The sequence below is a fragment of the Schistocerca gregaria genome, chromosome 1, assembly GCF_023897955.1.
Source record: "Schistocerca gregaria isolate iqSchGreg1 chromosome 1, iqSchGreg1.2, whole genome shotgun sequence".
Taxonomy (NCBI): domain Eukaryota; kingdom Metazoa; phylum Arthropoda; class Insecta; order Orthoptera; family Acrididae; genus Schistocerca; species Schistocerca gregaria.
The window spans coordinates 944,644,923-945,798,355 of record NC_064920.1 but is presented as its reverse complement, the minus strand read 5'-3'; the positions used below and the strand labels follow the sequence as shown (position 1 = coordinate 945,798,355).

Here is a 1,153,433-nt window from a genome sequence, read left to right as displayed (position 1 = left end):
AAATGTACTAGCGTGGCTTCAAATACTTTGTTACAGGAAATGTTCAAAATGTCCTCTGTTAGCAAGGATACATGCATCCACCCTCCATCGCATGGAATCCCTGATGCGCTAATGCAGCCCTGGAGAATGGCGTATTGTATCACAGCCGTCCACAATACGAGCACGAAGAGTCTCTACATTTGGTACCGGGGTTGCGTAGACAAGAGCTTTCAAATGCCCCCATAAATGAAAGTCAGAGGGTTGAGGTCAGGAGAGCATGGAGGCCATGGAATTGGGCTGCCTCTACCAATCCATCGGTCACCGAATCTGTTGTTGAGAAGCGTACGAACACTTTGACTGAAATGTTCAGGAACTCCATCGTGCATGAACCACATGTTGTGTCGTACTTGTAAAGGCACATTTTCTAGCAGCACAGGTTGAGTATCCCGTATGAAATCATGGCGGTGAATCGAGGAAGTACAGTACATACTGACGAAACTAAAATGAGCTCTAACATGGAAATTAAGCGTTTCCGGACACAAGTCCACATAACGTTTTTTCTTTATTTGTGTGTGAGGAATGTTTCCTGAAAGTTTGGCCATACCTTTTTGTAACACCCTGTATAGTATTCAGGAAGTGAGTGTTCAATTTATTCAGCATCAAGCTCCCCCATTTGACATCATAAACTGCCAAATCAATCTTGAACAATCTTCCTCACCCTTTGGAATAAAAATGACTTGATAGCTGGCTAATAGTATGAAATTCCATCAGTTGCAAGGAGCAGTGAGAATCTTGTATGAACGTGTTGTAATACTTTCTTAAACTCTATCTCCAAAAACTCTGAAAATTCTCTCAGTGAGTGAAAATTTAATGTGGAGGAACCAAAGTCACTGTAGCTTTCAAGAAATAACTTCTCTAGATCATAATGAAATGTTTTAAGCCATTGTTTTACCATATCATTTATGAGATGACGTGCAATTCACTTTCAAAATCTAAAATGACTGCTCAGATTTCTCCTAAATTGGTTATATAGGTAAGTAACAATGGTAGGCCTACAATATTACCTTGAGCAACACCGGAAATCATTTGATGCCTTCCTGTCAGTAAGAAACTGTGACCTCTGACATGAAATCATGAATTCAGTTGCATAACTGAGACGATATTCCACAAACGTGCAGTTTGATTAAAAGTTGCTTGCAAGGTTCGGTGTTAGAATCCTTCTAGAAATACAGAATCAATTTTAAATCCTTTGTCGATAGCACTCAACACTTCATGTGAGTAAACAGTAGTTGTATATTAAAAACAAAGATTCCAAGACTTACCAAGCGGGAAAGCGCCAGCAGACAGGCACATGAACAAAAGACACAAACACACACACAGAATTACGAGCTTTCGCAACTGGCAGTTGCTTCGTCAGGAAAGAGGGAAGGAGAGGGAAAAATGAAAGGATGTTGGTTTTAAGGGAGAGGGTAAGGAGTCATCCCAAAGACTCTTTGCCTTTAAATATGTCTGCTTGTGTCTGTGTATGTGCGGATGGATATGTGTGTGTGTGCGAGTGTACACCTGTCCTTTTTTCCCCCTAAGGGAAGTCTTTCCGCTCCCGGGATTGGGATGACTCCTTACCCTCTCCCTTAAAACCCACATCCTTTCATTTTTCCCTCTCCTTCCCTCTTTCCTGACGAAGCAACTGCCAGTTGCGAAAGCTCATAATTCTGTGTGTGTCTTTGTGTGTTTTGTTCATGTGCCTGTCTGCCGGCGCTTTCCCGCTTGGTAAGTCTTGGAATCTTTGTTTTTAATATATTTTTCCCATGGGGAAGTTTCTTTCTATTTTATTTAAACAGTAGTTGTGTTTGACAAGAACAATGTTTTCTACATCTGTGTTGACTGTGTGTCAATAGACAATACTCTTTGAGGTAATTCATAATGTTTGAATACAATGTGTGTTCCACAAGCCTGCTGCATATTGGCAAAATGATATGGGCCTGTAATTTAGTGGATCACTGCTACTGCCTTTCTATATACATTAGCCACTCCTAAAAATTATCTGAATGTATATTCAAGAATTGGGTAGTTGTGTTAGCAACATGACAAGTGGCATTGTTTATTGTTAGATATTTGGTTTCATGTTCCACGGATCATTTGCACAGTAAATTGTAGTGATGTGAAATGAATCATTGTTCATTCATATCACAAATTAAGTTGTGAATATGACTACTTGCTGAAAACTTATCATTTTTTGTTTTTAAATATGCAAATATGATGTAATAATTCCTACCACCACCTTTTACACATAGAATAACAGAAATTGTTTACAATAGAGGGAGCTGTCAAGTAAGTGATAAAAAAATTTTGTTACAACATTGTGCATGTCTTTTTGTTATGAAGACAAGGTTGATGTAGAGTAATGAATATCATTTTTCCATCTGGTACTGTATGAGGCATGTTCAGAAAGTAAGTGCACTGTAAGCATACCTGGCTGTGGTTTTTTGTCTTTGGAGGGTTGACTACATTGAGCGGTGGAGGGGGATCCCCTGACCTGGGTGAGCATTGTGGGAGGACAGTAGTATGTTGTAGTGACTAGTTGCATGAAAGCCATCAGTAAGAAATCCCACAAAGTGCGAGTCATGTGTTGTGATATTCTTCCCACTCACGAAAGGAAAAATAACCACTGTAATTTTTCCACAAATCAAACTAGTTGACAGCAAAGGTGTTATAAACAGGACAAGTTTGTTTAAGTGGTGTATGAAGGTTAGTGGAGACAGACCAAATGGTCATGATGAGCAGAGGAGTGAGAGACTTTGCATTTTGACTGATAAGACATTGCAAAACATTGAATAAATTGTTCATGAAGACCCCTGATTTACAGTGGGTGAAACTTCTGCAGTGTTTCCACTACTGTCCAGAACTTCTTATATGAGACACTCGCATAAATGGTGGGATACTGGAAACTATGTACAAGACGAGTCCCAAAACAGCTGATGGAGCTGCACAAGATAAAACCACATCAACAACACCCGCAAGCTCTTCAGCGTCTTGAACTGGGAGGTGAGGATTTTCTGAGCTCTATTGTAATTGTAGATGAAATATGGGTCACTCATTATGCACCAGCGACAAAAAAAAGACAGTTGTCATGGTGGCATTATACCAATTTTCTGTCTGATAAGAAATTCAAAACCACTATTTCAGGCAAAAATGTCATCCCCTCAGTGTCGTGAGATCATTAAGACATTCTGATCGAATTTATTCCTCAGGGGGTGAGCACATCCACAACATTGTGAGATCCTAAAAAACCTCAGAAGGGGCACTCACAACAAAAAGAGGGGAATGATGACGAGAGAAGTGCTTGTTGCAAACACTCATCCTCGTGCAACCTTGGTCACCAAGGTGCTCTTGGACTCATTTGGTTCGGATGTTTTGAACCACCCTCCACATTCCCCTGACTTGGCACTTTCAGATTATCATCTTGTCACCTACCTGAAGGCATACATTAGGGGAATTAAATTTTCAGCTGATTAGCAGATGCAGAAAGAGGTTCTGAGGTACAGAAAGGATCTGACTGGAGGGTTCAAGGAGGACATAGAGAAGCTTGTACCACAGCTCATCACATGCATTGAATGGGTTGGCAATTATGTGGAAAAATAATCAACAATATCTTGTATGTTTTTTCCTTCTTTCAAATAACCTTCTCTTTAAAAAAAAACTTCACGTAAAATCTAGTATACTTAGTTAATGAACATGCGTTGTAATTATATGCATCATTATGTAAGTCTGCAGGCTTTTGTGGCCATTGTCACTGAAGTTAAAATCTTCTGGGATATTAGGCCATGTCATGTTTCTTCTAAAATGATCAACATTTCAACCCCTCTGCTGGAATCTTCCTTAGGATCTTCTGGTGTCCAGTACTGCTAGAACAGTGTTCATTGTTCCTATTGAACTGCAGTGGATTATTTACAATAAACTTATGATAGAATGAATGCACTGTGAACTCCTTAAACATACACTACAAGATGATCATGGATGAGCATCACATGTTATTGTTAGGCACTGTTTTGAGTAATGAAGGCTGTTACCCCAGAACATTATTCCATATGACATAATTAATTGAAAATATATCAACTTACTGATTTCTCTTTCCCCTAGACCTGCAATGAGCATAAGTGCAAATGTGGCGAAAGTAATTTGGTTTAGTAAGAGTTCTAAAATGTGCTTTTCCAGTTCAAATTCTCATCAATATGAAGACTTAAAAGACTTGAAGTTTCCACCCTATTTATTATTTCCTCATTGTGTGTTATGGTTATCATTGGAGTAGTAGCTCTAAATGTGTAGAACTGATTGTATTGTGCTTTTTTTAAAATTGAGTGTAAGACCATTCACAGGAAACCAGTCATTGACACTGTGAAGAACATTATTTTCATTTCTTCTGTTCTGTGTGCACATGGATTGATTACAATTCTAGTGTACAAAGGAAGTACTTCTGGTTATTATATATTAAACAAAAGATTGTTTACATACATGAAGAACAACAACTGACCTGAGACTGAGTCTTGGGGGAACTCCGTATGTGATTTCTTTGCAGTCAGAGGAATCTCCCCTGAGTACATTAGTTGAATTACTAAGTATAACTTTTTGCATTCTTTTGGTTAGATATGACATGGTTGGCTATACCATAATTTCCATAAAACCTCATATTAGCTTAGAGAATATTGTGATTAACACTGTCAAATGCCTTAGACAGGTCACAGAAAATACCAGTGGATGCTGTTTTGTTATTAATTTGGTGAGTGAATGTGTAAATGACATTCTCAGTAGAGCAAATCTATGGAGTACAAACTATGATTTACTGAGTATATTATTGTTGCTCAGGTGGAATACTATTCTAGAATATTTCATCATCTCAAAAATTATGGAAAATGATGTCATTAGTGAAACAGGTTGGTAACTATTGACATCTCTCCTAGCAGCTTTCTTACAGAGGGATTTAATAATGGTGCATTTCAGTCCCTCTGGAAATTAAAGCTGTGTTACAAACAGCAATGATTTTTGAATGGAACTCTGTATTTGTAGATGTAGGTAACCATTTTGTTTGAAAATACTTGTTTAATAACTAAATTAAGTTACCAATAAGAGATGAATACCAGCTACAATATTTTGTATAACTGAGGAAGCAATGGTCTGTTTCAAAGTAATTTTATTCAAAATTTAGCTGGCATATACATGAAATGCATTACAGTATATGCTGATAGTTTATTGTTATTGTACAAATTAGGCTCCTACTATTTGTCTGTCCTTTGTTAATATATTCCTGGACTTGCTTCACATCCCTGAAGATTTTCCTCCTTGGTGGTACCTGTGGACCATGATACATGAATGAACAACTTGTCCACTGAACTGTATCCTATATCACTCAGCTTATGAATGGAGTCAAGAAAATAATTATAGTGTTTCTAGTCATTCAAAATGCTTTTGATTCAGCACTAAATATATGACCACAAAATTAAATGTGTCCAAGTGTCATGTATAAACAGGTTAACAACTAAATGAAAACTTTTTAACATAAAGAACACAACATACTATCCAATATTGAGAGCCATTTACCTATGCAAAAGTAAAATTATATATGCCACAGGAAGCAGAAAAGGACCGTTACTGTTAATGATAATGTATTAATGACTTCCATTTAATCTGCTGCAGTCCCTTCCATTTCATCTACTTCATAATCTTCAACCCTCTTTTTGTTGATTAACTCTACTCTTAACTTTTCCAGACCATGCTTCCTTTTCCTCTTCAAATCTGAAAACTGTATCTGTAATTTCATCTGTAACTTCTGATTTCATTTCCTTATGATGCTCCCCCATTTTTATTGGTGATTTCATTCTTTGTATCAACAGATATTCATGACTATTTTATCTTCTCAGTAAACCAATATCCAGGTCTGTTTTCAGAATCTATTACTACTATACTATCATACCCAAAGTAACAATTCTGCAACTCCCATCCCTTCCTCTTCCCCATGATAGAACAGACAGTTGAAGAATTTTATGGATAGAAAAGTAAAAACACAAGAGAGTGTGCAGCAGAGCAGGAACTGGAATAAGGAAAAAGCAGTGCAGCATTATGTACCAAGTAGTTACTCAAAACAGAACTGTGAGACCCTCAGAGGTTGTCATTACTTGTACTTCAAGTCTGTTATGTTTCTCATTTCATACTTTCTTTTGTATTTTGGGAAGACTGAGCAAGATGGATTGGGATGCAGTCTGTGCGTTACTTCGAAAAATGGATTTGAGAGTCTAATAAGCTCTGTGCGTTACTTCGAAAAATGGATTTGAGAGTCTAACAAGCACAGTGTTGAGATACAGGATGGCGTGCATCCGTATCTGTGTGTGTGTGTGTGTGTGTGTGTGTGTGTGTGTGTGTGTGTGTGTGTCCTCTAGCTCGTCAATAGAAACAACTGCATAAGAATGATTATAAGTATCATTGCCTGCTCTTTGTTAAAAGAATTTCAAGCAGTCCTTTCCTGGTACAGAATTTAGAAATAAATAAAACAAAATCTGCACAAAGCAGTTATTTGAGCAACATGGTCCAGTCACATTAAAGTGACAACTGCATACTACATCAATTTGCAATAAACATCCACAGGCAGGAGGTGGCAATGCTATCAGTGGAGGGTACATAAAACATGTCAAAGGGAGAGAAATTTATCTGACATCCAAAATGGCATGACTATCGGCTTTCAATCCAAGGGTAGAAACATTTCTGAAATAACTATGTTTGTAAACTGTTTATGTGCTGCCATGGTTAAAGTATACCCTGCATGGCAAAATGGCAATATCCAAAAGTGGCGTTGAGGCAACTGTGTTGCACCATGGCCCATAAGTTACAAGGGTGAATGGCAGCTGTAGAGAAGTATATGGGTGAACAGACATGCAGCTATTGAGCAACTGACCATCCAGATGAACCAAAGGGCTACCAACAGTGTCTCCTCAATGACCGTTTGTGGACTTCACTGTGTACGGGCCTCCACATCAGGCGACAGGGTCATGCACCCATACTGACTGCTATTCATCAGTGACAAAGAGTGGAATTTGCATGTCAGTATCACAACTGGACATTATAGGAGAGATACGTGGCATTTTCCGATTAACCACATTTTGTGCTCTATCAAACAGATAGTCATTGGTGTGTACAGTACGAAATGTCTGAAAGCGAACACCCTACAACATTTGTCAAAAGTTTCCCAGCTGGAGGAGGGAGTATTTTGATGTGGGAAATGTTTTCATGGCTTTTCAAAGGTGAGCTCATAATTCTGGAAAGCACAATGGACCAACACAGGCATGCATCTATCGTTGGGGGCCACATCTACCACTACACGCAGCTTGATTTCCCTTGGAACGATGACACCTAGGAGCAGGACCATGATTTGAACAGCACCCGGATGAGTTTACCATAGTTCCCTAACAACTAAACTCTGTAGGCTTAAAACCGTCGAGAATCTGAGCGACGACATCGATCGGGCTGTTCACGCTATGGATCATCAACCAAGAAAGGTAGCTCAGCTAGCCGAAGCACTAGAGCTGTCATGGCTTCACATCTACAAACATGTAAATACTCTGCCATTATACAGTGCATGGCGGAGGATATCCTCTACCACTATTAGTCCTTTCCTTTTCTGTTCCACTCGCAAATATAGCGAGGGGAAAATGACTGTGTATGTGCCTCAAAATGGTCCCTAATTTCTCATATCTTATCTTCATGATCTTTATGTGCAGTGTACATTGGTGGCAATAGAATCATTTGGCAGTCGTCCTCAAATGCCACTTTTCTAAATTTTCTCAGTAGTGTTTTTCAAAAAGAACATCACCTTCCCTCCAGGGATTTCCAGCTGAGTTCCCAAAGCCTCTCCATAACACTTATTTGTTGTTAAAACCTACCAATCACAAACCTAGTGGCCCGCATCCGAATTGCTTCGCTGTCCTCCTCCTATCAAGCCTGGTACTGATCCCAAATACACTGGTAGTATTCAAGAATGAGTTGCACCAGTGCCCTATATATGGTTTGCTTTACAGATGAACCACACTTTCATAAAATTCTCACAATAAACTGAAGATGACAATTTGTCTTCCCTACCACACTCCTCACATGCTTGTTCCATTTAATAATGCATTGCAATGTTACACCAAGATTTTAAACAATTTGACTGTGTCAAGCAGTACACTACTAAAGCTGTATCCAAAAAGTACAGGTTGTTTTTCCTGCTCATCTGCATTAACTTACATTTTCCCACATTTAGAGCTATCTGCCAGTCATCACTAACTAGAAATTCTGTGTAATTGTATTGTATCTTCCTACAGTCATTCAACCTGTACACTTTATGAACATTTGCTGTTGAGGACAACATACTGGGTTCTATTATTTATGAAGTCTTGGAGGCACTCACATATCTATGAAGTAATTCCATATGCTCATAACTTCACTTACAGCCTGTAATAGGACACCATGTCAAATGCTTTCCAGAAATCTAGAAATATGAAATCTGCCTATTGCCCTTCATCCATAAGTTGCATTTGCTTTCTAAAACTATGCTGATTTGTGGACATAAGCTTCTCTGTCTCAAGAAATGTTATTACATTAAAACTGAGGATACGTTCAAGGATTCTGCTGCAAACTCAAGTTTGCGATATTGGTCTGTAATTTTATGGTCCTTTCCTTTACCTTTCTTATATACAGGATTCACCTGTGCTTTTTTTTCAGTTTTTTGGGACTTTATGCTGGGTGAGAGACTCGTGATAAATGAAAGCTATGTAAGGGGCAATGCCCTGAAGTACTCTTTCCATCCAGTGTGTCTGATGGTCAAACAGTGGTATGTTTGTATGATTGTCCATGTGAACGATTTCTTAAATGCAAAATTTAAAATTTTGGCTTTCATTTTTCTATCTTCAACTGCCACACCAGACTGGTCAACAAGGGACTGAATGGAATACTTAAACCCACTTCTCAGTTTTATGTAAGACTGCAACCCCTTCTGATTGCTACTGTCTCTCTTTTTGCATGTCTTGCAGCAATATGTGCTGCAAAATGTGGTTATTCACACTTTTAACAAGTGTTGACATTAATGTTGCTAGGCAGTGTAAGTTTCTTGAAGTCTCATTTGTACAACAGAACAATATTAAATAAATCAAAAAGTGGTTGTGATCTCTCACCCAAAAGTAGTGTGTAGACTCAAGGTGTATGTGCCCTGGGACATCTGGAAAAAACCTGGGATTTTTTTTATAATTCCAGGAATTTTTAATTGTTTCAGTTTTTTTTTACATTTTTGTTAATTTTGGCTGGTGATAACTGATACTCAAACAAAGAATTTTACTTTGGCCTGCTACTGCAGAATAATACTGCTGCAACAAAACATAAACAAGAGAATACACTGCAGCAATAAAACATAAACAAGAGAATACACTGCAGCAATAAAACATAAAAAGGAGAATATCCCCAAAATAAAACTTACATTGCATAGAAAGTGTGCTGTGTGCAACATGTACACAGTACACACACAAGCATCTGTCGACAGCAAATTGTGTCAAAGGGCTTAGGATGAAGACTAAGCAATACTTCATAACAAACTGCTTTTGATGAGTGAGGTGTCACAACCATTTACACTTCTAACAGTTCAGTTGAAAATATTGTGAACAGTGGCTTGAGAAGTGTTACTTTCATAGTAAATTTCCTTTTATTCAAGATGAATTATGTTACATATGAGAATAAGATGAATTCGCATGGGGCATTTGATTATCATTGAAAACTTCCACTTTGAGGACTAGTTACTTCAAAACATTTCAGGTCCAGAAGACCAGCCATTTATGCAATTATTTAAAATTTTACTGGCAATTTGTGTTTGATATATCTTAAAGGGCAACACACACTTAAAAGGAGCAAGCTTCAAGGATAGTTTATCATATTTATTTTAGTTCTTTCGTAGAATACAAATTATGCAATAGTGATGGCAGAAACTGTAAGTATTTTTTTTTTAAAGTATTAAGTATTGAGTTCTTGAGCAATTTTGCATGTAATTGGCATTTCTGTGGCAAAGCCAAAGTGTTCTGACATGCAGAGAGGTATGCTGCAATTGGAGCAATACCAGTTTGCTTCTTTAACTTGTTGTGCCAGTGAATTGTTTTGTCTTCTCCAAACTGTGCTCTGAATATCTGCTGCCATCGGCAGGTGAAATCACATGACATGAGTTATGACTGGCTCACAAAAGCGCATTGTGCATCGCAATCTCGATTTCAGTGGTTTGAAGCTACCATCCTGTATTTGCTGGAGTCCGTATTTATACTTTCTTAATATACAGCACTTGCCTATCCAAAACACATTTTCTAATGTTCCTGGAAGTTCTACAACAGTGTATAAAAATTAAATATTCAGAGGACTGGTAAGTTTTGCAGCTCTGAGGGAAAGAATATTGTCATTTAACGTGGAAAAAATGTGTTTTCATCTGGGGTGTAGTGTATTTTCACATAGGAAAAAGTGTAGTTTTAACCCTGAGACTTTTCCAGTAAGCAGCGTCGCACACCCTGGCTCCCATAGTTGAGAAATTATATGCAACTTGTAGTGCCAGTGTTATCATGGTGTTTCTAGGAATTATTTTGGTTCGTCCTGTGGACTGATTCTGATGATAAAGTGTTGCTCTACAACTATAGTCATCCATCAATATGCATATATACTATCAGCACCAGCTGTTTACAATAGGTTTTGTTAAGGAAGCACCAATTACATACATAATATTTTGCACATATTCTAGTATTAATGAATAATAAAATCATTTAAATAAAATTAATAAGAATCAGCAGAAGCAAAGACGTAAAAAACATAATTAACACAGTGGTGAAGTTAAGTTGAATACTGTATAATTTTCATTTATAGCACAAAACGAATGTCATGATCATGCATAAAATGATTAAATGTGTGGAGATTTCCACATCACGATTCAAGACTGATGATTGTGTGAATGGAAATAAAGTTAGGCAGACCCCCTCAGTTGTCCACGTGTGTTGTACAGGATCTGTCTGTATAAGTCCTGTGCATGCCTCTATGCTTAAAGTCTTACGCATCTGTCCCTATCTAGTATTGCCTTTTGAAATAATTTTCATTTGCATCTGGCATCTTGTTTGAGTCTTGTAAGTTCATTGGTCCATGACATTGGTGAGCGTTTTATGTTATTTGCCATCAGTATTGATGTTTTTTGTGCATGTTGTATTACCTGTGGCAGTTTGTGTGCTCTGTAATCAGTATCACCATTGATGTTTTGCAGATCACATTGTTGGATAATTTCCATTAATTTGTTTGGGTCTAGTTTGTGGAACAATAAGTGTGTGGTGTGTGATCTGGTAGTTGTGTTACGAGTGTGAGTTCATGCATATGGTGTGAGATTGTGGTCACTACTGGTTATATTTGTGTATGGTCCAGTTTGTAATGTACAGTGTTGTTGCATTATTTGCTAGCATACAGTCAATATTATTGGTCATACCATAAAACCCTACATATATTGGTATAGGTCTCTCTGAGTTCACTACATGTAATTGTGTTTCTCCTATTAGGTCTTTTGTCGTCTGTTCTGTCTGACTTCCAGATAGTGGATCTTGAATTAATGTCAGTTCTTATCACAAATGTTTTGCCTCTGGCATACACTGGTCTGTGTAACAATGTATTTGGTGGCTGTATTGGGTGTACATGGATGCAGTCACCCATGTAATGTTTCCATTGGTTATTTCTCTGGTAACTAAATGGTGAATGCATAACTGTTAACTTAATTATGTTATAAGTTCTATTTAAAATTACTATTACAGCATTACAGTCATTGCTGCGTGCTACTGTGGTAGTGTGTTTTGGTAGAAGTATTAGTTTGCCCATTTCTATTATAGGGTTCTCATAAACACACAATGTCCATCTGAAAGTTTTGTGCTATTTTAGGGATTTCTGTGCTAACCGTTGTACTGTTTTTTTTATGTTGTTAAGATAGTTGTATTTTGTGTTTTATATATACAAAGCATTCACTGCCTGTCTGTGAGTAATCAAAATATGTTTATCTGTGTGCTTTTACGTGATCTGTATATATTTTGTCGAAGTTGAATGATTCTGCCTTGTACAGGTGGACCTGGAGCATGAGGTCAAGCAGTGGCTTTACTGTTGTTGTTGTTGTTGTTGTTGTTGTTGTTGTTGTCTTCAGTCCTGAGACTGGTTGGATGCAGCTCTCCATGCTACTCTATCCTGTGCAAGCTGCTTCATCTCCCAGTACCTACTGCAACCTACATCCTTCTGAATCTGCTTAGTGTACTCATCTCTCGGTCTCCCTCTACGATTTTTACCCTCCACGCTGCCCTCCAATGCTAAATTTGTGATCCCTTGATGCCTCAAAACATGTCCTACCAACCGATCCCTTCTTCTAGTCAAGTTGTGCCACAAACTTCTCTTCTCCCCAATCCTATTCAATACCTCCTCATTAGTTACGTGATCTATCCACCTTATCTTCAGTATTCTTCTGTAGCACCACATTTCGAAAGCTTCTATTCTCTTCTTGTCCAAACTAGTTATCGTCCATGTTTCACTTCCATACATGGCTACACTCCAAACAAATACTTTCAGAAACGACTTCCTGATACATAAATCTATATTCGATGTTAACAAATTTCTCTTCTTCAGAAACGCTTTCCTTGCCATTGCCAGTCTACATTTTATATCCTCTCTACTTCGACCATCATCAGTTATTTTACTTCCTAAATAGCAAAACTCCTTTACTACTTTAAGTGTCTCATTTCCTAATCTAATTCCCTCAGCATCACCCGATTTAATTTGACTACATTCCATTATCCTCGTTTTGCTTTTGTTAATGTTCATCTTATATCCTCCTTTCAAGACACTGTCCATTCCGTTCAACTGCTCTTCCAAGTCCTTTGCCATCTCTGACAGAATTACAATGTCATCGGCGAACCTCAAAGTTTTTACTTCGTCTCCATGAATTTTAATACCTACTCCAAATTTTTCTTTTGTTTCCTTTACTGCTTGCTCAATATACAGATTGAATAACATCGGGGAGAGGCTACAACCCTGTCTCACTCCTTTCCCAACCACTGCTTCCCTTTCATGCCCCTCGACTCTTATTACTGCCATCTGGTTTCTGTACAAATTATAAATAGCCTTTCGCTCCCTGTATTTTACCCTTGCCACCTTTAGAATTTGAAAAAGAGTATTCCAGTCAACATTGTCAAAAGCTTTCTCTAAGTCTACAAATGCTAGAAACGTAGGTTTGCCTTTTCTTAATCTTTCTTCTAAGATAAGTCGTAAGGTCAGTATTGCCTCACGTGTTCCAACATTTCGACGGAATCCAAACTGATCTTCCCCGAGGTCTGCATCTACCAGTTTTTCCATTCGTCTGTAAAGAATTCGCGTTAGTATTTTGCAGCCGTGGCTTATTAAACTGATAGTTCGGTAATTTTCACATCTGTCAGCACCTGCTTTCTTTGGGATTGGAATTATTATATTCTTCTTGAAGTCTGAGGGTATTTCGCCTGTCTCATACATCTTGCTCACCAGCTGGTAGAGTTTTGTCATGACTGGCTCTCCCAAGGCCGTCAGTAGTTCTAATGGAATGTTGTCTACTCCGGGGGCCTTGTTTCGACTCAGGTCTTTCAGTGCTCTGTCAAACTCTTCACGCAGTATCGTATCTCCCATTTCGTCTTCATCTACATCCTCTTCTATTTCCATAATGTTGTCCTCAAGTACATCGCCCTTGTATAAACCTTCTATATACTCCTTCCACCTTTCTGCCTTCCCTTCTTTGCTTAGAACTGGGCTGCCATCTGAGCTCTTGATATTCATACACGTGGTTCTCTTCTCTCCAAAGGTCTCTTTAATTTTCCTGTAGGCAGTATCTATCTTACCCCTAGTGAGATAAGCTTCTACATCCTTACATTTGTCCTCTAGCCATCCCTGCTTAGCCATTTTGTACTTCCTGTCGATCTCATTTTTGAGACGTTTGGATTCCTTTTTGCCTGCTTCATTTACTGCATTTTTATATTTTCTTCTTTCATCAATTAAATTCAATATTTCTTCTGTTACCCAAGGATTTCTAGCAGCCCTCGTCTTTGTACCTACTTTATCCTCTGCTGCCTTCACTACTACATCCCTCAGAGCTACCCATTCTTCTTCTACTGTATTTCTTTCCCCTATTCCTGTCAATTGTCCCCTTATGCTCTCCCTGAAACTCTGTACAACCTCTGGTTCTTTCAGTTTATCCAGGTCCCATCTCCTTAAATTCCCACATTTTTGCAGTTTCTTCAGTTTTAATCTACAGGTCATAACCAATAGATTGTGGTCAGAGTCCACATCTGCCCCTGGAAATGTCTTACAATTTAAAACCTGGTTCCTAAATCTCTGTCTTACCATTATATAATCTATCTGATACCTTTTAGTATCTCCAGGGTTCTTCCACGTATACAACCTTCTTTCATGATTCTTCAACCAAGTGTTAGCTATGATTAAGTTGTGCTCTGTGCAAAATTCTACTAGGCGGCTTCCTCTTTCATTTCTTAGCCCCAATCCATATTCACCTACTATGTTTCCTTCTCTCCCTTTTCCTACACTCGAATTCCAGTCACCCATTACTATTAAATTTTCGTCTCCCTTCACTATCTGAATAATTTCTTTTATTTCATCGTACATTTCTTCAATTTCTTCATCATCTGCAGAGCTAGTTGGCATATAAACTTGTACTACTGTAGTAGGTGTGGGCTTCGTATCTATCTTGGCCACAATAATGCGTTCACTATGCTGTTTGTAGTAGCTTACCCGCATTCCTATTTTTCTATTCATTATTAAACCTACTCCTGCATTACCCCTATTTGATTTTGTGTTTATAACCCTGTAGTCACCTGACCAGAAGTCTTGTTCCTCCTGCCACCGAACTTCACTAATTCCCACTATATCTAACTTTAACCTATCCATTTCCCTTTTTAAATTTTCTAACCTACCTGCCCGATTAAGCGATCTGACACTCCACGCTCCGATCCGTAGAACGCCAGTTTTCTTTCTCCTGATAACGACATCCTCCTGAGTAGTCCCCGCCCGGAGATCCGAATGGGGGACTATTTCCCTTGCTTTCAGCCGTTCACAGTACCAGCACAGCAAGGCCATTTTGGTTAATGTTGCAAGGCCAGATCAGTCAATCATCCAGACTGTTGCCCCTGCAACTACTGAAAAGGCTGCTGCCCCTCTTCAGGAACCACACGTTTGTCTGGCCTCTCAACAGATACCCCTCCGTTGTGGTAGCACCTACGGTACGGCCATCTGTATCGCTGAGGCACGCAAGCCTCCCCACCAACGGCAAGGTCCATGGTTCATGGGGGGGGGGGGGGGGGGGGGGGGCTTTACTGATGTAGAAATATTCTCTCTCCTTAGGATGATTCTGTGTGTCTGCTCAGTTACTGGAAAACAGAGAGAATCTTCCTTTGGATAGCACAATTTAAGTAGCATCTGCTGTGCTGTCTGCAGTAATTGTCTTTTCTTTAGCCTACTTATAAGTAAGTTAAATTCTAAATAATCATATTAGGTGTAGGTGGCTTCTTGTTGGTGCTGATTTCTGTTGTGGTTCCTGTGGTGTTACTAGATGGATTGTGGTTTGGTGTGGGTCACTGACTGGGAGACATTTTAAGATCTCTTTGGGATGTCACATGGTTACATGTCATTTTGTCACATGCTTCTTCAATGTTATTTGTCCTCACACATTTTTCACTAATATTGTTGGTGCTTGCTGGTGTGGTGTCGGTGATGGCGGTGACTTGTGTTGTGCTGAACTGACTGTGTTATGGTGTCTTTGTTGATGTTTGGAATGGCAGTTGTTTCTAGATGCATGCTGACATCATTGCAAATATCACAAGTGTCTCCCTCAAATTTGTCCTCATCACATTTGTCTACTTTTGTAAGTCTGGGTTCAATAGTTCTGGGTTTTGTATTGGTTTGTGGCCTGATTGTTTCAGTGTCTATTGATTCAAGCTCTGTGTATCTGTCTATTCCTTGTATCTTTTGCCCTGGGTGGAGGGTGCCTCCGAAGACAAATTTGATTGGTTTTATGTGCTGTTCACATGTACATGCATCGTTGGGTTTTTCATGTTATGATGATTCTACATCTACACTCTACAAACTGCCATGAGGTGCACTGAGGAGGGTTTGTGTGCATCTTGTGCTTGTGTGATGTGATGTACTTTGGTTGGATGAAATTCTGAATGAGCATATGGGTTTCGTTTGTGCATTTTCTTGTGTGCAGTATATGTAAGCTCAATTTCCAATTCATCTATCCTCTGCGTTAAAGTTATTTGGAAGTTTATCCAATGTTGTGATTGTCTTTTGATTTGCTTTACCACTTTGCAGTTGATAGAGCCACCGACTGTCTTGTCATCTATATATTATATTGTATTAATATAGCTATCCTGAAATGTCATTGAGTATCTTAGGGGTTGGATGAATTCATTTTCATTATAAATCTCCAGTAGAAGACTCCTTTGTTTTCTCCAGGAAATTGCTCTTCAGTAGATTCTCTGTATTGTTGATGGTGATTTGTATTTATGTGTTGTGGTGACTGGCTTTGAATGTTCACGGGCACGTGTGTGCGTGTGAGTGTGTTAATTTTAGTCTCCATAGTCTATACTGTCCAGGAGCCAGTCATGCAGTTGTTTATAGGTTTAATAATCACCTCCTTTTGTTTTGTTGCAGGTGTGTCCTCTGTGTTTGCAGGGGATGCAAACACAAGCATTGAACATGCACTTGTGTCCTTGGTTACCACACTTGGTGCACATGTCATCGGCCTCTCTGGAGGTTTTAGTTGTATGTCAAAGGTCACAACACTTAAATACTGGTGTATACTGTCTAATCTTTCACAGACAGTGATTTGAAGTCTATGTAGACTCTGTATGTTTGAATTAGGACTCTGTACAGGTGGAGGCTGATCCCGAGTATCTGATGACTGAAACCCCTTCAATTAGGCTGTGTTTTAAACTTTCTTTTGAGTCATCTTTCGTGGTGCGCCATTTAGCACATAGATTCTACTCATAAAGGCTTTCTAGAAATTCCTCATCAGTAAGTGTATTGGGCATGTGATATACTGCCATGAGTGGCTTGCCTTTTCTGTGGCCCTTCACAAACAATGATGTGCAGGTCTTTCGTTTATCCTATTATTTTTCAACAATCCTCCTGTATTGCCATTTCTACTGTAACTGTAGTCTGGGTGGTTCTTGTTGACTTGATATGTAGATTCTCTTTCCTGGGGTTTATGTTCCTGATGGCAGTCTGTCGTACAACATTTCCCTATCGAAGGGGGACCACTTACACTGTGAGGCTGAGAGTTTCTTGGAAAAGAACCAAAGGGCTTGTGTTGAGTCACCTGTCACCTAGGTGCTGTTGTAGGACAGCTCTGATCAAAGAGACACTTGTTTCAGTGGTGACAGAAGTGTGTGGACTGGTGATGGGGTGAGTGAGACAGTGTTGGCCAGTGCAGTTTTAAGTGTGTCAAAAGCACACTGCATCTCACCGGACCATTGTACTGTGTGGGTGCTGGAAGTGTTCTTGCCTGACAAGGTATCTGTCAGAGGGGCTTTTAGCGATGCAGCCTGAGGGATGTGCAGCTGTAAAAAATTGATCATACCAAGGAAGCGACGGACGTTGCAAAATGTCTCAGGTAATGGCAAATCACAGACGAATGCGACAAGGTCAGATGTAGGGCGAATACCATTGGTGGAGATGGTATGGCCCAGGAAAGTGACACTGGTCACATGTAACTGTAATTTATCATGGTTTATCTCAACGTCGTTGTCAGTGAGTGCTTTGAGAACTTGAGATAAATGAAGCTTGTGCTCTTCAGCAGAAGGGGAGAAGATGAGAACATCATCAAGGTAAGCTTAACAGAAAGGTAATCAGACTGAATCAATAAAATGTTGCCATGAATGCACAGCATTTTGAGGCTGTAAGACACATAGAAGTATTCAAATAGGCCGAATGTCATAGTAAAGGTTGTCTTAGGTGTATCATCACAGTGCATAGGGATTTGGTGATTACCTTTTTGTCGGTTAATAACACTGCAAATCTGTGCTGGATGCAGTTGTTTCATGGAATCCTTGATTTGCAGAACTGGATAATTTTCAAGGATCATCTGAGCATTGAGTTTGCAATAGTCCCTGCACAAGCAGAGAGAACCATGTTTTTTGGGCTCAAGGTGTATAGGCAACAACCAGTTATTGTCCAAAGGATACACAATCCAAAATCTAAGAGGTCTTGTATTGTAGTGTTACCATTGTGGATTTCGATGGTGTTGAGGTGGCGAGCCTTATTCTGGATAGGGGATCTTCGGTAGTAACTAGCCATAGCAGGTGCTGCTAATAACACCATCTATAATGGAGGTGGTGGATGTGTAAAACACTGGGTGATGAAGGTGATATACATGAATCACTGTAAGCTTGTCATGATCTGTGGAGATTGCAGCAAAAGTGGAGACAGAGGTGGAGGTGGGCCAGGGGCAGGCGAAACCGCAGCGCAATCAGCTGATGAAGATTATTGTCGATGTGGAAGTCAGTGATATCTTGGCCCTGAGTCATAAACTGGACTAGCAAGTTGACACAATCCACTGTCAGACATGAGCACTCAGAGGTAGTGCAGACAAGTGTGACCTGCTGAATGGAGGTGGAAAGGGAAAAGAGGCAAAGATATCTGAAATGCGAGAGCTTAATGCACTATGAAGCAGAGTGGCCTATTGGAGGTCTGCCAAGAGGCTGAAATGTTTGAGGAAGTTTATCCTGAGGTTGGTGCAGTCGGTGTCAGCAACCTACAGGGCCCAAGTTTGGGTAAGCACGTGGTGGAGAACAAGATCGTGCAGAGCTTGGACACAGGAGAAGAATGGGAGATGCACACTGGTGGCACAGGTAGTGCTGGAAGAGCGCACATCACCTACATGATCTCTACCTGCCAGATGATGAGGCATCTGGACCAAGTCAGGAGGTGTGTAGCCAGCCTTTGAATCCATGGAGGAGCTGCAGGAGGGAAGGAGCTGGGAATGTTGGATAATACTGTAGGCTTGGTTGGTGAGGTGGAGCTTCTCTCCTTGAACAGCAGACTTGTGAGACAGGAGATGTAGCTGAAGACTGGATGGCAATTTAACCAAGCAAAGGGTTCACAGTGTGACAGCAGATATCTCTGTAGATGTGACTTGGGAGCAGAGAGGTGCTGCCACAATTGAGAAGGGTCTGACCCAGCAGCTGCTCATCACGAATCATGTAATGAATTGCTTTGCCAGGGCTGGCCGGTGTGGCCATGCGGTTCTAGGCACTTCGGTCTGGAATCGTGTGACTGCTATGGTCACAGGTTCAAATCCTGCCTCGGGCATGGATGTGTGTGATGTCCTTAGGTTAGTTAGGTTTAAGTAGTTCTAAGTTCTAGGAAACTGATGACACAGATGTTAAGTCCCATAGTGCTCAGAGCTATTTGAAACATTTTTTTGCTTTGCCAGGAGGGCATGACAGGGGTTCAGTAATGTAGGACTGAGCTGTAGCATATTTATGTTGAGATGGCAGATCTAGCAGCAAGTCACTGATGAGGTCTGCTCCATCACATAAGTGGCTAAACAGGTGCATTAAGTGTGCATTGTTGCCCAGAATTCTATGAGGAGTCCAACAAGTTATTGAGGAAGGCGAACTATGTTTAGGGATTCTACTTCTGCAGGCAAGGTAGTTTAGGAAAACATCTGACAAGTATCTGTCGTGACTCTGTAGGAAGAGATGAGTGACAGTGTTGTGACAGCGACGGTGGTGTGGACCCAGGAAGCTTGTCCGAAGTCTGCGCTGGGGGAGGGGGGTAGTTATATAATGTAATTGTCGTGGATGAACATGTGAGTGCCGTGGGTGATGCGACCATGGTTGAAAATTGACGAATTGGAATGTTGTTTGTACGAGCAATGCATGAAAGTATGTGTCCACATGTATTGGATGGAGGTAGTAGGGCCACATTATGTATGTACATCTGCTTCAGTGACAGTGTGAATGGCAAGGACACTCCTGTTTAATTTGGCATGGGATGAAATCAAGGTATTGTGGCACATTGTGGAAGTCGACATTCCTGCCAAAGTGGCTACAACTCGCAGAGATCAGAGCTTGCATTAACAGGTGGATATGAGATGGTAGGCACAGACGAGTGTGGGATCAGTATAGGCTGAATGGTAGGAATTTCTCTGTCGAAAAACACTGTCCGTGCATCCATAGCAGAGTACAACTCACAGAACTGTGTCTGGTTCATTATTGTCTAGGCTTAGGCACAAAGGCATAAATGCATCACATGAAAACACAATCAAGTGGAAGACGTCAGGGGCAGTTCCTGTTCCCACAGCAAATCATTGAGCAGAGGATATCACCAACACACAGTCAAACATAGAAATGAAGCACTTTATTACTGTTAACAAAATACACCAGAGCCACAGGGCGCACATATGGGACGTTCATACCAGATTGAGTGAAAGATCCTATAAACATGAAACAAAGTAGTTCTTCTCCAAATTGATTCACACATGTTTGATGTTGACAGTTGCCACAGACTCACTATAGTTCTGAAGTTGCTTTGCACTGGTTCACTTTCTTATGCTGTCATTTAAGCCTGATGTTAAATTCATTTAAATTTTATTTAATCTCAATATCTATTAATAATTTATTGCTGTATTAACATTTGGTCATGGCAAAATTCCATTTATGGATCCAGTGGTTGTAGCCAGTTGGTCTAGTTATTCATGTCAGATATACTGCAACACAATGATAAACCAGGGAGATTAGTGGCTTGTTTTTCCATCACATTGGTGTTGTCTTTTTCCCAGTATACACAGTTGTGGCAATTGAAGGTCCTATTGAATTTAATCATTGCCATACAGACCAAACAATGACATCAGTTAGCTGTTGATGACCACAAATCCATTCACAAAATTTGAGGCACTTATCTATATCATCATTATTCATCACGTGAAGTGATCTGGTAAAGTAGAGTGTCGACTTTGCTTGCTTTAAAATACGGTGAACACTAGGTTTGCTTATACCAGGTTCATGCACAGCTTGCTGTCTGTACTTCTCTGGAGATCTTGTGAAAGCTTGTATCTGAGAGTCCACCTCTTTTGTGTGATTTCTTCCTGCCACACTGTCCCTTCTTCAGATCAGGCACACTTCCTTCACTCTCAAATTTGTTGTGTAATTTCATTATCGTTACATGTGGTGTTGGTGAAGCACCGAACTCTGCCCACCATTGCCTCAGATTTCTTTCAAGTTTTCACATCTCCAATAACATTTTTAAATTAAGATCCAAGTTTTTGGCTGTCTTGTTATTTACATGCTGTTATCTGCAAATGAAGATAAACAACATCTACACACACTAGTCATTAGAGCACCATGTAATCACAATTGTATCAAATTATCATTACTATCTCATTGGTTTTTAAAGTTCAAACAGTGTAAGCCACTTTTTGGGACACCATACCCACTGGGAAGCCAGACTTAGTCAGTTGATGCCAATCTTAATTCTAAGGGCCCAAATGTGTATATCAAATGGTAGCAGTGCATGGTTGATTGACGGAGTTAGTGTGGATATTTATTATACAACTTCGAAATTTTTTCAGATTTATGGAATATAAAAGATCCTATTTTCCTGAGAAGAGGCAAGCTAGTTTGTGACTGCAGAGCAGTAAGGCAGAGCCTAAAGGTGTTGTGTGGGTGTTGGTTGAACAAGTACCTGAAAATACCCTATTGCTGGTTAATCAATGGATTACCAAACTCACTGCAGTTCTTGCCAGCTGTGAAGAAATGTTAGAGTTTATGATAATTGTACTCCCACCTGGGTACAGAGATTCCAGGCCCATTTTAACCTCTTTATTGATAGAATGAGTGGTCTAGATGGTGTGGACAAGAATCAGGAAAAATGCTTACCAACCTATAGTAACACTATTAATCAGTGGTTCCAGACCCATAGTAAAAAGTTAATGATTTTGATAGTGAATTTGATCAGAGAGATCATAATAGTGAGGCTGGGCAAACAATCCCTGGTATTCTGTTTGCAAAGTTCAGAATACATAACAGGATTTTTGGAATGGATCTTCTCATTTATCTTTTCATTCAGTCGACCATATACTGTATTTTAATTTTTATTTAATGGTGGAGTTTCAGAATAGAGCATGAGCCATGGAAATAAATTATTTACATGCTTTAAGAGTAATTGCTGTAAAGGGGAAGGACAATTTACATGAAGAGATATTGCAAGCTGTATTGTAAAACAACACTTGGAAACAATACTGGGCTAGAGATTGCAGAGTAATTCCTCCAAGATTTCTGCAGGAGTTAATCTAACATCAACAAGGCCATGCACAGGGCACTCACAAATCATTAATATATCATGTAGAGTGAATTAAAAGGAGTATGGTCACCTTGAGACGGATGTATACCAAAGTTTAGTTGGTAAGTTAGCTAAGCTTTGAGAATAGACATTGAGTGGAATTTTTTTCTATCTGGTCCCCAAAATTAGACAAGATAGTCCAGGAAATTCAGGCAGTGGGATTTGTGGATTCAAATAGTGGTACCTAGACTGTAAGAGGAAGAGGTTGACAGAGTAAAGGTTTAAATGGGAGACAGAAGGTCCAAGACTTTAGTAGAAAAGGGCACTAAGTAAACAATAATTGATGAAATATGTGAAGGGTCTCATCTAAAGTAATATGTTGACATGTATTGAATGTGGACATGTAAGAAGGGAGTGTATGGGGGAGAAGAGCCAATAACAAGCAGGTTATTAGTGTGAGCACTGCCAGGTAGTGAACTACCTTAAATTAAATAAAAAGATGGTATTGCATTCAGTGCCACTGCTAAGTCTGCATTTATAATTTGGATGGTTAAATCTCAATCAAGCATGTAATCGGATACCCTTAGAGGCAGTTTTAAAGCTGGTTGCAGCATTTGTAATGAACTGAAACACATTGGAGTGTAATCATGTCCCCTTTGGATTGACTACATGCCCCACTGTCCTTTCACAACAAATGGCTGATGTATTTTCTGATGTGAAATTAAGGTATTTTTATGATTATCTTGATGATTTGGTGTTGTCTAACACCTTGATTCAGGAACATATACAACATCTGTGGGAGGTTTTCAAGTGATCAAGAAAGGCTGGCCTGACTGTTAATCGACAGAAGGTTGCTTTTGCATATTCCTCTATCAGATTTCTAGGACATATAGTTTCAGGTGAAATGATTCAGACTGACAAATAGAGAGAGGAAGCCATTAATCAATTCCCAACCCAGCAGAATGTCAAACAAGTTACTAGGCTTGTGGGAATGACCAATTGTTTTATAGGAAGTTCATTAGCAGTTTCACAGAGGAGGCAGCTCCGTGTAACAGTTTACATGAAAAATTGTTTTTGGCATTGAAGCAAGAAGTTTAAGTCAATCCCAGTGTTAGCCATATCAGAATTCAATGTGGAATTCATTCTTCAGATGGATATGTGAGCTTTAGGGATGGGAGCAGTTTTCTTGCAGGAGCGAGAAGAGGGTAAGAAGGCAGTTGCCTATGTGCTGAGGGGATTACATGAACTAGATAAAGGTGCTCCACTGCGAACTGGAAGCCTTGTCATTTTTGCTTGGCATGGGGACCATTGGAAGTTCATCCTAGAGACTAACAACCAGTCACTTTGCCAGGTGTGCACAAGAATTCTAACCTTTAAATTTGAGGTACATAACATGAGGGGCTCATGAATATTGTCACATGTTGGCTGAGTCATATGTTTGACTGTACTGAGGATAACCAAGGAGTTGATCAACTTGTGAAAAATTGTGCTTCAGATCAGATGGCAACTTCATTTCAGACTTAAGATTCCTCAGTTAGTGACATTAGAGGATTCCAGATGAGGGAGAATACACTTGTGAAATCAAGGAGAGACTTCAGAAAGTTGCAACAATAATAAAGTCATTTGTTTTGAGAGAAAAAGTAGTATGTTGCAAGTCATGTAATTCCCAAGGAACTGGCTCCATTGTTGTTCTAGTATTTCCCTGAATCACTTGTAAGAATCTACAACACATTTGTGGAAATTCAGCATCATTTTATATGGCCAGGACAAGGAAATCCATAAAAGAGTATCCATTTGCAATCTGTGTGTTATCAATAATCTGGCTCAGAGTAGTAAGGTAAGATATTTGGCTCCCTAGTTAGTAGAGTGCATTTCACAGAATGAATGTAGGTTTTGTGGTCTGTTGCTTAGGTTCAAAGATAGAAAACTGGTATATTTTGGCTTGCTTCAATGCAGTCACATGTTTCATCTGTTTTCTGTCACCCAAGGTGGTGATGCTCAGGTGCTTTCCAAAATTGGCAGAGGGGGTTACTGGTAACTGTAGAACTCTGTGGTCTTTAGGAGACTTCTCGTCAGGTGAATACAGGGTTATAAATACAAAATCAAATAGGGGTAATGCAGGAGTAGGTTTAATAATGAATAAGAAAATAAGAGAGTGGGTAAGCTACTACAAACAGCATAGTGAATGCATTATTGTGGCCAAGATAGACACGAAGCCCATGCCTGCTACAGTAGTTCAAGTTTATATGACAACTAGCTCTGCAGATGACGAAGAATTGAAGAAATGTATGAGGAGATAAAAGAAATTATTCAGATAGCCAGGGGAGATGAAAATTTAATAGTCATGGGTGACTAGAATTCGGTAGTAGGAAAAGGAAGACAAGGAAACGTAGTACGTGAATATGGAATGGGTGTAAGAAATGAAAGAGGAAGCCACCTGGTAGAATTTTGCACAGAGCATAACTTAATCAAAGATAACACTTGGTTCAAGAATCATGAAAGAAGGTTGTACACATGGAAGAAGCCTGGAGATACTAGAAGGTATCAGATAGATTGTATAGTGGTAAGACAGAGATTTAGGAACCAGTATTTTAAATTGTAAGACATTTCCAGGGCCAGATGTGGACTCTGACCAAAATCTATTGGTCATGAACTGTTGATTAAAACTGAAGAAACTGCAAAAAGATGGGAATTTAAGGAGATGGGACATGGATAAACTGACATAAACCAGAGGTTCTACAGAGTTTCATGGAGAGCATAAGGGAGCAATTGACAGGAATGGGGGAAAGAAATATAGTAGAAGAAGAATGGGTAGCTTTGATAGACGAAATAATGAAGGTAGCAGAGGATCAAGTAGGTAAAAAGACAAGGGCTAGTAGAAATCCTTGGGTAACAGAAGATTGAATTTAATTGATGAAAGGAGAAAATATAAAAATGCAATAAATGAAGCAGGCAAAAAGGAATACAAACATCTCAAAAATGAGATCGACAGAAAGTGCAAAATGGCTAAGCAGGGATGGCTAGAGGACAAATGTAAGGATGTAGAGGTGCATTTCACTAGGGGTAAAAGAGATACTGCCTACAGGAAAATTAAAGAGACCTTTGGAGAAAAGAGAACCACTTGTGTGTATATCAAGAGCTCAGATGGAAACCAAGTTCTAAGCAAATAAGGGAAAGCAGGAAGGTGGAAGGAGTATATAGAGGGACTATACAAGGACAATGTACTTGAGGACAATATTATGGAAAGGGAAGAGGATGTAGATGAAGATGAAATGGGAGATATGATACTGCATGAAGAGTTTGAGAGAGCACTGAAAGACCTGAGTCGAAACAAGGCCCGGAGTAGACAACATTCCATTAGAACTACTGACAGCCTTGGGAGAGCCAGTCCTGAAAAAAACTCTACCATCTGGTGAGCAAGATGTACAAGAGAGGTTAAATACCCTCAGACTTCAAGAAGAGTATAATAATTCCAATCCCAAAGAAAGCATATGTTGGCAAATGAGAAAATTACTGAACTATCAGTTCAATAAGCCACGGCTGAAAAATACTAACACGAATTCTTTACAGACGAATGTAAATACTGGTAGAAGCTGACCTTGGGGAAGATCAGTTTCGATTCTGTAGAAATATTGGAACACGTGAGGCAATACTGACCCTACGACTTATGTTAGAAAATAGATTAAGGAAAGGCAAACCTACATTTCTAGCATTTGTATACATAGAGAAAGCTTTTGACAATGTTGACTGGAATACTCTCTTTCAAATTCTGAAGGTGGCAGGGGTAAAATACAGGGAGCGAAAGGCTGTTTACAATTTTTACAGAAACCAGATGGCAGTTATTAAAGTTGAGAGGCTTGAAAGGGAAGCAGTGGTTGGGAAGGGAGTGAGACAGGGTTGTAGCATATCCCTAATGTTATTCAATCTGTATAATTAGCAAGCAGTAAAGGAAGCAAAAGAAAAATTCAGAGTAGGAATTAAAATCCATGGAGAAGAAATAAGAACAATGAGGTTCGCTGATGACACCGTAATTCTGTCAGAGACAGCAAAGGACTTGGAAGAGCAGTTGAATTGAATGGACAGTGTCTTGAAAGGAGGATATAAGATGAACATCAACAGCAGCAAAACGAGGATAATGGAATGTAGTTCAATTAAATCGGGTGATGCTGCGGGAATTAGATTAGGAAATGAGAGGCTTAAAGTAGTAAATGAGTTTTGCTGTTTGTGGAGCAAAATAACTGATGATGGTTGAAGTAGAGAGGTTATAAAATGTAGACTGGCAGTGAGAAGGAAAGCATTTCTGAAGAAGAGAAATTAGTTAACATCGAGAATAGATTTAAGTGTCACGAAGTTGTTTCTGGAAGTATTTGAATGGAGTGTAGCCATGTATGGAAGTGAAAGGTGGGCGATAAGTTGTTAGGACAAGAAGAGAATAGAAGCTTTTGAAATGTGGTGCTACAGAAGAATGCTGAAGATTAGATGGGTTGATCACATAAGTAATGAGGAGGTATTGAATAGAATTGAGGAGAAGAGGAGTTTGTGCCACAACTTGACTTGAAGAAGGTATTGGTTGGTAGGACATGTTCTGAGGCATAAAGGGATCACCAACTTAGTATTGGAGGGCAGCGTGGAGAGTAAAACTCGCAGAGGGAGACCAAGAAATGAATACACTAAGCCGATTCAGAAGGATTTAGGTTGCATTAGGTACTGGAAGATGAAGCTTGCACAAGATAGAGTAACATGGAAAGCTGCATCAAACCAGTCTCAGGACTGAAGACCACAACAACAACAACAACCATAACTATACCATGAATACAAATCCTCAGTCTTTAGTTTTTGCTCTGTTACTCATTACACATGAATCATTAGTGGTCATCAGAGTATTTTTAATAGGACATTGGAAAAATTTAACCAGTTTTCATTAATAGTCAGATTGTAAGCTAACATTTGTATATATTGAAAAGCATTGACTTGCTGTAACATACAGCAGTATTGAACAGTTCAGATTTGTGTAGACATTGTGACAAAGAACACCCTGATCTATACTAAGGAGGATGGCAAAACAATAATTAATTATGACTACCAATGGTTTGGTCATTGAAGTGGTAGAAAATTACAGGAAAATAAAACTGTGTGAATCTTAAATCTTGGGAATCAGAACACTTCTGTCCCAATCTGCAACATAAAATTCCATTTTCTTTATGCTCCACAGACTGATTACAGAAGTAATACAAACATTATAAATTTCTTTTTGATAAATGTTCCTTTTCCAATTACACAGTAGATGTAATACATGTTAAGGACAAGATTATGACATAGAGTATTTTCATATTTGATAGTGAAACAAAGTCTGTCCAGTGACTTTCACATAATAGGTATAGTAACAAGTCAATCCAAATTTCGTTAGAATGAAACTTCTTGGCAGATTAAAACTGTATGCTGGACCGAGACTCAAACTCGGGACCTTTGCCTTTTGCGGGCAATTGCTCTACCAACTGAGCTACCCAAGCATGACTCACGCCCCATCCTCACAGTGATAATTCCACCACTGCCTTGTCTCCTACCTTCGTTAGAATGCTTTGACGTTGTCATCATTTGCAATAGCATCTGTTCTTACTGTCCTCACAATTTGTATGCTTGTCACTACATGTTTCATCAGAATTAATAGCTTTCATAGAATCACACAATATTTTTGAACATCAACTGTCAGATATTTAATATTCATACCACATAAACAGTCACATCATCTGCTTTTTCATTGAAGGTTACATTTAATAAATCCTGTTCCTTCAGATTGAATGGCCATATACTAAATTACTATGTTCACATTTTACTGGTACAGAGTAGCAAATCATGACACAGCGAATCTTAATAAGAAAAATGGATATTCATTTTTGATAATACTGGTTTCTAAAAGAAATTGAAATTGGTGTTGTTTTGTTCTTCCACACTCTTAAGTTAAGTGCCTGGTCAATATATATACTTGTGTCTTACAGATTGCACGCTGTATACTCTAGGTAGTAGAAGGATCCTAACTGCTCTTACTTACTAGATAGGATAGTAAAAAGGGAGTGATTACAGAAAATAAATATGAAGTCACTGGCTGGGGCAAGGCACCATATGCCACATGGTGTATCTATGAAAGTACCACAGATCCCCTACCTGATAAGTTTCAGCACAAAACTACTGAAAAATGTTTCTGAGAGGATGTTCACCCCCAGATTTTGCCTTGACTGTACAGTGCACGGAATGTATTCTCAACTATTTCAACTCCTCAAATCGCCATTTAATTCATAATTTATGATGGCCATTAGAATTTAAAAAAAAATGTTCAAATATTCAGTGATAACAAAAAACGAAAATAAATTTCCTCTTATTGGTTATTTCACTTTCACTGGGTTAAAGTACTCACCACAGAGCTTGCTATGGTATACAGTATGATCTTGACCGTGTAAAGTAAGATGCATACCACATAAATTTCCAATGGCATGTCAAATATCAAAGAACAAATATCATGATGCTAAATGGCTGATTAAGGTTGTCTGCACAATTGCAGCTGTGTCACATTGGTAAGTCCAAGCAACAACAAATTTAAATGGTCCTACACAAAATTCAAACAACCCCCAATCTATGCCAGGTAAAAGCACACACAAATGTTCAAATATACCCTTTTCAATCCTCACTCTATGAATAGACAAAATATAGGTAAAATATGCAAATATTCACACGTAAAAGAAATATGAATATAAACTACAAAAACTGTTTTACAGTATTAGCTTCAAATGTGTTAAGTTATCCAATTTCTCACTTGCTAATGTGTGAATTTGCAAAGAGCAGTGAACATTAATAGTACTCTAATTTTCTTTCAATTAGTATTTTCATTATTATTGGGCCAGAATATTCATAATGTGTCTTAACAAAGTGTACAGCATGGGTTTTTCTGTGTGGCATAGAGTATACATTCTTCAACACAAGTTTGCTATTTTCTGGTTGTTAATTTGGTTTTGTGGTACTTAAATTAACTAGGTAATTACTTTTGCAGAGCTCTCTCAAATCTGTCTGCAAGCTTCTGATTTCAGCACACACATTCCCTTCCTTTACTACTTGTACACATTCACTGTCAGAGACAGCAAAGGACCTGGAAGAGCAGCTGAATTGAATGGACATGGTCTTGAAAGGAGGATATAATATGAACATCAACAAAAGCAAAATGAGAATAATGGAATGTAGTTGAATTAAATTGGGTGATGCTGCGGGAATTAGATTAGGAAATGAGAGGCTTAAAGTAGTAAATGAGTATTGCTATTTGGGGAGCAAAATAACTGATGATGGTCGAAGTAGAGAGGATATAAAATGAGGACTGGCAATGAAAAGGAAAGCGTTTCTGAAGAAGAGAAATTTGTTAACATCGAGTATAGAGTTAAGTGTCAGGAAGTTGTTTCTGAAAGTATTTGTATCTAGTGTAGACATGTATGTAGGTGAAACATGGGCAATAAATAGTTTAGACAAGAAGAGAATAGAAGCTTTCAGAATGTGGTGCTACAGAAGAATGCTGAAAATTAGATGGGTAGATCACATAACTAATGAGGAGGTATTGAATAGAATTGGAGAGAAGAGAAATTTGTGGCACAACGTGACCAGAAGAAGGGATTGGTTGGTAGGGCATATTCTGAGGCATCAAGGGATCACCAATTTAGTATTGGAGGGCAGCATGAAGGGTATAAATCGCAGAGGGAGACAAAGAGATGAATACACTAAACAGATTCAGAAGGATGTAGGTTGCAGTAGGTACTGGGAGAGGAAGAAGCTTGCACAGGATAGAGTAGCATGGAGAGCTGCATCAAACCAGTCTCTGGACTGAAGACCACAACAACAACAACTACAACAACATTACTATCAGGAGACTGTCTCAAATTTTTCATAGCAATATTATCATCTAAGTACACACTTTGACAAATTTCACTTAAGACCTTACACTTTTGATCACTTTGCTGGCATTTGCTACTATAGTCATTGACTACACTTAGCACTCTATCACTAATTAGATCTTCTTTTCCATTTTCACAAACACATTGACACAACATCACTAAAGTCATCTGGTAACATTAACCTATCAGGCACTGCTCTACTGGTTTCTAACTTTAACTTCTACACATAACATCCCATCAAGTTCAGTAAGTAACATATCATCATAAACTTCATTATCATCATCATATGAAACATTCTTATTAGAAACATCACCATCACACTTAATATTATTTTCAATACCAAACTCATTTTTCTCTTCACACACTTCTTCTACCACCTCAGCACTGTGACTACTCTGTTATACCACATGCTCATTTTCCTGTCTATTATCTACTGCAATTTCATCTGCAATTACTCTGTCATTCTCATTTTCATTACCAATCACACGAACATCAGCTTCCACATATACAGCACCAGTATCAGCATTTTCACTGATTTCACAGTCACTCAACGTTCTTATTAAACCATACTCATCAGATCTGTTCTCATCACTATCAACAAATACTACTGCATTACTACTATTAAAGAAATTTGTGAAAGTGTTTTCATCTAATTCAAATTCAGATTTTCTACTTTTTTCTTCATTTTCATTTTCAGATAAAAAAAATTCTCAAATTTCCTATCAAACTTCATTCTGTTCACTTCAGGTTGTATCCTGGGTACAAAATTTTGGTATGTTCTATTTGTTCTGCCCCTTCCTCTTCTGAAATTACTGCAATGTGCCTGATTGTAATTCCCATGTCTGTTTGCCCCATTTTGCCAGGCAGGTCTTAGTTTACCAGACCATTTCTTCTATCTTCAAAATTCTTGCTATTATTTCCCTGATTTTGCCCCCACTGCATATTTCTTGGTTCTAAATTCCTACCTATCACTCCTCTCCCATTTCTTCTGTCATCATTTCTAAATCTACTTTTAAAAGGATTATTGAAAGCTCTGTTATTGTTATTCCTGCCATCATCAGGTCTGTCATTACATCTGTCATTTCTCTCCCATGCTAAATCCAGTTTATCTATATATCTAAGAAATTGCTCAATTGTATCATTGGGCCAAACACAAGACTCCACTGTACCCTTTTCGGCTATCTACATCTTAATGCTTCTGTTTGGATCATTCCATCGAGTGGTTTATCAAGGTGTACTAAAGTTCTTAAGTGTTGTTCACAAAAGGTTTTCATGCGTCCACTACCTGATTTGAAATTTACCCCATTCAAAAATTCTGATTTAATTCGTGCTTGCTTAGTTTCTGACCAGAATTTGTTCATGAAAGCTCATTCTACCTCATTTAAATGATATTTCGGGTTTGATTGATTGGTTCACCCATGACAAAGCCTCCCCATTGAAAAACTTCTTAAAAAATTCAATTTTCCAACTATCACTTATTTTATCAGTCAAGTTATCTTTTATCTTGTACATGAAATCGACTGGATGTATATTGCCTTCCCCTAAAAATGTTTTTATGTTAACATTGTTTCACAATGGACTGTAACTACAGAAAGATTTCACAACAACAGAATCTTTGATTTCTTCAAATTTAGATTTTGAAGTTCGAAATTTCACCTAAACAAGTGCCTACATCTTCTTTTAACTCTGCGAAATTCTCATTTGCAATTTCAGTGAAATTTTGTATATTTTGATTTGTTTCTGTGAATTTCTTTATGAAATCTTTGTTGAGCTTTTTTAATTGTAACACTTCAACAGTAGTAGCAACTTCTTCAAAATATTCCATGGAATCTAACCACTCTTCAAATTTTTGGTATTCCTGTTTTAAGGTAACAATTTCCCCTTCTATAGTCGACACATTTTTTGGTATTCTCGTCTACTTTTTCCCAACACCTCTCTAAATGCTCTTTTGTCTCACAAATTTGATTTCCATGTTTGCCTAATTTGTTACCAATAGAATCAAGCATTTGATAAAAAAAAAGGAGTTATGTTCATCAAATGATTTTTCAATTGTCTTTTTCTGTTCTTCCATTAACTGAACTAATCTATTCAAGGCTGATACATTACATTCAAATCCATGAAAGGGTGAACACACACTACTGTGGTCACTATCATTTCTGATTTCACTGTCCCAATTAACTACATTATTATCAGTTAAATCTATGCTGTTTTCCAAGTTTCCATTAACCTCCCAGTATCGTCAACTTCCCTATTGTTGTTAACCTCGCTATTATCCTCCATAATGACAATGCAGATGAAAAACAATTCCAAAATTGAAAATTCAAATAATTTTTTGTACTTACAATTGGTTTACCAATTGGTTTACCAATATCGTGTTTGGAAGACGCTGATATCCGGCAGAAAACCCGATTTCCACGAGATGTCAACTTTTAACATACTTACAATAATGAAATAAATCATGCACAACAAGCTACATGCTTTCTGTCCAAAATCACACAAAGTACTGACCTACACTGCCAACATGGCTGTAACTATTTATTCTTTCATAACAATCCCGAACAATCCTCGGCATTGTTTAATATGAATATTTGATTAATTAACAATGAAATTGATACAAAAAAATTGAAAATTCATATCTGATTGTATATTTACTCCATAACAGCTACTACACTACGATATTAGTACATAAAGCACTCAGTCTTCAGGCCACAAGTGGCCCATCGGGACCATCCGGCCACTGTATCATCCTCAGTTGAGGATGCGGTTAGGAGGGGCGTGTGGTCAGCACACCACTCTCCTGGTCGTTATGATGGTTTTCTTTGACTGGAGCCGCTACTGTTCGGTCGAGTAGCTCCTCAATTGGCATCACGAGGCTGAGTGCATGAAAGACATTAAACAGTTATTTTCTCAGTTATAATTTTTTCTAGACGAGTTAAATATCTTGTTTTCATGTGCAACCCTGAATTAGACTGGAAAATGTTCATTTTAAGTGAGTCTTAATGGGCTGTTATGTTTCAGTCTGATCAAGTCAAACCTGTATCCGTATGACACTATTTATTCATGTTATCAACAAATGGGATAAAGAAGTGATTATTTTGCACAAGAATGACATTATCTGAATTCCTGCAGGCTATGCATCAATAGATTATTTTCTTTGAGATAATCTGTGACCTTCAAGCAAAGCATATGTTGTAAGATCCTACTGTAGATCAACATCAGTGATATGGGTCTGTAATTCAGCAAATTACTCTTACTTCCTTCCCTGAAGATTGGTGTGACCTGTGCAACTTTCTACTCTTCAGGTACAGACAGATCTTTTGTTGAGAGAGCAGTTATATACGATTATTAAGGAGGCAGTTATAACGTCATTTTGCTCTGAAATGAACCTAATTGGTATACAATCTGGACCAGTAGATTTGCTTTTATTAAGCGATTTGAGTTGTTTTGCTACACTGTATCTGTTTCTAAATTACTCATGTTGGCAGCTGTTCTTGATTCAAATTCTACAATATTTACTTCACCTTCTTTGGTGAGCAGATTTCAGAAAAACGTATTTAGTGACTCTGCTATAGTGACACATTCATTGGTATCATTACAATTGTGCAATGAAGGTTTTTTCTTGCCGTTGTTGTACATTACGTATGACCAGAATCTCTTGGTATTGTCTGCCAGTCAGGGGCTAAGTTGGTTGTGGTGTACATCCATCTGGACCCTGACAGTGATGCTCATTAGCAATGGCCTCACGCTGCATGACTGAAGCCAGCACCACCTAGAGCTGTGAGGAGAGGGTTACTCCAACTTGGCTCACATCTGAACACAGCAATCACAGACCATATTCATACTAAAGAAGTTGGAACAATACACTAAACAGTTATTCTAATGTGAGGCAGCACCTGGTAAATAAACAAACAAGCAATAAACATAAAAATTAAACAATTAAGCACCCTGGGAATTGGAATAAGTATCTTCTAGTTATAAACTTGTAAAATAGTTCAAAAATGAGTGATGTACTCTGTAGGGACAGAAACTACTAGCTAACACGTCTTGTAACAGAAAGTTTTCCTTTAATTTTGAGATTGTATTTCTCTGGAAAGTAATTAAATTAAAGCAGTCAGTAAAGAAGATAATTCACACGTTTGAGTTTAGGGTGTATGTATTTTAATATTATTTTAATTTTGATATTATGTATGTAATATTTTAAGATGTACTGTAACACTACCACCAACCATCTAAAAATGATAATTGATACTAACATTATACCTCTGCGAGGAATGTTTGAAAAGTTGACCTTGAGATAACCTAATGGAAACGGAACACTCAAACTGGGATTCGTTTCCGAAACACTCCAGCAGAGTATAACTACCAGGAAACAGGTGGGTCAGGAACAGACTTTCTTCCAGCACAAAAGCAAGTTGTAACTTCAAATTAAAACCAGTCACCAGTCTGATTAAGCATTCTTGTGTCAAACAAAAGGATAAAGCAGAAGGCAGTGTTAAGACTAACCTAACCTTCCTTGACACACACTAAACTCTTTCCTTATATCTGTTCATACTACAAGACAGTAACCTAACTTTGCAGATAAATGTGCTGCTAACAAACAAATGGCCAATGAGATAGTAAACAGTAACATATGCCTCTCAACAATATGTACCTTAAATGAACTAGGTGTAAAATTTATAAAACTAATAACCGTACACACCTGAAACTAGTAGCAATACTGGACAGGGAAAAGCTTGAAATTATTCTGAATTTAAATCAAGAAGTCTGCTAATGACCATAATCTATAAATTAATTGCTTGGTACAGGGTCTCTATACCTGTGCATTAACCAACTTGCATTAGAATAGGTAACACAGTAAATAGTTCTTTCTTAAACTGAGTCTGAAGCAACTAATCAGAATCCAAACCTAACTACATTGGCTCTGAAGGAGCATTTACATTGCTTCATTAACTAACTAGTCTAGTACATGAGGACCCTTAAACTTCCATGGTCTGGTGAACCATGCTCAGTAACACAGCTACACTAGTATGTATGAGAAACTGTAAAAAATTCTTATCCTTAATTATTAATTAAGTAAAGCACAGCAAACTATAACTCTTTTAATGACAAATGTGCTTTCATAAGCAGTCTTTTTACCTGTTCCGAAGCATAATTGACTGTGCAAATGAGAACACAACATTTAATTCAAGTTTAACCACTTTCTAATAATAAATTAGGACACTCAGAATTTAATTCACTAGGCTAGGATTCCTGTCTGGGTTTGAGATTTGGCATAATCATGGGTGTAAGATTAGAGGATTTAGCAACCCCACAATTATTATTATAAAATCAACCAAATTTCACAAATATCTGGTCTATTTACAGAGCGCAAAAAAAAAAAAAAAAAAAAAAAAACAATTTAGTGGAAGGCTGGTGGCATTGGTGGCAGTTTGCAGTGACTATTAACCTGACTATCATGCAGTCATGGCAGTACTGTTGGCCTCGCCCTATTACTGATCTTCTTGGGGTTGAAATAATATTTTTACAGGGCCACAAACCATGCCTTGATAATGGTATCACCAAATGCAGCATCCAAGGCTCATAAATACTGCCCTTAAGCTCTTCTGGCCTCTAATCTCCAGGAAACTGAGCCACAATGATCCACTACTGCTAGCAAGGTGTTTTCACAGCACTTATCAGCCCAGACCCCTTACCCGTCACAAAGGATGAGATGTCACTTGCACGCCAACCACACCTTCTCCACTCCACCAGGTTACTTCCATAGCTGCAGGGCTTCCCCACATCTTTTACACGCAGCCTCATGCTCCCTAACTGTGGACCAAGTCATTTACAGTGCATTACATAACAATCATTCCATTAATTAATTTAATCAACAATCATAATTTAAACAACATTGTTTGAAAGTTTAATGTAACTGAAACATGTACACATAGTCAAAGAATTTCCAGAACAGATACAACATTATATATAAGCAATACTACAAATTGATATAGAAATATCAATACAGATACAAAATAGGTCAAAAATAGGTGTTACATATGCCTCATGGTTCATTGACATTTCCTGCTTGGTATACATCAATGAAACATCAATAACACCAAAATGGTGACAAGCAGTCAAAAAGAAAAGGTCAATCCAACCACAGATGCACATGAAAAAAAAAATACTCCATAAAGCACACTAAAACTGTATCTACTTTGTACACATCATTAGTAACACAAAACATAAGCATCAAAATTCAGTTCTGTACACCTATCATAATTGACTCTCATTTTGTGAAACAATAAGTTAAGTAGTAATCAAAATTTTTCTGTATTACCAAGCATATTGAGTAGCATGTTGTAAGCATTCAAAAAATGTAGGTATACATACACAAGTATACACCAAACAATAATGCAAGGAATTTTAACATTGTACATGTAATACATCCTATAGCAGAAATTTGGTATTATTACACGGGAAATATCCAATGCTGCTTCTAATAATAGCAGTCCATTTTTTGATGTTTACATAAACATATTTAAATTGAACCTAGTATTATTTTCTTACTGCCTTTATTTGAAACAGACAGTCCCTCTTTGAAAATCGTGGCGAAATGCATACAACATTAACCAAGATAATAGTCAAATAATTCTGCTGCCTGGTATAGCATCTGGCAGTCCACGTTTGCAAACATTTCAATGCTATGTATATATCACATTAATCAATTGGCCGCCAACTTTGGGTTTTGGCATTCTGTATATGTTCTTGTCCCCCTTTAGCAATTCGTTTTATGCTGCCCATTCTGTATATAAGGCAGTCCATATTTCTTTTCATTTTGGTGACATTTGTCTTCAGCCATTTCAGCACAAGGTTTCACTTATTTTACAACAGTTTTTGGAATCTAAAACTTACAAGGAAGTATCAGCATAAGATAGGTATATTTATATTACAGTATGATATACACACCTCAAAAAAGTTTTGCATCACCTCCATTTCAAGAGTTCTGGAACATGTACAGAAAATTGGAATAGTGATCAACATAAAAGCCATTTCCACCTTTTTTTTTTTGCTCATGAAAACCACACATTGCATGTTGCACCACTATACAGCGAGACCTTCAGAGGTGGTGGTCCGGATTGCTGTACACACTGGTACCTCTAATACCCAGTAGCACATCCTCTTGCATGGATGCATACTATCCTCGAGTTCATCAAGGCTCTGTTAGTCCAGATTGTCCCACCCCTCAATGATGATTCTGCATATATCCCTCAAAGTGCACGTGAGTCATGTCATCCATAAACAGACCTTTTAAAACTATCCCAGGCATGTTTGATAGGGTTTGTGTCTGGAGAACATGCTGGCCACTCATATCAAGCGAGGTCATTATCCTGAAGGAAGTCATTCACAAGATTTGCATGATGGGGGCACAAATTTTCGTCCATGAAGACGAATACTTTACCAATATGCTGCCGATATGGTTGCACTGTCAGTCAGAGGATGGCATTCATGTATCGTACAGCTGTTGTGGCAACTTCCATGACCACGAGAGGTGTACGACGGCCCCACATAATGCCACTCCAAAACATCAGGGAACCTCCACCTAGCTGCACTCGCTAGACAGTGTGTCTACTGCATACAGCTTGACCAGATTGCCTCCAAACAGGTCTCCGACAATTGTCTGGTTGAAGGAATATGGGACACTAATTGGTGAAAGTGACTTGATGCCAATCCTGAGTGGTCCATTCGGCATGTTGTTGGGCGTATCTGTACCACACTGCATGGTGTCATGGCTGCAAAGATGGACCGTGCCATGCACGTTAGAAGTGAAGTTGCGCATCATGCAGCCTATTGCACACAGTTTGAGTCATAACACAACATCTTGTGGCTACACAAAAAGCATTATTCCACATGATGGCATTGCTGTCGGGGTTCCTCTGAGCCATAATCCGTATGTAGTGGTCATCCACTGCAGTAGTAGCCCTTGGGTGGCCTGAGGGAGGCATGTCATTGACAGTTCCTGTCTCTCTGTATCTCCTCCATGTCTGAGCAACATCACTTTGGTTCACTCCAAGGCACCTGAACAGTCCCCTTGTTGAGAACCCTTCCTGGCACAAAGTAACAATGTGGACATGATTGAATTGTGGCTTTGACTGTCTAGGCATGGTTGAACTACAGACAACACAAGCTATGTACCTCCTTCCTGGTGGAATGACTAGAACTGATCAGCTGTCGGACTCCCTCCGTCTAATAGGCGCTGCTCATGCGTGGTTGTTTACATCTTTGTGCAGGTTTAGTGACATCTCTGAACAGTCAAATGGAATGTGCCTGTGAGACAACATTCACAGTCGACATCTATCTTTAGGAGTTCTGGGAACCAGAGTGATGCAAAACTTTTTTTGATGTGTGTACATTTTTATTCTGGTATCATTTCTGAATATACTTCATTTACTCATTCCTAGGGATATATGGTTTCAGATCCACTATGTTACATACACCAAGCGGCATCTCGGACTTTGGATAGATTAAGTAGTAAGCATTGTTGTGAGGTATATCTTATATTATGGATGGCCCATTATATACATACTTAAATTTCATGGTTAAGTTCACTTGATTTTTCATGAGTCTTCAGAACAACTCTAATGCTTTGGATGAATTAGTGGTGAAGTATGAGTGCAACGATATGACTTACTTGAGATGGTCAGCCAACTTTCCTTGCTGGTTAGCTTGCTGCTGCAACCTCCTTTTCTCTTCTTCTCTGAAGTATATCTTTCGCGAACAGGAATTTCTCAAGACTCTCTCTACTTATGAAAATAAGTAGACATACACAGTTTCTTTTTCTTCATTTCGTGACATATAACTGACCATCAAACTTTTACAAAACTCATTCTCCACATAAACAAACTATCTCAAGTAAGTCTCTTCCCGTATCCAAAGGTTAAAAGCAGAGTTCATTTACCCATTAGAAAAGGTTGGCTTAAAACCCAAGTCCATTCTCATTCTGAATCTGAGCACACATCTTTTCCTCTCCATGTCCAAAATGAACAATAATTAACAATATTTTAGCTGTTCTTTTTTTCACTACAATACTCGAAGTTATAAAACAGCTCAGAATACATAAACACAGCTTGTTCTTTCATTATGGCTTCCATGGCATGACCGGTAAACACTTGTCGGTGCTGTTCGACCACCATGTCTATGGTCTTGTTTTTACACACTTCAGACCTGCACACACAGACAGGCAACTCACAGTAGATAGGCTCTCTCACACATATACACTCCTGGAAATGGAAAAAAGAACACATTGACACCGGTGTGTCAGATCCACCATACTTGCTCCGGACACTGCGAGGGGGCTGTACAAGCAATGATCACACGCACGGCACAGCGGACATACCAGGAACCGCGGTGTTGGCCGTCGAATGGCGCTAGCTGCGCAGCATTTGTGCACCGCCGCCGTCAGTGTCAGCCAGTTTGCCGTGGCATACAGAGCCCCATCTCAGTCTTTAACACTGGTAGCATGCCACTACAGCGTGGACGTGAACCGTATGTGCAGTTGACGGACTTTGAGCGAGGGCGTATAGTGGGCATGCGGGAGGCTGGGTGGACGTACCGCCGAATTGCTCAAGACGTGGGACGTGAGGTCTCCACAGTACATCGATGTTGTCGCCAGTGGTCGGCGGAAGGTGCACGTGCCCGTCGACCTGGGACCGGACCGCAGCGACGCACGGATGCACGCCAAGACCGTAGGATCCTATGCAGTGCAGTAGGGGACCGCACCGCCACTTCCCAGCAAATTAGGGACACTGTTGCTCCTGGGGTATCAGCGAGGACCATTCGCAACCTTCTCCATGAAGCTGGGCTACGGTCCCGCACACCGTTAGGCCGTCTTCCGCTCGCGTCCCAACATCGTGCAGCCCGCCTCCAGTGGTGTCGCGACAGGCGTGAATGGAGGGACGAATGGAGACGTGTCGTCTTCAGCGATGAGAGTCGCTTCTGCCTTGGTGCCAATGATGGTCGTATGCGTGTTTGGCGCCGTGCAGGTGAGCGCCACAATCAGGACTGCATGCGACCGAGGCACACAGGGCCAACACCCGGCATCATGGTGTGGGGAGCGATCTCCTACACTGGTCGTACACCTCTGGTGATCATCGAGGGGACACTAAATAGTGCACAGGACTACATCCAGCATCTCTACGATCATCTCCATGGGAGAATAGCAGCCTGCATTACTGCGAAAGGTGGATATACACTGTACTAGTGCCGACATTGTGCATGCTCTGTTGCCTGTGTCAATGTGCCTGTGGTTCTGTCAGTGTGATCGTGTGATGTATCTGACCACAGGAATGTGTCAATAAAGTTTCCCCTTCCTGGGACAATGAATTCACGGTGTTCTTATTTCAATTTCCAGGAGTGTAGTTCTTTCTTAAACTCGGTCTGAAACAACTTACCAGAATACAAATCTAACTACACTGGCTCTGAAGGAGCTTTTGCATTGTCTCATTAACTAACTAGTCTAGTACACGAGGACCCTTAAACTTCCATGGTCTGGTGAACCATGCTCAATAACAAAACTACACCAGTATGTAAGAGATATTGTAAAAAATTCTTATCCTTAATTATTAATTAAGTAAAGCACAGCAAACTATAACTTTTTTAATGACAAATGTGCTTTCATAAGCAGTCTTTTGACCTGTTCAGAAGCACAATTGACTGTGCAAATGGCAACACAACATTTCATTCAAGTTTAACCATTTTCTAATAATAAATTAGGATACTCAGAATTTAATTCACTAGGGTAGGATTTTTGTCTGGGTTTGAGATTTGGGACAATCATGGGTGTAAGATATGAGGTTTTTGCAACCCCACAATTATTATTATAAAATCAACTAAATTTCACAAATACCTGGTCTGTTTACAGAGTATGAAATATAAACAACTAAGTGGAAGGCTGGTGGCACAATTTGCAGAGACTATTAACCTGGCTGCGATGCAGTCATGGCAGTACTTTTGGCCTCGCCTTATTACTGATCTTCTTGGCGTCGATATACTATTTTTATAGGGCCACAAACCATGCCTTGATAATGTATCACCAAATGCAACAACCAAGGCTCATAAATACTGCCCTTAAGCTCTTCTGCCCTGCAAACTCCAGAAATCTGAGCTACAATGATCCGCTGCTGCTAGCAAGGTGTTATTACAGCACTTATCAGTCCAGACCCCTTACCCATCACAAAGGATGACTTGTTACTTTCTGCCAACCACGTCTTTTCCACTCCACCAGGCTACTGCCATAGCGACAGGGCTTCCCCACATCTTTTACATTCAACCATGTGTTCTCTAACAATGTATCAAGTCATTTACAGTACATTACATTATAATTATTCCATATGTTATTTAAATCCCCAAGCATAATTTAAATAACATTGTTCAAAAGTTTTACATAATTGAAACATGTATACATAGTCAAAGTATTTCCGTGACAGATACAACGTTATACATAAGCAATACTACAAATTGACACAGAAATATCAATACAGATACAAAATATGTCAAAAATAGGTGTTACATATGCCTCATGGTTCATTGACATTCCTGCTAGGTATACATCAAAAACACTAAAATCGTGTCGAGCATTTCAAGCAGAATTGATTGCACATTATAGAGACCATCATCTTCATATGCAGTACATATTTGCAGGACAGAATGTGAAACTAAATTAAGGATGGTGTATTACATTGCAATGAGTAGAAGAAAAACAATATTCAATACACTTAATAAATATTTATGATTATGTTCCATATTTCATAATGCATTTAAATATAAGTTTAATTAATGTTGTTAATCAGTTAATCATCTGCTCGCACAACAAAACACTTTGTCAGGCAATTACTGTCGCAACTTTGGGGCCTCTGAGGGTGACATCACTCTGGAACAGAGAACAGTTGACTCAAAATGTTACGAATGGTGCCAACTTTTAACAGTCATACTTGGGGGCTAGCAGCCAACTTATTGCACCCTTACTACAGCTAGTCTATCAGGGCCTCATTACATACTAATTTTTGTGTAGGTTACCAATCAATAATAAGACTGGTACACATGTGGTCTGAGGCACCACTCCAGAGTGTCAGTGTTGCTCTTGAACAAAAAAGTTTGATGATCACTGCTACAAACCCTTTCATTAAGAGTTAATTTGTGCAGAAAACATTAGGAGAACATCAGGAAGAGGTAGGAGGTGCTCACGTGCTGCTGTACTGTTTAATGGCTGTCTTCAGTCCAGGATGAGAGATTTAGTCCTGAAAATGTAAAATTTGGCCTGAGTTACAGTCACTACCATTCAAGACGGTGCTCTTCAGTCTCATTGAGTGACTGATCTGTGGGGTGGTATCTTGGCTCAGCACTGTCTGTGGCTCATGACAAATCACAGGCTCACAGTAGAAGCCTTTATAGCCTGTTGCTGAGCCTAACAGGAAAATTTGAAGATATGCTACCACCTTTTTTAAAAAATTATGTCTGTTTACAACACAATTCCCTGAGTCAAGAAGAGAATCTTTTTTAATCTCCCTTCATCGTCTCAGAAATGTGTATACTTGAATAGCTATTATAATATTGCCCTCATCAGTTGTGAAGGAAAGACCTTTGATCCAGTGCACAACTTTCATTTTTTCTCTATCTTGAATCCAAACAGTTTCTGAATTCCTTTCAGTAAGAGTTCAGGACACAACACTTTACTATTAGTAACCTGACTTTGCTGGAGGCAGCTATGTTGAAATACTCTAATAGATATTTTCTTTGAGACTAAGAAGGTCTACAACACCACAGGGAGACAGAATATTCTCAGACAGCCCCAGGAATTTGAATCCAGTGGACTGTTACTATCTTATTTTGTCCTTCTCGCCCTTTCTCACATTGGAACATTCTGAACAAAAGATTGGTATCTTCAAATGGTTTGAGAAAAATAGTTTTCCATTACCTCATCCTCATATTATATTTTAAACTTACATGGTTGCCACACTTAAGGCACTTGAAAGCACAGTCCCTAAAGGCACTTGATATTTTAAAATCAATTAAGTTAGATGTTAAGTCCCATTTGAGCCATCAATTAAGTTATAGTTCATGGGAAGCAGAAGGACCCTGTTTGCTCCAGTTTTATAGAACCTTCATATCTTCATGTGATCACAGTCGTATTATATGGGTATTATGGTATGGGTCTACAAACCATCTTGTGTAAAAATATTAGACATGGTGCACCAATAGGGAATTAGACTGGCCACAGAAGCCTGTAGGGTCAGTTCTATTTCTAGCGTCTGTGCTGAGGCTGGAGAGGAGCCACTTAATATCACTTACCCCTCTTGGTGTGACAAGCCTATAAAATACTATCCACACCACAAACATCTGCATACCATACTATTACTAGTCCACTGATGGAAAGACCTTTCATTAGATATCTGTGTTTAACAAGGTCTTTAGGTTCTGTGAGAATGATACCTTTCTAGAGACAAGTGCAGTACATACAATTATTGTTCCGAGAATGGAGCAGATAAACAAGTAGCTTTCTTAACATATTCGCATCACATTTAAATGCAGCAAGGGTATGAGTTAGTTTTAAACAAAAGCACTCATCTGGCAAAAGTGAATAAACACATTTCATAAACCATTAAAAAATCAAGTATTAAGTATTTTTAATTTAAATTTTATACACATCTTTTAGAAACCGTACATTCCAAATTATATTTTGATGTGGTAGATTTAGAAACATTGTGGTACAAAGGAGGGTTACATAATTTGTTTTGTTTTGCCAACACGTTTCACATAATTCTCTTCTTCTGTAGCTCACTGCATATTGTGTCTTGGTTTCTTTTTGTTAGCAGAGCAAGGTTAGGGATTGAAAAAGATAAGTAACAGATCATTCATAATACTTATATTCTGATAGCAACACATGTAGCACACTTAAGAGAGTGAACAACAAGAGCAAAGATAGTCTACTCGTTGTACTCAATGTATATAAACAAAAGAACCAAGGAGCCAGATTACCAACATAACATTACCACTTAATCTGGCGACAGTTTCAATTTATGAACGAGATAACAAAGCACCCCCTTTGCTGCCTTCCTGTGCACTAGTAAACTTACAATTATACTGGCTTAAAACACTTTCTGTGTAAGATATGTCGAGTCTTGTGTTAGTGCTGATATACAGCAAACAACCTATAAATTCTTGGTATGGCAGTTGAACTTTATCACCCTGCATATCCCAAAGCTTTAATCCCTCTTCCATTGATATTCTAACAGGAGTACAATCAACCATATCAAATTGTTTCAGCACATCTGCAATAAAACCCTTCTGGTCAAGTTTTAAACTACCTTCCTCCCAGTTTCTGGTTATACACATACCTAGACAGGACTTTGCTTCTCCGAGGTCTTTAACTTCAAAATTCTCAGACAATCCCTCATACAACTTGTCTTTCATCAAACTGTTATTACACAAGACATAAAAACCATCTAGATACAAAGCAATAATTACAACATATTTACCTGACCATTTAATGAACACACAATCTTCATCAGCATTTGCAACATAACCAAGGTCATTCCACTGTCTGGCCAATTGTTTCAAACTGTAAATGGCCTTAGTTAGTTCATAGGCTTTACCTTCACTCCCTTTTAAAACAAAACCATCTGGTTGCTTAATGAGAAATGTTTCCTCCAAGTCCCCATACAGAAAAGCAGTCTTAATATCAGAATGATGCCTCTTAAGATCAAGATTTCCAGCTAAACTAATGAGAGCACTAAGTGTACTACATCTCACAACAAATGAAAAAGTCTCACAAAAATCAATACCAAATTTTTGTGTAAACCCTTTAGCAACACGTCTAGCATGGTGAAGTGCTGTAACATCCACATTCCTTTTCAGCTTAAATACCCACTTGTTACCCACAATGCTTTTATTAGTGTTTGGTGGATCCACAAGTTTCCAAACAACATTGTCCTGGAAACACTTAATTTCCTCTTTCATGACCTTTATCCAGTCTTCTTTGTCACCAACGGGGACAGCTGAAAATGTGTGCCCCGACCTAGACTCGAACCTGGGATCGTCTGCTTACATGGCAGACGCTCTATCCATCTGAGCCACCAAGGGCACAGAGGATAGTGCGACTGCAGGGACTATCTCGCACATGCCTCTCATGAGACCCACATTAGTCTTAGCAAAGTAACTCGATACTGTTCCAGCCCAAAAGCTAAAACTGTAACCACGAGACCTAAGAACAAAGAGAGGATAAATAGATTTAGACTTGCCCTCACTTGTATCAGTTGGGATGCCCTATTTAGTAGACTACAACATTGTTCCTCTGACATTGTTTTTACTGAGTTTTTCTCTATATTTTTAAATACATTTGAAAATAATATTCCTTTGAGAAAACGTAATTAAGAATAGTAGTTGTTTAAGAGACGGAAAAACAGAGAAAGGTATACTCCACAGTTAGGGCAAATGAAAAACACTGTTATGCTCTATTCTGGTATGTACAAGAACAGCAAATCTGAACTATATAAAGAATTATATTCCAGAGCTAAGTGTAATTATAGACAGGCTATTAATGATGCTAAGAAGCTATATAATACAGCCCTCTGAAAAGTCTAGAAATAATTAACTCTGTGGCACACACTAAAGGAAAAGATGTTATTGCCATATCCCCAGATGAATTCAATAAATTCTGCGTCCAATCTATTGAAGAAATATGCAGCTCAATAGACAAACTTCCAGAAAATGCCCTTAACTTCATCGATAACTATTTTGAAAGGCCCTGCCAGAGCATTTTCAACTTCACAGAGGTGTGTACCAATACAATTCTGAAAATAGTTACAAATTTCAAAGCATCAGATAGCGTTGATTACTATGATTTAACATGTAATTTATTGAAATATTATTGACTGCATAATTGATTTCTTAACCTACTGTGTAAATAAATGTCTAGCTGAAAAAAAGTTTCCTGATGTACTAAAAATATCTAGAGTGGTTCCAGTATATAAGAAAGGTGATAAAAACTGCGCTGCTAGTTACAGACCAATATCCTTAACTCCTGTTTTCTCAAAAATTCTTGAAACAATAATGTATAATCAAGTTAGCACGTATTTAGATAACATAAACTTAGTAAGTGACAAACAATATGGATTCATGAAAGGTAAATCCACAACAGATGCTATGGATTCTCTTGTAAAAATTTTTCTGGATGTGTTTGAGGATGGGGGATTTGCTCAGGCTACATGTTGTGATCTGAGCAGAGTGTTTGATTGTGTGGACCATGATACTTTACTGATAAGCTATCCTATCATGGTTTTGCTAATAGCAGCATAAATATGATTAAATCCTTCCTAAATATGTCTGCTTGTGTCTATATATGTGTGTGTGTGTGTGTGTGTGCGCGCGCACACAAGTATATACCTATCCATTTTTCCCCCTAAGGTAAGTCTTTCCGCTCCCAGGATTGGAATGACTCCTTACCCTATCCCTTAAAGCCTACATACTTTAGTCTTTCCCTCTCCTTCCCTCTTTCCTGAAGAAGCAACCGTTGGTTGCGAAAGCTAGAAATTTTGGGTGTGTGTGTTTGTGTGTTATTTTATTGTGCGTGTCTACCGGCGCTTTCCCTCTTGGTAAGTGTTGGAATCTTTGTTTTTAACATATTTTTCCCATGTGGAAGTTTCTTTCTATTTTATTTACATCATTAATTAGAAACTTAAAAAAGACATGTCCCTAATTGTTATATAAGATCAGCATATTTTACTTTCTTTCAAAATATCATATCATATGGAATATTATTGTGGGGTAATAGCAGTCACAGAAAGGGCATTCTACTTTTACAAAAAAAAATAGTGAGAATAATAACCAACTTAGATAAGTTAGAACCCTGTACACCCTTGTTTGTTAAATTGCAATGCCTGATGGTAATAAACTTGTACATCTATAATGTTCTATTGTATGTTAGGAACGATATTTCAAATATACCATTAAGAAGGGATGTACATCGCCATAACACCAGGAACTAATCATGTTTGGATGTACCATATCAAAGACTATCCAAGTCACAGAATTCGTATTTAGTTCTTGGACTTAGTTGTACAATAAATTACCTGTCAATATCTTCAAAACTAAGTTGTACAGAATACTAGTAAATAATCCTTTCTACACAGTAGACGAATTTTTTGAAACTGAAAATACTGTCTTTCAACACTGTATCTAGTGGATGGCCTTATGTAATCCAAACTAAATTGTATTTAGTAATTAATGTTAAAAATGTAAGTTATCTTGATGTTGTCTATTGCTTTATGAGCTGAATGACAATAAAAGTTAATTGATTGAGTGATTGACCTTGCATGTCCACACACTGCATTCGTACTGTCCCACCCCAATGCACTCATTACTCATGGAAGACATTCTTAACAAGTCTTGTAAGAGTTTGTGGAATATGTGTGCATCCACACAGAAGAAAAAGGTCATGGCTGGTATTGCCAGAACTGTATACTTATATGGACACGGTGTTTGTTCTTTTGGACATGTCCAAATGAGCAGACACCATTGATGAACTGCAGCCATCTAGAATGAAATTAGAATTATATTATTACCTTCAGCTGCTGATGGGCATTGATATATATCAACGGGGACAGGTGAAAATGTGTGCCCTGACCGGGACTCGATCCCAGGATCTCCGGCTTACATGGTTGATACACTATCCATCTGTGCCACCGAGGGCACAGTCTATAATTCCTGTGGAGTCTTACCATTAAGTGCTTTGTGTGGAACACGGTTCTTTATGTAAACAGCTGTATTGCATGCCTCTGCCCAATACTGCTTAGGGAGAGCAGATTCAAATAGCATGTGCCGTGCCATCTCACAAATTGATCTGTTGGTCCTCTACACAACCCACCCCATTCTGTTCTGGGCTATAGGGCACCCTAATCTGATGCTCTATTCCATTCTCTCTAAGCAATAAATCAAAATTTGAGTTCAAAAATCACTGCCATTGTTAGATATAATTGATTTTATTTTTGAACCAATTCTTTTTTCTACCCAAGTTTTAAACTCTCAGAAAAATTCAGATGTTTGGTCTTTACTCTTGAGAAAGTAACAGAATATCATTCTGGAGTAATCATCCACTAGTACATACATGTACGTAGCCATACCATGTGACATTTGCTCCGTGAGGCCACATAAATACATATGCACAAGGCCGAGCAACTCAGATGCACATTGCCCTCCAGTCTTAGGAAATGGGAATTTCGACATCTTACCTAGTACACATGGTTTGCACTTGTCAAGAGTTTCAGAGTCACAACACTCCAACATTATGCCACCACTCTGTAAACATAGCTTAAGTCCAGTGTCAACTCTAACATGACCAAGTCTACGGTGCTATGTTTTCCAAATTACTAAAATTTTTAACAGCTAGAGCATACTCATCTGACAACACAGGTTCGACATTTTTTAGTTTATAAATGCCATTTGACCAAATATTTCACCACTTTTGAGCATCTTATATCATCTGTATCAAAAACAACATTTATGCCTTTCTTGACTAAAGTAGTAAGTGACAACAAATTAATCCTAAGCCAGGGACAAGAATAATATTCTTTATTGAGGATATATCTGGTGAATTTGCAATAACATCACTTTCCCCTTTGCTCACTAATTCAACATTATCAGCACAGACACTGGACTCTCATTCGGGAGGACGACGGTTCAATCTTGCATCCGGTCATCCTGATTTAGGTTTTCCGTGATTTCCCTAAATCACTCCCGGCAAATGCCGGGATGGTTCCTCTGAAAGGGCACGGCCGACTTCCTTCCCTAATCCGATGAGACATGAGACCGATGACCACGCTGTCTGGTCTCCTTCCCCAAACCAACCAACCAACTTATCAGCACATTTCACAATTTTTTCTTTGCTATTTTCTGTTTCAAAATCTTTAAGCCATTCCTTTCTTGATGTCATGTGTGACGGTGCTCCGGAATCAATGATCCACTCATTCTGGTTGAAATCTGACATACCAAGTGCACAAAATGATGACTTTTCTGTTCCCTTTGATTCTTTCTTTGACGATTCTTGCTTCTGAGGACATTTGGACTTGAAGTGACCATACTTCCAGCAATTGAAACATTTAACTTTCTTCTTTTTTTGCTTGTCTTTTGAGAAACCCTGTTGTGATTTCTTATAATTCTTTGTAAATATGGCACTATCACTGCCATCTTTGCCTAACTTGAGGTATTCTTCCACACTACTATTCAGCAACTTTGCTTTGATATTTTCTGATGTGAAATTTTTGTCCGTTGTACTGGACTCTATACCCATCTGGTATGGTAAACAAACTTTTGGTAAATCTCTAAGCATAATCAGTGCCATTAGCCCATCATCAACTGGTTTGCCCATGCTCTGCAGTTTGTTGGCTACATCTAAAATGTGAGTAACGTAACTTTGAATCTTTCCTTCACATTTGGATAAGGTAGTATCCAGCAGAACATCCCAGAAATTCATCCATCTGGTTTTATTATTACTAGCATGCAGGTTTTCAAAAGTATCCCAAGCTTCCTTTGCTTTTGTTGTGTTTTCCATGTGTGCATACAGAGATTTATCCACATGCAAAAGAATAAGTGTCCATGAATCTATATCCTTCTCTGCATTTTTAGCAATACTTGCACCTATGGTATAATCCCGTAATTTCTTGCACATTAGAATGAGTTTCATTCTGAACTTCCACGTGTTATACATCCTTGTTTCTCAGTTTGTCTACTGCTGGAGTAGTGGTTTTTGTCAAACTTACATTTGAAGCCATTTTAAGATACTCAAATTCAGAGCACTAAAAATACGTGACTGATTCCTTCTGAAAAACAAGAGTTCAAATGCTGATGAAGTTGACAAAACACAAATCAAAACAAGTATCACACACAATGCGAGCACATAACCTAACACACATCTTCAGTTATTTACCTTCCTACCCACACAACATACATAGTTTCTGGGCCCATAACCTGTTAGCAGAGCAAAGTTAGGCATTGAAAAAGATAAGTAACAGATTGTTCATAATATATTTATTCTGATAACAACACATTACATGTAGCACACTTAAGAGAGCGAACATCAAGAGCAAAGATAGTCTACTCATCATACTCGACGTATACAAACAAATGAAGTGGGAGCCAGATTATCGACATAGCACACTTGCATTTCAGTTTCCAGAATATTTAGTTCAAAATAAGCCCAGTCCTTCACTTGTAAATGCAAAGGGGTAGAGGCCAATACACATTTTCCTCATGTTACATATTAAAGAAACTGCACTGTTTGCAGTAATTAGTCTTCGATGTTTACATGAAAGTGTGGTAACTTTTCTGTTTGTAACCTGTAAATTTATGGTGCACAATATGGATATTGACTATGCAAGCACCCTGAATATATAAAAAGATTTTGTTGTGATTTGCTTTTCATAAATAAAATCCTGGTCTTTCTTGTAAACTTGAGAAGAAAAATTGCTAACATCATCTGAAATATCAACAAATTCAGAACTACTGTGTAATTCATGATTTACAAAGAGATCATTGAAACTATGCGAACTGTGGTAATTAAGTATTGCTAGGGCCTGACAGAAGTATGATGAGCTAGGCTCTTGTGAGTGGATCAAGATATGTAGAACACGCTTGAATTTGACAAGTTTTAAGAAGAAATGCATCCATGATGTTACTTTTAAGTCTTTATTTTATACATCTTTAGATAAGACTCACAATTTTGATACATTAACACAGAAGGTTGAGAGGAAGGGGAAACCCTCAAGTTTTCAGTCAATTTTCATGAACCATGTCATCAAGATTAATCTTATGAGTTTGCCATACTTAGTGCAGAACTGCATGCAGTCAAAAAGGCAATACAGCAGGGGATGTGTCATTCTAGGAGGAGATTTGTCATCTTCTCTCATTTTATTATGGACTTACTAGTCAACTTCATCAGCTGTTTGACATCACCTGAAGTATAAAAGCTTCTTCTAGGTTTTCTCTTGCATTACTGTCTTATCTAGATGCGTCTGTATTGCTCCTCCATTTCTAAAATCATCTACCCACCTTCCATTAGACCTCTGTCTTTGTCTGTTATTTGTTGGAAGTCAAAAAATGCTATGACTTCTCATCACTTTTCTTTGCCACATATCTCAGATATCTTTATACACATTAACTCTTATTTGTTCTGGGATATGACTGATTTCATTATCAACTATGTTTCTGATGAATTTTTGTGAACAATACAGACCCTTAAAGGTAATGTGGAATGTTCTTATATTTATATATTTTTTTACAATACCATTTCCACAGAAATTTATGAAATGTATCCACTCATCATAAGCTTACATCTTAGGTTCTTCTGTCTACAATTATTAGTGTGGTATAATAATTTATTCTCCTGTTGTATTTTCATTGTTGTTTAAATCAACAGATCTTTTCATAGTGCTTAACACTCTCAAACATGTTCTGCAGATTGCTTCAAGATGAGAACTTTCAGGGATGTGGAACGAGTCAAGATATATGTTAAAACAAGACAAGTAAGTCATAGAAACCTAATTTGTGTCATGTATTATCAGTCAACTGTCATTAAACTGCTTAATGCTCTTCGTGCTTATTCCATCAACATTTAATCCAGTAAATTAGAAGGAAAGCTATTAATTTAAGAAAAGCCACCCCCTCCTCAATCACACTAAATAGTTGCTGTTTATCCCTGTAAATTTATACTTTAAGAGCCATAAATGTCACACTTATTAAAATATTCCAGCCTCTTAAGTCATGCTTGAATGAATTTCTTCGAGAGATCCATTGTATCACCTGATCGACATAGGGCACTAAGGAAAGGTGTCTTGTGTAATTATTAACATTTGTATAACAATTTGCTTTTTGCTACACAGATGTTAAAAAATAGAACTTTAGAAAAATTCACACTGCCGATTTCTGCAAAGCCAACAGGTTGGTAGAATGCTCACCTATTGATTAATCTTCAGTTTTCTTGGTAAAAGATAATTTTGTAGATGTGATTTTGCTTTACAAAAATTCTTCCATACCCCAGGTAAATAGTTTACAATATACAACAAGTCACAGATGCTACCTCACAGGCAGTAAAAGCTAACATTTATATCAGACATGTATAAAATTACTAAAACTGTTTATCACCTTGTTGAAGAAAAACTTCTAATACATTGTAGGAACTGGCACAATACCTCTAGGTGGCCAGACTTGGTGCATTTTAACACCTTCAAGTTGGGGATAGTAGCTTCTATTATAGCCCAATTCACATCCTGGCTCTCACTACTGACTGAAGTAAAATTTCATTTCTGCTTGCTCCCTCGCAGAGGCATTACTTCTGATGTTTTCTAAACACAAGCTTTGTTGTCTGTTATAGTACACATATTCTTTAGCCAGAATCTGAGTATAATCGAACTGAATTTAATGATCTGGCTGCAAGGTGCATTCCACAACAGGGTGATTTCATCTCAAATCATACACATCATGAGTGAATGTGTCACATCACTATTTCAAAGTTTGCTGAAAAAAGTATATGTTGAAGTTCCACATGAAACCTCTCCAAAATTACAGGCCATTCTAAATGAGAGTATTTGTGGAAATGTCATAATGAAATGGAAAAATTGAAAAAACTGTAATAATGAAACCAAATGTGTGAGAGAGAGATCTGAACTAATTTTCAATAAATACGTTGTTCCTAATACTAGAGAGACATGATTACCACATACACACTTCTCAGCTAGCTCCTCTTTTTTTTTTTTTAAGTAAACTATGAAAATTTGTAACCTTTTTCGAATATCAAAATTATGTTTTGAAAATATGCATAGTCATGGGATGTTAACTGTCTTGAGAAATGATAAAGTGGAAGGACTGCTGTCAGCTGAGACATTACTATATGAAATTCTTAAATTGTCAAGATATATGTACATAAAGACAAACGAATCTGAAATTATTTGGGTATTTAGAAATTATTTTCTCCAAAACCTCTGTCTTAAATGTCTAAAAACTTCATGGTATATTAGTTGATCATTGCACGTAGAGAATGTACAATCAGAATAGGGAATACTTGTCTGTACAAAATGTGAGAATTTTTTCAGTTAGACCTAGGTTTACTCTCAAGATCAAAAATCATAGACACTTAAATACTTAAATAGAGTATGTCCCAACCTACTGTTTTCTTATTTGAGGATAAGCACATCCAAAAAATGTAATCTACCATTCTCTGCTTCCTTTTAATATCGCATAGTCTTTACTCATTTCACAGTTTTTAGAAAATCAGTAATTAGATGATGTCCTGTCACTTTTGAAATAACTCAAATACTAATCATGAACTGTGTAAAATTCAGGCACCAGTCATCAATCTTGGGCTGGTGAAAGTATTACTCAGCCACACACTAAGTTAATTACTAATGAATGTAGTTGAGAAAAGGCCATTAATACAAATTCTTAAGAGTAGTGTGTAGCATTAACAGCATCTCTTGAGCACTCATGTTACACATAAAAGAACTCTTAACTAGGGGCCATCTCCAAATGGTACCATCAAAACAAAGTGTGTCTACAAATTCAAAACAATAATAGATATGGTAATTTTGAGTTACCCCTATAGCAATGATAAGTTGTTAAATCGATTCTAACCACGTGCAAAATAATTCAAACACACAAATATAATAGTCTTGTCAAATGCATTGTAATAAAATATTAAACAACTGTTTTGCCTGTTTCACATTTTCTGGCACTTTGACAGGCATGAACACTTTAAGGGGGACGTTTGGGTCGGTTACACCAAACAACACTCCCCTTTTGCAGTAGTTCATTTATTCATTCACCTAAACACAAGCAAGACTCACAAAGAACTGGACAGAGCGAGGTGGCGCAGTGGTTAGACACTGGACTCACATTTGGGAGGACGACGGTCCAATCCCGCGTCCGGCCATCCTGATTTAGGTTTTCCGTGATTTTCATAAATCTCTCCAGGCAAATGCCAGGATGGTTTCTTTCAAAGGGCACGGCCGACTTCCTTCCCTAATCCGATGAGACCGATGACCTCGCTGTCTGTCTCCTTCCCCAAACCAACCAACCAACCAACCAACAAAGAACTGACATGGCAGAACTGCTCAAAGATAATACTTAGCTTAGTTCAAAGACGATACTCAGATCAATACTGGTGTCTACCTCATCAGCACCACAGAGACCCCCCCCAGCCCCCCCCCCCCCCCCACAGTAAAGAGTGCTCTTGAGAGGCCAGGGGGGGGGGGGGCGGGTGACTATGGCATCGGCAGGGGTGGTCCATGGGAGCTGGACCACAGTCAGCTCGACAGCGTCCTCAGGGAGCTGTGTGGATAGGTGTCATGAAGGAAGGTTTGGCCACAGAACCTGGAAGCCATTGAAGCGAGCTGGGCGTCGTACTGGGTGTGCTGGTCGTGCGGCAACAGGTAGGCCGGTGGTTTGCGAGTGGAAAGGAGCAACGACGACAGTGTCTCTGATGGGCGTGGCGAACACACGAAGCATGTCCAGTTCGACGTCGGGTGTGAGGGGAACAACACATTTCACCAGGTGGCAGGGAATGGCGGAGGTGGTTCAAAAATGGCTCTGAGCACTATGGGACTTAACATCTGAGGTCATCAGTCCCCTGCAGAGGTAGTGTCATGAGCACTGGATGAAGGGAAACACACGATGAACAGTGTATAATCGCGTAGTATTATTGAGATGTCCTGGATTATGTCCTGGGGGACAGGCACAAACACCTCGAGCGAGGTCACGATCAAGATGGGAGGGCATGAGAAACCTCGACAGGGCAAGGCAGGCGATGGGGAGAGGTCGAAGGGGCCGGCGAAGGGCACGGCAACCAGGGCGGGATCATAGGTAAGCTCGACGTGGGGAGCATGTGGTCACTCGATGAAGTGCGCAAGACCAGAGTAAGGGACGAGGTTGGAGGAGAGCTCGACAATTGGAGCTGGAAGTCACTCGATTGAGTGTGTCAGTCCGAGGTGGAGGGTGTGGTGAGAGCGTCGTGAGCCATGACAGTGTGTAGTGTGGTCGTGGCCTGAAGGAGGGTAGAAGAAGGCTTGACATGAGCAGTCTTAAGTCTGTTGATCGAGACTGTGACAGCTGAATCTTTCATCTGGCTGTCATAGGTGTTGGCTGAGGGCTGGAGAATTCGGTACAAGCCGGTATATGCAGGCTGGAGGGGATCACGGACAATGTCATCTCGGAGCATGACGTACTCGCAATTGTCCAGAGATTTCCAGATGTGAACCTTAGGGTGGGAATGGCTGGCGGGCAGAGGGATGCCGAGGCTGATGAAGTGGCATTGTGACACGATCCACGAAGGAAGGTAAGTCAGACTGAGAGAGAGAAGCAGAAGGGCTCACGAATTTGCCAGGGAGAACAATGTTCTGGCCATATACGAACTCGGCTATTGTGCCTTTGAGGTCTTCCTTATAGATCTCACGATTACCTAGTAGCACAAGGGGAAGGGCTTCCATCCATAGAGAGTCGTGGCATCAAAGAGCCGCCCTGAAAGTGTGGTTCCAGCGCTCAACTAACTCGTTACTTTGCAGGTGATATGCTGTGGTATGGATGCGCCAGATGCCGCAAATGTTATATATCTCGTTGAACAGGGCCGACTCAAATTGTCTGCCCTGATCAGTCGTGATGATAGATGGACATCCAAAATGCGATACCCATGACTCGACAAAAGCTCGAGAAACAGTTTCTGCCGTAATATTGGGGAGGGTACAACCTCGACCCATTGAGTCGTTCGGTCAATAGATGAGAGAACGTAGCGAAAGCCGTTGGGGGGGGAGCGACAATATCAATATGAATATGCTGGAAACTCCCAGGAGGGATCGAAAAGGTGGCGAGGGGGGGGGGGGGGGGGTGAAGTGTGCTTGTGTACTTTGCAGCGTTGGCACGCGATGTAGGAGCATGCCCATTGCTGGCACTCCTTGTTGACATTTCTCCACACAGAGCACTCTGCTATGAGGCAGGTGGACACACAAACACCGGGGTGGGCGAAATTGTGCAATGCATTGAAGACAGCTCGATGGAGCATGGTTGGGATGAGGAGGCGTAACATGCCCGTACTGTCGTCGCACAAGGTCTCACCATAATGCCAGGGAAGGTGGTGCAGACAAAGTGTAGTGACGAGGTCTGAAATCAGGTTTTGTGTTTCCTCGTCAGCGGGCTGGAGATTAGGCAGTTCAGAGAGGTCTAACAGCGAGTGGACCGTGTCGACTCGTGAAAGGAAATCAGCAACTATATTGTCAGCACCCTTCATGTCTCTGACATTGGTGGTGAACTGAGATATGTAGTCCATGTACCTGAAGCGGTGACGATGCGGGTCAGCTGGTGGGTTTGTAATGACCACAGCCAGGGGTTTGTGGTCCGTTAAAACATAAAAAGGGCGTCCCTCAACATCAGTCTTAAAATGCTTGATCACTTAGTAGACCACGAGCAACTCTCTGTCAAACACAGAATATTTCCGTTGTGCATTGGTAAGCTTGCACGAGAAGAACTGCAGAGGCGAAGTTTGGCTGTTGATTGTCTGGCTAAGGACAGCGCTGATGGCAGTATAGCTCGTGTCTGTGGTGATGAAAAGCTGTGCATTGGGATGAGGATGCTCGTTGGTGCAGGCCTTGGCAAGAAGATTTTTGAGGGCAGTGAAAGAGTCAGTCATAGCAGGGGTCCAAGGAATGGGCCGAGATCAACAAGTGTCGGTGCCTGCCAAGGTGTCTGTCAGTGGAGCCTGAATGTCTGCAACCCGAGGTAGATGTCGGCGATAATAATTAACCATCCCCAGAAAGTGCTGGAGCTCTTTGAATGAGGAAGTTCTAGGTAGGTTTAGTATTGGTAGTACTTTCTCAGGGGGCGGTGAAATGCTGTTGGCAGAGACCCAAAAAACCAAAAAAAGTGACAGCGGGTTGATGTAGCTGCAATTTGTCCTGGTTTGTCTTGATGCCTGCTGCTGCGAGAGTGTTCATAACAGTTTGCACATGTCAAATGTTGTCCTCGATGAAGGAGCTGAACACAAGAATGTCATCAAGATATGCAAAGCAGAATTTTAGTTCGAATAGCACTTCGTTGATGAAGCGTTGCCAGGTCTGGATTGCATTTTTCAGACCAAAGCGCATGAATTGAAACTGAAATAACCCGATCGAAGTGGCGATTGCTGTCTTCTCGATGTCTTCAGGTGCCATGGGGATCCAGTGATAGGCTCGTTTGCAATCAATGACAGAGAATGTGGTCACACCTGGGAGGGAACTGGTAAAGTTGGCAATGTTGGTGTCCATAATTGTTCATGTGTTTAGTCGATGGTAGTCTCCGCACATGCGCCAAGACCCATCTTTCTTGGTTGTCATATGTATGGGTGTAGACCAGCTACTGGCAGAGGATTCAATGACACCGGAGCTTAGTAGTTCAGAAATCTGATTTTTAAGGTCGGAGAGGCACTCGGGACAAAGTCGACGTGGTTTACTGGAGATCGGGGGACCTGGCGTGAGGCAAAGCTTGTGGACCGGGCCATTGGCGACAATGGAAATGTTGCCGGCTTTGTGGGAGGTGGTTTGTTTACAATGTGTGGTGGGCGGGGCAGGCGAGGCGTGGTCATAGTGTTCGGAGCCACTCGCCGGATCTGACGGGAGCCGAAGCGGCAAAGTGTCCCAGGAGTCAATGCGACAAGATGGCTGCCGGCCCAAAGCAATGGCACCATGGTCGGGTGAACTCAGTAGAGTCATTGTCCTAGGGTGCGGCATGTGACAACATGGTTGCAGGCGAGACGCTTGGCGCGAGTGCACTGTTTGTGTTGTTAGTGGTGGTCGCATGTCAGCGCTCAGGAGCCAAAGTTGTATAGTTTGAGGTGCTGTCCACGAGGGGTTGGGTAGGAGCCGTCAGTTCGGGAACACGTGAAACTTGTTGCGCATGCGCACTTGTGTCCGGCCGAGTGTCAAACGCTGCCGTGTTAGGAGGGTGTGGCTCTGCGGAGCTTCAGTACATGTTATGGCAGTCTTGATAACACAGTTGCGAGGGGTAGCGGGAGGTAAACACACGGAGGCTCGATTGCTGGGACTGCAAGCAGATTTGGCACACTTACTGACCTTGCTTTGTCCTTGCTGTAGTGTCTGTAATTCCTTTGCTGCATCGAAGAGCTGCAGCTGAGTTTCTTGGAGCCGGAGCGAGAGCTCCAAGGTTTCCTTGCGTAGGCGAGTGACATTTTCAAGCTCAACAAGGCTTTTGCGTGGTTTCTTGTAACGTCATAAACAGAGACAAACATGTACAGGGAGATGAGCCCGGACCGATGTGCCACGGGGGGGGGTTTGCTCGACAGAGCACAGGGGAAGCGAGTCTTGGACGGGTGATAAAACACGGTGTTTTGCACTAGGTCTGGTGAAAGTTTGTGGTGTCGCAAGAAGTGAATGCCTAGTAAAGGTTCGTGAATTTTGCACACTAAAAAAGTCCACTCGAGTTTGCAGTTTGTGGAGAGTGCGACGGCGTGGGAAGTTGAACCCGAGCGTTGTAGTTTAGTTGAATTCGTGGCCTGCAGTGAAGTATGATGAGGGCGGATGTTGGACGATGCTATGGACATAGGGAGAAGTGAAACATCGGCGCCTGTGTCCACTAGGAAATGGTATCCCAACGAAATGTCTTTAATGTAAAGTCGTCTGCAATTATCCGGTCTTTCCCAGACAGAATGAGCACTGGGAGGGTGCCTGTCATGCTGTGTGGAGAAGGCGGCACCCGGACCTATTTGCGATTGGCGTTTGGGAAGTAGCAGGGTGGTCTGCAGCTCCGTGCAGCCTCACCAAACCATGTGTGGAAGTAACAGTATGGGTAGTGCGGTTGCATTTCCTGCGGAAAGTTTGTTGCCAATGGCAGTGGCTGAGGTTCGGTGCCCGCAGCAGGTTCGGTAGCAGGAGGTGGCATAATTGTGGGCCCCAGTTGCTTGTTTACTGCTTCCTGGAATGAACGGAACGGTCGGCACAGTACGGCCCCGGCTGCGTCCGGCCATAGGGCGATGAGCCTGAACCTGAGACTTGTCAGGTAGGCAGTGGCCGGTGAAATACAGCAGTGATGCATTGTGTAGCTTGTCAGCAATTGTCATTCTTTGCTCGACAGGTTCAGCAGACCTTTGAGCCAGAGCAAAGCGCATGTGAGGACCAGATGGCGAGGAGAGCTGTGTCAGAGGAATAGATCGGCACTGACCAGGTCACGTAGCCATCTCCAGAGCTGGGAAGGTTTGTTGTTGCCTAGTTGCTCGACGTGGAGCACTTGCCGTGTTGCTGCCTCAGTTGAGCGTGCAAGCTGTTAAGAACTGTCTCTTTGGCTAGAGTGTACCAGGTAGATGAGTCCGGGGCATTGACCAGGCCAGCAGACAAGTCCTCCTCGCCATGCAGGTGGGTGATGAGGCACAGAAACCTGGTTGACTCGTCGAGTTTGTAATGGTCGAACACTTTGTCCACAATTTTGAACCAGGTTGTTGCTCTATAGAATGTTCGGAAGGACAGGTTGAGTTGAGTTCGTCGGGGCACAGTCTGAATCGAGCTGTTGTTGCTGTAGTATTCCAGGAGAGTGTGCCTCCAGGTGATGAGGCAACAACAGCTGTCGAGTGGCAGCATGAAGGTGACATGATGTGTTTGAGTGTGACGCGGAAGGCCGACGCGGCTGAGACACCATAATGTGTCGATTGCGGCTGTGGAAGCTCAACACATTGCGGGTGTGTCCAGATTGACAAGTCGCGGAAGAACGACATGGATGAGGCACCGAGATGTGCCGAGAATGGTAGCGGAAGCTCGACTGGAGCTGGCGCGGGAGCTGGGGGGGTGGAGGGGGGGGGGGGCGACAGGTGAGAAAAAGTTAAAGTTTGAGAACGCGAGTTAGTGCGCGGAAAGCTTGATGTACGATCAGAGCCGGGGCCACCTGTGTTGCAGGGAGGCTGCAGAGGTGCATGCTGTCTGGAAGCACAGTGTGGAAAATGATGTCGAACGTGGGACGGAGTGTGTGAATGTTCACTGTTCATAGTCACTCCACTCAAAACAGTGTATGGATAAGGTGAATGTCATGACACAAAACACTGAGACATAGCAGTGGGATGGAGGTGGAGGTCAGGCACAGATAACAAGTTATTGTTCCTGTTGCATGCCGAGGTATCAAAGTAGGAAGGCACGTGCTTATGCTGAACTGGTCGGATGCTGAGGAGGTTGACCTGTGAACGAAGCAGTTCCAGTTATGTGTAAGGTATCCGCATGGTACTGCATGGACTGCGGCATGGCAAATTGTTGCTCTGGCAGTAGTAGGTTGTCCAACGAAGCATTTGCAGAAATCGGCATTGGTCCGGCACTGCAGTGATCTGTAAGAGGTAACTGCACCGTCTATGAGGGAGGGCACATGTGGTGGGAACAAAGGCATTTGATAGCCAGAGTCATGCACACTCCTAACCTCACTTATTGTTGCAGGCTCAAAAACGTCCGGCAAAATCGGCGTAATTATTGGGTGAGAGGCATCGTGTTGCAGTCCTGGCTTGTGTACATCGCCTGCAACATGATGCATGTCGATCACAAAATCCGGCATTAGATGCTGGGCCGTAGTCATTGTTCGAATGCTGTGTCAATGTAATAAACGTGAAAGTAACTGACGCGGTGGTTGCAGACACAGTAAAATGGTGAAAACAGAAGACATTACAACTCGGGGTCCCTAGTGATGGAGACGTTCAGGTCGGTTACACCAAACAACACTGCCATTTTGCAGTAGATCATTTATTCACCTAAACACAAGCAAGGCTCACAAAGAACTGACATGGCGGAACTGCTAAAAGGTAATGCTTCGCTTATTTCAAAGACAATACTCAGATTGATGCTGGTGTTGACCTCATCGGCGCCACAACTTCATACAAGTTTTTATCAGGCTATTGTCTTTTGAAATAAAAGCGGTGGACATGAAGAGGTGATCACTTCCCTACTGAATCACTCTAAGAATGTTACCTGAATTAACATTTAGTTGTTACTTCAGTGGGTTCAAACTAATTGTGGCATGTAAGTAATGGATCAAGAGCCAAAAAATGAAAATTTGAGATGTTTGTGAAAATCCCATGTAAACACCAAGGTCAGTAACATATATTATGACATAAGATCAAGAACCACAGGAAACAATGTTTACAACTGCCACAAGATGGCACTCACGTCTAACACCAACATCGATGTTCAAATAATGAGTCATGTGGCAACTCTCTTTTAGTGCCTTGGCATGCACTTATGTGAATTACTGACAGTTGTAGTAGCCATGTGGTTTGTTTGCAACACTAGGGCATTACTGAAGCAATCATCACAGATAAATAATACACAATATTGCAAAATGAAAAGGAAAAATACCCCAAAACAGAGAAAGAGAGGTCAAGGCAGTGCTCAAAGTGAAAGGAAGAAACTGTGCAGCAAAGGAAGAAAGACAATACCTGCTTTTTTGCAGTTCTCTGCCTTCCACTCAGGATTAATTGTCTTTCTATTTGGATTCTTTCAATTAATATAATTTCTGCATTAGTGTCAATGAAATGATAGTGAAATGATCATTGGTACTCGGAAAAGTTCTGCATTGGTGGCATCAAAAGAATAGAACAAAGTTTATTTTTACACAGAGAATATATATGACAAATTCTCAAAGAGGTTTTTTTGAGAGAACTGAACTTTATTGACTTCCTGAACAAAACTTTTAGTCCATATTACACAACTAGCAAGTTGCAAAATTATGACAATGTTACATGTTTACCAGATCAACATTTGCTTTCATTATTGACTTTGAAATTCGGCTCATGTAATTATAATCTTGATGCATGGTCTAAGCTGTCTTAAGTTAAGCACTTACACTTCAGCTGAAATATAATAATTCAGAGCACATGTTTATTACATAAGTTTATCACCACCACCTTACCTCACTCCATAGTGAACTGACTTTTCAGATTAATCTTATTGAGTTCAGAGTAAAAATTAGTTATCCTTTGCCACGACTCCACAACACAAACATTTTGTCCATGTAGCTGCCTGCCTCTCAGCCTTTTACTTGAAGAAATTTGGTATCTCCAGGCTCAAGGGACTTCCCATGATTACATCATGTGTCTTTCTCTAAAATTGGTTGTTTCATTTAATGTATATGGTCATGAGACAGTATTTAAACAGCTGTGCAGTATCAGTAGGAAAAGTTTAATTCATCTATGCCAAACCCTTATTAAGCATATCCATAGTAAACAGTGATATCACACTGAACCTGAATAATGTGCCATCTAATTGGACCACTATGCCGTTTACTTTGTAGGAATTTCCAAATAAATGCAGATAAAGCAGCTATACAGCTCAGCCATTTTTGCCATGGATTTTCAAATAGGTGAATAAGGCATTTTAATTTTCTTTAGAAATGATTGGGATTCCCAATTTCCTGTTTATAGCTATACAGGGACTCACTCAATACCTATCCAACAGAGTTTGTAACTCCACTGTGAACCCTAGGTGAGGAGGCAAAGTGTACAGGGAATTGTTTCTGTGTATTTTATTATCACAGTGTAGATATCAGTGTAGTTGAAACTTTTTTTAAGTAATAGGAAACATTAAAGACTGAAAATATTGGTAAATGAGTGTGAGAAATTAGTGATTCTTAATCAAACTTCTGCAAGATGTAAAGCTATCTACTTTTTAAAATATTCTGGGTGCACATTTCTACTGAATAATCTCTTAATTTACTGTACACACAATGTAACTTTGACCTTTTGCAGAATTTGCTCAGAGCATGTGCACATGATTGACTCCAAGCCTTCAGATTATTGTAGGTGGAGAAGAAGTGTTGGGCAATCAAGTCACACCTCTTTCTCACGGGGGCAGGCAGCACACTGAAGTCCACACTACATTTACAGTGCCTACTACAATGTTATGGCATGTTTGCATTGTTTAGTAGCTAAAGTTGGCAGTGGGCAAAAATATTCCATACCAGCTCTAAGTCATCACACTTCCACTGATTCCTTTACTCCCAGGAAATGCCATTATGTTGCATGTATTGTACTTTAGGTGCATTGTCATCCAACCAGACCAAAAGGGAATTTGCACAGGGCAATTCATTTACTGTATGTACATTATCTTCTAATTCTGGTGGCAACACATCAGTTTTACATATCTGAAATTGTGTAATATGAATCTTGTTGTGATTAAGGCTTAAACTATTTCATGAAGTTTCGGAAAGGCGGTTGGATGACGTTAACTTCTTGCCACAGTATTTTGGCTAACAGCCATTCACCCACCTTAAAGTAAATGTTTTGAGCTGGAGATCACAGGTTCACATCACTAATTTTATTCCAAAAATGGGTGCAGAGGTGCAAGTGCAAAGACAGCCCCTACATGAGCTACCTCTGTCAAATTTTGCCCATCTCTTCAAATATTGCTCCATCTTTAGTGCACAGGTGCCTGTGCACTTTCTGTTGGAGTGCGGGCTTGCAGAGTTAAAATGCAGATGTCAAATTAATAAAATTAACTGTCACTAGATGTTTCATAAGTCACAAAGTATTTCCTCATTGAAGATATTAAAGAAATCACTGGGTCCCACAAGTTATCCATTTGAAATCCGCCATTACGATTAATAAGATCTTCTGAACAACATATTTTCACTGATTCTTTAGTAACTTAATCTCACAAGGATATCACAAAGCCAGGACTTTGGTGACAGAATAATCCTTAGAATGTCCTGTGGAAATACAGTGTTTGGCTATGGCTAATGATGAAAGATGAGTGTGGCAATCATTGTCAATGCACATTTCATGTGTGGTGCGTGTTGTCTGATTAGTGTAAGCTTTGCCACACTGAAAGGATATTCTATAGATTCCATCCCTCTGGATCCCTGGATCATCCTTTTCCCATCTGAGCAAAGTACAAGTGTTTGTACATGGCTGAAAGATTGACATAATATTTCATTAGGATGCTGTTTAATTTCAACAAAATTTTGCTGACACATGGAGGAATGCCTTGGACTTCAACTGTTCCTTCACCTTTTGCACATGTGGGTGGTCATGTTTCTTCCTCTTCCAAACTGTGCTGATCTGATGTGTCTCCACTATTATCTTTGAACACAGATTGTAGGTGTCTCACTCCTTTGCAAGCCTCTCTCTATCAGGCGCTACATGTAACCATTACACCATTGTTCAAAGGATGCCCATTGTTTTAACATTAATAGTTGGTGGCAGCTAGAAACCTTCAGATACAGGTCTGAACATGTGGGCTAATGATACATGGAATGCCCCCAAGGATCCATCCACTTTCTTACTGAAAAAGACATCCAGAAATGGCAGACAGCTGTCATTCTCTTCCATTGTAAATTAGATATTCTCCTGGACTGAATTCAGATGCTGCAGAAAGCATGACAGTTATTCTTCACTGTAAGGCGACACTTTAATAGTAATATCTATATATTTCCAGAGGAGTTTTGACTGCAAACCACTGTGAAGCGCATGGCAGATGGTACTTCGTATTATACATGATATTAGAGCTTCTTCCTGTTTCGTTCAGATATAGAGTGCAGGAAGGATGACTGCTTAAAGGCATCTGCACACCCTGTAATTAATCTCTTCAGATACAACTGAGCTGTGTTTGCTAATTTTGGGTTTGAACCCCTCATTAACACCCTAATGTCATCAGCAAATATTACAGTTTTTGTAACAGCTTTTAATGTTATTGGAAGAACATTTATGTAAGTTTAGATTAGATTTACTTTCATTCCAATTGACCCGTAGTGAGAAGGTCCTCCAGGATGTAGAACATGTCAGAAAAACAATAAGACATGACAAATATTTAGAACTAAAACAAATAAGCAAATGTACCTTCCACAGGCCCCAAGTGGAATGATCATCACCTTTTTTTTTTATTGAACGCTATGTGAAAGGATCATTTTACAACACTCATTTACTAAGATCGCATTAATGCACTGAATTTAAAATTTAAAAAAAGTTTTTCTTATTTGTAATGTAATAAACATATAATAGAACTACTACAATATTTATTTACAGTTAACACAATACTGCCCTGAAAAAGTGCAGAAGTTTATACACTCCTGGAAATTGAAATAAGAACACCGTGAATTCATTGTCCCAGGAAGGGGAAACTTTATTGACACATTCCTGGGGTCAGATACATCACATGATCACACTGACAGAACCACAGGCACATAGACACAGGCAACAGAGCATGCACAATGTCGGCACTAGTACAGTGTATATCCACCTTTCGCAGCAATGCAGGCTGCTATTCTCCCATGGAGACGATCGTAGAGATGCTGGATGTAGTCCTGTGCACTATTCAGTGTCCCCTCGACGATCACCAGAGGTGTACGACCAGTGTAGGAGATCGCTCCCCACACCATGATGCCGGGTGTTGGCCCTGTGTGCCTCGGTCGTATGCAGTCCTGATTGTGGCGCTCACCTGCACGGCGCCAAACACGCATACGACCATCATTGGCACCAAGGCAGAAGCGACTCTCATCGCTGAAGACGACACATCTCCAGTCGTCCCACCATTCACGCCTGTCGCGACACCACTGGAGGTGGGCTGCACGATGTTGGGGCGTGAGTGGAAGACGGCCTAACGGTGTACGGGACCGTAGCCCAGCTTCATGGAGATGGTTGTGAATGGTCCTCGCCGATACCCCAGGAGCAACAGTGTCCCTAATTTGCTGGGAAGTGGCAGTGCGGTCCCCTACGGCACTGCGTAGGATCCTACGGTCTTGGCGTGCATCCGTGCATCGCTGCAGTCCGGTCCCAGGTCGACGGGCACGTGCACCTTCCGCCGACCACTGGCGACAACATCGATGTACTGTGGAGACTTCACGCCCCACGTGTTGAGCAATTCGGCAGTACGTCCACCCGGCCTCCCGCATGCCCACTATACGCCCTCGCTCAAAGTCCGTCAGATGCACATACGGTTCACGTCCACGCTGTCGCGGCATGCTACCAGTGTTAAAGACTGCGATGGAGCTCCGTATACCACGGCAAACTGGCTGACAGTGACAGCGGCAGTGCACAAATGCTGCGCAGCTAGCGCCATTCAACAACCAACACCACGGTTCCTGGTGTGTCCGCTGTGCTGTGCGTGTGATCATTGTTTGTACAGCCCTCTCGCAGTGTCCGGAGCAAGTATGGTGGGTCTGACACACCGGTGTCAATGTGTTCTTTTTTCCATTTACAGGAGTGTATACGAAGGTTAGGACTTAAATAGTGGCAACTATTTATTTACAGCTTGTACAAAATAGATACATGTTTCAAAGTTTAACTGACCTTCAAAGAAGTCACCAGCATTTTGTATGACCTGTTGCCAGTGACGTGGAAGTCTTAGTATACTCTTAGCAGTGCCAGTTGTGTTGACAGTTCGAGCGGTGCGGTCTGTTGCCAGGCAAATTCGTAGCAGTTCTGAAGCGAACGCTGTAAAGTGTTTCCTTCAGTTTAGAAATCGAGTTGAACCTACGAGGGTAGTAGATGGTATAGCACTTAGCAGCCATTTCAGTCAAACAAATAAGTAAGTCAAACAAATTAGTAACAGCTTGCACTGTATATGTTTGAGCATTGTCCTGCAAAATGATGGACAGGTCCTACAGAAAGTGTCATCACTTCTGTCTCCTGTTCAGTTTTGGAACACAACCTACAACCAGTAAGAGTGGTGCCAGTACCATTTCTTGTGTGACGCCAAATGTTATTCTGAGTTTGTGCCTGTTACCCAGTCTAGCAGTGAAGCCTTCTGATATCTGTACTGAAGATAAGACTGTCCAAATAAGATGTATGCAAATAATGTGATTCACACAAGGAAGCCTAAGGGTGAAAGCCATGTCATGAGTGGTAAAAATATCAGTTTTGCAGGTGTTGGAGCAGCACCTTTTTTAGAGTGCAGAGGATAGAAAGAAACAAGAGTTTTAAGAGAAGTTTAGGATGGAAACAGACATTCAGTTTGAGAATGGACCTGAACGGTATAATTTCAGTGTACTACATCAGTACAAACAGAAATTAGTTAAGAAATTTTGGAAAATACCAGAAATTTTATCTCCATCCCATAAGTTCTCAGTCAGTTGAATTCCAGCTATCCTTATCAACTGCATCGGAAAATTTTACAACTAAGAAATAAAATTAATCAACTACTTATTTAAATTGATGAATAAAGGAGATCAAACCCAGTTGACGTAATCTACCTCTCTGACCATTATGATGCCACTGCTACATGTATGTTATGGTTTGTAGGATTTAGGTTAGGATCTCACTTCTGTGGAGCAGGAATGGAGAAAAAAGGAGTTGCACCATCATTATAAACAGTCATAAACTTAAGAATATAGACTTTAATATTTTTTCTTTGAGCAGTGTATGGAAGGATGTGGGACAGAAGTAGAATTGCATCATAAATCCTCTATGGTAGTAAGTGTGTGCTTTGCACCTGCAGGTAATTTTAATCTGTTAGTAAATAATCCTGAAGCTCTATTTTACTATTTAAAAGTAAAAACCAGAGAACTGATGGTTGCTGGTGTTTTTAAGGTAGATTTTTTTAAGAAGAAATTATTACTGTCAGTAACATAATTTATATGAATCCCTATTGTAAACTTTTCAATTAAGACAACTGATTTTTCAAAAAACAGCCATTTATAATACACTCCTGCAAATTGAAATAAGAACACCGTGAATTCATTGTCCCAGGAAGGGGAAACTTTATTGACACATTCCTGGGGTCAGATACATCACATGATCACACTGACAGAACCACAGGCACATAGACACAGGCAACAGAGCATGCACAATGTCGGCACTAGTACAGTGTATATCCACCTTTCGCAGCAATGCAGGCTGCTATTCTCCCATGGAGACGATCGTAGAGATGCTGGATGTAATCCTGTGGAACGGCTTGCCATGCCATTTCCACCTGGCGCCTCAGTTGGAGCAGCGTTCGTGCTGGACGTGCAGACCGCGTGAGACGACGCTTCATCCAGTCCCAAACATGCTCAATGGAGGACAGATCCGGAGATCTTGCTGGCCAGGGTAGTTGACTTACACCTTCTAGAGCACGTTCGGTGGCACGGGATACATTCGGACGTGCATTGTCCTGTTGGAACAGCAAGTTCCCTTGCCGGTCTAGGAATAGTAGAACGATGGGTTCGATGACGGTTTGGATGTACCGTGCACTATTCAGTGTCCCCTCGACGATCACCAGAGGTGTACGGCCAGTGTAGGAGATCGCTCCCCACACCATGATGTCGGGTGTTGGCCCTGTGTGCCTCGGTCGTATGCGGTCCTGATTGTGGCGCTCACCTGCACGGCGCCAAACATGCATACGACCATCATTGGCACCAAGGCAGAAGCGACTCTCATCGCTGAAGACGACACGTCTCCAGTCGTCCCTCCATTCACGCCTGTCGCGACACCACTGGAGGCGGGCTGCACGATGTTGGGGCGTGAGCGGAAGACGGCCTAACGGTGTGCGGGACCGTAGCCCAGCTTCATGGAGACGGTTGCAAATGGTCCTCGCCGATACCCCAGGAGCAACAGTGTCCCTAATTTGCTGGGAAGTGGCAGTGCGGTCCCCTACGGCACTGCGTAGGATCCTACGGTCTTGGCGTGCATCCGTGTGTCGCTGCAGTCCGGTCCCAGGTCGACAGGCACGTGCACCTTCCGCCGACCACTGGCGACAACATAGATGTACTGTGGAGACTTTACGCCCCACGTGTTGAGCAATTCGGCAGTACGTCCACCCGGCCTCCCGCATGCCCACTATACGCCCTCGCTCAAAGTCCGTCAACTGCACATACGGTTCACGTCCACGCTGTCGCGGCATGCTACCAGTGTTAAAGACTACGATGGAGCTCCGTATGCCACGGCAAACTGGCTGACACTGATGGCGGCGGTGCACAAATGCTGCGCAGCTAGCGCCATTCGACGGCCAACACCGTGGTTCCTGGTGTGTCCGCTGTGCCGTGCGTGTGATCATTGCTTGTACAGCCCTCTCGCAGTGTCCGGAGCAAGTATGGTGGGTCTGACACACCGGTGTCAATGTGTTCTTTTTTCTATTTCCAGGAGTGTATCTTTGCACTGGGCCATATTGGGTGAGGCAGGGCACCGGGAGGCAAACTGAGCAGCTGTCCAGGATGGCAGGTTTTAGAGGCAATATTTGTGGAAAATTGTATAAAAACCATGGGCATTGAACATATTCCTAAAATTTAAATTTCCCCATCACAGTGGTAAATTAATTGATGTACATTAGGAGTGGTGATTAATTTCCATATCACGTGCACATTCCTTATATTTAAATATCCTGCTCCCTGGGGAATATTAGTTGACACTCACACTGAAGTGTGTTACATAATGTCATTTATTCTTGATACTGATTGAGTTTTATTTCGTCTCATTTGCTTAAATTCTGTATTAAGTGTGTACTTGCAATATAGGACAAGTCATCCTAAACCTATTTTCTTGCAATATTTTACCTATTTATTACAATTTAATACATCAAAGTGGCAATACTTATAATAATGCCACATACATTTTTCACACATTTTTTAGGTCCTGAAAATTATTTAATACTCCATTATACGAATTTTTACATTTGTCTCTCAGTATTCATGTTCTCAAGTAACTTACGTATCATAATATGTTCAATTAGTTCCAGCACCTCTATAACAGTAACAGTAATATTTTTCATTCATTGATACATATATTCTTCTACACTATGAAATTGTATCAGGCACAATAGCTGTGTGCAAGAAATATCACAGGCCAGCCATTGAGTGATTTGAATGTGTCTCTCAATGCACAAAGAGCAGTAATGTCCACTATAAAATCACTGAAATCAAAAAGTTCTATTGGTCAGGATAAAATACTAACAAAGCTAATTAGTTTTTAGTGTTGTTAGTATTTTATCACTGAAAGATTTCCTTACTGGTAGAAATATGGTAAAATTAAGCATTTTTAATGAAAGGATATAAAGAAATACCCTCAAACCTCTGAGCAGATTGACTTTTGATAGCACTGTAGACAGTTTCATAAAAGGTACTACATCATTGTGCACAGATGAAACGAAAATCTGTATCAAATTACAGACTAAAGATCACCACAGATACAAAGTACAGGTGGTTTTTTGAACCATCACACTATAAATGATAATAATATGGAAAGGATAGATTGCTGCTCTCCATATAGAGGATGCACCGAATCATAGGCAGGCATAGTCATAAAGACAACTAAAATATTAAAGTTCACAGACAAAGTCCTTCTCTTGCTATCTGCTGGCATGGGTGGAGGGGCTGAGGAGGAACCTGAGGCAGGGAGGAGGAAGGATAGCAGGGTACGCCTGGTGGAAATTGCTTGTGCTGCCTGGCAAAGGGCAGAGTGCATAGAGGTACAGAATAGTGTTGTTAGGTGTGGTGTTAGGAGGCTGTGCTATGGGAGGGGGGAGTAGTGATGGAGAAAGGGCATGTTGGTGCAGTTTTGGTGTAGAATGCATATGTAGTAATGGAGTGGGAAATGGGAACTAGAAAAAGTTTATATGCCAGGGAGAACAAAGAATGTGATAAAGAGAGAGTTCCCACATCTACAATTCAGAAGAGCAGGTGTTGGTAGGAAGAATTAGATTAGATTTACTTTCATTCCAATTGATCCATAGTGAGAAGGTCCTTCAGGATGTAGAACATGTCACAAAAAAATTATACATAACAAATATTTACAACTGAAACAAATAAGCTAATGTACCTTCCACAGGTCCCAAGTGGAATGATCATCATTTTTTTGATGAACCCTATATGAAAGAATCATTTTACAAACACTCATTTACTAAGATCACATTACTGCACTGAATTTAAAATGTAAAAAAAAAGTTCTTTTTATTTATAAGTAAAAACTGAAGTAACAGTCACTCCTTAAACCGTCAGTTTCTGTTAACCATCACTGCTGTAACAGCATAATAATAATACTGTAATAACACAATGCTCTAAGGTGCAGTGACGCGTTCACTTTGTTTATTTACTCTATTTTAGTGGGAAGTGAATGTACCCACCTGCCGTAGAATGGAACATAAAATATGACCTTCAGTTGATGTGCTAACACATTTCCCCCTTTTCTTGTCTTTGTCTCACTTGTGAGTCAACAATCACCACTGGATCGGTTTCCAGTTGTGGCGAGAAGACTGTAATTGTCACAGTGTATCTAGCGGGCTGTGCCACGTTACGTGTTTTCTACTTGAATAAGCTTTATTGACTAATATTTTACACTACCGTATTTAGTGCAGGTGTGTGTGATACAGCGACTTGATAAAATGTCTGAAAAACGTAAACGTGTTGTTTTAGGACTTAATCAAAAACTTGAAATTATAAAATGCTTAAGAAAGGGCGAAACTGCAACAAATGTAGCGCTGATTTATGGTATTGGAAGAACAACAGTTAACGATATAAAATGTGATGCTGATAAAATAGAACAACATGTGTCAACAATGCAGAGCATGGATGGAGATGTGCGAACAAGAAAGACAATGAAACTTGCAAAATATGATGAATTAGACACTGCAATGTACCGATGGTTTATACAAGCAAGAAGTCAGGGGACTCCACTTTCAGGGCCTATAATAATGGCCAAGGCTGTTGAAATGAACAACAGACTTGATGGTGACTCGTCTTTTAAAGCAAGTATCGAATGGCTCAACACGTTTAAATTTTGTCATGGCATTTGCCAACTTGATATCAATGGAGAAAACTTAGTGCAGAAAAAATGGCTGAATTGAATCTTGTTAGGGAGCAAGTTTATAATTGTGATGAAACTGGGCTTCATTGGAAGGCTTTACCACAAAAGACATTAGCATCACTCTCTGAAAAAGCTGCTCCAGGTTTCAAAGTACAAAAAGATCGCATCACTGCTATGGTTTGCACAAATGCAACCAGCAATCATAGGCTACCCCTACTTGTGATTGGGAAATCAAGAAAACCTCGTGCATTCAAGAAATTGAATTTGAATGCTTTCCCTGCACAATACTACGCACAGAAGAGTGCTTGGATGGATCAATCAATTTTTTCTGACTAGTTTCACAAACAATTTGTACCTCAAGTTAGAGCGCATTTGGCTGAAAAAAAGTTGCCACAGAAAGCGCTATTGCTATTACACAATGCCCCAATGCACCGTACTTGTGAAATGAAAAGCGATGATGTCAACATAACATGTCTCTTCCTTCCAGCAAACACAACTTCACTTCTACAGCTCATGGATCAGGGAATCATTGAAAACGTGAAACGTCGTTATAGAAACGTATTTATCGAAAGTTTGCTCTCATCTGATGAATCAACATCTGTAAAACAGTTTTGGAGGTCTTACAGTATTAAAGATGCCATTTTCAATGTTGCCAGTGCAAGGAGTGATTTGTCAGTGTCAAATCTCAAGAACGGCTGGAATAAACTTTGTCCTCAACCTAGAGGTGAAGAATCGGAGGAACTTGAGTGTGTGACAGTTGACGAGATGGTCAATTTGTGCAATAATTTACAAATCAGCACAAATTTGACTTCAGAAGAAGTATCAGAGTGGTTAGAGTGTGACAACGTGGACGAGAGTTTTCAAATTTTGAGTGATAACAAAATTGTTGCCAGCGTAAGTGCCACCAAAGAAGAAGAAGAAGAAGAAGAAGGGACTGAGGAGGACAAGTGTTCAAACCATGAAGAAAAACAAACTATTAGCCATTCAGAGGCTGAAACAATGCTGTCCAGGTGTATAGAATGGCTTGAAAGTCAAGACGAGGCTAATGCAACGCAGGCACTACTGATCCGAAAAATATGAAATATTGCCGCAGTGAAAGCTCAAACACCAAAAATGCAGAAGAAATTGACTGACTATTTCCAAGCTAGATAAACTATTTCACCTGTAAGTTTATAGTACGGTACAGTACTGTACATTATGTATTTTGCAACTTTTGTAGCTACTGTATGGATGTTTTTATCATGTAATAAATAGTTTTTTAGGCTTCTCTTAAACTGAATTGATTGTTAAGCTTTTTATGGCTGCTGGCAAGTTATTGAAAATGTGTGTTCCTGAATAAGGCACACCTTTTTGTACAATAGTAAGTGACTTTAAATCCTTGTGCAGATTATTCTTATTTCTAATATTGATTCCATGAATTGAGCTGTTGCTTTGAAAAACTGATATATTTTTAATGACATATTTCATTAAGGAATAAATATATTGGGGAGCAGTAGTTAGTATCCCTAAATGATGTTCTTGAGTTCACACCACATATAACTCTTACTGCACGTTTTTGTGCCTGGAAAACTTTAGCCTGGCTTGATGAATTACCCCAAAAAATAATCCCATATGACATTATGGAATGAAAGTAAGCAAAAGCATGCCAGCTTCTAATTTTTATACCCCCTGTGTCTGACACAAATCACATTGCAAATAGAAATTTGTTAAGATGCTTCAGCAGTTCTGTGGTGTGTTCCTCCCAGCTGAATTTACTATGTAGCTGTAATCCCAAAACTTTAACACTGTCCACTTCTATCTGCTTGTCATTGTATGTTAGGCATATACTCTTGGGACACCCCTAACAAGTTCTGAACTGCTTGTAGTGTGCTTTTCAAAGTTTAGTGACAAAAATTGGCTAGGAACCAGTGATGTATATCCACAAACATTTTATTAGCCAATATTTCTAAGAATAACCTTGATTTGCTATTTATTGCAATGTTTGTATCATCAGCAAACAAAACAGACTTGGCATCTGATAATGTTACTGATGAAAGGTCATTGATATACATGAGAAAAAGTAAGGCCGTAAGATGGAACCTTGTGGGACCCCACATGTAATTAGTTCCCAGTTGGATGATGCCTGATAGCTTAATACATGTCTCTTTCCTAATAACACCCTTTGTTTCATGCTAGAGATATAAGATTTGATCAATTTGGCAGCATTTCCTGTTACACCATAATAATCTAATTTGCTTAAAAGGATATTGTGGTTTACATAGTCAAATGCCTTTGACAGATCACAAAATATGCCAGTTGCCTGCAATTTTTTTGTCTAATGAATTAAGCACATTTTCACTGTAAGTGTAGATAGCCTTCTCAATATCAGAACCCTTTAGAAATCCAAACTGTGACTTTGACAGTATGTTATTTGAAATAAGATGGTTATAAAGCCAATTGTACATTACTTTTTCTAAAATTTTTGAGAATGCTGGCAACAGTGAAATTGGACAGAAATTTATGCTATTTCTTTATCTCACTTCTTAAACAATGGCTTAACTTCAGCATATCTTTCAAACATTCAGAAAATACTCCACTGATAAATGACTGGTTACACAGATAGTTTAATATGTTACTCAACTCAGAATCACATTCTTTTATTAACTTTGTTGATATTTCATCATACCCACTAGATGTTTTTGATTTTGAAGGTTTTATGATGGAATCAAGATGGCACGGTCTGAGAACCTTCCATTAACGTCATCACATCATGTTAAGCAGCATGTTCAGCAACTGGGTGGTCGAGCTGCCACCTGGCTGCAGTTTGGTGGTGGCCATTCATGCAGAGACACATCTTGTTAAATGACATGCCCACATAGAAATTAGCACAGTGGTTGCAGCTTCATTGGTAGATCATATAGCTGCCTTCACAGGTGACCCTGTCTTTGATGGAATAGGAACAGGTTGATTGGGAGGGTGTATGAGACACGTCTTGTATCAAGGTGTATTTCAGGGGTATGAGCCAGCTGGCAATGAGCTAGGAACAAGGGCGGAGTATGAATGGACAAGGTATTGTGTAATTTTGATCATCACTGGAGTACTACTATGGGAGGAGTGAGGAGAAGAGATGGAAGGATATTCCTTATTTCAGAGCATTATGACATAGAGTTGGAACACTGGTGGAGAATGTGATTTAGTTGCTCCAGTCCTGGGTGGTACTGACTCTTGAGAGGAGTACTCCTTTGTGGCCAGACAGTGAATCTGAGAGAGGTGGTAGGTAACTGGAGAGAGAGGGCATTTTGAGATCTCGTTTCTGGACAAAGTTGGGACGATCATTTTGGTTTGTGCAGGCCTTTGTGAGATTCTTGGCATATTTGGAGAGGGACTTCTTATCATTACTGATGAGATGAACCCTCTGCCAGGCTCTTAAATGTGATTTGCAGAGTATCCATGTAGATGTAGATGTGATGACCACGGGTGGCTAGACTGTAAGAAAGACTTCTTGGTATGAAATGGGTGGCCGCTGTTGAAGCAGATATCATAAACCTGCCCTACTAAAGCCTAAGTCCTACAGAAATGTCAGTCTTTTCCAAAGCCCTTACCTTTTTTCACTACACTCTGAAATTCAGTCATTCTGGGCTTGTCAAAGACGTTCTCTCCTCCTCAAAATCCTACAATGGAAGCACTTTTAGCCATCAACCCTAGCAATCAGACTAAATCCAAAACCAACATGAACCCTGCCTGACTCAGAGCACTCCTCCAGCCAACTGTCCCATCTCCTCTGCCGCCAAAGCACTGCATGTTAACTCTATATATTCTCCTAACATTGAACCTTGCTTCACCATTTTTCCCCACATCCCTCAATGTGGAAACCAAACTCACATCGACAGAAAGAACCTCAACTGACCATCTGAAAACTGATGCCAACCTTACAATCCAACATGCTGCAAAGGCTCCACCATTTTGATTATGGAATGCTGGGAGGACCCAGTGGAGGGACTCTGCCTTTGTCAGATAAATCCATCTACAACCATAGTTCCAGTAACTCCAATCCAGAAATCCAGCAGTATCTCCAGTTCCTCCATAAACTGTTACTTCCATCCCAGAACCTCTCCCCAGAGTACCTCTCTCTCCTCATCCCCACCACTCCCAGCACTCCTAAAGTTCATAAACCCATCCACTCAGGAAACCCTCTTATGGCTGGCTACTGTTCCCCCACTGAAAGAATATCTGCTCTTGTGGACCAATATGTTTGGCCTAATACTCATGATCTACCCTCCTACACCAGCCATTTCCTCCACTGCCTCTCCACAGTTCCTTTACCACATGGTGCCCTGCTCATCACTACTGGTGCAATATCCCTTTATACTAAATCCCCAGTGCCCATGGCCATGCCACCATTAAACAGTACCTTTCCCAATGACTGACCGACTCCAAACCAAATACCACCTTCCTGGTCACCGAGACCAACTATATCCTCAACCACAATTACTACTCATAGCTAACACTTGGTTCAAGAATCATAAAAGGAAGTTGTATACATGGAAGAAGCCTGGAGATACCGACAGGTGTCAGACAGATTATATAATGGTAAGACAGAGATTTAGGAACCAGGTTTTAAATTGTAAGACATTTCCAGGGGCAGATGTGGACTCTGACCACAATCTATTGGTTATGAACTGTAGATTAAAACTGAAGAAACTGCAAAATGGTGGGAATTTAAGGAGATGGGACCTGGATAAACTTACTAAACCAGAGGTTGTACAGAGTTTCAGGGAGAGCTTAAGGAATAATTGACAAGAATGGGGGAAAGAAATACAGTAGAAGAAGAATGAGTATCTTTGTGGGATGAAGTAGCGAAGGCAGCAGAGGATCAAGTAGGTAAAAAGACGAGGGCTAGTAGAAATCCTTGGGTGACTGAAGAAATATTGAATGTAATTGATGAAAGGAGAAAATATAAAAATGCAGTAAATGAAGCAGAAAAAAAGGAATACAAACATCTCAAAAATGAGATCAACAGGACGTGCAAAATGGCTAAGCACGCATGGCTAGAGGACAAATGTAGGGATGTAGAGGCTTATCTCACTATAGGTAAGATAGATACTGCCTACAGGAAAATTAAAGAGACCTTTGGAGAAAAGAGAACAATATGTATGAATACAAGAGCTCAGATGGAAACCCAGTTCTAAGCAAAGAAGGGAAAGCAGAAAGGTGGAAGGAGTAGATAGAGGGTCTATACAAGGGCGATATACTTGAGGACAATATTATGGAAATGAAAGAGGATGTACATGAAGATAAAATTGGAGATATGATACTGCGTGAGGAGTTTGACAGAGCACTGAAAGACCTGAGTCGAAACAAGGCCCCGGGAGTAGACAACATTCCATTAGAACTTGGGAGAGCCAGTCCTGACAAAACTCAATCATCTAGTGAGCAAAATGTATGAGACAGGCAAAATACCCTCATACTTCAAGAAGAATATAATAATTCCAATCCCAAAGAAAGCAGGCATTGAAAGAGATTAGATTAGATTAGATTAGATTAATACTTGTTCCATAGATCATGAATACGACACTTCGTAATGATGTGGAACGTATCAGGTTAATAAAAGATGTCTGTACAAGAAATTACATTACACAAAATATTGCATGACACTAATGATTAAGTTTTTTTTACTTAGTTTATATCTAAAAATTCAGCCAATGAGTAGAAGGAGTTGTCATCTAGAAATTCTTTTAATTTATTTTTAAATGTTAGTTGGCTATCTGTCAGGCTTTTGATGCTGTTTGGTAGGTGCCCAAAGACTTTTGTGGCAGCATAATTTACCCCTTTCTATGCCAAAGTCAGATTTAACCCTGCATAGTGAAGATCATCCTTTCTCCTGGTGTTATAGGTATGCACACTGCTATTACTTTTGAATTGGGTTGGATTATTATCAACAAATTTCATAAGGGAATATATATACTGTGAGGTTACTGTGAGGATCCTTAGATCCTTAAATAGATGTCTGCAGGATGACCGTGGGTGGGCTCCAGCAATTATTCTGATTACACGTTTTTGTGCAATGAATACTTTTCTACTCAACGATGAATTACCCCAGAATATGATGCCATACGAAAGCAGTGAATGAAAGTAGGCATAGTAAGCTAATTTACTGAGATTCTTATCACCAAAATTTGCAATAACCCTAATAGCATACGTAGCTGAACTCAGACGTTTCAGCAGACCATCAATGTGTTGCTTCCAGTTTAACCTCTCATCAATGGACACACCTAAAAATTTTGAAAATTCTACCTTAGCTACAGACTTCTGTTCAAATTCTATATTTATTACTGGAGTTGTGCCATTTACTGTACGGAACTGTATATACTGTGTTTTATCAAAATTTAAAGAGAGTCCGTTTGCTGAGAACCACTTAATAATTTCGTGAAAAACATCATTTACAATTACATCACTTAGTTCTTGGTTTTTGGATGTTATTACTATACATGTATCATCAGCAAAAAGAACTAACTTTGCATCTTCATCAATGTGGAATGGTAAGTCATTGATGTATATCAAGAACAGTAAAGGACCTAAGACCGAACCCTGTGGGACCCCGTGCTTGATAGCACCCCAGTTTGAGGAATCAGCTGTTGTTTTAAAACTACACGAACCACTTATTTCAACTTTATGCATTCTTCCAGTTAAGTATGAATTAAACCATTTGTGCACTGCCCCACTCAAACCATAATGATTTAGCTTATCTAAAAGAATTCCATGATTTACACAATCAAAGGACTTTGAGAGATCACAAAAAATACCAATGGGTGATGTCCGGTTATTCAGAGCATTTAATATTTGATCAGTGAAAGCATATATAGCATTTTCTGTTGAAAAGCCTTTCTGAAAACCAAACTGACATTTTGTTAGTACTTTATTTTTACAAATATGGGAGGCTACTCTTGAATACATTACTTTCTCAAAAATTTTTGATAGAGCTGTCAGAAGAGAGATTGGGCGGTAGTTGTTGACATCCGACGTATCTCCCTTTTTATGCAATGGTTTTACAATGGCATATTTCAGTCTATCAGGGAAAACACCCTGCTCCAAAGAGCTATTACATACGTGGCTGAGAATCCTACTTATCTGTGGGGAACAAGCTTTAAGTACTTTGCTGGAAATGCCATCAATTCCGTAAGAGCTTTTACTTTTCAGTGAGTTTATTATTTTACTGATTTCAGAGGGAGAGGTTGGTGGAATTACAGTTGTTTCAAACTGCGCAGGTATGGCCTCTTCTATTAATAGCCTTGCCTCTTCTAGTGAAGATCTAGATCCTATTTTCTCCACAACATTTAAAAAATAATTATTCAAAATATTTTCAATTTCTGATTGTTTGTTAGTGCACTTGTCATTCAGTTTTATTGCACTAAAGTCTTCCTGTGCTCTTGGTTGCCCTGTTTCCCTTTCAATAATATTCCAAATTGCTTTAATTTTATTATCAGAGTTACTGATCTCAGACATGATACACATGCTTCTGGACTTTTTAATAACTTTTCGTAGTACCGCACAATAGTTTTTATAATATTGAACAATTTCGGGGTCAGTACTCCCTCTTGCTGTTAGATACAGTTCTCTTTTACGGTTGCAAGATATTCTTATTCCTTTAGTTAGCCAAGGTTTTTTATATGTTTTCTTGGAATTATGTTTAACTATTTTCTTGGGGAAAACAATTTTCAAATACTCTTAAAAATGTATTGTGAAATAAGTTATATTTCAAGTTTGCATCGGGTTCCTTATACACTTCATCCCAGTCTAGCTGCTGTAGGCTTTCCCTAAAGTTTGCAATATTTATATTGTTAATTGAACGCACTGCTTTGAAAGTCTGATTTATTATACTGCATGGAGCTATGTCATGTACTGTAACAAGCTGTGCACTATGATCTGAAAGACCATTCTCAACAGGATAAGCATTTATGTCCTTAAACTTATCTTGGTCTATAAAAAAGTTGTCTATCAATTTACTGCTGTTCTTTGTTATCCGAGTAGGAAAATCAATGACGGAGCTCAAATTGAAACAACTGAGTAATACTAAAAGGTCATTCTTCCTATTACACTCTTTCAGGGAATCAACATTGAAATCCCCACAAATAATAATTTGCTTCCCCCTGTCTGACAGATAGCACAACAAAGCATCCAAGTTTTCTAGAAATAGCTGGAAATTCCCTGATGGGGACCTATACACTGTTACAATTATGAAAGTGCCATCATTTAGTTTAAGTTCAGTGGCACATGCTTCCATATGTTGCTCTACACAAAAATTTTTAGTTTCTAAATTTTTTGTACTGTGGAAGCTTTTGACATATATGGCAACTCCTCCTCTCATCATATTATCTTCACTTACATGTGCAGCTAATTTGTACCCATTGATGCTAACCTTTTGCATATCAGTGACAATGTGATGCTCAGACAGGCATAGTATATCTATTACATTCTTGGTTTCTATATCTTCTAAACAAAGCAGAAGCTCATCAGTTTTATTCTTCAATCCCCCAATATTTTGATGAAATATACTAACAGTATTTTTCACTTTACTTTTGTGAGTATCTTGAACTTTTTTAACATCTTTAGTACTTTTATTCTTCAATCCCCCAATATTTTGATGAAATATACTAACATTATTTTTCACTTTACTTTTGTGAGTATCTTGAACTTTTTTTAACATCTTTAGTACTTGCCTGGCTGAGTTTCCCACTGGACACTGATCTTACACTAAAAAAGAGTTTCCACCATGAGATGTAGTTCCTCCCCCCTTTAAATTTCCTGCTATCAGCCCAGCCAGTTTACCCTTCCCTTTCCTGTTGAGGTGTAGGCCATGTCTAGTATAGTCCCACCTACAGAGTGAATCAACAGGAACCACACCAATGTGTGACCCTGCACCAGATCCAAGTAGCCGTTCCAACCCCAAATTAACTCTCCTGACAGAAGAGGTCAAATGAGGTCGGTCGTGGTGCTCCAGAACCGACACAAACCCAACACTGGTATGATTCGATGCCGATGCAATCTTTGCCAGGTCACACTTTATGCTGTACCCCGGATCTCTGTCAATACTGTTGCCCGGCCCACCCACAATAACCACGGTGTCTTCCTTAGTAAAACCTTTACATAGTGAACCTAAATCCTCTGTAACCTGCCCAAGTTCAGCACTAGGTTTGAAAAAACTTGTGACCTGGTAATCCAACCCTAATTCATCCTGCAGAAGTTGGCCCACACCTCTAGCATGCGAACTACCTAGCAACAAGACTTTCTTTCTCTTTGCAGACTTCCCTACATTCTTAATTCTTAATCTCTACTGCATAGCCTACAGAACCACTGATGAGTCTCGCTCATTTTCCCAATTCCCACGCCACTACAGTCGCCCCAATGAAAAAAGTTACTACATCCATCACACCAGACCCCGGAGCTAACGATCCTACGGCACGTCAGGCACTTTACACTCATGGTACAAATCGATTTTAGTGACAGAAAGACAATTAAGTTACCGGAAAACAATGAAAATACGTGTACGAAAAATTAGGCCTACTCGCGACTATGTAAACAGTGGTTCAGAAGTTTTTTACTGGAAATTACTTATGAGATGATGATACTCTACAGATATAAAGGGGCAGCAAACGTATTTAGCACACTAAACTATCAGTAAATGCACTTAAGATTGCGGTATGAAGTTTAATCTGAAAACTCAAAAGTTCGGCCTGGCCGCGATATGTAAACAAAACGAACTTTACGTGATTACTGTGAAAATACGCGAGTAAGACAAAAACCTTTATTGGTATGCTTGCAGAGCACTATAATTAACGTAATAAATTAGTTTAAAGTGTTAAAAACAGTTTATTACTACTTAAATTACTTATCTTGTACAAGAGCTGTGACTCAGACGTCCGGATAGCAGGCGCAGGGCCTATCAGTTTAATAAGTCACAGCTGCAAAATACTAATGCGAATTCTTTACAGACGAATGGAAAAACTGGTAGAAGTCGACCTTGGGGAAGATCAGTTTGGATTCCGTAGAAATATGGGAACACGTGAGGCAATACTGACCCTACAGCTTATTTTAGAAGCTAGATTAAGAAAGGGCAAACTTTGTTTCTAGTATTTGTAGACTTAGAGAAAGCTTTTGACAGTGTTGACTGGAATACTCTCTTTCAAATTCTGAAGGTTGCAGGAGTAAAATACAGGAAAAGAAATGCTATTTACAATTTGTACAGAAACCAGATGGCAGTTATAAGAGTCGAGGGACACGAAAGGGAAGCAGTGGTTGGGAAGGGAGTGAGACAGGGTTGTAGCGTCTCCCTGATGTTGTTCAATCTGTATATTGAGCAAGCAGTAAAGGAAACAAAAGAAAAATTCGGAGTAGGTATTAAAATCCAGGGAGAAGAAATAAAAACTGTGAGGTTCGCTGATGACATTGTAATTCTGTCAAAGACAGCAAAGGACTTGGAAGAGCAGTTGAATGAAATGGACAGTGTCTTGAAAGGAGGATATAAGATGAACATCAACAGCAGCAAAACGAGGATAATGGAACGTAGTTCAATTAAATCGGGTGATGCTGAGGGAATTAGATTAGGAAATGAGACGCATACGGTAGTAAAGGACTTTTGCTATTTGGGGAGCAAAATAACGGATGATGGTTGAAGTAGAGAGGATATAAAATGTAGACTAGCAATGGGGAAGGAAAGCGTTTCTCAAGTAAGAGAAATTTGCTAACATCGAGTATAGATTTAAGTGTCAGGAAGTCATTTCTGAAAGTATATGTATGGAGTGTAGCCATGTATGGAAGTGAAACATGGACGATAACTAGTTTGGACAAGAAGAGAGTAGAATCTCTCGAAACGTGGTGCTACAGAAGAGTGCTGAAGATTAGACATAACTAATGAGGAGGTACTGAATAGGATTGAGGAGAACAGGAGTTTGTGGCACAACTTGACTAGAAGAAGGGATCGGTTGGTAGGACATGTTCTGAGGCATCAAGGGATCACAAATTTAGTATTGGAGGGCAGCGTGGAGGGTAAAAATTGTAGAGGGAGACCAAGAAATGAATACACTAAGCAGATTCATAAGAAGTAGGCTGCAGTACGTACTGGGAGATGAAGAACTTGCACACGATAGAGTAGCGTGGAGAGCTGCATGAAACCAGTCTCAGGACTGAAGACCACAACAACAACAACAGCAACAACAACAACAACAACAACAACAACAATTACTTCTCCTTTAAAGGCATCATCTACAAATAAATCTGTTATACAGAAATTGGCACCCACATGGCACCATACTGTGGCAGCCTATTCATGGAGCATCTAGAGGAATCCTTCCTAACCACACAGAATCCTCAAACCTTCATCTGTTTCAGTTTCACTGATGACATCTTTGTGATCTAAACTGAGGGTGAGGATGCCATTTCACATTCTTTCAGCACCTCAATACGTTCTCCCCATTCTCTTCCTGGTCCACCTCAACTTAGTAAGCTACCTTCCTCAATGTTGACCTTCACATCGAGGATGGCTACATCAATATCTCAGCCCGTATCAAATACCACCCATCAACGATACCTCCACTTCAAAAGTTGCCAGCCATTTCATACCAAGAAGACCCTTCCATACAGCCTAGCCACTCATGGTCACATCATCTGTGGTGATGAGCAGTCCCTCTCCAAAAATCACTTAGGTATTAAGGAGGCCTTCACAAACCGAAATTATGCTCCTAACTTGTCCAGAAACAAATCTCCCATGCCTTGTCTCTCCAGTGAACTACCACCTCCCACAAACCACTGTCTGGTCACAAAGGAGCACTCTTATCATGACTGTGTTCCACCTATGACTGGAGCAACTGAACTGTTTTCTCCACCAGGGTTTTGACTACCTGTCACCATGCTCTCAAATGAGGAATATCCTTCCCACTATCCTCCTCAACCCTCACACAGAGATATTCCACTGCCAACCAAACCAACAAAATATACTTGTCTGTCGCTACTCCACTCCTGCTTTCTAGTCCTTGCCTGATGTCTCTTATCCCTGCAATAGACTTTGATACAAGACCTTTACATACAACCTCCCAGGACCACTTGCTCCCACCCCATGAAAGGCAGGGCCACCTGTGGAAGCAGCCAAGTGATATACAAAACAAGTTGCAACCACTGAGACACATTATATCTGGAGGTGACAAGTAACAAGCTCGCTGCCTGCATGAATGGCTACCACCAAACTGTGGCTAGGAGACACCTGGACCAACCAGTTGCTGAACATTCTACTTATCATGAATTGCTTCACTTTAATAATTGCTTCATAGTCCATATCACCTCTTTTCTTTCCTTCTGTCATCACTAGCTATTCTGAACTGTACAGCTGAGAACTCTCCCTTCAACATACCCTTTATTCCCATAATTCCGCTGGCCTAAACTAAAACTTCATTGGTCCTTGTCTCCCACCTTCCTGTCCATCCCCTTCTCTGCTCTCCTTTTAGTACTGTGCATGTCTTATATCCCACCAATGCTCCTACAGGTCCTTTCCCCTTTCGTACTTCTCTCTCTTTCCCCCTCCACTCCCCCTTTTCAGTGTAGCCTCCTGACACTGCATCTAACAGCCATGTCCTGTCCCCACCAAGTGTCTGCACACTCATCCCTCCCCCTCCCCATCTCATGCCACCTCCTTACCCCCACCACCTACTCTTGCAAGTCACTAATTGTAGTCGCAGTTGGACTCTAGCACCCTGAAAATATGGCCGTGTGTGTGTGTGTGTGTGTGTGTGTGTGTGTGTGTGTGTGTGTGTGTGTGTGTGTTGGACTTCATTTGATAGCGTTAATATTTTAGTAGACTTTTTCATTGTTCGTGTCTGTGCCACCTCTTAGGATGAGTAGCAATGTATACTTTCCACATTTTTGTCATTCCATTCTGGACTATACAGTGTTTATTTTTTCAGTATGAATAATATATTTCTAAAATCACTGTTCAGACTTCTAAAGGGTCCAGATACTTAAAAGGTTACTGACAGATACATACAGCTAGAATGAAATTAATTTGTTACACAGTAAATTAAGGGCTACAGGTATAGTTTGTGACCCATCAAAGGCATTTGACTGTGTAAATCACAATATCCATGTAAATAAGTCAGAGTACAATATTGTTGTGTAACAGGAAATGTTACAAAATGGTTCCACCGGAGAGTTAATTGCATATGTCCCACAAGTTTCCATCTTAGAGCCATTACTTTTTCTTGCATGTAGTAATAATTTTCCACCTGTAACATTACTAGGTGCTAAGTTTGTTTTGTTTGCATATGATAAAAACATTGCAGCGAATAGCAACTCAAATATAGTATTAGAGAGATTGCTTAATGAAATTGTTATGGGTATTAATAAAACATTCGCAGCTTCTCACTGGCCTTGAAAAATAACATTTTTTCACCAGACGGTTGTATAATTTTTATTTTATTTTTCAGTTTTGGGCATTGTCCATTGTCAAGTGTGTCGTTAATAACACATGTGGCTGCATTGTTGTCATTAATTTAAAAATCTAATGCCATGCATAACTGTGCAAAGCAGTGTCATCAAATGTCCTTATCTTACAATATTTTCTATTGAAACACACTGTATGCACTCACTCAGTGAACTAATGACAATGATGTAGACACATATGTTACTAGAGATGCACTTGAGAATGAGAAGTATGCTAAACTGGCAGTGTGAAAAATAAAAAAAGCTATACACAGTCTGTTGGAGACATGTTGTTCTTGATATTTATTGAGGCTGTGAGGCCCATGCAGAAGAAAATGGTTTTCTCTAAATTTCAAAGACATTCCATACGCAGTTCAACACTGTAAGTAGTGTCCTCCCCTCATACATGTAGAATATGGTGACAAGTAGGCATTGTTAATTTCCTGGGTTACAACCTACACAGTATCCTTCTCCACTCCTATTCCAACCCTGCTCCCAACTTCTTGCCCTGTGGCTGAGATCTATGTTAACCAGGGTTTCCAAAACTGTATTCTGTGGAAGGGAATAAGTACTCCACAAAAAACTGTTAATAATATGGCATTTTAGCTTGACATTTTAACTATACTAATTATTTTTTTAAAATTTTATTATGATTTCTGTGTTATTTTTAATTTTATTAACCTTGAAAATAAACAAGGCATTCCATCAAAGTACCAGGATTCTCAGAGTATTCCAAAAGAGGAAAAGTTTGGAAATCCTTGCTGTAAAAGACCTAGATGCAAGACCCATACATCCTACACACTTAGGATAGGTATGTAGTATAGGTCCTAAAGACCTAAATATCCTTCCAACTACCAAGTACTACACTTCGGTCACATTATTTCCTGCCCCATTAAAGGCAGGGCCACTTGTCAAAGCAGCCTTGTGGTCTACCAACTTAGCTGCAATCACTGTGTGGTGTTCTATGTGGGCATGACCATTAAAAAGTTGTCTCCACATGCATGGCCACTGCCAAATTGTTGCCGAGAGACAACTGGTCTGTTCAGTTGCCAAGCACACATCCCAGTACAATGTGCTTGAATTGAATGACTGCTTCACAGCCTGTAATGTGTATATTTTTCCCACCAATACCAGCTTTTCTGAAGAACTCTCCTTGTGTTTTACCTTTTATTCTTGTAACCCCCTGGCCTCAACCTTCACTAGTCCCTTCCCCATTCCCATTCCAATCCAGCCTCACATAGGTTTTCTGTACTCCAGTACACCTGCATAATCCTTCCTCCTTCTCTGATTCCCCCCTCCCACCAATTCCGAGCCGGTCGCGGTGGTCTCGCGGTTCTAGGAACCATGCGACTGCTACGGTCGCAGGTTCGAATCCTGCCTCGGGCATGGATGTGTGTGATGTCCTTAGGTTAGTTAGGTTTAAGTAGTTCTAAGTTCTAGGGGACTGATGATCACAGCAGTTGAGTCCCATAGTGCTCAGAGCCATTTGAACCATTTTTGAACCAATTCCCAGCATGGCCTCCTGATGCTGCACCTAGCACAGCCACATACCTACACCCTCCCACAGTCAGCACTACAGCATTTTACCCCACTATTACCTAGCTAACCCTCCTCCTACTCTACCCACCACACACATGTTCTGTGCCTACAGTATTCACCTCAGATGAGACCGCTTCTCACTGCAGTCAGACCTCAGCACCTGCAGATGACAGTGGGCATATGTGAATGAGCTTTCTTGTTGTAATATCCAGCAATCTAACTTCATTGTGCCTATTTGCCATTTAACAGCTCTTCTATCTTGTAAGTAGCAATCTATGGTATTCCATATTGGATTTTACATTGTTTAAACAACTAAAAATCTAGAATAATCCATTTCATTTATTAATTTGTTGCCATGAATTATTTACAATTGTGTAGACAAATCCATTTCATTTATTGATTTACTGTTGTGCAGTATTTCTAGTGGTATGTTTAGTCTTTGTGCAGTATTAAATTGCATGCATCATGTTTTAGCTAAGTTTAGTTATAGTCCATTTGCAAAGGACCACTTAGTAAATTTCAAGAAAATAACATTTACATTTTCAAATGTCAAAAGCATATTTACTAGGTTTTATTGTAATATCTGCACTGTAATCAAAGAAAGCTATTCCTGCTCCTTGGGTATATGGTGGCATATCATATATAAATAAAGGGAACAAGAAAGGACCCAGTATCAATACCTGTCTCCCTGGGTTACCTGTCTCCCTGGGTTTGTTAATGCAACATTCGTTGTCCGGATGAGTGGATAGTATGAAAATCAGACAGTAGAAGTAGCTCTAATACTATAATTATTTAGTTTCTCTAGGTCAGTACTGTGAACTGCACAATCGGATGCTTTTGACAAGTCACAGAAAATTCAAGTTTGCTGACTGACTCCAAATCAAATATCTCCTTCCTCGTCACCATGACCAACTATATCCTCAACCACAGTTACTTCTCCTTTGAAGGCATCACCTACAAATAAATCTGTTATATAGATTCCAAACTTATTTTATTTGACTACCAGTTTCGGCAATTTACTTCGCTATATTCAGGCCCCTAACCGCCGTGTAGGAAGATTCCATCTTGTTTCTGGTCAAAGCAGGGGCCAGCAGTGGAATACTGGTACTAGTAGATTTCTGCTTGCTACAGTGATCACTTCAACCATCAATCAGTCACATGTATTGTTTAAAAGGTTCACCTTGAACCATTACTGGTTCCAGATTTATTACAAGTCCATCTTCAGATGGCTATTAGCTTACCTTTCTTTTTTGGTGGAAAGCAAGAAAATCTGTAAGAGCCATATTTTGCCATTTAAGAGATTTGACATTTTACCAGATTTGACATTTTACCAGATTCCGAATATTCATGGTGGAAAGGTTGTACGGAAAAATCCCCATTTCATCACTAGCTTGGAGATGCTGTGTGCTATCACCCATGCACCGACTATACCACCACGTTCAAACTCACTTAAATCTTCATGACCTGTCATTGCAGCAGCAGTAACCGATCTAACAACTGCACCAGATACTTGTTATCTTAGATAGGCATTGTCGACCACAGTGCCTTATTCTGTCTGTTTATGTATCTCTGTATTTGAATACACAAGCCTATTACCAGTTTCTTTGGCCCTCAGTATATTTAGTTCTAGTGTTATTAATTGATTTGTACTATTTTTGAGAAAAGGAAAATCATGAAATAGTTATCAAAATAACAAGCTCTTTAAATAGGTCTCTGTGAGATACTCGAGGATTAAACACCAGGAACAATTCTTGCAACATATTTCTTTATTCTGTGACAATATAACCTTAGGAGAAATATTGTGCCAAAAACCCATGAGAAAGCAGCAGTGTACCGATCTTGAGTGAAAGTGGCATTGTGCTCATCATTAGTGCAGGAAAGACATGAGATCTTTCTTTTATGTCATGTATTCGGTTTCTTCCTGTCTCACTCTTGGCTAGAGTGTGTTCCCTAATTATTGCTTGTATACCTCATGTGAGCTGTTATTTGCTCTATTTTATTCACATGATCCTTGTGCGATCTTTCTTTATGTTACTAAAAATACTCACAGTTTCCACACTGTCATTCAGTTCTTTTAATCTTCTAGCAGTTTTTGTGAGATATTCAGCATCTACCAGGTGCCTACCAGTTAAGCTTCATTAGACTTCTTTTCAAACTGTTTGCCAATTAAACAGGACACACTTCTAATTGTATGTGCTTTAATTCATCCCGATATGAAATACACATTTTTGGAAGATAAAGTGTTTCAGAATTTATCACATATTGAGACAAAATTTAATTTAGTAATTCCCTACATGTGAATCAAAGCCTATCATTTGCTGCATTCACAGCTGATATTATCTGCATACTCCAGCTTGTTACTCCTATGCATTCATATGATATAACTGTTTTCCTTATCATTAAAAAATGACGATCATTCCACTTGGGACCTGTGGAATGGTACATTAGCTTATTTGTTTTAGTTGTAAATATTTGTCATGAATTGTTGTTTTCTGACATGTTCTGCATCCTGGAGGACCTCCTCACTACGGATCAATTGGAATGAAAGTAAATCTAATCTAATCTAAACAATCCAGTTATGGTATTTTCATATAATTATTCTGTCTGTACCTACATTACCTGTACTGTAACACCAGTGTATAACACAAGGACATTAATAAAGCAGAATGTTTAATTTTCTGGGTATGAAACATGACATTCTTAGGTTGTTTACAGTGGAATTATGTGAGGATGAGGCTACTCTGTTTTTGTTTTTTGCATAAACTTAAGCATAGTCGTGCATCCACAAGAAATACATTGTGTGACTTCACAGCCTAAGTTTTCCCAGCTGAGTCCATGGCTAAATTACAGTTAAGAAATGAGGTCATTCAGCATAAGATATTCTAATACTTGAGCCAGGCATAAACAACCACAAAAAATTTATTAGTAGCTTCATTTCTAACTAGTACCAAAGTTGGATTTGCAGCTGTGAAATAAAAAAATACATTATTTTCCTTTCCATGTATGCTTTTTTTAAGGTGACATAACATGGACAAAAGATGTTTTTAGGAATATCAATCAAATTAAAGGAAGAACTGAAAAGTATTGGAAGTCAAAGAAGCATGTTGATAATGTAGTTTCCCTGTCACTTAAGAACCATAAGTATTAAGGGAGAAATTTTGTGAAGCTTTCAGCCAAATAACATTGTATAGAGATTAAAAAGAACTTGAAATTTGTTCACAATAGCAGACTGCATTGTATTTTGTGGAATCTTTAAAATTCCCTTATAAGGTTTGTAATATAACCATCAATCAGTCACATGATTTGTTTAAAAAGTTAACAGTATTTACCTTGAACCATTACTGGTTTCAGATTTATTTCAAGTCCATCTTCAGGTGGCTATTACAGCTTACCTTTCTTTTTTGGTGGGAAGCAAGAAAATCTGTAAGATCCATCTAAAGATGGCCTTGTAATAAATAATAAACCGGTAATGGTTTGAGTTAAACAAACTTTTTAAAACCAGACGTATGAGTGGTTGGTAATTAAATTACAAACATTACAGCTGTACTGCAACTACAATTCTCAACAAGTCAGCTGTCAACAAGATAGTGTTTGAAACTCCCTTACATGAACATGATAAAAAAGATGATTCAGTAAATCCAGGGGCTTTAGAGAATCTGCTACAAATATACAATGAGGAGATAAGGACAGAAATTAGAAAAGCTTTCTGTGTATCTCTTCTGGCTGATGACACAACAAATATTTTGGAACACACTCAAATGATCCTTGTTCCACAATATGTATTGACTGGAGAAATATTTGAGTGTTTTTGCGGATCCTTTATTCAGAAACTCAAGCTGCAGGTGACATATGCAAACATTTTTTAGAACAAATGAATATAATCCTTCAGTAAAACGGACAAAAAGTGACAGCTGGGAATTTGATAGTGAAAATGTCATGACAGACAAAAATGCAGGAGCTTAAGAAATAACAAAAGCAGATTAGAGTAATGCATGCTTCATTCACTATTATGCATGTCAACTTAATGTAGCAGATGGAAATGCACCAAGTATTACATGAAACAAAAGAATATTTTTCTCTGACATAATATTCTGACTATTCCAACAATCTTCTAAAGATCACCCCAATGTGTGTCCATTGTCAAGAAGCATTCTTCAAAAAATAGACTATAAACACAGATTATACATCATGTTGAATTAGTTTATAGTCAGATGCAGTCTTGAGAAATTAGTGTGTTTAATATACAGAATGACTCTGTGATAATGTTACAAACTATCAGACACAATGGAGAAAGGTAAATGTATCAGTTTGAGGTGCAGGACCCTGGTCCGGAAATGTTTTGGTTGAAAGTTATGAGCGAATATCTTTCCGATACCTCTGATAGTGGACTACATGTACCAGTACTGTTGTTGCTAAGAACAGAACAAGAACAAGGAAAAGATATCCAGTAAATGAGGGCTTAAAGTGCTTATTTAAGAGCTATGTGCACTTGTTCATCTTCCCAAATGTGAAACACATCACATCTCCTGAAGAAGTGCCCGTAGCTCTTTAGGTAAGAATTTTAGAGCCCATATTTAACTGATATTTTTTTCTTGTAGTGGCCTGCACTACTTTGTCCAAAAAGTATGGAAACCAAAGATCTAGCAGTAGAATAGATGTGCTTCGCAGTATTGAAGATGAACAAGTGCTCATAGCTCTTAAGGTATACATTTTAGAGTCTATATTTAATTGACATTTTTTTCTTGTTGTGGTCTATACTACTTCATCCAAAAAGTATGGAAACTGAAGCTCTAGAAGTAGATGTGTTTCACAACATTGAAGATGAACAAGTGCTCTTAGCTCTTAAGATATACATTTTAGAACCCAGTTTACTAGACATTTTTTCCTTCCCTGGTCCATATTACCACCTCTGAAAATTTCCTACCCTCAATCTTAGTAACAACAGTACTGGTACAAGTATTCTGCTGTTAGAGGTATCAGAATGATTCCCACTTTTAACTTTCAACATGGTCATTTTCGGACCAAGGTCCGTTACCTCAGTTTGATACATATACTCTTTCCCATCATCTCTGAACATTTGTAATGTCATGACAATATCATCCTGTGTATATAACAAATTCAAAACTCTAATTTTAGAAGTAAGAAGCAGATAGTGCTGCAAGAATCCTTCAAAGATACTCATGGGAGAAGTAAGGAAGTGTATGACTACATAAGTGCCGATATAATGAGCAGATATTCTTCTACTAAACACATAGTAGCAGCTAAATTGTTAACCAAGAAGTCCTTCACTGGCTTTAAGAATGAACACCCTACAGAAAAGGTAGTACTGACCACTGAAGCACATCCCATGGCTTAAGAAGAAAATCTTGAAATTGAGCTGTTGTAGTTGTAGTTTTCAGGTAGAAGACTGGTCTGATGCAGCTTTCCACACTGCTCTATCCTCTGCAAGCCTCTTCTATTCTGAGTAACTACTGCAACCCACATCCATCTGAATCTGCTTATTGTACTCATCTCTTGGTCTCCATGTGAGATTTTTAACCCTCCCCCCCCCCCCCCCCCCACACACACACACACTTCTCTCCAATACTAAATTGATGACTTGTTGATATCTCAGAATGTGGCCTACCATCTGATCCCTTCTTGTAGTCAAGTTATGCTTCAAATTTATTTTCTTTCCATTGCTCTTCAGTACCTCCTCATTAGGTGGATGAACTACCCACGTATTCTTCTGCATTCTTTTGTAGCATTACATTTCGAAAGTTTCTACACTTCTTGTTTGAACTGTTCATCATCTCTGCTTCACATCCACACAAGACCACACTCCACCTTCAGAAAAGACTTCATAACAGTTAATGCTATATTCTGTGTTAACAAGTATCTCTTTTTCAGAAACATTTTTCCTGCCATTGCCAGTCTATGTTTTATATCCTCTCTACCTTGGCCATCATCAGTTATTTTACGGGCCAAATAGCAAAACTTGTCTACTACTTTTAGTGTCTTGTTTCATAATCTAATTCCGTCAGCATTATCTGATTTAATTCAGCCACATTCCATTACCCTTGCCTTGCTGATGTTCATTTCCACCTTGTACCCTCCTTTTAAGACACTGTCCATTCCTTTCAGCTGCTCTTCCAAGCCCTTTACGGTCTCTGACAGAATTACAATGTCATCGGCAAATGTCAAAGTTTTTATTTTTTCTCACTAAACTTTAATTCCTTCTCCAAATTTTTCTTTGATTTCCCTTACTGCTTACTCAATGTACAGCCTGAGTAAAATAGGAAATAAGTTACAGCCCTGTCTAATTCCATTGTCAACCATTGCTTCCCTTTCATGCATCTTCGACTCTTTTTCAGAATTTCGAACGGTGTATTTAAGTCAACATTGTCAAAATATTTTTCTAGTTCTACAAAATCTGTAAACATAGGTTTGCTCTTCCTTAATCTGTGTTGCAAGATAGGTCATAGTCAGTATTGCCTCACGTATTCCCATTTTTTCTGGAATCCTGCGATCTACTTCTACCAGTTTTTACATTTTTCTGTAAATAATTCATGTTAGTTTTTTACAACCTACACATATTAAACTGATAGTTCAGCAATATTCACACCTGTCAGCACCTGCTTTCTTTGGACTGGGATTTATTACATTCTTCTTGAAGTATGATGGTATTTTGCCTGTCTGACGCATATTGTATGCCAGGTGTAGTAGTTTTGTCATGGCTAGCTGTACCAGGCACAGCAATAGTTCATCTGGAATGTACTCTTCTACAGCAGCCTTGTTTCAACTTAGGTATCTCAGTGCTCTGTCAAATTTTTGTTGTAGTATCACCTTCATCTACATCATCTTTCCTTTCTATAATATTACCTTCAAGTGTGTAACCCCTCTATATACTTTTTCCACCTTTCAGCTTTCTCTCCTTTGCTTAGTACTGGTTTTCCATTTGAACTCTCAACATTCATACTACTGCTTTTCTTTTCTCAACAGGCCTTGTTAATTTTCCTATAGGTAGTATCTATTTCCCCCTTTTGATAATTGTTTCTATGTCTTTACATTTGTCCTTTAGCCGTTACTGCTTAGCCATGGTGGACTTCTTGTCAATCTCACTTTTTATATGTTTGTGTTCAGTTTCTTCTGCTTCCTGCATATTTCCACTAAACCCTGTCATTTTTCATATTTGATCCTCTACTGCTTTCACTCACCACTGTTCCATCTCCCAAAGCTACCCATTCATCTTCTGCTGCATTACTTTTCTCTGTTCCAATCAATCATTGCCCAGTGCTCGCTCTGAAATTCTCAACTACCTTTGGTTGTTTCAACTCATCTATGCCCAACCTCCTTAATTTCCTACAGATTTGCAATTTCTTCGATTTTAATCCAGCCTACCTTCTGACGGGCCAGAAACACCTAATTTGTCGGGGTGCAGGCCAAGGACCTGCGTGGGATGCAATAAAGCAATATTCAGAATTGTTACATTTGCTACTGAAAATACAAGTCATTGCTACTTCTTCTGTGTCGACTGGCAAGTATGGTAGGGCCTTCAAACCTGTTCAATGCTGAGTTTAGGACAGCTTCTACCCTGGACCACATCTGTGTTGGTAGCCACTCAGATAAGCCCTCAGTGTCAACTGCTGCATTGACATCAGTATGGGATGCTGGACTCCATCAGCCATAGCTTCGGATCACTGATCATCTAGTAGGGCAGCACGTACAAGACCAACTCTAGAACAATCCATACACACGACATTACCCTACCATAATGAGACAGTCAAGTGTGAATGACATGAAAGTCATTGATACTAGTGATTAAGTGCCAAAAGCTTGTGGGTGTGGGGTACTTAAGTTGCCAAAGCAAGGCTCTGCTTTACAGTGTCATTCAAAAGGACCGAATTGACTCTGTTCTTGCTGAGTTATCAGCAGTCTGTAGTTCCACCACATTTGCTTAAATGGATCTCTTACAGTGTCTTTTCTTAGACAAACTCTTGCTACTCCTGCTAGCTGTTGTTACATTCACCCTAGTGCCTCTTATGTTATGTTACAGGTGAAATGAAGGTGGTTCAATCTGCACTGTTCTAACCATTTTCTGCTGAGTTGCTTGCAGTATCTCTTAAGAATGTCGAGTTGGCTGTCTTTGTGACCCAGTAATGGTGTTGAAATATTTATGTTTCCCAGCTAGAGGCTGGCAACACTTGTGTGTGACTGAGTAAGCCCAGCTGTTTGATCTTAAAAAACTTTTTCTCTCACATTTCCTTTCTAATTTTGTCATGTAACATTCCCCTCCTCTTTAATAAAATTTGTTCCGAATGTTATCTTTTTCTTTCTGTTTGGTTTACTGTTTACATTTACTTTGAATCTTTTGTTCTTTTGGTCACAAAAAATCTTATCCCAGCTCAACATTACTTTTCTACCTTGCTTCTTGTTATGCTGGATCTAAAGTGTTATTTAAGAAGGTTGGATCTTGCTTAGGTAACATGCTAAAATGTTTCTCTGATCAATACAATGTTGGTCAAGTTCCCATACTTATCACAGTGCCTGTAGTTGTAGCAGGGAGGTGAAAAAAAGCTCAACTAACATATACAGCCAATGTTTTTGTTGGTAACTGCAACTTTGCATTGAGCAAGGAAATCATCTCAACTGCCTGGTATGGTCCTTCAAACATCATCAAGAATTTCTTGGTTTTACCCTTTGGGATATTCAGATTTGCAAGTAGAACCTATTGACCTACTCTGTGCTAAGGTAATATACTCGTATTCTGCCCAATCCACTTTTGACAGTGCCTTTGTGTTTGCAGACTTCACTTGTTGCCATACTTCATTTAATGGTTTTTTTTTTTTTAATTTCTTCACATTTTTATGTTGTGTCCTTATCTTTGGCTGCACTAAATTAAAAGGTAACGGCACACACTATTTTGTACAGTAAGAAACATGTGCCTGTGGATTTTCTAATTGTATGCACTCACCACAAAGTCTAAATAAACTTTTCAGTCTATTGACTATTCACATACTTACTCAACATCTTCACTATGGTATGGTGGACTCGTTCTGTACCTGTGACAATTGGCTTATGGATGGAAGGGACTAGTCTGCAGTTTCTTTATTCTTATAATAGATGACATACCTGTTTTATCAGATCAGACACAGAATTAGTTCATTGATCTGTGACTATAGTTTCTGGTACATCAGATTTAAGTAACCACGTGTTAACCATGGCTTGAGCGTAGTGCTCGCATTCTGACTTGACATTGCTATCATTACAACGTACATTGAAAAAGGTCATTCATAATCAGTAAATACTTATTATCCACTAAATTCCTGTTAAATAGTCATAACATTTCAGTTCCTGTCATTTCAAAACGTTTTTCTGATTCTCGTAATCTCTGAAATTGTATTTTTTGGTGAATCAAATCTATTCATTGTGCACATGGAATGCAATTTTTTACACATTTCTCCACATCCCATGTGTTATCCACCACAATCTATGCAACGTGTCTGTCAGTAGCTCTCCTACCCCCATGTCTTTAAATCCCCCCACTGACCACAACAGTGAAATTCTTTATCAGATCTGAATATCTCCCTTTCAGGACACATTCTAGTTGCAGTATCTGCTTCTTGTGAATGTGTAGCAACTCGAAGTGCTGTGGCTAAATCCTCATAATTTTCCATTTGCACCTGTCATGAAAAATCTGGACTGATCCCTCTGAGGAGCACATCTAATGCTCTATTATCTGCTTCTTTGAGCAAGACTATCTGCATCTGGTTTATGTGAAAGCTCATAAGTCTGTTAAACAGTCATAACATTTCAGTTCCTGTCATTTCAAAACATTTTCCTGATTCTCGTAATCTCTGAAGTTGTATTTTTTGGTGAATCAAATCTATTCATTGATCCCATGGAATGCAATTTTTTACACATTTCTCCACATCAATAGAACTGGGAAGAAGAGGAGCTTGTGGCACAACTTGACTAGAAGAAGGGATCGGTTGGTAGGACATGTTCTGAGACATCGAGGGATGGAGGGCAGCGTGAAGGGTAAAAATCGTAGAAGGAGACCAAGAGATGAATACGCTAAGCACATTCAGAAGGATGTAGGCTGCAGTAGGTACTGGGAGATGAAGAAGCTTGCACAGGATAGAGTAGCATGGAGAGCTGCATCAAACCAGTCCCAGGACTGAAGACCACAACAACAACAACATAAGTCTGTGCATTAATTTTATTTTTTCTGACAGAAAATTATTCCATTGTTTCATTTGCTTTCTGTGTTAAACTATTGAGTTTATTCCTAAAAAAACCATGTACTGTTCTGTTTTTTGTGCCTCTGATGCAAACCCTCTCCTGGCTCACTGAATGTCAATACTTTATTAAGCACTTCAGGATATGGGTTATGGGTTTCTACCTTGCCTGTTATGCGTAACTTGGCCATCCTCAAGCATGTTTCATCTGACGAGCCACTTAACACGGCAACATCCTCTGTTACTTTCCCAGAGAAGAGAGTTCTTAGACTTGTGGCTGAAGCATCAGTGAATGACGAAGAAGCAGTTACTACTGTTTTAGTCTCTCAAAAAGCTGGTTCAGTCTGTTGTTCTGCCAATAAAGATTGTTCTTGTTGCATTAGCTGATCATTAAGTGTTTACTGCTGTTCATTATCCACCTACAATTTAGAAACCTGCTCTGTAAGAGTGCTTATTACCTCATTAGTACTAACTGGCCATGTTTGTGTCATGTTTATGCAGTTTATCTTCGCTCTTGAATGAATTAACTAGTATTACTTCCAATAATAACTCAATAGCATCAGTTGCAAAAATAAAACAATTAAATTTAATTTTTTACACCTAATAATTAACCAGTGACACTCGGAACAATTGTCTGTCATGTGACTGTATTTTCTGCAAGTAGTATATGTTGCTAATACAAACACATAACTATGTCCCATTAAGGTGCAGATTTTGCTGTGTCAGAAAAAGGTATTCTTGTCGACTGTTATCCTTGAACTGCAGTAAATCTGCCAGTTCTCTCAATCTACACAAGGTTGCTTCAATTTTTATTTTGAGAATAAATAACGGGGTCTTCTCTGTGACTCACACTCTATGATTGTTGCTGATATCGGTGTACAGAATAATTGGATGGCACCAAAATCGTACAGACACTGGGATGGAGCACTTCTGAATGCCATCTGCCTGGCTAGAAACCACTAATAATTCATCAATATGCAGACTGAGAATTTCTGTGGCATCGTTAGATGTAATGAAACATTATTCCAAATTACTCCATTTATCACTGAAAATACAAGTCATTGCTGCTTCTTCGGCATTGACTGGTGGGTATCCAGAGAAGAATCTGTTGAATCCAGTAGCAGATTGACGGTTGCCAAGGACACTGCATCAGTGTGGAGTGAAAGTTGATGACACCCTCATGCTGTGGTTTTGCCACCCACTGGACTGGAATCATGTTTGTAGCCCCTCAGACTACCCATCAGTGCTGACTGTTGTGCTGACATCAGTATTGAATGTTGGACTCCATCAACTGTGGCTTTGGATTGCTGATTGTCTCATATGGCAGCAAGTGCAAGACCAACACTAGAACAATTTCACACAAAAGATGTTCTGCTACTATAACTAGAAAATAAAGTGCAAATGACACAAACACCATTGATCCTACTGATCAAGAGCCTAAAGCTAGTTGGGATGGGGTATTTATATTGCTGAGGCAAGGCTCTTCTCTGTGACATCTTTCACAATGACCAAATTGATTCTCTTCTTCCCGAGCTGTCAGCAGTCCTCAGTTCCACTCCATTTGCTTAACGAATTTGTTACAGAGTCTTTACTTCTTATGTAATTTTATGGGAATAATGAAGGTTGTTCAGTCTGCACTGTTCTAACCATTTTCTCATTTTCTGCTGAGTTGCTCACAGCCTCTCTGAAAGGGAGGGAGGGGGGGGGGGGGAGGGAGAGTGTAGGATATCAAACGGGTCGACGGCCAACTTGGAGCAGGAGAGGTACCACAGGACATTTTAATTTCCACTGTCTATTCTTTTACAAATGAATTCATAAAACTTTGTCAGCATGACCGGGAAAGATTCAGGATGTGCACAAACAGCAGTGGAAGTTCAAAAACATAACAAATGCAGCCAGTGAAAGTGAAAAAAATGATGAAATTTCGCAAGTAAAAAAAAATATTTTGTTATGTTTTTGAACTTCCACTGCTATGAGTGTGAATCCTGAATCCTTCCTGGTCATGCTGACAAAGTTTTATGAATTTATTTGTAAAACTATAGACAGTATAAATTAAAAGTCCTGTGGTGCCTCTCCTGCTCCAAGTCAGTCTGTTTGATGTCCTGTCCCCCTTAAGAGTATCTTCCTGACCTAGTAAAAGTGGCTGTCCTCCTGACCTAGTAACGGTCTTTAAATGTTTACACCTGGTAGCTGGCAACACTTCAGCTTGATAGTGGCTGCCTGAACTTAAAAAAATTTACTCTCACACTTGTTTTCTAATTTTGTCATGTGGCAGTTCATAATAAATTGTTGTCAGAGTTAACATCTCCCTATAGGAATGACTTACAGCTTAAATTCTGGTTCTGAAATCTCTGTCTTACAATTATATAATCAATCTAAAGACTTCCACTATCTCCAGGACTCTTCCTGGTATGTCAGAGCTAGTGATGATTAAATAATTCTCCCTGTAGAATTCTACGAGGCAGTTTCCCTTTTCATTCCTTTCCCTCTGTTCACATTCACCTATTATTTTTCCTTATCGACCTTTTCCTCTACTGTCGGTCTGCAGTACATCTTCTGCAATCTCTCCCTTACCTGTCTGAATAATTTGTTTTATCTTATCATACATTTTTTGATGTATTTTTCATCTTCAGACCTAGTTGGCAAATAAACTTGTATTATTGTGGTGAGTGTTCACTTTGTGTCTATCTCGGCTATGACGATGTGTCCACTATGCTGTTCATAGTGTTTCTCAGACTGACTCCTAAATTGTTTATGTACATCAGAAACAGCAGAGGACCTTCAACACTTTCTTAGGGAATGCCAGATATTACTTCTGTTTAACTCAATGACTTTCCATCAGTTACTATGAACTGTGACCTCTCTGACAGGAAATCACAAACCCTCTCACACATCTTAATGGTACTCCAAAGGCACTCAATTTGATTAGAAGTTGTGTGTGAGGTATGGTGTTAAAAGTCTTCTGGAAATATAAAAATATGCAATCAATTTGACATTCCCTGTCAGTAGCACTCATTATGTCATTAGACTAAAAGCGAGTCGTGTTTCACAAGGATGACATTTTCTGAATCCATGATTACTGTTTGTCAATAATTGTTTTCTTCAAGATAACTTAATGTTTGAATACAGTATGTGTTCCAAAATCCTACCGCAAACTGACATTAGCAGTATGGGTCTGTAATTTAGAAGATTACTCCTATTTCCTTTCTTGGGTATTCATGTGACTTGTACAACTTTCCGTTCCTTAGGTATGGATTTTTCAACAAGCACTCTGTCGTCAGGCCATGCGTGGCCTACCGGACCATCTGACCGCCGAGTCGTCCTCAGTGGAGGATGCAAGCAATCGATTATATATGATTGCTAAATATGGAGCTGTTGTATCAGCATAATCTGAGAGGAACCTCTCTGATATACAATCAGGACTGGAGGCCTTGCCTTTATTAAGTGATTTAAGCTGATTTGCTACACTGAGGATGTCTGCTTCTAAGTTACTCATATTGACAGTTGTTCGTGTTTCAAATTCTGGAATGTTTATTTCATTTTCTTTGATGAAAGAATTTTGGGAAAATGTTTTTAGTAACTCTGCTTTAGTGGCACTGTTATCAGTAACATCACCATTGTTATCATGTAGGTGAAGTATTGATTGTGTCTCTCTGCCAATGTACTTTGCATGTGACCAGAATCTCTTTGGAAGTTTTGCCAGATTTCGAGACAAGAGTTTCACTGTGGAAAGCATTACAAGCATCTTGCATTAATGTCCATTCTACATTTTGAGCGTCTGTAAAACTTCACAAGGATTTTGTGTCATTTGGAGTTTTAAATTCTTCTGCAACACTGTTCTGACCTGTTTAGTGTACCATGAGGGTATCAGTACCATCTCTTATTAATTTATTTGGTTATGTCTCTCAAATAGTCATTGACACTATTTCTTTGAATTTCAACCACATTTGGTTTACACATACATATTCAGATGGGAATGAGTAAAGATGTTGTCTTAGGAAGGCATCGGGTGAAATTTTATATGCTTTTTTAAATGGATGTAATTTGCATTTATTTTGGTGGGTTTAGATGTTACGTTATTCAGGCTTGGTACAACACCCTTTGGTCACTAATCCCTGTATCTGTCTTGATGCTCCCTCCTTGCTCAGGATTATTTGTTCTAAGCAGTCAAGTATGTTTCCACAACCATTTGCACTTTGAGTGGGCTACAGAACTAATTTTTCAAAATAATTTTCTGGGAACACATTCCTTTCGGATGGTGTTTTATGCTTGCATCCAACATTTAACATGTATTTTTGCCAACATATTGAGGGTCACCACCAATTATAATGTACAAGCAAAGTATCCATTTGAAATTAGACTCAAGTTCTCTTTGAACTGTTTAGAAACTGTATCACCAGAATTGGGGGATTGGTAAAAGTAAACAATTATTAACGATTGTGAAGTATAACCTCTACCAATGCTAGTACACAGTAAAATCTACTTCAATTTCTCCACAAGGTAAAAATATATTAAAAACAATGATTTCAAGACTTACCAAGCAGGAAAGCGCCGGCAGACAGGCACAATGAACAAAACACACAAACACACACACAGAATTACTAGCTTTCGCAACCGATGGTTGCTTCTTCAGGAAGGAGAGGGAAAGACGAAAGGATGTGGGTTTTAAGGGAGAGGGTAAGGAGTCATTCCAATCCCGGGAGCGGAAAGACTTCCCTTAGAGGGAAAAAAAAGGACAGGTGTACACTCGCGCGCACACACACACACACACACACACACACACACACACACACACACACACACACACACACACATATCCATCCGCACATACACCTAACACCATTGGTGTATGTGTGGATGGATATGTGTGTGTGTGTGTGTGTGTGTGTGTGTGTGTGTGTGTGTGTGTGAGTGTACACCTGTTTGTGTGTTTTGTCTTGAGTAAGTAGGGTGTGGATTTCAGAATTCTGCTTGGTGAGCTGAGTTCTAAAAATTCATTCAACATTTGGGGTAGCCTCAAAAGGTATCAGCAACTACGCTTGTTCAGGTATCAGCAACTACGCTTGTTCACCTTGGATATACATTACCTTGAAACTGAATTCCTGCAGATAAAGACACCGTCTGGCTATTCTTCTGTGCAGCAGTTTGCACATGAAGAGAGAAGAAAGTGCTTGGTGGTAACAACATGCTTTGGTGTGTTTTCCCCTCAAATAATATTCAAATATCTTAAAAGCCCTCACTATAGAGAGACTTTTATCTCATGTTACTGCATATGATAGCTCACATTCAGTAAGAGTTTTGCTTGCAAAAGTAATTATCTTCAGTGTTTGTTGTCCATTCATCTCGGTGATTTGGAATAGGCATGCCTCCAGACCCTGCAAGGATGGATCAGTGCTGAGCTTCTTTTATGTTTTCTAAGTCAGTTACATTGATTAGTCCATATCCATGGCTTATTCTTCCTTAACAAGTTTAACAGGGCATCTCTGTTCAGCATCTGGTTAGGAATAAATGTTCTAAAGAAAGACACTAAGGTCAAATAAGCTTGGAGTTGTTTTTTGTTCTGAGTCAGGGGAAAATGTCTGATCAGATCCAATTTCCTTGATCTGGCAAAATTCCTTATGGTGAATTTCACCTTTTCCTTCCCAAATTCAGATGTCTTTAAATTTGTTGTAACATCATATTCTGAGAATCTGTGTAGGACTTGTTCCAAAGTCACAGATACTGTTCCCAGGAAGGCGTTACTATTAGCAAGTCATCCATGTAGACAGTGACATTATTAAGCAGTGCTGGAGCTAAAATTTTGTCTAATGCCAAAATGATTCCTGTAACTCCTCTTTTTGATTTTCTGACAAACAAACTCATTGACTTACCTTTGCTTGTACTAGTGCTAGATGCATCGTTCTTCCATGTAGCTGTACATCTTTTTGCGCTTCATGGAACAATACATCTGGATAAGACAATTGTACTCTAATGTCTATATTTGGCAAAGGTTTGTTTTCTATTGTATGGATTCTGATTAAGTCAACTGATAACCTTTGTTCATTACTTGTAAGGAAACATTTTTCCTGTCCTATGTCAATTTGAACCACGTACACTTGGAAGGTATCCACATCAATAGGACACTTAACTACAAGTTTTGCCACCACTAGAAAAATACATTTTAAAGAAAATATTTTCATAGCAATGGGTATTAATATTTAAAATTTCACCCATTTGGATTTGCTCATTACTGTGTCAAGATTCAACAGCTCTGCACAGGAAAGGTTTGTATGTGTGTTTGCTTTTGTAACTTGTTAAATATACCTTGTGCGATTATGTTTGTTCATGCTCCTGTATCCAGTCCAAGAAGCACATCTAAATCAGTTATACTGACATTTATTAAGGCTTGTAAAGGCTCCCTTCTGTTCTCTTCCAACTTATCCACATTTTCCTGACACAAGTCCTTCTCTTTGAACTTGACCTCCACCCAGTACATAATTGTTGTTTCACTGGTTGTGGTTACCAGGAGGAGTACTGCCTGGCCATCTACCAGCAGTTGTGGAGGGTCTGAATCAGAAGCTCAGGCGATTCTGTGACTGTGTAGGCTGCAGGTTCCTTGACTTGCGCCATCGAGTGGTGGGTTTCCGGGTTCCGCTTAATAGGTCAGGAGTCCACTACACACAGGAGACAGGTACACGGGTAGTGGGGGATGTGTGGAAGGGACTGGGCAGTTTTTGTTAGAGGGTCTCAGGGAACCACAGAAGGGATGTCCACCTAAAAGTGGGCAGGTAAAACACAGCAAGATAAGGTAATTGTAGAAACATAAATTGTCATAGCTGTGTTGGGAAAGAACCAGAGATCCAAGCCCTTACAGAAATCAGTGAAACACAAATAGCTACTGGTACAGAAAGCTAGCTAAAGTTGGAAATAAGTTCAGCTGATATTTTTTCAAATGATCTAACAGTGTTCAGTTGGTGGTGGAGCATTTATTACTGTCAGAGGTAGTTTGCCTTGTAGCGAAATTGAAGTAGGTAGTTCATGTGAAATAGTATGTGTAGAGGTTATACCTGACAATCAGACTAAACTGTTAATTCGATCATTTTACCGACCCCCTGACTTGGAAGATATAGTTGCTGAACAGTTCAAAGAAAACTTGAGTCTCATTTCAAATAAGTACCCCACTCATACAGTTATAGTTGGTGGTGACTTTAATATACCCTTGATATGCTGGAAAAATTATACTTTTAAAGCCGTCATCCAAAATTTTACTGAATGCTTTCTCAGAAAATTATTTTAAACAATTAGTTAATAAGCCCACACTAAGCATGAATGGTTGCGAAAGCGTACTTGACCTTTTATCAACAAATAATCCTGGGCAAACATTGACAGTTTTTCGTTGTGACAGTATCTTCTCATGAAATTTCAGTCACCAGTTTTCTCCTCCGATTGCAAAAACACTCTGTTGGCATTCTCCTACATAGGGAGAAATGATCAACATGATAAAATAAGAGAAATCAGGGCTTGCACAGAAAAATTTAAGTGCTTGTTTTTTCCGTATACCATTTGAGAGTGTGGTTCATTGAACCCTTTGCCAGGCACTTTATAGTGAATAACAGAGCAATCGTGTAGATGTAGATGTTGGCCCTTGCCAATTATTATACTGGTTATTACTGCCCACCTGGGATACATTTTGAATCTGTTGTCCAAAACCCCTCTGTTCAATATACACTCGTCCATTGTAATTAGGGTTGTGCTTTCATTCAAAACCTCATCTGTGTCCTTGGTTTCCACAGTTAGCATAGCTACATCGTGTAGGATTATTACAACGCAGGTGATACGGGTGCCCACCATGTTGGTTGCTTTTGCTGTTGCTACTTGCAGATCACTATTTCGTGGAGGTTCACTTTGCACATTATTGTTTTGGGGTTGCAACTGCCTCTCTTCATAAATCAGGTTAGTCAGATCCAGAATGGATGAAAAGTATTCTACATAATTCTAAGTATTGTGACTTTTTTTTTATATGTCCTGATAAGTGACTTTTGAGTATTTTTACAACATCCACATGAGAGACTACATTTGTCCAGTACCTTGTTTTGTGCAGGTCTTTTTCAAAATACTTCTGTAGTCCCCAAAGGTTACTATTTAATGTTGCTAGGGTAAATACCTCTTGCTGTAGCCTCTCTTGAACTGCTATGGGCCAGAATTTGTCCAAGAAGGTACGCTCAAACTCAGCCATCTTGGTTGCCCATAGCAAAAATATCACCTTGTGTGTCCCCACAATGAACCTGATTTTCTGTGCCTTGGTCCAGTTGCATGGTAACAAGTTACGGAAGGCTCTGATGAATACCATAGAGTTCATTCTTTTACCTCCTGTAATAAAAGTCAGAAACTGCCCATGACAGAGTAACACTTCATCAGCTAGAAGAGTAGACAGCCAGCAGGTACCAACTGCTACTGCTGCATATGGGTATACCCTATGTATGCTGGTGCAACTGATATTGATGATATTGACATATGCAGCAATTCACGCATCTAAGTCTGCACCTCCACAGTATCTTGCTACGATTACCACTATAACAGTCTAAAATGATTGATATTTTAACATAGTGATATTCATCTCTTCTTTCTTGAAGAAAAAGATACACCATCCGTCTCCATGATAATGAATACAGTATAATAGAATCATAAATAATGTTGCCATTATATCCAAAGATTGCAGGCTACGGTGTACCCAGGTATCATTTTCAGGATGAGCAATTTAGAAATGAAAGATACTGCCTCCCTTTCCAGAAGAACACACAAACAAACACACAAATTTCAAGCTTTAAGACAAAAGGATGTGTGTTTTAAGGGAGAGGGTAAGGAGTCATTCCAATCCCGGGAGCGGAAAGACTTACCTTAGGGGGAAAAAAGGACAGGTATACCCCCTAAGGTAAGTCTTTCCACTCCCGAGGTTGGAATGACACTTTACCCTCTCCCTTAAAACCCACATCCTTTCATCTTTCCCTCTCCTTCTTTCTTTATGAAGCAATCTTGGGTTGCGAAAGCTTGGAATTTGCGTGTGTGTGTTTGTGTGTCTTTTATTGTCTCTATCAACAAACCAACGCTTTCGTTTGGTAAGTTACAGCATCTCTGTATATGGATGCCTGTGTCTGTTTATGTGCGGATGGATATGTATGTGTGTGCGAGTGTATACCTGTCCTTTTCCCCCCCTAGGTTAAGTCTTTGCATTCCTGGGATTGGAATGACTCCTTACCCTCTCCCTTAAAATCCACATCCTTTTGTCTTTCTCTCTCCTTCCCTCTTTCTGATGAAGCAACCTTGGGTTGCGAAAGCTTGAATATTTGTATGTGTGTTTTTTATTGTGAGTATCAACATAGCAGCACTTTCTCATTTGGTGAATTACAGCATCTTTGTATATACAGGGTGTTACAAAAAGGTACGGCCAAACTTTCAGGAAACATACCTCACACACACAGAAAGAAAATATGTTATGTGGACATGTGCCCGGAAACGCTTACTTTCCATGTTACAGCTCATTTTATTACTTCTCTTCAAATCACATTAATCATGGAATGGAAACACACAACAACAGAACGTACCAGCGTGACTTCAAACACTTTGTTACAGGAAATGTTCAAAATGTCCTCCGTTAGCGAGGATACATTCTCATCCACCCTCCGTCGCATGGAATCCCTGATGCGCTGATGCAGCCCTGGAGAGCGCTGTCCACAATACGAGTACGAAGAGTCTCTACATTTGGTACCGGGGCTGCATAGACAAGAGCTTTCAAATGTCCCCTAAATGAAAGGCAAGAGGGTTGAGGTCAGGAGAGTATGGAGGCCATGGAATTGATCCGCCTCTACCAATCCATCGGTCACCTAATCTGTTGTTGAGAAGCGTACGAACACTTCGACTGAAATGTGCAGTAGCTCTATCGTGCATGAACCACATGTTGTGTCGTACTTGTAAAGGCACATGTTCTAGCAGCACAGGTAGAGTATCCTGTACGAAATCGTGGCGGTGAATCGAGGAAGTACAGTACATACTGACGAAGCTAAAATGAGATCTAACATGTAAATTAAATGCTTCCGGACACATGTCCACATAACATCTTTTCTGTATTTGTGTGTGAGGAATGTTTCCTGGAAGTTTGGCCATACCTTTTTGTAACACCCTGTATATATATAATAGAAAGAAACTTCCACATGGGAAAAATACATTAAAAACAAAGATTCCAAGACTTACCAAGCGGGAAAGCGCCGGTAGATAGGCACAATGAATAAAACACACAAACACACACACAGAATTTCGAGCTTTCGCAACCGGCGGCTGCTTCGTCAGGAAAGAGGGAAGGAAAAGGAAAGATGAAAGGATGTGGGTTTTAAAGTAGAGGGTAAGGAGTCATTTCAATCCCGGGAGCAGAAAGACTTACCTTAGGGGGAAAAAAGGATAGGTACATACTCGCGCGCACAGCAGAAATATGTCTGCTTGTGTCTGTGTATGTATGGATGGATATGTGTGTGTGTGTGTGTGTGTGTGTGTGTGTGTGTGTGTGTGTGTGTGTGTGTGTGTGTGTGTGTGTGTGTGTGCGCGTGCGCGAGTATGTACCTATCCTTTTTTCCCCCTAAGGTAAGTCTTTCCGCTCCCGGGATTGGAATGACTCCTTACCCTCTCCCTTAAAACCCACATCCTTTCATCTTTCCTTTTCCTTCCCTCTATCCTGACGAAGCAGCCTCCGTTTGCAAAAAATATATATATATATATATATTAAAAACAAAGATTCCAAGACTTACCAAGCGGGAAAGCGCCGGCAGACAGGCACATGAACAAAACACACAAACACACACACAGAATTACGAGCTTTCGCAACTGGCAGTTGCTTCGTCAGGAAAGAGGGAGGGAGAGGGAAAAATGAAAGGATGTGGGTTTTAAGGGAGAGGGTAAGGAGTCATTCCAATCCCGGGAGCGGAAAGACTTCCCTTAGGGGAAAAAAAGGACAGGTGTACACTCGCGCGCACACACACACACACACATATCCATCCGCACATACACAGACACAAGCAGACATAATTAAAGGCAAAAAGGAATACAAATGTTTACAAAAATGAGCTTGACAGGAAGGGCAAAATTGCCAAGCAGGAATGGGTAGAGGACAAATCTAAGAATTTAGAAGCATATTTCACTAGGGGAAAGATAGATATGGTCTACAGGAAAATTAAATGGGCCTTAGGGGAAAAGAGAAACAGCTCTAAGTATATCAAGAGCTCACTCAGGTGGTAAGCCAGTCGTAAGCAAAGGAGGGAAAGCTGAAAAGTGGAAGGATTATATAGAGTCTGTACAAGGGAGATGAACTTGAAAGAAATATTGTAGAAAGGAAAGTGTAGGTAGATGAAGATGAGATGGGAGATAAGATACTGCTCTGAAGGGTTGACCACAAAACAAGGCCCCAGGAATAGATGGTATGCCGTGGAAACTACTGATAGCCTTGGGAGAGCCAGCTGTGACAAAACTCTTCCATCTGGTGTGAAACATTTATGAGACAGGTGAAATACCCACAGACTTCTAGAATAATGTAATAATTCCAATTCCAAAGAAAGCAGTTGCTGACAGTTGGGAAAATTGCTGAAAAATCAGTTGGCTGCAAAATACTAGCACAGATTCTATACAGAAGAATGGAAAAACTGGTAGAAGCAGATCTCAGGGAAGACCACTTTGGATTCCAGAGAAATTTAGGAAAATGTGAGGTAATACTGACTCGATGACTTGTCTCAGAAGATAGATTAAGAAAAGGCAAACCCACGTTTATATCATTTGTGGCTTAGAGAAAGCTTGTGACAATGTTGACTTGAATACTCTCTTATATATTCTGAATGTAGCACTGGTAAAATACAGAGAGTGAAAGGCTATTTACAACTTGTACAGAAACCAGAGTGCAGTTGTAAGAGTGGAGGAGCATGGAAGGGAAGCAGTAGTTGAGAAGGGAGTGAGGCAGAGTTGTAGCCTATTTCCAATGTTATTCAATCTGCATATTGTAGAAGCAGTAAAGGAAACCAACGAAAAATTTGGAATAGGAATTGAAGTTCAGTGAGAAGAAATAAAAACTTTGAGTTTTGCCGATGATATTGTAATTCTGCTGAGACAGCAAAGGAGTTGGAAGCAGTGGCGGATACACAAAAAAAAAAAAAGACTAGGAGGGGGCAGTAAACATATGTTGAGCTTTTACCGTAATAAAAAATAATCAAGTCATATGCAAAGTTTAAGAAAGTTTTGTTTAAACTGATTATACACATATACAAGACAATGCCATCTTCTGATATAAAAAAGTTACAGTTGTGGTTCTCTTCCTTAAATGATGAATTCTGTGTGCCTATTCTTCCTGGCAAATTGGTTAATTACATCGTCAATAGGACAATCAGTGTCAGGTTAGTGTTCAACAGAGCTGAGCCATTAAGTCAATCATCCTTCACTGTTGACCTCAGCCATGTATTTTTACGTAAGATAGTCAGATCTAGGACAAATAGACAACGTTTGCATAACAAAATCATGATAATTAAGGGCATTTATGCTCGTTTGCTTGTATCGAAGAATCTCTCCCATTAGTCTCTTTTTAATCCCAAAGAGTGAGTCTTCTTCAAAGAATGATAGTTCAGTTAAGCACTGACTCAATTTATGTGCCAGATCATTACCATGATGATTCAGTAGTTGTGAGGGTAAAAGTATGTTGAATTTTAAATGATAAATATTTTCTTAGAAAAATGTTGTCTCATATCAGTCGTAACATGGTCGAGTGCTGGAATAAAAACAGTTCTTTATGGTCACCGTTTTCCATGTGTCTTTGACTTCCTGTAAGATGAGGAACACTTGTCTCCACGTCTAACTCCTCGCCTATTCGGCAAATAGTCCATATTTATAATGCTACATATCGAAGATTCTCTGTACAAGAAAACAGTAGAATATTCAAGGCTTTTCTCAAACAAGCGCCAGACAGAATAACGTATCGAGATCACTAGAATGGCCGCGACTTTTCTCGTAGGTATGTGTTGTCTATCTATTGGCCAGACAAACGTATAAAATATGATGATGCGGATGCATGTGCTACTTAGGAAAGTACAACTACTTGATAACTCGATTCAGTTGAATCGACTGACAAAAGAAACAAATGAATAGCTTGTGGCCTGGTTTGGAGGGTGGGGTGGGGGGAGGGGGGCAAATTAGGTGGCCCTGCAGGGGGGGGGGGGGGGGCTGGCACATGCCCCTCGTATGTACCTGCCACTGGTTGGAAGAGCAGTTGAATGAAATTGACAGTGTCTTGAAGGGAAGATATAAGATGAACATCAAATAGATCAAAACGAGGCTAATGGAATGCATTCAAATGAAGTCAGGTGATGCTAGTGGAATTAGATTAGAAAACAAGACACTTAAAGTAGTAGATGAGTTTTCCTATTTGGGCAGCACAGTAACTGGTGATGGCTGAAGTAGAGAGGATATAAAATGTAGACTGGTAATGGCAAGAAGAGCATTTCTGAAGACGAGAAATTTTTTAACATTGAACATAGGTTTGTGTGTTATGAAGTCTTTCCTGAAGGTATTTGTCTGCAGTGTAGCTATATATGGAAGTGAAATGTGGACACTGAACAGTTTAGGCAACAAGAGAACAGTAGCTTTCGAAATGTGGTGCAACAGAAGAATGCTGAAGATTAGATGGAGCAATCACATAGCTAATGAGGAGGTACTAAATAGAACTGGGGAGACAAGGAATTTGTGGCACAACCAGTCCAAAGGGAGAATTGGTTGATAGGACACTATCTAAGATATCAAGGGATCACCAATTTAGTACTGGAGGGAAGTGTAGGTGGTGAAAATCATAGAGGATGACCAAGAGATAAATACACTAAAAAGATTCAGAATGATATAGGTTGCAGCAGTTATTTGGAGATGAAGAGGCTTGCACAAGATAGAGTTGCATGGACAGTTGCATCAAACTGGTCTTCGGACTGGAGATCACAACAACAGGAAGTTAGGCAGGGTAGTAAGATATATATTTACCTTTATGTAAATTACCACCCCAAACTGTTTGCTGTTTTTCCTGCAGTAGTAGGAAGACAAAATGAATCTATTTATTTTCATATTCTGAATTAATTCTGGGTTAAACCACCGTTCGGAAATGTGTAACGCTGACATATCTTTTACTTCATCAGTTAATGGTACATTAATATCATTGAGCCTATTAGACAGGAACTCATGACTGGTTATTTGGGAGTCATATTTAAAGCATCACATACTTTAGTTTAAATTGGGATCACCAGCTTAGTAGTCTTTTCATGCTTCTTTCTGCCTCATTTTACTTTCCTCACTGTTGTTAGTAGGACATACAGGAAGCTGACAGATTGTTCTATTTCTTAAAAGTCTTCCGTTAATCATTTCACTGACTCAATCACAAAAAAACCTTTTTCCCTTCATAGTTAAAATGCATTCCATGCTTTGTGTGCAGATTTCGATGCAGCTTGTATTCAGTATGTTGTTCTTAGCGTATTGTGAACACAATTTCCTTATTTCAAAGTTTCTTTTCGGAATAGTGGTATATGCAATGCATCTCAGGTACAGGGAATTTTTACAGACAGGTTAAAATATGCAATTATTAAACCACTTCATAAGAAAGGTTCCAAGACAGATTTAAATAATTACTGTCCAATTACCTTTGTGACATCTTTCTCCAAAATATTAAAAAAATTAATGGACTCAATAGCAGTTGCACACTTAAGTGCTTAAGTGGAGCAATTTACTTGATGTACTACAGTTTGGATTCCAGAAGTGTTGCCTGACTGATAATACTACTTATACATTTATTCATCAAATAGTACAATATTTCAGTAATAGTACATCACCAGTTGTTATCTTTTATCCAAGGTATTTTACTGTATATATCATGATAATATGGCAATGGCCTTGCCGCAGTGGATTCACCGGTTCCCGTGAGATCACCGAAGTTAAGCGCTGTCGGGCGTGGTCGGCACTTGGATGGGTGACCATCCAGGCCACCATGCGCTGATGCCATTTTTTGGGGTGCACTCAGCCTCATGATACCAATTGATGAGCTACTCGAGCGAACAGTAGTGGCTTCAGTCAAGAATACCATCATAACGACCGGGAGAGCGGTGTGCTGACCCCACGCCCCTCCTATCTGCATCCTCCACTGAGGATGACATGGCGGTTGGATGGTCCCGGTAGGCCTCTCGTGGCCTAACAAGAGTGCTTTTTTATATCATGATAATCTCTTAGAAAATCTCAAGTTTAATGGAATTGATGGCTTTACACACGCCAGGTGTGACTCATACTTAACAAATGGAATGTAAAACGTTGTACTGATTAATTCAAACAATATCAGAAAAGTAGAACATTTTAATGTATGGGGGTAAAAATAATGAGGGGAATGCCACAGGGTTCAATTTTGAGTTAATTCCTGTTCCTTCTACATGCAAATGACCTTGCTTAAATTGGTACTGTTTGCAGACAATACAAGTGTTATAATGAATCCTATTAGAGAGGAAGCATCAGAAATATGGTAAATGATATTTTACAAACAATTATCAAATGATTCTCTGAAATTGGACTCTCCCAAAATTTTCAAAAAAATGCACTACATTTAGTTCTGTAGAAGTGTAGGCATATCAACAACTGTTGTAGCACATGAGCAGAAGTCAGCAAATAAGGTAGAATGCTCCAAATTTTTGGGTGTACATACTGATGAAAACTTGAACTAGAGGAAGCATATTACTGAGATTCTCAGACATTTAAGTTCATCTAGTTTTGCTCTTTATTTTTTATTATTATTTTGAGCTTTTCCTCATTACAGAGGCTTATCTCCAACATAATAATTTACTTGGAAATTACAATACAAACAATAAAGTTCTTAAAATATATTTTAAAAATATTCCTCCAGGTGTTTCGATCTTGTGTGTCCTCTTCCTCTGCGCCCATTCTCCTCATTGTGTGCTGTACATTCTGGAGCCAGGTGGTCATAGGTCATCCTCTTCTTCTTCTTCTCCCCTACGGTTCCCACTCCAGTATTAATTTTGGTATTCTGGTTTTCTCCATTCGTCGTACATGCCCGTACCACTGTAATTTCTTCCTATCCATTACGTCATATATTCTTTCTTTTATTTCCATTCTTCTTATTATTTTGGTGTTTATTATCTTTTCTTTCCTGGAGATTCTTACTGATCTTCTCCAGAAGTCCATCTAGAGCTTGTAATTTTTTAATGTGCTTCATGTTAATTGTCCAGGTCTCCATTCCATACAGAACCACACTCTCTAATATTCTGTTGCTATGATTTTCACATTAGCTTTTATATAGTCATACATTTCCTCTGTACTTCCTTCAAATGATTCAACCAGTTCCCTTTCCATCCTGGCCGAAAAGAGTGTTCTGATACTTTTGTCTTGTAGGCTGTCAATATTAAAAGGTAAATTTTCATCTTTCTCAGTCTGGTTCGTTTTATTTATGTTACTTGTATCATTGCTCGCATTCTTCCGTGGCCAGAAAGACTTCATTTTTACTAGATAGTAGTCTGATCAACACTGGGCTCCTCTATAAGATCTGACATCTATTGCCTTGAAACTACTTGTTTGCTCAATGATAAGTTATTTAGTGTTCTGTTGCCAAGTATATTTAGGAATGTCCTTATGTTAGAAAAATGTGTTGGTAATTTTTAGATCGAATTGTTCACAAATTGCAATCAATTGTTCCCCATTGTCATTATATTCGTCCTCTCCATGTTTTCCTACTATTCTACAGGATTCTCTAATTCCTACCCTTCCATTCAGATCTCCCATGATAATCAGTTCCTTTCTTCTTGGGATTTTTTCAGTAGTCTCCCTGAGGGTGGCCCAGAATGTATCTTTCTCCTTATCTTTTGTGTTGTTCGTGGGTGCATACACACCAATAATCACAACTTCCCTAGCAAATAATGTCATTTCAACAGTTATAATACGTTGATTGATGAATGTCCAATTTGTGATTCTTCCTTTCCATGATTTCTTTATCATAATGGAGACTCCTGCTTTGGCTCTTACTGCTTTTGATACCCCACTCCAGGTATGTACATAATTATCCAGTTCTTCTTCTCCTTGGCCTTTCTTCTTTGTTTCAGAGAGTACAACATCCATGTTGAACATGTCAAGTTCTGCAGATAGTAAATTTATTTTAGTGGAAATACCTTGCACATTCCAGCATCCAAACATCATTTTCTGTTTCTCATTGCCAGTTCGTCGCCCAAAGTTCCAATTTTTCTGAGGCATATTATTAGGTTTTTTAGCATTTTTATGTTTTTATGTGAGTGAGGAGCTGGCCCACTGCACAACCCCCAACCCAGAGGACCAGGTAATTTTTACTCAAGGTTTTTTTTCCTTTAGCCTTTGATAAGCCAATATCATACTGCAAGGCAGCAGTTGCTAGTTTTGGTCCACCCCAGGTATTTTATTTCCCCGGTACCCACCATATCTGGTGAGCATTCCCCTATCCGCCACCTGGGGAGGCGCCTGATGGGAGACTGTGTGCTCTTGTACAAGTGCTAATCTTGGAAACAAATGTATTAACTTCCTAACATAAATTTCCACTCAGTGATGTGGTACAGAAAACTTTTCTTGGGTAACTGATCACTTAGAAAGAAAGTACTGATTTCACAAAGGTGAGCAGTGATGATATGTGGTGTTCACCCAGTGACATCATGCAGGTACCTCTTCAAGGAGATAGGTATTTTAAGCATGCTATCACAGTATATAATTATATTTGCTAATGAAGTTCATCATATCTAATCCATCACAGTTTGAGGAGAACAGTGATGTATATAACTACAACACTAGAGGGAAAATGACTTTTATTGCCCATTGTTAAAGCTGTCCATGGCACAGAAAGGAGTTCAGTATGCAGTAACGAAAGTTTTTGGTCATGGTCCAACAACAAAAAATGTCTGACAAGTAATGAATCAAGTTTTAAGTCTAATTAAAATCATTTCTCCTGGTCAACTCCTTCTATTCCATCGATGAATTTCTACTTAAAAACTGGTAGCCAGTAAAAGAGGAAGAGGAAGAGGAAGAAGAAGAAGAAGAAGAAGAAGAAGAATAAAATGTAGTTGCATGAGTAGGACTTATCAGTAATGAAGGTAAACTGATTCATTCCATATCATTTCAATAAAAGATTCATTAAGATTACCTATGAAACATGTAACTAATTAACCTAAATTTTGATGAGATTACCCACTGTCAACTGCAGTTTGAGAGTCTGTTCACACAAAACTGGCATAGAGTGAGGCATTATTTCTCTTGTTTCAACCAGTCAGTAGGCAGAGCCTACGGTGGCCATTAAAAAACCAAACAAGTCTGTGGTGATTTTAAGTTCACTATTAATTCACAGGGTAACATAACCTGTACCCATTGCCTCACGATTGTTTCTGGGCCACTCATAATATACTTATGGACCACATTGGGAAGAACACAAGTGTTTTTGGGTCACATATATATTTAACTCTATAATATAATAAAAATAAACATTGAAAAAAGGGGGGCTGGGAGTGGACCAATGAGAGAATAGTTTTTGGTGGTGGGAGTTTCAAATTGAAAATAGAATTTAATATCTGTGTGTGTGAATCACAAAGGTGTAATACCTATGTGCAACAGTGTCAACAAGATCACTGACATAACATTAAAGACTCAAATCGCACACTATACCAAGTTTATTCCCCAATTGGCACGCATCACTCACGAAGGCACTCATTTGAATCAAATCCCTGTGGTAGGCTGCCTGCCAATAGGCTTTTTAGCACGTTAAGGACAGTCTCAAGGTGTCTCCATGTCTGGTTGCATAAACACCATGTATGTCATTGCCCCTGTGAATGGACAGTATGGCATTGCAGCAGTTTTGTCTAAGTTGTCAAGTGGTTCAGAGCACCCAATCGCCTTTGCTGCAAAATGCAGCTCAACTACTCCCAGACTTAGAAGAAGGCTTTAGTGATCTTTTATGGAGATGAGGCATTTCATGTATATTTGTATGGCAGCAAATTTTATCTGCTGACTGACTACGAACATGTAACTTTATTGTTTGGGCATCAGTCTAATCTCTGGGATAAGACAGCACAGTGTCTGGATTTCTGGGCATTGTTTTTAAGTGGGTACCATAATGAAATCCATTTTCATCCCATGGCCCAGCATGCCAACACAGATGGCCCTTCCAGCCTCTCTTGGCCCTGAGATGGAATTCAGTTGTAGAAGTCTGTCTGTTTAGCTCTGGATCAACAGCTGTAAACAAATTTGGAAAAATACCCAATGACAGCACAAAAGGTTGCCTCGGGATCATCCTGCGACCCAGTCCTGTGCAAGATTTTGTTTGTTACCTGCCAGGCCAACCCAGTTTTTCACAGTTTTTTTGTGCTGTGTTACAAGCCGAATGTCATATAGGATGTATTAACATTGGCCAAAAAGGACTCTGGCTTCCAGGTAATGATTATACCCCCACTCCAGTCCTGCATCTTCAACTCATTCATGCATCATGTTGGAGGATAACGTGCATGGAGGAATCAGCCAAGTGCCATGTTTACTGTCCAGGCATTGATACCAACATTCAGTACACTTGCTGTTTCTGTCTTCTCTGCTCTCTCAATCAAGTGTCCTCAGCTCAATGTTTTTCACTGTAGCCCCATCCCAATCACCATTGGAAGAGGAGCCACGCTGATTTTACGGAGCTGTTTCAGGGTGCTATGTGATTGCTGGTCTCCAAATTTTTGTCTGTCATGAACATGCCATCCACTGCCTCCTTCCATGCCCCTGAGAAAATCTTGACCATTGAGGGGCACCTCTTGCCCTGGTGTTGGACAATAGACTGGGATTTTTGTTGACTTAGTTCCAGGCCTCCTGCTGTCACAGTGGCATTGACCATCTGACCACCACTCCTTTCCACCCTGTCTCCAATGCAGATGCTAATGGATAGTTCACTCCATTAAAACTCGGATGGCCTTAATGTCATTATCCACCAAGAATGAATTGTACAGCTTCCACACAATATAGAGGTCCACCCCTCGCAACAGGGTTAGTATGACTGAAATCCTCATGGACATAGGCACAAGACCCTGTTAGACCTCCTACATCTCATGCAGCATGCCCATCCCATGTAATGGCCTGATTACATGCTTAGCACCAGTATCTAGGCACACTTGTTCAGTCAGTGTGTGGGATGGATGCAAGGGGTCATCATAGGTCACAGGGATCATCAGATTTTTGATGATGTGATTGTGCACATTTGCCTAACCTGTCACTACAACCAGCTTCAGCTGTGACCACAGTTGGATTTTGTGCCCCTGCCCTTCCCTCTGATGCTGATCTCTGGATGGGACATCAAGGCCACCACCAGCAAAGCCTCATGGCTTCTACACATGCCTCATGTGTGTGAAGGCATTGTGAATTATGCGTATAAAATTTTTTCCCATTATTTTCTTTCATTTTCTATTTTTTTCTTTGGTCTTACCGGCACATGTAATTATGATGATGTAACATAGTACTGTGGTTTTTAAATGTAAAGATGTAATTGCGATTATATCATTTGCCAATGGATAAATATCTTTCTTGCTATGCAATTGTGGAAAAGTATTTAAATTTCTTGTTTGGTATATTATTAATTGTGAAAAATACAGTCAAGAACATTTACAAAGATTTATGTAATTTACAATAATGATATAACATCTGCAGACAGGGGACAGTGATAGCAATATGGAGTGTTGAACAGAGGATGTGTAGTAGAAGGTATGGTGGACGGTGTGTGTGTGAAGTGTGTGCGGGAAAATGATACTATGTTTTTAAGAAAAGCACCCAGAATTGTATGGACTGTGATACCGAACTAAGAGAATGTCAATTCGCTTTACCATTGTGGTACGTAATGCCATCACCAGTGAAGTTTAGAAGTAAATAAACAAGACTGTGAAAATGCTGCTAACAAGGCTTTGTTGCGACTGGCACAAACAATGCTTTTAGGCGAATGTCGTGAAACTGTTGTCTTTCACATTCTTCAAGCCATGAAAATGGAGACTTTAATGAACTGTGCAGTATATCTGACTTTCAATGACAGTACAAAAATTTGAACTGAGAGAACAGAGTGAACATTTTTACAGAATGTGTCACATAAAAGTACAATTCTATGAACTGTGTATTTGTGGCTACAGCTGTATGAATGTGACGAACTGTGCAGTTCTGAATGAAAGCATCATGGATGGTGCACAAAGCATATAAACAAACACTGTCCATGTAATGTGCTTTGCAAGAGGGACATGTCAACAACAGTCACATACCAGAGTCTTGTGGTTCGTAAATCGCCACTGGGTTACTGATACAGCTGTGCACAAACTTTGTTCGCATTTCACTGGAGAAAATTAACTAGCAGAACTGCCTGTATCCTGCTCACAACATTGTAAACCGTCAAAGACGTGCTGCCCAACACAACACTTTGTATGTAATGAAAAGTTAAGATATTCTGCCAAACTGCAATCCCCTGATCAAAAACTTACTTTCTCTATTACAAGCAGTAGAATTATGAACTCTATTCAGATCAGTTCTTTGCTTGTTAATGTCTGCTTTCTGTTACTGAAAATAAAAGTACCATTAATGAACTAATAGTTGCATGTTAGTCATTGTTGAGACACCAATATATATATATATATATATAAAACAGAAAGAAACTTGCACATGGGAAAAATATATTAAAAATAAAGATTCCAAGACTTACCAAGCGGGAAAGCGCCGGCAGACAGGCACATGAACAAAACACACAAACACACACACAGAATTACGAGCTTTCGCAACTGGCAGTTGCTTTGTCAGGAAGGAAGGAAGGAGAGGGAAAAATGAAAGGGTGTGGGTTTTAAGGGAGAGGGTAAGGAGTCATTCCAATCCCAGGAGCGGAAAGACTTCCCTTAGGGGAAAAAAAAGGACAGGTGTACACTCGCACACACACACACATATCCATCCGCACATACACAGACGCAGATATATATACTTCTTCCTCTCATTAGAACTATTTCTCCTTGCATGTCAGAATTATTGCAGCCATATTATTTTAGGTGATTTTATGTACTGTTAAGAGTGCAGCAATGTGATAGTGACTAATAAGATATTTTGTCACTAAATATAGCTGCACGCGTAAATTATGGTGACTGCCATAATTCCTTAGACCCAGCCAATGACATAAAAGCTGCTATTTCACCATTGGTGCATTTCCTGCTGCGGGCGCAAATCTGAAAACACGTGAGAATGTTTACACTGTAATAAAAGTTTTGGTATTGTATTGCTACAAGTTGTAGTATTGAGAGATGTGGTTATACTCAAAAGTGGGCAGATGTATGGTGAATCCCCCCAGTGTTCATGTAATTATTAACAGTGTTATGTCATTCATATAATTTTTTCACCTTTTCTAAATTCTGTCAGATATTGTATTTGATGTTTTTGAAGTTTCAGAGAGTACGTATTCAATTTTATTGACTTAGGTTATTTTCAGAGCAGTTTTTTGTAAACATTTGGTTTTTCAGTTCATAAATAAAGTGGGATTCTGACATAGAGAAACATAACAAATAGTTTGGTCTTACAACTAGAATTATGGGTGACTTTACAGTTCAGATTATGGTAATTATTTTTGCTATGGGGTGAGGTCATCACATGTGCCACGATACAACCTCTGCCTCTGTGCTGTCTGGATGCAGTACCAGTCTCCATTGCAACCATTCCTCATCCCAGTGACACTGGAGCAGTCTCTCACTGTGGGCATGCTGCCACTTCCACCCTTCACACAGACCTAGTCAAGGCCGCCTGACAGAGTTGGGCATGAGCCAGTGATCCTAAATCCTGATGGAGAGAGTTGCCCCTCCACCCTCCCTTTCCTGCTGACACCAGCATCAATCATGTCATTTTAGGCCTTACATACTGATTCCAGAGGTGAAGGATTTAACACCCACACCAGTGAGCGCAGTCGATAGCTGATCAGGGGCATAGCAGTTAGCCATGGTCAGATGCCGCTGGGGACACTACAACCAGGTCATATGAGTGAGGCCAATTACAGTGTGCCACTAGCAAATGGCCATGGCTCAGTCATGGTCAGTATGCCACATGAGCTGGCTTCTATTTGGATTTAGACCCTGTGCTCACTGCTATCAGGGCTTTTTTTTCCATGGATTGTGTGTTTGTGTTAGGTGTGGACATCTTGAAACCCACAGTGATACAGTTTCTCCATTATCTTGGACTGATTCATGCTTTAGACAGGCCCATGAAGCTCCCACACATCTGCCAAGTGAACTCAGAACATGCTCAGCTAAATCTGTTACTTTTATCATTGACTTCCCTTCTCCAAAACCATGCTGTGGTAAGTGTAGTATTTTAAATTTGGTTATAAGACTTGCAATTCTATTCCTTATCATCATTTTATAGATTTTTGTGAAAGTGGAGATCAAAGATATTGGAATGTAGAACCTAATTCATATCTGCTCTCTTTCCTAAAGACTGGCTTTGATTTACTTGTTTTTAGTGAACCTAGAAAAATGCCTCCGTGCAGTGTTCGACACCTGTGTTATGGGTTTTATTAGACTTTTCTGCGCTCCTTTATGAGATGTGATATAACACCATTAATGCAAGATGGATGTTTGAGTTTTATTTACTGGATTAGACTTGAAACTTCTGTATCAGTTGCTGGAATGAATTTAGTTGTAGGATATATATGTGATGGTCTCAGAAACTGACACATGGCCAGGAGAGCGTTGTGCTGACCATACGCCTCTCGATATCGGCATCTGGTGATGCCAGCGGGCTGAGGATGACCGTTGGTACCGTTGGGCCTTCATGGCCTTTTCGGTGGAGTTAGTTAGTTACTTATATGTGGTATTTTTAGCATTGTGCTTGTGGCGTGCAGCGCCGTAAATATCGATATTTGTAAAGAGTGTAAGTGTGCTATCTTTGAGATGGAGAGTTTTGGAGGATGTTTTCCGCTAACGGGAGTGAGCCTCATGGACTTGTATTGGTGTAGACGTGAAGTGCTAATAAATAGTCATATGAGAGAATACTAGTTGTTTACCTACAACTATCACCCAATTCCCTCATGCTTATTTCATCTGTTTTATTTTGTTTTGTTTCATAAAGTGGGCAGCTGTTCTCTGTGCATTTTGTTATTTTTCTCTCCCAGTTTTGAAGGAGCACAAGTCTTTTGAGTGATAATCTCCTTTATCTAAAGCTGTCTGAATGAATGACACCTCTACTAACAAAGAGATAGAGGGCCTGGCCAGTACTTACAGTAGAATATCTTTGGCTTCCCTCTGACAGCCATGCCTCCATCCTTGCTACCTCCCCGTTTTCCTTTCCCTGTTGCTTCATAACCTGGGTTGTGAGTAACTAAATCCACTTTCCCTTCTTCCCTTTCTTTCCCCTCTCTACTCCCTGATAAAGGAACATTTATTCCGAAAGCTAGAAACGTAAATTTTCGGTTGTTTTTTGTGTATCTATCGGCTGTATTGAGCTGAGGTAAGTACTGGCCAGCTCCTCTATCTCTTTGTTAGTAGAGGTGTCATTCATTCAGACAGCTTTAGATAAAGGAGACTATCACTCAAAAGAAGAATGAGCTCCGTCATTGATTTTCCTGCTCAGATAACAAAGAACAGCAGGACATTGATAGATAACATTTTTTGTACACCAAGATAAGTTTAAGGACATAAATGCTTATCCTGTTGAGAATGGTCTTTCAGATCATGGTGCACAGCTAATTACAGTACATGACATAGCTCCATGTAGTATATCAAATCAGAATTTCAAAGCAGTGCGTTCAATTAACAATATAAATATTGCAAACTTTAGGGAAAGCCTACAGCAGATAGACTGGGATGAAGTGTTACAAGGAACCTGATGCAAACTTGAAATATAACTTATTTCATGAAACATTTTTAAGGGTATTTGAAAATTGTTTTCCCAAGAAAATAGTTAAACATAATTCCAAGAAAACATATAAAAAACCTTGGCTAACTAAAGGAATAAGAATATCTTGCAACCGTAAAAGAGAACTGTATCTAACAGCAAGAGGGAGTACTGACCCCAAAATTGTTCAATATTATAAAAACTATTGTGCGGTACTAAGAAAAGTTATTAAAAAGTCCAGAAGCATGTGTATCATGTCTGAGATCAGTAACTCTGATAATAAAATTAAAGCAATTTGGAATATTATTGAAAGGGAAACAGGGCAACCAAGAGCACAGGAAGACTTTAGTGCAATAAAACTGAATGACAAGTGCACTAACAAACAATCAGAAATTGAAAATATTTTGAATAATTATTTTTTAAATGTTGTGGAGAAAATAGGATCTAGATCTTCACTAGAAGAGGCAAGGCTATTAATAGAAGAGGCCATACCTGCGCAGTTTGAAACAACTGTAATTCCACCAACCTCTCCCTCTGAAATCAGTAAAATAATAAACTCACTGAAAAGTAAAAGCTCTTAAAGAATGGATGGCATTTTCAGCAAGGTACTTAAAGCTTATTTCCCACAGATAAGTAGGATTCTCAACCACGTATGTAATAGCTCTTTGGAGCAGGGTGTATTCCTCAATAGACTGAAATATGCCATTGTAAAACCATTGCATAAAAAGGGGGATATGTCGATGTCAACAACTACCGCCCAATCTCTCTTCTGACAGCTCTACCAAAATTTTCTGAGAAAGTAATGTATTCAAGAGTAGCCTCCCATATTTGTAAAAATAAAGTACTAACAAAATGTCAGTTTGGTTTTCAGAAAGGCTTTTCAACAGAAAATGCTATATACGCTTTCACTGATCAAATATTAAATGCTCTGAATAACTGGACATCACCCATTGGTATTATTTGTGATTTCTCAAAGGCCTTTGATTGTGTAAATCATGGAATTCTTTCAGATAAGCTAAATCATTATGGTTTGAGGGGGGGCAGTGCACAAATGGTTTAATTCATACTTAACTGGAAGAATGCAGAAAGTTGAAATAAGTGGTTCATGTAAAGTTAAAACAACAGCTGATTCCTCAAACTGGGGGGCTATCAAGTACGGGGTCCCACAGGGTTCGGTCTTAGGTCCTTTACTGTTCTTGATATACATCAATGACTTACCATTCCACACTGATGAAGATGCAAAGTTAGTTCTTTTTGCTGATGATACAAGTATATTCATAACATCCAAAAACCAAGAACTAAGCGATGTAATTATAAATGATGTTTTTCACAAAATTATTAAGTGGTTCTGAGCAAACGGACTCCCTTTAAATATTGATAAAACACAGTATATACAGTTCCGTACAGTAAATGGCACAGCTTCAGTAATAAATATAGACTTTGAACAGAAGTCTGTAGCTAAGGTAGAATTTTCAAAATTTTTAGGTGTGTCCATTGATGAGAGGTTAAACTGGAAGCAACACATTGATGGTCTGCTGAAACGTCTGAGTTCAGCTACGTATGCTATTAGGGTTATTGCAAATTTTGGTGATAAGAATCTCAGTAAATTAGCTTACTACGCCTACTTTCATTCACTGCTTTCATATGGCATCGTATTGTGTGGTAATTCATCGTTGAGTAAAAAAGTATTCATTGCTCAAAAACGTGTAATCAGAATAATTGGTCGAGCCCACCCATGGTCATCCTGCAGACATCTATTTAAGGATCTAGGGATCCTCACAGTACCCTCACAGTATATATATTCACTTATGAAATTTGTTGTTAATAATCCAACCCAGTTCAAAAGTAATACCAGTGTGCATAGCTAAAACACCAGGAGAAACGATTATCTTCACTATGCAGGGTTAAATCTGACTTTGGCACAGAAAGGGGTAAATTATGCTGCCACAAAAGTCCTTGGTCACCTACCAAACAGCATCAAAAGCCTGACAGATAGCCAACTAATATTTCAAAATAAATTAAAAGAATTTCTAGATGACAACTCCTTCTACTCATTGGCTGAATTTTTAGATATAAATTAAGGGAAAAAAACAACTTAAACTTTAGTGTCATGCAATATTTTGTGTAATGTAGTAGCTTGTACAGACATCTTTTATTAACCTGACATGTTCCACATCATTACGAAGTGTCATATTCATGATCTATGGAACTATTAATCTAATGTAATGTAACTGACATTTAATTGTAAGAAATCATACCAAGAGTGACGCAATAAATCTTCAACACATCATTACCTTGAAACTGTTTACTGCCATAACATGCAATTTATAACACAGAAACAATAATATACAATGAAATGCTGTATGGCATCTCCAAACTAGCAAGTGAGGGACATCATGTGAGCCAAACTGAATGCCTGAAATACTATTGGTTATTCATTTTTTGGCTGAGATGTCCCCAACAATAAGTTATATACACACATTGTGGATGCTAGCGGCACTATAACACTCCCTTTGTTCAGTCGAGGCTACATTCACAATTAACAATTTCACCCTGCTAACAGTGATGTGTAGGAAATGCGATACTAGCGGGAGTGCATATGTTATAAACAATACACAGAATATGGTAGACAAATCCTTACTCTATTTTGCTGAACTGAATTATTTTGTGGCCTACAAACCATCACAGATATTGTTGTTCACTCTACTGCACAGGGCAGGAATGTTTATTTTGTCAGTCAGAGGTGACATATAGTTACTTTATAACTACAGATGCCCCCTCCCCCTCTTAGGAGAAGGGGAAGCATTATGAGGTGGTGAGGTGTCAGTGTTACCTGGGGGGGGGGGGGGGAGGCTGCAGAGATATCATAGTCTCTGAGGCAGGAGACCAGAGGGCATATCCATAGTGGGAAGTATCCAGTACTGGTGTGCTGGCATTGGTAGCAGCCTTGGCAGTGGTAATCGAGGGTGGTGTGGTTGATGGGGTAGTGCCATTGTCAACTGTTGCTGGGAGAGCCATGCTGTAAACTGAGGTGGTTATACAAGGGAGCCATCAGTAGTGAGTCGGCACATCAATTCCGCTGTGTCCACGTCGGCTCATATAGGCGAGGTGTGGTGGTAATGGTGTGAAATCATGCTGGCCCTGGTTCTGTTGTCTTCGTACTGCACAAAGACAATAAGGTTTTTGTTAACATCACAGATGTATCCTGAAGGAGAAAGTCAGAGAGGTTGAGCTGCAGTGTGAAAGGGGTAGAAGAAGGTTGGTCAGATGCAGGGCTACCTGACAGCTGTGGAGTCTGCTCTGTGATGATCCAATCTGACTGCATTCTATTAACAGACACTGTCGATCATTTGCTCCAAATCATGATGTCAAATGTGTTCATGCCATGCATAATTACTTTATGATGGCGTGTATGTGACAGATGCTGGTCGTGTCTCTCAGTGTGAATGCATAGAATCACATGCAAGTAGGTGGCAGGTCCTTAAGGATGAAAATCCACAGCATTGCATGGCGTTATTGGATGGCGGGTATATGCAGGCTCTGTATGTGGTGTTTGATGCGGGCAATGAGGTCTGGCAGGTCCCGATTGCCAGGAAGGGATAATGTCTTGCCTTACAGGATCTTGGCTACAGATGCAGCAAGGTTTTTCCTAATAAGTGGTGCGAATGCCAAGCAATACCTAGTGAAGGGCTCCTGTCCATGATTCAGTATGGCACATAAGCACCGCTTTGCTGCTTTTAAAGTGTGGTGGCATCTTTGAATAAAACTGTTCAACTGCAGGTGATTCTTTGTGGTATGGAAATGACACAGTTCGTTGAATAGAGAGGTCTGAAATTGTCTGCAGTGGTTGGTAGTGAGTAACAAAGGCCAACCAAATCATTGGATCCATGTGTTGATGAAAAGTTTGACAACAGTCTCCGCAGATATATCAGTTGTAGATGTAGCCTCGACCCACCGCATAACTCTATCAATAAGTGCTATACTGTAATACTGTCCATCTGAGACTGGAAGTGGTCCCATTATACCCATGTGCACATGTTGTAATCCCCCTTTGGGGTTAGGGATTTGCCAAGGGGGGCTGAGTGTGGTGGCCTGTTTTGCTCTGTTGGCATGGGAAGCATGCCCTGTTCCATGTTGTGCAATCTTTCCACACTTGGGGCCACGGGAAACATTCTGTCACTAAATGTACAGAAGACTGTACCACAGGGTTTGCTTTAGGCAGTCGTAAACAAATAAGTGTGTGCAGTTGAAGGATGATGTGAGGTGGCAGATCTGTGCAGATGCAGGTGATTAAGGCATCTTGTGGTTGTAGAGCGGCCTGGTGCACCTATGGCAAGCCGCTGTGGTTGTTTGGGTAAGCACAAGGTGCTCTGTGGTTACTAGCCTCCTGTCCAAATCTGCTATGGAACAAACAGTATCGATCAGCTGTCAAAGGGGTGCAGATAGGCAGTGTTGTCCTCTGAAGGGGTATCTGTCTTTAAACAGTGATGGAGGGCAGCGGGCCAGGGGTTGAGTGTACTCACTTTATCGTTCAGTGATTGTTATCTGTTGGCACTGTGAAGGTCACATGGTGTGGTGGTGGGAGAGGGCCTGATCCAGATCGTCCAGAGTCACCTCAGACATGTCATGGCTGCACAGAGCAGATGCAATGATGGTAGCCGACAGCGAGTGGGGGAGATCGGGCTGGCAAAATGGCAGTCGGTTAGCCTCCATTGCCTCATAGCTGAGCATGGCAATGGCCTTGCTGACATCAGAGTAACTGTTGAGAGTACAGTGCTGCACTATGATATGAATTCGGTCTGCAAACCAAAGTCCCTCATGTGTGACAGCATTACGGTCTGGACATGGGTGAGAAGTTTAAATAGCCACAGTATCCAGATCATGGGGTCAGGCATCAGCATAAGGTCAATCTACTTGTACGTCTGTAGGCATTACCAAAGTGAGGATGGCAGGTTGTTTCTGAGGGTTTTGTTGCACATGACTATGTGTGGTTACTTTTCTAGGGAGCGTGAGAGGCACTGGAGCAGCAAAGCCTTAGTTGTCTCGTACTTCTTGTGTATGATGCTGCCAGGAATAGCTCGCTAACTAGGTCCATGTCATCACTGAGGTGGCTCAGTAAGATCATAAATCTATCCCATAGACGGACATGAAGCATTTGCATAAAGCGAACCATACTGCCAGGAGGTTGGTAAGGAATGAGGACAGTTTAAAATGAGGCTGGCTGGTCTGGAGATGGTGCACGGGTTGTACACATGGGACTGGCCAGATCATCTCACTGGCCAATGTGGTCGGTGCAGGAGTGCAAGCATGTAGTATGAGGTTGCTGCGTCTCTCAGAAGTACCTGTCTGGAGGTAACGTTGAAGCATGTGATGTGGATCATGTGGACATCGCATTGTACAGAGCATAAACACTGGCTGATGTACCATATTAATGAGGTGGTTGCAGAAGTGCGGTGTTGTGTGGCTCAAAAACCAATGTGACAGGTGTGGGATGTATAAAGCTCAGTCAATTGAATGGAAGTGTCCTGCCTCCATCAATGGTGTACGAGAGTTCAACAGCAGGCTGCGCAGCTGGTGCAGATGTAATGTCAGACATGGGTTGGTACAACATGGATGGAACCTGAAGGGGTGAATGCTGCAGAAAGTCGGGCCTGTGGAGCTTGTTAGTACTGTATGCAGAATGCACATGAGGGTCGTGAGACATGAGGTGTTCACAGTAGTGGCTAGGTTAAACACAGTACGTGGTGCAGGAGGCAAGGCTGGAACAAGCATGACATCACTATCCAATGCATTAGGATCACTTTTGAGAGGAACAAACGATGCGGAAATAGTTGCAATAAGATACTGACACTGTGGTGGGGTTGGCCATCGTAATTTGCTGTCCATACATCCAAGCAATAGACGAGATAACGTCAGGATTATTTGATAGAGTCCATTGTTGATGCGTTGTATAGACGCCGTTAGGAACATCAGTATAGTATTGTGGCTTGAAAAGTCACTGGAAAGGTTCGGAAGTCCGCGGGTAGGCGTGGGAGCTGGAACAGAGGAGAAACTAGGAGCACACGAGGTAACAGTTGCAGGACAAACAGGACGCCATTATCCGTTACTCCACCTGGCATTGTTTCTGTCTAAATCACTGCACTTAAGTTTCTTTCGAATGTTACTTTGTAAATCGTCACACGGGATGTTCATATCACATTGTGGCACTATTTGCGAAATATCCTCGGTGCTGACGTTGTCGCTGTGAGCCGATGCGGCAAACAATGGCAGCACTGTTAAGTACCCAACGTGCGCGACAGATTTGCTCAAAATCACAATGCAGCGTGGTAGATGGGGCACCAATGTACAAAATAAGGTACCACCGGAGGGCATTCATTGTAGAAGATATACGGAGTGTGGTAGATAAATCCTTACTTTATTTTGCTGGACTGAATTAAATGGATGGTCTGCACCGATTTGACGTTCGACAAATACCAAACCGTCACAGGCATTATTCTGCACTCTTCTGCACAGGGCAGCGATGTTTATTATGTTAGTCAGAGGCAAGGTATAATTGATATGTCGCCAAAGACATACTGAGTTCTGTCTGCAAGAAAGGCCTGAACATAACCACAAATGCTGCTTGATATTTCGTAAGCTCATATTTTGTTCACTAGGCGACATTGTGGAACTGCATAGAACGTCTGCTGAAAGCCAAGGACCTTGGAATCTGTGTGTGTGGCATTACCAACTGCCTTCTGGTTCCTATGAATGCACAGGCCAAGCTGAGCTCCACAAGATCATCATTCTTTCAGCTGGTTTTCAGTCTCTAAAAGTGTTGTAGTATGTGAACATAAAACATGTATAATTCTACTACATCTTGATGTCAAGAGCCTATATTTTTGCCCATCTGTCAGTCAACTACTTTTTCGAATCACTTGGAACACTTCGTTACAGTACTCCAGCCACCTGTCATAAACTACAGCTGTAAGTGAAACAAGTTCTTTCACATACTACTAGAAAGATTGGTACAGGTTCTTTTATCATATAAGATTTCTTTGTTGATTGATTTTGTCTGGATTTTTATTAAATGGTCATTTATTTTAACACCTGTCACTTTGGTCTTCGTGTGATAACTGAAAGGAGAACGTACATTATGATCTTATGCAGGAACAGTTTCGGAATACCAAATTCAGTATTTCAGGCCTCTTTCGATTTCCATTTCAGAGTCAGAAATACCACTGAGCGATGGTGTAGATAGTTTATATCTTTTTATTCATTTATGTAAGACCAAAACTTCTTAAGATTTTTCGACAGATTACTGTACAAAATTGTGCTTACCATTCATTGAACATTTGCGTTGTTTTCTTGACGATTGTTTTGGCGGTGTTCCACTTTTGTTTGTCAAAGAATTTTGTGACTTCGTTCAAATCTGTCATTTTGCTTTTGTAACAACTATGAAACATGGCTATTAAGCTTCGGCAGATCTTTCCCAGTCCCCACACTTCTGAACAGTACAAGTGTGTCTAAAGCATTCTGGGCAGTCATTTTGAATTTTACTTGTTTTTACACATTTTCGTCCAGAGATAAGCTCACTGCTTGAATACTCTCCAGTGTGTTTGCTGTCATTCTTGCTAAAAAGATATTTTCCTACTCTTCTTAACGTTCCTTCGAACATATATACCGGTAGTCATTGCTACTGCAGCAGACTTATGGTCAGTGGTTCCCTTCTGAGCATTAATTTATTTGAAAATTTCAGTTCTGTTTGATCCTAGCAGAATAAAGATGTTGCCCAGATGAATTGCTTTTCTAACCAGATATTCGAGGTAATTATCTGAAAACAATTTAAATATATAAAAAACATTGACAATAATCTTAGCAGAATCCCTGTTCCAGGCACCTTTCCCATTCTACAACTAACAAGTTGAAATCTCTTTGTATACCAGTAGGATGAGCAGGTACTTTACCAGCAATACTTTTTATTTGAAGCATTCTACCTGTTTATTACTCTTGAGGCAGCATCTGGCTTTAATCACCTCCAAAGCTTAATCTTATCCATGTTATTTAGATTCAGACTCTGTAAGAATCGCGCTAGATATCGAGTTCGTCACAATATACTCTACCACTAATGTCGTCCAGCCCACCATTGCTATGCATATTCCTATCACAAATTTAGATTTCGCTACTATTTCCTTCTGATTTCAGCCAGCTTTATGTTCATAATGTAATGTAGGACTTATTAATGTTGATAAGTGTGTACAGAATAGGAAATCGTGGTGCCAGGCACATCAGATGTCAGAAGACTAAGGACCGCAAAAAAAAGAGCAAGGGTAATCTGGGATCTTATCATAGTTGTTTCTCTTGTTAACAAATGCAGTGTTCAAATGAACCATGATCCACAAGAACAAATGTTCTCTTTGAATAATGCTACTGTTCTACATCTTTCACGGATTACAGTCCTAAGTTCATCATCGACCCAACAGAGCAGTTCTTTTAACCTAAAAAAACTCCCATATGCAAGCTACCCGTACTCTGCTTCTCAAGTAATCGCTTTGTCTGTGTAGTGCCGGGCTGACCTACATTCATTAGCGATTGCGTCCTGGATCATCACAGAATCAACTACGCATCTAGTTAAAAGTTCAGGTCATCCTCCTTTTGACTGGTTTGATACAACCAGCCACAACTTCTTCTCCTGTGCCAACATCTTCACCTCAGAATAGCTTTTGCTGAATGTATTCCATTCCATGTCTTCTATTACAGGCTTTGTCTGGAACAGGGGTGTTCAGCTTTTTTAGGCTTGAAATCAGCTACATGCAGTTTAGTCCATTTAGAGATCTACTGACTTAAAAATTCACTAAGTTTTAAACACAAAAAACATTGTAGCCACAATGAACAAATACTAAGATCTATAAGATCACTGACGCACTGGACTTCCCCATTACATCTGGTGCGGGGGTGCTATTCAAATGCTGGAGAGCCCTATCAGCAGTGACAATTTAGGGAGAAAATAAGCTGAAGATATGAGCTGAAGTTTGTGTTGGGGAGGACACTCGATTGGTCCATGCTGCAGTGTTGACCATAGTGGTGTAGTGATGTAATGGTCGGCATTTCTGCCTAGTGAGCAAGGAGACCCATGTTCGAGTCCTGGCTGCAACACAAATTTTAATTCATTTCTTCAGCTTCCATCATTATTGTGAACCATTTTAATTACACAAATACATAAAGGGTAATTATTTCTCCGTCAGAAGTTGTACAACTAACTTACTACTTAATTTTGAAGAAATTACATGTGTGTAAAAATTAACATATAGGCTACACAATCATAAATGATGAAAATTTTTAGTGAGATACTTGGCTCTATATATAATTGGCAAGTGTATTTTAATCGATGAATAATTTATTAGGGCCAACCTTACACATTCTGAAAAATGTGGACGATGCAGTTTATTTCTTTACTTAGATTTCACTATGTTCATCGATGAAACCGCTGCCTCACATAGATAAGCTGATCAAAAAGACAGTGAAACATACGACGCCACTTTTACAGCGATAGGGTAGGTTTTTGTACTCACTGATTTCCAGACGTTATTTTCGCTATATTTTGACTTTAAGAAAATATCATTTTGAAATCGAATTATTTCCATTTCAAGTTCAGTCTCACAACAAGAGTAAGGAATACTCGCTTTACTAGAACCATCTTCCACATTTACTTTTTGAAAAGGTTGTAGTATGAAAGCTAGAACATTGTTTGGAAATCCGAAAATCGGTTATGTTCTTCCCACCTCAGCATACAAGTTGCACGTTTTCCTGGATTTAGTTGCACTCGTTTTTCACAAATACATAACTTCACCATGCAAGAAGAAAGAGTGATGCTTGGTGCCAGCATTAAAAATGTTGAAATGCAGATGGAGACTAAAGAGATGGAGACAGTGTCATCAGATTTACCGCCTACAGATAGCGTGCGAAACACTCGTTGTTGACAAACAGGTATTTTACAAAAATAACTCATTTAAGCAGATTCTGAACAAAGATTTTGAAAGATCGACTTACTAAGCCATGGCGATCGACCTGTCGATCGCAATCGACTGGTTGTTGAGTACCGCTGCACCAGAACTACAGTCTAATGTCTATCATTAGACTGTACTAGAACTGCAGAAGTACTTTTCTGACGTCTTAACAGACGTCCTATCATCCTATATCCCTTCTTATAGACAGTGTTTTCTGCATATCCCTTCCCTCGTCGATTCTGCGTAGAACCTACTTTTTTGTCTTATCGGTCCAATTAATTTTCACATCTTTCTGTAACACTACACCTCAAATGCTTCGATTCTCTTCTTTTCTGTTTTTTCCACAGTCCACATTCACATCTGTACAATGATGTGTTCCACACATATATTCACTGAAATTTATTTCCCGAGTTAAGGTCGATGTTTAGTACTAGTAAGGTCCTATTACAGCTGGAGTCATATTGGAAGGCTGCCCTATTTTCAGCCTTTCTGCGCATCCCCCACCATTAACTGCAAGTAGCCAATAAGATTCACTCTCTTTCCTAGCCGCTAGCCGCGAGTTACAAACTAGACTGCGAAAATCTCTCCCCCAGATGCTGTGCTGTTGCCGTATTTTGGTACAATGCAGTTTCATTCACTCAAATGTCGATGCTACTTTCTTGTAGCAGTATAACTGCGAATGTGTTTCCGTAAAACGATCCAGTGTGATTTCCAAATGAAAATATCATGCGATAGCAATAAATGTGAAGTTCCTCACAAGCAACTTTCTTAGTTGTGCGACTAGTTTCGTGGTTTCCTGTCAGAAAGATCACTGCATGTAGTAATTGATGTAAAATCGTCGGATAAAACAGAAGTGATGGAGGTGATATCTGGCGTTTGTTTGCTCCTGATGTAATAAACGATTTAGGAGACAATCTGAGCAGCCCTCTCAGACTGCAGATGGTGCTATGATTTACCGTCTTGTAAAGTCATCAGAGATTTAAAAAAAATTGGAAAACTACTTTGACAAGGTATCTGTGTGGTGAGAAAAGTGGCAGTTGACTGTAAATAACGAAAAGTCTGGAGTTATCCTCATGAGTACTAAGCGGAATCCGCTAAATTCGTTTCACAGGATAAAGTACACGATTCTAAAGGCTGTAAATTCATCTAAATACTTCGGGATTACAATTACGAATAACTTAAGATGCAGCTATCACATGGATAACGTTGAGGGCAAAGCAGACTGCGATTTATTGGTAGAACACTTAAAACATGCTACATATCTATTAAAGAGACTACTTGCAATATTCTTTTCTGCCCTCTTCTGAAGTATTACTGTCAGGTGTGGGATCCACAGCAGATGGAATTGAGCGAAAAAGTTCAAAGAAGGGCAGCTCGTTTTGTTTTTTCGCGGAGTAGAAGAGACTACCACAGATATGATACGCGAATTGGGGTGGCAATCATCCAAACAAAGGTGTTTTTCGTTGTGGCAGGATTTTCTCATGAATTTTCAGACGCCAGCTTTCTGCTCGGAGTGTGAAAATACTTTGTTTACGCCCACATACATAGGGATGAATGTTCATCATAATAAAATAAGAGTAATTAGAGCTCACATGGAAAGATAAACGCGTTCGTGTTTCCTGCGTGCTGTTAGAAAGGGGAACGGTAGAGAAATACCTTGAAGGTGGTTCTGTGAACCCTCTGCCAGGAACTTACTTGTGAATTGCAGAGTAATCATGTAGATGCAGATGTTTCACAAGCAGTCAAGGTGGTTTATGTCCCGCATGATTAACTTTTTCAGATGTGAAACTGAAAGCGATACTTCCATTATTGACATTTTTAAGACTCAGGACGTATCGGCAAGAAAACTGTACATAGTAAACAAAAGTGTCGAAGCTTTAGAAATCTCAGGAAAATTAGTTTTCGTGCCGCCTGTAAGTCATCGAAATCGGAAGAAACCTGTAACACAAATGGTTTTGACAACGATATTTCAAAGTGCTCCGTGTCTGAAATGTATAAAAGAAGGTAATACCCAACATCCAAAAACTTGTTGCAATTACGCCTGAGCAAGCTGGCTTCAAAAATAGCGCTTCGTCAACGTAAAGAATTTTAAAATACATTGGTTTTAAACATATTAAGAAGAGCGCTTTTAATTGAAAGAAGTGACGTAGAAGCAGCACGAAGCGAGTCTGTTATAAAGGTGTGCGATACAAGAGTAGGAGGTAGTTAAACAGTGTATTATCTCGATGAAACATGGGTGAATCAGAATTATTCGATGATGGACCTGATATAAAATGAGTGATGGTACTGGCAGTTTTAGAATTCCGCAAGGAAAAGGTTTTCTGATACTTATTCTGTAAGCTGTGTCTTCTTCTGATTTGGTTCCTGAGGGGAAACTTGTATTTATCTGTAAGAAAAACAGTAGTGACTACCATTCGAAAATTAAGAAGTGATTCACTCTACAATTCTTGCACCGAGCGAGGTGACGCAGTGGTTAGCACACTGGACTCGCATTGGGAAGAATGACGGTTCAAACACATATCCAGCCATCCTCATTTAGGTTTTCCGTGATTCCTCTAAATCGATTCAGGCAAATACCAGGATGGTCCATTTGAAAGAGCATGGCCGACTTCCTCCCCCATCCTCCACTAATGCGATGGGGCCAATGACCTCACGGTTAGATCCCCTCCCCCAAATCAACCAACCAACAATTCTTGTCATGCCTAGCTTCGCAGTCCGTCGTTGTATTTGTCGTGCCAGTTATCATTCAGCTATTACACAGAAATGACCAGATACGAGCACCAGGAAAAGGGGATATTGTGCTTTGGCTGAAAAATAAAAATATTCTGGACAATAGAAGCCAGACTGGTGCTGAGCTCCTGCATTTCATTAATTTATGAATGACGCGTAAGAATGTACAAATTTGACTTTCTTGCATGTGAATGTGGTCACACAGTTTTGCATTTACCCACATATTACTGCCGGCATAATCCGATAGAATTAATTTGTGCACAACTTACGAGCTATGTGAGGAGAAAAACAAAACATTCAAGATAGCCGACACTGAAAGGCGTGTGTATGAAGCTATAGACAGCACCCCCAATTCAGCGTGGGCACACTGTGTGTGTCATGCTGAAAAGTTTCAAAAGTAAGACTTTCATAGGGAGGTGAAGATGGATAAAAGCCTTGAACGTATCATTCTGTATTTACAATCAGATTGTTTGGCCATGGTATCAGATAGCAGATGGTATTACAGAGTAGACTTTGAAATAAAGTAAAGTAATAATCTAAATTGGATTTAAAGACTCGTGGTTTAAAAACATATTTGTCAACATATCAATTGCATACACTGTACGTGAGATTTTCCTAGCTTTTATTGATTTGCAATTTGTAGCCTGTGAAGTATTCAGACTACAATGTTCAACACATTGCCAAGGGCCGGCAGATGTGGCCGAGCGGTTCTAGGCGCTTCTGTCCGGAACCACGCTGCTGCTACGGTCGCAGGTTCGAATGCTGCCTCGGGCATGGATGTGTGTGATGTCCTTAGGGTAGTTGGGTTTAAGTAATTCTAAGTCTAGGGGACTGGGATGTTAAATCCCATAGTGCTTGGAGCCATTTGAACCATTGCCAAGGAGAAGTTTAGCTTTTCCCAGCCTGTTGTATTACTAGCGAGAATGCTAGTCTGGATACCTTCATCAAAGAATCCAGTATTTGGACACGTTAACCCCCGTCGTTATCATGGTACGAATTGGAAAATGCCTTAAAATGAAAGGGAGGGTTACTTGTCAAGATATCGGTGGTTTTCGACGTTATCGGTCAGCATTCCGTCGAGGTACTCACAGATGATGTTCCGTTGTTAGCTTGTTCAATGGATTGAAAATGTGTTCTCCCACTGTAATGTAAACGAGTTAGTTTAAACTCAAAATGCCTGTTGACACAAAAAAATGTGATAACATACTAACAGATTTTACAATAGTCCTTTTCACTAGCGTTTACTACCAGTAATTCTTTTTTACACAGAGTGATTTACATTCGACAGCAGTGAAAAACACCCGCATATGCGAAGTATTCACATTTACAAAATTATACGGAGTAGAAGCAATTTTCAAACGAATATAATGATTTCGGTTTAAATTTGAAGTTATTTTGTTATATATTGCATTTTTACTTATAATGCGGTCCAAATCTCAATGAATGGCAATTATTGCAACTATTTTCGATTATCTTGTCGTTAGACAATCATCATTTTGAGAAAAATTGTTCTTGACTTCTTCACAAGGCTGTATTAGCTGTTGTCGTCTTCCAACATCACAGACAGTTGCTGTAGAGCAGTGGACACAACCTCAAGACTCACAAGTAAGATTTCTCTCATGCAGACGAATGATCGAAATCGGTTGTAAAATACATTATTCCCTCATAGATTTGTACGTATAATACGATGTACCGAAGGGAAACAAACATGATTGTTGTCCACAGCAACACAGTTCAGGAATACGGACTTCGTTTTCCCTCTCTCTGCCGCCACGCATGCGCGAACCTCATCCCGTTCACGCCTCCCTATCGCTTCGCTCCTATGCGTAGAAGCGCCGTCCTGTGTGAAGTGGGCTGTAGCCCTCTTTGTCTCCCCTACCCTGCTTTTTATGTCCTTGCTTTGTATGCCATGTGTTATTTTGCATCCAACGTAGCAAAAATCCTTCATTTCGAGTACTAGATGGCCCACAATATTGATGTCAAGTTTATCACTAATCTCATTTCTGCCGCTCTTGATAACTTACGTATTTCTCCGTTACTCTTAGTCCAGTTCTGTGTTCAGTAGACTGTTGATTCCATTCAACAGGTTATTTATTTATTTCTCACTTTCCATGTAAATAGCAATGTCATCAGCGCATTTTATCCTTGGTATCTTTTCACTTTGAATTTTAAATCCTATTCTTAACATTTCTTTTATTTCTGTCATTGCTTCTTCAGTGTATTGATTGAACTGTAGGGGCGAAATATTGCATCCTAGTCTCATACACCCTTTGTAATCCGAGCACTTCCTTCAGAATTACGAACAACTTGCGCCATTTTACATTGTCAAGTGCTTTTTCTGGGTCTACAAATCCTGTGAACCTCTCTTGATTTTTCCAAAGTGTTACTTCCATTACCAGATACAACATCAGAACTCCTTTTCTAGTTTCTTTACCTTCAGTAAAGACCCTCATTTTTCATTTCCATTCTTCGATAAGTTATATATTTCTTGTCAGCAACTTGTGTGCATTGAAATTTTAAGCTGACCATGCGATTGTCCTCACATTTATTTGCTCTTGTCTTCTGTCTCATAGATTCCAAACACTGATTCGTATACTCGCTTAGTTTCCACTTCTCCCAATGGTTTTAGGAATTTGAAGGAATGTCCTCCATCCCTTCTGCCTTGTTCGATTGCAATTCTTCCAAAAACTTTCAAATTGTTAGTCTAATGGTGGGTGCTCTGCGTCTTCGAAATACCCCGCCTCTTGTAATTCTTGGAAAGTGTATCTGCTATTATAAACCGACATTTATCGCAGAATTCAAGGAGTCTTTCACCCCTTTCTCTCCTACTACCGAGGTCGTATACTCCCGCAACTTTGTGTTCCATTTCTTCTCCTACTACAGTGTTCCGTTCCCCGTGATTATTAATTTTTTATTTCTTTTTACACACTGAGGCACCCACTGGATGCCCTTACATACTGTCTCTGTCCCTTGGTCATCTGCTTTTGTTCAAGGCATGTATACTTCGACCGTAGTTGCTGTTATTGTTTTTCTGTCGTTTCTGATGAGAATAATCATATCGCTAAACAGTTCAAATTTACTCATTCTTCGCTCTCCCTTCTTATTCTTAACGTATCCCTCTCTTTTATACAATTTTCTGCTGGTACTGATATTAACGTATATTCGACTGATCAGAAATCCTTATCTTCTTTCTATTTTATTTCACTGATTTTTGCTGTAGCTAGATCTTTGCAGATTTTTTTAATCGTTCCTACCACATTCAAACTTCTGGTATTCCACACTCTTATTCGAAGAATGTCTTTTTTTTTTAACTTTTTCTTACAGTTACCTACCTCTAGACAGTTCCCTCCCGGAAATCCGTATGAGGTACTGATCGGGAATCGTTTTCCAAAGAGAAGATCATCATGACACTTTAATAACAGACCGCATTTGCTGCGGATATGTAGTGATTGTAGTAATAGTAGTAATTTTATTTATCCGTAGATTTCTTTTACAAAGATGTTCGACATGTTTCGGCTTACATTTTAAGAACAGTAAAAATAAAGTAATTCGCATATACAGACGATTACAGAATGACAAGGTTGGGACATACAGTCGGACTTATACTGGGAACTATCCCAGCATAAGTCTGAAATAATTTACGGAAACCATGGAAAACATTAATCGGGATGGTTTAGGCGTCCTTAATCCAGTGGTTTTCATTCCCTGTTGCTCTCGTTCTGTTGATTTTTGCTGATCCTTCAGCTTTCTGGAACAGGCTTACATTGCTAAAGAAAGATAGTTCACTTGAACCTCTATCTGCTGTTCCTCTCACTTTTAAGAGGCTATAGCCAGGATAAGGGCGACTCCTTATATAGGAAGTCCTGGGCCATCATGACTGGTTATGGTTGTTCGAAATTTAACCATTCGATTGCTCTGACTCTAGAACTCACAATCGTATGATTAGTAAGGACACTATTCCTGGACCACAGTGATCGTCCATGCTCCAAACAGATGAGATAAATGTTAGTTATTTTATGTGTGTTTATTCATCCATCTTTAAGCAATAGAATCAACGTCGTCATGAGTAATGTACAAGAGGTTTTATAAAGTATAATTGACAAATTAAGAAACATACTTACATACAAAATAGTACTACACATAATTAAAGTACACATAAAGAAAGAACATGATTGATAAGGCAACATAAGTGACACACAAAGATTTCTCCACGCAGTTAATAGTTACATCGGAACTAAACACAGTTAAGTCACTAAGTTCCACATAATAAAAGAATAGAAGACAAACTTTGACAGTATTAGTGACACTGCCTTCACTGCATTGCACACAGAGACAAAGGATTAGATCAGTCAGCACAACTTCCTGTTTGCTTTGTGTGTTGTGGACTTTCATAATCTGTTGCCTAGACTGTATTTTAATGACATAATAAATGGAACATTTGACTGGGATAAATCATCATAAGTACCACGAGAGCTGATCTTTCTTTCTTCGGAGGAATGTGCGCATTTGGAAACGTCCTTATCCCGACACTTTAAAAATGTGTGCCGCACCGCTACTTTAACCTCCTTTCGACCAAGCTATCCGGACTAGAAGATAGAGAAGAAGTAATAATGAGAAGACTCAGGTAGCTGCAAAGCATTAATGAGGAACTGCTGTCGTTGTCCCGCAGTTCTAATTGGTTAAAACAGTTTTTTTTTTCTTTTTCCCCGCCACAAATAAGGTAACGATATGAATTGTGCTGTTCGTTGTTCGAGGCAGTCAAAGAAAAAACGGAATATGAGACACTTTCATATGATACATGGTGACAATTGTTGAACTATATGAAAAAAAAAAACATAAATTAGTTACAAACTACGGCGTGCATACACTTTATTCAATATGTAAACGTCACTATACATATTCGGATTTAGGTTATGACATATTCGATATGCATGCCCTCATTGGCAATAATGTGGCTCAGACGAATAGCGAAATTCTGCATGACCACCTGAAGTGTCAGAACACCGATGCTGTCGATAATCTCTTGAATGGCTACTTTCAGATCATCAATGGTTTTGAAGTTGTTGCTGTACACCTTGTCTTTATTATAGCCCCAAAAAAAAGTCGTATGTGTTCAGATCCGGAGACTATGGCGGCAAATTGAGGCCCATGCCAGTGGCCTCTAGGTACCCCAGAGCTAGAATGCGGACGCCAAAGTGCTCCTCCGGGACATCAAACACTCTCCTGCTTCGATGGGATCGAGCTCCGTTTGTATGAACCACGTCTTGTCGAAATCAGGGTCACTTTGAATAATGGGGATGAAAACCTCTTCTAAAGCCTCCACGTACAGTTCGGTAGTCTCCGAGCCATCAAGGAATACCGCACTGATTATTCCGTTACTGGACACAGTCACCTGTTGAGGGTGAGTAGAATTCTCGATCGCAAAATACGGATTTTCAATCACCCAAATGCTCCAATTGTGCTTACTAACGAACCCATCATGAATGGAAGTGGGCTTCGTCGCTAATCGAAGCGATATTCATATCAACACTCCAATCACGTCCCGCGGCCAACCGTGCAGTTTGAACGTCCTAACGCAACACGTTCAGAAGTTAAAACGATTTTATTTCATATAGTTTTATTTCATATAGTTCAATAATTGTCACCCTGTAGATTCTTCTCTACCACAGTGAATACATTGACATTTTTTCCACCAATTATATGGGATGTATCTGGCCAGAAATGTCTACACTTGACGTTATTGTCTTGAAACAGCTACGCCACGGAAGATAATTTGTTTGAGTTTGCTGCTGACCGCGCGCGACGATGGTATCGCTAACCAGTTTCTACCTGGCCTGCTGGTGTGTGGGAGGGCAAGGTCATTAGGCTCACCACAGGTCGTCGTATTAATGTAGTACACACTAGCCCTCGACGCACGTAAACGGCTGGCGTCATACTGTTGACGTCGATAAGGAAATCTTCCAGCACATTCCTTTTTTGCTTCCCACTTCGCTACGTTTGTTCATAGTTTAACGTGTACAGTATTTTCAGGATTTTGTCAAGCCCTTAATTAGCCTTACATTCGATTTTATTGTGGGTGGGCAAAATGAAAATCTCAGAGTTCCCTGCTCAGGCTTTACAGCTTTCTCGAATGCTCGCTATGAGGATAACTTTTTTTAAGTTTTTTACAAAACCAAATAAAGAAAAATGTTTCTTTGTACAGTTCGTTCTCTGTTTCTCCCAATATTCGCTTCTACACTAATATACTTTTTTGTGTGTTCGGAACAATTCTGGAAACATTTTTTTCCCCACTCTGGTCTAGAGTTCTGAAAAAACACGGCTTTGGAAGGATTCTGCAGTTTCTTGAGGTGATGACAATATGACAATATGACAATAAGTTTCCACGCATTATTTGTTCATATAAAAGAACAAAGAGAAGTCATTAGGTGATAAAGCAGATGAACATCAATTGGATTTTTTCCCCCGCTCCCCAGTATCGCAGCTACTTCAGTTCCCTGCCGTGTGACATTGTTTCCTTAAACGCTCAGCTTAAGCAAATTTTTTCGCCAATTTCTAAACTGTCATTGATTTAACAGTAACAAATGACAATTTTGAAAACAGTAGTAACGCCATCCAGCAGTCGCCAGTAAAAACGTAAAAGGCGACCCTCGTATGATGACGATTTTCTACATTTTGTCGTCGAAGTTACCGTGCTTATTGTTAAAGCATTAAGCATTTGCTGTTTCCAAACCAAGTCGCAAGGAAATAACTGTTTTCCACACGTGTTGACTGCCATGACGATAGTATGCTTTATCTGCCATCTTAAAAACCACGTTAAAAATAAATGTGCAACCATTTACCAGAATTCTTTTATTTGGATTGTTCTGCACGTAAGGTTTCTAAAGAACCTGTAGAGATTGTAAGTTTGTGTTATTAGCGAATAACATATTTTTGTGTGTATTTACTGTTATTAAACACAATCTCCACGAATTGTGCGAGTGTATCGTATTAGAGCGCCACAGCAGGCTTATACAAAAGAAATTACTTCGTACATCAATGGAATGGTAGAGCACGTCAAGAGCAAGACTATTATCATTGTAATTATTGTTTTCTTTATTATAATTTCACATACAATGGAATATTTTTCAATGGAAAATCATGTTCGCAGATAACTAAAGAACAATATTTTCCGCTTCCTAGCATGGCAGATTACTACTTCAGTTTCGGTCATTCTCTGTGTCTTTCAGTGTAAGTTGTTGTTGGGAACCACATTATCAGTAGGCCATGCTCTGCGATTCATTCAACTGGCGTTGTACTATAATTCTGTTTTTGCGAGCACAAGAATGAAAACATATCCACCAGAACACAAATGTAAATTTCAACCTTACATTACAGCCAAGACGGGAATTAGTAGACAGTCATTGAAATGAAGACCGAACACTACTTGAAATTTTGATGGTGGAAGGGATAAAATACAAAGCACAGAAGGTGTTTACAACTTGTACAGAAACCATACGGTAGTTATGAGAGAAGAATGGCATGGAAGGGAAGCAGTAGTTGAAAAATAGGTGAGACGGGGTTGTAGCCTGTCTCCACCGTTATTCAATCACATTGCAAAAAGAGTTAGAAGAGAGTTTGAATGAAATGGATAATGTCTTGAAAAAGAGGTTGTTGGATGAATTAAAACAAAGGTAATGGAATGTAGTCGAATTAAATCAGGTGATGCTGAAGGAATTGGATTAAAGAGATGAGACGATGGAAGAAGTATATGACTTTTTTTATTTGGCAGCAAATGACTGACGACGGCCAAAGTAAACAGACTGGCTATAGCACCAAAGGCAGTTTCGAAAAAGAGGAATTTGTTAGCGTCTAATATGTAGTGTTAGGAAGTATTTCCTGATGGTATTTATCTGGAATGTAGTCATGTCTGAAAAAGAAACTTGTTAGCATATAATATAGATTTTAAGTGTTATGTAATATTTTTTGAATGTATTTTTTTGGAGTGTAGCAATGTACGGGAGTTTTGACAAGAAGAGAATAGATGCTTTTGATATATTGTGCTACTGAAGAATGAGGGAATACTGAATCTAACCAGGGAAAAACGAAACTTACGGCACAACTTGACGAGAAAAAGAAATCCGTTGATAGGAAACATCCTGAGAGATGAAGAAGTAGGCAGTTATGCATGGGGGGGGGGGGGGGGAGGGAGGGAGGGAGTTCAAATGGTTCAAATGACTGCTGTGGTCATCAGTCCCGTAGAACTTAGAACTACTTAAACCTAACTAACCTAAGGACATCACACACACCCATGCCCGAGGCAGGATTCGAACCTGCGACCGTAGCAGCAGCGCCTAGAACCGCACGGCCACCCCGGCCGTCTGGAGGGGAGTGTTAGGGATAGTAATAGTAGAGGGACACCAAGGGATGAATGCAGTAAGCAGTTTCAAGTGGAAACAGGCTGCAGTAGTTACTCAAAGATGAAGAGTGTGGCACAAGATGGATTAGCATGGAGAGCTGCATCAAACAAGTCTTTTGAACTGAAGACGCAGACGCTGACAAAAATGACAACAAGAGCAACAATAGTTCTGAAGAGCGCAACCATCCTTTTATTTCATCTTCAGGTTGAAGTCATTGTGTCGATGTTTGCTGACAAACAACAATGTTTTTGGATGGCATCTGCCTTTCTATTTTATCCAGACATATTTCACTGACGTCACAGCGTCATCAATGGATATTTAGTTTCTTTCTATTAAACAAACTCTTCGTTACTTGCACATATAGAAATTCTAGTTTTTAAGAAAGTGTTCACAAATGCGAAAACCGAAATTTTTTTGTACATACGCTGTTACCACATGCTGAGGTTTTTGTGATGTTTTTATGTTTTGCGTTACAATTGTTTTTCTTTCACAATTTGTCATCTGCAACCACATAATTCTGAACGTGGGAAAGTTATTTACATCGAATATTTCCGACTAGGAATGTTACATTTAACATTAATTAATTGTGTGTGTGTGTGTGTGTGTGTGTGTGTGTGTGTGTGTGTGTGTGTGAATGCACTATGTTTCACTTTCTGGTTTCCCCATTATTTTTGCGGTGAAAGACATCACTACTTTAAACTTTCACTGTCACTGTTTACAAGCTACTCATTACTGTCTTTTGATTAGTACAGATGAAGCTGTAGAAGACTAAATTTGTTATGGCATTTCCTCTACAACTTTATTTTGGCGTTGTGCAGGGTGATGCTTCCCTTGCACACAGTAAACGAGTGTAGAGAAAACGAGAGTAAAGAAAACTGTTCACTCTCATTTATTTTATTAACCTAGTACTCTGCGTAAAGTTGAATCTGTGTGATTGTTTGTATCACAAATGGACTATGATCAGAACTCTTTGTGGTGATTTAGTATGTAGTGCCTCCCCGAGGAAAGAAAATCTTGCACTTGAAAAGTCTTGATTTCTGGTGTTTAACGAAGTCAATAAAACTGAGGAATGTATCGTTTCATGTTAGACCACTGATGATTCGTAGCAGAGGTAAGAGGTCCTAACATTTAGTCATCATTTATAACAGTGGGATTAAATAACTGAGAAAGTTCTAATACCTATTGGTAGTCGATCACGCTGGAAACTGTGTCCAAGTGTCCGCGTACGGAAGATAGTTTGCTTGAAGTAGGAGAAACGCCGGCCGCGGTGGCCAAGGGGTTCTAGGCGCTCAGTCCTGCCTCGGGCATGGATGTGTGTGATGTCCTTAGGTTAGTTACGTTTAAGTAGTTCTGAGTTCTAGGGGACTGATTACCACAGATGTTAAGTCTCATAGTGCTCAGAGCCATTAAATTAGGAGAAACCAGCGACTCGTCAATATCTTAAAAACAGCAATATAAGGTTCCTAAAACTATCTGGATACCGAAGGGAAGTAACAGTGAAGTATGCAAAATGAAGGAAGGTTTAAGATGAGATAAGTCTTTAACATATTAGGGTTAGAAAAATTCTGTTTGTACTACTGCATATATTAGTTTCGCACTTAACACAGTAAATGTGCTGACAGGAATAGGTAAATGATTCTCGTCGTTTATTTTTATTATTGCAGTTAATGAAGAGCAGATAAGAACAAATGTTCACATATCAAAAAACTATTAAAATCATATGCGAAATTGTATGATGTAATACGCTTCATAAATCCAGTTTTCATCTACGATGGACGAAATCTCATGTCTCGTGTGAGAACATTCAGTTTTCTGAACTGTGTCTACAATTTGCAATCAGAAAAGGTTGACATTACGCATACAAACAGACTTGAAATACTGTTATCACCCACGCTATAAGATTAAATTCATCAGTTAAAATAAATTTAGGTGTATGAACGGTTTTTCTTCTGTCGGAAAGCATTTTAATTTTTCTGTAAAGTTGCCTGTCACACTGGTCCTGGGACTGATGACCTCAGCTGTTTAGTCCCCCCTTAAACATCCCCCCCCCCCAACACTGGTGCTCTTATCGATAATTTGCATACTGAGCATCGTACTTAGTCGTTTGAAGTGTCAGTTTTTTCCTATGCAGTAATAAAACACGTGTTATGGATTATTTGGATTGATTTGTGAAAGGACCTCGGATCACACATGAAAATAATGGGCACTAGCAAGAGGGATCTCCTTCGCTGAGCCTATTGTTATCGCCTATATTATCTCTAATAGCTATGTAATAGAATCTGTGATAATTTAATTTTATGGTCATTAAGAATGGACTGCTGTAGACGTATTACCGATCGAGTTATTATTATTATTATTATTATCATTATCATCATTATTCAGTATACGCATCTTTCATCCGCTGTACTTTGTCAGGACAAAGGTAATTTTAGCTGGAAAAAGACGTTAATTTGCACAACAAGCAGTGATAAAATGTTTTTACAAAATAATCACCTTAACTTCAGAATGCCGCTATCGACTCACTAACATCGTAATTCTGTACTTTCTTAGCAGAGAGAAAATAGAGTGAAAAATGAAAATGAGTTTTGCTGTCGTAAAAATCCGTATTAGATACAGATGTTTGGGCTCATTCTTTGACACGGCAGATTTGCATTTTGAAAATTAAAAAGCATATAAAAAAGAGGGAAAACCCTAATTAAAAGCGCTAAAGTCAAAATACAGATAGTTTTAATATTCTAACTACAAAAAATGTTCTGCTACCAGCAACACAGTCATGAGTAGTAGAATTAATACTAAACTACTGATTTCAAACTTGAATTCATCATATTCAGCTCTTAATAAAATTATGGTTTAAGACATAGCAAAAGTATTCGAAATTGCTTCTGTGGAAAAGTAACCGTGTTCTAATGATGCAGTGTCACATTTCCAAGCGTAATGTTTCGCATATTGACAGAAGATCTAAAAACAAAACTAAATGCGGAAGTTACAGCTGGGCATAGAAAGTGTGTTCTTTAAAATTTCGATGTATTTTGCCAAGCTTTTGTTGTATTGTTTGAAAATTATACTTCATAACGAACACAGATCAGTTTATTATTTCACATCACCTTAAGTTTATTTCTTTATTTTGATGACTAAATTATTAGGCAACGATATCACTTTGATGGCAAGAGTCTTCCCGATTTTGGTTGGCTTTTACTGTCAGTGTAATACATTTCGGCCATTCTACGTTTGTAACAAGAGCAAAGGAAGGAAGCGTTTGACATCCATCTCCCCTCGATGACGAAATCATTACAACCGGAACTCAAGATTGTGGCAGGAAAATGGCCACGTCCTTTTAATAGCAATGGTACTGCCAAATGACTTGATTGATTCAGGGCACTCCAAGGAAAACCGACGTGAAATTCATCCACAATGTAAGGGAGGAGGCAAGACTAAAACTTATGACATAACGCCCGTTCCAGTGACAACATTCATTAGGTCACAGAAAGTGTCTACTGACTGGTGATGGAAGCATCACTTTATATGATACGTAGTTCGACAGACTGGATGTTGTCCAGTTCGCATCCAGTGATTTAAACGAAAGTAAGTAATATTATGTTTTGTTTATTTCATCAAACCTTTGTATTGTTAAAAGCGTTAAATGTTAATATTCCAGACGTTAGACATAATTGGGCCCTGCGTACCTTCGTCTGCCGCGCGTCGTTTGAGACGGGCGCCTCCACTCTCCGCCTGTCCGCTCGGACAAGTCTGGTCCAGTGAGTCCAGTCTGGAGGGAGGAACGCGAGCCGTGAATGGAGGCCGGCGAGGAGAAGCGCTGCGCGTAGGCGTCCAGGCCTGTGCGGGCTCCTACTGAATGGACTGCGCTGCGCTCACGCTGGTCAGTTGCGCTGCGCCGCGACCTCGCGCAAGACGTCCCTCCCCACGCCCGCCGCCCAGGTAAGTCGGCCGCGCGCTGCTGCGCTTGCCTTCGAACGGTCGAACAACTTTTCGACCGTGCTTTAAGATTGCACTGACGTGAGAAGGACCATGGTAAACGTTCCCAAAAATCTGCTATTAGGCCATCGATACAGCAGATGAACAGTGTACTCAAAAGTCAACTGTATTCCTTTGTGTTTGTCCCTACGATCATAGCTTTCGTCGTAATAGATATCTATATCAATGAGTTCGAGCACCTCTTGAAAACTGGTTGCCAATTTTTGGCGATTTTCACTCTGCGGTGAAATCTCAAATACGCGCAAAAATACTTTAACAAAATGATTGATATAAAATAGTTGCGAAATTAAATATTAATTATCATTTTAAAACAGGGCTTGCTTATTACTCATTGTGTAGAACGACGTAATTGAAGTCGATAAACAAGAAAAGTGCCTTTCCTTAGTTTCTGAGGTAGTGTAGAGTAAAATTTGGGAATCCCGTTACTATGTTCCAGAAGCCTTCTCAGTGGGCATGTTCTCCATGTTTTGCTTCGTTCGTTATACTATGTTCTGCCTAGTGAAAAACTGCATCGAGGCAAATGTAACTAACGTCTTACTCCACAAAAAATTATGAACATCAGACTTAGACTTTTAGAATCACTCCCTAGACTCTTCTATTATGTTAGGGATTGTACGATAAGTCGGGCTCTCTGTCGAAAGATACAGACACTGAAAACGTTATGTAAATATATAGGTGATGGATGGGATGGGAACATTTTCTTGATATACAATTAAAATGGAAATTACCAATGAAGAGCTTACAGTTAATTAGGAAGACAGATTTGTGTCCGAGATATAAACGCTAACGGCTGTTAATAGAATTGACTCGTAAATGAACGAAGGTACATTACATTTAATATGTTTTTCTGAAAGGAAATGCTGTTGAATCATTTACTCATTATGCCTTATTTATGTGCATTATATCATGCGAAATTACGTTAGTTTCAGATCCATAAAATTAATTGAGCCAGAATAATATATTTATTTGAATTTATATTTTCACGTTTCAATAAATTTTTATTATCATGATACTGCCCAAACGAGTTACCTCGTGCAGAAACAACGTTCGAAAAGCAAGTAACAAGTTTTCTCATAAGGAATTTACATATTTCGGTGCCTATGATTGTAAAACCTAGTTATTTTGATTCAGTCTGCGTATCACACTTAATACATTCGAGTAATGGATCAGTGGCTAAAAATAAGAAAATTAATGGAAAGCTCAATACGGTTGCGGGCCAATATAGTTTTCCTAAACACAAGAAACTAGTCATTAAAACATAAAGGCAATTTAAGATGGAATTATTTCTTTTCCCGAGTGATGTAGAACAGGCGTCTTTGTTTCTTGTTTGCCCTGGATACTCTTACTATACGTACATGTCCTTGCATAAAATCAGTTTTTTTGTTAATAATAACAACAAAAATATTCATTAATTTTTATTATTTGAATCTTATTATCTGTGTAGTAGCAAATACGAATACTGTGCGTGAAATCTAGCTAAGTCCATTTTGCTTTCTAACACATTAACGCACGATGCTGCTGCTTTTGACGTGTGAAAATATTTCACAAGGGCAGTAATTCTAGATATTTTATTCATTGTATGCTTTTATTTTGACTCCATTCAATAATTTTATCTGTTTGTATGGAACACAATTACCCGAGTTGTGCTTCTATTTTTGTCACAAAAGTGCTGAGACTTGATTAATGTCTCCCAGTAAAAAGAAACTGCTATGTGGCCTGAAGCGCTTTTAGAGCAGTAGTGTGGAAGCTCATTAAACCACTAACGTAAGATACCGTCGCATTTGGTTATAATAGCCTATCGCTGCTGGAACGTTCATTGTTTCTAAAGTTCTCATCTACATCCTGCAATGTTTAAACGAGCATTAGACTTGCTGAATTGCAATATTAAGTTGCATCGTTCAATGCTACGTTGTTGGACTCTGTCAGAAATGCGTACAGGACTCACTGTGAAACGTAAAATTGAAACAGGTGATGTGTAATATCCCTCACTGTAAAATTACTGGCCAAAATTTAAATACTGAAAATAGTAGCCGGCCGCGGTGGTCTCGCGGTTCTAGGCGCGCAGTCCGGAACCGTACGACTGCTACGGTAGCAGGTTCGAATCCTGCCTCGGGCATGGATGTGTGTGATGTCCTTATGTTAGTTAGGTTTAAGTAGTTCTAAGTTCTAGGGGACTGATGACCACAGCAGTTGAGTCCCATAGTGCTCAGAGCCATTTGAACCATTTTTTTGAAAATAGTATGTTTGTTTTCTGATTTGGCGATTTATAGTGTCAGAAAACTAATTTTCTGCTGCCGATGATTAAAAAGAAGAGTCAGTACGATTGTTCTTTATCTCATCGAATCTCTCTTTAAGTTTTATAAGGGTCAGAATTTTGTGAAGTGTGATTATACGTCGCACGTGAAAAGTTCCATCGTGCTCTATAGATTAGAAATCAAAGTCCACTAGAAGCAGCAAAAACTGCACATAAAACTCGTGTGCGGCACCTCATTGATTGGCTCAGTTACTGAAGTGTAAGAAGATAATACACGCAGATCAGCCCGCTATCTGAGTAATTTTTTGCATTGTATCTGGGCATTATCTCGACCTGAAGGCCGTTAGACGTCCTAGCTAGCGTTGTACTTGAGTTATACTACGCCTCTTTACCGAGGTTTTATATACTGAAGAGATGATACAACTATGCGGCATGTGACAGTGAAATGAAACTGTCGAACTGTTTGCCACATGCAGTCGTTTTCAAAGTGAGTGACGAAGACAGATGACAACCAAGCGTGGTTTAAAATGCCTAAATGTTTTTCACCATAATGTCAACCATTCATAAGAGGAATTGACTTAGATGAGAAAAATGTGGTGAAATTAATTTCCTACCTCTTCTCTTTGAAAATAAGAAGCAGTACTTAGCACTGAAGCAAAATCAAAATTAGTAAAAGTACTATTGGAGCAAGTTATTTGACTGTCAGAAAGCAGTATCGATACTTTTGCTCTTTCGTATCTGGATTCTCCTCTGTTATTATTATAAGTGAAAGAAGAAATGGACAGAATATTAGTTAGCTGATAACAGCGAGATATTACTGACAAATTAACTTAATGCAATGTAATTCATAACCGATTAGTTAATCGCTCTACAAATGAAATATGCATGCCATATATTGTATTGCTAAACAGTGAGCAAGCTAACTGTGGTTAGGAACGGTAGGTATTAACAAGCTGTGTTTGAAAGTAAATACATAATTTTCCTGCGGGTACTGAACATAAAAGCGGTATTGTTGGTTTTTGATCGAACTGGCTACCAATAACAAACTGTAATAAGGATAATGACTATGAAAAATAAAAAAGAGCAAACAGATTAATTTGTTCGTAAATGATAATGGGTTTTGTTGCACGAAACTGGATGTAGTGTACTTCTTAAAACAATCCAGAACAGAAATGCGGATAACTACATGTAAATATTTTTAAATCATTATAACTCTAAAATATTGTACCTATGCTATTAATTTTTCTTTGTGGTTTTTTTTTCGTAATGAAATCTCTGCTATGTATGGGTAACTTGATCGAACGCAGTATGAAACCATTAACTGTTATTTAATACTGTAATTCTTTGTTCGTGAGAACCATATACGGCATGGATCACTACTAAATGAGTGAAAAAAATTACTAATACCATCATAGTAAAAGGGGCACTTTGCTATTAATTGTACATGATGACTTCAAAGTCACTAGCTTTCCCGCTGCGCCAACAAAGAAGGATTTGATAACGATGAACGAGATATTTAATCCTAGAAGACTAAAGTGGGGAAAATGTTACATTGTTACTAAACCATAGTAAATTGTGCTGCTCCGTATTTTATTCAAAGCAAGCCATAATTTATGATTTGTGCACTAGATAAGAACATTTCTAAAGTATCCAATGGTACGTACCGTAGCACATCACATAGAAAATAAATATAAAATGTCCTATTTTACATCCTGTGTTGACAATACCAGATTGGCGGGGAGCAAGAATTGTACCAACTGTAATTGTATATTTTACGAGCGTTTAGTAACCTTTGGTTAATTAGTTTTTGTACAGAGAAGAGTGTTGCAGCAGATGTGTCCCGAAGTGTGACAGAAACAGTGAAAAGCATTTTTCTTTTCATCAGCTGGTATTCTTGTACTTTCACGTCAATAATTTCTATAGCGCAAAATCTCTGTATGAAACCGAATGATTACGAGGTCGTTTTGATATAGTTTCGCGCCAACAGCCTTGCCGCTGTGGTAACACCGGTTCCCGTCAGATCACCGAAGTTAAGTGCTGTCAGTCTTTGTTAGCACTTGGATGGGTCACCGTCTGGGCCTGCCGAGTGCTGTTGGCAAGCGAGGTGCACTCAGTCCTTGTGAGGCCAGTTGAGGAGCTACTTGACTGAGAAGTAATGGCACCAGTAATGAAAACACAACGGTCAGGAGCGCGTTGTGGTGACCACATGCCCCTCCATATCTGCATCCAATTATGTCCAAGGGGTGAGGATGACACGGTGGTCGGTCGATACCGTTGGGCCTTCCAGGCCTGTTCAGATGGCGTTTTTTTTTTTTAATTTCTCTCAGAAAACAGTTGTTCGAGTCTCTTTGAAGAACAAATTAATTGTTGTACGTAGAAGGTAGTTTATCCATTCTGTACCTTGCAAGGGTCCTATAATTTTATCGATCTCCCCAAATTAGGAAAGAGTTTAATGTGTTTTGTCGAAATAAGATGACAGTCTCATGAGATAAGAGATTTCGTATTTTTATCTGCTTCGACATTTTCTTGTATATGTTTTCCCCAAGAGTTCCAATTATCGCTTACAAAAATACTACAGTTTGTATAGTTAGTATAATGAGAACAAAAAAAGCAGACCACAGGACACTTTTTATAAGTCTCTAAGCTTTTTGTGGAAGTTTCTTCAGATGTTTCATCTTTTCGTTCCTTGTATTCATACTATAATTTATCTGAGAAACAGTATTATTTCGGTTGAGTATATGAGCGCAGGTAAATTAAATGGCTTGACTGCATATACTTAAAAATTGTGACTTCAAAGGAAAGTTAACACCCAGGAAACATTGAAAATTGTAGTTTTATACTAAGAAAGCTGCACATCTGATGTGACAGATATAATCAGAGATGTATTTGGTCCATACTATAAATATGTGCTCTAAAAGCTAAATAAATTGCGGACCATAGAAAGGAGACTATGCAGACAGATCATACATTACACAATATTAGATGAAATTATAAATACAGACTTCAGGAAGAAAATAACTGCGGATCATTTGCAAATGGCTGCTGTTGAATTGCCATTGAATTGGAATGGTTATGTAACAACCAAGACGTTGGGACAAAGATTAAAATATACCGTAAGTTGTAATTTCGTCGAAAAAATTTGTCGTCCAAGTTACAGAGGAGAAATAGTTAAGTCAGGACTTCACCACGAAATAGACGTTGATAAATTATAATAACAACAAACAAAATTTATGTGGAAAATAACAACTGTAACTGTTTGCTAACTACATACGTGAAACTGAAGATAATCTAAGGCAAGTGTAAATGTTCAGTTGTTGTCTTGGGACTGTTGTTACGTGTCTGATACAACGTGCGCCTTGGGGGTTTCTAGAATAGTTAACACTCAAATTTACGAGCCACTTGGAGGACTGAGAGCGTAAAACAGGAAATATGCTGAGAGTTCTCTTTCGTTGTGATCTTGAACCGAGATACAGTTTGTATTCGTGTTCTCTCCGGTTGCTGCAGGTGCTCCTGTCAGTGACGTGATACCTCATGTGCACCCAGCTTGTAGATCTCAGTAGAAGTTAAGGAAGGGAGGGAGGGAAGCGACTACCGGAGGATAGAGATGTAGCGCGTGGGAGCCTCCCGCTGTGTCCCTGATGAGCTCCCGCGGGCGGGCGTTGTCCGCTCCCCGGAGGTACGATGTAGCTTTGCGACCATCACTTCATCTTACCCTTGTTTACAGCTTAGGTGAACTCTTCCTGGACATCCATATGTAGCTTCGCAACGCCTGATCTTTGCTTCATTATTTGTTCATTATTAGTTGTTTCCTAATTCGAGGTGCTGTGGTAATGCGACAGACAAATGAAATTGTTACTAATCAGAGTAGGATATAGCGCTGTGGATTTTTGGACAGCAGGTAAATGAACAAACCTACAAACAAATTGGCTTCTACATGTTTGTGGTTTGGTAGTTGTATATTTGTAAAGTGCTTTTTTCGGATGGAGCGCCTGCCTACTATAAAGTTCATACTCCTGACATAACAGAGGTCACTAGATGGCTTAAGCTAAATTACACGACACGTAACGCAGGAGAAATAAGTATTTGTTATAGTATATTGTGAAAGCCAGAGATGTTTTTTAATAATTTAATCTATTACTGTGCAAAATAAGCTCCCCAGACCAAATATTAGTCATCGTCTTAAAAAAGGCGCAGTCAGATAAAAAAAAGTAAGTATACTGTTTATTATTTGAAAAGTAATCGCTGTAACTGCTAATAAATTCATCCCACCGTGAGAAAAGACGGTCAGTTCCTTCATGGAAAAATGTTTGCGGTTGCCAACGAAACTAAGATTGTACCAGGCGTGCACCACTTCTTCCGAAGCAAATCGAAGGCCACAATTTCTTTCTTCAGGCCACCAAAGATACGGAAATCGCGTGGGGAGAAATCGGTATTGTTGTGGAGGAACATACGGGCTAAGGTTGTTTCCCCTACTCTGCAAGAATTCCGCTAGGAAGCCCTTACGCATCCTCCATACATTCCCGATCTCACTCCATACGTTTGGAGCCCTGTAGAAAGACATTTGTGGCCGTCAATTTTCTGCGGCTGAATAGTTGCACGTCTGAATGCAATCATGGGTCCGAGGCAACAAAAAAATGGTTCAAATGGCTCTGAGCACTATGGGACTTAACATTGGAAGTCTTCAGCCCCCTAAAACTTAGAACTACTTAAACCTAACTAACCTGCCGCCGTTGGATAAGCAGCTGCAGCAGCAAGTCGTATAACCCTAGCTTACTTATTTGTTAGATAGTTTAATTAATTTCTTTGCGTATTTTTGGGTACTTGCATTGTTTAATTCATATATTTCGGGCGTATTATAATATTTGAGGGTTGTAGCATCGCGCCTTAGTACCTGAATAGTGCAAATTCGCGTAGTCGTCTGTCTTCTGTTTTTGTTGTGAACGGCCAGTGTCGGTTGGCCAGTCAGTGTGCTCCCTGCCGCCGTTGGATAAGCAGCTGCAGCAGCAAGTCGTATAACCCTAGCTTACTTATTTGTTAGATAGTTTAATTAATTTCTTTGCGTGTTTTTGGGTACTTGCATTGTTTAATTCATATATTTCGGGCGTATTATAGTATTTGACAGTTGTAGCATCGCGCTTTAGTGTTTACTTCGTAGATTCTTATTTAAATTGCGTGTGAGATTCGTATAGGAGGTGCAATTTCGAGTTTTAGTTACTGTAATCGTAAATTCAGCAGATTGTAGCGCAGTCGTTAGGCATTTGTACAGGTTAGTTGATACATTCTTTGCGTGTTCCGCTTGCGTTATCTAGGCACGGACTCGTGTTTCGGTAACTGTTGTTAAACATCGATTAGAATGGACAGGGACTGCGGTTGCTGTGTTCGGATGAGGGCTGACTTGGCATCACTTCGCTCACAGCTGCAATCGGCGCTGACTTCGGTCGCGCAGCTTGAGGCTGTTGCCAATGGGCACCACTGTGGGGAGCCGGACTCGGGTATCACAGGGATGTCAACCTCGTCCCGTCTGTCCCCAGATCGGTCTGCCGCTGTGGTTGCCCCGGTTGCTGCCCGCAGTGGGGCTGAGCCCTCGCCTGTGGTTGATTGGGAGGTCGTTCCAAGGCGTGGCAGGCAACGAAAGGCGTCCCCGGAGGCTGATCAGAAAGCCTCCGCGGTGCGTCTGACAAACCGTTTTCAGGCACTGTCTCTGGCTGAGCCAGATGCAGCTGCCTGCCCTGTTTCAGAGGATCATTCTCAGCCTTCAAGGTCCGGGCAATCACAGAGGGTGGGCTTACTGGTAGTTGGGAGCTCCAATGTTAGGCGCGTAATGGGGCCCCTTAGGGATACGGCGGCTAAGGAGGGGAAGAAATCCAGTGTGCACTCCGTGTGCATTCCGGGAGGAGTCATTCCTGATGTGGAAAGGGTCCTTCCGGATGCCATGAAGAGTACAGGGTGCAGCCAGCTGCAGGTGGTGGCACATGTCGGCACTAATGACGTGTGTCGCTTTGGATCTGAGGAAATTCTCTCTGGATTCCAGCGGCTATCTGATTTGGTGAAGGCTGCCGGTCTTGCTTACGAGATGAAGGCAGAGCTCACCATCTGCAGCATCGTTGACAGAACCGACTGCGGACCTTTGGTGCAGAGCCGGGTGGAGGGTCTGAATCAGAGGCTCAGACGGTTTTGCGACCGTATTGGCTGCAGATTCCTAGACTTGCGCCAAAGGGTGGTGGGGTTTCAGGTTCCGCTGAATAGGTCAGGAGTTCACTACACTCAGCTGGCGGCTACACGGGTAGCGGAGGCTGTGTGGCGTGGACTGGGCGGTTTTTTAGGTTAGAAGGCCTCGGGAAAGTGCGGGATGGGCTGCAATGTCAAAGGGTGCTTGGCAATTACAGGTCGTGCTTGGATCAAGGAACAGTCGGAATTTTAGTTGTAAATTGTTGTAGTTGCGCTGGAAAAGTCCCTGAGCTTCAAGCGCTAATAGAAAGCACAGAAGCTGATATCGTTATAGGTACAGAAAGCTGGCTAAAGCCTGAAATAAGTTCTGCAGAAATTTTTACGAAGTCTCAGACGGTGTTCAGGAAAGATAGATTCGGCAGAACTGGTGGTGGAGTGATTGTGTCTGTCAGTAGTGGTTTATCTTGTAGTGAAGTCGAAGTAGATACTCCGTGCGAATTAGTGTGGGTGGAGGTTATACTTAACAGCCGAATTAAGTTAATAATTGGATCCTTCTACCGACCCCCAGACTCCGATGATACAGTTGCGGAACAGTTCAGAGACAGTTTGAGTCTCGTAACAAATAAATACCCCACTCATACGGTTATAGTTGGTGGGGACTTCAACCTACCCTCGGTATGTTGGCAAAAATACTTGTTCAAAACCGGTGGTAGGCAGAAAACGTCTTCCGAGATTGTCCTAAATGCATTCTCCGAAAATTATTTCGAGCAGTTAGTCCACGAACCCACGCGAATTGTAAATGGCTGCGAAAACACACTTGACCTCTTGGCCACAAACAATCCAGAGCTGATAGAATCATGACTGATACAGGGATTAGTGATCACAAGGTCATTGTAGCTAGGCTCAATACCATTTCTTCTAAATCCATCAGAAACAAACGCAAAATAATTTTATTTAAAAAAGCGGATAAATTGCCTCTAGAAGCCTTCCTAAAAGACAATTTCCATTCCTTCCGAACTGACTATGCGAATGTAGACGAGATGTGGCTCAAATTCAAAGATATAGTAGCAACAGCAATTGAGATATTCATACCTCATAAATTGGTAAGAGATGGAACGGATCCCCCGTGGTACACAAAAAAGGTCCGAACGCTGTTGCAGAGGCAACGGAAAAAGCATGCGAAGTTCAGAAGAACGCGAAATCCTGAAGATGGGCTAAAATTTACAGACGCGCGAAATTTGGCACGTACTTCTATGCGAGATGCCTTTAATAGGTTCCACAACGAAACATTGTCTCGAAATTTGGTAGAAAATCCGAAGAAATTCTGGTCGTATGTAAAGTACACAAGCGGCAAGACGCAGTCAATACCTTCGCTGCGCAGTGCCGATGGTACTGTTATCGACGACTGTGCCGCTAAAGCGGAGTTATTGAACGCAGTTTTCCGAAATTCCTTCACCAGGGAAGACGAATGGAATATTCCAGAATTTGAAACACGAACATCTGCTAGCATGAGTTTCTTAGAAGTAGATACCTTTAGGGGTTGCGAAGCAACTCAAATCGCTTGATACGGGCAAGTCTTCAGGTCCAGATTGTATACCGATTAGGTTCCTTTCAGATTACGCTGATACTATAGCTCCCTACTTAGCACTCATATACAACCGCTCGCTCACCGATAGATCTGTACCTACAGATTGGAAAATTGCGCAGGTCGCACCAGTGTTCAAGAAGGGTAGTAGGAGTAATCCATTTAACTACAGACCTGTATCATTGACGTCGGTTTGCAGTAGGGTTTTGGAGCATATACTGTATTCAAACATTATGAATCACCTCGAAGGGAACGATCTATTGACACGTAATCAGCATGGCTTCAGAAAACTTCGCTCTTGTGCAACGCAGCTAGCTCTTTATTCGCACGAAGTAATGGCCGCTATCGACAGGGGATCTCAAGTTGATTCCGTATTTCTAAATTTCCGGAAAGCTTTTGACACCGTTCCTCACAAGCGACTTCTAATCAAGCTGCGGAGCTACGGGGTATCGTCTCAGTTGTGCGACTGGACTCGTGATTTCCTGTCAGGAAGGTCGCAGTTCGTAGTAATAGACGGCAAATCATCGAGTAAAACTGAATTGATATCAGGTGTTCCCCAGGGAAGCGTCCTGGGACCGCTACTGTTCCTGATCTATATAAATGACCTGGGTGACAATCTGAGCAGTTCTCTTAGACTGTTCGCAGATGATGCTGTAATTTACCGTCTAGTAAGAACATCCGAAGACCAGTATCAGCTGCAAAGCGATTTAGAAAAGATTGCTGTATGGTGTGTCAGGTGGCAGTTGACGCTAAATAACGAAAAGTGTGAGATGATCCACATGAGTTCCAAAAGAAATCTGTTGGAATTCGATTACTCGATAAATAGTACAATTCTCAAAGCTGTCAATTCAACTAAGTACCTGGGTGTTAAAATTACGAACAACTTCAGTTGGAAGGACCACAAAGATAATATTGTCGGGAAGGCGAGCCAAAGGTTGCGTTTCATTGGCAGGACACTTAGAAGATGCAACAAGTCCACTAAAGAGACAGCTTACACTACACTCGTTCGTCCTCTGTTAGAATATTGCTGCGCCGTGTGGGATCCTTACCAGGTGGGATTGACGGAGGACATCGAAAGGGTGCAAAAAAGGGCAGCTCGTTTTGTATTATCGCGTTATAGGGGAGAGAGTGTGGCAGATATGATACACGAGTTGGGATGGAAGTCATTACAGCATAGACGTTTTTCGTCGCGGCGAGACCTTTTTACGAAATTTCAGTCACCAACTTTCTCTTCCGAATGCGAAAATATTTTGTTGAGCCCAACCTACATAGGTAGGAATGATCATCAAAATAAAATAAGAGAAATCAGAGCTCGAACAGAAAGGTTTAGGTGTTCGTTTTTCCCGCTCGCTGTTCGGGAGTGGAATAGTAGAGAGATAGTATGATTGTGGTTCGATGAACCCTCTGCCAAGCACTTAAATGTGAATTGCAGAGTAGTCATGTAGATGTCATGTAGATGAACCTAAGGACGTCACACACATCCATGCCCGAGGCAGGATTCGATCCTGTGACCGTAGCGGTCGCGCGGTTCCAGACTGAAGCTCCTAGAACCGCTCGGCCACACCAGCCGGCAGGTCCGAGGCAACCGCGAACGTTTTTCCACGAAGTTTCTGATTATCTTGTCTCACAGAGGAATGAATGTATTAACAGTTAACGCGATTACTTTTGAAATAAGTTTACTTACTTTTTTCATCGGTTTCGCCTTAATTTGAGCGCCCCTTTTAAGAGCACATCGGGCGCTTTGGAGCACACTGTACATGGTGTCGAACTGGCACAGGCGGTCATGTGGCCCTCCCTCCATGACGCAAATCATAGCAAGGAAGTAGTGTGTACCAACGGGTACTATGGATTCAGAGCAGTAAGATGGGTCTATCTGGAGACATGAAATGGCGTCATATATAACGTATCGTGTTTGACATGCGCATGACAACGCCGTGAATGAAGTTGCTCGATTTTTTGGTTTACGAGCGTGAACTACCCAACGTATCGACATGGAATTATGTAACATTCGCAGCACGTCGTGAGAAAAGTGATGGTATAGATATCCTAACCGACATGGATTGGAAACGAGTGACATTCGCTGTCAAACTCGACAGGAATTGTTGCTGTTAAGTGATTGCAGGCCATTATAACTTGTTGCCAAGCGAACATTGCTTTGAGAACTGCCTGCAGTGGACCTGCAGTCGTGAAATTGCCTTTGCTTACAGTGAAATATCAAGCAGCATATCGTTAGTGAGCGAAACAAAGCAGAAACTGCAAGGTGGCAGATTGGGGACGTGTAGTATGTTCTGATGAATCTCTGTTTTTATTTTGTTCGAATAATGCAAGGTGCGAAGTGCACCGACGGCCCGGTGTTGCATTTAAACAACTGTGTTTCGTGTGTGTAGTTCAGGCCGGTGGCAGTTCAGTGGTGTATTATGGGTTGTTTTTCGTACCACGACTTGGGCCTTCTCATTCAAATTATCTTGAACCCAGGGTATTTATTTCAAAGTTTTCAGTGACCTCGTGTTGTGCTTTCCTCTACTTGTTCGTGCCGAGTATGCTGTGGACAAAGCCGTCTTCCAAGCTCACAACAGCCGTGCCCAGAGCTGTACGCGTATATACATTGTTTGACGAATACTCACGCGCCTTATCACACCTTGAGTGATTCGCTAAATCATCCCTATGTTAATCCAATACAAAATAAATGCAACTATTGGGAATAGCGTGTGAATCGTAGCAACCAACAGCTCCGCAGTTTGATAGCTCTACGGGATCGAATCGTAAATGAGTCGCTTAACTGGATATGATATAGCTGAAGAATCTTGTGGACTCTTCCTCGTCAAAATGAGACCATTATCAAGATTAGGGGCGGTGTTACAGGCTATTAGCGTGGGGCTTCTTGGGGATGACTAAGTTTTTCTCAGATGTCCTCACTAACACCTTTTACTTAATGGCTGCTCTTGTTTAATTTTTTTTTTTTCAAAATAGACGTATCATTATTACGCGTTCTCTGCTCCGTCAAAGGAAGATGAGACGACAGTTTCTTCTCATAAACTTGACGTAATAACCGGTTTCACTGTCGAAGTTTGTCACACATTTTATCTTTGTTTAATGTGTCATTTAAAAGTTGGACGTGACAGAAACGTAGTTGTGAATAGATAAACAAATACTATCAGCAATGTATTTAAATTGATTCCAGACTTTTCGCATTGAAATCTGTCGAATCAGTTTGCTACATTTGTAAGTAAGCTTGTATGTATGTCGTAGAGATCACCTGAAACAGAAAGACAATTACTTTGTTTTCGTATTAGAACGGGCTCAAAAATTTTCTGTTAATCGGGCCTTGTCTCATTTGTAACAGGTAGAAAACACTGTGTCACTTTCAACACAGATCAATATCCGGCGGAGAGCTCCATGTAATTTCCAATGTGAGCCCCATGTGTGTTAATATTCTAGTTATGAAATCATTTAGTATTCACAAGGAACCCAAAACTTAATGTCCCCTTGACTGTGTGTGGCATGTTATCTTTTTACCATCTCTTTGTTAATAATTCTCTGAATGCGGAGTATCTTTCGGATATAAATAGGTCAGAGAAGCTGAGAAAAGTTACTATTTCCGGTGATGGGCTGTATTGAAGAAAGTTAATCAGTGGTCGTTAAATATTACAACATTCAATTTGTTGCCATAAAATGTACGGCAGAGGTGTTTTAACTCATAAAAATATCAGAAATTACACTGATTGTAATGAAGATTATTCTAAGTAGGATACTTAGGTTTATAAGGTGTTAGAGAGTGATGGTGTACACGTATGTTAGAGAAAAATAACACTAGTTAAAGAAATAATGCCAATAAAAATATCAGATGTTAATGTTCACGGGAAATTTTCTGAACCCTTCGAGATGAGGGCTGAGTCAGACCAGGCAATGATTCGTAACTAGTCATATTTAACCTCGCGCTGAAATAAAAAAAAAATAGAGTACGGAAGACTGTAATGAATGAAGGAGGAAAGGAGACTAACTGTCTAGGTCTAGGTCGAAAAGATAATGGCTGCAGATGATGTGCCTTACATTCACGGATGATCTACTTCCTACTAAACTGAGAAAGAGAGGGCTCAAGATATTCAATGTGAATACGAAGATGCTAATGACGGAAGATGTAAAAACATGAATCTAGATTAACGTGAGATAGAGACAAAAAAGTAAGGTCACGGTAGTACACAACATTTGCAAAGATAGAAGCTCTCTATGGTTCAAAGCATCTGACATTTACTAGTAGCAAGAAAGGAAAAATAAAAGAACTATAGAAAGACCAGTGAAAAATCAACAGGAAATTCTTCAGTGTAAAAAATGAAAAGGGCAACGAAGAGGGAAACTGATGATCTGTACATTCAGGCACAGAAGGAAAAAGACAATACGCTTAAGAAAAGTGAATATGAAAATAACTATTGGAATTATATTACTGTCGTTGTGGAACAATTGATATTGAGAAGAATGATCAGCCAGAACGGAAAGAATTAAAACTGCTTTTTACCTCAATCTACATCTACATCCATACTCCGCAAGCCACCTGACGGTGTGTGGCGGAGGATACCCTGAGTACCTCTATCGGTTCTCCCTTCTATTACAGTCTCGTATTGTACGTGGAAAGAAGGATTGTCGGTATGCTTCTGTGTGGGCTCTAATCTCTCTGATTTTATCCTCATGGTCTCTTCGCGAGATATACGTAGGAGGGAGCAATATACTGCTTGACTCTTCGGTGAAGGTATGTTCTCGAAACTTTAAGAAAAGCCCGTACCGAGCTACTGAGCGTCTCTCCTGCAGAGTCTTCCACTGGAGTTTATCTATCATCTCCGTAACGCTTTCGCGATTACTAAATGATCCTGTAACGAAGCGCGCTGCTCTCCGTTGGATCTTCTCTATCTCTTCTATCAACCCTATCTGGTACGGATCCCACACTGCTGAGCAGTATTCAAGCAGTGGGAGAACAAGCGTACTGTAACCTACTTCCTTTGTTGTCGGATTGCATTTCCTTAGGATTCTTCCAATGGATCTGTCTAGAATCTGCTTTACCGACGATCAACTTTATATGATCATTCCATTTTAAATCACTCCTAATGCGTACTCCCAGATCATTTATGGAATTAACTGCTTCCAGTTGCTGACCTGCTATTTTGTAGCTAAATGATAAGGGACCTATCTTTCTATGTATTCGCATCACATTACACTTGTCTACATTGAGATTCAATTGCCATTCCGTGCACCATGCGTCAATTCGCTGCAGATCCTCCTGCATTTCAGTACAATTTTTCATTGTTGCAACCTCTCGATACACCACAGCATCATCTGCAAAAAGCCTCAGTGAACTTCCGATGTCATCCACCAGGTCATTTATGTATATTGTGAATAGCAACGGTCCTATGACACTCCCCTGCGGCACACCTGAAATCAATCTTACTTCGGAAGACTTCTCTCATTGAGAATGACATGCTGCGTTCTGTTATCTAGGAACTCCTCAATTCAATCACACAATTGATCTGATAGTCCGTATGCTCTTACTTTGTTCATTAAACGACTGTGGGGAACTGGGTCAAACGCCTTGCGGAAGTCAAGAAACACGGCATCTACCTGTGAACCCGTGTCTAAGGCCCTCTGAGTCTCGTGGACGAATAGCGCGAGTTGGGTTTCACACGACCGTCTTTTTCGAAACCCATGCTGATTCCTACAGAGTAGATTTCTAGTCTCCAGAGAAGACATTATACTCGAACATAATACGTGTTCCAAAATTCTACAACTGATCGACGTTAGAGATATAGGTCTATAGTTCTGCACATCTGTTCGACGTCCCTTCTTGAAAACGGGGATGACCTGTGCCCTTTTCCAATCCTTTGGAACGCTTCGCTCTTCTAGAGACATACATTACACCGCTGCAAGAACGGGGGCAAGTTTCTTCGCGTACTCTGTGTAAAATCGGACTGGTATCCCATCAGGACCAGCGGCCTTTCCTCTTTTGAGCGATTTTAATTGTTTCTCTATCCCTCTGTCGTCTATTTCGATATCTACCATTTTGTCAACTGTGCGACAATCTAGAGAAGGAACTACAGTGCAGTCTTCATCTGTGAAACAGCTTTGGAAGAAGACATTTAGTAATTCGGCCTTTAGTCTGTCATCCTCTGTTTCAGTACCATTTTGGTCACAGAGTGTCTGGACATTTTGTTTTGATCCACCTACCGCTTTGACATAGGACCAAAATTTCTTAGGATTTTCTGCCAAGTCAGTACATAGAACTTTACTTTCGAATTCATCGAAAGCCTCTCGCATAGCCCTCCTCACACTACATTTCGCTTCGCGTAATTTTTGTTTGTCTGCAAGGCTTTGGCTATGTTTATGTTTGCTGTGAAGTTCCCTTTGCTTCCGCAGCAGTTTTATAACTCGGTTGTTGTACCACGGTGGCTCTTTCCTATCTCTTACGATCTTGCTTGGCACATACTCATCTAACGCATATTGTACGATGGTTTTGAACTTTGTCCACTGATTCTCAACACTATCTGTACTTGAGACAAAACTTTTGTGTTGAGCCGTTAGGTACTCTGCACTCTGTTTTTTGTTACTTTTGCTAAACAGAAAAATCTTCCTACCTTTTTTAATATTTCTATTTACGCCTGAAATCATCGATGCCGTAACCGCTTTATGATCGCTGATTCCCTGTTCTGCGTTAACTGTTTCAAATAGTTCGGGTCTGTTTGTCACCAGAAGGTCTAATATGTTATCGCCACGAGTCGGTTCTCTGTTTAACTGCTCAAGGTAGTTTTCAGATAAAGCACTTAAAAATATTTCACTGGATTCTTTGTCCCTGCCACCCGTTATGATCGTTTGAGTCTCCCAGTCTATATCCAGCAAATTAAAATCTCCACCCAGAACTATAACACGGTGGGGAAATCTACTCGAAATATTTGCAAATCACTTAATAATTGACTGGCTTCGAGAACTGCAGGTGGCTGGCATAAAAAGTTGAAAATGTTAAGTGTCAAGAGCACAAGACATTACACGCAGATGCGACTGTAAATCCCATCTAAACACATGTTTAAAAACTTTCTTATAGAATGAGATTAGCTGCCGGTGCTATCTTCACGTCTGCATCAATTTAATATTCAGGAAACGCTGTTTTGTGTGATAATGTGTCAGTCAGAAATATAAACCGTCTCTTGTTCTTGTGAAACAATGAACTTGCGGGCCAAAAACTTACGCAGAACTGGAAATATTACATGTTCAGTTCCTTATAACGCGAAAGTCCTTACAGCACTTATTTTTTTTATATCCAGAAGTGGTCAAAAAATGGTTCAAATGGCTCTGAGCACTATGGGACTCAACTGCTGTGGTCGTCAGTCCCCTAGAACTTAGAACTACTTAAACCTAACTAACCTAAGGACATCACACACATCCATGCCCGAGGCAGGATTCGAAGCTGCGACCGTAGCAGTCGCAAGGTTCCGGACTGCGCGCCTAGAACCGCGAGACCACCGCGGCCGGCCAGAAGTGGTCTATTTGCATTAATGTGTGTGTGTCAGTTTATGGCAAATTCCCTCTGAGACGCCATCCCGAAAATTTATAGCCATATTACTGCTTTGTGTATTTTCTCTGGCTAGCTAAATGACTTTTAATTTTGAGTTTAGATCTAAAGGTATTTTATATATTTCGGTGGAAAATTCGTAAAAACTAGAATCAATGAACACAACACAAGGCTGAGCAACAGTAGATTAAGAAATAACATTTTCAAATACAGTTCCAAGTTACAAACGGTCACAAAATGGGTTCAGAAATTAAAACAGGGATACGGGCGAGATAATGATTGACAAAAAGGAACGCTGAAACAAAGAAATGTTTCCAACGATGGTCGGTAACTTCAAAGAGCACCAGGAAGACTAAAGTACTATGCTAGGAATACAATCCAGAAACAGTGAGGAAGAGCCTTAATGAAAGACTGAGAAATGTATTGGCGGAGAAAGATAATTACTTGTTTCCTGCACTTCTCAGTAGGCCAAATGTACAAAGAAGAAGATTGTCGTATAAAACAAAAATTCTAAAAAAATCTGTTGACATTTGCCCTAAGCGACTTTCGTAAACTACGGAAAATCTAATTTTATACCGCTGGGTGATGGAACCACCATCCTCCCTATTACGATGTAGTCTCTTACAACTGCACCACTCCGTTCGGTTCTATAGGTCCCGGCAAGGGAATCGCATGGTTTTCACATAAAATGCACTTGGTCAGCTTTAATTAAAGTATTTTTATTTGTGGCACTACGTAGCGTATGTTGGGAATTCCATTGTCTCATTTGTGTTTTGAAGATCACGTCCCTCTGGTACTGGGCATTTGTGTTTATACATAATTGTAGCCGTTCACGAAAATTCGCAGCAGCGTCAATTACCGTCTGCCGTGGAATACAAACGTATTTTCCCCAGCTTGTCCTCTTCAAATCTCCAAGGCTCTGTGTGACATTTGTTAACATAAACTCGGGACTTGAGATAGTCCCGCAAAAAGACGTCACATAAGCTTAGGGAAGTAAGGAGGCCAGTGATGATTATTCACCGTGGTTTCAAGCATGGTTTCGCAAAAGGACCGAAGTGTTACCAATCACCTTAACTAAGTTACTGACATATCTGAATTTTGTATGGATGATAATGAAGATCTTTGTACAGAATTCTTCACATTGTTTACTCGGTAGTTAGTAAACTTGCAGCACGCAATCGGACTGACAGTTTAGAGATCTGCATCACGGACGTCCAAACTCGCTCCATGTTTTCGGGAGTACGGGCTGTATTGACAGGGCCAAGTCGTTTCTTCTTCATCACAAGGCCAATTGTGTTGAAGTTTCCATGCCCATATTAAAATGGTGTCGCGATCTGCAACAGTTCGGCGGGCAGGAATATTAAAATGTGTGCGAAAATCACGTTGCATCACAGACTCGTTGTTTAAGAAAAATCGCCAGAGAGTGAACGTACAATGCTCCACGTTCCACAACTTCAAGACAACTAAACTTACAGAACAAGTCCACCCTCCGCACTCGTGACGCCAATCGCTGAGCCGCAGTACACAATACAAACCTGTGCTGTTTTCGTGAATCTCCTTGTATACTCGTTTCTCGATCGTAATTGAAAACGAACATCACATATCTTACTGTATCTAAATTAAATCTGTACTTCGTAAATTTTAGGGGAGACGATGCGTTTTATTGTCCCGTATAACATGCTTACTGTTTCATTCACAGATGAAGCATGAGAACACATTAACTGTGTAATGCCTCTTTGCTGATTGTTAGTGGTTTCCATTTTCATGGTTCATAAGGAGAAACGGACTGCTACGTGTCTGAGGAGTACTTACAGTTTCCGCTCCGTTGGAAACTTATTTTTATTCTTGAAGAGTTATCATCTTGAACTTGAATCACATTTCTACTGCATGCTTCTTCTTGAATATATAAAACGATCACTTCCTTGTACCGTTTCCATTTAATGAACTTGTAAATTTCCCTGCTTTTTTTTTTTAAATACGTTGCTGTACAACATTGTTGCAGTTGCACCTTGACCATTGACTCTTGTCTAAGTATACACATTCAGAGACCTGATATGAGTCGGTCACCAATAAGTGTAGTATATTTCTGCATGAGCGACTTTTCGAGGTAATATTCAGAGCAAGGTTTTCAAATGGTTTCGCAGGAAATGTGGACTGGCCCCCCGTGTCCGTTTGCTGCCGAAAGGACATCTTACTAACAAGAGAATCAAGTCAGGAAATAGTGAAAAGGTTCAGGCATAGGTGTTCGTCTTCAATTTACGTATCTCTTTTCTGTTACGATCCGGTGTTCAATGCTTCCCTGACACCTGAAAATACTTTATCTAACAATGAATCCCACTGACAGGAAACCAGAACTTATGAGCTGCTACAATTAAAAATTCGACCCAGTCTCTCTGTTATGATTTTTTCTAGAAACAAATGGTGCTGGTATCGTGTAACCTCGAATGTATCAGATGCAAAATCGAAGTTGTTATGACAGTAATCTACCGCTATGCTTTCCTTCAAATTCTCTGTCATAATAAGCGCACCGTCATCTTATTTATCATCGCATTCTACTGAGAGAAAAATTCCTATGATTTACAATTCCATTTTCTTGTGGAATAATGCGTGTCATTCTGTATAACATCTCTCTCTACTGCACAGTTCGCGAAAATCTGAACTTTGAAAGGTCAGAATAAAATCATTGATTACCTCCGCTTAAAGTTTCGTGAAAAGATTTTAATGTGAGATGCAAGAATATTCTGCATACTCCTGCATAGCGTTACTGCAGGTATTGTGTTAATAAAATAAGATTGATTGAAACTCATACGCAGGCAGTAAAAAGTTATTCTCCTCCGATTCCACCAAACTGAAAAAAAAATTAATACGAATATATGACGCGACGAAATATTACCTCTGATACGCGTTTCATCTTGATTTGCAAATTATAGACGTAAATATCGAAATTCAGTCAGTAAAACTCAATACTGAAATATAATTCTGTCCAGAAGCATCACGCAATAAGGGAAACTGAGCAATGAACCCGAGAAAACAAAACGTGCAATGCATTCGAGGAAATGAAACAAAAAGGAAACCAGCGAAAATTGCATTCATTGTAACAATATGATTTGGATGGTCTAGTGGTAAAGCGCATGCGTCTAACCCGAAAGGTCGCGCAATCGAATCTCGGTGGATTACGGGATATTTCAGTGTGCCTTTAATCTAACTTTCACCTCTCAGTGATGTAAAGATTCCCCAGGGACGATACCTGGTCCAGATTCGACTTTAAGGTGTACACCGCCTTTAGCTGGTAGGATTACTGAGGTACATTAGGGACAAACAAGTCGTCGAAGTGGTGTCAAATCAAAATACTTGCACCAGGCCGTTGCACCACAGGAACTATTATTATTATTATTATTATTATTATTATTAATAATAATATTGTGGTAACAGTATGACATCTGATAACGGAAGCACACAGTTACCAGTGCTTGCCAAAAGTCTTATCTTAAACGGTGTGTACATATTTGATAACAGCAAACCAGGCCTCATTCGATATCATGCGAATGTTCTTCTGTGTGTCGCGAGTGTATTCTGTTATCTGCAAAAAGCAATCACACAAGTGAAGGAATCGAAAAAGGTCGCAAAGATATTACACGTGCATCACAGTTTTACCATTGAAGTAATAACGCCACATTATTTTTTCCGTTCTATGTAGTCCCACCTACCTGCTTTCCTCGTATCTCCAAAACACGTTTCCTCGCACTTAGTGGATTCTAGTTGAGTAACCTCAAATGATACAGGAATAGGTTCGTCACGCTAGTCAGCTAAAACTAGTTGGATAAAAACATGGAAATACACCATCGATGGTTTGTATTATACAAAACTAGGAACCAATTTGAACCTATAATTTCGGAGATTTTTGTCACGCTTTCTTTGATAGAAGTAATGTGGCTCTTTAGACTATAACACAATGTACTTGAACTAAAGACGCATCTGTACAGTAACATAATTCACCATTGTACCAATCTGATCAGTATGCGTTGCGTACCGACAGTCAACAGAAATATGACTAATAATGAATTATTAATCTGAAATCTGGTGACACTGGGAGCAAGCATTCAGTTGTGAACAGCGGCGCGGCACCAGCAGAAACTCAGTTTGGTTGGAGTCGACAGCCGAACACCTATAAGAACACACTCGGAGAACTTGTAGAAAATGAATAGTTATTTTTTGAACAAAATCTACACAATGGATTCGTGAACCAGGCCAGAAATTGTAGAGTAAGTTATGTATCATAATCCAATAAAAAATATGTAAGTACAAGCACCGAGAGTGCAAAAAATCACGTTTTCTTTATTAGTGTAAGCTTGCAGTAAATCAGTTACATTTATAGTGTATATCTTATTATTTATTTGTTTCCTAAATATTTATTCAGTTGTACCTTTGTGCCAATGAGCCAGTTTCATATGACAAGTCATAACTTGCTAAACTCTTATTTAAAACGTTCAGAATAATGCAACGACGGATTATGGAATTCCAGAACTAAAACAAAGAGAAAACAAACAGCAACGAGTATAACAATAATAATTGTATATAATAGCAATAATAAAGGTACAACATAGGAATTTACTTTATTTAACAAATATTGACATTGGAAAAGGAAGGAAGAATGTGTGTCTCTTATTTGTTTTAAAGATTTAGTAAAGCAATCGGAAACCCAAATCAGGGTGTGGATATTACGTCATATATTTTAAATGAATAGACTATAAACTATTCCATCTCTGTTCCAGACACGGGACTCTGTTCAGTTAATTTAAGTACAGATACTGAGAAGATTATAGCTTTAGCCCTTAAATATTAACAATCACAAACAATCCTCTGTAATACATTTAACTGAAAGGAAAGTAAATCAATTTGAAATAGCTATTTGATAACTTGAAAGTGAATTCTCAAATGGTTTCGAAAAATATTCTGTATCAAGAGCTGCACATCAGATCAATTCAAAATTTTGCGCCTATACCATGGTCTTCACTTCGGAAGAAGTACTGTTTGATCCAGCAATTTGTTACATTTTCCTAGTTTACAAAAATAAGTAGGTAATCTACATTTTTATTCTCACTTCTTTACATCTGTCAAGTTGTGTTGCCGTAGCTGTTCCCCTTTCGCGAGACGTATATTTTACTTCGAGTCACATCTGTTCGATGCATACTGAATACGTCTCACCAGTTATTTTCCAGATAGCAAAATGGATTATATAGGGTGATTTCATGATGGTGTTACAAAGTTTCATAGATGATGGAGAAGAGTAAATATATCAATTTGAGGTGAGGGGCCCTGGTTCGGAAGCGAGCGGTTAGTTATAAGCGAAGAGCGTTCTGATACCTCTGACAGTGGACCTTTTCTACTGCAAACTCTTTGCGTTCTATATTATGAGAGGTGGTAGTATGAACCAAAACAAGAGAAAAAGTCGAAAAGTATAGGCTTCGAAGTACATACTTGAAGAGTTGTGAGCACTCGTTAATCTTCGCTACTGTGAAACACATGTCTTCATATAATCAAATGCTCATAGCTCGTATGGTAAGCAAAAAATTTTTTTGTTGGTTTGATCCTTACTGTCTTCTCCCAAAATATGTAAAGCGAAGAACTTAGAATAGAAGAGGTCCACTGTCTGAGGTATCAGAACGATTTTCTACTAGAACTTTCGACTCAGTCCTTTACCTCAAACTGAAATATTTACTCTCCTCCCCCTCACAGAATCACTCTATATAACATATACATCAACAGCCATTAAATCCCTCATCAATACAGAAAAAGCGAACTATGAAGGCAAGCCATACGAAGCGAAGAATGTAAACTTCGTTCATTATGAGCAAACAGTCAGCTAGCGATAAAGAATAAATAAATTACAAATCTTGTAGGTCGCAAGAGAGATAACGTGACAACTTAAAACATGGGAACAGCGTATAATATCATAAATATTGATAAAGATGCTGCTGTTGATGAAAATAGAAAGTTAAGAATTCAAAAGGTATAGAGATTCTGAGCTGTCTCGTGGGTGCCTACCACCACGGCTCAGCGCGTCCCCAGGTTGCGGATAGGGGATATGAAGGGTAGCTGCGAATACAAAAAAAAATAAGCAGTCGCGGACAGCCGGTGGGGAGCAGGCTATGGCGTGATGAACCATCCCTGTTTCTTCTTCTCTTACTATCAAATCTATTCATCAAGAATCAGCAACATTAATGGGCATGGGTCCCTTTGAAGTAAAATATTCCGGAGGTAAACTAGGTTCCCTTTCGGATCTCCTGGCGGAACCTACATCGAAGAGATTCAGGCCGAAGGGAACATTCAGGTTGGGAACATGGAACGTTAAAAGTTTGAACAGGCCAGGAAAGTTCCAGACATTATTAGACGAATTAGATAGATACGATGTAGACATTACAGCTATTCAAGAAACTCGGTGGCAGGGGGAGGGTAGAATAAAGCGGGGTAACTATACATTTTTCTATGGAGGTGCGGAAGCTCACAGTTTCGGAACAGGTTTCGCAGTACAGAGAAAAGTGCTTCACGCAATCAGAGATATAAGGTTCATTAGTGACCGACTATGAGTTATAGTGTTGTCCGGCAGGTGGAATAGACTAGTAGTAATTAATGTACACGCACCAACTGAGGACACTGAAGAGGTTGTTAAAGACGGTTTTTATGAATAGCTAGATCAACTGTGAGGTGAGTTCTCCTCGTATGGTACAAAATTAATCATAGGTGATTATAATGCGAAGATAGGGAAGGAGGAAGCATTCCAGCCTACAATTAGGAAAGAAAGTTGGCATAACATTTCGAATGATAATGGCACAAGGGTGGTTAATTTTGCTGTTTCAAAATACATGATTATTGAGAGCACATACTTCAAAAGGAAGGACATGCCCTAAGCAACGTGTGTCTCTCCGGATGGACACACCCGAAACCAAATTGATCATATTCTTATAGATCAGAGATAACACACTAGTATAGAAAATGTTAGGACTTTCAGGGGAGCAGACTGCGATTCTGATCATTTTCTTGAAGTTGCCAAAGTTCACCATCGGCTATCTACAGCAACATCAAGGTGTCACAATGCAGAACTTGTTAGGTTCGATACTGACAAGCTAAATGATGAAAACTTTAGAAGAAGGTACGTGATAGAAATTTCAAATAGGTTTGATGCTCTCACGACACAGGAAGATCAAGACGAGGATGTAAGTAAACAGTGGATCACTGTGAGGAATAATATCAAAGAGGCAGCGAAGGTCACAATAGGTTCAATTGAGAAGAACAGGAGGAAACCGTGGTTTGATGAGGAATGCAAGAAATTGGTAGGGGAAAGGAGAAAAGCGCGATAAGATTGGGATAGAATGGGAGACAGAAAACGAGAGGAGTTCTTGAACTTGAGAAGGGAAGTTGGTCGTAGGCTACGGGCAAAGAAGAAGGATTAGTTGAACAATCAGATTACAAAATGGAAACAAACAGTAAAACAAAAAAAATAGGGAACTTTACCTAGACATAAATGGGTATAGGAAGGGCCTCAAGGCTAGGACAAATGCACTTCGATGGAATGCTGGGGGAATACTGACATACCCCAGTGCTATATTAAGTTAATGGAGGGCGTATTTTGAGCATCTATTAAATGTACACCAGGAAGCAGGAAACGAGCAGGCGTACGAAATACATACAGCAGAACCCTAGATACCTGAACCAACGTTAAAGGAAGTAAGAGGTGCAATCAACAAATTGAAAAACCAGAAAGCACCAAGATCAGATTGCATAACTGCAGAATTAGTTAAAAATGGAGGACAGAAATTGGTGGAAGTAGTTCACAAAATGATAACTAAAGTATGGAACTCAGAGATGATACCTGAAGAGTGGCAGGAGTCAATTCTGATCCCAATTTTTAAGAAAGGTGACAAAATCGATTGTAGTAATTACAGAGGGATATCGCTATTACAAGTATGTTCCAAAATTTTCTCGAATATTCTGCTAAGCATGCTTACACCATATGCAGATGAAATTGTGGGGGATTACCAAGCCGGCTTTCGGAGGAACAGATCAACTATAGACCGAATATTCACCCTGCGTCAAATTTTGGAAAAGAAATGCGAATACAATAAACCAGTTCATAATCTTTTCATAGATTTCACAAAAGCATATGATTCAGTAATGCAATCAAAATTGTGTAGAATTCTTTTGGAACTTGGAATACTAAAGAAGTATGTTAGACTTATAGAAGCGAGTTTCAAAAACACGAAAGGTAGAGTACGCGTGGGGTAATTGGAGTCAGAAGAACTTGCAATAAAGAACGGACTTAAGCAGGGAGATGCCCTGTCTCCGCTACTTTTAATTTAGTCCTAGAATATATTGTACGAATGGCAGCAGATAATTCTGAGGGTGTGGAGATAAATGGAAATATTAAGATATTACGGTATGTAGATGATCTAAACATCATTAGCGATAGGAAAGAATCTGTAACAGCAAATGCGAATGCGTTAATCAAGGCTAGTGAAGATGTAGGTCTAAGGATAAGTGAAGACAAAACTAAATACCTGATTACTACTAGAATGTCAACAGCAGTAGATCAGGAAATGTTAAGAGTTGGAGGCATGCAGTTTGAAAAAGTGAACACATTTAAGTATCTAGGCGTGGACATCACTTCGAGAAATGAGATTGAACCCGAACTGAAGAAGAGATTATGGACGGGAAATGCGTGTTACTTCTCATTGAATAGATTACTTATCACGGATATTGTCTAGGAATTTAAAGATTAGAATATACAAAACTATTATTCTACCAGTTATGCTCTATGGGTGTGAGACTTGGTATCTCACTGTGCAAAATGAAAAGCCGCTTCGAGTATTGGAAAATAAATTTTTGAGGAAAATTTTCGGAGCAAAAAGGGATGACATTAGCGGAGAGTGGCGAAAACTGCATAACGAAGAGGTTCACGAACTCTATTCAAGCCCTGACATAATCAGTGTTATTAAATCACGTAGGCTGCGATGGGCGGGTCACGTAGCTCGAGTGGATGATGGCAGGGCAGCGCGCAGAGTACTGGTAGGGCACCTAGAAGGAAAACGTCCTGTAGGGAGACCGAGGCATAGATGGGAGGACAATGTGAAGACTGACTTTAGGAGCCTAGGTATTGAAGGTGAATGGAAGGAAGTAGCCCAAGACAGGGACAGATGACGAAAATACGTTGCTGCGGTAATGGACTCTCGAGTCCGGTATGACCAGTGAGTAAGTAAGTATTGAGATTCTGAAATCTCAGCAGCTTAACAAACGATCGGAATTTAGTAGGAAACGTTATTAAAGAAGAACTGAACAGTGAAGCTGTGTCTAAGTTTTAGACAACGTCACAGAGAAAATAATATAGCCCCTGAGTGTAAAAGCTACCATTTAGAAACTTCTAGACTTTGTTTTTACACTTACACATATTTCCGGATGTCACAAATGGCGAAATTTAGGGCATTTTTTTTTAATTCTGCAAGCGTTCACTGTGTTGAGAGTCACTACAAGAGAAAAGACTACCACGCAACACCGTTTCCTGGTCAGTGGTATTATAGAACCATATAGGCTTCATTTAAAGTTTGTAAAGATACATGATCGGCGATATGTAACATTAGCGGAAAAGGCATAGCTTGAAGAGACTCTTCTTGTATTGCCTGCATTGCTTAGAAGCATATCGAATTACTGGCAGACTTAGCGGACGCAACGTAGGAACTGAGTCAAGGTTCAAGATGAGCCCAGAGATAACCAGAGCCAGAGAGGAAAACTAAGTGGGAACCACTTCGTACCCAGCCAAGAGGTGGAGACAAAATCTCGAAGAAGGGAACATTTTATTTGTGCTAATAAACACTCGAGTATGCCGTTAAGAAACATATAGAGTCGACATTTCTATTCGCCAAAAGTGCTACCATAAGCTATGGGTGGAATAGGCAAGAGTGACTTAACATTGCCATAGCCTCGGGGCTACTGAGATAACATTTTAGCCTACAGATAAAACACACACACACACACACAAGCAAACAATTATAAAAGAAACGGAAATCAGTAGCACATTGCCCGCGAAAGGCAAGGGATCAGGGTTCCAGTCCCACTATGTCATACAATTTTAACTTTTCCCAAATGCTATGCACCGCAACGTGTACTCTGCTAAGAAATAAAAAAAGCGATCATTTCAATTTATACATAATTATGACGTTCTTTCTGTATTAATAACCGACTAACAAAGTTCATGGTTTCAATTGCAAGTGGTCTGTCTGTTCCCAGGATTTAAAAAAAAAATAAAAATTCAATATTTCATATAATTGTCAATCGAATTTAAAAATATAAATGCTCTCACAAACTACTTATTGAGTTGTATTGTCGTATATTAAAGATTTAACACAGTAAGACAAATAATACAGTTAGAAATTGTATGTTTTGAGGCAATGTAGCTCACTAAGTGCAAATTACCCTCACTATTATACTATTTGAAAATGAGAGCACTTAGCGACTTCCAACAAATTATAAACATAGTTTCAAACCTCTATTAAATTTCCCTCGCAACCCCCCCCCCCCCCGATAACTCCCCCCCCCCCCCCCCCCCTTCCGCCTCACGAAATGATGACAAAAATGTTATTACTTAATACATATGGCCCGCCCGGTTAGCCGTGCGGTCTAACGCACTGCTATCCGGGCGGGAAGGCGTGCCGGTCCCCGGCACGAATCCGCCCGGCGGATTAGTGTCGAGGTCCGGTGTGCCGGCCAGTCTGTGGATGGTTTTTAAGGCCGTTTTCCATCTGCCTCGGCGAATGCGGGCTGGTTCCCCTTATTCTGCCTCAGTTACACTATCGGCGATTGCTGGGCAAAAACTTTCTCCGCGTACGCGTACATCGTAATTACTCTATCACGCAAATATTGAAGTTACACTCTGGTGTGAGACGTTCCTGCGCGGGGGTGGGCAAATAGTACCCGCATATACGATTGTCTGTACCTGTAAAATTGTACCAATGAACGCCACATAGTTGAGGAAATTCGGAGTCATTAACATTGAGATGAATGAAAAACTAGCTTTTGATTAAAATGGAATGCAAATTAACCAGCCTTCTGCAAACAGGCGTTGATGTATATAATTGGGAACATGTTGAAAATGTGTCTCCGACCGGGACTCGAACCCGTGATCTCCTCTTTTCATGGCAGACGGTCTATCCATCTGAGCCACCGAGCTCACAGAGGATAGTGCGCCTGCAGGGCCTCATCCCTTGCATGATCCCCGTGAGATCTACATTCCCACTACATTCTCAGTACGCCTAATAGATATTTGCCCATCACACCAATTACTCGTGTCAGATTAATCTACCAAGTCCCGTACGAGTTGGGGCATAGCGTGTGCGTTCGCACAAGACGGTCAGTGCCCGGGTAGCCATATTTTAACTATATAGGAGGCTTGCGTGCCTCAGCGATACAGATGGCCGTACCGTAGGTGCAACCACAACGGAGGGGTATCTGTTGAGAGGCCAGACAAACATGTGGTTTCTGAAGAGGGGCAGCAGCCTTTTGAGTAGTTGCAGGGGCAACAGTCTGGATGATTGGCTGATCTGGCCTTGCAACATCAATAGTCTTCCATTCGTATCTCCAGGCGGGGACTACTCAGGAGGACGTCGTTATCAGGAGAAAGAAAACTGGCGTTCTACGGATCGGAGCGTGGAATGTCAGATCCCTTAATCGGGCAGGTAGGTTAGAAAATTTCAAAAGGGAAATGGATAGGTTAAAGTTAGATATAGTGGGAATTAGTGAAGTTCGGTTGCAGGAGGCACAAGACTTTTGGTCAGGTGAATACAGGATTATAAATACAAAATCAAATAGGGGTAATGCAGGAGTAGGTTTAATAATGAATAAAAAATAGGAGTGCGGGTAAGCTACTACAAACAGCATAGTGAACGCATTATTGTGGCCAAGATAGACACAAAGCCCATGCCTACTACAGTAGCACAAGTTTATATGCCAACTAGCTCTGCAGATGATGAAGAAATTGATGAAATGTATGATGAGATAAAAGAAATTATTCAGGTAGTGAAGGGAGACGAAAATTTAATAGTCATGGGTGACTGGAATTCGTCAGTAGGAAAAGGGAGAGAAGGAAACATAGTAGGTGATTATGGATTGGGGCTAAGAAATGAAAGAGGAAGCCGTCTGGTAGAATTTTGCACAGAGCATAACTTAATCATAGCTAACACTTGGTTCAAGAATCATAAAAGAAGGTTGTATACATGGAAGAATCCTGGAGATACTAAAAGGTATCAGATAGATTATATAATGGTAAGACAGAGATTTAGGAATCAGGTTTTAAATTGTAGGACATTTCCAGGGGCAGATGTGGACTCTGACCACAATCTATTGGTTATGGCCTGTAGGTTAAAACCGAAGAAACTGCAAAAAGGTGGGAATTTAAGGACATGGGATCTGGATAAGCTGAAAGAATCAGAGGTTGTACAGAGTTTCAAGGAGAGCATAAGGGAACAATTGACAGGAATGGGGGAAAGAAACACAGTAGAAGAAGAATGGGTAGCTCTGAGGGATGAAGTAGTGAAGGCAGCAGAGGATAAAGTAGGTAAAAAGACGAGGTCTGCTAGAAATCCTTGGGTAACAGAAGAAATATTGAATTTAATTGATGAAAGGAGAAAATATAAAAATGCAGTAAATGAATCAGGCAAAAAGGAATACAAACGTCTGAAAAATGACATCAACAGGAAGTGCAAAATGGCTAAGCAGGGATGGCTAGAGGACAAATGTAAGGAAATAGAAGCTTATCTCACTAGGGGTAAAATAGATACTGCCTACAGGAAAATTAAAGAGACCTTTGGAGAGAAGAGAACCACGTGTATGAATGAATATCAAGAGCTCAGATGGCAACCCAGTTCTAAGCAAAGAAGGGAAGGCAGAAACGTGGAAGGAGTATATAGAAGGTTTATACAAGGGCGATGTACTTGAGGACAATATTATGGAAATGGAAGAGGATGTAGATGAAGACAAAATGGGAGATATGATACTGCGTGAAGAGTTTGACAGAGTACTGAAAGACCTGAGTCGAAACAAGGCCCACGGAGTAGACAATATTCCATTAGAACTACTGACGGCCCTGGGAGAGCCAGTCATGACAAAACTCTACCAGCTTGTGAGCAAGATGTATGAGACAGGCGAAATACCCTCAGACTTCAAGACGAATATAATAGTTCCAATCCCAAAGAAAGCAGGTGCTGACAGATGTGAAAATTACCGAACTATCAGTTTAATAAGTCACAGTTGCAAAATACTAACGCGAATTCTTTACAGACGAATGGAAAAACTGGTAGATGCAGACCTCGGGGAGGATCAGTTTGGATTCCGTAGAAATGTTGGAACACTTGAGGCAATACTGACCTTACGACTTATCTTAGAAGAAAGATTAAGAAAAGGCAAACCTACGTTTCTAGCATTTGTAGACTTGGGAAAAGCTTTTGACAATGTTGACTGGAATACTCTCTTTCAAATTCTGAAGGTGGCAGGGGTAAAATACAGGGAGCGAAAGGCTATTTACAATTTGTACAGAAACCAGATGGCAGTTATAAGAGTCGATGGGCATCAAAGGGAAGCAGTGGTTGGGAAGGGAGTGAGACAGGGTTGTAGCCTCTCCCCGATGTTATTCAATCTGTATATTGAGCAAGCAGTAAAGGAAACAAAAGAAAAATTTGGAGTAGGTATTAAAATTCATGGAGAAGAAGAAAAACTTTGAGATTCGCCGATGACATTGTAATTCTGTCAGAGACAGCAAAGGACTTGGAAGAGCAGTTGAACGGAAAGGACAGTGTCTTGAAAGGAGGATATAAGATGAACGTCAACAAAAGCAAAACGAGGATAATGGAATGTAGTCAAATTAAATCGAGTGATGCTGAGGGAATTAGATTAGGAAATGAGACACTTAAAGTAGTAAAGGAGTTTTGCTATTTAGGAAGTAATATAACTGACTATGGTCGAAGTAGAGAGGATATAAAATGTAGACTGGCAATGGCAACGAAAGCGTTTCTGAAGAAGAGAAATATGTTAACATCGAATATAGATTTATGTATCAGGAAGTCGTTTCTGAAAGTATTTGTTTGGAATGTAACCATGTATGGAAGTGAAACATGGACGATAACTAGTTTGGGCAAGAAGAGAATAGAAGCTTTCGAAATGTGGTGCTACAGAAGAATGCTGAAGATAAGGTGGATAGATCATGTAACTAATGAGGAGGTATTGAATAGGATTGGGGAGAAGAGAAGTTAGTGCCACAACTTGACTAGAAGAAGGGATCGGTTGGTGGGACATGTTTTGAGGCATCAAGGGATCACAAATTTAGCATTGGAGGGCAGCGTGGAGGGTAAAAATCGTAGAGGGAGACCAAGAGATGAATACACTAAGCAGATTCAGAAGGATGTAGGTTGTAGTAGGTACTGGGAGATGAAGAAGGTTGCACAGGATAGAGTAGCATGGAGAGCTGCATCAAACCAGTCTCAGAACTGAGGACAACAACAATAATAACAACAGGAAGGTAGTATCTGTTCCCAAAAGAACAGATACCATTGATGACCGTGTAGCTTCTCTAGAATGAAATACACTCCTGGAAATGGAAAAAAGAACACATTGACACCGGTGTGTCAGACCCACCATACTTGCTCCGGACACTGCGAGAGGGCTGTACAAGCAATGATCACACGCATGGCACAGCGGACACACCAGGAACCGCGGTGTTGGCCGTCGAATGGCGCTAGCTGCGCAGCATTTGTGCACCGCCGCCGTCAGTGTGAGCCAGTTTGCCGTGGCATACGGAGCTCCATCGCAGTCTTTAACACTCGTAGCATGCCACGACAGCGTGGACGTGAACCGTATGTGCAGTTGACGGACTTTGAGCGAGGGCATATAGTGGGCATGCGGGAGGCCGGGTGGACGTACCGCCGAATTGCTCAACACGTGGGGCGTGAGGTCTCCACAGTACATCGATGTTGTCGCCAGTGGTCGGCGGAAGGTGCACGTGCCCGTCGACCTGGGACCGGACCGCAGCGACGCACGGATGCACGCCAAGACCGTAGGATCCTACGCAGTGCCGTAGGGGACCGCACCGCCACTTCCCAGCAAATTAGGGACACTGTTGCTCCTGGGGTATCGACGAGGACCATTCGCAACCGTCTCCATGAAGCTGGGCTACGGTCCCGCACACCGTTAGGCCGTCTTCCGCTCACGCCCCAACATCGTGCAGCCCGCCTCCAGTGGTGTCGCGACAGGCGTGAATGGAGGGACGAATGGAGACGTGTCGTCTTCAGCGATGAGAGTCGCTTCTGCCTTGGTGCAAATGATGGTCGTAAGCGTGTTTGGCACCGTGCAGGTGAGCGCCACAATCAGGACTGCATACGACCGAGGCACACAGGGCCAACACCCGGCATCATGGTGTGGGGAGCGATCTCCTACACTGGCCGTGCACCTCTGGTGATCGTCGAGGGGACACTGAATAGTGCACGGTACATCCAAACCGTCATCGAACCCATCGTTCTACCATTCCTAGACCGGCAAGGGAACTTGCTGTTCCAACAGGACAATGCACGTCCGCATGTATCCCGTGACACCCAACGTGCTCTAGAAGGTGTAAGTCAACTACCCTGGCCAGCAAGATCTCCGGATCTGTCCCCCATTGAGCATGTTCGGGACTGGATGAAGCGTCGTCTCACGCGGTCTGCACGTCCAGCACGAACGCTGGTCCAACTGAGGCGCCAGGTGGAAATGGCATGGCAAGCCTTTCCACAGGACTACATCCAGCATCTCTACGATCGTCTCCATGGGAGAATAGCAGCCTGCATTGCTGCGAAAGGTGGATATACACTGTACTAGTGCCGACATTGTGCATGCTCTGTTGCCTGTGTCTATGTGCCTGTGGTTCTGTCAGTGTGATCATGTTATGAATCTGACCCCAGGAATGTGTCAATAAAGTTTCCCCTTCGTGGGACAATGAATTCACGGTGTTCTTATTTCAATTTCCAGGAGTGTATTAATCAAATCGGCACCCTAGCTGCCAACAGGCGTTGATATACATCATTGGGACATGGTAGATTAATCTATCATGAGTAATGAGTGTGATGGGCAAACATCTACAGGGTGTTACAAAAAGGTACGGCCAAACTTTCAGGAAACATTCCTCACACACAAATAAAGAAAATATGTTATGTGGACATGTGTCCGGAAACGCTTAATTTCCATGTTAGAGCTCATTTTAGTTTCGTCAGTATGTACTGTACTTCCTCGATTCACCGCCATGATTTCACATGGGATACTCTACCTGTGCTGCTAGAACATGTGCCTTTACAAGTACAACACAACATGTGGTTCATGCATGATGGAGCTCCTGCACATTTCAGTCGAAGTGTTCGTAGGCTTCTCAACAACAGATTCGGTGACCTATGGATTGGTAGAGGCGGACCAATTCCATGGCCTCCACGCTCTCCTGACCTCAACCCTCTTGCCTTTCATTTATGGGGGCATTTGAAAGCTCTTGTCTAAGCTACCAAATGTAGAGACTCTTCGTGCTCATATTGTGGACGGCTGTGATACAATACGCCATTCTCCAGGGCTGCATCAGCGCATCAGGGATTCCATGCGACGGAGGGTGGATGCATGTATCCTCGCTAACGGAGAACATTTTGAACATTTCCTGTAACAAAGTGTTTGAAGTCACGCTGGTACGTTCTGTTGCTGTGTGTTTCCATTCCATGATTAATGTGATTTGAAGAGAAGTAATAAAATGAGCTCTAACATGGAAAGTAAGCGTTTCCGGACATATGTCCACATAACATATTTTCTTTCTCTGTGTGTGAGGAACGTTTCCTGAAAGTTTGGCCGTACCTTTTTGTAACACCCTGTATAGGGCGCACTGCGAATGTTGTGGTGTGGACGTGTTGGGAATGCAGAGCTCACGGGGATCGTGCAAGGGATAAGTCCCCGCAGGCGCACTGTCCTCTGTGCCCTCGGTGGATCGGATGGAAAGAGCGTCTGCCGTGTAAGCAGGAGATCCAGGGTTCGAGTCCCGGTCGGGGACACATTTTCAACATGTCCCCAACGATGTATATCAACGCCTGTTTGCAGCTAGGGTGTCGATTTAATTATCATTTCATTCCAGAGAAGCTGCACGGTCAGCAGTGGTATCTGTTCTTCCGAGAACAGACACTACCTTCATTTATAACCAGCCTACATTTATCCAGTGTTTGAAAACGAGAGCACTTAACGGTTTTCAACAAACTTAAAACATTATTTCAAACCTTTTCCAAACTTTTTCGCTCGTACGTCACATATCTAACACACGAACTCATCTGTAAGTAATCAGGCATTTGTAGCTGCTTTATATATGGGAGTTCGATACTTTCAATAATCGTGGGTTTACTGGTCTGTACTATGCTTTAAATGCTTTAAACTACACAGGGTGTTAAAGAAAATGTCGAATGTTTTGAGAGGAGTTAGTACTCACCGAAACTAGAAACACCAAGTCCAGTAAATATGGATCCGAAAACGCGTATTTTCTCAGATCTGAGCATTTGCTCATGGAATGGGCTGAAAGAGTACAGTAGGTGCACTGATGCTCCGTCAACAGGATCAACACAGATTTTGTATACCTTTCTAAATCACAGTTCTCAAGGTACACATTAGCCTCAGCCAGTGGTGGATACATATGGGTGGGGGGGGGGGGGGGGGCGGCGCCATCCGCCCCACCCTGCTAGTCAGCCCGCACACTAATCGTTTCTTTCGTCAGTCGGCTCGACTGAATAGAGTTATCGAGTATTAATACTTTCCTAAGTAGCTCGCGCGACCGCGTCATCGTGTTTTATACGTTTCTATCTGGCACATAGATAACTGACACATACCTGCGAAAAGAGTGTGATCTCGATTTCTAGTGATCTCGAGACGTTATTCTGTATGGCATTTGTTCGAGAAAAGTCGCGAATATTCTACTGTTTTATTATACAGAGAACCTTCGATACATAGCGTTATAAATACGGACTATTCGCCTAATAGGAAGCTAGTTTACATTAATAAGCAGAAATATTAAGATTGGATAATGAATAAGCGAAACGTCCTAGTTGGAGCAAGTGCAAGTGTGAAGATTAGTCAAGAGTAAGAGCGATCAGTTGGTTGTTTAGTGTTAGTAATAGCAATTCATAGTAATTTCTTATTAAAAATATTGTATCGAGACTCGTAACAATAGTTTCCCATACCTTACTCGTAATACGAGTTAGGTATGGGAAACTATTGATGCGTATATCTCCGGTAATATTGACTTCCGTGAAGATTCCTAGAAACGTATTATTGCTATATAGGCCCTCTATCGAATGCACTAGAAAGGAACGGAATCGACAGTAAAAGTTCCACACACATAAAATGCCGGAAGACGTCATCATTGGAAACTCGCCCTTATGTTATACGTCGTAAGGTACATATTGGCTTGTCGTTTTCACAGTTGGTATTTGTTCACACTCCTTAAAAGTCTTGAAGCGAACATTCTGGCAGTGAATGTTCTCGAAACAACCGAGTCACATACTGTATATAAGGGGAGCAGAGTCGCTGCCAGGTAGTCAGTTTGAAAGCTACAGTCGTAGCGGTAACTTGGAAGTGATAAAAAGTGAACAGCTGCAATTATTGGCTATTACCACAGGCTTCAGTCAGTGTTGTGCTTAGTGATATTAGAAATACGCGGAGTGTGACCGTGTGTGTTTTAGTGCAAAGTGTACTAGTGTTGCATTTTTCAGTGCGAATAAAGTGTTTATTCGAGAATTAAACTTTGCGTGTGACTTGATTATTTTTTATAACGGTAGAAGTAAAGGTGGCTCAAAAATATCTTTAGCGCCCCGTCCTTGAGGTTTTTCTGAATCCGCCACTGGCCTCATCATTAAGTAGTTTGAGCCAGTTGCGTCGTTCGAGTTGTGTTGTAGTTTCAGTTGTTTTATTGGATTGTACAGTAAATAGCTTGAAACTAAGGGAATGTACCGCTTCCAGAAATGACTTTACTTTTGTGCTTATTGTTGCTGTTACGGTTGCACATACAAATGATTCCTACTTTTTCTACCACTTTTTATCAATTGAAGTCTTCTACTATACAAGTGTATATACTATATACTACACTATTTTTTGGTATGGTTTAGCAAATGGAGGTGCTTTTGAGTTCGTGCCTTCTACACTGAAAAATATCCATGTCGCAGAGTAGTATCTCATAAGCTGTTCGGCCAACATGTCTAACGTCTTAGTGACGCATGTTCTCTTGCAGCTCGAAAGATAGAAGATGTCGCTAAGTCCGCACGCAGGAGATGGTGAAGCATGTTCTACATTTAGCGGACGAATCTCCCAGAAACAGTGTGCGCCAATGAGCAGCAGGGCAAGGCATGAGTAATCGTCTTGTCTGAGCAGTACTTCCTGAATAGTTGCTCTATCCATACCGTCTTAATCGTGTCCAGGCTACAAGATCTCCATCGTAGACGGCAGTTTTGTGGTAGACGGCAGTATTGTCAATAGTTCTTGTAAAAGTGTGCTGCAAATCCACTCCTTAGATCTTAAGATATTATTTACTGACGAGGAGTGTTTCACAAAATGTTGGGTAATGAATTATCATGAAAACCATGAAAATTACCACGAAACTGCATAAAGAAGGCTTCGGCATCGTTTCTCATTTCAGATAAGGGCAGGCGTTCGTGGCGATAGATTAATACGACTATATGTGCAATTACACAGATTAAACTATGCTTGTAATCAGTACTTTCTGATTAATGCAGTGCCTACCTTGCTTCAAAGAGTGCTTTGTCTCTTGCGATCAAGGTCGGAGGGATGGACTGCTGCGGATGGAGCATGATGAGCCATAGTCCAGATGTCAGAAATTTTACATTTCAGACCATTGAATAATGGACTTACTTGTCTTGTTTCAAAAATTCTTACCATGTCTCCGAATATTCGACATCCTTCTTTTTTTTACTTCCCTGTGTTGCAGTGGGACCACATTTCAACATGTTTCGCACGAGCAAGGTTAAGAATAGCAGGAACTGACTCCAAGGAGAATTTATAGATATGTAAGTTACCCTCCTTCAACTTGTGCGACCGGTCGTTTTCGAACAAGACCACGCATTCCACATGCTGTCCAAAACAGCACGGGATTTCGTCGCAACTATACAGGTAGGTACTGATCACGCCTCGCGGTGACTCTCCAGACACATCACTGGCTGCGGATGGACGGGACACGATTGATCAGCAAATGACGTTAGGTGGCGTCTTACTAGTTTTAGTATACTCGGTCGGAGTAATATGGCGGAAACTAAATAGATATCTCTTAAAACCGCGTGAATGCTATCTGATTGAGTAGATCGTTCTGGGTAGTCTAAACACTGATTTTGTGTCATTTATGTACAGTGTTAATCAATATTTGTGCCGCTGTTACTTTTACTTTACGTAATGATATTCATTCCTGATATCACTTTGTGAAACACAAAAATTTTCGAAAGCGTATTTTCAGAATTATTTGCGTCGTTAGAAGACTTTCTGCGCTATTTGAACGAAGTTCGTTTAATTTTTCGATCTTGAATTTTTAATGAACGAATATTTTATGACAGCTGTCCTGTCAATAGACTCTATTTAATGTAATAATGGGACATAATCGAAGGAATGGGAATGGTCCCTTCACGTGTGCGGGCGTGGTCGCCAACGCCTGGAACCTCCTTCTCTTGTAATTACGCTTTATCCCAGACCGGTCGTTAGTTCTTAATTTCGGAGGTCGATGGCGATGTGATCATCTTACATGTGCTTCTCACGCTTGGCTTGCTTTTCAGTGTATAGACCGGTACAAAATGAACTAGCAACAATTCGAACACATTTTTGTTTCTTTCGTTTGATGTACACCTTACGCTGAGTACAGAAATGACTATGTTTCGCGTAACGGTCCGTTTTAAAGCTGCGCGTAGAGACCTGACAGAAATATTTTTTCTTCGTGCATACCGATTAACGCAATACTTTGCCTGCCATGATTCATGATGATGTTAGAACTGCACACACTGTTAAAACTATGCAAGTCTGCAGGAAAGGCAGATTACTCACTTCATAAGCGACGATGGTCAGACCATATGAAATGGGAGTGTGAGAAAGCAATGTGAGTAGGTTAATTTGTCCTTGAACGACGACACAGATCGTAGGAAATCCCGTCTCAGATTTGAAGGCACAATGCAAAACGTCCAATATTAATGTTTGATGTGTAATTGATTAGGTAAACAGTCTGACAGTGGTGAAGAATGTACTCTAATTGACAACTATATAATTACAATTCCAGTCACTCAGAATTGACTGCAGAAGTAAACTAAAGAATTAATTTAATGCTGCGAACGTTGGCAGATATTGCTACCCTATCACGATCGTGCGCCCTGCACAATCAGGCGGGAAAAAGACAATGGCTAACGTATTCTAGTTGTGCATGCCACAGTCTGTTCATTAACCACGCGTGCGTCATTTTGCTTGAGAAAATGGTTTAAAATTTAATTGACTAATTAAATGTTAGTTTTAACCGAAGATGCAATGAAACAGATACGGTTCCTTGTTGTGTGAATATTGTGGTGCTGGAAGCGTTATAATCAGTTTCTGCGATCGTTACTGAGATTAATGAGTTCAAACTGGCTCTCATGTAGGACTAAATGTAATGAAGTTTTTCCTCATTTTGGTTTTGATTAACAAATGCTTTATCATATAAATAAAGCACTAGTAGATACTTATTCCTTGAAAACTATTGTATCCGAAAATTCAGTAGTTTCGCGGAAGTTTTTTTAATGATATGTGATTTAGAAGGTACAATAATTTTATTATTATTATTAATACATTAGTGGTGGTAGCACAAAGGTATTTATTTTATTTTAAAAATAATTTTTGTATGGCCCTGTTAAGAAATATCTTGCAGCTGTCATGTTAAGTATGTCTGCTTATGAGTATTTTTGTTCCAATCTCTCTTAAGATTGTAGTAACATCTATCATATGTCAGTAAGGGACAATGTAGTTGATAGACAATGACTTTTCCTGTCGGTTATTATCAAACAATGCATTCTACCACATTTCCATTTTCAACTTACAAGGAGATTACCACAACTTGTAAGGATAAACCAAATTAAAATGATTTTCGAATATGGATATGTCTGTTATACCATCCATCAGAATCTTATACCAGTAAAACTCAGTATTTGTCACCTCAAGACTACAGATGTACAAGTCGGTAACAAACAATACAGTGCAGCACAGAGTTATGACAAGCAGCATCACAAGAATCACACATGAACTATTATTTGACAAAAAAGTAAGCATTTACTTGAAATTATGCGTTTCGATGCTCAGTTCTTAAGAGTTACATTTCACAAAGCAGTTACTGTGTCATCGTCGTGTTCTTGCCTTATTTGCCACCACATTGCAGATGTGGAGTTTCAGCCAAATAATTAAAACACAGTGGAAACAAAGAGTATGAAGACTTGTGAAGAGCAAAATGTGAGTAGCAAGGTAATGTTCATTTTGGTGTACTTTTGATATCAAATTGAGATGCTAATTAATTAAATTTATCGATTAAACTACCCCTCCACCTCCACTTAACTTATTATTCTGTTAAGTGGTTTGTGACTCCCTGGAGATAACCTACTGTTAAGCTAATTAATTTATGACCCTCTGGATATAATACATCCTCCTGAGACCCACCCCCCTATCCCAACCCTCTCCCCCTCCTCCTCCCCCACCCATCTGTGAGCCACTTTTCGCCCTCCAGGGAAATCCCCAAGACCTCTTCTCCCCTTCCCCACTTCACCTCTCCACTCGTTCATTTGGAAATTGGTGGGAAAAAGCTTCAGTCTATGTTGGAGAAGAAGGATCTCATGACACAAAGTTCAAGTCAACATCATGCATATTGAAACTTCCTGGCAGATTAAAACTGTGTGCCCGACCGAGACTCGAACTCGGGACCTTTGCCTTTCGCGGGCAAGTCCTCTACCAACTGAGCTACCGAAGCACGACTCACGCCCGGTACTCACAGCTTTACTTCTGCCAGTACCTCGTCTCCTACCTTCCAAACTTTACAGAAGCTCTCCTGCGAGACATGCAGAACTAGCACTCCTGAAAGAAAGGATATTGCGGAGACATGGCTTAGCCACAGCCTGGGCGATGTTTCCAGAATGAGATTTTCAATCTGCAGAGTGGGGCTAAGCCATGTGTCCGCAATATCCTTTCTTTCAGGAGTGCTAGTTCTGCATGTCTCGCAGGAGAGCTTATGTAAAGTTTGGAAGGTAGGAGACGAGGTACTGGCAGAAGTAAACCTGTGAGTAGCGGGCGTGAGTCGTGCTTCGGTAGCTCAGTTGGTAGAGCACTTGCCCGCGAAAGACAAAGGTCCCGAGTTCGAGTCTCGGTCGGGCACACAGTTTTAATCTGCCAGGAAGTTTCATATCAGCGCACACTCCGCTGCAGAGTGAAAATCTCATTCTGGATCATGCATATTGTTTATTTAATCATTTTGTGGGAGACAAGGTTCCTCCCCATGGGAAATAATTCAGTTGCAGTACCTCCACTCTTATGATGTAATCCACATCCATTTGGTGTATGCTGGTGCAGTTACATCAAAATCCTTACTGCAAAAATCCCACAACCCATCAGTTGCCTGGAAATATTGAGGTACTTTTGACTCTTCGCTTGCATATTTGGCGGGAAATTGATTCACCATAGGAATATTCCAATTTGCAGGAAAAACACTGGTCATCTATCCAAGTTCTTATATGCACTGACATATGATTACACAAGCACTCTTCTCCACCACTACAACCCATATCCAATCACGTCTTCACACTGACTGCAGAGCAGACATGCCAGGAACTCCAGCCGTGCCGGTCGCCTCATATATTCCTGTGCGTGTACCTCTGGAGAGAGGCCCGCACACAGGGTTGGCTTGTGTCGCCTGCAGACCGGAAGTTGTACAAATGCCTGAATGAAGCATCAGTGATGGCAACCGTTTGTGTGGCTGTGCTGACAGGTAAGAGGTGTAAGAAGCACTAGCTTTCCGCTGCCACAAACATCAGATGTGATGTCCTGCTCTGATTGCAGTGCTACAGTGTGGTGATAGGTATAACATATCACAAAAATCATCGCTAATAAAGACCTAAACATTACACAAAGATCACGAAAACTCTTCCTAACACGTATACCGTAAACAGGCTCTATAAAACATGTATCCATTAATAGCTACGAGCAGATGCACAGTGCTAGAATAATAATTTCCTTACTGCACTTTGCTATGGCCATTGTGACAACATATCTGCTCCCCATGGTGTCCGGAGACCTTGTACCCAGGCCCGTAAACAGCTAGCAAGAAACCCCAGTGCTTCAAGTGACATTGGTGGGAACTGCTGACTAGTGATCATGCACATCACATGGAGTGACACAGTCCATTCCCATGTGCACAGACAGACGAAAGCAATTCAAGTAATTAAATTTCACAAATACTGGTCATATATCTGTGGTCTTGTACACAGAGATGTTTGTGAGCACAAGCACCCTCCACCACAAATAGCCCGTATGCCACGCAATCACAGAGGCAGCCAAACACATGCTATTCACCCACCCAGAGGGATCTTTGATCGTTTCCACCTGGACAGTCCAGCGACTGTGGAGCAGAAGTGGCGTCCTTTGATATTTATTACTTGGAAAACTACCTCTGCTCTGTCCCAAATGGCTACCTCTTCTTTGTGTGTGAACCAACATCTCAAAATTGCTGTGAGTACTATGGGACTTAACTTCTGAGGTCATCAGCCCCTAGAACTTAGGTTAGTTAGGTTTAACTAGTTCCAAGGACACCACACACATCCATGCCCGATGCAGGATTCTAACCTGCGGCCGTAGCGGTCGCGCGGTTCCAGACTGTAGCGCCTAGAACCGCACGGCCACCCCGGACGGCCAACAACATCTCCAAACATGCAGATAAAGGTTTTGATCGCTCCTCAGTATACTGTGTTCCTATTGGCTAACACTAGGGACAAAGGAAGAGCTCGCGTAATTGCAGTATCGAAAATTGTGGGAAATCGTCCAGTTGCACTATCAAATTAAATGGTTAAGAAGTTACAGGAGTCAAATAGATCACTCAAAACATTCACCACCACCTGATGATGATCCTTCTTTGTAATAAAACATATTTTCAACGTTTGAGAATCACATACAGACATTATGCAAATCAAGTAATTAAATTTGCACCACAAATAGATCATAGCGCTAAATGTATCTCAGGTCTTGTATACAAGTGCGTTTGAGAACACGAAGGCCCCACACTACTACCACCTTGTCTCTGGAAATGGCGAAAAACGATCAATGTGTGCTCAACTGCCGGAAAGGAAGGTGTACCCAATGCTCGCGCAGGGCTAAGCTGTGGTTTCCAGTCGGTCGCTGGCCACAGATACTGCGAGACAAGCAGGCGCTGCTTGCATGTATAGTTCAAACTGCAATTCTGGCGTGACATACACTCTTCAGTTTAAAAAATCCACTTTACCAATTCGATACGAGGATAATGTTGTTCCTTACACCTCGAATTTCTCAAGCGAAATGTGGATTCCTCCCTTTTATGCAACTTATTTTCGAAGACAGCAGAAATCGGGACACACACGCGTTTTCACACCTCTGAAGTATTGAAAATCCTGAATAACAGTATGGCATAGGATGTATGTCTTCTAAGTTTTCTCTCATCTGGTAAAAAGACCTGTTCCTATCAGCTTAATATGTTTTACGTTCTGCATCAAAAGACTAGAATATTGACTTATTTTTGGATCATGATGGAGTGCTAAGAGCATACTCTACCTCTGTCACAGAATGCCTCCTCTCTTTCGAACGCTCTTAAATTAGCCAGATGCCTTGTCACCTACGAAGTCTGTTAAGGGAGCAGCACAGAGGAGTTGTAAATATCAGGTTAATACTTCATATCACTTTATAAATTCGGTAATATAGCCGAATTTATTACGATGGTCCTCTCTCCCTGTGTAGGTGGGAGATTAAAAATTGTTAAAACATATCGCTGCCATTAAAAAACGCCTGATCACTGCTACAACTCAAGGATCATATCAGTGTACTCATGCCCTCGCTTCCACCCGCCTAGCAGCACACCATTGATATCAAACTGGTTGACTAATTAATTAAATTGAGCATGAGAGCCCCTGTGCATGAATAATTTTTTTTCTCCTAGTCGGATTGCGCTAGCCAGCTAACTCAAATGAGAATTCCTGGGGTGAATGCAATGTTCTTTTCGAGGATCACTATTAAGAACCAATATTTGAAGCTAACTACAGGAGGAACCTACCGCCACTAACATTCAGTTCGTGTAAGGACTACGACGATAAGACACGATAAATGAACGCCCGTACAGGGGTATATCGACAGTCCTTCTTCCCCTCACTCTATTTGCAAGTGGAATGCGAAAGGAAGTGACTAGCAGTGGTTCAGCGTACCCTCCGCCACGCAGCCTGCGATGGTTTACTTCGCACACACATGGATTCAGAGGTAAGTTTACCTATTAAGATGATAGCCCAACCATTTAAAGACCCGCAAAGCTCACAGGAGAATGTTGTCTCTCATTTATCGAGAAAACAAAAGGTGGAACTTCCGCTGCTGATAGACTTTCGTCAAAAGACTTCGTATTAGCCCCTATTTTTCTCACTGCAGTGACTTTGCGAGACGTATGTGAGAGGTTGTATCATGTTCGGCCGCAGTTCTTAGAAGAAACGGTACAGAACTCACCTCTCAACTCCCCTTTCGTCAGGATATCGCTTACCTACCGTATTTTCACGAATCCTCCAGTCTTCGATGTACAATATTTGAGTACACCTGATTTCGACAAGAAAGAGATGTCCTTCGCCAAGTCACAGACTCGTGCTAATTCTGTCGAAAGCCCATCATGTATCATGTTCCAGCAGCGCTGTTCCATTAATTGGGAGACTGTCTAATCCTTCGGCTGGCCGTTGTGGGCTAGCGGTTCCAGGCGCTTCAGTCTGGAACCGCGCGACCGCTACGGTCGCAGGTTCAAATCCTACCTCGGGCATGGATATGTGTGATGTCCTTAGATAAGTTAAGTTTAAGTAGTTCTAAGTTCTAGGTGACAGATGACCTCAGATGTTACGTCGCATAGTGCTCAGAGCTATTTGAACCATTTGTCTAGTCCTACACCCGTCACTGACCAGGTAGAGAATTATCACAATGAGATCGAAAACTGATGGTTCATACTATCCGTACTCTGTGGGCTTAAATCTTGCAGGATTCCCCCTTGTTCCACATGAGGTTGTGCATAGTAAGCCATAAAAATTAAAGACGCAGTGTCCGAAGATTTGGAGGTGAGATTGTCCACCACCTAAGACACTGAGACAGTGATCATAAACCTGGCTCCGATGTGCACCACCAACCTCTTGGCGTTTTCGAAAACGGAACAGTGAGACATTTGATACCCCATCACTGTGGAAGATGAGATTAAATGTAGATGTCATTACCTCCGGACAGCTGTTTGGTAAGGCTCCACAATGCTGCAAATCCTTTCAGTTTTCATGTGTTGTGATGTCTTCCACATATCTGTCAATAAGAAACACCACCTCTGTCTTTTATTTCAACCACCCTATGAGTTGCGGGAGCAGCTTAGTTCACACCGTGGGATGTTCATCTGTCAAGCCTCCTTTTATGTTGTACTTGCAATCCAATTGTAAACTCATAACCCAAAGCGCTATTTTGTGTGCAAGGCGTCCGGGGGAGAGAGGGAGATTATCCGTAATAAAAATCCAAAAAATTTCGTTATTTAAGTTGATCTCCGTGGATATTTTTTGGTTTTGGATAGTGGGTAGTTGGGAAGACGAAAAGTAGTTGAAACTAGGTAACTGAAGGCAAGGAAACCTCCGTTTCGTACGTACATGACGTGACAAGTCGTCGAGAGTGGGGGTAAGGACGTCCAGTAATTGGATAAAATGCGTTGAAATTACGGAAAAACTGGTAAAATTGTAAAAATTGATGGAAAATACATGAAATTGATAGAAATACGGCAAATATATGGAGGAGTGATACTTCTTACATGCTCGCCTGGGTGTATGAAAATCATTCCATTCCTCCGCCGGTGGAACTGATAACTGATGATTCATACTACCCATGCTCGGTGGGTTTAAGTGTGTATGACTGTTAGGGGGCAAATGTTTTCGTTATTTACTTGCACGTTCGTCTTTCTTTCGCAAAGTATGCTTTTTGTATCCTTCGTCTAACTATTCAGTCTAGATTGCTTCTGCTGAATGTATGATATTCTGTTTGGATTACTGTAGATAAGGGTGAGAACAAGAATCCAATGCAGGCATGTGGCCCACTCTCAATTATCACAAAGAAGTCCGCCCACCTTAACGTCCTCCTCCCAACCGGTCTGGTTTTGATATTCTGTGCCGAAGGAACATGCCTTCGCTCCACGGACTCTGATTTTTTTCCCCCATAGTGACATGCAATACCAATTTATCGTCCTCTGTCACGCCGCGATTGAAGAAGTGTTCACCTTTCTCACAGTACCGCTTCCCCATTCGCTGCTTCGTCTGGTGGTCCTCTCTTAGTGAACACATAAAGCACACAATTTTTGAGTGACACAATTTCTTGTAGAAGCGACCGGAAAATGGTCACATAAATAGATCTTAGTTCATTGTCAGCTCCAGTTCATCTTCTCTTCCAGAACTTGGACTTACCCTTCTGTCACCTGGTATAGGCGGTAAGTACTTGCTCTGTTCTTCCTCGCACTCACGTCTCTCTCGTTTTGATGCTCTCTCGATCTAGTCACCACATACTTATGACTGTATGTCAGCAACTGACAGGCTTCATATATTCAGAGACTGCGTGATTAAATACACTTCAGACACACGAAACAGTTATATCGATTTTCTTGAGCATGCTGCAATTATCATTCATCTGCATTGCTTTTTACTACCAAGGACACCCGCGTAGTCTGAAGTCCACTGAAGCAAGCTTGCAGTATTAGCTGCGGATAAGACTTGCTGATGTGAGATAACCGCTGTTTCATGTTTGGTCAGTTAAGTCAGCACTCGACCCAAACTGACGCGTGCGCCGTTTCAGTTACGTGCAGAGCGGCATGCAGGTACGCGAGATTACGCGAACCTGTCAGTCACTGCTACGGCATCGCCCTGTCAGCTTCCAACCGACCTGCCTCAAGCCACGCGGCGGGGCACCATACGTCATCACCTCCGCCGACCTTGTTGCTGATTCAACAGCCATTAGTAATGGTATTTTACAACTTGCGGAATTGTACTACCTTGTAAATATAGAACTATACTATTACATCTATTATAGAATTGTATGTAGCTTGGCTAGATTGTTGTATATTAGCGTTTTAGCAAATAAATTACGCTATTTCGTCTGGGGTTGGGTGGGCAAGGTGAATGCCTTTGCTTGTAATGTATCGGCAGATCTTAAGAACTCCTTGCTGAAAAAATTTTAAAATATTGCTTTGAATACGAATCAAAAGTTATTTCAATGTATTCATTCGACCTGGGAAGAGAAACTGTCAAGTAAAGGTCACTACAAACATGACATAATTCATCTTTCCTCAAAATTTTGTTTAAATAACTTGCAGTACATGTGAGACAGCAGTGCAGTCTTTTTAGTAATAAATTCGCCTGCGACATTACTACGATATTTTGATAATATTTTGTTGCGACGGGTCAGGCTCTTATCGCGCAGTTTCCTTTCCCTGAAAGAAAATCCACCTACCTCGTTTCTTAGGTAGTTGCTGCACTCGCCTCTCCTGATAGCAGCTACTGGAAAAATTGCAGAAAAGCAGTGTTGAAGAAACTGCAATTTAATAGCCGCTCACCGGAGGCCGCGATACATGTTTGCTGAAATACAATCTATGAGCAATCTTCCTAAATAAATTGAGTTATTGGAATGGTAGTAATTGTTTACTCAAACGAGAACGCGAAGTTGGTAATTCTATTTAAGCTCTTTATTGTCTTTAAGCCTGATCATCAGCCCGCTAATCTACGTTTGAAGAAAGTTCAGTTCACAATTCTATCCACACTCAAACCCCGCCAGAATTAACTTTCAAAGTTACGGAATTTACTTAACTGCAACACAGACGATTTTCTAACATACACGTTTGCAGTCGATGTTCAATAATAGTTCGTTTTTTAACGTTAATGCTCGCCATAAGCACTTAGTAAAAGTTTACGAAGTACCGCCACGCTTTTAATTATTAAAGTTACTCGCGTCTTTCGCGGAACGAAAAGTCACAACTCGCTCAAACTCACACTACGCGTTACTGGACTCTTCCAGTCTCAAATCGCACAGTACCGAACCGATGAAGCCGTTTTATGACTTCATTTTACACATTATTCGCGAGGACACATCAAGCATGTCTCTTCTCGATCACAGTTCCTTCGCGACTCCTCATCCACTCGCGACTCACTCTCCTAGTCTGCTAACCGTCCTCGCATCTCATTGGCTCACACATCACACAGCCAATCAGAATTAACTCTTTGGGTGCGCCTCGCGCCAAAATCTAGCACGCACCAGTCATGACTTCTGAATCATTTACGTCATGATTTCTTGTTACACAAAATTTACTGTATAATTTAACAAACCGAAAGGAAAACTAGACTTTACTTTATTTCCAGAAATTATTTAAATACTCGCGAACGTTCTGGCTGCTTGTACAATACCATACACTCTTGGACATCCGACATTCACTAAGATGGGGAACCACTGGCGACTCTGTTCCCACGGTTACATCGTCTGAACACTTGCGAGTTCCAACCTAGATTTTATACACTTGCAAAGAATGGCGAATGTCCCTCTTTCATTCACTCAGGCACACTCATTCACTCTCACCTACTCATATAAAATAACTGTTCACAAAAATTCAAAACATTTATGGTTTTAACAAAGTTATAGGTGAATTTCTAAAAGTAAAATTCTCAAAATAAATACAAAAGCACGGAAGGTGATTTTGTTTCATAGTTGGATGGTCACTGAAGGTGATCTATACATAATGGTATTTATTTAGACTCGAAAATTGTAGAAATTTGCGTTTTCTGTAAGATTTTTCTAATTTCCAAAATATGCAGGTTTCAAAGCTCAAATTTGGATGACTTATTTTTATTCATAACAGAAACTAGTATATTAACTTTTAATTTCCTCAGGTTCCTCAGTTAGAAGTTATTAAAGATGAAAGTTCCACGTTATACACGCGGCTAGTTAGCGCACAGGTCTTACATTCTCACGGTACAGACATGCCATATGGTCGTGACGTCAGACGAACGGACACCGGTAATCTGCCCGCTACAGCACATATGCTAATCTGATGGCTACTTTACAGTCTGTCTACATTTCACAGTAAATATTTGATAGAAAACTGTGCGCTCGCACTAGTTGCGACGCCACACACCTCCTGAGGAAACTAAATTTTTTCATTCATGACAAACTTTTAGTTTTCTAAAAAAATTTCTATTAAAGATTTACTCAAACAGCTATTTAACATTTATAGTTCCTGTACATCAATCATCCACTTATACCTAGGGCTGACGACCTACAAAACATCTTATATCTAAACATGCACTTTTATCATCATTCAAAAAAATTTTTTTTCAGATTACAAAATTCTATTTACAAATTCCTGAAAGAGAAAACAAACCTAAATACTATCTTGATGTACGTCACACGCACACTAACACTACTATCGCTATGGTGAGCGTCACTTTTTTACCACTTACACTTAAGATTTTGATAGCACTCGTAGTTCGACCGGGTCCTGCTTGGGAGGTCCATTTCAAGTCTCGTGCTACCACCTCTGTTTACTTCGGCGCACCTGAAACATCAGCTGGCCTCAGTTCCCTTTCTAACTGCTACGTCTTAACCTACAGCAGCGATAAATGGCGCTATCTGCTTGACTCTAAAGTCTCATATTTTTGATAAAATTTACTTTACAGTATGTACAATTTTCAAAATTTTTTTTTTTTTTTTTTTTTTTAAGTGAAAAGTGAATTGACTTTCCTAATGCAGTACCGAAGTGGCACATTTACTCTTTAATTACTTCTTCATCTCATAATCAAACAAATTATGGTTACATAAGAAATACTAAGAAAAACAATTCCTACAAATAGTTCACAAATACATAATAAATCTCCGCCAGCACTGGTGACTCTCCAGTTCCTGTACAATACACAACAATATAAAATATACACAAAATTATCAATATTACAATTCTGTCTCCAGGCAATCTCCTGTAGTCCTGTATCATAAATTAAACACTGAAAAATACATATTTACTTATTCATTTATCAACACTACAATCCTTATACTAATCTCTACGACAAACTTGGGGAGCTTTGTGTGTCTCTGGTCAAAAATGGAATCGATGTCATGGGTACTTTCCTCATCTCACATATCTGGAGTTACTTCAATTTCTTGTCAACATCAGGTTTTCTCTAGTCACATTCGGGTTTAATTTACAACTCTCATACTCATACTTCACACACTCAGGTTAGTATTTGTTAAAGCGTTTCCTACTAATCTGCGAAACCTCGTTACCCATACTTTCTAACATACATCCACCTCCTGAGTTACCAACGTCGCCTCAGCTCTGTTTACATTCGTAGCCTCACTTCCTTTTGTTTACAAACATCTCCTCTGTTTACCAACAAACGCCACCTCTGGTTACCAACATTAAGCTTTTTATTTACTCACCTTCGTAGCCTCACTTTTTCCTAATATCGAGCTAGCCAAACACTATGCTCATTCTTTCTCCTTTTCTCACATATTTCTCTTCATTTGACAGTCAGTCCTGCTGCACTGTCCCTTTAACTTAACTTCCTTTACCCCTTTGACAGTCAACCTTGTTGCACTGTACCTTTACTCATTTTACCACTAAATCACCTCCTGAGGCTCTGACTTCATTGAACAGACAGTTTTGCTGTACTGCTCCATTTCCTTTCCTAAACATTAGCTTAATGCTACGTCTTAACATATCGTTCTGTTACTTAACAAACAGCTTCAATGTTCGTCACCATATTTTCTGAGGCTCTTACATTTCTTAGTTATTTTACCTTTCTAAGGGCATTACCCACACCTTAGGCCAAACATTTACTTTACTGAGACTTATTACTTATCTGAGGTATCTTAATCCTTTTTGATTTTCTCTTACACTCATTCCTTACGCTTAACCTATACTGCACTGAGGTTCTTTCCTACTCATTACTTAAACACTTTATCACTTAAAAACTACGATAGAGAAGAAGTAAAGACGATAGAATTTTAGTTCTGAATGAAAGAAGAGGTAGGTTGACAATACGGAAAAGAAAGTGGAAGAAATATTGTCAAACGACTCGAGACCTAGTGCTCGTCACGCACTTAGCTCTGCAAAGAGTGCAAAGCTCTCTGAGGTATCTACTCACTCCTGGCCACGTCTCTCTTTTGAACATATCTTTTCAAATCCACAATGTTCCTAAGCCCTAACACCTTATGTGATTTCACAAACTCCAGTCTATAAGCATTTGGGTGAGGCTTCTCTACGATTCTAAATGGGCCCACGTACTCATCGGTAAACTTCTTTGTTTCTGACGTAAGTTTCTTAGATCTTTCCCTAGTTTTCACTAGCACTAGATCCCCTACCTGAAAACTAGTGGGATCAGCTCTTGCGTCATGCCTTCTCTTTCTTTCCAGGGCCTTCTTTCTTATATTAATACGTGCCAGTCTCTCCTTCTCTTCGATGGCTATGTCTGTGAGATTTGGAAACTCGACCAGGTCGAATAAAATATTATTCGGCCTAATGTCACACATTAGCTCTACTGGTGCATATCCTGTGGCTTCATGCTTCAGATGGTTTATTACTTCTTCGAAGTATTCAATATAATTGGCCCAAGCGGAGTGTTTTTTATGACAATATGTTCTACACAATCTGTTTAACTCCTTCATAATTCGCTCACACATGTTCCCTTGAGGAAAGTACGCGGAGATTTTTATGTGATCGATACCTCTCTGTTGTAAACATTCACTAAATTTCTTAGAGATAAACTGGGGCCCATTGTCTGACAATATTGCCTTTGGCACTCCTATCTTCCCAAAATAGTCCTTCTCCAACTTATTCACTAATACTTTAGAGTTGGCTTTCTTAATTGGGTAAAATTTTACGTACTTAGTAAACCCATCCACCATCACAAACACATATTCACATCCCCCTCTAGACACTGGTAGTGGACCAAATAAATCTACAGCTACTAAATCCAGCCGATTTTGTGGTTCTACTGAATACATCTGTCCTTGGATAGTTCTATTGTTGGCCCTAACTTTCTGGCAACGATCACAGGATTCTAATCGCTGTTGCACCCTTCTCCACATATTATCAAAAATTACCACTTCACTTAACTTAGCTATACATTTACGAGCGCCATAATGCCCATACTTACAATGTACGTAGTCTATAAGTGCATCTACATGTTGCTCCGGAAAACATATTTTCCAATTCTCCTCACTGTCTTTCCTGCGCCTAAATAAGACATCTTTATGCACTTTATAGTAGACCAGTAATTTTGGGTAGTCTGGATGACCTAATCTACTCTTTACTAATTTAATGTTGTCATCCTGGTTCTGTTCCCTCCGTAGGTTCTTACAAATGCGCTTAATTAAGCCATCGTCCTGGAGCTGCATGATGGCCAACATTACTTCATTATTATCGGTATTTCTTAAAGATTTCCCTTCTTGTCCTGTATCTTTCACACTTCTTGATAAGGCGTCCGCCACGATGTTCTCGGAACCCTTAATGTATATCATCTTATAATTAAATTGCTGTAAATACAGGGACCACCTTCTTAATCTAGCATGTTTTAGCTGACATGAGTCTAAATATGTAAGGGCACTATGGTCTGTGTAGATCCAAATTTCATGTCCTAAAAGGTACTTTTCAAATTTTTGCAGGCCGAAAATAACAGCTAATGCTTCAAGTTCAGATATACTATAATTTTTCTCGGATTGTTGCAATGACCTGCTCGCAAAGGCTATGGTCTTGTGGACTTCCTCTTCTCCTTCTTTTTCCAACTGAAATAGTTCAACTCCTAACCCGTAACCACAAGCATCAGATCCCAGACAAAATGGTTTCGAAAAATCGGGATGGTTCAAAATCTTACTATTAATAAGAGCTTCTTTCAATTCTTCAAACGCCTTCTGACACTCAGAAGTCCATTTATAAACTACATTTTTCTTTAAGAGTTCTCGCAGGCACGGTGCATTGAATAATTGTCCAGACACAAATTTTCTATAAAACCCAAACAAACCAAACATCCCCTTTAATGCTTTACGTGTTGTAGGTGCAGCATAATCCCTTATTGCTCTAATCTTTTCTGGATCCGGCATGATACCATCGCCACTCACTATGTGCCCCAAGAATTTAATTTCTTTCTTCACAAATTCAGTTTTGTCTAGCTTCAATTTCATACCCCCCAATTTTATGGCCCTCAATACTTCATCCAATAACATACAGTGTTCCTCCCACGTTGGTGTCGATATCAAAACGTCGTCTACATACACTGTAATTCTTCTTAGTAGATGGTCCCCTAATACCTGCGACATAGCTCTTACAAAGGCACATACACTTATATTTAAACCAAACGGCACCACCTTATACTGATAACATCTACCTTCGAATAAGAATGCCGTGTACTTTCTTGATTCCTTTGCTAACGGTAGGTTCCAATATCCACAGGTCACATCCATGGATGTAAAGAACTTAGCACCTTTAAACTTTTGTAGCAGTTCTTCAATATTCTCCGGACGGTCACTCTCAGGTAGTACTATTTTGTTTAATGCTCGAGCATCCAACACTAGTCTAATTGAGCCATCCTTCTTAGGAACTATGACTAGCGGGTTATTGTACACACTAACAGCCCTTTCAATAATTCCCCACTCTAACATATTTTGAATTAAGTCACGTACTGCCTCCTTATGTACTTCTGGGATTGCAAATGGTTTTTTGAAGAAATGAGCGTCTTTCTGCACTGTCAAAAAACACTCATAATCCTTTACTAGCCCTGGTTGATCTGAGAAAACCTCGGCATGTTTGACTAGTATTTGTCTTAAATCGTTTTTCCTTGCTTCATCAATATCAATTAATTCTAGTAATTTCTCCTCGATCCTATTTCTGACACTCACAAGCTCAGACGGATCCTCTACTTTTTTGCCACCGTACTCATTATAGCCCTCCAAGAATTTCTCTGTTTTACAAATACATATAGGAAAATCATTCTGCTCAGGATCCTCACATAGCTGCTTACCGATGAAAGGTATAGTAATTAGTTTACCCTTAATTTTTACCATAACATCATTGGTAGAAAAATTCACCCATCCTTCATATTTATTCAAAAAGTCAGCCCCCACCAATATGTCTACACTCAGTCCATTTATAACTAAGAAGTTCTGTCTTATTTCTACTTCCTTAAATGCTATGGGTAGAAACACTTCCTGTTTTACTGTCTTCTTAGTCTTACCGGTTGCTACTACAATGTTCAAGCCACTTACTGGCATCTTAACAATCTGTTTACTGTTAGGGAGTTCATTTACCAAGTTCTGGGATACTGCACAGACTTCCGATCCAGTATCTATCAAACATTTAACTGGTTCATTTAATACTCTTAGCTCTACTATCGGTTGCCCTAAGTACTCTTTATTTATTTTGGGTTCTGCTTCCTCCAATAAATCTTGCACAATTTCTCTCCTTTCGAAGCCTGTCTTTTGGGTGGCAATCACATTCACACTTACAGGGTTTATTTCATGCTTATTATCACCCTCAATTCTAGTGGCAGCTCCTATCAGCCTATCCACTATTGCTAAGTCAAAACATTTTTCCAATGTTTCCCCCTCTTTCTCATTAACCTCCTTTTCTACGACCCTATCCAAGGCGTCGTCATTAACCTCTACCTCCTCCTCTAATCTATCCTCTTCTTCGTAACTATCTACAACATCAATTATCTTATCAAGCACAGTCACAACCCTGCCATTATTACTGTTCTCACCCCTATCCGACAGCTCTTCATTAGTTTTACTGTGCATAATGTCTTTCTGATTATTACCCTTATAACTAGTACTTAGTTCTTCAATAAGTGGCTTCTTATGATTATTCTTACAGTTATTTGGTTCATTAACCTCCACTTGACTTAAAGCTACTATCTCTGTCTGTTTTACGTTATCCTCCCTAAATTTTGTAGCAACAACATTTATGTTAGGTGGTCGTTCAGGCTGCTTTCTTATGAATGGTTTTGCCAGCGGATTTAACTTTAAACGCTGTTGCCTACGATCGCCAGCACACTCGTAGACAATTAATGGTTTTCCGAGCGCGGTGCGTCATCACTATGCCTCCAGCTGACCGCCTCACCTCCTGACATCTGTCGGCCGCTGTCATACTGCTCGCGTTCATTGAACCTGTTAACATATGTTCTTCCTCTACCACGTGAACTGCCACGGTATCCGCCGCCTCTCTGAACACCCATCCTATTAATGTTTACATCCGCGCGATTGTCATTCTGCCTAGCAGGCGGGCGATGCTCCCTCCTCATGTTTTCTTCTTCTTTTTGGACGGATTCAACCCTTTCTAAATACTGTACGAACTTGTCAATGTTATCTCGGGGCGCAGATATGATCTTAGTTTTCCAGTTCCACGGTAGCTTATTTTCTACCCCTAATATGATCTGTTCTGTTTCTAACTTATTACTAAGGTAGGACAGAGTTGTTACCCACCTTTGAACAAATCGTTTGATGCCCTCTCTCTTGGGGTCATACTTCTCTCCCGACCAGAACCGATTAAGAACATCCATCTGCTTTCTCTTTCCCCAGTATTCCTCAAAGAACGCTAATTTAAATTCTGACAATTTCGCGTATTTTTCAGAGGCTAAATTCCCCCATACTCTGGCCTCTCCCATCAAATTTGAAGTGATAAAGCCTATCTTTTGTTTATCGCTCCATACTTTCGGCAAAACGTCTTCAAAATCGTTCCAAAATTCTCTGGGGTGCATGTTCTTACTTGGGTCAAATTTTAAAAACTGTCTGTGGGTAACATACGCAACCTCGGTAGATTCAATTATTCCACTGGAAATTATACTACCACTATGGTTAGAAACACACTGTTCTACTTTAGTTAGTCTGCATTCATGCCCACAAAGTTGCTCATTCACACTTTCACTGAAATGGCTTATGTGAGTCTCTAAATTATTGACCTTATTTACAACTTGCTCTCCAAGTTTCTCACACCGAATTTTGGTATCATTTACTTTACATTCTAAGGCGGCATGATTAATTTCATTGGAATTCTCTACCACTTTTATGTGCTCACATACTTTATCTAATTCTGCATCAACATGGGATTTAAATTGCTGTTGATCCTCAGTAACCTGTTCGATTCGTGTCGTCAATTCACTTTGCACTTGAACAATATTTTCTGTACATTCTAGTTTAACCTGCTGTATTTCAACATTTACTTTACTACTGAGCACTGCTAAATCTTGCTTCCAACAGTCTCTGAGATCGGATATTTTGGAATCTAAATCAGCGCCCATTTTAGTCATCTCATTACTTAAATCAGATCCTAATTTAGACATTTTTGAATCCATTTTACTTGACATATTAGTTTCCATTTGTGACATATTAGTTTCCAATTTTGATATACTGGAATCCATTTTTGACATACTGGAATCCATCTTACTTGACATATTGGAATCCAACACGTTCATCTTAGTTAATAGATTCATCAGCATACTGGCGACATTATCCTTCGCCCCCTCATTTGCTGATACAATGTCCCTATTAACATTAACTACCGGCATGGGTAACTGTAACTCACTGGGCACTGACATATTTGGATCTGACTCCAAACTATAATTAACATAGGATGAATCAGTCAAACTACTACTGAAATTGGGTTGAGACACGTCTAAACTAAAATTCATGGGGTCATTTTCCCCTGTCTCCATCCCACTATCACAACTTAGTTCCGCCTTTTTGTCCTTTGGTTGAAACTCAGCCATTTTTCTCAGTTTGACTCCACAAACACACAAAGTTTTCAAAAGCACTGTACTTAACTTTGTGCTTCGGCGTGCTGCGTTGCTGCTAGATGAAACTGCGGGTCCGTTCACCATACACTGCAATGCTGTACCAGTTTCCGGGCCCCCGCTCGAATCAGCGCTGCCAACTGCCACTGCTGTCGTCGCCTCTGCGTAGTCTCCGTAGCTCGTCGTCTGCCAGACGCCGTCGTAGACTGCTATTCCAATCGGCGCGTAGTCACCGAAAAATTCTTCCGTTCCGTACAACACATTACAGTTCACGGACACTTTCACTGTCCTTCCTATTCACGTGGCGATATCAATTTGTACGCTACACAGTTCCTACACATAGCGAGCACTTCTGTATTGTCCGGTAATTGTCACTACTGCTTTTTTTGAAATTCACTGGAATTTACTATGTTTATTTCCCGGCCGATGCACCACTTGCGACGGGTCAGGCTCTTATCGCGCAGTTTCCTTTCCCTGAAAGAAAATCCACCTACCTCGTTTCTTAGGTAGTTGCTGCACTCGCCTCTCCTGATAGCAGCTACTGGAAAAATTGCAGAAAAGCAGTGTTGAAGAAACTGCAATTTAATAGCCGCTCACCGGAGGCCGCGATACATGTTTGCTGAAATACAATCTATGAGCAATCTTCCTAAATAAATTGAGTTATTGGAATGGTAGTAATTGTTTACTCAAACGAGAACGCGAAGTTGGTAATTCTATTTAAGCTCTTTATTGTCTTTAAGCCTGATCATCAGCCCGCTAATCTACGTTTGAAGAAAGTTCAGTTCACAATTCTATCCACACTCAAACCCCGCCAGAATTAACTTTCAAAGTTACGGAATTTACTTAACTGCAACACAGACGATTTTCTAACATACACGTTTGCAGTCGATGTTCAATAATAGTTCGTTTTTTAACGTTAATGCTCGCCATAAGCACTTAGTAAAAGTTTACGAAGTACCGCCACGCTTTTAATTATTAAAGTTACTCGCGTCTTTCGCGGAACGAAAAGTCACAACTCGCTCAAACTCACACTACGCGTTACTGGACTCTTCCAGTCTCAAATCGCACAGTACCGAACCGATGAAGCCGTTTTATGACTTCATTTTACACATTATTCGCGAGGACACATCAAGCATGTCTCTTCTCGATCACAGTTCCTTCGCGACTCCTCATCCACTCGCGACTCACTCTCCTAGTCTGCTAACCGTCCTCGCATCTCATTGGCTCACACATCACACAGCCAATCAGAATTAACTCTTTGGGTGCGCCTCGCGCCAAAATCTAGCACGCACCAGTCATGACTTCTGAATCATTTACGTCATGATTTCTTGTTACACAAAATTTACTGTATAATTTAACAAACCGAAAGGAAAACTAGACTTTACTTTATTTCCAGAAATTATTTAAATACTCGCGAACGTTCTGACTGCTTGTACAATACCATACACTCTTGGACATCCGACATTCACTAAGATGGGGAACCACTGGCGACTCTGTTCCCACGGTTACATCGTCTGAACACTTGCGAGTTCCAACCTAGATTTTATACACTTGCAAAGAATGGCGAATGTCCCTCTTTCATTCACTCAGGCACACTCATTCACTCTCACCTACTCATATAAAATAACTGTTCACAAAAATTCAAAACATTTATGGTTTTAACAAAGTTATAGGTGAATTTCTAAAAGTAAAATTCTCAAAATAAATACAAAAGCACGGAAGGTGATTTTGTTTCATAGTTGGATGGTCACTGAAGGTGATCTATACATAATGGTATTTATTTAGACTCGAAAATTGTAGAAATTTGCGTTTTCTGTAAGATTTTTCTAATTTCCAAAATATGCAGGTTTCAAAGCTCAAATTTGGATGACTTATTTTTATTCATAACAGAAACTAGTATATTAACTTTTAATTTCCTCAGGTTCCTCAGTTAGAAGTTATTAAAGATGAAAGTTCCACGTTATACACGCGGCTAGTTAGCGCACAGGTCTTACATTCTCACGGTACAGACATGCCATATGGTCGTGACGTCAGACGAACGGACACCGGTAATCTGCCCGCTACAGCACATATGCTAATCTGATGGCTACTTTACAGTCTGTCTACATTTCACAGTAAATATTTGATAGAAAACTGTGCGCTCGCACTAGTTGCGACGCCACAAGCAGTGCAGTCTTTTTAGTAATAAATTCGCCTGCGACATTACTACGATATTTTGATAATATTTTGATCATTACCAAAAATGGGCCCTGCAGTTAAGTCCTAAGGCTCAGGCTGTCGTAGCTTTCTTTATTATTTTTTTAGGGAATTGAATTATATTTGGCGTGTTCCCAGTTTACCTATTCCTGTAATGCCGTTTCTTTTTTCAGTTCCACTTATTTAACTATGATTTTTGACAGACTATCAGAAGGTTTAGTACACACCATAATTTTGCTATGTGTTTATGACTATAGTTGTTTCATTCGATGTGAAAGCAAAACAGACACTGCCTCCAATTAGCCATGAATTCATTATTGTGTTTTATAATAATAGTTTTGAAAAAGATATGAGTTTTTCACCCCAGTGAATGAAAAATCTTTTTTATTTTAAATTTTTACTTCGTTAGTTAGTTTTCTTGTTACCTTCTGCTCTTACTGATGTACATATGAAAAAAGAAATCAAGGCTTTGTGTGAGATTTGTCACTTATCGCAGCAAGCATCCTGGCATCGATTTCCTGATTTTCGCCGGCCGTCACTTTACCGATTTCATTTTATTTTTTTTATTTTATGAGTTTCACGTACAAAGCCTGCTTCCTCCTCTTCAACCCTTCCGTACACTCACAAAAAAATTGTTTTGGCAGGCGTGGCTTCCGAGCTTCGGTCCAGCTGTCCGTCTTTGCATATGAAAAAAAAAAAAAAATTCTTCATTTAATCAGTTATTAGGACGAACGTTGAGTGGTAAATTTGTGCCTAGGTTTGGCCTTCGTTCGCGTTGATTTCGCTATCGTGCGGCAAGGTTGTCAATATAATCCTGTAAAACGGGACTTTAATTATTTTTGTGTAATATTCAGTGTTCACTCACATACAGATGTTGTCTTCCGAGATCGGATACAATTTCCATTCTGGCTTAATTAAACTCCAGTATTTATTTGTTGGCGTGTTGTTCTGTTTATTATACCTATTTTTTGTGAACCGACCCAGAAAACTACTTGCTCTATGCAGCATGAAGTGTGAGCTGTATTGTCAATTGGCTTGCGCTGTTGACACTAGGGCGCTGTTTTTGGTCGTTACCCTTACTGTATTAATACACTGATGATGTGATACCGACCAGATCGTATTACCGTTGGCTCCACTAGGTTCTGGATGTTTTCCGAGATTATTGATCATTTTCTACTATGCTTGTTGGTTTCCTTCTGGTGTTTTTGAGTGTATTTAGTAAACTTGGAAGGATATCTTTTCCGCATTCTTTTACTTCTGATTCGTTTGCTATGCTTGACTCTCATACAGGATGTAACATAATTAATAACGTGAACGCATACTGCTGAGACTACACGATACTAGATGCAAAAGAGTCTCTGTACACACAGGCTCTAAACGCACACCTTTAAGAGATATGAGCACTTGTTCATCTTCGCGAATGTGAAACACACCTCTTCTACGGAACAAGTGCTCATGGCTCTTAAGTTGTCACTTTAGAGCCCATGTTTACTGGACATTTTTCTTGTTTTGGTCCCATATTACCTCGTCCCAACACACGGAAAGCAAAGACTTTGTATTAGAAGAGATTTGTTTCACAGTATCGAAGATGGAGACGTATTCCCACCTCTTAAAGTATGCGTTTTAGAAGCAATGTTTATTGAGAGTTTTGTACTTGCAGCATTGTGTTCTTTCATTGTTTGCCTTTACGCCATTAATTATGATACTCCTTGTATACCTGAGCTCAAAATAGGATGTCTGAACGTAGCTCGTGGTCGAGTTTAGTATTGTTTTCTGACTATCTTCGGATTCAAGACAACGAGTTCAAACTAACTGGTTGATCTTTAGCATTCATCGAATGAATACAACCTAAAACTGCACGTGTGAGTTCTTTAAATCCAAGTCTCCTTGGTGGCAAGGTAGGATGGTTGTTTTGAAAGGTGCATTGAAAATGTTATTTCTTCTGACCTGTTAACATTCACATCCTAGTAGCCAAGGTCCATTATATCTGGCTATAGGTAATGCTTCAATTATTTGGTAACTTTTACTACCCATATCAATATTTACGAGCTCTACCTTTTGTAGTCTGCTTAAGTTCATCGTTATATGTATGAACGTTCAGCTGCACGGACGGTGTTGAGCGTATAAAATCATTTTAAATTTATAATTTTCGTGGTATTCCGTGTTTATTCTACTGAACGCCCATTGTGGCCCCTAAGCGTGCTGCTAATGCTTTTTTTCGTTGCTCAAAGCATACTGATCGTACAGTTTTGTATACGCTAGCTGTGACTAGTGGATGGCACTGACCTATCACATATTTGAAGCAACTACTCCTTTTCTTCTACTGATGTTGAATACTGTGTTGGTTGTATCTTTTCTTAGTATTCCGTTGGTATGATTAATCACTGTCTTTCGAAGAGTGCCTTCGCCTGTTTGTCATCAGAGGCTCTAGCTCTTTTACAACCTAGTAACTTTTTATGTCTTTTTGTGGATAACCATTCTAGTGAACGTAATTTTACAAGATTTAGTCTCCCGTCAGGTACTGAGATTCAAATACTATTTTAGTGCGATGCCACAGTTACTTAATTTCCCTCTCTTCCACTAATTAGTTTCACCTCTCTTCCGCTTTGAATGATTGAATTTTTATATATTTCCACTTGTTTGAGAGCGATTTTTATACGTCTGCTACCCTCAAGTCCTGTCAGAAAGAGCAGGTATAGTGTATTGAAGTAAAAGAAGTAAGTAACGTCTGTATCTCCAAACAGCAAAATTATTAATAGGGCATACAGAGCACAGTATAAAACTTTAGTAGCTGTGCTTCCCAACAGGAGAACCATGCGATTTCACCAGCCGGAATCCTTTTTTACCTATATCTGCTTAAGAACCAATTAATTAACAGTAACGTAATGGTAGGTAAAAAGCAGTCACTCAGAGATTTAAACGACGGTGAGAACGTTCTTATTCTCCCAGTAGTGGAAGACAGCGTTGTTGTGATGACGAGGAAAGACAGTTACCGCAGTAAAATCCAGGGAATATTAGAATCAGGAAAAATCTTCATCAGTTTATGCGGATGACCAAAAGAATCTTAAGAAATGTGCAAACCTTCTCCGAAGAAAGTACCAGTGAATCTCTGACTGTATGACGTGTCGCTCATCAGACATGTTTGTTTTTATGGTTGGTCGGGAGCAATATTTCACGGTTCTCTGGCAACCACTGATGACGGTTTAAGGACTCCTATACAAATTGCATGTAAGGAACTTCCCCAGTAACATGTCCACGACACAACGTTCAGAGATCATGTAGAGTTCTGCAATATTAATCATTTGTGTGTTGTCTTATTCTAAGTCTTTGTCGTAAAATTCATTTCAAGAGGTTTAAAAAATCAGCCAACCAGTTGCAAACCACAGATTTATTTAGCCTTTGACCTGGGTTTCGATATTTATAAAAATACCTTCTTCAGAAAGAGTGGCCCCTAAAAATGTACATGAACCGTTAGAAACTATTTTTACATAAATAACAAAATATTAATAGTAGAAAAATATTTGTGAGGTAAGCATACTCACTTGTTACATCATATGGCGGTAAATTACATTAGCTGAAGGTGACTGGCTCTTAACGTATATAAAACTGATATGAAAACCTGAAACATCACAAGACATGGCTTGAGACAGCAGCCAGAGTACACTCAGCGTATGTCATAATAAATGTACAAATGTATTTGCCCACTGGGAAAGACTCGTGTCTACATAAAATCATAACAGGAGTCCAAAGTATAAAATATATGCATAACAGAGGTATTCACCATACCATACACAAAGGCCAACTTTTCGAAGGTACAGGCTCAAGCGATAAGGAAAAATTGGGACACAGAGGGAGCTAAATACACACATGTAAAAACTACACCTTGCTTCTGTTAAGTAACAGCATTTTACATTAAAGTAAGAATAAAAAGTTCTTCTAAAAGGCTACTAATAATGCAATAAATTTGCAGATATACATTACGTAAAAAATGTTAATACATTTGCTGCCAGAGTAATACAGTAAATATGATTCATTGATAAAATTTGATTAAATTTGTCTTGGCCAATAAAAACATTGTCTATCAGTGTGCTGCTTTCCTGTACTACCAAAGTAGGAAAAACAATGATGATGAAGTCCCATGCTTACCGACGCTCGTAAGGGAACGAAGCGAGAGACCCGCACTGCCGTAATAGGTGGTTTGCCGTTCCCTTCCTCCAACCGTAATGAGGATAAATGATGAGGATGAAGACGACACAACAACATCCACTCATCTCGGGGCAGGTGAAAATCCCTGACCCCAACGGGAATTGAACCCGGGACCCGTGCTCGGGAAGCGAGATCGCTACCGCGAGACCAAGAGATGCGGACAGGAAAATCAATAACTGACATCAAATTAAAAGGAGCAAATAATACTTCAGATCAAGTTTTCTATCAGACTCCTTCAAAAAACCTGCATTGAAATCCCCACAAACAATAATTTGCTTCCCTATGTTTGACAGACAGCACAATAAAAAATCCAAGTTTTTCAAACATAGCTGAAACTTTCCCAGTGGGGACCTGTCCCCAGACATACTTACGTATGTTGCTGTGCACACATGTTTTTTAGTTTCTAAATTGTTCACACTATGATAAATTTTAACGTATATGGCAACTCCTCCTCTCTCATTGTGTCCCTACTCACATGTGCCGAAAGCTTATATCCACCTACATATACATTTTCCATATCTCTGATTATATGATGTTCAGACAGGCATAGTACATCTATCCCACCCTCAGTTTCTAAATCTTCTAAACGAAAAAGAAGCTCACCAACTTTGTTTTTTAATCCCATGATATTATGAAGCAATATATAACATTATTTTTCACTGTACTTTTATGAGAACCTTGGAATATTTTAACATCTCTTGTACCTGCCTGTCTGAGCTTCTCATTCAGCTTCATTTCATTCAGTGTTGAATCATTGGATACTGATCTTAGCCTAAAAAAGAGGCACTCCTATGAGATTCAGTGCCGTGCCCCTAAAAGGTTTTGCTATCATCCCAGCCAATTTACTCTTCCCTTTTCTACTTAGATGCAGGTCATACGTTGTGAAGTCCCACCTATCAATAGCATCAATGGGTCCCAAACCTATGCGTGACAAAGTAGCCAACCGAAACATCTGATCTATCTCCATATTGACCCCTCTGATGGAGGTGTTCATTTGGGGCTTACCATACTGCATGGCTGCAGGAACCAAGTCAACATTTGTATAGTTTGTTGCAGATGCAATTTTTACCGGATCACACTCAATAATGTAGCCCTGATCCCTATCAATACTGTTTCCACCCACTGTCACAACATGGTCCTGTTTGTGAAACCATTACACATCCTCTATCACATAAACTTGAAAAAACTGCCGGCCGGTGTGGTCGAGCGCTTATAGGCGCTTCAGCCTGGAAATGCGCGACGCTACGGTCGCAAGTTCGAATCCTGCCTCGGGCATGGATGTGTGTGATGTCCTTAGGTTAGTTCGGCTTAAGTAGTTCTAAGTTCTAGGGGGCTGATGACCTCATATGTTAAGTCCCATAGTGCTCCGAGCCATTTGAACCATTTGATTTGAAGAAACTTGTGACAGGTACCTGTCACATAATTTTTCCTGCAATATCTCGCCCACAACTCTTCACAGCTACTACCTAACAACAGAACTTTCTCCTACCCTCTATTTTTTTGATACAGTTGGTTTCCTGCTGAAAGTCTATTGAGTAAGAACTACACTTACACCTACCTGAGCCTCTTCCTTATTTAAGAGAGGTAGTAAGGCAAATTTATTGTTTGTGCCAATGATGGAACTGTCAGATATTGTTCTCTTTCTGAGGCCCCTGTTCCTTGCCACCACTTCCCACCTGTCTTCACCCTTCTTCCCCCTTAATCTCATCAGTCCCTCCCTAGCACTATCCAGTTCAGGCTTAATTTCTGTAATCTTACCTTCAGTTCAGGTATTATTCTATCCATGAACGTCCTCTGCAATATCATGGAAGAGACTTATTCACTTCCGCAGTTCCCATGCGACTACATTGCCCCCAATGTAACCATCTGTCACAGCAGTAGCATAGAACCCCAGAACCAACTTTCCTTCGGCAGCTCAAACACTTCTCGTTTATGGTTGTTTACAATATTTTTACAAAATTTAACTAGACAAAGGACAACAACCTAGTATGCGGTTTGCATTGGAGCGTTCTCATTTTACTAATCAGATCTTGCTTATTTTTAACGCAAAATTACTGTCAAAAGTAAAAGATTCCTTGAGTTTACCTTGTAAAAATGCCTCGGTAACATGTGGTGAGCACTCCCTATATTGTTTGCGATCCGGCGGCTTGCATGCTGGCTCTTGTGCAGCTTAAACTGGCGTCTTAATACGGGAAGATTTGGATTCATGTTCACTAACAATTTTTTCTGAAATTTCTCGAAAAAGTTTTCAGTATTATTTAAACAGTTCAGAATTTCCTTTTGCATGTTAACGGTGGGATCTGTACTAATTTCGGTTATGCCATCTTCCTCAAAAAATTGTAACGTTTTTTCTACATACCCATTTTCATATGTAACAACAACTATACTTCATTTGTTGGTTTTGGTTATTAAAGCTTCGTTGTTTTTCAATTTACGATTAATATTATTTTTAAGCACTTTCTTTTCTTTAGTGTAAATACTGCCATTTCTTTTTCTGTGATGTGTTACATTCATGAGCTATCCTAACTTATTGGGCCTTATCTACTTTAGCACTGTCTAGACCAATTTTAAGTCGTCTTATTTAATGCTCTTTCAAAAAAGTGGTGCTGTGTTCTGTTATTTACTGTAATTTTATCGGTATCCCGTTCTTAAGCTTTGACAATTTCTTTTCGTGTCTGATTTTCATTTCACATTTACGATTATACAACCAATCGTTGATACCGTTCCAGATAACATCAGTTTCAAAATTAAAATTTTCTTTCAAAGGTTTCGTTAAAACAAGGTATAAATCGTAAGCTCCTACATTTTTCCTATCTTTCTTCTTATACAGCTCTATTGTTCTGTCAGCTAAGACATAACTGAAGCCATTTTTTCACATTGCTTAACTTAATGAAAGCTTTCATATAGTCTAGCATCAGGCTATACGTTTTACATTGCTAATTAAAATCAATGGCCACAACTGTATTTAAAATTTTGAAACTAATGTCCATATACTTAGTGACAGCCTTTGATACCTGTGCAGGCACATATTTCAAAATCTTAAACGTAGCTGCTATTCAGCAACTTTATAAATTTGAAGAGGTTGAAAAAAATCAGCCAATCAGTTGAAAATCAAAGGTTTGGTTCAAATGTCTCTGAGCACTATGGGACTTAACTGGTAAGGTCATCAGTCCCCTAGAACTTAGAACTACTTAAAGTTAACTTACCTAAGGACATCACACACATCCATGCCCGAGACAGGTTTCGAAACTGCGACCGTAGCGGTCGCGCGGTTCCAGACTGTAGCGCTTAGAGCCGCTCGGCCACTCTGGCCAGCGTCAAAGGTTTATTTAGCCTCCGACGTGGGCTTCGATATTTATAAAAATATCTTCTTCAGAAGGCGTGGGTTCTAAGAACGTATGTAAACGGTTAGAAACTATTTTTACGTACATAACAAAATATTAGTTATAGAAAAATATTTGTGAGGTAAGCATACTCACTAGTTACATCATATGGCAGTAATTACATTAGCTGAAGTCGAGCAACTTTGGTCATATATATAGTTGATATGAAAACCAGAAACATCACAAGCCATAACTTGAGACAGCAACCAGAGTATACTCAGTAAATGGGAACGTCATAATAAATGCAAAAATGTATTTGCCCACTGGTAAAGACTCTTGTCTAAATAAAATTATAACAAGAGTCCAAAGAATAAAATTTTTGCATAACCTAAATATTCGCCATGCCAAAGAGAGAGGCCAGCTGTTCAAAGGTACAGGCTCAAGATATAAGATAAAACTGGGATACAGAGGGCGCTAAATACACACGTGTAAGAACTACGCTTTGCTTGTGTTAAGTAACAGCATTTTACCTTAAAGTAAGAATGAAAATTTCTTATAAAAGGCTATTAATAATGCAATTAATTTACAAGTATACATTACATATAACATCCCTAATACATTTGCTGCCAGAGTAATACTGGACTTACGATTTAGCGTGCAGAACATTTCCATTTACAAATGACCACTGTTACAAATACATCGGGAACCGCTGGGCTTCGGCTAATGTAAATTACCACCATATGATATAACAAGTGAGTACGCTTACCTCACAAATACTTTTCCATTATTAATACTTTGTTATGTATGTCAAAGTAGTTTGTTACTGTTTATATACATTTTTAAGGACCACGGCTTTAGGTATTTTTTAAATTTTGCCTGCCGGAGTGGCCGAGCGGTTCTAAGCGCTACAGTCTGGAGCCGCGCGACCACTACGGTCGCAGGTTCGAATCCTGCCTCGTGCATGGATGTGTGTGATGTCCTCAGGTTAGCTAGGTTTAAGTAGTTATAAGTTCTAGCGGACTGATGATCTTACCAGTTAAGTCCCATAGTGCTCAGAGCCATTTGAACCATTTAAATACTGAAACCTAGGTCAATGGCTAAATAAACAATTGGTTTGCAGGTGGTTGCTTGATTTTTTTCAACGTCTTAAAATTTATACAACAGCTGAATCGCAGCCATGTTTAAGATTTTGTAATTCATTTCAGTTACGTGCATCCTTCTTGCTGTTGCGATTTTCACAAACATAAATGTAATGAACAATGAAATATATTCCGCCCTATAAAATACTAAGCTTGTGTAGATTTTTACAAGGGCTGGTGTTGAAAAATTGTGGCCATTTGACAGCTACAAATTTGATATATACTCTTAAAAATCGTAGTATCATGATAGAATTTCCTTGAAGGAGTTATTAACATCGGCGATAATTATACCTGGCATTGCCTGTTTAAGAAGCGGAACTCTGTATTGATTAAGAGTCTTGTTACGTTCACAGTAAAAAGTACTTGAATATTAGGCTTGATTTTCTTCGTCTTACGAGAAATAATGGTGATGCTAAAATGTTCTTTACTAAATTTAGTTTCACCTCTTGAAGTTGTGTAAATGATCTCTATTCCGAATATTTTATTTAATATGTAATTAAAAAAAACTGTGTGGGTGGTAGGCATCGGTAACGCAACAAAGCGGGATGCATTGCTGACAGGTTCTCTCAGGCCATTCTACATATTTGTCTTACTAATCGCTAGTGAGTCGTCGTGACTACTATTTGTGACAGCATTGAGAGCGACAATAGAAACAGACTTACTCTGCTACATTATCAAATCACCCACTAAACTCATCAATCAGCCTGAAACAAATGGTAATGATGCATAAAGAAATATGAATAACGTGGAGGCACTAATATACGACAAAGATTTAACAGCCATTTGAAGATATGGATGCATTGTATGCTATATAATACGACTGTTGGATTTACTGATTTATTATTTGCGTAAAAAGTCTTCTACGATATAGTCAGCAAACAAGAGAATTGCAAATGGTGGAGTATAGAAAACACATAACACCGTAATGAACGCTAGAATTTATTGCGGGGCACGTGAGGCTGCGAATAAATTACCGCTACGTTATACACTGTCCAGTCGCATTAATGGAGCCGTCTGTCAAAAGCCTGAATAACCACCTTATGCAGCACGAACTGTAGCGGGACGTGCAGAAACAGAGTCCGTGAAGTCCAGGAAAAGAGTCAGTGAGGTCCTGGAACGTACCGACAGATGTGTGGAGCTATGCAGACACTAGTGCCATTTGCATCAGCGCTAGGGTTCTCGGTTGAAAATCCAAGGCGTGAACAGTCCGATGTAGGTGGTACCTCAGATTCTCTATTGGGTTTTAATTCGGGGCTTTGGTGGCTAGGGAAGTACGATAAACTCATCGTGGTTCTCTTCGAACCATCCACGTACACTGCGAGCTGTGTGACACGTTGCATTGTCGTACTGGTAGATAGCACCGTTCCGAGACAAAACAAACTGCATGTAAGAATGGACACGGTCCTCAAGGACAGAACTATATTTATGTTTATCCTTTGTGCCTTCCAGAATGACGAGAACACCCAGAGAACCCCACGGCCATGAGTACCCCCTTGTCTGCTTTTAGACGTTTCACGGCGCACACGCCAACAGCATCTGTCCGATGGAGCATGAAACGTGATATCTGAAAAGGCCACCTGTCGCCACTCATTGGACGTCCAATTGCGGTGTTGGCGTGCAAATACCAACCTTTGTCGCTTGCAGTGAGCGTCAGTACAGGAGCCATAAACCTGCTGCAGGGGACCATATGCAGCAACTTTCGTTGAACAGTCGTTGAGGAAACACTGTAGGTGGTCCCTCGGTTCATCTGCGCGATCAGTCGTTCAACAGTTGCGCGTTTATTCACCCGTACACATCTCCGCAGCCCGTGTCACCCGTGGCCCGTGATGCACCACAGGTGCCTTGGAGCCGGTTTTGCATAGCGCCGTTTTACCATTTAATCACGGTGGCACGCGAATAGTTTACAAACATATTCGTTTCGGAAATGCTTCCACCCTGGGCGCGAAAGCCAATGATCATGTCCTTTTGGACGTCAGGTAAATCGCTCCGCTTCTGCATTACGACAACGGTTGTACTGTTTTCCGCGTACCCCCGACACGGTTTACATAGTTTACACTGTTGGTGCTGTCACCTGCCGTCTGTGAATGGTTATTGCACGTTGACAGCGAACACAGACCGTAGGCGGTGGTCACGTTAATGTGACTGGGTTGTGTATTTTGTGCACGAAATGCTGAATAAACTGAAATTCGATAAGTCCATTTATTGGACAAGACAGCATATCCGCGAGGGTAACTTGACGTGGCTGTGCGTCTGCTTAGTCTCTCCCTTTCTGCCACCGTTTGTCCTTGCCATTTGAACTAACTGCGTCTGAACAAGGTAGCAGAGGGGTAAGAGACAGGGATCACATTCTGGTCAAATACCCGTCTAATCATCCAGATATAGGTTTTCCTTGGTTTGCTTAAACATCTTGAGGTAAATACCGGGACAATTCCTATGAAAAGGACATGACCGAATTCCTTTACCATCCTTTCCGTTTCGAACTTTGCTTTGTCTTTAATGACGTAGTCGCTGAGCGAGCAGTAAAACCTAATCTTTTTTACTTCCATCTTTAATAGGTATAACAACTCTTGGGGGCCATAAGGTCAATAGCCTTCAGTCAGTAATTCTACGTTTACACCACCTTTCTAGACATCCAAAATCCAACGGCTAAGACTTGCACACTAACGAAAAAAAGAAGAAATACCAAATAACTGAGTTCACCCCTTGCAAAGTTCTTATATTTTATATCTCTCTGGTATTCACAAAAATCAATATAAGAATTACAACACACATGCCAAGATCGTTAAATGATATTATACAGAAATAAAATAGCAATTATGCCGTTCCAAAATATTCCTGGAACATTTTCAGACTTTAAATATCTTGGGTCGTTCTAGACCTTGTCCAGTTCGAGCTTACGGGTAGTCTCTGATTACCTTCTCGTCGGCGGTACATCTTCTGTTTCTTTTGTAATTTACGTGTCAGTAGAGGAATACAGGAAAAATTTTCTTTGAGATATGCTGAATAACACAGTATTTTCTGATGAACAAAACAAGAAAGGAAATGAGGATAAAGTTCGACGATCCGTGACCTTCCCAAATTGACGACATGTATTTGTTGTTGTTGTGGTTGTGGTCTTCAGTCCTGAGACTGGTTTGATGCTGCTCTCCATGCTACTCTATCCTGTGCAAGCTTCTTCATCTCCCAGTAACTACTGCCACCTACATCCTTCCGAATCTGCTTAGTGTATTCATCTCTTGGTCTCCCTCTACGATTTTTACCCTCCACGCTGCCCTCCAGTACTAAACTGGTGATCCTTGACGCCTCACAACATGTCCTGCCAACCGACCTATTCTTCTAGTCAAGTTCAGCCACAAATTACTCTTCTCCCCAATTCTATTCAATACCTCCTCATTAATTCTGTGATCTACCCATCTAATATCCTACATTCTTCTGTAGCACCACATTTCGAAAGCTTCTATTCTCTTCTTGTCTAAACTATTTATAGTCCATGTTTCACTTCCATACATGGCTACACTCCATACAAATACTTTCAGAAACGACTTCTTGACACTTAAATCTATACTCGATATTAACAAATTTCTCTTCTTCAGAAACGGTTTCCTTGTCATTACCAGTCTACATTTTATATCCTCTCGACTTCGACCATCCTCAGTTATTTTGCTCCCCAAATAGCAAAACTCCTTTACTACTTTAAGTGTCTCATTTCCTAGTCTAATTACTTCAGCTTCACCCGACTTAATTCGACAACATTCCATTATCCTCGTTTTGCTTTTGTTGACGTTCATCTTATATCCTCCTTTCAAGACACTGTCCTTTCCGTTCAACTGCTCTTCCAAGTCCTTTACTGTCTCTGACAGAATTACAATGTCCTCGGCGAACCTCAACGTTTTTATTTCTTCTCCCTGGATTTTAATACCTACTCCAAATTTTTCTTTTGTTTCCTTTACTCCTTGCTCAAAATACAGATTGAATAACATCGGGGAGAGGCTAAAACCCTGTTTCACTCCCTTCCCAACCACTGCTTCCCTTTCATGCCGTTCGACTCTTATAACTGCCATCTGGTTTCTGTACAAATTGTAAATAGCCTTTCACTCCCTGCATTTTACCCCTGCCACCTTCTGAATCTGGAAGAGAGTATTCCAGTGAACATTGTCAAAAGCTTTCTCTAAGTCTACAAATGCCAGAAACGTAGGTTTGCCCTTCCTTAATCTAGCTTCTAAGGTAAGTCGTAGGGGCAGTATTGCCTCGCGTGTTCCAACATTTTTACGGAATCCAAACTTATCTTCTCCGAGGTCGGCTGCTACCAGTTTTTCCTTTTGTCTGTAAAGAATTCGCTTTAGTATTTTGCAGCTGTGCCTTATTAAACCGATAGTTCGGTAATTTTCACATCTGTCAACACCTGTTTTCTTAGGGATTGGAATTATTATATTTTTCTTGAAGTCTGAGGGTATTTCGCTTGTCTGATACATCTCGCTTATCAGATGGTAGACTTTTGTCAGGAGTGGCTCTCCCAAGGTCGTCAGTAGTTCTAATCTAATGTTGTCTACTCCCGGGGCCTTGTTTCGACTCAGGTCTTTCAGTGCTTTGTCAAACTGTTCATACAGTATCATATCCCCAATTTCATCTTCATTTACATCCTATTCTATTTCCATAATATTGTCCGCAAGTACATCACCCTTCAATAGACCCTCTATATACTCCTTCCACCTTTCTGCTTTCCCTTCTTTGCTTAGATATGGGTTTCCATCTGAGCTCTTAATATTCGTAAAAGCTGTTCTCTTATCTCCAAAGGTCTCTTTACTTTTCCTGTAGGCAGTATCTATCTCACTCCTAGTGCGATATGCCTCTAAATCCTTAAATTTGTCCTCCAGCTATCCCTGCTTAGCCATTTTGCACTATCTATCGATCTCGTTTTTGAGACGTTTGTCTTCCTTTTTGCCTGCTTCATTTACTGAATTTTTGTATTTTCTCCTTTTATCAATTAAATTCAGTATCTCTTCTGTTACCCAAGGATTTCTACTAGCTCTCGTCTTTTTACCTACTTTATCCTCTGCTGGTTTAGTCAGTTTATCCAAGTCCCATGTCCTTAAATTCCCACCTTTTTGCAGTTTCATCAGTGTTAATCTACAGTTCATAACCAATAGATTGTGGTCAGAGTCCACATCTGCCCCTGGAAATGTCTTACAGTTTAAAACTTGGTTCCTGAATATCTGTCTTACCATTATAAATTCTGTCTGAAACCTCCCAGTATCTCTAGGCCTCTTCCATGTATACAACCTTCTTTCATGATTCTTGAACCAAGTGTTAGCTATGATTAAGTTACGCTCTGTGCAAAATTCTACCAGGCGGCTTCCTCTTTGTTTTGTTACCCCCAATCCACATTCACCTACTACGTTTCCTTCTCTTCCTTTTCCTACTATCGAATTCCAGTCACCGATAACTATTAAATTCTCATCTCCCTTCACTATCTGAATAATTTCTTTTATCTCATCATAAATTTCATCAATCTCTTCGTCATGTGCGGAGCTAGTTGGCATATAAACGTGTACTACTGTGGTAGGCGTGGGCTCCGTGTCTATCTTGGGCACAATAATGCGTTCACTGTGATGTTTGTAGTAACTCACCCGCACTCCTATTTTTTTTTATTCATTATCAAACCTACTCCTGCATTACCCCTACTTGATTTTGTATTTATAACCCTGTATTCACCTGACCAAAAGTCTTGTTCCTCCTGTCACCGAACTTCACTAATTCCCACTATATCTAACTTTAACCTATCCATTTCCCTTTCTAAATTTTGATAACCTACCTGCCCGATTAAGGGAGCTGACATTCCACGCTCCGAACCGTCTGACGCCAGTTTTCTTTTTCCTGATATCAACGTCCTCCTCAGTAGTCTCCGCCCGTAGATCCGAATGGGGGACTATTTTACCTCCGGAAAATTTTACCAAAGAGGACGCCATCATCATTTAACCATACAGAAAAGCTGCATGTCCTCGGGAAAAATTACGGCTGTAGTTTCCCCTTGCTTTCATCCGTTCGCAGTACCAGCACAGCAAGGCCTGTTTGGTTAGTGTTACAAGGCCAGATCAGTCAATCATCCAGACTGTTGCCCCTGCAACTACTGAAAAGGCTGTTGCCCCTCTTCAGGAACGGCACGTTTGTCTGGCCACTCAACAGATGCCCCTCCATTGTGGTTGCACCTATGGTACGGCCATCTGTATCGCAGAGGCACGCGAGCCTCTCACCACCAACGTCAAGGTCCATTGTTCATGTGGGTAAATGTATCCAGTGTGAAACGTTTTCGCTTTTCTATTTTGCTTGACTTTGAATTGTTACCCTACTTCGTGTTAAACAAAACAAACAAAACAGTCTTTTTTTCATGAGAATAAATAATGTGATTTCAAAACCTAACCAACAACGTACCACGTGTAAACTGCTTGTATCAGGAAACTCTAGTCTCACAGGGGTGCATGGATATAGTGAATAGCAGCCTTACCTCTTTTATTCTGCATCTTCGAAGTCCAACCGCACCTGCCCCACTTGTCAGGCTTACCTGCTCTAAACAGTAAGGCAGCTACCAGCACGTTGGCCACCAGCATGAGTTATGAGAATGAATTTGCTGCGTAGATAACACTATGCGGAAGTTGTTACACCCGAAAATAAATCAGGGACTAATCTAGTAAAAGCTTGCTGTATTGTCGATTCCCAGTGTCCTCCAATATCGTACATTCGTTACAGCTGCTGCGCTGATTTACAGATACTTCAATCAGAATTAAGTGCTCTTGCAAATATAACTTTTAACTCTCGCCCCGACACCACAAAGCACAATACCAAGTTGCCACATTCCTACTATACTTTGAATCCTGTACCTGCCACGTGGGTCTTGCTATCACACTGCCAGGATAGTTTAGGAAATTCTGCCACTTTCTCAACAAACACAGAATAACTGAATCCTATCCCCGTCACAACCAAATGATCAGCGACGATAAAGTCACAACACTGAGGCAGTAAATATTGGAATAGTAAGGAAACCCAGCTTACCTACGTCAATTGCAATAATGGCATCGCGCCTAGGATAATCTTTGCTCATTGTCTGACATCTAAGTCTGCGAATTTGTGATAAATAAAAAAACTCATAACCACCAAAGTAATTCGCTTCCTACGCGAACTTGTTTGCAAATACATAATTTATGTAATATGCGCAAAGACAAAACGTAATTTGCCGTAACTGTGGAGCCGCCTGTCACAACACTTTCGACAGCGTCAGGCTCTAGCCACGTTCTCTTTAAAAATGTAGTGTCCTCCCCACTGCTGCCCTTTGTAACACGACATCAAATTGTAAAGGAAAGAGACACTGTATTCAACCACAAACAACGCGACCGCGGACGCATAGGCAGCGGCTAAGATGGGGTTATGTTCCTGTTTACAGCTGAAATCATCTTGAGACGTAGAAACGGAGGGCCATTTTAACAGTATGCTCCACACATGAGGTTGTCTCTGGATTTTCTCCAGCCACTAAGATAACCGCGTGACCTTTAAAACTCTTCCGTTGGGCAGTTCAATAGTCGCTCGTTTCTCATGGCTGCTTTTCGCGTCCAGTGCAAAGTTAAAGCTTTAAAAAAAAAAAAAAGAAAGAAAAAACTCTTAACACTATGGCACTTTTCTTCTGAGGTCATCAGTCCCCTAGAACTTAGAACTACTTAAACCTAACTAACCTACGGACATCACACACATCCATGCCCGAGGCAGGATTCGAACCTGCGACCATAGCGGTCGAGTGGTTCCAGACTAAAGCGCCTAGAACCGCTCGGCCACTCCGGCCGGCTAACCCAAAATTAATAAATATTTATCCATAAGTGTCGCTGAAGAGCCAATAGGCTCATTTGAAGCGGAAAAGATGGACGATAACGCATGTGAAAACGGGCCTTCGATGCCCGCATTAGTTTATATCTTACAGTAAGTTAAACGTTATAAATAATTCGTGAAATGTAAAAGTGGAAACCTCGGCAACGCATTATCCGATTGCAACAAACGAGGTGTCTACGGATAATTCTAGTAGATCTGTATTGGACGGTGATTGTAGATTTACTGAAATTATTCACATATTTAAATGAGGCCGAAAAGTGGATTTCCCAAATTAGAAACGGCTTTTCGTACTAAATAAATAGTGAAACATTAAAAGTAGCGGCAGTCCTATTAACGATGGATATACAGGAAATTATTTAACGTGTAATTTAAACTGTTTGTTGATATTTACACGTATGCATCGAAAAATGGAGGAAAACCGTAGAAACTATTGTTTATAAATAAACTATTATAGGTAAGAGAAAAAGGATAACAACACAATATATCTCGGAAAAGAACCGTGTGATTTGATGTATCATATGTGTATAATAGCTTAAAATAAAGAATTTCAACAATTTTCACGTTCAATAGCTTAAATGACTTCAGTGGTGTGTGAATTATGCAGAGTTTCTATTTTCTTCGGACGTAGATATTTTTCGACATCTGATGGACTTGTTACTTACTTTTCGGGTTGCGTGTGATATAAGCCGCACTTATATAATTTCAGTGTGCAGCTTTATGGAATTTATACTATTATATGCAGTGAAACTTTAACGGTTTTCTAAAGGTAGATCACGCAATTAATCGTGGTTTATTCAACCGCTTCCGAGATCTTAAGAAACTCGGTTAGGCTTTGAAATCAATGTATTATGAGCTGTGGCTTCCGATTTTTCTTTCTTCTTATTGGAAATAAACTCGTTCCTATTGGAAACAAACTCGAACTTGTGAAACTCGAGGGAAAAAAAAGGAACGTCAGTGGGTACGTGATTTTTACATAGGAAATCCTGCCTGCATTTATATTAACTATTTTTATGGAACCAATGTACATTGCGACGAATATGAGTTGGAGCTCCATCGACGAAACGTAATCAAAGTTGTAGGTGCCCTTTGAAGCGTTTGTGCTGTGTTCAGATGGTTCAAATGGCTCTGAGCATTATGAGACTTAATATCTGAGGTCATCAGTCCACTAGAACTTAGAACTACTTAAATCTAACTAACCTAAGGACATCACACACATCCATGCCCGAGGCAGGATTCGAATCTGCGACCGTAGCAGTCGCGCGGTTCCGGACTGCAGCTTCTAAAACCACGTGGCCACCGCGGTCGGCTGTGCTGTGTAATGTGTGGGTAAATCGTCCCGTGCAGTAGCACGTGGCCGCTCCGAGCTGATATAGAACTTGTGAACAGTTTAGAACTCTGATTTTCGGCGGCTTGGTGAGAGAGATTGTATTTTATTTCGTCTTCCACACCACATTTCCCACACAATTCGACAGGTAGCACAGTCCAAGGCCACCATGACGTCACATCGTCACCTTTAAGAATCGTTAATGTTTTTGATATTAGAATACCTTCTGTCGATAGCCACTTGTGAAACACGCATACAGTGTTACCTGCCAGAATTTGGCTATTACTTAAGTATTAGAATTCTTAACTTTAACATTTTCTACTTTTCTGCTGTCTCTTTACGACACTTTGGTCTCTTCCACCTGGGAGGAAAAAAACGGTGTCCACTGCTGCAAACTACGCAGCATTTTTGCTTAGGACACAGCTCATATCCATTCGCCAGCCTTACAAACTTTCCTGATGCCGTGACTTTACCCGCTACCCGGTGACATTCGTTTTCTCGGCCAGCACCGCCCCACTCTGTGGCAATGGCGGAGCCCGCTCGCTTCTGTCGCTCGTTAATTTAGATTGATCAGCTGAATTAAAACTTGAATATCTCGTGATTCGCTTCTCATATCACGTTGAGGTCTTCACAATAATTATTCTTATAAAATTCTTTGTACCGCTGGATGTGCTTGTTCTTGCTCAGCTCTTTCTTTCATTGTTTTAATTTATCCAATAATGGATGAGGAGTACGGTGAGTATGGATAGTGAGCAGACGGACACGTCTCAAGTGTATTGTATAAAGTGAGTACAAACAGGAGCTGAAGCTCTAATACATGTGGCGCTGTGTCACCTAGTCAGATCCATGTTAAAGCTTGCAGATACCGACGTACCATCAGCAGACACCCAAGAAGACCAAGTGAATTATGGACGCTGTAACGAGTTATTTAGACCATAGTATGGATGATGGTATGAAATCATATAGGAATTTTAGCCAGGTTCCCTTAATGTCACAACTATCTCATCGATGCATATTTAAACTCATCTGTGTTTAACTACAAATGAAAAATGCAATATTCTATATATTCTACAAAATAAACACAAACATACAGCACATACATAATGTTGTTCATTTCATTTGTAGTTATGAAGTTTTTCTCCCAACAAGCAATCGAAGAATTAGTTATCTGTATTTGTGAAACAATGGCTGTTTATGGTTTTATTTCTTTGAAAACAGAAGAAAGTCACGTGGGTCCATGTCTGACGAATATTGAGACGGGGGCAAAAATTAACGAAGAAGCAACGAAGTGTGACAGGCGTATTACTGGGGTGCAAAAGTCATGAATTGTTTCGCCACAAATCCTGGCGTTTTCGGATTGCTTCACATAAACGGCGTTGAACTTGTAAGTAGCATCGTTATTAATCGTTCGACCTTGTGGCGGTAACTCATAGTGCACTATGCTGTTCAAATCGAAGAAGGCGCCTTAAGCATAACCTTCAAATTTGATAGAATAGTACTTATGGAGCTTTTTTAGATCTTGGTGAACCAGAATGCTTCCATTGGGGCAACTGAGCCATAGTTTCGAAGAGACATCCGTAAACCCGTATTTAATCACTGTTACGACACTTTCTAATAATTCTACATCTTTGTTTATTCCATTTTGCAAGTCCTGAGGAACTTACATTTGCCGATGTTTTTGTTATGATTTCAACACTTTTTGAACAAATTTTGCTGTCACACCTTTCATACCCAAAAATAAAAAAAATATATGACATGAAGCATTTCATATCCCAACATCATATCGATTTCTCTGACGGTGATTCGACGATATTTTATAATCATTTCTATCACTTCTGCGACAGTTTCATCGGTTTATGATATGCTGAGGCGTCGAGGGCGCTCGTCATCTTCAACGTTTTTGCTGCTTTGAAACTTTTATGTCTGTCACAAACCCTTGTTTTGCTCGTGACATACTCATCATAAGCAATATTTTACAATTCTGAAACTTTGCTGTACTTTAATCAGGTCTTATAGCAAATTTTAGTAGAAATTCTCAGATCCATTTTTATACAAAATGAATAACCGCCTATGCTGCCAAAACATGTATAACCTTTTTGACAACCGACAGCATGCAAAATGTCCGATACGGCTAATGACTTATAGATTTTTTAGACATCGTTACCAACACAACAACGAAAAAAATCTTGCCAGTCGAGCTAATACAACACTCGAAATGACTAAATTTCTGTTGCTTTTTGAAAGGCTCCCATATAGATGAGTTAAAAGTGACTATGTGATCAGGCCTTTACACGTACTGGTCGTCACGGGGTCGTTTTGACTGCTGGTTTTGATATCATCTAGAGCAGCAACAGCTACAGGAACCTTCTTTGCAAGACTTGGCTTGATTGAAATTTACTGATTCACGTCAGATGGCTTCACAGATGGCACCAAAACAATGCGATCACAAATAAAATGTGCGAGTCTCTGTCAACTGAATTAACATTCTGTGATTCAGTAGCCCAATATCGACAACAGGATAAGGTTGGTTGGTTGTTTGGGGAAAGAGACCAGACAGCAAGATCATCGGTCTCATCGAATTAGGGAAGGACGGGGAAGGAAGTCGGCCGTGCCCTTTGAAAGGAACCATCCCGGCATTTGCCTGGAATTTAGGGAAATCACGGAAAACCTAAATCAGGATGGCCGGACGCGGGATTGAAACGTCGTCCTCCCGAATGCGAGTCCTGTGTCTAACCACTGCGCCACCTCGCTCGGTCACAACAGGATAAACTTTAACATTTACAGAGGATACTTTTGTTCGATAATGATGCGTTTGTTAGTGCGTAATTATCGAACTCAAAACACGAGATGGTATCCTAAAAGTTCCCCCCACGAATCATGGACCTTGCTGAGGTGGGTTGGCTTTGGTTTCTGAGCAATACAGATAACTGTATCGTAGTACAACCACAACAGAGCAGTTTGTATCTGTGAAGAGGCCAGACTAACCTTAGGTTCCTGAAGAGGGCTATCTTTTCAGCAGTTGCATGGGCAACAGTCTGAATGACTGACTGATCTGTACCGCGCCACCGCTACGGTCGCAGGTTCAAATCCTGCCTCGGGCATGGATGTGTGTGATGTCCTTAGGTTAGTTAGGTTTAAGTAGTTCTCAGTTCTAGGGGACTGATGACCTCCGATGTTAAGTCTCATAGTGCACAGAGCCATTTGAACCATTTTTGACTGATCTGTATTTGTGACAATAGTCAATATGGCCTTGCTGTGATGGTTCTGCAAACGGTTGAAAGCAAGGAAAAATTACAATCGAAATGTTTTTTCCTTACGTTATACAGCTGTACTGTGATGCTTAATGACGATAACATCCTTTAGGATAAAATATTCTGGGATCAGAATGGTTCCTCATTCGGATCTCTCCGGAGAATACATTATCAGGAAAAACCGGCATTCTGCGGGTAGAACCATGGGACGTTCGTCCCTTACTCAAGTAGGCACTTTAGAGAATTGAAAAAGGGGAAATCTACGTGGAAGTTAGATATAGCGGAAGTAGTGAAATGCGATAGCCGGCAGACCAGGACTTTCGCTCAAGTCAGAACAAGGTTAACAACATATCAGATAAGGAGCGATAATTCAGGAGTAGGTCTGATGATGAATAAGAAAATAAGAATGAAGGTAAACTACTATGAACAGCATGCTGAACGCATTATGACAGCCGAGATAGACAAGAAGGTGACACTAAGGTGACAAAAGTTGTGGGATAGCGACATGCTCATACACAGATGGCAGTAGTATCGTTTACACAAGGTAAAAAGGGCCGTTCATTGGTGGAGCTGATATTTGTACTCAGGTGTCCGACGCGATTATGGGCTCACGACGGGAATTAATAGACTTTGATTGCGGAATGGTAGTTGGAGGTAGACGCATGGGACAGTCCATTTCGGAAATCGTTAGGGAATTCAGTATTCCGAGATCCACAGTGTCAAGAGTGTGCCGAGAATATCACATTTCAGGCATTACCTCTCACGTCGGGCAACACAGTGGCTGACGGCCTTCACTTGAAGACCGAGAGCAGTGGCGTTTGGAAGCGTTGTCAGTGCTAACAGACAAGCAACACTGCGTGAAATAACCGCATAAATCAATGTGGGACATACGATTAACGTATCCGTTAGGACAGTGCGAAAAATTTGACGTTAATGGACTATGATAGCAGATGACGGACGCGAGTGCCACTGCTAACAACACATCACCTGCAGCGCCTCCCTGCGCTCGTGACCATATCGGCTGGACTCTTAGACTACTAGAAAACCGTACGCTTGTCAGATGAGATACGATTTCAGTTGGTAGGAGCTGCTGGTAGGGATTGAGTGTTGTGCAGACCCCTCGAAGCCATGGACCCAAGTTGTAAACAAGTCATTGTGCAAGCTGATGGTGGCTCCAAAATGGTGTGGACTGTGTTCGTTGGCAGGAAATTCTTATATTAAGCTACTTGGAGACCATTTGCAGCCGTTCGTGGACTTCATGTTTCCAAACAATGATGAAATTTTTGTGGATGATAATGCCCTACGTCACTGGGCCACAATTATTCTCGATAGGTTTGAAGAACATTCTGGACAATTCCAAAAACTGATTTGGACACCCACATCGCAAAATATGAATGCCATCGAATATTAATGGAACATAATCGAGAGGTCGCCAGCAGCCTAGCCGCAGTAATAACACCGGTTCCCGTCAGATGACCAAAGTTAAGTGCTGTTGGGCTTGGCTGGCACTTGGGTAGGTAACCATCCAGGTCTGCTGAGCGCTGTCTGCAAGCGGGTTGCACTCAGCCCTTGTGACGCCAAGTGAAGAGCTACTTTACTGAGAAGTAGTGACTCCGATCACAAAAACTGACAACGGCCAGGACAGTAGTTTGCTGACCACGTGACCTTCCATATCTGCATCCATTGACGCCTGTCGGCAGATGATGACACGGCGATCGTCGGTACTGTTGGGGCTTCAGAGTCCTGTTCGGATGGAGAAGAGTAATCGAGAGGTCAGTTCGTGCACAAAATCGTGCACTGGGTACCGTTTCACAATTTGAACGGCTATAGAGGAAGGCAGCATGGCTCAATATTTCTGCAGAGGACTTCCAACGACTTGTTGAGTCCATGTCTTGTCGAGATGCTGCATGATGCCGGGTGAAGGGAGGTTCGAAACATATAAGTAGGTATCCTATAACTTTTATCATCTCAGTGTAAATGCCAGCAAGCTCTGCACATGATAAAGACAGAAAGAGTGTACGATAAGATAACGGAATGCACTGAGATAATTAAAGGAGATGAAAATTCAGTTGTGATGAGTGGCTGGAGTTCGATAGTAGCAAAAAGGAAGAGAAAGAAAAATAGAACAGACTGTGTCAAAGAAATGTGCAGTAGAACTTTGCGCAGAGCATAATTTAATCTTCGCTAACACGTGAAAGAAGGTTGTGTACGTGGAAGAGATCTGTGGACATGGGAAGGTTTCAGATACTCGTAGATTGTATAATGGTACGACAGATTTCGAAACCAGATTTTAAATTGTAAGACATTTCCAGGGGCAGATGTATACTCTTACCATAATGTTCGGTTATGAACTGCAGACTAAAGAAAATGCAAAAAAAGGTAAAACGTTAAGGATATGGGACCTAGATAAATTGAAGGAACCAGAGGTTTCTGTGCGTGTCATGGGGCACCATAGATAACATTCGACTGCAACAGGGGAAAGGAATACAATATAAGACGAATGGTAGCTTTGAGAGATGAAATAGGGAAGGCAGCAGATAATCAAATAATAAAAAGACAAGACCTAGAAGAAATTCATGGATAACTCTGAAGATGGTGAATTAAATTGACGAAAGAAGAAAATATAGAAATTCAGCACATGAATTAGGTGAAAGAGAAGACAGACGCCCAAAAGACTAAATTGACAGAAAGGGCAAAATGGGTAGACAGAAATGGCCAGAGGACAGATGCAAGGCTCTAGAAGCATTCAAACTAGGTTAAAGATATAAGCCGCCTATAGGAAAATTAAGAAGAGCTTTGGAGAGAAGAGAAACAACTTTATGAATATCAAGAGCCCATGTGGAAAGCCAGTACCAAGCGGAGAAAGGGAAGCTGAAAGATGGAAGGAATATATAGTGTGCCTACATAAGTGCAACTAACTTAAGGACAATCTTATAGAAAGAGAAGAGGAAGTATGGGAAGATGAGATGGGAGGTATGATAATACGAGGAGGATTTGACAAGATACTGGGAGACGTCAGTGGAAACAAGGCCCCTGGGGTATAGATGTTTCCCTCAGAATTATTGAGATCCTCAGGTGAGCATGGCATGACAAAATTATCACATTTGGTTTGCACAGTATAGACTACCGTCGGTATACCAGCAGGCTTAAGGGACAATGTAGCAATCCAATTCCAAAAAAAGGCAGGTGCTGACGGGTGTGGAAACTACTGACCCATCAGCTTAATGAACAATAGTTGCAAAAAACTGACGCGAATTATTTACAGAAGAACGAAAAACTGCTAGAGGAGGAACTCAGGAGAGATCAGTTTGATTTCCGGGGAAATGTAGGAACACGCCGTGCAATACTGGACCTAATAATATGTTAGAAGAAAGTCTGAAGAAGGGGCAAGCTACGTTTACAGCATTTGTAGATTTAGAGACTGCGTTTGACATTGTGATCTGGAATAAAATCTTTGAAATTCTGAAGGTAGCAGGAATAAAACACAGCGGAGGTTATTTAAAACTGCAGTTGAAGGAGTGAGGGGCATAGTCGGGAAGCAGTGGTTGAGAAGGAACTCAGAAGGCTTGTAGCGTTTCCCCGATGTTACTCAATATGTACTTTGGACAAGCTGTGAAGGAAACCGAGGAGAAATTTGGAAAGGAAACAAAAGACAGGGAGAATAAATAGAATCTTTGCCGCTTGCCTATGAAATTATAGCTGTCAGAGACGGCTTTGCAGGTGAACTGAATTGAAAGTGTCTTGAAACGAAAAATTTGTCAATAAAAGTAAAACAAACGTAATAGAATGCAGTGTAAGTAAATCAGATGATACTGAAGGAATTAGATTAGAAAATGAGGTAGTAAAAGTAGTAGGTTAGTTTTGTTATTTGAGCAGCAAAGTAACTAATGATGACAGAAGCAGAGGTGATGTAAAATGCAGGATGGCGACAGCAAGATAAGCATTTCTGAAAAAAGAGGAATTTGTTACCACCTGACACAAATGTAAGTGTTGGGAAGTATTTTCTGAAGATAATTGTTTTTGAGGTTAACCTTGCATGGAAGTGATCCCTGGACGATAGGCAATTCAGATACGAATATGGGAAAAGTTTTTGAAATATTGTGCTAGAGAAGAATATTGAAAATTAAATGTGTAGATCGAATAACGAATGAAGAGGAGCTGAATCGCATAAGTGGGGGGAGGGGGGGGGGAATTTATGAAACAACTTTACTAAACGAAGGGATCGGCTTATAGGACACATCCTGAGGCATCATGGCAACGAAAGGAAGTGTGGATGGTAAATTTATAAAGGGAGACTAGGGCTTGAATACATTAAACAGATTCCAATACATATGGATTGTAGTAGCTGTACAGATTTGAAGACACGAGTACACTACAAACTAATATGGAGGGGTGCACAAAAGTAGTCTTCAGACTGAAGACGAGAATAAGAACATCCTAAAGTTCTCGAAATTCTAATTTTGAGCGCAAATGGTTATAAATACAGCTAGGTTCTCCCCATACGTCGTTTCTGAGTTTCCTTATTCTTGTTTCTGTAAATTTGCGGTTTTGGTTGGCTGATCTGAAAGAGCAGCGGAACTGAGTAAAAAGTTAAACTTGAGACCGCCGAAGAAGCGCATCAAATGTTGAAGCTATTCTTAGGAGATAAGCCTTTGTGTCAGACACCGAAGTAATATGTATACAAACGTTTCATAAAAATGGCGAACATCTTATGACGTTAACAACCGTTCCTGTTGGTTGTCAACTGGCATCATACCCGAAAATTTTCAAAAAGTAAAGGATCTGATCCTATAAGGTCGTTGACAGATCACCTGTGAAACACCTTATAGTACATATGAACATATTCTGTCAGAACAATTGAACACGAGAAAGACTGCGGCGAAGCTAGACCACGACTGCATCAAGATGATCAGAAGCAACATCACGTAGAAGACTACAGGGAACTAAACCAGCTGCCTCAAGACGATCCAAATTTTTTTCAGATGTTATCCCCGGTGATAAAAGTTGTGTTTATGACTACTACCTTAACAGTAAGCGGCAATTGTCGCAATGGAAGAGCACTTCACCATGGTCACAGACGAAGGCCTCGGAATCTTAATAAAGACTTCGCCCCTCTCTGCCAGAAGCAGAATAAAGAGATATACCGCGATGTTCTAAAACAGAGGAAATGAATAGAATACGTCCACAGAAGTGGCGTCCGAAACGACTGGATACACTCCACATACGACCTACATTACTAAATTCGCGTTCTTATTACGATAATTATGCACGAATTTTAACAGTGTATTTTAATAAATGCTCACACCACGTGATGACACTGATTTGTTGGTACAACCATGTGAAAGTGAAAAATGCCCTCATGTCCAAGACGAGTTAAACGTAGATAAAGAAGGAATAATCATTTCCGTATCTTTGCTGTTATCTCGGGTTGGTTCGGTGTGACCTTACAGCTGTAAGCGTTGTTGATAAGAAAGCAGAGGACTGGTAGATTTTAAGGGTATTACTCGCCCCACCACACGTCTATGAAGGTAAATACATTTACATCATCAGTAAAAACGTAAATTCATGTATTCGAGGTACAATGAGTGATCGATTAAATTTCGAGCGTGCAACCGTAGGGACCCGATTTCTTCTTCTGATATTTCGGCCGTATTCTTTCGTCCTTCTTCCGAGTGAACCGATATTAATTATTCTTCACCAGACGCATTTCCACTGCTTCCGTCACCACCAAGTCCCAAAGAGTTAGGTCTGCGTTAGAATTTTGGCGTTATCATGTAGCGTAGAATAACCGGTGTCGATGTAACGCTCTGCCTCAGCTGGTCTATAGGCTTTTAATAGTCGGATGTAAATTCAATATTCTTTGCTTCTTCCATGGATTATACGTGTCGTCTTCCGATGTATGAAAGGCCACAATTCTAGAGGATATTGTAAACCCTAGTGTTGCGGGACATCACGTCACCTTTGACGAACCTCAAAAGTGATGCTGTCTTCGGTGGAGGGCGGAAAAACGCTGTAACTTAGCGCTTTGTGAGAATTCGAACTATTTTTGACGACATGTTTCTCATAATTATATGCCAGGAAATCTATGGATGTGAATCTCTCTGCGTCGCATTCCTCATTACCTAAGTCACCTTACGTTTTATCGGTGGCGCTTTATGCATATGTTGCGGAGACTACCCATTTGCTCCAAAAACTTCTTTCAAGTGTAGATGCTCATCCTGCTCTTGTCAGAAATGATTTGTGAACAAAAGTTCTGAAAATATACTTCGTCCGGGATGGCTGGTGGCACCTACTTGCATGTAAACACATGTCCGTAAGAGTCGGCTTCCGATAAACAGCAAGTCACGAAGTGCCATCGTCTTTGCGACGAACCAGTATATCTAAGAATGGAAGCCATCTCTCCCTTTCGTTGTCCATTATAAACTGAATATGTCCATGGATGAAAGTAAGGTGGCATAAAATTTCCTGTAGTCTATCCTCACTGTGAGGGCACACTTTGGTTCACAGAGCACACTCACTTAAAAGGAGTTTTTGAAGCAAATGCATTCCCAGTTGCGGACGCCTCCTTGCAGGAGAAAAACCTTTAACCTGATCTCTTAAATAAATCTTGCTGCCGGAGGAGCCTGGTTTCTGTAATAGGAAATGCTTTGTTGTAGCTAGTTTCATCTAAGTTCCTTTAATGAAACTTCTCCCTAAATCTGGTATTTGTTCTACTGCTTTGATTTTTTCTTGTCAAAACCGTTTCCTGTCTAATATTGCTTATATTTATCTCCTGCTCTTGCTGAGGATGCGAGATGATCAGCTTAAAACTACTGTCAGTAACACAAAGCATGTGAGCTTTCTACCATAATGGTGTTTGTGAAAGGTATCGAGTAGTGGAGCTATATCTGTTTCAGGACACTGATTTACGACCCTTATGTAAACAAACTACACCTGTCAATTTCAAGGCCACCCCGTCCCTTTCCCCTTTCCCCAAACCCCTCCCCTCGCCCCTCTCATCTTGGGTAGCCACTCTTTCTGCATGTAATATCTAATTTATGACCCAAGATGGCTGCCAGATGTTTTTTAGATAACCTTATCTTAATTAGCATAATTTGGCCAATACTACCAAACTTGGCTACCCATGATAAGCCTCACACCAACACATTGTAGTGGCCATATAACCCACTTCAAAAGTGGCGTGAAATTAAAAAATGTAAATGCAATAGCATTTCCATTTATTTAAAGCAATTTCGAACATTCTGGCGCGACGTAAAATGATACACTTTTTAAGAGTGTGTGTGCAACCACCTTTTTTTAAACAAAGTATACTCATACTACGTAACAGCTGCAATATGGAGGTGTTAGGCGTATTTTTTAAACAAACACAACATTGTTACATACCAGTTACGCAAAAACAAATTACGTCATAGCACTGGTTCCATGTTTAACAACTATTCCAGGCGTTTTTGTATATGGCAATGCTGTATCACGCAGTGTAGTATAAAGGAAGGTACCAATTACATCTTTATATAAAAGAAACAAAAATGAAGGAGGGCCACATCTGCAGTCTACAAAACGCCCGCTTTCACAATGCGTCTGTAAGTGTGGCAGCCTCACCACACCACAGGCTACAGGCTGAGTGCTGACAGACATGTCTTCTTGCAGTTCGTGATTTTCCACTCACTAAAAATGCTCTACAAGAGTACCATGTGAGTGCTATGCTAGACATACAACAGCTAACAGAGCACTTAAATAAATACAGATTAACTGCTTTATCAGCATCAGTTAAGTGTCTTTTCGAGGAATCATGGCACAGACCTGAGGCATTCTCTGGCTGGGCTGCTGTATAGGAGTGGTTGCCAGTCTTACACTAGGAACACATTCTGCACTCTCTCTAGCTTCTTAGTCCTCTGTACTGCTTCCAGTAGTAAGATGTTATTAACATTCCAGCAACCTGACTATTATCACTAGCAAGGTTCTCCTGTTCATAGCTCAACAGCATTTGGATGCGAACTTTAAAAGGATGAAACTCTGTACATTGACCTCACAGCGCTACGTTGATCACACTCTCTTTTTAGATGTATGATCGATATCTGCAGTATATACATATATATTTTACAGTAAACCTAGAAATTTTTGTCTTTACATTCTAAAAGTACATGTGATATCATCTCCTTCTTATATATAGTGTAATCTTATTTGACAGAAAGTTCTTACATCGTTCATTTGACCCACACACTGGTTGCCTGCCACTGCTATGCAGTCTATATTTCAAAAATAAAATCATGACTGATAGTAGAAAATAAAGTTTAATTGGCACCCTGCCACTGACAAATCTGCAATTGTGCCACTTTAATTTTAGTGCAGCACACATGATAGCAGTTGGCTGAAATGTACGTGATAACTCTTTATCTAAAGCACAGTATGGCCCATACCAAATACCACATGCAATTTCGAGCTGCAGAGCAAAGCGCTACACTGTCGATAGCAGTTGGCTAAAATGTTTATGATGAACCATAATTTACACATTCTTTAAAGCACTGAATGATCAGTAGCAGTTACGACACAAATTTAGTTATTAACACACCCCACCATCAATTTATCCCTGTCATATAATTACCAAAAGAGATCAGAGGCATAATACAGGTTTCACCCATTACACTAAGAGGATATCCTCAAGTCATCTGTGGATTGTATAGTAAATATATATTTCTAAATAACATCTATATGTATACTGATCCAGTGAAGTATCATCATTATTGTGCTATATGACATTGTTTAGATTACATGGAAAGGGAAACTAAATCCTATATTTTATTGGCATGACACTTACCAGGTGTAACAAATCTGTACTAAACTTACTTCTGAAGACGAAAAACGTCACTGGTTACGAATTGTAGGTCTGAGCCTCTAGGTCGCATGTGCACAGGAGCATTGACTGTTTGTCTGGTACATAGGTTAGCTTAACAGTTGTTTTAGACGGCTTCTGACATCCATATATGTAATTCCTCGGCTGGTTTCTCATCTCTGCATTAAATGGGATTCATTGGAAAAAATACAACGTAGTTCGCGTGAAACACTTTTAGGTACATTTAGGATATGTGGTGTTAAAGGTAGACTGCATGATAATTATACTGTTTTCAATTTATATCTTGTGTAGAAACTGTGGAAATAACATAAGAGAGATTAGATACTATGCAGAGGCATACTGTCACTGTTCCATTGCTCAGTACGTGTAAATGGCAGAAGAATCTCTAAAATCCGTACCAATTACCCATCACAGTGGGTGCAGTGCTTTGCAGTGTATATATGTAGACGCAAATGGGGCGAAAAGTTATTTAACTCTTGCTTAAAACTTCTAATCTACATTACTTGTCAATATTACAAAGAACAACAAGTTTACAAGATTCGTAATCTACGTATATAGATATATAGGATCACGCCAAGTATCCTTAGGCTGAACCTTTGGTGCAAGTGAGGATAAATTTGTGGTGACCAACCTGCAGAAAAATCTTTTTACAACAGTTTTAAAATTAAAAGCACATAATTGTTCTAACACAGGGTGAGCATAAGTTTTGAAGGGACAAGGGTGACACTTTTTTTTTTTTTAACTGTGCATCCATCTCTGCTATGAGTGATCCATACTTAGAAAAGAAAATCGTGACCTGCAGTAGAAAAAAGCTTATTTTACAAACAAATCCGTTAGTTATATTTCGTACCAAAGACGAAACTTGTGCTGCACATGTCATGCTTTACTCAATGTGCTGGAGGTTTGGTGCAATGAAACAGTTTCGACTGAGATGCTTTGCTGGATCCTTCTCAATACAACTGTATACACGATTACTAAAGCGGTAAGCACGCAAGCTACTAGGTTGTGTGCACCCATGGGTGGAGCACATAAACTTGTTCCTTCAAATGTCCCCACAAATAAAAGACTGTTGGCTTAAGTTCCGTGGAACATGGGGGCCAGAACATTGGACCTCCAAGACCAATCCATTTCCCTGCAAATGCTTCATTTAAAGAATTACACAAATTCATTTCAAAGTGTAGTGGTGCACCACCATGCTGAAACCATAGCTGTTGCTGGACACTAAGTAGAAAATTTTCTAATGTGTCAGCAAAAGTATTGCAAAGAAACGTACGAAACAATGGGGCATTCAATTCGTCCAGCAACAGGTAAGGGCCCAAAGGCACTCCCATGATTCCAGCCCATAGGCTTATGCCAAAGCATGCCTGAAAGACACATTCACAGTTGACACACAGTTTGTGTTCCAACCACTAATGGCTTTTGTGCTGGTTGAAAATACCTTTGTAAGTGAAGCTAGATTTGTCAGCTCATATCTCGTTATTTATAAAATGTTCATTATCTTCCACTTGGTGCAATAGCCATTCACAAAAATGTACTCATTGAATGTGGTATTCTAGCTGCTGGTGTTGAGTTAACAAGTAATGATATGGATGAAGTTCTTCAGTGTGCAACATTTCAACAAGCAGTCTTCAAGATATCTGGAACTGCCTTGCAGTATCACGTGTATTTCACCAAAGTAGTAATTCTGGACATATGGAATGTCGCATTGTCCTGCTGGAATTGCCCAAGTCTGTCGGAATGCACAAGGGACGTGAATGGGTGCAGGTAATCAGACAGGATGCTTAAATGCGTGTCAACTGTCAGAGTTGTGTCTAGACGTATCAGGGGTCACATGTCACTCCAACTGCACACGCCCAACGGTATTACAGAGCCTCCACAAGTTTGAACAGTCCCCTGCTGACATACAGGGTCTGTGGATTCATGAGGTGGCCTCCATAGCCATACACGTCCATCTGCTCGATTCGATACAATTTGACACGAGATTCGCCCGACCAGACAACATGTTTTCAGTCATCAACAGTACAATGTTGGTGTTGACGTGCTCAGGCGAGGCGTAAAGCTTTGTGTTGTTTAGTCATCAAGGGTACATAAGTGGTCCTCTGGCTCCGAAAGCCCATATCGATGATGTTTCGTTGAATGGTTCGCATGCTGACACTTGTTGATGGCCCAGCACTGAAATCTGCAGCAATTTGAGGAAGGTTTGCACTTTTGTCACATTGAACAATTCTCTTCAGTTGTCGTTGAACCCGTTCTTGTAGGATCTTTTTCCGACCGCAGCAGTGTTGGAGTTTTGATGTTTCACTGAATTCCTCATATTCACGGGACACTTGTGAAATGGTCATATGGGAAAATCCCCACTTCATCGCTACGTCGGATATGCTGTGTCCCATTGCTTGTGTGCCGACTATAACGTTCAAAATCGTGATAATCTGCCACTGTAGCGGCATTAACCGATCTAACAACTGCGACAGACACTTGTTGCCTTACGTAGTCGTTGCTGGCCACAGCGCAGTATTCTGTATTTGAATACTCATGCCTATACCATGTTTTTGGCGCTTCAGTGTATAAATTTGAGTCAATTGGAAAAATATACAAATGCCTGAATTCAGACTGTGCTGAATAATACATCTGTTAACCGTATACACATAAAATCCATAGAAATGGAATGTATGGTCACCCCGCTAGCTACCAGTCCCTGCTCTTCAGCATCAGTTCAGAATTCGACTGTGGGCTGTACCATTGCCGTGTTGCGGACATACAAAGACCTACTGCAAAGTACAGGAGGTCGCTGGCTTGCCTTGTGCTACGCTGTAGTAGCGACATACCCGCTGCTGTCAAGTCAGCATGCTGAGTCAGCATATCACTGTATAGCACCCAAGGAGTTATCATGTGATAAACCTCACTCCAAACATTGTTCCCAAGGATAGGAATGGTAGAGGAAATGTACTTTATTTATGAAACAAAACAAACGAAAAATGTACTTGTAATCCACTTCATGCCCATGTGCTACCAACCAGAAAGCTGGCTTGAGGATCGACTTACACCACTGGTCGTGACACACAATGCATCTCCGATCTACAGTAAATCTTTCCGAGAAAGGCACAGGGCGAGATCATGCTCATGCCTTTGGAGGCAGCGCCTGTGTAAAAACAGGTGGTAAACCCCACCTCTTCCCCTCTTGTTTCTATGATAACAGTAATACAGTACTTTGTCGGGTTCCCCCGCCCCCTCCTCGTTTTCTCTGTAGAGCTTTTGCGCGATCCTCATCATTGGTGCTACATTTGCAGTAATGAGGAGACCATCACAGCGGACTTAGCCTACTTAAAAATGGTGACAAATATCCAGTAGTGACGTTCTATACTATCGCTGAAAACTTTAACTTACATATAGTAGGAGTTAGTATCCTCAGGTTTGGATTCATTTGCATGATATTAAGGAAATGGACTTCATCATCTGTGAAAGGAGTGGTCTACAATACACCTATTAGCAGACCTTTTGTTTTATGTTTTTGGCAGCTTCGTCTTAACTCTGTCTCTAGACAGCCCCTTCATTCCACTATTAGAGCATGTATATGTGGTGTCATTCCTCTCCTATATCTAGTGGGCACATTATAAGTCTTAAAACATCCACAACATTCCAATTACTCCCTGTGTATCAAACTTCTTGTTTTTCTAAGTGTATGTGTAGTGTCAGCCCTCTCTTACGTATCCAGTTCATACGCAGCAAATTTCGATTGCTTCCTCTGTATCAATAAAGATATTGTGTATTTTTTCCCATATTTTTCAATGTTCTGCATTGTCTTTCAATATTTTCCAGATTTTTTCATATTTCGCAATATTTTGTGTGTCAATGTACAAGAATATTTATGCTGTTACTGCTTACCCTACCAGGTTTTTTTAGCATCCAACAACGATTTGGATAGGCTCTGCACCAAGCCAGAGAGAATCTACAAAAAGTCTGCAAGGCCACTCGTACCTATACGGTTTGCAGTGGAGGTTCTAACAATCCTACCACAAGAAAGGTCAAAATTTAACAACGATTGTGGTGTTGCTCACGCTGCTAAATACTCTATTTTCGGGCAACAACTAAGTTGTTATGTGGCTGGTGTCATTAGAACACAGTTAATAAATTCATTTCATGTAATAATGAATAAACTGGGCACTCATCTTTTCGTGTTTCCAACGCTGGTCTCGTTGTTAAATCATGGCTCAATCGTCGAAAATCTAGGTGGTAATGATTCCAAGCTCGGATGCAAAAAGGCCTAGGTTTTATTCTGCTATATTCAAAAGTTTTGCATATGCGCTTCAGAAACCAGTCTTGAAGATTAAACCTTTCAAAGTTAGCACAATAGTGATGTAAAAAAAATAATCAGCACTTCGAATTTAAGTTACACTTCCTTTTTATTGCTTTTGTTGCAATATCACGTAACACACAAAACATCACTTCACAATAAAATACAAAACATACCTGAAAACATCTTCCGCACAGTCACTGTGAAAGTTCCCCCCAGGGGGTCCACAACTCTTTTGTGGCTACGTGCGTAGCGAGCATGGGGCCCCCCTCACCTCCGCTCCTTTCCTTCTCTTTCTCCCCCTCTGGGAGTATGTTTTGTGCCTACGTCCAGAGACAGACGCTCGAAAATGTAACACATTCTTCGCTTTCTCTGCTTGCAAGTCTTCGTCCTTCCTTTGTCCTTCTCTTTTCCTTACCTCTTCTCTTTACCCTTTTCTCCGCTGCAGCGTTTGAGACCTCTCTTCTTTCCTTTCCCTTTCTTTGTTTTTCCCTTTCTCTTTTTTCCTCCCTGTGGCCGACCCACGCATTTCCATGCATAGCTGGTGATGGGGTAACATGTAAATCCCCGCCTCGGGTAAGACACAGGTAAGACACGTATGTACCCTCTGGTAAAGGCCATGCCCAGAGAGGGGTGATTACCTGAGCTGATGCCTTCCGAAAGTGCCGATTGGTCCCTCCATACGTTTCTCGGGAGGTGTGACCTGAAGTGTGAACAATCACCTAAGGCGGAAGCGCCCTCAGAGAGGGCCCCCACAAGGGAGGAGCGCGCCATCAGAGACGCTGGTAATCATGGGGGATACTTCTGCAATGGTTTCCTTGTCTTCTACTATGTCTGCTCACAAGCATAAGTTCAATGAGTCTCAGCCACAGACAGTTCTTCCATCGGTGCCACAGTTCCTTGTTGTTTCTCGGTCTGACGAAGGTCACGACTTCTCCACAGTCAACCCTTTCATTATTCGGAAAGGTGTCGACGCAATTTGCAGGTTCTGTAAAGTCTTGTTCCAGATTACGAAATGGCACCTTGTTATTAGAAACAGTCAGTGCCCTCTAGGCACAAAAATTACTGCGTACGTCACTGATACATGCCTTCCCTGTCTGAGTGGAAGCGCACTGCACTTTAAATTCCTGAGGTGGGGTCATTTATACACGCTCCCTCGACGGATTGTCTGACGAGGAAATTCAACACTACCTGTCTGACCAGGGCATAAAGTCTGTTCATCGATTCATGAAAAGGGTTGACATGAACATCGTTCCAACCCGTACTGTCTTCTTGACATTTGACAGAGTTCAACTGCCATCGAACATAAAGGCGGGCTATGAGATAATTTCCATTCGCCCTTACATCCCAAACCCTACGCGTTGCTATCGTGTCAGCAGTTCAATCATATTAGCCTGTCCTGTTCCAATCTGGCCAAATGTGTTATGGGTGGCAAGGATGCCCATGAGGGTGCTTGTCCACCTCCATCCCCTTGTTGCATCAACTGTATGGGTGACCACGCTGCTTCCTCTAGAGAGGCGCACTGCTGGCGATCGCTGGTGGCAGGAGCTGCTCCCGAACAACCTATGGATCAGGATCTTCTGCCTTCGGCTGAATGCCATTCCGCACTGTCGGTCGCAAGGTCTGAGCAGTCGTTGAGTTTAGGGCAACCTTGGTCACATTCTTCCATTTTCTGTCCACCCTATGTCCATTATCCATTGGAATATCCGTGGCATTCGAGCCAGTCGGGATGAATTGTCGATCCTCTTACGATCCTATTCGCTGGTCATCTTCTGTCTTCAGGAAACAAAGGTGCGTCGCCACGACCGCTTTGTTTTCCCCCATTTTCAGTCAGTCCTATTTGATCTCCCCTCTGTTGAAGGCACTCCAGCACATGGAGGACTCATGATTCTTCTCCATGATACTCTCCATTATCACCCAATCCCCTTAAACACTTCCTTCCAAGCTGTCGCTGTCCGTCTTTCCCTTTCTGGATACACCTTCTCTCTTTATACTGTATACATTCCATCGTCCACGCCAATGGCACGAGCTGATCTCCTTCATCTTCTTGGTGAGCTTCCGCCCCCCTATTTGCTAGTTGGGGACTTCAATTCCCACCACCCACTTTGGGGATCTCCACATCCTTGTCTGCATGGCTCACTATTGATAGACGTCTTCCACCAAGCGGATCTTGTTTGTCTCAACACTGGAGACCCTACATTTTTGTCTGCCTCCACGACAAATTTCTCTCATTTGGACCTTTCGGTCGGTACTGTTTCGCTAGCTCGGCGCTTCGAATGGTTCGCCCTTGCTGATACACACTCGAGTGACGACTTTCCATGTGTCCTTCGATTGCAGCCACAACGGCCATATATGCGCCCGTGACACTGGAAGTTTGCCCAAGCGGATTGGACACTTTTTTCGGCTCTAGCGACATTCGATGACTGTCACTTTCCTAGCGTCGACGATGAGGTCACTCATATTACAGATGTTATTCTTTTAGCTGCGGAGCGTTCAATACCTCGCAGCTTCCTTGGTGGAACGAGGCATGCCGTGACGCAATACGTGAGCGGCGATGTGCTCTTCGAGTTTTCAGACACCATCCTACTTTGGCCAACTGTATCCGCTATAAGCAGTTCCGTGCGCGATGCGTCGCGTCATCCGCGATAGCAAGAAGGCAAGCTGGGACTTCTTCACTAGCTCATTTAAAACCTTCACTCCCTCCTCGGAAGTTTGGAGTCGGATTCGACTGTTATCTGGTACGCCTAGTTTCTCCCCAGTCTCTGGGCTCACTGTCGCGCATGATACGTTAGTAGACCCCGTCGCAATTTCTGACTCATTCTGTCAACACTTTGCTGAGATTTCGAGCTCTTCAAATTATCCGCCAGCATTTCTCCCGAAGAAACGTGCAGCGGAAGTGCAACCTCTTGCTTTCACCTCTCAAAATCGCGAAAGCTATAATACTGTTTGCTCCATGCGGGAACTCCAACATGCCTTCTTCTCGCTCCTCCGCCCCAGGACCGGATGGTATCCACGTCCAAATGTTGCTTCATTTACCATACCATAGTCTGCGTTACCTCCTTCGCCTTTATAATCGAATTTGGACCGACAGTACTTTTCCCAGACGATAGCGGGAAGCTATCGTCGTTCCTGTTCCGAAACCTGGAAGGGACAAACATCTCCCCTCTAGCTATCGCCCCATTTCTCTCACGAGTAGTGTATGTAAGGTTTTGGAGCGTATGGTGAATTGCCGTTTAGCTTGGTGGCTGGAGTCCTGCGGTCTTTTAACACCTGCCCAATGCAGTTTCCGAAAGCATCGTTCTGCAGTTGACCATCTGGTTGCTCTCTCCACTTATATCATGAACAATTTTCTCCGGAAACGTCAAACAGTAGCAATATTTTTTGATTTGGAGAGAGCATGCGATACCTGTTGGAGGACAGGCATCCTCCACACTGTTATATTGGGGCTTTCGAGGTCGGCTGCCCCTTTTCCTTCGCAAATTTATGGCAGAGCGCACATTTAGAGTGTGGATGAACACTACTCTCTCCCGTACCTTCTCCCAAGAAAACTGGGTACCCCAGGGCTCTGTGCTAAGTGTTGTACTGTTTGCCATTGCCATAAATCCAATTATGGATTGTCTCCTTCCTGATGTCTCGGGCTCCGTCTTTGTGGGCGATTTTGCGATCTACTACAGCTCTCAACGGACCAGCCTTCTTGAACGACATCTTCAAGGATGTCTCGATCCTCTTCACTCTTGGAGCATCGAAAAAGGCTTCCGCTTTTCTCCCAGTGAGACCGTTTGTGTTAATTTTTGGCGTCGTACGGAGTTTCCTCCATCTTCCTTACATCTAGGACCTTCCGTTTTCGGACGTCGCTAAATTCTTGGGTCTTATGTTTGACAGAAAACTGTGCTGGTCCTCCCACGTTTCTTATCTTTCGGCCCGCTGTCTGCGATCGCTCAACACCCTTCGTGTCCTGAATGGTACCTCCTGGGGAGCGGACGGAGTGGTTCTTCTCCGCCTCTATCGCGCCCAAGTGCTCTCGAAATTAGACTATGGAAGCATAGTTTACTCCTCTGCTCGGCCGTCTATTCTTCGGCGTCTCGACTATATCTATCCACCACCGTGGATTATGTTTAGTGTCTGGAGCTGTTTACACCAGCCCTGTGGAAAGCCTTTATGCTGAGACTGCTGAACCTCCGCTGTCTAATCGGCGAGCTGTCCTTCTGAGTCTTTATGCTAGACATCTATCTTCCATGCCTGCTAATCCGGCCCATGACTTTTTTTTTCGACGCCTCCTTGGATTTAGGGTATGCAGGCCGCCCTTCCTCCCTACTACCACCGGGAGTCCGCTTCCGTCAACTGCTCCATTCTCTTTCGTCCGCTTTCCTAACACTTTCTTGACAACTTGGGTTACAGCACCGCCTTGGCTCCGTCCCCGGACCTGCCCGCTCCGTGACCTTTGTCAGTTTTCCAAGGATGATACCCCTTCACTTGTTTATCGTCGGGCATTTGCTGCTCCATGTGCACAAATGAAGGAAGCCACATTTATTTACACTGATGGCTCAAAAACATCGTTTGGTGTAGGGAGTGCCTATATTGTTGGCGACGCCCCAAATCGATTTCGGCTTCCCGACCAGTGTTCGGTTTATACTGCGGAGCTTTACGCTGTCCAATACATCCGTCGCCATCAGCGGATACAGTATGTTATGTGATCAGATTCTCCTTAGTCTCCAAGCTCTCTACCCTGTCCACCCTCTGGTCCACCGGATTCAGGACTGCCTCCACTTGCTCTCCTTGGGGGGGCGTCTCTATGGCGTTCCTCTGGATCCCAGGACACGTTGGTATCTGTGGAAATGAGGCGGTCGATATAGCGGCCAAGGCTGCAGTCTCCCTTCTTCGGCCAGCTATTCACATGATTCCCTTCCCCGATCTACGGAGTGTTTTATGTCGTCGTGTTGCTCTTTTATGGCACGTACATTGGTCAACACTTCTCAATAATAAATTACGGGACGTGAAAGCTCTTCCCTGTGCTTGGACCTCTTCCTCCCGAACTCGTCGTCGGAAGGAGGTAATTTTAACTAGACTCCGGATAGGGCACTGTCTTTTTAGCCATCGACATCTCTTAAGTGGCGATCCCCCCCACTCTGTCCCCACTGCTCTCAGCTGTGGACTGTGGGACACCTTTCACTTGAGTGCCCCTATTTTACTCCGTTACGCGCCCGTCTACAGCTGTCGCCTGATATATCTTGCATTTTAGCAGATGACATGCATTCAGCCGATCGCGTTCTCGAGTTTATTAGTGCCAGTGAGATGACGTCAGTCATTTGAAGCTCTTTTTGGGGACAACCAACCCCCTTCTATAGTGGTTTTTTAAGCTTTTCTTCTGTTTTTAGTTTCTCCAATTTGAGTTTCGTTCCCATTGCTGCTGGTTTCCAGTTTTGTTTTTTTACCTTTTCCTAAGTCACAGATAGGGCGCTAATGACCGTAGCAGTTTTGCGCCCTAAAACCATAAAAAACTGTTAAAGTTCACATTTTATAAGCTAACTACAATATGCGTCTTTCCAACATGACGTCAAAGACTTGACTTTTTTAAGGTCCGACTCTCTAACTACTAACTAATAATCGCTTACGCGCCCAAAAATCAGAGTTACATGTACATCAAAGATCATAGTGACAAAAGAAAGAATACACTTAAGAGTAATATCATTGCAATGTAAACATATCGATGTATCACAAATGAAATCAAATCTGAATGTTGTCTCAGAAATATGTTAAGTAGTTAACAGAAACATTGTAGAATATCGCTGGTATCGAGAGGTTGAGTTGAGGTGCCGTAATGGTTGCGTAATTCAAGTACCATTACAAGGTGGAGTGCTGACTTTAGTTGTCTTAACTATTGCTTTATGTTTACTGGTTCTTACAAAATCTAACTCCATAGCGACCTAACAACGATAACATCTACTTGCACCCCTTCATATTTTGATAACACAGAAGACAGCCCAACAACATCTGTCAAAGCCTTGTGTGTTTATACTCTAGAGATACAAGATGTAAATAATAGTTGGAAATAAAAATGTTCAGAATACTGTCCGTGGCTGTCAAAGCTTCGTATATACACACTATGCAGCCATGATGTGTGTAACACATGGATGGAAATAAAGTTGGACATGCTGACTCTATCCTATTCTAGCCACACGTAGCCAGACTGCACTGTTTTGGTTTTTTGGCTTATCTGAAAGCGAATCTGGAATAATGATACTCGTTTCCCCAGGAAAAAAGAACGAATATCAGGCCTATAACACAGTTATGTGCACACATTCATTACAGAGGTAATTGTTTGGTAGTTTTCTTCCCATGGCAGCATTTAGTACAATGATTAGGGTTAATGAACATCAATTTAGAGAAAGCCACTATTATGTAAGGAGTGTTTTACAGCATTTCATGTTTCCACAATCAACAATAGATTTACTGCTACGTTATGTTTTCCGAAATAAAAATAAATGGATATCTTATAAAGCATTCCCAAGCCACTGTTCTGAAAGACAGGAGACTCCTTTATCGATGTTATTGTTTGTTATCTCTTTAGAATCATTAATCTGTACAGTCAACACCTACATACAAGAACTACACGATGGTTTACAGTTAATGCATGTTGCAATAATACTTATGGAACCCCAAGTCATCATAAAAGTTTCAGAGGGATACAGATTTCAGAATTTCACAAGCAACAACAGATTTACTGTTATCTAATGGTTTCTAAATCACAAATGGGTATCTTAAGAAGCATCTCCAATCCAATATTCTGTCAGATAAAGGTGTCCTTTACCCATCATAAGTTAGTATTGTCAGCAATCGTAACAAGCAGTCAGTCAACTTGAGAATGTAGCCGTTATCTGGCTTTAACGTTCACAATATCAAGGAGAGGGTGCTGCTTTATGCCCAACTTTTGTAAACGTAGTAATCTATTCAGTTACTTTATATTTCAAAATTTTCAAAAAGAAATTGATTGTTTTTAGTGAAGTCTTCTACCAGATTCTATAAATGTTTTGAATTTTCCAGTTTAACTTGACCCAAAAATTTAAGTCTTTTTGTATATCATTTTTCAGAGTGAATATCATATTCAATACTTTAGGGTTCTGTACCCTACAAAACACAATATCTTCTTAAAAAGTATGCTGTGAGTAAAAGTTAGCAACAATTAACTAAACTTGTATTTTTTTTAATTTGGTGCGGTGGTCATAGTGTGCCTCCCTCCTCTTTGGTAATGCACGTTATGAAAAATAGATCGGTAATGTAGCAAATACACTAATGGTGTAAAGAGGAAATGGCTGAGGATTTGCTCCTTTTGAGTATAACCTATTTATATATATAATAACTAAAAATATATACAAAAGGAGTATAATTTATAAGATTTCGAACGTCATGTTTGTCTAAGTCTTTTTACAACAGCCAACTTTCATGTTCACCAATAGTACTACTAGAAGAAGAGGATCAAGTGATGTTGCAGGCACTTTGTAGTTTCTAGCTGGATTGGCAAAGGAATGTGATGGCGCACTTGGGCTATGTAAGCTTACAATATGATAGTATCAGTTCTTCAGACGATATTGTTATTTACATCTGTTACGTAGATACACCCTGGATCTTTCGGTACAGCTATATAGGAGCTTTGCTAGTCGCAGTTGCTCAGTATGCAAAGCAATATTTCCATCTTGCATCTTTAGAGTATATACAAAGCTGTGACAGTCAAAGTTGCAATGTATTCTTTGTTATTAGCATACGAGAAAGTAAAAATGCATGTCATTGTTGTTAGGTGGTGATGGAGTGATTTTTAGAATCAGTCAGCATAAAGCTAAATTTAAGAAGCTATAAGTTAGCACTTCATCTACACATTAACGCAATGCACCAATAACTGATGTTAAACAATTAGCATAATGCGATATTTTAACAAATACAGCTATACCTCAAGTTGACCAGTTTCTGTAATGCATTATTTAACAACAAATATGTACCAAGTATTGTCCCTGTATTATTAATATGTGATGTCACTATATGGCTGCTCCTAGTAGACTTGTAAATAACCTATATCTCCTTACATGTGGGTTATTCTGTATCAGCAATAGGCACACCAGAAACAAACGTTCATGAGGGAAAAACTGAAAGTCATTTCAAGGAAATATAAAAACCTATGACTATATTGCAATGATCATATACATTTCCTCTAAAATGGTATAACAGACATAAAAATTCTGTAGTGAGACAGATAATACCTAAATTACATTTAAGGGGTGACAGTTTCTAAAGCCACAACACCATACTGTGACCAAGTGTAAATCATGATTCGAAGTTTAAGCATGATAGTCACAGTTCAGTGACTTGGCTATTAATCATATGTTTCAGCAGTAGCAGTATCAATGCTTGATAGATTCTATACCCCAAATGCAATTCATGTGTAAGGTAACTTCATCCATATCAGCTTCACCAACCATTCTGCCATTCTCATCAAAAAGTGAAAGATCAACCTCATCCAAAAATAATTGGCATAATATGCCGGCAGTAATATTTGCAACATTCTCCAATTAGCTTGGGTAAGATTAGAGTTCAGTGCTCGTTAGCAGTATTTGGTCAACCAGAAACGTTTGTTTCATGATGCATTTCATTGGTGCACCTGGTATTAGCCTTCAGGCTAAATGAAGATCTGAAAAACAATATAGAATATTGCAACTTAAGATGGCTGACCAGTCAGGCAATTAAAAAAATGTTAGAGTTGCAGAAAATCAGGTTGGAAGAGCAAATTACAATGTAAGGATAATGGGCACCATCAGATGACACGCATGATCATTTTAACACTTTAAAATAGGACAGAAAAGATGTAAATATATATACGTGGTATCATCTCCACAGACAGGTAAGAAAATGTTACGCGGGAGGGGATGAAACTCAACTCCAAAGGTTGCATGTAGCATAACAATCTGATGATATTCAAATAAAGAGCACAGCTGTATGTATATATCTATCACCTGAAAGTGTTGCTACTTTGTCAGAACTAGTATATGAAGACGTAATAAAGAATTTGTGCTAAAACACAGGTGCAACAGAGAATGTATCCCCTATGAATTTTAAAAAATCTTCCTGAGCAGTCATCAGAAAAGTGTTCACGGAGGTATCGAGGGTGAAAGAATGCTGTGGACACACATACTCTGCAAATACACCTGAAATAATCGTACTTATTTCGCCAGGGAAAAAGAATTATAGATTTCAGGCCTGTAAATCATAGCGGCAAAATTGAAAAACTAACCCTTTTGACATCCACTGGCCAGAGAATACCCAACAAAAACATTATAGATGTAATTTGTTCATAGACTTCTTCCCATGGCAGCATCAGACACAAAATCATTAGGGTTACTGAGCATCGTTTTATAGAAAGCCGTCAGCACCTAATGGTTTTCAAATTACAAATAAATGGATGTCTTACCAAGCATTCCCAATCTAATATTCTGTCAGACAGGATTGTACTTTATCAATGGTATTGTTTGTCATCTCTTTGGAACCATTAATACATACAGTCAACACTTACATACCAGGACGACACAATAGTTCACCATCAGTATCTGTTACTATAATATTTGTGGAACCCCAAGAGATCGTAAAACCTTTGTACATGTACACATTCGCAGATCATCAGAGAGAACCATAGCACATCATCCATAACTGCGTTCGCCCACCCACAGTGCTGTGCTGATAGATCAGGACTGCCTCCACTGCTGATTTGCCAGAGCCACAGTAGTCATACACTGAAGGGCCAAAGAAACTAGTATAGGCATGCGCATTCGAATACAGAGATATGTAAAGAGACAGGATACAGTGCTGCGATCGGCAACGTCTATATAGGACAAGTGTCTTGCGCAGTTGTTAGATTGGTTGCTGCTGCTACAATGGTAGGTTATAAAGATTTAAGTGAATCTGAACGTGGTATTTTAGTCGGCGCAGTAGCGATGGGAAACAGCATGTCCGAGATAACGATGAAGTAGGGTTTTTCCACTACGACCATTTCACGAGTGTACCATGAATATCAGAATCCGGTAAAACATCCAATCTCCGACATCACTGCAGGTGGGAAAAGATTCACTGGACTCGCATTTGGAACGACGGTTAAATCCCGTCTCCAGCCATCCTGATTTAGGTTTTCCGTGATTTCCCTAAATCGTTTGAGGCAAATGCCGGGATGGTCCCTTTGAAAGGGCACGGCCGATTTCCTTCCCCATCTTTCCCTAACCCGAGATTGCGCTCCATCTCTAATGACCTCGTTGTCGACGGGACGTTAAACAACACTAACCTAACCTGGAAAAAGATCCTGCAAGAACGGGACCAACGACGACTGAAGGGAATCGCTCAACGTGACAGAAGTACAACCCTTCCGCAAATTGCTGCAAATTTCAGTGCTGGGCCATAAAGAAGTGTCAATGTGCGAACCATTCAACGAAACATCATCGATATGGGCTTTCGGAGCCAGAGGACCACTTTTGTTCCCTTGATGACTGCACAACATAAAGCTTTACTCCTCGCCTGAGCCCCTCAACATCAACACTGTACTGTTGATGACTGGAACATGTTGCCTGATCGGACGAGTCTCGTTTCAAATTGTATCTAAAGGATGGAGTGTATGGCTATGGAGACAACCTCATGAATCCAATGAACCTACATGTCGGCAGGGGACTACTCAAGCAGGTGGAGGCTCCGTAATAGTGTGGGGCTTGTGCAGTTGGAGTGATATGGGATCCCTGATATGTGATCAAAAGTATCTGGAACCCCCCAAAAACATACGTTTTTCCATCTACTGCCAGGTACTCCATATCAGGAGTCATTAGACATCGTGAGAGAGCAGAATGGTGGCGGTCCACGGAACTCACGGGCTTCGAACGTGGTCAGGTGATTGAGTGTAACTTGTGTCATACGCCTGTACGCGAGATTTCCACGTTCCTAAACATCCCTAGGTCCACTGTTTCCGATGTGATAGTGAACTGGAAATGTGAAGGGACACATACAGCACATACGTATACAGGCCGACCTCACCTGTTGACTGACAGAGACCACCGACAGTTGAAGAGGGTCCTAATGTATAATAGGCAGACATCTATCCAGACCATCACACAGGAATTCCAAACTGCGTCAGGATCGACTGCAAGTACTTATACAGTTAGGGTGTAAGCACAATAAACATTGGACGATTGAACAGTGGAAAAACGTTGTGTGGAGTGACGAATCACGGTACACAGTGTGGCGATCCGATGGCAGGATGTGGGTAAGGCAGCCTTGTGAACGTCATCTACCAGCTTGTGTAGTGCCAACAGTAAAATTCGGGTGCGATGGTGTTATGGCGTGGTCATGTTTTTCATTTAGGGGGCTTGCACCGCTTGTTTTGTTGTATGGCACTATCACAGCATAGGCCTACATTGATGTTTTAAGCACCTTCTTGCTTCCCATTGTTGAAGAGCAATTTGGGGATGAGGATTGCATCTTTCAACACGATCGAGCACGTTTTCATAATGCACGTCCTGTGGCGGAGTGATTAGACGACTATAACATCCCTATAATGGACTGACATGCACAGAGTCCTGACCTGAATCCTATAGAACATTTTTGGGATGTTTTGGATCGTCGACTTTGTGCCAGGCCTCACCGACCGACATGGATCTCTCTCCTCAGTGTAGCACTCCGTGAATAATGGGCTGTCATTCCCCAAGAAACCTTAGAACACATGATTGAACGTATACCTGTGGGAGTGGAAGCTGTCATAAAGGCTAAGGGTGGGCCAACGTCTTATTGAATTCCAGCATTACCGAGGGAAGGTGCCACGAACTTGTTTCTTTCAGCCAGGTGTCCGGATACTTTTGATCACATAGTGTATGTCTAGACACAACTCTGACAGTTGACACGTATTTAAGCATCCTTTCTGATTACCTGTATCCATTCATGTCTCTTGTGCATTCCGATAGACTTGGGCAATTCCAGCAGGACAATGCGACACCCCACAAATCCAAAACTGCTACAGAGTGGTTCCAGGAACACTCTTCTGAGTTTAAACACTTCGGCTGGCCACCAAACTCTCAAGACAAGAACATTACTGAGCATATTTGGTAAGCCTTGCAACATGCTATTCAGAAGAGATCTCATCGCCCTCGCACTCTTACGGATTTGTGGACAGTCCTGCAGGATTCATGGTGTCAGTTCACTCCAGCACTACTTCAGGCATTATTTGAGTCCACGCCACGTCGTGTTGCGGCACTTCTGCATTCTCGCAGGGGCCCTGCACGATATTAGGCAGGTACGTCAGTTTCTTTGGCTCTTCAGTCTACATTGCTCGTGTCACGGCAGCAACCCTATCAATTAGCCAGCCAACATGAGTGTGCAGCCGTTCTATGGTTTTAATATTTAACATAAAGCTTGGTGTAACAAATGCACAACTGGTATAAAATGGAACTGACTGTCGATTACCTCCTTTCGAGTATAACACATACAGCATTGCTGTTGCTTTGCAGTATAATCACAAACTAGAAAGTTGGTGTTGGAGAAATACACCTCCTGGATAATCACGACCTAACAATCGTTTTAAACAAAGCACTGTCTGGCTATAGTTTTAGTTATTTACACGTAAACTATGTGGATCATTATTGTTGTTGACAATCCCGTAATATTCTTGTGATCCTATCACTAAAACAGCACAGCTCTCTTAGTAATCCAACCCGGTATCAGCCTAATGAGCAAATACTCTTAAAATAAAAGATCAGTCTAACAGGTGTTTTATATCCCACTTCTCGCATTACCTCGCTTCATATTCTTACTCCTAGGTACGTTATGGTAGTTAATGTGTCCAACGATATTGTAGAACATCAGTATTGGATATTTGCCGGTATTTTTAAAATAGGATAACTCTAATGCTGATAATGCTCTCAATTACCATGAACAGACCACAAATCACAAGGCTCAAGCAAATGCTCTAGAGACAAAAGAAGGATGGAGAGGATAACCTCACCATTGCATTGTGTTCCTATTGGGCTGAAGAGGGAAGTGCGATGTATGGGTTTCCCACCTGTTTTTGCACAGACAGTTGCCCCCACAGATTTGGTACTGACTTTGTCATATGTTTACTTCTTGTTGCAACCTCTCGTCTCTTATTTTGGGCGGAGAGACTCTGGTGTATGCAGGGGGTACTTTGTGTATCACAAGCAGTGGCACCAGTTGATCGTCATCTGGCTTTCTGGTAGGTCATGCATGGGCATGAAGTGTATTACATGTACATTTTAGTTTGTTTTTTAAACGAAGTGAATTTCCCTTATCAGTCCTGCCCTGTGGTGGGGAGCTTAGACAATGATTTATTGTTTGATAACTTTTTGCATACTAAACAGTGGTATACCAACTCAACTCACTGCCTTGACAAGGGCATTGCGGACAACCGCTGTGGCTCTGCTATGGTGCAGCACAAGACAAGGCAGAGATATCGTGCAGTTTGTAGAAGTGCAAAGTTTGGACCACTATTGGCTGCCAGGGGTGGGCATGCAGTTGGAGATCCATGGCTCGTGAGCAGGTGGTGACAGAGATGGCAGCACATAAGCACGTCAATTAGTATGTATTTGTAATTGTTTAAGGTGTACCAATTGGCTCAAATGGCTCTGAGCACTATGGGACTTCATCTGAGGTCACAGTGCCCTAGAACTTAGAACTACTTAAACCTAACTAACCTAAGGACATCACACACATCCATGCCCGAGGTGGGATTCGAACCTGCGACCGTAGCTGTCGTGCGGTTCCAGACCGAAGCGCCTAGAACCGGTCGGCCACACCGGCCGGCTGTACCAATTGATAGCACTGCTATTTTCTCTCTCTCTCTCTCTCTCTCTCTCTCTCTCTCTCTCTCTCTCTCTCTCTCCCTCTCTCTCTCCCTCCCTCCCTCCCCTCCAGTAAGCAATTTGTATAAAATATTCTAATGGGAGGATGGGAGAAATAAAAACAATTTTATAGGTAATATCATTCTTAGTTACTTATATATACATATACATTGTCGCAAATTTATAGTTATCTGTTGTGCAATATTTAGCAAACAAGTTATTTTTACACTCCTTAAATTCGGCCTGAAGAACACTCAGCACTGTAGATGGAATTATGCACTTGAGCATTCCATCTGCATGTTCGCTTCTATGAATTTTATTCGTATTGGATTAAGGGTATTATTCTTTGGCACTGTTTGAATGCAGGTTTTTATAAGTTGTTCTAATTGACTCTTATTTACTTTATGCTCAGATAAATAGAGTATGAAGTCTTCATATGGACCTCTAACATATGGGCACCAGAGACACAGCCTATCTTTCATTATAACTGATATACCGGATAGTACATGTAACTTCACAACACTTGAATGTTTGATGTAAGTGAGCGTGTCTCCTAAAGTTATTTCCAGCATCCTTCTCCATACATATCAACTTAGGCCACCTTCATTCCAAATATATGGACGTTAATAGAGGTACGTGACGGATCTTAATCGCTCGTTAACTTCCACTCGATGTAGTCCATCAAACTGCATAGATAGCGTTTAGTTTCTCACTCACTTGTCAGTCCAAGTGCCATCTAGTGGCATTTTGCAAACCGGACAGGTCAGCCTATCTGGTATAATCCTCTCCCTGTCGGGAAATATTGTAATTTTCTGTGTACAGAAGCGGACTTAACATGTCCTTGTTCATGCCTGTACTGCCGAGCATCCGTTGAGAGCTGATGCCTCAGATAGCCTGTTGACACAGCAGCGAGCAGACGTATGTCTCGACCACCCAAGGGCCGCAGGTAGCAGGCACCTTGTAATATATTAGTGAATATCGCCCTGTCCACTTGTAAGGTGATACAGAATATAATATTTTCACGAAATGGTCGTGTTCCATCTCATGATTGTGGAGTGGAAATAAGGGGAGGGCAGTGAGTCCTCTCGTACTACACACTCCCAGCTTAAATTTACCAGTGCAGGACCAGAGGCCCTCAAGTGAACTTCATACATTTTTCGGTCCTCTGGGATATGTAAAATCAGATGACAGTTCTGCTGATCACTTATCACGTGGCATTAGTCCAGCACGTTTGAGCTCACTTGTGCAGGGCGGTAGCTTTGGTAAAGGTCAATTCTTTTATACCACATAATAGCAGGTTAAGAGACTTGTACCCCTTCGTTGGCACGTAGGATATTTTACGAGTGGGAAGGAGGTTAATGAATGCTAATGTACCGTTTGATGAGCGACATCCTATTATCATACCATTTAAGCATCATGTGACAAAATTTATCATCGTATATGAACATAAAAACCTGTTGCATCCTGGATTACAGCTTTCGCTGTCTATGCTGCGTAGGAAGTTTTTGATTTCCAAAGGCCGCAACACAATCAAAGGAGTTATCGCGGAAAGTTTGAAATGCTTTAGGTTTACGTTCCAGACTGCAGTTCAACTACCAGCGTCTAGAGTAAACCAGTCTCGTCCTTTCAAGGACTGTGGAGCGAATTATGCAGATCCCGTTACTGTGAAGCATGGTGGAAGACGGAGAAAAGCTACTACCAGGACCTATATTGCTTTGTTTATTTTCCTGGCAACCAAAGCCATCCACCTTGAGCTAGTTATTGATATAGTAACCAGCTCATTTCTGGATGCCTTCAGGAGATTCATTGCAAAAATGGAAAAACCTTCTCACATGTATAGTAATAATGCTACTTCGTTTTTAGTTGCACAGGATAAACTGAAACGATTTTTTTTCTTTGATGATGTTACAATTGAAAGTATGATGAACTTTTCGACATCAGAGGGTATCAACTGGAATTTTACTCCACTCCATGCCCTTCACTTTGGTGGACTGTGGGAAATAGGAGTCAAATGTATGAGGTCACATCTCAAAAATGCCATTGGCAATACAGTACTGACATTTGAAGAACTGACTAAGGTGTTAACTCAGATAGAAGCTAGTTTAAGTACAAGGCCCTCTACGTGCTCTCTCTGATGACGTAGATTTTCCATCTGCTGTTACTCCTGGGCATTTCCTAATTGGACAGCCAATTTGTGCCCATTGTGAAACTCCTATGCTTGAGCGTCCTGCTAACAGGTTGGACAGGTGGCAACTTGTACAGTAGCTGCAACACTCCTTTTGGAAGAGATGGTCCACTGAGTATCTGCATCAGCTGCGACAACACACTAGACGGACATCGGTAGGGTTATGACAGCCCAAGATCGGTGATCTTGTTCTGGTGAAGGGTAAGTTGTCTCCCTTGATGCGGAGACTGGGTTTTGTCATACAGCTGTCTCGCGGACCTGATAAGCGTGTGTGTGTAGTGATGGTGAAAACTGCTAATGGGCAGATTAAGAAACCTTTAGCAAAGTTGTCCCCTGCCTAAGCAGCGTATCAGTGGTGTGTCCCCTCTGATTTGTGTGTTGGTACATGGTAAAAGCCAGTCGCCACATTGATATTTACAGCAACAAAATTTTAATTCATAATATCAGCTTGAGAAGTTGCGTATGTTTTCTTGTGGACTAAAAGTTGTCCTACATTTCGTCTGAAATACGACAGTAATATTTTTGTTGCTTTTGCGTCTTAAATGTCAGTGTCTTTAATGTCTCTTATGCAGTGTGACATTTACTGTTTTTCTTATGTCTTACATATTGGTACCCTTCATGTTTTATATGCAATGTGACAGTAACATTTTGTTCGTTTGGTGTGTCCTAATTGTTAGTGTATTTTATTTTCGTATGCCGTGATATCGTATCCGGAATTTAGATTTTCATTTTGTTGCTTGTTAAATTCATTTTTAAATAAGAAGATTCATTTTAGAATGGGACTATGTTGAGTTTCGTAATTCACTTGCCACTCCAAGTGCCATCTAGAGGCGTTTTGCAAACCGGTCAATCTGTCCAGCATAATCCGCTCCCTATCGGGAAATATTGGAATTCCACGTCCTTTATTCAGGGGGGTACTGCCGAGCATCCGTTGAGAGTGGATGCCTCAGGTCTCGTTGACACTGCAGCGAGCAGACGTCTCGACCAACTAAGGGCCTCAGTTCGCGGGCCCTTGTAATGCGTTACTGAATATCACCCTGTGCACTCTTAAAGTAATACATAATAAAGTAATTCACGAAAAAGTTGTGTTCCGTCTTCTCATAACGGAATGGAAAGAAGGAGAGGGCAGTGAATCCTCTCATACTACACACTCCATACTTAAACATACCAGTGCATGACCAGAGGCCCTCAAGTTAACTGCGTACCGGTATTCCCATCGTATCACGTGTACTGTAGTAAAAAGAGACAGACAGTTCTCGATCTCAGTTAATACATGAAAATCGCTATGAGGTACAAGGCCTACAGTTACACGTTTAGATCCGTTAGTAGTCAAATTATATGTATTATCCGATAGTAGTGTTGTGCCACAGAATAATTTTCATGTACATGCCTGAATTTTTTAAAGTTCTATCAGATGAGATCAGAACCGAGGAGGCTAGGGTTATTGTACTAACTGGGATGTCAACACAACTTACTGCCGATGTAGTAGAAAACAGGGCACCAGTCAAAGATTGCCACAAACCTCCAAGTGAGGGAAGCAAAGAAACAAACGCTGCTATACAACATAACAGGCAGCGTGAAGTAACACTCTGTAACCGCAAGTGCCAGCAAGAAATAGTCAACAGTTGCATAAAGAAACGAGCTTGGCGACCCAGAAAAATAACTGAATCACCACAGTCAGGCAAGGAGCGCTGACGTGTCCAGTAAATGAGGGTAAATTCGTACATGCACTAAAAACCACTGCATCATAGTCATGCTTCCTGAACTCAAAGACACACCCAGTCTTACCGCCATTCTGTCTGTGGTTCTGTTACAAGAAAGAGTGGTGGTCTATTGGATTAGAGTGAAACCACAACAAGTTGATCGATGATGGTCCCTCTGATACATCCTTGCTGACTTCAACACAAAGACGCAGCCAGCCTGATGAACTATAGCCATGGTATGGCGTTACTGCCTACAGGGACATTGTGGGTGAGGAGAAGACTGGTGTGTTGCCAGCCTTCCTCCAATTGAGGGTCAATTACAGTTGACCTGCATGATGTTATCTCCGCACTTTCAGGTGTAGTACGCTAAGGCAGCCACCTATCTGACACGTAAATATCTGCTGCAGTCTTGGTCAACGCATGGCGGATGACCAGGGTCTAACCTTCACGAGAACTGACATCCAGTACTACACATCTGGCTATCCTCATCCAAGCACATGACGAGCTGCCTACAGGAGCACTGAGGTTAGGACCATACTGCACCTCAGAATATCGGGGGTGGCTGATGCCTGTCCATCTCCATGATGTCACCTGGACTACAAGAAATGGCCGCAATACATTGACCTGCATCTCCATCGTAACGACCTGGTGATGGCATGTGTTGATGCCCACTTACCACATGATGAACTGAGCCAATTATAACTCTGTAAACTCATCCTGGAAAATAAATGCTGTTGTAGATATCGCTGAATCCCTAACACCTCTAACACCTCTGAGTGTTATTCTGCACTACTCATCCACAAAAAATGGTTCAAATGACTCTAAACACTATGGGACTTAAATTCTGAGGTCGTCAGTCCCATAGACCTAGAACTACTTACACCTAACTAACCTAAAGACATCACACACATCCATGCCCGAAGCAGGATTCGAACTTGCCACGTTTCCGGACTGATGCGCCTAAAACCTCTTGGTGACAGCGGGCGGCTACTCATCCCCACTCCATGCTCGGTCTCCTGCACACAACGTAACGCCGGCCCAGACGGTGCTCTGTTTCTTCAGGGACAGAGATGACTCAATGGATGTGATGGACTTTTGGGCCTTCTTACAGGAACAAAATCTGAAGATCGTGTGCAATCCGAACTACAGATAAATGGAAATGCCGTGTGGCTGGGGCATCCCGTCGGGTAGACCGTTCGTCTCGTTCAATTCTTACGAGTTGACGCCACTTCGGTGACTTGCGTGTCGATGGGGAATGAAATTATGATTAGGACAACACAACACCCAGTCCCTGAGCGGAGAAAATCTCCGACCCAGCCCGGAATCGAACCCGGGCCGTTAGGCATGACAGTCCATCGCGCTGACCACTCAGCTATCAGGAGCGGACCGAACTACTGATAGTATTTCTCTAAATTCCTATGAAGTGCGTTTCAAGACCGTCTGCATAACTGAAAGGCCCAGGAAATTATCGATGCGACGTAAGAATGAACGGAAGATAAGAATCGATGACTACCATATACATATGTACAAGGAGGCATATCCGGATGAAAGAACAGCTGGGAGATTGGAAATCAAATTCTCTCATATGCTGTGTGTTTAGTTCTTTTTCGTTATGCGAGAATATTATTAAGTCTATGTAATTTTCAAGCAATACAAGAACATTATTTGTGGTATGACAATGAAGTTGTTGTTACTGAAATCAAATCAAAAGTTTATTCGTGTAACAGGATTTGATTTAATGTGTGACAAATATGCAATAAAATTTGAAGCATAGCTGGAGAAGTGTTTTTTAATGTAATTTTATTGTGTTTTCCTATTTCTGTTTTATGTTTAGCTTTCCAAAGTACACTACTTTATTACAATGTTAGTTTTATGCCAGTCTGTTTATTTGTTACACTGTTATCCTTTATAAAAAAAGTTAATAATCATTCAGTAAACTGTAACAAAGAGGCAGTTTGTTGATGTTATTCTCTGAAAAAATGTTAAGGCGAGCACTCGTGTAAAGCGGGAAATCGAGGTTTGAATCCCGGTCCGGCAAAAATTTTCATTTGTTCCCAGTAAATTGTATAGCTGTGGTAATATTTTATGATCGCAAGTCTTTTTTCAGGGGCAGACAAAGACACGCATGAACGAACACAAACTGAAGACAAAATTGTGAATATCATGGGCAGCATCTAAATACATAGTCTCCAAATAAAGCGCTTTAGAGGCTTGTGTTAGTCACATTGTTTTAAGGACAGACCTAAAAGAGCAAGAGTTTTTGAATTTTGTCTTCCTTCAGTCTGACACAACCAAATTACCTCTCCTTTTAACGGAAAGACGTTTACTTCCTCTGCAGGCGTCAGTATAGGAATGGCAGGCGGGAATCACATCACGTACAGACGGTTGCAATGGCTCATAGAAGCATTCAACTCGAGAAAGAGGCGACGCTCTGATTTAAAAAGGCAGGGTTTTAGTTAGAGATGCTGACAGGAGGTATGCTGTGCCACCTAGTGCCGGAAGCGGGTGCCTCACGCAGGAAGTGATTGGAGGAGAGAGAGTTTGAGCCGACAGCTTCTTGCCATCCTGGACGCGCAGCAGTGCGGTTACAGTGGCACAGTTCGCCGAAGGCTTAGAGAAACTGGATGGGATGTACAAAGATCAGCTTGAAATAGGAAATCAGAGAGAAAATATTTTATACCGGCTGGTATTCATGAAGCTCCATCTGAACTCAGCGTGCGAAAATATAATTTACGCTGATGAGAAGATGTTTTCCGCTAGCAACGACGGTCCAAGAGTGATTTAAAGGCCGCGCGGGACAAGAGATCAGAAGAAGAATACTTAGCGATGACAAGAAGGAAGTGGGCAGCAATCGGTTTCCTATTGGAGTTGGATTTCTGCGAAAGAATCAGAAGTATTTCGTGGAATTGAGGAAACTATTGACAGCAGGCAGTACGTCCATATAATGAAGAATGTGATGCTTCCTTCAGTGCGAATGCTGTAAAGCAACAGACCCCGCCTAGTACAAGTCTTTTTATTTGATGCCACTTCGGCGACTTGCTCGTTGATGATGACGTCAAAACACATACACACGCACACACACACTGTATTGAGCGAAAAATATCCCTAACTAAGTCGAGAACCGAACCTCAAGCTCCGTGATAGAGAGTCACCAATGCTAACCACAAGACCACGAGCTGCTGACACACTGAAGGAGAATTCACGTTACTGGAAGGTCATTCTCTTGTGCATGATTTCCTGTTCGTTCGGCAGCAGCTGTCTAACTAGAGCATCAACGTAATGTACTGGTCGCCACAGGCTGTTGATATGAATCCAGTGGAGAGCATATGGGCTGAATTAGCACGAATGCTGGCAGATAACTGGCCACGAAACCAACCAGATACCTCTGATGTCCGTTGGGACTGTTCTTGAAGCCTGGCAGGACGTTGTGTGCCGCTTACGTCAGATTTCTTATAGAGTTCATGCCAAGACGCATGATTAAAGTTACAAATAATTGGGGATTCTATACAAAAATTAGAGCATTGAAAACGTTTTCTTTTCTTTAGTTGTTCTTTTGCTTAATTTTCTGTCATTGAGGGCCATAGCAATAGGAAAGTATGGCACCCGAGATAGTAAAATATGAGTTAGTTTTCCTGCAAGTCACGCTTTTCTTGAAATAAGTTCCTCTTAAATATGGGTTCTTAAATATTACATTTCTATTGCATTTGCTTTTTGCCTACATACTTAAAAATTAATAAATCACGAGCGACTTTTTACGACTATTTTGGTTTACTTCTCTCTCTCTCTCTCTCTCTCTCTCTCTCTCTCTCTCTCTCTCTCTCTCTCTCTCTCTCTCTTTCTCTTGCCCTATATTGCTATCTCCAGCATCCTCCCCAAAATATGTAAAATTTCTTCTAATATTTAATCACCCTTAATTACTCCTCCCGGTTAGTCTCGGCGGAGGTTCGAGTCCTCCCTCGGGCATGGGTGTTTCTGGTTGTCTTTAGAATAATTTAGGTTAAATAGTGTGGTTCCTGAAGGGGGGCAGCAGCCTTTTCAGTGGTTGCAAGGGCAACAGTCTGGATGATTGACTGATCTGGCCTTGTAACACTAACCATAACGGCCTTGCTGTTGTGGTACTGCGAACGGCTAGAACAAGGGGAAACTACAGCCGTAATTTTTCCCGAGGGCATGCAGCTTTGCTGTATGGTTAAATGATGATGGCGTCCTCTTGGGTAAAATATTCCGGAGGTAAAATAGTCCCCCATTCGGATCTCCGGGCGGGGACTACTCAGGAGGACGTCGTTATCAGGGGAAAGAAAACGCATTCTACGGATCGGAGCGTGGAATGTCAGATCCCTTAATCGGGCAGGTAGGTTAGAAAATTTAGAAAGGGAAATGGATAGGTTAAAGTTAGATATAGTGGGAATTAGTGAAGTTCTGTGGGAGGAGGAACAAGACCTTTGGTCAAGTGAATACAGGGCTATAAATACAAAATCAAATAGGAGTAATGCAGGAGTAGGTTTGATAATGAATTAAAAAATAGGAATGCGGGTAAGCTACTACAAACAGCATAGTGAACGCATTATTGTGCCCAAGATAGACACGAAGCCCATGCTACTACAGTACTACAAGTTTATATACCAACTAGCTCTGAAGATGACGAAATAATTGCAGAAATGTATGAAGAGATAAAAGAAATTATTCAGATAGTGAGGGGAGATGAAAATTTAATAGGCACGGGTGACTGAAATTCGATAGCAGGAAAAGGAAGACAAGGAAACGTAGTAGGTGAATATGGATTGTGGCTAAGAAATGAAAGAGGAAACCGTCTAGTAGAATTTTGCACTAAGCGTAACTTAATCATAGCTAACACTTGGTTCAATAATCTTGAAAGAAGGTTGTATACATGGATGAATCCTGGAGATACTAAAAGGTATCAGATAGATTATATAATGCTAAGACAGGGATTTAGGAACCAGGTTTTAAATTGTAAGACATTTCCAGGGTCAGAGGTGGACTCTGACCACAATCTTTTGGTTACGAACTGTAGGTTAAAACTGAAGAAATTGCAAAAAGGAGGGAATTTAAGAAGGGGGGACCTGGATAAACTGACTAAACCAGAGATTTACAGAGTTTCAGGGAGAGCATAAGGGAACAGTTGACAGGAATGGGGGGAAGAAGTACAGTGGAAGAAGAATGGGTAGCTCTGAGGGATGAAGTAGAGAAGACAGCAGAGGATCAAGTAGGTAAAAAGAAGAGGGCTAATAGAAATCCTTGGGTAACAGAAGAAATATTGAATTTAATTGATCAAAGGAGCAAATATAAAAATGCGGTAAATGAAGCAGGCAAAAAGGAATACAAGCGTCTCAAAAATGACATCAACAGGAAGTGCAAAATGCCTAAGCAGGCATGGCTAGAGGACAAATCTAAGGACGTAGAGGCTTATCTCACTAAGGGTAAGATAGATACAGCCTACAGGAAAATTAAAGAGACCTTTGGAGAAAGGAGAACCACTTCTATGAATATCAAGAGCTCAGCTGGAAACCCAGTTCCAAGCAAAGAAGGGAAAGCAGAAAGGTGGGAGGAGTAATTAGAGGGTCTATAAAAGGGAGATGTACTTGAGGACAATATTATGGAAATGGAAGAGGATGTAGATGAAGGTGAAATGGGAGATACGATACTGCGTGAAGAGTTTGAAAGAGCACTGAAAGACCTGAGTCGAAACAAGGCCCCGGGAGTAGACAACATTCCATTAGAACTACTGACGGTCTTGGGAGAGCCAGTCCTGACAAAACTCTACCAACTGGTGAGCAAGATGTACGAGACAGGCGGAATACTATCAGACTTCAAGAAGAATATAATAATTCCAATCCCAAAGAAAGGAGGTGTTGACGGATGTGAAAATTACCCAATTATCAGTTTAATAAGCCACAGCAGCAAAATACTAACGTGAATTATTTACAGACGAATGGAAAAACTGGTAGAAGCCGAACTCGGGGAGGATCAGTTTGGATTCCGTAGAAATGTTGGAACATGTGAGGCAATACTGACCTTACGACTTATCTTGGAAGAAAGATTACGGAAAGGCAAACCTACGTTTCTAGCATTTGTAGACTTAGAGAAAGCTTTTGACAATGATGACTGGAATACTCTCTTTCAGATTCAAAAGGTGGCCGGGGGAAAATACAGGGAGCGAAAGGCTATTTACAATTTGTACAGAAACCAGATGGCAGTTACAAGAGTCGAGAGACATGAAAGGGAAGCAGTGGTTGGGAAGGGAGTTAGACAGGGTTGTAGCCTCTCCCCGATGTTATTCAATCTGTATATTGAGCAAGCAGTAAAGGAAACAAAATAAAAATTCGGAGTAGATATTAAAATCCATGGAGAAGAAATAAAAACTTTTAGGTTCGCCGATGACATTGTAATTCTGTCAGAGACAGCAAAGAACTTGGAAGAGCAGTTGAACAGAATGGACAGTGTCTTGAAAGGAGGATGTAAGATGAACATCAATAAAAGTAAAATGAGGATAATGAAATGTAGTCGAATTATGTCGGGTGATGTCGAGGGAATTAGATTAGGAAATGAGACACTTGAAGTAGTAAAGGAGTTTTGCTATTTGGGGAGCAAAATAACTGATGATGTCGAAGTAGAGAGGGTATAAAATGTAGACTGGCAATGGCAAGGAAAGCGTTTCTGAAGAAGAGAAATTTGTTAACATCGAGTATAGATTTATGTATCAGGAAGTCGTTTCTGAAAGTATTTGTTTGGAGTGTAGCCATGTATGGAAATGAAACATGCACAATAAATAGTTTGGACAAGAAGAGAATAGAAGCTTTCGAAATGTGGTGCTACAGAAGAATGTTGAAGATTAGGTGGGTAGATCACGTAACTAATGAGGAGGTATTGAATAGGATTGGGAAGAAGAGAAGTTTGTGGCCCAATTTGACTAGAAGAAGGGATCGGTTGGTAGGACATGTCCTGGGGCATCAAGGGATCACAAATTTAGCATTCGAGGGCAGCGTGGAGTGGAGGGTAAAAATCGTAGAGGGAGACCAAGAGATGAATACACTAAGCAGATTCAGAAGGATGTAGGTTGCAGTAGGTACTGGGACATGAAGGAGCTTGCAGAGGACAGATTAGCATGGAGAGCTGCATCAAACTAGTCTCAGGACTGAAGACCACAACAACAACAACATATCATACTAGAATTGACATGTTATTACATTTTCACGAAATTTGAGTGCATAGATCCTGGGAAATCAGTACCCAGAACAACGACCTCTGGCCGTAATAACGGCCTTGATACGCCTGGGCATTGAGTCAAACAGAACTAGGATGGCGTGTACAGGTAGAGGTGCCCATGCAGCTTCAACACGATATCACAGTTCATCAAGTGTAGTGACTGGCGCATTGTGACGAGCCAGTTGCTCGGCCACCATTGACCAGACGTTTTCGATTGGTGAGAGATGTGGAGAATGTGCTGGCCAGGGCAGCAGTCGAACATTTTCTGTATCCAGAAAGGCCTGTACAGGACCTGCAACATGCGGTCGTGCATTATACTGCTGAAATGTAGGGTTTCGCAGGGATCGAATGAATTGTAGAGCCACGGGTCGTAACACATCTGAAATGTAACGTCCACAGATCAAAGTGCCGTCAATGCGAACAAGAGGTGACCGAGACGTGTAACCAATGGCACCCCATACCATCACGCCGGGTGGTATGCCAGTATGGCTATGACGAATACACGCTTCCAATGTGCGTTCACCACGATGTCGGCAAACACGGATGCGGCCATCATGATGTTGCAAACAGAACCTGGATTCATAAAAAAATGATGTTTTGCCATTCGTGCACCCAGGTTCGTCGTTGAGTATACGATCGCAGGCGCTCCTGTGCGTGATGCAGCGTGGAGGGTAACCGCAGCCATGGTCTCCGAGCTGATAGTTCATGCTGCTGTAAACGTCGCCGAACTGTTCGTGCAGATGGTTGTTGTCTTGCAAACGTACCCATCTGTTGACTCATGGATCGAGACGTGGCTGCACGATCCGTTACAGCCATGCGGATAAGATGCCTGTCATCTCGACTGCTAGTGATACGAGGCCGTTGAGACCCAGCACGGCGTTCTGTATTACCCTCCTGAACCCACCAATTACATATTCTGCTTACAGTCATTGGATCTCGACCAACGCGAGTAGCAATGTCGCGATAAGATAAACCTCGATAGCGATAGGCTACAAACCGACCTTTATCCAAGCCGGAAACATGATGGTACGCATTTCTCCTCCTTACATGAGGCATCATAACAACATTTCACCAGGCAACGCCGGTCAACTGCTGTTTGTGTACGAGAAATCGGTTGGAAACTTTCCTCATGTCAGCTTGTTGTAGGTGTCGCCACCGGCGCCAAGCTTGTGTGAATGCTCTGAAAAGCTAATCATTTGCATATCACAGCATCTTCTTCTTGTCGGTTAAATTTCGCGTCTGTAGCACGTCATCTTCGTGGTGTAGCAATTTTAATGGCCAGTAGTATATTTTGATGAAATTTCTAAAACAATGCAGGGTGGTATTTCCGTTTCGTTTTATGATTTTCCAGTGACTTGCTCATGTTTGCTCATGCTGATGTCACCTGGGAGATCGCTAGTTTTCTTGTTATTGGTCGTTCTGATTTTGCACTAGTTACCTACCCAAACGTTTTCAGTTTAGAAAAAGAGCTGGTGAGCTGCTTCTACAGACAAGTAAATTTGTTCAGAGCATTGTTAAACCTGTGCAGTAGTCTACGGCTTTATGACTGTTTTGGCACATACTCAACGCCTCGAGGGCTTACTTCAAAAAATGAGCACCTACCTTATTTCGCAAATTACCACAAAACATAGCAGTTTGTTCTGGAAGTTGCTCCTCGATGATTCTTATATTAATATTGTGAGGGCCTAGAGAAGTCATTAATATCAATCCATCAGGCAGTAATTTAAGACAGAACTGCACTACTGTGCTGCATTGCTTTTCAGAATGTGCCACGCGATGAATTAGATGAACCTCTTATTGCTATTTCCGTCTCTTTCTGTCGTAAGCGTCCTACAGATTGAACCCTTTTTCATAAGAACATGCCGGCCTCTGTGGCCGGTGCGGTTGTAGGCGCTTCAGTGACTTAGGTGACTTAGGTGACTTGGGTTTAAGTAGTTCTAGGTCTAGGGGACTGATGACCTCAGACGTTAAGTCTCATAGTGCTTAGAGCCATTTGAACCACAAGAACATTTTCGCTTTAGTGAACAAAGCATCAGTAATGATCGTTTTGTTATCGTTAAAAATAGATCTTACTTTGCGTACTTCTGATTATTATAGACAGAGTGACAGTTTTACTTCAGAATGACATATTTAAATCAGTGTTGTCAGCGAATTGTGTTATACTATCTGCTGTATGTCTTTGCAGCACGGTTTTTAGGTGATTGCGCGTTGTATCTTTGCACAGTCCACTTGAATGATTTGAGGCTCTATATTACTTGTAACTTACAACATTTCTCCGTGGATGTTTGCGTTTTCCAATCAGTGCTCTGTTATTGCCTTCTAATTTGCGTTCCTCTGTTTCTGGGGTGCTGCAAACGATGGTGGTCTCTATCTCTATAAAGATAAAAAGATGCATTAAATACGCGTCATGCTTACACTAAAATAACCGTAGACGCTTCAAAAAACTGTATCACATATGGTGAATGAGATGTGACAGTTGTTGATTTATGACTTTCAGTTTGCATTCGGTGCACCTGAGTGTTATTAATATATATGCTCTAGCCCCTAAGCCTAGTTACAGAAACGAGAATAGAAGTCACTGGCTAATTGGTCAATTCGGCAGTGTATCTTTGAGACGCGAAATACATTCCTTACTCCCAATCGCTCTCTGGGAAACCATCGACTGTACAGTGCATAGAAAAATTGGCAACTTCGCATTACACATTGCCGAAAAAAATTAGTACACCCTTCTACACGTTTCCAGTTCACTCAATTTTGTGTTGCAACAGTGCGTATGGAGCAAATGAAATGACTACATCTACAGATCAATAGCACAAGCGGTTCTCAGGTACCAGGTATCGACCCATTCAGACACACCCATATTAGTATATAATGTAGCCACCAGGGGCAGCATTGCAGGCGCTAACTGTGGCATCCAGTCGATCAAACAGATGGCGAATACTGTTCTGGGGAAAGTTACGCCAGCCTGTTCGTACTGTTCAGGTAATTCTGTAAGAGTTGTTGGTTGATGTGTCGCATGCTTCTCGTCCATTCATATCGCACACATGCTCGACTGGAGACAAGTCCGGATATCGTGCTGGCAGGGAACTTGCTGCAGATCTTACAGAGCACGTTGAGTTTTACGGGCAGTGCCTGGGCGAGCATTAACCTGTTGGTGCGACACGTCAACTTCCCGTTGCAAGAATGACACACTTATCGAGCAGAGGTTAGCATCATCTCCAGAAACACCAAAGGTGAACGGGGTTTGTAGCTTATTACACTCCAGACCATAAGGTCCACAGTAAGGCCAGTGTGTCTTAGATGAGTCTACGAGATAGCGCTCATCAGGTCTACGTCTGATGAACACACTTGCATGCAAGCAGAATCTGCTTTCATCGGTGAAGATCACGGCGCGCCATTTCATCTTCCATGTGATCCTTTGATGGCACCAGTCTAGACGTGCACGTCGATGTTGTGGTGTGAGTGGAAGATGAACCAGAGATGTGCTTGCCCATGGCCCCACTGCTGATAACCCATTCGCAACAGTTCATATTGATACGTCTGGGCTCACAGGCCCTCTTACCTGTGCAGTGGTAGTTGTACGATCTGCCACTAATGCCCTTACAACACGACGATCCTGGCGCACGGCTGTGATGTGGTGTGACAATGGTCATGTGACCATTGATACTAGCATCGTTGCACAACTGACACAGTGTGTCCAACTTGAGTGGCAGTTCTCAGAAAGGACCATCTTGCCACTCGGAAGGTCACGGTTTGATCCTTTTCAAACTCTCTCATTGGCTGTAGGAAAAACGAGTGCATCACCATGACTTGGTTTCCTGCTTGCTTCGAACTTTTTCACCATTCTGAGCCTCCTGGCTGTGAGCATTCCTTTTTAAAGACTAGACACAGATGTCGGTTTGATAGCAATTCCACCATGCTATCTGTTGGTAGAAAACGTTGAAACCATTATCAGTACCTCTACTGTCCCCCAGGTGGCATGTGCTGTCATTGGTTCAAAATCGGCGTCAACTTCCAAGTGCACAAATTTTTTTATTTTTTTTTTATCAGGTATGTATATTTGGCAACTCCGTAACTGTCATGTTACTGCCTGGAGTTCCACAGAATTACCGTTAAATTCACGTGATATTTCCGTGTCAGTTTCTTTAAATAACTTGAGTGATTTTTCACGTAAGGTGTGACGTCAAGTCATCAAATTTATGATCGTTCTTAGGAGAAGACACAGTTACTCTCGTCTTTTACGTCACATATTATCTATATAAGCAATCACTATGGCAATGGCAGAGCTTTGATCACAACACCGGCTCGCTACTGCAGTGGTAATGTCACTGCTCTTTCAAGCGATGGCTGTATTGGCTGTGGGTTCCAGGGTGGTTGGAGGATTACTATACTGCATCTGCCGTCTTCCTCTTCTTTAAATTGGATACTAAAAATAGGCAAGAAAATCGTAAGAAAACCTCATCACTGCGTCTTCTCATAATCTTAATTCAGTACGTTTGACGTCTGAAAGGCAAAAATTTACGAAATTCCTGAGTGACACACTTGTTAATACCAGAATTTTTTGTTTCAATCAAATAAATTAAGTTTTTCTGTAAATACGTAATTTGATTAAATACTAAGTGGAACTGAACAATTCGTTAAGTAAGTACTCCACTTTATTGCCGTGGAAACTATAAAAATAGTTTGACTGTCAGCCTCCTACATATGGACAGAACGTAATTTATGTTCCTGTGTGTTACATGAATATCGTTCTCTGTATAGATAGAGGAATGTAGATGAAGTGCTTAACGGTAGATGACGAAATCGTTTGATTTCAAACCATGAAGTGTTCGCTGTGTTCTAAACTAGTCAGACCTCTTGGACGCTGTTGTAAACGTAGACAACTATTGCATTCGAGATAGGTTCTGCAAACATCAACCTGTCTCCTCACATTATTGGTCATCAGCTCTTGCTTGATTGACAAATTGTGAGTCGCATAAATATAACGTAAGGGAGCGACAAATAGATGTAGACTACCAACCCCACGGTTCAAGTCGCCATGTAAGAACTTGATAAAGCCATTATGAAGTCGGAAAATGCTAATGCAACGGTTGTAGATTACATGAAATGGAATAAATTGGACATTTAAGCACGAAAGGAAGTTTATTGCATCTGTCAGTTTTACTATGGTTATTTGTCCCTAAATGACGAAAGAATCCATAATATACGTCATTGACTCATCGATGGTTTCTTAATTTCGCAGCTAGTGGTCGCGGTGAGGAACTTTCTACACGAGGCGATTATATCATAAGGGGAACAATTTATCAACGGACCCGGATCAACTCCCACCTCTTGCGTATCATCGTAGCAGCTTAGTCACGGGTTACCAGCCTCGCCTTGACCCACGAGATGAGGATGAAAACGGTACCACACATATACAAGGGTCACTACAAAAAAATGCACACTATTTTTCTAAAAATACAGTTTTCATTCTGCATGTGTGAAAGTTTTACAGTGTGTTGATACATCCTTCGCGCTTGTTTTCAAACTTAGTTCAACCTGTTCCCGTGACTGGCGCCGTCACAGCATGTCTTCAAGATGTTTCCTACCTTGACGTTCGTTAGAAGCAACGTGCTTTCGTAGAATTTCTGTGCTGTGAAAACGAGACAGCGGGAAACATCCACAAGAGGTTGAAAAAGATGTATGGAAATGCTATTGTCGATCGCAGTGCAGTTAGTCGGTAGGCAAGCAGGTTACGTGATGAAAGTGGGCACTGCAATATTGAGGATTGTCCTCGTAGCGGCAGGTCTCGTATTGCACACACTCCAGACAATGTGGAGAGAGTTAACGAATTGGTGACTGCTGACATGCATCACAGTGAACGAATTGTCACGCTACGTTGGGATAGGGGAAGGAAGTGTTTGCAGAATACTGAAAGTGTTGGCGTTAAAAAAGGTTTGTGCCAGGTGGGTTTCCAGGATTTTGACAGTGGCTCACAAAGAAACAAGAAAAATGGTATGCAGCGAACTTTTGGAACAGTACGAGTATGGTGGAGATGATTTTCTTGGAAGAATTGTGACAGGTCCTGAAACATGGCTCCATCATTTTTCACCAGAGACGAAGAGGCAATCAGTGGAGTGGCATCATGCAAATTCACCCAAGAAAAAAAAAATTAAAAACCGCACCTTCTGTTGGAAAAGTTATGGCTACGGTGTTTTTCAATTCCGAAGGACTCTTGCTTGTGGACATCATACCAAGTGGAATCACCATAAATTCTGATGTATATGTGACGACAACGAAGAAACTTTAAGCTCGACTTAGTCGTGTTCGACCACATCGGTAAGAGCAGGATGTTTTGCTGTTGCACGAGAATGCACGGCCACATGTCAGTCAAAAAACCATGGAAGCAATCACAAAACTCGGATGGACAACACTGAAACACCCACCTTACAATCCTGACCTTTCTCCATGTGACTATCATCTCTTTGGGAAACTGTAAGACTCTCCTCATGGAACAAGGTTTGAAGATGATGACTCCCTTGTGCACGCTGCCAAACAGTGGCTCCAACAGGTTGGTCCAGAATTTTACTGTGCGGGTATACAGGCGCTGGTTCCAAGATGGCCTAAGGCAGTTGAGAAGGATGGAAATTATGTGGAGAAATGAAAATATTGTTCCTAAAGGATTTCTCTACACACTGTAAAACTTTCAAACATGTAGAATAAAAGGTGGATTTAAAAAAAATTGTGTGCATTTATTTTGGAGTGACCTTTTGTACTACTCTATAGCTCTTAGCAACATCATTACATTACTTCAAGTTCTAAGTTCCTGACACTGAACATGAAACATGCATTGCTTCCGATCTCACATAACTGTCTCCAGTCAACTTCGAAGTACAACACTGCAATGTCATTAAAAGCCGGCCGCGGTGGTCTAGCGGTTCTAGACGCTCAGAGCCAATTGAACCATATTTTTGTCATTAAAAATCTGAGCAAAAAAAATTCTCAATACCAAGCAAGAAATATCAAACAGTCACAGGAAATCAAGCCCATCAGATCGTATGGAAACCGTGTATTTCAGTCTCCTTTTAAGAGTAGCAGCAGCTTCTTCTACATCTCCACGTTCCACGTCCCAACTTTGAACTACTAAACTGCTGACCACCCATCACTACTGGCAGCTACTGCCGCTATGTCTTGCACCACTGCAGTTAATCACCCCACGACTTCAGAAGTCGGAAACCGCGGGTGAACGTCCCTGTCCAGCCAAATGGACGGAACTTACAGTTCTTTTAGTCCATACATACTGTAAATGTAGATTCTCCAATCTCCATTGATCCCAAATAGCTGCCTGGATTTGATCTCGAGTTTTGGTTCGTCCGTTCGTGACTAGTTCTTAAGAGGGACTTGCTTTAATTTTTAACAAATACTTCATAGATTTACTGTAAAGTTGCTAAGTGCCAGTAGTTAGCGTCAGTAGCAGGAATGTGCCCGAAAGCAGTTTCTTTAAGACTTATATAAATAAGGAGAGAAAGTCTATCCGACCTCCTGTTGCAGATGCAGCTATGGAGGTAAGACGAGGTCGCTGGTTCGAATGAATTCAAAGGCATGGTGATTTTCGTACAGTAGTTGTGCTGCCCTTTTGCGTACGCAATGAGTACGCAGTGAATGGCTTTGTGACTCAATTTTCTAATGCCACTTTCGAATATATGAACCATTGTAATATGTATATATCCAACGTCTAATTCTTACACAAAAGGAAAAGGAATAATTTGTGAACGAAATTTCTACAACAGATATATATGTAATGGCTAGTCAGGTTGTTGTGGGTTTGTCCTGAATGCCATGCATTTATTGGGTCTAGAACTCGAGTGTAGGGATATAACCTTGACATTCCTAGGTTTCAATCTTCGAGCAGGTAGATATTTAACCAACAGTTCCCAATACACCGGTAAATTCCATTCCTATAGTTATCCTTGAGATGAACTTGTTTAACGTTTGACAGTAAAAGATAATGCCACTTAATCAATGACGTGAGGATGCAGAATACGTAAAAACTAATAATTGTGCTAGATATATCAAGCACATGGATGGAAATTCACTTTACCCGCGTATTGCAGGTTTTTACTGAATGCTGTGGAGTTGCAGCTAGGCTTACATTGGAGGACAAGCCGTATGGTCGAAGAAACTGCTTTAAACACCTTCAACATAATCGGAATGACAAAAGAGATAAGATCTGTATTCTGCGTCTGACGTAACGTACAGGAAGACATTACTGAACTAAAAAAAACGTAAATTAGTTACAAACCACGGCGTGCACGCAATTTATTCAGTATGAAAACGTCACTACAGATATTCGGATTTAGGTTATGACATGTTCGATATGCATTCCATCATTGTCGATGAAGTAGCGAAATTCTGCATGACCCGCTGAAATGTCGGAACATCGATGCTGACAAAGGCCTTCTGAATGAATGCGTTCAGCTCAACAATGATTTTGGAGTTATTGGTGCACACCTTGTCTTTAATATAGCCCCACAAAAAGGAGTCGCATGTGTTCAGATCCGAACAATATGACGACCAATCGACACCCATGCCAGTGGACTTTAGGTACCCCAGAGCCAGAATAGTACGGTCCCCAAAGTGCTCCTTCAGGATATCAAAGACTCTCCTACTTCGATGGGATCGAGCTCCGTCTTGCATGAACCACGTCTTGTCGAAATCGGGGTCACTGTGGATACTAGGGATGAAATCATCTCGCAAAACCTTCACGTACCGATCGGTAGTCACCGTGCCATCAAGGAATATAGCACAGATTATCCCGTGACTGGATATTGCATACCACACAGTCACCCATTGAGGGTGAAGAGACTTCTCGATCGCGAAATGCGGATTCCAAGGCCCCCAAATGCGCCAGTTTTGCTTATTGAAGAACCCATCCAAATGAAAATGGGCTTCGTCGCTAAACCAAACCCTACTATTCCAATCATGCACCGCGGCCAACCATGCAGTTTGAACGTCCTAGTACAAACCGTTCAGAAGTTGTGACGATTTTATTTCATATAGTTCAGTAATTGTAATCCTGTATAAACCACCTTGACAACAACTCAGTTACAGTCATCCATCACAAAAGCACCACGAGTATAATACAGCTAATTGGAGGTGAATAGTTCGAGTTTAACCCAGATCAGGAGAAATGAAATCCAGTGGTCTGTTCATTTGTCTGTCTATTTTCAGTTGTATTTGTTGCTAGCAGTGTCCCACGACTGTTCAAAGGCCTCTCCCAACTTTTCCCACTGGTCTGCGCCCCTTGCATTTGTTGTCATTACTGTTCATTACAAGACTGGAGCTCATCTCGCTTTCTTCTTCCTTGCCTTCCCCTTCTCGCAGGTTTTTTGCTTAGGGTCGGTTAGTCTTTTTTAAATAGTGTGTAAATAACTATAGCCGCATACACACCATATACAGTGTCCAAGACATCAACCTTGTATCACGAATACCTGAATAATTTCATAAACCCCATGAAGAGATTGGAGACTTTTATGCCGTAGGAGGATTTGTGAAAGTACATTTCATAACATCGACGTTGCACTATATCCTAAGCAAACATTTTTGTCACGGTAATGGGCCGGCCGGTGTGGCCGTGCGGTTCTAGGCGCTTCAGTCTGGAACCGCGTGACCGCTACGGTCGCAGGTTCGAATCCTGCCTCGGGCATGGACGTGTGTGATGTCCTTAGGTTAGTTAGGTTTAAGAATTCTAAGCTCTAGGGGACTGATGATTACAGATGTTAAGTCCCATAGTGCTCAGAGCCATTTGAACCATGGTAATGGAAAGTGAAATAATAGTTCGCCACATGTGATGGACGAAATTTACAGGAATGCAATGGTGCAATGTGATGCAACGTGTTGCGTAAGTAGACTAGCGACAGAAAGATACAGCATATCATAATTTTTCTGTTTGTATTCTTTTATCATGTTTTATTTGTACTGAACGAACTATGCCGAACTAAAAGCCCATTAACTGCACTTTACCTCATTACTCGAGATGAGCAATTTTGAGTACAAACTTTTCTGTACATTGTGGAATTCTTCTTCTTGAATCAAGGTCTAGGCCTTAATCCTGTTCTGTCTTCCAAGTATCCAGCCGTCTTTTTCTCGGTCTTCCTATGGATCTTGTACCTAAAAGTCTGAAATTTAAGGCTTGTTTTGGTAGTCTTGAATCTGGCATTCTTTGTAGATGTTCTAGTAATCTTTGTCGATTAGAATTGATCTTCTCGTTTCTAGCATATCCCAATCTCTGCTCTTATATCTCCCTTTCTTAATTATCTAATCTTGTATAGTCCTTAACTCCTCTTATAAATTTCATTTCTACTGATTGGATTCTACTTTCTAGCTTTTTAGTAGATGTCCAAGATTCTTTTCCAAATAGCAACGTGGGGTGGCCATTACGTTACAAAACTTCTTTTTGTGTCTTCCCCACTTCATTTCTTTGTGATATATTAACCGTTCCGCATATCAGTTGATATTTCTGTAGTCTGTTGTCAATGTCGAATTCATTCTGAAAGCTTATAACATTCCCCAGGTAGTTGAAGTGACTAATCTGTTTAATGGTTTTGTTTCCTATTATGATCTTTGCCCTCAGCAGTTTTGTCCCTTTAAAAGCCACCACTTTTGTTTTTGGAATCGATTCTTTAATATTATACAATTTAGAAATTTGATGCAGCCTATATCTGGATCTTTGCTGGAAGTCTCGCCATTCTGTACAATTCAAAGGCCATCTTCAAAAAGCTTCGTATTAAAAAATATGTCATATGATAATCTCAAGTCCGGATCAGTTTATTTTTTCATGTTTCAATCATATCGTCAATGTATGTATTAAAATGAATGGGTGATAAGCTACACCTTTCGAACACCTTGGTTTCTCGGTAAGTCTTTGGATTCAGCATATTTAGTATTTATTTTTCTTCTTCTACCTCTGTATAGGCTTTCTGTCACCTTTATTATTTCCTGAGGACATCCATTCTTCTACAAAATGTCCCATTATATTTTTCTCTCTACATAGTCGAAGGCTTTCTCTAAGTCTACAAATGAGATGTGTGTTTCCCAATTGAACTCTCTTTGTCCTTCTACAATTTGTTTGCTTCTATGAAACTATTTTTGTTCTTCAGATAACTGATTTTCTGCAATAATTTGTAGATATTGATTTATTACCTTGGTGTAAGTTTTATATGCTGTGTCCGCCAATGTTGTACCTCGATAGTTATTACATTCTTTTTCATTATTACAATCTTTTTTAAAGATTGATATGAAATCTGCAACTGTTCATAGTTTTTGGATTTGTCATCTTAGCCAACACATATTGTATGAATGAAGATACCTGATAATGAAGATGATGATGAGGTCCCATACTCCTTGACAAAGCGCAAGGGACGATGTGGGGGACTCGCACCACCGTACTAGGCAAGGTTCTAGCGGAGGTGGTTTGACATTGTCTTCCTCCGACCGTAATGGGGATGAATGATGGTGATGAAGACGACACAACATCCAGTCATCTCGAGGCAGGTGAAAATCCCTGACCCCGCCGGGAATCGAACCCGGGATCTCGTGCTCGGGAAGCGAGAACGCTACCGCGAGACCACGAGCTGCGCTTTAAAAACAATCCACCCTAGTTAAGTAACTCGGCCTTTATGTCGTTGGGGCGTCTTGCTATCCGGTTTTTTGCTTAATTCATGGTCTTAGTCCTTGGTTCGTTATGTGATAACCGACATATGGTTTATTCATTTCAGAGGTATACTCCTGCATTGCTTGGTTTTCATTACACCAGAGTTGTTTATAATGTGCAATCCATTAACACTGAAGCGCCGAAGAAACTATTATAGGCATGCTTATCCAAATACAAAGATATGTAAATAGGCAGAATACGGTACTGCGGACGGCAGTGCCTGTATAAGACAAGTGTCTGGTGCACTTTTTAAATAGGTTACTGCTGCTTCAGTGGCAGGCTATCAAGATTTAAGTGGTTTGAACATAGTATTGTAGTTGGCGTACGAGCGATGGGACACAGCATCTCCGAGATAGCGATGAAGTGGGGATTTTCCCTAAAGACCATTTCACGAGTATACCATGAAAATCTGGATTCCGGTAAAACATCAAAACTCCGACACTGCTGCAAGAACGGGACCAACGATGACTGAAGAGAATCGTTCAACGTGACAGAAGTACTGCCCTTCCGCAATTTGCTGCAGATTTCAGTGCTCGGCCATGAACAAGTGCCAGCGTACGACCCATACAACGGAACATCATCGATATGGGCTTTTGGAGCCGAAGGTCCACTCGTGTACTCTTGATGACTGCACGTCACGAAGCTTTACGCTTCGCCTGGGCCCCTCAGCACCGACATTGGACTGATGATGACTGGAAACATGTTGCCTGGTCGAACGAGTCTCGTTTCAAATTGTATTGTGAGGATGGATGTGAACGGGTAAGGAGAAAATCTCATGAATCCATGGATCGTGCATGTCAGCAGGGGACTGTTCAGGCTGGTGGAGGCTCTGTAATAGTGTATGGCGTGTGCAGTTGGAGTGAGATGGGACCTCTAATAGGTCGAGATATGCCTCTGACAGATGACACGTACGTAAGCATCCTGTCTGATCGTCTGCATCCATTCATGTCCCTTGTGCATTCCGACGGACTTCGGCAATTCCAGCAGGACAATGCGACACCCCACACATCCAGAATTGTTACAGAGTGGCTCCAGAAACACTTTTTTGAGATAAAAATTCCGCTGGCCACCAAACTCCCCAGACGTTAACATTATTGAGCATATCTGGGATGCCTTGCAAAATGATGTTCAGTAGACTTTGCCATCGCCTCGTTCTCTTGCGGATCTATGGACAATTCTGCAGGATTCGTGGTGGCAGTTCCCTCCAGCACTACTTCAGACATCAGTCGAGTCCATGCTACGTCGTGTTGTGGCTGTTCTGCATGCTCTCTGGGGACCTACACGTTATTAGGCAGGTATACCAGTTTCTTTGGCTCTTCAGTGTATATTGTGGTATTATATTTTTGTTTGTCGTTTCTTTTTCAGGTTTATTTAAATGCTTTATCATATTGTAGGATGTGGATTGTCCTCCACGTGTATCGTGCTCAATTCTGCTCACGAAGTTATTCAGAGTGCACGGCAGAGGGTACTTCTCATTGTACCAGTTAAAGGGGATGCTTCACGTTCCATTCACGTATGGAGCTCTGGTTGCTTAAAGGCGTCTGTGCGTGCCACAATTATTTTAATCCATACGGGTATGCGTCGGGGGTTATAGTATGATCCTAGACTTATCACTTGAAGTTGTTTTATGAGACATTATAAATAGGCTTTTACGAGATAGTTAGCGTTTATCTTCAAGCGTTTGCCAGTTCAGTTTCCTCAGCATTTGCGTAACACTTTCCCATGTGTCAGAGAAACCTGTGGCCATTATTTCTACCATTCTTTATATATGTCCAATATCTCCTACAACTCTTTAACAATATTCCAGGACAGGTCGACGAATTATTTGTAAGAACTCACACATTGATGTAGCAGTCACAGGATACTACTTTTTTCGTTCCTGACGTGCAAAATTTTGCACTTCTGAAACTTAAAGCAAGTTGCCAATCTTTGCACAATTTTGACGTCGTATCAAGACGTGACCAAATGTGTGTGCAGCCTTTTAAGGAGAGTACTTAATTTTAGATGACCACATCACTTGCGAAAAGTCTGTGATTACTATTAATATTGTTTCAACTTCAAAAATAGACAATATAGAAAGCAAGTATCCCCGCACATTTCCCTGGGACAAACCTGAAGTTACTTGTACATATGTCGATAACGCTCCATCTAAGATAGCATGCTGTATCCTTCATACCAAGAACTAATCAACTCACAAATTTCATTTGACCATGTGATCTTATTCCCGATAATAAACTTAATGGCGATATTGATTAAAAATGCTTTAGGGATGTCAACAAATATTGCATCTGCATGTCTGCCTCGAACCATATCTTCCACGATGTCATGTGAGAAAAGCGCGACTTAGATTTCACATGATCTATGTTTCGGGAATCCATGCTAATGGGCAAGAGGAAATCATTGTGTTCGAGATACCTCACTGCACTTGGGCTCAAGGAACCCACTTGTCTACGATGCCACCAAAATATTGGCTACTGATGGCAACAGAGAGCGGGACTGGAGGTATCCAGTAGCGAGCACAGCATTAGACTAGTTGAACTGCTTAGTGGACACGTTACAACACTGCCACAGTGCTAGTGGTGTTGATACAAAGCGAAACAGTGGCAGCGATAAACATATCAAACATTGCATTTTATCTAGAACAACAGTTCAAGATCAACTAACATCGATGTATGAACTCATTCGTATACTACGCCTACAGTTAATCTGGATGGTAAATTGAGTGGAAAGTTACTTATTGTGCTGCTAGAAGTTGGAAGTGCTCCGGCCCCTAGGATTCTTTCTCGTGTGTGTGATCTTGCAAAGACAGAAAGTAATAGATACGTCACAGCAAGTAAGAGTGGGAAAATGGGCGTAAGAGAACTACAACTATGGTTTGAACTCTGCTTTTGGCCAATAGATGGTCAAAATAACTTACTTTTTCATGATTCTTGGTCTACGTACAGAAATCATGCTCCTTTAGAGAAAAACTATCCCTCATGAAAAACTTTGCAGTACATACCACATAGAACCACTGGACCAATTCAGCCTCTAAATGTTTGTTTTTTCCGTGCCTATAAAACATATTATCTCACTATCTGCAGCTACACTTTAAAGGATAGCCAGTTTCACGATAAGCTCCACGACAGATTCTTTCGTTCTCAGTTGCATGCCATCACATTCCATCGGTTCTCCTCATTCCATTACCTCAATATGATTCTACGTTCTGCTCGGTTTCTAGTTCCCCAGGAGTTCGCCTTCGATACTGATGCTGCGAGCCTTTGTCATCGCTGTGGCACGACATTTCTCGTTCAGTGTTCATGGTGCAAGTTAATGGTTTGTTTTTAACATTTCTTGAACGTCGAAGATGTCCATCTTGTGCAATGTAATACATACATCCCATGGAAGCCTGACCTCTGCATCTCTCGGACACTCATTTTCTGACACCCTCCTGAAGCACATGGTGAGTCATCAACAGCTAATATATTTCCTTTCATGATTCTTAAACACAACTTTTAAATGAGCCTTACTGAAGATTGAACTTCCGAGCTCGCATTCAAGGGGTTTATTATAAGATTTTACAACAAATGGCTCTCAAAGATATTGGAAGGTAGTTTTGTTCAAATGTGTGTGAAATCTTTTGGGACTTAACTGCTAAGGTCATCAGTCCCTAAACTTACACATTCCTTAACCTAAATTATACTAAGGACAAACACACACATCCATGCCCGAGGGAGGACTCGAACCTCCGCCGGGACCAGCCGCACAGTCCATGACTGCAGCGCCTTTAGACCGCTCGGCTAATCCCGCGCGGCGGAATGTAGTTTTATTGGTTACTTCTGCTGCCCTGCTACAGATCTTGTAGACGGGTGTGACGTGCGTTCTTTCCACTACTGAACATAGGCTTTTATTCGAGGAATCTACGGTATATTATGGTTAAAAGAGGGGCTAATTCAGCCGCAAATTTGATATAGAATCTGATAGCAATCCCACTGGGCGTTGGAGCTTCGTGCAATTTTACCGCATTCAGGTGCAGCTTAATGCTACTGATACTAATATTATATCACTCATCTTTGCAATGGTGTGAGAATTACATTGGGGCTACACTCTTGTATTTTACTTAGTAAAGGAACATCTGAATACAGAGTTCAGCATTTGTGCTTTTGTTTTGCTGACCTGTATTGCAGTTACTGTCTCGTCCATAAGTGTCTTGACACTAAATTTAGTATCACTGTTAGGGCTTACATATGACCAGGATTTCCTTTTTTTTTGTGAGAGATCTTTCGATAATATTCCTCTACGGTAGCGACTGAAGGCTTCAGCATTGCCCTCTTGACAACCATACGCGTGTCATTCCGTTTGCATTACTGGATCGTGATACCTAACAAAAAGAATATCACTGCTTGACAACACTAAAATGGGAAGATATCACGTAACGTTGTTTGGACGACCCGAAGTCTAATAGGCTCAGAATCTGTGAAACCTTTGGTAGGGAATGCAAGACTGCCATTTACGTATATTGAGGCATTTCTTAAATTTTCGGTGGTGTTATTGTCTTGGGAATTTGGAAACCAGGATAGTCAAGGACTTAATTCAATTCTTTAGAGCAGTTACTGATAATAAAAGCAGTACGTGAGTATCATTATTATATTGGAAAAGTATCACTGCCACAAGCGGAAACCGCTGTGTATTTTATCTATGATGCTGGAGAGGTAGTCGCATCAGTTCAGTGTATCGGCTACTTGCACCAGCGCCAAGAAAGATCCTGCTTTTTGCCAAAATGCGTGTCTGCTTATCAACGTTCCTCAGTTATTCGCCACATGCATCTTTTCGCTGCAGCATAGTTAGACGGTCATTTGCGAATTATTTTTTGCCTATCTATTGTTGGTACTGCTGTGCGAATTGCGGCCTGCACTCAACCAGCGAATACCGGAGTTGTAACAACGCGTTGTTCCAGAGACAATGCAATTACGTTCTATGAGCAGTTGTGAGAGAAATGCTTCCGGCAGCGCTCTGCTTCATTTACGCGGTGGTGCGAATTTAAGCAGATACTGTACACTGATAGGCCAAAATATTATGATCACTGTCCACCAAGACGTTGAATGCTGCCTGGTGGAATTGCAGGAATGTGACGTGGTAAAAAAAAAAAAGTATGTAAGCGGAGCAGGCACGGACGGGGATCACCCTGGCGAAGATATGGGCTGCAAATGGAGAAATTCATTGACATAAGCGACTTTGACAAGGGGTAGATCATTATTACGCAGAGCATGTGAGCAAGTATCTCGAAAACGGCGAAGCTGATCGAACGTGCTACTGTCGTGAACATCTACATGAGGTAGATAGACACTAGGCGCTAAGAGGTTGGACGTCCACAGCTCTTCACATGGGGTTAGGAGGCTTGTCGGCTCTGTAAAGTAAGGTAGATGGTGATGTGTGGCATCTCTGCCGACAGAGCACAGAGCTGGTGCACGCAAAAGTGTGTCGGAGCAAACCGTTCATCGTACATTGTTGAACATGGAGCTCCACTTTAGACCATCCGTATGTGCTCACATGACGGCCCAACGACATCGTCAATTACGATTGCAGCGGGCAAGGGACAATCAGGATTCGACCGTCGATCAATGGGAACATAACAGCTATTCGGGTGAATCATGGTTTTTCTACACCTTGTCGATGGTCGTCTCCACAAATGCCGACATCGAGGTGGACGGCGGCTCGAAACGTGCAGCGCGCCACGGACACAGGCTGGTGGGAGCAGTATTATGCTGTTGTTGTTGTGGTCTTCAGTCCAGAGAGTGGTTTGATGCAGCTCTCCATGCTACTCTATCCTGTGCAAGCTTCTTCATCTCCCAGTACTTACTGCAACCTACATCCTTCTGAATCTGTTTAGTGTATTCATCTCTTGGTCTCCCTCTACGACTTTTACCCTCCTCGCTGCCCTCCAATACTAAATTGGTGATCCCTTGATGCCTCAGAATATGTCCCACCAATCGATCACTTCTTCTAGTCAAGCTGTGCCACAAATTTCTCTTCTCCCCAATTCTATTCAGCACCTCCTCATTAGTTATGTGATCTACCCATCGACCCTTCAGCATTCTTCTGCAGCACCACATTTCGAAAGCTTCTATTCTCTTCTTACCCAAACTATTTATCGTCCACGTTCCACTTCCATACATGGCTACACTCCATACAAATACTTTCAGAAAAGATTTCCTCACACATAAATCTACATTCGATGTTAACAAATTTCTCTTCTTCAGAAACGCTTTCCTTGCCATTGCCAGTCTTCATTTTATATCCTCTCTACTTCGACCATCATTAGTTATTTTGCTCCGGAAATAGCAAAACTCATTTACTACTTCAAGCGTCTCATTTCCTAATCAACTTCCCTCAACATCACCCGATATAATTCAACTACATTCCATTATCCTCGTTTTGCTTTTGTTGGTGTTCATCTTACATCTTCCTTTCAAGACACTATCCATTCCGTTCAGCTGCTCTTCCTTTGCTATCTCTGACAGAATTACAATGTCACCGGCGAACCTCATAGTTTTTATTTCTTCTCCATGGATTTTAATTCCTACTACGAATTTTTCTTTTGTTTCCTTTACTGCTTGCTCAATATACAGATTGAATAACATAGGGGATAGGCTACAACCCTGTCTCACTGCGGCTGCCGGAGTTTGCCATAAACTGACACACACATTAATGCAAATAGACCACTTCTGGCCGGCCGCGGTGGTCTCGCGGTTCTAGACGCTACAGTCTGGAACCACGCGGCCGCTGCGGTCGCAGGTTTGAAACCTGTATCGGGCATGGATGTGTGTGATGTCCTTATGTTGGTTAGGTTTAAGTAGTTCTAAGTTCTAGGGGACTGATGACCTCAGAAGTTAAGTCCCATAGTTCTCAGAGCCATTTGAACAATTTTTTTGTCTCACTGCCTTCTCAACCAGTGCTTCCCTTTTATGCCCCTTAACTCTTACAACTGCCATCTGGTTTCTGTACAAATTGTAAATGGAATGCCTTTTGCTCCCTGTATTTTACCCCTGCCACATTCAGAATTTGAATGAGAGTATTCCAGTCAACATTGTCAAAAGCCTTCTCAAAGTCTACAAATGCTAGAAACGTAGGTTTGCCTTTCCTTAATCTGTTTTTTAAGGTAAGTCGTAAGGTCAGTATTGCCTTGCGTGTTCCAACATTTCTACGGAATCCAAATCGATCTTCCACAAGGTCGGCTTCTACTACTTTTTCCATTTGTCTATAAAGAATTCGTGTTATTATTTTCTTCCATTTCATCTTCATCTACATGCTCTTCCATTTCCATAATATTGTCTTCAATTACATCGCTCTTGTATAGACCCTCTATATGCTCCTTCCACCTTCCTGCTTTCCTTTCTTTGCTTAGAACTGGGTTTCCGTCTGAGCTCTTAATATTCGTACAAGTGGTTCTCTTTTCTCCAAAGGTCCCTTTAATTTTCATGTAGGCTGTATCTATCTTACCCCTAGTGATATACGCCTATACATCCTTACATTTGTCCTCTAGCCATCCCTGCTTAGCCATTTTGCACTTCCTGTCAATCTCATTTTTGAGACGTTTGTATTCCTTTTTGCCTGCTTCATTTACTGCATTTTTGTATTTTTTCCTTTCATCAATTAAATTCAATATCTCTTCTGTTACCCAAGACTTTCTATCAGCCCTCGTCTTTTTTACCTACTTTATCCTCTGCTGCCTTCACTAGTTCATCTCTCAAAGCTACCCATTCTTCTTATACTGTATTTCTTTCCCCATTCTTGTCAATCGTTCTCTGATGCTCTCCCTGAAATTCTCTACAACCTCTGGTTCTGTCAGTTTATCCATGTCCCATCTCCTTAAATTCCCTCCTTTTTGCAGTTTCTTTGGTTTTAATCTACAGTTCATAACCAATAGATTGTGGTCAGAGTCCACATCTGCCCCTGGAAATGTCTTACAATTTAAAACCTGGTTCCTAAATCTCTGTCTTACCATTATATAATCTATCTGAAACCTGTCAGTATCTCCAGGCTTCTCCCATGTATACAACCTCCTTTTATGATTGTTGAACCAAGTGTTAGCTATGATTAAGTTATGTTCTGTGCGAAATTCCACCAGACGGCTTTCATTCTTTACCCCTAATACATATTCACCTACTACGTTTCCTTCTCTTCCCGTTCCTTCTATCGAATTCCAGTCACCCATGACTATTAAATTTTCGTCTCCCCTCACTATCTGAATAATTTCTTTTATCTCATAATACATTTCATCAATCTCTTCGTCATCTGCGGAGTTAGTTGGCATATAAACTTGTACTACTGTGGTAGGCGTGGCCTTCGTGTCTATCTTGGGCACAATAATGCATCCACTATGCTGTTGTTACCCGCATCCCTATTTTTTATTCATTATTAAACCTACTCCTGCATTACCGCTATTTGATTTTGTCTTTATAACCCTGTATTCACTTGACCAGAAGTCATGTTCCTCCTGCCACCGAACTTCACTAATTCTCACTATATCTAACTTTAACCTATCCATTTCCCTTTTTAAATTTGTAACCTACCTACCCGATTATGGGATCTGACAATCCAAGCTCCGACCCGTAGGACGCCAGCTTTCTTCCTCCTAATAACAACGTCCTCTTGAGTAGTTCCCGCCCGGAGTTTCGAATGGGGGACTATTTTACCTCCGTAATATTTTACCCTATAGGACGCCATCATCATTTACCCATACACAAAGCTGCATGCCCTCGCCAAAAATTTCGGCTGTAGTTTCCCCTTGCTTTCAGCCACTCGCAGTACCAGGCCGTTTTGGTTAGTGTTACAAGTCCAGATCAGTCAATCATCCAGACTGTTGCCACTTCAAGTACTGACAAGGCAGCTGCCCTCTTCGGGGAGTATTATGCTATGGGGGACATTATCCTGCGTTAGCATGGGACCTGTGGTAGTAATCGAAGACCTCCTGCAACACTCCATCGTTTATGTCTTCCCCGACGGCGATGTCATCTTTCAGCAGTTTAATGGTCCTTGTCTCGGAGCCAGAACCGTGCTACAGTTGTTTGAGGAGAGTTGCAGTGCACTCGCGTTGATTTCTCGGTGAGCAAATTTGCCTGATGTAAATGCCGTGGAACACATCTTGGTAGCTATCGGGCGCAATCACCGCGTACGCAAATCAGCGGGCCTTTAGATGCGCGAATTACATGACGTGTGTATAGACATCTAGCGCCACATACCGCCACAAATCTACCAACAAATTGTCGGATCCCTGATACGCAGGTATCAGTTATGTATTTCGTGCTAAACCCGGTCAAACGAACTATTAAGCAGATGGTCTTAACGGTTTGGCTGATCATTGTATATTTCTGGATTACTTTGTGGCATTTCACAGCTTTCATTCCTGCGAAGTGAAATAACTCTACTTCCTCATTTGCGCTATTGTTACTACTGAAGTTCATGAATATATCCTGAATTGCCCTCTTTCTGAAATCATGACACCGTGCTCTCACTATTCGGTAATCATGTTCCTTATTACGAAATTCAGTTGAAAGTTGACTGGATTTTTCCTGATGGGAATGTCGTCAACGTGTACCCTTTAGTGTGCAGTCTGATTTGCGCACGTATACTGTTTCATTGGATGTCGTAACCGATTTCAGTTCTTTCTGATAGTAGCAATAAAGTGACAAGGTAATGAAGTCTTCAGATAAAGAAGGTCAGTCCAAGTTATTAATTATACAGTGATAGGATTTTAGAAACTAGCTGTCAGACAGAATTACTTACCATGGCTTTTGGTTGAGATAAACATATACAAATCAGGAATCATCACTCTTCGTAACGTCTGTTAAGTTCCCATCACATGCTACATGCGTCGGTTGCCATAGTACTAAAGGTCTGCTGTACCTTGAAACTAGTCAGGACAGTTAACGCCGGTCACATTGATTTGGCAACGTCAGTAACTCTTCTTTGCAGGGTTGTGTGTACGTTACTCGAATACCCTAATCGAAGAAGTGGACCACCGAAAAAAAGTTAGAGGCAAATAATACACCATTAGCTACCTCATGCGTTGTGAATTTTTCGGCGTCAAACTCATGGTGCAGTCTGCTCTAGGCGATTGTCTTTGCTTTTGTTAGTACAGCTTACTAACTAAACGAGTGTTATACCAAACTGGGTACATATACACACAAATACTCGTAATGGGACATCGATCATTGCGCACAGTGGCATCTCGAATTTATATTTGTACTGGCATGCATTATTAACTAAAAATAAAGATGCTTCATCCCATCCATGAACATTAACCTTCGAAGGTGATGGTAGCAATGGCATAATTATTAGGCTAGAACTGGTCAACAGTTCCCATTAAGTGGCGAGTAAATCTGAGTTTTTCCGACTAGAAGTGTGCTCCCTCCGCCTACCTTTAGTACTATTACAGGAGGCGATGACGATACGGATGCCTCGGACCAACAGTGATAGACGCGGTGTGTTACGGGGTATTTTACGCGCCGTGCAGAGAGATTCGGGAATTGTTGCAAAATATCTAAATTTGAGAATAGAGTTTCTTTTCCAATAGAAAAATAAATATTTTTATAATGTCTAAACGTAGATCTTAAGCGCCGCAGGACAAGAAATAAATTGTAATACACCTTTGGTGAGCGAACATACGCAACGCAACGAACGAAACAGTGGCACACATAAAACGCATTTAATACCTACATCTCGGTAGTTACGAAGGTTACGAGAACACACTGGTCATTATTTTGGGCGCACTGCGCTGATCGTCATTTTTAAAAGTGGTTATCAATATCTTTAACATATCAAAAAGTATCTAAAGTGAAAAAGATGATATTCGAGGAGGCGAAATTCCCTCGCTCGCTATTCAGCACTCGATGTGTAAATGCGACAAGCCTCTGCAAAACCGCTCCGTGATCAACACTATGCTAGACGTAGTAATAATTTATTGACATCATTAATGTGTGCCGCTGTACTATGGGGGATCTGAAATAGACTTTTGTAAATGCATAACTTTCGAAATGTGTAACTATGGTCGGGAAACAGACGAAGTATGGGCCTGTGAATATATTTCGTGACAAATAAATTTGCCTCAAGGAACCACCTTTGTGTCTAACATACTCTAGGCAGAATAGTGACATTGTTTACTTACTGCCTAAAAATCATTTTACACGTAAAAACCTGACACAGAGTGACTGCATCGTTGCTGGCACTTGACACCGTGCGAGTGTGGCCGTTGCTGTGTAGATGGCAGTGCTGACCAATGTGTGAGGAGTGGTTACAGCTGCCGCCGCCAGATGGTACATGGAGTCCGTGAATATCACTCAATCGCTGGCGCCGTTGTAGTGATAGCACATATTTATAAACTGGTATTTGTATCCGTAGGATTAGAATAAAATAGTCTGTGTTCAGAAGAAGCTCTATGAACCGAAAGTATCACAGATTTGCCGTATCCAATTCTACAGAAAATATTTCTGATTGTGGGTGATACGGCCCAAATGACAAAAGTCACGTTCAAAAGCTAGTTGCAGGTTCAGTAACAATAGTTCATTCTTGGATCATAGTTCGCTGGCTACGTGAAGAGGAGGCCAACATTTTAGTAATTCGCATTTTCAGACAAGAGGTTATGCAAAAAATAAACATTTGTTTTATTTCCATGTACGTTTCTGGTGACAGACTAAGCCCGTCGCTAGCAAAAGTAAACGAGGCTCCCGGTCTGCATAGAAATTGACATAATTGTAGTGTACATTTTGTAAAAAAATGATTAATATAGATGTAATATCTGACAAAAGACTCAAGTATTTATGATGTGTGTACTCTACGCTCTACTAATTGTTATGTGCGTATTTAAAGACATAGATGAGAAACTTAAAATACGAATCAGCGTTTAACACAACAATCATCAGGTAGAGTGCAAAGAAATAATAAAGTTTTAACTTTTATTTTTTTGGGCTCGAAACAAAGTTTGTAGAAATGTAATACCAATTGAAACTTCCTGTCAGATTAAAACTGTGTGCCCGACCGAGACTCGAACTCAGGACCTTTGCCTTTGGCGGGCAAACGCTCTACCAATTTTTTTTTCTTTTTTTTCATTTTGTTCGTTATTGGTCGTTGCGGACGTCGAAAGACACCCTGTTGAAGTTCGGTGGTTGATCCTTCCACTCAGTTTTTTTATTACAGAGGCCAACCGGCTCTCTGACCGAACACGCTGAGCTGCTGTGCCGCAACCAACTAAGCTACCGAAGCACGACTCTTGCCCGCTCCTCACAGCTTTACTTCTGCCAGTATCTCGTCTCCTACCTTCCAAACTTTACAGAAGCTCTCCTGCGAACCTTGCAGAACTAGCACTCCTGAAAGAAAGGATATTGCGGAGACATGGCTTAGCCACAGCCTGGGGGATGTTTCCAGAATGAGATGTTCACTCTGCAGCGGAGTGTGCGCTGATATGAAACTTCCTGGCAAAGGTCCTGAGTTCGAGTCTCGGTCGGACACACAGTTTTAATCGGCCAGGAAGTTTCATATCACCGCACACTCCGCTGCAGAGTGAAAATCTCATTCTGGATAATACCAATTACTTTCGCAATCTTAGTACGCCTGATGGTTTTTGTTGATATTACTGTAGTACATATTTTCGTCCCTTTATTTTACTGAAATTCGTAGTAACGTCGCTGAAATCTACTTCATTTGAAACTTTTCTTTCAGTCAATAAAATGGTCAGATCGTAGAGAGAAGATAATTTTTTATTAGTTTCAACTTAGAAAGACAATCACACGATGCGACTGAGAGACAAATGATCAAGAAGTATTGGATTGTAATTGATGTACATGGCAGTGATCCATGGAAGTCCCATTTAAGGTTTTTTGAGCTGTCCAGCAACGTTCACCCTCGTATCGGTTTCATGTACATGCCTGCTATACCTTTTTCTATCTTGGATCACCTGCTCCTTATCAGACTCATCATAAATTCCTACCACATTCGTCAGTGGTACTGTCAGAGCTTTTCATTTAGAAAAAGTGCGACTAGCAGACAATTGGTTATCGTTATAGAAGTTTTAAGTTTCGTGCAACGTTTTACAAAAAATCTGAACGCACCCTTTGATAAGTGTCATGACCTGATAATAAGTATGCCCAAGTAGTTATGCGTTTGTATCGTGCATACGTATGGGCACTAACTGCAAAGTGCCACATATTTCTTGATCATAGGTCCAGAGTTCCTGGGCGCCCCCCCCCCCCCCCCCTCCCATCGTCCGATGTCCGTACTTACGTACTCCTTTGTCCTTCACTATTGAAGTTATGAGGTTGGTGCGTTAGGTTCGTAGCAGTTTTGTTTTGCATATTGGTCTTCCGGTAGCTATGGATTTATTTATCGATTGTCGTTTTTTATTAGTAGTTCACTGTTGCTATATGAGCTACAAATTGTCATTTTGTGCCGGCCTGGGTGGCAAAGCGGTTGTAGGCGCTACAGTCTGGTACCGCGCGACCGCTACGGTCGCAGGTTCGAATCCTGCCTCGGAAATGGATATGTGTGATGTCCTTAGGTTAGTTAGGTTTATGTTCTAAGTGGTAGGGGACTGATAACCTCGGAAGTTAAGTCCCATAGCGATCAGAACCATTTGGACCATTTGTCATTTCGTTGTTTGGGGATAGTGAGCGGAGCAGTGGACGCTAGAAAACTGAGTGCCAAGTGGAGAAATCGGAACATTTCTGGCATATTCTTCTGTTATGAGTTCAGTAAGAGTGTGATAGCAGTGGAGACAGACAGAAACATTTGTGCCGTGTATGGGGCTAATGCCCCTGTGCAGAGCACGGAAAGAAAATGGCGTTCTCGTTTTAAGGATGTATGGACATTAGTGAATCTTCACATTCAAGGAGACCTTTGGTGTTTGATGAACATCGTTTAAACGCATTAATCCGAATGATCCCAGTCAGTGTTCTCGAGAGCTAGCAAATGGTTCAAATGGCTCTGAGCACTATGGGATTTAACATCTGTTGTCATCAGTCCCCTAGAACTTTGAACTACTTAAACCTAACTACCCTAAGGACATCATACCCATCCATGCCCGAGGCAGGATTCGAACCTGCGACCGTAGCAGTCGCGCGGTTCCGGACTGAGCGCCTAGAACCATTAGACCACCCCGGCTGGCAGCTAGCAAATGTGTTGAACCGTGATCATTCCACCATCGCGCGACATTTATTATGTGCAGGGGAAGTTTCAAAGTTCGGATGTGTGGGTAGTGCATGCTCTAAGCCAAAATCACAAATATCACTTGGTGGCCATGAGTACATCTCTGCTTGCTCCTCATCATTTGGCTCATGAATAACACCAACCATTCCCATTCTGTATCGTTACTGGTGATAGAGTATCTTAGATCACTCATTTTGGTGGGCCGCTTCCTGGTCGTTCTTAACATTGTCTTGTAATGAAAAAATTATTGGAAATATTAATACTTGAACAAGTTAGAATATTAGGAATAAATACTAAATTTCCAGTGTTTAAAAAAAATCTAACTCACGCGATTTCGATACTTACAAGGGAACCTCCCTATCGCACCCCCCTCATATTTACTTATAAGTTGGCACAGTGGATAGGCCTTGAAAAACTGAACACAGATCAATCGAGAAAACAGGAAGAAGTTGTGTGGACCTATGAAAAAAAAAGAAAATATACAAACTGAGTAGTCCATGCGCAAGATAGGCAACATCAAGGAGATAATGCGATCAGGAGCGCCCTGGTCCCCTGGTTAGCGTGAGCAGCTGCGGAACGAGGGGTCCATGGTTCAAGTCTTCCCTCGAGTGCAAAGTTTATTTTATTTATTTTCGCAAAGTTATGATCTGTCTATTCGTTCATTGACGCCCCTTTCACTGTAATAAGTTAATTGCCTGTGTTTTGCGACCGCACCGCAAAACCGTGCGATTAGTAGACGAAAGGACGTGCCTCTCCAATGGGAACCGAAAACATTTGATCGCAAGGTCATAGGTCAACCGATTCCTCCACAGGAAAACACGTCTGATATATTCTATACGACACTGGTGACGGCATGTGCGTCACATGACAAGAATATGTTATCGACCCACCTAACTTGTACACTTGGCGAATGGGTAAAAAGATTCTTCTGCCTTGCCCGATTGAGGTTTTCTTGTGGATGTGATAATCACTCCAAAAAAAAGTGATGAAAACATAAGAGTTTGTGCATAAACTGCAACAAATGAATGCAACAGTTTCACAGTCGCACAGTTTTCCCTGTGCTCTGTCAAAACATATGTTTATAACGTTTGCAAATTTTTCCGTGCGTAGACCGTCAAATCCTGCATATGTCCAAGCAAATCTGAACATGTCCTGGAATTTTGGAGAGCGAAGTTGATTATATAAAAAATTAAACTTCTCACTCGAATGAAGATTTGAACCAAGGACCTCCAGTTCCGCAGCTGCTCACGCTAATCACGGCGCTCCTAAGCACACACTACCCTCAATGTTGCTTATATTGCGCATGGACTACTCAGTTTGTATCTTTTGCTTATTTTTTCATAGTTCCACACAACTCCTTCTTGTTTTCTCGATTGATCTGTGTTCAGTTTTTCAAGGCCTATCCACTGTGCATCACAACTAAATCTGAAGGGGTTGCGATGGGGAGGTTCCCTTGTCAGTGCAAGCAACAAATTTTGTTACTTCGTCTTCGAAAATAGCCTTGTCGCCACATTTTTCAAGTCTTTGCAATGGGTATGGTTAAAATTTCGCATAATAAAGCTCTGTGTTGCATAGTACACTTTCAAACAAATTTGCTATAAAATCCTAATAGATTTCGCCCCTTTTTTCCGGAAATAGTTGGGTCTGTATTTCAATCAAATTCTTCTATAAAAACGTTTTTTCTTTTGTTCGTGTGGTCGTATAATTTACTTATATGTCTACTACTCGGGAATGGACTTTTTCCCTTGGTAATGTTAATTTCGCGGAATATAAATGCAAAACATTTGGACTAATAGCATCACTAAAGAGAACTGTTTTCTGGTACTGGCCACCACAGCGACAGTTATTCGCAATCTGAAGCAGGAATCGACAAAATGCAACGGAGAGTCCCGAAGTTCGCTTATCTTAGATCACGATAAACTCAGATACCAGCTGCTTGGGCGACGTTACCTGTTATCAAGCTGCACCAGAAATAGATTATGCGTCAATGAGTAGACTTTTTTATCTATCGCCACACACTTATTCTTCGAACATACACAAAGCGTAGAATGGTTAATCTATTGTTTCACTGAGCACAAACCAAGCAAACATAGAATGGACACAGTTAGATAAGTAATGACTGAATGAAAGCGCGAACAAAAAAGAAAATACTTATGCTTTTATAGAAGGTTTCGATTCAACATGATTTGTTGTAACAGAATTCCTAACGTACCAACCATTTGTTTGTCGTTTGTGTCAGTATCATCATTTATTTATATTTGCTGGATTGTTTGTGTTTAATGCAGAGCCATTTCATAAGTAGGCACTAGAAATAACCGTGCGGCTAACATCTCTCCTCCACCCTCTCCACAAATGTGTCTGATTCTGGCCATTAATATGCAGTACTGTATTGCTGACTTACTTGCGGTAATAAGACTGTAATACGATAATATCATTATAGAAATAAGAGCAATTAATTGACTTATGATAGTAACCACAACACACTCTACCTCTATTAGGTCAAAATGAAGAGTATTGCCACACAAATTTCTCAGCTTCGTTAATGCCACGAAAATGGAATACGAAACCTGGCAATGATTTGAAACTTTACCGCTTGTTATTAGTAACTATTTATCGTCCTTGTTTTCGCCAAGTTTGTTAGGGAAGTAGGGAAAGTATCTAGTGAAACAGACAATTTTCAAAACTACCGGACGCTTCCTGTTTGTCTCCATTAAACAGTCCTTTCTAGCCGCACGTATAACACAAAAGAAGTACAGTGATGGTGTTCTGCAAAATGGTCTTTTGGAACATCATTCAATTACTGTGTCACAATTGGTCAAACTTCCTTCATCTGTCCATAGCTCGTCCTCCCCCCTCCTCCCCTCCACCCCCACCTCGTTACACCTCTCACATAGCGACCGTTTACATACCAGAAATAAAATTAAAAAAAAAAAAACTGAAGCTGCCATAGTGCACGTGAAAATACTATTAAACTATCTTCAACTAAAAACTGCAACACGTTGATTGTTATACGTACGCAAATATGTTCGTGAAGCAGAAACCAAATGCTCCACCATTCAATTCAAAAGAAATGTTCATCGACCCGTCGATGTAGAGCCCGGGATGCCTTTTGAACAATAAATAAAATAAATGTGTGGGTTCAGTATGTCGATAGCCCTACGCCTACATGTTAAAGTCGCTTATTTCGCTTCTCGGTGGCATCAAGAGGCTGACAGAATTTTTTTACAGAGCTTCGAACCACAGACAAATCTGTCATTAAGATCTGATCTCTGGACCTCCGTATAGTAAACTGATCTTTGTAGAACAGTCCGCAAGTGATAAAAATTCTTCGAATTACCTTGATTTAAATCAGCGTATTCGGCAATGCTCGCTAGTGCGTTACTGGATGTTCGTAGCACTATGGGCTGAGAGGACGCTTCTCTGTAGAAACGGTGTGAACGCTTCCAATACTCAGTTTGCTCTTGTCGTTGCAGATCGGTATTTTTTTTGAGAAAAAAGGCAGTTCCTAACTTACCTGCGTTGCGTATCGAAGCACTGCTTATCTATTCATTGTGTCATATCCGTCTTGTTATTGTCTGTATGATGCGTTCTGAAATTATGATATAAATGGTCTGCTTGCATAATGAAGTCATTTCATGAGGATAGTTGGTTTTGATTTTGTAAAGGATATTTAGTTTTTGGCGAAAATAAGCTTCCGTCCAACATTGTTGCTATTTAGGTAGATACCAAAGCATTGTACGCAGTGTGGATTATGAACTCTTATGTTCGCTGTTCCATAAAGTTCCTGAGATTCCCAATCGCCCATCTGAAACACGACTTAAATTAGTGAGGCGTAAAATCGGTTCCAAAATTCATCTATGTTGTCTACAGATTATGATTTAGGCTTACACAACGAAAACGACAGGTGTTTTCTGCGAACAGTGCACAGCATGCCGACTGTTGATTTTTTTTTGTTTTATTCGTACGTAGATCCTCAAGGCTAACATCAACATATTTGAAGATGAGAATTCTTTTTAAAATGTCTGAATGAAGCGAAATTGTTAATCTCAACTCCTTAATGTCGGTAGGCAAAATAAAGTTCTTTCTTAAAGGGTACTACTAATTTCTTTATTCTGGGTATTATTAATAGAGCTATAAGAACTCTGGAAATATGTTTTGAAGAAACATTTCATTACTTATACGGGAAAAAACGGCGGTCTTGCCTCGGCCCTAGCATCGTGTTCAGGTTTTGTGTGGTTTCGCTAAGTAAGGCAGCCTGACTAGCGTAAAAATGTCTGAAGAGATAACAGACATTGGCTCGTTCACTCTTCTAACCATAGGTAGGGCATTATGCAACTGGGTGTCATTGCTCAGTATGTCCTTTACAAAAGCAATGTTTCACTGTCACGAAGCTGTCGATCTTAAGCGAGGGAAACAGCAGAGGTAGCAAAAGAAGAGGGAAGCGTGACCTCCAGAACTGAATTATGAATAGCTGCAAAGAACACAAATCGTCGTTATGCTTTATTTATTGTAATTACTTGATTTAGAATTTGGTTTGTGTTTTAAAGGAGATTAGGAAGTAAAAGCGACAGAAATCGAAGTCCGTCGGAAGGTTATATTCGCTATTATTCTACGAATATTATCCATCCGTTATCGAGTACTGCTTATGCCACATCTATTTGAGGGGACAGCCACAATACATTATTCCTTTGGGATATTCGTCTCGTTGCTAATAGGTCCGGGCACCTGCCTCTTGTTATTATATTCCATTAGAGCAGCGTGGCAGGAAAGGCCGCACTTTAACGGTAAAGCGAAGGCTTCGATTAGCGCGTCACGCTGACTGATTTATCGAGCAGCTGGGAGCGAAGATCCTCGATGTGCCACAGGGCCCCACTTTGATTCATAATGTATATAAGCGCTGAGTACGAGTTCTGTGATCCCTTAAGAACAGGCACTGGTCGTCTCTTCAGTACAGGAAAGAACGTACCATGTTAACTGCCTACTTTACTTGACCGCAAAGAAAAAGTCGCATTTTAGGACACTTTCGACATGATAGTCCGTGGTAATTATTTTGTCTCCGTTAAAAGTTTTTACACAAGGTAAACGGTAATCATAATCGTCCTTTATTACACATGAACCCACAAATTCAATATATTAGTAGACGAGCAGCTACATAAGCACTGTTTTTAGAACATCATAACGTATCGATCCTCCAACATATGGCTCCATGAATTGCAGGCTTTTTTATATCTCATATTTTTCTTCAGAATAACATTATAATAGCATCTAGCATCCTTGTTACACTTCAGTTGATTTTGGAGCGATTAGTTCCTTCCACTTGTTTGTGTAAGCGTGTTCATTCTCTTTACAAGTAAATAAGACCGTGTTTTGTGACTGGTGTTTGACTGGTGTTTTAATAGCAGCTGCGTTGTTGATGGCGACGTTTGTAACTATGTCAATATAAATTATTTATTTTGGAAATAGTGCTCTCTAAACATTATCAGTTTTTTTGTCGGTACTGTGCAGTTTGCTCAGATATGGAACGTTGATATCTCACTTGCACTTTGTCCTTTTTTTTTTAATTTGTCGCCATAGTGAGATGCGAAATTTCTGCGCTGCTGCGAAACCAGCATTTAAGTTCTGCAAACGCCTTACGATATGGACAGAGGGTACTTCGTGTAGCACTAATTTGTTCTCCTTTTTCTGTTCCATTCATACGAATTACCGGTTAGCTTCTGCATGAACCATCATGATCATTTCATATGACATACATGGTGCAGAAAAAAACTAATAAGATAAGAGTTAGTGATGTCAATCGAGCAAAGTATCTAGATAACCACTGACCAGAATTCCCCCGCTGTCGAAATATGGCCGCAAACGGCAGCCAATCATCGACTAGTGAGCGAAAATGTGTTTGTTTAACGATAGAGGCCTCAGCTAATACTTCGTATGCTAAAGGGTGCAGTTACGGGTTAAGTTAGCACAGGGTTGTTGTCTAAGGTGAGTCAAAGGCAAGCAAACTTTATTCTTACTCGTGGGTAAAATTTGGCTATTAAATCAACTATGCTAGAAATAACGTAATTCCGTTAGTTTATTAAGACAACGAATCAAACTACAGAAACAGCACTGCAGTTAGATAGTCGTTAGGGACGCTATAAAGTTCCTGTTTTTAATAATGAAAACTAAAAGCATCTTTCTTTTATTTTTGCTGATGTATGGACAGTACCAAAGGACTTTTTATAGCAAGTAGACTAGGAAATAAAACCGAAAACTGATAAAAAAGGACAGAAATTAAATTTTGCACCACATAGTTTTGTCGTACACCATTTTTTACAGTAAATATACGAAATTTCTGTGTTCGACATCACCACATAGTTGATATCATCAATTAAATGACTGGTCCTCCATCTCGAAAATTCCTGGCTTTTCCCGAACGATTGTTGTGATCTCAAAAGTTATTGCAACCAGCTCTCCGCGGTTGTTGACTGACACGCACCCGTCGTTGATGGGCTGCCATTTTATAACCTTAACTCCACAACTGTGCATTTCTGACCATTGGTTACGTGCCAAACGTTTCTTAATTAGATTCCCATTGTACTAATTCCAGTCTGGCATCTACCTCCGTTACAAATATTTGTACGTAGTCATTGCACTTTCAACCGCTCTGGATACGTATTCACAGATTTTTTACAGTGTTGTCTGTCTCTTGTGATAGATCATAAATCATGTAAGACTTTCCGCCTAATTGTTAGCAGTACGGAAAATATGTTTATACAGAGGGTCAAATCATCGATCTTCTATAGAACTTACTGCATTTCGCTACAAATTTGCATAGTTGGAGTTTCCTTGTATACAACAACATCCGCTAACTCCTTCAAGGAGTCAAATAAACGATATGGTTTTAGAGACCTTTTCAAGCGTCGAACATCCATGGTATACGAAAAACTGCCTGTTGGCTTCTGTCTCGGGTTCTTCGGCCGATATTCGTCTGATAATTTTCCTGACGTTTCGCCAGCACGAGTGGGTAGCATTGTCAGAGTTTGGCCGTCCCACCATTGCTGGTGGTGGACTGGAGTCGAGCTCGCGGCCGTAGACCTAATGTACTTCACGCGCCAACGTCCAAGGGCTTTTCCGAGGTCATTTCCGGTGCGGTTTTCCTCTTGCTACCTGCAATGGTCGTTTGCTACAGCACGGGAAGCCAGGATCCGTTTACCTTGAGGCTTTCTTCTTTCTTGTTGGAGCTATTCTCGTATTTATGTATTTCCATAGCTTCTCTGAACATGTGGGTGTGGTAGGTCTTCTCTACATGGCCATGCGGTTTTAGGTGCTACAGTCTGGAGCCGAGCGGCCACTACGGTCGCAGGTTCGACTCCTGTCTTCGGCATGGCTGTGTGTGATGTCCTTAGGTTAATTAAGTTTAATTAGTTCTAAGTTGTAGGCGACTGATAACCTGAGAAGTTAAGTCGCATAGTGCTAAGAGCCATTTTTCTTCTCTACAGACGAAACTTCCGTATCGGCGAATTTTACTACGTGGTCAGTCTCACACAGCGTGTGCTCTGCCACGGCCGATTACTCTACCTGTCCCAGCCTGCAATGTTGCTTAGGTGTTAGTTGATGGTCCAGTCATTCCAACATAAACCTTTCTGCATGTGCATGGTATGCGGTATATTCCCGACGTTGCAAGTGGGTTCCTTTATCCTTTGCATGTATGAGACACTTTTTGATCTTCTTTGTCGGTTTGTAAATAGTCTTTACGCCCTGCTTGCGCAATATACGGCCGATTCTGTCCGTCACTCTGGGAATGTATGGCAGAAAGGCCGTACCCGACATTCCTTTTTCTGTTTGTCACTTCGCCGAGTGTTTGACTCTGTTATAAAATAGCTTGTGGTGCACCCGTTGCTCCTCAGAACACTTACCTGGCATTGTATTTCGCGTCTGAGGTGCTGCGGCTCCACACAACGAAGGTATCATTGACGTATCTGTTCCACACCTTAGATTTACAAGGTGCCAAGTCCTGTACCTGTTCTTCGAAGTGCTCCATGTATAAGTTGGCCACCACTGGACTAAGAGGATTACCCATGGCGACGTCTTTCAGCTTTTCGTAGAATATGCCATTCCACGTGAGATAGCTCGTGGTGAGACATGCATGAAAGAGCTTTCTGATGCCTTGCGGGAAAATGGAACCAATGTGCTCTGGAGAGTCGCTGAGCGGCAATATCGTTACAAAGAAACATCAGATCTGACAAGGATGTCGTTTGGTGCAGGTTTCAGTTTTTTCAGCTTCTCAATGAAAAGTCGCGAGCCCTTTATATATGTGTCAGTCTTTCCCACGTGTGGCTGGAGAGGAGAGGTCAAGTGTTTTGCCAGTTTATACATCGGTGAGACAGGAGCGCTAACAATTGGTGTTAGTGGAACGTTACTCTTATGGATCTTTGATAATCCATACAGGCGAGGTGGTGGGGCTTCTGTGTTGCGCATCCGTCGGCAGAGAAGATGCTGTGATTAACCTATTTGCATTCGGTGTGATACGCCGCGTCGGATCTGCCTTTAGTTTTCGTTATGTCGTCGGATTTTATAGGTCCCGGATCTTCAGTTCATAATCTTCGGTCTTCATTACGACGGTCGCATTTTCATTATCAGCGGGCAGTGCCAATATACCCTTGTCGGCGTTAAAATTCTTAATAGCTTGTACCTCTCTTTTCTTCAGGTTGCAAGCTGGTGGTTTTGCTCGGTACTGTATCCTGGCTGTTTCAGTGCGTATTTCCTCTGCTCTTTCACAAGGAAGGGTCCAAATGGCCGTCTCGGTATCAGCAATGATGTCTTCCGTAGGTATAGTTCTCGGGATGGTTCCCTCCTGTTTGAAGGACAGAATCTTTCTCTTGTGTCAGTTGTCGTTCTGTGAGTTTGACCACTGTCTGTGACACGTCGAGAACCGCCGTGTCAGTCTGCTTCCGGCATCGTGCAAACTTATTCTTCTGCCACTCAGTGCAGCTCTCGAGTTCGTTCAGCATACTCCTGTTAGTGATGCTGTCGATCTTGTCCCAGTCGTTTCGATGCATTCTGCTACTTAGTTGACACAAAATATCCAAACGTTCCTCATCCGTTCTTGTCAGTATCTCCTTGTTGCATGATTTCGCTCACGAAGAAAAGATCGTTCCATTCAGTTGTAGGTATGGTGTGCTTGGGCGGTGGTGAATAAGCGCTTGCATTTCAAGAACTTCGTGTAGTACTTTCACCCGACATCGCGGCCGAAAGGCGTGAGAGGACATAAACTGCGCTTTCTTCTTCCGTCGTCGGGCAAGGTGTTGGTTGTTGTTGTTGTTGTCTTCAGTCCTGGGACTGGTTTGATGCAGCTCTCCATGCTACTCTATCCTGTGCAAGCTGCTTCATCTCCCAGTACCTACTGCAACCTACATCCTTTTGAATCTGCTTAGTGTACTCATCTCTCGGTCTCCCTCTACGATTTTTACCCTCCACGCTGCCCTCCAACGCTAAATTTGTGATCCCTTGATGCCTCAAAACATGTCCTACCAACCGATCCCTTCTTCTAGTCAAGTTGTGCCACAAACTTCTCTTCTCCCCAATCCTATTCAATACCTCCTCATTAGTTACGTGATCTATCCACCTTATCTTCAGTATTCTTCTGTAGCACCACATTTCGAAAGCTTCTATTCTCTTCTTGTCCAAACTAGTAATCGTCCATGTTTCACTTCCATACATGGCTACACTCCAAACAAATACTTTCAGAAACGACTTCCTGATACATAAATCTATATTCGATGTTAACAAATTTCTCTTCTTCAGAAACGCTTTCCTTGCCATTGCCAGTCTACATTTTATATCCTCTCTACTTCGACCATCATCAGTTATTTTACTTCCTAAATAGCAAAACTCGTTTACTACTTTCAGTGTCTCATTTCCTAATCTAATTCCCTCAGCATCACCCGATTTAATTTGACTACATTCCATTATCCTCGTTTTACTTTTGTTGATGTTCATCTTATATCCTCCTTTCAAGACACTGTCCATTCCGTTCAACTGCTCTTCCAAGTCCTTTGCCGTCTCTGACAGAATTACAATGTCATCGGCGAACCTCAAAGTTTTTACTTCGTCTCCATGAATTTTAATACCTACTCCAAATTTTTCTTTTGTTTCCTTTACTGCTTGCTCAATATACAGATTGAATAACATCGGGGAGAGGCTACAACCCTGTCTCACTCCCTTCCCAACCACTGCTTCCCTTTCATGCCCCTCGACTTTTATGACTGCCATCTGGTTTCTGTACAAATTGTAAATAGCCTTTCGCTCCCTGTATTTTACCCCTGCCACCTTTAGAATTTGAAAAAGAGTATTCCAGTCAACATTGTCAAAAGCTTTCTCTAAGTCTACAAATGCTAGAAACGTAGGTTTGCCTTTTCTTAATCTTTCTTCTAAGATAAGTCGTAAGGTCAGTATTGCCTCACGTGTTCCAACATTTCGACGGAATCCAAACTGATCCTCCCCGAGGTCCGCATCTACCAGTTTTTCCATTCGTCTGTAAAGAATTCGCGTTAGTATTTTGCAGCTGTGACTTATTAAACTGATAGTTCGGTAATTTTCACATCTATCAGCACCTGCTTTCTTTGGGATTGGAATTATTATATTCTTCTTGAAGTCTGAGGGTATTTCGCCTGTCTCATACATCTTGCTCACCAGCTGGTAGAGTTTTGTCATGACTGGCTCTCCCAAGGCCGTCAGTAGTTCTAATGGAATGTTGTCTACTCCGGGGGCCTTGTTTCGACTCAGGTCTTTCAGTGCTCTGTCAAACTCTTCACGCAGTATCGTATCTCCCATTTCGTCTTCATCTACATCCTCTTCCATTTCCATAATATTGTTGGTACATTCTGTATATCTCCTCCCCGTAGAAGCGTAATACAAAACTGTCAATGCTTTCGTGGCAACTTGTTGACTAACTGCCTGTTGGCTTCTCTCTCGGGTTCTTAGGCCGACGTACGTCAGATGATTTTCCTGACGTTTCGCCAGCACGAGTGGCTGACATTGTCAGAGTTTCACCCTTCTTTACTGGTGGTGGACTGGAGCCGAATTCGCGGCCGCAGACTAAATGTACCTAACGCGCCAACGTCCAAGGGCTTCTCCGCTGCTCTTGCTACTTGCAACGGTCGTTCGCCGCAGCAGGTGAGACCAGGATCCGTTTACCTTGAGGCTTTCTTCTTTCTTGTTGGAGCTATTCTCGTGTTTGTGTGTTTCTATAGCTTCTCTGAACAATCGAGTGTGGTAGCTATTCTCTTCAACCACAACTTCCGTGTCGGCGAATTTTACTACGTGGTCAGTCTCACACAGTGTGTGCCACGGCCGATTTCTGTACCTGTCCCATCTTGCAATGTCATTTATGTTTTGCGATCCTGGTGCACATGCAGACTAAAGCGACGAATGAAAATTTGAACCAATGCCGGCTGTGATACAGAGTTTCATTTATCGCTTGAGTCCGCATGTGTAAATCCTTCATGGTGCTTCCGACATTAATGCAAACAAAAACCGTTCTATAGAAATTTTGGGGAAACAGCCGTAACTGATTTCACATTCGACGTTGTCTCTTCGTTAAAAAAGGTGTACTGACTTTTATTTGCTTATGAGGTTTCAATTAGAAAGCTCTCTTATATTCAATAGATCGTATTTTGTTCACTAACTGACATGCGGAACTGTATCGGTCGTCTTCCGTAAATCAGTAAAATGCTGTCGATCTAGGTGGCGCAATGTACTACCTTATGGACCTCTTGGACAAACAGAGATACGCACCTTCACTTCTTACCCAATCCGAGTTGTTTCCTATAGAGAAGATTTTCGGTATTCCATAACATGAAGATAAAACATATTTCACAACAGATTGACGTTAGCGGTACGGGAGAAAAGCTGACGCCCGTCACGACAATGACCAAGGCATTTTTCCAATCACTTGAAACGTCTCGTTGCTCCTGTAATCCCGAATAATCCGTTATCAGAAGTGTTATATATGGAATCGAACAGGTATCCCATCAGGTCTAATTTTCTTTCCTCTATTGTGAGATGTTAGTTTTCAGTTCTGTGATCATATGTCTCGATATTTGTCAGTTCGGCGTTTGGCATTGGTGCTCGCTGTTGTGATGTTTGTCGGTATGATGACTACTTGATGATTGGAATGGCATAATATAAACTACGAATAAAGCGTCGTATCAATTTCGTATCTTTACTTCTTTCCATTAAGAATGTCACTCACTGACTGACCGGCAAAGTGTTGTATGACGGATTTAAAGGTCTGATGATCATTTCCGTGTTGTACTAGGATATTTATGTCACTTACTACTTCTTTCATCTCTAACAGTGTTTGTTATTACTGTGAAGAATGCAGAATTGACTCATGGATTGTGGTTCACGTTAAACCGTATATCCCGCTGTAACTGGCTGGGTAGGTCAGTTCGAAGGCCTAAGGAAGACAAGGGTGATCCAGTGAGCCTTTTTTACACTATTTCAGAGCAGCAAAACTGTTATGATTTACTTAATATCTTATTTTGTAGTTTTAGATAAAGCTTTGCCAATATTGACTGGGTTGCGCTTTTTGAAATTTTGAAGGTAGCAAGGATAAATTCAGAGATAGAATGGTTATTTACAGTTTGTACAGAAACCAAATTGCAGTTATAATAGACGAAGGACACGAACTGCAAGTCGTAGTACAGAAAGGAGTGAAGGAAGCTTGTAGCCTATCCTCGATGTTATTGAACCTGTACATTGAGCAAGTTGTGAAGGAAAACAAGGATGCATTTGGAAAAGGAAATTAAGTTCATGGAGAAGAAATAACATCTTCGCGGTTTGCCGGTGACATTATAATTCTGTTAGGGATGACGAAGGACTTGGAAGAACAGTTGAACGGAATACATAGTGTTTTGAAAAGAGATCGTAAGATGAACATAACGAAAGTAAAACAAGAGTAGTGCATTGCAGTTGAATTAAACCAACCGAAGCTGATGGAAATAGACGAGAAGAGACACTAAAAGTTTTGTTATTTTCGCAGTGAAACAACTGATGATGCTCGAAATAAAGAGGATATAAAACGCAGACTGACAGTAGCAAGAAAAACACTTCTGAAAAAGATGAACTTTTTAACACCCAATATGAATTGAAGTGTTTAGAATTGTTTTCTAATGGTATTTGTCGGGAGTGCAGCCGTATATGGAAATGAAACGTTGGCGATAAGCAGTTAAGACTAGGAGAAAAAAAAAAGCTTTTGAAATGTGGTGCTATGGAAGATTGCGGAAGATTACATTGGTAGATGGAATAGTTAATGAGGGACTAATGAACCGAACTGGGGAAAAGGATGTTTATGGTACAGCTCTAGTAAAAGAACGGTTCCATTGATAGGAAGCATCCTGAGGCCTAAGGAACGGTTAGTTTGGTAATACAGTTGAAGGATATGGGGGTTAAAAGATTTACAGCGACACCAACGCTTCAAACAGTAACATGTTACAATAAATGAATACAATCGTTGTCATGTTATTGTCAATTTTTTTCAGGTCCGATTGATTGAAAGAAAACTCTTGGTTTGTAGCGATGTGAACGAAATATTCTGAGGCAGATGTGAAAAATTTTAAAAGCAGTTGGTTGTTAACACTGCCGTCCTCTTTGTCATCCTACATTCTCTCTCTCTCTCTCTCTCTCTCTCTCTCTCTTTCTGTCTCTCTCTCTCTCTGTCTCTCTCTCTCTCTCTCTGTCTCTCTCTCTCTCCTCCCCTTTACCGCTTTCCCACACGCGCGCAACAAGAAAAACCTCTTTTTCTACCCCTATTTGTGTATGTTTCTCTCGCTCTCCCCTCTCTCTCCACCTGCTTACTCCCCTCTCACACACTCTGCTTCTCTCTCTCGCTCTCCCTCCCTCCGACCCTTATTCTTCGCCTCCCTCCCTTCTCTCTCCCTTTCTCCTTTCGCCTCCCCCTCGCACCACTCCTCCCTCTCTGTCGTGTGTGTATGTGTGTGTGTGTGTGTGTGTGTGTGTGTGTGTGTGTGGTTAATTCGGTATTAACCATTAAAACTTTTCTGCTGGTGGTTCGTTGATGTGTTTCGAATGTGTAAGTCAGTGCAATGGAATCATTTATAGCAGACGCACTTTGACTAACCACGAGGCAAGTTTCTGGGTGTCGCGGCGTGGTATGCGCCTTCGTTGTGTGTGTGTGTGGACGATTAATTCCGAGAGCGCGGTCCGGGCCGGACGCTGTTGGTTCTCGCGCCGCCGTGCATCGCCGCATAATGAGGGGATGGCCTGAACCCTCGACAAGCGCTTCATCCGAAATGCGGGCCGTCTCAACAAGCACTCCACTGACTGCTAGGCTGCCGTTCAGAAAAACGCCGCCCCTTAAAACGAACGGTGAAAGGAGCACGCACAGCGAACAGTACCGGATCATGTACAGCGTTTTAGAAGAGTCCTCCTTATGTGATGACGCGTATCAAATGTTGAGCTGTAGAAACACACTTTCGCAGAGCCATCTTACTACAAGTGCTAACATACTTGCATTGATGTCTGAGTACTTGCAGATTAAGTTGTTCACTTCTCATTTAAGTTTGAGTACACTGCTTGGGGAACAGTAAAGGACACAAAACATTTTATCGGATGCGAATGTACTTTTATACACGAAGCACTCCCTTCAACATTCTGTGTTATTCCGCACTATTGGTATGAGACAGCAGCAGCCGGACTGAGGAATTACCGTCCCATGTATAGGTGGCCGTTAATATTATAGCACAAACGGCTGCGTTTGGAATGGTGCCGTGACCAGAAAGCACGGGCAGCTGATGAACGGTGTCGCAATGTTTTCACCGCTGAACCGCGGTTCTGCACCACCTCAGATAACCATCGTCGGCGAGTATGGCGCTATCTGGGGAGAGATCCCATTAATCAATGTTTTGAGAAGCACGTCAGTATTATGCCTGGCATCGTGGTGTGCGGAACCTTGCAGTTTGACTTCAGGTCACACTTTTACTGGTTGAGGGTACCGTGATGCGACGGAGGTACGCTGCAGACCTCCTGCATCCTCGTGCGTTTCCTCTCATACTCCGTGGTGCCATGTTTCAGCAGATGAATGCTCATCCACATATGGCACATGTCTCTGCGAACAGTTTGCGTGATATTGAGATACTTCTGTTACCGGCCAGATACTCAGATCAGTCCCCGATAGATCATGCGTGGGACCAGCTTTGACGTGCCAGTATCCAGTATTTCAAGAACCAGTACAACAGCTGTAGGCCAGCTTGACTCAGGGAGGATTTCCCAGCCGAACCAATGCTTGCATCCATGTCATGCTGACAGGTGGATTCCTACTGCCAAATTCGTTGTAAATTTGACTCGATGTTGGAGTCATTGAAACAGTATCACACACTCTCTCAACCCATGACGTTTCATTTCGTTTCCCCCTCTCCTTTTGTGTGCATAACTTTTTTGTCAAGCAGTGTATGTCATGTAGAAAATATCTTGCATGGGATGATGAATAACTACTCGTATATTGTCTTTGAAGCCAGTATTCACATGTGCAAGTCTTTTCCTGCAGCTATCCCAAATACAGTTTAAGAGATGCACGAATACAAAAAAATTGTATTTTCCTTTTAAATGAAACGAATTTAAGAGTTTTACAGTCGTGCGACTACATAAAAAATCTCTGGAGGACGTGACACAAATTTTTCTTTTTGCATTAAGTCAGCGATTATCTAGTGCTGAGTTTTCATTAACTGAAATATATGTGACATGCGTGGTTCGGTGTAACTGACAGGAAATATTTTATTCATTAATCATAATTTTTCTATAGGGAAAGCCTTTCAACAGTTCGAAGCAGTACTTAATTTCTTTCATTTGTTCACACTCCTCACGCTTTCGATAATCTGTATTATGTACTCAATTCTTTAACTGCACCAACAGTTTTTCCTTTTCACTTTTCTCTCGTGATCAAGTTATCATATTTCTGAAGCATTAACCTTCTGGTGGCTTTCTCTGTATTTTTTCACGTTTTTCTCTGCCTCCTTATCCTTTCGAACTTCGTTTTTAACGTCTTTCTGCGGCACCACATTTCATACGTTTCTCGATTTTTCTTCGCCAGTTATTACACGGTCCATGTTTCACTTTCGATAAATATTGTGTCTGAGAGCATGCCTCTGTTCCCAGACAAACTCAGTTATCAGCATTATCAATTTCTGCTTTTCTTCGTTGTCTCTGTAGGCCCTGTGTGTCACCATTCTGTCACTGTATTTTATCTCCATTTGTCATACCCGTACATCTTAGTGAAATGTTAATGCTGTTATAGACAGCGAGGGTCAGGAGCTGCAGCCGTAGAGGGCTTCAGAAAGAACTTGCAGAATATCGTTAATAACTTTCTTCATTATGTCGTTATACTAAGAGATGACTTAAACATTCGAGGCACAGATTGGGAGAGTCGTGCTATCAAAACTAGTACCAAGGATAGGGATTCGTGTGACATTCTGAGTGTCTTGTCCGAAAATTACTTCGAGCTTAATAATTAAAGAACCAAGTCGTAAAGGTGATGTCTTAGACCTCCTAGTAACAAACACAGCTGAAGTAATGGAATAAGTTAACGTAAAGGAAGGTATCAGTGTTCATAAATCTGTGGTAGCAACTATGACTACGTGTTTTAAAAGGAACTTAAGGAAGGGAGGAACATATGATTTTGCTTTGAAAGAGTGACAGAACACAAATTGCAGCGTATCTGAGTAGTCAACATCAAATATTAAGTGCTGAAGACAAAGATATGAAGCACAAATGGAAAAATTTCAAATACATAGTTGAATATGACTTAGACAAGTGCACTGATCAGCTAGAACATTATGACCACCAACATAATAGCCGGTGTGTCCACCTTCGGCACGGATATCAGCGGCGAAGCGTTATGGCATAGAAGCAATGAGGCCTTGATAGGTCATTAGAGGGAGTTGGCACCACATCTGCACAAACAAGTCACCTGATTACCGTAAATTTCGTGTAGGGGAGCGATGAGCTCTGACAACACGTTCGATGGGGTTCAGGTCTGGCGAGCTAGTTCGGCTGCACATCAACTGGAACTCACCACTGTGTTTCCGGCACCACACCACCACATTCCTGGCCTTGTGACATGACGCGCTATGTTGTTGAAAATGTCACTGCCGTCGGGAAACATGGTCATCATCAAGGGGTGTATGTGGTTTACAATGAGTGTACGATACTCCTTGGCCGTCATGGTGCCTTCCACGAGCTCATCTAGACCCATGGAGGCCCATGTGAATGTTCCCCCGAGCGTAATGGAGCCGACGCCAGCTTGTCTCCGTCCAGCAGTAACAAAGAAGCTGTTCCCCTCCCATCGGCATGATGAAGAAGGTACTGTGATTCATCATACCACGCAACGCTCTGTCACTGTGCCACCGTCCAGTGCCAATGGTCACTTGCCCATTTCAGTCGTTTCGTTAACAACATTGGCACATGCATGGGTAGTCGTGTGCGGAGGAGACCCATAGTTAAGTGTGTTCAGTGCACTGTGTGTTCAGACACGCTTCTAAAAAAAAAATAATAATAATTCAAATGGCTCTGAGCAACTATGGGACTTAACATCTATGGTTATCAGTCCCCTAGAACAACTTAAACCTAACTAAGTTAAGGACATCACACAACACCCAGTCATCACGAGGCAGAGAAAATCCCTGACCCCGCAGGGAATCGAACCCGGGAACCCGGGCGTGGGAAGCGAGAACGCTAACGGACGACCACGAGCTCCGGACGACACGTGTCTATTCTGCCCAGCGTTAAAGTCTGATGTGAATTCCGCCATAGTCCCCCGCCTGACCTGTTTTACCAGTCTGCCCAGACTACGACGTCCGACACCTGTAATGAGGGGCTGCCACACAACCACACGACGTCTGGACCTGGTTTCACATTGGTTCCGCCACGTGTTGAAGACACTCACCACAACAATCCTCGAACACCCAAGCCGTACAGTTCCCGAAATCCTCGTACCGAGCCTCCGGGTCATCACAATCTGCCCTCGGTCAAACTCAGATAGATCGCGCTCCTTCCCCATTCTACACACTGACAGCACGCTCACTGACGCTACTCGCACCGCGCGTGTTTCTGACTAGGAGTCATTCCCCGCCAAGTAACGCTGCTGTCACCTGGACGGGTTTATGTTTATAGGTGGTCATAATGTTCTGGCTGATCAGTGTATGTCCCGAGCTATGCCTTAAGGGATGGGTGAGATCCGTCGTGATGTAATAACCGTGTTCGAAAACTGCTGCGTAAACAAAGAGAACTTTGTCACAGATTCAAGGTAAATGACCTGACAAACAAAAGCTGAGCGAGACGAAAATAAGTTTACGAGAGCAATGAGAGAAGCGTTCAAGTACTTCAAAAGTAAACGTTTTGCCAACTAATCTGACTAAAACCCAGAAGAGGTTTTGGATTTATGTAAAATTAATAAGCAGTACGAAATCATCTGTTCAATCACTCAGTGGCCGTACAGGCACTAAAAGGGAAGATAACAGAGAGAAGGCCGACGTACTGAATTCGGTCTTCCGAAATTATTTCACAGCAAAAGATCGTAATACGGTCCCTCCTTTCAACCATCGTACGATCGTCGAAATGGGAAGTATTGAGTTGAGCACTTGGAATAGTTTAATAGCGGAAGGCTATAAGGACCAGATGAGATATCTGTAAGATTCTACAAAGGTTATGTGCAAGAATTTGCTCTCCTTCTAGCTGCAGTTTATCGTTGTTCTTTGCAGCAACGAATGGTACCTAGCGATTGGAAAATAGCGCAGGTCATTCCTGTTTCTAATTAGGGTCGCAGAATAGATGCTCGTAATTATAGGCCTATATCGTTGACGTCCATCTGTTGTAGAATCATGAAACATGTTTTATATGGGGAACGAAAATCTCCTTTATAAAAATCAACATGGATCCCGCAAACAGAGATCATGCGAAACTCAGCTCTCTGCGTTCCTCCGTAATGTCCATAGGGGTGGAGACAATGGCGCTCCGGTTGAGGCCGTGTTCCTTGATTTCAGGAAGAAATTTGTTACCGTTCCGCACTGCCATTTAGTGAAAAACAAAATATGAACTTACGGAGTATCGGACCAGATTTGCGACTGGATTCAAAATTTCCTTACAGGGAGAACACGCCGCTCGTGACGCAACCAATTCGACAGATGTAAAGTTTATTTAAGGAGTACACCAAGGAAACATAATTGGACCATTACTGTCTGCAGGTGTATAAATTCACAGATAATGCAGTTGTCTATAAGAAAATACTAATGGCAGAAGACAGTATTGATTTGTAAAATGACCTACAGAAGATTGACGAATGGCGCAGGCTGTCGCAGTTGAACCTTAACGTAAATCTGTATAACACGTGGTGCATACGCAGGAAAAGAGTTTCACTGCTGTACAACTACACTATTGATGACAGATTGCTGAAAACAGTATTTGCCGTAACATATATAAGAGCAATTATTCAGGGCGACCTTAAGTCAAATGACCACATAAAAAATGGTGGGGAAAGCAGATCCCAGACTGAGATTCATTGCAAGCATCTTGTTGTTGTTGTGGTTTTCAGTCCTAAGGCTGGTTTGATGCAGCTCTCCATGCTACTCTATCCTGTGCAAGCTTCATCATCTCCCACTACCTACTGCAACCTACATCCTTCTGAATCTGTTTAGTGTATTAATCTTTTGGCCTCCCTCTACGATTTTTACCCTCCGCACTGCCCTCAAATACTAAATTGATGATCCCTTGACGCCTCAGAACACGTCCTACCAACCGATCCCTTCTTCTAGTCAAGTTGTGCCACAAACTCCTGCCTGCCGCAGTGGCCGAGCGGTTCTCGGCGCTACAGTCTTGAACCGCGCGACAACTACGTTCGCAGGTTCAAATCCTGCCTCGGTCATGGATGTGTTATGTCCTTATGTTAGTTATGTTTAAGTAGTTCTAAGTTCTAGGGGACTGATGACCTTACCAGTTAAGTCCCATAGTGCTCAGAGCAATTTGAACCACAAACTCCTCTTCTCCCCAATTCTATTCAATACCTCCTTATTAGCTGTGTGATCTACCCATAGAATCTTCAGCATTCTTCTGTAGCACCGCATTTTGAAAGCTTCTATTCTCTTCTTATCCAAACTATGTATAGTCCATGTTTCACTTCTATACATGACTACATTCCACGCAAATACTTCCAGAAACGACTTCCTGACACTTGAATCTATACTCGATGTTAACAAATTTCTCTTCTTCAGAAACGCTTTCCTTGCCATTGCCAGTCTACATTTTATATCCTCTCTACTTCGACCATCATCAGTTACTTTGCTCCCCAAATAGCAAAACTACTCTCCTGCTTTAAGTGTCTCATTTCCTAATTTAATTCCCTCAGCATCACTCGACTTCATTCGACTACATTCCATTATCCTCGATTTACTTTTGTTGATGTTCATGTTATATCCTCTTCCAAGTGTTTTGCTGTCTCTGACAGAATTACAATGTCATCGGTGAACCTCAAAGTTTTTATTTCTTCTCCATAGATTTTAATTCCTAGTCCGAATTTACCTTTTGTTTCCTTTACTGATTGGTCAATATACAGATTGAATAACATCGGGGAGAGGCTAAAACCCTGTCTCACTCCTTTCCCAACCGCTGCTTCACTTTCATGTCTCTCGGCTCTTATAACTGCCGTCTGGTTTCGATACAAATTGTAAATAGCCTTTCGCTCCATGTATTTTACCCCTGCCACCTTCAGAATTTGAAAGAGAGTATTCCAGTCAACATTTCAAAAGCTTTTCCCAAGTCTACAAATGCTAGAAACGTAGGTTTGCCTTTTCTTAATCTTTCTTCTAAGATAAGTCGTAAGGTCAGTATTGCCTCACGTGTTCCAACATTTCTACGGAATCCAAACTGATCCTCCCCGAGGTCCGCATCTACCAGTTTTTCCATTCGTCTGTAAAGAATTCGCGTTAGTATTTTGCAGCTGTGACTTATTAAACTGATAGTTCGGTAATTTTCACATCTGTCAGCACCTGCTTTCTTTGGGATTGGAATTATTATATTCGTCTTGAAGTCTGAGGGTATTTCGCCTGTCTCATACATCTTGCTCACAAGCTGGTAGAGTTTTGTCATGACTGGCTCTCCCAAGGCCGTCAGTAGTTCTAATGGAATATTGTCTACTCCGTGGGCCTTGTTTCGACTCAGGTCTTTCAGTGCTCTGTCAAACTCTTCACGCAGTATCATATCTCCCATTTTGTCTTCATCTACATCCTCTTCCATTTCCATAATATTGTCCTCAAGTACATCGCCCTTGTATAAACCTTCTATATACTCCTTCCACCTTTCTGCCTTACCTTCTTTGCTTAGAACTGGGTGTCCATCTGAGCTCTTGATATTCATACAAGAGGTTCTCTTTTCTCCAAAGGTCTCTTTAATTTTCCTGTAGGCAGTATCTATCTTATCCTAGTGAGATAAGCCTCTACATCATTACATTTGCCCTCTAGCCATCCCTGCTTAGCCATTTCGCACTTCCTGTCTATCGCATTATTTAGACGTTTGTGTTCTTTTTTGCCAGCGTCATTTACCGCATTTTTATATTATCTCCTTTCATCAATTAAATTCAGTATTTCTTCTGTTACCCAAGGATTTCTACTAGCCCTCGTCTTTTTACCTACTTGATACTCTGCTGCCTTCACTATTTCATCCTCAAAGCTACCCATTCTTCTTCTACTGTATTTCTTTCCCCCATTCCTGTCAATTGTTCCCTTGCGCTCTCCGTGAAACTCAGTAGAATCTCTGGTTTAGTCAGTTTATCCAGGTCCCATCTCCATAAATTCCCACCTTTTTGCAGTTTCTTCACTTTTAATCGATAGTTCCTAACCATTAGATTGTGGTCAGAGCCCACATCTATCCCTGGAAATGTCTTACAATTTAAAACCTGGTTCCTAAATCCCTGTCTTAGCATTGTAGTATCTATCTGATACCCTCTAGTATTTCCAGATTTCTTCCATGTATACAATCTTCTTTCATGATTCTTGAACCATGTAAGCTATGATTGTGTTATGCTCTGTGCAAAATTCGACCAGGCGGCTTTCTCTTTCATTTCTTACTCCCAATCCATATTCACCTTCTACCTTTCCTTGTCTTCCTTTTCCTACTATCGAATTCCAGTCACCCATGACTATTAAATTTTCGTCTCCCTTCACTATCTGAATAATTTCTTTTATCTCATCATAAATTCCATCTATTTCATCATCATCTGCAGAGCTAGTTGGCATATAAACTTGTACTCCTGTAGTAGGCATGGTCGTCGTGTCTATCTTGGCCACAAAATGCGTTCACTATGCTGTTTGTAGTAGCTTACCCCCACTTCTGTTTTTTTATTAATTATTAAACTTACTCTTGCATTACCCCTATTTGATTTTGTATTTATAACCCTGTGTTCACTTGACCAGAAGTCTTGTTCCTCCTGCCACTGAACTTCATAATTCCCACTATATCTAACTTTAACCTATCCATTTCCCTTTTCAAATTTTCTAACCTAACTGCCCGATTAAGGGGTCTGACAGTCCACGCTCCGATCCGTAGCACGGCAGTTTTCTTTCTCCTGATAACGGCGTCCTCTTGAGTAGTCTCCGCCCGGAGATCGGAATGGGGGACTATTTTACCTTGGGAGTATGTCACCCAAGAGGACGCCATCATCATTTAACCATACAGTAAACCTGCATGCCCTCGGGAAAATTACGGCTGTAGTTCCCCCTTGCTTTCAGCATCTTACGGTAATGTAGTTCATCCACGAAATAAGTAGCAAGGCGCTTGTTCTACCGATTCTTGAGTACTGTTAATCAATCTGGGACCCTTACCAGGTAGGGGATAGAGATAGAGGAGATCCAATGAAAAGCAGGGTCTTTAGTTACGGGATCGTTTGGTCGGCACAAGAGCGTTACAGAGATGCTCGACAAACTCCAGTGGCAGAAGCTTCAAGAGAGGCGCTGTGCATGACGGAGAGGTTTGCTAGCGATATTGCGAGACAGGACTTTCCGGGAAGAGTCGGGCAAATTGTTAAGTCCTCGTACATACATCTGGTGAAATGACCACGATGAGAAAATGCAAGATATTAGATCTAATACAGAGTCTTACTAACAAATCATTCTTCCCACGCGCCATTCGCGAGTCGAACAGCGCAGGGGGAGACCAATTTGTGGTACCAGAGGTACCCTCCGCCACACATCGCCATGTTGCATAGGGATTATTACTGCAGATGTAGACTCTCCAGAAGACTTTCAGAAGAATCAAGAATTGGCTGAAATATCCTACATTCCTTTATTCTATCTTCGATTTCTAAGTGTAAGATTTTATTTGCCTTTTCATAGCTTCTTATTTATCTTGGATACAACTGAACTGCTAAGTCTTCATTTTTCAATTATGTTTTTCAAGAACAGGATTAAAGTAGAAAATTCGCAAACGTTATACGTTAGTCTTACTATCCGATTGTTCTCTTATACATCGGCTTGTACCGGCTGCAGTAGCGTGGTGGAAATTTTTGTCCTTTATTCTGGCCGTCCTGTGTGCTCCAGTGAATTTATCTTTCTCTCTCGCCTATAGTGGCGGTCGGGAACGCCACACTACCATGTCACCACGACCATACATGTATTATATCAATCCGTCATGTTCCTCAGAGGTATGAAGTTTTTAAGCGCAAATCGATTTGTATAAATTTTTGATGTCCACTAACGAACCAGTTTTCTCAAATTTAGCGGTTGGTCTCGACATGGTCGACTTATACCATGCATTAACTGGACCAAATATTGTACGGATTATTTGTGGACGGTCGCTGCGAAACATTCACCACATCTGTAATGAGCTTTCGCTCTTCCGTAATGAAGCGGTCCATCACTAACCACGAAGGAAACATATCAAAATCGAGTATCGTTCAGTGCTGCCAACTTATTAGAGCAGAAATGGTGGACATTATGTTCCTTGTGGGACACTATTTACTTGCAAACTCTCCTCCAGCACACGCAATGCTACATTTAGCATTGGTCTATCTTTTTAGTGTTTTGAAACGCTGTGATAATATTAGGGGTTTTGGATGTGATTGTTTATAGAGTACGATCTGATAAACATAATACAACCTCGGCTCTTACACATTTCGTTCCACTGGCTTATTTAAGCATTAGAAGTTCATCGTGTATACTCTGGGGTGACAAAAAGTCATGAGATAGCGATAGGCACATACACAGATGGCAGTAGTATCGCGTATACAAGGTATAAAAGGGCACGTCATTGACGAAGCTGTCATTTGTACTCAGGTGAATCGTGTGAAAACGTTTCCGACATGATTATGGTCGCAGGTCGGGAATTAACAGACTTTGAACTCGGACTGGTAGTTGGAGCTAAAGGCATGGGAAATTCCGTCTGGGAAATCGTCAGGAAATTCAGTTTTCCGAGATACTCAGTGTCAACTGCAGAATTCCAAATATGCTGGCCGCTGTGGCCGAGCGATTTTAGGCGCTTCAGTCCGGAACCGCGCTGCTGCAACGGTCACAGGTTCGAATCCTGCCTCGGGCATGGATGTGTGTGATGTCCTTAGCTTTAAGTAGTTCTCAGTCTAGGGGACTGATGGCCTCAGATGTTAAGTCCCATAGTGCTTAGAGCAAGTTGAACCAATTCCAAATTCCTGCTGTTACCTCTGACCACGGACAACGCACTGGTCGATGATCTTCACGTAACGACCGAGAGCAGCGAAGTATGGTCGTGTTGTCAGTGCTAACAGACAAGGAACACTGCGAGAAAAAAACCGCAGAGACGTACGACAACCGCATCAATTAGGACAGTGTGGCGGAATTTGGCGTTAATGGGTGATGACAGCAGACGACCGACGCGAATGCCTTAGCTAACAGCACGACGTCGCCTGCAGTGCGTCTCCTGGGCCCGCGGCCATATCGGTTTGACCCCAGACGACTGGAAAACCGTGAACGGGTCAGATGAGTAGTGATTTTAATTGTTAAGAGCTGATTGCTAGGATTCGAGTGTGACACAAACCCCACAAAGCATGGTCTCGAGTTGTCAATAAGTTACTGCACAGGCTGGTAAAGGCTCCATAATGGTATGGGCTGTTTTTGGATGGAATGAACTGGTTATTGACTGGAAATGGTTATTTTCAGCTACTGGAGACCATCTGCTGCCGTTCATGGACCAGATGTTCCCAGACAACGAGGGAATTTTTATGAATGTCAGTGAGCCATGTCACTGGCCCACAATTGTTTGCGGTTGGTTTGAAAAACATTCTAGACAATTCGAACCAGTGATTTTGCCCCTCGAAAATTTATGGGACATAATTGAGAGGTCAACTAGCACTGACACCACCACTGTCCCAATTTTGAAAAATCTTGAAAGAAGGAAAAAAGGGAAAAAAGAAACACGCCGCGCTACGAAGGAATTATCTGAATGGAACGTAAATCAGCAGATGTGATTTACTTGTACAAACAAACAAGTGATTACAATTTCAGAAAAAGGGACTGATTTATTACAGAGGAAGAGGTTTACAGATTGAGCAAGTCAGTATCGCCTTGGCCGACCTCTGGCCCTCATGCGAGCACTTATTCGGCTTGTACCTAATTAACAGGGTTTTTTGATGTCCTCCTAGAGAGATTTCGTGCCAAATTCTGTCCAATTAGCGCATTAGATCTTAAAAAAAGACCGAGCTGGTCGAAGGGTCCTGCTCCAAACGTTCTCAGTTTCGGAGAAATTCGGCGACCTTGCTGGCCAAAGTAGGGTTTGGAAAGCACGAAGACCAGAAGTAGAAAACTATCGCCGTAGGTGGGCGTGCATTGTCTTGCTGAAATTGAAGCCCAGGATTTTTTGATATGAAGTGCAACAAAACAAGGCGTAGAATATTGTCGACGTACCGCTGGGGTGTAAGGATGCCGAGGATAACAACGAAAGGGGTGCTGCTATGAAAAGAAATGGCACCCCAGAGTATTCATTATTACTCTAGCTGCCGGGATATATAGCGGGCGACAGTCAGGTTGGTATCCCACCGCTCTTCGGGGCCTCTTTAGACACGTCTTCGGCCTGGAATCTCATTGACTGCAGCAGATTTGTCCTGGGCGATGAATCCAGCTTCAAACTGAGCGCCGATGACCAGCGAACACGTGTCTGGAGACGCCCCATAAGGCAGCGGGATACCAACCTGTCAGCCGTCATACGACCCGACAACCAGGAATGATGAGCTGGGGTGCCATTTCTTTTCATGTCAGAGCCCCTGTGGTTCTCATCCGCAGCACCCTTACACCCTCATTGTGATCATTTCACGAGACGTTTGTGGGAGGAAAGATGTGTTGTTCGTCTCTTCTCGGCACTACGCCTCTTTTGTACCGTCTGGTACTGCACTATGTGTAACGCTCTCACGCCGAGTAAACGACCCTATCACGAAACCCACTAGTTTTTCTTAGATCTTTTCTATATCCTCTATTAGTCCTACATGGTGAGGGCCCCAGAGTGATGACCAATACTCAAGACTCGGTCGGACAAGTGTTTTGTAAGTCATTACTTCCGTGCATAAGATACATTTTCTTAAGATTATTCCTATGAATCTCATGTTGTCATTTGCTTTTCCTTCTATTTGTTCTATTTGGTCATTTCACTTAAGGTCGCTCTGGATGATTTTACGGTAAATACTTTTTCCAGCAGTTTGTCTTCATACTATACCACTGGAGTGGTATAGTTTAGTCCAGTCAACGAAGGAAAATTAGCAGAAAAAAATTCGTGTAATCTTAAAATTTTTGTACAATGGTAGGAGGGAGTGTCCTGAACAACATACTAAAAATCATGTCCGGTGGGATGTAGGATTGCGGGTGGGCTGTTTTTAAAGGCCACTTTTTAAAATTTATAACTCGAACACCACGGCTTCTAGCAAAAATGTTTCCCAGCACAAAATTCAAACTGTACTAAATTTTCTAGGACCAATAGTTACAGCGTTGAAGAGGATGGAAAAGCAGCTAATTATTAAAAAACTTGTCAAAAGTAATGCCAATTGTTAAATTAAGAGTTTTAAGAACAAATATTAAGTATTTGTACCACGCCTAAGTGTAGCAGAGCCATATTAAAGGGTAAAATGTGTTCTGGCAGTTGTAACAGGTCAGAGGGGGCTGGTGGGTAGATTGTGGTCGTGCACTTTTCTCTTTCGTTGGTCTGCAAATCGAAGAGCGAGCAGATGAGCCCCAACTCTCTTTACCCCACTATATCACAAGAAGCACCTACTGGCTGTTTCACAAAGTTATACTAATCCCCTCTACAATGCGCCTTACGAATGAGTGGTGATGCAGTATGCCGACATGCCCGAGGAGTGTTGGTTTTTCGCAGAGTGTGAAATAAAGATATGAGTTACTAATAAAACTAAAGCAAGAAACGCATATGGACAGAATCTACGTAAATTTCTGTGCACTGTTCTGCAATACTAGAGGAGAAATTGATTCTCAGTCTTGCTGTAGAGCACATCCTCCACCACGATCTATACTCTTTTTCAGTTTACAGACAGAGCATACCTTCCCAACATCTCCTGTCCTGTTCTTTTCTGTGAATAGACAAAATAACTTCACAGAGCTCGTGTATGTACACTAGAGTTACTTTCTATTTTTCAGATGAGTAATATCTACTTCATTGTCTACGCTCTCAATAGCTGCAATACTTACGACAGCATGAGGGGTACCAAATGCATCGTCCCAGACTCAATTATCCCAACGATTGCAGAGACTTACATTGGCTCCCTCTGCGGCAGAGATAGGTCACCTACGCGTTATGGAACTTCAGGTAAAGAGATGATTAGCCCCTTTCCCTCCAATATTACATAGGTCGTTGACAACAGCAAACTTACAAAACATATTTTAGATAAAAGATCTTAACGACTGGATATAAGCATTCAATTAATAAACTGAAAAACATCCAACTATTTTAACATGAGTTCAGTGAAGTTATTTTGTCTGCTCACACAAGAGAACTGGACAGGAAATGCTGGGGAGGTATTGTTGCCTTGCCTGGAATAACGCTGCAAATGCTGTACAGCGTGACTAAGAAAATAGTCTTGCCAGTCTTGCTTGCAAGATGGAAGCAGAGCTGACCATTTGCAGCATAGTCGACAGGACCGATTGCAGACCTCTGGTACAGAGCCGAGTGGAGGGTCTGAATCAGAGGCTCAGATGCTTCTGCGACCGTATAGGCTAAAGATTCCTCGACTTGCGCCAAAGGGTGGTGGTTGGGTTTCGGGTTCTGCTGAATAGGTCAAGTGTCCTCTATATGTAGGAGGCGGCTACACGGGTAGCAAGGGCTGTGTAGCGTGGACTGGGCGGTTTTTTGGGTTAGAGGTTCTCGGGAAAACACAAGATGGGCTTCAGTCACAAAGGGTGCAGGCTGAACACAGGAAGAACACAGATACAGGAACCATTGGTATAACAGTTGTAAATAGTCGTAGCTGTGTTGGGAAAGTACCAGAGCTCCAAGGGCTAATAGCAAGTACTGATGCTCAGATCGTTAAATTGCAGGCCCATATCGTTAACTTGGATATGCAGCAGGATTTTAGAACATATGTTGTGTTCTAACATTATGAATTACCTTTAAGGAAACAGCCTATTGACACACAGTCAACATGGGTTTAGAAAACATCGTTCCTGTGAGACACAACTGGCTCTTTATTCACATGAAGTACTGAGTGGTTTTGACAACGGATTTCAGATCGATTCCGTGGTCCTGGATTTCCGGAAGGCTTTGGACACTGTACCACACAAGCGGCGCGCAGTAAAATTGCGTGAGACGTCAGTTATGTGACTGGATTTGCGATTTCCTGTCAGAGAGGTCACTGTTCGTAGTAATTAACGGAAAGTCATCGACTAAAACAGAAGTGATTTCAGGCGTTCCCCAAGGTAGTGTTATAGGCCCTTTGCTGTTCCTTATCTACACTCCTGGAAATGGAAAAAAGAACACATTGACACCGGTGTGTCAGACCCACCATACTTGCTCCGGACACTGCGAGAGGGCTGTACAAGCAATGATCACACGCACGGCACAGCGGACACACCAGGAACTGCGGTGTTGGCCGTCGAATGGCGCTAGCTGCGCAGCATTTGTGCACCGCCGCCGTTAGTGTCAGCCAGTTTGCCGTGGCATATGGAGCTCCATCGCAGTCTTTAACACTGGTAGCATGCCGCGACAGCGTGGACGTGAACCGTATGTGCAGTTGACGGACTTTGAGCGAGGGCGTATAGTGGGCATGCGGGAGGTCGGGTGGACGTACCGCCGAATTGCTCAACACGTGGGGCGTGAGGTCTCCACAGTACATCGATGTTGTCGCCAGTGTTCGGCGGAAGGTGCACGTGCCCGTCGACCTGGGACCGGACCGCAGCGACGCACGGATGCACGCCAAGAGCGTAGGATCCTACGCAGTGCAGTAGGGGACAGCACCGCCACTTCCCAGCAAATTAGGGACACTGTTGCTCCTGGGGTATCGGCGAGGACCATTCGCAACCGTCTCCATGAAGCTGGGCTACGGTCCCGCACACCGTTAGGCCGTCTTCCGCTCACGCCCCAACATCCTACAGACCGCCTCCAGTGGTGTCGCGACAGCCGTGAATGGAGGGACGAATGGAGACGTATCGTCTTCAGCGATGAGAGTCGCTTCTGCCTTGGTGCCAATGATGGTCGTATGCGTGTTTGGCGCCGTGCAGGTGAGCGCCACAATCAGGACTGCATACGAGCGAGGCACACAGGGCCAACACCCGCCATCATGGTGTGGGGAGCGATCTCCTACACTGGTCGTAAACCTCTGGTGATCGTCGAGGGGACACTGAATAGTGCACAGTACATCCAAACCGTCATCGAACCCATCGTTCTACCATTCCTAGACCGGCAAGGGAACTTGCTGTTCCAACAGGACAATGCACGTCCGCATGTATCCCGTGCCACCCAACGTGCTCTAGAAGGTGTAAGTCAACTACCCTGGCCAGCAAGATCTCCGGATCTGTCCCCCATTGAGCATGTTTGGGACTGGATGAAGCGTCGTCTCACGCGGTCTGCACGTCCAGCACGAACGCTGGTCCAACTGAGACGCCAGGTGGAAATGGCATGTCAAGCCGTTCCACAGGACTACATCCAGCATCTCTACGATCGTCTCCATGGGAGAATAGCAGCCTGCATTGCTGCGAAAGTTGGATATACACTGTACTAGTGCCGACATTGTGCATGCTCTGTTGCCTGTCTCAATGTGCCTGTGGTCCTGTCAGTGTGATCATGTGATGTATCTGACCCCAGGAATGTGTTAATAAAGTTTCCCCTTCCTGGGACAATGAATTCACGGTGTTCTTATTTCAATTTCCAGGAGTGTATATAAACGATTTAGGAGACAATCTGAGCAGCCGTCTTCGGTTGTTTGCAGATGACGCTGTCGTTTATCGACTAATAAAGTAATCAGAAGATCAAAACAAACTGCAAAACTTTTAGAATACTGCTGTGCTATGTGGGATACTTAGCAGGTAGGACTGACGGAGTACTTCGAAAAAGTTCAAAGAAAGGCAGCACGTTTTGTATTATCGCGAAATATGGGAGAGGGTGTCACAGAAATGATACAGGATTTGGGCTGGAAATCATTAAAAGAAAGGCGTTTTTCGCTACAACGGAGTCTTCTCACGAAATTACGATCACCAACTTTCTCCTCCGAATGCGAAAATATTTTGTTGACACCAACCTACATAGGGCGGTACGAAAAAAATGACTCTGAGCACTATGGGACTTTACATCTTAGGTCATCAGTCCCCTGGAACTTAGAACCACTTAAACCTAAGTAACCTAAGGACATCACACACGACCATGCCCGAGGCAGGATTCGAACCTGCGACCGTAGCAGTACCGCTGTTCCGGACTGCAGCGCTTAGAACCGCAAGACCACCGCGGCCGGCAGGGCGGAACGATCACTACGATAAAATGAGGGAAATTTGAGCTCGTACGGGAAGATATAGGTGTTCATTCTTTCCGCGCGCTATTCGAGACTGGAATAATAGAGAATTGTGAAGGCGGTTCGAGGAACCCTTTGCCAGGCACATAAATGTGATTTGCAGAGTATCCATGTAGATCTAGATATTTTCGCATCGTGCAGTTTTTGTTTGTTAGCTAGGTTTTAAGTTATCTTGAATCTGTGAGGAAGCTTTGTGTGTTTACATAGCAGTTACGGTATTAAATCACGGAGGCTCTTTCCCATCCCTTAAGACCTTGCTTGGAACATACTTGCCTAAGGCTTATTGAACGATCCTTTTGATTTTTTTTTTCATTTGTGTTCTTCATCTTCGTCCTGATGTTGATGACACAGATACTCAGCAGTTCGTATCCTGTCACTCTTGCTAGGCAAAAATATTTTCCTACTTTTCTTGACAGTCCTTGTAATAGTCATAGATGCTGTCACTGTCTTATGGTTACTGATACGCTCCTCTGCGGTAGTACTGAACCATGTATTGAAGTTTTCTCCTATTCCATTCGTGGATGGAGCAAGGGAAGGCGAATACATCTACAGCTCTGTGGGAGTTACTTCCATCGTTTTATCTGCACGAACTCTACGGAATTGACAAATAAGAGGCTGAAGTACATTACTGATTTTTACGCTGAAAGGAGAGTCATGAAGTTTTGCAAGCACGTTTGAGAGGGGTATGGCGTATTCCATCGAGTTCTGCCAGTTAAGATTTTTCAACATTTCTATTACACTCTCCCGCCGGTCTAACAAGACTGTGACTCTTAGTGACCTCTTCCTCCTATTGGTACTATTTCCAAACCAAAAAACCATTCCTGATTCATAACAGAATGTAAATATTATTAATAAATATCTTTAGTGTAGCGCTGAGACTGTGCAACATCTGTGGGTTCTGTTACCTACATCAGAACGGCTTCAAATAAAGATCTTATCAACATTATCTGTGCTGTAAATAGAAGTTTAACGTCATGAGAAAAGTCATGAAAAACGTAACAAACATGAGAAGGATTACATTGTCACAAATGCGTCAACAACATACGCCATTCCTTAGAAAAAGGTATTAGTAGTGAATAAATGTTGTCAGTCATTCGATAAAAAAGTGTTACCTCAAACTAGTTACGGGCTATGTCACCGTCTCGTCTTCCTAAAACTCGTCGAAGTGTTCTTCTACTGCTCTGATTAATTTGTTAAGAATTTACACTCAGTGGCCCATATTTGACACATGTTGAAAGTTTCTGCAAATAGTCTGTCGTACGAGCCTTTGATTTCTGACACATGAAGAAATAGAAAGGCGCTGGACTCGTTTTCGAGGGCACAGCGATTCAAATCCCCGTTCGTCCATCCACGTAGAGGTTTTCCATGATTTCCCTTCCAATTACTTGAGACAAATGTCATGGTTCCTTCGAAAAAGATACGGGTGATTTCGTTATCCGTACGTGCCCTACCTGAGTTTATGCTCCACCTCTAACCTTCTATCTGTGTTTCTGACAACACCATTCCTAAGAAAACACATGCACCTGCAACGTCCATACTCAGACTGCAAGGCATTGGAACTACTCGCAGAACAAATTCTTAACCCTAACACCATAACTTCCTGTAACAAAAAGAATTGTACAGGTTCTCAGCTGTTTCTTAGCCTCTGGAGTGCTCTTAAGTGCTAAATTTAAATTGTGGTTTAATATATATATATATTTGCGCACCATTGTATACGCCGCTCATAGCAGATACTCTGCCATACCCTTGGCCTGAAGAGGTGTTCACATTTACTTTATTTCGTTATTTATTGAAATTAACTGATATTTTTATCCTAATGTTGATTGAGGAGGAGGAGATTGGTGTTTAACGTCCCGTCGGCAGCGGGATCATTAGAGGCGGAACACAAGCTCCGATTATGAAAGGATTCAAGGGAACCATTCCGGCATTTGCCTGAAACGATTTAGGGAAATAACGAAAAAACCTAAAACGGGATGGCCGAACGCGGGTTTGAATCGTCGTTCTCCCGAATGCGAGTCCAGTGTACTAACCACTGCGCCACCTCGCCCGGTCCTAATGTAGATTGATTTTTAGCATGGATAATACATGATTCGCATATATAAATAAATTATGAATAATCCGCCTCGATTGCGAAAATTCCCGGTGTTTACCCAGGTTTCAACGTGGATAACCACGCCTTCTTCAGAACAAAATAAAAAACAGCTTGCCTAAATGGGCATAGTCAATTTCTAAAATGAACACCCACAACGGCAGGTCCCCATAAAATTTATTAACATTACACGGTACATCCGTACCAAGTCAATAACACTACTTAACTGTGTGTGCTGCCTCGCCCCAGCCAACGTGCGATGCGTCACAGGCTCTCCACTGCACTAAGGCCTCGCTGGCTGTTCCCCTGAGCGACTGTCGACAATCTCTGCGCATGCGCGCGGCTAAGAAACGCTCTTCTTATGCATAGAAACGGGATACAATAGTTAACATGAATCGGGGCCTAAGTAACTACAAAAAGTTGTCGCCCAAATAGTAAGTGAAAACAAGCATTGATGCGGAAATTACGACATATTAATTCTCGTCCAACATTGCGCACAGGTCGTGCATCAGCCACTAACTAATATGGAGGCGCTAAAATTAGGTAAAAATTACAACTAACATACAGAAATGGCTATGCATGAGGACATAGTAAAGTGCAATTGGTTCCAAACCATACTACATGCGGGAACCATTAAGTTGTAACTCACAGAGCAAACGGTCTGCAAAACTTGACACCTTAACGGATAATGGTGTGGGGTGGTGTGGGGGCGGGGGGGGGGGGGGGGGCGGTGGAAAGAAAAACTCAAATGTTGTTGACGGATAAAACCACTCAATTTCTGCTAACAGAAACCATCACTATCGCTACTTCGCCAAAATGCTAAGTGGCTGAGCAGGCCGTAATCAAAAAACATAAAAGATTTAGGACATATCTTGGCTCCACGATCTTATAAATATAGAAGCCAACGAAGATACAATACGTCTTAAAAGCGCGCAACGATATGAGCTTACGATGACCGAAAGGCGTTCATCTTGGCTAACCAAACCTTCAACTCACAGAAAGGGAAAGGTGCCAAAAAAGAGAGGGGGAGGGGCATCGTTATCATCCGTTAACAATCAACAACCTGTGCATGCATCAGCCAACTTCCACGTCATGTGGTTTAATGAAAAGAATTAAGTAAGGGACCGAAACCTTCAAAGAAATTTCTGTTTTTTAATTGTAGCTGATCGTTGAGGACATCGTCTTTGGCATACTGCAGGTGTTTAAAAATCTGCATTTCCTCTAAGATATCCAATTTTAAGCCCTTAACTTCAGCATGAAGCAACTCTATATTAGACGGAGGACTTGGCGCATGAGCCATTTGTATAAGGTGTTCTGCGTAAGTGGAACCCCTCGTGCCATCACCGCTTCTGGTGGGGATGTGCTCTTTATATCTAGTCATGAGAGCTCGGCCTGTTTGACCGATATAAAATTTCGGACAGTCACCGCAAGTAACTTTATACACACCAGACTGAGAAAGTTTGTCACTTGTGATCTGCAACGAGTGGATTAAATTCTTGTGCAGATTGTTGTTGGTAGAAAAGGCTACCCTAAAGTTATAGGTTGTAAGCAAACGACCTAATTTGTAACTTACATTACCTACAAAAGGCATAGATACTATTGCCATCGGTTTGTCATTTACTAAATCCCCTAATGTGGAAGCCGTACCATTATTTTTATTTATTTTCTTGTTGTACAAACGTCTTACCAATTGTGAACTATAACCATTATTTCTAGCGATAGCTTCCAGTGTGACCAATTCGGTCTCTAACGCTTCCGGTGACAGAGGGATAGCTGTAGCTCGATGTATATTCGAATGGAAGAAGGCCATCTTATGGGCAAGCGGATGCGCCGAATCTGCAGAAATGATGTTATCAGAGTACGTGTCTTTCCGGTATATATTAAACTCAGTATGGCTATCCACCACCATCAACGTGAGATCCAAATAGTTCAAGGACCTCGTCAAGGATTCCCTCTCAGGTGTAAACCTGATGTTATCATGAAACTCACTAAAGATAGAAAAAATACGGTCTACATCATTCTGAGTACCGTTAATGACAAATAAAATGTCGTCAACGTACCTTGTATAAAATTGGCTGGGGCGAGGCAGCACACAGAGTTAAGTAGTGTTATTGACTTGGTACGGATGTACCGTGTAATGTTAATAAATTTTGTGGGGACCTGCCGTTGTGGGTGTTCATTTTAGAAATTGACTATGCACATTTAGGCAAGCTGTTTTTTATTTTTTTATTTTGTTCTGAAGAAGGCGTGGTTATCCACGTTGAAACCTGGGTAAACACCGGAATTTTCGCAGTCGAGGCGGATTATTCATAATTTATTTAGATAATTACGATTGCTGACGCGCTGCAATGCTGAAAGTTCTTAAATTGGCATATATTTACGCCAGAATGATTTCCAAAACAATCTTTCATTATTTTAATATAGTGAAAGACATTTCTTGACTGATTGAGTTTACTAAATTTTCCACTTTTACTTCCCATTTGAATTTTCCACATTTTCTCTCTACCTCCCTCCAGCTCCTCTCTCTCTCTCTCTCTCTCTCTCTCTCTCTCCATCTGTTATCTGTCTATCTATCTACGTTTTTAATTCCAGAAGAAAGTTATTCTCGCTCCTGTCATCGCCTAGTAACGCCCCTAGTACTATCTCTGGATAGTTTCCTTAGTTGTTCGCATATTTTCTTAGGGTACACAAGATAAGTGACATAGTTCTCAACAATTGGGGGTCTGCAGCGGCAAAGTCCATTTTTTTTTTTTTTTTAGAATCAGTTTGAGACGAGGCGACTAGCGAGCAACATGATTTGATTTGATTTGTTCACTCTGGGATCATCTCACAATGATAAGTGTTTGCCACCATCAAACAACGAAAATAAGATGTTCAGAATATATGTTCAGCTCGCATCTCGTGGTCGTGCGGTAGCGTTCTCGCTTCCCACGCCCGGGTTCTCGGGTTCGATTCCCGGCGGGGTCAGGGATTTTCTCTGCCTCGTGATGGCTGGGTGTTGTGTGATGTCCTTAGGTTAGTTAGGTTTATGTGGTTCTAGGGGACTGATGACCTAAGATGTTAAGTCCCATAGTGCTCAGAGCCAGAATATATGTTCACAAGAAACTATAACAAACTTCTGAATCCAGTCTGTCCGTGGCACGCGAAACACTGCCGTAAAATCGATTTCACCTTTCTGCAGATGCATAACGCATATTTAATTAATACGGAGATCTTAGACACTGCAGCTATATTTAGGGCAATTTCTTTCTGCAATCCACTCATCCAGAGTGCTAATCAAGGTTTGTCTGAGACACTTTGTTTGCCTTCTAAATCATAGTTGTTGTGGTCTTCAATGCTGATACTAGTTTGATGCAGCTCTCCATGCTACTCTATCCTGTGCAAGCTTCTTCATCTCCCAGTACCTACTGCATTCTACATCCTTCTGAATCTGTTTAGTGTATTCATCTCTTGGCCTCCCTCTACGATTTTTACCCTCTACGCTGCCCTCCAATACTAAACTGGTGATCCCTTGATGCCTCAGAACATGCCCTACCAACCGATCCCTTCTTCTGGTCAAGTTGTGCCACAAACTTCTCTTCTCCCCAATCCTATTCAATACTTCCTCATTAGTTATGTGATCTACCCATCTAATCTTCAGCGTTCTTCTGTAGCACCACATTTCGAAAGCTTCTATTCTCTTCTTGTCCAAACTATTTATCGTCCATGTTTCACTTCCATACATGGCTACACTTCATAGAAATACTTTCAGAAACGACTTCCTGACACTTAAATCTATACTCGATGTTAACAAATCGCTTAGCTAAATTTCACTAAATGACTCGTACGTATGTACATCAGAATGATTACCAAAATCAATTTTGATTATTAAAATATGGGGAAAGGCTTCACTTGACCGATCGCTTGTATTTCTATTTTCATCTTTGATCGGTCCGCTGGATTGTGAGTGGCGTGTTAGTGGTACGGCTGGAAATTGGAGTTAGGGACCAGCAAGGTGTGACACGCAACCCTCTAATCAACAGGTTCCATATGCTTTCTTCCACTGAAACTGAAACTGAGCCTCACTTCACTTACTGCAAAACCTTCTGTCCCTCGTGTGAACGGGTGGTACTTAAAACGTAGGGAGAATAATAATACCCCTTTGGGATAGGAAGAAATACCAGAGGCACTCAGCGTGTATGTCTGGGGAGACTCACTCAGCATGTTGAAGAGGCGGTTCTGACAGTCATTGACGGAACAGGGAACAACCTACCACAGACTGCAGAACTTCATATGTTGGAACAAACGACTCTTGTCGCCCGGGGACTGAGTTCATACTTTGGTCATTCCAGCAACTGGCAGATAATGTTCAGAAAACCAATCTTGCTCTCTGAGTTTCAGTAAATCTTACAGTATGCAATATTGCCCCCAGAACCTATCAAGGTTAGGCTGCTACCCAGGTAGCTGACTGTATGTGGGGTGACAAAAAAGTTTATAGTTTATAGTTGCTAAGCGACCACCGTTGCATTGGACTCTAGAACGTTGCTGATGTACAGGGTGAGTCACCTAACATTACCGCTGTATATATTTCGTAAACCGCATCAAACACTGACGAATCGATTCCACAGATCGAACGTGAGGAGAGGGGCTAGTGTAATTGGTTAATACAAACCATTAAAAACATGCACGGAAGTATGTTTTTTAACACAGACCTACGTTTTTTAAAAATGGAACCCCGTTAGTTTTGTTAGCACATCTGAACGTATAAACAAATACGTAATCAGTGCCGTTTGTTGCATTGTAAAATGTTAATTACATCCGGAGATATTGTAGCCTAAAGTTGACGCTTGAAACCTCCGACGTCCAGTTGCGTGTTGTAACAAACACGGGCCACGGTCGGCGAGCAGCATCTGCAGGGGCATGTTTACGATGTCGACCGTGTTTACGAGTGTGGCTGTAGTGCACTATTGTGGTTTGGTCTAGCTGTCGCAGTGTCCGCATGTAGCGCTTGCTGCTATTGTTATTCTGCATTCGTCTCCGCACGCAGACCAACTGTAATACACCGTGTTACCAGAGGTCTGTGATAGTGTAGTGTTGTAGGAACTGTGACCATAGTGTATTCGAACTCTGAAAAGGCGGAGATGATACTCGTCTATGGCGAGTGTCGACGAAATGCAGCTGAAGCCTGAAGGGTGTATGCAGAACGGTGCCCGTACAGAGAGCATCCAACGTGCCGCACATTGCAAAACATCAACCGCCAACTGTATGCAACAGGTATGGTCGTAGCACGCAAACGGGTCCGTAACAGGCCCGTGACAGGAGAAGTTGGGGCAGTTGGTGTGTTAGCTGCTGTTGCCATGAACCCACACATGAGTACACGGGACATTGCGAGAGCCGGTGGACTGAGTCAAAGTAGTGTCTTGGCGCATACTGCATCGTCATTGCTTTCACCCGTTTCATGTGTCACTACATCAGCAATTACATGGTGATGACTTTAAACATCGAGTGCAATTCTGTCAATGGGCATTAACAGAGAATGCGTTGCAGTTCTACGTGTTTACCGATGAAGCGGGTTTCACAAACCACAGGCCAGTGAATCTACGGAACATGCATTACTGGTCCGTGGACAATCCTCGCTGGCTCAGACAGGTGGAGCGACAGCGGCCGTGGACTGTAAATGTATGGTGCGGAAACATTGGCGACCACCTCATTGGTCCTCACTTCATTGCAGGGCCCCAAACAGCTGCAACATACATCGCGTTTCTACAGAATGATCTGCCAACGTAGCTCGAAAATGACCCACTGGAAACGCGTCGACGTATGTGGTATCAGCATGGTGGTGCACCTGCACATTCCGCAATTAACACTAGGCTGAGCCTTGACAGGATGTTCGACGGGCGTTTCATAGGACGTGGAGGACGCATAAATTGGCCAGCCCGTTCTCCTGATGTTACACCTCTGGACTTCTTTCTTTGGGGTACGGTAAAGGAGAATGTGTACCGTGATGTGCCTACAACCCCAGGGGATATGACACAACGTATTGTGGCAGCCTGCGGCGACATTACACCAGATGTACTGCGGCGTGTACGACATTCATTACGCTAGAGGGGGACTGATGACCTTAGCTGTTTATTCCCCCTTAAACATGCCAACAACAACCACCATTACGCCAGAGATTGCAATAGTGTGCAGCAAATGATGGCCACCACATTGAACATCTATTGGCCTGACATGTCGGGACATACTCCATTCCACTCCGTAATTGAAAACGGAAACCACGTGTGTACTTGTACCTCACCCCTCATGGTAATGTACATGTGCGTCAGTGAAAAAGACCAGTAAAAAGGTGTTAGCATGTGGACGTAATGTGCTGTTCCAGGCTATTCTGTACCTAAAGTCCATCACCATTCCCTTTGGATCCCTACGTAATTCGGTGCTCTCCGACACACGATCGAACAGCGGAGGAGTGGTACTCAAGCGTCAACTTTAGGTTACAATATCTCCGGATGTAATTAACATTTTACAATGCAACAAACGGCACTGATTACGTATTTGTTTATATGTTCAGATGTGCTAACAAAACTAACGGGGTTCCATTTAAGAAAACGTAGGTTTGTGTTAAAAAACATACTTCCGTGAATTTTTTTAATGGTTTGTATTAACCAATTACACTAGCCCCTCTCCTCACGTTGGGTCTGTGGAATCGATTCGTCAGTATTTGATGTGGTTTACGAAATATATACAGCGGTAATGTTAGGTGACTCACCCTGTATATCAGCAACGTTCTACAGTCCAATGCAACGGCGGTCGCTTAGCAACTGATGCCACCCTCGTCCACGAATACTCGCTGGCCTGCCTGCAATATCAAAAGTCATCGTTAGCCCTGCTGTCGCTTAGCAATGTTATGCCGCCCAGCTAGCAAAAAGATGTGACGTCTGCTGCGATCAGTCGATGCCAGCAGCTGCGTTCGGTGCATCCATCACTGAGATCTTATGACTCCTTCATATCGGTGTGCGTAGTAAGCCACCAAGTTAGATACATACATCCTCTAAGTCTACAGTGACTTTTGTGAAGCCATAAAGTCATATTATGCGAAGATACTATGCAGAGTAGCAATAAAGCATCAGATACGCTAGGTAGCTCAGATAGTCTTATTTGAGTCGATTCTTCATATTGTGTTTACTGTCTGCTAGGTAAATTTAATCAATACACCGAAACTCTCGATAAGCACACTGCTCTGACAATGACTTTTAATTTTGTTGGGTTGGGGGGGGGGGGTTGGTTGGTTGGTTTGGGGAAGGAGACCAGACAGCGTAGTCACCGGTCACATCGGAGTAGGGAAGGATGGGGAAGGAAGTCGGCCGTGTCCTTTCAGAGGAACCATCCCGGCATTTGCCTGGAGTGATTTAGGGAAATCACGGAAAACCTAAATCAGGATGGCCGGACGCGGGATTGAACCGTCGTCCTCCCGAATGCGAGTCCAGTTTCTAACCACTGCGCCACCTCCCTCGGTTTTGTTGGGTTGGGTTGTTTGGCGGAAGAGACCAAACAGCGAGGTCATCGGTCTCATCGGATTAGGGAAGGACGGGGAAGAAAGGCGGCCGTGCCCTATCAAAGGAACAATCCTAGCATTTGCCTGGTGTGGTTTTGGGAAATAACGGAAAACCTAAATCAGGATGGCCGGACGTGCGATTGAACCGTCGTCCTCCCGAATGCGAGCCAATGTGTTAACCACTGCGCCACCTCGCTTGGTTTTAATTTTTTCGTGTACGTTAGTAATAAACTTTACCACCTCTAACAATTTTGTACGATCATCTCTTTTAATGACTCAATTTTTCTAAAGCACCAAGAGATAAAAGCACCCAGAAACAGCTGTTGAAACGAGTTCTTTCACTGGTCTGAGAGCTACGGGAAAAATGTAAATAGTAACAGATACTAAAATCGAAAAAAATTGAGAAATGGCTCTCTAAGATTCCAATAATTTTAATTGTCCAGCTCCCCGAGAAACGAAAGTTCTTCAGAGTTCGTGAACGCCGCGATCTTCGTAGCATTAGCCCACCATTCTTTAGTTATGGCCATATTTCCTTTCTTCTTCCGACCGTAAAACCAGTTATATATTAGTTTTATTAGCACATCCACGCAAAATCTGTGCATAACGTACTTAATCTCGTTTATTCAGCCCTAGTAGTCCATAATATCGTGTTAAAACCAGAGGACCTCCTTAAATTGCCTCCTACCGTGCCTGAACTAAATAAACTTAATTTTCAGCTATTCCAACCTACGCTTCTCATTTCAGAGCATAACTGAAAACAACATCGCTTTACAACACCATGATTGATGCTAAGAAACCTGTCTAAAACTGCTTTACGTGGCAAACTATAAAGCAGCATACTTTTAAAATGTAATAATCCTGCATCGCCGATGTTTTGATTATGAATTAATCTACACTTTTTGTCACAGTGGTCAGAATGATAAACAATTTGCTGGTAGGGGATAAATATTGCAGATTCACAAGGAACACACCCTCCAGTGGCTATAGCGACAAATACCACACCCAAGTTTGCCCCATTCTTTTTTCAAATCAAAGGAGTGTGTTCTGAATGTTTGCGTCAAAAATATCCTTGAATTACAGTACATAAAGTTTGCTTTCGCTCACGAAGGACAACTGTAGACATTCACAAAATTATGAATAAAATAATAGATTTCATATTTATTTTACCTTATGTTATGTAAAATCTTCGTACTAATTGTAGGTGTCCTAATTCCTGGTTAGCAGTGTGATCTGGTTCATAGGACGACTTTACATTCTGATGAAGATCACATTCAAACTCTGGAAGTTAGAAGCACATTACCACGCAAAAAGAATTAGACTAGAACTTAACGTCCCATAAACTAAGAGGGCGTTAGCATTTCGTCTCTATCTTGGACAGACAAGGATGATGCAGGAATTCGGTTGTTGAATTTTCAAAGTTACCATTCAGGCTTTCGCCTTAATGGGTTTAGGAAATTAAGGAAAATGTAAATTCTAACTTCCAGACGGCTATTTCAACTCCGACCCTCGCGACAGTGGTTCCATTAGTCTTAGCTATAGTATGTGCTAGCTATGACGATATTGTGTTACTCGAAAAGTATGACTCCATTCTGCATTTAACATCTTCAATCCGTTTTACAGGCGTCGTAGATCAGTGAAGCGCTCTCGTTGCAATAAACTTCACGCTCCTTAGTGACTTTGGGTCGTTTTTTACGTCAGGAAGGTGGTGGAAGACCGGGAAGTATAATTGGCATGGTCTCCCACAGGTCTCAGGTTACTTGTCTCGCTTGTTACTACTCTGTGGCTGGCGCTTAGTGGTAGCGAGACCGTCAGGCGGGTTCGTGCGTGCGCGCACGCGCGCCTGTTAGGAGCTATGCGTGTCAGTGCGTGCACCGTGCCTTCCTGCCCGTTATTTTCTTGTGTGTTGTCGTCGGACTTCACCGTGCTCGCCAACAGACTTACTAGACTAACTCTTTATGGCAGCAGTAACCACGTAGGTCTCGTGAAAGTTAACCATTTATGCCACGTGCACGTAAAAAGATATCTCTGACAGTTGTATAATGTAAATAAAGATGTAATATTTGCCTCATATAAGCCGAAGTCAAGTTTTTATCTTACACAATTCTGAACTCTACCACTACTTTTTTTAAAAAAAATTTTAAACTTGGTTATAATCCTGGCAAATAGCTAGGTTGTTGTTCTTGTAGGGCCAGTCACCATTTTTAATACATCGTCATCAGCACATTTCAAACGTCATCTACCATTAGGTAATCGTCTCGGCCTTCTCTTATCTCTTGGAACCCATAAAAGAACTTCTTCGTTGCATCTACGACATATTTGTCTGGGTACATGTCTTGCCCATTTCCATATCATTTTCATTATGTTCATAATTACGTATCCCACTTCAGTCTGTTTACTGATCCATTTACGTCTTCTTGACTTGCACAGTAATTCCCAACATCTGCTGAGCATCCTCAGTTTTTGAAAGATTTTCACATTAAAATCACATGTTTCATTGCCGTGCTTCAAACTAGTAACATGCATTGTTAAAAACCCTTCACAATGGATACTTCGTTTTTAAAATCCTATTTAGCTCAATAGCAGTCCAAGCTACTTTTACTCTTGTTACCCTCTCCACTGAGTCAACGTCAACAGTCCCAAATACAAAAACTCATACTCTGATTTCATTGTTAATTTGTATTACTTTCTTGTATTCTTATCATAAGTGATTTTAAGCTACTTTCAAATTTTCTCTTTTAAGTTCTTACTTATATGTTAGAGTTTATTCGAAGTTAATTGCAGTTGTAGCATTGAGATACATATTCTTGATTATACTAATTAAGAATGATTTTTAAGTAATAGGTTTAACATCAGAAGAGGCACCAATGTTAGCACTGAATAGGGGATCATGGAGGAAATTTATAAGGGCGCTATGCTCCATACTGAATGCTGAAAGGCATAATCAGTCTTAACTGATGATGATGATGATGACTAATTACGAGTAGATTGATCAGCATTTTTTATGTCAAGGGCTACTGGGGCATATTTAGTTGAAAACAAAACAAAAACTTTCTCAAAATCTGTGACTTATTATTTAGCTCGCGACTGATCCGTAGTTATACGACAGCTCCTGAAGCCAGCTTTCTTCTTTGTTTGAATGAAATCTATATTTTTATGTTATCGGTGATGATTTTAGTGAATGTTTTGTACATTATGGACAGAAAATATAGGTCTATAGTTGTTTTCCTTTTCTGTTCCTTTCCTGTGAAGGGGCCGGCCGGTGTGACCGAGCGGTTCTAGTCGTTACAGTCTGGAACCGCGCGACCGCTACGGTCGCGGGTTCGAATCCTGCCTTGAGCATGGATGTGTGTGATGTCCTTAGGTCAGTTAGGTTTAAGTAGTTCTAAGTTCTAGGGGACTGATGGCCGTAGAAGATAAGTCCCATAGTGCTCAGAGCCATTTGAACTATTTTTTTCCCTTGTGAAGGAGAATGATTACAGCGTTGCTTCAGTTTTAAGGGTTTTTTTTCTTTTGTAAACATTGTGTGAATAATTTTACAAGTTCCATTTGTAAAAAGTTTCCCCAAGCTTTCTTCCTTAAATCCAAAGATCATCATACTGTGTCTTACCTTTCTTCATACTTTAATAGGCTTATACAACTTATCTGGCATCACTTTCCTGTATCTTATTATTTTCAATCTGTACACGCGTTTCAGATTCATCTGTTGCCCACAGAAAAATTTAAATGAATGTAGGAGTATAAATAACTCAACAAAGTTTTTTCACAATTCTTATAATTTTTCGCAGTTGATGCTTTTTTTCTCGATTACCTCTTTCTCAATATTTCCATCAAATGAAACCTTTACGAAGAGCCAACTTTGTAATGGCTGTAAAAGTAAATATGCATTCTCAATGAGGTTTAGTAGCCGGCCGCGGTGGCCGTGCGGCTCTGGCGCTGCAGTCCGGAACCGCGGGGCTGCTACGGTCGCAGGTTCGAATCCTGCCTGGGGCATGGGTGTGTGTGATGTCCTTAGGTTGGTTAGGTTTAAGTAGTTCTGAGTTCTAGGGGACTTATGACCTAAGATGTTGAGTCCCATAGTGCTCAGAGCCATTTGAACCATTTTTGAGGTTTAGTATTGCGCGTTCTGACTCCAATCGTCAACGAGGCAATGGACATTCCAAGCTTAAACCACGCGCAATTTGTTATTTTACAGGAAGAAAGCTTGCCATTCAGTGGTTATTGTGAGAAACACAACACTGATAATCTGCCTCGTGGGTGGTCGCCCGGACGTCAGTCAATGGCCGAGGAGAATAAACACGACTGTGGTGCCTTTTGTGCCTTTTTATAATTATTAGAAAAGCTATGTCGATCTACACAGTTCGCAATTACCTCCATACCATAAAACTGGCTTATTGGCGTCTGTTTCGAACAACATTACTAACTTTGAACTCTGCAGTGCATGGAGAAAGTAGGCAAAGGAACACCTTGATCATCGGCAATGAGACTCTTCACTGCCTGGTGGAGTATTTGTCTGACGTTTGATCATCAACGTAAAAGGGCGTAGAAGCGAGCACGTAGCAGTGCACATCTCAGCTATGCAGTCCCATGACTCCATCAGGTAGATGTGGGAGTCCTGTTTCGGGCCGGTATCATGTACGGGTATCGGACGCCACTCATTGTTATCGAGAGTAATTTAAGGGCTGTGCAGAATTGGGAGAGGATCCCACAAGCTATTGTGCAGCCCAACATTAAACAATCCGGTTATGGATTCTTCTTACAGGACGACGAACACACTGGCAAGCCTTGTCTGCTGTGAATACGACCTCTTGCTCCGTGGGCATGCAGATTAGATTTGATGCTAATTCTATCACCCCAGATCATATACAATGACAGATTGCCTCCATGAAGTTAATAGAATACTTGAAGAATGAATTGTCGCACCCAGTGGAAATGTCGTATAATAAGTTGCTGAACTTGTCAGGCGCCTCGCCTATTGCTTTTGGTTGGAGGACCTGGGCATTCAGTTCGATAAATTACTTTATTGTTTGTGGAATCATTGAGTTTAATCTGGTAAATAAGACATTTATTCAGACAATATGTGAATGAACCAAAAGAAATAAAGAAAGAATCATAACCATCATTACCAGATGGGTAATTCCTGTGATTCAACTCAACAACGAAACGGAACGTGAGTGGTTATCTGAACACGGAAATAGATCCCCTTTGAAGCAAGAATTAGACTGCAGAAGACATACATAGAAGTGTGTGAAGCTCGTAGCTGAAAGCAGAAGACTGGAATGAACTCCTCTCCCTTCACTCCGCGCCATTTCCGAAGTTGAAGGTGTGCATTGCAAATGCGGTCTTACCATGGCTGCAACTGAGATGGCTGCCGGCGAGTTGCCGTGCGCCGTACTGCAGTGCTAGCTGTGGCTGGTGTGGGACAACGTGATTACGAGCCGCGGACCTATCATCTTCCTGGTTACCAATCGCGGATGTGGAAAAATCTCTAAGTTCCGAACAAGTTTACAATAAAACTTCAAAGACGTGGCAGATGGCCGAAGTGAAGAACAACGCGGACTGAAACAGGCAACCGCCTCAGACCATTGCACCCACGTCTTGGGCACTTCACTGTTGGAGACAAGAATCAACCAAATGAAATGGCCTGTCATATCTTCTAATATGAACCTGACTGAGTGAGCATTCTTGGGGAAAGTTGAAACTTGCAGTATGTTGTGGCAGGAATCCTCAGCACGCACTTAAAGAGTCAAGGAGACCATTGTCGAAGAGCAGAATAGAACTGACAGCATACACAGGGCAGAGCAAGATGATGATGAATGATACCCAGCAGAAGATTCTAATTACACAGATGAACGAAGAGATGCGCTTTCGAACAAGCCACGTTTATTTTTTCTTTTTTTATATTGTCGTTTTACAAAGATTGATTTTTCTTCTCGACTAAATAAAACTAGCTTGGAAAATATTTCCTGCAACCCAACTTAAATCAGCAGCCCCAGGTGTGGAATGGCGTAAATTAGGTTGCCTACCTTAAGGGCAAAAATATTTCCCCCCACCCTCTAAGCTTATATAAAGACAAAAAAAAAAAAAAAACACTTAGAAGAAGGCGAGGAGGAAACAAAGTGAAACTTCGTGAGCTGAGAGGGTGTGTCCTATTATTTCAGTGATTACGAACAAAGAACTTGGCAATATGAGCTAACTCATCACTATGAAGTTGCTCTTCCTCTGATCTGGATACATGCATTGATTCGGTTTGTAAGGTTGTCATGAAGATCTGTATCCTCTCCTGAGGAAAGCTGGTCAACAACTGTTGTAGCAAGTCCTTGATATCATGGATACTGGCACAGGGATGGACTTCGTTCGAGCTAGTATCACACATTTTATTAGAGGCAGATCTGAGGATATTACTGGCTGCACGAATTCGTTAACATGACGCACACAGTTCATAGAGGGACGACACGATATGTGTGGGTTAGAACTGTCTTGTTGAAAAATGGCATCACAGTACTGTCGCATGAGAGGTAGCACATAAGGGTGCAGGATGCCTGTGACCTACGTTTGTGCTATCACAGTTCCCTCAGTCACTAAAATCGTGGCTGGAACTCATACCCAGTGGACCCCCCTCACCATTTTACGCCGGAAGTAACACCAAAACATTGGTTCTTCCCTATGCAGCCGTCGCCGCCATACTTACCGGCGATGGTCATCTGGGGTAGTGCAGAACCGTGATTCATCGCTGAATACCATAAGACGCCAGTTACCAGCAGTCTATCCTTCCCAGTTACAGCACTACTTTGTGTTCTGGTATTAACAGCAGTCTATGCATAGGAAGGTAATTGTCAGTACGGCTGCTGCTGTTCTCAGACCAATGGTGCTAGTCGACACAGAAAGTGAAAGTTTCTTTTTTAAAAAAATTTTTGTTTGATTTTTTGAACTCGTACTGGCTTCATTGTAACTTTGCTTTTGTCTAGTTTTGGGTCACTTCGTGCATTTCCAATAGCGAAAGAAAAAAAATACAAATGCCTGCGAGAATGCCCGTTTTATAATCTTTCTGACAAAATGTGCAAACTGATTAAATCCTGAACTTTACTATAAACCTCTTTAATTAAACAAAGTGGACACTGTGCATGAATGATCTGGCTAATAATTCTGTTCATAAAATGGTCCTCATGCGTTGACAATTTTCGAAGCAAACTGATCCTAAAATGAAAATATCTTACCTCATGATGTTAAGCAATGGAAAATCCAGGATGGAATGTAACACTATGATGAAAACGAAAGTTGCCACTCACCATATAGCAGAAATGCTGAGTCGCAGATAGGCACACCAAAAGAATGTCACAAATAAAGCTTTCGGCCCGTAAGGCCTCAGTCAAAAGTGGTCGGAAGACATACACAGACACACTCACGCAAACGAAACTCACACATACATCTGTGAGCGTGAGTTGCGTTTACGTCAGTGTGTGTGTGTGTGTGTGTGTGTGTGTGTGTGTGTCGTCTAGTTTTGACGAAGACATTACGGGCCGAAAGCTTTGCTTGCGACAGTCTTTTTGTTGTGCCTGCGACTCAGCATCTCCGCTATATAGTGAGTGGAAACTTTCCTTTTCATAATATTGTTGATTCATAATGTAATTGCTTGGAAACGCGGTGTTTGCTGCTACTGTATCTGTGCGCCAGCTGCAGATTGGTAACTACAATTGCTGAGAGCTTAGTGCAATGCTCCAGAGAACAAGTAAACTATTTTTTACACATCGTTAAGTGAGACACTCCTTCAAATAAACGTGACTTGGATCGAGGATATTGACACTACTCTTAGGTGAAATATTCTTTTAACAGACTGTTTTTTGTAACTATCTGATATATTATTACTTGTTTGCAATTCACTTTACAACACACATTAAGACTGACAAATTCTTACTCTTCAGATATTAGACAAATCATTAAGAACATGAAAAGTAGCTTACATTGAAAATTATTCAATCTTAAATGAAAAATCCAAACTCCCCTGATACGGATGTCTTATTCAACAATGAAGCCCAACTACGCGACTACAATGCCAATAAATAAAAGTATTACCTTCATTCCTCTTCATACTCTTCTCATTCCAAATCATTAACCAAATCCTTCTCATCTGTTTCACAATTCTCAAATACAGATCATTTTACTTAAATGCAAATGCACTTATCTTTACGTCTACTTCGCATGAGTCCTCTGCTCGGCATCTGTCTCACTACTACTGTAACGACAGAGCTCCAGCGCTCGCAGTTGCCCAGCAGCGATGACATAAATACGCACATCTTCCAGCGGCACAGCTACTCTGACCATAGATAGCGCGCGAATAATGTGATTCAAAATTGTCGCTTAGCGTCTGACACATCCATAGTACGTACAAATTTCAGAAATTCGAATAAGAAATTCCAGTAGATATGTTTCACTATCCCACGGCCTATCCTTCCAGAATTGTGCAGGATGATGTTTGCACATAGCAACGACTGTACTGAAAAATTCGTCTATACAAGTAGTAGCAAACTAGGAAGAAGTACAGTATATCATAGAGAAACATAAAAAGATTACAAAGTATACAATATATACATATGGCGTGCATATGCGCACTGTAAAAAAGTCGTGAAATTATTATTATTATTATTATTATTATTATTATTATTATTATATTGCAAGTAGCGGTGCACAGTCGCACAAAGTAATTTGCGTAAAAGCTATGTAAATCTGGAGCTCTGGGTCAATTCAAGTAATGTTACAAATTTTTCTTACGTTAGTGCTCAGGTGTACTCAGAATATGTTATATTTCGTTTGATAGAAGTGTGCACAAGTCAAAGAAATTTTTTCCGTTACTTTAGTGTGCACTTGTTATGAAGTCATCATGTGATGGAAAACAATGACGTTCATAGCGCCTGTACCACTACTACTATAACGACTGAACTCTCGCGCACATCGCCGCCCAGCAGCGTTGACAAAAGCAAGCACATCTTTCAGCGGCACAGCTACTCTGACTAAAGACTGCGCACGAATAATAAGCGATTCAAAATTGTCGCTTTGCGTCTGAGACATCCATAGTACGTTACGTACAAATTCCAGGAATTCTAGTAAGAAACTCCCAATAAACCTGTTTCAAATGTTGCATGGAGTACATTACTTCTTCTCGGATGACAGGCGCAGATGTGGAGGGTTACGATGTACTTTGTGTACAACACGGCAATTCTCCCTTGCGGTACTCAACCGTAGTCGACCGGTACGTGGACGAAGATTGCATGTGGTCACAGTCTAATGCAGTCCAACAACAGACCACTGTCGCATCTGAATACCCCACAGATCTGCATATTGCTCGAGTCGACCAGCCTAACAAATGGAGACCCACAGTCAGGTCCGTTTCTAGCTCTTTCAAGTTCTGATAACGCTGTGTCACACGTTTATGCCGAATCACAGTAATCACTCAACATCTGACGCTGTTCACGTCAATTATATAGCCTTCCAGGACGTCTCTTGCATACTCTTCCAGGCTTGCCAACAGCACTAATCACGAAAAACAGTTCTACCTGTCACACAGCATTATTTACATATCCGCAAATGCTGTGCTCGTGTACGAAGTTACATTTCCATCCGACCATGTCTTATGTGAGCTTCACTTTTTCCGTCAGACAGCGCATACAGGGTGATTCTGTGATGATGTTACAAACTATCAAGGATAACGGTAAAGGATAAATATATCAATTTGAGATAAGCCAACTTGGCTTCGAAATGACTGAGTCGCAAGTTGTAAGCGAAAATCATTCTGATACCTCTGACAGCGGAATACGACAACAGGTACCAATGTTGTTGTTGCTTAAATTGTAGGGTAGTCAACTTTCAGACGTAGTAATATGAACCAAAATTGTAGGGTAATCAACTTGCAGACGTGGAAACGTGAACCAAAACAGGAATAAATGTCTAATGAACATGGGCTTCAAAATACATACCTTAAGAGCTATGGGAACTTCTTCAGCAGAAGATATGTGCTTCGCACTAGCGAAGAGCGAGAGCCCATGTTTACTAGCCTTTTTTTCTTGTTTGGGTCCATACTACCTCCTCCCAAAACATGGAAAGCAAAGAGCTTTCAGTGAAACAGATCAACTGCCAGAGGCATCAGAACGATTTTCGCTTATAACTTTCGACTCGGTCATTTCCAGACCAAAGCCCCTTACCGCAAATACTTAGGGATTACAATTACAAATAATCTAAGCTGGAACGATCACATAGATAATGTTGTTGGTTGAGAAAACCGAAGACTGCGATTCATTGGCAGAATACTTAAAATGTGCAACGTATCTACTAAACAGACTGCTTACACTACACTTTTCCACTCTATTCTGGAGTATTGCTGTGCACTGTGGGATCCGTATCAGATGGGACTGACGGATGATATTGAAAAAGTTCAAAGGAGGGCGGCTCGTTTTGTATTATCGCGAAATAGGGAAGATGGTGCCACAGACATGATACGTGAATTGGAGTGGCAATCATTAAAACAAAGACGTATTTCGTTGCGACGGAATCTTCTCATGAAATTTCAATCACCAGTTTTCTCAGCCGATTGCTAAAACATTCTGTACACACTTACCTATATAGGGAGAAATGATCATCACGATAAAATAAGAGAAATTAGGACTCGCACCTAAAAATTTAAGTGCTCGTATTTGCCGCGCGCCGTTCGAGAGTGGAACGGTAGAGCGACAGCTTGAAGGTGGTTCATTGAACCCTCTGCCAGGCACTTAATTCTGAATAGCAGAGTAATCATGTAGATGTAGATGCCTTTTTCCATCTCCATCGTCCTGAAAGTTTGTAACATCGATAAAGAATCAGTACCTATAAAATCTGGTTGATCCCCGAAATACTTCGCAGTATTTAGAAGTTTGTTCAGGGATATTTTCTGAGTATGTTGGTGGTTTTCAGTGGTGAGTTACAGAGGAATTACATTTCGTTTTATTTCTTAACTTTATTTCTTTTTGTGTCTTTTGTGCCTTAAAAATATCTGCGCAGCAGTGCAAATGTCTGCAGTGTGTGCACTGTGTATTTGGTTTGGAAACAAACTCGTTCCATTCACATAGTGTATTTGTTGTTGACAACACTACAACAGTGTTGCTCACTTTACTCATCACCCTCAAATTTGCATTCAGTTATGCTCCGTTATGTCTTGGTTTGTTTTACAGCAGTATTAGTTGTACGTTAACATTGATACACAGTATTAGTGTTTATTGATGGACAGTTGTTTAATATGATCCACGTAGATAAATTTACTGAAAGCAATGGAAAGGTGGTACAGCAACACTATTTTCAGCTGTTATCGCAGTGACAGAATCACAGTAGCGTATTTTTGCATTTGAGGTTTACTGCATTATTCTGTTTTGTAATGCTCTTTTTGGGTGTTGTATATTAGAAGCTTTTCAGTGTCCTGTATGTTATAAAAACAAATGTAACGGGAATATCAAACCGAATAAATTGCAGTTACATTTTTATTGCATAACGGGGCATCGGAGACCACAGATCACTTGTACCAAAGTACTCAGAGAACATCCGTGAACAACCTACGAAATTTTATTGGTGGAATCATTTCTCTTGCCTGCAAATATCAGGCTTCTCTCAAACAGAACATCTGTCTCTATTGGCTCCACGTCGACGACAGAGTATGCCCAAATTCTTCTTCTTTAACAGGCAAAGGAAAATGAAAAGATTGGTTTCAACTCTTAATAATCACTTTGTTGACCACTGTGTTAGAACCTTTATTCCTGTGTTCATGTCTATAATTTATTGCCAGTTACGATATTCGTTACGATGCTTTACGCCCTCGTCGATGTTTAAATCATAATGATACTGAAAACATTCGTAAATGATTGTGGTATTCTGAGACTCAGCCTGAAAACACTTGTATCCGAAGATGTTTCGTCCCAGGAAACTTTAAAAATTCACACACTGCATAAAATGCTTAAGGAATTCATATTGAGTAACATGTCATGACATTTCCTAATGAGCTATACGAGTATCACCTGTTTGAAGATGCAACTCAATAAGAAGTGATATACTTGTGTAAAAGGGGTGGGGGGTAATTTCCTTCTCCTATCACCGAGCTGCAGAATCTCAAATAGCATCTGACATTTAACGTGGTTGTGGGATATAATATAGGCAGAATCTCTACATATTTTATCAACTAATAAACCTTCCCCTCGCGCTGTTATAAGGAATTTCTGTTCATATAATGTGATATAGTAGTTTCATATGGATATTTCATTATTTCATTTGGTACGTAAGCTGATGATAATCATCATGTTGTGCTGTTATACTAGTACATTGAAAATATTTCAAATCTGCAGAGTAAAGTAAAAAGAAAACAAAAACTTAAGAAAAGAAACTTAAAGCTTAAGCATAAGAAAAAAATTTTCTTCGGGAAATAAAACTTTAGGTCTGATTTATTTTCTTATTCCTACAATTTACTGCAAATAAAAATTTTATTATATACACACACATCAGATGCAACATATTCTGTCACTTCTGTATGCCCATATGAACGCAGAAATTAGAATTTGTGAGCTCTGTACTAACCGTCGGTCTTAGCAGTGCCAGATTATCGTTAAATTATCAAATTCTGGGCTGTGGCTTTAGACAGCCTTTGTTTACTAGTATGAAATATTTCATAAAGGTTTGAAAATAACGTTATGTGGTGCAGATATCAAAGAATAATCACTATGTGTTGTAAATGACATATTATACTTTTTTCATAATATCAGTAATAGGTTGTATCTTCATTATAAAATGTCAAATATTGTATTCTTAAGTTTATTTGACCGTAAGAAATGTTTCGTCTTCTTGAGTTTGGATTTCCTTTCATGGTTAACAATTTGTTTGTTATTTGGGTACCTCAGAGTTGAAACACTGCTTGTTAAGGCAGACAAAGAAATTCCACAGGAGGTGTCGTATGTTAAACTGGAAAAGTAGATGCGTTTTATCAAGCGCACATATCAAATGAACGGAAACAGGTACAGCGCGTGCACGGGGTGTCCAGTCTCACGAAAAAGTCGATTGCTACCGCTATCGGTCTTGACTTTATCTGTTAAGCTTTTAACACGCTGCTTTCCTTTGATCGTTCTTAAAGGGTTTAGAGATACAGGACATGAGTCTTGCTGAAACATAAACAAAGGCCATTCACTTGTCTGTATTCTTTTTGTTACCAGAATCTGACACGAACAAAAGAAATGTGCACCTGGTAGTGACACGTGTTTATCTCCTCAGCCGGCTTGCTGCATTACCGTCAAATTGTGTTTTACATTTTTTTTAAATTATGGACTGTAATGTAAGAGAAAACTTCACGAAGAAAGAGAACAAAAGAGGTGACACTAGTAAGTAATCTGAGTGTGAAATTAAACGTCTCATTAAAATTTAGAGAAGTATAAGATCAATAAATTCTGTTAATGATTTAATTAAGACCTCGTTCAAACTTCTCGTGTAGCCAACATTTAGAATAATATTCCATTTGAAGCGACACAAATAAGATGAAACGGGAAGCAATGCTATTTTGTAGTAACAAATGTCTAACGATTGTTTAAGCAAGACAAATATCTTTTAAACCTACATTTCTACTAGAAGAAGGAATTAATCTGAGTCAGTCAGAGAGGTTATTCAAGGGAAAAAAAAGCGAGATCACATTTGATAAGAAACCAAACATATCATCAATGTTGAAATATCACGACGAAATTCCATCTGCAGTTGATGCTATGTTACGTACGTAGAAAACAGTCGTTAGAACTTCCAGTGATTTTAGCGAGGAACGCATACCTAGGAGGTAAACTTGAAGCAAAAGAAAAAATAACTATACAATCAGAACGGCAGAGGAGAAAGAGAGAATCGTGAATCGGTCCATACTCAAAGGTAAGATATAATCTGTACATGCACTCTCTATCAAGAAACAAAGATGAATGTTTACAGTAGAAAGAAACAATTTATTTCAATCACGATAGTTAAAAATATAAAAATAATTAAAACATAATCACAACAAAACAGACAACATATGAATGGTTGCGGCTACAAGCTGCTTATCTTGCATATACATAGCTGTTGACTGCTGATAATGCATTCTATTCGTTTCAGTGCCTCTTACGTCATCATGAATGTAATACTATATTTTGGTTTTCAGAAAATGTTGACATTACGTACTGTTCAACACAGGATTCGTCTCATCACTTAAGTCATGGAAGACTGCAATTTAATTAGGCGTTCATTCTCATTTTATGGTTTCGGATTTCTTTGTAGCTGTCTGGGAATTCTTTTATAGCGCTATACTTTTTTAGTGTGACAACAATATGAAATGATTTGTGCGGATTAATAATCTTCTCTACAAAAAGGTACTACATTATAACTGATGGCCGGTTCCATTCTAAATTGTATTGAAAATGTGCAGTAGAAGATTATTATATTATGTGAAAAAGTTTAGATACTTCTGATGTTGAATGTAAAAATTTGGCTAAATCTGTGATGTAACGAGTAGGTTATAATATAGTAACTAACACACATTTAAAACACTGTAATCTCTGCTTACGAATCAGAAAGGAGAAATCTTGTGGTACAGATACATACTGTGTATACCGTGGACCGAGTTGTTAAATATCACAAAACGAGAATGTAGACAGCTGATTGATGGTACGTCTAATGTTCAGTAACGAATTTCCATCCGTGATAAATTGACTGCTTTATTCTCGAACTCCGTTGCCACTAATTCGCATTTAATTATACCCTATGAGGACGTAAAGCCTATGTACTATAGCTTTGCTTTCTTCTCTGTGGCTGACCACATATATCGCTGTTTGATAGAGAGCGGGAAAGGCGAAAATCTGATCAGGTGATTAATGTTGTTGCGGAAAGACTTCCTAACCCTACTCTTGTATAGTGTTTTTTATCAGTCTAGGAGAATGCGGGCGGGCGTTATCGTTGAGTAGTATCGCTTCATGTAGTCTTCCTAGTCATAGTTCTTGATTACGCCTGCAAGATGTCCTAGTTGTTAACAATAATTGTCAGGAGTGATGGGTACACATCAAAGAAGCAATTCACTGTTACACCAGATGCATAACATTATCCTTTGTGGATGCCTGTAGATCTTTTTGTGGGGAATTGCTGCATTGTTTCAGCTCAACCATTCCTTTCTTTCCCGTATGTTAGCATAAAGGCACCATTTCTCGTCACCAGTACCGATACAGGATTCGAATAGTTGGTGTTGTTCATGAGCTAGTTGATGACGAGAGAGTAGAGACGCACATATATCCACCCACTGATTTTTGTGATTTTGGTTCAGAGCATGCGATACACACACAGACGAGTTTATACCCTTCCCCACTGCGTGAAAAAATCGCGCGACGGTGAAGTGGTCATAGTTCATCATATTTGCCAGTTATTGAGTACAATGACATGGATCACTTTGGATTAATATGTTTAAACTATCTTCATGAAACCCCGAAAATCTTCCTGTAAATGGAACCTTATGAAGTCATAATCCAAGATGGCAGACATCGGAATACTGGCAGAGTCCTATGGCATAAGAATCTAATCTGGTGACCCAATATGTGGATACTGGCACAGATCTATGGTGGAAGAATCTAAGATGGTGATCCAAGATAGCGCACCTGAGGATACTAGCGCAGCTTGCATAGTTGTCAGATTTCCCAACTCAGTGCCACATGGTTGCCATGAAACCTGCGCTAAGCACACAATCTGGTCCTAGGCTGCTCACGAAGTTCAGATATCTACAGAACCAGGTCTGAATCAGAGTCTGAGACGGTTCTGCGACCGTTTGGGCTGCAGATTTCTCGACTTGCGCCGTAGGGTGGTGGGGTTTCGGGTTCTGCTGGATAGGTCAGGAGTCCACTACACGTAGCAAGCGGCTACACGGGTAGCAGGGGCTGTGTGGCGTGGACTGGGCCGTTTTTTAGGTTAGATGGCCTCAGGCAAGTACAGAAAGGGCAACAGCCTCAAAGGGTGCGAGGCAAAGTCAGGACATGCGGGGACCAAGCAGCAATCGGTATTGTAATTGTAAACTGTCGAAGCTGCATTGGTAAAGTACCGGAACTTCAAGCGCTGATAGAAAGCACCGAAGCTAAAATCGTTATAGGTACAGAAAGCTGGCTGAAGCCAGAGATAAATTCAGCCGAAATTTTTACAAAGGCACAGACGGTGTTGAGTAAGGATAGATTGCATGCAACCGGTGGTGGCGTGTTTGTCGCTGTTAGTTGTAGATTATCCTGTAGTGAAGTAGAAGTGGATAGTTCCTGTGAATTATTATAGGTGGAGGTTACACTCAACAACCGAGCTAGGTTAATAATTGGCTCCTTTTACCGACCTCCCGACTCAGCAGCATTAGTGGCAGAACAGCTGCGAGAAAATTTGGAATACATTTCACATAAATTTTCTCAGCATATTATAGTCTTAGGTGGAGATTTCAGTTTACCAGATATAGACTGGGATACTCAGATGTTTAGGACGGGTGGTAGGGACAGAGCATCGAGTGACATTATACTGAGTGTACTATCCTAAAATTACCTCGAGCAATTAAACAGAGAACCGACTCGTGGAGATAAGATCTTGGACCTACTGATAACAAACAGACCCGAACTTTTCGACTCTGTAAGTGCAGAACAGGGAATCAGTGATCATAAGGCCGTTGCAGCATCCCTGAGTATGGAAGTTAATAGGAATATAAAAAAAGGGAGGAAGGTTTATCTGTTTAGCAAGAGTAATAGAAGGCAGATTTCAGACTACCTAACAGATCAAAATGAAAATTTCTGTTCCGACACTGACAATGTTGAGTGTTTGTGGAAAAAGTTTAAGGCAATTGTAAAATGCGTTTTAGACAGGTACGTGCCGAGTAAAATTGTGAGGGACGGGAAAAACCCACCGTGGTTCAACAACAAACTTAGGAAACTACTGCGGAAGCAAAGAGAGCTTCACTCCAAGTTTAAATGCAGCCAAAACCTCTGACAAACAGAACCTAAACGATGTCAAAGTTAGAGTAAGGAGGGCTATGCGTGAGGCGTTCAGTGAATTCGAAAGTAAAATTCTATGTACCGACTTGACAGAAAATCCTAGGAAGTTCTGGTCTTACGTTAAATCAGTAAGTGGCTCGAAACAGCATATCCAGACACTCGGGGTGATGATGGCTTTGAAACAGAGGATGACACTCGTAAAGCTGAAATACTAAACACCTTTTTCTAAAGCTGTTTCACAGAGGAAGACCGCACTGCAGTTCCTTCTCTAAATCCTCACACAAACGAAAAAATGGCTGACATCGAAATAAGTGTCCAAGGAATAGAAAAGCAACTGAAATCACTCAACAGAGGAAAGTCCACTTGACCTGACGGAATACCAATTCGATTCTACACAGAGTACGCGAAAGAACTTGCCCCCCTTCTAACAGCCGTGTACCGCAAGTCTCTAGAGGAACGGAAGGTTCCAAATGATTGGAAAAGAGCACAGGTAGTCCCAGTCTTCAAAAAGGGTCGTCGAGCAGATGCGCAAAACTATAGACCTATATCTCTGACGTCGATCTGTTGTAGAATTTTAGAACATGTTTTTTGCTCGTGTATCATGTTGTTTTTGGAAACCCAGAATCTACTCTGTAGGAATCAACATGGATTCCGGAAACAGCGATCGCTTTATTTGTTCATGAGAGCCAGAAATTTTTAGATACAGGCTCCCAGGTAGATGCTATTTTCCTTGACTTCCGGAAGGCGTTCGATACAGTTCAGCACTGTCGCCTAATAAACAAAGTAAGAGCCTACGGAATATCAGACCAGCTGTGTGGCTGGATTGAAGAGTTTTTAGCAAACAGAACACAGCATGTTGTTATCAATGGAGAGACGTCTACAGACGTTAAAGTAACCTCTGGCGTGCTACAGGGGAGTGTTGTGGGACCATTGCTTTTCACAATATATGTAAATGACGTAGTAGATAGTGTCGGAAGTTCCATGCGGCTTTTCGCGGATGATGCTGTAGTATACAGAGAAGTTGCAGCATTAGAAAATTGTAGTGAAATGCAGGAAGATCTGCAGCGGATGGGCACTTGGTGCAGGGAGTGGCAACTGACCCTTAACATAGACAAATGTAATGTATTGCGAATACATAGAAAGAAGGATCCTTTATTGTATGATTATATGATAGCTGAACAAACACTGGTAGCAGTTACTTCTGTAAAATATCTGGGAGTATGTATGCGTGCGGAACGATTTGAAATGGAATGATCATATAAAATTAATTGTTGGTAAGGCGGGTACCAAGTTGAGATTCATTGGGAGAGTCCTTAGAAAATGTAGTCCATCAACAAAGGAGGTGGCTTACAAAACACTCGTTCGACCTATACTTGAGTATTGCTCATCAGTGTGGGATCCGAACCAGATCGGGTTGACGGAGGAGATAGAGACGATCCAAAGAAGAGCGGCGCGTTTCGTCACAGGGTTATTTGGTAACCGTGATAGCGTTACGGAGATGTTTAGCAAACTCAAGTGGCAGACTCTGCAAGAGAGGCGCTCTGCATCGCGGTGTAGCTTGCTCGCCAGGTTTCGAGAGGGTGCGTTTCTGGATGAGGTATCGAATATACTGCGTCCCCGTACTTATACCTCCCGTGGAGATCACGAATGTAAAATGAGAGAGATTCGAGCTCGCACGGAGGCTTTCAGACAGTCGTTCTTCCCACGAACCATACGCGACTGGAACAGGAAAGGGAGGTAATGACAGTGGCACGTAAAGTGCCCTTCGCCACACACCGTTGGGTGGCTTGAAGAGTATGAATGTAGATGTAGATGTAGAAATAAATTCCCCACTCATACGGTTATAGTTGATGGGGACTTCAACCTTCCCCTCGGTATGTTGGCAAAAATACTTGTTCAAAACCGGTGGTAGGTAGAAAACATCTTCCGAGATTGTCCTAAATGCTTTCTCCGAAAATTATTTCGAGCAGTTAGTCCACGAACCCACGCGAATTGTAAATAGTTGCGAAAACACACTTGACTTCTTAGCCACAAACAATCCAGAGCTAATAGAGAGCATCATGAGTGATACATGGACTAGTGATCACAAGGTCGTTGTAGCTAGGCTCAATACTGTTTCTTCCAAATCCACTAGAAACAAACGCAAAATAATTGTATTTAAAAAAGCGGATAAAGTGTCACTAGAAGCCTTCCTAAGAGACATACTCAATTCCTTCCTAACTGACTATGCAAATGTAGACCAGATGTGGTTCAAATTCAAAGATATAGTAGCAAGAGCATTTGAGAGATTCATACCTCATAAATTGGTAAGAGATGGAGCTGATCCTCCATGGTACACAAAACAGGTCCGAACGCTGTTGCAGAGGCAACGGAAAAAGCATGCGAAGTTCAGAAGAACGCGAAATCCCGAAGATTGGCTAAAATTTACAGACGCGCGAAATTTGGCACGGACTTCAATCTGAGATGCCTTTAATAGGTTCCACAATGAAAATTTGTCTCGAAATTTGGTAGAAAATCCGAAGAAATTTTGGTCGTATGTAAAGCACACAAACGGCAAAACGCAGTCAATACCTTCGCTTGGCAGTGCCGATGTTACTGTTACCGACGACTGTGCCGCTAAAGCGGAGTTATTGAACGCAGTTTTCGGAAATTCCTTCACCAGGGAAGACGAATGGAATATTCCAGAATTTGAAACACGAACAGCTGCTTGCATGAGTTTCTTAGACGTAGATACCTTAGGGGTTGCGAAGCAACTCAAATCACTTGATAGGGGCAAGTCTTCAGATCCAGATTGTATACCGATTAGGTTCCTTTCAGATTACGCTGATACAATAGCTCCCAACTGAGTAACCATATACAACCGCTCGCTCACCGATAGATCTGTACCTGCAGTTTGGAAAATTGCGCAGGTCGCATCAGTGTTTAAGAAGGGTAGTAGGAGTAATCCATCGAACTACAGACCTATATCATTGACGTCGGTTTGCATTAGGGTTTTGGAGCATATATTGTATTCAAACATTATGAATCACCTCGAAGGGAACGATCTATTGATACGTAATCAGCATGGTTTCAGAAAACATCGTTCTTGTGCAACGCAGCTAGCTCTTTATTCTAACGAAGTAATGGCCGCTATCGACAGGGGATCTCAAGTTGATTCCGTATTTCTAGATTTCCGGAAAGCTTTTGACACCGCTCCTCACAAGCGACTTCTAATCAAGCTGAGGGCCTATGGGGTATCGTCTCAGTTGTGCGACTGGATCCGTGATTTCCTGTCAGAAAGGTCGCTGTTCGTGGTAATAGACCTCAAATCATCGAGTAAAACTGAAGTGATGTCAGGTGTTCCCCAGGGAAGCGTGCTGGGACCTCTGCTGTCCCTGATCTATATAAATGACCTGGGTGACAATCTGAGCAGTTCTCTTAGGTTGTTCGCAGATGATGCAGTAATTTACCGTCTAGTAAGGTCATCCGAAGATCAGTATCAGTTGCAAAGCGATTTAGAAAAGATTGCTGAATGGTGTGGCAGGTGGCAGTTGACGCTAAATAACGAAAAGTGTGAGGTGAGCAACATGAGCTCTAAAACAAATCCGTTGGTATTCGATTACTCGATAAATAGTACAATTCTCAAGACTGTCAATTCAACTAAATAACTGGGTGTTAAAATTACGAACAAACTTCAGTTGGAAAGACCACACAAATAATATTGTGGGTAAGGCAAGCCAAAGATTGCGTTTCGTGGGCAGGACACTTAGAAGATGCAACAAGTCCACTATAGAGACAGCTTACACCACAATCGTTCGTCCTCTGTTAGAATATTGCTGCGCGGTGTGGGATCCTTACCAGGTGGGATTGACGGAGGCCATCGAAAGGGTGCAAAAAAGGGTAGCTCGTTTTGTATTATCACGTAATAGGGGTGAGAGTGTGGCAGATATGATACACGAGTTGGGATGGAAGTCATTAAAGCAAAGACTTTTTTCGTCGCGGCGAGATCTATTTACGAAATTTCAGTCACCAGCTTTCTCTTCCGAATGTAAAAATATTTTGTTGAGTCCAACCTACATAGGTAGGAATGATCATCAAAATAAAATAAGAGAAATCAGAGCTCGAACAGAAAGGTTTAGGTGTTAGTTTTTCCCGCGCGCTGTTTGGGAGTGGAATGGTAGGGAGATAGTATAATTGTGCTTCGATGAACCCTCTGCCAAGCACTTAAATGTGAATTGCAGAGTAATTATGTAGATGTAGATGTAGATGTAGAGGCTACTGCAGCTGGCGCCACCAAAGGTTCTTAGTGGAGTGTTAGGACTGTTGTGCCACTACCAGAGCCACAATCCACCTCATTGCTCTGGAGAGTACTACACACGTACTGCTGATTCAGTTCCCTAACACGAAGTGCAGGATAGTAGTTCCAATTTCTGCCACTACTGCACTGTTGGTGATAGCGCTGCTGTCACAGCCAATGTAACGTTAAGTTCAAATGGCGGGCAGATACAAAAAGCGCACTTATTCTGTAACCAACCAGTCGATGTTATCGATGTAGACCCATAACTGCGTGCATCAAATCAGTGCAGTTTTTGAACATGGGAATGACTGCTTAATAATGTATTGGGCCACCTATTTGGCACCTTATACAGTGTTACATGGGTTGTGCAAGCCCATGATAGGTGTGAAACGAGTTTTTCGAACTGGTAGACTATTTTTCGTCTTTCTTGAGTGAAATATATTCAAATTAAAACGTTTCCTATTGAATTCGACGCATGACACAACTTGATAATGCAGAACTGCCATTGTGGATGTAGTGATTTAACGCCATCTTCGCTGTTCATCGGGTCTCATATCGAAGCGGAACTCATCACTCAAGACAATTCTACTCCAGTCAATGAGATCCCAGGGTGAAGACGCGTCTAGAGATGCCCTAGACAGCGGTGGAATACCAACGTGACTGTCGCCCGCCATATGGCCCGACAATCAGGAATGATTGACTGAGGTGCATTTTTTTTTTTATGGCAGTCTCCCTTTGGCTGACATATGCGGCACCCTTACAGCGCTGCTATACCATGACTATATTCTACGCCCTGTGTTGTTGCCCATTATGGCAAGCCATCCTGTGCTTACACTTCAGCAAGATAATACCCGCTTGCACACGGCGAGAGTTTCTACTGTTTGTCTTCGTGCTTACCAAAACCTATTTTGGCCAGTAAGGTCGCCGGATCTCTCCCAAATCGAGAGCGTTTGGAGCAGGGCCCTCCAACCACCACGAGTGTTTGACGAGCTAACACACCAACTGGACAGAATTTCGCACGATATCTCTCAGGAAGACATTAAAAACTCTGTCAATCAGTTCCAAGCCGAGTATTCTGGGTGGATTGTAGAGAGCACATTCTAATGATTATTGCATATAGAAACTGAACATGAGTCGAGACGTAACTGAGGAGTGGTAGACTCGTAGATAAGAAGATGTGAATAGGTCTGTCCCACATTAAAAACACTGAATGCCTGATTGCTTGCAATAACGTTAATTGATTTATTCATTCGTCCATTTTCCAGAGCGAAGCTGTCGCCCAGGAACCCATCTAGCAATATGGAAACAAAGTGGTCAGGTTTACGATAGGTGTACCTTCCAGCGCCTCAGTGGATGAGAGAATTGGTGTCAACTTGTCGACAAATGTTCATGTTCGTTTTCTTGCCGGAATACAAAGTTTACATAACTTGTCACCGTGTATCGTAGCAATTATCTCGGGATTACAACGAAGGCCATCTGGCCGCTGCCTTATGTCATCGTCGCATCGTGGGGACGCGCGTTTCTCTCACGTCGCACACGCAGCTTTCACTTTTCCTGTAATGGATGAGTGATGCCTTCCTACAACAATAATGTTGGTGCTAGCATACTGTCACACCAAAGAGATTTCGAGATCACTTAGTAGATGAACTGCTTTGTGATAAAAAAAAAAGTCAGAAATTAAACTTTGCAATCATGACAACAGACTTTCTTTAATGCTTCTGTTATTCACTCACTCTTGTTTCCTTAAACTGTGTGTAACTTTTAAATAACGTTATTTGTGAACGAGCTGCGTATTCCTGAATATCAAGGTTTTTCTTTGTCTCCTTCTGTTTGGAGCCCTAATTTTGCTGATAACGGCAGCTATTTCTCCGTAGCGAATTTGTTGCTAAGCTAAACTTCCTCCATGTGCCATTGTATATATTCTTTCGTCTCCTGATTATGGGAAATGAGATAGTTGCTTCGAACATTTCCGTATTTCAGACCATATTTCTGATAGTCTCATTAAGGTTTTCGTTCAGCTGTCTAAATCAATTAATGTGAATTCTACGATAAATATATTGACGAATAAAGGAGATTCCCTCGCTTACATTTGTATAACTGAGCTAGAAAGCCTTGTGTCCTCATATCTGTCGATGGGACGTTACATAGCATTATTTATTGAATTATTAAAATTCACACTGCCTATTATTTTACTGTATTCAGATTCTTGGCTACATTTGCGTATTAAACCATTTTCATCTTTTCCACGTTGACTGTTAAAGCTAGTGCGCCTGTCTCATGACACGTATAACTGTGTATGGTTTTAGCCTAGCAGCTATTCACTCGCGGATACTTTCTGTCGATACGCTTCACTCGACATATCAAGTGTGGTATGTGGGCCGTAACTTTAAAGCACTACACTTGGTGCGCACTCCTTTGGCAGTAACACAACCCATACTGTGGGCGTCTTCACTTGTAAATGCTGCTGATTACTGCCTACTAGCCTCCCCGGGTGCTATCTTATGGACTACTGGCATTCAGCATTGGTAGTCAGTTTTTGGATTCTCTCAGGCGCACAATAGTGCACCCACTAGACAACCACTGGAGGCATATGCGTTCGTAATTACTGCTAGGAGCAGGAACGGCGTATAAATTTCCTCAAGACAGGCTGTCTGCTCTCAAGGGATTTCTATTCTTGTATACTTTCCATATGTTAAGGAACTGCGTTTGGCATGCTTTCTGCAATCTCATCATAATTACCTTAAGCATTTGAACATTGCTCTGACATCGCACTGCAGTAATAGGCAAGCTAGTAACAACTGTAACTCATCCATCTATTCAGCAGATGTAAATGATTTTTTCGTGCTGTATGACAATCACACTTTTATAAATTTAATATAAGATTTTAGCTCAGTGATGAAATTCGTTTCTTCTCTTGTAATTTGGTGTTTTTGTTTTTATAGAGTATGTAATTGGAAACGAACTTCACAGTCCCCTTTAGAAAACATAATGGACTCATCTGAAAAATAAGATTCTCCATTTTTGAAAGTGGTATTACGGACTATTTACATATGTGTGTAACAAAGTGACCAAAGTAGAGTCTTTGGATAATCAACAAATCGGTAGTGCCAAGAAATGGAATGATCACATAGGCTAAATCATAGGTAAGTCAGGCGGCAAACTTTATTTCATTGGCAAGATTGATGTCGAAAGTGCAATCACGTGGGCATCCCATCTTCTCAGATTACGCAAGTAGGTAGAGCCCATACCATGAAGGACTAATAGGGGATATTAAAACTATACGAAGAAGGGCGGTACGAACGGCCACAGATTTGTTTGACTCATGGATGTGTCATGGAAATGTAGGAAAGCCTGAATCGTGACAGCTGCTTGAAAATAGACGCTTACTATCCCGTGAACATTTAATTACAATGTTTCAAGAACCTGGAGGTGCTCTTCAGCCTTGTTGCAGCAGCTTTTTATGCCGGCTCTGTGGTGACGCTACTTGTGCGTGTACCAGAAGTGGTATACTCGAGGCGCCCGCGGATTGGCGGATCCGTCATGTGGGTTACTGTCAACCTCGAGATGCGTTCTGCCTAGTGGATTTGCGCGTTGATTGAACCTACCGGAAACAAACATAGCGGCCGGCGTGTGAATTGCTTCGGTATCTTGCTTTAATCTGACCTGATGGGGATTCCAAACGCGCAAACGGTATTCAAGAATGGGTTGCACTAGTATGTTATAAGCGGTCTTCTTTACAGATGACCCACTCTAACCTAAAATTTTTTCAATAAACCTAAGGCGACCATTTTCATTCCCTACTAAAGTCCTTATATTCTCATTCCATGTCATATTGTTTTGAGTCCGCTGCTTGTGGTCTAGTGGCTAGCGTTGCACTCTCTAGATCATGGGGTCCCGAGTTCGATTCCCGGCCGTGTCTGGTTTTTTTTCCCCCAGGGTGTTTGTGTTGTCCTCATCATCTCATCATTATTCGAGACGTGGAAAGATAGGGAGCTTGTACGGCCGCTGATGACCACGATGTTCAGAGCGCCACAAACCAACGTTATCATCATCGCTTTGCAGCGCTATTCCTAGATATGTAATCGACGTGCCTGCATCAAGCAGCACATCACTAATACTGTAGGCCCCTCTTCGAACATTACGGGACTGTTTTTCCTTCTCATCTCCATTAACTTTTGTTTCCTACATTTATAGCTAGCTGCCATTCATCACACCCTATAGAATTTTTCTTTGACATTCTATATCCTTCTACAGTCACTCAACGATGATATTTTCCCACATACTACAGCGTCATCGGCAAACAGTCGCAGATTGATGCTCACGCTATGTCAGATCATTTATGTATATAGAGGATAGCATATGTCGTACCACACTTCCCTGGGGCACTCCTGACAATACCCTTGTCTCTAGTGAACACTCGCTTTCGAGGGCAACGTACGGGGTCCTGTTTCTTATGAAGTCTTGGAGCCACTGGCGTATCTGGGAATCTACTCCGTATTCTTGGACCTGCATTAACAGTCTGCAATGGGGCACCGTGTCAAGCGCTTTTCGCAAATCTACAAATATAGAATTTGCCCGTTGCCTTTCACCCATGTTTCGTAGAAGAGGAAAGGGCAAGCTGAGTTTCACACGAGCGATGCTTTCTCAATCCGCGCTGAATTGTGGACAAGAGCTTTTCCGCCTCAAAGAAATTTATTACATCATAACTGAAGATATGTTCACTAATGCTCCAAAAAACCAATGTTAAGGATATTGATCTGTAATTTCTGGTCCGTCTCTGGGTCCATCTCTTTCACTCATCTACGAGGTGCATTCAAGTTCTAAGGCCTCCAATTTTTTTTTCTCCGGACTGGAAAGAGATAGAAACATGCGCATTGTTTTAAAATGAGGACAAGTTCATTGTCAATACGTACCAAAGATGGCAGCACCGTACGGCAGATGGAATTTTACCGCCAGCGGCGAGAATGAGAACTGTTTTAAATACTTAAAATGGCAACGTTTTCCTTACTTGAACAGCGTGCAATCATTTGTTTCTGAATTTGCGTGGTGCGAAACCAATTGAAATTCATCGACAGTTGAAGGAGACATGTGGTGATGGAGTTATGGATGTGTTGAAAGTGCTTTCATGGGTGCGACAGTTTAATGAAAGCAGAACATCGTGTGGCAACAAACCGAAACAACCTCGGGCTCGCACAAGCCAGTCTGACGACATGATCGAGAAAGTGGAGAGAATTGTTTTGGGGGATCGCCGAATGACTGTTGAACAGATCGCCTCCAGAGTTAGCATTTCTTTGGGCTCTGTTCACACAATCCTGCATGACGACCTGAAAATGCGAAAAGTGTCATCCAGTTGGGTGCCACAAATGCTGACGGACGACCACATGGCTGCCCGTGTGGCATGTTGCCAAGCAATGTTGACGCGCAACGACAGCATGAATGGGACTTCCTTTTCGTCGGTTGTGACAATGGATGAGACGTGGATGCCATTTTTCAATCCAGAGACAAAGTGCCAGTCAGCTCAATGGAAGCACACAGATTCACCGACACCAAAAAAATTTCGGGTAACCGCGAGTGCTGAAAAAATGATGGTGTCCATGTTCTGGGACAGCGAGGGCGTAATCCTTACCCATTGCGTTCCAAAGGGCACTATGGTAACAGGTGCATCCTACGAAAATGTTTTGAAGAACAAATTCCTTCCTGCACTGCAACAAAAACGTCCGGGATGGGCTGCGCATGTGCTGTTTCACCAAGACAACGCACCCGCACATCGAGCTAACGTTACGCAACAGTTTCTTCGTGATAACAACGTTGAAGTGATTCCTCATGCTCCCTACTCACCTGACCTGGCTCCTAGTGACTTTTGGCTTTTTCCAACAATGAAAGACACTCTCTGTGGCCGCACATTCACCAGCCGTGCTGCTATTGCCTCAGCGATTTTCCAGTGGTCAAAACAAGACTCCTAAAGAACCCTTGGCCGCTGCCATGGAATCATGGCGTCAGCGTTGTGAAAAATGTGCAGGGCGATTACGTCGAGAAGTAACGCCAGTTTCATTGATTTCGGGTGAGTAGTTAATTAGAAAAAAAAAATCGGAGGCCTTAGAACTTGAATGCACCTCGTAATATACAGGAGTCACCAGTCGCTTGGGACTTTTCGATGGCTGAGAGATTCGTGATAATTGCAAACTAAGTAGTGGCCCAATGCCTTAGAGTACGGCTACTCGTTGTAAAACCGAATTGGGATTCCATTCGGACCTGGAGACTTGTTTGTTTTCACCTCTTTCAGTTGCATCTCTACGCCAGCGATCAGAGATGCCTATTATTATGGCCTCCAAAAGGGAATCTGTGCGACAGTCAAACGACGTTAATTTATACGAAGCTCCTGCGTGAATGATGTCTTAAAGATGAGCTTTAGAACTTTATCTTTACTGTTGCTGTCTTCTATTGCCACATCAAATTCGTCAGCGAGTGATTGGATAGAAGTTTTTTACCCTCTTAGCGATTTAACATATGAGCATAATTTGCTCGGGTTCTCGGCGAGATCTTTTGCTAAGGTATGACGGTGGTAGTTGTTGTATGCTGTACGCATCAATCTTTCTACAGATACACGAATTTCTACTAACTTTCGCCTGTCGCCATTTGCGCGTTCTCTGTTCAAAATTCTTTTCTTTCTCAGCGTTTTCCGAATTTGTTATTAGACTACAGTGGGTCTTTTTCGTCCTGGGCCCATTTATTCGACACATACCGAGTGATCAAAAAGTCAGTATAATTTTGAAAACTGAACAAATCACGGAATAATGTAATAGAGAGGTACAAATTGACACACATGCTTGGAATGACATGGGGTTTTACTAGAACCAAAAAAATACAAAAGTTCAAAAAATGTCCGACATATGGCGCTTCATCTGATCAGAATAGCAATAATTAGCATAACAAAGTAAGACAAAGCAAAGATGATGTTATTTACAGGAAATTCTCAATATGTCCACCATCATTCCTCAACAATAGCTGTAGTCGAGGAATAATGTTGTGAAGAGCACTGTAAAGCATGTCCGGAGTTATGGTGAGGCATTGACGTCGAATGTTGTCCTTCAGCATCCCTAGAGATGTCGGTCGATCACAATACACTTCCGACTTCAGGTAACCCCAAAGCCAATAATCGCACGGACTGAGGTCTGGGGACCTGGGAGGCCAAGCATGACGAAAGTGGCGGCTGAGCATGCGATTATCATCAAACGTCGCGCGCAAGAGATCTTTCACGCGTCTAGCAATATGGGGTGGAGCACCATCCTGCATAAACATCGTACGTTCCAGCAGGTGTTTATCAGCCAGGGTGGGGATGATGCGATTCTGTAACATATCGGTGTAGCTCTTACCCGTCGCGGTAGCAGTTACAAAACCATAATCACACATTTCCTCGAAGAAAAAAGGCCCGATAATGGTAGATGTGGGAAATGCAACCCATTCCGTGACTTTCTCGTCGTGCAATGGAGTTTCCACGACAGTTCTAGGATTTTCGGTAACCCAGATTCTGCAGTTGTGGGCGTTGACAGACCCTCGGAGCGTGAAATGAGCTTCGTCGGTCCACAACACGTTACTCAACCAATCGTCATCTTCCGCCATCTTTTGAAACGCCCACACCGCAAATGCCCTCCGCTTTACTAAATCGCCCGGTAACAGTTCATGATGCCGATGGATTTTGTACGGATAGCATCGGAGGGTACACCTATGTGCCAACCAAACAGTAGTGTATAGAATGCCGGTGCGACGTGCGACTGCACGAGCGCTGACTCCCCCGTGCATAGACGGACCCGCTACAGTATCCATTTCTTCCTGAACTGTCTCAGCTGCATTACGCCTTGTGCTCGGTCGGCCACTACGGGGTCTATCGTCTAAACAAACCCATGGCCTCGAACTTCGAAATTATTCTCCCCACAGCTGCATTTGTCAACGGATCTTTGCCCGTCCGAATCCCCTTCCTACGGCGAAAGGATCGTAACGCTGAACTAGCACATTCCCCATTCTGATAATACAGCTTCACTAAAAGCGCCTTTTCAGGTGACGTCAACATGCTGCGACTGCTGGCACATCTGGTTCTCTCTCTCTCATTACAGCTCCTTTTATACACGATTGTCATGTGCAGTCACTGACGTTTTGCTGTCCAGCGCCATCTGTCGGACATTTTGTGAACTTTATCTTTTTTTTTGTTCTAATAAAACCCCATGTCATTCCAAGCATGTGTGTCAATTGTTACCTCTCTATCTACATTATTCCGTGGTTTATTAAGTTTTCAAATTTATACTGACTTTTTGATCACCCGGTACTTACCTAGACCTCGATTTATAAATGTTGGAAATTTGTGGTAAGTTCCTGTGGGACCAAACTGCAGAGGTCATCGGTCCCTAGGCTTACACACTACTTAATCTAACTTAAACGAACTTACGCTAAGGATTATACACCCAAGCCCAAGGGAGGACTCGAACCTCCGATGGGGGGCGCCGCGCGAATCGTGGCAAGGCACCCAAGACCGAACGATTTAGAATCCGTTTAAACTTTGCCCATAATTCCTCTACGTTCGTTATACTGGAACTAAATGATGTCTATTCACTGTCTAAGAGGAATGCTAACACCTGCTTATCTGCTGTGTGTAGCAAAAATAGTCTCCTAGCCTTCTTGATTGATTTATGAACTTTTAGTACCCATTGTCACTATGATTACATCATGATCACTAATCCTTGCCTCTGTGCTGACACCGTCGATAAGATCAGGCCTGTTTGTAGCCACAAGGTCTAAAATATTTGCATTGCGTGTTAGTTGTCTATATGTTCAAGACAGTTTTCGGAAAATATGTTCAAAAGTAGGTCACAAGACTGCGTACCCGTACCCCTCGCAATTATTTTATAAATGTCCCAGTCTGTACTCGATAGGTCAAAGTCACCTCCAGCTAATATTGCACGATCTGGGTATTTCTGCGCCACTGAGCGTAGATTTGCTTTGAATGGCTGACACGGCAGTCTAGTGTGGCCGATAAAAACATCCAGCTTGACCTCATCTAGACCTCCGTCCATGCAGTTTCACCGACACACTCAATTTCTACTACTAATTCTCTCAGCGTCTACACATACATGAATACTCTACAAAATCATGTGATTTTGGGGAAACTAACTTTATCAGAAAGCAGTCTTCCTTCTGGATTAGGTTTGAATATGAGCACAGTGCGCAGGCTAGGAGCTTGCTGCAATTTTTTTTTAGTACACGAGATGAAACATTGTCAGCAATTACTGTTTTTGCCCCATGAAATAGTTATGGAGAGTTGGACATGTGCACGAACGAGTTGTGATGCGGGAAACATTAGCAACGGAGATTTATTAAAATTTTCCCCTTGAGTCACATACACTGCAAAGTATACAAATACGTAGTATACGTCCCATATCGACCACATCGTATGCAGGCCAAGGATAATGTTTACATTACATTACCACATGACTTGTATACTTGTAAAAATGCTACAACAGGAACAGTATGCTCATTATGCATGGCGTCCGATTTTTGTAAAGTTCTCCTCGAACTCGTGCCGAATGGCACACTGGAGAAACTCTTCGAATCAATTTTGCAATAAAGTCATAATTCTAACACCATCTTTACACGTGTATGGATATAGTGAAACTAATTTTCCCTTGTTCCTACATGTGATACTGATCATGAGCGTTAGATACAGAATCATTGTTTGAAAACATAATTATATACACAGTTTGAAAACTTTACACGAAATGCGAACGTAGATTATACGAAATGTTTTTACCATACTATACGAGAATGGAATGCGACTGTATAATGAGCAAAAAGTTAAATGTTTCCAAATAGCAGACCTTGCACCTCGCATGTCATTTGTTAATCGCTTCTTATTTATACGGTGAACCAACAGTATTCTTTTTTGGATCCGTGAACAGTGAGGTAGCATTTATGGAGGTTGTATGTCAGGTATACTGCTGCCCAAAATTAAAGCAGCAAAAGAAAATCTCACAGGGTTGCGTTTATTTTCCACAAAACGTTATAAAAGGGGATAGTAAAGCAGAGACAATGTAATTATTACAGAGTGCAAACAGCTGCAACATGCTTACCGATAGACAAAAATGTTCTTCGTTTTATCTAACTTAACGGATTTGCACATACATTCCGTCAGCTGGTTAATGTGCTCAGTATGGGGTGTGACCACCTCTGGCAGCAATACAGGCCTGACAGCGACGGGGTATGTCGCAAATGATATTATCAGTCTCATGTTGAGGCAGTAACGCCCATTCTTCCTTCAGAGTTTATCGCAGTCTTGGAGAGTGGTTGGTGAATGATGACGTAATGCAAGCCGCCTCACTAGTGCATCCCAGGCATGCTCTATGGGACCCAAATCGGGAAAGCGGGTCAGGCCATGCATGCAGTATCTTCCGTTTCGAAGAACAACGTCAACCACCCGTGCTCTATGAGGTCGAACATTATCGTCCATCACTACAACGTCTGGGCCCACAGCACCTCGCAACAACCACAAGTGAGGTCCCAAGATCTCATCACGATACGTGCCAGCAGTTGAACTGTGCCCATTCATCCGTACAATTTCATGTAGAGGGGTTCGTGTGGTAATCATCTCCCTGTCCACACCATTAGGGATCCTACACGATCTCGGTCTCTTTCCACAGTGACTGGGTCCCGAAATCGTGTTCCACCTTCCCACCAGATGGGAATCCATAGAGAATCACTCTCCAGACTAAATCGTGACTCATCTATGAAAACAACATTGGCCCACTGTTCGATCGTCCAGGGGGCATGTTGATGACTCCACTCTAGACGTTCCCTTCTGTGAAGACGCGTCAGAGGTTGACATACAGCCTGTCTCCGACAATAACGGCCACTCTGCCGAAGCCTTCTACACCGTTTGCCTCGATACTATATGTCCATTGGATACTGCGAGCTCACATGCCAGTTGCCGTGTAGTACTATTGCGGTAGTGTCGTGCCCTTAGAGCCAAGTAACGGTCTTCTCTTCTCAAGTTGCACGTGGTGGGGCCCTGTCCTGGTCTTCAGGATACAGCTTCGGTCCCTATGAACTGTCGCCACATCCGAGAAACAGTAGAACGAGTCACATTAAACCGTCGGGCCAAATCAGTTTGAGCCTGTCCTGCTTCCTTTCTTTCTGTGGCCCCCACCGCCGAAAGTCTGGTAGGCATCTTTTCTGTGCCATACTGCACCGTCTGTGAATGCGTACACAGCGAATGTGAAATGTGGGGCTACCCGGCAAACACTACCTCTTTTCATAGGTGCCCTGACGTCAATGGTGACATGGTTATCCGCTGACCGGAATGCCATCTTCCGTTTAGAACACGACCGTACATACTGGTTCACAGTATTATATCGTGGATTAAACACAGACGGGGAAATAGCGATTTCTTGCTTTAATTTCGGACACCAATGTATTAAGAAAGCTCCTTCGCTCTTGTGAATTTAGTGAAGGAACCTACATTTGTAGCAAATATACAGATTGCTGTTTTAGGTGATTTTCTGATGGCCTTCATGTATTTGTTGAAAGATACCGCTTTCGTGGGCTAACTTACTTTTGCGTTTATATGGTCATTTGTCCTGGAGCCAGAAGTTCTAAATCAATGACTTGAACGAGTAAAGGACATAGCAGCGATTAGTAATGATTTCAATTTACGAGACTATAGTCAATTCTTCTGTGGATCAAATTTCTTAAAATTATGTAATCGCCGACGATATGAACTCATCATAAATAATTTACAACGTATAGCAACAACCTTAAGCACGTAACAACTGTAGTGCCGCCAGGCTCAAAGTGTGGATTACAACAGATCATAAATATTTGACGCACTCTCTGAACTATCACTATTGCTACTGATATTTTATTCATTTTATACAGTACGTCTTCATATAACACCATTATCATAGTTTGTTCCATTAACGGGCCTAGGCCTACAGTAGAAAGCAAGAGAAATAACCACACTACAAAAGGAGAAAAACAGCACAGCAGGAGGTCAATCAGCCACATCTTCCACCGCTGTCGGCTCCACTTCTTTAAGGATTGTTAATGCTCGATCCTTCCATCGATTCTGTGGACGTCGCTTTTGGCGTTTTCCAGCAGGTTGAGAATGGAGGACTTGGTATGGGAGGCACCTATCACCTCAGAGGATGTGGTGGAACCACTGTAGCCTCTCGTGCCCTAATATTCGGCCAAGGTGTGGCTTTTGGAACCACTGGTACACGACTTTTTCGTACTTTGTTCCCATTTTACCTTTCATGATACTGAAGAAGGGTCCACAAGATCTTTCGAAGTAAATTCCTCTCTAAGGCACAGATTGCTTCTTCAGTTGTTGCTGATGCCGCCCAGGTTTCACAATCATGTAAAAGTACCGGCCGTACTAGCGTCATGTACATCTGCATCTTATTCTTAAGTGATACCGCTCGTGATGTGAAGCAATTGTTTAGACTAAAGAAATGCAACTGGCGTTATTGTTCGTCGACGCACTGCTTTCAATAGTTCACCTTTATTAGTCAGTGGAGAACCTAGGTACATCAGTTCGTGAACATTTCCAAGATATACCCGTCAACAACAATTTTCGTCGCATTTTGGAGTAATCGCCAAGTATCGGTGCATAGTTGCTCGAGGATGTCACCATAGAATCGCCACATCAACAGCAAATGCCAGGGTTGTGTCTGCTACCACCATCCTCATTTCTTTGATTCGATGTTGGCGCCAGTTGATCACCTTGTGTCAGTCCATTTCGAATATTGAATGGTGGTGACAGTTGATTATTGAGAGTAGCAAACAGCAAGTGGTCGGATGTATTTCGATGGCACTCGAAATTCCTCTTACGTTTTCCATGAAATGGAGCGGTCAGTGTTGTCGCAAGCTTGTCTAAAATCAATGACGATAAGGTCTTATTTCCGATCGAGTTGGTAAAATTTCTCTATCAGCTGCAGCTTAAGGTAAACGTGAGGTCAACAGTCGACCGTCCATGGACGAAGCCACATTGATAGTGGCCTACAGTTCGTTCAGACACCGTTTCAGGCGATTTAGCAGCAGCATTATAAAGATATCACAACCAATTTCAGGTAAGGACATCCCTCGGTATCTGGATATTTGCTTAGCATTACTCTTTTTGAAGACGGGACATAAAATTGCTCCCTTACATTCTTCAGGAATTATTTCTATTGTCCAAATGGTAGATATTAGCAGCTTCAAAGCACCCATCAATGTTTCGCCTCCAGAGCGAAGCATGTACATTGTCGTACCACTACCTCCTGGAACCCTATTGTTGTTGATGGCCCTTAGCAATTCACTGATTTCTTTCTCTGGTGGCTCAGGAACTTCCACATCGAATAACGCAGGAAAAAAACCAATAGAGTTGAAGTCCGGCCATCCCACTGAGCAGTGGACATTCTCTATACACTGTTTAGAAACTAATGGGCTTTAGTATCGATGTGATATTGTGCATTTTCGTGTTGAAACTACATACTCTCGTCAACAGGAGTCTCTAACAACTGAGTGAGCACTCTCTGAAGAACGTGAGGTAAAATGCAGCAAATTACGTCCTATTATTTAAACTTCTACAATCATATAGCTCAAGGCGGGAGAGAATCGTTGATGGTGATCTGAGACGAGCGTGAAATATGAATTGTCATCTTTCAGATACGGTTGTTGAGACAATGGAAACTACCATCACGGTTGCAAGGTGATTCAGGTGAAAACAGTACAGACTATAGGTCGTTAGTCACTGCACTGATGCCGGCCGCGGTGGTCTAGCGGTTCTAGGCGCTCAGTCCGTAAACGCGCGACTGCTACGGTCGCAGGTTCGAATCCTGCCTCGGGCATGGATGTGTGTAATGTCCTTAGGTTAGTTAGGTTTAAGTAGTTCTAAGTTCTAGGGGACTGATGACCACAGCAGTTAAGTCCCATAGTGGTTAGAGCCATTTGAACCATTTTCACTGCACTGATACTCTGGATAACTGAGTGACAGAAGTGAATTCTGGGTTCAAAATAAATTTTTTTCCGTTACTTGCACACATTGTTTACGATATCGGTGTAATTGCTGGTCAGTAAAAAGAAACAATTGTTAATTTATTTCAGTTGTCGAGTGTAACGTCTACCCATACTCATTCTTAGTAACTGTCTTTCAATTTCACTACAAAATAAAGTACTTCTAACAGTAACAGACACGGAATCTGTGGACCGTTATGTCCTTAGTAGAAACTTCGGCAGAACTTATCTCTGTCTTTAGTCAGCTATCAGAACCTATAACAATTACTGCTTCAGTGCTTTCCAAGAGCAGTGGGAGCTTTTGTTCTTTCCAAATCCAGTTGCGACCATTTACAACTATGATTCCGTTTTTTTCTAGGTCTCTCCACGTCCTGTATTTGACCTGCTTTCTTTGAGACTGCACCTTTGTTTATAATTTTCTGAGGATGTTGCCGAATTCACGTCACGCAGCCTTCGCTAACAGTGTAGCCGACTCTTGTGTGTTGCGGACTCTTCATGTATTAAGGAGTTCCCGACATTTCTCCACCGTATGACACAAGTCAAGGAGCAGTCTACTCGGTCGCAGAAACGTCTGTTCGTTCAGCTCCCTGTACCGCATACAATGCTCATTTTCTCCATTGGTTCTTTAGCTTAAAATGCTCAGTTTAGAATCCTATACTGTACGTATAATTTTAACTGCAAGTTTTCGGACACTCAGCATAATTTGCGATAATTGTTGTGACATATTTTGACAGCTGATCTGGAGAGTCATTAGTCCTCAGACTCGTGTAAATATTGTCGTAGTTGTTAAAGCGACGAAGCAATTTGCCGAGTTTTCACATTCCTTGAATGCGTTACGTTGTAACGTAAACTCTCATATCTGACAATGGTCACTAGAGAAAATTCTGTTACTGTCATGAGAATTTTAAGTGGCAATCGTAGCCTGTTAATAAAATTGTACTGAAATAAGTATACTCTTTTATTGCTCTTCCATTTTTATTGTTGTTTCTTTGCTTGTTTGATTATCTTTGAATCTGCCATTGCTCTCTACAAAACTACAGTGTCTATAATAGAAATAATGGATAGTTCATTAATTTTAATCGGTCAGACACGAGCTGTCGTGGTATACGTGTTTATTGTATCAAAAGACTTGGCCAGAATCTCTGAAACAGCTCGCAAGCTTCGTTTCCATTGTTTTAATGCACGTACCTATCAAATGTGAATCCCTAACATTGTTTTCTACAGGTTTCGGTCGATGGACGGCGAGTAAGCAAAACGCTTATTCTCATTAGTTTTCACACCAAGGGTTCTTTATTATAAATGTTGTCTTTGTGAGTTTTTGTGTAGACTGTGTCATCTACCAAGCACTTTGCCTTTGCATAAATCTCTGAACTGTCTCAATTGTTGTATATTACTGTTATTCGTTTTAAGTAGATTACATTCTTAAATATTTTTGCGGGTGTTTTAAAATGCGTACACCATTCACATTTTCTGTTGCAGTAGTTTTGTTTCATACTTCTTTTTTGCCAGTGTTCAACAAGGGACTGAGAAACATTCGGATAGGGACGACTGATATCGAAAATACTGTATTTTATACGAATTAGGTAGTTCCCCCGGCGTGAAAGCTCTCTCACCAGCTAATTTGACAGCCTCTTATGTGGTGGTTATTTGCTCACCACCAGTTATTTAGCCTTCAGCCGATCACAAGGCATTTTTGCGCTCGCAGAGTATCCCTGGGAGAACGAAGGGAGAGAAGGCGACGGTGAGCGCGGTAGGCCATTCTTATAACGCCGTCGTAACAAGTGGGCGGATGTTCTCTGAGGTTGTGTCGGGACCGTGAGGAGCATTGTGTGGCCTTAACACCTTTCCACACCAAGAGCCCGAGGCTGGCGGTGATTGCTGTTATTTCGCACGGACTTCCTAAAGACGAGCATCTTGAGCCACTTCGCGGTGGTCTGCTCTTCCACCATGTGAAATGTATTCTTCTTTCTCACAATGAACGATGTCTTCTCGCCGCCAGGTTACAGGCTGGAACTCAATGAATTTTATTCAGTCACGGCCTTGCTTTATCAGCAATTTTTTTACGAAGACCCATTGGCACATCAGCAGTAGAGTTAGCTCTTGCTTTTCCCTTATATTTCTTTCGTACAGTGATCAGGTGATGCTGGGGCTCAATGTTTACAAGCATATAATCGTTATCGCAAATAAGTAGTTTTGGACGTTGCTGTTTACAAGCATGCCACAGTTATCGCAAATAAGTATTTTTGGACGTGGTCCTCCAGAAAAACTGACCAGCAATCGAGGCCAAGAACTAGACGACTGCAATTAAAGACAGGATCTCATCAACACAGAAGTATGCATTTAACGTGATGTAGCATCATCTAACTGTCGTCCGGAAGCAAACATTTGTATTTGACTCTGGCCAGATTGTCCCATACACTCATTCGACCCTAGGAATTTCTTCTGGCAGTTAGCACACCCATTATACTAGTTTGGGAAGAAACTGTATCTGTTGCACAGAACTGAAAACTATGTTTTACACTCATTTAGTGAATGGATGTAATCATATTGAAAGTAATGCCCAGTAATCAGTACCAAAAGAGGTATCACACAGAGCTATTCAACTTTCCAGGCGTCATCAGAGTTGAAAGTACTCAGAGATCGTCGCAATCGATACTGCCGCTTTTTTCAACACACATTTCATCTTCACGCCTGCCTTTCATTCTGTATGATGTACGAACAATGTAGAGGTTCCGAAGAACGTAAGGTGTTTGTCAGTGACAATTAAAGTTAATCAGGTAACTATATTCATTTGTCGACGTGTACTCTAGTAACTGTGTTCTTATAATCACTGTAGGCGGGCAGATCGCTTATTGAACATACACTCTGAGACAAAACAAAGATGCGCACGAAGGAATTATCCGAATGGGACGGAAATCTGTTGATGTGATGTACATTACAGACAAGCAAACCCTGGGCTTACATTTCAGCAAGACCATCCCCGACTACACACGGCGAGATTTCTACTGCTCGGCGTCGTGCTTCTCAAACCCTAACTTGGCCGTCAAGGTCACCGGATCCCTCCCCAGTTGAGAATATTTGGAGCATTATGCACAGGGCCTTCCAACCAGCTCGGTATTTTGACGATCTAACGCTCCAGATGGTCAGAATTTGGCACGATATCCCTCAAGAGAACAGCCATCAACTTTGTCAGTCAATACCAAGACGAATAACTGCCTACATAGAGAACAGAGGTGGACCTCCGGGTTATTGACTTGCTTAATTTTTGAAGCTCTATCTCTAGAATAAATCATCCTATTTCTCTGAAATTGTTATCATTTGTTTGTGTGTACATATACATCACATGTACCGAATTCCGTCCCATTAGGATAATTCCTTTGTGGAACGTTTTCCTTTTTTCCCCTTAGATTCTTAGAGTATATTATACATAGGTTTTGGTCTCTTGACAACTGGTCCGTCAAAAGGGACTGTGAGGACCAACCTTGAGTTAAAGCCGCCACGCAACCAATACCAAACAAACACATCAAACATCTCTCAGATTCAATCACATAACGTGTTGATTTCATATGTTGGTGGTTTTAGAAAGTTTTTTCGTTTAATGGACCTCTAGTCCTAATAACAGTTTTACTTTCTCTTGATGAATTGTTCAGTTTGCTATAATCGCAGCTCGAAGAAACAGGCTGCAGTGTACCTATGCGGAAAGTTCGCATAAATGTCCCGAGGGAAGTCCAAGGAGCCATGTTATTTCTTTACACTCACTTGTTATAAATTATCACGTAGTTTGTCTGTAGTGAATGGCTGATGAATACTCATGAAGTATAGTATTCTATATGTATTGTAGTCGATTAATACTGAATGAAATAACGTGAGAGAACGGCAACTGGTTCCAGCCCTTAGTCTGTTGTTATGGATTAGCAGCAACTGGTCCACAGTGCTCAATGACTTTCTCAGAACGAGTTTACCAGTAGCGTACTTCGTGACACACTTTGGAGAACCTTAGAATATACCCAGTTATCACCTCTCCCGGCTGCAAAACCGCGCACAATCCAAAAAATACAAGTTGCGAAACCAAATGTACACAGTTAAAGAATGAAACAATATATTGATTTAATGCAGGGAGCACCCCTCCGTTTGGTGAGTAGGAACCTACTTGTAAATGACGATCTCTCTTCATCTTGACGGTCATGTTATGCTGTGTGAAAATTGTTTCACAATATCGGCGAGGATTCCAGTTTATCATTACAGCACGGAGGAGACTTGTGTTAGCTCCAACTAGTGCTTTTCTCTCCTACAGTCTGTCAGACGACAGAATATTCCTTGCATACGATAAAAAAGTTGTACGTAAATATCTGTAGCTATCTATAGAAAGTTACTTAGTTTTTAATGTCCCAAGAAGATTCGTAGTTAGAAAATATTCTAGATTTCATTTAGTTTCATGTTCCTTCCGTGGAAGTAAAAGTTACGTTGAGTAGTGAATACAGAAAATCATTCTAGATTTGTTTTAGGTCTATAGTACCTCTGAAGGAGAAAATAGTATGTTAAATACCTCCGGCATGAAGCCACAAAATCAAACTTATTTAGTTAGTACGTGAAACAATGAAATTATAATATTTTTCTTAGTGAGCAGTGAGTGAAGAAATTAAAGGTGGTGCATAATTTTTGGTTTTGTTTCTAGTTACAGTTTGTCCAAGTGTCGAATTAGCTTACACAGGAAGTAGAGCTTTACACATGCAACAGGAGTATCAGATTTTTTTCAGCCGATGTTGAGTCTTCCTATCGACGTTATAAAGGAATATGTGTGTCGAAGAAAAATTAAGATTTTTTCACTTAATCTTTTTATAACAACTTTTTAATCATAGTGATTCTAACCTATTCGTGCTTGTGCGCAACGTTATTGTCGGTCAGTCAACCGTCTCACAGAAATGTGTCGTATAGGTTTCGGACAGTACAGTTCGACTATTAGTAACCATCACCAGTCTGTTATTAACATGTTACGCTCGCGCATACTAGAAAACGGAAGCCGCTACTCTATCGCCGCCATTCTGTACGCGCAGCAGGATAAGCTGTTTACGATCCACGCATTAATCACCGCCACTACAGTGTTGAAATAAGCATGATACAAATCCGTTATTTATGGAGGCGTGCTGTGTTTAGTTGTACTGTTTACGGCTAAATATTTCTACAGGCTAGTCAGAGCAATTCATCGCCAGTAGAAGCGTAATGTTTGTAAGGTCGAGGATTTATACAAGCACACTTTTCGGAGTGGCGTGGCCAACAATTCATTATTGGACAAAAGGATGATTTAGAGCTCAGCGATAGTCGGGAACAGAACAGATTATGATATGAGCGTGCTTGGTACCTGTGTTTTATTTGTGGTACGAGGGTCATCTGACCCTGCGACCTCAAGGTGTGGTGGCGGCCCCGCAGCGCCATATGGGCCGTCGTTCGCCTTTTACGGCTCGAGCGCAAGGGCGGTAGGGCGGTTGCTGTGCATAAATCACGCTAAGGCCTGTCTGTGAGAGCGGTGTATAGCCGCCGACCGCTCCCCGCTTTTGTTCTCTATAGCCTTTTGCTGCGACAGTGTTAGTATCCTTTATAGCTGTCCTGCCTCATTACACCTATTGCTTAGCTTCAGAAATAACCGAAGTAAACGTTATCTGTGTCCGTAATTGCTGTTTTCTCTCTAGTGGGATAATTTCAAGATGAAGAATTTTTATGTTGTAAATTTTTCACTTTCTCATGCTTCAACTGCGTTTGTGTACGACATGTTACGCGGAATGATAAGTGATGCTCACGTAATTAGCGTGATGTGTAAGTACGTTCCAGATCTTACCACTCAGTTATCTGCACCGATAAAACGTATTCGATGGAGCACATCAGAAGATATATAGTCTTTCCTTTTGTTCCTTTTGATAGAAGCTCGAGTGCGCATATTTTCTGGAAACTGATGCAGCGGCACTTTAGGTTTTAAAATTAACACACAGAAACGTCTTTATGAACGCTCAGTTTGAGATTCAAATGATTTTTTTGCAGTAATGCGGAAACCATATTAATCGAATTCATTGAGGGAACACGAGGATACTCTGCTAGTAGTTCTTTCTGCTACCTCCCCCCTAAACAATCTTTTTTCCATTTGAGTTAACCTTGAAAAGGAAGTTGGGGGGGGGGGGGGAGGAGGAGGGAGGGGAGTACAGTATAACGGAGTTCGTTGCTCAAGTGGTTCTCCGCTATGTTATGTGATGATGAGACCTCGTTGCTAGCCAGGGGCGGAAATTTTTGTATTAATCTACGGGTTGTGTCATCGCAAGAAATTATGGTCAGGTAGAAATAGGTATTCGTGCTGTGGGAGCGGTGACAGCTGAAGACATGCGTATAGAAGCAATACGAATCAAATAAAACTATACGGTTCCAAATATCTTTCCAACTCTCAAACGTATTTACACACTGAAGGGACGAATCTCGACCTTGGTACAAATTTTCATTCGTCGCTTCAGTCTGCGTATATACATCAGATATATAATATATAGTCAGACGAATCTTACAAAAAGCAATATAAATGTTGTTTGGAGGTATGCTATAAAACGTCTGAACTAGGACGATAGTATTATCATTCTCCTCGCTGGCATGGCATTGCAGTGCTATGAATGTAATGGACTATCACATTAAGATCACCAGCTTATTAGATCCATAGTCATGTAGGAAACTGAGCGACGATCTTACCGACAACGTTCTCACAACTTTCACATGGCTGAAAAAGAACTCCTTAATTGAACTGAGCGCTCATAAAAGTCTGTTTAATTCCGTAGCGCTAAAAGGCTGTAAGAGTTGTCACAGTTTCACAAAGAAAATGCTAAGGAATAAGGTAAGTGCTACGGGTTCGCCCACCATTTCGATTGCAGAGCTCTTGATAGTACTATTACGACTGCATGTGCACCGATTCGACACTTACAAGAAGAATTCAGTACATTTTATAAGTAGACTAAAATGCATAGTGGTGCAGCCGGAGGTATTATTAGTCAGCTTCGATGTGCCATTGTTGTTTACTCTAGTTCTGCTTGGTGAGGTGCTGTTACAGCTTCATCAGAGTTCTCCTGACCATATTACAGAGCTGTTTGAGTATGTCGTATGACTACTACGTAAAATGGAACGATCAATTTTACGAACAGACGGATGGCATGTCCACAACATCTTAAGCTCGGTTGTAGCTAATTTCGTTATGAAAAATTGGAAAAACAAGACTAATTACGTATATGATACTTTTGTAATGTGGAGACTAGGCAAAGAGGAACTTGCCCGTTTTCAAGAACACCTGAGTAAGGTCATTCCGAAGATTTAGTTCGCTACAGAGGAGGAGGTAGATGTCAGATTGCTGGTCTTCAACGAAAAAAAAAATAGTAGCATGGGCCACACCATGGCCGGCCGGTGTGGCCGTGCGGTTCTAGGCGCTTAAGTCTAGAACCGCGTGACCGCTACGGTCGCAGGTTCGAAGCCTGCCTGGGGAATGGATGTGTGTGGTGTCCTTAGGTTGGTTAGGTTTAAGTAGTTCTAAGTTCTAGGGGACTTATGACCTCAGATATTAAGTCCCATTGTGCTCACAGCCATTTAAACCATTTTGTTAAGTCCCTTAGTACTCAGAGCCATTTGAACGATTTTGAACCAGTATGTCGCTCAGTAACTTTGCACGGAAATCGGAAGAAATGTTACTTGGAAGAACATTCAGGCAGCCATTACATATCTCACTAGACGAACTGATGCGAATTTTTTCTTTAAAAAAATTTATGCTTGTAATGAGTATCGCTGTGGTACCGGTATATTTTTCTTACGATATGACTGGAAAATTGTTGATAAACTCGTAATTTTTAAAGATTACAGGAATTCCGTCAGTAAAAGGGCCAAAAACCCACAAGTCAAAATCCACGTGAGTACTGCCGCCAGAAAGGCACATTTTTTATGTTTACTGCCGACAGATACATAAGCATTCTTGAAAGAAATGAGAACAGAACAGGAACACGAAATATCAAACAGTGTTCAGAAAAAACTATAATTTGTTTGTTTTTACAGAATATAGTAGATACGATTCTAGTATGATGCAAATGTGTTTCTTATAATTCCAAGAGTTTTGATGTGCCCACTTGGAAAATTTAAGCTATTTATGAGAAATCTAGATAACTTGTCGATCTCCCTATCACGCCAAGAAGGAACAGTTAATAGTTTGTAGAGCATTAAATATTGAGTTCTTGAAGTATTACATCAGAAAAGAGCCGGAAACATTATTCGGTTGCTACAACCTGATTTCAGTAGTGAATTATTCAACTAATTTACAGTAATATACATCGATAACCTTTTCACAGACAGTATTAATATTAAAAACGTAATACTTACTCTGTTGTTAGTGTACCATCTGGCATGATGAGCAAGAACAGAAAAGCATTCAGTTCTTCAGCTCTGAGACATGACCGTATAGATCAGTGAGGATTATTAGTGGTACCAGGATATATTCAAAGAATAAGATAAAAAAGTTGTGCTGGAAAGAGATGTATACGGAAGTTTCAAATATTTAATTATAAATTTACGTCAATATTTGAAATCAGCTTTCCGAAAAAAATTTAAAAAAATCCAACAAATAAACCACATACAGTGAAAAATTAAAATGATCCGCAAATACTGAAGTACAATTTTTATAAGAAACATTTTTATAATGACGAGAACCAGTACTGATCTTTTTCATTGTGCATTATAGAAGATCATAGCAATTTGTTTTTCTGATACGTTCTTAAGAGATCCTGAAATATCACGATGTAAATATTAATATGTAGACAGCAGAATCGGAAGTGTATGGTCTATTGTGAAACGAGAGATTTGATAATAAGGCTGCATGGAAGATATTAAACTACTTAGCTGTACTGCGACTGATGATTCGCAAGTTGCAAGCAGTATTAATAATCTCGTCCTAAATGTAACCTCAAGTATGGTCCTATAGTTTAGCTGAAGAGGGAAGGTGAGATTTTGATATCATTCCCCAAAAATTTTAAAAGCTGTAATTAATTGAAGAATTCTAGAATTAAACTTATTTACAAAAACAAAAGCTCAAATGTTGTTGATTTTTTAGCAATATCCTACGAAGTTCTTTAGAAAGAGTGGTGAAGACTGCCAGTCTCGCTAGCGGGATGAAAGCAGAGCTCACCATCTGCAGCATCGTCGACAGGACTGACTGCGGACCTTTGATACAGAGCCGAGTGGAGGGTCTGAATCAGAGGCTGAGACGGTTCTGCGACTGTGTGGGCTGCAGATTTCTCGACTTGCGCCGTAGGGTGGTGGGGTTTCGGGTTCCGTTGGATAGGTTAGGAGTCCACTACACGCAACAAGCGGCTACACGGGTAGCAGGGGTTGTGTGGCGTGGGCCGGGTGTTTTTTTTTAGGTTAGATGGCCTCAGGCAAGTACAGAAAGGGCAACAGCCTCAACGGGTGCGGGGCAGTCAGGACATGCGGGGACCAAGCAACAATCGGTATTGTAATTGTAAACTGTCGAAGCTGCGTTGGTAAAGTACCGGAACTTCAAGCGCTGATAGAAAGCACCGAAGCTGAAATCATTATAGGTACAGAAAGCTGGCTGAAGCCAAAGATAAATTCAGTCGACATTTTTACAAAGGTACAGACGGTGTTTAGAAAGGATAGATTGCAAGCAACCGGTGGTGGAGTGCTCGTCGCTGTTAGTAGTAGTTTATCCTGTAGTGAAGTAGAAGTGGATAGTTCCTGTGAATTATTATGGGTGGAGGTTACTCTCAACAACCGAGCTAGGTTAATAATTGGCTCCTTTTACCGACCTCCCGACTCAGCAGCATTAGTGGCAGAACAGCTGCGAGAAAACTTGGAATACATTTCACATAAATTTTCTCAGCATATTATAGTCTTAGGTGGAGATTTCAATTTACCAGATATAGACTGGGATACTCAGATGTTTAGGACGGGTGGTAGGGACAGAGCATCGAGTGACATTATACTGAGTGTACTATCCTAAAATTACCTCGAGCAATTAAACATCTTGGACCTACTGATAACAAACAGACCCGAACTTTTCGACTCTGGGAATCAGTGATCATAAGGCCGTTGCAGCATCCCTGAATATAGAAGTTAATAGGAATATTAAAAAAAGGGATGAAGGTTTATCTGTTTAGCAAGAGTAATAGAAGGCCGATTTCAGACTACCTAACAGAACAAAACGAAAATTTCCGTTCCGACACTGACAAAGTTGAGTGTTTATGGAAAAAGTATAAGGCAATTGTAAAATGCGTTTTAGACAGGTACGTGCCGAGTAAAATTGTGAGGGACGGGAAAAACCCACCGTGGTTCAACAACAAACTTAGGAAACTACTGCGGAAGCAAAGAGAGCTTCACTCCAAATTTAAACGCAGCCAAAACTTCTCAGACAAACAGAAGCTAAACGATGTCAAAGTTAGCCTATGGATGGCTATGCGTGAAGCGTTCAGTGAATTCGAAAGTAAAATTCTATGTACCGACTTGACAGAAAATCCTAGGAAGTTCTGGTCTTACGTTAAATCAGTAAGTGGCTCGAAACAGCATATCCAGACACTCTGGGAAGATGATGGCATTGAAACAGAGGATGACACGCGTAAAGCTGAAATACTAAACAGATTTTTCCAAAGCTGTTTCACAGAGGAAGACCGCACTGCAGTTCATTCTCTAAATCCTCGCACAAACGAAAAAATGGCTGACATCGAAATAAGTGTCCAAGGAATAGAAAAGCAACTGGAATCACTCAACAGAGGAAAGTCCACTTGACCTGACGGGATACCAATTCGATTCTACACAGAGTACGCGAAAGAACTTGCCCCCCTCTTAACAGCCGTGTACCGCAAGTCTGTAGAGGAACGGAAGGTTCCAAATGATTGGAAAAGAGCACAGGTAGTCCCAGTCTTCAAAAAGGGTCGTCGAGCAGATGCGCAAAACTATAGACCTATATCTCTGACGTCGATCTGTTGTAGAATTTTAGAACATGTTTTTTGCTCGAGTATCATGTCGTTTCTGGAAACCCAGAATCTACTCTGTAGGAATCAACATGGATTCCGGAAACAGCGATCGTGTGAGACCCAACTCGCTTTATTTGTTCATGAGAGCCAGAAATTATTAGATACAGGCTCCCAGGTAGATGCTATTTTCCTAGACTTCCGGAAGGCGTTCGATACAGTTCCGCACTGTCTCCTGATAAACAAAGTAAGAGCCTACGGAATATCAGACCAGCTATGTGGCTGGATTGAAGAGTTTTTAGCAAACAGAACACAGCATGTTGTTATCAATGGAGAGACGTCTACAGACGTTAAAGTAATATCTGGCGTGCTACAGGGGAGTGTTATGGGACCATTGCTTTTCACAATATATATAAATGACGTAGTAGATAGTGTCGGAAGTTCCATGCGGCTTTTCGCGGATGATGCTGTAGTATACAGAGAAGTTGCAGCATTAGAAAATTGTAGTGAAATGCAGGAAGATCTGCAGCGGATGGGCACTTGGTGCAGGGAGTGGCAACTGGCCCTTAACATAACCCTTACAAATGTAATGTATTGCGAATACATAGAAGGAAGGATCCTTTATTATATGATTATATGATAGCGGAACAAACACTGGTAGCAGTTACTTCTGTAAAATATCTGGGAGTATGTATGCGTGCGGAACGATTTGAAGTGGAATGATCATATAAAATTAATTGTTGGTAAGGCGGGTACCAAGTTGAGATTCATTGGGAGAGTCCTTAGAAAGTGTAGTACACCAACAAAGGAGGTGGCTTACAAAACTCTCGTTCGACCTATACTCGAGTATTGCTCATCAGTGTGGGATCCGTACCAGATCGGGTTGACGGAGGAGATAGAGACGATCAAAAGAAGAGCGGCGCGTTTCGTCACAGGGTTATTTGGTAACTGTGATAGCGTTACGGAGATGTTTAACAAACTGAAGTGGTAAGCTCTGCAAGAGAGACGCTCTGCATCGCGGTGTAGCTTGCTCGCCAGGTTTCGAGAGGGTGCGTTTCTGGATGAGGTATCGAATATATTGCTTCCCCCTACTTATACCTCCCGAGGAGATCACGAGTGTAAAATTAGAGAGATTTGAGCGCGCACGGAGGCTTTCAGACAGTCGTTCTTCCCGCGAACCATACGCGACTGGAACAGGAAAGGGAGGTAATGACAGTGGCACGTAAAGTACACTCCGCCACGCACCGTTGGGTGGCTTGCGGAGTATAAATGTAGATGAAAATATTTAAACAATTAATTTTCAGTTTCCTGACATCTCATTTGCTTAATATTTGAAAATGTTACGTTCCCAAAAGTGGAGTCGTTAAAATTGTCTACTTAGTTCGTCACAGATAGGGTCCCAGAATGTTTATTGGACTGAAAATGTCATATATTACAAGTTTTAAATAACGAAATATAAGTTATTCGTATTTTTGGGTATATATCCAGTTCATTCGCTATTGTAATAATGATACTCCCTTGGAAATTTCAAGTGCAATGGGGACGCTAATCCTTAATCCTTCTTCCTTTCAATTGTAAGACTACTGACTATAGTTAGCTGAAAGGGTGAGCACGTCACATTGAGATGAAAACAGTTGTCAACGGAACGTTAGTACTGTTTTATGCTTCGACATTTTTCTCACTTCATCGTTGATATGCAGGGTGGACATTGTTAACACAACTACTTGTTTTCTTAATTTTTAATTGTTTAACTGTCTCTGTGTTCCACATATATTTACAACAAGATTTCTAACATATATTTCTATATTGCCTGATTAGAAGCCTATTCTTGGGTCTACAAATATTACAAAATGGCCTCGAAAGTCTGATTTGATTTGACACACTCCTTCCTTTTGAATGTTGACCTTGTCTTTGTTTTTATTTACAGTACTCTGAAAAAGTATTTAAACGTACAAGCTTTCAAACTAGAACGTTATTACGATCTTTTTGTCACGTTAGCTATGTAAGATTGATATTACGATCACTATTAATTTCTTCGTACGCTTTCGGTCCCGTTGCTTTTGCTTGTTACGTTGCGTAATCTTTTGATGGCTATATTTCCAATAATTTTAGTAGCATGGAACTTAATGTGAATTTCGTGGTCTTTGAAACTGCGTCTCTAAATGAGCTGTTACATTCAATATGCATGGGTCGATCACCTATATACACTCCTGGAAATGGAAAAAAGAACACATTGACTCCGGTGTGTCAGACCCACCATACTTGCTCCGGACACTGCGAGAGGGCTGTACAAGAAATGATCACACGCACGGCACAGCGGACACACCAGGAACAGCGGTGTTGGCCGTCGAATGGCGCTAGCTGTGCAGCATTTGTGCACCGCCGCCGTCAGTGTCAGCCAGTTTGCCATGGCATATGGAGCTCCATCGCAGTCTTTAACACTGGTAGCATGCCGCGACAGCGTGGACGTGAACCGTATGTGCAGTTGACAGACTTTGAGCGAGGGCGTATAGTGGGCATGCGGGAGGCCGGGTGGACGCACCGCCGAATTGCTCAACACGTGGGGCGTGAGGTCTCCACAGTACATCGATGTTGTCGCCAGTGGTCGGCGGAAGGTGCACATGCCCGTCGACCTGGGACCGGACCGCAGCGACGCACGGATGCACGCCAAGACCGTAGGATCCTACGCAGTGCCATAGGGGACCGCACCGCCACTTCCCAGCAAATTAGGGACACTGTTGCTCCTGGGGTATCGGCGAGGACCATTCGCAACCGTCTCCATGAAGCTGGGCTACAGTCCCGCACACCGTTAGGCCGTCTTCCGCTCACGCCCCAACATCGTGCAGCCCGCCTCCAGTGGTGTCGCGACAGGCGTGAATGTGGGGACGAATGGAGACGTGTCGTCTTCAGCGATGAGAGTCGCTTCTGCCTTGGTGCCAATGATGGTCGTATGCGTGTTTGGCGCCGTGCAGGTGAGCACCACAATCAGGACTGCATACGACCGAGGCGCACAGGGCCAACACCCGGCATCATGGTGTGGGGAGTGATCTCCTACACTGGCCGTACACCTCTGTGATGGTCGAGGGGACACTGAATAGTGCACGGTACATCCAAACCGTCATCGAACCCAGCGTTCTACCATTCCTAGACCGGCAAGGGAACTTGCTGTTCCAACAGGACAATGCACGTCCGCATGTATCCCGTGCCACCCAACGTGCTCTAAAAGGTGTAAGTCAACTACCCTGGCCAGCAAGATCTCCGGATCTGTCCCCCATTGAGCGTGTTTGGGACTGGATGAAGCGTCGTCTCACGCGGTCTGCACGTTCTGCACGAACGCTGGTCTAACTGAGGCGCCAGGTGGAAATGGCATGGCAAGCCGTTCCACAGGACTACATCCAGCATCTCTACGATCGTCTCCATGGGAGAATAGCAGCCTGCATTGCTGCGAAAGGTGGATATACACTGTACTAGTGCCGACATTGTGCATGCTCTGTTGCCTGTGTCTATGTGCCTGTGGTTCTGTCAGTGTGATCATGTGATGTATCTGACCCCAGGAATGTGTCAATAAAGTTTCCCCTTCCTGGGACAATGAATTCACGGTGTTCTTATTTCAATTTCCAGGAGTGTATTATGAATCAGGTTTTTCTGCATTTACGATACATCAGACGATTGTGTCCACTAGAATAGACACTTAGTGCGTTCTATTTGTATGCAATCTCTTTACTTTTTACTTATTTGTAGTTGTCCTCCCCTAACTCAAATATTATCAGTTATATTTTACTTTACTATTATGTTCAATATTCATATGTTTAACGTACATAAATTCAAAAGTTTTCTTCTTTTACAGTCACTAATTTTGTCTTGAGCGTTATGTTTCTACTTTCTTTTTTCTTTACATACTTAATTTCTATATTAAATTTATTACTTGGGTTTTCTAAAAAAAATATTTCGTCTCTGTAACAATATTCACTAACTCAGTTGTACAAATATAAATCTGTTTAGTGATATAGTCCTCATCTTCCCTGAGCAATCTAACGAAACTTTGCAAAATCAGGATGGATTATTGTGAGTTCAGCTCTTCCTGAAAGCGTGTACTGTATCTTTTAATATTGCGAAATCTTCCGCTGTTTCCGAGCAATTGTATTTCTTACCCAAGGTACGTGATTAAAAAATGTTATCTGATGTTTCTCCCTGTGATGCTGTAAGGTCGCGCGAAATCTCACGCGCTACTGCAGCCGCTATTCACGCGCACTTTCTGAAGTGTGTGCCCGAGACAAACTGTGCGACGTACGGCACCATTGAATATCAAGGAAATGTTTATCGGTCCTGCTACATTTTAAAACAATAAGTTTCCGAGGTAGTGTTAAATGAAGTATGTCCAGTTCTAGTGTAATTGCTCGCCAACAGCCGATGCACTAGAACCGATTCTTTGTAACTTACGCCAAAATCACGACCAATATAAGACAGGATAAAATTTCAAAGCTACGTTGGTCAAGCGTAGAGAAAATGAAATTAACAACAAACGTTACATCAACACTGGAGTCCACGTAGTAGACAAAGTGAGGAAACTCCGCAATCTTACCGGGAAAAAACGCTTTATGACTGAATCAAGGAGGATATAAAAAGAAAACAAGCACGCTAAAAGAGAGCATTCATCGCTATAAGTAGATTACTAGTGTCAAACATAGGTTTTAATCTGAGAAAGAAATTTCTGAGAACATGTCTGGGGCACAGCATAGCAGGGAAGTGAATCATGGACAGTGAGAAAACCGGAAAATAAGAGGATCGAAATCGAAATCTCTGAGATGTGGTGTCACAGAAGGATGTTGAAAATTGAGTGCACTGATAACATAAATGAGAGCTTTCTCCGCAGAAGGACAGGAAGGGCATACAGTGAAAAGAATAGAAGAAGGACAGGATGAAAGCACAAACGTTAAGTCATCAAGGACAACTTCTGTGGTACCAGGTAGAGTCGTGGAGGACAAAAACTACAGGTAAAGAATCTATAGGAATATAAACGACAAATAATTGAGGACGTTTGGTGTAAGTGCTATTCTGAGATGAAAAGGTTGGCACTTTGGAGGAATTTGTGATTGACCATATCATAAGGGTCAGAAGACTGGTGACACGAAAAAGTGAAGAGTCGGAGGAAAATGCTCCAAATTCCCATAGAATCAAATGCAGTTTATTAGATTTAATTAAGCATCACTAAGTCCACCTCGTCCATCCACACTATAAGGTAACCAACATCTCCGTCGGCCAATCATGTGCGCATGTGCTAAGCCGTAACATTGACCTGCAGTAATGGGACAAACGAAGCAGAAATCCACATCTGTGCAATTATTGTAAGGTTTCTTTACTGGAAGAATAATTATTTTGATCACTCTTGGTCTCTATTTTCTGAGTCAGAAGACAGTACTGTTACCATGCAGCATGTCTGACCCAGAGGACGCTCACCGTGCCTCCTACCCTCAGGAAGACTGCAGGCTGAGCCCCAGATTTCGCAAGTTCCACGCAATTCCCTTAACTCTTTCACAAGAAGGCATTTTAGCCAATCAACGTAGAAGTGCATAACGATTGCCTTTTGACTGAAACGTTTGCATTCTCGTTGGATAATCACTGCGACTTGTTAATAACATTTCTTCACTAAGAGTTGGCACCCGACAGGACTTCGCACATTTTTATTTCCCTACTAACGGTAATAGGGGAACGTATGTAACCTCTGAACGAGAGTGGTAGGTTTAGACTATAACATTCAGTTTGCTTTGTTCATCTCCCCTACAGCACATTTTGTGTGGATTATAGAAAGCCAACCCAATCAGCTCCATATGTAGCGACTCTGCCCAAAGGGCTTCGGAACTCAACGGACGCCCTCCTTTGCTTCGCTGACTGCTAAGATCACGTAGCAAGGCTTGACTGTCTATATGCCTTGTCTCAAACGAGCCTAGAATCACTTCCTAAATTAAAATCAAAATCGTTAGTTACCCATTCAACACTTGTCTCCACTCGCTCGGACAATACTAAAAAGATAGTTAAAATGAATAATTGTATTGCACACAATTCATCACACACCATGTCTTGGTTTGTGGAGTATGGTTGTAGATACCAGTCTCTATAGATGATATTGACATTCCCGTTTTATTTGAGGCATTTGTCAAAAAAGTATAGTAGGACTAACAGGATGCTGTATAAGTGATAATTAAACTTTTAGGAAACTTCTTTTACTTTAGATTAAGAAACATGCTGGCCACAGTTGCATCGAAAAGAGTAGCTCTGCACAATGCTTTCTTCTTCTTTTATGTGGGCAATTTGTTTCCAGTTTTGCCTGTTGAAATCCGTAGAGTCGTTTTTGTTTACACTCCGTATCCCTGTAAACACATGATGTTGGTGATGAAGATGATAATGTTATACTGCATTACTGAAACGACAAAGAACAGCAGCCGATGTTTCCATGTTTAAAAAAATGCAAAAAACACTGACATCCTTAAAATCACCGAAACATTATTCTTCCGAAACGATGTTTTCCAGGGCTTACAGCTGACCTATTTAGATGCACAGGCGCACGTGTTTTGTAAAACGCTACAGCGACAGGCGGGATGCCAGTGAGTGTTTCGACAAACAGATAGCAGCTGGCGCCGCGTCTGATCCACATAGATAGCAGCTGGGGCCCGCGCCCATTTCTGTAGTTTGAGTCTAAAGGCTTTCGAGTGCTCTGTCTGTCAACAGCATCGCTGGAACATGTCCTGCCTGCGAAAAGTAAACGACCTTGCTGAGCATTGCAGATGGGATCCAAGCGTCCTTACGCATTTCGAAATGTTTTGATTGCCCTTTCGATATCGTCATTTCCTGCCCATTATTTGATCTTTGTTGGAGAAAAATCTCACCTCAGATTCCACTCGTTTATGAGGCTCATTCATTCAGGGATGCCACGGTGTACAATATTCTTTCATTGTTTTCATTTCTATATTGTATCTCTATCTGGGGATTAAAAGGAAGCTATTTCTTGAGCTTAATAACTGACGATGGCCGAAGTAGAAAGTGTTTAAATTGCAGTCTGGGAATAGCTAGTAAACGTTTCCAAAAAAAAATTATTGACATCTAATATAAATTTAAGTTTTAGAAAGTGTTTTCTGACAGTATTTGTGTAGAGTAAAGCCATGTACGGAAGTGAAACGTGGACCATGAACAGTTCAGACAAGTTGAGAATAATTGCATTTGTAGCTACAGCTGAATGGTGGAGATTAAATGGGTAAATCGGATGATTAATGAAGATGTAGTGAATTGAAATCGTAAAAAATAAATTTAAAGCGCAATTTGACAAACAGAAGGTATCGGTTGATAGGAAACATCGTGAGGCACAAAGGAGTTGTCAGTTAGGTAATTGAAAGAAGTTTTATATGTAAAAATTTTAGAGAGACAAGACTTAATGTACAGTATGTATGCCATGTTCAAGTTATTTGGGTTGATAACTAAACCTTCAGGTTTGTTATAGAATCATTTTTATTTCAGGTTTTAATTGCAGTCCAGGGTTCAGATGGATGTAAGTTTCAGAAGTTTTGAAGAGATGAAGAGGTTTGCACAGAACAGGCTAATGTGGGGAGCTCCATCAAACTTCTCCAAAGCCGTCCTCTCATGGCACGTAAAAACGCACGTGGACCGGTATCTGTTGAAGTCACAGCGTGGAATTCCACGTTCCTGCGGAGTGTGAAAGAAAGGATCTGGCATGTTATATTTTTGTCTCGTGGAGAGAAAACTGGACAACGAGATGCGATATCGTTTTCTATCACAATCAGAACATAGTAGCCGCCATATTGTTTGGCGTTAAACATCGCATGTGGCTTTTTCCTCCTTCATAGAGTACGTGGTATGAATATTAGCTGTTTCAAAGCACCAGCAAATTCAGGATCTCTGGAAAACTCGTCATTTTAGCTACACTTTGATATTGACAGGAAACTAGGTAACGGTAACAAAAGCTTAATGTGGTTGATGATTTTTAGTATCATAAGTTCTGAGCTTCGAAAGTACACAATTTCATTGCTCTTTTTGGTACAATTTGCATATTAAATATCGAATGATGACAACTGTAGGTACAGTCCTTATACAGTGAGTGCCATATACGGAGGCCCAGTTACTATGTTGAAGCTGTTGCCGAGTAGATAGCGTCTTGGCATTCCTGGGCTATGAAGAGCATTGTACCATGTTCACGGCCACCTCTTTTCATACCTATTTTCACCTTTTGTTTTCTAAAGATTCTTGGTCTTATTACTCATGTAATAAAGTATTATTTCAAAAGTTGTTGTGATTTATTATAAATGATAAGTTTGTTGCACTTCTTGTTGCAAAGACCTACGCCTGGAATGTTTTCCCAGTGCCGAGAAATCATAACGTGACTGCGGGTCTATGTCTGAAAGTAAATAATAGTTACACACTGAAAATTTTTGCTATCATGAAACTTTGTGTAAAATATCTGCAGAGTTTCCACTGATTACCTTTACAACTTAAGACTTTAATACCTTTCAAACTATGGTTTTCAAGATGTTATAAGATAACTCATGTAGATTTGTTCCCTCGTACATACACGTCAGTGTGTGCACCCTAGTGGCACGGGTAATGTCTAGTCGGAAATCCATTTCTCTCGACGTACAATTCCAGATTTCCACGTTCACATGTTCAGATGCATTGCGAATGCGTGCCGTCAAACCCTATAGGTCTCTAACCTAGGTTCGGTACACCAGATACTTTCGCGAATTTTGTAGGCTTCTTTGTGGGTGGACTATACTTCTTGAGAATTCTTCCAGTGAATCTCCGTCTCGCCTCTGCCTCACCTGTGACTGATTTTTTGTGGTCGCTCCACATTAAATAACACCTTGAGCAAACTCCTAGACATTTTATAGATTTAGCTGCTTCCAGTGATAGTTCCGCAGTCGTATAATCATGCAATTCCTACAACATTGTATCCTCTTTCATATTTATAAGAAATCCATTACATCTGTTTATGTTGAAGGTCAACTAACAATACCTGCACCAAGCATCGATCATCTGCAGGTATTACTGCATGTCGCTGCACTTTTTTTGCGTTGCGACTTGTCTATACGCAGCAGCTTCGTCCATGAAAAGTTTCATGGAACTTCCGAAGTTATCAACTAGGTCATTTACATATATTGTGAAAACTAATGATCCTGTAACAGATATCATGGAACTTGCAACAAACATTTATAGCATAGTGTAGTGCGGCACCATTACATGTAGCTGCTCACAAAATCCTTGATTGCAGTGAAACTAGACATATCCGAATTCTCATTTTAAACCGAATTTTTACGCTTTATCTTCCACATAATTTAGTATTAAACTACAAAAATCTTGCCGATATTTTGTTTTCTTACAGATGTATTTACTAGAATAATTTTTTGTGAGTCTTATGACGTAGTGATTAGCACACTGGACTGGCATTCGGGAGGACGGCGCTTCAAATCCGTTTCCGGGTATTCAGATTTAGGTTTTTCCGTGATTTCCCTAAGTTGCTCCAGGCAAATGCCGGGACGGTTCCTTTGAAAACAGCTCAACCCATTACCTTCCCCATCGTTTCGTAATCCGAGCTTGTTCTCCATCACTAATGACAGCGCTGTCGCCAGGACGTGAAACTCTCATCTTCCTTTTCTTGGAATTATTTTCTCAAATATAATATTTTTGTAGTTTGGCAGAAGACAGCTCCAGACGTAGAATATATATGAACTATTGCGTATAAGCAAACGCGAATCAAAAATTATTTACGTGTGCTACTGTTTTCTGAAACCATATGTTAGTCATATGGAACAAAATATTTGACCTGTTATTTCACTGGTCAGTTCTCGTAACCTGCCAAAAGGTATAAATTCATGGAAAACCTTTAGAACTTCTTAAAATCCTAGTACAGGATCCACCTCTGGCATTCCTAATTTGGGATGTTAAATTCCCATTACCTTCGTTGTTGCATCACATCAGACAAAATGGAGAAGAATATGATGAGCAGCTGCTGTTAAGATAAGAAACATGACAACAGAGATTGCTACTCCCTCTTTACGCAAGAGAGTGCAGGCGAATTTCGAGAAACATAATGATAACACATGCAGCGTAAGACGGACTATGCGTGAAAACCATAATAAATTCCAGTCATATGTTAGCCCAAGATGCATTAGAAAATTTTTGGAAGTTCTAATCATGTTTGAAATATCTTTCGCGGATCAATCTGGTTTTGAAAGTAAAGTCGGCAGAAACCGGAAATATAAAATACGACATACAGTGACATATGCACCCATGTTTATACTATCATACCGATCTCTCTCTCTCTCTCTCTCTCTCTCTCTCTCTCACACACACACACACACACACACACACACACACACACACACACACACACACATACACAAACACGCTGTTGTTATGGTCTTCAGTCAGAAGACTGGTTTGATGGAGCTCTGCATGCTACTCTATCCTGTGCAAGCCTTTTCATATCCGAATATCTTTTGCATTTTAAATCTTTTTAAATCTGCTTACTGTATTCATCCCTTGGTCTCCCTCTATAATTTTTACCACCCACACTTACTACAAATACTAAACTGGTGATCCCTGCATGTATCAAAATATTTCCTATCAACTGATACCCTCTTCTAGTCAGGTTGTGCTACAAATTTATTTTCTCCCCAATTCTACTCAGTTGTTCCTCTTTAGTTAAAGGATCTACACACCTAATCTTCTCCATACTTCTGTAGCGCTACATTTCTAAAGCTTCTAGTCTCTTCTTGTCTAAAATGTTTATCATCTATGTTTCACTTCGATACATGCTACACCCCACACAAATACTTTCAAAAAACACTTCCTAACACTGGAATCAATATTCGATGTCAACAAATTTCTTTTCTTAAGAAACGCTTTTCCTGCTGTTGCAGGTCTACATGCTGCCCAAATAACAAAACTGATCTACTACTTTAAGTGTCTAGATTCCTAATCTAATTCCCAGGCATCATATGATTTAGTTCGACTACATTCCATTATACTTCTTCTGCTATTGTTGATGTTCACCCAATATCCTCAAGATACCCTCCATTCCGTTCAGTTGCTTTTCCAAGTCCTTTTCTATCTCTTGACGTAATTGCAATGTCATCAGCTGACCTCAAATTTTTTATTTCTGCTCATTGAATTTTGATTCCTACACCAATTTTTTCTTTTCTTCCCTTCACTGCTTGCTCAATTTACGGATTGAATAATACTGGTGATAGGCTACTACTTAGTCTTACTCCCTTGTCAACTACTGCTCCGCATTCACACCCATCGACTCTTATAAATGCCGTATGGTTACAAGCTGTAAAAATTCCTTCGCTCCCTGTATTTTACCCCCGATATCTTGAGAATTTCAAAGAGAGTATTCCAGTTCAACAATTTCAAAAACTTTCTGTAAGTTTATGAACGCTATAGCCATAGGTTTGCCTTTCTTTAACCTGTCTTCTAAGAGAAGTCGTTGGGTCAATATTGGCTCACGTGTCCCTACGTTTCTCCTGAATCCAAAGTGATCTTCCATGAGGTCGGGTTCGATCAGTTTTTCCATTCCTATAAAGAATTCATGTTAATGTTTTGCGGTCATGACTTATTAAACTGATAATTCGGTAATATTCACACCTGTCAGCAGCTGGTTTCTTTCGAATTGGAATTATTACATTCTTTCTGAGGTCTGAAGGTATTTCATAAGTCTCATACATCTTGCACACCAGATGGAAGAGTTTCGTCATGGTTAGGTCCCTCAAGGCTATCAGTAGTTCTGACGGAATGTTGTCTACTCCCAGAACCTTGTTTCGGCTTAGGTCTTTCAATGCTCTGTGAAATTCTTCTCACAGTATCGTATCTCCCATGTCATCTTCATCTACGTCCCCTTCCATTTCAATAATATTGCCTTCAAGATAATCTCGTTTGTACAGACCCTCTTTATAGTCCTTCCACCTTCCACCTTTCAGCTTTCCCTTCTCTGCTTAGAAATGGTTTTCCATTTGAACTCTTGATATTGATACATCTGTTTCTCTTTTCTCCAAAGGCCTCTTTAATTTTCATTTAGGCGGTATCTGTCTACCAATAGTGAAATATGCTTCTAAATCTTTACATTTGTCCTTTAGCCATTCCTGCTGAGCCATTTTGCACCTCCTGTCAGTCTCAGTTTTTAGACGCTCATATTTCCTTTCGCCTGCTTCTTTTGTGAATTTTTATATTTTCTTCTTTCGTCAATTAAATTCCATATATCCTGTGTCATCCGAGGGTTTCTACTTGGCCTTGTCTTTTTACGTATTTGATCCTTAGCTGCTTTCACTATTTCGTCTCTCAAATCTACCCATTCGTCTTCCAGTATATTCTTTTCCCCTATTCTAGTCAATATTTCCTGATGCACCCTCTGAAACTCCCAACAACCTATTGTTATTTCAACCTTTCCAGGTCCGAACTTGTTAATTTCCTACCTTTTTGCAATTTCTTAAGTTTTAATCTGTAGTTCGTAGCTAATAAATTGCGAACAGAGTCCGCATCTCCCACCGAAAATGTTTTTCAATTTAAAATCTTGTTCCGAAATCGCTGTCTTACCATTATACAATCAACCGTAAACCTTGCGGTGTCTCAAGGCCTATTCCTTCCTTCATAGTTCTTAAACCAAGTGTTAGATACGATAAAATTATCCTCTGTACAAAATTCTACCAAGCGGCTTCCTCTTTAACTGCTATCACCCAGTCGGTATTCAACTACAATGTTTCCTTCTCTTCCGTTTTCTGCTGTTTTTCCTCATCTTCCTTTTTCTGCTGCCGATTTCCAGTCCCCCGTCACAAATTTTCGTCTCACCTAACTATCTGAATAATTTTCTTTATCTCATCATTCATTTCTTCAATCTCCTTATCATTGCGGAGCTAGGTGGCATATAAACTTTAATTACTGTGGTGAATATTAACTTTATGTCTATCTTAGCTACAAGAAATCTTTCACTTTGCAGTACATAGTAGGTTAACCGCATTCCTGTTTTCTTATTTGATATTAAACCTACTCCTGCATTACCCCTATTTGATTTTGTAACTACAATCTTGTATTCGCCTGACCAAAAGCTCTGTTCCTCGTGCTACCGAACCTCGCTAATTCCCACTAAATTTAACTTGAACCTATCCATTTCCCTTTTTAAATTTTCTGCCCTTCCTGCGTGATTGAAGGGCCTGATCTGTAGAACGGTAGTTTTGTTTCTCCTGCCGACAGCATCTTCTTGAATAGTCCCCGTCCGGAGATCGGTGTGGGAGACTAATTTACCTCCGAAATATTTTACCCAAGAGGATGCCATCATCATTTAACCATGCAGTAGAGGTGCATGCCCTCGAGAAAAGTTACGGGTGCTTTTAATTATTCGCAGTACCAGCACAGCCATTTTGGTTGATGTTACAAGGCTAGATCAGTCAACCGCCCAGGCCAATGTCCTTGCAAATATTGGAAAAGCTGCTACTCCTCTTCAACAACCCTAAGTGTCTGGCCTGCCAACAGATATCCCTCCGGTGTGGTTGCACCTACAGTACGGCTAACTGTATCGCTGAGGCACAGAAACTATCCCACCAACGGAAAGGTCCCGTCATTCACACATATACACACGAATACAAATGCGAAATATTACATTCAGCTGAAAAACAAGTAGGACTCCCCGAAGTGAACGTAGTACGAAGAGCCGATGGAGTTTCTGTTAGATTTCACGTAGTATACACTACAGAATTAGCCCCTTTCCTACTTCATATTCATCAAGAAAGTGTCCGCCAGACAGAAGTCTCACGTGATTTTAATCGGGCACTTGCTACTTCCGTTTTACAAAAGGTATGGAGGCACAGCTGCACACCATGCAGCTGCAAACCATTGGCGTTAATGTTTGTCTGTTATAAACGCAAACATGAACACTTGTGCTCTGAAAGATACGTGTGATGTGTGGACGAACAAATGTGGTGTTCCACTGTCATCCCGCCCTCTTCCTTATTCCAGTCGCGTGAAGAAAGAGTGTCGATACCCTTGTGAGTGGTCGTTACGCGAGATTTATATAGGCGTTTCAAGTAGCTCTTCTTTCAAATTATTTTGTCTGTTCCATCCATCCATCTTGGTGTTATGAAATGATCGTGTGCCACTGATGGTCTCGAGTCTTCACCTAGGAAGTTCTGCTGCCGAAGTCCAAGTCGTTTGAGGTGACGCCACAATGGGCAACTTACTTGTCGCTGATGATGAAGTGATGATGAGGACGACATAACACCCAGTAACCAAGCGGAGAAAGTCTCCGACCCGGCCGGCAATCGAACCCGGGCCTGCTGTCAGACTCGTTTACCACTCAGCTAAGCGTACAGACGTCCATCTTGGTATGGATCCCAGACAGACTAATTTCTCTCAACGACGTCAAAACACAGTGCGCGACGTGTTTCTAGTTGAAATGTTCCTTCATCGAGGTTTGTGCCGTGCTCAAGACGTTAGTGTTATTAGCACAAAGTGTAAATTTTTAAAAGGGATGACTGCATAAATCTACTAGAATCTATGAACCACATTACCATATTGTCGCTGATCTTCCTTGAAAAAGAAAACTTCGAGTAGCTCATTAACCAAAGAATTGCACGAATGCATGTTCACTAAGATCTCACTTGTGAGTGTTTGTTCAATCAAGTTGTAAAAACAAAAATGCTAGTGTGTATGAGGGGTGCCTTAAATATGTGTTGCAGTCTCTTTGAGTGGCACTACAAAATTTGCCAAGGAGATTCAACTGATCGTGTATCGTTTGTGTGGGAGGGGGTAGGGGTGGGGGTGTCGATTTGGAGGAAGAGACCAAACTGTGAGGTCATCGATCTCATCGTATTGGTGAAGGAAGTAGGCCGTGCCCTTTCAAAGGAACCATCTCGGTGTTTGCCTAAAGCCATTTAGGGAAATCACGGAAAACCTAAATCAGGATGGCCGGACATGGGATTGAACCGTCGTCCTCTTGAATGCGACTCCAGCATGCTAACACTGAGCCACCTCGTTCGGTGTATCGTTTGAAGTTGACTGCTAAATGACAGGGCGCAAATGTGACACTCAGCAGAAATTTCAAACCGTAACGCCTCCAGCCATATTATGGCCGGGGGATTCATCTCTGCACAATGAAGATTTATTTCATTGTAACGAGAAATTATTTTCGTCATGTCTATCAATTTTTTCTGCAAATTTCTTAATCTCAGAGACTTGAGGATTCACAGTGTCGTATGAAACGTAAAATTTGCGACGAGAAACAAATGTACCGAGAGATAGATAGGTTGTTTCAAGATTTTAAGGCCATTGGCTACCTCCACAGCTGGGTACTGGGCCAATGAGACACTTAAAGTCTACTTAGACGACGAACAATACCTGGGCGCTGCTAGGCTAAGGCAACCGTAGCGTTGTGCTAGGACGCCTGAGCTCAAGCGGTCCCTGGCGCCCTAAGGAGGAAAAAGAAAAAAAAAATGAAAAATAAAAATGAAAACGAGAAGTAGAAGTAGAAAATAAAAAATATTAAATGCAAATGCGTATGTTCACAAATGTTCATAGCATGTTGCTAGATAACAACTGTGTTTAGCTCCGAAGAGCACAGTGCAAGAACCAACACAGAAGCATAAAGGCAACTGTCGAAGGGAGAAAATGGATAAATTACCCGTAGCGGAACCTTTTTTGCAGCGAGGAAACTGCAAGATTCCGTTTGATAAGACCCACGTTACGGCAGTCACGTACAGATACTACAGCGAGTTGGACAGAGAGGCGACAGAGGATATTACCGACGCCAGTAATTTTAATCGAAAAAGAGGTGTGGTGTGACATTTACTTCTTGATTATGAAGAGGAACTCCCTTGTGACCAGTCTTGTAATGTTGGGCGACAACCGACATGGCGAAACTGAGTCGAAACGAAAAAGCGTCGTCTCGTCTATGTGCCGAGTTGAGCACCAGCAAATATTAACTGAAGTCAGAAACGAGCCACGAAATGACGCACGCTGAAACAAGAATGCTGATGCAGATGACCGACTATACAGCACAAAAGGAATTAGTTCACTATAAATCATACAAACTATTAACGAAAGCAAAAAATATCACACTATTAACAACCAAAATATCTAACCTTCTGTTGTCTTCGTTACTGAACAAATATTTAAAATGCATTCAGATATAAAATAATGAGGGGGAACCCACTAGCGATGGCACATTATGCGTCGAAAACCAGTTTTAACGAGGAGATCGAGGATCAAAGTGTAGTGATTGTCAAAATGAGTCTGAACACACTCCTTCAATCATTTCCATTCCTCAAAAAATCAAAGGATGATCTGCAATTAATTCATTGATGAAGTCACTATTTCTATTCACAGCCTAGGACATAACATCTGTAAAAAGCCCAATAATCATTCTTAGCACTCAGAATTTTTGTCTTGGATCACCATTATTTTATTATACAATTGTCCTTGAAAAGCTATTCGTCATCACCACCATTAGATCAGTACCTTATAAATTATATTAATACGCTGTATCACAGAACAGCGTGCAATACAGCTGTATCCTAAAAAGGGCGTTGCGGAATATTATAGTGCAAGATTGGAAACATTTATTTGAAATGATTGAGATGCACAGAACATTCAGCCTCATTCATATTTCTGTGGTACCTATGAACAAAGAAAAAAGTATGAAGCACTTGATGAATGTAATAGGGTAAAACCGCCACCACTCCATTCTGCATTATTGCCAAATTTATCCAAGCTGTAATGGGGGCACCACCCCAATCTGCACTGTGCATGATTGCCAAATTTGTAATCCCCCTTAATCTATTAATCTATTGTTCTGTTCCATATCACTCCTTCCCGACTTAACTTATTGTCCAGTTCTCACCCCAGTCTGAATGGTTTCCAAATGTATAATCCCCTTTAACCTATTGTTCCATTAAGTGGTTTTCTATGACACCCACTCTGCTTCTGTGAAATCCTCAGCCTTCCTCTGTCTCAGAAACCCTGACCACTTTTGATATCAAATTAATTATGCAAATTAATTAAAATGATCAAAAATTGGTGGGAAATAGCTCGTCTACTCTTATGACGTATGGGTTTTCCTTGCACAGTTAGGTCAAAATCATTAATGCCTCCATTGGGATTCGATCTCCCTGTTCCTCAGTTCCCTACTGCTACTGGAAATATTGACACACGTTAGATTGATAGAAATGTATCATCAAATTGATTTTAGTGTGTGGAATATTGATTTTTTAAGCAATTTGCAGGACACAAGGCAGTGTATAGAATATTTAAACGATTAGCAGAGTTTTTTTTTCGATCTCACAAAGAATACTGTCAACATAGAACACTCACCACACGTAATGACAATGTGGTCACTTTCTTCTGCGAAAAAAAAGAACTTGCGCTGCAGCTATGATGTAAGACCGGAAGCGCCGTGCATCCCTTGTAGTAGCTGCACTACCGGCTGGGTCGTAAGGAGTGCGCTCGCTTCGAAACTGTGGTCGTGGCCTCGCTACCGGAACCATGCCCTCAGCCCAAACAGACGGGAAGTCACATTAATCCCGCAAACAGCAGCTTCGGGTGCCGGCACCTCTTTGATGCCATCCTCTTTTTCCTTGTTTTCCTTGCATCATAATGGTGGGCTGTAGGACGGGTGGGAAATTCCGGAATTCGATCCCGCAACTGCCCGGTTTCCAAACCCCACTCTTCCCCCTTCCGGATTTTTTCCTATACTGACACAGTTCGGTCGTTTGGCAGGAAGCCCATTACATCGGAGGTAGCTGAGAATTTAAAATTTCAGCTCAATTTGCCATGTCCTTAAACAATTTGCGAGAGGGGTTAGACAGATGCGTGCTTGCCATACCACTATCAGAAATAATAAATTGATCAGTCGGGAATTTGACGTCTCGATCAGAAGCAGTACTGTAGTTGGAATTTCAAATTTCGGAAGGAATTTATGACGTCACGATTGTTTAATTCATGACCACTACAAATCTACTAAGTGTTATTTTTTAAGCGCTATACAATTGCTAATTTGTTCTATCTGGAGAAGAAGAAGGAGGAGGAGGAACGGTCTGCTGTCTGATGGGGTAGTAACAACAGCAAATACCACTGCAAGACAGAGTCAACGAGGCTGTAGTGAAAAGTACTAGACACAAACACTTAAACCACGGTCAATTCCATAGTAGCTGCCACAGTTAGATGTAAGAAGTCGCAGCAACTTCCATCGCCCACTGCCGCACGCTGGCCATGCCGGTAGCTCCACACTCATTTCCCGCACAATCAGGGAAATTTTCTACAGTATATTGCTTCTTTGAGGCGAAAATTTTTAAACTTTTAGCACTTGTTCTGTCAAATAGGTAAGAAACGGGAGTTACTATACTTTCGGCTAACTAGTTTCGGCTACTTTTCCAGGTCACCCAAATTTTCATTTTTCGTTGTTTTGGACTATATCCATACAAAAGATACATATAGTTCATTGTAAGTATCCATACAAAAGATACATATAGTTCATTGTAAGTAGGAGACTATTTAAGGGTTCTTGGCAGGGTAAGGTGTTCTTACAGAAAATGGACAGTTGGGTGACATTAAAGTAGCTGGAACTAAGTAGCCGAAAGTATAATAACCCCAGTTTCCTACTAACAAGAAATATGTGTATGTTGGAGTTTACTTTGGTCAGTGCTCCGACATGTGTAAAGAAAATGGTGCGCGTGGGGCTAAGTCTGTTCGTAAAGGAGGTATAGACTTGACGTGGAAAACTGTGATTTCAGCGCACAGATAACGGTAAGAGGTATGAAACGCTTTATGTGAAAAATTATGTCCATTCATAAGAAGGATATAGATTTACATGGGAAACTGATATTCCCACAGTCACGGTTGCCAGGAGGAGGCATCTGCGGCACTTTGCTGCAATCGTAATATTTTGTCTTAATTACAGTGATAAATATGTGACTGGCTTCCTAGGACGACTCCTCCTGGTGCCTTCGCGAGTGGCAGAGGTAGGCGGTGGTTGAAACTTTGTTCAGGGATTAGTGAAACATCCTGTTTGCGGTAGGGCCCGTCCTTTGGCTGTAAGGTGACTTGGAAGCCGTGCAACCACAAAAATAGTAGCTTGCGTCTGCACTTGAGGCCCCCTCTTGGCGAATGAATTATTAGTTCATAGTCAGTATTATTTACTCACATTGTCATTACAGACACTCAAATTATTTTAACTCTATGTTTCATGTTAAAATTGTTATTTCTTACATAGTAATGCTATAAAAAAAGTACTGTATGTGTGAAACCTCAGTTCGATGTAAGAAAGGGCCAGATGGCCCTTATGACGTCAGGTTAAATAAATAAGTAATAAATAACAAATAAACTTTCTGCCCAATACGGGAAAATGAGTGGGTAAGCTGAAAACTAGCACATGGGGTAAGAGCATGGAAAAATTGTAGTGATAAGGAACATTTTTCTCAGAAAAGCATTTGGTAGTCAGTGGAGTGAAAAATTGTTGCACACTTCTTGGAATAGCATCTGGCAGCCAAATTATAACATGTTCTTTTAAACATATGTACCAACCAGTATCCCTAGGTGGCCCAAATTGGGTAATGAATATAGTAATATGGTAAATGGTCTTAGCAACCATCAGAATGAAGAATATAGTGATAAGGAACAATCTTCTTGGAAGAGCATCGGCCAACCAGGGTCTCGGGTAGTCCTAATTGGATAATAAATCATGGTGATAAGGTATGTACCCGGCCGCGGTTCAGGCGCTGCAGTCCGGAACCGCGGGGCTGCTACGGTCGCAGGTTCGAATCCTGCCTCGGGCATGGGTGTGTGTGATGTCCTTAGGTTAGTTATGTTTAAGTAGTTCTAAGTTCTAGGGGACTTATGATCTAAGATGTTGAGTCCCATAGTGCTCAGGGCCATTTTTTGATAAGGTATGTAGCTTTGGAAAACATCTGGCCATTAAATTTAGTGTGATGAGGGGAAGCATTTGCTATGCATTATCTAAAGTCTCTGTCTGCTATTTCAAGGCAACTATAGCTGCAGTATGATGGTACAGCAAAGTCTCACCTGGCCAGGAGCATTTCACAAGAGGGCGTCGAGTGACATGGGGGAGAGGCAAACGGTGTACTGGGGTGGCAAGCAGTTTTAGGTTTTGAAAGGGGAGGGGGGTGGCAGCGTCACTTGATAAAGCACAGTTGCCCCAATCCTCAATCCTCAATCCTACACAAAAAAGGCGCACACAGTGTAGAATGGCGCAGCTGGTCGCATGTCATCAGGGCACATCGCCGTCAGCTTGAGACATGGACTACCCAGCAGCCAGACTCAGGTTAGCGATGTATCTGAAGTGTGTAAAAAGTTTGCTAATGGTTGAAACACACAAATTTAATGCGAGTACAACTTCTAATTCGTCTTCCATGTATACAAAAGTTGTGCTTCATGTCTGACGGTGGTGGATGTAAAATATAGGATATCATTTCATTTAAAACATAAAACGAGTCGGCTGTCTTCCCTTTTTGAATTTTGTGCCATTTTATACCTATCTTAAATTCTGGGAAGCATTGTAGCATAGTTTTTAGTGTGTTACTGGTATATACATGTCAGAAACATACCTAAGATACATATTTTTTAAATTATGCACCGCATACATTTACATTGTAACATTATAAGGATGACCTTGGGCAGGTTCATACAACAGTTTATGCATCTGATGTCTTGGTGACCTTCTGCCTTCTTGGATCCGCTATTTTTCATTATGATGTCATTGTGTTGGCCATAGTGGATAAATTTGGCAACAATGCAGGTTGTTCTCGTCTGTCTCAGCCAATAGGACATAACCACATCCCCCATTTTTTTTTATTTTCTCATCATTTACGCATCACCCAGTTGGCTTATAAAGGAGGGGAGAGCAGTGGGAGATTTGGCAGCAGTGCAGGTTGCACACATTCTGTCTTTGTTTCGTTACTTGAGTTCAAGAAGTAGTCATTACAGATGGGAAGAGAAATTCGTTTTACTTTTCACTCCACTTTTAGCTTTGCTCAATTGTCTCAGTTTCCTTTATTGCCCCAGGTTTGTATTTCCTGATAATTTTACGTACTACAGCTATAAATTGACATTGTAACTCTGGTAACATTGCATAAAAATTCGTAGTGCTTACAGAAGTTTCATCATCACAACTATGAGCAAGTATCAGTATAGAAACACTTCTCACATTTCCATTCTTCCCCTCTCGAGATTTCGCCCATGTTTTAGCAATTTTTTCTGTCTTCTACTCCTACAATTACGAGTTAATAGGTGTTGAATGCAAAAAAAGGACGTCTGCACAGGGAAAATCGTAATGCACATTCAATGTGAGCACTATGTGAATGCATAAAAGTCATTGATTTAAGATAATAATAAACGTAGCACCCTCTGTTATTTATCGAATGCATGACATGCTGCATGAAACATTATCTAATTTAACAAAGTATAATGTGTGGTTTTATTATAATAGACACTGAAATAAATAATAAGTACTCTACAATTTTACAATACTATGTTTTCTCAGTACCAACTCATTTATAACATACAATTATTTCACAAAATAAATTGTAGTATACCAGAGTAGAAACACGTACATCACACTGTAGAGATGGTTATTTATTATTTTATATAAAAATTAATCCGCTTCCATTTGAGGTACAGCAAAATTTCGATGATATTCTAAAACTGCAGCTGCAGCAATAGAGAGCTCTTGTTTGCTTTCAAAGAAATACAGGCATAGTTCTCCAACTCTCTTCCCATCCTTGATGCATAAATGTTACTATTATGTTAACTAGTGCTAAATATTTCAGATCTTATGTTTAGAATGTGTAAAATGTAATTCATAAATAAACCAAATATATGATATAGGTGACAAATCTCAAATGTAGTGTACAATTCTTCTTAAAGAATAAAAGGTCAAATTTTTAATTGTGTCATGAAAATTGAGGACTTCAGTCAAAGATGAGAATATCGGTCATGCTTGTTAAATGAATAACGTGAGGTAAATGAATCTTCAACCAGAAGGTTGATTTGAATGCGGCATCGCCTTAGTTGGAACTGTCCCACTAGAATTGATTTACCCAGTCAGTTACGGAGGTAATGTTAGTTTAATGTAGATTCTGAAACATGACGCAGCTCGCCATTTTTTTACATTAACAAGGTACTGTCAGAGAAGAAAGATACGATACATGCCATGAAAAACTTATGTGATTGACAAGTAACTGTTATTTAGTATTTATTTGTTATTTAGTATTTATTTATTTAGTAGACATCAATGTTTGAAAACTTATATATATATATCACTTTAACGATGATTGGAGCCCCTGCAGTTTCTGTTGTTGTTGTTGTTGTCGTTGGACTGAGCATATTTGTGTAAACTGACACACTGTGGCGTTTCTCACGGCCTGAACCAAATTTTCAACGTGTTAGCCGATAGAAATTTCTTCAAGAGTGACAGTGTAATTCAGATCCTTGTTGGAACTTAAACAGTTCTTAACCATAAATCCTTAACACCAGAAAATACAGTCATATCAATATCAAACGATAGTGGCCATGACACGTTGTACACACTGTTACCAATCATCGTTTTCTACAAATATTGGCCTAGTCTAAAGAATGTGCCACTTTTCACCACTTATGTTTCCGATTTTGACAGCTGTTGTGTCTGGTAGTGTAATCATTCCTTCACCAAGCCCCAATTGTAGTTCAGCTCTTTCGAGTTGATAGGAATCAAAGTTAGGAAACGTATTATGGCACACAGATTAATAAGTGTACAGACTCACGATATTTTTGTCGATAAAATTCAATTCTAGCGACCTTGAGGAATATTCTGATTTTGAAACATACAGGCATAAATTCCGCACCTGCATCAGTACATTCAAGATCATTTGATCAACTCAAATAGAAAATTAGTCTCCCTCAGAAGACATCACACTATACCTTTCACTGCTACCTCTAGCCTTGGGAATGGCCTCATTTAAGTGAGAAAGAGAGTTTACATTCCTTCTGGTACATCATATCTAGCTAAACCCATTCACTGATTTAATCCTGCGCAGCTACCAGATTGTGAATATGCCGGCAGCGGTGTTTCACATGTTTTTCAGAATAATCCAGGACTTTTTTATGAGATTAAGATTCGATGATTTAGTAGGCCAGTCAAGGTTCACTAGGGTATCTGAGTACTCACCAAACCAGGAATATTGGGATCTTGGAAGGCGAGAGTAGTAGGTACATATGGGGCGTTCTGGCACAGTGTGTGTGTCACCAATGATGTCATCGCTAAGTGATGGGATTTCTGCCCCCTCTCCTCTAGCCTCATCTGTCTGACAAGTGTCTATTCCCCTATGTATGAAATGACTGGAAGTACAAAAATTGGTGGTAAATTCAAATTTTGACACTTTTCCTTAAGTGCTGTGGAATTAGGATTATTGTCCGAAGCATAAACTGCCAGGAAATTCGAAAACCCAAGATGATTTATTCTCATGCCAGCTCACCTGAGTGTTGGCACAAGCTCTATTACATTGGAATCCAAGATGGCGATCGAAGATGGCTGACTTTGAATACTGGCACTGATCTATAACACCAGAATCCAAAGCCCAGAATACTGGCACTGGGAGGCCAAAATCCAGTTCTGGAATACTGGCACTATGACATCATATTTCATGAAACAAAAGGTGTATTTGGAGGTCTAGGTCTGTCTGCTGGACAAAGATACCAGTCTGCTGACCTACTTCACATATTTCTCCAAGCTATTGTTCACTCAGAGGTGTGTGACCTTTGAGTACGGCTTCTCAGCACCTGTCATACAACATTGTAAGTCTGTTTCCCTTTAAGTTTAAATCTCTCTACTTTATATCTTTAATGCCACATCGTGGAGAGAAGGGGTCTTCTGGATAGGCTGCCAAATGTGTGAAGCAATCTGTGCAAGTAGCAAGGCAAACTGTGTTCCGAGACAAATTTTTGGGCGGGTTGCATACAGTCAGGGCAAGTCTGATTTATGATCCCCTCTGCCTCCCCTTAACCTGTTGTTCTGCTAACTGGTTTCTGACCCCCTGAGGTTTGATTTATGATGCCCTAGAGATAATCTGTCCTTCTGAGAAAGCCCCCAATCTTTCCCCCTCCTCCTTCCAAATCCCTCTCCCCTCCTCCTCCCCTTCCTCCTCCACAACCCGTCTCGCCTTCTCCTCACCTATACAAGCATGCTTTTGATATCAAATTAATTGATTAATTAATTAAATTGATCTATTATTTAACCCCCCCCCCCCCCGGTCCTGTGGAAAATTCCCCATGCTCCTCTACCCTCCTCCATCTGAGAACTGATGGTTCTGTACTGGAGGGGAAGTATCTCATGACAGGAAATTCAATTACATAGCAAATGATATACTATTTATTTATAAAATTCAATTCCCAGGGGTTGGATTTTTTCTTTCTTATCATTCTCCGCTTTTTGAGACGATGCAGGTGTTGTATAATGCATCGAAAAGAAGTAGTTAAATAGTTCGCTTTTTCCTGATCATGCAAGGAATACCATCACAAAATCGATGTCAGTGTTACTCAGTGCACATAATTACACACACACACACACACACACACTCACTGCACCAAGTGCCAGTGTCTGAGAAACTGCACAGGCCCTGCAGCTACTGTTGGCCACCACACCACCAACCATCTCACGGTATTAGTACACCCCGTGCGCCTACTTCCTGCCACGTGCCACTACTTGGTAGTATTCCCACCAACCTGTCCAAATCAGCAGACCATAGTGTCTCAACAACTTTGTTCATTTGCTTGTGACCATCTGGCCGCCAGGTCAACCCACAAGCATGAGCCACTTTGTTCACAGTAGTGTCCTTTTCCACCTCAAGTGGCTACTTCTGGTTGCAGCACATGCACGATCTGCTCCCAGATGCACACCTTCCATATGATGTCAGTGGAAGCAACTCTTTGATACAGGTAGTGCCAACTCTTTGATATTGATACCTGGGAAATTTCTCTCTCTCTCTCCCCCTCCCACCCTATCTCTCTCTCTCTCTCTCTCTCTCTCTCTCTCTCTCTCTCTCTCTCTCTCTCTCTCTCTCTGTCTGTCTCTCTCCCTCTCCTCCTCTCCCTCCCTCCCTCTCTTTCCCTCATGCTCAAGTGACTACTCCCTGTCCAGTGATAGTCTGTCATATGACACACTAACCATTCATTTATGTTGAATGAAGTGGTGGATACTAGGTAAATGGCCATGTGTGGGTGTCTAGTAAGTACTCCTTCACCCTGTCAGATTGACTAATTAATTAATTGTACCAATACCCATCAGGCAGGCTATACATCAGTGCTACACGCAGGAGCAATTGACTTAATTAGGTGAAGACCTCAGTAACAATAACACTAGAAACTTTTACAAAAGTTTCAAGCGAAACCTTAGAATCTATGCCCCATCCACCTTATACTTCAGAGGAACACATGGAAACATAGCCTATAATGACAATGACAACTGCCGCATATTGGCCAAGTACTTTGAGAATCTTCTCAACTGTGAGTCCCCTAAAATCTTCTTTATCTATCACGACAGCCAGAGACAACCAAACTCCCACGCTCCAACAGAGTAAGAAGTGAAAAACATCATTCACTCCCTGAAGAATACCAGAGCACCAGGAAAAGGCGCTATAGTTGCAGAACTGTGGAAGCAGCTGGAGACAAAGCAATCAGAAAGTTGAATGAGATCCTACGGAACATTTGGGATACTAAGAAGTTACCAGATGACTGGACATCTGCTGTGATCCAGGCCTTACACCAGAAGGGTGATTTAACTTATATCAACAATTGTAAAGGGATCTCATTGAAAGCAGTTGCCTGTAAGGTGTTATCTAAGGTATTATTGAACAGAGCCAAACTTCAATTGTACCCAAAACTTGGAGATTATCAGGGTCGTTTTTAGAAAAGGACGTTCTTGTGCTGAACAGATCCTGAACTTGAAGTCAGTATTAAGTCAAATTAAACTAGCAAATAAACAGTACATAGTTACTTTCATTGACTTCAAGAAAGCATACGATTCAATCGACAGACATACTCTTATGAGAATTTTGCAAGAAATGGGCGGACATGGTTATCAGAGAGTGGCGAAAAGAAATTGAAGTACAAAATATAGCGAGCTATATTTATCTGGGACACAAACAGAAGCGACTAGTAGTAGACTGTTTAGCTTTCACAGATGATCTGCCACCATAGCAAGCTCTGTGGAAGTAGCAGTAAAGCAACTCAATATTCTCAAACTCCAGGTTGCCAAAGTAGGACTTTAGTTGTCAGTAGAAAAGACAAAATACCTCACCAACATCAGTCATACTCCCAGTGAACTACAACTGGAACAAGGCGAAACTGAGAAAGTTGACAGATTCAAGTATTTATGAGAATGGTTGGAACCTAATGTACTAGAAGGAAAAGCACTAGCAGCTCGGATTAATAAGTTACAATTAGCATATCGATTAACCAAGAATGTGTATAATAAGAAATGCCCATCTCGCAATTCTAAACTAAAACACTACCAAAAAGGTATCCGCCCTGAAAGGCCCACAGATAAACTAGAGATTCAGGAGAGAAAGATCCTAAAAAAAATTCTGGGACTGATCAAAAGAGGTGGTGAGTACAGAAGACAGTCAAACCAGCAGCTATACAATCATACTGAGAAAATCACAGATATAGCCAGGAAGAGAATTCTCGCTTTCTACGGACATATCACAAGGATGGACCAAACAAGACTGATCAACTGACTTCTCAACTACCGAAAGAGCAGGAAGGCCGTGACACCATGGCTGATATAAGTCAAGAAACACATCTAGGAACTGAACATAACTGAAAGTGACATTAGAAACCGAGCACTTCTCAGAAGGATACTAAAAGAAAAGAGGTTTCAGGACAGATCACCCCACAAAAGACCAGCGCCCTGTGGACATAGGAGAGAAAGGAGAAACATAGCCAGAGAATGTGGGAGTACTGGGCAAACATCAAGTCCCTCTCCAGGTTGAAAAGTTGAATATCGTTGTCCTTAGCTGACCCATTCGAAAAAAGAAGAAGAATACCCTTTGTGTGTGGGTAGTTTTTCCATGTATTCTATTTGTGGACACTAGGATGGTACAGGTGGTGGGATTCGATCCCACAACTGCCCACTTTCAAAACCCTTCGAGATCTTTTTCTCCTTGCCTCCTGTTTGCGGAAAATGGCACAGTCAAGTGACTTGGAAGGAGGTCCATCACGTTGGAGGTAGCTGAAAATTTCGAATTTCAGCTCAGTTGCATGCTATGCCCTTAAACAATTTGTGGGAGAGGATGGACAGATGTGTTGCTCCCAGTACTGCTACAGAAACATTAAATCGATCAATTAGGTTTTTAAATCACTGTATAATTCCTAATTTGATCCTCTCCACAACATTTGGAAGGAGGAGGAAGAGCCTACTGCATCATAGGATAGAGGCAACAACAAAAATGACAGCAGGACAGATTACACTGCGATGTACTGAGAAGCACTAAACACTGAAACGACACCATTTGTAGCATTCCATAACAATAGTAACAATATAAGATTGTCTGTCATAGTATTAAAGTCGTGACGACGCGAACGCAATAACTCAGGTGGCTACTCCATCACATTTCATATTACGCGGCCCTGCCATGGGCGCCACACATCCCCATGTCGATGGATGAGAGTAGCAAAACCATTGTAAATAGGTTGTATAGATTTAGTTTATATAATTTGGTAAGTACTGAAGCGCTGTTTGTGTGTATACTTACCCATGCCCTTCCTCTTCTGTCCCTTAGCATAGTCAACGTTAGTTGGGAAGCAGACAACGTTTCGTAGCAGAGAAGTTCTACAGAGGAATACGAACTTAGTTTCTTCTACACTGGAATGAAAGAGGACACAAACAGGCAGTGACCAGAGATAGTCGGTTAACTGAAAAAAGCTTGGAGGTGGAGTGGTTGGTCACGGCAGTTCTTTGGCGCGTTCATCCCCTCAACTGAACCCCAGTAAAAACGTTTGGTGCCCACTAATTCGGCAGACGGGGGGCAGAGTGTAAGAAGACAGGTAAGGGAGCAGACATACCTTCAGTACGTCTGTCTCCAATTTCAGGACAAAGGTATTTGAGTATTTGATAAATATACTAAACCATTCTGTTTCTAGCACATCTTTGCATAGGGAAAGACTTCATCTCTGCTTTCTGTGCAATATATTAAGATTTGCCTTAAAATATGTAGGAGAGGACTCTGTTCCTTGTTCCACACCACGTGGTAGCCAGTGCTGAAGTTTAAGCCTCTTACATTCCCCTATTACGCTAACTGCAAGCCATTATAGCGTGTGAAATGACTATTATATATTAACGAAGGATACGATCTCTGTGCTGGCTAGTGAATTTCGTGACAGTTTATTCTTTGTGACCCATGACGCTTCATGTGGACCATTTGCACAATGCCGCTCTTAAAGCGGCTGTTGCCCACTGTCGATAAAATCAGATGCCAAACAGAATTGATGCAGTAATCCTTGCCACTTCGCAGCACTTTTCACACACACGTTAGGTCGATTTTGCAAACAGGATACCAGATGGTGTGTTTGACCAAGACGACATGGCCATCAGCAGAATAGGCGAGCACAGTAAGCTAGGCACATACAGATGGAAGAAGTTTAGAAAGTGAAACGTTTTATTGTACACAAAAGATAACGTCATGTTCATTAAAGATCTAAATGTGAGTAGTGAGTCTCTACTGTCTCTTCACCACTCTCTTTCTTATTACATTCCTGTCTTATTGTATTTGATTTCTCATTTTGTGTAGTTGAAAGCATGCACTCTAGACTAATGAATTACGGGTTGTGGCAAGTTGACGAAACGCAATCACAGCTATTCCCTCATGTGTTCATGCAGTGTGTGCTCGTAGTGACAATAAGTCTCTGTCTTCATTGTATTGTGTGAATGAAAGTTTTGTCTAAATCGTAGAGGAAATTTTTGTCAAAATCATAGTGATGTTACTATTTGTCTCAACCGTGGTGTATATCAATGACGATGTTATGTTATTCAGTTAATAAATAATTAAGTGATGAATAGAAGAATCTTTAACTCAGAGACAATTATCCCCTGTAAATCAGTAGAGTAAGTCAGATGCCATCAGCACAAGCTGACTACACAAAGATAGAATGATTAGTGGGTCACATATTAGTATGTGCAAGTAGTAGGACAACAACGACAGCAGCACTTTTGTTAGTTTGGGTTGCCTACACCACGAGCAGGTATGCACTCAGGGGCAAACCTAATTTTCTCCTTTGATTGACAGATCATTAACCTATTGTTCTCCTTTGATTGACAGGTCTTTAACCTATTGTTGTGTTAAAAGAATCCTTCCTTTTGATTGACAGGTCATTAACTTATTGTTCCTCCATCCCATCCCACTCCCCTCCCCCCTCAGGAAACCTCCAACTGTCCCCTCTCCGCCGTTGCTACAGGCACACATTCAGGTCTGAGTTATTGGAACAGCGCATCTCACTCTTATCACTTTGGTTCACTAGTAAATTTAATTGATCATTTAATTAACCTCTACCCCTCTTGTAAGCCCCCTCATCTCCCACCCACCCTACCGGAAATTGGCTGGAAAAAGTCTCAGTTGATCGATGACTCGGAGGGAATTCGATTACACTGTATGGAATATTGTATAAACAATTCACACAATGTATAGAAAATTGTTGAATTACACACATGAAAAAAAATTACATCACGCTGGTTCCTGAAGATAGACATTGACTGTGGATATTGTACCACAGACACAGTCTCTTTGACTGTTCAGAGATGTCAATAAGCCTGGTCAAAGACGTAAACAACCATGTTATGAGCAGCCCCTATTAGACAGAGGAGGTCTGCAGCCGATTACTTCCAGTCATTCCATCAGGAAGAAGATACACAGCTTGTGCTGTCTGTAGTTCAACCATGCCTAGACTCTCAATACCGCTGTTAGATCATGTGTGCATTGTTACTTTGTGCCACAAAGGGCTCTCAACAAGGTAAGCATCCAGCTGTTTCGGAGTGAATCAAAGCGATGTTGTTTGGACATGGAGGAGGTAAAGAGAGACAGGAACTATCCATGATATACCTCAGTGAGGCTGCCCAAGGACTACTACTGCAGTGGATGACCGCTACCTATGGATTATGGATCGGAAGAACCCTGATAGCAACGCCACCAAGTTGAATAATGCTTTTAGTGCAGCCACAGGACATCGTGTTGCGACTCAAACTGCGCAATAGGCTGCATGATGCGCAACTTCACTCCTAACGTCCATGGCGCAGCGCAGTACAGATGGGCAGAACAACATCCCAAATGGACCGCTCAGGATTGACATCACCTTCTCTTCACCGATGAGTGTCGCATATGCCTTCAACCAGACAATTGTTGGAGATGTGTTTGGAGGCAACCTGGTCTCGGTTAACGCCTTAGACACACTGTCCAGCGAGTGCAGCAAGATGGAGGTTCCTACTGTTTTGGGGTGGTATTATGTGGGGCTGAAGTACTCTACTGGTGGTCCTGGAAGGCGTCATAACAGCTGTACAATACGTGAATGCCGTCCTACGACTGGTAGTGCAACCATATCGGCAGAATATTGGCGAGGCATTCGTCTTCATGGACGACAATTCGCGCCACCTTCGTGTACATCTTGTGAATGACTTCCTTCAGGATAACAACATCGCTCGACTAGAGTGGCCAGCATGTTCTCCAGACATGAACCCTATCGAACATGCCTGGGATAGATTGAAAGGGCTGTTTATGGACAACGTGACCCACCAACCACTCTGAGGGATCTATGTCGAATCGCCATTGAGGACTGGGACAGTGTGGACCAAGAGTGCCTTTACAAACTTGTGGATGGCATGTCATTACAAATACAGGCTTTCATCAATGGAAGAGGACGTGCTGCTGGGTATTAGAGGTACCGGTGTGTACAGCAATCTGGACTACCACCTCTGAAGGTCTCGCTGTATGGTGGTACAACATGCAGTGTGTGGTTTTCATGAGCAATAAAAAGGGCGGAAACGATGTTTTTGTTGATCTCTATTCCAATTTTCTGTACGCGTTCCGTAACTCCTGGAACCAGGTCGATGCAAAATTTTTTTGATGTTTGTGCTTAGGGCAGTGTATGGAATGTAGTTTTTTAATTTATGTAAAGCTGTTTTCAGGAAGTCAATCACCGCTCCCGCCACCCCATTCCCACCCCCTCGCCCTTTCGCCTCTCCCCCTTCCCTCCCCTACCCGGAAATTGGAGGCTCTGCGGTGGAGAGGAAGGATCCCACAAACTGAAATTCAGCGGTATATTGTTTCATTATTAAAAAAAATCAGTTTGCGGGGCTTGGATGTCTCTTGCTAATCAATCTCTGCTATTTGGAAAGATACAGGTCTTGTGAGAAGTAATTTCATCGATCGCTTTTCTTGTTTTATTCTGATTGCGCAAGGAATACAGTCATGAGACACACACCACACATAATTACACAGTTAAAAATCTTTCGGTCGCGAAGCACGCACCACCCGCCGTTCCCTGTCAGCTGGACCGCACAGGACGCCACAGCACACGCTCTCAGGAGTCGGGATGCTTCGGCGGCGCCAGCGAAGTGACGACGCGGCTGTCAGTTGCCGAACCACGCGCAGGTGTCAATTCAGGTCCCACAAGGATGAGGCAGTGGCGTCTCTTTCACATATGATACCTGAGAAATACCTGTCTAAATACGTGTCCACCTAGGCACCGTTGCTGGTGCGATGACGCGTAGGTGGGGGTCCAGCGCTGAGAGCGATGCATAGCAGATCACAGTTGGCGAGATGCTTGCATAGCGTCTCACATTTGCAGGTGCAGCTAAAAGGTTGTCAGTGTTACACTGATGTAACAGGTCTATGTAAATAAGAGCCAAGTTTTCCTCTCAGAAATCTTAAAGTGTCACAGAAATAGTTAATCGTCGCTTTTGTAGTTGGTGTAGGAGCTTTCGTGTTGTCTCAGCCTGTCTACAAGGAAATTCTTGTCTTAAGAAGACATGTTTACGAAAATAGCCCAGAATAACACCGATTACATTCTTCCCGATGGTCCTAACAAGACATCATGTGTTCCCTTCTTGGAAATCGTGTCGTCCTGCTTTCAACATAACGGTAAACGTTTCTCACCACTGAAAGCCCTCACAATGGCTATGAAAAGCTCGCGAAAACACCGTTAATCATGAAAGCATTCTTGTTGTTTGGAAAGAGAGCACAGTCTAAGCACAGTTGGGGGAAGTCAGAACAATTAAGCGCACTGTGCTACAGAAGAGAAAAATCGCGGAAATTTTCGGCGTCCTACAGCTACTGGTCTGGAGATGTCCTAATGCCACAGTGGCGGATGAATGACAGCACCCCTGCCAGAAATGGATGGTCTGCTTCAACTCTTTGAACACTTGCTTTCTCAGAGCTTTCTGTAGTCCCTTTGCCTCCATCTTGTTCGAACCAGCTTGCAGAGGCTCCTATGCCCCAGCATGAAGGACGTCTTGTGAATGAATGGAGTATTCTGATTGACTCTTACTGAATTTACCCGCGAACTTACTGTTGCTGCTGGTGTGGGAGCACTGTCCGCCACTTTTTTCTGCAGGCGAGACTTTCAGCGACAGAACTATTTTGTACAAACGCCATATTGCTTTGACAGTTAAACCCCGCAAAAGTGGTCTACAGATCGTCATATACATTTCACGTACTCACCATGCCACTCTGCCACCGTAAACATGGCTCATGACTGCAGCTTCGGAAGAGCGTGTCAACCAGAGAAAGGCCAACTGGCGGTGGTTGACTCCGCATCCCAGGAAGAGCTGAGTGGTAAGAGTTTGAACGCTATACTCCCAGCACAAACACTCGTAGTGAATATCCTCAAATTTCCACAGAGTATACATGCGATGCACACGGTCCCAATGGCGACTCAGCGAAAACTTGGTATTATTTCACTATTCATCCGTCCAGGGGCAGCCGCAAACCAAATCGTCATAAGGCAGAGGCTTTTTTGTACTCTCAGAACCGGTGTACAAGGGATGGACAAGCCCCAGCTCAGAAAAAAGGCGTCCGCTGAGATGCTGTTTCCGGCCCCGAACTGCTTGCTTGCTGCTGTGCTTTCTACGGCCATCTCCAGACTCACAAGAATATTAGGAACAAGGCACGAATTTATTAGTGTAACTACAATTAAATATTAGGATTGCTGGCGCAGTCTGACACCGAGCAACGTACTGGAAGTGTCGCTTCTTTACGCCGTGCTTCTGGAACGAGTCTCAATATCTATAGCGCACAAATTTTCCACGTAAGAAAAATCTTTCATTCCCCTTACGGCTATCGATATGCTGAATCTATTCCTCTCATGATAGGGCACATGGTAGCGACCCCCAGGCACTCGTACATATGCCGTGAAGGCTATTTTACAAAGGCTGTGTCAGTTCCCCTTGGTACAAAGGCGTCACTGTTTCTGGCCCCCACCTGCTTGCTTGCTTTCTTTCTTTCTACACCCATCTCCAGACTCTGGGATTACAAGAACACATTTATTCTCACACAGTTTGCCAGAATATTATACCATTTACGTGATACTTCTCGATAGCAAGCACATAGCAATATCGATTGCATAGTATCATCGCTTGCACCATATAATTCCGAAGATAGAGTCTGGAAATTATTTCTGTAGAAATTCGAACTTTCAGCGAGTTGCAGCATGCTGTAAACCACTGAGTAACTAGAAACGTATCCTGTCTGTGAAGATCTTTCCCTAAAAACTCGAAAAAAATAGGGGAAAAACTGATATTTCCACTCGCTGTCAGTGATATAGCAGATTCCACACCATCTTTATAATTAACGAAGTCAGCTAATGTGTTTCTCATGTCTAGAGAAGCAGCAAATGTGTCTTCCACTTGTCTTTCACCTGCTAGATGCACACACCACAATCGATGTTCTCTCAGCCAAATAAAGGCGGGAAATGTGCAGACGCAGTCAATCGGACAATTTACATGGGAGGTAATAAAGGTCCAGCGCAAACACATGTCCATATTGAATCTTCTCAAATTTCCACGCGATCACGAAAACTGTCTAACACATACTAAGTATTAGTCCGCTATTCGGCCGTATAGAGGACGACAAATTTAAGTCAGCTACATTCCTGCATCCCAACAGGCCTGCCGTTAGTGGGAATCGTGAATCTTTCCCGCCACAGGCCACCATGGCCACGTGCCATGCACCTCTGGACAGAGTCGTCCTAGGAAACTAACCGCATACATATTTCATCACTGTACTTAACAATTAAATATTACGATCGCAATCTCTTGTATTACATTCGCCAATCAGCGAAGTATAGGAAATACCCACTGCTGACGGCAGTGACTCTGGAAATAGAGATATCTGTACCATTCTTATGACTTGTCATATTTTCCCCTTTGCTATCACAGTGTTCCACATCAGATCCACACCTTCCTTACGACTGGACATAGTCATTTCCTTTGCACATGTCGGAATACACAAACACATACTTATAAGCCTGATGTTCAAGGCAAAACTATCGCGCATCCCATACTACCAAGTATAAAACTTCGCCAGTAACTGATTGCTGGCGACACGAAACAATACTGAGAGAAAATCAGCGATGGGTGGACATGTCTCATAAGCTTTTCATGCAAGTGGTAGCACCGTGTCTCAGAAAGAGAGGCGTAATAGTCTTACAAACCGCCGTATGTTAAAGAAACACGATCGCAACGACCGTATTACTATCACAGTCGGTCTTGGTTCTGCAGGTGTACATAAGTATCTATGTTAAAAGCTATACTGCCTTTACAAATTGAGGTATTGCATCACCTCCAAGTGAAGTACTTTTCCCAGACAACTACCACGACATTGAATATAGATGGTTATCGTCAGAGTGGGTATTATCAAACCAACAATGCGGTTACACGTCGCTGATGGTGCAACCTTGTAATAAAATTACTGAATTTAGAAAATGGTTCGGCTAAGGAATGTGGTACGAAGTTGGTACTTGCAACTCCCTCACACCGCCGCTACATATTTCTCCAGTATTAGTAACGCATTCTGCATCGATGCCACATGAGAGGTTCTGTGATATATCCACTGGGTTATAGGCGACAGTTGGTGAGAAGGGTCACAAACAGTAGATTGTGTGCTGATGGAGACTGCCAGAAATGTACACTAGCTTTTCAGATCTCTAGTGCTGTGAGTCTGGTAGAAATTATTTCTATGATTAGGAATCAAGTCTTTCCAGTCAACCACATACCTACATTGTATCCAATGGAGAAGTCTTTTAGTGATTATAACCACTAGTGAATCATATTTCTGGCACTTTCATATCGCGAAACGAGTCACCATTTCGAGCCTGTATGCAACAGCCAAATGCCTCTTGCAACCGCTGCAATTTGTGCAGCTTTGCACATGTGATCGTTCCAATTTAAGTTGGAACTGAGCTGAAGTCGGAGGGAGCTATATCTACCAATTTCTGCAACCCGTGTAGAAACAGAGTGACCAGATTACATGCTGTCATCGTTGTTCTGTACCATCCAACAGAGAAAAATTATATAACTATAAAAGCTCCACTAACTTCATCCTATACACAACTCGATAACATATTTACCGCATCTCTCTCCTCCCATATATCGAAAACAAATACCATCTGCATGCAGGCATTGAGCACATGTGACGATCCCATTAAATATACAGGTATTGATCCAGTGCATAGACCAGTGTAAAGTTGCACCACCTGTATTGTAGAAGGACGACCATATCCCACAAACTCTACTGTAAGTCGTAAGAGATGCCCCCTGTGACCTTGTGTCATTGTTTGAAACATTGTTCTTTATCTTTTTCTTTTTTTTTTGCTTTTACATTCTATGTACACTGCCATACATTGTTTCTTCTGGCACACCTTCGAGGACTGCATAAGGTTCTAAGCTGACATTAACACGTTCTGGTGCATTGCTTCTTACAGAAAACTAGATGTCGCACGGTCTGCTGCTACCATAACACACAACACACACTGAATGATTTTAAATAAAAGATAGTTACAATATGAGGAAACTGGAAGAATTTGGCGGCTTTGTGCAGTGTTTCCAAATTGCTGTTCGAAGGTGATTAAGACCTCTACAGTTAAACTCATCTGTCACCGTAACGGAATAGCTTATGGCTCTGTGTTCGTTTCGGCTGATTCCTCATATTGCACGCACGTATGCGATCATTGTTTTGGTGCTAGCCATCTCCAGAAAGTTTTGCCCTTCACCAAAACTCTTTCCCCATCTTAAACAAGAGATGTCAGTCAATTATTATGTGATAAACAACAGTGTACCAGTGGATGGATGTAATGGAAAAGACACAGTCAATGTACTGTAATAATAAACGTCTCAGTTGATAATGCAAACAATTTTAGCAATTTTACAGTTATTTCAGCACTGACTAATGACGCAACAGCATGTTTCCCAACTTCAGTATTATCGCTAAACCGCCCCTTCTCTACTTTGCGAGTATCATTGTGAATGTAGATGATGACTGTGCAGTATATCCACTCATTGTTAATTCTCAAACATATACATCATCAAAGTATACCAGACATTGCTCTACATATTTCTAGCATCTCAAGCATAGTGCGTAATTTAAGCTCTATCTCCAAGCAGATGGGAGTCACAGGGCATTCTCGCAATCTTAGTGTGAGGGGATCTTTCAGCCTCTAATTTTATCCTGTCTCTGACCAACCTGCCCTGCAGCACTGTTACCAGTTTAATTGGAGCTGACCAGAAGTAGACTGCTACATTCCATATCTCATGAATGAATGTAGCTTGCTGAGTCCTCGCCCATCCAAGTGCACAAGATTTCTCCAGATGCGCCCATGTCGAGGAGGTTAGTACCCCTTATTGGTTTATAGTAGTAGTTTTGAATGTTCTGTGATGTAATAGCAGACGTTTAAGAAGAACAAGAAATGGGTGGTTTTTATGCATGATGGAGCTCCTGACGGATGAAGTTCAAAGCATTTTATGTAAATCAACTACGCCATCAATTTTAAAGTATTTTTCTAGTGTCTGGGATCAATACCAGCAGGTTATTGGTAAGAGAGAACATAAACACACACACTCTTAAGGCTCAGGTCTACTGCTGGTCCTGGGAGGCACACATGCACATACACAGACATGCAGAAAACAGAGCAAATGCGCTGAAAATGTGGAATATGAGGGGTGGAGGAGACTGGATGCAATCGAGTACAGTGCTATACTAAGCCTTCCGACCAGAAAAATAGTGCCTTTGCGCTAGGTGTTGGCACCTGTACTAGGTTTACAAGAAATTTTAGAACATAGCGTGAGAGGTGATTTCATGAGTGCATGGTTAGAACTGACACAAGCTTTTCTTGTGACTCTGATGTCCAGGAATGGTAAATTGCCATCCTGATGGAACACTGGGACACAGCGTCTATCGCAAATCAACTCATATGGAGCTATATTTGCAAGCCACAAGTTGTCATCAGCCTGCGCAATGCGATAGGGTCGTAGGCTTTTTCGTGTGTAGAGCACATGTGGTCTCAGATGCTGACAGTCTACCTGGTGAGCTACGACACCTAAGAATGGTATTCCAACAGAATGCCTATTCCGATTGGCAGATAGGCCATGCATTCCGTTCCAAGCAAACTCGAAGCAGGGATGTAAATGGGAATGCAGAGGCACCCACTGCAACAGCGTTCTTACCCAATTTTGCCAATGTGGAAAACCTTATATTGGGCAGTCATGCCAAACCGTGCATGAACGTTGCATCGAACACCATCGTTATACACACCTGGGGCAACCTGGTAAATCAGTGGAAGAGGAGCATTGCCTGGACACTGGACATTATATGCTTTACGAACAGACGGAAATTTTATCCCCAGCATCATCTTCCTGGGACTTTGTTGTCAAGGAGGCCATACATTCCCGTATGGCGGACGATCATCAACAGGAATGCAGGTTTTCATTTAAGAGCCTCTTAGAATCCAAAACCAAACAGGGAAAACAAGGATTTCCTATTCATCACGTGACGCAACTACTGAGATTTAGTTCAGCTTTTAACCACAGGAGCGTCCGCAAGCCCAGTCATTGCCCATAGCGCACACGTGTATTGCCTTTCTGTGGCTCCCAGCAAGGGGCGCCTTTTTCGTTCAACTATGGACGTCTTCCCACGCACACATATTGCCTCCTCCCAGCTTGATAAATTTCGACGCCGCCACGCGATTATCATCAGTCACGCCTTGCAGCACTGACAGCAGCAACTATCACCACCTGATGATGTCAAGCAGTTGCATCGATGAAACATTGTGTGAGTTACACAATACGATCCTGCGGCAAACTCGTGAAACGTATTTGCAACAGATCCGTTGGGAAACCATGATAAGTCAAATCTATGTCAACTGAGATGATGATATGTTGTTCCATTGAATTTGCATATTCTTTATTTAATCCGTTTGTAGGAGACAGGTCTCCTCCTTTCCCCTCGCAGACTTGGGTAAAATTCTCAATTGCACCCACTAACCCCACTTTCCATGAAGTTGTAACTGTAAGCACCATGGAACGGAATGAAATGCACCCTTTTGGATTGCTGGTACATATGTCAGCCAGCTGGGCACCCATCATACTTTCATCCACAGCTGCCAGCTGGGTGCGATTTGGGCACTATGCAGAGTGCTTAGTGCTGACACCTCCATTCACTGTCGAAGCTTGTGGGCTACTGATGCATTCTGAGATTGTGCGTGTTAGTGCACACCACTATCATCACTATGCAGCGGCCAGCGGAACTATCATGACACTGTGAATGCACAAGGTACCCATCTTTAGCGCTATGCAGAGAAACCACTGTTGGGGCTGTCATAGAGAAACCACTGTCAGAGGACGCACAGTCTACTGACGGGCTCCATGCACACCAGTTCAGTCTACGCAAAGCTACCATTGTGTGCGCCTTCAATTAAAAAAAAAACACACACCACTCAAAACTGAACTGATGATTACTCTACAGCCTTGGTGCTTCAAACACACACAGATCATGGTTCAATACACACTACTGCAAATGACGGACAATGCTTCATTGCTCTAACTGTACATCGAAATTATCATGAGAAAACCACCACTCATAAACAATGGATCATAATGTAACATATACATGAGAACCAGTTATACAGTTTGCAAATTAAGTAATTAAATTTCCTCCACAAGTAGATTGTAGGGGCTAAGTATATCCAAGGTCTTGCATGCACCATGTTTGAGAACACAAGCACCATCCTTCACATATTATCCATAACACATGCATCATTGGGCACAAGTGCTGAGTTCTGTCGCTGCTCAAGCAGCATACTGATTATTCCACTATTCAGCCAGCATTCCATGAGCGCCACCACCCATTCAGTTCGCAGCTGTGGTTTCAAATGGCTCTGAGCACTATGGGACTTAACTTCTGAGGTCATCAGTCCCCTAGAACTACTTAAACCTAACTAACCTAAGGACATCACACACATCCCTGCCCGAGGCAGGACTCGAACCTTTGACTGTAGTGGTCGCATGGTTCCAGACTGTAGTGCCTAGAACCGCTCGGCCACTCCGGCCAGCACAGCTATGGGGCCACTGCTCCCTTTGACCTCACAGTCTAGCGACTGCAGACCGGAAGTCAGCGTCCTCTGATATTTGATACCTCTGGAATTCCTGTCGAAACATATGCTCTCTCTCTCTCTCTCTCTCTCTCTCTCTCTCTCTCTCTCTCTCTCTCTCTCTTTGAGATGCCTACTGCGTGACTTCATGATGTAACACCTGCACCCCAAACTAGTAAACCAAGGTGTCCTCTCTCCTCCCTTCCCCCACTTCCCATTCCCTCCCCCACTTGTGAATTGGCGGGACCCAGTTTGTGATGAGCTGCTGGAGTGGAATGATATAAGGTATTTATTTATTTTTGATGTCATACTGCTGGATTGTCCTGCAACTGCCTCTACACTTCACCAGAAGTATGCCTGCTTAGCTGGGTGGTAAGGTGCTTGCCTCCCATGCAGCAGGCCCAGGTTCGATTCCCAGCCTGGTTAGAGATTTTCTCCGCTCGTGGACTGGGTGTTGTGTTGTCCTCATCATCATTTCTTTCTCATCATCGGCGCGCAAGTCGCTCAATGTGGTGCCAACTGAAATAAGACTTGCACTTTGCAACCAAACTTCCCAGAATGGGGCCTCCCGGCCATCGATGCCATATGCTCATTTCATTTTACATAAAGAGACCTTTGAAGTAGGTCGCACTGTAACATAGTGGATGTCTGAAGGTCTTGGGGAGGTATATGGTGGGTAACCTGTTTCGGACGATACTTTTAATGTGTGCAGAGTAGATATACTAGGGCGTTGTTTCTTTCATCTCCAGAATCGGCATCGTTATGTAGTTAAACTTGTGATGTGCGATAGATTAGGTTAGCTCACCCTAAATATAGAACATATGACGCGCGGCTGGCATCTTTCAAAGGTTGGTCTTTAGCTATTAAGCTAAGTTCTGACAGACTAAGTGAAGCTGAATTCTTTTATACCAGTGCCAGAAATGAAATCGTGTGCTTTCATTGTGGTGGAGGATTGAAATATTGGGTTGAAACGAAAAATCCAGTGTTGGAACACGCTGTGTGGTTTTTCCAAGTGCTTATTTGTACTTCTTGCGATGGTTAGAGAGTTTGTGGATATATCTGCCAGAGCAGATATGCAAAAATTACCACAAAGGTTGCAGCTAATTTGCAGATAACAGCGAAACTATATATTACACCACACCTCAAAATTACACTTATATCTGTAGATGGAAGCTGTTATTGATACACCACACACACACACCTTGAATGAACGGGAATTCCTCCTTGTCTGTACCTGAGAGGATGACAACCCACTGATTACCACTGCGCACCACGTAATGAAGTCATGGTTGGTCTGCACCATTACTGGAAAAGAAGATGAACGAAACAAAGTGAGTTTCATGAGACTACATAGGTATATGATCAAGTATGTATACACGCTGCTGTTGTTGGTAAGTCAATAATTACTGAGAGACCTACAATATCTTCTCCACTCCGTATTCTCGGACTATGACGATAAGGTAAATCCACAACTACAACTGGACTGAACTGTTTGAATCTATAGTGGAACATCACTCCTCAGAAAATGTTGTCATTGGTTGACCCAGTCTGTAAAACTCTACAAGACCTGTTGCTACTTTTTCCGACGTGAAAGTTTCGGTTTCTACCAGGGGGTGAGTGGGAGTGAACCTTCGGTGGATTGGAAAGCTACTAGTGTCAGTCATGAGCCTTGCTGGCGAAAGACCCGAGACAGAAGCCACTCACATGTTTTGCTGTGTACAGTGAATGAAAAAAAAGAAGAAAAAATGCAGCTGTTGGACACTAGTATTGAGGTTTTGCACCCAGCTACCTCTGATCTATAATGTAGCCAAATTGATTTGATATCTTCCCAGCTTATCTCTCGATCGAAAATACACATGTTATTACAGTATCATTTTCCATCGTTCTATTTACAAGTGGAGCGAGTGGATTTCGTCAAAACCAGCACTACTACTATGAAGCACCATCGACATGGGAAATGTGATTGATGGTGTGAACATTGCTGACGTAAAAGACGTATAAAATCCACCAATTTCCTAAGAGACAGAAACTTACCCTCTTAGAAAGTGGCTATAATAGATGCTTCATAAGCGATACTTTCATAATTTGAAACAGCTCAGTCACATCCTATGATACCTGCACAAAAAATTTACTCTGGAGGTAGAAAAAGACCAGCAAATACTCTTTCTAGATGAGTTGGTTACAAGGAATGATGTCTGTGCAAGCTGTCAAATCATCACCCGAGTCAGAAAAGGTTATAGACTATGTTCTGTCTGCATACAGTTTTAACCTTTTACCTGTAAACCACATGAAGATTCGTAGCACTGGCTCGAACAAAGTAAGTGTTATTGTATTAAAGCAGGAGAAAGGAGGAGGAATATTTTTTTATTCTAGGACGTTGTTCTCCATACACGATCTAATGTACAGTGGGTCCATTGATCGTGACTGGGCTAAATATCTCACGAAATAAGCATCAAACGAAAAAACTGTAAAGAACGGAAATTGCCTAGCTTGAAGGGGTTCGCTAGATGGCGCTGCCATAGTCAAACGGATGTCAACTGCGTTTTCTTTTAAAATAGGAACCCCCATTTTTTTATTACGTATTCGTGTAGTACGTAAAGAAATATGAATGTTTTAGTTGGAGCACTTTTTTCGCTTTGTGACAGATGGCGCTGTAACAGTCACAAACATATGGCTCACAATTTTATTCGAACAGTTGGTAACAGGTTGGTTTTTTAAATTAAAATACAGAACGTAGGTACGTTTGACCATTTTATTTCGATTGTTCCAATGTGATAATCTACCTTTGCGAACTCATCATTTCTGAGAACGCATGCTGTTACAGCGTGATTACCTGTAAATACCACATTAATGCAATAAATGCTCAAAATGATGTCCGTCAAATCAGTGCATTTGACAATACGTGTAACGACATTCCTCTCAACAGCGAGTAGTTCACCTTCCGTAATGTTCGCACATGCATTGACAATGCGCTGACGCATGTTGTCAGGCGTTGTCGGTGGATCACGATAGCAAATATCCTTCAGCTTTCCCCACAGAAAGAAATCCGAGGACGTCAGATCCGGCGAACGTGCCGACCATGGTATGGTGCTTCAACGACCAATCCACCTATCATGGAATATGCTATTCAGTACCACTTCTACCGCACGCGAGCTATGTGCCGGACATCCATCATGTTGAAAGTACTTCGCCATTCTGTCATGCAGTGAAACATCCTGTAGTAACATCGGTAGAACATTACGTAGGAAATGAGCATACATTGCACCATTTAGAGTGCCATCGATATAGCGAGGTAAATTGACCTGCTCCTCGGTCACGACTTGCAGCGTGGCTTTGTGTAATGCAGCTGGCGGTCTTGGATGCAAGTTCAACGAATTGACACTTCCGGATTTAGGCGTGGGCCGCCACTGAGGCTTGCGGTTCCCGAACAAGTCAGGCGGTGTGCGAGGGTTCTATTGACCTACTAATGTGTTTCCGTGAGCTTCGCGGTGTCTGACGTTCAACCATGACAACTACATAATAGATAGATTTAAAGAGTGGTCTTTCCACAAACTGAGTCTTCAGTTTCGTAGCTGCTGTGATTCTAAGCCAGTGACAGGGGTTTGTGGGATACTACACACCTTGTTGCCCATTTTCTTGACAGTTGTTGTGTGCATGAAAGAGACTATGTATTGTTTGTGGAGTGAATAAAGCATGATGCGTGTAATTTCGCATGTCAAACACCATTGCTATGAGTTTCTTTATTTCCTCATAAGATGATGATTTTTCATGCATTTTACGATCATTTTGTAACACTGATGTGTGCACAGAATAATTTCCGAACATTAATCGGATGTGAAACAAGTGTTGTAGAAGGTAGCAGTTTTATCATCTTAAAGTTTCTCACCATAGTGATTGGGATACAAAACGTGCACGGTGAATGTATGTTGCAGTTGGTAGCACAGGTTATTTATATAAAATGTTTCAAACTCCTTCCATTTGGAGGTCCACCATGCATAAACCTTCTTAAGCATATGTTATATCAGCACAACACTCCCAAATGTTTCAGGCTCTTATCTGCTATAAGAAGTGTTAACATCCTCAGCATGCACGTACCCACAGAAAAATCATGTGTACTTATATGTGTGCCGTGATTTAAATTGATACAGAACAGTCTTTGCAGAATGGCACGTACGGTATTGGAATGATAATACCAGTCTATACCACTAGTTTTGTTCAGCTGTGCAAGTGTGGAACAAGTGTTATGCTCATTTCAAAGGCAAAATATCGAACTGTACTTATTACATGGAATTCAGCTAGCTATGTGTCCGCCTCCGGTAGCTGGGTGGTCTGCGTGACAGACTGTCAATCCTAACGGCCCGGGTTCGATTCCCGGCTGGGTCGGAGATTTTCTCCGCTCAGGGACTGGGTGTTGTGTTGTCCTAATCATCATCATTTCATCCCCATCGAAGCGCAGGTCGCCGACGTGGCGTCAAATCGAAAGACCTGCAACAGGCGAACGGTCTACCTGACGGGAGGCCCTAGCCACACGACATTCCATTCCAGCTCGCTATGTGGCATCATGAGACACTGAATTTAGCGAGTATAGGGCCCTCCTTCTTCTGACAATTTCCAATTTACATGGGAGACTCTGCTGCAGAAAGGGTTAGCCAAAGCCAGAGGAACAGTTACAAGGTGCAGAGAGAGAGTTTTGCTCAGGATACTTAGCAGATAGGGAATGGAGTGTTGCTAATACAGTTCCTAGTTGTACTCTATAGGATGTTACAAAATATAAGGAGAGAAATAGATGTGGAGTGTAGCTTGCTGTAGAACATAAAAATGACTGTGTTCTTCACTGACATTCATGAATGATACTGTTCTGTGTTGATATTTCATGTGCCCGAAATGCGTGTAACGTCCACGTGCATGACAATTTATTTACATGACTTACAAAGGCACTAATTTTGAACGTAAGAGACACTCTCAAACTACACAAATTAATCCGTAAAACTGAAAGAAATTGGTTGTATCTGTTCCTGTGGAAGCATGATTGCTTTATTATCAAGGCGACTGTGTTTTTTGATAGCTGATCCCTTACAAGAGGTAAATTGACATTAGATACGACTGTTCCACTGAAGGTTTCCATTACGCAGCAACTTATAACGTAGATGTTTCTGAGCTTGAAGTTTGGCCTGAAATAGATCTCACTTTTACTCAGGTTCCTAAATATCAAGGATATTCTGTAGTTTTCTCGTCAAAATGGTGGACTTTTTCGACGTGTTATCGATTTTGGACACGGTAGGCATGTACAAGAGATGTGTTATAGATTAATATATGTATGGAGGGAGTCAGTGGTGGGGGTGGCAGGAGGCTGTGGTGAGCGGAGACAGCTGTAGGACAATACCGTCGAAAGTAGGGTGTTTGGTGAGTGGTATTGCTGTGTAGGGTGTACAGTAATACCATGTTCCTGGCAGTGTTACAGCGAATCAATGTATTCCTTGCTGTACAACGTTGTTGTTTTATCACCTTAAAGTTTGTCGCCATAGTGTGTCCGAGGGAAACGTGCAGGGTGAATGTATGTCAGATGCTTGAGGTCAATGTATTCTTTGCTGTACAACGTTGTTGTTTTACCACCTTAAAGTTTGTCGCCATAGTGTGTCCGAGGGAACCGTGCAGGGTGAATGTATGTCAGATGCTTGAGGAGGACGCTGTGGAATAATAGGCTTGAAAATAAGTAAAGACACCACATCGCCTACCCACAGGCCTTTACAGGTGGATGAGGGCTGAATGCTGCATTCTCGCCAGTTTCGAACGCCCTCTGAACTAGTCTCATACACCAAGGTGAGCCTTCTGCGCCAAGCAACAGAAGGAAGAGCAGGTGTTTTGTTATGATCAATAATCAGTCGGGAGTGGACCACTTATCTTCTGAGTCTTTGTTCAGCAAACACAGAAGTTTCTGAGAACCGTCAAAGCTACAGACTTGGTCATTGGAAAAAGAGGGGGTGGCTGTAGGACAGTTTGCCACCAATTTAGAGCGGTATTGCGGGTTAGTACACAGACCAAGGTGAACATACATACATGCGATGGGAAAAGTGAGGGGCGTCAGAAAGTGAGGGTGGAGGTTGGCAGATTGTGGAAGCAGCTGTAGGACAATCGAGCAGGATACACCCCCCGCACAAATAAATAAAGTAAATAAATACCTTATATCCTTCCGCTCCAGCAGCTCAGCACAAACTGAGTCTTTATCCTGCCAATTCACAAGTGGGAGAGTGGATGGTAAAGGAACAGGGGAGGGGAAGAACTTCTTAGTCTACAGGTCTAAGGTGGAGGTGTTACAACAGGAAGTAGCCACTTGAGATGGGGATAGATATCTACATCTACATCCATACTGCGCAAGCCACCTGACGGTGTGTGGCGGAGGGTTCCCTGAGTACCTCTATCGGTTCTCCCCTCTGTTCCAGTCTCGTACTGCTCGTGGATAGAAGGACTGTCGGTATGCTTCTGCTTGTGCTCTAATCTCTGTGATTTTATCCTCATGGTCTCTTCGCGACATGTACGTAGGAGGGAGCAATATACTGCTTGACTCTTCGGTGAAGGTATGTTCTCGAAACTTTAACAAAAGCCCGTACCGAGCTACTGAGCGTCTCTCCTGCAGAGTCTTCCACTGGGGTTTATCTATCATCTCCGTAACGCTTTCGCGATTACTAAATGATCCTGTAACGAAGCGCGCTGCTCTCCATTAGATCTTCTCTATCTCTTCTATCAGCCCTATCTGGCACGGATCCCACACCGGTGAGCAGTATTCAAGCAATGGGCGAACAATCGTACTGTAACCTACTTCCTTTGTTTTCGGTTTGCATGTCCTTAGGATTCTTCCAATGAATCTCAGTCTGGCATCTGCTTTACCGACGATCAACTTTATATGGTTATTCGATTTTAAATCACTCCTAATGCGTACTCCCAGATAATTTATAGAATTAACTGCTTCCAGTTGCTGACCTACTATTTTGTAGCTAAATGATAAGGGATCTATCTTTCTATGTATTCGCAGCACATTATACTTGTCTATATTGAGATTCAATTGTCATTCCCTGCACCATGCGTCAATTCACTGCATATCCTCCTGCATTTCAGTACAATTTTCCATTGTTACAACCTCTCGATACACCACAGCATCATCTGCAAAAAGCCTCAGTGAACTACCGATGTCATCCACCAGGTCATTTATGTATATTGTAAATAACAACGGTTCTATGACACTCCCCTGCGGCACACCTGAAATCACTCTTACTTCGGAAGACTTCTCTCCATCGAAAATGACATGCTGCGTTCTGTTATCTATGAACTCCTCAATCCAATCACACAATTGGTATGATACTCCATATGCTCTTACTTTGTTCATTAAACGACTATGGGTAACTGTGTCGATAGATAAAGAGAAAGAGAGAGAGAGAGAGAGAGAGAGAGCATGTGTTTTGACAGGAATCTGTCATGTATCGAATATCAAAGGACTCCAACTTCCAGTCCACAGTCGCTAGATTGTGAGGTCAAAGGGAAACGCTGCTCGCAACTGTGGGTTGACAAGGTGATGGCACTTGCATCGCCCTCTGGGTGGCTAAGTAGCGAACTAACCAGTATGGTAGTTCAGCAACGACAGAAGCAGACATTAATTTCTTACGCCAGATAGTGCGTTGATTACGAATAGTGCGTGGAGGAGGGTGATTGTGTTCCCAAATGTCGGTGCATACAAGAACGTGGATATATTTAATGCTATGATCTATTTTCGGCGGAAATTTAATTACTTGATTTGCAATATGCATATTTGATTCTCGTGTGTATGTTGCATTATGATCCCTTGTTTATTGATGGTTGCTTTTTCATGACAGTTTTGATGTGTGATTAGAGCAGTGAAACTTTTTCTGTCACTTATGGTAGTATGTATTGAACCACGTGTGTTTGAAGCACGAGGGCCTTAGAGTAATTGTCAGTTTAGTTTTGAATGGTATGTGATCTTTTTTAACTGATGGCGCATGCACTGGTAACTGTGGATAGCCTGAATCAGTGCGTGCATCTCCCATTGGCGGACTGTGTGGCCTCTTACATCGGTTTCCCTGTGGTGGATTGTGCGGTCCCTAATGGAGGTTTTTCCACATGGTGCAGAGCCTGGGTGCCTTGTGCATGCGTGGTCTTGTGGTACTTCCACCAGACACCGTGTGGCGACGCATGTGGCGCATGCTGGGGTGCACAATCTTGGAACACACTTTCCACAGAGTTGTCAGCATTCAGCACTCTGCCTAGTCCCTCTCAGTGCCCATCTGGCAGATCCAGATGACATCGTGCTAGTACCCAGCCAGCTGATATATGCGAGGGCAACCCAAAATGGCGGCTAATATATCACACTTCTTTCCATTCCTCAGTGCTTACAGTTATTATGTCACTTATAGTGTGGTCCGTGGGTGCATACGTGAGGTCTACCCAAGTGGGGGAACGGAGGGGAGGAGCCGTGGCACCTGCAACCTGATTAAACAGAATATATGCAAACTGAATCGAGCAAATATTGTTGTGTCAATTGACATTGATTTCGTATCATGAGCCTTGCTCTCCAAACAGCTCAGCAGAGATTGAGTCTTTATCCCAGCAATTTCCAGATGGGGCAGAGAGGGGGGGAGGGGAGTGGAGGAGAGAAGGGGAGGAATGGGGGATTTAGAAGGTAGAAAAGAGGCTCAGAAATGAATAGGGGAGTGGCGACCAAAAAAGTGTGTCTTTTACCTGGTGGGTTGGAAGAGGAGATAGGATAGGATTGGGGTTTTTTCGGAAGGGCAGGTTATCCCCAGGTGGTCATACACCACTTAGCATAACAGTATTTTAAGAGGAGGCGGAGGAGTGGGTTAATTTCTCGATTTAATTAATTAGTATATCGATTTGCTATCAAAAGTGCAGCAGAACTGCTTTATGCCACTATTACCACATTTCAAGGCCAAAATACGAACTACCATCACCAGCAGAGACCATCACATCAAATGGATGCAGGCTAGAACCTCGAGTACAAAGTCTCAGTATGAGGAAAAGCAACACACTTTCATAAATAACTACAATTATATGATACACGCAGCCTGACACACTTCTGCCTGCAGTGCTGACAGCTCACCACTGCCAACAGTGGGATCTTACATGAGTCTACCAGCTAGCAGCGCTATACAGTACACTCCATATGCACTGCATAAAGGTTTGCAGACCATACATAGACGCTTTTCTAACGCATAAGCTAAGCCAAGGCAATGTGAAAGTCTGTAGCTCAGGATAACAGGATTATTTTACAACTTCCTTACTTTACAGTACACAACAGCGCTCCCCTTGGCATCACTTAGGAATATATCGGTACCACTTTGAATGCACCGAATGTAGTGCTGAAATCAATGAAATGTTGTACCTAGAGAAACGTAAAGCCCCCCCCCCCCCTCCCTCATATCCAGTTGTAGTTTTATACTTGTTACAATAAACAATTTTACATGTAAATCAGAGAACTTCCATGTCACATCTGCCCCCCCCCTCAACGGTTGTATATATGCATTGAAGAATCAAATGTAATTACACACCCACCAAACAAAATGACAGAAAACATGTAACAGAATGTCACATCTAAAGGCCCAGTTCATATTTAACATCAAACATCTCCAAAGGAATTCTACATGGCAACATGTGACATACATACAGCATGTCATTGGATTTTCAAATAAATTTTTTTGTGAAATATAGAAATGATGCCTCGAAATCAGTGTAATTTCCGCCTAAGTAAGTGTTAACCCCCTTTCTGGGTGTGCTTTTAAAACGAATATTGTACTAACAACACTGATTTTTGCGTTGAAAACAGTGAATATAAATTGAATTATCATAGTAAGGTGCCATGAGTCATTTTTCAGAAAATCAGACAGAATCATAACAGTCCTGATAAGTTTGAGTGGAAGTTAGGGGAACTGTATCTACCACAATCTGGGTGTTGTGAGTGAAGAGAACCAGCTGAGTTCCACACACAATCAGTGTTTATGGAAAGCATGTTGTTCTGTCCCTAGAAAGGGTGTAAGATGTGTTCCAAAATTGGACAGTCGACTAGAGCTAGTGATATAGAACTTTAGTTATGTGCGTCAACATTGTGACAGTTCTTGAAAAATGGTAATATCTGCTTTCTAGTGTGCTGGTCCACCACTCTTTTTACCCACTACAGTGTCACTATTCTTTGTTACATGGGATGGACAAGCTCTTGATAGGACGAAAGGGGCTATTATGTGCAATTTTTGAACCTGTAGACGATTTTTATCATCTTTCTTGAGAGAAATGTACTCAGATGAGAAAACTTTCTACTGAACCACATGTAGAACACAAGATGAGAGTGCAGAACACACAATGTGAGCATGCTGCTGTTAATTCAATGTCCTCCATCAAACCGTAGGTCCATATGTTAAAGTAAAAACAATAGAGCTGTATCTCACTGGTGTCTCTACTTATCGATGTAAACCAGAGAATTTCTATTATACGTTAAAGAATCAAGTGTAGTTACCCACTCAGTAAATGACACATGAAGCAATCATGTAACTGAATTTCACATCTTAATTGATCCCACCTTCATCATCCACAGCACACACATGACAACAGATGAGCCCATAGGATTTGTAAACGGAGACTCTGATGTGCATACAGACAATCGCTGAATGTATGTCGAATAACAAGTGATAGTACTATATACTGAATTATCACTTTCTAGCATTCCAATTTCTGCGAAAGATCCAAAACTACAACAACTTTGAAACTGAGAGTTCCACACATATTTTTATTGAGTACTGGTGCTCATGATATAACGGCTCGTTAATGTTTCTAAGAAATCTGATTCTTCCATCCACTTCTCTTGTACTTTATCAAGCTAAAAAAGGACACAACTCGAACTGTGATGATCACAGTTGTAATAGTTTGATATTTTCATGTAGTTATCCTTCATATACAGTCCTATAACAGTTGATAAAGACATATGGGTCGCTGGTATAGGTCTAGCCATTGTAATGGTAATAGCATTGGCAGTAGGAGTAGTAGTAGTAAAAGATTCAATAGCTTCAAACAGTAGGTTTCATGGCGAATTCAAACTGCACTAAATTCCCAACTAGCTGTAGGATTATCAGCAACCTGTACTGCAGCGATCCACACACTCTTTTGGTGGATAGCAGTATTATTTCGCTATAGTTATGCCTTGGTATGATGGAAATTTGATATTGTCATAGACGAAACTTTAAGTACCAACCAGACTTCCTATAAACAGAACATTATCTAGTGTCCAGGGTAACACTGCATTATTAATGAATGCTAATGTAAATTCTGACATCTAAAATTTCCAGTAGATTTTTGCACTCACCTGTAACGTCCAGGTCTACTAGCCATCAAGAATTTCGTGGAAAGGCATACAGAACAGTTTCCAAACAACCCTCATGATACACATAAAATTGTTTTCAGACTGTAATTTTCCACTATATCCAACACCGACACCACTAGCATCGCATAGCACAGCAATGAATGTGGTGTGACTCTCTGCAACATTAACTCTGAACCATAATCGATATTTTGACGAAGATAACTGAAATCGCGGGTCCAAATGGACCCTTGAATAAAAATTCAACATAATCTCCATAAAAGATATAATCCATATGTAAATGCATGATGATTGTATTAAAATAAGTTTTGTTTCAAATATAAATCAACTTTTATTGAACAAAAATTTTATGTTGTGCTATTTTTTTAACTTCACGTCCTATGGCTCATATTTTACAAGGATTTCTAGTACCTTACTTTCGAATGCTACATGATTACAAAAAGCACTTAGATTGAAAAACCTAGATTTACTATGGAGTTTCTCATTACTTCCCTTTGACATAAACATGCACTCTTTATGCCATCAATCAGAAACAAAAATAATGAAAACGAAACATGGAAGTGTCCAAATGTTATCTATATCAGTTTCTGAACTAAGAATGGCACTTGGTACACAACACTTTTTTGTTGCATATCGCTTACAGATGAATTTAAAAGATCTTTCGAATTTTTTTGATTGTTTGCTGTCAGTTTTAGGACCACATAAATAACATCTGCCTCTTTTTCGTGAGCCAATTTGATTACAAGGTGAATTTCCTAGTCATAGGTGATTTTCTGGTTCATCAGCTGCCCCTAGAAAATTATCTATCCTACTCTTCAAATCTACTAAAATGAGAAAATTATCTATCCTATTCATCAAATGTACTAAAAATGATGAATAATCCATCTTTCTTTCTGTGATAAATGGCATTATCAAATTTAGTCCAATTTCTTTTATGTCGTGATTACGTTTCATATGTTTTCCAGCTTTTGATGCCTTCCATAATACGAATCCATTTGCACTCGCAACATTCAATATTGCTGAAAAAATTACACATGGCCATCGTTGAGTTCTTCTAGAGGCTGAATATTGGCGCATTTCTGATCTAATGTATCAACACCACCTTTAGTTCTGTTGTAAAATTCAATTATCTCAGGTTTTCAATTCTCACAGTGCATTAATAAGATCACCACTACGCTTCGATTTTTTTTTTTGGACATATGAAGCCAATTTTTTGCCCTTCACAAAACCAATTAACGTAGATCCTATTTATTGGCTAAAAATTCTGATGGTATTGCCCTCTTTTTTTGGGCATCATTCCAACGTAAGTCAAACCATTTTCAATCAGTTTATCAACCAGCTCCACAGGAGAGAACCACTTAGTGGCAGCTATTTCTGTTTGTTTAGAATAAAGGTTCTGTAAGCTGCAGTACATTCTGTTTTGGAACTGACAGTTGGCTTTTTTTATTAGTGATTGCTTTGCCTCTATAGATAAAAGCATTGAATAAATAGTGTGTTTTAGCATCGCAAAGGCACATAATCTTGATGCCATATTTAGCAGGCTTCGATTTCATATAAACCCTGAAAAACATTTCCCTCTAAAAGGGCAAATCATTTCATCAACTGTCAAATATTCTGAGCAGCTATAGTTTTTTTGACAGTTCTGAATTAAATTTCCAAACAGTTCTGAGATGAGAGCAGTGTGATCATTAGTTCTCCTTTCATTCCTAGAATTCACATCATCATATCTCAAAGCAGATAATAGGAATATAAATCGATTTGCTGACATCGTTATTCTAAATATACCTCGGCATGTTCTATCAGTTGCCCATAAAATTTCTAAAGCTTTATGGCCAGATTTGAATACACCTGATAATAACAACAACCCAAAGAATGCTTTCATTTCCATAATATTCTGGTTTTTTTCTGGTTAGTGTGAGTACAAATATGTGGGATCATTTCATCTGATATCAGCAACTACCATGATTCAATTGGAGACATGTTCCGTTTTTCACGAGCTGTACCGATGAGACCAGGCAGGAGAGTGATGATGTTGTGGCTTCTGACTCTGGATCTGGCTGGTGGATGAGTAGGCCACTTGAATCGATTTTTACCTAGAAAATATTCACTACCTGACAGCCGGATATCTTTCTCTATTGAACATCAGACGATGAATTACTTGAATCAGAAGCAATTTCTTGCTGTGTATTTTCATCGTCACTTATGTCGTCGTCACTTATGTTCTCTTGATCAGAAGGTTGAAAATCACGTAAAGATTGTGTGTCTGAATAATTTTCGTCTAATAATAGTTCACAGATTTCTTTTTTAGTGAAGCACCACAAAATAAGTCAGTATACACTGACTAAAAAAATCCCGTATCTGGAATCGCGTGTCAAATTGGACCCAGGGATGACACTTACCTCCACTTCCGAAAGTTCAAGCAGCGAGCTCCCAGTCCCTTGTACACCTCACAATGTACTGAGATTACACTCGCATGCAAAACTGAAATTTTGTCGGCGGGTCCAAAATTACCTACGATTCCGGTTAAGGGTTAAATGTCTTGTTGTAACACTCTTATCAAATAGAATTTTGTGTCAATTTTAGAAAATTCACGACTTCCTGGCATGAAAATAATGCTGTCAGATTGTGAATGATATCAGTTTTATCAGAGTTAAGCACAAATAACTGTGATGTTTGACTCTCAAGCACTGATAGTGTCACAGGATTACAGTTTAAAGGACCATCCAAGAACAGTGAAAATATGCATTAACAATGGTAATGCCATACAGGGCACTCACATTCAGAAACCTGATGCATTTCAGCAAAACCATCCAACATGTAATGGAATTGTTTGTAGAAACATTATAGAGTTCACCTGTCATAAAACTTCAGAAGTAGTCTCTGCTATAAATTTCTAGTGTGTCATTAACTTGTGAAGTTCCAGCACAGCAAATAACTGAGTAAGATAACAGTATTTCTATGATGTCGCCCTATAGATATTAACAAATTTGGCTCTAAGTTTAGAAGATGGCAACCCACGATGTCTTTGGTGATGTCAGAATCCAAGACCCCTGACCTAAGGACATGAACACAGTCGAAAATAGTTATTCTAATTTTCATTGCGCTGTGCTCATTTACCCCCATGACTTTTGCCTCAGACACCTTTCGTGGTACATCTGTTTATACTTTAATTACAGTGATATATGATTGTGATTCAGCATATTACATGGTATGGGACATATGTCCGATTGTTATATATGATCAACCATATATCACATGTGGTGTTGTTATCTTGGATTTTGGAGTGTATCTAAGAAGCTTTAAATCATGAATACACATTTTGCATTGTCTAATAATAATAAGAAGAGAAAGTGCAGTTTGCAGAAGAAGACCAATGTGAGACAATTTACACATTAACTGCTTGGTATTTTGCCTATTTTGCTGCATGTATTGGTCCATGGAAACAGGTGTCCCTGAAAATAGTCACTTCCATAGACATATTTAGGAACTATTCAAAATTTTGTCACCTGTAATGAATGAAAGCCATAGAAGTCATATATGAAGTAAATATTGTGAAAAAGATTTTTTGTGGATACTATATGTCAGAACTAATATGTAGTAATTATAGTAAGTGACGCATATAATACTAAACTTCAAGAGTGTGTAACAGCTGCTATGCCTCAAGTTTCAAGTGTACTCTCATCTGAATATTATGAACATTTGAACTGCTAAGTTTCATGGTATACACATACAATGGAATAAAAAATGTTACAAATTCCAAAAAAATTATTATTATTATATATATTTTGGATACAACTTTTATTCATTTTTACTATAATTTATTTACTTTATGAACTGTGAGGAATAAATTGTGTCTTTAAAAACAAACATTGTCACCCTTTCTTTACATAACTCAGCTAAACTTTCCAAATAACTGTTTCTCATGTGCTTTAAATTCAGCATGTATTTTATGCAGTCCATTTGGACCACTAGTAGATTTAGGAACGCCCTCTATAAACTTCACTTGTTTGGAATTTCTGTTTATGAGACTAATACTATCAGACTTAGGTATAGTACACATACACACACCTCTACATAGATTTAACTCCTCCTCGTTGTGAACTACATATTCCAGTAGGTACTTCACAATATAATCAAAGAGTGGTTTAACATACCTTCGCCATAGACTGAATCTCTCCTTGGTGATCCGTATTGCACTGTACGGACTCATGACTTCTGGATGCTTTAAATATACACATTACATTGGGTCTTGAGATGTGAAATTCATCATATTTTACTCAAACATGTTGACAATGTATGCAGTACTGCGTTGCCTAAGATATTGATGTCTTGAAGGAATGAATAGTACTTGGTTATCATGAAATCCTCGATGTATTTCAGATTGCTACACTGTTGATCCCGCTGCATATCATTGAACTACACCTTTCCATCCTGCCAGGCATTCTCTTTTACCACTATAACTTCAAAGCCTGTCAGGTGGTAAACCAATTCTGACTCGATTTGACACTTTAGCAGTCAGTTGATAAGTAGTGTCAAACAACAGCACTCTGTAATGACTTAGCTGAGACGTGATGAGTTGTACAGGTGTAAGACGTTTTGGAACTGAAAGTCCGGGAATAATTCTGTGTCCTGCACTGATGTATTGGCAGATGCATCAGAGAGCTAGTTTGCATGCTGACTTAGTTTAGAGATTGTAATTACGAATAACTGAAACTGGAATGATCATTTAGATAATGCAGGGGGGAAAGCAAAAAAGAAGACTGTGATTTAATGGCAGAACGCTTAGAAAATGCAACACGTCTTCTAAAGAGACTGCTGAAAAGTGTGAAGTAATCCACATGAGTAGCAAAAGGAATCCGCTAAATTTCGGTTGAACGATAAATCTCATAAATCTAGAGGCTGTAAATTCACGTACTTAGGGATTACAATTACGAATAACTTAAACTGGAACAACATTATAGACAACGTTTTGGGGAAAGCAAATCAGAGACTTTTTGGATGGCAGAACACTTAGAAAATGCAACAGGTCTAGTAAATAGACTCCTTACACTGTAGTTGTCCGCCCTTTTCTGGAGTATTGCTGAGGATTGTTTGATCTACTTCTGATAGGATTGACAAAGGACATTCAAAAGGTCCAAAGAAGGACAACTCATTCTGTATTATCGCGAAATAGGGGAGATAGTGCCACGGATATTATAAATGAGCTGAGATGGCAGTCATTAAGATAAATGCATTTTTAGAAGTGGTAGGATCTTCTCATGAAATTTCGATCAGCAACTCTCTCCTCAGAGTAAGAAAATGTTTTAATGGTGCCCAACTACACAGGGAGAAATGATCATCATAATAAAATAGGAACAATTAGAGCTCGCATGCAAAGATTTAAGTGTTCATTTTTCCCATGTGATGTTTGAGAGTGCAATGGTAGAGAAACAGCTTGATAATGGGTCGATGAACCCTCTGCCAGGCACTTAACTGTCAATTGCATAGTAATCATGTAGATGTAGATAGTGAAAAATAATAGTCTGGAAACAACTGTGTGAATCATGGAGCTTGTCTCGTAACCGTTTTGTATACCTGCCCATTATATTCTTAATGGTTAGTAAGCCTGGACGCTTATGATGAGTAGAAATTTGCTGACAATGTTAGATGTCTATGTGCAATGAAAAATACCTATAATTTGTGGGAGGAATCACTTAAAAATGCAGTGTGAACCTGGATATTAGGAAGGCTGGTTGGAGTTTAAAATTTTGTCTACATAAATATTAAATTTCTATCACACCAAGGCATCAGGCATCAAAAGAGAGTGTGGATCGCTGCATTTAGTTGGGAATTTATTGCAATCTAAATTCACTATGATACCTACCGTTTGAATCTATTGAATCTTCTTCTTCTTCTTCTTCTTCCACTACTACTACCACCAGTACTACTATTATTACAGTCGCTAGTGCTGTTACAGCACTTTTCCTGTGCAGGAAGGATGGGTGAAGTTTTGTGTGTCCTAGGAAGCAATGCAGTCCTGCTCTATTGATTGTGTAAGAGAGAGAGAGAGAGGGGGGGGGGGGGGGAGAGATTGTTGTGATGTAGTGTTGTCATACTGTTCAAATTTGGATGTAAACGCCAAGGCTTCCAGAGAGCGGAAAGGTGTATCAACAGCCAAATATAGAAACATCATTTACTTGAGAGATGTAGCACCTCTAAACATGTAAAACTGCATGAAACGCTTCAAACTGTTACTATTATGATCATCGTAGAGTGGAGTCGTCCTTTGGCTTTGTGAAGTACAGGACAAGCGGATGGAAGAATTAGATATCTTCCAAACATTAATATGCCGTTGTATCACGAGCACTAGTAGTCATCAGAAATGTGTGTGGAACTCTCAGTTTCCTAGTTGTGTTTTTCGATCTGTCGCAGAAACTCGAACGCCAGAACATAATAATTCAGTGTAAAGTACTTATACATGTTATTCGACATACATTCAACGATTTTCTGTGTGTCATCAGTTTCTCCATTTACAAATCCTGCGGACTCTCATGATGTCAAGAGCATAGCGTTGATGATGAAGGTGGGAACACTTAAGATTTGAAGTTGTTACATGGTTGTTGTCATGTGTCATTCACAGAGTGGGTAACTACATTTGGTTCATCAGTGTATTTGTCCAATGGTAAAGCGGATTAATTTGACATAGAAATTCTCTGGTTTAGCTGATTGACACAGAATAGTGACACTGTACTGGGATTGAAAAGAAGTGGACCAACACACTAGTAAGTAGCCATTCCCATTTTCTAAGAATTGAATACATGCACATAATCGACAGCGCTAATCGGCTGTCCAATTGTGGTACACGTCTTACACCTTTCAAGGTACAGAATAATATCATGCATTCTATAAAAATTAATTTTGTGTGGAACTCGTCCCACACTGTTCATCCGTAAGACCCAGAATGCGCTAGATAGCGTTCACGTAATTTCTACTCGAACGTTTCAGGAATATTACGCATTCTATCTGAATGATGGAAGAATTATGGCACCTTGATGTGATAATTCAGTAGTTATTTCCTGTTTTCAACGCAAAATTCTGTGGTAAAATATTCATTTTAAAAGCATAAGACTACACCTGGAAAGGGAGTTAACACTTCCTTAGATGGAAATTTCATTACTTTCGATACATTATTCATTGATTTCGCCAAAAATTTATGTGTAAATTTAATGAATTTCTGTCTCTATGTCGTCTGTCGCCATCTAGAAATCATATGGAGACATCTGATGCTAAATATGCAGTGCAAAACACATAGTGAGTTGGGACCCTCATGTGAAGTACTGTTTTGTACTTGCCGTCATGTGTTATTTGATGGGTGGGTGATTACTTTTGATTTTTTAATTTATACAGGGTGGTCTAGCTGAAGTTTCGGATGAGATTATCTCGAAAACTATACATCGAGTAAAAATAGTGAGTAAGACAAGTTTGTAAGTTCAATGGGGAATATCAAATGATACTACACGTGACATCCAGCCCCTACCCCCTTGGGTGGGGTGAGGGGCAACTTTTAAATCTTAAATGGAAACACCCATTTTTAATTGCAGATTCGGATTCCCCATAAAAACGTAATCAAGTTTTGTCTGAAACAGTTTTTTAAACCATTGACAGTTGGCGCTGAGATAGAGAAAAATTAAAATTGGGGAAGTACTCCGATTTATTTAGAATGATCCGAGAAGGACGCATCAAATCGATATTGAATGTGCACCAGTTCTTTCATTACGCCAAATTAAGCTATTTTTGTACAAAATGTACTGTATCCTACTTTTAGCGTTACCCAGGAACAACGACATGGACATAGTAGAGTGATGTTCCCATGGGGTGCTTCATTAGTGTGAGTTTTCTTGCCTCTCACATGTTGGGGTGCTTCATTAGTGTGAGTCTCCTTTTTCTCACAATTTGGGGTGCTGAATTAATGAAATTAGCCACGAAGAAATTGTTCGAAATTATCCCCATTTGCATCAATGCATAAAGTCAATCGTCTGCGAAAATTGTACACAATTTTGAGCAGCACATCCCGTGGTGTGGCTGTACACTCTCGTCGAATGCGTTGCTCCATGTCGTTTCTGGCTGTGGGCTGTCTTTCATAAACAATATTTTTTAAATAACTACACAAGAAAAAAATCAGGAGATGTTAGGTCTGGTGAACGTGGAGGCCACTGAATTAGTCCGCCGCGTCCTATCCACCGACGAGGGTACCGTAAATTTAAAACGTTCCGCACATTTTTAGCGTAATGGGAGCTGCTCTGTCCTGTTCGAACCACATTCGTTGCCTAGTTTCTAAATCAACATCTTCCATTAGCTCCAACAAATCATCGCGGAGAAGTCGTAAATAAGATTCCCCAATAACATTTCGGTCGAAAAAATACGGTCCTATCAAGTAACCCTTTAAAATTCCACACCAGACCATTAACGACCATTTGTGTCGATTGTCAACGGGTTTGTACCAGTGTGGATTGACAGGGGACCAATAATGACAATCATGACTACTTAAGTAGCCAATGGTTTTGAATGTTGCTTCATCGGTGAACATAACGCATCTCAAAAAAGTTATTGTTACCTCTTATCATTTCCAAGGTCCATTGGCAGAAATGCACGCGTATTTGCATATTTTTTGCCGTTTATGCCTGTGTCAGTGTGATATGATACGCATGATATTCATGTGCCTTCAAAACCCTCAAAACAGTTGATTTCGGTATTCCAGTTTGTCTCTGAATCGCACAACTGCTAATTTCGGGATCCATTTGAACACAGGTGCGAAGGGTAAGGGTACGAGCTTAATTTTCATTGTATTCGCGATGACGAGGTGGACTGTGCATGTATCCATTTCGAGCTCGTTGAGTGCAATTTCGAATAACGTTTTCGCTTTAATGTGGTCTGTTTGGGAAACTATCGGCATACAATTGCGCAGCTGCAGCGTAATTGTTGTGGCATTCACGTAAAATTATCATCACATCAACAGTCTCTGTAGGAGGATAATGAGCCATGTTTCGCTAAAGAATAATTTACTTTTGTCAGTTGATGTTTACGGTTCACAATCTGAAAGTGAAGTGACGTCTGATCGCATTGCACTGGCCTTTATACTGAGCCATAGTTGGCAGACTGGCCACGGTAGCGCAACAGTCGGGTGAGTAATTCAATTGTGAAGAGTTCTCAAACGAGATTTTAATGCCATTCTACCTCTCTCCATCAAAAACTGTGGCGAGTAGGATACATTTTGTACAAAAATAGCTTAATTTGGCGTAATGAAAGAATTGGTTCACATTTTGATCGATTTGATGCGTCCTGGCCAGATCTTTCTAAATAAATCGGAGCTCTTCCCCTATTTTAATTTTTCTCGATTTCAGCGGCATCTGTCAATGGTTCAAAAAAACGTTTCAGACAAAACTTGATTACTTTTACGGAGAATCGAAATCTGCAATAAATAATGCGTGTTTGCATTTAAGATTTAAGAGTTGCCTCACACCCCACCCAAGGCGGCGGGGGCTAAAGGTCACGTGTAGTATCATTTGATGTTCCCCTTTGAGATTACAAACTTGTCTTACCCACTATTTTTACCTGATGTATAGCTTTCGAGATAATCTCATCCGAAACTTCAGATGGACCACGCTGTATGTACCATTGTAGGGCGAGATAGTTGTGGTGAGGAAATTTTGTGATATACATGGAAAATTGTTTATATTGTATGGTATATTCGCTAATTTCAACATAATACTCAACTTTGTCACTGTAATATCGTTGCAGCAAACACCACACTTGGAGGGGGTGGGGGGAGGGAGGGAGTTGGCTTTACATTTGAGCAGGTACAAATTTCACTAATTTTAGTATTTTATCTAATGCTTTCGAAATTGTTTTGATATCCTGACTCGTGATGTGGGGTGCTCTTGTCTATTGTAAAGGAAGGAACAATGGAATTATCATATTATATTTTATTCTAAGATACACATTTAAATACCGCCTGCGCTAAGCTAACAGCCCTAGAGAAACGACTATGTATGTTTTGGAAGCCTTTATACTGTACATATGAAATATATTGTGTACTGTTGCTGGCTGGCAGACTGACATAAGGGCCTGCTGTCAACAGCAGTGAGCTGTGACTGCTCCAAGCAGAACTGTGTCAGGCCACATGTTTCATATAACTGTAGTGTATTTGTGAAAGTGTGTCACTTTCCTGGTACTATTTATGAAAGTGAGTGCTTTCCTTGTACTCAGACTGCATTGCTGGAGGCTTTAGCGTCTCTGCTGGTGATGGTAGCTAATGTTTTGGTCTTGAAATGTGATAGTAGTGGAATAAAGCAGGTTCTGGTGCACTTTTGATATCAAATTGATATGCTCCTTAATTAAATTAATGAATTAAAAGACCCCCTCCCCTTAAACTTGTATATTTATGCTTCTGTCTCATGTATTTGCCACATTTAGATTTCTATGATTTGACTTTTTTTTAGTCAGAGAGACCAAATAAATTTCCAACGCCAGGTGGATGAATGTGCATCTCTTGGTTTTTCAATCTCCAGGCAGGTTGTATATGTGGATTATTGAGTATTTTCAACGTGAATTTTGAGTGTGTAGCATGTGGGTTAAATTGCTAGTGTGCTTTTTTTTTATTTTTCATGTTTCCCATCATTATAACTCAGGTCATGCAGACCGTGGCTTCAGAACAGTCACAACAGCATACTTGCACTGTGAATCAGAGCTTCTGCACTTCACTTCACGTGTACAGTTGACCCCTGATGCCTGTAGGTCGTGGTACACTGCCAGCTGGACTGTGGGTCATAAGGCACAGTTTTCCGTACATTGCAGAGAACTCTTTCCTCATGGCATGGTGTGGTAGCTGTTCACTAGTAGATCCAACCCTCATGTGGTGGCCATTGCATGCATATTGCCCCCTAGAGTGGTGTTGTGTTCACAGGACCCTTTTCCTACAATGATGTGTTGTTAAATACATAAAGTGGAAAGACCCAAACTTAGAGAAGAAGCAGGCTTATGATGTTGTTTGATGTAGTTGCCAAGAATAAGTGTACCATTACCATTACTTTTACTATACACATCTCAGTGAATAGCACCTTGGGGAAACATGTTTAGTTGGTCAGCAGATTGGTATCCTTTGTCCAGCAGACACACCTGTACCAATACAAACACTCTTTTTCTCAGGAAATCTGACATCAGATTGGCAGTATCCCAGAACTTGAATTCTGATGTCATAGAGCAAGTGTCAGTATTCTCGATTTTGGATGCTTACATCACAGAGGCATGTCAGCCATCTTGGATTCTGGTGTCATAGAGCCTGTGCCAGTATTGCATGTGAGACAGTATGACAATGCGCCATTCAGAGTTTTTAATTTCATGTCAATTTATACTTAGGACAACAACCTCACTTCCATAATAGTGAGGGAAAACACACCAAATTTGAAGTTCCCACCAATTTTGAATTTCCCATCATTTTATACATTGGGCGAGTGACCTTTGTCAGGTGGGGATGAGGGGTCGGAGATATCCCATGACATGTCAGTGATGTCATTGATAACGTCATCTGTGGGTCATCGGTATCACACTTTGTGCGAGAACGGCCATGGCATACCTACTGGGTCGGTCTGCAACACACTCTCCATCACAGAATCACCTCCTGCCTGTGGTACATACTCTGCACTGTGGGGGGCGGCAGTGCACTTACCACCAAGCATCAACTGAAAGGAAGTAAAATTTCGAGTCAGCGGTCCATTCTACACGACTCGAGTCAGCTGCTGTCCAGTTTCTATTGTTTGAGGCCCATTGAAAACGTCCAGCTTATGCGCTGCAGTGAGCCATGGTTTTTGTGAGATAACCGACTGAAAATGGCCACTAAATGCAGTTTCCTTCACAATATTCGCTCTAGAACAGTTTGAAATGGGCCTGCATTCACTGACAATAGTAATTCGTGTCAAGTTTGCACCTGATTGGTAGTGGCAAGAACTGACACACATCTCCGATTCCTGTCTTGTGGAGTGATACATGACTGCAAACAATTCCTTTTAGGCATGTTGGACATGCGCTGATATCCCAACAAATAAAATAATTTCTTTAACGACGGGCTCGTTCAAACACAAGAACCCCTCTGTGCGATCCTTCACGTCTCCACGTCGACCCGTTTTCCTGCTCTCAATCCACGCGACCGTCTGGCAGATCCAGACCTCCTCACTGCCATGACTCATGTGGTGGTGGAAGATCACGTGGCTTCGCGCTAATGGTTGCGACCATCAACAACGCTCCTAAACGATCAATGTGCTTCTTTAAGGGAGCTACAAATATTTTTTTCTCCAGACAACTTAGTTACATGGCATGGGCCAGTAGTTGCAGTGCTTCAGCACTCTCTTGAACCGGCCACTGCTCAAATTACTGTCATTTCGTTTTTACGTGACACTCTGTTCTTCAGAGTAGCAGTGACTCCACTAACGTCTTCTGTAGCGCCAATTAGTCATTTACACCCATTATTTGGCACGCAAAATAGGGCTGTTGTAAACTTGCTGTGTTAGGCACATATATAATAAGTAATAATGGCGGAAAAAATATGCCTTTCTCTGACTCATTTATCTGCAGAAACCTGATCTGTTAATTTTCCATTTATGTTAAAACATATTGGCATGTTACTAAGCTTAATATTCCTCATGTGGCGCATGCAGTATGGTAGTGGTTCAGAACTATATTCTTCATCGTTATAATTAATCATGAAGCACAATGATCTTCAGTTATCTACGAGTTGAAAAAAATATATTTACTATGTAAAGACGAAATGATACCTTCATAACTGTATGAATACACCGCCTCAGCCATGATATGGAGTCTCAACAGCATGTTTGCATGAATGAAAACTACTCATAACTGCTCGTTGTTATTAATATCGTACCACTTTATTTTCAAGTTCCTCTTGCTCTTGTTTTTTATGTTTTATTTTCTTATTTTTTAATTTATTGAAGACACTGCAGCAAAAACTTACATTTTGAGTGTTTGTGAAAACTAAAAAAAAAAAAGAAAATTTCGTTCCTATGTACGTAACAATGAAGGAATAAAGACGTCGGAAACATTTTAAATATAATCGTATCCAATTCATTTAAATTGCGCATCATATTTTCTCTCTCACATTTATGTTGATACGAATCACTTTCTCATGGCTAGTCACTTTGCCAAACAAATTAACCGTAGGATTCTGAACTGTTTGACTAAATGCACAAGCACTACAGTCAAAGTCATTTGGACGAGTGGTGTAACCATCGGTATTGTAAAACCGGTTTTAAGTTGACTGGCGAAGTAAATCTACTCGTATTTGTATGTAATTTCTGCGTGATCAACATTACATGCAGCGGCTTTTTAGCACTGTCGCAGGGCCACTGGAATTTGATACGAGGTGCACCCTAAAAATGCCATCCCCAGGGCTGGACGCGCCAATGGCGAGCGCGCCGCGAAGGCCACCCTCAGCCGGCTGGGCGCGGCGTGGCGGGGAGGCACGCCAGGTAATTTACGGCGGCACTTCCCGTTATCGCCGGCCGGCCGAGAGAGGCCGCACAATGTCCGCTTTGTGCGGGCTCCCACTTCACAGCGCGGCGCGCCGTGGCGTAGCAGTCAGCCTTCCTCAGCTGACGCGACGCGTCGGAACCTGCATTCCTGTGCGAAACAAGTATGCCTCTTATGCCGTCAAAAACATGTTGACAGATCTAGTAGCTGCTTATTAACTACGAATAATGTTTTCGAAACGAGAACTGGAGCTAGCTTGGTAATCCAAAGAGCACCTGAGAGCAATACTGCAAATTTTCAACTCGACGAGCCCGTTAGTGAATGATCTACTGTATTTGAAGCTGAGTCCTGGGTCATATAGAACAGGAAAAAAAAGTAGAGTACTTTAATGCCATGGTTTTCCTGCACTGTATTCGATGACGTCACTATTTTTTTTCCTTCTCAGCTGTCGCCAGTCTTCACTTCGTCATGTCACGATATGAAACAGGTAACATTTCCTGTCTGAGGCATCAGGCTGGTAACAACGGCAAGCAATGCCTCTTTATGATACGATTCAATATTAAACGGTCAATCAGTCAAGACAGTCCACACTTTAGCTCGTGTTTTCCTACAGACCAAGAATTTGGCCTCTCGGCTGAGTTGACGATGGAATCACACTTAGCCTGTTGACGGACTACCCTCAACACTTACTTCAGCCACTATATAAACTCGCTTGATAATCGTTTGGGCTTTTCAAAAAATCATATGATACGCTACAGGTTTTGTAGCATATGTGTACGATCTGGTTCTTGTAAATTCCGGAAGCCGTACCGAATATCACCGAATCGCGTGCAGGAATCCTCCGTGGTATATTGATTTTGTAAAGAAATACAGTTCCAAAAAAATGGCTCCGAGCACTATGGGATTTAACATCTGTGGTCATCACTCCCCTAGAACTTAGAACTAATTAAACCTAACTAACCTAAGGACATCACACACATCCATGCCCGAGGCAGGATTCGAACCTGCGACCGTAGCAGTCCCGCGGTTCCGGACTGAGCGCCTAGAACCGCGAGACCACCGCGGTCGGCTAAAATACAGTGCCCAAAGAAACAGCGACTACTGCATATAACGTGTAAAAAAAGCACAGGTGTATAGATACAGAGGTGCTGTATGAAACATATCTGGTTGTGACAAGGGCAATGTGTGAAACATGCAGTGACTACGACAATAATTTCTTGACGAAAGGCTTATTAGAAAAATCTAAAAAAGAATTGTTACATACAAAGGCTGTCGGTGGCATCCATTGATCAGACAGAAACTGAAATTGAGAACACATAGCAAACCAAAATCAGAAATGCTGAACTCCATTTCCATGTGTTCCTTTACAAAGAAAAATTCAGGAGTACTGTTTCAATTTAATTATACCATCAGTGTAAAGACAAGTGTTACAGATATCAGCGTTAGTAATGTTGACGTACAGTTCAAATCTGTAAAATTGGATAAGGCTCCGAGACACGATGGGATCCCTATCAGGTTCTGTACAGAATTTTTAAATCATAAGATACCATACATCCACTGAAGGAAACACTATACTCAGTAGCTGTAAGAAAGCATAGGTGATCCACAACTACCGTCCAATATCTTAGATGCCTACACTATGTGATCCAAAGTATCCAGACACCTGGCTGAAAATAACTTACGTGGCGCCCTCCATCGGTAATACTGGAATTCAGTATGGTGTTGGCCCACCCTTAGCCTTGATGACAGCTTCCACTCTCGCAGGCTAACGTTCAGTCAGGTGCTGGAAGGTTTCTTGGGGAATGGCAGCCCATTCTTTACGGAGTGGAATCGAGAAGAGGTATCGATGCCTGTCAGTGAGGTCTGGCACGAAGTCGGCGTTCCAAAACATCCCAAAGGTTTTCTGTAGGATTCAGGTCAGGACTCTATGCAGGCCAGTCCATTACAGGGATGTTATTGTTGTGTAACCACTCCGCCACAGGCCGTGTATTATGAACAAGCGCTCGAGCGTGTTTAAAGATGCAATCGCCATCCCCGAATTGCTCTTCAACAATGGGAAGAAAGAAGATGCTAAAAACATCCATGTAGGCCTGTGCTGTAATAGTTCCACCCAAAACAACAAGAGGTGCAAGCCCCTGCAATGAAAAACACGACCACACCATAACACCACCGCCTCTGAAATTTACTGTTGGCACTACACACGCTGGCAGATGACGTTATGACGTTCACCGGGCACTCACCATACCCACACCCTGCCATCGGATCGCCACATTGTGTATCGTGATTCGTCACTCCACACAACGTTTTTTCACTGTTCAATCGTCCAAAGTTTACGCTCCTTAAACCAAGCGAGGCGTCGTTTGGCATTTACTGGCGTGATGTGTGGCTTATGAGCAGCCGCTCGACCATTAAATCCAATTTTTCTCACCCCCCGCCTAATTGTCATAGTACTTGCAGTGTATCCCGGTGTAGTCTGGAATTTCTGTGTGATGGTCTGGTTACAATTCTGCCTATTACAGTTTACGACCCTCTTCAACTGTCGGCGGTCTCTATCAGCCAACAGACGAGGTCGGCCAGCATGCTTTTGTGGTGTATGTGCCCCTTTACGTTTCCACTTCACTATCACATCGGAAACAGTGGACCTAGGGATGATTAAGAGTGTGGAAACCTCACGTACAGACGTATTACACAAGTTACACCCAATCACTTGACCACGTTCGAAGTCCGTGAGTTCCGCGGAGCGCCCGATTCTGCTCTCTCAAGATGTCTAATGACTACTGAGGTCGCTGGTATGGAGTACCTGGCAGTAGGTGGCAGCACAATGCACCTAATATGAAAAACGTTTGTTTATGGGGTTGTAAGGATACTTTTGATCACGTAGTGTATGTGTTTTAAAATTTTAGAACATATTTTGATATCAAACGTAGTGAAATATCTCCACCAAACCATGTCCTTAAAGCCAACCAGCATGAATTGAAAAACCTGTGGTGTCACCGCCAGACACCACATTTGCTAGGTGGTAGCCTTTAAATCGGCCGCGGTCCGGTAGTAAACGCCGAACCCGCGTGTCGCCACTATCAGTGATTGCAGACCGAGCGCCGCCACACGGCAGGTCTAGAGAGACTTCCTAGCACTTGCCCCAGTTGTACAGCCGATTTTGCTAGCGATGGTTCACTGACTTCTACGCTCTCATTTGCCGAGACGATAGTTAGCATAGCCTTCAGCTGCGTTATTTGCTACGACCTAGCAAGGCGCCATATTCTGAACTATTGATATTGTCAATCATGTACCGTCAAGAGCGACGTTCGTCATTAAAGGATTAAAGTTAAGTATTCCATCAGCTGCGTCGGTTGTTTCTAAATTCTAATTTCCTTGTACTGTTCCAGACCTCACGCCAGCCTGCGTGAGCTAAAACGCGTGCCTTTTGGCCCCCTCAAGTAACACGGTGTTGGCTCTCCTGCCAACCACAACAAAACCATCAGTCATGCATAGCGCAGCTCGTTCTTTCCTCACATATCATGATAGCCATGGATCATGGCAGTCAGGTAGACGTATTATTTCTTGACTTCTGAAAATCATTTGACATCTATACCTACTCCTATTAACGAAAGTACGATCACATGGAGCATGGAGTATCAAACGATATTTATGACTGAACCGAGGATTTATTGTTTACATGACAGGACGGTATATCTACATCTATTCTCAGCGAAGAGCTGTGTAGTGCATGGCAGAGAGTCCGTTCCACTGTACCGATTGTTAGGGCTTTTCTCTGTTCCATTAACGTATGGAGTGCAGGAATAATGATTGTTTAAACGCCTCTGTGCGTAGTGTAGTAAATTTAATCTTACTCTCATGATTCCTAAGGGAGCGATATGTAGGGGGTGGTAGTATATTACTGGAGATATCATTTAAAGCCGTTTCTTAAAACTTTGTTAATAGACTTTCTCAGGATAGTTTCCATCTGTTTTCAAAATCCTGACAGTTCAGTATTCTGACTGAATATTTGTACAGCTTCGTTCAGCTGTATTTGATTGTAGATAACTGCTTCGTCTACGAAAGTCTGTTGTTACTGTTAATATTTCCGCAAGATCCTTAATATGCAAAATGGAGTAAGGGACCCAACACGCTTCCTCAAGGTTACTTCTAACTCTGTCTATGACTTTCCATCCATGATAACATGCTGCGTTCTCCCACCAAAAAAATCTCCAGTCCAGTCACATATTTCGTCGGATACCCTGAACGATCGTACTTTTGATAATAAGCATAGGTGTATGCTTTCTGGAAATCGAGAAATACTGCAACTACGTGATTGCAATGGGGTCATTAAGAGATGAAGAAGTAACTTGAAGCGCAGCCTGGGAAGTGTGTTGGGATCCTTACTGGTCATGTGGTATATTGGAGGTCTTGCACACCATATTGCTATTAAAGTCAGACTTTTCTTACAGATAATGCTCTTGTCTGCAATGAAGTTTTGTTTAAAAAAGCTGTACAAATAATGTGTTAGACCTAGATAAGATTTCAGTTTGGTGCAAAGGTGGGTAACTTGCTTTAAGTGTTCAAAAACGTGAAATTATGGTCTCATAAAACGAAAAGAAATGTAGTATCCTACGACTACCGTATCAGTGAGTCACAACTGGTATCAGTAAACTCATAAAAATAGTTACGTGTAACAATGTGTAGGGATCTGAAATGGATGATGAACATAGTCTCTGTCGAACCAGTAGGTAAAGCAGGTGGCATAATTCAGTACTGGGAAAATACAGCCAACTACAAAATTACAAAGCACTCGTGCGGCCAATGTTAGAATATTACTCAAGTGTGGTCATTCATATTATGTAGGACTAACAGGGGATATTGAACATTCACAGAGAAAATCGGCGCAACTAGTGATAGCTTTATTTGAACCATGGGAAAGCACTACGGAATCGCTGAAAAACATGAACTGCTCGACAACTGGGAGTGGGCGCCAACAGTCCCACGATAGCTTCCTTAGAATCCATCATTAAGTTCGGAGTCTAGCAGTATATTACAGCCGCCTGCGTATCACTCCGATAGGTATCACGAAGACGAGGTTAGACTAATTTCTTCACGCACTGACGACAAGAGCCAGTGTGTTGGCCAGTCAGGACTTGATTTTTAGGCGTTTTCCCATGTCCGACTAAGTGAATCCCGCCTCAGTCACAAGATTGGCAAACATTTTGAAAAAGTTCTCACACTTTCACATCGGATGGGATACACAAATCCCGTCTTAGACCAGAAGGGGTGGCAGCAGGAAAGGCACTTGACTACCGTCTACCACTAAAATTGCCAAATCATTGTTAACATACCGATAACGAGAAGATACAGGATGAGGCCAGAAAAAAGAAGAAATAGACGGCACACTTAGAGCATTTTTAGCAGTCATTCGTCCAATGCTCCATAGCCGTATGCAACGGGTACCTATTTTAATACGTTGAACAGTGGAAGTACCCACTGTAATGTACTTCACAGTGGTCTACAGATTATAGATGCAGAAACAGATTTAGATGTACGTTTACTTTCCTACCAATGTTCAACGAGGTGACGTTGCGCCCACCTGATGGCACTGTCTCATCGGCAATAGAAACCTGTTTTGGATTTGTTGTGTTGTGTCTAATTCACGATCCTGAAAACGAAAACAGTATTTGGGTAACTTTTACCACATTGAATGACTGCAAACGATAGTGCTCAAGCGTTGAGTGTCTCGTAAATGACTGCAAACGATAGTGCTCAAGCGTTAAGTGTCTCGTAAATTCAATGTGGTAAAATTTCCGTCTCTAATAAGAACATACTGTCGGTATAGGACAAATACCAACATCAATAAAGGAAGAAGCTGCATGCATTCTGAACACTAGCTAGAGGTAATTTGTGTAAGACAAATATCAACTCAAACCTATTGTTACAGCTGATTATCTCCCAGTTACCGAAAAGACCAAAACTGTTTTAGTTTTACCGAAGTATGGGAGTGACTGCTCCTCTGGATATGATTATAACCCTACATTTTATAAAATTTTAAATGAGCACAGTAGTTATTTGTTTATGTTAAAAATACGTCCATACAGTGGGACTGAATTGAAAATAGTGTGGGGTTCCCTGAATGTTTCTCCAATATTGTTTACCGAATGAATATACAATATTCAGAGCAGAATTATGTGCGATCTCGAGGGGAGTGGAGCATATGAGATATCAATTTGCTATAATGTTTGTCGTCTACTTCAACACCTTGAGCCGTCTTCAGTCCATACCAAACTCGTAGCCAATAGAAATGCGGGTGAATTCCGAAGGGGCCAAACTGCTAAGGTCATTTGTCTCTAGACTTACACACTACTTAAACTAACTTATGCTAAGAACAGCACATATACCCATGTCTGAGGGAGGACTCGAACCTCCAGTGGGAGGGGCCGCGCACGTAACCAATAGAGAAACACATTAACTACATGGAGAATACTGTTCTTCTCATTTAAAGACTAGAAAACAAATTGATGTATATGACAGCCAAGAAAAAATGTGCTGATTGTCGCGTGGTTCAGTGTGCTGAAGAGTGGAATGTGGTACGAAATTTAAGATTTTTGAAAATTGTCCAACTTGCTGGCGAAAATATTCGAGATGTGCTTTTAAAATTTCATCTGGGTAGCTGGTTTATCTAGTGTTCTTGTTTGTCAATCAGCCACACTAGTTTAAGCCGTTTGTCAGCCATTGCTGTGTTAGTGCATTCAAGGTTTTGAAAAATCAGCATTGTTTGTAAGATGAATATGAATAATAATGGAAGAGAATGAGTACGACCTTAATTGATTTTGTATTTTATATTTTCTTGTGTTTGTTTTGTTTTGTACGTGGCTCTGTGGGAAAGTTCAAAGTCCGATGATCGACACCCAGTCGGCCTTAGAATTTTTCTGTGTTTTATCGCTTCTTTGATCTCTGACACTGAGTTTTTAATGTGAAGAAATCGGTAGTTGCACCGTTTCGAAGTAAACGTTACACGTTAGGTCCTCTTTAATTTGCTGCGTAACTCAGTCCAAGGTCGGAGGAATGCGAGGGCGTGCCATCTCCTTTAGGACCAAGCTTAGTAAAGCGTTGAATCTCAAACCAACCTTCTAGTTGAGGATAGCTGACATTTCTTCTGTTGTAACAGTATTCATCTTATTTAGCAATGGTGCCAGTATGTGCGTGCTATTCTCTCTGTCTCTCTCTCTCTCTCTCTCTCTCTCTCTCTCTCTCTCTCTCTCACACACACACACACACACACACACACACACACACAAATACACACAAACAAACATCCGCGAGCAACTGCGAACGGTTCCGAGGATGGCACTGCAGCTAAAGACCCTTCCTCGTTTCCAGTTGCAGGGCGTAAGTGCCAACCGACGTCTTCTCAAATAGCAAATGCTTTGTTCCTTACGCCAGAAAACATGAAATACACAAGCAGCTGTTGTTGTCTATGTCGTAGATGCACCCTAGTGTGCACGATATACATAGCTGGTGAAAAGAAGATGCTGTAAAACTCAATGAACTTGCATTACGTTCCTGCCACAGCTGTCATTCAATGCTGATCACCTGTGTTTCTATTGGGAGAAGCTCCAAATGGCGCTTGCTGCCATAAAGATGCATGGAAAACTGACCTCCACAGTGCGAGTAAAACTCATTCAGCCAGTAGAATAGAAATAAAGGAAAAATAGAGATTTTAGATTCGGTATTGATCCTAAACAATGGAAAAGCTTCCTCACACTGTGTTATAAAGGCGGTAGCGTTTAAGAATGAAATGTGATCAAAGGAAAATGGGTGACAAAAAACCAATGGAATCATTTGAATTGCATTATTATAAAACAACGCAAGAAGTGACGAATGTCTATATGAAAAGAGTTCAGCTACGGATAATTTTTTTTCAACAGTTTGCCCTGAGAGAAAACGTCAAGGGCTGCGCATAAGGTAGAGAAATATTTAAGTGCAAATCTGAAACTGGTTAAAGCTATAGCTTCAAATTGCTCTCTCTTTATTTTAATGGTGAAATAATATTCCAATAGTGCCTATTCTGAGAGATCATTTCTGCAAATAAATGAAATTTTGCTGTTGCTGAAGCTGTGATGAAATATCATGCGGGGAAGAAATTATTAAGGGACGAGATTAGATGAAATAAGCATATTTAAGCTCTATGTGATATGGCCCCATCTTTTGCACCGTAATTGTATCATTTCGCATCGTGTCGTCCTATGAGATATATGTCCAATTATTAAATTTAGTGTTAATGTAGCACGCTGTATGTCATGCCGTGGTTTCTTTAATTCACGTTGTCTGAGGCACTGCCGACTTCGTGCTCTGCGCTGCTGAATCATGTTAACGGCCCTTGGAACATATATACGACCTTAAGACAGGACCCTTTACAGACTATTGTTCTTTCTTCTGACGGGTTACGTCGCGACCTCTAATTAAACCTTCTGTGTGTTTCGAGTAGACAAAACAAAACAATTTATGGGACGACTCGCTTGTGATTACACGTCATATTGAAAATCATAACAGACGCTGACGTACACTGTTTCATTCTCGGATATTTGTAATTCAAAGACATCGTAAATCTTTACGGTCGCGTCTGCGTTTTACATTTACAATGGAACAAGCCACGGATAATAATTTTCGCTCTTTTCCTGAAATACAAGCAAGAAATACAGGGAAGTGTTCCTCTGTGTTTACTCAAATGTGGGAAATGAAATTTAGTGACATTCTGGAGTTACTCATCTCTACAAAAGTAAATTTTCATGACACAATACCCTGTCATAAGACTAATGTATGGGGCTCGCCCACGAACTCTTCTACATAAATGTTTAAGAAGTTTCAGTAACAGTATCACAGTGAATATTATTCAATGGAAATTCATCGTAAATAATCATTTAGGGCTTGGAAGGCGTAATTAGGTGCATAACTACAGTACTATAAGAAAAAAGACGTTCATTACCCTACATTAAAACTGAGATTAGTTCAGAAAGGGATGAGTGACACTCCTACCTAAATCTTTGCTCGCTTACCAAGTTGCATGAAATGTCTGACAGATAAGGAAACTAAAATCGAAAGTAAGGTGAAAAAGTTCCCTCAGGGCAACAACTCGTGTTTTGTTGAAGAACATTTATTTACAAATTAGAAGCTTATTAAGTGCAAAAGTATTACATACCCATTTCTGCTATTACATTAAAAACATTGTCTGTTATTTAAACTTATCTTTAAATGGTCAGCATACAGTCATATTTAACCAAAAATGAATTTAATAGCCTGTAAACTGAATTGCTCAACATAACTACGAAATATAAATCAAGTGGGGGAAGGAACGTGCAGATCACTAGTTGAAAATTATTCCTTCAGAGCGAAAAATTATTATTTCTTATTGTCACTGCCTGTTCTAAAAATGGTTAATATAGAAGTGACTAAATCATTCACGTGAAATGATGTTCGATTTTTAAGACAGTCTTCTAAATCACTGTAACACTTATCGTTCCAACGAAATTCTTGCCAATGGAATAAGTCTGTGACTGTAAATAAGGTCTTAATTGTAAACAGATTTTACGATGGTATCAGTTAGCCTCCTCATGATAATGGTAACGTAAACGAATTCAATTTTTTATGCTGTATAGCCAGCTAGATTAAGAACCCCGCATTCATGAAATTTGTAACAACAGATTTAGTTATGGCAATTATAAATTTATACTTGGGAGCAGCGCATTAAGGGTTAGGTGATATTGGAAATAGAGGTAATATGATAACGAGAATAATGGAACGTAGTCGAATTCAATCGGGTGATGTTGAGGGTATTAGATTAGGAAATGAGACGCTTAAAGTAGTAAATGAGTTTTGCTATTTGGGGAGCAAAAGAACTGTGATGGCCGAAGTAGAGAGGATATAAAAAGTAGACTGGCAATAGCCAAGAAGGCGTTTCTGAAGAATAGAAATTTGTTAACATCGAGTATAGATTTGTCAGGAAGTCTTTTCTGAAAGTATTTGTATGGAGTGTAGATATATATGGAAGTGAAACGTGGACGATAAATGGTTCAGACAAGAAGAGAATAGAAGCTTTCGAAATGTGGTGCTACAGAAGAATGCCGAAGATTAAATGGGTAGATCACATAACTAATGAGGAGGTATTGAATAGAGTTGGGGAGAAGAGGAGTTTGTGGCACAACTTGACTAGAAGAAGGGGTCGGTTGGTAGGGCATATTCTGAGGCATCAAGGGATCACCAATTTAGTATTGGAGGGCAGTGTGTGTGGGGGGGGGGGGGGGGTAAAAATCGTAGAGGGAGACCAAGAGAGGAATACACTAAACATATTCAGAAGGATGTAGGCTGCAGTAGGTACTGAGAGATGAAGAACCTTGCAAAGGATAGAACAGCATGGAGAGTTGCATCAAACAGTCTCTAGACTGAAGACCACAACAAAAACAACAACAACATGAATTTCAGCTGAAAGTGTGATGTTCTTTACTGTCTGTTGAATGAAAATCGCTTTTGTGTTAATAACATCACTTACAGCTACGCAGTAGAAGCAAAATCGGCATTTAAACGACTGTGTGTGTCATGTCAAGTACGAATTACTTGTCTCTAGCAATATCATGTACCAGTGCAATCCTACAGGATTAAAAATAAGGCTCATTTATGATACCCTCTCTTTTATACAGTGTTATAAGATTCATGACGGAGGACAGACGATTAGAGAATACGTTCCCCGACATCTAGGTCATTAGAGCAACGTGAAGTCCCCATCCCCCAGAACGTTTCCCTGCCCCTTGTCGGCAGAGTTCTGTATCTGTATTTTGCTCTTTCCTGACAGTCTTTGTCATTGTCATTTCAGTCCTCCATGCATTCCGCTTCAGATAAAACTAAGCAAAGCTTCAAATGTGCTAAGGTAATCTATATCATTATAATGCATTTTACTGTTACTATTATTAGTAGTAGTACTAGTGTCATTATTTTTAATATAATTAGTGATAGCAGTATTAATACTAGTGTCACCATTATTATTATAAGCAAAGAAGGGAAAGCAGAAAGGTAGAAGGAGTAAATAGAGGGTCTATACAGGGACGATGTTCTTAAGGACGATATTATGGAAATGGAAGAGGATGGAGATGAAGTCGAAATGGGAGATATGATACTGAGTTTGACAGCGCACTGAAAGACCTAAGTCGAAACAAGGTCCCGGGAGTAGACAACATTCCATTAGAACTACTGACAGCCTTGGGAGAGCCAGTCCTGACAAAACTCTACCATCTGGTGAGCAAGATGTATGAGACAGGCGAAATTCCCTAACTTCAAGAAGAATATAATAAATCCAATCCGAAAGAAAGCAGGTGTTGACAGATGTGAAAATTACCGAACTATCAGTTTAATAAGTCACAGCTGCAAAATACTAACGCGAATTCTTTACAGACAAATGGAAAAACTGGTAGAAGCCGATGTCGGGGAAGATCAATTTGGATTCTGTTGAAATATTGGAACACGTGAGGCAATATTGACCCTACGACGTATCTTATAAAATACACTCCTGGAAATTGAAATAAGAACACCGTGAATTCATTGTCCCAGGAAGGGGAAACTTTATTGACACATTCCTGAGGTCAGATACATCACATGATCACACTGACAGAACCACAGGCACATAGACACAGGCAACAGAGCATGCACAATGTCGGCACTAGTACAGTGTATATCCACCTTTCGCAGCAATGCAGGCTGCTATTCTCCCATGGAGACGATCGTAGAGATGCTGGATGTAGTCCTGTGGAACGGCTTGCCATGCCATTTCCACCTGGCGCCTCAGTTGGACCAGCGTTCGTGCTGGACGTGCAGACCGCGTGAGACGACGCTTCATCCAGTCCCGAACATGCTCAATGGGGGACAGATCCGGAGATCTTGCTGGCCAGGGTAGTTGACTTACACCTTCTAGAGCACGTTGGGTGGCACGGGATACATGCGGACGTGCATTGTCCTGTTGGAACAGCAAGTTCCCTTGCCGGTCTAGGAATGGTAGAACGATGGGTTCGATGACGGTTTGGATGTACCGTGCACTATTCAGTGTCCCCTCGACGATCACCAGAGGTGTACGGCCAATGTAGGAGATCGCTCCCCACACCATGATGCCGGGTGTTGGCCCTGTGTGCCTCGGTCGTATGCAGTCCTGATTGTGGCGCTCACCTGCACGGCGCCAAAGACGCATACGACCATCATTGGCACCAAGGCAGAAGCGACTCTCTTCGCTGAAGACGACACGTCTCCATTCGTCCCTCCATTCACGCCTGTCGCGACACCACTGGAGGCGGGCTGCACGATGTTGGGGCGTGAGCGGAAGACGGCCTAACGGTGTGCGGGACCGTAGCCCAGCTTCATGGAGACGGTTGCGAATGGTCCTCGCCGATACCCCAGGAGCAACAGTGTCCCTAATTTGCTGAGAAGTGGCGGTTCGCTCCCCTAAGGCACTGCGTAGGATCCTACGGTCTTGGCATGCATCCGTGCGTCGCTGCTGTCCGGTCCCAGGTCGACGGGCACGTGCACCTTCCGCCGACCAATGGCGACAACATATATGTACTGTGGAGACCTCACGCCCCACGTGTTGAGCAATTCGGCAGTACGTCCACCCGGCCTCCCGCATGCCCACTATATGCCCTCGCTCAAAGTCCGTCAACTGCACATACGGTTCACGTCCACGCTGTCGCGGCATGCTACCAGTGTTAAAGACTGCGATGGAGCTCCGTATGCCATGGCAAACTGGCTGACACTGACGGCGGCGGTGCACAAATGCTGCGCAGCTAGTGCCATTCGACGGCCAACACCGCGGTTCCTGGTGTGTCCGCTGTGCCGTGCGTGTGATCATTGCTTGTACAGCCCTCTCGCAGTGTCCGGAGCAAGTATGGTGGGTCTGACACACCGGTGTCAATGTGTTCTTTTTTCCATTTCCAGGAGTGTAGATTAAGGAAAGGCAAACCTACGTTTCTAGCATTTGTAGACTTAAAAAAGGCTTTTGACATTGTTGACAGGGATACTAGCCTCTTTCAAATTCTGAAGGTGGCAGGGGTAAAATACAAGGAGCGAAAGGCTATTTACAATTTGTACAAAGACCAGATGGCAGTTATAAGAAGCGAGGGACATGAAAGGGAAGCAGTGGTTGGGAAGGGAGTGAGTCAGGGTTGTAGCCTCTCCCCAATGCTATTCAATCTGTATATTGAGCAAGCAGTAAGAGAAACAAAAGGAAAGTTCGGTGTAGGCATTAAAATCCATGGAGAAGAAACAAAAAATTTTAGGTTCGCCGATGACATTGTTATTCTGTCAGAGACAGCAAAGGACTTGGAAGATCAGTTGTACCGAATGGACAGTGGCTTGAAAGTGTCGCATATGCCTTCAACCAGACAATCGTCGGAGACGTATTTGGAGGCACCCCGGTCTGGCTGAACGCCTTAGGTACACTGTCCAGCGAGTGCAGCAAGGTTGTGTTTCCCTGATGTTTTGGGGTGGCATTATGTGGGGCAGACGTACGCCGCTGGTGGTGATGGAAGGCGCCGTAAAGGCTGTAGGATACGTCAATGCCATTCTCCGACAGGTAGTGCAAGCGTATCGGCAGCATGTTAGCTTAGGCATTCGTCTTCATGGACGACAATTAGCGCCCCCATCGTGCACATCTTGTGAATGACTTCCTTCAGGATAACGACATCGCTCAACTAGAGTAGCCTGCATGTTCTCCAGACATGAAACCTATCGAACATGCTTGGGATAGAATGAAAAGGGCTGTTCATGGACGACGTGACCCACCAACCACTCTGAGGGATCTTGATGAACATGTGGATAGTATGCCACGACGAATACAGCATGCATCAATGCAAGAGGACATGCTACTGGGTATTAGATGTACCGGTGTGTACAGCAATCTGGACCACCGCTTCTGAATGTCTCGCTGTATGGTGGTGCAACACGCAATGTGTGATACTCATCAGCGATAAAAAGGGCGGAAATGATAATTATGTTCATCTCTATTCCAATTTTCTGTACAGGTTCCGGAACTCTCGGAACCGAGAACAGAGGTGTTGAAAAACTTTTTTTTTTTTTACGGGCAAACTTTCAGGAAACACTCCTCACACACAAATAAAGAAAAGTCAGTATGTACTAGCTTCCTGGATTCACCGCCAGTTGGCCCAATTGAAGGAAAATAATGTTGACTTCGGTGCTTGTGTTGACGTGCGACTCATTGCGCTACAGTACTAGCATCAAGCACACCAGTACGTTGCATCAACAGGTTAGTGTTCATCACGAACATGGTTTTGCAGTCAGTGCAATGTTTACAAATGCGGAGTTGACAGATGCCCATTTGATGTATGGATTAGCACGGGGCAACAGCCGTGGCGCGGTACGTTTGTATCGAGACAGATTTCCAGAACGAAGGTGTCCCGACAAGAAGACGTTCGAAGCAATTGATCGGCGTCTTAGGGAGCACGGAATATTCCAGCCTATGACTCGCGAGTGGGGAAGACCTAGAACGACGAGGACACCTGCAATGGACGAGGCAATTCTTCGTGCAGTTGACGATAACCCTAATGTCAGCGGTAGAGAAGTTTCTGCTGTACAATGTAACGTTGACTACGTCACTGTATGGAGAGTGCTACGGGAGAACCAGTTGTTTCCGTACCATGTACAGCGAGTGCAGGCACTATCAGCAGCTGATTGGCGTCCGCGCGTACACTTCTGCGAATGCTTCATCCAACAATGTGTCAATTCTCATTCCAGTGCAAATGTTCTCTTTACGGATGAGGCTTCATTCCAACGTGATCAAATTGTAAATTTTCACAATCAACATGTGTGGGCTGACGAGAATCCGCACACAATTGTGCAATCATGTCATCAACACAGATTTTCTGTGAACGTTTGAGCAGGCATTGTTGGTGATGTCTTGATTGGCCCCATGTTCTTCCACCTACGCTCAATGGAGCACGTTATCATGATTTCATACGGACACTCTGCCTTTACAAGTACGACACAACATGTGGTTCATGCGCGATGGAGCTCCTGCACATTTCAGTCGAAGTGTTCGTACGCTTCTCAACAACAGATTCGATGACCGATGGATTGGTAGAGGCGGTCTAATTCCATGGCCTCCACGCTCTCCTGACCTCAACCCCCTTGACTTTCATTTATGGGGGCATTTGAAAGCTCTTGTCTACGCAACCCCGGTACCAAATGTAGAGACTCTTCGTGCTCGTATTGTGAACGGCTGTGATACAATACGCCATTCTCCAGGGCTGCATCAGCGCATCAGGAATTCCATGCGACGGAGGGTGGATGCACGTATCCTCGCTAATGGAGGACATTTGGAACATTTCCTGTAGCAAAGTGTTCGAAGTCACGCTGGTACGTTCTGTTGCTGCGTGTTTCCATTCCATGATTAATGTGATTTGAAGAGAAGTAATAAAATGAGCTCTAACATGGAAAGTAAGCGTTTCCGGACACATGTCTACATAACATATTTTCTTTCTTTGTGTGTGAGGAATTTTTCCTGAAAGTTTGGCCGTACCTTTTTGTAACATCCTGTATATATGCCCAGTCAGAGGTTAATTAACGAATATCCCTCGTACTTCAGGTTAAACAGTCGCATTATGCAATTACAGAAAGAAATTTCTTCTAGTTCATATTTGAAACTTTGTAGATGTGATTTTCGAATATGATGGCAAGTGGGAATGTAGATTTTCTCGGTGTACACTGCTGATGAAAATCTCTTAAGGTTCCAGCAGGGTGACAATGTTAAAATACCATGATATATCGGAGGGCGTCATCTTCATCCGTCTTCTGGCCAAACGTCGAGATATCGCAACGTAGTGGTATTTTAACACTGCCATCCAGCTGGAAATCCGAGAGCTTTTCGTCAATAGTATACGCCGAGGAAGTCTACATTCGCACCTTGACACCTCTACGGGGCTAAATAGCTGCAGAAATAATGTTCTAGAAAAGCGTGGCTTCTCAGCACATTAGCTTTCTTTCAACTGTGCCGACATGAGAACGTCCTACTATGGTACGCGGAACGTCGGCACCCACTGAAATCGAAGAAGACCGAACGGATATTATGACAAGCGGACATGGCCTTCTTGAGGGAACAGAAAGCTGACACGAATTCGCTTCGCTTACCCAGACCGCATGCCACATGCATATGACAAGAGTCCTACCAGTACACACGTTTTTTTATTATTAAATTTCGCCAGGTTAGCGTGATCGCCAATCCGTCTTCTAAAAATTATGCGCCCAAAGGACGCGCTTTTTTGTGATTTATTTATTTATTAATATTACATCATTATAACGTAACATCTTTACAACAATACATGAACAGAAATGTAATTGTGAGTAGCAGGTCAGTATTAAACAGAATCGAAATCATTAAAAAAAACAGAATTAAAAACAAAAACAATTGAATAGTGTGACAAATTATTCACAGAGTGCTTTTGGTAACAATCCTTAAAGAAATGTGAATGAGTTGTGAAATTTAAACAAATTTAAATAAATGTATCATGTAATAAAATAAAGGAAAACGAATGTACCTCATCAAGAGTCCTTAGAGATTCTTATCGTACATTTCAAGCCGCAGATTGTTAAATTTTTTGAATATGCACTGACGACCACCTACTTAAAGTGCAACGGAGAGTTTAATGAATAGGTAGATAGAGTGGCTATGGAATGGATTCCCACTGGCTCCGGGGACTGCAGATATCTACGTGGAACGCTTTGAAGATGTGGACCATCAAACCGCTCGCCAGAAACCCATGTACTTGTTCCGATATGTTGACGATACTTTCGTTGCTTTGATTTGATCTTAATTTTAGTGTAACTTTATGTGTATGTAATAACACACATATATAGACACAAAGTAAAATAACACTATACACACTTGATATGTTGCTATGTCAACCTACCTTACAGATGTAAAGATTGTATTTTACTTGTACTGCACCTTTCAACATCCCCCCTTAAAATACAATGTTTGTTTTTAATGACGCTAAATCACAAGCTTCACAAATTTAGTTATCATACAATCGTGGTAATCGTTTCATAATAGCATTTCTAAATTTCTCTAATTTTGATCTTTGTAGAGTTTTGGTCAGGATGTCTGCTAATTGTTCTTCAAAATTACAATATTTTATCTTGAACAAACCTTGCTGTATTGCTCGCTAACATAGTAAAATTTTACATCTATATATTTGCTTCGTCTAACCAACTGTCCTGGTTTAATCATTTGGATAGCACTTTGGTTGTATACATGAAGAATGCCTTTAATTTTTATTCTGGTTAACTCTCGTATTAGGGTATTGATGTGTTTTATTTCTTTAGTGCATTCTGCTGCTGAAATGTATTCTGCTTCAGTTGATGAAGTAGCTGTCACACTTTGCTTCTTGAAACACCAACTAAATTATAAAGAACTATGTATGCACTTGTACTTTTTCTGCCTCTTAAATGTTGTACATAATTGGCATCACAATAAACATTTAGATGAATATTGTCATGTTCTTCACTTTCTTTTTTCTTATAGAAAAGACCAAATTCTTGGAACCTTGTAGATATCTAACAGTTCTTTTTACATTTTTGTAATCCCTTTTCTTGGGGTCTTCTGTGAAGTGGCTCTTATAATTTACTGTAAATCCAAGATCTGGTCTGGATTTACATGACAAATAAAGAAGGCTTCTAATGGCTTCACGATATGCAAATTCATTGTCTTCGTTTTCTTGATTTGTCTTTCCCTTTGATACTAATGGAGTCTTCATGGCCTTACAGTCAGTCATATTGTATTTTTCTCATACTTTCTTTGCATATTGTTCTTGGTGTAAAAGTATTCCATCCTCTGTCTTCATTAGTTGCATCCCTAAGTACATATCTGGATTTTCTACCACGACCATTGCAATTTTCTTCTTAAGTTTCTTTAGTATATTTTCAATTTGTTCCAAGTCTTTTCCTATTATGATTCCATCATCAACATGTATAGCCATGTATATATCTTCAGTTGTAAATATGCACTGATCTGATTTCAAATGAATTAGTCCTTCTGATTTTAGGAAATCTGTCAAAGTTTTATTCCATCTGGATGGGGCTTGTTTAAGCCCATACAGAGATTTCTTCAAAACGCAGATTTTTCCAGGTTCTTTGTATCCGTCAGGTACCTTCATAAAAATTTCTTCATCCAGTTTCCCATAGAGAAATGCTATTTTGACATCAAACAGTATCATATGGAAATTCTTCTCTGCTTCCAGCGCAAACAACAGTCTCAATGAACATATATCTACTACTGGGCTGAATAATTCCTTGAAATCTATATCCTTTTCTTGTTAACAATCTCTGAAAACTAGTGTGGCCTTATATTGTCCATCATCTTTGACTTTAAAGATCCATTTTCTTGTTAAGATTTCTTTCCCTTTTGCTTCCTCTGGACTAACCAACTTCCATGTTTCATTCTTTTGAAGAGATCTGTTTTCTTCTTCAGTTGCTTGTAACCAATTTTCTTTTGCTTCCTCTGGACTAACCAACCTCTATGTTTTATTCTGTTGAAGAGATCTCTTTTCTCTTCAATTGGTTTTAACCAATTTTCTTTGTCTGGACCACTCATACATTCTTCATAGGTAAGTAAAGCTGTTTCATAATCACTATATTTAACAGGTTTTTTCATACTAGTTATTTTCCTTAAGTTGTAGTTTCATGTGTCTTCATTGCATGTTATTACTTCTTGATTGTCTTCTCCTTGATTTTCATGGTCTTCTATTTCATTTTCTTGTTTGCTAGTATCATTTGATAGTTCACCAATAACAAGATTTTTCTGTAGATTTTCTTTTGTCACTTTCTGCTCAAATCAACATCTCTTGACACAACGATATTTCTTCTTTCTGCATCAAACCGCCTGTAGCCATTTGGCGCATAACCAACAAAAATATATGCATTACTTCTTACATTTAGTTTCTTCAAATAGTCTAAATTTTGGCAAAAACTCTTGATCCAAAAATTTGAAGTCTTGACAGATCTGGTCTTTTCCCAAACCACTTCTCTGCAGGTGTGGCACTTTGACTGACAGATGGGCTTCTATTGATTAAGTATGTAGCTGTGAGCACATCCTGTAGATTAAATTTGATAATCATTTTAGGGCTTGGCTCGAATTTATTAAATCCTCCATTTTTCAGACTGTACCGCACTTTCATGGCAGGCTTGTTGATAGTCGAGAATTTCCGCTGTTCTGCAGCATCTTCAAAGACCATCATTTGGCCTCAGAATATCTCTGCTGTCGAATTAACTTTTCCATTGTTGGAATGGGGGTTCTCGTCATTCGTCCAAAGTGCTGTCAACATTGTCGTCTCCAAACAATTCTTTAAAACTGACCTTTATATCCCCCACATCGAGCTGGACTTAGTTAGTACCCCAGTCGGGTGAGAAACAGGAAATTTTTTCCAAGAGCTTTGTATATTTGGGAATTCCCTTCTGAATTTCGTGGAATTATCGGCCAAGAAGTGATACACACAGTTCTTTTATAATTCTTGAATCGTTTTGGTTGATACATCACATAATTTTTGAAACTGAACTTCAAAATCTTGTCTCTTGACAGTATTTCAACGCTCTGGGGGGACTAAAATTGTCAGATGGTTCAGCAAGAAACAATATAGTGAACTATATAGTTCTGATAATACCTTCAGAGATTCGACATTACCTGCCTGTAACATCTGATCACAATCAGTGATTGTTTTCAGAGAGTGTTTTGAAAATAGAAGATATAATTGCTTGGGTTTTGGTAAAAGCGTAAGATGCAATTGTCCAGGAGAGCATCCTTAGCCATCTTAAGGTGAAACTCTTGGTAATGGATCCTATGCGAGTCAGCCATAGTTTTCCTTAGAACTTGCCTATTTTGAGCGATTTCTTTTCGGCCAGTGTTGCATGCAGCAGAGAATATTCGGTTTACCGCTTGATACTGCACGAAAACCGGTTGTGAACTTCTGTAACAGTGCCCTCTACATGCAAAAGTAATACTTTGGAAAGATATTGTGCGGCAAGATGCAATGAATGCGACACACATTTGACAGTAGTAAGACAAGGCAGAGACTCTTTCAGAATTGAAGAGAACGAATGATTCTCTCCTACCATAACATTAGTGCTGTTCTCACTAATACCTATCAACTTATTTAAATCCAGATGATCTGTACATAGCTGTTCTTAAATGTATTAGTTAAAGATCTAGAATCAGCACCTTCTGTTTCCAGCAGTCCGAAAAAATCTTTATATGATCTTTTTCGTGTCTTGGCTAAAGTAACTCACTATGGAGAACAATAATTTCTTGGTGTCACTGGACTTACTTTCATCTATCATCATAGAATAAGGATTACCGCCAATGTCTTCAAGTAAGCCCACAACCAAAAATGGCGAAATCACATCATTAATCAGATTACGAACTTGTGTTAGTGCGTAATAGTTCACGAGGTAAACAAGAAATCTGAGGGCCACAACTTACACTTCGTGTTAAGATTAATGTTCAGCAATTTAGGAGTTAAGCAGAGAGCAAATGTCCATCAGAAACTGATTACTAAAACCACAATAAAATTTACGAATGGTATTCAAGGTGTATCCTTAGGGCAATAACGCTCGGAGAAAGTGGCCCTGGCAACCAGTTGGTTTTCAATGGAACAAATCATACATCGAACAAACGCAAAGCTCACCTCTTGCAAAAAGCACCTTGCCAAACGATGCGTCGAGCAGTGTTGCGCAACAGTTTCGGCAAACGAGCCCCTCATCTGCGGCCACCACACCGCAGAGTGTACCAGGTCACACCTCGTCCCAAAATAACCAAGTACATTCGACGTCCAACAATTTTTTCAGTTCTACCAAGACACCATCGCGTACGTACATCACAAGTGATGATGGGCACGAGGATACATAGGCTGTCCGTAGCTGGGTGAGAATAAGGTTTGCTCCTTGCACCTAGCTGACCCAGACATAATCATTAGCACCGCTGCGCCTACAATCCTTTCAGACTCTGCGGGCAACTCCACAGTTAAACATTGACTGATGCCGACAGGTCACAGTGATTGGCCCGAATTTCACTGTTTCGTTTCCCGGGACGACTTGTGGGAAGCGCCTCAGCTCACCGCTAGAAGCAGCTTCGCCAAAACCCACGGCGGCGGCGCCACCAGAGCGGCCGCTGCCAACTTAAGGTTGAATGATACCACACTTAAAATAAAATCGAGCTATCGTGCTCAAGATCGAGCCAGGTCCAAACTGCCTCCTTATTCTTAAACCACATTTTAGACAGACAAGTAGGACAACTGCCTAATTCTGTTCCATTATGGTCTGCTGTAAATTATTACCAACTTGCGTGGCGTTATTGTTGACAGATATTGTTTGCGTTACATTGTTGGCAAAGCTCACCTAAACCTCATTTGTTGATACATCTCTCATCAAATGACATAGACCATTCAGCGAATGAGTCTAACAACCAGAATTCATGTGAATTAACAGCAGTTGTAATCTACTTCACTTAATGGTGTTTTTGCTATACTGATTTAGGTCCCTTTCAATAATTCTGAACTGCGCCGCATTGTGTCATTAGCTCATTACAGTATGGTTTTTAGACAATTTAAATACATTTCTGTCAAGTTCTGATGCACAAGTTGATGTTCAAACAGCCCATACATGCCGGATCTCAGTCCTTCCCGCCAAATGTTGCAGAGTTATGTTTTCAGTTTCATCTACTAAGCATGGCATGAATTAGACTTTCGTAGGCGTATACGGTGTGTTGTGTTGACCTATTCGTACAGCGTAACGCGCAGCGCCCTAGCTTGCGGGACTGGAGGGTGAGTGAGCCCATGGTCCTATCAGCGCTGCGGATTCAGGACCGCGGCTTGAGCACCGGTTAACCTGCATTTGGTTTTTAGGTGGTGTCCCAGGTTCGTTTAGGTAAATCGGGCTGGTTCCCAATTTGCTGCTCAGAAAATACAGAACATGAACTGTTAAAAAAGAATCATCACACACGCATTTCGCGGACATGTTGCATACACGGCTTCTCTCCCTTGCATAACTGACGGCTGCGGGTACAGGAAGAGCGTCCAACCGCAAAGTTATATTAAGTAAATTTTCCAAACTTAAATACAGTGGACCCCGTACAAAAACGGGATTAACTCTAAATAAAAGAAGAAGAAGAAGAAGAAGAAGAAGAAGAAGAAGAAGATAGACTGTGTCGCGATGTTTCTCCTTGTGGCACAGGTGTATGGTGCGATACGAAATTTTTTTCTGTTCAGAAGTTTAAGCATTGTAAGTTTATAATTCAACACATTTAGTTTTTGACACGGGCTGTAGCTATTTATGAAAAATTGCGAAACCGTGTGTAGAAGTCAGGGCCTGCAACCGCGTGCAACTGAGTTCTACATGCCGGTAATTCGAGCGATGAAAATATGGAACTCTTTCCATATATTTGAAGCCAGAGTACGAACACTCTGGTCGCTTGATCAGTGTCATTGTGCAAATGGCTGAAGTAGGTATCTGTCTAATAATTTAATTAGATGTTATCTTCACATTTTATGTGGAAGTAAAACAATACATTAAAAAAATGTAAGCATCTATTGCTTAATAGAGACTCCACAGTTCATTAGTGCTGTGGATCCCTGCTCTGAGATAATTTGTTTGCTTTTTCTATTGATACTTCTTCGTTCCATGTCTTCGTTCTGAATTTTTTTTATTTCTCCTCTCTGTATAAAAGGAGAATCTAGTTCAATTACTTAATACATGTACCGCTGTTTTTTTTCTGTCTACCTTACGTTTCACGATGAATTCTTTCTTGCCGCACTGCGTTTGTATAGGTTTATGCCAAGCTAGAGGCTCAATCGAGATCACTCTATATCAAACAGCAAAAGTGTAGTGTGAACTGTTTTCCGTATTTTGTAACGTTAATGTAACATTCAGAAATAAGGCAACTGAAAATGATCAAGGATATTATTCATTAGGTAAGGATAAGCTTTTAAATCTGTTATACAGGGTGAAGAAAAAATGCCGCAGTTGGAGGTCAACATGCGATACCATATCCAGATTAACGACAAATGTTTACCTACCAAAATCAGATCGGATACAGTTTGAAAACACATACATGAATACGAGGAGCTGACAACTCTGTCACGTCATACAGCGCATGGAAATGTAAAGAGGTACGTGCATCACTCCACACAATCGTACCAACCGTCGTAGCTCAGTGAATAAACTGCTGGGACATCAAACCCACACCCACTGAGGGATGACGGTTATCGCTGAAACAACCAGTTTTTGGTTATATCAGGTTTCTCCACATCAGTTTAACAGGCTGTTAAAACCCCTCAAAACAACAGGTTTATGAAATAATCGATTCCCTGTTTTTTGTTACTATTATTTTCAGTTATAAACGTAGAAATCGAACAAAATTAGATAATTTTGAGTTACTGAGACACATATAATCAAAATATTAAATTAAATAGGCAAATAAAAGAAAATGTAATCCTTCCACCGTTCGTTGCTTTTGTCGAAAAGTGGTAAGTGGTTGAATACTTGTGTTCTCCTACTGATTCTAATTTTTTGAAACTCTGCCAAAAAATCATGTTGTAATTGGGGATTGTGCCATATTTGGGCATTACGGATAGTCAGTGCTAAAGGCTGAAAACTAAGGCGAAAGAACTCTTCTTTTCATAGTAATTTGTCAGTTTTCAAGGGCTACAAGTAGATAAAGGCATGTTGTGTACACACAGGCAGCAGATCAGCTGCTTTCTATTTTATTGTGTAATATGAATGAATTATTCATAAGTTTTTATTTTAATACTGTTACCGTAATTTCCTCCCGCTTTTATTATTTCATAGAAATGGCAGACGAATCATTAACCTTTTAAAACAAAGAAACGATTGTTCTTCATTGCTAAGTCACTTCGTAAAAATATTTCCAGACCGGGGCTAGTTCCATTCTCCAGTTCAGCGGACGTACTGTGACGACAGCGAGAAACTGCCCTATAGACCAGATGTGGGGGCAAGTCTTGCACACTGCACGTACACGCGTACCTTAAGCCACGAGACACGGCAGTAGTATATTAGCAGTAATGTATCAATTCTTATGGCTTGTGTTTGTTGCTCGTTTTTGTCGGCGTTGTCATTAAAATAGCATTTACGCTTTTCCTATTTTCTATAATAACGCAATATTTAAACCAATACAGACTTCACGAATAAAAGTACTCCATTTTTAAAAAAGGATTATTTAAAAACGAAAAAATTTTCGCACTGCTACCATGTCTAATTGATGTTTCAGTTTTTTACTCAATTATTATTAAAAAATTAAAAAAAGTAGCTTTTATAGCCGAGACCAATAAAAGCCGAAAGATAACGGTTATTAAAAGCTGAAATACCGGCTTCGCTTTTAACCACTCGAATTTTCTCGTCCCTAAATCCTCCATGGAGTTGTGGTTTGAATCCTCTTAATGTTCATTTTTTATTTTTTGGACATCCGTTCCCTAGCTGCCATCGTTTAGCAGCAGAACATCATTTCCTCACATGACAATAGTCTATTACCAGCAGAACATAATTTCCTCACATGGCAATACTCTATTACATGACTGTGAGGTCCATTAACCTACTAACCAAGCAGTGCACAGCCTGTCATGTTCATGTAGGGCGGCTTCCCGATGGAGTACACAAAGGGTCAGTATGTCGATATGCTTTTGGTACTGTGTGCATCCGTTAACCAGTGCTGCTGGTGCTGCTGCTCACGCTTATGCTGCACAGTACCCTCAAAGGCACCATCCCGATAAGAATGTTTTTCATCGCCTGTAACAACACCTTTGGGAGAACGGTAATCTTCATACACAAGTAATGGACAGAATTCGTCCAAGGACTAGACGTACCCCCCATACAGAGGACGCGATTCTTGAAACTGTTCACCGTTCAGCTAGGCGAAGTACCCGTGATATTGCAAGGCAGTTCTAACTATCTCTAAGACTGGTTTTTGAAGTGTTTCACGATGAAGAACTGCACCATACCATTACCCGTTAAATCAACACCAGCGCTCAGAAGACCAGTGGTGAAGGTCCAGTGTTCTGCCCTCCACCTTCCCACGACCTTAATCTATTATATAGGTTGTCGAATCTAGTTTCGCTCGTGAATATATTTTCACCTTCAAAACAGCCATTATTCGTCGGAACACAGCCCATATGTCACCTGTGAACGTGCCTATCAGGCACGGTTCGGCATAAAAGTGTGGGCTGGAATCGCGGAATTTGTGCTTTTAGGCTCTTGCCTATTGCGGAACAAAATGAATGCGCTGCTGTAGTGTACGTTCGTTTACAATACTTTGCCTGACGCATTTGAAAACAGTGTACTTGTCGTTTAGCGACAGCTATGATGTAAGCATGATGGTGCATCACCACACTTTGGAATGAATGTGTGTAACAATAAAAAGAAGCGTTTCTTGGGAAATGGATTGGTGGTGAAGGTCCAGTGTCCTGACCACCACGTTCCCACGACCTTAATCTACTAGATTTTCATTTATGGGGACACGTAAGGGAACAAGTTTATAGTACTACACCCATGGATGTACACGGCCTAATAGCGCGCAATGGTGGATGCAGGTATGGTGCGTAGGGTTCAGCAAAGTATGATTCAGCGAGTGGCGAAGTGTTTGCAAATGCAAGATGCTCGCTTTTAATAACTGCTCTAAAATGAACGTTCCTCATACCGCCTTTGTGAAGATGAGCCTGGAAGTCAAACGTACAGAATGGAATTACTGTGCAAAGTGTAATGCGTAATCTAGTGTAGCTTACTTATTGTTTTCTTTTACCTCATTGGATACAGGCGATGTTACTGTATCCACTATTATTTTCTATTGGCTTTATTTGTGTCAGGGATGAAAGAAAGTGGTCGTTTTCATTTATAAGAAGTTCATATTTTGTCTTAATGTTTAAATAAAGGTAAAAGTAACTGAAAGAAATACGTAAGATACCGCACTGTTGAGCTGTAAATTGGATTCAGTACGATATTTTCACCTAAAAAAAATGTGGCCGCGACTCGAACATCGGCGAGTCTGCGTATCGTTCCCCATGGCATTCTCGTCTCGCCGAACTAATGGAACAGCTCCGGTTCAGAACAGAGTTCATGCTACATGTCATTGACCACGCTGCACGCAGTTACAGCGCTTCCAGAACCTCATTTTTAAATCACTTTTTTATTAAACATATTGACGGGACTGGGTTTTGATGGATTCACTGCTATCTTGAATTAGGACGAGGAAATGCAAGCCGCCAGCGAAGTGCAGAATTTTTTCTTTACGCAGTATGACTTACAAAGGAGAGTATAGTTTTATAAACATAGTAAAATATAGGGCTAGCTGACGTACATATTCTGTAATTCTTGCCTTTTGACTGAAGACATGAGAAGACAATTTTCGCATATGGAATATCTCAGTAAATGATGAGTCTGTCTTCTCACATATGGAATATCTCAGTAAATGATGAGTCAACTACATTTACAAAACATAAAGCTGTCCCCAATCTGGAGGTTGATTTCAGTACTACAGCACTTTGCGAGACATCTTCTTGGAGGTGATTTGGTACAGCCTTCCTCCCCCCTTGGAACTGACCAAAGTAGCCCAAAAGCACTCCTCCAACAATTCCAACACATAGTTTTATGCCGAAGCATGCCTGATAGCCACGTTCTCTAGTGACATGTGAGTTGTGTTCCGACCAACAATAGCTGTTTTCACGAGTGAAGGTTTTTTACTGGCAAAAAGTGGTAAACGCATGGTGGGTGACATCAGGCAAAATATGGATATCTTACATAGAAAAAAGGGGTATAGACTGGACATACTGGAGAATATTAATATATACAGTTTCCACAAAAAGGAGCCTGATAACATTTTAAATGAAGAGGGTGATTTCAAATATAAGAATTTTTTCCTTTTTTGATGAAATTATATAGCAATATGTACTAATCACTGATTTTCTGATTTTAGGAAATGGTTAATGAAATGCCATTCGTTTTGTGTAAATTACAGATGGTAAATAGTTTGAATTAAACAGTGGTTAGTTTACCACTTTGTATACCCCTAACATTATATAGTTGTAGGTCAGTATATGTTCACCTTGTTACTGGGCTAACATAAAAAATATTTAGGTTGCGTACCTTGTACACTTATGATCAGGTTGTTTTTATGTCACTATGGCACAGTTAGATACTAAATGTACTTTGCAGTTGTGTAACAGCATGGACTTCGAGTTGATACTTTTGTTTTTTGTGGTGTTTATCCCATTACATAAGATAAGAGATCTTGCAGATTATATAGCCTACCATGATCGATGCTGTGATTGACTGCTACATATAAATATCAATGTGATAAATTACTTTTATGTGTATCTGTTGTGTTAGTTAATTTCTTGTACACACTCCGTACCTGTTATTGCAGGTTGTTTTTATCATTACTTAAGATTGCTGGAATACAGTATCTAGAACGTAGTTTCAGTTTTGCTGCAACTATGATGATGATGTCCACTGTTACTGCCCTCTCATGCATTGGTGGCTCTTAAAGAAATTACATTCTTCCCCTATTCTTCCCTCCCGTTTCTCCCTTCCAATATGCAACACATCTAGCTCTCTATGCTTGTGATATATAGTGTTTTGAATCGATATACAGTTATTATATGTAGTAAATAGGATTTTAATTTGTTTTTGTAATTGACTGCTTGATAGACTGTAACAAACGACATCTTAATGGGAAGCACGGGATTGGCATTTTATATGTGTTCACAAGAATATTTTGGTTGTTATAATGCTGTATTGAGAAGATACTTCGTTTCTTTGTATCATACCTTATCGACTATGCTGTACTAGCTAATTTTAAAGCTGGGAGCAAAGTATACCAGTGTTTGGTTTGTGTTTATATTTCAACTAGAGACTAGTTTTCTTAAAACTTGACAGTGGCGCCATCTATCGACTGTTATGGTACGTTACGTAGATTCTGTTTTGTTTCTTGTGTTTCTGTACTACGTTCTTGCCCTCTAGTGACAGAATGGGTTACCAGGCAAATGGAGCAATGTTACACTACTGGCCATTAAAATTGCTACACCAAGAAAAAATGCAGATGATAAACAGGTATTCATTGGACAAATATAATATACTAGAACTGACATGTGCTTACATTTTCACCCAATTTGGGTGCATAGATCCTCAGAAATCAGTACCCAGAACAACTACCTCTGGCCATAATAACGGCCTTGATACGCCTGGGCATTGAGTCAAACAGAGCTTGGATGGCGTTTACACGTACAACTGCCCATGCAGCTTCAACACGATACCACAGTTCATCAAGAGTAGTGACTGACGTATTGTGACGAGCCAGTTCCTCGGCCACCATTGACCGGACGTTTTCAGTTGGTGAGTGATCTGGAGAATGTGCTGGCCAGGGCAGCAGTCGAACATTTTCTGCATCCAGAAAGGCCCGTAAGGACGTTCAACATGCGGTCGTGCATTATCCTGCTGAAATGTAGGATTTCGCAGGGATCGAATGAAGGATAGAGCCACGCGTCATAACACATATGAGATGTAATGTCCACTGTTCAAAGTGCCATCAAGAACAAGAGGTGACCGAGACGTGTAACCAATTGCACTCCAAACCATCACGCCGGGTGATAAACCAGTATGGCGATGACGAATACACGCTTCCAATGTGCGTTCACCGCGATGTCGCCAAACACGGATGCGACCATCATGATGCTGTAAACAGAACCTGGATTCATCCGAAACAATGACGTTTTGCATTCGTGCACCCAGGTTCGTCGAACGTTGTCTAACTGTTCGTGCAGATGGTTGTTGTCTTGCAAACGTCCCCATCTGTTGACTCAGGGATCGGCACGTGGCTGCACGATCCGTTACAGCCATGTGGATAAGATGCCTGTCAGCTCAACTGCTAGTGATACCAGGCCGTTGGGATCCAGCACGGCGTTCCGTATTATCCTCCTGAACCCAACGATTCCATATTCTGCTAACAGTCATTGAATCTCGACCAACGCGAGCAGCAATGTCGCGATGCGATTAACCGCAATCGCCATAGGCTACAAGCTGACCTTTATCAAAGTCGGAAACGTGATGGTATGCATTTCTCTTCCTTACACGAGGCATCACAACAACGTTTCACCAGGCAAAGCCGGTCATCCAACTGCTGTTTGTGTATGAGAAATCGGTTGGAAACTTTCCTCATGTCAGCACGTTGTAGGTGTCGCCACCAGCGCCAACCTTGTGTGAATGCTATGAAAAGCTAATAATTTACATATCACAGCATCTTCTTCCTGTCGGTTAAATTTCGCGTCTGTATCACGTCATCTTCGTGGTGTAGCAATTTTAATGGCCAGTAGTGTATGTAGTGGGTCTCTCCTAAATGGCAGTACAATGTGTTTTGAAATTCTTTTTCGGAACGTAGTAAAATTATGTGCTGCATTCCATATGGAAACTTGCTGGGCTCGATACGCTTACGGTGAGGTTATTATGTGTGTTTATCTCATGGGAGTTTGTGCCGTGATAATGATTAAATATACATATATGTGTCTAATTTTCAGACCTGTGAATTTATACCAGCCATACGATCGTTGTGCCACAACAGGATACATTGCAAGAATCCTTGGCAATTTTTACCCTAGAGTACTTTTTAACTATTCTACATTAGGACATGGACTGAACTGTTGGGCAATCATGGGCATAACGTGTAGTGACTTCGTTGTGCCATCATTGCCTTGGTTGCCTAGTCTCATTTTTATCGTAATTGTTGTCGGATGTATGGTCATAATTTCCATTACATATTCTCCAACTGCTGTTTTACTTTTGAAAATGACGATTTAGTTTGTCTAAAACGGTAATGTAGCCGCCCCCTTTTTTTTTTTAAGAAAGAAAAATTCTATGTACTCTGGCTATGGGTTCACTATTGTAGTTTCAAATAAACATTTAACCTATATTTAGTCACACTCCGTATGACAATTATATCTAAATATAAACTCTTTGAAATATTTGGAACTGCCTTGTGATATTACGAGGGTCACTACAAAAGAAATTCACACTATTTTTTTTTAAATTCATCTTTTACTCTACACGTTTAAAAGTTTACAGTGTGTACATACATCCTTTAGGAACAATATTTTCATTTCTCCACATAATTTCTCTTCCTCTAACCTATCTACCTCTTATATATCTCTTTCACCCCTTTCTATCGTCTTATGTCTCTGCTCGATGAGAATAACTCACAAGCTGCAAGAACATAACGAGAGAATTCCCAACTAACAATGGGACTGACATTCAGAAAAGAAAAGTATGTTTACTTTCATATACATAGTCATTATTATTATTATTATTACTATTATTATTATTATTATTATTATTACAATTATTATTATTGATTGTTATAATTATTTTTTATTGTTATAATTATCATTATACTACTGATATAATATCTATTTTTTTTCTTTAACATCAATACTGCATAATAGGCTATATGTCCTTAATGTTAAGTAGAAACTGTAACTCGTTCAACCTGAGTATGCCTGGTTAGGTGTAAGAGAGGGCCTGAAGGCCCTAATCTTGCCAGGTAAAATAAATGCATAAATAAATAAAATAAAATAAAATAAAATAAATAATTCCTATCCCTCTCAAGTGCCTTACTCCATCTTGGAACCAGCGCCTGTATACCTGCATGTTAAAATTCTGGACCAACCCTTTGGACCCGCTGTTCGGGAGCGTGCACAAGAGAGTCATCATCTTCAAATCTTGTTCTACGAAGAGAGTCTTTCAGTTTCCCAAAGAGATGATGGTCACATGGAGCCAGGTCAGGACTGTAAGGCGGGTGTTTCAGTGTTGTCCATCCGAGTTTTGTGATCGCTTCCATGGTTTTTTGACTGACATATGGCCATGCATTATCGTGCAACAGCAAAACATCCTCCTTTTGCCGATGTGGTCGAACACGACTCACTCGAGTTTGAAGATTGTTCAGTGTCGTCACATATGCATCAGAATTTATGGTGGTTCCACTTGGCATGATGTCCACAAGCAAGAGTCCTTCGGAATCGAAAACACGGTAGCCATTTGATTTTTTTTTCTTGGGTGAATTTGCATGATGCCACTCCGTTGATTACCTCTTAATGGAGCCATGTTTCATTGTCTGTCACAGTTCTTACAAGAAACTCATCCCCACCATTCTCGGACTGTTCCAAAAGTTCGCTACATACCGTTTTCCTTGTTTCTTTGTGAGTCACTGTCAACATCCTGGAACCCACCTGGCACAAACCTTTTTTAACGCCAACACTTTCAGTATTCTGCAAACAATTCCTTCCCCTATCCCACCGTAGCGTGACAATTCGTTCACTGTGATGCGTCTGTCAGCAGTCATCAATTCGTTAATTCTCTGCACATTGTTTGGAGTGTGTGCAGTAAGAGACCTGCCGCTGCGAGGACAATCCTCAATATTGCCATGCCCGCTTTCATCACGTAACCTGCTTGCCCACCGAATAACTGTACTGCGATCGACAGCAGCATCTCCATACACTTTTTTCAACCTTTTGTGGATGTTTCCCCACTGTCTCGTTTTTACAACACAGGAATTCTATGACAGCACGTTGCTTCTGACGAACGTCAAGTGTAGCAGCGATCTTGAAGACATGCTTTGACGGCGCCACTCACCGGAACATGTTGAACTAAGTTTGAAAACGAGCGGGAAGGATGTATCTACACTCTGTAAAACTTTCACACATGCAGAATGAAAACTGTATTTTTACAAAATAGTGAGCATTTCTTTTGGAGTGACCCTCGTACAGTTTGTAGGGATCCTATGGTGTTATGTGAAATTCGAACTGTGGTTAATTTGGTCTTTTTCACATGCAGAAAATGTTGCTGGAGGTGAATGATTCTATAAATGACAGAAATGAAAGATGCGATATTGATTAATGTCTGAACCTTCGATCTTCGGTAATCTGAAAAACTACCATTAAGCCCCCGAACCACACTCAAACTTACACGACCTTGGCCACCGCAGGACCACCTCATCAGCTCATGATATGGATTTACTGTGATTATTGAAATTACTACCTTCACCAACGTTAATTCCTGCACACATGAACCCATATGACGCCAGTTAGGTTCATAAATAATCAATAGTGTTGTTGTTATCCCTGTTACCTGTTACCCCTAAATGTAAATATGTCGCTTATCTAGCTCTAAAATAGAGCAAACACGAATCGTTCAACATACCTTCGTTAACTGTATCCATCCATATGTTGACTTCAGACACAGTCTCATTTCTGTCATGGTTCAACGTGCATGCTTACTATCTTCCAGTTGAATGGTGCTGACAATATGGGTTGATCTTGGTGCTGTTTCAACCTAATGGCAGTTACATCCTGCAGCTTTTTCCGAGGGGGTACGATAAAGATCCTAAGATCCTAGGTGGCCAGTTAAAATGAACGAATTAAATAGTGGAACTGATACACAAGCCGTCGAAATGACGTCAGATTGTAAGGCTTGGCCCCAAGCTTGCAGCTACTCGACATATACACAGTGTTTCAAAAATATTTTTTACAAACTTTGGTGATAAGGTTTCTACACCAAAACAAGAAAAACTTCATAGACACATACATATGTCCGAAAATCCTTCGTTTCCGAGTTAACGATGGAAGTTTACGATTTAGATGACTGGAGCTGATCAACACTTAAATTCATAAAAACTGTTCGAAATGCCCTTGCTGTTGCTCCCAAACAGGCTTGCACTCGTCGAATCATGTACTGCTGCATCCTTTCAAATACTCCCTGGTGGTTTAGAATGTTTCCGCTTGCATCTATGACACGTCGATGAACAGTTTCTATATAGGGTGATGCCCTGGAGAGACCAATTGTTTAAGGTACTCCTGAAATAATAATCCGAAAGATTGAGGCCGGAGAAATATGCACGCCATGGAAATGGTCCTTCTCTACCTACCCATCTCTCATGGTGCATACGAGCCACTGAATCTCGAACATAGAGACTGAAATATGCAGGAGCTCCATCATGCAGAGTCCATATGTTTATTGTTCTTTGTAGCGGCACTTCTAGTGGACCTTGGAAGGTGAGGGTTTTGTGAATAAAGTCCCTATAGACAGCATCTGATGGAAGAACTTACGGCCATACCAGACAGTCACCAAAACTTGCAGCCCACATATCAGTCTTAAACTGGTGTTGATGTTTAGCCTGTATTGTAGCATGGAAACTGCGATCTACCCATATCTTTGGTTTGGAAGTTTGTTATGCCATCTCTTGCAAACGTTGCCTTGCCTGTAAACAAAACTGAAGAGACAAACAACAGATTGACAGTGTGTGGAAAAAGTTCTCCCACGTTGGGTGATCGGATGCAAAAGGGCTTGCACACGTTGAAGAGTATACGTATATGTGAGTTGCTGATGAAGTTCCTCCATTCTGAACTTCGAGATGTACCACATGCCAGGACCACTTCTCTTGCGCTGACATCTCGCTCTTCTTCGACAGCCTGTAGAATGTGCTCTTCCTGGTTAGGCCTGCTAGGAACCTGTGGTCTTCTTTGGTCAGTAGTCTGTTGTATTACGAGTCCTGTCTCGGCAACGCAACAGAACGCAGCACCGAAAGTTGGATCACTCGGCTGTCTTCGATCTGATACAGCGGTGCAGCCTCGTGAGCATTACCATCCGCCGGGCATACACAAAAATCATGTCTGCCTGCTCATGAAACGAAAATCTTACCATGTTTAATGCAGCACTTTCATTTAACTCATTGTGTGTAGTACATCTGCACAGTGGGCACTTTGAAGAGAGACGAATGACGAATGTAAACTAGTCTCCCTGGCTACACAACGCCACCTAGGGTACAAAGAGTCAAACGGGCGCTTTCTTAATCTACACATTAGGAGGTATAATCTTATGTTAAGGGATTAATACAGTAAGACAAGTATTACATTTAGAAACGGTATGTATTTGTCGAGAAAGCGTAGCTCACGACGCGCAAATTACGCAGACTTTGTTTATCCATTATTTGAGAATGAGAGCACGTAGCGTCTTCCACCAAACTTATACATAATTACAATCTTTACGAAACTTTTTCTCGCTTGCATATTTAATGTCAAATATTTAACAATCTTTCACATATTAACTCATTTGTATACTTACCAGAAATGTGAAGCTCTTTTATACATGTATTTCGATTCTTTAAAGAGTCGGGGGTTTATTGGTACCTTTGGAAAAAACCTCATAACACTTACATTTCGTTAGATGTTAACAAATTCCTCCTTTTCAGTAATGTTTTTCTTGCAATCGCCATTCTACATTATATATCGCTCCTACTTCTACTATCATCAGCTGTTTTGCTGTCCACATAGCAAAACTCATCTATTACTTTCAGTGTCTCACTTCCTAATCAAATTCTCTCAGAATCACCTAATTTGATGTAACTAGATTCCATTTCCTTGTTTTACTTTTGATATGCTTCATATAATGTCTTTTAGAGGCAGTGTCCGTTCCGTTCAGCTGCTCTCCCAAGTCAGTCTCTAACAGTAACTTTATGACAAAGACAAACCGCGAAGATTTCTTTTACTTCCCCCTAAAATTCGTTTTCCAAATTTCTACTAGATTTCCTTCACATCTTTCTCAGTGTACACATTGAATAACATCGGCGATAGGCCACAGTCATGTGTCACTTCCTTCTCAACTACGGCTTCCCTTTCATGTCCTCCGAGCCTTATAACTGGTTTCTGTACGATTTATAAATAACTTTTCGCTCTCTGTATTTTATCTTTGCTGTCTTTAAAATTTCAAAGATTATAGTCCAGTCAGCAATGTGTAAATTTTTGTCTAAATATGCTATAAACGAAGGTTTGCTTTTGTTCCGCCTATTTTCTAGGTTACGTCGTCGGGTCAGAATTGCCTGTTGTGTTCCTACATTTCTCCGGTACTCAAACTGAACTTGTCCGAAGACAGCTTCCATTTCGGCTCCTGCAAAAACGTCGTATCAGTATTTTGCAACATGGCTTATTAAACTCATGCACATGGTTCGGAAGTACTCACGCCTGTCAGCGCTTGCCTTCTTTGAAATTGGAATTATTAAATTCTTCCTGAAGTCTCAGCGCAGTTCGCCTGTCTGATACTTTGCAAAACAGGTGGAAAAGATTTATCATGGATGGCTCTTACTCATTCTGAAGGACTAGTAGGGGCCTTGTTTCCACTGAAGTCTTTCTGTGCTCTGTCAAACTCCTCGCAGTGTATCTCCTATTTCATTTTCTTCTACTGACCTTCCCTTTCTTGAATATTGTCTTCAAATAACTTTTTCCACATCATAGCGGGATGGCACAGTAACCTCTGATATATGGTGAAGAAACAAACAGTTCTGGTTGTAGAGTTGTAATTATCATTTATTCAATTTGATACGTAACATGACTATGCTACCTAAATCTGAAAATTTTAAACTGTTCCAAAAGAACATTTTTTGAAATTTCCAAAATAATTACCCTCGGATTTTTTTTATAAAAAATTATATATGTTGTCCCGTCTAACTGACTACATACATGCAAAATTTCAAGATGGGATCTCAATGGATTCTTGTATAAAATAATATTTTACTACCGCAATACACACTAGTGAGGTGAAAAGCAGACTATTTCTAGGCTATGAATACCAAGGTAGACCTAAGTAATTCTAACAAACTTAAATTATTATGCTAGCCTTTTTATGCAACATTACCCTCTTATTGTTTGTTAATTCATTGAGTGATATTTTAATGCGAGAATAAAATATATAAAAAATAATAACTTATGATCTTAAGATTTTATGCGACATTCACTTATTATTTTTAAAAAAAACTCATTCATTTATAGCTAGTCAGCAGAAAGAATACTACAGAAAATCAAGGACGATTTAAGTGAAGGCCATGTGGTAGTCAACTGTGATTTTACAGAAAACTACTCTTTCGTAGTACAAGATGAAATACAATTATTCCACTGGACTACCACCTGAGCTACACTGCATCCTTTCATCTTATGTTATAAATGGGAGGGAAAACTAAAACATCTGCAGTGTGTCTTCATATCAGATGCCTGAAACGTAATACAGTCGCTTTCTATGTAATCCACAAAAAAACTGCTAGAAATCATAAAGCAAACCTTGCCTTTTGCACTTAAAAAGATTACTTACTTTTCTGATAGCAGTGCTGCACAATATAAAAATAATAAAAACTTCCTTAATTTGTGTTTGCATAAAACTGATTTTGAAGTGGAGGAAGAGTGGGAGTTCTTTGCAACATCCCATGGCAAGAGTGCATGCGATGGCCTTGGCGGAACTGTTAAGCAGCTAGCTGCTGAAGCCACCTTACAAAGGCCATATGACCAACAAATCTTAACATCCAGATCACTTTATGTATTTGCCATGGAACACATGAAAAACATTGACTTTGAATATTGCACAACAGAGGACTGTGAACTGACCCACGACTACTTACTTCCTCGGTTTAGTGTATCAAAAGCGATTATGGGAACACAAAAGTTTCACTCATATAAACCCTGCACAGAGAGTCAAATTACTGTCAAGCCTTATCATTTTAGTCTGGATGAGTCTCTTGAATATGTGACAATACTGAACAAAATAACAGGGTCACATATGGAAAATATTGTTGCTAGTTTTGTGACAGTCGCATATGATGACGTTTGGTGGTTAGAATGTATTGAAGAAAAATACAATAACATGTACCAAAACAATTTTTTACAGCCAAAGGGTCCAGCCCAGTCTTTTACTATCCACAAACAAGAGATATATTAGATGTTCCAGGAAATACTCTTTTACGAATGCGAATCCAACAACAGCTGCGGGAAGAACCTACACTTTAAGTGCTAAAGAAATGAAGTTGTCTTCTCTTGCTTTGGAAAAATATCTTAAAAGACCATAAAAGAAGCACCTTTAAATTATGCTACACCTACCATCACCAAACACTAAGATGTATAAATACCATGTGTATTAAATTCATAAATACCAATTAGTATTATAAATACAGTTATATCCATGCAAATATCAACAAGTTAATCTTTTTCCCAAGTGAAATTACTTATATGCCAATTTCTAACATAAGGAACTTGTTGTAAATGATTACAAATAACACTGGAAAACCAATAAAAAGATGATCTCTGCCATTTACAACTAAGGATGAAGGTGAGTGGCTTTATTCAGAATTTTAACTTGTAGCACGTATATTACCAATTAAAATGTGTTCACTTCTTTCTGATGCATAGTTAAAAGAATCATGAACATTAAATAAATTATAACAACACTACATCATTTAATGTATTAACGAACAATAAGATGGTAATGTCGCATAAAAAGGCTAACATAATAATTTAAGTTTGTTAGAATTACTTAGGTCTACCTTGGTATTCATAGCCTAGAAATAGTGTTCTCTCCACCTCACTGGTGTGTATTGCGGTAGTAAAATATTATTTTATACAAGAACCCATTGAAATCCCGTCTTGAAATTTTGCATGCGTGTATTCAGTTAAACTGGACAACATATATAATTTTTATAAAAAGATCCGAGGGTAATTATTTTGGAAATTTCAAAAAATGTTCTTTTGGAACAGTTTAAAATTTTCAGATTTAGGTAGCATAGTCATGTTACATATCAAATTGAAGGGAATTTTTAGAGGAAAACAATGGTGCATGTTTGAGCTCTCTAGGTTGTATAGTTTTTGAGACATAGCATTTTAAAACAATCATCGATTGATCAAAAATAGAGGTTATTTTGATTTTTAAACCTTTGAAACTCAAAAACCAAAGGTCAGTGAAATTTGAAATTTCAAATTAAAACTAGTGTTAGTGTGTACATTCCCTGAAAAAAAAATCATCCAAATCTGAGGTCATGGTTCAAATCACGTAGTACAATTGGTTGATTTGACATGGAATGACCCTTGTGCGACATAAACAGAAGTTGGTGGGCTGGTTTCTACGTCTAGAAGATGATGTCCATTAAAATCTCGCCCTCGTCGCATAAGAATGGTGCTACTATGAGGATGCCAGTCAGGTTTGCTTTAAAACACACTGTGTCGGTCGTCAGCGTCAGTTACCTTTGAGATAGGACGTGACAAGCTGAGTTTAGTGAAGAATGCCTTTAAGGCGACAAAGACGCCATTAAATGAATTTCATCCATAGTGAATGCTGTCGAACTCTGTGACTGTTCCTTTACGGGGTTGTAGAAAAATATCCGCTACCAGTCACAGCGGTGACTGGTAGCGGATATTTTTCTACAACCCCAAAGACGCCATTATCAACACCTCATTGAGTTTGAAAGAGGTTGTGTAAAGGGGTACGAGAAGCTGGATGTTCCTTCTTCGATGCTGCAGAAAGTCTTGGCAGGAATGTAACCACTGTACTTAATTTCTGGCGGCTGTTGTCACGAGAATATACAGTCGCAAGATGATCGTGCTGTAGTCGGTCACGTGGCATCATCGAGAGGAAAGACCGTCATGTTCGACGTATGCGATTTCAGCAGTAGGTGGTACCACAGCGCCAGAACGAACTGTCACAAATTGATTATTTCAAGGACAACTCCGAGCCAGACGCCCTGTAGCGTGGCTCCCACTGATCACAAACCACCGCCATTTCCAAGTTCAGTGGTGTCAAGCGAGGGCTAATTGGAGAGTAGAGTGGAGATCTTTTATGTTTTCTGATGAAAGATTGTTCTCCCTCAGAGCCAGTAATGTCCGTGTGCTGGTTGGAAGGAAGCCAGTTGAGAGCCTTCAACCAGCCTGTCTGCATGCTAGACACACTGGACATACACCCAGAGGTGTGGTTTGAGGTGCGATTTCGTATGACAGCAGGACGACTCCCGTGGCTATCCCATCAACCTTATTGCAACTCTGTTCTTCAGTCTGGTGATTCGACCTATTGGGCTGCCATTCATTAACAGCATTCCAGAGTGTGTGGACATGTTGCCTTGGACTGTTCGATCACCAGATCTGTCTCCAATCGAACACGTACGGGACATCACTGAACAGCTCCAGCGTCTTCCACAAACAGCATTAACCGTCCCTGTATTGACCAAGAGAGTGCAACAGTCATGGAACTCTGGGCCACAAACTGACGTCCGACACCTGTAAAACACAGAGCATGCACGTTTGCATGCTTCCATTAAGCTTCCTGGTGCTAACAACGGTTATTAATGTACCAGAATTCCAAATTTGCAATGACTTATCTCGCGCTTCCATTAATATGTAATCTCGAAATGTTAATCACCCATATGTTACTTAGACAAATGTATTTATGAAATTTCATTACTCTACATTAATTATTTTTTGGTGTTGCGACTTTTTTTCCTGCTGTGTATATGACCAGGGCAATCATATGTTGGGACTTTTTCTATGCTCTTTATCCCATGTACCTGACACCATCTAATAGTAGTAACATGTGTTGCAGTTTCTTTGCTACTAAACTTCACTTTTGCAAAATGGGGTCGTGCCACTTCTAAAAAAATGTATATTTTTTATTAGGTTAATCTTCAAGTTCATTTGTCTTGTAGAGCCCCTCAAAGTATTTCTTCGACCTTTCAGCTCCCCTTCTTTGCTTAATACTGGCTTGTTATCTGAGCTCTTTATTCGTATGTCCATACTGTTCTTTCTCTTTTTTTCCAAGGGCCTTCTTAATCCTCCCTGTACAGTTCTGCATTTGTCTTATAGAGGAGGGATGTAACCTATATTTTAAACCACTTTGTTGGTGTAGGTTGCATACTTTTAGGGGCAAACTTAACTGATTCATGACACCCTGTTACTCTGTTAATTGATTTATAACCCACCGGGGATAATCTGACCTTCAGAGAAATCCCCCCACCCTTCCCCTCTGGCCCTTCTCACCCACACCCCTCTCACACTGGACTCGCATTTGGGAGGACAATGGTTCAAAACCGCGTCCGGCCATCCTCATTTAGGTTTTCTGTGATTTCCCTAAATCACTTCAGGCAAATATCAGGATGTTTCTTTTGAAAGGGCAAGGCCGATTACCTTCCTCATCCTTTCCTAACACGATGGGACGGATGACCTCCTTGTTTGGTCCTCTCCCCCAAATCAACCAACCAACAAACCACCCCTCTCGAAACCTCCAACCCTCATCCTCACTAATATAAGTACACATTTGATATTAGCTTAATTGACTAATTAATTAAATCTACAAATTAATTAACCTCTCTCTTATGGTAAAACCCCAGCCCTCGTCTACCGCCCCCCACCATGAAATTGGCAAGAAGAAGACTCTGTGCTGGAGAGGAAGGATCTCATGACAGAAAATTCAAATACATAGCAAAGAATATACTGTTTATTTATAAAATTCAATTCGCGTGGGTTGGATCTTTTTTTTGTCATTATTCCCTGGTGTATTGAAAGATGCAGGTATTGTAAAATGCGTCAAAAAGAAATAATTACGTAGATCACTTTTTTCCGATTGTGCAAGGAATACCGTCAAAAAATCGATGTCAACACAACTCACCACACACAATCGCACGGTTAAAAATCTTTTGCACTGACATCAGGTCTTTGCGCGCCCACGTCCTGACCGCGTCGCGAGGCTGTACCATTCACTGGTGTCCAAGAGACCGCACTGTGCCCGCTTGGGCCCCACAACTGCTGTGTGCAGCTGCACAACCAGTCGGCTCGTGCGGCCTGCAGATCAGAAGTTGTGCTAATCCCTGAACAAAGCATAATGTAGCGGTAACTCTTTGATATTGATGCCTGAGAAATTCCTCTTGAAACACATGCGCTCTCTCTCTCTCTCCCTCTCCCTCTCCCCTCTCCCCTCCCTCTCTCTCTCACTCAAGTGGTTCCTTCCTGTATGTGTGAACCAACTCATGCAAACACACACAGACCAAGATTAGCCGCTTCCCTTCCATTCCCCCTGCCCTGCCCCCCTCACCACTCACGCAGGAGTGGCGTTGGTAATCAGTACATCCCTTTGTTCTCACACTTTCACTGCTGTGGAAACATGTAGCAGATGGAACAGAGACATTCGGGAAGAAATAGGTAGTTTCTGCCGTGTGCCACACTAGCCCCACCTTTGTCCTGAGCAAAGTATTGAATACATTGTGAACCTCCAACTGTGGATGTCTTGGGAATATTCCCTCACTCTATCAGACTGATTGACTAATTAATCACATTTATCCTTTGTTTGCAGCTGGTTTTTCTTTGCAACCTTTTGGTGAATACTAGGACTAGTATATTTGGTGGGATTGAATCCAGCAACTGCCCGATTTCCAGACCCTACTCTTCCCCCTTCCACAATTTTTTACCCCCATTGCCTCCTACTGATGGATACTGGCACAGTTAGGTCATTTGGTAGGAAGTTTATTACGGTGAAGGTAGCTGAAAATTTCAGCTTTCAGCTCAGTTTCATGCTACATTGTTGAACTGTTTGTGGGAGGGATTCGACAGATGCATGCTCTCAGTATCACTATTGGCAACAATTGGGAAGTCAGTGTTCCAGTTGGTTTCTGAAAGCACTATAGAATTACTAAGTTGGTTGTCTCTGCTACATTCGGTAGCAGGAGGAAGGGCCTACTGCGTGATGGGATAGAGACAACAACAAATACCACTGTGATGTATTGAGAAGCGCTAAACATGACACACTTAAACCACGATCCAATACACCGTAGGAGTAGTTGTTATGGCTCTATGTCAGAGAGTGCTGAAGCACCCACACATTCCAAGCACTCATGCCCCGATGTCCGGATGCAGTGTGCCTGTCCGTTCATACCCCGTCATTGTCAATACTTGACAATGGTTGATATTGAATTGCTCCATTGTCCACGGAAAATATATGCAACACACGCAATCGCAGAGACTGCCTAACACATACTCAGTATTAGTTCACTATTCTACTATCTAGATAGCGTCACAAGTTCAGCTGCTGAGTCTTGTCCCACTGTTGTGGGCAAGAACTGACAATTCAGCTGGCCAGAAATTTTCTTTATATATGCCACCCATGACAGCATTAACCCGGAAATGCCAATTCGTTCTAGTCATCGGCTACCTGCACCATGCACATGAACAGCGAGCACAGCTATCCTAGGAAACAAGCCTCATATTTATCACTGTAATTAGGATTAAATATTACTATTGCAGCCCCAATCTCGTGATATTTGCAAATAAGCAAAGTATCAGAGATGCCTCCTCCTTACGGCTATATGGCTGGGATGAATCTCACTGTGAAGTATCAACATCTGTATCCTCCTTATGAATGGACATAGTTTTCCAAGTAAAATCTTTCATCCCCGTTATGGCTGTCGATGCACTGAAATAGCAATTTCCCATGTCAAATCCACACCTCCTTTACTACCGGACATAATCACACGTCGGGCACAGACCACAGTAATTTTACATCCCCGCACATACTTTATAAGCCTGGTAATAACAGCGAATACATCAAACATCCCCTACTAAGTGTAACAGCTTGCCAATAACTGAGTGCTGGTGACTCCAAACAATACTAAGTGAAAATCTCTGACTGATGGACATGCTCAATTTGTTTTTCTTGCAAGTGCTACCTGTGTGCCTTAGGAAGAGAGACGTGATCGTCTTATAAGCGACCAGGTATTAAAAACACGTTACAACGACCATGTTACTGTCACTCTGCATAAAAGAGCGGTATTGGTTTTACAGGCACGAACTATCACTAGCGATATCCATGTTAAAAACTATATGTGCTTTATAAATTTAGGCATGGTATTGCTTGTGAATGAAGTGGTCATCCAGACAAATATCGTAATAATGAATATAGATGATGATCGTGGAGTATGTATTAACATACCAAACGAATGTGCGGTGCACGTCGCCAGCGGTGTAAGCTAGCAATAAAATCACCCTTCTCACCTATTTAGAAAGTGATTCGCCTAAGGAATTTGCATCCCCCCCCCCCATGCGGCTGCTAGATATTTCCCATGCTAACAAACAGTATTCTTAATATATTCTATCACATAGACCAATATACCGGTTTTGAGATCTATAGTGTTACACTTTCTGGTAGAAACTTTGTTCGCGTTTTAGAATCATGTCTCTCCATTAAACCACGTACTTGCATTGGATCTTCTGGAGAAGTCTTTTAATGATAACAGCCACTGGTGAATCATATTTGTGGCACTGTCACATCGTGAAACCCCATACATAAAAACGCCAGCATGGTTTTAGACAGTCTCTCTGCATCTTGTAACTGTTTTTCAGTTACTGCCCCGCCCTTGCTGCAGCTTCATCCATTTGCTCATTATAAGTCGGAACTGAGTGGAATTCCGAGAGTGCTGTATCTCCCAACTTTTGCTTCCTGTGGAGAAACAGGCTGAGCTGGGTTAATGCGACAGGACCGCGTCTTGATCACTCAGTAGGAATGGGAACATTTCGTTGTAGCTCTACCAACAGTGTACAGTGTGTAAGGCAGTGCCAAACGAAGCTCTCTCCTTCAATACAAGTTAGTGGAAAAGACAAAACAGGCTGTTATGGTGGTGTTCCTTACCGGGAAAATTAGGAAGACTTCACATCATTTGGTAACTGGAAGAAAGACTAGGATTTAGCTACTGAATTGAAGTGTGTTTCCAAACTACATACAAGTAGTGCAATATGAAGATCTTCATCGATAAGAGTGCATTCATATCTGTCATGGAAATATTCTCTCCCTCCTCATTATTTCCCATCATCTGACAGAGAAAAACTAAGAACTATAAAAACTTCACGAACATCACTTGATAAAATATTACCATGTTTCTCTCTTTTGATATATCGAAAACAAATATAGTCTGCCTGCTGACGTCGAGCATATGTGGCCATCCTATTAAAAATACAGATATTTCTCCATTGGAGGAGGTGGTGGTCACTTTCGAAGATGCTTCCAGAGACCAGTGTAAAGTTCCGTCGCCTGTACGATAGGAGGACCGTATTCCACAGACTACCATTCGCAAGAGAGGGTCCCTGTGTTTTTCTTTCATAAGCAGTTTGGTACATTATTTTTCTGCTGTAACACATCTAAGCCAAGTATGACTACAGCTTTGTACATTGCCGTACATTTTGTTTTTCCACCACGACTTCGAAGGCTGTCTCAAGTGCTAAACCAATATTAATACGTTTAGATTCGTTGGCTCTCACAGAAAGCTGGACATCATGTGGTGTAAACTATGCTGCTACCGCAACACAAAGGATGGTTGAAATAAAAAATTGGGGTGGTATTTCTTATTGACAAAAATGTAGAGGACATTGGAACATACGGAAACTGGAATAATTTGTTGCGTTGTGGAGCATTTCCAAACAACTGTCTGATAGTGACGAACTCTATACTTAATCTCATCTTTCAAAGTGATGGGGCAGCAGATGTCTAGTTTCTCTGTTTCAAAGGGACCAAGAGCACTAATTCATCATATTGCAGCCATATACATTATCACTCTTTGAGTGCTGGCCCTACCCAGAAGGTGTTGCTCCCACCAATACTCTCTCCATCTCAAAGAGGTGATGTCAGTCAATCATTACGTGGAGAGAAACAGTCTACCGACACTGTCGATATGGGACAATGTACTGTAATGAGCACCACAGATGACAGTGCGATCAATTTTAGCAATTTTCCGTTATTTCAACACCAACCAATGACATGTCAGCTTGCTTTCCAGTTTCTGTACCATCAATAAACCACCCCTCCACTACTTTGACTGTACCATGTACTGAATTTTGAGTGTAGATACATGACTGTCCAGTACAGCCATTCACAGTTGATAATTGGACATTCACAGTAAAGTATGTTAGACAGCACCTTATAACGATATAGTCAGGTTATCTACATATTTCTAACACTTTGATCATAGTGCACAATTTATGATTACGACTGCCCATCTTTACTTGTGTGGGTGGGAGTCACAAAGTATTCTCTCATTCATAGAATAAAGTTGGAGATTGAGAGGTCTCCTCGAATTGTCTTTGACAAACTCTCCCTGAAACACTGTCGCTGATATAATTTGCAACTAACCAGAAGTAGGAGGGTACTATACCCTCATCATCCCACGTCTTGTGAAGGACCAGAGTGAGCGTAGTCCATAACTGCTGTTCAGCCTAAACTGTCCCACACGAGTCTTCCTCACAATCATCCAACTGCACAAGATCTCTGCAGATGCGTGTATGTCAAGAAATTTAGCAACCCTTATCGATGTATAGTAGATATGAGAATATTGTGGTGCTGGTTAAGAAGAAACATGTGTTTTATGCATTATGGAGCTCCAGATGAATGGAGTTTGAAGCATTTTACGTAAAAAAACTTTGCTATCAATTGTAAAGTATTGTTCTAATGTCTGGGGTCAGTACCAAGAAGGTATTGGCAACAGAGAAATGATGTAGAACGTAAACACATGCACTACTAATTCTACAAATTTCTGCACTTAAGCACGCTATAATATTATATCCACGTGGTTTCTGAAATATTTGTCAGCGTAGTGCATTGCTCTTAATATTTTAATGCAAGACATATGTCCAACATCTGACAATACATCCATCCTCCAAGTTATCTATCCCATTCACTAGTGTGACAAACTTTAAGATAATAAAAGTGCTTCCTTCTATACCAAAGAAAAGTAAAGGTTCCTCATGATAAATGCACAATGTAGATTTTTGGAGGTGTATAGTGCCCATTCTTCACATTCATTACGATTCAGAAATTATACTATGCTCACATTACTCCTATAAAATGACCACCAGCAAGGGAAAATGCATCTTACAAGAAAGCAGACAAAGGCATATCAACAGTGTTTGACATGTGAAATTACACGCCATGCTGCATTAACTCCGTAAACAGGACAACTGTCAGTTAAATGTATACAGACTTTACACCGCCTCACAAACTCGTGTCACTAATTTAGAATCACTCGATTTATGTCCAAGACGTGGCAGAAAAATGAAATACTTCGCATACCCTTCGTTTGTCTAGAAGGGCGTGTTGAAATAGATTTTCCATCGATGGACATGATTCATCGCACATGTGTTGGAAGTCCACTGTTGAATGTGGCATGCAGAGCTTTGCTGCTAACAATTTCAGGTAGATAGCGCTCTAAGTCACACAAAGAGAACGCATTTGTATACGAGTGGAACGCAAGTTATACCACACAACTGATGTACCTCGAGAGAACAACGGAAAAAATGGTTGAATGTGTGATAAATGACCTGCCACAACATCTCGCTCTCTCTCGAATGCGTCATCAGTCCACCATTAAATCACACCTCGTTACATCTCTTCTCAGCCGATCTCTCCATCTGCTGTCTATCGTCCTTAAACGACGATCCATGTCAGTGTCGAGGCAGATGCTTCTCTTTTCCAGGAAAGCATCGGAGAGAGCAATCAACACTGCATGGTTGTGATTGATAGAGAGTATGGAAAAGTCAATTGTAAATATATTTTGTTAGGGCTTAAAACACCTAAACAGTCTTGCACAGAGCCAAACACGCGATCCATTTTGTAGGTGTATATTGCAGTCTCCTAGTTGGTAATATGATGCTCTGAAGGAGTATGGTAGCTTTGAGTCATGAAGGAGAGAGAAGTTATTCGCTTCCACGCATTTTTTCTAGCAACTGCCCATTGCCGTTTCATTGTATCCACAGTGTATACTATGGCAGTTGAAGTGACCTAAGATAAACCGTGTCTTTTGGTTGTTGAAACTGTCTGGCGTGTTAAGCTTCAGGTATTCACCTGGAGGCTTATATACGGATGTTACTGCGAAGATCCCGCATTCGATAGTGAAGATCTCAGTGACAATTACTGCTGTTTTCCCTGTGGAAATCAACGCCAGGTCAGGTGTATAGAGAACTGCATTACCATCTGCAGTTTGCGGTACCTGTATGGCTAAATGCATCCCATTAATTTGGGCCTATGTTCTGATTCATCTACGTGTGTTTCCTGTAGACAGAGTATACCCCATTTACGCGTGTGGTATAGCTGCTACTTATGTCTTGTTTGTTCTTTGTTATTTTCTCAACATTCAAGCTAGCAACAGTCAGAGATGGCTCTGAGAAGTGCGTTTTATTTGATTTTGATTTTCTTCGGTGTCGGAAGGACTGATCGATGCCCTCATGGATATCGTTTCCAGGGAGTGCCGGCTTTTTCTAGTCTTGTGGTGGCTTCGAGTGAAAATGCACACGTGAAGGCTCCTTCCGTGCTCCTCTCCATATACCATGTAAAAAGTCAATGCTCACGATGAAAAATTTTCATAAATACACTCCTGGAAATGGAAAAAAGAACACATTGACACCGGTGTGTCAGACCCACCATACTTGCTCCGGACACTGCGAGAGGGCTGTACAAGCAATGATCACACGCACGGCACAGCGGACACACCAGGAACCGCGGTGTTGGCCGTCGAATGGCGCTAGCTGCGCAGCATTTGTGCACCGCCGCCGTCAGTGTCAGCCAGTTTGCCGTGGCATACGGAGCTCCATCGTAGTCTTTAACACTGGTAGCATGCCGCGACAGCGTGGACGTGAACCGTATGTGCAGCTGACGGACTTTGAGCGAGGGCGTATAGTGGGCATGCGGGAAGCCGGGTGGACGTACCGCCGAATTGCTCAATACGTGGGGCGTGAGGTCTCCACAGTACATCGATGTTGTCGCCAGTGGTCGGCGGAAGGTGCACGTGCCCGTCGACCTGGGACCGGACCGCAGCGACGCACGGATGCACGCCAAGACCGTAGGATCCTACGCAGTTCCGTAGGGGACCGCACCGCCACTTCCCAGCAAATTAGGGACACTGTTGCTCCTGGGGTATCGGCGAGGACCACTCGCAACCGTCTCCATGAAGCTGGGCTACGGTCCCGCACACCGTTAGGCCGTCTTCCGCTCACGCCCCAACATCGTGCAGCCCGCCTCCAGTGGTGTCGCGACAGGCGTGAATGGAGGGACGAATGGAGACGTGTTGTCTTCAGCGATTAGAGTCGCTTCTGCCTTGGTGCCAATGATGGTCGTATGCGTGTTTGGCGCCGTGCAGGTGAGCGCCACAATCAGGACTGCATACGACCGAGGCACACAGGGCCAACACCGGGCATCATGGTGTGGGGAGCGATCTCCTACACTGGCCGTACACCTCTGGTGATCGTCGAGGGGACACTGAATAGTGCACGGTACATCCAAACCGTCATCGAACCCATCGTTCTACCATTCCTAGACCGGCAAAGGAACTTGCTGTTCCAACAGGACAATGCACGTCCGAATGTATCCCGTGCCACCCTACGTGCTCTAGAAGGTGTAAGTCAACTACCCTGGCCAGCAAGATCTCCGGATCTGTCCCCCATTGAGCATGTTTGGGACTGGATGAAGCGTCGTCTCACGCGGTCTGCACGTCCAGCACGAACGCTGGTCCAACTGAGGCGCCAGGTGGAAATGGCATGGCAAGCCGTTCCACAGGACTACATCCAGCATCTCTATGATCGTCTCCATGGGAGAATAGCAGCCTTCATTGCTGCCAAAGGTGGATATACACTGTACTAGTGCCGACATTGTGCATGCTCTGTTGCCTGTGTCTATGTGCCTGTGGTTCTGTCAGTGTGATCATGTGATGTATCTGACCCCAGGAATGTGTCAATAAAGTTTCCCCTTCCTGGGACAATGAATTCACGGTGTTCTTATTTCAATTTCCAGGAGTGTATGTCGCGAACAGTGCCATACATATAAACAGACCAAAAATATATTCCTCCCTATAGACACTGTATTTTCCAAAAATCTCTTTAGGTATGTTGAAACAAGTAGGAAGTGTTTGAATCCCATAACTCATTCTGTACAAACTTTAATAATTTACAGTTCACATTCAAAAATCTTCTGAAGTAGGGAAAGGAAATTGATATGGCGTTTGCAGTTGTATTTCTGCTTAAAGCACTTGTTAAGTAGTTTGAAGAAAAATATTAAGTTATTTAAATTATATATCTTGTGACCGTGGAACATTTTACGTGCATTTGAGCTTTTATAACTTAAAAAAAAATTACACTCTGTTGCCTGCAAGCATCGTTGCCCGTTAATTTATAAATTTCAGGGAATAATTCCGGTAATACATTTGTATAAAAACTCACCTTCAGGGTCTAAAAGAGAATTATAAAACCGAAAGACTAACAGGCAAAACGCAAAACCTAGCACGGTGACTGCCAAAGTTGCTTAGTATTCACAAACTTTGCACCAGAGATGAAAGAATATCGCTGAATCAGAGAGCTTAACAGTCGCTTGCAACCATCATTGCCCATCCAGGCGAAACATGAAACATGTCACAGAAAACAGTTTTCACGTTGCCTGAGTGCAACATTGCCTAATACAAGGCGGAATCCAAAAAAAAAAATCGCATTTCTTGTGATTTGGGGTTAATCCATTGTTTTATGAAGATTAACTACACGTAACAGACAACATAGTTAAATGTTGCTGTTTAGCGTAAGTCCTTCAAAGACATGTGATCGAGAGGAGGAAAGCAAGTACAGGCGGCAAAAAACGGCAACAAAGTTTGGCTTCTGGAAGTCACGTCAGATGTTACCTTCAAGGATGGACCTGTCACGTCGTAAATCACATCTCTGAGCTCAGCTTCGTTTCAGAGCACTAATTGGCTCTGCATAATGAACACAAAGAAGTCCAACTAGTGGAACTTGACGAATTTTCTTCTCACACGGTACTCAGTCTTTCGTAGCTTTCCTTAAAAGAAACGAAAGAAATTCCAGCAGTAAATTATTGTGCAGTTCTAGATTCCGAATACTCATTGCTACATTGCTATTTGTATTCAGGCGACAAGGTGTGTGTGTGTGTGTGTGTGTGTGTGTGTGTGTGTGTGTGTGTGTGTTCTGTAGTGCTGACAAGGAAAATACGGAAAGTCGTATGAGAACCGATGTAATAGGAAATGTTACTGGATCATTATGAGTACATTGCGCTTTTTATTTCCTAAGCTATCAGCCTTGAACGCATATCACCGACGTAATGCTTCTGTAGAAATAGACTTCGCTTAAAGAAATCTGTCATCGAAGACATATTTTTCATTGGCGGCACAGCAGCTAATCGGAGGAGTAATGGAAAAGAAACATTGTGAAGAAGTCCCTTGAAGGAGTTTCGTTCTCTGTCAGATTTAACGGAAGCTTGAAGTGGTTTTGGCAATTGTAAGATAATTGGCAGAATATGAAAGTGACAGCCTGTCAGTCTGATAAGTCTTTCTTCCCACAAGTCAGTAATTGTCCGTGGAAAACTTTGACTGCCTATCTTAGTTATCAAACCACTGATAATGCTTATACCTGTAAAATTTTTTGTAGTGTATGTCCGTCTAACATTTTCATGATAACTTTATACTTTAGAGGAAGGATCGGTTAATTATATAATGCTCAAACTGTTACCAGTGAAGTTAAAATTATGAAAATAATTTGCTGATAATACTGTGAAGGCATCTCGTCTAGTATATACCCGTTAATATAAGACGTGACTAACTCTTTGGCATGCTATCCGTTGCAGGATATCACCTGCAGTGAAGATGCATTAGCGGTCAGCCCCATGGTCATCATTGTTTCCTTATGACAGCAATTGCAACATAAAAGCCATACATTCAACACAGTTTTGATAGAGTAATAAAAGTAGAAACTCAATAACCCAGGTTAGTTTTAAAATAAAGATTCAGGAATGCAATTTCACTTTGTCTTTTTCCTACACTTTGAACGCGCTCCTTCATTAATAATGCAAGGTTATCGTAATTTAGAGTGAGAAAACATTTTTAATAAGAAAGATATCAGCATTAGAGACCTCTACGAAACTTGGATGACAACAGTATTAGCAAATTGGGAAGCGGTAGAAGACTTGGAAGAAGAATGGAGAAACTTTAAAACAGCTGCAACAAATGTAGCTAATAAAGTTCTGGGGAAGAAACAGAAATACCGGAAACGTAGATGAGTTAGGATTTCGACACGAGAAGCATTCAAGCCCTGCATAAATAGTCCCACAAATGAAAAGTATAATGAATGCACTGAGAAAAGAAATTATGCGAAACACAAAATCCTGAAAGCACATGCAGATTCAGACAATCACTCGTAAAGGGACGAAAACATTTAGAGACAATAAATGGATCAAATGAGAGTCAATAACATGGGAGATAAGGCGTGGATAGATAGATCATTATAAAAAGGGAAATATGACGTGATGATAGTATAATTCAGATATTACCTGAACTAAATGACGCAAAAGACCCGTACGATACCGATGTCACAGACCTGACAGAAGGTCTAAAACCTAGAACGAGCAGGAAAGCCACTGGATTAGATGGTATTAATATGGAACTATCGATATATGGAGGGTGGTTCCTGCATTCTACAATTAAATAGGGAAACCCATCTTGCTTTTACAGGTTCTGAAAAGGTATCTGATAACTTTAACAGAGAAATACTACAGAGTATAATGGCAGAACGAGATTATCCATCTCATCTCATAGATGCTATTAAAAGTTTACACACAAACGCTGAAATTGTTATAGAATGGGAAACATAATCACAAAGCCAATGAACACCATACACTGCAATAAGATAAAAACGTTATAATACCCCGACACTCTCACTATACGCTTAATTGAAGTGACCAGTCAAATGAAAATGGTAAATAAAAAAGTAATACTTTTTGATCGTGACATGAAACTAAATATAATCCTACCTGCAGAAGACTTAACACTGATTGCAGAGAATGAAAATGACCTTCAGGTGGGAGTTATAAGATGCAAGAGCTAGCCTCAGGTTGGAACCTAAAATTGTCTGTAGATAAAACATATAACTAGTAACATCAAAAGTAGTGTTCAATAATAAAATCTTGGAACAAGTGAAATGCTTTAAATTTGTAAGTTGCTACATCACATAAGAATGTAGCCATGAAGTGGACCAAAAATTAAATAAATTTACTTCCATGCATGGGTAAAGCCAGGAAAGAAACACAGCTGATATTTTACAAAACCATAACAGTTCCGCCGGCCGGAGTGGCCGAGCGGTTCTAGGCGCTACAGTTTGGAACCACGCGACCGTTACGGTCGCAGGTTCGAATCCTGCCTCGTGAATGGATGTGTGTGATGTCCTTAGGTTAGTTAGGTTTAAGTAGTTCTAAGTTCTAGGGGACTGATGACCTCAGATGTTAAGTCCCATAGTGCTCAGAGCCATTTGAACCATAACAGTTCCAATTTGTACTTATGGACGTAAAGCCAAGTTGAAAACAAGACACAAAGTAGAATATATTTACAGGCTCAAGAAATGTGTCTTCTGAAAAAGAGTGAAAGGCTGTAAATGAAATGATGGTAAAAGAAATGAGGATATAAGGAAAAATTTAGGAATGTATAATCTAAACGAAAAAATAAAAGAAACCAGGAGAAAATGGAAGCAACATGCAGAAAGTGTGGGTAGGCCGTGTAACAGGAAGGGGCTGTCAGTTGTAGATGCACCAGAAGAAGAAATATGCCAAGTCAATACAACAGATGGAGTTGCGTAAGAGGCAATTAACGTAATACATGAAATGAAGAAGAGAAGTAAGAAGGAGTAATCATTGTTGGTAAACTGACAGTAAATGGTAAACTGAAGTTTTAGGGCAAGACAAATACATTCTTCGAGTTATTTTTCGTACGATTTTCTTAATCTTGCTTGATATCATTGGTGCATAGCAACCAGTACTGGCGTATGTATTTATAGATTGATTAAATAGCCAAAGTTTTCAAATTTCTACACATTACTTAACTCAGAGTAGTGAAGTGCGCGCAGTTGCCTATCGCAGCAAACTGACTGAAAGTTCTGCTGGGCTTCTAAGAATCTGTTTTCTCTAAACTGAAAAGTTTTGGTGCCAGACGTCCAGTGTTTAATTCTGAAATAATCTCATAATTCTTCTTGAATGTTTTTCATTTCAGAATAAGCAAATCAGATAAATTGATGCGACGTACAGTTAACGTTGCTTGTCGCTGTCATCAACATTGATTGATACAGCAAGATGCTACAAAACACTTTTGTAATAGCTTAAAAGTATTATTATAAACTGAAGCATGTTGTGTGCTTTAATATGCGATTAGTTTCGTCATTTAAAGGGCGTTAATGGTCAATCAGATACCACTTCACTAAAACATCGTTACTCTGTGCGCTTTAAATCTGATCACTAATTACAGTAAAGAGATGAAACAGTCTTCTTTGTTAACATGAAACGTGGTAGAAATAGTCAACCAAAATTACTTTCTTACCTTATAGCGGCTGAAATGTTAACTCTTAATTGTTAATCGGCTAGCTTCCGAAGTAAATAACAAAAGTGTGATCCATATAATACAGCCAAAGACGTTTCAACTATTTTAAATTGTTCGTGAGTGCAATCGCATGCATGTGTGTGTGTGTGTGTGTGTGTGTGTGTGTGTGTGTGTGTGTGTGTGTGTGTGTGTGCACGTGTATGTGTGCGTGCGTGTGGAAGGCAGGGGGAAAGTAAACATAGCTCACTGACGTCATGTAGTGTAAATTAGACATCTACGTTTCACAAAAGCGTTAAGTATACTCATAAACCAATAGTGCAGGAAGCTATATGTAGCAGTTAGTATTATGCTGTTTTACAAACAACAACAATTAATATTAGAAGTGGAAGAAATGGGCCCAATTCAATAGGTTTTGCTTGTAGAAAGATGTTTATTATATCTATGAAGACATTACTTCTGTCTTTCTCTGAGGGCGCTAATGAAATGCGGTGCAGTATCAGTTAATCATGGTTAAATATATTATTATTCTTATTATCATTATTAATTACGTTTTACAAACATTGTGCATCGCACATTAATGAAAATAAGAAAGTCATTGTTTCTTTGAAAAGGAAGAATGACTTTTCCCCTCTTTGATGTGTAATTTACAAACATTGTTTTTCTTTCCACAGCTCGGGAATCAAAAGCTTTTATAAGAACCTTAAGAATAATTTTCGGATGCTTTTGTTGGTGAACATGGACGAGCAGTTCACGGGTGAGTCTCGATTATGACAGTACTGTTCTCTCAGAGTGCGTTAACGAGATAGGAACTACTACAATTACATAATCATTCTAATAATTTCTTGAATTATTCTTTAAATTTGTCAGGTACAGTAACAATTTTTCTTCCAGTAGATGATGCCTTACATGATTGTGCACCGTTACCAGTAGTTCACAGCTTTTCGAGCTCTGTACAAAGCCTGTTAATGGCTGCTGCGTGTAACCCAAGCAACTCTACCTAACGTTATATAAGGAGGATTCATTTGAGAGGACATAATAACATGCATCTCTCTTCAAGATAGGGTAGTCGCTGCATATCCTCGTGGTCGGTCTTTCGAACAATATGACCCAGAAAGATATCAAACAGGTTTTTCTTACATATTTCTTCATGACTTTAGAAGCAGACAGTATTTCTGTGTTCTTCCATCACGCTTTTTTTCCTTGTTCGCAAGATATTTAGGTCGCCCAGATACAGATTTTAAAAAAAAATTTACTGCTTCCTCTAAAAGTGTGTCGAATGCTTTCGGAGTCCTAAGGGCAATAGTTGAGCTTTTAGAAAAACTACAGATCGTTTCACTCCGGTTACACTAAAACGTGGTCTGTATGGATCTGGCAACTACTTCGCGTAGTTCAAACATTTCGTAGTGACTGACATTACAAAAACTGCTCTCCTTACTCTCATTTTCGCTTCGTTCAGATTTTATTTATCAACAACTTAATGTTCGTGTTCTGTATTCATTATGCAGTTACTAGAATATATTCATATTGTATATTAGCTACGCTTGCTATTGAAGCAGTCCACAGCATTGTTGGAACGCATGCGATCTGTAGGAAATAAACGATAGTTAAGAAATCTTTGCTACTAGCAGCAACGTTACAACTCACGTTCCTTTGTTCACACCGTGTAAAATTATAGAAACATATACGACGCTGTACGGGATGATGCGATGAGGATTCAAGGTGACTTTGCCATAAACAGTCAGTAAAATTGCAAGAAACAGTTTTCATTATAGTATCCACATAAATGTTTTGTGTATGTTATTTCAGTACTGGAAGTAGCATTTAAAAAATTATCTCATACACGTCACACATAAATATTCATTTTCACAATGTTATTTTGAATAACAGAGAAAAGAGTATGGGTGTTTTGGGTTAACTGAGTCAACTAGCGATCATCTGTCGGCAGACTATAGATGCATACGTAGATGCAGTTGTAGAAAAAGTGCAAGACTCCGTTTAGTGACAACATTCCTGAAGAGTGTTACAGATGTCACGGGACAGCAGCAGAGCAAAAAATACAAAATAAAAATGATATAGATGAAACACACTCAGTTGCGGTTTAAATATCACATTTCAAATGTAGGGTATGTATAGTGCCCTTTTATAAGAGAAAGTGTGTCTTTTGGCATTGTACTACGTTCATTCATTGCGGGATTTCACGCCCAGCATTTGTATCCTTGGCTCGTTTGGTTGTATGGGCATTAGACCGTTGTCCGATGGTATTGTACTTGGTTTCTAATTGCTTTCCTTGTTTCTCACATCATTTTTAAATACATTGTGTTCTTTGTTGTCTTCAATGGGGATCATTTCAGTTTTTCTGAGTTTTTTTTATTAGGTAAGGTCGTTTATATTATTTTGACACAAAATGAAGAAATATCGTTGAGTACCGATACAACTAGCATAGGCTAAATTTCGTAGAGAATTTAACTAAAAACCATAGTTGATGTTTAATTCTTGAATACATGTGCGCCTTCTTACGTTGCTTTTTTATATGTTAATGTCACATCTACATTCAATGAGTTGTAGTTGCTTATGAAGTTTACCATGGATCAAGCCTGATTAAAGTCATGTTGATTCTATAACTTCGTGCGACCAAGTCAGAATACGATATTGACTAATGTGCCATTCAAGTTTGCGATAATTTCATTTACATCATAGAAATAGGAAGTTTCATATTTCTATTCAATCTGTAGCATTTGCATAATACAAGAGATGCAAACTGATAATTTGTATTAATCCATATACTTACGTTTCCGTTGGATTATAGCGTATTTTCCCCGTTGAAACAGACTACTTATGCTCTATTTTATAATGAGCATGTGAACGTACGTTTCTTTCCTTTTAAACTGTCACAGTGATTCATGGTTTTAGCAGATTCATCTGATAGCAAAAGTCGAAAAGTCCTGAGATTGCTTATGGTTTCAGCGAAACTTTCTTTCCTGTGTGTAATTATAGTGCATTCTCACTTGGAGGGAGCTCCAGGATAGAAGAGTAACGTATTTTTGTGATATTTAACTATGTAGAAAGCATGTCTTGATTTTGTTAGCTACAAGCGTAGTCTCGGAGGTAGGCAACTCACAACTTGTCGGTCAAACATCCTTAGAGTAAATTCATAGATGCATTATTTATTGTTCCTGTGAACCTGTAGAAGCCATCCCTGATACTCCAAGAAGACGCCGTCATCCTATTCGCCGACGCTTTGTCCTCGTACGAGCGTCACCTGTGATTTTATACTCGCGTAGGTTTTCGTTTATATGTAAATTCAGATGCCCATTCTGGCCTTCGGTACAGGTAATCATACGACATTAGAGGAATGAAAGAGGTGGCATTTAACGCATGATGTAGAACGGCTCAATTATATGGCAAGTGCCGGCTTGGGACTTGGGCGTAGCAGAAGGCACATAAGCGAATACAGAGCGTGCGACACATGAGCGCACGCTCTTCAGGTGGGCCATCTGTCTCTCTGGGAACGCCCATTGTGGCAGCACGCCTGGGACAACTTGCGTGGGCTCTGTGTCGTACAAGAGAGGCGCTGGCCTTATCACACGGGGACCTATATACATGTATTTGTTATTCCGAAATGATGCATCGAAAACAATAATAGATACTAAATTAACATCTGTTAATTCGTTTCGTGTCATGTTCATACATACAAATATCCATAGTTCTTAATGTATTTATAACAATAGAGCAGTAATTCTGCCGACCGTCGAACTGCTCTGTTTTTCATTGTTTACGGATTTTCTCGGGAGCTCATTAAAATATCTCTCTGGAATTAACCATAAGCAACCAGCCACTATTATTTACATCTTTACAAAGTTTACTTCGTGCTACAGGGAGAGGATCTGTTAATGTGACGTATAATTTGTGGGACCAACACCAGTGTTTTCGCCATATTTTTCTGTCTAACGCTCCACCTCCGTTGTGGAAACTGCCTTACCCAGTTCCAGCTCTAGGATCCAGTTCGACTTCGCTGTATTTTACATATTCGGACAGAGTCTCGACGTGGCAGCCGTTGCGTGACTACGCCTCTATATTTGGGAGTTCGTATTGTTGGTATGTCTTAAGTGTTCGACGTTTTCGCTGTTTCAATCAATTAACGTCGGGGACTTCAATGCTTACCAATGTAGCCTCTGGCGCCGTCTCCCAGAACAGCAGACGAAAAGCTATACAGAATCTATGCACAAGACTAAATTCTAAATCCAAGAAATGCATTGTTAGTTATTAAAATTAGAAAACGTCAAATTGGCATGACTACAAAATTATATACTAATGTAATATGCGGATTATTAGCATTTATTCACAACCAATTAGGAAGGAAGATAAGGGTTCAACGTCGCTAGTGCGGTACTTTGAGATGGATCACAAGATCGGATTACAAAAGGAAAAGGAAATCGGCCGTGCTGCTTTTAGAGGAACCACCCCTGCGTGATTTAGGGATACCACGGAAAACCTAACTCTTATGGCTGGACGGGAATTAGAACTGTCGTCCTCCCGAAAGCGAATCTACTGTGCTAACCACTGCACTGTCTCTCTCGATCAAAGCAGATATGAGTAACGCTGTTTACATTCTGTATCTAAGACAAGTTTACGCAGTGGGGCACTCATTCAGTAATCACAGTTGACTACTGGTTGTTTGTGACAGGATTGTGGTACGTCTCATGCAAGTAGGAGAAACACCTACCAGCGCGAGTCTGAATTCAACAACGGCAGGCTTGTACCCTGTTGTAACTGCGGTTTATCGTTCCGCAGTATTGCTGCTTGCGATGGTCTTGATCCCTCGACAGTCACTCTGATATGGAATCGATGCCTACTCAAAAGCCATGCAGGGGCTCAACGGCCCCACGCCACTAGCGCTCGAGGTGTAGACATACTGTTCGTTGGGCTGCGCAGGACCGTATAGTCACGTCACGTACAGAACATGGGTGTATTTGCACACTGTTGACTCAGCACGGCAGCTGTTATTGAGGCTTCCCTTGATGCGGATGTTAGAGAAAGGGCGCCGACAGTGGTGCGCCCAACGACAACATTGGACACATGAGCGATACCAAATCGTTTTTTCAGAAGAGTTACACTTCTGCGTACAGTATCAAGCAATACGTATTCGTCATTTTTTCCGAGTAGAACGAACGTTGACAGATAGCATTCGTTTTCGTCTTAAGGTTCCGTCACCACGCGTGATGGTATATGGTGCCATGGTGTACATAAAATTCTCCGTGTCTCAAACACCTTGAAATAAACTGATCTTGATTTGCAAAAATACGGGCACGTCAGTACTCGCCGACCACTACGATTGATGAACTCCTGCACAGATCTGAGCCTGCATGAAATGAAGTACCTGTCATCCAAACCCAGATCAACTCGTTTTTTTATGTCTAGCTTGGTTATAACAATTGTTCCTGCCAGAAGTGGCAGCTGCGTATTAAATTTCGCATCCTGTATGCTCCCAACGCTCTTTGGCTATGCCTCTTGTGTGTACGTTGCCCCAGCGACATTGATGTACCAATAGCAAAAGAAGCAGTTTGTTTGTCAGTACTTTTGGAATTACTACTCGCGTTTTCTCCTGATTCTGAATGTACTTGAATGATGCCTTTACATGCAGCGAGAGCATATCTAACGTGCCAGTATGATTTGATTTCAGAATGTTTAAGCAACTTTTATCTAAAGGCTACCCAAATTGGATGTATTGTTTAATCTTAGAGAATGTTGTATCCTTTACGACAAGCTTTGGAATTAAATTGGAATTCAGTGGAAATTTCTGCCCAGTGTCTTGACTGATTAAATTTAATGCAAAAAAAAAAAAAAAAAATCCGTGAGCACCCTCCTTCACATATTGAGCTATGGACATGAAAATTATTTCACAATCTTAGTTCGGTAAAAGCAGTACTCAACGCTGCAAGTGTTGAGCTGGTCCAAATATAGCCACCAGTGGCTTGTGGTCCGTAAGGAGAATGAATCGTCGGTCGTAAACGTGTTCATGGAACTTTTTCACAGCAAATACGATAGAAGGAAATTCCTCTTCAATCCGACTGTAGCTCGTCTGAGAAACTGTTTTGGATGCAAATGTTATCGTCCATTCGAAACCATGTTGCTTATGGGAGAAAACTGTGTTGATTCCATATTGAGAAATATCTGCTGCAACTGTTAACATTTTATTTGGATCGTAAGCCATTTGGCATCTAGCAAACTTCGTTTTCATTTATCAAATGCATGTTGGCTTACACACATCCGAATACATTTTGTGCTTTTGCAGAAGAATTTGTGAAGTAGTTCACTTATAAGCGCTGCATGTGGAGTGAACTTCCTGTTGTAATTAATTTGGCTTAGTACAACACGCAGTTCCTCGAGATCTTTGGGAGTCGATAGACTTTTACCTACTTCAACCTGTTGTGATTTCGACCTGATATCGTGTTCTCAGAGAGCTATTGTACTTCCCCCTTGAAGAATATGCACTTTTTTATAACACAGCTGCTTGTAATTTCTTAAATACAGATTACAAATTGTGTAACAGTTATTATGGAACTTTTCCTGAGATAGTGTTGTCATCCGAATAGTTGACAGCGTTAGGAGTTTTCCTAATCGTTATATCTATCACTGGAATAAACGTGGTGCACTGGCAATCCCAAATTAATTTCGTATACCGGTAAAGTGGAAGTTGAGTATTTATAATCAAAAATATCTGTTTTTCTTCTTCTAGATGTAGTTGTAAGAAGGCCTCCTTCTAATCAAGTTTTGCAAAAATGCACACCACCAGCTAATTTAGACATTAGTTCTTCCAGTTTAGAAATTGGATAAGAATCAGTTATGGATTGTGCACTGGCTGATGCTTTGAAATCACCACAGATCCGTAATGTGCCATTTAGTTTTGGTACTACTTCAACTAGCATTGTCCATTAGTGACTTCAGTAAATTCTGTAATACAATTCTCCTTGTAATGTGCCTTTCAATTTTACTACTACCTGACATTGTTCATTAGGTACTGGTAATGATTCTACAATGCCATTCTGCTCTAGGTGATGAAGTTCGTGTTTCACTTTATCCCTTAACGCGAGTCTAATATTGTATGCCTTGCGAAATTTTGGTACTGCATTCAGCTTCAGCGTTATGTGTACGTTGTAGTTTTTAATGCTACTTGTTGGTTCTGTAAAAATGATATCATATTATTGCAATAGCTTTTGGAGCATTTCGTTCAGGACGTCAGTGTGAATGTGATTTTCTCCTTCACGAATTGTGAAACCTAGTGTATTGAAAAAACAGGAGGCCGGGTAAATCTGAAGCTTTATGTGAATTGACAACTATAAATAAGGCTTGCCTGGAAACTGCTTGTGCGCTATATCCATTATAGATTGAACTTTTGCTGGTATTCATTGATCTCTTTCGCTAAATAGCGAACTCAGAAATTCAGTTAAATTTGATGAACCTAATTTCCTGTATACCTGTAAATTAATTACAGAAATTGAGGAACATCTGTCAATACGAAATTTCTATGCCACTTTATTCACTCTTAATGTCACAGTACGGCTTTGTCGTTTGCAATCCGTGATATTGTATTTATTTGAACAAGTTCGCTGTGAACATTATTTGAATTTTTAGTATGAAACACTTTCGTGTGCCTGGGTGTCTTATACCTGAAGGTGTTGCACATTTCGGATTTGTGACCTGTATTCTTGCTGTAAGTACAATGTGTGTTTCGAAAGAAACAGTCTTTATTCGTGTGGTTCACACCACAGCATACCCAAGATCATGGTTGTTCTCAAATAACTGTACTAACTAATTGTTGGTTTCGTCGTGTTTTCAAGAGCTGTGACTTCCGCGGACGGGCACACCATGGCTTGGCTATTTGGGTTGCTTTTTCAGCGTCATTCTGTTAGTGTCTTTCTGCTGAAACACATTAGCTGATACTAGGATTTGTTCATGTGCCCACATTAAAGGAAAATGACGGATTTATCAAACTAAGAACGTCCTTCTTTAATTTATTACTGAGCGACTGCATAATACACATGCCACGAATGAGTGAATTAGCGCAAGACTTTTACACTTGTCATTCTCACTCTGTAAATTGCAGTGTATAATTAAGGCCTGTAATTTGCTATCCACTCTTTGTATCCTTTATAAGGTTTCGTAAAGCATCAAAAAAATTTATGCCTGGCTGCTGCTACGAACACTTGCGCCTTAAAATAAGATTCTGATTTCTCTTTAATTTTTGAATATGAGAGAGTCAGCGGATGTATTTCAGGACATAGCTTTTAAATTAATTTAAACACTTCCGCACCAGCATTTGCTATAAGAAAAGCTTTAAGGACGCGCGATGTAGCCGCGCGGTCTGAGGTGTCTTGTCACGGCCGGCGCGGCTCCCCCCCCCCCTCCCCCTGATGATTCGAGTCCTCTGAGCACTATGGGACTTAACTTCTGAGGTCATCAGTCCCGTAGAACTTAGAACTACCTAAACGTAACTAACCTAAGGACATCACACACATCCATGCCCTAGGCAGAATTCGAACCTGCGACCGTAGCGGTCGCGCGGTTCCAGACTGAAGCGCCTAGAGCCGCTCGGCCACCAGAGCCGGCGAACGAGTCCTCCCACGAGCATGGGTGTGTGGGTCGTCCTTAGCGCAAGTTAGTTTAAGTTAGATTAAATAGTGTGTAAGCTTAGGGCCCGATGACCTCAGCAGTTTGGTCCCATAAAAAAGCGAAAAAAAAAGCTTTACGATCGACATTCCCTGGTAATTTGTGGCCGATGAAATGTTTCTCCGTGCTGGATACATAATTAGACGAGGCTTCTATTTTCCGGCTGAAAGGTGGACTAGTGGCGGCGAATTCTTAAAATTCTCTTGAACAGTTTTCTTTTCTTTTCTGGTTAAAGTCTGGTTATCCATGCCATTGGCAATTCTTAAGGTGTGGATAGCTGTTTCAATTAAACCATCAGTGGCTGGAAGAAGTCCAGTCGAGTTATTTCTTAAAAATAAAAGCAGACCAGTTTGCTAATTGTCAGAAATTATTCAGAAAAGAAAAGAAGATTAGCGTTCTACGGAATGAAAAAAAATAGGGATTACCCGCTAGTCTAATGTGTTGTCATAAAAGTTGTTCTGTTGCATTTGCCCTCACCAGTCTGTAAAATCTTGTAACTAATCTATGTTTTTTTTTCCTTATTCCCAGTTTATGTACTTGCGTGAATTATTTATAAATCCTTGTCGCTAATTTATGTCAAATTGTTAATGCTTATCTAATCACTAAATCCTCGTCACCATTTAAAGTAGAATTGGCAATGTTTCTTTCCACAGTCCTCGTCGTCAGCTTAACGTAGAATTGGCGATGTTTCTATCCTTAATCCTCGTCATTAATTTATGTTGTATTCACGAAATAAGTTTGGCGCGCCTGACATGAAGATAAGAAAGGAGTTGCTGTATTGAGGTAGCGTACTTGCACGCTACAACCGTCTGATCACAGTCATTAAAGGTTGCAACAAAAATAGCGCTGGCAACAGAGAGAAAAAATTTTAGCAGTGATTTATTAAAAGATTATACACATTAAATACTGAACTGAAATAAAAGTTCGCCGGCCGTACGGCCGAGCGGTTCTACGTGCTTCAGTCTGGAACCGCGCGACCGCTACGGTCGCAGGTTCGAATCCTTCCTCGGGCATGGATGTGTGTGATGTCCTTAGGTTAGTTAGGTTTAAGTAGTTCTAAGCTCTAGGGGACTGATGACCTCAGCTGTTAAGTCCCATAGTGCTTAGAGCCATTTTTGAAATAAAAGTTCTGAACACTGATCCTATGTAACTCAGTGAACGATGACTGACTAAACAGTTGTTCAGTCTAGATTGCTAATAGTAATACTGTCTTAGTTCAGGCCCAGTTAATACACACTTCGCCACTCCATGTTGACTATCTCATGACTGATGGACAGGTTGACCACTGTTTGGTAACTCTGTCGCAACTGCAAATGGAACTAGTCAAGTGAAGCGGTGCAACCGCTTGAATCTGCGGTCGCCGGAGGAATGCTGATTTGCAATCTATTTGGTAGGTGAAAAGACTATTTTTAAGTCATGTGTCCCAAATAGAATGTGGCTCCTGTTATGTACGCCATCTGTGTGGCGACTAACCGTAACTTTGTGGCGCTACTCTGGAGACTGCCTGCTGTGTGGCGTACTCAGTGGGTATAGATGTATTCCATATTTGACGGTAGACGCAGCAATATCTGACAGTTTCGTGCTAATACATACGGTAATCATCAGGAAATTTATGTCCAGGAGACACTGTATACGATTAGATTTCGATGTACTGTTACAAAAGGAATCGTTCAGCAGTAATTCGTATACTGAACTTTTCATTTTGTCGCACTGTTCACAAACGGACAGTTCATCTTGAAGCTTTCTTGTTTTTGTAGTTGTTGTTGTTCTTTGATCTTGAGTCCAAAGACAGGTTTTATGGAGCTAATTCACGCTATGCAACCTTTTCATCTCAGCATAACTACTGCAACCAACACACTTGATGCCTCAAGATTTCGTATCAACCGAACTCTTCTTTTAGTCAACTTGAGCCCTTAATTTATTTTCTCTGCAGTTCGGTTTATTTCCTCTTCATTAGTTATTTCTAACTCATTATCTACGACTCTTCGTTGCCCAGTACCCACACTGTCTTCAAATACAAACTGGCAGCATTATTGAAACCACATTTCTGCTGTAAAATTTCATTGGCTGTAATGGTAATGACTGTACAACTTCGCTCTATATTTCGTGTAGTAACGTTTTTCTCAGTTACTTCACTACTTCAGTAACTGCTTTTCGTAAGTATTTCGTCTTACAAGGGGACCGCGCTTACTTGTCATCACCGATTACGTTCACTAAATGCCATACGATCATTTCATTTCACGTCCACATTTGTAGAATAAGTAGGGCTTGGCCAGAAATGGATGTGATGAACGTGGGAGCTCCAGATGATCAAGAGCTCTTTTTTGATTTGTTAACCTAGTTTCCAGGTAGCGGTCGGTACAGAACGATAATAAGAGGGTCGTGGGTTCGTGATTCTAGGTGGGAACTTTATTTTCTTTGTCTATTTTTACGCTACTTATACTGAAAATGAAGTGAAATAGTGATGAATGTATTGTATTTGTTAATATGTTGATAAGAATTTAGGATTGCAAATAAATTTCCAAGAAGGAACTGTAAGCGTTCACGAGAACTTTGTGTATAATGCTAAATTCCTTTAATTTTTTACAGTTGATGATTTACCCGTGCTGGAGTGACATTCATGGTAAAAACAGGGGACCTTATTATTCGTAAGCAGTTGTCGAGGGCAGCTTGAAAGTCATAATGATGCTAACATAGGTACTGTAAGGATTAATTACAATATCTTATTGGAAAGCTATATGCAGAATCCTCATGGACGCTGTAAGTACAATCCGTTCTTGAAAATTATTAGTAATTCCAAAGTTTCTCCTGCCTTTTCTTTTCGTGCTTTTTTGTAAGATATTAGTAAATACAATATATTCAGTAGTATTTCGGCTTATTTTCGGTATAAGTAACGAAAAAATATTAAGTAAAAGAAAGTTTCCACGTAGGATCTCGATCCCACTCTCCGTTGATTACCGCTCTGTTCTCTTTTCACTGCACCAACCGCTCCTTGGCGACTGCTCTCACTTAAAAGACTTTATCACGCACGACGCGCGTCCAAAATCCTATTTCTTTTAAACGCTTGGCCATCTAGAGCTCCTACTTCTGTCACTTTCATTTCTGGACAAGTGCAGCACACACCAAAAAATTTGAACGAAATCGGCCTTGACGAGTAGGCGCGGTCCCCTTGATCGTATTTCACCGACGAGGCCTTTCATTGTTTCTCACCTTGTACTTAAATTTTCGCTCCACAAGGACGCTATCAGCCATATGGATGCGCTTAACTTTAGGGATGCTGCCAGACATCTGAGAAATTATTTGCTAATGCGTCAAACAAGTGATAGTCTAGGATCGCACGCATTTACCGAACTTTAAATATCTTGAGTATTCGTCTCTCTATACTGTCGGTAACTTTGACAACACTCTGTTCTATTCCACTGTTCAGAAGCTACGTAGGAGTACTTGAATACTTTCGATAATTGCCTTCCAGTTCGTAGTCTTTCCAGTTCGGGTAGTCTCTGACAAATTTCTCACGTTCACGAATCCATAGTAGCACCTCTCTCTTTAATGACTATTTAGTACTAGCCACGAAGAATCTTCACGTTACAAAAGTATTATTAAAAACACTGAAAATTTGATTCTAAGTATTGTATAAATCGAGCTGTCTGAGGCGCTGCAGTCATGGACTGTGTGGCGGATACTGGCGGAGGTTCGAGTCCTCCCTCGGGCATGGGTGTGTGTGTTTGTCCTTAGTATAATTTAGGTTAAGTAGTGTGTAAGCATAGGGACTAATGACCTTAGCAGTTAAGCCCCATAAGATTTCACACACATTTGAACATTTTTATTGTATAAATACGTGGGTTGGAACTTAAATAGTGGCAACTATTTATTCACAACCGATACACAAGAGTTACATGTTTGCACCTGTTACTGCCCTTCAAAGTAGTCACTAGCGTTGTGTAGAACCCGTCGCCAGCTATGCGGGAGGCGTAGTATACCGTTAGCAGAGCGTGTTCTGTTGATGGTGCGAATGGAGCGGTCTACTGCCCGTCGAATCTCTGGAATGGTTCTGAAGCGAATCCCACGAAGTGGTTCCTTCATCTTCGGAATCAAATCAAAGTCACAGGGACTTAATTCCGCGGAGTATGGTCGATGGTATAGTACTTCCAAGTCCCATCGACCGAATCACAACTTGCGCTGTATGCGCCAGCGCATTGTCATGCAAAATGATGGGTGGGTTGTGCAGAAAGTGCCGCCGCTTCTTTCGCAAAGCTGGTCGTAGGTGATGCTCCAAAAACGAACAGTTATACTGTGCATTGACGGCCTGCCGTGGAGGAACGTAATGCGTTAGGATAACACCATCACAGTCGTACACGAGAATCACCATAACTTTCACCATACTGGGGCTTCGTTGAAGGCTTTTGCCCAACGTGCCACTGTTGCCACTGTTCTGTACGGCAATGCCGATTCCCGCACGCCTCTTGAAGACCTTTATGACACTGTCGTACCGTATGACCTCTGGCACATTCAATCTAGATCCAACTCCGTTGTTCCTGTTTCGAAAACCTAGTGACACCGTTACGTTAGACTCACAAGTAAGTGTTTTTCCTTCGATTGTGCGCACGCCTGTGACGTGGGACGCGCGAGTTCATTGCTCGGAGGTAAGGTAGGTATGTCAACAATGTGTACTGTCAGCGACAATAGTAGATTCCATTGCATAGTGTCACCACAGCAGTGTTGCCACTATTTAAGTTCCAGCCTACGTATTATCTATTACTATTATTTTTTTCGCGGACATATTTCGTTTAAATTTTAAACTTTCGATCATCTTAAAAAAACGCTCTCAGCCTTTAGTAGAACAGAGCACACTCTGGCAATTTTTGTACTTTTACATATTGCTATTGTGGATAGTACTGCCATAAAGTATATACATATTTATATACATATATACATATTTTAACCTGCAACTCAAAGAGGCAAAGGATCGTGTTAAACTGAAAACGAACATGTACATTCAGCTAGGTTATGAATCATCGCAGATATTTTTCTCTGAGCGCTGTAATTGTTTGGCAATAATTTGTTCTTGGAAATCGCTGTACTTCTATCTAACGGAGTTCCTCTAGACACTGCGAATTTGTACGTTTCAGTTCAAATGGTTCTGAGCACTATGGGACTTAACAGCTGAGGTCATCAGTCCCCTAGAACTCAGAACTACTTAAACCTAACCAACCTAAGGACATCTCACACATCCATGCGCGAGGCAGGGTCGAACCTGCGACCGTAGCGGTCGCGCGGTTCCAGACTGAAGCGGCTAGAACCGCCACATCATCCGGCTACATTTCAATGAAATATATGAAGACGGCCTGCTGAGAAAGATAACAATTTTTAACTGTAAACTAACAGGGCAGATATATTGCACAAAGACTGCTAAATGATTGCACTGAGATTACTTGCTAATAAGTTCCGTTAGTTTGAGTATAACCAGAGAAGCTCTGAAAGCAAAAGTGAGTCATACTGTGCCTCGTCGTAGCACAGAGCGCATTACAAACAGCTGAGGGAATGTAAACGCAGCACAACTGTCGGATACGCCTAGCTGATTCGTCCCGCTGTCAGATATCTACATGTGGGGGGAAAAGGTGCCATCAGTCAGCCGAAGGTCGTGAACACTGGTTGATAACAGCTGGTAATGGGAAGAGTGAAGGGACCTGGTATGGGCATTTGACACCGTCCACAAAATTACTCTACTTAGTTACATGTCTCACAAATCATTTGAACGGTTCTTTTATCGAAATGATGTGAAACGAAACAGTTAACAACTATGTATACACAATTAACGTTAACATTAATGAGCATAATATTTTTAGACGCTATCAGTTTTTAAATAAACATTCATCCCTAGAGTTGAAGGCGCTATCCACGAGAATATATTTAGGTTAGATTTAAAGCTTGCCTTCCTGCCTGTTAGACATTTCATATTACTGTCCACTTTTTGTTGATGTGTATTGAAGTCCTTTCTCAGACACTGACAGCTTTAATAATGGGCAATAAATGTTGTTCTTTCGTCTAGTGTTGTAGGTATGGACATAACTATTCTTCTCAAATTTTGATGCATTGTTTACGTTGAATTTCATTAGCGGCTATATGTATTGTAATGAGGCAGTTAAAATCACTAACTCCTTGAGAAGGTACCTACATGACGACCACGGATGGATACCACATATTATTCTTAATGCTCGCTTTTGTGCAACCAATACTTTTTTTATAAATGGTGAGTTACTCCAGCAAATTATTCGGTTATACATTAGTGAGCGGAAATGTGCAAAATATGTCAGGAGGTTGATTCGTCTGTTTCCAAGATTAGCAGCTACACGAAGGGCAAAAATTGCTGAACGTAATTGTTTGAACAGTTCAGTAACATGCTTCCTCCAGTTCAAGTTTTCATCAATATGTACACCAAAACATTTAGAACATTCTACACTGTTTACTGACTCCTGGTCATCTACCAAATCAGTTCTCAGGATGACTATTTTTTTGTATGGATCTGAATATTTTGTTTTCTCAAAACTATCTCTTCTGTTGCTTTCTCCCTAATGGGATTCACTTGAATATTAATATAGTTCTGCTTGATCAATGTTAAGTGGAATGTCATTCACGTACAGAAGGAATAGGAGTGCACCAAAAATTGGACCTAGCGTGACTCCCTGTGTAACTAGACTGTGTGACTAGAATTGACTGTCATTACATCACTGCTCAAATTATTCAGCACATCTTTTTTAAATCTGTTTGTTATGTATGACTCAAACCATTTGTGTGTAAAGCGATCAATTCCTTAACACAAATGTTTTCTAAAATTAACAAGATTTACGCAGTAAACATCTGGTACAGATAACAAATAATATCAACTGTCAAAATTTTATTACTTAAGACTTACAATATTTTGTGAGTGAGTGTGCTCAGCTGAGCGATCGTTCTGGGATCGAAACTGTGATGTGCAAAGTAAATTGTTTCTACTTAAATGTGAGACTGCTATTGAGTACATTAATTTTCCGGATATTTTAGAAAAAGACATCAGTAAGAAAATTGGATGATAATTATTTAACTCTTTCGGGCCACCTTTCTTGTAAGGTAGTTTAACAGTTGCAAATTTTACTCTGTCTTCAAGAATTCCATGTGCTAGCGATGCATTACAAATACAGCTAAGGATACTACTTATTAACGTAGAACAACTTTCGAGAATTCTGTTTGAAGTTCCGTCAACAGCATATAAGTTTTTGTTTTTAGGAATTTTTATAAGTCTGTTAATTTCAGTGAAGGATGTTGGTGTTAGTTTTAGAGTTTTGTGGTAAGACGTTTTTAATATATAATCTTACTTCTTCAACTGAACATTTTATCTTGTTTTTTGCTGCTACATCTACAAAGTAATTGTAAAAAAATACTTGCAACTTTTCAATGATCAGTCACAACATTGTCATTTAGTTTAATCGTTTCATTATCTCTTACATTGTGTGGTTGTCCCGTCTCCCGTTTTACAATATATATAAATAAAAGTGTTCGTTTCTTCAAACTTGTATATCTTGTCCGATTGCTTTCAAATTTTGACAAAACGTTGCATTCTAATACAGGCGTGTTTTAGCTATCTATTTCTTTAAAATATTTTAATATATATATATATATATATATATATATATATATATATATATATATATAGAAAGGGAAAACACGTTATTGCCAAAATCTCAAAATGTACCTTTCTGATTTACTTCAGATTTTTACACATTACTGTAATAAACACTTAGGCACATATAGACCACATAATTTTTAATACAGGAAAGTTGTATTTATGGATTATTGTTTTGTGGTTAGAGCACTACTACAGAATCTGAATTTGCAATAACAGACAAGAGAGAGAGGGGGGGGGGGGATGATGGAGATGGACAGAGGGCTGGGAGGAAATGGACACAGAGAACGGGAAGGAGGAGATTGACAGAGAGAGGAGGCAGGAGGAGAAGATAAACAAAAAAGGGGGAGGGAGAGATGGACAGAGTCAGGAGGGAGAAGAAAATTCGGATGTACATCCAGTTCCCTTATATATTGGAAACGCATGCCTTCTCTTTTATTTCTTTTCAATTTAAGCAGACTGAGACACAGCTAATAGTGCCGGTTACAGCTAGGCTCTCAATGAGGTTTTAACCTTATCATCCTCATTATTAATATCAGTCAGAATGTGCTACTTTCTAGACATTGTAGTGACTATCCTTAAAATATTACAGCAGAATGCAAGCAGTGTTGGATTTTGACTTATTCTGGCCTTAATATAAGCTTTCCTTTTCCTTTTACATGAGATTTTAATTCCTTTAGGTATCCACAGCTTACTTGTATATTTTAATTATACTATTTATAAATATATGAAGGCGTCTTTTTCTGATCCACGCTTTTAAGGTACTCTTGGGTACATGCCTCCACTTTTCGGTATATTAATGACATTTCATTTACCTATGTTTTACGGAAAAGACATCGATTACGAAGAATAGTTCTAATCAAAAGAACACACGCGAAATTATAACTTGATTGCTTCCGCACAGATACTTACCTTGTATGACAATATTTGAAAAAAAAAAATTCTTAACGAATTAAATAATTCACTATAGTTTGTAAAAGTTTTGAATATGTAACTGAAACTGTATGAAATTTGATTGCGGTATAATAAATTACAGTCATCAGCCCGTAAGTGAACAAAAACTGACAATTATTAACTACGGCATTGAAATTGCAATTACGTAAATAGTTACACTTGTGTAGGTAAAGACATCGGCAAACGTGCGTGCGCAGGTTGAAATGGAAAAGCCACAAATGCTAAAATGCATTTACGTTACTTACAAGGTGACAATGATTGAACTATGTGAAATAAAATCGTCATAACTTCTGAACGGTTTACGTACGGCGTTCAAACGGCGCGGTTGACGGCGGAGCATGATGGGAGTTAGAATGTGCTGTATGTTTTGGTTTAGCGAAGAAACCCACTTTCATTTGGATGGCTTCGTCAATAAGCAAAATTGGCGCATTTGGGGGACTGAGAATCCGCACTTCGCGATCGAGAAATTTCTTCACCCTCAATGAGTGACTGTGTTGTGTGCAGTGTCCAGTCACGGAAAAATCAGTGCGATATTCTTGATGGCATGGTGATTATCGAAAGGTACGTGAAGGTTTTGGAAGAGGATTTCATCCCCACTATACAAAGTGACCCTGATTTGTGGTTCATGCAAGACGGAGCTCGACGTCATCGAAGCAGGAGAGTGTTTGATGTCCTGGAGGAGCACATTGTTGGCCCAGACACTTCGGTGGGTCATGCAAAATATCGCTACTCGTTTGCGCCAAATCATCGTCAATGAGGCATCCACATGGAACTTGTCATAACCTTAATCCGAATATTTGTAGTAACGTTTACATGTTGAAGCCGGCCGCTGTGGCCGAGCGATTCTAGGCGCTTCAGTCCGGAACCGCGCTGCTGCTACGGTCGCAGGTTCGAATCCTGCCTCGGGCGTGGATGTGTGTGATGTCCTTACGTTAGTTAGGCTTAAGTAGTTCTAAGTCTATGGGACTGATGAACTCAGTTGTTAAGTCCCAACTTTTAGTAGCTCGGAACTCCTCTTCTAACACATTAATTACAAATTCTTCTTGCATACTGTGTACTATGACCAGACATATGCTCGCTCATCCATTTCCATGCCTTGCCAAACCTAAAACACCATTTCCACTATAGACATTCCATTACGCCCTTGAGTACCGTCACATTGTGTCAGTACTTCGACACCGACAACTTGCATCTCTCTCTACCTGTTTCATGCGCGCGCTGGTGGACAACGATATTGCTGCCATACTCGAAGCATATTCTTTGGATTTTATGCAATACAAATTCCCCTGACCTTGCCATCGCTTCTGCCACAAAGTCTTACAATATCATTTGCAGTTAGTTCTTCGTAAATAGAATATAGTTTTTTAAGTAGTAACTATTTTCAAAACTAACAAAGTACGTATATAAGCAAGGAATTACATCAACATTTCAGAATTAACTAATTGGTAATTATGAGTCACTGTGTTGCAGGCTAATGAGTTCCACGCACGATATTACATTTCAATAATCTTTGTGTGTTTCGGTTTCGTTAGATGTTCGATGCTCAGCTGACGTTACATCTTCCTTTCCCGTTCAGGAGGTACGTCTAGCTACAGTCTTCACAGACAAACTGCAGAATCTTATTAAATCGGACTGGCAGTCCGTACTGCTCTCACAATCTCAACCTTTCTAAAAATACTTTACGCTGGTCATGATGGGTGTCTGCGTCTATTATATGTAGTTTTTTTCTGCGAACGCTCCAAATACTCTCCTGGAAATGGAAAAAGAACACATTGACACCGGTGTGTCAGACCCACCATACTTGCTCCGGACACTGCGAGAGGGCTGTACAAGCAATGATCACACGCACGGCACAGCGGACACACCAGGAACCGCGGAGTTGGCCATCGAATGGCGCTAGCTGCGCAGCATTTGTGCACCGCCGCCGTCAGTGTCAGCCAGTTTGCCGTGGCATACGGAGCTCCATCGCAGTCTTTAACACTGGTAGCATGCCGCGACAGCGTGGACGTGAACCGTATGTGAAGTTGACGGACTTTGAGCGAGGGCGTATAGTGGGCATGCGGGAGGCCGGGTGGACGTACCGCCGAATTGCTCAATACGTGGGGCGTGAGGTCTCCACAGTACATCGATGTTGTCGCCAGTGGTCGGCGGAAGGTGCACGTGCCCGTCGACCTGGGACCGGACCGCAGCGACGCACGGATGCACGCCAAGACCGTAGGATCCTACGCAGTGCCGTAGGGGGCCGCACCGCCACTTCCCAGCAAATTAGGGACACTGTTGCTCCTGGGGTATCGGCGAGGTCCATTCGCAACCGTCTCCATGAAGCTGGGCTACGGTCCCGCACACCGTTAGGCCGTCTTCCGCTCACGCCCCAACATCGTGCAGCCCGCCTCCAGTGGTGTCGCGACAGGCGTGAATGGAGGGACGAATGGAGACGTGTCGTCTTCAGCGATGAGAGTCGCTTCTGCCTTGGTGCCAATGATGGTCGTATGCGTGTTTGGCGCCGTGCAGGTGAGCGCCACAATCAGGACTGCATACGACCGAGGCACACAGGGCCAACACCCGCCATCATGGTGTGGGGAGCGATCTCCTACACTGGCCGTACACCTCTGGTGATCGTCGAGGGGACACTGAATAGTGCACGGTACATCCAAACCGTCATCGAACCCATCGTTCTACCATTCCTAGACCGGCAAGGGAACTTGCTGTTCCAACAGGACAATGCATGTCCGCATTTATTCCGTGCCACCCAACGTGCTCTAGAAGGTGTAAGTCAACTACCTTGGCCAGCAAGATCTCTGGATCTGTCCCCCATTGAGCATGTTTGGGAATGGATGAAGCGTCGTCTCACGAGGTCTGCACGTCCAGCACGAACGCTGGTCCAACTGAGGCGCCAGGTGGAAATGGCGTGGCAAGCCGTTCCACAGGACTACATCCACCATCTCTACGATCGTCTCCATGGGAGAATAGCAGCCTGCATTGCTGCGAAAGGTGGACATACATTGTACTAGTGCCGACATTGTGCATGCTCTGTTGCCTGTGTCTATGTGCCTGTGGTTCTGTCAGTACGATCATGTGATGTATCTGACCCCAGGAATGTGTCAATAAAGTTTCCCCTTCCTGGGACAATGAATTCACGGTGTTCTTATTTCAATTTCCACGAGTGTAGTTACAAACGACTCTGGATGTTAACCGTTACTCCAGTACATTCTAAAAACTGATAGTTCGATTGATATCATTACTGAGAACCAGCTACTGGTTTTCATTTATCTTTATGGCATCAGGTCATTCAGTAGAAGACTCCGTTTGTTGCCACATGGCTTCGTTATATTCAACATGAAAATAATCTGCTCTTGCACTGCATGCATTGCAGAGTATTCCCTAGTAATCCCTGTCGATCTTAAACGTGACATAATATTTGGATGTGGTCTATTGGGAACTGTAACTTTATAACACGGTGACTGACGAAAACTAAACATCGAAAAATTCACCTCTTCTGTCGATTATGACAATGCGAATTCTCAAATTACTGGATAAGGTTTTCTCTCCACTTGTAAGCAGCAAGTAACAGTGTAACGAAATGCAAGAGAGCCTGCAGAGGATATACGCTTCTTTCAGAGATTGTCAGATGTAACATATTGCGCATAAATTAGAGACCCATTATGTTTTGATTAAATCTTGTCAAATATTCACTGAAACAGTGTATCCATTATGATGATCTAGGAGTGCGAGTGTGAAGCGATTTAAATTTGAAGTACAAACTAGTCTTAGATAAGGATCTTAGGTGAGGCAAATGCGAGATTGGGTTTCATTGGAATAATTCACAGGAAATGTAATTCATCCGCTAATGAGGTACTGTAGACTCTCGTTCGACCGATACTTGTCTACTGTTCTTCACTCTGGGATCTTAACCAAGTGAGATTGATAGAAAAAAAGAATATAACAAGAACATCACGAAAGGGGGCATGTAATGTGCCACTCGAAGGACCTTCTAGGACGCTATGTGAAATGGCTTGCGAAGTATCTATATAATGCAGAGTAGACATAGCACAAGAGACCATTTGCAAATCGTGAACGAAATTGTAAAATGATGCAATGATTATAATTCACACCTTTGTCTGTAGAAGTAAGAAGGTTAACTCATTTTAACCAAATCTGTACATTCTTTGAGAGATTAGATGTTGGTTCAAGTAACGATATTCGAGAATATATATGTCGTTGTTACAACTTCTGTTAGACTTCACCGGGGTACTGAGAAATTAAGAATGGAAAGCGGAATCAAACAAGATTTTTTCGTATTCCCAAACTTAGTCGTAGCAGCCGTAGAGTAAGTTACAAAATATGTAAACTGTGACAACGAAGAAGTAATACGGGGTAATGGAACATATGTAGGGTGCTTCACAATTTCTGTTGCAGGAGTCTAGTATTTGTAGATGTTACTTAACAGATAAAGTTTTCGTAAGTGATTCATGTCCAGAAATGTGGAAAATGTACCTTTTAAATGTAAAATACGTTTGAAGATCAAATCACTTTCTAACCTCCCTCTTCATCGTACGCACACAGCGGAGACAATGAGCTGTAACCGGTGTGATCTGCTGTTCGCTGCACAAGGCTTATCTGCGACGCATGCTTTTATCCTCATGGTCGACAACCCTCCTTGTTGCGTACATATCAGTTTCACGCAGCTGTTGTCATAGTTGGACGAAATAATTTGTGCTGTGCTGAATCGATCCAGAAAACGTTCTCGAGGCATGTGTCGTACAGCTCTAACATTACGTCCGGCTTCACCGACAATTATCAACATCTCTTTGCCATCCTTTACTATCTTGGTCGTCCTTACTGCTCAGTGGTGGACTAAGAGGTGAACGGAACGCTGAAGTAGTGATGTAAACAGAGGCATATTACGTTAGGGGACTGATGACGAGACCCTCTTCTCAGTATGTGCGCGTACCGATTGTAAAGAAATCCGATTTTCAAAATTATTTTGTATCCAAACGCTCTATTTCCGAAAACAGATTCCTTATGAAAAAACTTTACCTTCGAAGTTCCCTCTAAACCAGCTAGAAGCTCTAGTAAAGATACAAAACCACACTGTATAAAGCACCTTCGTTCTTCTAATGCCTTAGTACTGTTTTCCTTTAGTGCAGATAAACTTCAATATATCAAGTTTAAAAGCAGGGCCCATAATCAGTTTGAATAAGACTAAAATATGACAATTATGATGGTCCATCGAACAGAAAACTATACACTTTATATCAATGAACACGTAGAAACACTTCATAAATTTTGCACTAAGGACATATGGGTACAGCGGCTCCATAAACAAGAAAAGAAAGAAAAAGAAAACTATATATGAAAGTACTATCTCTTCCCAAAAGAACAGATACTAGTGATGACCATGCAGCTTCTCCACAATGAAATCATAATTAAATAGACACCCTAGCTGCAACCTGGCTTTGATATACATCATTCGGGACATGTTGAAAATGTGTGCCCCGACCGGGACTCAAAACCGGGATCTCCTGCTTACGTGGCAGACGCTCTATCCATCTGAGCTACCAAGGGCACATGCCCCAATGATGTATATCATCACCTGTTTGCAGCTAGGGTGTCGATTTAATTATAATTTCAGAAAGAAAACTGAGCTTTTAAATTACATAGAGTTTTATAATTGATGATTTCCACGTACCAGAAACATATGATTGCAGTAGATATCTATTGCCAATTTGGACTGTCAGTAATGAGACGTAGATATTGTAGAGGCAGGAAATTTTTAATCAGCGCACACTCCGTTGCAGAGTGAAAATTCATTCTGGAAACAACGCCCTAAGCTATGACCAGTTTTGTTACCGCAATATACTGTCTTCCAAGAGTGTTAGTCGCGCAAGCTATGCTTGGGAACTTTGGTCACTTTTGGGAAGTTTTGAAGAGTAGGAGATGAGATACTGGTGACAGTAAAGCTTGGAGGGCGCATCATGAGTTGTGCTTGGATAGCTCACGGCAGAGCATTTACCCTCGAAAGGTAAAGGTCCTAGGTTCGACCCCCGGCCGGGAACACAGTGTTAGTCTGCCAGGAAGTTACAAAACTGCGCACAGGCTGAAAATTCATTCTGGCTTTTAACAACCAATTCTCAGTTTCTGGCGAAGACTCGCAAATAAATTTTTTCTGGCATTAATACTATGGCTTTTGAACGATTCTGAGACGTGCGGTAAACTTTGACTGGATGACATTGCCGAAACTCGCAATTACTTACAGGGCTGGAAGTCATTTACTAGGCTAGCGCGTGGTAAAGGTCCAGTACTTCACTTAGAGGGGTATCTTCATTGCACACGTGATTGTCATCGGTTCATTTCTTCTTTTCCTATTTTGTCTGCGAACTAACATTTTCTGTACACATCAGACAAAACTAGAAACAATGGAAAAGGATGTGTTCATATTTTTTAATTCAGTAACAGCAATTTAACGTATAATTTTGACTTACTACAACAATACCAGAATTTCTACCGTCACCCAAAACTCAAGAGCTACTCTCAGCCATGATCTAAAGTTTTGACAGTATGTAACTTTAAGAACTATTGATTTACGTTTTGTCGCTGAGTGTATGATTAAGGCCTTAAACAGGATGAAAAGTGAAATGCATGATGTTATGTTCTCGAGTTGACTTATTCCCTAACCTGGGCAAGGAACAATTTGATGAACTGAAGATGCCAGGTCAAAGATTTTCCTTTCAGTTCCTAGAAGAGTATTTTAAATAGCAGGCAGGAAGGGTGCGCTTCTTTTTCTTTCGTTTTACTGTGACGAAGTGGCCGAACAGCAGGCGTCGGCGATGTCATAAAGGGGAAGGTGTCAGACTCCGCCGCCCACTGCCTACTTCGTTTGCCGTTCCAATTACTCAGGGGCGGCGGTATAGCTAGGGGCCATGGTCAGTAAACAACGTCGACCACCTCTCACTTCTGTGCATTTAGACCGACCCTTAACAAGAAGTCTCTGTATATGAAATAAGGAAATTCCACAAATGGGAATTGTTTAAACGACAAAACAGCGTGAGGAAGATGAGGTGTAGAATATTCTTTTACGTCCGAGGTATCTGCGAGCAAGAAGCTGTGTAATTCATATCATCTGTTGAGTTATGGACACACAGAAATTTTATTGTTTGTGGAGGTGATATTTGCTTTATAGCGACAAATTCCTGAAGTATTATAATCGTTAAGCAGGAAAACAATACAGTTCAAACATTTCTTAAAGTAATAACCATTGTATTATAAATTCTTGCGACCTACAGTCGAAATGGGAGGAAGACATTTATTTCTTTAATTGTACGTAAAAGTAACAAAAATGAAGAGTTGCTACCCGAAATGCCGTGACAAAATACTAATATGTAACGCATCTGGAAAACTTATTGATGGAGTTAAGTACGATGTATTTTTACAACCCAGTCGAGTGTGCAAATCTACTACATATTTCATCAACGATAAGCGTCTGAAATGTGTTACAATATAAATATATTTATTTGGAAAGTAAAAGTAATAATGATGTAAAATGTTCCAGAAATATTCTTCTACGTTTTATATGTATGTGTTCGTCACACAATCGTTGCTACTACCATAAGTTCAGTGAGATAGGGTATAACCTGTTTTATTCCAAAATCGTACAGGCATTGCGCCTACTCTCTTAGCCACTTTAAGATCTACAAGAGCATCTCCGCGCGCAAAAGCATTTTAATATTATTCTTCAACCCTCGAAATAAGCGTAAGTCTTTTGATGCGAGGCCGGAAATGTATGCACATGGCCACATTTCTACGAGAAGTGGTTCTTTTCCGTCGAAAAAATTTATACACAACAGCATATTAAATCGCACTTAGTTCTTAGTTTTAGTCATCCATCGGCCTTTCTACTAGTCTGATGCTGTCCTTCATGTTTTACTATCTTTTGCTAATCTATGCCTAATACGGCACCAACTATGAGCTATTTTGCGTATCTTTGTCTGCCTCTACTATTTTTATCCTCTACTACTTCTTCCGGCAGAGAGTTAACTATTCCTGTACGTTGTAGCAGTTATTCCACTAGCCTACCTCTTCTTGTGGTAAGGGTGTTCCATAGATTTCTTTCCTCAGTTATTCTGTTTACCACCTCTTTATTTCGTACTTTGTTTGTCCAACAATTTTTGATGTTCTTCGATAGTACAACATTTCAGACTTCCAGTTTTCCCTGCTTCGGATGTTGAATCGTTTTATGTTGACCATCGTGCTATAGGAAGAATAATGAGGTGAGGTGATTTGCCAGCAGTCTGCAGTTTTTTAAGTGAATTAGTTATTGCTTGGCAACCACTTTTTCTGGTTTTTGCCTCAAGTACTCTCCAGTACTCATATGTAGTTCAAAATGGCTCTGAGCACTATGAAACTTAACGCGCGACTGCTGCGGTCGCAGGTTCGAGTCCTGCCTCGGGCATGGATGTGTGTGATGTCCTTAGGTTAGTTAGGCTTAAGTAGTTCTAAGTTCTAGGGGACTGATGACCACAGCAGTTAAGTTCCATAGTGCTCAGAGCCATTTGAACCATTTGAACTATGAAACTTAATTTCTGAGGTCATCAGTCCCCTAGAACTTAGAACTACTTAAGCCTAACTAACCTAAGGACATCACACACATCCATGCCCGAGGCAGGATTCGAACCTGCGACCGTAGCGGGCGCGCGGTTCCAGACTGTAGCGCCTATAACCGCTCGGCCACCCCGGCCGGCACTCATATCTAGTCATTTTCGGTTTCCTTGTATTAAAGTTTAATTCTATGACGCAATAGACACGCGTCATTGCCTGTGAAGTCGACTTTACTGTCTACCTTTATATTTTTCAGGATGTGTCTCATTGTGTGGGTGCTAAAATACAGTGCAGCCTTTTGGCGATTTAAGTAAGTAAAATCAAAATATTTAGTCATAGAATTACTACAAGTAGAGAAGGAGGAACAGTGAAATCTCACTACATTCTCTCGTCTGCTATACTCCAAATATTTTCAGTGTATGAAGCAGTAGTGGTTATCAATTAAAGTACGTTGTTTATTGCTAGCAACCAGTGATTTATCCGTTTTTTCGATCAGATTCCACTGCCAAATTTTTGGTCTGAATAGCTTCATACAGTATTAATCAGCAACATAGCACGCAGATTTTTACTTACACACACTGCAGTAAAATAACGTTTGCCTAGCGACGTGTAGATTGACAGCATTTACGTCTGTACGATAAACGGGGACAAGACCAGTGACACCGAATATATTTTCAGATTTCTGTTAAAATTTTGCTTCGAGTTCATATAAGTTGAAAATGTACACAAAAACTATTACTCTAGGCATCCCGCAACTCCCGCTGCAACTGCTAGCTTCAAGTGTATATAAAAAAGAAGTTCCTTTACAAAGTGACTTGCAGTAGCTATCACACAGATTCTACGTAATCACATTTTCAGTAGCTAATGTCACAGATTTAAATAGATCTTGATCAAAAAATCATTGGGTGCAAGCAAGGGTACGTGGACAGTATCGTCTGGTATGAGTGTGATCTATCACTCTTTGATTCCTATTTGGTGAAATACTAACTTATAGTTGATCATATGAACTCTGACAATTGTTTCATCAGCTTAGAACGGCAACTCCAATAGAGCTACGCACAGTACGAAAACTTTTATTTATTTTGGTATGAGTGTGATCTATAACTCTTTGATTCCTATTTGGTGAAATACTAACTTATAGTTGATCATATGAACTCTGACAATTGTTTCATCAGCTTAGAACGGCAATTCCAATAGAGCTACGCACAGTACGAAAACTTTTGTTTATATGATTCTAAAATGTCATGGTTTCCTAGAGGGGCTAAGGCCAATCAGGGTGCGTGAAAGCCATACAGAGAACTTGGCCTTTGATCCCTGGTGCTTCCATTTTTTTTTTTTTTTTTTTTTTTTTTTTTTTTTTTTTTTTAGTGACAAACCTGATTTACTCGGCCTCATGAGACAGGTACTGTTCCACATCCTACGTTTCGACTGAATGGAGTATCTCATGTCACTGTTTCTTCTTTCTTTCTTTCTGGTTCAAAACCTGAGATTGGGTGTGAGTCGCTCTTTATGTCTTCGCTGAGACTTTATATAAGTTGCTCTTTATGTCATCACGTATATATTTAGCGTATTCAAAGTGCTGAACGTTTCTGGACAGCTGCAGAACCATTCGTGAACTAGGTCCTGACCAACAAAATCGTAACGAAAATGAAGCCTTTGATAGAGTTTTCGGTGACACGACAGTACGGCAACAGCATGTTGTTATGGCGAAGCCTTGTAGAAAAATGGTCTACTTACTTGTTTAAGTTGGGCTCACGGCGAATGCTGCGCTACATCACTACACAAATGAATTATAAAATTGTAGTTACTACGGATTGAAATGCGAAACAAAGAATTACAAGATACAGAATACAAGTCAGTAGCTGCTTTGAGAAAGCAGGCTACATAAACTTGATGAAGGTGTACACATCTTCCGCCGAGTGAAGATGGACGAACACCGGAAACGTGCAAAGGCGTAAATAAAAGGCGTATGAAAAGCGCCTGGTTGCTATATTTCGTAAAGTAATTTCATCCATATTTACGTAGCTCAACCACCAGTACCATAGAAAAGTTAAGTATCCTAAACATCTAGAACTGTATTAGCAATTGAAGTGGCTAAACCCCTACGACACTTTCCGGGCAACAAAATGACCGATTCCGTCCACCAAATTCTCTAGGAGACATCCTCCCTGCATATAATATGATATAACATCTTACAGCAGCGATAGCCTCGTTCTACATAACTTCTACGGAACGGGAGCTCATAATGGCTTCGGAGCAGTTTCCTGTCTCTCTCCGTGGGCCGTGATCGCTACGTTCTGGCTTGCGTGAGAGGAGAAGGAGGAGATTAGTGTTTAACGTCCCGTCGACAATGAGGTCATTAGAGGTGGAGCGCAAGCTCGGGTGAGGGAAGGATGGGGAAGGAAATCGGCCGTGCCCTTTCAAAGGAACCATCCCGGCATTTGCCTGAAGCGATTTAGGGAAATCACGGAAAACCTAAATCAGGATGGCCGGAGGCGGGATTGAACCGTCGTCCTCCTGAATGCGAGTCCAGTGTACTAACCACTGTGCGTGAGAGTCGAATGCGTTATGACTTACGCCTTGCCATCACGATTGGAGTTATGCCTCTTTATCAGGACTGTCCCCAAGAAACTTGACCTTCTCAGCACATGGATTCTGGATCTTACATACTTCATCACAATCCGTTTGAAATAGATCTCTAAAATATGCAAGAACTTCATGAAATGTTCCTCAGAGCTTCTTACCTTTCTGTCTGAGTAGTCCTTTCCTGGTGCAAAATATTTGTTTTGTTTGTTTGCTTGACTTTGGATCAGTAATATTTAAAGAATGCACGGTCAGAGCTAGCTGTGTAGTACACGTCTACCACGTAATCCTATTTCCCGAGACCAGGAAGGATGCCTCACCTTTTAATTTGGTTATCACGTAATCTCTTGGGAAACCGCTTATGTTTGCTTTATGAGTGCTACTGAGTGATACTCTCTGCTTTTCTTTGATTTTTGGAGCTCGCTCAGGCTGTCTCCGCTGGATACGTGTAATCACTCTGATGGAAAGTTTCCACTGTTTCATCCGTGTTTGACTTCTTCTACATTTACTAGGTTAGCACATCTGACCGATTGTACACAGAAGGTAATGCACAATATGTATAAAAAGCTATCCAATCGTTTTACTTTCTAGGTACCAGTTGTCTGTAGTGCATACTACTTTTCGTTTACATGGTAAATTTTCCTGCTTTCTGCTCCTATTTGATTTTTTATTGTAGAGAGAGGCAGATGAAACGATAGAAATCCAAGGCGTTGATCGGTATTGACTCATTGACTGGGCTCTACCAATTTTAACCAGAGAATGACGTCTTATTCAGCATGCCCAAGAAGTCAATAAATAAGAATATATCTTAGTACACACAACATTTCAACAAACGTTAGCTTCGCATATCGCTTCTCCATCTTTAGTCGCAGACGCACTAAACATAGTGTTGTCTGCTAGTTACACTCGGCAGGGACCAGAAATCAGCCAAAACTGGTCAGTATCATTCAGCTTCTATCGATTTAAATACCCCCTGTCGGCAATCTCATCGTTAGTCGTCTTAGAGTGCGCGTATTGTACGTAATCTTTTTCTCTGTGCTCCTTCTCTTACAACTTGCAGTTTTGTCGAGTTTTTAGAACTTGCGGTTCATCTCGTCCTGATTTCATAGAGTTTTGGAGCATAGCGCCGTAATAGCTGTTCAAAACGTCTGCTTTGCCCCTAGCTCCGTGGGGAATTCATATCACTCTCGATGGAAATAGAACTTAGTGGGAAACATTTACTCCTCAAGAGCTTCTCTTGTCTCCTGAAAACTTTTTTCCAGTTTCTATAAGTACATTATAACGCAAAGTCCCTTTTGTAGCATTTTCCTCACATACCTAGGAGAGTCCTCTTGATTTCTATCTGTATCACATCTTGAACTGAACTGAAATCCGCCTGAACAGGCCTTCGAAGGCACAACGAGTACCGACTGACCTCTGCGTCATCCTCAGCCGTAGGTGTCATTGAATGCGGATATGGAGGGGCATGTGGTCAGTACACCACTCTCCCATCCGTTGTCAGTTTTCATGACTTAAGCCTCTACTTCTCAGTCAAGTAGCTTCTCAACTGACCTCACAAGGGCTAAACACACTCCGCTTGCCAACAGCGCTAGGCATACCTGGACGGTCATCCATCCAAGTACTAGCCAAACCCAACAGCGCTTATCTTAGGTGATCAGACGGGAACAAGTTTTATCACTGCGGCAAGGCCGTTGGCATGATGTTTTAAAACATGATTAATTTATGTCGCTGATATGCGCTAAATTGGTTCGATCGTATACTGTACCTGTATCTCCTTGCCTGTTTGTATTTGTTTCATCATTACCCATACACCTGCATGATTCCTGCCGTTTATTATAACTACTTGTACTCCTCTTTTTTTCTCATTTCCGCATCCAAATTAAGTAGCAAATTTACAACACAATGCTGCTACATAATGAGCCGTTCACAACGTATTAATTGTATATCGAACAGAACTTTAGCTTCAGTGGCACAATATTTTTACGTAGACAGTAACTGCTATTCTGGAGTTAATTAAAACTTATTCAAATATTCCAAGAATGAATTTCTAATTTCGTTTGATTTTAAAGGGAGGATGTTAGTTGCTAGAAAACAAGCCGCATTGGTAACTGGCTGTTGTTTTCTGTGCCTGTCAGCTATTTGTGGTCAATGCTACCTGCGTCATACAGTGCTAATGACTGCAGTCATCATGGTGTATTGGCAGATACAGGCGTGTCCGACTACTGTAATAACTTAGTTTTAATACTAGCCGACTGAACGTAGTATTGGTTTAAGCGGTCTTTGAACGTCACCGTCTACAGTCTGTACGTGCCATGGTGTCTTTGCGGCGGTACCCTGAACGGACTTTTATCTACTTTTGAGTTCCCAGATGCGAGAATCATTTTCAGACTCTTAGGGAAGTCCTTTTAAAAGAGATTGTTTTCCTGATCCTTTCTTTACGATTTGCAGATCTAAAGTTGCTGTTGAAATCGCCGCTGTAACGTATGTGGTTCAAATCCAATTGTACACTCCGTAGGTTTGATGTAGAAGTTGTACACTACTGGCTATTAGAATTGCTACACCACGAATATGACGTGTTACAGACGCGAAATTTAACCGACTGGAAGAAGATGCTTTGATATGCAAATGATTAGCTTTTCAGAGTATTCACACAAGGTTGGCGCCGGTGGCGACACCTACAACATGCTGACATGAGGAAAGTTTCCAACCGATTTCTTATATACAAACAGCAGTTGACCGGCGTTGCCTGGTGAAACGATGTTGTGATGCCTCGTTTAAGGGGGAGAAATACGTACCATCACGTTTCCGTCTTTGACAAAGGTCGGTTTGTAGCATATCGCGATTGCGGTTTATCGTATCGCGACATTGCTGCTCGCGTTGGTCGAGATCCAATGACTGTTAGCTGAATATGGAATCGATGGATTCAGGAGGGTAATTAGGAAAGCCGTGCTGGATCCCAACGGCCTCGTATCACTAACAGTCGAGATGACAGGCATATTATCCGCATGGCTGTAACGGATCGTGCAGCCACGTCTCGATTCATGAGTCAACAGATGGGGACGTTTGAAAGACGACAACCATCTTCACGAACAGTTCGACGACGTTTGCAGCAGCATGGACTATCAGCTCGGAGACCATGGCTGTGGTTTGCTCTTCACGCTGCTGCACAGACAGGATCGCCTGCGATGGTACTGAACGACGAAGCTGGGTGCACGAATGGCAAAACGTCATTTTTCCGAATGAATCCAGCTTCTGTTTACAGCATCGTGATCGTCGCATCCGTGTTCGGCGACATCGCGGTGAACGCACATTGGAAGCGTGTATTCGCCATCGCCATACTGGCGTATCACCCGGTATGATGGTATGGGGTGTCATTGGTTACACGTCTAGGTCACCTCTTGTTAGCATTGACGGCAGTTTGAACAGTGGACGTTACATTTCAGATATGTTACGACCCGTGGCTCTACCCTTCATTCGATCCCTGCGAAACCCTACATTTCAGCAGGATAATGCACGACCGCATGTTGCACGTCCTGTACGGGCCTTTCTGGATACAGAAAATGTTCGACTGCTGCCCTGGCCACCACATTCTCCAGATCTCTCACTAATTGAAAACGTCTGGTCAATGGTGGCCGAGCAACTGGCTCGTCACAATACGCCAGTCACTACTCTTGATGAACTGTGCTATCGTGTTGAAGCTGCATGGGCAACTGTATCCGTACACGCCATTCAAGCTCAGTTTGATTCAATGCCCAGGCGTATCAAGGCCGTTATTACGGCCAGAAGTGGTTGTTCTGGGTACTGATTACTCAGGATCTATGCACCCAAATTATGTGAAAATGTAACCACATGTCAGTTTTGTATAATATATTTGTCCGATGAACACCCGTTTCTCATCTGCATTTCTTCTTGGTGTAGCAATTTTAATGGCAAGTAGTTTAACGATCTCCAACACTGCTGTCTTTGTATTACAATATGGCAATATATAATATGCAGTGCGTATAAAACACGTGTCAGCAACTTTAGGGATTTAGTCTCGACATCAAAACATTACAAAAAAGTAGTTTACCTATGCCAGTCCTGGCCAGCCTTTACCTTTGCAGTGGGACTGCCTGCACAGAGGGGCTGGGCGATGCACAATGTCGTGAGCCACGCCCACATACATATAATATCTTCAAGTCGTGTTCCCTCCCATACCTTCCCATCTCCCTCCCACCCCCTCACCACTCACCTTCCCCCTTCACCCCTCCCCCTCTCCTATCCAACTCTCCCATCTCCATCCCTCCCACATGGAGCCAACTGCAGCATAGTAGGAAAAAGGAACAACAACTGAAAATCCAATATGATGGAACTAGGGCTAATTGTGCTAATGTGAGAATGAAACAAAGCCAACCCCCCCTCCCCTTTTCTCCCTCTTCCAGTCAGTCACAGTGTAGCACTAAAATTATGCACACACACGGTCACACCACACAAACATTCTGCATAATCTGCAACCTGTGTCAGTTCTCCTCGAACCAGAGCCTAATATTTTAGACACCATTAAAATGATAGAGCCAATTACAATGTAGTCCTAAGTGGGCTGTGCTCAAAAATGTCCGAAAGACCTGAATTATTGGCCAAGAACCCCATTACACACTTAAAAAAGCATTTAAATAGTTTAAGACGACGGATAGTTTATTAACTACGTTTTCATTAGGCTTCAAAAAAGCGTTTATGTACTGGATCATGAGTCACATCAGTAACTTTTTGTTCGTTGTTGTTGTTTCATCGTCCTTGCCCCATATGGGTAGGGGGTGGGCTCTCAGCTGTTACAAAATTTAAAACATGGTAAAAAATAGACATGGCATTAGAAAAATTAAAGTTATCACAAAATAAAATACAGATTGTCAGTTGTGTAAATTCAAAGGTAAAATGCTAATTTGTTGATTCAGATATACGCACAGGTGAATGAATAGGTGAATTTATGTAGAGTGCCAGGGGTAGGTGTAGCAATGGATTTGTAGAATTCGGGATTCTGCATAGTAATGTTTTTATGGATGGATGTTTGGTTGAGGGATCTGGAAGAGTGGAGAGGAATAGGGTTCCAAAACAAGCCTGCGGGGAGTGGTGAGGGAAAGAGCCCTGACAAGGGGAGGCGTGGTGAATTCTCATAGTTCTAGCAAGGCCAGTTTCGTGCTTGGGTAAGGGGAGACGCTGTGGAAAGTTGGAGGTGTATTGAGGGGAATGTGGTGATAAAGGAGGGGTCGAGAATGAGGATTAGAGAACAGGAGGGAAACCACTGGGTGGTTAGCGTCTTGTTTGGAAGTAACTTAGGAAATTAGGAGGTGTCCAAGGTGGAAGATAAGGGTGGTGAATTTGTAAGTTGGTGGAGGATTTCGGTAGGGCAGGGTAGGCAGTCCCAAAAAAGGATAGGTGAACTCCGTGGCATTCCAAGATCTATAGTGCATAATACAAAGAGGGAGGAATGGAAGAAACATGAGGAACATTTGCTTAGCAGAGTATGAGTTGGATCATAGGTTTATATGTGTAGAAGGGTGCAGTCCCTACGTTTGGCCACTTAGTAGTTTTAGTAATTTTAGACTTTTGTGAGTTTTCTGCTGAATGGTTAGTAGGTGGAGCTTCCATGTTAGTCAGCAATCAAATGTTAATCCAAGGTATTTCAGTGTGTTGCTTAAGTAGATGGGGCAGTTATAAATGGAAAGGTAAAAGTTGGGTTGGCAGAAGCTGTTGGGTGGTGTGTAACATAATTATTGTCTCGGTGTTGGTGAAATTGATTTTGATTAATAGATGGTTGCACTAGGAGCTGAACTGATCGAGATGGATCTGGAGGGATCGTTAGGATTTCCTGAGGGAAAGGTACAGGGCTAGGAAGGCAGTGTCATTGGGATATTGGAGGTGTTGTGCAGGAGGAGGTGCTTTACGCCAGATCCTTGGGGCACGCCTGCAGTGGGATGGAAGATACAGGAGTTGGTGTTGTTGTTGCTGTTGCAGAGAAAGTATACAGTAGGGCGGATAATGTGCATCGGAAGCGCTTAAGTTTGGAGCTTAAAGAAAAGACCAGAATGCCATACATGGTGGTATGCTTTTTGAAGACCAAGGAAGACAAAAATGGTGGATTTGCGGTTATTGATTTGTGACAACACACTTTATCTGACTGTTGCTGTGCTCTATACGATAAATTTCTGCAAGGAGATAGAATCCCTCGCTGTGCAGAGAAAGCTTGCATTTCAACATTTCTATAGCAGGCCAAAACCATAAACTGTGGGGTCAAGCCAGCAAGACATCATCTTCTTAATGCATTTGTCGACTTGCTGCATTGTTCACGCGGGTCACACGCGTAATGGAGATGACTTACTGCGTGTATCTGCTCGTAGGTCGACGTTCGGTTCTTTTAAAGCTGCCTTCCTAGGCAGTGGTAGCTGGTTATCGTGTGCTGATGTTCTACAGCACACTGCAAACATCGCACTACGGTTATGACATTTCTCTTCAAATGTGTGCTGGTATGCCGCGCGGAATGGCTGCGCGGTTAGAGGCGCCATGTCACGAATTGTGCGGCCCCTCTCGCCGGAGGTTCGAGTCCTCCCTCGGGCATGGTTGTGTATGTTGTCTTTAGCATAAGTAAGTTCAAGTTAGTTTAATAAGAGTGAAAGTCTAGGGACCGATGACCTCAGCAGTTTGGTCCCTTAGGAATTCAGACACACATTTTTTGCTGGCATGCAAATAACATGGACGAAAACAGGTTTTGAAGTTCTGTGTCCACAATAACAAGAAACTAGTGTTTAGCGCTGAAATCAAGATCAGCTGCGCTACGATGAACTCAGAGAAGGGTCGCAGCTGTGTGTTTTCGACTGCACATGCTCTGATGTAATATCATTCCTTCCAGCTCTGTGAGTGCTATGTTTGCTTGCAGCATCAGGTCAGTGTTTATCTTTGAAACTGCATGCACCGTATTGTGCAAGCGTAGTGTATGAGGAGTTTTTGTGGAGCACTTGCCATAACGGTGCCGTGGCTTCATGGGCAGCCTGCCTTTAGCAATGGAGCAGCTTGGACTGTTTACGGCACAGTTCCAAAGCGCTAGAGGAAGAGGCAGTGTTTACACCACCCGCGTGGTGCAAATGGCTCTGAGCACTGTGGGACTTAACATCTGAGGTCATCAGTCCCCTAGAACTTAAAACTACTTAAACGTAACTGACGTAAGGACATCACACACACCCATGCCCCAGGCAGGATTCCGTAGCGGTTTCAGACTGAAGTACCTAGAACCGACCGGGCCAGCCACGTGTATTATCTGTTGAACCGAGAGCTGCGGCACATACGTTTCGAAAAATGTGTCGATACTGTAATTGTCATATTAGTGACGTGTCTCATGTATGCCTCGACGTGCACACGATTCCAATCTTCGGGTTGCCCTTCGTAGCATGTGAATCGCTGGTAATTGAATCGATCTAGTCTTATGGCAGAGTAATTAGTCATACAGCTGAATGTTGTGCAACTTTTAGCACATATCCAGTGCTCAGCAGTGTTCGACGAGCACGAATTGTCCTTACAAAAGATTTGCCCTCAAATTTAACTACGGGCGGTTATAGAGCCATTGCTATCTATGATGGCCAACCCCAGACACGCTCTGGATGTCATGGTGAAGGACATGCTCGATCTAACTCTATGAAAAGGACACTTGTGCAATTACCCAGTCGAGACTTACTGGCGCGGGCCGCCCCTACGTCACTACCGCTGACAAACATGTCAATGCTCCGTAGGGGGTGACGTCAAGGTCGGAACGTATTTTGGAACTAACACCGCATCGGGCCACAATGACTATGAGATGGTTCCTACTCCACTCTAACTCCAGACACTGCAGGCGCTGAATCACGAGGACGACCATTCAACACAAGGCATGGAAACTGAAGTAGAGGGGTCCACAGACGTTGCGGCAATTTCGGTGCAACAGGAGCTACAGGATTCAACAGCGCCGGATGTCGAGATCAGGGCGCGTAAAAAACGGTCTCAGCATCACAAGAGGCGTCGCCTCGACTCTGGAGAATTGCCCGCTCCTCATCCTGAGACACCTATGTCTCTGGCAATGTAGACTTGCTGACATGAATCTATAACCACCCAGTGACGCTGAAAAAGTGTATTCGGATAGTGAAAAGATGATGTGTCGATGTGATGATTCATCCTCTCAGGCTTCCGTCAACCCTTCAGCAGCAGAAAATGTTGCTGTGTAAGGTTTGTTAGCACTACATACCAGTGCAGCCCCTGACATAGTAGAGACCCTTGCTGATACCAATTAGGCTGATCTGGACAATGTATCACCAACGTTGTTTCTACTCTTGTTGGAGACTCGCATCGCTCTTTCACAACTCAGGATAACTAGTGCTGCGGGAAGACTTTGTCTCTATTGTTTGCCTGGGTCTGAGCATCCGTCATCTTCGCACATTGATGAACTGGCGAAATCTACTCAGTCGAAGGTCTAACTACATGCCCTTAGAAATCTTGGTAACTACATCATCCTTTTGGGACTCGATAGTAAAGGAGGCAATTGAAATTCGCTTGACGAACATAATTAATAGAGATAGTGGTTTCAATCGTGATAAATCCTGGAATCCGGCACTTGCTGTAATAAACTCGCAAAGACATCGTCAAAGTGCAGCTCACAATGATATATCGATATGCCAATAAAGATCATCTGCGGAGTAATAGATACAACTCGCGCATTATGCACGTCTCTGCCGCCGACCAACGTCTCTGGCGCATTTGCATCTGTGGCCGCATGCGCAGTCGCGCGGTACAACAGCATAAAGGGACGAAGCGAGCACTGGAGCGGCAGTCTTGCTGCTCACTCTGAAGATGGCGAACGTTATACAGCCGAAATATTAGAAGAAGAAGTAGATTTATTGCAGCTGCACACCCGAAACTTAATGGAACATTCTTTGCGCCGCCAAAACCTGAAGATTCACATCAGATACGTTTCTGTTGGCCTAAGGGATGTGCCGATGTTGGACGATGGCCTGCTGCGTTTACCGACCATTTAGCGTACCTGTATTCCATATCCCCCCTCAACGAAATCTGTGGAGAAGCAGTGGCACATGGAAGCTCAGTTCATCACTGTTGACAGACCCCGAACATCGTAAGTTAGTTGAGGATGTATGGGAAATGTGTTAACGTCACATTACAGATTACGCATAGGTGCTTCACTAGTAGTTAGTATGTGCTAAACTGATGATACGAAGAGCTTTTTTGCAGTACGGTCAGGATAAGGTGAAATGGATAAGGGACACTCTTGGGTATTGATACACGATACTTCGTGAGTTGTCATTTCTGAATCCGTCTCCAGCGCGTCATGCAGAAGTTCATGATGTCACGGCACACATCCTACCAATCACAGGACATCGACTGGGAGGCATCCTTATCCAGGCAAAGTGTCTAGATAACATTGCTGGGGAACGCACCTTGAAGCATCATGTGTTGCAAAAACACAAATGTTACTGCCAGTCATTAGCCACAGTGCCCCATCACTAAGTGGGTCGTCAGCTGATGACACAGAAGGACATTGCGGCTAGATTTTTGGAGCATTTCTGCCACCTGTTTCGGGATGCACTGATGAACACCGGATGGGGTGGACAAATTGCAACAGGTGCCAACGAGACTGATTGAGATGCATATGGCTGCACTAATGGAATCACTCACTGAAGATGAAATGATGGGGGCACTTGAGAAAGAAGCGCCACATAAATCCCCAGGTCCATATGGGATAACGTTAGAATTTTATCAGGAATGCTCAGACATGATCTTGCCACAACGGGTGTCGATTTATAATGAGCTGATGCACCCTGACATGTGTGTGCTACCAAATTCTGTGATAGATAAATGCGTCGCCCTTGTACGAGTAAGTGATACGATATGTTGCTTGGTCACTGATTTCAGAACTTACCTGTAACACTTTTACAAAACATTGATGATGACTCAAAAAATTATATGTTTATACATGCGACATCTGCTCACTTTGTCCCCTACCTCCATTAGCGTATCTAATAAAAAGTGTGGGTAGCGTTCATGTTCCGTAATCTCTGGATCGAGTCCCGCTCTTTTTTCTCTTTTGCGTTTTAAATGTATATTTTTCCAGCATTGGTCATATTTCATATAAATGACATTTGAAAGATAATTAATGAAAAAACACGTGTATTTGCATTAACATTTATTGAATTTATAGTGATATTTTAAAAAATGGTCAAGCGCACTGATTGGCAACTTGTCGGCTTGTGTTCGATGTCCCCTGCTGCTATCATTTTTTTAATTTTTGTTTTTTTGTTTCTCACAATGTTAAACGATCGATTATAAAATTTAAGTATATGCAACACTTCAATTTATATGCTTAAAGTTCATATCTTCATGGCTATAAGCTATCACATTGTAGTACATCGGTAAAATTTTGCACAAGCTGCCACTGTTTCTAGGGCCAAAGAGAGCTCTCCATATTCCGACCAATCCTGCATGTGTCACTGTTTCTAGGGCCAAAGAGAGCTCTCCATATTACGACCAATCCTGCATGTGTCACTTTCCAAAACGCCAGCAACTCAATTCGAAAATATCACACAGAGTAATTATTAGTACTGCATGCACCTAGTTAATTAAAGTCAGAAGAGAAAAAGTAATGGTATTGCCTCTACAATCAATGTATTACTTTATACTTTATATCAAAATGGTTTATTCAGCCTACATGACTTTAACTAAAGTTTAATCAGTTTTGCGTATGAGAATCGAATGAAAAGTGACAAGTCGAAATGGCTTTCCGCCTTTAAGATTTGGCGGAATAAGAGAGGAGAGAGGTACATCAGAAATGAAGTTGGGTCTGAAACCACATTCATAGCAATAGGTGAGTGTTGGTGGAGGCGTTTATGGATACATTGGGACAGAATGGACTGAAAAGGCCTTGTTAAGCACTGAACTGAGGCTGATGGGATGGCAGGAAGAGGTGGCATTGACAGATTTGTTAGGTTTGAGGACTGGTAAGATTCAAGATGTTTTCCACGGCTCAGGATAGAAACCTGTGTGAAATCTGTAAAGAGTGAGTTGTCCGAAATAAGGAATAATTAAAGTGGGGGTCATCAGGGATTGTGAAGCTGTCAGAGTGGTATGATGCAAAGTGGGCGACTTTTCTTAGGTTGTTGGGTATGGGCTGGTTATGGAGCAGGAGGGACTAAGAGGCAGCAGGTTTACTGCCATTAGGATGTTGAAATGCTTTCCAGTAATAGGAATCGCATCGATAAATTTCCTTGGAAGCTGTATATCATTCGCTATGGAATATTCTCCTTAAATAGTTAGCAGCCGGCATTTGCTTATTCAATGTAATTAATGAATTACTTAATTAGTAATATGTTGTTCTCAAACATGCGTTTTACGGTACATACTATTCCGGAAACCTTCGAAAACGGGACATAAAACCAGTTGCTGCTCTTATGCTCCTGTTGCTTGTCTTCAGCAGATGGTTTCGCTGGTAAAACACTCGACGTTCGACAGGTATACCGTAGTGGAAGAAACAACAGAGACTCATATTACTCATATTACATCTATGATGCTTTTAAAATGTCACAATATTTTCCCCAAGTCTGAAAAATGCATCAACAAAGCAAAAAAGTGCAATGCTTACGTCAAATTAGTGTTGAAAACATGACTACAAAATGTAAAATAAATACCCCAAAGCCATTCGCTTGCCTATGCACAATGGCCTGCTATATAGGCAGGCAAACTTCTTGCGGAAGAACGATTACAATACATACACTCTATAAATAGTTAAAAACCAACCTTTGCTTAAGGCCGGTATTACATTATCATATTTCTTTGACAAAGATCTGATAAAAGATATGATCAATCGTCAAATCTGTTTGACAAAGATATTTGATGTGGCGCTAAAAAGGTGTATTACACTGTCATCATATTTTTCGTCAAAGTTCCAGATGGCTGATAACAGCAACTTATTATTATCCGCAGCAGTTGCATGTACCACAATAACACTGTGTGTACATTTGGAAGAGAAGCGGGGAAGAGAAAAAAGAAACGTAGCTGGATGAAGCCGTGGGTTTTAAGACGAGACGATAGAAGTATTCAAAAAAATTTGTTACGTGGGCGTCTAGTGGATGACGTCAAGTAGTACATAAATTTCTTAAGAATGGATGATATTTCATTTTTTGCTCAGTGAAGTGTCTCGTCATATCACAAGCACAATACTCACTTAAGAACTGCCATATCCGCAGAAGACAGGCTCACAGTAACACTCTGATTTCTTGCTGCGGGAGAGAGTTACTCTAGCTTACAGTCGAAAACCACAGTGCACATTAACTAAAATAATACCTGAAACGCGCGAAGAAATTTATAAAGCACTAAATGACCAATATGTGAAAGTAAGTAAATGTTCAATACTATGTTTATGTGCATTAAGACCTATTTTTATTGTAGATCAAAGCAATAATTACATTTTGTTTCCCCCAACTACAAAAGTAGTAGAAATGTTTGAAGCTGATGATTTTAATATATATACGGGGTGTTGCAAAAAGGTACGGCCAAACTTTCAGGAAACATTCCTCACACACAAAGACATGTGGAAATGTGTCCGGAAACGCTTACTTTCCATGTTAGAGCTCATTTTATTACTTCTCTTCAAATCACATTAATCATGGAATGGAAACACACAGCAACAGAACGTACCAGCGTGACTTCAAACACTTTGTTACAGGAAATGTTCAAAATGTCCTCCTTTAGCGGGGATAGATGCATCCACCCTCCGTCGCATGGAATCCCTGATGAGCTGATGCAGCCCTGGAGAATGACGTATTGTATCACAGCTGTCCACAATACGAGCACGAAGAGTCCTCGGCATTTGGTACCGGGGTTGCGTAGACAAGAGCTTTCAAATGCCCCCATAAATGAAAGTCAAGGGGGTTGAGGTCAGGAGAGCGTGGAGGCAATGGAATTGGTCCGCCTCTACCAATCCATCGGTCACCGAATCTGTTATTGAGAAGCGTACGAACACTTCGATTGAAACGTGCAGGAGCTCCATCGTGCATGAACCACATGTTGTGTCGTACTTGTAAAGGCACATGTTCTAACAGCACAGGTAGAGTATCCCGTATGGAATCATGATAACGTGCCCCATTGAGCGTAGGTGGAAGAACATGGGGCCAATCAAGACATCACCAACAATGCCTGCTCAAACGTTCACAGAAAATCTGTGTTGATGACGTGATTGCACAATTGTGTGCGGATTCTCGTCAGCTCACATATGTTGATTGTGAAAATTTACAATTTGATCACGTTGGAATGAAGCCTCATCCGTAAAGAGAACATTAGCACTGGAATGAGAATTGACACATTGTTGGATGAAGCATTCGCAAAAGTGTACGCGCGGACGCCAATCAGCTGCTGATAGTGCCTGCACTCGCTGTACATGGTACGGAAACAACTGGTTCTCCCGTAGCACTCTCCATACAGTGACGTAGTCAACGTTACCTTGTACAGCAGAAACTTCTCTGCCGCTGACATTAGGGTTATCGTCAACTGCACGAAGAATTGCCTCGTCCATTGCAGGTGTCCTCGTCGTTCTAGGTCTTCCCCAGTCGCGAGTCATAGGCTGGAATATTCCGTGCTCCCTAAAACGCCTAACAATTTCTTCGAACGTCTTCCTGTCGGGACACCTTCGTTCAGGAAATCTGTCTCGATACAAACGTACCGCGCCACGGCTATTGCTCCGTGCTAATCCATACATCAAATGGGCATCTGCCAACTCCGCATTTGTAAACATTCCACTGACTGCAAAACCACGTTCGTGATGAACACTAACCTGTTGATGCTACGTACTGATGTGCTTGATGCTAGTACTGTAGATAAATGAGTCGCATATCAACACAAGCACCGAAGTCAACATTACCTTCCTTCAATTGGGCCAACTGGTGGTGAATCGAGGAAGTACAGTACATACTGACAAAACTAAAATGAGCTCTAACATGGAAATCAAGCGTTTCCGGACACATGTCCACATAACATCTTTTCTTTATTTGTGTGTGAGAAATGTTTTCTGAAAGTTTGGCACTACCTTTTTGTAACACTCCGTATATATATATATATATATATATATATATATATATATATATATATATATATATATATATATATATATACAGGGTTGCTCATTGATAGTGATCGCGCCAAATATCTCACGAAATAAGCATCAATCGAAAAAAACTACAAACAACGAAACTCGTCTAGCTTGAAGGGGGAAATCAGATGGCGCTATGGTTGGCCCGCTAAATGGCGCTGCGATAGGTCAAACGGATATCAACTGCGTTTTTTTAAATATGAACCTCCATTTTTTATTACATTTCGTGTAGTACGTAAAGAAATATGAATGTTTTAGTTGGACCACTTTTTTCGCTTTGTGATAGATGGTGCTGTAATAGTGACAAACACGTAACATTCCTCCAGTGCGGACGGTATTTGCTTCGTGATACATTAACCGTGTTAAAATGGACCGTTTATCAATTGCGGAAAAGGTCGACATCGTGTTGATGTATGGCTACTGTGATCAAAATGCCCAATGGGCGTGTGCTATGTATGATACTCGGTATCCCGGACGACATCATCCAAATGTCCGGACCGTCGCCGGATAGTTACGTTATTTAAGGAAACAGGAAGTGTTCAGCCACATGTGAAACGTCAACCACGACCTGATACAAATGATGATGCTCAAGTAGGTGTTTTAGCTGCTGTCGCGGTTAACCTGCACATCAGTAGCAGACAAATTGCGCGAGAATCGAGAATCTCAAAAACGTCGGTGATGAGAATGCTACATCAAATATCGATTGCACCCGTACCATATTTCTATGCACCAGGAATTGCTTGGCGACGACTTTGAACGTCGTGTACATTTCTGCCACTGGGCACAAAAGAAATTACGGTACGATGACAGATTTCCTGCACGCGTTCTATTTAGCGACGAAGCGTCATTCACCAACAGCGGTAACGTAAACCGGCATAATATGCACTATTGGGCAACGGAAAATCCACGATGGCTGCGACAAGTGGAACATCAGCGACCTTGGCGGGTTAATGTATGGTGCGGCATTATGGGAGGAAGGATAATTGGCCCCCATTTTATGGATGGCAATCTAAATAGTGCAATGTATGCTGATTTCCTACGTAATGTTCTACCGATGTTACCACAAGATGTTTCACTGCATGACAGAATGGCGATGTACTTTCAACATGATGGATATCCGGCACATAGCTCGCGTGCGGTTGAAACGCTATTGAATACCATACTTGATGACAGATGGATTGGTCTTCGAAATACCATGGGCCGCACGTTCACCGGATCTGACGTCCCCGGATTTCTTTCTGAGGGGAAAGTTGAAGGATATTTGCTATCGTGATCCACCGACAACGCCTGACAACATGCGTCATCGCATTGTCAATGCATGTGCGAACATTATGGAAGGCGAACTACTCGGCGTTGAGAGGAATGTCGTTACACGTATTGCCAAATGCATTGAGGTTGACGGATATCATTTTGAGCATTTATTGCATTAATGTGGTATGTACAGATAATCACGCTGTAACAGCATTCGTTCTCAGAAAAGATAAGTTCACAAAGGTACATGTATCACACTGGAACAACCGAAATGAATTGTTCAAACCTACCTACGTTCTGTATTTTAATTTAAAAAACCTACCTGTTACCAACTGTGGCATGAAATTATTCTTTATTTTTTTATTGCCAACTGTTCGTCTAAAATTGTGGCTGTTACAGCGCCGTCTATCACAAAACGAAAAAAGTGGTCCAACTAAAACAGTCATATTTCTTTACGTACTATACGAATATGGAATAAAAAATGGGGGTTCCTATCTTAAAAAGCGCAGTTGATACCCGTTTGATCTATGGCAGCGCCAACTAGCGGGTTAACCATAACGCTATCTGGTTTCCCCCTTCAAGCTAGACAAGTTTCATTCTTTGTAGTTCTTTCTATTGACGCTTATTTCGTGAGATATTTGGCCCGGTCACGATCACTGGACCGAAATAAATATGTCGATACGAACTTTTGCTTTCTCGTGAGAGTAGCTTGAGCAGAAGCCAATAATTTTCTTTTTTATGTCGTCAGCAGTGCATCCGGGTCGTATCTCACGGCTAATGACCTCCGCATTTTTTTTTTTTTTTGCAGCTTTCCAGTCTTCTTAATCTATTTTTGTACTCATGATGCCTCACGATGTAAAGTGCCTCACCAGCTTCATACATTTCGATAAATTTTGTAGTTGACGACACATACGAATTAAACTTTGCAGCCATGTTTATAAACACACTACTGGTACCGGTGACAGAAGGCTGCAGCGCCAAGTGGTAACATTTCACATTGCAGTGAACAGAAGACAAACAACTTTTATGATCAAATCTACAGCGAGGCCCTAGATTTGATCATATATATTTGACGACAGGCGAGATTTGACAAAGTTCCCTATTACACCATCAAATTTCTTTGACGTAAATATTTGACGTATCAACTTTGACAAAGAAATATGATAGTGTAATACCGGCCTATGCAGTGTAATATGCAAACGTCTTTAAAACTTACCCTTCATAAATGGATAAAAACTGTATAAAACTTACCCTTCATAAATGGTTAAAAACCAACGTTTGCTCATCCAATGTAATTAACGAATTAGTAATATGCAATTGTCAAAGGCGTGTTTTACTGTAAGTACTGTTCCGCAAAACCTCCGAAGCGCGAAATGCACTCCTGGAAATTGAAATAAGAACAGCGTGAATTCATTGTCCCAGGAAGGGGAAACTTTATTGACACATTCCTGGGGTCAGATACATCACATGATCGTACTGACAGAACCACAGGCACATAGACACAGGCAACAGAGCATGCACAATGTCGGCACTAGTACAGTGTATATCCACCTTTCGCAGCAATGCAGGCTGCTATTCTCCCATGGAGACGATCGTAGAGATGGTGGATGTAGTCCTGTGGAACGGCTTGCCATGCCATTTCCACCTGGCGCCTCAGTTGGACCAGCGTTCGTGCTGGACGTGCAGACCGCGTGAGACGACGCTTCATCCAGTCCCAAACATGCTCAATAGGGGACTGATCCGGAGATCTTGCTGGCCAGGGTAGTTGACTTACACCTTCTAGAGCACATTGGGTGGCACGGGATACATGCGGACGTGCATTGTCCTGTTGGAACAGCAAGTTCCCTTGCCGGTCTAGGAATGGTAGAACGATGGGTTCGATGATGGTTTGGATGTACCGTGCACTATTCAGTGTCCCCTCGACGATCACCAGAGGTGTACGGCCAGTGTAGGAGATCGCTCCCCACACATTGATGCCGGGTGTTGGCCCTGTGTGCCTCGGTCGTATGCAGTCCTGATTGTGGCGCTCACCTGCACGGCGCCAAACACGCATACGACCATCATTGGCACCAAGGCAGAAGCGACTCTCATCGCTGAAGACGACACGTCTCCATTCGTCCCTCCATTCACGCCTGTCGCGACACCACTGGAGGCGGGCTGCACGATGTTGGGGCGTGAGCGGAAGACGGCCTAACGGTGTGCGGGACCGTAGCCCAGCTTCATGGAGACGGTTGCGAATGGTCCTCGCCGATACCCCAGGAGCAACAGTGTCCCTAATTTGCTGGGAAGTGGCGGTTTGGTCCCCTACGGCACTGCGTAGGATCCTACGGTCTTGGCGTGCATCCGTGCGTCGCTGCGGTCCGGTCCCAGGTCGACGGGCACGTGCACCTGCCGCCGACCACTGGCGACAACATCGATGTACTGTGGAGACCTCACGCCCCACGTGTTGAGCAATTCGGCGGTACGTCCACCCGGCATCCCGCATGCCCACTATACGCCCTCGCTCAAAGTCCGTCAACTGCACATATGGTTCACGTCCACGCTGTCGCGGCATGCTACCAGTGTTAAAGACTGCGATGGAGCTCCGTATGCCACGGCAAACTGGCTGACACTGACGGCGGCGGTGCACAAATGCTGCGCAGCTAGCGCCATTCGACGGCCAACACCGCGGTTCCTGGTGTGTCCGCTGTGCCGTGCGTGTGATCATTGCTTGTACAGCCCTCTCGCAGTGTCCGGAGCAAGTATGGTGGGTCTGACACACCGGTGTTAATGTGTTCTTTTTTCCATTTCCAGGAGTGTAAAATCTACTACTGATTTAACCTTGGTTTAAAACACAACATAGCCTCAAATTAGTTATTTTCCGCATCTATATTTCTTGTCAAGTGTCATGATGTGAGCAGTACAGTCACATATCACTATGTGACGTTTATTTTTTTATTTGCTCCTTTTTGATTATGTATGAGGAATTCACAAAGCTGGCTAGCTATGGAGGAAGGTTTCAGTTTGCAATGCTAGCCTGCTAAGGGAAAGCTCGTAATCCAGTCATATTAATCTTGTCTGACACTGTGCTTTGGCGCGAAAGGTTCGAGCAATGACTGGATCCTGGCTAGGAGTCTGTAATAACCTTCTGGGTACTAAAATACATTTAGTGCACCAAGAATTGGAAATATGTTCAGGGTTTCCCTGTATTGTAGGAAAAGGAAAGCGAAATTCTCGCTACTTGCTGTGGCAGTGCATGGAGATACTCCCCTCCAAGTGGAATTTTTTCGGGAGTTAGAGACTTACGTGGAGACAGGGATTCGGTTTCAGGACTTATCCTGGGGACGACGTGTGAGCCTGTCCTGACGTCAGTGACAATTCTACTTTCTCGCCATCTCAGGCATTTGCATTCGGTGCGTACTTGTACATTGGGGCGCATGTTTACTGTGAGCAGCTCACAATTGACAGAATTCAGCGCAACTTGGTTTGCTCGATTACTTGTCTCAGTTTGCGAGTCTTGCACTCGATTGCTTTGCATTTGCGAGCTGTGCAGATTACGAAATTTTGCTGCGCTTCCCAGCAACCTTCCAGTTAAATTTGGCGTATCTTCCAATGTGAACACCGAAACACAAATAAGCTTCTCGTGAGCCACTCTTTGCCGTTAATTTTCAGAGAACTAATGTTTGCACGATAATAACTACTTGATAATTATTTTCTTTGGTTCATATGGAACTATCATCACAAGTAACCGATATTGTTCAGTACATTCTTGCTTTTCAATTATAAGCCCCATTGTCGTGCAACTAATCCTAACAAGACGACCCTTAAATAATAAATATAGTTAGTTATTTGCATATCTAATTTGTTGTCTCAGCGTGATGATATTTCCATCGCAGTACAGGTGACCAGGCTTCTGAGATCTTGGTTAATTTGTGTAAATTAATGTACAGGGTGATTCAAAAAGAATACCACAACTTTAAAAATGTGTATTTAATGAAAGAAACATAATATAACCTTCTGTTATACATCATTACAAAGAGTATTTAAAAAGGTTTTTTTTCACTCAAAAACAAGTTCAGAGATGTACAATATGGCCCCCTCCAGACACTCGAGCAATATCAACTCGATACTCCAACTCGTTCCACACTCTCTGTAGCATATCAGGTGTAACAGTTTGGATAGCTGCTGTTATTTCTCGTTTCAAATCATCAATGGTGGCTGGGCGAGGTCGCCGAAACACCATATCCTTAACATACCCCCATAAGAAAAGATCGCAGGGGGTAAGATCAGGGCTTCTTGGAGGCCAGTGATGAAGTGCTCTGTCACTGGCTGCTTGGCGGCCAATCCATCGCCTCGGGTAGTTGACGTTCTCTGTAAACTGTTTATACCAACGTTTAATACACCACCTATCAGGAGGTTTAACACCATACTTCGTTCGAAATGCACACTGAACAACTGTTGTCGATTCACTTCTGCCGTACCTAATAACACAAAAAGCTTTCTGTTGAGCGGTCGCCATTTTAGCATCAACTGACGCTGGCGCCTAGTCAACAGCGCCTCAAGCGAACAAATGTACAACTAAATGAAACTTTATAGCTCCCTTAATTCGCCGACAGATAGTGCTTAGCTCTGACTTTTGTCGTTGCAGAGTTTTAAATTCCTAAAGTTGTGGTATTCTTTTTGAATCACCCTGTATAACGAGCATTGCACTCACTCATCTAGCATTTCGATGTTGAAGTCATATTTGTAATATGCAGACAGTGCATGCAAGTGCTGAGCCACACCACGATTTCCACATAACGTCACGCTAGAACATTGCAACCTAACCTACAAAGGTTAAATTTTGAAATGTTCTTTCCAAGTACAGAAAGTCTACAAAAATAGGTTAGCAGTGCAAGAAAAGTGCAATATTTACGTCTAGCAACGTGATGTTAATTTCCACATACACACACTTTCACCAAATTAATGACTAAAACATGAGTGTCAACTCTAAAGTACTCCAGGTCTTAAATAGTTACATATAACATGAGGGACTGACAGTTGAGATTAGTAGTTAGGCCTAAGTGGTCTATGTCGTGAAACTAAATTGTAGACGCTTGCAACTTTAGAAAATACGCGTTAGCTAAAATACTACGCTAAACAGGGAAGTGCACAAACAACTAGGCAGTCTGATTTGCTGGAAGAATGTTTAATCAGGATCACTCTTGCTGTAAGTCGCAATACACCATCAAATTAAATATTTCCATGTTATACACTAGAAAAATATAATCACCAAGCTGAATACCTGGCACTGCCCAGGTATGTGTTATGCCAATCTTCCGTTAATCCATCTCCTCCATTCCCCTCTCTCTGTACGTCTCCTCCCTTTATGATCACCTCCTCCTCCCATTCTCTCTGCCATCTCCTCCACCTGCCTCTCTATGTCCATCTCCTCCTGCCACTCTCTGTGTCCATCTACTCCTCCCCTCTGACTCCACCTCTTCCTCCTCTCTGTCTCCTCCTCCTTCGCTATCTTCTCCTCACCCACTCTATCTTCTCCTCCTCCGTGCTCTGTCCATCTCCTCCACCACCTTCTCTGTCCATCTTCTCGTCTTTCCTTTATCTGTCCGTTTTCCACTCCCACTCTCCTGTTCATCTCATCTTCCTTCCTGTCTTCGTTCATGTCCTCTTTCCCCTTCTCTGTCTGTCCATCACGTCCTTCACCCCCTTCCCTTTCCACGTTATGTCCCCCCAACCTATAGGAGGTTACTGATTCTTATCCTCACGGTAATTCTTTCAAGACAGTAAGCAACATGTGTACCATATTTGGGTGAAATCGATCCAGGGGTTTTGGAGGAAATTTTTACCTGTGACTTTGCTCGCATACGCAACGAATGAATTTGTACACATGTTCCACCTGTGTCTCTAGCGAATTTCGACCTGCAGTTTCGTTTTCACACACCTCAGTGTTGATGGCGTCATATCCAAAGAACTACGTGCCGCACAATAATGTATTTTTGTAGGTACATTGAGCGGAATATGTGGATCCTGTTGGCAAAATGTTAACAGAGTTAGTAGCGAAGAAGCTATAAATTTTACTTATGTATGATCTGGCAGTTTTTCAAGCATCCCATTGTATATGATGTAATATCTCCTGAACTATATGTCGCAAAATCATATAATTTTGCAGGTATGTATAACGATATATGTGAACCAGGTCTCTGCAGAATGTGTCGCTAGTTAACAAGTAATAAATTAATATATCATGACTGATGCGGCAGTTCCACTGCATCAACGGCAACAATTTTGTATCCGATAAACTTTTTTTCGTTTTATTAAATGTATTCGCAATTGCGGATATCGATAACCATCAGCTGTAGAATGGAGTAACGAGTATGAAAATTTGTGAAAGAGGGGACACGAACTTGGATTTCCCACGCATCGCGAGCGGTCGTCTTAGCATTTGGCTATCTGCGCACGACTCACAGTCCGACCCAAACTTCCACATGTCGTCAACAAAGGGATGTATGAATGATTGACGACATATGGATTGGATCGGGTCGTGAGTCATGAGCAGATAGCCAAACAGTAAGGCGACCGTTCGCGATATGCGGGAAATCCGGGTTCGAGTGCCTGACGGTTCTCCATGTCCGCAACTGTGAATATATTTAATGAAAGGAAAGAAGTTTATCGCGTACTACATTTTCGTTGTTGATGCAGATTCATATTTCGTAAAGGCTGCAGTCACCACAATTCCTGTTCCCTTGGACTACACTGCTCTTGCGACATGATTAGAAAGGCTACAGGCGACTATGAGATTACGCCCTGACAGCAATCACTTCATCTCGTAATCCTTCCATTTGTCTGGCTGGCCCATGCATCTGCTAAATTGATTTTGCCCTTTGACGGTGATTGTTGTCGTTAGCCTGCATTAGAGGTTGTCACTTCCATCACAATCTAAATAAAGTTGAGTGCTGATTAATTTAATGAAATGGTGGTCCTGTCATTATTGTAGGCAGTTATTGATTGGTGATTAATATAACACCACACTATTAATATTTTATAAAAAATTTGTTGATCATAAAATAGGACAAACAACACAAGTTAAGCAAGATGACAAATAAATCATGAACTATTGGCAATACAAATAGACGCAACAAACAGTTAACACTCCACAGGGTGGCAATTGGTTGGCAAAGATGGCTTGTCTGATTAAATTATTTACTCTGATCAAAACATGGATAGCGCATCCTGAAATTATCTAAAACTGGAGTAGAGTTTGGTGGATTTATTCTACACAAACGTTACACTACACTGGTGCAGCTGCGAACAAGAGACGAGACAGTGGGTCTGTTTGCCCTAACACGCCAGACGTGCAGTGCTGTTTCAAGTAACGATCATGGTGCAGGCATCTGCAGTGCAGCGATGTGCGGTGCCTGGAATTTGATATCGCGGGCACGACGTGTGCAAAGCTGTGGGCTAAAGATCTGTTAGACAGATCGCAGTTACATTCTAATGGAGCCCTGAAATCTCAGCAGATTCCAGCATGTGACATTCCCATTCAGCGGTCATACTTTGGACCAATTTGACTCACTTATATGGCAGTTCGCAAAAGGAGATGAAAAGTCTCGGTGGCAGACCTGATATGAATAAGATTTTCCTTGTCACAGCCAGTTGTCTGAGATGGCTGAGATCTATACTATCGGCACAGCTAAGACATCACTATAGGTTTTCCAATCAGGAGCAATGCCACTGCAAAGTCACACCCAAGATGAGTGTCCCAAGTGCAACGCATTCATAACAAAATCAAGACCAGAATCTTAACCTGATCAGAATCTGTATCAGAACACCAAGTCTCTCCACTCCTCCCTTCCTATCAAACCTAAGTAAACTTCAAAAAAGCACTTACACAACCATCCCCACAATGGTTTTGTGCTATTCACAAGACTCCACGATCTCTATGTCTCCCCTCTAACTCATTTGCTCTACCCACCAGCCAATCGTAATCAAAGTTAATAATATTTTTCTCTTTTCTGGAGAAGCAGCCAGTCCCTGCCTCGTAAATACCCACGCAGAGAGGAGAAGATGGTATGTGCCTGACGTGTTTTTTCCCACAGCCGCTTTAGGCAGAGCCTTTTGAGTTTCTGTTTAGGCCTAAATCACGGGGATCATTACCTAGATGGGCCGAACGTTAGAGCGTGTCCGATCAGGAGACTCAGTGAAACTGAGGGAAGTGCTTTTAGTATCCCAACACAGACCGTTTCATGTCCACCATAAAAGTTGCGTTCCATTCCAAAACTCTTTCGAAGACTATGAACTTCCCAAAAAGTCGGCAAGCAGAGGCGACATCACCTGGCAGGTCCCTCGATAGTGCCTGGTCCGCAGTGAATATAGAAACTCACGAAGTTTTATGACCGCCTCATTGTTCACAGTGGACGTTTACCACACTGTGGAAACACCTTGGCCAGTCAACCTACTTCTCTCTTGCGTCACTGGAACTGTAAAGGCTAGAGGCACCTAACAGGTACATCGAAGTAGGAAGCTTTTTGTCTCTGCGTCCAAAAGCATTGTCTACACACCGGTGCGAGAAATTCTGTTTCTGGTAAACGCTTCAAGATGTTCCTTTTTTGTAATAGCTGCACATGACTTCCATGCCCCAAATGTCCACTGCAAAATTAACTGTTAAATGATCAAACGTGCTGTTTGTTCCGTAAAATGCTATTCGAAGGAGAGCCACCATAAATATCCCGCATGAACTGACAATGTACATGCTTTCACCAGGGCCTGATAACTATCTGTCATCTCACAAAAATGATGTCCATGTTGTAAACTCGGTATTAAAGAGTAGCTTTGAATATGAAAAAAATCAGAGAGTGACTCTTCCTCTCTCACTTCCCCCACGTATTTCCGCATATGTAGCGTCCCATTTCAAAATGTCATAGTGCGACATGAAAAATAGGAGATCATCAAATAATATTGAGATTTCGCAATGATAACGTAAGTGTTTGGGACGACTTTGCCAAATAAGACCACATATGAAAAAAAAACCTTACTTGAACTCATTCAGCACATGGGTCACTCACACAAAGCTGCATGCCTGCCAGAAGTACATAAGAACTTTGCTGAGTGTGATATGATTCATGTGGACCCTAGGGTCATTGTTACACCACAGCCTTCAGATTAACGACTACTTAAAGACTACTTAAAGGTTAAAAAGGGTCTTGCAGCAGTATGTTTACTGACTCATACAATTTCCGAGTTCAGAGACGACTAATGCCCCTAATCATACTACAATTCTGTGGATTTCAAACCGTTGTCTGCGTCAGCGATATACACGTGCTCTGTCATTCACCGGGTTTCAGTCATCCACAATACATAAACGGATATTAATTATAATTTAAGAAACACACCCATTCTCAAAATCTAAACAAGCAAGTAACGTGTCATCTGTTGTGCCTATTTCCTAGGACAGTGTAATATTGTTTCAACTTTCTGCAAGTCCGCGGCCCGTGGTCTTGCGGTAGCGTTCTCGCTTCCCGCGCGCGGGGCCCCGGGTTCGATTCCCGACAGGGTGAGGGATTTTCTCTGCCTCGAGATGACTCTGTGTCTTTCATCATCATATCATCCTCATTCACTCGCAAGTCGCCGTTGTGGCGTTAAAGAACTTGTGGAGCGGCGGCCGAACCGCCCCGCGAGGGGTTTCCTGGCCACCAATGCCATACGCTCATTATTATTATTATTACTATCTACAAGACATTTGCACGCCACAGTTTTCAAGTAGAATTTACGTAAATGCTTGACAAATTGTCTTCACTAGAGCTGTTGTATCAAAAATGAAATCAGTTTCACAAGAAAATATATCAAATCAGATGAGAATCACAGCCATGCAACATCATAGTGCTCCCTCCACATGGGTCCCTGGGGAGAAAATTTACAATTACAAAATCACACAAATAGAACATGGCACTAAACACACACACAAATGGTATCTGGACTGGTTGTTACAGCAAGGTTGCACCAGAGTGAGTGTTTCCCTTCACTAAGCAGTTGATGTAGGAGCAGCAATGAATGGCTCTGGTCCCGCATGACAGTATGAGTATGGCAGCTGTGCTGAAGGCACATGGCATCTGGTGGGAGGAAATGAGACACCGCTGACGATGCATGAGACACCGCTGATGATGCAGGGTGCCCAACATCTCCAAATCAGGCAGTGATGTCTCTGCACCTGTTTTGTCTCTCGATCATGTAACTGAAGGAGTGCAGTCTCCCCTTGGGTTATGTGATGAGACAGTCTTGCATTTGGAGTGCAGCACATCTCATAATGATGATTTCGTATCTCTCATTGTGCCAGTGGGTTGCCTGTGAAGTCTCCACAGTCGCCAGTGCCCATCTGCATCATAGTGCATGACTACAACGGCAACTCGTCCAAATCGTGGCCACCTGATTCTGCACGCATCTGTAGAGGGGTGTGTCCTCCTGGGAGATTCCCCCAGGCCTTGTTCGGGCACCAGTTCATCTACAGATCCTTTGAGGTCGTGGCGTGATGTCGAGGACGAGCCTTCAACCCAGTGTTCCCATTCACAACCACTCGGTGAGTGGTTGCTGTTGGCTGTCAGTTACTCAGCCCCAGGCCACCATCTTACAGGCTGTTGAAAGAGTGATATGACATCAATGGCAGGCCAGCTTTGTCTGATGGTCCGCCTCCATTCACATCCACTTGGTGTTGGCTGGTTTATGGCAGCTTTGGCGTGTGGTGCAGTTCCCCCGCAAGTTTCATTCTCATTGGGTTATGAAGGGGCAGGTAGACCCCCAGCTGTCTCAGCATTCATTCAGCACTGCTGACAGGCCTTCCACTCAGCAGGTTTCTGGGCTGCCCATGCCACAGGCGTTCTCCTTCAAGCTACCATGTAATCATCACCAGCAACTGCAGGGTGTTGCCTAGAGATGCCCCACAGGATGCATTGATGGTGGGTTTGACAGCTCCATAGATCTGCTTAAGTGTCATGATTTTACATCGATGTTTACAAATAGCTTTTTGTGGAAAGAACAATAACCCAAAAATAAGCTCTTTGAGTAAATAAATATGAACACATATATACTGTAGTCATCCTAATAAAAAATGAAAAGAAAACAATTGTGTTATTGTATTGACTAAACATGACATCCTTAACAATTACAATTGTCTTAAAAATATGGTGTGAAGTATCTCTCGTCTGTGTGTGAGAGTTGTGTTAGTATCATTTCTCATCATGCATACTCCTCTGATAGCTCGGCACTGCATCCACCTTTCACCCAACATACTTGTTCTACACAACACTTAGTATTACCTTATTTTCTTTACACAATACCTGTCAAATTCATCACTAAGTTCTCTCTATTCTTAGACTGTGACTCCCTGTGCTCTTAATAATTCCAGCGGCGTTATCATCCAATGCCGGAGCGGTCTGAAACTACGTTCCTATTGCTCTGCATAGTTAATCTATCTCATGACAACAGTTGCTGTATTTGCATTTCTGAAATTTATACATGTCATTTGTGCCCACTTACGTGTTGCTTTACATGTCACAAAGATGCCTCCAGTTTTCTCTTGTTGGATCACCGCTCTAATAAAATACAAAAAGATAAATGAGGTCTCTGATATAGGTTGGTCCTCTTCCCCACCAATGGCCCACTTCTTACTACTACCCGTCCTTTCCTGAACCCAAGGTCTTCACACCACCATGACTCATACTGTACGTGCCTCTTAATGCATTTTGCTTTCAGCGCTCTTATGGCGCCAGTAAAATACAAAGACCTCGAGAAAGACTTCATAGCGTGACCGGCGATGGGCCAGTATAACAGCAGAATTAGCGTCTCCACGCACCTAATGTGTTGGGAGCTAATAAGACTCATAACACCCAAAAATCTAGGCAAACATGCGCAGTGGCATGGCCACAATCTCGTCATCACTACACAGCGGAAAGCAACGTATAGTCGTCTTTTGCACAGTGCATGGGATACTGTGGAAAGGGACAGAACTACTCATAGGTCATAGTGATACTGTGGCACACACTACTGTGCGAATTATACAGCTGTATTAGATGTTCATAACGCGGTCGATTCTTGACTACCTTCTTGTTCTCCTTCGAGCGTGATAGTGGGCAACGACGTTGCGGTCGAAAGACACAATGGCCGATTGTGACATACACTCCTGGAAATGGAAAAAAGAACACATTGACACCGGTGTGTCAGACCCACCATACTTGCTCCGGACACTGCGAGAGGGCTGTACAAGCAATGATCACACGCACGGCACAGCGGACAAACCAGGAACCGCGGTGTTGGCCGTCGAATGGCGCTAGCTGCGCAGCATTAGTGCACCGCCGCCGTCAGTGTCAGCCAGTCGGACCGCAACGACGCACGGATGCACGCCAAGACCGTAGGATCCCACGCAGTGCCGTAGGGGGCCGCACCGCCACTTCCCAGCAAATTAGGGACACTGTTGCTCCTGGGGTATCGGCGAAGACCATTCGCAACCGTCTCCATGAAGCTGGGCTACGGTCCCGCATACCGTTAGGCCGTCTTCCGCTCACGCCCCAACATCGTGCAGCCCGCCTCCAGTGGTGTCGCGACAGGCGTAAATGGAGGGACGAATGGAGACGTGTCGTCTTCAGCGAAGAGAGTCGCTTCTGCCTTGGGGCCAATGATGGTCGTATGCGTCTTTGGCGCCGTGCAGGTGAGCGCCACAATCAGGAATGCATACGACCGAGGCACACAGGGCCAACACCCGGCATCATGGTGTGGAGAGCGATCTCCTAAACTGGCCGTACACCTCTGGTGATCGTCGAGGGGACACTGAATAGTGCACGGTACATCCAAACCGTCATCGAACCCATCGTTCTACCATTCCTAGACCGGCAAGGGAACTTGCTGTTCCAACAGGACAATGCACGTCCGCATGTATCCCGTGCCACCCAATGTGCTCTAGAAGGTGTAAGTCAACTACCCTGGCCAGCAAGATCTCCGGATCTGTCCCCCATTGAGCATGTTTGGGACTGGATGAAGCGTCGTCTCACGCGGTCTGCACGTCCAGCACGAACGCTGGTCCAACTGAGGCGCCAGGTGGAAATGGCGTGGCAAGCCGTTCCACAGGACTACATCCACCATCTCTACGATCGTCTCCATGGGAGAATAGCAGCCTGCATTGTTGCGAAAGGTGGATACACACTGTACTAGTGCCGACGTTGTGCATGCTCTGTTGCCTGTGTCTATGTGCCTGTGGTTCTGTCAGTGTGATCATGTGATGTATCTGACCCCAGGAATGTGTCAATAAAGTTTCCCCTTCCTGGGACAATGACTTCACGGTGTTCTTATTTCAATTTCCATGAGTGTAGATACATACTGGTTGGACCCTGAGCTACGTTCAATTTATGTGTATGGGTTATCATGCCACAAAAAGGTGTCAGTTCATATGAATAGCTGTCATTTGCGACGAATTTCTATTCATTCCTGACATTGATTTTCAAGCAGGCAGTGAACGCATTGGTATGATGATGTAACAACCATTCTACTCATTTGACCACGTTCCTCAAGAAGTCATATCGTAACCTAATAAATGACAGTTACAAATACATGAGGTACAGAAATTTAATAAAGGATAATCTACACAATATCACCTAGAATTCATTGAAGTTCTATGTACAAACTGATTCTGTACTAACTCAACTTCTATAAACACCTATTCTACAATTGGTTTCACATAATAGATGTGGATACCAAGAGCTTTCCCTGCTTTCAAGGTTTCGAGTTCCAGTGTGTTCAGATGAGCGCTCCTGCGGATTCGGACAGGTCTATTATAGATAGAGTAGAATTTGTGGTACAGCTGTTTCCGCGTGTTACTCAGACATAAAATTTTAACCATACCTTTTGACCAATGCAAAATTCTCTTAAGCATGCCTTTCTATCACAGATCTCTTTTCGTTTCACCCCCGCTTCACGCAGCCTCTTGAGCGCCAGGCAGCAATTTTGCTGGTGTTGCACTTGGATTCAAGGGGGGAGGGGGGTCAGTCTACGACTTCACGGATTAGATCTCTGGGTTGTTTGTTCTTGAGAGCAGTCACTAGTGCTATCTTAGTGACTCCATGAGGCATATCGTTCATCGCGTCCTGGAAGTCGCATAGGAAAACATCCCAGGTGCGTATCCTTTCGCGCATTGTATACGGCAAAGGGTTCACAGGTTTTTCATTATTCTTTCTGCTTGGGACGGTTGAAGGTGCCGTATGGATGTGTATTTCAGTTTAATCCCATGTTTTCTTAGTTTAGCTTTCCTCTCTCTGACCGGAGCAGGGATCCATTGCCGCGCGGGATTAGTCGAGCGGTCTAAAGGCGCTGCAGTCATGGACTGTGAGGCTGATCCCGGCGGAGGTTCGAGTCCTCCCTGGGGCATGGGTGTGTGTGTTTGTCCTTAGGATAATTTAGGTTAAGTAGTGTGTAAGCTTAGGGACTGATGACCTTAGCAGTTAAGTCCCATAAGATTTCACACGCGCAAGGATCCATTGTCTGAGAAAATTCCATGGCCTGCCTGGGTTACTAAACTTTTGCAGAAGGCTCTGCACACTGTCTGTGCGATTGCCTTTATCAGGGGGGTTAAGGTGACATACTTAGAAGTCAGCTCCACTACCACGATGATGTAACTATACCCTCTACCGCGGCGCCCAAAAGGGCCCGTTAAATCGATTGCAGCGACGTGTTTTAGTTTAGATGGAATTATGGGATACACAGGTGTCTGAACTGTGACTGTATCGTACTTTGATTTCTAACAGGCTTTACACATCTCAAAAACCCTCTGAATTCGTCTGTCAACATCTTTAAAGTGGCACGCTGTGCGTAATTACAGGTAGCATTTCCTGGATTCAAAATGTGTGTAACTAAAGAGTTTGCCAGATGACCTTCTTCACAAGCTCATCTGGAAAGCAAACACGCCAGGGTGCTCCTACCCCTTCACTGTGAAAGGACGAGGTTCTCTTCGGCAATAGGTAGAACTGTCTGAGCTGGGTTTCCGTCCTGTCCTTTAATCTCTCCTTTAGAGCAAGTAGAGCTAGGTCCCTGTTGATGTCCTTTACGCTCATGGTGATGTAATTCTCCATCGCCACTTTTTTAATATAATACAGGGTGTACTGTTGTTCCTTTAGTGGGTTTGAGCTACTTCTTTCAATGCCACAGGTGAATGTAGCAGCGCGTCTGCCATTATGTTCTACTCCCCTGGTACATGTGTGATGTTAGAGTCGTACTCCAGTAGCATGGCTATCCATCTCGTGAGTATCTTATTGCGTTGCGGAGATTTGGCGTGAGTAATGTTCCAAGGCTTTGTGATTGGTGAAGATTCTTATTTTTCTTCCATACAGGAAAAATCGAAATTTTTTGAAGACAAACAAGACAGCCCATGCTTCCAGCTCGATTTCTGAATAGTTCTTCTCGCATATATGGAGGACTTATTCTCCAAGTCCCCCCCCCCCCCCCCCCCTTGCTGATATCTCTGGATGATCACTACGCCCAGGCCAGAATATGAGCTGTCCGTTGCCATAAAAAAATTCCCCCGCCAGGTGGGGGTGCGACAAAATCGAAGCATTAACCAGCACGGTTTTGAGGGTCTGGAATTCATCTTCCGGCACATCGCCCCAATCCCACGGCACCTCTTTCCTGGTGAACTGCTATAAATGCGAAGTATCTAGTTTCTTCACATGAATGAATCTCTTGTAGAAATTTGTGACATCGAGAAAGCACCAGAGTTGTTTCTTAGTTGCTGGCATTGAAATTTTCCTGTCGCCTCGATCTTGTTCAGGTCTGGTGAGATTCCTTTCATAGTGTTGATGTGGCCCATGAATTTTACTTGTGACGTCCCAATGCATGACTTTGTGATGTTGGCAGCAATGCCACATTCCTTGAAGGTTTGTAGTATTTGCCTTAAGGTCTCCACGTCGGTTCTGCAATATCGTCTTGGTAAGTGGTGATACTTTGTTTCGCGGAATCCTTTAAGATACTATGAAGTCCCCTAGGTATGTCAGGGAACTTGAAAAAAAATTTAAAAAAACATTACAACGAAGGATAAGGTGGATCTGGAAGAAATGTTACTTGAAAACGCGGATGTATTCCTGCCGGAAATACGAGCTATCCGTAATTCAGAATTTCTGCCGGAAATACGAGCTATCCGTAATTCCAAATTTCTGCCGGAAATATGAGCTATCCGCAATTTCGAAGTTGAATTCTAAGTGCGCGAGGACACAAAATTCTTCGTGCCACCTTACCAGATTTCACTGGCCTACCATCACGGAGTTTTCTTAGAGATGAAGTGAATGCTAGACGATGACATCAATGAACCTGCAACCTCCACGTACAACAACCCCCTCGCGGTGGTAGAAATGCTCAACGGCTTAATCTGTTTGGTGCGTGATTCACACCAAATTAACACCATCATAGAACCAGAAAAAGATCTTTCCGAGAAACTGGAGGAGAGCCTACAAAACTTCCATGGCGTAGCAGTATTCTCGTATCTCGAGTTGGGGTCAGTTCCTGGCAAATTACATTGCAACCATACTCCAGGAAATAAACTGCATTCCTCACCTTCGGTAGATGTCACCAGTTCAAATGGCTACCATTCAGGTTAAACATCTCCTCGTCTACCATTCGTATTTTCTTTGTCTCCTTACCCATTAATTCCTTGTATCCTTCATTTCTTTTGTGGTTAACTCCTTCATTTGCTTTGTGGCTATCGTCTCTTTCTCTCCTGCCTTTTCCTTTCTGCTTCCTCTCTCCCGTTCGATTTTCTGCATGAATTGCAGGAGGGCCACAAAGCGAGATGGTCCGCTAATACCTACAGGACTAAACGAACACAATTCCATCACTCTGCGATGTTTTTTTCGTGAATCTGATCTGCCGCTCTCACTAATGGTGCAGCTTACCATGCTTGCAGATTCTAAATTGCGTTCTGCTGCAGATTTATCTACACGCTCGTTGTCTGAATTTCCTTGCCATAATCAGAAAATTATGTATTCGTCGTATCTGCAAGATCAGTTACTACATTCGACTGAGGATTCTCTGCAACTTTCTCATGGTCAATGCTACCAGCCTAACATTGATCCATTTGGACGAGATTATAAAATTCTCCCTACTTTGGAACAAACCTGCCTTGCTTCTAGTGACTACTGATTCAGGTTTCTGCTCCCTAGATATTTCGGTTGCTCCTCGTCGCAATGCCACACAATTCTACCCTGAAATTTGCGCTGATGAGCCACTAATTCTAAATACCTGACAACGCATATCAGATAAAAACAATCCTAAACTATGATAACATGCAAGATCCATGAATAACTTACCATCCTACATGTTAACACAATGTCGTTCTATGTTGGGAACAATCAACAAGAGAATGAAAATACAAGCAAACAAGACACATAAATTTAGAAATCATCAATCTGTTTAGCGCCAGCAATTTTTATGGTTATTTGAAACTAATTTACCTCAGTGCACCAACTGAATTTCAACATGGGAAATAGAAACCTTGTAGCAGAAATCGCATTTTATTGTCACAGAAGCGAGTAGTCCTAGATGACCGAGATCTATATGTCATTACAGCTAAGACCTCACCATGGGCTCCCCACTAAAGATCAATGCCAGTGCAAAGTCACGCTCAGGACATGTGTCCCAAGTATCCCAAGTACAACTCACTCATAACGAGGGTGAAGACCAGAATTCTCTCCAGACCGGAGTTTGAATCAGACCACCAATTTTCTCCACTCCTCCCTTTCCTTCAAACCTTGGTAAACTCCCCAAGAACATTCACACAACCACCCTCACAAGGGCTTCATGCCAATCACAAGAACCCATGAGCTCCATGCCTTCCCTCTAACTCGCCTGCTGTACCCAGTGGCCATTCCTGATCAAAGTTAATGATATTCTTCTCATTTCTGGAGAAGCAACCAATCCACGACTCGTAAATTTCCATACAGAGAGGAGAAGAAGTTACACTCTCAAGCTGTTTTTTCCCACAGCCACATTAAGTATCACATTTCGAGTTTCCGTTTAGGCCTATAGTGAACAACACATTTATCAAAGATATCATTATCTGGACGGGCCGAACTTTACAGCATATCCAACCATGGGCCTCACCTAAACTAAGATAAGTCCTTTTGGGTCCCAACATAGACCATTTTAGAGCTGCCTTAAATGTTGCATTCCATTGTAGAATTCATTGAAAGGCCTGAGGCTTCCCAGAAACTTGTCAGGCACAGGGACAACACCACCTGACGGCTCCCTTGGTAGTGTCTGGTCCAGAGTGAACAAGGAAACTCGCGAATTTTTATGTTCACCATTCCTGTTCACAGTGGGCGTTTACTACACTTTCGAAACGCCTTGGCCAGATGAGTTGCTTCTGTTTTGCGTCGCTGCACCTGCTGTGGCTGGGTAGAGGTACCTAACAGGTAGATACAGATAGGGGGTTTTTTCGTCTCTTTGGCCGAAGCCATTGTCTGCACACCTTTATGAGAAATTCTTGGGGCCAGCATTACGTCCCTGGTAAGTGCTTCAAGATGTTTCTTTCCCTAACAGCTACACGTGGCTTCCAAGCCCCAAATGTCCACCCCAAGATTTACCATTAAATGACCAAACTGATTGCTTGTTCTCAACACCAGAGAGTACTATTCGCAGGAGAGCCAGCACAAAGATCCCGCATACATTAACAACGTATATGTTCCCATCAGTATCTGCTCATGTTGATAACTTCTTGTTATATCATAAAAATCGTACCTATGGTGAAAATTCAGCGTTAAAGAGTAGCCTTGAATATCAAAAAACTGAGAGAATGACTCATCCTGTCTCAACTTTTGCATCTTAACTTGGAATAACACGGGCACTGCAATATCGTTTTTATCTGCCTACTCTGAGCAAGCAACTTTAAAGTAAAATGCCTCCCCTGCACGGAAATGTGTATAGTGGGTACACGACTACAGGTCGTAGACGCATGGTTGACGACACATAGAAGCTGTGGCCTGGCCGTTAGTCGGGCATGGATAGCCAAATGGTAAGGCAACCGCTCGCGATAAGTGGGATACCCAGGTTCGACTTCTGGTCCGGCACAAATTTTCACTATCGTCATTCCATTCTACAGCTGAATGTTGTCCATATTCGCAATTGTATGCAATGTATTTGATAATAGCTGTAGGTACCACAAGGCCTGTTCCTTTAGACACGCATGCTTGTCCAGAAGAACTTTGCATCGTAATTCGGAGTAACGCACGCACACCAACAACGTATTGTCGTTTTTTCCTTTCATCAGACTGTGGGCTTTGCTAGCGAGAATAAGTTTCGTAAAGATTTGAAACGATGTGTAAAGTTTGTTGGAAGTAGCTAAATGCTCTCATTTTCAAATACTGGATGATTTATGTCTGGGGCTAAACTTTTTCATTCCCACCCCCACTCCCTTGATTATTACCCCAGAGCGATTGTTACCAGATAGTAAGTGATACGTGTAGCAAGTTTTGTTGAAATCTGTCTAGGGGTTTGGAAGGAGGTGAGGAACAAACATACATACAACATACATTTTGATAATTGTATGGATGATATTCACTGACAGTTATTGCTCTTATTACAAATGACTCAGGTGTGTTAGAGGTCCGTACAGTAACAACTTTGGACGAAGTTTACAGTATTTACAAATCGGAGATACGGTACCAAGTCTTTCCAGACGTTTATAGACTGTATTCGCCAGAGTGAGTGAGATACAACGGGTCTTTCTTCGAGTATCTACCATCTGAGGTTTTTAGACATTTTTGTTACGCTCTCGCATTTTCAACATATGATTATTCTCTCTGTCGTTCTTTGCATGCGTACAGTTCCGATCGCATCACATGTATTTTAACCGTAATACAGCCTTGACTAAAGAATTATTTTGTTTATAATATCTTTGTAGCAAAACGCAGTATTGTGTACCTTACCAGTTAATCTAAACCTACCAATAACTTTGCCTACAACTGATTCTATAAACGTCGTTTCATTTCATAGCACTAAACCTTGTTACTCCAAGACTTTTGCTGCATAACTGACTCGAATTAATCCTGTATTGTAATGCTACTATATTTACTTTGCTGAGCCGTACAGGTAACATATTTCTGTCGTAAGAGTTAATTCGTACTCTGCATCAAAACGACTTTTTCTGGACGTCATACTTTTAACTGAACTGGAATATCTTCCGTCGTATAAGAGCACACACGCAATATCTTAAGAGCAGTATGATTTGTTATTAGCAGCCTGTATTAGTGAATCTGCTGCCACTTTCTTAATCACACAGAAACCTCTGACACTGTCTGTTTCATCTAGAGTAAATGTTAGAGTTTTTATATTATTCGCCAAGTATTCACACTGTACAAGTGACATATTTATTCAACAAAAGATTGATTGGTTGATGTAGGTCAGATTATCACACATCCTGTTAAGTTCTATGCACTCAGTTTGTCAAAACAGAGAATCGTTCTTATCTGACAGATGAATAATTGAATCTACTGACCAATGTTACATCCGATTTGCTTTTCGCTTGTCATTTACTCCTATGTTCTGTTTATTCCTACATGGTTATACAATGAGTTTATTTTAAAGCCTTCAGTTGCTACTGCTGAACAGCAAATTATCTCCCTATCACCACCGAGATATTTTGTTGTACACAATGTTAAGAAAAGTGCATCGAGTCGGACATGAGAGTTCGACAATTAGCAGAGTTTGAAGTATTGTGGCACGCAGATCATCTTTAACATGATACTTGCAATTGCCCAGTGCCTTTTCACCGTAAATACTGAATTGCATACATGCACAAAATTTTTCAAAGCCTGTATGATTCTTTAATCAGGCTTTTCTGGACCATAGGACTTGTGATAACGAATAAATTTATGAAAGCACTCGTCATGTAGAACATTTTATTCCTCAGTCAGCTAATATTTTACGACTCCATATAAACAGAACTCTGAATAATAGTGCTAATACTTAAATAATTTGTATGTTTAAAAGAAGATATAAATAAATCATTCGGTAGTTAACGACCTGTTGATTCCTTAGTGTATATCTACTATACAGGATGGTCAGATGCAGTCTGAAAAGCTTGTAAGGTTGTTGCAGAGTAGGATGTATGTGGAATAACTGTTTAGAAAAAAAATCCGAAGTGTTGCGCCGTTTTCAAGATAATTAGCATCGAAGTTAGCCAATCATGCCGTTGCGCACAAATTCAAGCGGCCTGTCAGATACAATTAGTGTCATTTTTTATCACAGCGTTGACGACTGCGAGTGAGATTACACTGCTTTTGGCTCAGTTTCAGTCCCTATTACTGGCCACTGGCCATTATTGGTATCGTTCTCCTGATCGGTTTTAGGAAACCTAACAAACAACACTTGGCGATACCGTCTCTGGCATGTGGTTTGAATTGGCGCGTGCAACAACCTCATGGACTAACTTCAATCTTAAGTACCTGGGGAAAGGTGCAACGTATCGGATTTTTTCCCTAACAATTATTTCTCAGCGTAAACTACCCTGCAACACCCTCACAAACTTGTCTGACCTTTCTGGACACCCTGTATACTGCTAACTCGCAGGATAGAGCCATAAGATATTTCGCAGAAAATTTATTGTGACATCCCTTGAAAACAAAGAACTTCTATACATTTTCTCTGCAGGAAGGATAAAATTCTTTTCCTCAGCCACAGTTTCCGACGTCGAATGGTACGTAGGTTCTTTTTGAGCCCGTCTCCAAAAAAAATAGTAATAACAACTCAGGTCGTTGAGGAGAGACGGCAGCGCGATATGTGCTTGTATTTCACGTCTGTTGTATCTCGGGAAGACAGTAACTCTGGCCGGCACTGGGGCTTGAATGGCCGCTGTAAAGCGCCGCCGCCACCGCCGCCGCCGCAACCGCTGCCGTCGCGTCAGCCGCCCCTCTTACTCGCTGGCCTCTCGTCGGCGCCGCCCCTTCGCGCCTCATAACAGGAAACCACTGACAAACGAGAATATTCCTCCCGGAATGAACAGATGCCATGGTTTTCTTCTTTCTGAAACCTAGCTAGGAGATTATGCTCGTTAGCGTTAGAAGACGCAATCGCTGTCCTGATTGAACTCGGCACCGGTTTACCCTGAAAGTTTTCCTTGTGAAGCCTATCGCAGCGCGCACCATATGTCTCACGAAAGTGGATAGAGTGTAGAAATGGTATAACTTTGTATCTACGTTGCCGGGCTTTGTGACCGAGCGGTTCTAGGCGCTTCAGTCCGGAACCGCGCTGCTGCTACGGTCGCAGGTTCGAATCCTGCCTCCGACATGGATGTATGTGAATCCCTTAGTTAATTAGGTTTAAGTAGCTCTAAGTCTAGGGGACTGACGACCTCAGATGTTAAGTCCCATAGTGCTCAGAGCCAATTGAACCATTTGTAACGACGTTCTCAAAGCTTCTCAGTACAGTATATCACTGTGTAATTTGTATTGTATTCTATTTTCGACAGTATGAAACGTATGGAACGTATTGGTGTCCTCGTCAAGGTAAGTTTTTTTTAAAGGTCCAGGGTTCAAATACCTCTTTTTCCATTCTGATTTACTTCTTGATTGAAGCCACTAAATTATTCCAAGCGATTTCTGGTATGCTGTGATGACTTTTCTACAAGGCTATAGCCAATTCTTGGTCTTTTTATCCATTTCAGCTCTGTCTCTAATGACATTGATATTTCCATGACGGCGAGTTCTGACATATCTTCCTTGACAATTGACTTGTATGTAGATCGTGAATCACAGGCAAAAGAAAGGATAAGAAGCGGACGTATCCCGTCTTTTGCTCATTTATAGGCAAATTCAATGCATATGGTAGTACAGAAAATATCTGAAATTTACCTCAGCAAATGTAAGATTTCCTTCTCTAACGATTAATAACAGTGGCCTGCAGCAAAAAAACGGTCCACCTATTTTAACTTACCTTAACTAAAAGCTGTCGGTACGTAAAACGCTTTATGATTATGAAGCATATGCTCGTAGTAAGAAATCATAGCTAGTTTGTGCCATATGTAAATGTGACCAGGAGACTTTCCTGAGACGCACAGACCACGTGTAGTAGTCTGAGGAGCTGTCCAGTCCATTTCCCTTACAAAGAAAGAGCCTTGAAATAACTGTAATCGTATTTCCAATCAGAAATGTAGTACTGCTTAAGTCATCATGAGTTCAGTGTTAGTCATTTATTTGCTGTTCGTAATGTAGTCTGATGTTTCCACGAACCAGGAAACAGAAGATTAGCAGTTGAGATCGTTTTTATGTATTGGTAGGGAAATCGGCGATATGCAGGACCTTATTTACATCTCTATAACCATCTACAGACCTCGCCCTCAACCTATAATGTTGCGTATTTAACCCTGTGATGTTGGATTCTGCATCACTGCCAAAACGATTGATAATTTACATTTTCAACGAATGGGAACTGCATAAAGTTCAGTATTTACAATCGGAAACATTTTTAATAAAATAAAAGCAAGAAAATGATTGCTGAAACACGTGTACAGACAAATTTGTAAGGAACGTTGGTTTGAATACTAGACAATCTGTAGTACAGCTCTGACTGTCACTCTGTGCATCTTCGGTGCTTCAGTTGTCTCAAAGCACGATATGTATCGTCACTGTACATTACTGGCGTAAGAGGTGGACGGGCAAGAACGCTAAGAGGGCCAGGTAACGCGCCGTGCGCCATTCAGTCACAGGCGGCGCATAAATAATTCAGGTTCTTAGGGTAGGACCAACTAGCTTTATCTTTATTTTATGGAAAGTAGGTGACGCATATACTGATGTAATTGTGGATAGCGCGCAATGACGATCTCGAGGCGGCACCTACTGCCCTGTAATTTGTAAAAGCATGTTTATCCCTGGACTATAGAAGTAGCTGAATTACGGTGCATACAGCGACAAATGTAAGACAGCAACTCGCAATCATTTGAACGTATTACTCCACATAAGAGGATAATAAACGATTTATGCTGCCGAGCGATTTCGAACTGTAAAAACTCTGCGACAATGAGAGAGTTAGCCCCGTGTACATTTGATCTGAGCGACCTGTTACACGTTGGTACTGTGCATTCATACTTGGTTGGTTCAGTTAGTTAACAAATTATTGCTGTTCCTTTCTATGTGTGTCCTGTAATATTGACGTAAGCTTTCTTTCTCTGTAACAACACCTTTATAGCTCGGGGATACTCATGGCAGCAGAGGAACGAATTTCTTTAGTCACGTAGTCGCTGAAAATACTGTGACTTGAAAGTTTGAGGTTTCGCCCAAGAAAAACAGTTCTTTGTGATATATTCACAGAAATTTTTTTAATGTATCCGAGAATATATTGCAATTACATTTGCAAATGCCCCCCCCCCCAAAAAAAAAACAGAAATTATACACACACTACGGTCGCAGGTTCGAATCCCGCCTCGGGCATGGATGTGTGTGATGCCCTTAGGTTAGCCAGTTTTACGTAGTTCTATGGGACTGATGACCTCAGAAGTTAAGTCCCATAGTGCTCAGAGCCATTTGAACCATTTCACACACACACACACACACACACACACACAGAGAGAGAGAGAGAGAGAGTGAGAGAGAGGGGTTAGCTGTCATTTGGTCTGAGGAATATTTCAGTACATACCGCTTTTTTAAGTAGCCATGTCGTCGCTCCTTCGCTCAATATTGTGACGCCGTAATATTATTTGATTTGTAAAATTCATATCCAACAAAAATATATCCAAATCAAGTAGTTAGCGTAGTCGCCTCTAGATCATGCCGTCCCATGTTCGGTTTCCGGCCCGGTCGGAGACTTTATCCGCTATGGGACTGGGTGTTGTGTTGTCTTCGTCATCAATTCATTTCGAAAACAGCAAGCACAGATGGAAACATCAATACAGTGCACAGTATGGATGTAACGAGTATTAAATGCGTCTGTATCAGAAGAAATTAAGTCAGAGAAAACTTATTGCAAGATGGGAACCACATTTGTTGGATAGTGACCAATAGAAAATTCAAAAACGAATTTCTCAGAAATGTTTGGGTCAATCGAAAAAAACTTATAACTGATTTTTGTGCGCTATTTTGTTACTGTCGATAGGGCGTGTCGCGTATGTCCATTACTCCACGTCACTAACAAGAAATTATCAAAATAGTGTGTAGAAGCTATTCTAGATACTGATGCTAAGTTCAGTGCGCTACTCAACTAAACCCTAAGCCATGCCTGATAACAACGTTATACAACTAACAACAAATATGAATTATTCCGTAAAATCGAGGGCATCGCATACTTAATGTTGACCTACGTAACGTATAGCTGTATTTATTCTCCCAAAAACCTCTTTTCCTTTACTGATCTAAAATTAAAGTAATTAGGAAAAATCTCCTGTGAAAACGAATTACCAGCAACTAAGATAATAAATATATTTTATAGCTGTTTATGTTAACAGCAGTTAGTCCGCTAAATTTTACAGCTCATTGGACATAACTTCCGTTTGTCAGATTCAGTTTGCAACAAATCGATTAAGTCGTCGAGTAACAGACAAGACTCAAGCTTTTTTTATTTATTTATTGAGAGAGTGCTCTGCACAGTGTTACTAGAGGAGAACGAGCTATCAGTTTTTCTATTACCATTTTTTACATGGTTGTACTCAATTACAAAGGATGACCTTGACTGTGTTCGACAGAACGAAACAAGGAAACAGGAGAAAGACCTCTGGCTGTTTCGCAAAGGGTGCATTGTGCGACGAATTGTGTGCCCTTCCCACGGGGGCGTTTCTCGGCGCCCCACCCGGCTGCTCGGACTGTCTTATCTCTGTCCACACAGAACGGTAGTGCGTAGACCCCCTGTACCGTGTGTCAACTTCCGCTCCCACATCCCACGCCGCGCCTTCGACCACTCGTCTGCAAGCATACTCGCCAAACTGGACTAAAGAACCGGCCACTATGTTTCTTGATGATTAAAATTATCGCACGAGAGTGTCTCGAAATATACAGTAGACCGCATTTATGATTCCAATGACTTCAGCTAGAAAACAGAAGGCAGAAATTATATTACAGTAGTTTTTCGTGGATATCATGTTCCAGACGTCACGTAGGTTAGTAGATTGGAAACGTAAAATACATCGATTTATAGTGGAAGTTCTGACTCGAAACTTTTGCCATTGATTTTTCATAGTTCTATTCTGTGTGTGGCACAGTAAATCCCATAACTATTAATTGAATGGTGTAATGTACGGAGTGCCGTAATCGAAATAGAATAAATAATTTTACCATACAAGTCGACGTCGGAGATCCCGTAAAATTATATTTTAAACTTATTCTGGACACAGTAACAGTTGTGTAGCATTGCTAAAATTTAATCTAGTTCGATTATTTGTTGGATTGTCGAGGGATCCAGCTTCAAACAACAGGAACGAATGATTCAGTTTCTTCTTCTCTCCAGAATAAATTCTAAAATGCCCATAATACAATTCCAATAATTGACAGTGTTTTAACTGTATTTGTACACTGTAACGAACATAATACGAATTTTTGGTGGTTATGGGTTTCTGTTTTTATAGAGTGTAATGATTTTCTCCATATTTATCTACAGTGTTGGTCCAAAAAGTTCCGAGACTGATTTTATATCTGGTATATAAGCAACGTCACTACAGTAACTACGGAGCCAACTTGAACTAATAACTATAAACAACGGATGTGCATTCGACCAGTCAGCTGTGGTCCCGCAGTGTTAAGTAGAGGACGTGCGGCCATAGTGTCAGCAGTGTTGTGTCATACATCGAACTGGGGCAGCATCTCTAAATCAAGTGTTCAAGACATTGTAGAGAATCTGTTGATGAGGACAGTCTGCGCAAAGTCTGTCCCTCAAACTCTGACATCCGAGCAAAAAAGAGGAAGCGTCGACGCCTGCCACGACTTGATTGAACTGTAAAACGCTGACAGTTCTTTTCACGAAAAAAATATCATCACGGGTGACGAGACTTGATGTTATCAATACGAAGCAACTACAAAACGACAAAGTGCCGAATGGATGTGTAATGGCTCACGAAGACCGAAGGAAGTGCGAATGTGATGCGCGAGTTGAATAATATCCCGAGAAAGGACTTACTGACAGTTCTGTCCGTTGTACTCAGATTTGGGGAAACCTTTGTAGAACACCCAAGAATTAAGACAACTATCTTAACTTTCTCTATTTTTTATGAATCGAGTCTCTAAACTTTTTCGACCGACGGGGTATGTAGCTAGGGATTCTATCCATAGCTGCTGCTTCTTTCAACTTTTGAATGATCTGTTAATGTGATAAGAGGCAAGTTTCATCCTTGTTTGCAGTAGTTATCTCTATAAATGTCTAGGTAACATAATTCGAAAGTCGTAGGAAGACAAGGCTGTACTAATTCCAGTAGGATTATACCTAGTTATGGTTGTGAGCTTTACGTAGTTCTAATTCTAGGGGACTCATGACCTCAAATGTTAAGTCCCATAGTGCTTAGAGCCATTTCAACCATTTGTTGAAACCAAGCTTCGGACTGAGGGTAGATTTGCTTCAGATCTTGTTGCTGTGCTCTTCATTTCCAAGCCTGGTTTTATGAGACTCTCCACTTTAGTCTATCCTGTGCAAGTCTCTTCATCTATGCATAATCCCTGTACCGTACATCTACTTGAAACTGCTTTGCCTTGGTTTCCGTCTACTATTTTTACGTGCATTTTAAACTATTTTTATTTATTTTAAACTATTTTTACCCTTCACGAATAACTCCGCTACCAAAAAACTATTCTTTTATGACTCAGGATTTATCCTATTAATGTAACCCCTCTTTTAGTTACATAATGCCTAAGACTTTGTTTCCCTACAACTCGATTCGGTACATATTCATTAGTTACTCAATCAGAAAATTTAATCTTCAGCATTCTTCTGTAAGACTGGATTTCATAGTCTTCCATACCCTTCTTGTGTGTACTGCTTATCGTCCATGTTTCACTTCTGCGCAAGCCTACCCTTCAGACAGATGCTCTCAGAAAAGACTTCCTATCCTCTCTACTACGGAAATCTTCAATTATTTTCCTGTCCAAATAACAAACCTCATTGACTACTTCTAGCTTATTTTCAAGTCTAATTCTCTCAGCGTCACCTGAAAAAAATGGTTCAAATGGCTCTGAGCGCTATGGGACTTAACTGCTGAGGTCATCAGTCCCCTAGAACTTAGAACTACTTAAACCTAACTAATCTAAGGACATCACACACATCCATGCCCGAGGCAGGATTCGAACCTGCGACCGTAGCAGTCGCGCGGTTCCGGACTGAGCGCCTAGAACCGCTAGACCATCGCGGCCGGCTCAGCGTCACCTGATTTAATTCGACTATATACTTTCGTCTATTTTCATCTTGTAATCTCTTTCCAAACCATTATACATTACGTTCGATTGATCCTCCAAGTCTTTTGTTGGCGCTGGCAAAATTAGTATGTCATCAGCACACCTTAAAGGCTTTATTTCCTTTCCTAGAACTTTAATTCCTTTTCCAAATTTTCTCATCGATTTCCTTACTGCTTATTCTATGCACAGACTATGTAGCATGGTGAATAAGTTGCAGCTCTCTCCCATTCCCTTCTCAACAACTGGCTCCGTTCCATATCCGTCGATTGTTATAACTGTAATCTGGCTTTTGTGCAAGTTTAGATTGTCTTTTATTCCTTATAACTTCAGAATTTCAAATCTTTCTGAATCTTCAACTGCTATAAATTTACGACGACGTACTGAAAAGTAATGCCTCCAAATTTTTTATGCGAAAACTCTCAAAGCTTTCTTATACACAACAAATATCATTAACATTCTACATCTTTATTCTTCATGTCTGTAGTGCAGCCTTCTGCCGCTAGAGGGCTCCGTATTTTAGCGTGTAACATGCCCGTGTGTGACGTTTTACGTCGACGCGTGAGAAACAGTGTGCTGTAATTGAGTTTCGAATTCAAAGAGTTCGTCCACACAAGGAGCACCCTCTCCTTCAGCATGACATACCACACCACACACGAGCGCTGCGACATCTGCAACAACCCAACTTTTTGGGTTCACAGTCATCGATCATCTCCCATACAGTCCCGACTTGGCCGCATTCGATTTTCATCTGTTTCCAAAACTTAACGAATCCCTTCGAGAACTTCACTTTGATAATGATGAAGCGGTGCAAGCAGAGCTGAGGTTGTAGCCCTGTCAACAAAGTTAGATATTCTACAGTGACGGTATAAGAAACTGATCTCCCTTTGGGGGAAATGTGTTTGTCGCCAGGGTGACTATATTGAGAAATAAATATGTAGACATGAAGAATAAAGATGTAGAATGTTAATGTTTGCTTTATTTAAAAAGCCTTAAGACTTTTCACATGAAAAAATTCGGAGGCGTTAATTTTCTGCGTATACTGGTAGGTTCATCCTTATTTGACCTTGGGGAATAAATAGAAGTCACATGGTCTCTCTCTCTCTCTCTATCTCTCTCTTCTCTTTTTCTTCAGGAGAATAAGGAGGGAGGCCCGGCAGAGGGATGCTGTACTTCGCTAGAAACCTCTTAACACAAGAATGCGGTATGAGCCGGTGTGTTGTCTTGATATGACTTGACTTGTTCTTCCACAGTTCGAGTCGGTTCTTTTTTTTCCTTATTTTCTGACCAGTTGAGCAAGAACCTGAAGATAGTAATGTTGATTAACAGTTTGTACATAAGGACCCTAGTGAAGATACACGGTTCCATGAATGTCGGACAATAACAATCATCATCGCTTTGAGTCTTGATTTGCTCATTCGAGCTGTTTTCGCTCTCGGTGAAGCTGGGCCCTAGCACTGCGTGGACTGGCTCTTAGTTTATGGATCATGAGTGAAAAACCAAAGTTCGTCACTTGTTGTCACTCTTTCCAAGAAAGGAAAGTCAAAGTGTCAAAATGGCTCAAATGGCTCTAAGCGCTATGGGACTTAACATCTGAGGTCATCAGTCCCCTAGACTTAGAACTACGTAAACCTAACTAACCAAAGGATAACACACACATCCATGCCGGAGACAGGATTCGAACGTGCGACCGTCGCAGCAATGCGGTTCCGGTCTTGAAGCGCCTAGAACCGCTCGGCCACAACGGCCGGCTTCAAAGTGTCATTACAAACATTTTCACAAGCACCCTTTTTTTCGATCGTGAGAATTTATGCCCCGTAGTTTCACACACAATTTTCTCAAGTTAATTGGTTACGTAAAATTGGCCTTATGCATTCTTTGTCAATCCCTATTGTTTCAGCAATCGATATGTAAGCTACATGGACGTCTCATAAAGGATGCGGTCGAAAGACATAATGGCCGATTGTGACACAGATACATGCTGATTGGATTCTGAGCTAGGTTCAATTAAAGTGTATGGGTTATCATGCCACAAAAAGGTGTCAGTTCATATGAGGAGTTGACTGTGAACCATCTGACAATGAAACATGTGGAGTTCCACATCCTGGTTCACAGTCAATGATCTTGCTTGCAGTATCTACAGTTCCTAGTTTCTGGCCATAAAGTGGTGACTCACCAAAAAGTTACGCGTCTATATTCATTATCATTGCAAAATATTTATTTTACACTGTCACTAGACAAATCCGTTGTTGCTTTCAAACTGAGAGCCGAGAAGCCAGTATTGTTGAATGTGTGGTATTACAATGTACGTTGTTTTATACGTTAGTGACGATAGAATTATGGAACAACGGACCTAGGGTACAAAATGGAGGCTGAAGGCTGCAGCTGGTCGCTCTGCTGTCATCTGAGATCACGTGCATTGTGCGATCGCTGTGGGTGGTTGTCGGCCGCACACGCTCCGAGCGTATTGGGTGACACGCCCCGGCGCTACACCGGCTGGTCGCAGAGGGGTGGCGCCACACAAAATGTGACGCGTCACAGCTGTTATGGCTCCAAGACAAGCAACAAACGCTTTAGACTCTATCGTTCCTGTGAAGTACAACTATGACAGATACAGGAAATCATGACAGGGAGACAACATGCTACTTAATATTATTTCAGAATAGTATTCTAATTAATGGACGATTTAAGCAATTTTTCTGAGTAATTAGTGGAACGATGAAAACCATTACGATGAAGCGCGAATAAAATATTTGTGTTCCAGGCTATGAAAAACGTCGGTTTCAAATACACAACCTGTACTGTTTTCGACTTAGTCTTGGGTCTTGTATACTCGGAAATATACTCGTATATTTCCCTTAGCGAATGGATTGTTTACCCCAGCGTTTAAGCTGCGAAGCAAGATGAAAGAGCGTAGAGAAAGTACTTTATATTTTGTGGCTGTTATGTCGCGGTGCAAAAAATACGTCCAAAAATCTCAACGCAGTGTTTCGTCGGGCTCATGTCTTCGATGCACGGTTGATGTGTATCTTCTGTCGCACTTGATTCAAAATATTTAGTTGCTTACGTTGAAACGTCCCCTTGGAAAAATTAATGAATTACTGTGCTGATAAACTCCTTACGTTATTTGATTTTCTAACAGCTGAGCAAAACTCAACGTACGCCAACAGTTTTCTCTTTATTTATTCTAATCATCACTAAACTGACACACAATATTTTTAGCGCAACGCAATCTGACTTTCAATAATCCCTACAAAAGAATGGCCCTCCTAACAATAACGTACACCTTTCACGAATCACTTACCACACAAAAATCTTCATTACTCGAACTACTGCAATACAGCGAGCGCCAATACTGCCAGCTAAATAAAAGATTCTAACTACTGAAGTCACTAACTACTGATAGGCATAGTTAGCAAATGTAGCAAATGAAAGATTTTGATAAAGAACAAACAATTTATTTACCTTAATAGTGTTCAAAAGTCATATCAGTTCATGGCATCCAGTCCTACAAATTTACTGTCTCTGATGGACACACGTCCAGATCATCCGCTCTCGAAACTCCGCCATCTCTCCCCCCACATCCGCCACTGCTGGCGGCTCACCTCCAACTGCGCAACGCTACGCGCTGTTCACATCCAAGTGCCCAACACTACAATAGCGCGTATTCCAACAATGCCAACCAGCCACAGACATCACACAGCACTGTCAGGGATTTTCATATAGAGCGCAACGTGGCGTTACCAAAATAAAAACCTAAATAGCCTGCTTACAACGTTACTTTCGATTTTTCAAACGCCATATAGTAAACAAATATTTTTGGTGACACATATCTTGGAGAAGACCTCGCCCGGTCAGATCAGTAGTAGTTACGAGGAAGTCACCCTCGTAGAATTGCAGTATGATTTTGTTTCTGAAAAGGTGTTCCATCTTTCTGCATAACACATTGTCCTTTCAATTATAACTCAATTTTAAAGCAATAGCAGATGTATATGTTGCTTAGTTATACTCATTATGAAATTCCTTGAATCACGTGGACGCAGACTGGAGCATCACATTCATTCATCAGTTCATGTGCTTTACCCTCCGCAAATCTTTTCATTGCTACCATTTTTTCTTGTATGCGATTATAGTTACAAATATCGTTTGTTCACTGTGTACAAATATTTTACGAACCTTCAATGGGTTTGTCATTTATTGAACGGGAGTTGTCATAGTGTCTATGAGCTTCCCCATATTACACTCCTGTATTGTTATTCAAGTGATATTTTTATTTTGTCCTGTTCCCTTCTGTCTGAAAAGTGTTTCAGAATCCTGTCTTACCCGTAATTCAAGGAACCACGAGAAACTAACGAAAACTTAATTTAGTTTGGTCCCCTCCTTTATTTTGTTTGTGTAGCGTGCTTATTTAGGTCTTCATTAATTATATTTCAGCCGTTCTACTTCATTCAGCAGTGAGTATTTTTCACTGAAAAAATGAATACACAACAAAAAATATCGTTTTGGCTTTCTTTATATACAACCACTATCTATGCTCATGGAAAATCACAGCCTTTCGCCTTGATAACATCGGTGTGATTCAGACTCTACGAGACACCGAAAGCATTTTGGAGCCATCCCGATCCACGACCGGTCAGGTACTGTATCTGAGGTGTTCACATCTGTGTTCGAAGGAGTCAGAGATGTGATCATCTGGAATACAGTCAGATGTATTGTACGGTTACGAAGCACCCATATGTCACTGAGGAGCTCCTGAAAGCATTTTCAGACAATTCCAGACCGATGAGGTGGCGCATTATCTTGCTGAAGAATAAGTCGCATGAAAGATACTGTAAGCAGACAACCAAGTGCACATGATTGGACAATAGATTTCCATGTAGTCCGCCAGTGGGAGACGATGTCAGACATACTGGACATCATGTACCATGTAGCATGTAGACATACCTCATATGAGAATTCCTCTACGTCCCGTCTGAATGTAGTCCTGGAGGAACAAATAGCTTCATCTAGTCTTCGACATACTAGTATCCTCTCATTCAAATTCAGGCCTACTATTCGTCAGTCCAAGTCTTTTCCCTTGCTTCCAATGGCTGAGAATCTATGTTCATGCTAACATCTGTGCTCTGTAAAGCCTAGTTTGCATGACAACACTAGGTTGCAGGCAATTGCGCAGCTGGCCATTGCGCATGCGCGCCGCGAGTTTGCGCAACTCGTCGGTGAAACTAAACACTTAAGGTGTCTTACAACTTTGGCGACACTAGTTGCATGAGTTTTGAGGTTATGTTTGTTCATGGAGTAAGGACAAACTGAAATATCTGCTTCTGAGACCGTCGCGTGCGACTAGAACATAGATAGGTTGACAATATCTGAGCTGCAGGGCAAAATTTATTGAATTAAGAGCACACAGAGAACTGAATAAAGAAAAATACAAGCAAATGTAATTGTAGCTGTAGAAATGCTCTTGTCTACAAGACTGAAATCCCAGCGTCCGAGTTGACCAACTTTTTTTTAAGGATTACTGTTGACCGGAGGGAAGGCTACACAAATAAAGAAGCTACATTCTTTATTCAATATTCGTCTATTTAAAACGTCGCAGCAGTGATCTCCATTCACATATGTTTGAGTTTTGAAATACTGCCATTGTACAGATCTATCTTCAAGAGAGTAGTTTGCAAACCATTCTCTTCTTAATGCGGCCCGCTTCGAACAATTACTGCTGTTAATTTTAATAATTATAACTGTTAATAATTAATAGTGTTAATGAAAAAGCGTCATTACCAACTAAAACCACATCTTATAGCCTGCCGAGTGTTCATGATTTTAATGCATGCAACGTGCTATGTAATTTCAGTTCTGGCGACAGTGCTTCATGCATTACAATATCTTTGTTCCTTATCGCATAATTAACTCTATTTAGAAGAAACATTAACAGTTCTGGTGACGTTCTAAGTTAATTAAAAGAACTTCTTGGGTCTTCCATTACAAATTATTTCAGCAAGGATGCTGAGGAACCGAAAAAATGGTTCAAATGGCTCTGAGCACTATGGGACTCAACATCTTAGGTCATCAGTCCCCTAGAACTTAGAACTACTTAAACCTGACTAATCTAAGGACATCACACACATCCACAGGCAGGATACGAACCTGCGACCGCAGCGGCCACGCGGTTCCAGACTGTAGCGCCTAGAACCGCATGACCACACCGGCCGGCTGAGGAACCGAGCTGACGTCTTTTCTTCATCCAGTGACGAATCGGAACAAGTTTCTTATTTTTTTTCTCTCATGCAGCGATTCCACGCAACAAGCTTTAACTCCAACACAACTCCTGCGCCGTGCGGGTGCCAAAACTTTCATTTCAGACAAGACTCAGGAACCCACAAAACGACGAAACTGAAGTGTATACTAGTTTCGCCCTGTCTACAATCAAATATGAAACCATTTGCGTGCAACTCGTTCCATGCAACGAGTGGTGCAACCCAATGTCGTCGTGTAAACTAGGCTTAACGTGCGTGGAGCGTAAGGGAACGTAGGGGAGAGTCGACTGGAATCCTTGCTATAAGTGCAGTGACTGTGGTTTTCCCAGAGTCAAAGAACCCACCCGACACTCGTGTCACGAAGACAACATGGAAATACCAGTGCCTGCAGGTCTTCGTAGTTGGAGTGTGCAAGTGCCAGGTATCGCGATCTTGTTGCCCTGATATCTTATGTCTTATCCATTCTTCACTTGACTGTCATGTAGCCGGTCAGTACAAGGGCTGACGACATCCCGGTCACGTGGAAGGAACTACCGTTAATTCAATTCATGACTGTATTGTCTTCATAACCATTGTACGTAATGAATAAATGATGCAAAACATGAAAAATTACGCGATAAAGCAGTTGTAGTTATTTATTAGTACAAGAGAATAAGTTGTAAGAAATGGTTTTACATAATAGAAAATCCCTAACAACATGAAAGAAAAAAACTGAAATGAATATCGGCAATCTTAATTTACATCGAAAGGACATTCGTAGATAAAGATCAGCATTAGCTAACATACTCATTTTAGGATAATAATAGAAAGAAATTCAGTTCATTGTACAACCGCAGCTTGTCTTCGCAGAGTTTGTGAAAACAGTTGCCATTACAGACAGAAATTAGATCAGTCCAGTGATGGAAAAATGATAAATATCCGTAACACACCTATAAACGACCAAAGTATTATATTAAGACAGGAAAATAGATTGTTGGAGCATGAACAAATAAGAGTGCATTAACTATGTAATTTATCACCCATCGTATTAACATAAAACTGTAACATGTGAGAAGAATTTGCATGTATAAACTAATTCAGCTATGTGTATTGTCAGACTGCCATTATGGCAATAAATCTCTAGACACCAAAAAATCCACAATTGAAAAAAATGTGTGGTGGCTACCATGACATTTTAAAGAATAAGATTAATGAAGGTAAAATGTAAAGGACAAGAAAATGAACTGCAAGTAGAAGGTAATTGGAAGTATCGAAACATCCAAATCTAATATATTCAGAGCCTGAACAGTAGTCAACTTTGCACTTTATCGGTAAAGTGAAGAACAAAAAACAGGAAAATAATGTAGCTCTTGAACGAACCTTATACGAACAACTGAAAGAAAGTACTACACGTACAGTACACGTTTCATTTCTGCATATTTCGAAGTATCACAAAGGCGTGAAAACGTGTTTGCCGTATATGAAACGTTTTACTGTCAACTTTTCAGTTATCTGTATACGGTAAGAAACAGGTTTATGGTTCTGGGTTTATGTATCCGTAAATAGTGTGTTATTCTACATATTTGGAGTTTTGTACCTGCGCATCCACACATTTTTCCGGTGTAGCTGCCTGGTTCTGAATGGCCAATTTCCTGTCTAGTTTTGTCAACTGCTAAGCGTGATTTGACGGACAGTAAAAAGAGAGCAGTATTTCTGAAGTTACTTTATCTGGAAATAAAAAATTCTATTAGTGAAAATATAAATACACCTTACTCATGATATATGTTCAGAACAAGAAACGGCGTTTAGTTTGCCTTACGGATTTAAAGTGCCAGATAATGTTTTCAGTCATCGTGAGTCTGAACTCTGCTGTGTTGTGTTATACATTAATTTTGTAACCAATCACAACGTTTACGGTAATCGCATTCCTTTAGCGTAAGTGGCAGAGAGGACCATAGTCTCTAAAAAAGGTGATGTGCGTAACGGCGAAGTTTAATACGAATACTTGACGCTACGGGCTTCGTTGTTTAGACGCGGTTGTGAAATAACTCAGCGAAGTACGAGTGTATGTCGTCGGAGGCGACACCATCATCGTCATCACGAAGAGAGACCACCCAGCTCGCTGCCATATGTGGCACGACAAGACAGCGTTATCTACCTCTTTAAATACAGCCTAAATTGTCTCCAAAACGGCCAGCCATTGTTCAGGGCACTTAGGCCGAGCCGTCCAGCAGCGTGGCTGTGATCTACACTTCCTCCAACTGCAGGTGATGTTTACAGCCGCCGATGATAACAGTAGAGTCCTGCTTACACTCACAATTAAATATCTGGTTCGTATTTGATCCTCTGTCGCAGGCTGATGGGTGGCGGTTAACTTCAGAACATTCTGCAAGTCCATTTCTCAGATTTAAAGACGGGGGTACTGTTTGCCTCTGTGATTAAACATATACCCGTTTATAAATAGTACAACCGTTTTGACAATGTACTACTAATTGTAAGCACAGAACGAATGTAATTGCTCTCGCGCTTCTTGTTTTTGTTGGTAAATATCTTCAATTTGGCTTTTTAGTGAGTGAAAACAAGGAAATTGTGTTACATATTTGTGAAATTACAAGCACATTCCTGAAAATTCAACTTAAATTATTAACTTGATACATTGGTATTGAGATGCAACTGCAGTAGCCATTAAATAAGAAATATGACTGAAAAATTATGTAACTGAAGAGTAATAATACTCTTCCGTGTTGCAATCATTCTCTAGAAATTTTCCTTCCTGAATGAGAATTATAAAAAATCAGAAGTCGAATTACAAACAGTTATATTTCTTACTTAATATGAAATGTGTTGTCTTTCATTCATACATCCAGTTATAAAGCATTTAGAGAGCTAATTGTAAAATGGAAGTGTGCAGTTATTTTATGTGCGCAAGAAAATCAAATTGGTATGATTCAGACCTGGAAATTTGTGATGTAGTTGCGTGAGAAGTGTCGTTGGGCACGTCTATACTATAACACAGTGAAATGAACGCAATTTGGATGGAAAGTGGGCTACCTTTTATTAGAACAATAACACGAAATTAATAAGATGGTATTACTGAGGCAGATTTGAGCTTTTATTTTTTATACAGCTTAAACTTAACAGTCTTCTTAGCCTTGAAACGCGGGGAATAAGACTGAAAATGAACCTCTTGTCCGGCGAGTTCGAAAGTAAACGACAAATTGCTTACTAAAGAGTCTTTTAAGGACCACTTGGTAGAGGATGTACGTCAAGAGACTGGGCGCAATGGCAGTGGAGCGGACGCCACCAGCAGAAGGCTCGGCGTGGCTCGATTAACTTATACCCCGTGCGCTAATGAGCGCTTTAATTGCCTCCCCACGCAGCTCATCTAGTAGGCCGCGCTTGGGTGGCCCTGCCGGTTGTGCGGACAGAATAACGCTTGTCTGGCGGAGACTTCACTCTGCCTACCGTTCGCCGCTCTCAGCTTTCATCACCTGATAACGTCTAAATTTTCGCCAATTAGCGCGATTTATATTAACAACTGCGAAATCCAGTCGCTTTCCGGTGGTACAAAATCCACGACATTTGTTGTGTGACGTGCTCTAATTGGGATAACACTAAACTATGCATATCGCACCGTACAGGTTACAAACCATAACTAACCTATTTCATTTAAAAAAGGAAAATATTGTTTTTGAAGAGAAGGGCGTATCGTATAATATTTCCCGACTGAATGAAATTAAACATAAGAACATAGATGTTAATAAAAAAAATAAATGAGACTGCTCATATTTTTAAGAAATTATAGAGTGTGCCATATTAGTGTACGACTGTTTGTCGACCACAAATATGCCCTTACGATGTGGTTAAAAATTTTTCATCGAAATCGATAAATTCAGCGTTGGTGGAAGAGCAGTTTACTACAGAGAGTTAGTGCGTGCCGTCTGAAGGCAAAACGATGTGTCTCTTACGCAAGCCTCCTGGAAAACGACGCGGAGAAATATTTTCAGCGGTTGGGAAAACGATTGCAATCACTGCCCTATCCTGGGAATGCGATTACCATTAATTTATAGGACATATTTCGCAGGTACACTAATTTGAAGTATCAGTCATACTTGTTTATGTCACATATCATACATAGGGTTTCGCAGCGTAGAACAAGAATACATCCATAGTAAACTGCTCGTGAATTATGAATGAATTAATCGCTTTGGTTAAACATACTACAGTGTACAGACACCGCCCAAGATCAAAAAACGCTCTCTTTGTCTGTCCCATGTCTTACCCCAAAAAAACTGATCAGTGACTACAACTACCAGCAGTAAGTACATCGTAATAGAGGACATCGTTCTGACAGTGCGTTAAGTTCAGTTCAGTCCAGTTTTCTGTGATATATAGATGGAATCATTCTCAACAAAGAGACTTTGAAGAGCAAAACATTAGCATCGCTGTTTTTCATCTTTGCACAGTAATGATTTCCCCTATTAATATCGACAAGTTTAGTTTCAAAATTCGCACAGTGCGAACTGTTGAGCGACAAAGTGGAAGCCAAGGAGGATTGTACACTGGTTCCAGACCACATATACCCCATCATGACGATCGTGTTTCCCGACGGCAATGGCAGTTTTCATCAAGATAACGCGCCAAGTCACAAGGCCAGAAGTGTGACCGAGTGTTTCGAGGAACACAGTGGCGAGTTCGAATTGATATGCTGCCCCTCACCCTCCCGTCTCCCCTCCCCACTAGCTAGATCTGAACCGGATCGAGCTCATAAGCCTACTCCCCGGAATTTGAGGGAATTAAGTGACTTGTGTGTGCAGATGTAGTACCTACTCCCTCCAGTGACCTACCAAGGCCTCATTGCTTCCATGCCAAGATGTGTCGCCGCTGCTTTCCGTGCCAAACATACCGGCTATTAGGTAGGTGGTTATAGTGTTCCGCTATTCAGTGTGTAAGATGAAATATCGCTCTCTTTTCGTTTCCACTGCCCTGCCTTTTACCCAAAGAATGATATGCCTTATTATATTTAGTTTCCTATTACTGAGAATCGTCGGAAGTGTACCTTTTTGCGCTGCAAACGTCAAAGAATGATAATGGAAGAAAAATTAAAATAAACTCGAAAGCACAACGTAGCGTTGCGAGGCCACAGAACGTCGCAAATCATATCAGAAGTGATAATACACTCTCATCGGTATGATGAAGAAAGAACATGCAACGCTCTGCCACTGCGCCAACCTCCAGTGCCGATGGTCACGTGCCCATTCCGTCGTAATTGCCGATGTCGTGATGTTAAGATTGACACTTGCATGGGTTGTTAGCTGCGGGGGCTCATCTTTAGGAGGAGTGCTGGGTGCACTGTGTGTCAGACACACTTGTACTCTGCCCAACATTAATGTCTGATGTTAGCTCCGCCAGAGTTTGCCTCCTGTCATGTTCTACCTGTCTGCCCAGCCTACGACGTGCGACATCTGTAATGAGGGGTGGCTGCTCAACGCTACGACGTCTGGACGTGGTTTCACCACGTGTTGAAGACACCACAGCACTCCTCGAACACCCGACTAGTCGTGCACTTTCCGAAGTGCTCGTGCCGAGCCCCCGGTCCATCACAACCTGCCCTTGATCAGACTCAGACGGATCGCGCACCTCCCCCATTCTACACACGGGCAGAACGCTCACTGATACAAGCATCATGCGTCTGACTAAGCAGCCCGGTGGCGCTGCTATCGCCTGAACGGGTTTACGTCGATAGTAGGTCGGAAGTCATAATGTTCTGGCTGATCACTGTTTATGCCGATTGGTTCAGTCACTAAAATTAGCTTGCTATGTTCTTTCAATTGAATTGCAGAAGTCGTACTGAAAGTCTCTGCTTCTTGTATCTGGAAGCAAACAGGAAACCCTTCTTCGCGTAGCACAGAAAGTAACGAGAACTTTATGGTTTTTCGCATGCCTGTCAATGTTAAACTTACAGGGCTACTTAGAAAACAATGCGGAACAATTAACCAACCCTATGGAATCGAATCGCAGTCGTCCTTCGAAAAATTCCAACTTAATTGGTATTTTGTTACGTAATCGTAAGAATATGATTCAGTGGAAATATCCTTGTAAAATTCACTTGTTGAATAACGTTTCCTAGTTTATTTCACAGCATTAGCAGCAACAATCTGTAAACGCTGATTTCCTCTCCGGAACGTATTACAACTTACGGTTGGTCGCAGATGTGTTTAGGTGCTCCAAAGCCAACATACGTTTGGAAGGTTACCGTATTTTACTTTATGAAAAACTAGAACCATCATGTTTCAGACAGTTCGACTTCTCCAACCGATTTCAGATAATTTGTGAAAATTCCAGATAGTTTCAAACTGTACTTCGTGTAATTTATCTGTACTGTTCTCCTTTTATCCTCATAAGTGTTGCAAACAGACGACACATAAAATCAAGCATTCAGTCAGAATTAAATAAAAAAATTATATAATTTATTTCTGAGTACATAAATCTCTACTCACTGCTTACGTTCTAGTATTATTTCTAACACGACAGATACGTACTAAAATATAGTGTCCAGAAAAAGATATTCAAAAGTTAAAGAATCCACTAAGTCGAAGGAAGTCTTGGGAGCAGGAAAAAGCTGCTTTATGAGATGATGCTCTACGTGAATTCCTCGTCCCTAGTGAAAGCCATGCCGTAAGAGATTTTTGTAATATATGACGAGTAAACTCGGTAGGCGCACACGAGTTGCCGAGCTCTGTGGGCGGAGGATGCGGGCTGCCGGCTGTTGGCATCTCGGGCGGCAGCCACACAGAAGCGCTCTAATGCTACGACAAACACTCCCACGAAACCTGAGCGACCGCCGCAGTCCTGTTCCGAACCGCTTACTGGACTATTAAGCGCCTGGCGAGACAACTACAGCGTGAAGAGCGAACAGCGAGCATGCCGGTCATGTTTAAAATATCTTCAGAGCAAGGATTTACCCGTACCGTGAGCAAGCTGTGGCCGAAGCAGTTTACACACGACGCTGATTTCCATACTCACTATTATAGTATTCAGCGACATTTCCTGTGGAGCGCTAGTTAAACGGAAAGCAGAGCAACTCAAATACTTCTTTTTTTATTTAATAAGGATTATAAGAGGTTTATGTAAATTAAATATCGGTTAACGGATCAGAACCGTTCTAAATGTCGTATACGTTATTCACCTCATGCTGAAGCTGCCCTTATAGCAGTATTCTGTTCAGTAATTTATTAAATTGCCGACAGCAAAGCGTATACACTTTTGTCCTTTCTGTCATTTGTACAATAAGACAGTTAATCGCCTATACAGGTGCATACACTTTTCAACAGATATGTGAGAAGCGCACGAGTTCATTTGGACTGAACTTTATCATTACGTTACATCATTCTCGATGCACCTCTCTGTCAGAGGTAATATGGCCTTGTCTGGCAACAAACAGCTATGTATCGGCAGCTGTCAGTCATACGCCTGCACACATCTAGATATGTTTTTCAATTAGGAACTGAAGAGATTATAGACGGAGACAATTCCTATTGTGATTATATCACACGCTTAAGATCTGGTCAAATGCTTGTTGCCCCTCTCGGTCGCCCGTTGATCCGCATTCCAAAGACCTCCTTGCAGAGAACCACTATGAAGCCTTACACAGAATTTCAGTGCTTAGTAAGATAACAAAGAGCCAGCAGAATGAGAACTAATCCTGCTCTAATAGATTCGACCCTTTTTACTCGACTTGTTTTACTTCCTTTGGTGGTAGAGCTATCGTGTGTGTAAAAATATCAAGATATCGTTCAGAAAAGTGCAGTCCCCATACGAGAAAATGCAATCGTGACTGACCTTGTGCCTTTAAGGTAGATGCGTTATTCAAACGATTTTCTGTCTTACGTTGTAAGCGAATTTTCGTTGGTACATCTTTTAACATTCATGTATAACAGGTAACTGAGCGTACAGTGGCATTTACGTTCGTGGCAAACAGGCCTGTAGCTGAGCGGTTCTAGGCACTACAGTCCGGAACCGCGCTGCTGCTACGGTTTCAGTTCGAATCCTGCCTTGGGCATAGATGTGTGTGATGTCCTTAGGTTAGTTGGGTTTAAGTAGTTCTAAGTCTAGGGGACTGATGACCCCAGATGTTAAGTCCCATAGTGCTTAGACCCATTTTGGTAAATAGGTGTCTGCCTTTCCGCGTTTCCACAGATAACTGTACAGAATTCTCTGATGGCCTATATAGCCTTCTACATTTTGTCTCCAGTTTCAGTATCAGTTCGCTAATGAGTTGTTTACTGTCAATGGGAGGCTAGTCATTATCTTTGTAAAATAGTAAATTTTTATAAATAAAAGCTATTATCATAATACAAATTACCTATTGTTGAAAACATTTTAAAAACAAAACCGTCCCAGTGTTTTTAGACTCGTGTGGTCACTCTGTAGAAACCTATATGTAAGGAAACCCTGTATATTTCACGTGAAAATGATACGAAGTATGACAGATTGTTCTTGATTTAGATTATGTACTGCTCTTTTCCCAGAAACCACTCATCAGAAACACTAAGGAAATGCCGCACACCTCATTTCCTTTTGTGTTTCTTAGCTGATATACGACGCTACATATCAGATAGCTTGTATTTGTTTGAAAGTAAAAGAATGGCGACATAAGAAGCAGACAACTACTGGCCGGTACAGGGAATACGTGGGACAGAGTGCGCACACGTGCGCGAGGGGCTGGCCGCCAGCGTTGTGTGCACAGCTCCACGTAAAGTGCAGCCGACCTTGATGGTCGCCATATTTACCAGCTCAAGTCGTCCTGGAGAGAACGCCACGGTGTTTATTTGGCCATCTGGTCCCTGTTTGGTCAGCCGTAGTTTCCAAGCATTCTTTCTCTTCGCCTCTTTTACTCGCTTACCTGCAGCTTCCTCATTGAAAATAAATGACCATCTGCCTGGATCAGTGGCAATGATCTTCGTCTGTAAGGAGCGATAGTGGATGGAATAATGCCTGACACTGTTAGTATATAAACGAGTTCTTAGGGTAACTCTCAGATACATTTTGCCTCTGCATATGACGTTTGGGAGTTATTATAAATAACTGTATATTGTAAAATAAGTTTAACATCAAAATATTTGGTTCCTAGATGTATATTCGAATCCACTTACCGCTGTTCTGAGCAATCTTGCTTGTATGATATTTTTAAGTAGGTTGTGACAGCTGTGTCGAAGACTTAGGGATTCATTTGCAATGTTCCATCTGATACAGTACGCTTAAAAACGAAAATGTGAACACGCATTGTAGAGCATAACGGCGAACGCTCTACACGTCTTTCCCATTGCTGCTCTACACGTCTTTCCCATTGCTGCACGTAAAAGAATTACGACCATTAGGCACTAGCGACTCGTGTGTCTAATGTATGGACAGGCAGTTGCGCACCCCCCCCCCCCATTCCCCCTCCCCTCTCAAATGTTGTGAACAGTTAGGGCTTCCTTCCTTCTCATATGATGAAGGGAACTATCTCAAATACGATATTCAGGTTAATGGATTTGATCGTTGCTATTGTCGCTTTTAAAAAGAGAGACTTGTTGTACGTCATAATCACTGAGCACGCCAAGGAGCAGTGCGTGGAGTGCCCACTGCATCATTGTCGATTTCTTTGAATGAATTCGAAGTAAGTTCATCCAGTGGTCATATAATCTGTAAAGCAACATTTACGGAATACTAAGCCACCTTATTTGAAATTTAAGACGTAGTTGAAGTTTTACTTTCGGTGGATTCATACGTGGGAACAGATTAGAATGCTAAAATGCTTTTCCAGTAGAGAGGTACCGCTAAGGTCCGAATATCAAACGAATTTTGTGTCTCATTTTAAATAGAATCGTGCGAGGCTCATACCGGAATCGGTTTCAGTGAATGAACTTCATTATGATGCCAAGTACTATGTAACAGTTTTGTTTGATTTAGTATCTAACGTATAGTTTATAGATATCTAACGTTTTTCTTAATTGGGTAGGTCTATAAAAATAATGGAATTTACTTGTTTGTTTGATACTGTACCCACAATTTCAGCTGAGAAAGTTGAGATAATGTGTAGACAGACGATTTGATGATTTACGTTTTAGTGCTCTCAACAACGGTGTTATTAACGCATGTGCAACGAATTTTTGGGACTCGCGTCATTAAAATAATAAATTAGCGGAAAATGAAAAGTGAGCGGCTTTTGGATATATTACTGATGTAGTAAACATTTTATACGTGCCAGGAAAGCGTCGATAAGCACAATTCATAGAATTAACTGAATTTCAGCAAGATGTACTCTAGTCCGGCTAGACGCTGGATGGATCTCCCCAAGAGTGTTCATGGAAAAAGTTCAAGGAAATCCTAAAATGCGTTTTAGACAGGTACGTGCCGAGTAAAACTGGGAGGGATGGGAAAAACCCACCGTGGTTCAACAACAAAGTTAGGAAACTACTGCGAAAGCAAATAGAGCTTCACTTCAAGTTTAAACGCAGCCAAAACCTCTCAGACAAACAGAAGCTAAACGATGTCAAACTTAGCGTAAGGAGGGCTATGCGTGAAGCGATCAGTGAATTCGAAAGTAAAATTCTATATACCGACTTGACAGATAATCCTAGAAAGTTCTGGCCTTGCGTTAAAATAGTAAGTGGCTCGAAAGAGCATATCCAGACACTCCGGGATGATGATGGCATTGAAACAGAGGATGACACGCGTAAAGCTGAAATACTAAACATCTTTTTCCAAAGGTGTTTCATAGACGAAGACCGCACTGCAGTTCTACCTCATCTACATCTACATCCATACTCCGCAAGCCACCAAACGGTGTGTGGCGGAGGGTACCTTGAGTGTACCTCTATCGGTTCTTCCTTCTCTAAATCCTCGCACAAACGAAAAAATGGCTGACATCGAAATAAGTGTCCAAGGATTAGAAAAGCAACTGAAATCACTCAACAGAGGAAAGTTCACTAGACCTGACGGGATACCAATTCGATTCTGCACAGAGAACGCGAAAGAACTTGCCCCCCTTCTAAAAGCCGTGTACCGCAAGTCTCAACAGGAACGGAAGGTTCCAAATGATTGGAAAAGAGCACAGGTAGTCCCAGTCTTCAAGAAGGGTCGTCGAGCAGATGCGCAAAACTATAGACCTATACCTCTGACGTCGATATGCTGTAGAATCTTAGAACATGTTTTTTGCTCGAGTATCATGTCGTTTCTGGAAACCCAGAATCTACTCTGTAGGTATCAACATGGATTCCGGAAATAGCGATCGTGTGAGACCTAACTCGCTTTATTTGTTCATGAGACCCAGAAAATATTAGATACAGGCTCCCAGGTAGATGCCATTTTCTCTGACTTCCGGAAGGCGTTCGATACAGTTCCGCACTGTCGCCTGATAAACAAAGTAAGAGCCTACGGAATATCAGACCAGCTGTGTGGCTGGTTTGAAGAGTTTTTAGCAAACAGAACACAGCATATTGTTCTCAATGGATAGACGTCTACAGACGTTAAAGTGACCTCTGGGGTGCCACCGGGGAGTATTATGGGACCATTGCTTTTCACAACATATGTAAATGACCTAGTAGATAGTGTCGGAAGTTCCATGCGGCTTTTCGCGGATGATGCTGTAGTATACAGGGAGGTTGCAGCATTAGAAAATTGCAGCGAAATGTAGGAAGATCTGCAGCGGATAGGCACTTGGTGCAGGGAGTGGCAACTGACCCTTAACATAGACAAATGTATTGTATTGCGAATACATAGAAAGAAGGATCCTTTATTGTATGATTATATGACAACGGAACAAACAGTGGTAGCAGTTACTTCTGTTAAATATCTGGGAGTATGAGTGCGGAACGATTTGAAGTGGAATGATCATATAAAATTAATTGTTGGTAAGGCGGGTACCAGGTATGAGATTCATTGGGAGAGTCCTTAGAAAATGTAGTCCATCAACAAAGGAGGTGGCTTACAAAACACTCGTTCGACCTATACTTGAGTATTGTTCATCAGTGTGGGATCCGTACCAGATCGGGTTGACGGAGGAGATAGAGACGATCCAAAGAAGAGCGGCTTGTTTCGTCACAGGGTTATTTGGTGACCGTGATAGCGTTACTCAGCAAGAGAACCGCTCTGCACGCGGTGTAGCTTGCTGTCCAGGTTTCGAGGGGGTGCGTTTCTGGATGAGGTATCGAATATATTGCTTCCCCCTACTTATACCTCCCGAAGAGATCACGAATGTGAAATTAGAGAGATTCGAGCGCGCACGGAGCCTTTCCGGCAGTCGCTTTTCCCGCGACCATACGCGACTGGAACAGGAAGGGGAGGTAATGACAGTGGCACGTTAAGTGCCCTCTGCCGCACACCGTTGGGTGGCTTGCGGAGTATAAATGTAGATGTAGCTGAAGAAGTGTCCTTACATTACACACGCGGAGTCGGCTGTGTATCAGTAAGGTATCCAAGAAATGTCTAGGTACAGCTTCACAACTGGACTGCTTAATATTACTGCTACCGTTGCACAAATGGAGACCAATGCTGGACTCCTGGAAGCTGCGTCATTAACATCAGCGTAGCTTCCTATCATAACTCATCACTGTTATTTGGAATCTAAAAATTGGCAAGCGTGTTTTTGAAAACGCAGTAGTTTTATCCGACTTTCAAAAGTCTACGGCAAATTAATGGAAGCCAATTTTGAAGAATAAGAAAGCGAATGAAATATGTATCCGCCAGAAGTTGGAATTAAAAGAAAAAGCTCTGCTGGGTACCTATCTCGATGACTTCCTACAAGAGCTTCTCCACCTGATACGATACGGATGAGAAAATGATCGCCTAAGTATTAGTCATTAACCACTTTTCATTAAGCAGTATCAGTGTGATGTTAGCAAAGCAGAAGCAAAGCTCAACAGCTAGTGCCGGCCGGAGTGGCCGAGCGGTTCTAGGCGCTGCAGTCTGGAGCTGTGCGACCGCTACGGTCGCAGGTTCGAATCCTGCCTTGGGCGTGGATGTTTGTGATGTCCTTAGGTTAGTTAGGTTTAAGTAGTTCTAAGTTCTAGGGGACTGATGACCTCAGAAGTTAAGTCCCATAGTGCTCAGAGCCATTCCAGACTGTAGCGCCTAGAACCGCTCGGCCACTGCGGCCGGCAATTATATGAATGATATGTTTATTTGAAACTTGATTATCCTGAACGATTTTCCTTCCGGAGTAACAATGACACTTAGCGGATACATTTAAGATGTTTTTCTATATATGAACATTAAACAGAACCTACAAGTATTCATTTGGTTCCGATTGTGAGTGAGATAAGTCGTTTTCTAGTGAATCCAATATTGCAGATGCGTTTGCGAGAACAGTTGAAAATAGCGGATTCCTTTAGCTGAATTAAGTGGCTTCTGTAATTAGCATTTACGCAGATAGACATGAGTGAAAAACAAAATAAAATCGATTTCTTCTGAGACTCAAAGGATCTTTTCGGTTCAGAGTAGCATCTTTTTTTAACTTATCTACTTTCAGTCTTCTCATCTTTGAACAGTAAACAGTTTTATTTTCGTACTTCATACTTATCATTACAAATTACACTTAAGGTATTTGTACCGAAGAGAACTCAGCTCCCTACGTGTGCAGCATTCCCGCTTTTTCGGTAAGTTACATTGCCCTGCAGTGATATTGTCTGACTCACTAGTCATGGACATCTTTAAATAGCTGCATTCGGTAGCACATTGTTCCTTCACTTCTTGTGTGTCAGCTTTCGCCAAACCCCATAAATGAAAGCAACACATGTTCAAATATTCGACTTGAGTCTCTAGTTCTGTGGCTATTTGATAATCACCAAGTAATTTCGCATTGCTTGTTAGGGTTAGAACATCGTGAAATCTGTGCGTTGTTTTACAGCCTTTTCAATCGATTCAGAAACCAGCAGTGTCTTACAATCTTATTTTGGAACGAATGGCGAAGCTTTCTTGAATGATCCATTACCTATTTTAATTACGAAAGGCACATAGAAGTATACAACACTTTGTAAGAATTCGTGACACATGTTTCAGCTGTTTCTGTCAGTAACCGTGTAAAACTGTGTTATTGGTTGTATTACTACCGAACAGCTCATCCGACCCGATAGCCGTATCCAGGGGAAAAATATTCATTTACACTGACCTTCGCATCTCTCAGGAAGCCTAACACAACTGGTGGTGTGCCATTTGCTTTCAATGGTACGCGTAATCAATTGTTTTGTCTTGATAAACACCTGCCTTTCGACATGAAGCACGCTGTCATGTACAACGGTAAGAAACAGGTATATCTGATACGATATTAGTACCTTCTCTCGTGAACTTGACTTGGGTTTAGAAATCATAGATGAAGATACATAGATTAAAAAGCTGTCGTTGAAGCAATCCCAGAATGGACAACATATATAAAATTTTATAATCGTTTGTTTAGAAATATTATTCGTCCCTTCTGCTTAATTTGATCGCAAATCTATCTAACCAACTTTGGTTCTAATACTAGGTGCCCATATTCTCCAAATTGATACTTGTTTCTTCTATCATATTTGAGCACATTACATGTCATTAGTAAAGGCTCTCACTGTTCTCTTTCCAGCTCTCTCCTATCGACAAGAATAACCCGCTCACGAAGAACAGAAACAAATTGGTTTCCTACAAAAACATGAAATCTGTCTCATGTTTGTGCACTGACAACCAGTCACAGTAAAGTGTACACAGCAGCGTTTCTCATTATAGTAAACTTAGCAATATCACCATGTCCTTTCATCCGTATGCATAACATATCGTCAGGAATATAGACGTAAGTCTTGAACGATTGGTTTTATCAACAATAACAAATGCACCAGCAGAGGCAGAATATGGCCACACTCTCGGACAATATCAGAGTCTTGTAGCCGATGACATCTCGAGGAAGTAATTTTTCCGAAGCTATAACTCCTTGAGTATAGTATTTACAATCATGCACAATAGCTGAAGTTATCCACGATAGTACGATATGAAATTGCGGTTTCGATAGAATTTGTATGAATGTTGACTGTTGTGCAGCAATGCAACTCGTTAGAAGTGTGTTTACTGTTTCTTTCCTTACTGGAGCGAAAGGCTTCATTTGTCTGGAGTGTCCACTGTTGCACTGGACTAAGGAAATGCTATATTTCGGTCAGCTCCGGGTTCTTCCAACGGGCGGAGACGCACACCGTCGTCGAACTAGGGTGTGGCTGCTGTCTCCGCCTGTCGGTGATAGATCATTTAATTTCCGTCCTCTCGAGATATTGTTTCTTTTTTGTTACACTCTCGACGAAGCTTATTCTGTACATCCACCTTAAATAACATGAGTACGGTGTTGGGATATGCTAATGGTATTGTCATGTCTAGTGATATAGTGGTAAGCGGTGGGCAGGGTCAGGCTACACTCCGGACGCCTCCGTGCCAGCGCATCGGTGGACTGTTTGTTTTGACTCCTAACAGCCGTGTTTGGATCTGTGCTGGCAGCACCATATTATTGTTGAATATGACGTTATTAAAAGATGTACAAATGTGAGAGATTACTATCATGCTTTCCTGGTTCCCGTTGGGCTTCTGATAGGCAAATATTTCCTAATTCGTTATCTTCTTTTCTACTTATTTGTTAATTCTGTAACAGCTGTATAACATTATTTATTACGCAGTGTCGCGTTAAATAATGTTGTAAGCAACGTTATAATACCTTTTGAAACACTGATGTACAATTTTTCTTAGAAGGAAAAGAAATATAAAATGTCACATAAAGAATGTTTTCAAAACGCACACATTGTTTCACGTCTTTCCCATGTCAACAAATTTGCTTTGTCGACAGTTGTAAGAGAATGTACAAGAGACACTGACACAGTGGTTGCGACTGAAGACTTGTGACTCAAATGACTCGTTATGAACAACTTGCCAAGGGTAGACAAGCAGCGTAACTTATTACATTAGTTCTTTGTGAGAGAAAAGGGCAGTGGACGTAATGTGACCATTGTCTTATTGTAGTGTATCCCTCATTCGTATGCAGAAGCACCGGCGTCAACACTGCTGCCTTCACTAGACAGCAGCTATATCCCTTTCTTTTTGTGTCAACTCGCACTCCGACTTTAATAAGACGTGCTTTTTTTAGCAAAAGATTACAGCTCAACACCAAAGGTTTTTCAGAACTTAATTTATGTGCAGTTTACTGCAGAATTTGTATTTGGTAGCACTACTCGGTTGATCGCAATGACATATCTCAAACTTGTGAATGAACTGAAATATTGTTTCTTCTTAAATAAATACTGTTTCCGAAACTACTTGCCATTTGAAGTCAACGCACGGGGATAAGTATCGCATCTGTATACTAATTTCATTTGTCCTTCCAAAAACTTTGTTTGCAACACGGGGATTGGGATGTTTCCATTTATTTCTCGGGAGAAACTTATCCAAGTTCCGAAAGAAAAAACAGAAGTGTGTTTGTGGGGGGGAGACTCGTTTTTGTGTTGAGAATTTGGTCGTATAGAGCGTCTATTACAGACTGGAAAAGAAAATCAAGCCATCAAACCGTGAGACTAATGCAGATTCTTCAGACTGTTGTTGAACTTTAGTTACCATCGAACTAGGGTAATACAAGATGTTAAATTCCAGCAGTGTAATCTGAAAACACTGTTACAGTGAATTATTGTAAGTAACACAAACCATTAGGAATTAACAGCGAAAGTAATTTGACGTATGGTGATTACAAAAAAATTTGTCGAATGTTATGACTCTTTTAAGCACTGAATCCAAGGCCCGGCAGTCATGTAGATCTCTGTCGACGAGTTCTCGTGAACTACGCTACATTACGAGAGGATAATTTGGAATATATGTGTAACGAATGAAAATACGAAGAAGACTAAATACAGTGTAAGTTTAGAGTAACTATTTCGATGTGAATGTTCGTACTGTGGTGTTCGGCCTTAGATTTATCAAACACTACGAGCTCCCGTGGGACAGGTTAATTAAAGCTGTTCTCCTCTGTAGCAGGCAACGCAGAGAAGTGTGGCTCTTCGGAAGGGAACGATTTACTCCCGTAGGCTTTCTTTCTGTGCTAGTAATAAATCCAACTCCCTTGACACGCTGAATCGATTTTCAGTTTAAAGAGGAAAAACGAGGATACGAGGGTTCTACCCATTTAATTGGGCTGATTGCCAGTCAGCACAGAGCCGCCTCCACTCACCGACGGCAAACCGCATAATCGACGCTCTTCTAACGATTGGCCGCCAATGTAAAAGCATCCACCGATCAGCCTCGAGCCGGGTGCGTGCTGGAACGCTAAAAAAGAACTGTCATATATTTGTAGTGAAGTATGGGGGAAATATTGGCTATTGGTAGATAATTGGCTATCGGCATGGTTCAAATAACAGGTTGATAGAGCGCGCTTTCCTTCTTGCGGCGCGTAATGGAAGAGATTTGCTACTAAAGAATCTCTTGACCGTGGGGGGTCTCTAAGAGCCCTCTAGTGTATGACGTCTTCTTTTGATAGCTTTTGTAGAGAAACACAGTATAAATTCATCTGGGCAACACTAATTGCTGATTAATTTGAGAGTAAAATTTTAATGTATAATTTGTAAACTCCACATTCATATAGGAAGAAGTGCTGAGAATCTAAATAATAGTTTACGATGCTACTGTGAGTTACAACAACGTCACTTCCAAGTTTCATAATGGCAACATTTGTTGCATTTTGAGAGATTGCTTCCCTCAAGTATCCAAACTAAATGTTGCCAGTAACATTTATTACATTTCTGTTCATGAATTCCTCTGGCCTGGCCGATGGATGCTGCTGTTTTTTACGTCGTACTTCATAATCAATAGCACAGCAATGTCATGATAGCGATTTAGCTCATAATCTTGCTTCTTCTTAACAACAAAAACGAAGGCGCTGTCAGTTGATGTTTGATGCTGAATTTTGTGGTCAACTTCTGACATCTATACTGGCGTTGTTCAATTAAAATGCAACATCTCTATCAGATTAGCAAGTGGATACATTGACTTGTTTCACTTGTATGATAGCTAACTTACTATTGCACTGTATAAATGTTTTGCTTGGAGGAAACGATGCAGTCCTTGAGATACAACAGCTTTGATCAAGATACATTCAGACTAATCGGAGACAAATTGTTCTGTTTTCTCACATTTCTATAATTTTAAGTATTTTCTTTCCTCTCCAAACCTGCTAACTGAGGAGGCTAGAATTACCAGCGTGGCAGCATTAGTTCATTGGACGATATCCGGTTCGAATCTCGGCGATGATAAGAATTTTCGTTTTCTCTGTACGAGCTTCAGTGTGCGGGAAGTAGTGACGTACAACGAACATATTGTGTAGCAACGTGTTATGTTCGCAACATACGTATGTACGCGGTATAATCCATTTCATGTGCTTCAGTACCTTTGCTGTATTTGTCTACTCTGTGGTGTGAAGTGCAACATAACATTTGCCTCAGACATTAAGAGCAATTACTATCAACAAACCACGAGCAGGTATTACCACATCACACATATAAGGAAAACTATTCAGTGCATTTGCTTGTCAATTCGTGCAGCTGATTAATCATCGCTGAAAGAGGGGAAAGATTAAAAATAGCCGGCCGTTGTGGCTGAGCGGTTCTAGGCGCTTCAGTCCGGAACCGCGCTGCTGCTACGGTTGCAGGTTCGAATCCTCCCTCGGGCATGGATGTGTGTGATGTCCTTAGGTTAGTTAGGTTTAAGTAGTTCTAAGTCTAGGGGTCGATGACCTCCGATGTTAAGTCCCATAGTGCACAGAGCCATTTGAACCATTTTGAAAGATTAAAATCATCTCGCTAGAAATTTAGCCTAAATAATAAACATACATTATATTTGCAAAAAAAAAAAAAAACATTTCATGTAGCCAACTTAATTGTTCCTTTCACTGAGGGATCTAATAAAGAATATAATTCAGTAAATGTTCCGCTTACATGTGATCTGTTGTAGAATTTTAGAACATGTTTTTTGCTCGCGTATCAAGTCGTTTTTGGAAACCCAGAATCTACTCTGTAGGAGTCAACATGGATTCCGGAAACAGCGATAGTGTGAGACCCAACTCGCTTCCTTTGTTCATATAAGAAATAGCTCATGTACCCATGGTCTAGGGGTAGCATCTTTGATTCATAATGAAAGCGTCTTCGGTCCCGGGTTCGATCCCCGCCACTGCCCAAATTTTGATAAATAATCAGCATTGGCGGCCGAAGACTTCCGGCATAAGAAGTGAGCCTCATTCTGCCAACGGCCTTGTCAAAGAGGGCGGAGGAGCGAATAGAGGTTCAGGGAACTCTCTTGTCCTAGGGGTGGGAACCTAAAGGCGGAAGAATCAGCAATGATCAACGACATGAGGATGCAGAAGGCAATGGAAACCACTGCATTAAAGACACATAACGTGTATCCACAGGACATGTGGCCTGTAGTTGAAGAAGTGTCATGATGATCTCTCCATTGGCAAAAGATTCCGGAATAGTCCCCCATTCGGATCTCCGGGAGGGGACTGCCAAGGGGGAGGTTACCATGAGAAAAAGATTGAATAATCAACGAAAGGATAATGTTCTATGAGTAGGGGCGTGGAATGTCAGAAGCTTGAACGTGGTAGGGAAACTAGAAAATCTGAAAAGGGAAATGCAAAGGCTCAATCTAGATATAGTAGGGGTCAGTGAAGTGAAGTGGAAGGAAGACAAGGATTTCTGGGCAGATGAGTATCGGGTAATATCAACAGCAGCAGAAAACGGTATAACAGGTGTAGGATTTGTTGTGAATAGGAAGGTAGGGCATAGGGTGTGTTAGTGTGAACAGTTCAGTGACCGGGTTGTTCTAATCAGAATCGACAGCAGACCAACACCGACAACGATAGTTCAAATATACATGCCGACGTCGCAAGCTGAAGATGAACAGATAGAGAAAGTGTATGAGGATATTGAAAGGGTAATGCAGTATGTAAAGGGGGACGAAAATCTAATAGTCATGGGCGACTGGAATGCAGTTGTAGGGGAAGGAGTAGAAGAAAACGTTACAGGAGAATATGGGTTTGGGACAAGGAATGAAAGAGGAGAAAGACTAATTGAGTTCTGTAACAAGTTTCAGCTAGTAATAGCGAATACCCTGTTCAAGAATCACAAGAGGAGGAGGTATAATTGGAAAAGGCCGGGAGATACGGGAAGATTTCAATTAGATTACATCATGGTCAGACAGAGACTCCGAAATCAGATACTGGATTGTAAGGCGTACCCAGGAGCAGATATAGACTCAGATCACAATATAGTAGTGATGAAGAGTAGGCTGAAGTTCAAGACATTAGTCAGGAAAAATCAATACGCTAAGAAGTGGGATACGGAAGTTCTAAGGAATGACGAGATACGTTTGAAGTTTTCTAATGCTATAGGTATAGCAATAAGGAACAGCGCAGTAGGCAACTCAGTTGAAGAGGAATGGACGTCTCTAAAAAGGGCCATCACAGAAGTTGGGAAGGAAAACATAGGTACAAAGAAGGTAGCTGCGAAGAAACCATGGGTAACAGAAGAAATACTTCAGTTGATTGATGAAAGGAGGAAGTACAAACATGTTCCGGGAAAATCAGGTATACAGAAATAGTCGCTGAGGAACGAAATAAATAGGAAGTGCAGGGAAGCTAAGACGAAATGGCTGCAGGAAAAATGTGAAGACATCGAAAAAGATATGATTGTCGGAAGGACAGACTCAGCATACAGGAAAGTGAAAACAACCTTTGGTGACATTAAAAGCAACGGTGGTAACATTAAGAATGAACGGGAATTCCACTGTTAAATGCAGAGGAGAGAGCAGATAGGTGGAAAGAATACATTGAAAGTCTCTATGACGGTGAAGATTTGTCTGATGTGTTAGAAGAAACAGGAGTCGATTTAGAAGAGATAGGGGATTCAGTATTAGAATCGGAATTTAAAAGAGCTTTGGAGGACTTACGGTCAAATAAGCCACAAGGGATAGATAACATTCCATCAGAATTTCTAAAATTATTTGGGGAAGTGGCAACAAAACGACTATTCACGTTGGTGTGTAGAATATATGAGTCTGGCGACACACCATCTGACTTTCGGAAAAGCATCATCCACATAATTCCGAAGACGGCAAGAGCTGACAAGTGCGAGAATTATCGCACAATCAGCTTAACAGCTCACGCATCGAAGCTGCTTACAAGAATAATATACAGAAGAATGGAAAAGAAAATTGAGAATGCGCTATGTGACGATCAGTTCGGCTTTAGGAAAAGTAAAGGCACGAGAGAGGCAATTCTGACGTTTCGGCTAATAATGGAAGCAAGGCTAAAGAAAAATCAAGACACGTTCATAGGATTTGTCGACCTGGAAAAAGTGTTCGACAATGTAAAATGGTGCAAGCTGTTCAAGATTCTGAAAAAAGTGGGGGTTAGCTATAGGGAGAGACGGGTCATATACAATATGTACAACAACCAAGAGGGAATAATAAGAGTGGACGATCAAGAACGAAGTGCTCGTATTAAGAAGGAATTGCTATCCTGAGTGAAAGTGAAGAAGAACTAAATGATCTGCTGAAAGGAATGAACAGTCTAATGAGTACACAGTATGGTTTGAGAGTAAATCGGAGAAAGACGAAGGTAATGAGAAGTAGTAGAAATGAGAACAGCGAGAAACTTAACATCAGGATTGATGGTTACGAAGGCAATGAAGTTAAGGAATTCTGCTACCTAGGCAGTAAAATAACTAATGACGGACGGAGCAAGGAGGACATCAAAAGCAGACTCGCTATGGCAAAAAAGGCATTTATGGCCAAGAGAAGTCTACTAATATCGAATACCGGCCTTAATTTGAGGGAGAAATTTCTGAGGATGTACGTCTGGAGTACAGCATTGTATGATAGCGAAACATGGACTTTGGGAAAACCGGAACAGAAGAGAATCGAAGCATTTGAGATGTGGTGCTATAGACGAATGTTGAAAATTAGGTGGACTGATAAGGTAAGGAATGAGGAGGTTCTACGCAGAATCGGAGAGGAAAGGAATATGTGGAAAACACTGATAAGGAGAAGGGACAGAATGATAGGACATCTGCTAAGACATGAGGGAATGACTTCCATGGTACTAGAGGGAGCTCTAGAGGGCAAAAACTGTAGAGGAAGTCAGAGATTGGAATACGTCAAGCAAATAATTGAGGACGTAGGTTGCAAGTGCTACATTGAGATGAAGAGGTTAGCACAGGAAAGGAATTCGTGGCGGGCCGCATCAAACCAGTCAGTAGACTGGCTCCCAGGTAGATGCTATTTTCCTTGACTTCCGGAAGGCGTTCGATACAGTTCCGCACTGACGCCTGATAAACAAAGTAAGAACCTACGGAATATCAGACCAGCTGTGTGGCTGGATTGAAGAGTTTTTAGCAAACAGAACACAGCATGTTGTTATCAATGGAGAGACTCTACAGACGTTAAAGTAACCTTTGGCGTGCCACAGACGAGTGTTATGGGACCATTGCTTTTCACAATATACATAAATAACCTAGTAGACGATGTTGGAAGTTCCATGCGGCTTTTCGCGGATGATGCTGTAGTATACAGGGAAGTTGCAGCATTAGAAAATTGCAGCAAAATGTAGGAAGATCTGCAGCGGATAGGCACTTGGTGCAGGGAGTGGCAACTGACCCTTAACATAGACAAATGTATTGTATTGCGAATACATAGAAAGAAGGATCCTTTATTGTATGATTATATGATAGCGGAACAAACACTGGTAGCAGTTACTTCTGTAAAATATCTGGGAGTATGCTTGCGGAACGATACGAAGTGGTACGATCATATAAAATTAATTGTTGGTAAGGCGGGTTCCAGGTTTGAGATTCATTGGGAGAGTCCTTAGAAAACGTAGTCCATCAACAAAGGAGGTGGCTTACAAAACACTCGTTCGACCTATACTTGAGTGTTGCTCGTCAGTGTGGGATCCGTACCAGATCGGGTTGACGGAGGAGATAGAGACGATCCAAAGAAGAGCGGCGCGTTTCGTCACAGGGTTATTTTGTAACCGTGATAGCGTTACGGAGATGTTTAGCAAACTCAAGTGGCAGACTCTGCAAGAGAGGCGCTCTGCATCGCGGTGTAGCTTGCTGTCCAGGTTTCGAGGGGGTGCGTTTCTGGATTAGGTATCGAATATATTGCTTCCCCCTACTTATACCTCCCGAGGAGATCACGAATGTAAAATTAGAGAGATTCGAGAGCGCACGGAGGCTTTCCGACAGTCGTTCTTCCCGCGATCCATACGCGACTGGAACAGAAAAGGGAGGTAATGACAGTGGCACGTAAAGTGCCTTCAGCCACACACCGTTGGGTGGCTTGCGGAGTATAAATGTAGATGTAGATGTAGATATCCACGCTGACGCCAAACCCTTGCCTCATGCCAGCAGTGCTCTTTCCGTCCGAGCTATCTAGAAACGACTCACAACCTTTCATAGTTTCATCTGTCAGCAACTCTCTCCTACGTCATAACTTCCAAGACCGTTAGTCAAGTATTGTATATAACAGAACATTCCAATATATTATGAAGTAGCAGATAGGTGTTGGCAGACGGAAGCCGTGAGACTTGTGCCAAATAGTGTTTGGATAGGTTAGTCCATGAGAAGGCTGCACCTACTAGGCAAAGGACAGGGTTCGAGTTTTAGCCTGTCACTCAGTTTTAGATTGCAAGAACACTCCGCTAAAGAGTTACTTTCCATGCAGATTGGAAATGTTTATTTACCGCCAAACGTCGGAATGTTCGTCACCTATCAGGGAGGGAGCGAGGGAGGAAGAGAGGGAGAGGGAGAGGGAGTGGGAGAGGGAGAGGGAGAGGGAGAGAGAGTGAGAGTATCGAGAATCGGCGCGGCGTGAGGACTTTCATTTTAAATGTGAACAAGATGTTGCAAACTGCACGTTAGCTGCTTCTCAATTTATTCCTGGCTTCGTTGTTTCGTTGACAGAAGCAGTACAGTGGTTAATAATTTGGAATAATTTTTCGGACAAGCTAGATCAAATCCGCGGTCGGCCGGAGTTACCGAGCCGTTCTGGGCGCTACAGTCTGGATCCGCGCGACCGCTATGGTCGCAGGTTCGAATACTGCCTCGGGCATGGATGTGTGTGATATCCTTAGGTTAGTTAGGTTCAAGTAGCTCTAAGTTCTAGGGAACTGATGACCTCAGAAGGTAAGTCCCATAGTTAGAGGTCTGCGCAGATGCGGATATCCGCGGATATATCCGCGGATTTCCGCGGTATTTATTACTAAGGGGATAAAATCGCGACCGGCGCGGTTATCCGCGGGTCACCTGCCTAGCACGTATGTTGCAATGTTAGTTGAAAACTTTATGTTGTTGACATTCTTGGAATCTTGCAGGGCCCGGGTAGAGCGGATGTCTTGTCCTCAGTCCCTAGCTACGACCGACGTAGCTGTACCCAAGAGACCTGCGCCTAATCCGTATCCGCGACGGTGACTTTTGTGTGGCCTGTGAGGTGCTCTCTGGGTGGTAAACCTGCCCACTGTCTATCAGACAGGTGCCTGTTGCAATTTTCCGCTGCCTTCAGTCAGCGCTTTGTAGTAACCGAGTGACAACGTGTATCGTAGCAAATATCAGTGAGAGTTCTTTCTTCAAATGAACACCATATCGATGGATACAATTTCGTGTAAGGTAAAAAAAAAATTGATTTTACATTAGCGAAGGAAAACAAATTGAAATCGCCAATTTGGAAAATAATCGGATACGTATTTGATGGCTAAGAAAAGATAAAAAATATAGTAGCTTGTTTTATATATAAAAAAGTATATTCCTACACTGGACACAAAAGTAGAGCTTCAAATTTGCTAAAACATTCGTGTGAGGCCGGACAAAGTAGCATATTACTTATTCAAATACCAAGAGAGACGTGAAAGTTCCTGATGTTCCGCCAAATTTGAAGACAGCCGCGACTGAAAAACTTATCAATTTTGCCAGCTAAGACATTTTACCATTCGAAGTTGCGTATGGATATGGGTTTCTTGAGACGGCACAGTTTCTTACTGATGTGGGGGGCCAAGTACGGTGCAGTGAGTGCTAAGGAACTGCTACCTCATCCAACCACCATATCCATAAATTTGAAGGAAACGGCCGATCGTCTGCGTGAAACTGTCTCCGCAGAAGTGAAGAATATATTCAGAGATATAGGTGGAGCACTAACTGTCGATTTATGGACTGATTCGTTCCTTGAAATAAACTATTTGGGAGTGACTCCACATTATGTTAATTATGGAGAAATGAAACTTGAGGATCGAGTGTTGTGCACCAGAAATTTTGAGAGTGAGACTTAAAACAACAGGAGAAAACATTAAACTTGAATTAATTAAGATACTACGGTCGTTCGATTTATTCAGTGCTGTGAATAACATCGGGTTCGTTACGGATAGAGGTCCAAATATTGTGGCAACACTTCGCCAATACAAACACGACTCGAGGAGACGCGAATGATGAGAAGAGTGACGTGCAGCGACTAATAAATTCCTATCGAGCTATCACAACTTTTTTTAAAACATCTGGTCTTCAGAATCGCCTTCAGAAGTCATTGAAAGGAGATATAGACACACGATGGAACAGTAAATTGGCTATGTTTGAATACATTAATTCGCAATGGTTTGAAGTTCTGTCAGTTTTGTCAGAGAAAAAAACCAAATAATTTGATTGATTCTATAGACAAGAGGATGTTGGAAAATATAATAACCTTTCTGACACCATTTAAAATAGCTTCTTGTGATCTCGAAGCCTCCAAAACCCCTACGCTTTATTTATGTGTGTTGTGGAAGTTAAAACTTCTCTCCTTCCTTGAAAAAAAAAATGATGGCGGCAGCCCATTTCTAACATATTTAAAGAGTACAGCCAAATCTATTTTAATCAGCAAATGGGACATAACAGTAACCCATAAACTTGCAACGTTTTTGAATCCAAAATACAAAAACCAGTGCCGAAAAAGATGAAGTTGTAAAGGAAGCGATTTTTTAATGAATTTGAAGATTCCCTAGAAGATGAATCGACGAGAGATCTTGACTTTGCGTCAGATGAAATTCTCAGATATACGAATGATAAAGTCCAATTTTCGGAAGGCATCCACCTGTTAGCTCGGTGGCAAGGAGGTGAAAACATCTATGCGCGGCTTTCCAAACTCGCATACTACATGCATTGCATTCCAGCGTCCAGCCCGCCATCTGAGAGAAGCTTCTCTATTGCGGGACATATAATGCAGGACCGACGCACGTCTTTGAAGCCACAAACGATTGATGACATCATGTTCCTGCATAGTAATCTTCCAAAGTGAAAAGGTACTTGTACAGCTTCTCTTACTTCACTGTATTTTTTAGGCTTATCTGAATTAGTTACAATTTTTTTTGTCTGATTCTTTCTTTTACAGGATTTGAATCAGAAGCAAGCAGAAGATGAAAATATTTATCTGAAGCCTGTGAGTTTTTATTGTAATATTTATAGTAAAGAATTTCCTCGACATATTGTTGGTATTTTTACTATTCCCAATAAGAACATTTAAGTAGCATTAGGTAAAAGAAGGAAATATTTAACAAGTAATTTGTTTTGTTGTAATTTTCATATTAAAGAGATCAATTTTAAGTTTTTACTCTTCGCAACAAGAACATTCAACAGCTAACACGTCTCATAAGTGCCTACCCAATTTTTTGCGTGCACTACAGTAACATTTGCAGCCGCCGCGCATTGTCGCTCTTTGTGAACAGTGAAACAGCCCGGCCGGAGCGGGTGCACGGCGGGCCTTGTAATTAATTACAAGTGGGACTTCAAACTACGGCTCACGACCACCAACAAGCTGTGACTGCGATAGCCCGTGAAAGATTATTTGATCACATTGAAAACTTACAAAATATTCAAATCGTCCAAAAAATAACGTGTCTTTTAATTTACCAGCCAATTAGTAAAGATAAGGGCTGAAATTCGTAACAATATCGAACATTTTAACTGTAACTTGGTATTGCTTAATAGGGAACAGTGCCTAACATTTGAAGTTATGGGACAGTGGTTTTTAAATAGACATCTTGAAATCGTTTGCAGTTCCATTAAACTCTGAAAAAAATATATTTTTTAATATTAAAAGTATTAACTGCGAAGCAAATTTTGGATTAGTAATTTAGAGCAATGTTGAGTATGTTTTACAGTGTGAAACACTTTGTTTAGTTGAGAATGAAACAGACTTTTCATTTATCGATAGGTCTTAATTAAATAAATCAGCCAAAAGGTGAGGTTCGAGATTTCAATCGTATTTTTAGCTAAAGCTAAATGGACTCCTAATTTCTATAACAACTGATTTTGTTGTCACACTTCGGAAGACGAGTTATTTCCTCCAGACAACGTCAGTTATTGCTGACAGTTTAACTTTTTCACAGGTGCACCAGCGTTTTGCAGTGTGGGCCTAATACTGCAAATATTTTCACCTGGAAATGACGAGGACTGAACGCGTAAGCTATAATATAATCATCAGCTGACATGAATGGCTTCAAAATTTGACACATCCAAGCACTGAGTACAAAAAAACTATCGGTAAATGATGCAATGTGCTAGTAACAGTTTAAAACCATCGTCATTTTCAGCTGCCTTGGCACAAGAGCAGCGAAATATAATTGTTTCTGTACACGTGTTTTCATCATTTAATACTATTACTATTATTTTTTTAATAGCGTTTCCAATCGCACGATATCCGAGCCGCTACTGTGTGTGATCCGGAGCGCCAATGCTCTCCTGTTTGGAATGGTCTGCTTTAGAGCAGGTATAGAGCATTTCATATGATTTAAGAAGTCAAAAATAGTGAAGTTGTCGCAGAAATGGCACCCTAACAATAACTATGTCATTACATACCACAATTCTAAGTACCGCTGTCTATTACTATTAATTACTCATTCAAACCTTAAATATATGCGGATGCGGATAAGGAACTTGCGGATGCGGATTAATTGCTGCGGATGCGGTTGCGGATTGCACTTCTCTTACCCGCGCAGACCTCTACCCATAGTGCTCAGAGCCATTTGAATCATCAAATCCGCGTCTTACCACCTTGATGTGGTTGATTTAATTTACTTCTGTGAATATTATTTTGTTGTCTTTAGCATTTTCATTGTTGCTTTTATTAAGTGTGTTTACTTTTTAATCCTTCACATTTTATTCTCTAATGTTAGCTTCGTGACATAATTTCCGTAACGAGTATCCATGGCGCACGTAGTATTCACGTTTACTAGCGGCGGCACATCCCTTCGCCTCCACGACACATCTCTTTATACCCACGAAACGACGTGTAGCTACAGCAAATATTTCTGAAGTATCCATACAGGGTTATTCAGCCATCCCTACCGATGTTATTTTATATTACCCGAAATTTTATATCTGACCTTCATAAACCACGCGCAAGGTTTTTATATTCTCTCACTCGCTGCGCACGAACTGTAAGTCCTATAGACAAAATGAACAGCTTCTTTTTGTAAGAAGTTAAATTCTGTACTGGGATACGTTTTTGGTGGACGCCATGGATCTCGAGTTATTCAAGGAAACCGTTCAGAAGTGGCCTTCAAAAGCACATCCACCTCCACACTCATCCCTCACCAGTCAGAATCTCTGGTATATTGTTTGTTGCACTCCCTCCTACCACTATTCAAAAATTTGTAGCCGAAAAAAGAAAACTATATTATGTAGTGAGATTAGTACAGATTCCGAACGCGAAATACTGTGAGTGAAGATTACTGTTAAAGGTGAGTCAAGCACGGTCATCATGTCCTTTTATAGATCCCCTACCTTATGTATTGTATGGCGAAAAATTTGAGGGGAAACTCGGAGAATATTTCGCGTAAATATTCTGGTCATGTTACAGTGTCAGGTGGATATTTCAACTCACCCAATGATTAGGACGGACAGTAATAGGGAACTGTGTGAAACTGTTCTAAATGTCTTTTCCGAAAATTACCTCGAGCTGTTAGTCAGAGGACCGACTCCTGAAGGTAATATTTTAGTTCTGCAGATGACAAACAGACCAGAAATTTTGGACTCATTTCGCAAAGATCAGGGAGACGGTGATCATAAAGCCAATTCAGCATTAATGAATACGGCTGTAAATAGGAATAAAAAGAAAGGTAGGAAGATTGTTCTGCTTCGCAGGAGCGACAAGAAACAGAGTTAAGATTACCAGATTTGTAAGCATGAAAATTACCCAGCACTAACCATGTTGTATATCGCTAGTATCAATGCATAAAGTTGAAGAACGTTGTACATCCAGTTTAAGACAAATAAGTGCCCACCAAAGTTGTAAGGGATGGAAAAGATCTACCGTGGTTCGGCAGCCGTGTTAGAAAGCTGCTACGGAAGCAAAGAGAGCGTCACTGCAAATTTAAAGATAGCCAAAGCCTCACCGACAAACAAAAATTACACAAAGCCAAAACTAGCGTAAGGAGAGCCATGTGTGAAACATTCAGCCAATTCCAAAGTTAAATTCTATCTACCTGTTTGATAGAAAATCCTAAGAAGTTTTAGTCTAATGTTAAATCAGTAAACGGAGCTCAACCAACTCCAGTGGCAAAAGCTGCAGGAGAGGCGTTCTGCATCAAAATGTAGTTTACTGTTGAAGTTTCGCTGACATACTTTCTTAGAAGAGTCAACAATGTATTAATTCCACTTATGTATATCACGAGAATACCACGAAGATAAATGTATAGAGAGTCAAGCTCACACGGAGGCTTACCAGCAATCCTTACTGGAAGCCATCTGCAACTGGAACAGGAAAAGAGGGAGGTGACAGTGGTTCACAAAGTAGCGCCTATCAAACTCTGTAAGGTGTCTTGCGGAATATAGATGTAGATAGTGGTGGCCATCTTGGACGCCATAGGTGATAATAAATTGCAGCGATAAGAACCCCAAGATATACTAATTGGGTGACAAAGGGTAGGAAATTATAGTGATAAGGTTCCAAAATAACCATCCTTGCCACCCAATAGGATAACAATCCGCATACTTACTTGTATGTGAAGCATTTGCGTAGAGGGAGATGAGAAGGGAAGGGGGTCATAAATCATGGGAGGGAGGTGAGAGGGGGGGAGGGTCATAAATCATCCTGGACCTTCACGGTGCAGGCGTAGATAGGGTGAAAACTATGCTCGCAGTCCCATAGTTCCTTTACTTCTATGTTGTCTGTGTAGGATTCGTCAAGCGTATTACTGGGTGGCGATTAGCTACATAAATTTCTCTTGGGTTTCCAAAATTGTGTCGACAATTTTGAGGGTTCAATTTTTGCAGGAGTTTATGTGTCTTTCGCAGTTCTTTCTTCTTCTGTTGTGGACTATATGCCTGCGGTTTATTATTTTTTTTCTTTGACCAGTTGTGCATCAAAAATTACGCAATAGGATTTTCACACATTTGAGAATTTTGTTTGTCTTATCCTTCACTTCCCCCCAAAAGTCTTTCACTTTTAAGACTTTCTTGTTGTATCCAACTGTTGGTTTATGTGCGTAGATCAGGGTGTAAGCTTTATTACACAATTGAACTGAATCTGTCGAAATATATTCTGAGATAGAACACAGAAGAGCGTTAAAAGTAACAGCTATCATTCCACATTTAATGAACACCTTATGGACACAGCCCAACAAACGTCAACGCTGACCTGAAAATTCTCAATTACAGCACCAGCCCACACGAAACCTGAAAATCGAAGCAAATTATCAAATATAAAAAGCTACAATTGAAGGAAAACAAGTAATAAATGAATACACAGTTCTGTACAATGAAACTTTGTTTTCAACCCTCAGAGCCCCAAAACCACGCTTCGAAAAACACACACACACAATAAAGAAAACTTAAACTAAGTAAATAAATAAAACAAAAATGATTAAATAAATAAAAATAAATTAAAAAAGTAATAATTAAACATATAAATGTCACTACCATCCACACACACACCCACACCCACACACACACACACACACACACACACACACGCACTATCTTCCACTAGTGTTAGTTAAAGGTAGGAGAAACCATAACATGCCCAGACTTAAATTTTCGAATTAAATAACTGTTCTACATTAAGTTCTGTGCAGTTGACAAACTGTGAAACAAAATAACTACATTAAGTTACATAAAATCCAGGAAAACCACAACATGATGTAACAAGGTATACACACAAAATTTTGTCAGTGTTTTTTTTAAATATGTAAATACTGTTTGTGGTTCATGGTGTGGGTTCCTGTAGTCATGTCCTAGTTCATGAACCACGGGCAACGTATGAGTGGCCAAGTAAGTGGTCCCGACAGTCGGGATACCAGATACTTTGGAATAAGGCTGGGCATCTCGGACATATTCTGAGTCGTGGTCACCTTTGTGCGCATACGGCAAAGACTACCAAATCCACCGGATAGTCCCTCAACCGTTAGGGGTAAGACTCAATGGGACTCGGGGCAAGTAAGGCTAGCAACCTGCTTCCCCGGTACTTTAAATATGATGCTGGCAACAATCAGAGCAAAATGCCTCGGACCTTTGAAGGTGACGGAGTCCCTCCTCTAACTGACAAACCAGGGACTCCTAAGACACGACTTGGCAAACAAATGGAAATGAGATGGGGAACTATTAATATCAATGGGGCTACCCTGGGAAGAAGGTAGAGCTGGCAGAGGCTGCAAGTAAGATGGGGCTGGATGTTTTAGCTGTTAGTGACATTCGGGTAAGGGATGAGAAAGAAGACGGAGAATACAAGGTCTAACTGTCAGGAGTCAAAGCAGGAATAGCACAATGGGGTATAGGGCTTTACATCGGGAAAGAAATGGAACCCAACGTAGTTGCAGTAAGGTATGTAAACGAACGACTGATGTGGATAGATTTGACAGTGTCTGGCTAGACAATTAGGATTGTGTCAGTATATTCGCATTGTGAAGGGACAGATCAAGATAGTTTTTATGAGGCACTCAGTGATGCAGTTGTTAGAGTAAAGGACAAGGACAGTGTTCTGCACATGGGTGATTTTAATGCCAGGATTGGAAATCGAACAGAAGGGTATGAAAGGTTATGGGTAAATTTGGAGAGGATATGGAGGTCAACAGGAACGGGAAACAACTCTTGGATTTATGTGCCAGTATGGGCTTAGTAATCACAAACTCCTTTTTTAAACATAAGAACATTCACCGGTATACTTGGTAAGGCAGGGGAACCAGATCTGTCATTGACTATATAATAACAGATCGGGAATTCAGGAAGGCTGTGAGGGACACACGTGTATTCAGGGGATTCTTCGATGACACTGATCATTATTTCATCTGCAGTGAAATTGGGATTGTGAGGACGAAAGTGCAGGAGGTCAGGTCCATATGTAGGAGGATAAGAGTGGAGAAACTTCAGGATAAGGAAATCAGGCACAAGTACATAACAGCGATCTCAGAAAGGTACCAGTTAGTTGAATGTAGTCAATTACAGTCATTGGAAAAGGAATGGACAAGGTACAGGGACACAGTACTAGAAGTGGCTAAAGATTGTCTTGGAACAGTAGTGTGTAAAAGTAGGATGAAGCAAACAACTTGGTGGAATGACACAGTCAAGGCAGCCTGTAAAAGGAAAAAGAAGGCGTATCAAAAATGGCTACATACTAGAACTCAGGTAGACAGAGAAAGTTATGTTGAAGAAAGAAACAAAGCCAAACAGATAATTGCAGCATCCAAGAAGAAATCTTGGTAAGACTTTGGGAAACAGGTTGGAGACCTTGGGTCAAGCTGCTGGAAAACCATTCTGGAGTGTAATTAGCAGTCTTCGAAAGGGAGGTAAGAAGGAAATGACAAGTATTTTGGACAGGTCAGGAAAACTGCTGGTGAATCCTGTGGATGCCTTGGGCAGATGGAGGGAATATTTTGAAGAGTTGCTCAATGTAGGTGAAAATACGATCAGCAATGTTTCAGATTTCGAGGTAGAATGGGATAGCAATGATGATGGAAAGAGGATCACATTTGAGGAAGTGGAGAAAATGGTCAATAGATTGCAGTGCAATAAAGCAACTGGGGTGGATAAATTAAGTCGGAACTCATCAAATAAAGTGGAACGTCAGGTCTTAAATGGCTACACAGGATAATTGAAATGGCCTGGGAGTCGGGACAGGTTCCATCAGACCGGACAAAAGCAGTAATCACACCAATCTTTAAACAGGGAAACAGAAAAGATTGTAACAACTACAGAGGTATCTCAGCAATCAGCGTTGTGGGTAAAATCTTCTCAGGTATTGTTGAAAGGAAAGTGAGAGTATTAGTTGAGGACCAATTGGATGAAAATCAGTGTGGGTTTAGGCCTCTTGGAGGTTGTCAGGACCAGATCTTTAGTTTACGGCAAATAATGGAGAAGTGTTATGAATGGAACAGGGAACTGTATCTATGCTTTATAGATCTATAGGCATATGACCGGGTCCCTAGGAGGAAGTTTTTGTCTGTTCTACGAGATTATGGAATAGGAGGCAAACTTTTGCAAGCAATTAAAGGTCTCTACATGGATACTCAGGCAGCAGTTAAAGTTGACGGTAAATTGAGTTCATGGTTCAGAGTAGTTTCAGGGGGAAGACAAGGCTGCAACCTGTCGCCACTGTTGTTCATATTATTTATGGATCATATGTTGAAAACAATAGACTGGCTGGGTGAGATTAAGATATGTGAACACAAAATAAGCAGTCTTGCATATGCGGATGACTTAGTTGTGATGGTAGATTCGATTGAAAGTTTGCAAAGTAATATTTCAGAGCTAGATCAGAAATGTAAGGACTATGGTATGAAGATTAGCATCTCCAAAGCGAAAGTAATGTCAGTGGGAAAGAAATATAAACGGATTGAGTGCCAAATAGGAGGAACAAAGAACAAGTGGACAGTTTCAAGTACTTAGGATGCATATTCTCACAGGATGGCAACATAGTGAAAGAACTGGAAGCGAGGTGTAGCAAAGCTAATGCAGTGAGCGCTCAGCTACGATCTACTCTCTTCTGCAAGAAGGAAGTCAGTACCAAGACTAAGTTATCTGTGAACCGTTCAATCTTTCGACCAACTTTGTTGTATGGGAGTTAAAGCTGGGTGGATTCAGGTTACCTTATCAACAAGGTTGAGGTTACGGTTATGAAAGTTGCTAGGATGATTGCAGGTACTAGCAGATGGGAACAATGGCAGGTGGGTGTCCACAATGAGGAAATCAAAGAAAAACTGGGAACGAACTCTATAGATGTAGCAGTCAGGGCAAACAGGCTTAGATGGTGGGGTCATGTTACACGCATGGGAGAAGCAAGGTTACCCAAGAGACTCATGGGTTCAGCAGTAGAGGGTAGGAGGAGTCGGGGCAGACCAAGGAGAAGGTACCTGGATTCGGTTAAGAATGATTTTGAAGTAATAGGTTTAACATCAGAAGAGGCACCAATGTTAGCACTGAACAGGGGATCATGGAGGACTTTTATAAGGGGGCTATGCTCCAGACTGAACGCTGAAAGGCATAATCAGTCTTAAATGATGATGATGATGTAAGTACTGTGTTCAAAAACTAGTAGTGAGCGCTTTTCCTGTTTTATAGAAGCTAACATATGACTCACTGACGATGCTGTAACTTCTGCGAAACATGTCTGAAAAATAAAAATAAGAAAGTGTATTTTGCTCCATAAACGAAACCTCTAGTATTCTTCGTAGGCAACCGTAGGCAAGGGTCCACGTCCAGAGCAAGATGAACACTTTTTTGCCCTTTCATCTGATTTGTAAGAAGCAAGATTGGAATACAATGTCTCATCATCATTGAGATCATCACAGAAGGAACTCTGGATGGGCCAGGACAGGGCTGGGGAAGAACATCTGTGATACTGATGAAGGAACCACGCTAAGGTCCAGGCTGCTCAGAGCGCTCAGGTTGCCTCAAATTCTACAACACATTGACCCTCTAGCAGAGAAAGCCAATGCGCACTAGGTACATCAGAGGTGTAGAGGCAGCCTTGTCTGCGTCTGTCGAGCGTTGAGGGTGCATTGGCTCGCGTCGGCACTAACAACGCCTGTCGCGTGGGTTCTGAGACCATCTTCAGTTCATACAGGCCGCTGACGGAGGTGGTGAAAGCATTTGGCAGTTTTCAGAATTGTTCCCAGAGTTGATCGAGATTCTTTGGTTGGATCCGAGTGGAAGGTCTCCGCCAAAAGCTTCCTCGACTCTGTGACATTCTTGGCTGCAGATTTCTGGACCTGAATTATCGGATGGAGAATTGTAGAACTACACACAGGAAGCAGCTACTCGGATAGCAGAATACTTGTAGTGTGCACGTGCGGTTTTGTTAGGCTAGGCGGTAGTTTGAGGTACTCTGATGAACGCTCCCCAGTGAAACGCAGATAGCGAAATCAGACGACGTTCAAAGTAAAGAAACGTAGACTGTCAAAAGTTATCAGTAAATTGTCAAAGTATTCGTAACAAAGTTCCCTAATTTACTGCCTTCCTGGGAAGTACTCGCTCTCTTATTACTCGTGGGACCCGGAGCTGGCTGAAATTCGAAGTAGAAAGCTCTGAGATATTTAGCGAGTCATGGAACGTATATTAGAAATACAGATTAGACGTCATTGAAGGGGGAGTGTTCACTGCAGTTGACAAAAACATTGTGTGCATTGAGGTCGAATTTGAGCGTGACAATGAAGATATTTAGTCGCGTATAACAAGTCTAGTTGAAAGCAAGTTCATTGTCGGATGTTTTTTCCGGGCACCCAGCTCAGCTGTTACAGTTCTACAGTCTACGGTCAGTAGCGCATAAATACCCGGATCATGCATTACTAGCAGGAGGCGACTTTAATCTACTGAGTTTACCCTAGGACTTAACATGGATTCCTTGCAATGCGTACAGACAGTCTTGCAATACTTATGATCACGTTTTCCGAATATTGTCTTTAGAAGCTAGTCAGGCAACCCACACAAAATGGAAATATTTTAGACCTTCTAGCTACGGACAGGCTGAATCTTATTGACGGCCTCTGTGTAGCGACGGGGATTAGTAATTACAATGTCATCATAATGACTATGGTTGAAAAAGCTAATAAATCAGTCAAGAAGGCTAGGACGATCTTCTGATAGAAAGAACAGATAAGCAGTTGTTAGCATCTCACTTAGATAATGAATTGACATCATTTAATACAAGTATGATGATCATAGACGAATTATGGGCGAAGTTTAAACAGATTGTAAATAGTGCGTGTGACAAGTATGTACCTGATAAGTGGATTAAGGGCGGAGACGAGCCACCGTGGTTTAACCATGAAACTCGGAAAATGTAGAGGAAGCAATCGATGTTGCGCTCTCAGTTCAAAACAGCACGTGCAAATGAAGGTAGACAAAGATTAGTAGGGATCCATACGTCTGTGGAAAGATCTATGCACAAAGCACACATCTGTTACCACCATCAGATTAGCAAAAGATCTGGCCAGAACCCGAAAAATTCTGCACCTATGTAAAATTTCGAAGCCTATCTAAGGCTTCCATCCAGTCACTCGTTTACCAGTCTGGTGTGACAGTAGAAGATACAAAACGAAAGTCGAAATTTTGAAACTGCGTTTCAGAAATCGTTTAGGCAGGGGATCTTACAAACACAGTGTCGTTTAATCATCGCACACAGTTCTTTATAGACGACGTAGTAATAAGCATCCATGGTGCAGAGAAACAACTGAAAGAATTGAAAACAATGAAGTCGCCAGGTCCAGCCGGAATCCCATTTCGGTTTTACGGAGAGTACTCTACGGCTTTGGCTCTTTACGTATTTCACATTTATTTCGAATCTCGCGCCCAGCGCAAAGTCCCAAGCGACTGGAGAAGAGGTCAGGTTATTCATGTAAATAGGAAGACTAAAAGAAAGGACCCGCAAAATTACAGACTAATATCCTTAACGTCGGCTTACCAACGAATTCTGGAGCACATTCTGAATTCGAATATTATAAATTTCCTAGAGACCGAAAAGGTTATGTCCACTAATCAGCATGGTTTTAGAAAGAACAGTCCGTGATAAAACTCAGCTTGCTCTTTTCTCGCATGTTATACTACGATTCCATATTTATATATTTCCGAAAAGCATTTGACAGGGTGCCTCACTGCAGACTGTTAACGTAGGTACGGTAGATGGAATAGGTTCCTAGAAACGCGAGTGTCTGTAAGACGCTTTAAGTTACTGAAACCAGTACGTTGTCCTCGACGACAAGTGCTCATCAGAGATGACGGTATCGTCAAGTGTGTCAGAGAAGTATGATAGGACAACTATTAATATTTATACATATAAATGATCTGGCGGACAGGCTGAGCAGCAGTCTGCGGTTACTTGCTGATGCCGCGGTATACGGAGGGTATCGCAGTTGATTGACTGTAGGAGGATAGAAGATGACTTAGACAAAATTCCTAATTGCTATGATGGATGGCAGCTAGGTCTACATGTAGGAAAATGTAAGTTAATGCGGCTCAGTAGAGAAAACAAACTCGTAATGTTCATATACAGTATTAGTAGTAACCTGCTTGACACAGTCATATCCCATAAAATATCTGAGGGTAGCGTTGCAAAGCTATATGAAATGGAACAAGCATGTGAGAATTTTGATAAAGAGGGTTTATTAGAAAGTTTTGTTCATCTGTAAAGGAGACCGCTTATAGGACGCTAGTGCGACCTGTTCTTGAGTACTGCTCCAGTGTTTGTGATTTGCACTAGGTCATATTCAAGGAAAATATTGAAGCAGTTAAGGGGCGAGCTGCAAGATTTGTTACCAGTAGGTTCGAACGACACGCAGGTATTACGAAGATCCTCCGGGAACTCAAACTGGAATCCTTGGAGGGGAGGCGATGTTCTTTTCGGGGAACACCGGCATTGGAAGTTGACTGCAGAACGATTCTACTTACACCAAGACACATTTTGCATAATGACCACAAAGGTAAGATACGAAAAATGAGGGACTCATGTGGAGACACATAGACAGTCGTTTTTTCCTCGTTCTATTTGGGAGTTAATTGGAAACAAAATGACTATCAGTGGTAGCGGGTGCCCTACGCCATTCACCGTACGGTGGCCAGCGGAATATGTTTGTAGATGTAGATATTTCTGTAGGATAAAAATCGAGATGAATTTGTTGGTAAGATCGGTAGTTCTCCGTGTTGAGTCTTTGAGTAACTGGAATACTTTTTATCATTATTTTCAGGTGTCGTTTCGATTATCGTCGAGTTTCGTTAACCGTGGAACCAAATTACACAACACCACAGCGCTGTATGTCATTGTTGCTTTCCACAGATCACTTTCAGAACTTTGCTTCTCCATTAGTTTACGTCACGTATTAAACTGAAATTCAAAATCTTTCAGTTGCCTGGAAAACAAATTATTAATGCGCAGTGCGACCAAATTGCTGTTTGAAGTTTTCATTGAGCTAGTGCATATTCTGTACTTTAAATTAGAATAACTAAGCTCTAGACTGCTGCACAGAGAGCTGCAGATTTATAACGGAGAAAGCGTACGTTATATGAGGAATAGGCCTCGTCTTCAGTTCAGTTTTTATAATGTCGTTGCCGGCGGGTGGACAGACGTGTGCTCTTTGTCTCAGACAAGAGGGTACAATGGCGCCCTGGCAGCAGGGGGCGACGCAAACAACGTCTTGTACCCGCCGCCCGCAGGTTCAGAAATATCACTGTGTCGGTGTTGCCACAAATATATTACAGCATACCATCTCCGTGCATATCACTTTTATACTGCTCGCCGTGAGCCATTGTGTTACACTATTGTGGAGTAAAAAGCGCTGTTTACGATGGTGTCCTGTCCGCTATGTCTGTTTATATCAAGTTAGTGCTGAATGTTTCAGATTTTCCTTTAAAACCATGGTAATTTTTTTTCTGTTATCATGTAGCTGACAACTGACAACGAACGACTGAGGACGATCATGTGGAGTTGGGTAGTTGCGATGATATGTCGTTAAAGTTTAAATAGTATTATATGTTCGCTAATCAGAAGCCGTTTCTATGCTTCTTCAATCTCGCGACTACAGCTAAAATCTACAAAAAAGGGGAAAGGACGAGCTCAAAGACAGAAAATATTATTAAGTATGATGCGTGTCAAAAGAAGACATGATAAAACTGTAGTATACTGTGCCGAGTTGTGGTCAAATTTAGTCGCTTTCAGTGTTCAAATGTGTGTGAAATCTTATGGGACTCAACTGCTAAGGTCATCAGTCCCTAAGCTTACACACTACTTAAACCTAAATTAGCCTGAGGACAAACACACACACACACCCATGCCCGAGGGAGGACTCGAAGCTCCGCTTTCAGTATTACTGTTCCAAATTGCAAGAAGAGGAAAGCTGTTGAATCTCGTTACAGTGTTAGCCAACTGCGAATGGATTTCCTGATTGGAAAAATATTCACAAAACACAGCCGTTAATGTTTGGAGAGGGGTGGAGGGCTTGGGCTCTTGGGCCATGTCTTCTCCGACGGCTGATGGCGATATAAGCTCTGTGCCCTGAGGTTGCAGAGTATTCTCACAGACGAATTCTCACTGGTTCAACTCTTCCCGGCCGGCCGCGGTGGCCGTGCGGTTCTAGGCGCTGCAGTCCGGAACCGCGGGACTGCTACGGTTGCAGGTTCGAATCCTGCCTCGGGCATGGATGTGTGTGATGTCCTTAGGTTAGTTAGGTTTAAGCAGTTCTAAGTTCTAGGGGACTGATGACCTAAGATGTTAAGTCCCATAGTGCTCAGAGCCATTTATTTCAACTCTTCCGTAATAAAAGTTGGAATCCTTCTGCTCTACTCTTATGTACTCGTTTACTAAGTGGGTGAGATACCGTCGGCAAGTACATCCTAACTGCCTGTTTAGTTATTTTAGGTGACATTTTGAAGCACTAGCAGAAGGCAAACTGGTGATAATATTGGAATAATGGTGTTGGTAAGGTGCACCTTCAAATGCACGATAAACACTCCCAAAATGATCGAATGATCTTGAAATTTACGGATAAAGTTATGGTGCTTTGAAACATTTCTAGTTTGCTTAATGCAAAATTCTGTAACAGTGATGTAAAATAAGGAATATGTGACAGACAATCCTTTGTCCTGACTGTATGCGTGATCAGCACCACACACACAAGTAAAGTGCATTGGGCGTAATTTTGCAACAAAAGAACTTCGAAATCTGTTAATATTTTATAAAATGAGCTTAGTAATTTTTCAACAAAAGAACTTCTAAATCTGTTAATATTATATAAAATGAACATAGAAGCGTCACAGATTATCACACATACAGTGAATCACACAGTCAGTCGGTCGACGCTAGCAAAGCCATGTTCCAGAAATGAAAATAATGTTGATTCGCTACAGAAGTATTACTTCCAAATCACACATATTTACCAAGATATGAAACCAAAGGCAAAAAATCCACCGCAAATCATCCAAAATGTGCAGCGCATATAATTCAATTAAGTACTGCGACTACAAACGAACAGCCTTTAACCAGTTTATCAAGGTAAGTATGTGATCGAGTTTGTGAATACGAGAGGAACAAGAAGCGTCAGAAACAGGTAACTGTGTAGATTAGATTGAGATTGTGTTACGTAAAACAGGTAACTGTGTACATTACATTGAGATTGTGCCAGGTATTTGTCAGTACATGGCATCATTAGGGTAGCTTCATTGCTAGGTGCATCCGAATCCAAGAAACAGACCATTTGTCTTCGTGAACCTCCTTTTGCAGACCAAAACCGGACCCGAGGTTGCCTTACCACTGCAAAATCTTGGTCACTCAAAATATTAGCACAACCACAGTCGGTACTGGCACAAACCGACGTAGCTCAAAGAGAGATGATGAAATGAGCTCGTCAATTGAAGACGGAAGTGAAAGAGTCTCCTCTTGAAATACGTCCTGCATCCGTTATTGTCGCTGCCGGTTTCAATAGTAACCTAATTTTGCAAACTAATGACTATCTTGACTAATAAAATACCCTCCAAATATTCGCAGTACAGGTACTACCAACAAAATTCCAGCTAAGTTTTAATTGTGCATAAGAAGCGAACTCAAGTTCCATACTGTTATCAGGTTTGCGGGTAATTCTGCTTGATCGTCGTGATCGACGTTGCCTTTCTGATCGAACGGCAACGTGTTCCTACCTGATTGGAGAAGGTTCATTACAGAGAAGTGTAGTGTAGTTTCGCACGAAGAAATTCGGGTGGGCATCAGTCTCGCACCACCGTCATCCTGTAGGTGATAAATAAAAGGATACATCGGCCACCAATACAGAATCGCGCATTTGCTTCAGCATGTGTGCTTCACTTTTTATTCGGCTTCACTATTCGACTGGTGTTGAAATGGGAACATTGTATCGTGGTGTGTTCCATTAAAAGTGCAAAAATCGTGGAATTGTCCTGAGACAATCCGTGAAATACTCAGTCAAGGCAATAATTTCACAGTTACATCTGTTTGTAAACACGGTACGGAGCTGGAATGTCCAAGCAGTCTTCCTAATGCAGGTAGGCCCTAGGGACAGAAAAGGGCCAACAGTTTTAGTTTAAGAATTTTAACGATTTGGCATTTGGTACCATAGAGGAAAATATCAGGTGAGGACTATACAAATTATAACTGAGACCTTTTTTTTCAATTTGTGCGTTGTTTGAGGCCGTCAAGAGTTTAGAACGTACTCGTTTCCATGTGTATATCAGTGGTACAGTACGGCCCCAACGCCATTTTAATGTTATCCGTCGCCAGTATCAAGGTTTTACACTGTGTATTTGTACCTAGACAAGGTGCAGATCTGATTTACTATTCTTTTAACTACTACGCGCAGTCATTTACATGTAAACTGTGGACTCTTTCTTCTTGATTGAGTTCATGGGATATTAAATCTGAAAGTGCATGCAGCCATGTATTGCCAACTAAAACAACTGTACTTTAGCAGAATCGAGGGTTTTGTCAGGTGATGGGTTTCAGGACATTACTGTCGTATGCCCTGTACATTCATGCTGCGCAGAATGAACAAAGGGTACTTTGTAGAAGGTTAAAAATACTTTTGATTTGACAGATGGCATTTCATCTTGGTTGTTTGTGGGTAAGACGAGAGCGTTCAAATTTTGCATATATTCTTCTTGTGTAACCCGCTTCACGATAATATGATGTATTATTTACTAAATTACTTCTTCAAGAGAAAATTGCATTATGCATACCAAATGGCAAACAGTGTTAGCGATATAGGCCGAAATTATTGATCACCACTACTTTATTCGATTCTTAGTCTAGGAAAGATAAAATAATGTAGTCTGAAATCCGTTTTCGAAACGTAGCCATTTCCTTTTTGCCTATAAAACAATTCATCAGGAATAATGTTTATTACTGCTTGTGCTTTAATCGTGCCTTTAAGCCGCGCCTAATCACTAGGTTCTTGTCAGGTTTCTAATCGCAGTAATAGGATACGGCATCAGTTACCCCATGGGAAACTAAGAGGTTCAGTGCGCCTTCACGAAATCCTGAATGCTTGCTATACGTAACATCTTGGACGCGGGAAAGACGAGGCGCTGTCGACGGTTGTTACATGAAGGTTCAAATGGCTCTGAGCTCTATGCGACTTAACTTTAGAGGTCATCATTCGCCTAAAATTAGAACTAATTAAATCTAACTAACCTAAGGACATCACACACATCCATGCCCGAGGCAGGATTCGAACCTGCGACCGTAGCGGTCGCTCGGTTCCAGACTGTAGCGCCTAGAACCGCACGGCCATTCCGGCCGGCGTTACATGAAGGGCTTATAAGTGATGCTTAAGGGCTTCAAACAGAAATCCAACTTATGTGCTGTTTGATCAAGTGGAAAAAAATGCCGCAAATGGCGGAAGTATTCCTCCTGAACGATTAAAAGTTAGATCTCCTCCTCGTGTTTTTTCTGAAACAACACTATCACTGATATTGTTACGGTTTGAATTTCTCACAATATGTATTAATGTAACCCAGAAGTCGCGGCATAAAACGCATCGCCACTGCCGAGGTGTGACTCACGGAATTTGGCACGCAGACCACATAAACCTTCACCACAGTACCAAGTAGACACGTGCAGCGAGGGTTGGGCGGACGGAGTGCAGAGAAACACTTCGATAGATTTATTAAAGCCAAAATGTTTCAAATGTACATTACTTTACTGACCACAACTAACGTCACATTCTCTTTTTCTTGATCAAAGCTTCTTAACCTACAAAGTAAACTCTTTAAAAATGATTAAAACGTTTTATCATTAAATCTTAACTCATCGGCCCTGCAAAACAACTGATTTAAACAGAGGGGCACGCAGCTGAAGGCCTCACTGAATTTTAAGAAAACGTTAGTATTTACAAAAGGTTAATAATAATAAACCGTAAATGATAGGTGTTAATTGAAAATTTAATCACTTAACGGCCACAGAATTTAATAGAGCCTAAATTTATCTGGTACTACACCGAATACCCAATACCGATGGTTAATAACATTACGTAATCGAATTTAGCACGTGATTGAAAAGGAATTAGCGGCCACCCATACCAATTTAATTTACCTGTGCCTGTGTAGAAATAAATTCCGCCGCATAACCCAAATTCAGAAATGTCTGAGTACAGAATTTCGACTTATTCGATGATTTACCTTAACAAAACAACTACAGACTCATTACATGGAAGATCATGCACAAACAAGAAATAATCGAGTTGTCATTCAGCGACAGGTTAAGTGACTGGCAAAGCATAATCGAGCAACTAAGATTAATACAATAACAATCAACTGTTCCATCTCTGACACCGTTAATCCGGCGATTCAGTGAGTAGTGAAACAACCTTCGTACTCTGCATTGTTGCCAAATTTGTTCAAGACAGCCGATCCAAGACGTTGGCGATAGATATGGCAACGTCACAATGATGTCATGGTGGGAAGTTCAAATTTTGGAGGGAAGAAGAAATGTCAATTGGGCAACCTCCGCAAACCTAACTCCCTAACCCTTCCCCCTCACCTCCACACCCCCAGAAAATGGCAGGAAGTTCAAATGTCAGCAGGGCAATGCAACACATCATGGCTACCTCCACTAGCCTCCGAAAATGGCGGGAAAATAGATCACTTGGGCTACCTCCACTAACCTAAGTCATCCGACTGCCACCTCTTCCTAGGAAATGGAGGGAAAAGGACACAACCTGTGCTGGATAGTATGGACGTAAGTCTTTATTTTGGTGGCAGTCTTTATCTAAACAATTTGAGGCCGCAGCTCCATCCAGTGTGTTCAACATGAGGTCTGGAGTACATCCGACCTATTACACTGTACTGCCACCAGAGGGCACCGTCGTCCCTCCTATGATTTAACCCAAGAAAGCCGTCCATGGAGAAAATGGCGGGAGAAGGACTCAGCCTACTCTGTCCTGCTGGAGAGATGAAGAAGTGTACTTTATTTATTTTGGAACCATTTATTCAGGGGTGGATTACATGTAGTTCATATAGGACACTGATCCAAAACACTCGCCCTGACGTGCTTGGAATAGCATTGCACACCGTACTGAGCGCCAAACTGCTTGTTAATCACTTAAATAATGCAGTACACTGATGAGCAGAGACGCAAACAACTTGTAAATTGTTTAAGTAATGCATGTAAAAGGCTCTGCAAACAGGCTTGCTAATCGTCAACTGTCGAAATCATGCATTGCACAGCATCCACTCCTGTTCACAAAATAATGCAACAGACACGGAAACAACTCGTAAATTATCAAAAGATAATGCGTGTGTAACACTATGCAAACACACTCACAACACTTAAATATCCGAAAATAATGCAGTGCTCATACACTTATTGCATGTAAAAAACGCTTTCGAACTGTCATCAACCGCCACATATCAGCAAACTGTAACCTAAAGAACTCCAAGGTGTGCACGGCGGACGGCGCGCCCACACTGGTCCCATACGCGAGACAATTGTGGACCGCGTGCGTGTGTTTACCATTGCTGGCGCGATACCTCTCTTCCTATGAACACCGACGTCAAGGTTCACTCCATAGAAATATGTTCCAATGCTTCCCAGAATAGGACAGGGTGCATTGTTACTAGTGACCGTAGTGGGACACCTGAGACGCGTCCGGCCACGCACGTGCTTACCCAGCCACTACGCGTATCTACTGGTCCAGTGTAGGCCTGATTACGAAGTGAGAGATGTCTGCGTAGCTACTCACAGATGCAGGTGCAGTTAAATATTCGTAATGTTATACTGATGTCTCATATCTATATAAGTAACACCCAAGCCCCCACTTCTAGACGTTCTATAGAAATCTTTTGCAATGCTTTCAGCAACTGTTAATGAAAATAGTTCAGAATAACACCAAATACATTCTTCCTCGTGTTCCTAATGGCAGAGCCCATTCATAGTATATCAGCCCCTCACGGAAATCGTTAAAGCTCCAGAAATAGTTAACGGTCACTTTTGTAGGAGCTTTCATGATGTCTCAGCTGATCGGGATGGAAATTCTCACCCTAATATTACCTGTTCACGAAAATAGCTTAGAAAAACGCTGAATGCATTCATTCTTCGTGTCCCCCCCCCCCCACCCCCCCACCCCCATCAACTGAACTGATCACCCTGCAGACAAGACTTTCAGTGGCAAACTATTATGTACAGATCGCCATATTGCACTGACAGTTAAACCGTACAAAGTGCCCTACATGTCGTCAACTACAGAAAGACTCTTGCTCAATTACACTGCTTTACCACTGAGGACGGAAGCTTGAATATTGGAGCGTGAAAGCAATTTCCAATCCAGCAATATATCACCGTGTACTGTGTCGGCGTAGTAAACATACAATTCGTATCCTGCCATACAAAGTCGCCCCGTTTGCATCATGCATATAGCTATCGACTGCCAGCAAAGAGAGACAGCATAAGCACTAGATATTTTCGCTCAGCCAATGGTCGCAAGTCATCATCTTCCAACTCGTGGCCAAAGCACCTTTGGCAGACCAAAGTCACTCTCCGAAGTGTTGTACAAAGACGGGCTCATTTCCCCTCGCCACACAGGCATCGCCATTTCTGGTCCGCCACGCGGGATTAGCCGAGCGGTCTTGCGGCTGGTCCCGGCGGAGGTTCGAATCCTCCCACAGACATGGGTGTGCGTGTGTGTGTTTGTCCTTAGGATAATTTAGGTTAAGTAGAGTGTAAGCTTATGGACTGATGACCTTAGCAGTTAAGTCCCATAAGATTTCACACACATTTGAACATTTCTGGTCCTGACTTGTTTGCTGGTCGCTACGGTCGCAAGTTCGAATCCTACCTCAGGCATGGGTGTGTGTGATGCCCTTAAGTTAGTTAGGTTTCAGTAGTTCTAAGTTCTAGGGGATTCATGACCTCAGAAGTTAAGTCCCATAGTGCTCAGAGCCATTTGAACCATTTTTTGTTTGTTTGCGGTCTTATGTTCTACACCAATCTCCAGACTCTGGGATTACACGAACATATGTAATTTCCCATGGTTTGCACAGAATATCATGCCATTTTCGCGATACTTCTCGATGTCAAGACCAAAGCAATAGCGTTCGCACAGTATAATTCCGTAGACTGAAAATTATTTCTCTAGAAACCCGAAACTTTAGCGAGGTGGAGCGTGCTGTAAATCACTGAGCAACTAGAAACTTATTCCATCTGCAAAGACGTTTACGTGAAACCTCGAAAACAATAGAGGAAACTGATATTTCTACTCGTGAGTACCGATGTCGGTGATATAACAGATTCCAAATCATCCTTATAATTTACAAAGTCAACTAAGGTGTTTCTCATATCTAGAGATACAGTAAATGTGCCCTCCACTCGTCTTTCACATGCTAGATGCACTCAACAGACACCGCAATCGGTGTTCTCTCAACCAAATAAAGACGGGGAAATGTGAAGAAGCAACAAATCGGACTATTTACATGGGCGGGAATAATGGCACAGCGCAAACATAAATCCATATTGAATCTTCTCACATTTCCTGTCACAAGCCCCCACTGGCTCGCCTGCACCCCTAGACATAATCGTCCAAGGAAATCGGTCACATATATATTTAATCGCTATACTTAGAATTAAATGTTACGATTGCTGTCTCAGTTGAACGACATTCGACAATGAGCGATGTATCTGAAATACAGCCTGTCGACGGCTGTGGCTCTGGAAATAGAAATATATGTACCATTCTTATGACTTTGCTATATCAGTATTCCAAGTCGAATTCATACCTTCCGTACGACTGGACATAGTCGTTTGTTTTGCACATATTGGAACACAGACTAAAAGGTCTCTGTTGGATTCCTTTCATGTTAATTTCTGAAATCTGTTGTCATTTACGGCATAAATTCCTCTTCTAAATTCACTGTGGTGTTTCTGACTATCTAGGAGGAGACTGAGCAGTGAAACGTGTTACTTTTACACATAAACAAGAACGATCTGTCACACTATTACACTTTAAAACACAGTTTATATGTAATTCATGTCACAAAGTCTCATACGGAACCTACATCCGCTTTCTTTTATATACTGTATATGATAAGATACCGTCATCCCCCTTCCCTTCTGTGTGAGAGGATGAATGAGCAAATGTATTTCTAGTTGCATGCTGGATGGTAGCAGACAAGCCTGTCTGCTAGAGAACAGTAGGACCAACGTCGGAACAGGTAGCTACGCTTTCTAAAAGCAAAGAGGTTTCTATCCTTAGTATGGTCCTGCCCGACCCTTGTCGTGTTGGTACAGGAAGCTGCCTCTCTGATCTCTTCCGTTTTGTATACGGAAGCACCCTTGGAAAAAGCCCAGGTCAGTCTGTCCGCGGCGAGCGTATGAAATGGTAAGATCTCCGGCTAAGCGGGTGTCTGCTAAGTCCGTAGGACAATGGATTTCTTAAGTTCAGCCTAACTGAAAATTTAATCACCTTTATTTCAGGTTTAGCTCTAAAATATCTAATGTTATCTTAAATTGCAACGCAGTGTAATTCGAGTCACAGTTCAGAATATCTTCCGGTAGTTGCTTTGTCACTACTTTGTGAGTAAAGTGGAACCACGTGTTGATCAGTAACTCTAACTAAGATCATCAATCTTAAATGCGTATGTGCGTGAGATTATAACGTCTCGTCTTAACAATATTTTTCAATATAGCAACTTTTCTTTATGTTCAACCCACGTGGGGTGTACTTTGAGAGACCAGTACCACGTGCTTATACAATTGTTTGACCCATCAGGTTAATAGTAAGACGCTAGTAACCAGTTCGAGGTTCTTCTTTTGTAAATTGATTTTCGATCTAATTTATTTTAATTATCAAAATTATTGTGGAGTTACACTCTTTGTGTAAACCAAGTTGACCACGTGAAGCATGTGGTGTAATCATCAAAGTAGCCCTCAGATATTCTTTTTGGGAAGATTTCACAGAGAGTTAGTATGAATTTAGTATACCACTGTATGGTAATTACATGACGGACAGGATTGCGCTACGAATGTAACTTCTTTGGGTGAAAATTGAATCGGTTGGTTGTGGTTAATTTCCTCTTGCATATGTTTCAACTTTCTTCGTGTGTTATTTTATGAATGCAGTGTTGTATGCAGTCTCCCAATCTTGACTCCATATTTGATGTGTTCTGTAAGATTACAAACTCACATTTTCACAATCCTAAATAAGGCACCAGTTCAGTTATGAATCAAGTTTAATATGCTGAAATTTCAATGATCAATGTTAAAATAAATTTCCAAATATAAACTGATTTATTTCTTTTTATTTAAATTCTCTTTATATATATGTATATCTCACCGGTTGTCGTATAACGATTAAAAGATTATAATTAATGTTAGTCTGGTTGGGATTGGTAAGCTAGACAGGATACCTGGTGAAACAGTTGCGCAGTATTACAAGGTTAACTTCTCCACATAGCTCACAGCTTTTAACCCACTTTGATGGTCTTGAATAGCAGCACCGCTTGCAGAACAAATTAAAGCAACAACTTTACAAGACACATACTTTATAAGCCTGATGCTCAAGGCGAACCTATCACGCATCCCTTACTAGTAAGTATAATACTTGGCCAATACCTGATTGCTGGCGATATGAAATACTACCGATCAAAAATCAGCGATGGTTGGACATGCCTCATACGTTTTTCTTGAGAGTGGTACCACTGTGCCTTAGAAAGGGAGGCGTAATCGTTTTAGAGACTGCAAGATGTTAAGAAACAAGATCGCAACAACTACTGTATGTTACTGTCACAAGCAGTCTTGGTTCTACAGGTGCATACAAGTATCCATGTTAAAAGCTATACTGGCTTTATAAATATAGGTATGGCCTTACCTCCAAATGAAGTGTTTTTCCAGACAAATACCGCGCCACTGAGTATAGATGGTGATCACCTTGAAGTGCCGCAGCTAGGGCGCGATCGCCAATTTGTCTATTAAGGCTTTATTATATGAATGTATTTGGGCTCCGGTGTAAGCAGTCAGAATCTTATACGATCTGCAACGGGCGAGCTGTGTCCTGCAGACTTGCGTCATGGCCATATGGCATGACAGTAGCGTGTGAAAGTAGCGGAGAGACCTTACAGAGTAGTTACATTCTCTGGAACTATAAAAATTAATAACTGATCTAGAAATAGCCTGAGGAACTTCATTTTAGGTTGGTAACCTTCTGTTGTGTAAAGGAACAATCTGTCAAAATCTGAATTCAATAAATGTCATGATTTGGAAATTACAAAAAAATGAAAGTCAGTAAAAAACGTAATTATCGACACTTAAAAAACTTATGTTAATAGTTCACCACCTGTGATTATTTGAAAAGATATGATAACACCTTCAGTGTTTAGATTCAAATTTGAAAAGTTCTCATTTTAGAAAACCTTTCGTAATTTTGCAGTAGTAATAATTTTAAGAATTTCCAGTAGATATTTATGTTTTGTGTTACGGTGAGCGTGAGAGAGAGTACTTGTGTAAGTGTAAGTGTACGTGAGACATTAGCCAATATTAAATTATCAGTTTGTAATTCTCTATAGGAACTTGCAAGTGTTCCAGCTCTGTATCGTGGGAACGAATCCACCAGTGGTTCCCTTACTAGTGGATGACCGATGTCCAAGCATGTTTGAAAATGTAAGAGACAGCCAGAACGTTCATGACTATATAGTTAAATTCCAAACGTAAAGTGTAGCTTAAAGTTTATTTCATTTTATTTGTTTAATAAGAGAGTTTTGACTTGCTTATTTTAATGATGGCAATGAGCTCAGAGCAGTGGTTGGTTCTTGCTAGATTTTGGCGCGAGCCGCGTCCTGAAAATCAGTTCTGATTGGCCGTAATTCTGTACAGCTAATAAGAAGTGAGACGGTTTCCCACCTAACGCATGAGACAGAGGTGCTTGTAGAGGCAGAGAGAAGAAGGAAGTGGTGGACTAGCTTTCGAAGGAGCCAGTCATGCTGAAAGTGTCCGAACGCATTATGTGTAAAATGAAGTGATACTGCGACTTTCGCGTTTCGGTGCAGTGATAAAGGTAGCTGGTGCTTACCATTAACTATTTGTGAAATTTTAAGAGTCGAGATATATTTTGTTCTTGACAAATTAGCGTGTGTAAACTTTGAACTAAAAGCGTGGCGGTACAAAGTAAATTTTTTTTACTGAATATTTATGGCGAGCAAAATCTTTATTTAAAGACAACCACTGAAGCCGAGTGCAAAAGTAAATAGCAGTTTATTACTGTGTTACTCTCGTAAATGATTTCGGAATTGGATAGGAAAAGTTCTGGCTGTTTGAGTGTGACTAGGACTGTGAACAGGAACTTTAATGATTAGAACACATGTGGGCTGATGATCTTGCTTAATAGCAATAAAAAATCTTAATGCAAGTTTAAAAGGCCCTTTGAACTTATAAATTTGAACAGCAAACTAGTTCCGATTTATTTCTATAGAGTTCACAAGATTATTTTCAGCTTTTTGTACTTATAGCAGCCTCCGACGTGTAGTTATGAAATCTCAGTGTCTTCATCACTGCCTTTCTGAGATCTCGTAAGTAGCTGGAGTTAGGAGTTACGTGCGTAGATCTGCAGTAGTATCGAGGTAGGTGGACAATTTATGTTGCAGAACAGCCGTCGATGTGCGGAAAAAGCGCGTTGCGTCGCAGGCGGAGTGCATATTATCAACCAACAGTGCGGTTACACGTCGCTGATGGTGCAACCTCGTAATAAAATTACCGAATTTAGAGAGTGATTCGGCTAAGGAACGTGGAATGGAATGGGTATTTGCAAGTCCTTCACGCTGCCGCTAGATATTTCCTCCAGTATTTGTATGCATTCTGTCTCGATGCCATATCAGAGGTTCGGTGATACATCCACTGGGTTATAGGCAATGGTTGATTGAGAAGGATCACAAATAGTAGATGGTGTGATGATTGAGGTCGTAAGAAATGTTCACTAGCTTTCCAGATCTCTAGTGCAACACTTTCCAGTAGAAATGATGTCAATGATTAGAAATCAAGTCTTTCCATTCACTCACACACCTGCCTTGTATCGAATGGAAAATTCCTTTCATGATTACAGCCATTAGTGAACCATATTTAAGGGACTCCCGATACGAGTCACCTTTTTCGAACGTATCTGCTACAGTAAAATTTTAGATAATCCCTATGCCTCTAGCAACTGCTGCCATTTCTGCAGCTTTGTGCATGCGATCGTTCCAATTTAAGCCAGAACTGAGCAGAAGTCGGAGAGAGCTATAACCACCACCTTCTGCAACCTGTGTAGAAACAGAGTGACCCGAGTTAGTGCGACAGGACCATGTTTTGACCATTCAGTGGAAATGGGAACAAACTGTTGTAGCTCCGCCAACAGTGTACAATGTGTAAGGTCAGCGCCAAACGAAGCCTGCTCCTGCAGCACGTGGTAGGATAAAAGACAATGCAGGAAACGGGAGAAGGACAAGAATTATGCTACTTCATTGTGATTCGTCCCCAAACATCATATAGATACTGCAGTCTGAAGCAGATTCACGTCCCTGAGGTCCCATTCACGTCTATCATCCCAGCATACTATCACTGTTATTCTGTACCATCCTACAGAGAAAAACTACGAACTACAAAAACTACACTAACTTCATCCAATAGAGAACTCTACAAGATTTTTACTGCATCTCTCTCTTCCAGTATATCAAAAACAAATACCGTCTGCATCACTAATTCGACATTTGCAGTGCATTTGCTGTTTTCTGTATGCCTGTGTATGTACATGTGTCACAGACAGCTCCCAGGACCTGTAGTAGACCCGAGTTGGCGTTCAAGTGTGGATCTGCTGCGCTTTATATCCAGAGAGATGTTGGGATATGGATCCACAATATACGACTCCTGGAATAGGGTTTGAAGGTAGATCCGCCACGCACAATGTACGGAGCGATGTTGGGATGCAGATCCACAATATGCCACATCAAGTTACCGTGCGAGTATGGAAATGCCATGCACTATATATCCACACCGATGTTTGCAGCCGGATCTATATCCACACCGATGTTCGCAGCTGGATCCAACACACTTCACTTCTGGGATATTGTTCACAGTGGACCAACCACGTGTTACATCTGAAGACATGTTCTATGTTCGAACTTGGGTCCACAGTGGGAGGACTGGGTCCTGGGAGCCGTTTGCGACTCATGAATATACATAAAACAGAGGAAACGCACTGTACATGTTGAATATGTGGGTGGTAGCGACTGGGTACATTCGAGTACAGTGATATACTACGCCTCCTGATCAGAAAAATAGCGAATTTGCGCTAGGTTTTAGCAGCTGTGCTACATTTACAAGCAGTTTTAGAACATGGAACGAGAGGTTATGTCATGATCGCATGGGTAGAAGTGACATAAAAATCGATATAATTGCGAAAATGATGGAAAATTTGTATAAATTCATGGAATATACGATGAAATGCGGGGAAATTGAGGAAGTAATTGCGTGTCTTCTGGTTGGCACAGAACAATTCTTGTACATGGAAACAAGTATGTGACAGCAAGAGGAATCCGAGAAAACGTCGACATGGAAGCGAAGGGAACCAAGGAAAAGTTAACACTGATACACGCAAGTTGACTACTGTGTTTGACGCTTTTAAGGGAAACAGATTCGTCTTCCTCTAAACATACATCCATCTGCGTTAAAGGATAACAGAGAATGGACGGGGTGATCGATTGACGTGGAGCTCTAACGAGGCACGACTTAATTGCAGACTGATGATGCATTCTAGAGAGGGAGGAAGATGTTGGCATAGGTCATTTGACAATTTTTTTTCCTCTGTTCTGTCAGGATGTGTCACTCTTGTGACATAGCCTGCGTTAGACTCATATACAACCACGTGTTCTCTATTTGACAGCAAATCTCTGTCATCAGAGGTCTACCATCTCATGTGTGATGAAACGTGACCATCCTGTTTCGACACATTCCTCTAAACGAACGAAGATTTATGCGAGGTACTCCATTCGCATGCCGCATCTTGGGTGTAAAATCGATACTTTAGTTTCATTACTAAGATGATTCTGTGATTCTAAGTTAGCGATAGGTGTTTGTGACACACTGTATACATCTGCTTGACAGACATCCTGTTTATAGGGTTAGTGGTGGCATGACGTGTAATTTCACTTGTTGGACGCCACTGCTATGCGATTATATGTTTTCTTGTAAGAGGTATTCTCCGTTCCGAACGATCATTTTATGTAGGACTGATGCGAGCATAGTATAATTTCTGAACCATGATAGTTTGTGAACAGTGGACGCTATAAATCTCTGGAAAGCTACATTGTGCACGTATCACACAGAATCGATATTTGAAGGAATTAGTGTTTTAATTTTACAGTTTGTTACCATTGTTTACTGTAGAGAAACCTGCAGGAAGGATGTATGTCATGTGCTGGAAATATATTTCTTACATTGGAATGTTAACAGCGCTGCATTCCGCATGACTGATAGGTCGGAAACTGAAACGATCTAACATTATAGCCTGTTTTAAGTGCAGAACCATGTAGCCTTAGGAGTGCATGTCTTTATGTTCCCCCTTACCAATTATCTCCTGATACTGATCCCAGACACTAGAACAATACTCTGAAATTGATGATTTAGTTGATTTACGTAAAATGCTTCAAACTCCATCCTTCTGGAGATCCATCATCCATAAAAACTACCCGTTTCATGTTCTTAACCGTCTGCTATTACATCACAGCACTTTCAAATCTACTACTAAACGCCGATAAGGGGTGCTAACCTCTTCGACATGGGTGCGTTGGGAGAAATCGTGTGCACTTGCATGGGCAAAAACTCGGCAAGCTCCATTCATTCACGAGATGCGGAATGTAACGGTCTACTTCTGGTTGATTGCAGATTAAATCGGTAACGGTGCTGCAGAGTGGGTTGGTCAAAGACAGCGCGAGAATGCTCTGTGACACCCATTCGCATAGAGATAGATCGTAAAAAATAGTTCAAATGGCTCTGGGCACTATGGGACTTAACATCTGAGGTCATCAGTCCCCTAGAACTTACAACTACTTAAACCTAACTAACCTAAGGACACCACACACACCCACGCTCGAGGCAGGATTCCAACCTGCGACTGTAGCGGTCGCGCGGTTCCAGACTGAAGCGCCTAAAACCGCTCGGTCGCTAAGGACCGGCGATAGATCGTAAATTATGCACTACGCTTGAATTGCTAGAAATAGGTAGAACACTATCTGGTATACTTTGATGATGTATATGTTTGAGAATTAACAATGAATGTACTTACCATCTACCTAAATTTGCAATGATACTCGCAAAGTAGAGAAGGGACAGTTTAGCGATTATACGGCAGTTGGGTAACATGCTGTCGCATCGTTGGTCTGTGTTGAAATTAGTGTGAAAATGCTAAAATTGTTCGCACAATCAACTGTGATGCTTATTATCACAGTACATGGATGGTGTCATTTGCACCCCATCTGTCCACTGGCATGCTGTTGGTTACCACGTAATGAGTGACTGACATCGCTTGTTAGAGATGGAGAAAGAGTTTTGATGGAGGGGCAACATCTTCTCAGGATGGCTAGCACCGAAACAGTGATCACGTACATGATTGCAATTTGAGGAATCAGTTGAAACGGAACGCAGAGCCATCAGCTATTCCGTCACTGTGACATATGAGTTTAAATGTAGAGGTCGTCAGTTACCTTAGGACAATTTGGAAAGGCTCCTCTACGCAGCCAACTCTTCCAGTTTCCTTATGTTGTAGCTTTCTTATATTTAAAATCACCCAATGTGTGTGGTGTGTTGCGGTAGCAGTTCGAACAACATGATTTACACCGTGCAAAGTCTAGTTTTCCATGAGAAGCAACGGACCAGAACGTGTTAATGTCAGTTTAGAACCTGGCAAGGACATCAAAATCGTGGTGGAAAAACAAAATATGTGCCAGTGGACGAAGCATGTTTCAAAGCGAGCGTGTACAAAGCAGTGTACAAAGCGTGTACAAAGCAATGTTTCAAACAATGACACAGGGTCACAAGGATCGTCTCTTGCAACTTATTGTCAAGTTTGTGGGTTATGGTCATCCTCCTACAGTACAGGCGATACAACTTTACACTGGTCTGTCCAATGGATCCATACCTGTATATGTAATAGGATTGTCACATGTGCTCGATGTCAGCATGCAGACGGTGTTTGTTATCCATATATGGGAGGAGAGAGACGCAGTAAAAATCTTGTGGAGTACTCTGCTGAATGTAGTTAGTGTACCTTTTATAGTTAGTAATATTTCTCTGTTGGATGGTACAGAAAAACAATGATAGCATGTTGGGGTGATAAATGTGAATAGAACCTGAGAGACGTGCATCTGCTTCGGACTGCAGTATCTATATGAAGTTTAGGGATGCACCACAATGCAGTAGTAAAATCATCGTCCTTGCTCCAGGAGCAGACTTCGTCTGGCGCTGACCTTACATATCATACACTGTTCGCGGAGCTATAACAGTTTGTTCCCATTTGCACCGAATGGTCGAAACATGGTCCCGTCGCACTAACTCGGGTCACTCTGTTTCTACACACGTTGCAAAAGGTGGTAGATATAGCTCTCTCCGACTACTAATCCGTTCTGACTTAAATTGGAACGATCAGATGCGCTAAGCTGCAGAAATGGCAGCTGTCGCAAGAGGCATAGGGACTATCTAAAACATTTTACTGTAGCAGATAGGTTCGAAAAAGGTGACTCTTTTGATATATGAGAGTTCCAGAACTATCGTTCACTGGTGGCTGTATCACTAAAGGAATTCGACACGCAAATCGTCGAAGTGGCGTCAACTCGAAAGACTTCCACCAGGCGTATGGTATACCCAATGGGAGGCCATAGTCATACGTCATTTCCATTTTTATTAAATGAATTTTCCATAAGATACAACACAGGTATGTGGATGAATGGAAAGACTATTTCTATTTCCAGAGCCACAGCCGTTGACAGGCTGTTTTTCAGATACTTCGCTCATTGTCGAATGTCGCTCAACTAAGACAGTAATCGTAACATTTAATTGTAAGTATAGCGATTAAATATATATGTGACCGATTTCCTTGGACGATTATGTCTAGGGGTGCAGGCGAGCCTGTGGTGGCTTGTCGCAGGAATGATTCACGCTTCCCATTAACGGCAGGAGCCGTCCGAATGGAAAGGCCTGTTGGGATGCAGGAATGTAGCTGATTTAACCATGCCGTCCTCTAGACAGCAGAATAGCGAACTAATACTTAGTATGTGTTGGACATCTTTCGTGATTGTGTGGAAATTTGAGAAGATTCAATATTGCCATGTGTTTGCGCTGGGCCATTATTCTATCCCATGTAAATTGTCCAATTGACTGCTCCTTCACATTTCCTCGTCCTCATTTGGTTGAGAGAACATCGACTGTGGTGGTTGTTTAGTGCATCTAGCATGTGAAAGACGAGTGGAAGACATTTTCACTGTATCTCTAGACATGAGAAACACCTTAGTTGACTTTGTAAATTATAAGGATGATTTGGAATCTGTTATTTCACCGACATCGGCATTCGCGAGTGAAAATATCAGTTTCCTCTATTTTTTTCGAGGTTTCAAGTAAACGTCTTTTTAGATGGTATAAGTTCCTAGTTACTCAGTGGTTTACAGCATGTTCCACCTCGCCAAAGATTCGGGTTTCTAGAGAAATAATTTCCAGTCTATGGAACTATACTGTGCGAGCAATATTGCCTTGTGCATGATATCGGGAAGTATCTCGAAAATGGCATGATGTTCTGGCAAACCATGGGAAATTACATATGTTCTTGTAATCCCATTGTCTAGAGACTGGTGTAGAACACAATCATGCAAGCAGGTCAGGACCAGAACCGGAGACGCCCGTTGCCGAGGAGACACAAGCCCGTCTTTTGTACACCAGTTCGGAGAGTGACTTCAGTCCACCAAGGGCGCTCTTGTCACGTGCTTCTACACCAGTAGCAAATGCAGTTTGACTAGTAAATTCAGTAAGAGCCAATGAGAATGCTACATTCATTCACAAGAAATCCTTTGTGCTGGGACGTAGGGGCCTCGACATAGTGATGAGAATGTTTACCATTTCTGAAATGTTTGTTGAAAGCAGAAGTCAACAATTTCTAGGAAGGGTAACACGTGATGGACTGCCTCGTTAGGACCAGCAAGAAGAATGCATTCAGCGTTTTTCTGAACTATTTTCGTGAATTTCCATGCACATCAGCTAAGCCATCACGAAAGCCCCTACAAAAGCGACTGTTAACTGTTTCTGGAACACTTACGATTTCCGTGAGGTGTTGATATGTGATGGATGGTCTCTGCCATTAGGAGCATCTGGATGAATGCATTCATTGTTATTCTCGACTATTTTCATTAAAAGTTCCTGAAAGCATTACAAAAGATTTCTATAGCACGTCCAGAGGGGAACTAGGCTGTTATTTACATAGACATGAGACATCATTATAGCATTATGAACATTTGACTACACCTGCACGTGTGAGTAGCTATGAAGACAACTCTTGCTTCGCAATCAGGCCTGCACTGGACCAGCAGATAGGGGTTGTGGCTGGGTAAGCACATATGCAGCCAGAGGCATCTTGCATGTCTCATTAGGATCACTAGGAACTATGCACCCTGTGCTATTCTGGAAAGCATTGGAACAAATTTCTATAGTGTGACATGTGTGTCAGTATCCATAGGAAGACAAATATCGTACCAGAAACGGTAAACACACGCTCACGGCCTAGAGGCATCTCATGCATGGGACTAGTGTGAGCGTGCCACCTGGCGTGCACGCCTTGTAGTTCTGTAGGGGAGCAGTTTGCTGATTTATGGCGGTTGATGCTAGTTCGAAGCCGTTTTTGATGCGCAGTGAGTGTTTTTTCACTGCATTATTTTTGGTTGTTTATGCGTTGTGGGTGAGTTTGCATAGTGTTACATACGCATTGTCTTTTGCCGATTTACAAGTTGTTTGCATGTCTGTACATCTGCAGTATTTCGGTGATTAACAAGCAGTTTGCCACTCTGTATGATGTGCGATGTGGCCCCAAGCTCTTCAGAGCAAGTGTTTTCTATCATTGTAATAAATATGCTATGTGAAATCCATGCGTAGTTAAATTGCTCCAAAATAAATAAAGTAGACTGGTTCCTCTCTCCAGCAGTCCAGCGCAGTCTGAGTCATATTCCCGCCAATTTACCCTCAGACCGCCATCTTGGATTACATCACAGGAGGGATGACAGTGCCCTGTGGTGGCAGTACTATGTACTAGGTCAGTTGGACTCCAGAGCGTGACTGCAGGCATGTCAGGGTGTTTTGGATCAGTGTAATAAGTGAATTATGTAATCCACCCCTAAATAAATTGTTCCAAAATAAATAAAGTACACTTCAGCCTCTCTCTAGCTGGCCAGAGCATGCTGAACTCTTTTCCCGCCATTTTCCCCAAGGCCGCCATGTAGGATCATGTCACAGATGGGACAGCAGTGCCCTCTGGTGGCAGTACTTTGTACTTGGTCAGTTGTACTGCAGACCTCATGGTGAACACACTGGATGGAGCTAAATAAAGAATGCCTGCAAAATAAAGACTTATGTCCATCTTATCCACCTCAGTATGAGTCCTTTTCCTGCTAATTACTAGGAAAACGTGTCAGCTGGATGACTTAGGTTAGTGGAGGTAGCCCAAGTGATCTATTCTTCTGCCATTTTCTTAGTTTAGTGGTATGTCCTGCGGGAATTTGAACTTCCTGCAATTTTCTGGACCTATCTGATCTATCTTCCAGCCAAAAGTTGAACTTCCCACCATGACATCATTGCGACGTTGCCATATCTATTGCCAATGTCTTGGATCTGCCATCTTGATTCAATTTGGCTACAGTGAAGAATGGGGCCATACGAAGTTTGTTACAATACTTCAGTGTACATCTAGCGCTCATTACAAGGCGGCGCAATAGTCAACTGGACTTTCTCACTGTGAGAACATTTGCAAATCAGATGGGCTCGAACACCTTACATGATGCACAACAAGGCCTCAGACAATCTGAAAAGAAGCTATTTAACAGTGGAAACGCTATCATATTAATGAGACACACCGTGATCTTATAGGTTTCACAGTTGCAAGGTGGTTACTGGAGACTGGGATTCCACTCGTTTCCTTTGACCAATGAGGTCACCACCATAACTAAAACCCCGACTTAAAGCGTATCCAACATGGCGACCAAACCATCGATCATAACACCTGCAAAATTACAAATACTAGCGAACCAAAACATTGACTAAACCAGATGAAAACAGCGGGACAACCGCGGGAAACTGGTGTTTTGGGCGGGGACGAACTAAACTTTTTTTAATAAAACCAACAACATATTCTGAAAATACGAAACACTCGAAACTACCAAAAAAATAAAACCCAACAAAACTATACAGAACACACCGTGAGATCACGGTATCCCAATCTCAAGTTAACCTAGTTCAACTCTAGACCAGCCATCTCCACTTAATCCATATAGCTCAACCCTAGACCAAGATACCAATAAACAACCCCCCACGACTACAAAAGCCAATATCCCAATTAGGACCTTTGATAATTTTAAAAATATCATTATTTAAGAAGACCTTATTGAGGCTCGTTAGGTCGAATAATGTATTGACATATCGAAGGAAATAAATATCGACGCACCGACATGTAAAAATATTGGCTGCACATTGTAACTATAATGCCAGTTTTAGTACTGTATATTTCAGTATTTATTAATTTTAGATATTCTGTACATCAGCAACCTAGTAGTCTGCCTATCCCTCCTAGAACAAGAACTGAAATAAAAACGATGCCCGGTCACGCATGGCGATAACCACTTTGCTAACAATGCTAACTGCGTATAAGTGGCGCAATAAAATGTATCCGTCGTTCAGTTTCGTCACATATTGGATTTGTCCGGAATACTTTATGATTTGTTCCCTGTTGCTTTTCATTTCTGCCAAAGCCAGTGACCTAACAGTTGTAGTGCCACACTTGCGTGGTGAATTTAAGCCCGATTAAATCAGCAGTTCCTCCGTCCACCGCTACGACCAATCCAGTCCTTTACATTTTTCTTTATCAGTTTCAGCAACTGCTTTTGAAGGATGCTGATGTAAATATACCGCACACTATCTTCTATTTTTTTAAGGCAGCGGAGTGCTATTTCTTCACATCGGGAATCTTTTTAATTCATTCACACCGCCTCTCCTCATTGCAGTCGGTCTTCTTCTTTGTGCCACTTGTAGTTTCTTCACAGAGTCAAAGAGAAAGATTGGACGTGATGAAAGTTCAAAAAATAATAAGACTCCTCCATACAATGAATGTAAATGTATGTTCTCCTACAATTGCAGAAGAACAGTTTCAAATAGTTACCGAAAATTGCGTAAAAGTATAATATAAAATAAAAATTTCTGCGCTCGATATTGCCATTTAGATATCGATTATTGATTTGCTCGTAAAACGACATAACAGATATATATCGATTTTATTTAAAAGAAATATATTTATCGATATGCCGTGAATCGTTAACAGCCCTAATCCCAATCTCCAGTTCACCTATACACCCCTACCCGAGAGTAAAAAAGCACTAACGGTGTCAGTGATTTTTCTGATGTGTGTTGCAGATTTTACGGCAAGTGCAGTGAATGATGGGAAATCAACATGATGAATGATGAGTCGGACAGGAAAAGACGCCGGAACCAGAGAAAAAATAATTTTCGATAAACGTCGTAAGTAGATCAACGTTTTTTTTAATTAAATCATGCGAGAAGATGGCGAATCAATGTAAATGGATCAATATTTTCAATTAAATCATGAGAGAAGGTCGGTATATCAGTGTTTATTAATATTAGAGCTGCGTGTTCTATATATTAATTAAAAACATTGATCCACTTATTCAGTAGTGACGCAGGCACCTAAGAGCACAGTTTAAATTTTACGATATATTCTGCTTTATATGACAACATTCTGTGCAATATATTCCATTATGCCATCAATTTTGTACGCTTCACATTATGACGACTATAGCATACTAAATGATACAATAACATACCTCACAAACACATCGCCACCACATAAGCAAACTGGTAGAGCACGCCCCCTCTTCATATACTGTGCGCTGTACAACAATAGTTCATTCCCACTCCAAAACACACACACACACACACAACACACACACACACTCTGCGGCTCGATGGCGTCACAATACACGGCGACACAGCAGTACAACTACGCCATGGGTAAAAGGTGACAGTTGGTACGCTACAACCAAGTTTACCCGTTACGAGAGCCTCAGACAATGTAAGATTAATTAGTCTTAGGCCACTGCATAAAATTCCCACAGAATACAAATAACAACCGCTATTAATGAATGACTATTTACTCACGCAACGAAGGCGCCGCCTGCGAGCACCGTTACTAACTTATTTGAAATAACTGTCGGGTTTCACAATAAACACGGGCGCTTAGGACGTGTCAATAACAGCTCGTAGAGATTAACACACTCAACACCTTAGCTCTAAAGAACGTAGCGTAAAACGCAGTTGCAGATCCAGATGTAACCAGACAGAAATACCTCTCCTCTTCCAGGAGTCTCAGCTGCAGAACACTACCGTCTTGTAGTCATTTACCATTTCGTCCATATTAGTAGGGTAAACGCTCATCCGGCAGGGTTCTGCATCCAAACAGCAGTACTGTAGTTCGCGCCGTACACGCCGCCTTCCTTCACCAGGCCGGCGCCAGACACATCTCGCGCCAAGTAAATCTTGCTGCCCCTATTTCCCGGACTGAGTCTCCCGGCTCTCGCGTACCCCGCACGGCTTCTCGGTGGCGCCACCGTCACATGCAAAGACTCTAGGAACTACAAATGTGTTGGATCAAGGGCGTGAAGGTTATGCTTTAAATCAAAAATCATTAGCAGGAATAGGAAGGATAATCCAGAGTATACAGAAATAGGCGCCATCAAATACAAGCAACCGTTCTAAACAATATTGACCACACAGACGGAAAAAGAGGCATCATCTGGCGTCCGTTCCTTGTGCAACGGTGTAGGTTACATATTTCTTCCACATTACTTCGTTCTTTTACATCGCGGTTGAACTGCCGTCGGCGTTACTTGCAGCATTCATTGCACCTGTCGTACATGGAGAATCTGCGACTTCATCTTTTGTGTCGTATATTGTACTGCAGTACTGTTCGTATTCACACTTATGCTGGCTAGAGTTCTTTGGTTTCATCCAAAAGTCATCGGCATTAAACTTATCTCATTGGAAACTTTCTTGAACGTTTCGATGTTAGTAATACTTCCTAGAGATTCTCGCAGTTACCAGTTAGCGTGCAGGATTGTAACCAGCGGAAAGGTGTGCAGGGACAATGAGAATACTGTTGACTAGACACATGCCAGGTAGATATATTTTTCCGCAGTTCTGCCTTTATAAAGGAAGCATTGTGATGTATGTTAGACCTTTTTATGATAATTCTGTGTTCCGTTGGGAGTATCAAAACGAACCAGTGCTATGGTTCCTGGGAAGATTTGTTGCAGATAAGCTGCCATCAAATATGCCACAACTACATGTCGCATTTGTTGAAGTTGTAAAAGCCACTGGCAAACACTTGGGTGTGAATTGCAGAGTAACCATGCAGATGTTGATATAGTTTGGAGTATCACAGCGAACCAGTACCATGGTTCCTCGGAACATTTGTACAGATAACCTGGCATCAAATATGCCACAACTACATATCGCATTTTTGAAGTTACAAAGGCCACTGCCAAACACTTGGGTGTGAACTGCAGAGTAACCATGTAGATGTTGATATAGATGCAGCGGGAGAAAGGGAATAGGGAGTGACAGACGACCTGTCCAACAGGTTCTACATATTATATGCGGACAGAAATTCCTTGTTATGTTTTCTGCAGAGCAAATTTGAAAATGGTAAGATGAAATCTTTCACTTACTCCCAAAGTGAAGATGCTAGACGATTTCTATAACTATTGTGAACTTGTGTAGTACGGATCTTAGCCGAGTGGTTGAATATTATGATGCTGCCTAAGCACAAGCCGAACTATATTTTGATCTATTATTTTACTAGGGACGGATTCACAGCCTTTTTGTAATTATTAAACGTGGTAATTTCCGTTTATGGTTAACAAAATTTTGATATTATTTCCTGCGGTTATATAATCTGGTGTGCAAAACGTAAGGGCGAAAGTAACTTCCGCATGATGTGTCATTGCCAAGTAACAAATCTCGATGAAGCTTGAACCATACATAGAAAGAACTGCTGCGGTTTGGCACAGAAGCTAACTGAAATAAATACTTAATGAGACGAACAAAAATGACACTTTTATTCAAAGACAATAATTACACTGAAGTTACCACGATTCATGATGGTTCCCTGGACGTTACAAAGGCGGTACATGGTTCTTAATAGGCTGTTGGCAGCTACCTGGTGGTCGTTGGTGCTTATGGACGTGCTGCAGTACGTGTCTCCAATGCATCCCACACACGTCTCATGGGAGTGAAATCGGGAGGGAGGTGTGGGGTGGGGCAGCAGACCAGTACATTCACCCAATATCTTCTCGTTCCAAGAGCTCCTCGAATTGCACATTGTCACACATAAAAATAAAGTCAGTCTCGAATGCACCACTGAGTAAACGAGGACTGAGGAAACGAGAACAGTGTCACAATAAAACTGACCGCCGAGTGAACTGTGATCAAAACTTTGGAGGCCCCTGCTACATTATGCCTGCCTACATCATAATACCTAGATCACCAAAACGATCATATTCGACCGTGCTGGACGCATACCCTCACGTGACAAGAGGAAGTAACACTTAATGCACTCCGGAACATAGTCGAACATGATCGTTTTGTTGCTCCAGGTGTTATGCTGTGGGGAGGCATAATGTTTCACCGGGCTCCAAAGTTTCGTTCACGGTTCACTCGCCGGTCAATGTTATTGTGGCTCTGTTCGCCTTTCCTATGAGCGTTTACTCAGTGCTACATTCGACACTGACTTCATTTTTATGGGTGACAATGCGCGGCGCCTCGAACCGCGCAGGTGGGGGAGCTCTTGGAACGAGAGGATATTTAGCGAATGGGCTACCTACCTGTTCCCCTGCCTTATGGAACGCGCTGGAGACACGTATTACAGACGTCCGCATATGCCATCGACCATCAACAATTTTTCAACCGCACTGGCGGAGCAATGAAGCGCCTACCACTAGAACTCCTTACCATCCTTTTCTGCTCTATACTGTAGCGGTTCTTTCCATGTATGGTCTATGTTTCATCGAGCTATTTTACTTGCCAACGACACATGATACGAAAGTTACTTTTGTTTTAAGTTTTGCAAAGCAATGTAGTGCAGCTAAGCATCTCACAATAATGTATTGATGACACTATGACATCTACATCCATACTCTGCAAGCCACCTGACGGTGTGTGGCGGAGGGTACCTTGAGTACCTCTATCGGTTCTCCCTTCTATTCCAGTCTCGTATTGCTCATGGAAAGAAGGATTGTCGGTATGCTTCTGTGTCGGCTCTAATCTCTCTGAATTTATCCTCATGGTCTCTTCGCGAGATATACGTAGGAGGGAGCAATATACTGCTTGACTCTTCGGTGCAGGTATGTTCTCGAAACTTTAACAAAAGCCCGTACCGAGCTACTGAGCGTCTCTCCTGCAGAGTATTCCACTGGAGTTTATCAATCATCTCCGTAACGCTTTCGTGATTACTAAATGATCCTGTAACGAAGCGCGCTGGTCTCCGTTGGATCTTCTCTATCTCTTCTATCAACCCTATCTGGTACGGATCCCACACTGCTGAGCAGTATTCAAGCAGTGGACGAACAAGCGTACTGTAACCTACTTCCTTTGTTTTCGGATTGCATTTCCTTAGGATTCTTCCAATGAATCTCAGTCTGGCATCTGCTTTACCGACGATCAACTTTATATGATCACTCCATTTTAAATCACTCCTAATGCCTACTGCCAGATAATTTATGGAATTAACTGCTTCCAGTTGCTGACCTGCAATTTTGTAGCTAAATGATAAGGGATCTATCTCTCTATGTATTCGCAGCACATTACACTTGTCTACATTGAGATTGAATTGTCAATCCCTGCACCATGCGTCAATTCGCTGCAGATGCTCCTGCATTTCAGTACAATTTTCCATTGTTACAACCTCTCGATACACCACAGCATCATCTGCAAAAAGCCTCAGTGAACTTCCGATGTCATACACCAGGTCAGTTATGTACGTATATTGTGAATAGCAACGGTCCTATGACACTCCCCTGCGGCACACCTGAAATCACTCTTACCTCAGATGACTTCTCTCCATTGAGAATGACAAGCTGCGTTCTGTTATCTAGGAACTCTTCAATACAATCACACAATTGGTCTGGTAGTCCATATGCTCTTACTTTGTTCGTTAAACGACTGTGGGGAACTGTATCGAACGCTTTACGGAAGTCAAGAAACACGGCATCTACCTGTTGGACCCGTTTCTATGGCCCTCTGAGTCTCGTGGACGAATAGCGCGAAACCCATGCTGATTCCTACAGACTAGATTTCTAGTGTCCAGAAAAGTCATTATATTCGAACATAATACGTGTTCCAAAATTCTACAACTGATCGACGTTAGAGATATAGGTCTATAGTTTTGCACATCTGTTCGACGTCCCTTCTTGAAAACGGGGATGACCTGTGCCCTTTACCAATCCTTTGGAACGCTACGCTCTTCTAGAGACCTACGGTACACGGCTGCAAGAAGGGGGGCAATTTCCTTCGCGTACTCTGTGTAAAATCGAATTGGTATCCCATCAGGTCCAGCGGCCTTTCCTCTTTTGCGGTTTTAATTGTATCTCTATCCCTCTGTCGTCTATTTCGATATCTACCATTTTGTCATCTGTACGTCAGTCTTGAGAAGGAAGTACATTGCAGTCTTCCTATGTGAAACAGCTTTGGAAAAAGACATTTAGTATTTCGGCCTTTAGTCTGTCATCCTCTATTTCAGTACCATTTTGGTCACAGAGTGTCTGGACATTTTGTTTTGTTCCACCTACCGCTTTGACATAAGACCAAAATTTCTTAGGATTTTCTGCCAAGTCAGTACATAGAACTTTACTTTCGAATTCATTGAACGCCTCTCGCATAGCCCTCCTCACACTACATTTCGCTTTGCGTAATTTTTGTTTGTCTGCAAGGCTTTGGCTATGTTTATGTTTGCTGTGAAGTTCCCTTTGCTTCCGCAGCAGTTTTCTAACTCGGTTGTTGTACCACGGTGGCTCTTTTCCATCTCTTACGATCTTGCTTGGTACATACTCATCAAACGCATATTGCAGTATGGTTTTGAACTTTTTTCACTGATCCTCAACACTATCTGTACTTGAGACAAAACTTTTGTGTTGAGCCGTTAGGTACTCTGTAATCTGCTTTTTGTTACTTTTGCTAAACAGAAAAATCTTCCTACCTTTTTTAATATTTCTATTTACGGCTGAAATCATCGATGCCGTAACCGCTTTATGATCGCTGATTCCCTGTTCTTTAACTGTTTCAAATAGTTCGGGTCTGTTTGTCACCAGAAGGTCTAATATGTTATTGCCACGAGTCGGTTCTCTGTTTAACTGCTCAAGGTAGTTTTCAGATAAAGCATTTTAAAAAATTTCACTGGATTTTTTGTCCCTGCCACCCGTTGACACTTGATAAAGACTTTCCCACACTTTAGAAATACAAATTCCATCTCGTTACATTGTATATACATGGCTACTAACAGTTACGTGAGAAAAGTACAAGCTGAATTCTATATAAACGATGTATTTGTTACCTGTTCCAGTTGCTTGAAGAAAGAAATCAAAGAAACAAACATCAATCTATTCAAAGCAGGTCATTATGTTAAAATTTAAGAGAATGTTCCACAATTCTATAGGAGATGGATATCAATGGTGTATGAGTACGTCCTCCAGCTTCTTTTAAGTGGGTGTCATTAGATCTGTGTTACTGCACATTCCGTTCTACTCCAGGGCTCTTGGGCTAACGTCTTTGAAAATTCTTTAAATAACGTTACAGATTTTCTTTAAGGGGGGTACGTTATTGGTTTTCAGTAACTTTAACTATTTTCAGAATCTAAACGCTTTCTCCTTAAGATTTATCTTAATCTCAAAGTAATTACGCCTACAAGCTACATTTTTATATGAACTTACGTATGTTCTAACAGTTTCACTAAGATTCATTTCACGTTTAAAGCAATTTCTTTTAACTGTACTATCCGATATTCGCTAAAATTTTTCTAGAAACGTTTCAGTGGTCGACTAAGTACCGTGGTATTTTCATCTGTCACGAACATACACACCTCAAAAAAAAGGAAAAATGTATGAGCTCGGTTCCCAGAACTCATGAAGATAGACGTTGACTGTGGATATTGTATCACAGACACAGTCCATTTGACTATTCAGAGATGTCACTAAACCCGCCCGAAGATGTAAATAACCATGCGTGAGCACCACCTATTAGACGGAGGGGGTCCGACAGCCGCTCATTTCCAGTCATTCCACCAGGAACAAGGTACATGGCTCGTGTTTTCTGTAGTTCAAAAATGGTTCAAATGGCTCTGAGCACTACGGGACTTAACTTCTGAGGTCATCAGTCCCCTAAAACATGGAACTGCTTAAACCTACTAACCCAAGGACATCACACACATGCGTGCCCGAGGCAGGATTCGAACTTGCGACCGTAGCGGCCGCGGGGTTCCAGACTGTAGCACCTAGAACCGCTCGGCCACTCTGGCCGGCTTTCTGTAGTTCAACCTTGCCTAGACGGTCAGTACCGCGGTTCGATCTCTTCTGCATTGTTACTTTGTGCCAGGAAGAGCTCTCAACAAGGGAAGTGTCCAGACGTCTTGGAGTGAACCAAAGCATTGTTATTCGGACAATGAGGAACTGTCGATGACATGCCTCGCTCAGGCCGCCCAAGGGCTACTACTGCATTGGATGACCGCTACCTGCGGATTACGGCTCGGAGGAACCCTGATAGCAATGCCACCATGTTGAATAATGCTTTTCATGCATCCACAGGACGTCGTGTTACGACTCAAACTGTGCGCAATAGGCTGCATGATGCGCAACTTCACTCCTAACGTCCATGGCGAGGTCCATCTTTGCAACCGCGACACCATGCAGCTCTGTACAGATGGGCCAATAAATGCCGAATGGACCACTCAGGATTGGCATCACGTTCTCTTGACCGGTGAGTGACGCATATACCTTCAACCAGACAGTCCTCAGAGACGTGTTTGGAGGCAACCCGAACAGGCTGAACGCTTTAGACACACTTTCCAGCGAGTGCATCAAGGTGGAGGTTCCCTGCTGTTTTGGTGTGGCGTTACGTGGGGGCGACGTACGCTGCTGGTTGTCACGGAGGCCACCGTAACGGCTGTACGATACGTGAATACCATCCTTCGACCGATAGTGCAACCATATCAGCAGCATATTAGCGAGGCATTCACGTACATTGACGACAAATCTCGCGCACTCGTGCACATCTTCTGAATGACTTCCTACATCGCTCGACTAGAGTGACCAGCATGTTCTTCAGACATGAACCCTATCGAATATGCCTGGGATAGATTGAAAAGGGCTGTTTATGGACGACGTGACCCACCAACCACTCTGGGGGATCTACGCCGAATCGCCGTTTAGGAGCGGGACAATCTGGACCAACAGTGCCTTGATGAACGTGTGGGTAGTATTCCACGACGAATACAGGCATGTATCAGTGCAAGAGGACGTGCTACTGGTTGGTAGAGGTACCGGTATGCACAGCAGTCTGGGCCACCACCTCAGAAGTTCTCGCTGTATGGTGGTACAATATACATTGTGTGGTTTTCATGAGCAATAAATAGGGCGGAAGTGGTTTTTATGTTGCCCTCTGTTCCAGTTTTCTGTACAGGTTCCGGAAACTCGTTACTAAGGTGATGCATAACTTTTTTTGATGTGTGTATTATATAAACACTTGAGGTTCAGTTCTTCATCAGGGAAAATACTCTGCACACAGTCGCATATGAAACGACCACTGAGCCAGAAACCAAGAGTGTACATGTATGCCGAATCAACATCAGCCTACAACAGCATTGCATCCAGTATCAATGGCGGCACGTACTTTGTGCGAAACGTGAATAACAATGTCATGCTGAAACTAGCGATACGTCAATTTATTTAACGAAAAAACTTGTTACGAATTCTTTGCGATCAAACAAGTGATTTCACGAGTCGATATGAAGTGCTGGTCCCCAAGCAAACCAACGAGCAATTTATTTTTCTCGCTGATCCAAGCTTTCTTGACCCCGTTTTAAATTCAGACGTCCCATCAACTAACGTAGAGCGCTGACTGCCTTTGGACAGTGTTAGTTAGTCATCTCTGGCCATGAATACAGTGTTGGCTGCTACGCTTTTAGTGGGATCGTAACGATTTCAATCCAGAATCACCTATACCATGTGATACTTTGGGTGGTGATAGCTCGAAGTTGGAGAGAGAATGACCGAACCGATTATCAAGTTCATTATGGATATTTCAAACGCTGCAAACTCATGTCATCCTGCCATAAGCAAATAAGTCTATTAATATTAGACTGATGTGTAAAAAATCAGTTGAGAGATATCAGGATTTTGTTGCTCTAGGCTGACATGATTACTCCAGGACGTTTCTCTTTGTAAATTCTTTTCCGCATAACAGGGATAAAATTTGAGACCAATTTGCATTTCTATGATGATGGATAGCATAGGGTGTGCAATGTTGAAAAGATAATACAAATGGTTATAGCTTTTTGATATAGCTTAAATGAAATATATTTGCTTAAGAACAGTTGAACTGGCGTGTGGAACACACAGACTAATTATTATTCACCTCAGTAATAACGCTTATTCCCAGAATGTAACAGGATGTTGACATTAAGTGCATGGATTTATTGAACGCGAAAATAGCTACTATTGATGCCCCAATTACTTGTCCCGGTTAAACGTTTCGTCAGGAGAATTTACGACTTCGGTGTGAAATTTTCTACTGAACCTCTGTCGGTGAGAAGACGACGTACGTACAGGATATTACGAAAGAAACCGATGGCTGATTTATTGTCAGGCCATACATCTCCCGCGTTCTGACATGGCTGACTCCTCATATTAATCTAAACCTCTAATACACTTTAACGATTCTCGTTCTCCCACTAAGTGAAAAAGAAACAACTACGTGCAGACTGAATTCTTAACATGCTCTCTTGATGAAACAGAGCCTCAACGGAAACTGCGCATTGATGACATACCTCAATTATTATAACTGCGTGACAAGAAAAGCTATGATGCGTCTGATATTTGTCTACAGTTTATTTAATTAAAAGTTTAGTTTAATGAGTTAACAAAATTATGATGGCCATTGTCTCTACAGGATATCCTTAGCAGAGGTCGAAAATGGAGATAAAAATCGGTTACAGAAGATGGCTTTAGGACGCGCAACTTCCGTATGTTATGCATGAGCGTTCGTTTATCACTTCTTGTTAATATTTTCTCATTTCTTGCTTATTAAGCAGTACGATATGTAGGTTGCCCTTGTGCTACTTCCCGTAGCATCTCTGTCGGGCTGTACTTTTGATGACCATCGTGACCTAACTTTCACAATACTGGATACTCCTTCGAGTAGTAGAGAACTTCACCATTTCAGATTTCCAACACAGAAAAACATTTTTTTAAATAATACTTGGAATCATAAATTAATGAGAAAAAATACCCTAGTAATATACCTGCAGGCATTCTGATCCACTTCGGAATGCAAAGAATGATGACCCCACAAACCCTGCCCCGTAATCAGTTCGTCATCACTATTATCAGTGACGTCAGTGACGTCATCAAGTCAACCAATCAAAATCCAAGATGGAGTCTGTAATCTACTTTTATTAGTGAGAAAAAATTCAGAACGGGAGAGCTAGCCCAGTTGTGCTTTGTAGCCCCTCTTCTCCAACCCCTGCCCCCTCCCTCTCCCCAGCGAATCTGAGCAAATTATTTAAATTAGGCAGTTAGTTTCGTAAAAATGGCACCTCGTTCCAATGTATGCCGTAAGAAAGTCCATAACCTTCACTTGAATATCCACCAAGATGCATTATATGCGTTATTTCTGCACCCTTCATTAGAAAGTCAAAGATTTACATAATGTTGCGTTCACATACACACACCTCTGTATTTAATCAGCACAGTTTTAAAATAATGCAATCAACTGTGCATACACTGTGTCATGTTCAAAGATATGCATTATTTCCGTAACTTTTATTTTATTAGGTACCAGTGTCAAAGATATTTATATAAATGGCGTACTGTGTTGTCATTTATATTTCATTTAACAAAATATTTGCCGTCTGTCTTTACACCTTTGTCTCTTCATTAAATTTCATGTAAAATTCATCCCTTTCACCATCTCTCTCTCCTTCTCTCTTTCCAAGTCTGCTTTGTCATTCAATCCATCTGACACATATGTATGCACAAAATTATATCACTACCTACCTCATTGCTGTAATATATTACAGGAAAAACAAAGAAATTATGTAGATATAAATTTTATTATACAAAATTTTCCCAGTGAACTGTGACGTGCTGTCATACACAGTGGAAACTTAATACACATTTTACTTCATCTTCAACACTTTCTTGGATACCAGCTATTGCAAACATTAGTTTGTTAAAGTTTGAGTAAGTATTTGAGACATGTCCATTAGACAGCCAAGTTTTGACTGCTGTATCTGCCTTAATAAAATCGAAGTGCCACTAAGTCTATTTTCCAAGCAAAACGTATACATTATGAATAATCTATCCTTAATATAACAATTAGCCAGTTTGCCAACTGAAACAGGAACAGTCCAGTGGAATTAATTCATTCATACTTGTTGTACTCTTCAAAATAACAAAATGTTCAGAATTTGTAAAGCACTCTCTCTTAAGAAATTGTGTTATGTTTGCATTCATCTCTGAGAAACTATTTTGATCACCAATGACTTTTATAAAATCACTAAACAATCTTGGAAACCAAACAGGAACCACAACAATCTTCTTTTTTGAAATCATGTAATAATGTTTTGTATAGCTCCACAGTGCAATACCTTGTGAACAGAAACTGAATTTTTTTCTACTAAGCCCAAAAAGATATTACATGTCAATACTTTCGAAATCAGCTGTGACAGTGGTATTCACTCTGCCGTGATACACGTGCTACGCAGACATTGCAGCTATGAGTGAGTGAAGTTCAGCAACACTGATGGTCGAGAAACTTGAAAACAGATACATATTGCACTCTTTCAGATGAACCAGCAGCGCCACTCTAGGTTTGGTGAAGACGCATCTCACATTCATCATCAGATGATGCCACTCTTCTTCAATGCCAACAGTCTTTCAGCCTATATTGCACACCCACCTTCACCCAGATGTTTCAAATTCTGTAATATGGAGTCCCTGCTTTCTTGAATTACAAGAAGTAATTCATAACTAAAGTACATCAGTTCTGTTAGTAGTATGTAGTGCATGTAGCACTTACATTTTGTGAAATTTTGACTATTACAATGATGATGTCTCTGGTGCTGTAGCATCCACTACTAGCTACAGCACCGAGTCTTCTGTCTTTTATAACATGCCACCATGCTGACTCAGCTAGCAAAAATGTGTCTGTGAAGCATTAATTGGCAAGTTTTCTGTCTTCTTGTTTATGCAGCATCATATTTCAGCTTTCCCACATTTGTAAAAAACATGATCCAAGCTCCTAAATACCTTCATAAACAAGGAAACTCAGTCTCTGCGACAGGAAACCGATAAACGGATCTCATATATCCACGCCACAGTTTTGCGATATTGTGTTGTTTTTTTTTCATTTTTTTTTCATTTTGAAGCCGCTTAATAATTCAACACAATGCTCCTCTTATACACCACGCTAGTCGGCAGTTACGAGCAGCGTCTGTGATATAATAATGCTCACCTGTACTGCTCACATCACACAGTAGATGTAATACTGGCTTTAAAATATACCCAGTATTTCCAATTCTTCCATGGAATAAAATACCCTACCATTTGCTCCCAAGATCCAACGTGTGCTGTTCAGTATGCTAAATCCCATGAAACTATCAGGTGAATCATATCCAAATCTGTTAAATACACTTTTTAGACGTCTCCCAGCCGATAGTATTTTCTAATGTTGCAACTTTCCTTCCTGCAATTCAGTATTTTACTTCATCTTTTACAGCCATCGTAAACTTCAAGCAATACTCGTTGTTCCACAATGCTCCTCTCCCTTCTTTTGCAGATGCCTTGTCCCACAGTTTCGCAGGGTCGGCATGGTTAGGATGGACTTGGCAAGGTTAATTTTATGGGGTAACCAGGTGAATCATATCCTAATCTGTTAAATACACTTTTTAGACGTCTCCCAGCCGATAGTATTTTCTAATATTGCAACTTTCCTTCCTGCAATTCAGTATTTTACTTCATCTTTTACAGCCATCGTAAACTTCAAGCAATACTCGTTGTTCCACAATGCTCCTCTCCCTTCTTTTGCAGATGCCACCATCCCTTACCCCCCCCACCCCCCCCCCCCTACCCCTTACCCCACCCTGGGAAGGAATTAGTGTACCCCAGCTGTCTGTGTCTAGTGTAATCCATGGAGTAGTGCGATGTCTGCAAGTCGTGTAACTGAGGCAGAACGTGGGGACCAGCCCGGTATTCACCTACCAGGATGTGTAAAACTGCCTAAAAACCACATCCAGGCTGGCCCCTTTTTCGCCTCATGGTATTTTCCGTTTCAGGGGTAGCATTCTGATGCGTAGTGCTGTTTCCCTCTTTAACACTTTGAGTATAACTGACTGGGGGTGGTACAAGCTGTGGGAGGGATGGCTGCCGTCGCGTGTAGAGCCCCAGATGACACTCGCCTGGCCCCACCCACTTACTGATCTGATTGTTGCTTCCACCTTGTTTAGTTATTGTCGGCCCAACTGATGTCCGTTACGTTTTTAGTCTTCTCACTTTTACTATTACGAATATCCCGGTTCTATAATTGCTTTCACCACTAATCGGGTTGGCGAGGTGTAGGATGTGGGTGGGGTTTCTCCCGCCATAGCTGAGCCCTGGCAGACTCCTCGATTGCTCTGATCTTTGTACAAGCCCGACCCAGATACATTTACTCTCCCTTAAGGTATTTCTCAGGTCTGGTATCAAAACTGCTTCAGTGCATCGATTTTACCAAACCTACTTACTTTCATCTTCGGTCAAATTTCTGACGGTCGTCATTAACTCCAGATGAATTATCTCTTGACTGAAGGACTGATGACCTCGTTGTTTAATCTCTTACCTCACAACCAGACAACCAGTTAATCGCTCATAGGTGATAATCTGAATATTGACGCCACCACTTGTTCCTTGAGGTAACATAATGCTTGACTATTGGTAAGGGATAGTTTACAGCTGATAAGGAATGACTGCCTGTTTTCTACGGATCAACCGACCAGGGATAGTAAAAGGAAACGTAAAGGGCGAAGCCTGTGTACGAACGCTCTGTATACACTGGACAGTTCATGTAGTACGGTGTTTGACGAAGGTTGTTGTGAAACCACTTAATGAAACACTCCGTGTGGTACGACACCATGTCTGCAATGCTTCATTGGGGTGCTTACAATAATGGATGAGCAGTTGGACCGCTAGAAGCTGGTCAAAGTATCACTACTGTGGTCACAGTAACGGGTCTGCTCGAAGTATCATCTCGCCATTGAGAAAGATGGTTGAAGTAAAAGCATGACGGTGGTTGTAGAGGAGAAAAGCACACCGCAGTGTTATCGATACGAAGGGTAGCACTAGTGGCGAAAAGGAACAGACATCTCACTCCTAGGCAGATCGCTGCCGACCTTGCAACCTCTATGTGTGTCTGCCTGAGCCATTTTGCGGCGATTTAATCAGGGTGGTTTGTATGCTCCGAAGCCTATTAAATGCAACCCACAGTGACGGTAAAATGACATGCACACACAAAAGGAGCCTGACCATGAGAACGCAAAAATGATAGTATATAGAGTCGATATCATGTGGTTTGTGGACCGTGTAAGTAGGAAGGACAAAGCGACAGAAGTGTGTGTTGAATAAAAATGGAATCAACAAATAAAAGTGAGAAAGTTATTTAAAAGTAGGTAAAACGCAAATACATACGTAAAAGTAAATCTGATTGTAACCCATATGCCAAATGGTAAAATTAAACTGAGTATTCTATTCACAAGAAACGCCATTTTAAAAAATGAACTTAATATAGTCAGGAATAGTAAATGTAAATATGGAGATAAACATACGTAAGATATGTGCCCACAAAAAACATGATATGTCAAGCAAAGCAAGTGATGACAAATGTGAGCGTTCTTGTTTAAATAAGAGATAGCTATGTCCGTTAGTAGACATACATGTGATAACAGTGGATAAATCATTTGATAAAAACGTGGTGACTACCTAGTCACATTAAAACAAGTTCTAAAATATGAGTATAGAAGATGGTCAAATGTCCAAGATACAGGCAAAAGCAGCGGTCCACATACGCTAAACAATCGCAAACAACCGGACATAAACACAAACAATCCTAGGCCAGGAACAGGCATTAATTAGTAATAAGTGTACCATGGTACATAATACATGCCAACACTAACACAGCTAAACCATCCTTACCAAAATACTACAGATTATAAAATGTTCCTGAAGTAGTCTAAGAATCTCCTATTACTATGCTGAATCTGTTCATTCAAGTTGTATTCTGGCTGGTTACTAAACGCCTTATAAACTTCGACCTCTTCTAAGTAATGAAGCTATATTTCTATCCCTATTCTATGGAGATTTTCTAAGGAGTTTTAGATGTCATCTAACTAATGTTTGAACATTGAAGTTCGTCTTTTTGGCATCATCTTCAGATGAGCAAACACAAGTTACATGATTTATGTATCTAGTGACGACTTATTTTAAACGAGAACGCTTAAATTTGTCACCATTTGCTTCTCTTGACGTAACATTTATTTTTTTTCTGTATGCGCATGCCCTATGTTTTTTTATTTCAATATTTACATTTACAATTTCTGACTACATTACATATGTTGTTTCCTGTGACTAGGCTAGTCATTTTAATTGGACTATTTGGCGTATCAGTTACCATAATATGTACTTAATTTATGTATTTAAAACTCGGTCCAAACAGGCCTCAGAAGGCCCAATGGAACCGACCGATCGCCGTGTCATCCTCAGTCGACAGTCATCATTGGATGCGGATATGAAGGGGCATGCGGTCAGCACGCTGCTCTCACAGCCGTTGTCAGTTTTCGTGTCCGGAACCAGTACCTCTTAGCCAGTTAGATTCCCAATTGGCTTTACAAGGCTCAGAGCATCCCACTTGCCAATAGCGCACTGGTAGATCCAGACGGTCACCCATCTATTTGCTAGAGAAGCATGACTGCGCTTAACTTCGGTGATCTGACGGGAACTGATAGCACCACTGCGGCAAGTCCGTTTGTACATATGCATTTAGGTTTTACTTAATTTAATCTGCATTCTCAGTTTTATTTGTTGATCCCATTTTATTCAATAGATGCTTTTGTCACTTCACTTTTGTCCTTACTCTTTATACTTTCTACAAACCACATGATATAGACTCTATATACTAGCTCTTTGCGCTCTCAGGATCACACATTGCCATTCGGCCACCATTGTGATCCTTCCACCACTCCTGCTACGCAAGATTTTGACTTCAGTGCTTTTAGTGGATGTTGCCTTTCTCGCATTATGGTAGCGCTTTGGCGTTATTTTAACAGCTTTTTCACGTGTGTTCACAAAGGGTAAGAAGCAGCGAGCAGATTTATGCCACAACATGTATTCGATTGCACAAGTAGACTAAAATTACTAAAACTACTAACTGGCCGAACATAGGGATTGCACCATTCCTCTGTTCTCCACACCTGTAAAGAACTAATCTGACCTCTCCTCTGCTTTTTCAATGTGGCATGAATGTCCACTCCTTCCCCCTTTTTATTACACGCTACAAATCCTCAAACGCCATGCACTCTGTCTGATCTTTCCGATCTGCTTACCATCCCCCACTCGCATCCTCTACCAACTTAAGGAATTCACCAGCCTACTCTTTCATCTTGAACGCCTCCGAGTACCCTTCGTTACCCATAAACTCAACATTACACAACCCCACTGCTTGCTGATCCTGGTACTCTGCCGTGCCTCTGCCACCAAATTCCCCCCAACACCATACCTCTGCACCCTTCGTGTCCTTTCCCATTGAAACTTTAATCATCTTTCCTTACCCGGCCATGAAATCCGCCCTGATATACACTGTACTATCAGATCTAGGAGATCCCTATCACTGTCGTCTTCTCAGGGCTCCCTTCCCCGCCAGTTCTCCCCATCCAAATCCTATGTCTTAGTTCGGCCCCACATCCCTCCACTCTTCCCCCATCTGCCCACACAAACGTCCTCATGTGCACTACCCTTAAATGGTACTTTACCATCCCTGGCAGTCAACATCCACTCATCTCTTCGCTCACTTATGTATCTATTTTAATCAGTCAACAAATCGGCCTTTCCATTTTACCTTAAGTAGCTGTTTACCTGTTTTTACACATTCGTGTGCGACACTCGTTTTCCATTCATCTCTGCCCATATTTTGATTAATCACCATATTTTATATCTTATATTTTAACTTATGCAACTGCCAATCCGTCTTTTTATTGCACAAAACGTTTATTTTGGTCATCTGGTGTACCCAGATTTTATATTATGCTTTTAAAGTTATGTTGCTGAAAAGTGGCAAATTGTATCCGCTGACAGCCCACCCTCAACCCATATGTGGCGGGGAGACCAAAATAACAATAAAGGAAAAACATGGTTGTGCGCTACTGGAAACTATGATCCAGTGTGTCACAACTTTATGTAGTTGAGTGGGTCCCAATATCCCACATAAGTAGCTTTTCATTTTCAGAGTCAAACGGTTGTTAATTTCGTAACTATAGTGTATTATACAGGGTGAACACAAAGTCTTGCCCCGATTATAAAAATTTATTACAGAACAACCGTTTGACATAATAATTTACACTTGATGCCGTTACATAGGTTAGTGTTACTAGTTTTTTTAAAGACGTCGTACGTTAGTAAACCTCAACGTGTGCTCCCTTTATAGCTCAGATAATTTCGAAGTGGTATTCCAGTTCCCCCCGGGTGTTTTGTAACATGTGTTCTGTCACAGTAACCACAGCAGTTTGTATCCTAGCCTTCAGTTCGTCGACTTCAGCCACTGGTGTGACAAAGACTCGGTCCTTGATATAGCCCCAGAAAAAAAGTCAAGGGGTGTAATGTCTGGAGAGGGGAGTCAAGGGGTGTAATGTGTGGATCGGTGGATTGGAAGGAACGGTCCAGTATCCTGGCCATCCCGCTTTCCAGACATTTGACTTTTTTTTCTGGGGCTCTATCAAGGACAGAGTCTTCTTCACACCAGTTTCTGACGTCGACGAATTGAAGGCTAGTATACAAGGTGCCGTGAGTAATGTGACATAGCACATGTTACGAAACACCTGGCGGGAACTGGAATACCGCCTCGAAATTATCCGAGCTACCAAAGGAGCACACGCTGAGGTTTACTAACGTAAGTGGCCTTAAAAACAACTGGTAACACGAACCTATGTAACGACATCAAATGTAACTGATTATGTCAAACGGTTATTCTGCTTAAATATTTATAATCAGGGCAAGACTTTGTGCTCTCCCTGTATTTGGTGACTGACTGCTTTCAGAATGTTTGACAATGACCACAATGACCATGCGTCGAAACTGCAATCGCAATAAATAATATTTTAACAGCCTAAAGCGGAGTGATTTCATTCAATAACTACAATATTTTTCTTAATGAAATTATTCCCGCCTTTTGACAGTAAGTTTTCATTATTTATTTAATTCACTATGGCGAAATACACGGTAGAGCTCGTTTTCAAGTGCAGTGGTGAAAACTGAAACCAGTGAAACGTATGGTTAACAAAGTGCGCGGCATTTTGTGATTACATTTCATAAACACAATTTAAGGAGCATTACTTACAAATTCAGTAAATGTCAAACATGTCGTCATCGAAAGTTTACAAAAAATATCTAGGTATATATGGGAGTCGACTCATCATAACACACAAATGCAAATTATAAACAGGGATTACGCACTGGAGACACACTGTAAAGTGATAATGCTTGCTAACACAACGCCGTGGTAAGCACAAACCATGAACTAACATTGTTATTCGGGTATATTATCTCAGAGATTATTAGTAGGTAACAACTACTGTATGAACTACATGATATCTGGAGTGCCAGCGCCATATTAAAATACAGCAGTTCCTTATTATGCACGTATTCATTGCTCTAAAGCTTATACATGGGTACATAATAATAATTCACAATGACTAATTGCAATAAAGACATGCTGGAAAATGCCCATAACGTTGTCACCCTCCCTCCCATCCCCTTACCCCCCATTCTTAGACCAGATATTGTATAGTTTTCAGTTACTTTCATGCTACATAGACTGATTTTTTACAAAATGTGCATGTAAGCCGGCATTGTGTCATTGCATTTTGATGACGACATTGATACCGTGCAGATGTGACTGTAAGGCCAGTGTGTATTTTGTTCATTTTACCACATGTATGCTGCATGCCCAGCATACATGTGGGATATGGATAGACTGAAAGAACCAGAGGTTGTAGAGAGCGTCAGGGAGAGCATTAGGGAACGATTGACAAGAATGGGCGAAAGAAATGCAGTCCCAGAAGAATGGGTAGCTTTGAGAGACGAAATAGTGAAGGTAGCAGAGGATCAAATCGGTAAAAAGGCGAGGTTTAATAGAAATCCATGGGTAACAGAAGAGATATTGAATTTAATTGATGAAAGGAGAAAAAATAAAAATGTAGTAAGTGAAGCAGGCAAAAAGGAATACAAACGTCTCAAAAATGGGATCGACAGGAAGTGCAAAATGGCTAAGCAGGGATGGCTAGACGACAAATGTAATGATGTAGAGGCTTATCTCACTAGGTGTAGGACAGATACTGCTACAGGAAAATTAAAGAGACCTTTGAAGAAAAGAGAACCACTGGCATGAATATCAAGAGCTTAGATGGAAACCCAGTTCCAAGCAAAGAAGGGAAAGCAGAAAGGTGGAAGGAGTATACAGAGGGTCTATACAAGGCAATGTTCTTGAGGACATGGTTCAAATGGTTCTGAGCACTGTGGGACTTTACATCTGAGATCATCAGTTCCCTAAAACTACTTAAACCTAACTAACCTAAGGATGGCACACACGTCCATGCCCGAGGCAGGATTCGAACCTGCGACCGTAGCGGTGGCGCGGTTCCAGACTAAAGCGCCTAGAACCGTTGGGCCACACCGGCCGGCTACAATATTATGGAAATGGAAGAGACTGTAAATGAAGATGAAATGGGAGATATGATACTGCGTGAAGAGTTTGACAGAGCACTGAAAGTCGGAACAAGGCCACGGGAGTAGACAACATTCCATTTGTACTGACATCCTTGGGAAAGCCTGACAAAACTCTAACATCTGGTGAGCAATATGTATGAGACAGGCGAAATACCCTCAGACTTCAAGAAGAATATAATAATTCCAATCCCAAAGAAAGCAGGTGTTGACAGATGTGAAAATTACCGAACTATAAGTTTAACAAGCCACTACTGCAAAATACTAACGACAATTCTATACAGACGAATGGAAAAATTGGTAGAAGCCGGCCTCGAGGAAGATCAGTTTGGATTCCGTAGAAATGTTAGAACATGTGAGGCAATACTGACTCTACGACGTATCTTAGAAAATAGATTAAGGAAAGGCAAACCTACGGTTTTGGCATTTGTAGACTTATAGAAAGCTTTTGACAATGTTGACTGGAATACTCCCTTCCAAATTCTGAAGGTGGCAGGGGTAAAATACAGGGAGCGAAAGGCTATTTACAATTTGTACAGAAACCAGATGGCAGTTATAAGACTCGAGGGGCATGAAAGGGAAGCAGTGGTGGGGAAGGGAGTGAGACAGGGTTGTAGCCTCTCCCCGATGTTATTCAATCTGTATATTGAGCAAGTAGTAAAGGAAACAAAAGAAAAATTTGGAGTAGGAATTAAAATCCACGGAGAAGAAATAAAAGCTTTGAGGTTCGCTGATGACATTGAAATTCTGTCAGAGACAGCAAAGGACCTGGAAGAGCAGTTGAACGAAATGGACAGTGTCTTGAAAGGAGGATATAAGATGAACATCAACAAAAGCAAAACGAGGATAATGGAATGTAGTCGTATTAAATCGGGTGATGCTGCGGGAAATAGATTAGGAAATGAGAAGCTTAAAGTAGTAAATGAGTATTGCTATTTGGGGAGCAAAATAACTGATGATTTTTCGAAGGAGAGAGGATATAAAATGTAGACTGGCAATGGCAAGAAAGCACTTCTGTGTTAACATCAAGTACAGATTTAAGTGTCAGGAAGTCATTTCTGAAAGTATTTGTATGGATTGTAGCCATGTATGGAAGTGAAACATGGACGATAAATAGTTTGGACAAGAACAGAATAGAAGCTTTCGAAATGTGGTGCTACAGAAGAATTCTGAAGATTAGATGGGTAGATCACATAATTAATGAGGAGGCATTGAATAGAATTGGAAAGTAGAAATGTTTGTGGCACAACTTGACTCGAAGAAGGAATCAGTTGGTAGGGCATATTCTGAGGCATCAAGGGATCACCAATTTAGTGTTGCAGGGCAGCGTGGAGAGTAAAAAACGCAGAGGGAGACCAAGAGTTGAGCACACTAAACAGATTCAGAAGGATGTAGGTTGCAGTAGGTACTGGGAGATGAAGAAGCTTGCACAGGATAGAATAGAATGGAGAGCTGCATCAAACCAGTCTCGGGACTGAAGACAACAACAACAACAACAACAACAACAACAACCACGTGTATTTGTCCTTTCTTTCACCAGGACAGAATGGATCAAGATTTGAGATGATGATACGTATGCATACTGGTACGGGACTACGACTTTTTATTGCAGAACGGCTATCTTTAAACATGAAGAACGCCTCTTGTACGGTCTGAGTTTCTGTTATGTTCTAGTATGATTATGAGTTCATAAAAGTGTGTCAAACGCCAGGCAGAACAATCAGTCTCTTTCCCTTCCTTAATATGGCGCTGGCACTGCAAAGATTATATAGCTCTTACAGCAGTTATTTCGTAAATAATTAACTCTGAAATGATACAGACGCATATCAGTGTCAGTTCATATTTGGACATTGTTCGTGCTTACCCTTACTGTGTTGGCCAGCATTACGTTAGAGTGTATCTACCGTGCGTAAAGTTATCTCTCATGCTCTTATTTTATTCACTCTCACATCTCATGCTCAGGCGACTGGTGTACAGGGTGTAATTAAATTCCCTTTACAGACCTTGATGGCTGGTTCCTTAACCAAACAAGAAAAAAATGCTGAGTAAACATGGGCTCGAAAATGCTTGCCCTAGGGGATATGAGCTCTTGTTGATCCTACAAGAGAAGTGTTCTACAGATCGACGATGAACAAGTGTTCATAGCTCTTAAGGTATGCATTTTAGAGCCCACGTCTACTAGACATTTTTTTCTTGTTTTGGAGTAAGGAGCCTGCCCTCAAAATCTGTAGGGGGATTTAGTTAGATCCTGTATATGTGCGCATACGTTTTGCACGATTTCAACAACGACATGTCATTCAGACATGTTTGATAGTTACTGACTTTGTAAGTAATGTTTCTTAGATTGTATTTATCAAATATAATTACTTTATGCCTTGCACTTTGCGATCCATACGTTTTGTTGGTTTCAGTTTTCGCCATTGCACTTCAAAATGGCCAAACAGCCGAAAACGCAATAGTGACATAAATAAATAACAAAAACCCACAATCAAATGGCGGCAGTGATTCCATTAAAATGTGCACTATGATTGTGGTAGCAAACTAGGGAAAATCGTGAGCAACTGTAATAGATCTAATACTGTTTTATCTGTTAGACATTGAACGTTCTAATAGATGCTTTTGTGTTTCATAACAGTACGAAATTGTTGGGACTTTAGATATACGAATTCCAATTGTTATAAAAATGTGTGCTGTAAAGTGATGCAATAATTTACCTACTTGGGAAAGCCTGTTTGAGTCACCCTTAACAATCAAATATCCTCAGTATAACTCTTGATACAGGAACTATATTGTTGTATAACGAATTGTCAGACGTGGTGACCGATAGACTCATAAAACAAAACTCTATGACCATCTAGTTAATAGCTTGTTAGTCCACCTTAGAAACGTAAAACAACAACTAAGTCGGTTTCTGGAGGTATGTGGTACCAGACTTCTACGCATAGGTCACGCAATTCCCATAGTTTGTGGGCGCTATTGGTGCGCCAGAGTGTATCCAACATGTGTTCCATCCAGTGCACATCAGGCTAATTTGTTGACCAACACATAAACATGCGTTCACTATCATGCTTCTCACTACGGTAGAACGATCCTTGCGTTGTGACAAGGGGAGTTATCCCTCTGGAAAATGTCGTCGCCGTCGGGGAAAACATGTAGTGGTCCATAACAATGTTCACGTATTCTATAGCTATCATGGTGCTTTCGATTACTAACACAGGGCCTTGGAAGCCGTGGTGATCGTCCCCCATACCATAGGCCTCATACTACCACCATCGGACTCGGACTGCATCCTTGGCGCAGTGCCTGTTTCGAGTAGCTGCTCGCCTGGACGGTGGATTATCCGGACATCACCATCTTCCTCATTTCACCAGGCGACACTTCTCCACTGAGCCATGGTCCAGTCACTATGATCCCGTACAATTCTTACTGGCGATGACGTTTCGTCAATGTAGGAATAAATAACGATCGTCTGCTGTGGAGCCCCATGTTCAACAATGTGCGCTAAGGCTAATGCCACACCAGGCGATTTTCTCCGCTGAAGGTCTACGATTTTTGTCGCTCCGTTAAGTTTTCGTGTGCGACTGTCGCTGTCGAATAGGCCCAGGCCTGTTTTTGGCACGACAGCATCCCTGCCACACTGGACTGTTGTTATCGCCAGTCGCGCCGCAGCCACAAAAATATTGCACTCAATTCTGTTTCGTCTGTATGTAGCAATGTCCGAAAACTCTGTAAATGGTGTTACAATGGAGAATTTTGACAGTGAACTGATAATGACTGATGTGGAGAAATATCCCTGTCTCTACGACATAAAATCGCAAGATTACAAAGATCGTCTGCTGAAGACAGAAGCATGGAAGAAGGTGTGTGCAGATGTTGTTGGGGCTGAGGAGTGGACCTCATTATCACTGGATGCTCAAAATGCAATAGTTAAGATGATATACGTACTTACTTGTATGTAGGTGCATGCAAACTTTCATGACAATCGGCGTAACTTTCGCCTATACAGCTACAAAAAAGTAACTTAATTTTTGTTTTTCCTCCTTCCTCTAATAGTGTGACATGCATACAAACCTGTTTCGCCAAAACAATTTAATTAATTGTACTGAAACTTTGCATGATTTAATACAAGGTGGCGCAAGAGAACGGAAAATTTTGAACGTTACAGTTGGCAGCGCTGTAGCGCCAGCAGATGTTCGAAACTTTACACAATTGATGTGAACGCATTGCCATTCAGTAATCATGGAGAATTGGACTGGTGCGGAACGTACAGTAGCTGTGAGAGCGTTTTACAAAAATGGTGATAGTGCGACTGCCGCGCAGAGAACATTTCGACAGCATTACCAGCTTGGACGTCATGGACGTGTCCCATCTGCGCATGCGATTACAATGTGGGTGCGTAATTATGAAGAAACAGGATCTGCCTTGAAAAAGAAACCTCCAGGTGGCATTCCAACGGTACGTACCCCAGAGAACACTGCAGCTGCTAGAGCTGCAATCGAGAGAAGTCATCGCCGCTCCGTTCGACAGCATGGATCTTCGCTAGGGATTAAGCGACGAAGCTTACAAAGAATACTGCACGAATTAGACTTCCATCCGTATAAGCTGCAGATTGTGCAACTCTTACATGAACGAGACCCAGCGTCACGTATGGAGTTTAGTAGCCAGATATTGGCTAAAATCAACGAGGACGTGAATTTCCTTGGTAACTTATGGATATCAGACGAAGCCCTTTTCCACTTGAAAGGATTCGTGAACAAACAGAATTTTCGTTATTGGGCACAGGACAATCCTTGTGACTTTCACCAGCGACCACTACATAGAGCCAAGGTCACAATATGTCATGTTGTTATCGGCTCTTATTTTTTTGAACGTGAGGATGGTAGTGCAGTGACAGTAATATCCGCTCGATACGTTGAAATGCTTCAAACATTCTTTACACCGAGACTGTACGAGCTTAACCGTAACGTCGAAAACATGTGGTTTCAGCACGACGAAGCCACGTCACACACTGCTCGACAATTGATGGCAGCAGTTCGTCAATTGTTTGGAAGACGCATTATTTCACGTAACGGTAACATTGCATGGTCTGCGAGATCCCCTGACCTTAGTGTGTGCGACTTCTACCTGTGGGGATATCTTAAAGGCAAGCTGTACCCTACACGTTCTGCAACAATCCATGAACTGAAGGAGAACGTTGAAAACTAAATCACTGCCATTCCACAAGATTTGCTACACCGCGCATTCCAGAGTTTTCATAACAGGCTGTTACAGTGTGAACGCCGAATGGGAGCACATCTTTCCGATGTCATCTTTAAAAAGTAGAGAGGCAATTTTGGACATTTTGATTGTAAAGACATATTGAATAATGGCACACTGAATACGTTCACTTTCGTTAATAAATTACTGGTTTTATGAATTTATTCATGGACGTTATTTCGAAATTTCCCGTTTCCCTGCGTCACCCTGTGTAATGTTTTTAGATTATTTTCAGATTGATGTGATTCCTCAATTTTTCCAGGCGTATTTTATGACGAAATAAATCTCGGGTGAACAGCCGGGTATGAGTGTGCATAGGACACAATATTTCGGCAATCGACCACGTTGCCATGATCAGGTGCGCTGATGTACTGATGATGGCAACGTGGTCGATTGCCGAAATATTGTGTCCTATGCTCACTCATACCAGGCTGTTCTCCCGAGATTTATTTTGTCGTTATTTTAAGACTATTTTCAATATTTTAAAAACGTTAGAAAAATAAATAATCTGAATTTGTACAATTTGTTCGTACTAATATTTTAATCCAATATTACCCAAGGTAAAACATGCAGTTAAGAGGAAACAGTTGAAAAAAAAATCAATCAAGAACTGAAAGTTTTATAGAATAAGTTAATTCAAAAGTTAAAAGGGAAACTACAAAGTGTTGTTAGAAAGAAAGGTATTCTTGTGGACGTATTCGTAGCATTATGTATTTAAGTCATAAACCAAACAGTGTAACATGACAGTGTGAACATGAAATATATCAACTATTAATATACGAGGGTGAGTCAAATGAAAACCTTAAATATTTTTTAAATATTACTTATTGTGCAGAAGTGGTACAAAGCTGTATCACTTTTCAACATATTCTACCCCACGCTCAATGCAAGTCCTCCAGCGCTTACAAAGTGCATAAATTCCTTTAGAAAAAAATTCTTTTGGTAGTCCGCGCAACCACTCATGCACCGCGTGGCGTACCTCTTCATAAGAACGGAACTTCTTTCCTCCCATTGCGTCTCTGAGTGGTCCAAACATATGTAAATCACTTTGGTGATGAGGAATGGCGCCATTCCTTGCTCGCTTTCCGTTTCCGGTTGGTGGAAGTGAACCCATGTTTCGATTCTTGCAAGGAAGCCATCACCTTCTCGTTCAAAGCGCCGAAGAAGTTCTTAGCACGTCGTTCTCTCATTTCAGGAGTCAGCTGCCGTGACAGCCATCTTGTAGACACTTTGTGAAACTGGAGCACATCATGCACATTGTAATGTGCTGACCCATGACTAATCTGTAAACACGCTGCAATGTCATTCAGTGTCACTCGGTGATTATCCTTCACTATGGCTTCAACTGCTGCAATGTTCTGTGGAGTCACAACTCGTTGTGCCTGACCTGGACGAGGAGCATCTTGCACTGAAGTCACACCATTTGCGAACTTCCTACTCCATTCGTAGACTTGGTGCTATGACAAATATCCATCACCGTACTGAACCTTCATTCGTCGATGAATCTCAATAGGTTTCACACCTTCACTAAGCAAAAACCGAATAACAGAACGCTGTTCTTCTCTCGTGCAATTCGCAAGTGGGGCGGCCATCTTTATACTGATACTGCGACGGTATGTGTGCATCTGCACTATGCTGCCACCTACAGGCCATTCTGCACGCTGTTTGTAGCACGCTTACCAGCTTACAGGATGACGGCGCGAAATTTCGATTTGCTATTACAAATTTAAGGTTTTCATTTGACTCACCCTCGTAACTAAGTACAGCTTATGACAACAATGACATCCTCATCTGCAGACGTCTAGTTATCTTTGCCGACAATGTATGCATTTTTCCAAGGACCTGATCCTTCCACAGAGCATAAGCAGTTGCAGATTCCAGAGAACAGGTTAAAGTATCTTCAAACCGATAGCCATCACGCTTCCGCACAAAGTTATGCAGCACGCAACAAGTTTTTGTAATATTTTCAGCCAAGTTAATATTAACATCTATAGCCCTGTGGAAAATTCACCACTTGTTGGCAAGGATGCCAAACGAACATTCTACTACACGCATTGCTCTACTCAGCCTATAATTACACACTCTCCTTGAGAATGTGAGTGATTTTCTTGCAAAAGGCCGCATCAAGTGTTCATCAAGAGCAAAAGTTTCGTCACATACAAATACGAAAGGCACATTTTCATTGTTTGATTCATTAGTCATTAGTCAAAGTGCTCTTCCGAAGTTAGTTCCTTTTAAAATATTTGAATCACCATCGTGTCCATATCCTCCTATGTCAATGTATCGGAAGCAATAGTCAGTATCCGCAACTGCCGTAAGCACTAAGGATTGAAACTGTTCATGACAAAAAGATTCACTTCAACTGTTCCAGGGCTACACCAACCGCTTCCAGGGATACTCCAACCACACGTGCTTACCGTCAGTGGCACCTATGAAGTGAGGAAAATTTGTAGTTTTCTCAAAATTCAGATCTATTCCTTGCAAGTCCTTTTCGGATGGCAGTGGCATTTACTTTGCTTGTAAGCAGTTCCAAATTTCTGTGCATGTATATTTAATAATGATGCAATTGTTGAACGTCCTAGTAAAAACTGATAATGCAGAGACTTCATGGAGCATCCAGTTCCAAGATACCTGTTATAAATAAGTATAATATAAAATAAAATATCAGGTTCATGGAAATTAATTAATTTCAATGAGCAGGTGTAAGCATAATTATGTTTAAAGCTCCTACAAGAAAAGAAGTACAAAAACAGAGGAAAAATATGCGTGATGCATACAGTCGCAGCCTGAAAGAATTACAAAAAAATAAGAAGAGAGGGAGCGCAACGATTACAAAAAAAAAAACCATATATCTACTATTGACACATGTCTTTCCTGCAAGAAGCCATGGAATTGAGGCTATAATTAAGAACTTCCTTCTGCAATTTTGTAACATTTAAATGTATTTCCAGTGGATAGGTTAGTTAATTACGTACTCAGTACCGACTTACTATATACTTACCACATTACACACATTTGCACAGTACAAAGTGGCATGTGGGTTTTTCCAAAAATGTTTCTTTTAATTACAGGTCCTCAGAAAATATGAATGATGCCTCTATTCTTGAAGATGATGAAGCTAAGCCTTACACTGCTAAACCAAATAAAAAGAAGCTTCGGGACCCACTTGAAAGAGAGTTAATAAGAAATTTGACGCATAGTTCAACTTATACTGTACCACAAAAGGATCCTGATGGACTTGTTTTTGACATCTCTTTTGCCTTACTTAAAAGAAATGACTACCGACGATAGACTTTCAAATGAAAACATTACAATTGCTAAAACCTTACAGCCGAAAGACTGTAGAGAGCTGCACTACTACTGATTCCTTCATAAATACTGCGCCGTCAGGCACGTTGACATCGACAAGCACACAAAGCCCTACACCTGAGAGTCCAATCATTTATTTGTCACCAGTTACTAAGCTGCCGGATGAAGACTCGATCTTGTCATTTGAAGAATATTACAAATGATGAGGCAGAGGACATGAAAGTGTAATGTAAAATCTTTCATTGCAATCTAGTTTATGTTAACGTTATGTTAAGTGTATGTTGATGTCCATAAATTACTTACTCTATTTAATTGAAAAACGTACCTCAATGTTACTGCAAGTTTTTCTTCCGCACCAACACGTAACTTAGTATCCTTCTTTTGTAGGTTAGTTTCTATATACGAGAGCAGTAAGTCGAAAGATGCTACGGACATGCGGTAATAATCAAAGAATTTCTCCGGATAACTGCTAAGTTTCTTGTATAACAATACAAACTTTCCTTCACCTGGGCGATTCATAATAATTGGATGAATCCTCCATTTTCGTTGTCGGCTACGCCTTCTGCGACGTCGAACTACATATATGCTACTGCAGCTAAATATTTTATCATGTATGGTGTCTCTTGTGGCTGGTTGCAACACAACTGCAGAAGCCACCGATTTTTGTCGCTAGTGCGGCGCTCTGTTTCGTCGGCGTGACTTCATCCGCAGCGATTATAACCGTTTGAAGTGTGGCACCCTAGGCGACTATTTCAACCGCGATTATTATAGAGGGGAGAGAATCGCCTAGTGTGGTATTAGCCTAAACGGTGTGCTCTGAAACGCTTGTGCCTGCAACTGCATTGTACTCTGTTGTCAAATATTCCTCAAATCGACGCCTGTCTTGGCGTGGACAAGCATCTGATTTCCAGGTTGTGTGATAAGACGTGGACGTCCAACGCCTTATTGTTATTAGTGGTTTCATTTGCTGTCAACAATTTTCCATAGATACGATAGTAACCGACCAGCTTCACCGTTCCCGAGATGCTCATTCCCAAGCGCCGGGCCATAACTAAAGTCGCTTATGTCAGTGTATGTCAGAATCTGCGGAATCTTCGTCACTAGAATGTTTCCCCAGTCATCTCTGCTCCTCTTGTATTCTTTCCGTTGCTGCGTCATACTAGCAATACCAGGAGGTGGAATTCAGTCTCGCGGTGAGCAGTGGTCATAATTCTTTGGCTCATCAGTATATGTGTCGTAATGAATCTAAAATAAGATAGGTAGAATGACCGGCAAAATGCAAGAGGGCCCAATGGCCGTATACTTGTTAGGATAAATAAATCAATAAATAAATGATATCCCGTTGAAATCAGTAATTTCCCATAGCAGAGGTCTTGAATGTATTTTTCAATCTGTGAACTCACTTCTAGGCAGCTTTGTAATAGCACTTTTAAAATCAAACTCCTATCCGCTATTTCCGTAACATGTGGTGTACTGGATAAGTACCATCCTTCAAATACAGAGATCCTGAAGTCGGTCTCAACACGATCCTAAAATTTTGTTACATACTTACTGCTTCTTTCATCTCTGACAATTACTTGTTAGTGTAAAAAATTTTATGTTGCACTGCGGTTCGAAATTCACATTTAACAGCAAATCTTCTTATAACGGACTGTGTTGGTTCAAACGTTGTTGGAATCCAAGAACTGCTAAGTCCCATGGTGCCACGCTAAGTAAATCATTGCTGTGCTCAAAACAATCTTCAGGTTGAGGATAGATTTGCTTTAGAGTTCATACGCCAACGCTCATGGCTTTCTCTAATCTCTCACACATACTTGCCATTCTGCTTCTGCTACCTCTCGTTTCCTGTAATTTTGCCTCCAATAAGTCAAACATGTCGATGCCATTTATCATGATTTTCTGCATTGTGCCCTTTCCGTATGTTAATGTGACGGCTATTGCGGGTACTTCACGTTTTGTTATTCGCTGTTGTAATTGGTACAGGCAGTGAGTCAGTTACAGTTATTTTGTTTCTTTAAATGTTACTTTGCCATTGTTTCTATTGTCATTGAATTGTTTAGTCCTCTTATCGTTATCGTCAGCCACCTACACCTTATTATGAGTAAGATGTAACATTGCGATTACTAGTAACGAGATTTGCGGGCATATATGTTTGTCACAACAGACAGGATGGCAACTGTCTCAGGACGAGTTCACAAAGTGCAGAGACATAGCCTGTGCGTAAAATGGCTGCCCAAAAAAGTTCTACGTTCTGACCTGCTGCGTCTTAGGTTTCATCACACCATATTGCGAATCGTTAGACATCAAAATTCAGCTGCCGTTGCCGAAGTGCGGGGTCCTTATTAAAAGTAATTAAATAAAGCTGTCTTAAATCTGAAGGTTGGGTTAAACGCGACAGTGTTTCACTAGCCCTTCTCTTCGTCGGATCTTTGCGACAATATACCCAACCAGTTAAACAGAGCCTATATTTCAACGTGAACTCTCGACCATAGCGTAGCTAGACGTTTTTCACATTAAGAAATGTCGGTGGCAGATGAAAATTCTAAGGCCGGGTACTTAATTACTGTGCGTTGTAGCCACACCTACATCAGTTATAATGGCCAAATTCACTCAATATTTTTAAGGAATGCGCAACATTTTTGCATTTCAGTTCAGTTGCGTTTCAAGATCTGTGCTTTTTCGTGTTGGCATAGACGAGAAAGGTGCTCAGAAATTTAAAATTTATTTCCTGTAATACTGGCGCTCGTGACCGCCAGGTTCTGTCAACGAAAAATTCGTGTTAGGTGCACACCTAGTGAAATTCCTCGCGAATGCCTTTTGTACTGTAGGGTTGTTATTTGACATACATCTATTGCGTTGAGTTGCTCACTAGCAGTACCAGTTTATGATGAGGAAAAAACTTAAGCAGACAAAACCTGTACCGCGTTAATGAGGACAGTCTTTCGAATTATTTAGTAGTTTATTTTTTGTTTGCTATAAGTTTGTGAAATTTATGAATCGATTCTCCCTATATCTCTGAGACAAGTTCGTAGCTCATTGTTTTGTGGGGGCAACCTCTGTTCGAATTAGTTGTTGATAAAATTAATATCTTCCTTAGAAAGTTACATCCTTACCTTTATTTCTCTTTTGTACCATCGTTCTACAGCTGTGTTCCACGGCAGCTGAGAGTGTATTCTGTCCGGCTGTAGACACCGGGCTATGTAGACAGCGTGTAAAGTACGGAGGCTACCCACGTCGTTAGACGCCGCAGCAGCCGTACGGAATGAAATCTCCTTTATGTCGCCGACGTTTACCGAGTTCATTAGGCCTTCCCACTGGCCCTGAATACCTCTGCGACGTGCGCCGACAGAGGGCCAGATCTGGTTCGGGTCTGAGAGGGCTATTTAAGAATGTCCTGATAGCGTGTTTAAATCCTCATTACCCGTAGCACACTAACAGTCGAGAGACCAGTTCTTTCTGAGCGTCTGAAGCGAGTTATGAACGGCAAGTTGGCAGAGCATCTGCAAGTAACAAATCCGTTCAAAAATATTTTATTTTTTTATAATGAAGATGTTTAGGCGCCATTTTCATTCCGCGTGTGATTACAAATATGCACTGAACTCTTGCGGAAACTTGGACGAATTTTTCCAAACACACACAGAGACGTATCTTAAGCTGTACTTTTTCATACTGCGGTTACTAGTTGGTGACTAAATACAGTCAAAATAAACAGATCTGCGTATTAAGTTGTCACCCTGGTATTTCCGTATCTCTTGAAATCATGCTGTGAACTTCCTTGCCCCACACACCATCCTTTCGCATGGCCACATGTTTTGCCCACTTCTATTTCATTTTAGTTGCGGTCATAATTAAATCTTCTACTCCAGTCTGTTCCTTGATCCATTTGTTTGTTTTCTTGGCCAAGCCTGCCGAGCGACTCCCAGTTTTGAAAGTTTTTGTCTTAATGTTATGCTCATGTTTAATTGTAATAGCTTCAAACTGTTAAAACATACTGATTACATACTTCCCATTTAAGATATATTGAAAGTTTGTTTTGAAAATTTCATTCAGCTGTCTTCAGCTACCCTAAGCGCAAAAACACGTTAACAATTTCTAAGACTTCGATGTAAGTTTCTACTGTATTGTTTTTGATGTGTCCACAATTCATTATTGTAACCTTATTTATAAATTTATGCGTGTCTACTTTCAGTGTTGTTGCCGTTTTCGAAGTTTATGTGCGCTAGCTCTGATACGTATCGTTAAACAGTATACCTTTTTCATTTTCCCAGTTTAAGGATTCTAAAACTAATTCTAGGCGTGTTGAGAATACGTTTTAGTGTTAAGGTAGCTCCTTGCTTGAATCATCTTTCGATTGTGAATTTCTCACTCTCTTGATAAAGTCTAACGTAAGCTGTAGAATTAAGGTATATATTCCTCAGTATTTAGGACGTGTGAGACTGACAGCGTTCACATGTTTGGAGATGAGATTAAAATGAATTTTATACGTATATCTACCTAATGAAAATCCATGCTAATATTGTAAATGCGGAAGTAATTCTGTCTGTTGCGCATTCACGACTAAACCGCTGAACCGATTTTGACATGATATGGAGATAGCTTTAAAACAGAGGGAGATTTTGGTTACATTAGAAAGAGTGTAGTACAACGTATTTATTGAAGTGAGGAATATAACGCGAAATATGGAAAAATAATTACTCTTTGATAAAGCTGTTTACTCTTTGACTACTGAACTTTATCATATTTTTGAAAATACTTTTGTTGTTTGCTGCGTTCTACATAGTATAATTCAACGTTATGAATACAAGGTTTATACAGTGCTCGGCTTGTTTAATCCATACTTCCATACATGTTAGCAGCTGAGCGTAAGGCGTCTCTTACAACTTGTTTGTTGCGTTGGAATTCTCATGAATAGATTGTGGTCTTGAAACTAGATGGATACGGAGGAGACCCACAAAAACATCGTGGACTGAAAGAATATCTAATGAACAAGTACCACAAGAAATTAAGGAGGAAATGACATTGGTTAACATAATACAGTGAAGAAAACGAAATTAATTGAATTTTTCGTCCATGCGTGGCAGATCATGATAACAGTGTTAAGTGAGAAAAACTTTCTGATGTTCCTCTTAATTAATTGGGCACCTAAGACGACATAAGAACGTCATACAAAACATTTGGAAGGAAAATCCTGGGGAAAAATCAAGAAGCAGGCCCAATACTTCCGCTTCATCGGTAGAATCAGCTGCAGCAACTACAATAAAATGGTACAGAGGGGAAGGGACAGAGAAGAGTGGCTACCTCAACGAGGCGTTGGCTTTAGTGTCTGAGAAAAATGGTCTGCTTAATAACGATATCCAGAGCTGTAACGTTTTAGGCTTTTTCACAGGCAGGTAAGCAGTGTTCAACATCTGCAGCGATGGGGAATTTGGTAGTATAGAAGCAGTTATGAAACTTCCATACTCGTTTTTTTCTTACTTCTCATAAATTCGTTGTTAGTCTTACAGCTTAGGATTCATACACAGTAGGGTGCTCCAATCCGACTGCATCTGAGCGCGAGAGAGCAGCGCGACGCCATTCTGAGATATGTTGGTCGCCGATACCATGACAAGTAAGTAGCGTGACAGGACGCAGGCCTAAGTGTTTTTTTTTCTTCGTCGTCAATTCGACCTGTGGTCTTATTTCTTCAGTACATTCAGGGAATGCGAAATAGTATATAATAATATATTTTACCCATATTCAAGGATTTCAGCAGATGGTCAGATTCAACAAATTACAAATGGCTTGTATGTCATATCAACAATCATGAAACTTGTGTCATCCGCGTAGTTTAACCATTGGCAGGGCGTTGTTGCAGATTTTCCGTTCTGTATTGTGTGTTACAGATAATGTTCTGTTATGTATACTGAATATTTTATACCACTAAGAAAAGACCATGGAATTTAATATTATTCATAAAGTTCCAAGTTATTCTGCAATATGAGAATATTTAAAAGAAACTGAAAATGCTCGATATGTCTACTGCTTGCTTTATCTGCGTAATCAAAGTAATTAAAAAGAGTAGTTACCTAAATGTTTTGCAACTGCTGTGTAATGATCTTCGTGGAGACTTAGCATTTAGCTCTACCGAGGGAACAAGAACTAAACTGAGGCCTTGGCCCGTTCTTAGTAGCTGCTCAGTGACTCGTGGTCCGGGTGCTAACAAGTGTTCTCCACCGCCAGGGAACACGAGCTCGGTTTGTTTTGGTGTTTCGGTCCGCTCCGCGCTGCTCTTGTTCGTTACGTCAGATCAGATAACAAGATTTAGTAGCATATGTAGTACTTGCGTGTGCATGCGTAACAAACGCTGTCCTCTCGCGGTATCTTCACACGTAATCAGCGTTTGTCTGACACTATTGATGTCAGCAACGTAGTGACCGATTAGCTTACATCAAGTCACTTACTTATATGTTTTCTACACATGAAAACAGAAATAAGTATCCTCATTATGTCTGGACTCAGTCAGTTCTTCCTCTATAACGACGGGAACCATCCAAAACGTCACCGAGACGTGGCTCAGACGACGGATTTGTGCATCCCATCGTGTTTCTGTGGACGGTTCTTGTCATTGCAAAATCGTTCTCTCTCTCTCTCTCTCTCTCTCTCTCTCTCTCTCTCTCTCTCTCTTCCTCCCTCCCTCCCTCCCTCCCTCCCTCCCTCCCTCCCTCCCTCCCCCCCCTCTCTCTCTCTCTCTCTCTCTGTCTCTCTCTCTCTCTCTCTCTCTCTCTCTCTCTCTCTCTCTCTCAATCTCTTATGTACGTATGTATGCATGTAAGTGTGCGCTCGTGCCCATATTTGCCTTTAGGTTGTTCATTTGACATCAATATATCAACTTTTGATTTTCTCAAAAGTAATGGCTCCGATGTTTTATGTAAAACTCTTAAAACCTTTTAAATAAAACTAACGTTATTAACATTCTACATCTTTATTCTACATGTATACGTATTTGCAGCCTAGAGGCTCCGTATTGTAGCATGTGACATGGCGGTGTGCATGTAATTATATCGATGAGTGAGAAACAGCTTGCTGCAATCGAGTTTCGAATTCGATGAGCTCGTCCATACATGGAACACCCTTTGTTTCAGCATGACAATGTCAGACCACATACAATCGCTGCGACATTTGGGAACAATCCGACGCCGTGGGTTCTCTGTCATCGAGCGTCCCCCACAGAGTCCCGACTTGCTCCCATCCGAATTTGATCTGTTTCCAAAACCTGAAGAACACCTTCTCATGTTGAGTGAAATGTGTTCGTCGTCAGGTCGACTACTCCGAGGAAAAAACTATGTAGCCGTGAAGAATAAAGATGTAGAATGTTAATAACGTTTGTTTTATCTAAAGAATTCAGAGGCATTACTTTTCAGCACGCCCTCGTAGATTACTGCTTCTGCATGACGACTAGAAATAAATAAGGCGTATCGGTGAATACCAGTCTCAGCTGTTTATGTTATGGTACTTCGTATGTCCCGTTTATTTTGATTGTGGTTCAACAGATTCACAATCATAAGCTTTTTTAATACTTTCCTTTGGCATGAGTGTATGTATTTCCTCCGTTACCAATAGTCTTTGCTCTCTTAGCTACACATGGAAGTATTTTTTTTCTTCTAAAGCCGTAATTATTTCAAGTTGAATGCTTCTGCAGCATTGCCTTCTGTTAGTCTAACGCTTATTATCTAGATTTATATAAAATATGTGGTATCATGTTGGTTTTTCCTGCCTTTTTCATAATTAGGAAGAGATAACTGTCTTCAGTGATTAGCGTGTGTCGAATTATGTATTATTTTACATTAAAATGTCTTTAATATATGAAATTTTCCCCAGTAGTATTAGAAACAAATCCTGGATTATATGAACCAAAAGAATGACACACAATAAGATACTACACAACCAACTGGCATCTATGGTAGACGCTGTGCGTGATATAGGCAGCTGTCAGACTGGCTGACAGTAAATAAATAACACCCTGCATGGTTACTTAGGCAGTGTATTTCACCGCTGCTGGAAAGTAGCCCCCACGGAATAGAAGCTACTGTTACTGTTTGGACTGCTGACTGGTTTGTTCCGAAAAACACTAGCCAAACCGTAATATCACCATTATTATATTTTATTTCGACACCAGTGGTTACAGCTGCTCTTACTTGGCAGCCTGCATAAACTGGACAAGGCAGTACTTCGTCAACCTCTATGGACAAAATTTCCATCCTAAAGTTCAAATATAATGCTTTCCCAATGTTAAGTATTTTTTTTTTTTTTTTTTTCGTTTGGGTACGAAGACCATAGTTTGCTTAATAGTTCCATACACAGCAGATTTTTATTTTTTTATTTTTGTTGATTCCCCACTCGTGAGAGTTGAACGGCAGGCCGCAGACTTTCATTATTTTCAACCAAATATCCCAGTTCAACCAATTATCCCAACGCGCTGGAGTCGGACTGCGAGAATGCAAATTGAAAATATTTGGGGGCGGATTTTCCACTTCCATCATTCTTCTGATGACCAAGGGAAGGCACACAAGACGTTGGGTCGATTTCGGGATTAAAACTATTTTAATTCATTTCTAGGACACCTATGTGTACTCGTCTAGTTGTCATTTGAGACTTTTATTTCTTTATTGCTTATTTAGCCTGAGCAGATTAATGCCTTAAGACCTTCTCTTACATCTGATCATGAACTACACGTACAAAAAATATTAGATAACAATCTCAATAATAATAATAATAATTTGCATTATTAATAAAAATAATAATTGGCAATAATAATAGTAATCATAACAACATTAACACTAATAATAATGATATAATAATGGAGGAATTGAGAACTATATTAATTAGTTATTACAAGAAACTCGATAATAATAATTTGCATTATTAACAAAAGTAATAATTTGTAGTAATAATAGTAACATTAATAGTATTAATAATACTGAAATAATGAAGGCATTAAGAATGGTATTTATTAGTTCAGCACTTTTGAAGCTTTGTTTGGTATTAGACGAAGTGGAACAGATAATGAAAGAGGAGAGGATTGAAATGAAAGTGACAGTGGTTTCAAGGAAAGAAGAGAATTTCGATAGAGAGCTCTGTAGACAAGGGGAGAGAAAAGCGATGGGAGGACGAGGATTGACAAGACTGAGCCGCAAGAAAATATTGCTGTTATGATAGAAGGTGGGCCATTACCTGTCTTTTAAACTTTGAAAGGATTTTAATTTCTGTAATATTTTGAACAAGAGTGTGCTAAAGTTGGATTCCTGATACAGAAAATGACTTAGAGAACATGTCAGTATAATGCTACAGAGAGGATTTTTCTTTGTTGGGAACGAGTATTTCTACTGCGTCGTTCAGATAGTAGTGTAAGGATAATGGCAAACCCTCATTCTGACTGCGAGTGTCCACCTGTGTAGGGGAAATTCACTTTTGATGCCCATTGCACATTACCCCCTCTGCATTTAACTTCAGTTGTTTCACTATAGAAGCTTGCGAACAGTTTACGTGAGGCTTCCTCTCTCGAAGACGATTATCTCACATTATTTTAACACAAAAACTGTCGCTTTTATCACTTGCTGCATTGATAGGTATGTGCGCAAAAAATCTTTAATGGACAGAGGTAATGCGTAGGCTACAAATTACGTTCATTTTTGTATGTCGTGTCCATCAACCGTGATATATTATGGAAAAGGTGTGTTGCACATTACAATAGCTTCAGTGTTTTTTTTTCTTTTAACAGTATATATACAGTCCAGTGACATTACTGTTACCACCGGCTACTTTCGATGTCAACGTTCAGAAACCACTTACAGAAGACAGGCAGTAGCTGTGGAGGGTACACAAAGGGTGTCGGAGAAAGCAGTGCAGTCTTCGTAGGGTAGAAACGTAGCGGTCTATCTGATGTCCCAAAGGCCATGATCGTTAACTTTCGGGCCAAGGCTAAAATCATTTTCGAAACGGCTAAGTTTTTAAACTGTTCGTATGCCACGTTGGTTAAAGTACACCGAACATGACAAAATGGCTCTATCCAAAACCGGCACCGAGGCAACTGTGATAACACCACGGGCCATAGATGACAGGGGTGAACGACTGTTACGAAGGTGTTTACGAGCGAATAGACATACAAATGTTCAGCAGTCGACCGTCCAGATGAACCAGTGGGATACAAACAGTGCCTCTTTAACAAACCTAGAGCGGACGTCACTGCGTATGGGACTCCGCATCAGGCGCCTGGTTCACGCACCTACATTGATCAGCCAGTACATTATGATCACCTTCATAACAGCCGATACGTCCACCTTTGGCACGGGTAACAGCGGCGACACGTCGTGGCATGGAAGCAATGAGGCCTTGGTAGATCGCTGGGGGGAGTTGGCACCGCATCTGCACATACAGGTCACCTAATTCCCGTAAATTCAGGGGAGATCTGGCGTACTGGGGGACAGCACATCAACTGGAACTCCCCACTGTGTTCCTTGAACGACTCCATCACAGTTTTGGCCTTGTGACATGGAGCGTTATCTTGATGAAAAATGTCACTGCTGTCGGGAACATGATCGTCATGAAGATGATGGTCTGCAACCAATGTACGATACTCCTTGGCCGTCAGCGTACCTCAACGATGCCCACGTGAATATCATCCAGATCGTAACAGAGCCGCCTTCAACTTGCTCCGTACCGCAGCGCATGAGTCAAAGGATTGTTTTCCTGGAAGACGACGGATTTATGCCCTCCCATATGCAAGATGAAGAAGGTATGGGGATTCACCAGCCCACGCAATGCTCTGCCACTGCTCCAACGTCCAGTGCCACTGGTCACGTTCACATTTCAGTCGCAACTGCTGGTGTCGTGGTGTTACCATTGGCACACACATGGGTTGTCAGCTGCGGAGGCCCATCGTTAGGAGTATTCGGTGCACTAAGTGTTCAGACACACTTGCACTCTGAACAGCATTAATGTCTGATGTTAGTTCTGCCTCAGTTCGCTGCCCACCCTCCTCTGCCTGTCTGCCCAACCTACGATGTACGACATCTGCGATGAGGGTTTTCAGGACGTCGTTTCATCTTGGTTTCGCCGTGAGTTGACGACACTCACCAGAACATTCCTCAAACACCCGACAAGTCGTGCAGTTTCCGAAATGCTCGTGGCGAGCCTCCGGGCCACCACAATCTCCTCTCGGTCAAACTCAGATAGATCTTGCACCTTTCCTATTTTATACACATAAAACACGCTTATTGATACAACATGCACCGTGCGCAAGTCTGACTAGCAGTCATGCCTCTCCAGGTGACGCTGCTATCTGCTGGACGGGATTATATCGATAGTAGATCGGTGGTCATAACGTTCTGGCTGACCAGTGTAAATCCCGTAACACTTAATACATCTATACCAATGTTCACTAGAGATCAGAAACGGAGCGAGGACAAGTGTAATGTTGAGGGTAGCATGCGTTAGAAATCATGGCGCTACTTTTACGTCTCTGCTAAAATGGTTTGCTTCTGTAGTTCAGCGAGTATGACGAGTCCGAGAACGATGATTTGGACTCAAAAGATACAAAGTTCATCCAGTGGAAACAATATGGTTGTATTCTTGTTTATTCCACATGAGAAAACACACGTCCTCCATCAAACGGAAACTAGTCGCAAAGCTACGTCACTGTTACGTCCATACGACTGAGAAGTGCTCTGTTTGTGTATTATTTTGGTTCAAAAGGCTTTGAGCACTATGGGACTTAACTTCTGAGGTCATCAGTCCCCTAGAACGCAGGACTACTTAAACCTAACTAACCTAAGGACATCACACACATCCCTGCCCGAGGCAGGATTCGAACCTGCGACGGTAGCGGTCGCGCGGTTCCAGACTGTAGCGATTAGAACCGCTCGGCCACTCCGGCCGGCTATTATTTTTGGCATGGCAGCTTGTGTTTATAGGCGAATAGCGAATTATGTAGCTTATTATTCATTTTTGTACCTTTTTCGAAAACTGCTGTAAATCTATTTTACTAAAAGAGCACAATTCAGAGAATAAACTTGTTTCCTGCTTTCTTGTAGTGTCGTCACAGACCCGGTAAAGTGTCTAAGGAATATTTGTTTCAAAGTAATTGTGAGAAATTCTCTGAATAGACATTAAATATTAAAACAGTTTTATAGTAGTATTTGAAACAGCTTTATACATGTATACGAGTGGCGTTCGGAAATGATTTACAACTGTTTTGCCTTATAAATACCTCTGTAACTACGGTATCGTCGTCTCGTAGGACGATGAACTGATTCTAGTACGCCGTGCAGAGGCTAAGTAGCAGTTGTGGACTGCGTGTTTAGTGAAAGGACAGCGCTTGTTTGTTGTTAAATAGAGAAAGCTATGAACAAGATGTAAGTACCTGTCATGGTCAATGATGGACCGCATGGTTTTTGTGCAAGGTCGGAGTCAAAACAACAGATATTCATAAAACTGTAACTGCGATGTGTCACAAGAAGCTTCTGTGTATGGGACAGTTAATTTCTAGCAGCATTTTGATGATGACCAAAGTCGACATCAGTGGGTTCATTGTTGTGCCATATCTACGATATTCACCGGATCTCGATCCATCTGTTTAAGCTTTATTGGATAACCTGTATGAAGGACACGTTGAGGAGTGAAAGATGCGGCATCAACGAAGAATTGCAGGCAGGCAGTTGTCCGCGAGTGGCTGATAGCACCCCTAAACAGTGGTTCGTGACTCAATAATAAAGTAGTAGTGGTTTATTGACTTCGTTGGGGAGTATACTGAGAGATCCCATGTACATTGATTCAACTTCATTAACAGATAAGATGTTGTAAATCATTTTCGAACGTCCTACATTTTTATTTTTGAGTACTTGCAGTTGAATGTTGCTATCAGTTCAGTCCAAACATCCACGGTAGCAAAACAAACATTTCTACTGTCCTAATAAAGGTTGTAGTATGTATGCTAGTTATTTCTAACTAGACATTTGCTTGACAGGGTGGCACTAGAATAGAAATGAGGCAACACAATAAGAATTAACCAATAACATTTATTAACAGTTATGACACAACACTTCGCTTAGCCTTGATAGCAGTTTGATGTGTGGCAGTTGATGTCCTGTACATAATGCAATGAATCTAAATAACTATTCTTTCTCCTGGCAGACTTACGATATGCACACACATATGTTCAATCCATGAGTGGCCACTTGTTCAGATGTTCATTGCCAGTTACAATGTCCTTTTTTCGTAAGCGATAAATTTAGGTTAGGAATGCAAACGAAGAACGCATTTGGCGACACTGTCACAGATAGGCTGCTAGAATTTGTTCGCACTTAACTTAAAGTGAAAATGGTGAAACGTATCTAATTTGTTTTCTTAACAACAATTTCTCAGTTCAACCAACCTTGGAACACCCTTCCAAGTTTTCAGGCTGTTTCTGACCACCATGTATACTCAAGTACGGAACCATGCACCAACGTGTTGAGCTGGATGATCCGCCAAACACATACGTGGCAGTGAGTCCAACGGCCATGCAAGAAATTTTCACTCATCGCTGTGAAAACCCGATCTCAATACTAGTGCACGGTAGTACCTATTTATATGTACCAAAGAATGCCATTAGGTTTTGTGTGTTTCCTCCTGTTTGGCTTATATATGTGTGTGAGAGAGAGAGAGGTGAAGAGTGTGTATTTCCTTTTTTAATATGTTGGGGGGGAGGGCTGGTCTATGTGTGTGGGGGGGGGGGGAGGAGGGGGAGGTAGCAGGGGTTGGTGGTTTGAGTTGTGGAGCGTTGAATATGAGATAGTAGTAGTAGTAGTAGCTTTATTCTTCTGTAGATATTTTTCTACAAGAATATGGGACATGTCGAAGTATTTACAAGTTTAGACCAATTTAAAATAAGCTAATTCGTATACACATACATTTACAGACTTCTAGTTAGAGACAGTCAGTGTATATACTCCTGGTACACAATCCTTTTTTACAAATAACTTATTAAATCATGTAATGCCACACTGTTACTCATATCTCACTGTCAGTCACTGCACACACTATACACACATTGTTTCATAACACTTTACTCACTACACAAACACACACTCATTGGTGATCTTTGGGCCATTTTCTGTACCGCAACTTTCCATTTTCTACCCTGAAAACCTGAGTCAGCATCCCTCTATAATGATTGAGGTGTTGAGCTCAGAAAGAGGAACAGATTTCAGTATTGTGCTATGCATAGCTTGGGGGAGTAAATTTTTCCAGAAAATGGAAAATGAAGGAAAAAACATAGTGTAACGGTGCTATGTGGGATGTTGGATGTTTTATATTCATTATTATTATTTATATGTATAATATTTCCTTACCAAACCCCTACTCTGTTTTATCTAAGTAATCCTTCAATGTATAAAATGTATTGCATAGCAGGTACTTTTTACCTGCCTTTTAAATAAGTGTATATTTACAATTTCTTTGATTTTTTTGGTAGTTTACTGTACAGTTTTATTGCTTGGTAGAAAATGCTGTTTTGAGTTTTATGTTTATTTATTCTTGTTAAATGTAAGTTGACTCTAGCTCTTGTTCCATGGTCATGGACAGACCCCACTCACACACACAGAGGTATAAACACACACATACACAGAGATATAAACATCACGAATAAACTTTAGTTTTTAATATATATATAGGTCGGCAACGTATAGATAAACAAACAAACAGGAGGAACACTTATGAGCTCACAATATTTATGTCTTTAAAAAGCACCGTTTCCGAGCAAATAGCTTCAACTAGTGACTAAAGAGTGGCCGAGCGGTTCTAGGCGCTACAGGTTGGAACGGCGCGACTGCTACGGTCGCACGTTCGAATCCTGCCTCGGGCATGGATGTGTGTGATGTCCTTAGGTTAGTTAGATTTAAGTAGTTCTAAATTCTAGGGGACTGATGACCACAGCTGTTTAGTCCCATAGTGCTCAGAGCCATTTGAATCACTTTTTTTTTCACCACAAAGAAGGAAGAGAAAGATGGTGAACAGTGTGAAAGAAGAAGTTCAGAATATAAAATTGTGCTTGTCTTTCGGAAATGAAGTGGTAGTGCGACCTCCTGACCACATGACAGGAAACGCAGATGCCATAAACTGAAAGTAATTACATAAAAAATGCGACGTGAACTCTTTTATAATCTAAAAATGGTAAAATTGTATCATTCTGGATCCCACTGAAGATACCTTAGAGTAAGAAAAATAAATGAAGTTGCAGCAAGAAAAGGTGATTTTATTTACAAAACAAATATTTCTGTACTTGATGCGGAGTGGGGTCACGCAGACGAAATTCTGAAATATATATAAACTTGTCCCGTTCTGCTCTGCTCTGTATTAGGCTATTGTACGAGGATTGGAGAAATCTGAAATAGTTATAGTTCAACAAACAATAAAGAGCAGGTGTGCCATAGTACAAAATATGTTGTTAAACGGTATTTACCGTTGCTGCTCGTTCTACTTCGACTTTTGCTGGATTATTTAAATTAAGTATCGAATAGTATTTTTTAAAATTTTTAGTTACGTCAAAGTAAGAGTTAAGTATGTTCATGTCTAAGCGTCAGTCTGAGGTTTGTGAAGTAGTAACTCCCGATATTATTTTGGACCTTGCGTTACGCGTGGCTGCTTAGCAACAGAATGAATCACACTCTACATTTAGAAGTACAAAATGAAACGAAAATTATATTAATACGGGGCTTATCTCTCACGAAATGTGACTGCCATACAAATCCGTTCTCTTTGATGTCTGTTACCCGATAATCGAATTTCTCTCTTCATCGCCTCTTACTGCTTATCTAGAGTACTTGACCTACTTTAGCAGAAAACCTTAACTTTTCACCGTGAAAAAACTTAGAACACCAAAGTATGAAGTAGGTAGGAAAAAAGAAAAAAAAGAAAAAAGCTGTTCATTAATACCACTTTCAAGTTGCAGTCAGCTGCCAGCGTGGTGAATTTCCGAATCATGAAATGCTGGTAATATCTACATCTACATCTGCATAAATACTTCGCAAGCCACCGTACAGTGCGTGGCGGAGGGTACCATGTACCACGACTAGTCGTTTCCTTTTCCGTTCCACTCGCAGATTGAACGCGGGAAAAAGACGGTCCATATGCCGCCATATGAGCCCTGATTTCTTCGCGGTCCCTCGGTGAAATGTATGTAGGATCGTTCGGCTTCAAATGTCGGTTTTCAAAACTTTCTCAGTAGTGTTCTTCGAAATGAATGTCTTCTTTCGTGCAGGGATTTCCACTCCAGCTACCGACGCATATTCGTAACACTTGCATGCTGATCGAATCTTACAAACCTAGCAGCTCGGCTCTGAAATGCTTCGATTTCTTCTTTCAAAACGACCTGGTGCGGATCCCAAACGTTCGAGTAGTACTCAAGATGAGATCGCACTAGCTCCCTACATGCAGTCTCCTTCACGTATGAACTATTCACTTTCCGAAAATTCTCCCAATAAATTGAAGTCGACCATTTGCCTTCCGGACCACAATCCTCACATACTCGTTCCATTTCATATCGCTTCGCATCGTTACGCCTAGCTATTTAAAGGCCGTGACTGTGTCAAGTAGGACACTTCTAATGCTGTATCCGACATTACGGGTTTGTTTTTTTACTCACTGCATTAACTTACATTTTTCTCGTTAAGAGCCAACTACCATTCATCACACCAACTAGAAGTATTGTCTTGGCCATCTTGTATCAGCCTACACTCACTTATCTTCGACCCCTTCCTATACACCACAGTACCATCAGCAGACAACGGCAGATTGCTGCCCACCCTGTCTATCAGATCATTAGTGTATATAGAAAATTTGAACGCCCCTACCTCACTTCCCTGGGACACTCCTGATATTACCCCTGCCTCCGATGAACACTCGCCGTCGAGGTCAACACACTGGGTTCTATTACTTAAGAAGTCTTCATGTCAGTCACATATCTGATAGCCTATCCCGTATGCAAGTACCTTTGTTAACAAAGGGTGCCGTGTCGAACGCTTTTCAGAAATATAGAAATATGGAATCTGGCTGTTGCTCTTCATCCATAGGCGGCAGTATATCAAATGAGAAAAGAGCGAACAAGGTTTCGCCCGATCTATACTTTATACAGTTGTGCTCAGGCGTGGATATGAACTTTTCAGTCTCTAGGAAATTTATTACATTCGAACTCTGAAGATGCTCTAGGATTCAGCAGCAAACCGATGTTAAGATGCTAACATATTCGAATTATGACAGCGGAAGGTACAAATCAGAATATCTGATGTTTTATCAGTAAAAATTAGTGAAGAATGCAAATTCCATAAAACGTTACAGTTGGAAAATATGTTGCACTTGGTTAGCTCTTACAGATAGGGTTAGCTCTGTTATGTTGTTGAAACTTATGTCCGTGGTTGAGATGGAAGCGTCACTGCGTGGTTGCGTGTGGTAGAAAGTCGTTCTGTCTAAGCGACTGTCCAAGTAGCGGCGCCAGATAGACTTAATTTGTTTGCGTTCTCACCCGGCGCCTGTGACGAGATAAGTGCAGGCGCGCTGATGTGTGACCACTCATGTGCTCTGCGGCAAGAAGCACAGCGCGCACCACCTCTGCTTTGAAGTCTTGCCGCCGCGTCGAAGCATCACCACGGAACGTGGACGACGCGATAGAGGGGCATAGCCTTTGTGAAGCTGAAGCTTATTCAAACATCGCACGCAAGTATCGGAGGTGCATGAATAAATGTTGCATTATGTGACTTCCAAAGCCTTTAAAACGTTCTGGAAGTTGTCAGTGTAACACGCGCGTGCAGCAGAGGAAATGTCACTTTACAGACGCTGGCCTTACATTCTATTGTAAACTGAAGTTCGTAAGATATTACGGGCAACAGATGTTTACTTGAGAGTATGGAGCCATTAAATAATGCCAAAGCACTAGAACAGCATAGAAAGGGTACTTAAGTGACAGAGTTTTCCAAATACCCTCTGCCAGGCAATTTATTGTGAATAGCAGAGTAATCACGTAGGTGTAGATACACATAACCTCCACCTTGTAACTATGGGGCCGGCCGGGTGGCCGAGCGGTTCTAGACGATTCAGTCTGGAACCGCGCGACACTACGGTCGCAGGTTCGAATCCTGCCTCGGGCATGGATGTGTGTGATGTTCTTAGGTTAGCTAGGTTTAAGTTGTTCTAAGCTCAAGGTGCATGAATCGGAGGTGCATGAATAAATGTTGCATTATGTGACTTCCAAAGCCTTTAAAACGTTCTGGAAGTTGTCAGTGTAACACGCGCGTGCAGCAGAGGAAATGTCACTTTACAGACGCTGGCCTTACATTCTATTGTAAACTGAAGTTCGTAAGATATTACGGGCAACAGATGTTTACTTGAGAGTATGGAGCCATTAAATAATGCCAAAGCACTAGAACAGCATAGAAAGGGTACTTAAGTGACAGAGTTTTCCAAATACCCTCTGCCAGGCAATTTATTGTGAATAGCAGAGTAATCACGTAGGTGTAGATACACATAACCTCCACCTTGTAACTATGGGGCCGGCCGGGTGGCCGAGCGGTTCTAGACGCTTCAGTCTGGAACCGCGCGACACTACGGTCGCAGGTTCGAATCCTGCCTCGGGCATGGATGTGTGTGATGTTCTTAGGTTAGTTAGGTTTAAGTAGTTCTAAGTTCAAAGGGACTGTTGACCTCAGAAATTACGTCCCATAGTGCTCAGTGCCATTTGAACCATTTGTAACTATGGGTAAAATTAACAGTTGCTTTGAACCGATTATTAGGTTTCACGGACAGTGATGAATTTGAAATTATAATTCTTCAAACATCATTGTGAACCGATCAGAGTACCTCACTTCAGTTAGCTATCTGGATAAACGTCATCGTTTCCGAAACCCCTGGAACAGTTACAGGTACTTACAGCTTTTGGCAAATGTACTGTTTCCTCATATACTTTGTATACATAGATCGTGTAAGCACTTTAAATACCACGAAATTAAAACATTTGGTGAAAATATCCAATTAAGTGACTAATTCTCGTGATGGACAAGAAGAGCGACTAATGACAGCATTAACATTGAATCAGCTGTGCTCTATGAGTACCTTATTGTCCTCTAAGATAAAGGACAAATCGTTGACAGAATATGCAAGTAGGCTACACTTGGTTTTCATATCGAGGATTTTCGAGGCGTTCACCAGAGCTAGTCGACAAACCCGTGTTTCCATTCGAACCGCTTTGTATTGTATCTCTTTATTCATGAGCAGGAGCACAGTCTTACTGATAGGAAAATTATTCGATTCGACACCACTGTCGATCCATAAATTGTTTTTTAATTATTATTAACGACCAATTTTTAAATTTCCCAGGAATAAAAATAGAGTCGTTTGGAAATAAGGGCCTGAAATCCCGCTAGACGATTACTTACCACACCTCAGAATTGCATTCCCAGATATACAGAAGTAATATAACTTAAAACAGTGTGAACTTCTAAGTGCTGGCGTTTCTGTACCAAGGAAAGAGAATGATGCATGAGTAAGTATAAAATGTATTTTCTCAAATAAAAAGAAGTGAAGAAAGGTCAGGACATACATTGATCGCAAGACCTTGCCAATAAGGATAACATTCTTCCACTGTGACATAGCACAGAGAAATTGTTTTCTAGCGTAGGTTACAGAAGAAGCAGAGATGCAAGTATATGTTACGTTACTTTCCGCATTTGTTTCAATAAAGAAATCTTTGAAATATTTAAGGGAAACCAAAATTACGTCTATCTACTGTAGGCTCTTTTATAGCTACTGATTTTCATTACAGTGCTGTCACTCCTTGTATGTGGCGCCGATTTAAAGTAATGACTAACGTTCTGTTGACGAAAACAACTCGTCTACTACGTATGTTGGTTATTACCTTTCACAAGTGTTTCAGCCTTTCTTCTGCACATATTTAGACGAAGATGGATTTCCTTTAACTCTTACAATTATTTGTAAATTGACAAGAATTTTAATTTCTTTCCTTAATATGGAATTGCACTGAGGTTACAGCAGTTACCTTTAGCCTTCTGAAGTTGACCTTGTCCTCTTGTCTGGTTCATACGCACCAACTGCTGTTACTTCTGTTGAAGTAGTACCACCATACTTTCGAAAAAAAGTCATGAAATAATAAACAGGAAAATCTACATAATAATCTGTAATTTAAACTGTATACAGTGGTCTTCTTACAATATACAGCGTTCATATCTCCCTATCCATCCATATGTTAGTTCAAGCTTGTCTTTTTCGTCCTCCACTAGCATCTAACTTTCTTACAAAATTCTTTGCGAAATGTTCCCCTTGTTAATTATTTATGACATCATTCCGAGGTCTGACATGGAATATCTCGAAGTTAATGGAGTTCTCGAAACAAGCGATATACAGCCCCAACAGGACGCAATCTGCGCAGGCGGAAATGGACCGGACAAGTGACTTGGCTTCCATTAGGTGCCGGCGCCGCCACAGGATGTCGCGATGTGTTTGCATGAAACAAACTACTCAAAACGTGCATACGTGCATTTTTATCTGTTTTCCGTCTTTTCCTTTAGTTGCTCTAAATTCGTGGAGGTATGTACCGTCTATGCAACTAAATGAAGGCAGTTTGTTGCCATACGCGTTACGCTTCATTTATTTGGAAGGATTGTCAGTGGCCTGATATGCATGTTTATTTTTCTACATACAATAAAAGTATTATGTTATAGGTATAATATGTTGATATATTACATTTTGTCGTGTTTTTCTCTTGCTTTTTAGGTTAGAAGCAACTTTTGTAGCACTAGTTCCATGTTGTGAATGTATCGTTCGGTGTTACTTGCGATTTCCAGCGCTGTTGACACATGTATGTGTCCCTGGAGATGTAATTGTTGTTCCTCATACTCCAGCTGGCCGATTTCTGGCGTTGTTTATACACATTTCTCACATAGCATGTTTCACTTTCACTTCCATTTGGTGATCAACATACGTGTTCTTTCGTGTGTAGTGTTGCCAAATGTTGTTGTGTGTTTGCCTTTTGTTTCTGTTGTGTTTGAAGTTTTTCATTTGTTGTGTGTGTGTGTGTGTGTGTGTGTGTGTGTGTGTGTTTGTGCAGGTGTGTGCTCGCGCGCACACACGCGTGTGTATGTGTATTCTGCTGTTTTTTAATAAGAGTTTGTGTGTGTGTGCAATTTGCTGTGTGTAAATGTATTATTATTATTAATATTTTTCATTAATTAAAGACAAGTTTGTGTGTGAGTGTGATTTGCTGTGTTTTATATCTATCGCATAATACATTTATTGTATGTATAAAACGAAACTTGTATTTCAGGCCACTGACGATGCTTCCCAAGTAAATGAAGCGTAACGCGTGTGGCAACAAACAAACTGCCTTTATTTAGTTGCATAGATGGTACATATCTCCACGAATGGCTACGTACAGTTGAACCTCGCAAAATTAGTGCGAAGTTTCATAGATAAACACGTCCATTAACCTCTTTTTATCGTCTCTTGATCGTCGGTCATGGGAAGAACATTTGTGAAAAGTGGCATGAGAGTTCGTGTCACTTATGATGGTTTCATAACAGCGAATGCACCGTTTGCAAAATATTATTCTGGCAGCACACTTATTTATATTGGTACTGACACTCAACAAAAATGTTGTTTCATTCTGAAAAGAGACGATGAGGCGGATTCCCCGCTTTCCCAGTTGTGTTTCATTCTATAATGCCGTATTAATTTTACGAGGTCAGGTTGTGATGTGTCTTAAATAATATTGTGGTCTGAAATGAATTAATGTGTGGAACTTAATAAATATTAGACATGTTCTTAATTGCTTTGTTATTTTTGTGTGTTTTCACTTATTGTGTTAATTGATAACGACTTACATAAGACTGGGTTTTGTGGCGTGTACTCTAGTGGGTAGATCGCCACATTGATGACATTGGCCGAAGTATGTCTTACGATACTGGCGAGCTGATAATCGATGAAATATGATCACCTGATATTATGAAATTTTATCTTCAAAATCTAGTACACAGAAAGTGATGGAAGTCTTCGACAGGTACCAGTGAGTGCCAAGTAATCTTTATTTATGAAGTTAAACTCGTGAAGTGTTGACGGGATGCCTAACGTTCAGGAAAGAAAGGTATAGATGATGGTAGCATCTGGGGTGACACAGAACAGTGGAACACATTTTGAAAGAATTTTTAAGAGAAACTCCCTTGCGCCATGCGACTCAACGTTCCTCATTTTCAGCGGATATTTCAGAACGTAATGACTACAGCGCAGAGAGAACGATTTAGGTATGCCATCTCTGTGAGATAAAATGTACAACATTTATTACCTCTGAAGATGTTTAAAACATTGGGTGTGATGAAATGGTTAAATATAGGGTTTGTACTGGGAAGAAATCGAATTGTAATCTCCAGCCGGCCTTTCGATGTAGGTTTCCCGTGTCCCAAATTGATCCTGGGTTGCTTTCTTCAAAGTGGCCACGGTCTATTGTCTTCAACTTTTCTGCACCTGATCTAAGCCCTTGTTTCTCATGAAGCAGACATCGACGGGGACTTGCCTTTCTTTCTTCCAGTTATATTTGGTCTTGAATTTGCGGTGGCGTGGTCTGTTGCCCACACAGTAACGTTCACTCATCTTTCGGTGATCATATGAAGCACATGCCTACCCTGAAGAAAACATTCAATGTTCTCTCGGCTAAACAAGCTATAGTAGAAACCAAGAGCACTAAACGTGCCTACAGGGTGCAAAACTGTTTCAGGTCTCAGATCTGGCTAACTACCAGCAAGATGAAGTCGTCGAAAGGAAATTCCTTTCCCGTGTCTTCACTTTCTACCATGAAGTCCGTACAATTTTAGAGTTTACAATACACTATGTGATCAAAAGTATCCGGACACCCCAAAAAACATACGTTTTTCATATTAGGTGCATTGTGCTGCCACCTACTGCCAGGTACTCCATATCAGCGACCTCAGTAGTCATTAGACATCGTGAGAGAGCAGAATGGGTCGCTCCGCGAATTCATGACTTCGAACGTGGTCAAGTGATCGGGTGTCACTTGTGCTCTTTACGCGCGATATCCACACTCCTAAGCATCCCTAGGTCCACAGTTTCCTATGTGATAGCTAAGTGGAAACGTAAAGGAACACGTACAACACAAAAGTGTACAGGTCGACCTCGTATGTTAACTGACAGAGACCGCCGACATTTGAAGAGGGTCGTAATGTATAATAGTAGACATCTATCCAGACCATCACACACGAATTTCAAACTGAATTAGGATCCACTGCAAGTACTATGACAGTTAGGCTGGAAGTGAGAAAACTTGGATTTCATGATCGAGCGGCTCCTCATAAGCCACACATCACGCAGGTAAATGCCAAACGACACCTTGGTTGGCGTAAGGAGCGTAAACATTGGACGATTGAAAGTGGAAAAACATTGTTTGGAGCGACAAATCACGCCACACAGTGTGGCGATCCGATGGTAGGGTGTGGGTATGGCGAATGCCCTGTGAACGTCATCTGCCAGAGAGTGTAGTGCCAACAGTAAAATTCGAAAGCGGTGGTGCTATGGTGTGGTCGTGTTTTTCATGGAGGAGGCTTGCACGCCTTGTTGTTTTGCGTAGCACTATCAGAGCACAAGCCTACACTGATATTTTAAGCACCTTCTTGCTTTCTTCCTTCCACCTGTTGAAGAGAAATTCGGGGATGGCGATTGCATCTTTCAACACGCTCAAGCGCCTGTTCATAATGCACGGCCTGTGGCGAAGTGGTTACAAAACAATAACATCCCTGTAATGGACTGGCCTGCACAGAGTCCTGACCTGAATCCTATAGAACACCTTTGGGATGTTTTGGAACGCCGACTTCGTGCCAAGCCTCACCGACCGACATCGATACCTCATCTCATTGCAGCACTCCGTGGAGATTGGCCTGCCATTGGCCTAGAAACCTTCCAGCACCTGATTGAACGTATGCCTGCGAGAGAAGAAGCTGTCATCAAGGCTAAGGTTGGGCCAACGCCATATTGAAATCCAGCATTACCGATGGATGGCGCCACGTAAGTCATTTTCAGCCAGGTGTCCGGATGCTTTTGATCACATAGTGGGCAACATTCACATGTAGGCAAAATCAATCTCAATAGCCAGGTCATGGTATCCACCCAAACCTGTTCTCGGAAAATTACACACGGATCATCTGTGGAATGAATAATTGGTTCATACTCTACAAATTGATCATTTTGAGCTATTAGTTCTAGGTTACGACTTGCACAGTACGCCACGTGGATTTAAATTATCCTAAAAGATTCACACAGAAAATCCGAAATTCACACATTCGTTTTTACAGATCGTCCGTAAATGCTTTCCGACACTCAACGATCATTTTATGACCATGATCCCTCAAAACTAAAACATCGTTTCAGAGCTCAGTTCCAACCCGTGCGACAGTCGTGATGTTCGAGCACCTAATCCTTAGCTTCCAGAACGCTATCCCCCTCGCCGTACAAAATGCGCACCAAGGTGCTCTCTTCTAATTGGCTGAGACACATCATAGTCAATCAGCTTCTATCTTGCAGTAATCACATTTTCAATAATTCTATAGATCAACTTATTAAATAAGTAGTTCCGGAAAACTCAATAACAGCGAATCAACCCCTTCTCTTCATAACCGGACTATCACAAACCGTTTCTCATGACCTGATCACTGTAAACTGGCCCATTACAAAACACTAAATTTCCCGTTGTATCTGACTCACACGATCCAGATACACAAACTCATGGATATAGTCATATATTCCCAGTTAGTCACACGTCATGTACATGTAACACACACACACACACACACACATACATTTCTTGATACACTAACGTGATAAGATATATGCATCTGACATTATTTTATATAAAACATAATGCCAGTAAAAATAAAACATTACGAAAATGTAAAGTGCGTTGCAAATAACTGTTTTTTCCTTGTTATTGAAAGGTTAAACATACTGTGAAACTTCTTTGCGACTGATTGGCTAGCACTTACATACTTAACAAGATGTTACTAATGTTATGTAAACTTTAAACTCTGCGTTCTTAGTTATTCTTCGAATCTCTAAAAGTATGACAAATATTAGGTTGGAAGTTCCACTACTGTCGCCTTTTGACATGTGCCAACACTGTATAAAATTAAATTTTGTTCTATTTGGTTTATGACAAACGTTGCGTTTGATTTTAAAATAGCACACTGAAAATTTTGTCACTCGTACGGTAGTGACACCTCCCGAGTGAAGCTGCATGCTGGAGCACGCCAGATGATCTGTTGCGATGTGTCCATATGAACTACTAACTATCGTGAGATTTCAGTAGGGGCGATATATGGCGCCACGCCGTAAATTGTGGTGTTTCATCAAGGAGACATGCTTTAACATCTCTACACAAGAGAAATATAAAAAAGGATAATATATGTTAATTCTACGTTCGTAATTTCAATAAAAATTACAAATTGCTGTTGTCAGAAAAGTATTTGGAAGTCGCTGTTTGGTTACAGTCAGCCTATGATGTTGCAGTTCCGTTCGTGCAAAAATCGTAGCGTCCGTTTGAAAGAGTAACATGCTGGAAATTATTAGTATCACCATTTGTGATCAGGTTCGTACCTGATGTGGTTGTCAGAATGGCATTGGAGGTTTGTCTTTGCTAACCTGTCCCAATATGATGGCTGTTGCCTGAAATGCTATGCTGTCCTGACTTTACAATATCATCATTCACATTTATACTCCATAAGCCACGAATGACGGAGGGTACTTTGTGACCACTATTAATTTTCTCTGTTCCTTTTCCGGTCACGAATGGTTTGTGGGAAAACAATTGTTGGCAATCCTCTGTGTGACATCGAATTTGTCTAATTTTACCTTCACTGTCTTCTTGCGAGGTATACGAAAGTACTCTCCCGGAATTTTAGAAGTTAACCACACCGTGATGCAGAATACCTCTTTGTTAGCATCGGTCACTTGATTTGGATGAGCATCTCCGTCACGATTTCGCGCTTAATAATCAATCTGTGGAGAAATGTGCTGCTTTTCTTTTGTTCTTCTCTATTTTCTCTATCGATTTCACCTGGTATGGACCACAGGCTCTCGAACAGTGTTAAAGTATAGATTCAACGAGTGGTTTGTTAGCTACCTCCAGTGAGTGATCCTGTGAGTCCCAGTCTGGCATCTGCCTCACTTGCGACTCGTTTTATAAGTTCATTCCGCATTAACTAATTCCGTACAACCTCGGGTACTTAATGGGTGTGACAGATTTTAGTACACAGTAATGGAGTTTTCTGCGTATTCGTGCACAGTAAGCGATTCTGTTTCTGTTGAAGGTTAACTGCCAATTACTCAACAAACGTTGACCCTCTGCAGATCTTCGAGCACTTCTCTACAATTTTCTAGCGTTGATCTCTGTGTAGCATCGTCTGCGAAACGCCTCATGTAACTTCCGATACTGTTCAATCGTTTACACAGGGTGTCCCATAAATATTGCCACAAACTACAAGGAGTTGTAGAGTCGTGAGGAACAAATGGGGGACTGGAACCCGTCATCCAGCGACGCTACCGAGTTTCGACGTTATAGGCGCAGGCGCCTGCCACTACGCCATCCCTTCTGCAGCAAACGTGACTTCGTACGCTGTTGGGCCGTTGGCGTAACGTCTTACAATTGTGTTTGTTATTCAGTGATTGCGATTGATTGCCATGATCGCCAGTGGAGAAGATAGAGTTAGCTGCTGTGTAGAAAGACTTTCTCTTCTATGAATGCGATACTCCGTTGGTTTGGTGGATGACGATTTCAATTCGGATATCTATCTGCTGTTTATTTTTCTCCTGTACTCCGAAAAACATTGGATGCTTCAGAGTGTTACAGGAGAAAAATAAGCTGCGGTTGTAAATCTGTGCCAGCCGGTGTGGCCGAGCGGTTCTAGGCGCATCAGTCTGGAAGCGCGCGACCGCTATGGTCGCAGGTTCTAATCCTGCCTCGGGCATGGATATGTGTGATGTCCTTAGATTAGTTACATTCAAGTGGTTCTACGTCTAGGGGACTGATGACCTCAGACGTTAAGTCCCATAGTGCTCAGAGCCATTTGAATCATTTTCAGTTTTTGTAAACCTGTGACTGAAAACTTTATCCACTAAGACAACAGAGCATATCATTCATAGGAGACAAGGCCTGTCTATGCAGCAGCTAGCTCTATCTTCTCCACTGGCGATCGTGACAATCAATCGCGACAATCAATCGCGATCACTGAATAACAAAAACATTGCGATATGTTCCGTCTTCGGTCCGTCAGCGAACAAAGTCACAGTTGTTGCCGAAGGGTTGACCTAGTAGTAGGCATCGGTGCCTATAAATTCGACGCTTGGTAGCGTCGTTGGATGACTTTTTAGGAGTTGATGTCCTACCCTCGAATTGTTCCCCAAGGCGCCCTCAACAGCCCCTAGGTGTGTTTCGCAATATTTCGTTTTTGCCCCGTATATAGTGAAAAATAATGGGCCCATAACAGCCCTGACGGTGAAGACCAAAAGAGGTCGACTGGGGAAAAAATTCTTTTAGTGGCTGGAGGAAGGGGACCGGGCGGGTGTTTAAAAGTCTTTTTTTTATGTTTTTCTTGAATATCTCGCAAACCGCGAAAATTTTTCCAAAACAAAATTAACTGCATTAAACTTCGTACAAACAAGGTCCTATTCATATCTTCCACGTTGCAGGGTATGGGAAAATTGCAAGTATGTGAATGTAAACTTTAAAGGCGTATATTGCTTGTCGGGCTTCAGTCCGTGTTACAGCGTCAAAATTCCGCCAGGTGTCGATCAACTGGCGATCATTGGCAGAAGGTGATGAGTGTGACTTCCGTAGAAACATCGAGTAATTTCGACGGAGCCACCCAGATGGAAGCGCGAGAAGATTTCATCAGTATTAAAAGTAGTTTATTATTTTGTCCACCTTCAGCAACAGTGGTTATTGTATACATCGAAATAATCAGCAACCAGCTGCATAAAAGAAATTTTATTTCCTTAGCCAGTTTTAGGCATTTAGTGCCCTCCTTCAGATGGCTTATTGGCGACATATTCCATCTTAAAATTAATGTAATTGGAGATCTGGAGAGTCAAACTGATGATACTCGAGATCTCCAGCCACATTAATTTTAATAAGGAATGTATCGCCAATAAGCCTTCTCAAGAAGAAGGCACTAAGAGTCTGTAACCGGCTAAGGACGAAAAATTTCTTTTATTCAACTGGTTGCTGATTGTTTAAATGCATTAAAAGTAATGTTTTAATGGTCTAAAATTGATATTTATTGTTAAGTAAAGTGTGTTAAGAACAGATATTTTATGTGTGTACCACATCATAAGTGCAGCTGAACCGTCTGTATCGAAACCCTTCTGGAAGTCAAGAAACAATCCATGAATTTTGGCTCCTGTATCTATTGATTTCTGGGCCTCGTGGACGAACAGTGCTTGTTGGGTTTCACACGATCTTTATTTGCAGAATCCATGTTGATTACAACAGAGGAAATATTCAGTCTCAAGTGATACAAACACGAGAAAGGTTTCAAAATTCTACGACATACTGATACGACAGCGATATAGTCCTATAATTTTGTGCATCTGTTCGACACCACTTCTGGAAAACTCATTGACTAGCTCGTTTTTCCAATCGCAAGGAACACTTCGATCTTTCACAAACCTACAGTACACTGAGCCTAGAAGAAGAGTAAGGTCTTTCGCATGCCCTTTGTAGAATCTGGTACAGTCGCCTTTCCTCAGCTGATTTTCTATCCCATGACCATTTATTTCAGTATCGTTCATATTGACGTTAGTATGATATCTTAAAGGAGGAGCGGTGGTATGATCTTCTTCTGTGAAACAATATTGAGAAGAAAAGGAATTTAATATTTCTGCCTCCTCTCTGTTATCCACCATTTCGGTGCCATCAAGGTCACACCGTTTCTGTACAGTGCCTTTAATCCTTTTACCGATTAACCATAAGAGCAAAACTTCTTGGGCTTTCTATCACGTCGACAGATTGAATTTTACATTCGAATATGTCGAACGCTCCTTGCATGGCTCTCCGCAATAGAGCGTGAATGTGTCTTCTAGTGCAAAGTAAGCACTAACTATGGGGAACCACTTTCACACCCAACCTATAGTCCTGTGTCGGAATGGTCTGTGTTCAAGCCTCGGTATGTGTAAATTATTTCACAATGCAAATACCTACACGCACCTAAGTGCAGCCCCCACTCTCACAGTTTGCCAATTTTTCTAAGCCGGTAGGGTACAGGTTCAACCCAGAACATGTACAAGGTTCTCAGAATTTGTTTAGATTCACCGAAAGTCCACAAACGTATTGTGTAGGGAGTTGCGAACAAGATGGAAATTAAAATATAAGCGGAGCCGGAAAGTTCGGGACTCAATCACGGTATGTTTAAATTTCAACTAACTTAAATGAAATCACGTAATACAAATAGTGCAAACTCATCTCCTGCATCCTGCATGGCCCCCACCTCTGCTGCGACCCTCCACCATCCCCCTGTGTTCCTGCGGCTCCCGCGACCCTCCGTCGCACACGCAATCCGCGCGGCTCCTGACTGCATACCTGCCGCTCTCCGCCGCCCCCGAAGCCCTCGCGGCCAACCCAGCGGCAGTTGCAACCGTCCCCGCTGCTCCTATAGTCCCCTCATAGCCCCCCAGCTCCTGCCGCCTCTGTATCCACCGCCACCACGGCCCTCTTCTGACCCTGCCGCCTTCGGCCACTCGATGCCGGCACAGCTGCAACCGAAACCAAGCACCCAATACGGACCCGAATCGAAATATAACCTATACGACTTTAATTATGACGTCATGAAATATAGGGTTCAGTGACATACATCCAAGTGATGCTTGAAACCAGATGTTATATACATTTTATTTATCTTGCAGCACACGACTGTATATGATCTAAGCACAAGATATAATGCGAGAGGGAGAAGAAATCACATTCAACACCAAATTACATCCATAAGATGTTCTGGAGGAGGGATTATCGTCTGGAGTACGACTTCATATGCCAGCAGGAATGCTCTTGTGGTTATCCCACGCACCTGTAGTGCAAAATTGTTCGTCAGCCTTGTGATTCGACCTGTTGTGTTGTTATTTGTGAACAGCATTCCAGGGAGTGTTTTCCAACAGGATAACGCTCGCCAACATACCGCTGTTGTAACACAACATGCTCTACAGATTGTCAACATACAACCTTGGCCTGCTCGATGACCAGATCAGTCTCAAATCGAGCACATTTTGAACATCATCGGACAACTACTCCACCATCATTCACAAACAGCATTAACGATTCGTGTATTGACCGACCAAATGCAGCAGGTATGGGACTCAATCCCACAAAATGACATCTGGCACCTGTATAACACATCTCATGCACGTTTGCATGCTTCCATTCAACATTTTGGCGATTACATTGGTCATTATTGCGCCAGGATTTGACATTTGCAGTGGATTTCTCGCACTTATACTGCATTAACCTGTGATATTGCAATGATAATCACTTAAATAAGTTATCTAGACAAATGTGTTTCCAAAATTTCGTTACTCTACGTCAACTATTGTTTAGTATTGCGATTTGTTTCCGTCACTGTATTATAGAAGTTAATGGGAACTCAGTAGCAACTGGCTAAACATGTATAATTAAAACACAGCTGTAGACAATTGTAATTCCTCGTACTTCGCGTCACAACAGCTCTTAAATTTACCACACACCCACATTATACACAACAGCAAAAAATTAATTTACACTACCATTGTATCATATATAATTCGCAAGTGACAATTTGTGTAAGTAACTGCAACAGACATTACACACAGACAGCATGCCACTCACACATGAATCCCTTTCACGATGCAACAGTACCACTCCGTTACCGAGAAAGCTGTCTCAATTTCAGTCTGACACCCACAGTCTGCTGTCACAGTGAAAACAATAGCACATTAAACTGCATATAAAATTCACAAGACAAGCAAAAGGCCCTATCACAGCTCCATAAACACGTTGCTACCACATACGCTAACAAGCAGCCAATCAAAACTCACGAACTGAAAGCCAACAGCTTGAGAATGACGGATAATCCTTAAAAAAACCGAGTGTGATGACCCACAATTACAAAACTTATTCACTGTAGAGTTATACCTCAAAAACAAACATACTTGAGAAGGGTATATACGATTTAGAATGAATGCTTACTTTGATTCAGTTACCATATTTCCTACACACTAACCCTCCTTAGTATGACAGTTACAATTCGTTCATCTGGAAGACTAATATAGCAGCTGTGGGATTTCATGTTCCGTACATTTATATGTCAGAACCCTTTAGAATTTTCATCTAGTTACACTGCCTTCACTACATGCTTCCTCAACATCCCTACACCTCGCAAGTCTATCACAGCAGTGTGATAACATATATGGAAACGCTGGCAAAGCTAAGCATATTTGAAAATCACCTATCGCCATAGCCACTGTAAACGCGCATGCAATCACAGTCAGCTGATGCCACGAGGCATCAGCGAACAACAGTGTTAAAACCACTAGTAGCCACCAAGACATCTATATGTAGGAATTATTTACAGTTCATACTTTATTAATGTTTGCTTTATTTACGCATAGAACATACGCACTAAGGTGGATGAATGAGAAATGCAAAGAGCCCAGCTACAATAAACGAAGATCACTTCCGTACAAAATTACAGAAAATAAACAAACAAGCATTCACAACGTTACTTAAATAATAAAACATCTAGTGTCCCTTCGCTAAACAATTTAAAGATGTTATAAGCAGTCACACACTCCCATGAACAGCCATCGAAATTGAAGAACTTTACAGCTGTAAAATACTATGACAGCATAATCACAAGATAAGAGTAATTATGACACAGTAATTTTTCACTTGTTCATTACGCAAGTTGAATATGTTGGCTAAAGTAGTAAGTATTATGAATAGTACCTCTTCTATGGAGCATAATTTCAGTTTACCTGTCAGATGCAGACTTGTTACTGTGGCCATCTACTCATATATCTGTCGATAAACCTGCTACCATAGCGGTGATATTTATAAGCCATAATATCAGACCTAACAGATTTTGAACTAGGATAAGTCGTCAATAAATAGAAGTCAATTACGGTTAATCTACTATCGGTATGTCAGATACAGTATCTACTCTTGTAGTGTTACAGCAGCCTGTATGCTTCATGGGGAAACTTCGTGTGTTAAATGTAATATCGGAAGAATAACTAACTTTCGTTATAGACATCGGACTGTGTTCAATAATATGGCAACTGATAGGCTTATATGGCATGATGGTGATAGCTAGACCTAATATGAGTCTGGAGAATGGAGTCAACGAAAACTGACGGACGGGAACTGCAGAAAATATACATTCGTTCTGTAAGATTTTTCCACTAAATCATCTACGTCTTCATTCTCATGACTACTCTGTAATTTACTTTTAAGTGCCTGGCAGAGGATTCATCAAACTACCTTCAGACTTTCTCTCCATAGTTCCATTCTTAAACTGCGCGCAAGAAAAACGAACAGCTATATCGTCCGTGTGGGCTCTGATTTCTCGTATTTTATTGTAATGATCATTTCTCCCATTTTAGATAAGCGTCAGAAAAATATTTTCTTATTCTGAGTAGATCGTTGATGGCTGAAATTTCGTGAAAAGAACTCTTGTCATTATTTAGAGTCACTTGCCACTATTTGCACCACGCAGATATCTTGTGTAAATCGTTTTGCAACTGGTTTTGATCTTCTAATGACTTTACTAGATGGTAAACGACAGCATCATCTGCGATTAAGCTAAGATGTCTGCTGATATTGTCTCCTAAATTGCTCTTATAAATCAGCAACAGCAGAGGGCCTTAACACTTCCTTGAGGAAGGCCGTAACTTCTGTTTTACTTGATCATTTTCTGTCAATTACTGTGATCTGTGACCTTTCTGACAGGAAATTAAGAAACACGTTGCACTACTGAGACGATACTCCATAGGAATTCAGTTTTATCAGAAGATGCTCGTGAGGTAAGATCAAAATTCTTCTGGAAATCTGAAATCAATTTCAGATATTCTGTAGATTACTCACAGATTACTTCGTGTAAAGAGAACGGTATTTTACGAATCTTTGCTGACTACACCCTCAATAGCTAATTTTTTTCGAGGTAATTAAAAATGTTCGACCATTATATAAGTTCCAAAATCCTACTGCAAATCGATCTCAGTGACAGTGGTTTGTAATTCAATGTATTACACCTGTTTCCTATCTTGAGTATTGTTGTTACCTGTGCAACTTTCCTGTCTTTATGTACGGATCTTTCGTCGAGCGAGTGATTGTGTAAGACTGCTAAGTATGGAGCTATTACTGCATATCAGCATTATCTGAAAGGAAACTAACTCATACACAATTTGGATTGGAAGGTTTGCTTTTATTAATTGATTTAAGTTTCTTCGCTATACGGAGGATAACGACTTTAAAGTCTATAGTGTTAGCAGCTGTTCTTGTTTAGAGCTGTAGAATGTTTATTTTGTCTTCTTTGGCGAAGAAATTTCGGAAAACCGTGTTTAGTAACTTTGATGTAGTGGCGCTGTCATCGGTAACATTACCGTAGAGAATGTAGTGATTGTTCCTTGCTGCTAGTGTACCTTACATACGACCAGAATCTCTTTGAATTTCCTTCCCTCTCCTCCTTCTTCCCCTCTGTCTATTCACAACCTTCTCCCCCTCTCTCTGACCATCTCCTCCTTCCCCTCTACCTACCCATTTCCTCTTCCCCCTCTCTCAGTCCGTTCCCCCTGTCTCCCTCTCTCCCCATCCCCTATGCCCCCTCTCTCCCATCCATCCCCTCCTGCCTCCTGACCATCCCTTCTCTAACCAGCTCGGTCATCCCCCAGCCATACCCATCTGCATTAATAGCCCCTCCAAAACAGAGCGATAAAGCAGGTCAATATATTTACAATATGTCTGTCATGTCGGGCATCTATACATCAGAGGCTGGAAAACCTGTGCAAAGCAAGTCTCAGGCAGGTAGGATCTATCACCACACAACATGCTTGTCATACAGGGCAGACTAAATGCCAGGTGCTGAGAAAACAAGTTTTTTCCCGTATATCTGCTCCTACGGGAGCTAAGAAGTTTTAACTTCACACAGTACTGATATTCGTTTTTCAAGCTCTATGTTTAACATATTTAATTGAAACCAATCCAGTGGTGTAGGAGGAGAGGCATACACATATGTTCCTCTCATATATCACCTAAAATTTGTACCAACTAATATTGTGGAAATAGAAAGTGCTATTGATATGCGGTTTTCACAGAATGGATTGGTAATCAGTGGCCTGTATTGTTAGCCAATAAGGAGATTGTAATAACACTTATAAAGTGTAGTTTTTATGCAGACCTACACTTTTTAAATGGAACAAAGCCTATTGACATTAATAAACTAAAAGTAGAGTAAATTAGAATGTCATTGGTGTTTGTTGTGGAATTCTGATGCGAGTCACTTACGAGATTTGGTATTTTGAAACGTTCCCGCACTGATACTTGGATAGTACCTGTGGTAGCACAGACTAAAGAACAACACAAGTTCATACATTAGTTATGTGGATTCTGACCAACAGTGAGACAGTCCAAAATGAAACAGTTTGAAATTACCACCGGCAGCAGCGATAGATGCTTCCAGTCTGATATGGAAAGACTGCTGCACGCGTCCTACCATTTTAGTGGAGATGTACGAGAAGGTTGCAGTAATACGTCATCACCTGATAAGCTGTAGTTGGTATGTCCTTCTAGACCGTCTTTTAGCTCTCCCCCACAGAAGAGAGAGTCTACAGGCGTCAAATCAGGGGAACGGGCCAGCCAAGGTACCGGTCCTCGGCATCAAATCCAACAATTTGGAAACAATTTGTTAAGATGCGCTGTAATACTTCATGCACTGTGGGCTGGGTACATGTTGGTACCACAGGTTCCGCCTAGTCTTCAGAGGAACTTGTTCTAGCATCTGTGGAAGATGATGTGTTAAGAGACTGTTATATTTTTGCACATTCAGTATGCTGTCTATGAAGCACTGGCCTTTGAGCTGATGATTCACTATCTCACACCACACATTTGCACTCCATGTATGCTGACAACCCACTTTTCAAAATATGAGTCTTGTAAATGACTCATACTAGAATCCTGCAACATACGCCACTGACATTCTAATTTATACAACTTTTAATTAATTAATGTCAGTAAGCATTGTTCCATTTAAAAACTGTACGCTTGCGCAAAAACGACACTTTGTAAGTATTATTGCAGTATGCTCTTTGACCAACAGTGCGAGCCCCTGACTACCAATCCAATCTGTGGAAACCACACATCAACAGCGTTTTCCATTCCTGTTGTAGATGAATCACCTGATTTTGTGCGTGCGTGCGTGTGTGCGTGCTCGCGTGTGTGTGTGTGTGGGGGGGGGGGGGGGGGGGGGGGAGGTGGGCAGGTAAGCGGATGCGTGTGTGTGTGTGTCTGGAGAGAGAGAGGGATTTGGTGTATATCTCTTAATTACTGTCAATAATATTTCTCTGAATTTAAGCCACATCTGGCCGATGGTTAGGCAGTTATTTTGGAAGGAGTGGAGACTAACTATTAGCAAGCTGTCAGGTGAATTTTTATCTGATTTTTTCATTAGATACACGATTATTAGATTATATCTGCAAGCGGTCTGGCTCTGATAATGCTCCATTTACACTAGCCATTTAAGACCCATGGGTTATAATACGTCAGGTTTTAATAACTTAGGTCCTTGAGCTCTACCAGCGCATTCAGAGTTATTTACTTTTGGATTTGTAACGTCAGCCTCCTTTAAATTAATTCCTGTGTATTGAGAATAGTTCAGTTTTTGGTTTATGTAACTTGTTTTCCTCATGCAAATGCAAAGGTTTACTATTCTTAAAAAAAAATTCTGCCGTACTGGTATATTAATAAAATTTTCGGCATTTATTTCACCTGGAAAAAATTAGGGCTTTTAGGCTGTTTCTTACATCTCGTCATACGTCCTACGCGAGTTAACATTACAATCTGTATACATCGTAAGTACGGTTTTAAAGAAGAAGTCAGTCTTACTTTAAGCAATTCAGTCTTTATTTTCTTGTCGAATGTGAGCAACAATACACTACTGGCCATTAAAATTGCTACACCAAGAAGTAGTGCAGATGATAAACGGGTATTCATTGGACAAATATATTATACTAGAACTGACATGTGATTACATTTTCACGCAATTTGGGTGCATAGATCCTGAGAAATCAGTACCCGGAACAACCACCTTTGGCCGTAATAACGGCCTTGATACGCCTGGGCATTGTGTCAAACAGAGCTTGGATGGCGTACACAGGTACAGCTGCCTATGTAGCTTCATCACGATACCACCGTTCATCAAGAGTAGTGACTGGCGTATTGTGACGAACCAGTTCCTCGACCACCATTGACCTGACGGTTTCAATTGGGTGAGAGATATGGAGAATGTGCTGGCCAGGGCAGCAGTCGAACATTTTCTGTATCCAGAAAGGCCCGTACTGGACCTGCAACATGCGGTCGTGCATTATCCTGCTGAAATGTAGGGTTTCGCAGGGATCGAATGAATTGTAGAGCCACGGGTCGTAACACATCTGAAATGTAAAGTCCACTGTTCAAAGTGCCGTCATTGCGAACAAGAGGTGACCGAGACGTGTAACCTGTGGCACCTCATACCATTACGCTAGGTGATACGCCAGTATTGCGATGACGAATACACGCTACCAATGTGCGTTCACCGCGATGTCGCCAAACACGGATGCGACCATCATGATGCTTACAAACAGAACCTGGATTGATTCGAAAAAATTACGTTTTGCCATTTGTGCACCCAGGTTCGTCGTTGAGTACACCATCGCAGGCGCTCCTGTCTGTGACGCAGCGTCAAGGGTAACCGCAGCCATGGTCTCCGAGCTGGTAGTCCATTCTGCTGCAAACATCGTCGAACTGTTCGTACAGATGGTTGTTCTCTTGCAAACGTCCCCATTTGTTGACTCAGGGATCGAGACGTGGATGCACTATCCGTTACAGCCATGCGCATAAGATGCCTATCATCTCGACTGCTAGTGATACGAGGCAGTTGGGATCCAGCACAGCGTTCCGTATTACCCCCTGATTTCACCGATTCCATATTCTACTAACAGTCATTGGATCTCGACCATCCCGAGCAGCAATGTCGCGATACGATAAACCACACTCGCGATAGGCTACAATCCGACCTTTATCAAAGTCGGAAGCATGATGGTACGCATTTCTCCTCCTTACACGACGCGTCACAACAACGTTTCACGAGTAAACGCCCGTCAACCGCTGTTTGAGATTGAGAAATCGGTTGGAAACTTTCCTCATGTCAGCACGGTGTAGGTGTAGCCACCGGCACCAACCTTGTGTGAATGCTCTGAAAAACCAGTCATTTGCATATCACAGCACCTTCTTCCCGTTGCTTAAATTTCGCGTCTGTAGCACGTCATCTTCGTGGTGTAGCAATTTTAATGAACAGTAGTGTACCTAAATATATGTGTGTGGCAGCAGTGCAAAAAGAGTTAATGTGAATAGGAACTTAACTGATCAGAGGAAGATTATAGGGTAAGATTAGCAAAAAACACAAATACATATCCTGTTACCATCATACTCACCACCTTCAGACAGCTCCTTCTCTCCAGTAAGAGTATTCAAATGGTTATTTAAAAATATCTTTGATATAAATATCATAGTATGTATTCACGTTGACAATGCGACTTGTTGCTAGTGACAGTGTCGGAGACACCTGAGGGAGGAAGACATTTCAGAAACATTTTCATCGCGCCTTTTAATATCATTAGACCATATTAAATCTTTTTTTCGTGAGAGAATATCCCTGTCAGTCCAAGTAATTTCAAGCCTGGATTAATAACAAATAGAGTAACGTTAAGATGATGGTTTTAATGCTTCTGATGTTCTGTGTGGGGCAATCAACAAGTTTCCTTTCGGAGGCTGTACAGTCCAAAATCGGTATGCCAATAAGGCAGAATCGGCGTGCTCACTGATCACGCACCAGGTTGAAGATACGCGTTTAGTAAAACACATGACCTGCTGCATGAAGAAGTCCATAACTACATGCTGCACGTCCTCGTCCTCCAGGAATCATCGGCCCTCAGAGCTCTGTTAAGGGTCCGGAGGTGCAATATTTGCGTGGAGAGAGATCACGACTATAGGGCGGGTGCTCGAGTATCTCGTACTTGAATCTCACTGTTGAAGTTGGCTCCCAGATCGGCCGGCATCTTGTGTCGAATTGCGACCAGCACTGAACTCCGTGAACCGTTAACGGTGGTTTTCTCCGGTGGATGTCTACTGGTATTTTTTCTTCAGGAGTGAGAAAAGACAAAACAGCGTATTGGCCCTGTTTGTATTAATTTGGTTTAACGTCGCCATAGTTCGCGTTTGCACATTTATCGCACGCACGTAGAAAAGACACGAATTACACACTATCCGTTGCTTACCTTTCGGTGCATATATGCCCATATCAGAGTCGCGTTACTTTGCATATAAACTGCAGCAACCCCCTCAAACGAGAAATTTTTGATCACCCCTTACATACAGTCTCCCCCATCTGAGTACAAAACACATAACGTTTAAACAATTATGTGATACTGTTTGTTATTCAAATCGCGCATCCCACCAGGTTGAATGTCGGTTATGTTCGCAAAGCGTTCATATGGATTTGTGTTCTCTGTCAATTTGTGGTAGGCCTATATTGATAATAAAAAGTTTCGTCACCCGTGATTATTTTTTCCAGAAAAGAATTGCCTGCCTTTTGCGTTTCCTTCAAAATGCGACATGTGTCCACGCGTCATTGCTTTTGTTCGGGAGTCAAAGAGATTGGGACAAACTTTGCACACACGTTTCTGAATACTTGATTTAAAGAATTGGTTCCATTTGCGATTCATGACATAATAACGTTGTCACACTACGGCACCAAGTCCATTACTTAAAGCTGCTTGCTCACAACAAAGCACGTCGGTTCATTACTGTTGTTAGTTGAAGCTGCCATGTCCTATACTCCAGGAATAAAATCAGTCGTGAAACGTTTTGAATGAACGATTATGTGTTTAGGATCCTGAAACAGGAACAGGAAAATGTTTTGCAATTATATCTTTGACTGGTATTAATTAATTTCACCGCAGAGTATATACTTGAGACCCATGAAGGACGGCTTTTTATTACAGTACAATATAATTTTTGTTCAAAATGGTTCAAATGGCTCTGAGCACTATGGGACTCAACTGCTATGGTCATTAGTCCCCTAGAACTTAGAACTACTTAAACCTAACTAACCTAAGGACAACACACACATCCATGCCCGAGGCAGGATTCGAACCTGCGACCGTAGCAGTCGCACGGTTCCGGACTGCGCGCCTAGAACCGCGAGACCACCGCGGCCGGCCAATTTTTGTTCACACATAATCATGTACAACACCACCAGTAAACTGAAATGTACTTTCAAAATTTCATATCTGAATCGGTGTGGTTTATTTTGACAAAAACTGTAATTAGTACGAAGATGGCCTCGGTTCGCGACTGGGAGAGAGAGAGAGAGAGAGCTATTGACACCCCCCCCCCCCCCCCCCCCTCACAGTAGGCATGAATCGTGACAGTGAAATTTTGTGCACAGAATAGAGGAGGAGCCATTGTGTTTGATCATAATTTATTGTGTAAGTGGTGCCAGGGTGTAAAACTGAGAATAAATTAATGACTGTCTAAGATTAGGGAAACTGTAACACACCCGATGAAACAGAGTAATTAAACCATGTGTGAAGAAACGTTGCCGCATCAAATTGATTTAATTCTAGATTCGCGTTTGATCGTTAACCACAAATACTTGTGAGGAATACCTTATGAATTTCACATTCACTATTACGGCCATATTCCATCGCGCCAGAATGACTTGAAACCTGCGTTGTAACTGTGCACCTGCCGCCCACATTTGCCACCGGAAGCTATTCGGACATGATTCCATTCATTCCATGCTAATAAAATGGCTATATAAAGCTGACAACACCGGAAAGCATACCGTGAAGTGTTAACTGTATTCTCACAAACTAGTTGATTATTTGTAACATAGCATAATTAGAAAAACTAACGATCTGTTTAAGACAGTTGATTTGTAGGTTAAACTGACGTTTCGTATCTTCGAGATTATAACTTCATGTAGGACAGGCCGTTACGGGACCACAAATTGAACTTTGTTCTTTTCTCTTGAAACAACTTATCCTTTCGCTGTCTACAGTAATTCATGTCGGTACTTAGTCACATTTTACTCTGATTCATGTAGTGGTTTGTCGTCCTCTACAAAAGCTAGATATTATTCATCACGATGTATGTATGACGCATTCCTAATTTATCTCTAAATGAATATATGCACATTATTAAATACAGGTCACATAAAATGTATTGTACCGCAAAATGAGCTATCTCTGAATAGTTAGGAGGGAGGTATCCATTTCACCGAAACTATAGAACCAGTTTTTGTCGTTCGTGCTTCTTTGAACTTAACGTTACCTGATACCTTATGATTATGTCAACACAAAGGACTATCTGTTTCTGTGACCTCAAAAGCCAGATAGTTGCTGGCAAATTATCCTACGACACTAGAATTTAATTTGGAGATAATTTTAAGATGTATTCCATATGTACCGTATGAGATCATAACCATAAAGATAAAGAGAATGAAAATAACGAACGCAGTTCAGGTCTTTTTTCCCACGAGATTACTTAGGTACGTTAATATTTCGTCATGTAACGCCTAGCAATTTTACACGCAGTTTGAATTGCTAGTATTCCTCTAAAACGTGTACACGGAAGGTAGCTAATGATACTGGCCTGACATACTCATTAATGTAACTAATTAACAAGTTATTTTAGTTGCATCTAGTTAATACACCAGTTCTCGTTTCTTTAGTGTTAATTTCCGGAGATGCTGGTTTGATGGAGCTATGTGGTACAAGGGACACGGGTAAGGCACGGACTCGCTTTCGGGAGCGCGATGTTTCTGATCTTCGTCCTCCTATTCAGATTTACGTTTTCCATGAGATCCTAATTCTCTTAAGGCGAATGCGTGAATGTTTCCTTTAAAAGGTCACAGCCAAATTGATTCCCGGTCGAGTTTTATAGTTCGTCTCTAGGATATCATCGTCGGGCGAGAAACCATAATTTTTCTTTCATATTCAGAGTGATTCGCGAGTTCTTCAATTTTCGGTGTACTTCACGTGAACAGTTCGTACTGCTCATCTCTTGTAACGTAATTAGCATTGTAGTTATCTGTCTTCTGATGTGCGTATCATGCAATCGCGGTAACAATGGGTAATTATGTTTATGGTTTATATCGCCAGCACAGATTGCTAATAGCGCAGTGTTAATATATTTCAGGCCTAAAATAATATTAGTTTTGATAATTGTACAAAAAAAGGTTCAAATGGCTCTGAGCACTATGAGACTCAACATCTGAGGTCATCAGTCCCCTAGTACTTAGAACTACTTAAACCTAACTAACCTAAGGACATCACACACATCCATGCCCTAGGCAGGATTCGAACCTGCGACCGTAGCAGCAGCGTGGTTCTGGACTGACACGCCTAGAACCGCACGCCACGACGGCCGGCGATAATTGTACATCCGAGCCCTGTAAGAAAATTTTAATTAATAGAAAGCAAAAGAAGATCTATGTGATCCGCCAGATAGAAACAGTTGCTACGTGAAGAGAGACTCGACAAATGTAATAGCTTCAAAGAAGAAAATGGATCCTACATATTTGTGATACGAAACGGCAAGCAAATTTTCGTCTTTGTACTGTCATTATTGTTCTCTTATCAGCGTCTGAGAGACTATAAAAGCTAATGTTTTTTACTAATCCACGAACATAAAAGAACGCCGCATCAGGAAATGAAATATATTTGAGACACCAGTTGTTGTAGTTACGTGCTAACTCTGAAGAAAGTTCTATTAGAGACAAAGAGTAAACAATTAGTTCTTTGAAACTTCCTGATAGAATAAAACTATAATGAAATAATAATATTGCTTGATCATTTCTAACAGAAATTCCATGTTAGGCATTACTATTTGTATATCTGTTTATAAGAAAGAACTCTATGGCGATGGTTCATAGAGCTGCTTCATAAACGTAATGTAGTACGCTTTAGTTGTATTAAGAGTGCCATGAACATGTGTGAGTCTAAGTAGATGACGACGATAAAGAAGTGGCGGATCAAACCCGTGAATAGTACTGAGAACCCAGTTCAGCTGACAGCTGGAAGAACCCAGTCCTGTCTTTTTTTATTACTGCGTAGACATGGTGCTTCATGTTCTCCCAGAAAACGACTAGTTAAGAAATAGGCATGTTCTCAGTACATCTTGGTCTTGACGTACATCTTGATCATCTTGATGACAACGCTAGACATTTGTAGCCGCAATCTTTTGGAGATGCAGAGCAACAATAATATTCCAAGCTCATATTGTTAGGAGAGTTTATTAGGATCCTGTTCTCGGAATATGGATTCACGGTATTTGCCGAATTAATGTCGTGCGGATTGTTCCACGAAAATCTCAAATCTCAGCTCTTATTCGTTTCTTTTAATGATATCATTGAGAACTTAACTTTCAGCCATAGTTTAAAGAACATAACTTGTTTTATATGCAGTATTACTCATAGTTGCTCCAACGCCCACGGTGTGAGTCGGTAGTGCATGAATGATCGGCACACTCAGCCTCTCGTCTTGTCTGAAATATTAAACGTCAGTTCTCCTATGTACTGCGTAATCAAGTTTTTTCCAGTGCTGTCATCATGCTTATATATGCGGTTAAAAAAAAAGAAAAACGTACACCATTTCTTGTAGCATCCGAACATGGAGTTGCCAAAGTATGTCAAAGCGTTTGGAGCCTAATGTGTAATAGGGCATCTACATCTACATCTACATCCATACTCCGCAAGCCACCTGACGGTGTTTGGCGGAGGGTACCCTGAGTACCTCTATCGGTTCTCCCTTCTATTCCAGTCTCGTATTGTACGTGGAAAGAAGGATTGTCGGTATGCTTCTGTGTGGGCTCTAATCTCTCTGATTTTATCCTCATGGTCTCTTCGCGAGATATACGTAGGAGGGAGCAATATACTGCTTGACTCTTCGGTGAAGGTATGTTCTCGAAACTTTAACAAAAGCCCGTACCGAGCTACTGAGCGTCTCTCCTGCAGAGTCTTCCACTGTCCTAAAAGTTCTGTAGTCTCCCAATAAAATTAGCTAAGAATTTTTAAACCGAGGTACGTTTCCTTGCTATTCGTTATAACATATATATTCAGCTAAACACGAATTTCGTAGGCCTTAATATGCAACTCGCCATCTGAATGCTAATCTGGTTCTATCCGGTGCCACAGTTCACCTCTAAACCTAATTACGCACCACGTCACCCCGAACTTCGAGCCAGTCAAGTAAGTGAACAGCTATATTTAATTTTTCTTAAATTCTGTCCCTAAGGTAGTAAAATATGGGATGAAAGGTTTTTAAAATATATCAATATTAAGCCAATTTTGATGCTAGGCATACGGAAATTGGTATCCGGCTTTCTGGCCAGAAATTTAAAAAAACTGCGTATTTCATCATTTTCGGGGATGGAATTCAGCGTGCAAGTTGTTTTTGAAAATAAATCATGATTAAGGAATTACTAAAGTATTTTTAAAGCAATGTCTATGCAAATAATTAAGTAAGTCCTTAAGGAGGTGAAATAGGACCAGCATGACCCAGATCAAACTGCGGACGACAGAACCTTGAAATTTGAAGACGGTGTTGATCTTATACTGTAGGCATCATTTAAAAAGGGGTTGTTCGAAATTCCACCTCTAAGGTGGAGAAATAGGGGATGAAAATTTTATGAAATTATTTCTTTATGAAAACATTTTCAAAGGTAAATCTATAAAAAATTGTAATTGTCTTCTCCGTTAGAAATAAAAATGCGGTGAAAACTATTTCGTCATATTAAAAAACATGCTAAATCTATAAAAACTATTATCTCACTTCTTCGTTAAACATAAAGAAATACGTGTTAGGGAGGAAAGTTTCTATAGAAATATCACCTCAAGGACTTAAAAGGCATGATAAACAGAAACTGTGGACTCCAGTAACCGGAATCGGTTTTTGGTCAGAATTACGTTCGGGGAAGATCATGCTTCTATGGCCGTAATTAGCTTGAGAAGTTTAGAAGATGTTGCAATTTTGAACAACATAAAAATTTGATTAAAGAAAAACGACAAAGATCTGTGCAGACTATAAAGTCTACATGAGCAAAGTAGTGGGCACTAAGCTAGTCTCCTCATAATCACGTTCGTTTAAATGAATTCTGCATTTTTGCTGTCCTTTCTTCACCCTGTTGTACAATTACTTCTGAAGAAGTAGTGTCATTGGTTTCTTGTGTGTCTACTGTTAGCACCGTTCTTGATGAACCTGTCTTTTTCATCCATCGCTTCGGGAATAAAAGTAAATTTACTTCTATACCTTATGGGACGATACTTACATAAAGAATAAATTCACATTGTAACAGATTTGGTTGGCGGAGATTTCTGCAATTGTTGCAAAACAATAATTCTTATGCAAACTTATTTCCAATACACTACTTTAACTTCACAAATTTCCTAGATGTTTCATTATGCACGAAAAAGTAATGGCCGTGGCCTCAACTCAAGCATAATATTTGGTTGAGATCTTTTATTCTTGTCCCGCAATCATTTCAATAAAACTAGTAAGTATTAACAAGCCCAACGTTACTTCCCTTCCATGTTATTTACTACAAAAATAGGAAATTTGTTATCATGAATACTAGCTAATATTTTCACAACACTGAAATGATGTAAGATAAAGCCTGTATGGTTATATGTGTATGTTTCATTGGCGAAACACGGGAACAAGGAAACATTTACTCACAAAGATACACGACCAAAATATACAGTTTGTACTGACAATACATGAAACAATACATGACACAAATGTCAGATTCACAAAAAACTGACATGACAGTATACGACAAATTGCAATTGCTTAACAAACAGTTTACATACTGGAAACACAATATACCAATTCTGCTGAACATTTCGAAGTAAAGTCGTTTCCTAAGAAGAACTGAAGAAAACCACCGGTGCAAATCATGAAAGCTACCCGATTCTTGTTCCAAAAAGCAACCGCTCAGCATTAATACAAAAAATGGCACTATGGATTGTATCCAGCAATTACTTAGGCAGATACCAGTACAAGATGCCGTAGTAACTAACAAATGCACGTAGTATATCGATTTTACTCATGTATTTCCCTACTCATGTATTTCCCTTCCTATCCTCTAACAGAGGTCACATATCTGAGAAGGCTGAGAAGTATTCTTGGTCAGCGACTCTCTTCACTAGCCTACTTGATTGAAGGGTTATAATTGGTTCGTTGGCGCGGAATCAAAGCTGCTAACCGGAGAAGGATTTTGTGAGTGGAATACTAGTTATCTTCGAGATTACGAGTCAGGGCAACGTCGAAAGAGAGACATAGATCTGAATCATTGTTAGTAACGTCCCGCTCATGTCAGCTAATTCTGAAACGGACTTGTATATTGTCGAGTAATTTTTAAAACAATCCTGTATACAGTCAGATATCGGGCTGGAGACTGATAAGTTCTCCGAAAGACAACATACAAGTGTCCCCCTCTCGTTCTGCGATCTGGAAGCCATTACGGAAGGGAGTGTCACAAGACATTCCGGGCGGCCTGTGTCATTTATCGTTACTGGGGCGATAAATAAGACCTGCGGCTACCAGGTAGCGAAACTCTCTAGTCGACGTAATTTGGTCACGTGGGAGCCGACAGAAGCGTTCGGTGGTCCAGGAGAGGTCGGCTAATTGGGTCGCTCGGCGGAAAGCAGTCCAGGACGGACACTGCAGAGATACTATCTACGTCATCATTACTCGGCCTGGCAGCGCAGCCTGTGCCCGCATTAGAATTTTTACGGTGCGGAGCGAGGAATGTTTATTAGCGACAATATCGTGGCTAGTGTTTTATGTCGTTGCCTAGGTATGCGGCGACCCGGCCTGGCACCTTGCGGTGGCGCCTCCAATTACAGCAACAACGGCTCCCCCAAAAACTGACGGCGTTATTTACGACGACACTTACCGTGGGTTAAATTGTATTGTCTGTCGCTGTCTTTCGGAGAGGAACAGCCCGTTCAGTACCGTCCTCGAGCAATACGGAATATCTGAAACAGCAAAGATCGTCTGTTGCTAGTAAGTATTATAGGCGATGTTTGAACAGCTTATTACAGCCCTACATACATCTCAAAACGTTTCACTGAATTAGGAGAACATTTCTTCTCATTAATGCGAACTAAGAACAATTTCCACGTTTTTTCACTCACGATGCTTCCATTTTTACGTTGCTACATTCTATATTATGGCTCTACGGCTTGTCCATTGGTCACTTATTGACATCTATCTATTCCTTAGTTATGAAAAAAGGGAAGAGTAAAATAAGAATACATATAATTTCTCCATTAAAATGACTTAGGTGTTGTGGGTTTTGTGAATGTTTGGATAAGAGATTTAGTGCTTTTATATTCGTCCTCTTCTTTTTCTTCTGCGTTTGTTTCTCTCGTGACAGTGCCCTTGTAATTATGAGAATCATCTGTGCTCGATTTTTTATTTTGTTTTAATTCAGTGGATGGGTACCATCCCTCCCACTCCAAATGTCATCTACCGTAATGGAGGAAAGGCTTGTGTGTCATCAATCAGTGAATTATGCAACCTCTGTTTTGTTTTTAACTGTGCTTCTGAGGCAGAGGTGGGAACCAGACGGGAATTTACCCAGCAACGTGAAGGAAAACGCCCGAAAAACTGCATGTTGTAACAGATTAACGGTCGTTAATCCTGCGTACAGATTCGACCCAGGTGTACTCACATCCCTGTCACACAACCGAGCGCGCTGCCCTATAAGCATCAGAGCCAGGCCTTCTACATACTTTTATTTAACAAACAGGCAAATATCACTGCTTCACATATCGATTAAATGTAAGCAGTACTTGCTACAAAATTGGAACACGGCTATTTTATGATTTTTGCAGTCGTCTGGTCAATTCACTTTTTGCTTAGGGTGAAACGTGCAAAAACACATCTCCATGGACGTAAAGTTCTAGCATCAAGTAAACAGAAAGTATACGTTTGTGTTAAAACGAACTGGAAATTGTAATCCAACAAAAACAGGTCAATGAGAACAACATATAGTGCCACGTAAAATGTATATCATAGGCATAATTCAAGTCGTCATGCTAAAAGAGAGTAACGTTAATGTTACTAAGTCGTTGTCCGTAAATTTCGTATTGACTGTTGGAAAAAATTCCCGTGCCTCCAAAAGACGTTATTATACCTTCTCCAACACCGATTCCAGATCTCTAATCTGTTAACAAATACTTTTCAGACTCACAGACCCACATTGTTTTGTGTGTATTATGTTACCGCTATCATTAACACATATTTTTATCTGTTCAATAATTTATGGCCTGTTTTGTAATACGAAAATCCAGTTTAACTACAACTCATAAAGCGATTAACTCAGGCACTTGTTCAGTACATGGGAAATAGAAAATCTACTGTCTTTCTCTGAGCCACGCTGGTGCCACTTTGCTTCTGTGCATGGCATAACTGTGAACCATAAATAATTCAAAGAACGGCCTTTGTTATCTGAAGATCAATGTATCAAGCTATTCACATATTGTGTACCAGGTTTTCCAAAAACGATAATTAGTCCATCTGTAGCAAAAAACTATGAGTAATTTTCTGTTCAAGGAAATAGTGCAATGCTCTTCATCATATAATTAGATTTGTACAGATAATGGGCCATTTTCAAGTTACTACTGCCAAAAGTACTGTAGACTTTATCACTCCAATGTATTTTACATGACGGAATAGACGTAAAAAACACTTAAATATGCACACTATAAGAAAAAAAGACTCACCGAGAAGAAATTATACAAATGGAATGGAAATCGGTAGACGTTATGTACATGTAAAGACGAAGAAATGCTTACAATTTCACCAAAATTTGAGGCTTTATTTCTCAGAAAGAGCTTACAAGTTGAGCAAGTCAATAAAGGGTTGGTCAATCTCTGGCCCTTATGCAAGCAGTTATTCGGGCTGGCATTGACTGACAGAGTTGCTGGATGTCTCCAAAGGTACATCGTGCCAGATTCTGGCCGATTCGTGCTTTAGATCGTCAAAAGCCCAGGACAGGTGAAGGGTCTTGCCCATAATGTTCCAACCGTTCTCAAGTGGGAAGAGATCCGGTGACCATGTTAATCAGTTTAGGGTTTGGCAAGACACAAAGACAAGCAGCAGAAACTCTCACCGTGTTCTAGCGGGCATTATCCTGCTGAAATGTAACCGCAAGGTGACTTGTTACGAACGGCCACAAGCCGGAGTTTAGAATATTGTCGATATACCACTGTGATTTAAGGATGCCAACCACAGGGCGTGGGGTCCCACTGTCTAGAGTAGAACAGTCGTCAGTGATGAATCCCGATGTGACCAGCGAAGGCGTGTCTGGAGACTCCTCGGACAGCAGCGGGATACCAACCTGACAGTCACCAGGAAGGGTGGTCTGGGGTTCCACTTGTTTTCATACATGATCCCTGTGGTTGAGGTTGTCATCTGGAGCACCGTTACAGCACATGGTACATCGATGATATTGTACGCCCCGTTCTGTTGCCCTTCGCGGCAAGCTGTCCTGGGCTTACATTTCAGCAAGATAACGGCCGCTCGCACTCGGCGAGAGGTTCTATTGTTTGTCTTCATGCTTGTCAAAAACCCCTACCTTGGCCAGCAAGATCGCCAGATTTACACCCGCTTGAGAACGTTTAGAGCACAATCGGTAGGACCTTCCTATCCACCCAGCTCGGGAATTTGACCATGTAACGCGCCTGTCGGACAGAATGTGCAATATTCCGCAGGAGGACACCTAATAACTGCCGGCCGATATGGCCGAGCGGTTCTAGGCGGTACAGTCTGGAACCGCCCGACCGCTACGGTCGTAGGTTCGAATCCTGCCTCGGCCATGGATGTGTGTGATGTCCTTAGGTTGGTTACGTTTAAGTATTTCTAAGTTCTAGGGGACTGATGACCTCAGATGTTAAGTCCCATAGTGCTCAGAGCCATTTGAACCCTTTCAACATCCAAAAGCTCTATCAGTCAGTGCCAAGCCGATTAACTACTTGCGTAAGAGCCAGAGATGGACCAACGCATTATTGACTTGTTCGATTTGTGAAGCACTTTCCCTTGAAAAAATCATCCAATTTTTCTGAAACTGTAATCATTTGTTTGTCTGTACATGTACATCGCATCTACCGATTTCAGTCCCATTCTGGTAATTCCTCCGTGGTGCGTCTTTCTCTGGCCTTAGAGGGTATTCTTAAAAGAGTAAATTGCATAGTTTCATTAAATTAATCGTTTTATGCCTAGTACATTTCACCGAGATATTAAGCAATGTCTCACCCGTTTTGAAAGAACTTTTTTTTGTCTCCAAGCTGTTACATGTATGCTTTCAGACCATTGAAAGTAACGATGTATTCATACATTGTATCTACCAACTAAGAGATCAGCTCAACATGTCGTTCGTAACGAAGTAAAATCATAAAATATTTAAGTAACCGCAAGGGAGTGTCATAAAGCCGTTGTCTTTACATTATATGTGCATAATTTAGTCGATGATATCGGATACCCCTTGAGGCTCTTCGGGACGATGTTGTTATTTGTATAAATTTTGCAACACTAGAAGAGTGATGAAATGCAAGAACATTTGCAGAGGTTTGAAGACTGAAGTAAGGATTGACGGTCTACCTTCAACATAGATAAAACTAACGAGCTGTGAATAAGTAGGCGGAAAGACTAAATATCGTTCGTTAAGGCTATTCGCGATAAATCACTGGAAACTGTATAAGTTCCTTATAGCACTTATTAGCAGCAATCCAATGCGAGCCAAGGTGGATTACGACATAAGAGTAGTTGTAGTAAAACAGATGCCAGGCTGAGATTCATTTGAAGAACCTCAAAGAAAATGTATTCGTTCAGGAAAGACGTGGCTTACAAAACACTTGTCCGACTTATTCTTTAAGCATTACTCCTCAGTATGAACGCTTAACATTAATAGAAGAGATGGAGAAAATACAACGAAGAGCGGCGCGTTTTCTCCAGGGTTTGTTTAGCATGCATGAAAACGTTACGGAGATAATGAGTGAATTCCAGTGGCAGAAATTACAAGAATGGTGTTGTGTATCAAGAAGTTTGCGCTCAAAATTCCGAGAGCTGACGATCCAAGAAGAGTGGGACAAAATAGCACTTCGTCCAGCCTAACATATTTCGAAACGACCAGAATAAGACATTTAGAGAAATTAGAGTTCACTCGGAAGCCTACGGACTTTCGGTCTTCCACGCAACACATGAAAAGTTGTTGTGGGGAGGGAGGAGGGGAATGTAATGGCACCAGAAGTACCTTCCGCGACAAATATTCAAATGTGTATGAATTCCTAAGGGACCAACTGCTGAGGTCATCAGTCCCTAGACTTACACACTACTTAAACTAACTTATGCTAAGAACAACACACACACCCATGCCAAAGGGGGGACTCGAACCTCCGGCGGGAGGGGCCGCGCAATCCGTGACATGGCGCCTCAAACCGTTCGGCCACTCCGTTAGGTCCGCGACAGATACCTTAACGTGGCTTATGGAGTGCATATGTAGATGTAGACAATTTTAAGTTGCGTGAAAGTGAAAAGACTTCAAAAGAAGCAAGTGCTATTAGGTTGTTTTATAGTGTGTTAATTAGTAAAACAATCGGTATAACTCGCCTGAGCCAGCGGCTTCCTGGAGAAGTGGTGCACTTAAAGTCACACCAACATTTCACGGTGGCTCTGTAACTGCTTAATGAAGCTGCAATAGACGCGGACAATTAGCACCGGCACTGATGGCTACTTCACGAGCGTCTACCTATCTAGGACCAGACGCGCCGCGTGGGAACCAGCTGTGTAGGGAAGCGGTCTACCATCGAACCACTGAACAAGCTGCAATTGCAATCGTGATAAGTAGGTATTTTTGTGCAGTTTTCTTCTTGAAGGGGAAACCGTATAATTAAACGTCGCATTTCACAGAAAAGAGCTTTCAAAAGCAAATCTTACATTTATGAACATTAGAACGAGCAGAGATGATCAGCTTTCTTCACAGATAAGTCCTGATGTTTTTTTCTGATCAATAAATCTCTTTACGTACAGATGCTAATATCCAATGTTACAGATTGATTCCAATGTGACAATGTATTTGTACATTCTTCCATTAGGGGTACTATTACGGAACTTAAACAGACAAACTCTTTGTTCCTACACATGAGATAGTGTAAAGTCATCGACACAAGAATGACGTCATGGTATGTTTTGTTACGCAGTTTGTACGAGGGAAGCACGAAAAATAGCTGCATCGGAAATGTGTGTTCACATACAGCGCAAATAAGAAATGGAACTTTTAACTTCGTGGAATATTTGTAGAAAATGTTTTCTGTACGTCGAGTAGCTGCAACGTGCTTCCCGTTTCTTCCTCTCTTGAAGCAATACAATATTTCCACTGGACTTAATCGACAAAAATGTTAATTAATATTGATCATATTTTTATAAAGCCATCCAGCGTCCATGTCATTGTTGCTTCAGCGTTGAGAGTGGTCTTATAGATTATAACAACTTTCTTGAATCATCTTTGTTCTTTTATCGCACTGGGGTTGTTCGATAAACAATGGACGAAACGTAACAAAGGCAAAATAAATTGTTGCAGTGAATTATATATATATATATATATATATATATATATATATATATATATATATATATATATATATGATGCGCAGGAAACATGTGGCGCTCATAAATTTATTTCCTTAGTTTTAAGATGACAACAGCACCTTCTCCATTTCAACACTTCGTAAAGACAAAAAGACACCTAATCTTTCAATTATATTCTTTCTCGCTTTTGGTGTTATGCATAATCATTTCCTTTTTGAAGAATACGGGAATATTTGATTATCTTTTATCTAATCCGCCGTCAACTTGAACTGAAAAATTAATCTATTACGGACTTTCTATGCCATAAAAACTGATATCGCTAGACGCATGTGGGTTTCGTCCTGCTTAAGTGAGATTGTTGGTTAAACAGGTATCGCTTATTTAGTTTATCTCTGTGTTAATGCGTTTACGTGTTCTGCCGAGAAAATGTCGTAAATCGTAAGAGTGATAAATAGTACAGCTCATGTCTAACTTTTTTGTGTAACCGATGCCATCATTCTGTTCTGTAATGGAGTGTTGCTGTTAACATTCTCTTAATAATTAACAGTAATTTAACATTTCCTCGGCTGCACACCTGTACATGAGGAAAGGCACAGTTGTTGTTTTTGTTTACTTTGTCTCAGTTTCCTTCATGCCTCCGCTACCTGGAAGGAATGTTGTAGCTTCTCATACATTTTGGGCCAGTGGTTCTTTCGTTTTTATTGTTTGTTTCTTTTTTTTGTTTCGCATTTTCTGTTATGTTCTCTCATGTCTCTCACACTTATTTTCTTCGGACTACTGCATGCTTTCTGAAAACACGCCCATAGTCAATGTACTATAGAGGGTGATTCCGTGATGATGTTACAGATTTTCAGGGGTGATAGGGAACAGTAATTGCATCAATTTGAGGTAAAAGAGCCTGGTCTGGAAAGGACGGAGTCGAAAGTTATAAACGAAAACCATTTTGATGCCTCTGACACTTGAATAAATTTACCGGCGCTGTTGTTGCTAAGAATTGGGTAGGAAATTTGCAGGGATGGTAGCATGGAACAAAACAAGAAAAAATGTTTAGTAGACACAGTTTCTAAAATGCTTACGCTAAGAACTAAGAATACTTGTTAATCTTGGATACTGTAAACACAATTCGTCTGGCTGCAAGCTCTTTGATTTCCATACTTTTGAAGGAAGTAGTATGGACCAAAAGAAGAAAAAATGGCTTCTAAAATGTGCACCTTAAGAGCTATTAGCAACTGACCATCTTCTACTGAAGAAGCGCTCATAGCTCTTAAGATATTCATTTATTAGCCCATATTTACTACAGTTTTTTTTTTTTCGTGTTTGGGTCCGTACTACCGCCTCTGAATATTGCCTACCCTACAGCCTTAGCAACAACGATACCGGTTGGCAGAGACATCAGAACGAATTTCAATTATAACTTTCGATTCGGTCGTTTCCAGAACAGTGTCCCTTACCTAAAATTGATATATTCTCTACCAAACCTGGCAGTTTGTAACATCATCACGGATTCACCTTGTGGATTCCATCATACACTAGGAAAACAATTTCAGCGTTCAGTGCGCAATTATATTCATGATGGGATTCAGTTTGTTGATAATGCATGATACATATTTCTGACATATTTAGTGGAGATAGTTCTCTGTGCGAGCACTTTATTGCCTTTCACTCTTCCATGTAGCAGTTTTTTTATAGAGTTTTGTATTGGGAAACTCATTTTGTGAAAAGTTCAGTATATTTATTATCAAGATGTATGAGACAGGCGAAATACCCTCAGACTTCAAGAAGAATATAATAATTCCAATCCCAAAGAAGGCAGGTGTTGACAGATTACCGAACTATCAGTTTAATAAGTCATTCCGTCTTTAGGCCACAAGTGGTCCATCTGGACCATCCGACCGCCATGTCATCCTCAGTTGTGGATGCGGATTGGAGGGGCATATGGTCACCACACCGCTCTCCCGGTCGTTATAATGGTTTTCTTTGAGCAGAGCCGCTACTGTTCGCTCGAGTAGCTCCTCAGTTGGTATCACGAGGCTCAGTGCACCCCGAAAAATGGCAATAGCGCATGGCGGCCTGAATAGTCACCCATCCAAGTGCCGGCCACACCCGACAGCGCTTAACTTCGGTGAGCTCACGGTAACCAGTGTATCCACTGCGGCAAGGCCGTTCCTAGTTTAATAAGTCACAGCTGCAAAATACTAACGCGAATTATTTACAGACGAATGGAAAAACGGTTAGAAGCCGACCTCGGGGAAGATCAGTTTGGATTCTATATCAATATTGGAACACGTGAGGCAATGCTGACCCTACGACTTATCTTAGAAGATAGATTAAGGAAAGACAAACCTTTGTTTCTAGCATTTGTAGACTTTGTGAAAGCTTTTGACAGTGTTGACTGGAATACTCTCTTTCAAATTCTGACGGTGGCAGGGGTAAAATACAGGGAGAAAAAGGCTGTTTACAATTTGTACAGACACCAGATGGTAGTTATAAGAGTTGAGGGACATGAAAGGGAAGCAGTGGTTGGGAAGGGGATGAGACAGGGTTGTAGCTTATCCCCGATGTTATTCAATCTGTATATTGAGCAAGCAGTAAAGGAAACAAAAGAAAAATTCGGAGTAGGCATTAAAATCCATGGAGAAGAAATAAAAACTATGAGGGTCGCCGATGACATTGTAATTCTGTCTGAGACAGCAAAGAACTTGGAAGAGCAGTTGAACGGAATAGACAGTGTCTTGAAAGATGGATATAAGATGAACATTAACAAAAGCAAAACCAGGATAATGGAATGTAGTTGAATTAAGTCGGGTGATGATGAGGTAATCAGATTAGGAAATGAGACACTTAAAGTAGTAAAGGAGCTTTGCTATTTGGGGAGAAAAATAACTGATGATGGTCGAAGCAGAGAGGATATAAAATGTAGACTGGCAATGGCAAGGAAAGCGTTTCTGAAGACGAGAAATTTGTTAACATCGAGTATAGATTTAAGTTTAAGGACGTCGTTTCTGAAAGTATTTGTATGGAGTGTAGCCATGTATGGAAGTGAAACATGGACGATAATTAGTTTGGACAAAAGAGAATAGACGCTTTCGAAATGTGGTACTACAGAAGAATTCTAAAGATTAGATGGGTAGATCACATAACTAATGAGGAGGTATTGAACAGAATTGGGGAGATGAGGAGTTTGTGGCACAACTTGACTACAAGAAGGGATCGGTTGGTAGACATGTTCTGAGGCATCAAGGGATCACCAATTTAGTATTGGATGGCAGCGTGGAGGGTAAAAATCGTAGAGGGAGACCAAGAGATGAATACACTAAACAGATTCGGAAGGATGTAGGTTGCAGTAGGTACTGGGAGATGAAGAAGCTTGCACAGGATAGAGTAGCATGGAGAGCCGCATGAAACCAGTCTCAGGACTGATGACCACAACAACAATGAAAAATTCAGCATTGAAGAAAAATTTATAAATGGTATTATCTTATACTTTTTGATTTTTTTTTAGTGTCATTACCAGTTTCGGGCTACCCTTTCCAGTTCATATGGCTAATATTTTTCGTTACACAGATGTTTTGATCAGTAGCATGTACATACGTTCCAGTTGATGGCAATTTGTTTTGTTGTGGTCCATATGGTTCCTAGCTCTATGTTTATGTTCTTGAATTCCACAGCACACATATTATAAATAAATTACTGTGGTACATTTCATAACATTCTTAAAATGAGTTCTGAGCATCACATATTTGCTATACACTTCTAGTTTTTGTTTACAATGCAAAGATTATCATTAACCAAAGATACAGAGATATCATTCATTAAATATTGACCAATGATGTAAACAGAGAAGAGATGATGTGTAAAATGTGCAACCTGTAAGATGTTAGTAACAGAAAAATGTTTTTGCATTCTAAGAGTAAACTTAGTACTAAAAGACAGTAGGACATATTATTTTTAGTAGAATTTTTTTACGGTTAATGGAAAGTATTGACGAAATACTTCAACCAATTGCTTATTATAAAGCAGACATATAAAGACGCTCATTTATATATACAGATATTTGACTATCATTACAATTCACACAATTGCAGGAACACAAAATTAAAATTTTGGAGGGTGGGATGAGGTGAATATATTTGTTTGTCGTGGTAGTTTATATTTATGCAGTTATATGCTGATATCTGAAACAGCGGTGGTGTGACTGTTAAGTGTGTAATTTGTGCTTGTTTCCTGTGAACAGCCCAATGAAATTACGTAGAAAATGCTTATTGATTATTTCTTGCCGCTATTCATTTGGAATGTGTTGAGGTTGTCAATATACAGCGTGATTATAATTATTTTTAAACTATCAAAACACTGTAGCCGTAACACCACTGGTCATAATGACCTCAAATTGCAATGAAATATTATCGGACAAGGGAGAAAGCGTATAGCGGAAGAAAAAAAATAGTGTGAAAATTGATCAATAGATGGCGCTGTATGTGTCAGAATACGTAAATAAAAACACCTGTCATGCGCACGACTCACTGAAGTTGATATAAACACGCCTGATACAGGGCCTTTCCTTCTTTCACGTCTGATACGTTCGCCATGGCTGTCTCAATGCAGGCTCGCCCTCTGCTTGTAAAGCTGTATTACGAGAATGATGACTGTGCACACGTTGCTGTGCAGAAGTTCCGGACACTGAAGGGTTTGAAAAAAGGCGTTGGTCCGATGACTGCCGTGGGTCTGGAGAAAATGATTCATAAATTCGAAATGACGTTTTCTTTTGGTGTTTGCCCTCGAGAAGATCGTACGCGAGACCTTCCAAGAGAACGAAGGGATTGAAATCAAAGGAAAGAGACTGGCATACTTAGCCTATGCAGACGACATCTGTTTACTCTCTAGGACGGAAGAGGAGTTGGAGCAAATGACTAAAGCACTAAAGGAGGCTGCCAGCAAATTTGGGCTAAACATATACGAAGCCAAGACAGAGTACCTCGTTATGATGCGTGGTCATTGTCAGACTACTGATCATCTGCAATCACTGCAGGTTAGGGACCATTCCTACAAGAGAGTGCAAGAATTCAAATACCTAGGGGCACTTTTCACTGAGAACTCGTCATGTGAAGCAGAGATCAATGCCAGAATACAAGCAGGAAACCGATCTTACCACAGCTTAGCACAACTGTTTCGGTCCAAATCTCTCTCCAGACAGTTCAAGATTCGACTGTACAAAACCCTGATCCAGCCTGTTGTTCTATATGGCTGTGAGACATGGAGTATCCGGAAGCAGGACTTCCATAAGCTCCTTGTCTTTGAGAGAAAAGTGCTTCGGAAGATCTTCGGTCCGGTTCTGGATGCAGATACAGGGGAATGGAGGATCAGATATAAACAAGAGCTTGAAGAACTATACCAGCAGCCCAACATAGCAGGAGCTGTGAAAGCCAAACGAATGCAGTGGGCCGGCCATGTCGCCCGGATGGAGGATCACAGATGGCCTCGGACGCTCCTGGATTTCACACCTATAGGAAAGAGACCGCCAGGGAGACCCAAGAAGCGTTGGAGGGATGGACTCCATGAAGATTTAAAACAAATGTCAATAGATGTGGACGAATGGCAGATAGCAGCAATGGACAGAATACAGTGGAGGAGGAAACTTGTAGATGCGTGCGGTCCACTGGGCCTGATCACGTAGTAGTAGTAGTAGTAGTAGTAGTAGTAGTGAAACCTGGTAGAAGGACGAAACGACAGGTTTCGATGTCAGTAGAAGCAGTGGCCACAGCAATGCAGGAGGAGACGAGTGGTGGTGTGGTAACGTGTAGTGCACGGAGAATTGCCCGAACATTGGACATCCCCGTGAGCATGCCGCGTAAAATCCTACGAAACCTTCTTCTTTGCTATCCATTCAAAATTATCCATGTGCACGAGTTGTTTCCTGTTGATCTGCCAGCAGGAGAGACCTTTGCTTTAAAATTTCTTGCTCGCATGGAAGTGGACAATGATTGGCCGTGGAAGGTTTTGTGGACAGACGAAGCTCACTTCCATCTGATAGGATATGTCAGTACACAGAATTGTCGAATATGGGCTACGGAAAATCCACACACAAATCAACCAGTACCACTTCATACCGAAATGGTCACTGTGTGGTTTACAGCATCATTTATCATAGTGCCATACATTTTCGAAGAGACAACTGCTTCCAGTCCTGTTACCTGTACCGTCACTGGTAAACGCTTGAAGTGTCTTTTGCGCATCCACTTCATTCCAGTTCTCTAACAGCGTGGATGTGTAGATGGGATCTTATGCAAGATGGTGCACATAAGCACATTGCAAATCCAGTTAAGAAGGTGTTGAAGCGCCATTTAGGAAATGGTAGGATTGCCAGCCTGACCGTCCCGATCACCTGATCTTAATCCGTGTGACTTCTGACTGTGGGGCTATCTGAATGACGTGTTTAGCGTTCCGCTTGCAGGCTTAGCTGCATTGAAGGCACGCATTGCGCAACATATTCTGAACGCTACCCTACACTTCGATCATTTGTGGAACATGCTGGTTCATGATTTCAACTTGTAGCAGAAAATGGTGGACAGCATATTGAACGTGTTTTGCTCCAGTCACACGGAAATTAATAATCTGATTTGATTTTGATTAATGCTTTTTATGCGGGTTTTGGCCTCAGGAAGATTAAGAACCGGTTTTTCCCATCCGATGTGATATATGACCTTGCAGTGGTGGATGGGCTTACGTGCCGGCCGTTGGTGGCCGATCGGTTCTAGGCGCTCCAGTCTGGAGCCGCACGACAGCTACGGTCGCAGGTTCGAATCCTGCCACGGGCATGGGTGTGTGTGATGTCCTTAGGTTAGTTAGGTTTAAGTAGTTCTAAGTTCTAGGGGACTGATGACCTCAGATGTTAAGTCCCATAGCGCTCAGAGCTATTTGGACCCTTTCTAGTTCCTGCAAGAGGTCCATTTTCTTGCCTTTGTTACTGGTATGTAATATCTGTAAGCTGTCTTTAAAGTTAGAAACAGTGTGTCCATATTGATTCGTGTGAGTGGCTATTACAGATTTATTTAAATTTTTTAGTCTAAAGGCATCCATGTGTTCACGATATCTTATATTGGAGTTTCCTCCGGGTTGTCCAATTAAAAATAATAAAGTTGGGGCAATTGTCACAAATAATCTTGTAAATTCCTGGTTTTTGAAAAAATGAATGTGTCTGTCATATTGATAAAAGAACGTATTTGATTTAAGAATTATGAAATGCGTTTTTGTAGATGTATGGCTCCAGAAAGTCTGTACAAATATTTGTTTTTCCTTTAATACTTTGTTTTATTCATTGTATTTTATAGTAAATACATCTATCTGAACATAATATTTCGATGTATTTGATACATCTTTGTTACAAAAAAGCGTGTTTTCTACTATCGAGACTGAAAAGTCGAGTGGATGGGCGATGACTAATAATAGATCGCCGATTGTTGACGTGACCGAATGGCCGTGGGTTCCGTTTTCGAGCGTAAAGTCACGGATAAAAAATTTAAATTAATATCCGCACTGTATCGATGTAAACTAGAAAAAGGCTGATTAATACTGAGTGAACTGTGCTCTCTACTTAGATCCGTGGATAAGACAGTTTCTGCGCATGTAGTGGACGCAAATTAGTGTGCCATTGGTGAAACAAATCGTGTGCAAGATATCAGGTTTGAAGACTTCAAGGACTACAATTGCAAGCCATTGTGAAGAGCATGGCTTAGGATATGACTCATTGTAACAGTTATTAGAGTTTCTTCACATTCCATTCACATATCGAGCGCAGGAAAAATGAATCCGTAAACGCCTCAGTGCGTTTTAATTACTCTTGTCTTTGCTTTGATGTGAATAAGCCTTGAAACATGTCGTATAGATCATTGAACTAAAACCGTTTCACGAGTGCCACAGAGCAGGACATTGTATAAAGCGCGATGAAAAAGTTTCCTACTTAAAATAAAAAAGGGTTCAAATGGCTCTGAGCACTATGGGCCTTAACATCTGAGGTCATCAGTCCCTAGAACTTAGAACTACTTAAACATAGCTAACCTAAGGACATGACACACATCCATGCCCGAAGCAGGATTCGAACCTGCGTCCGTTACAGTCGCGCGGTTCCAGACTGAAGCTCCTAGAACTGCTCGGCCACGTCGGCCGGCCCTTAAAATAAAACGTCGTTATACTGTGACTTGTTGGTTTCTGAAAACAATGTTGTTGCAATTTACTATAAGGGGTGTTAAATAAGAAATGCAACACATTTTGTTTCTGAAAGCACTCGGTTGTATACAGGATGCCAGGCCACCACGTTATTTCCCATCATGTACTGCTTCCCACGGCGTACATCCTTCATTGTGCCAGACAGATGGAAATCGGAAAGTTCGAGATCCGGGCTGTAGGATGTAAAGGGAAGAACAGTCCAAAGAAGTTTTGTGAGTTCCCTCCTTCCGGGTGCACAGACTCGCCTGAGGCCTTGTGTTGTCATAGAGAAGGAGACGTTTGTTTGCATTTTTGTGGCGATGAACAATCCGAAGTTGTTTCTTTGATTGGCAGAGAACCGCAACCTGCGTGGCATTTCAAATCGACAGCTTTGTGCAGCTGAATTTCAGTGTTCTTACATACATATTATGGAACAACATTGGCCCTGTGTATAGACTTGTGGAAACTAAATTTATTATCAGAGAACAACGTTTATCTAACTTGCTTGATGCTACTGCTTTTTGTGTGCAAATAAAGGTACAGGGCGAATATTTGAATATAATATTATTGATTAACTATTGGACTGTAAAATTAATTAGGCTACATCCTTTTAAATCAGAATACCACATGTCAAACTAATCTCTGTTTAACTAACACTATTGGATTCATTCAGAATAACAGTGAGATAAGGTCACCATTTGACTGCAAGGTCATTTACACGTTTAAATTTAGGTCGACTATTCCCATTGTATTATACTGTATTTTCTTATATAATTGTAATTCATAATCTGGAGAGGCAAGCTTTTGTCGTTACATTATGACTAATATGATCAATATGGAGACCATGGAGACTACTGATACAGTTGCGGATATTCTGTGAACTTCGCTTTTATTTTATCTTGAGCATTTGCTGGTTGTTGCTATTTTTCCCTGTATGTTGATCAACTGACTGAACTGAAGTACGAGCAACTTACTTTGACGAGGAAAATAACCGTTTCGCGTAACAGTGTGAAGTTATTTTGTCTGTGGAAATCAGCGAGCGCATTGCGAATCAGAAATACACTGATGGGAAAAAAATCGTAACGCCAAGAAGGAGACGTTCGACACAAACGAGGTAGTCGTTTTTCTGCAGCTGAAAGAAGTCTCTTCAGTTTTCGAACCATTATCATAAGAGTCGCCCTAGTAGCGCCACTATGACAATTTAAATCACATTTCCTTTAAATACAAGCTATAACGGTCGTAAGCGTTAGTTACCTTTGACACTGGACGTGGTGAGTTGACGTTAGTCAGAAATGCCTTCAAGGCGACAAAGATGCCATTGGCAACATGTCACTGAGTTTGAACGAGGTCGCGTTTAGGGCTACGAGAAGCTGTATGTTCCTTATACGATACTGCAGAAAGTCTTGGCAGGTATGTAGCAACTGTACATGATTGCTGGCGGCAGTAGTCACGAGAATGTAAAGTCGGTGTTGCAGATGAATGCGACTTGTTTGCTGGTGCCCCGGGGGTAGCTTCACATTGAACAATCTGTCGTTCCCTCTTCGACTTGCAAGGAATCCCTTGAGTGCGAGGTCGCAAAACGCCAATGACGTTTCCAGCACTTGGCGCCCCACATATTGTCTACCATGCAACCACAATGGCAGCAGGGTGCGGGACTGGACATATCCAATAGTGAGCGCAGCGTGAGGCTACGGAGCCCAGTTGAACTGCTTAGTCGACGAGTAACTCACAACAGTGCTACAGTGCTAGTGGTGGCGATACAAAACAGAGCAATGGCAACGATAAACAACGCAAACCTTGAATTTTGTCTACAACTGCTGCCAAAGTTGACAGTTCGTCAGAAAGGAACACAAGAAATTTCACAGAGATAGAATGTAATGGCACATGAAATGTTAGCGTTTTTGCAAGACTAGTCGATGGAATGTGTGGTGGTGTATGCGCTCGACTGCGTGGGCAATATACATGAGGTGCACAATGACGACGGTGCGTGCTTAACAAGTGAAAGGGGTAATGAAACAGGTGTCGAACCAAGTGCCGTATCGTCCTTGCCGGGCAGGGAACCACAAACCCCGTCTTCAGCGAAACGTAGTGAAGGACCATTCTTGTCCACGTAGCGCGTACTAGAAAATCATCCGCAGCATAGTAAAAAGACAATTATGAAAACATTTACAATAAATTCTTAGCAATATAACAGTGTACTGCATAAGAAAAACTACGGATATTCAAGGGAGGACAACGCGCACTTGGTAGAAAACGATGTTTGCGGTTTACGGGCGGTCGGTACAATTTACGCGAAGTACCAGATAGTGATCTATTACGTTATGCACATGAAACTTCGCACGACATGAATTATAGTCAATTCATCGGAAGCAGTGGATGGTTGCATAACTTCAAACAATGCTCCAGAAGTGGAAGACGTAAGATGACGAACTTTCAAACAATATGTCAACATGTCGATGTACAGCAGTCTGCGGAATAGGCCCGAAAATTTGTGGATGAGATAAACAAACTTATCCCATAGTTCAGTAAAGAACTTGTTTCCAACTCGGGATTTGTAGAGGAAATGCGTATGAAAGGAACCCTGGAAATCAGAGATACCAGGAGAGTTGTATATAGGTCAGCTAACATCAACGCTTTCTTGCATTCGTATACAATTATGCCTATAGTTAATCTGAGTGGCGAATTGGGTGGAAAATTATTTATTGTGCTGCGAAAAATTGGAGTTACTGTGTCTTATATGATTCTTTCTCGTGCGTGTTTTCCTGCAGGGGAAGTAGGAAGTATTTACAGCAGAGCAAAAAAGAGTGGGGAAATGGGCGTAAGAGAACTTGCAGCCATGGTATGAGCATTGCTTTTGGTCAACTGCTTGTCATAATAATTTGTATAAAGGACATACTCACTTAGGGGGAACTTTCCCTCCTGAAAAGTGTGTGACAATGCAGTTCGTACCATCTGGAACCACTGAATAAATTCAACCTCTCGGTGTTTCTCTCCGTGCTCATAAAACATACTATCACACCATCTGCAGCTACGCCTTAAAGGAGAGCCAGTTTGATGACAAGCTCTGCGACAGAGTGTTCCACATTCAGTTGCATGACACCACATTCCTTCAGTTCTTATTACATCGATATACCAATATGATCCTATATGGATTCTTTAAGAATAGACTCGTAGCTGAACGTCCTGCATGCGTTGTGTCCCCTAGGAGTGCGCCTTTACGATCACTGTTGCACTGCATTTCGCATTCGGTGTTCATGGTGCAAGTTAATGGTTTGTCCTGAACATTTATTGAGTGCCGAAGTGTAGTACATACAACCCTTAGAAGGCTGAACTCTGCACCTCTCGGACACTCATTTTCTTTCTCTCTCCTGATGCACAACGAAGCGTACATAACGACTGGAAAAAAGTGCAGGTCATTCCCGTTTTCAAGAAGGGTCGTAGGAGAGATGCACATGATTATACGTCTTTGTCGCTGGCTCCAATCTGTTGTAGAACTATCGAATATATTTTAAACTCTCTCATTATGAAGTTTTTGGAGTACGAAAATAATATTCATTAAAATCACAGCTCGCTCTGTTCCTCCATGAAATCCACAGTGCTAGAGACGTTAGCACTCAAGTTGATGGCATGTTCCTAAATTTCAGAAAGGTGTTGGACACCGTCCCGCACTGCTATTCAGTCAGAAGAAAATAGCAGCTTTCAGAGTACCGGGCCAGATTTTCTACTTCTTTGCGGAGGGAACTCAACACGTGTCTCTTAACGTAAAAAAATCTGCAGTTGTAAAGGTAAGTACCTCAAAGAACTGTGGTATGAGCGTTGATATATATGTAAATGATCTAGCAGCAAATGTCGGAAGCTCTGTAAGCTATTCGCAGATGATGCGGTTGTCTACAATGAGATAGCAAAACCAGAAGACATAATTATTTTGAGCATGACCTGCAGAGTACTGATTAATGGTGGATGGATTGGCAGCTGACCCTGAATGTGAATAAACATAACATGCGCATACATACCGGAAGGAAGCCGCCAGTGTACAGCTACACGATTGATGACAAATTGCTGGAAACAGTAACTATGGTAAAATATATGGGTCTAACAATCCGGAGCGATCATAAGTGTAATGACCAAATAAAACAAACACTAGGAAAAGCAGATGCCAATTGTGATTCATAGGAGGAATCTTAATTAAATATAACTAATCCAAGAAAGGAGTGACTTACAGAATACTTGCTATACTTGCTATATTTGTTCTCGAGTATACCTCATGGTCTGGGCGTCTTACTAGGAAAGAGACTAGATCTAACTAAGAGCAGTTATTTTTGTCACAGGGTTGTTAAGTGGGCGCGAGAGCGTTAAAGGGATACGCAACAAACCCCTGGTGGCAGACGTTACATGAGAGGCGTTGTGCCTCACCGATTAGTTTACTCTTGAGACTTCGAATGAGAACGTTGCGGCAGGACGCGAACAACATATTACTTCCTCCTGCATACGTCTTGCGAAATGATCACAACGAAGGAATTCGAGAAATTTGAGCTAATTTACCGAGAATTATGTTGCCGCCCCATATAATGGGCAAGGGGGAACATGTAGTGGTGCCAGAAGCACCCTCCGCCACACACTGTCAGATAGCTTGAGGTCTGAGGTTTTAGATGCAGAGCTGCTTTCAATAGCTGTACATGATGAGCGGACCGAGACCTTCAGTGTGCCGCTATTGTCGCGGTACAATTCATATACGCAAACAGTTATAAATACGTGCATGAAGTTCCCTAATGGTGGGACTAATAGCTGCTATACCTATTTCGGGGGGACAAAGAGAAAAAGAAAGAAACAGAATTAATGAGAATTGCCAAATAATGCACCACTAAAATTACCCAAAATGTATGAAAGTATCAGAAGAACAAATATATCTTGGAATATTCATGCAGCTTAGGCAGACCTAGGCCGCTACCACAGGAAGAGTACGAAATAAATATGAAAAAGCAAAAATTCATGAACAGCAATTAGGCTCTTTTTTATACACGTCTAGTTCTATAGGACGAAATTGAGGAACTGATCTCCAAAGTCATGGAACTTGCCCGTACATGAAATTACAACATAAAAGTAATAGCAGATAAAATGTTTATGAACCCAAAAAAGACAAGCCATAAGTTTATATAAAAGCAGTCAACAATATAATATAAGCATCACGTTAATTTTTCAAGGAACTCCTCGACAGAATAGATGGGGTTCCCATGAGGAAACTCTTCAGATTCGAACTGAAAGCGCGTGGATTACTTTCAAGAGTATTGAATTCTTGTAGTAACTTATTGATAATGGATGCAGCACTATACCGCACACCTTTGTGCACAAGAGTTACGGAAGTACAATCCAAATGCAGATTGGATTTCTGCCTACTATTAACTAAGTGAAAGCTGCTAATTTTTGGGAAATAGCTCTGGACGGCCACGCGGTATTATCGAGTGTTTGGTGTACGGCTCTGGCTCTGGCACATCGCGCAGCATCTGCAGGAATAATTTCAGCAGTATGTGGCACCACAGCGACAGAACGAACTATTACAAATCGGTTACTTCAAGGGAAACTCTGACCAGACGCCCTGTAGCGTGCATTCCACTAACCCCAAACCACCGCCATTTCCAGCATCAGTGTTGCCAAGCGAGAACTCATTGGAGGGTAAAGTGGAGGACTGTTGTGTTTTCTGATGAAAGCTTGTTGTCCCTCAGTTCCAGTGATGTCCGTGTGTTGGCTGGAAGGAGGCCAGTTGAGAGCCTGCAACCAACCTGTCTGCATGCGAGACACACTGGACCTACACCTGGACTTACGGTCTGGGATGCGATTTCGTATGACAACAGGAGCACACTCAGTCATCCAACACACTCTGACTGCAAATTTATATGTCATTGTGGTGACTCAACCTGGTGTGCTGTTATTCATGAACAGCATCCCAGGTGTTTTCCAACAGGATAACGCTCACCACATTCCGCTGTTGTAACCCAACATACTCTGTCTACCTTTTGTCTTGGTTCGACCGATCACCCGATCTGTCTCCAATAGACCATATATCACATGCGACATCACCGGATAACAACTCCAGCACCATTCGTAAACGCACTTTAGTCCCTGTATTGACCGACCAAGTGCAAGGCATGGAATTACATACCACAAACTGACGCTCGACACCTGTACAACACAATGCATGCACGTTTGCGTGCTTGCATTTAACATTCTGGCGATTACACCGGTTATCAATGTACCAGCATTTCACATTTACACATTTACAATAACCTGTGGTCTTGCGCTGTTAATCACTTACATACGTTATGTAGGCAAATGTATTCCCGAAATTTCATTTCTATACATTTTTTTCTATTTTTTTGGTGTTGCGATTTTTTTCCGTCGGTAAATTTCATCGTTCTAAAGAACGGTTTTCTGTTTTTAGGAAGATGTACCTTGACGCATATGAAGGTGACAGTTCACAAATAATAAGAGAAAATAAGCAAAAACTGCTCATTATTATCCATATTGATGAAATTCAATAATATTCAAAATAGTGTCGCTTGAATATGTGTTGGATAAACCATTGTTACGATTCTGACAATAATGCTGACAATCACTTTAAATAAAAGCATAAAGCGTTCTTCTTAGACTGACAATGTATGAGTAGGGAGGAATTGCGAGTACTGGCACTTCCTGCATTGTTGCTAAACTGACAGTCTCTATGTCCTCGTAAAATGTATGATATATTCTAAAATGCAGTATTTTAAGGAATAACTTGAGAGCAAGACTCATTAATTCGTCATTCGGTAATCACTGCAGAACTTTGCATTGGGCGTTTTGGGAAGTAGTACAAACATTGATTAGAGCCAATCATTGGATATGATTCTGCTTCGATAGATACTGTTGAACAAACGAACCACAAGGCAAGAGGACGCCCTACCTTGGGCAGCTTTAGTAGTTCAATGAGCAGTTGTTTAGAACCTGGATCCTTCCCACTCTTTGATATGGTTATGGCATGTTTTACTCGTATTTCTGCTGCTCTTGTGACATCCATACCTCTGCTCTTGAGACACCATGATCTGCACTTTTCTCTTCCCTGAAGCAATTTTTAATGTATTTCATCTACTCCCCCCAGTTTTTCTTCAGCGCAATAGAATGTGTTGCCGTATTTGTTTATGAGGAGCCCAGGTCCTTTACTGTTGTAAATCCCAAATGTTTGTCTTAGTTTCTTGTAAATGTCGAATGGGTCAGTTTGCGACCTGTTCTGTTTCGCTACATGCCTTGGAAAGATGTTCTTTTGTATTACGTATTTACTCCCGCATTATTTTCTGCAATTCTCCATGCATCACCGGGTCTCTATTGTAGAAGGACCTTCGACGATCGATAAATTGTAGGACTTAATTTGTTAGTCAAGGCTTGCATTTCTATCTTTCTGTGTCCTTTAGTTTTTCACTATAGATTCGTCTTTGTTTCCAGGTTCAAAAATGGCTCTGAGCACTATACGACTAAACTTCTCAGGTCACCAGTCGCCTAGAACTTAGAAGTAATTAAACCTAACTAACCTAAGGACATCACACACATCCATGCCCGAGGCAGGATTCGAACCTGCGACCGTAGCAGTCGCGCGGTTCCGGACTGCGCGCCTAGAACCGCTAGACCACCGCGGCCGGCCCATTGTCTATGGGAGTGATACGTAGAGGGCTGTAATATGTGCCTACATTCATCACTTAAGGTTGGTTCTAGCAACTGTCTAAGTAGATTTTCACGGGATAGTTTGCGTCTATGTTCAAGTGCCAGCCAATTCAGTTCTTTCGCCATCTTCCCGACACTCTCCCATGGATCAAACAAACCTCTGACCATTCGTGCTGCCTTTTTTAAGCTCCTTTAAATATCCCCAGTTAGTCTATTTGGTATGGGTATCACATAACAGAGCAATATTCTAGGATGAGTCGCACTAATGTTTTGCATGCAGTCTCGTTTGTGGTCTGATTGCATTTCCATAATATTCTACCAATGAAGCACAGTCTGCCGCCTGCTTTACTTATGACTAAGACTGTGTGACCATTCCATTTCCTATCCATACAAATTGTTATATCCAGTTGTTTGGACGAGGTGACCGATTCCAACTGTAACTCATTGATATTGTAGTCATAGGATAACACGTGTCATAAAATTCGTTCTTATTATTAAGAGAGTGGCAACTTCTCCCCGAGCAGATACTTTTTTCCCAAGACTTCGTCTCCTAAGGCAACCTCTTCATCTCCCAGTAGCTCTTACACATATAATCATCAGTTATTTGTTCTATGTATTCCAATATTTTTCTTCCCCTACAGTTTTTGGCCTCGACGGCTCCGTCTAGACCCTGGAAGTGCTTCCCTGACGTCTTAACACGTGTCATATCATCTAGAGTGTAACTACAGTGAAGCACTGACCTAGGGCACGCGACAGTGAGGAGCCACTGGTGTCAAAAGAAAGAAATGAAGAAAAGAAAAATGGAAAGGATGTATGGAAAAATCAATAAAAATATGTAATTGAAGAGAACAGATCATCTTTCCCTATATTAAAATAATCACATTTCATTTTGAAAATCATTCAACGTCAAGAAATCCGAATAATTTAATCAACTGAAGCTAGCAATGAAGCTGTGTTTAGTGAATCTATGTAGTCGTAAAGGATAACAGACGTATAACAGAAATGTTGTAGCTAATTGAATGTAAATTGCTTTAATTTCATTGATATGTTAGGTGAAGATAATTTTTGCACGCATTATTGAAAACTAAGGTAGGTAGCGACCGGAAACAAGTAAATATCAATCCGAAGCCATTCAAAGTACACTGAGGTGACGAAAGTGATGGGATAGCGATATATACAGGGCTATTACAAATGACTGAAGCGATTTCATAAATTCACTGTAACTCCATTCATTGACATAGTACACAGTACATTGACATAGTACAAAGTACACTGAGGTGATGAAAGTGATGGGATAGCGACATATACAACATACGAGGGGTGCGTATCGAGGTCATGTTTAGTTAGTAACACCTCTGGAAAGAACTCACACAAATTTTCAGCTATATTGGTCTATTTCTTTGTGTTTGGCATTCATGTGCATCAAGGAAGTCGAGTGACTGTCAAAAAATGGGCGAAAAAGAATTTTGTGTGGTGATTAAACAGTACTTTATGAAAGGCAAATCGTCTCAGGAGACTAAAGAGAAGTTTGATAAACCATTACGATGACTCTGCACCTTGGATTAGAACAGTTTGATAGTGGTTTCAAAATTTCCGAAGTGACCATATGGACACAAGTGATGCTGAACGTTTTGGACGCCCTGTGAAGGTTACGACTCCAGAAATCATTTATAAAATCCATGATATGGTGATGGATGACAGAAGAGTTAAGGTGCGTGAGATTGCTAGTGCTATGGGCATCTCGAATGAACGGGTACATAATATTTTGCATAAACATTTGGACATGAGAAAGCTGTCAGCAAATGGGTGCGGCGGTTGCTCACGGTTGACCAAAAACGGAATCGTGTGAAGCGTTGCAAGGATTGTTTGCAGCCGTTCAGCAAGAATCCGCAGGACTTTAAGCGTCGTTTCGTCACTGTGGATGAAACATAGATGCATTACTATACTCCTGAAACCCAACAACAATCTAAACAATAAGCTACGAAGGAAGAATCTGTACCAAAAAAGGCGAAGACCATTCCTTCGGCCGGAAAGGTTATGGTGACTGTCTTTTGGGATTCGCAAGGGATAATTGTCATCGACTATCTGAAAAAGGGTAAAACTATTACAGGTGCATATTATTCACCGTTATTGGACCGTTTGAAAACCGAGCTGCAAGAAAAACACCGGCGATTGGACGTGAAACGGTAATTAGAGCTAGACGCTTGGGACATTCCATTTCGTAAATCGTTACGGAATTCAATATTCCGAGATCCTCAGTGTCGAGAGTGTGCCGAGAATACCAAATTTCAGTCATTACTCCTCGCCACGGACAACACAGTGCCGATGGCTTTCTCCTAACGATCGAGAGCATCGGCGTTTGCGTGGAATTGCCAGTGCCAACAGAAAAGTAACACTGTGCAATAACCACAGAAATCAATGCGAAACGTACGACGAACTTATCCGTTATAACAGTGCGGCGAAATTCCGCGTTAGTGAGCTACTGCAGCAGAAGACCGACATGAGTGCTTCTGCTAACAGCATACGGCTGCAGAGCCCCTCCTGGGCTCGTGACCGTATTGATTGGACCTTAGACGATTGGAAAACCGTGTCTTCGTTAGATGAGTCCCGATTTTAGTTGGTAGGGTTTGATTTGGTGCAGACATCACGCAGCCATGGACCCGAGTTGTCAACAAGGCACTGTGCAAGCTGGCGATGGTTCTGTAATAGTGTGGGCTGTGCTTACATGGAGTGGAGAGGGTCCTCTGGTCCAACTGAGCCGATCAATGACCATAAATGGTTATTTCAGCTACTTGGAAACCATATACAACCATTCATGGACTTAATGTATCCAAACACTGTATTTACGTGGAGGGGACTGGGTCCTCTTGTCCAGCTGAACCGATCATTGACATTTTTCTATGAAGGTGTTGACCGTTTGTCTCATAGTGGGATAAATGTATTAAAAGGTATGTCAATTAGTTTTAAAATAATAAACAGTTTACCCATTTTTTCCATCTTTCTCGTATTTATTAGACTGTCCCTTGTACACACACCGAAAAGAGTTATGCATCACCTCACTTCAGCGTATTCCGGAATCTGTACAGAAAATTGGAATAGAGATCAACATAAAAACATTTCCGCCTCTTTTATTGCTCATGAAAACCACATATTGCATGTTGTACTACCACACAGATAGACTTTCAGAGGTGGCGGTCTAGACTGCTGTACACACTGTTACCTCTAATACCAAGTAGAACGTTATCTTGCATTGATGTATGCCTGTGTATTCGTCGTAGCATACTATCCACTGCTGGTCCAGATTGTCTCACTCCTCAGCGGCGATTCGGCGTGGATTCCTCAGAGTGGTTGGTGGGTCACGTCGTCCATAAACAGACCTTTTCAGTCTATCCCAGGCATGTTCGATAGTGTTCATGTCTGGAGAACATGCTGGCCACTCTAGTCGAGCGATGTCGTTATCCTGAAGGAAGTCATTCACAAGATATACACAATGGGAGCACCAACTGTCGTCCATGAAGACGAATGCCTCGCCAGTATGGTGCCGATGTGGTTGCACTATCGGTCGGAAGATTGCCTTCACGTATCGCACAGCCGTTATGGTGCCTTCCATGACCACCAACGGCATACGTCGGCCCCACATAATGCCAACCCAAAACAGCAGGGAACCTCCACCTTGCTGCACTCGCTGGACAGTGTGTCTAAGGCGTTCAGCCAGACTGGGTTGCTCCAAACACGTATCCGACGATTGTCTGGTTGAAGGCAAATGCGACACTCATCGCTGAAGAGAACGTGATGCCAATCCTGAGCGGTCCATTCGTCATTTGTTGGGACCATCTGTACCGCGCTGCATGGTGTCGTGGTTGCAAAGATGGACGTTGCCATGGACGTTGGGAGTGAAGTTGCGCATCATGCAGACTACTGCCCACAGCTTGAGTCGTAAAACGACGTCCTATGGCTGCATGAAAAGCATCATTCAACATGGTGGCGTTGCTGTCAGGATTCCTCCGAGCCATAATCCGTTGGTAGCGGTCATCCACTGCAGTAGTAGCCCTTGGGCGGCCTGTGCGAGGCATGTCATCGACAGATCTTGTCTCTGTGTATCTCCTCCATGTCCGAACAACATCACCTTGGTTCATTCAGAGACGCCTGGACACTCCCTTGTTGAGAGCCCTTCCTGGCACAAAGTAACAATGTGGACGTGATTGAACCGCGGTAGTGACCATTTAGGCATGGTTGTATTACAGACAACACGAGCTGTTTATCTCCTTCCTGGTGGAATGACTCGAACTGATCGGCTATCGGACCACCTCCGTCTAATATGCACTGCTCATGCATGGTTGTTCACAGGCGGATCTGGTGACATCTCTGAACAGTCACAGGGACTGTCTGTGATACAATATCCACAGTCAACGTCTGTCTTCAGGACCTCTGGGAACTGGGGTGATGCAAAACTTTTTTTGATGTATGTAATTGCACTGAATTCACCGCGAAAATGACAGGACGTCATTCTTCATGGGGTGTGTGACCAGATGAACGGCAGTGCATGCCCTATAACGTGTTACAATGCTGTCCACAAGGTTAGCAAGGAGTGCTTGTGGTAGATCGTTCCATTAGCTCCTTCACTTGCGTTGTTCGATGCGATCACCAACTGCCATTCTCAAAAATGAAGCCAGGACCGAATGATCCCCTGTAAAGACGCACAGGAATGGAGTACAGTGTTACAATAACTTTGTTCGGTAAGTGTATTGTGTTCAAAGATATCGAGGTCAGTACGACCATGCGACATTACGGCTCGGCACACTATAACGCTTGGAACACCAAAACAATCATTTTCGACAATGCTAGGCGTACCCTCATATGACGACAGCTGGGGACACGTAATGCACCACGGAACATTGTCGAACATGATCGCTTTGGAGGTCCTGGTGTAGCGGTGTGGGATGGCATAATGTAACATTCGATATTGCGGTGCCTGTGTAATTCTGAATAATGATGCACGAATCACGGCCAGACCCAAACTTCCATATGTCGTCACTCTGCAACCTGTACTCGTACATTCTTTGGTTGACGTCATATGGAAGTCTGAATGTGGGCATCAGTGGTGCACGGATAGCAAAATGGTAAGGCTCGCGAAAAGCGGGAAATCCGGATTCGAGTTCTGGTCTGACCCAAATTTTCATTCTCGTCTTTCCATTCTACAGCTGATAGTTGTCCATATTCGCAATGGCGAATCCATTAAATATATTGTTAAGTTGGTGTGTAGAAGAAGAGAGGGTTTCCGGAATCTTTGTACTTGCCCCGGGGCCCCAATGACTGTACTTCTGCCACTGTTAGTCATGGTTTCCAACATATAACTCATACCTTTCCTCACCGATTCTACCGAGAACCTCCTCATTCCATGTCAGTCCACCTAATTTTCAACGTTTCTTCATTACATTCTTTTCCTCTTCTCTCAAAGTCCGTGATTCACTTCCATTCAATGTTGTTCTTCAGACATACTTCTCAGAAAGTTTGTACTCAAATTAGGGTCTGTGTTTGATACTAGTAGACTTTTCTCAACGCGGAATCCTCATCTTGTTTATGTTACTCTGCTTCTTATACAGTCTTTGTATCGTATGTAATGCGTTCTTTCACTACCAAGGCTGCAGAATTTCTTTCTTCGTCTGCTACATAATCCCCAAAATTGATGTTAAAAAGATCTCGAAGATCAAAACTTATGCTTCCCATTCAATTTCGTCTCTCTTCCAGTTTATTCTCAATCTACAGTGGAGAACCAAAGAAACTGGTACACCTGTGTAATATCATGTAGGACCCCCGCGAGCCCGCGCAAGTGCCGCAACAGGAAGTGGCTTGGACTGAACTAAAGTCTGAAGTAGCGCTGAACGGAACTGACACCGTGATACCTGCAGGGCGGTCCATAAATCCGTAAGAGTACTAGGGGGTCTAATGTTCAAATTTGTGTGAAATCTTATGGGACTTAACTGCTAAGGTCATCAGTCCCTAAGCTTACACACTACTTAACGTAAATTATCCTAATGACAAACACACACATCCATGCCCGAGGGAGGACTCGAACCTCCGCCGGGACCAGCCGCACAGCCCATGACTTCAGCGCTCTAGACCGCTCCTCTAATCCCACGCGGCACGAGGGAGTCGAGGGGGTAGAGATCTCTTCTGAAGAGCAAGTTGCAAGGGATCCCAGATACGCTCAATAATGTTCATGCCTGGAGAGTTTGGTGACCAGCGGAAGTGTTTAAACTCAGAAGAGCGTTGCTGGAGTCACTCTGTAGCAATTCTGGACGTGTTAGGTGTCGCATAGTCCTGCTGGAATTGCTCAAGTCCGTCGGAATGCACAATGGACATGAATGGATGCAGGTGATCAGACAGGATGCTTACGTATGTGTCACCTGTCAGAGTCGTATCTAGACGTACCAGGGGTCCCATATCACTCCAACTGCACACGCCCCACACCATTAGAGAGCCTCCACCAGCTTGAACAGCCCCCTGTTGGCAGACGGGTACCGTGGATTCATGAGGTTGTCTTCATAACCGTACACGTGCATCCGCTCGATACAATTTGAAAAGTGACTCGTTCGACCAGGCAATATGTTTCTATTCATCAACAGTCCGATGTCGGTATTGACGGGCTCAGGCAAGGCGTAAAGCTTTGTGTCGTGCAGTCATCAAGGGCACATGAGGGGGCCCTCGGTTCAGGCCCATAGCAATGATGTTTCTTTCAATGGTTCGCAGGCTGATACTTGTTGACGGCCTAGCATTGAAATCTGCATCAGTTTGCGGAAGGGTTGCACTTCTACCACGTTGAACTATTTCGTTCATTGCCGTTGGTTCCGTTCTTGCAGGATTTTTTTCCGGCCGCAGCGATGTCAGAGATTTGATGTTTCACCAGATTCCTGGCATTCACGGTACAGTCGTGAAATGGACGTACGGGAAAATTCCCACTTTATCGCTGCCTTCGAGATGTTGTTCCCATCGCTCGTGTGTCGACTATAAAACCACGCGCAAACTCAAATCTTGATAACCTGCCATTGTAGCAGAAGTTACCGATCTGAAAACCGCGTCAGGCACCTGTTGTCTTATATAGGCGTTGCCGACGGCAGCGCTGTATTCTACCGGCTTACATATCTCTGTATTTGAATACGCATGCTTATACTAGTTTATTTGGCGCTTCAGAGTATATTCTGTCCTCATTAGATTGTTTATTGTATTGAACAGGTCTTTCACTGAACACAACCATTTCATCAGTGAATATTTTGCCTATAGAGATATCATCCGGATAATTTTTCAATTACAGGCATTATTAATTTGGTAACGATCGGTCACGTTTCACAGCTGTTACTCATGATCTTTAGGAGCACACTGTTATCGATTTAGAGATATTCCCAACCATTCATGAGCTGAAAAATTTTGTACAGGACCGGAATTCTAGTCGTGTCTCTATCCTTCGGAATAGGTGTTATTTGTTGAACGTTTTTGAGACTCGGTCAAGTTCCCTGCGCACACAATCAGCAGGAGATGATGTTTCTTTCACAGCGAGCGAAGTTCTGTGTCTTATAACTTTGGGTTCGAGAGGGAACTGTATTAAATTTTGGTGCAGCTCTTCGTTTTCAGTTTTTATATGTTGTCACATCGAATCTATGAGGAGAATTATGAGAAGATCCGTTTATCCTTTACATGTCTGATATTTTTTCAACGATAGCAGCTTGTGCGTCGGCCATATCGTTGTTTGAAATTAGTGGGTGACAATATTAAATGAAGACCTTTTCATTGTTTCGAGGCAAAGCCAGCGAGAGTGAGAGGAGAAGTGGCATGGGGTGCGGGATGGGGATGGATTGTGCTGCTAATAACATAAAGTAGCCGCAGACTTAGAAAAAAAAAGCCACTGTTTCCTGCCGTGTCAACTTCTCTCAGTTCTACGTGCATACGTAAAGTAGTTGGGGATTTAATAAAAACCCTCCTCTCTTGCCGTGTCAACGTGCGTCAACGATATGCAAGTAAAGCAGTAGCAGCATCAATAAAAAAACATAATTTTTTGCTGCGCCATTGTGTTCAACGACACATGGCCTTACGGCATCAGAGAGCCGTCTGTGGAGCGGTAGCATTAACATATGTTTCCTGAATCAGAGAAGAAACCTTTTGAGTAGTTACAGAGGCATCAGTCTGGATGATTGACTAATGTGGCCTTCTAATTTAAGGCAAGAATTTGGTATCGCAAAGCGACGAGATAGGTCCACTTCAGCTTCTTCATGTCTTTTCTTGTCAGAAATCATATCCTGAAATACTTTCCCTTAATTAAGATTCGACCTGTATGATGGTAAGACAACAGTTTTCGAAACGAGATATTAGACTGCGAAACATTTTCAAGAGCAGATGTGTACTCTGACCATAATTTATTGGTTATGAAATAAATGAATTACAGAAACGTGCGAAATTAAGGAGATGAGACTTAAATAAGTTGAAGGAAGAAGAGGTTGTTGAGACATTAAAAGGAAGCACAAGGGAACTATTAACCAAAGCAGAGGACATCAAAACAACAGAAGGTGAATGTTTAGCTTTGAGAGACGAAAAGTGAAGGCACCAGAGGATCAAGATTCAATAGAAATCCTTGGATAGCTCATGAAATGTTAAATTTAATCGTAAAATATTTAAGTTCTGCAGATTGACAGAAAGTGCAAAATAACAGAGCAGGAATGGCTGAAGGAGAAATGCCAAGCTATAGGAGCAAGCACAACTGTGGTAAAGATCGATGAACAAAGAAGAACCTAAATGGATATTAAGGGCTCTAGTGACAGGGGGTCAAATGTTCAAATTTGTGTGAAATATTATGGGGGGGGGGGGGGTAGGAGGCTGAAGGATGGAAGGAATCCTCAGAAAAGCTATTATAAAGAAAACGAACTTGAAGACGGTACTAGGAATCGAAAATAGATGATGAAGAGATAGGAAATATGATACTGCGAGGAGCAATTGACAGTGCACTGAAACATGGCTCCTTGAGTAGACGACATTCACTGGGAATTACTGAGGTCCTTGGGAGAATACTCTCAGACTTCAAGGAGAATATAATAACTGAAATTCCGAAGAGGTAGGAGGAGATAGCTGTGAACACTACCAAATCGTCAGTTTAATGAGTTACGGTTGCAAAATACTAACACGTATTATTTATATAAGAATGGAAAGACTGGCAGATACAGACCTCAGATAAGGTCATTTTTGATTTCTGAGAAATGTAGGAACTTGAGAGGCAAACCTGTGTTAATAGCAATTGCAGATATAGATAAAGTTCTTGAGAATGCTGATTGGAATACACACCTTGAAATTCTGAAGATACAAGGAATAAAATACAAATATCTAAAAGTTAGCTACAACTTATATAGAAACGAGATTGTAATCATAGGAATTGAAGGACATGAAAGGGAGGTGGTAGTTCGGGGGGAGGGGGGGGGAGGGAATAGGCTCTCCTCACATTATTCAGTTAGTAGTTGTGCGGAAATGATGAGACTTCAATAGGACAGACTTTAGCACAGAGCTGCAGCAAATAAATCTTTGGACAGAAGACCGCTACAACAACAACAGGAAAGTTAAATGAGAAAATTGGTAATGTTCTCTGTGGTATTAATATTATTGACTCATCGTTTACTGAATGATGCTTCTGGGTTTAAGCGATGAGGTCGTGTAGTGATAGGACATTGGATTCGTTTTCGAGAGTACGGTTGTACATATTCACTCCGACCATCGAATTCAGGTTTACCAGTGACTCCTTAAGTCGCTTAAGGCAGATGCAGAGATGAATCATTTGAAAAGGACACGATCGATTTCCTTAACCATCCTTCCTCATTTTAACATCTGCTTGGATTCTAACGACCACGTCGCCAACAGTGCGTTAAAATTGAATCTCCATTCCTTCCCTTTTTCCGATTTTTTTGTACACTTTTCTCTTTACTGCAGTTTTCTATCCAGTCACATACGCATCTCATAACCAAACGAATGTGGCCTTTTGCGTATAACTGATTTCTAGTAATAACCTTGCAAGCGCCGAGCGTGCACTTAATAAGAGAAGTAGTACCAATTACGCCTAACAAATCTGACATTTCTGTTTCTAGTAGTAATTAATCCCTACGTTATGACTTTGAAGATAAAACAAGAATTCTTCACTCAAGGAGAACTTCGTTTCGCTACCTATAATTATCATTGTATCACTGAACGTTCTCGACATTAATCAAAATTGTCCTTGTGACAGTCTGTAGCTACGTTTCACTGTTCAGATGACTAATTAAAGATTATAATTTCGCTGTTTTGCAAGTTTCGATAAGTAATCTCATTCAAATATTTCCCCACTAATTTTCTTGATTCCTGTAGCTAAGGTACCGCTAGTGGTGAAAGATCGATATATCCATGTAATATTAGCTTAGATGTTAATTGCATGTAATATTGTTCTTATAACTTACGAGGATGCTGCTGCGTGACGTCGTCGACAACCGCTGATATCGACAGGAGCACACACGTCCATTTTCAGTGCTACACTGATGCAACTAATCGCTATGCAAGGGAACTGAAAACCTCGGTTCTGTTTTCAGAGAAACTCCGGAAAGATAACCCCTCCCACACTGAAAACACTAGCGCCATCACAAACCAAAGATAACCGACGTCAGAAGGTACCGATAGTGAAATAACCAACTTGTCAGTTAGCATAAATAGTGTCCGTTTTCTTTTGTTCTTGTTTTTCGTTTAAGTAGGTGGGAGAATCAGAGGATCAAGTACGTAAAAAGACGAGGGCTAGTAGAAATCCGTGGGTAACAGAAGATATATTGAATTTACTTGACGAAAGGAGAAAATATAAAAATGCGGTAAATGAAGCAGGCAAAAAGGAATACAAAAGTCTCAAAAATGTGATCGACAACAAGTACAAAATGGCTAAGCAGGGATGGCTAGAGGACAAATGTATGGATGTAGAGGCTTATCTGACTAGGGGTAAGATAGATACTTCCTACAGGAAAATTCAAGAGCCCTATGGAGAAAAGAGAACCACTTGTATGAATATCAAGAGCTCAGATGGAAACCCAGTTCTAAGCAAAGAAGGGAAAGCAGAAAGGTGGAAGGAGTATATAGAGGGTCTATACAAGGGCGATGTTCTTGAGGACAATATAATGGAAATGGAAGAGGATGTGGATCAACATAAAATGGGAGATACGATACTGTGTGAAGAATTTGCAAGAGCACTGAAAGACCTGAATCGAAACAAGCCCCACAACATTCCATTAGAAATACTAACGGCCTTGGGAGAGTCAGTCCTGACAAACCTCTACCATCTGGTGAGAAAGATGTATGAGAAAGGCGAAATACCCTCAGACTTCAAGAAGAATCTAGTATTTCCAATACCAAAGAAAGCAGCTGTTGACAGATGTGACAATTACCGAACTGTCTGTTTAATAAGCCACGGCTGCAAAATACTAACACGAATTCTTTACAGGCGAATGGAAAAACTGGCAGAAGCCTGTAACCTCCCCACAAAATAAAATAGTGTAACCTCCCAACAAAATAAAATAATATGAATAATATTCTCCTTTAGCGTAACTACTCAACATTAAAAATATAATACAATATGACAAACCTATAACCTTTCAATAATTGACAGTCAATTTCACCTGGTAAATTGTGGACGTCAGCAATGCTGCGTCATGGCCCTGATACATCATTCTGAATAAACTGAAAAATCTTACCTTAATTAGGTCGCCGGACAACGCGTATATATCTGCTCCTATAAGAAATTTTTCCTGCCGCAGCTAAGTTCAAATGCTTGCCGATAGATTTGTCTTATATAAAAGGAAAGAACTGATTTCTTTTTAATAATCGGGATGGCCAAGGATTGGAGAAATTAGTGAATTCTTAAAATTGAGATTAATGTCAAAAACTACTTTTTATGAGAAAGATTATTATTAAAAGATTTTTTTAAAAACATTTACATGGGACTTGATGTGACAATACTATATATGCGCGAGGCTGCTTTTACCTTATCCTACAACGCTCAGGCTCTGCCATCGCTGCACACGACCGGCCGAGCCAACACGATACACCAGACACGTCTGCTCGCTAGCAGCAACATACTGCTACTGCTACACAGTTCTTACTGCAGTCAATACTGCTCTTTGGTCTCAGATTCTCTTCTAGCTTACATATCGAAGGCAGCGCGTGAGCAATACATCGAAATTACATCAGCTCGAGTGCGCTAGCAACAAGTTCTTTAATTATGGACCAATTACATAACCCTCCACTGGGGGGCAAAAATTTGGCAGCGATGGTGAGTCAATTGGACTTGCCATGAGCAACAAAGTTTTCTATAATCTTTTTACTTTACTAAGGCTACAATCATAGAGTATATACATCATTGAAGTGAAGAACATATTAAGAAATTAAATAAATTGCACATGCACTGAGTACAAAACATATTCAGAAATGACAAAGTATATACGCAATGAGTACAAAATATATTAACAAATGACATAAAGTGCACACGCACTGTAGAGGTCCTTAGCATTTTTACATGAACTGATCACATTAACAAATGAAATAAAGTGCACACGCACTATAAAAGTTTTTAACAGTTTGTAAGAACTAGGAAAGGAATGGGAAGGATTGCATCATGGTTGTAGCACAGTAGGTTGCACGTAGCTGCACTGAAAGTCCATATCTTTGTACAGAAGCACAACACTAGGTGAGACAATCTGAAGTTCTCTTCCCTGAAGTATTTATCAGTGTAGCCAAGACACTGAAATGTTGTAGTAATATTCAGTGTTATCATTTTGGTAGTACATTAGGTACATCAAACAGTAGGACCATAATAACATCTCCATCGTTCAAGGTGGTGGACAGCTTGATATGTCAGCACCATATTCTTGTAGAATCCATACTCTTACAGCAACTTAGAATTAGTGCAAAAACCAATATAGTGCTCCATGATCATGAGGATGGACCGGATAAACGGATATTGCAGTAATTGCTGGAAATTAGGTCAGAAGGTGAAGGACATTAACTCTTATGCTATTCATCATAGAATTACACTAGTGTATCAATCGATTTGAATAATTATTGGCACTCATTGGCTAGTTACTAAAGATGTAGTAAGTATTGAGTATTACAAAACACTATTCATAACTCATCTGACTGAATCAGTGGCATTCATTGGCCAGTTACTAAACATGTAGCAAGTATTGAGTATTACAAAACACTATTCATAACTCACCTGATTGAATCAGTGGCATTCATTGGCCAATTACAAAGTATTCATATAGCGTTACAAAACATTATTCAGTGTTATTCACAAGTCATCATTTAAAACAGGAGCTATTGAATGTAGCATCAAGCTACTGGTGTTAATATATGATATCATGTAAGTGACATGAGTCACATTTAAAATGTAAGACATTGGAACTATTACTCAAGGTCGGTGGAACTATTACTCAAGGTCGGTAGTCCAATAATACATAGACATAATGGAATCATATACAGAAAATGTGCATTATCTTTAGGACTAAAAATATATCTTAAACTGGTAGCATTATTTAGTTGTATACTGGTAATAGTTGGGACTCGTAATAATGCATTGCACTGGGATCGATAATTAATTGCTAGGTCATGAAAATATTTGCTTTTGACTTATTGCTGGAAATAAGGATTATTAACGTCTTCGTCATGAGTCAGCTGTAGCAAGGTTATGAAACAAGTACAGTATATGTGATCACATTCAAAAATGATAGACACAACTGGGTAAAAAATGCAAGTACTAGAACAGGTTTAATAACTAACTACTTATAGCATATTATGTCACGAAAAGCTTCTCCTGGAAAAAATACAAAAGGGCTTATTGAGCTGAAAGAAGAAATGCATATTATGCTGAAAAATAGTGAACTTCGAATTAATAGGTAATGAAACGTGTACTTAATATGTATGTACTCTACCTGTCTTTTCCAAAACATTCAGTCATTATACTATGCGACATAAGAGATACTGTCAAAAGGAACTGCAACACATACTTAAATAACTACATAGCATATCTTAACTAACAGTAAATATATAAACTTCATCATTATCATCATCTGCAAAGAAAAACTTCATTATTCATACTCTACATCACTATTCATCATCATTTATTATCATTTGCAAAAAATATACACTTCATTATGCATATTCATATTAGCATTTACTTCATACAACTATTCATTATCATTCATTACTTCATATAGTATAGAGTTTCTTACTTCTAGCATATTTCATCACTAAAATTAACATCTGTACTTCTGTCTGACAGTCTGCATCAATCGCCTTGTATTCTGAAAGAAACATAATTAGTCAAGACGGCTATTATACGATGTGTACAGTATATTCTGGTTAATGCTTGTTAATTCTAATCCATTTACTCTTCATGACAAGATATTGCATTTTCTTTCCTTCATTCTGATGATAAAATTTCCATTTCATAGTAAACCACTGTGGTTGTTTAATTTCTTGTACACGGTATTGCTTTCTGAAAAATGATGAATCTGGATTAATATCTTGCATTTAATTCATATACCCATTAAATAAAAACTTGTTTCTAGTAATATAATTAAGCATACAGCATAGCATGACAGAAAACGTATTAGGTCAAAAACATATACAGTTTTCAAGTGCAAAAAATGTATACACAGTATCATAATGTAGTAGCAAAAAAAATGTAGAATAGTCAAGATGTTGAGATATCATAATGCAAAAATGTCAATGTCAACATGTGTCTGTTACATCTCAAACATTTCATAGTGCATACAGACAAAAATTCTACTTTCGATAGGAAAACAATTATACATACACAAAAAATCGAAAATGTGCACGGTATGATATATAACGACAAGAAAAGTGACCTGCTAACCTTACCTTGCTGGGCACTTGCCAGGAAAAAATATGATAATCATCAGTAAGTGTTCATATCAATAACCGGAAAAGGCATTACAATGTGATAAATCCTAAAGTATGTTCATTCAATAAAGGGTTTAATATTGGAGACATGGTGATTGCCTTTGCTTTTTCTGGTTCTCAGAGTTTCAACATGTACCACATTGGGATGAGGAATGCTGCGAATTCTGTATGGACCAGCGTATAGAAGTTCAAATTTACTGCATCTGCTCTTTCCTCTGTTGGATAAATAGTGTGTGCGTACTAATATCTTCTGTCCAATGTGAAAGTCACGGCGTGTACAAACCTGTTTTTGCTGTCTTCTCCGGCGCTCTGCGGCACGTTTGATGTTGTTGAGCGCAATCTCAATTATTTCATGGTGGCGTAGTCGACGAGATGTTGGAAAGGATACTAATTCTTTAATTTTGTTAGGTGGTTCAACATTTTTCAATATTACAGTCGGAGATAGCATAGTGGATTCATTTGGTATGGAGTTAATTACATCCTGGAATGAGAGTATGTGTGTATCCCAATCAATATGTCTGTTATGGCAGTACCTTCTACACAGTTTACCAATTTCTTTCACCAGTCGTTCACAAGGGTTCGAAGAAGCGTGATACTTGGATATATAGATCGGAGAAATGTTTCTAGCTCGTAACATACGTGTCCATATCGCAGATCGAAATTGTGGTCCATTGTCGGACATTACTTTCAATACATGCCCTACATGAAATAAAAAATGTTTTACAAATGCATTCGAAATAGATTTAGCAGTAGCTTTGCGCAATGGAGTGAAGGTACCAAATTTCGAAGTGAGTTCAACAGCGACAAAGATGTAGCAAAAACCTCTATTAGTTCTGGGAATCGGTCCAAAAATGTCTACAGCGGCCATGTGTCTCAATTTAACAGGTACACTGGGATGTAACGGAGGAATATGTGAAGTCGTGTCTGATTTAGCTTTCTGGCAGATTTTACATGACGCTAAAACTCGTCGAATACGTTTCTCCATGTTGGCAAAATAACAGTTCTGTCTCAGTATAAGAAAACATTTTCTGGCTCCATAATGTGCGTAACTTCATGAGTATACCAAATTAATTTGTTAACAAGTTCGTCAGGAATGCATAATAACCAGTTGTTGCGTCAGGGTGAGAGCGGCGAAACAGAATGTTATTGCGTACCGTGTAATGGTTTCTAATGGTAACGTTATTCTTATCTTGCCAAAGGTGTTTAATTTCTTTCCATACGTTGTCTTCACTCTGCTCTTGTGCTATGTCTCGTAATGACGATGAAATGAAGTTTTCAATTGTGACTTGTTGAATATACATGACGCTAGAATTTGCTTGGCAGAAGTTGGTTGCGATGTCTTGCTGATTGTTGCAGAGAGAACGGAATAGTGCGTCTGCTACAATATTTTGTGTACCGGGAATATGAACAATTGTAAAATTAAATTCTTGTAAATACAGCTTCCATCTGCTTAATCTGTCATGTGTAAATTTAGCGAAAAGTAAAAACTGGATAGCTCTGTGGTCTGTGTAAACGGTAGTATGTCTTCCATAAAGAAAATGCCTAAATCTCGTAAATGCCCATACAACACATAATGTTTCAAGTTCTGTAACAGAATAATTGCGTTCAGCAGATGACAGAATGCGACTTGCAAATACGATGTTTTTAATTACTGTATTACAGTCTTCTTCAATTTCCTGAAAAATGTGTACGCCTAAAGCTGTGTTAAAACTGTCGGTGGCAATGGAAAAATTTCTGGTAGGATCTGGGTGTGATAAAAGTGGTGCGTTCAACAAAGCTTGTTTCAGATTGACAAATTCAGACTGTGCTTGGCTATCCCAGGACCAAATAGTGTTTTTACCCGTCAGTTGGCATAATCTAGGGGTGTCTAAAGCAGAGTAATGAATAAATTTACGGAAAAAGTTAATTAATCACAGAAAGCTGCGTAATTGTTTCTTTGTCGTTGGAACAGTAATGTCACCTAAAGCTTGAAGTTTTTCCAGGTCAGGCGCAATGCCTTCTGCTGAAATTACATGTCCAAGAAATTTTATAGAAGTTTTGCCAAAGTGTGATTTGCTAAGATTAACTGTCAGTCCTCGCGCACGAAAAGTTTGCAACAATTGTTCCAGAATCAAATTGTGTTCAGACCAGTTAGCTTCTGCAATAAGAATGTCGTCTACATACGTTGTGATTCTGTCGGAAGTATAGTATTCAAACGGCGAATAAACGCTGCTGAAGAAATTGTTAAACCGAACGGTAATTTACAAATTTGATAACAGTCACCAAAGCAGAGAAATGCTGTGTACTTTCTGCAGTTCGGATGGAGCTGAATTTGCCAAAATCCCGATTTCAAATCTAATGTGGAATAAACAGCGGTACCATGAAATTTCTGTAGAAGTTCTTCTAGTGTTTGAGGGCGATCTGTTTCATTAATAATAATGTCATTGATGTGACGCGAATCAAGTACGAGGCGAAGTGAGCCATTCTTTTTCTTAACAATATGGAGCGGGTTTATGTACGGACTAACTGCTGGTTCAATAATACCTTGGTCAAGCATAGCTTGCAATTCTTTCTTACCCTGTTCTCTGTGAATATGCGAAATGGGATAGTGTTTAGCTTTAAATGTGTCGTGCTGTTTAACTTGAAATTCATACATGAAACCGGACATAGTACCAGGGATATTGTCAAAAACTGTAGCTTGCTGTAAAAGAATTTTGCGTAGTTGCATACGTTCGTCATCTGTATTTGCACTGCTCTGTTTAACCTTATCCGAAATCATTTGTATAACGTCATAGTTGGCTTCGTCTGGTGTATTGTAGTTGTGAACATACGTATCTGTGAACAATGTGGAATGACAGTTTATGTTACGTGATGCAGAAATGACCTCTGTCCGATTAATTGTTTGTTCTTCTGCAGATAAAGAGTGCTGAAATTCTAATGCCACTTGTACATTTTCATCCTTTAACATTAAATAGGAATTTTGAAAGTCAATAATTGCGTCGTGTTGTAGCAAAAAATTCGTACCTAAAATAACGTCTGTTGTCAATAAGGGAACAATCCAAAAATTTGAGTGGAACGTATGACCTGCAATACAAAATGATAAGTGTGTCTGTAATTTTACATCTACTCCTTAACCAGATACTGCTCCTTATACTTTAGTTTTGCCTAATGGTAACGTAGAATAAATATTCTCTTCGTTACATTCGTTGAAAGTATCTTCATTTATAAATAACATAGGTGATCCAGAATCGATTACTGCTGAATATGTGGATGATCCAATCTTTTCTTCAATGACAGGGTGGGAAATGTTTTTTTTGAATAACTAGTTTTTCCTGCAAAAGAGTGTCTCGGATGTCGTCAAAAGTAATAACATTTTCGTGAACAACATTCTGCGTGTCAAGAGTAGTGCTTACGTTGTTGGAAGATGCAACCTGTACTGTATCTAGTCAAATTATTTGCGACGTGCTGTTATTTGCGGGAGGATGCTGTGGCATTTCGACTATTTGTACTGTTCTGTTATTTTTCCCTGACGTATTACGTTCGGGATGATATCTACTGTCTGGTTCATTCATGATAATCTGTTGTTGCGGATGATTCTGCTGCTGGTAAGACCGACTGTTACGCTGAAAACTGTGCTCATTACTTTTACGTCTGTTATAATAATCATTGCTATACGGCGCATTGCGATATGAGTTGAAATGGTGTGTTTTCTGTACGTAGTGATTTCCTTTATTGCTGTGCGTTACTATTTGGTGGAGCCGACGCTATACGTGTAGGCGGCGAAACATTAAAGCTTAGTTGACCTTGCAGACTACACTGTTGGTTAGGTATGCTAACCGGCTGGTTTTGATGCTGTTGCGGAGAAAACCCTCTATTGTTGCCAAAATGTGTTTGCGATAGCTGAAAATTTTGTACATACTAATGATTAAACTTTTCTCTGGTATTAAAGTTCTCGTGGTTGTCATTTCGGGAGTGTATAATGATGACTGTCACTTTCAGGTAAAACTCGTCATATCAGGTTGTCTTTACTCATTCTTAATCCTAGATAGATCGATAGTTGAAGAGTTTGATAGATATAAAGGATAGTAAAAGAGAAGGCAGCAGTGTAGAAAACTAAAGATGTAATAGCACTTCTACGGCTCGGGGCCCTGTGCACGCTACGGCACATATTCATTGAAGTGTAATGAATCCCCTGAGGTCATTTACGCGCTGCAAATAAATTTTAGTTTCTGCGTTACAGGCAATGCCGGTGAAAATTCAAAAGCAAATTGTTGTATCCAGTCCAATTCTAGTTTCTTCATTAAAGGCCAAGCTGATGAAAATACAAAAGCAAATCGTCATATCCAGTCCAAAGGATGTATTTCTGTTCTGTCATTTTTAAATACCTTAGATTTTTTTACGCATAAAAATTGCTTATAATCAACGTTATTGTCTCTGAATGTGTGAACTGGTTCAGGATTGTATGATAATCTGTTTGTCTGTGACTGTTCGGAATCTAAGTCACGTACTCTCTGTAAATTACCTAAATTGTACTTGCTGTGTGAGTGTGAGAAATGTTCGGAGAGTGGCGTATCCTGTGTCGTGTTACAGGCTGAGACATTTTTCATCTCCGTCACTTCTTGCTGTAAAGACGACACTTTTCTACGCAATGTATTATTGGAGGAACCTATCTCACTAATCGTCTGCTGTAAATTTTGGAATTCGGGTGTTTGATTAAACGAAACTGGTGACGTATCGTTTGATTTGGTATCATTATTATTTTCGATAACGTCAATACGACTGGCCAATTCATCAAATTTTTCAGTCAATGCTTTAACCTGATCATCATTTTTAGTGTCACAAGCATTAATTTGTTTTTAGATTTTACGGGTAGTTTTGTTCAATTTCTTAACGTGTCCTTTAATGGCATCGGGATCCTGTATTAATTCTAATTGTTCAAGTCTGTTGGTCACTGTCTGAAAGTCTACTGTATGTGTGTCGGAGATTTCATCATGCAATTCGGTGTTCAACTGTTTAATAGTATTGATTTCGTCTGATACTGTAGCAATGTTATTGTCCACGTATGTTTTTGCTTTCGTAAATAATTTACGCTTATCTTCCTGTCTCTGTGCAGTAATTGTTTCCATGACTTGTTTCTTTACTTTGTTCTGTTCCTGTATGAATTTACGGTAACGCGTTTCACTGTTTTGTAGGTGGTGATTAAAACGTTCGTCAATTAGGCTGTTCTGTTGTTCGAATTTCGTGTCTACTTTCGCATCCAGTGTGCGTGAAATTTCTGCTGACATTAATTTAAACTCGTCGCGTAACTGTGTTGCGTTTGCAGAACATTGTTTAGCGACTGCACTAATTTCATCTCTAAGTAATTTAGTTGTGGCCGCATGTGTATTACTTAATTCTTGTGCAACGGATCTAATTTCTTCACTACTATTCCTAGCACAAGCCTTAATTTTCTCACGTAATTGTTCTTTAGTATCATGACATTGCACGGTGACGGCTGTAATCTGTTCACTAAGTTGTTTGAAATTGTTGTCTTGTTTTTCATTCGACTGTTTGAGATTTTCATTAAGTTGTATGTTCGATTCATTACGTTGTTTGAAATTGACGTCTTGTTTTTCAATGAATTGTAGCAATAATGCTACAACTTGATCCAAGCCAAAATTACCGACTCTGTTCTCTGTACCGTGTGATGGTGTATCTGCATTTGTCACGTTTTGTGAAACCATTTGGTCATTATCTGATTCACGAAAAGGTTTGCTAATTGGTCGTGCACTGTGGGTCACTACCTCGGAATCAAATAAATCTGACGTATTTTGACTACATTGTTCATATTCGTGAGAAAAATTTATCTGTTCACTGTGTAAATTTTGCAAATCAGGTGTGTTAAACTGGGCAGCGTTCATTGTAACGGAACGTGCCGCGACCTCAATTGTCGTTAAATTAACAGAGGACACAATTGAATTTCTTTGCTCATCATTTGGATTAGAATCATTACTGGTGGTCGGTACGCACTGATTGTCTGTAACTGGAGGATTATCATCAAGACACTGAGTGTCGCTAGTATTATCAGTCAAATTATTAAAGTCGGCTTTTTCACCCATTACGACTCGCGATGTACTGTTAGCAGTTTTTCGCGGTATTTTCACAACTCAAAGTTAAGCACAAAATCAAACAAAGACAAAGCAAAAATGGAACAAATACAGTTACAACAAAGAGCAATAAATTGCCGATGATCTGTGAAAGAAAAAGTAACAAATTAGTAAATGCGTTGCGCCAGATGCAAACTACTTTTAATATTAAGTAAATAAGAGCAGATATATAACTGACTACTTCTCAGAAATTCACAAAAACACGATCCTGGCCGGTTGTCGCCAAGTGTAACCTCCCCACAAAATAAAATAGGGTAACCTCCCAACAACATAAAATAATATGAATAATATTCTGCTTTAGCGTAACTACTCAACAGTGAAAATATAATACAATGTGACAAACCTATAACCTTTCAATAATTGACAGTCAATTTAACCTGGTAAATTTTGGACGTCAGCAATGCTACGTCATGACCCTGATACATCATTCTGAATAAACTGAAAAATCTTACCTTAATTAGGTCGCCGGATAACGCGTATATATCTGCTCCTATAAGAAATTTTTCCTGGCGCAGCTAAGTGCAATGCTGGCCGATATATTTGTCTTATATAAAAGGAAAGAACTGATTTTTTTTAATAATCGGGATGGGCAAGGATTGGAGAAATTAGTGAATTCTTTAAATTGAGATTAATGTCAAAAATTACTTTTTATGAGAAAGATTATTTTAACAGATTTTTTATAAAAAAACATTTACATGGGACTTCATGTGACAATACTACATATGCGCGAGGCTACTTTTACCTTATCCTACAACGCTCAGGCTCTGCCATCGCTGCACACGACCGGCCCAGCCAACACGATACACCAGACACGACTGCTCGCTAGCAGCAACATACTGCTACTGCTACACAGTTCTTACTGCAGTCAATACTGCTCTTTGGTCTCAGATTCTCTTCTAGCTTACATATCGCAAGCAGCGCGTGAGCAATACATCGAAATTACATCAGCTCGAGTGCGCTAGCAACAAGTTCTTTAATTATGGACCTCTTACAAGCCGACCTCGAGGAAGATCAGTTTGGATTCCGTAGAAATATTGGAACACGTGAGGCAATACTGACCCTACGGCTTATCTTAGAAGCTAGATTAAGGAAAGACAAACCTACGTTTCTAGCATTTGTAGACTTAGAGAAAGCTTTTGGCAATGTTGACAGGAATACTCGCTTTCAAATTCTGAAGGTGGCAGGGGTAAAATACAGGGAGTGAAAGGCTATTTACAATTTGTACAGAAATCAGATGGCAGTTATAAGAGTTGAGGTGCACGAAAGGGAAGCAGTGGTTGGAAAGGGAGTGACACAGGGTTGTAGCCTCTCCACAATGTTATTCAATCTGTATATTGAGCAAGAAGTCAAGGAAACAAAACAAAAATTCGGAGTATGTATTAAAATCCATGGAGAAGAAATAAAAACCGATGACATTGTAATTCTGTCAGAGACAGCAATGAACTTGGAAGGGCAGTTGAAGGGAGTGGATAGTGTCTTGAAAGGAGGATATAAGATGAACATCAACAAGAGCAAAACTGGGATAATGGAATGTAGTCGAATTAAGTCGGGTGATGCTGAGGGAATTAGATTAGGAAATGAGACACTTAAAGTAGTTTTGATGTTTGGGGAGCAAAATAACTGATGATGGTCGAAGAAGAGAGGATACAAAATGTAGACTGGTAATGACAAGGAAGGCGTTTCTGAAGTAGAGAAATTTGTTAGGATCGAGTACAAATTTAAGTGTCAAGAAGTCGTTTCTGAAAGTATTTGTATAGAGTTTAGCCATGTGTGGAAGTGGAACGTGGACGATAAATACACTCCTGGAAATTGAAACAAGAACACCGTGAATTCATTGTCCCAGGAAGGGGAAACTTTATTGACACATTCCTGGGGTCAGATACATCACATGATCACACTGACAGAACCACAGGCACATAGACACAGGCAACAGAGCATGCACAATGTCGGCACTAGTACAGTGTATATCCACCTTTCGCAGCAATGCAGGCTGCTATTCTCCCATGGAGACGATCGTAGAGATGCTGGATGTAGTCCTGTGGAACGGCTTGCCATGCCATTTCCACCTGGCGCCTCAGTTGGACCAGCGTTCGTGCTGGACGTGCAGACCGCATGAGACGACGCTTCATCCAGTCCCAAACATGCTCAATGCGGGACAGATCCGGAGATCTTGCTGGCCAGGGTAGTTGACTTACACCTTCTAGAGCACGTTGGGTGGCACGGGATACATTCGGACGTGCATTGTCCTGTTGGAACAGCAAGTTCCCTTGCCGGTCTAGGAATGGTAGAACGATGGGTTCGATGACGGTTTGGATGTACCGTGCACTATTCAGTGTCCCCTCGACGATCACCAGAGGTGTACGGCCAGTGTAGGAGATCGCTCCCACACCATGATGCCGGGTGTTGGCCCTGTGTGCCTCGGTCGTATGCAGTCCTGATTGTGGCGCTCACCTGCACGGCGCCAGACACGCATACGACCATCATTGGCACCAAGGCAGAAGCGACTCTCATCGCTGAAGACGACACGTCTCCATTCGTCCCTACATTGACGCCTGTCGCGACACCACTGGAGGCGGGCTGCACGATGTTGGGGCGTGAGCGGAAGACGGCGTAACGGTGTGCGGGACCGTAGCCCAGCTTCATGGAGACGGTTGCGAATGGTTCTCGGCGATACCCCAGGAGCAACAGTGTCCCTAATTTGCTGGGAAGTGGCGGTGCGGTCCCCTACGGCACTGCGTAAGATCCTACGGTCTTGGCGTGCATCCGTGCGTCGCTGCGGTCCGGTCTCAGGTCGAGGGGCAAGTGCACCTTCCGCCGACCACTGGCGACAACATCGATGTACTGTGGAGACCTCACGCCCCACGTGTTGAGCACTTCGGCGGTACGTCCACCCGGCCTCCCGCATGCCCACTATACGCCCTCGCTCAAAGTCCGTCAACTGCACATACGGTTCACGTCCACGCTGTCGCGGCATGCTACCAGTGTTAAAGACTGCGATGGAGCTCCGTATGCCACGACAAACTGGCTGACACTGACGGCGGCGGTGCACAAATGCTGCGCAGCTAGCGCCATTGGACAGCCAACACCGCGGTTCCTGGTGTGTCCGCTGTGCCGTGCGTGTGATCATTGCTTGTACAGCCCTCTCGCAGTGTCCGGAGCAAGTATGGTGGGTCTGACACACCGGTGTCAATGTGTTCTTTTTTCTATTTCCAGGAGTGTAGTTTAGACAAGAAGAGAATAGAAGCTTTCGAAATGTGGTGCTACAGAAGAATTATGAAGATTAGGTGGGTAGATCATATAACTAATGAGGAGGTATTGAATAGAATTGGAGAGAAGGGAAATTTGTGGCACAACTTGACTAGGAGAACGGATCGGTTGGTGGGGCATATTCTGAGGCATCAAGGGATTACCTATTTAGTATTGGTGGGCCGTATGGAAGGTAAAAATCGTTGAGGGAGACTAAGAGATGAATACACTAAACAGATTCAGAAGGATGTAGGTTGTAGTAGGTGCTGGGAAATGAAGAAGCTTGCACAGGATAGAGTAGCATGGAGAGCCGCATCAAACCAGTCTCAGGACTGAAGACCACAACAACAACAAGTGGTAGAGAAGAATTCATACAGAAATTAAACCAAAACCACCATCTCTATTTGCAAGGTTACTTGATAATTTAATTTCAATGGCTTTCTCGATAACACTATCACAACAGCTGGAATAGGATGCCAGAATTTCCGTGTTACTATATTCCGTACGATGACCGGTGCCAAGGCAATGTTCTGCACTGGAGGATTTGCTCGGCTGTTGTAAGCGTGTGTGCCATGCCCAGTACACTGGTCTTCCACACTCGTGATAGTCTGACCAATATATGATAGGCAACAACTGCAAGGAACAGGGTAGACACCAGCCTTACGCAAACTGAGATCATCATTTACGGAGCCTAAAAGGAACTTGATCTGGGAAAGTGGTCGAAGAATACATTTCACATCATATTTCCGCAAAGTACGACCAATCCCCCTTGCGTAAGGCAAAAAAGACGTAGAGGTTGGTGCCATCCCGTTATTATCATCGCTGACCCAGTGCATAGGTGATCCACAGCGCAATGCACGTCTTATCTGTCTTTCACTGTAACTATTGTGACGAAAGATGGGCTAAGCTGACAAACTCTCAGAGCCCTATGAACCAAGATACGACGAACTCCTTCACATTGAGCCGGATGGTGAAAACTATCAGCCTGCAGATACAACTTAGTGTGATTAGGCTTTCTACAAACGGCACGTCTCAGTGTACCATACAACTTCCTCCTGGCCAATATCTCAAGGAAACGAAGACATCCATCCTTTTCCATATCCATCGCGAAACAAAATTCGGGTGAATTGAGTTCAGGCCAAACAACAAAAGTAACGTCTACATATCTGAAAAAAAAACACGCACGTTTCAAAGCCACCAGCTACAAGGCACATTCCTCGAAATCTTCCATAAAGAAACTGGCAATAATAGGTGACAACGGGCTACCTATGGCAACTACATCTATCTACTCGTAGTACTGGTCATTGAATAACAAGTAAGTGAAAATCAACATATGTCGAAATAGGTTCGTTAATACTGCACCAAACCTAACGTCAGTCAACAGTAACGAATTAGGCAGAGGAACACTAGTGAATAGAGACGACATGAAAACTAACTAAAATATCAGAGTCATTCAAAAGCATTCCCTCCAATCCACGTAAAAAATCTTAATGTTGTGTTCACACTGACCTACGATAGGGCACAACAGAACACCAAGGTGTTTTGCTACCAATATGTCCGTTCATCAGTGTTGCAATCAGACGCAGAGCAACCCCTTTCTCGTGGACCATAGGGAGGCTATATAACCTAGGGGGAACAGCACAGAAGAATTAAGTCTCTTGATGTGTCCACGGTCCGGACAGGCCTCGAAACACTCTAATGGTACTGTTCGACCGCCGCGTCATCCTGAGCCTTAGGCTTCACTGGATGCGGATACAGAGGGACGTGAATCATCACACCGCTCTTACGGCCGTTGTCAGTTTTCGCGACCGGAGCTGCTACTACTGAATCATTTACCTCCTCAATTTGCCTCACAAGGGCTGAGTGGACGCCACTTGCCAGAAGCTCTCGGCAGATGGGACGGTGCCCATCCAAGAGCTAGCCAAGAGAGCTAGCCAAGCCCGACAGCGCTTAACTTTGGTGATACAACGAGAACCGGTGTTACCACTCCGACGAGGTCGTTGGCCTAAGACTGTTGACCGTCTCCTGCAATAAGGAACTTTTCTTCAGGAGACTGTTAGTCTTTTTCTCCACAATTTTTGCGGGATCAGCACGATACGCTGAGTCAGACAGGAACACTACATCTTTTGAACGAAAACAACGGTAGCATTGTCGTTGTTCGCAGAAAGACTAACAAAATCCGGATCAACTCTTAAATGAACGTAAAGCAGCTCTCTCAGCTGCTGTGATATTACTCCTAGGTGGACGTGCCCTAGTCAACACACGATATGCCTCCCTCAGGCTAGGAGGAAGCCATGTCGTGTGTTGACTGGGCCACGTCCACTCAAAAGTAATGTCGAAGCTACTGAGAGGGCTGATTTGTGTTGACTTAGAGTTGATCTGGATATTGTTATTTTTCCTACGGGCAAGGTCAGTGCTATCGTTGTTTTGGACAATCAGAATTACGTTCAAAATAACCAGTTTTTACTGTCTGATTCAGCGTATCGCAGGATAGGAAGTTCATTAATCATTGAGGACAAAGCACTAAGTAAAAAAACTAGTCCGGTAATGCGTATACTCGTATGTAAAATGTGGACTGGCAACGTCAAGAAAAGCATTTCTGAAAAAGTGAAATTTGCTGACTGTGAATATAAATTTAAACACTAAGAAGTATTTTACGAAAGTATTTGTCTGGAATGTAGCCTTGAATAGAAGTAAAACTCGGACGATAAGCTGTTCAGACAAGAAGAAAATAGAAGCTTTTCACATGTGCCGCAACAGGAGAAATAAGAGGATAAGACGGATAGATTGAATAACTGTTGAAGAGGTACTGAATCGTACTATGGATAAAAGAAATTTGTGGCCCACTTGACTATAAGAAAATTTCTGCTCGTGAGAGACACCCTGAGGCATCAGGGAATCGTTATTTGATCATGGAAAGTGTGTGTGTGTGTGTGATGATGATTTTTGGGGGAGCGGGACTAGACTTGACTCAGTAAGGACGTTCAAATTGATGTAAGTAGCCATAGCTATGCTGGGATTAAGAGTCTTGCACAGGATGGAATAGCGTGGGGAGCGTCGTGGAACCAGTCCGCAGACTGAAGAGAATAACGAACACAACTACCAAATCATTGCTCTTTTAATTTATTTATGATATAGAATTGTAGTTGAACATGTGCTGTTCACCTTCAACCTCCCTTTTGTGACTGTATTGATAGTCTATTCTTGTTGGCCGACTGACACCTTTTGTACGTATCTCTTTACACACGTTGAAGCCAATGAATGAATTGCTATGTCACTATCTCTCGCTTTATCCATATTGTAACAGTAATGTGTAGTAGTAATTAACATCTGTCTCTAGAGTGTAAGAAAGTACATCCCATTGTGTTCATAAGAGCGACATTTATTGCTGTATTATCGTAACTCGAGAGTGTGAGAACAGTGAAGCGTAGAAATTTAGATACCTTCTGCACCTACCGCATTCTTACAGAGATGGAAAAGAGAGAATGCGATGGAAACAATGGATGATTAAGTTCTTGGTGACATATTTACTACACAAAAGAAAATTATACGACGCGATTTCAGGAAAAAATGGGAAACATATGGGCAATACTTTTAATCTGGTTCATTATAAGAAAACTTTCGTTTAAAAATAATAGTAATCACTGATTCAGGGCGGGCATTAATGTTAGTCACCAGTAGAACTATGTGGGGTAGATTGGGCAGCACAAAAGCGGTGTCTGGAAGGAAACTTTTGATCGTAACTGTTCCTGGAGATGTTAACTTATCTCCAACTGCACTGCAATAAACGGCTTTCAAAATATAAAACTCGTTGGTTTATCTCGTGTTTATTTGACAGCGTCCCCGGCGTATACACAAGTACATTCATCCAGATATAGGAAAAGACAGGTGCTGGAGCCCATCCAGCGCGCAAAGAAAGCGAGGAGCTGGCAGGAAGATAGAGGTTTGGCGCGGCGCCGTCTGCTGTCTGATAAGGAGACAGAGGCTCGCTCCAGCGCAAGCAGGTTAATGACACCGCAGCTCGTGCGACTGACTCATGTGCCACCCTACCCTCTGTCACACCCTTGGCGACAACGTCTTTCAGTAAGAAATCAGCGTAATTTACGGCCCTCCGTCTGTCAGGCGCCAAACTCATGTGCTCTAAATATTGACTCTTAATAATAACTTGTTAACTGCCGCTCCTTCTATTAATCATTTTATACCATTCGAGGACTTTTTCTTTCTTCAAGGACAACCAATTCATTCGATTGCTGTACCTGGGGTACATTTTACTTAAAAATAATTAAAGACAGACACCGATTTACAAAATGACTCAACAGCCTGCCAAAAGAATAACGGCGATAATGTAATACGAGCAATCCCGTTGTTGTAAAACAGTTTTGTGAAGGCTATTTGTCTCGACATTTCTGCGGCACGAAACTACGTTCACCTGACAAAAGATTAGTCATTCAGTGCCCATGCACAGATTAATCCTTTAGGAATGGGGCAGCGAACCAGTCACCTGCTCAAGGGCGTGCGCACTGCCTGTACGTAATCATACGTCAGTGGCAGTTAGTGAGAGATTTATGTTACAAGCAAGCGATTACATAAACATAGGTAAATGTAAGGGCAGCACAGTATGGCAAAAATGGGCAATGGTGTTTGGCTGTGGGCATGGCCATACGGTGTGTGAAGTTGCTGAGTTTGTTGGTGTTTCGCGGCGGACTGTTGAACGTGTCTGCAAGCAATGGAGTGACACACGTGGTCACGAAACACGTCAGAATTGTGGTCGGAAAAATATCTCGACTGAGAGGGACCAGAGACACCTTTCACTGCTTGTAAATCATAATGGCTTCCAAACCAGATTACAGACTGTGAATGAACGTCCATCCATCTTTTTAGCGAGGGAACATTGCGACGGGAACTGCATGCAATGGACGTTTGGCGTCGGCCACGCCGCAAGAGGCCATTTCTCACGCAGGAAAATATAGACGACAAGAGCAAAGTTCATCCAGCTGGAAGAATACGTGACAAGATTTCTGAACACTTCCCCGCCCTATTACAGCTCGACTGGCGTGCAAAATCACCTGAATTGAATCCTATAGAAGATCATTGGGACATGTGGGATTAACGGGTAAAACGCCGACATCGTCCTCCCCGCAATTTGGTGGGATTGCGCGATCAAATCATTAGCGAGTGGTTTAGCCCGTATAACCTTTTGGACTCGCTTCCTAACCAGATCCAAGCTGTTATGAAGTCCAGATATTAAAAGACGCTTGTAATTATTTCTCTAGATGGCCAATTTTTTATACGGTGGTACTACTTGTTAGTAAGAATTCTTAGAGTCACATTCTATAGTTTTCTGTATGGGTAGAACAACTACTTCACGTGCAGCTATGTTGTGGTCTTCAGTCCAGAGACTGGTTTGATGCAGCTCTCCATGCTACCTACATCCTTCTGAATCTGTTCAGTGTATTCATCTCTTGGTCTCCCTCTACGAATTTTACCCTCCGCGCTGTCCTCCAATACTAAATTGGAGATCCCTTGATGCCTCAGAATATCTCCTACCAACCTATCATTTCTTCTAGTCAGGTTGTGCCACAAATTTACCTTCTCCCCAATTCTATTCAATACTTCCTCATTAATTATGTGATCTACCCATCTAATCTTCAGCAGTCTTCTGTAGCACCACATTTTGAAAGCTTCTTTTCTTTTTTTTGTCTAAACTATTTATCGTCCGCGTTTCACTTTCTTACATGGCTACACTCCGTACAAATACTTTAAGAAACGACTTCCTTACACTTCAATCTATACTCGATGTTAACAAATTTCTCTTCTTCAGAAACGCTTTCCTTGCCATTGCCAGTCTACATTTTATATCCTCTCTACTTCGACCATCATCAGTTATTCTGCTCCCCAAATAGCAAAACTCATTTACTACTTTAAGCGTCTTATTTCCTGATCTAACACCCTCTGCATCATCCGATCTAATTCAACTACATTCCATTATCCTCGTTTTGCTTTTGTTGATGTTCATCTTATATCCTCCTTTCAAGACACTGACCATTCCGTTCAACTGCTCTTCCAGGTCCTTTGCTGTCTACAATGTCATCGGCGAACCTCAAAATTTTTACTTCTTCTCCATGAATTTTAATACCTACTCAAAATTTTTATTTTGTTTCCTTTATTGCTTGCTCAATGTACAGATTGAATAACATCGGGGAGAGGCTACAACCCTGTCTCACTCCCTTCCCAACCACTGCTTCCGTTTCATGCCTCTCGACTCGTATAACTGCCATCTGGTTTCTTTACAAGTTGTAAATAGCCTTTCGCTCCCTGTATTTTACCCCTACCACCTTCAGAATTTGAGAGAGAGTATTCCAGTCAACATTGTCAAAAGCTTTTCCTAAGTCTACAAATGCTAGAAACATAGGTTTGCCTTTCCTTAATCTATCTTCTAAGATAAGTCGTAGGGTCAGTATTGCCTCATGTGTTCCAACATTTCTACGGAATCCAAACTGATCTTCTCCGAGGTCAGCTTCTACCAGTTTTTCCATTCGCCTGTAAAGAATTCGTGTTAGTATTTTGCAGCCGTGGCTTATTAAACAGACAGTTCGGTAATTGTCACATCTGTCAATAGCTGCTTTCTTTGGGATTGGAGTAATTATATTCTTCTTGAAGTCTGAGGGTATTTCGCCTTTCTCGTACATCTTTCTCACCAGATGGTAGAGGTTTGTCAGGACTGACTCTCCCAAGGCCGTCAGTATTTCTAATGGAATGTTGTGGGGCTTGTTTCGATTCAGGTCTTTCAGTGCTCTTGCAAATTCTTCACACAGTATCGTATCTCCCATTTTATGTTGATCCACATCCTCTTCCATTTCCATTATATTGTCCTCAAGAACATCGCCCTTGTATAGACCCACTATATACTCCTTCCACCTTTCTGCTTTCCCTTCTTTGCTTAGAACTGGGTTTCCATCTGAGCTCTTGATATTCGTACAAGTGGTTCTCTTTTCTCCATAGGGCTCTTTAATTTTCCTGTAGGCAGTATCTATCTTACCCCTAGTCAGTTAAGCCTCTACATCCATACATTTGTCCTCTAGCAATCCCTGCTTAGCCATTTTGCACTTCCTGTCGATCTCATTTTTGAGACGTTTGTATTCCTTTTTGCCTGCTTCATTTACTGCATTTTCATATTTTCTCCTTTTGTCAATTAAATTCAATATATCTTCTATTATCCAAGGATTTCCACTGCCCTCGTCTTTTTACCTACTTGCTCCTATGCTGCCTTCACTATTTCATCTCTCAAAGCTACCCATTCTTCTTCTACTGTATTTCTTTCCCCCATTCTTGTCAATCGTTCCCTAATGCTCTCCCTGAAGCTCTCTACAGCCTCTAGTTCTGTCAGTTTATCCAGGTCCCATCTCCTTAAATTCCCATCTTTTTGCAGTTTCTTCAGTTTGAATCAACAGTTCATAACCAATAGAAGTCCAGCTATATGGCATCTAAAATTTTGCTTCTTTATGTTTTCGACGTATTTTCTGTATACCGTCTAATTAAAGCATCATAATCACATTTTGCGTTGAGAATGCAGATCTGCCTGCAAGACCTTAAAGTGCTTAGAATTCTGAGAGCGTACTTTCGTAAAAAAAAGCCAATCAATATTTTGCTCCTTTCTGCAAATAATTCGCAGGAGTTCCATGGAAGTGAAAGCTCACATGAAAGCTTATCGACTTTTGTTTCACCGCTCTCCCTTTTCGCTGACTGTAATGGGGCAAAGCGGAGGGAGGAGAGTAGAACGAGGAAGAGAGAGAGGAAGGAAGTGCCATTGATGTATCCAAGTACCCTGTGACACATACAGTAGGGTGGCTGGCAGAAAATAGATGTAGATGTGGAATAGCACCTTGGATTTTTTTTACAAGATCTGTGAAGAAAGTAAGTGTAACGTTATTTATCGTTGCACAGGACACAAGCAAGCTAGATAGTTGCCACGTAGAAGGAACCAATTTGGGAAAAGATGGAAGTAATAAAATGGCTGTACCCAGCTCCTCCCAAGAGGATGTCAATACCGAAAGCCACTACTCATTTCATTTCTACGCATTTGAGGTAAAAGCTTTCATAGTTTTATTCTGTGAACCATACAGCCACTGTCACTGACATTTGTTGTGGTGTCATAAGCGACAAATTCATAGTCGCAACTGGATTAACATACTCTATACAACAGTTAGTCTACAAGAAGGTACATATCTACACCAAGTAGGTCTTCACCGCTGACTAAAGTCTTCGGATGACGTCCGGGATTTCTTTCAGTGTAGTTCAGTTTAGCGAGTTTGCCTCATAGCCAGGACAGATATCTACAGTCCGATTAAAATTTGTTGATAGTTGATGTCTGTCACTTCCCTCTACGCTGTTTCCATTTCGGCTGCTGGCAACCACTCAGTTGGTGACACACACATACGGCGGATCACTTCACAATTGCTGTTAATGTTTAACACCGAGCTATGTTGGAAATGACCACCGCGAGCTATGCTGGAAATGCGAGATAGTCTGTCGACGGCTGATTTTGGATGACCAATGACTTAACTGCGGCAGACGACGCGTTTCTTATCCCTGAATTTAAACTCACCTCCCAAGCTAAACACAACCTCGTGATGTGTAATTTTTATCGGAGGAAACGGGAGTCGACAGTCTGCGGCAGAACTAAAATCACGATAGCTTTTTTCACAGCGACTAAAGCTAACCTCTACAAGCAAAGTTAAAAGAGAAAATAATTGGTTTAGGCTTCAAAACAGGTTATAATTTCTGGATATCATTGCTAATCTGAAACTATCCTTATACTAGCTACACGAGCTGTCGTGTTACCAACAGATGAGCAGACTTCGTTGACACTTGGCTGCAGATTATAGGCGACACAGGCATATTCCACATGGAAAAAGAATGATAGGAAGAAAAATAAGAGTAAATGAAGTAAATACGATAATGAAAATGACGCGGCGAATAATTATAAATGAAAAAAGAATTGTATTTAAACTAATTAATTGAATAAAAATAATAATCAATCTGTTTTGATTAGATTTAGAAATAAAAGAAAATCGATACCTTTGGCGACATTCGAATCAATCACGCGCTCCCCATACGGTTGATACGCTGACTATTAAACCATGCCACAATTCTGGCAAAAAAACACTTACATTTATGACTGTGGTGCTCCAGTCGCAACGTTGGAATTGTAACGTTACAGAACTCGACTTCATGCAATGTCGTGCGACGGTTATGTAATGAAAGCCGCTCTTTGCGATTATGGTAACTTATATGTAACGCTGACTCGGGTCTTGTGCGGAAGTGTCCAGTAGTGTTCGGTTAGTGCTGTGTATGAAACGCGTGTACTTCATTAGCATCGTTGTACGTTGTACGTGTGTGTGTGTGTGTGTGTGTGTGTGTGTGTGTGTGTGTGTGTGTGTGTGGTTTTTGGTGTGATTATCATGTATGATGAAGAACGAAATAAAAGTGCCAGACCCATGAATCCAAATACACCAAGAAGAAATGCCGGACATGGAATGGGAAGTGAACTGACCAGTTGAACAGTTTGGGAACGGTGAACGGTTCGGGCGTGATGTTTAGCGCACTGATTGTAGGAAACCAGCTTCCATGCGTGTTGCAACTATCGAGTAATTTTAGCCGGAGTATAGTAAGAGTGATCACCTTGTTATGCCGTTTGCTCTATAATGCAGTAATAGGTACGAATCCATTGCTGACATCTGCTACGAAGATTCTGAACTCACTTTATTTGTTCCAAGGGTTTTCGTTCCTCTGTGGTATCTTAATGCTCAAGACATTTTAACTACAGGAACAATCGAGAAATTCACAATTCAGCGGATTTTTGGCTCAAGGCATTAGTCAGTCCCCCTTGCACTACAGGTCTTTTTTTTATCAAACACCGACCTTGCATCTTGTGTTGTGAGGTGGAGATTGGGCAGGAACCCAGCATTTGCTTGGGAAACAGCCTGTCTTCTCGTACCTTTTTGTTCCTAAATACGATTCGTCGTGCCATAGTGTTACACTGTACGGGTTGCGCATCATGATCGGCAGCGTATTTTCCCAACTGATCATAGAATAAATCAATCGGAACAGTAAATTTCTTAATTTACGATTATATATCTACGCCTTATAATTTTGCGATTTTAATTCTATATTGTTCTATTGTACGAGTTTATGATGATTACTCGTATAGTATATGAGTTATTCTACTATACGAGTTTAATTCTAAACTGTGATCATTATACATGAAAGTTACAGCTATGTGTCGGAGCGATACGACCCCACACAGCTCTGTCTTTTGCAAGCAGTGCTCTACCAATTGTGACAACCGAGCACGCCTCGCAGACCGACTGGTAGCTTCAACTCGTTACGGGCTGCTTTCCTTTCCCTCCGCACCTTGCGGAGTCTCTCATATGGTGCTGTGCAATATCAGGCATACATTCCTCGATGCCTGTAACATACCTGAAAACCGTAAACAATACAAAAATATAAATTCTCAAAATGGCATAGGAAAAATTTCCATTCAGTCTGAGACTGAAACAGTAATGCAGGGCGTACAGCAGGGGTGAATACTACGAATATTTCGTTTTCTCTACAATGTAAACGACATTGTACAACTCTCTGATTCCCATGCAATTATTTACGCTAATGAAACACATCTGTTGTCTTATGAGAAGAAGGTAATACATTAACCAAGAAATAAAACATCAGAAGTCACTGATTATTTTAGTAAACGGGGCCTAAAAGGCAGAACCACAAAATCACGTATATGGAGTTGAAAGCAGGCAATTTGTGCTACAGATATGTAGAAAATACTTGTGGAATTTCATATCGAGACAATGAAGATTGTAAATTCCTTGGCCTGCCCTCACATGGATATGTTCCATGGGAAAACCATGTAAACTTAGCGTGTAGGAAAATCAGCAGTGCATTGTACTTGATTAACCAGTTGTCCAAAATAGTACACAATAAAACGCTGAAAACAGTACACAGTGGGATAATTTTCTGATTTGTGAGTTATAGGATGAAATTTTGGGGTTGTAATGCTGATGAACATTTCAACAGAAGATTGGTACTGTAAAACAAAGCTGTTAGGCTGAAACGTGGTATGGGGCACAGGGAGACTAGTCGTGATGCTATTATCAAAATAAATATTTCACTATATACTTTTATATACTCGCCGTCATTTTTGGAAATCATCAGGGAAATATAGCCAGTATTATAAACTGCTGCCTAGGAAGTGGAATTCCTTACTTCCTCTATTTAGTAGTCCCCAATTATGATAAGTTTCTCGCTGTTCTCATTTATGCTGCCTCTCATTACTTTCGTATTTCTTCGATATTTTCTCAGTCCAATTATGTGCTCATTGGACGGTTCATTCCGTTCAACGCATCCTGTAATTCTTCTTCACTTTTACTGAGGATAGGAGTGTCATCATCGAATCTCATCATTGATATCCTTTCACCTTGAATTTTAATCCTACTCTTGAACCTATCTTTTATTTCCGTCATTGCTTCTTCGAGGTGCCGTATAGATTGAATCAATATAGGCGAAAAGCCACATACCCCACTTACACCTTTTTTAATCCAAATTTTTCGTTCTTTTTCTGCCACTCTTAGTCTACCCTCTTGGTTCTGTGTACTTATTTTAATCATCCGTATTTCCCTATATCTTACCCCTACTTTTCTCAGAATGTCGAACATCTTGCAAGATTTTACATTGATGAACTCTTTTATCAAACGCAACGACACAACTGCCGCTGTGTTGCCTTTACCTTTCCTAAAACCAAACTGATGGTCACTTCCCCCAATAAGTTTAGAAATTCCAATGGTAATGTTATCTATCCCTTGTGTCTTATTTGATCTTAAGTCACTCCAAGACCTTTTCAATTCCGACTCTATTACTGGATCCGCTGTCTCATCTCTGTAGACTCCTGTGTCTAGACTGTGAAACCAAACTGTATTCGGCAGCAAGAACTACAAGCTATTGTACATGGTGAGTCACTAACTATTGCCACCAAGAATAACTCCGAAAGTATGATAGGTGCTGAAAAGTTTGTGGGACAAATTTGCATGGAACAATAAGGGCATAATATGACGTTAGTTTTTTGTTGCTAGGTGGAGTCACTTCAGAGATATGAAGGTCAACTTTATTTTTTTAATGCCATGCTATAGTGGTACTTATTTTATGCTAGCGGCTATGGTGACAAATCCAATGATATGTAACAGTAAAATCTTTGAAGGTCAACGAAGGTCATAAAGGTGGCATGAACGGTCATTTTCAGAAGGTATTCGAAGTGATGACCATTGGGATCAATGCAGTTCTGCAATCTTCTTATCATGGATTGAGTGGTATTCCTTATCACATCGGCACTTATCGAAGGACATGCTCTGATAATTCTCTCTCGCATATCTTCAGGTGTAGTTGGAACATTTTTACAAGCAATGTCTTTTACGAATTCCCACAAGAAAAAATCCAGAGGGGTCAAATCTGGCGAACGAGCCGGCCACGACACATCTCCTCCGCGTCCAATCCAACGATTTAGGAATTGTCTGTGCAACTCATTTCTAGCCATCAGCAAAAAATGTGTCGAAACACACTTCGTGTTGATTCCACATTCTGTTCCTTGTTCCTAAAGGTATTTCTTCCAATAACAGACCTCATGTTTCTTGCAGACATACTTCCTAACAATAAGATTTCTTCGATGAAATAGGTTCCTACAGTTCTGTTCTTCAGAATCCCGCACCATACGTTCACCGACCGCGGTTTTTGGAGTGCAACTTGCCGCAGCCAACATGGATTTTCAGTTGCCCAATAATGCATGTTTTGGAAATTAACGTTTCCATGATTCGTTAATGTTGCCTCCTCATTAAATAAAATCAAATTAATAAATGTGTCATCCCTCTGAATCTGAAGTTGAGCCCGTCGGCAGAATTCAGTGCGACGCATACAATCCGTACCAGTCAATTCTTGGCGGAGACTGATATGGTAAGGATGATATTTATGGCGATGCAGAACACGAAGAACACGACGCTACCTCATGCCAGATTCCCTTGCGATTTGACGCGAAGTGACTCAAGGATCTCGAGCCACAGTGGCAAGATTATCAATTTCCGTTTCCTTGTTAGTAACTTTCCTTTGCCGGATATGTTCCGATCCGTTAAAGATCCATTTGTTCTCAATTTATCATACACATATTTACATGTACGTCGTGTCGGGTGAGTACGTTGAGGATATCTCCGTCTATAAGTCTCTAGCTCTCACTGAATTTCGTTGGCATTCTGCGTAAATGAGAAGCATATCGACTTGTTCTTCGAAGAAATACATCATTCACATTCGCTTGATTCGACGATACTAGTCTTACCGTTCCTATTAGTGTTGTATTGCGAAACCGTCGAATGGTGTTTACTTGTCAGTGGCACGTTAGATGGATACGCCGTATTCGGCGAATATTTACTATTTGCACGATATACGAGAGAGAATTGTCAGAGCATGTGCTTCGATAAGTACCGAAGTGGTAAGGAATACTACCCCATCCATGATAAGAAACTTCCAGCACTGCATTGATACCAATGGTCACCACTTCGAACATCATCTGTAAATCTGACCTTCTTGGACCTTCAAAGACCTTACTTTTACAAATCGTTGAATTCGTCTCGATAGCCGCTGTCAGAAAATAAGTACCAAACTATAGCATCCCATTTAAGAAAACAAAAATGACCTTCTTATCTCTAACGCGACCCCACCCAGTTACAAAAAACCAACGGCATATTATGTCCCCCGTTATCCCATGCAACATTTGTCCCACAAACGTTTCAGCTACTGTCATACTTTCGGAGTTATTCTAGGTGGCAATAATTAATGACTCAACCTGTAGGCCGTAGATTTTTGTAGGCAGTGAAAGAAAGTGTAGAGTATTAAATAATCTATGTCGGACAACAGAAATTGTTAAGTTAGAAGCAGATATAATCATTTGGACATGATCGTAGAAACTGTTACTTCACTATGCAGTCTGGACTTCGCCAAAATACGTACGTTTATATGAAGTACATTATGTATTAAGTTTTATAGATGATTATGGTATGTATTAACAAATAGGTTGTAATCTCTTGTTCATGTGTGCCTGCTCGCTTGTCAACATTAAGACGTCATCGTCGCAATTAAGAGGAAGGTTGCAGTTAGCAACTTTTTGACACCAAGAGGGTCGCACCTAGCAGTAGTTTTCTCCGTCACCGAAGTGGTCTCATTCATTACCATGTGTGGAAACATTATTAGGATGCTCACCTCGCTCCTTCTTGAGTCTACCATCTACCTTTCCAGGAAGCAGCAGAAACAGACATACTCGCCGTCACTGAAAATCAGCTGCTGCTATTACAACGCCGTCGGTGCCGCATTGGTCTGTACCCATATACAGTTCCATGCCTGTCACATCTCCTAATTTGATAATTTTTGTCTTTCTTCTCTCATTGGCCGTCCGCAGCACCACACCTATTTTAATTTAATTTCATCCGTGATAAACGATACTTTTTGAAACTGTGTCAATAATGCGTTGAATAATGAAGTACTGCACCAGCATTGTTTTTCTACAGTGCTGAGCATAATAAAATGTAAATGATGCAGCACTTTATTATTTAAATCGGTACTACTGTCACCTGTTCCATAACCTGCGCCTTAAGTCTATATGTAGAACATAATCAATTTTAGAGGACTGCCCCAGCATTAGGAGTTCCTACCAGTTACATACGCCTGAGAATAAGGGAACGGAGATTCGTTACATTCAGTGGTCCTTAGATAGTAATTCTTCCCAAATCCTATACTCTATTGAACAGGACTGAAAGTCGCTTATAATGTTGTTGAGAACCCTCTTTCATGCACTATACATTAGTCTTTTGGGTAAATGTCTATATGTAGATTGTAGAGGTTTTCACGGATGTGTTACTACATCACTGAAGAAATATCGGTCAATGTGATGAAATTACTTAACCATAGACGTAATGTTGTTTAAATGGCGATATATGTGAATGAAGTTTCACTGACACGTGAAGAAGTTACTTACCCTTGCATCTGGCTCCATATCTACGTCGATACTTCACAAGGCACGTTAAGTGTATGACGGAGGGTACCTGTGGTTGATGGAATCGTGAAAGTAGTAGTACGTTACTAGAAGCTTCTTGAAACATACGCGCTCAGAATTTCTACAGCGAACTTGTCTTTGGTGGGCAACGCCTTTCTTATGGCTTACACCAAAGGACTTTGTTGAGCACTTCCTTTACGCTCTAGCACTTAGTTAACGATCCCCTTGTGAAACGCGCCGCTTTTCCTTGGGTCGTCCCTATATCTTTTATTAGTCCAACCTGCTAAGGATCCCAGGCTGTGAACAACTCTCACGAATCGGCTGAACGAGTCTTTTGTGGTTTGTGGGCCACTTCTTTCGTGGATACATTACGTTTCCATAATATTTTCCGTTGGATCTGAACCTGCCATCTGCTTTTCCTACAACTAGTTTTATGTATTCATCTACACCGCTCAGAACGATTACTTCCAGGTGTTTTATGGTTGTTACTGCTGGCAGTGATTTATTGACATTAGCGTAAAGGAACGGTAATGAATCTCTTCGCTTATTTGTGCGCAAAACATTACATTTACTTACGTTTTGCGTCAACTGCCAGGTCCTGCCTCAGTCATCGACCCTCTGTAGGTGTTCTTGCAATTTGCTAGTTTCGTGGCGTTGCGAAACTAGTACACGGAAAGTCTCGTACAGTATCGGACATTATCCATTCGATCCTTTGTGTTTAATTTAAATGGTAACGGACTTCTAACACGTACGAGTACCCGACCACCACGTTAACATTGGACAGGAGGAAATTTGGAACTGGCTACGGATACTCGAAAAACATTCCAGTCGTATATAAATCACTGCTTCTCGGGTAGTGAAGATGTCAAACACAGAACATCATCAATTAATCGAATTTTAGCAACACGATGAAACTATAAATTTTCAGTTTGAGTGGCGCATACTGTATTAAAATAAAAATTATCTAGTATTGGTGTCTTTAAAAAGCTTATCTCATGTCAGCCTAAGCCATGGCATATTAAATGGAATGTACCGTTTGTGCTGGAAGCGCTTGGTAGGTGACTGTAAGAAGAGTGTCTCCGCAGCACTGTGCCACATTGATGGTGATGTTCGGTTTGTGGGGCGCTCTACTGCGCAGTCATCAGCGCCCGTACAAAGTCCCACTTCTTACACAGTCCAATTTTTTCACAATCCAATCTAGCCACTGTCACAAATGATGATGATGAAATGGTGAAGACAACACGAACACCCAGTCTCCGGGCAGTGAAAATCCCCAACCCGGCCGGGAATTCAACCCTCGACCCCGTGACCCAGAGGCAGCTACGCTAGCCACTAGAGCACGAGCCGCGGACTCTGTGCTCCAGTGAACGTATCCCTGAGGGGGCAATGTGTCTTAGATTTGTTTAGTAGCTCACAAGGGATCATTCCCATGTGTAAATAAACGAACTTGATGAAAGTTGGCGTGTGTGTAGAGGATCAAAATAATGCAATACATACTTGTTCGCTTTTGCCCAGTTTATTTTTAAGTGGCAAAACACACCCCAAAAGGAAATTTGACATATTAGAGGGAATACCTTCGAAACCAAGACATAAAAATGTATTTCTTATAAAAATTGAAATGTAATTAACGTTCCTGATAATTGTATAATTAACTTTTGTAATTATTTGAAATATGTCGAAACAACCCACCACTATTAATTAATTTTGAAAATGAAAAATATTGTTACGACATTAATTAAACAAGCTTTCACGCCACGTCCATGAGCGTGTAATAAAGCAGGGGTCTGAAATATCATTTTAGAAAAATAAGCGATACACAATGAGCTGTCAGAATATCTTCTACATACCTAATTAAAATAGAGATTCGTTATTATTCTAGTTATTTCCAATACTGTAACTCATTAATATGATATAAAATCATTACAATAATTATTATCTGTAAAGAAACGTTTAAAACATAACCATGCACAAAACATGAACCATGCACATACACATAGTATGTACGATATTTCTTCATGTAATAAATACGAAGGACAATACAACATAAAACCAAAGTCAGCAGGACTCTCAAATTGTGGCAGAAGATCCCCTAAATGTTCGAAATTGTACCAGTTACATTTCAGTACAATGGAAAATCTTGGTGTCGTACTAACTGGTCACTGCAGCTTGGTTATATTGTGTTTCTCATGTACAGACTGACATCACAATAATTCCGCAGAACTAGATCTGAAGATCTTCTCACAAAGTTCCTCTAACATCATACACGTCCAGTGTACCTACCCATCGAGCTGTTTTGCGATCACCTGATTACCACGTTCTTTGTCCTCTGGTGTGACGCTCAAAACGGTTTTTCTCAGTGACTACCCCGTTTTCACCGTTGTAAGGAAAACTAGTAAATAGTTTAGACCGAGAATTCAGGAATCTCTTTTTGAAACCCAAACTTTTCTTGTGATAGCATCAATACCTCGTAAACTAACGTCTGACCATGTCAAAAGATATTTGACGTAAAGTTTGTTTCCCAGTGTGGGAGAAAACTCTGTATTATTGTTAGGTTCTTGGGGTGCCCAATATGAAAGAACTGTTTCAAGCGTTCTACCTAACTACAAGGAACTCGTTCATCTGGAGATGTCAAAAAGTGCGATGGGACAGGTACATATGAGTACATGGCTTTCGATGTTGGAAGAACTTAGGTGAAAAGATTTTCAGATAAGTTGTTCTGAATGATTATGATGTCAATCTCCACTTCACAAATAATATCATGAAGCTACAGTAACTAGTACATAATCAGTCAACGTTTTTCGATGTCCTGAAGTATGCCTGATACTGTTCAGGATATTTACTGGACTATGAGCCGCAAATTGAGAATCCTGTTGTCTTTTGTTTTATACTGTGTTGTAAGCTGTGTGTATTACGTGAAGATATTTCGTTCATATCGTATACATGCTTTTAAAAAACGTTAAGTTTTAAGCATTTCTTTAAAGATAATTATTATAATGATTGTGTACCTCATTAATAATTTACTCAGTTTCAACTAATAAAATACACTCTTGAAATGGTAAACAAAAAAATGAAGAATTTAAAATGTAAAGTAAAAATACAGAACATGAAACAAAAATAAGTAAAGCAAATAATTAGAATAATAATGAAAGTTTAGATATTTTAATTACATATGTTGCAAATACTCCAACACCACATTGTGTGCAACTTATTTTCCTATAATGATGGTTTCAGAAACTTGCTTTATTATACACAGATGGATATGGCATGAAACTTTCTTTAATTTATGTTGTTACAAAAGTTTTCATTTTTAAAAATTAATTAATGGTGGTGGGGTATTTTTTAAAAGTGTAAATTGTTATAAAAGTTAATTATGCAGCTTTTTCAGGAATTTTAATTACATTTCAAGTTTATATGAAACACATTTTTTTATGTATTGTGGTTTAAAAAATATTCCCTCCAAACCTGATATCTCAATTTTCCTTTCAAGGTGTTGTACCCCTTAAAAGTGAAACTGGACAAAACGTAAAAATATGTAATGCATAATTTTGAGCCCTCTACATACACACCAAGATTCAATACGATCGTTATGTACACCTGGAAATGTTCCCTTGTTTATGTACATAATGCATAATCGTCTCCACCCCTGGTATGGATGTCACTACCATAGTAAAAATTACTTTCTGGTGCGCTAAGAGCATAGTCTGCATGTATGTAAACAGAATCATTTTAAAAATTCTGACATTCCAAACCTACTGCATATACAGGATGTTTCACATACTAAGTGAGCACTGTATTAGTCTATCTATCGTCACTACTGCGCTTGGCACATTCGTGGTACTGTGGCAGGGGTGACTGATCAACTAATTGCACACCACAGTAGTTATGTATATAATCTTAGATTTTGATTGCCTTGAGATAGGAGGAGAGGAAAAGGGAAAAGGGGGCATGTCTTGAAGCATACTATATGGCATGATGGCAAGGATGATGCTGTCACTGATAAGTGATGGTGCCTCTAGTAAGAATTATGATATCACAGGTAATAAGATATTATCGCTGATGAGGGACCAGAGATCAAAACCTCGTGGATATATATATATATATATATATATATATATATATATATATATATATATACAATCTCTGGTCCTTCATCAGCGATAATATCTCATTACCTGCGATGTCATAACTCTTATTAGGCACACCATCACTCTTATCAGTGACAGCATCATCCTTACCAATCATGTCATATGATCTGTTTCAAGATATGCCCCGTTTTCTTCTCTACATATCTCCAGGCAATCAAAGTCTAAGAGATAGTGAGTTGAATCCAGTTGCCTAATGAAAATTACGAAGAGATCCAAGATGGTGCTAGTAGCCTAATTATGGTTTCTAGCTCTTCTCATCCCCCTCTCCCCCCTCTCTCTCCCCTCATCATCCAATCAGAGCATAGTATTAAGTCAGCCAATCAGAACATAGATGCAAGCTTCTGGCTCCAAGGTTGAAGATATTAATTATTTTCCTAACTGGCATTTGAAAGTCAAAGATATTTCTGTAAAATTTCATACACATACATATATCTGTATGTAATCAGTGTAATATTAAAATTATGCAGTCAACTCTATAAAAATGGTGTCAGGTTCAAAGATAAGAAGAAAAATTACATAACTTTAATTTGAAAGTCGAAGATATTAATATAAATAGCTTCCAAAGTGCATGCACACACGCACATACCTCTCTGTTTAATAGCGCAATCAGTCATTTGCATATAGATGATGTCATATTCAAAGATACGCTTTATTGATAAAACAATTATGTAATTGTCATTTGAAAGTCAAAGATACTTCAGTAAAATGGTGGAAGATATTTACCTCTGAATTGCATTCACACACATACCTCCAGTATAATATTAAAATTCTGTTTGGGTAAAATACCATAAGATATTAGCCACTGAATTGTACACACACAAATACACACACACACACACACACACACACACGCGTATACATATATGTGCATGCAAACACTGTTAGGTGAGAGCAATGATGGCCAACTGACTGATTAGTATTGAGTGGGATAATAAAGGTTAGTTTTCAAGGGTGACCACCATTACCCCATATACTACTCACTGGGTCGGTTTACAGTGTGACTGCCCACAATGATGTTGGGATGTTGGCGTCTCTGATGGTGCAGCATTAAGTCAAAACTACTGCAGCTTGTCCAGCTTTTATTGTTAGCCACCAGCCCGAATCAGCAAGTAAAAATATAGTTACCTAGCATTAATCATCAAGTTATATCTTGTTGTTGATGTAAGCCACAAATTTCAAGGTTTCCCACAGCACAATGAATACAATCCAGGCTCCGAAATAGCACATAATCAAGGAAACTCGATCTTTGGAACAGGGAACATATAAGCAGACTTTGCATCTCTGTGCGACAATTTTGCGGTAAAAGCAAACTTTGCAATAAAAAAAATTGTTTTCGTAGTTTAAGATGCGCTTAATAATCAAAGATGCTGCCACCTCCTGCAGTAAGATAGGTCTCCCATCTAACAGTTATGCAAACTGCTTCCGTACATTTTGCAGGCGCCTCTTTCAACCAATGGAAATTTCTCCAATGCAACTACAACGGAGCCATCATAAACTTAAAGTTATAATCGATGCTTCGTGACGCAAACTCCTCTAAACGTTCACCCTGGTTTACATGAGCAATAGCACACAATACGTTAGTGTTCATTAGCAGTCTTCACACAAGACGGAATGGAAGAGAGCGCGAGCATAGCTTATGAACACCACGTCACTGTTTTTTGACACAAATAATTGGCAACACTATTCAGTTAAGGCGTCAACGCAAAACAATGATGGATTATTTTTCGCACTGTTTTTGATGAAGAAATCAAAATGGAGTAGGGAAAGGAGAATTTAGGTCTCTGAATTTGTACGTAAGCATGAAATGCAGGGACAAAGTGCACTTAACACTGAATTGCAGCTCTAACTTTCATTAGCATTATTCCAAAATTATGATGATATTTCAGTTAACGCTTCTCTTAACAAATGAGAAGGAAAATCTACAATCAGAAAATTGACATTTACACTCTGATTGTTAGCAAATGGATTCACTTACGTTAGTGATGGTTTAATATTTCAGTAGCTGCTGTACCTCAGACAGTTCTTGATTTCTACAGTCAAGCACTTCAAGGAGGCAAGTCACGCTTGCTTTAATCATAAATAAATGTCTGAGTGATGCTAAATGTTGTTATCTTTATGTAATTAAATTAGCTTCTCAGTAAGCTTCCAATCGTGAGCTACACCCTAAATTTTTTGTGTATGAAATTAACATGGCACTTTTGTTGCCTCTGCCTGCTGTCACGTTCAGAACTCAAATTAATAATCAAATTAACTAATTTATTAAGATTGAACCTTGAATTTCTGGTGTACCCAACTATCATGACAATAAAAATAAAAACAGTGAATAGTCGAGGGAGTATGAAAAAGAACAGTGGCGTATTTAAGTTTACAAAAATAATGCAAAGTTTTTTATTAATCCTTTTATAACTACAACAAGCTGTAGAATCTTACAAAACAAATCACAAGCACAAATCAGAAAAGGGATGATGCTTGACTGCCAAAGCATTCATGGGGGTGGAAGCTGTACAAATTCTCCCCTGAATTATTCCGTTTTACAACGCAATGTGACTTTATTTACACTAATCCACTGTGAGGTACAATTTTATTCAAATGATATCAGCCACTACCCGAGTACACCACAAACTATGGCTTACCGGAGAATAGGGAGCTATGAATAGCATTTAACAACCCCATGCCGATGCAGCAATACTTTACCATTTCATCTTGATTCAGGTGGCAGCAGAAAATGGCACGCTGTGGGCAAGGAGCGGCGCGTTGCTGCAGCTATAATGTTCTGAAGCGTCCACGAAAATTCGCAAACTATGCGGACTGGTGTTCTGATTATTAGAACGCTAGAAACTTCCCTATCAGAGCGCTGAAATCCTGGCAGATTTCAAAGTGAAGTGTACCCGTTCGCTGGTCTGACCAAACCAATTTGACTCACAGGCAAGACGGTGCATACTGAAACTGTCAAACGTAAGACGGCCGACTCAGGACGAATAAGTTCACCCTTGTGACACATGCAATGTCCAAGACGATATGCAGTTCTATTGTCGATACAGGCGAAAACAGCCAATGGCTCCTAGTCCACCACAAGTTATAGACCATAAGTGTCACCCACTAGGGAAAGACCTGAAATTCTCCACTTAGGGAGGACCATAAGATGAAGAAGGCAAAGAATCACAACCACTTTCCACCAAGCCTCGGTACGGGAGCCAAATTAGCAAAAACGAAACCGCCTCCAAATTGTACAAACCAATCGAACTGTACTCTACTTATTGAAGCCCCCTCTTGACTGTTCTGTTGACCTGTTATGCTCGAGGAGCAAGCCTCTGCTTTGCATATCCTGAGAGGAGCCAATCATTGCCTTAAAATATCTCTTGTCTGGAAAAAGAATATTATAGACTAGGCAGACGTCGTTCTCAATGTAAACAAAAAAATGGTTCAAATGGCTCTGAGCACTATGGGACTCAACTGCTGTGGTCATTAGTCCCCTAGAACTTAGAACTACTTAAACCTAACTAACCTAAGGACATCACACAAATCCATGCCCGAGGCTGGATTCGAACCTGCGACCGTAGCAGTCGCACGGTTCCGGACTGCGCGCCTAGAACCGCGAGACCACCGCGGCCGGCTCAATGTAAACATGGCGATGTTTCGGCAAAAAATGCCCTAGTCCGGACCGCAGTCCCGAGACATCTTATCTTTCCAGGCCGGCAATTTCTAGTTTCTGGAAGAAGGCTGTTAAGCTTTCCAGACTTCCGTGCCGCGATATATAAGGTTTTGCCGCTCGCTAAAAGAACCTGGTGACTTCCTAGTGTCAGGGGGGTTACAGTCTTGTCTTCACTGAACAGATGCCCCAGCCACTCTGTCCGTGTCAACACAGGTTCTAACATTTGAAGACTTGGAGTTTTATGACCTTCCCACTTTTGTACAGACGTTCAGATTACAACAATCTCTCGTTATCGTTTCCTCCACCCACTTGATGCCAAATGGCCACCTCGACAGGCTGTTACCTGCCAGATCAAATATTTTGCAAAACATTGCCCTCCTGCTCCAACTCTAACCTTCCTGCTCCAACAATAAGTGGAAAGAGGGGAGTGCCGTGGCCCAAAATACCACTGCAGATACAATACACAGAACCCAGCTTTCCAGAATCGCTCCCACAGCCATATCGCTAGACTCAGCATTTATGACCTACAATCCATCTCTCTCCCATTCTCCATTGCCTCCGCTATGGCCCCTCGGTTACAAGTTCTCTACAGGCTACACATGCACTTATATGAACATTTTACCCACAACTTCCTCATGTAAAAATGTCATAAACCACAAATATCAAATGTAGTACTGGGGAACACCGAGATCATACCTAAAATATGAATATCAATCTGATTGACGGTGCTGTTAAAGTGAGAGACAGATGTGTCACCACTCAACCATGATAATGTCAACAGAATGTGATTAATAGAATCTAAAATAATCAAAGAGCTTTTGATAAGCAATGCAACACATTTTTTACTCAGTCAGTTATGCTTGAAGAAATGCGGAATTAGTAATGGACTAACGTGCAATATTCACGCTTCAGACCCTATGTCTTCAAAATGCCGTCTGTAATGGAGGTCGCTCAAAGCAGAGAGCTGTCAGTGGGTTTCTTTCAGCAGAAAACGACAGCATTGCAGAAATTCATAGGTGCATGAAGAAAGTCAACGGAGACATGGCAGCGAATAAAAGCACAGTGGTCACTGAGTGAAGTGTCTGTCATCATCGCAACCAAGTGACGCAAATCTATCTGATCTCCCGCAGCTGCACACAGCTGTGATTCCTGTACGGTTGAAACATGCAAACCCTCTCATTCGAGGTGGTGGATGAATCACAATCAAACACCTCACTGCACGACTGGATGTCTCTGCTGGTAGTGCTGATACACTCGCCAGCTAGTTGGGGTACTCAAAGGTGTGTGCCCACTGGATTCCCTACCGTCTAACAGAAGACTGGAGCGAGTTCGTCGTCACAAAAATATAAACGAACTTCTCCTGCTCCACAACGAAGCGTGGTCTCATAGAAGTCTGCGCATCTGAGAGGAGCTGAAAAAATTTCATTGTACTGTTCTTCCTAATCCATCCACAGCCCAGATTTCGCAACTTCCGACTTCCGTCTGTCTTGCTCAAGGAAGGATGTGCACACTACAGGAAGCAGTACATAGATATCGGGGAGGTTATTGATGCTTCAATACGTTGGCTCTGACGTCAACCAATAAAGTGGTACTATACAGACACACAGGCCTTCTAAGTAAGGTGACGAAAGGCCTTCGCAATGAACGGAGCTTATATTGAAAAGTAGGGTTTTTTAACCAAAAGAGTGGGGAATGATATGCTGTGTGGCAATCTTGAATAAAATCAATCTGCTTAAGAAAGTGTTACATTACTTATTGAACGCCCCTTGCACATACGCGCTATCAGATAGCCTACTTGATAAAATTTGTTACATAGTTTACTAAAGAGCAGCTAGCGTCATCGCAGGTAAACAATTTTTATGTCAAAAATTGTAACGTAACAGTGATATATACTGTAAGATGTTTAATTACAGTTACTGTGAATCTAAGTAGGCCTATTGACACTGAACAGGTCTTCCATATATTTTTAATCTGCATAATAGATACGTATTTGGACTTACCTGCTTTGAAAGAAAGTTAGTGTGCTTTTTATAAAAGAAATACGTAGCATGTACGAAACATTTAGTTGTTCACTTCATTCCCGCCTGATACATCTAATGAATATATCGACTTTCTCCAACCTCCAGTTGCGTCTTTTCGGTGCCTCAGAGGTTTCTTTTTTATTTCTTTTCCTTCAGCATTCGTACTGTAGGTCTCTTGGATCCTAGAAGAACATACGGGATCTACAATCTTCTATTACCAGCATTTTTTTGCACCCGACGAACGGTCTACCCGAAGGGAGGCCCTAATCACACGGCCAGCATTATCTCCATCGTTCACGCAACTCACGTCAAAAACAGAAGTAGAAAAGGTAGCAGATGAAAGCTTTTTGTACTGACAGTGACGTGATAACCAGTGGAACTCTAGGGAATGTGAACCGATAGCAGTTTGCTTGCAATTGCCTAGCAAGAGAATTCTTGTTCGTTGATCCTCATTCTCTTAGAGAGAGGAAGAGATAGGAAGAGAGAGACTTGTCTGTCAGAACATGCCTGGTAACTCATGACAGGCTCTTTCTCTGCTGACTCAGGAAGAAGAATGGGTTATAAAACCAGAGCTTCTACTCGAGAAAGACATTTACGTCGTATCATCATAGCTGCCAACGTTGGTCAACGACTTTTCTTGTGTGCAAGGAAAAAATGCAAGTATGACAAATATATATTTTACTATTAGCCACCTTACATCTTTAATTTACTGATAAACCATGCATGTTTCTTTCAATGTTGCAATTTCTGCAAATGCCTGGACATAGTAGAGTCATCTCCTCGAAAAATACACCAAAATTCGACACGCCCACCAACTCTCTTCTACAAGTAAAAAATTAAGTCTGGGAATTACGCAGTCTATCGCTCACTGCTTTTCATATCTATGAATGCAGCTCAGACATGTTTTTCATTGAATATTACAGATGGTAGCAAGGGGAGGGTACTAGACTCCAACTCTCCACTGCTCGATAAGTACTGCTAACACGCAATGGAGAGTTGGAGTCTAGTACCGTCCCCTTGCCCCTGATAAAGCAGTGCAGAAACTGCAAGCAGTAGCAGAGAATCTGCAGCGGTTCGAGAAGACCTAAACCTTTCAGTAGACTGTACTTTGTCGAAACCCAGTAATATTTGTTGTAATGAGTGAAGTGACATCAAAATGCATTAAATTAGATGATCTCGAATAGCTTGCTGTTGAGCCTGGATTTAGAAGTAGAATATGTACTACTAGAGAATAGGTTTACGTTTAAAGATCGCATTCATTTCTTGGATCCCTGGTTTCACGTTTTCGAAAACAAAGTTCGTCTAACGGACCAAACTATCAAAATGAGTTTTTTAATAGGCTATCATTTTTTTCCTACCAACGTCAAGTGAGAAAAAACAAATGTATCTCCATACAAAGAGTGCGAATATAACACCAACCAAAACTGGTGATGATTGGTACTTAACTAATACCATCGATAAGCTGTTAAGGAAACTTGAAATTCCCCAGATGAGACATTCCGGGTACATATTGAAAGAAATACGATGGTTACCCAGAAAATAATGCACGATACTTTTTTCTTCAGCAGTTCTCTATTGAAAATCATGAGAATTACAGACATGAAAGAATGGTGTTTTATCTATACACCCTATTTTTCCACGTAATCTCCACCCGGTTATATGGCCTTCCTCCAGTGCGAAACAAGGGCGTGTATGTCTTGGAAGGTGAGCCAGTGCTTCACTGTGTGAATCACCTCCTCATTGTCTTCAAAATGTCTTCCACGAATGGCATGTTTTAATGACCCAAATAAGTGGAAGTCCGAGGGGACTAGGTCAGGTGTGTCAGGTATGATAGCCGTGGATGGTCTCCCTGACCGCTGCAAATCTTGGAGCTCCGCCGAATCGCTTTCTGATGACCTCACCCTCCGTACCCAGCGAGTGACTGTACTTCTGTCGACAGAAGATGCTCCATAGACTTTGCACAAGCATTTGTGAATATTCCTCACAAATTCTTTCTCTGCAGTGAGAAATTCAATGACGGCACGTTGCTTGTACGTACAACACCTACAGACACAATTTTCATACAGACCTGCAGCTACGCTATCTGTCGGAAGTGATGGAAACTTGGCATACTTCAGGTAATACGTATGTATACGTATTTACAACATTGTTTTCGGCGGAGAAAAAAAAATGCGGCGCATTGCTTTCTGGACAACTCTCGTAGTTCAACTGCATATTACTGTCCATGAAAGTAAGGGTTTTTATTAAGGATTCTACATGAAAATGCTCAAGATGATGGCAAGTAAACTTGCAGTAATGAACGTTATGTCACAGAATAATGCTTATTTTAAGTGGTCTGTTCTGGCAAAGTTGTATCCTATAAATCAGAATACTTGTTGTGAGACTAAATCCTAGCCCCTTTGCAAAGAAATTACACTTGGTCAGCATACCATTCGCTACAGAGGTGAAATATGTTCACGTTTTCGAAAACAGAGTGAAGACATCGCTATAAATGCATACGGCTTCCGGTATTCAGATTTTAAATGTACAGTCATGGAAGACGACAGAGATGAGAAAGAATTCTGAGCTGTATTGTTGCATATCAAAAAACAACGTCACGTGAAACATGTAAATCCGTTGATTTTGCGGGTTGATAATACACATGTATGTCATTTCTATTGCGTAAAAAGCTTGTTGAGGCTAGCACCAAGTAGCATTACTATTCATTGTGTGTCCATCATCATATGTGTACGTTGTCTGTGCTATTTTCGTACCAAGGAAAAATTAAATGTGCCCTTAGTTGACTGTGCACAGTTTAAAGAAGTCAATAGTACATTGCCTAATGGCGCGAAAGAGTTTGTAAAATTTGCATAGTTCAGCAACAAACTGAAGATACTATTTGTAATTTATGGTGATAAGGAATCCGTGTTAGAAACAGTTGCTAGCTGCAGTCATAGCAGTGCCTCTGGTTTGTATTCTAACCGGGTACATTTGCATAAACCAGTCAGCATTGGAAACTACATACACTGTATCTGTGACCAGATATATTCCGATTTTAAATGGTACAGAGGCAATGATTGCATGGAATGATCCATTCAACAGCTATATGTCATCGCTGAGAATATGAATAACTTTTTATTTCAAAATAAGAAGATGGAAATAAATCTCTAAGAGTTAGTGTGTCCTTCGGCAGAGGTCTGCCATATCAGCACGTAACCATTAGAGGAAGGCAATACTGAGCATCGAGACCATTGTCACTTCACTGGTGTGTATCGAGTTGCAGCACATCCCATTTACAATGTTAATCACTGGCCTCACTATACCGTGCCCATCATATGCCACAGTCTGAGCAGTTACAATGGGCATTTCTTGCTCGTGAACATTTGTGAATATTGCAACAAAGAAGTTAAATTAAATCCAAGTTCCATTTCTCATCTGCCATATAATATTAAAAATGTAAATCTTTCACGAAAAATATTGCTATGTTGCCTCAAGAATGCTACTATAATCCTTATTTCTGATTTATCGATTCACTAATTTTCTTACTCACTCGAAAAATGTGCATCATACCTGAAATCAGATGAACCCAAGATAATTAGGACATATTTTCCCAGTGATCAAGAGTATAATCTAGTTAATGAGAACGGAATTTTTCTGTAGGAATATGTGAGCAATGGACTGATTTTACTGAAAGATAACTTGCCCTTAATTAAAAAGATTAAAAGTTTATTAACATGCTAAGCAATAACACAGGCCAAGTGCCAAAGACTTTTAATTTATGGACTTATTTAAACCCTTGGAAACTACCTTGCTTTATGTTTGAAAACCGACGTACAACTTCTTGCTGATGTGTTCTAAAACTTTCGCGATCTTTACATTAAGGCATATGAATTGTATCCTGTGCATTACATTGCTTCACCTGGCTTGGCCTGGGATGCTCCTCTTAAAATTTACTGAAATGGAACTGCAGCTTATTACTGATATGATATTGAGGAACTCCAGTTCGTTGAAAGAGGAATTAGAGACAGGACTGTCCATTGTTCTTGCAGACATGCAGCTGCCGACAACAGGTTCATTGCAATTATAATGACACAACTGACGAAACGTACAACATTATTGTGACTTAAATAGCCTCTACAAGTGCACAGTATTGCAATATCTTCCGGTTTCCTGTTTTGAATGGCTTCCTCCAGAGAGTGTCACAGCTTTTGAATTAGGAAAAAACATACCAAACAATTCCAACATAGGATACATTTTAGTACAGTACATTTTAGAAGAGTATTCGTCATTTTTATTCTAATTTGTCATAATGTCTCGAAAAAAGTCACCACCAATCAATAGTAAGGTACAAAGACATTATTATGGACTTCATACGATTAGAAAAAATTTGTTATTCATTTCAGGGCTCCGAAGCAATATTTACAACATAAACAAATTTTTTAAAAATGATTCATCGAATTCTATCATTTAGGCAAGCTTCCTGAATGAAGTCATACATCGAGATTTGCATACAAAAGCGTATGAATGCAAATACTGAGTTTATGAAGAACTACTTCAAACTGAAAAATTATAATGTGTTTGGAAGAATCATGCAAAACATGTGAAACATGCGGGATAATAAGACTAGTACGGTATAATAAGACTAGCGACACGCGTCGAAGGCACATTTGGGGTAGTTGCAGTAATTGGCAAACCAAATCGTGAATGAGTGTAATTTTTAACAAAATAATAGTCACCAATGAACTGAAAAGAATTAGTTTAGTCGTTGAGGAGCCCGTTGCCGTAGGAGTAGCCATATTGGACTTAAAACACGCATCTTATTGACTTCCTTTGTGGATGCACATAAGCAAGTTCATTGGTAAATCTACATCTACATCTACATTTACACTCCGCAAGCCACCCAATGGTGTGTGGCGGAGGGCACTTTACTTGCCACTGTCATTACCTCCCTTTCCTGTTCCAGTCACGTATGGTTCGCGGGAAGAACGACTCCCGGAAAGCTTCCTTGCGCGCTCGAATCTATCTAATTTTACATTCGTGGTCTCCTCGGGAAGTATAAGTAGGGGGAAGCAATATATTCGATACCTCATCGAGAAACGTACCCTCTCGAATCCTGGACAGCAAGCTACACTGCGATGCAGAGCGCCTCTCTTGCAGAGTCTGCCACTTCAGTTTGCTAAACATCTCCGTAACGCTTACCAAATAACCCTGTGACGAAACGTGCCGCTCTTCTTTGATCTCCTCTATCTCCTCTGTCAACCCGACCTGGTACGGATCCCACAATGATGAGCAAATACTCAAGTATAGGTCGAACGAGTATTTTGTAAGCCACATCTTTTGTTGATGGACCACATTATGTAAGGACTCTCCCAATGAATCTCAACCTGGCACCCGCCGTACCTACAATTAATTTTATATGATCATTCCACTTCAAATCGTTCCGCACGCATACATACTCCCAGATATTTTACAGAAGTAACTGCTACCAGTGTTTGTTCCGCTATCATATAATCATACAATAAACGATCGTTCTTTCTATGTATTCGCAATAGACTACATTTGTCTATGTTAAGGGTCAGTTGCCACTTTCTGCACCAAGTGCCTATCCGCTGCAGATCTTCCTGCATTTCGCCGCAATTTTCTAATGCTGCAATCTCCCTGTGTACTACAGCATCATCAGCGAAAAAGCCGCATGGAACTTCCGACACTATCTACTAGGTCATTTCTGTATGTTGTGAAAAGCAATGGTCCCATAATACTCCCCTGTGGCACGCCAGAGGTCACTTTAACGTCTGTAGACGTCTCTCCATTGAGAACAACATGCTGTGCTCTGTTTGCTAAAAACTCTTCAATCCAGACACACAGCAGGTCTGATATTCCGTAGGCTCTTACTTTGTTTATCAGGCGACAGTGCGGAACTGTATCGAACGCCTTCCGGAAGTCAAGGAAAATGGCATCTACCTGGGAGCCTGTATCTAATATTTTCATGAACAAAAAAAGAGAGTTGGGTCTCACACGATCGCTGTTTCCGGAATCCATGTTGATTCATACAGAGTAGATTCCGGATTTCCAGAAATGAGCAAAAAACACGTTCTAAAATTCTACAACAGATCGATGTCAGAGATATAGGCCTATAGGTTTGCGCATCTGCTGGACGACCCTTCTTGTAAACTGGAACTACCTGTGCTCTTTCCCAATCATTTGTAACCTTCCGTTCCTCTAAAGACTTGCGGTACACGTCTGTTAGAAGGGGGGCAAGTTCTTTCGCGTACTTTGTGTAGAAACTAACTGGTATCCCGTCAGGTCCAGTGGACGTCCCTCTGTTGAGTGATTTCCGTTGCTTTTCTGTTCCTTGGACACTTATTTCGATGTCAGCCATTTTTTCATTCGTGCCAAGATTTAGAGAAGGAGCTGCAGTGCGGTCTTCCTCTGCGAAACAGCTTTGGAAAAAGGAGTTTAATATTTCAGCTTTATGCGTGTCATCCTCTGTTTCAATGCCATCATCATCCCAGAGTGTCTGGATATGCTGTTTCGATCCACTCACTGATTTAACGTAAGACCAGAACTTTCTAGGATTTTCTGTCAAGTCGGTACATAGAATTTTACTTTCGAACACACTGAACGCTTCACGCATAGCCCTCGTTACGCTAACTTTGACATCGTTTAGCTTCTGTTTGTCTGAGAGGTTTTGGCTGCGTTTAAACTTGCAATGAAGCTCTCTGATTCCGCAGTAGTTTCCTAACTTTGTTATTGAACCACGGTGAGTTTTTCCCGTCCGTCACAGTTTTACTCAGCACTTACCCGTCTAAAACGCATTTTACGATTGCCTTGACCTTTTTCCATGAACACTCAACATTGTCAGTGTCGGAACAGAAATTTTCGTTTTGATCTGTTAGTCTGAAATCTGCCTTCTATTGCTCTTGCTAAACAGATAAACCTTCCTCCCTTTTTTATATTCCAATTTACTTCCATATTCAGGGATGCTGCAACGACCTTATGATCACTGGTTCCCTGTTCTGCGCTTACAGAGTCGAAAAGTTCGGGTCTGTTTGTTATCCGTAGGTCCTAGATGTTATCTCCACGAGTCGGTTCTCTGTTTAATTGCTCGAGGTAGTTTTCGGATAGTGCACTCATTATAATGTCACTCGATGCTCTGTTCCTACCACCCGTCCTAAACATCTGAGTGTCCCAGTCTATATCGGGCAAATTCAAATCTCCACCTAAGACTATAGCATGCAGAGAAAATTTATGTGAAATGTATTTCAGATTTTCTCTCAGTTATTGTGCCACTAATGCTGCTGAGTCGGGAGGGCGGTAAAAGGAGCCAATTATGAACCTAGTTCGGCTGTTGAGTGTAACCTCCACCCATAATAATTCACAGGAACTATCCACTTCTACTTCCCTACAGGACGAACTACTACTAACAGCGACAAACACGCCACCACCGGTTGCATGCAATCTATCTTTTCTAAACACCATGTGTGCCTTTGTAAAAATTTCGGCAGAATTTATCTCTAACTTCAGCCCGCTTTCCGTCCTATAACGATTCCAGATTCGGTGCTTTCTATCAGCGCGTGAAGTTCCGGTACCTTACCAACGCAGCTTCGACAGTTTATAATTACAATACCGATTGCTGCTTGGTCCCCGCATGTCCTGACTTTGCCCCGCACCCGTTGAGGCTGTTGCCCTTTCTGGAGTTGCCCAAGGCCATCTAACCTAAAAAACCGCCCAGTCCACGCGGCACAACCCCTGCTACCGTGTGACCGCCTGCTGTGTGTAGTGGACTCCTGCCCTATCCAGCGGAACCCGAAACCCCACCACCCTATGGCGCAAGTCGAGGAATCTGCAGCCCACATGGTCGCGGAACCGTCTCAGCCTCTGATTCAGACACTCCACTCGGCTCTGTGCCAAAGGTCCGCAGTCAGTCCTGTCGACGATGCTGCAGATGGTGAGCTCTGTTTTCATCCCGCTAGCGAGACTGGCAGTCTTCACCAAATCAGATAGCCGCCGGAAGCCAGAGAGGATTTCCTCCTATCCATAGCGACATACATCATTGGTGCCGACATGAGCGACCACCTGCAGATGGGTGCACCCTGTACTCTTCATGGCATCCGGAAGGACCCTTTCCACATATGGAATGACTCTCCCCGGTATGCACACGGAGTGCACATTGGTTTTCTTCCCCTCTCTTGCTGCCATGTCCCTAAGGGGCCCCATTACGAGCCTGACGTTGGAGCTCCCAACTACCAGTAAGCCCATCCTCTGCGACCGCCTGGATCTTGCAGACTGAAGGGCAACCTTTGGAACAGGACAAGCAGCCATGTCCGGCCGAAGATCAGTATCAGCCGGAGACAGAGCCTGAAACCGGTTCGTCAGACAAACTGGAGAGGCCTTCCGTTCAGCCCTCCGGAATGTCTTTGGCCCCCTGCCACACCTCGAGACGACCTCCCACTCTACCAGGGGTGAGGGGTCAGCCTCAATGTGGGCAGTATCCCGGGCAGTCACAGCCGTAGTCCGATCGAGGGATGCGTGTGACGAGCTGGCCGTGTACGACAAACCCCCATCCGGACCCCCACAGTGATACCCATTGGCAACAGCCTCAAGCTGTGTGACGGAAGCCAACACTGCCTAAAGCTGGGAGCGAAGGGATGCCAACTCAGCCCGCTTCCGAACACAGCAGTCGCAGTCCCTATCCATGCTAAATACTGTTGTGCAAAGAACGTCTGAACTAATCTACAGAGAGCACAAACAATTCGACACAAAATTTAAACGTTTATTAAAATACAAGATTTATTAAAGATTTATTAAAATGAATTAAATTATTAAAATTAAAGATTTAACATACAAGATACAAGATCATGTAAAACTGCTTAAAGGGCACTGATAATTTAATCTATCATATTAAAAACTCATATACCTACGAGGATATCAAGAGTGATGTGCACGCAAGGCTCCGTACTTCCGGTTTCCCTACAAATAACAAACGCAATATTCCTATGTTAAAGAAAAAAAGAGGGTTGTTTGATGAAAGAGGAACTTAATTGTGAACATACTAGAGAATTTGTCCATCTACAAGCAAAAATATATGCTCTCAAGACCGTGTCTGGGCACAAAGTGCGCGGAGTATAAGGTATAAAACAGTCTTCTGCTAATAAGTCAAACACTGAAGATTATGGGCAGTTTGAGCTGGATTTGGAAGCAGAAACCACTGTGCAGTTTCCGGTTCAGTCATAGCAACATCATGTCTCTACTATTAAGTAATACGAACTGAGTTGATCTGCACAGCATGGCAAATTTATGATACTTCCAGATGAATTAAATACATTGTCTTGGGATCAGTATCAAATGAAATATGATCATTGATTTTATAGCGAATAACTGTAGAAAATGTAAATACGTGACAAATCTGTGTGTGTAAATTTAAATTGTAATTGTAGATTGTAATTTGAGCTACTTCTCCCACGAAGCAAGTATCTTGCCATCGTATGGTGGTTTTGGTGATACAGATAGCCATACCATAGGTCCGACTACAATGGACCTTGTCTGTTGAGGAACCAGACAAAAGTGTGGTTCTTGAAGAAAAGCAGCATCCTTTTCGGTAGTTAAGGAGCCCAGAATCTGGATGATTGACTGATGTAGCCTTGTAACATCAGTTAACGTGGCCTTGCAATGCTGGTACTGTGGATGCCTGTAAACAAAATGAAACTATAGCCGTTATTTTTCCCGACAGCATGCAGCTATACTATATGATTAAATGTTGGCATTCTCTTGGGTAAAATATTCCGGAGGTTAAACTGTCCATCATTCTGATCTCAAGGCGGGAGCTACTCAGGAGGATGCTATCATCAGTTGAAAGCAAAAATTGCATTCTATGGATTAAAGCATGGAAAGTTATATCCCTTAATCGGACACTCGACGGTAAATCCTGAACTTTCCGGGGTCGCGGCTCGTGACGTCACGCCGCTCAGTATGTATGAGGGAACCTTGTGGACTGACCCTGTACGATTTCCTTTATGCACATTTGTAGGATTTGAAAATCTATGTCCAGACACTAGTTTACTGAAACTGTGGGACACAATTTCAAAAAAGAAAAAAACACTAAGAAGTTGCCTCTAAAACTGAGATAAGACCATTTCCGAGCCCTGACAAACGCAAAACAAAGCCTAATATGCGCGGCACAATTTCAAAAATGAAAAAAATTCGCAGAACTTCCCTCTAAAAGTGAGGTGATTTCCGAGCGTTGTTAAGTGCAAAACAATACTTAAAATGTAGGTTGATATTCTTAGGTCAGTGTATTACGTTGAAGCTTTTATTATAATGGTGTCAGGTTCAAATCTTCCTTCGCATCAAACTTTTCGAACTTCTATTTAAATTCTATATTTTTTGTCACGTGGAAATTATGATAAAGAAATATTTAATCGTAATTTTCTAATGAAAATGACATCATTTTATTTTCAGCTATGAGTCACATGAAACAAATTAAAATTTGATGCAGACGTGAGAAATAACATGATGTGTGTATACATCAGTAACAATCCAGAATTAATTTTCACTCTGCAGCGTGTGTACGCTGAAGTAAAAATTCCGGGCAGGTTAATCTGCCAGGACGTTTCACTAATAATACTGGTGCATTTTGTATGCTGATTTCTCCATGCGACAAAGAAGTTATTGGGCATTAGCACTAAATAGAGGAGATATAGAATATTCACGAAAAAATGTTTTTTGCAGTTGACTGGCAGATATTTCCGTGCAGTCCAGCCTTTTGAATTTTTGCGTACGGCACTAGATTCTGTTAGATGATTTACGTGAGGGATGCCTGCCATGATATTTGTTTGCTTTTTCACTTTGTTCACAGTCTACGTCAACCTTTTACGTGACTGTATCAGTTTGTTTGAGTAAACGTTATTTATTTCTCCAAGAATGGAAACGCATTGATTTTTGATGGACTACAGCTCTAAAATTTTGTGTATGCGACTGCCAGAGTTTATGAAGGCTGTGTCTCCCAGTCACTGATGGTGACGAATGGTCTCACTCTCAGTTTTTCACGATCCTGGCCACCAAGCTTTGCTTCGGTTTCGCTATTACCGCTGACTGTTGGCGCTGATAAATTGTGAGCACGTATTGTTTTTCCTCGCATTTGTAGTTGGTTGCAGTAGCACTGTTCACTATAAATAAGTGTCTCGTTGAAGAAATTTTCCTGAAGCAATCGCCTCGACAATACTTTAGACTATAAATATTGTAGACTCGTGACATGGCATAATCGCAGATTTACTGTCTAAATAGAGACATTAATGTTTATTGTGCGGTTTTACCCAATCTGCGTAATGTGTGTTTCATGTTTAACTTATTGCACTTTATGTGGAAAACAAATCTTAAAATATCGGATTTTAGTCTACTTTGTTGTCAGTTCAGTGATTCTCCCGAAGAAGCTTTAAACCAGAAATAAGTAAGCCTACCCGAATCAATATGTTTTACATTCTCAACATTGAACTCCATATACCGTTAGTGAAATTAACGCTAGGGGGATGTATTATTGGTCCAGAAAGCATTCAGTAATTCAAAATACACTCCTGGAAATTGAAATAAAAACACCGTGAATTCATTGTCCCAGGAAGGGGAAACTTTATTGACACATTCCTGGGGTCAGATACATCACATGATCACACTGACAGAACCACAGGCACATAGACACAGGCAACAGAGCATGCACGATGTCGGCACTAGTACAGTGTATATCCACCTTTCGCAGCAATGCAGGCTGCTATTCTCCCATGGAGACGATCGTAGAGATGCTGGATGTAGTCCTGTGGAACGGCTTGCCATGCCATTTCCACCTGGCGCCTCAGTTGGACCAGCGTTCGTGCTGGACGTGCAGACCGCATGAGACGACGCTTCATCCAGTCCCAAACATGCTCAATGCGGGACAGATCCGGAGATCTTGCTGGCCAGGGTAGTTGACTTACACCTTCTAGAGCACGTTGGGTGGCACGGGATACATGCGGACGTGCTTTGTCCTGTTGGAACAGCAAGTTCCCTTGCCGGTCTAGGAATGGTAGAACGATGGGTTCGATGACGGTTTGGATGTACCGTGCACTATTCAGTGTCCCCTCGACGATCACCAGAGGTGTACGGCCAGTGTAGGAGATCGCTCCCCACACCATGATGGCGGGTGTTGGCCCTGTGTGCCTCGGTCGTATGCAGTCCTGATTGTGGCGCTCACCTGCACGGCGCCAAACACGCATGCGACCATCATTGGCACTAAGGCAGAAGCGACTCTCATCGCTGAAGACGACACGTCTCCATTCGTCCCTCCATTCACGCCTGTCGCGACACCACTGGAGGCGGCCTGCACGATGTTGGGGCGTGAGCGGAAGACGGCCTAACGGTGTGCGGGACCGTAGCCCAGCTTCATGGAGACGGTTGCGAATGGTCCTCGCCGATACCCCAGGAGCAACAGTGTCCCTAATTTGCTGGGAAGTGGCGGTGCGGTCCCATACGGCACTGCGTAGGATCCTACGGTCTTGGCGTGCATCCGTGCGTCGCTGCCGTCCGGTCCCAGGTCGACGGGCACGTGCATCTTCCGCCGACCACTGGCGACAACATCGATGTACTGTGGAGACCTCACGCCCCACGTGTTGAGCAATTCGGCGGTACATCTATCCGGCCTCCCGCATGCCCACTATACGCCCTCGCTCAAAGTCCGTCAACTGCACATACGGTTCACGTTCACGATGTCGCGGCATGCTACCAGTGTTGAAGACTGCGATGGAGCTCCGTATGCCACGGCAAACTGGCTGACACTGACGGCGGCGGTGCACAAATGCTGCGCAGCTAGCGCCATTCGACGGCCAACACCGCGGTTCCTGGTGTGTCCGCTGTGTCGTGCGTGTGATCATTGCTTGTACAGCCCTCTCGCAGTGTCCGGAGCAAGTATGGTGGGTCTGACACACCGGTGTCAATGTGTTCTTTTTTCCATTTCCAGGAGAGTATGTTTATTAGCGTATTTTCCGCAATTTGATCTTACGTTTTTGTCTCAGTGCCAAAGGTATAATGGGAGTTTGCACTCGGCTTTCGCCCGTTCGTTCGTACTGCCACAGTTTACAGATGACTCCTTCAGTGTGACATCTAGTAGTAGCCCAAGTAACTGGCGACATGATGTCTGGGTACGCGACCCCAGGAAGTTCAGGATTTAACGCCGAGTAATCGGACAGGAAGATTAGAAATTTTCAAACAGCAAAAGAATGGTTCGAAGTGAGATGCAGTGGTATTTCATGAAGTTCGGTGACAGGAGGAGCAAGGCTTCTGGTCAAGGAGTACAGGGCTATAAATACAAAATGAAATAGGGGTAATGCAGGAGTAGGAGCAATAATTAATAAGATAATAGGAATCTGGATAAGCTACTGTGAACAGTGCAGTAAACGCGTTATCGTAACCAAGATAGACACGATGAGATAAAACAAAGTATTCAGATAGTGAAGAGAGACGAACATTTAATTGTAATGGAGCACTGTAATTCGATTTTAGGAGAAGGAAGAGAAGGAAAAATAGTTGGAGGATGCAAAATGAGGGAAAGGAATAAAAGATGAAGCCATCTGGTTTAATTTTGTATAGAGGATAACATAATCATCGCTAGCACTTAGTTTAATATTCACAAAAGAAGGTTGTGTGCGTGAAAGAGACTTGGAGACACTGGGAGGTTTCAAACTGTTTATAATGTGCCGAGACAGAGATTTTGGAAACAGATAATAAACTGAAAGACATTTCCAGGGCAGATATGGACTCTGACCAAAATTTATTGGTTGTGAAGGGTACAGGGTGACGATTATTGAAACATATTAAATAAAATCGTCAAACTTCTGAACGGTTTGCGTTACGACGTTCAGACTGCACAGTTGATGGTGCGGCATGATTGACATTGTAGGGTTCGGATTAGCGATGAACCTCACTTTCATTTGTATGGGTTAATCAATAAGTAAAATTGGCGCATTTGGGGGACTGAGAATTCGCATTTCGCGATCGAGGAATCTCTTCACCCTGAACGGGTGACTGTGTGGTGTGCAATGGCCAGTCACGGTATAATCGGTGCGATAAATCCATGGCGAAGAAATAAAAACTTTGAGGTTCGCCGATGACATCGTAATTCGCTCAGAGACAGCAAAGGACTTGGAAGAGCAGTTGAACGGAATGGATAGTGGCTTGAAAGGAGGATATAAGATGAACATCAACAAAAGCAAAACGAGGATAATGGAATGTAGTCGAATTAAGTCTGGCGATGCTGAGGGAATTAGATTAGGAAATGAGACACTTAAAGTAGTAAAGGAGTTTTGCTATTTGGGGAGCAAAATAACTGATGATGGTCGAAGTAGAGAGGATATAAAATGTAGAATAGCAATGGCAAGGAAAGCGTTTCTGAAGAAGAGAAATTTGTTAACATCGAGTATAGATTTAAGTGTCAGAAAGTCATTTCTGAAAGTATTTGTATGGAGTGTAACCATGTATGGAAGTGAAATATGGACGATAAATAGTTTAGAGAGGGAGAGAATAGAAGCTTTCGAAATGTGGTGCTACAGAAGAGTGCTGAAGATTAGATGGGTAGATCACATAACTAATGAGGAGGTGTTGAACAGGATTGGGGAGAAGAGAAGTTTGTGGCACAACTTGACCAGAAGAAGGGATCGGTTGGTAGGACATGTTCTGAGGCATCAATGGATCACCTATTTTGTATTGGAGGGCAGCGTAGCGAGTAAAAATCATAGAGGGAGACCAAGAGATGACTACACTAAGCAGATTCAGAAGGATGTGGGTTGCAGTGGGTTCTGGGAGATGAAGAAGCTTGCACAGGATAGAGTAGCATGGAGAGCTGCATCAAACCAGTCTCAGGACTGAAGACCACAACAACAACAACATTCCTAGACTGCTCACTACCGAATGGTACGTGAAAGTTTTGGAACACGATTTCATCCCCAGTTTCCAAAGTAACCGTGATTTCTACAAGATGTGATTCATGCAAGACGGAGTAAGCCGGAGAGTCATGGAGGAGCATTTTGGGGACCGCATTCTGGCTCTGGGGTACCCAGAACCACTGACATGGACCTCGATTGGTCGTCATATTCTCCGGAACTGAACACTCCTTTTTGTGGGACTGTATTAAAGACTAGGTGCACAGCAGTAACCCCAAAACCATTGCTGAGCTGAAAACATCCATTCAGGAGGTCATCGATAGCATCGATATTCCGATACTTCAGCGGCTCATGCAGAATTTCGCTATTCATGTCATAACCTAAATCCGTGTACCTTTAATGACGTTTACATGTTCAATAAAGTGTGTGCACGTCGTTGTTTGTAACTAGTTTACGTTTTTTTCATATAGTTCAATAATTGGCGTCCTGTAGATAGGTAGATACGTAATGTAACTAATGAGGAGGTACTGAATAGAAATGAGGAGAAAAGAAAATCATGGCTAAAATAAGAAATTGGTTGATAGGACACGATCTGAGACATCAAGGGGTCGTCACTTTAGTACTGGAGGGAAGTGTGGGTGGTAAACGTTTTAGAGGTAGTTTAAGAAGTGAATACAGTAAGGAGACTGAAACGGACTTACGTTGTTTAAGAGGCTTGCACATGATAGAGTAGCATCGAGAGCTGCATCCAACCATTCTTCTGACTGAAGACCACAACAAGAATCACTTGAGGTCACTATAACCTTGTGACTTATGTGAATTCACATATTCCTTCATGATTAAACTGATATTCTCATTATCTTGGTGTGGACTTTTCGATGGGCATTTAGTGATCCATCTTAATTGCTCATACAATGAATGTGTGAAATCATTGTATGTAAAAACGTTCTACAGTGAAACATAGTATAAACAAAATTTATAATAAATTTTACGTCTAAAACATTTTCTGTTTGAGCTATTCCTCCCCACTAATGCGTTGCTTTTGCCTCATGCAATGTAAAATTATCAAGTTTGACATGTGCCGTCTCTCTCTCTCTCTCTCTCTCTCTCTCTCTCTCTCTCTCTCTCTCCGTCGTCCCCTACCCCCCTTCTCGCTCTCTCTCTCTTAGCAGAGATCTTGAGATGTGAGGAGATATCTCCCTCGCTGGCCTCCACAAGATATGGTTCCCCCAGCTGTTTATATTACTGTAGTCCATAATGTGTGTGTGTGTGTGTGTGTGTGTGTGTGTATGTGTACTTGGCCAATATATGTTCACAAAGTATATGGGGCTGTCAGCCACTTGAAGGGGTAGGGGTGGGGGAGAGGGGCGGGAGACAACTACTTGGGGGGTGTCAGCTACTGGGAAGTGTCAGTTACTGGGGGGGATAAGCTACTAGGGGTCTCAGTTACTGAGGGTGTCAACTTGTGGGGGTTTCTTTTTAGTGCTGTGTGGTCATTAATGTTGTGTGGCCGCAGTAATGGAGAGTGATAGGAAATATGTGGTGATATGAATTTTAAATGACAAGACAGTACAGAGGCTAGTTTGGTACAATTTTGCTGTAACGTAGCATTTTGTTACAGTTTTGCTGTAACAAGGGCAGTTTGTTACAGTTTTGCTGTAACATGCCAAGAATTTAGAAATGTCCAGAATTGAAAAATCTGCTGACAAAAGCATCACACTTCTCGTTTACCACGGTTAGTTTTCGTCAATCACAAATGTAAGCAAAATGTTCCAGAACATAAATAGCTATCCTTCTCACCACACTCTATTTTCATATTATCCAGAGGCTATTGATGTAACTAATGAGGATTTTCAAAACTTAATATCGATTTTTTCTGCGATTTCAAGTATCTCAATAAATGCTTCATAAGAAAAAGAGCTTTTCGGGACCAAACCTCTCCATCATGCAGAGACTGCCATAGTGAGTTGCTGTTCTAACGTCGAATGACAGTGTCTGAATTGATCAGTTGATGCACTACCGTTACTTAATAAGAATGCAGCCTTAATTTTAAAACAGTAATGTAGGCAGACGTTTGTGACACACTTGGCAGAAGTGCTAAATGACGCAACGTTTTTCCTCAAGGGCACTCCCATGGTGAGAAGTACGGTTCAAACTGATATGCCACCAATTACAGTTAAAGGAAAGGGGTGGAGAATATGCAGCGATAGCGATCTGAGACTGCCTCCTCGATAGTAATACCCACAGAACTCACTACCCAGTGGAGGTCAGTGGTTCCATCGTATACGAAACGCCCTCTAGAAACAGATATCAATTTCACCCCCCCCCCCCCCCAACCTGTTAACGTTAAACATCGAAATAGGACCCTCCTTCCTCCCAAAGCAATTAACCGATGGAAATTCGTAAACCTACTGATAAGTTCAGAGAGATGCCATAGATAAGCTATCAGTTTGCTTTGTGAACTACTTTCAGACAAGACACTTCTCGGCAGCCGTTTTTTCAGTAACCTGTCACTTCTGGACAAAGTATTGCTTTAATACTTCAGCGTACATAAATTGGAAATGTAGTGCTTGAGATTTCACATCGAAAGCATAGACGCTATGGACTATAAAACACCTGATTTCCAGAGGTTTAGTTAGAACTGAAGAGGAAATCGAGGTGCTACTAAAAAGAATCTGCGATCCAAATAGCGTGATAGAATGCTTTACAATAAAAGCTACACTGATGGATATTCTCCTTATCAGAAAGCAAAGATATTAAACTGCTGCCAAACTGTTCTCTTGCCTACATTCCACTGTTGTCACAGGGGTGGCTGGAGTCTTGATCGTCCAGATTCTGTATGTCACCGATTGTCCATTTCCCCAGAAGTTTCAGCTACGCAAATGTGTGCCTCAAATGTAAAACGCCCAGTGTAGGGAGTGAGGAGAAGTAGAGTATTCTTATGTGACTTATGACTGGAAAAACAGGCATTTATTTACGGTGTTACAGTCACTGAAGAACAGAATACTGTTTGTACTGTAGAGAGACGGAAACAATCCTACAAATAATCCTGTAGTTGAAACACTAAATATGTTCTTCAGACAACGATCAAATATGTCTAGCGCTGCAGCGTACGATGATGAGGATTGACACATGATAGTGCTATATAAGGTTATCAGTTCCCTCCGGATATCAAATCTGAACATAAATATCGCTCACTGACTTATCATTTGTCAGTGGTTATTTACACTAAAATCCTGCATAGCTGGCAATGAATTTAAAAAAAAAGAGAAAACACTTTCAGAATGTGGGATAGTGTAACCCAGACGAAACATTTTTTGAGATAGTGAATTGATTTTAAAACTAGCAGCTACAATATTTAGCTATCAAGTCAGTCTTACACAGCGCAACGTATGAAGAAGCAAGGAAGGGTTAAGGTTTAACACTCCGTCAAAATGGAGGTCATTAGAGATGGAACATAAACTCGGATTGGTTCAAGGGTGAATAGTCTGTGTTCTTTCAAAGGAACCGTCCTGGAATTTTCGTAAGGCGATTTAGGAAAATCATGGGAAACCGAAATATGGATGGCCAGATGCGGATTAATACCGTTGTTCTCCCGAAAACGAGTCTAGTGTACTAAGCTCTGCGCCACCTCACTCAGTAACATTCAAAGATTCACCTGCTTTTGCTAGAATGGGTATCTCGACACCACACAATCATAGCGCTATAATCAGCTTACAAAGAATCGTATGCGCATTACACACATATTTACATATATTCTCTGCAAACCACTGTGAAGTGCACTGCAGAGGGTAGTTCCCATTGTACCACATTTTAAAGTGTCCTGTTTCAGAAGGGTAAGGAGTGCGTATGATTGCTTAACTGCCTCTGTGAACGCTATAATTTATCTAATCTTGTCTTCACGTCCCTACAGGAGCGATAAATTAGGGAGTGGTAGTAAATTCCTAGTTTCCTCACTTAATTTTGTTGCTGGAAAGTTTGTAAGTAGCTTTTGATGGGATAGTTAGCATCTATCTTCAAGCATTTACCAATTCAGCTTTTTGGGCACCTCCGTGACGCTCTTCCGTGGATCAAACAAACCTGTGATAGTTTGCACGCCATTCTTTGTGTACTTTCAGTTTTCCCTGTCAGTCTTCTTTGGTATGGGTCCCACACATTTATAAGTATCCTAGGATGATTTGTGAGCAATCTCATTTGTAGACTCTATTACTTTTTCTTGCATCTAACCAATGAACCGAAGTCTGCCACCTGCTTTACTTAAGACTGAGCGATCATTCCATTTCATACCCCTAAAAAAAGTGGCTCTGTGTATTTCTATGAGTTTACTTATTGCAGATATGACTCACTGTTACTGTAGGAAGAGGATACTAAGTTTTCTTCGTTTTGTGAAGTGTACAATTTTCATTTGTGAACACCTGAAACACGTCTGAAATCTTTGTGTCACTTAGAAATCTTAACAGGAACTGTGTGGGTCAAATTATTGCAGCTTGTTTCAGAAAGTACTTCATTACAGACAACCACATTTTCTGAAAACATCTGCGGTTACTATTAGTATTATCCTCCAGGCTATTTATGTATAAAATGAACGGCAAGGGTGCCAACACATTTCCATTCGACATACCTAAAGTTACTTTTGCATCTGTTGTTGACTCTCCAGCCACCAATAAATTCTCAATCAAGTCACAAACTTCGCGTCTCACCCCATATGACATTCGTTAATAAGAATTATTGTTATATTGAGAAAATTATTTTCGGAAGTAAAGAATTATTGCATCTACCTGGCTGCCTTGATCTATAGGTTTCAGGATGTCTTGAGAGAAAAGTTCAATTTGAGATTCTCACGACTTAAGTTTTCGGAACCGATGCTGATTCCCATGGACTTCATTCTGCTCGAGATACTTCAGTATGCTTAAGCTCAAAAAACGTCCTATGGTTGTGTAACACATTCAAGATAGTAGTCGCTAGTATTGTGCATCATTTCTACGAGGGTTGACTAAAAGTAATGCCTCCATCTTCGTAACTCTTCAACAGTTGGCTGCATTGGTGTGCGGCAGGTACTGGCTTGTTCCGTATCCTTTCTCTACAGCTCCAGTTGGCGGGAAGCCTTAGCATTGAACGGTTGTGTTGTCACAGTGTCATGTATTGAACTCTGCGCAGACGATCGGTCAATGCGATTTTAAGCAACGTGCAATCATTGAATTCTTGACAGCAGAAGGTGTCACCTCAAAGGAGATTCATCAGAGAATGAAAGCAGTTTATTGTGATTGTGATGATGTGAGTAGTGTGCGTCGTTGGGCGAGTAAGTTTAAAGATGTTCAGGCGGGAAAATCTGACCTGCGTGAGAGACAAAAGAGTTGGACGTACTGTGACAGCAACCGAGTTTCACAAGCAAAATGTTGGCAAATTGATTCACTCAGATTGCAAGCACAATCCGCGTTTCACAAGAACGTGTGGGTCACATTTTTGCTTTGCTTGGCTATCGGAAGATCTGTGCAGGATGGGATCTCCTTCAGGGTGACACCATCTGCTGTCAAGAATTCAATAACTGCACGTTGCTTAAATCTGGTTGACCGACCGTCTGCGCAGGGTTCCATACTTTGCACTGTACCAACACAACCGTACAATGCTAAGGCTTTCCACCAACTGGAGCTGTAAAGAAGAGGCTACGGAACAAGCCAGTGCTACCGAATACCAATGCTGCCAACTGTTGAAGAGTTACGAAGATAGAGGCATTACTTTTCAGTCAACCCTCGTAGAATCGAAACCACCCCACATGAATGCACGGGTAACGTAGAATTTTCACTCTTTTCGTAGTAGAATGATAACTAATGCTACCATCCCCTAAAAAGGCGAAGACTGATGTGATTAAGCGGAGATCCCAGTACGTATGTTACTGCTGCAGAACAAGCCCGCAAACATAGTCGATGGTACCATTCCCAATGACTTTAAGTCTTTGAGGAGTAGCTTAGTGGGGCGCATTTCTGAATAGACACTAAATGTCAGGTTACATAAAGGATTACTGATATGCGTGATATGTCTTGAGACACCAGGAAAGAACAGTTGCTGGTACAGAATGATGTTATCCTCGTAGTGCTTGAAACAAAATGAGTTGCCAGAACTCTTGTAAACAAGGAAAACTCTTATTCCATGGGAAAAACGTAAGTTAAATAGTGAAAGATCGCCTAGTGTTACAGTGAAGTGTGCAACTACGGTACTTGTATCTGTGCAGTTCAGTGAAGATACAACTGGGATGATGTTTGTGGCCGCAACAGATGGCAACAAATATGTCACTAAGAGGATGATGAACATATCTTGGATGAGCAGAAGTGTTTACAGGATGAGAAATATCCCCATTCTCTGCTCCAATATACACTGCCTGACAAAAAGTGGAGCATCCAGCTATCATGATCAGATGTCAGTTTAACTTCATACACTCCCATATCAGTGTCGGATATATAGAGTTTTCTTTGATAGGTAGAACAGCAACAAGGATGTATTAGTGTTGTCATCAGTCTCCGTAGGGCATATAGGGGCTCTGAATGGAGTCAGATGTTGAGTGATACTTTGAAGCATACGGAGGTGTTGTGTGCTCACGTGAGTCAGCGTTGACAGTGTCTGAAAGAGTTTGAAAGGGGCCTCATTGTGGGACTCCATTTGGGCAGCTAGTCGAACAGTGCAGTATGCAGAGTTGTGGAGCATCTTGATGTGGCGGTGGCCAGACTTTGGGCTACATGAAAATGTGAGGTCTCTCATACCCACTATCTAGGTTCTCGTCGACCACGTGTAATTACACAAGGAAGGATCGCTACACCTTCCATCCGAGAATAAGTAATGGACTCTCTGCAACATTCTGTGCCATTCCTCACCATTGGGCAGAAACTAACAGCAGTCGAACTATAGAATTATCCTTTCGATGCGTAGACTGCCATTAACACCATAGCATAAATGGCTGGGTGTAGAGAGGTGCCAAGACCAGGAAGCATGGACTGCTCATGAATAGCAACACATTGTGTTCAGCGATGAATCGCTGTTCTGCACTACTCTGGATAACCATTGTCGGTCAGTATGGGGGTGACCTGCTAAGGGAACCTATTCTTCCAATGTTTTGGAGAGGCACATTGGTGTTACTCCTGGTGTGGGTAGCCATTGGATATGACTTCATGTCACAGCCGCTAGTGATTGAAGGAACACTGATAGTACATTGGTACGTCACGGATAGCCTACATCCTCATGTGCCTCCTCTCGTGTGACAGAGTCGTGGTGCCTTCTGCAGCAGGACAATACTTGTCCACACATGGCACATGCCTGTATGAACCATCTGCGTGATGTTGAGATACTCCTGTAGCCAGCAAGATCTCCTGATCTATGCCCGATGGAACATGTTGTAACACCACATTTTATGTAACCACCAAAGACCGACATGTACCATCATGTGTGCTTGGTCGCTGTACAAGAGTGAAAAAAGGATGCGTCGAGTAGAAATCAGCACGTCAAAAGAACGTTCAGAACCATCTGATGACAAATAACCCGCTGATGTATTCATAATTCACATATATAAATTTTGTTTTGAAGTACTTGAAAATTCAGCTGTGAATTAGAGCATAAACAAATGCCAGAGAGTAAAAAAAGCTGTGTAACAATAATTGCCGAAATACTGCAGAATCAAAATCTGGAAAGAGATTTCGCCTGCTGTCAGTTTGAGAGAAATGAAATGAAATGATCATGTGGCATTGATGGCCGGGAGGCCACATCCGGGGAAGTTCGGCAGTCGACGCCACACTGGGCGACTTGCGTGCCGGTGATGATGATGAGAGCATGACGAGGACAACACAGAAGCCAATCCACGAGCGGAGAAAATCCCAAAACCGGCCAGGAATCGAACCTGGGTCCGCTGCCTGCTCGGCAACACGTTACTACTCAGCGAAGCAAACGGACATTTTGAGAGAAGTTAATTATTTACTCGACATGGCGGCAGCTGATAAAAAACGATTCAAGTTTCTTCTTGTTTACGAGTTGCATAGGAATACAAAAAGCTCGGTTGACACTGTGCCAGTCTAGAGAATCTTCGAAGCAATATGGAAATGGACATATTCTACAGCCCACCAAGCGAGCGCCAGAACTGCACTATTTTATGAAGTCGCGAGGTGGCCGGAGTGTGGCGCCAGCCTGTTCTTGAAAGGTCTGTCCACGGCCACATCTGCCCATTCTTTCGGATCTTCCTCGGAACCAATCACGACTGCGTCTTGCTACAGATATTCACCACATGCATTCGTACATTTAATGTTTCACTCATTTGAACAGAGCTTAGTAATATCGCTCGATATCGATCGCCATTTCGTTCCCTTGGAGATTGTACTTCGCCAAACGATTGCAGAACGTGATTAATCGAAGTCTCCCCTCCCCCTCCCCTCCTTTGTCGCCTAGACATTCTTCTCATGGTGCAGCATTTCCTTTCCGATTTGTTCTTAGTCGCGCGCGCGCGCGCGCGTGTGTGTGTGTGTGTGTGTGTGTGTAGAGCTATGATTAAATCCTTATTCTCCGTTTCGTTTTATTAATGTGTAATGTCAGTGATGGTATCGTGTTCCAGTCTGATTTCAGAATATATCTCCTGTTTTTGTTACTTCTAAATCCTTTTCCTTATTAGTATTACGAACTCCTACCAGCTTTCATCAGGTGTCCTCTGTCAGTACGAATGTTGTCGGTCGGACACTAGGTCATGTATCAACCTGAAATCTCGGCGCCCTATTAACATTTTCTCGTCAACAAACTGGGACACGATCTTTTCATTTATGTCACCAGGGACTACGAGAAATGTACCAGAGAATTCAGGCGTGGGACTAGCTTGGGCGCCAGTTCTTTCCCAGTGCCAATACCAAGTATATCAGTGACCAGTTACAACAATTATAGGCCAGCTTGCTTCTGGAGTGGATACAACGGCTTTATGACACCCTTCGTTCTGATACGTGAGCTCATACTCCCAACTTTTTTATAAATTGCACTCGATTTTATAATCACTGAAGTAACATCACATTCCCCCTCAACCCGTGAAGTTTCATTTCGTTTCCTCCTGTTCTTCTGGGTGCTTCTCATTTTTGTCAACCAGCGTATTTTGGTGCCCTTTAATTGTCTCACATGTGATGTGTCTGCATTAGAAAAATACGTAAGCCAATACAGAGTGTGGAGCTATCTTCTGAAATATCATATCCAAATCTGCATTTTATCACAGTCAAGGGCTGTAGCGACTGCTGATTGCAGTGGCCTACTTAATCGTCGGAATGAAGCAGTTCTGGGAAAGTTTATGTGTTGTACTTTGGGAAGAATGTATCATTTAGAATGTCTTGGCTGACATTCGTGTTGCTTAAAAATTTACCTTGCAAAAACTCAATTCTCGAAGTGGCATGTACGGGGATCAAGAAGCCTGTCGTAAAAATCTTGTCTTACACACAGACGTAAAATGACAGTTATTTTACTCTGGTCACAAGTGTGTTGAGGAACTTTTGTCTTATCTATGTGAGTCATGTCATTATGTTGGGTTGGATGTTGTCAATGGATTGACTCGTGTTAAGCTTTCCTTAACACGGTTTTAAACTTAAAAGTGCGAAGGTTTGTGCTGTTGTGTTTTTAGTGGACATCTATGGCGTATATTAACTCATTGTCAGTTTTAAGCGCACTGGGAACAATACCTCTGGGTCAGCGGAATGTTTCCGCAAAATATAGCACGTCCACTGCAACATGATTTTTACACTGTAGAATGCTAACGACTGTTGATACAAGTAACTTAAAGAAACAGAGTTCATAAAAGCTTACCAAGCTTGAGAGAAAGAATGGTCAGTTTTCTCAATCTCAGTTTTTCGGAATATCTATTTCAAATTGTCAGGCATTTAAATATGTTAGATCGAATCATTGGTACAGGTATGAATACATCACTCTTTCTCTCTTCAGGATCTCGAAAAATTTCATTCGAGAAAAATGATGTCTAGTCAAGTGAAGCGCTCTAATTGTGATTTCACTTAATATCTCGCAGAATAATGGTGTGCGATATTCAATGTTCGTAAAACAACTAATGTCTGTGCTCTATACGGCACACACGTAAAGGTAACATTTCCTCAATTAATTATCTGCTATAGTAAACGAGGATCGTACCAAGGCACACAGTTCTCTATAAAACCTAAAAACAAACTATTTTCAGATATCAGGGACTCAGTAACTGCTGTTGTGTCGCTTTCTATGTACTTTCATGTTAAATGTCTTTCTAGAGCCTAGAAAGCTTGTGGCTATTCCTATTTAGTCCCCTATAAGGACGAATTGATAGATAAATATTCACTTATTTATTGGTAAGCTCTTCACTAGCTGAGCTTGACAGTGTAAAAATAACTAATCTCTGCATCCACCGCTACGGAGTAGCTCGTCTACACCTAATATGCTGTAGGCCATACAGTGCACGTTACCCGCAGCTTGAATTCTCCAAAGATTGATTTCAGTACTGAACGAGGTAACCAATAAGATGCTACATGAGTCCTCATAAAAAAACTGTAGGTTGGTAACGGATCGTTTAACTTTTTTCTAGAGCAGACGACTGTGTCCCAATACGATCAAATCCGGGGATGGTGGACAACAGACACAAATACTGCCCTTTTTTTTTCATTGAATGAGTACGATCAGATAACTTGAGCATAACCTTTCATTTCAATGCGGTCTAACGAACCACTGGAACCAATTATGTCTCCACCCAAAGCTTTATGACAGCTCTACTGTCTTTGTTGCCTCGGTGTTCTCCAAAAGTGTTATGCAATGAGGAACAGTGTACATATAAGTAAACTTGTAGGATATATTATGAGTTACTAGTCCAGAATTTGTACTTCTTGCTTAACTGAAGCATCTTCTTGTCACAAGGGTTATTGGGAAATTGAGTTCCGCTCAGTCGCGAAATAGAAACCACTGTGAAAAGCTGGTGAAGCTTTGCACAGATGTGTTGACCAGTGTCTCTAGTATACCCCATCGCTGTTTTCAGTTCTGGGAGCACAGTGAACACGTAAAGATGCCTTGGAAGTAGTGTGTACCGAAAATTATCGATGCATGCTGGGAGATTTCGCCTGATTTCATGCAACCCACACTCGTTTCGTGTTATCGCGCAATAGGGGTGAGAGTATCACTGATATGATACGCGAGTTGGGGTGGCAGTCACTGAAACAAATGAGGTTTTCTTTGCAGCGAGATCTATTTACGAAATTTCAATCACCAACTTTCTCTTCCGAATGCGTAAATATTTTGTTGACATCCACCTACGTAGGGAGAAATGATCATCGTAACAAAATAAGAGAAATCAGAGCTCGAACGGAAAGATCTAGGTGTTTCTTTCCCACGGGCCATTCGAGAGCGGAATGGTAGAAAAGTAGTATGAAAATGGTTCGATCAACCCTCTGCCACGCACTTAAGTGTGAATTGCAGAGTAACCATGTAGATGTAGATGTAGACGTAACTGTCATGAATTTCCTTCTTCATGACAGCATTCGGCCGCACACAGCAGAGGCAGCGAAGACGCTCCTGCAGCGTTTTTCGTGGGTAATCTTTGATCGACCACCATACAACCGGAACGTGGCTGCCTCTAATTTTTATCTCTGCACACATGAACCGCTGGCTATTAAGACAACATTTTGGCACAGACAACGAGTTGCATACCACATAGAGAGCTGTCGGGAAACACAGGCGCTACCTTATTTGACGAGAGTATTGTAAAGTCGGTGTAACACTTTGAGAAATGTCTAAATATGAGAGACGACTATGCAGAGAAGTAGAGAAGTAGGTGGAAGGAGTAGCTAACTAGTGGAAAAAAAACACGTTTCTGATTTTCACACAGGTTCCAATTTCGCGACCAATCGGAACTTACTGTACGAATAACGCTCGTATCTAGTTAACGATACGTTTGGTAATAGCAGGTCTACCATGAGTAATTTTTTTAAACTGCCGCAGTGGTATAGAACACTACTGAACTATCACCTTATTAGACATAGCAAGCTTTTCACGTAATCTTGTAAATTTTTTAGAGGTTAGCAGATATACACTCCTGGAAATTGAAATAAGAACACCGTGAATTCATTGTCCCAGGAAGGAGAAACTTTATTGACACATTCCTGGGGTCAGATACATCACATGATCACACTGACAGAACCACAGGCACATTGACACAGGCAACAGAGCATGCACAATGTCGGCACTAGTACAGTGTGTATTCACCTTTCGCAGCAATGCAGGCTGCTATTCTCCCATGGAGACGATCGTAGAGATGCTGGATGTAGTCCTGTGGAACGGCTTGCCATGCCATTTCCACCTGGCGCCTCAGTTGGACCAGCGTTCGTGCTGGACGTGCAGACCGCGTGAGACGACGCTTCATCCAGTCCCAAACATGCTGAATGGGGGACAGATCCGGAGATCTTGCTGGCCAGGGTAGTTGACTTACACCTTCTAGAGCACGTTGGGTGGCACGGGATACATGCGGACGTGCATTGTCCTGTTGGTACAGCAAGTTCCCTTGCCGGTCTAGGAATGGTAGAACGATGGGTTCGATGACGGTTTGGATGTACCGTGCACTATTCAGTGTCCCCTCGACGATCACCAGAGGTGTACGGCCAGTGTAGGAGATCGCTCCCCACACCATGATGGCGGGTGTTGGCCCTGTGTGCCTCGGTCGTATGCAGTCCTGATTGTGGCGCTCACCTGCACGGCGCCAAACACGCATACGACCATCATTGGCACCAAGGCAGAAGCGACTCTCATCGCTGAAGATGACACGTCTCCATTCGTCCCTCCATTCACGCCTGTCGCGACACCACTGGAGGCGGGCTGCACGATGTTGAGGCGTGAGCGGAAGACGGCCTAACGGTGTGCAGGACCGTAGCCCAGCTTCATGTAGACGGTTGCGAATGGTCCTCGCTTCATGGCCCAGCTTCATGTAGACGGTAGTGAATGGTCCTCGCCGATACCCCAGGAGCAACAGTGTCCCTAATTTGCTGGGAAGTGGCGGTGCGGTCCCCTACGGAACTGCGTAGGATCCTAAGGTCTTGGCGTGCATCCGTGCGTCGGTGCGGTCCGGTCCCAGGTCGACGGGCACCTATACCTTCCGCCGACCACTGGCGACAACATCGATGTACTGCGGAGACCTCACGCCCCACGTGTTGAGCAATTCGGCGGTACGTCCACCCGGCCTCCCGCATGCCCACTATACGCCCTCGCTCAAAGTCCGTCAACTGCACATACGGTTCACGTCCACGCTGTCGCGGCATGCTACCAGTGTTAAAGACTGCGATGGAGCTCCGTATGCCACGGCAAACTGGCTGACACTGACGGCGGCGGTGCACAAATGCTGCGCAGCTAGCGCCATTCGACGGCCAACACCATGGTTCCTGGTGTGTCCGCTGTGCCGTGCGTGTGATCATTGCTTGTACAGCCCTCTCGCAGTGTCCGGAGCAAGTATGGTGGGTCTGACACACCGGTGTCAATGTGTTCTTTTTTCCATTTCCAGGAGTGTAGTTTCCTCATGATGCATTTATGCTGTCACATCACTATGACAGATATAGAGGCTTTAGATACCTTTGTCAAATGTATGGTTGTTCTAACGTATACACAAAATACACAAGCACCAATAATAATTTTCTGTAAAATCCAACACGGCGGTAAATTAAAACAAAACAAAACAAAACAACTACCACACATGTACTGGCAGCTCGTAACATACTATTATAATAGTATAAATTAAAACTCATGTCATGGTAAATTAGAAAATAATCTACGGAAATGAGGTACTAATACCGGATTATTCCTAGTTGTTGTTGTTGTCTTCAGTCCTGAGACTGGTTTGATGCAGCTCTCCATGCTACTCTATCCTGTGCAAGCTGCTTCATCTCCCAGTACCTACTGCAACCTACATCCTTCTGAATCTGCTTAGTGTACTCATCTCTCGGTCTCCCTCTACGATTTTTACCCTCCACGCTGCCCTCCAATGCTAAATTTGTGATCCCTTGGTGCCTCAAAACATGTCCTACCAACCGATCCCTTCTTCTAGTCAAGTTGTGCCACAAACTTCTCTTCTCCCCAATCCTATTCAATACCTCCTCATTAGTTACGTGATCTATCCACCTTATCTTCAGTATTCTTCTGTAGCACCACATTTCGAAAGCTTCTATTCTCTTCTTGTCCAAACTAGTTATCGTCCATGTTTCACTTCCATACATGGCTACACTCCAAACAAATACTTTCAGAAACGACTTCCTGATACATAAATCTATATTCGATGTTAACAAATTTCTCTTCTTCAGAAACGCTTTCCTTGCCATTGCCAGTCTACATTTTATATCCTCTCTACTTCGACCATCATCAGTTATTTTACTTCCTAAATAGCAAAACTCCTTTACTACTTTAAGTGTCTCATTTCCTAATCTAATTCCCTCAGCATCACCCGATTTAATTTGACTACATTCCATTATCCTCGTTTTGCTTTTGTTAATGTTCATCTTATATCCTCCTTTCAAGACACTGTCCATTCCGTTCAACTGCTCTTCCAAGTCCTTTGCCGTCTCTGACAGAATTACAATGTCATCGGCGAACCTCAAAGTTTTTACTTCGTCTCCATGAATTTTAATACCTACTCCAAATTTTTCTTTTGTTTCCTTTACTGCTTGCTCAATATACAGATTGAATAACATCGGGGAGAGGCTACAACCCTGTCTCACTCCTTTCCCAACCACTGCTTCCCTTTCATGCCCCTCGACTCTTATTACTGCCATCTGGTTTCTGTACAAATTATAAATAGCCTTTCGCTCCCTGTATTTTACCCCTGCCACCTTTAGAATTTGAAAAAGAGTATTCCAATCAACATTGTCAAAAGCTTTCTCTAAGTCTACAAATGCTAGAAACGTAGGTTTGCCTTTTCTTAATCTTTCTTCTAAGATAAGTCGTAAGGTCAGTATTGCCTCACGTGTTCCAACATTTCGACGGAATCCAAACTGATCCTCCCCGAGGTCTGCATCTACCAGTTTTTCCATTCGTCTGTAAAGAATTCGCGTTAGTATTTTGCAGCCGTGGCTTATTAAACTGATAGTTCGGTAATTTTCACATCTGTCAGCACCTGCTTTCTTTGGGATTGGAATTATTATATTCTTCTTGAAGTCTGAGGGTATTTCGCCTGTCTCATACATCTTGCTCACCAGCTGGTAGAGTTTTGTCATGACTGGCTCTCCCAAGGCCGTCAGTAGTTCTAATGGAATGTTGTCTACTCCGGGGGCCTTGTTTCGACTCAGGTCTTTCAGTGCTCTGTCAAACTCTTCACGCAGTATCGTATCTCCCATTTCGTCTTCATCTACATCCTCTTCCATTTCCATAATATTGTCCTCAAGTACATCGCCCTTGTATAAACCTTCTATATACTCCTTCCACCTTTCTGCCTTCCCTTCTTTGCTTAGAACTGGGCTGCCATCTGAGCTCTTGATATTCATACACGTGGTTCTCTTCTCTCCAAAGGTCTCTTTAATTTTCCTGTAGGCAGTATCTATCTTACCCCTAGTGAGATAAGCTTCTACATCCTTACATTTGTCCTCTAGCCATCCCTGTTTAGCCATTTTGCACTTCCTGTCGATCTCATTTTTGAGACGTTTGTATTCCTTTTTGCCTGCTTCATTTACTGCATTTTTATATTTTCTCCTTTCATCAATTAAATTCAATATTTCTTCTGTTACCCAAGGATTTCTAGCAGCCCTCGTCTTTGTACCTACTTTATCCTCTGCTGCCTTCACTACTACATCCCTCAGAGCTACCCATTCTTCTTCTACTGTATTTCTTTCCCCTATTCCTGTCAATTGTTCCCTTATGCTCTCTCTGAAACTCTGTACAACCTCTGGTTCTTTCAGTTTATCCAGGTCCCATCTCCTTAATTTCCCACATTTTTGCAGTTTCTTCAGTTTTAATCTACAGGTCATAACCAATAGATTGTGGTCAGAGTCCACATCTGCCCCTGGAAATGTCTTACAACTTAAAACCTGGTTCCTAAATCTCTGTCTTACCATTATATAATCTATCTGATACCTTTTAGTATCTCCAGGGTTCTTCCACGTATACAACCTTCTTTCATGATTCTTAAACCAAGTGTTAGCTATGATTAAGTTGTGCTCTGTGCAAAATTCTACTAGGCGGCTTCCTCTTTCATTTCTTAGCCCCAGTCCATATTCACCTACTATGTTTCCTTCTCTCCCTTTTCCTACACTCGAATTCCAGTCACCCATTACTATTAAATTTTCATCTCCCTTCACTATCTGAATAATTTCTTTTATTTCATCGTACATTTCTTCAATTTCTTCATCATCTGCAGAGCTAGTTGGCATATAAACTTGTACTACTGTAGTAGGTGTGGGCTTCGTATCTATCTTGGCCACAATAATGCGTTCACTATGCTGTTTGTAGTAGCTTACCCGCATTCCTATTTTCCTATTCATTATTAAACCTACTCCTGCATTACCCCTATTTGATTTTGTGTTTATAACCCTGTAGTCACCTGACCAGAAGTCTTGTTCCTCCTGCCACCGAACTTCACTAATTCCCACTATATCTAACTTTAACCTATCCATTTCCCTTTTTAAATTTTCTAACCTACCTGCCCGATTAAGGGATCTGACATTCCACGCTCCGATCCGTAGAACGCCAGTTTTCTTTCTCCTGATAACGACATCCTCCTGAGTAGTCCCCGCCCGGAGATCCGAATGGGGGACTATTTTACCTCCGGAATATTTTACCCAAGAGGATGCCATCATCATTTAATCATACAGTAAAGCTGCATGTCCTCGGGAAAAATGACGGCTGTAGTTTCCCCTTGCTTTCAGCCGTTCGCAGTACCAGCACAGCAAGGCCGTTTTGGTTAATGTTGCAAGGCCAGATCAGTCAATCATCCAGACTGTTGCCCCTGCAACTACTGAAAAGGCTGCTGCCCCTCTTCAGGAACCACACGTTTGTCTGGCCTCTCAACAGATACCCCTCCGTTGTGGTTGCACCTACGGTACGGCCATCTGTATCGCTGAGGCACGCAAGCCTCCCCACCAACGGCAAGGTCCATGGTTCATGGGGGGAGGGATTATTCCTAAGGTCACGAAAATGGGAAGTCCTACATGTTGAATACCTTTACGGATGCAACCAAACTTTAATTACAGGCCTATGAGATCTGTTGGTTAAAATTTCGTTCTCATGCGAAAATAAAATATTACCACAACAAAAAAAAAAAAAACAAAAAAAAAACAAAAAAAAAAAATCCAGTCTCGAAGGAGAAGAACGGTGTCAATACACGAGGCTATTGGGTATGTCTAACATTGCTGTTAGGTGGAAATGACAACAAAGCATACCTAGAGGATGTGCACTTACAGCTTACCACCATTCTTCGGACTTTGAGAGTCGTTCAATCGTTGGCATTCTGTGGAGTGCAGCGACAAACCTTCCTGCTGTCTGTGGCGATGAGATCGATGCTATACCTCTCCGGGGTTGGTTGATATTGCTCTAACAACTGGTAATTGCTGAAGAGACGTTCAATACTAACCAGTACTTGTCAAGAGTGGTAAACCCTGTATGTGGAATAATGATAATTCTTTTAGCTGTGTGTGTTACTTTTAATTTATTGGCGGCCGCGGTGGTCTCGCGGTTCTAGGCGCGCCGTCCGGAACCGTGCGACTGCTACGGTCGCAGGTTCGAACCCTGCCTCGGGCATGGATGTGTGTGATGTCCTTAGGTTAGTTAGGTTTAAGTAGTTCTGAGTTCTAGGGGACTGATGACCACAGCAGTTGAGTCCCATAGTGCTCAGAGCCATTTGAACCATTTTTTTAAATTTATTTGCAACCGGTTTCGGTGGTACAGTCCACCATCCTCACTATTTCAACGGAATATTGTCGTTATACCTTCAGTAAAAGGTCCAAAACCATCGATGTCCGCGAAGCTGTCCTCTGTGGTGCTGCCTATACATATGAAGCACATCACATGAATTTAATGGTTAGTAGGAATCTATTTTCCACTAACAATTATTTTGATGTACTACAGTCATATACAACACAGACGAAAGTTTCGCGGACTCTGTATACTTTTATTTCTTTTTGTCACTTGTTTCTTCAACTCTGAGTGTAGGGAAGTGAGTAATACTTCTGATCAGAACGCAACTCTTACGTTGTTTTCCATAAATTTTCCCCAAAGGGAGAAATTGACGTACGTATGAAAAACCTCGCCTTAGGATCGTCTCTAGTAAAGTAATGTTTTAGGCGTTATTTAGTAAACTTTACAAGAAATTTAAAAAATATTTGAATTAAGGGTGAGACATGAGGTACATTGTCCTTTGGCGTCACTAAAATACTGTCTAGACTTATTCAGAGATAATGATTCACTTATCGATAACTTCCTAAATGGACAACATTACAGCTGTATAAACAATAATTTTGATTTACTATGAGACGAAGAGAATAGCACTAGAGATGAAACTGTGGCTAGACGTATCGAATGACGAGAAGAAGCTCGTTGTACGTTTCCAGTACAATATTCAACGAACCGAAAAAAAATTGCCGATGGTAATAATATTGTCTGTGAGATACTGTAATGAAGTTTTAGATTCCAATTTTTCCACATACCCTGTCACGTTTCATATGTCTTGTCTTCCTTGTACGAATACAATGGACAGACGTAACTCCGCAACGGGACTAATGTCTGGCTTTAAATACTCCATGAAATGCAACGATGTCAGCAAGACCGAGCGAGGTGGCGCAATGGTTACACAATGGACTCGCATTCGGGAGGACGACGGTTAAATCCCGCGTCCGGCCATCCTGATTTAGGTTTTCCGTGATTTCCGTAAATCGCTCCAGGCAACTGCCGGGATGGTCCCTTTCAAAGGGCACGGCCGACTTTCTCCCCCGTCCATCCGTAATCCGATGAGACCGATAACCTCGCTGTCTGGTCTCCTTCCCCAAACAACCCCCAACCAAGTTGTCAGCAAGGGAATTCTCATCAGACTGCATAGATCCAGGAGGTCAGCAGCTTTTCCATTCACAGTAGTGCAGTCAACAACGTTCACCCTTGGTCGATGAAAGAACTAAGGAATGTGGTGTAAACATATGAGCCTGTGCAGTCTTTGCAGAACGAGTCTCGTCTCAAGTTTGTATGATTTACAGTATTGGTGTCGGCAGAAACAGTTTTTAATAATCTTGAAAGTCTAGATTTTCGTTGTTAACACTTAAAGGTACATACATCAGGAACTACGAAACTGTGTGACCCTTAACACAGCTGTGGCTGGGATAACTATGACATTTCTCAGCGTGTCAAACTGCACTCGTAGATAGATTTCTTGCAGATGAAGATTAACCACAGCATGCACTGGCCAATGAGGCCTCCCGATTTTAATGCCATAGAGCTCGTCTGTGATTCATTCGGTTAGCGTATCATCCAGACAGTTCTGTGAAAGATTGTTTCATACTACCATCCGGACAGCTGCTGTGACAGATGTTCCATACCTCCGCAGAGGTCTCCCTCACCAATGGGGTTCATTACCAGAAAAGCTCTTGAACCTTTGTGTAGTGAGTACCCCACGTCACTCCCAGGCGTGTGTGTCACGCGCAGGCTACTCTAGCCCTGTTCGGTTTCAATTGTGGACATAGTTGTATGTCATCTATCTTGTGGTTAAAACTTACTATTTTGTGTAGTACGTAATGCATCCCGTTAAGGAAAATCTTCACATTTGTTGAACAAGCTGAACTTCTAGATCTTATATATTGAACCTTAATCCTCCTTTTATTGACATTAGCGTTCAATTATTGCGTCCTCTACTCTTATTGTTCTAATTCTTACTTATGAATGTTTTAGTATAAATATTTTTTAGAGTGCGTACCGATCTCTGCATCCTTTCAACAATTAACTACTTTACTGGTGATTGGCCATGTCTGTTAGAGGAAAGATCGCGTCAGTGTTTCAGCGGATTGCAGTTTTTAGTTATGAACTCCATAAACAATCACAATACACGTTTGTTTCAGTTCATCAGAACTTGCAAATACTTCTTAAAAGTCTATTTGTGTGGCTACATGCAAAACATAGTTTTCAAGATGATTACTAATTTTTATACAAGAACTCTTCTACAGTATTGAAAACGTTGTAAAGGAGAAACATCATTCTTCATTTGAAAACGGTGGTGCTTCCTTTCATGCATTTTATCTGAGAGCAAGCTGTTAGAGACTTTTGAAGGTCCGCAGCTCGTAGTCGTGCGGTAGCGTTCTCGCTTCCCACGCCCGGGTTTCTGGGTTCGATTCCCGGCGGGGTCAGGGATTTTCTCTGCCTCGTGATGACTGGGTGTTGTGTGATGCCCTCAGGTTAGTTACGTTTAAGTAGTTCTCAGTTCTAGGGAACTGATGACCATAGATGTTAAGTCCCATAGTGCTCAGAGCCAGACTTTTAAAAATGCATATTAAATTCCTTTCCGTGCCAGTATCACATTTACTAGAGTACATCACAGACCAGGTATCCAGCAGATTAGAAAAAAAGGACAGTTGTGGGCCCAGTATAGGACACTGAGGAACACCATCTGTAATTTCTTCCCATGAAAATGATATAGTGACTCTTGTGAATTAGCTGAACAGCTTAGTGTAATATTCTACCTGTTACTTACACCATAAACCGTTTATTTAAAAATATTGCGCACTTGTCTGTAGAAGATTATGGCTGCCATATCAAAGGACTGGATTCGTCAATAGAAAGATTACTTTCTACATTTGTTTTAAATTTATAAAAACGTGGAATTTTCCAAGCAGGCCTCCTGTTGCCATGCAGATCATTTATGTGTGCACAGTCACCGGAGCTGACGGCGGAGTGTCGAGTGGCAGCGGCTAGCCACAAACCGCAGCCGACCCGGCCCGCCGCAGTTCGCAATACGCACCGGTCGCGTTCGCTGTCTGCACGGCGGACCCCATCCAGCATCACGCAGAAGCGTGGCCTCCTATAATACAGGGTGTACGTAAAGTTCGGGAACACTTTCAATTATGTATTGCACAAGATGTCATACATATTGCATTTTGAAGAGAAACTCTGAAATCTTTTTTACAAACATTCGAGATGCGAACCATGAGCGACCCGGCAAACGTCAATACGGTAATCGAATTCTTGCCATACCCGTCCCAGCATGGCATCGTCGACTGTGGCAGACGTTTCTCGTATTCTCTCTCGGAGCTCTGCGACATCACGTGATAGAGGCGATACATACACAAGATCTTTAACGTGTCCCCACGGCAAAAAGTCGCACGGAGTGAGATTTGGTGACCGTGGAGGCCATTTCATGAAACAGCTGTCCCCTTCTGTAGTGCGGTCGATCTATTGATGCGACAGCTCTATACTCACGAACTTCACGATAAAAATGGGCTGGAGTCCTATCCTGCTGAAAGATGAACAGAGAGTCAGATTGCATTTGAGGCATCAGCCATTTCTGCGACATGTCTCCCGTACGAGCTCCACATTTACTTCACTCACACTGGGACGACCGCTTCTCTTTGCCGGGCACAAGCAAACCATCGTAACAAATTTGTTGTGCCAGTAGTAAATGGCCTTTCTTGTTGGTGTCTTCTTACCGTACTTAGTTATAAACATGCGTTGAACAGCTGTAGCACACTTGATGTTGTCGAACTCCAACACATAGAAAACTCGCTCCGCCGCACCTGAACTCGCCATGTTTGCGACTAGCGCTGACTTTCGAAAATTACCAAACTACGCTGTGCCGGTATACATGAAAAAAAGACCTGGGTTTCTCTTCAAAATGACATATACATGATATCTGTACAATGTTTGGTTTTTGGGCAATAAATAATTGAAAGCGTTTCCGTACTTTATGTACACCCTGTATTCCTCAGAGGGGATCTATTATATTCTTGTGTAATTAATCATCGTAACGAATTGGCGCAATTACCCTCTCCCATAATCCTGCCATTTCTGTATCGTTTTGCCCCTTAGCGTGTGTTACACGGGTAGTAAAATTTAAGGAGATCGAAGCTGGCTACTAGAATTACTAATGAATGCGTTTGTGTTGTGGATCGTTATGTTTCACTGGCACCTGTGCAACAGCACTGATGAACTGAGCAGTGGTTAAAGTTTCTGTGAATTTGTTCGCTGTGTATTGTCATACAATTCTAAGTTCCGTATCAGGACTTTAGAATTGGTCGCACTAGAATCTTGTGGGCGGTTTCCTTTACAGATGCCCTGCACTTTTCCATTGGTTGCCGACCGAGATAACTTGATTTCAAATCTTCATCTGCGCTTTGGCTAGCACTCCGATGGCTAACTGTCTGGGTCTGGCGAGCGCTGTTCGCAAGCAGGGTTCACTCAGCCCTTGTGATGCCAGTTAGGAGCTACTTGACAGAAGTAGCGGCTCCTGTCACGAAAACTGTCAACGGCCGGGACGTGTGACCATGTGGTCCTCCATATCCGCATCCAAGTGACGCATGCCGGCTGAGGATGTCACGGCGGTCGGCCAGTATCGTTGGGCCTCCCGAGGCCTGTTTGGATGGAGGGTATGGCTTCCCTATATGGATTAAGGCAAAGGCGGAGATAGTTCCTTTGAGTAGGAGACAACGATTATTTTTTTCCATTTTTGTCGAAGCTCAGCTCGTGTTCTATCCCTCATGAATTTCTCGCCTATGGAAGTTTAAACGCCTGTACCAGTTCGAAGCTCTGTAGTATGATGCATCTTTCTCTATAATATCAACCTTCGTCCTCATATTTTATGTACATCTTTACTCCGTAGGTACTTTTTCAGCTTCATAATTTGGATTAAAGTCTCTTTCAGTGGCAATAAAAAGTACTTTTTTCGGTATATGTGATGCAATAAATTGTTTAGGTGGCAAAGGCAACCTTTTACTCCTCGTATAAAATCAATATTTACAAGTTACTTACAGATCTGCTTCAACGCTCTTTTGAAATGCTGTCGGAAATGGGTCTGTTTTACTGGAAATGTCACGTGCGCCATCATTTCTTCGATGTATTCGTTGTCTTCATTTAATTGCGCAATATCCAGCCGGAGATGTAATTTTCTCCTTTAATTGACTCATACTTTTCTCCAAAGTGTAGATCCTGGTTGCAGAAATAAGAATGTAATGCGTAAACTGTTTAAAGCTAGCAGGAGGCCTATTGGTTAGCATATTTTTTATTGATTTATGTACTTCACGAAGCTCTAAATCGCCGCAAGAAAGCACTACTTTACGTTTCCATAAATCAAGACCAATTCCTGTCAGCAACTTCGGTGAAGGCATATATCAAACTATCCTCCTCCTCCTTGTATGTTAACACTTTTCTCCGAATTTCATCTTTTGACTATAGATGGTGTTAACAGTGAACTATGAATACTGTGTGTAACGCACAATAATAGCTAAATAAAGTAGTGCATTACTTAGCGATTAACGGTTATTCCAACAAAGCTTAGTTTTAGTGACAGTAATTAAATAGGTGATATTCAAGAAAAGTTTTAAACATGACTTTCAGTAACCTGTTTTGCAAAACGACCAAAATTATTTACAACATTAAATGTTATATAAACATCTCTCAAGGACTAGTGAGATAGTCATTTTTATTTCAGAAATTGTTGCTGTTGTAGGAGACTCACCCCTTCAAAGAGCACACTGGCGCTTTTGAGCAATGTATAAGATGCAGAAATAGTAGGAGGTGGTGATGCAACACTTCATCACTGGTGTGAGTCTTGCATGTGAAGTGGCATGCATGTGCCAGTTGGTTGAGTGGAGCTGCAAAGTAGGGTCGATATGGCCTCTGTTTTGGGATGTTCACATGAATTAATTTGCCCAATTTGATGGTACATAAATCCAATTGTTCAATGTTTCTACTAGAACAAGCATAACACTCTGCCTCGTTACACGATGTGTTTTTATGAAGTTATGGGAAAGTTTCTTGTACCACGACTTGGCCCTCTCATTTAAGTTATCATAAACAACAACCAGTATGTGTATTTCAACTTGTCCACGAGGTGCCCTTTCTTCTACATCATGATAAGTAAGCCTTGGACACCCTATCTTGTGAGATGACAGCAACAGTATTCAGACTGGTGCCCACCTAAATTTCTGGTTTCACAGCACCATGCCACACCCTGACTGGCCTGCTAAGTCATCCAGTGTTAATCTCACAGTATAGTCTGGTACTGTTGCGAGCAGAGAATAAAGTGTAGCAATCAATATCACCACAATTTGGTAGCTCTGCAAGATCCAATAGTCAACAGTTGTCATCAGCTGGACAAGGCATTCCTCCAAAAACATGTAGACTCTTCATCAATGAAATGAGGCCATTATCAGGGCTAGATACATTGTTACTTGGTATTAGTGCCCTGTATCCTAATAGGGGACATTAATTTTTTTCTCAAGGGTGCTTATATTAAAGTATGCAGTTCAGACCAGAGTATTATTGTCTTGAACAATTTTGTACAATGGTTAACAGTAGTAGTAATAGTGGAGCACTAGAACCAAAGTTTTTGGAATGATTTACAAATATAAATAAATAAAAATTACCTTCTGCTTATTTTGAATAGCTTATCCATGGTGGCATAATAACTGGTTGGGAAAAACAGAAAAAAATATAAATATCATTCGTGCAGCTTCAGTTTTATTGTACAAAAAAATCTCAATAAATAAGGCAGTGTATTAAAACTCTGTATATACAGTTATGTACAGCAGCAGAAGCTACACCAGAATGTACATAAGCAAAATATATCATAAGACTGGGGATACGTCCTCCTGATAATACTTCGAGTTAATGGAAAGTTACACTGACATGTTACTTTACGTTACAACATTTATAACGTGTTTATATTAAACAGTATCTCAAAATGTTAATTACTTACGCAATAATGCGATTTTCGAAAACATTTCAGCATGAAGGATACAGACAAGTAATTTTCTTTCTTTACATGAGGTAAAATGGTAGGAACTTCATCATCCCATCCATATCTGATTATCAGAATCCTTTTAAGTGTGAGTTGAGGATCTTACAAATTATCAGAATGTACAGTGTCAAATATGGTTGATTTTTTTCTGCAAGTGAACAGAGGTATCATTTCTCTGACATTAAGATGCATATCAAGCAACAAAAACATCAAAATGCACACAATTTCTTCATACAGCATATGCTTTTGATGACTCCTAGCTCCTTGCACATGAAAAAAAATTATTTGCCACTAATTTTCCTTACTAAATAGTTTCACAGGTACAGCTGTACTGACAATCAGTTATTAAGGTGAGATCCTCATCAAAGTAAAACACACAGGAAAGTAAATGAATTTTAGAAGGTGTTAGTTTAAAATGCCTTAAAAAGGGTGGTTCTTTTTGGTCTACGAAAACAAGTTTTCTTTTGTTTACTTAAATTAATAATTTGAACATTATATTTTATGGAATGCTTGAAGTGCTTCTTCTGATACAGAATTATTAAATATAGGCCACATTAATGTGGACGCCACATCAATACACTGAACGTGAAAAAATGATTTGTACAAAATGACAACTCTAAATTAAGCATTTAACGATGTTTGGCACATGTGTGTTGTAAACAGTAGTGCATCTAGTTACTGTGAAGACAGTCTTGCATAGCTCAGGCACATTAGCACATACAAGCAAGGCATATATGTAACACACCTTGTTACTGCTACTAACATTTAAATAGACACACAACATTCAGCTCTAACGCTTAACAGCAATTACTAAATTACACAGATCATATATTGCTTTTCATTACAATATTTTTATTTCCATTCATGCACAGTATTCTCCTTGGACATGGACATGATGTGCAGATGTTGTGTCACATCTCTAAGTTCGTGCAATATGATACAAAAAATAATCTGATGATATTATGTCAGGCTAAAGTGGAGAACAAGTCAGAAATGGAATTGGATGTGTCACTTCATCTTATATTAATCAACTGTTGTCTCGCAAGGGACACACTCAAAACAGTGTTATTGTATTATTTTGCATACAAATAAAACTTGTTGGTGCTGTTGAGCAGGATGGGGAGGGGAGGAGATAGTTGGAGAAGGAGGGGGGGGGGGGGGGAAGAGATTCTTCTACTTTCTCCTGAACATCTGAGCTTTGGTTGCTTGAGTTATTTATGAAATTTAGTCATGTTTTGCCTTCTGAAATACCTGTGTGGTTTATGCTACAACATTATTGAAAAAGTTGCATTATTCATTAGATATAAACAAATCAGTGTATGCAATAAAGTTCAATTCCCTAAATAAAAACAAACACGTAAAAAGGACAACAGCATTTCATAACACAAGAAAAGACATTAATGCTCATATCTTCCTTATAATGTGTACTGATATGAGTGTCCATAGAAAGAGAAGCGGTTACTGGTAGTAGCATGTACACAATTACTGACATCTTGTGATTTTACTACATTTTTGGATATAAAGCCATGTGAAACATTTGAACTTATTTTGCATGAAGAGGTAACTGATTTAAAGAGTCTTTCTTCATTAACACACTCTTTGATAATAACTTTTTACATATGAGCAATGTTCACGAATTCTTACCGTTTAATTCAAAGTTACATTACAGTTGTTCTGAGAGTAATATCAGGCAATGTGAACTAATGGAAAGTAGTGCCAAACAGAAGTTCAGGAGCTTCTTTGCCCATGTGCTGCTATCTCAATTGTCTGGGCATTTTAAATGGAATGAAAATGTAATACATGTTCTCCTGTCATGGAATATGGGGTAGCCATGATGCAGTGTTAGCTGCTTTGGTGGTTGCTCGAGTCAGAGCCAATATTATTCTACAGGTACAGAGGCAACTACACCTTGCCATCAATTAATTGTATAGAGGTACACATTATAAATATTACACTTTCTGTCATTATAAATAATAACAAGGAACCACTTGTGTGCATTATCAGTAACGAGTTTTCCTATTATAAACGTTCAGAAAATGTGTCAAAGAAGCAAATATGATAATACAACAGAAATGTACTCGGTATTAGAAAACATACGGAATGTATAACAGACCCTCTTAGGGTCACTTGAGACAACAAATCGACAGCATGTACATCTTGAACCGAACTTTTATGTTACCAGCACTATACTGACAACTACCTTCTTAATTACTAACAAAATCTACAGTGAAAAGTCTGATGGAAATGTGGCGTCCGGCTGAAAATAACATGTTAAGAAAATCTGTTTCACTTTACGCAAGTCTGTGCAAACGTTGCAGTTACTTTATAACAAACATACAATCATGGCATTACACTCAACACTCATTAAGTTCTTGTTGCTCCATTTTTCACAACAACTGTAGGAATAAGTGTCCTACTCTTTGAGAAAGTCGTGACTTTTTTCCCTCAGTCAATCCCAATATCTCAGCCTTTTCCTACGAGCAAGTGCTCGTTGGACTCACGTTATTTATTTAATCCGAAAGCACACTCAAGAAGCAGCGAGCTCTACAATGAGACACAAAAACTGTTTAAGAAACTGGCAATTTACGGGGGCATTCGTGTTAATTATGTGCATATGTGCAACTTAGTTGCAGTTTGGTACCATGTCGTAATGCAGATCTCTCGGCATTGTTCTCAGATCAGTTTCTTCGATGTTACGCTGATTTCAGCAGAATTCTATTATGTCAAGTCTTTTGATGACTGCTCATTGGTCGCTGTTGGTGCCATTTTACCACGTCAATAGTAAAACGTTTTGAACGCGCAACTTCCTAAATGTGTGTTTGCTCTATAGGAATATAATAGACTGTTTAGCGACTTTATTGTTCCTTGTCATCACTGAGACAGTTCCCATCCCGCTGTATTCCGTTGCGTATTATGAATTTTCAAACTGTTCTCTGCGGGGGATGAAGGGCGGAGTAATGAAGCATTCAGTCGGGCCACCAAGTGTTAGCAATATTCAAAGCTGCAAAACGTTTCTGGGAAGCAGTCATACGTCGTAATGGTTCTCATTTATGGCATACGTTTCTTCCCATTTACACGATTTCTACGTGTTTACCGATTCGGATAACGGTAACCGCATAGGGCCATACTCAGTACACAGATGCGTCCCATGACTGGTATCGTCGGCGCAGACTAATGGCGGCGGAGGGGGGCGTAGCGTGGGCGGCGGATACACAGTAAAGCTGCTGCTACGGTGAGGGTTCGACTGCTGCGACTGCTGTTGCTGCGGCGGCGAACTCGGCGATCGGCGACGCTCAAGACGAAGGCCTTTGCCTGTGACTCGAATGCCGTTTATGGTGCCGAATCTTGTCGTTGTGCATTTCGATGTCCCTGTTGCTGCCCGGCCGCAGGAACATGAAAGAGGAACCACAGCCCCGCTTCCGGCTGCAGCAGCCGCACTCTCGGCGCCGGCTGTTGGTCGCGTCGCACGCACCGCGCACCGGCCTGCCCTTCGACGTGAAGCCCATGAAGCGCTTTTTGTGGAACGCCGACTGGTACTGCGTGTATGCGTGCGACAGCGTCTCTTTGAACGTGCAGCGTTTCTTCACAAACTTTTTCTGTGGAATGAGACAATAAGCCTGATGAGAGGTCAGTAGGCAGGCCCCAAAATCGTTTACACTTAGTGAAAACAGCCTAGGAATTATATGAATTGGAACAAAGAAATACAAAAAAAAATTAAGTCACGATGATATATCAACGACACAAATTGCAGAACTACTAATTACCAATTTATCAAGTATAAAGTACCAAGAATTCATTATGGCTGCCTTCAAATTCTCCAATTCCAAACCCATTGTGCTTCATATCCTTTGCTGCTTGAACTATGGCTTCTCCTGTTTTTACGTTCACTTAAAGACCACTTGCAACACTTGTTTGATGACTTGACAGAAGACGAAACTGGAATCAATTAATGAAGACGTAGGGGATCCAGTATCAGAATCAGAAATTTGAAAGAACTCTCGAATACGTGATATTAAATAAGGCAGAAGGAACAGGTAACTACCCAACGGATTTTCTAAAATCATTTGGGGAAATGGGGACCAAACGACTATTCGAAGCTGGTGTGTAGAATCTATGAGACTGCCGGCGTACCATCAGATTTTTGGAAAAAATATCATCCAGGCAATTTCGCAGATAGAAAAAAACAGATAGGTAAGTGCCAAAACTATTGGACAATCAGGCTGACAAGAATAACATACAGAAGAGTTGAAAATAAAATCGAGGACCTCTTAGATGACGACCAGTTTGGTATTAGGAAAGGTACAGGCACCAGAGCGGCGTTCTCAGTTTGCGGTTGATGATGGAAGCAAGAATGAAAGCAAATCACGTTACGTTCATAGGATTTGTCGATCCAGAAAATTCGTTCGGAAATGTGAAATGGAGCAAGAAATTCGAAATATTGGAAAAAAAATAGGAGCAAGCTACGGGGAAAAACGGCTGACATGCAATACATACATGAACCGGGAGGGAACAATGAGACTGGAGGGCCAAGAACGAAGTGCTCGGGTTAAAAAGTGAGGAAGATAGGGGTGCAGCCTTTCACTATTCAATCTATATATCGAAGAAGCAATGAAAGAAATAAAGGAAACGTTCAAGTGTGGGATCAAAATTTATGGTGAAAGGATATCAACTAAAAGATTCGCTGATACATTGCTATCCGCAGTGAAAGTGAAGAAGTAGTACAATATCTGTTGAGTGGAATGGACAGTATAATGAGCACAGAATATGGATTGAAACTAAACTATACAACGAAAAGAGTAATGAAAGATAGCAGAAATGAAAATAGCGAAAAACTTAACACCTAAATTAGTGGTCACTTGGTAGGCGAACTTAAGGATTTCTGATTCCTTGGAATCAAAAAACCCATGACGGACAAAACAAGGAGGGCATAAAAAGCAGACTAACACATGCGAAAAGGCCATTTCAGGCCAAGAGAAATCCGCTGGTGTCGAAGATAGGCTTTAATTTGAGAATGAAATTACTAGAATATACGTTTGGAGGAAATCATTGCATGATAGTGAATCATGGAAAGTGGGAAAACGGGACGATAAGAGAATCGAAACGTGTGAGATATGCTGCTATATGAGGAAGCTGAAAATTAGACGGAACTATGAGAAATGAGGTGGTCCTTCGCAGAATCGTCGAAGAAAGGAATACATGGAAAACACTGACAAGAAGAAAAAACGGGATGATAGGCAGCAGCGAATAACCTTCATGGTACCAGAGGGAACTGTAGAGGATAAAAACAGCAGGGCAAAACAGAGTTTGGAAGACATTCAGCAAATAAGTGAGGACGCTTAGTGCAAGTGCAGCTCTGAAATGAAGAGACTGGCGCAGGAGACGTATTCGTGGCTTGCCGCATGAAACTAGTCAGACCGTAGGGGATAGTGGTGTTCCTTCAGTAAAATGTACCGTCCGTGTTTCAACGTAGTAACCGATTTTAGGATCACATGAAGGACTGTGCATTACAGACCGCCATAAGCAGCCCATATAGTCCAACCTTGTAGTATTTTCTCACATTTGGAAAACCGTACTTGGAATGCTTTTCGTAATTACAGAAAAAAGACTCCCGAACTCAAAAAGCGAAAAACTAAAGAACATACTCAGCTTCCATTAAAGAGCTGGTTATAGGCGGCGAAGGTCTAAAAAATCTCTCAATGTACAACACTCTCCCCTATTTGACTATCGTGTAATAAATTGCACCAAAGTGGCAAAGTGGCAATAACCGTGAGGGATAGACTGTAGGAGACCATGGTAAATTATCACTGTTTTAATGGGTTTGGAATGGTAAGTAACACCGTAATTCTGACGATTTTGCATCCATTCGCAGGAGCATCAGTTAACACGTTTTGTTGAAAAGTGTACTGCATAACAGCTACCAAAGAAACTAGTAATGGAATCCACTTGCATTCTGTTAATAGAACTTTCTTTTTATGAAGTTCCATTTAAGTACATGTACCCACCTTTCCAACCAGTTTCCACTTCTTATTGAAACAGAGGTACATTCCTGACGCTTCACCGTATATCTTCAAAGCAATGTCCAGGTTCAGTGAGCTGATACTCAGGTTTTCTGAAACAGAGAAACAAATAAAAATTATAAGCCTTAATCTCATGTAATATAACTGAATTTTTACAGTTTCATATACAAGGTTTAGACTTGAAATATCATTTAAAAATGTTTTGTAATCAGTAGCAATTTGAATTCACAAACAAATTTGGCTTCGTATAGTGTCTTAACCTTGTACAGAGAAACAAGAGTTTTAACACCAAGAAGGTTGCATCCTAGAAAGGTAACTTCTTGCATGTCAACAATACCTGATCACTTATTTTATCTCTTGCATTCCTAAATCGACGTTTATCTGCAGTCTTATCATTAATCTGTTAATAGCGCAGTGCAGCGTTCTAACCTGGTACTCCTCTAGTAAAATTGGCTAAAACAGAGTCTCCTTTACAGTGTGTGTTGCCAAACAAGGAGAAAACGCCCTTCTTGAGGATTCCGACATTTTAAATGGAGAGGAAGAGACATGATTAGGCGCTAGAACGAAAATTACGCGTTTAAAATATGATACTTTAGCTGACAAGCGAGCGAGGAGGATATCAGAGGAGGCAGTTTCTAAGTGGAACCCACTCCATCGCATCAGGTAGCCTGAGACATTCCCCCCAACACTCCTTTATCGACTTCACGGAGAGCCAAACAGGACGAGACAGGGTCGTTCGTTCGACACTGGCAACTCTTTCGTCTACGTTTCCTCAGAGAACAGTGAAAACATATTCTGCTTTATACTGTTATTGCTTTTTTTCCATTCGGTAACGTCACTATGAAACTACTACTGAGTATTCAATACAGAAAGCTAACAAATGAAAGGACATGACGATACAAACATGTTTTTAGGGAACCTGCAGGAAAGCTGTATCACGATGGAGATGTGAATTTTCCTCCTCTTCCTCCTCCTGTACATTCACAGTGCGTGAAAATTATCCATGTCAGTATTCAGAGACGGTGTTTCAATACTGGAGCGGTTGAACTTTTCGTTTTTCGCCTGTGCCCAATAAGGAAAAAACACAGGAAAACTGAATCACGACAATCGGATAGAGGTATTATTTCCGCCAAAGAAAAAAATCTGAATACCCGACGTACGCAGCTTACAAGAACAGCAGTAAACAAACATAACAATAACTATTTTTCTAAAAAAATTAATATCTGAATTTACAGTTCCAGTACGCCGTTATGATTCAGTGTCGTCATGAAGTAGTGATGATTACCGGTATACTACATCCACTCGATTCCGTAATTTATTTGTATTCGCTGCAGTGTTGCTGCCGAGTGACGCTGCTTGTCTCAAGCTGTCAGCCATGGGGAGAATTGATTTATGAACTACGCTTGAGGAAAACGTGGAGTTCTGACGATATGGTTCGAAGATTATGTGTTAAAACTGAGCCTCAAGGTAGAGATAAGTACACCTATTAGCTTCTCTGATAGCTCATAGTCGTGCATTGAGGCGCTTGTCATCAGGGCGTATACTGTTCTTCTGATACCATGTTCTGAAACTCCAACTGGAACATGACTTAAAGCCACCTTTGCCTTAAACTGATGATGAGCATACCTTGAGAGAGAGAAATAAAAACTGGTGGTCTTTCCGGCTTTTCATATCGAATAACGTAACATAATCATTAAGATAATTATAACAAGAGCGAGGATGATTTACATTTCTTGTAATTTATTTAAATTACTTCAGGTTAGTGCTAGGTGGTTCACCGAGTGAGATAGCATGATCGTTAAGGTACGGAAAAAACAAGTACGATGTAATTTTTTTGTTGTTCGTTTAATTTATTTCTGGCTTATGCTAGGTGATTCGTACAACAAGTACATGCGCATCCTTGACCAGATATAGCTGTCAGTGGAAAGCTGAACCGTATCATTTATTTAATTCTCCATTCTTCGCAATTTCTTATTCACGTGAAACTATAATCACTGTGTACACATTACACCAGCGGCTCAAATTTTTTGAACCTGCAACCATTGACGGAAAATCGTCACAGGTCCCCTTCATTTTTTAGAGTTACTATTGTTATGTTTACATGTATACAAGTGTGCCTGTAGTTCAACAATTATAAGCAATGTTTAGTTCATTTTATGTTATCGGAGTCAATTGAAACTTGGTATAAAATTGATGACATGCAATATTATATTTTTGGCTGAACTGTAATGTTCATGTAAACGTAAATTCTGTATACGAGTGTTCAGCGACTTGCAGACCACAAATTTCCGAGCATTTAAACACGAAATGGTGTAATCAGCTTGTGGTGCAGTTCTTTTTGTTGTGTCCGTGCTTGCTATAAATATGGGATGAGAAGTTCCGCGTTTTGTTACAAAAAAAGGTGTCTTGCATAAAATGGTGATTTTATTTTATATTACTGTTTAAGATTGTTGACTTCATAGCAAAGAAACCCCTCTCCCCCTCTATCTCCGTCACGAGAAGAATTACCAAACATTATTGAAATTATTTCAGTCGCTGCAAGTAACATTAGTGTGTCTCCAGTTATGTGGAATCTCTTACACCGAACAGTGCTATAAGAAACTTGGTAAGAGAATAATATGGCTGAGATTAACATGTAAAATAAGGCAAGGTTACAGCTGTTTGTCTCTAGTCATTATTATATTATTGTTTAAATGTAAGCAGTTCGGGCTAAGAGCTCAGACTAGGCGTTTCTCAGCAAGTAGTCCACTCATCACACTCATGAATAAACGAAATAGAGGTGGCTGTAGCGATGAATAGTTCCTGTCGCTACAGCGAAAGGAAATGTTAATCTCACGTCACTGGGATGCCTCAGCCCGTCGTGATGCGAGCCAAGTACACGATGGGGAAGACGTTTCTATCAGAATGAAGTCATACCTTGGGTGCCCTACAGATCAGGTAGTCCATCACTGACGTCTTACAGCCTTTAAGCTTGTCACGTGGCACAGTGTCAACAGTGTACCGCAAGAATCTTGATTCGCGGAAAACAGCCACCGCAGCAAATGCAATAATTGCCTCGCAGAAACTGCAAAAACTGCCTCCACCATAATAAACTGTCATAGGCATCTAAGTCGTGTGATGACAAGACTATCGATCGACTTTTGTTTACTGTAACCTAGAATAGACGGACCACAGTGCAGTAGGCCACTTACCATTTAAATGACGGATATCAGTCGCTGAGCAGCTGTACAATACAGAATAATCTCTTCGCTACTGGATAGAAACTCCACCGACATTTAACCTCTCACTACACTTCACAGGGGATAAACAACAGGTCTGGGGCAGGAATAATGCTATTCGATGCTCAAAGCATTGAAATAGGATGCTTGGAGAATTGAATCGCAATGGTGGACACCATAGGTCGAAAACCAAGTAGGTAATCCTTTACATGATACTGCTCACACAGATGGCGAAGGTATTCAAGCGTCGAGAATGTTTACATGGGATGTAATTGGCCCTGGTACGTCTGCCACCACCTTTCGGCAGGTACTAATTCAGGACGCTTATGCACGGTCGTAAGCATCGTTTGTTGCCGTACCGCAGCTCGTAGACTGCGAGTACCTCCTTCAAGACGCTGTGCAACTCTAGCACTTCCCAATAGCATTAGAACGGTTTGAGAAACGCTCGATGTACATGATTATACTTGTGTGACCTCCCAAATCACCTGAGCGCAGTTCTAGAGGAATTGTTGCCGTACCGCAGCTCGTGGACTGCGAGTACCTCCTTCAAGACGCTGTGCAACTCTAGCACTTCCCAATAGCATTAGAACGGTTTGAGAAACGCTCGATGTACATGATTATACTTGTGTGACCTCCCAAATCACCTGAGCGCAGTTCTAGAGGAAGAAGTGCGTTGCTTGGGCGCAGGGTCGATCATATCTTTTACTTTCGGCGCCGATGAAGAGAGCATGGATCAGGCTGGTTTCCCAACGCTTTCTGTGACTCATGATGACCATTCCATGACCAGTTGCATTCTTTATCAGGATACTACGTTGTTTTCAATCCCATTACTGATGAGTTAGATATATTGCATCCAACCCCAACTCTCTTAGTTGCAATTTCGGAAATCACTAATCATTAGCTTAGTGCATGGGATGCCTCATCAGTTATCAACTCGGCTGTCAAAATTACTATCGGCCAAAGTGAGAACTAATCAGATATCCCTCGGACTATCTCCAGCTATCAGCACTACTGCCCCAACAACTAGAACACTAGAAACAGACACACGAGTAGCTGAAACTGTTTCTGTTTAATAGGAATTCCATGTATTGAGGAACTAAGTCAGACACGTAGGGTGTTTGAATATCAGTCTTCTTCGGTTCCAATCAGTAGCTTGCTGGCGTCAGCTGTGCTGACTGGTGGGATAGCTGCCGAGCGACTGTATTTATATAGGCCACATGGTGACGTTTCAGAAATGGAGCGATACATACTAATCGACGAACAGGAGTGCTTAAAGTGCTAAGGTATTAGCCTGTTGGTTGTCAGGCCTCTTCTCTTCAAAAAGTTCAAATGTGTGTAAATTCCTAAGGGGCCAAACAGCTGAGGTCATCGGTCGCAGGACTTACACACTACTGAAATAACTTAAACTAACTTATGCTAAGGACAACACAAACCCATGGCCGAGGGGGGACTCGAATCTCCGGCGGGAGGGGCCGCGCAGTCCGTGACATGGCGCCCCAAACCGCGCGGCTCTTCGGTTCCATTCAGTAGCTTATTGCTGTCAGCTGTGCTGACTGGTGGGATGGCTACCGAGCGATTGTATTTAATATACGTCCACAAGGCGACAGGTCAGAAATGGAACGATACATATTAATTGACGAATAGGAGTCCTGAATGTGCTAAGATATTAGCTTGTTGGAATTAGCAACCAAAATGTGCCTGGTACTTTGATGACACTATCGAAAGCATCCGCCGTTCATAGCAACCATGATCTTGAACGACAATCAGGTACCCATTTACCTTTCATTCCCCACTTATGACACACAAAAAGACCACGTTTCATAGGCCCCATTACTGCTGCCGAGACAGCTGAGTATACCCCATAATGGACGCTTGAGCATATTCATGGCGAACAGTATGGTAAACAGTACGTCTGTTATAACTAATGCATTAAATTAACTTATAAATATTTCGTTCGTTTCGCTTTATGGTCTTCCGTACTTGTACCAAAGCTACTCCCCTTTCAAAATCAGACGTGCGTACTTTTAAATATACCAAGGACATAGTACAGACAAAAGCTTAACTTCCGCGACTAGGCAATACATGCAATATCAGTAATTGAATACAGAAAATACAAAAAATTTAAAACCTGTAATTACCATCATAGCTACTATTTTTTGAGGTAATTGTGTCTTCTTTTATTAACGACTGCCTCAAAATTATGCGACTTGAGCTTTCTATTTCAGACAACGTTATTTCGGACACTTCATCGGCAGAACATCTCTAGTTTCTTCGAGGAAATCTATTCCAGTTGAAATAATACATTTTGTAAACTGAAAACGACTTATTTTCGCCTTTCTGCATGTTTTCAATTTGCGATAGTAGGTTAGTATCAAATGATAACGCATCATTGTGCGACATATCACTGACGTTAGTGAACAGACATGGAAACGGTAAAAAAGTATCAAAGTCACCGCCGGTACAAGGAAGCTAACAACGGAGGGTGTGAATTACATGGGTTAATGAGGTTTGAAAAATACTAGGCAGTGTACGTACACTCAGAGGAGCATGAGGACGTAGAGAGCACATTACGAGCGACCTGCGTTTCTCACGCAAAGGTTGCTGCTTGGGGGCACGTAGCTAGGAAGCAGCTAAGCTACGCTGTTGTTGGTATTCAAGTGGTAATCAATTATTCTGTTCCGTATACGATTACCAAAAGACACGTTGTTGTAGGATTATAAACAGAGCGCGTTCCCGACGATGCCGCATCCTAAATTTAGTTATTCGAATAACTTGAACCGACATCGGGACCGTTAAATATGCGATTTACGATGCCGACTCATCCCGTACAACGTCGGTTAGCTAGAGAGAGGTCCTGCGCGGCGGTAATGTCATTTATTACATCTTCCTTCGGGATTTATTTTCACGGAGGAGAAAGAGAGATAAGTCCCGATATATTTACGGTTACCTAATAGCTGGTGGCGAGTGCTTAAAGTTGTTGTGGTATCGCGGTGCTCGTTAGGTGACCGGCCGGGACAACTTGGGCCTTTGGCGCTGATGGGCAAAAGGACGACTTCGTAGACATACGTAAAAACCGGCGTTGCTTCTTTTAGCGCCCATTTGCGAAGTAAGACGTGACAAAATGAGGGTTGTACAGATCTCAGATGCTTCATACAGAGCGCGTAAAAGAAAACAGGTCATAAAAATATTTAAGATAGGACTGACGTGGGATTCACCCTTGTTAATTGACATCACAACAGGGGCTGGAAATACCCACCGTCGACGTCGACGCTGGGCTGTGTTCGATTCATCAAACTATAAAACAAGCATAGTACCCATAGCGTTTTCAATGTTCTTCTGTGACCTTTCAATTTGACCCAAAGGCAGAAATCATAGGGAGAGAGGTCAGGCAATCGAGGTGGACAGGAGACGGCACTACCTCTGCCGATTGTCCTCTCCTCACAGAACACCTCTTGCAATCATGCCAAGGTTGTCAAGCGATGTTGCTCTCCTCTTGCTGGAAATATCCGTCCAGTCATTCATTAAAAGTTGGCGAGAAGTACGTGTTACTATGCGGTCATCAGACATTAGGTACTAAACTCCAATCCTGAGATTATGGGACGGGTCTTCAAAGTACTGATGGGTACTTTCTGAATACTTAATGGTGCTATGTTCTGTGAATCCACTTACGCTTACGTCTGAAGAATGGAAAAACTGGGGATCCATTCTACTTCCTTTAGAAACCACAGGCATAAATTTATAAGGATACAGATGCAGATCCTTTTCGAAAATGTTTCTGCAAGACGATTTCTTAATTCCCACTTACACATATAAACAGCTTTAAAATTTACCTGTCATTGGTCAAGGCCTTTCTTCAGTCGAGCAGTGTTTTCTGGTGTTCAAACTCTTTTCGGTCAGTTATGGTTTTTACTCACTACGCAGCCCGCTTCACATCATTTTCCCTCTTAAGTTTTGCGTTGCACACTTTGTTAGAGGTTTTGCCGAAACACTCCAAGCCTGAAGCCCTTGCACAAACTTCTCCACACACATTTCGACAATTAACACGTGTTGTTTTAACACGAACACCATTTTGTGTAGTATTCAACTTGTCAATGCACACGTCTGCTCTTCTTACTCACTCACACAATGAAGTACTCCGACAGATCATGTAGGAGATGTGCATGCGCAGGCACGTCACAGCAGCATCGAAATAACTGTTTCCAGCATTTTCTGTGATGGGCAGTTCTGTTCATTAACTAGGGTCACTTCCGCGTCAGCCTTGTAAACATTTTATTTTCCGGGCCAGTTTTATTTTGCCAACCTATGCATTCTATTTATTCCGCGGGCGTACTACTTGAACTATTGTATGTTGATTGACCACAAGTTTCATTCTACGTCTGCTGAACCACCGTTCCAGTTTGTTCCTGAAGGTAGCATGGGAGGAAAGCAAGTGATAAAATAAATGTGCAAAATTTCTATCACTTAAGAGGCAAATATTCACCCGACGTGTGGTGTACATCGCTAAAAGCAATTAGCAACTCCGTAGAATCTCGTAGAATATATAGTTTCAGGTAGCTTTCAGGAAAGTGTCTAAAATGGTTTCGTAGCATAAGAAAGCCATTAACTTAACTTTATTCATTAGGGTGCAGGGTAATGATAGACAGTCAATCCAATACAGATGAAATTAGCGTTAAGGACGGATACGGGAATCCTCCTGACTGTCTTTGGGAAGATCCTAATGGATAGTGTTTATCGTTACCTCCCGCCGCCTTTTTATGCAGTGTAAAGCGTATATCTGTTTTTTTAATCACCACGACCACTGTTTGATAAGCGTGAAGTTGTATTTGTGTTGTTCTGTGTGAGCGGAACGCAGAAGGTAAAATCCCGTATCACACATAGCCTGCAAACCTGCTAACGATCCCGTCTACACAGACTGCGCATCACTATGAACCGTGTCTCATGCCTTCACTGGTTAGGCTCATCACTGACAAAATGTCTCTGAGCACTATGGGACTTAACATCCATGGTCATCAGTCCTCATCACTGACAATGAAAATTTCTTACACCTACAGAACTGAGCTCTCAGACTTTCATGCAGGTGTTATAAATTCCTTACGTATGATAATTTATTAGCACCGTGCAAGATTACGTAGTGATTAATTCGCATCCAGGCGGCGCCCCGTTCTTATCCTCGTCCTGTCACCTAAATTCCTTTCTCTGCCTCTAATGACTTCAGAACTCTATGGAGCGTTAATTATTATCATAAACGGGAAAAGGAGGTTATCCCTATTCAAATTTTATTTAGAGTCGACATGTAACGGAACAGAATCAGAATTGCTGCGTCCTTACAAATACCGGATTAGCCACAGGAGTATCTGACTGAATACTGTTTCTTTTGGATGTGGATCGATAAGAAATAATTTCCTCTACAAGAGGTCTCTGGAGCCTACTGTATCACTGGGAACTCACGTTCAGTGACAGATCTGTCAAAAAGACGTTACATCATTCAAAACTTCCAATGAATTCTCTCTTAATGAATCATCTCTATTTAAAAAATGGGGGAAGAGGAGGTTATATGTCAGTAACGAGGTCACAAGATCTTTTTAGTCAGCTGTACCTTGATTGCTAACGAACTTATGTAAGCAATTGCTAACGTTTAAAAACCACCTCGTTTTCATCACAACCTTTGGGAACATTTTATCATTGAGCATATTCATCTGATCTTGTTAGGTATTTGTGTTTACATAATGTAGAGAACAGTGAAAGCGATCACTTAAGTTTTTCCAAATAACTACTGTTCGTGAACCGCAAAATATGCGGCGAATTTATTTGGTATATTAGTTTCCCTATTGTATTACTGCTTAATGGGATCTCTTAATATCGGACGGTGGCATGAGCAATGCAGAATGCACAATCTCATTGACAGATAGCATATCATTTTTTCTCCAATAATGTGTGGTTTTTCCGTTTTATCAGTAAGCAATGAATTATTGTTAAGGGGCACGTAAGGCATTGTTGCGAAGTTTTGGCGCCATAGTGTAACAGTTGAGTCTCCAATATTGTTTTTAGATCATTCGAAGTTTAATTTTTTATCTGTCGGGATGTAGCCCATACGAAAGTTAAACGTAGATACTCTGGGACCTGAAATGGTAGGATATGTGGGAAAAAGGCGACGGCGCTCTCGCTGTAGCCCAGATGGGTAAATTTTAGACTATGGTGCAGTTCCACTGTCTCTATAGTGTTTCTCGCTTGGGTACCATGAAAATGAGAGATTACAATCATATGCAAGGACACATTTCTGCCGGCCGTTGTGGCCGAGCGGTTCTAGGCGCTTCAGTCCGGAATCGCGCTGCTGCTACAGTCGCAGGTTCGAACCCTGCCTCGGACGTGGGTGTGTGTGTTGTCCTTAGGTTAGTTAGGTTTAAGCACTTCTAAGTCTAGGGGCCGGTGACCTCAGATGTTAAGTCCCATAGTGCTCAGAGCCACTTGAGCCACTTTTGAAACATTTCTCATCTATATCAGCGGATGGAATAATGGAGTATGTGGGTAGTAATTAACACTGAATGTGCCTTATGCTTGTAACACTTCCTGATTCTCTGTCAATGAGAATATGACAACATGCTCGAACTTTTTTTTCGCAATGTATGAATAAGCCGTGCTACTGCTCGTGTTGGTGCTGTTTGTAGGTTTCCGCCATCTGTCGGAGGTCAGACGGTATCGTTTGGCTTGCAGGATTGCAATTGTTTGTCTTCTTCTCGTGTTTACTGGCGCCACTTGGTTTCGCAAGCGTTGCCTGTCCGCTAGTGGCAGCAGCGGCGGTTATTGGTATGTAGTACCTGTTGCCCTATATTTGGTGCGACGTGGTTGTTTTGCCACGTCGTGTGAGTGTGTGCGAGTTCGGTTGGGGACTGACGAGAAGCCAGGTCCGCGCAGTGAGAGAACACCCCGGGACCGCAGGTGGCACGCATGAACTGCCAGATGGAAAGGCTGCCGTAAACCGGATCCAGCAAGCTTTAAGATGAGTGCATTTCAATCCAAGTGATATCTCGCGATTGTCCAGTGACTTGGGTTCGTGTTGCTGCTCATAAAGTCGCCGAGGCGAAGAGCAGCGGGTGGACTGCTTGGGGAAGACAATCTGTTTAGCTTTCCTCGACTTCTTATTACTATTGCGTTCAACTTGTTACAATTTGCTAAGTTCAACCAGCGGTATTTTTTCTTGCCTGGTGGCCGCTAACCTCCCAGTTACCTGCCCTGGGGGTTAGTGTACGGCAGTGTACATTGCCTCGCCTTGCCGCTGCTGTCCGATAAGGCGTGTAGATTTGACAGCTTTCTTGATTGTAGGCCGGTTGGTGATTCTTATACTCTGGTGGTGGTGATTCCTTTCTCGTTCCGGGCGCTCAGAACACAGTATTCTGGACGTAGTGCAGGCTGCCGTTTCCGGCTTTGGCATATTCTTCCATCGTTTCATTTGGTTCATCGGACGTCAGGTAGACTCAGCAAGATTATCATTAGTCATTCGTTACAATGCCACTAGTCTGAGTTACCATCTTGTGAAATGAATGTAACTCTTGGCTGCCTATCTCATCGCTCACGAAAGTATTTGTTGCCGAACCTTCTCTGAGATCGATTCCTGGAGCATCGTCTGGATCAGTTGCTTGTTTTTTTTTTAATTAACTTTTCTGTTAAATTAACTATTGTATTTGCTGTTTTATAGCAAGTTTCAATTTTTTTATATTACTGCCATTCCTGGTGTATAAGGTCTTCAGCTGTGATTGTGGTCATTTGCCTTAAAATTCTAATGTGGTATTTGTATTTACGCTGTAAGCCTTTAAAACCTCATCTACTGCCATTCCTGGCGTCTGATGCCGCCTGCTGTGTTTGTGGCGACTTGCCTTTAATATTTCAATACCTGTAATTTGTAAGTTGCAGCGAGTTTTAAACACTTCTTAATTTATTACCATTCCTGGCGTGTAAGGCCTTCTGCCCAGATCACAATGGCTTGCTTTTAAAACATTACCTGTTTTATCTGTATTTAATGGTGATTTGCTAAATTGCAACACCCAAAGGCAACCAATAGTAACTGATTACAGCCCCGTCCACAATCGTAACCAAATCCTGCCTTCCCTTGACTAGCACCAGGTCTCAATGAGGAACGAAATCGGACGTGCCCTTTCATGTGTTCCATCCTGGCCATGTCTTTAAATCGATTTAAATTAGGGAAAGCAGGGAACAACGGTATTACGAAGAACGGAAGGTATCTTGACAACGCTCCTCTGGAATATGAAATCGTCAACGTCGGTTGCTGTCTCAGTGCTGAGCCACCTCACTCGGTAACATATGTGTAATATACAACATGTATGGGAGAGAGAGAGAGAGAGAGAGAGAGAGAGAGAGAGAGAGAGGGGAGGGGGGGGATTGGGGCAGTGTAACGTTGTTTTTTAAACTGACATAATAAGATTTTAAGAAATCATTCTGCGCGTGGAAGATTTGATGAACTGACACTGTTCCAGGGAACTGGCGTAATAAGCATGAATTAAACTCTGTTGAAAAAAATACGAAACAAAGACAACACATTTAGAGAAGTCGCTGGAGATAATATAAAACGGAATAAAAGAGAAGCTATATAATGATAAAAATGTGCAACTTCGTTCCAGTAAGCAAGTGTTGTTGACTTACATGCAAAAGGAGTGGGATAGTAAGTGGCATCTACGGCAACACGATAATGTTCACGGGTTCGGTCAGGCGTCCATTGTGATAGGATTAATCTCTTTAACAGAGAGGAAATTGGTCGGAAAGGAAAACTAGTTTGGCGGAGACAGCGTCTATCATCTACACAGGTGAATGAGCGGCCGGATGGTATATCGCTGCTAGTACAATGTTTCACTTGTTTACTGAATTATAAAACTCATTGCCTGGCAAAAAGTTATGGCAAAACAGTGTCTCTTCCAGTCAGGATCCCACACACAAGTTAATCTAAGTCCTTAATACAGTAAATAACGCTTCTTTTAAAGTGCTTATCAGCAAGTATACTGATCCAGTTTATAAATTCAAAGATAATGAATGGCGGAGGATGTAAGATAAGATAGAATAATGCCCTAACCACCATGCTGAAACGAACCGTTATTGGTTAAGAACGGGAGAGCCATGAATGAAAGCAAGCTTGCCCAGTCGGGTTAAGGGTAGTGCTTCATGTCATCCCTGAGAAAGTGAATTAAAAGTAACTGCTGAGATGGAAAGAGATCGCATCTATAGCTACGGCGATTAAAATAACACGGTGTTCCACAAGATCGGGATGTTGTCGGATCGTTTACTGGACGTCGGCTTGACACAGGATTGCAGAATTCCTCGTAGCAGCCAGATTATAGATTGTACGTGGGGCGCTTCATATCCACCGTCGTGTAGACACTGACCTTTTCACGTGTCGTAGTGCTACGGGTGTTCCACGACAATCGAAGTTACAGGTAAACCAATGCCCACAATGTCAACTGTCACGGATATCAACCACAGCAGGGATCTCTGTCTGTCGACTCTTGCTGATTGCAAAGCCTGTAGGTAGCCGCGTGGTCTCAGGTGCCTTGCCACGGTTCACGCGGATCCCCCCGTTGGAGGTCGATCCTCTATCGAGTGTGTGTGTGTGTGTGTGTGTGTGTGTTGTCCTTAGCGTAAGTTAAATTAGATTAAATAGTGTGTAAGCCTCAGCAGTTCGGTCCCACAGGAACTTACCACAAATATCCAAAAAAGGTGCATTTGATACGCCTGTCACTATTCTCATCAACAAACGGAGCATGAACCCATGCCCGACCATGTGAACCCTTTTGTTTGCACACAGGGTCCTGCAGGCTAGCTATAACTTCACCAAGACAATGTTATCATATCATCGCTTCCAAATTGTGCCAGAATGGTTTGAGGAAGATTCGCGAGTACGAGAGTGTTTGCCTGGTTCCCGAGATCACCTGGGCACAGTTTGAGTGCTCTCGACCGCCATTGACCAAGTAGTCACCTAAGACCTAACTCCCCCAATCTTCGTTTTGCTCGGCTGCTTGCCGATCATGGATCAGGCTAGGCTCCTCAACGCTATCGGTGTCCCACGGTTATTGGGTCTAAAGGGGCTTCTCAACGCTTTCGATGACGGTACGGTCATTAGCCCGAAAAGAGCTACCTGCTACTAAGCAGGTCTTTTAATTCAGTGTCTTCTGTGTTTATTCTATCTGATTATCTGATCAAAAGTATCCAAATAGCCCTATGGAGTGCGGAATTGATAATGCACGTCACGAGAGGCAGATGCGCGAGTATAAAAAGGAGTCAGTAAGTACTGTGTTGTCAATAGAGGAGCAGTAACGGCAGAATGAGTCGGTCAGGAAGGCTTAGTGACTACGTGAGCTCAATTCAAAAATGGCTCTGAGCACTGTAGGACTTAACATCTGAGGTCATCAGTCTTCTAGAACTTAAACCTAACTAACCTAAGGACATCACACACATCCATGCCCGAGGCAGGATTCGAACCTGCGATCGTAGCGGTCGCGCGGTCCTTGACTGTAGCGCCTAGAACCGCTCGGCCACTCTGGCCGGCAGAAAGCTCAGTGACTAGGTGGAAAAATGATTGGATGTCACCTGAGTAACAAATCCATCAGGGACATGTCAATCCTCCTAAAGCTGCCAAAGTAGACTATTAGTGACGTGATTGTGAAATGGAAATGCGAAGGAACAACCACAGCTAAGCAAAGATGAGGCAGACCTCATGCATTGACGAACTGCATAATCGAGCACTGCGAAGGGTGGTTGTAGAAGTCATTTGTAATCAGCGGAAGGAATCACTCCAATGTGCTACCAGAAATCTAGGTAGAGCAATGACTCTGCGTAGGGAAATAAAAAGAAAGCAGCTCCTCAGCCTGTGGCAATCTGATATAAGGGATCAGGTTTGGTGATGTCTGGAGAACGTTATCTGTCATCACATGTAGTGCCAACAGTGAAGTGCAGAGTAGGTATTGTGGATCAGCATGACAATTCATCCTGTTGTAAAGTAGCATCTTTGACGCTATGGTTCGTGGACAGTAAATATTCTTGAAATGGACTGACCTACCCAGCATTCCGAGAAAAACCTTTTGGCACTCCTTTGGGATGAGTTAAGAACGTCACTACCTTCTCTGGTTTCGCGTGTTAAGGATAAATGCTATCCCTACATAGACATTCAGGTACCACACTGAAAGTGTCACCAACATACTTCAAACCTTCATAAGACGAAAGGTGGGCTCACCCCACAATAACGTCTGGTAATGGATGTCTGGATCCTTTTGGTCAGATAGTAACCTGGTGGGTAAGATTGTTTTTCTATATTGACGATTAAGTAGTTCAGTTTAAATTCCTGTGATTAATTTTTTCAGAACAGTAACTCATTCTTACAACTACTTTACTAGTGCCTCATTTCTTGCCCTGCCAGTGCATCCATGGAGAGAATCGTCTCCACCTACAGGATTGTTTGCTCAAAATTACGAAATAATTTTGAAGAGGAAAGAGCCGAGATATTATAGAATATCTACAAATTTCGGCATTTAAACTAAATTGTAATTAACTGTCATTACGACCCTACATAAAATTAAAGTACGTTTTCTGGATGTGTAATGTTATTTGACTGTGTTTCTTATGTTGCAAGGAAAGGTAAAACACATTATTTCTTATAAAGTATTGCGACAGTAAATGGTTGCCTTCAGTGAATATTATGGCTCTTCTTAATGTATAAGGCTAACTGTGTAACATGTGGAAGTTGCAACATTAATGTACCCAAGTTTTAGTCTCTCTGATATTTTCGTTCATGGAGTCATTGTTTTGACAAAAACTCAGTTTTTTTTTTTCCTCACAGCTGGAGAGAAGAACAGCAGAGGAGGGCACAAAATAGGTAAATTAAGATAATAGGGAGGAGGTATGTTCTTTCTCTCTCTGTCAAGTAATACACTCTTAAAAATAAAATAAATAAATAAAACACACCGCGAAGGAATTACCCGAATGATACAGAAATCGGTAAGTGTTATGAATCTGTACAGACAAGCAAACGATTACAATTTCAGAAAAACGGAATGATTTACTTAAGAAAAAGAGTTTGCCAAATCCAGCAAGTCTGTAACCCGTTGGTCCTCCTCTGGCCCTTATGCAAGCAGTATTCGGCTTTGCACTGATTGATAAAGAGTTCCTGGAAGCCATCCTGAGGAGTATAGTGTCAAATTCTGTCCAACTGGCACGTTAGATTGTAAAAATTAGGAGATGGTTCGAAGATCTTGCGTATCATGCTCCTGAAGTTCTCAATTAGGGAGAGATCTGACGCCCTTGCTGGCCAAGCCGAAGAAAAGCAGTAGTAACTCTTGCCGTATGTGGGCCATCACTGTCTTGCGGAAATGTAAGCGCAGCATGGCTTGCCAGGAAGGGCAACAAAACGGGGCGTAGAATATCGTCGACGTACTGCTGTGCTGCGTTACATTAATACTTGTTCCACAGATCATGAATATGACATTTCGTAAAGGTGAGGAACATATCAGTAACTTTTCGTTACAACACACACACACACACACACACACACACACACACACACACACACACACACACACACACACAGAGAGAGAGAGAGAGAGAGAGAGAGAGAGAGAGAGAGAGGCGCACGCTCGTACATAAACATACGATTACTCTTTCATATCTAAAAATTCATCTAATGAGCAGGCAGCATAATTCACTCTTTTCCGTGCCAAAGTCAGATTTCACCCAGAATACTGTTTACCACTCTGTCTTCTGGTGTTGTAGCTATGCACTTTGCTACATTTTTTATTGTGATGGGTTATTAATAACAAATTTCATAAGTGAATCTATGTATTGCAAAGGTACTGTGAATATCCCAAGTTCCTTAAACAAATGTCTGCAAGGTGATCTTAGGTGGGCCCCAGATACTGTTCCGATTACACGCTTCTGTACATTGAATACTTTTTCTTTTAATGATGAATTCCCCCAAAATATAATGCCACATTAAATCAGTGAATAAAAATAGGCACAGTAGGCTAATTTACTGATCTGTTTATCACAAAAATTTGCAATAACCCTAATAGCTAGGTACCTGAACCTAAACGTTTCAGCATATCGTCAATGTGTTTCTTCCAGTTCAATTCCTCATCTGTGTACACACCCATAAATTTTGAATACTCTGCATTAAGAACAGACTTCTGTTGAAAGTCTACATTTTATCAACGGTGTTATGCCATTACTGTGCAGAACTGCATATACTGTGTTTTCTGAAAATTTTGTGGAAGTCTATTTCCAAAGAACGACTTAATAATTTTATGAAAGGCGATATTTACCATTTACTCAGTGAATTCTTGTTTATTGAATGTGATTATTATACTTGTATCATAAGCAAAAAACTAACTTTGCATCTTCATCAATATAGAGTGGCAAGTCATATATTGGGAATAATAAGGGGACCCATGACTGTATCCTGTGGAACCTAATTCTTGATACTTCCCCATTAGGGGACTCTACTGATTTTTTCAGACTATCTGTACAGTTAATTTCAACCTTCCGCACTCTTCCACTTAAATACGATTTAAACTGTCCCACTCATACCACAATACTTAAGCTTATCTAGAAGAATTTCATAATTCACACAGCCGTTGAGTGACCACAAAAAATTCCGAACGGTGGTATTCGGTTATCAAAGCATTTGATATTGGATCAGTAAAAGCATATATAGCATTTTCTATTGAAAATGCCTTTCTGAAAACCAAACTCACATTTTGTTAGTGATTCATTTTTACCAATATGTGAAGCTACTCTTGAATACATAACTTTTTAAGAATTTTGGCTAAAGCTGTCGTAAGTGGGATTGGGCGGTAATTGTTAGCATCAGACCTATCCCCTTTTTATGTATGATTTAACAATATTACATTACACTCTATCCGGAAAAATGCCCTGTTTCAGTGAGCTACTACATATGTAGCTGAGAATACTACTCAACTGTTTGGAACAAGCTTTCAATACTCTGTTGGAAATCCCTGCCATCCTAAGCGAGCTTTTACTTTTGAGTGAATTTATTATTTTACTAATTTCAGCAGAAGAGGTGGCTTGAATTTCAATTTTATCAAACTGCATAGTATTGCCTCTTCCATATACAGCCTTGCATTTTCTAATGAACAGCAGTATGGCGGGCGACAGTCAGTTTGGTATGCCACCGCCGTGCAGGGCGTCTCCAGACACGCCTTCGCTGGTCATCGGGGCTGTATTTGAAGCGGGAATCATCGCTGAAGACAATTCTGCTCCAGTCAATGAGATTCCAGACCTAATGTGCCCGACACAATTGCAAACAGGCTTGTCGATGTGCAGAGGTCAATGGTAATCTGGGCAAAGGCTGCCGTAAGCTCAGCCATCTTTCTGTGAGCCGTCTATTAATGGTTCTTGCGGTCACTTAAGGACCAGTTGCACGTCGGATCTATGGTAATGATGAATCCGGGGCGCTGTGTACCTGCCCGAGTAGGTTCTCGCATTCTGTCGGCGCTCTAGGTCGACCGCTACCTTTTTGATGCTGTGTTCGGCCATGGTTCACCCATTCCTGCCAACATCCTCGAATGGTGATATCGCTGCTATTCAAATGTCGAACGATTTGCCCATTACCCCAACCGACTTCGTCGACCCCGACTACGTGTGTTCTCTCAAATGCTTATATCGGCGTTTATTGTTCACGAACCTGTCTGCGAGGCACATTTAGTCCAACTGAGTACACGGAATGAAATGCGTAAAGACTTTACACCTTAGCATCGACATGCCCCTGTTTACTACCCTCGCCAGCTTCACGGTGAAATTGTCGTATAGCGTCATATACGTTCATCCATCGGCCGCTAAAGCTTACAATGATATTCACACCAGTATCGACGGAAAATGCAACAATTTGAGACCAATTTGCATAGCTCCTTCGTCATAAGTCGCTTAGTAGAGAGCTAGTCCGTTGCCGTTCGAATAAATATCATCCTTATTATGAAAAGCAGGAGTCATCGCCAATAATTCATCGAAATATTACGTGACGTTAAGTCTGAAAGCAAGTACGAATTTGATATAGTTTCTGGAAGCAACATCTGTTGTTGGCATCCCTTAGCCTTCTGAATAAATTCAGAACTGTGGACATTATCAATTTGCGGAAGTAAACATCGAAATGGCAAACTAGGCATAGTCTGTCCATCTCTTTATTTATTCATTATTTCGTAGCTCAGCGTTCTTACTTTAGTCCTGGAAACAGTGTTATGGGAGATAATAGTTTCTCCCCCATCAAATTAAGAAACTGTTAGATAAAAAGAGGAGGAAATTAACGTCTTGAGCAACATTCATCTTGAGAAAATTACAACACAGGTCTGATGAGAACTTAGCTTACATCTTCCTTATCAAAGGAGCAGTGCTGATAAGAGATGTAGACGATAATCTCTGTTGTTCTTTCTTTCCGTTATCCACATGCACTCTCGAAGTACTGTCCCTGGTAAACAAGACTGTCTTGCGTGTGTCATTATCAGTATGTATCGATATCGATGTGTTTCTCGTTTTAGACGTGTTTCGTAACAGCAGTTAAGGAATCAAATATACACAGCTACAAACAGCAGCTGTTTCTCTCATGTATTTGTGGTTAACAAACCACAGATGCGCAAGATAACAAGTACGTGCGGATGGCAAAATTTCATACTAATCACTGATGACTGCCCGCACTGGGGACAGTTCATCAGATGCTTCTCCTTGCGCTGTGATGCGGTTTATTCGCTTTCTCTTTCCGTCCTTCTTCCATACGAAACGATGTAACTTTTCACAACTGAGACTTAATACATGGTGACTGGAAGGGTCTTCGCTTCGCTCTATACTGTCAATTCACAAGTTTTCAGTACTCTTGTGTGCTTAATTTGGTGTTAATACATTTAAAGTACTAAGACGCCTACTTAGCATTTATGTGACTAATAATCACACTGTCTAAATTTATAATCTGATGTAAAAATGTAATGTAACAATTGCAACCGCCAACTTTCAACTCAATTTCAAGCATAAATTTATAAATATTCCTAAGGACTTTCGCACTGATCCCAGTACCATGTTATGTGGATTTAACAACTGAGGAATTAGTGCCCGTTCGTAGTGTCGGATTCAATGACATTGCATCATACTGGATTTTACGCACAGTATCGCTGCCATCCTAAACATCCAAAACTGAAAATTAACTGAAAGCGTCTACCAACCTACTGATTTGTAGGAGAAATATAAGATGATTAACAAAAGTCAGTTTCTTCCAAAAGTAATAATGATTTCTCTTTAAAAGTAACAATGATTTCTCTGTGATGTTGTCCTTGGGAAACGTTGTGTAGTAATGGATCATTTCCACGCTACACACAGTGCGCTGATGTTACGTGGCAGCTACTCAGTCAGCCACGATGCTCACGCAATAACAGAGGGTCGCATTATTGGAGGCTTACTTCGCGGTAAAATTTTACAAGCATTTTTTGAGTTGTTCCAGAAGTTCCCTGATGTCCCTGTTCCAGAGAAAAGCAGTTTATGACTTTTGAAACGTTTCCGTGAAACAGCAAGTGTTAATGAAAGGTCTCGAAGCCGTCACACAGATGTGTTAACGCCTGAATCTACGAAGCGTGCTCAGCAGTCTCTGCTGCGATCTCCTGGTAAAACACTTCGTCGGTTGTCTTGACAGCTTGGAGCATCTTATTGAATGTGCCACAGAGCCACTTAAGGTCTGAGGTTGCGACCATCGGAGTTCGAGTAGTTGAAGAACTGCGTCCTTTGGTTCAGAAAAGCGTGTCGCCTGAGATTCACTCTGAACGATGTGAACAATAAGCTTAACAATACGTTTTTCGGATATGACGGATACTTTCACTTAAAGGGATATGTTAACTTCACCCAATAACATTAGAGTGTAGTCAGGCATATGTATGCAGCGAATTGTTGGACCAATATTTTTCAGCAAAGCTGTTACTTCAGGTGTTTAGGCAAACATCATAAATCAGTTTACAGCCAGGCTTGAAGTAAGAAAACGTTATTGCTGGTTTCGGCAAGACGGTGCAACGTATCTTACTGTTTGTGAATTCTTCGATGATCACTTAATCTCTACAAATCTGTAGCCCCCGCGCTCACCAGACATGATGTCCCCGGATTTCTTTTTATGGTGCCTACTCAAGGAGATGTACTACAATAACCCGAGAACGTTGGAGGTTTTCACGAACAAAATTACCACTTGAAACGCGTACCTGCAAATGTGCGCCGTCGATTCGGTATGTGTTTACTACAAAATGGACGTCAAGTTCCACATCTTTCATAATGGTATGTAAATGTATTAAATGAGTCTGATAACGAATACTGTAAATAAGTCGTTGAGTTCAAACTTATCTGGAACACTCTGTACTTATAATTTCAGTGTGACAAATTAGCAATGTCTTAAGCGGAAATTATCTGGCAGACAGGTTCGGGCATATTCCAGTTAGTCACATCGTACGTGACGGGCAGTGGCACACAAAGAAATGTATGAGAATGTTTCCACCAAAATGAATTGTAAATTGCTAATAAAAGGGATTTACGACCTAATGTGAAGTGCTTTTCGATGTACATTTACTCTGTTCTTTGCATCGTAGGCAGGTAGTCATGTTGTTACTGTACTCGTTCGCACGGACGTGATTCCCGATAGTGTGATGGTTGCAAATGTTCGTTACTGAATGAGTGAGTGATGTCCTACCATTATACCTCATGTTGGAACCCTGACATGATGGCGTGGAAAACCCAGTGATTACACGAAATCAGAGTCACTTGTGTATGGGTTCCTATTAATTAATTATTAGAACATGGGGATATGCACTAAGATCTCGGACTTACACAGGTGATTGCACTATTCGCTGAGAATGCAGTCGTACCATCTATCCTGCGTAACTTGTAAATCTTTTTGATGGCGTCTCTTACAAAGTGTTTAAAAAAGGACTTTACAACTTTAAAAACTTTACAACTTTAAAAATTCATATAAATTTTTAGAGCTGGGCTTTGTGTTATAATTCTTGCTCTAAGTTCAGGTAGAGAAGCAGGCACAGGAGGTACAAACAGAAAATCTCGGACGTCAGCCAGCCGGGTGGTGGGGGTGGTGCAACACACTGCATAAAGTAAAATTTTGTTCTTGGCCATCCTCATCGATCTGTGACATCAAAAATAGTTGTAACATATTCAGGTACAGTATCCCGTTGATGGATATCTCACGGAGAAAAAAGGGGCCGTACAATTTGTTCTCGCTCAATGCACAAAGAACGTTCAGTTTAGGGCTATCATGAAAATGTTGCATGTTTGATGTGGATTTTCACTGCCCCAAATCCTACAGTTGTGTGTGTTAACCTTGCCACTTAAGTGAAAAGTCGACTCGTCAGGAAACATGGTTTTGTCCAAGACTATTTAACATACCCACACAGAAGTTCTTGTGAGCAGCTTCATCAGTGTCTTTTGTTACTTGTACGATCGTCAATCTGTGTGGTTTCAAATGTAAACGGTGCTTCTTCAACACACGTCAGGGCTGTAGACAAAAGATGTCTCACTCGCTCAAAGACGTCGTCAGATGTGCTTGGAAGACGTGATGATTTCCTCTTACCGAGCACTCTCTTTCTACAAAACATTTATGCCACTCATAAATTGTAGGCCTACTAGGAGGATCTTTAGCGTACTTGCTACGGAAATTACACTGAACTGTTGTCGCCGACTTCGATTCTTCAAATCAAAACACACAGCTAGCACGCTAGGGTCCAGTGCAGGTAGTCATCTTTAACGCAACAGCCGCTAGCGCTCCTTACGGTGCGATTCGGCACTAGCGAACTACACGAGACAAAACTTGAAGTATTTCCCTACAAACTGACAGTACAGTTACCTCTGTAGGTTGTGTTGTTGTGGTCTTCAGTCCTGAGACTGGTTTGATGCAGGTCTCCATGCTATTCTATCCCGTGCAAGCTTCTTCATCTCCCACTATGAATTAATTTATATGAATTTACGAAGTTGTACAGTCCTTTTTGAGACACCTTGTATTTTGTAGAGCCAAACACTTCAAGCTAAAGCACTATTTCTTCGTTACTCTTTTTCCGAGGTGATATAGCGATATTTATTAATTTATTAAATTTGTAAAACTCACAATTTGTTACAGTCAAACTCTGGAATATAGATCGCCTCACAACTAACCATACAATGATTAACTGGCCGCTTCTGGACCATCAAACTCATCCTCCCCTAGTTCGAGCGTATTTAAATGCCCCGCAGATTTCAAGGATGATCATTAGAGCACTAGTCCGCCCCCGGTAGCTGAGTGGTCAGCGCGACAGACTATCAATCCTAAGGGCCCGGGTTCGATTCCCGGCTGGGTCAGAGATTTTCTCCGCTCAGGGACTGGGTGTTGTGTTGTCCTGATCATCATCATTTCATCCTCATCGACGCGCAAGTCGCCGAAGTGGCGTCAAATCGAAAGACTTGCACCAGACGAGCGGTCTACCCGACGGGAGGCCCTCGTCACACGACATTTCATTTCATTAGAGCACTAGACTGAATGGTTTTAGCGTCTCATTCCCACCGAAATTGTCTTAATGTGAACGTAATAACTGACATTACCTTCGACCTTGAAGCTCACATTAACAATGAAACTTAGGAGCAGTTTTGAAGGCAGTATGACGATCCAATATACAGGGTGACTGAGCTGTCCGCACCAATAAAACCTATTAACCCCTTCAAAAACCACAAGTGACATTTTCATATTCCCTCGCTGGCTAAGCGCGAACTATTAGTCCTACAGAAAAAAAGAGCAGCACCTTTTTGTAGAAAATTTAGAGTAGTTGTATTTTGTTCTGGGATACGTTTCCGACTGAGGTCGTACTTTTCGAATTATTCAGGGAAAACGCACAAAAGTGATCTTCAGACGCATTTTTCTTTAATAATTCGAGAAGTGTGGCCTCCAGCCACAAAAGGCCCTGTTCATTATTTTCTGTAGGACTAACAACTTGCACATGGCGAACGAGAGAACATGAACGTATTGAGCGTGGTATATGAAGGCTTTGCGGGTTGGGTAAAACTCACGGGTAGAGGCAGCTGAATCAACATGTACGTATATCTATACTGACGGCTCCGAAACCAGTGATTTAAATATCTCTACTGACAGCTCCAAAACTAGTGGCTTTGTTAGAAGTGCGCCACATTCGCAGGAAGTCTGGTCTATTGAAACTACCAAGAGAAGCAAGTGTCATGACTGCAGATCTTGTCACGGTAACTGCAGCCCTTCGTTTTGGCTCGGAAATGACAGCTTCTCGAAATTTCCTATTCAGTGATTCTTTATCTGCATTAACCATACTTAAAAAATTTAGCACTTGTTTGACTGAAAACCCATTGTATACAAGAGTATCGAAGTCGATGAGGGAAGAACGGAATTCCGTTAATTTCGCTTGAGTAAAATCACACTGTGGAATCCTTGGCAATTAAGCGCTCGACCACTTAGCCAAAGAAGCTGCTGCGACAGGGCATACCTCCTGGACTGCAGTCCCAAGTACAGATTACTGATGTCATACAGATGCATGATGGAAGGCCGGTAGTGGAAATGGGAGGTAACAAGACACAAACCAAGAAGTCTGCAACAGTTTACTTGTCGATCTCTTGTTTCACGAATCTCATATAAATTCAGTGCCTAGGCAGCCCGTCTCTCTAATAGCCACATTCAAATTTAGCTACGGATGTTTGTGTTGACATCTTCTCTCTAGCTGCGCATCGTAGAGACACCTTTCTGCTGTTGTGGAGAAGAGAACGCAATATTCTTTCCTTCGGGTGCTCCAGACTACATGGAAGTGCTACAATCCTTTTACAACAAATATGGAGTTTGGTAATCCGTTGCCAGCCTGCATGACTGTTTTGTTAGAAACAGGATCACAGACTTTTCAGCACGATGTACAGATTCACTGTTGCCGCAGGTACCCGTATCTAACGCCACTGTATCACTGACAATGGGCTGCACAGAACTGCTGCAACATTTGCTTTTTCAATGATTATACGGTGTTGGTCTATCTCTAAGTACGTATGTTCGGTCTAGAAGCGCGCGCTCGTGTGTGTGTGCAAATATTTTAACACTAGTTTTCTATCAGTACCTGCATATTCTATGTAAGTGTGAGCTGCCTGTATAGTGTAAATTGTGCGAACTGTAAGAATGTGTGAGGCTTCTTCATTCAGTTTCACTGTATGCATTTTGCACGCAACTGGTTCCTTTATTAAGTAGGATCGGTTTCCTGTCTGTTGCGCATGCTAATGGGACGAACTCATAAATTTGAAAAAAATTTAGTAGTTCATGTGGGTGACTGAAGTTGTCGCCTGCCGCCAGGCTTTACGAGGTCGCATGGTTTACGATGTCCTGGCCAGTGTCACTGCCGCCCGTAGCGCTGTCGTCGCAGATGCGATACACGTCGTTCTCACAAGCTTCACATTTTGGCTCCATACATAGAGGGTGTACTGGAGAAATGGTCAATAATAATGAGCTGGCAGGACATGGGCTTTAAAACAGATTTTTAAGTTCTATAAGCACTTGTTCATCTTCGCTACTGTGAAACACGTCATTCTACTGAACACGTGCTCACAGTGCGTTTTAGAGCTCATACTTACTAAGCAACTCTTTCCTGTTTTGGTCCATACTACAATGATGGTATCAGTAGAAATATGGGTCTACACGGGCTCTTGAATATGTAAAATCTAAGGCTGTTTTTACTGGAACCATTACTGGAGCAATATTTTTTTTACTAATACTTTGCTGGTATTCGTGGTAAGATGCAGCATTTCGCATTAATGCTTTTAAAAACTGAGTTTTCTTCGTCCCCTTCACGATCTATCGCTTTCGCGATAGCGACGAAGTTAGTAAAAGAAAGGTGGGCCATGTACCTGTCTGTACAAGGAGTTTTTAGCATTCGTGTCACTTAAGTCTACAAGTTATAAAGGGGAATTAACATATTAAGTTCTTAATACAAGCGTATCGCTTATTCACGGCAGACCGCAGCATAATGAGAGGGAAGCGTAAGCTTGTACCTACCGTTTTCCTCAATGCTTCAATGCTTCGCAGCACATACAGCATCAGATTAATGGCAGAGGGACACAGTGACGGTCACAGCCAACAACAATTGTTGTGCTTCTAGAGGACGCCGTCTACTTCGGGCGTGACATACACTATATGATCAAACGTAATCGTACACCTGGCTGAAAATGACGTATAAGTTCGTGGCGCCCTCCATCGGTAATGCTGGAATTCAGTATGGTGTTTGCCCACCCTCAGCCTTGATTGCAGTTTCCACTCTCGCAGGCATAGGTTCAATCAGGTGCTGGAAGGTTTCTTCGGGAATGGCAGCCCATGCTTCACAAGAGTGCTACACTGAGGAGAGGTATCGATGTCGGTCGGTGAGGCCTTCGACGTTCCAAAACATTCCATGGGGGATTCTATAGAATTCAGGTCAGAACTCTGTGCAGGCCAGTCCATTACAGGGATGTTACTGTCGTGTAACCGCTCCGTCAGACGCCGTGCATTATGAATAGGTGCTAGATCGTGTTGAAAGATGGAACTGCCATCCCCGAATTGCTCTTCTACAGTGGGAAGCAACAAGGTGCTTAAAACATCAATGTAGGCCTGTGCTGTGATAGTGACAGGCAAAACAACAAGTCTTCATGAAAAACACGACCACGCCATAAGGCAACAGCATCCGAATTTTACTGTTGGCACTATACACGCTGACAGATGACGTTCACCGGGCATTCACCGTACCCACACCCTGACATCGGATCGCCACAGTGTGTACCGTGATTCGTCGCTCCAAACAATGTTTTTCCACTTTCAATCGTCCAATGTTTACGCTCCTTACGCCAACCAAGGTGTCGTTTGGCATTTACCTGCGTGATGTGTGACTTATGAGGAGCCGCTCGACCATGAAATCCACGTTTTCTCACCTCCCGCCTAACTGTCATAGTACTTTCGGTGGATCCTGACGCAGTTTCGAAATCCTGTGTGATGATGTAGATAGATGTCCGCCTATTACACATTATGATCCTCTTCAACTGTCTGCGATCAACAACAAAAATGGCTCTGAGAACTATGGGAGTCAACATCTGAGGTCATAAGTCCCCTAGAACTTAGAACTACTTAAACCTAAGTAACCTAAGGACATCACACACACCCATGCCCGAGGCAGGATTCGAACCTGCGACCGTAGCAGCCTCGCGGTTCCAGACTGCAACGCCAGAACCGCACGGCCACCGCGGCCGGCTGCGATCAACAGTCAACAGATGAGGTCGGCCTGTATCTTTTGTGCGTACGTGTCTCTTCACGTTTCCACTTCACTATCACATCGAAATCAGTGGACCTAGGAATGTTTAGGAGTGTGGAAATTTCGCGTACAGACGTATGGCACAAGTGACACCCAATCTCCTGACCACGTTTGAAGTCCGTGAGTTCCACGGAACGCCCCATTCTGCTGCCTCACAATGTCTAATGACTACTGAAGTGGCTGATATGGAGTACCTGGTAGTAGGTGTCTGCAGAATGCACCTAATATGAAAAACATATGTTTTGGGAGGTGTCTGGATACTTTTGATCACACAGTGTACTTCATAGAGTTGATGAGAAACAGGATACGAGGATTGGAACCATGATGTAATTGTGTCTTACAACAACGGCTGGCGTGTTTTATATGAACTATTATCCAACTGGGAGGTACACGACACGAACGCAGAAAATTTTTAGCCACGTGTCACCTTCTGTACTTGGCTCCTAATTCGTCGATAGTCGCTCACGAACTTTCAAGGCGAATTCTTTTCACCAACGACGCGCGTTTCACTTGGCTATTTGTTATAAACATGAAATAACTATATTCTTAACACTCATTCGGATTTTACCACATTCTGGTCGTTCTGGGATTCACAGATATGTCGACGTGAATTAGATCTCCAAGGAGTGAAACCTTTAGATGTTTTCTTGTTAGATCCATTTAAAAGTGAAGAAAACTTGCTGTATGGGCTATAGGTGCGACAGAAATCATTCACTGTACTTAGGTATTTTTCACCGAGGCTGTGAGAACTTCCTATACAGATACAGTTTATGCAATAGACAAGATGGTCACCATACCGAGCGGCTTTTGTAGTTCAGTACTTCAGGCGCATGAAATTAAACAAGAGCTGATTTGTTTTAATAATAAATGAAAATTACGATCAGCATAAATCTAGTTAATATCTCAAAATTGAAGTCAAGCCCAAATTCGATATCAAAAAACTCGCGGTTATTGGTGACGCGCCCCTAAAATTCTGTGAGCGCTGATTGACACCCACCGCGCAGAGTGATATCTCGCTTCCAGCCTGGTAGATAAATGTGCAAATACCTTTGCAAAATATGATATGTGCAATGATGATCGTACTTACGCAACCTGTCTTCGTATGGATTGTCCGCTCGAACAGTCCCATTGGCGTCGATCTGCACGTAGCCGTGCGAACATTCATTGTAGAGCCGCACAGACCGCACCACGGATGGTACCGCCCCGCAGATGACCATCTGCAGACAAACCGACATGGCAAGCCGTCATCCTCGTCGACCTCCAATAACTGTTTAACATTAATCTATATAAGCTGCTCAAAACCTCTCACACTGAACAACTATGTTTAGTATGGTTTAGCGCCACGTTGGCAGTGACATGGTTAAATCTGGGATTTGGCGAGTATTTATGACAGGTTCGTCAATAGCCTTGCGTTATATGTACTAACACTCACCTGGACCTATATGCTTAAAGTAAGACCAACGCACCAGTCATTTTACCTTTTTTTGCATTACAATACTTTCTTTCATGAGTATCGCTTGCCAACTCTCTACTACTTCACTCTGTAAAGCGAAATATTCTGTTCATATAGAGACTAACTTAGCACCCGCCGCTATGGCCTGCAGAGATTTTTTTTAACTGAATTTTTATTTTGTTCACAAACTACGACACCAGCTTTTCACGCTAATTAAGCCCTTTCCCGAATATACTTCTGACCAAAAAGCGATTTTGGTAGCTGGAGTCAAAAGTTTTTGTTTATCATGGCTTTTGCGATCTTGTGAAGATATTTCCATAGCAACTTTCATCTCCTAACTAATATTTCTTTATACCTAACCGAGAAGTGACATACCTGTTTTCACAGATTTAGCTTTAAAAATTTTTTAATACAACAAAATATTTTCTTAAAAATTTTCATCCCTTAATTCACTCCTATATGAAGTTAATTTCTAACAGAGAAGTCAAGTGCAAATTTTCATAGATATAGTTTTAAAAATGCTACAGTAGTTCTTTAGTAATAATTTACTTTCAAAACGACTTTCACCCACTATTTCATTCCACAGTTTTCGTAGTTCTAGCTTCAAAATTATCTCAGTAACGACATACTTTCAAAAAACCTTTCATTCACTATTTCATCCCATTAGGACTGGGATTTCGGGCAATCCCTTCTTAAACTATGCCCTCTCCAAATATCTGCGGTTTAGGCTGAGCAACGATGAGTCAGTGAACAGTCTGGCCCTATTTCACCCCCTTAGGGGTTGAATTTCCAAACAGTGAAACACGTTTTTTCCATCTCTAACAGAGAAGTCAAACACTATTTTTTAAAGATTTATCTTAGAAACTGTTTTGCAGTGAAAATCGTCACAAAACGTTTCGCCCCCTTCATAGGAGTTGAATTTCTAAAAGCAGAGACATGTGTATATTTTCTGACAGAGAAGCCAAACACAGATATTCATAGATTTACCTTCAGAAATGCTTCCACAATGAAAGATTTCGATAAAAGTTTCATCCCCCGTTTCACTCCAATAGGGGCAAAATTTCCAAAAACGCTGACATTTTTTTATTTACAACTTAGAAGCCAAATTTAAATTTTCATATAAATGCTTACATAATAATATTTTCATAAAAAAATCTCACCCCGTTAGGGGTTCATTTTTCCATAAACACTTCATCCCCTATTTCACCCTCTTAGGGGTTCAATTTCCATAAGCACTGAAACACGTATTTTTTCATCTCTAACCGAGAAGACAAACACCAGTTTTCGAAGATTAGCCTCTAAAAATGCTTTAGTCATAAAATGTTTTCATAAAACGTTCCACCCCTCTTAGGGGTTGAATTTCCAAAAACAGTGACACGCATATGTTAAAAATGCCGAAATAGTGTGACTGGGAAACCAAATACCGATTTTCATAGGTCTAGCTTCAAAATTGCCTTAATACTCACATTTAAAAAAATCCCTTCATCCCCTATTTCACCACCTTAGGGATGGAATTTCGAAAAATAAGTACTTAATTGACGCCTACAATATAAGATCAACATCTTCTGCAAATTTCAAGTTTCTATCCTTAGTGATTTGGGTTGGGCGATGATGAGTCAGTCAGTCGGGACATTGCCTTTTACATTTAGAAATTACATGTCTTAAAACAGAGAACCGTATTATGCCAGACGAATTCTTTGGGTTAGGTGGAGATCTGTCTCACGAGGCCACATCAATAAAAAGATGAAGCTCTGAAAATTTTTTGAGGGGATATGTTCAAGGATTTAATCTTAAGAGCATCGTTCGATTAGGAATAGTAGCCACTTGTTGAAAGAAGCATGGCAGTTCACGCTCTTCCTTCTTACGAAGTAGGACAACGTGAAAGCAACAACCATATCAAGAAAGAGAAATACTATATTTAAGTTTCTAACCAAAACTATCGAATTGCTTGTGTTTACAAAATAGTTTCCTAGTATGCAACGTAATAAAATACTATGTATCCGTAGACACATGGGCCGCAATTGTTTCAGAGCAGCTGCATTACATATTATTAACACATGGTCCATAATCTATCACAACTGTAAAGCCTAGCATACAGCAGTAAGGGTGCTTCATGACTTGTCTCAAAGGTGGTTTGTACACTGTCTAGGCATATCGTCTATGCACTGTGCTGAGCCTGTGATAAAGCCACAAGTTAGTGCAATGAAGCGCTGTATCGAGACCATTCGCGCTGCCCTTGTTTGTGTACGCTCGATATTTGGGTCGAGCGTCCACAACAGTTTTATTTTTGCAACAGAATTTGTGCAATCTCGGCCAGTTTTACATCATGCTTTGTGGCCAATGATTCGAGTGTTGCCTTTTTTATGTGATCCTTACAGTCACAACTTGCCACTCCATAAGGTAACCTTCAAAAAAATTTAACACGCTCTCCTTTCAGCTAATTTCAATAAGAAACACTAAGGAATTCAAACTCGATAAAGGACGCTTAATAGCCAGCGAAAGCATGAGATGGGCTGGTGTCTCGTCTCAGAAAAACGTGCGCACTGTCGAAATGTTGCGCTACGTGTATATGGAAGCATCTAGTCTTTCATTCCGATTGGGTAACCGTAGATCTACCGCTTTTAGTCTACAAATGGTATATGAGATTGCGATTTGTCCACAGGAAAATGGCCTAAGAGCACGACAGCAGTAATTAGAGAGTTGGCATAGTTTTCTGACTCTGGGCCTGCCTTAGCAGCGCATGGTGTCGTGTATTACTGATTAATACTAATGTACGGTAAAGGTACGCTTGTTACAATACTGTGGCATGGGTATTCACTATCCCTCTTCTCGATGAAATGCAACATTCTCCCGTGAAATAACTCCCAAATGAATAGAAAATGCTTTGCGAAATACTAAGGAACGCTCTGATAACTGCCAAATGTTCTTCGAAGTATGCGCGTGATGCTCGTAAGCACAAAATGAATCCTACAGTGTATTTCATAAACACTAATTGGATTCAAGTGTAAGCAACGTGGTGGCTCGGGAACTCCAGTAAACACTCAAGAATGATCACTAAATCGAATATGGGACATTTCTATCCGTAAGAGACGATATAATGTATTATGCTGATGAATTCCCGCCAGTTTTGAAGGTTTGTTAACTATACAGGGTTCCCACAGGAAATGGTCAGTATTCAGGGATATCACAGGAACGATCATTCGAAGGAAAAAGTCAACTAAACATACATGCCTTAATAGCTATGAACAATTTTCGATACTGCGAAACAAATACCTTCTACTGCACGCTCTTTGCTTCCATTTTTTGGAGGAGGTAGTATGGATCAAACAAGAAAAATAGGCAAGTAGACATGGGCACTAAAGTGTATACCTTACGAGTTATGGGCACTTGTTCAGTAGAAGGGATATGTTTCACAGTAGCGAAGATGAACAAGAGCTCATAGCTCTTCATGTATGTACATTTTTCCAACGTGTTCGTCCGTTATACCACCTCTCAATGACCATTCTACCACCTCTGAAAACACAGAAAACAACGAGCCTGCAGTAAAAGAGAATTGTTTCACAGTATCTAAGATGTAGAAGTGCCCATAGCTCCTAAGATTTGCATTGTAAATGCTATGTTCCACCTGGGACACCCTGTATAAAGGACTATTTGGTCTCGATACAGCGCTTCCTTGCACTCATTTGCGGCTATATCTATGTAGAGAAATGTATTCAAGTACATAGAGAAAGCTCACGGCCACAATACAGTTCTTTGTAGCACCTAGTTGTGGTTTGTTCTACGTAAAAAAATCGTTCTTCGATCATAACGTGACTACGATCTCAATAATGCTTTGCATACATGAACCCAACCATCAGCTTAAAATCATAGGTGCCACCGAAGAATGTTATTACGTCTTGGAAACAAATTAATAGATGTCTGACAGTTAGGTCCTTAATTTAACGGAAGCCTTTGTGGTTAGTTAGTTGTTTCGAAAAGTTGTTGTCGCTCGGTATAAGAGAGCCAGCAACAGTAAACAACTGCGTTGTTGAACACGGAACGTGTAGCTTCCATAATAGTACCCTCAATATACATGAGACTGTTCATCGATGAGTACCATTTATTCATCTACGAACACTCAATAAATGCTTATATTTGTAAATATAATTCTCCGTGCTTGACATTCTTATTGTCTTGATCGGTCGAAATGGCTGTTGTTCGTACGATCTCGCCACAGTTGTAGATAGACAGCTTCTTTCTTCGAATGCCTTTCCTTTAGCTACGCTTAAACGAGTTTTTTACCAGCACTATCCTAGTACCGATGGCACAAATACTGTGTATGAGATCGCTTTCAAATACTAACTTGCAGTCCCCAGTAATCTACCAATAAATCATAACCTTCCGTTTAATTTAAGCAAACTGAGTTTATTTGATCGTTCCATTTCCTATTTCTAGTCAGTGTTACTCCCGGCTGTTTGTGTGAAATGACTAAATGCCCAAAGGCTAATGTTACTACAGTTTCCATCGGCCGTAGCTGTATTACCCGTGAATAGTCTAATGGCTGCAACTTATACTTTTTGCTACATCATTAATATAAAATAGCAACAATAATTACATGGGGCAGGTCAGATATCTGCGACTGTGGTTAACGACGAATAAGATGCAGCGTTTTAGTCCTACAGTGACATCGCCATGGAGGTTTTATATCCCGTACGAACATAAGTTTCTTTGTGTGATACTGAATCAAAAGCTTTTAGAAAGTCCAGGAACATAAAATGCCCAAGGTTCCACTTATTCATGGTTCTTACAATCTGCTACCGATACAGGTGAATGATACAAGCCGTTAGGTCTGTGTAGCCGTTTTTGTTGGTAAATATGATTTTCTCAAGTGTGGCGGTCGCTCTTACTCAATACCAAAAATGTTTCTCTACTAAAAAGATCTTCTCTACGTTACGGTAAACAGTCGAGTTAATTCATTTGAAATTTTTTTATAGAAACTTACTGTGACACTCACGGATTTGAGCTGCTTTTAACATCACTGCTACTAATTGCTTTGTCTTTATCTTCGCCAACTGAATGGTAGTAAATTTCTCATATTTTCTTTGCGAAGGAACGTTTGAAGACACCAGCCAATATTTTGGACTTCCTATAGCTATTATCTCTGTTCCTGTGTAGTCAGCCTTTTTAACCGAATTTTCTAAATGTTTTAGGAAAGGTGATATAACAACTGAAATACATAAGCTTCCGAAGTGCCACTTCACTCTTCGTATCCCATTACTTTTCTTCTATGATTCTTTCGCCTAACAGGGTAATAGCCAAAATGGGTCTTATTAACTGAAAATTACTATCTCTTTTCTTAATTATATTGCTCGAATTGTACAGCCGTAATGTATTAATGGTTGCAAGTTAAAGTCACACTGCGACGCATAAGTTTGAAATCTGACTCAAAGGTGCCAACAACCATCGCTTTAAATAGAGCAAAAGTGTGGCCCTGCGAGAATACCGTGGGCTAGCAACCGCACTGAACGTGACCTCGCCCCTTTGGAGTGCTGTGCGACCACAATGTTTGCTGTGGTGTACAGAGTGGAACCACTAGGGATCATTCAGAACCATTCGACTAAATTACAACATGACCCGAAACAGCAACGGATGCTTATGCTTTTTCAGAGCTCCTGTTGCATACCTGCGGGTATAAGCATCCTTTGCTGCTTTGGATCACGTTCTAATTTCGTCCAATGGTTTTGAACAGTACCTAGTGGTTTTAGCCTGTACACCAGAGCAAAAACTACGGTCGCAATGTGGCAGAATTCAGGTGATACTTGGTGCAAATATGACATAATTGACCCACTTAACACGTCATATGAACGTCTGAGTATCGACACCCTGTTGTTTGAATTGTTTTAAATGACTTCGAAACCGAGGGTAACATCAAGGGGCGCCACGCTTTTGCGCCCTTAGAGAACGGTTGTAGGCACCTTTGAGCCAAATTTCAAACTTAACGCATCGCAATGGGAGACAATAACGGGGTATCGAAAAAGTAATCATTTATTTCTGTTGTAATGTTACTTAAAAACCGTCTTGATTGCATTTTTTTATTCATATGACCGGTTTCATGAACCGAAACCGGTCATATGAATAAAAAAATTGCAATCAAGACGGTTTTTAAGTAACATTATAAAATCACTGATTGCTGTTATCTCACAAGACATTATGTCTGTTTTTGCAAAATATTTCTTTTGTGCCATGTAGTTACGATTTCCGTTAATTCGTATGTCATAGGAAGTCATAGGAAGATGTCAACCATGTGTGCCACAGCGACCTTTACAGGGAATTTTTGGGTATGTTTGAACTTTTTAAGTAATCCATTGCAGCTCTAAGAGACACTGGACTCGAATGATGAAGGGGTGAAGATTAGATTCAATTTATTTTCTCTTAAGTTTCCCTTATTCTGTTTCAGGAGAGCGCCGGTTGATTCATCTAATAAGGGGCAAACCATGTTCCGTCTCAGTTAGTTCTCCGCCTCATATTTCCTTTAATACCTTAATAAGGTGCAGACCATGCTCTGTCTCAGCTAGTTCTCCGTCGACGAGACTTTAACCCTTAATTTCCTTCATTTCTTCCTTGACGTTCGTACCTAGCTAGATATACATATGACTCGAATATCATTATCACCTGGCGAGACTTTTTATTCATGTACTTATTCTGCTCAAAGAAGTGCAGTATTTTACCGTCGTACTCACCATCAGGAGACACAACAACTTCGCTGACACGGCAAGCTGTGGTAACCTGCAACATAAGAAGGAGACATTACATTAGTAACCAGAAATCACACAAGTGCTGATAGTCTTTTAGGCTATGTAACAAATATAAAAGTAGCTGCAAGTTATTTGTCGCAACGCCGTAGGTGGATTTTAACTAAGGAATGCCAGAAATTTACAGTTAAACAGAAGCATCTAAGATGAAAGTTGGCTTACGATTGTATGACTGCTGCGTTGGTTGCATTCTCGTAGATGTATCTAATTATCCTGTTTTGCCTTAGATAGGAAGGTGTTTTTTCTCTGCATAGATCCCACACCATGGTTTTTCTATACGTAGCTTAAAACAGTCATAAAACGAATTCTTAGGTTAGCCTCCTAATATTTAGCTCCGATGAGTTGGTTGACACAAAGGAATTACACCTGGATGTGTCGTAACATCCTCACAAAACCTTTTGCGCACAGTACTCGATGGTATGACGCTACCAGTTGCTGTAGAAGGGCAGACTGTAACTGTGTGTCGTAGTCCTTCCTCTTGATACCGAACTTATGTTCGAAATTATCCTTTCTGACTATGAGGAACGAAAGGAAGAACATTTAACTACCTCGAAATCTCTTTCTCAGCTTCACTTGTTTCTGTCAATGATCCCCCAACAATTCGTCCGGTAAATGACTCTTCAAGCCACTCGACCACGTCAGACAATCCAATCATCTTCACAGCACTCACTTCTCAAACATACAGCTGTAAGTTACTTGTAGATGGTGGTTTGGTGTACACTACAGTTGTAACACCGTGTGATATTTTCGTGTTGATTACATTATATTTTCGCGAGTTTTTCTGATTTTTGTACTAAGCTATGGAAACCAGTGTGACGTTAAAAGGAGAAAGGGACACAGAAAGATGCGCCATTGAAGAGAGCAGTTTACCACACACATGAAGTGAATTAAATACAATGGAATAAAATGAGTTGTTAAATGCAGATGAAATCATTCAAGACAAACTAACATGAAATGATATCAGTCAAAATCTTTCATATTATCCTGAATCCCCAATACAAGTCCAGACATATTCACCATCTCTGTTTGTTAGTCTCTCTATGCATTTCGGTCTATTGTATTGATAATCTCCATCATTTTTACAGAAGAATTTAACGATTAATGACCAATTGTAACCAATTATTTTAATCTACAGAGAAATAACTAATTTGTTATGTTGTTCAAAATAAATAGCTCGCAAGTTACCACACTTTTTATTATAGGTCTCTATTCATTTGTAGTCACACTATTTCTATGCAGTACTCTTTAGTAAGTTTATGATCAGAATGACAATTTATGATGAAACTACTGCTTCTACAGTTGTGTGTATTTTACGTCAGCAAGGACACGACTCTGTTTGCAGGCATGTGTAGGAATGGAAAACAACAGGGAGATAGCGACAACTGTTACTAAGGTGTTCGTACAACCTGGACATCGGCTGTATTTCTTCGGAACTTACCATGAACAACAGCCTTTATTACTTGAGAAGTCATAGAGGTTCCGGAAGGAAACATAAACTTTTGTTTGTACCTTGTATCTGCTTCCATGCTATTAACTGCTTCAGATATATTGTCTCAGACATAATGGCTTCCGTGAAACAAACATTCTGAAACTTCTTCAGGGAAAATGACACAATAAAAGATACATCTGTAACATTCGATATAAGTACATTGCCTTCATATAATTTCTCGAAGAAAATGAGATCATTCTGTCAATACAACTAATATTCAGCGAGGTACATGAACCTTTCCAGTAAGGGCAAGCCTCTTGAAATTTCAGTACAGACTGTATTATCAATCACTTGAGCCACGAGTATAATTCACGTAACTCCAGTCAAGAAGTGATCCTGTGAGCGTACCAGGGAAGTTCTAAGGAGCAAATTCTCTTTGAAGATGACCGCTGGGCTGATAGTGAACAGGGAAACAGCAAATATGACATAATGTTGACAAACCCTATTAGTCACATACACACACACACACACACTCTTAACAACCGATCGGCTGCACGAAGTTATCGCTGGTATTCACACGGCAGTCCCGACCCGATATCTCACACCGCACCAATCAGAGTTTGTTTAAAGTCGTAAACACACGATCCATTTTTATTTTTATTTTTCATTGTCGCTTGGAAGGCGCTACCGAGTGGCAAACGGAGGAGAGCCTCGCCAAAATGGAGTATAAGCAAAGTGCTTAGTTTTTGCGGCATGCACTCAAGCGTTTCTGTCTGAGTCTTGATGTCCAGGGGCTCGTTCATTTACTGAAAAGTACAGCTTTACTACTAATAATCAAAGAACCAATACAATACGTTTGTTTGGTTGTACTTAGGAGTCATCAAATTCGCAATGACGTTCTATCCATCACTCTCTCGAGGAACGTCTAGTGCACTACAACTTAACGATCTAGCGATTTTTATACATCTTATTGGTTACTGCTGTGCTTTTACATCAAAAAGTGCCTGACATCGCGGGGTGTAGGTGCTCGGTTTTTAGGTATCTCAAGTACCTCAAGATGACGTTATGCCGAGGTATTGTTTGTAACTGTTTATGAAGATTTTCCTCAAATGAGCTGTTGATTAATGTCTTCGAAAATACAGTCACATCCGAAAAAACTACCACGTATACAGTTGGAACAACAAAGGTTAATAATAATAATATGGAACTGTTGTGACAAGAAAACGATATGCAAGCCGCAGACGAAGGGAAAGACTAACTATGCATTGTGTGCCACATTGTCTTTCGACGTGAGTCTAGAATGACGGAAAACCAAAGTGTTAAATGCAGAGTGGTACGTAAAGAGCAGCATCTAGGAAGAAGAGAAAAACATAAACAATTTTCACAGTTACAGGCAAATGCAACGGAAAAGTCTCATTTCATGACAAGTATGAAGATGAAAGTACGAAAAATACGTTTTGGGTACCTTCTTGACAAGCTCAAAGTCGATTCGTATATGTATGACGACATGCGCCTGAATAGTGATGGACATATGTAGGTGTTATTATGCAACTGTTATTTGAAACTGCGAACAATACGCTTGGGAACTTTGAGGCTACAAATGAAGAGAAAATTGGAAAAGAAACTACCTGGACAATAATTATCAACGTTTGCCTCGGGAGTTAGCCACTATTCGCAGCCTGAACAAAATTGGTCACTGAGCTGCAACCGGAGCAGGAACAGTCTCCCACGAGAGAAAACTTGCTCAGGCAAGATTAAGCAGAAGAATGGGCAGCAGTGTCAAGATTTATGTGGGGGCACGATGCCTTACAGACAGGCTTATTTGTGAAGGCCCAAATGAATAGCGGCGTTCCGCTCCTCTCATGGACGAAGGTAACACCTCTGCCAGTCCTACAACTGGACAGACTGTCGCATTGGCGCTTGAAAAAAATTTTAACAACGTTATGAAATAGACCAGCCGGCGACGAAACTCACAACTGAATACCGATGGAAAAAAGAGAATTTCCAACGCACACAAATTCTTAGATGTGCTGAAAATAAGCCTCCTTACTCTAGGATTAGTGCCGTACTTTCCACGTGCATTTAGCTGAGATGGTGTTTACGAACCATTTTGCCATGCCTCGCTCCCCTTACAAGATCAATGGACATTCGTTCCCTCTGTAACAGTCGGAACTGTAGTTTCTGTTGTCGATAAGGTTGTTCCCCATGGAATGCGTCGTGTAAAGAGGGCAGTAATGGAACGAAACAGGTGAACATCGCTCCTGATGAAAAATGCATGACACGTACATGAAACATACATACTGTCGCCAAAACAACAGCAATCATTATGTAAACTGAAGTGGGAGAAAGGAAAGGAAAGGAAAGGAAAGGGGAGGTAACAATGAGATCAGCTTCATCGGGACTTTGTGCCAAATCAGTGGCGACGAGTGAAAATGTGTGCCGCACCGGGAGTCTAACCCAGGACGCCTGCTTACTAGGCAGTAGCATTAACCAAAACGCTATCTGGTCTCAGTGTTTATCGCAAACGCGCAGACTATCTCGGCACACGACCCGGACGACTCGAATTCCCATCTGTCCACAGTCGGCGTCCATGTTCTCCACGCTTGCATATTTTAGATTCCCGCAGGAGGTCAAACGTAACTGTGCGTCCGCAAGAAAGGTGTCCAGTCATATAATTGACTCACCCCCATGGGCAATGAATCAACAACTTTCTGTGCTGACCAGCATTTACGTTCGATCTCTTCGGGAATCTAAAATTAGCGAGCATAGAGGACTTCGACAGCAGACTGAGGACAAGTGGCCCTAGGTGGGGATGTGAGTCGACCGCAGAGCGTGCCGAGATTATCTGGGCATTGGCGATGAACAATGCGACCATATGGCACAGTGGTTAATGCTACTGCCTTACAAGCAGGAGATCCCAGATGCGAGTCCCGGTCTGTCACACATCTTCACTCGTTGCAACTGATTCCGCACGAAGTCCCGATGCAGCTGATTTCATTAGTTCTACTCCTTCAATTTACTTAATATGTATCACAGCTGCGGAATTCAGGTAGCGTCTGTTCTTTCGGACCTATCATTCGTTCCTGTTCCTTTTTACAGAGTTAAAGGAATCAAAAGCCCCTTGATAAGATCCTGACGTGGGTAACTGTTCACCGAAGGGCTAATATTGTTTCATAGTTCATCAAACAGTTTTCATAGAATTGTCATGTAACGAGCTTCTTTTACGAACCACCATTCAAAAGAAAATCAAAGAGTGTGATTTAGAAAAATTGCCTGTTTTACATTATTACAAGGTAAATTACACTAGTAAGCGAATAGTTTTTCTTCCTTCTCTTTTCGTTTAAGGGAGGTTCATCAACTTTAAGAAGACTATCGCTCTGCAGAAAATGTTCATAGGATTATAGTTCAGAAGTACACGCTCGCAATACCCTTCACTCTTTCCCAGATCATTTATGTTGTACCAGTTGCAGCCGGCATAGTTCAAATAGTAATCTATTATTCAACACACTTCTGACACACGTTTGTGGTCTCTCTCCTCTGGGATGATTTCTCTTCGACACACGCAGCCAATTTGAGCTTTTACCTTTGCAAGAAGAACTTGTTCTATCAAGCTGCATATTGCGGTTTCGAATGACAGATGGTTCATTCAAATTCACTTTCGGGGTTCAGGAGCTACTGCAATTTGAAATTGAGTCCATCTGTGACAAGCAGTCGGTATTCTCAAACCATTACACAGTGCTTGCTGTTAGGTGTTGACAAATCTTGCACTTGCACTTATTCTTTGCAACGCTATTGAAATGAGGGCGAAGTTCGACCCGTATACACGTGCCCAGACGACGGGCCGCACCGTGAACAATAATGGTAACCGAATACACAGAAAGTATTTCGTATTCAATGAGCTCTGAACTATCAAACGTGAATCTCTGTTAAAGTACGCTGTAAAAGACATTCAGGGAATAAGAAGTGACTGATAAGTTTCCTTTAGGTAAACGATTTTCATAATGTTGCGGTAGTGCTCTCGAAAGATATCAGTGCAAACAATACATCACAATGACGAAACCAATCGTTACAGACAGGTCACCAAGGTAACGTAACAGTCGGGGAGTATCATTTATGGGGAGGAACATGGCTGAAACCTCAGTATAACCACCTTGATTAGGCTTCCAGCAGTTAGTATACTTTAACCTGTTAAGGGTACTACCGAGATGGTTCACTGAAAAATTTCTTATTCTGTTTCCTTCATAATCTTTGATCAATCGAGCCTTGTCGACTAGACGTCAAATAACGCAGACTACCACCCAAGGTGTCTATGAGTTGTCAAAGGATACCGATGTATATTTCTACGAACTTCAATGACATACTTCGTATAACATACAGCTTATCTACTGCTTTCTTCGTGCTGCTGCGTCTTTCAGATATGACACTTTGGTCTTGCAACACTATGTTTCTTGACCGTGTGGTAGAACTTCGTTTTAATCAGGGTCAGGGAAACTTGAGCAGCTATCATTTATTATCGCACGGTTGTATTCTTCTTCCATAAATAAAGAAAACTGTGAAAATTTGTTTATTTCAGGAAGTAGGCTACCCCTCTTACCCCTGAAGGTATAAAACCTCGGTAATTCGAGCCCCAGCAATCCGAGCGTCCATTTAATCCGAGGTAAACGACAATGACTTCTAAGTTAAAAAAATCAAGAAAATGTCCGAGATAAAATGAAAAGTAAGCAGGGGGTGTGTGTCATCAGCGACCGAGATCCGCGCGCATACATAGATTAAAATAGTGATCGTTCAAGCCGCTATTGTTTAACTTACCACCAGTCTGCCATTGTCTGTTCAGGCTCATTGCGGTGCGTATGACTGTGTTGTCGGGTCATGATACATATTTACTATTGTTCTGCCATCTTTTGCCTCAGGCACTAACTCTTCAAAACAGATGAGGAAATTTGTCTTGGGTGACGAAAGAAGCAACAATACCACTCTATCAAAAGAAAACGAAAATGAACATTTGTGGTTAGGTCTCGCGTGAAATCTCTCTGGGTCTGAAAGTGCAGACGACAATGAAGTGCCGTTGTGGTCGAACCAAGATGATTAGCATGAAGTGACCGGCGCTGTTGTGAGAATGGTAAATAAAGAAAACAGAGGAAGAGGACGATGTTTGGTTCCTGCTAGGTGCGTCCTAGTGATTTAGCAGCGGCATTAAAATCACACTGCGCTACGTGGAATAGCGGAATTGGCGGCCCAGGTGACGTTAATCTTCTGCATAGATCGTGGGAATACACTGCTAAGAATAAACAAAAACCGAGATTTTTTTTTACCGGAAACAAAATATGTACAGTAGTAAGAGTTGTACCGTAGTTTATACAGTGCGTATCTGTTTACAGTAAATGTTTGAGTTTCTACTTGAACATTATACACTACTGGCCATTACAATTGTTACACCACGAAGACGACGTGCTGCAGACGCCAAATTTAACCGATAGGAAGAAGATGGTGTGACATGCAAATGATTAGCTTTTCAGAGCATTCACACAACGTTGGCGCCGCAGGCGACACCTACAACGTACTGACATGAGGAAAGGTTCCAACCTGTTTCTCAAACACAAACAGCAGTTGGACTGGCGTTGCCTGGTGAAACGTTGTTGTGATGCCTCGTGTAAGGAGGAGAAATGCGTACGATCATGTTTCCAACTTTGATAAAGGTCAGAGTGTAGCTTATCGCGATGGCGGTTTATCGTATCGCGACATTGCTGCTCGCGATCCAATGACTGTTAGCTGAATATGGACTCGGTGGGTTCAGGGGGGGGGGGGGGGGGGGGGTAATACGGAACGCCGCGCTGGATCCCAACGGCCTCGTATCACTAGCAGTCGAGATGACACGCATCTTATCCGCATGGCTGTAACGGATCGTGCAGCCACGTCTCGATCCCTGAGTCAACAGAGCCACGTCTCGATCCCTGAGTCAACAGATGGGGACGTTTGCAGACAACAACCATTTGCATGAATAGTTCGACGACGTTTGCAGTAGCATGGACTATCAGCTCGGAGACCATGGCTGCGGTTACCCTTGACGCTGCATAGAAGCGCCTGCTATTGTGTACTCAACGACGAACCTGGGTGCACGAATGGCAAAACGTCATGAATCCAGGTTCTGTTTACAGCATCATGATGGTCGCATCCGTGTTTGGCGACATCGCGGTGAATGCATATTGGAAGCGTGTATTCGTCATCGCCATACTGGCGTATCACCCGCCGTGATAGTATGGGGTGCCACTGGTTACACGTCTTTGTCACCTCTTGTTCGCATTGACGGCACTTTGAACAGTAGACGTTACATTTCAGATGTGTTACGACCCGTGGCTCTACCCTTCATTCGATTCCTGCGAAACCCTAATTTCAACAGGATAGTGCACGACCGCATGTTGCAGGTCCTGTACGGGCCTTTCTGGATACAGAAAAATGTTCGACTGCTGCTCTGGCCAGCACATTCTCCAGATCTCTCACCAATTGAAAACATCTGGTCAATGGTTGCCGAGCAAGTGGTTCGTCGCAATACGCCAGTCACTACTCTTGATGAACTGTGGTATCGTGTTGAAGCTGCATGGGCAGCTGTACGTGTAAACGCCATCCAAGCTCTGTTTGACTCAATGCCCAGGCGTATCAATGCCGTTATTACAGCCAGAGGTGGTTGTTCTGGGTACTGACTTCTCAGGACCTATGAACCCTAATTGCGTGAAAATGTAATTACATGTCAGTTCTAGTATAATATATTTTTCCAATGAATACTCGTTTATCATCTGCATTTCTTCTTGATGTAGCAATTTTAATGGCCAGTAGTGTATCTAAAACAAACTCTGAGTTATAGGTTATTAGGGAAGTTTTGATGGTATTAGGGAAGTTTTTCTGTATTCAAAATTTAAGTAAAATCTTAGACAATATACCCTTAATTCCTAAAGGATGCCCGGCTTTGTGGCTCCTGTAATCATTTGACATACGCGACAGTGATCCAGTACCACAAGTGTATGTTGTCGTCAGCATACACGTTGTCCAACAGAATGGATGTTTAGTCTGAGCCTAGATTAAATTTGGTAGTGATAATATTAATTCTTCGAGACACGTTTTGCTATATTATTTGCAGATTGTAATGTCTTAAGATTGTTGATGACAGCGTGTAACATGTAACAGTGCAGTCCCTCCCTCTGTGACTCCACACTCTGTGCTATAGACGTACCAGAATGATATATCAAAAGGGAAGGAGGGAAAAATAAAACAGAAATGAATGTTTTCAGGACTACAATGGATAAACTTATTTACAGGTGATCGTAAAAGTAGTAAAGAAATTAGGAAATGCAGTGTTAATTGCTTGTGCTATCAAAGGCCATTCACATTGACATATTACAATAGCGTGTGACAGTCACTGAACAAGTTCTAAGACAGTTGGTGTTAGCAGTCAAGCCACGCGTGCTACAGCGCCCCCGTAGTTATCACACCGGAGATCTTACCTTAACTGCAAACTTCGGGCCGTAATTGACATTCCTGAGCGTAAGGAATTTTTACGTGCCTCAATAAAACGTAGCTATGGTACTTTTATAGCCGCGTCTGGCGAATAAGCGCACCTTACATCGGATATCGTCCTTTTCCACACATGGCACTACCATATTCGCGCTAATGATCGATAATATAACTTAGGAAATTCTAGGTATGCAGGGACAAGCACAACAAACATGTGATATTATTTTGTTTTCCGATTATTCACTTAATCTTTGTTGTGAATTCTGTTAAGCATCTGGCCGGCGCCGACGTTGTTAAGAAGCTGAACTTATGTAAAGGAAACGAAACTAAAAGAAACGAGAGTAACCGCCGTCCGTGGATCTTGATTTAGATTTTCCATGGTTTCCTATGGTTTCCTTAAGTAAGTCCATCCAGCAACGCCCGAGACAACCGATTCTGAAGCCACTAAGCAAAAGATGTGCTTCACCAAACAACGTTTCTGTCATTAATTTAAAATCTGAACATTTCAGTGAACTGTTTCATTGGTTCTGACCACACTTCGAGTGAAATTTTGTTGTTAATTCATGTTTTTCTTTCATTTTATGGAACAGACTCATGACGTGTGCTAGAACTTTGCGGAAGTTGAAGTTCATTCATTGTGATTCATGAAAAGTCTGTTCAACATTCCCCTAAAGTATCTTGGTAAAATCCAACCGTTGGGTAACTTAATACATATTCCTTTCAACATAGATCTCCCGCCGTTTATAATGCGTAGCTGATACGAAAGCCGTTCTTTCAAAGAACAACACAGCCACTCGTGCAGTATGAACATTTCATTTGATGCCTTTCTGACAAATGCAAATACGTAACCAATGGGAGAAAGAATGTTTGTAGGTACGTTTTAGTATTCAGAAGCCCATTACTTACCGCACGTAAAAATAGCGCTTATTGCCGGCCGGGGTGGCAGAGCGGTTCTAGGCGCTACAGTCTGGAACCGCGCTACCTCTAAGGTCGCAGGTTCGAATCCTGCCTCGGGCATGGATGTGTTTGACGTCCTTAGGTTAGTTAGGTTTAAGTAGTTCTAAGTTCTGGGCGACTGATGACCACATAAATTAAGTCCCATAGTGCTCAGACCCATTTGAACCATTAATAGCGCTTATCAATTTCATCTGCGCCTGGGAGCTTAATTTCTTTCCCAAATAATGAATACAGTTGTAATCCTGGTTATCAGTAAAACTATAATCCAAAATAATTTTGAACATTAAATAGATGCCATAATACTTTATTTCTGCTGACGTTCAGGTAATTATTATCGCAAGGGATGTTGTGCTTACATATCAGCGTTAAATTGCAAGTGAAGAAATCAGGGTAGTGTACGATTCTCCTAGCGTGGATCTACATTATTTACTCCCTGTCTTATGCGAAATACTTTATACGGCATTAGGCTATTACCAATTATGTAAAAGGGCAGAGAACCTTTTTAAGGTTACTGCGCAGTTATCAAGTGGGCACATCTTAACTGCCATCTGTGATAATCTTCGTATCTGTTAATATTTCATAATAAGACAACTTTATCTGAAGGTAAAAATGTGATGAACAGATGCGGTGGAACTGATAAGTGAGGTAATCACTTATGTAAGCTTCTCATGCACATACAAACTTCTCTTTCTACATCAGTAATTCTTCCATTCAGTGCATCTTCATGTAGCCTACCTTCTACACCTGTTCGGATTAAATTAATCCAAGAAATAGAAACCTTTACATAAAATATTTGCAAACCTTAGTCCACTTGCGTTGCGTATAACTATCCCACAATCCACATTAACTACCTTCAAACTGAACAAACATTTGAAATTATTTTGAACCATAACGAAAAACATAAGAGTATAGTAATGCGAATAACAAGGAACTTGACAGTAAACGTTGACTGGATGCCACTGCGCCAACTGAATTCAGATGCACATTTTACACATCGTAGCTGATCATACGCACTCCTATTCAGTCTAATGCACTAATAATTTCTTATGTCGAAGAAGAAATTACAGCCATTATGATGAATATTACACTGCTAGACAATTGCTGCGAATCAACCGGCAATTGGCGCGGAACACCCAACAAATGACTGTAAAAGGAGCCTGTGCACGACCGCCCTGTACGCATTCGACACCCTAGCAGTACTGCGATTGTAGAAGTTTGTTGTAGAACCGGTTAGCGCGACATTCAGTGTGGTACAGCAACATGTCGGCAAGACATCGGAGTGCGTACGATTGTGGACGAGCGAGTGGACGGCTCGAGGCCGGTCAAAGAGTCGTTACTGTGACCGCAGTAATGAGGGTGTCGAAAAGGGTCATCTCACGATAAAACAAGGCCCCTGAAGTGGGACTGCTATGTGAAAGCATGCCGGTGGTAGTAGACGGACCAACACACCGCAAAGGCATCAATACGTAGTCCTAGTGGCAAAAAGGAACAGACTTGTCACTCCTAGGCAGATCGCTACAGACCTTGCAACCACTACCGGTACACCCGTCTCTGTCAGAACCTTTCGGCGGCGACGAAACCAGACTGGTTTGTATGCATCCCACTTCAACCCCTGTATAATCGAGATAGAGTTCGATGGTGTAGGGAACATGCTGGTTGGGGTCAGCAACAGTGGTCCCGACTGATGTTCTCTGACGAATCCCGCTTCATTGTGGCAAGTGATCGTGGCCACCATTTAGTATTGTGAACGAGGGAACACGATACACCAATAGAATGTTCATGAACATCATCTGTGTGGCTTACTTGTTATGGTGTGGGCAGGCATTATGCGTAATAGCCGAACGAGTGCAGCAGATTATTCTGGTTCACGTCCGTTTGTTCAGTGGTGCGGCAGGTCCCAAATGCCCGATTATGGGCTTATGGGCGACAATGCCTGTCCCCCGTCCTCTACAGGACTGCTCAGGTGTCGAAAACATTAGAAACTGTATGTCTGGAACAGCCTACTTACTCCCCGGACTTAACCCCTATGGTGTTTGGCTGTTATGTTCCTGGCCGGCCGAGTGGCCGGGCGGCTCTAGGCACTATAGTGTGGTACCGCGCGACCGCTACGGTCGCAGGTTCGAATCCTGCCACGGGGGCCGGCCGCGGTGGTCTAGCGGTTCTAGGCGCTCAGTCCGGAACCGCGCGACTGCTACGGTCGCAGGTTCGAATTCTGCCTCGGGCATGGATGTGTGTGATGTCCTGAGGTTAGTTAGATTTAAGTAGTTCTAAGTTCTAGGGGACTGATGACTTAAGCAGTTAAGTCCCATAGTGCTCAGTGCCATTTGAAGCATTTTTTTGTGATGTTCTCAACGAACACAAGTGTCCCCGAACCGCGGAAGAACTGAAAACCGCCTTGAGAGAGGAGTGGGGCAATATTCCACACGGCGACCTCACCAGTTTGTAGCTAGCATGAATAACTGGTGCAAAATGTGAATTAGTGCCCGAGCGGGGCATATTCCTTACTAAGAGCCCCATGTCAACATTTGTGTTGGGAGTCTGATGTCAGTCAAACATGAACGTTAGTTACGTGTTTTATCCTGCTTTCCCATGTGGTGAACTCTGTATCGTTTTTCGTTATATACCACGTATGTTCTGTGTTTCATGCCGTCGATCACTGCCTGTGATTGTACCTGTTCAATAATGGTTCTGTTACTTTGCGATTTTCAAGCAGTGGATCTAATTTTGTATTTTCGGCTTCTCCAAGGCCTTAAACCTGAGTTGTAAATTTCTCATTGCCCGTAGGAAACGTTAGATGTAAATTTCAAATGGTTTGTAGGCATGGTCCGATTCTGAAAACTATTAGAGAATTAGGATCACAATAAATTGTCGGAGTTGTAACATTCTTAATGAACGTAGACTATCTGCGCTTCAATATAAATCTTATCGTCGTGCTGTAAGAAACTGGAGCAACACACATGCCATTTAAAGACGATAAAATTCTTTTGCCACATTATCAACAATACTGTTCATTTAGTACTCATGGAAGTCTAATGACGCTGCAACTGATAAGTACTAAGTACGCGGGACAGTACGTCTTGTTGGCAAAAAGTCTAAATTGCGCTCAGATTGACGTGAAATTCTGGCTGTATCTGGACAAAATACATCGCATCCAGCCATAGTGCCAACAATGTGACCAAGGCGGCATAGACGGCGGTGATGATAGGGAAGGAAGGCCACCGACAACAACCACATACGACAATGTGGACAACAACCACATACGACAATGTCCATCGAATCGAAGAAGTCGTATTGGAGGGGGGCAGAGGTTACTTTCCGACAAGGACGTTCAGACATTGGCTGTGAATGGCTCCATCACCTGGGATCGAATTAATGAAGTCGAGGAACTGAACGACTTGATAAATACTGCCAAGTAATATTGCGCAAACTAGGTTGACACAAGGCGAGGTGGCCGATAGGAGCGAACGTAAAGGCATTTCCCATTTAAACTTGCTCCCATCAGCCACACCGCGGAGTGTCAACTTAGTTTCCACGCATATCATCTGTGTCATTTTGAAGTGTAGTGCAACATGCCATGTTACTGTCCTGCCATAATAATGTGTAACTTGCCTTTTTAAGTCTTCTGGTACTTCCTGATACTCACTGCGCATATTTCCTCAAATAATACGCTACTGTGAGACCGCTTACTTGACGTTGTTGTGCATGTGATCGTGCAAATGTTACGCAGCTGACTCGGTACTGTTTCGCTAGGATATCTCTCAATAAACAATGTGACACATTGGTTACAACAGTGTTCTAGCACTCGAGAGAGCGGATTGAAATCTAATCTCAGTCTCAGCCTTCCACAATCACTTTCACTGTTCCTTTTGAAAACGCTGCGACCGATTTTTGCCTACCGCCTCGTTCCCTAGCTCAGGTTTCTTCTCTGTCTTCAATACCCCAATCGTTAACGGGACAGTGGACAATTGTTATATTCGTCATTCTAGCAACCCTGGGATTCATTTAACAGCAGTGACTTCAGGGCGTCATGGGAAAGAGTACCCACATCATATTTCGTCAGCAACGTTTTAGGAATGGCCAGAGTATTCAAGTTCGTTAAATAAGTCAATGTGCGACAATCCGTCACATTTCGCAGGTACAGAAAAAAATTGGGCGGTCAAGTGCATGTGGTCTGGCCGTGAGCGACGATCGACAAGTGCGGGGGCGAGCGCAATCTGTGCCGGGCAACGAGGGCCGGGCTGGGCCAAGCCAGTGTCGCGCTGACCCACGGCCGGCGGACAGCCACTTGACCCCCCTTGGCTGGCGGTGACGCACCGCGCGCCTCTGCGCGCTGTGTGGCCGCTGTTCTCACAGGCGAGGCGCTTTCAAAAAGCCGGCTCCTAGCAGTCACGCATTTCTTCCCAACTAAGCGTCATTTTGGTGAGATCTGCACGCTGGTGCACCAGCCGACCTGCATAACGCGCTACGAAAGCCTTCGCAGGTCGTATAACGTTTTGTAATAGCTGTAATGCGCTGAAACTGTTCCACCTCTGTGCAGTCACACTCTTATCATAATAATGACGTTTATGAACTACGACTACGTAACAGAACGCGCTATCTTTATGGAACAAAAAACGCCCTCAACCTGAGCATCGTAGTGATTTACTTGACATGTCCTTTTGGAAGTGGTATTCTGCTGTCTTTCTCTAACCTTCGATATGTCAACTCCTAATGTGGTGCAATTTGGGTTTTTGACGACAACAAATCATCGCTGGAGGTGAAAAAGGAGACAAATGTCAAAAATATTTCAGGACCGAAATTTTTCAACAAGACATACAGTGAGGTGACAGGGATCCTAATATCGTATCTGACCTTTTCCCGGCGTGGTGCGGTAAATCGACGTGACTTGGACACAAGAAGCCGTTGGAAGTACTCTCCAGAAATATTAAGCAATGCTGCCTCTATGACCGCCCATAACTCCGAAAGTGTTGATTATGTCCCATAAATATTCGATGGGTGGCCAAATTATTAGCTAGAATTTTCCAGGACATTCTTCACTACAATCGCGAACAATTTGAGCTCAGTGAGATGGCGCAATGTCATCCATGAAACTTCCATCGTTGTTTGGGAACAATTATCCGAACATAGCCGTTTCAGTCAATGATCGGTTCAGTTGGACCAGAGGACCCAGTCCATTCCATGTAAACATAGCCCACACCATTATGGAGCCACCACCTTGCACAGTGCTTTGTTCGCAACTTGAATCCGTGACTTCGTGGGGTCTGCACCACTCTCGAAACCTACCGTCAGCTCTTACTAGCTGGGATCGGGGCTCATTTGACCACATCATAATTTCCAGTTGTCTAGGATCCAACCGATATAGTCACGAACAAAGAAGAGGCGCTACATGGAATGCGCTGTTAGCAAAGACACTAGAGTTGGTCACTTCCTCTCATAGCCTATTAACGCCAAATTTCGCCGCACTATACTAACGGATACGTTCGTCGTACGTCCGAAATTGACTTCCGCGAGGCCGTCAATCACTACGTTGTCCGAGGTGAATGGTAAAGCCTGAAATCTGGTATTCTCAGTACCCTCTTGACACTGTGGATCTCGGAATATTGAATTCCCTAACGATTTCCGAAATTGGAATGTCCCCATGCGTCTAGCTTCAACTATCTTTCCTGTCGTGCAGTTGTAATCATGTCGAAACCTTCTCACATGAATCACCCGAGTACAAGTGGCAGCTCCGCCAATGCACTGCCCTTTTATATCTTGTGTAAGCGATACTACTGCCATCACTATCCCACGACTTTTGTCACCTCAGTATAAATCACCCTACGAGTAACAAGATATGAGCAGGCAGCTAATGCCAAGAAACTAATGTTCTTTCTTCCTTCCATAACCACCGAGTGTCCCTCATAAGAGAAGTCATGTGCATTTTCTTTGTGTTTCGGCAGATATCTGCGATTTCGTATCTGCACCGTGTAGCTGGTATCAGCTCAAACAAATACGGCCTGAATCGCCGGAAAGCGTTGGTTTGCTTCCAGTTACAAACAAAATGATTTTTAAAGCGTGATTTTAAGGGCCTGTCCGATAGAGCCGTCTAAGATTAGTCCAGTGCGATGTTCGTTTTATCGATGTGTTTTAATGGGGACAGTGAAACACGAAGAATAATTACCAATACTCCAGCAGCAACTGAGCAGTGCTGCTGCGTGGCGAATCCAATTTATTCCCTAAATATCACCCCAAGCGACTGTCAGTTATTGACACCATTGACAACTTTCAACAGATGCGTATTCGGACTTACTAACGGTTTCTATCTTACTTCATCCCCTCTGGTAACAAGTATTTCTCTTCTCCACTTCTGTTTTTTGAAAGACAGAAAGATGTTTTTCATACTCTTATTTCCTTTAAAGTATTTGGACACATGGCTTGCAGCGAAAGGACCTCCTCCTATATGCAGTGCTCACTGCTTACAGAAAACCCTAGGCCACATGTTAGCGGACTTACGTTTTATAGTAAAGCCATAGAATAGTGGCTAATTTATCAGCACATTTTCTCCTTTTTTGTACCTGACAATGAGAATAATGTGGTATGACTTTTAAGACTATGTGATACGTCCAACTTGTTTACAAAATACACGCTCTAGCAGCAGGAATGATAGAAAATGATGAAACTTTACTTATCATTTATATACAGTGTGGTAGGACGAATACCTGATTAAATGCGTATGTGAATGAAGCGTACATAGGGTGAAAAATTTAGTACACAGAGCTGCATATGATACAAAATGGCTCTAACCTGGCTGGGTATCGAATAAAACTGAGCTTACATGACAGACATGGTGCTTCAGGTCTACACCGGAGCTCGTCAGTCGGCGTGGCTGACGAGTGATGGCTAAATGTTAATCATCTGCATATCCAGGTATGCAATATACTTTATGCCAGTTACACGTTTGTCGCACGCCTCGGTCATGATGTATTTTTTACTATTAAGACTGTATTGGAGAAATGTTTTTCGTAGGTTATAATTCAGTTTCTCCAGGTGTACTTCATGTCGAAATAATTCGCGGCGGACAACAGATGGAGCGGCCAACCTGAGGGAGAGAGACAAGAGACAAAAGCGCGCGGCACCCCTCCCCCCTCCCCCTCCCAATCAGTAAGTTCATCAGAGCACCTGAGAATGGCGTGGTCTTTTGCCGAAATATTGTGCCCACTGAACGCTGATATTAGGCTGTTCACCTGGGAACTACAGGCTGCCTTGCGAAAGACGCTAGGTAGGAGTTCGCGGGTTGCGCGCTGGTGCGTTTGCCGGCTGTCGATTAACCATAGCTCTCGCGCACAAATACTTTGAGCATGCCCCCTACGCTATGCGACTGAGTGTACTGATGTTTTGTTGTCAAGTTTAATCGCTTCAAATACTGTTGCTAGACGTCATTACTGCAAGTGCGCTGAGTCCGGGCCTTTCCCTGCCCGATACTCAGACAAAAACACCATGTGTATATCTTCTATATTGCGCGACTGAATGTTCGGTATGGCTCACACAAAGTATCAACGAGTGTTTCTTGTGATGAACTATGCCAAAACGGAATCGTTTGTGGAATGTCGGCTTAAATTCATACGAAAATTTCGCGGTGTGCATGTTCCTAAAGATTCGACGATACGCAAATTAGTGAAGAAATTTCAATAGACTGGGTCTGTTTTACGCAAACAAAGGCCTAAAAAACCTAGTTTTTAAACCGAAAATAAATTAGACGAGATAAGGAGGCGCTGGAACGAAGTCTTGAGAAAATGTCTGCGCCGTTTGGCGCACAGAATGGTGTGTCAAAAGCATCTGCTCACACAGCTGTGCACAAACTAAAATTGAAACTATACAAATTAACGGCAGTGCATCAACTGAGGAACTCAAATGCTGTCGCTTGACGTCGTTATTGCAACTTGCTGCCGCGCGGTCTAGGGCACCTTGACACAGTCCATGCAGCTCCCCCCGTCGGAGGTTCGAGTCATCCCTCGGGTAAGAGTGTGCGCGTTGTCCATACCGTAAGTTAGTTTAAGTTAGATTAAGTAGTGATTAGGCTTAGGGACCGATGACCTCAGCGGTTTGGTCCCATAAGACCTTACCACAAATTTCCTTTTTTGCAACTGGCTGTTACAGTCTGTGCACGATGGGGAAATTGATCCCGAGATGCTTTTTTTCTGATGAAGCATGACTGTATTTGTCAGGGTACTTTAATTCTCAGATCAATCGACAATGGAGCTCCGAAAATCTTCCTAAATTACAGCAACAACAATTAAAACAGGAGCGTGGTGTGCAAATAGTGAAGACGAATTATTCGACCAATCTTTTTCAACGAAACAATAAGTTCTGACGGGTGTGTAAATAATACACTGTATCCTTTTTTCTCTCCAGAACTAACACCTAACGAAAAGATGCACGGTTATTTCATGCAGGACAATGCAAGACCACATATCGCCAATGCTTCTGTGGCAGCAGTACGAGGTGTTTTTGATGATAGGGCAGTTGACTGGCCTCCTCGTTCTCCAGATCTCAATCTGTGTGATTTTTATCTTTGGGGAACGTTAAGACAAGGGGTATACAACCAGCCCCTGCATGCTCGAAGAACTGCCAGACAGGGTTCGGCTAGTCATTTCCCAGATTTCGGCATCCGAAGTTGATCGAGTGTTTGCTAACGTACTCGAAGATGTCAGGCTGCTCTTACCATAGAGGGACATCACTCTGAGCACCAATTGCAAATAGAGGTACGCTGGCAGATGGCAACGTTGTTAGTGCTTAACTCAGAGAAAGCGCGCAGCCGACTACCGGCAGATTAGTGTCCGAGGGACAGCGCGGCGGCGGCCGGCGTCAGCGGTGGCGGCGGCCCTGCCGCGAGACCCGCGGACCCCTCCCGAGCGTCTTTCGTGAGAGATCTGCACTTCGACATTTTTTTATCATAGTGGCTAACACACCTGTGTTTTTCTTAAGTGATCAGTCTCTCACATCTCTATGAGTCATTATCTTAGCGTTCTTCTTGCACTATCCACGTGAAAAATTTTTTAGAGTATAATCCATCATAGAAAAGTTTTAGAACAGTTACCCAAATTTACAGAGCCTTAAAAGTAACGTAGTAGTGTGAATGTGAGGATGTCATTACTTAGGAAAGCGCGCTGATAACGCCGTAGTCTACCACAATGCCAAAATGTTCGTTAATGACTGCTTCTCAATTCCTTCTACGTGCATCTAACCATATGTTTTCATCCTGTCTCTTCTGACTGTCATTAACAGTGTTGTTTCTAATGATTTTCTTTTATTACTGTTACGTAATAGTAGAATTGATATGGTTGACATCACCTGTTTTGTTGGTTTGTAATTAATCACATGGTATCGTCTCGTGTATATCGGATTAACGATTCGGATAACTTTCAATGTCTTGCTCTGCGTAAGTTTTTAATATTTGCTGACACTATCTTTCACATCTGATGATCCTTACAATCTACTGTCAGCACACAGCTAATCAATGCACGAGGTTTCATCTCAGCGTTTAATACTGGCAAGATACATGTAACACAGCTCTAGAGGCAAGTAAAACAGACAGATAGATGGGAAGCTGGACAACTGAGAACCAAGCTGAGAGGCAACGGAGGGACGTTTTAAATTTTAAATGGAGGGAAAGGCCGGCTGGAGTTTCGGCACATTATCCACGCTCCACGAGTACAATAGCGACCGTTGAGACAACCGAGAGACGCCTTCCCCCTCCCTCCTGTTTACTGCACCACTGCTCGGGCGAACCATCTCTGCTTTCGCACAAAAATCACTCGTGCTTTACAAGAAACGCTGCACGTACGCGTAACGAAGCGAAGCTGATGGCACAACAGTCGTATTTACGAGCCAGTCTCTGACCGTCGGTGTTCGCAGCACTTACTCGCCGAAATTAAAGATGGTGAATGCATTTCGTTGCGGGAACAAGGAGGTTCTCGTTTAAGGGTAATGGTTCCTGTACGTCTTCAGAACAATGCTTCTGGCCTCATTGAATAACGCTGTTCCAGAACAAATCATGGCAGGTCAATATTCAGTTTGCAGGAATGGATTATCGCTGCGTGTTGGACCTAAGTACTAATGTTGAATATAGTACGTTATTGTATGATAACTAGTAACCACACATGTTCACTAATAGTTAAAGTTAAGATCACACATGTGTAATTAGTAGTTATGGTTAATGACTTCGTGTACGCATACATTTACTAATCTATTACAGTGTGAACTGTGGAAAAATATTTTCCAGAATGTGCTAAGGCATGCGTTGCAGTACAGTTCGGCAATGGTATCTCACTCTCTCTCTACTATTGTACTTGATCGTTGATTCTCTTACCTTAAATGACATAACATGAGTATTATCGCATTCTGTGTGCACAAAGAACGCAGTATGAAAGTTTCCCGTGCATGGCGACCAATGCTGTAATCGAAATGATACAAACACCAGTATATGTCGAAAGCCGGCCGCTGTGGCCAAGCGGTTCTAGGCGTTTCAGTCCTGAACCAAGCTGCTGCTACGGTCGCAGGTTCGAATCCTGCCTCGGACATGGGTGAGTGGCAAAAATGGCTCTAAGCACTATGGGGCTCTTATGAGGTCATCAGTCCCCTAGAACTTAGGGCTAGTTAAACCTAACTAACCTAAGGACATCACACACATCCATGCCCGAGGCAGCATTCGAACCTGCGACCGTAGCGATGGATGTGTTTGATGTCATTAGGTCAGTTAGGTTTAAGTAGTTCTAAATTATAAGTCAAAATATATAAGGGGCGTTCGACAAGAAACGATCCGGGGTCTAGAATGCGTAAACCGGTGACAGGAGGGTAATATCGCCGCGTGTGACGAGGTGTGGCTCCGACCAGAGCGTGGAAGTTCACAGCCCGTAACTAGAGGGCACGCATGCACGTCACGTGGCTACAGAACTAGCAGCAGCATGCATCAATCGTCCAACGGAGAGTCGCAGTGCATCCACACCAGGAAGCATGTTGAATGGCCCACTGTCTTGATCATCTGCAGCGCTTTGCCCGGGAAGGGAATGCGTTCCTGGCACGAGTGGTGGCTGGAGATGAGTCATGGTGTCATCACTTCGAACCAGAATCAAAACGACAAACGTCTGCAGTCGAAGCATTCAAGATCACCACCACCTCTCTCTCTGTGATTACGCCATTTTTGATCCCTTAAAAAGGCTCTGAGGAGCAAACGATTCACCTCGAATGCTGACGTCCAGCTGTACGTGCGGAACTGGTTGACATCGTAGCCCCGGGCTACTTTATGAGACAGCCATTCACCGGCTTGTGTCAACAGTGCGACAAGTGTCTGAACAGCCAGGGTCAATCCTTCTAACACACAGGTACTGGTATCTGTAATTATGCCTCCGGCTCGTTTCTTTTTTAACGCCCCTTATAAATGAAGCTACTCGTTGTGAAACCTCTATTGGCAGTATATCAAATGATGCGTATCACGAAAACGCAGCGCTACTTCTCTCTCCCTGTCATCCACAGCACCAACACGGCACAAAATCCACAGAACAATCTCAGCAACCTACGCTTATTAAATATACTTCACTTAGCAAAGTGTCATAGTTCACGGAGGTAGGTATTAAGTGCGCGAATAAAGAGAAACTTTGCAACTTACGGAGCCGGCCGGAGTGGCCGAGCGGTTCTAGGCGCTGCAGTCTGGAACCGCGCGACCGCTCCGGTCGCAAGTTCGAATCCTGCCTCGGGAGTTTACATAAAGATGTTTGTGATTATAGACGGAATTTGAGAATACTTCCTTCAGATCTACAGGACCCTAAATTTAGTGAAAAAGATTTTACACCCAAAACTAACACAGGTCGATACGATTTCAACCGATAGCACGTTATATTTTAGTGTCAGAATTCATTATAATCTCGCACAAAAAACTAAGCATGATTGCGATTTCATATATGAATATGGACATTGTAATTCTGTCAGAGGCAGCAAGGGACTTGGAAGAGCAGTTGAATGGAATGGACAGTGTCTTGAGAGGAGTATATAAGATGAACATCAACAAAAGCAAAACGAGGATAATGGAATGTAGTCGAATTACGTCGGGTGATGCTGAGGGAATTAGATTAGGAAATGAGACACTTAAAGTAGTAAAGGAGTTTGGCTATTTGGGGAGCAAAATAACTGATGATGGTCGAAGTAGAAAGGATATAAAATGTAGACTGGCAATGGCAAGGAAAGCGTTTCTGAAGAAGAGAAATTTGTTAACATCGAGTATAGATTTAAGTCTCAGGAAGTCTTTTCTGAAAGTATTTGTATGGAGTGTAGCCATGTATGGAAGTGAAACATGGACGATAAATAGTTTAGATAAGAAGAGAAAAGAAGCTTTCGGAATGTGGTGCTACAGAAGAATGCTGAAGATTAGATGGGTAGATCACATAACTAATGAGGAAGTACTGAATAGGATTGGGGAGACGAGAAGTTTGTGGTACAACTTGATCAGAAGAAGGGATCGGTTGGTAGGACATGTTCTGAGGCATCAAGGGATCACCAATTTAGTATTGGAGGGCAGCGTGGAGGGTAAAAATCGTAGAGGGAGACCAAGAGATGGATACACTAAGCAGATTCAGAAGGATGTAGGTTGCAGTAGGTACTGGGAGATGAAGAAGCTTGCACAGGATAGAGTAGCATGGAGAGCTGCATCAAACCAGTCTCGGGACTGAAGACCACAACAACAACATATGAATATGATGCATAGTTACACACGATCAATACTTCAAGCTTCGGACAATATGAGGCAGTAAACCAAGGTTTAACACATGACTAAGCCCACAGTACCAAACCATATTCTATGTTTTACATTTGTACTCGCTCGGAAATCAACACTACCTGCCGAATCTCACAAAGAGAACTAATGAAATTTTAGTACGAGGGTTGCCCAGAAAGTAAGGCTCCGCATTTTTTTTTCTCGTCCGAAAACAACGCTACGAATGTGAAACGTTACCTATGTAGTATTTGAAGTCTCCCGAGTGAGCGCGTTAAGTATCCGTCACTTTCTGCAGATAAGCGTAGCTGCAGGACAGTTTCAAACTGGCGTCTCTAGGCGATGTACCATACAAACAACGTGCCGTCATTGAATTTCTCACTGCAGAGAAAGAAAACGCTTGTGCAAAGTCTATAGAACATCTGCTGTCGACAGAAGTACTGTTAGTCGCTAGGTACGAATGAAGACGGTTCGGCGGAGCTCCAAGCGGTCGGGGAGACCATCCACGGCTGTCACACCTGACATGGTGCGAACTGATGTCATTCGCCAGGACAGACGCATTACGACTCGGCAGTTGACGCTTCATCTGTTAACCAGCAAGGGAAGTGTGGATGCAATTATCCGCACTCTCGTATATTCAAAAATGTGTGCGAGATGGATCCCGCGGTGTCTAACGGTGGATCATAAATGACACAGAAAAAACATATATCTTGATATGTTGTAACGTTTTGAAGCTGAGGGAGAGTCCTTATCCCGGATTGCGACAGGTGATGAAACCTGAGTCACTACCATTTTGAGACCGAAACAAAACGACAGTCGATGGGTTGGCGCCATTCCCACTCCCCACACATGAAAAAATTCAAAGCAGCTGCTTCCGCTGGTAAGGTCATGATCACAAGGTCATAATCACCGTGTTCTGGGAATGTGAGGGTGTGATTCCCATTGATGTGACGCCAAGAGGCCGTACCAATAACCCATTATGTCCCGAATTAATTTTAAAAAATACGAAAAATGTTCGTAACCATAAATAGAGAGATACCTGTAACTAAAGACTATCGATATTTCTCTTTTCACACTTCTCACTTTCTCCCAACAATGCGTTACCATACAGAGGAAAAAAATACTCCAACGCATTTTTCATTCCATATTAGCTTTTATTGCATACAGTCATGAGAAATTTAATTATTTGCATGAAATATGAACATACAATAATATTTTACATGTGTTTAGCACCTTTTTTAAATGGTAATGTTGAAAACATTTAATGCATAGTCCAGTTTCACACTTTGAGCACGCAGTTCGACCGATTGTGGAGCAGTTTTCACCAGCACATCTCCTTTTCTTTTCAATTGGAATTGGCCAGTGGTTAAGCCCATCATAACGTAGATTTTCATAAGGTTTATCTCGTAATGCACGCTTGCGGCCTGGGCCTTTGGATTTTTCGCCATAGTGACTACAGTAGTAGATAGCAATGTGACGGCGAAATTCTAAGTGAGATATGGTACGATGGGCAATTCTATGTAGCTGCCACGCATTATACACCCACAAATCAACTAACTACGTAAAAATGCAATTCCACCGTTTTTTACCACGATTTCCGATTCGATAAAGGTTTACATTCAGGTCGATGCGGTCCACGCCTCCCATTGATCTGCTGTATTCTTTGACGACACAGGCCCAACACTAATTTTCTTTTTGTGTTCTCTGCACCAATGAAACGGAATTCTTTCCATATGATGTCGACGCAACATTTACAAAAGCATTATCTAGCCATATGGTGACAATTATACCAGTATCCTCCATTTTCACAGCAGTAATATATCCTCTTGCCCCTTTCTTTAGAACTGCTTTGCTTTCAATTGGGCAGTTTTTCGTCATTCTTTTCTCACAGATGGTTCCTGTTCCAGAGAACCCACGAGATTTCCGCTAAAAATGGAATTCCTGTAAATAAATTATCAAAATAAAATGAGGAAGGGAGCTGCTGGACATCTGTTTCAAACTCATCCTTCATAGACACAAGTGGACTTGTCGATTTTCCAAATCTTTCTTCATAATCTTGAACTGTTCGTGGATTTTCACCCTGATATATTTCGAAATTTATTAGGTAACCTGCTTGTGTGCATGAAGACCAAACCGTATATCTAAATCGCAGTGGTTTTCTCTTTATAAACTGCTTACAGTCATGACGTCCTAAGTACGAAATCGTACTTTCATCATAAGGAAGATTCTGGTCAGGATGGAAATATTTTAGCATATTTGCTTTCAGGTGGTCTGTAATGGGACGCAATTTCCACATTTTGTCCCCCTCACTTCCTTTTTTCTGACAGTCCTCAAAGTGAAGAAACTGCAGTATCTGTTGAAAGCGGTTTCTTCGTATAGCGTTTGAGACCATTTCAATCTTTAGATCACCATCATTGTTCCAAAATGATCGTACACGTAGTACACGTGGGTTATAGTTGTATCCAGTTAAAGTAAAATACTGATAAAGACTTTCAACTCTTCCGCGGTAATGTTTGGGTTAGGCTTCCCAATAAATATAGCATACTTTCTTTCATGACTCATCACAAATATGTTTTAATAGAGCGTCATCGAAAAATTTCTCAAATCGTTCGTTGGGTGGCATTCCAAAACAATCCTGGTAATTAGCGGGAGGAAATACTGCAGTAATTGCTTCAGATTCGTCTTCCACCCATTTGAAATCTGCGTTCTTGTTGAATGATGGAATTGTACTTGTAGACCTCGTTGACTGAACTACTTGTAACTTCACTGAAGGTTTACAAGATTGTTTACTCATAATATCTTCATTATTAGTACTCACAGTTTGTTGAGAACATTCTTAAACTTCAGCCAAAATTTTGCCATCTATTCCAGTTTCTGCTTCCACGTTTTGTTGTGATTTCATTTGTTCAATAGTCTCAACACGGCTGCCACTTTTCATAACTATTCCACAACTACCTTTCAACTGTCCACTCTACACATTATCTGGTAACCCATCTTCTTCGTCTTCCTGGTCGTCTTCTCTGCTAACAGCTCCATTTTTGGTTTCAGAGGGTTGTAAATACAATGCTGTTGGTTCGTCATTGTCATCCATAATTTCCTCTAAGCAATCATGGGTTTCTTCCAATGAAATATGCCTAAAATAACTTGAAAACAGAGAGAAAGTTAACCATCTATTGTAATCAAGCTTTAGTTCTAAATAAAACTATTCAAAACACCGTAAAATATGTAATAGGGTACCAAAAATATCAACAATAGGGAAAAGCGCTGTATGACCTAGCGTTGCCATATAGCAACAAAAATACAATATACCATAAAACTAATTTCAAAATGCATTTTTTTAAAACGACAACACTAAAATAAAGATACATATTTCAACAAGAATCTCCAAATCTCCAATAGACCATTACTGCACTGAATAAGCAAATAATTCAAAAGTAACTTTTACCTTGTCATATACGAGGGATCATCTTTCACCGACATCGTGCTGACTTTCCAAGTCTCCTAGCGCTGACGGCACAGCAACAACCGACCCAAGTTTGTACCAGACTTCTGCTCCAGTTTCCAACAATGAAATTCCGATGTGATTATCTGTGACGCAACAAGTGTGTAGCGCCGATTCGCGGAAACGACGACGCTCGCGCTGCGTTGCCATATGGCAACACTGGGATGATTCGGGTTAATTCAGAAGCATATGTCGACATATTAACAAAACTGAAGACGCGCTTCCGGTGGCTTTGGCGCCACAGCAACCCAGGAGATGTTTTGCTGCAATATGATAACGCTCGGCCCCACACAAGTCTAAGGAAAGCTGAACACTTCGTGAAACACGGTTGGATATTCCCCATCCACCCTACAACCCTGACGTAGCCCCCTCGGGCCATTAAAGGACGCAAATCGTGGAAGACATTTTGAGAACGATGAGGAGATGCTTCACATAGCGAAGCACTGGGCTCCGCCACCAGCACAAGGTTTGTTACCGACAGGGCATACACGTCCTTGTTTCACGCTAGCGGAATTCCATAGATCGTGATGGAGACTACTTGGAAAAACAGGGTTTGTAGATAAAACATCATTCTTTCGTGTGTGTAATTCTCTTTATATTAAATAAAGAATTGTTGAAAAATGATGCGGAATATTGCTTTTTGGGCAACCCTCATAATGTATGTAAGAGATTCGTCAAAAATAATGCGTTCCAAAACTGTCAGCGAGAGTCCTATTATGTATGGAACACTTAAAGACAGATTGGGGAATATAAATGGACAGGAGTTGTACACGAAAAGTATTGCACTTCTCTGGTTTGACACTCCAGAGGTCCTACTCACATGGCTACTCCACAAAATTCAAATTCAAATGGCTCTGAGCACTATGGGACTCAACTGCTGTGGTTATTAGTCCCCTAGAACTTAGAACTACTTAAACCTAACTAACCTAAGGACATCACACACATCCATGCCCGAGGCAGGATTCGAACCTGCGACCGTAGCAATCGCACGGTTCCGGACTGCGCGCCTAGAACCGCGAGACCACCGCGGCCGGCGCTACTCCACAACTGATAAAAATTGCTACTCCACAACCGATACAATTTGATTTAGATAAATGAAATCGTTCTGAGAGTTTAGAGAAGGCAACGAAATCCACCTACTGGCTGCTTGGGCTGGCTGGCACACGCTGTGAATGATGATATCAAAAATCTCATGTAGGCTATAACGCCCATTCTTCCCGCAGAGCTGCTCACAAGTCTTGGAGAGTGGTTGGTGGATTCTGAAGTGATGCAACCCGTCTCCCTAATACATCCCAGATACGCTCTATGGGATTCAAATCCGGAGAGCGAGCAGGCCAAGCCATGCGCGCAAATATTCCGTTAAAAAAATTTAAAAAAAGCAACCCGTGCTCTATGAGGTCGCAACAACCGCGCTCGAGATACCAAGAGCTCCTCACGGTACCTGGCAGCAGTTAAATCATGCTGATTCACCTATACAATTTCATGAGAAGGTGTTGCAGTGGTCAACATAATCCCTACCACACCATTAGGGATCCTCCTCGATATCCGTCTCTTTCGACGCCGAGGAATGGGCGGGCCAGTCCATTCGCTGAAAATTCCTCTCGTTTCACGAGCTCCTCCACCTGCGCTGTTCGATGCGATCGCGCATTGTCATCCATAAAAACGAATCCACGGCCTTAAAAGTCTCATGTGGAGAAGGAGTACGAAGTCACAGTAACGTTGAGCAGTGAGTGTACCGGGGTCAGTGCACACACTAAGGACCAGCAAAACGATTATTTTGGGCCATGCTCTTACGCGCATTAAGTGTTCCAATCATTCGCTTTATGGAGGTATGACTTAAATCCTATCGAGCACTTGTGGAGAGACGTGTTGCAGCAGGTCCACATGTACCCACAACCATCCTTCAGCTGTCAACCGCGTTGGTGGAGGATTGGGAAGTCCTACCGCAACTCCTTAACAGTTTTGTGGGCAGAATGTGATCAATTGCAAATACTGGAACTGCCGTCGTGGTAATCACACACCCTGTCAGAAACCATTCCCCGCTTTTGTAATGCTCACGGGCCACTATAAATCGCTGTCGCTTCAGTGTAATTATTGTACTCGAATAAGTGTTATTTCTGTTCGTTTCGTTACGTACATCTCACAGCTACCCTCTGTACAATACTGTAGCAGTTCTTTCTCTGTATGACGCAAGTTTCATGGAGCTATATTACTTGTCAGTGACGCATCATACGAAAGTTACTTTCATACTTAAGTTTCGCACACCAACGTATTTGCCAGAGGTGAAAGAACCGTAAATGGCAGACAAAATTCTACGGTTGACTGAGGATTGAATCATGACCGACGAATGCGCGGTGTTACCACCATAGTCCAGAGGCTGGCATGAAAAATAGACCTGACTACTGTCGGAGTAACACAGCTTTAGTAATCCTAGAGGCTGAAGATAATGGTGAGGATGTGAACAATTTCAATCAAATAACGACTATTTAGCTTCAATACTTGTGAAACTAATGGAGAAATAAAACACTATAGGAGTAAGGTACGCCACAGGAATTTGAAGAGGGCAAGATGTAAAACGCATAATTATGGAGCGATTTTAACCAAACTTACAAGTGAATTACTATCTAGAAAATCATACTGATCTGATAAGGAGTATCCAGTGAGACTAAAAGTAGCGTTAATAACTCTGCAGCTTCTGAATCAGTCTCAACCTACTTGATACAGATATGACTCACAAATCGAAAAAAATAACAGTAGGATAGCAGAGCCAACACGACTAAAGGCTTTCAATTGGAAAGAGGTGACATAAAAATAATCGAAAAAGAACTTTATTATTCTTGAATCGATAGTTTCTGTGATCATGTACGTGGTAAGTAACAGTCCCGATGAAGCTCAGTTTTTTACTTTGGAACAATCGAATCACAACTTAATAAAACACAGCTTTTGTGCTATGAGCGTTTCACCTTTACTCTTTGCAAGGCATCTTCCGTGACAGATTTCGTGCCACTGAAGATGCCTTGCAAAGATTAAAGGCGAAACCCTAATAGCACAAAAATTGTGTTTTATCGAGTTGTTATTAGACGGTCCCAAAGTAATAATTATTAACATAACGTAAAAGAACGAATTAATCTCTCAAAATGTTATTTTCCTATTCCTTTACCTTCCAATGATCATCCATCTTCTTATCCATATACATCACTCTGTTGTGCTCATCGAACCTATCCTATGCATCGAAGTTTTAGTCAGTATGGTAGAAAGGTAGTATTATCAGACAGCGTAATCAGGGGTAGCTCATATTGGGCCTGAAATATTATGTGTAATCGGAAGCTTAGGTCAATAAGTAACCGGGCGATTCTGTGTCATCAGCTAGGCGATAAATAAATTGTATATTTTGGCGATGTCTTTTGGCGGAGATCAGGAAATGCATCTTCATCATTTATTACGTTTCCTACTCCCAGATAATGCGACTACCATGTTACGTAAAGCTGTTACCGCATTTACTGTTGCTCCCTCGACCGCATGATGAGCAGCGCTGGCTTGCCCCTGGCGTGCAGGTAGCAGCCGGGTGTTAGGAAGCTTGCATGTTGACGCTGGCTGACCGTATATCATGGTAAGCGACAGCCTTCCTGGCTTGTGCCTTCCCAGCGTTATTGCCCCACAATGCTTCTGGCTCCGTACTAAATCTCAATGATATATCTAGGCGGTGAACATGATTTACGAAGAAATAATAATACATACTTGAATACAAATAGCGCGTTTAATGACATTGTCAACTGACGTTCATATGGCCTGCAGTATGATTGTAATTAAAGTGCGTAGTGATAAGACAGACAGACTGCTAATGGGAAATTATAAATCTTATTCTTATAACTGTTGCGTTTGTACTAGCATCGCTAAGTAATGTAATTATTGGTGTTTTCTGCATATATCAAATTCGAGGCAGAAAAGGATCAAATTCCCTTATGGCCATACGAGCCAGGGTTTTCCTTGTTTTTCCTACATCGCTATAGGCGAAAGCTCCGTTGTTTGTTTTAAAAAGACTACGGTGTGCAGATGGAACATTTGCTGTGTAAGAGAGTATTACCCGAAACTTACGTCCTTGGACACATCATCACGAACAATTGCTAATATTTTTATTCTTGTTACCACAAAAATAAAATCTTTAAGTCTAAATCGGACAGGTGCTTCTTTAAAATTTATGAATCATTTAGTAAGTAATTAGCCCTGATGACTGAAAGTAACAGGGAAGCTACTGGAACAGAGCTCCACGACTACCAGAAACACTTAGAAACTCAAGAAAACTGTATCAATGATACCCGATCGTAGTGATCCATAAAGAACTCTGTACTGCTTATTGACTCACTAAAATGACGCTCTACGCAACAAAGCCGTGACGCAACTGCAGATGGTGACAATAACATTTTACCAGTTTCGCCACCGACTGTATTTATTCTTTATGGATCACAAACTAATTTTCAATTGGGAGAAGCACATTCAGAAACAAAATTCGCACTGGGGATCATCAACACCCATAGCTTTGCCTCCGGTAATGAGATCAGACGTAGCGTTTCCATCGGCCGACAGCCATTCCAGGTACGTCTATTTGATGGACGACGTCTGTTGCTTTAGGGCAGGGTTATAATACTAGTAGTATGAACATCTGTCATCCGCAATGGAAGGGGTGAAACAAATAACTGATATGGAAATGCCGTGTGCCTAGGGCCTCCCGTCACGTAGACCGTTCGCCTGGTGAAAGTCTTACGAGTTGACGCCGCTTCGGCGACTTGTATGTCGATGGGGATGAAATAATGATGATAAGGACAACATTACACCCAGTCCCTGAGCGGAGAAAATCTATGACCTGGCCGGAATCGAACCCGGGTCGTTAGATATTACATTCCGTCGCGATGAACACTGAGCTACCAGGGGCGGACAATAGCAGAGATTTAAACGTAAGACTTTTGTTACAATGTTGCCACTTGCTGTATGATAAGATTTTGAGAGCGCAAACAAGTTCATGCAATTGCATACGTTCATACCAACAACTGCTTAAATTAACGAGCTGCTTTTCTTCTTTACCTTCAAACTCCGACCAGTCTGTCACAGCTTATGAGAACACCCTGGAGAAATGGAGAATGTCCTTGCTTGAGTGCACCGGCGTACAGCTGTGTACAGTGCTGCTTTTCATAGACTATGAACGTGGAATAAACACCTACAGAGGTTTCGTGAAAATGTCTAAGATTTATGTCCATATCCTCCATTCCTGAACAATGAGATTCGATGTCACTAACAGAATTTTGTTGACAGAAGCATGTCAGATGGAGCTGGTAAATGTGTGGGAATAAAGTGGAAACCATGTAGTATGATGAAATGCACTTTCGTACCGGTTAAGTAAGTAAAGCTTGTTGTGGTTGAATGTCGACTCTTGTAAATATATAAATACGAGCACTGGTTCTAGTGCCCAAATTCACATGAGTTACTTCCCTGTAATGATTATTTATTTTAATACTCCTTCAAGAAAGTCATCAAGGGTACTCTAGCATCATGCTTCCTACAGAATAAGCTTATTCCAAGTTAAGCTACTGTGATGCTAACACAGAATGTCTAAGTACGGAGGAGCCGAGAAATGCGTTGTGACAAGAAGAAAGAGAGTAATATTGACGGAGCGACCAGATTTGCTCGGTTCTGTATACATGTTCGCATGTTCGTGTGAGTAAACTCAATATGGCGCCAGAGTAGAGACTTATTTGCTAAGCCGGCCCGCCCGACGCGAAGTGGAGCCGTTTTTGCCCGCGTCAGGCGTCGGTCTCCGTCAATTTCCAGCGATGTTGGGAAACAGAGGCGCTAATGACCAGACTGGCGCCACGCCCGCAATAGCCACTTGGCGCCTGCTCCTCTCTAACACACGCGAGGGCTGTCCAATAGCCACGTTTTGTATTCGGCAGGCACTGCCTGCAGTATGATCTACATCAGAACATAAATGACGGCGAACGAACTAGCTGCAACACACGGACATTCTGAGAACTAAATCTTTTTTCAGTGGCTAGGCGTTACGCGTCTTCAACGTAATGTAATGCTCAACTAAGTGGTTCTCACACTAGAGGCTCCAAGATATTTCCTGTAAATAGCTATTTTGAATAGTTAAGTAATTTATCAATGAGGTAGTGTCGTTTTATGTTGGACTATCATTTTATTTATCCCTTACTTGTTAGTAAAACATAATGTAACGTCGTGTGCAATGGAATAGGTCATGTTTCTGTTCGTACATATTGCCAAATATCTTCTCATAGAACATAAATACAAAAAAATAAACTAAACAAAATCAAACGGGTAGAAGAATTCACATATATCAAGAAATCTGATCTGTTAACAATGATATTTCAATGAAAGGTGTTTGAGTGCGTTTAGAAACGAAGAGAGACACTTTTAGGTGAGCGAAAGCAGATGTTCATAATTAATGAACTTAAAGTTCACATTTTTTTATAAAAATTTAAGACCGCACTTAATGTACCCCGTACTCCCATTCAAAAAGAACATAATTTAAATAAGATTAAATAGTCTACACTAAAACCTGGTTTCCAAGACCCCAACAGATAAGCAGGACGAGCCCCCACATGGCGTATTACTCGGAAGTACTTAGTAGAGGCCTGCTTATACTGAAGTGAAATGGAACGGTGAGCACGGCGGAGCGCCTCCGGCGGGCACATTTCGCTACACGCCGCTCCTTCCCACAGTTGCGCAACACTGCACGCTCGTGCAGCTAGGGCGCGTGTGTGGTCCGCAACAGCCAGCACACCACTGGGAGGCCAAAATCTAGAGTCGGTATCGTACTGACTTCGGTAAGTGATTTTAAAAGGTCGTATTGTAACAGGTACAGGCGGGTTCGCGCTCAACAGTGAAATATATATAATTCGTAGAAGGAGGAGGAGCAAAATAAGATAGTGTTCACCGTCTCATCGACGTCGAGGTCATTAGAGACGGAGCACAAGCTCGGGTTAGGGTGGGATGGGGAATAAAAGCGATGTCAGGGGAACCGACCCAACATCTGCCGATGCGATTTAGGGAAATCACGGAAAACCTAATCAGGATGGCCGGACGCGGGACTGAACCGTCACCCTCCCGAATGCGAGTCCAGTGTGCTAACCAATTTATTTCGGTAGCAGAAGCAAGAATACCGTTCATTTGTACTACGTAACATACAACTTTCTAAATAAATTAAAAAGAAATAAAAAATTAATTACATTCGAAGAAAATATCCACGACGAATTTTCTCTATCTGCATTGAATTTACTTGTTACGCAAGTAATCAAACATATTGCTAGAATTTTATTGCAATTACGGCCATTGGCATTCCTTCTGCAGTAAGAATATATATATATATATATATATATATATATATATATATATATATATACGCTCCTCCACTACAGACCGAACTCTGTTCTTCGACTGTAGGAGGCGGCGCAATGCTTAAGGGACTGGACTGTCATTAGGGAAGATGTGTTAAAATCCCCGCTGGGCCAGCCAGATTTATATTTCTAGTGGCTTCACCACTCAGTTAATTCGAATGCGGAGAAACATGGTATGCAAAGAACACAACTTATTTCTTTCTACTTATTAGCACTATCGAAGCTAGCGTTCCGCTTTTAGTAATCTCGCCAGCAACAGGACGTTAGAAGCTGCCTTCCTTCCTCGTAAAAACAAACATCTACAACATCTTTCAAACAATGCCAAGAAAAGCTGATCAAAGTGCCTAAATATGCACTACCTATTCGCTGTGCTTTCCTGTATTATAGTACACTACGTAACGTTGACAATGAACGATGTATGTTCACGTTACGTATGGTGAATATCAGCTACAGATCACGTAAATCTACAATGGAATATACAGGTAGGGCAGTTACAAAGCGCTTCTTTCTCAGGTGGAAGGGGAAAGCGTATCTGACTGCCTGACTGACGTTCTTTGTAGCTTACCGTAACACTGTAGACGGCGCTGGGATGGTTCCTTCAAAAGTCCACGACAGCTTCTTTTTGCTACCAAAGCTACCGACATCGCCTTCGAGTTCATAAAACTAGTCGTAGCAGCGTCACCACGTCGTTCATGATTCTCCGTCGAGATAACACATAAATGGCTCTGAGCACTGTGGGACTTAACTGCTGTGGTCATCAGTCCCCTAGAACTTAGAACTACTTAAACCTAACTAACCTAAGGACAACACACACATCCATGCCCGAGGCAGGATTCGAACCTGCGACCGTAGCGGTCACGCAGCTCCAGACTGTAGCGCCTAGAACCGCTCGGCCACTCGGGTCGGCTAACACACAAATAAGTAGCTTTAGTTAATAACTGCAAGACATCCTTAATTGCGTGTAGTTCGCACTAAATCACATGTAAAGGATAAATTTACACGTATTTATCTTACTTGTCTTGATTACATGGACAGAAAATCGTACATGATCATCTCATCTTCCATTACGAATTACCTCGGGACTAAGGAGTTAATTAATCCAAACTGTGCGGCAGGTGCCGATATCATCACTATAATGTCCAGCTGACCAACTCCTACTTCTTTCTTGACCTCTGACGTATTTGGACAGTAGTGCAGAGCGGACCCGCTGCAGTGACACAGGTCTCCCATTGTTATTGTGGAATTTCGAAGCAAAATGTTTTGAATAAGTTTTACATATTCTGTCATATGTTGCAAGCTATCAATTTATCTATAGAACTGTTTGCCAACAAAATATTTCAAGTAAGGATTCTAAATGTGTTTCGTTCAAAGTGATAAACTGAAAGTATTGTGTCGTCATACTTTAAATAAAAGTTTATGCAATAGCTGGCATCGCACATACATTGAAATAGGGAAGACGCTATATTCCGCATTAAGGAAAATTTAGTTGAACAAGCTATTCAACCCAAATTGTCTTCAGCTGGATGTTCTTTTTGAGAGGGCAGGAATAGTTGGAAATGCACTGCTTCTAACATTGCTATGGCCTCACGACAACAGTAGAAAGCTTGAGCTGTTGCTGCCTGGTACGCCTTATGCGTTGACGCGGTCAAGCCGCTTGCACACGGATTTCCTCTGCTAGATAATACCAGGTACAGTGCAACTCTTATTAGCTGCTGGGAAGTGCAGTGACTTTGAGGAAGGACTGTTCGTTTTTCTATAGAGAGCCTATTACAAAGCATAAGAAAAAATACGCGAAGTAGTTCGCGTCGAGAGGGAGGTCAAAGGAATTTGAGAAAATGTTATGTAATTTACGGGACTGCGGCTAGGATTATCCACGAGCTGCATCCAATTAATTAGATTAGTTTCGCAGTTTTGGAATCAGGCAGAAATAGAAAATTTGCAATATTTGTGACGCTCTAAGCTTGTTCATTTCCAGTTTAATAAATACCATAGTAAAATATTTGTGCGAGTCTACACTAACATCGAAACGGTCTCAGGCCGTTATCTAAGTCGAGACAAGATCAACAACAGCATAAAAAGACATCAATGTTTCCGTTACACTAAACGCGCCGAGCCTTTTTAGAGTCAGTAGGTGGATTTGGAACGCATCAACTCAACATGACTCGGCGGCGCCAGATTGCGGGTATTAGTCACACGCTGTGGCGACCGTCTTGAGAATGGCGCGTTCTCATTACGTCACTAGCGGTGAAGCTTCTCTCCCAGTGGTATTCACAGCTAACCAGACTCGATGTTTAAAGACACGTAGGTCTGCGGAACAGTCACCCGTCCGTGACTCAGCTGTAGCCTTATGCTCTCGTCTTTCGCATCACATTTGGAGCTGCGACGCTTCTTTTTTGACTCCGACAGATGATTGCGTTAGGGCGACATGTAAATGAATAAGGAATCTTCGCCAACAAACATCGGAAGCCAGAACTGCTGGTTATGTCTGAAATTGGACCTGTGATAAAAATCAGATTTAACTTCTTCCGTAACACCATTCCCGAAAACCACATCCGAAACATCAGTCTAACAGCAAGCAGAGGTGCGCGCGATATTTAAAAGTACAGGGTGATTCCGTCATGGCCGGCCGGAGTGGCCGAGCGGTTCTAGGCGCTACAGTCTCGAACCACGCGACTGCTACGGTCGCAGGTTCGAATACTGCTTCGGGCATGGATGTGTGTGATGTCATTAGGTTAGTTACGTTTAAGTAGTTCTAAGTTCTAGGGGGCTGATGACCTCAGATGTTAAGTCCCATAGTGCTCAGAGCCATTTGAACGATTTGATTCCGTGATGATGTTACAAAGTGGTACTGTTGTTGCTACCATTGTAGCGTAGATGAACACATCTTTTCTACTGAACAAATGCTCATAGCTATTAAGGTAGGTATTTCAGAGCCCATGTTTACTAAATGTTTTCTTGTTTTGGTCCATACTGCTACCACCTCTGAAAGTTGCGTACCGTACAGTCTTAGCGAGAACATTGTATCAGAATGATTTTCGCTTATAACTTTCGACTCTGTCCTTTCCGGACCAGGGTGCCTTACCTAAAATTGACAAAATTATCCTTTTTCATCATCCCTGTAATTATGTAACATCATCACGGAATCATTCTATACAAAGGCATATATAGTACCTGGCAATTAAGAAATTGAGCGATACATTTTCCCATTTTGGTAGAAATTACTGCCACGTAAAAAAATGGATTAATATTCCAATGCATGAACGGCCGTATAATGGTGCAACTCGATGGAAACATGTATAGCATAAGAAGATTTCACTTAAAGTAGTTACGAGGCTCACTGAACAGTAACACTGTTAGGGGCGAATCCTGAAAACTTAAGAGCACTTTCGAAACTTTTCTACCGATTATTTTGATTTTAAGCTCAAGGACCTAAATATCGATTCAAATTAATGAATGTTCCCAATACACTTAGGTTTACTGATATTTATTGGTTTTCTGATTCCAATGTTTGCTTACAGGTATTTTCATTTTCAAATAGAAAACAACTTGGGGTATACACCTTTCACGCATGCATCTCCAGCAATGAAACGCTGGTAAATAAGGAATTCTAAACTGTGGAAATAAATGCACGTACCTGTAAAGAGAAATCAGACCTAGCATGGGAAGATATAGGTGTGGTTTTTTCGCGCGCTGTTCTAGACTGGAATAATAAAAAATTGTTGTGAAGGTGGTTTGATGAACCATCTGCCAGGCACTTAAGTGAGATTTGCAGAGTATCCACGGACATGTACATATACATAATACTCAAATTCTTCTCTTGATATGAATCGATATCGTTTTGCTCTACCGCTCTAGGAACTCGTGGTGACAGTTTCGTTCTTACGTTTAATGGCGAGTCTAATCGCTGAAAGTAGAGGGTAAGTCCTTTCCAAACTATGGAGCCTCCATTCGTCAGCATATAACCAGCACTCCACTAAAAATGTGAAGCACTGATGGGTACATCACAAAATTTGCGTAGCTATGGCTACCATAGATTAATTATAATGCGTAGAAACGGGCTCGAATCATCCACGCTCTTGTCTATGGTGTCCGTTCTTTATAGGACGTGAGCAAAATTTCTGACTAGATGTTTCTGTTAAATTAATTCCATCCATCTAGCTCCTCGTCCTTGCTTTGCATTCGTCAGCGCCAATTATTTCCTCTTGTGAGCCTCGGCCCTTGCCAATATACGACGTAATGTCTCAGTGTTAACAATCCTTCATCTCTCTCCCCCGCTGTACCAGAATTTTTTTATTTAAGAAAACCTTTTCACGGTGACACATACTTACGTAGTATTTCACTTCATTTTTTTTTCACTTGACATTTTTGCGCATTTTTACTCGTTAGTTATCAGTACCCACGTCATGTTCTATAATGCGTCGTATCAAGTAAAGTAACATGATACAATACGATATCATCCCCCAGATACAAATCCAGCCCTAGAAATTTTATCGCCCCTGAAAAACATTTTTAGCTATCATGTATGCTCTTCAGCCATATGATATTATATATTGTTTACTATGGCTGGCGAATCTTACGGATTTTGAGCACAGTATCAGGGACGCTAGCATATAAACTGCACGATACAGGTGTGCCGACACCTTGCAGTAAGGGCGCTCGCTGCCCTGGGAGGTAGGGTGAACTGAGTGAAAAAGCGAGAATACGTCAAGATGTATTGATTTAAATGTCTTTGAAAGTGCCTGATAAGCCGAAAAGCTAGGCCTCTTCTTTCTGATAAGCCGAAAAGCTACTTCCATCTTTCAGGCCCATAACTCTGCCCTGGACGTAGTCGTCTTTTTTTTGTATGGGAGGAGCATTTTTCATTCTGGTTCTCAACGTTTTACTTTTAACATGATTTTGACATTAGAGTGCCATAACTTAGCAACCGATATAGATTTTTGTTGACCCGGGCAACGATTGATCCGGTTAGGTCTTTTTTAAATTGTCTTTCGAACAATGTCACTCATATCGTGGCAGCGGATAAAGCTTCAAAACAACAGGACGACCATTAATTACATCGATCTGTCTACCTTCTTACAAAATTTGAACCGATTCGCGTAAGTCTCAAACATAGAAGTGGCACGCCTAAAAATCTCATGAAAAACGTGTTTTTGTACGTAAAATTCGAATGAGGCTAGACTTTTTTTTATTCTTATATTAAGAATGTATTTTGTATTTATTTGAATTACTTAAACCCGTTTCGCGCATTCAGTTCACGAAAGAATGAATTTTACGTGCCACATTTTGCTCGACTGTAAACCGTAGTAGCTCGACAACGGAGAATTCATCGGTAGTATAGAAATAGAGCGCTGCAAATTTCTCCCAGAATTTTTTTTTATTTTTGCACGTAGAGTACTTGCACATGAAATGCGGACGGTGCACATATAAATTGGTGCTATTAACTGAGCGTTAATTTCAGTCCAGTGAACGTCTTTTACAAAAGGAATTAACCGATTCGCACAATTTGCCTGGGCCCCATCTTCTGTTCGTCGCTCAGACCTTGCGTAATACAGGCTTACTGTGGCATAGCTACAGTATGACAGACGTTCGAATGGCTATACAAATGGTAGCTGCTCTGGGCTAAACCAAAAACTTTTTACCTCGTGTTCCTAGCTCAAATACAAACGGACCAAGGAACTCCCCTCTCCAAACGGCAGTTCTACACTCGACCTTCTCAAAGGTAGTTCTTACAACAATATAATCTGCACCGACTCTCATTAGGAAGTTAGAAGATACGTCACTTATACGAAATTGTTAATTTATCAAATGGAAAATTAATAATTTTTGACTTGGAAATTATATAATTCTATACCTTAAAAACGTAGCATAACAAAAATTGAAGTAAAATGAATGCTATGTAGGTATATTACACCTTGAAACGATTTTTGAAACAAAAGGTGGTTTCTTCCCGCTGGATTCAACGGAAATTTTATTGGACTGAAATTTCAAAATGAAATTCATTTTCCGTATTGATATCAAAGGTAAGTGCGTGCAGCGAATTCCGGCAGATGAAGTCTAAATATGCATGTATACATTATTTTTCAAACACATATAAATAACATTCGCTTCAGCTAACATTTTAAAATAACGGCGGTGTTTTGCTCGTGTCATTTGGTTCGTCCAAGTGTTCAAAAGGATAATACAGTTGAGTTTCGGTGTCATATTCAGTGGGATATTACATAAGTGATAGAACACATGCTGTCGTGAAGATATTACCTTGTAATTTGAGGTTCATTTCCATACTGTAATCGCCAAGTGTTAAAGCTTACAATTGCTGTAATTATTCTTCCATTAACTGGACGCTCGCGAATAGGTGACATAATTAAAACTCCTTATTCAGTAAACAATTATCTCGATAATTGATTTTTCAAACTTACGTTTCACTGTGATCGTAGGAGAGCTGACCTTTTTTTAAAACGATAAGATTAATGGCTGACTTTGGTGTAGGCGTCCCGTAGCTACGCAATGGAAACCTACTCGAGCGAAAAGCTGCAAAGTTGAAAACGCCAACTATATATTGCACATTTCGCATATTTATAATTAACGTTGTGTACCGACATCTCTCGCAGTACAATCTGAATGTTACGATAATGAACCCTTGAAAGACTGTCCTGATCTTAGGACTTCAGTAATGGGCAAATATCTAGGATGAAGCAATGTCTCTCATGGGCAACATTCACTAAGTACTGTGCTCCTTTGATTGAGATGCTGGTATTTCATTTTACCCAGTTGATCGTGCTTGAAACCGTATTTATTAGCCACTTCCATTGACAGTAAAATGTTTCGTCCATCAAGAATCGTCAATTGAGGTGAAGTTTCAGGAAAGTTCAAAAAACCTTTTATGTTAACTGACTATATACTGGTGATGAAAATTCTCTTATTTTAGTCACTATGGTAACTGAAAAAGATTTTCATTCTGCAGCGGAGTGTGCACTGATATGAAACTTCCTGGCAGATTAAAACTGTCCGATAAGTTCTTAATTTGTGGTAATGACTATATGTGTAGTATTCCGAGACTCTATTGAACAGTAATTCTTTTTAGAAAGATCGATTTTACTCGCTTTTTTAAAGAGCTAATACTTCTATTTGTGTGATTGGCGTGAAACAACTCAGGCATCTAGCTCATGTTTGTCTCCCACTGACCTATTTATGCACACATAAATAAAACTTTGCACGTTCTTGGTGGAATAGGCGTGAAGTTGACCTTCTTCTCTCGAGCGGGTTTTTTTATAAACAGACATTCGTGAATGCGGTAAGAATGTGATCTAATGAACGTAGCAACGACGTGGCACAGTGGGTGCAACAAAAATTGCCAGTAACAGCATAGTGGTGGGGTGGGGAAGTCATTACTGCAAGAGTCTTTGTATTAACTTATGAATTTGCCACGTAGGTTGCAAGTGTGTTTGTTCCGTCATATAGCTGAGATCGTAAGAAGTGTCAGTGTGAAAATGCGGCGTATGTACAAACATAAATCGAGTGAATTGAGGAAATATAGCATGGACGTTTTAAAACGGCGTCTCACATAAATTTTAAATGCAAAGTTAACTTTAACACGGTAACCGGGTGTATAAAAATCGCAAATAACCCTGATAAACTGGATTCGAGGTCTTCATGGTAAAGCACCGGGTCGTTCGCTTGTTGTAGTGCTAAAAAAAGTGGATTGCGTATTTTTTTCGGAATTTGTGATCAGTAAAGCCCGATACCCATGCTCTGAAAGAAAAAACAAAATATTAATTTCATTGGTTTCCAAGTTTAATGTCCAAAATCGATCAACTTAACCCATTTGAGGGCATGTTTTTAAACACTTAAACACGTCTTCGCGGACACTATGAATTCATCACGAGGTACTTTCATCTATATATTCATGTCTAAGCTCTGAATCACATGCATTTCGCTTTTACGACTGCAGCAACTAAGGAACACTTGCGGCATGCTAACTGAATAGCAAGAGTCTGGAGTTCACGGATGGGCAAAACAAGAGTGTTACACGCTACTAGGTAAATCTCTCTAATTGAATTCCTCTGGATTAACAAAGATGTGATTGATGCGAATTCCTTAAAGTGAAGGAATTTCGGTCCGACACTGAGAACAGCTTTCAAAAACAACTCCAACAGGCAGGCCGGCTCACCGGGCCTCGTCGTTAATCAGCGAGGCGGATTCGATCCGGATCATGCTCGTCTCCCTGCCTCCCGAAAGCGCAGAGTTCGCTCGGCTGTTCGAGATGGCACTTCGGTGAAGGGTAAATCTAAGCAAGGTCATGGTTACTTAAATAAACGCACATGGCTATAGCCGAGCTTACCGTCGCTCCCTCGCACGTCTACCACAACCAGATGACGCCATCTTGTATTGTACCATATGGCAACGGCAGAGTCTTGCCCTGTTCTGTTAATTCTATTGACGATTACTGTTTTCAGTCACGTAGCACTGTTAGCTTCTTTCGCCGTACGAACTGTAGCCAAATGCGTTATTTACATATCTAGGACCTTGCTGGGTTAAACCTTATATCAACAAGCAATCACTTTGACCTTCTTTCCAAAAGACACTTTAAAAAAATGGGCATTTCAGGCGATGGTGTTATTCAATGCGCCAATGCGTAAGCTGTGTACATGTATCCAAACACTGCAGGGAGTGGTAGAGCGCTCTCGACTGGAAGTAGACTGGTCACCAAACTCCAATATATTGTTCAAATTTCTGAATTAACTACTCAAATTCTGATAACAGCAGGCAGACAGACCCACTATGTGGCAATGGCGAGGCTGAAGAGCTCCAATTAAACGCTTAAACGTAATCAGACCTTACTGGCTTTATCAGTGATCAACCGGTGGAAGACGTATGGATTCACCTGCCGAACAATATTACGGACCAGCTAAAGAAATGGAGCAGTCATCAGTTTAATCAACGTATTTGACGGGAGTTCCCGAATCTTGTTACCACATTCCACTAACGTGCCCGTGATGGAATAAGTTAGAACGACTTTTATCGTGTTGCTCTTAGTCAAAAATATAACCCTTTACAGGATGCCAGTGACACATCCCAATATTTGTTATTGCCAACACTAATAAATACCGTAAATGGTATGGGATATTTCCAAGTCCTGCACCATTTCAATACCAATAAAACACTAATAGAATATTCCAAGAAGAGTTATGAAAAGTACCAGTCTTCAAAAACTGGCATGCGAAGTTTGTTAGTGTAGCTTCTTAATTCTCTTTCGAACTGAGCGAAAACTTTTATGTCTTCATTTGTTCCATTGCAGAAATAAACAACCTATTTTCTAAAAAAAAATGCACAGAGAAATATAATCCCTACATACAATAACGGCCAAACTAGAAACCAACCAATAAGTTAATATACTACATGTCTGACATTAAGCAGGTAAGTGAAAAAAGCGAAGAAAAGTTTTGAAATTCTGTTTAAACTTTGCTAGAATTCGCTAAGTACGCTCATTTTCAAACACTGGGAGAGTATTCTAGGTAATATGAGTACAGATTCCAACAAAAGCTACGTTTTCATGCATCTCCATACTTATGACACCATATCTCCTGAAGCACGTGTCGTACGATGACATAATTTTGCAGGTACATGCACTGCTACATGCGGACACTGATTGCAAAATGTGTTGTGAATACAGTTAGTAATAAAGAAGAAAGAAATTAAAACACCATGCTTGAGGCAGCAGTTTCACTCCACGAACAGCGAAAATGTAATAAGCTATAAACTTTTTTTTCACCATTTCATGGCGGATCTCAGCGAGAAAAAGTTTCGGAAAAGTTCGAAATTATTTGAAGTTTGTGTGCTAGTTTCAGTTTCCATGCAGCTAGGAACATTGAGACCACCTGTTTAATAGCTTGTTTGTCCGTCTTTGGAACAAACTACATCTCTGCGTATCAGGGATCCGACAGTTCGTTCATAGGTTTGTCGAGGTATGTGGCATTAGATATATACGCACAGGTCATGTAATTCGCGTAAGTAACGGGCCGCTGATCTGCTTACGCGGTGATGGCGCCCGATAGTGACCCAGATGGGTTCCATAGGGTTTAAATCAGGTGAATTTCGTCACCGAGACATGAAGGTGAGTTCACTATAATGGTTCCCACACCACAGTAGCGCGGTTCTGGCATCGGGACACGGACACGGACTATCGACCTAGCAGCAAAAATGTGATAAGAGCCAACACGTTTCCGTTGATTTTTTGTCGAATCCCGATGGCCCCGTGCCCACTACAATCATAATTAACGATGTTGTGTCAACATGTGAACTCGTAGGGGTGGTCCGTTGCGGAGCTATGTTCAACAATGTACGAAGAACGGCGTGCTCCGAAATTGTAGGTGCACCAGCATTGTGCTGTGTTAGCAGAAATTCCACAGCTCAACATCTATCCTACATTTACAGAGCAGACAAGCCTTCGTACCCCATGTTCTGCGAAGAGTCATGGACATCCAACCATTTAGCGCCTAGTGGTAGTTTCACTTTTCTTCTACTTCTTTCCGTAGATGCTCACGATAGTAGCACGTCAACATTCGACTAGATTCGCCATTTTCGAGATGCTCGTTCACAAGCTCTGCGTAATAATAATCTGCCTTCTGCCAAAGGCGCTTATATGAATGGGTTTCCCCATTTGCAGCCCGTTGTCTTCGCTAGGGCGTTTGCTCCGCTTACATACTGTTGTTGCCGCGTCGAGTGCCCGCATGGCCACCAGGCGGCACCCAAAGTCGCAGTGGGCAATAGTCATAATGTTTAGGCTTGTCAGTGTACGCACAACAAACTGTAAAGATGTAGAACGTGTCACCTTGCACTCATATCGCAAATATGACTAGTGTCCATACAGACCATTTACAAAAGGGTCTCCACTTTTATTTATTTATTTTTAACTTTTTCTGTTTTCTCTAAAATTTTATAGTTACGTGTCTATCAGACATTTTTTATCACTCGATGAGTGATTACAAAGTCTGACTGCAACATTGCGCAGCCCTGTTTGTGCTAAAGACTACCTTAATTGAGAGCAGCGATAAGCAAGCGTAAGTGTGCGCCGTGGAAGCGTGGGTACCGCCTCAGCGAGGGGTCCGCCAAAATAAACCTAAAGAACAAAGCACATCAAGCGTTGTTACAAACAGAGAAAAACAACTCTTATGAATATCATATCAGTGTCAGTTTTATGAAAATTGAAAATTGTTTTTTTCTCGCAGTCCTTTTTCCGAAAATGATCCGAAAACCAGCATAATAATCTAGAATAACGCTACAACCAATGACTAATTTGCACGAGTCTCTCTCTCTCTCTCTCTCTCTCTCTCTCTCTCTCTCTCTCTCTCTCTCTCCTCTCTCTCTCCCCCTCCCTCCCCGCGCGTGCTGCGCACTTCACTGCCCGGGGCTTTTTTTTAAAAAAAAAAAAAAAAAACCACCCTGTTCCTAGAACTCCTGAAGACAGACATTTACTGTGGGTATTGTATCACAGACCCAGTCCCTTTGACTGTTCAGAGATGTCACTAAATCCGCCCAAAGATGTAAAGAACCATGCCAGAGCAGCGCCTATTAGACGGAGGGGGTCCGACACGCGATCAGTTCCAGTCATGCCACCAGGAAGGAGTTACGCGGCTCGTGTTGTCTGTAGTTCAACCATGCCTAGACGGTCAATACCGCGGTTCGATTGCGTCCGAATTGTTTCTTTGTGTCAGGAAGAGCTCTCAACAAGGGAAGTGTCCAGGCGCCTCGGAGTGAACCATAGCGATGTTGTTGTTCGGACATGGAGGAGATACAGAAAGACAGGAACTGTCGATAACACGCCTCGCTCAGGCCGCCCAATGGCTAATAATGCAGTGGATCACCGGAGGAACCCTGACAGCAACGCCATGTTGAATAATGCTTTTCGTGCAGCCATAGGACGTTGTGTTACGACTCAAACTGTGCGCAATAGGCTGCATGATGTGCAACTTCACTCCTGACGTCCATGGCGAGGTCCATCTTTACAACCACAACACCATGCAGCGCGGCACACATGGGCCCAACAACGTGCCGAATGAACCTCTCAGGATTGGCATCACGTCCTCTTCACCCACGCGTGTCGCATATGCCTTCAACCAGACAATCGTCTGAGACGTGTTTGGAGGCAATCCGGTCAGGCTGAACGCCTTAGGCACACTGTCCAGCGAGTGCAGCAAGGTGGAGGTTCCCTGCTGTTTTGGGGTGACATTATGTGGGGCCGACGTACGCCGGTGGTGATCATGGAAGGCGCCGTAACGGCTGTACGATACGTGAATGCCATCCTCCTACCGATAGCGCAACCATGTCGGCAGCATATTGGTGACACATTCGTCTTCATGGACGACAATTCGCGCCATCGTGCACATCTTGTGAGTGACGTCCTTTAGGATAACGACATCGCTCGACTAGAGTGGGCAGCATGTTCTCCAGATATGACCCCTATCGAAAATGCCTGGGATAGGTTGAAAAGGGCTGTTTATGGACGAAGCGACCCCCCAACCACTCTGAGGGATCTACGCCGAATCGCCGTTGAGGAGTGGGACAATCTGAACCAACAATGCCTTGATGAACTTGTGCATAGTATGCTACGAAGAATACAGGCATCATCAATGCAAGAGGACGTGCTACTGGGTATTAGAGGTACTGGTGTGTACAGCAGTCTGGATCTCTGAAGGTCTCACTGTATGGTGCTATAACATACAATGTGTGGTCTACATGAGCAATAAAAAGGGCAGCAACGATGGTTATGTTGATCTCTACTCCCATTTTCTGTTCAGGTTCCGGAACTCTCGGAACCGAGGTGATGCAAAACTTTTTTTGATGTGTGTATGAACCTGCACCGCGGATCATAAAGTACAGTTCCTACCGTAGTCTGCGATTGCAACGTGCAGACCGCTTCAGCACGACGAACCCATGCACCACTCTCAGACTACTTGTATCCGATTCGTGTTTGTTATTGACTACTATTGTAAAATTCAATGCTGGCCGCGGTGGTCTCGCAGTTCTAGGCGCGCAGTCCGGAACCGTGCGACTGCTACGGTTGCAGGTTCGAATCCTGCCTCGGGCATGGATGTGTGTGATGTCCTTAGGTTAGTTAGTTTTAAGTAGTTCTAAGTTCTAGGGGACTGATGACCACAGCAGTTGAGTCCCATAGTGCTCAGAGCCATTTGAACCATTTTTTGAAAATTCAATGTCTTATGGTACTACTATTCTATGTTTATCATACTGTAAAATTTAACTGTTGATTTTAAAAGATAGCCCGGAGCGTTGGCTCAAAGGTGGTTCACACGGAAGATCCGGCATCAACAGCAAAGATCTCAGATCACGACTATGAGATTTCAAGAAGGTGATTTAACGATTTCAAGTTCCATGGTTTGAATCAGTACGATATCTAATGATTCCAGGAAAGCTGAAAAAAAATATCTGTTGTCTCTAACGGCTCACCTCTCTTCATATTACGTAGCAAGCTACTTCCGAATGATACCATGATACCTGCTAAGATGCGCCGACATTTAGTAACAATACACAAAGATTGTAAAGACAAGACTGACGTATTTTTTATATATAAGAAAGAACAGTTATCAAGAAGTCATAATATTAAGTGTGCGACCTAGGCTGTGAATGAAAAGGTCATACACGCATCCTATTTGGTCAGATACCGCATTGCACAAGCAGGCAAAGCGCACACTATCGCTGAGAATTTTATAATACCATGTGTGGCAGACATTAAAAAAAATTTGCATAGCATCATTCTACAGTGCCGCTTTCGAACGATACTTTGCGCATGACTTAATGATCTCGTAGGCTATATGAAACAAGACCTATTTGGTCGCCTTCGGCACAACAAATGGACGAGTCGAGTCTTGTTGCTGGAGCAGCCAGCCATTTTGCTGATAATTGTATGATATCCACATTAACATTCACTTAAAGAAGACTTGTTAATGTGCACATCGCTACAAAAGAAATTTTTAAAAATTAACAATTCTTTGAAAGAAACCATCTCGACTGGAACTATTGTATCCATATTGGTACAGTTTTGAGGCTAAGACAATGACTGGTAAAGCAGCAGGAACGGAAGCAATAATAAAAGATAAAGTGTGAAACTAGTTCTAGCCAGTGTTCCTGCCTGTACAAGCATTTCCGATAAAGACGATGGTGCCATGTCTAAAACTGGTTCTTGATGAAGCAATAAAAGAAGTGAATTACAATACACCACGCCCTCTTCACTGACGATTGTTTTCAATATTGTGTGAGGATTATGGGAGTAAACGTGAAACACTACCGCTCTACACTAAGGTTAGACGGTTACCTCTGGGTAAGATCTTAAGAAAATTATTTTCGAACTAAGAGCAGTATTTTCGAGCTAAGAGTTGAATTACAAGCATTTATGATTGTAAGACCGCTTGAGCGATGTGACTTAGTTGTTCAAATTAATTTTTTTGGAACATGTTTTTGGAAAAATTAATAAGTTAAATCTATCCTTAAAAGGAAAATGGGCAACGGTTTTCAGTAATAATAACAAAGTCATTGCCTTAAAAATACGTATTTTGTTTATGTTGGCAGAGGAACCAGAAAGCTTTTTAACACTGGATGCGATCGTTGGTAAGACAGCAGAAATACCAAATGAAATATATGTAGACTTGATCCAGTGTCTCCTTGATATGCAAAAATCCTTGAACGGATCGAAAGTTATAAGTGAAAATCGTTGGAATACATGTACCGGTACCACTGATGTTAAGATTGTTGGATAAGCAGCTTTCAGAGGTGGTAATATGGACCAAAACGAGAAAAAATCTAATAAACATGAACTCTAAATTGCATACATTAAGAGGTAGAGCACTTGTTGACTAGAGGAGATGTGTTTCACACTTTTGAAGTCGAGCAAGTGCCCATAGCTCCCCGGGTGTGCAGTTGAAGAGCCCATTTTTGCTAGACTTTTTTCTTGTCTTGGTCCGTCCTACCACCTGTGAAAGCTGCATACTCTACAACATTCGCAATAACAGAACCAGTAAAACTTTCGACTAGGTCGTTTCCAGACCAGGGTCCCTTATCTTGAATTGATACAATTCTCCATCGTCCCTGTACGTTTTTAACACAATCACAGAATCATCCTGTTCATTTGTCCAGAAGTAGTTATAGAAGGAGGAAGTTAAGAAACTGAAGTCGAGTACGAAGATGTGTCTTAGAAAAGAAGGAAGAGGAATAAAGAGTATCACAGTGTGTAACAACTAGTGTCCGGATTTGAATGCACTAAGGGACAAATCTTACTCAAGGCCTAAAAGGTGCTGAATACGACTTCCACAGAAAAAAGTAAGGGCTGAAGAGACCTTCTGCACAAAAGTACGGTTTTTAAATAGATTTTATTTACTTAGGGAACTCAATTTTGTGAATTTTCCCATTGTAAGAAAAATCATCTATATCAATAAAAATGGAAATGTTCTTTTGTTCAAAAACTTATATCTTACAAAGTTCTTAACCGGTTGCTTTGAATTTTTGATACACTATGGCATTTGAACATGCGAGTGTTTTTATATACAGTGCCTTAAAAAACGCGCTTATTCGAAAGCCACACGGAAAAATAGCAACACCCACAAATAATTAGGGTAGAGTAATTACATTTCTCGAATACATTTGTCTAGGCAACTTATTTAAATAAGTTACACTTCAAGATCACAGGTTAACGTGCATGAGACAATACATTGCAAATGTGAATGGTTCAAATGGCTCTGAGCACTATGGGACTTAACTTCTGATGTTCAATCCTAGCATGCAAATATGCATGCATTGTATTGTACAGGTGCCAGGTATCAGTTTGTGGGATTGTTCCATGTCTCTTGCACTTATTCTTGCACGTGGGTCAGCCAATACAGAGACGTTTAATGTTGTTTCTGGATTACACTGGACCTGGGTGATGATGCCCCATATGTGCTCGATAGGAGACAGATATGGTGAACGAGCAGACCAAGGCAACATGTCGACATTCTGCAGAACATGTTGGGTTACAACAGAGGTACGTGGGCGAGCGTTATCCTGTTCAAAACACCCCCTGGAATGCTGTTCATGAATGGCAGCACAGCAGGTCGAATCACCAGACTGGCGTACAGATTTTCCGTCAGGGTGTGCTCCACTTGTCAAACGAAACCGTATCCCAGACCGTAATTTCAGTGTACATGCACGCCGACAGGCACCTACGCAGGCAGGTTAATTACCCAGACCCTCAGCTGGCCTAACCAACACACGGCAGACACTGGCACAGGCAGAATCAGCTTTCATCAGAATGCACAACAGACCTCCGTCCTGCCCTCGCCACTTGACACCATGGCCGTGGTTTGGGGTCAGTGGAATGCACGCTACAAGGTGTCTAGCCCGGAGCTGTCCTTGAAGTAACAGATTTGTAACAGTTCGTTGTGTCACTGTGAAGCCAACTGCTGCTCAAGTTACTGCTGCAGATTCAGTACGATGCGCCATAGCCTGAAACTACCGCTTCAGTTATTATTTTTTTTATTAAACACCGACCTACAGAATTTTCCCTGACAAAGACAAGTAAAACTTAAACCATTCATTTATTACCCACAATATATAAGCCTAACGTAACCTGACTGCTATACATTGACAACATGCCTTCCAATAATTAACATAGATGAATGGCCCTGAATTGCGAGAAACCCTAACAATAATACAAATCAAAAAAATATGAAATTAAAGAAATATGGAACTACCTCCAACTCCGTTAATCGCCTAAAATAATTTCAATCATGAATCTCGATAGTGAAAATCCCATTCTTTTTCATAAGTCGCTTACCTCACAGAAAATCTTCATAACACGAACTATAGCTACAGCAAGTAACTGCCAGCTAAATAAAAAGATTCTAATTACTATAGAACCTTTAACTACTAGGAGGCATATGGTCAGCAAAGTAAAGATTTTGTTGAAGAGCAAACAATGCATTTAGAAAATTTTACCTTATTCATGTGATTGATATTCAGTTCCAAAAATTATGTAGTTGTCAATAATTCCACAAACTAAACATTGTCAACAAACATCCATCCTCATATATTTCCTCACGTATTTTCTTATAAACACATCATTTCCTCTCACTTTACAATGCATGTCCTACCAACACAGTGAGTCCACTAAGAATATCACGTCCATACAATTCCCTATCCATTCGCTAACTACTAGTCCGTCCAACCACAGAATATCTTGCCGAGGGCGCAGAGCTTTGTCGGCGATATTAATAAAGCCTATAGCGCTCGAACATACTCTCGGTAGAGTTACGTGGCCATCCGGAGCCCTGTCTTCTTGTGACCACCGCTGCCAGCAGTCATGTACAGTGGCTACGTCCCTGCCAAGCCTTTCTGCAGCATCGCAGAAGGAACATTCAACTTCTCGTAGCGCTATTACACGACCTCGTCAAAACTCAGTGGCGTGTTGATAATGGCTTCTTTGTCGACTTAAAGGCATTCTTAACCAACCTCAGTTCACTACGTCCTATCTCACGGACGTTACAGCTCGTATTTAAAGGAAACCTGATTTACATTCCCATAGTGGCGCAACTCTTATGGTACTGGTGCGAAATTGGAACAGATATCTTTCAGAAGTAGAAACACCTTCTTGGTGTTACTATTTTTTCCGTCAGTGTACTTATAAATAGGAAAACATTGTTAGCAAAATCTTAAAAAACACTTGACGGATTTACTTGAAAGTTTTTAAGTGATAGTCTAATAAATCATCAGACGGACGTACGCCATAGCTTTTTAAGCAACAATTTACAGGTTTTCTGTTGAAAGCAACTGGAAGAAAGAAAATTCTGTGCTTCGCCCTGAAAATGTGTGGTGTCGTTTTCTTTCCCACAGTTTTGAAAAAAATGGAGATTTATGGTGAGGTCTTATGGGACCAAACTGCTGAGGTCAGTCCCTCAGCCTACACACTACTTAACCAAACTTAAATTAACTTCTGCTATCGACAACACATACACACACCCAGGGAGGACTCGCACCTCCGACGGCGAGACGCACGGACCGTAACAAGGCGCCTAAGACCGCGTGGCAACCCCGCGCGGCTTCCCGCTCTCAGTAAAACTACAACTCATTTAAACCATTAGACAAACAGTTTCTCCCATATATATTCGTTTTCCTCATATTTGATTTTCAACAAAAGTTGTATCCACAACACTGTGCTGTTTTATATTTGTCCCTCAAGTTGGTTTTGAAAGAATACATAAAATTTATATTTATGGCTATCTGCCTTTGATTAGAATGATTACTACTACAAAATCTGAACTGTCCGAAAGTTTGTAATCCTACGCGTTCGGAGATTAAAACCACGCAAAATGCTGTCACTGAAGACACTCTACTCACAGATCCAGCTGCTGGAGAGGTCTCTCTCTCCCCCATTAACCGTAACCAATGATCCAAACCGCGACGCATCCATTAATTCTTGGCGACTTCAATTTCCCTTAAAGATTTTTTTTTTGAAATAGCAAAAGAAATCAAGGTCAGAGAGAGGGGAGAAGAGGAGATGAACAGGGGTCGGGGGTGGGTGGGGGAAGATGGACAAAAAGAGGAAAAGAAGGAGATGATGTTTGAGAGAGAGAGGGAGATTGTGATGGACGAAGAGAGAAGGTAAGAAGTGATGGACAGAGAGTGGCGGGAAGAGGCGATGAACAGAAAGGAGGGGGAGGAGGAGATTAGGTCACGTACCCAAATTATATATATATATATATATATATATATATATATATATATATAGCAATTGGCGTAGCATGGGCGGCTTCTCTCGTAATAAATAAATGTACTGAAATCAAGAATGAGCATGGAGCAATGTTGCTTGTTTTTAAACTCGATAAAGTGTCACCGCGCTGCTGTATCGATGGCACTGAAGTCTACGTATTTTAGAAGTGCGGAAGCTCTAAGAAATATAGGCTGCCCTGAAATCAACACTCTGTGTGACGCATGTCACTTTGAGAATTTGTCCAGATAGCCACAAAGCCAGTCAGCCTTTACTTAAATCCCGTCCGAGTAAACGTGTGTAATGTGTTGACTCACACTGAGTAGCGCGAACTGAAGATGACTTCAATTCCACAACTGATGGGCTAGTAATTTTCTACCAAGCCTTCATTACAAATAAATGAACACACGTTAGTTTTTTATTCATTTTATCTACCAGTCTTCTTGCTAGTCTTCTTCCTGTCAATTTTCAAGTCAAAATTTAAAATTAGTTTACTGACATACATATGCGATTTAATTGAAGCTGACATATAACATGATAGTCACTGTTATCTTGGTGTTATTGTTTTAACTTAGGCAAGTTACATTTCCTTCAACACAGGAGCTCACATTATGTTCATCACTTGGAAGAAGAACAAACAAAATATTCAACCATTAATTTCCTCTATGACAAGTCGACAGCTGTAATGTAGTTCAAAATGGTTCAAATGGCTCTAAGCAATATGCGACTTAACATCTGAGATCACCAGTCCCCTAGACTTAAAATAACTTAAACCTAACTAACATAAGGACATCGCACACATCCATGTTCGAGGCAGGACTCGATCCTGCGACCGTAGCAGCAGCGGGTTCCGGACTGAAGCGCCTAGAAGCGTTTTTTTTCTCTCATTTTTGTTCTACATTGTTCGTTGATTTGTTCGTTACGGACGTCAGATGACAGCCGTTTAGTTTCTTCGTTGATCCGTTCGCTCAGTTTATTACTATTATTATTATTATTATTATTATTATTATTATAGAGGGTAGTTAACCCTCTGACCGAACACGCTGAGCTACCGTGCCGGGTCGACCACAGCGGCCGGCCTGTAATACGATTTATGTGAAACTATACTGTCGATTATGTGCCACGGAACGCCACTTTCAGGGCTTCCTAGAGAGTATCAGCGACCGCAGCGAACCAGATGAATCGACATTGCGTAAAAGATATGTGAAACAGGTTTATGAAAAGGCTACTGCTGATATTAAAACAGTCGACTAGGCACCTGACAGCTGTGGCAGATTATAGCTAATGTGTTGGTGACGTTAGATATCGCGCCACTAGGAAAACCTCACCAGTCGTGTGTAAAAACTGTAGACGATCACGGTATTGTAGCCCGCACTGTCAGGACAGCACTGCGTATCCCATGACCAGTAAAGATTGAGATGAGAAATTTTGCTGTTGTTGACACACTGTGTTGCCTACATGTTAAAAGCAGGAGCAACACGAAAGAATTGTCCCAGTATGATCTATTGCACCTGTCTTGCCCATGCTTACACCGTCCAGCAGAGTGGGGCTGGAACAATTTTTCTGAGTTTAATAGTAACAATTCCTCTTCTATGAAAGTAATTCACAAGGCTCTTACCCGCGTTCAGTTCTTCAACAACAGAACGGCCGAAGAGGTCAAAATTACCCCTGTCATACTTTATTCTTCAGTGTCAGACCCATTTTTTATGTACGTTCCTGAAATCATATGACTTCCTATTTTTTCTCTTATTTACGATGAAGTACTGGAAATTACAAACTGTTTATATTTCATTCGACATTTCTTTCCATACACATAGAACGATGGAAGGCGTCAATCAGACACTGTTGAAATTAGTCTTCTGAATAGATGCAAATATCCAACAATGAAGCGGGAAGTCAGCAGTCATACAGAGTTGTTGCTGCCTACCATTGCATCTCACGTACACATTCCAACGTGTACAGTTTACACGATATCGTGTTATGCACATAATGTTATTTGTACGTGAAAGACGTTTACGAACATATGTCGTCAATGTAGACTTTATGATGAACTGTTACAGCAGCACTATGACAGTACGCCTGAAAATGTCAATTCTTCTGTGTATGCTGCATGCGTAAGTATCATTGAGTGAAGAAGGAAAGAAGGAAAGAAGAAACCCGGGACCATAACATATCGCAATGCAACAAAGTATGGGGTGGGCATGGTTTGTCAAATGACGTGAAAACTTTTGACGTTGGATTGTACTGAGAGCAAAGAGAAATTGCGTCGATGAAATTATCTCCATTGACGTCTTGTGCTCCTTCAGCGTACAAAAATGTACAGAAAGGCGTAATGCAATCCCGAAACGTAATATAAAATTTCTTGTAATTGTAGCGTTATACGCCACGGATTGTGGTCATACGCATGCACAAACCTTAAGTGTGTTGTTTTTATGAGAGTTACACATGAAAAGAATTTTTCAATAAAGGAATTCTCATTAAAATAGTACAAAACAAATTGTTTGTGTATTTTTTCGAGCGGCGAAGTAAGGCATGATTAATTATTTATTTTCTACAAGTAACTAGAATAACTATGTCAATATTGAAATAAAAGTTTATGTTAATATTAGCAGTCATTATATTTTAATTAAAAGACTCCAAGGAGGCTAAAATAGTTTTTATAAAGCTAAAAACGGCAACTCCAAGGAAATAAACGGCTAAAATCTGTTTTATAAAAACCTAAAAAATCTGGGCTTATAATAGCGAAAGTTATTAGAACGAAAAATAATAAAATAAGGATAAACTAACAGATAAGCTCTTTGATGTAAATAAAACCATTCCTAGAGAAGCTAAGGGATGAGAAAATCTAACGCGCTTTAAACTTTTCCCACATGGATGCTGCAGATGTCGTTCTGTTATCTACAGCCGGCCGCGGTGGTCTCGCGGTTCTAGGCGCGCAGTCCGGAACCGTGCGACTGCTACGGTCGCAGGTTCGAATCATGCCTCGGGCATGGATGTGTGTGATGTCCTTACGTTCGTTAGGTTTAAGTAGTTCTAAGTTCTAGGGGACTGATGACCACAGCCGTTGAGTCCCATAGTGCTCAGAGCCATTTTTTTGTTATCTACACATAATTCTGAAGTCCAGAAAAGAGGCTCTCAGCTGAAAAAGTATAAAAATTCGGCGCATCTAAATACGGAAGTAACATATCCAATTGACTCCTGCACTATGTCCTGTGGCTGTATGATTCTGATCGGCATGTAATCACCTGCAGTTCCCAGCACCGAGCGTAATATCGGTTAGCGGCCTCGTAATCGTCGTGGAATTCCGTTTGGTAATTTCACGGTTCATGTCCCGCGCGTGATGATGCGTGAAGGGAGCATGGAATGAGGGCGCGCGATTTCATTATGGCAAACCTTAAAAAGCGGACTTGCACATGCAGGGGTAAGAGATCGAAGATCATTATCCTGCAAAAACTTCCGCAGAACCGTCGACTTTACGCATAGCTCTGCCTTACACTATCATTACTGGACGTTGGTTTGAAGTTAGGTCGAGTGCCAACATATTTACAGACCAACACATAGAACGGTAGCAGAGGAAACAGTGAGCCCTAGTTGACTGTAATCACTGCCACAGTGACTCGTTCAAATAACTGTACACTAAAATCCTGATCATCTGCACACTTCCAAAAATTTATGTTTTTTAATACTGTTTTCGTATTTGTTTGCAGGCAAGCAGAGAACATATCCAGACAGCAGAGGTGATCGGTATGCACGCAGGCGCAGCCTGTGTACTGTTCGGGGCTGGCGACCTCTGCCTATCGACCGACCGCGGCGAGACAGCTAGGGCACTCGCCGTCTGCTGCCACTACCACTGCAGGTATGGATTCACATCGCTTTAAAGGGGATAGGCCGCAGGGACTTAGAGAAATCTCCGGCACGTCGCTTTCAGACGCTGCGTCTAATGTGGCAATCAGAAGTGTGGGCTTTGTGCCAACTCTAACTAGCGAAGTTACTCTTTGTCCCTCAACACTTACATACTGGCATATATTATCAAATGTAGAAAAAAACTAGTTCTAGATATTTACTCTTTGAAACCCGTTTCATACTAGGATTTGATGGTGAGAGTAGAAACTTTCACGTGAAAGATGAGATAGTAACAGTCGAGTTGTATTCAGCACGTATTGTTCTTCCATCGTAAAGAATGTCAGGTCTGGTGGTCTTACGGTAAAGCGCGTGCCTGGAAACTAACAGATCGCGGGATTGAATTCCCGTTGGACCACGAAATTTATGTCCGCCTTTAACCTAGTCCTCAAGTCTCAACATTACGAGGAGTCGCCAGAAACGTCACGTGTTTCGGATTCCACTTTAAACTGTAGGGCCTCTTTCCCGGTTGAATAAAGGCGGCACATAAGGAGCACGCAAGTTTCCAAACTGGCGCCCGATCGAAAGACTTGCACCCGGCTATTGAGCCACACGCAGTTTTCTTTAATGAGTTCTAAAATTTTAAAAGTGTTTTAAAATATTTCTTCTCGTATATTATGTATTTCAATTTACTTTCATGTATGAAAAAATGAGAACAAAGAAAAAAACGAATAAAAATCTAACACAATAGAGCTAAACACTTTGCTATAATGGTGAATTAGCTTCGAATTTGTATATTTATATTTGCAATGCGGTGTAATCTTTACTACAAGGTATGGTCCCTTCAGACCTCTATTTTTAAACCAAGATTTAAGGCATAAACCAATTGAAAATTTTGGATTGCATAATATTATTTTTTTATTATATATTCATTGATTTTATAACACTAAATAAAGCCTGGAGTATCATATTTTTCATCGCAAAAATCACACTGTTGTGCAGTTTATCAAATAGTGCCCATGTACTAACAGTTTTCTCAAAATCAACATTAGTGTCTGGGTTCTGTGTTTTTCTTTACCATCACTAAGAGCGCACTTGATTTTAACTAATACTTTTGTTGGAGAAACAAAAGATCCTCGTCACCACTTCGCTGACATAATTTTGATCACTGACAACTGCAAAATAATCGTCTTTTTAGCAATTTTTGGTCTATATCAGTGACATCTTCCTACATCCACCAATTACCATCTAAATCAGCATCGTAAAAATTGACACGTTTCTGCGAACACATGTTGTGTGATGAAAACTGGCACGCAGATCACGACGCGCGGTCTAGAAAACTTCTCCAACACATGTCAAGAACAAACAAAAAAAGCGATAACGCAACCGACAATAAAACATTGTTGACTCGTAGATTTAAAAAGGGTGGAGGAGGAGGGGGGGATGTTTGAGGCAGAACCTCGTGTGTTTTGGTTTATTTAGACACAACACGAATTTCTAACAACATAATCCTGCTATATCTGACAACAGGAATTCAAAATTTTTCGTTGAAGCAAGAGAGAGCAGGGACTGTCTCATAGAATAAGAGTACCGAAGTTTGATAAGCAGTTTTTGGACAAGTTTGAACTACGAAATACACCATTCTGTCTGCTGATACCATCCTGGCAGTCGTGATTTAGGGAAATCACATAAAATGATGTGCTTGGGCTAAATTCCTTGTTAATAGTGTATTTGCCTGACGATTCGACGCCGTAGAACGGAAAGATAGCAAGTCAATGACAATACTTATTTTAATTTTCCTGCCTGAATTTATCTATTTTTCCGTTTTCCAAATCTAAAAGTCTGGGTCGAGGTACTGATCAACCTGTCGCATTTTCAGACAGCGAAATAGAAAATACAGTCTTTCACGGAAAAAAAGGTCATGGTTGGAACAAAGCGGTCCAACAGAACAGGCTTGACAGTTACTGCTAACATTGTAGTCCATATTCCAAGTGTGGAAACAATGAAGTAATGGATTTATGAGTAACACCTCAAAACATTTGTGTAATATGTGCATTTCATTAAATGAATAGCATCTTCATCTAATTGACCCTTATGCGGTCGCGCGGGTTTTTCAGAAAACCCCACTCATCCTTATCGATGGATTATTACATAATGGATATGAGTATAAAGTCATGTCCTTTGGTATCTTTCTAGGACGTAATGTGATAGCTTTGAGTAACAATGGAAGCGCAAGTTCCAAGAAAACAAGCAACAATGTGCCTTGGGGTGTTGTCGGCACCCCGCGCGACTCCTATGTTGCAGTGCTGCGAGAAAGTGCACAATAGTGTTCCGTAGCAACTGCTTTTATTTTCTCACTCTGTGCAGTTAAAAAAGCTATGGATCGTTACGAAACAGAACAAGAGAGTGCGGATGCTTCTGGAAGAGGCCTTAGACGAAACGTTTGAAGGAGGAGGAGAGGAAGAGGAGGAAACAGACAGTTGTGAAGTTCTCTCTCATCACAATGACAACAGAAAACGGAGGGTAATGAAAGCAAGCATGATTTTTTTATTGGAAAGGATAATGTTACAAAACGGATGAAAAGTTATCCTACTCGCAACATAAGAACTAGAAGTGTAGACTTCATTATTTATCTGGCTGGTGTGGAAGCTATCGCAAAATCTGCGAAAACTGCTGTGGACTGTTTTTCGATATTTATAAATGACACAATAATTAGAACGATTACATCGTAAACAAATATTTACATACAACGCATGGCATCAAATTTCACAAGAGACCGTGATGCCAAACCAACAAATGAGGAAGAAATCAAATCTCTTCTGTGTCTGTTGATATTGGCAGGTCATTGCAGGGCGGGACACCGAAATCTGGAAGACTTATTCGACATAAATGGTTTTGGAATTGCAATATTTCATGCAACAAAGAGTTTACAGCGCTTTCGTTTCTTGTTTGAGATTGTATGACATTCGAGACAGACCACAGCATAGAGTATTTGATCGCCTAGCTGCGTTCAGAGAAGTGTGTGAATTATTCATGTCAAACTGTGTCAGTAATTGTATTGTGTCTGAATATATGACAGTGGATGAACAACTGGTTGCATTTAGAGGTAAATGCAGCGTCCGACAGTGTATACCAAGCAAACTTGTGAAATATGGTTTGAAAATTTCACCTTATGTGACGCAAGAACATGGTACACTTTGGGGATGGAAATCTATGTTGGGAAAAGCCAGAGTGTGCCTTAGCACTGTCAAACTCGCCTATGGAGGTAGTAAATAGACTTGTACGGCCTATCGAAAGTACAGGATGCAATGTGACACTAGACAACTGGTTTTGTTGACAATTGGGATTTGTTCGACAACACTGGCTGATGAGCTCCTGAAAAAGAAACTTACAGTAGTTGGAACTCCTAGAAAAAATAAGAGGGACTTCCCTTCAGACTTTGTACGAGAGGTCATGACCTTAGAAGCAGCCTTTTTTTTTATTCAGAAAGGATATCACCATAGTTTCATATGTGGCAAAGAAGGGCAAAAACTTTATTCTCATTTCATCTTTGCATCATGACAGTGCCATTGACACTAATACTGTGGAGGAAAAGAAACCAGATAATATAACAATGCACAATAAGACCAAATCAGATGTGGCTACAATAGATGAAATGTGCGCTACTTATTCAGCCTTAAGAAAAACTATACGCTGACCACTTGCCCTATTTTTTCCGAACGATTGACACTGCTTGCATTAACGCCTTTATCATATACGCAAATAATAACAATGAGAGGCTTTCCCGAAGAATGTTTTTACGTGATTTCGAAAGGTCATTAGTAAATCCCAAAGTGTGCAAGAGAGCAGCCACTCACTACTTGCCTAAACAAGTTAGACAGAAAGCCGCTAAAATGGCGGGAATTGAAGACAGCAACAATACACCACCTTCTGAACAAAGTACTGAAGCCAAAGCGCTGCACAGTTTATCATCGCAGCAAAGATATAAAAGTTAACTTGCACTGTGCTCGATGTTTGAAAGTTCTGTGTGTAAAGCACGTGAGAAATGTGTGTGAAAAGTGTTGCGATAGCGCATCCCTTACAGCCAGTCATAGTGACTGATTTCATAAAATGTTTGTATGAGTTGAGTGAACAAATGTTTAATTATATGTATGTCTTATACCAGTAATACAGTATGAAGAATAACAGAAATAAATAATTAAAGAAACTATTGTAAGAAAATGAGAATTATTGCATATGTTTCAAATAACCCAATTTAATACTAAAGTAATATTACATAAAACGACAATGTACCGGAAGATAACATTCTAAATAGCCAGGTCTGAAGTAAACATATTCATATCAGTGATATGCCGCACAACAATGTCATTATAGCCACTTTTATTTGGGGTGTTAGCAACACCCCAAGCCACTATTACCGTCACGAAAACCGCGCGACCGCATAACGGTTAAACCGTAAATAAAGGCTTTAGATCCTGGGTCACTTTCTACTTTATAACTGTGAAGCTTTCATGACAGCTTTTACTTCGTCTCGAATTTTGGTTGCGTTAATATTGACTGAAAAAGTACACGACAGATGTGAAATAAAGTGCGTTTAGTACTTGGGAGTCCAATTTCGTTATAAAACGTCCTATATTCAGATATTTCTCCAGCAAATAATTGAGAGTCACTCTGAGCATGGTGTATAGTTGGTGTGACAATATCAAATGGTTCAAATGGCTCTGAGCACTATGGGACTCAACTGCTGTGGTCATTAGTCTCCTAGAACTGAGAACTACTTAAACCTAACTAACCTAACACACATCCATGCCCGAAGCAGCATTCGAACCTGCGACCGTAGCAGTCGCACGGTTCCGGACGGCGCGCCTAGAACCGCGAGACCACCGCGGCCGGCTGACATATCAGATATATACACTACTAGCGTTAAGACATCCGCCCACTGCCGATATGGAACTGGGTCAATGTCATAGCAACGGCTTGCGTGCTCTGAAATTATAGACCTGCGAATTTAGATCATCTGATACCTCCTCACCAAGGTGGAATGTACTCAATATCATCTTGAGTTTTAATCATGGCCAAGCGATGGAGGCGCGAGGCATCCCCAAGAATTTCAGAAGAAGAAGAAAATCATGGGAAACAATATTTCATTTGCTCTGGATACAGTTTTGAGTTTTTCGAAAGCAGCCGCCATGCTGAGGACAATCGGACAGTTGCCGTCGCTCGAGTGACGAGTTCCTGTAACCCATTCAGTACTGAACAATGCTGAACATTTCCATATTCACGTATTCGTAAACTCGACACCAAAAAAATCTTTGTGGTGTACGAAGTATAGAATATTATTATTTTATTTAATGTGGCGCTTTGTTCAATTTGAAAGTCACGCCTCGCTACTGGTCAGTATATCCTCCGGTAATGATCAAAGTTTCCACGAGGTTTTTGATGACTTCGTCCACATAATCCTCATGAGAAACCTTCTTGGTTCAATACCAACTTACCACGCGAGCTGCGGGACCAACGAGCTCGGCTCCCCACCAATACAAAACCGTCTATAAAAGGCAAAATAAGCTGCATACAGCATAGAAATGGAAAGATTTGAGTTTAGCGTCCCGTCGACTTTATTAGAGACGGAGCATAAGGTCGAGCTTGGGGGTGATTGAAGTGATTTTGGGATTTAACGGAGCAGCTAAATCTGGTTTATCGGAGAGTTCCTACACTGTCAAAATATGTCTGTTAATATAGACCAACATTTTTGCTACAGACAGGAGAAAGCAGGTGTAGCCGTGCGGTTCTGGGGGCTTCAGTCTGGAACCGCTACGGTCGCAGGTTCGAATCCTGCCTCAGGCATGGATGCGTGTGATGTCCTGAGGTTAGTTAGGTTTTTTTTTTTGACAAGCAAGCGCAGTCACCTCATCAATCAAATCAAACATATGACAATTACACTCGAACGATAATACCGACACACACAACAGTGAAAAATATTTCGCCAAACAAACTTTTTCATTTTTCGGTGCAACACACAGTACGTCATATATCACAGACTTTTTTTTTTCTTTTACCAAACTCATAACAATAATGAGCTATGGACAAAATCCTCTTCTTGGAAACCAAATAAACTTTGTAGGCTGAAAAACTGCTGAATCTTATTGGTTATCTTTCCGCGGAAAGCCGTAATTGTGGTTGGTCAGACGTGTCTAAAAGCGTCACCCGAGAGCAGAAGCCGGCCACTTCCTGCGGAGCGGAGCGTGCGCCTGATAAGCAGGCGACTACAGCGCTTTGTCAGCGCCCGCCGCCGCTGCCGCTTTGGGAGCACGGCGCCTGTGTTCCGGAGCGGCCATCCGCTCACCGTGGGCGCAGGCAGGCCGCGCTCCTGGCTGCTACCCCCACACACCTTACGGCGTACAACAAAACCTCTATAAACTCTCACCTAGATCTATTCCTCACCGGTACCACTATGACGCGTGTACCACAGTGTCTCCAATGTCGTCAAATCTTGTTTATGGTCTAATCCCAGATGCTGTTGGGGGGAAAAGAACCCTTCGCTGTTGTCAGGTTCACAGTTTTCTCTCTCTCTCTCTCTCTCTCTCTCAAGCCCCGCGACTATACTGTTTCAATAGACTCAACTAACCGTGGTAGTTGACTGTCTGCTGCACCGCTTCGGGTGTATTATTCGTGAACTGTCGCACCCCGGTTGTTTAGAGATGTTTGTGCTGTGATAGCGTGGTTATGAGGGACAATCCTTACAAAAAGCAGAAGTGTAGTAACATCATTAAGGAACTAACAACTTCTATGACTTTCTTAATAACCGAAGTCAAAATCATTGTGAATGTTCTTGACAAAGGTGCGTGGCAGATACCCCACACTGCTGAAAACTGAAAGAAAAGTAATAGTATCGACGGAACATCATTTATTTGATCGAGAAAATAAACATACAGGTAAACACATCAAGCAATATTTAGAAGGTAGTACATAGCATCATTTTGCCATATCGTTTGTACGATAATACATTTGATCTTTTCACTTTTGGCCCGCCGGGGTTGCCGAGCGGTTCTAGGCGCTACAGTCTGGAACCACGCGACCGCTACAGTCGCAGGTTCGAATCCTGCCTCGGGCATGGATGTGTGTGATGTCGTTAGGTTAGTTAGGTTTAATTAGGAAAATTTTTTGTTTTCAGATATTTGGTCTCTCTTGTGGGGAACACTCGTAGCAAAAATATTAAATCCTTGTGCAATCTTCGCAGCGTGTGGCGAAAACTACGTAAACAATAAAATTAACATTAAGAAGACACAAAAATCCGTTACTACGTGAGTTTCTGCACATGCGCAGAGTTCCGCATACTCAGGATTTTAAGAACTCGACTACGCTCGGCACAACCATTCGCTTAGTGGCCGGTGGCTGACTAACACGCGTGCGCATGATAAGTACGGCTACCAGTAGCTTATTTTCACCAGGGAGTCCCTCGTGAAAACGGGCTCAAAGTAAAAATAGTTTCAACCACTTAACTGGAAAGGTTGTTCTTTAAGCACAGTGGCATCTTTCCTACGAGTATATGAAGTGTGACTGTTGTGTCCTGTAAGTTTGTCTGTTGAGTGCAGATGGCTATTATGATTGTGTACACTGTATAGTTCTTTAACGTGTTGCATCATGATTGATCAAACAAAAAAGAATGAAACCCAGAGACAACTCATAGCCTACTTCGCTCCAATCGCAGCTAAGGGATCGCCATATCAAAGGCCCTACCGACGGACGGAGCACTTGGAATCACTTCACGAGACACCGCTAAGACCTCTGAAATGTAATCTAGTATATTGGTTCGGTTACTCTGTGTAAAATACGAGATTGCAGATCATGAGATCCAGTGTTCGGCCCGTGGTCAGTTCTAGGATTTTTGTCTGTCACTTATTACTTCTTTCGTCTCAAGCAGTGTTTGTTAATGTGAAAAATGCCGAGCTACACAGCGATTCTGAATCCACGTTAAATTGCAGGCCCTATAACTAGCCGAGTAGATCAGTTGAAACATAGAAGGAACGCAACGGCAGAGCACGTCTAAAAGCACCATGCCTATTACAGCACTGTGGCTCAGAAACAAACCTTCAATTCCATGATAGCTTTAGGTTTTATATTGGCGCAAGGACTGGTGGTCAGGAAATTAATATTACAATTGTCTTCCTCTTGCTGCCCAAACACAAGCGCTGAAAATTTCTTCGACCAGCGGGATTTAAAGAGGATACCTCAGAGTCGAGCGCCACCTCACAGCCAAGAGTTTGCTTGTAGTTCATGATGAGTTACAAAACTAACATAGTTGATGATTGTTTAATTCAGTAACACATTCTTTTCACGTTCGGCGAAGGCACACTGCCTCGAATATCCCTGAATTTGCCAGAACCTACGAAAACTAATGACTGCTATATACTCGCGAGGAGTCTGCTTGATGATGTTTGTTTACTATGTCCCGTCATCCTAAACCATTGCCAAGTCCGCACCGTGGTAATGTACTGCGCTCCGCGTTTAGACTGTTGAATTACAATAGTAGTTGGAAACATTATCAAGTATTTTTTATGATCTATAAGAATAAAAATACTTCCAGGAATAAGTAAAACAGATTTAAGGCCACAGCTTATTACCTATAATAAATTTCTTGATGATTAGCAAGTAAGTGCTGCACAAACGTTTGTAAGGTAAGTGCTGTACAATAATGACGTTCGGTCACCCTGTGACACAATACGAAAATATGAAAAGGAAGCTAATTACGTGATTATCGTTATACAGATGTCATTACATGAAATCATAAAGTCGTGATTCCTCTGTTGACTATTCGAAAACTAAAAGGTACGTCGCTGACATCAGTAATATAATGACACGTGAAGTTCTTCGTTAACTTTTTCTCTGGAAGCAATTATTTGATAAGAGTGCGTGACTGGAGCTCCAGTTAGTCTTCTGAATTGACACGTCTATCACGTAATTAAATTGGCTAAATTAAATACGTCGACCAACTTTCAACTATTACCACTTTTTCTCTGACGAAAATAGGAGATGGAAGCAGAACATTGGTAATAATTCAAAACGACATCGACTTAACGTGAACAGCACGTTACACTGGTCATATACCTTAGATAAACTTTAATGTATCTTGCATTATATTTTCTAAACCCGACAATGCCTATTCAGTGTCAGAACGCTAGATGCGGATGTAGCTTGGACGCTTCAAGAAGAGATTGAAGAGAATATATAACGAAAATCTAGATCAATTATTCATGCAAATGTCAGTCCAAAATCCGACAGCTGTAATTCCAAGAACATAGCACTACTTGATATTCTACATACTGTCCAGATCATTAAAAAATTTAGTTGACCAAAACCATATAAAAGGTGCAGGGTTGCCCAAAACGCCCTTCAACACAAGTATCGATAGTGTTTCCTCGTCCTTCAGCACTAGCATCAATGTTGTTTATCAGGAGACAGGAAGTGGTACGTTGACGGACCTCTAAATTTAATGTGCTATATATCTTGTTTAAGTCATATGCCTCAACTTATATGGTGCGCTTGCCACTTGTAAAGCTTACAGTCATTTCGAACTGCTACTAAATTAAAATTAGTGGAAATAAATTACTAACTATATCAAGAAATTACAATTGATGTTTCAGTCTGAACTTCCACGCTAACAGTGATTACAGTTGGTGCCATTGCTTTTGATAATAGTTATCCTCACGGTATGTTGTTATTCAAGATCGGTATTTGATCTAACACAGGCCTGAGGAAGTTAGTAGCGACCGCATAATTTCGTACAGCCTCGTCTTCCTATAATCGATTTGAGAGACATCAGGATGAATATTCCTGAAAACAATTCATCTCACTCTGCGATGTTATCCTATTTATCTTATTCGTTTCTATCATAAACAGAGAGACAATCGGCTGAACCCCAGTTGCAGTATCTTCTTTAGCTTGCATAAAATACTTCAGGGGCAGCAACGTACCTGCCAGTGTCTGAAATCCTTACAAACGTTTTCAACTGATGCTTTTAAATTCTTTCCCACCGCTTATACCGTACTGCTTCACCACATTTGAAACAGCTGACGGAGAAACTTCTAAAAAAGTGTACGTCTGTTGTCGGCAAAATAGTAACCTGCATGCGTCGACTTGTGTGAGAAATTCACAGTCGTTTATGCTAATGAGGTTGAAATGAGATTACAAAGATCAATACAAAACGAACTAGCGGATATGTGTGACTATTTTCAGATTCTGTCTAGCGCTATGTAAATTTCAATTAATCTGTCCATTCTACAGGTCGGGTCAATTTCTTACAAATACTGCAGTTTAGTAGCTTCAAATCAACATGCATCTGTTTTAGAATACATGATAGCAATACGTCACGGCAGTACGCAAAAATACATTTTTGAACTTTCTGCAATAATTAAATACCGGGCATAGATTTTCTACTGCCTTGAACGACCGGTTTGAGTGGTATCATTTAAATTAATAATTCATCCGACTGTTAGGTCAGTTCAGATGCATCAGAAATGTCTCTGTTAAAAACGATACGATACACTGCTCCCAGGTATAACGCATTCGTGATGCATCCAATGGATTGTGTTAGCTGGCCACTGTACGTTTCTCACAATATCCTTTTAATGATGAGGGGCAACTTTTAATGTGTTCGGCACCGGTCAATATTATCGTCGTAGGAGCGCTCTCAGTCCTCGTGCCTTGTTTATGTAAATGAAGTGGGTTTGGAATGCTCAATCTATTTAACCTATATTTGTGCCTCTGCTGTGGATACATAAAAGCTAATTGGGTGTCGCCGCTTCCTGCTATGATCGATGGATGTCCTTCAGATTCCTTTGCGCTTTCACACATGCAGTCGTGTACGCGATAATGGCGCCTGTCGAGCGAAGCAAGGGAAACAGTCTAATGTCTGTATCTTCTCTTCATATTCAGTTTGAACCTAATTAAGCTGCTAGAGATAATTTAATTATTATTTGAACGTTTCTCTCTTGTTTCATCCTCACCACCGTCAAGTTTCTGAGACAGGGAATCTGGTGATGCGATTCGTTCGTCTTTAGTGAAGTAATGTGGTGCAGTCATATTTCAAAGTACGTTCCGTGGGAAAGGTATGCTACCAGTGTCTGTCTTTAACTTCCGCGATACTGCAGGAGAAAAGTAAAAAATGAAAGTAATTATCGGTGTTAGGACACATTTACTTGTTTCGACAACATTGATACAAAATTTTCGGTTGCGAAACCGCATTTCTACTAAGATATTAACGTGTTTGGATCAGATTTCCGTTCTATATTTTACTTCTTAGTACTCTGTTTTAAATATTATAACCACCATTTTCTCAAACTACTTTTCTAAGGACGTTGATGGCCTCGATTTATACTGTCTTAATCACAAACGCAATATGTCGAATATTATAATCAATCTGTCAGAGCAGAACTATTCGGTTACGGTTAATGTACGTAACATACAAGTGATGTCCGTTTGCTCAGATATAGATGGAATGGCACCGTTATGTTAAAGTGCGGAAAGAACCTCTATTGGTCTGAGTTTAGCAGAGTGTAACTAAACATTTCTCCTTCTTGCTGTTAGAATTTTTGTGCTTAGATTTTCATATGCTTTTGTTTTTACGGTCGACTCAGCGTTGGCTCATTACAGGGGATTGCCTTAAAGATTAATCTAGTTTCCTTGCTAATTAGTCCAGGCGGATACCAAAGCAGAGACGATAAACGTGAACACGAGAGATTAAAAGATCCGTCCTACTCGCGTGAGTCCGTGTTGCGCCACGCCGGACTGCTTCTACAACTTGGTGCGCTCCATACTGCCGTCCGGCCTTCCCCGCGTAATTAAAGCCTTTCTTTCTCTCCCACTTCTTCGCACAGCTGAGACACCAATTGTTTTTCAGGCCATTCTCGAAACATGTAATTAATAAATAGCGGCTACACAGCCAAGGCTCTTAAGCAATAAACTTCTTCAATGCTTCGGGCATAATGAGACGAGGCGCCGGAGAAAAACAGTCGTCGTAAAAGCAAACTATTAGCGTTCTGAAAAACCTCTTTTCGTCAATAGGCGCCTTCGAAAAATTAAATTATGCTGTCATGGAAATTAGTCGTGCTTCCCAAGTCTGTTGCATCACGTTCAATATTGTTTGTAGTTTTCGTAATACAAAACCCTTCACAAGCACAGTTGTCTGTTAAACACACGTGCAGGATGTGCAGATAGGAGATGACATACTGGCGGAAGTAAAGCTGTGAAGACGGGTCATGAGTGTTAATTGGGTGCCTCAGCTGGTAGAGCACTTGCCGGTAAAAGGCAAGGGTCCCGATTTCTAGTCTCGGACCGCCACACATTTCTAATCTGCCACGAAGTTTCATACCAGCACACACTCCGCTGTAGAGAAAAAAATTCATACCGAAATACGCAGTATTGTCGAAACCAGCACCACGAACAACACCTGAATAATGGCTAAATTCGTCATAAACTTTGAGTAATGTGTCTGCTTTTACAGAAGTTATGATGGGGCTTATTCTGTTCTTCACTTCTTCTATGTCACTTCACATATCCCCACAAGAAAAAAATAGCATGGGGTCATGTTTGGCGATCTTAGAGGCCAAAAAGCAGGGCAGTGTCTCGGGGTTCTATCTAGCACTGAGGCAGTGTGTCTTTGAGCAACTAGCGTGCGTTGTTGTGCTATTCTAGCGGGGCTCCATCTTGTTGGAAAATGAGATTATCGGGTGTCCTCCTGAAGTTCTGGAGAAAGCCAATCATGCAGTATTTGATGATAGCTCATTCCAGTCACTGTGTTTTCCTCAAGAAATGCAACAAAAAACATTCACTTTTGGTGAGCCTGTATAGTGCTCAGTAATGTCATGAGGGTCCTAGAGTCCCCATATGCGCACGTCATGTCGGTTTACCTTACCACTAACATGAATGTTGCTGTACCGCTGTAAATCAACCGTGGTAAAAATGTATTGTTTTCCATGTCCTCTATCGAAGCATTGCTAAAGTCAACCAGTTTCCTTTTATCGTCACCCTGAAAAGCTTGCTGTCTCACTAACACTCGCCAGACAGTCGTATGAGGAATTGCCAGTTCTCCGCTTGCTCAGCTAGTAGACTTTCGTGGACTCTGCTCGTTTGCCGAATCCACGTCGCCATCTCATCGGAAAGTCGATCTGGACGCTAACCTTTGCACAAGCATCTTGTCTTTTCACACTGGCGATACCAACGACGAATATTTTTGGGTGCAGGCTGATCAATACCGAAACGCTGACGAAAAGCACGCTGGACCGAAATCAGTGACTCACTCTTTGCGAACTGCAGGACACAAAACGCCCTCTGTTGAGCGGACGCCATCTTACTTCTGACTGCAAACTGCGAATACGTACTGACTGACATCTAACGGCGATTTTCTGAAACTCTAGGCCAAGTCCATTACGATTTCGTTGCCTGCACGTCCCATGTTTCGTAAGTATTACCATACAAAATCTTGTCATTCTTTTTTTAAATAACCAGTATTGTTGATGGCAAATAAGTTTCGTATTTAACACGCGTATCAGAGCTGCATTGTAACGGATTGTACTGATAAAAGTAAACTGCTTGTTACATACCACGCTACTGGATGGATTAGCAGATTTACTTCGAAACAACCGTGTAAAAGACAGTTTTCGCGCGCAGTACTCGCGTACTTCCGGAACGGTGCGAGAGCAGGGGCAGGCCTCCACGCGGCGCTACTTTCTAGTGGCGGGCGCCTCTTCCGGGCGGCGGAAAATATGAACTCACTAATTGACGCGGTAAATTACGCCCGGGCGCGCTCACCAGAGTAATCTATTAATTGCGGGAGAGCAGAGTGGCGTGGTGTGGCGCCTTGCCGTTGCGCCGTGATTTACGCTGTCAGGAGGCAGCGGGCAGCGGCCGGGAGGCGGTGCTCGAGACCGGCCTCTGCCCCGCCGCACAAATCTCCCAATTAACTCGCTGGAACGCTGCCCGCGCCGCGCTGCTCTAAGGCAGCGCAATTGTTTCGCACCAACCGTGAATCTTAAATGGATCGATTGTCTCGCCAACTTGTGTTGGAGACGTATTGACCGTTACCACTCGAGTGTGGTTACGATCGGGAGCGTATTTACGCTATTCTTGTGGGATAAATGTACTCGTGTAAATATGATAATCATGACTCGTAAATGCGAAATAAATCTTAGAGAGAAAGATGAGGATTCTAGTTCAGAACGCACGACAGCGCAGTAGTTTGCGTTATCTTCCACCAAACATCCTATGAAGCTCTTGAGATGAAAACGTATTTTTTCGGGACATCTACGTAGTTAGTCCACCCCTGTTCTGAGTCTTTCGTGTAGAAGCTACTACGTTATAGTATTCGTTTCGTCCACTAACTGCGTGGCACCAGTCGTCTCATCTTCCTTTCAAATTACGAGACCTCTATCGCAATTACAGAACGATCTATCATAATTACGGAACGATCATTAGTGCTAGCTTGTATATGGCGCGTTTATTTGTAATGCAGCACTATCCGTATTAATACTGCGCAAATATTTTAACAGAATATGTTTCAAAACGTAATTGCATCATCTGCACTCGTAAAAGATGACCCTAAAACTTTTCCTGGCTCTATTACTCAATTTTCTGTTGCGTAGCAAAATTAACAAAATCTTGGTGGTGTCGATAATCTACCTAAAACTCACTTTATATATTTTGTAAAACTGAAAGATTATGACTAATGTCCTCGAGAATCCCGCACGTTGTTATTGTGGTCTTCAGTCCTGAGACCCGCACGTTGTTATAGTGGTCTTCAGTCCTGAGACCGGTTGGACGCAGCCCTCCATGCTACTCTATCCTGTGCACGCTTCTTCATCTCCCAGTACCTACTGCAGCCTGCATCCTTCTGAATCTGCTTAGTGTTTTCATCTCTTGGTCTCCCTCTACGATTCACCCCCCCCCCCCCCCCACACACTGCCCTCCAATACTAAATTGGTGATCCCTTGATGCCTCAGAACATGTCCTACCAACCGATCCCTTCTTCTAGTCAAGTTGTGCCACAAACTTCTCCCCAATTTTATTCAATACCTATCATTAGTTATGTAATCTACCCATCTAATTTTCAGCATTCTTCTGTACCACCACATTTCAAAAGTTTCTATTCTCTTCTTGTCAAAACTATTTATCGTCCACGTTTCACTTCCATACATGGCTACACTCCATACATATACTTTCAGAAGTGACTTCCTGACATTGAAATCTGTACTCGATGTCAACAAATTTCTCTTCTTCAGAAACGCTTTCCTTGCCATTGTCAGTCTACATTTTATATCCTCTCTACTTCGACCATCATCAGTTATTTTGCTTCCCAAATAGCAAAACTCCTTTACTATTTTATGTGTCTCATTTCCTAATCTAATTCCCTCAGCATCACCCGACTTAATTCGACTACATTCCGCATAGGGCTGTAAAAACATGCAAATCGTATTTTTCAATGAAAGTAGTAGTTTATAATGCAAAAGCTTTGCCGTACAGGTACCACCGGATCCCGCCAGATAACCGATTTCCCGCAGTGGTTCCCAATAGATCACCTAAGTTTAGTCCTGTCGGGCTTGGATGACGCCTGGATGGATGACCGACCAGGTCTGCCGAGCTCTGTTAGCAAGCAGAGTGCACTCAGCCCTTGCGAGGCCAATTGAAGAGCCACTTAATAGAGAAGTAACAGCTCCGGCGTCGAAAACTGACAGTGGCCGAGAGAGCGGTGTGTTGACCACATGCCCCTCTGTACATGCACGCAGTGACGCCTATCGGATGAGGGTGACACGGCGGTCGGTACGTACTGTTAGGTGTTCCGGGGACAGTTCGGACGGAGTTTTGTTTTGGTAGTTAACAATATGCAAATACGTAGCTTTAGGATAAACGGAGGGGGCGGGGGGCAATGTTCGACACCAATGCCATTCTTAATTTACTTTCTTCACTATATTTCACCATACGAGTTCTTACATATGTCACTCAAACTAACACGACAACAGCTCCTGCTTATACATGCCAAACATGAGGCGACACAATCTTAATTTACCTCGGGATATTTAATTAGGTCTCCATAAATTATTCTAAATGCAGCTAACAAAAATATACTTTAATATTTTCTGATAACGCAGGGTCTCAAACAATTTCGTAGTGTCTCAAAGAATGTATTCCTCTTACTTTGTGACATTTCTGATAAGAAATATACCGCATATAAGTATCATTCGCGACTTTCGTACTTTTATAGAAGTTCCAGTCACAAACTAGTAGGAAGTATGAGTAATTTCTTGCAGTGCACATTAAGATGATATTGAGTCATATTAACACTCACCAGCAAAGGAAATACACAAATTAACTAAGAAAATTAATTTCAAACAGCTAGTAACCTATAAGTTTTGTTGTTATTCACACTGGTCTCATGGCCATTAAATTTAATTGGAGATTAACTTTTAGAATTTGCATGTCAAGGTAAAATCAAATATGATTTCCATGGCTAATAATCATGCTATCAGTGGCAGATGAAAGCTATGAGAAACAACATTTTGGCAAGCTGCAGAGTTGTAGTCACTCCTTTCTAATTATAGGAACCGTGCAACACCGATGCGTTTGCCATGCTATAAAATTGTCTTTTTTTTAAGTGTTCTCGGGAGCCGGCGTTCAAGAACACAGATGAAAATCAACAGTCATGTAGCCCTGTAAGGTATGCAAGAGAAATCAGCAGCCGTACTCTGTCGTACAGACTAGGCCGTGCTGCAGTCGACAAACAAGTGTCAGAGGAAAGGTGGTGGAGGATGGGAGGAGGCTGAGTGGGATGGGGCAGGGGAGGGGGGCACGAAGGGGAATATCACGTCTGAAGGCCGCTCACGGAACTTTCATAATACGCCCGCGTCGACCGACTCTTAAGTCTGTCACCGTTCTTGACGATGAGGACTCTTCTTCTGCTTAACATAAACAAGCGTAGGAACTACTGCGCCGTCATTGGCAGCGGGGAAAGGGTCCAGCGTGGCAGAGCCGCTACAACTGAACATACGAAAGGGCCTTACGGAACGGAAGGTTGTTCCGTTAACTTCATTCGTGGTGGAAAAGTTCATTTTGAGTCTCGCCTTTTTATTCCTAAGATCACCGTGTCGCACAGGGTGCACTATTTCATGATTTGGCAAATTTATTTTAACATTGTGGCCTGATGCCCTTCCTGGCACCTAAAAAATGGTTCAAATGGCTCTGAGCACTACGGGACTTAACTTCTGAGGTCATCAGTCCCCTAGAACTTAGAACTACTTAAACCTAACTAACCTAAGGACAGCACACACATCCATGCCCGAGGCAGGATTCGAACCTACGACCGTAGCGGTCACGCGGTTCCAGACTGCAGCGCCTAGAACCGCTCGGCCACCCGGTCAGCGCTAGGTCCAACTACACACCACATAGGAATTACCCGAATGGAACGGATATCGGTAGATGTATATGCAGAGACAAACAAATGATTACAAGTTGTTGAATTTCCTTTTGTGGGATATCGTGCCGACATCCCGGGGACCTTGCTGCCAAAGTTAGGTTTGCCAAGCACGAAGGCAAGCAATAGGAACTCTCATCGTGTGCGGGTGAGCATTATCTTGCTGAAATGTAAGCCCGGGATGACTTGTCATAAAAAGCAACAAAACGGGGCGTAGACTATCGTCGACGTACTGCTGTTTCTGTAAAAGTGCCGCGAATGACAACCAAAGCGATCGTGCTATTAAATGAAATGGCAACCCAGACCATCACTGCTGCACGTCGGGTCGTATGGCGGCGATAATCAGGATGCTATCCCACCGCTGACCGGGACGTCTCCAGATATTTCTTCAACCTGGAATTATGGCTGGAGTAGAAATGTCTTCAGTAATGCGTCCCACTTCGAACTGAGCCTAGAGGACTAGCGAAGCGTACCTGGAGACGACCAGGATAGCGGTTTGGGGTGCAATTTCATTTCATAGTACGACCCATTTGGTTATCATCTGCGGCGTCTTACAGCGGAATGTCAATGATAGTCTGCGCCTCGTTCTGTTGCCCTTCATGGGACGCCATCCTAGACTTGCAGTTCAGCAAGGTAATGCCCGCCCGCACACGCCGAGATTTAAGCCTGCCTTTGTCTGCAAGGTCACCGAATTTATACCTAGTTGAGAATGTTTGGGCATTATGGAGAGGTCCAACCAATTCGTTAGGGATTTTGATGATCTAACGCACCAACTGGACAGAATTTGGTACGTTATCCCTAAGGAAGGCATCCAACAACTCCGTCAATGAATGCCAAGCCAAATAACTGCCTGTACAAGCGCCGAGATGGACTAACGCGCTACTGACTTTCTCAATTTCTTAAGTTCTTTCGCTGGAATAAATTATCAGGCCCTTCTCTTGAATAAATCATCCATTTTTTCCGACGTTTTAACCATTTGTTTGTCCTTACATTTACACCACATCTATTGATTTCCGTCCTCTTAAGAGTGTACTTCCATTGTGGTGCCACGACACTTTCAAAACTGTGCACAATAAACTCTCGCAGGCATTACTTTTCAAACAAGTTGCGGATACTATATAGAGCACTATGTCACTCAAAAACAAACTGTACAGGTTTCTGTGTTTCAGCTTATTAAATCAGTTTCGGACTTCCAACGAGTTTTCAGTAACGTAAAGTCGTTGTGACTGGCAGCCTGAATTACGTTTAGCATTTAATTATATGCCATGAAACTTTTCCGCGTCTAGTTTTCAGTTCGCACTAACAGCGTGTGCTTCTGCGAAAGATAACAAAGTGTTTGCCCAGCTGTTGTATCTACATCAGTTAGTTATGACTCATTTTATCAAATTGTACCGTAAGGCAGAAAGAAGAAGCAGACTGAAAATAATTTTCAGTCGTTCCTTGTTTGCGCAATTAAAAGGACGCAACGTTATCTAATACGTGGTTCAACATTTTAAGAAAAATCAAAGTATCTAATATCAGTAAATTCCAGATCGGTTATTTTATCTATATATCATCCGCTGATACATTCTGTCTCAAATGTTCGCAACCAGATTACGTAGAAAACGATTAGATCTACAAAACTGATTTGTCTATTTGTTTAACAAGAAACTGAATTCCTGTAATACCACATTACTCGCAGAAACCAAAAGTTTCAACGTTAATACACACTTACATAATGAAACTGCGGAGTTATAAGACGCAAATAAGCAGGAAATTAACTTGCCAACCGGAGGTTATCTAAAGCGGTAATTAACGTTATGAGTTAATATATAGCTAATGGTCTTTTCAACCAACCTATTCTGGTTGTAAAAGATTATACGACATGCTTCAATTAAGCTTGCGCGCTCCAGTCACAAAACAGTTTTCTTTCGTCTCTCAAGGTAGATGATAATTACGTTAATACCTCTGTAATGGCGCGTTAATCCTTCTGAAATACCTTCCCTGCCTACAGGATGTTGCTCTCCAAACAAACAAGATATAAATGTCTTACACTGTAGGTTTCCTTTGGACTGATCGTGAACGAGTTCGCTTTGCTGTTGCACCTGCAGTCCTATAGCTATCGCTGGAATTTCTCTACTGCTGGGTATATACGTGTAGGTAGAGTGACGTCGGCCGGCAGACACGTGAAGCTGTGCTCCGCCGGTCGGGACACCGGATGTTTGGCCACCGAAAGCCAATAAGCAGCTGGTTCACACTATTGACACAGTGCTGAAAGTGGCCGGCTGGGGCGCCGTCACGGCCTACCATTCCTGGCTAGGCAGCAGATAGAGTTCTCATGCTGATCAACTAGGCATTACAAGAACGTATCATTACTTTATCAGTTTATTGAATCAATTAGTAACATGACGTTTTCACTACAATGCCTCTTAAAAATTGACACTGCACTTACATTAAATGTTCATCTTACAATTAGTTTCAACATTCCGGGTCACATCTTGCGTCCTACGAACCGCATGAGTCCACAAACAGTGGAAAACTAGAACTGGAACACGCACACAAAAAGCGAGGTAACTTCCCATACACAGCTAACATGAGAGTCTTTGTGCAGATTTAAGTACCATCTTCCTTGAATTAATTAATGAATGATACTGAAATTTCCTATACATGTTTTGAGCGGATCAGCGAGCAACTGATCTGGCATAGCACAATTGCGAACTGAATCTCAGTTGCTGAAATCGTCTAGATTACACTAGCTTTATAAACCAAAACCTCAGTATTCGCAGCAGTCGTTAGTTAGCAATACAGACAGATATATTGATCTGTTAAACACTGCCTCTTGATTATGTGATATTTTGATAGTAATTCGTTGTTGCAAAACCATATATTGCATAGGGCGGACATAAGCCACTTGGTGTATCGCTAGCGTTTGGACGAACTGGAGCGTTTATCGACTTAAATTAACGATACACATGTGGCCTGAGAAGTACTGCTTCAATATCGATGCACGTTGCTTCTGTCTGAGAGTTGAAACTGACGTGTGTGAAGACGATGGGAATACAGAAAAACTACAAATCGCAGACACAAAATACTTAAATTGTATCGAAAAGTTGGTTGTGTCTCAACGAGACTGCCGGGCCCAACAGCTGGTAATGCGATAGCGGTCACAGCCTTATTCAACAGTGTTCGACTCTTAACGCATACACCTAATGACCATGCATCGCACGTTTCTAATATGCACATTGTTATATCACATATTTGCCCCTCACCTTGCGACTTAAGAGGTGAAACAAGGCCAATTTGATGGTCGAGGTGAAGCAAGTTTGATGGTCGACTCGGACAAATGTTAGTCTAGCTAACGGTGTTGTACCTGTTTGGAGACCACTACCAACCGCTAATTTTTACTTGACCCCTGAACGGAGTGTGCTGGGAGCGAAAGCTTGCGATCGGCGCACAGAACACTGGCTGCTACAACAAGCCCCATCTCCTTCTCCGGAGCAGCCAGCCTACAGCGTATAAAAGAACAAACATGCAGTGTGAATTAATGCTTCGCAGAACTAACACAAAAGTTTATGGTGAGTCGCTACAAGGACCAGGTACGGCCTCTCCGCTCATTTTTGTAAATAACATTAACATCCACTATGCACAACAACGAACACGGATCAATGTGATATTCACAACGGCTACTTATTATTACATCGCACAATACTGTTACGTAGGTAAGATCGGCAACGATCGCTAATATTCCGGATTGGCACAAAGTCAGCCAACTTCCACCGATCACAGAGGGACAAAATAGAAGTTTGCGACTAGTATACAAACGTAACGTTTGGTTACTCTAGAGCACAGAAATAATCTTTCATTCTCTCCAGGGAAAGGAGAGTGCAGGCCCTTATGAAACTTACGTTCTTGTGAACCACGACAGTCTAGGGGCAAGGGGATCCCACTTCGGAACAATAACTTTTCTCATGACATCTTGTTTTAGAACATGCGCAACAATGCAGTCGCGGCCACAAGAGCCACACGTGGGCCTGTAGGGAATAAAATTTTTGAGGCCCTTATGTAACCACGGTGAGATTTTTGTGGCCCGCGGTACTACCAAGTCTGTACATCCCCAATTATGACATCAGTATCTCCTCACAAGTGAAGTACACTAATGCATCTAGTCGTCAGGTTCTTACCATCCAGAAATAGACCGATGAACACAGAGGTGACTTTTTCCTCGCCTTGACTGTTTTGCACACTCTCCGTATCCTAGTTGGTTGCTGACAGCGCCTAATCAAGGACAGTCGTTGGATACGCTCTCAACCATGATTCGAACATAGAAGCACAGTTCGCAGGGCGACAATGGTCTTTTCACTACAACAATGTCTCATCGAATGGTTATTGTGGAAAGGCGAATATAGAATTTGCGCGTTATATGCCCATAATTTGCTGTATATATTCTGTAAATAACAAGCAAATTCGTACGAAGACTACTTGTCTGGTAGTCCCTCACATAAATGTGAAGCAAAAGTGTTAATCACAAATTTAACGAAACAATTAGGCGACTATTTTTATCACAGTAGCTTGTCCAACACTCTAAATCGGTTTATTGTCACTTCTAATACTACTGTAAACCTATTCACGACAGAGCACCAACAACAATAAGGCGGTTTTTTGTTATATAGTGTGTGTAACATCTGTAAGCTATGGGCGTACGCGCTGCACAAGTGCTTACCGGTGGCTCGTATGAAGCGACTGTCAGATAACCGACTCGGAGACCGGTCTGTCATCCACTGGCTAGATCCGACGCCGACGTGGGTATTTTGTCATAGACTCTCGAGCAGTTCAAAGGCTGAGGGCGTCTTATCAAGCGTTGAGGAACTGACTTTTATGACCTGTTCTGTAACATCGCTTGTTATGATCAGTAGCGTGCATGAATCACCTCGAACAACAAACTCAGAACATATGGAAGTTAGTGAAAGAAAACACCTGTTGCTTCCACATAGGGTTACTTTACCACGAACCTCTGCGACGAAATTTTTTGTATCATGTGAATACAAGTTTTCAGCGGGCACTGAGCAAACCACTAGTTGCTGAACTTCTCATTGAGTTCATGTGTTTTGTCACTGTATAGTCAGGACTGGCAAACAAGAACGAAAATATATAGAATTTTTTTATTTATCCTGGACGTATTTCAGAAAAGGTGAAAACCTTTTCAAACGAAGATCAAGCTAATGCTGGAGTTTCAGTTCCGTAAATACATAGAACAGTAGCCACATCCAATAGGAGTTGTGTTCAAATTACGATCTACCTTAACGGAGAATAGATTTCTTATGGCTTCGCTGATGTGCACTTGGCGAGTGACTGAAAGGTTTCTTCAAGCAGGCGATGGCCGATTCTTCGCTCACAATCTTCAAATTTCAGTTAACTATGGTAGGTTTTGATCACTTCACGTCTGCTGAGGCGTTAACCGCTCAATAAAAGTAACACGCGGTTAAAAGAGGCATAATAATAATCCCATAAAGGTCTGCCGCGACGTGCGCTGCTTACAAGTTGTGCGTGACGTGCGCTGCTTACAAGCCTCATCATAATAATTGTGCCAGTACAAAATGTGAAATAATTCATCAAGGAAGGGTGAAACTTTATTTCTAAACATGAAAAGGCAAATGTCCTTAAGGTGAAATGTAAAATTGTCATCGTCGTTATTTTAAAAGCTTTTCACATAGGAAATTAATCATTTACGATGTCGAAGAAAAGTAATACTTTTGCGTACTTCTTACGGTTAACGTTGCAGTGCTGTTGAACACATGTGTGAAATACTTTCCTTAAAGTTGCACTGTTACTGAATGCATGAGGAAAGACTTCTCTCATGTTTATATTTTACATAAGAATGGCTCATCATGAATTTGGAAGAACTATAGTGCGTCATTACGATCATAAATTTAAATGAAAATACAGTAAGGCACACTACAACGATTTTGGTTTCACCCTGGCGATCCAATACAACGCTCTGCTTTACATTGTTGGACTGGGAGGAGTGGGCCAGTACTCCCGAACTCATATTGGTTTAATTAATTTATTTTGTGCGTGGGTGAGGTGGGGGGGGGGGGGTGAGGTGGCGGAGATGGACACTCCAGAAGAGCTGATTGATTGCCCGTTTGGCTGAAGCTGTTGAAACAACCAGAGGACTTGCTCGTAAAGCCATTGAGACATTACAACGTACACAGCAGTTGAAAAAGTAAATATCCTTTATGTCTAAAGTCGCCAACTCTGAAAACATTAGAAAAATGTTCTAAAAACTGAAGTTGTGGAGAATAAAATACGCCAAAGAGATGAGCGACTCATGAAAGAAAAGAAGCTAACATTTTAGCAGCAGTAACACACAATGCAAATGTCACTAAGAGGCATCTGGAAAGTACGTGTGTTCTGCGCACCCTGTATTACATTACGTTCCAACCATTCCTCATCTCGCTGCATCTACGCTTCAGGGCAATGACTTCCAAGATTGGTTATAGTTCACCCAATGTTACACACTAAAAGCGCAAAGTGATGCGGCACATCTATGCAATTTTTTTAAAAGGTAGAAACATCCTTCAGTCCGGAACCGCACTGCTGTTACGGTCGCAGGTTCGAATCCTGCCTCGGGCATGGATGTGTGTGATACTCTTAGGTTGGTTCGGTTTAAGCAGTTTTAAGTGTAGGGGACTGATGACCTCAGATTCAAATGGTTCAAATGGCTCTGAGCAGTGTGGGACTTAACTGCTGAGGTCATCAGACCCCTAGAACTCAGAACTACTTAAACCTAACTAACCTAAGGACATCACACACGTCCATGCCCGAGGCAGTACTCGTTCCTGCGACCGTAGCGGTCGCGCGGTTCCAGACCTCAGCGCCTAGAACCGCTCGGCCACACCGGGGCCGGCGATGACCTCAGATGTCAAGTTCCATAGTGCTTAGAGCCATTTGAACCATAATTTGAAAAAGCATCGTTTACGAACCACGGTCACATCAATTTCGCAATACGCATAAATCGCATTTCGAAAATCCACGCTGACACAAAGAAGTGGATAAAAGCAAAGTTCTTGGTCTATCAACTTTTGGTGCGTGTTTTTTCAAGACCCGCATTATTGTTCACTGTTTTATTGATGGGAATCTAAACACTCTTAAGTACCCAAGTTCCCAAGATATGCTGCTGCCGCTGGTATTGCAAACTTCTCACTGAACATAAGGCACCGCTAGTATTGCAAACATCCCACTGGACATAAGGCAATCAGTACCAACATGATGGATGTCGCTACCATTCCGCACATGTTTTAACAGACACTCTTTATGAGAAGATTTGGAGAGCATTTAAATGGTCGCCCAGGAAACGCAAAATGTTATGCACACTCATCAGAATTAACACTTCTATATTTTTATCTCCGGTGAACATTAAAACAAGAGTTCTATTAGAAAACACCGGCGACTTCCGAAAGGTAACGCTTATTGAAATTCAGCGTGCATACTGTTTCTCTAGTATCACTTCATAGCGTGTAGCAATGCTCACGGTCATCATTTTGAGCACTTGGTAAGACAGTCGTGACAAAAACACACTAACCGTACGTAAGTTTCGTGCTTGGTAAATTTGGAAATTTATGGTAAGTAACTGTGGGACCAACCTGCTGAGGTCATCAGTCCGTAGGCTTACATACTGCTTAATCTAACTTAAACTAACGCTAAGGACGACACGCACACCCGTGCCCGAGGGAGGAAGTGAGCCTCCCACGGGGGGAGCCACGCGAACCATGGCAAGGCGCGGCTACCCCGTGCGGCTACGTTACGTACTTGCTCACTTCTTTTGGTAGAACAGGGCAGACGTTTATGGAACCTCTTCTAACGTGGGACAGTGGATTGGGTTGGGTGCTGTTATGATAGTCTGTAGTTCCATTTGAGAAAAAAAAAAGTCGGTGTCGTAATTGGGCGCCTATAAACGATAAAAATTACTATCGAACATCAGGAAATTCTCCTTATTATCCTATATAACTTGGCGAAACCCGCACCTCGATGTATTTATTCTTTTTGGCTACATTTGGGGTGGCCTGTCTTAACTGCCTCATGCTGTTATATACATAAAAATGCTAACGCTGTTCAATAGCTCTTTACGTTTCATGGATACCGACTGTTATGTAAGACGTTGGATTGAGGGATGTCTTTCTCATGAGCTTGCAAAACGGATGCCACCAATCGCAGTGAATTATTGAGGATGTCAGTATTGATCAATTGTGTGTGTGTGTGTGTGTGTGTGTGTGTGTGTGTGTGTGTGTGTGTGTGTGTGTGTGTGTGTGTGTCAGAACGGCAACAGTTATTGAGTACTGGCCACGGTGTTCCCAGCAGGCCACGCCTCCGCCGTCCTTGTCGCGTGGAGCGCCGCAGCTATTGAACTTGACACGCGATAACCCAATTACGGCCGCCCGCGAGACAAAGTTCCCCACCGTGCCACGCAACATGCGCTGCCCCACATCTTACCAGCAACGTTGCACCGTGAGCGATAAAAGTTGCCTTATTGCCACTATTGCATACGGATTTCTAGCATTCCTCAATAAATGTGTCATGGACGGCACTAACGAAGAAATTTCTGATCAAAAGTCTAGCCAGTCTAAAAGAGTTTTCCTTCTCGCAGTGTTTCCTGAGTGTGACACAGTGGGTGAGGCACCACGTCACTTTTTTTTTTTCTTCTCGTCCTGAGATTTAAATGAAACTATGTATGTTCCGGAATTAACGCCCTTCCTACGACGATCTCAATACAGGCGGGCCGAAGGGTTGAGGATTTGAACGTCGATCCTCCTGAAAGCGCTTCTAGGGGCTTAATCAGAGCGCCACATCTCTCAATGAGACAAATAATAGTTCCAAACATTTGACAATGTAATCGTTCTGAAGGGCAATATTCGTAGCTATATTCCAAACATTATATGCCTAAAAACGAAAACAAATGAAAGAAGTTTATTGTTATGATTTACGTGGTAGCGTTGTAATGGGGACGTAAATTATAAAGAAGGTATTTATGTGAATAGTGTCTCTCCAATGCCATTTTGTGGGTAATAATAGTAATGATTACAAAAAGTAGAACTTAATTATTATTCGTTCTTAATGCTATTTCGAGAATTAACTAGTTATCCGTCAACCGAATTCCCGACTATGTAAACACTTGAGCGGCCTTATTAACTCAGCGCTCTGTCTTTCAGCAGAAAATGCCACACACATAGCCATCAGGAAAAGTATACGTGTTCTGATTGTTGATTACACAAAATTTATTCCGGCACGCCTGTCACGAGTTTAATATGTGTAGTGTGCTTGAGATACATAGATCGCGGCGTCGAATCCACGATGCTCTTCTTAGATAAAGGCGATAATGGGTTCCGTATTTGTTCTGTGCATTAAGTTTTAATTGTCGCGCCGCCAAATTGATTTTTAATTACACGGCAGGCGACGCGGTGACCGCCGTGCGGGCCAAGAGAAGACTTTTAAGGCGAGGCATGCATGCCAAGCAGTGGCAATACAGGCCTCTACGACCAGTCAAGGCCGGCCAGTGCGCGTTAATTGGTGGCGCGGTCTGTCGCCCGAGCCGGCTCGGAGCTTTTCTGCGTTCGAGGAGGAGCCGACGCCGACGCCGCGGGCCTCACCGTTACTCGCCGAGCCTGCGCACGTGCCGGCGCCGCGCCGTGGCGGGTGAACAGGGCGAGGACTGCCCTCCCTCCACTCCGCCGGCTCACACTTACCTGCAGGTATGATGCAGCTCTCCATGTGCATTGTCTTTATCTCCGAATAACTAATGCAACCTACATCCATCTGAAACTGCTGATTGCATTCATCTCTTGACCACCCATCTAATCTTCAGCATATTTCTGTAGCCCCACATTTCAAAAACTTCTATTCTCTTTGTGTCTAAACTGTTTATCGTCCATCTTTCACTTCCATACATGACTACACTCCAGCAAGTACCTACCGAAAAGACTTCCTAACACCTAAGTCTATATTTGATGTTGAGAAATTTCTCTTCTTCAGAAGCTCTTTTCTTGCCATTGCCTTTCTACATTCTATATCCTCTCTACTTCGGCCATCATTAGCCCAAATAACAAAACTCATCTACTACTTTAAGTGTCTCCTTCCATAATCTAATTCCCTAAGCATCACCTGATTTAGTTCGACTATCTTCCATTACCTTTGTTTTGCTTTTTTTATGTTTCTTATATCCTCCTGTCCATTCCATTCAACTGCTCTTCCAAGTCCTTTGCTGTCTCCGACAGAGTTACAGCGTCATCGGCAAACCTCAAAGTTTTTATTTTTTCTCCCTGAACTTTAATTTCTACTCAAAATTTTTCTTGGTTTCCTTTACTGCTTGCTGAATGTACATACTGAGTAACATCGATATAGGCTACAACCCTCTGTCACTCCCTTCTCAACCACTGCTTCCCTGTCAAACCCCCGGCTCTTTTAACTGCCGTCTGGTTTCTGTAAAAGTTGGTTCAAATGGCTCTGAGCACTATGCGACTTAACTTCTGAGGTCATCCGTCGCCTAGAACTTAGAACTACTTAAACCTAACTAACCTAAGGACATCACACACATCCATGGCTGAGGCAGGATTCGAACCTGCGACCGTAGCGGTCACGCGGTTCCTGACTGAAGCGCCTAGAACCGCTCGGCAATAAACTGATGGCGCCATATACTGAATACCATTAATAGTAACACAGCATGTGTTTTTATAACAACCATGAGTGGCCGAGTAAATAGGTAATATCGTCTGGCTTGATATATTTCAACAACACTGTTACCACCTGTTACTTGGTGTCTTCGCCTGTAGCATCTCATGGTGGTGATTATTTGTTAAGAATGTAGATGCAGTAGTCTGAGACTGTCGTTCGTTTTTATCACATGTAACAAATATTCATGTTTTGTTATGTTTCCTTGAAAGTTTCGTCGACTTTAAGTGTACTACAACAGCGTCTGGAGTGGCACCTGAGAACTTCAGGACAGCGCTAATGAAGTCCCCTGAGTCATGACCATCAGTTTTCCGCTATATTTAACGTCCTTTGTCTCTCCATTTTCTGCGATCCATTGCTTCCTTCCTAAGGCTGCTGTATGTAGTATCATCCATCACGTCATCCAGTATCTGAAATCTCTTCCTTCCTCACTTCCTTTTCCCTTCTAAAACTGTTTTTATTAGTCCGTTATTCTTTCTTAATATATGCCCAATCCAATTTCTTTTTCTTCTTTTTATTACTTATAGTAACTGTCTATTCTCTCCCACTCTTCTCAGTACCTCTTCATTTTTTAATCTGTCCATCCAACTTATTCTTTACATCCTCTGCCATGTCCAAATCTCAAAAGCCTCCAGCCTTTCTTCCTCAAAGTCCATGTTTCAGCGCCATGTAGAAGAACACTCCATACAATACATTTTGTGTGTCTCTTCCTGAGTTCTCTGTCCAGCCCGCCGCAGAAAATCCTCCTTTTCTTATAAAATGCTTCTTTCGCCATTCCTATCCTCGGTTTAATTTCTGCGGTGCACTTCCCGTCGGTGTCTATCCTGCTTCCAAGATACTTAAAATTTTTCATTTGTTCTAGTATTTCTCCATTCAGCATGATTTTTATTTCTTTATTTCATCCTAGTGCCAATAATTTTGTTTTCTTTGTGTTAATTTTCGTTCCATAATTTTTTTTCCGTTAGCTTCAATGGTGTCCACCAAACCCTGCAATTGTTTTTCCTATGTGGCTAGAAGGACAATGTCTTCAGCAAACCTCAAACACCCGACTCTTCTTCCTCCAACTTCTACTCCTTTGTCATCTAATCAGCATTGATCACTCATATTTTCCAAGTAGAGATTGAAAAGAGTACTAGCTGACAATGTGCCAAGCAAAGTGATTAACAATTTCGACACTGTAACGGAATACTTTTCTGACACTGACTGAGGTGGTCCAGTAATTAAGAAAATCTATTTGTACTTCAGTGAGCGACGGTCAAATCCCTGTCGTATTTCTGGTTCTAGCGTGGTTTCCCTACCTACTGAAGGTAAACAGCGGGATGGTTTGTTCAGCAGAGCAACGCCCGATTCTTTCCGCCATCGCTATCTAATCTGAGCTGTTTTCTATCCCTGACACGCAGAGCACAGTTCGGCTTATCCGCAGAAACTAGGATCAGTTGGGAGTAATGTCGAAGTTGTTGAGTGTGCACCACAATGACCGGGGCGCCGCGCTGTTCGGTCCGCCTCGGGACGCGGTGGCCGGCGCGGGGCGGCGCCCGGCGGCCTCCATCCATCAGGGGCGCAACGAGCCGGTTAACTGCGCGCGCTCAGCCGCGCCGTCTTGCGCTAGGCTGGAGTGCGCCGGCAGCCAGAAAGACCTCGCGTGTTCCCGGCCAGCTAGGAGAAGGGGCGTTCACGGTTTTTTGCCTTCGCTGTTAAAGCAAAAGTGGTCCGCCCCTGGTAGCTGAGTGGTCAGCGCGACGGACTGTCAATCCTAAGGGCCCGGGTTCGATTACCGGCTGGGTCGGATTTTCTCCGCTCAGGGACTGGGTGTTGTGTTGTCCTAATCATCATTTCATCCCCATCGAAGAGAAAGTCGCCGAAGTGGCGTCAAATCGAGAGACTTGCACCAGGCGAGCGGTCTACCCAATGGGAGGCCCTCGTCACACGACATTTCATTTCAAAACAAAAGTGAAGGAGACTTATCCAACATCTAGCGATGGAGTGCAAAGTCTTATGATGCACTTGTTCTACATCGAAAGGTTCAACTGAAAGTTTGGTGTTTATCTTCTCTCGAAAAATGTCCACACCCAGACCAGTGGTTCAGCAGTGATAACCTAAGCATCGCAATAAATCTGCAGAACCAGTTCCTCCGTGAAATCAGGGGACCTGATTGCAGTGTGGACGGATACTGCAACATTTCTGTTAATTCACCTCGTGCCCAATCGATGGTTACTTTGCGGTGGAGAAGTTGCAAATAGGTACCGACGTAATGTATAGAAACGATCTGATTGAAGCAAACAAGGCAATGAGAACAGATTATGACTTAAAAATACAGATAAAACATGACCACCGTTAGAATTATCACTTACAAAAGGCACTTCCTACGGTAATATGAATATCAATAATAAATTAGCAAACACGCCTAAACAAGTAGCACATCGGACATGAGATATGCTTTAATGACCTCGTCGCCAAAAAGCCATACGTCTGTGACACCAAAACACACCCTCCCACACAACAACATGAGCGAAAAAAACTGACACACACACACACACACACACACACACACACACACACACACACACACCGAGAGAGAGAGAGAGAGAGAGAGAGAGAGAGATTGTATACTGACCACCTAAACGAATAATTCTCGCTATCATGTTACATAGCAAGGTTTAGTGTTAAATTGCAACAAGAATACGTCTTTTTTTTTCCTTTATTGAGTTTCGATTTCCCCCGAAGGGGGCGGGCTGGCAGCAGCTTAGTATGCCGCTCTTCAGCCTACAGAATTTGTTTTAAAAAGATGAAGATAAACAATAAAAGCAGGCAATAAAAAAATAGAGACTTAAATGGTAATATCGCGGGAAAAAGTGGAACTTAAAACATAGAAACAAAGGGATGATGATGTTAATAAAATACATACGAAGCAGACAGGCAAAATAATAATAGACTGTTCGCAAGAAACATAAAATTCCCACCAAGCGACAGCATGATTTCTGTTCACAACACTTTGGAAAGATGAACAACACTGAATATTCACTTGAATACTGCACTAAAAAGTTGGCAAATATGCCATACCACAGCCGAGAGCAGGTGGGAGGGAACCTGGACAGATGATGGGAAAATAAAAAGGGAGGGGGAGGGGCAAGAATACGAAGACCGATTAACCTTTTATAATAAGTGAATCTAACCCACGTCACAAGAAGGCGAGCGACAGATAGAATTAAACGCCACACCAGTAGTCTTACTGACAATAAAACACGGTGGCCAACTTAATCTGCGCAATACTAAATCACTATTCATCATTATACAGGGTGTCCCAAAAAGAATGACCCAATTTTAACTTGTAATAATATTGAACAAATGTCACTAGGTAACTGAAACAGCGCTAGATGTAATCGGCATGGTCTAGAGTTTCAGAAAAAATCCGCTACATGTCGCTACGACCTGGAGCGTGCAGTTCGTCAATGTCAACGTGCCTCGCCGTTGGATAGGGCACATAGGACCGCGAAACCAGGGTTTACACTCTTGGCCACCTAGTTCCTCTGACTTAACACCGTGTGATTTCTTCCTGTGGGATACGTTAAGCAATGTGTTTACGTTCATTCCCTATCTCGTGACACTGATGAACTGAAAACCAGAATATCAGCTGCTGTAGCTTCCGTGACAGAAAACACCTTACGCTCAGTTTGGGATAAATTCGGCTATCGGCTAGATGTCGTCCGTGCAGCCAATGGAGGACATATTGAACATTTATGATGGATTTTTATAAACTTCTGTCTTTTCTGAGTAATTTGGTATGCAATTTGTTGGTGTTAAGCCCTTCTTCCTAATAAATAATTCTATAAAAAATCGGGCCATTCTTTTTGGGACATCCTGTATATGTGGCGAAAACACGTATTTCCGACACTACGACCAGCCTACCGAATCCAGTCGAAATACTGTACTTGTGTGGAGGCTTTAACATACTTCAACGACATAAAAAACTGTTTATACAGAAAACCTTTCGCAGCTCTTACGCCAAATCTTTCTGGCGTCACTGTAAACTGTTTGGGGACAATAGCCGATCCGTTAGGCATACTCTAAAATAACGTTAAAATGTGATAACTGGTATAGTTTTTATCTTTATTTACTGTGTATACAGTACATATTATACATTGACGTGATTAAAGTCATGGAATATCACCCAAATCGCGTCGAACCTACTTTTGCCCGTCATGGAATATCACCCAAATCGCGTCGAACCTACTTTTGCCCGGCATAGTGGAGCAACATGACCTCGCATGGTCATAACTAGTCGTTTGAAGTCTACTGCAGAAATATTGATCCAGCTGTCTCTATAGTCATCCATAACTGTGAAACTGTTGCCGGTGCAGGATTTTGTGCACGAACTGACATCTCGATAATGTCTCATAACTGTTCGATGGGATTCCTGTCAGGCGATCTGGGTGGCCAACTCAATTGCTAGAATTGTCCAGAATTTTCTTCAAGCCAATCACGAACAATTGTGGCCCAGTGTCAAGGCGCATAGTCATCCATAAATGGCAGCTAATTGTCTCCACGTAGCCTTACATGTAACCATTTCCAGTCAGTGATCGGTTCAGTTGAACCAGAGAACCCAGTCCATTCCATGTAAACATAGGCATCATTATGGAGCCACAATCAGCCGCCGGCCGGAGTGGCCGAGCATTTCTAGGCGCTTCAGTCTAGAACCGCGCAACCGCTACGGTGGCAGGTTCGAATCCTGCCTCGGGCGTGGATGTGTGTGATGTCCTTAGGTTAGTTAGGTTTAAGTAGTTCTAAGTTCTAGGGAACTGATGACATCAGAAGTTAAGTCCCATAGTGCTCAGAGCCATTTGAACCACAATCAGCCTTGCACGGCACGTTGTTGACTACTTTGGTCCATTGTTTCGTGGGATCTGCGCCAAACTCGGATTTCACCATCAGCTCTTACCAACTGAAATCGGGATTCATCTGACCAGGCCACGGTTTTCCAGTCGTCTACAGTCCTACCGGTATGGTCACGAGCCTAGGAGAGGCACTGCAATCGGTGCCGTGGTGTTAGCAAAGGCACTCGCTTCCGTAGTCTGCTGCCAAAGCCCGTTGACGCCAAATTTCGCCGCACTGTCCTAACGGACGCGTTAGTTGTATGTACCACATTGATTTCCGCGGTTATTTTATGCGGTGTTGCTTGTCTGATAGCACTGACAACTCTGAGCTAACGCCGTTGACTGAAGGCCGTTGGCCACTTTGTTGTCCGTGGCGAGAGACGATGCCTGAATTTTAGTATTATTGGCACAATATTTGACATTCTGGATGTCGAATAATTGATTCCCAAACGATTTCCAAAATGGCATGTCCCATGCACCAAATACTATTCCCTTCAAAGTCTGTAATTCCCATAGTGTGGCTTTTAAAAGCTCGTGCACGCAATGCTACCGCCATCTGTGTATTTGCATGTCGCTATCCTATGACTTCTGTCACCTCAGTGTAGAACTATCACTAAATATAACTTTATTCGGTCGTAATGTTGTGTACAGAGCTAAATGCGTCAGCTCTGTCTCGAACTGCTAGACTGGTGGACTGGAGAGAAGCGTAAAACAAACCGTCTGCAGTGAGTCACCGATCGATTGGTGGCATGAGTTGTATCCAATGGTACAGCAAAAAATGGTTGAAAATGGTTCAAATGACTCTGAGCACTATGGGACTTAGCTGCTGTGGTCATCAGTCCCATAGAAAGTAGAACTACTTAAACCTAACTTGCCTAAGGACATCACACACATCCATGCCCGTGGCAGGATTCGAACCTGCGACCGTAGTGGTCGCGCGGTTCCCGACTGAAGCGCCTAGAAGAGCAAGTTAAGTCTAGCAGTACAACAAGTTTACTCAGCATAGATCGAGTCTGGACGTTGAGATAGTGAGTTATAGTTTTTCACGGAGACAGTTACCCTGAGAGAGGAACAAATGTTAGTGGTACGAGGAAGAAATTGTGGAAACCATAAAACTTACATCGGTGATCGGGTTTACAATGACAACATTTTTATGCCAAAACCTGGGAATGGTTACTGTGTTGCCTCATCGGCTTATGCAGCTGCTCTTCCTGGGGCAGCTTTAGATCAAATACCGGAACAGGAAGAGTAATGGATCGGACTCATTGAGCGCGTTATCTGCAAAACAGCAGGTTGCCCGCCAATGATTCATTACTGTGGCGACTGGGAGTTTCGGAGGTGCCCATACACCGAAAAGAAAAGTGACTAATGAGCATTGTCGTTTTCTAGACGCACTGCCCATAGCACAACGTAAATCGTCCGGTAACAATGGCAGCGCTATAGGCCATGCACTTTTATTGCGAAGTCCACACGAGCTGTGCGCCAGTGTTGCGTCGAGTTACCAGATGACAGTGCTGCAGCGTTTTCCGCGAAATATAATGCACTAATTCGACATGAGAGGGAGCTAAAAGTTCTCCGACATTGTGCAAATACGTTTTGGTTCGTTAGTTCAATTTCGCATGCAGGAATGTACGGCCTCAGTGTGCTACATGAAAAGCCCCTGGCAGCGTCATGGTTCACTGAAAGTACTTGAATTATCTGTGGTGAGTGTTTAATTCGAAGTATCGTAGTAACTGCACTCTGTAATGGAAAGATGTCAGTTCATCCTGATTCCGTGATACGAGACTTCCGAATCTTAAAACGGCAGTTCTGAATCTGTTATACAATAAGTAACTTCAGGAACGCATGTAGTAACTGTTTCATTTACATAAAGCAATGTGTGTATTTTTCTTATTTTAGCACCGCAGCAGATGCTGACGGCTGTCGGCGTCTCTGCTGCACAATATTCGCCCTCAAGCGCCTGCGTGCCTTCAGCGCCATGCGGCGGCCGTTTTGCAGGTTGCCATATCGCGTGGCCGAGCCCCATAGGTGGCGAAGCCTATAGCGAGACAGGCACATGGTAGTTTGGAGAATAATGTGACGTACTGTTTCTCTCTGATTGCGCAAATTTTCTGTTTTCTTTTTTTCCCGCCAATGTTCATGTGTAAATGGAACTTCAGCTGCAGTTGCTGCCTGCAAGGAATGTGCAAAATAACATTATCAGCTGCAATAAATTTGCAAAATAACACTATCAGTTTAGCTTAGCCGAACAGTTTACAATCGGCGCCAGTCAACGCAGTAGCCGCGTATCACCTCTGACTAGAGTGCGTTTCAGCAGTCTGAAAATCAAAACAACACGCTACAGGGCAACCCGTCTGCTTTTCTTTCTGCTTCAGATTTTAGATTTATCGCGATGCGCGCAAGAGAAACGAGAGCGAGGCCGCGTGTGGCGGGCAGGCAGAACGCGAGCCGCAACGTGCGCCGACGGCGAAACCCGATCCGGCGGTCACGGCGCGCGGCGTGGCGCGTAGCGGAGCGCACCCTGCCCGCCTCCTGCTCTGCCCTCTCAGCAGCCGCAACCGCCAAATACACGTCACGCGCCCAGCGCTGCTGACGCAGCCGCACGAGGCGCCGGCGCATGCTTCATTCGCACCTCCCGTTCCTCTCCTCCGTTACCGAAGGCAGCCACACAGGTACCGTTGCCTGCTGCTCTTTGGACGGTCAGCAACATGGCTCAGCAAATCATTCACGATGTGCAATTTCTGTCTATGTGTACGTGTCTCCTCACCACGCTTTAAATCTTTATGGCAAGTCACACAATTATGTAACAAATTTAATAGTACCAAGATGTTTTAGATCTATGATTAAAGGCAGATTAACAAGAATATTTATCAGAGAAGGAAGCATATCGTTTCCGGAACAGCCAATCAAGGCAAGGGCGAAAATAAATAAATAAATAAATAAATAAATAAAAATTTCACTATCAAATTCAAGGTTAAAGGGCCCAAACAACACTGATTATTTTGATGGCACCGTTTGTTAAGAAGATCGGGGTCGGGTTAACCAGTAGAAAAATGGATTTGATCACAAACTAAAACACATACGTACATCATAAATGAACAAAAGAAAAAATGCAATCACAGTTAATAATACGTGCAGTCATCTGCAGCGCCGATGATTGCTTGGCATCTCCGAGGCATGCCTGAAACCAAGTTTTGCACATAATCACACAGAAGAGAACTCCAAGCGCGTCGAATTTGCGTTTAAAGCTGTTTCAAACTGAAGATCTTTTTTCCTTTCAACTTCTTTTTCATGTGAGACCCTACATTTTCAATAGTGAAACTTCCAGGCAGATTAAAACTGTGTGCCCGACCGAGACTCGAACTCGGGACCTTTGCCTTTCGCGGGCAAGTGCTCTACCATCTGAGCTACCGAAGCACGACTCACGCCCGGTACTCACAGCTTCACTTCTGCCAGTACCTCGTCTCCTACCTTCCAAACTTTACAGAAGCTCTCCTGCGAACCTTGCAGAACTAGCACTCCTGAAAGAAAGGATATTGCGGAGACATGGCTTAGCCACAGCCTGGGGGATGTTTCCAGAATGAGATTTTCACTCTGCAGCGGACTGTGCGCTGATATGAAACTTCCAGGCAGATTAAAACTGTGTGCCCGACCGAGACTCGAACTCGGCACCTTTGCCTTTCGCGGGCAAGTGTTCTACCAGTTCTGCAAGGTTCGCAGGAGAGCTTCTGTAAAGTTTGGAAGGTAGGACACGAGGTACTGGCAGAAGTGAAGCTGTGAGTACCGGGCGTGAGTCGTGCTTCGGTAGCTCAGATGGTGGAGCACTTGCCCGCGAAAGGCAAAGGTCCCGAGTTCGAGTCTTGGTCGGGCACACAGTTTTAATCTGCCAGGAAGTTTCATATCAGCGCACACTCCGCTGCAGAGTGAAAATCCCATTCTGGAATTTTCAACAGTATTAGTGCCAAGCGACGCTGAGGGCCACACCAGTATCTGAACACCTTCCTCCTTTTCTCAGTCACTGCAAAGCCTGCTGCGGTGCCTCGGTTCATTGTCCTCCTGCAGTATGCAATCCTCATTTTTGTCAATGAGCCAACGTTTGACAGTCGGCATCAAACATTCTTCATAAAGGCGACGCGTAAGGCGCACTCCTGTCTCTTCTTGTGTATCTCAGTCAAGAATTCAAAGTAAACTAATGCTTTAAGAACATCGCAAGGAGGACAAAGATTCCCTCTGTTGGGTTGTGAAAGAACTAAGGCGACATCTTTTACTAATTGTGGGTAATACTGACCACGCTCTTACATAACAGACTGCATAAAAATAAATGACACCACAATCAGGCCCAAAGGGCTACGTGATGCTGACCAGCCGCCATGTCACCCACTGCCTTACTGCGTTGTTTAGGTTCCGTGCGAAGGGCCATGGAGTTAGCATCCAGCTCTCCCTTGCCGCTACCACTTTTCCAGATCTTGGAGCCGTCGTTTTTCGTTCTCGTTCCTCGTTAGTTCCTCAGTTGCCGTGCCCTCCTGAAGCAGCGTGCATTGAGTTCCAGGCCTCCCACCAAGGAAAAATCCCTAATACGGGCAATTGATCCATGGACCTCTGTGTGGCAGTCAACCTCTCATATAACGACAAATATTTGTTTCCGTCGAGGACACGGTTTCATAACAAACTCATGGTATCAGATTGGAATTTAATATAAACTGGAAATTCGCCTGGAGGTGGTTGTCTATCGCCAATCGATTTCCCTGAGATTTTCAGTTTTGCCCAGGTTCAAATTTCAGATTCTCTTATATAAATTTTGGTCGTAACTCGGACACATTTTTCCTATATGAGAATTTTTACACATTTTTTTTTATTTTCCACATCACGCACTGTACCTGGACCAGAATAACAAAGTGGTTGACAATACAGTAAGGAAGCAGGGGGGGGATGTAGTTAGTTCGCCGTTTCACGCAAGCGGAATGTGGCTACGGAAGAAGATGTGCAGTTACGTGCAGAGTATGTTCATACGTTCCCTGTTAGTGATGAGTTTTAATTCCTTTACCATAATGGTGTTATAACGCTCCTAAACAGTTTCACAGTTAAATTCACGCAGTCCGTAAAAGAAGAACACCGCACTGATAAACCAGGTACATCAGAAGAAGTCAGAAGTATTATGTTACAGACCGCAACTGTCGCCTGTAATTGACTGGTAACCAGAAGCCGAGCGATATGATAACTCTGCACAGGACGATGTGACCAAAGTCGTGCTTGAATTCGTTGTTGCTATGGCAGCGGACATGTAAAGTAACTAGCTGTCAATCGCTTAGTTTTTCTGATACAACCATAGTGATTGCTCTAGTTCGGCTTGGACTTACACTATTATCAACAATTCTATAAGTTATGAGCTCTTGCAGCCCCTATAAATTCTTGCATGACTGTCGTTCATTACCATTCAGTGATCATCTCAACGATATGAGAAGTCCTTGCACCGACAAAGCTTCGAAAAGTAGTATCTGGAATGCAATACCAATAGACTTTGATAACAATGACGCTGTATTATTCAAGTCAGATGTCTTCTGGATATAGACATTTTAACTTAATGCACGAAACTGACAGGAAGCCCACAAAATATTACTTTCTACGGAAAATTTAAAAAAAAAGCCAAAGCCTAAATATTCAATACTGATGCACTAAACATGCAATTTCAAATAATATTCTGTACATGTAATAAGGAAATGCGTATCTACCGAGAGCAAACACAATTTTTATTGTTTTATTACCCATACACATTTCGGAAAGATTTCTCCATTTACGGTGGGTTTTATTTCTTGTCTGTTGAACAATATTCAAACACGTTAAGCATTATGATTTTGATCAGTATTTTAAATTATGGTATGTACATTACTGTAAGTACTGACGGAAATTTTAACATTAAAAACAAATATATACCTTATTATTTCATGCTGGTGTTCATAAGTCTGTTCGATACTTGCAGTACAGCTACAATTACTGCCTACCAGCCTGTCTTCTGCAATTAATAAGCGTTTATCATTGTATTGTTACTTAATTTCTCACAACTTTTTCAAGCGAAATATGGTATATTTTTCTTTCTTTTTTTCCTATAGTGTTACAGTCGTTATGTTGTTTTGTAAACAAAGATTCACTGTTTTAGAATTTGACTAGTATTTTTAGGTTACAGTACTATTTTTCGAAACATTTGTTCAAATGTATGCTGATTTTGATTAGGCTTTATGAAATGTTGACTGGGGAGAATATCTGCTTTTCGTAAATTCACACTTTTTCGAAAAATAGTACTGTAACCTAAAAAAGCTAGGCAGAAAAACATCAATAGGTAATAATAAGATATATATTTATTTCTCATATTAATATTTCTGTCAATACTTATTCAAATGTAAATACAGAACTGATAAAAATCATAAGGCATTGAATATTGCTCAACAAAACCTACTGCAGATGGAGAAATTTCTTTGAAACATGTATGGGTAACAAAACTGGAAGAACCGCGTTTGTTCAAGGCAGAACATTTCCTTATTTCATATTAGAAAGCAAACGTTATCAATGACAGAGCTTCGACCGCAGCATGATTTTCTCAATTATTCTGTATTTGTATTTTTTATGACATTAAAAATCCACGCATCTGAGCCTGAGAATCCATAAACAGTAATGAGGTCGGCGAGCGTGGGGGTGGTCTCCCCGATCGAACAAAAACCATTACAACAATTTAACGCAGTTCAATCGCCATTCATTAAACAACACGTAGGCGGTTGTTTAGTTAGGAGAATGGCACGTTTCTCTAGCTAGAACAAATGACTCAATACATTTCTATCCGTCGACGGACGACTTAACTCCGCCCATACTCTCAGCATTCCCCGATTGCTTAAGAATTCTCTAGTTTTTCCAGTAAAACCAATTCCCCCACTGAATCCCGATTTGCCTGGTTTTCCTGACGGGGCTTTCCTATACAAGTATGTGGTACCGGTGGTATCTATGTCGACCGCATACGACGCGTTGCCCACATCTCAGTAGGAGACTCGACTCATCGACGGGACCAGAAGCGTGCCACCACGAGTCTAACTGGCTACAGGACACGCCGCATTTGGCTCCACTCGCTACGTCCCAACGTATGCTTCTTCGCGTCTAATTAAGACTCCGCTCACAGAGTTCAGGTTTCAGATATCCAAAGACTTGTAGTAAGACAACTAACACTGCACGACGGTAAGCCCACTCTTGACATTATATTCAAAACTACAGTACTATTCTATGATCAGTAGGACTGAGTGACAATAGTGGAACAGACGGAGGTCTTCGTAGTTATGTACACTGCATTTTCTGTACCTGTTGTAAATTAAAGTGATGTTGTTTTATTCATCAACTATATGTTTTGAGTGGACATACGCAGGCCTTCCTGTACCAACTATGGAACATCACTATAGGTAACAATATATCCTCGGTGTACTAATTATGTACATCCCGTGGTTTACATTCGTAAGACAAAAAACAGCGGACCACGATGTGATTATCCGAATTGTAGGGCACGAATTGGCAAGCACGAAGACGTGTAGTAGAAACTCTCACCCTGTGCTGAAATTTGAGCCCAGGATGGGTTGCCATGAAGGACAACAAAACGGGGCGTAGAATATAGTCGACGTACCGCTGTGCTGTAACAATGTAACGAATGACAACCAGAGGGATCCTGTTATGAAATGAAAGTGGCATCCCGGACCATCATTTCTGGCTGTCGGGCCGCATGGTGAGCGACATTCAGGTTAGTATCCCACCTCTGTGCAGCGCATCAGAGCCACGTCTTCGCTGGTCATCGGGGCTCTTTTCTAAGTGGGACTCATCACGGAAGACAATTTTACTCCAGTCACTGAGATCCAGGCTGGAAATTCCCCAGACAGCGGTGGAATGCCAACCTGACTGTTGCCCTCCTTACAACCCGACAGCCAGCAGTGGTGATGGCCTGGGTGTCATTTCTTTGGTTGTCATCCGCGGCATCCTTACAGCCGTACGTCGACGGTATTCTACGTGCTGTATTGTTACCCTTCATGGCAACTCATCCTAGACTTACGTTTGCCGGCTGGATTGGCCGAGCGGTTCTAGGCGCTACAGTCAGGAACCGTGCGACCGCTGCGGTCACAGGATCGAATCCTGCCTCGGGCCTGGATGTGTGTGATGTCCTAAGGTTAATTATAGTTAGGTTTAAGTAGTTCTAAGTTCTAGGGGACTGATGACCTCAGCAGATAAGTCCCATTGTGCTCAGAGCCAGCCTACACTTACGTTTCTGCCGGCACACGGCAGAGTGCCTACTGCTAGCCTTCATGCTTGCCAAATCCTACGTTCGTCAGCAAAGTGGCCCTATCTCACCCCAATTGAGAAAGTTTGGAGCATTATAGGCGGGGCCCTGTAACCAGCTCGGAATTTTGTCAATCTAACTTGCCAATTGGACAGATTTTGGCAGAGTGTCCCTCAGGAGGACATCCATCAGCTGTATCCATCAATGCCTAGTCGAATACCTGCTTGCACATGGGCTAGAGGTGGCCCAATGCGGTATTGATTTGTTCAATTTGTGAAGCTCTTTCCTGTGAATAAGTCATCCATTTTTTCTGAAATTTTAATCATATTTGTCTTTATATGTACATCCCATCTACCGATTTCCGTACCATTTGGATAATTCCTTCGTCGTTCGTTTTTTATTTGGTCAATACATTGTATTTATAGATGGTCGAAACTCAAAATGTCGAATCTACCCGCTATCTAAAAACTGAAGATGATATCTTTCCTGTGACATGCAGATTCCGGCGCAGTAGAGTCGTCGGGCGAATGTCGAGCAGTTAGTGTTGCTACGATTAATGGGAGCAGGCTGCTGCCTGCCGGATCTGGCAATGACCTGTTATTGCAGCCTTAATGTGTTATGTGTTCAGAGGCTGTCTCTAACGCGGCGCTGTGATACGAGCAAAACTGCTGTATTTCGTGTTACGCCGAAAAACAAATCACTGGAATTTTCTGAACTGTTATATAAACAATACCCGTGAGCATGTAAATTAGCGTACTCCGACGTTTACAAAAATCTTTAAGGAAACTAGAAGTTACACTCAAGTCAGGTTTAAAGAATGATGGGTAAAACGCTTGACACCACAAAAGTAATGGCAATGTCATCTCCGTCTAATATAAACTGTTGTAAACGAACGTTAAGGTACAGTGCCTCATGGTCAACAAGATCATTAGAAACGGAACTCACGCTAGTATAGCAGATCAGTCATGTTTAGCTTCAAGGGAACACTGCACACATCTGTCTTACGTGATTTAGTGAAACCACGAAAAACCTGAATCTAAATTACCCTACGAGGATTTGAAGCACGGCCCTCCTGAATGCGATTGATTATGTTTTAGCTATTGGGCCACATCGCTCCGTGAACACTATAAACTGTTGTGGCCTGCTCCATAAAGTTTCTGTCGGGGACCAACATATCATCCGAAGTCTTTCAGTTTTGAAAGAAGAGCTGCCCAAAAAGATAAAAGCTTCTTCATATTTCCAGTTAACTTCCAGGAGAGCTCCCATGTACTGCCAGGAGTCCTCATATGTATCTGCGGCAAGTTAAATCTCTTCAGCAAAATATCGTATACTGTTACTGTTCCAGTAACTCATACGGTTTGGGACACTTACAGACGAAATACTCAGTCGGGTTCTTCACATGTCTTTTGTTTCTAACGGAATGGTTCAGGACATCACTGAGAAATTTTGAGGGGCCGTACGTCACACACAGAGAAAATACCCTTTATAGCCTACCGTTTGTCTGGCGTTGGAGAGTGAGGCAGGGTGGACAGTAGCCATTGTTGTTTTTGCTTCTAAGAGTTCCCCGTGCGTTACTAACTCTTATTTAAATTAAAGGTTCTACAGCGAGCGTGGACTAAGAATTGTTTGAGCTCGCTGACTTTATTGTGTGCTTTAAGAGCTTTAAAAGAGAGAGCCATAGTATCTGAGAACATGGGATTCTTACCACTAAACATACAAATGTCGCGTTGAGACGCACTTCATCTACACATACGAGAAATAGCGAATGCCATGTGTCCTACCTTTGGAAGTACAAATATTAGGATAATACGAGTTCGCATTTGAATGGACTTAGCGTCATACTTATCTATTAAAATATGAGAAGTGCTGGATGTAATATACATGTGAGGTTCGCAGATTAGGCTTACATTACGCGTTCCAATGTTTTGAAAGTCGGAGTAGAGGAGTACCAAAACCAATGAGCGAATACTTTGTTCGCTAGCATTTTGGTTGGAATGGTTGATAATCCTTGAGTGTCTGTATTTTATCCAGCCTCTCGAAGCTGTTTACCATCAGCCTTTGCACGTTATACTTGCAGAATTGCTAGACACGACACACCTGTTGTATGTAGCAGCCATGATGGAGCCACAGCACATTTCAATGTTGATGTGCGACAACAGCTATCTGCCGTCTTTGGGAAGATACGACGAGTAGATACCATTCCGTTAGCCTGATGCTCATTGATTTTGTGGGTAACGTGTGTTTTGCTCCAACTGCCACTAAAGCTGAGTTGATAGCATGGAACTATTAGGCGTTTCACAGTGTGAAACAGAAACCTCCCATGCACGACATAATTGGGCAATAATTGGTAGTTGGTATCAAGCATGTAACGATGCTTAAGGCACACTGTTTAAATACGTGAAGGAAGTTGATTCGAAAACGCCATTATTGAAATGTAACTTGTGTACAATTTCTACAATCAATTCTCAATAGATTACAGACATCTAATATGTTTAACTCATAAACAAAGGCTCGAACGGAATATGTACCTTAGCAAAAAGTAATTACCGTTCCTCAACGTTTGCGGCTGTGATTCTGGAATACCACCTATTTGCAAAATCGTCACGTACATACTGGCAACTTCCCACAACAGCCAGCACTTTACACCAAGCCTCTCAAAAATCTACGGCGTCCAGTAGAAATAACTGTCACACTCTGAAGTGCAAAATCAATTCAACCAAACTAAGAAAACACACAATTCTGTTACACAAACCAAGATTTTTAACTGATTAGTCACGATTCTTTTGACTTAGAAATTTATTATTTGTAAGTTTTTACAAATATGTTCTAAAAAGTCTCACCTACTTAAACCCAAACAATTAATATATCGAACGCTCTGTGGCGCTAAACTACGCCCCTTGTCGTCCCGCGCCCTTGCTACAAATGCGTTCCTAGAGTTTCATGAAGTGTGAAGACTGTTTGTGGCAGATTGATGCACATGTATGAGTATACCGCTCGGTAAACGTGATCCACCTAGCTGGTCTTGACGACGCTGCAAAGAAACTACACATTCCGCAATATGGAGCGGCAATGCCTTCTAGGTTCTTTGCACAAGAAACTGATCCAGCTCCAGTGTCCTACCACCTACACACGAGGCATGCGATACTGTAAATAATAAACCGTAACTCCGTCCTATATGATTCTAAAGACTCAGCCCCCGTGTTTCTTTTTCAGCCCACGTGTTTCTTTTTCACAAGCTATCACAAGTCCTTCAAATGTGTCGAAAAGAAGCCCGCTATTTCGAGTAACGAATTTGTTTCAATGCTGTAAATTTAAGGAACTCTTTTTAATCTTTTGAGTGTTGAGCGATGAGCATAACGTCGACTAGTGACGTAGATGAAAGTTCAGTGATATTTGGTATTAATAGGGAATCAAAGTTTCTTGCGTATCTCTTATTAGACTATTCTCTTTTTGATTTAGAAACAACTACCCTTTGAATGACACCAGTTTATTCAGCCGACTCTTCTACGGCCTTTCGACTATAGTAAACAGTCACTGTAAAATCGTGATGTTTAAATTGTGACCCACTGCTCTTTCACAAGAAGTGTGGAACTTTGTATTCTGGCGCGGTGTGAGTGTTAATGCCACATTATATTAAGGGCTGTTAAAAGCTAATTAGAACAACGTCAGGCAGTTGGTGAATCCAATAACATACAAGAGACTGAAACAAGTTAGTAATGGCATGAAGCCTTTTTCCCAGTCCAAGATATAAGGATAATTGAAAATCGGAAATGCGACCATCACTTACTTCTATCTCTAACACTCCTACTCAATGTCATATTAGTTGTTTACCGAGACGGGCACTCGGCGTATCAGACCAGTACTTCAGTAATTCTGTGCTAATTACAGTGAAACACCTATAACTGTGATCAGTAGTACTTCGACACTCTTGCATTTTATTCTCTAAGCTGTAACTAAATGCCAAATTACAAATATCTATAACATCCATCAAATGGAAACGCGTCTACGATCTCTTCTAGTAACTGAACACCATCAGTTTTAGTATTCTGCTCACTGTGGATAAAAATCAATGTTATTCTTGATGATCCATTTGATCGAGGTGGGGCAGTTGCTGGCACATTACTCTCTTATAATTAGGAAAAACACAGTTCAAATCCCTCTTGGTCCATTCTGATGAAATTTTCATGTGGTTTCCCCTAAATTATTGCAGATAATACTAGACTGATTACCTTAACTAAATCGTGATAGTTTTAGTCATTCCATACCTCCGTGGAGCAACATACGACACATAAGTGGCGAAAAGTACAATTTTACTTCAATACAATATGTCTATAGCAGCAGCATCAATTAACTTTCTCCACTTGCATTGCACTGTACTGGCCACTAGCGCCAGAGAAAGTTCTTGGAATTTGGGGAGAGAGTGGGTCAATTTCAGACTTCAAATATAGTAACCTAGTCAGTGATCTAGCAACCTACCATGTGCTTTAATATCATAGTATGACCATAAATCCTGAATAGGATGATGTCCCCATACCACTATTTGTTGTAAAGCATAATAGGCCTTCCTGTAAGCACTGTTATACTCCAGTCTGAGCAGGTGATTGCTAAATTTGTTTACATTTTACAGTTGTTCTGTCAAACAAGGGGGATTTTGTCGGTGATGTCTTATCCACGTTCAGTTCCATTGCGACAGTGTCTCGGTAACTGAGGTCGCCGATAGCCTTGTTGTATGAGAAGATGAAAGGAAAACAGCCCATTTTACGGCCGTGTTATGTGTGTTCTGTCCTTGAAAGCTAACAGGAAACCGTGCTTCGTAAACGAATAGGCACATGTGTACTTAAAGGTCCTATTAACCAGCCAGTAAATCTATATTCCTCTGACGTTACTCGTGGGAACGTAAACTGCGACAGAGGGCTAGCATTTCGTATATGGGAAGGGACGCAAGATTGTGCTTGTTCACGTAACTATAAGAGGCCCACGTTCTCTCTCTCTCTCTTTCTCTCTCTCTCTGTCCCTCTCTCTCTCAAACACACACACACACACACACACACACACACACACACACACACACACACACAGTCACAGAACTACTCCCTTTTGTCACTGCTTGTTCATTCTATTTCCCGCCTGTCTATGCTGCGTGGTTCGGAGGAGAATATTCTAATCGTAAACTGTTTTATGGAGAGCAAATGCAATTTCCGCAGTTTAGTTCTTACGACGCGAAAAATAAGCAATTAGAAGCTAATGACTTTACATCTGGGACGTTTTGCTAAAGTAATGCCAGAACGTAACAGGAAATATGGAATTACCAAACGTTATCTTGACTAACAAGCAGCAGTCGCAAGTATTAACTGCGCACTTCATGTAAATGGTAGGTCTCTTGCCAGCAGCTGTATATATTGTCACAAGCCGGCCGCTGTGACCCAGCGGTTCTAGGCGCTTCAGTCCGGAACCGCGCTGCTGCTACGGTCGCAGATTCGAATCCTGCTTCGGGCAAGGATGTGTGTGATGTTCTTAGGTTATTTAGGTTTAAGTAGTTCTAAATATAGGGGACTGATGACATCAGATGCTAAGTCCCATAGTGCTTAGAGCCATTTGAACCATTTATTCTCACAAAAGGACGTCAGCCGCCAGTTCATCTGATAAGGCAATGAACATCTTCAGCACTTGTGCAGGGGGTTGAGAGACCTGACCTTAGTACCCGTCCAGTAGACGATTCCACAGTGTACCGACACGTATGTTCGGCAAGGATATTGCATTGAGTCGATAAACGATACCTGTGGGTAGTGTATGCTATTTCGGTCTCCAAAGATAACACAAAACCAATTAGCGAGTACATAAAATAAAAACAATCACAGAACAAAAATATGACTACTTTCACTGTCGACGTAGTCTGGTTGGTGGCGTAGCCGTGTCCTTACATTCGTGCTTAGAAGTCAACAGTGACCTATGGCGACAAAAATAAAACGTGTGAAGTAAAAAAAAAGTTACCAGCAAAACAAGTAAGAAAGCAGCGGAGCGATATAAACGGTAAAAATAGGATTAATAAGTCGCAGGAACACGCAACACGAAAGAAAACGTTGTGATAAATAATTCTTACTCACCAACCTGTGAAAATATCAACATCTTACTTTAGAATAGGGGAGAAATAAGGAGAGGACAAGTTTAACTTCCCGTCGACACCGATACTCAGCCGAGTGGGTTCGTTTCGAACCCCTCTCCGCCTTAGGAGTGGGCGCTCTGTTAATTACGCCGTGGGAGCATGTGACCCTAATAGAACAGGGTCAGTAGACATCGTACGTGCTTTAGCCTACAATACGCAGCTGCTCCATAACAGTTCAGTAAATTTCGGCATAACTGATGAAATGCATATGAAATATCGAACTTCAGTCAATGGCAAAATACCACAACACTGTAAAATTTACTGCTAACTTCGGCCCTTGGGCCACGATCCCCATCCATGTAATACAGTTTACAAGGTACAAAACTTGAGCTGAATATTGATGATGCACTGAGTAATATATAGCGTATGGAAGCTAGCAAACTGGATGATCTACCCCTGATCGTGGTCACCAGTGGCCGCATAGCCTTTGAGCAGAACTCTTAGAGCACACGTACTGAACAGCGATTAATCCAACGAATGCACGTGTCGTCGTCGGCAATCTCGCGGTGAGTCAGCCCGGCTGCGTCGCAAAGCCATACAAGCCTGCTGGCAGCCCGGCCTGGTGTAAGGTTACAGTTAGACACACCTGCTGCGGTCGCCGCCTATAATCCTATTACTACTCTGACCTGACTGCTCCACTCTGTTTACTGTTTCTCTCTTCGATAGGGAGACGAGATTGGCGGTGGTCGAAGGCTATCAGTGAGTGAATAGTTTTTACAGTTCATCTTATAACCAGCTACGAGTCAGCTGGGGCTGGGATAGGTCGTTTGCGCCCACTGAACGAATCTCGTGCAGCCAGAAATATAGGAGTCTGTATTAAAGACACCGACGTCGACTGGCGTTACTCTTCTGAGTAGCAAGGAAACCAAATTACTCAAAACAGTTCCACGAAGCCCCCATTCATCTACATTTTCCGAAAGAATACACCGCAACCAAATTACCCTCAGGTAAAATGTAACGTCAATTGTGAGGAAGAAATTTTAATCGGTAGGAATCGAAGATCATATACAAGATTTTGTTACCACATCTAAATTTTATTTTCGTGTGTTCGGTGGCTTACAATTTGTAATGAATCGTTAGCGATCTGAGCACCTCATTCATTTTGAAATGTGCTTCTAGAGATTTTCTGGCGATATTCGGCAGAAAAGTTTACTGTCTTAACCGTCTAATATTACACTCAAGTAGCCACCAGCTAATGAGGACGAAGCCACGTGCGATTTAACGTGAAACCCGATGCCACTGGCGGGCGACGAGTAAACGGGTTTTTCCAGTCCGGCGAAGCGAGAGCAGTTTTCCGCCTGTTTATTGCGAACATAAAGGCAGACGGGCGGCGACGAGCTGTGCGATCGCAGTAGCCGTCACGGCGTCCGACCGCGTCGCTGCCGAGTCCCTCGGAGGGCAACGCTGACTCGCTGAACTGCACAGTAGCGGGTGCAGGCGGCTGCGGCGCCCGGCGCGTGTCGTGGCGTCTGTCGCTTGCAGCCTGCGGGACAAGTAACTGGTATCCTTCCCTTTAAAACGAACGGTGCACAGAGCTAATATAAGCAGTGACAATGGCACTACATACCCCATTAATGGCACTTGCAATAATGGCCGACACGTAGGTACATCATTCTAAAACATGATGTCATTAACGGACATAAAGCACTTTATACAAATTGATACCATCTACAGTCGGAGTCATTAGAGAAAGCTACACCATTTTCTGTTCAGAGAAAACTTACATTAGTCTGAGCTCTCTGGCTTCACAACACGTACGTTGTTAAGCGGCTCTCAATTGATTTTAGAGCTCTTTTTCCAAAACTTTGACAAGCGTTATGTTTCTGACTAAACGTTTCCAGAAAGTTTAAGGCAGGTATAACTCTGCCATAATTACAAACTAATAGCTTACGTTGATTGTCACGCAAACTGGAGCATGTTGCCATTGAGTAAAACATTCTCATTTCATGGCTAAAGGCGTATTTGTCACTATGGAGCCAATCTAATTCCAACTTCCACTACTTTAGATACCAGACTTTTCTAGTTTATTTAGTCATCTACATTTCTGTGGCTTGTTGAAAATCTTCACAGGATTTCAGAAACTCTTGCATTATTTCCCACTATTAATGTTATCTGATAAAAATATTTTTTTCTATTACAAAATTCAGTCTCCCGTAATTATTAAAAGTTCCAGTAATATTTGTCTAATAGATGATTCAACTTTTGCCGCATATTTTGTATTTTGTATTGCATTCTCATTTACACTTGCATATAAAGTTATTACACGATCTAGCCACGTTAAAAACATCGAAGGGCAGTAACGATGCACAATCGGTAGGTGGCAGCACTATCAGTGGAGTGTATATAAAGCGTGTCCTTGTCATAATGCGGAAATGGAGTGATTTGTCCGACGTCCTAATGTTCATGATCATTGGCTTTCGTGTCAAGGGTGGAAGTATTTCCGGGGCTGAGTTCGTAAACTGTACGAGTGTCGCCGTGGTTAAAGTACACCGTGCATGGCAAAATGGCGCTATGCAAAACCGGCGTTTAAGCAACTGTGGTTTACCGCGGCCGATAGGTGACAGGGGTAAACGGCAGCTGCGGTGATGTGGACCGGCAAATACACATGCAGCTGCTAAACACCTGGTTCGTACACCCTTACTGACTGCTGTTCGTCGGCGACGAAGGCTGGAATTTCCACACCAATACCGCAGCTGGACGTCCACTAAGTGGCGACAGATGGTCTTTTCAAAGTAATCACGTTTTATTCTCCTTCGGACAGATGGGCGTTGGCATATACGGCGTGAAACGTCTGAGAGGAAATATCTTGCAAGAAACACCCTGCAACGATCGGCCGAGAGTTCCAGACCGGAGAAGGCAGCGTTGTGGTAGAGGAATGTGTTTGTCATTTCGGAAGCACAATGGATCATCTCAAGTATGCATTTATCCTTTGGGATCAAACAGTTTGTTACCCCTTGGCATGATTGCATCTATCAGCAGGACAATGTAACGTCTCATACACCTCGCATTGGACGTGCATGGTTCGAAGAACACCAGGATCAGTTTACCGCACTTCCCAGGCAACCAAACTCCCCGTAAGTAAACCCAATCGAGAACCTATGGAACCACCTCGATCGGGCAGTTCGCACCTTGTTTCCTCAACCGAAAAATCTGGCGCAGCTGGCCGGTACCTTCCAGAGAATAACTGACTGTATTCCAGCACACCTCACAGAGGTCTGCGTTGCAAAAGGTGGTTATTCGAGCAGTTGCCATTAACGTGAGAGGGCAGTGTGTAGCAGATTCTTGAACCAAATTTAGTTTCAGTACACCGAAGATAATTTGTTACTGTCTAGTTATTAATTCTCAGCTACGTGCCTCCTATTAACAACGCTTCCCCATCGCGTTACGTAACAATGTCGCGCTGCAGCTTGTGTTGTGGAGAACAACATCCAATGTATGGGCCTGCCAGTTCATTATGTTCGGCAGTTCTGTCAGCGTTCGCTTGAGCCGCAAGTACACGCACATCTAGACTGATGGCAGTGGAAGCTGGCTACTCTAAACTACTCAGATCCCGCCGGAAATTACGGCTGACTGAGCAGGTCGTTTGAAACATGGGAGGGGGAAGCCGCTCGTGAATGTCAGCCAACAGCATTCATACAGCAGTTTAATTGTTATACCTCTATTAACACAGCAGCCGCAAACAGCAGCTCGTAAACTCGTCTTCAGGATTACTTTATTAAGATCTCTGCACTTTCGCAGCGAAAAACCTCTCTAAGCAGCGGAAGCCGACAGACACAGCTGTGAAACACACGCTGGCTCACCTCAGTTCTGCTCGTCTTGGTTGAGAACGGAATTTCAGAGGCGCATTTTTCGAAATCGGTATTCTTACACGCTGTGGTATCTGGCATGTAACTTCTGATGTGAGTTGACCTTCAAGAAAAAAAAATTAATGCCATTTGTAATAAATGTGTTATTACAGACTTGAGTGCAGGGAAAATTATGTAAGATATATTTAACAACTTGTAGAAATAATCTGAAAGAAAAAAAGTTTTGAAGTTTGTCAGAGTTTCGCACCTTGCATCACGAGTCGCATTTCGCCAAGTAAAAATATAGCATAATTATATACATGTACGGAAGCTCTGTTAGGTATTTGAAAAGCAAGAACTCAGAAAACCAATTGGTCAATGAAAGAGATGGGAATATTGCCAATGAATTTCTTGAAACATGGATTTACAAAGCAAGAAAGGATACTGGCTTCGTTAAATTCGTTTGCGTTTAGTGGTTTCGGAACATGTTGTCCATTTTTGTGAACTGGCCATTAACATTCGTTCTCTCTTTAAATTTTAGTGTAAGAAAACTGAAACGACATTTCAATAATCACTCTCATTTACCTCACTTACAACAGCTTAACTTTTGTCTCAGTGATTACCGAATTTCTAACTCAATAAATGACGTATCCGTTATTTATGATCATCATCATTGCTGTTTCTTATTTCATAATACGTTAGTTCAGATATGTTGTTTTCATCGAGATGGCTTTTTAACCTGTAATGGAAATAGAGGGCGTGGAGATTTAAGACTAATTTCGCGGAAAATACATATGTTCGTAAGCAGTGTAAGCAGCCAGCCACCGATTATACATAGTAGTATTTGTAATATACCACATGCGTTGTGGTGTTTCCGTTCTGCTGACAAGATAAAGTTTCTTTCTGTAATCGTCAACGTCTCATCGTTGTTTGTCGATAACGCATCCATGAAATCCACGCTTCAGCACTCAGATTCCATAAAAGAATGCACCCAGTAAGTGCATGAACAAACCGAATATCTGCCAGTTTCGAAATAAGAAATCATAAACGGCGCAAGCAAAACCTTTTTTATCAGATTTCTTACATTCAGGCTCCCTCTCTCTCCACACACACACACACACACACACACACACACACACACACACACACAAGCGCTCGCCTGAGGAAACTATTCGCTAGATCTCAAATCGTTGCCTCGTAGACAGCTGTTCCATCAACACAGATGGCATTTGCAACAGTTAGCTGCATAGACCAACGTCGTTGACAATCATCCGAAATGCTCAATAATATGACGCGAAATGTTCACCTGCATTATTTTTTAAACTGCCCTAAGACCTCGACTGCGGCTAAGATACATGAAACCTCAGAAATGTTCATGGTAACAAAATTCTTCAACGATCCGGTTTTCAAAAAAAATTCAGTAGTTTCATCGGCCGTAACGTGAAGTATACATATACATCAGAAGAATGACACTGAATATTATATACTGAAGTCAGTACTGCGATAGTATGAGTTAAAATGTTTTGTTTTTATTGGTTTTTTTTCGACTGGCAGGCTTGCAAACCGTTAATTTAAGTTTTCTGAAATGTTAAGTGTTTTGTCCACTCGTCAGTCCGATATCACTGAACAATAATCTTCTCTATGGAGTACACTTGAAATTGCATTACTTCCTACCGGAATTCCAGACAGTATACTACACGATAAAATCTTGTCCACCCATGCATTCGATAGCACTGAACAATAATTTTCCCTGCTGGCTACATTTGAAACTACTTCCCGCTGGGAACTCCACACAGTATATAAGGCGATGAAATGTTATATATGGGCTAGGTACCAGCATTCGCATAGAGACGGCCACTGTAGGTTAATCAGAGATGAGTGAAGTATCCACTGCTTAATTCGTTACGAGTTATGTTAGTCCAAGCATTACGTCCTTCAAATGCGTCTATAAATAAATATTTCCAGAATAACACCGTAGGTTTATATTTGTCTATGGTGAGGTCACAGATCATATAGGGTGTTCCTTACGTTTGAACGAACTTTCGTTGTTAAATCACGTGATGTTCTAAAATGCTACTATGGACCATGTTCAGAACTCTTACAAGAACCCATATTAGTCCGCACGAGTGAGCCAAGCAGAAACAATGTATACTGTCAAAGCTTTGGGAGACATCTTGTATTCATTAATCTAGGTTGGTATGAGAACGAGGAAACTAGCCTATAATACCCAGACAGTACCATCAATTTCAAAAATCTGGGTTACTACCAAGCACTTGTGGGCAGTAGTATGTAATAATAATTTACTTCTTCGCGTAAACTCGTTGGGGTCTAAGTCATCCTCAGCTAGATAAAAGAAAAGTACCGGCAACAAAACATCAGGGAATAACCGTAGATATAACAGAATTATGTAAGATCACGAAGTCTTATGCATTTGTTATTCACGAACGTTCCCTCGCATATGTATTTTATAATTTGTGTGACCTTTCAGTACCTAAACGAGAATCTTACCTGGGCAGTAACAGACTCGTTCACATTATTTCTGACTAGCCGCCTGAGTTGAATACATCTTACGCAAAGGTTTAACATCCTTCATAGAGGGGCACACTGTTTCATTTGCTCTTCTAAAAAGCTTTGGTTTAGTCACATTACTAGTATGCTAGCTGAGAAGTGCCAGAATAAATTTCGTCATGCACCATTTTCGCCACTAATGAAATACTTCTGGAACGGAACTGGTATGAAGGACAAAAACCGATACATACTGATGTGAGCTATGGTCTGCCGTGTGTCATTTCAGCCACTGACGAAATACTTCGAGAACAGAAGTTGCTGATAGGAAGGATAAAAACCGCTAAGAATGACGTGAGTTATGATTGAGGAGCACAGATTTCTGCATAAGTGGTATTCCACGGATGAGGATGTTAACGAGTTACGGTGGCTAGCGACTTACGTCAAAGGTGGCCAACTCCTCTGCTGTCTGCAGTAATAAAATTCAGTAACTGTCGACTGCGCAGAGAGAACTGTTACACCGGCGTTCACACACGATACGTACGAGTATTGGCAACGCGGATTTACGGTACCGGAGCGGCAGTCTGTCGCAACAACTCAGCCTTGGCGGCAAAGACGAATGTCGCCGCCGGCCGTAAAAGGCGCTTACGACCAAAACAGTAAGGAATACGACGAAACGCACTTTGAGAGACGCCGACTTGTCGCCTCACGTCTGCGCTTCACAAGGCATTGCCTTCGGAGGTGCAAGGCGGATATTCTTGTCACAGCGGCGCAGGCCAAAGGCACCACCTTCAGATGTGCCGCACACAACAACAGGCACCTGTTGGAATTAGTTAGACCTTGTGCTGAACGAGTTGACTGGCTCCAAGACTTCTCACGCTTGCCTGAAATGTTCTTCAAGCATTTCACAAATGTGGGGTTCACTGTTGTTCAAGAAGTGCTCAGTATTATCTGCTAACCGGATAGGGAACAGGAAATTCTGAACATGTTTGCCATTTACTTTCTAATGAAAATCCTATGTGATTTCGGAAACACTCACCAACAACGAAACAATATAGAATAGTTTTAGAGGACTGCACTCAGGCGATGTATTTTCACAGTTGCTGCATTGAAATCACAATCCATAAAAAGGAGTTATGTATTGACTAATAAGAGCCGCAATGGTACTTGTATTGCGGTCTTTGTTTTGCGTACAACTGTCTACTGTATGCGCGGTCGGAGAAGGCATCACAGGTGGGCGACACATACTCAGTTAAACAATGATGGGAATGGGAAGCTTTCAAATTAACTATCTCAACAATACCTTAATCAATGTAGGGCAAACCAAAAAACTAAATCTGGTTAGCCAGGCGGGGATTTCAACCTTCTTTACCAGATTGCAAATGCTGTATCTCAACCATTTCGCTCAGCACAGATTCGAAACTGGTTTTGTCTTCTTCATTAGCTACGTTCTTTAACCTGAATCTTGTGTCCCGTTTCACACAGTGAAATCATTTGGAAATAAATTTCTGTGAATATCTGTATCTTTAAATATACAGTAAAATTCTTCAGTCACTCGACAATGCTGAAATTTTATTATTAATTAAACGCTAGATTCGCGTCGCGAAGTAGTAACCATATCCGATGGCCGTGTGTAACCAAACGCCCGAAGTATCAGGATTTATGCATCTGAACCGTCAGCAACGAAAGCCGGGTCACATACGCAGGGGAGCGGCAGGCGCTACGGCCGAGCAGCACGCTGCCTCGCCACATTAAACTCGCTGTTCTCTACCCCAGTTGTGCTTTCACGCTGCTTATTTGTGATTAACTAACAGAAAGATTTGCAGAGTCCTTCCCTCTGACTCTACCTAGGTACTGGAAACTGCTCTGAGAATAATCGGAGCAATTCAAATCCGTATTTCATCTTTCTGCTGAATGACATTCGTGAAATGTTCCGATACCGTGCATATAACAATAATTTGAGAGACCTGATGTCACTCAAAATACAATTTGTATTATAGGTGTTCGCGACGCTCTATAAAACCCTACAACGTTTCGAAAAGCAATATTTTGAAGAAAACACGAGATTTGGAAATTCTTATTGCAACTGATTGGGAATTTCAGCGACCTCCTGGTTAAGGCGCAGAGTAGACGTTTCTTAATCTGTAATCCTCGAGCGTCGTCGACAAAGAGAAATGGGAAGCGCACCACAAAACTAGAGGGATATCTTTAATTGATAACAAGTATATAGATACTGAAAACTAACGTCCTGGGATGTGTGCATGATGGCTGCTGTGCTATTGACCAGCCACGTCTTTGTGAACAGCAAAATCAACCATGTTGTTCCATACTAACAAGCTACACTACACACGGATGAGTAACTAGTTCACACGCTATGCTTCACACAGATAAGTAAACATATCACTTTCCATATGTTTTTCTGGGATGCAGAACACGTAACGATATAAAATAATAAACCAGCGTTCTCGGAACTTGTAATAGTAGAAGGATTATCTGACTCACATATCATATTCACTCTTTTATTGGATCATATCTTTCGCTGCGGAACGTCACTGATTCTATGCAAGGTGGGTATCCTATGTGTGGACACCACATTTGATCCATTTCTCACGGTCTTTCAAATAATCAACAACTAGAACGCTACAACCATCTGTTACTGACAGATAATGTCTGCACGCAATGTGTAACATTCTCATGACAACGGAAAGAAGTTCAATGAACTTTCAGTGAAGGTACTATTCCGACCTAGATTAGGTTGGCAGCCTCCTTCGCGAACACAGCACAAATTCAGACCACCGAAAGTAGAGCATAATAATTCAAATATAGTTTATCAGTTGAGGCACTGGCGACGCCTAGCTGACACTGTAAGTGGAAGGCAGTTACTAGTAACACAAACTTCCATGTTCACTGGCAGGCATCGTCCATATACGAATAAAAAAGGGAAGCTTTCAGTTTAATGCTTTGTCGAGGTGACACGAGAGAGAGCACAATCTCGGACTGGGCAAAGACGAGGCAGAGACCGGCACTACTTCGAGAAACCATCCTAGCAATCATCCCAAGTGATGAAGAACGCGACGGAAAACTAAATCGGGAAGGTCGTCTGGATTCGGACACCATTTTGAAAAATGTTTTGCTAGAATTATCGACTATGCTAGCGAAAGTTACAGACCGCGATGTGGCAGCGGTAACTAGTTTCAAATTAAAAATTAATCGCTTCGTTAACCACTTGATGCGCGTACTGTAATGGTTCATTAAAACCACTTTTGGTTCCTGCGCATCCTTGTACAGTCCGAGTTTGCGTTCCATCTATAATGTCATCGACGAATTATTAAACTGGAGGGCTCCTGCTTCATTCGATACTGTGTAAAAGTACGACGACGTCAGTGACAGTTGGAATTACAGTAAAATGACTGTTTTAGATGACATGTACGAAGCGTATAGAGGGAAATGATCGGTAGTAAGTAACCACTCTGACGCGAAAATATCTTCCGTTCTTTGCAGATAGCACTTGCAACAAAGTCACTGTTGCGAGGCACGTGTTGAATCACGACGAGTCGCTCACTGCCGTAAATTACCAATGCGTAAACCGAATCACATTTAAATGTGACTCAAATAATGACTTATATGCAGCGAGTTGCAGAATGCGAGTGTTTATGGCAGGTGGCGGCGCAGGCGAGAGGTCGCGGGCAGAACGTGGCGCCGTGCGTTGCCGCCGCTATCTTTACGAGGCAGCACGGAGCGTGTCGCGTCTGCCCAGATGCACACGTGCAGCTCTTACACACGGAGTACTAAACTCCAAACTCATAGCTACAACAGGCAAAGACGCTGCCTGCACTAACCGCCTGTCTCCAGGACCGCGCAGAAACGAAAAGTACCATGTATAAAATCTCCTTAAATCAAACGAAAAATACAATGCATGAAGTCTTTTACAAACATGTTCAACCTTACGAAATGAATCGCCGGAGTTAGCGCTATGCCTAAGATACTAGATTCATCCCAGGAATGAGCGGAAAATCGTGTCCCCTTACGAATAGCCAGATTAGGTTTTCTATGGTTTCTGTAAATTATTCCAATGGAATCGATACTTCTAAAACGGCACGAAAGTGCTTTCTTCTCATTCTCCTGGATCTGAACTATAGATCCGTCTCTAATTTTGTAGATGTGTATGAGGCGCCACAACTGTAACCTCTCTTCCTCCATTAAGCGAAAACGAACTGAACAGGCATATTAATCATAGTAATTTTCATGAATAATTTACAAATAACAAACCACTAATATGAACAAGTATATTAATCATAATACTTTTAATGAAGAATTAATGCTTAACTTTCTTAGTAGATGTCCACTACAATACAACAAATTCAGAAGAAAAGCATTTCATAATGAGTAAGAAGTGCTACTAATCATGTTTACCTGGATACGATTTTCTGAAATTCCATCATTCGCGAGTTGTGGTAAAAATCGTGAATACGAAAGGCTTTTCGTTCGTGAACGCGAACTAGAATACGGTACGGTTAGTGTCTAGAAATGACACTTGGTTTACATTACTAATTTGAATGAAGCTATGTACATTAAATTTACCTCATATCGATGGGGCTATAGAAGTATATCTTAAAACCTTTTTTCCCACATGTGTATTCATTGCCATGGCTCTTCTACGAAAAGTATTTATGCATCATTTAAGACTGTTGGGAAATAATTTACATCGGCAGGATGACGGACAGTAAATACATAATTTGGTCTATGTAGCAGAAGACGTTGATAGGATTCGACCTGCAACAATCCGCCATGTCTCACTTTCGAGAAAGTTGATAAAATGAGCCCCCTCACCCACTCCACTACCAGTCCAAATTATAATAATAGGGATGCGACTATATCAGGTAGCAAGGAGTGAACTGGCCAAGGAACTCTTGCGGTGAAGATTGGGTACATTGTTCAAACAAATCGAGCTCAGTAAAAAAGAACTGGAAATTTATGAATGCACACCATATTTGACGATAATCAATCGGTTGACAGCTCATCTCGCACTTCACGTATTTCCAAAACTTGCTCACTCGTTAATGTCCCGTCCCGGCGGAGGTTCGAGTCCTCCCTCGGCCACGAGTGTGTATTGTTCTTAGCATAAGATAGTTTAAGTAGTGTGCATGTCTAGGGACCAATGACCTCAGAAGTTTGGTCCCTTAGGAACTCACACACCATTCGGTAATGTGGGTCGGACGACCAAATGTCTGGCAGTACCGAGCCATGACCAGTACCTGGCAGGTGACCGATTTCCTTCTGTCTTTATCTGAATGGCTGGCCGCTTGACGGTGTGCTTCTCAAAGGTAACAGGTGAGAGGCATGTTCGTGCTAATTAATGTTAACTCCTCTAAGCAACTGTAATTACTTGTGCAAAGCGCACTCCCACTGCTGGCTAGCAACTTGGCTTCAAAACATTCCGCCTGTGGCGCCGCCTCGCTTTGTTGAAGCGCGAGCAATGCCGTTGCATATTCCATTGTTCAGATTCAAAACCGCGTATAGCGCATTTTTAAAACACTGCTCGCATAGTTTGTGTTAGACATTACTTCATGATTCAGTTTCAATGGAAATAAAGAGATGTATATTGTGGAGGCCACTGAAATGATATACCATAAAAAATTTTGCACCTCATATTTGTAAGAGTTGAAGTTTAATCGGTGAAATCGATGTAAGGAATGGCATCTATTTCTTAGACGTACAAACCAAATCCTTCGCCAATATGGGAAACAAATTGATTTAACATCATAAACAAAGTGCTGTACAGATTTAACAGGCATGTACGCGGTACCTCCTTCACCTCTCGATGCTGGCAACAATGACCTGAGCTATTGTAGTCCAACGTAATTCAGTGTTACATATTTTTCTTTCACTCTTAAAGAAGTATGCTACTGGTGCATCCTGTCACAGGAAAAGAATATTGGCGCCTTTCGTGGCACATTATTGCTGTTCATCGATACAGCGGACATGCGCGACGACGCAATTCTGCTCCTATGTGAGAGGCATAGCCAAACTAAGCAGTTTTGCCTTCCGGGTCCCTTACTCCATTCCGCTCAGGTTTCAGATCCGCCGTAATTGCACTACTGAATTGGCCCACCCACTGTCCCCCCTCCTCTCTCTCTCTCACTCTCTCTGTCCCTGTCTCTTGCTCGCGTACACACACACACACACACACACACACACACACACACACACAAGAACGCTCACAGAAAGTAAAATTACATTCACTTCCACAATAGCGTTCCTTCTCCACGAACTGAGCCTTCTGGTGCAGTTGCTGTTACCAAGAGCCTTCTTGAATATGTGAAGACTTCGTCGCACGAAGTATGGCACGCGTCATATTTTGTGTCTTCATCCATCAACCGTTAACTCACATACAAGTGGCAACAACAAATAGCTAAAGTTTTGCGATGAGAACAATATACTGAAATAGTAACACTGGAGACATATGATAACCTTCTGTGAAAACACTGCGGGTCCCAAAACGTTCAAACAATCTGATCTACGTGCACTGTGTCGAAACTCAGTACTCCAGTCACTTACGGGAAAAATTAAATAAACAAAACGAAGCATTTTTTTTAAACCTCGTCAGATTCAGTAGTAAATAAACTTGTAACTACAACGAAGTAAATGGTACCAACGTCACACAGACACTTTCAGTTGGAGACGCCAGTTTACCTAAATCACCTTTTCAAACTCAATGCTGCAGGCGCAAGTTCTTCGAAGGTTAGATGCGACATTGACCGCCCTTGGTGGAAAGCAAAATGGAAGAAACACAAACTTCAGAATCGATACGGATCTCCGGCGGGACAGGTGCGGATACTCACGTGTGCACAGTGAGTAGCATCCAGCACGTCAGTCGCGTGTGGTGCCACTGTAGTTAGCAGCAACCACTGAAGCCAACACCATGATCCTCGACACGTTGTCAGGCCGCGGCGCGACGCACGCACATCACCAGTCGCATGTGGATTGTTAGCGAGACGGACTGCGCGAGGGCCGCGGAACCACCGTCACTGACCGCCTTCCACTCGGCGCGCCAGTCTGTGAGCCACTGAGGCGCACCTCTGCGCGACCGCCTCTGATAACGCGCGCCTGCCCGCTCCGCCGACAGAGCGCGCGCGCGAGCGCCAGCCGCACGCCACACGTCAGGTACGCACGCTACGCGCTTCCTCGTCCGCATGTGTGTCACTGCCCGCGCTCTACCTCCACCTCACACAAGCGTTTTCTTTTCTGCGGCTCTTTCCGTGCTACATTACGTGAAATCAGTGGTTTTGCAACTCGACAAGTTTTGCATAAACATAGAGAATAAAATTAAAAATAAGAAAACATATTAGTCAAGCACTTTTTCGATGAAATATTTCAACTTCTTAAAAAGTGGACAGCTGCTTTCAAAATACAGTTTATGCGCTCAAAACATTAAAAGTATTGTTTGCAATTAGCGTTCAGCGTTTATTCGTGGTCCAGCTGTTCTGCTGTAGCTCTCTTCTGGTTTCAGAACAGTTATGACTGTAATGAATTACATTTTCAGATGCGTGCACGCCGTAGATGTTGACAGTATTTTACGAATTTATACGCTGTTCTCCATTCAAAATACTGCTTTAGTCCACAGAAAGGGCGATGGCGCTCATACTCCAAGGCTTCCGTAACTCGATAAAGGCAAATGCCGCGATGGTTACTTTGGAAAGATCATACCCGATTCTTCCCCCACACTTGTTCTGTCCGAGTTTGCACGCTGATTCTAATGATCCTAATAAGGTTCAAATGGCTCTGAGCACTATGGGACTCAACATCTTATTTCATAAGTCCCCTAGAACGTAGAACTACTTAAACCTAACTAACCTAAGGACATCACACACACCCATGCCCGAGGCAGGATTCGAACCTGCGACCGTAGCAGCCCGCGGTTCCGGACAGCAGCGCCAGAACAGCACGGCCACCGCGGCCGGCTTTTTGCATCACCCCGATTACCAGAACTCTTGGAGATAGACGTTGACTGTGGATATTGTATCACAGACACAGTCCCTCTGATTGTTCAGAGCTGTCACTAAACGCGCCCGAAGATGTAAACAACCATGCATAAGCAGCACCTATTAGACGGAGAGGGTCCGACAGCCGATCAGCTCCAGTCATTCCACCAGGAAGGAGGTACACAGCTCGTGGTGTCTGTAGTTCAACCATGCCTAGACGGTCAATACTGCGGTTCGATTGCGTCTGCATTGTTACTTTCTGCAAGGAAGGGCTCTCAACAAGGGAAGTGTCCAAGCGTCTCGGAGTGAAACAAAGGGATGTCGTTCGGACATAGAGGAGATACAGAAAGACAGGAATTGTCGATGACATGCCTCGCTCTGGCCGCCCAAGGGCACTACTGCAATGAGTGACCGCTACCTACGTATTATGGCTCGGAGAAACCTTGACAGCAACGCCACCATATTGAATAATGCTTTACGTGTAGCCACAGGACGTCGTGTTGCGACACAAACAGGGCGCAATAGGCTGCATGATGCGCAACTTTACTCCCGACGTCCATGTCGAGGTCCATCTTTGCAACCACAACACCATGCAGCGCACTACAGATGGGATCAACAACATGCCGAATGGATCGCTCAGGATTGGCATCACATTCTCTTCACTGAAGAGTGTCACATATGGTTTCAACCAGACAATCATCGGAGACTTATTTGGAGGCAATCCGGTTAGGCTGAACGCCTTAGACATACTGTCCAGCGAGTGCAGCAAAGTGGAGGTTCCCTGCTAATTTGGGGTGGCATTAACGTGGAGCGGACGTTTGCCGCTGGTGGTCACTGAAGGCGTCGTAACGGCTGCACGATACGTGAATACCATTCTCCGACTGATAGTGCAACCATATCGGCAGCATATTGGCGAGGCATTCGTCTTCATGGACAATTCGCTACCCCATCGTGCAGATCTTGTTAATGGCTTCCTTCAGAATAACGACATCGCTCGACTAGAGCGGCCAGCATGTTCTCCAGACATGAACGATATCGAACATGCCTGGGATAGACTGAAAAGGGCTGTTTATTGAGGACTTGACCCACCAACCACTCTGAGGGATGTACTCCGAATCGCCGTTGAGGACTGGGACAATCTGGACCAACAAACGGTGCCTTGATGATTTCTGGATACTACGCCACGACGAATACAGGCATGCATCAATGCAAGAGGACGTTCTACTGGGTATTAGAGGTATCGTTGTGTGCAGCAGTTTGGACCACCACTTCTGAAGGTCTCACTGTATGGTAGTACAGTATGCAATGTGTGGTTTTCATGAGCAGTAAAAAGGGCGGAAATGATGTTTATGTTGATCTCTATTCTAATCTTCTGTAGAGATTCCGGAACTCTCGGAAACGAGGTAATGCAACACTTTTTTGATGTGTGTAGATGAGACATAGATTTTCTATTGTGGAGCGTGCTGCTGCATCCATGGGGGTGAAATACCTGCGAAGAAATATGCAACCTTTCACGCTTTTGAGCATTCTGATTAAAACGCTTAGAAAACAATTCTTATTATTGTGCTATGTTTGTGAACCGTGAGTGTGGGGGATAATTATCTGTTTCTAATCACTTTGTGACTGGTAGCAGAAATTAGAAATAAATAACAAGTCTTATATTCAGCGCAACGGCATGTATGACGTCACAAAATATCCCACTTATATTTAATGTTGTAATAACATGTCCGTGAACTCCAGTTACGTCAGTTGAATAGCTACTAAGTTACAAGTAGACCGAATCGCTTGCATCACCAGTAGCCGAACTTATAAGCAACACTTCAGCACACGAGCAGCCACAGCACTATTCCTGAAGATTTCTATTTCTAACTAGGCGCTCCTGGCTACGCTTTGCTGTGGGTCAGTGTCCTTAAATGAAAAAAAGGAGAGAGGACATGTTTCTAACATGTTAATATGTATGGGAACTGGATACACTGTGCGTCGTAATTTCCTTCTCTCCTCTGTCTCTGTCCATCTCCCTCTCCTCTTCTTGATCCGTCCCCTCCTTACCCTCTATCAGTCTATCACCTTCTTCTCGTCTCTCTGTTGATTTTGTCCTCCTCACTCTCTCCATCTACATCTTTCACCCCCTCTCTTATTTTCACCTTCCCCGAGGTGACTGGGTGTTGTTGTGTTATCATTATTCATCCCCATTGCAATCGGAAGAAGGCAAAGGCAAAACACCTCCACTAGGACCTTGCCTAGCACGACGGTGAGGGTCTGCCGCATCGTTCCCCTACGCTCTGACAAGTAGCATGGGACTTCATTTCCATATTCTATAGAGTTAGGTACTTAAAAGCATGCATGTATTAGAGTTCAACGTACTGCCAAAATTTCTAAGCAAATATATACCTGATGGCATTCCAGTAGACACATAAAACACGTGAGTATTTCAGTGCAATGTTGTTTCTAAATTTCAAAGCAATCCATGAAGAACTTTTGGAGATTTGAGATTTTGAAGAAACAATCATCTGAGTTTGTATACTATCTGTAAATGTTTCTAATCGCAAATCTCCGGAAGCTTTTGACCGAATGCTTTGAAATATTAACATAGCTTTGCATATATATTACGGCCGAAGCGTGAAATCGGCCAAAGCGGGAACTGATTGGCCAAGTTGCAAAGTGGCCAATATCGCTTTAAAATTGGCCGGCAGATTTCCGATCTTTTCCTGTTTTCGGAATTCGACCGTCCAGTCCCCGAAGTGGCTGGGACCGATCGGCCAAACAGCGAAGACAAAAGGAAAGCAGATTTGATTGAACAATTTCAAGTTGTATAAGTCAGGGAATGGCCAACATTTCTGTAAATTGTCGGCAAATTTCCGAACTGTTCTTGAGTTCGCGATCTGGCTGACCAGATTGCAAAGTGGCGTAGACAGATCGGTCAAAATCGGAAGTTAAATATAAAGAGTGGATGAATATAATTTCAAGCTGTATGCAGTCTATTTATTTTATCAACTTCACTTATAAAAAATATAAACGTTCTACAATCTAGTTACATTATAAATCTTCCTTTAATACAGCGGTATTCACTTATTGCAACAGGTTAAGCTTTTATGACATTTCTAACTTCTCAATACTTTCTTATTTCTGCATTTGCATCGATTGCATTTAGTAGAGCAGTTGCATAGATTGTATCCTCGGCCACTGGTGAGTGAGTGTAAAGACGATATGGTTTGAATTATTTTTCTTGTTTGGCCACGGTTTCCAGCGTGAGCAGTTTATCGTGCAGAATAGAGAACTCGTTTATGGAATATATTTTCTTGAGAACAATCTGTCCTGTTGCCAGCTTGTATGAAGTGCCTTCGACGTTCAAGACACCTGCAAGAACGTTTCTGGGACCTCCGCGACCTCTTTCAACATCTGGTACTCGGATGCGAACATTGTCTCCAACTTTGGAAGGTGGGGATTTTGCATCTGAATTTTTGAGCATCTTGGCAACCTTGTGCTCGGAAAAGTCGTGAGCTCCTGCCCTCTTCTTCCTGATTTCTTGTTTATTATAAGCAGTTTGCAAATAATTTTCCCTCCATATCTTTCCTCTGCTTCATTACATCTTCCACAGATTGCCTGCACATCTTTACCGCGGGATATACAACAGTGAGCTGCACTGTATTCTTCTTCACAAATCACACAGAATAATTTCAGTTGTCAGTGAATGGTCTCGCCTTTTCGATGGTTCGACCCCCACGTAGGCAGTGTCATTGTTGGTTGTAGTCCCTACTTTAATGGCATCCTCCATTTCTTGTTCGACTTTCTTAAGGTCTTACTCTATCACTATGTTATCAATAATTTCTTTAGACAGATCTGAAGTACTCAGCCCCATTTTTGCTTTACAGCCAAACATTGTCTCCTATACCAACTGCTGCATTCCGTGATGAAAATAACGTTTTTTCATGAATTGGATGAATCGAAGACTCTCACTTGTCAGCCTAATGTGCTGAGTTATTTGTATGCATCCGTGTCATTATCATACTCTGTACATCCTGGTCGGCCCATTCGATGGAACCTTGGCTTTGTCTATGTCTCGGTCTTCCATGTACCAATTTCAGTGCAGGCCATTTGTTATTTAGCTCATTCACAACTTTGTTCAAAAACTCTCTCCCTTATCTGACTATAGTCGCAATAATATAAACTTGGTTCAGTGATCTTGGTAAATGAGTATGAACTTGTACTCCCCTTCAGGGCTACTTTGCATGTCTATCAGAGCCACCTGGCATTTTGAATTAAATTCTTTAAATATTAGAGGTTTGGACACTAAACATTTCTTTGAATTAGACAGTTTAGTCTGACAAGCTTTGTATAAGAGAAGCTAGAAAGCAATGACCTTTTTGGTGACACTTTTATACTTAAACTACAGTTCTTTTTTCATCTGTGCGTCCTCCGTGTCCTGTTTCCAAGTGAGTAGCATGCAGTATTTCGAATATTTCTACTATTTAGACATAGTACAAAATAGCGCTGTGTCTCCTGTCACTGGTGCAATAAGGCTTTCTTTATCGTCTGAACTTCAATAACGTCATATTTTCTTAGTCGACGATAGTCAACACTCTTTGTTCTCTGCTCTCTGCTTTGCTTTGGCTTGTTTAACGTCCTTTACAAAAGAACAGTGTCTATCTCTTGTGTAAGTTCCGTCATTATTTGCCTTTTCTTGCAGAAGCGTTTTAGAAGTGTCGACGAAACTACTTTTCATATTAAAATATCAAACTTCTTTTCCGCATTTTGCGTGTATCCGACTTGCATCGTGAATACTGTTCACATGTGCTGTAGCCGTTGGTCAGCCTATGGAAGAATGATACGAACAACTGAAGTCGAATGCCATTACATGTGATCAGCGTAGGTCCTATTACCAAGTTAGCAAAGGTACGTTCGATTATGATTTAGGGCACGTCCATTAATTACATGAGCTCAAAACGGTGGAACTGAGTCCGGCAAAACCTCACCAGTTCTCATTTAAAGAGGGAAGACAATTAAAATCTAACATTAAGTTCTTAATTAAAAAAACTCCCATTATTACAAAAGATAACATTTTGTTTTATAAAATTAATCCCGATCATAGATAATATTAAAGTACGCGTCAGTCTTTAGTAGACTGTGATTTGAACCAAATGCGTTATAAGTGCGTATGCCCGGGATTCCCCTATCTGAAAGGCGTGCTGCAGAAGTGCCAGATTTCATTTAAGTTCCCTCCCAGCGCGGCCAAATTCACGCATGTCAGTCGAGGAAGTGTCATGATAATCTGCAATTCACAAGCGTCTGTTATTGTCGACGAACTTTAGTACGCTGCAGGAGAAAAATAGGTCTGCAACTTGTCTTACAATTAAAATAAATGGTTGTAGCTTCGTCATAAGTTGCTTTGACAAATATCTATTTTTTATTTCTAGGTGGTGACTAGTTTGAAAATGGATACAATTTCCGAAACTAGTCACCATCAAGGAATAAAAATAGATACTTCTCAACGCAACTTTTAACGAAGCTAAAACTACTTATTTAAACTATGTTATTGTGTTTAAAATGAATTTGTATCACTTTTTCGGGAGGAAGACCGTTCAAACCAGCGTCCGGCCATCATGATTTAGGTTTTCCGTGATTTCCCTAAACCGCTTCAGGTAAATGCTGGGATGGTTCCTGTGAAAGGGCACGGGTGAATTCGTTCCCCACCCTTCCCTAGCCCGATGACCTCGCTGTTTGGTCCCTGCGAATCAACCAACCAACCAAAACTTTTAATGTGTTTTAATTGGCCTGCTAAGAAGTCGAAACAAACGTCGCAGAAAGAGATTAATCTTTTGTGAAAGGAAGCTAAGCTCAAGTTCACTGACAAGAATTCTGTTAGTGATCATATAAATTTAGAAAGTGAGAAGGTACGTAACGATAAGTTTCGGAAGACGGTACAAGCAATGTTGTCTTTCATATGAATATCGAGGTTCAGTGACATCAGTCTATATCACTGAAAGGTCCATTTTTAGCTACCTGTTGATACAGTTAGGCTTCCCGCGCCCGGGTTCCCGGGTTCGATTCCCGGCGGGGTCAGGGATTTTCTCTGCCTCGTGATGACTGGGTGTTGTGTGATGTCCTTAGGTTAGTTAGGTTTAAGTAGTTCTAAGTTCTAGGGGACTGATGACCATAGATGTTAAGTCCCATAGTGCTCAGAGCCATTTGAACCATTTGAACAGTTAGGCCTGCTATTTTCAGGAACATTTCTGTCGGTCTGTCCGATGGATATAAACATGAATACTAGGGCCTACTTAGGGTTGGAGTGTTTAAGGCAAAGTGTTTTCACATCTTAAATAAGTGTTTCACAGTCTCTGCATAAAAATAAGTTTTCATCAAAGTGTTTCAATCAATGTTTGAAACAAATAAAAAGCTTTTCAGTTTACGTGTATGTTTTAATGTTTGTTAGTAGAGCATTTTATACACATTACAGTAGGGGAAACACGTGAATGTCGATGGAGTGAGTGAGATATTAGGGAAGGTGGTATCCCTAATTTGTGTTTACTTATTTGAAGAAATTATTTTCAGGAAACCGCTATCGTAAAGAGCCATTTGGCCTCTGTGAAAATAACCAGTTTATTTAAACTCGTTATAATGAACCTTAAAATAATGTAGTTACAATTTTCTCTTTCGGTTTCAAAAGAAAAATGTGAAACACAAAAGACAAACTTTATGTATGTTTGGTAAAAATATGTTTTATTTAAAATGGATAGGGCAGACCTCAAATGAGGTCATGAAATTTCACAAGTGGTCGAGGTGGGAGCAAAAAGAGAAATCGACAAACAAAAAGGCAGGTCACGTAATTAACCGGCCTTCCCTTACTACATCTGAAAGATGCACAGGTACCACAAACGAAAATACCAGAAAACGTAACAGTACTCACATTTAATTCAATTTGTAAGGAAGAGAAACAAGGCGCAGAGACAGGACCTTCTCTGAAAATCAGCAGCTTCCACGTGCACGGTACAGTTAACACTGAAGGTGATATGTATGGCACCTGGAAACGCGCCTGTATTAGAGTGCGACATTCTGCCAAAATTTCAGAGCAGTTGTTCAAGAACTTTAGGAGATAAACGATTTCGAACAAACTTACAGCTGCATTTTTAATTATACAAATTTGTGTTTTTGCTTTTTAAATTTATATTTGTTATGTGGTGGCACATATCATTATGCGCGACAAGAGAGACCCAAGGCACAACAATCAATATTAGAGGGAGAGGGCGAAAAAGACCCAAGCAGACGGTAATGATAACTTCTTTGACCAAATCACTAAGTACATAAGCAGTGACAGGTTACTACTCCCAAATTTACGTAAAACCTATGTAGTCTTGCCGGGGTGGAAGGTATTACTGCCGCCTACAGGGTGACGACAGATGTCAATGTACCTTAGGACCCCAGGAACCTCGAAGACATGGTCCAAAAGACCGTAAATTATAGAGAATGAGCAGCAACTAACTCCATTAACATAAACAGCTAACAAATAAAAAGATGATATTCACATTATAACTAAATCGCGCGTTTATAGCTAAGAATCAACACAGTGTACGTTTTTTCCCTAATATTATTGAATGAATCAATTGTTTTAGGAACCGTCTTTGACCAAGCATTTTATTGTCCCCAGTTTCGAACAATAGCTTATTCTTTATTCTTTTCCTTGGTTTACTATTCTTAGGTTTTCGTTTCTGTGGTCTTCGTGGTTTAAAAGAACATCGGATCTCGGATTTTGATTTTTCGAAAGTAGATACTACGGATAAGATTCAAATGGTTCTAAGCACTATGAGACTTAACTACGGATAAGAGAAAGAGTCCGTGTAGATCACTCGATTATACGGGCATCTAAAGAAGGCACCCAGTTTTGTATTTGAACGCTTTGGCTCTTAATTTGATGCCGTCTGTAGACTAGTCGGACGACTCAAGGTCTGTAGAAAAATATTAGTTGGGCAATAAGCGTTTTGTACTGCTGTTGGCTAATGCACTGACGGCGCTAAGGAACCGCGTCTGCCTCTAGAACAGCGCTGTATATTTGTGATATTTTTCAGTTTCTACTGAACTACTGAAATGTTAATTGCTATTCCGCTGTTGCTACAATGTTCAAATGTGTGTGAAATCTTATGGGACTTAACTGCTAAGGTCATCAGTCGCTAAACTTACACATTACTTAATCTAAATTATCCTAAGGACAAACACACACATCCATGCCCGAGGGAGGACTCGAACCTCCGCCAGGACCAGACGCACAGTCCATGACTGCAGCGCCTTTGACCGCTCGGCTAATCCCGCGCGGCTGTTGCTACTATGTTTCTGCTACATTCTGTAACTTGTCCAGCTTTTAAACAGACACTGATGATTTTAGAAAAAGCATCTGTCGAATCAAAACATGCAAAAAATGCGTTAAGTATAGTCTGTAGTCAAAGTAAACGGCCGAAATGAGAATGCAATTTTCTAGGTTGACTGTTAAAAAATTTTCCCGAGTAAACAAGATCTGTATAAGGCTCATATTCATTTGCATAAAATTTTCCCGAGTAAACAAGATCTGTATAAGGCTCATATTCATTTGCATTCATCAAAAGTTTAAAAGAACTTCAACTAATAAGTGGACGCCATCGTCTCCGCTCTAGAAATTATACAACTGCTTGACTTGTAGGAAACAACTCAATTAGCGAATCTATTAAAACACCCCTCAAAATATCTGGGTGTCAAATGAAATTGCATTTTATCTAAGAAAGCAAGTTTGGTGCTACAGGTAGGGTATCTCTCGGTTTTTCCCCGAGAAAGTTTTAACTTTTTTTGCGAAACGCGCGCAAGGTAATCAGTTTGCTAATGTCCGCTTCGACCCGTCGAACCATTTTGACACCAATAACAATTTTCTGACTTGATTGGATGAAAATATTTTGCCCAGTATTCGATATAATTCACAAAACACAAGGGTGTTTTTATTATTTTCTTCATCGAGCGAAAGTCATTTCATTGATGACAACTGACTTATTACGTGTTCTCAGTTGCATGATTTTTTTTTTTTTTTTTTTTTTTTTTTTTTTTGATGAGCGTTTCTCCTCTCTAATGCCAGCACGGAATTCTGTAAATTGGTTTTACCTGAATCATTACAAACAACTTCATCTATAAGTGAACACTTATCAGCACTCCCGCCGCGCGCTATAGCCACGCTGTCTCAGGCGCCTATTCACGGTTCGCGCGGCTACCCCCGTCGGAGATTGGTGTTCTCTCTCGGCCATGGGTGTGTGTGTTGTCCTTAGCCTAAGTTAGATTAAGTAGTGTGTAAGCCTAGGGACCGATGACGTCTCAGGGGAACTTATCACAAATTTACAAATCAGCACCCCTCTTCTGCGGTGAAAGGTGTTCTTAAGTCTCTATGCTTCTCCTATGAATCTCAAGTCTGCTGAAAACTTGTTTCCCTTCTCGTGTTTCACGTGGTGTGCTATCATTGGCGCTACTACTACGGGACAAATCACACGATAGAAATGCGTCACTCTCGAAAAATGATTTACGCGGGAAATTTAGTATTTCCAAACACAAGTCTCTACCATTATCAGTTTATTTGAAATGACGAGAGCATAATCTAGCATTTGCAACTTCTACAGTCTTTTCTACAGCATTTCGACAGCCAAATCTTTTGCAGATTTGCGTCGCGAGAAAGCGTGAAGCACTATTTCCGTTCCTTTAGCGTTGTGATTGTGTTACACCCAACAGCACAACTCGCTATAGCTTGCACACACTCAAAACACTCGCTACGCAAAACTAAGTAAGCGAAAACGAAAACACTCCAGAAATCACACAGCCTAGAAGATACAAATATGAGAGCGAACTGTTCCATTCTGGTATCGTACGCACAATGGCAGAGACGCGTTTGCTTCTGTGCAGCGTTCACTGTGTCCCGGAGGCCGACTTACTGGGGCTGCCAGACTTTCCGACCAATCTGATCGCCCAGACTCTCGGCCACTTTGCTCTATTGTCGGCGACCGTGCAGTGTCCGTAGCTCAGAAGAATGCCAGTTTGCTGGAGCTGGAAGCGGAGAAGGTGCCCTGCCCCTTGTCCCCTCCCGCCCGCAGCAGCCACGGCAACTCCTTGCTCATTCCTGATGCACGCCCATTTGCACACTTCCGCTGTTGCGTACCATTTTAATGTGGTTATCAACCTCTATTCAACAATCACTGCTTTTCTTGTAAAAGCAATTTTTTTCAGTTCATAGCCTGACCATGTCGAGGAATTCACTAATTCTTCCTGGTGTCATCTGTAAAAAATTAGGTATTTCATAGTATCAGAGTATGGTTAACAAATTTATCAGTGTGCAGTTTAGCGCACCAAATACACTTGTTCTCGTTGGTCTCGTTCCGTACGCATAACCATCATAATTGGTAGTAATATCCATATTCTTCCCCATGATTCCAATTACACTAATGACCTCAAGAACAGTAATAATAAAAACATTTCTCATAATGGAGTACATTCAAGATTTTAAGTGCGCAGGATTTCTAGAAACCCAATCACTTTCACGTGAGTTCGTAATCAACCATTATTTTCACCACTATATAAACCAGAAAAATAAATCTTTTTTTTTCGTTTGTTAACTAACATCGGATTGCCTACTGGACCTTATGTACTTTTTTGTCCTGTCTTCTAATTGCACTTCTCTTCATTTTCGAACTATGAATTAGTATAATATGATGATGTAGAATACAGGCGAGCTTCATAATCTACACAGTTCATTGTTATTCACAACGACCGCCACTGTGTATGATAATAAATATTTATTATACTTTTTCGTCTAATTTACTACACATTTTCAATTAATCGTTTAATTCTGGAAGCATTTTTCATCTGGAAATATCTCTCCAGCATTTTTCGGTGAGGAGTGGGCGTAATATAGGTACCAGGTGATCAAAAAGTCAGTATAAATTTGAAAACTGAATAAATCACGGAATAATGTAGGTGGAAAGGTACAAACTGACACGCATGTTTGAGATGACATGGGGTTTTATTAGAACCGAAAAAATACAAACGTTCAAAATATGTCCGACAGATGTCGCTTCATCTGATCAGAATAGCAATAATTAGCATAAAAAAATAAGACAAAGATGATGTTCTTTACAGGAAATGCTCAATATGTCCACCATCATTCCTCAACAAAAGCTGTAGTCTAGGAATAATGTTGTGAACAGCACTGTAAAGCATGTCCCGAGTTATGGTGAGGCATTGGCGTCGAATGTTGCCTTTCAGCATCCCTAGACATGTCGGTCGATCACGATACACTTGCGACTTCAGGTAACCCCAAAGCCAGTAATCGCACGGACTAAGGTCTGGGGACCTGGGACGTCAAGCATGACGAAAGTGGCGGCTGAGCACACGATCATCACGAAACGACGCGCGCAAGAGATCTTTCACACGCGTCTAGCAATATATATTTTTTCTAATAAAACTCCATGTCATTCTAAGCATGTGTGTCAATTTTTTAATTCTCTATCTACATTATTCCGTGGTTTATTAAGTTTTCAAATTTATACTGACTTTTTGATCACCCGGTATTTCATTTAGGAATATGTATTTACATTTTCATAAAACATTATTTTCTACTCATGCAAACGCTGTAGCTGCTAGGACTTGGTAGTCTAAGGCTACTTAGGAGCTAGAAGTAAGTATTTCTTGCAACAACAGCATCATGAGTTGTGTTGCCTTTTATTAATATAGGGGAATAATTATTTGAACTTGTTCCTCATTTTAAAAACTGAACATATGCTGTACATAAGGCTAACCAATTAGCTGCTACTACATAATGCTGTAAAAAACTAAAAACGTGCCTTTCCTCTTATGTATGTGTTTTTTTTTTGGATTCAATGTTTTTCTTTGTCTAATTTCCTGGCTATTTATGCAGACAACTTCACATGGGAGTAAAGAAGGCTTCTGTCTCACACCGTTTCTTCACAGTTTGACATTAATGACAACTGTCGAGTCATTGTAAATCTGATTGAGAATGTAATCACTAATAAACAGCAGCAAATATCTGTCGCTGAAATTAAATTTTTTCCATCTGCTGAGTGCTAAAAATGAAAGCCTTATTCAAACCACCAGCATACGTTCATGCGTGTGTGGTATTAAGGCAGTTCTCTTGTAAATATGAAATTAAAATCTGTCCTTAGATTCAGCTTTCATATACTGTTCTATAAGACAGTCAATCAGTTTACCTGCCAACCGACAGGTAATTCATGTTTCACCTACATCATATTGGCAGTCATGTTTTTCATATTTAAATGGTCTTATGGAAAGTATATACGCGAAACTTCTTGTCGCAGTATACTATTTGTAGAACGTGTACCTTACTTTCTTCACAAAACATTGTCTTTCTTATCTTCCGTTCACTATACAGAATGAGATTTTGCTAAACGCGCCTTGATGAAATGACATGTAGAGTAACGCACGTAATCTTCATGTGAGGTTAAGTACCACGGCAGCGGGTAATGCAAACACTGACTGATAGCGCGGCATAGCGGCTGCCGTTGCATCGCCGCAGGAATATCTCATCTTCTCTCTGACATCACCAACGTAACAGCAATGACAGAGTCACCGCTTTCGCTACTAAGAACTCAAATTTTAAAAGAATCTACTACACAATATGATTCAGAGCTATTTTTCATAGTAACTTTAATTTAGTTGCAATCATCAGACTACAATTAACTGCAGTAAAATTGTTGATGAATTACAATGTTAGTAGTAGGGCACCGGTGGTGTTGGTGCAGTTTGTTTGTGTGGATAGCCTAGATCAGGAGAAAGCATACTTTCAGAGGCAAACCTATTATTCAGCTCAATGGCAAACTTTAACCTATTGTTCTTTTTTGAATGACAGGACCTTAACCTATTATTCTGCTAAGTGGATTATGACTACCTGCAGGTTGAGTTATGACCTTCTGGGGCTAAACCGTCCTTCTGAGAAATCCTACCACCCCTTCCCCTCCCTCTCCTCCCCCTCACCCCTCTGGAATACTCCAACCCTCCCCATCCCCTCGCTGATACAAGTACACTTCCAGGTCCGAGTTACTGGAATAGCCCAATCCCACTCTGATTGATCTGTTAATTAAATCTATAAAGTAATTAACCCCTGCCTCTCTGCGCAATCCCCTAGCTTTCACCTCACTCCCCCCCCCCCCCCCCCCCCCCACCACCAGCCCCCTTGGAAATTGGCAGGTCTATGCTGGAGAGAAGGATTTCATAAAAGTAAGAACGGGGGGTCGCTATGCTTTTGGCTACCTAGTTTTGGCTGCTTTTCCAGATCTCCAAACTATCCACTGTAATCTCCTACCTACGATAAACCTCATGTGAACTTCGCATTGTGATAGTGCAAAGCCGGCCGGTATGGCCGAGCGGTTCTAGGTGCTTCAGTCTGGGACTGCGCGATCGCTACGGTCACAGGTTCGAATCCTGCCTCGGGCATGGATGTGTGTGATGTCCTTAGGTTAGTTAGGTTTAAGTAGTTCTAAGTTCTAGGGGACTGATGACCTCAGTTGTTAAGTCCAATAGTGCTCAGAGCCATTTGAACTATTCTTGTCGGGACAGCCGCGCGCGATGGCAAGCCGCTCCCTAAATTGGGGAAGGCGCGCCGACCCCGGTCGAACACACCCGGTGGATTAACTAAGATGACAGGTGTGTCGGTCAACCTGCATGTGGTCTTTAGGTGTTTCCATCATCCGACTAGGTGAATACAGGGATGGTATCCACGTCCTACCTGAGTTACAAAATTCGGAAATTCTTAAAAAAACTATCGCACACTTTTACATGGTACAATACTAGACGCAGAGTGATGGGATACACAAATTCCGACACAAGGAATTCGGGGGAGAGGGGTGAAGGGTGGCGACAGGAGGGACATAGTGTCACCCTCTAACACTCACATTGCCAAATCCAATAATTAACGAGCTGACGCCGTAAAGATATGTGATTAGGGCCAGGAGTAAGAAGAAAAAGGTACAAACGAACGAGGCGAATAGAGGACAATGAAACAAACAAATAATCCAGATAATCATAAACCCGGAAACAAATGGTTTTCGCGACACGTCGTTTGCATTGCTGTGTAATGCTACATTTGGATGCTGGTCCTTACGGAGAAAGTATGCGTATTTTGGTACATGCATGATGGTTGACCGGTACATTTTCAAGTGGCTGTCCTCGAATACGTGGTACGAATCTTCGAGTGGTCGTGGGTCGCCAATACCATGACCCACGATTCCTAAGACATGAAACCATTGCATTTTTTAAAGGCTTTGAATATTTAAATGCTTTGGTGTATTCTAGCCCAGCTGATAGCGTCGATGAACTTTCGGAAAGCATTTTACCTGACTGTCAGTGAATTCGGAACGTGAACGGTAGCCATATGGAACACTTGTTGTAACGTGTTAACGCTCGTAATGTGGTTTTACTCGATGCAAAAGCGCAGTTTGGATCCTCGGGACTCGGGGATGCAACGTATGAAGGAAATCGTGCATATTGTGAAAGTCATTTAGCCATTTCCATTCAGCACAAATGAGCTTAGTTCCCGTTTCTTATTCTGTATTTATGTCAACTGAAAATGTTATGGATTCCGCAACATCCAACCGCGAAATTTGAGCATCATAATATGTTTCCAGAACCTCAAAACCTGGCGAAGTAAGTAGTCCTAGAACGAACCTCTTTCTAAAACTTGAACCGGTTGTAATTTTTTTCATAGATAATTTCGCAGTTTTATTACTAAAACTAGGTATTATTCCTGTAGTTATGTGACGTATTAATAAATGAGTTTAGACGATTGTTGTTAGTCTATGTCCACAGGAGTCGCTTACCTCTTCTCACTCGTTTTTCAGTAATTACTTATTGGTGTCTCTCCTGCATGTGGTTATACTTCCTTAGCAGTCCATATTTCTATACTTATACTGCCTAGGTGTTTCCTGATATTCCCTATCGTCATATATTGAACGTTCCCTCACCTTTGGAGCCCATTATGGTTTTCTTCGTAGATTTTTCGGATCACGATTCTCTCTGCTGAATGTAAAATCACAAATTCGGTTCTGCTCTGTGCACTTGCTTTTCGTTCTCTACAAAGGAACTTTATATAGAATTATTTCTCTGTTCTCGTGCTGCCTCCTTTAATTTTTATTGCCGCGCTGAGTGGCCGCGCGTTTTGAGGCTCCATGTCAGGGACTGGGCGGCCCCTCCCGTCGGAGGTCCGAGTCCGTCGGGCGTGGGTGTGTGTGTTGTTCTTAGCCTAAGTTAGTTTAAGCAGTGTGTAGATCTAGAGACCGACGACCTCAGCAGTTTGGTTCCTTAGGAATTCACACACATTTGAACATTTAATTTTAATCTTCATATGTGAAGCTGCATTTGTAAAGAAACGTGAGCACCCACATGAAATGTTTGTTACTAGATTGCTTTGTGTTGCGGCGACTAAGGCTGAATTTACACTGCCCACGATGCGGTGCAATGCGAGGCGACGTGATGTAATGTGAAGCAGATATCCTAAAGCCACGCGATACAATGGAGCGTACACACTGCAGGCGATCCATCACCATCGCGCCAATGGCGAAAAGTAGTGTTGAGCAGGCTTGAAGCAATGTCGTTTTCCCTTGACCCAGTAAATTTGTTTTTAAACATTGGCTAACCACCTTCGTTCTGGTGCTTTCTAGACATGTGTGAGCAGAATGTGTTCAGTATTTCCACTTAGTCTTCACTCAATCGTCTAGAAATACAGACATGAAAATTTTCCTACATGTTACAAAAATGTATGTGCGGGTATATCTATGTATGTGTGTTCCACATCTCCTCCTAAACCACTGGACAGATTTCAAACGGAACGAGGTAGCGCAGTGGCTAGCACACCGGACTCGCATTTGGGATGACGACGGTTCAGTACCGCGTCCGGCCATCCTGATTTATGTTTTCCATGATTTCCCTAAATCGTTTCAGGCAAATGTCGGGATGGTTCGTTTGAGAGGCCACGGCCTATTTCCTTCCCCATACTTCCCTAATCCGATGGGACCGATGACCTTTTTGTTTGGTCTCCTCCTCCAAACAAACCAACCAATGAACTTACCAACAGATTTCAACCAAACTTGGTACACAAATCACTTACTCTCTGGAAACAGTCGCTGTGCTGGTAAGAACCACCTGCCCATCAACGGGATGGAAGTGGAGGTGAAAAAGCAGTGTAGCTCACGACGCGCATTACGTATCTGCTCTGGAGAGGATTCCCGTTGGCGTCGAAAACTGTTCTCAGGTGTAGAAGCTCGTCCTCCAGACTACTCACGCCAGAAATAACGTGTGCTCTGTGGACAAGAGCTCTGACAATGAGTAAACTCACCGTCTGCGATGGACGGTGGCAGCTATTTGCACGTAAATATAAATCTGCATAGTTCGGTGAACTGAATTTGTCCGTGGATAGAATTCGGATGATTTAAAAATTCTTTTAGCTTGTCTTCACCATGAAATCAACAGTGGGTATAAGAAAAGCAGAAGAAGATACGGAATGTTTTAAATCCATGACTTTCCTGACATACGTGGGAAGCTTATCGTCAAAAACAGGACGGACCTTCAGTAAACACAAAGTGAAAGTGATTTTTCGCTCGCAACCAAAGGCAGCAGCACTCCTGGGTTCCGTTAAAGATGATTTGCTGCTTCGGAACCCTGGGGTCTACAAGATTCCGAGTGTGGTCGTTCATACGAAAAGACGACACTTACAGTCCAGGAGAGATGCACAGAGCACCGCAGGCACACCCGGCTCTTACAACCTAATAAATTTGAAAAAAAAAAAAAAAAAAAAAAAGGTTCAAATGGCTCTGAGCACTATGCGACTTAACTTCTGAGGTCATCAGTCGCCTAGAACTTAGAACTAATTAAACCTAACTAACCTAAGGACATCACACACATCCATGCCCGAGGCAGGATTCGAACCTGCGACCGTAGCGGTCGCTCGGTTCCAGACTGTAGCGCCTAGAACCGCACGGCCACTCCGGTCGGCAAAAAATTTGCGATGGCGGAGAACTGTATGGACACTGACCACTCTATGGTGTACGAAACGTCGAAATTTTAGCCTCAACTTCATCTTTCTGAGACTTAGTAGTGAAAGAAGCAATTGAAATTCTGCTGGCGACGAATTTAATTAATAGAGATAGCGGCTTCAGCTTGGACAAACCGTGGTATATGGCAATTTCTGTAATTAAATCACAAAAAGGTCGTGACGGTGTAGCTCGTAGTGATGTAAGTAGGCTGTTTAGGTTTTTATGTTGGTAACGTCACGTAGCGCCCTGTATGAAAATCACTGGCTGTGCGGTAACGTCACGTAGCGCCCTGTATGAAAATCACTGGCTGTGCGGTGTGCAGTCATTGTTGGAATATTCGCTATTGTAGTGTTGGGCAGTTGATTGTGAACAGCGCGTAGCGTTGCGCAGTTGCAGGTGAGCCGTCAGCAGTGGTGGATGTGGGGAGAGAGATGGCGGAGTTTTCAGAGCGGATGATCTGGACGTGTGTCCATCAGAGACAGTAAATTTGTAATACTGGATATATATATATATATATATATATATATATATATATATATATATATATACTCCTGGAAATGGAAAAGAGAACACATTGACACCGGTGTGTCAGACCCACCATACTTGCTCCGGACACTGCGAGAGGGCTGTACAAGCAATGATCACACGCACGGCACAGCAGACACACCAGGAACCGCGGTGTTGTCCGTCGAATGGCGCTAGCTGCGCAGCATTTGTGCACCGCCGCCGTCAGTGTCAGCCAGTTTGCCGTGGCATACGGAGCTCCATCGCAGTTTTTAACACTGGTAGCATGCCGCGACAGCGTGGACGTGAACCGTATGTGCAGTTGACGGACTTTGAGCAAGGGCGTATAGTGGGCATGCGGGAGGCCGGGTGGACGTACAGCCGAATTGCTCAACACGTGGGGCGTGAGGTCTCCACAGTACATCGATGTTGTCGCCAGTGGTCGGCGGAAGGTGCACGTGCCCGTCGACCTGGGACAGGACCGCAGCGACGCACGGATGCACGCCAAGACCGTAGGATCCTACACAGTGCCGTAGGGGACCAGACCGCCACTTCCCAGCAAATTAGGGACACTATTGCTCCTGGGGTATCGGCGAGGACCATTCGCAACCGTCTCCATGAAGCTGGGCTACGGTCCCGCACACCGTTAGGCCGTCTTCCGCTCACGCCCCAACATCGTGCAGCCCGCCTCCAGTGGTGTCGCGACAGGCGTGAATGGAGGGACGAATGGAGACATATCGTCTTCAGCGATGAGAGTCGCTTCTGCCTTGGTGCCAATGATGGTCGTATGCGTGTTTGGCGCCGTGCAGGTGAGCGCCACAATCAGGACTGCATACGACCGAGGCACACAGGGCCAACACCCGGCAACATGGTGTGGGGAGCGATCTCCACACTGGCCGTACACCTGCGGAGTGGTTCTAAGCGGTACAGTCTGGAACCGCGCGACCGCTACGGTCGCAGGTTCGAATCCCGCCTCGGGCATGGATGTGTGTGATGTCCTTAGGTTGGTTCGGTTTAAGCAGTTCTAAGTTCTAGGGGACTGATGACCTCAGCAGTTAAGTCCCATAGTGCTCAGAGCCATTTGAACGATTTGGACGCAGTGGTTCGGTCCGCAGTTTTAAAAGAACGGAGCAAGTGCTGGAGCGTCAGTCGCCTCGGCTCACTCTGAAGATGGCTGGACAGCATTCGGCCGAAATATTAGAATAAGAATTTTATGGAACGGAGAAGTCACTACTTCCCATAGCGAGAAAGTAAATATCCTGCACACATCAGATACAACACGTCTTTACACTTGAGAGTTCTCCACACATCTCTCTGTCTAAAGTTACTTTAACGCGTTACCCATAACACCTTGAACCAGCGATCTCTATTGAGCAGCGACGGTACTACACAATCGATACTACATTTGACCATCTCTGGTTCTTACAAAATTTTATCCTGTGTATATACATTTCAAGTATCATTGAACTATGGATAATTACGAAAATGAAACCTGTTTACATTGAAGATGTGATGTCACACTATAAAATACCGAAAAATCAAATTTTTTGCCGAATAGTTTCCTCAAAATCGAATGAGAAAGACAGCATAGCGGAGAACACGCGCGAATCGTAAAATAGTAGTTTTTAATTTTATATCCGAAAGTAAATGTTTTACTGGGAAACTATCTACAGAGATCGATTAGGTATGTTTCATCTATATCAAAAACTTTTTGGAGCACATCTCATGACTTCAAATTAATGAAAACAGCAGCGCGCAACTTGGTCGTCTCCCCCATGCGTGCCTTCGGTGCACCACTCTTGGCGACAAACGGTCTCGGCGCTGACCACGAAGCGACGAGTCCGCGCCCCGCCACCTCTGAGTGACTTGCTCTGTACCGCAGGAAAATTAGCCCGAAAACAGGCCATGCTGGCTAAAAAATATTCAGAAGCTGGAAATAATTTAATCGACGTTAGGCAACGAAAATAAGAGTTATTTGAGTTTACGACGGTTTCTGGCTGGTGCTAAACTTTGACAGCCGAAAAAGAACGATTTTTTTTTGTTTTTCCGTTTTCGACTATAATTCGAAACCGATGCATCCTACAGAAACACCGAAATGAAAAAGTATAAAATTTGAGTGACCTATTGCAAATTAAAATCGGTTCAGCCGTTTAGCCGCAACCGACCGTAAAAAGTCGAGATTTTTTACCAAATTCGTGGAAAAGTTATGCTCATGTGTCAATTCTTGTAACTCAGGAAACTATTCCAAATGAAAAATACCATGCACCACAGTTATAGAGCATTAAATTCAGCGTAAAAAGAGTTTCTAAATTGTGAAATTTGCGCACTCCTGTGGATAGACACAAATAAAATCGTGAAAGTATTTGTAGCGGTAAAATCTTGCTAAGATATTTTTGTGAAATCTTGTCACTTCTATTCAGGGGCTGTAAGAGCTCGTAAAAATCAAATGTACGTGAAATCTTATGGGACTTAACTGCCAAGGTCATCAGTCCCTAAGCTTACACACTACTTAATCTATATAATCCTAAGGACAAACACACATACCCATACCCAAGGGAGGACTCGAACCTCCGCCGGGACCATCGCACAGTCCATGACTGCAGCGCCCTAGACCGCTCGGCTAATCCCTCGCGGCGAGAGCTCATATTTTGGCTCAGCTTGTTCTGAGTAAAATTACTCCATCAACAATAGGGGTATCAACGGGTGAAGCACACCTTTAAGACTGATGGATTTGAAATGAACGACCCCGTGGTGGAAGAAGGGATGTGAAAATTCCAAGCACAGGTACATAACTTGGAGGGAAAAAGCCCAACAGTTAAATTATGGGTGCTCTATTTTCTTTTGTTTTCAACACTTAAGCGATTCATTGAAGCTGAGAGAAGTGGGGATTTGGAGTTGCACCTACCAAGAATATGATACCGTACTTTCACACAAGTGGCGCCGGAACCGTCTGGAACCGTGCGACCGCTACGGTCTCAGGTTCGAATCCTGCCTCGGTCATGGATGTGTGTGATGTCCTTAGGTTAGTTAGGTTTAAGTAGTTCTAAGTTCTAGGGGACTCATGACCTCAGATGTTAAGTCCCATAGTGCTCAGAACCATTTGAACCATTTGAACACAAGGGTCCACTTGAACTACTCCAAAGCTAGCCATTTATACTTGCAGGATATGCAAGAACTAGATAAAAAACTGACCTCTACCGAATATCAGTAATTTGTGAATAAACATTATTTTACCATCAGACGAACCCCAAAACACTGATCAGGCATGTGGTCAAACATGACGACTCAATAAGTTTTCATCAGGGCTACATCCTCCTCTGGGGGCTTGTCACAAGGGCGGGGAACTACAAGCGGAACTTTGGCTAGATTGATTGCTGGAATTCAAACAGCAGTATACATTACACACTAAATTGAAAGATACTGTGGTGTACCGTTTACCTCGTCAGATCAACACATTGATGCCTCACATTCTCGGATGGAAAAGGACAACACTGATGTGGACAAATTCAGTAAATGCTTTGATTCTCTTGACCCATTCCCTCAAAGAACGTCCATCATTTACTTTAGTACTGGAGTGTTGGGAGGTAATGACATCAACTGCCAAGAGGCTTACGAAAAGGGGAAAAATCATGGAAAATATTGAAGGGAAAAACTTTAATGAAGTGCAGTTCCTGAGGAGGAACCGAGTAATGCCCTTACGAGCCCTGAAGTGTACAGTCGAGATAAGTGGTGAACCAGTTCCTGTCAGTCCTGACACAATTTTCCGTCGAATCTGTTTCCATATGAAGTCACCACAACAGCCCGAGTCATATTTTGCCTTTGACTTAGCCCCATATCCATTATCTCTTTTTGATGACGACGGAATAATGTGTTCTTTAAGGTGTTCAATCCACTCAGTGTTGAAATCACAAGCAACACTGCCTTTGTCCTTAATGGTGGGTTCCACTTATTCCGTGTTGTGTGGAATACTGATGAAGTATTTTCCGCCGTCATTGAAAAGTACGTGCACTACGTCAAAATACTTTGTGTTATTTCTTCACGCCTTCAGTGGATGTGACACCATCTCTACATTTTTTCGACACTGCAATCTAAAATTATAAACATTTTGCGATAGAGCACGAGCCTCCAATACATCACCTCAGACTTCATGTACCCCAACGCCACACCTGATAAGGAAGCTGAGGCAGGAGTGAAGTTCATTGTGTGTTTATACTTGTGTGGCAGTGCCAAACCTTTGGAGGAAATTGCAGCTCCAAACCTCGGGATGAAATTCGTCTCCAGCTGTTCCAGAGAGCTATAACGAAAAATAAAATCTTCAGTTTGACATGTATGCCTCCCACCTAAGCCGCCACTCACCAGCACACACTCAGTTTATACGTTCAGGTTCAGATCTGGAGAAACAATCAGTTGAATCCACTGAATTGGAGAGGAAGACCACAAAAAACGGTCTGATCGCCATTGCAACCACCAACCACCAGCGCCCCAGGAACTGCTCAACACAATATCCTGCACCTGTGAGAATGGATGCCCAGCAATTTGTTCATACAGGAAAGCGTTCATGAAATGCTGGGCTATATGCAGCAATTGCATCACGCCTTAATTGCCTAACAGAAGAGGACATCTTCCTTTATTTGACACAAATCGACGATGAGACTCACACCGCCGAGGAAGAAATCGATTTACATTTCATGCCAGAGGAAGATAGACCAATAATTGAGTAAAATTAAGAATGTTTGTAAAAATTTTATCTCTCAGCAATTTTATATTGTAATAAAGTACATTTCCGTCAATAAAACCTTTCATTGAATACATTTGGCTTTGGCATGGACTGACTTGGTAATTGTCCAAATGTTCAAATGTGTGTGAAATCTTGTGGGACTTAACTGCTAAGATCATCAGTCCCTAAGCTTACACACTACTTAACCTAAATTATCGTAAGGACAAACACACACACCCATGCCCGAGGGAGGACTCGAACCCCCGCCGGGACCAGCCGTACAGTCCTTGACTGCAGCGCCCCAGACCGCTCGGCTAATCACGCGCGGCCGACTTGGTAATTAATCCATATTAATACACAGGGCTAACTGTCTATATACCTTATTAAATTGCCTCTAAATCTGAATATTTTGATGAATGTGAATGATTTGGGGTTCAAAAGTAATTGAACTTCCCAAAAATGCCTTAGCAGGATTTTAGCGCTGCAAATACTGTCACGTTCTGTTTTTATTATTCACAAGAGTGAGCAAATTTTAAAATTTATTCTCTATAACTATGATGCATGGCATTTTTCATTTGAAATTATCGTTTTTGAGTTACAGACGTTGGAACATAGGCATAACCCACTTTTCCACAGAGTTGTTAAAAAAATCAGGATTTTTTGATGATTGTGGCTAAGCGGCTGAACCGATTTCAACTATACAGTATCCAATAAACTGATCATTAGATAAGTTTGCATTAATGAATTTTGATTTAGCTTTTGAAAGCCTCTCCGACTCTTCACACTCTACTTGATGCGTTACTGTTTGCTCTGTCATTGTGAAAGCATTGTTTTCGAGTTTGTCCAGGTGAACACACAACTGAAGGAAGATTTCGGGCCTGTGTTCACCGATTATCATATTGTGCAAGACAGATTCACTGAATAGCAATGTTTGTACACTCCTGGAAATGGAAAAAAGAACACATTGACACAGGTGTGTCAGACCCACCATACTTGCTCCGGACACTGTGAGAGGGCTGTACAAGCAATGATCACACGCACGGCACAGCGGAAACACCAGGAACCGCGGTGTTGGCCGTCGAATGGCGCTAGCTGTGCAACATTTGTGCACCGCCGCCGTCAGTGTCAGCCAGTTTGCCGTGGCATACGGAGCTCCACAGGAGTCTTTAACACTGGTAGCATGCCGCGACAGCGTGGACGTGAACCGTATGTGCAGTTGACGGACTTTGAGCGAGGGCGTATAGTGGGCATGCGGGAGGCCGGGTGGACGTACAGCCGAATTGCTCAATGCGTGGAGCGTGAGGTCTCCACAGTACATCGATGTTGTCGCCAGTGGTCGGCGGAAGATGCACGTGCCCGTCGACCTGGGACAGGACCGCAGCGACGCACGGATGCACGCCAAGACCGTAGGATCCTACACAGTGCCGTAGGGGACCGCACCGCCACTTCCAGGCAAATTGGGGACACTGTTGCTCCTGGAGTATCGGCGAGGACCATTCGCAACCGTCTCCATGAAGCTGGGCTACCGTCCCGCACACCGTTAGGCCGTCTTCCGCTCACGCCCCAACATCGTGCAGCCCGCCTCCAGTGGTGTCGCGACAGGCGTGAATGGAGGGACGAATGGAGACGTGTCGTCTTCAGCGATGAGAGTCGCTTCTGCCTTGGTGCCAATGATGGTCGTATGCGTGTTTGGCGCCGTGCAGGTGAGCGCCACAATCAGGACTGCATACAACCGAGGCACACAGGGCCAACACCGGGCATCATGGTGTGGGGAGCGATCTCCTACACTGGCCGTACACCTCTGGTGATCGTCGAGGGGACACTGAATAGTGCACGGTACATCCAAACCGTCATCGAACCCATCGTTCTACCATTCCTAGACCGGCAAGGGAACTTGCTGTTCCAACAGGACAATGCACGTCCGCATGTATCCCGTGCCACCCAACGTGCTCTAGAAGGTGTAAGCCAACTACCCTGGCCAGCAAGATCTCCGGATCTGTCCCCCATTGAGCATGTTTGGGACTGGATGAAGCGTCGTCTCACGCGGTCTGCACGTCCAGCACGAACGCTGGTCCAACTGAGGCGCATGGTGGAAATGGCATGACAAGCCGTTCCAAAGGACTACATCCAGCATCTCTACGATCGTCTCCATGGGAGAATAGCAGCCTGCATTGCTGCGAAAGGTGGATATACACTGTTCTAGTGCCGACATTGTGCATGCTCTGTTGCCTGTGTCTATGTGCCTGTGGTTCTGTCAGTGTGATCCTGTGATGTATCTGACCCCAGGAATGTGTCAATAAAGTTTCCCCTTCCTGGGACAATGAATTCACGGTGTTCTTATTTCAATTTCCAGGAGTGTATGTTCCACAGACGTTCCCACTTCTTTTCGGAGAAGACGCCAATTGTTGGTCATACTTCTGAATGGGCGTTCCACCAACGTTCTAGCCCTCGATAACCTCTTGTTAAATAATCTTTCTTCTTCCGCACGGTGACAATCCAGGACATGACCGCACTAAATTTTCCAAGATGAGAAAGTTTTAATCTCCAGTCAACACCAATGCTGCTTTTACTGAAGTACTGGATAGTTTTTAGTGCGCTGACCAGTGCGCTGAATATTCAAAATATTATTGTACAAATCACTTGCCTTAAATGTCGCATCATATGACTGACTACCGTAACTTCCAATGTTAGTTACTATTAACCCGCAGTTAGTGTCAGCTACAGCTATTACAGGAAGCGATTTTTTTTATATAATTGTTATACTAAACCCGAACATGCTTACTGCCAGCGAACCCCGTATAATTCGGAGAATTCCAGTTGGCAAGCATTTGTTGTGCCACTGTTTGGAGCTGGGTGTATTAGGAGGAGGCATGTGTACAGGGCTCAGAACTTCTCATATGGCAGCAAATGTTTCATGCAAACATTGTGCGACTGTCATTACATCCATTCAAAATGGCTGTGGCATCCTTACTTGTTAATGTCTGAAACAAACTGAAATGAACAGACTTCAGAGATACATAGGATGTTTTTACGCGCTTAGGACGAAAAATATTGTATTCAGTATAAACTGCACTTATAATAAACTGCACTTATAATATACGTAAACATAATGTGTACTTAATTATTTGTGTATATAGTCAAGTCCGTATTTCCAAGCGAGTTGAAAAAGACTTAAGTACTTGGAAGTGTTCACTCTACGCTAGCAACAGCGCTGTACCAATGCAAGTGCAGTCCCTCCCCTATGACATATTTGATGACGGATTAACTTTGTTGCCAAATTTATCCCCCCACCCCTCTGACATAGGCCGATAAAATGGTGGGAAACTTGAAAACAAGTTGCAATTTTGAATACCAGTAATGCGCTACAGTTCTTTCCCCGACTCCTAGAACTTCACTGTGGAAGTAGAGCAGTGTAAATTGGTGGGAAATTCGTGAAGTCCAAGATAGGAAATGGTCCTTTTGGTCTCAAACTCAAAAAATTCAAGGTGGTGATCCAAGACGGCAGACCTCCCCTGTGGAATGTGAGTGCAGCCCTATGATGCCACATTCTGAGATGGAGGGCCTGGGAATACGGGCACAGCCTGCGAGGTTGACAGATTTTCCCAGCCCTATGATCTCAGCCCTGTCCTCCCTTTAATTCTTGAACGATCACATTCAAAACACCTTTTGTCTCTTTTAATAATGAACTGTTACATTCCACAACTGATAAGCCACTCTGATATTGCATCAGTTGAACTGTGAAGTTTCGTTGCATGTAAGATTTGCGAAGTCCGATCTACACAGCAGCATCTCAGACTGTAAAGACCCTCTCTAAGTGTAGTTTACGTTTTTACACTTGTTATGCAGAGGATATTTGAAGTAGTAGGTGTTGAGAGTTCTCTACGTAAAGCTACAGAGCACTTATGTATATTGAGAGACATTTTGTTGCAATTTTTGCTTTAACACGAAGTATTTTGCTGTAATTTTTGTAACATAGGATCTTTTTTTGCAAGACTTGTTAAGCGTCTTTCACTCTCTGACACTACAACAGCTAAACAGTTAAATTTCGTCTTATGTAAAATGTGCAAAATCTCTTGAACATAGCAGTAACTAGACAGTTAAGCTATGGTCCCTCAAATAAAGAGCGGTTCTGTTACATATGTATGTAACCTATGCATGGACATCTATTCTTTTAAACTTGAGCTACAGCTCTATATGTTTCTGCCCATAAGTAAATGTTTCCATTTCACCCTTGAGAAACGTCTTGACTGCCTCTTTATCCAGATTACTGTACATGTAAATCATACCAGTTGCCATTTTTTGAGTTTTCGGTGAAATGAAACACGGTATAGAGAGGTAGAAAATCATTGATTTTCACTTTTTTAAAATATGGATTAACATAGCGTGGTATACAAACAATTACAAATACATGTGTAATCCTGCACCAAAACAGATAGTGATGCTGATGTATCATATGTACTGTGTACCAAAGCACAAAATGCACTAATTTGGTTGCAGAGACTTCTTCTGAAGCATTCTGAATGATAATCTCTGCAAGCACATGCCAGACTGGTGGTTTGATGATTTAGGAAACTCTAAGCTAGGAGTAATTCCGTCTGCTGCTCGGATATGTCAGGTGCTGTATCAAAGAGTTTGTGGGCTGAGGTCATTTCTGCTCCAATGTATGAGGGAGCCATTGTGCTGAGGTAGAAATAACAAATGAAAACTGTGAAAGCACATACACCTACACACAATGATGAATATCAGTAATATAAATAATAGTAATAATCTTTGAGATGGGGTTAATACTTACAATAAAAGGGTGTGAGTTGGTTATTTCCGTCTGGAGGTGTCAGATCTCTGATGACACTTCGAGATGATCAACCTTTCACTAGGGTGTACTGAACATGCCTGTTGAGTTCACCTGATACGTGGGTTGTACGGAGGAGTGGTGGAGGATAAGTGACTCCAGTGCCACAGAAATTGGAGAAACTGTTTTTGGCTGCACCTGTATCCTAGTACCGCCATCCTGGATCACCTTCATCAGTGATATCGGTGATATCCTAGATCGCTGTCTTGGATTCTGATATTGTAGGTCGCCGTCTTGGATAGTCAGCTTGGATTTTAAACTTAGTGGTCATCTTACATTATTTACTAAGCACAAATGATCTACTTCCACTGTTATGTTATGGGTATAACCCAATAGGACACGCGAAGTCTTGTGGAAGATATGATGTTGTTTCTATTAATAGCCTCCATATCAGTACAATTTTGCCCTAAAGCTCTTGTGAAACTTACAGGTGTTCAGTGACTTTCATTGTAACATAGTGGTCTACTGGGTAATTTACTACAATTTTTGCTGTGTCATAAGACATTATTACACTTCTTGCAAGATAAAGAGGCAGTTTGTAACAAGTTTGCAGTAACATATGGCTACAAATTAGTGCCATAACAGGGGACTTTGTTACAGTTTTTTGCTGTAACATGGAGTATTTTGTTATAAGTTTTACTGTCTCATAGCGCAGTTTTTTTTTTCAATTTCACTATAAGTGGTGGCTTTGTGCTGCAATTTCGTTGTAAGATGGGGTAATTTGTTATAATTTCACTGTAACATGGGGAAATTTGTTACTATCTGTAACATGAAGCATTTTGTTACAATTTCACTGTAATTTGCAAGGGGGGGGATTTTGTTATAATTACACTAAAGATTTAGATGTTATGTCGTCTCCATCGATCATGGTATGAAGAGTTCAATTTATTGCCATATTCCCATTTCAAATGAAATGTTGAAAATCCAGACTTCACCCAAAATATTTCAAACTATCTTTCATAAAATCAAACTCCCAAAAGCCACAAATAACTCAAAGTTGAAAATTGTTGGAAAATCTGCACAACATTCGAACATACACTGAGAGAAAAAATCGGAACACCAAAACGTAATTAATTTAGAGTAATTAAATTTTGGAAAAATATTTGCCTAGGTAACATATTTAAGTGGTTAACATTGCAGAATCACATTTTGATGTAAGTGTGGAATAATGCTTTGCAAATATGAAATGCTAGTACATTAATAGCCGGTGTAACTACCAGAATGTTGAACGTAAGTATGCACACGTGCATGTATTGTGTTGTACAGGTGCCGGATGTCACTTTGTGGGATGGAGTTTCAAGCCTGCTGCACTTGGTTGGTCAAAGGAGGAATGCTTAATGGTGGTTGTGGATGACGTTGGAGTTGTCGTCTGATGATGTCCTACATGTGCTCAATTGTAGACATATCTGCTGATGGAGCAGGCCAAAGTTACATGATGACACTCTGGGTTACAATAGCAGTATGTGGGCGAGCGATGTCCTATTGTGAAACGTCCCCTGGAATGCTATTCATGAATGGCAGCACAACAGATCGAAACACCAGGTTACATCCAGATTTGAAGTCAGGGTACATGGTATAACCATTTGTGTGCTGCTGCTGTCATACGTTCGCACCCCAGACCACAACTCCAGTTGTAGGTCCAATGAATCTTGCACACAGACAGGTTGGCTGCAGGTCCTCAACTGGCCTCCTTCTACCCAACAAACGTACATCAGCAACACCAGCTTTCTCCAGAAAACACAACAGACTTCTTCTACCCTGCCCTCCAATGAGCATTCGCGTGACACCACCGGAGTCGCAAATGGTTGTGGTTTGGGGTCAGTGGAAGTCTGATTCCGACCTGCCCTTGAAGTAACTGATTTGTAACAGTCTGTTGTGTCACTGTGGTGCCAACTACTGTTCGGATTGCTGCTGCAGATGCAGTGGAATGCACCAAAGCCATGTGCCGAACACAATAGTCTTCACTCGCGGTAGTGCAATGTGGGCATCAAAGACTTGGTCTTCTTGCAAACTGTACATTATCGTGACCACTGCTGCCAGCAATCATGTACAATGGCTGCATTGCTGCCAAGTCTTCCTGCAATATCCCAGGAGGAACATCAGTCTTCTCGTAGCCCTATTACATGGCCTTGTTCAAAATCAGTGACATGTTGATAATAGCGTCTTTGTCACCTTACAGGAACTCTTGACTAACATGAGCTCCCCACGTCCAATTTCAAAGGTAACTAACGCTCATGACCGTTACAGCTTGTATTTAAAGCTTACCTGATTTTCTTTCTCAATATGGCGCTACTAGCGCCACTCTTTGTGACTGGCGCAAAATCTGAATACACATCATTGCACGCAGTTCACTTTCAGGCCTCTGGTCCTGCGTTAGTACATTTAATTTTGAGTGTGTAGTGCAAGAGGACTCACTGTTCTCCCCTTGTTTCCACTCACAATAATTACATCTATATCTACACTCTGCAAATCATATTTAAGTGCCTAAATATTATAATTATCGTTACTATTTTGTGTGACTTATGTACTGTCTACACTGGAATGTTAACTACAAGGAAAAACTCTAAGGATGTATGGTTAGATACAAATCAGGACTTGAAACCATTTACCGTGCCAGGTAAAATGAATTCATAAATAACTAATGTACCAATATTTCTTTACGACTGGCGGAAGAAGCGTACTAAACAGCTGCCGGCCGCTGTCACCGAGCGGTTCTAGGCGCTTCAGTCTGGAACCGCGCGACTGCTACGGTCGCAGGTTCGAATCCTGCCTCGGGCATGGATGTGTGTGATGTCCTTAGGTTAGTTCTAAATTCTAGGCGACTAAGTTCCGTAGTGCTCAAAGTCATTTGCACTAAACAGCTCTCCTTGACTTTATCGTTATTAATCGGAAATGCCACACGTTAGGGCTTAATGGATATTGTTTATGCTGTCGTGGGAAGGCTGCCTTATGTGCGGTGATTTCTCAGTGTATAAAACACCTTTCTACACGAGGCAATGCCATTCATTTTCGATATAATAATGATAATGTCACGTTATAATTATGAAAAAGTTCTATAGTACAGACAGTACATATAATGTATGGTTTCCTAGAAAGTTACAACACACAGTTATTTTTACTTTGATTGGCGGTCGCGTGTTAACGATACGTATTGTGTGACGGAAGCCTTCGTCTGAGTCTGCAGGATTCCTGAAATATACGTTTTATGTGCTCTCTACAAGCCACAGTTCGTTGTATGGTACAATTTCTCCCTGTCCTGAGTCCTTCACGAATGTTACATGAGAATAAAGACATTCGATACCTTGCGTATGGTACCAAATTTCTCTGGTTTATTGTCACTGTCACTGCATGAGACGTATATTGCCAAAAACAAAACTTTTCTCGATTCGGTTTTGAACATGGGCACTGGGTGTTTCATGAATAACGCTCTCCGCGACGTTGGTCTTCTGTGTAACATCAACCACTGCAATTTGTTGGAATTTCTGTGACTTCCTGCCGTTGACGAGTCAAACGCGTGATGAATAATGCATTTCGTCTCTGTATCTATTCTCTTTCATAGGAATCCACTTTGGTAAAGGTTCCAGACTGAATAACAACACGCAAGTATTGATTGAACGAGGATTTTCAGAGCGACCTATTTCGATCGTAATTTCTTTCGCTACGGGTAAGTTTATGTTGTCGTTCCACGTTAAATTACTTCGGACAGAAAATCATATATATCTGAAGGTTACGGCTCATTCCACTAACTGGTCGTCGATCTCACACACTTTTGTCTATTTACGGTCATGACATTACATTTAATTATACGTAAAATGTGCTTCGTCTGCGAACAGAGTCGTAGAGCTGCGGACGTCATCCACAAAGTCATTTACGAGAACGTAGTGCACGGTGATAGCACCGATCGCTATTTTCGCTTGAGAATGGCGCTCTAAATCCTGCTTCCTACAGAACGTCCACTTCAGTCGCACGTCTCTTCGGATACCCCGAGCACAGGTTTACTAGGTGACGTTGCAGAACTGAACAGACTGTTATGTGGAAGTCAAGAAACACGACATCAATCTGAGCTCCACCGACATCCAGATTTCATGAACGAAAATAACAAACTGGGTTTCATATGATGGGCGTTTGTTGGAGCCATGTTGATTCCTACGTAGAAGTAATCTGTCTCCAGGTAATTAATCGCCACCACAGTACACGTCCCACAATTATTTAAGAAATCGTTGTTGTTGTTGACCCGAAGACTGGTTTGATGTAGCTCTCCATGCTACTCTATCCTGTGCAAGCGTCTTCATTACCGAATAACTACTGCAACTTACATCCAGTTTAAGCTGCTTGCTGCATTTATTCCTTGGTCTCCCTCTTTAAATTTTAGCCCCCCACCCCACACTCTCCTCAGAATTTGTCCTATCAACCGAACCTGTCTTTCAGTACATTTGTGCCACAAATTGCTTGTCTCCCCAGTCTAATTTAATACCCTCATTAGTTACACGATCTATCCATTTATCTTCAGCATTCTTCTGTAGTATCATATTTCAAAATCTTCCATTGTCCTCTTGTCTGAACTGCTTATCGTCCACGTTTCACTTCCATACAAGGCTGCAATCAAGAAAAATACTTTCAGATAACATTTCTTTTATTTTAGACGTTAACCAATTTCTCTTCGGAAACGCTTTTTTTTGCCATTGCCAGGCTACATTTTTTGTCGCTACTCTCTACATCAGTTATTTTTACGGCCCAACGAGCATAACTCATTAACTACTTTTATGTCTGATTTCCAAATATATTTCCCTCAGCCTTGCGTGATCTAATTCGACTACACTCTACTACATTCGTTGTGCTTTAGTTGATGTTCATCTTATATCCTCCTTTAAAGACACTGTCCATTATGTTGAACTGCTCTACCAAATCCTTTGCTGTCTCTGATAGAATTACAACGCCGGCGAACGTCAAAGTTTTTATTTCCTCTCTCTGACCTTTAATACCTTCTCCAAACTTTTCTTTGGTTTCTTTTACTGCTTGCTGAGTGTACAGATTGAGTAATACCTGGGTTAAGCTGCAATCCTGTCTCAGTCCCTTCCGAGCCTCCGCTTCCCTTTTATGCCACTGCTTCCCTTTCATGCCTCTCGACTTTTATAACCGGCGTCTGGTTTCTGTACAAATTACAAAGAGAATTTCGCTCACTGTGTTTCACCCCAGCTATCTTCAGAATTTCAGAGAGTTTATTCCAAACAAAGTAGTCGAAAGCTTTCTCTAAGTCTAAAAATTCGATAAACATAGGTTTGCCTTTCCTTAACTTTTCTTCTGAGAGAATTTGTAGGGTCTGTATTACCTCGCATGTTCCTATATTTCTCGGAAATCTAAGCTGATCTTCCCCAAGGTCAGCTTCTACCAGTTTTTCAATTCTTCTGTAAGTAATTCGTGTTAGATATTGCAACCACGACTTACTAAACTTATAGTTCGGTAATATTCACGTCTGTCAGCACCTGTTTATTTTGGAAATGGAATTATTACTTTCTTCTTGAAGTCTGAGGGTATTTCACCTGTCCTGTACATCTTGCGCACCAGGTGGAGTAGTTTTGTCATAGATGGCTCTACAAAGGATATCTGTTGTTCTGAAGAAATTTCAGCTACTCCTGAGACCTTGGTTAGACTTAAGCCTCTCAATCCTTTGTCGCATTGTTCTCGCAGTATCACATTTGCCAACCCAACTTCATCTACTTCTTGTTTCTAAAATATTGCCTTCAAGTTCATTTCGTTTCAATAGCTCCACTATATATTCCTTCGCCTTTTATAAATGCTTCTGTAGCCTTACGCTTGTGCTCCAACCATTCCTGCTTAGCTTTTTGCACTTTCTGTCAACTTAGATTTTTAGACCAATGTATTCTATTTCGCCTATTTCATTTGCTCCACGTCTTATTTTCTCCTTTCATCAATTAAATTCAGTATCTTATGTAGTATCCAAAGATTTCTTCTAGGCTTCGACTTTTTACCTATTTCATCCTCTACTATCTTCATTATTACGTCTCATATATCTGCCCGTCCATCTTCTACTATATTCATTCTCCTGTTCTAGTCAATCGTTGCCTAATACTCCCTCTAAAACTCTTAAAAACCTCTAGTTCTTTCAACTTACCCAAGTCCCATCTCCTAAATTTCCTGTCTTTTTGTAATTTCTTCAGTTTTAACCTACAGGTCATAATCAATAAATTGTGGTCAGAGTCTCCATCTGCTCTTAGAAATGTTTTACAGCTTTGAATCTCTATTTTACGATCTTATAATCAATCTGAAACCTATCGGTGTCTCCATGTCTCTACCATGTATACAGCCTTCTTTATGATCCATAAACCAAGTATTAGCGCTGATTAAATGATGCTCTTTGGAAAATTCTACCTGGCGGCTTCCTCTTGCTTTTCCCCTACTAGTATTCACCTATTATTTTTCCTTCTCTTCCTTCCTTTTCCTACTGCCGAATTCCAGTCCCCCACAAAAATTAAGTTTTCCTCGCCCTTAACAGTCTGAAAAATTTCTTTTATTGAATCATCATAGAAATCATTAAAGTGAGGTATTTCTGTAGTTCGGCACATCCCTCTAGCGGCCCTTCGTATAGACTGGAAGGCCCTGGACCTTTTTCCAGCCACGTGTCGCGCTTCGTTTCCCCACCGGCCTGCGGTAAACCTGTGTTAGGGTAGGCGCCAGTTTCTCCGCATACTAAATATGAAATCTAACGGGCATCCTATTAGGTTCTGTGGTCTTTCATATATCGAGCGATTTGGGGTATTTTTCAGTTCCGTGCTTACTCGTTTCTGTCTGTCATTCTCGAATCCCTGTGACAGAGTATCATGGAACGTGGGTTGCGATCTTCCGTGAAGCAGTTCATGGAAAAAGAAGTTAGTGCTTCATTTCACCATTTCCACTTTAGTGTCTTCGTCGTCAACGAGCATTTGGACATATGGCTTTATTCCATTAACTGATTTTATATTGGACTAAAACTTTCTTTAAAGAATTCAGCAGATAATATCTCCCTCTCGAATTCATAGAACGCTTTTCTTCAGCTGTCCAGACGCCTGTTTTAATCTCGCTCAGATTTTGTTTTTCACCTAGCGTTCGGCTTCGTCTCACTGTGCTATGCATCTCTCTCTACTGTCGCGATAGCTTCCTTTTTATTGTTACTAATACATGTAGAGTCCTTACGATATCATAGAACATACTCTACAATACCTCCGAATTTCTCCCAGAGGCCCCCCACTTTCTCCTCCTCAGAGCTGAATAACTACAACTCAGGTAATTTCTAATCATTCTGTACTCGCACTTGTTAAAAAGAAATAATTATCTTTCCCCTTCTTGACTTTTTGTTCGACGCCGTGGTAAATAATGATACATTACAGTCTCGTGGTTGATGGTTACTAGCTGCTTTGAAATGTTTGGATATGTTCGTTGCCAGAAGATCTAGTACGTTTCTTTCGCTGGTGCCCTCTCTCATCGACTGCTCCAAATAATTTTTGGAGAATATTTTCAATATAGCGCTACAAGATTCGTTGGCTGTGAATTCCGCTCTAAATGTGTGCATCTCCCTCCTCCCCCCCCCCCCCCCCCGCCTCCACTACCATGGTATAATTGTAGAGGTTTCCAGGCGATTTTTCAACTGGCTCTGAAACGTTACGGCACTTGTAGTTTTCCAGGGCTATACTTCCTACGCCACCATTGGTGCCCAGCCTATCCTTTCGGTGTATTTTACATACTGATTTTAAAATGTTCCTGTTTTTATTTCTAGTTTAGCCTATTTTCTGTTTCAGGTATTATATGCGTATTGTTGCCGTTAATGATTGCTTGCTTGATTGATTGATTTATGCTGGAAGACTAAACAACAGTGGTCTTAGCCCCTTGTTTCTCGGGCAAAAACTGAGTTTGTTCTGCGTCTTCTCTTCCTGTAATCCTAGTAAAGCCAATTGGTACCTTTAAAAAGTAGTAGGAGGCTTTGAGTTAGTTCTTTATTAGGTACAATTTCTTCAGGAATTAATCACCTGAATAGTTTTTGTCATTTGGCCTCCAACGCTTCGCACTGGAAGATCAAATGCGGAGCAGTTTCATCCCTCCCACCGCACAGTGTGCACTTAGGGATCTCTTCCTCCATACACGTCTTGTATAAGTGTTTAAAAGTTCCAATGGCCAGTTAACATTCGTACCACGAGTTTAATCTGTCTCCCGCTCAAGCTGAGAATTACAGAAAATCTCTTGAAACATGACTCCAGCAATGTTAGCCTGCCATGTTTCTGTTTTTGGATCTTAGCCTAATATTCTGCACGCTTCCTCCCTCCCCAGCTAAGTAGTTTTGTTCTTATCGTCGCCTTAGTAATGGTTTCGTTTCAACAAATGGAATCGTCACACCTGTCTTGGCCACACTATCAGACTGATCATTACAGCTGATTCCTGAGTGACCAGGGGCCCACAACAGGTTTACCCTGCCGCTTTAGCGCAGCCTCTCAAGCACTTCATGAAATCCTGCGACGACCTTTGACCTCGATGCAGGGGTGATAGAGACTGCAGAGCTGTTTGACTATCTCAATGAATGTAGATGTCTCGATCCCCGTAGCACCTTCGCAGGCTCTCCGTGCACGCACTGATAGTAGATATTTTCGCCTGGAATGCCGTGGCCAGCTTCCGTAGAGAGATTGACCTTCTAGTCAGGCTGTACACCGTATACTCCGTCCCCAGCACGTACTTCTGTTTTCGACCAGTCAGTAAACCAGACTATGTTTACTGAGCAGTATCGAGGCTCGTTCTTTCACTGCTCCTCATTTCCCATTATTACTGTGAAAAGTATATTCAAACTGCTGGGAGTCGTTGTATAGTGAGCTCCCATTTCCACAACCAGTCCTATATTCACCACATTAACTACACTCCTGGAAATGGAAAAAAGAACACATTGACACCGGTGTGTCAGACCCACCATACTTGCTCCGGACACTGCGAGAGGGCTGTACAAGCAATGATCACACGCACGGCACAGCGGACACACCAGGAACCGCGGTGTTGGCCGTCGAATGGAGCTGGCTGCGCAGCATTTGTGCACCGCCGCCGTCAGTGTCAGCCAGTTTGCCGGGGCATACGGAACTCCATCGCAGTCTTTAACACTGGTAGCATGCCGCGACAGCGTGGACGTCAACCGTATGTGCAGTTGACGGACTTTGAGCGAGGGCGTATAGTGGGCATGCGGGAGGCCGGGTGGACGTACCGCCGAATTGCTCAACACGTGGGGCGTGAGGTCTCCACAGTACATCGATGTTGTCGCCAGTGGTCGGCGGAAGGTGCACGTGCCCGTCGACCTGGGACCGGACCGCAGCGACGCACGGATGCACGCCAAGACCGTAGGATCCTACGCAGTGCCGTAGGGGACCGCACCGCCACTTCCCAGCAAATTAGGGACACTGTTGCTCCTGGGGTATCGGCGAGGACCATTCGCAACCGTCTCCATGAAGCTGGGCTACGGTCCTGCACACCGTTAGGCCGTCTTCCGCTCACGCCCCAACATCGTGCAGCCCGCCTCCAGTGGTGTCGCGACAGGCGTGAATGGAGGGACGAATGGAGACGTGTCGTCTTCAGCGATGAGAGTCGCTTCTGCCTTGGTGCCAATGATGGTCGTATGCGTGTTTGGAGCCGTGCAGGCGAGCGCCACAATCAGGACTGCATACGACCGAGGCACACAGGGCCAACACCGGGCATCATGGTGTGGGGAGCGATCTCCTACACTGGCCGTACACCTCTGGTGATCGTCGCGGGGACACTGAATAGTGCACGGTACATCCAAACCGTCATCGAACACATAGTTCTACCATTCCTAGACTGGCAAGGGAACTTGCTGTTCCAACAGGACAATGCACGTCCGCATGTATCCCGTGCCACCCAACGTGCTCTAGAAGGTGTAAGTCAACTACCCTGGCCAGCAAGATCTCCGGATCTGTCGCCCATTGAGCATGTTTGGGACTGGATGAAGCGTTGTCACCCGCGGTCTGCACGTCCAGCACGAACGCTGGTCCAACTGAGGCGCCAGGTGGAAATGGCATGGCAAGCCGTTCCACAGGACTACATCCAGCATCTCTACGATCGTCTCCATGGGAGAATAGCAGCCTGCATTGCTGCGAAAGGTGGATATACACTGTACTAGTGCCGACATTGTGCATGCTCTGTTGCCTGTGTCTGTGTGCCTGTTGTTCTGTCAGTGTGATCATGTGATATATCTGACCCCAGGAATGTGTCAATAAAGTTTCCCCTTCCTGGGACAATGAATTCACGGTGTTCTTATTTCAGTTTCCAGGAGTGTATATTGAGGTGAGACTCTAGATTTTGGTAAAGTTTTCAGTCATTTCCCGTTTATAACATGTATGCCCATCTGCTGCCTCCATCGCAGCCCAAACGTGTAATGGGAGCATGGGCTTCAACTGGTGTGCTGCTAATTTTGCCTGTTATGGCTAAGTAGGCCAATCTCTGCACGTAGCCAAGCTCCTTGGCTGCCATCTTCCGATGTACATATTCCACCACACTCTAGCGCCATGACGTATCTTATGCGTTATTACAATTGTGTTTAACATGCGCATGCTGCTGAGACTTAGACCCCAGCTTTTACCACAGGCCCTTCTAGTGTACATAACAGCATCAAGGAACATATGTTCTTTATGTGTGGGGTCCAAGATAGTTTCACATCCAAGGTTACACTTAAATACTTTAGTGCCCTCTCTATTAGTAAAGTTCTATCGAAGAGTTTGAGATTCCATTACCTGTCCTGGATGTTCTTCCTCATGAACAGTGCTACAACAGTTTTCTTGGAACTAACCCCCACATCTTGTTTCCTGCACCAGTTTTGCACAAAAATGTGCTAATGAGTGATAGCGATTCTAGGATCTGCACATGGTTCCTTGTTGTACTACACGTAACTGCGCATCTGATATACAAAGGGAACTGTCAAACCTAAAAACCACTCATGAACACGCCACACGTGCGATGCTACGCGAGTAACTGCTTTCGGACAGTGGAGCACTCCTGACCCATCAAGACAGCATGTACAGTTCTGTAACCGATTGCGTAGGTCAAGATATTAGCATCCGAAATCATCCCAGATTCGATGAAGCCTCTCGCTTAAGCATTCAGCTACTGAAAAAAATTGTCGTTTTGTATTCCCAGTTATTCTGAAGGAGCCGATCGTACATGCGTATAATTATGTAGCATTTTCAGCTGGAGGAAGTAACTGCGCTCCTTACAACACGTAATTAACATCACTAATTATTTAGACATTCCAATAACTTCCCACAGGATGTTATTCTGGTTTACGATGCGAAGAGCTGTTCCTCAGAATGCTGTCAATGAGTTGGTATCTCTCTTATAATAAAAAAACAAGTGTAGTTCTTGCTCTTGAAATTCTCTCGAATGTTACTACTATTGCTACAGTCTCATTGAGTTCGAAAAATATTGACGGGATTTTTGGTGAACCAGTCTAATAGAGGGACTGATGTTACTTGTTATCTTCCACGCAGTGATCCTGTGTTATTGCTCTGAGACAGACATGAGGTCACTTCTCCGTTTGTTGTCGATATCTCACGTAGGTTTTATCTGTTGAGTTCCACCTTTGCTGAAGCTTCTTCGCGCTAAAAAGGCATTGTTGGATATACCAATGGAGTGTATTATTTTTATATTATTATTGATGGAGACGTCGAAGTAAGTTATGCGTACTTGTGTCACCCTGAACATTTCGTTTTATTAAATTAAAACGTTTCATAATTGTCTCAAAATTTGGATATGTTGGAGATTAAAATATTATGACCTGCAAGATACTTAAAATTCTCAGGTCACTGAGGATATTTTAATTCAATGAGATAAATATATTTATTTATTGAAAAAGCGTTTTTTATTGGCTCAAATGGCTCTGAGCACTATGGGACTTAACTTCTGAGGTCATCAGTCCCCTAGAACTTTGAACTACTTAAACCTAACTAACCTAAGGACATCACACACATCCATGCCCGAGGTAGGATTCGAACCTGCGACCGTAGCGGTCACGCGGTAGCAGACTGTGGCGCTTAGAACCGCACGGCCACTCCGGCCGGCGAAGCATTTATTAATTTACATAATTAGCATCATTAGTAAAATAGTTATTTTGTAAGTAGGAATATCAGGATCGCACAAATGAACAAGTTAAGTGGTTTTTTATGGACTGCTGTGGTACGCACCAAGAAATGAGGAGCTCGTATCGTTACAATGATACGAAACGAATATTGTACTGTATCAGTTTTATTTGTAACTGTGTGGCTTGTTGCGCAAATCTGAAATAGCCATATAGCGAAGCACAAGTCATTTTTTGTGATGTATCACTGCCCCTGTTACTGCCTGCTTGGTAAGCGGGAGATTGAGGGTTCGATTCTGGAGTGAGGTTTGTTTGTGTTTATTTGCTAAAATTAGTCTGCGTGGTATGGTATCTGGCGTCTCAATCGTTGTACAGCGATTAAATTGGGTGTTCCAGAAAACATTTGCAGTTACGTACTCCGAACACAGAAATGGAAATACAGTCATTTTCACTGGTCAGCTTTTAAAGAAACCTTTTGCACGTCGTGGACGCGAATTGTTTCGCACCACTGCATCTACTATATTTCAAACTTGTTTTGTGTGTACCCTCCCCCAATGGTCCCGTCGATAAATACCATTATTCTTGCCACGTTCAGATTTAATACACTTCGTTAGGGCCTTACGTCATCAGTAGGACTAGCAACAAGTTTTGCAAATAATTTCGATGGGACCACAGGTTGCGGGTACACAGAATATAATGGATGAAGTGGTGCGAAACAGTTCGCGTCCACGACCTACAAAAGGCTCCTTTAAAAGAAGACCAATGAAAATGATTGTACTTCCGTTTTTGTGTTCCTAGTTCGTAACTACAAATGTTTTGTAGAAGACCCACTGTAATCGCTGTATGAGAATTCAGACCCCAGATACCGTACCACGCAGAATGCTTTTAGCAAATAAAAACAAATAAGCGTCTATGTAGAATCGAGCCGTCGGCCTCCTGCATGCTAACCCAAAAAACTGTCTACTGCACCAACTGCACAGCACTTCTGCTGTCTCCTGACATCCTGACAATAGTATTTACCGTACACGTGATTACATTGTTGCCGGACTACCTATCTTAAACGTCCATTTACTGAATTTTGTGAGAGGCAGTTTTGTATTCGCTCTGCGAAGTCTCAGTGCGCTAATTTTTCTTCACCCTGTATATCACGAATTAAATATTGACACAGTTTTAAAAAATGGCCTAATCTGAAGAAGCTTATTTACGGAAAACGCAATGTTGTACGCAATTTAAAAAATATCCATTGCCGAGCGAGATTTTTTTGTGATCAACAGAATGAAAAGTATTTCAGTGAGTTCAGCAGTTTTAGAGATATAATTTCACCTATTTAAAAAAAATTAACTCTGGCCCTAGATAAAATTGAGAACAGGTTATTGTCATACTAGAGAGCTCTATTTGATTACATATACAAACATCAGGATATATGAGTGAGAGCTGGCCGAAAACCATAACTTGAAAGCATACTTTATGAGGCACAGGGTCCTATTCAGACACACTTAGGCTGACGACGTCCTAAAGGTTCACCTGCAAAATATGCACGACTGTTACCGTCACACTTCAAGAATTTCTAAATCGTCTTTAATATGACAGAATTCGCGGCCAGCTTGGTATACTGTGGTTATGTGCATAAACATGCTGTGTTCCGTGGTATTTGCACCGCGGGATTGATCCCTCTGGACATAATCCACGTAAAAGTTCAAGATCTGAGAAATATGATGCCATAAAAGGGACAATTTCACATGAACAATGTGAGGCAGAGAACTAAAATGTTCAGTGTTTGTACAGAGTATCAGTTTACACTCTTTTTCATAGCCATTACAAAATATGTCAAAAAGTTTGCAAGTTCTTTCCATTTTCGCAGCTATAAAAAATTATTATCCGAAGAAGAATCTCGAACATATCGAAGTCCCTTTCTTGAAAAGTATCAATCATACCCACCGTTCTTCAATATAAATTGTATTTGTATTGCATGTGGCGTAAGAGAGCATACTTTTACCGTCACATTTCAAGAATTGCTAAAACGTCATTAATATGACAGAATTAAGTGTATCATATTTTGTTGACTGATTTGTTGCGACAGTGTCTTACCCGACCTAGAACTTTGACACTACATCTCTGTAAGGACTGAAGCATCTACATCACAGCTTTTGGAAGTAACTGACATCTAGACATTCAAGAAAGCATGTAATGCTTCTTTTACAAACATTTATTTCTTGTTAAAATAGAAAAATGTTATTACTGTTCAAGTCCGCCTTCAGAAACTTTACTAACTTCGAATATTTGATGTTGTACACAGAGGGCGCGGAAAGTTTTTTTCCTAGCGATGACCGTCCTTAAGAGAGATGGCCGTCAGATATTGGTGATTTACGCATGACAGAAAAAATCAGGAGGAACTGCGCGGGTAACAGCAGGGGGTAACAAAGGGACACCGACTCCCTCGCTGCTTTCACTCGGGAATTATGTCTCTAACTTTCAGAACTTATGATTTATCTTGCTCTAGCGCAATAATTCAAGCTGGTCGGTTCCCCTCTTCTATCGTAAAACTGTTACAATTCATGGAGACCATTTAAAAATATTCATTTCTCTCGAGAGAATTTATTTTGTGTTAAAATAATAAGTTTTCTTTTTAGTCTTAGGAGAGCCGAGGAACAGCCTACTCATAACTGCCACGTTAAGGTGAATAAAGTTAATTTGTCATCTATCAACGTCAGTGATAGACATTCTTAAATCCAGCTAAGATACCTTTACAATCATTTATTTTAACTTGCCAGGACGGTTGACTGATTTGCTTGAATGTACAGAGGAAAATTATTTAACAGGCTATTTCAAACAATAGCTTGCAAAAGCATTAAGCTTCCTTATTTCACCAGCAAGGTGTACAGCAATGGAAGAACGACTGCCTGGCGTTATTCGAGAGAGCGAGTGATATTTCTGGTCCAGCTGATTTACTGGCGTCAATATTGTGAATTCCAGAATTTAAAACATCGGAAACTCTTACTTCATTACGAACTAAAACGACAAAATTTTAGTCAGATATTAATAATACGTGTTGCAGTCCTCTTTCTATTACCGGACGAACCTGTATTTTGAAAGTGTAGAAGTCACATTTTCATTCCGTAATATATAATCAGTATCGTTAGTTGAGAGCACTTCCACTTTACATAGAGCAGGAGCTCCTCCGCACAGCAGACTGCTACAGCTAAGAGTACGCCTGCTTGCTCGGAGTCGCCTCCATCTGGCCCGCAGGCCCTGTTAACTGTGAATAACTGGGAAACTGGGAGCTGCGAGTAATGCGCTAGTGTAGGAGCAGACGACAAGTACATCAGCAGTAGCGAACGGAGGGGGCAGTCATTTGACTGGATTATAGCTGCATAGCGCATCCGGTAAATCCTAGCTTCATGCTAGTGGGCTCCCTCCGGTTGTCTGCGTGCTACCGTAAAAGACGAAGGCGATGAGGCAACGAATGAGGCGGTCATCATCTGACGAAAGACAGCGCAGGGCACTGACACTATGTATTCTAATGTTCTTAATGTGTCAGGCAAACAAACAGGTACTTTGAACTTAACTCGATTCGTGGGTACTTGTCACAAAGAATGCTTTGTCTGAGAATGTTATTACATTTTTAATCGGAAAATAAATATTTTTCAGAGATGTCAAAATGAAGTTCGCATGCGTGGCAGGTTTTTAAAAGACGAAAGACCGTGTGGTCACACGGCCAGCCACTTGAGGCTTGTCTTGATAGAAGATAAAATTAAAAATGTCGTTTAGCTACATGGGGGACATTAGTCGTGGAAACAAGATTGCCTCTACGACTATATGAACAAGAATATGTCATTCCTTTAAATAGCACCCCATATTTTTTATTCGATAATCCATTTCTTCTCCCTAACACCTCATCTCTTCTCCGTAAGACCTGTTCAAAAATATATCATTTATGTGAACATGGCATTGTTAAAAACGTAATACAAAACTGACTTTGATTCTCCCATACTAGCTCACGGTGAAGGTAGTCAGGGTAACGTAACTTTCCCACTTTATCTAATTGACAGTAAATCAATGGAAACACAAGGAAAATGCAGACCGCTCACTCAGTCAGCTGTCTTGAGTTGAGGATTTGTGTGCGTATAACGCAGAGAAGTCAGAATTGCTACTCATCTATGCAACATGTAAGTTATGAGAAAATAACTGCAATAACATTTTCTTATTTACCGAACGGGTATATGTAGTACAATACAATAGTACTTTCAAACTTTATGTTTCATTCAGTAAAGACAAACCTTGATTAAAAACTCCATCATCATTACTTTTACTATGGCTGAACGTAAGTGTAATGCTACTCAGTAGAACAGTTCTACCGAGAGCAATATCCTGACAAGAGCCCAACTTCCCGATGGAAATTTTCTCTTCTTGTTATGACGCTTCGGCTAACGGGAAGTTTCAACCGAAGAAAACGCAACCACCGTAGACATGTACAGATGATGGCGCCGAAATTACAGTTCTTGCCTCTGTTGCAACGCACACGTGGGCACATGACAGCTGAAAAATAGAATTGCATTCGTAAAACAACTATACATTGCATTCTGACAAGTCACCAGAATTATCCTTATCATGCACGCAATGACGTCCAGAATCGTTTGCAGTTCTGTCGGTAGCCACAGCAGAAAATCCTCGCCAAACAGAACTTATTCTCCGACGTGTTTTTACTGACTAATATCCCTTCTCAAACAAAGGTCACGCATTATTGGCCCAGCGAAAACCCACGATGGCATAAACAGGTGGAACATCAGAGTCAATGGAGTGGTAATGTCTGGCGTGGGATGCTTGGTGCTATGGTTTTTGGCCTTTATTTCAACAACGATAAACTAAACAGCAGAGAATATGCCAACTTGGCCATGTAAATCCTACTGGATCAAGTGCCGCTAGCAACTCGAATGCTTATGTGGTAACAACACGATAGGTGTCCAGCGCATAATGCCTTGTGTGGACGTTGTGTTTTGAACGAAGTTATCTTGCCAGACGGGTCGGTCGTGAATGAAGAGTGGTTTAGCCTGCTCATCTCGTGGCTTAAGTACTCTGGACCTTTTCCTTTGGTGATGCATATCTACTGCAATCTTTCAACAGCTTCATGGAACATGCAGCAATGTATCATGCTTGCTTGTAGTTCGCCTCAGCAGGCGACACTGGAAACAGCGATGAATTATTTCATCCAGTGGGTGGTCCAATGTATCACTGTCCGTCGTCACCGTTTTGGCCACCTATACATGTTCTACCCCGTTTTGTGCTCACAGTCGATTACAGTACTAATTAATGGTTTTAAAAATTCCCGTTGCTATTTCTTATTAACTTGAATGTTTTGTTTAGGTAAATACATGATACGTTTTTGCGCAGGCCTCGAAGAGAGGCAGTGCATTATTGAATAAAAAATACAAGGCACTATTTAGAATAGATCTTTTTTTTTGGTCATCAGTCTTCTGACTGGTTTGATGCGGTCCGCCACGATTTCCTCACCTGTGCCAACCTCTTCATCTCAGAGTAGTATATGCAACCTACGTCCTCATTTATTTGCTACATGTATTCCAGTCTCTGTCTTCCTCTACAGTTTTTGCTCTCTACAGCTCCCTCTAGTAAAATGGAAGTCCTTCCCTGATGTCTTAACAGGTGTCCTATCGTCTTGTCCTTTGAAATTTCCTGCCAGATTAAAACTGTGCTCCGGACTGAGACTCGAAATCGGAACCTTTGCCTTTCGCGGGCAAGTGCTCTTCCATTTGAGCTACCCAAGCACGAATATCAACCCATCCTCACAGCTTCAATTCTTCCAGTACCTGTGCTGTGAGGACGGGTCATATGTCGTGCTTGGGTAGCTCAGATTGCCGGCACGGTAGCTCAGCGTGTTCGGTCAGAGCGCCGATTGTCCTATGTAATAAAAAAAAAAAAAACTGAGTAACGGAATCAACGATCACCTTGAACTGATGTCATATGACGTCCGCCCAGACCAAACTAAACGAGCAATGCCGAACAAATTATATATAAAAAAAGATGGCAGAGCACTTGCCCACGAAAGACAACGGTCCCGAGTTCGAGTCTCGGTCCGGCACACAGTTTTAATCTGCCAGTAAGTTTCAAATCAGCATCCCCTCCGCCACAGAGTGAAAAATCTCATTCAGGATCTTGTCCCTTCTCCTTGTCAGTGTTTTCCACATATTCCCTTCCTTTCTGATTTTGCACAGAACCTCCTCATTCCTTACCTTAACACTCTACCTAATTTTTAACATTCGTCTGGAGCACCACCTCTCAAATGATTCGATTCTCTTCATTTTCTGGATTCCCCAGAGTCTCAGTCAATGTTTCACTACCGTACAATGCTGTGCTCCAAACGTACATTCTCAGAAATTTATTCCTCAAATTAAGGGCTACGTATGATACTAGTAGACTTCTCTTAGTCAGGAACGCCCTTTTAGTCAGTGCTAGTTTGCTTTTGATGTCCTCCTTGCTCCGTTCGTCATTGGTTATTTTACTGCCTAGGTAGCAGAATTCCTTAACTTCATTGACTTCGTGACCGTCAATCCTGATGTTAAGTTTCTCGCTATTCTCATTTCTGCACGTCTCATTACTTTCGCCTTTCTTCGACGTATTCTTAACCCATATTCTATACTCATTAGACTGTTCATGCCATTCAACAGATCATGTAATTCTTGTTCACTTTCACTCAGGATAGCAATGTCATCTGCGAATCTTATCATTGATATCTTTTCACCTTGATTTTTAATTTTATTCCTGGACCTCTCTTTTATATCCATCATTGCTACCGAGCAAGGTGGCGCAGTGGTTAGCACACTGGAATCGTATTCGGGAGGACGACGGTTCAATCCTGCGTCCGGCCATCCTGCTTTAGGTTTTCCGTCATTTCCCTAAATCGCTTTAGGCAAATGCTGGGATGGTTCCTTTGAAAGGGCACGACCGACTTCCTTCCCCATCCTTCCCTAATCCAATGAGACCGATGACCTCGCTGTTTGGTCTCTTCCGCCAAATCAACCCAAACCAACGTTATTTATCATTGCTTGTTTTAGTTGTGCAGACTGAATAGGAGCGAAAGACTACATCTCTGTCTTACTCCCTTTTTTAATCCCAGCACTTCTTTCTTGGTCGTCCGCTCTTATTATTCCCTCTTGGCTCTTGTACATACTGTATATTACCTGTCTCTTCCTATAGTTTATCCCTATCCTTCTTAGAATTTCGAACATTTTGCACCATTTTACACTGCCGAAAACTTTTTCCAGGTCGACAAATTCTATAAACGTATCTTGATTTTTCTTTAGTCTTGCTTCCATTATTAACCGCAAAGACAGAATTGTCTCTCTTGTGCCTCTGCCTTTCCTAAAGCCAAAGTGATCGTCGTCTAACACATTCTCAATTTTCTTTTCCATTCTTCTGTATATTATTCATGTCAGCAACTTGGATACATGAGTTGTTAAGCAGATCGTGCGATAATTCTCGCTCTTGTCAGCTCTTGATGTCTTCGGAATTGTATGGATGATTTTTTTTCTGAAAGTTAGGTGCTATGTCGCCAGACTCGTACATTCTACACACCAACGTGAATAATTTTGTTGGCACTTCACCCAGTTGTTTTAGAAACTCTGATGCAATGTTATCTGTCCCTTCTACCTTATTTGACCTTAAGTCCTCCAAAGCTCTTTTAAATTCTGAGCCTAATACTGGATCCCCTATCTCTTCTAAATCGGATCCTGTTTCTTCTTCTATCACGTCAGACAAATCTTCCCCCTCATAGGGGCCATCAATGTACTCTTTCCATCTATCCGCTCTCTCCAATGCATTTAACAGTGCAATTCCCGCTGCACTCTTTCTGTTACCACGCTTGCTTATGATTTCACCTACGGTTGTTTTGACTTTCCTATATCCTGAGTCAATCCTTCCGACAATCATTTCTTTCTCGATTTCTTCAGGTTTCTCATGCAGCCATTTCGTCCTTGCTTCCCTGCACTTCCTCTTTATTTGATTCCTTAGCGACGTGTGTTTCTGTCAATACGCGAGATGTATGTGGGGGAAATAATATGTTGTTCGACTCCTGAAAAGTGCTGTCCCGAAATTCAATAGTAATTTTCTCCGTGATGCACAACGCCTCTTTTGTAACGTCCGCGAGTGGAGTTTGTTTAGCATCTCCGTAACGCTTTCTCGCCAGCTAAGCGATCCCGTGGCGAAACGCGCCACTCTTCATTGGGTCTTCCCTATCTCCTCTATCTGTCCTACCTGATAGAGATCTCAGAGAGATGAACAATACTCAAGAATCGAGCGAACAAGCGCCTTATAATCCACTTCCTCCTGGATGAGGTACATTTCCTTAAGATTCTTCCGATGAATCTGAGTCTGGTATCTCCTTTTCCCACTATTTTATGTGGTCATTCCACTTAAGGTCGCTCTGGATAGTTACACCTAGATATTTTACGGCAGACGCTGTCTCCAGCTGTTTATCATCAATAGTGTAGCTGTGCAGTAGTGGATTACTTTTCCTATGTATGCGCAATATGTTACATTTATTTACGTTTAGGGTCAACTGTCAGAGCCTGCACCATTCATCAATTCTCTGCAGGTCGTTCTGAAAATTCTTACTATCTTCTGGCGTCGCTACTTTGGTACAGACAACTGCATCATCTGCGAATAGCCTTAAAGAGCATCCGACGCTTTCTGCTAGTTCATTTACATGTACTCTAAACAGCAACGGTCCTGTCACACTTCCCTTGGTAATCCGGATATTACCTTTACATCTGTCGGTTTTATTCCTGAATTTTCCTGAACATTTTTGTACTTCGTTCTTTCATCAATCAACTGAAGTATTTCTTCTGTTACCTATGGTTTCTTCGCATTTACCTTCTTTGTACCCATGTAATTCTTTCCAACTTCTGCGACTGCCATTTTTAGAGATGTCCATTCCTCATCAAATGAACTGCCTGCTGAGCTATTCCTTACTGCTCTATATATAGCCTTAGTTACTTCTAGCGTATCTCGCCATTCCTTGGTACTTCCGTATCCAACTTCTTTGTGTAGTGTTTATTCCTCACTAATCTCTTAAACTTCAGGCTGCTCTGACGTACTGCTGTTCATGTCTTCGTAATAAAGCTACATGAATGATTATTATGCGGGTTAATTTATTTTGTTTCTGGACAAAAAGTTATTTGGTGTGGATATAACTGTGCGAGTTTGCGTATCAAATTCGTGAATTTGCATATATGTATGTAGATATGAATATGTGTCTGTGAATATCTATGTAATTCAGTGATGAAATGACCTCGTAGGTCTGGAAATAAATTATGTGGTTAAGCGGAATCTTATGCTTCTCTCAACAATAAAGGACTTCGCCGAAATTAGAGATACTCGATTGATTGTGTATTATCCTTTTTGGGAGTTGAATTATGTATAGTAGAATAAAAATCTATGTAGATCTATAGTATTAGGCCATATGCGACAGGTCGTTTTACTTATGTTGCTCGTCAAATGTTTAAGTGTCGTAGCGTTATTAATCTGTGCATGATTCGTAACTCTACAATGATTTTTAGTAATGATGAATTAGCTTAAGTTATACTAACATGTGGAAAATGCATGAAGAGCAGCAGTACTATTCTGAAACCGCAAATGCGTATAGTTTCATTTAAAAAATAGAATGTGCCATCAGTATATCGTTTATAAATGAGGTTACGATAACAAGCTGTTAGCCCTTTAATCAGACCAATGCCACTATACATCAAAGTAAAGATAGACTGTGATTATCTGTTGCACATTTAGAGTGAAATAGGAGCCTCAAGGTGTATTGTTTCCAATTAGAGAAACGTATACTTCTCCGAGACCCAAAGAGCGGCTGTTTGAAATTCTCTCGCTTCCTATTCAACCGAAACAACTAGGAGTTCGTCACTGAAATGGCACGAAAAATTCCCGTCCAAAAAAAAACGGGAGAAGGTTTTACGAATGAGCAGACTTTCTATCTACCCTACGTGATACGTGCGTGTAGCGAAAGATTTGAAGAGTAAATAGTGCTTGTATTATATGTAACAAGCTAAAACTTGTGGTGGGCGAGAATTAAATACCAGTTCCTTGCCTTTCACGGACGGTGCAGCACCAGCATTGATCAGGGATGTTCGAGATGCCGGAGAGAGCAGCTCATTATTGTCATAAGCTGACTTTAAAAGTGAAGTTTAACTGACGATCCGACAGACTCATTGCCAATAACAGTCATGCTCTTTGTAAGTCATTATGGAGCCGGCTGGAATTTAAGTAAGGCCGACATCGGCGCACATTTATATGTCATCTACCTTCATAACATTGGCCATTCGTTTCCAGTGGAGATAGTTCTTTCGCCATTTCCGAGGCATCGCGAATTAACAGCCTGTCATTATCGTTATTCCTCTTGTACGCTAATTCATCCAAGTTATTTCCATAAAGTTGGGTTTTAAAGTTAAGGTTTTCAATTGGAAACAGCAGAACTGAGGAATCGTAGTACATGGAGTACCTATTGTAAAACTTTATACTTCACGGGCTATTTTCGAATTCCAGAGGCAGCGCATTTCAAACAATGGGTAGCATTCGTTTACGCTAAGGCGAAGCCTATTGTTCGCTTCAGGCCGCGTACCATTTAGGTGGACAAGATTTATCACCTGCCTGTGTGTTTATGACCGATGCGAATCAGGGCGCTTGAAATTAGTTTCGGACTGACAGCACATGGCGCGAGCGGTATTGGTGGGCGCTGCCACCGATGGTTCCGTCTACCGTTTCATCCGCCGACCGCCGACAGAACCCACCTCAAGCGTCCAACAATTATCCGTGTGCGAAACAAGTCTCATCACATCACATTCTCCGCATAGACGCAGGTGAGCTCACACGAACGATCAACCTGTTTACCAGGTTGTTGAACACTAAGGCCGGTATTACTCTATCATATTCCTTTGACAATGATTTGATCAAAGATATAATCAAATATTCGTCAGATTTGTTTGGCAAAGATATTTGACGTGGTACTAAAAAGGTCTGTTACACTGTCATCATATTTTTCGTCAAAGTACAAGATGGCTGACAACAATTTGTTATTATGCGCAGCAGTTGCATGTACCGCAGTCGCACTTTGTGTGCATTCGGAAGAGAAGTGGGGAGAAAGAAAGAAACATACCTGGGTGAAGCCGTGGGGTTTACGACGAGACGATGAAAGTATTCAAAAAGTTTTTTTACGTGAGCTCCTAGTGGAGGACGTCAAGTCTTACATAAATTACTTAAGAATGGATGAGCATACATTTCAGTATTTGCTCAGTGAACTGTCTCGTCAACTTACAAAGCACAATAATCACTTAAGAACTGCTAATCTGCGGAAGACAGGCTCACAATAACACACAGATTATTTGCTACAGGAGAGAGTTACTCTAGCTAACAGTACAATATTCGAATACCACAGCGTACATTAAATACAATAATACCTGATACGTGTGAAGCAGTTTATAACGCACTAAAGGACCAATATCTGAAAGTAAATAAATGTTCAATACACTACTTTTATTGTAGATCAAAGTAATAATTACATTTTGTGTCCCACAACTACAAAAATAATAGAAATGTATGAAGCTGAAGAAGCGCATTGCAATGTGAGGCATCCTGAGTACAAAAATAGATTAAGAAGACTGGAGAGCTCAGAATATACATATATAATGAAACAACTTTGTCGATACGTACGTTTGCTTTTTCGTGAAGGTAGCTTGAGTGGAGGCCATTAATTTTCTTTTTTATGTCGTCAGCCGTGCACTCGGGCCGTATCTCATGGCTAATGACCGCAATTTTTTTGTAGCTGTCCAGTCTTCTTAATCTATTTTCGTTCTCAGATGCCTCATGTTGTAAAGCGTCTCATCAGCTTCATACATTTCTATTAATTTTTTAATTTACGGCACGCACGTATTAAACGTCGCAGCTACAGACATACACTACTGGTGACAGAACGTTTTACCGATGCTAGCGCTCCAAGTGGTAACGTTTCACATTGCAGTTAACACAAGACAAGCGACTTTTATGGTCAAATCTGCAGCGAGGCCCTAGATTTGATCAGATTTATTTGACGACAGGCAAGATTTGACAAAGTTCCCTATTACACCATCAAATTTCTTAGACAGTATTTGATGTATCAACTTCGACAAAGAAATATAATAGTGCAATGCCGGCCTAATAGTGGAGAGACAAGGCATTACATGTAATGACAGAGGCGATCTGGTACATAATCGAAGAATAGACTGGTAAAACCCGACACATTATCAAATGGGCACACTTATTTCGACGAATGCACATCTATCAATTCCAACTCTACCGTAGACATACAGCAACACCGGAACATGTTGTGGTAGGGTAAACTTCAACATATACAAAATAAGCAGGGAAATAATAGTTTAATATTTGCAACCATTTTCCTCTGTTGCTAACTTCAATTATGTTTTATTATACGACAAGAAAACTTCCGTCTTTTGCAACGGAAATTTATTCTTCTGTACCAGGAACGTTTCGACTATTCACGTTAGGCATTTTAGTTGTGTTTAACACATATACAATTTTTTACTTATACATATTTTGATATTATAAGGTTCCTTTCAGAGTGTTTTGGAACATTTACTGTGTTCGAACATTATGAATTACCTCGAAGAAAACCATTTATTGACGCATTTTTAGCACAGATTCAGAAAACATCGTTCTTGTGAAACACAACCAGCTGTTTATAGTCATGAAGTAATGAGTGTTATCGACAGGGGATGTCAAATTGATTCCATATTTTTAGATTTCCAGAAGGCTTTCGACACCGTTCTTGACAAGCGTCTTCTAACGAAACTGCATGCCTATGGCACATCGCCTCAGTTGTGCGACTGGATTCGTGATTTCCTGTCAGAAAGGTCACAGTTCGTAGTAATAGACGGAAAGTCATCTAGTAAAACAGAAAAAGTATCCGGCGTTACCCAAGGAAGTGTTATAGGCTCTCTATTGTTCCTGATCTATATTAACGACATAGAAGACAGTCTCAGTAGCCGTATTATACTGTTTGTAGAAGATGCTGCCATTTATCGTCTTGTACAGTCATCATATGACCAAAATGAATTGCAAAATGATTTAGATAAGTTGCGAAAAGTGGCAATTGACCCTGAATAAAGAAAAGTGTGAAGTTATTCATATGAGTACCGGTACTAAAAGAAATCCGCCAAATTTCGATTACGCGATACGTCACGCAAATCTGGAGGCTGTAAATTCAACTAAATACATAGGGATTACAGTTACAAATAACCTAAACTGGAATGATCACATAGATAATGTTGTGTGTAGAGCAAACCAAAAACTGCGATTAATTGGCAGGACACTTAGAAGGTGCAAGAGGTCTACCAAAGAGACTGTTTACATCACGCTTGTCCGTCCTGTTCTCGAGTATTGCTGTGCGGTGTGGGATCCGCGTCAGGTGGGACTTATAGATGACATCGAAAAAGTTCAAAGAGGGGCAGCTCGTTTTGTACTATCGCGAAATAGGGGAGATAGTGCCACAGACATGATACGTGGAGTGTCAATCATTAAAATAAAGGCGATTTTTTATTGTGATGTGATCTTCTCATGAAATTTCAATCACCAGTTTTCTCCTCCGATTGCGAAACCATTCTGTCGGCACCCACCTACATAGGGAGAAATGATCATCACGATAAAATAAGAAAAACCAGAGCTCGCACAGAAAAAATTAAGTGCTCGTTTTTCCCGCGCGCCGCGGAACGGTAGAGAGAAGCTTGAAGGTGGTTCATTGAACCCTGTGCAAGGCACTTCATTGTGAATAGCGAAGCAATGTAGATGATGTTTGTTGTGACTCTTTGGCGGTTTGTTTAAATCTAGCTATTTCTATTTATAGTTGTGTTACAGACCCACATTGATTTTGAGGCCTGTTCATGCAACCATTTGCTGGCATGTACATGCTAAAAAATGAAATGAAATGAGCGTATGGCATTTTCGGCCGGGAGGCACTATCCGGTGAAGTTCGGCCACCGAGTGCGTCTTATTTCAGTCGACGCCACATTGGGTGATTTGCATGGCGGTGATGAGGATGAAATGAGGATGAGGACAACACAACACCCAGCCCACGACCGGAGAACAATCTCCAACCCGGCCGGGAATCGAATCGGGAGGCAAGTACGTTACCAACCTGCTAAGCAGGCGGACTGTACGCGCTAAAGCCACATAGTACGGGTTTCTTTGCACGTAACCCATATTGTAGTATCCTCCAAATGCTAGCACTGCATAGTCACTTTGAAACGCCCCCTTTGAACAATTATACATGACTGTGCTTAAACTGACACACAATTTTATTTTTAGCGCAACGCAATCTGACTTTCAAAAATCCCTAAAAAAATGGCCCTGACTAACATTAACCTATACGTTTCACAAATCGTTTACCTCACAAAAATCTTGGTTACTCGAACTACTGCAATACAGCGAGCGCCACTACTGCCAGCTAAATAAAAAATTCAAACTACAGAAGGCACTAACTACTGATAGGGATAGTTAGCGAATGAAAGATTTTAATAGAGAACAAACAATGTATTTACCTTAATAGTCATAATATATACAGGGTGATTCAAAAATGCATGTAAATATTTTAAGGGTGTATTTGTGAGGTAAATATAAGACAAAAATGTTCTATACAATTTTTGCTATACTTGGCTTATTACAGAGTTATGAACAAAACATGATAATACATTCAATACAACGTAAAGTATTTACTTCCCAGAGTTCACAGTTTAATTACAGTGCATTTGGACTAAAAACGCAAACTGGTAAATAAACGTGACGTAACAAACTGAAACAATTCCTCGCGAATACTGTATTACTTTAGTTCCTGTTGATTGAACTAAATCAATGCAAAATAACTAAGGAAAATACGTGAAGAATTTACAGAGTGTACTGTACTGTATTTGCACAAATCTTAATGCAATGCATGTTCAAAATGCTGTCCCTGAACTTGCAGACAGACCCGTGCTCGTCGCCGCAATGATCTCTGCACATTACACAGTCCGTTCAACTCTCCACGAATAATTTCACAACCACCTTCAATTCTTTGTTGTAGCACTTCTCTGTTCGGTACTGCAGAAGAATACACCAATGTCTTTAGTCGGCCCCATAAATAAAAGTCTAAAGGGTTCAGGTCAGGTGATCTGGCTGGCCAAGCAATTGGTCCTCCGCGACCTATCCATCGATGTGGATACGCATCATTGAGGTACGCCCTTACGTTGCGGCTGTAATGGGCAGGAGCACCATCGTGCATAAACCACAAGGTGGCTCGTGTTGCAAGAGGGACATCCTGTAACAATCCAGGCAATTCCCCCTCCAAAAATTCGCGGTAAGCGTGCGCAGTCAGCCTTGGAGGTAGAACATGAGGTCCGAGTAAGTCATTCCCCACAATACCACACCAAATGTTTATGGAGAATTGATGTTGATATCCACGCACAATTCTCGCACCAGGATTCTCGACAGCCCACTGGTGCGTATTATGCGAATTGATTACACCCGCACGAGTAAACATGGCCTCATCTGTGAATAATATCCGCCGAATGAACATTGGATCATTCAAATGACGCTCTCTTAACCACTGGCAGAATTGCTGACGGCGAGGATAGTCTGCAGGTGTCAATTCGTGCACTTTGTGCAGGTGAAATGGATGCAACTGTTGTCTCCGAAGCAGCCGCCATACAGTAGATTGTGGAAGTCGTACAGCTGCACTAATTTGTCTCGTACTGATGGCTGGATCTTGGTCTACCAGGTCCAAAACATGTTCCTCGACGTTCACTGCATGCTCAAGTGGTCGACCTGAATGTGGCCCAGGACGAATGCCATACTCCCGCATACGTCTGTCCACAGATACAAACGTCTGATGACTTGGTAACCGTCGTCTTGGAAACAGCTCACTGTACCTTCGTCTTGCTGCAAGTGCGTTTCCATCTGCTGCACCATACACAAGGTGCATATCAGCATACTCACTGTTTGAGTACATCATGTGCACGAAACCTGTAGCCTTCCGACGATGAATGAACGACAGGAAGTAAGTTTCCGTTACCAACAACATCAGCGCCATCTTCTGTACAGTAGGAGTAAACAGCAATTGCAAACACAAACGAACACTATTCATGCAGTTTCGAATCAACTGTTGGGAGATACGTATGTGCATTACGTACCAGAATATGGCATCCTGCTGCTTCCACTGACGTCGTTTTGATACGGACATGACTTTCGTATTTTAACGATAACTCTGGAATTAAACGTTTATGGAAAAACATTTATAGAACATTTTTGTCTTATATTTACCTCACAAATACACCCTTAAAATATTTACATGCATTTCTGAATCACCCTGTATAACAGTTCATGACATCCATTCTTACAAATTTCAAAACTCCGCCATCTCTCTCCCCCCATCCACCACTGCTGGCGACTCACCTCCAACTGCGCAACGCTACGCGCTGTTAACATCCAGCTGCCCAACACTACAATGGCGAGTATTGCAACAATGCCAACCAGCCACTGACTGCACACAGCACAGCCAGTAATTTTCATACAGAGCGCTACGTGGCGTTACCAATAAAAAAACCTAAACAGCCTACTTACAACTTAAGTGACTGAGGGATCATGGGAGCTGTAAAACGGAAGAGTGTGGTGGGTTGTTGCGGTGGGAATGGAGAAACGTTGGGTGATGGGGCACTTTGTATTTGTCTGTTACACAAGAACAAATTTCATTTGCAAAAGACTGTAGTTCTTTTGTCTTAAGGATAGAACATAATTAAGTAAGCTAGGAAAGTTTAGCGAATGTGGACCACACTGGTTGCAGTTTCATGGAGGACGGAAAATTGAAATATCTGACAGTTGCAAGTGATAGTTTTTCGCGGAGGGTATATTGAACAAAATGCGATTTTTTAAAGGCATCTCAAACGGCATTTTGCGTCGTGTCAATAATAAGGAAGAAAACAATACGTCTTTTTGTGGTTAAATGGAAGTACAGAATCAATAAGCACCTATGAATTCGCTGTGTTTGAACGATTTGCAGTGTCTGGAATGACGTATTCAACAGTATGAGAATACTTCTGTCAGTAGCAAGATCCGTCGTATGAACATAGTGGTGCGTAGTAGCGGAAAGCTTTACTCTGCTGCGGAAAAGGTGGGGCTTACATGCAGTTACAATATTTACTTCTTGATGAAAAATAGGAGATACAGATTTTAGCGATACAGTCACGTGATACGAGGGGAAACAATTTCGTCTTGATGAGGCTTCATCTCCGTAAACGAGGTTGTTAGAGACAGAATATCTAATTACTTACACTAAGCTGACAGTTTTTCAAACATGGTCGTATTGAAGCTATTTACACAGTGAAAATTAAAGAAATTATTGATCATCACGATTGGGATGGGCCAACCGGGATTCGAACCCGGTTCTTTCTGAACGCGAACCTAGCGTGTTCACTGCTACTCTATGTCGCCCCTCCACGGTGAAGTTTTGCAAATTGTTCTGAGAAGAGTAAAAATATTCGATCATAATTTTATTCTAAATACAAGGTATTCAAAATGATGTACACTCCTGTAAATGGAAAAAAGAACACATTGACACCGGTGTGTCAGACCCACCATACTTGCTCCGGACACTGCGAGAGGGCTGTACAAGCAATGATCACACGCACGGCACAGCGGACACACCAGGAACCGCGGTGTTGTCCGTCGAATGGCGCTAGCTGCGCAGCATTTGTGCACCGCCGCCGTCAGTGTCAGCCAGTTTGCCGTGGCATACGGAGCTCCATCGCAGTCTTTAACACTGGTAGCATGCCGCGACAGCGTGGACGTGAACCGTATGTGCAGTTGACGGACTTTGAGCGAGGGCGTACAGTGGGCAGGCGGGAGGCCAGCAAGATCTCCGGATCTGTCCCCCATTGAGCATGTTTGGGACTGGATGAAGCGTCGTCTCACGCGGTCTGCACGTCCAGCACGAACGCTGGTCCAACTGAGGTGCCATGTGGAAATGGCATGGCAAGCCGTTCCACAGGACTACATCCAGCATCTCTACGATCGTCTCCATTGGAGAATAGCAGCCTGCATTGCTGCGAAAGGTGGATATACACTGTACTAGTGCCGACATTGTGCATGCTCTGTTGCCTGTGTCTATGTGCCTGTGGTTCTGTCAGTGTGATCATGTGATGTATCTGACCCCAGGAATATGTCAATAAAGTTTCCCCTTCCTGGACAATGGATTCACGGTGTTCTTATTTCAATTTCCAGGAGTGTAGATATCTGCAAGTGACTGTAAAAAGTGTTTGTATTGAGGTAAGATATTATACACAGCCCGGTCATATTAATATGACCACAGCCTATGCTCGAAGTCAACATGCGATATTCGCTCGCAGACGCTGGATGACAGCACTAACAGGGAGGCTATACACACTGGCAAGGAACCCATTGAGTGCTAGGTCGCAAAGGCCATTGATGTTTATAGCATTTGACGCCCCACGTATTATCTACCGTGCAACCACAATATTGGCTGCAAATGGTAACAGGAGGCGGGACGGGAGGTATCCAAGGGTGAGCACAGCGTGACGCTACGGAGCGTAGTTGAACTGCTTAGTCGACGAGTAACTCACAACGGCGTTACAGTGCTAGAGGTATTTATACAAAACAGAGAAATGGCAACGAAAAAAAGCAAACATGCAATATTTTTGCAACAACAGTTGCCGAGTTGAAATTTCGTTAGAAAGGAACGCAAGGAATTTCACAGAGTGAGAAAGAAGTAGCACATGAAATACTGCAAAATGAGTCAGTGGAATGTGTGGTGTCGTATACGATCGACTGTGCGGACAAATGTACATGGTGCAATGATGACGATACGTTTTTAGAAAGTGAAAATGAAATTGAAACGGTGTCGAGCTGTGTAATTCGTCATCCTTGTCGGACAGGGAACACAACTCATGTCTCCAGTTAAACGTACTAAAGGACAGTCACTGTCCACGGAGCAGATACAAAACATAATTACATATATGGAAGATCATCCGCAGCATACTAAAAAAATAGTTATGAACAGACTTCGAATAAATCCATAGCAATATGACCGAGTAGTGCATAAGAAATTCTACGGATATTCACAGGAGGCCAAGGCGCACTTTCACAAAAAACTGATGTTTGTGCGTTTCAAGGATACTCGGAACAATTTACAGGATTCTCGTAACAGTGACCTATTACGTTCTGCACACCAAATCGCGCACGATATAGAGTACAGCGATTTGAAGGGAGGGAGTGGTTGGTTGCGTGACTTCGAACAGTACGACGGAATTTGAAGGCGTAAGATGACGAAACTGCAAACGAAGTGTCAACTTGACGATGCACAGCAAACTGCGGAATCGGTCCGAAAATTTGTAGATGAGATAAACAAACTTTTTCCATCGTTCAGTAAGGAATTTGTCTTCAGCTCCGGCCAATCGGGACTTGAAGACGAAATGCGTATGATAGAAGTTAGAAGTACCAAGAGGGTAGTATCAAGATCAACAAAAGTCAGTGCCGTCATTTTTTACGTTTTTCGTCGTTCCTAGTTGCTTTCGACTTAGAGAACATGTCAGTGCAGACACAATGATACTAACATGAAAACTTACTAACATACAACAAGCTACCTGTACACAATATTAATGAAAGCAGTCGCATCCCGAAAGCTTGTGCTCACGTCTAATAACGAGGACAAATAGTCCGAATACATGTTTTTTTTTTTTAATTATGCCTTTCAAAAGAAAGTGTCTCATTTGCCGTAATATACATTCCACCTAAAGTTGGTCAACTCTTCACTGTTCAGTTTGCACAGTCAAATCTTGAACCTTCATATGAACACGTAATTGTAGCCGGATATATCAACATAAATTTTCTGAAAAACAGTCCTTCTGTATCGAAATTCACTCGCGTACTTTCCTGCTCAAACTCACACTCATTCCACTTGGACTTACTAATCATACAGCAAACACTCAGACGTTTATCGATATATTTGCAACCAAACAGAGTAATTCGCACTGATTACATTTTTTGCACGGCTGTCTGGTCATGATGTAATATTCATGAATTAGTCACTGCAGTGCTCATCGAATAAAACACAAATTTCGACCTTTATAAATTTTAAGCGCATAAATTTGTTTGTGCTTACCCCGTACGCTCATGATATTTCTTGGCTGACAACAGCAAGAAATAACGTCGAAATAAGTAACAAAATCTTTAATTTCTCTGAAATACTCACTAACTTATACGGTAAACATTCTCCCCTAAAAACAGTAATAGTAAGGAGACAACGTACGCCATGGCTCACAGATCATCTCACGCACCCCACGAGTTTCAGAGACGCAGCACACAGGACATACAAGCGGCACCCGCCATCTGATAATCACATCATTTACAAGCAGCTACGCAACCGGGTAAGTCAGCCCGCCAAGAATGCAAAACATAGGTATGCCCACTCGCTAATTGAGGACTCTCACAAATCTGCTTATTGTGAAAAAGTCTACGAGGCCTAGGAATAGGCAAACCCAAATCTGCTGCGAACCTCTGCTTGTTACTGAAGACCTAAATGAGTATTTTGCAACGCAGATATCTATACTTGACCAATATCCAAGCACAGAAACTGTCGATTCCCTTAATACATGAGTGGTTAGTGGATAGGAGAAATTTTCTCTTCAGACTGTAAGCCCTGACATGCTTAGGAAGTCAATTGCGGGAATTCGTTCTGCAGCTGCACGACACGATAATATTATAATGTAAATGATCAATTTTCTCGTCAGTCCACTGCTGCCCATAATAACGGACATTTTTAACAATTCCTCAACCTTTTGCACCTTCCCATCAGAGCTGGAAACAGGAACTCATAAAACCATTATCAAAGAAGGAATCTGCATAAGAACCCTGCGACTACAGACCCGTTTGCATTCTACTAGCACTAGCCAAGGCTTTAAAATATATAGTTCACTGCCAGCTCACTAATTATTTAACATCATATAACCTTCCAGATGCATACCACTCTGGTTTCTGGCAAAATCGCAGCTCGACCGCTGCTCTTTAAAAGTGATTGGCAATTTAAAACAAACCATGGACAAACAGCAGGCGATTATTATGTGATTTTTTTTTGTTTTCAGCAAAGCATTCGACAGTGTGGACTTCGACATTTTACTTGCTAAACTCAAAAGCCTAAAATTTTCTACAGGTACTCTAGAATGGTTCCACTCATATCTTACATCACGTCAGCCATGTGGAATGATTGGAACAAAAAGGTTACAATGGAGGAGTGTAGTATCAGGAGTCCCTCAAGGATCAGTATTGGCCCGCTACTATTTCCATTATATGTTAATGACGTCTCATCTATTCTCTCCCACTGTAAATATCACTTATACGCTGATGATCTCCAGTTGTATCTAAGTACAAACCCAACGAAGTTGTGCACAGCCATCCGGCATGTAAATCCTGGTCTACTTGCCTTGTCAGACTGGGCGCAGAAAGTAGGTTTGAAACTTAACTCACCTAAAACACAAGCAATCTTAGTGGTTTATAAAAGACTCATTATCCATTGATTCAGATAATCTCTTCCACCATTAATCCTAAACGGCACAGAAATAACCTTTTCTTCTTCTGCAAATATCTTGGGAATAGTTCTGGACCATCACCTATACTGAAATCAACACACAATTGCAGTCTGTAAGAATGTTCAGCAGCACTTTACTCACTACAGAAATATAAAAAAATGTTTCCTTTCGAGCTTAAAAAAAAGCTTGTGGAGTCACTTATATTCCCTATACTCTACTGTGGTGATGCTATTCTCCAAGCACATATGTACATACGAAAGCTGATGCAGGTTGGAACTGCCGATGACTACTTGTACACGATACATTTGTGACATTCACTTTTTCGATCATATCAGTCCTGCCTACGAACAATTATCATGGCTTCGTACCAATAAGCGTAGAGAGTATCATAACCTATGCTTTCTCTATCGTCTTCTCAATCACTGCACTCCCTCTTATTTATCGTCAACTTTTTCGCTACTATCTGAACAGCACATCATAAACACCCGCTCTCAACACAATAAAACCTTCTCTGTACCAGCACGTAACACTGCTATAGTCTCTAAATCATTCTCCGCATCAGGAACCCGACTCTGGAACAATCTTCCACAAAATGCCACAGAAACCAAATCCCTTCCAAGCTTCAAAAGACAGATAATGGCCCACCTTCTGCCACAATAATCATCTATCCCATACTCATATCCGCAGCTTAGTCTTACAAATTCCCTCTAACCCACAACTCCCCCACCCCTCCCCCCCTCTTGTCAGCAGAGTTCTCTGTTTGTATTTTATTGTTTTCCTATCTTCTATTGTCACTGTCATTTCAATCTTTTCCTCAATCTGTATATCATCTTTTAAACCCTGATAACTCTAATCAGTGACTCAAATGCACTAAAATAATTTACGTAATTCCTTATGCCATTAACTATTATTATTATTATCTTTATCATTATTATTATTATTGTTAGTGTTAACTATTACTGTTATCATTGTTAATATTATTATGACTATGATGACTTGAACTTTTTGTGAAATCTTTGGTATGTGTTATTCCTGGTCAGATGTAAGAGAAGGTCTTACGGCCATAAGCTGGTCAGGCTAAATGAGCGGTAAATAAGTAAAATTACTTTCAGTTTGAAAATGAATTTTACTGGGAAGAAGATGAGCTTCTAATGGGACCCCCAATATCAGCAACATTGGCAAACATATTCATCAACCGCATAGAAAACACAATCGTTGGTACAGTCATCGCAAGAAAGGCAACAAAATTTTTACTGGTACAGATGTGAGGATGACATAATCTGTGTGGTGGACGAACCAACAGAGAAAATTGATAAACTTCGTACAGACATGAACAATATATATAAAAAGAAACTTCCTGGCAGATTAAAACTGTGTGCCGGCCCGAGACTCGAACTCGAGACCATTGCCTTTCGCGGGCAAGTGCTCTACCGACTGAGCTACCCAAGCACGACTCACGCCCCGTCCTCACAGCTGTAATTCCGCCATTACCTCGTCTCCTACCTTCCAAACTTCACAGAATGTCTCCTGCGAACCTTGCAGAACTAGCACACCTGGAAGAAAGGCTATTGCGGAGACATGGCTTAGCCACAGCCTGGGGGATGTTTCTAGAATGAAACTTTCACTCTGCAGCGGAGTGTGCGCTGATATGAAACTTCCTGGCAGATTAAAACTGTATGCCGGATCGACAGTCGAACTCCGGACCTTTGCCTTCGCGGGTAAGTGCTCTACCAGGCAAAGGTCCCGAGTTCATTCTATAAATATATATAAAAACATTGAATTCTCCATCGCAAAAGAAATTAAAAAGCAAATACATTTCTTGCATATAACAATAAAGAGAGGCAACAATAAGCACACATTTGACATCTTCAGAAAGCCCTCAGCCACAGATAGAATATTGCATGCTCCATCCAACCCACAAAATCAAAAATTAGCGGCCCTACGACACACGTTACACAGGCTAAATGGTGTCCCACTTAGCAAAGAAAACTATGAAAAAGAATTACAAGCAATACAATTCAGAGTCACAAAAATGGCCTCAACACCCACACGGTACAGAAACTCACCCAAAAAATCAAAATCAAAACAACTACAGAAAAAAGAAAACAAGCACAGTACACCAACACTAAAGAACCATACAGACACTACAGCCCACGTGGAAACACAAAACAGTAAGATGACATGTTTAGCAGGAAAAAAGGTAGAATTTAGCAAACGAAGTACACACAGGATTGCAAGTAGATTAAAGAAACGGGGATTACATATTGTTTACAGAACAAGAAACACACCCCACTCATATTCACAAACAACAGACAAAGCAGATAAATACCAATGGCCAGGTATATACCATTTAGAGCGTCAATATTGTGAATCAGTATACCTGTGGATGACAGGCAGTAATTTCAAAAGTAGGTATGAAGAACATATAAGAAGCTGAAAGCATCAAAATAGCCATTCTACCTTCGCCGATAACCTGATAAAACATGAACTTGAGCCATCCAACATGTAACAACACATGAAAGTTATTAGACCGAATAATCTCAACAAAAAATACCTGACGTTACAAGAAAACGTTCGCATACAAAGAGTCGTTGTAATGAAGAGGAAAGTACTTAATGATCAAAACCATATAAGCAATAATGCTCTGATCATGTTAGTCACTAAAACAATAACAAACAGAAATCTGAAACAAAACCAGAATAAATAATTAATGAATATTCTTCTCTCTCTCTCTCTCTCTCTCTCTCTCTCTCACACACACACACACACACACACACACACACACACAAATATCTATTAATAAAGAAAAGCGTGTTTACGCTCTCACAAAGAACGATACATTTACTAGTAACAAAATACACAGGCACGCACAAACGCGCGCGCGCACACATTCACACACAACGATAAAACAAACGAATAATATCAAACCACGCACAAAACACAAACAAAATACGAAAGATAAACACACAGCGACAGTTGGCAACACTACACACTGTAAACACACACATCTTGATCATAAAATGAACAGTGCAAGTGATATAAGTTATATGTTTAACAAATGTGGTTGAAAAACTCCGGAAATCCGGCAGATGGAGCATGGGGATGTGTTCATTATTCATCTCTGGGACCTCACATATAGGCTAACAGCACAGGAAATATAAAATAGTTACGTATTGTAACTACTACGTAATACATTATTATATTTATAAATTGAAACATGTGTTACAGTACACTGAAGATGCTTCACAAATAAAAGAAGCAAAATGCGTATTGCAATAAACAAACTGCCCTTCATTTAGTTGCATAGACGGAACATACCCCACGAACCCATAAAATCAGTGCCTTAACGCATTCTTATACAATTACGCTGACTGTTTATCTGCATGGTAAAGGAGCTGGAAAGTTGTTTTATTGTGCTGCAAGAAGTTGGAGCTGCTCTGCCCCCTATGAATCTTTCATCTTGCAAGGAGAGTAGGGAATATTTACGTCACCGCAAACAAGGGTGGGAACTGGGCGTAAGAGAACTAGAACTATGGTATGCGTACTGCCTTTGCTCAGCAGCTGATCAAAATAACTTGCTTTTCCTTGATTCCTGGTATTCATATAAAAATCATATTCCCTTAGAGCAAACTATCCCTCCTGAAAACTATGTAACATTGCAATTGATACCACGTGGGACCGCCGGCCGCTGTGGCCGAGCGGTTCTAGGCGCTTCAACCCTGCTACGGTCGTAGGTTCGAATCCTGCCTCGGGCATGGATGTGTGTGATGTTCTTAGGTTGGATAGGTTTAAGTAGTTTTAAGTTCCAGGCGACTGATGACCTCAGATGTTAAGTCCCATAGTGCTCAGAGCCATTTGATTAGAACCACCTGAGACCACTCGACAAATTCAGCCTCTGGATGTTTTTTTTCCGTGCCTGTAAAACATATTATCGGGATACCTGTAACTAACCTTAAAGGACTGCCAGTTCCACGACAGACTGTTTGACATTCGGTTGCATGGCATCACATTTCACTAATCGTTAAATGAAGGCCGGCGGTCACACTGCGTTGTCCATGGTGAGAGGAAATGCCTGAAATTAGTTTCTCGTTACACTCTTGACACTGTGGAACACAGAATATTGATTTTCCTGATGATTTTCAAACTGGGATGTCCCATGCCTTTAACTTCAACTACCATTCCGCGTTCAAAGACTGTTAATTCCCGTCGTGCGGCCATAATCACGTCGGAACCCCTTTTCACGTGAACTACCTTAGTACAGATAACAGCTCCGCCAATGCACTGCCTTTAATACATTGTGTAAGGGATACTACTGCCATCTGTACACGTGCATATCGCTACCCCGTAAGTTTTGTCTCACCAATGCAAATCTCGTCGGGCGGACGCAGAAAAGAGTGCAGTCCTCATCGTAATGAGAACACGGAGCGATTTATATTATGTCCAAAAGGGCATGATCATTGGCTTTCATGCCAAGTGTGGAAACATTCCAGAAACAGCCAAGTCATTAAAGTGATCGCATGCAGACGTAAGTAAGTATACTGCGCAAGGCAAATTGTCGCTGTCTAAAACTGACAGCGAGGAAAGCGGGGTGCGCCACGGGTCGTAGTTGACAGGAATCGGGCGAAAAGACGTGCAACTGTTGAGCAACTGACTGCTCAGATGAATCAAGATGCTTCCTATATCAACGACCGTTCAGCGAGGGTCCGTTCAGCGAGGCACCTGGTCCATGCACCTATGCTAACTGCCATTCATCGGCTACAACGGTTGGAATTTGCTGGCTAGTATCGCAGTAATCTATGAAAGGGACCTGGCCGGAGGAGGGAGCATTGTGGTCTGGGTAATCTTTTCAGGGTATTCCCTGGGTGATCTCGTCATTTTCGAAGGCACAATGGATTAACACAAATATACATCTCTCTTTGGGGACTATGTCCGCCTCTACATGTAGTTTGTATTTCCTCGGCACGATAGCATCTACCAGCAGAACGATGCAATGTGTCACACAGCTCGCAGTGTATGTTCGTGGTTCGCAGAGGACTAGGATGAATTTACCGAACTCACCTAGTCACCAGACTCTTCGGATTTAAATATAATCGAGGGACTGTGGAATCAGTCCAATCGGGCTGTTCGCTCCCTGGACCCTCTACCCAGAAACTACAGCAGCTGGCCACGGTAATGGAGTCAATATAGATCCATACCCCCTACCAGAACCTTCCAGAATCTCATTGACTCTCCTCCTGCACGTCTCGCAGCGGCCCGCGCTGCGAAACGTGTTTGTTCAGGCTTTTGACAGGTATTGACATTAATGTCACATCACAGTGTATGACTGTGTAAGTAAACAGCGGCTTTTTTTTTTTTTTTGTTAGGGTGATATGCGGCAACATGGCTACCAGATCAACGGAATCCGCCACTTTAGTGTGTCAGAAATGCAGGGCCTCATTTAACAACGCTCGACTAAGACGATTGATTTACGAGTGGGAATAGATGTGTAAAAACAGGAAGTCTCTGTAAAGAGAAAAACAATGGGCGGCCATCAGCATCTGAGAAACAGGTTGGTCGGATCAGGGAAACTTTCTTTGGAAGTCCACAGAAGTGGACGTGTCATGCGAGTCGCGACCTAGGAATTCCAGAGCCAAATGTTTGCAGTGTGCCAAGTTTGCAGTGTGCCAAGAAAACGCCTGAAAATAAAACCGTTATCAGGTTTAGGAGCTGGAAGCCATCATACATTGTAAGAAGCATTTGCGGAAATTGTTAACTTATCTCAATGAAAACTTTCTTTACACTCATTTGAAAGTGTCCAGATCATTTTGAATAACCATGTAGACTGTAAACCGATCTCCCATTTTGAACTACACAATATAATGGGAAAACTATCCCTTTCACTCCGATCAAATTCTGGCATAACGGATTCAATAGGCTGAAAATTAAATCTTAGCTGGAACATTTCATGTTTCAATCACAGCCCGTGACGGCACATTTAATGATGCTTTAATCTGAAGATATCGGTATGCTCCGTGCTGTCCATTCATTGGTTTCAGGCTGAAAGAAGAATCTCTTACTGGAAAATGGCCTCGCGAAAGAGAAGGCACGGTGTATATTCTGTTGCGCCCTCGGGAAGCTGGGAGGCAAACTTACCTACACGCTCTGTTGGAGAAGCGCCCGGTGGTAAATTTACCGCTTTTCACGGCTGTGTTTGCTACAAAACCTAATCAACCCCTGGAGTGGTTAAGGAGCCATAGCGGCTCCGAAACCTGTGAGACTATTTCCAAACACGGAAAAAATGTGTGTCGCGAGCTGCGAAGTGTTACTTTCCGGTTAAAGGTAGTATTTGTGATTTTCAGATGACAGCTACAACGGGAAATTCACCTGGGAGGTGCAACCGAGGCGGCGGGATAGAAAGAGCCGATCGACCTTCGTAAGCACGTCACTATGAATGTTTATAAGAGGAAGAGGGAGAAGACCAAGAATAGATACTGAGGTGCGGGAGCTGGAACTGAACTGAGTTAGTCGTGCTTTAGACAGATGCTGGCCGTCCAAGGGTGAATCGGAGAGTGTGGAGTGGCTTACTTGCGCGAAGGAAGGGGTGGGGAATTGTACCTGGGGCGGCGGAAGGCGGAGAGAGACCGTCTGAATAATTCAAGGTGCAGTGCTGAAGGATACTCGTTGTAGTTAGTTTAGAGCCAGGAGAATCCATATTTTCTGTTTCTGTGAGCAGTTTCCAGGAGAATCCATGAGATACTAAGAATGTTAATGAGCCTTAACAAAGTTTTAGCAACTTCTAGAGTTAAGTTACGAAACCAGGAACTGATGTGCGTCTACTCTAATAGTGTGACACTGAATTTTAATTTAGTAAAAGAGTTTCACTCCTAGTTTATACTGACATGACCATACTAGCAGTCTTCTTTTTTTGTTGAAAGTTTTTGCCCGCATCTCGTGGTTGTGCGGTAGCGTTCTCGCTTCCCACGCCCGGCTTCCCGGGTTCGATTCCCGGCGGAGTCAGGGATTTTCTCTGCCTCGTGATGGCTGGGTGTTGTGTGGCGTCCTTAAGTTAGTTACGTTTAAGTAGTTCCAAGTTCTAGAGGACTGATGACCATATCTGTTAAGTCCCACAGTGCTGAGAGCCATTTGTTGAAAGTGTTTTCAGGTACTTTTCGTTGCCGCTGCATTTCAGCGTGTTTAGCATTCGAACGGATGCTGTGTCTTCGGGAAATGAGCAGTCAGAAGGGCCAGATGAGTCAGTTAGTGAATAAGTCTTGTCTCATTGGGCTTATTTTTTACAGTGAGACTGGCGATTCAACTAGTTACAGTTACCGCTGTTTAGGGAATAAGTGTTAAAGGAGCCGACGGCAATCAAATTTACTTCGGTAGCTAAGCGGAGGAATGGTACATCACAAGCCAGTAAGTTGGATATATGAACTGAGCATTATATTTTTTATTAATGATTTTTGGAGACATTTCCGATAAACGTATAGACGTTGTCTTAGAATCATTTCAAAACGCGGAAAACAATAATTTCATTTATAATTATTAGGATATTGCCGCCACGCTGTCTGACTGACTTATGTGACAGTCAGTTAAAATAATTTTGATTTTAAATCCAGGCGATACACGGTGTAATCTTCTTCAGTACAGATAAACTAAGTTCACGGTGATAATTTCATTTTGGATTATCTGATCTCCAAAGCGAAAAGTCTCCGTAACCTCGTAAATTCAATTAGTAAGGACCTATTTGTCGCGGCGTAGACCTGTAACTGCATCCTCACAATGTGCCACGTTTCATTGAAATCGATCAAGTCAGTGACAGTATACGAAGCACGTATTTTAATACCCGGTCGGGAGTCGAAAATTGTTTGCTCTTGTGCAACCAGACTAGAGGATTCCAATACAGACGTATGTTGATTCCAAGCAATCAGATTTTCGGCATCACTTTCTTGATTTTCGTGTCAGACTTCATGCACTACATTTGGAGTGTTATCAAGTATTTTTACAAGGTTATAATCTTTTTTACAGACAACGTTAAGTCTGTGGCGGTACCCAAATGCTTATGGAGTCCACCGAAAACCTCCATTTTCGGGGTACATTCCATCCGGTCACCGATCCAAGTGCTCTCAGAAGGAAGGAATCTATCTAGAAAGTGGTGTACTTGTTCAACCCACCCTTTTAGGTACATAAACTGGCGAAATTAAACTGAAGTTAATCTTTGTTTTCATACGTAGTGTTCACAGTTGCCCACGTCATATAGAACCAGTCGGGACCTTCTGCGTAAACTCGTAAATGTAGGACATGGAGGATCTGTGTTGATACTATTTTTGTTGATAAGATGAACGACATGTCGTCGTATAACACTATAACATAAGTTTATTCCAGGAAAATGTCTTTGGTGTAGTAATCCAAACAGCCGACAATGGCCCCAAGAGAGTTTCCGGCTGACCTACCTGGCAGGCTCAGATAGGGAATTTAGGGGGTGTATTCTGTGATTGGGAAAGCGCGAAAGGCCCCACTGCTTGTTTCGATAGCGGTGACAACGCCGGAGGCTGGAATGTCAACGGAGAGGGACGTGCACGCGCCGCGACCTCCGAGCCGCCACACTGCTTGGTACTGCCGCCTCCAGGAGTCTCTGCTCACGTCAATGCCGTAACTGTGGGTGGGCGTCTTCTGGGGGGACTGTTTCATATCCTAACATCAGAGTCAGACATATTCTGCAATAAAGCTCATTAAGGGTAGAATCTATATTCCAATCTAGAGGGCTGTCGCCTGTACTCGTCGTAAATGATCACTTTGTTACGACAGACGGTAGTGCACAAAAATATTGTCGTAATGAGATTTCCTTTGGACGTAGCGGTTGCTAGCACTTAGAGCCATATGAATGTGCTTCGAGACTTCTTTCTTTTTATCGCTTTTTTCACTATCAGGACACTACTACTTGGACGACAAAATACCCCGTCGGAAAATAAAGCGCAACACCCACAATGACAAGGACATTTTATTGACGAGTAATGTGGCCGGTGTATAGTTCATCATTGTAGGAGTATACGACACAAATTCAGACCAAATTCAACACCCGTCACACAGTAAAGTATGCCGAAACTGTCGCAACAATATAATGTGTACCATCCTCTAGTGCGAACGCTTGTGTGTATTCTCGCATGCAAACCATCGTAAAGCTGCCGAATGGTATCCTGCGATAGACTGTCCCAAGCACCTTGCGCCTTCTGTTGCAATTCGGCTATGGAGAACGAGTTAAATCCCCTCTTCACCATGTCCCATACATGTTGTACTGCGAAAGATCTGTTGATCTTTCTGGCCAGGGCAGTTGTTGAACGCTATGAAGAGCGCGTTGCTTCGCCACTGGTTACTTTACAGTGCAGAAACACCGAATGTATCGTAATTGATTCCCCCGCGCCTCCCTCCTGAACACACACCATGAAGCCTGGGGTGGGACCTGTGTATGTTGGGCGAATGCACTCCGGAATAGGCAGCTCGCTAGATCTACGCCGTACTCGTGTACGTCCATCACATGCATACTGATACAACCTACACTCATTACTGCAGATAAAAGAGCGCTATTTCACTTTCCAGTCAACTCTTTCATGGCGTCAGATACACCATGCTTGACACTGTCGTATTGTCATGGTAGCCTGGCCAGAGGCAAACTTGATCTTAATCCTGCTGCAAGCACACGGTTTCCAGTAGTCCCTAATGACATAGCAGCTGCAGCATGTGCCAGATTTCGTCCCTGGATGACGTTCGGTGGACTTCCGCTGCTTGCACAATGCGCCGATCTCGATGTGCGTCTGTACTTCTAGCATATCCAGAAACTAGTCTACCAGTGTGGGAATGTTCCACAGACCTCTGCTGAAAGCGGCGATACACCACCGATCCACTGTGCCCCACATGTGCAGCAGCCTGTTGGTACGTCCATCCAGCTTCTTGCAGGTCCATAATGCGACTCTTTTCAAATGGCTGAATTCGTTCAACATGAGCATGAGGACGTACTCCTCGGCGAGGCATGGATATACCATATATTGAATGTTGAAAACACTATCCACCTCTAAACTAAGCACAGTTATTACTTACGGACTCAAACAGACGGCGCAAGGACAGGTCTCTAGAGCGCCATCTGATCCCCGATGACCGTGACAAATGATTCACTAATCAGTTTGCTCATACACTGAAGAGTCAAAGGATGAATAGATGTAGATGATCAGACAGGATGCTTACGTAGGTGTCACCTGTCAGGGTCGTGTCTAGACGTATCAGGGCTCCCACATCACTCCAATTAAACACGTCCCACACCATTACACAGCCTCCACCAGCTTGAATAGTCCCCTGCTGACATGCAGGGTCCATGGATTCTTACTCATACACGTCCATCCGTTCGATACAATTTAAAACGAGACTCGTCCGACCAGGCAACATGTTTCCAGTCATCAGCAGTCCAGTGTCGATGTTGACGGGCCCAGGTGAGGCGCTTTGTGTCGTGCAGTCATCATAGGTACACGAGTGAGCCTTTGGCTCCGAAAGCCCATATCGATGATGTTTCATTGAATGGTTTGCACACTGATACTTGTTGATGGCCCGGCACTGAAATCTACAGCAATTTGCGGAAGGGTTGCACTTCTGCCACGTTACACGTTTCTCTTCAGTCGTCGTTGGTCCCGTTCTTGCAGGATCTTTTCTGGCCGCAGCAATGTCGGAGATTTGGTGTTTTACCGGATTCCTGATATTCACGGTGGAAATGGAAATGAAGGCCCATGCTTCTTGACAGAGCGTAGGCGAACGATGCGGGACACCCGCACCGCCATACTAGGCAAGTCCTAATGGAGGTGGTTTGCTGTTGTCTTCCCCCCTGCCGGCCGCGGTGGTCTAGCGGTTCTAGGCGCTCAGTCCGGAGCCGCGCGACTGCTACGGTCGCAGGTTCGAATCCTGCCTCGGGCATGGATGTGTGTGATGTCCTTAGGTTAGTTAGGTTTAAGTAGTTCTAAGTTCTAGGGGACTTATGACCTCAGCAGTTGAGTCCCATAGTGCTCAGAGCCATTTGAACCATTTGTCTTCCTCCGACCGTAATGGGGATGAATGATGATGATCAAGACGACACAACAACACCCAGTCATCTAGGAGCAGGTAACAACCCCTTACCCCGCCGGCAATCGAACCTAGGACCCCGTGCCCGTTAAGCGAGAACGCTACCGCTAGACCACGATCTACGGACGATATTCACGATACACTCAAGAGACGGTTGTACGGGAAAACCCCCACTTCGTCGCTACCACGGAGATACTCGTGCGCCGACTGTAAAAACACGTTCAAGCTCACTTACATCTTGATAACATGTCACTGTAGCAAAGTAACTAATCTAACATCTGCACCAGGCCGGCCGCTGTGGCCGAGCAGTTCTAGGCTCTTCAGTCCGGAACCGCGCTGCTGCTACGGTCGGGCATGGATGTGTGTGACGTCCTTAGGTTAGTTAGGTCTACGTAGTTCTAAGTCTAGGGGACTGATGACCTCAGATGTTAAGTCCCACAGTGCTTAGAGCCATTTGAACCATTTGAACTGCGCCATCTGCTTGTTGTCTTGCATAGGCGTTGCTGACCGCAGCGACATATTCTGCCTGTTTATATAGCTCTATATTTGAATACGCATGCCTATACCAGTTTCTTTGGTGCTTCAATGTATTAAACCCTGGTACCACTGAACACATTTCTTGAGGGTGATGCATTTTTTGCCGCAGTAGATTTTAAGAAAGAGTGACATTCAAGAAGACTGGAAGAGTCACAGTTCATGGCAGGAAAGTAAACCATCCATCCAAATGTTATCCGTCACATTACTTTTGTCAGCCAAGATTAAGAGAGCTGTATGAGAAAAATCAGAAACTTCTTTTACTACTTGCAATGGGAACGTTGTTGAGTACGACACTGAAATGTATCTACCCACATTATACAGTATACGCTGTCCGAGGAATTGGGAAGTGTTCAACGTCAGAATGTTCAGGTTGGTAACAAGAAGCAATCAGCATAATAGTAGTAATAATAATTATGTGTAGCTCAATGGCCTGGCGCAAGTCTTTCAATTGGTCGTCACTTCAGTGAGTTGCATATCGCTAACCTACCTCAGTAAATGTACCAAGCGAAGGGAACCCAAAAGTGAAATCGGAACCTCATGTTTCTGGCGAATTTCACAGTATTGTGACGTTACGGCCACGTTAAAAGCAGACTGAAAAATATTCCTAGTGCGACCGAGATTCGACACCGCGACCACTCCGTTTGAATGCGATTGCAGGATTTCTCGGCGTATTCCAGTGATGAACTCGCTTGAGGATGATAGGTACGAAATTCATCGAAACGTTGCGACAAGACGACGCCACCACTCGGCTGATCACCCGAGAAGAGTTCATCACTCAGTTTCAAGTCACGCGCTTTACCACTTTTTTTGTTTGCTTTTTGGCTTGTCTTCTTTGCCATCATTTCTGTGGCCGAATCCCGAAATCAAAACAGTGTTTTGTAGTCTTCTTGTAGGATACACTAAAGTGATGTAAACAAAGTGACTATTCTTCTTATAAGTGAGCGAAAAATAATTTTAAAAAAGTTGCATCTTCTGCCACGTTGAATGATCAAAGGTACCTTTATGGTACAGCGTTGAAGAGGAGCTTGGATAATAGTACCATCTACTATCGAAAGGAAACAAAGTTCTAAAAATAAGACTTTCCTTGTATATAAACTGAAATATTGCTTCTGTAACGGAAAGTAAAATAGGTAAATCTGCGTCTTCTGGTTGAATCGAAAGTGGCAAAAAAATAAAGCATTTTTCTTGGTTGTAAGCAAAAATGAGTGCATCTGCTGAAAGAGAACTAAAACATGACTGACTGGTAAAATTCCATTTTATGTTGAACTGAAGTGCAGCGTCGTATACCTTCTTCTACGTCGCTGGCATAGGTGCTTTTACATGTGTTAAATTAAACCTTCTTCTTGAGTATGAAAAATGTATTTAAAATTAAGTGTAATAACTGTCAAATTAAAATGTGACGTAAATATAACTGAACATTTGTTCCAGTTTAATTAAAATAATGTCGTTATGTCTAAAAAATAGCGAAGTTCTCTTTGTATTTCTTTTTCTCTTGGAGCTTATGAAGTCGTGCTGTCAAAGACACTAAGAAATCTTGTTGGTTTTGTCTCCTGTTGTTGAAAGGAAGACTGTTGTGTGTTGTTGTAACCAGTTTGTCGCATTAATTTTGGTCGCAAGTTATGATCTGTTATCCGAGGTCAGTATATTTGAAGGTGCCGTATTTTCGGGGGTAGTTCGACCGATAATCGTGTCTGTGTCATGAACTCCCCTATCTGCTTACTATTTTCACATGAGAAATATGTTCTTCGTCATCTCCTACACAACTTGTGATGGACATGATTGAGGCTGCCAGGTGTATTAAACGGAGATTAAAATTTGTTGAGATTTGATTGTTCTGTGCGAACTGCCTCTGGCGCAATTTCGTGTCACTTTATCAACCGTATAGCTTTCTCGACTTCACTTGCACTTGTTATTAAGAACCGGACGACGTCAGCGTATGCTTGGCATACAATTTTCTGTTCGTGTATTTATAGACCTTTCAGCTAGTTGATCAGTGTAGCGAGGAATGACTCTATTGTAATAGCGAATAACGCCATCGGTAACTGTTTTATTACTCCTGTGAATCGATGTGGGAAGCTCATTTCTTGCTTTGTGTGAAACAGAAAATTTACGATTGATTCTGTCAAACGCTTCATCAAGCTCTATAGTTAGAAAGGCGCATCGTAGCTTGCGGTCTTCAGCCAACAAATCTCTGTGTTCTGTTAAGGTCTCAAAGTTGGATCTGCCTTTGTCTATTCTAATTTGATGAGGTCCCATGACAATGTTCGTGACGTTCCTCCTCCTTTGTGTTCGAATACGCTCTGGGCTTTAGCAGAAAGTAAGAAGTAGGTCGCAACAACTTTTCAACATAATAATAATAACAATAATTTTTTTTAAGACGACCATTCCTTCTCCGAAGTCTTGGGGAATTGTAACGTTTCGATTCAATAATTCGTTGCAGATCGATGTAAGTTTGTTCTTCATTTCATGCCCGATTGTTTGGTATACTTATGTAGGACCTTCATGTCCGGGAGACTTATTTTCCGGACTGTGGAATCTGATAGTTTTCAGTTCTTCTTCGTCGATTTATTTTGTGAGATGTCGCGTGTCGTCTGGGTTGAGCCTCCTCGTCAAGTTGGTGGTCATTTCGTCCAGCGTCCTTGGCTGGTCATCAGGTCAACGTAGTGTTTGTGAATCCATTATTACTGATGTCTTTCTGATTCTTCAGCGTTGTTCCATGATGAAACGTTATCTCTCTAAATAGTTTCCTATTGCTTCTTTACCTTCCACGTGTGAGATGAAATATAGACCTTTCTTCATCGTGTGCCGTGTTCACGGGTCTTTCTCTGGTTTTAATGCCGTCTAGCTGTTTTTGTCGGAGTCGAATTTTTACTTGCATTTTCTTAATTTTGGAGTTATTTTCTACGAGGGATTCGAAATAAAATTAAATTCTTTGTTTGTACCTCCAGTTTTCTTCATGTGATTAGTTCACTAAGCACTTCAGAATTTTTAGTTTCACTTATTTTATCCATCAGATTAAAATGGAGTCATAACTGTTACATTTAGTTACGCATTCTTCTCCTCTTATGGTGGAACGTTCTCGACACTCACGATTTTGTAAGCATGAAATATTGAACTTCCATAGCCTCAGCCTCTCTTATGTTTCTTGCCTCGTCATTGTTGCTTGAGTCTGGCGTTGTTAGTCTGGCTCCTCTACGGTTGCCTGCCTGGTATGATTGAACCTGTCCGGTATAGCCTCCTACACCCTCAGAATACACAAGCCTCTCCACCACCTCAAGGTCACATGCTTGCGGGAGCCTTTTCTTTTATTTTTATAATTTTTCATGTTTTCTATTATTTTCATTTTTTATTATTTTATTTCATAATCATTATGTTTTTGATGTTGCTTATCTTTATCTACTTTTTGTTTTTTGGTTTATAAGTACACATTTTTATTCATGTACGCATAAGACTGTATACGCAAACACATGAAAAGTAACCATAAATAATAAAGTGCTCAAAATAACAGCAATCATAAATACGATACGGACGAAATATTAAATACCGAGCGCAATTTATCATAATAATGTAGGTAAATAGTTCGTATCACGTAAATAAGCTTAACGTTGCGACCACATTACACGTATAAAATCTTACTATATCGCAAGCTTGACGATTCGCACGAGAAATAATAAGCTATTGAAAAACATACAATTTGTTATTACCTCTTATCTTAAAATTCTCGTAGTTGTTTATCTGACGTATGGAATAATGAAAACTGAAAGTTAAGAAGTTCCAGCTAAAAAAACTCATGTGAACATTTTTGACGCGAAATGTCGGCACAACCGGTCACAATTAAGTATGAGTATGGGTGGCTAAAATGAGCAGAGGGACTGCGAACCATATATGCACGACAAAATACTATCAGCTTTCCTGTCCTGTACGAAAATTGAGGAATTTAAATTGTTCTGCCTGAAAAAAAAAAACAGTTAGATATTTTCCATTGTTTATGAATAAGGTACCTTTTTATTGCAGTTGTTTTTATAATAACTTTTCTTGGGTTAATTTAATTTTCTAGGTGGACATCAATAAAGCTTTAAATGCTCAATCAAATATTATATCTTTTTGTACAGGACTGGACGTAATTCAGGTTTGGCACATACGTTGTTTCTGTCCAAAATTTTTTCTTTTATGTTAAATCACAGTGCAATAGTATCTCGAAACGATAATCCACTGCATTAACTAATTTTTTAATTAGATCCGAATGCAGTACTTAAAATACAATGCATTTCTACGAAACACAGTTTCATGTACAAACGTGGGATTTTTCACGCTTAAAACCCTAAAGATAAAAGATTTTTGCAAACACTTCGTATAATTACCGAAAGAATATAATTTTTATTATTATCTATATCACTTTAAAACGCTGTATCGTGGCAACGGATAAAGCTTTCAGAAAACAACAGGATGACCATTAATTAAATGTATTTTTCTATCTTAGAAAATTTGAGCCGATTCGCACAAGTCTGAAACACAGTAGTGGTGCGCGAAAAAAACGTAAAAAAGGTGTTGTTATTTTGCACGTAAAAAACAAAATGAAGCTAGATTTTTGGAAGTGAGTCTTCAAGTTTATCGTAAGAATGCATTTTTTATTTTTTTGGTTCACTTCAAAACGTTTCTGCGTATTCAGTTCATATAAGAACGAATTTTACGTGCTACATTTATCTCGACTTTTAACCATCGTATTTCGACAGTGGATAAAGATTACCGAGTAAAAAGCGTCTTTTTGAGTTTATTCGTTTATCTATCTTCGTGCAAATTTTGAACCGATTCGTACAAGTTTAAAATACAGAAGTGGAGCGCTTCAAAAACCTCTTAAGAAAACTTGTTTTCTGCATCTAAAATCCAAACGAAGCAAGATTTTTCAAAATGTTAAAACTTACTTTATATCAAGGTCCGATACACCAACGTACCAAATTCGAACCATCAGTCTCGCTCCAGTCCGGAGTTATTTAATGTTCACTATTTTAGCATGTGAAATCCGAACGGGAGCGGTTGTTTTTGCACGTAAAATCCGAACAGCGCGCATACAAATGGTGCCATTAGCTGGACATTGATTTCAGGCCAGTTAAATAATTTGTAAAGGAATTAATCGATTTGCGCAATTTGACAGGGTGTCAGCTCCGGTTCGTCGTTCAAACCTTTCTTAATATACTGTAACATAGCTACAGTGAGACAGCTATTCTAATAGCTATACAAATAACCGCTTCTCCAGGCTAAACCAAAAACTTTCCACCCCCTGTTTCTAGCTCAGACTGAAAGGAAGCACAACCCCCCCCCCTCCCCTCCTCCCCCCCACACACAAAAAGGCTCTGAGCACTATGGGACGCAACTTCTGAGGTCATCAGTCCCCTAGAACTTAGAACTACTTAAAACCTAGCTAACCTAAGGACATCACACACATCCATGCCCGAGGCAGGATTCGAACCTGCGACCGTAGCGGTCTCGCGGCTCCAGACTGTAGCGCCTAGAACCGCACGGCCACTCCGGCCGGCCCACACACACACAAACCGGGCTTCTGCGCTCGGCCTTTTCGTACGTATTTGTCACAGCCCTGTAACGATTAGATGTAATCAGTCCAATGGATTTTGGGTACGTAAATATACGAAAGATATAGGTAATGCATAGGTGGGTAAAGCAGGGACACCCTGTAACTGACTTCATCCTTAAAAGTTCTATTCTATATACACATTACCACAGAATGTAACCTAGAGGGAGTACAGGTGATCTACTATACTACCACCTGTCAGCTTCATCAACCATTCTCCTCCACTCGAATTCAGATCTAGGCAGCCTCTCGTGTGTCCTTCGTACACATACATACTGCGTCATCTACACACTAAAATTCTGGGCCATCAAAAAATGGCTCTGAGCACTATGGGACTTGACATATACGGTCATCAGTCCCCTAGAACTACTTAAACTTCAATAACCTAAGGACATCACACAACACCCAGTCATCACGAGGCAGAGAAAATCCCTGACCCCGCCGGGAATCGAACCCGGGAACCCGGGCGTGGGAAGCGAGAACGCTACCGCACGACCACGAGGTGCGGACCTGTGCCATCAGTCTGCAGCCTTATACGTCGAATTCCTTAGAGATGAAGTAATAGCTCGAATAAGACAAGATTAAGGAACGAAACCAGCGCCAGTTCGTGTTTGATGAACTGTTCTGGCGTACTCCTCAAGCGATATAAGGAAAAACACCAAAAATAAAAGGGTATTTTCTAGACGTATTTGAAGCCCGCTCTTCCCGAAGTCGAGTCCAGTACAAAGGGTATGAGCGTGTTGTTTTCGACATACACAACACAATCACAGTTAAGTGGTACATTGAGCAGTGGTATTTTCTAGACGTATTTGAAGCCCGCTCTTCCCGAAGTCGAGTCCAGTACAAAGGGTATGAGCGTGTTGTTTTCGACATACACAACACAATCACAGTTAAGTGGTACATTGAGCAGTGGTATTTTCTAGACGTATTTGAAGCCCGCTCTTCCCGAAGTCGAGTCCAGTACAAAGGGTATGAGCGTGTTGTTTTCGACATACACAACACAATCACAGTTAAGTGGTACATTGAGCAGTGGTATTTTCTAGACGTATTTGAAGCCCACTCTTCCCGAAGTCGAGTCCAGTACAAAGGGTATGAGCGTATTGTTTTCGACACACACAACACAATCACAGTTAAGTGGTACATTGAGCAGTGCATGCCGGAAGCCATCCAATCTTTGAAGAACCTGCGACCAAAGGCAGGAATGGACACTTGGTTCCTCCATCACGACAACGCTCCAGCTCACCGCGCCAAAGCATACTCCGAACATTGCGGCGTACAAGACTGAAATTTCTAGAGCTCCGTCCTTACAGTCCAGACCTTGCTCCTTGTGATTTTTCACTGTTCCCACATGTGAAAATGAAGCTGAAAGCAGTGCACTTTTCAAGTGATGAGGACCCCCTGAGGTCTTCGTGCAGCGAATGTGCCTTACTGCCTACAGAAACTTAGGAGAACTAGTTTGTGGACTGGTTTCGGATGGTGGAGAGGTGTATTCAACGCGGAGAAAATTAAATAACTAAAGCTGTCCTGCAAAACTTTCCTAGTACCCTTTGTATATTACCATGCACCTTGCTGCCCAACTACGCAAACTAAATGTGTGTACAAGTGTAATTTACTACTGAAACAAGCGTTTCACACGAGCATCTATTATATCGTCAAATTCAAGGTGCGTTACTTAATTGCATACTTTTGAGCATACTTTAAAATTCAACAGAGAACCATTTAGTCTTGCGCTGTGAAAATCAATGAACGGTGACAGATATGACATCTAGTTCTGAATCTATGCCTAAACTCTGTTAAAGGTGAAGCTTTCTTCAGCCTAATGGGTAGCTTCAATATCACAGTTGTGTACTAGGTACAATCCTGTGGGAGCTGGAATGCCACTGGCTTCCTCCGACGTTCGAACTGTCTCACCGCGCCACTCACAGGGGAGGGGCTCCAGGCGGGGGACAGGGTGGGGTGTGGGGGGGGGGGCGGTATAGGGAGAGGAGGTGGGGACGGCATCTAAAGTTTCAACTGAATATATTGGAAATTAAGATTCTTCGCATATGTACTGAAGAGTCAAAGAAATTGGTACACCTGTCTAATATCGTGTAGGGTCCCCGCGAGCACGCAGAACTGCCGAAACATGTCTTGGCGTGGACTCAACTAACGTCTGAAGTAGTGCTAGGGGGAACTGACACAATGAATCCTGCAGGGCTATCCAAAAATTTGTAACAGCACGAGGGGTGGAGATCTCCTCTGAACAGCACGTTGCAAGGCATCTCAGATAATAATGTTCATGTCTGGGGATTTTAGTGGCCAACGGAGGTGTTTAAGCACACAGAAGAGTGTTCCTGGGGCAATTTTGGACTTGTGGGGTGTCGCCCTTTCCTGCTGGAATTGCCCTAGTCCGTCGGAACGCACAGTGGACATAAATGGATGCAGGTGATCAGACAGGATACCTACGTACTTGTTGCTCGTCAGAGTCGTATCTGGACGTATCAGGGGTCCCTTTTCACTCCAGCTCCACCCGTCTCACTCCATTACAGATACTCCACCAGCTTGAACGATCTCCAGCTAATATTCAGGGTCCATAGATTCACGAAGTTGTCTCTATACTCGTACACGTCCATTTGCTCGATAGAATTTTAAACGAGACTCTTGTGACCAGGCAAGATGCTTCCAGACATCAACAGTCCAATGTCGGCGTTGACTGGCCCAGGCGAGGCGCAAAGCTTTGCGTCGTGAGGTCATCAAGGGTACACGAGTGGGCCTTCGGCTCCGAAAGCCCATATTGATGATGATTTGTGGAATGGTTCGTACGTTGAGACTTGTTGATGACCCAGCTTTGAAATCTGCGGTAATTTGCGGAATGGTTGCATTTCTGTCACTTTGAACGATTCTCTTAAGTCGTTGTTGGACCCGTTCCTGCAGGATCATTTTCCGGCCGCAGCGATGTCGGTGATTTGGTGTTTTACCGGATTTCTGATCTTCACGGTACACTCGTGACATGGTTGTACGAGAAAATCCCCACTTCATCGCTACCTCGGAGATGCTATGTCCCATCGCTTGTGCGCTGACTATAACACCACTTTCAAACTCACTTATTCTTGATAACCTACCATTGTAGCAACAGTAACCGATCTAACAACTGCTCCAGACACTTGTCTTATATAGGCGTTGCCAACCGCGGGACCGTATTCTGCCTATTAACATATCTCTGTATTTGAATACGTATGCCTAAACCAGTTTCTTTGGCGCTTCAGAGTAAAAACCATTGCCAAAGGGGAAAGAAGCAATAAATTCGTAGGACCTACTGAGGACTGAGCCCCAGTCGACTGGGTTTTGTGGTCTGACTCTTACCGGTATAGTTGTGGCAGAGTGCTTCCTTCATTACACTATATACCAAGCCTTTTAGCGTTTACGGATAAATGTAGCGTGTGAAAAATGAATTCATCTGATTATTCATGCGATCTATTGTTTATTTAATTTTATTCTCACATGATAATCTATGTGTCGACACAGAGGAAACTGAAGAATGTTTTTTGCTCTGGAAGATCGTTCTTGGAATACTATAAGAAGGTTTTCACGAGATACGCAACCTTTTTCTTCGAGTGCTTGCAATTAAGATTCTTGCTGATACGGATCTCACGTATCTGAGCAATACCGGCAACACAGTTACGGTATCATGGATCCCTGCACTTTCAGAGCTGGAAATAGACACCCATACCAAGAATCCATGACAGCAAAATACGTTAAACCATGTGAGTTTGTGACGTACAGAATTCGCACAAAACTGCTTGTTTATTGCACATCGTACAGCAGTGCGAGATGTGGCCCATTATAGTTTTTGATTAGCACAGGAGCGCATGTCCTGGCATATCAGAAATATGCGACCATTATAATTAGAGGAACAAACGATTTCTAGAATTTTAATGAAAAGTGTATTTCCATGAAATACTAAAAACTTACGTGAGGCAACAGAGGAAATCTTCAATGATGTATTCTTACTTAATCTCACTTGATCTTTAGTCAAAACTGACTAAAATGACTTAAGGAATAACAGGAAACATTCCATGCTCGTCCTATCTGAATACTAAGTCGTATGTCAGTGACTGTGCTGTCACGCTCTATCGCTGTATCTGTGTAGTTTATGGGAAATTTAGTTGGCACACAGTACCTTCGGTTACAGCGAGTGTAGTGAGGCTGATCGTAGCATACAAGCTGGAAGTATAAGTTGTGCGGTAGACGGTTTTAAGAAAAGATTCAAAGACAGAATTTGCTAATGTTATCTCTTTCCGTCCCTGCTTCGGCTCTTTTCCGTTTATCGACGGCCAGCTTGCTACCGTTTGGGGACCTTTGACACGCAGCCACACGGAAGCTGTTTATGTCCCATTACGCAGAACGCGGCGCGGTGTCCGCCAGATGGCGGGAAGGCAGGCGGTGTGCTATCGGGTAGCGATCGCGCCGCTCCTGATGGCATTGTTAGGCGCTGATTTATACCGGCGGCGGCACAATGCCACCGGCCACTTTGTCACGGGGCAGTAATTGAGGGCAGCGCCAGGTAGCGAGCCAGCCGCACGCGGCGGCCTCCTCACACTCGCAGGTACGTTCGGCCGCGGCGTGGGAGGCGCTCTCGTGCTTCCCACCAAGATAAACGCCGCCATTCCAGATCTGAGCCATTTTCGAAGATCTGTGCTCTTCATCTTGTGGTCCACTGCCCTCGCCGCCGTCACTCGCCAATCCATTACTAAGGACCCGCAGTCCGGAACCGTGTGACTGCTACGGTCGCAGGTTCGAATCCTGCCTCGGGCATGGATGTGTGTGATGTCCTTAGGTTAGTTAGGTTTAAGTAGTTCTAAGTTCTAGGGGACTGATGACCACAGCAGTTGAGTCCCATAGTGCTCAGAGCCATTTGAACCATTTTTGAACTAAGGACCACGAACTAGAAGAAGAGCTATACTCGTGACTTAATAAGAGGAGCACGAAAGTGGTTTGATTACAGATTTTATTATGAAGACTAAACTTTTATGAACTCTTGCAGTTAGAAATACTGAATCTTACGCTATAATGCATGTCAGACACGCTACATCCTAGAATTAACATCGCACAAGACGTAACATCTATTATTTCAGTCGTTTTCATTTCACTACAGACGTGAATTATTGACTCGATGTAATTATCTGTAAACATGAAGTGTTAGCAATTCTGACTCACTTCTAATGAAAACTCGTTTATCAATTTCAGGTCGTTTGTTAGAAATTCATCCTTTACGTGAACAACATATAAAGAGAACCGATGTATGAATGAATATTGAAGTGAAATTCCATTGCTCAACAATTTGCAAACAATGGAGACTTAGTATAACGGCATGAAAATTGGAGCTGCTTGATAATAACGCTAAGAAAAAGGAAGTTGCAGAGTGATAGCCGGCCGCGGTGGTCTCGCGGTTCTAGGCGCGCAGTCCGGAAGTGTGAGACTGCTACGGTCGCAGGTTCGAATCCTGCCTCGGCAAGGATGCGTGTGATGTCCTTAGGTTAGTTAGGTTTAAGTAGTTCTAAGTTATAGGGGACTGATGACCACAGCAGTTGAGTCCCATAGAGCTCAGAGCCATTTGAACCATTTTTTTGCAGAGTGATAAAAACTTACATATTAGGGACGGTATAGCCACCATTCTTGTGCCCCTCCCATCTCTTTCTTTCTCCTCGCCATCACAGCTTCGAATTTTACCGTTCTATTTCTCTTCCTCTAACCTATCTACCTCTTATATATCTCTTTCACCGCATTCTATCGTCTTATGTCTCTGCTCGATGAGAATAACTCACAAGCTGCAAGAACATAACGAGAAAATTCCCAACTAACAATGGGACTGACATTCAGAAAAGAAAATTATGTTTACTTTCATATACATAGTCATTATTATTATTATTATTATTACTATTATTATTATTATTGTTGTTGTTGTTGATTGTTATAATTATTTTTTATTGTTATAATTATCATTGTACTACTGTTATAATATCTATTTTTTTCTTTAACATCAATACTGCATAATAGGCTATATGTCCTTAATGTTATGTAGAAACTGTAACTCGTTCAATCTGAGTGTGCCTGGTTAGGTGTAAGAGAGGGCCTGAAGGCCCTAATCTTGCCAGGTAAAATAAATGCATAAATAAATAAATAAATGAAATTTTACACTAGATATACGAAATGTGTAAGCTAAAAGAGACTACCGAAAATCGGATTTTTGTAACTGTTTACATTTGTGGTACGTCAAATTCAGAACTTAAATATGAATTGAACAAAGCAGTTCGATGCAACTCTAAAAAATTCTTGAGAAAATCAACTTTGAAGTTTTCTGGGGGAATTTAACTTAGTAAAATTAGAGGCTCACTCGGTAGCGTTTGAGAATGGCAATCAAATAAGCAATGGAGCACTGTTTCGATTAGTGCTATGGTTCTGTTTCTTAGATTTATTTTTTCCTTCAGCCCGAACACCTACATCATTTGAATACGAAATTCATCACTTGTATGCTAAATGATACATATCTAACCACCATTTTTATGAAAAATGCACGTCTTCTTGTTCCTAATTACATAGCACACGCAAAATTCCAGTTTTCATTCAGATATAAATTCTTAAATATCGACATTTGATAAAAGATTGGTAATAAATTCTTAATGTTTCTTTTTTACTTCAAACAGTTTTTACTGATAATCTTTTATAAAATATTGGTTATTAAGAATACAGATTAGCAACACAAGGGTCGTCCACAAAGTAAATTCCGTTTCTGTTTCTACCCGCGGCAGCGCTACGATCGCATTTCCGAGCATACGCGCCAGTTGCTCTGACTCAAGGAGGAAACATGTACACCATTTTCAGATCGCTTGTGCCGACGTGTGCTTTGTATTGCTTCTTTATAACGTCAGACGTAATTGAAAATGCCGCCGCCTGGGATTCGTTTTCTACATGCAAGGAAAGTTAAACCAATGGAAATTCATCGACAAATCTCCGAGGTTTACAGACAAAATACTATGAGTGATTCAATGGTTAGAAGATGCTCCAAACTGTTCAATGAAGGACGTGATCAGGTGCAGGATGAAGAATGAAGTGGACGCCTGTCTGTGGTTACTGATGAACTGGTACACACAATGGAAGAGAAGATTAAGCACAACCGTAAGTTTGTTTACACTTAATGCCCTTGCTATGGAAGTTCCGCAAATCTCACGATCACTACTTCATGAAATTATTACTGAAAAACTGAAATTTTTAAAAACTTTGCTCACGTTGGGTACCCAAAATTCTTACTGAGCAACACAAAAATCAACGGATGGGTAGTGCACTTCAGTTTTTGACACGCTACAATGAAGAAGGCGGTGGTTTTCGTTCTCTGATAGTCACGGCGGATGAAAATTGGGTATCGTACAACACCCATGAAACAAAGCGGCAATCAGTGAAATGGAGGCACACTTCATCCCCAACGACAGTTACGCCTAAGCAAATCTTGACACCTCGAAAAGTCATGTGCACCGTTTTTTGGGACAGAAAAGGCATTTTGCTGATTGATTTCTTACAACGAGGCCAATCAATCAATGCACATGGTTACTGCCCACTCCGTGAATACTGCACACCATTAAGAAATTGCGCCGAGCAATACAGAACAAGCGCCGAAGATTACTGTCAAAAGGTGTTGTTTTTTTCCACGATAATGCCCGACCTAACACGGAGAATGTGACAAACAACTCTTCTATGAATTTCACTGCGACGCGTTTGATCATCCTCCGTACAGCCCGGACTTCGCTCCTAGCGACTTTAATCTCTTCTTACACCTAAAATCTGTCCTTGGCGGTCAACACTTCAACGATGATGACGAGCTGAAAGAACATGTTACCACATGGTTGAATACACAGGCGGAAACCTTCTATGAAGAAGGCTTACAAAAACTTGTGCCACGCTATGACAAGTGCCTACAAAATTTCGGAAGCTATGTAGAAAAGTAGTTTAACAGTTGTAGGTTTTTTTACAATAAATTTTTTTCGGTATCTGTACACGTTTGTTTTATATAACCAAACGGAACTTACTTTTTGGACATACCTCGGATGTACAATATTTTGTTAGAAACAAGAAGACTAACGTATTTTTCATAAAATGATCATATACTATGTGTCAATTAGCATGTATGTGATGAATTTTATATTTTAAAAAATTACGTATTCGGACGGAGCAAAAAAAAAAAAAAAAAAAAAAACAAGATCATAGTATGATTAGAACCTGCAACCCACTGCTTAATTGAATACTGCTCCCCATTGCTACCGAGTGAGCGACGCGACATGCCGAAGAAATACTCCTAAGTTTACTAAATTAAACTTCGTCATAAAACTTCAAAGTTAATGTTCTCATGTATTTTTGAGGGTTGCATCGAACTGCGATGTGTAATTGATATTTGAGGTCTGAACTTGACGTACAATAAATATAAAAAAATTACAAAAATCCAAGTGCTGGGTGGTTTCCTTGTGAGTAAAATTACTAGTAAAGAAGACAACTGAAACGTTAATATTGAACTGTTCTTCGGTACCAACGAACGAAGCAAAGATAAGATTTAACGTATTGTCCGCATACATGTGTTCGGGGATGGAATGTTTCGCGCATGCAGAGTAAATAAAACTAACGATGGGTGTTCTGATGAAGCTGGGAGCATGAAACATCTGCACGAATGAAAATTAGAGTAATACCCTGTTTGGTAAACGAAATGGGTGTATGCGATATCGACTACAGGTCTTGAAATAGACGAATACAAACAGTTTCGTTGACGTAGGACACATATACGAGAGATCAAAAATGTTTCCCCTACAATTAAATGATGCCACCTGTTAGTCTTCTGCTCCCTAGATAACTTCTCTTACTGCAGGAAATTCGATTACCTATACAAATAACTTGATTAATGACGGATACAGGGGGAGACTATAGGCCAATAACAGACAGATAACTGTAATTCAGTCAGATATATTGTTGATAAAACGCAGAAATGCCAGGCACTCTCGTTATAAAACTTGAGAATTTGCCGTCGGCAAATTGGGACTTTACGGAGATCTACAGGTTTGCTTTGGGTCAAGCCTAATATACATCAAAACACGTAGAAACCAATGAGAAATAATCAAAAATCATCCGGTTTCTACACAGAGTATTGATCAGAAAACAATAAATTAATCTGAATAAGTTAGAATAATCAGTTAAAGTAATGAACCAGGAGTAACCATTTAATGCGAGCAAGCATACAGGGGCAGCGTGGCAGGCATACCGCTTTAACTTTGAGGGAACGGTAAAGCTGATTTCTCGCAGTGCAGTTAACGTATTTACATCTTAATCACAGACGAACTTGCAGAGATTGCTCTAACGCAAATGTCTCGACAAAAGCTTAACGTAAAAGCACGTGGTTTCTTCCAAAGTGGTGGCATCCAGCACATTTATCGAGAAAAAGGAGGCAGCTATCAATCACACTACTGCTAGTCACGATGTGATGCCCACAAAGAACTGCAACAAACTGAGGCCAAGAGAGCGTCTCTCAGTAGTTTTTTCTCCTATGACGCCCCCAGCACTGTGCTTCCTCCGACAGAAAATGGTTCCCGCAGGCGCAATTCTGCTCCCCCAACGCGCAGATTGGTGATCACGGGATAGCGCTAGTTCTCTGACCAAGGAAGGGGTCAATATCCCTATGTGCTGCCATTGCCTTCTCTTGAAAATGAACCTATCGGCCACTGGAACTTCTTTGTGCATTTTATGAATTAAATGATTCATGATCATGAAAATTGCTCCGCCTCCACCATTCTATACACCTCGATTAGGCAAGCTATTGGTGATTTCATTTGACTGGAGAAAATTACTTTTATGTATAAATAATGAGAATAAAATTCACCAAATTTAATTAAATGACCGGCCAGTACTGCCTTGCACTGAACTCGTAACTGAGTAAACAATCCGTATCTATAATTGGAAATGATATTACCATTTTATGTAGCCCTCTGCCTCTTCTCAAGGGGACTGCGCCGGACAACTGTTGAGACTTCGTCACGTGCTGTAAAAGTCTCCGAAAAGTCTGTGCATTAGGAGCCGGCCGCTGGTGGTCGAGCGGTTCTAGGCGCTTCAGTCCGGAACCGCACGACTGCTACGGTCGCAGGTTCGAATCCTGCCTCCGGTATAGATGTGTGTGATGTCCTTAGGTTAGTTAGGTTTAAGTAGTTCTAAGCTCTAGGGGACTGATGACCTCAGATGTTAAGTCCCGTAGCGCTCAAAGCCATTTGAACAATTTTTTGTACATTAGGAACAAATACAGTTAGAAGTGTTTGAGCATTCCTGTTTCGCTTATTATCTGTAAAAATTTTCGTACTTTCAAAAGCTGTGTAAATGTAACCCTTATACTCAAATATGTTGGACTAATTAAGCAGGCCGACTCGTTATTGACGTTAGAGCATCGTGCATTTTCTGTCAAGTAATATATACGAGTCGTTGCTCAAGAAAGGTTCTATGGTTGCAGTTCAAACAAAGTTTTATTGGAACAAATCAAACAAATTAACTGTTAGCTGTACCAAGTATTGGTGGTGGTGGTGGTTAGTGTTTAACGTCCCGTCGACAACGAGGTCATTAGAGACGGAGCGCAAGCTCGGGTCAGGGAAGGATTGGGAAGGAAATCGGACGTGCCCTTTCAAAGGAACCATCGCGGCATTTGCCTGAAGTGATTTTAGGGAAATCACGGAAAACCTAAATCAGGATGGCCGGAGACGGGATTGAACCGTCGTCCTCCCGAATGCGAGTCCAGTGTGCTAACCACTGCGCCACCTCGCTCGGTACCAAGTATTGTCTGGGGTTAAAACTGCCTGTACACTTCTCTTAATGTGAAAGCTTTGACCCTTTATTTCATCGGCACAAAATGGATTACTTGACTTTTGGGATGAAACGTATTTCAAAAAATCACGGATTAATGCCAGTACGACAATAACAAATGTTAATTCGTGTCATGTGAAGCTATGATCCACAAATTTTATGGTTGGGATCAAACAAGGGGGCGAGTGGCCAAGGTTGCGGTGAAGTCGCATTCAGGAGGCGAGGAAACGACAAAAATGAAATTGATAATAGTATCATCTCTGTTTTTAACAGCGGGCTACATATAATACTGGCATGCACGCGCACACGTTCACGCACGCACACACACACACACACACACACACACACACACACACACACACACACACACACATTGCCTCCATTTATATTTACCATGAACTAGTTAGGTATTTACACGTTTCTATGATATGTTCTAAATCAACAATTGACCGGCCTGACCTGCAAAACGTAACGGTTTGTACCACCTGTCAGTTTGACAGTACATATATCAGTTTGCATTATTAAGCCTGCATCTGTCTCCATACTTTATTTTAGATCATAATCAATATTTTACTTCAACTTTTAATTAGTTAAAATATGTAACCAATGTAATCGTAATAACACACAGCTGTAGTCGTAACAACACACAGCACTGGCACAACCAAAACTTTGCTCTTCGTTTCCTTCATCCTATATCTCTAAAACCCAGCATTCCTTCCCCCCCCCCTTCCCCCCCTGCCCCCCCCCCCCCCCGCACACACACCCAAAACTAATGCGACATAGTAATAATAAGTAAATTGTTGTTCGGTATAAATTTTGACGTTGGTGGCAACAGAATTATTGCACTTAATGTTTTTAGCATGTTAACCTGATTAAATAAATATCTACGAAGTAAAATCTATGTAAACGTGACAGAAAAGCACCGTAACCACTGAAGATATTAACACTTATATTTTTAGTCATACACTCAACCAAAGATCTCCAGAGTGCTTTAAGACTTACTCCGAAATAGTGTGTTATTTTTGCTACACTTTCTTTGCACATATTAGTTTTTAGACACCATTTTGTTCCCTCAGCGTTTATAAAGTGTGATGGTGTATATGATGTGTTACGACAGCGAAAGAAGCGCGTGACCACTGGAGGTATATTGTTTTTGTTATTTTACTTTCAGATTTTCGTTCATTCTTTGGTCAAAGATCACCAAATAACAATGAACCATGTCTAAAATAGTTTCGTTTTTTTGTACTAGACAGTGTCACTGGCTACTCCAAAGTCGTAGCACAACGCATTCATGCCAGAATAATCCACATAAAGTGACCAGATGATGTATGTTGAAACGTTCGAGACGCCTTGTTTAAATGAATAAATAGTGACTGTTAACAGTAAAGTAGGAGTTTCATTCGAATTGAGATCTCCTTGACCATCCACACTTAAGTTTATAACGAATCCCTAAAACCAATGAAAGTAATGCCAGGATCATTGTTTAGAAATACGTAGCCTATTCGCTTACCAGTCCAGTGATATCGGAGCCAGTGGCCTGACCTAACGACCTCGTGGTCGACGGGATGTTAACCTCAAATCTTCTTTTTTTCTTTTCTTTTCGTGTACGGTTGCTTGGTAAATTATAATATAATGCCCAGTGTACCAGGAGCCCTTCGGGAACAATAAATTACATCTCTTCATATTCTAATAACCTCGCCATGACCCTAACCTTCCTTCTTCCTCCTTCCTTCCTTGATCATACTCTAAAATAAAACTTGACAATAATTTAGATTTAGATAACTGAAGAAAAATAGAGCGCAAGTGAAGTAAGTCCACCTTACTTCCACTGACTGTTTAAACTTCATTCTTCCGAGTCACCTTAGTTTATAAAAAGCTCTTCAGATGCATATATTCCTGGAAGCAATTGTCACCTGAAATCTTCACACCATTTTTAGTCAGGTGTATAATAGTATTTTCAATCATCATCCAATATGGGGTTTTAGATAGCGTAATCCAGTCAAATACTTGATATTTACGGAAAATATAGCCTCAAATTTCGAAATCAAATTAATTATTTCTTGCTAAGAGTTCTTATTCTTTAATTTGTTCGAGTTCGTCTTGGTTTGTGTGGCACTAAAATTGACAGTCTTCCTTTCATTCAGACGTCTTTGAGTGTCGAATAACGTATTTCTTATTTCAGTCATCGAGACTTCATTCTTCTCCGCGCATTTTCTATTTTTTCTTTCAAAGAGAGTGTTTGACTACAGAAACATGAAGTAAATTTCACTGATTGGGCTACTGAAAAAAATCTGAAACTATTTTAGGTGGCCTGTCATCGGTGTCAAAAAATTGTTTTAAAAATCAAAAGTTAAGAATTCTCTCAACTGCGGGCTTTAACGACAGCCATCTTGTTTTTGAGTGCCATAGAGGAGTCTGATGATTGACATCAATTTACAAGCAGAACCTTTTCCGTTTCTCTATTCTTACCGCGTATACTGAAACATAATTAAATATTTTCATCATGATTGTTCCAGCGTCGACAGTTAAAACTCCTGCAGCGCTTGATATAGAAGGACATCCAATTACTTATACATTGTTTACTAGTACGTCTTAATTTGGTGGAACACATCCTGCTGACCGCGTTGATTAAGCCCTCTTTGCAATTCTATACGATGTTTCGTTATTCAGCGAATCAAACTTCAACAATTTCTCTTGGATTCCATCAGTTTCAGCAAAGCATTCGAGCGTTGTGGTTCGATGGGTCGGTGCCTGTGCCGTAAAATGGAACTTACTGCATTTGTTTTATGCATTGCGACACAGTGAGTGGTGCGAGAATATTTCTAACAATCGCTGTAGCTTTGGTCCTGAATGTAGATTGCTTTGCTGCGACTTGAGAGTCAGGATACATTTCGGCATTCAGTTTAATGGTACAGTCAAGAGAACTGATGCATTGATGACGCTCTCCTCCCGAACAGGCCATGAAGTCCCAACGGTACCGATCGACCGTCGTGTCATCCTCAGACTACGGGCGTCACTTGAAGTGGATACGGAGGCCATGATGTCAGCACACCACTCTCTCGGCTGTATGTCAGTTTCCAAGACTGGAGACGCTACTTCTCAGGCCAAGTAGCTCCCCAGTTTGCCTCACAAGGGCTGAGTGCACCCTGCTTGCCAACAGCGCTCGGCAGACCGGATGGTCACCCATCCAAGTGCTAGCCCAGCCCGATAGCGCTTAACTTCGGTGATCTGACCACTGCAGCAAGGTCGTTGGCGAAAGATTGATGATGTTTGACAATTTTATAAGCTGCCGTTAGTTCTTCAGCAGCAACGAGCAATTCTTCTTGTGTATCTTCTTTAATCATGAACGCAGGAATAGGTTTTGTTGTCGATGCTACTGCTAGTCTATTTGTATGATTCTTCATAGAAATATGATGCCTCACATCTGCCTTACCTTCGTGAGTTACTGAGGTGAAACAAGTACACATCTCAAATTACGCTTCGTGGTACGTATGTTCTTACTTGACAGAAGACCACTCCTTTGTGTAATCATCCGAATAATGATACTTTATCTTTTAGGCGTTTTTGTAAGCTATAATAAGATAAATTGATTAGACGGCATTTTCTTAAGCTATAATAAAATAAGTTTATTAAACGGTAAGCAATCGATAGTAACACTTTAATCATCGAAGTACACGTCACTATACACTTCACGCTCTATATGCCCGCAGTAAACGCTTCAAACATCACTAACTTGCCTTCGTTGTTCGTATTACGTTTAGAAAGAATCGTCTTATCAGATCGCTATTCATAGTGAACTGCCCGATTCTTCCGCATGACGCTGCTTAAATAGTTCCAGCCCTCTACTGCTTGCGAAATCTCGTATTTTCTCGAATGATGACCTATATCTGGAATGTTCTTGTATCGTCGATAAGGATACACAACATGCAATACCATCTGCCCACATATGAGACGACCTTGTCAACATAAACTTGTTGACACAAATAAAACTAACTGAGGCTGCATTACATGTTCCGCTAACAAATGGCGTTACTTTGGTGCGGGATTTTGCAAAATCGGGGCAAAATTGTGTCTCGTCGGGACAAGAAGATCCATAATGGTGACGGACCCGACGAATCGGGTCGGATGGCAATCCTAGTTGCAAATCACAAATGTAACTCTCTTTTAAAAATATTTTTACGTTTGCTGGAAGTAATGACACAATGAAATTATTGCCATCAGACTCCGTGAATACTGTGCTAGAAACACTTGAACTAATAAAAAAATCTATGAGCAGATATGATGGAATTAATTTGGTAGATATTGTACCTATCACCAAGAGACATTAGTTTAGAAAATACAAAATCTAAAGCTATTACAGCATTCATGATATCCCTAAAAAGAGGCAGTATCTGTTAGAATGGCACTTGCAGCAAACCATTGAAATGTAATTGCCTAATCCTCAGTGAAGGGAAATAATCCACCCTACATCTCCAAGTGGTCTGCAATGGGCTATGTTTCAGGAAGCCATCGTAACTGGAGATCAAATGTCTCCCACAGTGGCGAGTCAAACTCTTTCAAGTTCCAACGGTCTCCTTGGAGGGCGGATGAGTGGATACAGGTATGTCATCCCTTTGCCCTCAGCATTGAAAACTGATGGTGGATAAGCCACCAAGGTGAATGGCTTGGAGATGTGGGAAGCAACGGGAATCTACGAAACTACCACATTAAAGATCCATTTGTATATTTCGTGTCTAGCAACTGTGGCAGAATGTAATAATGTACATATAGTTACTGGTCATGGGTTTTGGATCGTAAGGTCTGAAGTATTGGGGCAAGGCGGTTGTGGCATACTCTACATTGTTGCCAGATGTATCCAAGATAGTGGTGATGACGTCATCCAAGATAGAACTGGCAACAGCACATGACATCAATCAAGGTTGTGGCTGTGACGTCATACCAGATGGCGAATTTTGTTGGGAAGATAGGTCTATTGTGCTACCTCCGCTAACCTAATACCCCTCCCCTCCCCTCCCCTCCCCTCCCCCAGAAAATGTTGAAAAGTTCAAATTCCAACAGGATAATGCGTCGCAACTCAGATATTTCTACTAACCTAAGAAAATGGCGAGAAAGATAGGTCATTTTGACTGCTTCCACTAACCTAAGTCACCTGACCGCCACCTCCTCCTAGGAACTGGCACCAAGTTTGAATTTTGGCAGTAAAGGTCCCTTGGTCTATCTCTACTAATATGAGAAAATGGCGGGAAAGAAAGGTCAGTTGGGCTGCCTCCACTAACCTAAGTCACCCAACCACCGCCTCTTCCTAGGGATTGGCGGCAAAATGACTCAGGCTGAACTGGAGTGAGGAAGGAGGTTCTTTATTTATTTTGTAAGAATTATTTTTGGTACCGATTTGAGATAGTATATTTATCACACTGATACAAAACACATGCTCTGACATACTTAGGGTCACTCCACACAGCCCACAGACCTGTAAACTACTCCTAAATAACACTCTGCAGACACTCAAACAACTCGTAAAATACTGAAATAATTTAGTACAGATATGCAAATTCCTTCTAAATAACCGAGCGAGGTGGCGCAGTGGTTAGACACTGGACTCGCATTCGGGAGGACGACGGTTCAATCCCGCGTCCGGCCATCCTGATTTAGGTTTTCCGTGATTTCCCTAAATCACTCCAGGCAAATGCCGGGCTGGTTCCTCTGAAAGGGCACGGCCGACTTCCTTCCCCATCCTTCCCTAATCTGATGAGACCGATGACCACGCTGTCTGGTTTCCTTCCCCAAACCAACCAACCAACCTTCAAAATAGTGCAGTACACAGACATGCAGACACAAAATCAACTCTTAAATTTTGCAAGTAGCACATAGCACAGCCCACAGACCTGCATGCAAAATAATGCAACAGACATGCAAACAACATACGCAGGCACCGCCCATCGCCACCACCCTCCGCACTGCCCACCGCCACCTGTCCACTGGACCACAGAAGAGCCTAGCGCCAGCCCCTGTGAAGTGATGTGGCTGTCAACTGCCAAGCAATGAACAGGTGTCTGTTCAGGTCCCTCAAGTGAGTAATTCCTCTCGAAATTCATAGTCACCTGGGCGCCGTTGATGACGCAACTGGATGGGAGCGAAAACCTACAGTATTTACAGAGCGCAGCCGCACCAAGGTGGGCTGTGCATGCGTGTGTTCACCGCTACTGCTGTGAACATTCCCTCTACCTGTGGTCTGGCGAACAGCTAATTGCCGACCATGCGTGACATGTGGCTGACGCATTGCTGCGTGTAGCTACATACCATTGCAAGCGCATCTAGCAACATTCTCAATGTTATACTGAAGCCACATGGCAATCTAAACTAATAACTCTAATAAATTACATAGTGTCCCAGAAATATTTTGCGTGTGCTTTTGTTGGAGTTTTCAAGATGTCTCAGCTTGTATGCACGGAAATTCTTGCCCTAACAGAACCTGTTTACGAAAATAGCGCAGAATAACATCGAATGCAGTCTTCCTAGCAGTCCTAATGTGATACCCCGTCCATTACGTGTTACCCTTCCTGCTATCAACACACACAAACGTACCCACCGCTATCTAGAGACTCCTATATCCCACCACAAAGGATATCTTGTGAACGAGCATGATGACTGGCTCTTGTCGAATTTATGAATTACTGATGCCGCCAGTATTGAAGCACCATCCACCTATTCTTTCTTTCTGCAGACGAGATTTGGAGTCAAAAAACTATTTTACACAGATCGCCAGACGAGATTTGGAGTCAAAAAACTATTTTACACAGATCGCCATAACGCATTGACAGTTAAACCCTGCAAAGTGCCACTACATATCGTCAAATACGGAAAGACTTTTACTCAATTATACTGCTCTCACACTGAGAACAGGAGCTTGAATATTAGAGCGCGAAACCGATCTCCAACTCAGCAATATATCGCCACCTACCATCTCGATGTAGTAAACATACAATTCGTATCCTTCACCATACAAAATCATGCCTTTTACATCTCTCGTACATATACCACGAAGACAGGCAGCGCTGTATATACTCATCGCAGCACTAGTTATTTTCCTGCGAGGTCGGCAGTCATCCACACCCGATGGGTTACCAGAAGACCCTCAGTGGGCCGAAGTCACTGCCAGAACAGTTCTACAAATTCGGGCTCGCTTCTCCTCGGCACAGTCGCGTTACTGTTTCTTGTCTGGACCTGGTTGATTGTTAGCTTTTCGACACCCAATCTCAGAACCCTGGGATTACAAGAACAGATGTATTCTCGCATGGTTTGCGATAATATTATACCACTTTCGCGGTACTTCTCCATATCCAGCACATGACAGCATCCTACCGATCGCTCACACAACATAATTCCCGAGATATAGACTGGAAATTATTTCTCTACAAACCCAAAACTTTAGCGCTTATCCCGTCTGCTAGTACCTTTACGTGAGAACTCAAAACAAATAGAGGAAACTGATATTTCCACTTTCGAATACCGATCTAGCTGATGTCGAAACGAGTCACCTGGTTTTAGTCAGCACCTCAGTTGACTCTGTAAATTATAGGGAAGATGCCTAAATGCATGTCGTACCTTCTCACCGTGAGACCGACGCAGTTCCGAGGGGAGAAACGACAACAGAAGCCGAGAGCAGAACCGTGTTAAGCTAGAAGGCCCTACGATAAGGGACGGACTGGACACCCACGTCGCCACCTAACCATTAGGACGACATCACCCGCAAGTTTTAGCGTGAGACTTTTTCGCGACTTTGTTGCGTCAAGGACCACCCGCCAGCTCATGTTAAAAGCTAGAGCCCTCCAGAAAAACAGGATAGATCTTACGATAACACAAAAAGGGCCACACCACCCGCAAGTTTTAGCGTGAGACTTTTTCGCGTGTCTGTTACATTAGGACCACCCCCCAGCCCATGTTAAAAGATAGAACCCTCCAGAAGAACAGTATAGATCTTAAGATAACGCTAAAAGGACCACACCAGCTGCAGGTTTTAGCGTGAGACTTTTTCGCGTCTCTGTTACGTTGCAAACTTTAAAAACATTGCCCAACCACGAAAAGTATAACGTTTCTCATTGGATAGACAGAATTTTTGTAGGTGGAACTTAAGGTTAACATTGAGACCCTGATTGGTCAGATGAAAACAATGCCAGATAGTTTTTTTAAACCAACTTCGGTAAATTGTAGTAAGGAGAACTTAGGAGAGAGTTGTGATTCTTGAGTTTCTCCCGGCGTATTTGATAATCAAAATATCCACGGGTGTACTGCCGGTCTAGAGTGTCCAACGGGCACAATATTTCGGCGATCAAACATGTCGCCATCATCAGGTGAACTGACGGACTGAGCTCCTGTGAACGTGCCGGCACGGAGATCCGTACGCTATGGCTGCTCAGGGGGAACTGGGTTCGGTCGCGGCGGCGGCCGATTTAAATACCCTCCGCCCGCGGCGCGCTCCCTCCGCCGTCCGCGCCCCGCGCCACGGTCTCGCTGTGGAACACATTGCGACGGCGTCTGAGATGACTCGGTGTGATGGCTCTGTCCGCCGTGGTCGTCACAACTATGCGTTTGCTCGATTTACTCTTGACGGCGGAGGGAGCGCGCCGCGGGCGGAGGGTATTTAAATCGGCCACCGCCGCGACCGAACCCAGTTCCCCCTGAGCAGCCATAGCGTACGGATCTCCGTGCCGGCACGTTCACAGGAGCTCAGTCCGTCAGTTCACCTGATGATGGCGACATGTTTGATCGCCGAAATATTGTGCCCGTTGGACACTCTAGACCGGCAGTACACCCGTGGATATTTTGATTAGGAGAGAGTTGCTTCCGAGATGGTGAGGTGAGCGGAGTTGTGCTGCCGGCCGCTGCCCTGACGCTGCCTAAACACCGACAAGGTAATGAACGCACGCGATGCCGCATTTTTGAGCGCATAGGGCTTCACTCAGAACTGCAGAAGTCTCATCTGTTACACCTCCTTTTTGCGTAATACTAGTGTCGATCGTCAATTAAAGCTCATGGTGTTCACATTTGCCACTTGAAGTAAAAATTTGAAACGCGATGATTTTTCTGTTATATAGTTATTGAGAAGCCACATCAGTCACTGTAATTTACGACCAGTTAGATAAGTTATTAAAGATAATTGAGGGTCACTGTAGACCATTTTGATAGTTTTCTCTTTTGTGAAACTTAATTTAAACCTGGATTATAGATGGGATATGGCATAGGTCATCCTTCGATCCATTGTAGAACTTGGAAACCCATTCAGGGAATATTCGTTCACATTTTTGTTGAACGCAGTTGGTTATTACCATCCTGTATTGAAACATTTCCTTTTATAAGTAGTGCAATTTATAAACAATGTTTTGTGAGTAGAATAAAATTTCCAGTGGTAAACGTAACTGCTTTATCGACATTATTTTACCAGCAAACTAAAAATAGGAATGCCTTGAACCCCTTCCACTAAAGTTAGTTGGTATTAAGATTCTTTTACAGGGAGTGCAGTGGAGCTGACGCTGAGATCATTTAGTATTTGGTTATATCATCGCTAGTCTCACTGAACTCTTCTGAATTCTACATGTCATGTGTGGTCTGGCGTCTCCTTACCAGCAACAGGTCCCAGGATCAAACTAGTCAATTCCCTAAAAAACACGCTCAGAGCGTCGTTGCGCGAAAGTGGTAGGGAGACACGATATAGATCAAACAGACCCCACCATGAATGTTTAGAGACATAGTAGTTTCCTTTGCACATGTCAGAATACAAACACAATACTGTATAAGCCTGATGCTCAAACGCAAACTTGTCATGCACCCCCTACTACTAAGTACAGTACTTCGTCAATAACTGATTGCTGGCGATACGAAATAATACTGAGATAAAATCAACCATGGGTGGACATGTCTTTTAAGTTTCCTTTGCATGTGCTAGCACTGTGTCTTAGAAAGAGAGGTTTAACCGTCTTGCAAACTGCCAGATGTTAAAAATCCTAATCCCAACAACTACTGTATGTTACTGTCACAAGCAGTCTTGGTTCTACAGGTGTACACAAGTATCCATGTTAAAAGCTATACCTTCTTGACAAATCAAGGTATGACATTACCTCTGACTGAGGTTTGTTTTTTGTCCAGACAAATACCATGGCGGCGATCGCAGGAGTATATAATCGCTTATATCGGGAGTATATCGGCGGGATCGCAGGAGTATCAGACCAACAATGCGCTTAAACGTTGCCGACGGTGCAACCTCGTAATAAAATTACCCAATTTAGGAACTGATACAGCTTAGGAACGTGGTATGAAACCCATATTTGCGAATCCCTCACGCAACTGCAGCTAGATATTTCTACATTATTTCTAGTACATTCTGTCTCGATCCCATATCAGAGGTTCGGTGATATATCCACTGGGCTATAGGCGATGGTTGATTGAGAAGGATCACAAACAGTAGTAGATTGTGTGCTGACTGAGGTCATAAGAAAATGTACTCTAGCTTTTCAGATCTCTAGTGTTACGCTATCTACTAGAAATGATGTCTATGATTTGGAATCCGGTCTTTCCATTCAAGCACATACCTGCGTTGGATCCTATTGACAATTCCTTTGTTTGATTACAACCACTACTCAATCATAATTCTGGCACTCACATATCTCGAAACGAGTCACCTTTCGTCAACCTATCTGCTACAATAAAATTTCAACCTGGTTTTAGTCAGCACCTACACGCCTTGCAACTACTCCCATTTCTACAGCTTTGTGTGTGTGGTCTTTCCAATTGAAGTCGGAGCTGAACAGAAGTCAGAGAAAGCCATATCCATCAACTTCTGCAACCCACGAGGAAACAGAACGACCTGAGTTAATGCAACAGGACTGTCTTTTGACCCCTGTGTTGGATCCTATTGGCAAGTCCTTTAATGATTACAGTCATATTTGTGGCACTCTCATATCTCAAAAGGAGTCACCTTTCTCGAACCTGGGTGCTACAGTAAAATTCCAACACGGATTTAGGCACCCACTACGCATCTTGAAAATGCTCCCATTTCTGCAGCTTTGCACGTGTGATCATTCCAGTTTAAGTCTGAGCTGAGCAGAAGTCGGAGAAAGACATATCCACCACCTTCTGCAACCCATTTAGGAACAGAACAACCTGAGTTAGTGCAACAGGACCGTGATTTGACAATTTGGTGGAAATGTGCACATTGTGCTTTGTCTCCAAAGTAGATACAGATACTACATTCTGAAGCAGATCCACGTCCATTCAAATCTATCAGCCCAACATGCTATTCTCTACCACCCAACAGAGAAAAAATAAGAACTATAGAAGCTCCACTAACTTAATCCGATATAGAACTCGCCTTGGTCACCTAGCCACAGTTGCTTGTGCAGTGACGCATGGCTGCAGTGTGGTTCAGTGCGGAGAGAGAGATTTCGCAATGATTTACAGAATAGCACAGTATGCATCCATCCTAGCATTTCTAAATGGAACACCCCATCCCTCACTGAATTTACACCTCAAACTGCTGCTGCTGATGCTGATGATGGTGTGGGGTGATCCTGTTAAATATACAGGTATTGATCAACTGCACAGACCAGTTTAAAGTTTAAAGGATGACCGTATCCCAAGGACTATACTGTAAGTTGCAAGAGACGTGCCCTGTCACCCTGTGTCATCGTTTCAAACAATGTTTTCTAACATGCTTTTTACACTGCCATACATTTAGTTTTTCCGCCACAACTTTGAAGTATGAGTCACTCTTTAAAATGACATTAACACGTCCTGATCCATTGCCCCTCTCAGAAAATTGGACCTCATACAGTGTAAAGCAATTTTTACTGAGGCTACCATAACACACGATACATGGTGGATGATTTTAAATCAAAGAGAGTTAAAACATAAACAAATTTGGGAAGTTTTTGCGGCATTGTGGAGAGTTTCCAAACCACAGCCTGAAAGTTATTGACGAACTCTAGATTTAAACTCATCTGTCACAGTGACGGAATAGATGATGGCTCTGCGTTCCCTTTCGACTGATTCCTTTCGACATTGCACTCATGTACGTGGTCACTGTTTCGGTGCTAGCAACCCCAAGAAGGTGTCACCCAACCAAAAAAACTCATTCCCCAACTCAAACAAGCGCAGTCAGTCAATCATCATGTTGTAACCCACAGGCTGTCAGTGGATGGATGGGATGGAAAGGACACCGTCAATGTACTGTAATAATAAGAATCACAGTTGAAGTGCAAACAATTTGAGCAATTTTACAGTAATTTCTACATTGACTAATGATGTGACAGCATGTATCCCCAATTTCAGTATGATAACTAAACCACCCCTTCTCTACTTTGAGAGTATCATAGTAAAATGTAGATAGATGACTGTGTAGTGTGTCCTTTCATTGTTAACTCTCGAACACATACAACATCAAATATACAAGACATTGCACTACATATTTCTAACACCTCAATCATAGTTCATAATTTACGATCTATATTTATGCAGATGGGAGCCATAGAGCATTTTTGCTGTCTTAGGATAAAATTAGAGACTGAATTGCCTCCCCACACTGTCTTTGACCAGCTCGTCATGCAGCACTGTTACTGATTTAATCTGCAGTTGACCAGAAATAGACCACTACATTCCTCGTCTCGTGAATGAATGGAGTTTGCCGACCCCTCACCCATCCAAGTGCACAAGATTTCCCCAGATGCACCCATGTCGAGAAGGTTAGCACACCTTTTTGGTGTATAGTAACAGATTTGCAAGTGTTGTGATGAAATACCTCGGAGTTAAGAAGAACAAGAAACAGGTGATTTCTATGCATGATGGAGCTCCAGACAGATGGAGTTCGAAGCATTTTACGTAAATCAACTACACTATCAACTCTTAAGTATGGTTCTAGAGTCCAGGATCAGTACTTGGAAGGTATTGGTATGAGAGAACGGCACTCCTAAGGCTACAACGATCTTCGCTTAAAACAGGCTATAATGTTAGATCGCTGAGTTTCCGACCTATCAGTCATGTGGAATGCAGTGCTGTTATTATTCCAATGTAAGAAATATATTTCCAGCGCATGACATACATCCTTCTTGCAGGTTTCTCTACAATAAACTATGCTAAGAAACTGTAAAACACTGGCTCAGTGTGATACATGGACAACATAGCTTTCCAGAGATGTGTACCGTCCACTGCCCACATCCGATCATGGTTCAGAAATTATACTATTCCCACATCAGTTCTATATAAAATGATCATTAATAACTGAGAATACCTCTTACAAGGAAACAAATACACGCATAGCAGCAGTGTCCGACATGTGAAATTACAAGTCTTGCCACCACAAACTCTGTAAATAGCACAATTGTCAAGCAGATGTATACATGGGGATTGCAGTGTCTCACAAACACCTATCGCTAACTTAGTTATGAAACTGAAGTATTGATTTTACACTTAATATGCAACAGGGAAATGGAGTACATTGCATAAATCTTCGTTCATTTAGAGGAATGTGTCACGGCTCATCACATGTGAGATGGAAGACCTCTGATGACCAAGAGGTTTCCTGTTAATGATTGCAAGTAGACAGTGCTCGAAGACCCACACAGAACAAGCGGTTGTATATGAGTTGAATGCCGGCTATGGTCAAATGATCTGCGCCAACATATCCCTCCCGCTCTAGAATGCATCATCAGTCTGCCATTAAATAGTACCTCGTTACAGCTCCATCTTAATCGACCACCCCATCCATTCACTATCACCCTTTATGCAGATGCAAGTAAGTTTGGAGGCACATGGTTCTCTGTCTTCCTGAAAAGCGTCAAATACAGTAGACAACTGGCGTGTATTATGGTTACCTCAATAGACGTACAGTTTGAAAGCCACCTCAATGGAAGAAAAGATGACTGTTTCCCTGCTTTAGTAATCCTGCATGTTGACGTTTTCCCGGATACCTCTTGCTGTCACGTACTTACCCCCATGTATAAATTTTTCTGCGCCTTGCAGAAGGCACACAAGTACTTCCTCAGTTTCCTCGCATTTTAACGCATTTTCCGCAGTTCTGTCGATTTTTATGTCACTCCTACCCACGCGATCACGACGTAGCCTCTCGCTCCATGTTCTAAAATTGCTTCTAAATGTAGTACAGCTCCCAATACCCCACGCAAATTCACTACTTTTTGTGATTGGAAGTTGTAGTGTAGCACTGTACTCGATTGTATCCAGTCACCTCCACAGTGGAGGTAGCCCAACTGCCTTTTCTTTCCCGCCATTTTCTTAGATTAGTAGAGATAGCCCAAGTGACCTTTCTTTACCACAAAAATACAAACTTGGCGCCAGTTCCTAGGAGGAGGTGGCGGTCGGGTGACTGAGGTTAGTTGAGGTAGTCCAAGTGACCTATCCTTTCTGCCATTTTCTTAGGTTAGTAGAGATAACCTAGGTGGATGGATTATACTGTAAGAATTTAAACTTCTGGCCATTTTTCTAGAGGAGGGGAGGGGAGGGGAGGGGTGTTAGGTTAGTGGAAATGGCACAATTGACCTATCTTCTCGCCAAAATCCGCCATCTTGGATGACGTCAAAGCTGCCATCTTGGATGATGTCATGCACTGTTGCCAAGTGTACATGCTGCCATCTTGGGTGACGTCATCGCCGCCATCTTGGATGCATCTGGCAACAATGCAGAGTGTGCCAGAACCCGCCTATCCCCAATACAGTCCGACAGGTGAAGTGGGGAGACTTCTCAAGTCTCATTTCACGAAATCCGTGCAGAGAAGGAGTGAAGGACCAGAAAAAGAAGGAAAAGGTAAACTTAACACCGGCACATGAAATTTCCGAATACGGTCAAATTTTAGAAAACTGGATGAATTCAAATAGACTATGACAAAGTATCAGTTGTATATATTAGGACCATGTTAGATAAGATGCGCTGGAAACAGCGACTTTAGTCAGAAGATTTCAGAATAATTTATGGTGGAAACCGACATTCAGGGAAGAATTGAGTAGCAATTATATTAATAAAGAAATGGATGCATAACGCTATGAATACCTATCATTTGACTGATAGGATTAGAATCTCGTGCTTTAGTCAGTTCTGTAACAGAGACGATACAGGAAATCTTACCTGACAGACTTCAATGTGCAGCTGGAAAGGACATGAGTAAATGAAGAAAAGCATAGCACTTCTAAATAGATAAAAATGCAACTATCGTGCACTATAAAATACTGGATAGTAGATTGAAACAGTAACTGCATTAACAACACCCCTATTGTGTGAATATAGTCCTATCCTGATAATGAAAAGCAGAAGAATCACGCTGACACAGTGCACCAAAGGATTAGAGCTGACTTCTGAATAGAGGAACATTGAGTACCACAAGGAGAAACACAATTTCCACTTTTGTTCTTGAAGTGCAGTAACATTCCAAATACTTAACAGAATTGAAACTTCTTGACAGACTAAATGTGCGTACTGGACCGACACTCGAAAGACAGACTTAATCATGGATGGTTCGCGATCCTCCTCAGCCTCCATCTTGCTTAAAGGCTGTTACAAATAAAGGCGTAGGTGTACTTGCCCATGTAATACACTTTGAAGCTGGTGAAACACAGTCCTTCAATACAATGTTCACCAATTGTCGTGACGCACCGACAAAGACCTTTTAGAAGAGGACGAAACTCAACTAACGTATCGTTAACGGCATTGTAACGCTAAGGGCATACGTGTCAGGTCTTGCTCCGGTTATCGATTACGTTTCGGATCAGTTGCATACTTCTTTCACTGTGTTACAGTGCTTACAAACACTAGTGACTAGAAATTTTCAACTTAAAAGCATAAATTATTTTGATTTCAAACTAAAATTAGATCATGTTGTCTGGATCTAATTCGCGTCTCGGCAGCACTAGATTGTTTATTGATCCGAGTTCCACTGTGTTTGAAATTGCAACTGGACCAACATTGAATACGAATTGTTTACTATGGGTACAATTATTTTCTTTCGAGGAGTATTCATCAAGTTTGCTAAACAAATGCGTTTCGGGAGATTTTATTGTCTCCGTTGCTGATTAGTAAAAGAATGACACAAAGAAACTAGTTTTAATTCGTTACATTATTGTTATTGCAATATCTTCACATCTGAAAAGGGCTGCCACCTACCTGCAGCTCACAAGTAAGCATAGCTTCAATATAACTAGATCCAGTAGGTGTGAGTTCGTGGAACATATCTAAGCAGTATGAAATTTCTTTCGATTATTTCTATGAACACGTGAAGAGGACGCTCTTCCGTGAAAAGTGATTCGTGAAATCAGTGATAGCGGCCGGCGCTCGACAGCGCAGGGCGCGTCGCCACGCGTTTCGCAAACGGTGGCGGCGGTGATCACTCAGCCATTGTGCGGGCGCGTCCTTTCAGAGGAGAGCGCTGCTACCGAGCGGCCGGCCACAATGGCGAGGCGCTCGTAAAGGCGGCTGAATGCTCGCGCGCCGCAGCGCCGCAACCCGGCCACTGTACACAGCGGCCCGGCCCGGCCGCCAGAACCGCAATTGTGGCGAGCGCTTTCATTCCCGGGCGGCGGTGCATTCGCTTTTCGTACCCTCAACGGAGCCGTATGTTTGCTCACGGACTTGACCTCGGATTGAGCTCTATGCCGTTTTCTTCGTCGAGATACTTAAAGGCTTTTTCATTGAATGTGCCGAGCACAAATCTCTCGTGTCAGTGGTCCTCGTCTGTGAAGAGTGTGATATACCTGATTTACTAACTTTGGAACGTATAACTGTTGTTTGAATTAATAAACATGTATGCAACCCGATCCGTAGGAAATAAAATTGTTGCCCTTTACAATATACGTTAATAACGATTTAGTAATTGTAATGACACATGGACTCAACAGTCCCTTGACAACACAAAGTATGATTATGTTTAGAAATAGACCACTAAATAGCTGTGCAACATTTGAGTACATCAACTCCCTATGAACCAAACGGTGAGTGTCTTAGCAAAACATTCCCTTCTAGGTATGTAAACATAATGATCTTTTTAAACTAGGTCTTTCGACAGAGGTTTTCATTTTATGATTTTCATTCATGTGGTATCTTTTTATTTACTGTCGACTGCCCACTATGTAGATTATATTGTAATAATATACTGTAATAACAGTCTCAAACTGGAACCTCAATTTGCTGAAGTACACAAAGGCAGTACAGTCACTCTTATAGCGAGTCTTCGATTACTACCGCAGGTTCCTTGCAAGTGCAGGAGAATGTCTCCCATACCTTATAGCGCTCCTACCAACCTGCGAACGTGGTGCGTTGCACGTTTCGAGCCACCGTTCACCTCGATGACGGTGCTTGTGGACACGACCATCGACCTAGTGTAGCAAAACTGTGTTTCACCCGAAGATTGATCGACAGTCGAATCCTGGTGGTCCTTTGCCCACCACAATCGTAGTTGACGATCTCGTTGGGTCAATATGTGAACAAGTCGGGATGGTGTGCTATGGAGCTCCATGTTTAATAATGTACGATGAACGGTGTGTTCCGAAACACTTGCGCATGCACCAGCATTGTACTCTTTCGGCAGAATTGCCATAGACCACTATCTATCCTTTATTAAAGAGCAGGCAAGGTTCCGAAACTCACGTTCTGTGAAGAGTCGTGGACGACCAGCCATTTAGTGCCTAGAGGTACTTTCACTGTCCTCCTACATCTTTTCGTAGATCCTCAACACATATCCCGTTAACATTCGACCAGCTTCGCCGTTTTGGAGGTACTCGTTCACTGTCTCTCAGTAATAATAATCTGCCATTTGTCGAAGTCACTTACGTCAATGGATTTCCCCATTTGCAACCCATACCTACGCTAGGGTGATCCCCCATCCGTCTCTGCTCGTTCACATGTTTTTGCTATCGCACCACATGCTCGCAACCTCACCAAACGACATCCAATGTCATGCTTGGTAATGGTCATTGTCGATGCGTGCGCAGAAGGGAGTTCATTGGGTGGCGCGTGTAGCAAGCCAAGAGGTGCCAGTAGCAATTGTTGCGTTTATTGTATTATTACGAAGTGATCTCTGTCGCCGCCACGAAATTATAGCCTTTTCTCGTTCATCAGTCAACTTTGTATTGCTGTATAATATTACTATATTTAACCCTTGTTTTTTAGTCGACAGTTTTGTGGTGTAACGTTAGTTAAAAGTGCAGTAATGAAACCAAAAACAAGTCTTATATGGGACTGTTTCGTTGAGGTTACTGATTTGAGTGCCAAATGCAAAATATGTGACAAAATATATTCACGAAAAGGGCTCACGACAACCATATTGAAAAGTTATCTTGAATCATTATATGTCGACAAATTTGTAGAGTTTGAGAAGTTAGATGGAGCTATCAAACTTTCAGTGAAGGCGAAAAAACAGAAGGTTAGTCAATATTTGTATAATAATATAATTGGTACTAATAATATAGTTCGATTATTATAGGGTGAGCTTCGTCCACTGATGGTGCTAAGCCGTTTTATCCACGTTATCACATTTTAAAGAATTCACCCCACTCTTAGTTCTGGCCAGGTCCTATTGGTACAAGTCGATAGATAATTTGTCTTTTCACGTTGCTTTCAGCACTTCTTTATATAAGAGTATAACAGTCTGTGGCACAGAGTAAATACACGCTTGTAGTAGGTGAACTCCGCTATTGCCGGACCCAAGCCCGGGCGAGAAAGAAGGAGGGTTAGAAGATGGGCCAACCACCCAAATCTCTAAAAAAACGTAAGAGAAAGACAAAAGGAACAACTGGACGGATCGAAACGTTGACAAAACTGGATATGTGAATGGATTCTCTGGATTTAGGTGTAGGTTACACACTTCCCCCCTGGGGAATTTCCACTCACTGTGGGCAATTGTGTGAGTTACATTGAAGATCAGAAGGTCATCCAGTGGCTCCCCCTTCTACCCATGCATCAGTCATATTCAGTATCATGATACATGTCACATGGTCATCGAACACTTGTGTGATATAAAATTAACGAGAAAACCCTCCCATCTCTCGATCAAAGAGAACACATTAAAACGGCAGACACCCCCGCCCCCGACTTGGACAATAAGATTCAAGTTTCCCCTGACCCTCCTCATGCTTTACAACTAATTTAATTGCCTGGACCTCTAATTCGATGTCTGTACGTCATAGGGAGAGGTTAAGGTTTGTTTGCCGTGAGGATGGTGAACATTTGTTATAAATAAATAATAATAAATTAATTCGTTTTTATTCGAATCAAGCGAATTTCATTTTAGGCTTGGGCTCTTTAGAGACGTGTCCAAGGTGTGGAGATTTGTTATAAATAATAACAAATTAAATTTATTGCTACTTCACATACACAAGATACGCCATTCGCAGTGTGTGCTCTGTAAGGAGAGGACCAACGAGTGACTGTTTATGAGTATTTTTTGTTGTTGTTGTGGTCTTCAGTCCTGAGACTGGTTTGATACAGCTCTCCATGCTAATCTATCCTGTGCAAGCTTCTTCATCTCCCAGTACCTACTGCAGCCTATATCCTTCTGAATCTGTTTAGTGTATACATTTCTTGGTCTCCCTTTACGATTTTTACCCTACACGCTGCCCTCCAATACTAAATTGGTGATCTCTTGATGCCTCAGAATATGTCCTATCAACCGATCCCTTCTTTTAGTCAAGTTGTGCCACAAACTTCTCTTCTCCCCAGTCCTATTCAATACCTCCTCATTAGTTATATGATCTACCCATCTAATCTTCAGCATTCTTCTGTAGCACCACATTTCGAAAGCTTCTATTCTCTTCATGTCCAAACTATTTATCGTCCATGTCTCACTTCCATACATGGCCACACTCCATGCAAATACTTTCAGGAATGACCTCCTGACGCTTAAATCTATACTCGATGTTAACAAATTCCTCTTCATCAGAAACGCTTTCCTTGGAATAGCAATTCTTCTCTGCTTCGACCATCATCAGTTATTTTGCTCCCCAAATAGCAAAACTCCTTTAATACTTTAAGTGTCTAATTTCCTAATCTAATTCCTTGAGCATCACCCGATTTAAATCGACTACATTTGATTTTGTGTTTATAACCCTGTAGTCACCTGACCAGAAGTCTTGTTCCTCCTGCCACCGAACTTCACTAATTCCCACTATATCTAACTTTAACCTAGCCATTTTCCTTTTTAAACGTTATAACCTATCTGCTCGATTATGGGATCTGACATTCCACGCTCCGATCCGTAGAACGCTAGTTTTCTTTCTCCTGATAATGACGTCCTCCTGAGTAGTCCCCGCCCGGAGATCCGAATGGGGGACTATTTTACCTCCGGCATATTTTACCCAAGAGGACAACATCATAATTTAACCATACAGTAAAGCTGCATGCCTTTTTATAAACAATTAATTTTATCATTATTTCAATCACGCGATTTCTGTCGTTCGATACATCAGCCGAGACCAGCCACTACCATCAAAAAGAGTAAGGACTGCAATGTTAACAAATCACAATAACCCATTATTTAACAACAAAAACGCCCTTGTAGAGACTTTCAGAGTTAAAAGAAATACCAGAACACGACATATAAACAAATAAACTCTTGCTAAGTCATTCCTATAATACTAGTGTGCATGTGTGCGATATCATAGGGCATGTATTGAAGTGAGTTCGTCCTACTGTTGGTAGAAATAATCACGCCACAGTATAATAAGCAAAGTGGCTGCAACGTGAATGGAATTTGTGGTGTAAGACACTATGACCGTGCCGTGTGTCGCTAAATCAATGACGTCACAGTATATTATGCAAAATGGAGATAAATGTTATCGTAATTTATGGTGTAAGACACCATGACAATGAAGTGTGTGGCTAAATTAATGGCTCACGATATATTACGCAAGGAGGTGGAAAAATTTGTGCAGTATCGTGGAAGACACAAAAATATTCATTACTGAAAAGGACCTTGTTCCCAAATTTGATTCTTGCTCAGAATGACGGAAAACGTTACTCTGTCTACTCCTCTAGGCGAATAGCGTGTGCCCATCACCATGCCGAGGTTAACCCTGGACGGAAGACCTAGCAGTTTTCTTCAAATGTGCACAGGAATTCCACAGTGCGATACCAGAGGCGAAACTATAACTACTGCCCTACACGTAGACCATATTGTATTAGCAATGGGCATATTGGAAAAAAATTAACGAGAAATACACTTCTGCTTGTGCCTTCTGCAAGCTCACATCCATCTATTACTGTTTACTAGTTTCTTGGATAGCTGACGGGAATGATAGCCTCTTCTCAGATCCCCACCACCTATGAGAATTCTCTCTCCCCCCCCCCCCCTTCCACTCCGCTTTCTCCTTAGACCAGTCCGAATCATGCTCTCCCATCGCACTTTTAATACTAGTGCTGATGCTTTGTCAATTTCATTTCTGTACAGCCGGCACCCCCAGGCAGAATAAAAAGAAGTGTAATTACAGTTCAAGTACCACAGCGCAATATTTAAGTAAATCAACTCTTGCTACACTCCTCCATAATTAGTGTGTGACCTAGCTATAAGACAGCCACATACCGAATGTGCAAGGAACTGACCCACCCAGAAACGACAGTGCCACCAGTGACACTGGCGTCCTTGGGCCGGACATCGCTACTAAAGGCACAGGCAGCAGGTCAGTATGGCTATGGCACCAAATCCTATGAAGGACTTCGTGCTGGCAGCAGCTGCATCCCGATCTCGAACCAATGGCTGTTGCTGGCGGTGCCCAGTCGTCTCATTGTCAGTTGTAGCTCTACTGCTGTGGCGAAGCTGCTTGTGTCGGCAATGACAAATGATCGCTGCCTCAAAGTCTAGATTTATTCATATATCTCTGGTGCTTATTTGTTTCACTAAAGCTATGCCATAACAAGAGACCCTCCCATGTGTGGTGACACTGCCCCACTTGCTACACAGTTACCATTGTGCAGCTACATTAGTAGCATGTAGGTCCGTTCATTGCACTTGGGGTTAAATCACTGAGCAAACAATACCCTTACATACAATGGATAACAAATAAGTCAAAATAAGTGGGTCTGTTCAGTGCACTTGGGGTTAAATCACTGAGCAAACAATACCGTTACACACAAACGATAAAAAATGAAAGAGGCAGCCGCCTGCCAGAATTGTACACAGAGCACAACTTAATCATATCTAACACTTGGTTCAAGAATCATAAAAGAAGGTTGTATACATTGAAGAAGCCTGGAGATACTGACAGGTTTCACATAGATTATATAATGGTAAGACAGAGATTTCGGAACTAGGTTTTAAATTGTAAGACATTTCCAGGGGCAGATGTGGACTCTGACCAGAATCTATTGGTTACGAACTGCAGATTAAAACTGAAGAAACTGCAACGAGTTGGTAATTTAAGGAGATTGGACCTGGATTAACTAACTAAACCAGAGGTTGTACAGAGTTTCAGGGAGAGCATAAGGGAACAATTGACAGGAATGGAGGAAAGAAATACAGTAGAAGAAGAATGGGTAGCATTGAGGGATGAAGTAGTGAAGGCATCAGAGGATCAAGTAGGTAAAAAGACGAGGGCTAGTATAAATCCTTGGGTAAGAGAAGAAATATTGAATTTAATTGATGAAAGGCGAAAATATAAAAAAGGCAGTAAATGAAGCAGGTACAAGGGAATACAAACGTCTCAAAAATGAGATCGACAGGAAGTGCAAAATGGCTAAGCAGGGATAGCTAGAGAACAAATGTAAAGGCCTATCTCACTAGGGATAAGATGGATACTGCCTACAGGAAAATTAAAGAGACATTTGGAGGAAAGAGAACCACTTGCATGAATACCAAGAGCTCAGATGGAAACCCAGTTCTAAGCAAAGAAGGGAAAGCAGAAAGGTGGAAGGAGTATATAGAGGGTCTATACAAGGACAATGTACTTGAGGACAATATTATGGAAATGGAAGAGGATGTAGATGAAGATGAAATGGGAGATATAATACTGCGTGGAGAGTTTGACAGAGCACTGAAAGACCTGAGTCGAAACAAGGCCTCAGGAGTAGATAACATTCCATTAGAACTACTGACAGACATGGGAGAGCCAGTCCTGACAAAACTCTACCATCTGGTGAACAAGATGTATGAGACAGGCGAAATACCCTCAGACTTCAAGAAGAATATAATAATTCCAATCCCAAAGAAAGCAGGTGTTGACAGATGTGAAAATTACCGAATTATCAGTTTAATAAGTCACGGCTGCAAAACAGTTACGAGAATTCTTCACAGACGAATGGAAAAACTAGTAGAAGCCGACCTCAAGGGAGATCAGTTTGGATTCCGTAGAAATATTCGATCACGTAAAGCTATACTGACCCTCCGACTTATCTTAGAAGCTAGATTAAGGAAAGGCAAACCTACGTTTCTTGCATTTGTAGACAGTGTTGACTGGAATAGTCTCTTTCAAATTCTGAAGGTGGCAGGGGTAAAATACAGGGAGCAAAAGCTATTTACAATTTATATAGAAACCAAATGGCAGTTATAAGAGTTGAGGTGCATGAAAGGGAAGCAGTGGTTGCGAAGGGAGTGAGACAGGGTTGTAGCCTCTCCCCAATGCTATTCAATCTGTATATTGAGCAAGCAGTGAAGGAAACAAAAGAAAAATTCGGAGTAGGTATTAAAATCCATGGAGAAGAAATAAAAACTCTGAGGTTCGCCGATGACATTGTAATTCTGTCAGAGACAGCAATGGACTTGGAAGAGCAGTTGAATGGAATGGACAGTGTCTTGAAAGGAGGATATGAGCTGAACATCATCAAAAGCAAAACGAGGATTATGGAATGTAGTCGAACTAAGTCGGGTGATGCTGAGGGTATTAGATGACGAAATGAGACAATTAAAGTAGTAAAGGAGTTTTGCTATTTGAGGAGCAAAATAACTGATGATGGTCGAAGTTGAGAGGATATAAAATGTAGACTGGCAATGGCAAGGAAAGCGATTCTGAATAAGAGAAATTTGTTAACATCGAGTATAGATTTAAGTGTCAGGAAGTCGTTTCTGACAGTATTTGTTTGAGTGTAGCCATGTATGGAAGTGAGACATGGACGATTAATAGTTTAGACAAGAAGAGAATAGAAGCTTTCGAAATGTGGTGCTACAGAAGAATGCTGAAGATTAGATGGGTAGATCACATGACTAATCAGGAGGTATTGAATAGAATTGGGAAGAAGAGAAGTTTCTGGCACAACTTGACTAGATGAAGGGATCGATTTGTAGTACATGTTCTGAGGCATCAAGGGATCACCAATTTAATATTGGAGGGCAGCGTGGAGGGTAAAAATCGTAGACGGAGACCAAGAGATGAATACACTAAGCAGATTCAGAAGGATGTAGGTTGCAATAGGTACTGGGATATGAAGAAGCTTGCACAGGATAGATAGCTTGGAGAGCTGCATCAAACCAGTCTCTGGACTGAAGACCACAACAACAACAACACAATGGATAACTAATAAGTCAAAATCACTGGGTCTGTTCCGTGCACTTGGGGTAAAATCATAGAGCAAACAATACGTGACATCAAAATGGACAACTATTAACTAAAAAAAAATTATGAAACAGGCGGCAGTGGTGGCTGCGATACACCAGTAACAAATATTTAAGTAAAAATTCTATATCATGAAATTCATTCATTCACTGATTCATTCATTTCGTAAAGGCCATCTTTGGACCACATTATTTCAACTTTCTTGCTTTGTGTGTGCTGGTGTTTGCCCAGTGCTCCCACATTCATTCTCGGTGTTGCTCCTTCCTCTCATGGGTCCAATCCTTTCTTGTTTTCAGTTCTGGCTTTTCTTGGAAACTCTGCCGCGGCATACATTTCTCCTTGAGCGGACACACTTCAAGATGTCATCATGGGTGATCCCCACTTCTTTAAGATCTTTCTCAACCTCTGTGAACCAGGCTCATTTTGTTTTCTTCTCCTGAAAGTAGGTGATCATACGTTTGGTGAGTCTTTCATAAAACATAATCCTTCTTTTCCAGATGGCATAGGTTATCTTCTCTATGTGGGAATAAACTTCATGATTATGACGCCTTCTGTATTCCCCATTCTCTGTAATGGGATCTAAGATCTTTCTCAGAATCTTCCTCTCTTTGGTCGCCAGTTTTTCGATTAGGAGTATTCATTACTAGGTATTCAGAAGCATACAAGACATTCAGACAGATAACACTACAGTAATGCCTTAACTTTGCATTTAACGATACTGATCTTTTGTTGTAGATGCATTTGGTTAAATGGAATGCCATTTCCATTTTGTTTATGCATGATACGAAGGCTTCTTTCTCTGATAAGGTGCCTTTTATCCAGTCTGCGAGATATTTAAACTTTTCAACCTGCTTAATTTTGCCTTGACTCACTACACGCTCCCTTGGTGGTGAATTTACATTCGTTATAATCTCGGTTTTCTCAAATGAAATTTGGAGGCCAGTCTTCTATGCTTGTACTTTAAGCTCATTAAACTGGCTCTCTGCTGTTTTCATGGAATCAGAAAAAATTGCAAGGTCATCTGCAAAAGCGAGACAATCTGTTTCAAGATTTTGTTTATTGTAACACAGCCTGACATCATTTTTAATTCCTTGGTTTTCCAGTTCTTTGCATCACTTACCAATCACCTTCTCGAGGCCACAGTTGAAGAGCAGAGTTGAGAGCCCATCTCCTTGCCTCACTCCAGTCTTCTGATGTTTCTCCTCTAAATTACACCTTTGAGGTGGTGTAGGTTTGCCTTTGTGGATTATCGCTTTGGTCTTCTTGTGTAGGCCAAGTTCTTCTAGAATTCTAATCAGGGTTTCACGATCAGTCGAGTCATATGCCTTTTTGAAATCCACAAAGGTCACAACAAATTTATTACTCCTGAGCTTCAGGTACGAAATGTCGGATCTGAGGTTCATTATCTGTTTGACGCCTGAGCGTCAAACCTCCTTCATACTCTCCCAGTTGTAGGTCTAGCTGTTTTTCTGTTCTAGTTTGCAGAGCTTTCAACAGAATCTTATAGGTTGTTGATATGAGAGAGGTACCACGATACTTATTTAGAACAGTTCTTTCGCCTTTCTTATGAAGAGGATGAAGTAGAGCAGAATCGCAACCATGAGGGTGTCCTTCAGTTTCCGAAATATGACTGATAATTTATGTTAGTTTATCTACTGCCTTATCTGCTGCATACTTCCAAAGGTCAGCAATTATAGAATCTTCCCTTGGTTCTTTGTTGTTTTTAAGTAAGTGCATAGTTAACTTGATTTCTTCTTTTGCGGACAGTGATGAATTTGGGTGCACTTCTACTTCATGAAATTCATTATTTTTGTTTCAAAGTTTCTTGGTTCCCTTGTATCTCAGTATAACATTCCCTCCACAAAACTGCAAATACCAGTCATTAATTAATTTTAAATATCTGTCAGGAAAAATAATTTTAAAATCATTATTGAGCTCCATACAAATTTTATTTTCATATGTGGTATTCAGATATTTACATCCAGCTATGTTATACAAAACATTTACCTGTACATCCCTAATTTTTTTAAACAAATTACAATTGCTAGTTTTATTAAGCTTCTTCAGTAGTGTCTCCACTTATATAGACTAAAAATTTATTAAGCTGAAAAATTTATATGTTATAAATGAACACTGCAGGTCTTGGTATACTTCAAAAATATTTAACAGATTTCTGATATTTTTGAGAAAGCTAGAGAGGGAATAGGAAGAGAACACAATAAAAGCCAACTAACAAATTTATACCATTATTATAAAGAAATAACTGGTACAGAATTTATTCTTACATTAGAAGAGACATAAAATTTATTTTAATCTTATTAAAAATTATTTTATATAAATGGAAAACAAAAACCAGTAAGAGTTTATAGTACTGAGAGATAGTAAAATGATGTGTAATAATTGTTAGTTATATTCATCAATGTTTAAAGAGTTAGGACATAGTAGAAAAAGATTTAGAGAAGATGACATATTTCATTGTGTTAAAAAAGTAAAAATTAAAAAAAAATTGCTGTCCATAAGAAGTTGTATCATAATTTTCTAGAATTACTCTCTTGTGATACTGAAATGAAATTTCTTTCTTGTTTGTTGATTAGAATTTTAGTATCAGCATCTCTGGTTATCTGATTTTACTCTAACTTTTTTCTTTCACTTCACTCTCTGTTAATCTTATCATAGGTTCACCATTCAACTTTTGAATATTTTTATAGTTTAAAGTGAAGCCCTTGATGTTCATCACTGTGCTTTTATCATTTTTCTCACAATAATAACTTTAAGGTAGAGTTGAGGCCAAATTTGTAGCCCATTTCATAATTCCTAGTTCATCTGTCCGTTCATCTAACATACAGTCTTTTTTTATATTGACTTCACCATTAAAGAATTTTCCTAGCTTATTTAATCTATCAAACAACTTAAGGCTTCTGTTTGATGTGGTGAATGTTGCTATAAAAATATTTGTAGCATATTATTTTCTACATAATAATCCTTGAAATTATGCTTCATCTGTACAACATTCTCATTAATAAAATTTATATATATGTATTATCTAATCAGTCATCCAGTATTATCTCATAAAATTGTTGTACGTCTGTAAAATGCTCAGTTTTACTCATATTTTGTCATTGTCCAAATTTGTCCATTACTAATTAAGACATATCCTAACAACAGCTAGTTTTCGAAGGTTTTCTTCTATACTGTCAAGAACTAAGTCAATATCCTATTTTTCTTTCACTTGTCTGATATACATGTCATTGATTTAAAAATTAGGTGTATTGGTTTCTAATTTTATCTGCATAAAATTTTTCACAGCATTTCCAAACAATATGTTGCTTTTATTTCTAAAATCCCATTCTTTATAGACATCTAAAATCTTATACACTGTTTCCTCAGCTTTCTTTACTTTATCAGTTACCAAGTGTCAATAAAACTTCTTTCCTCAGCATTTTGATCACATTAATTTATTTTTTTCTTTTGCACATTTAACACACAGAGGAAACAACAGTTTTTCATTTTTATAAGTCTTCATTCGCACTGGTATAGAGTCCTCTAGGTGCCAATACGTTTTATAAATCCATACCACTTTTAGAATAATATATTGGCCTATAAATTTTTGTTTAGTGTCACTTAGGATAATAATCATAATACTTTTATGGTTGCACATACACTACAACATCATCAAATCTTATTTTTGTCATAATATGATCTGTTTTATCCTATTTGTTTTACTATAAGAAAAAGCATTTGTTGGACTCAGTTGTTTGACACCTTTGTGTAACTGTTAAATTTTGGATTTTTTTTGTACTCAGCTAAGTTAGGCCAGTCACATTCCCACATCTCCATTAAATTTTTTCTTATTTCTGTACTTCTTGATAAAGTCTTTTGATACAGATCATCCACCAAGTCTTTATTTGTATTGTTAATCATCCTACTTCTAAAACATTTTTACAACCATCCAAAAAGAGCCATTGTATTGATACACAATATTGGCTTCCTTACCAAAGACTACTACGTTATCTCCACATATGTTTCTTTTGCCATCTTTAAGAGCATGTTGAATATTGTTATTTTTGAATTATTTAACCAAGCTATGGATTGTTTACTATAATTTTCTTTCTGTTATTTATTCAACACAGAAATAAAACAATTCATCATAAACATTTCAGCAAGTTTAAATAACAGATTGGATCTATATTACCCATTTCTGGGAACTGTTATCTTAGTTCTAAATGACCTCTCCCCTATAAATATATCAGAGTTAGAATATTCATTAATTTCTCTCTTTATATTAAACACATACTACACTTTGACCTTTTCAATATGCCACTTCAAAAGTATTTTTCTGTCTTCTGGTTATGTAGTGTCAGTACAATAATATTTGATATCAGGAATTGGTCCTATGAAATTTTCATTTTCCTGTATATTGAATGAATATAGAAAGTAACCTTTGTTCAATTCTTCGAAAGCAAATGTTTTTGGGAACATACTAAGTTGACCTTGTCCAAAATTGCCACTATCTGTAATTTTTAGACCTAATAGCTCTATGTCCTAGAACATCACTCTGTACATAGTACAAAGGCCAATCAAAACGTTTTGCTCAGTAGTCTCTAATTTTTTTATTCATTGCAGAAGGAGAATGTAATTTTTTGTGAACATACTTGGAACATTTAGCTATACATTGAGCCTATTCAGTGTAACCTTCATCAGCTGTGGCACATCTGGCTCAACATTCTTTCCATAATATAAATGCACTTTGGTAAAATTCTTATGGTTGAATTTTCCACCATTGCTTGACACAGGGAATATGGGGTTTCTCACTATCAAATGTTTTACCATGCAGTTGGCCCTTCAGTCGACCAAAGAGGTAAAAAACAAATTGAGACAAGTCTGGATTTTAGGGAGGATGCAGAACCCATTTTCCTAATTTTCTTCTGCCTCATAATGGCTGTATGGGTTTGACAGTGTCATGATGCAGTCTGATGAGCTGACCCTGATGCTGTGGTCTGTGGGTCTTGATGGCACGTCACAACTTGTCCAATGATAAACAGATCGGTTGCAATTAATTGTAGAGCCACATTCCAAAAAGTCAATGATAATGACACCACACTGATCCCATAAGAAGGAGGCCATCACCTTTCAGCCTGATGTTCATGAAAGTCTTTGTTTCTTCTTCTGAGGCGAACCCGGATGATGCCACTCCATGGATTCGGTTTTGCTCTCAGGTTCAGAAAAAAACATCCATGTTTCATACTATGTAATGTCACTGTCAAGACACTGTTTCCAGTTTTATGTAAAGGTCTTCATGAGACCCTTGCTCATATTCTTCCTGATCGTTTTCATTTCTCTTGTCAATAATCTAGGCACAGATTTTTCTGTACCCTAGTGACTGTACCAATGATACCACACTATCCAATGACAAGTGAGTCATTTCAGCAAGCTGTCATGTTGTCACACATCTGTCATTTTGGATGATTTGATCAGTGGTCTCCTTATTCATATCACTCACTGCTATCGATGGTCTACCACATCATGGATTGTCCAGTAGAGAGAAGTAACCTTCTTTAAACCTCTGCAACAATTACTGGATACTTCCTCCCCATAAACACAGAGCAACTTTTTGTGGATCAGTGTGGCAGAGTCATCATCAGTCGTGAAGAGGAACTCCATCACCAACTGTTCCATTATGGCTCACCTGTAAATGAAACAGAATAATTTTCTTCTCCTACAAAAAAAATAGTGATGACTGCACAACTTTTTGAATGGCCTTTGTATATGGTTGTGTTGTATTTCCTAGAAACTGATTAAAACATTTTTGGATTTGCAGTTGTTATATTCAACTTACCTTATTTTTTAAAATACTTCTTTTTTAGCTACTTGTAGCATAGAAGTATGTGTTATATAACCTGTTTGCTGTTTACTAATATCGGCATAAGTGAAGATAATTTTATGTTCAACAGACAATGCTCTAAATGTTTCTTTAAATTTAAATCTTTTTTCTTTAATCTCAAATAATACGTTTTTCAGCACTTTGCCCTCTTTTCCTCCCTGAAATAGTTTATTACTAAATGGAAATATTTCATCTAGTCAAACTATCATTATTTGTCTCAGTGGCCTAGTTTTAACAAAACAACAGTAGTGAACCTCATCAACAACAAGCTTACACAAGTATGTATATATGATTATTGATGAAAAGCATAAACAGAGGTTTAAAGTTATAGATGTTGCAAGGTATTGGAAAATAAAGTTTCTGAACAAACAAATATAGGTGTAGATGCTACTAACACATTAAAATCTTTTTGGGACATTTTGGGGGCACCTCTACCAATAATGAAAAAAAACACTAAATTTATCAATGAACCCCAATTATATTTGTTAATTTTAAAACCAGGTAAAGAAGAAGCAAAAAAATGTAGAAAATGTGTTACACATGATATTTTAACAACAATTCATGAACATGGAGAACAAAAAATGAAAGAGATAGTAAGTCACTTGCAAAATTAAAAACAAATGTAAAGATGATTGAACTAAAGTTAGAGGTGAATATGTAGAACATTTAATTGAGTTGGTTGATAATGCTTTAGAAATAGTAAAAGAAAGAAACACAGAAATAGATCATTACCTCATGTTGTATCTGAAACAGTTGATCAAATTTGTTTTCTGTAGTTGTTGCTCATAAAATTTTACTTTCACTTCTTCTCCATCCGAGCCTTTAATTTATATTTGATTGTATTAGAATGGGTAACACTTTCAACATCGAAAATTTCTGTTGACCAGTTGGGTCAAAAATTCCTTTAAGTTACTGGTTTTGACTTTATTAGTCATTTTATATTTGGGTTTATCATTGGATACTATGACAACTGGTTTATAATGTTTATCATAAATTTCTATTGGCTGCATTTTTATTGTTGAATGTTTTGGATTATTGTATTCATTAATTGTATTATTAACTAAATCAGCCCATTTATAATTTCCTTGTAAATCAGTTTTTTCCACTTTTTTGAATGTTCTTTTGAATCTTTCAACAATGAATGCTTTTAATCCTGGAAAACCTGAATAATGATTAATATTATATTTTCCATAAGTTCCTAAAATTGTTCATTTTAAAATTGTTTACAATTATCTTTCTGTAGATTTCTTGGACATCTTAGCTTTAAAACGTTTCCAAAATTACCAGCCAATATTTGTAGCTGTTTTATCTATAAGTGGAATAGTCCAAGTTAAATAAAAAAAAAAACATCAATTACAGGCAAGAAATGTTTACAAGCTTTATTTGTTTTTGATATACTTTTCAAGTTTCCGACATTCATTTCTACTACATCATCTTACCATAAATTTCTTCTTTGAATATTTTTTCTTATTGATTTATGTAAATAACTTATTTTTTCTTCACAAATTTTGAACCACTCACCACTTCACCTACAAAATTTTTTTAACAAATTGCCTCTTATTACTTTTCATACTGTGCAAGTCTATGTCTTCCAGTTTTTGTTGTTACCCTATGAGGATAATGTGCTTCAGTAAATTTTCTGCTCTTCAAGTACAAGATATGATATCCTTTTATATAGATTAAAAATATATTAAATTTTTTCTCCAGCTATTGTTAGCTTTATGTCTACTGGTACATTTGGCACTGTATCTTTTGATCTTATAGTTAGAAAATTGGATTTCTGTACCATTATTCATTGATTACTATAATTTACTTTGTATAGCTTATCAGATGTGTTTATTGTAATATCAAAATCATCAAATTTCAATTCTTTATATATGTTATTACCAACTACAATAATTCTTTAAAGCCTGGAATCATATTAAAAATTGTATATTTTTTGTTTATCTCCACTGATAAAAGTAAATTCAGTTACTTGTCTATCATTTAGTATATTTTCTGATCTATTGATCCTATCTAAAACAAATATAAGATCTGTATGTATGCTTTTCACCTTTTCATTAAGTAATGGTGTAGTCATCTCAATGAATCTGCATAACTTTTTCATTAAAATGGCTTGTAGTGATATAATTGCTGAACTGTGTTGAAAAACCTGAATACTCAGGTTTGGTAACAAGATTGGCTAATTCATATTCTTAGTATTGTTTAGTAACTGCATCATAACCATTTGCAGCATCTTTTATATCTATTAAGCTTCTACTTTTAAAATCAGATAACTTGCTTTTAAATTCTTACTTAATTCCTTCTGAAATTGTTTAAATAAGTTCTATATTTTTGGATTAGTGTTACCTAATTCATTAAGTATTTTTTCTATTTTTAATTCTAGAGATTCTAATTCATTAGATTTTTAGCGTGTAGGCTTTCACGGCCGGCATCGTCAGTAGTTAAAACTTCCGGGCTGAGAGGCCGTGGTCGAACAGTAGAACTTCTTCTCCCTGACGTTTCGTTGCCAGCTGCGGACAACATCTTCCGAGGCGAGTCTACGACTGGCTACCAAGCCGCGGAGGTCCTGTATATATAGAGCGGGTAGAGGGCACCACCACTCGTCACGTGATGTCAACAGTAAAACTATCTCTGACTGGCGTCATTACTCTCGATCGAAGGTAATCGATTGTCACATCTTTGATGCAAAGTTGATCGCCATATTTTATCTAACTTCAAACCTTCTTCTTTCTTGTTAAAATTATTGTGGTGTTTAAAAATCTCTATCGCCTCTCTATACATACGTGCATGATAATGCGATGTCTTAGCTAGCACGCTTGTCTCGCTAAATTTTATCTCATGGTCTCCGTTTTCGAAAACATGTTCTGCTACAGCTGACTTATCCGTGTGTCCCAGTCGGCAGTTCCTCTTGTGTTCAGTCAGGCGAGTATTGATACTTCTTTTAGTTGTTCCAATGTAAACTTTCCCACAACTACACGGAATTTTGTAAACACCCGGAGTAGGTAAGGGTGTCGTGCATCCTTCGCCGATCTTAAACATTCACTAATCTTCTTAGTTGGTCTGTAGATTGTTTCAATTCTAAACTTGGCTAGCACTTTTCCGATACCGTCTGTAATATTATGGATGTAAGGAAGAAAAACTTTCCCTGCTGAAGGTTGTTGTTTTTGCATGTTTTCGGACATTTTCTTTCTAGGGTGGAGTGCACGATCTATCTCCTTATCAGATTTTATCTTGATTTTTGAGTTTTGTAGACACTTTGTGACACAGGAAAATTTTTTTTTTAAATTGACAATATTTTGAGCTGACTGATGGCTTACACATAGCCAGAGGACAGAGCACTGGAAGCTGCCGAACTAAAACATATTTTTTTCCTTGCGTATGTCGGTGACTTTCGTCATCTGGCCACATGATCCAAAAAAACTACAGAAGTCCTTAGAACATCTGAATTCCGTCCACAAAAAGATCTATGTTATCATGTAAATAGAAAAAGATGTCAAACTTCCTTATCTCGACGTCCTAGTTCAGCATAAGCCCGAGGGAGTGCATGCCCAGTGTACATGGAGCCAGCGCACATGGATTTACATCTCTGTGCCTCCAGGTGCCACCTTTCGTAGCAGAAAAACAGGGAGCTCAACACTCTACCACACAGGTCATAATCCATTTTTGACGAACGAAGTCAGAATCTGACGGCAGAGCTGCGGAATCTGGGATCCGTCTTTCACGAGAATCGATACAGTAGTCTACAGATTCGGTCGGTCCTGTGTCGCAGGAGCTCTAATAACGGCACGGAGGCCGGAAATACGGAAGAAGACGATATGAAGACCGCTTTCACACCGTTTGCTGGCAGTGTATAGTCAAAAACTGGCAGATTACTGAAACAAAACCACATAATGCCACATTTCTACCCGCCAACCAAAATACGAGCTTTACTAGGGAGAGTGAAAGACGATGTGAGTCTAAAAAAAAAGGCGGGGAACCAAGTTCCATGTTAATACAAGAATACTTATATTGGGCAAACAGAGATCTATGTACAGAACATGAAAACCACATCCGCTTACTGCAGCCCAGCAAGTCTGTAACACCAGAAAATTGCCATGAAAATGGACATAAAATGAATTACTAGCAAACGAAAGTCCTGGCTACCACCGATAAATTTTTGGATTACATTTTCAAAGAGGTGATTGAAATCCATGTGGCTGATAATTTAATCAGCAGAGACATGGGCTTTCAACTGAGCAAACAGTACTATTGAGGAACCAGTACTAAGCTGCATCAGTGAAGAACGCGACTTAGGGACGTGAGATGCGGCAGGAACCTCAGCCACAAGCCGCCTCCACCCCTCCCCAGACCCAACGAGCACGACACGGGTCCAAACTCGGGACCGGCAGGTGGCAGATATGAATACCGCCAACACGAAGCAGACACATCACTCCATCAGCACCACCTGGTGTCACAGGAATTCTTATTCGCTGGAATTACGACGCCTGGTAGTACACCCGAGGACCTTGAAAGCAGCATATACGCCGAGAAATCTTCGTATCATATACAAGTCTATTTTATCTGCCTTCTTTCGAGCCACCCATGAATCACCTTTGCGATCATAACACATTGCTCCTCCGTTTTCTCATTGTCTGTGCGAAAATAGGAATCAATTCAACAGAAAATGGACTTAATACAAAACACAGTGCTACAGTTTTAGAAACACTTCTTAATTCTTATACCTGAGTGCTGACAATTAACACTTGCTGCATTCTCTGGCTTAATGCCTAGGTCTTTTAAGTTTAAAACAACACACTGGTGAAGTATGAGTGCATGAATTGCTATGACCCAGAAAATTACACTGTGAAATCCGTACGATGATTTACCGATTCACTGGTATCTGTTCATGCAACTTCATGCGTGATGAGGGGACTTCCAAAGACGTTCACTTGATGCAGATTGCAGTAGTCTGCTGTTGGCAGGTAGAATTTTTAGGCCCCGCTGAATTGCCCACTGTGGTACCAGGAGGATGCATATGTGACCCGGTTTCTTTAGAACTGTAGTACCCAGCCTGTGTGGGTGGAGACTCTTTCAAAAAAGCTCTGTCTGGAGAAAACTTTTGTGCGTCTGGTCAACGTCAAATAAATTATTTTACGTTGCAGCATTTCTGCTCAGAGAACAACTTGGTGGTGTGTTTTCCGCCGACAGGACTTCTGAGAAAAATAATGGATGCCGTACTGGGTGAATGTTAGTCATTTCGCCGCTTTTTGGTTGGAAAGGTGTTCGGCAACTACTATTAATGTTTCTCTTTATCATGTTGTGGGGGACGTAAGACGTCACCCAGAAGCCAATCCATGTGGCAATTCACTGGGTGACTAACAAAAGATATGGTTCTCAAAATTTCATGCATGCGAAGTCACCTCATAGAGGGACTAAAACAATTACCTGCTACTTCTGATGTCGGACTGCTGTGTCTTAAAATTTCATCGGTTAATCACATTTGTGGTGATCTTATGCGAAACACTCTAGAGCAGAAGAATTTTTTTAAAAAAACAAAGTGGAAGCGCTTGCTCACTGGGCGGAGACGAAGATGCTTTTTCGGGGGATGTGGAAGAAGAAACTTGGTTTTGAGATGCGGGAGAGAGCTACAGACTTGCATTTCAAGAATGAAGTCATCACTCCACTACTGATCGGATGTTGCTGCCAGCAGGCCACAGCAGGCACACGTCTTGTCACTCTGATTCATCGATTCTGGTGAAAATGCCTCGCAATGTGGGCTATCACGGGAGGAGATTGATTAAGTGTTTTCGACCATTTTTTAAAATATGATTAAACAACGCCACGTCATATTTCGTTTGGCAGTAGAGGGCTCCTACATGACCGAGCGGGCTGAGATATTTACAGGTCAGATGACTTTCCTTCTTTCTAGTATGACTAGAGCAATCATTTCATGTCCAACAGCGATTTTGCTTTTGAGGGAGAGGCTTGTTGAGATCATCGTTATTTATTCTTAACTCACCCTTGTGGACTTGTGCAGTTCTGTGATGCAGTTAAATAATCTCGATGTTGTATTTCCTTTTATTTTTGTATTTCGTTAATCACATTAATGTGTGACTTCCTTTCACGTGTGTGCATGCACATCTGCACTGAGTAAATAAAATTGGGGTTAATCTAGACCAATAGTCTCAATTTCATGGATAGGTAACATTCTCAATTATTAATCCTTTAATAATTTTATAAGAACCGACAACAAAAACTCATTTATGATGGCCTTTCTTTTCTCATTACACAAACTGTTTGCTTGTAATTTCAGTTCCGTATCTGAGTTTAAGGGTAGCGATTTGTCTTTCAATCGGTCCAGCCAGAACCGATTAATAAAACGGCTGTGAGGTTCATCATCTCGAGTCGAGTTGTCGCAACTGCCCACATCTAACACACCTAACTGGTCGCAAACCAGCATATCCTTCTGTAGTGTCACCCCTTAATTCACTCAAATCAATCCCACTTTCACGAATTGAACTTTCAGATCAACTCTACAATTCAACAGTTTGTTCTCACTCAACCCATTGAGATGATGATGGTAAACGCTGACCATCGTCGTCTCCATGTAGGTGGTCCCAGATAGATGGCACAGTCCAGTCGCTAGTAGGTGAGGCAGCTAGACGTGATGAAGCTGATTGGTCCACAGTGGGGCTGTCAACTGGCATGAAGTACGTCTCAGTGCTGGCAGCAGTCACAGATAAGGTATAGCTAGGGTCCAAACGAGAAGTATTTATAGTTTGCTGGGCCAGGTTTCCTTACGGCAGGGCACCTCTTTTGGTGACGTAGGCGACCAAGGCAGTCCAGTCTTTGGCAAAGGCAGATTCGGCACTTGCACCATACTATTCCAACAATATTCCAGCTCTGGCAGCATGTTTTTCTCAGGCATCTTGCTTGTCCATCTGCATAGACTACAAAGTCAGTGCGAAACGGCGTCTGTACAACATGCCTGTAAGGTACCCGCAGAGAACGTAAACACCATAGTTGTAGAACCAGTGGAGACCTACCAGCGTTTGACTGTCTTGTTGCAGTCTATTGCAGATGACATATACTAATTGGTGTTGAAACATTCCTTCTCGTCTATCCTCGGAGCTTCCAGGGCGTCACTCGACGTCACCCACATGGCCATTGCGTGAATCGACGCTCACTTAGCAATGTGCTGCACGCAAGACCAAACGAACTATGTATTGCTGAGTATATTTAATTGTAAACATTTAGTGGCAGGTGTGTATTTATTCTGTGCACAGCTACACATTTACGGACCATCTAAGTAAGAGTCACCCCCTTACAGGATTAATATTTTCACTTCTCCTGCATCACTAATCAGTGTCCTGTAGCAATAAAAATGCTTTCAGAAAGATTCATAGACCTGACCACTGAAATGGAATATGTACACTTCATACAGTTTCTTCAACGCCACGAACTGGTTTCTAATAACTACCGTCGATAATCTCCACATAACAAAAAGGAAATACAATTCAATGACAATGTAGGAAAACTCTCACAAAAATAAGTCTTTCATATATCCACGGAAACAAATGGAAATTATTAGCTTCAGTAAAATCTCTACAAGTACATTTCATTCTATGAAACACGACCTTCCAGCTAGGTACTGGCTCCGCTCCGTGATGTGATGTACCGACTCTGCCTACCAGGCACGTACTCGCTCACTTACATGTAACACTCTCCTAGAAAACCAGGAAGTGTCTTAGCAGAAATACATGCTGGCATACAGGAAGCACGTCTAACTTTTGTACATCTTCCCTACTAGAAAAGTAACTTCGTTGATCACTCAGAATCAGCAACTACTGACTTCAGGAACACGCTTTAGCACACCACCTCCGTCTGGAGGGCACGCGACTGTACATCCCCTAGGTCTGCAAGAGGACTCCTCGATTTCGTGAGCTCCCAAAACATTGAAAGACATTATTTACCCTTCAGGCATTCCATCCCCCGAAACAGCGCTAGTGGTCAAAATAGCAACCAGCGCGGCTAGTAAGAGATGTATTGCACTGGTCGTAGTTAATTTGGCTTGGTTCGATTGGTACTGCACGACTCCACGAGGGAAGCTGCAACTTTGAACTAAACGGTCTCAGACATTATAAGCAACAGTTCCTCCTGAATAACTTGAAGGTCTCTTTCAAAGAGATGCCCTTCAAAACGAAGCGACAGGGTACTGATGTACACTGAAGGGGTAAACAAAAGGGGCCGTTGTACATCAGAATTGATTGATCTTAATTTACTCTTCCAATCATGAACTATGGGCCTTGCTGAAGTGGCTTGCATGCCACAGCGTTACGCGTTACGGATAGCTACCGTCAGCACAACCATGTCGGAGTGAAATCTGCGGAGACGACAGACTAACATATGATTCCTGAAAAGGTGCAGCAGTCTTTTCTGTTGTTGCAGCACGATAGATGGTTTGGTACTGTAAAATTAACCAATACATCCTTGCTATGTGGATATAGCGAACGGCTGAAAAAAGGCTGACTCTAGTCTCTATATTTCACGAGGAAATGTCGCTCTACTGCGTTCTTTAATAAAGACAGCATCGTCTTGGGTAGCATATTCCCGAGGAAAAATAGTTTCTCATTCTAATGTACTGACAGGAACTATTCAGGAGGACGTAATCATCAGGAACAACGGATCTAGCATTCTATGGGTCGGAGCATGGAATGTTAGATCCCTTAATCAGGTTGCTAGGTTACAGATTTTGAAATGAAAAATGGGCAGGTGAAATTTAGATATAGTTCAAATTTGTTAAAGGCAGTTGCAGGGGAACAATACTATTTCTTGTCATGTGACTACAGGATTACTAGCAACACAGTACTGAAGTTTGTGTGCCTATGAGTCCCATAGATGACGAAGACTTTGCAGGAATGTATAATGAGATGAAAGAAATTATTCGAATCGTTAAGGGGCACGAAGTTTTAATTGTTAATGGGGGTTAGAATTCGATAGTAGAAAAGGAAGAGAAGGAAAAGTAGTGGTATAACATGGACCGGGTGGAAGAAATAAAAGGTAAAGAACCTTGCACAGCTCCTAATTTAATCATTGCTAATACTTGTATTAAGCATCATGATAGACGATCATGTACGTGGAAGAGCCTTGGAGACACCGGAAAGTTTCAGATAGTTAATGTAATGGTAAGACAGAGATTTTGAATTCATATTTCTCTTCTTATTCTTCCTGTCTTTCTGGGCCAATGCCTGTTCCTTTCAGTGCGCCTCAGTCTAACTTGAAGCTGTCACTCCCTCTTTTCCTTTCACGCCTTTACTTCTTTTACCAGCTGCTGATTTATTTCTTACGTTTTTCACGATCTTCCGTTCATGCAACTTATCTGTGTGTTTGTTCCATTTATGCCTAGTGCTTCTTGGTAGAACTGCATCGTCGGCATAAAGAATGTCTTTTATTTCATTGCTCCCCAGTCTCTAAATACTGTCAGCCAATGTCATCACTCGTTCATGACTATATTGAAAAGTAAGGGGCTCAGAGAGTCACCTTGTCTAGTACCACTCTTAACTGTATACTTCTAGTTAACCTGGAATCAATTCTCGCCTAGTTATATTTGTTCGATAACTGTTTTTACTAAGTTGGAAGGAATACCACGATTTGAGAGCAGATTTACCACATCTGTTAACTGACTCCCATCGAAAGCCTTCCGTAAATCAATAAAACAAGGAAAGCCGATCTTTTATATTCAATGGACTTTTCTACAACCTGTCTAACAATGAACACTGCATCCGGACTGGATCTAAAACTATACTGCTCCTCTGAAAGTGTTGTAATGTTTTTTTTTTAATTAAATTTCCTATTACTTTTGTTAAAAGCTTAAGAGATGGAATGAGTGGATTCATCCCTCTGTAATTTGACGAATCTTTATCTGCTTTCCTGTACATGAGACTAGTGATAGTAGTTCTCCATTCATTTGAAATTTTATTACGAGCTATATCATAGTAAACTAACTTGGTTAATTGCTCAGTTAGTGGATATACTCCATACTTTAGTATTTCATTGGAAATCTTATCTTTCCCCGGAGACTTTATACTTTCTAGCAGACTTACAGCTTCGTCTCCCTCTGTAGGTGAAACAGTCACATTACCATTTACTGGTATGCTGATCTCCAACATCTTTCCGTTTTCTGGTAGTTTTTTACCTTTAAATAACTCTGTTAATTATTTAACCCATGATTCCTCATTTATGTCGCTCCAAAATTTCATTTAATTCTTTTCCCTGTTTTCTTATCGTTCTTTAAATTTGTTTCTGCAGCCCTTAAAGTTCATGTTCAATATTTTTAGAAAATATGTCCCCTCTTGCAATGATTAATAGTGATTCCTTTTGTAAACTTCAAAAGTTTCTTGTTTCGAGTGTTTTGTACTTCAAATAAGCAAACATCTTTTTTTTGCGCATCCCTTATCGTCTTTACAAAACCTTGGTGTTCTGTCTGTTTTGCTTTCATGATTTATAGCTAGTGTACCTAAAGTTTTTTTAGCCACTGCTTCAGTACTTTCTTGGCTTTTCTCCTAACCCTGGTCTGTAGTAACCCCTGCGTTAATGCCGTTCTCTTATGCTCTCTTTCTGCTAATCTTTGTGATGTAAAATGTCTATAGATTCATTCCATAGGGACTCTGTATTAATTTTTTTCTATTAAGATACGTTCTGTAGCATTCTTGTTCCTTGTTATATGCACTCTGGTTTTTGCCATGAATGGACTGTGCTCGCTCCTTATGTTGGCAGTGTTTACAGTCCTAACATCTAGTACAGACTAGGGATGGATGTTCCTGTTGGTAACCGTGTGAACTTTTGTAGATATATGAGATTTGTATATTTGCTGTTGCTTATGGTCATAGGAGGAATCATTTATTCTCATTTCGTTGCTTGAGCATAATTTGGTATTAATCTCACCGTTATCACCTAGAAAGTCTTCATTATATCGCTACTAAACTCCAGAGCTGACACTGATTCTAATACAAGCATTAAAATCCCCCATTATCATGGTAAGTTAGTTTGGAAGAATGAAACTGATAACTTCTTATAGTTGCTAACTGACGGTCTCTCTTTCAGTCCTAGATTTACAGTCCTCTGGGTGGAACAGGGTGATAATATCCAACTTGTGGTGAACCAGTTTTAGTTTTGGTAAAGCTATTCTCTCATTGACGTATTGGCACTTTTCAACATGATCTTTGTACTTCTTGTGGATCAGTATCGGCACTCTTCCTTTAGCTCTTGTCTCCTCCTCGACTCCACTATATATGAATAAATACTGATCATATTTCTTCTACCCCTTGCCCCTTGTCTGTTGGACACTACATGCAGAGATTTCGTGATGTTTCAAATTTTCTGTAAGCTCTTGGTCTTTGTTATTAAAGGATTTTATGTTCCACCAGTCAAATTTTATACTACAAAACATGCCGCGCTGGCAGACGTGGGCTCTGAACGTAAGTTGTTAGTTACGAACTGCAGATTAAAACTGAAGAATTTACAGCAAGGTAGGAAATACGGGAGTTGAGCATGGATAATTTAAAAGTTGTCGAGAGTTTCAAATCGAAATTCTAACGGAAATCGATACATGTACCCAGTGTTAGTAATTTTCATAAGCGTTCGTGAGGACTAAAAATGAATGTCAGTCATACAGGAACGTCTTGTGCCCCTTGGCTCTAGAGTCTGGAGAGTAGCTTCCAAAAGTTCTGTTCAACCAGGCGCATGAGCAGCGACATAGTTTACACTTGGTTGTAATTCAGTGATCACTTAATGTAAATATAATTCGACATGAATAAATGGCAATGTTTTCAACTATTCCTGTTTGGAATTATATTTCACCTCTTGTTGCTGTGTAAACTTCAGAAGGCATCAAGAACGGTATAATTTTATGGAGAATGAAAAATAATGTTGACAATAAGAGACGTTGAATATGTCGACAAAAATGCCTCAATCACACTGTTTCCTAATCGTTATATTTGGTAACTTTTTGGTGATTTTTTTTGAACGCTTGTTGGGAACGAGACTGATAAAACAAAGTCATCAATCGTGATGGAGCAAGGCTTAATCACTTCTAATTGCGTTGTTGCTTCATTATATATATTCATAAGAAAAATAGAAACGTTTTGAGTAGTAGTAAAAAAACTAAACTGAAATTATGTTTAAAAGATGACTTGTACTTTTAACAGAGTTCTAAGCCAACTGCTTGTGTAGCGGTGCCAATTCAGGATGTAGATAATCTTCTGGGGACGCACCACTATCTTATCTGTGGATTAGAAAGGGAAGAGAAGCAAGACACGTGGCTACGGACGGCAGTATCTTTATAGTAAGAAACAATTTTGTCACATTACTTTCCCCGCGCTGTGCTTAACGTTGATGACTTTCCTTTTAGTAGACTGTAAGGGAATGGTTTTCATCGTGCGCTATGGAATGCTTCGAGCATCCGCATGAGAAGCGCTAGTGGCCTCTTCCTTATCGTCTGAAATGAATCCTTATCTACAGATGAACAGAATGACAAAGAGACATGGTGTAGAGCCAGGAGCCCTGGCGAACATTGCACCAACTGCGATGTAATATTTTCTTAGACAACAAAAGTACCCGTATATTCTGAACGTAAACAAATTCACGTTTTCGTTTTGTTAATCGGTTATTATACCAGCAAGCAAATAAAAGGTAGTAAGAGTTACAGTTTACGTGTTTAGTCTGACAGAACTCTTACTAAGGGCGTTCCATATTAAATCACAATCACGTCAGTCTAGTACTAATTAAATCACGTTTTGTTTCTATACTATAAACATATTTAAATAAAAATCATCTTCTTCCAGCTATCCCAACACTTGTAAAATAAATACAGTTTGTGATAGGGAAGTAAGCAAACGGCTATGCTGCATAAAAAGGTTTGTGTCACATAATATAAAAAACTGAACATACTGCACATGCAGTTGACAGTCTCTGTCCTCTTTACCAAATATCTACTACCGTTGCTCTGTTTCCCATCCCCCTCTTTACACTATCATTTTCCCCCTCCCCACAACGTTTTCCAGGAGAGAGTCATTTGATAAGGGTAATGGTAGCCAAGAAGAGAACACGGACCTCATTCTGTACATTCGACCGACAAATGGAAGGAAAATAGGAACGACAAATAAACAACAAAAATGCAATTAAAACATGTAATTGTTCTCGTTATAAGATAGAGGGCCGAGACCCGGAGAGAGGACAAGTTAATTGGACTTGTATTTTATCCCCTATGTCGTCTAGTTCTTTTTAATCCTGCACCCAGCGTTTTTCAGATGGAATTCGGCTGCTGGCTCGCGTGGTATGCTGGGATGATCTGGTCACGGACTACATTCTGTTGGAGTTCGGGGGAGACCCTGCAGGAAACATACTGCTCTGTTTAACACACCCTGCAAATGTTAACGCAGGATAAATGCGAAGGAGCCTAACCAGACTGGTAAGTATCATTAAATACTCTAGAAGTAAAAGATAACTTTTACTAAGTTATAATCGTTTCGTTACTTCTTGTTGTAAATAAATATACAGTATATATCTTTACCAACTGAAACCGGACAATTTCGCAGGAGCAGCTTGACAACTTGAAATCATAATGGTAAATCACGGTGCTTGCAGTCTGAAGTTAAAACTTCGTGCGTTAATTTTCACAATTTGACATTAATTTGGAGTATGAGTATTAATCATTCCATACGACTAAAGGAACGGCAAATACTATTGCCGAACGTAGATAATGTTAATTAGTATATTCTTAAGTAAATTCAAAGTAACTTTTGGAGTTTTTGATACTATTAGCTAACGGTGTTGAAGGAAACCGCTGGCAGGTAACTAATCTAAAATTCGTGTATAATGGCATGAAAAAAAAACTTAAGTAGTGATTATGCTCCTTACTGTAGTTTTTAGTGCAACTGTTGAAATTAAAACCTTGTGATGACTGTAATCTGATTCTTTAATGTAGTTGCCAGGTAAGGAAACTAAGCCGTGGTGGCAGTCAACATGATAATTGTAGCAAGATAACTTCCGATCAGATGTGGCGTGTTTGCGCACGATACTTCATTCTGATTTTCAACTGTGAAACAACTGTAAATGTTGACAACTCTGTATCCGATTCATCTTTCCTGCGAATGGCCTACTATGTAAGTGATGCACGCAGATCGGTATGTCAACATCTCAGTGGGCCATGTGAAGCAATTTGTCGACGTTTCGATTACTGGGCCGTTTTAATTAATAAAGCTAAACACGGTCGTGTTTGTATCCCTCAAAGAGCAGAAGTTCCTGTGGGAGCAAGCCAAACACTCCAGCTTTATGCAGTGCCAATATTTGCCAACTGGAGTTGATTGCCGGGGGGATGTCTGTCAGCTGCGTTAACAGTGACCGACACGCCACTCGCAGCAAAAACACTCCGTCTGTGGGGTCAAACAACGCGGGGTGGGTAAGCCACCCCTGCTGCGTAACTAAACGTCCCCCTCATGTCAGATAAATTTTATAAGGATGAATTTTTTGGTGAAACTGGTCTCTTCTTGTTACCTTTTAGTCAGCTGTGCCGTTCCTTTGCAGATTATTTCGCTCAGCCATATTATGCCACACTATTACAGAACAACACCTAAGCTCTAGAGTCCTGAAAAACGTCAGTCATTGTCTTAATTAAAATATGGTCCCGACGTGGTCTCTTCTTGTTACCTTTTAGTCAGCTGTGCCGTTCCTTTGCAGATTATTTCGCTCAGTCATATTATGCCACACTATTAGAGAACAACACCTAAGCTCTAGAGTCCTGAAAAACGTCAGTTATTGTCTTAATTAAAATATGGTCCCGACGTCTTTAACGAAAAATGATAACTGAGAAAAAATAAGAAACTGAATGTAACTTATTCACATAGGAATATCTTCAACTTTTATAGTCCTGTCTTCCTCAGTTGCGTGTAATGTTACGGTATATTGATAATTTTTACTTATGGACACACACGCATACACACATACACAGTAAAAAAAATTAATAACACCAAAATACACACACACACAGCACAAAAAAGATATATCACACCAAAAAACACTCATACACACACACACACACACACACACACACACAAATGCATACACGAACAGACCACAGATACTTCAATAGTTACACTCATAAGTTTGGCAATAACATTCGATCTATGGCAAAAACATTTGACAGTCGGCAACAGAAACCAAAACATTGCTTTACAACAAGCGTTCAGTGCATAGTGCTGTGGAATGTGGAAAAAACCGCAAATTGGCGTTCATAAGAAGAAGAACAACACCAAAAATGCATCAGGAGCGTAATATGTAAGAAATTGCCCACGCAACCTGTAAGTACAGTTGAAAACATTACAACCTAATAGGAAATACCAACCAACAGAACTGTTTATAACCTATAGGCACAATGACAAAAATGTAAATGAAATAGCTAACATATGTACATATTCCAGGCCACTGATGATGCCTCGCAGAAAACAAAGGCGAAACGCGTATGGCACTAAAATTGTGTTTTATTCAGTTGCTGTCAGACGGTCCATAAGTAAAAATTATCAATATACCGTAATATAGGAATATCTGTTTGGCTTTTAGCAATGTGGAAAATAAAATTTTGTTTCAGTTATATTTTGGTGACTTGCTGGACTTAACTGTAATAAGCAGGGGTTCCACTGCTATTCTGGTGAACAACAACGATATCTGAAAGAGAATTTCAGCGACACATCTGTGTTTGTGGATTCACACTGAAGGAAAGAGTGACAAGACATTGGTAAAAATGCTGGTCTTTGTAACAGAAAACATTTGAGTTAGTATCAATTAGATATAATTATAAAAAGGAGTCAATACATTTTATCGCTTTTTGTGTTTTAAAATACAATATATTGTAAATAATCTGTTATAAGGAGTAGTGGGGGTTTAAACATTCTGGCAGTCATCAAGGTCATAAACAGCCTGATTACCCAGTGTCGTAGCAGGTCTTATGTAGTCTAATAGCTCAAGTGAGCGAAGATCCTCCAAGGCCCTATCACATAACATTATTTCATAACAACACCTAAGCTTTAAGCCTTAGAGTCTGAAAGTAACAGCTTCGAGTAATGGCATGTGTAATGTTTTTAATTTTCATCTCTTTTGCTGTTTTACAACAACACTTAGCGCGCCACAACAGCACCTAAGTCATAGCCCTAAGCTCTTGAGTCGGAGGTTCTGGGTTCGAGTTCCAGCAAGTGCAACGTTCTCAATTGTCATGTTATTTAATTGTAATTTCACAAAAATGTGTAGCATATCACAACAGTAGTGAGGCTCATCCTCTTGACTCTAAAGACCAAAGAAAGGTTCCAGGCTCAAGTCCTGGTATGTGCAACATTCTTAATTTTTCCAGACTTTTCCGGGATTAAAGCTGTGAGGACGGGTCTTGAGTCGTGCTGGGTAGCTCAGTTGGTAGAGCACTTGCCTGCGAAAGGCAAAGGTCCTGTGTTTGAGTCTCGGTTCAGCACACAGTTTTAATTTGCCAGGAAGTTCCATTCTTCATTTTAATTTCACAACAATGGATAGCTCCTTCTCCGACCACCACATCCATCCATGAAGTTCACAGAAACATCATCCCTATTTTACGTCTATGACCCAGATCCAGAACAAGTGACAAGATTTTCTCGAGTTCTTTGATGCATTCATAAACCCTGATTCAGTCATGACCTTCCTGTTCCCACATACTGGTACAACTGAAACAATAAGCATAATTCCAGGTAATGAGTTTATAAACTGTCACTCAATTTTTTCTCACAAAATGTACTTTCTTCATACTGTAACAGGAAATTTGTAAGTTATGCAGAAATAGCATTCAACTTTCACAACTTTCGACATGGTTGCAGATTAAAACAGTGATCCAGGAAACGTAGAATGCATTTGCTTTATTTCTGCCAATGATCGCAAAATTTTTGATCTGTTGAATACCGGTTTCAGTTAGCAATAACCATCTTCAGATCCGCAACAAAACATGGGAAATGAAATGCAACTAGAGAACAAATTACGCCTTAGAACTATAGAAAAATTAGTTTACTAGTTGTATTTCATTTTGCTGCAGATCTGAAAATGATAATTGCTGAACGAAACTGGTACTCTTAGGGGCCTAAAGTTTTGTGATCAGTGGCAGGAATGAAAGAAATTTATTCTACACTCAACATTTGTATGATTAACAAATGTTAATTTGACATAACAGGAAATGTAGAGTTTAAGAACACTATTTGGCATTTTGACAGTACTGCAGGAATGGAATACGACGCAGAAAATAAAACTTAACTCTCCTTTTATCATTGAAATACCAGTTAAGCATGGCAGGGTTACGTTATGCAGAATAAGAGTCGAGTCGTAGAATATCAGAAGCTTGAACATCGTAGAAAAAATAAGAAATCTGAATAGGGAAATGCAAAGGCTCAGATATAGTAGGAAATTGTAACAGAACAAAATGGAAGCGTCTGAGATGTGGTGTTACAGATGAATGTTGAAAATTAGGCGGAGTGATAAGGTTCGGAGTGAGGAGGTTCTGGGCAGAAATGAAGAGGAAAGAAATATGTTGAAAACACTGACAAGGAGAAGGGAGAATATGATAGGCAGCTGTTGAGACATCAGGAAATGACTTCCATGGTGCCAGAGGGAGCTGTAGAGGACGACAGAGATTGGAGTACATCCAGCAAGTAATTGAGGAAATAGGGTGCAAGTGCTACTCTGAGATGAAAAGGTTGACACAGTAGAAGAATTCGTAGTGCGCCGCATCAAACCAATCGGCGAGGCAAGGCGACGGACTACGTATACTCCAAATCTGGAGAACTGAGTTCTACAGAATATTGATCAAACTCTTGTACAAACTCCTCGAAAGTGATCCGTTAACATGGTGTAAGCCAAAGTACGATTATGCATTTCCTGCATGACAACTGCTAGTGTTTCCCATGGAGTCCACCTTGAACATTTGTTGTCACATAAAAGGTACGGCCAAACTTTCAGAAAACATTCTTCACACATAAATAAAGAAAATATGTTATGTGGACATGTGTCCGGAAACGCTTAGTTTCCATGTTAGAGCTCATTATAGTGTCGTCAGTATGTTCTTCCACCTACGCTCAATGGAGCACGTTATCATGATTTCATACGGGATACTCTATCTGTGCTGCTAGAACATGTGCCTTTACAAGTACAACACAACATGTGGTTCATGCGCGATGGAGCTCCTGCACATTTCAGACGATGTGTTCGTAAGCTTCTCAGCAACAGATTCGATTGATAGAGGCGGACCAATTCCATGGCATCCACGCTCTCTTGACCTCAACCCTCTTGACTTTGATTTATGGGGGCATTTGAAAGCTCTTGTCTACGCAGCCCCGGTATCAAATGTAGAGACTCTTCGTGCTCGTATTGTGGACGGCTGTGATACAATACGCCATTCTCCAGGGCTGCATCAGCGCATCAGGGATTCCATGCGATGGAGGGCGGATGCATGTATCCTCGCTAACGGAGGACATTTCGAACATTTCCTGTAACAAAGTATTTGAAGTCACGCTGGTACGTTCTGTTGCTGTGTGTTTTCATTCCATGATTAATGTGATTTGAAGAGAAGTAATAAAATGAGCTCTAACATGGAAAGCAAGCGACTCCGGCCACATGTCACCATAACATATTTTCTTTCTTTGTGTGTGAGGAATGTTTCCTGAAAGTTTGGCCGTACCTTTTTCTAACACACACACACACACACACACACACACACACACACACACACACACACATATATATATATATATATATATATATATATATATATATATATATATGGAACAACTAAATGAGGCCAAAATACATGTTGTATGAGAAAAATGTTCCAGATAACAGGTCAGTGTTTCCAAGGGGAACATCTGTTGATGATACAACTGATAACCTCTCCCACTCTCCCCCATACCACCTTGTGGGTCACCTTTGAGACGATAACCTCTCACCTTTATTGCTGATTCGGATTTTACACAAAAAATACATAAGATTTGCCCAAAACGCTTTTTCTATTTTTCGTAGTTGGTGCTGTAATCAAAACATTCAATTTTTCCAAGTATTGCAATTAAGAAACGATCCATTTGATTCTACAACATATTTGCGATAAAAATGTAAACCTTTTTGTTGTAAGCAGCGGATATTTAAAAAAAATTATTTAGTGTTGCAGATTTTATTGTATAGTAAAACTTTTATAGTCAGACATTTAAGTGTCTCGTTAATAAAGTACTTTTTATGTGATCCAGGAACAATGAGATTGACACAATAGTTTTTTTTCCATCAGGGTGCCTGATTTTCTAGAGTCTCAGTTATCAGCACTGAGGCGCTTGATGTCGATGATCCCCTTGTATCTCAAAATTGGAGCACTCGATGTCGGTAATTACCCTTGCCTCTTACCATCGTGGTGCTTTATTTCAATGAGTCCCCATTCCTCTCATCATTATTATAATTCACAAAAAATGCTCATACTAATGACTTTTCATTTCGATACATTTGCTAATTCATCCTTCGAATTCATGTACGCGGCTTATGAGCATACATGTTCTAATTTTTGTTCAAGTATTTCTCATATGTTCTATCATGTTCAGTAGAGTAATGGGTACTTCTGCTTTAATTTGTCCTTAAGTTAACCCCACAAGAAAAAATCCGGCACATAACGTTGAGTTATCTGGCAGGCCACATTACCAGGCTACCTCTACCAGTCCCGTTACTATTGAAATCGTAATTTAATGTTTCTTGTGACACTGCAGACTTGTGTGCCAGACAATCAACATTTTGAAACCACATGTGCTGTCGCATTATTTGGGGGGGGGGGGCGGAAGGGGAGGTACATCTTCCAGTATAAATCTTAGCTCATGTTGAAAGAACTTACGACACCTTTCTCTGTTCAATTTGCCTTCCGGAAATAAGGGGCCAATTAGTTTGTCAGCTATGATATCTCACCAAAAGCCAACAGACAAAGAATACTGATGATCTACTTCAAGTATCCAGTGGAAATTTTCCACACTCCAATAATGCATGTCATGACGATTATCTTCAGTCGGTGGGTGTGGCCGAGCGGTTCTAAGCGCTTCAGTCTGGAACCATGCGACCGCTACAGTCGCAGCTTCGAATCCTGCCTCGGGCATGGATGTGTGTGATCTCCTTAGGTTAGTTAGGTTTAAGTGGTTCTAAGTTCTAGGGGACTGATGACTTCAGTTGTTAAGTCCCATAGTGCTCAGAGACATTTGAACCATTTTTTTTATTATCTTCACCATGGTTCATAAAAGTTGAGTCAATGAAGAACATTACTCGACAAAAAGATTGCGAGTCTCTTTGCAATTGCGTGAGTGTGCAACTGAAAACCTCCGTTCCTTCCCATGAAGTTATGATGTGTGAGAGTACGCTAGCGATGTTATTTGTGTGATTTTAGGATCGCGCTAATACTTGTGCAAGCAATTCCTGATTGGTGAGCTATTTCGTGGGTACTCTCGTGTGGGTTATGAGTCACTGCCGCTAGTTCTTCAGTTTAGTTACTGCTGTACCCTGTAACAGTTGCTGTAAGAATCCTTTTTTCTGGCATCACACTTCCTTCAGTTTTGAATCAAGATAAATTGTTGTACAAGTTCGTCGCTTATCAGCAAAAAGGTTCAGCATACTGAGCATCAGCAGCATCCAAATTTTTTGCAGCCTCACCAAAAATAAAAATTACTTCAGTTTGCTCTTCTAATGTTCAAGAAACAACTCTAGAGAGGAGTCGTGCCAAGTCATTCGGTGTTCATGCTTATAAAGGCACTGGCCCTTTGGTAGGGCACGCCGTGACACCGTGTGGTGAGGCACTGAACAATGGGGGAAGTGTGTAACAGTTCACTTGGTATGTGTTTGTTCATGGCAGGTGTGCCTGTCACTATTTTCCTTACTGTGATTGTGGATTGTTTTCCGTCAGTCATTGTAGCGGCTGACACATTAGCTAGATGAAAGGAAACGCCGAACCAGTCACCCTGATTGTGACATGCGTGGGTAGTCAACCATAACAAGCCTGCAGTGGTGTGGGGACTCATCTAAATGAAGCAGGAGTAGAACAAAAAACTAAGTTATGTTAAAAGCAGTGTGTTTGCCAAAGTTTAAATGTATAACTGTAAAAACTTTACTGTACACAAAAATTTGGAAAAGTAAATTAAATTGTAGCCAAAACTTCAACCGTCCGGAAGTTTACATTTGCATCACAAATGTAATTTAGAATCACATGCATTTCTTCTCAACTGCAATAACTGGAAAACTGAATTTTATAGCTTACAGTGCCATTTACTGCGAATGGAAAAATACGTTTGGGGTTAACTTTGATATTTTTGCGATAGAATCAGAATCTGCAATACAAATTTGAAATTTAAAAGTTCCCCCCCCCCCCCCCCTCCATCAGAGAAGTGGGTTGTGGGTTGGCCAGTTTTAGCATCGAGACCCATGTGAAAATATTAACGTTTCATCTGGAACATATTTTCGTGTGGTACATATTTCTGGAGATATTTAGTTGTTCCATACTTATAGGTTGCTGATTTTGTAAGAATGCAGCATGATAGTTAGTATTCAGTGCAGACACAGGCTGATGATTGTCTGTAGGACAATGCACTGCAGAGTAAGCGTCGTTTTTCACTTGATACTTATAGATAGGATTCCTGTTTTTCAGATGTGCCACATGATTTCAGTCTATTACCCCCAACACCATCTGCACTTGGATTGTCACCCATACCACTGCAGTCACCATCTTCTGTACTTGGGTCATCACGATCTGTAGCGCTGCCACCATCATTGTCATCCACACCTGTAGTGTTGCAGGTAGCTGTACCTCTGCTGATGTCTTTGTCTACACCAGAACTGTCACAAACACGTGCACCATTGACACCTGAACAATCAACACTGAAGCATGCACCATTACTTTCAGCAACTGGAAGGGAACGTCATACTTTTAATAACAATGATATATAGACCAGCAGCAGCTTTTGTCCCTTTTCTGACAGTAACAGCCAGGATGAAGGTAATCAGGTATGCTGTGGAGAATTACCTTACTCGGTGAAATGAAATGTCGTGTGGCTGGGGGCCTCCAAATAACTACTGCAACGTGCAGCCTTCTGAACCTGCTTAGCGTGTTCATCTCTTGATCTCCCCCAACTATTTTTACTCTCCAAGCTTCCCACCTGTACTAAATTGGAGATCTCTTAATGCCTCAGAACGTGTCCTACCAACCGATCCTTTATACTAGTCAAGTTGTGTCACAAATTCCTCTCCTCTCCAGTTCTGTTCAGTACTTCCACATTAGCTACGTGATCTACACATCTAATCTTCAACATTCTTCAGTGTCATCACATTTCGAAAGCTTCTATTGTCTTCTTGTCTCCACTGTTTATCATCCATGTATCACTTCCATACAAATACTTAAAGACTTCCTAACACATAAATCTATACTCGATGTTAACTAATTTCTCTTCTTCAGAAGCGTTTTCCTTCTCACAACCAGTCTACATTTTATATCCTCTCTACTTCGACCATCATCAGTTATTTTGCTCCCCAATTAGCAAAACTCATTTACTACTTTAAGTGTCTCGTTTCCTAATGGTAATTCCCTCAGCATCACATGATTTAATTCAACTACATTCCATTATCGTCGTTCTACTTTTGTGGATGTTCATCTTATATACTCCTTTCAAGACATTGTCCATGACAGTATTACTATGTCGTCGGCAAACCGCAAAGTTTTTATTTCTTCTTCGTGGATTTTAGTTCCTACTTTAAATTTTTCTTTTGTTTTCTTTACTGCTTGCTCAATCTACGGATTGAATAAACATCGGGGATAGGCTAAAACCCTGTTTCACTCGCTTCTCAACCACTGCTACCCTTTCATGCACCTCGACACTTTTAACTGCCATCGGGTTTCGGTACAAATTCTAAATAGCCTTTTGCTCCCCATGTTTTACCCCTGACGCTTCCAGAATTTGAAAGAGAGTGTTCCAGTCAACATCGTCAAAAACTTTCTCTAAGTCTACAAATGGTATGTAGGGTGTCAGGCAAACCCAACACCTTCCATGAAAGCCCTGACATGATAAGCAAATCCAGTAGTATGTCACATAGCTCCGAATAAATCGTGACATCAAATTAACCAAAGTAATACGAGTAACAAGTGAGCAAATGGAATAACACAGACTAACACGAGAATGCCTAAATGCATGTTATACCTTCCCACCGTGAGACCGACGCAGTTCCGAGGGGAGAAAAGAGAACAGAAGCCGAGAGCAGAATCGTGTTAAGCTAGAAGGCCCTACGATAAGGGACGGACTGGACACCCACGTCGCCAGCTAACCATTAGGACGACACCACCGGCAGTTTTAGCGTGAGACTTTTTCGCGTCTCTGTTACATCAAGGACCACCCCCCCCCCCCCCAGCCCATGTTAAAAGCTAGAGCCCTCCAGAAAAACAGTATAGATCTTACGATAACACAAAAAGGGCCACACCACCCGCAAGTTTTAGCGTGAGACTTTTTCGCGTGTCTGTTACATTAGGACCACCCCGCAGCCCATGTTAAAAGATAGAGCCCTCCAGAAGAACAGTATAGATCTTAAGATAACGCTAAAAAGACCACACCAGCTGCAGGTTTTAGCGTGAGACTTTTTCGCGTCTCTGTTACGTTGCAAACTTTAAAAACATTGCCCCACCACGAAAAGTACAACGTCTCTCATTGGATGGACAGAATTTTTGTAGGCGGAGCTTAAGATTAACATTGAGACCCTGATTGGTCACATGAAAACACACCCAGATAGTTTTTTTAAACCAACTTCGGTAAATTGTAGTAAGGAGAACTTAGGAGAGAGCTGCTTCCGAGATGGCGAGGTGGGCGGAGTTGTGCTGCCGGCCGCTGCCCTGACGCTGCCTAAACACCGACAAGGTCATGAACGCACGCGATGCCGCATTTTTGACCGCATAAGACTTCACTCAGAACTGCAGAAGTCTCATCTGTTACACTTCCTTTTTCCGTAATACTAGTGTCGATCGTCAATTAAAGCTCATGGTGTTCACATTTGCCACCTGAAGTAAAAATCTGAAACGCGATGATTTTTCTGTTATATAGTTATTGAGAAGCCACATCAGCCACTGTAATTTACGACAAGTTAGATAAGTAATTAAAGATAATTGAGGGTCACTGTAGACCATTTTGATAGTTTTCTATGTGACATACTACTGGATTTGCTTATCATGTCAGGGTTTTCATGGAAGGTGTTGGTTTTGCCTGACACCTTACAGCTAGAAGCGTAGGTTTGCCTCCCCTTAACCTGTCTTCTAAGATAAGTCGTAAGGTCAGTTTTGCCACGCATGTTCCAACATTTCTACGGAACCAAACTAATCTTCCCCGAGGTCGGCTACTACCAGTGTTCCCATTTGTTTGTAAAGAATTCGTGTTACTATTTTTCAACCATGACTTATTAAACTGATAGTTCGGTAATTTTCACAGCTTTCACAACATCTACTTTGTTTGGGATTGGAATTATTATGTTCTTCTTGAAGTGTGAAGGTTTTTCGCCTGTTTCCTACATCTTGCTCACCAGATGGTAGAGTTTGGTCGTGGCTCTCCAAAGGCTATCAGTAGTTCTAAAGGAATGTTGTCTACTCGCAGGGCCATGTTTCGACTAAGGTCTTTCAAAACTTTCTCAAATTCTTCACACAGTATCATATCTCCCATTTCATCTTCATCTGCGTCCTCTTCCATTTTCGTAATATTGCCCTCTAGTACAACGCCCTTGTATAGACCATGTATATACTCCGTCCACCTTTCTGATTTCTCTTCTTTGCTTAGGACTGGTTTCCCAGCTGAGCTCTCCGTATTTATGCAGGTGGTTCTCTTTTCTCCAAAGGTGTCGATAATTTTCCTGTAGGCAGTATCTACCTTACAGCTAGTGATATCTGCTTCTACTTCCTTACATCTGTCTTCTAGCCATCCCTGCTTAGCCAGTTTACACTTCCTGTCGACCACATTTTTTAAATGTTTGTATACGTTTTTGCCTGCTTCATTTACTGTGTTTTTATATTTTCTCCTTTCATCAATTAAATTCGATATCCCTTGTGTTACCCAACGACCATTCTTCTTCTACTGTATTTCTTTCCCCTGTTCTTGTCAACCGTTCTCTAATGCTGTCTCTGAAATTGTCTTCAACCACAGGTTCTTTTATTTTATCCAGGCCCCATTTCCTTAAATTCCTGCCGTTTTGTAGTTTATTCAATTTTAATCTACATTTCACAACCAATAAATTGTAGCCAGACTCCGCATTTTCCCCTGGAAATGTCTTACAATTTAAACCTGGTTCCTAAATCTATCTCTTATCATTATATAATCTATCTGAAACCTTCTGATGTCTCCAGGTCACTTCCACGTATACATATTTCATGATTCGTAACTCAAGTGTAAGCTATGATGAAGTTCTGCTCTGTGCAAAATTCTACCAGGCCGCTTCCTCTTTCATTCCTTACCCCAGTCCATATTCACCTACTACTTTTCCTTCTCTACGTTTTTTTGCTATCGAATTCCAGCCCCCATGACTATTTAATTTTCGTCTCCCTTCTACATCTACGTCTACATCTACATCGATACTCTGCAAATCACATTTAAGTGCCTGGCAGAAGGTTCATTGAGCTACCTTCTCAATTTTCTGTTATTCCGATCTCGTATAGGACATGAAAAGGGCGAACACCTATATCTTTCCGTACGAACTCTTATTTTATCGTGGTGATGGTTTCTCCATATGTAGGTCGGTGTCAATAATTTTTTTCGCATTCGGAGGAGAAAGTGGGTGATTGGAATTTCGTGAGAAGATTCCGTCGCAACGAAAAGCGACTTTCCTTTAATGATGACCATCACAAATCCTGTATCATTTCAGTGACACTCTATCCCATATATCACGATAACACAAAACGTGATGCCCCGCTTTGAACTTTTTAGATGTATTGCGTCAGTCCTATCTGGTAAGGATCTCATACCGCGCAGCAATATTATAAAAGAGAACGGACAAGGGTAGTGTAGGCAGTCTCCTTAGTAGATGTGTTACATTTTCCAAGTGTACTGCCAATAATAGGTAGTCTTTGGTTAGCATTCCCAACAACATTTTCTATGTGTTCCTTCCAACTTAAGTGTTTGCAGTTGTTATTCCTAGCTATTTAGTTGAATTTACGGCCTTTAGATTAGACTTATTTATCGTGTAACCGAAGTATAACGGATTCCTTTTAGCACTCATGTGGATGACCTCATACTTTTCGTTACTTAGGGTCAACTGACAATTGTTTCACCATTCAGATATCTTTTCTAAATCGTTTTGCAGTTTGTTTTGATATTCTGATGACTTTCTTAGTCGATAAACGACAGCGTCATCTGCAAACAACCTAAGACGGCTGCTCAGGTTGTCTCCTAAATCGTTTATATAGACAAGGAACACCAAAGGGCCTATAACACTACCTTGGCGAACGCCAGAAATCACATCTGTTTTACTCGATGACTTTCAATCAGTTACAACTAACTCTGACCTTTCTGAAAGGAATTCACAAATTCAGTCACATAACTGAGACGATATTCTATAAGCACGCAATTTCACTACAAGCCTCTTGTGTGGTGCAGTGTCGAAAGCCTTCGGGAAATCGAGAAATAGGGAACCGATCTGAAATACCTTGCAATAGCACTCAATACTTCATGCGAATAAAGAACTAGTTGTATTTCACAAGAACGATGTTTTATAAACCCGTGTTCACTGTGTGTCAATTGACCGTTTTCATCTAGGTTATTCATAATGTTCGAACACAATATATGTTCCAAAATCCTGTTGCATATCGACGTTAACGAGATGAGCCTGTAATTAAGTGGATTACTCCTACTACCCTTCTTGAATATTGATGTGACCTGTGCAACTTTCCAGTCTTTGGGTATGGATCCTTCGTCGAGCGAACGGTTGTATATGATTGTTGAGCTAATGCATCAGCATACTTTGAAAGGAACTTAACTGGTATTCAGTCTGGATGAGAAAACATGCTTTTATTTAGTGCTTTAAGTTGCTTCACTACTCCGAGGATATATACTTCAATATTACTCATGTTGGCAGCTGTTCTTGATTAGAATTCAAAAATATTTACTTCGTCTTTTTTTGTGAAGGCATTTCGGAAGGCTGTGTTCAGTTATTCAGCTTTGGCAGCACTGTCTTCGATAGTATCTCCATTGCTATCATGCAGAGAAGGCATTGATTGTGTCTTGCCGCTAACATACTTCACATACGACCAGAATCTCTTTGAATTTTCTTCCAGATTTCAAGACAAAGTTTCGTTGTGGAAACTGTTAAAAGCATCTCGCATTGAAGAAATTTCGAGCTGCCGTAAAATATCGCCGATCTTTGGGATATTGCGTCTGTTTACAAAATGTTTCAAATTGCTCTGAGCCCTATGGGTCTTAACTTCTGAGGTCATCAGTTCCCTAGAACTTAGAAATACGTAAACCTAACTATTCTAAGGACATCAAAAACACCCATGCCCCAGGCAGGATTCGAACCTGCGACAACAACGGTCTGTGTCTCTGAGCCACGCAAGTCCCAACAGCAACGGTAAGGTCCAGGTTTACGGGAGGGGGGGTTTCTGTTATCCTTACCGATAAATCCTTCATCCGCCCCATCCTGTATCAACATAGCTAGGATCTCTGGCTCTCCTAAAATCATCTACAAATTCCTTTAAATCCTAGAATGACATACACTCTGTCTCGAGTCCGTCTCCCTTCCCCATTTCGCACCCCATACCAACTCCTCCATTTCCCACACGTTCTTCTCTGGCTGGATAGAAATCCATGAGACTAGTGAATTTACATGGTACCTGTCCTAATTGGCATTACCGTTCAGTTTGCACAGGGGCCTGAAGATGCCAGCAATGTAGTGCCGAAGCTGGACGAGTAATTAATATATTTTATAAAAAGTACGACTCTTTATATTCCTTATTTCTACAAGTTTGTGAACAGCCGCAATCCCACGATCACTTAAATGATTGATCATCATCCACAATCCACCTTCCATGCACGTTCGTGCGTTATGCATCTTCTCCCACGGGGTCTTGAAACAGCTCTGACTATCCAGCGATGAAATACGTCCCGAGATAGTCACAACGCTCCACCTGTCTGCATCCTTTCTCTTAAAGATAATGTTAATGCATCACCAGCATCATCATATACCGTAGCAGTATTATAATCATCACTGATTATATTTCATCTGCACTATAAAATCACGTAAAACATTTAACAATAAAAAAAGTCTACCAATTTTTATTTTAAAAACATTTATTTTCTTCTGCTTTTTTTATATTTTAACTGATACAAAATATTTACACCCTTTGCCTGAAGGGCATTTGTATCCGCTGCCAGCTCACCCCGTCGTGGGAAATGAAATAACAAGAAAAGAAAAGAAAGCTTTACTGTCTGACTCGATCCAGAGATACCTGAAAGATTTACAGAGGAGATATTAGCAGCAGACGAAGTATGGTTAGAGGTGAATTCCCGCTATTTTAAGAACCAGTAACGCAGTACATTTTTGAGACGCTGGGACATTGGTGACACAGAGGAGACAGTAGTAGCAACACAAGACCTTGGAAGATACGGTCGCCATTGCTTATCAGTGAGACAAATTCAGCTTCCGTTTCCAACAGACACTATGATGTTCAACCATCGTAAGTTCTGGATGTATTGAACTGCTTTCTGTTCGCTTCCAACACCGACAGGAGTTGTAAAGCAGAATTACCGTTAATTGACTGACCACAGCAGTTAGGTAATCATAAAACATAATATTTGAGATCATCTCATAGTGATTAGGAGAGTATAGTTGCAGAAGTGCAAATATTTCTGTAGTATCACCAATTCCACCGCTACTTAAGTGCTTGACACATCGTACACCAGACTAATAATTTAATTAGTAAAGGATCGAATTCATAATTAAATTAGGGAAGTGCGGGGAAAAAGGCAATTTGTACAACAAGAATCACATGTTCCTGATTAAATAAATTTGCTGAATATAATTTCTTTAGAGTAAGTTAATGTGTTATCCTCATTTCGAAACAATTTTCTCCCTATACAATGTGAGAGGAAAGGAAACAGGAAGATATTCGTAGTTGCTTGCCACGAGTCCCTCTTGCTGGCTTACTGTTATAAATAAATCGGATGTACTTATTCACAGCGCTGCACATTCATCATCTAAAACTGGACGAAGGGGCATAAATAACACGGCGCACGAGCTCCAGCCGGCTAGGGACGGGTATTCGGTGTTCCTGTCCGCATCGCACATGGGCACTGCTGTAGTGGAACCACACCCACGCCAGACAAGCGTCTGCGTTTTCGCGCTCACCGCGAACGCGCGCAGACGGCCGGCTTGCTGATGCCATCACGAATCGGGCGCAACCCACACATACGCACAGAGGAAGACAGAGATGGGGAGAGGGAGAGAGAGGGCGAAAGGGAAAGAGCGAGAGCGGGCGGTTGTTTTCCGGTCAGTAAATCAAAAACCGAGAGCGAGCGGCGCCGTGTGACGAGGGAGTAATGTGGAGCGATACGCCGGTCGCGATTTACGAGCCAGTAATAACAGGCCTGCAGGCGGTCGCCGTTCGTGGGCGCGGGGCGCGGGGGGCGGGGGGCGGCGCCGGCGACGTGAGCTGCCGCGGCCGCGGCCGTGGCCGCGCCGGTGATTCCCTTTTGATGAGCGGCGGCGGCGGCCGTGCCGCGGCTCGTGCGCGCTATCGATTCCGCGGGCGCAGGAAACTCGCAGTTAGACACGCTGTTGGCAGGGCGGGTCGCCCGCTCCCGGTGATGTGTTATTTAACGAGGCGCTCCGCTGCCCGACAACGCCCTTCTGTCCGAGTGTTAATATTTGAAGTGCGACTCGGCTTCTCCCGTCGGCGCCGAGGTGGGTATTAAAGCTGATCGTCGAATCGCGGCAGCCAGCTTTATAACTCACTACCACTGACTACTTCGGGATGTGGCAGTTTGAGATTCTCTTGCCGAGATTGTTTTACAGCCTCCGTTTTGTTTGGATTGGGAAGGAGGAATAAGCTGTTCTTGTCTGTAGTAATATCGCTGCATCTCAGGCGTATCGCTAAGGTAGCGACCAGTCCGGAGACGTCGCGAGTTTACACTGTCGAGACAGCTTGTGCATATAACTTCCTTTATCGTCGGAAGGAATTGGACTGTGCCTTTTCGTACATTATTTGAAAGCCCGCGTCGACTCACGCTACGGCTAGCTCGGGCAAATCTGCCCGTAACAAGATGAACTTGCTTCGGTCGCTGCTCATTAATGTTTCGTGTGCCTGGAGTGTCCTACGTGTTGTCGCCTACCATCAGCATCTTCATCGCCTGGTTTCTCTCTCAAATGTCTGTCCTCGTAATGATCAGCTACTGGACTGATTGCTGTATCACGCCAGTCGTCGTCGGGACTGTCGCCTCGCCATCTGTAATTCCTGTATCCCACTTTCTATCCTCATCCATCCCCTCGTGTCTTCTCTTTCGCCATTTGTCATTTTCGTCGCTGGCATCGTCTTTGTGTCGTCTTTTGTGTCTCTGGCGTAGCACTGTCAGTTGCCAGTACTCAAAGATCGGCAGAAACAGAAGAGGAATATCAGGGAGATACGACCATTGCATTTATTCCTTTCTGTGGCCCATTATCGGGAAACATAGGAACACTTCTCCGGAAACACAAAGTGAAGGTAGCCTTCCGTCCAGCAGCTAAAACAGCAGCACTTCTGGCTAGGGTCGTAGACATCGTCAGACTTTGGACAACCGGGGTCTGTCAGATCCCCTACGAATGTGGCAAGAGTGTGTAGGTCAGACGGTGCGTACTGTCGAAGATTGTTGCTGAAAACGCCAGCGGCACACTAGTCGGTAGTGGCGGAGCATTGCCTATCGGAACTGCGCGCGATAGATTACGACCGTGCTAAGGTTCTCACACAGTGGTCTCAGTTCTGGGAGTGTGTCGTTAAACAACCTATCGGGATTTGAGTAAGGGAACTGCTGATCAGTCGTGATAGTGGCTACAGTTTTAATAAGGCCTGGGAACGCGCAATTAGTCTCATTAGGAAGAGGAAGGGGATACCCACAACGAACAGATTGCAGGGGCAGTCGGACGAACAGCAGAGGTGCCGTTAGCATGCGTAGCTGGGCGACAACCTAGGATGCAGCAGTGTGTCTCTGGGAGCGGTGGGGGAGGAGATGCTGGGCGCGGACGGTAGACAGAACCGCAGATCGGACGCCTGGGAGGAAAAGAGACAAGCGCCACTCCGGCCCCTTTGTAGTCAGTTCATAAGCCCGCCTGATGATGCCAACTTGGTCGCTTGCCGAAGTATTGTGTCTGTTGGACAGCGACGTCTGTCATTTCACCATTGAATTATTTTGTCATAAATCATCCTTCTTCCATTACCCAGTCGTTCTAAATGCTCAGCTCATGAGTTCTCATCTGCCCGTTTACCTACAGATCGTCATCATAACTCTGTACATCATCCTCCAGACAACCTATAAGGGCAACAACATTACCATACAGCATGCCAGCCGCTGTAGCCGCGCGGTTCTAGGCGTTTCCGTCCGGAAACGCGCTTTTGCTACGATCGCAAAATGTTCAAATGTGTGTGAAATCTTATGGGACTTAACAGCTTAGGTCATCAGTCCCTAAGCTTACACACTACTTAACCTAAATTATCCTAAGGACAAACACAAACACCTATGTCCGAGGGAGGACTCGAACCTCCGCCGGGACCAGCCGCACAGTCCATGGCTGCAGCGCCGTAGACCGCTCGGCTAATCCCACGAGGCGCTACGGTCGCAGGTTCGAATCCTGCCTCGGACATGGATGTGTGTGATGTCCTTAGATTAGTTAGGTTTAAGTAGTTCTAACTCTAGGCGACTGATGACCTCAGATGTTAAGTCCCATAGTGCTTAGAGCCATTTGAACCATCTGAACCATACAGCATAACATCAACGCCGCAGCCTACGTCTCGAAAATCAGCCTAACTACATCAAAATCAACTATTTTAATAATCTCATCTACATGTTTTCATTTTCTCATGTTGAGATTTTAACTCCATTACGTTTTAAAACGCTGTACTGCTGGAGAGTAGTCACATCCTGCTTTTAGTGCGATCACCCATAAAAATAAGTACAAGAAAAAGAAATATCAGGCTGCGTTCTGAATCTCACCTCCATCCGGTAAAGCGAAAAAGTGACGACTCTCTTTCTGTTTGTCTGTGGGTCTCCTCTCTCTCTCTCTCTTCGACTTATACTCTGGGTATTAATTTGTTTTATTGGATTGAAGCGTGTTATATCCCAGTTAGTCCTGATAACAGCGGTGGCATGCGGCATCGGTTTCACAAGTCACAACAAGTTCTGGTTCGCTGATACATGAGTGTTCGACAGTACACCGTAAGTACTCAGGAGGACTGCCAGCACGACCAGAAAAGTAAAGCAGCTTGAAAACAGATGCACGGGTGTGAAAGCTGAAAGAAACCACATTCATGAGAAAAAAGTTCGAGTGGGCGGAAACCTTGATGGCGTGAGCAGGAAACAGCATTGATGGAAGCGCTGACCTCCACGTATTGCAAACCACTCCTTTAACTGCTCTAAGGTACAACTGTTAAGATTATCCGACCTCTTTTTCTTCCATATATTGATATTTTCTGTGTTAGTTTCCGTAGACATTTGTCATCTTGGTTTTGAGTCTTGTTCCCGCGCCCGGGTTCCCGGGTTCGATTCCCAGCGGGGTTAGGGATTTTCTCTGCCTCGTGATGACTGGGTGTTGTGTGATGTCCTTAGGTTAGTTGGGTTTAAGTAGTTCTAAGTTCTGATGACTATAGATGTTAATTCCTGTAGTGCTCAGAGCCATTTTTTTAGTTTTGTGAATGTAGATTTTGCTGCTTTTCCATAAGATCCCAGCTGATGTCAAACAATCTTGTGGCCAGTGGAATCACCTGTGTTTACGCCTGCTGTTACATCTGGGTCCAACTTGATATGGGTCCCAGCAGTATCTCATCAATAAATCGAGGCGGCAACTTCCTTTTTAATACAACAGCTCCTGTGTGATTATTCCATTTCATATCCTCGTCCAAGGATCTTATTTGTATGACAGTACTCCAATTGTGACTTGTTAAAAATATGTATCGTGAAACACTAACATTTTTTTACGTTTCCCGTCATGTAATACATTACAAATACAACTAAGGTCATACGTTGAAACATATTGATATCTTGTCAGTGTCGGATTGGATGTTACTGCAGTTTCACTCAGATAAGATTTTCTCCAAAATAAACACACCATCCGCAAAAAGGCTAGGATTATTCGTTAAATTGTTAACATGAAAGCTATTGGTCCCATCCTACTTACCACATATGCATACCCAAATTTACGTCTTTATCTGTTGCTGACCTATCATACACGATTCTGCGATTCAAGAAGCCCCAGTCCACTCGCAAATTTGGCGGCATATTCTGTATTTCTGCCATTTGTTTACCCAACGTCGGTGCTATCCTGAATTTAACCTCTACAAAATTCAGGACATACTAAATCTACATTTTACCCCTGTCTATTTGATAATCCTGTTAGCATGGTTTGCATTGTCAAAATCCAAGGGTGTTGGACAAGTGGGGGTCACTGCATTTATCGTACGTCATTATGTGTGGGCACAGAATATTTTCTATAATTTTGATACAGATAGAGATGACTGGCACAGCATAATATTTCTGTTGCCTTTTGTTTCCATGGGAGTGGCTTCTACCGTATTCCAGTCAATTCTTAATGGATCTGCATCTATTTCACTTGAGGTAGGAGCTAATGCCTCACAAAGTCTGGCAGTGATTTGGTCGGGTATGGAGCCATTTTCAGTTTTAGAGAGTTCAACCATTTTCTAACAACATTAATTCTACACCACTGATCTTTCTACTGGTACGAAATACGAACGAGGGACATATTCCTAAATTTTTCTTGGTGAAATAACCTTTAAAAATGGAGTACAAAGTACTATTTTTCGTCTATGTATAGAGTCGTTTGGTCCTCTTGTCATCAGGAAGCAACTGGACACTAACTGTTGTTTTACTGACTGTTTTTTATTGTTGTGCGGAATTCTGCGTCAGTGGCAGTATACTGTGCCTCGATTAACATCTTCCTATTTCAAATGCGGTTAGTGTTGTGTCTGTTGTGCAGCGTACAGCCGGCTGCTGTGGCCGATCGGTTCTAGGCGCTTCCGTCCGGAACCGCGCTGCTGCTACGGTCGCAGACTCGAATCCTGCCTCGGGCAGGGATGTGTGTGTTGTCCCTAGGTTAGTTAGGTATAAGTAGTTTCTAAGTCTAGGGAACTGATGATCTCAGATGTTTCGTCCCATAGTGCTTAGAGCCATTTGAACCATTTTTGCAGTGTACGTGGTTTACTGAGAAGCTTCATAATGTTGTTTATATGCTAGTAGGGATCTTCACTACACTTACCAGCTTTTCCGCGCGCATACTTTTTAGAGTGTGACCAGTTATTCTCTATGTCTTAGCCATAATTACTCTGCTTGCTTTTTACACGAGTTAAATTTTATAAGGACATCTAAAGGAATAACAGAGAAGTATTATATTTGCGAACGACACTGGTGAAGAACAGCGAAGGAAGTGAATCACAGCCTTACGCCGTGGACGAATTGAAACCACGTTTTAAGGTGAAAACGATGAGTCCAGAAGAAGAGTATTTGACTTCCTGAAAGATTGGTTTGTTTTTTCGAGTATCATATTGACGTGGTAAACATCGTAGACATTCTAGGACGGTACTGAAAGGCCTAAATCGTGCAGTTAACTGAACATCAGTGTGGTCGTATTTTGGGCCAACTGAAGGGAGGATGTTAGTTGCTGGTATAGCTTATCTCGATACAGTACCAACTGACGCCTGGACCGCTATGGAAAACAAGCACCTCTGGCAATGCGAGCGGCAGCCACAACTCAAATGAGGAACAACACTGGACCTGTAGATCACGGTGAACAGTTTTAATGGGAAGTAGGCAACGATCGAGGGTGGCGGTCGCTGCATGACGCCTTACACTTCATTACCTTGCGGTCTGTCTCCTATTAGATAGGACAACACGATGCTCAACAGATTTTTTTTTTTTTGTGTCGCCAGTCTTCAGACTGATTCGATGCTTGCCCTCCGTAAATTCCTCTCCTGTGCAAACCGCTTCGTCTCAGAGCTGCACATGCAACCTACGTCCTCAATGATTTTTTTGGGTGTATTCCAAACTCTGTCTTCCTCTACAGTTTTTACCCTCTATAGCTGCCTCCAGTTTCATAGAAATTGTTCCGTGATATACTAACAAATGTCCTACTATCCTGTCTCTCCTTCTCGTCAATGTTTCCCAACTATTCATTTCCTCGCGCGTTCTTCTGTAGCGCCATACGTCAACTGATTCGATTCCCTTCTTATTCGTTTTTTCCATAGTCCACGTGTCACTACCGTCCAGTGCTGTGCTCCATACTTAAATTGTCAGAGTTTTCTTCCTCAAATTAAGGCCTAGGTTTGATACTAGTAGACTTTTCTTGGCCATGAGTGCTCTTTTCCCCAGTGCTAGTCTGCTTTTTATGTCCACCTTGCTCCGTCCTTCGTGGGTTATTTTCCTGCCTAGGTATCACAGTTCCTTAACTTCATCTACTTCGTGATCACAAATCCTGATCTTGAGTTTCTTGCTGTTCTCATTTCTGCTATTTCTCATTACTTTCGTCTTTCATCGATTTACTCTCGATTCATATTCTGTGCTTACTAGACTGTCCATTCCATTTCAGAAGGTCCTGTATTTCTCCTTTTTCACTCAGGATAGCAATGTCATCAGCGAATATTATCTCTGATGATATTCTTTCATCTTGAATTTTAATTTCACTGCCGGCCGGGGTGGCCGAGCGGTTCTCGGCAGTTCAGTCTGGAACCGCGCGACCGCTACGGTCGCAGGTTCGAATCCTGCCGCGGGCATGGATGTGCGTGATGTCCTTAGGTTAGTTCGGTTTAAGTAGTTCTAAGTCCTAGGGGACTGATGACCTCAGATGTTAAGTCCCATAGTGCTCAGAACCATTTTTAATTTCACTCTGGTACCCTTATTTTATATCTGTCATTGCTTCTTGGATGTATGGTTTGAACAGTAGGGCCGAAAGACAAATTCCCTCTCTTACACCGTTTTCAATCCGAGAACTTAGTTCTTAGTTATCCACTCTCATTATTCCCTCTTGGCTCTCGTACACATTGTATATTACCCGTCTTTCCCTATAGCTTACACCTATTTTTCTCAGAATTTCGAACATTATTTGACATTGTCGAACGCTTTTTCCAAGTCGACAAATCCTACGAACGTGTCTTGATTTTTCTTTAATCTTGCTTCCTTTATCATCCGCAGCGTGAGAACTGTGTCTCTAGTGCCTTTACCTTTTGTAAATCCAAACTGATCTTCACATAACACATCTTCAATTTTCTTTTCCATTCCTGTGTATACTATGCTTGTCAGGAACTTGGATGGATGAGCTGTTACGCTGCTTGTGCGACAATTCTCGCACTTGTCTGCTCCTGTAATCTTCGGGCTTGTGTGGATGATATTTTTCCGAAAGTTTGATGGTATATCGCCAGATATGGTCGTATTGTTGCCACTTCCTCCAATGACTGTAGAAATTCTGATGGAATGTTGTTTATCCCTTCTGCCTTATTCGACCTTAAGTCTTCGAAAGCTCTTTTAAATTCTGCTTAAAATACTGGGTCACCAAACTCTCCTATATCGACTCCTGTTTCTTCTTCTGCCATCTCTTCAGAAAATTCATCTCCTTCATAGAGGCTTTCAATGTACTCTCTCCTCTGCATTTAACAGTGGAATTCCCATACCACTCTTAATATTACGGCGCTGTTTTTAATTTTACCAGGGGTTGTTTTCACTTTTTTGCATGCTGCAACAATCCTCCTCCCCCCATGAACCATGGACCTTGCCGTTGGTGGGGAGGCTTGCGTGCCTCAGCGATACAGATGGCCGTACCGTAGGTGCAACCACAACGGAGGGGTATCTGTTGAGAGGCCAGACAAACGTGTGGTTCCTGAAAAGGGGCAGCAGCCTTTTCAGTAGTTGCAGGGGCAACAGTCTGGATGATTGACTGATCTGGCCTTGTAACATAACCAAAACGGTCTTGCTGTGCTGGTACTGTGAACGGCTGAAAGCAAGGGGAAACTACAACCGTAATTTTTCCGAGGGCGTGCAGCGTTACTTTATGGTTAAATGATGATGGCGTCCTCTTGGGTAAAATATTCCGGAAGGTAAAATAGACCCCAATTCGGATCTCCGGGCGGGGACTACTCAGGAGGACGTCGTTATCAGGAGAAAGAAAACTGGCATTCTACGGATCGGAGCGTGGAATGTCAGATCCCTTAATCGGGCAGGTAGGTTAGAAAATTTAAAAACGGAAATGGATAGGTTAAAGTTAGATATAGTGGGAATTAGTGAAGTTCGGTGGCAGGAGGAACAAGACTTCTGGTCAGGTGAATACAGGGCTATAAATACAAAATCAAATAGGGTTAGGTTTAACAATGAAGAAAAAAATAGGAGTGCGGGTAAGCTACTACAAACAGAATAGTGAACGTATTATAGTGGCCAAGATAGACACGAAGCCCATGCCTACTACAGTAGTACAAATTTGTATGCCAACTAGCTCTGCAGATGACGAAGAAATTGAAGAAATGTATGATGAGATAAAAGAAATTATTCAGGTAGTGAAGGGAGACGAAAATTTTATAGTCATGGGTGACTGGAATTCGACAGTAGGAAAAGGGAGAGAAGGAAACATAGTAGGTGAATATGGATTGGAGCTAAGAAATGAAAGAGAAAGCCGTCTGGTAAAATTTTGCACAGAGCATAACTTACTCATAGCTAACACTTGGTTCAAGAATCATAAAAGAAGGCTGTATGCATGGAAGAATCCTGGAGATACTAAAAGGTATCGGACAGATTATATAATGATAAGACAGAGATTTAGGAACCAGATTTTAAACTGTAAGACATTTCCAGGGGCAGATGTGGACTCTGACCACAATCTATTGGTTATGAACTGTAGATTAAAACTGAAGAAATTGCGAAAAGGTTGGAATTTAAGGAGATGGGACCTGGATAATATGAAAGAACCAGAGGTTGTACAGAGTTTCAGGGAGAGCATAAGGGAACAATTCACAGGAATGGGGGAAAGAAATGCAGTAGAAGACGATTGGGTAGCTCTGAGGGATGAAGGAGTGAAGGCAGCAGAGGATCAAGTAGGTAAAAAGACGAGGGATAGTAGAAATCCTTGGGTAACAGAAGAAATATTGAATTTAATTGATGAAAGGAGAAAATAAAAAAAATGCAGTAAATGAAGCAGGCACAAAGGAATACAAACGTCTCAAAAATGAGATCGACAGGAAGTGCAAAATGGCTAAGCATGCATGGCTAGGGGACAAATGTAAGGATGTAGAGGCTTATCTCACTAGGGGTAAGATAGATACTGCCTGCAGGAAAATCAAAGAGACCTTTGGAGAAAAGAGAACCACTTGTATCAATATCAAGAGCCCAGATTGTAACACAGTTCTAAGCAAAGAAGGGAAAGCAAAAAGGTGGAAGGAGTATATAGAGGGTCTATACAAGGCAATGTACTTGAGGACAATATTATGGAAATGGAAGAGGATGTAGATGAAGATGAAATGGGAGATACGATGCCGCGTGAAGAGTTTGACAGAGCACTGAAAGACCTGAGTCGAAACAAGGCCCCGGGAGTAGACAACATTCTATTGGAACTACTCCATCTGGTGAGCAAGATGTATGAGACAGGCGAAATACCCTCAGACTTCAAGAAGAATATAATAATTCCAATCCCAAAGAAAGCAGGTGTTGACAGATGTGTAAATTACCGAACTATCAGTTTAATAAGTCACGTATGCAAAATAGTAAAGCGAATTCTTTAAAGACGAATGGAAAAACTGGTAGAAGCCGACCTCGGGGAGGATCAGTTTGGATTCCGTAGAAATGTTGGAACGTGAGGCAATCAGACCTTACGTCTTATCTTAGAAGCTAGATTAAGGAAACGCAAACCTACGTTTCTAGCATTCGTAGACTTTGAGAAAGCTCTTGACAATGTTGACTGGAATATTCTCTTTAAAATTCTAAAGGTGGCAGGGGTAAAATACAGAGAGCGAAAGGCTAGTTACAATTTGTACAGAAACCAGATGGCAGTTATGAGAGCCGAGGGACATGAAAGGGAAGCAGTGGTTGGGAAGGGAGTGGGACACGGTCGTAGCCTCTCCCCGATGTTATTCAATCTGTATACTGAGCAAGCAGTAAAGGAAACAAAAGAAAAAATCGGAGTAGGTATTAAAATCCAGAGAGAAGAAATAGAAAGTTTGAGGTTCGCCGATGACATTGTAATTCTGTCAGAGACAGCAAAGGACTTGGAAGAGCAGTTGAACGGAATGCACAGTGCCTTGAAAGGAGGATATAAGATGAACGTCAACAAAAGCAAAAGGAGGATAACGGAATGTAGTCGAATTAAGTCGGCTGAAGGAATTAGATTAGGAAATGAGACACTTAACGTAGTAAAGGAGTTTTGCTATTTAGGGAGGAAAATAACTGATGATGGTCGAAGCAGGGAAGATATAATGTAGACTGGCAATGGCAAGGAAAGCGTTTCTGAAGAAGAGAAACTTGTTAACAGCAAGTATAGATTTAAGTGTCAGGAAGTCGTTTCTGAAAGTATTTGTATGAAGTGTAGCCATGTATGGAAGTGAAACATGGACAATAAATAGTTTGGACAAGAAGCGAATAGAAGCTTTCGAAATGTGGTGCTACAGAAGAATGTTGAAAATTGGGTGGGTAGATCACGTAACTAATGAGGAGGTATTGAATAGGATTGGGGAGAAGAGAAGTTTCCGGCTCAACTTGACTAGAAGGAGGGATCGGTTGGTAGGACATGTCCTGAGGCATCAAGGGATCACAAATTTAGCATTGGAGGGCAGCGTGGAGAGTGAAAATCGTAGAGGGGGACCAGGAGATGAATACACTAAGCAGATTCAGAAGGATGTAGGTTGCAGTAGGTACTGGGAGATGAATGAGATTGCACAGGATAGATTAGCATGGAGAGCTGCATCAAACCAGTCAGAGGACTGAAGACCACCACAACAACAACGAAACAATCCTGCCAACAAACACTTCTTTTTTTTCGATTTTTCATCTTTTTCATGTTACCATTTCGCCTTAGCTTCCCTGCACTTCCTATTTATTTCTTTTCGGAGTGACTGGTATGTCTGTATTTCTGAATTTTTATATTTCTTCCTTTCATCCATCAACTGAAGTATTTCTTCTGTTACCCAAGGTTTTTTGCAGTTACCTTCTTTGTATCTACATTTTTATTTCCAACTTCTGTGATTGCTCTTTTTGGAGATGTCCAGTCCTCTTCAGCTGGATTCCCAGTGATCTGTTCCTCATCGCAGTACCTATAGCCTCAGAGCGTCAAGCATATCTCTTCATTCGTTAGTACTTCCGTACCGCACTTCTTACTGACTAATCTCTTAAACTTCAGCCTAGCCTTCATCAATACTAAATTACGTTCTGAGTTTATATCCGCTCCTGTGTACTCCTTACAATCAAGTATCCGATTTCGGATCTATGGTTGACCATGATGTAATCTGACTAAAATGCTCCTGTATCTCCCGCCCTCTTCCAAGTATACTTCCTCCTTTTTTGGTTCTTGAACAGAGTATTCGATTTACCGGGTGATCATAAAGTCAGTACAAATTTGACACACATGCTAGGAATGACATGGGGTTTTATTAGAACAAAAAAAAAAAAAAAAAAAAACACCCCATATTACTAGACGCGTGAAAGATCTCTTGCGCACGTCGTTTGGTGATGATCGTGTGCTCAGCTGCCACTTTTGTCATGCTTCTTCCTTCGCATGCCTCCATCTTCAGAGGCAGTTTCCAACACGAAGGGCAAGAGTGTGCCCTGAACCTCCGTCCGCTCCTCCTACTCCCTCTTTGATAAGGCCGTTGGTAGAATGAGGGTAGCGTCATTTACAGCTATTGCTGATAATTTTTGTCCAAAATTTAGGCGGGGACGGTGTTCGACCCCGGGACTGAGGCCATTTTGATTACTAATCAGAGATAACCGTAGACCATGGTTGATGAACTGTACAGAGAGGAAAGAATATTCGGTTTTAACGTTTACTTTACAGAGGCGCTCGCTTTACTCTAACAGTTTCTTGTCGTTTTTGTAATCAGTGTTATCAGGTGGCCGTTGCAGAATATTTCATTGTACATACTTTTGTCTTCCAACATACCCACGCCGACCGAGCGAGGTGGCGCAGTGGTTAGCACACTGGACTCCCATTCGGGAGGATGACGGTTCAATCCCGCGTCCGGCCAGCCTGATTTAGGTTTTCCGTGATTTCCCTAAATCGCTCGAGGCAAATGCCGGGATGGTTCCTTTGAAAGGGCACGGCCGGCTTCCTACCCCGTCCTTCCCTAATCCGATGAGACCGATGACCTCGCAGTTTGGTCTCTTTCTCCCAAACAACCGAACCCCATACCCACACAACCCACCTGTCCCGCCCCCTGCTCAGGTGCTGCAGCCACAAGCATTAGATGCCACCCAGATAATTTGATGTTTCAGTTCCATACTCACCAAATCTCCACGTTACTCAACACTGTGCAGCAGCTACTGGCTGCTCAAAAAATGGCTCTGAACACTATGGGACTTATCATCGGACGTCATCAGTCCCCTAGAACGTAGAAATACTTAAACTTAACTAACCTAAGGACATCACACACATCCATGCCCGAGGCAGGATTCGAACCTGCGACAGTAGCAGTCGCGCGGTTCCGGACTGAAGCGTTTAGAACCGCTCGACTACTGCGGCCGGCTACGGCTGCTGTACCAACTTTACGACAGTTTGGAATGGCTCGAGTGGTTGTCTCAGTCTGAAGCCCACCTCATCGCCCACAATGTCCCAGGTAATGTGAGACTTCAATATCAATTATCAACGGCAAGAAGTGCAGTGTTCAGATTATATCAAAAACTCTTTCCCCACGCCACTCCGAGCGAACTTGCGTATGACAGTGTTATCACCTCTCTAACTAACTATTATGACCAACAAATTAATGTGGTAGCAGCTAGGTATCTATTATTTAATTGCAAAACACGGTCAGAACAAACTTATCGCGAGACGTTCAGGGTATGGCCCGGAAATGCAAATTCAAATGTGCTTGCGGTGCTTTATACGCAGACGTTACGTTGCGTGATGCGACATGTACAATGTACCTGATGTCAAAATCAGAGAACCAATTTTGAAACAGTCCCATCCATCATTTCAGCAGGTACTGCAAATACTAGATCAGTACGATTCCGGTGCCTCGTTGGCTCATACATTTGAGCAGCCAGTTATTTGTCGGATTGCGTCTCTTAGTAGCGATCGCCCCATTCCGCACCGGCGGCGTGCGCTAGCCACCCCGAGTAAACAACCTCCCATGCTACGTAAGCAGTTTGGTAAACAGGCGGCTACCCAGGCGAACAGAATTAAGTCTTGCCCTCGGTGTTATACACGGCACAAACGCCAAGACCGCCCCTCCCGACAAGCTTAGTGTTATGCTTCTGCTAGTATGTTTGCAACAGAACAGACATAAGAGTTCGCCCCACTCACAAAAATCTAATCACTAGGCCCATATCATTAGTGCAGTATATTCCAAGTTTGCAACCAGCAAGCGCTCAGTTTCTTCAGTGATACTGGCTCTGAGCACTATGGGACTTAACTTCTAAGGTCATCAGTCCCCTAGAACTTAGAACTAATTAAACCTAACTAACCTAAGGACATCACACACATCCATGGCCGAGGCAGGATTCGAACCTGCGACCGTAGCGGTCACGGGGTTCCAGACTGTAGCGCCCCTAGAACCGCTCGGTCAAACAAACTTTTTGTTCATTTACTTATTTGTGGGAAATATGTGAAATTTCTGTTGGACATGAGTGCCTCTGTCACATTACTAAATCGTCACACTTATGAACCGTTAGGCTCCTTACCCCTGTCTACAACTAGCACACAACTGACGGCTTATAATGGAATAGACATTCCTGTTGTCGAAAAGTGTGCTTTGCCTGCCATGTATCGCTCGCATACGCGAACAGTGACTTTTCCAGTGCTAAAATCACTGGAGTGTGTGAACATATTTGCTCTTGATTCTTTTGTTTTGTTTGGTTTTAACATTCAAGACAATGTGTTGCCAGTGTCTGCATTCAATGCAAAAGACAGTGTAGCTAGGTTACTAAAAGAATCCCTGGAACTCTTTTCTGAAGGTTTAGGCAAAGCTAACTATTTTGTTGTCCGTATTACGCCGAAATGCTCAGCCGAAATTTTGCCGGTCCAGAACTGTTCGCATTGCATTACGGGACAAAGTCACTGCTGAACTTAAAGAACTGCAAAATAACGGAGTTATTGTCCCCTTATCAGCTAGTCATTGGGCAAGTCCACTGATTTTGCTCCCCAAACCTTGAGGTCTCATTCGCCTCTGTGTTGATTATAGGTCTACAGTCGACCCACAGATTGTAATTGATACTTATCCATTGTCACGCCCATGTCTCATGGGAAAATTAGGCGCTGGACGCTACTTTTCGAAAATTGATTTGCGCGACACGTATCTTCAAATACCACTCGATGAAGAATTTCAAAAAGTGTGCGTAGTAAATACTCATTTGGGCTTGTTTAAATATTTGCGTTTGCGTTATGGCAGTGCTTCCGCACCCGCCACTTTTCAACGTTATTTGGAATGGCTGACTGTACAAGAGCCAAACTGTTCAAACTATTTGAACAATATTGTAGTGGCAGGTCGTACACCTGAAGAACATGTTGCAATTTTACATGCTTTGTTTCGTGTGTTATCTGATGCAGGATTTAATTGTCTAATGAACAAGTGTGATTTTTTTAAACCCGAATTGCAGTATCTTGGTAACGTCATAAACAGTCAAGGTGTAGAACCTTTCCACGCATCTTGGCCTGACTCAGTGAACAGAATAACGAACTCTGTAGTGCGCCGATACTTTGCACGTCAGCATATCCTCGCTGTACAGGAAAGTGTCAGTCTTGTTCATAATGACAATAGACAGGCACATGTGTCGATCGCTAAGGATTTGCAAAAAGAAGTGTTGCAGTTACTTCACCAAGACATTGGGGGATTGTTCGTGTGAAACAGTTAGCACGTAACACTGTATTTGGCAGGGTATGGACGCCCAAATAGAACAGATGACGTCAGAGTGTCAGGCTTGAGCGGAATCTCAGTCCGCTCCGCCACAAAAATTCTCTGCTTGGCGCAAGTCGCAGGCATCATGGCAACGTTTACACACAGACTTTGAGAGTCGTTTTTGGAACACTGGTTTCCTTTTGCTGTGCCAAGGAAATCTAAAACGTCACGTAGCGCAATTCAGGTGTTGTCATCGATTTTTTTGCCTATAAGGTTTACCTGAAGTGATAGTGTCGGACAATGGCCCTCAGTTCACGTCAAATAAATTTCAAACATTCTGTGAGCGCAACGGCATACAGCATGTAACTAGTGCACCGTTCTATCCACAGTCAAACGGCGAAGCGGGAAGTTGTGTCAGAAAATTCAAGCAGCAGATGGCCAAACTTCGCTCGGTACACACCAGTGATCAAGAATTACAGCTGTTTCTCGCCTCGTATCGTTCGCACCCACGAGATGGACCATCGCCGGCGAAATTGCTTCACGGCCGCCGCTATCGCTCACTACTCCACCTGTTCCACTCTCCTCAGCAACCGGCGCCGAAGGAAGGCCGCAAGTATCCTTTCGCGCCGCATGTTATTGTCTTTTACAGGGTTTTTAGTGACATCAGACGGTCGGCGCGAGGCGAGATCGTCCGTCGACTATGCGCTTGCATGTCTCTTCTTTCAGGTCCTGGTGGTTTGCAGCGCTGCCATCAAACTCAACTTCGCTTCTGTCATGTACACGATGAGATTTCAGTCTCTCTTCTCCCAGATTCGCTGGTCCAGAGGACAGCGCGGCCACAGATGCTGCCAGAGGGTGTCATCACGACACCGCGGGACAATCCCATGGAGACGGAGCCTTCGCCTCATCCGCCTCCTCTCGTCCTACCGATAGAATTGGACTCGCCCGCACAGCGGCACTCGCCGCTTCTTTATCTGGTTCATGGAAACCGTAGGTGGACGCGTACCCTTCTGATCGTTTTCCAGGGGACATTTCCGCCAGAGTGCAGGCCGGATGGCGTGGTACAGCCGGAAATTTGACGTCCCCTGCAGCCACAGATTCCGGCCCGTCGAGGCGCCCACACTTCTGCAGCATGCCGCCGTAGTCGCACCCATATACGACGACGATCCGTCGATTTGTGAGGGAGGAATGTTCTGGCCTAACCACAAGCGTCGGAACGAAGACGAAGAACGGAAGACCAGAGAAGGTGGTGAGGAAACGTCAGCCAATAGCCGGTGACAAGGACCGAATCGCGCCAGGTGCGCACACTGCAGGAAGTGAATATAAGCGCCGCTCCTGCCAGCGTCGGCCGCTCAGATGGGCTCATTGTACAGACAACAGTGGACAGGATTCGCCGAGCAGTATTAGTGATGTGTGGTAACTTCCAGGAACATTACACATAGCCAAGGACCCCAAATTATATTGCATGTCACCCCTCGTTTGTGACTACTACTTGTAAATCTCAAAGTACTGTCATTTGCTTTATAGAAATAAAACTACTGATGTTATTTTCTAGAACTGCTGTATAGCATTCCGAGAACACTGTATCCCCTAGGCACGCTATATGCGACGAGTGGGCAAGATCCAACAACAAGAACAACAACAGAGGCAGTCACGACGCAGTGGGCTCAGACAGAAAGGGTTATATGAAATGAGTAGGTCCAACTATCTGGAAATAACATAGTTCTTCAACGTTTTTACCGAATAAGAGATTCGAATATGTGTGACTGCCAGGAAATCAAAGCCGGCCTCGGTGACCGAGCGGTTCTAGGCGCTACAGTCCGGAACTGCCCGACCGCTACGGTCACAGGTTCGAATCCTGCCTCGGGCATGGATGTGTGTGACGTCCTTGGATTAGTTAGGTTTAAGTAGTTCTAAGTTCTAGGGGACTGATGACCACAACAGTTAAGTCCCATAGTGTTCAGAGCCATTTGAACCAGGAAATTAAAATGAATTAATTAAGAATAATATATGAGTTGAAGTGTCACACATCAGTGTGATGCTTGGAAATCGTAATGAATCTCTCTTTTGTTGAGTTTGTATGGTGCAATGTCTGAAAACAGTTATAAAATAATGACATTCAATATTCAATAAAAGTGTATAACAAAAAATAGTTATGAAAGCGCGATACGTCGGTCAAAGGCAGCGATGTTGTCGACGCCTCAGCGCTAAAATATCGTTGATTGAATATCGATATTTCTTTTATCGAATGTTGATATTACATATATGTCGACATTTTCCTATTCTTGGTTGCCATCTGCGGAAAGTATTGCAGCAAAACGCCAACTTTGCACAGATGTGTGAAACTTACTGTTTTTACTGAAGGGCTAATACTAAATTTCCAGAAACCTAAGAACTACCATAGCAGAATTTTAAGTAGAAAGGTAGAATACAGTAACATCTTTATTCTTCCTTGCTTATGTTGTCAGTTCACTTTTTTGATCTAAATAAGGATGCTGATGTGGAGGGGAAGGTAAATCTGACCCTTATTACTTAGAGTCATGAAGGATGAGTCGAACGTGAAGATCATATATGATATAGGCCTATGTAAAGTAGAATAAGCTGCCCAACATCTATGTTAGCAAAGTACCGTACACAACGATGAAATGCTTAACGGGACAGAGAGACCCACACAACTGTGACAGAAGCAAAAATAACTCCACTGCGTTGAGAACAAGTGAAATCAGCAAGGGAAATAAGGTTACCAGCAGATACACAAGAGCATAAAGCGAAAATTCTCTCAGTATTATGGAAACGTGGTTATTACCATTATCTGTGATGCACTGAACCACAGTAGCTTTCAGGGTCCGTAATACTGATATGACAAAAAGGTATGTAGCCAAATGCAGCAGCAGCAATGCGTTGATATTGTTAGAAAACTTTGAGGGAAGAAAAGGAGTGAGTAAAACACAACAGTAGCAGAGAAAAATGAAGGTACTAGATAAGAACTGTATGCTGTTCAGGTAAAATATAACTTTAGACTTAAGATTGGTGTTTTACATACTAGGGAAAAACAGCAACAGAGAAAGAAGTCATTGGTACAATAAACTGCAGCGTTGTAAAGAGAAAAAGTAAGTAACTATAAGAGACCAACAATAATCTTAAAAAAAGAAAACAAGCTAGACATTACACTTTGATTAAAAAAGAAAAGAAATCACCTTGGTCGAAGTAATACAGGATGTTGCAGTAGGAAATTTCGATCCTGATTTCTCAACATGTCGACTTTCGACAAAATAGAGGAAATTTCAGTATTCCACGTGGTGACAGGATGGTCATTTGGTCTAGCGGTTCTAGGCGCTCAGTCCGGAACCGCGCGACTGCTACGGTCGCAGGTTCGAATCCTGCCTCGGGCATGGATGTGTGTGATGTCTTTAGGTTAGTTAGGTTTAAGTAGTTCTAAGTTCTAGGGGACTAATGACCACAGATGTTAACTCCCATAGTGCTCAGAGCCATTTGAACCATTTTTTAGGATGGTCATTGGAAGCAAACAGGTTGATTAGACAACTATTTTATTCAGAGCGATTTTATAAAGGAGTATATTTCATATTCACCTATTTTTTCCCTAAACAGCACTCGATTCCCATGAAAAGACAGTTTGATGTAATTTTTATGTTAGTTCAACAACAAGAGGACGTTCAATTATCTTTACGGAATGTAATGTTCTTCCAGCTTAATGGAGGCCCTTGATATTTTACCACAATTGTGAAACATTATCTCAGTCGCACTTCGTTTAACAGTGAACTGCAATGTCAGTATGTGAGCATTATAAACTCGTAACCAGTCACCGTTACCCCTTCGTTTATGATTTTGTATGAAGGAATAACATGTTCAGAACGAAGATGGGATGAAGTGCTAGACCGCATCACTTGTACCTCCTATCATAAGAGAACGTACACAAAGCCAATCCACGCGGCATATTCTCTTGGGTGGACAGGAATGTACTGATATTAATGTCGGATTTTTTGAAACGTAATTATGAATTGTGCTGTAAATTTGTCTATTACCCAAAATGTAACCACAAATTTTGTAAGTTTATTATGAACTGTTGTAAAATTGTAGCTAGGCACATAATAGAAACTACGACATAAAAATAAATAGTAAAAGTAAACAATTTCGTAATAATCACAAACATTTGCAACAAGTTATATCAGCAATCATTCTGAAGAGGATATATGTATACACATTCTTTTTTGCCTTAAAAGGGGCTTTTTTGAAAAGAAGGTCACATAGGTTAAGATATTCATATTAGGAAAAATATGTGCCACTGCTCTTCAACAGGTAGAGTACACAACGCGTAATGTGACTAGTATAGCAGGTATACTACTTAAATGCGTTCTAGAGAAACCTTCATTCAATTCTTAGTCGTACAACTTGACTGCAACGTCTAATATTGAAGGAGGAAACTTATGAAATGAATACTGTCTAATTACTGCGAAGAATTTTTTTTGGGGGGGAGGGGGTGTTCATGCATTAACTCGAACACCCAAAGCAGTGAATAACGTAATGGATAGTAACATATAAACGAACAATAAGAATTAACAGAGGAAGTACTGTGTCACATTAGGAATCGCAGAAAATTACAGTTGGTGAATATCTTTGTTGGTCAATATTAAATGTCAGGTGAAGGAACATTTACGGCCTTTATAAATCAAAGTAAAGATTGAAGCGTATGTTACAAAGAACTGCTTTATAACACGTGGAAAAAAATGAAAAAAGTGCATTGGTGGAAGAAACAAAGGAAAAAAGTAACTTTCGCGTGAAACTTCACTGCCAAATAACATAGATCGATGAAACTTGGGCCATACATAGAAAGAACAGCTACAGAATAGTACAGAAGGCAAATGAAAGAAATTCGCGCTGAGACGAACAGACATGATACTTTTGTTCAAATACAATAATTACATCTAAGTTACCGCGACTTACGTTGTTCCCTTGGACGTTAAAGAAGGTGGGACATTGCTCTTAACAGGCTATGTGGCCAACAGAGACGGCAATGCATGCCCTGTAAGGTGTTCTTGTAGTAGGGAGTTCCGTTCCTCCGCCGGGTTTGACAACTGCTACGTGGTCGTTGATACATGTGGATGTCCCGCAGTACGTGTACCCAACGCACCCCACAGGTGCTCGATTTCATCTAAGCCAGCGGAAAGGACGGCCGGTCCACTCGACGAATATCCTCTCCTTTCAAGAGCTCCTCCACCTGCGCATTTCGATGTGGTCGCGCCTTGTCACTCACAAAACTGAAATCAGAACCTAACGCACTCCTGAAAAGAAACGCACATGGAACGATAACAGTGTCACAATAACGTTGACTGATGAATGTAGCGTGTACAAAGATTTGGAGGTCAGTACGCCCTTACAACATCACCGTGACATGTGGACCATCAAAACGGTCATGTTCAACAATATTCGTGAGTACATTACGTGTTTCCACATCTCGCCATATGAGGGTACTTAATGCACCCTGGAATACTGTCGAACGTGACCGTTTCGAGAGTGCTGGTTTTATGGTGTGGGGAAGCATAATGTTGCATGAGCATACTGACTTCCAGATATCTGAACACGGTGCACTCACCGGGTCAGCGTTATTGGGACACTGTATTTCTTCCCAATGTAGTCTTTTCATGGATGCGTTCGATCCTGATTTCGATTTTATGGATGACAATAAGCGACTGCAACGAACTGCACAGGTGGGCGAACTCTTGGACTGAGCGGATATTCGGCGAATCGAGTGGTCTATCCGTTACCCCGATACCACTCCCATTGAGCACGTGTGGGATGCTCTGGGGAGACGTACTGTAACACTTCTACATGCACCAACGACCATCCGTCGTGCTGGTGGACGAGTAGGTAGCCCTCGCACAAGGACTCCTTACCAATCTTGTGACCGTCAAGGGAGCACGTTCCAGACCATGCATTTCCGTCCTTGGTGATACTGTATTAAAAATCATGTCCCGCCTTTTGTAATGTTCAGGTAGCCATCATATACAGTGTGGTCCATTGATAGTGACCGGGCCAAATATCTCGCGAAATAAGATCAAACGGAAAAACTATAAAGAACGAAACTTGTCTAGCTTGAAGGGGGAAACCAGATGGTGCTATGGTTGGCCCGCTAGATGGCGCTGCCATAGGTCAAACGCATACCAACTGCGTTTTTTAAAATAGGAACTCCCATTTGTATTATATATTCGTGTAGTACGTAAAGAAATATGAATTTTTTTGTTGGACCACTTTTTTCGCTTTGTGATAGATGGCGCTTTAATAGTCACAAACGCATGGCTCACAATTTTAGATGAACAGTTGGTAACAGGTAGGTTCTTGAAATTAAAATACAGAACGTAGGTACGTTTGAGCATTTTATTTCGGTTGTTCCAATATGATACATGTACCTTTGTACCTCTGAGAACGCATGCTGTTACAGCGTCATTACCTGTAAATCCCACATTAATGCAATAAATGCTCAAAATGATGTCCGTCAACCTCAATGCATTTGGCAATATGTGTAACGACATTCCTCTCCGCACCCTTCCGTAACGTTCGCACATGCATTGACAATGCGCCGACGCATGTTGTCAGGCGTTGTCGGTGGATCACGATAGCAAATATCCTTCAACTTTAACCACAGAAAGAAATCTGGGGACGTCAGATCCGGTGAACGTGCGGTGCTTCGACGACCAATCCACCTGTCATGAAATAAAATGTTCAATACCGCTTCAACCGCACGCGAGCTATGTGCCGGACATCCATCATATTGGAAGTACATCGCCATTCTGCCCTGCAGTGAAACATCTTGTAGTGACATCGGTAGAACATTACGTAGGAAATCAGCATACATTGCACCATTTAGATTGCCATCGATAAAATGGGGGCCAATTATCCTTCCTCCCATAAAGCCGCAGCATACATTAACCTGCCACGCTCGCTGATGTTCCAGTTGTCGCAGCCATCGTGGATTTTCTGTTGCCCAATAGTGCATATTATGCCGGTTTACCTTACAGCTGTTGGTGAATGACGCTTCGTCGCTAAATAGAATGCATGTAAAAAATGTCATCGTCCCGTAATTTCTCTTGTGCCCAGTGGCTGAAATGTACACGACATTCAAAGTCGTCGCCATGCAATTCCTGGTGCATAGAAATATGGTACGGGTCCAATCGATGTTGATATAGCATTCTCAACACCGACGTTTTTGAGATTGCCGATTCTCGCGCAATTTGTCTGCTACCGTGCGGATTAGCCGCGACAGCATCTAAAACACCTACTTGGGCATCATCATTTGTTGCAGGTGGTGGTTGACGTTTCACATGAGGCTCACCACTTCCTGTTCCCTGTTTCCTTAAATAACGTAACTATTCGGCGAACGGTCCGGACACTTGGATGATGTCGTCCAGGATACCGAGCAACATACATAGCACACGCCCGTTGGGAATTTTGATCACAATAGCCATACATCAACACGATATCAACATTTTCCGCAATTGTTAAACGGTCCATTTTAACACTGGTAATGTGTCACGAAGCAAATACCGTCCTCACTGGCGGAATGTTACGTGATAACACGTACTTATACGTTGCTCGCTATTATAGCTCCATCAGTCACAAAGCGAAAAAAGTGGTCCAACCAAAACGTTCATATTTCTTTACGTACTACACGAATATGTAACAAAAAATGGGGGTTCCTATTTTAAAAAACGCAGTTGATATCCGTTTGATCTATGGCAGCGCCATCTAGCGGGCCAACCATAGCACCATCTGGTTTCCCCTTTCAAGCTAGATGAGTTTCGTTCTTTGCAGTTTTTTCGTTTGATGCTTATTTTGTGAGATATTTGGCCCGGTCACTATCAATGGACCACCCTGTATACAGGTGACTTCGGTGTAATCATTGGCTTTCAATGTGTTATTTCTTCATCGAGCTATGTTACTTGTCAATGACGTAGGATGCGAAAATTACTTTCGTTCTTAACTTTTGAATTTGAATATAAATTTGAAACTGAATAAGGAAGAGCAGAGACTGAGGGGAAAGGAAGCACGTTAGAAGTATGCAGTGGGACTATAGTGTACAGACTAGTATGCTGAGAACTGAAACCAACGATAAAGCCTGCGTAGAACTAGTAACAATCTAGAATCATGATGCACTACATATCCTCAGGGAACGGAAACGCTAAGTACTTTACACATGCTTTTAGCGACACGTAAAGGACATTACTTGTTTCTGTATTATGAACAACTGCAGTTTCTTCTGTGCGGGAAGTGCGGTATGAGAGACTCTCAGACACACTGGGTGACAATCCTCGTTTCGACTAGAATAAAAAAGTCGGCCGTACGTAGACACACAGACTTACATGAACTGAAACGAAAACTATGTAATGTCGTTTACAGGAGAAGGCTGTCAAACGAAGAAGTCACAGCAAGCATCAATACACTGTTACAGGAGAGGAAACGATATTACATAAAATCACGTTAAAACATTTCGAAGTGGTGCAATGATTGGCAACTTGCTTTATATGTTATATCCGCGTCCCACCACCCTGATTTTCAGCGATTTCACAAAATCTACCCAAGCAAAACCCTTTCAAACGGCAAGGCCGATTTCCTTCCTTATCCATGGAACAGTTCAAGCGTGTACTTCGTCTCTAATGACGTAAATGTCGACGGAACATTCATCTCTAATCTAATTTCTTTGTTTTATTTTATACAGACGTTTCAGAACTTTTCTTCCGTTAGATGAATAATGAATTCCATGCATTAATGTTCTGTCATTGACATCTTGCCGAAAGATTGGTGCAAACTGTCTGAAATCCATAGAAAATCATAGAGTGAGTGCAGACGTGATATTATTGACGAGATCAGTGTGCATAGCTGTACGGAAAATTTACGGGAGGTGAAATCACCTCTAATGATAAACAGCGCAGTGGGACACAAGCAAACGCTACAGGTTAGTGTTCAGCGATGACGTCATTGTATCAGTTTTAATCGATACTTTTTTGAGTGACAAGTTCATATGTATGAAAAGCGACACCAACTGTACGCACACATCGAATGAACTGCTTTAGTTACTAAATACCGTATGTGTAGATTTGCATTAGTTTCAATACAGTCCTCGAGTTTGTCGTGGTAATTTCTTGTTGTTCAAGTATCTGAGCAACTTCTCTTATAAAAAATGCCGGAATGCTTTGTACATGACAGACATACCTTCGACAAAAAACATATTTGTAGTTTCACTAACGTTCAGAAGTACTACTGGGAAGCGTAGATAGGTCTTAATTAATAAGCAGACGATTGAATCATGGGGTAGCCTGTTGACACCTACCTGTTGTGTATGCATTTGCACAATCACCGCAGAACTGACTATATAGATACATCGTTGAAGCAGGTTCCTGTTTCGTCATGGAAGATGCAGCGGAGAATTGTGCCCCTCGTTGTTAGCGCTGTTGGTTACAATGACCAATGAGGTCTGGCGCGATCGTTCATCACAACCAAATGCCGCCTCCGCTTCATTTGCATCGGTAATTAACAGTGGCGCCTATACAAGGATATTTAATGGAGAGTGCATGCTGAGCATCCGCTGGCTCCAAATAAATACCGGCGGACCCACCTCAAGGAGCAAAGGTGCGTCGTTAGCCCGCGCTTCCAGGCGCCCGCAGTGTCGGTGCTAATTCGATTATTCTGATTGAAAATTAACAGTTCTGCATCACTGATTTTCATGTTTATTTTCCTTCATTAGCAGCCTAAACTAACCGGGGTCGCTGTCGACGCTTGTAGCTCGATGATCTCCATATTGCCACGTGTTAGACCAACGCGTTGCCTACAGCGAAATTAGGCAATGTGATGGGAATACCTCATTCATAACGCAGAGGAAACGTGTTTAAGAGACTCTTCTCCGAGTTATTTTCACACTTCTTGCACTAAATGACAGTTATAACTTGTATTCAATTAAGTATTTACGAACAGTTCTGCAGACTACTATAGCGTACTGATAACCTGTCACCGACGCACCAAAAGTAGTTTTACAGATTGATTTCTTTCTTCTGGATGCAAAGGATGACCAAAAACGAAACAATTTCAATTTATTGATGAAAAAGTTGTTGATAAATTCCCAATATTTTTGGATGATTTCCTTGAAGAAAAAAAAGGAAATCCCGTAACGTTC

General features: G+C 41.5%; 1 protein-coding gene, 1 long non-coding RNA gene and 3 pseudogenes across 2 annotated transcripts; 3 read left to right on the top strand and 2 right to left on the bottom strand.

The window, feature by feature from the left end:
- The first annotated feature begins 112,141 nt into the window (after positions 1–112,141).
- LOC126291324 (5S ribosomal RNA) lies at positions 112,142–112,259 on the top strand (annotated as a pseudogene).
- Positions 112,260–151,470: 39,211 nt separating this feature from the next.
- Positions 151,471–151,589, top strand: LOC126291421 (5S ribosomal RNA; annotated as a pseudogene).
- A 42,478-nt stretch (positions 151,590–194,067) lies between these two features.
- On the top strand, positions 194,068–1,144,754 carry LOC126276017 (uncharacterized). The gene is made up of 6 exons (XR_007550601.1): positions 194,068–194,108; positions 522,087–522,140; positions 635,536–635,640; positions 917,743–917,891; positions 1,112,268–1,112,428; positions 1,144,061–1,144,754. It is a non-coding gene; the product is annotated as an uncharacterized LOC126276017 (long non-coding RNA).
- LOC126289819 (5S ribosomal RNA) lies at positions 525,991–526,109 on the bottom strand (annotated as a pseudogene).
- On the bottom strand, positions 820,626–978,775 carry LOC126276001 (fibroblast growth factor 8). The gene is made up of 5 exons (XM_049977244.1): positions 978,500–978,775; positions 861,671–861,716; positions 854,586–854,715; positions 826,930–827,036; positions 820,626–824,523 (listed from the first exon to the last, which is right to left on the bottom strand). The coding sequence occupies exons 1-5, from the start codon at positions 978,517–978,519 to the stop codon at positions 824,221–824,223; spliced, it is 606 nt and encodes a 201-aa protein (XP_049833201.1). The 5' UTR covers positions 978,520–978,775; the 3' UTR covers positions 820,626–824,220.
- Positions 1,144,755–1,153,433: the final 8,679 nt, after the last annotated feature.

Coding starts and splice junctions, on each gene's coding strand:
- LOC126276001 (XM_049977244.1), bottom strand. CDS start 978,519: ATGCTACTCACTGTGCACAC. Junction 854,716..861,670: donor AGTTGTTGTGTCTCCTGATG/GTGAGTACGACG, acceptor GTTTGTCTGCAG/ATGGTCATCTGCGGGGCGGT. Junction 824,524..826,929: donor AGTGGAAACTGGTTGGAAAG/GTGGGTACATGT, acceptor CTCATTCCACAG/AAAAAGTTTGTGAAGAAACG.